Consider the following 1080946-nt stretch of genomic DNA (forward strand, 5'->3'; position numbering starts at 1 on the left):
TCCATCCAATCGTTCACCCATCCATCTATTCACTCACCCATCCAGCCATTTACCCTTTTACCCATCCAGCCATCCATTCACTTACTCATCCATCAAGCCAGTCCCTTATCCTTCCACCCATTCACCCTTTCAGTCATTCATCCTCACTTTCTCTCTCCATCCCCTTTCACTTATCAATCCATCCATCCATCCACCCACCCATCTACTCATCCATTCATGAATCCATCCATTGATCCTATTACTCATCCATCATTTCACTCATCCAGCCATCCGTTCTCTCATCCATCCACCCTTTCGCTCACTCATCAATCCTTACATCCACCCTTTCGCTCATCCATCCATTCACCCTTTCACTTATCAATTCATCCCTCCACCCATTCACTCGTCCATCATCTACCCTTTCACTCTCCATCCATCCATCCTTTCACACACCCATCCACCCTTTTACCCATCCATCTACCCTTCCACCCATACATCCATTTACCTTTTCTCTCATCCATACTTCCACTCATTCACTCATCCATCCATCCATCCTTTCTTTCATTGTCTATCCATTCCCCCTTTCATTTATCCTTTCAATAATCCATCCAGCCATTCACACATTCCTTCACTTATTTACTCACCCACCTTTTCACATTATGAGCTGAGCCTTTGTCTGCAGAGTTGCAGACAGAAGAGGCCCATCAAGAACTTCACCTTGCTGTAGTTCCTAAAGCAAGGAGATGGGTGTGGTGAGGGAGAGTTCACTATGCCCCTGCACACAGGCAGACTGAAAACGTAGATGTCATGAGTCATGCATGATGCACAGTGCCAGGATGTGAGGTGACTGTGACATGGCGCTGTTTCCAGGGCTTTAAGTGGTGTAAAAAAACTGGTGGGTCTCTTCAAAGGGGGTGTTTGATGTAATTAAGAGCGTGGTTTAAAACACTATGGGGCCGATTAGGATGGAGGATTTTCCGCCTCCTCCGGGCCGGCGGAAGCCACCTCCGGCCCGGAGGAGGCGGAAAATCCTCTGCGGAGTCACCAAAGACCCACCGCCGCATTACGATGGCTGGTGGGTCTTGGTTTCTGTCCGCTGCTTTTCCGCCGCGGTCGGATTACAACCGCGGCGGAAAAGCTCTCATTTGGCTGGCAGTGTCTATCAGACACCGCCAGCCAAATTAGGAAGCATTAGTAAACATGCTTTTCCGCGGCGGTTTTTCCTCCGTGGAAAAGCATGTGTACTTTTGATTTTGGGGGCCCGTTGCGGGCCCCCAGGGTGTTGGCGGGTGGGGGGTGCACATGGGGGGTACCTATGGTACCCCCCAGCATTTACATGCACAATGCGGCAGGCACCGCGCGGTGCCTGCCGCTTTGTGCATGTAAATGTAAAACATGCACTTTTAACATTGCGGCGGGTGCTGCTTGAAGCAGCACCCGCCGCAATGTTAAATATCCAGGATGTGACCGCCAGGGTGGCGGTCACATCCTAATCGCACATGAGGGAACGCCGCAGCCCCTGCGGACGTTCCCTCATACTCTGGGGTCGCGGACGGACTCAAGTCCGTCCGCGATCCTAATCGACCCCTTAGTCTAAAAATCTGCTCTTACCATAGTATTGTGCCCAACTGGTATTATGTTATTTCTGTCATTGCATCCAGATATATCATACAGCAAGTATCATAACACCAACAACAAGCCAGGACTATTGGCTTTGTCAAGGTTTGCTAGTTCCTTAAAATAAAAAAGTAGCAACCATGGCTTTGTTGAATATTATATTGAAAATACTTCAGTTCTAAAATGATGAGACAGTGAAAGAACGATAACCCGTTCTTTTTAACTTGTTTTACTGGCTTCTTTAAATAAACTGTTCTCTTACGTTACAACATGGGCGTTTTACCTTTTATCTAACTTAGATAAAAGGTAAAACGCCCATGCTGCAATGTCTAACAGAATGCCTGGCGCTAGACTGAAGGAGGAGGTTGGCCGCTACATGCTTTTACCACCCCAGAGTGCCACATTGACATTCTGTATGCGGCAATTAGCCGGCAGACAGAATGACAATGGGCGGGTGGGACTGCTCTTGTGCTCCAGGAGGAGTGTGAGATGGCCCCATCAGCGTGGGAGAGGCCTCTCACAGAGGAGCCGTGCTGCTCCCTGTAATGGCCAAAATTACGGACAAAAGGCGTCCGTAAAAGGGATCCTCACGGACAACGGGTGTGAGGTCCCAATTACAGACGGTCCGTGAAATTTACAGACGGTTGGTCACCCTAGATGGAGTCCCCTACTCTTTATAACATTAGAGCTTCCCAAGCAGCGTGATTTTCTTTTTTTTAGGTTGAGCCTGGCAGTGAGCATGCGCTTTATGCAAGACGTGCTGTATTCACTAAAAGGGTTGTGATTCCTCCTGCTGCTTACCATAGGTTGACTCCTACGTTACTCTTCTTTGCTGCCTTCTAATTGGTTTGTGACCTGTACATCACTTCTGTTTTCTTGCTGAGTAGCACCGCTCAACTACAGATTTTTTGCCCTTGATTAGTGACCACCTACTTTGATCATGGTACTAATTCTTCCACTCCTCCCATTTCTTCTGCCCTCTTTGCAAGTATCAAGAGGGGTGAATCGGAGTGTGCACTTGATAGGCTGTTCATTTTCTTGGGACCTCCCCCTCAGTTACCCTTGAAGCCTCACTCCTCCTGCCGGAAAAATGGCGATCTCTAGGCTGCTGCAGGGCTTCCACTCAGGCTCCCGTAGATGCAGCCCAACAGGAACCCCTCTCAGCCCCATGCGCCTTTTGCAGCTGCAGGAGAAATTGGACGATGCCCAGCGTGCACTTAATGACATGACAAGGGAGCACATACAGCTACAGATCGGGATGAGCACTCTGGGCATGAGCAATTTCAGATCAGGTTAATTGTTTTTATGAGATCAGCATGTGCAGAAGAAAAGGATTGTAAACATGATGTATCTTTGTGCAGTAGTTAGCGTTCTAGTCATAGTGAATAACTCTTTGCCGGGAAGCCACAGTTTCCCGGAACTACTGCCATTCACTCTCCTTTACTGGATGACCCCTCAGCGTCTGGTTCGAGTGTTCCTGTTAATATGCCGGGATTTATACTAGACAGTTAATGCCGAATAGGCTGAACATCAACCAGCTACCATTGTTTTGGACCCTTGCAGAGGAGGCTCGTGGTCACCCGCCCACTCAGCCCTTACGGGTCTTGGGATAAATACCAGTGCTTAGAATGCTGATATCTGAACCCTTCTATTGAACTGTATCCTGTGTGGCTTGACCTACTTTAGCCACCGGATTTAAGTGTTCTATGCCTATTCAGGAATTTACATATTGGAGGCTTACCCCATACTGCTGCGTGTGACCGAATTGCGTCCGTCGCAGCCATACATTCTTCATCTACTGGATCAAAGTTTCTCGTGCCCATATTGGCATCTATTTATTTGGAGTAGCTAATCCCATACAGCTGTGTGCAACTAAATTGCGTCCATGGCAGCGATACATTCTTCATCTACTGGATCAAAGCTTCTCGTGTCCACATTGGCATCTATTTATTTGGAGCCCTGACGAAGTTCCAACATGGAACGAAATGCGTTGGCTGTGTGCGGATCTAGGTAAATAATTACCGAAATAAAGAAAAAAATGTTTCATGGACTCTACGCCCCTGTGTCTAATTACAATGAGTGCGCCTTCCACTTATTTATGAACCCCTCAGCGTCTGTGGAAGTTTGATTGCCTTCTCCAAAATGGCGATTTTCAGTGTCTTCCTGGTCGAGGAGGCTTTGGGACTCATCTACCAGCTCAACCACTTCCTTTCACTGTCCCAAAACCAAAAACATGTTCAGTTTTCCTCTTGAGCTCCTGGTCAAGGTGCACGATTAGCGGATATTGGTATCCTTTGGGCAGAGAGATAGGATCTGAGGTGAGGAGCCCAGGGAGAAGGGTAACCATATAGTGTTACACTACATCAATTGTGTTGTGCCAAAGGCTACCAGTTCAGCATTATTTTGTCTAGAACGGAAATGCATGCATACATTCACACACCCATTGCATTTAAAGAATTTCTTTCATTGGGACTTTGACCTTCCTATTATACATCTCTGCTGCAGTGTCCACTTTCTGAGCTATGTCAGCACTATCGGCACATGAACAGTGGCTTTCTCAAAGATCGCCACATTAGGGGCATTATCAGACCTATTGGCAATATTGAACACACTAGCACTGTTCATATACTAAGTGTGATTGTACATAGAGCCTACAGAGTACTCTGAGATTTCTACATTTGGAAGATTCACCCACTTAACTAGCTCTATAACGTTTTGCCTGTGTTTGATTGGAAGCTCCATATGACCTGTAGGGTGCTCACAGCTCTGTGCTGCCATTGCATTAGTCTACGGCCCCTTCTCGGCATTCTCCCGTCATTAGGATAGTATGTCCATTTGAAAGGTGGGAACAGAAGGGTGCCGCAAATCTTTCTTTAGCCCACTGCTTTATTTCCACACACCTCCAGCATTTGCAAATTTCTGTGGTTTTAGACATTTGAGCTACAGGTTACACTTATTTACAGCTGGTGTGATTAACCTAGTGCCCCTTGTCCATACGGTCGCACCATTGATATGGTGTAGTGAGGAGGGCCAAGCAGGAAGGTTGTAATTAAAGATTATTTATTCAAGTAGGTAACAATTAGTATGGTTCTAGACAACAGGTAGTTAAGTTGTGAAGGAGAGCCCCACTAGGAGCAGCCTGTCTGCTGCTCAGCCCATGCCCAACTGTCACTTCACCTCTCTGTGTACCCACATTCCGAGGCTCATTAGACTCCAACATTCTATTGTGTTCAGAGCACAGGCACTGACTGACCAGGTGTTGGAAAATACATTACAATACATATGCAGGATACTTCATATCCCTTTTCCTTCTAACAGAGGAACAAATCCAATATATGATCAAATATAACCAGTGTGAACAAGGGACAGATACTAAGGAAGGAATAAAGGAGTGACAGACAGAACGTCCTGGAAAAGAACATTTCTTAAATAAAACAGAAAAGAAACATCAGTAGAAAATACAAAGGAAATAATAGCCAGTGGGACTAAAACCCATGGCCGTCCTCTACTCCTAGGCAGGTGCATGAGGAGCACAGTGAATGGGAAAAAACCATGCCATACCAGGCCGTGTAAAGTGAACCCCCATGTACAGGTAAACGGTATTGCCATGTGGAGATGTGACTAAGACCCATAAGACACCCTGTGTAAGGGTGACTGTATAAATGTAAATGGGACTGTGACCCATAAAACAATGCCCTGTGCAGGGGTATCTTTGTAAGTGTGAACGTGACTGTGAACCATGGAAAGGAACCCTGTGTAGGGGTACCTGTGTAACTGTAAATGAGGAAAGGGGCTCGTATCCAAACCATGACCATCCCTCATGAAAGGGAGAACATACCCCGTGTAAGTGTTTATGCCATGTTTAACGCTTTATGGGAAAAGGGAATGTACCTAAACCCATGACTATCCCTCATGTAAGGGAGGCGTAAAGCGCACTATGAATAGGGACTCGTACCCAAACCATGACCTACCCTCATGTAAGGGAGAACGTAGTACAGCTAAAATAGGCTGACCAAGAGTTTAAAGTGTGCGTGTCACCAACGCCTTGAGACACACAAACAATAGTATGCAGACAACTTGGCTCTAGTCGACTATGATTTGAAAGATAGAAGAAAATATTGCGGCTTCCACTGTCCTTGTAGCACATTAGTAAAACTAAACAGCATGTGACTACGACAGTGGATATGATAACACAGGAATGTCACATTGTAAAAAGGTTCTCTGCTGTAGAATATCTAGGAAATCCAAAAATGACAGCACCAAACTGCATTTATGTGCGGATTATTCTGTAGCAGGCACATGAAGGAAATAGACGAAAGAGGTGCCGATTGGCAAGTTTCAAGCTTCTGTCACCTCATGAATTTGATGACAGAGGGCAGAAGCAGGGAACTGTCTCTTCTTTTCGGGCAAACCTGGTAGTGGGCATCCATGGATATGGAAAGCACAAAACACCTCCAATGTCGGAATTCTGCCGAAAGCGCTTCCTGCTTCCCATTAAATGATGAATCAAAGAAGAAAAAACTATCCTGGTGCAATGTACTTCTTCTGGTAGAGAAAGACAGGAGACTCCAAGACCGCAATTCCATGTAGATGCCACACCAAAGATGGTCACTCACTACCTAGAGAAGAACCATTGAGACACAGACATCAGCTGGCAGGTGATAGACCAACTGACTCTACCAACAAGGGGAGGAGACATCAAAAGCCTCCTAAACAGATGCGAATGCAAATGGATGACCATGTGCAACTCAGTGAACCAGTGCCTCAATACCATTGATGAGTGGAACAGTACCATTTCCGTTTGATCATTGCAGTGCTTTGTATCTTCTCTCTCCTAACTTTAGTCACTCTTTTTCAAATGGAATTTAGTGGCACATATGCTCTCCTGTCCCCTAGTGTGCAATATCGACCCAATGAAGCCCTTCAAATACATGCCTAACCCTTCCTATCTACTTCACCAGCCCAGCCTGATCACCACCACTCTGTGTCCCTCATTGCCCGTGTCACCAATTAGCCATACATAGGCTCCTCTATCCCCCACTGTTTAACATGACCTCTATGTTCCTCCATGCCTAACGCTCTCCCTCCGGTGTGTTATATATATATGTCCTTTCACTTTAATTTTGTCTGTCAATGACTTTGAACATTTGAGTTCATGCTTTCGTTACTCTGTATATTATACCCACGCACGATCGCCTATACTGATGGTATTACCAAGAAGATTGCTAGCTGTTTCTGCGCCTTATTGCCATGTGTTGTTGATGTAGCTTTAACACTGCTTCTAGCACTTCTAATTCCTATAATGCTTGATTTTCCTTCCACTCCAATTTGTCAACCCATGACTTGTACTATCCGATTGCTGTATTTCTACTGCACTTCATTCAGGTACGATCGCTTGTCACCAAGTGTTTATTTCATATGTTCATTTACATGCTTGTTTTCATGAGTTTCTAAAACATTGATGCCTGTAATGATTTATTGTTCCCCTTGACACACTCTTCCCTCCCTCCCACCCGCCTCCTCCCCGCCCCGCCCACCCACGTCATACGCTACTCCCATTGGGCCCGTGCAATCTTTGCACACGTGTCCCTCACTATACTCCGCCTTGGTAACCAGCCGGCTTCCTTATCACTAAACCTTGGCTATAGTGGCTCGCTACACCTGGACGAGAGGAGTCACAGCCATCCAGCGCTGCTTCATTCAGTGTTCGGTTCTCCCAAACAAGGCACTCCCCCTATCCGATCCTTTCCAACCGATCTCTGGATTCTTCCCGGATGGATCAGCCATCCGTGCCAAGGCTCGCACTGGACGCAAATTTTGATGCCTGATCTGTCATCGCCCTGCGATCTCAGCCGAGACCATTCCAGCACTGTTTTCATATCACAACCCGGTCCTGAAGATGATCCCAAACAAAGAGGATCGAAAGGTCGTCAACAGTTCAGCGCAATAAATGGCGCAGCCCCTAATGTGGCTCATCCACACTAATCCTGCAAAACTTTGGAAAAATGTTGTTTTGTAAATTATCTGGAGCTACATTGTTTTTGCTATTCACTGTACATATTCAAGCACCAGTCACTATGCGCCATATATGCTGACCACAATTGTCACTTGCGTCGCCAATTTTGTATCACTTGCACATGCTGAGCACCAAGTCCAATTCGGGTTGTTTTGTTATTTATTTACTTATAGTGTTGTTACAACTGTACCTCTCTATTTTGTTCTTTTGCTTTAATTATACGATGCCATGAGCACGTTTGAAAAATCATTGAGTCTCCTTGCCTCTGTTTCTGTAATGCTTTATGCATACATGCTTAATTGTCTTCTAATAAGCCCAGTTGGGATACTGTTTGTTTATTCTGGACACCAAAGATGGAGGCACGCATGATACGCAGCGCCGGATGGCTACTTGCATGCTCAAGTTGTAATGCATCCTTAAGCAGCTCAGGAAACTGCCCAGCAACCGCAATGACGCAGAGGGCTGAGGTGGTGAGAAATGCTGAGGCGTGTCAGCACAAAAGGATTCCTCGAGGATACTTGCACGGCATAAAGATGAGGTAATATGTGAGTGGTGCATTTTAACTGTCAATTCGACAGTTAAACTGCCGCTGAGCCAGCACAGCCAAACGATGTGAAAAAAATAAAGTGAACTCACCACAGACTCGAGTCCCAACACAGCCAAAAACATCCCACATACAGCGTTGGTGATGTGCAAAGTTGCAGCAAATGACGCAATGGAGGCACACAGCAAAAGAACACCAAACTGTTTGCAAGACGAGACAAGGAGTCAGCTACATACCGTGCCCCGATGACAGACACTGACCAAGTCTGCACGGCAGCACGACATCGAACAGGAACTCCTCAAAGAGAAAAAAGTGAAGCCAGAATACACTGACAAATGTCCCAAAAGAGAGACTTCTCCAAGTAAGGAATTGCTGCGTGTCTCGCAAACACCTGAGCACTGAAGATGAGAACAGCACCCAGCAATAAACTCTCCACAGTGAGCAATATCTGTTTATGTTACACCATGCTCTAATATGTAATTGTATTACCTCAGGGTCATAGAGTTTGTGGCTGGTGAATGTCCAGCGTGATTAAGAAGAGTTTTCTGGCAGTAAAGTTGATGTTCTAGAAGGCACATACAGCAAATGTTTCACCAAAATCCAGATTATAAAATGTAGGTGAGCACAACACGCCTTGGCTATAGGGCTGCCGATGGTGAGGCCACTGGTGGGGCTGTACAGCGTAGTGCTTCATCTTATTTGTGTTGTTTTCTTCTTTTCTTTTCTAAGAAAAACTTGTTTCTTTTTTTTGTTGTCTTTGTGGTTCTGTGTTCTTCTTCATGTTTCTGTGGAAACTTCCTCATGTACTTCTTGTGGTTGTCACAGCTGAAGACTCTGTAGATTGTGCCATCTCCGGTTCCTCTTTAGGTAGCTTGGTTACTAAGATCTGCATGTAACACGTAGGTTCTTCGCCATCCTCGTCGCCAAATAGATGTAGTGAGGAGGTCCAAGCAGGAAGGTTGTAATTAAAGATGATTTATTCAAGTAGGTAACAAGTTGTATAGTTCTAGACAACAGGTAGTTAAGTTGTGAAGGAGAGCCCCACCAGGAGCAGCCTGTCTGCTGCTCAGTCCATGGTCACTAGGGTGAAACCTTTAACTTGCAGAGCATATGTTAAATGTGCTGTCAGAAGAAAAAAGAGAACAGGTAAAGTTGAAAATGCACGTATACCGATGCAGAGGCTCCCACCCAAACGGTCACTGGAAACAGTCAGTCCAATTGGCAGGATTTCACATCATAAACTTTACACCTTTAACATTGAGCCATACACATTATCATATGCACAAGACCATATATAATCAAGATCTATTTTGTTGAAGACTTTTGTGAAATCATACTTTTGAACATCATCAACAGCGTGTGCGATGTATCTTTACGCTAGATTACACTGTACACACTGATATTTGGCTATTTTGTTTATAAACAATTATCTTATGACATGCAGAAGGGTTTTCCTAATTTGTTTGCTAGGCTTCAGTTTAGGCCTTAGAACCATGTTTCTTTTAAAATGGATGTCTTTCTGTCTTCCCTGTACATTTGACTGTTGGTTATTTCTGCAGCACACAGTCAAGCAGAATCATGTTTGTTTAATTACATTGACATTGCTCTTTCTGTTTTGGAATATCCCTAGATAATCACAAAACTGTATTTTATGTCAAGGGCCTTCTGTTGGTTCACTGTGCCATATCATTCTTAGTACTTTGCTGTTGTTCATGTATGGACTTTGTTTTATGTTATGTTAATTTAATTTGAAATGTGCTGAAATCACCCCGAGGTTCGACCTACAGATAACAGTAGCATAAAAACGTGCTTTACACACAGTATGAGAAAGACTGTTACAAAATGGTTTTGGATGGAATGGTGCTTCCAAAATGTATACTGCTTTCTTGGGCGTACGCTGCTCTCTACTCTGCTTCTTGTGTATAATGCCGCATATCTTTCATTGCTCAATGTTCTTGTACCACCTGCTGCGCTGCAGTTCCTCAACCGTTTCCCTTGCTGCTCTACTCCAGTTTTGTTTATCTTACTAACTGCGTTTCACCTCCTCCTTTCCTAACTTCTGCTCACTCTTTGATAATCCCTTCTATCAGTTAACATCTCCTTTTAAGCCCCAGCTGATCTTCTTTCTTGTGTGCCATTGTCCTCTTCCCCTGCTCATTCATCCAGTGTGCTGCCGCATAATTAGCCTTTCTCTTTCTTATTTGGAACTATTACCACCACGTCCTGCATTGTGTGGGTAGTCCTTCCATCCCCTTCTTGAGTACATGGTCTGTTCATCTTTGGCTGTTCACTGTGCTTTCTTGGGCTTATACTGGTCTCTTCTTGTGCATAATGCTGCATTTTTCTCATTACTCTCCTTTCGTGTATCTCCAGCTGCTCTTCTCCTCACTCTCCTTACTTTGCCTCACGCTGCTCTTCTCCTCTTCACTCTCCATCCATATCCCTCATTCTGCTCTTCTCCTCACTCTACATCCTTGTGCCCCATACTGATCTTCTCCTCGCTCTCCTTCCTTATGCCTCATGCAGCTCTTACCCGCACTCTACTTCCTGTGCCTCTTACTGATCTTCTCTTCACTCTTCTTCCTTATGCCTCATGCAGCTCTTTTCCTCACACTCCTTCCTTGTGCCTCATGCTGCTCTTCTCCTCACTTTCCTCAAATCAGCCTCATGCTGCTCTTCTCTTCACCATCCTTCCTTCTGCTTCACGCTACTCTTCTCCTCACTCACCATCCGGATGATCTAGTAGATTTACTTCAGAAGAGATCGAAACATTGATGCTTTTAATTTCTGTTATAAGAAAATCTTGGAGACTTTGGGGTCGATTACGAGGGTGGGCGGTCCGCCACCGCCAGGCCGGTGTGGCCCTACGCCGGCCTGAGGGGTGTAGTTTTGCCAACCACGGCAGAGAATCCGTCACATTATGATGGGCAGACATAGCCCAATTTCCGTCCGCCATGGTAATTCCATGTCCTCCAGTAGTTTGGTTCCGCGATGAGGGCGGACGTAGCCAATAGCAAGATACTGCTAGGCGGAAGGATGTGAGACCGCCGTACCATTTACAATGCCTCAAATAGGTCACCGGACCGCAACGGAGAAACCACCCATCGAAACATGGCATAAACAACACAGCGGAGCAAAACGGGAATCCCAGAGTGCTCCACGCGGTCGCAATGGATCCTGCCCTACAGGCCTTACCGCTGCTACTCCTGATCCACCATCTACAAAGACAACGCCACCGTGCACAACGCCGCAGGTACGGCAATGACACTCATCCACACACAACATCAACACACAACACCTGACCTGCAAATGTCTTCCTGTCCACTCAAGACCTCCTGGTGGGCACAGGACCATATCCACCAGTGTCATTGCAAGGCGCCGCTAGTTGTGAACACACTGCTACGCACCGGTACCATCCATCAACAAAGTAAGCACTGTCATCTCCCCGTCACGTCACCGCAGCGGCGAGGATGCAGGAAAACATCCCCACAACCCAGTAGGCATGGCCAGCACCATGCATGCGCAGCGTCAGTGAGGGGGTAAGGATTGGGTGGGACCTGGGCCCAAAGTAAATAGCGTGCCCACATTGGTAGTAGCTGTCATTACACATAAAAATGTGTGTCCATCTGACAATCAGGGAAAGTGATGTCAGGCAACCGGGTCATAGGTGTAATGTGCCTAAACAACGCCTGTATTGACTTGCCACACTGGTGCCCCTGGTGCCAGCCCCCCTCCCTGCAAATGGCAAGGTGAGTGTCAGGGACCAAGGTCCACCAGCATACTGGTGCCACACAGGTGCCCCTGATGTCAGCCCCCCTCCCTGCCAGTGGCAAGGTGAGTCTCAGGTATCAAAGCCCACCAGCATACTGGTCCACCTGGTGTCAGCCCCCTCCCTGCTAGTGGCAAGCTGAGTGTCAGGGATCAAAGCCCACCAGCATACTGGTGCCACACAGGTGCCCCTGGTGTCAGCCCCCCTCCCTTCTAGTGGCAATGTGAGTGTCAGGGATCAAAGCCCACCAGTATACTGGTGCCACAGAGATGCCCCTGGTATCAGCCCCCCTCCCTGCTAGTGGCAAAGTAAGTGTCAGGGACCGAAGCCAACCAGCATACAGGTGCCCCTGGTGTCAGCCCCCCTCCGAGCAGGGGGCAAGGTGAGTGTCAGGGACCAAAGCCCACCAGCATACTGGTGCCACACAGGTGCCCATGGTGTCAGCCCCCCTCCCTGAAAGTGGCAAGATGAGTGTCAGGGACCAAAGTCCACCAGCATACAGGTGCCACATAGGTAATCGTGGTTGAACCACATGACAGGCAGAGTCAACAGTAGTTGGCAAAACACCACCCAATCCATGTGCTTATTAAGTAGACATTGTGTGGATCACACACACACAGCAGTGTGTAAAAGCACATACTGACATGTGACCATCACAAATACATGAATACCAATCGATGTGCCTGGTGTGGCAGCAAACATAGTGGATACAATACACTGACAGCACTGCATTCCCAGTAAGCAATCTGGCAACAAAAAAACAAAATACAATCACGCATCTCTGATTGCCCCAGCATGTGACTACACAATACAAGTCATCACACTACACACATCACAACACACACGGCCAGTGTAACTATAGCTCTTCAAACACACATACAGCAGTGATCACAACCACAGTGGAATAAAAAAGCAAAACACAGATGCAAATATCTTGACTAAAGGAATGTGCTGTTGAAACACATGCACTGCACATGTGCAACCATGCCTGCAAGCATGTACCTTACAATGACACCCATATGCGTGTTAAAGTGTCCTGAGTGCCACATAGGACCAGCACACCGAGCAGCTACTCACAGCACCACTTCACACCATGAAGTGCTGGTGAGGTTCACATTGTGAAGGCATGGGGTGGAACACATGCAACTGAAGTGGTGTATACATCAGGTTTGCACAGGTGATGATTGTACAGATAAAAACACATCAACCAGTCATGCACAATGTGCACACATCATAACCACACATAGGGGATGCCATGAATACCCACAGCAAACACTGCATCGGCAAAGAAAACCAGACAAGTCACAGCAAGGCAGGTGAAAAATCCACCAACATGTCTGGCTGAGTAGGACAGCACAAGTAGCTCCCGATTACATGACAAACGTGCCTCAACAACAATACACAACTCACACTTTGCAGTCACACACTCTGCACACTCTCAACTGACAGTAAAAGCATGAATGTGTCCACAAGGAGTGCAATGACACACTGCCCACCATCAAACTCATCCATGTGCAAACAATTAGAGGCACTTGCCAGACCAAATAAACAAACATGCAATGCATACCAGGATCATACACATGTGTATACAGCACGTTAAGTGCCACATCAACAACACTGACAAGGATAGGCCAAGCACACTGTCTGACTACTCAAGTGCGCACATACAAATATTCACCTGTGAGTATGCAGACAGGCCTGCACAAGATTACAACACACAAACTACTGTTCACACATCCAAACCCGTACGGGCACAACAGATACACCCTCCGACAAAGGTGTCACAGGTGCAGGCATCTGTCCCTGTGGGAATTTGATGGATTTGGTTTTAGCCTTGGTGTTGGCCTGACTTTTGCTCCCCATTCCCTGTAGTTCTGTTGCCCCCGCACAGTGCTCTCCTGACTACGCTTCACAGGGGTGTTGGTGGGAGTGGAGGTTTGTGGTGAGGGTGTCTTAGGGAGCTGTTGTTGCTTCGTCTTCACTTGCACCTTCACCACAGCAGGCATGGCAACTGACTTTGTGTCTTTAGTAGCAGTTTTCTGGATGGGGGGTCCTGTGCTGGGTGTGATGTCTTGGAACGTGAGCTAGAGGCCTGCTTCTTTGCCTGATGCCCCAGAGTCTCACCTGAAGGGCTTGTTTCTTTGTCTCCCTCTCTGCCTGTGTCCAGTTTAGGGCCTGGTGTTTGTGGTCTGCCACGCTTGGGGTGGTGCTGTCATGGGCTGCGACTCACCAACTTGGGGCCCGAGGGCTATGTTGTGTCTACACTCTCCACAGGTGTTGCCAATGGCGGGGTGCTTGTTGAAGGTACAGGAGATGGACTTTGGGGACGGGACAACTGAATGGCAGCAGTCACGGTGGAGGACAAACCATGGAGAGTCCTGTGTAGCTCACCCATGTCCGAATAAATGCCCTCCATGAATGCCAGAACTTGTCCCAACTTTTTGTCCTGATCCTGGTATGCATTTAGTAGAGCTGTCTGCCCCACACACAACTGCTTCAAGAGGTCTACCGCCTCAACACTGAGGGCAACAGGGGACACTGGGGCAGGGGCAGCATTGCCTGGGGCGAATGCGACTCTACCCTTGACAGCCCTGCGTGCACAGAATGCACTAGTGGTAGTAGGCCCTGGTCGATGTGTTGTAGATGTAGATTTTGCGTTGTCACTCCCTGTGGCCACCACTGCTGGGGACTCCCCACTGGAGTCATCGGATGTAGATGTTGAGCTCTCTGGGCACGATTCTTCATGCACACTCCTGTCCCCCTCCAAGGCGCTTGACACCTCCGTTTCAGTGACCTCATGTGACTCATGCATGCCAGATGCTTCAGCACTGGTGTCCGTCTCATTGCCTCCTTTGCAATCAATAGATTCCGCAATGGACAGAGACTTAGGTTTAGTACAGTGCAGAGACACAAAGAATGTATGCATGCACAACACTAAAGTACATAATGACAGCACCATGTTGCACAACACCCTGTGCATTGTGCGTTTGTAACAACAATGCTAGGTACAGAGGCAGATGCAAAAATGCATTGTTGACAGCAAGGTCTTATATGACGTACACACAGGCAAACATGCTGGCCATGCTCCCTATGAACCCAACATGGACATCGCTGTAGGCAAACCTATGTGCCTGTATGAGATGGAGGCATACAACACAGCCTGTTGCCCCTGTCACATATGCAGTCACTGTAAGGAGACAACACAAATACTATGAATTGCATCTTACATTGTACCAAAGCTAATGATGCATATCAAATCATGCAAGTAATCAGAAAAACATTTGCACATTGTTGTCAGAAGTGTAGGTCACACCATTTCAAAGTCCTGCAAGGGACAGATCGTCAAATGCACACCTACATGTTGCACACTGCTGTAGACTGCCTGCTGATGTTGTTAACACCCACAATGCACATCATGTCATTATCGCACATGTCATGACGCAACATCAAGTGCCATTGTACCTTAAACATGTGGATTCACATCCATGGAAGTAACATGACACCTGTACTCCACACATAGGCTGCTGAGTAGTAATCTCATTGGAATTGACACATCTATGACAACAGAAGTGGCTCACGGATGCCATTCATGCAGTCAGTCAGTCACACACGAAGTCAGCCTTCTCAGAATACTCCCCACATATATCCTGCCAAAGGTCCCTCAAACTTCCATACAGTTCTGGCTGTGTCACAGCAAAGATGCGGGACATAATTGGAGTCAGGGTCCGTCGTGTCAGCCTGCCTGTCCGAGGTGCCAGCCCCAACATCATCTCTCCCACGGTCTTGCTGAGACAGGAGATGTCATCCCACCTCTTATGGCATTGTGTGTGCGTCTGTTGGATACACCAAGGGCAAGCACCTTCCCTGCAATGTCCTTCCATGCGGCCTTATGTTGGTTGACATTCAACTGCAGGCATGGGAGACAAGAAAAGGAAGTATCGGACACCCTGTGTGAATTCACAACGTGTGTCATTACAGGAGAACGGAAATCCATGCAACATGAAGAACAACATCCTCATCACAGGTGATAGAGCATTACACATTGTACATTTACAAGACATCACTACATATGTTGGACTTGGCCCTTCTGGCAGGTTCACCCCTGAACTTTTTGCCTTTTAGTATTACATAATTATAATGATTTCTTGTCTTTGCGCACTTTAGCACTGTGGCGCAGTGTAAAGTGCGTGCGCTCTCTGACTGCGTATGTGAGATTGGCCTGCCCTTCCATAAGAATGCATGGGGAATGTGTGTGTCCATGGTAATTCCTGATGCGTGGGGAGTGCAGGTGCGAGTTTGGTATGTGCGGACTCGTGTGATTAAATGCTGCGCAATGATGTGTGCGGCGTTATTATGTCTAGTGTGGAATTGCCACTTCTAGAAGTTGGCCTGTCTGTGCAGTGAAGGTGCTGGCTTGTGATTGGCTGGAGCTGGCTGGTGTGCCTGGCTCCAGAAGTCAGGATGGCTCTGCTCTGGTGGTGAATGGGAGATCTGCATGTTAAAGGCTGGGGAGGAGTGCACCTGGGACCTGAATAGGGCTGGGCTTTCCCCTCACAATGCTGGCTCCACACCCTGTGGTGTGTCTGATGTCCCTGACCCATCCTGTGAATAGGCAGAGGGGCTGAGCAAAACAAAGTGCTCAGGAACCAGTTGTATCTGGTTTGTCCCTTGCCTGCACCTTTGTAGACAAAGGATTACTCTGGATAAAAGAGGGGCTGTGACCCCATGAAAATGTTCTTGTGCTCAACTTTAATCTACCAGGGGTGTGTTGCTGCTGGGGCCAGGGGAAGGCTTGCCTCCCTGGGCCCTGCCCAGCCCCTGGATTGCCTAAGATGACTGGGGGACTCTTCTACTTTTTGGATTCCTGAAAGAGGGGGCCTTGCTGATGGTGGGGCCCAGGAGGGACCGCCATGGGGGCTGTCTACTTGCTGGAGTGCCCTGTGTGCTGGCCTCTGGGCCCTGCATTGCCTCCATGACCTCCAGGACCTTTTGCTGTGCCTTTGCCCTTGCCCTAGGGCTGTGGCTGCCCCTAGCACAATGTGAGCGCTTTTCTTTTTCTTTTTTGGGCAGAGAGCTGCCGTTTTCCCTCAGAGGGAAGCACTCCTGCCCTTTGAATGCCCCAGAGTGCACAGGTGCCCACCCTGTGTCTTTATATTTTTAATTAAGGGTGCACCCCTTTTTATATGCCTTAACAGGTGCCCACCCCGTTTCTACTTTATTTTTCTATATCGAGGGTGCCTACCCCTTAAACTCTACCCCAAAGATGCCGCCGCCGTGGCCCGCCTGACTATGGGCGGGGCCGCCCGGAAGTGGTATTGCCAGTGAGGAGGTCGGGACCCACCCCGCCTCCTCGAGTCCAGAGAAGAGAGAAGGAAGTATAGCGGCTCACCAGGGCTCCCATGAGCGGAGGGAGCCCTGCAGCAGCGAAAGCTCGTCTGGGGAAACGCCATGCAGTGAGACCCGACAGGGCTCTCCGGAGCGGGAGAGCCCCGCCCGCTGCTGCCGTATCTGCAGAGAGAAGTCTTCCCCTGCCGGGAGCCAGTAAGCTAAAACGGCTGGGGCGGGGGGAAGGCCTCAGGAATGCAAGGGCCCGCAGTGGCGGGCCGGCCCGACGGCGGCCCCTCTTAGAGTGCGGGAGGCTCTAGCGAGGAGCTGATTCAAAGGAAGGGGCCCCCTTGGAGGTCCCCCCCCAGGCACCAGAGTGGTGCCCTCTCCCTCTCCAGAGCAAAGTGAGTCACCCACACACCTACACAGTCTATCTGCTGGGGAAAAAGAGTCTGACATACTTCACTTTATTCCAGAATTTATTTCCAGAGGACGAGGGGACACCTTAAACAGGGGCAACATTCTAAGGCTCATCAACTCTATTGACAAATTAAAAAACATCAATACGGCAGACCTGCTTGGAATTGAATTTCACCCCGCCAAGGACCAACAAGGCAATGAAACTACAAAGACCACTTGGAAAACAAAAGATATTGCAAGCACAATTATGGAGGAATCACTCCGATTCTCACAGTGGGGAATAAAGCTCGAAGTTGGAAAAAGGCCAGCCTATCCAACCCCGCTCTTTGAGGAAAGGGCCTAAGAATGCCTTCAAGCAACCAAGTCAATATTAAAAGGAGCATGCTGCCACTCGCCAGGAACTGATAGTAACCGACCGTACTAACAACACCTCATATCTGATCAACTTCGAACTAACAGAATAACAATACGGTGGACTATACCGTAAGAGACACCAACTGACATAGAGTAACAACACCATTCTCCAAGAAAGTTGCTAACCACAAAATCAGTATATGTACTTGGAATATCAATGGCCTCTCAGACAAACTAGAGGACCCCGAAATATTAACCTATTTAAAATATTTTGATTTGATCTTGCTACAAGAAACTTGGGAAGAACAGGAGATCTCACTACAAGACTACACAACCTTAATCCACCCGGCTTCCAGAGGCTCCCATTACGGCCACTGCTCAGGTGGCCTGGGGACATTCGCCTATATTCCAACCATTGGAGCAATGGAAGAAATTGAGATAAAAATCCCCTCCCCGAGTGCGGTTCAGGGATTAGCTATAACAACCATAATTAATCAGTCTACTCAATTATTATTTGTCATAAATACATAAATACACCCAAAGCACAGAAAACCGGAGGGGAAGGGAACTAGTCAGCGAACTGGTAAGACTCATGGCGGAAAGGGAAATGGACAACATACTCGGAGCTGGCGACTTCAACCTTCATCTTTTCAGAAAGAAACGTGCCGACGAGATGACAAAGATAATGGACCTCGCTTGGGAGATTCAGAATCAAGTAACTCCCTTACTAAACAAACACACAAAAACCTCAAACGAGCTACTGATCGATCTCGAGCAGTTAAACTTGAGAGTACTTAACGGTCGATTTGTAGAGGACACCCCACCAACTCCAACACATCTGTCTCCAACCAACTCCTCTCACCTTGATTTTGCTCTCGTGACCTTACCACTGTTTGAAAAAATTAGTTCATTCAAAGTGGGAGACAGGGGCCAAAGTGACCATCTGCCCCTAGAAGTGAAATTGGCCATGTCCTGTATGAATCAAGTGTCGGAAACAATAAATATCTGTACAGAGTTCACCTCAAACTACAGGCGAATAAGGTGCAAGATAGATGAAGCTGAGGAACTATCAACTAGCGCCAAAACAATCATGTACCAAATATCTAGCACAGACAAAAGACCACTAGATGCCTGGGGTGAATTTATAGCGGAACTCGGGGCGAAACACGCCAAAGAACAAAAGATCGTCAAAAGTAAAACATCATGGATAATAGTCGGTAATGTAATTACACCAGAGATAAAAACCTTAAAAATTGGAATAAACCAGACTTTGAGACAGATCCGAAGAGACCCAAACAACGAAGGTCCGCAAAAGACGCTGCGCATCCTAAAAGCACAGCTGAGGAAAAAAACATGGGAAAGAAAAAAGGCAGCTGAACGATAACCTCTGGGCAAAATCTTACACGACTCTAAAGAAAAGAACAGCTCTAGATTCTGGAAACTAATCCACTCCCTCCAATGTCCAGATCATAAGGGAATCCTTTCAAACATCTCGGAATTAGTCTGGGCAAACTACTTATCATCTCATTTCAACACCGAAGACCTAGTGGGGCATTTGCCCCATGGCAAAGCCCAGAAAACTGGTCTGGATCAGACCCCCGATAAAACAGGCACAAACAACAAAGAACAGATCAATGCCCACACAAGGATACCATCCTCACACAACATCGGTACATTGAACGAGGAAGCAACAACAAGACTCGTACCAATCACAAGCAGAGAGGAACCCACATACTCGGAAACAGCGGCCAGGATCAGTTCACAAATTAACAAGGGCAAACTTGAAGGTGCCCCGGGCCCGAACGGGATCCTTCCAATAATATACAAACAAGACGCTGACTTTTGGAGTAACATCATTGCACCAGTCTTCCAGGAAATAAGGGAAACAGAAATATGTCCAAAAATCTGGAGAGGCTCAATTATAAGCCCGATTTATAAAAAGGGAGAAAGGAATAACCCTAGTAGCAATCGGCTAATAGCGCTAGTCGATATAGAGGCAAAGTACTATGCGGCTCTCGTTCTGGAGGACTTAACATCTTGGGCAAACAAAAACCACATCATTCCAGCCACCCAAACCGGATTCCGCAGGGGTCAGGATACAACAACCAATATCATGGCACTAACCCTTTTGACAGATGCAGCAAAATCCATAAAGAGCTCATTATACCTATGCTACATTGACTACAGCGCTGCATTTGACCACGTAGACCAGAGTAAACTCTGGCAGAAGCTGGAAAGATGGGGGATACCAAGCCCACTCCTTCAGCAGTTGATTATGCTACATACTAACACCTGGGTTAGGATCAAATTGGGCTTCGGATCACACATCTCAAGGCAAATCAGTACCACCAAAGGCCTGAAACAAGGTTGTGTCCTAGCCCCAATGCTGTTTAACCTCTTCCTGGCTGATCTACCGGGGGAACTAAAGAAAACCAAATCCCATGCCCCGCGATTAGGCAATACAACACTTTCAAACCTCCTATATGCCGACAACCTGGTCCTTATCAGCCGGTCCCCTATTGGTCTCCAAAATCTTCTGGACGCAACCAGCTTATTTTCTACAAACAACTCACTAAACATCAACTTAAATAAAACAAGTTATGACAATGAACTACAACAAAAAAAGAAAGCTTGCCTGGTTTCTGGGCGGACAGAGGTTAGAACTGGTAGCAACCTACAAATACCTAGGTGTCCTCATTGATAGCAAAGGCACATGTAGGCCCCAACTAAAGGCAATTCGTCTGAAGGGCACGACTTTCCACTGGTGAATTAAACCCCTGAACAAAGTTCTTCCAGACCGGTCGATCAGCTCCCTTTTTCAGGTGATAAGGGCACCACTGCAACCCATGCTTACGTACGGCAGTGAATCCATGCAAGGAAAAGAGGCCGGGATATTAGACAACACCATCAGTCACACATATAGGGCAATATTCCAACTACCCACATATACCTCGCCCGCTCATATTCATCTGGAATTTGGGCTCCAGAAACAAGCGGTAGAGATGAGGGGGGCATACATTAAAACGTGGCGAAAAATCAGAGATGCCGACCACGGGTCCCTTAACGCCCATCTCTAGAGAGAATTATCCGCCAGAGGCAACACACCCGCAAGGAAATACCTCCAAGACTCATTGGAGACCCTGGACCTAACAAACCCCGTGAAGTAGTGTGGCTCACTGGTTAGAGGCGGCAGACCCGAGAGCAGAGGACGGCCCGGGACCAGGGTTCGATTCCCGACGCGGCAGGTTTCCGGACCAGGGTCAGCGGACTCGATAATTCTCTTGCCTCGGTGCCCACTCTGATCAGCGATCACACTCGGCAACTCTGGGCACTAGCTTGCCTCATCTTCACTAACGGCCCCACCAGACCGCCGGGGATGCCTGGTCTCACCCTGGAGATACCCATTAAGGGACCATCTCTCGGGGAAGCCAGGAAGGGTTTCGCAGCGGTCGAAGCGCGGAGGTACCCCTTCGGGAGTGAAACCTGCGCTATATAAGCACACAATTAATTAATTAATTAATTAATTAAGTTGTCAACCAATCTTAAAACCTTCAAAAAAGTGGTAACGAAAGTATCCAAGTTGATCTCATCAATAGAGGATAAAGCCGCCCTGACTAAGAGGGCCCACGGATGGGTCGTGTTGAAAGACTACAGTGCCCTGAAACCTCAAGAATATTTAAAAACGGGCCTCACGCAGTCAACTAAAAACAAGTTCTTAAACATGCGACTTGGCATTATTCCCATATTACCGCACTTGGCACCTTGGAAAAGGGGAAGCTCAGAAAGCTGCTGCCGACTTTATCAGGAAAAGACGACTTAATCCACATAATTTGCATTTGTTAAAACTTATCGACATAAGATGATCCCTACTCCTTGCGCTATGGAACCAGAAGGGCATAACGAGTTGCAGGCAGGCTGTGATGCTTTGCTTTAACCCTGAGGAGACTCAGTTAAACTGTAGACTAACTAAATTCTTTTACATAGTGGCCAAAAGGATTATGATCCAGACAACTGGCTCACACTATGCACTAGTCTACGCAATGCTGAGCTAAGCCCTTGGAGCACCTTTGTTTGCCTAAATTCCTATGGCTTTGAACAATATAATTATGACTTTTTATGATCTCAACAAGCAAGCCCACTTGTTTTTTATATTTTTAACTGTAACCATGATTGCTTTTTGCACACATTTGTATGTTTTATATTGTTAATTTTTATTAACTGTACAATAAAAAAGAATTCTCTCTCCAGAGCGGCCCCGGATGTCAGCGGGCTGCTCCTACGATGGGGGCATTTATTTCCTTAAGGAGCCGGAGCGCTCCAAGGGCATCAGTGTATTTCGAGCCCACGGGAGGCTCCTACCTACGCCCACATGTTTGCAGGGGCATTTTGAAGGGTAGAGCGGCCCCAGTTGGCAGCAGCCACTCCCCCAGATAGTAGCCTTTGTTTGGAGCCCCAGAGGCCCCAGAGGGGCCCGTGTTCTGCCCCTGAGGGCCCCAGTTGTTTTAAGAGCCAGAGGGCTCCAATGCACCTGTTTATTTCGGAGCCAGATGGCTCCAGCAGTTGGCGCAGTCCTTGTCCAGAGGGCTAGTGAGTGCTGTTTCCAGCTGCCCAGCAAGTAGTGGGCAGCTGCTTAGGTGTTTCCTCCCTAGGGACATGTAATTTGGACTCAAGACTGAGTCACACTCCTTAATCCCTACCTTGGCCTTCCCCAGCTGCGCAGCACTTAGTGCCAGCTGCAGCTTTTAGGCCCCTTGCTATTGTCCCCAGCTGCCCAGCAAGTAGTGGGCAGCTGCTACGTTTAGGTTTTGGCGCAGTGGCGCAACCTGGACCCTAATATGATTTAAGTGCTAAATGTGATTTATGCGCTAATGCTTTGGGTGTAAGGAAATGTACTGTGTGTAGTATGTTTTGCGCACCCTGTGTTCTGACACCTCCGAATGTGTTTTTATGCATCATGTGTAAAGTTTCTGTCCTATACCCCTAAATGTATTTTTATGCTTAGGAGGTTGTTTTATCTAGTATGGGTTATACTAGTGTGTTCATTGTTCCCTGCGTGATAGTTGTGTTTAGGATTACGTAGGTGGTACTTACCTTTTACCAGTGGTTACTGGTTGTGTGCTTCATTTGCTCTTTGGTTCTACAAGTATTATATGTTCTAAAAGTGCTTGTTCTAAAGGGGCTTAGTCCTGAGAGTGGTCCACGTGGCCCTGTCCCGTGTACATAATCCCTTGTAAATATCGCCCGTGCCAGTTGGCACAATGTACATCCTGTGATTCTGATTCTGATGTGTTCTGATAATACAAAGGCTATTTTTCTACAACCTTGTGTGGAGTTCCTTTTGTGGAGGCCTGGGAGGTTGTTGCTGGTGGGTGCGTGTGCAAATGCTTTACACAACGCCTCTGAGATAAGCCTGACTGCTTGTGCCAAGCTACCAAGAGGGTGAGCAGGGGTTATCTTAGCGGGTGACTTCCTTGCCCTGACTTAGAATGGTGGTTTCTGCCTGGATTTGGCGCAAGCCTCAGCCAACCAGAAATACCCATTTCTAACACTGTTGGTCAGCGGTGGGAAATGGACTTGTGTTTGCGCAGTACCACATCTAACACTTTCTTCACTACAAAATTCTGCATTTTAGATAGTCACATGGAAAGGGATTATTGTTTCTAAGTTTCTTCTAAATGTCATTTCTTTGGAAATGTGTTTCTTGTGCACTGTGAGTTAGGTGTCACTAGCTCAGGAGGGTAATTAATCCCCTAAGTGCAGTGTGAGTTTTCTGAATTCACCAGTAAGGGTGGGATCCAGTGGTGGCAGCAAAAGTGTGTCCAGTGCATGTGTCCCCCCTCCCGTTCCAGGAGTAATGGTACCTGTGTCATGTGTGGTCTGGTTGAGAAATCAGGGGTGGTGGAAACTGCCTTACCGGTCTGGGGGGGGGTGTGTGGATGTATGGTGTGTTGCACTGGACAAGTGGTGTGAGCTCTCTGGGATAGGGAGCTTGCTGAATGAATGAGTGTGAGTTCTCTGGGATGGGGAACTTGCTGAATACTTTGTGAATTGTGTGCTCCTGTTTTAAGCTCGGACACTTAGCTTCCTTGTGTTAAACTTTTCTCAAGAACGTCCGCAGAAGTGGAACCTGCTTTTGATTTCTGTGGTCTGCTTAGATACAGTATGTTGGAGTTGGTAAGGCTCTGGGAAGAGAGAGACATAGGGGATGGGGTGATTCCAAAAGGAGTAGCTAAGGTGTCTTCCAGCTCAGCGTGGTAGAAAGAGGTTCAGTGTAGCCCAGCTAGGTCTCGGTGTAGGGGCTCACGTCCTGACTCAGAGGAGAAGAAGTGGGTAGGACTGCTTGTCTCCATGTGCCCGAAATCCTGTCTCAGGGCCTGGATTGTTTCTGAAGGGAACATCAGGTCGGAGGCCTAGGCTGTACCAATAGGTAATTTGAGGATGATCTCCCAGAGTGTCTAGAGAACGTGGAACATCTGTAAACAGGGGTCCAGCAGTTCTGGTGTCTGGCAGTACCGCTCCAGTTGGGAGGGTGCAGAAGTCCAGATGGATGGGTGCGAGGGGGAGACCCCCAGTGGAAGAACCAGTGGGTCAGTGGCCAGCCAGAAGTGTTGTGTCACCGGGGAGTGACCATGGTGATGCCACTTCTGTCCTGAGTGACAGGCAGACTTGCTACACGACAAATTAGTTATGTGTCACCCTCAAGGAAGTCCTGGTGCGCCAGGCATCTGACCAAAGGGTACGTCCCTCGGTTGGGGAGCCAGTAGCCGGTGTTTCAGGATCGGGACGTAAGGGCAACTGTAAGTTGTGTCCTAAAGTTACAAGAAGGAACTTCTGCCTAAAGAGAAGGAACCGGGTAAGCTGTATGGAGGAGTACTGTCCCTGACCTTGGGGATTGGCCTGCAGGGGTTGCCTTGCTGCTGAAGGTGAGGATAAAGTCTTAGATTTTTGTTTTCAACTTGTAGAAGTCCTGGTGCGCCAGGCAACTAACCAAAGGGTAGCGTTCCTATGTTGGGGAACCAGGTTCAGGTGTTTGCCTGTCCTGGACAGCAGGGCAACTGTAGCCAGTGTCCTGGCCGGTTTGTCTTCTAGGGGTACCACTCCAGTTGGGAGGGTGCAGATCTCTGGAAGGGGGTCAGACGGAGTCTGACCCCTGTACATCTGGTGAATTTGGCTCCCAGGCGGTAGACCAGTTGAGGGATAGAGGTCCTAAACTGGTGGGAGAGTTGTGTTCTGGAGGGTGCTTCTCCTGGGAGAGTGCGCAACCCCAGAAGAAGAGGTAGGGTGGGGCATTCTTGCCCGTGACCTCTGGTCAGCCTGAGGGTGCGGACCCTAGGTTGGAGGATCAGTGGAAGTTTGGAACTACACTGAGAAGGAGGGTGGATAATGGCTATTGTATGCCAGGGGTTATTACCCCCCACTCTGTGGATTGGCAAGGACCAGTGGTATCTGGGTGGCCTAGGGCCTGGTCCTAGCCATGGACAACTAAGGAGTACCAGTGGGGTAGCCTGGTTGGGCCTGAATTTTTTTTTAAGTGTGATTGTTTACGGAACAACGTGGCGTAGAACCGGAGGGTATCCCTGCAGTGTGGGCATGCGTCCGGTGTTCTATCGTCCAAAGCAGGGAAGTCCATCACAGTGTTGATTGGTCTGCCCTGTGTTTTGGCTGGAAGGGGGTTGTGTTAGACTTGGCCCTTCTGGCAGGTTCACCCCTGAACTTTTTGCCTTTTAGTATTACATAATTATAAAGATTTCAGGTCTTTGCGCACTTTAGCACTGTGGTGCAGTGTAAAGTGCATGCGCTCTCTGAGTGCGTGTGTGAGATTGGTCTGCCCTCCCATAGGAATGCATGGGGAATGTTTGTGTCCATGGTAATTCCTGATGCATGGGGAGTGCAGGTGCGAGTTTGGTATGTGCGGACTCGTGTGATTAAATGCTGCGCGATTATGTGTGCAGCGTTATTGTGTCTAGTGTGGAAGTGCCACTTCTAGAAGTTGGCCTGTCTGTGCAGTGAAGGTGATGGCTTGTGATTGGCTGGAGCTGGCTGGTGTGCCTGGCTCCAGAAGTCAGGATGGGTCTGCCCCGGTGGTGAATGGGAGATCTGCATGTTGATGGCTGGGGAGGAGTGCACCTGGGACCTGAATAGGGCTGGGCTTTCCCCTCACAATGCTGGCTCCACCCCCTGTGGTGTGTCTGATGTCCCTGACCCATCCTGTAAATAGGCAGAGGGGCTGAGCAAAACAAAGTGCTCAGGAACCAGTTGTATCTGGTTTGCCCCTTGCCTGTACCTTTGTAGACAAAGGAGTTCTCTGTATAAAAGAGGGGCTGTGACCCCATGAAAATGTTCCTGTGCTCAACCTCAATCTACCAGGGGCGTGCTGCTGCTGGAGCCCATGGGAAGGCTTACCTCCCTGGGCCCTGCCCAGCCCCTGGATTGCCTTCTACTTTTTGGATTGCTGGACGGAAGTCAAGTCAAAATGTATGTTTATTATGACCGTAGTCTTTAAACAAAGCAGTGAGCATAACGCAATAAGGGGTGTATACAATAAATAATTTTTAAAATGTTATTCTTAAAAAAGCAATTCTACATTTCATTTTCAAAAATACAAAGTCCAAACTATAAAATACTAATCACCAGTAAAAAATTACAAATACCTTAAAACATGTTATAAAAGTTAAAAACCTATTCACTTTTCTTACCATCGTAACAATTTCAGTCAGTAAAACTTCATACAGTACTACATTTTTCCCTTGGTTCTCAGTGCACTCTGGGTCACCTTTAAGAATTTCCCTAGGGCAATTACAATATCAATGAAGGGTATTTCTGTTAGGAGGCTGGCTGCCTGCATTCTTGTTTTTATTCCATATTTTAGAAAAACCGGGCGCAGCCATAATTTTCTTTGCTCTAGGAGAAACAGGCAGTCCAACAGAATATGCGGCCAGTCTCCCTTGGTTCTCAACTTGCACTTGCAACGGCCTTCTTGATCTAATATTTTAGCTTTGAGCTCTTTGTTTATTATCCACGGGTTAATCCCAATTCGACACCTCAGGATCTCTTGCCTGAACCCGCGGTTAGGTAGTCTATCAAGGTAGGGGAGCCAATTTTCGTTGGGCCAAGCATTTAGCATATGCGCCACTGATTTTTTATTTGTTAGATAGCCTATATCAATCGCTTTAGAAACTTCCTTCCCCCTTTGCTTCAGCTCCCCTTTGGTACTAAGGACCTGAAGCGTTTCCTGGTCCCAATCGATCTCTAATGAGTTGCAGATTCCTTTCAGTTTGCCCCTACAGATTTTTGCCCATTTTAGCTCGCTTCTCAGTATTTCATTGCGACACCAATATGCTACTTTTTGGCTTTCGGGGTCTTCCAATCTCTTCCAGAATCTAATCACAGCCATCTGGGTTTGTATTTTCCAGGATTTTGTGGCTATTTCTATCCTGATGGCTTGTATCATCGAAGATTGAGGAAGGGATAAGAGTCTTTTTAAGCAATTCCCCTCTATCACGTCCCAGGATCCCTTACCGCTCAAATAAAGGATCTCAACGCCATATAAAACTTGAGAAGGTATCATTGCTTCGAAAGCTCTCAGCATAGGTCGGTGTGACATCTCTCCATATACCCCATTAAACCTTTTTAGACCACATATGGAAGAGAGTGCCTTAGCTTTTTGGGTATCCAGGTGGGAGTTCCAATTTTAAGCTCTATCGAACCACAAACCCAGATATCGATATTCATTAACTGTCTCCAGTTTCAGATCACCTATATACCAAGTAAATTTGCTTATCTTTTTCCCGAAGCATAGGGTTTTAGTTTTATCTAAATTGATTGTTAAGAATTTACTGGCACAGTATGTATTGAAGGCGTTAAGCTTCCTTTGGAGGCCCCTCTCAGTCTGGTCTACTATCACCAGATCGTCTGCGTACAATAGGCAGGGTATTTTATTGCCATCCATTTTAGGGCTGGCACTGCCCTCCACCTCTAGATGTGCCGGAAGATCTGACAGGAAGATCGAAAAGAGCTGTGGGGCCAACACACAGCCTTGTCTTAATCCATTAGCTATGGGTATTTTTGGTGTTAAAGAACCCACCTTATCCTTAATTACTTGCCCCCAGTTTTCCCTGTGGAGTTCTTTTATTATAGTGAGTAGATCATTGGGAATCTTCAGCCTCTCTAATAACTCCCATAAGCAGGCCCGATCCACCGAATCAAAGGCTGCTCTGAAGTCGACAAAACAGCAGCATAACTTGCCGTTCTGTTCCGTCGACTTCATCGCCATCGCCCATAGCGCAAATCCGTGGTCTATTGTAGAGTGGCCTGCTCTAAATCCACCCTGTTCTGTGGGTATTATTTGAAACTCATCTACCCATGCATTCAATTGTTTCAGCACAATTTTAGAGAACACTTTCTCGCCTAATTCTAGCAGATTGATTAGCCGGTAGTTTTGTGGCTCTTCTTTGCTCCCTTTCTTGTGAATTGGCCTAATTATGGCCCCCTTCCAGGTTGGTGGCATTACCCCTTCTTTTAGGACTACCTGGAACATCTTGGCAAGAAATCTTGCCCACCATTTTACCTCAGATTTCAAAATTATAGCAGGAAGATTGTCCGGACCTGCTGCCCGAGTTAACTTGAGTTCTCTTATTGCGAGCTCAACATAATCTTCATTGAATTGAAGTAATAGGTCATCTGAGATTTCTTGCCATACTTTAGACTCCACCTCCTCTCTAGGAGTCCTTACCCCGTACAGATCCCTTATGTACCCTTCCCATGCAGCCTCACTCACCACACAGTTCAATTCTCCATCTGATGTTCCCGCTACAGACTTTACTAATCTCCAAAATTGCCTTAGATTTTTATTCTCTATGGCTTCTAATAATTCTAACCAGCATTTTTCTTTATATACCCTTTTTGCATTGGTTACCATTATCTTGAATTCTTTTTTCAGCTTGACTAGCTGGTCCTGTCTCTCTAATGTAAAGTTCTTTTTTTGTCTTCTTTGTAATGCACGTATCTCCTTTTTCTTGTTTTGGCACACCACAGAAAACCCTTTGCATCGATTTGTTTGTTTAACCATTGTGAGTTGGTTCCCTTTTAGTTTTATCTTTAGGCATTGGACCACCTCTTCTAATTTCCCTATGAACCATTCCAATTTTTTATTCTCACAATTTTCCGGTACTATTTTTATTTGCATGGCCTTCAATTTTCCATATATTCCTCGGTAAGACGTGTCGTCACCCGTTTGGGATACTCGACCTCCTGGGTGATCACCCTTTCTCTCTGTAGTTCTCTTCCCCCTGCTATTGTTATATACAGGAGTTTGTGATCACTCACTTCTTTTTGTTCTAACCTAAAATACTTGATCTGGGTGAAATTCCAGGCCTGCAAGAATATATAATCAATTGGGCAATTCTGTTGCCCTTGGATGAATGTCTTTCCTGCTGGGGAGTCTGTCTCTATTCTCCCATTTACGCAATGAAAGCCCCTACCTCCTAGGGTGTGTACTAAACCAAGATCTTGTTTCGAGATTTCCCCAACTGGGAACTTAGCCGGGTTTATTCCATACACCTCTAACTGTTCCCTATTCCATAGGTCTGCTTTTTTTGGATTTAGTTTATGGTTAAAATCCCCCATTATTATTATTGTCTCTGCGGGATATTTTTCTAGAGTACTGTCTACATCCTCTTTAAAACACTTCATTTCCCTTTCATACTCCTCCCCGTTATCCCACTGCATGTATACATTCATTAAAATCATCATTTTATATTTCTGTTCCACCTTCATAAGTTCAATTCTGCATGCTTGTACCCATTTGCATTTTGTATTCAACATTTCAATGTCTCTCATAACTTTTGTTGATATCAAAGTCAGCAGCCCCCCCGAGGGCCGTCCATGATTTTTCTTTATGGCTGGCTGCTGTATCTGGGCGTATCCGTCAAATGTAGGGGTATTGTCGCATAACCAGGTCTCTTGCAGGCAGGCAATGTCCACTTTATTTATAACTTCCTTTATGTACTCACGTTTTTGCTCATTGCCTAGCCCGTTTATATTCCAAGTTAAGAGACCTAAATCTTGCGACCCCCCTCCATCCTATTCAACGTCACTCAAAACGCCTACTTCCTCCATATCCAACAAATTACTTAAGTTACCTTCTCCCATTGGATTACTATGTAACGACCAGTTGCCCCATGAGGAGTCGTTCCTTGTGTTATCTATTACGACGTTCAGGCGGCTTAAATCCTTTTCCGTTTCTCTACAGAGAATCACTTGTCTCTTCTGAAGCCCGGCATGGTGATTTAAGAAATTGTTATCATTGGAGGTTTTTATTTCCCTCTCTGGGATAATCCTTATTCCCTGTTGAGTTATCTCATTTGAAGCTTTCTGGATTGCCCTTTTTACCAGGTCTGAATGAAGGGTAATTTTTGTTATCTCCTTTCCATACCTGTTTTCTACAAAGCCAACATGCTGTAGATCTTTAGTACCAATCCCTCTCAGGCTGCCGCATTTTTCAAATGTGGTCAAAATCAGTGCCCTATTTAGGGGTCTTGGATTTCCTGTCGGCTTCTCTTTCCTCCCAGCTGGTACTAGGTCCAGAAATAACCAATTGTTCTTATCTCTCTCAGAAAGATTTGTGTTTGTTACCAGCGCCTGTTGGTAGGCGATTGATCTCCCTGTTTGCCGTCCGTTCTTTCTCATATTGGGTTCTTCATGTACCTGGGGTCTTACTGGACGGAAGTGACGCGGGCGGCCCGGAAGTGGTATTGCCAGTATAGAGGTCGGGAGCCCACCCCGCCTCCTCGAGTCCAGAGAAGAGAGAAGGAAGTATGGTGGCTTGCCAGGGCTCCCATGGGCGGAGGGAGCCCTGCAGCAGCGAAAGGTCGTCTGGGGAAACGCGGGGCAGCGAGACCCGACAGGGCTCTCCGGAGCGGGAGAGCCCCGCCCACTGCCACCGCATCTGCAGAGAGAAGTCTTCCACTGCCGGGAGCCGGTAAGCTAAGACGGCTGGGGCAGGGGGGAAGGCCACAGCAGGGCTGGCCCAATGGTGGCCCCTCTTAGAGTCCGGGAGGCTCTTGCGAGGAGCTGAATCAAGGGAAGGGGCCCCTGTGGAGGCCCCCCCAGGCACCAGAGAGGTGCCCTTTCCGTCTCCAGAGCATCCCTGGATGGCAGCGAGCTGCTCCTACGATGAAGGCATTTATTTCCTTAAGGAGCCGAAGCGCTCCAAGGGCATCAGTGTATTTCGAGCCCACAGGGGTCTCCTACCTATGCCTACATGTTTGCAGGGACATTTTGGAGGGTAGAGCAGCCCTGGTAGGCAGCGGGTCGCTCCCCCCAGTTAGTAGCCTTTGTTTCGAGCCCCCGAGGCCCCACAGGGACCCGTGTTCTGCCCCTGAGGGACCCAGTTGTTTTAAGAGCCAGAGGGCTCCAATGCACCTGTTTATTTCAGAGCCATATGGCTCCAGCAGTTGGCGCAGTCCTTGTCAAGAGGACTAGTGAAAGCCCTGTTCCAGTTTTGTTTCCAGATGCCCAGCAAGTAGTGGGCAGCTGCACGGTTTAGGTTTATGCTGTGACATGTGGAAGGCAAACCCCTGAAGAAGGGCTATTATGAGCCCGAAATGCATTGGGTAAAATTAGGATCTTCTGGATGCCTATTGATTCATCATGCGCTAGAAAAAGGCCCGGATCTGCATATCTGCGCACGAGAAAATATTGAATTCATTAAGGTCGCACATGTAAAAAGTTGAAATATGATATGAAGTATTGGTTGAATATTCATTGGATTATATGCAAATAAAAACTTTGAAAAGTGGAAGAAATTGTTGGTGTAGTGAATAACAATCACGTTAAAAGATGTGCAACATGCGGTGGAGTGTAACTTCACTCCATCTTCTCTTCGCGCACCACCTACACAGGCACAATGCCAGCACTGAAAGCTATGTGCAGTAGGCATCAATCGGTGACGCAGTCTGTGAGTGAGCAACACATGTAACACACTGCAAGAGATGTGTTGTACCTGAATGACTGTGTCAATCACTCCCCCACACCCCAATGCCCTTGGCATGGTGATGCCTCACTGCCTCGTGTATGACGCATTTCTTGACATATTCATAGTCATCATGCCCTTATCACAAAGTCAATACCTTTATTGTGCAATACTCAGTCCTATGATGGCTCTACGGGTAAAAGGTGTGTAGAGTTGCAAATTACATAACTGGTTAACAGTCATGCATAGGACTGTTGAACATGCTGCACACCTAAACCTTATGCGCTATAGCATTTCATAACACACATCATTCATTGGCCTATTATAGTATACTTATGAACATCCACTATTGAGTTTGTCACATGTGAGTGGGCAATAACAAGACATGGTACAGTCAGAGTAAGTCCTGACTTGTACTGTATTTAAACAACATTTGTCCGTGTGCCAGCTTTGAAAAATGCAAGGCACTCCCTACCCTCTGCCCTGTCAGCTATGTTGCCTAATGAGGCTACAAACATCATTTACAGTACATTGCATTGCATGCCAGTGTGACCCAGTTTTACAATAGCTAATCTCACAACAACATGTTCATTGCTGTAGTGCAGGAATGGCGGGAGAGGTATACAAATTACCTCCTCAGCACATGTGTCCCAATGCAATTAACAGAGCCCATGTACAGGGTCGGACTGGCTACCGGGCGTTTAGGAATGCTGCTGAGCTGGGGGCTGATTTCATTGACGGGGACCTGCGTGTGGTGAACGAAATTCATTTTGCTGTGTTTATTTCAAAGCACATGCATTGCATTGCTGTTGTGCGCATATGCCAACATGCATTTGGGAGAGCTGAGCATGCTGCACATGGTTACTACCTACCTGTAAGTTTTACGATAGCAATGAGAGAGCTACTTCATGCTTGGTGGTGTGGGGAGTGCTACATCCTGCTCAGTTGTGGGACAAGGCGGCCTGGTGGAATTTGTAGTGCAGGCCTCCTACCACTAGACAACCCTCTCAGGCAAGATGGCTACCTACCTGTTAGCTAATATCAACAAAAGGAGGGAGAGAGAGAGTATTCCTTTGAAATGGATTTGTTCTCCCTAAGTTGTACACTTTTAACAAGAGGAATCCATTGGGAAGTGGGAAAAAGGTGTCCCTACTGTGGTTGGGAACACACTTTAAAGTTTTGTTGCTACCCCACGAGCCAGGCACTTTTTAAATCCCACTCACTATTTAAACCCCACCACAACACTCACTTACACTCTCCCTCACTAACACCACACATAGTCAATCAGTACTCCCACGTAATCGTCGGTCGCAGCACGCCGCATCCGGTAAAGGGATGCGAGGACCCCGATGATGAAGCATGACACCAAGGGGCCTGTTGGTGTGTGAGGGGGGCCCAAAAACAACAAGTGTGTTCCCAACCACAGTAGGGACACCTTTTTCCCACTTCCCAATGGATTCCTCTTGTTAAAAGTGTACCTACCTGTTAGTTCATTTGGTGTGCTGCAGTGGCTTCCAGTTGCTCCTGGGTGGGTTAGGAGGGGAGATCCATCTTGGTAGGCTGTGGGACAGGGGCATGGTGGGAGTAGTGGTAGAGGCCTCCCTCTCCCATACATCTCTCCCTGTGAAGATGGCTACCTACCTGTTAGGCGAAGGTGAACCATGCAATGGCTTCCAGTTACTCCTTGGTGGGGGGGAGGGGGGATCCATCTTGGTAGGCTGTGGGACAGGGGGTATGGTGGGAGTAGTGGTACAGGCCTCCCTCCCCCAAACAGCCCTCCCTGTGAAGACGGCTACCTACCTGTTAGGCAAAGGTGAATTATGCAATGACTTCCAGGTGCTCCTGTGTGGGGTAGGAGGGGGGATTCATCTTGGTAGGCAATGGGACAGGGGCACAGTGAGAGTAGTGGTACAGGCCTCCCTCCCCCAAACAGTCCTTCCTGTGAAGATGGCTACCTACCTGTTAGGTGAAGGTGTACTATGCAATGACTTCCAGTTGCTCCTGGTCCAGAGGTCAGAGACAAGATGGCGTCAGTGTGAGTGGACGTGTCAGCAATCGCTCGGTGAGTCCTGGTCGGAGCTCAAGAAATCCTCCGAACCGGATGTATCACCGGATCAAAACTGTTAGCTACTGGCTCCTATGTGTATACAGCCGATGGAGTGCTGATATACTTTTACTTTGGGAAAAAAAATATATTAAAGACTAAAGACTAAAGACTTCTGAGAAAAAGTATTGCAGCAGCTGGAGGGCTCGAGAGGTACTGGCACTAGCACGGGGGATCGTGATCGGTCGCGGTATCCTGGAACCACATCGAGCCACATTTTGGTGAAACCGAGGCGGAAGAACGGAGGTGCTCCAGTGGGAGTTCTGGGCTGATGATGGGAAATTGCTCCATGACTTTGCTGTGTGCGCTGCTGCTGACCTGAGCACGGACCCGGACCTGGGCCAGGGTGGCTGGGAGCAACTCAGAGCTGTGAGTACGGCATCGGCATCCCGCATCCCGTCTTTCATCCCAACCCGAATCCCAGCTTGTCTCCCAGACATTTCCCGTTTATCACCCAAGTGCCTCTCATGCTCCCTCCCCTCTGGCCACCGCTTCACACCCCCAAAGCACTAAGCCTTTACTAACCTGTCAAAAAACTGTCAAAACTGCAATCTAAACCGGCAGCGGGTACAGCCGACGCTCACCTGATCCTTGGCTCATTCTCCTCCGCTCCTTGCTGCCCTGCGCTGCCCGGTGCTCGAATCAAGCACTCGGCCGGCCCCCTCCAGGCTTACACTTGTCATCTGCATCACGTCATCTGCTCACTCTAGAGCCTGGGGAATAATAAGGGGCCCGTAACGTCGGATATTATCGAGGAATTACAATCGCTGGAAAGATTTTACCAGGAGAGTGGATGCAGTACGGATTGCACAGACCGTGCAGATCAGCAGCAAGGTCTGGTGGTGGTGGTGTGTCTGTGTAAAATAACTCGAGCTCAACTAAGACAAGCTGAGATCAGTTGAATACAGGGCATATGATCGCTGAAAAAACACTGGTGACAGGCAAGGGGATCATCGTGAAACTTGGGGGGTCAGCAAGGGCGCTAACAGTCGGCACTCAGGTGTCTGTCAGAATCAAGCCCCAGGCAGCCTGGTCTAAAGCCTATGTTATACCGGCAAAAGACCGACCAATCTCTGGCTGCTGCTGCTGCTGGAGAGAACCGAACAAAAGAACTGCCATAAGAGCGCAGGCTGTACAGGCTGTACGAGCTTCACAAACATACACCAAAACTACCGCATAAGCATCAGCATTAGTGACATTAAGGGGCTCAAGACTCCTTAAACTACCCCTCGCAGCCGCTGCAGCAGCTACAGCAGCTACAGCTACAGCAGCTACAGCTACAGCAGCTACAGTAGCATCCTCAGCTGCAACACAAAAACAGACACTGACACAGCCGTGCGGGCAAGTACAAGTCCAGGTTTTGGTTCAGGTACAGATTCAGACATACGAAATGGCTGGTCTCGCGGGGGCTGTGGGGCAAATATCTGAGCAAATAATTGAGCAGATAACCGATCCAACCATACATCTAATGGACTCAGAAGCACCCCAAGAATTTCCAAAAGAACCCTCAGAAAAACAAAACTCGAACAATATCCAGAAAGCAAAGGACTTAGATCGACGACCCGAAACTAGAAAGTCCAAAGCCAAAGAAAATAACGAGGAGAGAAATAGGAGCAACAGTAATGACAAACCTTAAGGCAAGGATGAAAATAAAAGTAAAAACACAGAGAAAACACCGAATAGAACTCAGATAAGAGGCCGGAAAAGGAGGCGGACAATGATAAAGACAAAGATAAAGTGAAAGGCAAAGAGAAGGCAAATGAGAAGGACAAGGAAATGGTTACCGAAGAATACGATAACGACAACGATAACTTGGAGCTATAGGCCAAAAAGGCGACGAGACTACAGACTATTAAAAATCTGAAAGCTGCTGCAAAAATCATTGGGCAACAGGCAGATTCTCAGCCCCGGATATCGAACATATTCAGCCCAATACCCAAGTAAGGGCAGAGCAAACCAGCAAAAAAAGAGAAAGAGCAACGGGCCATACTGGACGATGAAAAGGGACATAATGAACAATATAAGGAAACAAGGTGACCCACTGTGCATCTGAAAACTGCTTCAGATTCCGTTCTAGGAAACCGGTCTCTGTGCCCAGATATTATCGAGGTAAAAGAGAAAGAAAGCGCTAGCTCAACTATAATCACACCAGAGGAAATTGAATTCTTGCCTACGCTTCCAACCGAATCAACCGAACCCCCGAGACCCGAACACTCTCCTTCCATGGCAAAAACATCCTCCCCGGGTAGAAAACCACCTCCAGAGACTGAAATATCCTCTGAGGAGTCTGACTCGGACATATAGGAGACAGGAGTTTCCATCTCTAGCGTGACAAGTGTGTCAAGTGAGACAGGCGAGGAAGGTGAGCCAAGTGAAATAAACACAGGCCATAAACCAGCAGTAACAACCTTGGAGGTTTCAGACATCACAGTTTTAGGGAAATCACGGACACCCTGTCAAAATACCACTCCAGAGAAAAGGCTGGAAAAAAAAGAATAAGACACAGAAGGCACTGCAAAACATCCTTTGATGAAACCACAGATCCCGGGAGCAATACGGATCAAGCTAAAGAAAGATCTAATCACACACAGAACGGCTCAACCCCAAAAAGTACTAGAGAATCGGAATCATACAGGCACCGTATGGGGGATCCAGAAGTAAGTGCCCCACAGCAAAATGAAGATTGCGGCGGATCAGGAAAATCAATAGAGCCATCACTGAGCGAAGTATTAATCTCCATCAAGCATTTTCACAAAGATGTTAAGATGGACAGCAACAGGAACCATGCTGCCATACAAAAACTTCAAGGAGCTATTCAAAAAGTAGGCCACACATGCTCTGAAATCTCTAATCGAATGGCATCTGTGGAAATTCACACAGAAAATCTCGAGTCCGACGTCACCGAGCTCCAAACTCAAGAAAAAGAGCCCGAAGGAATCATTAAAGATCTAGAAAACAGAGACAGGAGAAACAACCTGCATTTTCTCGGCATCCCCGAGGGCGCGGAGGGAACCGATCCAAGGGGTTTCATGGCCAATCTACTAAAAATAGCTTTTCCCGAACTTCAAACCTGGGACATGAACACCGAAATCCAACGCGTGCACCACTTCCTCTTGGCACTCCCTAAACACGCTCATAAGACACCTCAATAGCCAAGAGCCATGTTGGTCAACTTAGTGAATTTCATCTTAAGAGAGACAATCTACGACATCGCCAGACCTACGAATAATAGAGAATTCAAAGGCTTTACCTTCTTCGCGCACCCACACTTCGCCCACGCCGCAGTGGAACGGAGGTTGGAGAATGAAGCAATTATTCACCCCATTTGAGCAAATTGGAGAAACCGTGTTCTTACAAAATCCGGGAAGTCTAAAAGTAATCTACAAGGGAACAACTAAAAGCTTTATAAGCGAAATCCAGGCTGAGTCCTACCTGAAAGAAATCTCAGAGTTCGCCAAGCAAAACACCGGAAAATAGCAAAAAGTTTGAAACAAACAAAAAATGATTAAGGGACAAAAATACAAATAGGAACAATTCCGCCAGTGGACTAGATCTTGGGTGTACAACGAGAAGGGATCGAACAGAGGGGGAAAGTCTATCTTAAAATCTGGGATGGCTTAATAGCAAAGAGAAATAGCTTATCTTTATCCTATCTACCCAAGATGTACCTACTCATGACCAGGCCACGAGGCAAGCTGAAACCTACTGTCTTCACTGACGCCTACACCTGGGCGCCCCATGATCCAGGACATCTCAACAGGTGGTGGTTGGGAGGGGGGCATCAGGGGAGGGCTGGGGTGGAATAGCAAGGGAGGGGACGGCGGGGGGAGAAGGGCGGGTGGGTAATCCGGTCTACAAGGAACCTAAGAAAGCAAATCATAAGTAGAAGTTACACCATAGGCACACCACAACAGGCACATCACCTAAATCCGGAAAACGTCAAAGAAAGTAAAAAAAATGTATATGGCTAAGCTAAAAATAGTTTCTATAAATATCTGTGGGCTAAACGATTCACAGAAAAGACAGAATGTGGCAATTGGATTGAGATCAATAGGGGCTAACATCGTGTGTCTTCAAGAGACTCATGTGGAGGGATCGCAACGCCACCTCCTACAAATGTTGGGATACAAACTTATCACAGCTACAACACAGGCAAATAAGACACGTGGGGTAGCAATCCTGGCAACAGGAGGGGGGCTCCAATTTACTCGCTCAGCAGCAGATAAACTCGGGAGATGAGCAATCACTGAATGCCAATACAGCGCGGGTAAGAGGTTAACCATCTGTCCCATCTATGGTTGTATCACGGATGATCCCGACTTACTGGTAGTTGTATCTAGTGAACTATCACACTGGCCACTCCCACTAGTAATCTCTGGTGATTTTAACCTCAACCTAACCCTCAGAATCGTCCTCCGGAACAAATTTCAAATACCAGGGGAGGAAGCCCAAGGTCTTTAGGGCCTTTCAAGCACCATGTAATACACATGGGTTCTCCGACTGTTGGCAATCTAAATACCCCTATAAATCAGGGTTTACGTTTTTCTCCCATCCTCATTTCAAGTTTGCCAGATTAGATTATATGCTTGTCTCCCACTCCCTTATTACCAAATGCCACATTGATAAATTACCTAGGGCCCTGTCAGACCACAATCCATTAATTTTAAGCATTGACACCGACAAAATTCAAACAAATCAAAATAATTGGACATTTGAAAGGGCTCTATTAATGAACGAAAAATACTGCCAACGTATGGAGAAAAGGATACCTGAATTTCTAGCAGATAGCCTGGGTAGCGCACCTCTAGATGTAGTATGGGACACATTAAAAGCTGGAGTCAGGGGTGAAACGCTGCGTTTCTCAATACGGAATAGCAAAGCTGCAAAACAACAAATAACTGAATTACAAGGGAAATTGACAGACGCTGAGGAAGATCTTGTAAGAGCAATCGCAGGGGGTATAAATATAGAAATGGCATCACGAAAGGTGGCCATTTCAAAAAATAGATTAACAGAAATATTTGCTGAAAAAGCAATATGTAAAGCCACAATCCAAAAAGAGAAAGTATATGAACTAAGCGAGCAAATAGGGCATCACCTTGCCATCCGCACGAGACAAGAAAACATTGCAAATACAATCAAAGAGATTAAAGATGCTAACAATGTTCTCAAGCAAGATACAGAAGAGATTAGGTCAGAATTTCAAAAATATTACCAAGATCTATATAAGGAAACAAATAAGGACCAAGAACTTATTAACGCATATTTAGAGCAGGTCACTACACCTCAACTGTCACAAACTGACCAAGATAATTTAACAACCACACCGCAGTGGATGGAAATTCTGCTGTCCATTAACAGCTTGGCCCCAGGAAAGGCAGCTGGACTGGATGGTATACCTGCCGAATTCTATGTCAGATTTCATAAATCACTAAAAAATGTCTTAACCGATTTAATGACCCAAATCTTCCAACGGGGGAGACCACCAAAATCATGGGCAAGGGCCAAAATTGTGGTCTTCCCCCCAAAAAAACAAAGATTCAACAGAACTGGGATCCTATCGCCCGATCACGCTAATCAATTGCGATTCTAAAATCTACGCTAAATTATTAGCCAGCCGACTTGCTCCAATTATCCACAAGATCATATCGGCCCGAAAACACGGATTCGTCCCCGGCAGATCCATGACGGATCATATACAAAGGGTTATTACACTCTTTGACATAGCGGAAGTTGCAGGAGACCCTATGGCGCTTATACTTTTGGACGCCGAAAAGGCTTTCGATAGGGTCTCCTGGCAATACTTATGGATGGCTATGACAAAGAGTGGGATCGGGGAACGATTCATTAATGCTACACGCAGCTTGTACCATAACCCAGAAGCAGTCGTTATGACAGATGGGGGACTGTCAAACAGGATAGAGGTCACCAGAGGGACTAGGCAGGGGTGCCTGTGCTCCCCGTTATTGTTCGTGATATTTATCAATCCATTTATCCGCAAACTAGAGACTAATCAGGTTATATCGCCCATTAAGACACCAAACGGATCGACTAAGACTCTAGCATACGCGGATGATATAGCGATCGTCACCAGTGATCCTCTGGTGGCCGTCAAAATGATGGAAAAAGAGGCTTGCCTCTTTGGCGAAATCTCCGTGTATAAACTAAATCAGGGCAAGACGCAGATAATAAAAAAAAAACACATTTCAGAGACAAAAGTATTGTTGGGAGCGCTGTATGTCTAGGTGTAAAAATTACATTGAATCTAGATCAATTAGTCAAAATCAATATGGATCCACTCTTAGCAAACTACACAACTTACACCTAACCCTAATAGGCAGATGCAATGTCATCAAAATGATTTACTTTCTGAAATTTTTGTATTTTTTTCGCACTATTTGCCTAAATTTTGATCAACATATATTCAAAACAATAGACAATATATTTTCCTGGTTTATATGGGGCTGCACAAGATCAGGTAGAGCTTACAGATATATATCGCTCCCGAGAGAAAAAGGGGGTCTTGCTGTCCCTGACCTCAAGGTTTACTAGTGGGCCACACTCCAGAAATATAGTAGGATCCTATCGACCCCAAATCAGAATCCTATAGAAGCAGGAGAGGTTCCGACTACACAAGAACTCATCCTTGGAACTGAAGCGGGCAAACATCTGTGGCGACTTTGATTGCCACTACAAAAAGGTCCGCTTCAAAACATTAGCCGGCATATATAACGCGTGGAGAGGTATACGCAAGCTTCTCGGAGTCGGCAGATATTCCTATTATACGAGCCTCTATCAGAACTATAATTGACCAAATATTTTTTCTGATAATTATATGAAAAGACTGGTGAACATTAGGATCAATCAATGTGGGTGTTTTTTTTACATTAGTAGGCTTTAAATCATTCGAAGAATTAAAGAATGAGTTCGGCTTAGATTTCTTTAAATTCCTTCAAATAAGAGACTTTTTAATAAAAAAGGTGGTGGAAGTGCGGAGTTCCACAAAATTCAGACAATAGAAATCCTCAATAGAAACACTACAGCAAAAATAGGAGAAATATATAATAACTTAGTTTCCTTGCTGCCAGACGATATGGATAAACATACTATCAAGTGGCAAAATAAGTTAGATTTGAATGAGGACTCCATACAGCGGGCATTCCAACTCTCTCAATCACTCCTAATGTCACCCAAACTGCAAGCGCAATATTATAAAACCTTATTATAAAAGCCCTAGATGCTCAACACCAGAGGCTGATATAGTCCATGTATTTGCCACATGCGATACATTAGGACTCCTTAGACGCGAAATATCAACATTCATATCCGAAATCTGGAACTCAAACATAGAAATAACAGCAGCTGAAATTATGCTAGGAATGGACGGGGATATCAGGCCAAAAATAATGCAGGGGCTCATATTCATTTCCATGGCTTTTTACAGAATCTGCTTAGCATCCAGTTGGCTGGATTCAAATCCAATGACCTTTTCACAATTGCGGGCAAGATTGCTAGCCTCATACACTCTAGAGAGAGCGATATATCGGAGGAAGGGAGCAAAAAGGAAAAAGAAGGGCTTAGTAATCTGGGATCCCCTTACACAGTGGATATGACACCAAGAATTATGAAATAGAATGTTATCCTTATGAAATGAAGTTAATATTACCATAACCTAATTTTTTACTGTCGATGCCAATGACTCATGAATATGTCTGTATGAGATGTTTTCCGGTTTTCTTGATTTTATTTAATCTTTGTTTTTTTTTCTTTCTTTCTTCTTTTTTTCTCTTTCTTAATTTTCTATTAGTCTGTGACATATAAACAGACAACTGGATCGTAGGGGGGGCCTCCGGGGTGGGTGGTATATGTTGTAAAAATATTATAATAAAGAAGTGTTTTAAAAAAAGACTTCCAGTTGCTCCTGGGTGGGGTGGGAGGGAGGGATCCATCTTGGTATGCTGTGGGACAGGGGGCTTGGTGGGAGTAGTGGTACAGGCCTCCCACCCCCAGGCAGCCCTCCCTGTGAAGATGGCTACCAACCTGTTAGGCGAAGGTGAACTATGCAATGGCTTTCAGGTGCTCCTGGGTGGGGTAGGAGGGGGTCCATCTTGGTAGGCTGTGGGACAGGGGAATGTTGGGAGTAGTGGTACAGGCCTCCCTCCCCCAAACATCCCTCCCAGTGAAGATGGCTACCTACCTGTTAGGCGAAGGTGAACTAAGCAATGGCTTCCAGTTGCTCCTGGGTGGGGTGGGAGGGGGGATCCATCTTGGTAGGCTGTGGGACAGGGGGCATGGTGGGAGTAGTGGTATAGGGTTAGCTCCCCCAAACAGCCCTCCCTGTGAAGATGGCTACATAGGTGTTAGGCGAAGGTGAACTATGCTATGGCTTTCAGGTGCTCCTGGGTGGGGTGGAAGGGAGTGCTCAATCTTGGTAGGCTGTGGGACAGGGGGCATGGTGGGAGTGCTGGTACAGGCCTCCCTTCCCCCAAACAGGCCTCTCAGGCAAGATGGCTACCTACCTGTTTGGTGAAGGTGAACTGTGAAATGGCTTCCAGGTGCTCCTGGGTGGGGCAGGAGGGGGGATCCATCTTGGTAGGCTGTGGGACAAGAGGCATGGTAGGAGCAGTGTTACTGGCCTCCCTCCCCCAAACAGCCCTCCCAGGCAAGATGGCTACCTACCAGTTTGGTGAAGGTGAACAATGCGATGGCTGCCACATGCTTCTGGGGTAGTGCTACATCCTGCTCAGCTGTGGGACAAATGCGGCTGGTGGAAGTTGTAGTGTAGGCTGCATGTACATGTGCCACCACTTGAATACTGCTAGGTATATTTGTGCTGAATGAGAGGGAGTTGGTTTGGGATCTGTGAGACCTGTTTGGGGGGAGTGTTTTGGACATGAGAACATTTCGGCTTAGGAACAGTTGCTTTACAGTTGTGCAAGATCCTACATTGCAGTGTTATATCAGTATTTTGTTGGTACTTACCAGACTCCAATCCACCCTCAATTCCAGTGCTACTCTCTGAATGCAGTATACCCAGCACCTTCTCCTCATATAGGTTGAATCTTCTTGGTGGGAAGGGAGGTCCACTGCCAGTACAGTTGTCCAGCTCACGGTTCTTGCTGTTCTACTCTTTCACCTTGCTCTTGAGGTCAGTCCACCTCTTCCTGATCTCCTTCCTGTTGCCTGGAACTTTCCCTACAGCATTGACTCTGTCCACTATCCTTTGCCACATTTGACTTTGCCTGGCTGCTGGGGTCTGTTGTACCTTGCTTCCTAAGATGTATGGCTCTACTCTTATGATCTCATCCACCATGACTGACAACTCACCATAAGTAAATTTTGGTATTTTCTGTGCCATGGTGTGTGATATGCTGAGTGGTTGGGAGTGCAGTTGTGGGTGGGGGTGAGGATGATGTGTGTGGTGTGGGTGTGGGTGTGTTTGTGATGGGGTGATGTGTTCAGGTTTGGCTTTTGTTTGTGTGATGAGGTAGGGCCCTTCGCTTCTGGAGTTTTGATGTGGAGTGTGGAATAGGCAGGGGCTAATACAGCATTTGTGCTGTATTAGCCTTCGACCGCCATTACTATATCCAATGTACTGCCACTGTCGGAATGCGCTGATCCGGACTCTAGGGCTCACATTCATCATTATTGACATTCGCTGCGGTCGGTAACAAGCGGTCGTACTGCAAGCACCTCAGTGCCATCATGATTGCACTGGTGGGAATTCCGCTGGTGTATCAGCGGTTTGTGGGCTTGCCGTGGCAAATAGGACCTCCGTGGATGGTGTTTCAGCTTTTCCGCACGTGCACAGCAGTGTTTCATGGATTCCAACCGCAGCGGGTGTTTTTCCCTACGGTGCATCGTAATGGGACCGGCGGTGCCGCCGCAAGCCATAGGTTTCCGGTCCAGGGAAGACATTGCTCGGCAGTTCGGGCTGGACTGTTCCCATGAGGCACAGGGTCAGACTGATTTGCAAATGGCCATGTCTGAACTGGGGTGGCTGAGTGAGCTAAAGAATGGTGATGGATTAAACCCAGATCAGTTGACTGGGGGTGAGTGTTTGATTTGCTCAATCGCTCTGTCCTTCATCCCCTTTTGTATCGCTTTGTTCGCCCTAAGTTGGCAAGGTATGCTCAGACGTGAGTCCCTTGCTCACTTGGCCACTGGATTCAAGATAGCCTGGCTGATGAGGATTATGAATACGAAACCGGTCCCAGGATGCTTGTTTCCGGACCAGGGAAGACATGGCTTGGCAGTTCGGGCTTGACTGTTCCCATGAGGCACAGGGTCAGACTGATTTGCATATGGCCATGTCTGAACTGGGGTGGCTGAGTGAGCTCAAGAATGGTGATGGATTAAACCCAGATCAGTTGACTGGGGGTGAGTGTTTGATTTGCTCAAACGCTCCGTCCATCATCCCCTTTTGTATCGCTTTGTTCGCCGCAAGCCATAGGGCAGTCTTTTCCCATGGCCATGGCGGTACGGACGATGTTCTGCCCGCCATCATAATCATCCCCTTTGTTCCTATGTTTAGGACAGCCTCCATATTGTTTTTAGTGATATGTTCTTGTGCAATGATGACTAGTTAAACTTAAATGCGAAGAAACTTCCAGCTCTGCCATCAATGCTTTTGAAGTACCTCTTTAATTTTGGACCCCTATTCTGGCTTTCGTTCTCCGAAAACAATATAATGAATTAAGAAATATACCCGGTTGTATTGATTTATTCTTTTCCCTTGTATGTATACAGATAATTGTATTTTTTATTGATTATTGATGTCACAAATAGACATCTAGGAAGTAATTATTAACTTCATTTAAACACACCTTTAAATGTATCCATTGTTGGCACCTGTACCTAAGACTTAATTACCCAAGCACACAAGGGTTTATGTGGTTGCTCATTTCCACATATATAACTTTCTAAAAAATTGTAATTTAAAATACAACTTTACCATAAGAAAGGATCCTTTATTACAATTCCAAAGACACCAAATATGAACTGTTTACCTATTCCCATGTGAAAGATGCCCTTATTAAATATAAGGTAACTCTAATGTCCTGTAGGAGTGGCATGCCTTGCAATAGCGAAGAACGAATTTAAACGTTGTTCACTAATAGGACATATAAAACTTAAATGTACATGTCCTAGATTTAAATACACTGCACCCTGCCTCTGGGCTGTTCAGTGCCTACCCTCGTGGTGACCTATATGTGTTAAAAACGAAGGTTAGGACCTGGCAAAACGTGGATTTTGTCAGGTCAAAATAATAGTTTAAACTCCACACACAGGCTGCAATGACAGGCCTGAGACAGGTTTGAAAGGGCTCCTTAAGTGGGTGGGACAGTCAGTGCTGCAGGCCCACAATTAGCATTTAATTTACATGCACTTGGTACACAAAGTCCCAATTTACTATGGATATGCCAGTTGGGGATAAGCCAATGATACCATGTTGTGAGCACATGCACTTTAGCACTGGTTAGCAATGGTAAAGTGCACAGAGTCCTAAGGCTAACAATATGGAGGAATAAGGCAAAATATAATCTTACTTTATGTTAAAATAATTTAATTCTCTGAAAAAGCAAAGGTTAAAAAAAGTTTTACTTAGAAATGGTATTAATATTGAACTCTACATTTAAAAAAACCCTAGAAATTCATTGGAAACAATGAAGGTTAAAGTGACATTATATATAGGTGAAAATGACAGTCATAACATCACATTTCTTACGCAAAAAAAACACTGGAATTCACCACTTATAGTCAGGCACATGCTCTTTTCATAATAGCACAGGATGTCAGACATGAAAGTACTAAAGGGCTTATTTACAAGGGAATGGCACAGCATGACATTAAGCAGAAATTGATAACGCCACACTCCGCCATTGTGAAAGTGCTGGAAGGCACCACATTTACAACAATACAGCGCTTTACTGCATTTTCCTTAGCGCTGGTGCTAAACTCAGCTGGCCAAGCGCCAATACAGGCATCCTTGCATCATAGTGCAAGGGTGCCTGCATTGAGGGAATGATTGTTTATGTGTAGGAAGGTGTCCCTTCCTGCACTAATGGTGATGTGTAACTCCTATGTGTGCTGCATTGTGCAGAATACAACGAAGATGCAAATCGTCATTTTTTCAATGACTGTTTATGTGCAGAAAGGAACACCTTCCTGCACATAAACAATAATTCATCGTGATTTGCTGTTTCTATGTGTGCTGTACAATGCAAAAAGCTGGAGAAATCAATAATTTCCGCTCAGTTTGGCAGGTTAAGACCTGGTCTTAATTTTAGCGCTGCCTTCTATTTACGCCACCATTGCAAAATTAATGTGCTTTTTGGCGAAATGCCCACCACAACACCCATTGCCCACCCCTTTCACACTAAGGGGCCCATTAGGACAGCGGACGGATTTCCCCTGCCAGGCTGGCGGTAGCCCCCGCCGGCCTGGCGGGGGCAATTCGCCAGCCATCCTCACCTAAATGCCCCCTGCCATATTAGTATGGCGGGGGGACCGTGGCGGATGGAAAGACCGTCCGCCGCTTTTCCCCCCGGTCGCCTTGCGACCGGGGCGGAAAAGGTCTAACATGGTGGCGGTGTCTATTAGACACCGCCAGCCATCTTAGGATGTGCCAGAACAGATGCCTTTCCGTGGTACCCCCCTGCATTTGCATTAACAAAGCGGTAGGCACCGCGCGGTGCCTGCCGCTTTGTTAATGCAAATGCATTCGTGCATTGTTAGCATTGTGGCAGGCGGTGCTGAGAGCACCGCCCGCCACAATGCTAACAATGCAGAATGCGCCCACCACAGTGGCGGGCGCATCCTAATAATACCCACGGCCCTTATGGCGGGCGGTCCCAATGACCGATAGGATGGCGGGCGGACTTTGTCCGCCCGCCATCCTAATGGACCCCTAAGTGTAGAGTGAAAGGGGGCCTTATTTACAAGGCGAGTTAAGCTACATTAAGTGGCTTAACACTGCCTTGTAAATAAGGCAAAGGACTAAAGGCCTCAGTATCATCACAAAAAGTAGCGTCCCTGTGGAGTTAAGATCTTGTAAATATGCCCCACAATGTTGCAGAATCATGTATACCATAAATTGCTAATCACACACACAGGCTCCCTTCAGTAAATCTAGGCCCTCCTTTGAACTGCCTTTGCCCTGCGGGTGAGAGTATTCTGTTTAATTCAGAGACTCTGTCCTTCACCACCCCTTGTTGTAAATATTTTTGTCCACCCTAAGCGTGGAAGGGTATACTCAGATGTGAGTCCCTTGCTCATTGCACCATCAGGATTCAAGCAAGCCGGGCCGAAGACGGCTGAAATGCCAGAAACCGGTCCCCGGTAGCTTGTTTCCTTCCCAGTGTAAGAATTGGCTTTTGTAGTTTGGTTTGCCCTGTTCCCATCATGCACTGGGACAGTAACAGACTAATTTGCATACAGCCAGGTTCTGAAACTGGGATGGTGCAGTGAGCTAAAAAACGGTGTTGGATCTAGCCCTGATCTCTTGACTGGGTGAGAGTATTCTGTTTAATTCAGAGACTCTGTCCCTCACCACCCCTTGTTGTAAATATTTTTGTCCACCCTAAGCGTGGAAGGGTATACTCAGATGTGAGTCCCTTGCTCATTGCACCATCAGGATTCAAGCAAGCCGGGCCGAAGACGGCTGAAATGCCAGAAACCGGTCCCCGGTAGCTTGTTTCCTTCCCAGTGTAAGAATTGGCTTTTGTAGTTTGGTTTGCCCTGTTCCCATCATGCACTGGGACAGTAACAGACTAATTTGCATACAGCCAGGTTCTGAAACTGGGATGGTGCAGTGAGCTAAAAAACGGTGTTGGATCTAGCCCTGATCTCTTGACTGGGTGAGAGTATTCTGTTTAATTCAGAGACTCTGTCCCTCACCACCCCTTGTTGTAAATATTTGCCCTGCGGCCAGCACTTTGTTGATAGCGAAACTCATGTGGCAAATAACGAGACACAAGTGGTCAAGCCCCTGCCACAGACAATCTTTGCCCTGTGACGGATGAGGTCATAAGCAGGACATAGCGGTGGAGCAAGCTATAGTTAGCTCAGTAAACTATAAATGCAATGAGCAATGAGTAAAAGCAAAATAAATCAAACAAAAAAACGACCAGAGCATTATCAGCACTGTAGAGGTGCACACCGGAGAAGGTGTGAGATAGTTGCATTTCAACTTCTGTTCTGTAGGTAAAATGTCAATTAGAAACCACCATACATTGAGTGAACCTGTTGCCTCTGCTACCACACCAACCACAACCAAGTAATCTATCCATAGTGCCTTCATCATTTCAGGCAACAAAACAAAAGCATATGTTAGCAACTTTACTTTTTATAAAAAGTAGACACAATGACAGAAAGAGCAGAAGTGCTATACTCATATGTGGTTTCAAATGCATTCTTGTTAGCAAAGTTCACAGAGAAATTAAATTAGCTTTCCAATGTGTTTATGTACAATATGTTACACTGCTTATATAATCACCTGAAAACATTTATATTTGTTTATATTTCAAATTTAATATGTAGAAATTGAGTTGACATTCATAGGGGCCGATTCACAGAACTAACTTAAGACACAATCCTAAACTTTCTAATTTTGGTATTCACAGAATACATTTAGTAGTAGTAAAGTTAGGATTTTGTCTTAAGTTTGACATAAGACAAACTTAAGACAAACTTAAGACAGATTTAAGACAGACTTCAGACAAACTTAAGACAAAATCCTAACTTAAGTCTGTCTTAAGTCTGTTTTAAGACTGTCTTAAGTCCGTCCTAAGTCCGTCTTAAGTTTGTCTTAAGTCAAACTTTTGAGACAAAATCCTAACTTTACTACTACTAAATGCCTTCTGTGATAACCAAAAGTAGTAAGTTTAGGATTTTGTCTTAAGTTAGTTCTGTGAATTGGGCCCCCTGAGTGGTGGTGAATGGTCCAAAATGAGAGATCGAGGCAAATAGGGCTGTGATACGAAATTTGCTAAATAAATTGTAGTGAGGGAATAATTTGCAGATAAAGGCAGACTTGAGAAGAAGTCAGCCTGATAGAGAAAAAGAGAGGGAGCAGGAGAGAAACAAGGACAGAACAGATGGCAGATAGAGGCAGTTGGGAGCAAAATTAAGTCAGGGTGGGTGAGAGAAAAGGGCAGAAAATTAATTTGAAGATGAAAGGCTAACAGAGAAAGAGGTAGGAAGAAGCATAGGAAACCAATCCAGATGAAGGAGAATGCAAAAGGCGGACTTACGAGGGGGAGACCAAAATGCACCTGTAAGTTGGGAGGCAGAAGTGCAGCTAGAGGATGAAAAGAGCAAATGAAACAAAAGGCCTTGAGTTCATGAAAGCGTGTGGGAGATTGAAGCAAACAGAAGAAAAGTCGTCCAGAGAAAGCAAAATGACGACAGAAAGGGGAAAGAAAAACACATAAGAAGACATAGGGCCTCATTCATGAGATCTCGTGCGCCATTGGAACGTCACTTTTTGTGATGTTCCCTGGCGCAGAAGCCTGCGTGATATTTATCAGGCAGCACTAAGCCACTTTTTTTGGCTTAATACTGCATGATAAATATCAGTTCCTTTAACGTAGTGTCTTGAGTTAAAGGGGCATGCCATGGGTGTTGCTGGGGGCGTTCGCAGCAACATCCATGGCCTTTTGACACTGCCCCAGCTTTACGAGAAATCGTAAATCTGAGGCAGTGCCAAAACCTCACACCTCCCCAGGGGAGGCATAAGGGAGGCGCAATGGGGAGAAATATAGTTATTTCTCCTAATTTTTCCTTTTTCTATGTGTGCTGTATTCTGCAGCACATGTAGAAAGAGGAAAAGCCTCTGGTGATTATTTTTGTACAGAAAGGTTTCCCTTCCTGTGGAAAAATATTCATCCCGCAATGCAGGCCCTATTGTGCAAAGGTGCCTGCATTGGCGCACGGTAGCCCATTGTGCGCTGGCGCAGGGGGAAAGGAAAGGAATGCGCTGTATCTTATAGATACAATGCCTTTCTGCCTTTTTCTTTTGCCGCAGGGAAGCGCAGCAGGAAGGCCTGCTGCGCTTCCCTGCTGCAAAACCTCATAAATGAGGCCCTTAGTATCTCAACAAGAATGAGGACGCAGCTGGAGCAGAATTATTTTTGCTTCTCCCTTTCTTGTTTGACAAGGCAACATCTAGTGGACTCATGGTTTTATGCGACTTAACATTAATTATGTAATGTAGTGCACTTGAACAGTTACAGAAAGTGTATTTACTATGTAATAACAACATTTATATGAGGGTGCATGTCAATGTTTCTCTTAGAGTAACAATGACTTGCAGTTCTCTATATCTGCATTTGTGTGGTTTGAATAATATTGTTAATTCTTATATAGTAACATGCTCATTTGAATAACACTTGGCATTTATTTTATAACTGAAATTGTATTCATTTGACTAGTACTCTACATATATATATGGTAACTGTATGTCTAGCATTTGGATCTCACAATGTCTAACCTTAAACGTGAACGTTTGCTTTGGATGCAATTTTTTTCTCTCCTCTGCTGCTACAGTTTTGTGATCTAATGAATCGAGAAAGGCACTTTGTGTGAAAGAGATAGTGAAGTTCTGGAGGAATTCTTTTGGCAAGGATGAGAAGCCTTAACAAATCAAGGGAGGACTACTGCCTGTGCTAAATGGAGAGATGGAGAGATGGAAGGAATCCAAGGATGTTCTGACGTTTGGACCAGAGGAAAGAAGTCTTGAGTGTAGTTACCATGATTTATTGTTTGAAGTTAGAAAATTATGAGACATGTGATATGGGATTCTTGGATTGTCTTTTCATGGGTATAATTAATGATCATATTTTAACTTTATTCAGATTCTCTTTAGACTTTGAGGGATACAGACCTCTTTACGATATCTCTGTTGAGTGGCTTCATCCTATGCAATATTCTTTTCCTTTTGAGAACTTCCACACAGGTTCTGCTAGGCTGACACCTTTCTTGCTTCACTGACTTAAATAGGGTTTTTCTGATGCTAGTTTAGAAAGGTGCTTAATATATTTTCCTACACAACCTCATCTATACGTATAAAGATCAAAACTTTCAATATAATCATCAGACTTTGCTTCTCATTCTTTGTATTGCAGCGATGGAATTTTTCATTTGCTTTCTGTTATTGAGGATACATATTGTCAGACATTTTGGTTATCCATTAGTGATTTTTTCTTTTATACTCTGTTTCTGAGACTGAATTATATGAATTTGACTTTGAATTTGTGACAAATCCATACATAATACCAGCTTTCGACTCTAAGCTTCACTGTGCGACCAAATGGGTTACACTATAATTGTTGAATTGAAGTTGAACCTAACTCTTTTTATTTGTCAAGCACCTACAAACCTCCGATCCTGGAAGAGAAGAAGAAGGAGCCTAAATTCAGTGCGTTAGCACAGCCAACATGAAAAGTATAAGGCAAATGGTGATTGAAAAGAGAAAAAGTCACGTTAGAAGCCTGCAGAGCAAAAGAAGTGTCTTGCAGACTTACAAGGAGATGATGCAGAAGACTGTGATATCAAGAGAACCTTTGCCTGTGTTATCAGTGACTATTCCTATGAAAAGGGCATTGTAGCAAAGTGGTCCATAAGCCATTGCAGTATTTAAGGAGTTGATGAAGTTAATGGTGCAACTGGCTTGTCAAATACTTAAAGAATATGTAGAGTGTTGTTATGGAGTTTTAATGAAGAGGCGGTGAATTGCATTGACTCATGATCTTTCCACATGTTGTATTTGGGACGTATAACAACTACACAAGACCAATGGGGAAATTTACAAAGAAGTTGCAGTGAGAGGCAACAGCCTTTTCCCGGCTTAACGTCTCACTCTGCCACCTCAGTAAGCAAAGCTGCACCATATATACAAGAATATCAAGACTGAGGGGGATATTTCCAAAGAAGTTGCGGTGAGAGGCATCAGCCTTTCTGGCTTAACATCTAACTCCGGCACTTCAGTAAGCAAGGCTGCATCATATATGCAAGAATATGGTGCAGCCCTGTGTTTCCCCCTGCGCTGGTGCTACACTTAGCAGTGTAGTGCTAATACAGGCACCCTTACACCATAGTGCAAGGGTGTCTGCATGCAGGAGAAGATTTTTTATGTACAAGAAGGTCCCCCTTCCTGCACATAAACAATTTTGAAATGCCATTTTGTCACTTCTATGTGTGTTGCTTAATACAGCACACATGAAAGTTACAAAATGTCACCTTCATGAACATAAACAATCCAAGGCATTTTGCTTTTTCCATGTGAGCTGCACAAAGCAGCACACATGGAAAAAGCTAAAAAGAGGAGAAGTAAAGCATTTCTCCTTGTTTCGCCAAGTACCCAAAGGGTGTTTTTAAAGAACTCTCACTCTCCAACCTAGTTGTGACATGCTTCATAATTGCGTTCCCACCCTTGTCGCCGAATGCTTCTAGGGTGTGCTACGACGCCGTGCTCACTACGCCACTGGAGTCACGCTATCCTGGCTGATGACGGTCCTAGGATGCTTGATTCCGGTCCAAGGAAGACATGGCTTGGTAGTTTGGGCTGGACTGTTCTCATGAGGCAAAGGGCCGAGACTGATTTGCATATGGCCATGTCTGAACTGGGGTGGCGTGGCGTGGTGAGTAAAATGATAATGGATTAAACTCAGATCTGTGACTGGGGTGAATGTTTTGCCAATGTGCAACATTCCGTCCATCACCTTGTGTGTTTTGCTGTTCGCCCTATGTGGGAAGGGTATGCCCAGACTTGGGTCCCATACTCACTACGCCACTGGGGTCAAGCTATCCTGGCTGATGACGGCTGATAGCCAGAAACCGGTCCTAGGATGCTTGATTCCAGTCCAGGGAAGACATGGCTTGGCAGCTCGGACTGGACTGTTCCTATGAGGCACAGGGTCAAGACTGATTTGCATATGGCCATGTCTGAAGTGGGGTGGCGTGGTGAGCAAAATAACAATGGATTAAACCCTGATCTGTGACTGGGCGTGAAGGTTTTTCCAATGTGCAACATTCCGTTCATCACCTTGTGTGTTTTGCACGATGCCTGATTACAGCGGAGCTGTTTTTTTGTGATCATTGACTCTGCGTGAATAGGTGAAAAGTGATGTTAAAATTGAGTCTGGATCTCCTATCATCAAATGTGAATTTTTATCAGTGGCGTTCTAGGTTGATCCCACTTATCCTTGGTGTGGTCAACATGTTACAGTCATCTGTTTTTATGCCTCTATGTGTCAATGTGGCTTTCGTCAGGACCATAAAACAAAATACCTATATGCACTATGGCATGCGGGAATGTGGTTTGTACTTACAAGTCTGAGTAATTGTGGAGATAATCACCTTTTGCGGTCCATCTCTTGGTTTGGTAGTTTTTTGCTACATTGGATGTTCTGATGGGGTGGCCCCTGTTGCCACACTTTCTTCAAGGTGTCTCACCCTCTGTTGTACCTGTTCATCCTCGTGAGTTGAAGATGAGGGGCTAATCAAAATAATGTGTGTGCTTAAAGCCAGTTTAATAAGATTGAAGGATGGAAACCCTCACCCACTCTAAGATGGCATTCTTAATCATAGGGGTCCTCCTCATACCACTATCTGGAGTGACAGTGGTGTGTGCTACAACCCTCTGTAAACGGGAGTACTTTAGGTGTTGCTAAGTCAGGAGGAGATGATGTGTGTCAGTGTTATTACCCACTTCACCTGTGCACTTTATGGCACAAGGGCATCAGGTATTTGGGAACCTGTTGAATTCCCAAGCACCTTTACCTTGACCACCTATGATTCTGTGGCTCTAGGATACGTAATATAACCCCTGGGCCATTTCTGCAACTGCCCATGGTTCAGTATTATTGGTGCACTAATTGGTCACTCATTTGTCACAGTTAATGACATCTTAGAATTTCCAGGAGTCTTTTGTCGCCTAAAAAATCTTCCACCATCCATCCTGAAAAATTCAGCGGCCCATTTTTATTAGACCCGAGAGCCCCATTCACCTTCCTTGTGCTTCTTGGTCCGTCCACAATCCTATGCTAAAGTCTCGTGAGAATTCAAGTTCACGTGAGATGGTGCAGCCTGAATGGGCGCGGTACTATAAATACAATGCACACTTACAAAGCCATGTTTGGTTTCTGTTTCTTCTCCTGAGAGGAAACCTTTGTACTCCGCATACTTAAACGGCGGTAATATAATTTTACAGTCCATCTGAATTATAATCTATTCCTAGCTGCGTACCGGCCACTGCATCCCAATCATTGAGGGTTGCTACAATGACGTTACATGCTTACCATTGGCACATACAGGTAAAGGAAAACATGTTTTTAATAATGAATGCTACTAAATGCCGATTTTAGAGATTACTGATTTTATTGCATGACATTTCTTCATTTTAACATTGGTGTAAAATAAGGATCCACAAATTGAAGGTAAAAAAGTAGAGGTTTATTTGAAGAAAAGATCCCATCCACAGATGAGCATCCAGCCAGCAACAAAGTATGATAGCAACTGCTTAGTGATCAAAGGATAACATTCCATATGAGAATCCAGTGCCTCATGACATCAGCGCAGCTATGTCATGAGGCACAGACACACAGAGCCAGGATGCCACACATCTCCCTTCTAACAATAAGAAGAAAATCATAAGGGAAAAGTAAACAAAACTGAAACATAAATCAAGAGAAAACTAAACAATACTAAAGCATAGATCACACAGTGACATAGTCTTTCAAATACTTAGGAGAATGAGGAACCCTTGCAGACTTGCGAAGAAGTGGAGAAGGCTCAACTCCAGGAGTTTGAGAATGACGACTGCAAGAAGCCTCCACAAGATCATTGCTAACCACCACCACCCTGTTCAAATTCCAAACACGATGATCAGCAGTTTTGATGGCGTTCTTAAAAACTTTGATAACACGAATAGGCTTCTTAAAGGTAGCAGAAAGAGCCTTATTGTTATTGCAGGGATTCTTAATAAGTACCCAATCTCCCACTTTAACAGGTGTGGCCTTAACAGAATGTCTCGCATCAAACATCCTTTTTCTAGACTCAATTCTAGAAAGTTCACGCGACATCCACTCATCACAGTCATCACGAGGAGGTGGTTGCAAATCATTGACCCATGCAGGTACCACAAGGGTATTAGGAGTGCGTGATCTAAAAAGTTCAAAAGGGGTCTTCCCAGTAACAGCATGGGGAGATAACCTGTAAACCTTAATCTTCTTAAAGACATCTGTCCGCCAATCCGTGCCAGCAGACTTAGCCATTCTGATAGTTTCTTTAAGAACACGGTTAAATCTCTCAACCATACCGTTGGTTTCTGGGTGGTAAAGGGAAGACTTTTTGTGTTTAATACCTTGCTCTAACAGAAAATTTTCCATCTCCTTAGAGACTAATTGGGGACCATTATCTGTGAGGATGGTGTTAGGGATGCCCTCTCTAGCAAAAAGTTTGGTCAAAAAATCCACCACATGTCTAGTCTCAATACCACGAGTTATGGCAATTTCTGGCCATCTAGAAAAGAAATCAACAAGAACAAGAACATACCACTCACAACCAGCTGATGTAATAGGCCCCAAAATATCCAAACCCACTTCTTTCCAAGGCGCATCCGGTCTGTCTCTAATCACCATGGGTTGGACTTTAGGCTTTGCTACCTTTTCACTAAGAGCACAGTCAACGCAATCCCTAACTTTGCGCTCTACTTCCAAATCCATATTTGGCCACCAATATGAGCTCCTTAAAATCTCCTTAGTTTTAGAGATTCCTAAATGGCCAATATGTGCTAAAGACATAAGCTCATCCCGAAGAGCTAGGGGTGGAACTAATCTAGTCCCTCTAAAAAGTAAGCCATCTTGTTCAGAAAGCTGATCTTTGACATGCCAAAATTTCTCAAGACCTTCATTACATTTAGGTTTAGTCTTCCATCCTGTCATTAGGAGTTTAAGTACTTCTACAAGAGTCGAATCCTCCTGAACCATCTTCAACCACCTCTCTTTATCAATGGCAGCCTCTTCTACAACACAAACCATCTCATCATCAACATCACAATCTTCCTCATCCTCAACCTCAGAACTGGGAACAAGGCGAGACAAGGCATCTGCCACTTTGTTTTCTACTCCAGGTAGGTACTTTACACTAAAATCATAATCTTGTAAACCAACAACCCATTTTGTGATCCTACCAGACACCGCATCTATACCTTTTTTCTTTAAAATTTCACAAAGCGGCTTGTGATCTGTCCTGACCTCAAAATTGGTTCCCCACAATAAGTTTTTAAGCTTCTTGACTGACCAGTAAACAGCAAGAGCTTCACGCTCAATCACTGAGTATCGAGTTTCAGCTCCCTTTAAACTCCTCGACAAGAAAAGAATGACCCTCTCAATGCCCTCAACTTTCTGTACGAGCACCGCACCTAAACCTTTCAAGCTTGCATCAGTAATCAAAATAGATTTCTCAGAAGGATCAAAACTGCTCAATTTCGGAGCAGAAGCTAGCCTCTCCTTGACGACCTCAAACTCGCGCTGACATTTCTCTCCCCAAATGAAATCAACACCCTTCTTCAACAAATATCTCATATTGGCACACAAAGAGGCAAAGTCTTTCACAAACTTGCTATAATATTCAGCAAGTCCCAAAAAACTCATCAACTCTTCCTTGTTCTGTGGGGGAGACATCTTAGAAATGGTAGAGATCAGATTTTCCTTAGGCAAAATTCCTCCTTCTGTAATAGTGTGACCTAGATAATCAATAGAAGTTTTTCTAAATTTACACTTCTCAATCTTGACAGTCAAACCTGCATCACACAACCTTCCTAGAACAGCAAATAGCCTAAAATCATGTTGAGAATTATCTATGCCAAATACAAGAATATCGTCCTGATATACTCTAACACCATGTAAACCTTTTAAAACCTTCTCTAATGCCCTCTGAAAAACCGATGCGGCTGACACTAAACCAAATGGTAGTCTAACGAACCTAAAAGTGCCATAAGGTGTCACAAAAGAGGTTAAGTCTTTCGAATCTTCTTCCAACCTAATCTGATGGTACGCGGACCTTAGATCAATGGTGCTGAAAATTTTAGCACCTTTAAGTAGCATAAGCATGTCCGCAATCTTGGGTAGAGGATAATGATCAGTAACCACACACTTGTTGAGTTCTCTTAAATCAACACAGAGACGGAGAGAGTTGTCCGATTTCTTGGCTGCGACAATCGGGGCAACCCACTCCGTTCCTTCTACTGTTTCTATAATGCCTCCCTTGACCAGCTTATCAAGTTCATCTTTAACTTGTTCTCTGACTGCTACAGGTACATTTCGCACTTTGCAGCAGACAGGTACAGCATCCTTCTTCAAGATGATACGATGACAATAGTCATTAAGACATCCTAAATTCTCCGAAAAGACTTTAGGAAATTTGGCTTTCAGTTCACTAGTGAAATCATATCATGGGAAACTAATAAAACAATCTGAGGTGTGCAGGGAAAGGGCTGTTTTAGAAGAATAGGAGGTGTCGAGTTCGGATCAAGCATAACACCCAAATCTTTAAGAGCAAACCAGCTTATTATGTAACAAAGTGGTTTGTTTTCTTGCTAAAAATTAAGTTGAATTCTTCTTACCCTGAAAGTGGAAATGGAAGTCTCTTTTGTTTTAAAATCCAGTCCTAAAATCCAGTCCAAGGTTAATCAAATATCTTCCACCTTGAAAGTTGAATGCCACCAAAGTATCTCAGGTTGTTCCAAGTATCCAGGAATTTCAAAAGGAACAAGTCCTTTTTAAAAAAAAAAAAAAATCTTGAGATAGGTGTTGAGATCTTATCTTCTTCTTCCCATCCTGCGTCGCCAAATGTAAAATAAGGATCCACAAATTGAAGGTAAAAATGTAGAGGTTTATTTGAAGAAAAGATCCCATCCACAGATGAGCATCCAGCCAGCAACAAAGTATGATAGCAACTGCTTAGTGATCAAAGGATAACATTCCATATGAGAATCCAGTGCCTCATGACATCAGCGCAGCTATGTCATGAGGCACAGACACACAGAGCCAGGATGCCACAATTGGCACACAGAAAAAAATGCAAATTATGTTTTAAGCATTTCTTAATTTACTCCGCACATTTCATTATTACTTTATTTTACAATGTAAATGAAATTGCAAAGGTGTTAATTAATCACGCAAATAAAGACTTACATTACCCGCTCACAAAATCTAGTGGAATTCAAGTTCATGTGAAATCCGGCAGCCATAATGGGCACGGAACTACAAATTCTATGCCCACTTACAAAGACATGTTTGGTTTTGTGTTTCTTTTCCTGAGCGGAAGCCTTTGCACCTTGCATAGTTACCCAGTGGTGAGGTGTTGGTTTTCCTACTGCTCCTGTTGCTGATTTTTAGGTCGACTCTAAACCAGCACGCATGCGCTGCTCTGCAAGACTTGTTGTGGTGGAGTAGCGAATATAAGCCCTGCCCACTCTCCGCCCATATTTGCCATTGGCTTGTGTCATTGTCTGTCCTAAAAGCTGTTTTCTGATTCGAAAATAGGCTTGGAAGTCCTTCCTTAGTACTGCCTCCTCTTCATTTGTCACAGCGACTGGCCCCTTTACTTCGGTTGTTACACGGTGCATGACATTTAAACTGTGAGCACTATTTTCTTTACCCAGTTTCTCTTACTGCAGGCATAACTGATTTGGGGCCTTCTTTATCACCCCATCCTCCCTCCCGTTGTCCGTGCCTTCTTTACCCCTCTCCCTCCCGTTGTCCGTGCCTTCTTTACCACCCTGTCCACCCACCTGTCATTGTGCCTTCCCCTCCAAGCCTGCCAAATCCAAATGGCTTTTCCATGTAGTGCTTGTTTTGGGTTTGTGGTTCTGTCGGCACCCACTCGGTACTGTGCTGCATTGGTAGCCCAGGTCACCGACCTGAAGGCAGTTGTTCCAGGACCTTGCCTCGGTGCAGCTTCAGAGCATCTTTTTTTATTAATAACTCTCCGGCCGACCCTTTTGTCCCAAGCTCTGAGCCAATCCCTTCCTGAAGTGGCCGCAGCACCCTCATGGACACACTACTGCCTAGTCTTAGTTGGCTCTTTACTTTCATTTGCTATTTCCAATATGATGCAGAGTGCATCTCGCCTGCGCCTCGTTTGCTTTTCTGTGGCTGATGGTGTCGGCGTCCAAATCTAGCTGCTTTCTGTCGGCCCCATTTCAAGCCTGGTCACTTGCTGGAACATAGTGCTACGAATTTAGGTGTCCATGTGCTTCACCAAGTGATTTTAAGTAGAAGTTTATATCTCGTGGCAGCTTTCCTGTTCAATTTCCTGCCTCTTTTTGGAGGTTTTATAAAAGCAAGTGCTGCAAAACCCAAATGTGACATGGAACACCATAAACGCGGTTTACACTGTTTACTCATAAGTCCATTAGATGGGTTCCTTGCCTCCTTCAGTCAGGCATAGGCAGTTTTAACTTTATCGGTTTCATACAATAATAAAACTTACAATACAAATACACACTTGCAAAGATGGACTTTGTCAGCCTCCTTGTCCATTGGTCTGTTCAGCTGTCAATCTCATGTTGGTTCCGCCCACTCCAGCATGGGCACTGTGTCCGCTCAATTCAGTAATTTCCTCTCTTGCACCGGATTTTGGGGCATATTATCAAGCAGGGCATTAAAATTATCGCTGTTTTAGCGGCAGAAAACTGATGCTAAAACAGCGATAATGGGCTTGATAATATGCCCTGGAGAATTCCAATAGAAGCCCATGTTCATACCAGAACATGGGTTTCTATTGGAATTCACAAAAGTAAAGGTAAAGTTAAATAAGCCAATGAGGTATTAGCAAATGTGTACATGTTTTAGAGTTCCAAGCACATACACTGGGCATGGGACAGCAGTGCCTCAGTGTGCAGAGTTGTAAGAAATTTGATTATTGTTTAAGGGGGTGAACACCCTACAAAAGCAACAGCCGCAATCCTTGTCAGGGTGAACCTTAAAAATCACAAAATTATGTTGTGCTTAACACCCTGGTGGCTTACTTAGAGCCAATGTGAAAGCGCAACCCAAGAAAAATACCAAACCAATTTAGAGCAATAAGATAAATGTTAATAAATAAAATGACACCAAAATAAATTGAATCCAATTAGAAGAACCGTGGTTAGTATTTTAAAAAATGTTTTATAGAAATCTAGCTCCTACTTGATTAAAGTGCCATCCAAGGGTATCTGGTCGCATGAGACCTGGGGTAAAGTTAAAGTTGAATGCACTGAAGCATGGGTCAGATACAAGGGATGGATTGAGCCCGGTAATGGCTTAACTTCAGACTTCGAACATTTCTTGAAGAAAAATACAGGAGAAGTTAGAGTTCAGTGAGGCATGCCAGCAGGCTGTGTCTGTGGAAGAGACCTAATCACAGGGGAGACGCTGGATAAAGTCTTGTGAAGCTATCGATAATTGTTGGAAAAAGTTTCAGGCTGAGGAGGTCATTGTTGATAGAAAGCATGTCAAAATTGAGTCCGGTGAAGATTTTTACCATCAAACTTAGACCACTTTTTGGAAATCGAATTCCCCCAGCTGAATGATGCTCCATGAGATGGTGCACCCCAACTGAGTCATCCCAATGAACAGGGATCGGCTGGGGAGAAAAATTTGTAGAATCTACCACAAAGTCAAGCCAACCAGTGATGCTCTGTGGGCTGATCAAGAAGCCAGTTGCAGTCAATCTTCTGTGGGCTTTTCCAGCACTGTTTGCTGAAAATCTTTGGAATTCCTAGGTTTTAGGGTTAGGCGAAAGCAAAAACTCTCACACCAATTCCAAGGGTCCAGGGCTTGGCGGGGCACCATGTGGATAGGACTCACTTCAACAGAGTCCAGGTGCAGGGTTCAAGGTCTCTGGAGCTTTTCATGTCCCGTGGCTCACACAGGAAGCCAGCCAACTAGCCTTTGGAGTCACTTCTGGTGGTCCTGGATTCAAGGAGATGGTCCAGATCTCCTTTAAGCAGCAAGGCAAGCCTTCAAGCAGCAGGGCATTCTCTGGTGGCATCAGGGCAGTCACCCTTGGAGCAAGGCAGGCCCTAAGCAGCAGGAATCTCCTCTGGGAACAAGGCAGTCCTTCTGAAATCTTCCACAGGTCCATGAGTGTATCGAAGTGGTGTTCTGCTGGTCCAATATTTACCCAGTGTCAGCCTTTGAAATTGGAGAATTTCCTCTGCTATCCCTTCATCTGGTTCTGGAAAGTTCATCCCTTCCCCTGTCAAGGCTGCAACTAGTCTAGGGTGACACATGTCTAGTGTCAGGCTCCTTTGTGTTTTCTGGAGGCAAACCCATTCAAGTGTAAGAGCTCTGCCCCAGTCACCCTGGCAAGATGGCCCATGCTGCCAACACTTAGTCCCCTTTTGTCTCACTGTCTGGGATGAATACACAAAGCTCAGCAGCAGAGTCATTCACACTCATATGAGTGAGGATACTGAGAACAGGCACCACATGGTTAAGACAAGAAAATGAAGAAGACTTCGCCGTATGAGATAGCCTTAAAAAAATACAGAGCGTTTGGTTGAAAGTTATTGAATAGAGTCTAATTAAGCTTTCAGATCTCACAAGCCATCAATGAGGCAACGTTGCACACAAATTACTGGAGCAACATAGACAATGAGAGGAATTAACCAGTCCACATTTCTTGACTAATACAAACGTCCTGAAAACTGAGATAAAGGAATAACATCTAAAGCATGACATTTGCAATGACCCTACCCTCAGGTTACACCATGCCTAGCCCTGATGAAAATCCCGTAAATACTGACCGGGATTGGAAACGCGTTGTCATTTCCTGTACTTTGCCACAAAGAGTTTCAGAAAATTCTGGACTTCTGGAGAGGGCGCATGATGTAAAGAGCACCCCACAGATTAGTATTTCCCCTGTGTGGCTGCAGTTCCTATAAATACGCCAAGTTAAAGGGCTCTTTTGGAACTGCTTTGTATTACAAGTTGTAATAATGTTCTGCTGGTGTAATTCTATTGAATTTTTTGTATTATGTTTTTTCACGCTTATGATGACATTGACCAGCACATTTGAATTGTGATATTTATTTATTTTTTCCTTCATCACTTTGTATCCTTTAATGTATTTCACATGTTTTGTATCTGTGATGTATTCAACTCAGACATGAGAGAAATGTTTATTTAAAATGTGTGGAACATGTTAAGAACTGTGATTTAAACATTAAAAACATATGAACTTAACAGTCTTTGTTTTTGAATAGTGGCACATAAATCGGTAAGCCAGGTTGTCTTCTTTCTCCTTAACATTTTAAAAGTGGCATTTTCTGAATTGTGACTAAAAATCTGACTTTACCCTTAACAAGGTTTATAAATTGCAATTCATTTGACTCAAATTGTGACATCCCTATCAGCTCCCAATCAAAATTAGAATGTATTAAATGTTATTAGGCAACCCAGTTTTATTCATTAGGAGAGAGCTCTTACAGTAGTAAAAAATGGATTTATGAGTTTTTCACTACCGGGGCATATATAACTAAAGAACACTTGTCCAACATTTTGACTATAATTGCAGCCTGCACTACGAGCCCTAGGGCCTACCTTATGGTTGACATATGTTTTAAAAAGGAAGGTTTAAGCCTGATAAAACGTTTCTTTTGCCAGGTCAAATCATCAGTTTATAAAATGCATTACAGGCGGCAATGGCAAGCTTGAGGCATGCTTTAAAGTACTACTGTAGGGGGTGGCACAATCGATGCTGCAGGCACACCAGTAGCAGTAACTATTCACAACCTTGGTACATGTAGCACCATATACTAGGGACTTATAAGTAAATTAAATGTGCCAATCAGGTGTAGGACCTTTTACCATACTTTAGGGAGGAAGCACAAGCACTTTAGCATGTGTCACAAGCAGTAAAGTTCACAGAGTCCTAATGCCACCAAAATAAATTAAGGAAACAGGAGGGGTGAAGGCAAACAGTTTGGGGAAACCACAACAAGGATATCAGGAGTAACGTGATCCCCCCCCCCCAGCTTAAAGTAAGGAAAACTAGCCACCCTCATTGACGTTCTCATCACTAAGGTGGAAAAACCTGGTAAGACCATCGGATGTCCAGTGGTCAGTCCCAGGGACTCTATGCTCTATTGGGTGAATGAGGGTAAAGGAGAGGTCTAGAACTAATTGACTTCAACACCCCATAAAGTTCGAAAAGGTCCTGCATGTCAGTTGCTTCAAGCCCCAGTTTGAGACATCTGATGTTACAGAGTTCCTGGTAACAAATGATGGAGAGGGCTAGGAGAGTGAGGACAGAAAGACAGAGGGACTGTCGCCACTTGCTAGGGCAGTTTGCTTCCTTTTCTCACTGACCTCTGAATTCACACAGTTGTGTACCCATGAAGTTGATATAGGAGACAGTATGCTTGTGAAGAACAACATCTACAGGCAACCTTCCCTGTAGGGAGGTGGACAACCTCAACAGTTTGGGATTCTCTCCGCTCATCTGCATCAACCATCTAAGGGGTCTGTGGTCTGCCCTAACTCAGAAGTTAGCCCCAAACAAGTATGGACTCAACTTCTTCAGTGTCCAGACCACTGCAAATGCTTCCCTCTCAATTGCGCTCCTCCCCTGTTTCAAGGGATGTTGCCTCCTGTTAATTAAGGCTGCAGGTTGGTCTAGGCCCTCTACATTTAGATGTCAGAGGACAGCCCCATGCCATGCTTTGCGGCACACTTATTGACAGTAAATTCCTTGAAGAAGTCAAGGTCCTTGAATACTAGTGCTGTGCACTTGGCCTCCCTCAAGTTATCAAAGGCTTTCTGGCAGGCCTCTTTCCATTACAACTTCTTGCACTGCTTCGTAGCAGTTAGCTCGATCAAGGGGGAAGCAATGGAGCCATAGCTCTTGACATTTGTTTTGTAATATGCTGTAAGGCCATTGAAGCATCTTCCTCGGTCTGTGTCTTGGAGCGTACCCATGTCAGGATAGTCTTGGTTTGGAGGGGCTTCACCTCACCCCACCGATTTGGTGTACCAGAAGGCCAAAGATCCCTGTCCTATCTTGCGCTAACTGGCCTTGATAGTCAGGCCTGTCTGCTGCACAGCCTAAAGCACCTCCCTGAGGTGAAACAGGTGGTCCTCCCAGCTGGGGCTGAAAACTGCAATGTCATCCAGGTAGGTGGCACTATAAGCCTCCGTCCTAACCTCTGGAAGGTGCCTGGGGCATTCTTCAACTCAAAAAGCTTCACCTTAATCTGGAAGTGCCTGAGGGGTAGAACCCAAACCTCTTCTTAACCCCTTCAGTTGAGGCAATCTGCCAATACTAAGATGCCAGATCAAAGGTACCAAAGAGCTCCCAACCTAACTATGAGCTCATCAGCTTGGGGGATGGGGTGAGCATGAGTATTTGCAACTGATTTGAGCCCTCTGTAGGTCACACATAACATGAAATCTGGGATGGCACCTGGTGAGTTGGTCTTAGGGACCAGCACTACTGGACTAGACCAAGGACTGTTTGAGTGCTTAATCTCCCCTAGTTCTAGCATATTAGACATTCCCTCTTTAATACCAGCTCTTTACTTGTCTGTGTCAAATACATCCCGCTCGCTGAATGCAGTCAGCGGGCGGGACAGCATTGTATCTTCCTTTTCCGGGTCTTCAGCTGATTTGGCATTCCCTTGCCAGCGGTTTCCTGATTACTAGCCTCTTAAGTCCTGTGCTCCTGGAATTCCTTCTTCACCTTTTCAAATCTGCAACAAGGGAAATCATAATAAATTATTTAAAAGAATCCTAACCTCCTGACATATGGTAGGGTGGTGACATTATGTATGCTGTGAAATTAACACTTATCTGATTTCCTGGATTCCATGTAGAGTGGATACTATCTTCTTCTTTAGTTCTCTGCATTTTTTCATGAGCTGGCCAAATGAGAAAAAAAGTTATGGGTTAGTCTCCTAAACTCTTATGACACACCTATTCTAATCTGACCCAGCACCTTTTCGTGTAGCATTTTTCTTTTCCTTACATCCTGTCTAGGAAAATATGTTGTTTGTTTTTTCCTATTTATATCAGGATATATATTTGTAGGTCTAGTAGAAAATTATGTTGGCAGTCATTAAGGTTAGTATTTTCACTCTCTTTCTAATTAGATATCTGATTCTGCAGCCCTAATGTTAATATCTAGTATTTTCTGTTCCTGTAGACACAACAGTTCTAATATAGTTCCTGCATATCCATATCTTCAATTGAAGTGGAAGCGGGATATTCATAAGATATATTATTGAATAATACCCTCACTTACTGTGTGTTAATTCACATAGGAAGTGTATGCAATCAAGCCCATAACTACCTGGTGCCAAACGTGCCATTGCGATCGACTCCTTCTCCCTTTCCTTGTTTTGTTTTTCCCTCTTCCCCACATTCACCTCTTTGGCTTTGACTGTGTTGGGCTGATCTGGTAGGTGGGTGAGGGAAGTTGGGATCAAGCATCAGTTCTTTCACCTCGCTTCTGCGGAAACACCAGGTGAGTTCTACAGTCAGATAGCCTGTAATCTTATTCTTCATATGCATACTGTCTCCTGCGGTACAGAGCTAGAATATAGATGTAGAAATATCGATCTACAGTACTATTGAGGTAAAAATATCGTGGGTCAGAAATATCAATAGAAAAAATATTGATTGTTAGGTAAGTAATATCGATTGCAAAAATATCAAATTGTTAAATGTCGTTTACAAAAATATAGTTGTTAAAAGTAATAATTTATTATTAATGTTGTGCATTTTAGTATTTTTTCTGAGAATTATTAGTATTTTTATTATATTTGGTCAAATGTTAGTAGTTAATTTTTTTTATTTATTTAACTTTGTGATTTTAGTTCCGTAGCGGGTTGTGGATTTATCTGGGAATAGGGTGGGAACTAATTTAATGATATGAAATGTATTTAAAAATGTATATTTATTCATAATTGTATAATTGTGATGTTATAGGGTTAAAAGTGCAAATTAATGTATTAATAATTGTTTGATGATTAGTTGTTAATTAATTTAAATGTAATAAATTATTAATACATTATGGTAATTGTTTTTATAATGTTAGGTGTGTGTTGTGGTGTTTATAGGTGTAAATAGTAGGAAGAGTGGGAAGTAATTTATTTTTTAGTGATTAATTATTAATTATTTGTTAATTAGTTTGCATTAATTATTTAGTAATTATTAATTGTAATTGTTTTATTAATTTTAGCTGAGTGTTGTGGATAATATAATGTTAAACAATGTGTAATCAATGAATGTTTATTATGTTTTTAATGATTATATATTGACATTTCAATATTAAATATGTTAATAATGGAAATAAAATGTAATAAAAATGTTGATGTCTTTTTTTTATTGGAGAGGTAATAGTAATTTTTACCCCTCCGCTATCCAACACTTTCCCTGCTTTTGCACTCACTTGAATGGGAATAGTAATTTTTACCCCTCCGCTATCAAACACTTTCCCTGCATTTGCACTCACTGGAGTGGAAATAGTAATTTGTACCCCTCCGCTATCCGACACTTTCCCTGCTGCTGTATTTATTGTGATGTGAAATGTATGTTTTATTTTTTGTTTAATGTGTTAATTAATTATTGAATGTTTCATTTTATTTAAATGTATTGATATATGTATATTTTATTTTTATATAATTTAAAAAGTTTATAAATTAAATAAAGATATTAGATAATAAAATGTATGTAAGTAACTATATGTATATGTTAGTATTATTTAATATTTTATTTGTTATAAATATTTATTAAGTCGATATTTTTAACATCTATATTTTTTACTTCAATACTTTTGTATCAATATTATTGTACTTACCTGTTTAAGTATAGGGAGTCGATATGTTTGTATTCAATATTTTACCATCGACATTTTTGTTATCTAAATTTTTTACATCGATAATTAATCAGGGAACCGTCTCCTGCATCAACCTCATGGGTACACCAATGTGTGAGTTCAGTAGTCACTGACAACGGGGAGGCAAACTTTAACAGCAAGGGGTGGCAGACCCTCTGTTTTTTTGCACTCACCTTCTGACTCTTCTTCATCATTTGTTAAGAGGAACATTGTAAAATCAGGCCTCTCATTATGCTGGATCCCAGCAAGCTAGAAAGTTTTCGCGCTGTTTCTCTCCTCCGACTCTTTTCGAAAATCACAGAGAAAGTTGTCAATAAACAGATTTGAGCATTACTAGAAAGCAACGACATGCTCTATAAAATCCAATCGGGGTTCCGACCCACATACAGTACAGAATCAGCCCTATTGTTGGCAACAGACTGTCTGGCAAATTTTGGATGATGGCAAGTCGGCAGCGCTACTGATACAAGATCTTAGCAGTGAGTTCAATACTATGTGCCACAGCATTATGCTAGGGAGACTCTGGAAGTGTGGAATTGGTCACCTAGCTCTGCAATGGATTGAGTCCTTTTTGCGTGGATGCACCTTTCAGGTGGCACAGAAGCCTCATCATTCAAAGGTACTCCATCTGAAGCAAGGGGTGCCACAAGGCTCCTCACCAAGCCCAACCCTGTTTAACGTGTATGTGCGCCCACTAGCAGAGGTAATTGTGAGCTTCGGGTTTGAGATTGTGTCATATGCTGATGAGACTCAGCTTATTCTAACCTTGTCAAAAAATGTCACTCTGATGACTGTGCCTCTCAACCTCTGCCTGACAGAGCTTGCAAAGTGGATGGACCTAAATTGTCTGATGCTCAATGCAGGAAAAACAGAGGTTCTGACTATGGGAAACCAGGTGAACATTTGTTCATTTGCATGGCGACTTGAGGAGCTTGGCTCTGTTCCGGAAGCCAAACTCAAGGTTAAGAAACTTGGCATCTGGGGGGATGATAAACTAGCGTCTGACAACCAAACCTCAAAAATGGTGGAAAAATGTTTTGGACTCCTGAAAATGCTGAGAAAAAAATATGTGTGTCTTACTATCAGAATCCAGGAACACAGTGGTACATGCCAATTTACCTTAGTGTCAAGGCTGCACTAGTGCAATGTGTTATACGTTGGAGCGACACAAAGCAGACTCAGCAGATTGCAAAGAGTGCAACATGCAGCAGTGAGGCTTATTTTGAATATGCCGGATAGGCGCCCATGAAGGTCGCACTCAGGCAGCTTCTCTAGCTGCTGGTGAGACAAAGAGCATTCTTTAAAGCCTTATGCTTCAGTTATAAAGCCTTGAACAATAAAGTGCAACTGTACCTGCAACCTCTGGTAAGACCTTACGTATCCCAGAGATATCTGAGATGAGGAGCGGTGCTGTTGGCTATAGTTTCCAGGGTAATGAAATCACAGATGGACGGAAAGTCGTTCAGCTTCCTAACACCTCAGCTATGGAATTCTTTGCCTTTAGCAGTTGCTCAGTCTCAGTCAGAAAAAATATTCAGGAAAAAAGTTAAAACATGGTCCCTCAGATCAGGATGTTAGAGGGTTTGATAACAGTACTCAGATGGGTGGGCTCAGTACCGAGCACTGGGTCATATCTCAGGAGGTAGCTATGCACTGTAGAAATCTCATTATTATTGTTATTTTTATTATTGTTATTGTGGAGCTTGAAGCAATTGACATATAGGACCCTTAAGGGCTTCCTTGGGGTGTTGAGGTCTATTAGGTAAGAGACCTCCCCCTTTCTCTCTTTCACCTCATAGAGCAAGGACTACTGATTCTGTAGGGCTCTGGGCTCCACTGGCTACATCACTCACCCTTTTTGGCCAGGTTGAAACTGCATGACGTTCTGGTCATGCCGAAGATTCATAACCTCCTGGCTTGCTTCCAGGTTCTCAGTACCTTTCTTCCAGAAATCTTTCATCTTTCATGAGGGCCAACATATAGCTGAATACATACTATAGGGGTTTCTTGGGAGCTTGCTCCCACCCCTTCATAAAACTAAGAGGCCCTCTGACACAGTGGCCACACAGGAAAATAAAGTTTAGCATGCCGGAACTCAAAATCTAAAGATGAATTTTTTAGTAAAGGTGATTTTTACATTCTGTGTTTGAAAATACCACTTTTAGAAAGTAGGCATTTTCTTGCTTAGTCATCCAGTATGCCTCGGCTGGGTTTGTGAATTTACTGTCTGACTTTGGGATGCCAGGGGCTGGGGAGGAGCAGTGGCTCTAGAGAGTCTCAATGGGTCAGGGATGGGCTTAATAGAGCTGGGCTGGATTTAGAGTAGGGGGGAGGATATTTCCTTTCACCTGAATGGGCCTGGTCTGCCTCTGACAATGCTGTTGCCACCTCCTGCCAGGAATCTGCACTATAGAGGACAGAACTGGTTCTGGCTGGGCACACACACTCTCTGCCACCAGAGAAAAAATGATTTTGTGGTATAATATTGGGGCCCAGACCCCAGAACTTTTGAAATCTTTTAGACCAAGAAGACTGCCAAGAAGAAGAGCTGGAGAAGCTGTGAGGAGGAACTACCACTTTGAAGAGTGCTTTCCTGGGTTGGCCTAAAGTGGCTGCTTCTGTCTTGGGCAGTGAACGTACTGGACTGAACTTTCTGCAACTTCTGTACGGAGCATCTCCAAGGGCCTGAAATAGAGCTTGCCTCCTGTTCTGAAGTCTCAGAGACTGCAAAATCTTCACCAACCTCATCCTGCACGCTTCCATTTTGCAACAATACTGTGATGTTTTCCACGACCGGCTCACACCAACATGTCAACCGCAATGAGAAAGGTACTGTTACCAAGTCTGTTCACTTTTTTGCTGTCCCGTACCAACGCGGACGGCAAGAACTGTTAGACTCTGTTGTTTTCAGAATTGCAGTAGCCCTGGAAGGAGCTACTGACTTGAATGAACTCTGTTTTCTAAGTATTCTTGCAAAGTATACATTTTTAAGTACTGTATTTCTATCATATTTGGTCTTGTTTTATGTATATAAAATATTGGATAGTTTTCTAAAACTGGTGTGGTGTCCTTTTGTAGTGTTTTCACTGTATTACTGTTGATTATGTGCATATGCTTTACACACTGCCTCTAAGATAAGCCTGAATGCTCGTGCCACGCTACCAAGGGGATGAACAGGGGCTATTTTAGGAATGTAACTCCTATATACTGACTCTTTCGAAGGGACCCTATTTGGACAAAGGTGCAAGCCCTTGCCAACTAGAGACCTACATTTTTAACAACTACCATTTGCAATCACTCACATCAATGCTGTTCATCAAACCATCCAGTGCCTTAATTAATTAATTAATTGTGTGCTTATATAGCGCAGGAATCACTCCCGAAGGGGTACTTCCGCGCTTCGACCGCTGCGAAACCCTTCCTGGCTTCCCTGAGAGATGGTCCCTTAATGGGTATCTCCAGGGTGAGACCAGGCATCCCCGGCGGTCTGGTGGGGCCGTTAGTGAAGATGAGGCAAGCTAGTGCCCAGAGTTGCCGAGTGTGATCGCTGATCAGAGTGGGCACCAAGGCGAGAGAATTATCGAGTCCGCTGACCCTGGTCCAGAAACCTGCCGCGTCGGGAATCGAACCCTGGTCCCGGGCCGTCCTCTGCTCTCGGGTCTGCCGCCTCTAACCAGTGAGCCACACTACTTGCCTTGCAAAAGTAATCAACATATTTTACCCAGGACTGGTGTGGCAGCTTTTGACTGTCCCTGAATGTCTACTTATACTTCTCAGGGGCAAGGCCATACTTTCATAAAATGGCTACTTTGTATGAGGGGATACTTCACCCTTTCTCTCTTTACTAGGGCCAATACTCCATCACTCCCCTCATTGGGAATGAGCCTCCAGAGACTTGCTCCCCAGTCCTCTTCAGAGACACTGTGAATTTCTGTCCCCCAAATCCTTCAGAGGACAGGTCGTGGCAGGGCACACCGCCCCATGCCCTAACAGGGAACTTCACTCCTGTGGGCACAATTTCAATCTCCTCCTCAGGCTTTTGCACCTCTCCTTCCTCCTCTTCCTACCCTAAGTCCTCTTCCTCCTCCTCAGGGCTATACTCTTCCTGCTCCTCTGGGGTGGCTGCATCCTTCTCACTAATTCAAAGGCTCAGAGGGCTATCTGGACGTCCACTTTAGAGGCATTTCATCCCATGTTCAGCCCTCTCTACTTGCAGAGCCTCTGCTTCTCTACCTTGCCCAGGTAGTTAACGTTGATCAGTTCCATATCCATTGTACAAAACAAGATGTGAGACAAGCTTTAACTTTAGCAAAAGGAAAAGATAGCCAAATCAAAACCAAGGAGAATTAAAAAAAAACTGTTTAATATCAAAATAATTTGAGAGATTTGGGGCTTTAATGATATCACTGTGTGATATTTCACAAACACAAGCACTGACTCCCACAACTACCACCAATGTAAGAATGGGGTTATTGGTTGAGGGGGGTGGAATTCCTACTAAAGCTACAACCACAATCCTTGTCTGGGTGTACCACAAATGTCACTAAATTAACTGGTGCTGAACCCTCTGATAGCTTGGCACAAAGGCAGTCAGGCTTAATTAAGAGTCTACCTGTAAATTATATATGCAGCACAAAAACAGTAATAAAGTGAAAACACAACACAAGAAAAATCATTAGGCAACTTAGAACAATTGGATACCTTTTAATACATAAAATGACACCAAAACGAATTCAATTCATTCAGTTGGATTGAAGTAATTAATTTTTTCATTTTTGTGTGAATTCTAGGGCCTAAAAGATCAGAGCGCCAACTACAGGTTTCTGATCGGATGAGACTGGGGCAAAGTCAAAAGGTAAGGTCAACCATGGCGGAGTGTGGGTTGGATACAAGGGGTAGACTGGGTCCTGTCTTGGCTTACTTTTGAACACACAAACTTTCTTGAAGAAAAGTCCAGGAGAATGTAGAGACAAGTGAGGCAAGACAGTTAGATACAACTGAGGAGGAGTCGTCATCATCGTGGAGCCACTAGATGAAGTCTAGCTAAAGCCGTCGATGATGGGAAAAAGCTGCTTGCCAAGGAAGTTGTCATCAATGGGGAGCCTGTCGCTGTTGAGCCCGGTAAAGGATTTTACCTTCAGATTGGACATATTTTTTGAAGTCCAAAACCTCCAGCGGGTTGAAAATTTAACCGAAGAGGGCTCCAAGAGGCTGGATATTGTTGCTGAGAGGTACAATTGAAGAGGATTTACTGCTCTGGAGACGAACGTAGTGGGAGCTAACACAAAGTCAGGCAGACCAGAGATGTGCCTTTGGTGGATCAGCTGGCATGCCAGTCCAAGTCTTCTATCAGTTCTTTTAGCACTTTTTAGGGAAGACTTTTTCAAGACCCAAGTTTTCAGGCTAGGCATGAGAAGTATCTCTAACATCCCTTCCAAGTTTTCAGGACCTTGGGGCACAACTTAGGGAGTTAGGATTCAAACCAATAGAGGCCAGGTGCAGGGTTCAGAGTCTCTGGAGCTTGTCACGTCCCTGTAGTTCATACAGAGGGCCAGTCAAGTAGTTAATGGAGTCACTTCTAGTAGTCCTAGGTTCAATAAGATGGTCCAGTTCTCCTTCAAACAGCAACGCAGACCTTTAAGCAGCAGGGCAGTCCTCTGGTAGCTGAAGAGCAGCTCTCTGGAGAACAAAGCAGGCCTCAAGCAGCTGGACAGTCCTCAGGGAACCAGGCAATCCATCTGAATATTTCCACAAGTCCAGGTGTGTACTGAAGACGTTTTCTGGACATCCAATTCGTATAACTTTTGCCAGCCTTTGAAGTGGGAGAATTTCCCATGTCTCCTCCACATCTGGTTCTGAAAAGTTCTTCCCTTCTTCTGCTAATGCTCCAGGTAGTCTGGGGTGACAAAAAACAAGTGTCATGTTCCTTTGTGTGTGCTGGAGGCAAGCCATTTGAAGTGTAGGTGGGGAAGGGAACAGCAACACACTCACCCATCATTCTGGCTAGATTGTCCATCCTACAATCACCTAGTCCCCTTTTTTTCACTGTCTTGAAAGGATACATGAAGCCCAACAGCAGAGCTATTCACAGGGCACTGGCAGAAGGCACAACATGGTTAAGACAAGATATGACAACTTTCTAAAAATGAAATGTACTTAATTGTGACATAAAACATGACTTTACCATTAAGGAGGATTTTACAATTTTAAATTCATGTGAGTCCAACCTTGACATTCTTATCTGCTTCCAATCAAAAGTTAATTCAGGAACAAAGGTCCCTAAGCATGAGGATATTTTTTGATAGTACTCGTGGAAAAACAAGAATCATTTCCATAGGAAGTTCCAGTGACTAAGAAAATGTATAATTTATTTCAAAAATAGACTTCAACAGAAAAATATATATATAGAAAATACCCTTTCAGGAGTAAATTCCAACACAGGCGTTAAAGCCAGACAAAACAAGACATTTGCAAAATATACAGGCAAGATGAAAAAGTGTGACCAAGAAGCATGTACAGCAATACTGTCAGTAGTTAGAGGAAACTGTACACTTCTGCACCAAAACAAAAGAGTTTTGCAAAATCTAACAGGTCAGAGTGTGTTGACGGTGTTTCGATCCCATGTAAATATGGGATCATCATCAGGACTGTCAATTATATGCTTGAGACAAGACTAAATAGTATAATACATTAACCACCTGAATTGTATTATTCACATCATGTGTCAATAAATGATCATCAACATGCCAGTCAATCATCTGCCTGAGACAATTTTAATAGTACATAAATATATAAACCACCTGAAATGTAAGGGAAAAAGACAAAGAAAAAGAAATCTTTAACTGATAAATTCCAGTTTAAGAATGAAGAGTAAAGACCATATACGGCCCATGCACTGAGGTAAAGAAGGGTTTGAGGCGTCATAGCAGCTTTTTATAATGCAATTATCTGTGAGTGTCGTGCACCGAACACAATGTGTGACAGGGTCATGCGGTATCATGAAGAGATCCCATGCACATAATGTGAAACTGACACATACAGCTATTGTGAAAAAGACCAATGCACAGTAATCTATTGGTGGATGAAGCCTGCTTGCAATTAATGTGACTCTAACCCATGTAGGTTGATCTTTATGGCAAATGGCCAGTATGCTGACCTGATGTAAGTGGAGTCATATAAGGGGAGACTGTCCTGGTATTGGTAACCAGTGCTGTAAAGTAAAACAATAATTTGATTGACATTGGTTGTGGGAGAACATTTAGATTGTTGGAGTACTAATTGCAAAAGGTCACATATAAACATAAATAAAAATTACCTACTCCAAAAAGGAATTGTAAAATATGGCCATCTAATTCATTAATATTTGTTGAATGACTCCAGCCGGGTTCCATCATATCTCAAGATTAAGAGATCATAGTGTTGAGCCTACAAAATGGGATATAATAAGGAACCTGTCTCAACCTCAAAAACAGCAAGAACAGTGTCATTGGAATGTAGCATACTGACAAGGCAATTGCCCGATAGGAGATTTTTTCTTCCAGCCACCGTATGGGGTGCAGAACGCTGTGGCCAGAAAACGGAGTGAATTTTTCATTAGAGCTGAAATGCCATTTATAGGAAATTACGCGTCCGCAGGGAAGTGATGCTGCATTGGTGTGAAGCATGCGTTTACATGTGGAGTAAGAAGAGAGATAGATGAGGTACTACAGGAGCACTCATAGAATAAATACTAGCACAGTGGACATTTTAGAAAGTGAAAGTGGGCCGCATGGCCAAAGAAGTATCTCATATACAGAAAAGAATGACAAGGAATGTGCATCAGAGAAATATTAAAAAATAAAAGAATACAAATCTATTCATAGTTATCTGATTATTAGTAATCTGGAGTAAAATGCATGGGTAAGATCTCAAAGTCATATGAATCATTATTTGTGGGACAATGTGCATTGTCTCAATTCAGTACGTTGCAAAACAGTTTAGCCTGCATCATACCAAGAAAGGCCATAACATCAAGCTTCCATTATATTGGGATTAAAGTATTACCCATTTGGACGAATAGCCTGGAACATAGTGGGTATGCCCTCAGTAGTTACAAATGTCTAAGGAGAAAGCATATCAAGGGTTTCAAAAGGGAGTTAAATTAATATGGTCCATTTATTAAATGTAATAAGGTAACCCAGTATTATGCCATGGGAGGGATAGGCCTTACAGTGGTGAAAAACGAATTGAGGTATTTATTTACTGCCAAGACATATAGCGCTTAAGAACACATGTCCTACGTTTTAAACTCAAAGCACCCTGCCCTATGGCCTTTCTTAGGAGTGACTCATATGTATTACTAAGGAAGGTTTAAGCCTCTTTACATTTTTTACTGCCAGGGTTAGCCTGGTGGTGATGGGTGATAAAAGACCGCTAAATGCCAACCCATCTGAATTGTGTGGGCTGACAAGCATACTCCCTCTTGAAGGATTATATTTACCACCAATATATAAATCAAACCCTCAGTCATGTAGATGAGATTACAAATTACTTTATTGCTATGCTGTGTTCAATTGGTCTCTTCTCCTCCATCCTGAAGATTACATTCCACAGTTGCAAATATGGGAAGTTTACTGAATAATCCTTTGAAATCCTTGAAGATTTCAAAGGATTATTCAGTAAACTTCCCATATTTGCATATGAGAGGACAAAAAACCTGAAGGAATTAATCAAAACAACACAACACAAAGAAACAGATACATACAAAGGAACTGTTCCTTGCCACAACTGTGGAAATTGTTCGGCAATAATCAAGGGGAACGTGATTAATCACCCCACCAAAGGCATACCAATCAAACTCAAAGTATCAGGCACATGTGATACCAGCAACGTGGTATATTTGTTGAGATGCCCGTGCGGCCTGTCATACGTGGGAAAAACCCAGAGAAAAATAAAAACTAGAGTGGTTGAACACAAAAGTAACATCAGGCTGAAAAACCAAAAATCCACAGTAGCGATGCATTTTAATGAAGCCAAACATAACCCATCACAACTCAAATTTTGTATTTTAGAAAAAGTTGAGAATGTGCCAGGAAGAGACACCAACAATTATCTGCTACGGAGAGAAACATTTTGGATCAATTTTTTGTGCACTCTCCACCCAAAAGGGTTAAATGAAAGGATTGAACTTAGTTGCTTCTTGTAGCACCACACCGTGAAATGACTGCATAGGGTGCCAAGCACTCATCATGATCAAATTTGATATGTACAGACCTTTTTTTACGCAATATGTATTGTTTTGCATACCATGCATGTACTAAGGTTGCTATGGTAATCACCATGTTTAATATTTCTCCATCATGTTCCCCAGAACAATATATGCACAACATCTGAGGCTTTTATTATATTTTATTTCATTTAATTTCCATTTGTTCACCACTAGAATCCACATGAATCAGTGTAGGTTACACTACACACACATACCATCTAGCTAGATAGAATGGGACTACACCATGACGTAACACGTCACACGCGTCGGAAAATAGGAAGTAAACAATGTTTTTACCCGTCCCACGTGACCGGCACACAACACTATAGACTTTGCACGGATAGAGCGACGCACGCCGACGCAACATGACGTTCCACGTCATACGCGACAGAAGGCAGGAAGTAAACAACGTAAATTTACCCGTCCCACGTGACCGGCATAAAAAACCATAGACATCGCTTGGAAAGAGCGACGCACACCGACGGGCGATTATTGGGAAACCATACGAACCTCGTATACGGTAAGAGATGGATAGAACCCCCCGGGGGGTGGGAGAAACACGCCTGCATTTTAGTTTAAACAGTCTATCTTAGTCAAGGTTACAAGCTCTGTAATTTTCGTTACAGCTCACAGACCAGCTTACAACCACAAGGGTACAGGTCAGTCATATGGAAGTTTTGTCTATACAAGCGCGCACCCATTTTTTTAATGACTGGGTCATAAGGTGACACACTAGTTCAAGGTATTGCACGTTTGGGAACGTGAGGAATCCGATTCTATTGCAACTTGGTCACTTGAATGAATTGTTTGATTATTGATTATTGATATGAATTGCTTATCTTAATCAAGTCTGGTACACCATTAGTAAAGGAATGTATTTGTTTCAGATAAAAAAGTCCCCTGAGGAAGAGTTGTGTAGCTCGAAATGCATCGGGCAATGTACTGAATTGATGATAATCATTGAACTACTTAAGGAATAAGAAAAATCAAAACTGAAAATTTCATGACAATTAAATGAAATGAACAGATGAACAATTGAGTGAAGAAGTTTATTGAACAACTTGTTTTAACTATGTTCACCCTTATATGAAAACAAAGTGAGTGCGGATGTGAATGTGAATCTTGTGGTTCAAGAAACACACATTGACACTTATACTTGACCCTGTGACTCAGAAGGGTACTCACATCAACGCACCAATTACACTCCAGAAATCTGGCTCAAACAAAGCACACCGTCTAAACCACTTGAGTGCGGAGTCAAAGTTCCATTTGGTTCTAACGCCACGCTCTGCCATTCTGAAAACGGAGGGATGGGTAGTATTCACAAGAATGCTGTGCCATAGTGCAATGGTGTCTGCTATGTAGGGAATGATTGTTTAGGTGCACGAAGGTGTCCCTCCCTGCACATAAACAATCCATAATGGTGAATTGTACCTTCTATATGTGGTGTAGTGTGCAGCACACATAAGTTGCAAATCGTCATTTTTTTTAAATAATTGGTTATGTGTAGGAGCATCTTCCTGCATACGAACAATCATTCCTGGCAATTTGTTGTTTCTATGTGGGCTGCACAATGCAGCACACATAGAAACAGCAAAAACAAGGAGAAAGTAAGCATTTCTCCTTTTTTGCCATGTTAAGAATGGGCTTTCCCTGGTCTTAATTTTGGCACTGCCTCCTATTTATGACACCCTTCTAAATAGGGGTGCAGCACACAATCAATGGGTGTTGCAGCAGAACACTCACCCCAACACCCATTGCAGTCCCCTTTCAGGCTAAGTGTAGTGTGAAAGGGGGCCTTGTTTACAAGGCGGCGTTAAGGCACGTTAAGAACGCCACCTTGTAAATTCGGCGAAGGGTTTATCGCCACAGGAGGTCATAGAAAGTGACGTTCCTGTGGCGATAGGTGCTTGTAAATATGCTCCCAAATTGTTTGGCCTCTGGGAAAATGTTTGCGAGTACCTATGGTTTAGTAGTAAAAAGAAAGTGAGTGCTCGTTTTAGGACTGGCCAAAAGTTGTGACTTCATTGTATCGACTTATTCTTTTCCCTTGTATGTATACAGATAATTGTATTTTTTATTGATTATTGATATCACAAATAGACATCTAGGAAGTAATTATTAACTTCATTGAAACACACCTTTAAATGCATCCATTGTTGGCACCTGTACCTAAGATTTAAGTACCCAAGCCCACAAGGGTTTAAGTGGTTGCCCATTTCCACATATATAACTTTCTAAAAAATTAAAATTTAAAATACAACTTTACCATAAGAAAGGATCTTTCATTACAATTCCAAAGACACCAACTATGAACTGTTTACCTTTTCCCATTTGAAAGATGCCCTTATTAAATATAAGGTAACTCTAATGTCCTGTAGGAGTGGCATGCCTTGCAATAGCGAAGAAAGAATGTCAACTTTTTTCACTAATAGGACATATAAAACTTAAATGTACATGTCCTAGATTTAAATACACTGCACCCTGCCCTCTGGGCTGATCAGTGCCTATCCTCATGGTGACCTATATATATTAAAAAGGAAGGTTTGGACCTGGCAAAACGTGAATTTTGTCAGGTCAAAATGGTAGTTTAAACTCCACACACAGGCTGTAATGACAGGCCTGAGACAGGTTTGAAAGGGCTCCTTAAGTGGGTGGGACAATCAGTGCTGCAGGCCCACAATTAGCATTTAATTTACAGGCACTTGGTACACAAAGTACCAATTTACTATGGATATGCCAGTTGGGGATAAGCCAATGATACCATGTTGTGAGAACATGCACTTTAAGACTGGTTAGCAATGGTAAAGTGCACAGAGTCCTAAGGCCAACAATATGGAGGAATAAGGCAAAATAAAATCTTACTTTATGTTAAAATAATTTAATTCTCTGAAAAAGCAAAGGTTAAAAAGTGACGTTTTAATTTAGAAAAGGTAATAATATTGAACTCTACATTTAAAAAAAAAAACTAGAAATTCATTGGAAACAATGAAGGTTAAAGTGACATTATTTATAGGTGAAAAGGACTGTCATAACATCACATTTCTTACGCAAAAAAACACTGTAATTCACCACTTATAGTTAGGCACATGCTCTGTTCATAATAGCACAGGATGTCAGACATGAAAGTACTAAAGGGCTTATTTACAAGGGAATTGCACAGCATGACATTAAGCAGAAATTGATAACGCCACACTCCACCATTGTGAAATTGATGGAAGGCACCGCATTTACAACAATACACCGCTTTACTGCATTTTCCTTAGCGCTGGTGCTAAACTCAGCTGCCAAGCGCCAATACAGGCATCCTTGCATCATAGTGCAAGGGTGCCTGCATTGAGGGAATGATTGTTTATGTGCAGGAAGGTGTCCCTTCCTGCACTAATGGTGATGTGTAACTCCTATGTTTACTGCATTGTGCAGAACACAAAGAAGATGCAAATCGTCATTTTTTCAATGATTGTTTATGTGCAGAAAGGAACACCTTCCTGCACATAAACAATAATTCATTGTGATTTGCTGTTTCTATGTGTGCTGCACAATGCAAAAAGCCAGAGAAATCAATAATTTCTGCTCGGTTTGGCAGGTTAAGACCTGGTCTTAATTTTGGCGCTGCCTTCTATTTACGCCACCATTGCAAATCAGGGGCAGCGTCAACAATAATATGTTTTGTGGCGAAATGCCCACCGCAACACCCATTGCCCACCCCTTTCACACTAAGGGGCCCATTAAGACGGCGGACGGATTTCCCCCGCCAGGCTGGCGGTAGCCACCGCCGGCCTGGCAGGGGCAATCCGCTAGCCATCCTCACCTAAATGCCCCGCTATATTAGTATGGCGGGGGGGACTGTGGAGGATGGAAAGACCGTCCGCCACTTTTACCCCCCGGTCGCCTTGTGACCGGGGCAGAAAAGGTCTAACATGGTGGCCGTGTCTATTAGACACCGCCAGTCATCTTAGGATGGGCCCGAACAGATGCCTTACCGTGGCGGCGATGCCGCCACTGAAAGGCATGCGTCTTCACTTCGGGGCCCCCTGCAGGCCCCCGGAGTGAAGGAGAGGTGGGGGGAACACAGTGGGGGTACCTCTGGTACCCCCCTGCATTTGCATTAACAAAGCGGCAGGCACCGCGAGTGGTGCCTGCCGCTTTGTTAATGCAAATGCATTTGTGCATTGTTAGCATTGTGGCGGGCGGTGCTGAGAGCACCGCCCGCCACAATGCTAACAATGCAGAATGCGCCCACCACAGTGGCGGGCGCATCCTAATACCACCCACGGGACCCCGCCCTTAAGGCGGACGGTCCCAATGACCGATAGTATGGCGGGCGGACAAAGTCCGCCCACCATCCTAATGGACCCCTAAATGTAGAGTGAATGGGGGCCTTATTTACAAGGCGAGTTAAGCCACATTAAGTGGCTTAACGCTGCCTTGTAAATAAGGCAAAGGACTAAAGGCCTCAGTATCATCACAAAAAGTAGCGTCCCTGTGGAGTTAAGATCTTGTAAATATGCCCCACAATGTTGCAGAATCATGTATACCATAAATTACTAATCACACACACAGGCTCCCTTCAGTAAATCTAGGCCCTCCTTTGAACTGCCTTTGCCCTGCGGCCAGCACTTTGTTGATAGCGAAACTCATGTGGCAATTAACAAGACACAAGTGGTCAAGCCCCTGCCACAGACAATCTTTGCCCTGTGATGGATGAGGTCATAAGCAGGACATAGCAGTGGAGCAAGTTATAGTTAGCTCAGTAAAATATAGCTGCAATGAGTAAAAGCAAAATAAATCAAACAAAAAAACGACCAGAGCATTATCAGCACTGTAGAGGTGCACACAGGAGAAGGTGTGAGATAGTTGCATTTCAACTTCTGTTCTGTAGTTAAAATGTCAATAAGAAACCACCATACATTGAGTGAACCTGTTGCCTCTGGTACCACACCAACCACAACCAAGTAATCTATCCATAGTGCCTTCATCATTTCAGGCAACAAAACAAAAGCATAGGTTAGCAACTTTACTTTTTATAAAAAGTAGACACAATGACAGAAAGAGCAGAAGTGCTATACTCATATGTGGTTTCAAATGCATTCTTGTTAGCAAAGTTCATAGAGAGATTAAATTAGCTTTCCAATGTGTACATGTACAATATGTTACACTGCTGATATAATCACCTAAATACATTTATATTTCAAATTTAATATGTAGAAATTGAGTTGACATTCATAGGGGCCGATTCACAGAACTAACTTAAGACAAAATCCTAAACTTACTAATTTTGGTATTCACAGAATACATTTAGTAATAGTAAAGTTAGGATTTTGTCTTAAGTTTGACATAAGACAAACTTAAGACAAACTTAAGACAGACTTAAGACAAACTTAAGACAAACTTAAGACAAAATCCTAACTTAAGTCTGTCTTAAGTCTGTCTTAAGACTGTCTTAAGTCTGTCTTAAGTCTGTCTTAAGTTTGTCTTAAGTCTGTCCTAAGTCTGTCTTAAGTCCGTCTTAATTTTTCTTAAGTTTGTCTTAAGTCAAACTTTTAAGACAAAATCCTAACTTTACTACTATTAAATGCCTTCTGTGAATACCAAAAGTATGTGTATGTGTGTATAGGCATTTATATAGCGCACTACTTACCCGTAGGGTCCCAAGGCGCTTCGACCACTGCGAAACCCTTCCTGGCTTCCCTGAGAGATGGTCCCTTAATGGGTATCTCCAGGGTGAGACCAGGCATCCCCGGCGGTCTGGTGGGGCCATTAGTGAAGATGAGGCAAGCTAATGCCCAGAGTTGCCGAGTGTGATCGCTGATCAGAGTGGGCACCGAGGCGAGAGAATTATCGAGTCCGCTGACCCTGGTCCAGAAACCTGCCGCGCCGGGAATCGAACCCTGGTCCCGGGCCGTCCTCTGCTCTCGGGTCTGCCGCCTCTAACCAGTGAGCCACACTACTTCACTAGTAAGTTTAGGATTTTGGGCCAGATGCATCAAGGCTTTTGCGACTCGCAAACGGCCTTTTAGCATGTTTTGCTATGTAACAAATATTCGCAATTTAAGGAATCGCAAAAAAATGTGACATTCATTAATTTGCCATAGCATTTAAGGAATCGCAATTTTTGCAATTCCTTAAATGATACGTATGTAACTATTTGGAATTGCAAATTTGTGTTAAGGAATCGCAAATTACCACCAACTTGTAGTTGGTGGTAATTTGCGATTTCTTTTAAAAATGCCCTATTTGGCATTTGTGAGGGTGGCATGTGACACACATACATGCCCATAGGGCATGTATGTGTGCCACATGCACACACATGTAAATTTCAGGGGTGCAGCAGGGTGTCTTTGAGACACCCCTGCACCCTTGAAATAATTCTCAAATTGCGATTAGCTAATTAGCAAAATCGCAATTTGAGAATTATTGCACTATAATTCCTATGGGCCTCCTGGGCCATAGGAATGCATTGCAAATTATTCTTTATTTGCGAATAGCGATTTTGTACATACATACCATTTTGCACTTTCTAAATAGAGATTCGCAAAAAATCGCTATTTAGGAATTGCAAAATGGATGCTTGATGCATCTGGCCCTTAGTCTTAAGTTAGTTCTGTGATTTGGGCCCCCTGAGTGGTGGTGAATGGTCCAAAATGAGAGATCGGGCAAATAGGGCTGTGATACGAAATTTGCTAAATAAATTGTAGTGAGAGAATAATTTGCAGATAAAGGCAGACGAGAGAAGAAGTCAGCCTGATAGAGAAAAAGAGAGGGAGCAGGAGAGAAACAAGGACAGAACAGATGGCAGATAGAGGCAGTTGGGAGCAAAATTAAGTCGGATGGGTGAGAGCAAAAGGCAGAAAACTAATTTGAAGAGGAAAGGCTAACAGAGAAAGAGGTAGAAAGAAGCATAGGGAACCAATCCAGATGAAGGAGAATGCAAAAGGCGGACTTACGAGGGGGAGACCAAAATGCACCTGTAAGTTGGGAGGCAGAAGTGCACCTAGAGGATGAAAAGAGCAAATGAAACAAAAGGCCTTGAGTTCATGAAAGCGTGTGGGAGATTGAAGCAAACAGAAGAAAAGTAGTCCAGAGAAAGCAAAATGACGACAGAAAGGGGAAAGAAAAACACATAAGAAGACTTAGGGCCTCATTTATGAGGTCTCTTGCGCCATTGGAACGTCACTTTTTGTGATGTTCCCTGGCGCAGAATCCTGCTTGATATTTATCAGGCAGCAAAAAGCCACTTTTTTTGGCTTAATGCTGCATGATAAATATCAGTTCCTTTAACACAGTGTCCTGAGTTAAAGGGGCATGCCATGGGTGTTGCTGGGGGCGTTCGCAGCAACATCCATGGCCTTTTGACACTGCCCCAGCTTTACGAGAAATCGTAAATCTGAGGCAGTGCCAAAAGCTCACACCTCCCCAGGGGAGGCATAAGGGAGGCGCAATGGGGAGAAATATAGTTATTTCTCCTAATTTTTCCTTTTTCTATGTGTGCTGTATTCTGCAGCACACGTAGAAAGAGGAAAAGCCTCTGGTGATTATTTTTGTACAGAAAGGTTTCCCTTCCTGCAGAAAAATATTCATCCCGCAATGCAGGCACTATTGTGCAAAGGTGTCTGCATTTCTGCACGGTAGCCCATTGTGCGCTGGGGCAGGGACAAAGGAAAGGAATTTGCTGTATCTTATAGATACAATGCCTTTCTGCCTTTTTTTTTTGCCGTAGGGAAGCGCAGCAAGAAGGCCTGCTGCGCTTCCCTGCGGCAAAACCTCATAAATGAGGCCCTTAGTATCTCAACAAGAATGAGGACGCAGCTGGAGCAGAATTATTTTGGCTTCTCCCTTTCTTGTTTGACAAGGCAACATCTAGTGGACTCATGGTTTTATGCAACTTAACATTAATTATGTAATGTAGTGCACTTGAACAGTTACAGAAAGTGCATTTACTATGTAATAACAACATTTATATGAGGGTGCATGTCAATTTTTCTCTTAGAGTAACAATGACTTGCAGTTCTCTATATCTGCATTTGTGTGGTTTGAATAATATTGTTAATTCTTATATAGTAACATGCTCATTTGAATAACACTTGGCATTTATTTTATAACTGAAATTGTATTAATTTGACTAGTACTCTGCATATATATGGTAACTGTATGTGTATCTGTAATTATGCATTTAAATATGTACTGAGATGCTTGCCACACTAACTTGACCAAATGCCTTGAGCATTTGGATCTCACAATGTCTAACCTTCAACGTGAACGTTTGCTTTGGATGCAATGTTTTTCTCTCCTCCGCTGCTACAGTTTTGTGATCTAATGAATCGAGAAAGGCACTTTGTGTGAAAGAGATAGTGAAGTTCTGGAGGAATACTTTTGGCAAGGATGAGAAGCCTTAACGAATGAAGGGAGGACTACTGCCTGTGCTAAATGGAGAGATGGAAGGAATCCAAGGATGTTCTGACGTTTGGACCAGAGGAAAGAAGTCTTGAGTGTATTTACTATGATTTATTGTTTCAAGGTAGAACATTATGAGACATGTGATATGGGATTCTTGGATTGTCTTTTCATGGGTATAATTAATGATCACATTTTAACTTTATTCAGATTCTCTTTAGACGTTGAGGGATACAGACCTCTTTACGATATCTCTGTTGAGTGGCTTCATCCTATGCAATATTCTTTTCCTTTTGAGAACTTCCACTGAGGTTCTGCTATGCTGACACCTTTCTTGCTTCCCTGACTTAAATAGTGTTTTTCTGATGCTAGTTTAGAAAGGTGCTTAATAGATTTTCCTAGACAACCTCATCTATACGCATAAGGTTAAAAACTTTCAATATAATCATCAGACTTTGCTTCTCATTCTTTGTATTGCAGCGATGGAATTTTTCATTTGCTTTCTGTAATTGAGGATACATGTTGTTAGACATTTTGGTTATCCATTAGTGATTCTTTCTTTTATACTCTGTTTCTGAGACTGAATTATATGAATTTGACTTTGAATTTGTGACAAATCCATACATAATACCAGCTTTCGACTCTGAGCTTCACTGTGTGACCAAATGGGTTACACTATAATTGTTGAATTGAAGTTGAACCTAACTCTTTTTATTTGTGAAGCACCTACAAACGTCAGTTCCTAGAAGAGAAGAAGAAGGAGCCTAAATTCAGTGAGTTAGCACAGCCAACATGAAAAGTATAAGGCAAATGGTGATTGAAAAGAGAAAAAGTCACGTTAGAAGCCTGCAGAGCAAAAGAAGTGTCTTGCAGACTTACAAGGAGATGATGCAGAAGACTGTGATATCAAGAGAACCTTTGCCTGTGTTATCAGTGATTATTCCTATGAAAAGGGCATTGTATCAAAGTGGTCCATAAGCCATTGCAGTATTTAAGGAGTTGATGATGTCAATGGTGCAACAGGCTTGTCAAATACTTAAAGAATATGTAGAGTGTTGTTGTGGAGTTTTAATGAAGAGGCGGTGAATTGCATTGACTCATGATCTTTCCACATGTTGTATTTGGGACATATAACAACTACACAAAACCAAGGGGGATATTTACAAAGAAGTTGCAGTGAGAGGCAACAGCCTTTTCCCGGCTTAACGTCTCACTCTGCCACTTCAGTAAGCAAAGCTGCACCATATATACAAGAATATCAAGACCGAGGGGGATATTTACAAAGAAGTTGCGGTGAGAGGCATCAACCTTTCTGGCTTAACATCTCACTCTGCCACTTCAGTAAGCAAGGCTGCACCATATATGCAAGAATATGGTGCAGCCCTGTGTTTCCCCCTGAGCTGGTGCTACACTTAGCAGTGTAGTGCTAATACAGGCACCCTTACACCATAGTTCAAGGGTGTCTGCATGCAGGAGAAGATTTTTTATGTACAAGAAGGTCCCCCTTCCTGCACATAAACAATTTTGAAATGCCATTTTGTCACTTCTATGTGTGTTGCTTAATACAGCACACATGGAAGTTACAAAATGTCATTTTGTTTAAAGATTGTTTATGTACAGGAAGGGTCACCTTCATGAACATAAACAATCCAAGGCATTTTGCTTTTTCCATGTGAGCTGCACAAAGCAGCACACATGGAAAAAGCCAAAACGAGGAGAAGTAAAGCATTTCTCCTTGTTTCGCCAAGTACCCACAGGGTGTTTTTAAAGAACTCTCACTCTCCAACCTAGTTGTGACATACTTCATTATTGCGTTCCCACCCTTGTCGCTGAATGCTTCTAGGGTGTGCTATGACGCCGTGCTCACTATGCCACTGGAGTCACGCTATCCTGGCTGATGACGGTCCTAGGATGCTCGATTCCGGTCCAAGGAAGACATGGCTTGGCAGTTTGGGCTGGACTGTTCCCATGAGGCAAAGGGCCGAGACTGATTTGCATATGGCCATGTCTGAACTGGGGTGGCGTGGCAAGCAAAGTAATGATGGATTAAACTCAGATCTGTGACTGGGGTGAATGTTTTGCCAATGTGCAACATTCCGTCCATCACCTTGTGTGTTTTGCTGTTCGCCCTCTGTGGGAAGTGTATGCCCAGACGTGGGTCCCATGCTCACTACGCCACTGGGGTCAAGCTATCCCGCTGATGACGGCTGATAGCCAGAAACCGGTCCTAGGATGCTTGATTCCGGTCCAGGGAAGACATGGCTTGGCAGTTCGGACTGGACTGTTCCTATGAGGCACAGGGTCAAGGCTGATTTGCATATGGCCATGTCTGAAGTGGGGTGGCGTGGAGAGCAAAATAACAATGGATTAAACCCTGATCTGTGACTGGGGGTGAAGGTTTTTCCAATGTGCAACATTCTGTTCATCACCTTGTGTGTTTTGCACGATGCCTGATTACAGCGGAGCTGGTTTTTTGTGATCATTGACTCCTCGTGAATAGGTGAAGAGTGCTGTTAAAATTGAGTCTGGATCTCCTATCATCAAATGTGAATTTTTATCAGTGGCGTTCTAGGTTGATCCCACTTATCCTTGGTGTGGTCAACATGTTACAGTCATCTGTTTTTATGCCTCTATGTGTCAATGTGGCTTTCGTCAGGACCATAAAACAAAATACCTATATGCACTATGGCATGTGGGATTGTGGTTTGTACTTACAAGTCTGAGTAATTGTGGAGATAATCACCTTTTGCGGTCCATCTCTTGGTTTGGTAGTTTTTTGCTACATGGGATGTTCTGATGGGGTGGACCCTGTTGCCACACTTTCTTCAAGGTGTCTCACCCTCTGTTGTACCTGTTCATCCTTGTGAGTTGAAGATGAGGGACTAATCAAAGTAATGTGTGTGGGTAAAGCCAGTCTAATAAGATTGAAGGATGGAAATCCTCACCCACTCTACGATGGCATTCTTAATCACAGGGGTCCTCCTCATACCACTATCTGGAGTGAGAGTGGTGTGTGCTACAACCCTCTGTAAACGGGAGTACTTTAGGTGTTGCTAAATCAGGAGGAGATCATGTGTGTTATTACCCACTTCACCGGTGCACTTTATGGCACAAGGGCATCAGGTATGTGGGAACCTGTTGAATTCCCAAGCACCTTTCCCTTGACCACCTATGATTCTGTGGCTCTAGGATACGTAATATAACCCTTGGGCCATTTCTGCAACTGCCCATGGTTCAGTATTATTGGTGCACTAATTGGTCACTCATTTGTCACAGTTAATGATGTCTTAGAATTTCCAAGAGTCTTTTGTCGCCTAAAAAATCTTCCACCATCCATCCTGAAAAATTCAGCGGCCCATTTTTATTAGACCCGAGAGCCCCATTCACCTTCCTTGTGCTACTTGGTCGGTCCACAATCCTATGCTAAAGTCTCGTGAGAGTTCAAGTTCACGTGAGATGGTGCATCCTGAATGGGCGCGGTACTATAAATACCATGCACACTTACAAACCCATGTTTGGTTTCTGTTTCTTCTCCTGAGAGGAAACCTTTGTACTCCGCATACTTAAACAGCGGTAATATAATTTTACAGTCCATCTGAATTACAATCTATTCCTAGCTGCCTACCGGCCACTGCATCCCAATCATTGAGGGTTGCTACAATGATGTTACATGCTTACCATTGGCACATACAGGTAATGGAAAACATGTTTTTAATAATGAATGCTACTAAATGCCGATTTTAGAGATTACTGATTTTATTGCATGAAATTTCTTCATTTTAACATTGGCACACAGAGAAAAATGCAAATAATGTTTTAAGCATTTCTTAATTTACTCCGCACATTTCATTATTACTTTATTTTACAATGTAAATGAAATTGCAAAGGTGTTAATTAATCACGCAAATAAAGACTTACATTACCCGCTCACAAAATCTCGTGGAATTCAAGTTCATGTGAAATCCGGCAGCCATAATGGGCACGGAACCATAAATTCCATGCCCACTTACAAAGACATGTTTGGTTTTGTGTTTCTTTTCCTGAGCGGAAGCCTTTGCACCTTGCATAGTTACCCAGTGGTGAGGTGTTGGTTTTCCTGCTGCTCCTGTTGCTGATTTTTAGGTCGACTCTAAACCAGTGCGCATGCGCTCTCTGCAAGACTTGTTGTGGTGGAGTAGCGAATATAAGCCCTGCCCACTCTCCGCCCATATTTGCCATTGGCTTGTGTCATTGTCTGTCCTAAAAGCTGGTTTCTGATTCGAAAATAGGCTTGTTAGTCCTTCCTCAGTCCTTCATTTGTCACAGTGACTGGCCCCTTTACTTCGGTTGTTACACAGTACGTGACATTTAGACTGTGAGCACTATTTTCTTTACCTAGTTTCTCTTACTGTAGGCATGACTGATTTGGGGCCTTCTTTATTACCCCATCCTCCCTCCCGTTGTCCGTGCCTTCTTTACCCCCCTCCCTCCCGTTGTCCGTGCCTTCTTTACCACCCTGTCCACCCACCTATCGTCGTGCCTCCCACTCCAAGCCTGCCAAATCCAGATGGCTTTTCCATGTAGTGCTTGTTTTGGGTTTGTGGTTCTGTCGGCACCCACTCGGTACTGTGCTGCATTGGTAGCCCAGGTCACCGACCTGAAGGCAGTTGTTCCAGGACCCTGCCTCGGATCCAAAGCCTGGTGCAGCTTCAGAGCATCTTTTTTTATTAATAACTCCCTGGCCGACCCTTTGTCCCAAGCTCTGAGCCAATTCCTTCCTGAAGTGGCCGCAGCGCCCTCATGGACACACTACTGCCTAGTCTTAGTGCGGCTCTTTACTTTCATTTGCTATTTCCAATATGATACAGAGTGCATCTCGCCTGCGCCTCGTTTGTTTTTCTGTGGCTGATGGTGGCGGCGTCCACCTCTAGCTGCTTTCCGTCGGCCCCATTTCAAGCCTGGTCACTTGCTAGAACATAGTGCTACGAACTTAGGTGTCCATGTGCTTTACCAAGCGCTTTTAAGTGGGAGTTTATATCTCGTGGTAGCTTTCCTGTTCATTTTCCTGCCTCAGTTTGTGGTTGACTGTCTTTTTGGAGGTTTTATAAAAGCAGGTGCTTCAAAACCCAATTGTGACATGGAACACCATAAACGCGGTTTACACTGTTTACTCACAAGTCCATTAGATGGGTTACTTGCCTCCTTCAGTCAGGCATAGGCAGTTTTAACTTTATCAGCTTCATACAATAATAAAACTTAAAATACAAATACACACATTCAAAGAGGGACTTCGTCAGCCTCCTTGTCCATTGGTCTGTTCAGCTGTCAATCTCATGTTGGTTCCGCCCACTCCAGCATGGGCACTGTGTCCGCTCAATTCAGTAATTTCCTCTCTTGCCCCAGATTTTGGGGCATATTATCAAGCAGGGCATTAAAATTATCGCCGTTTTAGCGGCAGAAAACTGACGCTAAAACAGCGATAATGGGCTTGATAATATGCCCTGGAGAATTCCAATAGAAGCCCATGTTCACACCAGAACATGGGTGTCTATTGGATTTCACAAAAGTAAAGGTAAAGTTAAATAAGCCAATGAAGTATTAGCAAATGTGTATATGTTTTAGAGTTCCAAGCACCTGCACTGGGCATGGGACAGCAGTGCCTCAGTGTGCAGAGTTGTAGGAAATTTGATTATTGGTTAAGGGGGTGAAAACCCTACAAAAGCAACAGCTGCAATCCTTGTCAGGGTGAACCTTAAAAATCACAAAATTAAGTTGTGCTTAACACTCTGGTGGCTTACTTAGAGCCAATGTGAAAGCGCAACCCAAGAAAAATCCCAACCCAATTTAGAGCAATAAGATACATGTTAATAAATAAAATGACACCAAAATAAATTAAATCCAATTAGAAGAACCGTGGTTAGTATTTTAAAAAAAGTTGTATAGAAATCTAGCTCCTACTTGAATAAAGTGCCATCCAAGGGTATCTGGTCACATGAGACCGGGGCTAAAGCTAAAGTTGAACGCACTGAAGCATGGGTCAGATACAAGGGATGGATTGAGCCCGGTAATGGCTTAACTTCAGACTTCGAACATTTCTTGAAGAAAAATACAGGAGAAGTTAGAGTTCAATGAGGCATGCCAGCAGGCTGTGTCTGTGGAAGAAACCTAATCACAGGGGAGACGCTGGATGAAGTCTTGTGAAGCTATCGATAACTGTTGGAAAAAGTTTCAGGCTGAGGAGGTCATCGTTGATAGAAAGCATGTCAAAATTGAGCCCGGTGAAGATTTTTACCATCGGACTTAGACCACGTTTTGGAAATCGAATTCCTCCAGCTGAATGATGCTCCATGAGGTGGTGCATCCCCACTGAGTCGTCCCAATGAACAGGGATCAGCTGGGGAGAACAATTTGTGGAATCTACCACAAAGTCAAGCCAACCAGTGATGCTCTGTGGGCTGATCAAGAAGCCAGTAGGAGTCAGTCTTCTGTAGTCTTTTGCAGCACTGTTTGCTGAAAATCTTTGGAATTCCTACGTTTTAGGGTTAGGCGAAAGCAAAACCTCTCACACCAATTCCAAGGGTCCAGGATTTGGTGGGGCACCATGTGGATAGGACTCACTTCAGCAGAGTCCAGGTGCAGGGTTCAAGGTCTCTGGAGCTTTTCATGTCCTGTGGCTCACACAGGAAGCCAGACAACTAGCCCTTGGAGGCACTTCTGGTGGTCCTGGATTCAAGGAGATGGTCCAGATCTCCTTTAAGCAGCAAGGCAAGCCTTCAAGCAGCAGGGCATTCTCTGGTGGCATCAGGGCAGTCATCCTTGGAGCAAAGCAGGCCCTAAGCAGCAGGAATCTTCTCTGGGAACAAGGCTGTCCTTCTGACATCTTCCACAGGCCCAGGAGTGTACTGAAGTGGTGTTCTGCTGGTCCAATATTTACCCAGTGTCAGCCTTTGAAATTGGAGAATTTCCTCTGCTATCCCTTCATCTGGTTCTGGAAAGTTCATCCCTTCCCCTGCCAAGGCTGCAACTAGTCTAGGGTGACAAATGTCTAGTGTCAGGCTCCTTTGTGTTTTCTGGAGGCAAACCCATTCAAGTGTAAGAGCTCTGCCCCAGTCACCCTGGCAGGATGGCCCATGCTGCCAACACTTAGTCCCCTTTTGTCTCACTGTCTGGGAGGAATACACAAAGCCCAGCAGCAGAGTCATTCACACTCATATGAGTGAGGATACTGAGAACAGGCACCAAATGGTTAAGACAAGAAAATGAAGAAGACTTCGGCCGTATGAGATAGCCTTAAAATAAAACAGAGCGTTTGGTTGAAAGTTATTGAATAGAGTTGAATTAAGCTTTCAGATCTCACAAGCCATCAATGAGGCAACGTTGTACACAAATTACTGGAGCAACATAGACAATGAGAGGAATTAACCAGTCCACATTTCTTGACTAATACAAACGTCCTGAAAACTGAGATAAAGGAATAACAGCTAAAGCATGACATGTGCAATGACCCTACCCTCAGGTTACACCATGCCTAGCCCTGATGAAAATCCCGTAAATACTGACCGGGATTGGAAACGCGTTGGCATTTCCTGTACTTTGCCACAAAGGGTTTCAGAAAATTCTGGACTTCTGGAGAGGGCGCATGATGTAAAGAGCACCCCACAGAGTAGTATTTCCCCAGTGTGGCTGCAGTTCCTATAAATACGCCAAGTTAAAGGGCTCCTTTGGAACTGCTTTGTATTACGAGTTGTACTAATGTTCTGCTGGTGTAATTCTGTTGATTTTTTTGTATTATGTTTTTTCACGCTTATGATGACATTGGCCAGCACATTTGAATTGTGATATTAATGTATTTTTTCCTTCATCACTTTGTATCCTTTCATGTATTTCACATGTTTTGTATCTGTGATGTATTCAACTCAGACATGAGAGAAATGTTTATTAAAAATGTGTGGAACATGTTAAGAACTGTGATTTAGACACTAAAAACATTTGAACTTAACAGTCTTTGTTTTTAAATAGTGGCACATAAATCGGTCAGCCAGGTTGTCTTCTTTCTCCTTAACATTTTAAAAGTGGCATTTTCAGAATTGTGACTACAAATCTGACTTTACCCGTAACAAGGTTTATAAAGTGCAATTCATTTGACTCAAATTGTGACATCCCTATCTGCTCCCAATCAAAATTAGAATGTATTAAATGTTATAAGGCAACCCAATTTTATTCATTAGGAGAGAGCTCTTACAGTAGTAAAACATGGATTTAGGAGTTTTTCACTACCAGGAAATATATAACTAAAGAACACTTGTCCAACATTTTAACTATAATTGCAGCCTGCACTATGAGCCCTAGGGCCTACCTTATGGGTGACATATGTTTTAAAAAGGAAGGTTTAAGCCTGATAAAAGGCATTCTTTTGCCAGGTCAAATCATCAGTTTAAAAATGAATTACAGGCTGCAATGGCAAGCTTGAAGCATGCTTTAAAGTACTACTGTAGGGGGTGGCACAATTGATGCTGCAGGCACACCAGTAGCAGTAACTTACAGGACCTTGGTACATATAGCACCATATACTAGGGACTTATAAGTACATTAAATGTGCCAATCAGGTGTAGGCCATTTTACCATACTTTAGGGAGGTAGCACAAGCACTTTAGCATGGGTCACAAGCGGTAAAGTTCACAGAGTCCTAATGCCACCAAAATAAATTCAGGAAACAGGAGGGGTGAAGGCAAACAGTTTGGGGAAACCACAACAAGGATATCAGGAGTAACATGATCCCCCCCAGCTTAAAGTAAGGAAAACTAGCCACCCTCACTGACGTTCTCATCACCAAGGTGGAAAAACCTGGTAAGACCATCGGATGTCCAGTGGTCAGTCCCAGGGAGGCTATGCTCTATTGGGGGAATGAGGGTAAAGGAGAGGTCTATAACTAATTGACTTCAACACCCCATGAAGTCCTAAAAGGTCCTGCATGTCAGTTGCTTCAAGCCCCAGTTTGAGACATCTGATGTTACAGAGTTCCTGGTAACAAATGATGGAGAGGGCTAGGAGAGTGAGGGCAGAAAGACAGAGGGACTGTCGCCACTTGCTAGGGCAGTTTGCTTCCCTGTTCTCACTGACCTCTGAGCTCACACAGTTGAGTACCCATGAAGTTGATATAGGGACAGTATGCTTGTGAAGAATAACATCTACAGGTTATCTTCCCTGTAGGGAGGTGGACAACCTCAACAGTTTGGGATTCTCTCCCCTCATCTGCATTAACAATCTAAGGGGTCTGTGGTCTGCCCTAACTCAGAAGTTAGCCCCAAACAAGTATGGACTCAACTTCTTCAGTGCCCAGACTACTGCAAACGCTTCCCTCTCAATTGCGCTCCACCACTGTATCAAGGGATGTTGCCTCCTGTTAATTAAGGCTGCAGGTTGGTCTAGGCCCTCTTCATTTAGATGTCAGAGGACCGCCCCATGCCATGCTTTGCGGCACACTTATTGACAGTAAATTCCTCGAAGAAGTCAAGGTCCTTGAATACTAGTGCTGTGCACTTGGCCTCCCTCAAGTTATCAAAGGCTTTCTGGCAGGCCTCTTTCCATTACAACTTCTTGCACTGCTTTGTAGCAGTTAGCTCAATCAAGGGGGCAGCAATGGAGCCATAGCTCTTGACATTTGTTTTGCAATATGCTGTGAGGCCATGGAAGCATCTTCCTCGGTCTATGTCTTGGAGCGTACCCATATCAGGATAGTGTTGGTTTGGAGGGGCTGCACCTCATCCCGCCAATTTGGTGTACCAGAAGGCCACAAATCCCTGCCCTATCTTGCGCTAACTGGCCTTGATAGTCCGGCCTGTCTGCTGCACAGCCTAAAGCACCTCCCTGAGGTGAAACAGGTGGTCGTCCGAGCTGGGCCTGAAGACTGCAATGTCATCCAGGTAGGTGGCACTATAAGCCTCCGTCCCAACCTCTGGAAGGTGCCAGGGGCATTCTTCAACCCAAAAGGCATTACCTTAATCTGGAAGGGCCTGAGGGGTAGAACCCAAACCTCTTCTTAACCCCTTCAGTTGAGGCAATCTGCCAATACTAAGATGCCAGATCAAAGGTACCAAAGAGATCCCAACCTAACTATGAGCTCATCAGCTTGGGGGATGGGGTGAGCATGAGTATGTGCCACTGATTTGAGCGCTCTGTAGGTCACACATAACATGAAATCTGGGATGGCACCTGGTGAGTTGGTTTTAGGGACCAGCACTACTGGACTAGACCAAGGACTGTTCGAGTGCTTAATCTCCCCTAGTTCTAGCATATTAGACATTCCCTCTTTAATACCAGCTCTTTCCTTATCTGTGTCAAATGCATCCCGCTCGCCGAATGCAGTCAGTGGGCGGGGCAGCGTTGTATCTTCCTTTTCCGGGTCTTCAGCTGTTTTGGCATTCCCTTGCCAGCAGTTTCCTGATTACTAGCCTCTTAAGTCCTGTGCTCCTGGAATTTATTCTTCACCTTTTCAAATATGCAACAAGGGAAATCATGATAAGTTATTTAAAAGAATCCTAACCTCCTGACATATGGTAGGGTGGTGACATTATGTATGCTGTGAAATTAACACTTATCTGATTTCCTGTATTCCATGTAGAGTGGATACTATCTTCTTCTTTAGTTCTCTGCATTTTTTCATGAGGTGGTCAAATGAGAAAAAAAGTTATAGGTTAGTCTCCTAAACTCTTATGACACACCTATTCTAATCTGACCCAGCACCTTTTCGTGTAGCATTTTTCTTTTCCTTACATCCTGTCTAGGAAAATATGTTGTTTGTTTTTTCCTATTTATATCAGGATATATATTTGTAAGTCTAGTAGAAAATTATGTTGGCAGTCATTAAGGTTAGTATTTTCACTCTCTTTCTAATTAGATATCTGATTCTGCAGCCCTAATGTTAATGCCTAGTATTTTCTATTCCTGTAGACACAACAGTTCTAACATAGTTCCTGCATATCCATATCTTCAATTAAAGTGGAAGCGGGATATTCATAAGATATGTTATTGAATAATACCCTCACTTACTGGATGTTAATTCACATAGGAAGTGTATGCCATCAAGCCCATAACTACCTGGTGCCAAATGTGCCATTGCGATCGACTCCTTCTCGCTTTCCTTGTTTTGTTTTTCCCTCTTCCCCACATTCACCTCTTTGGCTTTGACTGTGTTGGGCTGATCTGGTAGGTGGGTGAGGGAAGTTGGGATCCAGCATCAGTTCTTCCACCTCGCTTCTGCAGAAACACCAGGTGAGTTCCACAGTCAGATAGACTGTAATCTTATTCTTCACATGCATACTGTCTCCTGCAGTACAGAGCTAGAATATAGATTTAGAAATATCGATCTACAGTAATATCGAGGTAAAAATATCGTGGGTCAGAAATATCGATAGAAAAAATATTGTTTTTTAGGTAAGTAATATCGATTGCAAAAATATCAAATTGTTAAATGTTGTTTACAAAAATATAGTTGTTAAAAGTATTATTTATTATTAATGTTGTGTATTTTAGTACTTTGTCTGAGAATTATTAGTATTTTTATTATATTTGGTCAAATGTTAGTAGTTAATATTTTTTTTTAATTTAACTTTGTGATTTTAGTTCCGTAGCGGGTTGTGGATTTATCTGGGAATAGGGTGGGAAGTAATTTAATGATATGAAAAGTATTTAAAAATGTATATTTATTCATAATTGTATAATTGTGATGTTATAGGGTTAAATGTGCAAATTAATGTATTAATAATTGTTTGATGATTAGTTGTTAATTAATTTAAATGTAATAAATTATTAATAAATTATGGGAATTGTTTTAATAATGTTAGGTGTGTGTTGTGGTGTTCATAGGTGTGAATAGTAGGAAGGGTGGGACGTAATTCTTTTTAGTGATGAATTATTAATTATTTGGTAATTAGTTTGCATTAATTATTTAGTAATTATTAATTGTAATTGTTTTATTAATTTTAGCTGTGTGTTGTGGATAATATAATGTTAAACAATGTGTAATTAATGAATGCGTATTATGTTTTTTAATGATTATATATTGACATTTCAATATTAATTATGTTAATAATGGAAATAAAATGTAATAAAAATGTTGATGTCTTTTTTTTATTGGAGTGGTAATAGTAATTTTTACCCCTCCGCTATCCAACACTTTCCCTGATTTTGCACTCACTTGTTTGGGAATAGCAATTTTTACCCCTCTGCTATCCAACACTTTCCCTGCTTTTGCACTCACTGGAGTGGAAATAGTAATTTGTACCACTCCGCTATCCAACACTTTTCCTGCTGCTGTATTTATTGTGATGTGAAATGTATGTTTTCTTTTTTGTTTAATGTGTTAATTTATTATAGAATGTTTAATTTTATTTAAAGTTATTGATATATGTATATTTTATTTTTATATAATTTAAAAAAATTATAAATTAAATAAAGATATTAGATAATAAGATGTATTTAAGTAAATATATGTATATGTACACATTTTTGTGTCTATATTTTTTAAAGTAAGTTTAATTGTTATATTTAATGAAAATATTTAGTAAATGTCATTTATTTTGTTAAAAATTTTAGCATTATTTAATATTTTATTTGTTATAAATATTTATTAAGTCGATATTTTTAATATCTATATTTTTTACTTCAATATTTTTGTATCAATATTATTGTACTTACCTGTTTAAGTATAGGGAGTCGATATGTTTGTATTCAAGATTTTACCATCGATATTTTTGTTATCTAAATTTTTTACATCGATATTTAATCAGGGAACTGTCTACTGCATCAACCTCAAGGGTACACACATGTGTGAGTTCAGAAGTCACAGACAACGTGGAGGCAAACTTTCACATCAAGGGGTGGCAGACCCTCTGTTTTTTTGCACTCACCTTCTGACTCCTCTTCATCATTTGTTAAGAGGAACATTGTAACATCAGACCTCTCATTATGCTGCATCCCAGCAAGCTAGAAAGTTTTCGCCCTGTTTCTCTCCTCCGACTTTTTTCAAAAATCACAGAGAAAGTTGTCAATAAACAGATTTGACCATTAATAGAAAGCAACGACATGCTCCATAAAATAAAATCGGGGTTCCGTCCCACACACAGTACAGAGTCAGCACTATTGTTGTCAACAGACTGTCTGGCAAATTTTGGATGATGGCAAGTCGGCAGCGCTACTGATACTAGATCTTAGCACTGAGTTCAATACTGTGAGTCACAGCATTATGCTAGGGAGACTCTGGAAGTGTGGAATTGGTCACCTAGCTCTGCGATGGATTGAGTCCTTTTTGCATGGATCCACCTTTCAGGTGGCACAGAAGCCTCATCATTCAAAGGTACTCCAGCTGAAGCAAGGGGTGCCAAAAGGCTCCTCGCTGAGCCCAACCCTGTTTAACGTGTATGTGCGCCCACTAGCAGAGGTAATTGTGAGCTTCGGGTTTGAGATTTTGTCATATGCTGATGAGACTCAGCTTATTCTAACCTTGTCAAAAAATGTCACTCTGATGACTGTGCCTCTCAACCGCTGCCTGACAGAGCTTGCAAAGTGGATGGATCTAAATTGTCTGACGCTCAATGCAGGAAAAACAGAGGTTCTGACTATGGGCAACTAGGTGAACATTTGGTCATTTGCATGGCGACTTGAGGAGCTGGGCTCTGTTCCGGAAGCCAAACGCAAGGTTAAGAAACTTGGCATCTGGGTGGATGATAAACTAGCTTCTGACAACCAAACCTTAACAATGGTGGAAAAATGTTCTGGACTCCTGAAAATGCTGAGAACAAAAAATGTGTGTCTTACTATCAGAATCCAGGAACACAGTGGTACAGGCCAAGTCACCTTAGTGTCAAGGCTGGACTAGTGCAATGTGTTATACGTTGGAGGGACACAAAGCAGACTCAGCAGATTGCAAAGAGTGCAACATGTAGCAGTGAGGCTTATTTTGAATATGCCGGATGGGCGCCCATGAAGGTCGCACTCAGGCAGCTTCTCTAGCTGCTGGTGAGACAAAGAGCATTCTTTAAAGCCTTATGCTTCTGTTATAAAGCCTTGAACAATAAAGTGCAACTGTACCTGCAACCTCTGGTAAGACCTTACGTACCCCAGAGATATCCAAGATAAGGAGCGGAACTGTTGGCTATAGTTTCCAGAGTAATGAAATCACAGATGGACGGAAAGTTGTTCAGCTTCCTAGCACCTCAACTATGGAATTCTTTGCCTTTAGCAGTTGCTCAGTCTCAGTCAGGAAAAATATTCAGGAAAAAAGTTAAAACATGGTCCCTCAGATCAGGATGTTGGAGGGTTTGAGAACAGTACTCAGATGGGTGGGCTCAGTACCGAGCCCTGGGTCACATCTCAGGAGGTAGCTATGCACTGTAGAAATCTCATTATTATTGTTATTATTATTACTGTTATTGTGGAGCTTGAAGCAATTGACCTATAGGACCCTTAAGGGTGTCCTTGGGGTGTTGAGGTCTATTAGGTAAGAGACCTCCCCCTTTCTCTCTTTCACCTCATAGAGCATAAACTACTGATTCTGTAGGGCTCTGGGCTCCACTGGCTACATCACTCACACTTTTTGGCCAGGTTCATACTGCATGACGTTCTGGTCATGCCGAAGCTTCATAACCACCTGGCTTTCTTCCAGGTTCTCAGTACCTTTCTTCCAGAAATCTTTCATCTTAGTTGTCCTGAGGGCCAACATGTAGCTGAATACATCCTAGAGGGGTTTCTGGGGAGCTTGCACCCACCCCTTCATAAAACTAAGCAGCCCTCTGACACAGTGGCCACAGAGGAAAATAAAGTTTAGCATGCCGGAACTCAAAATCTAAAGATGAATTTTTTAGTGATTTTTACATTCTGTGTTTGAAAATACCACTTTTAGAAAGTAGGCATTTTCTTGCTAGTCATCCAGTATGCCTCGGCTGGGTTTGTGAGTTTACTGTCTGACTTTGGGATGCCAGGGGCTGGGGAGAAGCAGTGGCTCTAGAGAGTCTCAATTGGTCAGGGATGGGCTGAATAGACCTGGGCTGCATTTAGAGTAGGGGGGGGGATATTTCCTTTCACCTGAATGGGCCTGGTCTGCCTCTGACAATGCTGTTGCCACCTCCTGCCAGGAATCTGCACCAGAGAGGACAGAACTGGTTATGGCTGGGCACACACACTCTCTGCCACCAGAGAAAAAAGGATATTGTGGTATAAATATTGGGGCCCAGACCCCAGAACTTTAGAAATCTTGTAGACCAAGAAGACTGCCAAGAAGAAGAGCTGGAGAAGCTGTGAGGAGGAACTACCACTTTGCGGAGTGCTTTCCTGGGTTGGCCTACAGTGGCTGCTTCTGTCTTGGGCAGTGAAAGTACTGGACAGAATTTTCTGCAACTTCTGTACGGAGCATCTCCAAAGGCCTGAAATAGAGCTTGCCTCCTGTTCTGAAGTCTCAGAGAATGCAAAGTCTTCACCAACCTCATCCTGCACGCTTCCATTTTGCAACAATACTGTGATGTTTTCCACGACCGGCTCACACCAACATGTCAACCGCAATGAAAAGGTACTGTTACCAAGTCTGTTCACTTTTTGGCTGTCCCGTACCAACGCGGTCAGCAGGAACTGTTAGACTCTGTTGTTTTCAGCATTGCAGTAGCCCTGGAAGGAGCTACTGACTTGAATGAACTATGTTTTCTAAGTATTCTTGCAAAGTATACATTTTTAAGTACTGTATTTCTATCATATTTGGTCTTGTTTTATGTATATAGAATATTCGATAGTTTTCTACAACTGGTGTGGTGTCCGTTTGTAGTGTTTTCACTGTATTACTGTTGATTATGTGCATATGCTTTACACACTGCCTCTAAGATAAGCCTGACTGCTCATGCCACGCTACCAAGTGGATGAACAGGGGCTATTTTGGGAATGTAACTCCTTTATACTGACTTGTTCGAAGGGACCCTATTTGGACAAAGGTGCAAGCCCTTGCCAACTAGAGACCTCCATTTTTAACAACTACCATTTGCAATCACTCACATCAATGCTGTTCATCGAACCATTCAGTGCCTTGAAAAAGTAATCAACATATTTTACCCAGGAATGGTGTGGCAGCTTTTGACTGTCCCTGAATGTCTACCTATACTTCTCATGGGCAAGGCCATACTTTCATAAAATGGCTACTTTGTATGAAGGGATACTTCACCCTGTCTCTCTTTAATTAATTAATTAATTAATTAATTGTGGGTTTCTAACGCGCTAGAATCGACTCCCGAAGGAGTATCTCTGCGCAATAGACCGCTGGGGAACCCGTCCTGGCTTTCCCTGTGAAATGGTCCCTACTGGGTATCTCCAAGGTGAACCCAGGCATCCCCGGCGTATGTGGGGGGCTGTTGTGGAGATGAGGCAAGTTAATACCCAGGGTTGCCGAGTGTGATTCCTGGTTAGAGTAGGCACCGAGGTGAGAATTATCGAGTCCGCTGACGCTGGTCCACGACCCTGCCGCATCGGGAATCAAACCCTGGTCCGGGCCATCCTCTGCTCCCGGGTCTGCCGCCTCTAACCAGTGAGCCACATCACTCCACTCTTTACTAGGGCCAATACTCCATCACTCCCCTCATTGGGAATGAGCCTCCAGAGACTTGTTCCCCAGTCCTCTTCAGAGACACTGTGAATTTCTGTCCCCCAAATCCTCAGAGGACAGGTTGTGGCAGGGCACACCGCCCCATGCCCTAACAGGGAACTTCACTCCTGTGGGCACGATTTCCATCTCCTCCTCAGGCCTTTGCACCTCTCCTTCCTCCTCTTCCTACCCTAAGTCCTCTTCCTCCTCCTCAGGGCTATACTCTTCCTGCTCCTCTGGGGTGGCTGCATCCTTCTCACTAATTCAAAGGCTCAGAGGGCTATCTGGACGTCCACTTAAAGGCATTTTATCCCATGTTCAGCCCTCTCTACTTGCAGAGCCTCTGCTTCTCTACCTTGCCCAGGTAGTTAACGTTGATCAGTTCCATCTCCATTGTACAAAACAAGATGTGAGCCAAGCTTTAACTTTAGCAAAAGGAAAAAATAGCCAAATCAAAACCAAGGAGAATAAAAAAAAACTATTTTTGGTCAAAATATTTTGAGAGATTTGGGGCTTTACTGATATCACTCTGCACAAACACAAGCACTGACTCCCACAACTACCACCAATGTAAGAATGGGGTTATTGGTTGAGGGGGTCGAATTCCTACTAAAGCTACAACCACAATACTTGTCTGGGTGTACCACAAATGTCACTAAATTAACTTGTGCTGAACCCTCTGATAGCTTGGCACAAAGGCAGTCAGGCTTAATTAAGAGTCTACCTGTAAATTATATATGCAGCACACAAACAGTAATAAAGTGAAAACACAACACAAGAAAAATCATAAGGAAACTTAGAACAATTGGATACATTTTAATACATAGAATGACACCAAAACGAATTCAATTCATTCAGTTGTAATGAAGTAATTAATTTTTTCATTTTTGTGTGAATTCTAGTGCCTAAAAGATCAGAGCGCCAACTACAGGTTTCTGATCGGATGAGACTGGGGCAAAGTCAAAAGTTAAGGTCAACCATGGCGGAGTGTTGGTTGGATACAAGGGGTAGACTGGGCCCTGTCTTGGCTTACTTTTGAACATACAAACTTTCTTGAAGAAAAGTCCAGGAGAATGTAGAGACAAGTGAGGCAAGACAGTTAGCTACAACTGAAGAGGAGTCGTCATCATCGTGGAGCCACTAGGTGAAGTCTAGCTAAAGCCGTCGATGATGGGAAAAAGCTGCATGCCAAGGAAGTTGTCATCAATAGGGAGCCTGTCGCTGTTGAGCCCGGTAAAGGATTTTACCTTCAGATTGGACATCTTTTTGGAAGTCCAAAACCTCCAGCGGGATGAAAATTTAACCGAAGAGGGCTCCAAGAGGCTGGATATTGTTGCTGAGAGGTACAATTGAACAGGATTTACTGCTCTGGAGACGAACGTAGTGGGAGCTAACACAAAGTCAGGCAGACCAGAGATGTACCTTTGGTGGATCAGCTGGCATGTCGGTCCCAGTCTTCTATCAGTTCTTTTAGCACTTTTTAGGAAACACTTTTTGAAGACCCAAGTTTTCAGGCTAGGCATGAGAAGTATCTCTACCATCCCTTCCAAGTTTTCAGGACCTTGGGGCACAACTTAGGGAGTTAGGATTCAATCCAACAGAGGCCAAGTGCAGGGTTCAGAGTCTCTGGAGCTTGTCATGTCCCTGTAGCTCACACAGAGGGTGAGTCAAGTAGTTATTGGAGTCACTTCTAGTAGTCCTAGGTTCAATAAGATGGTCCAGTTCTCATTCAAGCAGCAACACAGACTTTTAAGCAGCAGTGCAGTCCTCTGGTAGCTGAAGGGCAGCTCTCTGGAGAACAAAGCAGGCCTCAAGCAGCTGGACAGTCCTCAGGGAACCAGGCAATCCTTCTGAATATTTCCACAGGTCCAGGTGTGTACTGAAGGCGTTTTCTGGACATCCAATTCGTATAATTTGTGCCAGCCTTTGAAGTGGGAGAATTTCCCATGTCTCCTCCACATCTGGTTCTGGAAAGTTCTTCCCTTCTCCTGCCAATGCTCCAGGTAGTCTGGGGTGACAAAAAACAAGTGTCAGGTTCCTTTGTGTTTGCTGGAGGCAAGCCTTTTGAAGTGTAGGTGGGGAAGGGAACAGCTACACCCTCACCCATCATTCTGGATAGATTGTCCATCCTACAATCACCTAGTCCCCTTTTTTTCACTGTCTTGAAAGGATACATGAAGCCCAACAGCAGAGCTATTCACAGGGCACTGGCAGAAGGCACAACATGGTTAAGACAAGATATGACAACTTTCTAAAAATGAAATGTTCTTAATTGTGACATAAAATATGACTTTACCATTACGGAGGATTTTAAAATTTTAAATTCATGTGAGTCCAACCTTGACATTCTTATCTGCTTCCAATCAAAAGTTATTTCAGGAACAAAGGTCCCTAAGCATGAGGATATTTTTTGATAGTACCCGTGGAAAAACAAGAATAATTTCCATAGGAAGTTCCAGTGAATAAGAAAATGTATTATTTATTTCAAAAATAGACTTCAACAGAAAAATATATATAGAAAATACCCTTTCGGGAGTAAATTCCAACACAGGTGTTAAAGCCAGACAAAACAAGACATTTGCAAAGTATACAGGCAAGATAAAAAGTGTGACCAAGAAACATGTACAGCAATAGTGTCAGTAGTTAGAGGAAACTGTACACTTCTGCACCCAAACAAAAGGTTTTTGCAAAATCTAGCAGGTCAGAGTGTGTTGACGGTGTTTCGATCCCATGTAAATATGGGATCATCATCAGGACTGTCAATTATATGCTTGAGACAAGACTAAATAGTATAATACATTAAACACCTGAATTGTATTATTCACATCATGTGTCAATATATGAACATCAACATGCCAGTCAATCATATGCCTGAGAAAATTTTAATAGTACATAAATATATAAACCACCTGAAAATGTAAGGGAAAAAGACAAAGAAAAAGAAATCTTTAACTGATGAATTCCAGTACAAGAATGAAGAGTAAAGACCATATACGGCCCATGCACTGATGTAAAGAAGGGTTTGAGGCTTCTTAGCAGCTTTTTAGAATCCAATTATCTGTGAGTGTCGTGCACCGAACACAATGTATGACAGGGTCATGCGGTTTCATGAAGAGATACCATGCACATAATGTGAAACCGACACATACAGCTATTGTGAAAAAGACCAATGCACAGTAATCTATTGGTGGATGAAGCCTGCTTGCAATTAATGTGACTCATACCCATGTAGGTTGATCTTTATGGCAGATGGCCAGTATGCTGACCTGAAGTAAGTGGAGTCATATAAGGGGAGACTGTCCTGGTATTAGTAAGCCAGTGCTTTAAAGTAAAACAATAATATGATTGACATTGGTTGTGGGGGAACATTTAGATTGTTGGAGTACTGATTGCAAAAGGTCATATATAAACATAACTAAAAATTAACTACTCCAAAAAGGAATAGTAAAATACGGCCATTTAATCCATTAATATTTGTTGAACGACTCCAGCCTGGTTCCATCATATCTCAAGATTAAGAGATCATAGTGTTGAGCCTGCAAAATGGGATATAATAAGGAACCTGTCTCAACCTCAAAAACAGCAAGAACAGTGTCATTGGACTGTAGAATACTGACAAGCAAATTGCCCGATAGGGGATTTTTTCTTCCAGCCAAGCCGCTTAAGGCGGCACATTGCTCGGGTCTATTTGATTAGAGTACTGTAACCGTATGGGGCGCAGAACGCAGTGGCCAGAAAACGGAGTGAATTTCTTACCAGAGTTGAAATGCCAGTTATAGGAAATTAAGCGTCCGCAGGGAAGTGATGCTGCATTGGTGTGAAGCGTGCGTTTACATGTGGAGTAAGAAGAGAGATAGATGAGGTACTACAGGAGCACTCATAGAATAAATACTAGCACAGTGGCCATTTTAGAAAGTGAAAGTGGGCCGCATGGCCAGAGAAGTATCTCATATACAGAAAAAGATGACAAGGAATGTGCATCAGAGAAATAATAAAAAATAAAAGAATACAAAAACTACTCCTAGTTATCTGATTATTAGTAATCTGGAGTAAAATGCATGGGTAAGATCTCAAAGTCATATGAATCATTATTTGTGGGACAATGTGCATTGTCTCAATTCAGTACGTTGCAAAACAGTTTAGCCTGCATCATACCAAGAAAGGCCATAACATCAAGCTGCCATTATATTGGGATTAAAGTATTACCCATTTGGACGAATAGCCTGGAACATAGTGGGTATGCCCTCAGTAGTTAAAAATGTCTAAGGAGAAAGCATATCAAGGGTTTCAAAAGGGAGTTAAATCAATGTGGTCCATTTCTTAAATGTAATAAGGTAACCCAGTGTTTTGCCATGGGAGAGATAGGCCTTACAGTGGTGAAAAACAAATTGAGGTATTTATTTACTACCAAGACATATAACGCTTAAGAACACATGTCCTACGTTTTAAACTCAAAGCACCCTGCCCTATGGCCTTCCTTAGGAGTGACTCATATGTATTACTAAGGAAGGTTTAAGCCTCTTTACATTTTTTACTGCCAGGGTTAGCCTGGTGGTGATGGGTGGTAAAAGACCGCTAAATGCTAACCCATCTGAATTGTGTGGGCTGACAAGCATACTCCCTCTCCCTTGTGAAGGATTATATTTACCACCAATATATAAATCAAACCCTCAGTCATGTAGATGAGATTACAAATTACTTTATTGCTATGCTGTGTTCAATTGGTCTCTTCTCCTCCATCTTGAAGATTACATTCCACAGTTATAGTAAAGAAGGTACTGAAATGTGCCAAATAAGTGGCTGATGAATGCAGTGAGATTGCGTTCTGTGATGTGGCGATCTTGTGACCAGACCCTCAGCTATCCACCATCTTAGGGAAGGGAGTTTAGTATAGTGATTCTCAAAGTACGGCTCAGGGGCCCATGAGCCCTCCTGATCTTTACATGTGACCCCCTGGTCAACAGCCGCACTGAGCTGCAGTTTATTTGACTCAGCACTAACAATCAGAAAAATGTTAAATAAATGGGCAAGCATTTATTTACAAGTTACCTGAAGTTAAAGAAAGGATGTAACTAGGGTGGCCTGCATCACTTTACCTTTAGTTTTACTGACATCTTACAGTTTTAAAGACATCTTGCAACAAATGTGTAAAACTATGATTAAGTCTCTTCAAAAATTCAAAAATCGTATTCCAATAACTTTCTGGCAACAATACAACCCTTGGTGACTTTACAGACCAACGGGCATATTCACAAGGGAATAGCAAAGTTTAGTGTTAAGGAAACATTGCTAACGCCACGCTCTGCCATTCTGAAAACGGAGGGATGTGTAGTATTCACAAGAATGCGGTGCCATAGTGCAATGGTGTCTGCTATGTAGGGAATGATTGTTTAGGTGCACGAAGGTGTCCCTCCCTGCACATAAACAATCCATAATGGTGAATTGTACCTTCTATATGTGGTGTAGTGTGCAGCACACATAAGTTGCAAATCGTCATTTTTTTTAAATGATTGGTTATGTGTAGGAACATCTTCCTGCATACGAACAATCATTCCTGGCAATTTGTTGTTTCTATGTGTGCTGCACAATGCAGCATACATAGAAACAGCAAAAACAAGGAGAAAGTAAGCATTTCTCCTTTTTTTGCCATGTTAAGAACGGGCTTTCCCTGGTCTTAATTTTGGCACTGCCTCCTATTTATGAAACCCTTCCAAATAGGGGTGCAGCACACAATCAATGAGAACGCTCACCCCAACACCTATTGCAGTCCCCTTTCACGCTATGTGTAGTGTGAAAGGGGGCCTTGTTTACAATGCGGCGTTAAGGGACGTTAAGAACGCCGCCTTGTAAATTCGGCGAAGGGTTTATCGCCACAGGAGGTCATAGAAAGTTTTGTTCCTGTGGCAATAGGTGCTTGTCAATATGCTCCCAAATTGTTTGGCCTCTGGGAAAATGTTTGCGAGTACCTATGGTTTAGTAATAAAAAGAAAGTGAGGGCTTGAAATAGGACTGGCCAAAAGTTGTGACTTCATTAGACTGGAGGTACCACCTGGTCAATTATTGTTCTGGAGCAAGTAATATATCTCATCAAGATGAAGCAATATCACTGCTTGTTGGATTTCTGTATTAGTATTTTGCTGCCAATCCCATTGTAGAAAAAAACATTTTGCTGCGGGTAATATAGTTGATGATGATGACGATAACTAGCGTATCATATTTCATCCATTCTGTGGCTTTCTGATCTTCATAATAAGAACAGTTCCTCAAATAACTGCCTATTTTAGGTTGTAAATTAATTTTAAGTATACAATGGGCCATGTGTATCAAGCAAAATTGCATTCGCAAACGCCAGAATTCTGCGAATTTCGTTGCTTGCGAATGCAATTTTGCCAAATGGTATGTATTAAGGCAATATAAGAAATCACAAAATTTGCGATTCCTTATTTTGCAATTGCATTTAAGGAATCACAAATTTTGCGATTCCTTAAATGCAATGTAAGAAGCACCAAAAAAGGGCAATTTGGCCTTAAGGAATTGCAAATTACCGCCAACTTCAAGTTGGTGGTAATTTGTGACTTCTTTGAAAAATGCACTTTTTTGCATTTTTCAAAGTGCAATATGAAGCACATACATGCCCTTAGGGCATGTATGTACGCCACATGTGCACCCATGCTTATTTCAGGGGTGCATCAGGGTGTTCTTTTGACACCCCTGCACCCTTGAAATTATTCTCAATTTGCGATTCTCAAATTGCGAATCGCAAATTGAGAATGAATTCCCATTCATTCCTACGGGCCTCCTGGCCTATAGGAATGAATGGGAAAGTATTTCTTAATTGCGATTTGCAATTTGCTAATCGCAATTAAGGAATATTAAGAAATCGCTAAAAAATTGTGATTTTTTACATACATCCCTATTTGCAATTCTCAAATAGCTGTTTCTAAAAAATCGCTATTTGAGAATCGCAAATCAGGATGTTAATACATATGGCCCCAAGTCTTTCCCTCTGTGGGAATTTTTACACACGATGATTACGTCTACTGAAGTGACAGAAGGTTCATACCCTTTTTTTGTTCAAGAAAATTTGCATTGTATTCTCTAACCTACCTTTTTCAGAAGTCCTTTTTACTTATCCTTTCTTCGGCTGTAACAAATATTTTAAGGCGGACTTCCTCTGCAGCATTAGACACAATTAACTGTCAGCATCGCGTCTTTTGTGTGGTAGACCATTTTTCCTAGACCCTTTTTTAGGTCTTCCTCTGAGCATTGTCGATTCATGTCATCACCCACAAATTCCGCTCGCACTAGGAAACAGACTACTTGTAGAATATGAACAAAAGGTAACAGTGACCACACACCGTCTCATTTCTTTGTCTTTTTTTGAAGAGATACAGACGTGTGTCAGGAAATGAAAACAGCAAGTCTGGTTGTTTTTTTGCTCACGTTTCTCAGAGGACCCTTGACAGGTGAGTGATTTTATATACTTAAACATAACAATTAATTCATTATTATGTAAGTACTATATGTCGATATTTAGCTTTTTCGTGGTGGACCATTCTGTGTCTGAGCAAAAATCACAAATTTCTGGTCTTAAAGTGCAAGTGACCACATATCACCCGTCATGATTCCGCAAAATAACTAGTAAGTTATTACAACAAACTCTACTTTTTAATTGGCTAATATTAGTGTGAAAATGTATACTTTTTCATCTGTCTACATTTGCTTCTAGTTCAAAACGAATTAAGTATATTGCGATCTTTGTACGCAACATTAGAAAAGAGGAAGACGTAAATAAAAAAATGCTGTTGCAAGGATAAGCTGCTTTTAAAGGAGAAATGTAAAAAACTTGTGTCCCACTTCCCCATTATAAATTTGGTGGAGTTGTATTGTATCCCTGGGCCCTGGGATGGTCTCGTCTCCACCGCATTATAAATGGCTCACAATTCCTACTCTCGAATTTAACAGGTAGGATTTTACTGGGTGGAAAATATGGCTGGTAAATTTGCACGAGACTTTGGCAGCAAGTACAACCCAGCCCTGCAAACCATCTCCTACGCAGAAGGCGGGAGCAGAGAACAGTAACAGCTTTGTCATAAGTGGTGTCAGGGCGCCATCTTACTTACTTTCTGACCTTTTTTAACTATACTAATAGTCACTGATAAATTCTTATTGGCTATTAGTATAATTTAAAAAACGCCAGTTCTCGGGGCAGTGGCCTAACTAAACTTGAGGGCCCCCCTGCAAAGTACATAGAGGGCCCCCTGCGGACTCTCTCAGGAGTGCTCAAGCCCAGGTAATTTTCTGAGGGGACCCCCTGCGGCTCAGCCCCCCCCGCGACTCAGCCCCCCCCCCTGCACTGGGTGGATTACGGGGGCCCTTATTATGCCACTGTCTCGATGTTATAGCAGCAGTGTCCAGAACAGGGTGAAGTACAGGTACCTGCACTAGCGATCAAACAGATGTTCCTGGGCTTGCAATGACACAGACCTGGCCTCATGGGCTTGATGCACTAAGGTGTGCCCACATTTATGACTCACTGCAGTGTCACTTGTGAAGGTAGCTCCAGGTGCACAAGGGTCGAGCCCTATGAAGCCTGAGGCTCAGGTCCGGACTGCCCATAATGGGCACCGGGCAATCCCCCGGCGCGCGGCACGGGTTGGGGCTGGTTTTGGGCCCCTTGGGGCCGTTTTTGTTACAGGGCCGTTTTTGCAGCATAGCTGCAAAATCGTCCATGTACCAAAATCGGCCGAAAACCGACCTGGGCAAAGAGCTTGGCGGCACCTCCCCCCCCTCCCCCTCTCCGAGTGGGGAGGGGGGGCCAGCTGAGCACTTTGCCAGGGCCGGTTGTGGTTCCCAGTCCGGCCCTGCTGAGGCTACATGTCAATCAGACTGTAACCTCACCCTCTCTCATCTTCCTTAGGTGTGGGTTGGGGTCAGGAGTCTCATGGATCCAAACTCTGATGAGTTAGGAAAGGGTAGGGAGAAAACCAATAAGATGCAGGCGGCTACCTAAAAGTTGGTGCCTGGGAACTGCATCAGCATGCTTTTTTGCACTGAACAGGATCAAAATTTCAGACTCCTGCTTTAGTACTCAAAGCTGTGTTCCTGCCTTGAGAGTTCATAGAACACCGGGAGAGTCAGCTAAGGTAGATAAAAAGCAAAACTCTGAAATGCTGTGAGTATGCTTGCAGGTGAGGAAGCGTTTGTGTCTGTGTGTGCAAGCATATGTATATCAGATTGTGTGTGCATGTGTGTGTATATATTTGAGCTTGTTTTTGTATGGGAGAGAAATTGAGTGATGGATAAGTAAATGACAATGAATGAAACTAAGTGTAACTGCGAGTGAGAATGAATGAGTCCAATTGATTAAGAATAAGTGAGAGAGATTATGAGAAAATAAAAGTCTCTCTTCCCCTTCGTGGCCAAAGTCACAGAGAAGATCGTGAACCCCCAGCTGACTAACTTCATCGAAGAGAACGCCATACTCGACCTTTCCAAATCTGGATTCTGCAGCAACCACAGCACCGAGACCTCCCTCCTCCCGCCACAGACGACATGTTATGTTATGTTATTGGCATTTGTAATGCGCACTGCTACTTAAGAGTGTCCCAACACAGCAAACCAAAAAGCAACATACAACTGAGCAAAGTCCAGCTTAATTAAACAGTAGAGTCTTTAGATGCTTCTTGAACAACCGGAAGTCTTGAGTGTTCCAAAGTTCGAAAGGAAGAGCATTCCAGGCTACGGTGGCAAGAGAGAGAGCTGCCCATGTGCGAGAGAGACAAAAGCGGGGAATCACAACTAAACGTTGAGCTGCAGAGCGCAGGTGTCTTTTGGGGTCGTAAAAGCTAAAACGGCTTCTAAGATAGGGCGGCCCGTTCCATGTAGCACTCCATTCGTGAGAGTGAGGGCCAGAAACAAGACACAACTGGCCACAGGGAGCCAGTGAAGGACCCTAAGATGTTGTTTCATACTAGATCTCCTGGAAATGCCAAGCAAAACTCTTGCAGCCGCATTTTGTATTGTTTGTAGTTTTTTAAGTTGGTAGCCCTGCAAGCCAATGGAGAGTGCATTGGCATAGTCAATGCACAACAGGATAAGGGCTCGTGTCACCATCTCCTTTGCAGATCTAGGCAGCAGAGACAAAAACTTTCGGAGAGATTTCAGTATGCCGAAGCATATACCAGCAAGCCACTTTATCTGAGGGGAGGACCAATGGTCCTCGCTGAGCCACACCCCCAGATTCTTCACTGGATTGCCTATGGATTTTGGCATCGGGTACTCTGTAGGCCAAATTGACTCCCTACAATGTGGGGAGAATGAGCCATACAGTAAACTCTACGACTTGTCCTTGTTGCACTTCAGCTGTGAAAGTGCAAGCCATTTGAAAACGGCGGAGAGGCAGTTCTTAGCTTGGTCTGGAGACAAGTTGTTTTTCTTCCAAGTGAAGAGAAGCTTAGTATCATCTGCATCCGCATACTCCTCGAACAAAGCCACACCCCGGCCCTCATTCTACTAGACCTCTCAGCAGCGTTTGACACCGTCTCCCACCGTACTCTCACAGCAAGACTCCACGGCGCCGGCATACTGGGAGCCGCCCTCAACTGTATTCTTTCCTTCCTCATCAGCAGAACCCAAAGGATCAAACTCCTGCCCTTCCTCTCCAAACCCACAGAGATCAACTGCGGAGTACCCCAAGGATCTTCACTCAGTCTCATGCTCTTCAACATCTACATGGCCCTCCTCGCTGCCATCGTCAGACAGCTCAGACTCAGCATAGTATCCTATGCCGATGACACTTAGTTTATCCTCTCCCTCACAATGGAACCTGATGCCAACAAACTCAGCGTCCAGGAAGAAATGAAATATGTTGCATCCTGGATGAGCATGGCACCCAAGGAAACATCCTGGCTTTTGTATACTAAACCCATCCTTTGCATATGGAGTACCTATGTCAACCGGTTGATGTTGGTATGGTATACAGGAGGATAACCATGGCATATGGGAGTCGGGTAACCATGACAAAATGACAGCCTTGACATATTAAAGGTAATCTTTGATATAGGGGTTATCTATGGTATATGGACTGCATCAATTGTAAAATTCTGCCTCTGGCTTATCTTAGCGAAATCTTGGCATAATGCAGGGCATTTGTGGCCTGTGGGGGACACCTAGGAAAAAATGCTGGTCTTGGCATACTGACAATAATATTTAACCTATGGGTGTATTTTGAAACATTTTGAGATAAAACTGCATCAGGCTTCAAAGGCACATCATTGAAATACTTGAATAATAAATAGTGCACTTTTACAGCCTAATCATGAGCAATTTTTGTGAAGACCTGCTTTAAAGTGCACCACTTGACCCAAATGTTATCTGTGATAGAACCCCCTGAACCATCATAGAAGAAGGATGGTTCGTCGCACCACTTTCAAAGATCACTTGAGGCCATTGTCACACTGGTCTCATGTCACACCAGCCTCCATTGCTCTAAGCACCCTTCTGCTCTCCTGCCCCCCCCCCCACCATGCACAGGCCCCCATACCACTCCTGTTGTCACATGCTTAGAGAAGGGGTATACTTGAACATCTTCTCAATGGAATATGGAATGGATGGAATACTGAATTTGACATGGGCCTGTTTGGTTATTCCCTATGCTGCGGGGGAATAACTTATTACTGCACTATACTGGTGAGGGGTGAATATATGACGTTACAATGCAAACAATTACAATGCATGCCTTTACAACGTGGTTTTATATCGCAACTACCATTACATCGTATGATTTTACAACGCATGGCATTACAACGCATTTTTGAAAACTACCATTACAATGCATACCATTAAAATGCATACCATTACAACGCATACCATTATAATGCATGATACTTTTAGGGTAACAGTGGGGTAAGTGTAGAATAGTGTAGAGGTAAAAATTACTATTCCCACTTAAGTGAGTGCAACAGTAGGGTTTGTGTTGGATAGTGTAGGGGCAAAAATTACTATTCCTATTCCAGTGAGGGCAACAGTAGGGAAAGTGTTGGATAGTGTAGGGGTGAATGTTACTAATCCCAAGTACCCCAAAACCCATACCCACCCTAACACTAAAATAATCTCCATTACTTATCTTATAATGCATTGTAATGGCATGCCTTGTAATGGCATGCCTTGTAATGGTATGCGTTGTAATGGCATGTGCTGTAGGGACATGCGCTGTAAGGACTGTGTTGTAATCGCATGCGATGAAAAGGCAGTTGCATTGTAACAGCTGCGTTGTAAAGGTAGAGTTTTGTAATGACTGCATTGTAATGGTTGTTTCCCTTGAGGGGTTTGCTGCATGGTACCAATATTTACGGATGCAGCGTTTCCATCATGCCAGTACTGTATAACTCATAATCGAGTCCAGGGAGTGGCACTGTTCCATTGCATGCCATGTGCACTATTCTAAAAGTATTATGTTGTTCTTTTCACTGTTTATATTTCATCTGAATATAGTATATGTGTTCTTAACCCTTTAATTGCTGCCGACGGCCAACGGTCGTCACGAGCGCTACCTCCCCAGTGCTGCGCACGACCGTTGGCCGTCGGGTCAGCATTCGTTCTCCGAACGTTCAGCACTGGCCGCTGAACGTTCGACGCTGGGAACGGGTTCATTTCAGCCTAATATTTTTTATGTGCATAACATGGTTTTTAGTTGCTAATGTGTAATTCTACAGGGAGCAGCATTACATAAACTCGTCGTCGAGTGTTTTTTAATAACCCACCAAATATTTATACAACTATAACTTACTTATGTCACAGCTTATTGCCTTTTTCAAATCGTGAATTTCATACGAACTCCTCATTCTTATTCTCTTGATCAGCATTGACAAAGATACATTTCAAAATTGTGCTTCCGCAAACAGTGTCGTCAAGTTTGAAAAAAGGCCAGGAGAGTGTGAGTTGAAGTGTGGATGTTGTCGGGCGCTGAAACCTCTTCGCCTTTGAACGGACATGGATATGAAGTTCCACTTTCTATCCCCTGACTTATACAAGTCCACTGCTGCACGACAGTGGCAGTGACAGACCCCCTGCATATTACAGAGACCCAGCCATAACATTTTGCACAGGGATATCGCTTTTGAAATTCTGAAATGTGGCAGCACAAATCTACAACATATAAGGCCACCTGTATGAAAGAGTTTTGCATTCTCAAACAGTGTGATTCAGTAAAATCGTCTGTTTGCGAGTGCAAAATAGCCTTTCATGATGTATGAAAGGCTTTGTAGTCGCCATTTTTCGGTAATCAAAAAAATTTGGATAACCTAAAATTGCGAATACAAATAGGGAATCACAAATTGTGATTCCTCCATCTCATGAATGAAGCATTTTCTAAATGCAAACTGTGTATTTAGGAAAATGCAATTACCATTTATTTCAAGTCGATGGTAACCATGTGCAAACTTTGTAAAATGCACAAAACTGCGTTTTTCAAACTGCCATTCAGCGCACACATGCCGTTAGGGCATGTGTGTGCTTACATGTGAAACACACAAGATGATGGATGGAATGTTGCACATTGGCAAAACATTCACCCCCAGTCACAGATCTGGGTTTAATCCATCGTTATTTTGCTCATCACGCCACCCCAGTTCAGAAATGGCGATATGGAAATCAGACTTGACCCTGTGCATCATGGGAACAGTCCAGCACGAACTGCCAAGCCATGTCTTCCTTGGACCGGAATCAAGCATCCTAGGACCGGTTTCTGGCTATCAGCCGTCATCAGCCAGGATAACTTGACTCCAGTGGCGTAGTGAGCACAAGACCCATGTCTGGGCATACCCTTCCCACATAGGGCGAACAGCAAAACACACAAGATTATGGACAGAATGTTGCACATTGGCAAAACATTCCCCCCAGTTACAGATCTGGGTTTAATCCATCGTTATTTTGCTCACCATGCCACCCCAGTTCAGACATGGCGATATGCAAATCAGACTTGACCCTGTGCCTCATGGGAACAGTCCAGCCCGAAGTGAACTGGGGTGGTGGAGTGAGCTAAAGAATGATGATGGATTAAACCCAGATCAGTTGACTGGGGGTGAGTGTTTGATTTGCTCAAATGCTCCGTCCATCATCCCGTTTGGTATTGCTTTGTACGTCCTGAGTTGGCAGGATATACCCAAACGTGGGTCCCTTGCTCACTTTGCCACTGGATTCAACCTAGCCTGGCTGATGGCGGCTGATTAGCCAGAAACGGGTCCCATGATGCTTAATTCCGGTCCAGGGAAGACATGGCTTGGCAGTTCGGACTGGACTGTTCCCATGAGGCAGAGGGTCAGACTGATTTGCATATGTCCATGTCTGAACTGGGGTGGTGGAGTGAGCTAAAGAATGATGATGGATAAAACCCAGATCAGTTGACTGGGGGTGAGTGTTTGATTTGCTCAAACGCTCCATCCATCATCCCCTTTGGTATCGCTTTGTTCGCCCTGAGTTGGCAGGGTATGCCCAGACCTGGGTCCCTTGCTCACTCTCCCACTGGATTCAAGATAGCCTGTCTGATGAGGGTTATGAGCCCAAACCGGTCCCAGGATGCTTGTTTCCAGTCCAGGCAAGACATGGCTTGGCAATTCGGGCTGGACTGTTCCCATGAGGCACAGGGTCAGACTGATTTGCATATGGCCATGTCTGAACTGGGGTGGTGGAGTGAGCTAAAGAATGATGATGGATTAAACCCAGATCAGTTGACTGGGGGTGAGTGTTTGATTTGCTCACACGCTCCGTCCATCATCCCGTTTGGTATTGCTTTGTACGTCCTGAGTTGGCAGGATATACCCAAAAGTGGGTCCCTTGCTCACTTTGCCACTGGATTCAACCTAGCCTGGCTGATGGCGGCTGATTAGCCAGAAACGGGTCCCATGATGCTTAATTCCGGTCCAGGGAAGACATGGCTTGGCAGTTCGGACTGGACTGTTCCCATGAGGCAGAGGGTCAGACTGATTTGCATATGTCCATGTCTGAACTGGGGTGGTGGAGTGAGCTAAAGAATGATGATGGATTAAACCCAGATCATTTGACTGGGGGTGAGTGTTTGATTTGCTCAAACGCTCCATCCATCATCCCCTTTGGTATCGCTTTGTTCGCCCTGAGTTGGCATGGTATGCCCAGACCTGGGTCCCTTGCTCACTCTCCCTCTGGATTCAAGTTAGCCTGTCTGATGAGGGTTATGAACCCAAACCGGTCCCAGGATGCTTGTTTCCAGTCCAGGCAAGACATGGCTTGGCAGTTCGGGCTGGACTGTTCCCATGAGGCACAGGGTCAGACTGATTTGCATATGGCCATGTCTGAACTGGGGTGGTGGAGTGAGCTAAAGAATGATGATGGATTAAACCCAGATCAGTTTACTGGGGGGTGAGTGTTTGATTTGCTCAAACGCTCCGTCCATCATCCCCTTTGGTATCGCTTTGCTTTACATGTGCACATTTATTTTTTGGGGGTTGCTTAACGCGAACCGGGGGCCCCCGGGCACCCTTGGCTTTGCATTACCTAATTTTTGATTATCAGTTAGCTAATTGCAAATTAGCTAATGCAAAATCATTCACATCTATGGGACTTTCGGCTCATAGGAACGAATGAAGTAATAATACTTAATATTTATTTGCTATTTACTGAGTTGCTATTTGGTAATAATAATGAATCTCAATATCCTTGGCTATTCCTTGTATACATACGATTTTGAGATTACCATATAGCGATTCAGTAAAAATTGCTATCTGGTAATCGCAAAATGCTTATTTGATACATGTAGCCCATAATGCCAGTCCTGTTCCAAAAATATAGTTAGCCTACTGTGGAAGTCACTAAACATCCTAATCATTATTAAGCTGTTGCAAAAATGGCCCTGTGAGACAAAATGCCAGAGAGGATTCCCCTCACTAAATAAGCTCACCAGTGGATGTGCATTTGTCATTTATATAGTGATAATCTTGCAAAAAGACACTTGCAAAAATACAGTGGATGCATGATTGGAGTGGTAGCTATTTTCTAAAACAGCAAGTGGGTTGTTACTGCATCATGATGTTTGTTTCCTCTTCCCTAAATTCTAGAAGCGTTGGGGAAATTCTGATGGATAACAAGATGGCATTTCGGATACTGGGTGCATTGATGGAGAAGGCCTGTTGCCTTGATTTATCTTTTTTGCACCTGTCTTCAGCCCAATTTTCTTCTTGCTGAGGTGTGCTGAGAGGCACTTTAGGTGGTGAACTTATTAGCAGATAGGCGGGGCTGCCAGTTGTGATGGATTTGCAGATGGTGCAGCTTGTTGTGAAGATATTGTGCGTGGTTAAGAGGGCCAGTGGATTTTGATCAGGCAGAGGATAAAGGGGTTATATTTCGTCAGTCCCTTCATGGGGAATGCCGCAGGGTGTGTCATGCCCATGCTGGGTCAATGTGAAGTCTGTAAGGCCATAAAGAAGGCAATTGCCACCATCCAAATGCAAGAGTTTAAGGATTGCACAGAGGTTTTGACGTCACTTTCTGGAGGAATGATTTCGCTTTCCCCAGGAGAAAGAGCTGGTTCAAGTCTGTATTCGTTGCCTTGGTAATGAGTTTCTTGAGGGTTGAATTAGAGTCCTCAGTGAGTCCAAGTGACTTAGTATTCGGTGAAAGTTGGGTTTGAATTCATCCATGTTCATATCGTAGAGTCAGGTTTGGACTAGTTGCTGCATGTAGTGCTTTGTAAATTGCAAGAATCCTGTTTGGGTGGGGTTAAGTGCTGGACCTCCAGGTCTGAATGATGTGCAAGCATTATTTGAGGTGTTGGACTTTTAAAAATAGTTGTGCATGATTTGTTTTGATGTTTAATTTTATATAGCGCATGAATTGGCAGAGGTATCTTGGCACTGCTGCTGCCATGGGTAGAAAACAGTGGAGAGGGGTGCTGCACTAGTGACTAAAGAGCCAGGTCTCAAGAGTTTTCTTGAAGGACAAGAGGTCTGGACAGCTCCTCAGGTTCATGGGGAGAGAGTTCCACAATACTGCATGGTCCACAAAGAAACTCCTACCTCCCTATGATGCTCGTTTGGATCTGGGCAGCAAAAGATGCTTGGCGTCCGTGTATCTGAGTTTCCTTGATGGGGTGTACCAGATAAATCTGTCCTGAAGGTAGCCTGGGCCAATATTATATAGTGTCTTAAAAGCAATACAAAGAACAATAAATTCCTTCCTCTTTGTCTTGTTAAGCCAGTGTAGCTTTAATCAGGGCCTGAGATACAGACTGATATTTTGGACTTCCCGACAGGAGCCAAGCAGATGCATTCTGTAGTATCTGAAGTTTATGGAGGAGTCTTTTTTGGATGCCCATATATAGGGCATTGTTGTAAGCCAGTTTGGCGAGTGCAAGAGTAGTAACCACTATTTTTTGGAGGTCTGAGGGATTGAAGAGACACGTTTTCCTGATATTGTTAAAGTAAAAAATACTGATGACACCAAAGCATTAAACTGATCTTCATAGTAGAGTTTATTCTCAAAGACAATCCCTAGGTTCTTCACTTTCCGCACTGGTGTAGAGGGTGCCCCCATGTCTTGAGGCAACCACCTCAGCAAACAAATGAGTTGCGTTTGCCTAAGAGAAGGATCTCCATTTTCCCAGAATTAAGATTTAAACAGTTTAAACTCATCCAGCAACATATTTGAGACTTACAGACACTAAATGATGAACCAGTGTCTTCTGGATTGCTGGATACCAATACTACTATTTGGCATCATCGGCATATGACACAACCAAGAATCCAAATGATTTGATAAGTCTTGCCAGTGGGGTGACGTAAAGATTGTATAGAAGGGCCCCACTTCCAAAAGTCAGCAGTCCTGGGCCTCATCTCCATCCCTAAATAGGCATTCTCCTACTTTGATTCCTGGATGTTGTATGTGTATACCTAGGCTGACAAGGATCACGGTGCTGGGCGTAGTCACTTCAGATGTGCATCTTTCCCCAGAACTGTGGCATGGCTTACAGGTTGTAAGTACATCATGGGTGAGTCAGTCATTGAGTCATTGAGCCACACCCAGTTTAATATTTAGTGGTCATCCTACAATCGAGCTTAGCATGGCCAAATGGACTAGAAATGCACTAAAGATGTAAACTGAAATACAAATCTTCATAATGTACTGGACAATGCAGAACTTGCATGACTGATGTTTGCTTTGCTGTAGTTCTCAGCACAGTCCTTTACTGTGGCCATCAACTGTTCAGCCATAAAATCTGCTGAAGGCCGCAACGGTTTAATTTGTATGTTCTGTGCCTAGGTACTGCATGACGCATTTAAATTTACGTCCCACTGAATGGAGGTTCATTATCTGATTTCTTAATGGAAGGTATGGCCCACATTGCAACCATATATTCCAGAATTACCCACAGACGCATATGACACATATTGCTGTATTGGTAACCCCTAACCTGGAACGAGCTCCTGCTGAACCTCTGATGATCCCCGACCTTGCACACATTCAGGAAGGACCTCAAGACCTAGCTCTTCGACTGACCCAGAGCTGCTGTCTTCCCCCCCTCCTGCACATAGACAATCTTAAAATGCTGTTTTATAACTTCAACGTGTGCTGCTTAATGCAGCACAAATAGAAGTTCCGAAACTGCATTATTTTTGAAAAATATTGTTTATGTGCAGGAAGGGGGACCAAATGTGTCCTAGCATCCAACATGGTTTTGAGAATGCATTTTGCAATCAAAAATTGCATAAAATGCAGCCCCGTCATTTCATGTAATTTTGAATGATTTTGTGGACATTTCATATCATTTTAAAAATAAAATTATTCAGATTTTGCTCAGGGCTAGTGGCTGCAGATGTAATCTACTAATTTAGGAGCCTTGCCTGGCTTGTGAACAATTTTAAAATGAGACATATTCACCCCTCCCCCCATGTCGCAATGTGGCAATGTGGCCTAAGGGTTTCCAAACATGGTAACAAGAGTCAAATGATCTGTTACAACTATAAAAGGCTTGCCACAAATTAATTTGGTATGATGTTCACGTGCCCACCCTACAGCCAAGCTTTCCTGTACAAGTTAAGAATATGCTCTGTCGGACTGCGACTGTCTGTGGTTGGCCACATCTCTTCTGTGTGTGTTTCCCCCTGGCCGATGTTGTGGTGGTTAAAATAACACCAAGCCCCACTGGGCTTGCATCAATGGGGAGGTCGGTGCATTTGGTCAGGTTCAAACAAACTATGTGATTGGCATGGGTCAGAGGCCTTTCAATCTTTTTGAATGCATCTTCACATTCTAAGCACTACATGAAAGACAATTGTGTTTTTGTCAGTTCTTTAACCTGCACTGTCAGTTTCAAACTCGGGAATGCATGGGGGCTCCATGTGGCCATGCCAAGAAAAGGTCTGATAGCTGAAATATCATTTAGGACTTTCTGTGGATCCGGTTGCATTCCCTGGCTAAATAATTTATGGCAAAAAATATCTGATATATCATACTGGTCTTCAATCATGCCATTATCCAATATGCCGTAACTAAAATATAAAATAGGATTTTGCATGGTTAAATACTCTCAATATGTACTCCTGAAAAGTCTCTGCAGCCAAGGGTACCCTGACGCAGAGCTTCTTGCACCTGAAGAGCCTCATGTGATTTGAATATGTTGTGACATATTTAATTACTCATCCATTCAACATAAAATGCATACAAAATGTTGTTAGAAAGCAATGATTTATTCCTATGTGATGCTTGGCCATCAACCAATTGTACAAGTAGCAACCATTCTTTTTTGTATCACTCAGCCAATATTATTACTAATATACTTCCTTCCAAAGAAGTTGATTGGATGTTAGCAGAATATAACTCTATTGTATCCAAAAACGATAATCTACTGGCTCATAAAATTCCCAAATCTCAGGCTCCACCCAGCTAGCCATTCTCTGAACCAATCACCTAGGCAAGAAGCCTCCTCAGGAAATCAGAAAAGGAATGGAGGAAAACAAACAGCCCCAACTTCAATCCAGACTAGGAAAAGTGATAAAACAATATAAAGTCCCCATAATGCCAGATAAACCACCCTTCATCCAAAATCAAACATAATCCTTCAATAATGCCATCAGTTCCCTATTCTGTCACCCCAGAAAACTTTCAACCGCTGCTGACAGCTGTTTGCCAGTCTTCACCAGAGCGAAACGTGTGAAATTCCTCAATCACTTCATTGAGAAAATCCACTCAATCATGCTCAATTTCAATCGGACTTTCCTACTTCTACATCATCCCCTAAATCTCCTTCACCCCATTACCTGAAGAACTATGTAAACGTATCAAGAAATATGAAATCCACCAATTATGTCTGTGAATCTGTGCCAGCCAGCAGAAATATGCAAACCAGTCTTGCCATCTCAAGGTACAATTGATGCAAGCTAGTAAGTAATTTCCTTCGTCAAGGAGGTTTTCCAGTATCAATAAAAACTGGCAAGATCACCCTCAACATTAAAAAAAATCCAACATTGACCCCCATCTTAACCACAAATTACCATTGCGTTTCCAATCTACTATGGCTCAGTAAGGCTATAGAGTAAATCGTTGGAAAACAACTTACTGCTGTTTATCTCTAACAATTATTTTTTTCTGAAAAAAAGGTTAGAAGAGCGGTGGAGTGGTGCCTTCAGGTGGAGACCATGATAGTTGTATGTGGCTCCTGTCCATCTTCACATCTTTTTAAATTAAAGTACAGCCATTGAATAAACTACTCAGCAATCCTTGGGAACAGTTTCCTTGATATGATATTCAGGTTGTGGTTCACCTCACAAACTACATTAACTTTAGCAAACTGAAAGTAGCATCCATCTTTTAGGCTGTTCAAGAGTAGATGAATAAGAACCACCCAGTCTCAAATGCTTCCAAGACAGACTGAATACCTGTTGGTCGGCGCTGTCCTTGGCAGAGGAATCAAGAAGCATACTGCTCTATTCCTCTGGGAACATATGAGGTTGAAAAATAGTTCTTGGTAAAATAATTTAAAAAAAGCGATGGGAGATTATGTTGACCTGCAGATGACAATGGATGTTGAAGTCAATGTGGTCCTCTGGTTCGATAACTATCATGTTAAATCCAAATGGAAAACGAAAGATCTGATTTTGCATGAAAATCATCAGACTATTACTAGAACAATATTTGCTCTAAAATTGTCTATGGTAATGGCTTGTTATCTAGTATGCCGAAGACATATGTTAAAAACCCGCAAAATTCATCAGTAAGAACAGTGTTTGATCTTCAGACAATATACACATCTCTGAGGCTTGGTGTAAGGTGCATTGGCTGCCAGTGGCACCCAAGATCCCTATCACATGGATACATGAATTTTTATATGAGCCCACTATTGCCTATATAGAAAAGAGTTTCACTTCCTATAGTCCCAACAGCACCTTAAGATCCATTGGGAGGCAGCTTCTGATTCCCCCTATTAACATTAGGAATACAGCTGGAGGGAAGTCCTTTATTGCTCCTCAGTTTAGGATTGCTTAACAACTACAATCATTTGAATAGTATCTGCAGTTCCCATGAGAACGCCAATACTTACTCCTGATGCATTTTTGGTGTTCTATAAACATTAATGGGATTTGATGAGATTCATTCATCTCCCCAGCCTCTGGGGCATAGCCAGCTATGCACAGCCTTGCACCAAGTTATGTGGTTCTGCAACCAGAGTGGATGGCTTTCGACTGAGCAGTGGTAATTGGGCACTGTGTACAGCTTTGAATGCACTACGCTCCCAGTTCATGTGCCTCTGAGCTTTTTATGGGCACACAGTTTAGCATTTGTTCATACCCAAACCTGAGTCCAGGCGCCTCTGAAAAACAGTGGTGGGTGCCAGTGGCCCTGCAAAGATAAATGTGGGTTCAGTTCATGGCCGTGCCCTACACTCAGTCCCTATGATCTCAGAAGGGAGCCTATCATACTCAGATGTTAAATTTCAGCCACTCCCTTTGCCCAGCTTCCAGTTCAGATCACAGTCTTCTGCATCCCATTGTCCAGGCCATACACAGACATCTCTAGGACCTGGGCTCAGAATGAAGGGGTGTTGAAGCTGAGCTTCTCAGGAGTACTCTAAGCAACCTTCTTAATTCTGAGAAATGATGACATTTACTTCAGACATAGGAGTAAACCTTAGGAATCATATCTGTCTGTATTTCAGTCTATCGATCTTATTCTGTAGATGCCACTTGTCTAATTCTGAGTTCAATTATTTTATGAAACATTTTCAGCATTGGTGTGTCCACATGATACCTATGCTGAATATGTTGTAGAAAATTCCAACGAGGAACATGCAAAGGGAAGGGAATGTACATCTATCTAAAATCATTAATTTCACAGTTCAATGTGTATCAGAGTTCTAGCGGTTTAATATACCACAAAATAAGGATATCAAATGTGCACTTTACTATTTTATTTACTTCCAGGGATGCAGAAAGGTGACTAATCGCCCTCCAAATGCAGGATGATTAGTCTATGACCGAACAAAGTTTAATAATTCGAGATTACAACCTCTAGCTAGTTGTAAAAGTAAACTTTGATTTCAAACTATTTCAACATAAAGTATCTGCCCACAAGATGTCCTTACAACAGCGACTGGCTGCCACCGCAAACGACAAGATCTGGATATTGTTTATTCTAGAGAACTGGACTTTGCACTGCTGATAAATGCACACTTAAAGTGGTCTGACCACTTCCTTAGCAGGTGTAGTGTTAAACAGGAAGGCAGTTCTGTGAAATAAAAAGCTTTTCAAAATAAGCCTTCTTTACAGACACAATAAGCGCTTTTCTGGTAACTAAAGCACCAATATCTCACAATTTTGCTAGATATGTTCCCATTTACTAAACTACAGTTTGCTTATTTCCACAAACCTTATTTCTGCTGCAAGAGTAAGATCAGTTCAAATCATCTAAGTTTCCTAATGCTGACATGGGAATATTTTGCGTCGCATAATATATAAAAAACATTTTTTTTATCAAAAACTATAGTGTCAAGCTGTGTAATCCTGCATCCCCCTAACCTATAACCAATTCATGATTGTTCTTTCTCAGAACGTGTGCTGGTCTTTATTTCTTCTCGTGAAGCTTTATGCTATCTAATTCAGCACGGATATCTCTAACAAATGTATTAATAATTTTTAAACATTCCACCTCTGCTCCACCTAGGCATACTATTCAAAAGTGTTTGCTTTCTGTGCATTGTAAGAATTCAAGTAATTCATCCTATTGAAGATTTTAGGCCAGATGCATGAAGAAACCGTTTTGCGATTTCCTAATTGCAAATCCTTGCGATTCACAATTAGGAAATCTAAAAATGGCATGCGTGAAAGTGTGTTGAACACTTTTTGCGATTCCTAGGGGATTGCAAATGACCTAACTCATGAATATTAATGAGGTATGTCGCAATTTGTGACCCCTAGGAATCGCAAAAATCACAGGGATGGTAGCCTGCTGGGGTCAGCAGACTGTGATTGCTTTTAAATAAAGCAATTGTTATTTTTGAAAAGCAGCCCGTTTTCCTTATAGGAAAACTAGATGAGTTTAAAAAACAAAAATGAAAAGACCAGTTCCTGCTCTTAAAATTTTTTTTAACAAACATTCTCAAAGGGAAAGGTGTCCCTTCGTGACCCCTTCCCATTTGCGAATGGGTTACCACCTATTTAAAATAGGTGGTAAAATGAAAATGTTATGCGACCGCATTTCAGTCACAAAACATTCCCACATACCGATGCGATTCGGTATTAGGAAGGGATGACCTAAACATGCCCCTTCCTAATGGCAAGCCTCAAACACATTTTGCGATTCGATAACAGGTTACTGAATCACAAAATAGGGTTTGGCGCATCTGCAAATCATTTTTTGCATTCACAAATGGGCGATTCTGCTAATCAGCCCGTTTGCGAAGACAAAAATGCTTGATGCATGTGCCTCTTAATGATCTATCAATCAATGGTAAAATGGATTGATTTGTCTTCTGAGTAAGTAAAACAAAACTTAATATAATGGCCCCAGTTAAGATGTCGGTTGGACATGCGTCCAACGGACATCGTCTTGGACTTGAAACTGACCATCTAGTAGTCGGCGGATTCATCTGCCAAATTAGGATGTGACCATCCATGATACAGTCAGAAACATCCATCTTTCCATTGTGGCTTGTGCTGCGGCTGGAACACGCTTGCAGCAAAAGCCACCTTGGTAAAGTTGACATTTGCAAACATCCATGCACTGGAGGAACTGGGCCCTGCTAGGGACTCCCAAAGTCCATTTTGGACAGCCTTTCAATGGCTGCCAGACTGCAATTGAAAGGCTCGATGAAAGGGACACGGTAATCCCTACAGTGGTGCATGAGCAGGCACCACCCTATTGTAGGGTATTACATGCCGACCGACAGTCAGATGGGCTCCTTGAGCAGGTTGGAAGAGTCGGTTTGTCCCTACGACTGCGGTGCATGATAATTTGGCGGTCGGACTGCGGCACAGGATGTCGATCCGACCGCAACCGACGGCCTGTCAGTTGCAATTAGACCAACATCATGATGAGGCCCGATGTGTTTTACATTTTCCGTACATTAATGATACAAGTTTACGTTTAGAGTTTGGCAATACCATGTCTGCTCAGGGACACATGGTGCATTTTGGTTTTTGGTGCTCTATAAACATTGATGTGAATTGATTACTTCACGTTTCCTACTCACAGGACACAGACAGCTGTGCACATCCGTGCACTCAGTCCTGTGACTTCACAACCACAGTGGATGGCTTTTGACTGTGTACTCAATAAAAACATGACAAAAGGAAGAGACAAAAACTGCTTTTTATTTTTTCCTCTGAGCCTATTTTATTACAGTTTACCCCTGGTGAAGTTGAAGATGCTATAGGAGCTAGTGCGGGCAGTAATGCACCGGGTCCGGACCGCATCCCTATGGATATGTATAAATGCAATCCTGAACTCTGGGGCCCATTACTTACAAATCTTTTTAATAATTCCTTAAGTTGTATTATTCTCGATCCGTGGTCCTTATCTACAATAGTGCCTATTTTTAAAGAATGTGATAGGGGATCACCTACACAATATAGACCTATCTCATTGGTGGATAGTTCTAAAAGGTACTGAGAAGAGTTATTTTTTACCTGCTGAAGACTTGGACTGTAGATAACAGTATTTTAACTAACTGCCAATATGGTTTTCATCCAGGGTTGGGCACCCTAGATGAGCCTCCCCCTGACTCAGTCACAGACCGAGACAACGACGGACAGAGCGGGGTCTCACAGTTCCTGAGCCAGGTCCAGGAAGAGGTGAGGTCCTTTCCCCGGGCACACTGGATGTTGTTAATACACCAGGTGCCAAGGAGGAATTCAGGCAGATGAAGGAGAATCATATCCTTTACTGTTGTTGATTCACTTGTGTGGTTTTTTTTTTGGAATTATTTTTCACACATTCTTCAGGATTAGGCAGTAGCATTCACGTAGAACAGAGGCCCTGATGAAAGCCTATGGTCCTCTTCCATGATAGTCTGAACCATGTTGGCCTTCTCGCAGCTATTTGTTTAAACTGCGATTATTGTTTTGCACTGTACTTGTTTTTAAACAGGAAGGGGCTTATGCTTAATAAATAACTTGTTGATAAGTTCCCTATCCTTTTTTAATCACCACTATTATAATTTTTTGCACTGCACTTTCCCATCAGATCAACATCATATGGTTCAGTAAAGTGATTGTGGGCCGTTACCCCAAGCTGACCATGGGGGTATGTTGGATGTCTCAATGATCGAGAGACACAATACCCTGGCAGGATTACTAGATGAGAATATTGATCTATACAAGTCATTGATGGGAATCCTCAATGAGGTTGACTGACAATCACAGGTGGCCCATGTTTTGATGATTTGTTCTGTTAGTTAAATTGATAGTCACTGCCTTGTGTACTTTACTAGACGTTAAGGTAGTTAGAAAAGAGATCTCAACAGGATTTCTAGTTTAGACACCTAAGTTTGTTTGTTATATACACCCTAGATGAGTGCCTGAATATACATCTGATAGCAAGTAAGTACACTTTTGCCAGGTGCTGTCCACTGTACCTGGCCTTCATGGATCTTTCCACCGGTTTTGATTGTGTAAATATAACTAAACTGTGACTGATGCAAATTAAGTTAGGGGTGGATTTTGCACTGTTACATTTTCTACATGGCCTTTATGAAAATGTAATCGCAAGGGCACGGTATGGTCACTCAGGAGAACTTTCCAATATGTTTCCTTTGTCCATTGGAGTTCGCCAGGGGTGTGTACTGGCACCCCTATTTTTATTCTATATATTAATGATTTGAGTGTATCCTTATTAGGCTCTACCAAGGATGTGCCCATAATCTCCAATCTAGCAGTGTTGGCCTTATTATATGCTGACAATGCGGTGTTGCTGGCTAGTATCCCTTGAGTGGATTCAATTGTTCTTTTTATGAAAAATCTAGACCTGAAAGCCAAGTTTGCAAAGTCACACATTATGACGACCGACCCGGGCAAGAAAGGTGTGCCAGTATTGAATCTGTGTTACAAACAGCTGAATGCAGTTAATAATTGCAGTTGTTTAGGGCTGGCCTTTGATTCCTCAGCAACTCCTGGCTGCTGCAAGTAAATAACGCACGCAGGAAACTTGGGAAGGTAACAAGTTCCCTTTTTAATCTTGCTTAGAGGGATGGAAGGGCTACTATTTCTCTCTTTCTCACTATTTACCAAATGCAATGTATACCTACCGCCACATATGGAGCCGGGTTTGGGGGTTTCATAATGTTGCCCCTATCAAGGTAGAAGGGAATTTGTAGGACATTTCTAAATTTCCATCAATCAAGCGCTAGTCTTATTGTACACTCTGAATTAAAACTAGAGTATATATTAGACCGCTCTAAACTAGCTCCTCTTCTAATAAGGGTTAGTGTTTGGAGCAACAAGGAGGCCAGCCAGAGTGGGTAGTCATTGAAGACTGCCGGAAATTGGATAAGGACTCTACCACACCTTGGCTGCGTTATGTATGCAAAACTTTGGGCGATATCGGCTTGCCAGAAGTGTTGAGCGCACCTGATCTGATTACCAACTCTGCCAAACAATTGGCAAAACATAGATTTCTTGAGTTTGTTACTGCTATGAGTTTTTTGGAGCCTGCCAATAAGTATACTATCTGCTAATATTATACTATGTTTGCAACACATGATATTGCCCTGCACCTAACACTAGACTTAACTCAGTTGGAAAAATCTCTTTTATTCAGATATAGGTCGGCGTTTAGTTTGCTTTTATGGTACTGAAGGTACGTGGAGTACACTACTCCCCACCTGTCACTGTGATGACAAATCGGGACTGTCCTTTCTGTACCTTATGTTTTTCTGTGGATTTTATCATAAATTCTTTCAATTATGTCTCAAACCCAAATTGATCAGGTCTGATTTTTGACAATGTAGAACAGCACTAATTTATCTCCAATTGTCAAATAGTCCAGGAATCTGTGTCAATGTTGGTTGTTTTCTTAAGATGGCCATCCGAAGCAGAAAATCTATGGTGATTATATGAAATCAATTAGGTTGTTTTTTAAGATCATGATTTTGTAGTGTGTAAAATTGCATATTGCCAATTGAATTTGGTATGTATATTTTAATGTATCTTTTTTATCTCTGTACTTTTATGATCTTTTTCTAAGATTGAATAAAGGAGTTTTGATTGATTGAGCATGACAAATCTCCTGTTTGGTATTTGTAATATGGCTTAAGGGGCACCTGCCAAGTTTTTAACAAAGTACTGTGTCAGTTAAACTCTAAATAGAGTCCTACTTTATGAGCGCACAGCAATGTAACATATATTACATTGTCCAGCCCTCTTATTATCAAAATTGCCAAATAATAGACGCACAAATAATGTTGATGTCAAGAAATAGATATCTTGAGTGACAGACTATCGCTTAGCAGACTTTACAATACAAGATTTTAATGAGATCAGTGTAATTGAATAGTTCTTTAATGATGCTCTATAACAATATTGAGTTTGAATATCATCCTGTCATATTAGTGTTTCCTAAATATTGACTAACACACCATTGTGGATTCAGGTATTTATTGATAAGTATGTTTTTCAGCTATGTTTAAATATTTGATTTACCATTTTTAACTCCATATCGATATACCTTTGCAATATATATAACTTCAAGGTATATACACAAGGAGTTAAGCATAGCAAATGTATATTTACCTATTTATATTTAACTTAACATACCATGACAATGGCTATATGTCTTCAAGGTAGGTATGTATGGGCTTATGAAACACTGCTTCTATATTTACCCCCATTGACAATTTATATATATCATCAAGGTACATCGATGTGGAGTTGAGAAAAGTCAATCTATACTGATCTATGGATAGTTACCTTTATAATAATGTTTTAGTTGATATTCTGGATACAATGGCAGTCAATCTATACTGATCTATGGATAGTTACCTTTATAATAATGTTTTAGTTGATATTCTGGATACAATGGCAGGGCACAATGTTTGTCTTTCAAAATTGTAGCATATTACCATAAAAAATATATCATGCAATTACATTTTTTATTGTTACTGAGGGAGTCACAGTTCCTAAGAAAGAGTAAAGGAGGGAGAAGGGAGTTCCCTTCTTATAAGAAAAAGGTAGGGAACAGTGTGTCCTTTAATTGATGGAATCAAGTAAAGGACACACTGTTTCCCACCTTTTTCTTAAAAGCGAGGCACTCCCTTCTCTCTCCTTTACTCTTTCTTAGGAACTGCAACTCCCCTCAATAACAATACTATTATTCAGGAGGACGAGTCCCTGGACCTATATCCAGCTTCTTGTACCCCCTTCCCTAACTCTAGTAATACATTTTTTAGGCCAGCTTTTTGGAACTTTTAAAAAGGGGATTTCAAATTAATTATTTCGAAGGAGCTGTAATAAATGACCTGATACAGGCTTTTTTTTCTCTTAGAAACTGAATCAAAGCCGAGATATTTTTTAGCTTTATTTGAACATATGGCTAATTCCAATCAGAACACCTTGTGGGTATTGAACTTCACAATCTTATGGCTTTTTGTACATAACGTTTCCTCAGCAGCATGCAGTTGATTAAAACCCTTTGGGTCCACATAGCTGAGAGAGGGGGCCTGATTATGATGGCGGAAGGACTGCCACCGACAGGCTGTCCATTAGTCCGACCACTGCATTAGGATGCAGGAAAACTGATCTTGTCTGTTGGGGTGAAGACCACCACTTTGAACAGGATCAAGGATCCTGTCAGGGTGGCGGTCACAGTCCTATCCCTATAAAGAAGGCAGTGCCTTTGCAGGCACTGCCGTATGGATTGGGATATCCCTTTTGGACGGCCTGTTCATGGCAATACGATCCGACCGCTTTGTACAGGCTGTCAGAAAAGGACTTTGGGGGACCTAAGCAGGGACACTGTCCCCCATGGGCCACTGTACAGTGGCCCATGGGGTACCCACGCACATCAATGCACTGTGTGCCAGGCACCACATGGTGCCTAGCAAACAGTGAATTTATGTGCGCATAGTGTCTATTTTATCAGCGGCTTGTGCTGCAGCCCTCTATCTGGACCTCAGCAAAAGCCGCTGTTGAAAAAGGTATTTTAGGATGGGCCTATTCGTAATCTGCCAGGTGGGATCGCCAACACTTTGTCAGATGGTCACCTGCTCGAAACGATGCTGCCATTGTAATCGGGTCCATAGTGTGCTACCTGACATTAGGAGTGTTTCTAACATGCATTCACACAACTGCTGAAATTAAATAACCCCATCAAAATGGATTTGGGTATAGCTAATTTCAGTACAAGTAAAGGTCTCCAAATTAAACCACAATCAACAAGTATTCCCAAATAATTTGTTTCTGGTGCAACATGGAGCCCATCACTTTTGTATTTCCGTTTGAAGTTTTTGATTACAATTCCAAAACTGCATCAATCTACTTTTGACATCTTGCACAGAAAACCAGTTTGGTTTATAATACTGTTTTAAGAGTAAATGCAATCTAAGGAGACAATCTCATCTGCATTACTTAAAAGTACAGGGGAGTGTATTTTTTTTTAATTTGGGAGCAGTAGCAAGATTCCATCATAGATTCCATACAAATCGGATCTAAAGAAAATCAACAGGAACTGACCTAGTAAAAAACTTTGTTTAACACCCCTTAAAGGATGACTTATGCCAGTAACTTCTTTATTGTTTCCCACCAGCACTACCGTCCATTACACAATAGTATTTTTCCTTCTAGATCTTTCAGAAGTCATTAATGTATGCATTTTTTAAAACATATTTCATCTAACTGTTGTGTCCAAAGTGCACTTCAGATCTATAGATGTGCAATAAGTAACCAGGTGGATTTTGTTATCAGTGTAAAGATATTGGTTAGGATGTGGGGGTGATGATTAGATATCCTGTTTTAGAAATAGCAAGTGCCAAATTATCAGCTACCCAATTTTGCATAACTTTTACAGTTGAAAGAATTTTGCTAAACTGCATTTAGCACTTGCATTGGGTGATAGTTTAAGGGAAGGTTCTTTTTATAGTTATTCACCTCATTCAGTGGCATCAAGTCATCCCAGTGCACCCACTATATAGATAGTAATGTTTGTAAATGTATTTTATGTATGAATCAGCATGCCATTCCTTAATATTTCAGATATAAGATACCTAATGCAGGTCAGCCCTGTATTGGTATGCTTAATAAACATTAATTACATAACATTTTAAAGTTGTTCATTGATGCTAAATGTTGTATGTTAAGTTCCCAATTTGATATGATCTCTTTAATATCGATTGAAAAACAGCATTTCAGCAACATTCATCCATGTGTCACAATTCATGCCACATGTATATGATGATGCCACTCTGATCACTGAGAAGCAGGTTAGTGACAATATATGACAATGAAAGACAGTGATTCATCTATCATTTCTCCATCACCCTTCATTAACAGATGTAGGTTCATGACACACTCTGCATATTTTAGTGGATTAATGACATCATATTTGAAAAACAATATCGACATAAAAATATGATAAAGAAATATTGGATACAAAATATTGGCATCCCATACCCTGTGAACAAAAACACAACTATCAATGACTAAAATATCTCCATCAAAAAATGCATCTTTAACAATATCGAAAACACAAATATCATCAACAAAAATATAGTTGCATTTATTAAAACTAAAATATCTCAAAACACAGCATAGACTACTATGATGTCACCAAAAATAAGGCAAATAATGCAAATATTTATAAACATCTATTTTACTTTAGACAACAAATGAATTGAAAAATAACAAAAAACATATATCACCAAAATATAGATAAAAATACAATTAGGCAAAATATATATGCATAATAACACAAACATATATTTCACATTGAAATGGAAACACTAAAATAGCATCCACCATAAAAGGTAACGACTGGAAAAATGTAAGCAATCAAAAACTACCAATACATATTAGTGTTAAGCAAACTAATTATTAAAAACACAAAATCAACAAAACAATATAAAACAAACAGAGAATTTCACTACATCACACAGTAAAAACATTCAACCTGCAAGACACTCTGCTGGATTCTCAAATAAGACTAAGGAAATAACGTGGAGAATAAGCTACAAATATCTTAACAAGTATGTTATACATTTTAAATGAACAGAAAATAAAGTAACTTAATTTAAAAACATTAAACAATAAGTAACTAACCAAACCCTACAGTTTTTATGTTTCATCCAGTGTTTAGATACTCAACAACAATTATATAAAAATCGACATCCAACAGAACCACAATTTATATTCAGCACTCGAACACCTGGACAAAGGCATGTTATAAATAAGTAAAATCAGATTACTTCAAAACATCAAATATACCTCAAATGTAAAAAATAAAACTCAAACACCGCAAACCTGACAAACAAGCCAAAAACAACCATTTGAGATATAACTAAAACAAACTTTTTCCCCCAACAAAAAACAACCCACCCGACCCACATTTCAAATGCTTAAATGGAAAACTGAAAAAAAGAAGTATAATTGCAATCAACAGTAATTATGTGACTATAACAAGTAAAAACATTCACATAATATTTCATATACATTAGCAAAGTAAAATTAGATTTAAAAAAAAATATTTAACTATACTATTAAACTATTTTCTTTCAGAATGGCAAAAAGAGCAAGAAACATAACATCTTAAATAGGCAAACAATTGCTCTTACATATGCGATACCCTACAGCCCGAAAATCACAAGCATCAGGAATATAAACTGGAAATGCACAAAATTCCAGTCTAACAGTTTGCATGGGAGTGTGACTAAGAAAATTATGTTAGTATTAATTTGATAGAACACAACCCTTGCCCAAATATCAAGGAAATCGAAGTAAGTGATGTAAAGAAGGTTGAAAAGAAGCAAGCACTAGTTCCCAACAGCACACTGCTAAGACACTAAAAAATATCCTAAAGTATCTGAACATATCACGGATAGGCTACCAGCAATGAGCACTTTAAAACACACCAGTGAAATTCCTGTTGCCTTTAGAAGATACCAAAATATTGAAATTTCTGAACATTTACCCACTACAAATAATGATGAACGCTTCCTCCTCCACAAGAACTTTAATATTAATAAACAAATAAATATATTTGCTACTGCAAATAGCTTATTAAAACTAAGCTATTGTGAAACATTGATGATGGATGAAACATTCAAAAGGTACCTTAGACCAATAACACATGTATACAACATACATGAAGAATATCACAACACTAACATACCCCCATATATGCCTTGCTCCCTTGCAAACAAAGTAGCACTTACTACGAACTACTAAACCATATGAAACGAGAAACAAAGAAGTACTCCCCACAAAAAATTGTAATAGACTTTGTACCAGCAACATTACAAAACGTAACCTATACCCAAACACAGCCATGCAATGTTGTTATTGCCATTTCAAGTAAAGCATTTTTATCAACAAAATAAACAAAACAAAAACTAGGTCCAAGATTTATAAGAGTATTGAATTGCCCTTGCTTCATGCAACTTTTGCAAGGCTAAAGCAATACTAAATTCAGATGTATCAAACAACGCAAGGCCACCTTGCATTGCCCTGCATTGCTTGGTGAATCTGGAGTAAAGCAAGGTAACAAAAGTCAGAGTCTTGTGTTATTCTGCCGTTCGAAGATGTTCCATTGGTGGCCCATCGGTGTTCCCATGCATCCACTCATGAATTTCGGTGCATTCACAGATTCTAAGAAACTGATAACCTGTGACCACTTCAAAATGCTACATCTTCACAGCAGAGGCATAACGAGGAAAAATATCTTTCTTTCTCCTTGCTATTTACTCCTTTTATTTTTTTCACTTTTCCTGTTTGCTCCATTCTACAGCACACAAAAAAGAGGAAAACACCTCTAAGGATTGTTTTTGTGCAGCAAAAAGTCCCTTCCTGCATAAAACAATCCTGCCTGCAATGCAGGCACCCTTGCATCATAGTGCAATTTTTCTGATGTTGGCGCTAGGCAGCAGATTGTGCTCCAGCACAGGCAAAGAATGGGAATGTGACGTGAAATAAAAGGGAGAGGCTCTACTATCCAAGAGATAGGGTGCCTAAAATAGTAACAATAAAAAAAGTTTTTCCCTTGGATTGACTCACCAACTTTGATTAGCATTCAACCATCAGTCATACAAGTTTCTTCTTAAAAATATATCATGTTGATAACCTCACATATAATTATAAAAATTCACAAATTATTAAAGAAAATGTTCACAATTTTTATTCAATATATATAAATGTCGGCCAATGATTTAAAAAGTTATGTTAAAAAACAGAAAAAAACTGTTCACAATTAGTCAAAACATTTCATATCATGGATTCTTTAAAACCACGAAGAGACGATAACATGTGACATATTAAAAATCAGCAAAAATCTTGTTAATTCGATAAAGTTTATATTATGGTCATATCACATAAAATATCTTTAGACTCAATAGTTCCTCGAATTTAACACCCTAGAAGCGTCAACACGTTTCAGTGTGCAAACAAATTATGCACCACCTTCATCAGGACCTCATAATGATTGTCTCCACAAAGTATATCAACAGTATATTCCTCTACTAAAAGATTGTTTAGTACAGCACACATTAATTAGACAATATATAAGAGCAAGAATGTGCCATATATTGATAAATATGGTGATTTCCTGCCCTCTCCTTTCACACAGAGCAGCAAGTTATTTTACTCCATTGAGTGAAAGTTTGATAAATGTGTCCAAAGTCCCATAAAGGATTACTTAGAAGACACCTAGGTTGGCAGATTACACCCCTCTTGGTACAGACACCAGCCTAAGCTCCAAAAACCATGGTGTAATGTCTACAATAGAACCATGGCTCGACAAGCCAAAAGAAACAATGCAGAAGGAGGATGGCACAATGCTTTCCAAGCTACACTAGGGAGAACGAAACCTACACTCTACAAATGTATTGAAACCCTCAGAAAAAATTAAAGCTACCATCAACTAAGGACAGAGCAATCAGTAAGTCAAATTAAACCTAAATTAAGTCGACAACCATAGCAATGCTTGACATGCTATTTTTATTTTTATTTTTAGAGTTTTATATAGCGCGAACTTGAACCGATTAGGTTATCAGAGCGCTTTACATAGCACCAGTTCCGTTACATGTTATCAAAGCACTTTACATAGAATCAGTTACAAATACATAAAGAACACGTTTCTTTTTGTTCTAGTGAATAGGGTATCTCTTCACACGAGGGAAGGTATACACCTGGCTATACTCCGACAGTCACACAGGCGACTAGTCGTTAAAGCTATATCTCTAAACACAGGGAGGGGATACACTTGGATACAATCTAAAAATCACATAGGATCCTAGTCATTAGAGTTATCTTCAATCTACACAGGAGGGATATGACTGGAAATACTCTAAGGGTCACATAGGAGTGGTAGAGAGTATAAAGGTCCACTGCAAACACTAGTGATAAGAGTCAACTAAATACACATAGGAAGGGATATGACTGGTTAAACTCTAATAGACGCATAGGGGTGGTATATGGTGTAAGGACTTCAGCGAATACCAAAGCTTAGCATTATTGCAATAGGTCAAAGATGCAATCACAGCATAGAGGAATGGTGGGTGGGATGCAAGGTATGGAGGGAAGGGCTAGAGTCCAGCGAAAACTGTCCGAAAACAGCAGCAAAGTGTCATTCAGGATAGCACGCAAGTCGAGAAGTCCCGGAGGGAAGGTGGGAACCCAGGGGGGGGATGGAGGCCAGCTGCAGTCGAATCGCCATCTTGGAGAGCCTGCGATCATCAGAGTTCACCAGAGGCACTGTCCTCACAGCGTACCGTACCCAGCCACAGGCAGCAGAAGGTGGTGACTCGGCTCGGGAGACCTGTGCCCAGCAGAAGTAGTCGCTGGCGCTGTGGGGCGCGAGGGCCAGGGTCCCCTCGAGCAGGGCCCCCCCTCGGAAGTTGCTTTACCGCAACGCTGTTCGGTATTGCTGGGTCTAGTCGGCAAAGTTGGTGGTGCAAGGACCCACCCTGGGGGACAGCCTGGAATCAGGCGGAGAGATCGGGGGCTAGACCAGAAGCCGGGGGAGGCAGGGGTGAGCCAGAGGATGCGGCGCCGCCAGCCGCCATCTTGGAGTCAGGCAGGCGCTGAGATGCTACAATGTAAAGTTAAAATCATTATTAACAACGAAGGAGTAGACTACTTAGAAGTAATTGAAAATCCCTATTGTAGAATCACTATATACCTACACATTAAGCAAAGGTTGTTAACAAAAGAAAACATCACTATATAACATAACCATGTTTAAACAAGTATTAATTATTTTTTAAAAATCAATCAAAAATAATATTAATAACATAGAAAGAAGACCACTAATTAATATGTTTTAATGCTTATTTTAACTTTTTCACAATACCTATCAAAACTCCAACACTATAAATAAACATACATGAAATCAACAGGTCATACACATAGAAAATAACATTAATTCATTGCAAATAGAACATATACACAAACATAATAAAGCATAACAATTCCCACCCATTAATAAAGAAGTCATACTTATAATTCTGTAGCTGTAGAACTTCATCAACATAAATGTGCACAAAATCCAGACCTCAAAAAGGGAACAAATAAAGTACAAAGAACACAAAAACGAAGTCCAAAATAAATCAAAGTAATCCATAGTCATTAGGAAGTATAAAAGCCCCAAAAATTAAATTAAGAACAGCTGCAGAAACCCCCCAAAATGAAAAGGATATGTAAAGAATAACGTTGGTTTACTACAAGCTAAACTAATTTCTTTAAAATAAAACGTAGAAATCACAGATACATGGCATAGCTACGTATCCGTAAGCCTGTAAAAAACATAACATACACACAACATCAACAAATACAATTTCTGAATAGAGGATAAAAATTTTATTAGAACTACAAAAAAACACAAGAAATAATATTACAACATCTAAGATAACACAAAACTACCACTAAACTATAATTAGGCCTAACACACAACACTACTACACAACGTAAGACAAACCACTGCAAAATAAGTTTCAAAAACAAAACAACGTCCATAATTCACACTAACTGTACCTATCCACATTTCCCCTACTGCCAAAAACCTAAGGAAAAATCTAAAAAGGTCTTACCTTATCAGTTGACCAGCCGCAGGTAACTGTGACTTGCTCGCACAATATCCGACAAAAATCTACAGGAATAGACTACAAAAATGGCTGCTAAATTAAAACAGAAAAGACTATTTCCTTATGGAGAGCATTGGAACTTAAATAAACATTTTTTTAAATGTATACAATTATGTAAAAATGTCCAATAAATATCTATAAATGTATGAACAAAAAATAAATGGTTATGAAAACCATAATGTGAATAGTACTATAAAACAATAAATATTACCATACTATACTAATTATAATAGACCGAAAATGTGTATAAAACCTGGAAAAATTAAAACAAGCATGTTTAACAAACATGTGAAAAATAATTGTGTACCACTCTTGTGGAAAAAGTTTTTAAACATAATGCTTTAATAATGTTTACAAAATACATTACATGTTAAATGCGAAAAATTTGTAATAAATATTATATCATGATAATAAATAAATAAAAATATTTTACATTTAAGAAAGTATATGAGTGTTTTAATAAATGTCACCATATACAAAAAATAAAATATGAAAAACTAGATTAATAACAATATGAAAGCCATAATATCTGCCATTCACTGTACAAAAAAATCATAATGTTTTAGTGCAAAATGTTGAATACTAAATACTTTCTCTCTACCAATTGCACTGTAATATTACATATTATGAAAAGGGTGTTGAACAATAAAGTAGTCAAATTTACTGTCCCCATTCCAATTTATAACTATTTTGGGAAAGCTGTTGGATAATAAAGTGGTCACATTTACTCTCCCTACTCCAATCTCAACCATTTTGGGGTACATATGGACACTAATGTAGGTACATTTACTATTTCCACACAAATGTACACCATTTTGAGGGAAGTATTGGCCACTAAAGTGGTCATATTTACTATTTCCAATCCAGTCTAAACCATTTTGAGTATGGTGTTGGAAGGGCCACGTTTACTGTTTACCATTCCCACTCCAATCTAAACCAATATGAGGAAGGTGTTGGGTACTAACATGTTCACATTTACTATTCCCACTCCAATCTAAACCATTTTTGGGATGTGTTGGGCCCTAATGTGGTCTCATTTATGATTCCAAATCCAATTTAAACCATATTGGAGAAGGGGTTGAACACTAAAGTGATAACATCTACTATTCCCACTCCAATCTAAAACATTTTGGGGAAGGTGTTGAACACTTGAGGGGTCACAATTACTACTCTCATTCCAATCTAAAACAATTTGAGGAAGGTGTTGGACACTAAAGAGGGCACATGTACTAATCCCACCCCCAAAATAAACCTATTCGGGGAAGGTATTAGGTACTAAAGTTATTACATTCACTATTCCCATTCTAACCTAAAACAATTGAGGAAAGTGTTGGACACGAAAGAGATCACATTCCTTTTCCAACTCCAATCTGAACCATGTTTGGGAATAGTTGGGACACTATAGGGTTTACATTACTATTCCTACTTCAAAGTAAATCAATTAAGGAATATTATAGACTGAATGTATTGGAATGTTTATTTAACACTCATTTATGACAAACATATTATCTTATTAATCAAAAAGACATATTTTATATAAAACAAAGTACACATTACTAATATGTTTAATAAGAAAAGGATCACAATTATAAAACAATCAATATAAATTAAAATCAATCAACAACACGCTTTAAAAAACAGTAAAACATAAAAATAAATATCTACTATACTATAAAACAAGGTAACAACATAAACACACTGCAGGAGTTGCTTTTAAAGCATACGTTTTTGCTACACACAGCACCCCCCAGGGATCAGTGGCCCTCCTCCAGGTCAGTGCCCAGTGCAACTGCACTGGTCGCACCAGCCTAAACTGGCCCTGCCATTGAGTATTGAATTACTGGGTGCTGCGAGGTCCAAAGATAGAGGGTCCAGAACCACTCCATGAAGATTCTTGTATTGAATACTTGAAGAGGATAAAAGAAAAGCTATTGGTGGCAATATTGTAATCCCTTTCCTACCCAATACACTGGACAGAATGAATGGATAAAGTGCTTGAGCTTATGAAAGCATCAAGCTAAAGAGTAGTTGCAATATTTATCATTTTTCAATATCTAGGGACAAATTACGGTACTGGTTGGACGTGCATCCGACAGGCATCGTAGCAGATGCGGTTCTGCCTCTGCTTCCCAGATTACGATCGGATCACTGTTTTGGCAGTCAGATCCTGTATTATTCTCTTTGCAGCTTGTGATTCCACTCGCAGCACAAGCCACAATGGAAGAATGAAGAGTTTAAACATCCCTGCACCGTTTGGCAAGCACCATGCTGTGCCTGCCACATGGTTCAGAGATGTTTAGGGGCAGCACAGGTGCCCCCCATGCCCCATAGTGGAGGGTTAGGGGGGAAGAAGCCTTACTAGGGGCACTCAAATTCACTTTCTGCCTGCCTTTTTATGGCGGGTGGAAAGCCATGAAAGGGCAGGTGGAAGGCAAAATTGAAATTCCAATAGCGGAGCCGAGGCTGGCTCCTCTGTCATTTGAGGATTATGTTTCTGAACACTGCCCCAATGGGCTCTGTGAAGTGGAGCGGTATTCCCTCAAGGGTTTCCCTCTGACTGCCAGTATCATAATACGACAGTCGGACAGAAGCCTCTGATGTCAGGCGGAAAGCCTACGACAAGCTTTCCACCCAACATCATAATGAGGCCCATAATGATCAATTTCCAATTTGTAATTATTAAGCAATACACTGTTAATGTGCTTAACAAATTTTAATTCCAAGCAGAAGCAGGATGAACATGCACATAATGGTATCAGTAAGTAAGAAACAAAGCCATTTTCAAAACCGCACTAATGCATTTTCCAACGGTTAAGATTTCACTCATACCACATTTTTGCTTTAGACAGTTCAGGAATATATATTCAAAATGTCCTCAATACATTTTATTACATTTCCAGTGAAGGTACACTTCCTTGATCTAGGGAAAATATTTTTGAATCCTCACATAAACATTGCATCTGGTACATATGTATGCTTAATGAAGCCAAAAACAACCATACAAAGGGGTCACCATTCAGCTGTATAAAGACAAATGCCACTCTGTACAGCTAATCCTGTTGGATTTCAAGGACCACAATATCAGTTTGTAAGATAAACATTTGTGGTATTAAAATCTTTCCACTGGCTTCCAATAGAAGCCAGGATCAAATTCAAAGTGATATGCACCGTCTAAAAACCTACCAGGACAAAATAGAAGATGTTAAATCATTTAGGGGCAGATTTATCAAAATTTCACACAACATAGCAAGACAACTTGCTGTGCTATGCTTTGAGATGGAGGGAGAGCAGTAATGCACCATATCTAATAAGATACGGCACACTCCTGCTCTCTCCCTGCACTTGCGCAATGAGTTCTGCCTAGCAAGAGCGCAGGCGCCCTTACAATCTTGCACCATTGTGCAAGGGTGCCTGTGTTACAGGCAGGACATATGTTGTGCGGGAAGGGTTACCAAGTCTCACAGACATTTTGCTCTTTCTGCATGTGCTGCACAATGCAGTCTACTTAAAAAGATAAAATGACAAGGAGGCATTAAGCTATTTCCCTTTGTTATGTCTCTGCTGGGAAGGAGTGCCATTTTGACACAATCCCAGGTTTGCATCAAAAGCCATGGGTGGTTGCATGGGAATCCCATGCTCCTCCCAAGGAATGCTGTCCAAATGCCGAATATTTGCAAGGCCACAATATATACTAACTTGCGTTACTCTGGATTTACTAAGCCATTCAGAGCCACGAAAGATGGATTTGCTTGGCTTAGTAAATCTAAAGCCCTTGCTTTACCTTGCATCACAGTGGGTGACACAAAGCCAATTGAAGAGCTTTGGAAAACTGTCCCTTAGAGTTTGTAATTTAGCATCAGACGAAACTCTGAGCAGGTATTGTTGCCTATGAACCTACTTCTAGGGCTCTGCCCTTTTGCTACACATTTGCGGCTACTCTTCTAATGAGTTCCATTTCTTTAGACATTTCTGGATCTCTAGCTTCATGTTCAATTTTAACTTTACTTGAACTTTATTTTTAAAGTTTTGCTTTAAATCTCTATCATAGAGGCTTTAATATAGTCTGGAATTCTGTTGATACCTTTAACTACCTTATTAGGCAACAGTGACAATAAGTTAAAAGAGGTCTTCAAAACGGCCATTTTTAGCCACGGAGGACTGGCTTCACATATCAGAATCTATTTTGCAGTGCTTGATCACTGAAGGTTCCATTCCAGCCCAAGAGGCAGGACCTCTTAGTAATTTTCAGTGGAAGTATCTTCTCTTGAGAAAGTTTAGATGTATTTCGCTCCTACAACAAAACCTGAAACACAATCGTGCCAGAAAGGTTCTGGATGCTGACCCTAAAAAGACTGAAACAGGTCTTGGCTGCTCATTATCCTATTCAGAAGGGACATGATCTGGCAGTTGGTTCTGGATTGCTTCTGTTGGTGTTGGTAAAAGACAGATTTACACGTGGCCACTCACTCTCAGGAGCGGCACAGTGGTCAAAGTGGCCCAGAGTAATTAACAGAGGCTGAAATTAATTCAGCTAATACACCCCTCGCTTTTTCAGTTTTCCTAGTGTGACCTTCTAAGTTTGACCTGTATGCCCAGGCTGTGGCTCACTACCTCACTATACCTCACAGATGAGGCCTAAGCAGGCAGAAATTGACTCAGTGTCCTTGTGTTACCCTTCATAGGGCCTGGACTAGAATGTGAGCCAGAGTAATTGCCTGTGGTCGAGTATACTGTAATCATTACAGCCACTACATTTTTCTCATTGCCTGGTGAGTGCATCACAAGCTTATGGAAGCAATAAGGCGTTGTGACAATAGTAACATTTATCTTAATTTCTCACAAAATCAAAATTAATTAATTGGCATTACCGAGCTTCATAGTTGTGCTGACCCACTCCCAGTGCCTTCCATCCCAAAGCAATGCTCATATTCAAGGAGAAATGTGAAATTAACTCATTCATTACAGTATTAAATGTTAGGGCACAGTAGCAAAATCATAGATAAAAGAACCAGTTTACACGTTTTGAGGACTTTTACAGAAACATGTTACAATAGTACACCAGGTCGCTTTAGACTACAACCAACACAATGCTAAAAGATTTCCAAATCATCAAAATACTGAAAACAACATGGAGAGTAGAAAAAAATAACATACGGTTGAATATTGCAGGATAGCTACAGATGGGTAAGGATGTACGTGTAAGGGATGGCTCAAATAAAAGAATTACAAGCCATGTTCAATATGCGCTGAGTAAAACACTTGCCAGACAACACATTTGAGTTGTATAATCAATCAGGACTAGCCTATTTGTGAAGTGGTTTTGTTTGACTCAAAGCTGTATGGCGGGGTATAAACCATTAAATTTGTTCGTGAAGCCCTCACCCACCAACCTAGTTGGTGGCATGCTTCATCATCGGGCCCACCCAGTGACACCAAGAGTGTCCCTGGTGTGCTTCAACGCCTGGATACAGCGAAGCAGGTATGTTGCTGAGTGTGCAGTGTGGTGTGGTGAACTGTGAAAGTTAAAAGCTATACAGTGGTCCCAGTACCCGAGGGTTAATTAAACTTATTTAATGGTCCTGAGGAAAGACGGTTTTAAACTTTAAGGCCTGGCTGAAACATGTAGACCACACCTGGATGCAGGAGGCCCTAATATATACTCCTATCACATCCACCATCCTTTTTTAACGCTAACGGAAGCCCAGTTAATAAAGTTCAATTAACCCTCGGGTACTGGGACCACTGTATAGCTTTTAACTTTCACAGTTCACGTCACCACAATGCACACTCAGCAACATACCTGCCTGTATCTAGGCGTTGAAGCACACCCGGGACACACTCTGTGGCACTGGGTGGGCTCGATGATGAAGCATGCCACCAACTAGGTTGGCGGGTAAGGGCTTCATGAGCAAACCTAATGGTTCATACCTCGCCATACAGCTTTGAGTTAAACAAAAACACTTCACAAATAGGCTAGTCCTGATTGATTATACATATAAACCATGAGGATACGAACTAACTACCTAGTCCTCTCTCTCTCTTTTGATAACAACACATTTGAGTTCCCATATCTATTAGGACAGGCTGTGACATGATGTTACATTTCCAGCCTGCACCAATCAACCTTTAGCAATACCCCCTGAATCTAAAGCAATAACTCCTTAGAGTCTGTGGGCCTGGTTTAGAGTTTGGGGAATGGCTACACCATCACCAACATGGTGTATACCCCATTCGTTGTATTACACGTGTGGTAGGGTATAATATACTTTTAGTTATACACAGAAATGTTTTGAGAGACAACACATTTAATTCGATTTAATATACATTCAATATAGCATCTTTCATATTGAGTACATACTCGAAGTTCTTCATTACTGAAGTGAATCGTGATCTTTTGTTTGTATTTGTTCAAAGGAGCGCAGCTTAATGGTCAATAGGCAGCTGACCATTGAGGTGGGCAGCACGTTCTTACTAAATCTAATGAAGTGACTATCTCAGGCGGTGGAGCTCTAAATTGCCTGGCTGTTGTTTTCTTTTTTGTGTCTATAATATACTTGTAATAGGGCAGACAGGACATCCCTCACTTTTGTGATGGAGTAACCTGTCCGGTATACTCTAATTCAGATCCTATTTCATTATTAATATTGTCATTGACTTTTCTCTTATTCAATATGAATATCTATAAAAAAGGATCTTTGGGTGCTTTTTTCTAAATTGCACATGGTTTCCATCGACTTTGAGTCAATGGTATTTGCATTTCTTAAAAGCTCATTCTGCATTTAGGAAATGCTTTGAACATGTGCTAAGAAATCTCAAATAGGAAATCCCTATTCGCAATTTCCTGCAGGGAATCACAAAACGTGATTTCAACTGGGCAGAAATCACATTTTGCAATTCCTTACAGGCCTTTGTACATAGGAAAAAGCTGTTTTGCTTTTTTTAATGAGACGAAATTGCGATTCGGTCCGTTACGAAATGCAAAACATCTGGCCCAGTGTCTGTAGTAGGAGAAGCCAGAACCTGCATGCAAATACATACATATCATCCTGCCTGCTACAAGAGGTAAGGGACATCATAATCCCTACCACGGTGCCGGGTAGGCACCGCCAGCTTTGTAGGGACTCCTTGAGCCCGACGGATCATTGTCGATCAGTCTTTCTGACCACCACACAGCCACCCGCCATCAAAATGTGGCAGGCGCTAAACTTGATTAAAATGGCGGAGAGACTGCCACCGACAGCCTGTTGGTGGCAGTCTCCCCACCATTGTAATAAGCCCCTTTGGTCTTTAACAACCTCATTCAAAAATGTCTGTACAATTCCAATTAAGGTGGAGACTATTTCCAGCTCACTAGTCTTCTGTTTCTATGCTCCGGGTTATTTATTCTGCAGAGCATGCAACAATGATTTGACCTCTTGGGACTTTTTAATACAACACAACAAGAGCAGTTACATTCTTATAATAAAGTATAAAGATTAAGAAACATTGGCCTCATTAAGGAATTGGTGGACTAGAAGGCCTCCAAAACCACAAATGATTAAACGCAGATGGAGACCCTACATCCTCCATTAATGATCAGCAATTGAAGCCATTTTGCTACTGGTCTGCTGCCAGTGGTGCATCTGGAGGTCAGGTCGATTTAGCACAGACCTACAAATGCAGGTTTTGCCTTGTGCGTGTCTGTAGTTTCCAAGCACATCTTTACATTTCTCTGGTTATCAGCACTGCTGCACATTCATTATTGTGTAAAGTTCTCCTGGGTGACAGGGTCAGGCTTGGACATCCTGATTTTTTCCACTGGATATTAGCTCGGTAGGCAGGAGCCACTAGATCCCGAATTTTAATGCAGAGGGATGCTGTTGGCACCTCTGTCCATTTCTTCTGCTTCCCTGTCACATCATGGCAGGCAGGATGGTGGGGGAGGGGACAGGAGGTTTAGAGAGGAAAGCGAGAGAAGAGACGAGGGAGGTTAGCGAAAGAGATGCTATAAGAGAGTGGGAACAGGGCTAGCTTTGACATTTTTGCTAGAACTGGATTTGTTTCGGAGTCCAGCTCTGGTCAAGGTGAGAACAGTCATCAGAATTGGAGCACAACTTAAATTTACCCTGCAAAAAGTGAGCGGTCTGCCCAGCGGGCTCAGTGGACGACCCACAGGATATAAACTGACTTTCATAGTTCACAGCTTTTCAACAAGTATATGAAAATAACCCTTCTATCTTTTTTTTCACAGGTGTCACCGACTACACCCCTTCAACCTGTGTTCTTGATGGAGAACATACTCTTTTGAAATGCTCTTCCTTCAGTTTAAAAAATCCACAAAATTCTCTAAACGCCAATTATACTGTGAAGTGGTTCAGAATCAGTGGACATGATGAATCAATGAGTCAGATCCTTGAAACAAACCGCAGACTCGTTTTTAATGGGCAAGCTCTTGAATTTTGGCCCGCGGAGGTGAGCGATACTGGGAAGTATCTATGTGTTTATGGGTAAGTAGGAGATCACAGCATAGTAATATTCAACGCTCATGCTATTGAAAACTTTCCTGTTTTGAATGTGGTTATAAGAAACCACTGATGAAGTTTCCTGGATAATTTTGTAAAAAACGTAGGGGTATGTTGACTACAAAGTGGTGGAGTACAGTGTTAGCCTTCTTTTTCGAAAACCTTTATTGACATTTCAACCAAAGACAAGTATGGGCCTACAACCCACGGGGCCGGCCATAAGCAGTTAGATTAACAGAGAACAATTTGTAATCACATGCAGCACCTCGGGGAGCAGAATCTCCATGCTAGCGTATTCTTGGTCACTGAACAGCACAATTAGGAAAACAGGATATAAAAGGTTTTCATTTTATAGTATAGGATGGAAGGATCAGGTGCCGAACAATTTCCCAGCAGCAAAAAATGGCAGGCAGAATAGTAAACGTGTCAACAATAAACAGTAATCGATCAAATCAATGGCGCTGAAACAGGAGGTTCAGGATGTGAAGGAATATTACGGTCAATTCGCGCCTGCAGTCACCTGCCCTAAGACCCAGAGAACACCACGAAAATTGAGGCACAGATGAAAAAGCAGTGATTGATACCAAAGGAAACCCACTGCACTGACCCAGGAAAAGAAAAAGACAAAGAAGGATAAGAGAAGAAAAAAGAGGCCATAGAAACAAATTAAAAGCGAAAAATCCCCAAAGCCCCAAGAAACAGAAAAAAAGGAGAAAGGAAACCCCACCCAACGGGGAAGTGGAGGAGGGCAATAGTCTATGCGCTCCCGGTCTCTCCGCCCCGCCCTAACCAAGGGGGCCCCCCTAGGCCAACATGAATAAGGTTGTCCACCATACAAAAATACCCCGGGGGGAACCACAAACCCCCCGCCCCGGAATCCGTCTGGTAATGAGGCAGTCCCGTTACCAATAGATCCATCGTAAACAATTCAACCCGCAATCTCAGCCTTGGCCCCGTCTAACAAAGTTGCCGAGGCCCTCGGATAAGAAAAGCCCCATCCCCAGAAAGTCAAAATTCACACAGAAGCAGCCGGAGCTTGAGTCAGCAAATGGGAGAGGAATAGCAGATCCCAACGCACACGGCTTGCACCAACGATGTCCCTCCCCTTCTCCGAAGCCAAGCATCAATCCATCCACCATGTTGGGAGACCGATTAGGGAGGGGGTGCGACTCATTCCGATACAGATCAAAATGTGAGCCAACAGTGTCCAGGATGGGGGAAGCAGTGAAATTCTCCGATAACTGTAGGACCGATGTTTCCGAGAACGTAGAAGAGTCACCAATCTCAGCAGACACAATAAGTTCCATTTCTTCGGGGGCAGGCACAGCTTCCAGCCTCGGGTCCAAACGCGCCTGTAGGGCTTCCACCAGGGGGCAAGTCGGCTGCCAGGTCTCAGAGATCAAGTCAGGGCTTGCTCCCGGTCCTATGATCCCATCTGTTGCCGACAGACAATGATTGACCTGGGCCCTCACCATCGCGTGAAGCTCCGCAAGTTCCGCCATTACCATCCGCAAGGAAGGGCCACATTGAGTCCGTTTCGCCAGGTTCCATACGGCCGCAGGCATAGCGATCCCTACGGAGAGGCGCCCTCTCCGGGGCAGGATACGCCGGAGCAGAAAAAAGCCATGAGGGACAGGCCAGCAGCACGCAGCAACGCGCGGCCGGACCTCTACCCCGGGGCACCAGCGGTGCTAGTGCCGGGCCTCCGGGCGGGGCCCCCCGCGACGCAGCACCGCGCGCCACCCGTTGCCTCACCTCAGGTACAGCACCAGGCAGCAGATGGTTGCAAAGTAGTCCAGAGAAATTTTCAAAAGTTCCAAGGACCGGACCCAACCACCCTCAGCAGTCCGTTGTTGTTCACTTTGGACCCGGGTAGACCAGCAATCGAGACCCCGGCTTCCACTCTGGGTTTTCGATGTTACTTCACCCCAGAACATCAGAAAAATTCCGTGATCACACCATCGGAGTGCCGACTAGTTCACCCACACGAATCCGGGGCAGGAGATCAGGATATTCGACAAGATAAGCGAACGTAGGACGTGGGTCAGCGGAGCCGGGAGACTATGCGGCCATCTTGGTTGGTGTCGTAGCTCCTCCCCCCAGTGTTAGCCTTCTTGACTTAACTCTGCCACTTCAGAAACTCAGGGCTGCACTAAATTTATTTGCACCCCTGCGTCTCCCCCTGAGCTGTTGCTAAATTTAGCAGCCTAGCGCCAATGCCGGCACCCTTACACCATAGGGCAAGGATGTCTGTGTTGAGGGGAAGATTGTTTATGTGCAGGAAGGTGTCCTTCCTGCACATAAACAATCTTTAAATTGTATTTTTGCAATTTCTATGTGTGCTGCTTAATGCAGCACACATAGAAATTGCAGAAAGTCCTTTTTTAAATGATGTATGTGTAGGAATGGTTACCTTCCTGCACATAAACAATAAACATAAACAATCAATGGACTTTTGCTGTTTCTATGTGTGCTGCACAAGGCAGATGTCTTCCAGACCATATCATGCAGGTCAATACAGCTATTATCCTAGTACAGACAATCTTAAGTAACACCACAGTGTGAACAACACTATCTTTAAAAGTGAGAATCTACCATGGAACGTCAGGAACAGCTTGATCTATCTCTAAACCTGTCTCCAGTCTGTCTACTGCAAATCCAAAATTCTCCCAAACCATAGTATCTTTATCAGAATTGATCTCACACCCTGATATCACACTAGGTGATAGTTTGGTTACTGGTAGGATTTCAGTCTTCTGCCAATTGGTATTTAGGAATGACATTTCTCCATAATGCGTCATCTCTCTGATTATGGGAATTAGGTTGTCACACCGGGTGTTGGATGTGGTCTGCATATGGTGAGACAATGACGGGGTAGCCTCTATTGTAAATACCTTGTGGGGTTGCTGCCCACAGAGCTTGTACAGCATTGGACAGGATGTGGCATATTGGCCAGAGCCGCTGACTTGGAAACTGGGGAGCCAGGTGAAAGTCTTGGGGTCACGCAGCATCCTGTGATACTGGGCAAAACACTAAGGGCAATATGTATCAAGCGTTTTTTGATTCGCAAAGGCCGAAATTCGCCGTATTTCGGCGTTTGAGAATCGCAAAAGGCTGTTTTGCATTTATTGATATGTATCAAAAAATCGCATCTTAAGGAATCGCAAATATTTGCGATTCCTTATTTTGCTATAGCATTTAAGGAATCTCAATTTTGCGATTGCTTAAATGCTATGTATGAAGCATTTTACTGTCGCCAATTTAGCTTAAGAAATCGTAATTTACCACCAACTTTCAGTTGGTGGTAAATTGCGATTTCTTTTCAAAATACACTAATTGGCATTTTTTAATGTGGCATGTGACGCACATACATGCCCATAGGGCATGTATGTGCGCCATATGCACACACATGCTGATTTCAGGGGTGCAGCAGGGTGTCCTTGAGACACTCCTGCACCCTTGAAATCAATCTCATTTTGCGATTAGCAAATTGTGAATCGCAAAATGAAATGCATTTCACAATCATTCCTATGGGCCTCCTGGCCCATAGGAATGAATGGGAAGTTATTCCTTATTTGCGAATTCGCAACTTGCGAATTCGCAAATAAGGAAGATTAAGGAATCACACAAAAAAATCGATTTTTTTCATACATACCGTTTTGCGATTTCTAAATCGCTATTTAGAATTCGTAAAACGGAACTATGATACATATGGCCCTTAATATCCACATGCCAAACAAAAAAAAAACGTGTTCTTGTTGTAGCTTGGCTGTGGAATGTTACCGTTGGGGTGTTCCACCAGTGATGCTCCAGGGGTACTAGCAATGGGAGGTGAATGTTGTGGGAAGAGTTGAGACAGCTGTTAAAGCTGAAGCAAGCATAAGAATGTGTCTCTGTTGGTGGATTACAGACTTGGAAGAACTTTGCTGGCCAGCCTTGTTTCTTATCAATTGTGACAAGTTAACCTGCGAGGGGAAGGAACCCACAGCCAACACCCCTCTGGATTGCGACACTATAATTATTTTTGACTGCTAAACCAAACCTACATTCAGCCATTAGGACTCCTACAGAGTGGTGGGATTGAATGCAGCATTCGTCATTGACATGACGAAGAGGTCTGTTTGTGGTACATATATATTGTATTGTATTGTAATTGTATTGTATTGTAATTGCATTTATATAGCGCTTACTACCCCTGACGAGGCGTCGAAGCGCTTTTTCGGCGGGTAGCACGCTACTCCGGGACCCACAGAGAAATTAGTGTTGAATTAGTATAGTGAAACATGCAAGTACATTTTAAGTGGTGGATAGGTTAATCAGTTATTTGGATTTGGAATGATAGCAGAAGGATAGAGTAGGACAAAGGTTTGTATTTATTTATCGCTCGCTTGTTGACGCATGCTATTCAGGGAGCCTATAGAGGATTAGTGGTGAATTGATATGGTGAAATATGAGGTAATTTCAGTGGTGGATATTAGTCTGTTACTTGGAGTGAGAAGGATAGCGGATGGATAAAAGGGGAAGAAAGATTTGCATTCATATAGCACTTGTTACCCTTGATGGGCGTTGAAGCGCTTTTCTGGCGAGTAGCACGCCACTCCGGATCCATAAAGGGTTACTGTTGAAAATTAGTATAGTATAAATATGAAGTAATTTGAGTAGTAGATATGTTATTCAGTTATTTGGGCAGTATATTAGTATAGTTGAATATGGAATATGGAATTTGAGAAGTGAAACATGTTAGTCTGTTAATTTTTATTGAAAAAGAATAGTGGAGGGATAAAAGAGTGAAGGATTTTTTTTTTTTAAAGTCTTAGCAGTAGGAAAAAGCTTTTGGATGAGTAAAAAGGAGTTTTGGAGGGAAGGGGTCAGAGGGGAGAGTTTGTAAAAAGAGGTGTCAGATGATGCAAGGAGGTGTAGAGCAGGAGAGAGTCTAGAAAAGGTTATTTTGGCGATCATAATAGTGGTGTGGGGTTTGGGGGTAAACGAGAGAGTGGATGTAGATGATATGTTGATAGATCTATAGGATGAGAGATAGGGTGTTGCATTAGAAGGAGTAGTAGAAAGAAGTTTGAGAGGAGTCAGAAGGTTGGGGTAGAAGATATGAGCGAGGTATAGGCTGAGAAATAGGCTAGTGCATTGGAAATGCTAAATTAGAAGAAAGAGATAAGTATATAGATCCATAAGTACATTAAAAGTATATAGATACATAAAAAAGTAAGTATATTTAGATTAAATATATTGATAGAGGCACAGGATGAAAGATAGGGTAGTGCATTGGATATGCTTTTTCAGGAGAAAAGTAACAGACACACAGATCCAAGTACATGGAAGGTACATAGATGTACAATGGAAGTATGTACATGTAGACCAAAAATGTTTTTTATTTATTGATGATGATGATTATTATTATTTTTTTTTTCTTCTCTTAACAACATAATTGTTTTACATGTTTTATAAAGTAATACACAAAGATAGGTACATATCTATAGTGAAAACAAATGCTTATATACAGAGGGATATGCTGTAAATTTCTATTTCCGTATGGTGCTTATGTGGGGAAGAGCCAGATCTTGAGTAGTTTTCTGAAGACAAGGTGGTTGTCGGTGGATCTTATGTTGGGGGGTAAAGAGTTCCATAATTTGGCTGCTTGAACAGAGAAGGATGTGCCACCCATTGTTTTTTTCTTGTATGGTGGGATTTTGAGGCGAGATGCTCCTTTAGAGCGCAGGTTCCTTTGTTGAATGTGTTTGGTGATTTTATTCCTGATGAAGAGTGGTCCTATTCCATGTATTGCTTTGTGGGTAATACAAAGCAGCTTGAACGTGGATCTTCTGGCAACCGGTAACCAATGCATGGCTTTCAAGGCAGGGGAGATGTGGTCTTGTGGTTTGATATGCAAGAGTAGTCTGGCAGCCGAGTTCTGAATCCGTTGTAGTCTTTTCATGGTCGCTAAAGGTGATCCGTGGTAGAGGCTATTGGCGTAATCGAGTTTGGATAGAACAAGGGAGATGGTAGCTTGGACCTTGTGTGGAAATCCCAAATGAGGTAAAATTCGTCTCAGCGTTTTTATAGTAGCAAAGCTTGATCTTGCTAGTTTATTTACTTGGACATTCATCGACAGCTTGGAGTCCATGGTCATTCCGAGGTTTCTTACTTCCTTCGATACTTTAGGCAGTGATCCCAGTTCATCAGGCCATGCGGCAAGTGGGTTGTAATTTTTCCAATCGCCACACGTGAGTATTTCAGTTTTTGAAGCATTCAATTTGAGATGGCTCCAAGTCATCCACTGATCCACGGCTCTGAGACAGCTGAAAATTGGTGATTTTCCAATGTCTTTGGGGCATTCCAGTTGAAGGAGTATTTGCGTGCCATCTGCATAGTTGTAGCACGTGAGGTGAAATTTATTGATCAGTATTGGTAAAGACTTCATGTAGATGTTGAAAAGCATGGGCGAGATGATAGAACCTTGAGGGACCCCTGCTTTTGTGGCGTACGGTTTGGACGAGAAAGGTGGGGTGTGGATGACATTAGTTCTGTTTTGAAGGTAGGACGTGATCCAGTCTAGAGCAGTTCCCTCTATGCCGGCTTCATAAAGTCTTTGTTTCAGAGTGTCATGGTCAACCGTGTCAAAGGCAGCAGAGAGGTCCAAGAGGAGTAGCGCAGCAACCCCGTTGAGGTCAACTGTATTCTTTAGGTCATCCCAGATGGCAAGGAGGGAAGATTCAGTGCCTCTTCCCGGACGGAATCCTGTTTGGAAATCTGAAAGTATGTCATTTTCTTCAATGAATTGTGACATCTGGGCGAACGCTGCTCTTTCTATCAGTTTGCCCAGGAAAGGTCCATTTGTAAAGGGGCTGTAGTTGTCGGGGCTCAGCGGGTCCAAGTTTGTTTTCTTCAGTAAAGGGCGTATGTATGACTTTTTGAGTTCTTCCGGAAATATTCCAGTAGTTAAGGAATCGTGGATGATTCTTCTTACTGGAATGGCAGCAGAGGTTGTTAAAAGAATTGTCTTGAAAGTTTGTGGCGGACAGGGGTCAGAAGGGCTGCCGGCAGGCCTGCTTGCTTTGACCAGGTCCATAAATTTATCGTGTGAGATGTGTTGGAAGGAACGGAGAGGCTTGATTAGAGCATTCTTGGATAGTTGTTTTGTACAAGGGTTGGTGCTGGTGCTTTGTTTCTGTTGTAAGTACGAGTCCAGCGTGTCTGCTTTGTCCTTGTAATGATTTGCCAGTTTGTCTGTGAAATCTTGAGTAACAGGATGAGTTCCTTCTAGGCAATTTGGTTTTCGAAATTCATTGAGTATTTTATAGAATTCTTTATTTGCACATTTAGCGTTTTGAATTCTGTCTGAATAGTACTTTTTCTTAGCTTTTTTGATAGCAGACTTATATAATCTGTTAATTTTTTGTAGGTTAAGACCGTGGTGAATCCTGGACACAGAAGGACAAATTCTACACAGTGCAAATTTAATTGTTTTAGTTTATAATATTAATTTGTTGATTTGGCAATTTTTTTTGTTTGTTGTATTATTTACTTGCTTTAGTTTGTTATAATAGGTTGTTTTGTAGGTACAGAGGACATGGCTGTGGTAAATATGCCGCAACCTCCACAATTTCAATCAGAATGTGGGAATGCATTTTGCCATTGAAACGGTGGAAACGCCTTTTTGATTCATATTTGGTGACAACTGAGGGGAAAAGTTCTCGGTAGTTCTCGGTAGGCAGAAAGCAGGCGGTTCTGTTACATCATTATAGGATTGAAGGGCGCAATGTTTATGAGAGCCTAGAGGGAATTGACACTGGCAATGAGGAAGGTGAGCCAAGGGATGTATTTGAATTGTCCCCACCATGCTGAAGAAATATTTTACTAAATGTATCAATGTAGTGATGGAGAGGCACATTTTTATGAGGGTACAGGCAAAGGAAGAATGACTTCCCAACCATGTAGCTGCCATGAGGCACTAGATGCAATCTTGTGAGTTTGGTGAGTTGGCAGAGTCGCTTATGGGGATCAACTGGGGCACTTCATGAATGACCCTAGGGTTCAAGAAAAGTTGTAGGCAAAAAATCCTTCACTTAAAGTGGCTATTGAAATTGTGAAGGGTATGGAACATGCAGCTGGGTGGATCAAGGAAATGTGAGGAAACACTTCTTGTTCAGTGGACCGTGTATCTGCAGTTCCTGTGAAAGGGAAAACTGACAAGCTGTCGAGGGGCAAGGTGCTAAGTGACAGTTAGAGGAGTATCCCTCAGAAACAAGAAGTGAATGAAGGTGTCAGTGGACTAGTTGTTGGAAGGTACTCTAAATTTTTATGTTTCGAATGTGGCAGCCTCTATCATCTCGCTAATAGTCCACAATGTATTGCCCAGAATGTGGTAAGTTGAAGCTTTGGCAAGAAGGGGCATTTTACTTGAGTTTGCAAGAGTACGAAGGTGCATGAAGGGTTGGAGATGCCTGAAGAGGATCAAAGTGTGATTTTGTGCATAGGAACTTCAGAGGCTGCAGTGAAACATGGGGAGGAGATGGTCAATGGTGATCCCATAACTGTACCTGAGTGTGAGGTTGAGATAGGAGGGGAGAGTCTCACTGTTTTGGCTGGTGCAAGGTTACCATTCACATTGGTGGGGGTTGAGAATTGAGAAAAGGTACACAGCTCAAGTGGCATTTCATTGTTACCTCCTGATATTAATACTGAAGGATTTGGAGGCATGAAGAAAGATCTATTGAGTTGCATGGTGATGTTGATCAACTCTCAAGGCAGAGAGACTGTAGGCAAGATCAGTGTTTGAAAGAGAAGGGACAATTTGTTGGGATGGAGACAGCAGCGAGATTTAAATTTTGTTTTAAATCCTAACTCTCCCTATCAGGTTATGATTGTGGCCAATCTTGGAGAGCACATTAGCTGGGTGTATGAGTTTCCGGAAGCTTTTAATGAAGAGTTGGGACTGCTCAAAGGTTTTGAGCACAAAATCATATATTAAAAAAAGTGTGATAAACCACTGGTATACAAAACAAGGAAGGTACCCAATTTAATGATCAGGCTATTGAAGGAGGAATCGGATAGATTGTTGCAGAGTGAAGTCATTGAGGAGAGTTTTCTGAGGGGTTGGCTCCAGTGGTTCTTGCCCCTAAGGACAATGGGACTAAGTTCTGCATGTGCATCAATCTTAGAGATCTCAACCAGTGTAATTGGGTGGATCGCCAAACTGTGCCTAACATCTCAAAGGCTCTGACCATGCTCAAGGATGCTGTAGTGTTCAGTGAGATGACCTCAGGCCTCTCACTTCTTTCATCACGCCTTTGGGAGCATACAGGTTCAGGAGGTTGCTGTCTGGACTGGCTTCTGTGGCGGCATGCTTCTAGAGGCTGATAAAGGTGGTGTTTGCAGGTATTAAGTCAGTAATGTATTTGCAGAATGATATCCCGGGGCATGGGAGAGTTAGCTCACAGCATGATGAAACTTTGAGACAGGTGTTGACCAGATTGAAGGACAAAGGCTTAACTTTGAAAAAGGAAAATTGCAAGTTTGAAGTACGGTCAGTCGAGTACCTGGCACACACCATATCAGGCGAGGGAATCAGTCCCAACATTGATTTGACTAGTTCCATTATTAATGTGCCATCTCCATCCAATAAGGACCACATCAGAATGTTTTTGGGCATGGCAGACTATTACTCCAAATTTGTAAATAACTTTGCTAGGGGGGTGCAGACCATTTGGTTGCTACTCAAGAAGAGATGTTTTTTTAGTGGACAGAGGAAGCTGAGGAGGCTTTCAAAGTGGTGAAGTGAAAGATTGCCAAAATGCCTCCGTTAGGCCACTTTGATTTCATGAAAAAAACGTTTCTTACAACTGATGGCAGTTTAAAGTGACTGCCTGCGGTGTTATCACAAGTGAAGGATGACAAGGATAAGGTGGAGGCTTTTGCTTCCCGTTCATGAGCTGTGGAGAAATAGTCAGTGATTGAGAGTGAGGCATTAGCTTGCAGCTGGGTGATACACCATTTTAAATTAGGCGTTACCATTCATCCACAGGAGAGATCATAAACCTCTTGTTTAATGGTTGGCATGTAGGTGTGTAGATAATGTTTCTCCATGCCACTAACAGCACAGCCAGGAGAGAAATGGTGTTGGACTCTGTGATGTGGGTAAAAGAGGCAGCGATTGGCTATGACAAATGGGATTAGGAAGCTGCAAAAAATATAGTGAGACGCAGTTAAAGATATGGCTGTCTCAGGATGGTCAAATTTCAAGGCAGTTGTGGTGGAAGCAAGGGGTTTTGGAATGTCCAGGAGGAACTCTGTATTGAGAATGGTAATCTTATTAGATGCAGACGGATGGTACCCCTGGTTGGATTGTTGTCAATATTGCACACATAGGGCATTTAGGCAAGAATCTGACCAAGGCAAGAGAAAGAGAATGATACTGGTGGCCAGGGATGGATAGTCAGGTAGAGGGAGTGGGGAGAGATTTTGTACAGTGTTTAGTGAGTGTCGAGTCCAGAGTTACCAGAGCAGCTCCATTGTCACCCGTGGCAATTGAAGAAGAACCTTGTTTCAAGTTAGGGATTTATATTGTTGGGCCTTTTGGCTTGCTGTCACCAGGTACAAAGTGTGTTTTGGTGTTGGTAGATCACAATTCAAAGTGGGTTGCTGCATGTTGCATGAGCACGGTGATGACCAGATCTGTTTTTGAGTTTTTAAGGGATGTGTTTTCCTCACAGGGAATCCCTAAACAGATTGTCACAGACAAAGGCATTTAATTTGTTTTGGCAGAAATGAACGAGTTTCTGGAAGAACTAGGTATCACTCATTGGCACAGGGCACTCTATGCACCACAGTTCAATGGGCTAGTTGAATCAGTCATCAGGATGTTCATGACATCTGTTCAGTCAGCCATAAAAAGAAGGATTCGGCTAAAAGAGGTGCTCAGGCAGAAATTTTGGGTGCATAGTATTACACCCAATGTAGTGACCAAACTGCCACCTTTTCAGTGCTTGAGGGGAAGTCTTGTGGGATCCAAACTCATCCATACTTAGTTGAAGTGTGAGGAGGGAATGAAGGTGGCGGATGCAATTGAGAATATTAAATGAAGTACAAACAGTGCTATGATGACAAACATAATATGTGTGAGCAAGAGTGCCATATAGGAGATTATGTTCTTGTGAAGAAGCTAGGATTGACACCCAAAGAGTGATCTCAATATTAGGGTCCGAGGCGCATTGTTCGGGTGAAGATAAATGTGGTTGTTTCGCCTGATGGAGGTGTTTGGAGTATGTTCAGACTGGCAAGCTGCAATGACACATATAATGACTTCCACAGCTCAGAAGATAAGGGAACTGATGCGTCAGTTGGGGAGGGTCGTCTCAGCCTCACCCCAAGGAGATCACCATCCTACCTGTTGGACAATGAGCTGAATGATAACTAGCTGAAGGCGTGTGGTATCCCTGATTACCATTCAAGTTCATTGTAGTGAGATTTTCACTATGAATGTTTTATATAAATGTATGTCCTATATGAAGCTAGTATTTGTTAAGTTATTTATGTTTATCTGTTGTAAATCATTTACAATATTCTTTTTCCCTTCTATATTTTTCCTGGGTCCTTGGAAATATTTCCTTTTGGGAATCTGCTATTGTATACTTCTTATTGTTATAGGGGGGGAGATGTGTTGTGGCTTGACTGTAGAATGTAATTGTTAGAGTGGCTCACCAGAAATGCTCAAGGGGTTCTAGGCAAACTGAGGAGAATGTTAGGGGGAGAGTTGAGACAGCTGTTAATGCTGAAGGAAGCATGAGACATATTCTTATGGAACGGGGGCTCATATAAAGCTCTCAAATTCTTTGGGTCAAATTCAGGCTATATAAAATTGCAAAAAACAAAATGCTAACGTGAAGAGCAGAGGTGACAGTGGCCAACCATGCTCTGTTCCCCTCATCATCTTATCTGTCTTCATCTCAAATTATTCACGACAGTTCTTAATCACAGGCTCATATACAGCTTTTTTGCTAACTTTAAAAAAGTCTCCCTTTCCGCATCAGCACAACACTTCAAATGTACCATGAACATGCACATGTACTAGCACAACCACCAAAAGGGTGTGTGCATGGTTTATAAAATGTTTCCTTTTACCTCACACCTCCTGATGGAATGTCCAACTGTAAATTACTTTTATTGGAAGAACATTGGAAGTTAATAAATTCTGTTAACTCTAATATCTGATCTGTAAACAACTTGTGTCTTTCGCCACACAGTTTGCACAAGTCTTGTGTTATTTTACATTGTTCTTTTTTGCTAGTAACTAGTTTTGCACTGCTAATAGACACAACTAAAAGATACCTCTTATTGGGCACAAATCTGTATGACCTATATTCCAGTTACACCAAGGGTTTCACGTTTTCAATCAGAGAAAATATATGGCTCTTCTTTCTGACTGAAACACCCACTGTTATGGGGTGGGCCCTTTTGCATCTGACAAGTGCTCTCTGAAAATCCACCTTCTTGACCCACTTGTGGGCCCAGTAAAGCAGGAGACCATGCTGGTTCCTATTTCTTGATCTCAAACAGTGTTGATAAGCATCCAGAAAGGAACAGTTTATATAGGTCACACTCAAGAAATTAATGATGGCTGCCTTGAACTACACTTGAACAACCATATAAACTTTAACTATTGTTGCAACCTTTTTTAGGAACCTGCATGATCACACCCCAGATGTTAGTTGTACTGTCACTAACTACCAGGAAGTGACGGTGTGTTCTGGAGATAATCCATAATGCACTCAAGTTTTTTTCTGCGTCGTAGATCCATGTTTTCTATGTGTCCTGCTGCTTGATTCTTGTATTGGTGTTTAATTTCTGCTCCAGGTAGTACCCTCAACTGCACATTTTACCATTGTAGCGCTACATGTTGTGTGTGGTTATGACTGATGCACAGCGTTAAGGCTTCGTAATGGTGGCATATTGTCAATTATATTGCCATCTACATAAGCTTGCCCCACAACATCTGCTCTCACCAGTTAATAATCTGCACTCATCAGACCATGATATCTTATCTTTTGTTATGCTATGTTATGTTCTCCTATGTTATTTTATGTGTACTTGTAAATAGCACTATTGCCTGCAAGAGTATACTGGGGCTGAGGAGGTGTGTTTTATCCTATGTTATTTTACGTGTACTTGCAAATAGCATTATTGCCTGCAAGAGTATACTGGGGCTAAGCAGGTGTGTGTGCCAAGCCCTGCCTATGGTGGGTGAGTTCATTGAAATGCCAGGTCTTGAGCTTCTTGTGGAATTCAAGAAGAGAGGAGAAGCTCTGATGTAGAGTGAGAGGTTTTGAAATGCTTTAGGAGAGATATAAGAGAATGACCATTCAGCAGATTTGGTTCTGTGTATGTTTGGGATGTGTTTGTGTAGGAGTCCTGCGGAGGGAAGTGGATCCCATCTCATCACTTTGAACGTCTTGATCAAAGCTTAGACTTCTGCACTTCCTGGAAGGTAGGTGACTTTTACTCTAGTAAAGAGATAGGCCTCACAACGTGTATTGGTTTTATTTACTGAAATGGGACTGTAACTGGTACCAAAGTCTTGACTCTACTTTAATTTTATGGTTTTGATAACTAAGGGATCGCCAGTCCCAGTTCACAGATAGGTATACAGTTATATGTGATAGTTTACACAGCTACATTTATGTTCTGGTAATGACACGTTTGACATTTTTATTAAATTCAGATTCCAGCCTCTCCTGCTAGGTTGGACAGAGGGCATGACATCACTTTCAGTCTGATATCTCTTTGGTCTGAGTTTTGCAAGTTTTAGAGCCTATCTTTGGGAAAGGTCCCAGGATTGGTTCTCCTTTCTTGCATAGCGGACTCAATGCTATTTCTGATGACTGGTCTTTTTATTCAATTCCCTAGAGTTTGATGTTTAAGAGACCTTTCCACAGATGACAAATGGGCTATAGGTCATGGGTGCTGGTTGTACAGTCCTGGTCACTGATATGGACTCACACAAGGAAAGCTTGCTGTAACAGTCATTCTCTAATGACATTATTGTTATCTCTTTTGAATTGCCTCAGGATTGCATCTATTTTTCTGCTGCTGGGTGTTACTACATTGTTTATAGGACATTGCATGCTCATTTCAGAAGGTTTTTGCTGTGACTAGGGTACTGGACTCTAGGAAATCGGAAACCTTTCATGGCGACACCACAAGCTTTTCTAAGGATCTGTAATTACCTCTCCCTGGGTGTGTTCCGGGCTAACAAGGGATTCTGGTGTCTCATTTCTCCCTGATTTGCCTTGGTTTAGCCCCTGTATTAAGTTGCTGTACTGTCTGTGTATGGGTCTCTGAAGGGATTCTGCTGTGGTTGGGATGATTGCTTCCACTTCTTGACATTGCACCTGGTTGCTCCCCCAATGCAAATGTTCTAGCCCTTTCTTGGAGGGGGAGGTGATTATGGTTCCTCTTTTGGGTAGGCAGTGTGAGTGGTTGTTTGTGGGTGCCAGTAATGCCTATTGGTTCTCTGTCTGAGATGAGATTATTCTAGATTTATCACAGGCCACACTCACCTGGCCTTTCTTACAGGATCTGTGGATTGCGTGGGGATAGGCCCCAGGTTTTGCTCAGTTTCTGTGGTTTTACAGCTGGTTCTATGGCTATAACTTTTATATGTCACATAGGCCAATCTTCAGATCTTTAATGAGGTTATTGCGGATGAGTATCTTCACAGAGTAAGGAGTGTTTGGAGTGAGACAAGAAAGACAGATGAGTTGGTGATGACCAGATTACATGCCGGTAGTATTCCTTACCACACGTCCAAGTCTTCCTTTTAACAAAGGAACATGTCCTACTTCCAGTCTTGGTTCTCTTTCCAAGCATGATCTGACTTGCTTTGGTGAGGGGGATGGGAGGGTGTTTGGCTGCCTTATACATAAAGGGGAGAGACCAAGAAAAATGTCTTTCTAGGGAAATTAAAAGTCTTTATGGGGAAACAAAAAGTAACATGTGTACAGTAAAATACTCTCTCTCATTGAGTAAGTACTGTAAATTGATTGATTTCGACTCAGAGTGTAAGAAATTCGGTTGAGGGGGGTGAAAACCTTTTCAAACAGCAACCACAATTCTTTTCAGGGTGAAGTCACAAGCAAACCCCAAATTAACCTGTGCTCAACCCTCCAGTAGAATGATACAGAGTAGTCACATTTAACTTATAGGCGATTTGTAAAGTATTTATTCATGACTTCAAATAGTAATATAGTGAAAACACAACTCACAAGACAAGAAAAATCTCAATTTTGAAATATAGAGAAAAATGGTATATATAATGTTATACCAATACAACAAAAATCCAATCAATAGAGCCAGAGTTATGAATTTTGAAAATGTAAGTGAAAATAGCTCCAAAAAGTCCAAAGTACCACTCGTGGCTATCTAGTCATGTGAGACCGGGAGAAAGTCACAATTTCGGGCGGCCTGCGATGGAGTACAGATACAATGACCACATTAAGAATTACCTTCTCAGTACAACTGCTAGAGTGCCATTTGCCATGGAATCGGGCCATGGAGCAGTGAGAGCAAGCTGGTGTCCATCAAAGTAGTGTGAAGAGCCAGCCAGGCTATGCAGACAGTCAATGCAGTAGGCGAAGATCCTGTCAGCATCATAGATCGTCAGGGATGGAACTTCGTGTCAGCTTTCTCCGTGGCTGTCAGTATTGAAGCATGAAGAGTTGCTTCATCGTAACCCTGCATTGGTGGCTGGCATGGTGGCAAGGTCTTGGCATCATGAACGGGCCCCTTAACATTAACAAAGACCCAAAATACTTCAGGGGAGCTCAACTGAGCCAGGTCAAGGAATTCAGAACCATTGGAGCACCACTTGGGGTCAGGAACTCAGTCAACAGAGGCCAGAAGGGATCAAGCAGGTCCTGTTATAGGCCCAGTGCAAGGTCCAGGCAGAAGGTTAGCTGAGCAGTTGCAGGGAGTTTCTGGAGCTTGTTATGGCTCTAAAGGTAAAACAGGAGGTCAGCTGGCTGACCTTGAAGTCAGTTCAGACTTGGATGAAGGGTTCAGGTCCAATCTTCCTACTCAGCAGGCAGGGCAGCAGGCAACAGAGCAGCAGAGTTGCAGGGTAGCTGCGTGGCAGGATTCAGGCAGCAAAGCAGCCCAGCAGTCCTTCTTCTGTAGTATCCACAGTTCCAGAAGTTTGGTGAAAAGCTGGTGTCTAGGGTCCCATATTTATATCAGGTGCCTCTTTTTAGACTTCTAGAGATTCTCTTTGAATTTCTTAGGTTTCCTGCCTTCCCTTCCCTGACTCGAGACTAACTACAAGGTGTATGCAGCCCTTTGTGTGAAGGCAAGATACAGCCTATTCAAGTACCACCCTTCCATCCTTCCAGTGCTGGCCTAATCAGGGAGACCTAAGCTCTTTCTTGTGTGTAGCAGTCTAAAAGGAATACACAAATCCTAACAACACCCAGCCATGTGACCCAGAGACAGACTGCACGCAATAAATGGCTAAGGAAGGAAAATACCAACTTTCTAAAAGTGGGGTTTTCAAAGATGTAATTTAGAATCTGACTTTTCCATGAGAGTATTTTTCATTACAATTCCATAAACACCAAACATGAATGGGTAATCTGTTCCCATTTGGAAGTTATCACTTCTTAAATGTAATAAGATAACTTCAATGTTATTCCATGGGAGAGGCAGGTCTTGCAGTACAGAAAAACAAATGTAAAAGTTTTTCACTGCCTGGACATGTAAAACTTAAAATTACATGTCCTCATTTTTAAAAGCACTGCACCCTGCCTTCTGGGCTGTCCAGGGCATACCCTAGGGCTGATGTATATGCATTAAAAGGTTTTAGACTGGCAAAAGGTCTATTTTGCCAGTTTGGAATGGCAGTTTAAAACTGCACACCCGGGCTGTAATGGCAGTCCTGGGACATGCTTGCCAGGCTGCTTACATGGGTGGCACAATAAGTGCTGCAGGCCCACTAGTAGCATTTAATTTACAGGCACTGGGTAAACATAGTCCCACTTTACTAGTGACTTATGAGTAAATTAAATACAAGCACATTTTTCCATATTTAAAGGAATGAGCACTTTAGCACTGAATAATAGTGGTAACATGAACAGAGTCCTAAAATCCAACAAAATGTGTTCAGAAAATAAGAGGGTGAAGGCAAAATGTTTGGGGATGACCCTGGAAAGAGGGCCAGGACCAACACAGAGTAATTAATATATGTGTAAGTACTAAATAATTAATAGTGCATTTCTAAATTTCTAAATTCTTTAGAAGGCACATCGTGCCTCTCATTTTCTCTGTCTAGAAGGTTCAGAGTGGGGGCATTTGACTGTAGGGAAAGGAGATGATCCGGCTACCAAGTGGCAGCTATTTATATTTGTCAGTGCCACTCATGGCTACCACAGCCTTGAGTGACTTAGGGGAAAGCCAGTTCCCTTCAGCTTGAGTTGTCATCCATGTTGAATTGGACTTTTGACTGCCAGTAATAGTATGGAATAAAAGAAATAAAAACCTAGATGAATCGGAAGCAGATTGAACTTCTTTGTAAATTGTGAAGAACCCAACTTCACCCAACTTCACCAGAGTATATTTCTTTTTCATCACTGCTATAAATAATTAGGCCAGTGACACAGAAGCCTGGATTGGTATTTGGATACATTCCAGTAAAATAAGGCATTTGTGTGAGAAGGTGGCTTGGTTTATGCTGTCCATTAGTCAAAGTGGGCACCCTGTACCAAACCACATGACCCTTATGATGTATGAGGTCAAAGATAACCTTACTGAAAGCTATCCTAGTAGTAGATATGGAGAGCAGCCTTCAGTCTTAAATTTGAAGGAATGTAAAGCAGCTTGTTTTACTATAATATCACCTCCTGAATGACTACACGAAGGAGAACCACAACGTAGCTATAGAAAAATATGTATCTATTAATATAACACTCTCTACTATCCTCTATATGAGGATAGAACAAAAAGCACACAATACTGGATCAATAGAACAGTTGTAAGTAGCACAATACACAGCGATCATTAGGGGGAGATGAACCATATATTAAAATAGTGGTATAACAATCAAGACTTCACTAGACACAGTGCCTAGTACACGTACAATTGCTGGGACCCCAAGGAACCACCCAAGTTGATGACACAGGAGACCCACAGAGGACGGGTGCAGTGAGGAAACACGACCGTGTGCTCTGTACAACTCTATGGGAAAGTCACGGTTGCAAAGTAAAATTTTAAGGACCCTTCTAGGAGGACTTTGAAAAAAACGTTTGGAAATTAAGAGCTTAAAGATCCACCCCACCCGTGGATATCGTAGTATCAGAGTTGCCTATCCCAGCTGAGCCTGGTGCATAGGTCTGAAGTAGCGTCAGAAACTCTTGTTGGTCTCTATGGAAGGAAATGAAGAAGCACTACTGCCGTGAAGGTGAAAGTCTGGTGAAATCCAAGCCTGAATTCTAGATGGAAGAACCTGAAAGCAGAGTGGATAGTGTCTGGGTCACTTCAGAGTGACCAGGGGCTCAGTAGACGAATGCCCACCGATGTTGATTGCTTCAGGTGCGAAGAAAGGATGCTTGACTCTGCAGCCACAAATTCCCTGAGGCATTGAGGATGACCAGGAGCCAGAGGTGAGCTGTCCCACGAAGGATGTTGAGTGCTGAGGGGTGAGTGTCCAGCGGGAGCACCAACAAGCCATGTTATTGTTATTGTCAATTGTGATTCATAGAGCGCTCAATACAGGCATCTCTCTAAGCGCTAAGAGAAGATTAGCTGTAGTCCCAGAAGTGAGTCTCTAAGTGGTGAATGCTATGCCCAAGCTTCTGTGAAGAGTAACACCTTCAGTTTCTTCCTGAATGGGAGAAGGGCTCTTTCGGAGAAGAGATGACCTGGCAGCCTATTCCAGAGCTGCGGGATGAGGACCGAGAAGGCTCACCCAACTTTAGTGTTGTAATTAAACCGTGGACATTTTAGTAAGCCCTCCGTGGCACACCTTAGGGTGCAGCCTGGGACATATTTCACCAGGCATTCTTTAAGGTATTTGGGTGCCTGACCATGCAGGGCCTTGTGGGTGATGCCGCGGCCTTTGAATCTAGCCCTCTGTTTATTGGGAAGCCAGTGTAGCTGTTGCAGTAGGGGTGAGGCCCGGGTGTGTCTTGGAAGCTTAAAGATCAGCCTCGCTGCATCATTCATCACCACCTGGAGTATGCCAAGCAACTTGTCTGGTATTCCAATGTAAAATGAGTTCCCAAAATCAAGTTGTGACTGGATCAGTGCGGCCACTGCCGTCCGCATGGTCGAGAAAGAGAGAATGGGGGATAATTTCGTCAGATGTCTAAGCAGACCCACACAGGTCCCAAACACGGTTGATACTTAGTTGGCCAATGAGAGTTTGGCATCTATTTTAATGCCCAGGCTTTTTACCACCAGAGCTGGAGACGGGGTATCTTCCAGCTCATGTGGCCAATACTGGGTGGTCCATGTTTTTTTAAAAATGTGTTTATTGTTTCCGGTCAACATCGACAAAGCACATTTTCCAGTACAACACAGCTGTTTACGTTATAAATTTACATCACATTTACACATTAATGTTCGTCTGTGTCTGCATAGGGAAGCTAATATACATACCATCACATCTTGAATTTTCCGACATGCTCTGCGGTTCCTTAAGTGTATAACATACAAATATAATTTGATACATATCTAGACACAAATTTGAAATATTACATCTATTCTCCGCTCACCAGTAAACTGACACAGGTATCATATATTCTACTGTCTCGCCAATACCATTCTTCAACTGTCCACCTGTATAGTCTGAAGATATTACGTCAAGGGTTCCCAGAAATCTTGAGGTCTTGATGTCTGCAGTAATTCCTCCACGTAAACCTCCAAGGTTTCTCTACAATAGGAAATATTCGTAAGCCAGTCTTTAAACCTAGGGGGACCTTTACTGCCCCATCTGATAGCAACTCGGCGTTTAGCCAGCAGAAGCGCTATGGCCAAGAATTTCCATCTTTTTGCAGGATTGAGTTTGTATATTCCCAGCAAACAAACAAGTGAAGCATTTGGTATTAGTTCAGATAGCACAGCTGTAAGCACTCCTGTGACTTCTTGCCAATACCTGTGTATCTGTGGACACGACCATACCATATTAAGAAGTTGGCATGTAGTGTATAACACTTATCATGTGATCGAAGGATATATCTGTGTAACTGAATCGGGGTATAATAAAATTGGTGTAGGAATTTAAAGTGTATTATACACAAATTTCAGTTTGGTGTCATCAGTTGCAGTTGCGTGCAACTAAATTCCCAAACCTGTTCACTTATGTTGTCACCTATTAGCACTTCCCACTTATTAAGCGACCTGTTTGTGATCCCACCTTGTTCTGACTGTGACGCGTTGCATAAACCTGTAACAAATTTTCAGCAACTAGGTGCTGTCAATAGTATCTGCAAATGCTTGCAATTGTGGTGGTTCTTCTGGAAATTATCCATATATTTCCCTGATCACCATTTCCAGTCGCAAATGGGCAAACAGCTTCATGGGTGTATTATGTATGCTTACTGATGGGTCCTCCCTTTGACTAAATCTACTGTGTGGGAAAACATCTGTCATATGAGTTTCCTTTGCCCCAGCAGTTCTAACATTTTTTTCCCTTGCGTAACTGATAGTTTCGGGTGGTGCCTGATAGGGATTGATGAGGCATAAATGGGGAGTTTCTGCGCTCGACATGCTAGCGTATACCATCCTCTTGAAGTACAGTGCACGGTTTGAATTCTGTCACTGTGAGTAAAGGACTTTGGGTCCGACACATAGGCTATCATTGGAGTTGGTTGCACAATATCCCTTTCCATGTTGTGCCTGTGGGCAATAAAAATATAATTGGAAATCTTGTGCCCGAAACCTCCCTTGTGGTACAGTTTCGTTAATATGTTCCAGCCTATTCTGGCCTGTTTTCCCACCCATGTTAACTTCTGCATGGCCGCTCTCAGTTTAGAGAACATTGCCTGTTAGCCAGATAGGAATATTATTAAATAAATATAAAAATGTAGGTAGGACTATCATTTTTGCAGAGCTATCCTATCTCCTAGCGAAAGGGGCATCCATATCCATCTTTCTATCTGTTCTTAAAGTTTAATCATCTCCCTTCCATAGTTTTCTCTTATCACCAGTTCTGGATCCTTATGTATCCATATGCCCAAATACTTTACCAGTTCAGTTTGCCACTTCAGAGGATAATCTAAGTACGGCTGTGTTTTGGACAATGTAAGAGGTATGACCACCGACTTGCCCCAGTTTATTCGCAAACCCGAGTATTGCTCAAATCGTACATATTCTCTTATATACATTTCAATGTATATTGGGATGTTGAGTGAAGAGCACCAAATCGTCAGCGTATAATGAGATGCTGAGGGAGCAGAGATGAAACTGTAATGCAGCTTCCGAGTGACGTTGACGAATCTTACAGGCTAAAGGCTCCAATATCAACATGAATAAAATAGGTGAGAGCGGGCAGCCCTATCTTGTCCCTCGACTTATGCTGATGGAAGCCGATGTGTGTCCATTTATTCTGATTCTAGCGATGTGGTCGTTATATAATAGTTCTATCCATTGCAGAAATGGCTCTAGAAAGCCCATTCTGGGTAATACTGTGAACATGTACACCCATTCTACTGAATCAAAGCCTTTCGCTGCGTCCAATAGGGCTGCTGCTGCTGGGAGCTCTGGGTCTAAGTGGTGGTACAGTGCAAAGATTGTGCGTATATTTTGGGTAGTGGATCTATTTAATACAAAGCCAGCTTGATCGGGCAATACTAGCTTCTCCTGCAGGAGCTGTATCCTGGTTGCAATAATCTTCACTAGCATCAATATTGATTAAAGAAGCGCCAGCAGGAGTGCTTCTCTTAGTGAGGCAGGAGGTTTACCTTCTTCATATGCCTCTTCGTACATTTCAGCTAAATGCAATATCAAGAAATCCTGGTATTCTTTGTAAAACGTCCAGCCCAGGAGTCTTGTTATTTGGTAAAGAGTTTATCGCGCCTATAATTTCATCTTTAGTAATATGATGGTTTAAGAATTTTCGGTGAGTGTCCGACAGCCATGCAAGAGCTATATCTTGTAAATATTGGTTAACTTCTATTGGGGTGGCGTTGGTTCTTGTTTCATAGAGTTGGAAATATTAGCCTTCGAAGCAGTCTAAAATGGATGAGGTATCATATTGTGTGTGATTTCCTCCATCCACTGTCTGTGTTATGTAGGATGTTGTGGATGCTGTGGATGCCGGCCTGATTTTGCTTGACAAGGCTTGTCCTGGTCTACCTCCCTCTCCATAATTCGGCGCCGTATATATATGTGATTTATATTTTATCTCTTCTGCGACATATTTTTGGTAATCATCCATCCTCTCCCTTAATGTCGCGAACAGTGTGGGGTTTTGTTTTTGTATATGTTCTCCCTCACGTTGTGTAATATCTCTTTGTATCAGTTTTAATTGTTGCTGAATATTCTTCAGAATCCCAGCATGTTTGCTAATGCAATGGCCCCTGATTGTAACTTTAAATGCCTCCCAGAGCGACCCTGCGCTTTCCACTGATCCTGAATTAAAATCAAAGTAGTCGGCTATTGCTTGTTGCAGTTCACTGCAAAACACTGGGTCCAAGAGGGCCCTTCTCTGCAACCTCCATGTGAATTGCCTAGGTACCTATGTAGGGACCTCTAGCGAGAGGCAGACAGGTGAGTAGTCTGGTAGCGTCTTAGGTAGATGTTCAATCGTCTTTGTCAATGTGCATGAGTCTTGTGTGAGCAGCCAATAGTCTGTTCTTGACCATGTGTTATAGTTGTTGATGTGCTTGTTCCATCCTTGCGTCCTGTGTCTCAACCTCCAAATGTCAGTCATCCCCCACGTTTCCATCCCTTCCCTTAGTACTTTGGCTGCTTGTTTACCATACCTTTCGTTACCAGTCGACCTATCAAGGCCTGGGTCTAGACATGCATTGAAATCTCCTCACCATATTATGGTTGTGCTCGGTAATTCCCTAAGTTTAGACCATATGTTTGCATAAAAACCGGGATCGTCAGTGTTTAGACCATAGGACGTGACTGTTGTCAATACTGTACCCCCAAAGTTTCCATGTTCTATTACATACCGACCTTGGTCGTCTTTAACACCTTGGCTGCTAGGGGTTTTCCCGTTCTGCGCTGACTTTGGATGATCCCCATTGTTCATGACAAAGCCAGCTCGTCATAAGCGCAGGGCAGGTAACACTCATGACGAGCTGGCTTTGTCATCAGCGCTGAAGGGGTTAATAGTATGAATAGGCTTGAATGGGGTGTTGCGCCTAATTAACAGCAAAAACAAAAGTTGATGGACAGAATGCAGAACAATGTCATACATTCACCCCAATACAGAGATCTGGGCCTAAATCCGTCATTTTTTTGCTCACCATGCCATTCCAGTTTGAACCCAGCCATATGCAAATCAGTCTTGACCCTGTGCCCCATGGGGACAGTCCAGCCCGAACTGTCAAGCCAGATCCACCCTGGACTGGAAACAAGTATCCTAGGACCGGTTTCGGGCTTTCAGCTCTTATCAGCCAGGATAGCTTGATTCCAGTGGCATGGAGAGCACAGGACTCACGCCTGAGCATACACATTCCCACTCGGGGTGACAAATGCAAAAACAACAGTTGATGGACACAATGCAGAACAATGTCATCAATTCACCCCAGTACAGAGATCTGGGCCTAAATCCATAATTGTTTTGCTCACCATGCCATTCCAGTTTGAACCCAGCCATATGCAAATCAGTCTTGACCCTGAGCCCCATGGGAACAGTCCAGCCTGAACTGCCAAGCCAGGTCCTCCGAGGACTGGGAACAAGCATCCTAAGACCAGTTTCGAGCTTTCAGCCCTCATCAGCCAGGATAGCTTGATTCCACTGGCATGGAGAGCACGGAACTCACGTCTGAGCATACCCGTTCCCACTCGGGGTGACAAATGCAAAAACAACTGTTGATGGACAGAATGCAGAATAATGTCATGCATTCACCCCAGTACAGAGAACTGGGCCTAAATCCATCATTTTTTTGCTCACCATGCCATTCCAGTTTGAACCCAGCCATATGCAAATCAGTCTTGACCCTGTGCCCCATGGGTACTGTCCACCCCGAACTGCCAAGCCAGGTCCTCCCTGGACTGGAAACAAGCATCCTCGGACCGGTTTCGGGCTTTCAGTCCTTATCAGCCAGGATAGCTTGATTCCAGTGGCATGGAGAGCACAGGACTCACGTCTGAGCATACCCGTTCCCACTCGGGGTGACAAATGCAAAAACAACAGTTGATGGACACAATGCAGAACAATGTCATCAATTCACCCCAGTACAGAGATCTGGGCCTAAATCCATATTTTTTTTGCTCACCATGCCATTCCAGTTTGAACCCAGCCATATGCAAATCAGTCTTGACCCTGAGCCCCATGGGAACAGTCCAGCCGGAATTGCCAAGCCAGGTCCTCCGAGGACTTGGAACAAGCATCCTAAGACCGGTTTCGAGCTTTCAGCCCTCATCAGCCAGGATAGCTTGATTCCACTGGCATGGAGAGCACGGAACTCACATCTGAGCATACCCGTTCCCACTCGGGGTGACAAATGCAAAAACAACTGTTGATGGACAGAATGCAGAATAATGTCATGCATTCACCCCAGTACAGAGAACTGGGCCTAAATCCATCATTTTTTTGCTCACCATGCCATTCCAGTTTGAACCCAGACATATGCAAATCAGTCTTGACCCTGTGCCCCATGGGTACTGTCCACCCCGAACTGCCAAGCCAGGTCCTCCCTGGACTGGAAACAAGCATCCTTGGACCGGTTTCGGGCTTTCAGTCCTTATCAGCCAGGATAGCTTGATTCCAGTGGCATGGAGAGCACAGGACTCACGTCTGAGCGTACCCGTTCCCACTCGGGGTGACAAATGCAAAAACAACAGTTGATGGACAGAATGCAGAACAATGTCATAAATTCACCCCAGTACAGAGATCTGGGCCTAAATCCATCATTTTTTTGCTCACCATGCCATTCCAGTTTGAACCCAGCCATATGCAAATCAGTCTTGACCCTGTGCCCCATGGGAACAGTCCAGCCTGAACTGCTAAGCCAGGTCCTCCGAGGACTGGAAACAAGCACCCTAAGACCGGTTTCGAGCTTTCAGCCCTCTTCAGCCAGGATAGCTTGATTCCAGAGGAATGGAGAGCAAAGGACTCACGTCTGAGCATACCTGTTTCCACTCGGGGTGACAAATGCAAAAACAACTGTTGATGGACAGAATGCAGAACAATGTCATGCATTCACCCCAGTACAGAGATCTGGGCCTAAATCCATCATTTTTTTGCTCACCATGCCATTCCAGTTTGAACCCAGCAGTATGCAAATCAGTCTTGACCCTGTGCCCCATGGGTACTGTCCACCCCTAACTGCCAAGCCAGGTCCTCCCTGGACTGGAAACAAGCATCCTAGGACCGGTTTCGGGCTTTCAGTCCTTATCAGCCGGGATAGCTTGATTCCAGTGGCATGGAGAGCACAGGACTCACGTCTGAGCATACCCGTTCCCACTCGGGGTGACAAATGCAAAAACAACAGTTGATGGACAGAATGCAGAACAATGTAATAAGTTCACCCCAGTACAGAGATCTGGGCCTAAATCCATCATTTTTTTGCTCACCATGCCATTCCAGTTTGAACCCAGCCATATGCAAATCAGTCTTGACCCTGTGCCCCATGGGAACAGTCCAGCCCGAACTGCCAAGCCAGGTCCTCCCTGGCCTGGAAACAAGCATCCTGGGACCGGTTTCAGGCTTTCAGCCCTCATCAGCCAGGATAGCTTGATTCCAGGGGCATGGAGCGCACGGGACACACGTCTGAGCATACCCATTCCCACTCGGGGTGACAAATTAACAAATTAACACCAGCACACCTCTAGCATATGTTGAGAATGAGGACTCCATGCGGTATGTCGCCCATCTTGTCCCCACCCGTGCTTCACTGAGAGATGTAAGATGTGTTTCTTGTATACAGGCAACATCTATACCGTGTCAATCAAAGTATGCTAGGACTTTACTTATTTTCTGTGGATTTTGAAGTCTGCGGACATTCCCCGTTATGAATGTTAGTTTTCGAGTACTCGAGTTAGTATTAGCCATGTTTATCTTCCTCCTCAGACTGAAACCCCCTCCGCTGCAAATTCCAAGTGTAGATAAAAATTTGTATGTACAATTCCCCAATGTTGACCAGATTTTTCTTACATTCCCTTCCCCTACAGTCCTCCCACTCCGCCCTATCCTGTGTGGCGGAGCCAATCCCAGATCAGTTTACCATTTTGCCCAACATCCCTCCCAACCTCAAAAAATCTAAAGAAAAAAGCAAAGAATAAACTGGTGTGGTGCACACAAAAGGGCGAGATCTGCCATCTCATTCCTTGAGGAATACCCCACATGGGCCGACGCCCTGTCAACTTGTATACCAGAAAACTCAACATAACACATCGTTCCTGCAAATTATTACTAGTGATACATTCGGCAACATTTATCGGGATTCATAAGAAACTAGAAACCAAAAATTAACTATTAGGTTGCATTTGACATTGCTTAAGTAGGGCACGGCCAAACGCAAATATTTGACTTATTTGATCATACATAGCTTACATGTCCCGCGACCTTGCTCTAGTGATGGGCGCGCCTTCGCCATGTCCAAAATACGCGCACCATACTGTAGACGACTGCTGCATTCTTGTGACCATTTACATGCCAAAAGCTGTATACTCCTGTACTGCACAGCAGCCGCCTCCCCATGTTAGCTCTGCTCTATTCAACCTTTTAGCAGGCTGCATACATACCAGAGCGATCACTGACACACACAGTTCGTAGTTATTCAACGTCTGATGTAGTGGATTGTTCTTCCAGATCCCCTTTTGGAGATTTCCTCAGCAAGCTCAGTTGACCTTTCTGTTGGAGAAATTTCAGCATGTCCTGGGGTTCATTGTAGATCTTTGATTTCCCGTCGTCCATGACTCTGAGTTTAGCAGGGTATAACGTAGCATATTGTATATTTAAATCTCTCAGCTTCTGTTTTGCCATGCCGAACGTCTTTCTTGCTTCTTGGGCAGACACTGTGAAGTGGGGATAGAGGGAGATATCCATTCCTTCATGGTTCAATTATCCCAACTCTCTGGCTTTCCAAAGTGCTGCATCTCGATCCCTGTAGTTTAAAATATGTGCTATGATCAGTCTTGGTCTCGAGCCAGCAGGTGGTTTTGGTGCCAATGATCTATGCGCTCTCTCGACTATAAATATTTCTGAGAACGTCTCCCGCCCCAGCAATAAGATGAGCAATTGTTCGACATATCGCTCCATTGTTCCTGTGTTTGTTGTTTCTGATACACCTGTCAGGCAAACATTATTTCTGCGGGACCCCGTTTCCAAGACGCCTTCTTTTGCAGCCAGGGCCGCCAGATGTTTCTCCATTTTTCCCTGCTTCATGTCCATCTGCACCTGATTGTCTTCGGCTTTGGATATTTGGCGCTCAGCCATATCTAGTCGTTCGATGTGCTTGTCTAAGCATTCAAACATCCGGTCGACTACGTACATCAGAGAGTCTATTATACCGTCTATATTTGTTAATGCTGCTTGGATCGTGGTGAACATGGCTTGCACGTCATCATTTGTGACCCCACCAACTGCGCCTGTCGTCGTGTGCATCGATGGTTGATCTTCAACTCGATATAATTGTTTTTTCGCCTGTTCAAAAGTAATTTTGGGCTTATTTCTGTCTGTCTTGGCCATAGTTCCGGGATTGCTTGTCCCCCTGTGTCGGGCACTGCAAAAAGAAAAGAGTTCCAGCCAAGTGCGGAGTGGAGCAATCACAGAAGCTGCAGCAGAGTGGATGCTTTCCCTATATGATGTGTTATGTACTGTGCAAGCAGACACGCAACCCAATAGCAGCAACTTGCGTGGCCAGGTCTCGAGCGCAGCAAATCTTCTTGTTTACGGTTAACACGTTAGAGAACCTCCGGGTCACACATTTGTGTCACTCCTCACCTCTCCCCACCTCTGCAGCCTTACAGCCTGTCATTACGTATTACCGGTTTGTGCTACTTTGCACCGTTAGCTTTGAGCACCCCAGCTCACCGTCAGGTATGGCTCTGCACGTTGCCGCAGTATTGTAGCTGAATTCAAATGCGGTAGTTGCACCACTGCGTCGCATTAGTTTGCCTGTAGGCAGACCAGGAGCTTGCAATGTCCTTGAACTCAGGGTCAGTTGGGGACAGTGCGGCCGGTTCCAGGACTCAACAGATGTCCGTAGAGTCAGGCCCACACCTCCTCTGCATGCAGATTAATCAGGCTGCAAACCCATGGCAAAAATGGTATGCCAAGTTAGGCATGAAGGCCCGCACTAGTTCCCAAACACCCCTGTCGTGTTCCTCGATATGCAGTGCCACTGTCGCAGCTCCGTAGTGTGGCCCAATGTGTACAGCAATAGCTTCCGTCGGCATTTAGCGCGCTGCTTCCCCCCATCAAGGCTTGCCTGATTTGAGCCATGTATCTTCCTCCTTCTGCTATGCAGTGTCTCCTTTCTTATTTAAAATCTGACCAGTACAGTATGTGATGAACCAGACGTTTCACCGATCACATGCGCAATCTATTATGCGCACGGTATGCCCTCACCGCAAGTTCTCTCAGGATGGCACCTTCCGTGACCGCCAGCTACTAGAGCCATCGCTGCCATGCAGGTTGCAGCAGTTCTCCCTCGATCAGGTTGCCACAATCTCGTCACCAGTGGGCACTCTAAGGTAGATGTTCCGACTGTACCGACCAAGTCCACTCTTCGCGGCCGAGTTGCTTGCTCTGCGTCGCAGACTCTTCTCCTACGGCAGCCCACTGCGTTGGTTTCGATTTCTCCGGGCCAGGCTTTGGTTTGCTGCGTGCTGCTAAGCTGGCTGTAGTTTACCACAGTGTGAAATTTCCCTGCTCTTATGGGTACCCGGTACCTCTGGAGATTCAGTTCTCACTATTTTACAGGTCTTTGAGTGTCCATTGTTCAGGATATTGAAGGATAGTTTTGGCGTCTGAGAGGAGCTCGCTTAGGTTGCGGCCATCTCTCTTTGTGGCTAGCTCCGCCCCCCGGCTGGTCCATGGGTTACAGTCCGTAGTGATGGCCAAAACCTCAGATTTATCTGGGTTGATCTTGAGAGAGTTGACTGTCATCCAGTTTACCACAAACCTCAGTATATCTTACACCTGTGTATGGGCTTGTGGGGTGTTTTCTATTTTTAGGATAATTTGAGTGTCGTCCGCATAGTTAAAAACCTGGAAATCCATCTGGGCCAGATCCCTCACTAGTGGTCTGAGGTATATCTTGAACAGAAGTGGGGACAATGCAGACCCGTGTGGGACTCCACAGGTTAATGACCCCCTACCACACAATCGCTCATCTGTTTTTTTAGGGTGCGATCTGTCAGGAAGGAGCTGATCCACTAGAGAATTTTCCCCCAATGCCGATGTCCTGGATACTTTCTAGGAGTTGCCGACAGGTCAAGGAGGACTATTGCTCACATCTTTTTGCTGTCAGCTGTGATCCTAATTTCATCCAATACTGAAAGCATCACCATTTCGGTATTGTGGTGGGCCCTAAAGCCTGCCTGCCTTTCCCCAAGTAATTGATGTTCTTCCATGAACACTGATAAGGTTCGCAGAACGTGTTGTTTCATGATTTTGGCCAGAAAATAAAGTTGGTATACGGGCCTGTAGTTTTTCATGTTGGTGGTGTTTGCTCCTATCTTTTTAAGAAGGGGGATTACTCTTGCTTTCTTACATTTCCTGGGGACCTTCCCTGTTTCCAGCAAGAGATTCATCAGGGAGAAAATTTCGCCCTCAAACGCCGGGAGTGCTAATTAAAAAACCCGTGGTGGACATGGATCTGCGGGTGAGCCTGATTTTATACTGGTCACAATGTAACACAGGGTCTCCTGGTCAAGTTTTTGGAAGAAGGTGATCCACTCTATCCTATCTTGGGGTGGCTCAACCCTTTCCATGATATGTTGGTTAAAGGGAGAGTTGTCTATGTCTGCCAGGATGACTTGTACTTTGTCTAAAAAGAAGGACAGGAACTTATTGCCTTGTTCCTGGCTGGAAGGTGCTTCAAGCGTCTGCTTTTGACTTAGCTCCTTCAGGATTTAAAATGTTTCTTTTTGCTTATTGGCTGCCTCCAAAATCCTGTGTGGATAAAATGTGGCCTTCCTACTAAGAACAGCTTTTTTATAGATGGACAGATTGGCCCTGTACTCTATGAGTGCTTGCAGCTCATAGGCTTTGCGCCACTGTCTTTCATGGTGACGAAAGGTTTGTTTCAGTCCCCTGATCTCTTCCGTTAACCAGGGGACGCCCTTCCCCTAGTTATCCAGTCTCAATTTCCTAGCTGGAGCTAGCTTGTTGATGCCTTGGCAACAGCAACCCACACAGGAAGGACAAACAGGTTATGGTGTGGACCAGCAAGGTCCAGGGGACTCAACAAAGCAATGGGGAGTAAGGGATTGTCTGGAGCAACCAAGAAAGCTCTCAAGGGGACCCACAGGCCGAAGTACCAGGAGTCACAAGGGGACCTCGAGCAAGATTCCAAAGCACCACATCATGGAGCACTTGGTGCAAGGAGGCCGGAGTTCATTGGTGCAAATACTGCTCAGGGTCAGGACTACACGGAGTCCAATGAACAAGCTCAGGAATTGCCAACAAGCATATGCACTTGCAAATGGACGCGGTGCACAGGGGTTCGGGTTATGCAGTCCCCACGAGTGATACTGGCCTCAAACTCAGTGAGAAGGCAGATCAACCTCAAGGACCTTCAGAAACCCATCTCCTGTGTTGCTGAAATCTCCGGAGTCTGCAGGAGCTCAGGAGCAGCTACCGGTCAGTTGCGCTTCAGGTGCCTGCAAAGCAGTTGAGTGACTTCTTCACTCCAAGGGAAATTCTTCTAATGTCTTAAGTACCCCACAGGTCCTGCACAGTGTCTGTATGGGATGACAGAACCAACTCGGCTTCGGACGGAAAGGGGGACAAAGTCAAGTCCAGTCGACGTCCAGCGAAGTTCAAGGTGTCCAGACGGTCAAAGGTCAGTGGTTTCTTCTTTGTAGAATCTAGCCCACATAACTTCTATTGTCCTGTATCCAGGTAACCCATTTTATACTCACAGGAGAGGGTTGGACAGATTCAGGGGGCCCTCCTAGGGGAGGGGCAGGCAGAGGGGTGGCTACACCCATGTCCTTTGTCCAGTTTCACGCCAGAGCAGGAACCAATGGCTCCCAGAACTGGTTTGAGCTGGACTATGCACAGGGACACCAAATGTGCCCCCAGGGCAGACTTTCAGGCCCTTTCAGAGTGCACCCACCCAGCCCCAATACACTAAACCCTGTCTGGGAGGGGGTCATACCTCCCTGTGACAGGATGCCTATTTGGCTGCCTTCCTCTGCTCGAGCTTGGCTCAGCAGCAGGAGAGCAGAAATGTGTCTCTCGCTGGCAGCATGTATTTTGTGCTGTCCGGGTCGAGAAGGCTGGCACCGGGTAGACCGGTGACCCAACGAAGCTCGCTTCAGAAGGGTGGATGCATACCTCCCAAACTAGTTAATGGTGTGGAGGTATGATTCAAAGGTGTTTGATACCAAACACAATATGTTTCTATGCAGCTGTTTTCGAGATAGCATTTACCACGAGGTTATAATGCACCTCTACCAATATATCCGGCTGAGTCACAGACAACCTGGGAGAATGGTCTCCGAAGGCTGCAGATGGGCTCTGCTCATGCAGGGGCACCCTCTCACATAAAACCCAGCACCCTGCCTTCAAGATTGATAAGGCCTGCTGTAGGGGTGGCTTATATGTTTTAAGTGTAGTGACCATTAGAGACAGTGAACATATATCTAAAGTAAGTGGTGCAAGCACCACATGACGCAGGCTGCAGTAGCAGACCTAGAGTTCCATTTTGCATGGCCTCTCATGGGTGGCATAAGATATACTTCAGCCCATGGGAGGCCTCTGGGGTACCTATGCCCTGGGTACATGGTGTACCATATACTAGGGACTGATAAGGGTGCCCCAGTATCCAATCTGGAGTGTACCAAAATATACCTATGTTAATTTAAGGGAGTAAGCAGATAGGCAGGGGTCCTGATTAGCCGGATCTCAGCCAGACTAGTCAAACACAGTAAGACATCAGGCAAAAAGTGGGGGCTAACCATAAGAAGCAGATCCTACTTTCCTACAATTTGCATTCTACCTTCTCTTACAAACCTGTTTGGTAAACCTGCATTTTTTTGCAATATTGTATTAAAACACAAAGTCCTAGATTCACACATTTCTAGCACCAGCATAAAATCTTTTAAAGAAGTGCACAGTATTTACTATAGAGCTTGCTAGAAATTGGGCTTCTAGTTGACAGAGGTATGCACCCAGTCCAAGCAGGAACCACAACCCTAGTCAGGGTAACACCCTACATTAATCTGTGCTCACTCCCTGGTAGCTTGGCACAAAGTATTCCGGCTTACCTTAGTAGACAATGTCTAAAGTAGTTGTGCAAGTAAAACTGTGAAAACATCCCTGAAAAAGATTCACACCTGGTTAGAACATTGCCCTGAATTTAATGGATAAAACAAGGCTAAAAAGGAAAAAAAAAAAAAGAAACAAAGGTATTAATTTTTTAAGAATAAATTGAAATGTAGTGCTTAAAAGCACATAGTGCCAACCGGGACTATCTGGTCATGCTAGATCGGCTCCAATCTAAAAGTTCAGACTGGGGAGTCGGATACAGAGACCAGCCTTGACAAGTCCCTTAGTTAGCGGTTGCGTCAACGTTGAGGACAAAAGGCAAAGAGCACAGGAGGCGATACGCCATTCCTTAGGATGCAAGCGATAAGTCAGATCTGAGCCGCACAAAGTTGGAGATGTGTGTTGGGAATGGAGGTGATGCACTGCACCATCGCTTTGTGATGTCCTTGCAGCAGCGCCATTGCGTCAGCGTTGATAGAGATGTGCCAGTTTCAGGCAGTACAATGGTGTTGTTGCGTGGATTTTAGCTGTAGTAGAACTTTATACCCACTTCCAGGGGTCCAGGACTGGATTCGTAACACTTGGCAGGGCATGACTTCCAGTTGGCAGAGTCCAGGTGTTATGTTATGTTATGTCATGTTACTGGGCACTTGTAAAGAGCGCTGCTACTCCCTGGAGTGTCCCGGCGCTGAGCAACAAGAACCAGTGACAGAGCGATGCCGTTTATTGTGAAAAAAGCCAGGTTTTTAAGCCACGTCTAAAGCTGAGAAGATCCTGAGCCTGGCGTAAAAATGGAGGCAGGCTGTTCCAGATTCGAGCAGCTACTACCTGAAAGGAACATCCTCTCTGACGTGAACGAGAAAACCTCTGAACAATCGAGAGCTGCTGTGTGGACGACCTTAGATTTGTAGATGAGGTATACTGCTGTATTCAATGCCTCAAGTATGAGGCCCCAGTGTTGTGAAAGGCCTTATAGGCCAGTGTTAGAGCCTTAAAATGTGTCCTCCTATGCACTGGAAGCCAGTGTAGAGACTTCAGGTGTGGAGTCATGTGTGTACTAAAACCCACCATGAGTATGGCTCTGGCAGCGGCATTTTGCACCACCTGTAAATGACACAAAAGATAGTCATGGAGGCCCAAATACAGGGCATTCACATAATCAAGGCGGGAGATAATCAATGCTTGTACCACTGCTTTCCTATGAAGGACTGGAAGAAGTGGAAGAAAACTCTGCAGCATTTTCAGTAGTCTGAAGCATGTGCCAGCCACTGCTTGGACCTGAGACTTCATGGACATGTCCGAGTCCAATTTCACTCCAAGGATTTTAACTGTGGTTTCTAAATTAGCAGGGAGAGACATATTCAGTGGCCTCCAATAGCGCCATTCCTCACCCGGGTGGTGTCCGAAAAAAAGGATTTCAAACTTTTCGGAATATCACAACAATTGGTTCTGTTTATACCAGGTAAACACTTTAGACAAGCAGGTGTTTATCATGGTCTCATTCAAGGGCATATCCTTGCTGCAGGTGATCAGTAGCTGCGTATCATTGGCATAAGATATTACTGTAGCGCCTAATTGTTCCGCCAAAAGCACCATGGGTGCAATAAACACATTAAACATGGTAGGGCTCAGGATAGATCCATGTGGGACACCAACATTCAACTGAGAAATAGGGACCAACAAAGGTGGGCACCAGACAGTTTACTGGCCGCTTTCCAGGTAGGTGGTGAACCACCGAAGGACAGTGCCAGCGATGCCACAGCCCTGAAGTCTCTGTAAAAGAAGAGCATGGGGCACAGTGTCAAAAGCCCCGAAAAAGGTCTAATAATATTAGTACGGCCTTGCCTTCACTATCAAGGGTAGTCTTGACGGACTCTGAAACTCCCAGTAGGGCTGTTTCCATACTGTAGTTGGCTCTGAACCCTGACTGGCTCGGATGCAGTACGTTATTGGCCTCCACAAAATCAGCAAAGACCAAGTTTACATATTTCTCCAAAGCCTTGGATTAAAAAGGCAGCAATGAAATTTGCCTGTAGTCGCTAGCTACCAAAGGAGTCAGCTGATGTTTTTTTTAAAAGCGGTAAGATTTTCCCATGTTTCCAGCAATCAGGCACCAAACCCCCAGTTAAAGAGAGGTTAAGAACCCAATTGACAGCTGGATTAATCACCTCTGCAATAGATGCTAGTATTTTCGCGGGACAGGGATCAGAGCGGGAGCCTGATTTCAATGTTTTCAGTATTTTTAGGGAGTCTGCCAGCATTATGAGGGGGGATTGCAGGAGGGTACCCCCAGCATTGGAAAAAACAGGGGTGGACCCACCAGGCCTACCCTCCACCACAGCGGGGAGATCTCCAAGTGAGACTTGAATGGTGGCAATTTTTTTATAGAAATATTGGTCAATCAGATTTGTCCATTCGTTCGTAGGGGGAAAACGGGCATCAGTGGCACTGGGGGAACAGAAATCTTTGAACATTTTTCAACAGTTCCTTGCTACTGGTCCCAGCTTGGTCAATTTTAGAGGATAGGAAAGTCTTTTTTTCCTCCCGGACTTTGGTGTAGTGAGCTTTTAGAGCCAGTTTATAAGCCAATTTATCCGAGGGATTAAAATTCTTCCTCCAGATTCTCTCAAAGCGTTTACAAATGCTTCTGCTTTTCCTGACAGCCCCAGTGAACCAAGGGGCAGAGACTCTACCTCCTTTAGCCACACCAGTCTTAAGGGGGCAAGGTTCCTTGCACATACCTCTAGCCAATATTCTAGAGAGCGGACATCGCTCTCTAAGTGGCCACTAAAGGAGATAGGGTGTTTTTCAAATACTCTGGTTAATGCCTCCAGAGTCAGCTGATGGAAAGGCCTGAAACTTGTGGCACGTGTTTTGCAGTGGGATTTAGACTGCACTGATTCTTTGCATAATCTAAAAGTAAGTAGGAAGTGGTCAGACCAGATAATGGGAGAGGGAGCGTCCATTTAAATCCTGTGCATTGAGAAAAATGTGGTCGAGGATGTGGCCCTTTTCATGTGTGGGGGAAAAGACATGGGGAGTAGGATTAAGGATGTTTAGGGATTCATATAGTTTCGGGGATTCGGGGTTAGTGATCTGGTCCATATGGATGTTAAAGTCACCAAGTACCAGGCATTACTTGTATTTCGGGGCAATAGGCACAATAGCATTGCTTAAGGATTCCAAGAAATGGCCAGCCAGCCCTGGTAGGTGGTAAATTACTACACCAGCAATTGACTGGTGGGCAGACACTGATAACAGAAAGCCAAGACTCTCCGCTCCTTCTAGCTCAATCGTAAGAAGAGATATGCAAGACAAGGAGTTTTTATAGATGATGGCCACACTTCCACCCCAACCTCCTGGCCTATCCTTCCTAATTATCACGTGGTCAGGGGGATTGCATTGGCAAGCGTGGGATTGGAGCCTTCATTTAGCCATGTCTAGGTTAAAAACATGATATGGGGTTTTAAATCATTAATAAAGTCATAGATTTTAAACTCATGCTTTTTCATGGAGCATCTGTTCAGGAGTCTTGCTTTTAGGTCATTCCTGCTCCCAGAATCCTGGCCTGGAGGGGAAGGTTTGGCCGAGGTGAGTGACCTCAATGTGCATCCTATATCCGGGGGGGAAATGCCGTCCATTTGCAGTCAATACAATTAAGGCCATTAGTGTCAGCAGCAAGAGAGAAGTTGGAGTGGCAGCTCACACACTTACCTATTGCCAGTAGACTGTTTCTGCTGTAACAAAGGTGATGGTCTCTAGGGTGCAGGTTTCCAGGTGCGTGAGTTGGAATTCTTTTATGTCCCTGAGATTTCAATCAAGATGCCAGCCAGCAAATCTGTGGAGTCACTCGGGTTCTGGGTTCAAGTGATGGGGTGCAGTCCTTTTCACTCAGGCAAGGAGGGCAGCAAGCAGCAGGCAAGTCAGCACAGCAAAGAAACAGTTCTTCCAGAGCAGCAGCCCAACAGAGTGGCAGTCCTTCAGCAGTACAGCCGTTCTACCTGACAGAGTATACACAGGTCCAGAAGTGTACCGGGTTGGTAGGGTCTGAAGTCCAGTTCTTATAACCAGTGGTTCCTTTGAAGTAGGGCAGACTTCAAAGGGGGCTTTGACATGCACAGAGGTCCTTCCTTCCTGCCCTGGCTCCAAACTAACTACAGGGGTCTAAGCAGTACTTTTTGTGGGCACAGGGCATAGCCTATTCACATGTAAGTGTTATGATGTGCCCAGCTCGCCACTCCCATCCTGCCCAGGACAGCCCATCAGGATGTGGATTGCCCATCAGTCACACCTAAGCTCCCCTTTGTCTGTGGCTTTCTAGACGGAATACACAAGGCCCAGCTGCCACCCACCCCAGACATGTATTGGAGACAGGCTACAGGCAAACTGGGCTAAGAGCAGAAAAATGCCATCTCTTTAAAAGTGGTATTTTTTTTAATTGTGATGATAAATTTGACATTAAACATGACAGGTCTACCTCCTTCTAATTGGGAATTTACTTAGATGTAAAAAGCAATCCTCTATGTTAACCTAGAAGAGGGGTAGGCCTCACAGTAGTCAAAAATGAATTTGGGAATTGTTTTGCTACCAGGACATGTAAAACTTCACTTAAAAGTACATGTCTTAACTTTTAATTACACAGTATCCTGCCCTATGGGCTACTTAGGCCTACCTTAGGGGCGACTTATATGTAATAAAAGGAAGGTTAAAGGCTTGGCATGGGGTTTTAAATGCCAAGTTCATATGGCAGTGTAAACTGCACACACTCTCTCTGCAGTGGTAAGCTAAACGCTTTAAAGGACTACTTAAGTGGGAGGCACAATCAGTGCTGCAGGTCGACTAGTACCATTTAATAGACAAATCCTGGACACATGTAGTACACTTTACTAGGGACTTAAAAGTAAATTAAAATATGCCAATAGTGGATAAGTCAATCAATCCATGTTTAGGGAGAGAGTACAGCTACTTTAGCACTGGTTAGACGGGATAAAACTCCAGCAAAACAAGATCAGCAAAATTGTAGGTAAGCAGGCACAAAGTTTGAGGGGAATCCACCCTTACGCTGACACGTCTAACACAGCACAAAAGGTATTTTGACCTGGAAAAGTGCAATTATCTGTGTGCAACAACTGCTTTGCATATCTTTGTGTCAAGTGGGTGTTACCGGAGCGGATCAGCACAAACACCTATACATTTTAACCCTAAGCACAATCTACTGAGATAGCTGGACCACACTTTTGTGTCAAAAACCAATGTCTACTTGAAGCAGGTGTGTACAAGGGAAGCATGTTTATTTATAAAAAAAAAAAACTTTGCATGTGATCTGCAGTGTACAGCATACCTCAAATGCATTAGATCCTTATGAGTTTGTTTGAGTATAGGAATTTTTACTGGAAGTCTATGCTAGAGTACAAATTCTATATTATAAAGTGTAAACTCATCTCTTTGGTTGCTATGCTGCGTTACATGAAAAAATTTATAAATCTGTGACAAAGTGTTAACATCAGTGATATTAAAAACAGATAAGATTTCAATCTCATAGCTTTTTATGCATAGAATAAGGTATTTTTTACCATACATTGAAAGGATATTGCTAGTCAAGGAAGAGTTATGTGACCAGAGTGAGGCACAAGTTAAAGGCAGAGTTTTTTTTTTTTAAAAGGGCATTGAACTCAGAGGTGACTTGCAATATACTTTTAACATAAAACAGAGAGTATTTTAAAGGCGTGGGTGTAACTCAGATGATTTAGAGTAGTGTAATCATGCAGAATTACCTGAGAACTCCACGATATTCTGCATAATTATGCAAGAATAATATTTTTGCATTTAGTGCTATCTCTTAGTAGAAAAATGCCTCTTTGATTTCAAAATGGGTGTGAGAATGCATTTTGCGCTAAGAAATACCACAACATGCAACAGAACATGAATAGCAGGCAGACGCTTGTTCTCCCTTAATGTGCTGTTGGGTAAGATATTCTCCCAACTTACTCCCAGCATTTAACACTATTTTCTTAGTGCAAAATACATTTTGTGCTAAGAAATAGTGAATGTGCTCTTGGGGTAGGATTCCCCAGCCAACTGACTCCTGCCATTTAGCACTATTTGCTTAGTGCAAAATGCACCTTTGCATCCAAAATGGATGCGAAGGCCTCAAAATGCACCCTCGCTTCCAAAATGGAGACGAGGATGCATTTTTCACTAAGATATAGTACTAAATGCTGTAGAACATAAATACCAAATTCGAGCGGCTGCTCCTGCTCGCTAAATGTGTGCTCCTAGTAGGATCCCCCCAAATTACTGATAATTACACTAGCAGGAGTAATCTTGTAAGGATAGGTAATTCTGTGTTATGAAGTAACACAAAATTGTCAAATTTGCTCGTCTTCCAGAGGCATAATTGAAATTCTGCCCGGGCTAAGTATTCTATTTATTATAATACATCACCAGACCATTACAATAGCTCGTTCTTTTTTGTGCAGTTTATTTTTCTACTAATGACTGTTAATTTCAGGTAAATATAGTGCAGAAGAGCTGAAAAGCTAGATAGCCCTTTCATTGTTCACATCAGTTTTAAATCTGTTCCACAACCTGCTTTTCACACTGTACTTTTGCTCTGGTAGTAGATATTGCAACATCACTACTCAACTTTAAGAATATTGGGGCCTATTTACAAGCCCCTTGTGCTGCTGGTACGCCACTTTTTCCCCATGTTAAAAGTGACGCACCTGCGGCACAATAGGCTTGTAAATAAGCCCGAAATTACTTTCTAGAGGCTACATAGGGCCTTACAATGACGCTGCACCACCGGAGTGTCACTTTTGCGACGCTCTGGTGTCACAGGGGCCTGCTCTATATTTACCAGGGAGCAGAAAGCCACTGTGCCTGGCTTAATGCGGTTGTGAAAAAATCGTTCTCTTTAACAACATTTTCTGGGTTAAAGGGGCGTACAATGGGTGTTGCTGGGGCCTTTCCCCAGGGGAAGCCTAAGGGAGGTGCAATGAGGAGAAATACCTTTATTTCTCCTCGTTTTTCCCTTTTGTATGTGCTGCATTCTGCAGCACACATAAGAGACTAAAGGCCTATTGTGATTGTTTTTGTGCAGGTAGGTTTCCCTCCCTGCACCAAACATTCATCCCTGTAATGCAGGCACCATTGCACCATGGCACCAAGGTGCATGCTTTGGCGCATGGTAGCCCATTGTGGGTCAGCAATGATAAATATGGTGCATTCCTGCCCTTTTCTTTTGCTATAGATCAGCTCAGCAGGAAGGCCTGCAGTTCTGCCCTACGGCAAAATCTTGTAAATGGTACACAGACAAAATATCGAGTTTTAAATATCGATATACAATAATATCGAAGTTTAAATATCGATGGGACAAAATATCGAAGGTAAGTAATATCGACAGTCTTAATATCGATATCAGTATGATATCAGTAATATCGAAGTTTTAAATATCGATGTCAATAATATCGAAATAAATAACTTCGATGTTACCAATATCAATTTTTAAATAAATTTAGTGTATATTATATTGTATTTATTATGTTTTAGTATTTATTTTTAATGTAATTTAATTAAATATTGTTTTTTACTACTGTAGCGGGTTGTGGGTTTATAGGGGAATAGGGTGGGAAGTAATTTAATTATGTTAAATTACTTATTAATTAGTAGGAATTATTAATTAATTAATTGAGAATTAATTTTTAATTAATTGATTAATTGAGAAATATGTTCTGTAGCGGGTTATGGGTTTATAGGGGAATAGGGTGGGAAGTAATTTAATAATAATTAATTAATTATTATAAGTTTGTACATATTTTAATTAATAATTAATTGGTAATTAATTTATATTAATTAGTTAATTAATTAATATAATTTTGTACATATTTTTAATTATTAATTAGTTGGTAATTAATTAATATTAATTAGTTAATTACATTAATTATAGTAATTTTTTTAAATATCATTTTTTGTTATTCTTAATTAATTAATTGGGAAAATTAATATTAATTATTAAATTAAATTAATTACAGCTAATGTGCTAATATATTTACTTTATTGTTATTGTTAATTAATAATTAATTGGTAATTAAATAATATTAAATAATTTTGGGTAAAGAAGTATTTTTAGGGTTCAGGGTCAGTTTTCAGTTTTTGGGTAAAGGGGTATTTTTAGGGTTCAGGGTCAGTTTTCAGTTCTTGGGTAAAGGGGTATTTTTAGGGTTCTGGGTGAGTTTTCAGTTTTTGGGTAAAGGGGTATTTTTAGGGTTCAGGGTCAGTTTTCAGTTTTTGGGTAAAGGGGTATGTTTAGGGTTCAAGGCCAGTTTTCAGTTCTTGGGTAAAGGGTTATTTTTAGGGTTCAGGGTCAGTTTTCAGTTTTTGGGTAAAGGGGTATTTTTAGGGTTCAGGGTCAGTTTTCAGTTTTTGGGTAAAGGGGTATTTTTAGGGTTCAGGGTCAGTTTTCAGTTCTTGGGTAAAGGGGTATTTTTAGGGATGAGGGTCAGTTTTCAGTTTTTGGGTAAAGGGGTATTTTTAGGGTTCAGGGTCAGTTTTCAGTTTTTGGGTAAAGGGGTATTTTTAGGGTTCAGGGTCAGTTTTGGGTTTTTGGGGTACAGGGATATTTTTAGGGTTCAGGGTCAGTTTTGGGTTTTTGGGGTACAGGCGTACAGGGTAAAAACAAAAAATAATTACATCAAATCAATTAAATAACATTAAAAAAAATAAAATTACATTAAATTATTAAGTGTTTTATTTATTTTAAATGTATACGTATTAGTTTTAATTTTGTTTTAATATTTTTATTTAATATTTGTAAAATTATATGTATTTTAACATTATTTTTACATTATTATTAATACATTTAAAAAAACGATCTTTTTTATTCCGATATTTTTGTACTACGATATTATTTTTTCGATATATTTGTACTTACCTTTATGAAGATATGATTCCGATATTTTTGGTGTCGATATTTTTGTTCCGATATTTTTGTATTTCGATATTCTGTCTGTCGATATTATGTCAGACATTCCTTGTAAATAATGCCCATAAATTTCATTACAGTTGAGTAGTCATGTTACAACTGTGCGATAATTACAATATTAAGGAAATTAGATTATGCATGCTTGATTATACAAATATTGTACGGGTTCAATTAACTGTAAGGATTAATAGAACTATACCTTTTACACGTAGAAATATTACTGCTCTTGTTAAATCCTGGTAAAGTTTTATAACGATGTACATGTCCATCTACCTGCTATGCCTGCTGGCATTTGGATACCTTTCAATGGAACTACAGCAAAGGTTTATTCTTGAATACTAGAACCCAGTACTCTGTCACAGACTAGCATGTCTATAAAATTGCTCTTGGTATTTAGAAAACAAGAGTAAAACCTAAAGTAATGACGATTTCTGGCTGCGTGTCTGTCAAATTACAAGCGTGCAGGGCCAGGTGTGATAATTTACGGAAACAGTGGCTGTCTATTTCCTGTCTCACAGCATTGCAAAACCATTTCCTTTGATGGTTTTAATGTTCCCAGCAATGAACAGAGCACTGAAAATGAGGTGCACAAGGACATATTTACAAGGAAATGACAGAGTGCGGATCTGCAGCAAATTTTGCAGCGCCAAGCTCAGTCATTTCCAAAACGCAGGGATGCTCCATATTTATGGTGCACAATATGTGTGCACCCCTGTGCTTTCCCTAGTGCTGGCACTAAAAATAGCTGCCTAGCGCCAACGCAGACACCTTTGGCCATAGTGTAAGGGTGCCTGTGTTGCAGAGATGATTGTTTATGTGCAGGAAGGTGTTCCTTCCTGCACATAAACAATCATTAATGGCAATTTGTTACTTCTATGTGTGCTGCATTCTGTAGCACACATAGAAGTAGCAAATTGTCATTATTTAATGATTGTTTATGTGCAGGAAGGGACACCTTATTCTACAAAAACAATCAATAAAGGCATTTTGTTCTTTCTATATGTGCTTCGTAATGCAGCACACATAGAAAAAGTAAAACAAGGAGAAATGAAAGTATTGCGCTCTTCTAACGCCTGCTAAGTGCATGACGTTAGTTTTTGCCGCTGCCTCATTGCTAATTGGGGCCTTTTTCATGCAGCTACCTGTGTGAAAGGGTACCATATTTACAAAGCAATGTTAAGCGACAAAAAGGGGCTTAATGCCACTTTGCAGATATGGTGCAGGGTATTGCGCCACTGCAAGGTCCAAAAAATATAACGTTCCGGTGGCGCTATCCCCTTGTAAATGTGCCCCACACTGTTTCGATAGAATAGTTTTGGAATTACTAATATCCCATAGTTGATAACTGTGAGCCTAGCCTTTGAAACAGGTTCTGGTGCTTAATTTTGTAGAGTTTGATTTGCTTCACAATTTAGAACAAATAAGTACAAAAAAAATGCACAACTTCAATCTTTTGCAATTTAAAGCTCTTTTTATTTTGGATGTAACAGATAAATTAGTCAACACTTGAGCAGTAATTCCACCAAGTAAAAGCCTATGAATCTTTGGCTGCAGCAGCAGACACATCTCATACCTTCATCTTTTTTTCTGACAGGCAGAAACATTCAGTACTCCCCATGCTAGAGCTTATCTGCCTATCCCTCAGCCACTCCCCACATCACTCTATGTCTGCCAATACCACATAGAGGCCCTTGCATACACTTACCACCTGCTCACAGCAGGTTGTAAATGTATGCGCCAAATATAAAAATTTTGGGAATTAAGGGTATTATTATCAAGAAAGGGCGCTACATTATCGCCGCTATTATCGGTAGGAAACTGCCGCTAAATCGGCGATAATGGGATTAATAATATGTCCTTGTGGCAGTTACAACACAACTACTAACCATTGACTCCTAAAATTGTGCCAATTCAGACTATGCAAGGTTACCCACAGCTATATTAATGGCGTGTGCAGCTGGAATTATTCATTTCTAATATATATTGCCTTATTGAACACAGCTGTTTTGCTCATGTCAAAATTAGAGCAACAGTGCCACCATGTGGTGGACTGCCAGTAGGGCCGGTGCTGAAAATTACCTGCTGGTGCTGGTCACCTGAAACCACCGGCTCAAATTAAGCACTGGTTTTACCACCAGTAAATATGGTTCCACTTGGTAATGCCCCACTCCGTTGGCCCCCCTCATAATTGCATTGTTACTGCATATTAGTTAAAATAAATTGTGCATGCAGCTTTACCACACAGCCAGTACCATACAACTCGTAATCAGGGCCACAGTCTCCATCCATGTGAAAAACAACTTTCTGTCTTGTCTTCCTCTTTGTCCTATGCTCCAAGATGTGTGTAATATGATTTGGGTAGTTGCTCATACAGCACTCTCAATTGAAACTTCAGTTATTGCACAACAGGAAATTCTTTGTTTGAGCCAGATGTGCTCAATCGCTAGTCCTGTTCCCACTTATCCACAGCATGGAGGGTCAAACCTGAAATTGAAAAAATCCAGGCAGGCATAACAATAAAAATAATGATTGCGTATGCTTTTAACTATATATTTTAAAACACCGCAAGTTGATTTTAAAATATTGTTTCACAAAGATGCAGTTGGAATTCTGAATGATTCGAATGTGTGCATCACATTTAATAAAGCTATCTGGTTACCACCTTACAATGTATAAAACCAAGTTACATAGTGGTCACTGATTTTTACAAGTTTAAAGCATCAGCACAATTAAACGTATTAGGAAGTTAAAACAACACGGTGAAACATACTATTAAAAACACTGGGGCATATTACCAAGTGGGGCGATAGGCAATTATTGCTAGTTTAGCGGCCGTTTTCGGCCGCTAAGCAGCGATAATTCTATCGATATATATTAGCGAGCTGTCGCTAACTGATTTTAGCGACAGCTTTTAGGCGATAGCGAGCGGTTTGGGGCCTGCTTTGCATGTCAGCGATATTTATCGCTAACTACATGCAAAGTGGGCATACCCAACCTGTTAGCGACTGAAAGCAGTCGCTAACGTCGCTATCGCCTATTAGCAAGGCGGGCGTAGCGATGGAAATATTCCCGCTATCGCCAAAAACTAACGGATGCTCAGACCAGTTCTTAGCCATGTTATCCAATGGGAGGTGGATAACATGGCTAGGAGCATTTTGTCTCTAATGCGTGAATATCGCTGTATTCTCAGCGATATTCACGCTATCGCCGGTATAATTATCGCTTTGGAGATAAACTTTGCTAATAGCACGTTATCTCAGCGATAATTTCCGCCGATGCTTCGCGATAAAAAAATCGTTGCTAAGCCTAGTTAGCGATAAATATCGCTACTGGTTGGTAATATGCCCCACTGTTTCATGTTACCTTTTTGCACAGTTTCTGCTTACAGACCACACAAGACATAATTTAAGTCCATGAATAAAGACATGTTAAGAATTGATAGTCCTTTTAAAAGCAGCACATATGACCTGACATGTTTTCAGAAACAAGATTCTTTCTGATGTCATAACGGAGCCAGTGAAAATACAGAAATCTTTGGTGCTCGTCAGGTGACAGATGCACGTCCGCAGGTTTTAGGAGCAATCAGAAGTAACAAAAAGGAGAGATATAGTGCTCTAGAATAATAAATATATATATTACAAAACCTAATTTTACTCACACAAAACCATTGAAATTCGCATATATAGTTAGTTGCACTAACTATATATCGCGCACCCGCAATCCACTGCTGATGATGTCACATATTACATCATTCATGACATGGTCAGTGACATCACTGATGACATCACTGATGACATCTCAAATGACATCACTGATGACATCTCAAATGACATCACTGATGACATCACTGATGACATCTCAAATGATCACTGATGACATCACTGATGACATCTCATTTGACATTACTGATCACATCACTGATGATATCATTCATGTGATAATACGATGAACCTCTTCAGACTCTAATATAACCTTAGATACAATCAGTGTAAACAGACACTCACAGACTGTCACTCATCCATGGAGTTACTCACACACCTAGTCAGTCATGCAATGAATCAATCACACCTCCATTTCCTCAACTATAGAGTTATACACACCTTACTTATTCAAACATATACGAACACATATTTACTCTCTTATACAATCCCTGATACAAGTTCACAATGATCCATACAGCCACTCACACATTCATTGGCTCTTATGCACAGTTATTTATATATGTCAACTCTCACATGTACAGTGTTTTACATATGTACTTACTTTGACATGTAGCACTGAGATATCCATTCACTCACCAATACACTCATGCACACAGTCAACCGCCCATACAGCTGTTTCCACATGCACTTTTGAACCCATACATCTAGTGAATCAACTGCTCACACATCTATGCACAGAGTCATACACCTCCCAGCCACCCACACACACACTCAGTCTCCCATACAAATACTTGGGCAACCAATCAATAACCCATATAGTTACTCATATAGCTACTGATCAACACATGCAGCAGTTTACAGAACAACAGACATAATGATGCACAAATTAAGACCGTTTAGTCACTAACCCATGCACTCAGTGAGACACCTTTAATCACTCACTCATACAGTCAGTCATGCACCTACTAAATCCTTCATCCAGACACTTATACATCCACTCATTCTTCAATATGTAAGACATATTTTAGCTTTACAGAAACATACAGTCACTGGATGTTGTCATCAGTGATGTCATCAGTGATGTCATCAGTGATGTCATTTGAGATGTCATCAGTGATGTCATCAGTGATGTCACGGACCATGTCATGAATGATGTAATATGTGACATCATCAGCAGTGGATTGCGGATGCGCGATATATAGTTAGTGCAACTAACTATATATGCGAATTTCAATGGTTTTGTGTGAGTAAAATAAGGTTTTGTAAATGCTAATTCCTAACTATATATGGTCTATAACCTATGGTTTTTTCAGTGAATTTTCAAGGTTTTGTAAATGCTAATTCCTAACTATATATGGTCTATAACCTATGGTTTTTTCAGTGAATATATATATATATATATATATATATATATATATATATATATATATATATATATATATATATATATATATATATATATATATATATATCATTTCTATGGCAAAATGAAACCCCGAATTTTGTTCCTTTTCAAATTAAATGTATTAATTGTTACCACTTTATTCCAATCAAGATGACTTCAGGTGTGCCATACTTTTGTCATAAGTAGGACTGTTAACGTTCTAGTTGTTCTTTAGAACACTCTGGGACATTCCGTCATTGGGCTATAGTTGGGCTACATCTGGCTGATATTTGGGCTACATTTGGGCTCTTTTGTCTCTGGTGGCCATCTTGGGAGACTGCATATCAGAATTTTTTTAATGAAATATAAGAGGATTTGAGAAGTCACTCAAAATGTGCCCTAATTTTTCTTTCTTCAGCAATAATCATAATTTCTATGGCAAAATGAACCCCCTCATTTTGTTCCTTTGCAAATTAAATGTTTTAACCCCTTCCATGCTCATGACGAGAGCTCAGCTCGTCATGAGGTAGCCTGGAGCTGTGCTCATGACGAGCTGAGCTTGTCATGACACCAGCAAAATGGCAATTCCCAGCACAGGAGGGGAATTGCCTTAGCAGCCATAGTGTTAAGTGTTAACACTTTATTCCAATCAAGATGACTTCAGGTGTGCCATACTTTTGTCATAAGTAAGACTGTTAGCGCTCTAGTTGTTCTTTAGGACACTCTGGGACATTCTGTCATTGGGCTATAGTTGGGCTACATCTGGCTGATATTTGGGATACATTTGTTTTTTTTTGTCTCTGGTGGCCATCTTTGGGCTACATTGGGCTACATTGGGCTACATTGGGCTATTGGGCTACATTTGGGCTCTAACATATATATAGCCCAATGTAGCCCAATATATATTTTTCAAAGTAAATTTTTGGATAAACCACTGGAGCATATATCTTGAGACATAGCAAAGGCACATCGGGGTACCAGTCCCTACAATTTTGCCAAGTTTGGTGGAAATCCATTCAGCCGTTCGGGCTAAAAGTGAGTCCAACCGCCCTATGGAAAACGCAATGTTAAAAACACGTTTTGGGACCCCCCTTTTTTCTCGGCCCCCGCTTAACAAAATCCCCCCAAACTTTTAGGGGACGCTCAGAAACAAAATGTGTCATTTTCCTGAAAATGTCAGCCAATTCCGTCCATCAACGCCAAAGTTATTCAACATAGAATTTTCAGAAATCCCTATTAAAAAAAATCCTAACTATATATACCTACTGGCGACCGCCAGTAGGTAATATATATATATATACATACATACAAACGTACGTACATACATAAATTAATAACTTGCAGCCATCCTCGGAAAACTCATTCTACTGTTGCAAACCAATCACTCTCTAGAGACCATATCATGGGCCTGCCTTCACTAGTGCAGCTTAACCCACAACGTACTGCTTAAGAAACTACATGAGAGGCTCCAAATGTTACAAAACAAAGCAGCCAGAATGTGCTTAATCTTTTGCAAGAATTACCACATTAAACAGGGTTTAAATATCTCCACTTGCTAGTAGTGGCTACAAGGGTCAACTTCAAGGACATCTGCTTTGCTTAGTAAGCCTAAAATATTTGGGAACAGGGTCCCCTGGCTATGTATCAGCTGTGAATCCACACTCAGCTGTTACACTCTCAATCAACCTATGAACGCTGAAATGGTTGAAACATGGGGATAGTCTCTTGGGAGTTTAGTGCCCTAGGATGAAAAATGCCCTGAACTCAATCATGAGAGCTGAACCAAACTACACTTGTTTCAGAGAACACTTCAAAACCAATTGAGTTGTGACTGAGAAACCATGGACAAGGTTCTCTCCTCATCTCATTAAATGCTAACTTGTCACCCGCTTGATCAAAGAAAATGTTTCTGACAATACTTTTAGCACTCTTAGGAAAGATGAGACACATAGGGAGCGATTACGATCTCGGTCGGAAGGGCTCCGACCTAAGACCGAGACTGAGATCGTCGGTTTTACTTCTGACCACCTAATTACAATTTAGGTGGTCAGAAGTGAAAGTGGAAAGTCATTCTGGCTGGATACCTATGGGCTCAAGGAGCCCGCCAGCCATAGCACATGAATGGCTACATCGTAATTAGGCTGTCTAGATCGCGGACCAATTGTAGGTTGGTCCTGTATCTGCACCTGTCTGACATCGTAATAAACCCCATAGTGCTTTATAAAAATTCCAAACAAAATAGCCAAAACAAGCTGTGTGTTTACATGTAACATTTTCAAGACGTTGTGAATTTTATAGTGTACTCATAATCTTACATATTCACTTTAGTCTCAAAATAATTTCCTGTCCTAACTCATCAAGACTTGAGAGTAGAGGGGCTGTTGTAAATCGCCTTGAGGTCCTGAGATAAGTCCCTTGAGGAGCTAACTAGGAAAGTTCAAGGAAAACAAGCTGCAGCAAACCATTGCTGGTATGTACATATGTACTATCCACAGCTTTGTTAATTACTGGTACTGCCTGAATAGGTATTGGGCCAAAATACACATCATCCAAAACATTGACTGAAAGACGCCAACACAGCCAGACCTGACGTGAGGGGAAAAGCCAAAGCACCCAAGTCTTCCTACCTCACTGAGGGCCACCGAGACGCCATCTTCACGCTGCCAGAGACGCCGGAGCAGCCGTGAGGGGAACGGCTCGGCGTGCCTGCCACTACTACAATCCCCAGAAGCCCCTGCGAGGCGCAGGGCTTGTGACGCTGCCGGAGGGCGACAGAGGCCCCCATAATTGGCCCGGCCTCCCGCAGTGCGGTACGCCAACACAGCCAGACTTACTATGAAGTTGAACTTCATGGTAATTTGCAAAAACTTGGAAAAATGCACTAAAGTGCATTTTTCAAAGTGCCATTTTACACACACACATGCCCTTGGGGCATATATGTGTGCAAGATGTACTCATATGCAGATTTCAGGGGTGCTTTTGACACCCTTGCGCCCTTGAAATTGCATTCTCAATTTGTGAATCTCTAATTGAGAATCGCAAATTGAGAATGTCTTCCCATTCATTCCTATGGGCCTAGGCTCATAGGAATGAATGGGGAGGTATTCCTTAATTGCTACTCGCAATTAAGGAATGTTTAGAAATCGCTATTTTTTAAGCGATTTCTACATGCAAAGCCTTTTGCTATTCCTTATTTTTCGCTAAAAAGGAATCACAAATGGCATTGTTAATACATGTGCCAGATAGTGATTTGCCCAGAATCACAGGCTGTAATGGTGCTGAGACTCGAACCGGGATCTCCAGCTCTACGAGACAGGAGCATAGGCCGCTCTGCCACATCCTCTCCACTCCCGTCTTCCATGTCAGGGAGCTCTTTCCTTTGTCCCGATGTGATTGATGAAAACAGCTCTTTATTCATCACAGGCGAACCCGATGCATTAGTAATGCTAGTGTTGGCCATCCCAATGCCTCGCTACTTGCTGTTCTACTGAGAAAACACTTTCCTACCAGTATTCAAAACATCACCACATGTGAATAACTACCATTTCAATAACTGTGCAGACCGTGCTGCTGCTCTTTCGGTGAGTCCTGTAAAATATCTCCTTCACGCTCCCTGTTGTGTGCTAAGAAATAAACATTGCTGACCTATGATATCTCTGCACGAGCGCTTCCAGTTCTTTTTTTTGGTGGTGAATTTCTAACTTTCAAGCCGCTGTGTGCATAGCGCTTGTGATTGTGGCCACTGTGGAGGAGATTCTATCTGCGAAGCTTTTCAGCAGGAATCCTTATACGATTGCTACCGTTCCTCTGCCAGGCTCCCTGAAATCTGGGTATCGTAGCGCTTTGTATTTCTTTGCCACCAGCTGTGTTTGGGTTGTGCTCTGCACTCCGGTAGCGCTAATCAGCTGTAAGCTCCGCCCAAATCGCTCGAGTGACTCGCTAATTTGCCTGCTGCATTTTTTAAGTGTTAGTATTATTTCTGCCTGCTGCTCATACATTTAGAGGTGCCTCTGCCCACTCTTGCAATAACTTTCCCCACTTGTGCTGTGACGATCTCGTGGTGCTTTGCGCTGTGTTGTTGCGGCCATTTTCTGTGTTTGTTATTGTGCCTGCCAGCCCGCCCCCCACCCCGATCACACCTCCCTGCGGCCCCTCCCTCGCTCCGCCCCCTCCTGTGTCCATTTATGACTGATGACCCAACGCGCTGCGTCAACGTGCTGCGGCCGCGCCGAAGGTGCGCCAAAGGTAAGCCCGTCTACGCCCGTCCGCGCCTGGACCGCGCCCAGCGCCAGTCCCCCTGGCCCTCGTACCACCCACCCCACCCGCATTACATACGACGCCTCCACTCTCTTAGCCCTAAACCCCGGCCGACTCCCCAACTGCGCCCAAGCCTCTCCTGGACACACCCATGGACCCTTCACATGCAACTCCTGCAAGTTTGACGGCACCAAGACCAACTCCCCATCCACTAACTCCAAACAAAGATCCGACACCAACCACCTAAAATGCATCCTGCTCAACACCCGCTCGGTCCACAGACACGCCATCGATCTTTGGAATCTACTCGACACCATCTCTCCGGACGTCGCCTTCCTAACAGAAACATGGATGAACGCCTCCTCAGCCCCAGACATCACCATTGCCATCCCGGAAGGATACAAGATCATCCGAAAAGACCGCACCCACCACACAGGAGGAGGCATCGCCATCGTCCATAAGAATTCCATCCGCATCTCAACCAGCTCAGACGTCAACCTCGCTAGCGCCGAACACCTTCACTTCCAGATCCACACCGACCCCAATACCACACTCAGAGGCACCCTCCTCTACAGGCCACCTGGACCCCGAGCACAATTCACTGAAGTCATCACTGACTTTATCACCCCACATGCCCTCCCCTCCGAGGAATAAATTCTATTGGGAGACCTCAATTTCCACCTGGAAAAGAGCAACGACAGCAACGCCACCACCCTTCTGGACAATCTCGCCAACCTCGGACTCAAACAACTTGTTAACACCCCCACTCACTACGCAGGTCACACACTCGACCCTATCTTCACCTCCAGCAAACACATCTCCTTCAGCCACACCACAGTTCTCCACTGGACGGACCACAGCTGCGTTCACTTTGTCTACAAAAAGACCACAACCCACAACCACCTCAACCTACTCTTTGAAGAAACTGGAATAAAATCTCCATCGACCAGATCTCCTCATCACTTCTTCAAAACCCCCCTGCCCACTCTTCGAACCCCAACCAAGCAGCCATTAACCTCACTCAATGGCTAACCAACAGCGCTGACAACCTAGCACCTCTGAAAAAACGTCAAATCAAACTAGGCAGCAAAAACGCCCCCTGGTTCAACGATGACCTTAAGAAATCCAAGAAACTATGTCGCTCCCTTGAGAAGGCCTGGAAAAAAAACCCAAACACCAGCACCAGAGACGCCTTCAAAAACGATACCCGCATACACCACCAACTGATCCGGACTACCAAGAAAGCCGCTTTCAAAGACCGACTAGACAACAACGCCCACAACAGCAAGGAATTATTCAACATCGTCAAGAGTTTACTAACCCCACTGCCAACTCCAACAACATCACTCCCTCTCAAACCCTCTGCGACTCCCTAGCCTCATTCTTCCACGACAAAATCGCTGACATCCACAACAGCTTCGACAACCAACCCGGAGACCAACCCACCCAACCTTCTGCCGCACCTTCACCCCCCTCGAACATCCTGAATGACTGGAACCCAATCTCCACTGAGGACACCATCCGCCTGATGAACTCCATCCACTCAGGATCCCCCACAGACCCTTGCCCTCACCACATCTTCAACAAAGCAGACTCCATCATAGCTCCACACCTCCGAGACGTCATCAACTGCTCCCTCAACTCCGCCACCTTCCCGGAAAGCTGGAAACACGCCGAACTCAGCGCCCTTCTGAAAAAACCCACAGCTGACCCCACTGAACTCAAAAACTACCGCCCCATCTCGCTTCTTCCATTCCCGGCCAAAGTCATCGAGAAAGCTGTCAACAACCAGCTCGCCGCCTTCCTCGAAACCAACAAATCCCTCGACTCTTCACAATCCGGCTTCCGAGCCAAACACAGCACTGAGACCGCACTCATCGCAGCAACAGACGACATTCGAACTCTACTGGACAATGGAGACACAGTCGCCCTCATCCTCCTCGACCTCTCCGCAGCCTTCGACACAGTCTGTCATAGCACCCTGTTACAACGCCTCAGAAACGTTGGGATCCAAGGAAAAGCACTGGAATGGATCACCTCGTTCCTTGCCGGAAGAACTCAGAGAGTCCGCCTCCCACCATTCAAGTCAGAAGCCACTGAAGTCATTTGTGGCGTACCACAAGGATCTTCACTCAGCCCCACCCTCTTCAACGTATACATGAGCCCCCTCGCGGCCATTGCACGCCAACACAACCTCAACATCATCTCCTACGCTGATGACACTCAACTGATCCTCTCACTCACCAAAGACCCTAACACCGCCAAAACCAACCTACATGAAGGAATGAAAGAAGTAGCCGAGTGGATGAAACACAGCCGTCTGAAACTGAACTCAGACAAAACAGAAGTCCTTATCTTAGGTACCTCCCCCTCCGCCTGGGACGACTCTTGGTGGCCAGAGGCCCTTGGAAAAGCACCCATCCCGACGGACCACGCACGGAACCTGGGCGTCATCCTGGACTCCTCACTCTCGATGACCAGACAAGTCAACGCCGTTTCATCATCCGGTTTCAACATTCTTCGCATGCTCAAAAAAACATTTCGCTGGATCCCCACCGAAACTAGGAAAATGGTCACCCACGCACTGGTTACAAGCCGCCTGGACTACGGAAACACCCTATACGCCGGAACCACCGCAAAACTCCAGAAAAAACTCCAACGCATCCAGAACGCATCAGCCAGACTCATACTAGACATCCCGCGTAAAGACCACATTTCCGGTCACCTGAAAAACCTCCACTGGCTCCCCATCAATAAGAGGATAACATTCCGCCTCCTAACCCACGCACACAAAGCACTTTACGAACTTGGACCCGAATGCCTCAACACACGACTTTCCTTCTACACCCCCTCCCGCCAGCTACGCTCTTCCAACCAAGCCCTTGCTGCTGTACCTCGCATCAACAAAACCACCATGGGAGGAAGATCCTTCTCCTACCTAGCGGCTAAAACCTGGAACTCACTTCCCACTCACCTTCGCCTCACTCAGAACCACCTAGCATTCAGAAAGCAACTTAAAACATGGATATTCGACAAGTAATCCCCCACCCTTCTTCAAGCGCCTTGAGACCCTCTGGGTATGTAGCGCGCTATATAAATTATTTGACTTGACTTGACTTGACTGGCTGCACGCTTTTACAGTGTGCTCTTTTCCTATTAGCAGCATTTCACTGTTGTTGTCAGCAACCCTCTGACTCCGTCCCTCAGCCCTACCTACTCCTTTTCCAAACCCGCCCCCTTGCATGAGTTTCACTGCAGTCAGAATCCAGGCATGCACAGGTCTCCCTGGTGTCCACCCTCTAACTTCCATGAGGGGCCTATCGAGAGTTCTACATTGAAATACTAGCAAGGGCTAAAACATGAGCCACCAATCCCTAGAGAGCTTACAGCCTGATTCATCAACGGGCCGTTTTGCGAGCCCCTAATAGCGAATCATAGCGATTCTCTATTAAGGACTCGCAAAACGGTAATCATGTAGGAATCGCATAATAAAATGCGATTCCTACTGATTCCTTATTTGCGATTAGCAAATTGCTAATCGCAAATAAGGAATAACTCGCCATTCATTCCTATGGGCCAAAAGGCCCATAGGAATGAATGGGGAGTATTCCTTATTTGCGATTAGCAATTAGCTAATCGCAAATAAGATTGCGATTTGAAGGGTGCCAGGGGTGTCCACAGGACACCCTGTAGCACCCCTCAAATGAAATTTCACACAAGTGGTGCACACACACATGTCCAAAGGACATGTGTGCGTGTAACATGCAACTCAGAAAAATGCATTTAAATGCATTTTTCTGAGTTTTCGCAATTTACCGCAAGGTCTGACCTCGCGGTAAATTGCGGCAAGAAATTGCGAATTCGCAAATTTAAATTGGATGTTGAATTGCATTTAAGGAATCTCTAATAGAGATTCCTTAAATGTAATTCCTCGCACATTTGCGACATCGCAATTAGCGATTTTTGCATTTGGGATGCTGAATCCCAAATGCAAAAATCGCTCTCGCAAAGGGCCGGATTCTCAGAATCTGGCCCTTTGCGAGCGCAAAAAAGCTTGATGAATCAGGCGGTTAAACTTAAGTTATACTGAGACAAAGGTTGCAAATGCCCTTTGTGAATACTGAAAGTCATAAAGTTAGACTTTCGTCTAAGTTTACCTTTGTGAATTGGACCCTAAGTTGCCAGTGGCTCCCTTTTCTTCCTTATTCCGAAATACTGTTCTGACCTTGTTCTGAATTCCTGTACCAGCAGGGTATTACTTGTTCCGGTGCTTGTTGTGTACATTCTTGAAATCCTCGTCCTGAAACGTAGTTCAAGTTTACCTGTGCCAACAGGGCATTACAAGTCTCAGTACCTTTTGTGTACAGCCTGCTCTTGATCCCAGAACTTGTGTTTTATATTTCGGAAGCCTGTTTAGAACTCATTTTTCAGGTTTTCTTCGTGTCTCCTTGCCATTTTTATTATTCTCGGTGCTAGTGTAGTATCTTCAGCCATGTAGTCCTTCAGTTTTGTAATGTCTTTAGCCTCTGTCTCCTGTTCGCTCCTGTTGTTTGGTTTCCTTCCATTGAACTTTGTTGATCCTGTATTCTGGTTATTCTTTCCATCTGGCTTTCTGTTCCATTCAAAATTCAGTTCACTGCAGGGTTGGATTGAGATTAAAATTCGGCCCGGGCACGCTAAAAATAAGTGGCCCCCATTTGCATATTGCCTTTCTCCAAAACACTGCTTAGGCAAAAGTTTATAAAAAAGGTGGGGGGACATTAATGCAAGGATTAGTGTACACCGGTGAGACACACATGAAAACAAGTGAGACCACTTTTCCTTAGGCCCCCTGTTCCCACTCGATATGCATATATTAATGGGCCGGCCCAGCAAGAGAAAGGGAGTGACACCTCTGGCGTTGATGAAAGGGAGGTAATGGATGTCCATATACCTCCAGAAAGGCCACTCAGGCACACACTGGGCAGCTGGTGGCATCGAACAACGCAGAAACCACAGTAGGAGCTCGAACACGGACCCATTGGGCATTGCCCGAGTGTCCGCGTTGCCAATCCGACGCTGGTGCACTGTCTGCTGCAGTTGTGTTTCTCTTTATAGTGTGATCTCTGACTTGGTAACTTGGAAACAAAGGACCACCTTCTACTCAGGATGCACAGCGTTTTCAACTATATTAATGCAGCGCCAGGATGCCCGTAGGGTTACAGAGCACTTTAGAAATACTATAAATTAAATAAATAAATAAATAAATTGGTCTCCGATCTGACCAGGTAAGTAAAAGACTTATGTTGTTGTGTCCAAGTCCTTTGAGTCTTACTTGTCACATGGTTGTTGTCCGTCTCGGTCAACCCTGTACTGATTGCTACAGTCTCTATCATAGCAGGCTCAAACATTGACTTTGCCCAAAAATTATGGAGGAAATGCTTGAATTGATCTCAACCACTGTTAATTACTCAGGCTGCATCCCAGTCCATCTTTTGTTGCACACCATGCTACCTCAGTTTAGGCCCAGCTATCAGGAAATCAATTTTGACCCTGAATTTGAATTTGAATTTAAAATTATTTATAAAGCGCACGTTCGCCAGCAGCTTCATGGCGCTACAACTTACAGAAAACAAGGTAGAAGGGCAAATGTAAAGTGGAGAAGTTCAAGCTACAGGAGGACAGTTAATTAAAAGCACTGGAAAACAAATGAGTCTTGAGTTGTTTTCTGAACTGGGAATAAAGAGTCAAGGTTCTGAGCTCAGGAGGCAGGGAATTCCAGAGGAGTGGAGCAAGGGTCGCAAATTTCGAGCCTCCCCATTTCTTCCTCCGAAATCGCGGGACAGTGAGAAGTGCCTGGGTGGATGAACGGAGGTCTCTGGTGGGGACGTAGGGAGTGATCTCGGAAGAAATAAAAGCCGGTGCCGTGCCCAGTCTCGCTAGAAAGGTGATAGAGGCCAGCTTGAACTGGACACGTTCACGAACAGGGAGCCAATGTAAAGATTTAAGAAGGGGGGTGACATGATGGGATTTTGGTAATTTAAACACCAGGCGCGCCGCCTGGTTCTGAATCTGTTGCAACCGCCTAAGGCTATATGCAGGTATACTGGCATATAGGGCGTTGCCATAATCCAGGCGGGAGATAACCATCGCCAAGGAGATCAGTTTCAAAGCGTGAAAGGAAAAAAAGCGGGACACCTTGCGTATAGTACGCAGTGAGAGATAGGAAGAGGACACCACAGAACTAACCTGGGAGTGAAGAGTGAGTTGGAAATTGAGCTTGATACCTAAAGTTTTTCTGAGGAAGAGGGGACAGGTGGGGAACCAAGGGAAGGGGGCCAGAACAGAGAAGACCAGGGGCTGGATGAACCACCCGTCAACACCAGCTCGGTCTTATCTGGGTTGAGTTTTAAATGGTTGTGGTTCATCCAGTCTCGGATGTGGGTCATAGTGGATTGGAAATTAGAGATAGAAGACGGGGAAGAGGACAGGTCAAAAACAAGCTGGAGGTCGTCAGCATAGTTATATACTGCGACCTCCATCTGCTGTAAAGAAAAAATAAGTGGGGCAATGTAAAGGTTGAACAGAAGAGGAGAAAGGGAAGAACCTTGGGGGACCCCGCACTGGACTTTCCGGAAATCCGCAGTAAAATCACCCAGGCGAACTGCCTGGGTGCGGTCCCTCAGGAAGGAGGATAACCAGACCAATGCAGTACCTCCGATCCCCGCCGCCCTGACACGGGAAAGTAAGATGGTATGATCCACCGTGTCAAAGGCGGCTGAGAGATCAAGAAGGACCAGGGCCTGGGTCTTGTTGGTATCCAATGGGAATAGTCCATCTATAACTGCCAAGCAAGTTCCTTCCTGAACAGGACCACAAGCAAACCGGGACTGGTTTCGTCCTAGTTCTGGGCTCGTCAAATGGGTATAGCTTGGTTCCACTGACACACTGTGCACTGGACCCGCGTCTGGGCATGTCCATCCCACTTACGATGACATACAAAAGTATACAAAAGGTGATACATGGGATTCTTGAATTAATCGCAGCCACTGGTAATTACTTGGGGCTACATACTAGTCCATGGTTATTTGCCACCTCAGTTTGAACCCAGCTATATGCAAACTAGTCCTGACCCTGCTCCAATGGGAACAGTACAGCCCGAACTGACAAGCATAATCCTCTCTGAACTGGAACATAAGAAACCCAGGGCTGGCTTTACTGTTATTATGGGCTCATCAACTGGGTATGGCTTGGTTCCAGTGAGACAGTGTGCGTGGGACCCACTTCTGGACATACCCATTCCACTTAGAGTGACACACTAAAGTATACAAAAAGTGATGGATAGAATGATTGAATTAATCTCAGCCACCTCTGGCTTGACAAATCCCATTAGGAGTATGGTCGAGACTGATTTGCATATGGCTTGTGTCCAAACTAAGGTGACTTGTTGGGCAAAAAATGATGGATTGGGATGGCAGCATGAGCGATGGCCAGCGGCTGAGGATAATTTGAGCATTCCATCCATCACATTGTTGTTTTTGCATTTGGCAACCCAAGTGCACCGGGTATGCGCAGACTTGGGTCTTGGGCTCACTGTGCCACTGAAACCAAGTTATACCTCGATGAAGAGCTCTAACCAGGGCAAAACCGGTACTTGGTTGCTTGTGTTCTGGTCAGGAAGGACCTGGCTTGGTAGTTCAGGCTGGACTGTTCCTATTGAAGCTGGCTCAATACTGATTTGCATATAGCTGGGTCAAAACTGAGGTGGCATGGTGTGTAAAATAACCCTGACTTGGATGCAGCTTGAGTAATAACCTGTGGCTGAAATTAATTCAAGCATTCCATATACCAATTTTTGTATGCAAGTGTAGTTTGCAGAAAAATCTTTTGTAAGTAAGCCATATGGTGTGCCAGAGTCTATGGTACTATTATTAGAAGTCAGGAATAATTAAATGGCACATATAAACAAACACTTCCTTCGATGTTAAAGTGAAAAATTAGTGTAAGGGTGTAATTATCCAGAGGCAACATCTAAATGGACCCTGCACAGCTGATTGCTCAAGTCCCTTTGTGTCTCTCCTCTAACCGAAGGTAAACATTTGGTTTGTCCGGAGAGCATACACACTGTTCACATGGTAGATGGGCAGTCTGTTACAAGTTTAGCCCACAATCTTAATTTTTAATTTGCATGGATTTTTCCATCCTTCAAAGAAATTAAATGATCACTTTCCGATTGTAACTATTTACATATATTTATATATGTGTGCTGGGCAGAAAATGGGGACCTTATCGGAAATATGGAAGGTCTATACGAAAGGAAAAGGATAAGATGGAGTATTGTGAATCTTGAACATTTTCAAGAATGATGACTCTCCAAAAACTACCTAGAGTTAATAGACAGTCTAGCTGACTTCTCTGACCCACTCTACTCTTTATGTCTAGGGCTACATGTTATCAGTTCCTTAACTGACATCCTTGCCACGTACATTATCCACCACGGAACCACAAACTGTGTCTGTACTTGCAATAATGGGTGGTATAATTTCCCATTACAATCAATAAGTAAAGATGTTAGGTCTAGACAAAGACAACACAACAAAAATAGCACCAACTCAGCAATCTATGTAAGTTATTGCATCTAAAACAAATGTATAAGAGAATGATGTGGTTGGAAAGAAGAACCTACTTTAAACATCAGTGGCTATGTGTGAATATTTTTTTAAGTCCAAGGAAGTCATTTTCGGCAGCATATTAGTCGGTTGAATTACATTCATAGCCCCCCAATGGAAAACAGTGTGGAGGTTCTAGACAAGGATAATCACATAACTAACAACAAAACAGACCCCCCTTTGTTTTCATGCTTTATTCAATATACCACCACAATTTATAGGATGGGTTGTTATATTTTATGGAAATAGTTTTTACTGTGGGGCCTTCCTGCAGTACTGTTGATGGCAGTTATTCCCCTCTATTCAAGGTTAAGAATCAAAGTTGGCAATGGATCCAGCTTCTCAAAACACATAAACATAAAGAGAGGTCTTAACAAGGGTGTGTACTATCCCCATCATCATTCAACTTAAGTATGGCTGACATTGGATCTGTCATCTCCAGGGCCAGGTCCTATCTACCAATTATTTCTCACCAAATGATATACATTCTGTAATATGTAGATGTCTTAGTGTTCTTAGATCAAATCATGTGGGTCATCAGAGACTCATAAATGAATCACAGTCCATATTTATGACATGTGTGGCCTAGGGCAATGTAGGAAATCACCTTGATGCACTTCTCTGCATCACAGGGAAATTGCAGGACTGCGCAGTATTTATCCACAATGGCGTCTTCCTGTACTTTCTCTCTGCGCCAGTGAAATTTTGACAGCCTAGTGCCAATGCAGGCACCCTTGCACCATGGTGCAACGGTGTCTGTGTTGTAGGCAGAATTTGTTTTGTGCAGGAAGGGGCACCTTCCTGCACAAATCAAACCTGAAATGTGTTTTCGTCTTTCAATGTGTGCTGTAGAATGCAGTACACATAGAAAGAGTAAAAAACAAGAAGAAATAAATATATTTCTCATTGTTACGGCACTCCTGGGGAGGCATGTCTTTTTGGTGCATTCCCAGGTTTCCAAGTGCATGTAAATCTGGGAAAGCATCAAAACCATGAGAGTTGGGATGGAACACCAATCGCAACACCCGTGAAATGCTTCCCTTGCACAGAGTAAGGCAAAGGAGCGACTTGCGCTACGTTGCCTTAATCCAGATTTAAAAAAACATTTTAAGCCAATCGAAGTAGCTTTGTGTGGCTTCATAAATCTGACTTGTAGGATTGCGTCAATCATATAACACATTGCATGGAGCAAATCTCTCATAAATATGCCCCTACATATCTACAGTATTGCTGATAATCTGGGTACAAATTAGTCCGCAACTAAGATCATAGTCTTTGGCAAACAGAACATTGAAGCTAATAAGGCTTGCACCATGGTTCTCTCTAAAAGCAATGTTTCTGTATAAACATTTGGGAGTCAGGTTAACAGTCAGATGTTCACCTGTCAATTTTAAAAATCAAAAGACTTGGCCATACCCACTGCACTATGTATACTGTATGCCAAACTACTGGCCATCACAGTATAGCCCTGCTAACCTATGGCCCAAGAAGTCTTTGCATCACTCTTTTTTTAACCTACTTTGGATTATTTACAGTGTAAGATCTTTGGAGAATTTTCCATTTTCCCTAGAGCACCTACAAGTCACAAATTGGTTTGGAATTTGGACTGCGCAAGCACGATTGAGCAGGAAATACAGCTTTTCTGCAATATCTTTAGCTAATCAGAAACTCAGAACATGGTTCTTTGAAAGCCGCATTAATTCAAGTAATTCAGTGGAGCTGGAAAAACAGGAACATTTGGACTAAGTACTTAGGGGCCGATCACGATGGCGGGCGGACACAGTTCGCCCGCCATTGCAGCTGCTAAAGGGACTGCCAGCAATAGTTGCGGCGGTTCCACCATATCAATATAGGCAGGCGCATCCTGTATATTTTACATTGGGGCGGTGCTGCAAGCAGCACCCACCGCAATGTAAAATATACATGTTTTGCTTCTACATGCAAAACGTGACAGGCACACGCGGTGCCTGCCACATTGTACATGTAAAAGCAGGTGCACCCCCCACCCTCCCAAAACCCTGGGGCTCTGCAACGGGCCCTCAACAGCAGGAACCGCCAGCCTTTCCATGGCGGCAATGCAGCCATGGAAAGGCTGATCTCGGTCTGCATCGTAATATGGATGGCACTGTCTTCCAGACACCGCCACCATATTAAACACCTCGTGGACCGGAGGAAAAGCGGGGGCGGTCTTTCCATCCGCCAGGGACCCCCCATCTATCATGATATGGCGGGGGGTCTTTGTAGTGACGATGGCGGGCGGATCGCCCCCGCCGGGCCAGTGGTGACCACCGCCAGCCCTGCTGGGGTGATCCGCATGCCATCGTGATGGGCCATTAGATCAGCCCTTTGAGGACTTGAACATGGAATTCACTTGGGAGAATAATCCATCAGAAGTATTTTTTAAGGAGACAATAAATTCCCAGCTGGTGTTTTCCAGTCACGGTGCAGATTTTCACAAATATAAATAATATAGACATGCAGACTTGATATTATATTCCTGTAACACCCTTAAAGTCCAGTATTTCTTCGAAGAGCCATTAAATGAATGATGCTGGCAGGGCATTATCTGAACACATTTCATGCTGTTTGTGCTGATACAATTTAGGGCAGCATGGGGTAATAAACCCATTGATAATCAAAACTGCAGACTACAACAAGGAAACATTTTTGCTTTTTATATGGCGTTAACAAGAGGAAAGGGTAGTGAAACAAATGCTCATAAAACACAGAATATTACCTAATGGATTATCAAGTGTAGTGATGCTTTAAAAGCCTTGATTAAAGACGGGAAACATGCCAGAAGCCTGCTACATTTTTAAATGTCATCAGTTAAGTGCCTATATGCATACATGATTTTAGAACTGCAGATTTGATTATTAATGTTTTTGGCATCATGTCGGCAGTATGGGTCTATATAAACAGTAATGTAGGACGATATGCTGAAAAACACTATATTTTAAAGCTTGAACCAGTGGGGTATTTACGTTTCGCACCATGAATGCAATTAAAATTATGCTGGGATTTGTTACCTTCTTCGTCAACAATCTGTGTGTACCTATTTAAAGTGATATCATTAAACATGAAATTGGGTTCTTCATTTTGGGGATTGCAGTTATTTTAATTAATTCAATATTATATATCATTACTACTACTAATACTAACCCTTGTAAAATGTGTTCTTTTTAATGCTTGCAGAACCTAATTTACTTTATATTCCACAGAAATAATTTGCACAATGCCTCAGACACCCAAAAATCTTTGGAAATACTTGAAGCAATCAAGGATCAATGTTTCACACCCATTTGCCTATTTGAACAATATGCCAGAATTGGACAGTCGGCTATAGTTTCATGTGGAATGGACCAAAACAAAAACAGAAACTACAGTGTTAAATGGTATAAGGTAATTTACGTGAAACAATTATTTGTGATATAACTGGATGGCTTACAAGTGAGAAATACATTTAGGGACATAGCATGTTGCACCATTGGACTTACACAATAGTGGAAATAAATGCATAAATGAGGATAATCGAATGAAAAAAAATCCATACACACACATTTGCATTAGAATAAGATTGCATTTTACAATGACGTTACACTGGGAAATAACTCTTTTCGCTGTCATGATGCCTCTTCAATATGTCTTTGCCTTACTTTACAACTGTAATCCTGATTATCGTGGTTTTGATAAAATACATTATTCTTCAAAAGTACAAATATTATGAACACCTATTTATGTTGTAGGAAAGTAGGATCTGCTTCTTAGGGTTACCCCCATTTTTTGTTTGATGTGATGCTGTTTTTGACTAGTCTGACTGGGATCCTGCTAATCAGGACCCCAGTCTATCGGCCTTCTCCTTAAACTGTTGTGTTCTTTACACCCCAGATTCGAGACAGGGGTACCATTGTCAGTCCCTAGTATATGGTACCCATCTCAAAGGTACCCCAGAAGTCTTCCCTGAGCTGCAGCATGTATTATGCCACCCATGAGGGGCCATTCATGGAACTACAGGCCTGCCATTGCAGCCTGTATAAGTTGATGCATGCACTACTTATGAAAGATATAGGTTTATTATATTTAAGGGTCACTGAACGTAAAACCTATAAGTCTCCTCTCTAGCAAGTCTTTACTATCTTGAGGGCAGTGTGCTTGGTTCTAAGTGAGAGGCTGCCCCTCCATGAGCAGGGCACCCCTGCAGCCTACGAAGTCCATTCTCCTCAGTTGTCAGTGAAGCAGCAGTATACTATATAGAGGGGCATCATGTGACTGCACGATGACCATCTTGAAAACGGCTGCTCTATGATGTTTGGTATCAAACATGTTGTAATCATACTCCCACACAATATTCCCTCTAATTTTTTCCTCTGTGTGCGGCAGTGGAGGGTCTCTGTGCGCTGCAACCATGGTTATGTGCGCCAGGAACCGAACCTCGCGTGTCTGCTGTGCCAAATGCCACTCGTTTTTGGTGCCCTCCTGCCCTCTGTCCCACTCGTTTTTGGTGCCCTCCTGCCCTCTGTCCCACTCGTTTTTTGTGCCATTCTGACCTCTGTCCCATCGTTTTTGGTGCCCTTCTGCCCCACTCGTTTTTGGTGCCCTTCTGACCTCTACCCCACTCGTTTTGGTGCCCTTCTGCCCTCTGTCCCACTCGTTGTTGTGCCTTTATGCCCTCTGTCCCACTCGTTGTTGTGCCTTTATGCCCTCTTGCCCTCTGTCCCATTGTTTTTGGTGCCCTTCTGCCCTCTGCCCCACTCGTTTTTGGTGCCCTCCTGTGTCCCACCCGTTTTTTGTGCTTTTTGTGCCCTCCTACCCTCTGTCCCACTCGTTTTTGGTGCCCTCCTGTCCTCCGCCCCACTCGTTTTTGGTGCCCTTCTGCCCTCTGTCCCATCGTTTTTGGTGCCCTCCTACCCTCTGTCCCACTCATTTTTGGGCCTTTCTGCCCTCTGCCCCACTTGTTTTTGGTGCCCTTCTGCCCTCTGTCCCATCGATTTTGGTGCCCTTCTGCCCTCTGCCCCACTTGTTTTTGGTGCCCTCCTGGCCTCTGCCCCACTCGTTTTTGGTGCCCTTCTGCCCTCTGTCCCATCGTTTTTGGTGCCCTTCTGCCTTCTGTCCCACTCGTTTTTTTTGCTTTTTGAGCCCTCCTGCCCTCTGTCCCACTGGTTTTTGGTGCCCTCCTGCCCTCTGCCCCATTCATTTTTGGTGCCCTTCTGCCCCTTGCCCCACTCGTTTTTGGTGCCCTCCTGCCCTCTGCCCCACTCGTTTTTGGTGCCCTCCTGCCCTATGCCCCACTGGTTTTTGGTGCCCTTTTGCCCTCTGTCCCATCGTTTTTGGGGCCCTTCTGCCCTCTGCCCCACTCGTTTTTGGAGCCCTTCTGCCCTCTGCCCCACTCGTTTTTGGTGCCCTTCTGCCCTCTGCCCATCTTGCCGTAGGTTCGGCTCATTTCCCCAGCCGCTGTAGCCTCTCGTATAAGTATTGCTGATAATCAGAGCCCCTTCACCGTGAAGGAGATGTGACTCATCAGGGCTGAAGGGCTACGGTAGTAACAGGATCGTGGAGGCAATGAACGGTGGAATGCTAGCCACGTCCGTGTGGACTGTGAATAAAGTATCGCCAGAGAAATGCTAAGCAGGTGTAGAAGGCTAGGACGGTTGCGTCCCGAGCTTCAATGAAGTGCCTGTGGCAAAAAGGGAGTGCACCCGATACGTGCGTCAGTAGGTTGTGCGAGGTCCGTAGCCCTTCAGCCCTGATGAGTCACATCTCCTTCACGGTGTGACAAAACACGTGTCGGCTGGCTACTATTTTCTGTATTGTCCAATATTTGATTATAAACAACTTTCATTCACATGAACCTTTGTATCTGGCGTTTTTGAACTTTGAAGCACTAATTTTCTCTCAGCAGATTTACTAGTCCTCACACTAGGACTACAGACTACAATTGCGTGTGCACAGGATTTGTTCTTCTTCCCCTTGAGTTAGGCCTCCCTACACCATCCCAGGGGTTGTTTTTCCTTTTGGGGTTGTGTTCCCCTGTCCTGTTCTGCACCGTGTGCCTACCGTAAAACCATCTCAGCAGCAAGATCACACTGCTCAGAGAGCCACTGCTTCCTGCTCTGTCAACGCAAACCCATTCTCTCTCAAATACCCTGACTCCCTAGGCCTGCTCAGGGGGTCCTATAAGGACCTGTAGGGCAAAAAAATAAAGATAGTCTTTTTTATTTTTAAGTCGCGCGAAACGCGTAGGATCCGCGCATTTCGCAGCCGAAAAAACAAGAAACATGTATTTTTGAGAGATACATTAAGGTTATGTGTTTAGGGGCTCTAAAAAGAGCCCCTGTGTTTATTGAGAGATTTTAGTACCTACAAGTAAGTACCAATGCAGAATCTAAAGTTCATGAGGAAGACTATGTTCCCTTCATCTGTAAAATGTACACCATCTGTCCTATAGATGCCATGCATATTGAAACGCAGATTGTTGTGGTATATGACCCCATTCTATAGTCTCGGAGAAAAGCAGAAACGGATTTATTCACGTTTCCTAGCTTTCTCCATCTGTGCACAAAATTGATTGGACCAGTTCCATTTCTGCCTTTCACATATGTTAGAATAGACAAAGGTAGTTTTGGGGAAAAGTGACATCAATTTTCTAAAGGTGTCCTTCATAGTCAAGTCAAGTCAAAGAATTTATATAGCGCGCTACATACCCAGAGGGTCTCAAGGCGCTTGAGGAGGGGTGGGGAATTACTTGTCAAATATCCACGTTTTAAGTTGCTTTCTGAATGCTAGGTGGTTCTGGGTAAGGCGAAGGTAAGTGGGAAGTGAATTCCAGGTTTTAGCTGCCAGGTAGGAGAAGGATCTACCTCCCATGGTGGTTTTGTTGATGCGGGGTACAGTGGCAAGGGCCTGGTTGGCTGATCGTAGCTGGCGGGAGGGGGTGTAGAAGGACAGTCGTGTGTTGAAGCATTCTGGTCCGATTTCGTAGAGTGCTTTGTGTGCGTGGGTTAGGAGCCGGAAAGTGATCCTCTTATTGACGGGAAGCCAGTGGAGGTTTTTCAGGTGATCAGAGATATGTTCTTTACGCGGGATGTCTAATATGAGCCTGGCTGAGGCGTTTTGGATTCGTTGGAGTTTTTTCTGGAGTTTAGCTGTAGTACCGGCGTAGAGGGTGTTTCCATAGTCCAGTCGGCTCGTGACCAGAGCGTGGGTGACCGTTTTCCTAGTTTCGGTGGGGATCCAACAAAATGTTTTTTTGAGCATGCGAAGAATGTTGAAGCAAGATGATGAGACGGCGTTGACTTGTCTGTTCATCGAAAGTGAGGAATCCAGGATGACGCCCAGGTTCCGTGCGTGGTCTGTCGGGATGGGTGTTTTTCCAAGGGCTTGTGGCCACCAAGAGTCGTCCCATGCGGAGGGGGAGGTACCTAAGATAAGGACTTCTGTTTTATCTGAGTTCAGTTTTAGACGGCTGTGTTTCATCCATTCGGCTACTTCTTTCATTCCTTCATGCAGGTTGGTTTTGGCGGTGTTCGGGTCTTTGGTGAGTGAGAGGATCAGTTGAGTGTCATCAGCGTAGGAGATGATGTTGAGGTTGTGTTGGCGTGCGATGGTCGCGAGGGGGCTCATGCAAACGTTGAAGAGGGTAGGGCTGAGTGAGGATGCTTGTGGTACGCCGCAGATGACTTCAGTGGCCTCTGACTTGAATGGTGGGAGGCGGACTCTCTGAGTTCTTCCGGTGAGGAACGAGGTGATCCATTCCAGTGCTTTTCCTTGGATTCCGATGTTTCTGAGGCGTTGTAGAAGGGTGCTATGGCAGACTGTGTCGAAGGCAGCGGAGAGGTCGAGGAGGATGAGGGCGACTGTGTCTCCATTGTTCAGTAGAGTTCGAATGTCGTCTGTTGCTGCGATGAGGGCGGTTTCAGTGCTGTGTTTTGCTCGGAAGCCGACTGTGAGGAGTCGAGGGATTTGTTGACTGCTTTCTCGATGACTTTGGCCGGGCATGGAAGGAGCGAGATGGGGCGGTAGTTTTTGAGTTCGGTGGGGTCAGCTGTGGGTTTTTTCAGAAGGGCGCTGAGTTCTGCGTGTTTCCAGCTTTCCGGGAAAATGGCGGATTTGAAAGGGGCAGTTGATGACGTCTCGGAGGTGCGGTGCTATGGTGGAGTCTGCTTTGTTGAAGATGTGGTGAGGACAAGGGTCTGTGGGGGATCCTGAGTGGATGGAGTTCATCAGACGGATGGTGTCCTCAGTGGAGATAGGGTTCCAGTCATTAAGGGTGTTTGAGGGGGGTGCAGGTCCGGTAGATGGTTGGGAGGGTTGGTCTCCGGGTTGGTTGTCAAAGCTGTTGTGGATGTCTGCAATTTTATTGTGGAAGAACGAGGCTAGTGAGTCGCAGAGTGCTTGAGAGGGGGTGATGTCGTTAGAGTTGGCCGAGGGATTGGTAAATTCCTTGACGATGTTGAAAAGTTCCTTGCTGTTGTGGGCGTTCTTATCTAGTCGTTCCTTGAAGGCGGTTTTCTTGGCCTTTCGGATCAGTTGGTGGTGTATGCGCGTGGCGTTTTTGAAGGCGTCCTTGGTGCTGGTGGGTGGGTCTTTTTTCCAGGCCTTCTCAAGGGAGCGGCAGAGTTTCTTGGATTTCTTAAGATCATCGTTGAACCATGAGGCCTTCTTGCTGCCAAGTTTGCTTTGTCGCTTTTTCAGTGGTGCTAGGATGTCGGCGCTGTTGGATAGCCAAAGGGAGAGGTTGGAGGCGGCTTGGTCGGGGTTTGAGGAGTGGGCTGGGGGGTTTAGAAGAAGCGATGAGGAGATCTGGTCGATGGTGATTTTGCTCCATTTTCTTTGCAGAGTTGGTTGGGGGTGGTTGTTGGGTTTGGGTTTGTTGTAGGTAAAGTGAACGCAGCTGTGGTCAGTCCAGAGGAGAGCCGAAGTGTGGCTGAAGGAGACATGATTACTGGAGGTGAAGATAGGGTCGAGAGTGTGACCTGCGATGTGGGTGGGGGAAGTGACCAGTTGTCTAAGTCCGAGGTTGGCGAGGTTGTCCAGAAGGGTGGGGGAGTTGCGATCGTTGTTCTTTTCAAGGTGAAAGTTGAGGTCTCCCAGGAGGATGTAATCTTTGGAGGGGAGTGCGTGTGGAGTGATGAAGTCCGTGATGTCCTCACTAAATTGTGCGCGGGGTCCTGGTGGTCTGTAAAGGAGGGTGCCTCTGAGTGTGGTCTTGGGGTCGATGTGGATCTGGAAGTGAAGGTGTTCAGAGTTGGCGAGATTGACGTCTGAGCTGGTTGAGATGCGGATGGATTTCTTATGGACGATAGCGATGCCTCCTCCTGTGTGGTCGGTACGGTCTTTGCGTATGATCTTATAGCCTTCCGGGATGGCAATGGTGATATCAGGGGCGGAGGAGGCGTTCATCCATGTTTCTGTGAGGAAGGCGACGTCCGGAGAGATGGTGTCTAGTAGATTCCATAGGTCAATGGCGTGCCTGTGGACCGATCGGGTGTTGAGCAAGATGCATTGTAGGTGTTTGGGGTCGGGAATCTGAGGTGTGATTGTAGCGGGGTTGTTGACGGAGCCGAAGAATTTGCAGGAGTAGCATGAGAAAGGTCCATGGGTGTGTCCAGGAGCGGCTTGGACGCAGTTGGGGGAGCGGCCGGGGTTAAGGGATAGGAGGGTGGTGGCTTCGTATGTAATGCGGGATGGTTGGACAGTGCGGGGGACAGGGGATCTGGCGCTGGGCGCGGTCCAGGCGCGGACGGGCGTAGACAGGCTTACCTTTGGCGCTTCTTCGGCGCGACTGGGGCGCGATCGCTGCGCGTGAACGCTGCGCGCGGGACCTGCTGTCATATATGGATAGTGGAGGGGGAGGGGCGAGGGCGGCTCAGCTGGGAGGCAGGGCGGGCTACGGAGGAGGACAACAACAACAAAATGGAGGCGGAGGGGTCAGAACGGCAAGAGCGCTTGGGGTAAAACGCAATTTCAGCAACAAAGTCACGCTGGCTGTTTAAAAATGCAAATAAGCAAAGCGGCAATCACAACGCAAATTCAGCAACAAAGTCACGCTGGCAATTAAAAAAATGCAAATGAGCAAAGCGGCAATCAGAACGCAAATTCAGCAACAAAGTCACGCTGGCAATTAAAAAATGCTAATAAGCAAAGCGGCAATCAAAGCACACAGCAGGCAATAGATAATGATCAGATTCCAGTCCAATGCGCTGCACAACGATACCAAAGTCACAGGGGAGCGACCACTCAGCTCGGAGGCGAAGAGCGAGTCACGAGCTTCCAGGTAAGGGAGCACTGTTTGTTGTCTGTGGGAGGGCGGCTCAGCTGGGAGGCGGGGCGGGCTACGGAGGAGGACAACAACAACAAAATGGAGGCGGAGGGGTCATAACGGCAAGAGCGCTTGGGGTAAGACGCAATTTCAGCAACAAAGTCACGCTGGCTGTTTAAAAATGCAAAATAATTTCCAGAGCTACCCCAGTCAAAGTGCCTAGGTCATTGCCACCACAGTGCACAATTATGAGGTCAGGGTGTTGGAGATGCAAAAAGGATTTAACCAATGGCATCAATTGGTGCCACTTTAACCCTCTCTGTCCAATCCATTTAATGTCTACATTTGGTAAACCTAGGTCTTTGTGAATTCCTTTGTGTTCTGCGTACCTTTGGCTCCAGAAAATAAAGCTGTGTCCCACGATCCACACTCTAAGCATGTTGAAGGGAGGTGTGGATGCACTCAGATGGTCTGTAAATGAAGTGGCAGTTTGAAAACTAAGCTTTTTCTAAAATGGTGGATAAGATGCAGTGTTGAAAAAAGAAAAGAAATGGTTGGTTGTTTGACAACATTCTACTCTGAAAACTGGGGTGCATGTCTCGGTTTTTTAAAAGCATGACTCTCATTGGTTATCAGAAAGTGATTGAAAAGAACATTACATAGGATAAGCTGGTATTTTGAAAAGTCAAGCACACTTGCTGTTTTCATTAGCAACATTGTGTGATGAACTTTTGACCTGTGTGTTCAGTTAACTGTTTTATGAAGTGTTTCTCTGGTAACAGGCAGAAGGCAGAAATTCGGTAGGGTTCAAATGTATGTCATTTGGAAAGGATTGAAATGTCTAACCAATAGAAATGTGTGTTTGGTTTTGAATTAATGTGGGAAGCAATGTGGTTTGATGCGAAGGTGTATATGTGTTGAAATTGAGAGGGAAACTCTGCCATTCTATGCTTCTGTTGAGAGGTGTTGAAAACAGAGATTCTGAATAGGAAAATCTGCTGTGTGACTGACATACTTCTTATTCTACAAAACGATTGGAAAGGTGAGTTATTAATTTGTGAGGGAATGTATGTGGTGCATTTTGTTTTTAATCAGACTAATGTGTTTGTCCTGGTAAGGTGTAGAGAATACTTTTTTTTCTCTAGAATTTTATTGTGAGTGTGTGGGCATTTAGGAATCACTCTGAGAGAAGCATTTTGGTAGTAAGTGTGTTTCCCGACATGTAAATGGTTAAAAACGTATTGTGTTCTCACATTTTGGTAGAATTAGAAAATAGTCATTGGTTTTGTGTTTCCAAAATGAGTTTAGTATTAATAGTAAAATGCAGTTCTGAAATATATGGAATGTATGATTGATGTTTTTGCAGACAAATAAGTACTTGTAGTCTTGAATTGACACTTCCACCGGTATGATTTCTTACACTACCCAAACACCACTGCACTACTGTAAACCCTATATCTACCTCCAGCATGACTACTTACACTACATATTCACCACTTTATTACCCTAAACCTTAAATCTACCCAGCAGAACCTCCTACACTTCCCAAACACCAGTTTATTTCCTAGAACACTACCCTACCACGACCCCCTATACTACACAAACACCACTGCACTACCTTAAAGCCTAAAACGCTATCCCTAGCGTGATCTCCTATGGTACATAAACACCACTGCACTATGCTAGAACACTACCCCAGTATGACTCCCTAGACTACCTAATCACCATTTCACTAGTGTAAAGCTTAAATCTATCACAGCAGGATCCCTTACACTACCCAAACACCAATATAGTATCTTACTACTGTATTTATAAGAAATATTGCTATTTGTCTAGAATCACACAGTGAGTCTTTGCATTTAGGAATCACTCTAAGAGAAACATTTTGGTAGTTCATATGTTTCCTGACATGTAAATGGTTAAAAACATATTGTGTTCTCATATTTGGGTAGAATTAGAAAATAGTCATTAGCTATGTGTTTCCAACATGAGTTTAGTATTAATACTAAAATGCAGTTCTAAAATATATGAAATGTATGCTTGATGTTTTTGCAGACAAATAAGTACATGTAGTCTTGCAGTGAAACTTCCACAATTATGATTTCCTACACTACCCAAACACCACTGCACTACTGTAAATCCTTAATCTACCTCCAGCATGACTACTTACACTACTTATTCACCTTTTTATTACCCTAAACCTTAAATCTACCCAGCAGAACCTCCTACACTTCCCAAACACCAGTTTATTTCCTAGAACACTACCCTACCACGACCCCCTATACTACACAAACACCACTGCACTACCTTAAAGCCTAAAATGCTAATCCTAGCGTGATCTCCTATGGTACATAAACACCACTGCACTATGCTAGAACACTACCCCAGTATGACTCCTTATACTACCTAATCCCCATTTCACTACTCTAAAGCTTAAATCTATCATAGCAGGACCGCTTACACTACCCAAACACCACTACAGTATCCTAGTACTGTATTTATAAGAAATATTGTTATTTGTATAGAATCACACAGTGAGTCTGTGCATTTAGGAATCACTCTGGGAGAAGTATTTTGTAGTTCATGTGTTTCCCGACATGTAATTGGTTAACCACGTATTGTGTTCTCACATTTTGGTAGAATTAGAAAATAGTCATTGGTTATGTGCATGCTTGATGTTTTTGCAGACAAAGAAGTACATGTAGTCTTGCAGTGACACTACACCCAGTTTCATTTCCTACATTATGCAAACACTGCTGCACTACTGTAAACCCTTAATCTACCTCCAGTATGACCACCTACAGTACCAAATCACCAATTTACTACATTAAACCTTAAATCTAACCCAGCAGAGCCTCATATAGTACCCAAATACCATTTTATTTCCTAGAACACTATCATACCAAGACCCCATACACTACACAAACACCACTGCACTACCTTAAACCCTAAAACAATATCCCTACCATGACCCCGTATACTACATTAACACCAACGCACTACCCTACAACACTACCCCAATACGATCTCCTACACTACCCATTTACCAATGCACTACCCTAAACTCTAAAACACTATAACAGCACAACCTACTACAGTACCCAAACACCACTGCATTACCCTAAACCCTAAATATACCCCCAGTACAACCACGTACACTACTGAATCACCAGTGTGGTACCCTAAACTCTAAAACACTACACTAGCAAGACCCACTACAATAATGAAACAGTGTTACACTACCCTAAACCTTACCTTTACCTCAGCATAACATCCTACACTACTGAAACACCACTGCACTACCCTATAACAGTACCTCAGCACGACTCCCTACACTAGAGAAACAACACTGTACTACTGTAAATTCTAAATGTGTACTGTTGCAAAATCATATTGATTGTTTATGTACCATGTAGTAATCTCTTTACTAAAGTGAAAGTGATCCAATTATGTATTCACTCGGAGTCTTTCCTTATAGTGTTGGAATCATTTAGTTTATATGCATATAGTGCTTCAGGTTCCAGTGTTATGGAGTGCTCCAAACTGCTATGCATTTTGTATGTAGTGCTCTTATCACCTTCAAAGTTGTGCTTCAGGCCTACAGTTTTTTAGTCGGAATTTGTATGAAATGTGTTTGTATAGTAATAAAAATGTATAATTTTTTTTAAGTTTTTAAGAAATATTTATTTGTGTTTATTTTTTTAACAGATAGTGTTTATCATCATTAAAATGAAGTTATCATGCCGCATGAAGAAAGAAGAAGAAAACAAGAGAAAAAGAATATTTATTTGAAAAAAAGTCAACCACAAGTATTGGAAGACCAACATAATGTGACTAAAAAGACAACAAACTCTGGTAAGATTATAAAAGACTTCATAATAAACATTACTAGATTCAGGAAAAAAAGGAAATATGCAAAGAAGTGAAAATGTTCCAAGAACAAAAAAAGTGCTAAGAATAGGAAAGGCAAAAAAGGCAATGTAAAAACAAAGGATACAACTTATAGTAAAAGTAGGGAAAATCAATATAAAGAAATTTGCCGAAAACTATTTTACAACAGAGTTGTCCATAATTTAATGAAACACACAAAGAAATATAGAAAGAGAACACAATTTTATAAAAAGAAGAAACATATGGAATTCATTGTTGAAAAAGCTTTTGAAGTAAAGAGAAGACTCTTAATTTTAGTATTGAAGAGTATTCGATCACTAGATAAACCAATCCATTTAATAAAGGCCAAAAGTAAGAGAAAAAGAGTAATTAATAAAACTAATTTTTGGGATATTTTTTTAGGGCAATGGAAACATAGTTCAAGTTCTGAGCCTTTTTTAATGTAGAGAGGTATTTACAGAGCAATAATTTGTTGCATGCAGTTGACATCTGTGGTCGAGCTCATGAGGTTAGATATGGTTGTGCAATTGAGAAAGAGAAAGTGGTTCCCAGAAATGCAGAAGAAATGATAACTGATGACGTTCTAGGCAGACGTCCTAAAGCCCCAGTGTACACTTGGGATTGTTGTATCATTTGTAGTGTACAACAAGAATCTATTGATAAATTACGCAATTTCTTACAAGCAAATTGTAAAAAACTTCTTAAACAAAAGATTAAGTTGGTGCAAGGACTAGACCCTTGCAGAGTGAGAAAACATACTGGTTTGCAAGATTATTCTCTTTCTTGTCTTTCTTGGAAAGTATGTCAAAGTATTTTTCACCTTTTCAGGATGTTGGCAGTACATCATACTCAAATGCGGATGTTAGTGAGAAGGTTGTATTATGCAAAAAGCCCAGCACTAAAGTTAAATGAGTTGAACAGTGCTCTTTGCGAGGATCAGTATCAGATGTGAAAACGGTTTTTGATGATATTGAGTTTTGTTACTTTGGTCCTGAAGAAGAGAGTACAGAAACTGAGACATTAATAGAAGAAAATGTTGTAGAGAATGTTGAACATACTTGTACAAAAAAAATTGAAAATGAAATTACAAAGTTTAAGGTGATTTCAGGTGAAAGGCCAAATTGTTTCTCGTATTTGTTATCGCCGAACTCACTACAAAAATCAGACTAGGAGTGTTGATCTGTATTTAAAAAGTGAAAAAGAAAATGATGATACTTGGAAGGAATTTGCAACTTATTTGTTGGTAGAGAATTGTTTTGATTTGGGTTCTGATCAGCGTATTTGTAAATATTGTTATAACAAATTAGATGAGAATAGAATGCCTGCTAGAGCTGTGCATAATAATTTAGAGTTAGTTGCTTTTCCTCCAGGAATGACAGATCTCAATACCTGTGAGTCTATTCTCATCCAATGTGTGCACCCGTTTCAGGCAATTGTTCGTATGGAGCCTAAGACAGGTAAATTGCCTCCCTCAGATTTATAAAGAGGATTAAAAGGAAGAGTGGTGTATTTACCGTTCGATTTAAAGAAAAATATTGAAACTATTGGTGTAGACAGTGTAGAAAGTGAACCACTAGTTATTCTTGTTAATGGTTTGCCAACTAAGAATAAGAAAATCTGGCAGGAGTTTGTGGATGTTAGGAAAGTACAAAAGGCAACATTGTATTTGATAAAAAAACAATAAATACTATAAGAATGTTTATATAGGAGAAGAAGAAATAGTTTTAGCAGATGATACTGAAACTTCAAGTGGACAAATTGAAAAAGTGGATATGTTTAGATGTAAAGAAATCTATGAACATTACAGTTTGCGTTGTCCCATGAGTGTATGGAAAGAGAGCTTGTAAGATCGTTGTTTTCAACAGTTGTTCCCAACTGGAAAAGGAGGACAATATGATGAATGTCCTGCGCAGATTCCTGCATCTGAATATCGGACAACAAGGTTATATGCAGAAGATCCAAGATTTTGACAATGTGTCCCTTATATATTTCATCTTTTGTTTGAAAGTGGCTTGTCTGGACTTTCATATGCAGTCAAACATATTCTAAAATCTGGAATGCATCTGCAAAATATATCTTCAAAAGATTTTATGGATAAAGTACACATGAGAGATGATAATCTAGAATCTCAGCTCATTAATTTGATGGCATGTCAGCGTGGGACTAATGAATATTAGTACCGTCGCCATGGAGAACTGAAATGTATGCTACGGAACTTAGGAACTCCAACATGGTTCCTTACCCTGAGCTGTGCTGAGTACGCTTGGGATGATTTCCTAGAATTTCTTTGAGAGGCAAATTCGAATATAAAAAACATTGAATACAAGACACCTGGAAAATTGTGCTCTTTGTATCCTTTTAATGTATGCAGGTATTGCAATCATAGTTTTGAGGCTACGATGTCTTTTATCTGCAATAAAAAAAATCCTACTCTTGGAGAAGTTCTGGATTTCTTTTGGAGAAAGGAGTATCAAGCAAGAGGTGCTCCTCATATACATATGATGTTATGGATAAAGGACTCTCCCAAATTGGGAACAGATGTGGATGGTACTGTTTTGAGTTTTATTGAGCATGTGCTGTACCCAAAAGCACAGAAGAAAACAACTTAAGTCTTATGATTCTAAAACCACAGATATGGAAAATACTGTTGACGAAAGTACAAATCTAAGGATAAGTTCTACACCAAATGTTGTTTTGAATTTCCATGTCCTGAAATATCGAAAGGAAGAGTGAACAGTTTTATGTCATCTTTGCGACAGACTTTCACAAGAAAGTCTCCAAAAAGACCTACAACTTAAGAAGAAATGAAGAGTCAAAATACATAAATGACTACAACCCATTAATTTTGTCCATGTGGAATGCTAACATGGATGTTCAATATGTTGTGGACAATTCCATTGCTGTTACTCGATATGTAACATTTTATATTACAAAATCAGAAAAGACAGAATTGAAAGAAATGTGGTAAGAGATTTCTCACGAGAAGACTCTAAGTAAGAAATTATACAGTTTCAGTTTGAAGATGTTATCGCATAGAGAAATCGGAGTATATGAATGCTCAGATCAGTTATCATCTGCAAGTCTATACTCCAAATCTAGAAGAATCATTTATGTGAGTTCAGGTCTTGCAGCAACGCGAAATCGAGCACTGAAATTTGTACAAGAAATTGAATATTTAGCAGAAAGAGATCCAGAAAGTACAGATATTTTGAAAACGAATATGTTGGACACATATCACCCAAACAGAAGTCATCATCTTGAGAGCATGTGCTCTATGAAGTGTTGCAAAATTTCATTTTTAAACGGAATACTACAGAGAACATCAACGATGGAAAATATGGAGTCATTGGTTCCCGAAGGATGTTTGGTGAAACAAACGAAAGGAAATTTGATTAAACACAGGAAGCTGAGTTGTGACACCGCTGATAAAAGGGAATTTTACTATTTAGCTCTTATACAACTATTCAAACCATGGCGTTCGGAACTGGAATTACTTGGAGATTTCCAGAGCTATGAAGATTCCTTTAATGCTTGTAAAGATAGCATACAATGCAGTGCTTTTGCAAATTATGTGAAAATGTTGAACAATGAAATTGATCAAGAAGCTACAATTGCAGCTGAGATTGCTAGAGACAGTTCTCAAGACAGTTAAAGTTCTGCTTCGCTGAGTCAAGATCCACTAGGACAACCAATTGTTGAAAATGAAGCAGCAATCGCCATGAATGAGGTAGAAACACCAATGTATCAAGCTCAAGAAGATGTAATAAACTTAGGAAACTTGGAAGAAAAACTAAATGTTGAGCAAAAAGAAATATATGAGCAAGTGAGACAACAGATTGACCATGGATTACTTCATGAAAAGAAAGATGCTCATGCACATCATTTCAACCTATCCGAATGTACGTGAATGGACAAGCTGGAACAGGAAAACATTTTTTAATTAAAGTAATTACAACTTATCTACAGAAAACAACTGATTCGCATTTGTCTTGTGTTGTCACTGCTCCAACTGGGTTCGCAGCACACATTAAAGGAATTACTTTACATTGTTTACCAATGCTACCAGTAGAGCATGAAAACAAATTGGAATACCATAAGCTAGCTGGAGAAGCTTGTTGTGAAGTTTCAAGAGTCTTGAAGATAATGTAACTTCTCATTGTTGATGAGGTAAGCATGGTATCAAACTCAATGCTTGCCTTTGTTCATTTAAGAATACAGCAAATTCTTAAAACAGAGTATGACGTGTTATTTGGAGGAAAACACGTCATAGTTTTTGGAGATCTACTGCAACTGACTCCTGTAAAAGGACAACCAGTTTTTAAAACACTTGCGCATGAAGACACCAGAAAGTCTCTGGGTAGTGTTGGAAACGTGAACCTTTGGTCATATATTTTAAATACAAAGAACTGATTACAAATTTGCGACAGGCAAAATATGTTGATCATAGAACTATTCTCCAAGATATAAGAATTGGACTAATGACAGAACATGGCAAACAAGCTTTGGAGACTCGATTATTTTTTAATTTGTTTCCAAATGAAAATATAGTTCCTGAGAAAATATACATGGAAATTGCAGAAAAGTAATCTGTAATCTGCTTAATGCCAACACTGGGTGAGTATTCTACATTCAATTAACAACTTTTGAAACTGTCAGTCAGTTAGTCAATCACTTTTATTCGATTAATAAAAATCAGAAAAAGACACAAGATACAAGTAATCACAATGAATACAATACAACGATACATATGAATACAATCAATTACAAAGATAAAAGGTAAAGACATATCAAATTTAAAATGAACATATCTCATGTGTTCAATAAAACATTTAAAAAATATAAATATTTCCATTTAAAATTCAGCTTCAAAGTTTAAAAAGCACCAAGGCTACTAAGATCAATTGATTGCAATGAGTCTGGGTCGTAGATTAGAAGTCTTCTTATTGATTCGAACACCTGCCACTAAGAAGCTTGCCACATGAAATGTTATGTGCGCACTAGATAAAAGTTGTAAAAACAGGAGTGCTGGCCTGACCTGTAGAAAGCCCACCTCCCGTAAGATAGGTAACAAATATTTTTTCCTAATCAGTGCATAGTGTTCACAGAACATAATCAAATGTAGTGTGTCCTGTATATAAAAGTGATCGAAATCGCATGGATTAGCATTTATTGGAGTATCCCAATTAGGATAAGATCCCAACATAAAATGTATCAAATTGAGACGGAATCTAGTTAGGAGAAAATGATGAAATGGTCTAGTTACAAAAACAAGATAGGGTTCAGGACCTGGAACAGTTATAAGTGCATAGTTCCTTCTAACAAGTGGTTTTCTTATCTCTAACTCCTCCTGCTCTGTCATAAAGAGGTTTACCAGTGCGCATTTTATCTCTAAGACATCCTCTTTTTTTATGCATTCTGGAAAATGAAACAACTCAATGCGCCCCACACTCATAAGCATTGCTTTAACATAAACCAACCATGGGCTCTTTCCAGAGAAAGACAGTCTTTAAGAATCAGGTGATTTAGGGAAATTTCCTGGTTCAGCCATGTTTTTAACCAGCAAATTACGGGTGCGGATTTTATTAAGTCTGTCACATACCCCATACCTAGCTCTGAATGTATTGTGAAAGTGGGGGTGGACTGGGGAACAGAGAGCAAAGATCTAAAAAATGTGTTCTCCTCCTTCTGGATGTTATCAGATTTGCTGAAACCCCAAATAGCTGAGCCATAGGAGGCTATAGCCAAACATTTGGCTTTATATACTTTAAGGATAGCCTCCATTGGTGGGGCCCCCATCCTTTTAGCAAAGCTGAACAGGGCTGCAGCCGAACGTGCTACTGCGTTCCTTTTTTATTTGTGTTGTGGACCCCAGGTTCCTCTATCATCAAAGATGACCCCCAAATAGATGAAAATTGGAACCCTCTTTTCTTCTTTACCTGTGCAAGAAAAAGTCATTTGTTTCCTTTTTCTGCTGGTCGGTCCGACAATCATGACTTGAGATTTTTTAGTATTAATTTTCAGGTCTAATGAGGTCATGAAGTCTCCGAAGGAAGCCAATAGTCTATTAAGGGCCACACCTGTGCGTGCCAGGAGAACGGCGTCGTCTGCGTACAAGAGGACCGGAATATTGGTCTCCCCTGCACGCGGAACGTCCACCGTTGAGACAGCCAGGGCTGGCTTGAGGGCATTTATATATAATGTGAAGAGGAGGGGGGCAAGGATGCACCCTTGCCGCACCCCCCTCTCCGAATTAAAGTGGCTGGTGCACCTCCCCTCACGAGTGACTCTGACAGAAGCCTGTAATCCGCAGTGAAGGTCGTCTAAAAAACCAACCAGTGGTGGGTCTATGCCCATGTCCAAAAGGACCCTCCACAGCCTCGACCTGTTGACCAGGTCGAATGCTGAGGAGAGGTCCATAAAGGCCATGTACAAGGACCCCTCCTTCACAATTGTATATTTGCTGATAAGCATTTGAAGATTTAGTCATTGATCCAATGTACTCCTTTTAGCCCTAAAGCCATACTGGGTGTTAGACAGGGTTCCTCTGCCTTCTAGCCAAGATGTCAGTCTACCTAAAATGACTCTGCCCAAGATTTTAACGACAGAGTCTATTAGGGAAAAAGGCCTATAGCAGGCAGGATCACCCCTTTGGCCTTTTTTAAAGATTAGAATAATTGTGGACCTTGCCCAGGACTCAGGAATGTTGTTTTCTCTTGAGGCATTAAAAACATTTGTCAATATCTTGGCCCAAAATTTCGGTGCACACTTATATAAGTCCGCAGGGACCCCGTCCGGGCCCGGGCCTTATTTTTAAGTGTCTCATTTATAGCTTTTTCCACGTCTTCCTCCCCAAAGGCCAAAACTGGCCCTACACAGTCGAAAGATAGAGACTCCTGTGTGGATCCCGGGTTTGGCTGGCTATAGATGCTTTCAAAGTGGGCTAGCCACTGCTCATCGGGAGCGATACATTCCACACCTTGATTTTCCACCCCCGGGAAATAGGGCTGATTTACAACCGCCCAGAATTTAGAACTGTCCTGCAGAACTTCATCTGATTGCAGTTCGGTCCAGACCTGTTCCTTAATCTGGGTTTTACAAACCTGAATGGCCTGTTTATATTGCTTCCTAAGGAATGCTATGTGTGCTCTGTTTCTAGGAGTTTCCTTAAGTGCTTTTAGGAGAGCGGAGTGTGCCTTAGTACAGTTTGAGTCAAACCACCTTTTTTCACTTAACCCACCTAGTTTGGATTTATCTGTTAAGTCTATATTCACTTGTTGGCATATTGTATTAAATGCGTTAACTGTCTTGATATTGGAGCAATCATGATCTAGACAAATACCAACCTCTACTTCAACCTTAGCCAAAACATCTTGTAAAAAAGTGACCGGGGTCACTTTGGACCATTTCAACCTCCTGCCCTGATCTCTTGGTAACAGGTTCGTTACACAAGAAGCATGAATGTCTTTAAAATCCAATAACCCCCCCTAAGGCAACTTCTAATGTCACCGGGTTATGGTCACTTAAAGTAGAATCTTCTACCCTTTGGTTTAATACCATAGGCAAAACAAGAGAAGATAAAAAAATATAATCTATAACTGATCTTGTGTCTTTTCCTTTAAATGTGAAGGGTCTAGGCCCATCTACGCAACAGCCTGATTCATAAAGATTGAAGGAGGCCAGGAGGCTCTCCAAAGTCTCCCCTTGTTTCGTATGTTCAAAGTGCGTGGGCAGCGAGTGAGGAGGCCCCCGTTATCTTCTATAGTGCACTCCAATCTGCATGGATGTATATTTAAGTCACCCATGAGGATGACCTCAAAGCTATTGTGTGAAGCTTTAAACATATCTAAAAATTCACCAAGGGATTCTAAGTGTTGATTTGGACTGACAATATCTGGTGAATTATAAAAATTAATGAGTAAAACAATAGGGGAATTAGCGACCATATTCTGATTCACCTATGAGTCTGACTATATATCGCATTGGGCACCGGTTTATATGTAATCAGGCCTTCTTACATTCAACACCACCAGTTTACATTGCGGGTGCTTTTTACTCATAGGAATTTATATAAGCAAACGATTCTGTTGCTCTTTATGGGTCAAGCAGTAAACCAACACGCTCTTTCCTCCCTAAGTTGTGCGTTATCGGGGTTTGGTTGTAAAAAGCAACAACCTTGTCTACACCGTAATACTCTGGGAGTGGTTATGGAGCAATCTAGTCCCCGCCAATATCATACCAGCACACGGGAGTTGTTACAACCGACTAGGCTTGTACCCAATGAAGCACCAGTCCTTGTCCATCTTTTGATTCTTACTGCCTTCCAACATACAGTATTGGCTGTGCAGTTTTGGACCCGATGGGGTGTGTATTTAAGGAAAATTTTTTCTGAGTTTGCCTTTTGGATCGGATTACTTACCGCCGATCGTACTTTTTAATCGGTGCAATCATATATCTCCATGCATTTAAAACCGTGAATCGATTTCGCGGGTGCGCTGTATGTTTCGGAAACGCACATAAACAAACAATTCTCTTGCCCTCAATGGTTGAATATGGACCAATAGGATTGCTCCTGACATCCTGTTGCCCAATCAGGGCTCGGCTTGGTTTTCTGTGGTAATACTATACGCACGGGCTTTTTCTTCACACAACATCAATTCTATTGGACGCGGAGAGAACGAACCAGTTCACAGACATCGAATGGTTCTCTCTCACGTCCGCAGCCGCCGTATATCTCGCGGCCATGTACACATCGTCTTCACCTCCCCCTCGGCTCTCGATACAGAGCGAGGCAACGACGGAGAGGTGAGGACACTGATTTCTCTCATCATTTTTTTGACTTCCTAAAAGATGGGATGAGGTATAGCTGAGAAATAGATGGTAACTCCGCATTTTGGCCAGCAATCTAAACGTAAGGTAGTCTCTCTCTAGAAAATGTGATTTTTTTCACATTATTACAACTTAAATTGTAGAGACTTCCTGTTGAGGCGCAGGCCATCCTCAGTTTATTTGTAGGTGTCTCTAAGGGAGGCGCTGGTCACGTGGGTCCAGTCCAGCTTTTCCGGGGGCTAATGGGTTTTCTGGCACTCACCTTGGAATACTGGTCTGTTCCTTGAGACTGGTGCATGTTGCCCAATATGTAATAATGTCATTTTTACCTTTGACCTCCTTGACTGCCACACTTGTTGTCGCCATTGTTGAGCAAACCATTTTTTGGACTATTCACAGTCTAAATTTGGTTTTTAAATGAAACGTATGTTTTGCTTTTTTTCTAGTGCGTGGCCTCCTTCACTCTGAGCCAGTGCCAGGTGAGGTGAGGTTGTTCCTCCCTACAATTTGGGTGAGTTGATTACCATAGGATTAATCAGTGCACAAGGCACAAATGATAGCCCTTTTGAATAGCAATAATGATTGTCATTTCTATCTATCAATTCTTTACACACAGGAGAAGACACACCATTTTCTCATTTTGAGGATTTGGAGCAACTCAGTAGGTTTCTTACACAGTAAGTAAATGTTGCAGTAGTGCATCATAGATCCTGAAGAAAGCCTATCCAGGCTGAAACATGTCGACCAATTTACATTCATGGTGAATAGCAATTCCTTGCATGCTATTTTTCACTCTGCTTTTAACCATACCACCTTGATGGTCAGACCCAATAAAGTTTTTCAAATGACATCAAGATAGGTATTTTTAGAACACGTGGATTACAAGTTTTTTTCCCTTTCTTTTCTCACAACTTTTCGAGCACTGCAACTTAACCCTCTCAGTCTGCACTTGATCATCTTTATTGGTTGAGGGTCAACATGGTGGTCCAAGTTCTGCTAGCCTTGGGTTGTTCCTAAGGAAGGGCACACTGGATACCACAATTTTCAACCACATAACCTAGATGACGATGCTCCGCTATTGAGCGGGCTGATGGGGATTTTTTCAAGCACTCTTTAGGCTGTCTTTCTAGTCTTCTCTTCTCCTGTGGTTCCACATCCATATCTCTTAGGATTGTTATGTCCCACACATTAACCTGTTGGTTTTGTCTTACAGATTGAACACTTTATAGGTTCCTGTACGCAGACTGTTGGTATCTCTCGTGTTGTTTATTGCTAAGTTGGGGGACAAGGTACCAAGAAGTCTATAAATACGACTCCCCTGAGGCCCTCTCTCACCCTTTGTGTTTTGATTCCGTGTCCTACCCACCTCACCCTTCTCGCCATGATAATAGAGGGGGATATATCGCTTTCCCCGCTTGAGTAGTGTCTGCACCATTCCCTAGATTTCTCCAAGAGATCCTCAGTGTTCTCTCTCCCATTTTGTTCAAGAGGCGGGACCCCGGTTAATACTGCCACAAAGGGGGCAAGCATCAGGCACAAGGTGCAACCTAGGGCCACTAGGGTTAAATGCAATATTGGTGGTGTTAGTGAATAAAGCTTGTTTCTTATGAATAGTCAATTTAGCTGGTGCAACTCTTGAATGAACCAAGAGACATCCGGTGCCAGATCTTACAGTATCCAGGTTTCTTGATGGTGACAGAGATTTGTGAGATACATGAGGGCGCAGACTCCCTGATTGTACCATGGTCTCTATATCTTGGTTCCCAACAGTCTTCAGATCAATTATCGGGTTGCGCTCTAGGTTGTGATATTCTTTTATAAAAGAGTCAATTCTTTCGCACCTCTTAAGTAGACCAGCTACGCATGTGTTCATACAGTCAATAATGTCTTTCCCAATACCCACCAACAGAGGCTCTATACGTGCATTGAGCAGTTCCTCCATCTTATCCCCCAAGTTTGTAAGAATGACATGATCCTGTTCATTGTGCAGATGGTTAGCTTTGCGAGCGCATTTTTTGGTCTTTGGTCTGTCTGAGCTTAAGGGTTCACTAGATCTAGGACCCTCTACGGGTCCTAACAAGGAAGTGTGAGGCGCAAAATCCGGGATGTTTGGCACTTCAACGAGTGTGCGCTCAGATAAGACCTCTGTAGGTACAAATGGTGGATCTAGGGTAGGTGATTCATTTGCTCTTTCTAGGTCAAGCTCTTTTTCTGCATTAGCAATTTTTTGATTGATAGCACCGACTGCAGACGTTAGGTAGGAGATTATAGTATCAGCCTTACGAGGAACTTTAGCGTTTTTGGCCCCTTGACCCTCATTGCCCAAATGTTTGCGCTTACCCATGTCTGTAGCTTAGGGGGGTGGCCCAGCCCGGCCTCCTCTGGCCCCTGATGGCCACAGATGGCCCGCCCTCTGCCCTGGCTCAGTGGCGGTATGGTCTCCCGCTGCCCCAGCGCCATGATCAGGTAGGAACTGCTGTCTGCTGCCATTGATCCTTCCCCCACTCCACTGATGGAGCCTCCTGTGCTTAAGCGCCTCCGGGCGCGAAACAGCCGGGAAGTGGGCATGGACGCCGCCAAGCGTGCTGGGGGGTGTAGTTCTGTTCAAGCCCCGGCCGCGATGTAAGAGCGGCTGAGTGGCGGTATGGTCTCCCGCTGCCCCAGCGCCGTGATCAGGTAGGACCTGCTGCCTGCTGCCGTTGATTGTTCACTGGAAAATGAAGAAATAATAAAAATGAAAGCCATCGATAAAATAGAACATGAAGGAATCACTATTATTTTGACCGAAAAATTTAAGACAAAATTGGATTCTTTAGAAGAAAAAAATATCTGAAACTGCTGGTTTAGGAAAGAATCTGTATGCATGTAGGAACTGTCGGATAATTTTAAGGCGTAATTTGGATGTAGAAAAAGGTTTAGTTAATGGAGCAATGGGCAAAGTTGTGGATTTTGTTTTATTATCCTAATAAAGATAGTATTGAATTCCTACAGATTAAATTTGGTCATTGCTCTGTTCGTTTTTTGCTTGTTAAAGATTTATATGTCCGTAGAAAACAGTTTCAATTTTCTCTGGCATATGCAGTGACTATTAATAAATCTCAAGGTTTAAGTGTTGACAGTGCTTTGGTGAACATTGGAAATTCTGTGTTTAAAGAAGGTATGGCATATGTTACTTTGTCGCGAGTCAGAACATTATCTGGTGTGTTTTTGATTAATTTTGATGATACTAAGATTACTGCAGATGCCAACTGCGTCAAAGAGTACAATAGGTTAAGAAGAACATATGCTCCAATTTTAGGTCAATGTTTTGTATTTGAAAAGCATATGGTTGCTAGAAAATGAAGGTATGAGAATATCTGTACTGAAGGTGTAGAGAAGGTACAAAAACAAGATAATGTTGTGATTGCAAGCAAAAAGAAAAAGGACAATGTTGAAGATATTGTTATGTATCAGTTTGAAAATAGTTCTGGTGTCAACTGCTATGCTAATGTAGTGGTTTTTTTTCTTGAAGGTGTGCAATAGCAAATTATGGAGAATCGGGATAAAAGATTTTGTTCCTTGTTACATTCTCTTTATGAAAAATTGAGAACAGATACAAGTAAAATACAAAGTGTTTCTGATGTTCGTAATCTTTTGGATGTATGTTCTGGTTCTACACAATTTACACAAAATATCCAACAAGATGCTCAGGAGTTTCTAATGTATATGCTTACAGAATTGGAAAATGAAGGTGTAGATATAGAGAATATTTTTGGCTTTTGTTATAAATGGGAACATCTACGTGAAAATTGTATGTATACATGTAGCACTAATGTAGACACTGAAAGATGTTTATATTTGACATTACCGGACTGTAAATCAGTGTCTTTCAGTAAATTAGTTAAAGTTGCAAACCAAAACATGGAGTGTAGGCAATGCAAATCAGAAATGTTATCAACATTATTTATCAAAATATTTTAATGATGGAACGTTTTACAGCTGATGGAAGAAAATTGGACACTTTAATTAAACATTTTGTTGCTACACAACTATAAATATCTGGAAGGACTTTCATAGCAGTAGCAATAATTTTCCACAATGGTTCTTCAATAACATCAGGACATTCCACTGCATATCTCAAATGTGAGAAAGGCTGGTGTCTTTGTAATGATGCTGAGTTGGTTTTCAAACAACGTTTGCCTTTCAAATTGCCAAGTTCCTATCTAATATTGTTAAAGCCAAAGTTTTAGGAAGATAATTCAGCCTCTGAGGAATTTTTTGTTATCATTTCATAGGATTATCATTGGACAATTTACATAAATATTACGGAAAAATTACAATTTGGCCTCAAGAAAATGTATTTCTTTGAATTATGAACTTTTTGTTGCACATTGTCTTGGTGTATAATTTTAAGTGGCATTATTTATAGTGTTTAAAAATTTATAGCATTTTCTTAGCAAAAATCATTTTATATACGGGTGATTTGTATTATCTAATATTTTACTATAGATGTATTATTGTTTATTTTTAACAATCTAATTGATTTTTTTTTTACCCGCTGTTATGTGATGAGTACAATTGAAATCACTTTTTTCTAGTGAAATTCAATATATTCTGAGAACAGCAAAAAAGGCAAAGAAATTACTTTGTAAAATGTTAAAATTCAGCTGTGATGGTAAAATGTAATATTATATGTTATAACTATATTTTCTTTTTTTTTTACAGATCTTAACTTTAAAATATCACATTTACCACCATTTAGATTGTAAAAAACCAGTGAATAAAATGTGTGCTGTTTTTTACGTGTATTACTGTTGACGTCAGTTTTAGTAAGTCTTAAAATGCACAATGGACTGTGTTTCCACACAGTTGAAGAAAAGGAACATGGATGGAATAGATTTCTGTCAGAAAATTGTAATGCAAAAATGTATAAAATAGGGGACAGCTTCCGAACACCTGTGTGCAAGATATATGGTATAGTACAGAATAGACTAATACGGTTGTTTTGCAGGTCTTAATAATTTCAGAATTAAAAAAAAATTACTCTTTAATTTAAACCAGTTAATGTTTTTTGATATGTCATATTAGATCGCATCCCTTCCCTTCAGTAATATATAGTAATGTCCTATCAGTTTCCTAAAACATAAGTAGTTGTAAATGTAACCTTTTCTTTTCCATTGTAAATATAATCTCATCATACACAGTACTTTGCGGTGGAAAGGTGTTCTATAGGTTTGCTGTGCGTGTTTGCACAGAACACTCAAAGAACAAGACACATCTCCAGATTTATCAGAAATCATAAATCTAGACATGCTTGTGAATGCTACACCATTCTCCTATGGTGTAGCAAAGCACAATGAGGAACGTTGTTTTCACTTCTCCTCATTTTTTCACTTTCAATATATGCTGCAATGCACAGCATATATTGAAGGAGAACATGCCTTTACTGATTGTTTTTGTGCAGGAAGGTGTTCCTTCTTGTCAAAAACAATCTCCACATGACACGGACATCCGTGCACCATGGTGCAAGGGTGCCTGTCTCACCACATGGCTGAAGTTTGTGCAGCTGTCCAGAGGGAAGTACATTGTTGCAACATATTTATATACATATGTTACATCCCTGTGCTTTGGAAGTACCACAGCACGCTGTAGTTAACACCTTGGCTGCTAAGGGTTTTTCCCTCTGGGTGCTGGATTCCCAGATTTACCATTGTTCATGACAAGGTCAACTGGTCATAAGCACAAGCAAGAAGTGTGGCTCACTGGTTAGAGGAGGCATACCCTGAAGCTGAGGTCAGACCCGGGATCAGGGTTCGATTCCCGACGCGGCAGGGTCCTGAACCCAATTGTCCACGGACTCGATAATTCTCGCTTCGGTGCCCACTCTAAGCACGAGTTCACACTATGCAGCTCTGGGCAACAAGCTTGCTTAATCTCCACAACGGCCCCCTGGCGGCGGGATGCCTGGCTTTCACCTTGGGGATGCCCAGCACGGGTGATCTCACAGGGAAAAACCAGGACGGGTTCCCAAGGCAAGCGCCGAGATGCCCAAGGGTAACATTGAGCGCTATATAAGAACACACATACATACATACATACATACATACAAGGTAGGTAAAACCCATGACGAGTTGACCCTGTCATGAGCATGGAAGTGGTTAAACAGTTTACAGTGTCATGCTGCAGCACTTCCTTATAATTCTGCACTTATGCATTCACCACACAACAGAAATCTACTTTTACAGTCAATTATGCAGTATACATACATTCATCTCAACTTTCACACACTAGCATACTAGTTTAGATCTTCCTTCAACCAGTGTAATTAGTTCTGAAAAAAACTTTTTTTTTCTTTTTGTTGGTTTTTTTTGTGGGATTTTTTGAACGATTTTGTATTTTGTATTTTGTTTTTTTTTAACGGGAAAAAGTGAGAACTGGGAAAACAGAACTAAAAACTGGGAGAAGAGGAGAAAAGAAATCTAACAATGGTGGTTGTCAACAGCTCGACACACCAGATTCACCGACTGCTCTCCATATGTTATCAGCTGTCCACATTTTACACAGCTCATTCTAAGTTTCACAAATTGGGGACGAATATCAGGGTGTGTGGTAAAGGTTGATGGTGTTGCTCCACTCTTATTCGGGCCTTCTGATGAAGCAGGAGGAGCCTTTCTCAATCGCCTTAACTCCTCCCTTGCAAAGTGGACCAGATGCTTAGATTGCAAGTGCTTCTGCATACTTGCAGTTCCGCATGAGTACTTTTTGTTGGGGTCTCCCCTTGAAAGCACTTCATTGCCCATTCGGCAAGTAACTTTTCTTGCACTCACCTTTTTTAAGCCAGGTGGAAAGGTGAAAAATTTCCAGATAATGCTGGTATATTTTCCCTTTGGTGGAGGTTCAGGAACAAATTCTTGCTCTGATGAGTTCTCTGAATCAGAGGATGATGGTGGATTAGCAGCCATAATATCTTTAAATGAATATCTTGTCCAAAAAAGAAAGAGCAGCAGATCTTCTCAGGAGGTCTATTCCTCAGAAAAGTTCTAATAAGAGTGATTGAAATGGGTGGGGTCCTATAATACTTTTAATAGGAAGTGTAATGAACCAATCAAATCAAATGTTTTTAAAGTCACATGGGGTGCGCGTAGGATGCGCATAGGATGTGCACACTCAGTACGCAGCCTGCTTGCATCGTGCTCGCGTCCAGCGTGACTTCGCCAAATTTCATTAAAAAGTGATGTACTTTTTAAGAAAGTTAAAGAATATTATTACTTATATTAACCTCAGATAATCTCTTGTCTTAATATTTATATTAAATATATATAAATACGTTTTTCAACATTAAAGAAAGCCGCACACCCACCGCTTCCGATATGCATAAGACGTCACGCGTTACCGCGCGTCCGTCACATCACATTATATGTACATCTCGCGTATACGCCAGGCATCGCACACAGGTCGCATAGCAACCGCATTGGAAAAGTCATACCTGTCGCACACCCTACGCAGATCCTAGACAGCGACCCATAATATGGTGGACAAGTTTTGCGCAGTAAACGAGCGGGGTATTTGTACGTTGCGCAACTCCAAAGCAAAAAAATATATAATTTAAGTATATTATGAACAGTAAATAATAATGAAAAAAAAAAGTTTTATGTAAAAAAAATATTTAAAAAATGTGTAATGTAATTTAAAAAATAACATCTAAAAATAAAAAGATTAAAAAAAATGTAGTTAGAAAATATAAAAAAAAAACAATAAATGTATTTTAAAATTATGATTTAAAAACGCTTTGAAATTCACTAAAATAACATAGGTTTTGTATATGTTATAGTTAGGAAATAGGATTTACAAAGCCTTTGAAATTCACTGACAAAACCATAGGTTTCACAGACGTTATAGTTAGGAATTAGCTTTCAAAAAGCCTTTGAAATTCACTGTAAAAACCATAGGTTTCAGACAAGTTATAGTTAGTTATTAGCATTTAAAAAACCTTAGAAATTCACTGAAAAATGACATAGGTTTCAGGGGTGTTACAGTTAACTGGACATTTCACTCGTATAAAACCATTGAAATTCCCCCGTTATAGTTAGTTGTACTAACTATAACTTGCGTGCCCATAATCCACTGCTGATGATGCCACATATTACATCATTCATGACAAGGTCAGAGATATCACTGATGACATCTCAAATGACATCACTGATGGCATCACTGATTACATCATCCACGTGACAAGCTGATACACCTCATCATACAATAGCATAACCTTTCAATACACCTTATAATATATGGAGTATCATGTTTGCAACCAGTGACACACAAATATAAGTTTCGAAAAACCCACTTAGTGATTCCTACATCTATACATACATCTAATCACTTACATATATATTCAGTCAAACATGCTAACAAATATTAAAAGAACACTATGAAGTTTACTTATACACCTACATCAACATTACACACCAGTACACATCCTTTTGGCTAATGCAGAAATCCTACTCACTTATCCAAACCATTGATCATACTTATATTTACTAAGGTACACAGTTACACAAACACCACTTTATTTATTCATATAGATAGAAAGTCATAATTAGTGTCTTATAGAATCACTATTACAAGTATACAGTTATCCATACAGTCACTCATACAATCACTGTGTCTTAAATATACTTATTTATATACAACATCTGTCACATACACTGCCTTTTACATTTCTACTTTCTTGGACATGTATGATTGAGAAATATATTTACTCATCACCACACCTATAAAGAGATTCACTCACTCAAACAACTGCTTCTACATAGAATCTTAACCTCTTATACCTACTAAATCAACTGTTTACACATCTTTGGACAGTTACCTACCCCCCACCCAACCACACACACATTCACTATCCCATACAAATACTCACTTAACTAATAGATAACTAATATAGACTTTCACATACCTAGTAAACAATTTATGTAGTACAATACGTAACAAGAGATAGAGTGATATAGATATTCACACTGTTTAATCACTATCCCATATATTTAGTGAGACACTTTGAATTCGTCACTTAAACAGTCAATCACATTGGTACTAAATCCTCCATTCTGACACTTATACATCTACTCGCTCTTCAATAGAGATTGGTATATATATAAATGTATTACGCCGAAGAAGTTTCTGATGAATCCAGAAATAATATATAATACTTATTTAAATATAAAACCAAACCACATTCACTTGATGATGTCATCAGTGATGTCATTCGAAATGTCATCAGTGATGACACTGACCATGTCATGAATAATGGAATATGTGACATCATCAGCAGTGGATTTCGGGCGCGCGAGTTATAGTTAGTACAACTAACTATAACAGGGGAATTTCAATGGTTTTATACGAGTGAAATGTCCAGCTAACTATAACATCCCTGAAACCCATGTTTTTTTCAGTGAATATATATATATATATATAATTGATAAGATCTATCAGGCATACCCAGTTGCACGTCACTTCACTGACAAACATGGGAGTGATCGTAATCAGCTAAAAAAATTTGGTCTGGATCATGTACCTTTGAGTGTGCGGGGTGGAGACAGATTGAAAAAGCTGCGGAGACTTGAATCGCGCTATATAATAGATCTGCTTACCAAACACCCACGAGGTCTTAACTGTGGAGAAGAACTATCTGTACACATAGGTCAGAATTGATTAGGAGAATATGCCAATTCTATAAATCTATTGCTGAATGGTATCTGTATTTTCATCCACAATGAATATTGGTTTAATTAGCCATTTTGTATGATGAGTTTGTTTAACGATTAGGGCAATGCAATGAAATCCTGACGATAATGAACAGTAACATGAAAAGTAATTCGAATGTAACATACTAAAATGAACCTACGACGTGCTCTGAGTGATTGATTTACACACTACATGGGTGAAAAGATGGTCTTGATGACATTTAAAATTAGAATTTCTGATTTATGATGTCTTAGGGAAGGACAATAGCCGATCCACGGCTTCATAGAATTCACATCTACGCTGCATGACCATTACAGTGGTCATTTGCCATGTGCACTGTGTTTGATTTCTTTAAAATGAGTCATTGATTTAATGAATTCAAATTTCATTGGTGCACTGATTGATTTTAGCACAATTGGAAAATGGATTATTGTGTTTTAAGCGTTGCAAGATGTAAATACTTGATATGTATCCGCTACAAAATGGCGCTCATATCAGTTATTGAGTGGTAGTCCTTCCCTCATGTTTAATGTTTATCCTCTGGAGTGTGGTTAAAAACATGGTGTTTCATTTGTGCCGATAACATTGACAAAGGCACCTTTGCAGAAACGCGCCGTTGCTGTGAGGTCGCGTCACGTCAATAAATGAGATGGACTTGCCCCGGGAGTGCGGCATTTCTTTCTTGTACCTAAAGTACTTTCTGAAGGAGTTCAGAGCAATATTTTGAGCGAAGCCCACAACCGCTAAACCTGCACTCGCTTACGAGTGCCTTCGTTTCTTGTGTTGTGGGGAATTGGAGCTGGTCTTATTTACAAGGCACCGCCGCATCTGGGATCAAGCTGCTGAGGATTGGTGATGATACGCCGGTAGGAGGAGGAGAAACCCTGAGCGCTTTCAAGGACGTGCACGGAGGCTCCGCCACGCCGCCATTGGTAAGTCCCATGTAGCGGCTTTCATGTGTGTTATATACGAACTCATAACAGTATAAGCGGCAAAGCTAGGGGGTTAACAGCTCATTTAAAAGACATTATGAAGAGGAAAAAACAGTGACCTATTTGCAGCAAACACAATTGCCATGGCACAAGCCATGTTTAATGAGCAAGAGTGTCGGGATGCAGCGAAAGATATGTTCAGACGTCAGGATGCCAGGCAAGCCCAGACAGATGCCAGTGGCCAGAGGCAACCGAAAAATAGAATAAGCAAGATCGTGTCTAAATTAGAACGTCTGTACGAACGTGAGACTCGCAAATGATGGGAGGCCACAAGTCTGCAAAACTACATTGATGAACAAAGAGTTCCACAAGGATTACGGGTGTATAATGTGCCCTTCTATGAGAAACCCTGACCCTCAATTGCTTACACACTGGGCCGAGCACACGGAACACTCAGAATACTTGTGAAATATGCTTGGAGTGACCAGGAAAAAGCCCTTCGGGAAATTAAAGAATTGGAAGGAGACCTAGCAAAGGAAGATGTGGATAAAAACAGCTGGAAGATCTGATGGGTCAAATGAAAGCACGACTGCTAAAGTACTAGCAAAAGATCAAACTTCGTAAACAAGAGAAATTCTCTTGGGATGAGAATGATTATCAACAGGGTAGGGTACTTACCTTTGTCTGAAAGTTTGATGGACCAAGAAAAGAATTGAGTCAGCGATCCAAACAGGTCACTCCAAGAGTGAAAACATCAGAGTCGGAAGTAACTGAAAATTAATCAAGTGATGAGATATCAGGTGCATCAGTAGAAGGGAGGAATGTTCCCACTCCTTTTCACGAAGAATTCAAAATCATTCGCCAATCATGGCTACGGGGAGGAAAGAACAAACCCCCAGAAGGAGGCGCAGGAAAACCCATAGAGGCGGCGGTGGCAGGAAGAGACAGGGGCAAGGCTCCAGGTTGGGTGAATCGCAAGAGGAATACGAACAGGCAGTAAAAGTGTCAAATCTAACGGTGGTCAACTTCACAGTTAGAACCCTTACAGATGTGGAATTGAAAGTACTCACTCTAGGACTGACGTTCAGTCCAAGTTATCAGTTAGAGTACACGCAAGCACGCATAGATCTATTCAACTTCGTGCGAAAATTAAAACTCTACAAATACTTCAAAAGTAGATCTAATTGGAAAGGGAACAACCCTGAGGCTAACTGCAACTGACGCTTTAACCAGAAGAGACCTGCCAACAATAGAGCTTCTTGAGGATTTAAGGTTAGGCATTGTCAACAACACACAGGAACCTAGCAGTCATATGGCGGAAAGATCAGTCAATGTGGGCATTGAACAGGATCGGGAAGAAAGCCCATTCAAACCAAAATCCTTGTTCAACCCTCAAATGCCATGGAACGCCTTAGATGTATTCTCGGAAGCTATGACTAATGATCTTTTAAAATTCAGAGCCAAGTCGAAACAAAGAATATGCCCAAACAATTCATCAAATGTGGAAAAACAGGCGTTGCAGGAACTTATACAGTATCAAACCATTGTTATAAAACCCTCAGATAAGGGGGGAAATGTGGTACTGCAAACTAGGGAGGCATATTGCAAGGAAGCATCACAACAACTGAATATGAGCTGTTATCAGAAAGTAACAGCCACGGTGTACCAGAACAGCATCAAGGCATATGACGATCTAATTGCCAAATGGTACAAAAGAAATATGCTGGGACCTGATGAACATCTGTTCTTATGCAGCTCCAACCCTGTTAATCCAACTTTCTACCACATTCCCAAACTGCATAAGGACAGTGCACCCCCCCCCAGTTAGACCTATTGGTTCATCTCTTAATGGACTGACAGAACATTTATCAATGTTTGTTGATCACTTTTTGTTTCCATGGGTAGTGCAATTGGACTCCTACGTCAGAGACACTAAGGACTTTCTGAATCAAAATATATGAGCTTTAAGTGGGATTCTAGTTATCAACTTATGGTCCTTGATATCACTAGCCTCTATATCTGCATAAATCATGAGGATGGAGTTAAAGCAGTGAGATTTTATTTGGAGAAACGCCAATTGCGGTACTCTGAACATAATGCAATTTGATGACCAACACTACAAACAGCTCACTGGTAGGGTGATGGCACCTGCTTTTCCCCCAGCTATGCAAACTTGTTAGTTGGCTGGTGGGAGGAGCGGGTGCCCAGAAACTACTGGTGTGAGGCTGTTACAGGCCAGGTCGTAGAGTGGCATCGATATATCAATGACCTGTTCATTGTGTGGCAGGGAACCTTTGATTCGGCACATCAATATGTTGATCTCCTCAACAGAAATGAGTTAAATCTTAGATTTTCAGGCACGGTAAGTCCAGTGGCAGTGGACTATCTGGACCTGAGGGTCTATGTTGAGGAAGGAACTATAGAGACCACTCTATACCGCAAGTCTACTGGGGGAAACTCAACACTTTTCGCCAGCAGTAGCCATCCGCCTAAACTTATCCAAAGTATTCCCTACGGGGAATAACTTAGGTTAAAGAGGAATTGTTCCAAGGAATGCGAGTTTGAAATGGCTGCAGCGGAAAGCATAGCCAGATTCACAGTTAGAGGCTATGATCCTTTAGCTCTTGACGCCATGTTACATAAAGTGAGCAGCATACAGAGAACTCAGCTGTTAGCAAACAAGGATAAGACCAAAACTGATAAGGGGAGGTTCCGGATGGTACCTAACTCCCTATTCAGCTGAGGCAAATCACCTTAAGAAAATGCTCATGAAAAATCGGCCTATCCTCCTAATTGACACTATTATCAGTGAAGATATCCCTCCACAACCACTGGTGACATTCAAAAAAGCGAGATCCCTTAGGGACATTTTAGTGAAGAGTCACGTAGAGAAACCTCCAGAAAGGATGAGCACACTCAAACATTTGATGGGTTTTTATCATTGCAGCAAATGCAAGACCTGCGTTAATAGCAGGAGGATTTTAACATACAAGATATCAGACAGTGCCCGATGCTAAAGCAGTTAATTCCTGTGATAAAGGCTCACGCTGAAACGCGTAGGGAAAGTGCTTTTTGGTTTGTGCATCCAGGAATAAAAGAATTGCCTATGTTCGTGCGCAACTCGCTTCCTGGGGCTTCGTGGGAAGGTGGGTTTGGACAAATATTCACGGCACAGCCCAGTGCCGGTAGGAGTTTTGTACCACCAGTAAAATGGCACGGAGCAGCCTGGAGGATTTCGGTACGGGCTGCCTGTACCATCGCAGATTCACTGCGTTTTCTGGGCCCCTCTGGATGTTAACATGCGTCTATGAAGGGAACAGTGGCCATCTGTAAAGATGATCTTCACGGACCATATAACCTATTCAAGGACACAATATTTTAGTTGGGACTACCGGGACCACGATGCTTCCGCTCATTGGGGCGGGCCTAAAGAGGGCTTCAAATTCAAAGCAGGTGGGACAGACCTTGAAGTGCACGATGCTAAAGCAGTTAATTCCCATGATCAAGGCTCACGCTGAAACGCGTAGGGAAAGTGCTTTTTGGTTTGTGCATCCAGCAATAAAAGAATTGCCTATGTTCGTGTTTAACTCGCTTCCTGGGGCTTCGTGGGAAGGTGTTTTTGGACAAATAATCACAGCACAGCCCAGTGCCGGTAGGAGTTTTGCACCACCAGTAAAACGGCATGGAGCAGTCTGGAGTATTTCGGTACGGGCTGCCTGTACCATCGCAGCTTCACTGCGTTTTCTGGGCCCCTCCGGATGTTAACATGCGTCTATGAAGGGAACAGTGGCCCTCTGTAAAGATGATCTTTGCGGACCATGTAACCTATTTAAGGACACAATATTTTAGTTGGGACTACCGGAACCACGATGCTTCGCCACTTTGGGGGCGGGCCTAAAGAGGGCTTCAAATTCAAAACAGTTGGGACAGACCTGGAAGTGCCCGTTGCTAAAGCAGTTAATTCCCGTGATCAAGGCCCACAATGAAACGCGTATGGAAGGTGCTTTTTGGTTCGTGCATCCAGCAATAAAAGAATTGCCTATGTTCGTGTGCAACATGCTTCCTTGGGCTTCGTGGGAAGGTGTGTTTGGACAAATATCCACGGCACAGCCCCGTGCGGGTAGGAGTTTTGCACCACCTGTAAAACAGCACGGAGTAGCCTGAAGGATTTCGGTATGGGCTGCCTGTACCATCGCAGATTCACAGCGTTTTCTGGGCCCCTCTGGATGTTAACATGCGTCTATGAAGGAAACAGTGGCCCTCTGTAAAGATGATCTTCATGGACCATCTAAACTATTTAAGGACACAGTATTTTAGATGGGACCACCGAGACCACGATGCTTCCCTCCATTGGGGGCAGGCCTAAAGAGGGCTTCAAATTGAAAGCACGTGGGACAGACCTGGAAGTGCCCGATGCTAAAGCAGTTAATTCCTGTGATCAAGGCTCACGCTGAAATGCGTAGGGAAAGTGCTTTTTGGTTCGTGCATCCAGCAATAAAAGAATTGCCTATGTTTGTCTGCCACTCGCTTCCTGGGGCTTCGTGGGAAGGTGTGTTTGGATATATATATATATATATATATATATATATATACATACATACATACATACATACATATATATATATATATGTATATATATATATATATATATATATATATATATATATATATATATATATATATATATATATATATATATATATATATATATATATATATATATATATATATATATATATATATATATATATATATATATATATATATATATATATATCCAACACAAATTTCTTCCCCTTGAAGAAGCCACAGACAGCCAGGAATTTCCTGCTGTCTGTGGCTTCTTCAAGGGGAAGAAATTTGTGTTGGATAAAATATACGCTGTTCCGGCCGTGAGGAAGCCCTGCTGCGAAAGTTAAGCAGACCCATGCCGGCGCCAGTGGGCACCTTGCTGTGAAGGGACAGAAGGAACGCTGGGAGAGTCCTAATGTGCAGCCTGCTTTCATGTCCATTCTGCCACCCACTGTGGATTTTATCGGTCTGTTATGGGGCAAGGCACCACGTCTCACTGGAGAAAAATCAACTCAAAGCACTACAGGAGCCAGCAGGCAGTGCGCCCGCACACGCCCACTGAGGCGGGCCCCTGGATTATCAGGTGCTTACTAACACGTGGTGTGCCTGCCTTTGGATTAACTTTGCCCATGATTAAGTGCTCGTTAGCACGAAACGCGTTGGGCGTTTTTTGAACTGAGACAGGAGAATGAACTGCTTGTCACGCTGCAGCTTTTCCCAATAAAAGCGGTTAAAATTCCTGCTGTCTGTGGCTTCTTCAAGGGGAAGAAATTTGTGTTGGATAAAATATACGGCTGTTCCGGCCATGAGGAAGCCCTGCTGCGAAAGTTAAGTGGACCCATGTCGGCGCCAGTGGCCGCCTTGCTATAAAGGGACAGAAGGAACGCTGGGAGAGTCCTAATGTGCAGCCTGCTTTCATGTCCATTCTGCCACCCACTGTAGATTTTATCGGTCTGTTATGGGGCAAGGCACCACGTCTCACTGGAGAAAAATCAACTCAAAGCACTACAGGAGCCAGCAGGCAGTGCGCCCGCACACGCCCACTGAGGCGGGCCCTTTGAGGATTATCAGGTGCTTAATAACACGTGGTGTGCCTGCCTTTGGACTAACTTTGCCCATGATTAAGTGCTCATTAGCACGAAACGCGTTGGGCGTTTTTTGAACTGAGACAGGAGAATGAACTGCTTGTCACGCTGCAGCTTTTCCCAATAAAAGCGGTTAAAATTCCTGCTGTCTGTGGCTTCTTCAAGGGGAAGAAATTCGTGTTGGATAAAATATACGGCTGTTCCGGCCGTGAGGAAGCCCTGCTGCGAAAGTTAAGCGGACCCATGCCGGCGCCAGTGGGCGCCTTGCTGTGAAGGGACAGAAGGAACGCTGGGAGAGTCCTAATGTGCAGCCTGCTTTCATGTCCATTCTGCCACCCACTGTGGATTTTATCAGTCTGTTATGGGGCAAGGCACCACGTCTCACTGGAGAAAAATCAACTCAAAGCACTACAGGAGCCAGCAGGCAGTGCGCCCGCACACGCCCACTGAGGCGGGCCCCTCGAGGATTATCAGGTGCTTAATAACACGTGGTGTGCCTGCCTTTGGATTAACTTTGCCCATGATTAAGTGCTCGTTAGCACGAAACGCGTTGGGCGTTTTTTGAACTGAGACAGGAGAATGAACTGCTTGTCACGCTGCAGCTTTTCCCAATAAAAGCGGTTAAAATTCCTGCTGTCTGTGGCTTCTTCAAGGGGAAGAAATTTGTGTTGGATAAAATATACGGCTGTTCCGGCCATGAGGAAGCCCTGCTGCGAAAGTTAAGCGGACCCATGCCGGCGCCAGTGGGCGCCTTGCTGTAAAGGGACAGAAGGAACGCTGGGAGAGTCCTAATGTGCAGCCTGCTTTCATGTCCATTCTGCCACCCACTGTGGATTTTATCGGTCTGTTATGGGGCAAGGCACCACGTCTCACTGGAGAAAAATCAACTCAAAGCACTACAGGAGCCAGCAGGCAGTGCGCCCGCACACGCCCACTGAGGCGGGCCCCTCGAGGATTATCAGGTGCTTAATAACACGTGGTGTGCCTGCCTTTGGACTAACTTTGCCCATGATTAAGTGCTCGTTAGCACGAAACGCGCTGGGCGTTTTTTGAACTGAGACAGGAGAATGAATTGCTTGTCACGCTGCAGCTTTTCCCAATAAAAGCGGTTAAAATTCCTGCTGTCTGTGGCTTCTTCAAGGGGAAGAAATTTGTGTTGGATAAATTATACGGCTGTTCCGGCCGTGAGGAAGCCCTGCTGCGAAAGTTAAGCGGACCCATGCCGGCACCAGTGGGCGCCTTGCTGTGAAGGGGCAGAAGGAACGCTGGGAGAGTCCTAATGTGCAGCCTGCTTTCATGTCTATTCTGCCACCCACTGTGGACTTTATCGGTCTGTTATGGGGCAAGGCACCACGTCTCACTGGAGAAAAATCAACTCAAAGCACTACAGCAGCCAGCAGGCAGTGCGCCCGCACACGCCCACTGAGGCGGGCCCCTCGAGGATTATCAGGTGCTTAATAACACGTGGTGTGCCTGCCTTTGGACTAACTTTGCCCATGATTAAGTGCTCGTTAGCACGAAACGCGTTGGGCGTTTTTTGAACTGAGACAGGAGAATGAACTGCTTGTCACGCTGCAGCAATAAAAGCGGTTAAAATTCCTGCTGTCTGTGGCTTCTTGAAGGGGAAGAAATTTGTGTTGGATAAAATATACGGCTGTTCCGGCCGTGAGGAAGCCCTGCTGCGAAAGTTAAGCGGACCCATGCCGGCGCCAGTGGCGCCTTGCTGTGAAGGGACAGTAGGAACGCTGGGAGAGTCCTAATGTGCAGCCTGCTTTCATGTCCATTCTGCCACCCACTGTAGATTTTATCGGTCTGTTATGGGGCAAGGCACCACGTCTCACTGGAGAAAAATCAACTCAAAGCACTACAGGAGCCAGCAGGCAGTGCGCCCGCACACGCCCACTGAGGCGGGCCCTTTGAGGATTATCAGGTGCTTAATAACACGTGGTGTGCCTGCCTTTGGACTAACTTTGCCCATGATTAAGTGCTCATTAGCACGAAACGCGTTGGGCGTTTTTTGAACTGAGACAGGAGAATGAACTGCTTGTCACGCTGCAGCTTTTCCCAATAAAAGCGGTTAAAATTCCTGCTGTCTGTGGCTTCTTCAAGGGGAAGAAATTCGTGTTGGATAAAATATACGGCTGTTCCGGCCGTGAGGAAGCCCTGCTGCGAAAGTTAAGCGGACCCATGCCGGCGCCAGTGGGCGCCTTGCTGTGAAGGGACAGAAGGAACGCTGGGAGAGTCCTAATGTGCAGCCTGCTTTCATGTCCATTCTGCCACCCACTGTGGATTTTATCAGTCTGTTATGGGGCAAGGCACCACGTCTCACTGGAGAAAAATCAACTCAAAGCACTACAGGAGCCAGCAGGCAGTGCGCCCGCACACGCCCACTGAGGCGGGCCCCTCGAGGATTATCAGGTGCTTAATAACACGTGGTGTGCCTGCCTTTGGATTAACTTTGCCCATGATTAAGTGCTCGTTAGCACGAAACGCGTTGGGCGTTTTTTGAACTGAGACAGGAGAATGAACTGCTTGTCACGCTGCAGCTTTTCCCAATAAAAGCGGTTAAAATTCCTGCTGTCTGTGGCTTCTTCAAGGGGAAGAAATTTGTGTTGGATAAAATATACGGCTGTTCCGGCCATGAGGAAGCCCTGCTGCGAAAGTTAAGCGGACCCATGCCGGCGCCAGTGGGCGCCTTGCTGTAAAGGGACAGAAGGAACGCTGGGAGAGTCCTAATGTGCAGCCTGCTTTCATGTCCATTCTGCCACCCACTGTGGATTTTATCGGTCTGTTATGGGGCAAGGCACCACGTCTCACTGGAGAAAAATCAACTCAAAGCACTACAGGAGCCAGCAGGCAGTGCGCCCGCACACGCCCACTGAGGCGGGCCCCTCGAGGATTATCAGGTGCTTAATAACACGTGGTGTGCCTGCCTTTGGACTAACTTTGCCCATGATTAAGTGCTCGTTAGCACGAAACGCGCTGGGCGTTTTTTGAACTGAGACAGGAGAATGAATTGCTTGTCACGCTGCAGCTTTTCCCAATAAAAGCGGTTAAAGTTCCTGCTGTCTGTGGCTTCTTCAAGGGGAAGAAATTTGTGTTGGATAAATTATACGGCTGTTCCGGCCGTGAGGAAGCCCTGCTGCGAAAGTTAAGCGGACCCATGCCGGCACCAGTGGGCGCCTTGCTGTGAAGGGGCAGAAGGAACGCTGGGAGAGTCCTAATGTGCAGCCTGCTTTCATGTCTATTCTGCCACCCACTGTGGACTTTATCGGTCTGTTATGGGGCAAGGCACCACGTCTCACTGGAGAAAAATCAACTCAAAGCACTACAGCAGCCAGCAGGCAGTGCGCCCGCACACGCCCACTGAGGCGGGCCCCTCGAGGATTATCAGGTGCTTAATAACACGTGGTGTGCCTGCCTTTGGACTAACTTTGCCCATGATTAAGTGCTCATTAGCACGAAACGCGCTGGGCGTTTTTTGAACTGAGACAGGAGAATGAACTGCTTGTCACGCTGCAGCTTTTCCCAATAAAAGCGGTTAAAATTCCTGCTGTCTGTGGCTTCTTGAAGGGGAAGAAATTCGTGTTGGATAAAATATACGGCTGTTCCGGCCATGAGGAAGCCCTGCTGCGAAAGTTAAGCGGACCCATGCCGGCGCCAGTGGCGCCTTGCTGTGAAGGGACAGTAGGAACGCTGGGAGAGTCCTAATGTGCAGCCTGCTTTCATGTCCATTCTGCCACCCACTGTGGATTTTATCGGTCTGTTATGGGGCAAGGCACCACGTCTCACTGGAGAAAAATCAACTCAAAGCACTACAGGAGCCAGCAGGCAGTGCGCCCGCACACGCCCACTGAGGCGGGCCCCTCGAGGATTATCAGGTGCTTAATAACACGTGGTGTGCCTGCCTTTGGACTAACTTTGCCCATGATTAAGTGCTTGTTAGCACGAAACGCGTTGGACGTTTTTTGAACTGAGACAGGAGAATTAACTGCTTGTCACGCTGCAGCTTTTCCCAATAAAAGCGGTTAAAATTCCTGCTGTCTGTGGCTTCTTCAAGGGGAAGAAATTCGTGTTGGATAAAATATACGGCTGTTTCGGCCGTGAGGAAGCCCTGCTACGAAAGTTAAGCGGACCCATGCCGGCGCCAGTGGGCGCCTTGCTGTGAAGAGACAGAAGGAACGCTGGGAGAGTCCTAATGTGCAGCCTGCTTTCATGTCCATTCTGCCACCCACTGTGGATTTTATCGGTCTGTTATGGGGCAAGGCACCACGTCTCACTGGAGAAAAATCAACTCAAAGCACTACAGGAGCCAGCAGGCAGTGCGCCCGCACACGCCCACTGAGGCGGGCCCCTCGAGGATTATCAGGTGCTTAATAACACGTGGTGTGCCTGCCTTTGGACTAACTTTGCCCATGATTAAGTTCTCGTTAGCACGAAACGCGTTGGGCGTTTTTTGAACTGAGACAGGAGAATGAACTGCTTGTCACGCTGCAGCTTTTCCCAATAAAAGCGGTTAAAATTCCTGCTGTTGTGGCTTCTTCAAGGGGAAGAAATTCGTGTTGGATAAAATATACGGCTGTTCCGGCCGTGAGGAAGCCCTGCTGCGAAAGTTAAGCGGACCCATGCCGGCGCCAGTGGGTGCCTTGCTGTGAAGGGACAGAAGGAACGCTGGGGGAGTCCTAATGTGCAGCCTGCTTTCATGTCCATTCTGCCACCCACTGTGGATTTTATGGGTCTGTTATGGGGCAAGGCACCACGTCTCACTGGAGAAAAATCAACTCAAAGCACTACAGGAGCCAGCAGGCAGTGCACCCGCACACGCCCACTGAGGCGGGCCCCTCGAGGATTATCAGGTGCTTAAAAACACGTGGTGTGCCTGCCTTTGGACTAACTTTGCCCATGATTAAGTGCTCGTTAGCATGAAACGCGTTGGGCGTTTTTTGAACTGAGACAGGAGAATGAACTGCTTGTCACGCTGCAGCTTTTCCCAATAAAAGCGGTTAAAATTCCTGCTGTCTGTGGCTTCTTCAAGGGGAAGAAATTCGTGTTGGATAAAATATACAGCTGTTCTGGCCGTGAGGAAGCCCTGCTGCGAAAGTTAAGCGGACCCATGCCGGCGCCAGTGGGCGCCTTGCTGTGAAGGGACAGAAGGAACGCTGGGAGAGTCCTAATGTGCAGCCTGGTTTCATGTCCATTCTGCCACCCACTGTGGATTTTATCGGTCTGTTATGGGGCAAGGCACCACGTCTCACTGGAGAAAAATCAACTCAAAGCACTACAGGAGCCAGCAGGCAGTGCGCCCGCACACGCCCACTGAGGCGGGCCCCTCGAGGATTATCAGGTGCTTAATAAAACGTGGTGTGCCTGCCTTTGGACTAACTTTGCCCATGATTAAGTGCTCGTTAGCACGAAACGCGTTGGGCGTTTTTTGAACTGAGACAGGAGAATGAACTGCTTGTCACGCTGCAGCTTTTCCCAATAAAAGCGGTTAAAATTCCTGCTGTTGTGGCTTCTTCAAGGGGAAGAAATTCGTGTTGGATAAAATATACGGCTGTTCCGGCCGTGAGGAAGCCCTGCTGCGAAAGTTAAGCGGACCCATGCCGGCGCCAGTGGGCGCCTTGCTGTGAAGGGACAGAAGGAACGCTGGGAGAGTCCTAATGTGCAGCCTGCTTTCATGTCCATTCTGCCCCCCCCAGTGGATTTTATCGGTCTGTTATGGGGCAAGGCACCACGTCTCACTGGAGAAAAATCAACTCAAAGCACTACAGGAGCCAGCAGGCAGTGCTCCCGCACACGCCCACTGAGGCGGGCCCCTCGAGGACTATCAGGTGCTTAATAACACGTGGTGTGCCTGCCTTTGGACTAACTTTGCCCATGATTAAGTGCTCGTTAGCACGAAACGCGTTGGGCGTTTTTTGAACTGAGACAGGAGAATGAACTGCTTGTCATGCTGCAGCTTTTCCCAATAAAAGCAGTTAAAATTCCTGCTGTCTGTGGCTTCTTCAAGGGGAAGAAATTCGTGTTGGATAAAATATACGGCTGTTCCGGCCGTGAGGAAGCCCTAATGCGAAAGTTAAGCGGACCCATGCCGGCGCCAGTGGGCGCCTTGCTGTGAAGGGACAGAAGGAACGCTGGGAGAGTCCTAATGTGCAGCCTGCTTTCATGTCAATTCTGCCACCCACTGTGGATTTTATCGGTCTGTTATGGGGCAAGGCACCACGTCTCACTGGAGAAAAATCAACTCAAAGCACTACAGGAGCCAGCAGGCAGTGCGCCCGCACACGCCCACTGAGGCGGGCTCCTCGAGGATTATCAGGTGCTTAGTAACACGTGGTGTGCCTGCCTTTGGACTAACTTTGCCCATGATTAAGTGCTCGTTAGCACGAAACGCGTTGGGCGTTTTTTGAACTGAGACAGGAGAATGAACTGCTTGTCACGCTGCAACTTTTCCCAATTAAAGCGGTTAAAATTCCTGCTGTCTGTGGCTTCTTCAAGGGGAAGAAATTTGTGTTGGATATATATATATATATATATATATATATATATATATATATATATATATATATATATATATATATATATATATATATATATATATATATATATATATATATACATATTCACTTAAAAAAACATAGGTTTCAGGCCTTATATAGTTAGGATTTTAAAAACCATTGAAATTGCTCCTATATAGTTAGTTGTACTAACTATATTTTGCGCAGCCGCAATCCACTGCTGATGATGTCACATATTACATCATTCATGACATGGTCAGTGACCTCACTGATGACATCACTGATGACATCTCAAATGACATCACTGCCCCTTTTTACACCTCTCTGCAAGGCAGCCCCCTGGCGCGTTTGCAGAGGGGGGAACTAATTCCCCTTGAATATTGGGGTCCCAGGGGGCCAACAAGCCCACCAGGAAACTACAGTATGCGCCAGGGGCTGCCTTGCAGACACGTGTAAAGAGACCATGCCCCTTTTTACACCTCTCTACAACGCAGCCCCATGGTGCATACTGGAGGTTCCTGGTGGGCTAGTTGGCCCCCGGGGACCCCCAGTATATAAGGAGAATTAGTTCCCCATCTGCAAACGCGCAAGGGGGCACATTTGCAGAGTGGTGCAATCCTCACCTCAAGCCCCGCCCCCTCCCTGCAACACTCTGCAAACAGGCCCCCTGGCGCGTTTGCAGAGGGGGACCTAATTCCCCTTGAATACTGGGGGTCCCTGGAGCCCAACTAGCCCACCAGGTTCCTCCAGTAAGTGCCACGGAGCTGCGTTGCAGAGTGTTGTGAAAAGGGGCGTGGCCTCATCACACCTCTCTCCCTGGCGCATACTGGAGGTTGCTGGTGGACTAGGTGGCCCCCAGGGGCCCCCAGTATACAAGGGGAATTAGTTCCCCCTGTGCAAACGCTCCAGGGGGCTGCGTTGCAGAGAGGTGTAAAAAGGGGTGTGGCCTCATTACACCTCTCTGCAACGCAGCCCCCTGGCGCATACTGGAGAATCCTTGTGGGCTAGTTGGCCCCAGGGACCCCCAGTATGCAAGGGGAATTAGTTCCTCCTCAGCAAATGTACCAAGGGGCTGCATTGCAGAGAGGTGTAAAAAGGGGTGTGGCCTCATTACACCACTCTGCAACGCAGCCCCCTAGCACATACTGGAGGTTCCTAGTGGGCTAGTTGGCCCCCAGGGTACCTCAGTATGCAAGGGGAATTAGTTCCCCCTCTGCAAACGCCTTAGGGGGCTGCGTTGCAGAGCGGTGTAATGAGGTCATGCCTCTTTTTACACATCTCTGCAACGCAGCCCCCTGGCGCATACTGGAGGTTCCTGGTGGGCTTGTTGGCCCCATGGACCCCCAGTATGCAAGGGGACTTAATCCCCCAATTTGGAACGTGCTACGGGGCGTGTTTGCACAGTGGTGAAGGGAGGGGGCTGGCTTGAGGTGATATGTGTGCAAACATGCCCTGTGGCGCGTTTTAAGTTGGGGAATTAATTCCTCTTCAATCCAGAGGTCCCCTAGGGGCCAACTAGTCCAGCAGGTTCCTCCAGTAAGCGCCACGGAGCTGCGTTGCAGAGTGTTGTAAAAAGGGAACGTGCCCATTGAACACCTGGCGCATACTGGAGGTACCTGGTGTGCTAGTTGGCTCACAGGGGACCACAGGATTTGTAAGGAATTTTATTGTATTTTAAAAGATGACACTTAGAAACTTTTTCACATAGAATCACCAATGTTATCCTATGGGTGGAAATTCACTTATCAGGTAAGTAGTGTTAACATTACTTTTTCTTACTCAGTGGTGGATCCTGGTTCCACCACGAGTGCATCTCCTGTAAACAGTAGAAAGAATCTGTTTAAGTCATACAGGCAATTTTTAAGGAATATTTTTAGTCTGTGAAAACCAGACAATGGATTCCTATGGAAGGAAATGCAAGTTACTGGTAAGTACGGTTAGAATTACTTTTCAGGCTCAATACTGGGCTCAAAGAAGCAGCACTAAGGTCACTCCTGATAACAGGTTAGTAAATCGGAATTCATAGTTCTGCTGATTTCATAGGAATTTTCAAATGTTCAAAAACTCCACACTTAGAAGAATTTCCACTTGAAACCAGTCAATGTTAGCGTATGGAAGGAAATTCAAGTAACTGGTAAGTACGGTTAGAATTACTTTTCATGATCAGTACTAGGCTCAAAGATGCAGCACTGACGTCTCTCCTGATAGCAAGTGAGTAAATCGGAATTCGTAGTTCCGCGGATTTTAGAGGAATATTTGCACGTTTCAAAAATCAACACAAACTTTTCTGCTGAAAACCATACAATGGATTCCTATGGAAGGAAAAACAAGTTACTGGTAAGTACGCTTATAATTACTTTTTAGGGTCAGTACTGGGCTAAAAGATGCATCACTGGGTTCTCTCCGGATAACAGGTGAATAAATCGGAATTCGTAGTTCGACTGATTTTACAGGAATATTTGTACATTTCAAAAATCAACACTTAGAAACTTTTCTGCTGAAAACCACACAATGGCCATTCTTCATTGCACCACCTGCCATCCCAGAAGATCCCAAAACCCGCTTCCCTGGCTGCATTAGAGTAAATTTGCACTTGCCAAACCATCCTTTCGTTCTCAACATCCAGTGACACCCCATTGAAATCACTCAAGAAAGTCAGCCATGTCCTCAAATCTGCCCAGACCTCCATGGAAATCCGGATCCTGCGGTGAAGTAAAACTGCCCCAGACATGACCATGCCGAGCCGTCTGTAGAACGTCTGACCAACCCTTACCACCCTGCATGCGAAGTTCAGGAAACCCAGGAGTTGTTGCAATATTCTCAACGCAACCCTCTTCTTTCCAATCGCCCACAAAAGGCACGCCTGTATCTCCGACACTTTTGCGTCAGGGAGCCAAGTGATCCATTGAATGGAGTCTCGCTCAATTCCCAGGAATGTCAGGCTGCAGCTAGGCCCAGCTGTCTTCTTTGGTGCCAAGGGGACTACGAAACGCTGTGACATCTCCTGGAATTGCGACAGGGCCCTGCCACAATCCCCAGAATGGGCCTTACCCAAAAAGAGGAAGTCCTCCACATAGAGAGTAATTTCCTGATGTCCGCTGATCTGTATAAAAGCCCACTGTAAGAATGTGCTAAACATCTCGAACAGGGCGCAGGAAATAGCGCACCCCATGGACAAACCTTGTCCACGTAGATGGCCCCAGCAAACTGCATTCCCAGTTGAGAAAAAAACGTGGGGTATATTGGCAGCAGGAGGAAAGCGGTTTTCACATCACACTTCTCCAGTTCTGCCCCAGGCCCACACACCCGCACTAGGTGGATCGCATCATCCACCGATGCATGGACACACTTGAGTCTGCTTCTGCAATGAAGTCATTAAAAGACTGCCCTTCCTGCAACTAGAGTTGAGGGCTCATGCAAAACTCACTTTTTTATTTCTTAGGCACCACTCCAAAAGGGGAGATGATCAAATCTTCAACTGGCCAGTTGACAAAGGGGCCCACTATGCTGCCTTCGTCAACCTCTTTCTGCAATTTGGCCGCCACCACTTCCGGCAATTCCATGGCATATTTCAGATTATCCGCCTATCTCCGCACCCTAGGTCCCTGATAGCCCACACAAAAATCCTCTGTGAAACCCCACTGAATCTTCAAAGCTGCCTCCCTGTCTGGGTAACACGAGAGCCACGGGGCCATTGCCCCCACCTTAACCGGTGTAGATGCCCTTCTTTCCAGTCTGTCTCTTTCCTTTCATGTTCCGCCACTGCTCTGAAGGCGTGACCAAGGTAAAACATTGGGTAAGGGCATGCCGCCCTCCATACTTGGAGCACTCAATCTTGAACTTGCATGGGTACCGGGAGCAGTAGCCCCTGTTGTAACAAAACATGCACCGGTGTTGTGATTGCTTGGCTTAGCTGGCGGACCTGTTACTCCCATACTGGTTGTACCCCCTCCTGCCTAGCTATGGGCGGGACACAGCAGAAAAGACCGGTAAGCCAATGGCCATGTGAGTAGATGCCGATGAGTGCATAGATACCATCTACTGCATCCATAGTTCCTGATCCACCTCCCCCAGTGCCTGTCCGGGTTCACACTAACCCTGGTTCTGAACTCCTCATCGTAGCTCAGCCAAGCAAACCGCCAAATTATAGATGGGCTTTCCTAATGATGTCCATATACTTCAGCAGCGCTATGGCCCTATTCAGGTGCTTCTTGCAGTAAATACTAGCATAAATGAGAAACGCCGACGTCCAGTTTTCTGTGTTTACCGGAACCGTGGGCCTCCTAGTCAGCTCCCATTCTTCCTCCTTAGAACCCTCGTTCTCTTGCACCTCCCTGTGCAATAAACACTTCGAAAATACTTGTGTTTCCGTATTCTATTCTTTATCTTTTCTGACAGATGTTACCCAAAGGGCATGGCCAGTCCCATGTAGGGCAACTATTTCTGGTGCCTGTACTCAGTCTTCTCCCCCTTGTTGTCCTTCCTCTCTGCCTTGTCCGTCTGAACCCCCACCGAGGATACCGACAACCACCCGGCTTGTCATCCACCTTAGGTCTGTCCTTCATTAACTCTTCAACATCCCTCACAGACCCCTCCCACACACCCACCGACCAGAAAGCCTTCTTCCTACCCCCCTTTTGGCCCGCCATCCCAAGCTGCCCACCATGCCCGCTCACCTGACATTGATGAGTGCGCCTCTACGGACCACCCTCTGGTGCTAGTGGCCTCGGTTAGCTCTGCCTTCACCTGGCCCTTTGCTGGCTTAGAGTCCTGCAAAACACCAACTTCAATCCCCCTGTCCTGTCATCGTCATCCCTCACATCCCCTTCTTCCAGCTCCTCACTATCCTCATCATAATCCAACTCCACCTTGGGCTCCACATCCACAGGCGCCCACTCACACCACTCTCTTCATACCCTTACTCTTTTTGGCACTCAACACACCACCGCTCGCCACACACAATGTCGTTGCCTTCTCCTGTGCCTGAGGGGTGGCCACCACGGACCACCCTGCTGCTTTAAGCCAGTGTCCTGAGGCTGTCATGCGCCTGCCGTGCCACCCCGCACTCTACTGACCTCCCACGGCTTGGATCCCCCCTACCCCCCAGGTCGCTCCAACCTGGGGGGGCCCAGCACTTTCAGACCGCAAAGCCGTCTTGGCTGTCCCTACCTTGGGTTGCGGCCCCCTGCTGCTGCCCACCACGTGCCCTTATCTGCCCTTTCCTTATCCTCCTGCCCAGCCCACCTTTCTTCCTCCAAAGTGGGTGTATGGGGCCCCTCCACCTCATTCTCCCCCACCGTAGTTACATTTAGCTCTGCCCAATGCGCCTCAGTCTGCTGGACCAAGAGGCGCTGCTCCCTGATCCTGTCCTCCCAGGCCAATACCTCCCACTGGGGAAGAAAGGGGGCAATCGTCCTGGGCCCGCCTACCAGGCTGCAGCATCCATGGCACCGGTGCCATACCCAGACTGGGGCCCCCCCCTCCCACCCCCTTCTTTACCAACTATCCCATGGACCTCCTCCACACCCCCCTCTGGCACAGGGGTACTCACTCTCAACCCCCTAGAGAGGTCAATGGTAGCATGCCCCATATCATGTTCCAAAACCACCTTATCCCCCCAGAACTGGTGCCTCCAAACAGGACCCCTGAGCCCCCGCCCCCTCAACCACATTGCCTTGCTCCTGAATCAACAACATTGCCGCTGGGCTAAGCAGAGGCCCTGCTGCCTCCTCCCTTCTATCTCCTCATGTGCGTGCCCCATGCTCCCCTTCAGTAACTCACCTGTGGGCACCAGCACTCTCGAGGACCCTCCCACCCCCTGCGCCTGAAACTCGAGCTGCGGGAATTCGAGCCGTGGTGGCAGGCTCTTACGCTGGCCTCCGCGCCCAGGCTCCATCTTCACCGGACACCTCCCCTGCCCTCCACGCCTCTCCCCAGCAGCAGAGGCTCATCAAGGCAAGCCACTGATGCCGCCGCAACACCCGTGGAGGCCGTCCGCAGGGCACACAACATCCATACCCACGCCTCACCCAGTATGCCAGGCCGGAGGAGGTCCTCCTGGCCGGTGCGGCCCAACAGCCTCAGGACCTCCCTTATCTCCTCCACAGAAACCACCAAAATCCTGGAAATCCTCTGCGATCTCGCCTGCAACGCTGATGTCCGCTACCACCGGCCAGTGGCTCCGTGATTTTTCCTCCTTGCCCTACACACACCTAAATGGGCCTACACCTAAATCCCCCTTTGCTAACTACACTCTCCCAATGGAGCCGAAAATGCAGGAAGAGGAAGTTCCCTTCCTCCCTTGCATTCTTATACCCACCCCCTAAACCCCACCCCTTGACCCAGCCTGATACACCCCTGCATGAAAGGCCCCGGGGTAAGTCTAGTCTGCAACTGTGCTTCCCCCAGGGCCCACCATTGCACCCACTGGAGTCAGAGTGTAGCATTGCTGCTCCCCAGCTGGTGAATGGCTGCAATTTCAACCGCTATTCTCAGTGCAACGCACGCCATGCGTGCCCTCTGTCTTGTTTGCCTAGCCCATCCTAGGGACTGGCCTGTTGCTCGCGGCTGTTTCGCCTGCATCCTGCCTACCTGATTGCAGCATCCTGCCTGCCTAACTGCAGGGGCTTGTGCAGTCCTCATCCAGCCCACTAAAGGTGGCAATAAGGGGCGTGGCTGAAGTCTTTCCTGCACGGTGAAACTGATTAACTTTCTCCTCCCTGCTCAGAGCCTGCTTTCTGTGGTGTTCCCAGGCAGCCCCACGTTGGTGAACTATGCGAATACCTGCTGATACACATGCAACGATATCTGGCTGTGCACATGAGACCTACTGGTGGCACCCTTGGCTAGCTTTTCTCTGCCCATTGTAATTTAGAAAAAACAATACCTCTAATAATCCTGACAGCTATACCCGCAGTGGAGACGTTTCTGGTCAATGGCCCCCCATCTCTGTACACATCTCTGCCCCCCACATTGTACAGGATCTGCACCCATCTTTTATTGTGTCTTTCATTTTTCGCTTGGTCACGTAGTTTTTCACACACATTTTATTTCCCTTCTTAATTTCATTTTTTATCACCTCATATTGCATGTTGTTTCAGTTTCATTTTTTTATGTTTTATTTTCAGATCATCCCCATCACTCCAATATTCGGGTTCTTTCTTATTTCCTATTTTCCTAACACTGGCGTCTTTGGCCATTTCCTTTAGAGCTCCCGTTTTCAACGTCGTTCATTACATTCGGGCCCTTTTCCACGCAGCATAGACTTTCCATTGTCTGTCTTAACAGAACCTCCCCGGCCGCGCACAGCATTCTGGACTTTTCCCACAACACCGCGTTAGAAGGAGCTTACAAGCAGAGAACCCTGCACGCCTCGGGTACGTTTGATTCACTCTCTACACTTTGATTAAGACCGCTGTCTACAGTTAAATATCGGTGACATGGAGGACTTTAACCCTACGTCTCCTCCCCATTCATTTCTATAGCCTCGAGAATTGCCTTTGAGCAAGACGGAGGAACACTTTTCCCTTTACTATCTCGGATGAGCAGCAAAACGATATCTTTTCCAACATTTTACTTCCGGTAAGCTTGTATAGCACACTTACTCTTCATTTACGGTTCCTGCCCTCGAGCTGCAGATACAGGACAGTTACCCTTGCATTGTTTTATTTTTATTTATAGATATTGCGCGAAGCACAGAAACTCTCATTATCAGGCCACCTGTCCCGACCAGCGCTTAGTGGAAGGTACTGGCTAGGCGCTACTATCTGATCTCACGGTGATTGGATCTTTGCGTTTTTCACTTTGCTTATTTTAAAGCACATTCTTTTTAGCATTGGCATGTAATCTTCATTGGACTATCCCCAACACTTTTCATTTCAGTGCACAACTTGGGGTGCAAATCCTAATAGCCGAGCAGCATTCTTACTGCATGTTATTGTGTTTTAATTTTCAGTGGCGACATTGAATGTGAAGATTCCACTCTCTAATGCACTCCCCTGACGAAGGGTTTCACGTAACCCGAAATGCATTGGGACTGATGTACAAAGGATGTTATGTATTTCTTAGCCGCGTCGAGATGGCTTAAATCTAGTGTTGATTTGATATTACTTTGATAATTGACAAGAACAGTCTTCACACATATACATTTTCTTTGATATGTAAATAATATTTTTTGAAATGTGATTTGCATAATGCTACAACAGTAAAAAACATGAGATGAAATGAATAATTGATTGCCTTAGAGCATTTTTCATGAACTTTAAACTGTTATTGATAACTTTGATTTAGACATTTTTGTCTTTGAGCTGTGCATTCCCTTTACTGTGGGCTCCCCCACAGTCCTCCTTGATGCCCCCATCTCTGCAGGCAGCTAAATGGAAGAATTGGGTGGAGCGACTCAAGACCTATTTTGCAGCCATAGACTAGACAATGACAGATGTCGTCCTATGCTTCTACACCTGGGAGGGCCAGCCATGCACATATCAGGTAAATCAGTTGAAGATGGCACTCCTGCTTGCACTTATGGCATGCTAATGCTACACCAACAGCCTATTTTCAAACCCTGGAGAATCCTGACTACAAACACTTTCTGCTGTGTCTGGCCAGGCACTGGAATCAAGCTATCCTTGCTGAAGAGGGGTGAAACCCCAAAACCGGTCCTAGGATGCTTGTTTCAAGTCCAGGGAGGACCTAGATTGGCAGTTTGGGCTGGACGGTTCCCATGAGGCACAGGGTCAAGACTGATTTGCATATGGCCAGGTCCAAACTGGGGTAGCATGGTGAGCAAAAGAATGATGGATTTAAACCAAATCTCTTGACTAGGGGTGAATGTTTTGATTAACCCTGGGCGAAGGACTTCACTACGCCCACGAAGTGGGCGTAGTGTTGCCTACTTCGGCCTTTGCAAAGTAGGCGAAGCAGGCAACACTATGCCCACTCCTTGGGAGTAACAATGTTGCCCGCCACCCGCCTCCCTCCCGCCCTCCCAAACATACCTAATTTTAGTAAATGGGCAAATAAAAATTAATAAAAGGCACTTACCTTATCCGCTGCGTCCCTGGGCTCCCTCTGCTCGTTCACGCCGCCGTCTTGATAACCAATGCTCATGCGCGGGTATGGCCACACGTGGGTCCTTAGCTCATTGTGCCACTAAATTCAAGCTATCCTGGCTGAAGAGGGGTGAAACCCCGAAACCGGTCCTAGGATGCTTGTTTCCGGTCCAAGGAGGACCTGGCTTGGCAGTTCAGGCTGGACTATGCCCATGAGGTAGAGGGTCAAGACTGATTTGCATATGGCCATGCCCAAACTGGGGTGGCATGGTGAGCAAAAGAATGATGGATTTAACCCAGATCTCTTGACTGGGGGTGAATGTTTTGATTTGTTTTGCATTCTGTCCATCAATTGTTTGTCTTTTGCTTCCTCGCCCTAAGTGTGCCAGGTATGCCCAGACGTGGGTCCAGGGCTCACTGTGCCACTGGAATCAAACTATCCTGGCTGAAGAGGGGTGAAACCCCGAAACCGGTCCTAGGATGCTTGTTTCTGGTCCAGGGAGGACCTGAATTGGCAGTTCGGGTTGGACTGCTCCCACGAGGTACCGGGTCAAGACTAACTTATATATGACCAGGTCCAAACTTGGGTGGCAGGGTGAGCAAAAGAATGATGGATTTAACCCAGATCTCTTGACTAGAGGTGAATGTTTTGATTTGTTCTGCATTCCAGCCATCAATTGTGTGTCTTTTGCTTTCAGGCCAGCCAACTGCCTGAGGAATCAGTGGACACTTTCTACGCCCGCCGGAGGGAGATATCATGCGCATGTACCCTACCAACAAAAATAACAAAATTAGAACTCAGTCCATTCTTCGTTAAAACAGGAGGAAAGCACACTCCAAGTCCTGGAAATGTCAATGGCAGACATGTTGACCACGGGTAGATCAAAAGAGCGCTCCAATGTAAGAGCTGCACACATGGAGGCTGCACTGCAGCAACTGGTCAAGACAGAACCAGTTGACGCTGTTGTTGTAAAAACCCCAGACAAAAAGAGTACACACAATAAGACAACGTCCGCACCAAAAACATGCTACGGATGTGGAGGCTCTTACTCTCACCAGGGACCATGCCCCGCACTCAGCATGTAACAAACTGAACCACTTCACAAAAGTTTGTCATTCATCAGCACCTTTGAGAGGTCAAAGGCCCAAGTGGGTCAATACACTGGTTGCATCAGACATTTCAGTAGACAAAGGTGACACGGATGATGATGATGTTGAAGGTGTAGTCCATGTAATACATGCCTTGCAACCGGAAAGATACCCCCAAAAGGACATCCCAAAGTGTAACATACTCCTGGGTGGCCACCAAGTGCAGGCGCTGATTGACACTGGTGCAGCCATTAACGTCATGGCTCAGACTATGATGCTCACCTTCCCGGCACCACCCACCCTGAGGCGCACCACTCCCAAAGTATTTGCCTATGGGTCCACCTCTCCACTTCCATTGGCCTGGGTATTTAAAACTGAAATCACCCTTGAATCTTTCTCAGTTTGTACCAAGGTCTACGTCAACAAAGGAGGAAGCGGAATGATTTTCAGCTGCTGAATGGCAGAGCATCTTCAGCTTGTCGCTTTTACCCTCAGTATACACCAAGAAAATGTGTATGACTTGCTGGTTCAGTTCACATCATGGTTTGAAAGTATAGGCTGCCTATAAAAATGTTTAATATGCCTGCATATTGATGACCCAATCCAACCTGTGGCCCTGAACTATCAAAGCATAGCGTTCCACCTAAGACCAAAGGTGGAGGAGGAATTCATAAAACTGGAGCAGGCAGATATCATCAAAAAGGTGAGCAGCTCGACTCTGTGGGTGTCCCCAATTGTTGTGGCATGCAAGCCTAAACAACCTGGGGAAGTTTGAATATGTGTAGACATAAGCCTACCCAACCTGGCTATCAAATGTGAACAGTACCTGACGCCCACAGTAGATGATATTGTGTCAGAAGTGAGTGGCTCCATATGGTTTTTCAAAAATGGCTTTGCGAGCTGCTATCACCAACTGCTGATAGACCCAGAGTCCCAAGCCATCATTACCTTCTCCACCCATGTGGGGCTGAGGAGCTATAAGCGCCTCAGTTTTGGCATCTCAAGCACAGCCAAGATGTTTCAGGACACCCCAGGAGTATATCCTTGTCGGACTAGAGGGTGTCCTTCATGTTAGTGATGATATTTTTGTCCACGCCCCCACGCTGGAGGACCATTTTGGTTTTCTATAAAAAGAGATATCAATTTTCTCAAGAAGGAGTTTCACCTGATCCCATCAAAGTTCAAGACATCCAGGATGCTCCCACCCCCACCATTGTGTCTGGAGGGAGATTATTTCTTGGCATGGTGACCTATTGTGGCTGTTTCATTTGAAACCTCACTGACCTCATCGCACCCCTGAGGGAGCTAACCAAAACCAACACCAATTTGAAATGGGGCCCTGACCAGGAGAAAGCTTTCTGAGCCACCAGACTAGGCTTGTCGGCGGACACAACTTTAGGTTATTTCATGCCTGCAAAGGGATCCGAGCTGCCTGGCGATGCCAGCTCTGCTGGCCTAGGGGCGTTGTTGTCTTAAGAAGCAGTGCAATGGGGAGTGGTCTCCAGTGGCCAACACCAGCCGTGCACTGATAAAGATAGAGCAACATTATTCCCACTTTGAAAAGGAAGCTTTTGCAGTGCATTGAGGGTGGTGAAATTTTCACATGTACCTCAACGATCGAACATCCGTGGTCCACACAGACCATAAACCTCTCATCCCGCTATTTATGGGGTCATCATCCAAGCCTCCACCTCGAACCTAAAAGTAGATCCCCCAATTACAGGAAGGTAATTTTTCATGTGTCTTTCCAATCAGGGACCTAGAATCTTGCAGACTTTCTATCGAGGTATACCCGTCCCGCAACAAAGAGCAAGGAGCTTGATGCCAAATAAGTAAAAGAATACATTTGACTAGTTGTTAAGCGCTCCTGGCCCCTTCCTATTTCATTTGATGAGATCATCAAAGCAACTGCCAAGGATAAGTGCCTCCAGTTGGGCATCTCGGCCATAAAATCTGAGAAGTGGCATAACCTGCTTGACAAAGTCTCATCTCTCACAAAGGACACCAGGCTGACGTTAGCCTCCCTACACAGTGTTCATGATAAACTTGCTGTGTCTCCTGAGGGATGTTTCCTGAGAGGGTCACATCTGGTGGTTCCAGGGGTGTTGCAATAGCGGGTGATTGATCTTGCCCTTCCGACCCATCAAGGGGTTGCTAAGACGAAGTCTCTATTGAGGTGCAAGGTATGGTTTCCAAGCCTGGATACCCTAGTAGAGAAAGCGGTTTATCAGTGCTCTGTAAGTCAAGCTACCAGGCCTGCGGATCTGCCGGCTCTTCACTGAAGACATACAGCCATTCCCTTGGCAGAGACCCAGTGCAGACTCTGGTAGACTCCCAGGCGGCCGACACATGTCTGTGGTCGTTGATGCCTTTTCAAAATATTCCTAGGATGAGATCATGGAATTCACCAACACCAGTGAGACCATACCTCATTTTGAAAAAAACTTATGGCCACTCGTGGAATCCTCAAGGAACTGCGCACAATGACAATGACAATGACAATGACAATGACAATGATTGACGTACCATAAAAATAACATAAGGAGCTATACTTACCAATAGCTCCAATGCCAATTAACCAATAACCAGTCAGTTGGTAGTGAATAAAGTTAAATCTTTTATTACACAGAATACTCTATAGGGGAGCCTCTCTCATCCTCACCCATCCAGGTGCGTGGAGAAGACTGCTGGCTTACATTCAAAACAACACATATATACTTTCGACATGGCGCATGAAACACCGTAGATGGAAAAACACTACTTGGCTCTTGGCCCTCGAGGAAGGACCATATATGGCACACATGATTAGTACAAAGCCCTGCTTTAGTTATTATTGGGAAGGTCAGGAGGGGTGACTCCCGTTCGTGTCAGTGCCCGGGAGTGCAGGCCCGGCGCATTCAGGAATGCCCTTATCGCACCCAAAGCCAGATGCGACCTTGAGTCCCAGGACAGAGAAAGAATAACAGCTATTCAGCTGTCTTCTGCAAATCAACTAAGCTAGGGCCTGACAGCCATTGGAAGGTAGCACGTGATCCACTGTTCATGCCTAATGCAGAGGAGAAAATATGGTGTCTGTATAGTTTTCGGCCTATGCAAGGAAAACGGGACACACACATACATATATCCTTACTAACTTAGTTAAAGAAGTTATATATTACATTCTGTCCATACCTGATATACTAGAAATATATAGATACATCATGCTAACACAATATACATATACGACACATACCACTAACATAGGGAAAATTCAGAGTTTTATCCGTCATGATCCTTCTTTCTCTAGTCATGAGGTAACAGAGTACCTATATTCTCGAGGTGATACACCACAGGGGCCTCAAGCCAATGGAGAAATGGAGCGCCCCATGTGTACTCTTAATAAGATGCTCAGAATTGCTTTGGCCAATTGACAGAATGTGGACTGCGAACCTCTATGCCTTTCTGAGGGAGTATCGGCTGACTCCCCAATCCACAACTCAGGTCAGTCTCTGTGCATGAATCGTACCATTGATGATGTCATTCCTCAAGTGGAAAGTCCATCTGTAAACTACTTCAACCCGTGGTAATTGCATTTTCCAATCTAGTATTACGTGTATAATGTCCACTATTGAAAAGCAGCATAAACAATATAATCAGGTCAGCCAAGAGTTGTATGTTAGTTATTGATGGGGGAGAGGGAAGGGAGGGGTATCAAAACTTCCTCAGTCTCATGAGCCATGATCCCAAAAAGGCAGTAGTTCAGGGACCCTAATAGTGCATGTGAAGCAAAAAACACTTATTATGCGAGCATACAGACCTTGGAGATTCTATTAAAAGACAAATAAGCTCTACTGTTTTCCCAGTAACTTAGCAATGCTAACTTGTTTTCCATAATGCACTGTCCATGATCTCACGCTACATGTACTGTGATATCAGTAATTCATTTGATGATATAGTTGGTGATATTGCCTTGGGGAGCTAAGAATATATAGTTATTATACTAAGTATCTTTCAATCTTGATTTAATTAATGTTTTATAAGAATGCTCATTTTGTGAAATGCTGTGTAATTCAACAATATTTTTGGCCCTTTTCACCTGTTTGGTTAATGTTTTACAAAGTTTTAAAAAACATTATAATTTTCACCCACCCCAATAGTTACCTCAGAATGATTGATAAATAATCAGTAATGTGCAAAGGTGAGGGTGCACTTAGTGAAGGCTGAATATAATAGAATATCATCGAAACTGGCCTTCAAAACACTGTAAATACAGAGTAGGAGGTTTTAGAGAGCAATTCTAATTTGAATTCAAAAACTTCTTTTAAAACCCCAGAAGTGAAGAATGACTGCAAGGACAGAGATACTACTAGGCAGAAGGAGGGATATGAGACAATTGAAAATTGAGATGGCCATATAGGAAAGCAGAGCACATTTAACTCTGTAGTAAGCAGGCTCTACGGATTCATGCACTTGCTTAAGAGATCTGTTCATTACCTACAGGACACAGGTGTAATTCAGCAGAGAGATATTAGTCTATCATTTAGAGAAATGCAGCAAGACTGCTAAGCTACCAGTGTGGCAGAAGAAGCATCTCATTATTAGGATTTTCTGCTTATGTTGTAGCTTTTCTCCATGCCAGACTTTTGGTATGATGCTTCACCCATAAGCACTGCAGGAGCAGCCTCAGAGGAAAATTGCAGCTTTGCTGGTACACTCCCCCCTCTCCATCATCTTCATCAACTCATGATACTACCCTTCATCACTTGATAATCTTTCCCCATAACTCTTCTGTCTTTGTGATTTAGCTGGCAGTCTTGCATAGAAGTGGTTGGAGCTGCTGTCAATTGTGGTTGTTAAGCCAGTCTAAAGTGGGACGCCAGCTCAACGCCTTGAAAGTTGCCCAATGCCATTAGCGATGGCGTATTTGGCTTTATAATTGGTCTCAATGATTTACCACACATTCCAAGTGAGGCAGCACAACACAGAGACTGTGTGAAGGTACTTTGGTAATTCTTTGAAGGGTGTTTCTGAATGTGCAGCTGCAGAGATGTAATGAATTGTCTGAGGAGCTGCCTGTGAATTGGATCAGAGTCCCCCCCCCCAGTGGCAGAAAAAAGAGGGACATGAGCTAGCATGGACAGAATTGAAGGATAGAATGTATATTAAATCCCAAATTCTGGAGGCCACTTCACCTAGAGGGCATACAGAACCTCAGTAGAACACTCTCCATCAATGTGTGGAAGCAAGAACACATCTGTTCTAGCTAACCAGGTCATTGGAAAGTGCTGGAGAAAGGCCAGGTGGTGTTTTGGGCTGTGTTTCTTGGTGGATTATAGATGGGGCAGGAAACAGCTTTGTAGCACAAAAAAATCATAGGATTGGCAATGGTGGACTTGTTGCCTCTGGAGAGGGTGCATGTTAATGTGGAAGACCTCAAATTAACTGCAAACTTGATGAGAGAAAAGGAAAGAATGAAAAGGTGGGTTGACTGGATGAGGCGGATGTTCAGCTTTTCAGCAGAAAGGACGGAAGAAGCGGAAGAGGACCTTTCCAAGGAGGAGAGTAGTTGGGAAAGGAAATAAGGAAATTAGCTGTTGCAGGCTACCTGATGAAGACTAGATTATGTGGTAGTCTCATATGAGTAAGAGCAAGAAGTAGGGAGCATAGTCCTTGACTGGTGAAACTAAAGGAGAGTACAGAAAAGGATAAAGAAAAACTGGAGTAGGGTATAGATCAAAGCCAGGGTGGAGAGCAAACAAATGGGTAAAAGACCTGGCACAAAGAATGAAGGCTTGAAGGTAGGTGAATTGATAGTGAGGGAATCCAGTTCACAGTGGGATAAAAGAGCAGATGGAAAGTGAGTCTGGCATGTAGCAAATGTAAATGAAAAGCTAGTCTAAAGGTGAGAAAAAAGGAGGCCATGTGAAAGTATATATGGATGTAGAGTGCAATGAGGATGATTCAGACAAAACCAGGTGATATAGTGGGACAAATGTGATAAGCACATGGAGCAGGGAATGAAAAGTAAATGGCAAAAGCAATGGAAGATGACAATTGAGCAAGTCAAGCACGGTTTAATGGTTTAAATTGTCAAATGGTAGACAGGAGATGCAACAGCAGGTAAAAAAACATACCCGAAGGGAACTCAGACTGAGAAGGATGCAGAAACCAGTCCAGTAGAGTACAATATGAGAGATACTAGATTATATATGCAGAAGGGTAGCATGGAAGTGAAGTATTTACTAGGGGAAGAAAGAGATTACCCTATATTGGCATAACTAAATGTGTGCAAAGATCTACCTAATGATGGCGACAAAAATATTTAGGGAAGAAAGATGGTGGATTTGTTTAACCTAATGCATGGAAAAGTTGTATATAAGAATGTTGTTAGCAAAAATTAGGTTTGACAGAAATATTGAGTTCTAAACATTGTTTACAACAGTTTACATTTTCTATTACTGATGCTAATGCGGAGATATTTGGGCTACGATTTCTGGTACCATACCCATAGAGAGGAAAGATGCAAAGAAGCATCTAAAGAAGAAGACAAAGACAGAAACAGGCTACAGACCAAAATTCCTGGACATCTTGTTGGAGAGGAATCAGAAATCACAATTTATGTGAATGTGTCATTATTTAAATCCATGAAATTGATAAGACAAAAGCACACATGTTTTGGTAAAATGGAGTGCATAATAGTCCATGACAAATTTGTATTACACATGGGGGAGGATAAATCCATACCATCAGGAACAGGACATGGATCCGTGACTAAAATATATGGTGCCAAAGAGGGCCAAGCCAGTAGAAAGTGGCCCGTTTTATTTGGCTTTTACAATTGTTTCATAAGGGCAGCCCAGTCAAAGTGGGTTGTATTTCCAGCAAACTCCAGGCTCCCCATAGGCAGGTGCATGCTGGCCATTCAACTATGATTCTTGTGTAACACTCATGCATTTTAAAGCATGAATTCTCAAAGTGCCAATGGACACACCCTGTTACAAAGAGATATATGTGCTCGAGTAGGATTTTGCCAGAGACAGGGAAGCAAGATAAACTTGCATGGAAACCCTGGTAAATAGCTTTACCCTAGGTAAGTAGCAAGAGCTGGTTCAGTGAAATAGAGGAAGGAATTATGAAGGCTTGAGTTTGCTTAAGAAGGGTGAGTGGGCCAACACCTTAGTGACTGTAACAGACAAGATTGGCATAGGTGGGTGTGGCTAACCGCTGACAGGAATGGCCGCTAGGAAGCTTTGCTCCGGAGCGCCACTCCCAAAACATCCTGTAATCCTTGCCTCCAGCTGGCCCGACTACCGCCCGATGCCCTCCTAGCGGTGCAGTGGTGTCCGGCGATCTATCTGACGAGTTTGGGGCCGATTGGAAGCATAACCTGGTGAGTGCTCCGCAGGCCGGGTCCTTGTCTGCTGTCCAGCCGAGGGAGGTGCGGCGGCACCCCAGGTGCACACTACGCAAGGCAGCCGCTGCGGCCTACCCTGATGGAGCCCTGGAAGATTGACAGTGGGTGCGTGTCAGTGCACGGAGCTCCACCCGGACACCGGCAATCGTGGCAGAGACCCTCCTCGTAGCCCAAGAGTGACAGGGCCGAGCGATTGCTGCAGCGGCCCCCACAGTGCAGACGCTTGCAGGCCAATAGCAGCTCACGTGCGTGGGCCGGATGCGCCCTGCGGCCCCTAGAACTGGATCAGTGGGGGTTGTGGCAGACAGCCTAAATACCAAGAGGTAAATAATATACAGCAATGCCCTCGCACACAACAATCAAGGTGTAAAAAAACAGTAGTTATGTAATAGACAACATTCTATGCATAGAGCCACTCGTTCAGACAGTTGTAATTCAGTCCCGTTTCTTGGAAGAAGTTTATTAGTTCCACAACCAGCCGACACGTGTTTCGTCGCGTGGGAAACAAATCATGTAGGTGTGGTGATAATTCCACAGAATTCAATCACGTATAAATATATTGGTCCAACCCGTCTTAGGTCCGTACTTGGAAAACGGCGACCGGGAACCATAGCAGGAGGGACACTACGTTCGTGATACTTACGGATTCGAGGTGCACCCAGGCGAACCGGTACCTGCATGTGGATCCCCTCCCGGTAGAAGCTTAATGTGCACACTTATTAAGCACGTACGATGCTTGCAGCACTTTGATTCCGTGTGCTCATGATTGCATATTCCGTGAGAATTCCACCACGTGAAGATTGAGATAACCCTGCTTCAGTTACCACTCTGATTGACGGAGGGTACCACCACTCTTGGAACCTCCAAAGACGCTTCTATCAGTTATTCTTCTCCGCTCCTTAAAGACATACGTACCTGGCTAAGACGGGTTGGACCAATATATTTATACGTGATTGAATTCTGTGGAATTATCACCACACCTACATGAATGTAGGTTCAGTCTTAAGCCCTGAGGAGTCGCAGTGATTGTTTCCCACGCGACGAAACACGTGTCGGCTGGTTGTGGAACTAACAAACTTTTATCCATCTTCCAAGAAACGGAACTGAATTACAACTGTCTGAACGAGTGGCTCTATACATAGAATGTTGTCTATTACATAACTACATTTTTTTTACACCTTGATTGTTGTGTGCGAGGGCATTGCTGTATATTATTGTCTCGTAGGTCTGGTGACAGATCTACTTTTGAACGGTAAAGGGGTCTTATCCGCTCGCCTGTCCGCACCATGCCATACCATAGCTACTTTGCATACATTAACTTCCACACTAGGTAGCGCGCTCACACTTATCAGAAATACTAAAAACCCTGTCTGTTGTATTGTACCAAGAGGTAAATGTTGGCAGCCTCAGACCTGAGCAGAGCCCAGTGTGAACTACATTGGTCCCAGAACTGACCGTGGAGACCCGGAGTGGGTGCCCCTTGAGTGCTGGTCCTCGCTGGAATATTGTGGCCTAGAGAGAGCTACTGATGAGGCCCAGGTAGCATACAGAATGATTAAATCCACGCAGAATAGGAAATTATGGCACCAGAGTGCTGCAAGGACAGTGGCTGTACAAAATCATTGCCGTACTCTAAGCACCCTGTAGAAGCGATATAACCCAGTGTATTTGCGGGACTCCTAGCCCCCTTCACATGCTGACCGGATCCACGAAAGGGAAGGTAGGAGAAGTGGCAAAGACGAAATCTGGATTACCGAGGGGGAAGAGACCCAACCCTGCCGATCCTCCACCACTGCAAGCCTGGTGTATGTGGGATCCACTACAACAATATCAGTGCAGCGAGTTCAGTCATATAACCCTCTGTTTTGGGCTCTCAGCGGAAACCGAGGTGGAAGTCTTCATTGCAGGTGGCGGGGAGTAGCGGGCATGCCTTGAGGCTGAGTGGTGCCATCGTGACAAGGATCATGGCGCCCGGACGCAACAACCGGACGATGACCCAGACCAAACTGAAGAAATTTGCTTGGCAAACCAGCAGAATGAAGACCGAGTGGAAACAGCAACCCCAAGTGACGCGGCAGAACTCATGAACAAGGATCTCCTCGAAGCAATCACGGTGATAAGTACCTCCCTCGAGGTGAGGATCGACACGCTGATCTGGGAAGACATGAAGAAAATGGCAGAGCGAGTGGGAGCAGTGGAGAGCACCGCAAAGGGACTAGTCACAGACACCACCTTTCTCAAGCGACAAATCACTGAATTGTGCTCTTACCACGAGGCGATGGCCCTGTAGTTGGACGATTATGAAGGTCGAATGCGGCGAAACAAGGTCCGCATTTTTGGTGTTCCGGAACGCGCAGAGGGGCAGGCAGCGGACCTTTTTGTTGAGGAACTGGTCCTTAAACTTCTACAACCAGAGGACTCTCGAAATGTTTTACAATTGAAAGAGCTCATTGTGTGCTGAGAGGCCGGTCAAAGCCAGGTGCACCCCCTAGATCGCTCCTTGCGTGGGTGTTTAACTTCCAAGACTGTGATATCATTCTTCAGACGGCCGGAGCGGCCCCACCGCTGACCCTCGAGAACAGCAAGATTGTGTTCTTTTCAGACTTCACTTTGTGAGTGCAGAAACAGCGTTGCAGCTTCCGGAAGGTGAAACGGGCCCTCCGAGACCAAGAGGTTAAATATGCAAAGATGTTCCCCGCCAAGCTGAGAGTGGGAGCCAATGGGAAAATGGTTCCCTGGGGCTGGTTGGAAGGTTGGTGCACAGTCGGAAAGTAGCCAAAGAAAGAGTTCTCGGCTGCTGATGGTGCTGAAGACTGGAGCCAATACCAAGACAGGGTCTGGGCTCAATGGCAATAAGGACAAGCCTCAAATATATAACTACAAACAAGCACGAGCACCAATATTGCCAACCTATTTCTACTGTGATCCTTACTTATCACTCGAATTACTGAAGCAAAACAGTAACTCTTGGGGAATTCTTTTTCCAGAATCAATCAAATGAGTTTTATTAATTTTGAGTCTTTGTGTCTTGTGTCTTTGTAATTTTGAGTCTTTGTGTTATACCCACAACACAAAGACGCGAGGACTCCAACATTGTGCAGCCGACGCTGGTTCCCGCATTGACTGACAGAGGCGAGACAGCGCAGAAACTCTGATTGAGTCAGCGGTACCGGAATTCAAAGCCAAACATCAGTGGACACATTGGCCGCCTAAAGTCCGGACTTCACCTCCGGCAGACGCCCACGCCGAACAAATTTCCACTTCCTGAACCCGCATCCGACTTCGGTAGCTTAGATATTTACATCTTCTAGAAAAGAAATCCGAGCACCCAAGAGGCACATGGTCCTGATGAGATTTCCCCACATTAAGGGGTTATCGAAACGCGTAGACCCCCTCATCAAGCATTAGGAATATCGGATTGAATTCAAATCATACAAACATCTGCATTTGTATTTTTCCAGTGCTATTTTTCACTTTGACCAGGAAATTGTAAATATTGTTGTAAAGTAAATATATGTTGTATATATTGATGTGCTGTTATGTATGAGTGTTTTGAGTGAAAGCTGTTATGTCGGATGATTATGTCTATTTATAAGTGATGTGGATTTGAAAAATAAGTATTGTGTTGCATAAAAAACAGAAAAACTTGTGACCATTGAATTGGTTATCTTAATGCAAAATTAATAAATCTCATTTGATTGATTCTGGAAAAAGAATTCCCCAGAAGACTGGAGCCAGCAGAGACGCTCTCCTCCACATTCTGACTCTGACTCCCAGCGACATACGGGGGCGCTGATCTGGAGTCAGGTAGGATTATGTGGTGTTAAACCAGGTTCCCAGAGGCCCTCTGGTATGCTTCTAAGCGTGGACACGGAGTCACGACCTCCTAAATGTGGCTACCCGGACAACTGATTTGGTCGGGAGTGGCAGGGGATCCCGAAAGTTATGTGCCGCAACCTGCCTTTGTTTAAGGGATTTACCCAACTCTCGAATAGCCTACTTAAGAGTTCGATTGGCAGTTTTACGGTTGTTATCTCCTTTGATGGGTCCGCTGCTGCGGTGGTCCTTGATCAAGGACACTGCAAGATGATTGTGGAGTGCCACATTGGCCCTGTGCTGTCGACTCTCTCAGGGGTGGGGGTCAGTCGGGGCACAAAGCATTTACGGTTTGAATGTGGATGGATGGGGAGTGGGGTAGCTCACGTTCCCTGAAGTTGTCTATGGGTGGGCGACAGGCACTCTGCATGTTGGGGTGGCGGGCGGTTCTAGTCCCGTTAAGCAGGGAGGCAGGGAGGGGGGTGAGTTCCTAAATGTATGGGCAAGTTTGGGTTTGATTTGTTGGGGATGTTGTAGTAACTGTTTTTTTGCAGCAGGACAAAATGGCATCTTGTATATGTACATCTTAGTTGGCGTCAATATCCAGGTCACTGATGTTAAGTTTTAAGGCATTGTTGAACTAGGAGCCGCTCCAGATGAGGCCATGGAGGATTTAATGAGCTATGTAATCTACATGTATACCATTGCATCACTATTTGAGGCCAGTGGCAAATGGTCAGGGACTTAAACCTACTACATGGAATGTCAACGGCTTGGGAGACAAAATTAAGAGAGGCATTGTATTAAAGTACATCCATCGCCAGGGACTTGATATAGTGTTGTTTCAAGAAACCCATTTGATAGATAATTCTTGTATGGCCCTCAACAGAAAGGGATACCAAATGGTGGCACACTCGGGTTTCACCACAGGTTCCAGAGGGGTGGGGTTCTCCTTCATAAAGGCTACCCCTATGTGGCTCAAAACACCTGGATGGAGATGGAGGGTAGGTATGCAGCTTGTACGGGTATATGGGAGGGCAGAGTTCTTAAGTTATCTCTGTGTACGCCCCACCGGGTCTACAATGCTTGACGTTGATGGACCTAGGGACGCTATTATTGAACTTACCTGTGAGTACCCTGGTTATGGGAGGTGACTTTAATCTGACAATGGATGGTCTGCTTGACCGATCCCTGCCCGGAAGTTGCTCGACATACTGTTCACAACTCCGTGATTTCACTAACGCTTTGTGGATGGTGGATGTTTGGAGATGGTCGCAGCCCCCATGACACACACTTCATGTTTCAATCCGGGGTGCATGGCAGTCAATCACAAATCGACTATTTGTCTACCCATGCACAACACATGCATGAATTTACACTTTCTGCGTCCTTGGCGTGTGGAGTTTCTTATCATTCCCCTGTTCTAGCGGTCTCGGGGCTCAACTCACTACTTAACCCGGTCCCATCATGATCCAGCCATGGGCACTAAAGGTTCCCCACATCAGGGAAAATCTGGAAAAAGATACTGACTTTTACTTTGAGGAGAATACAGGGTCAGTCAATTCAGCAATTACGCTATGGGGTGCATACAGTGTGGTAATCAAGGGGAGGGTGCTGTCTATGATGGTGGGTCAAATGGCCGAACGCAATTAGAGGGTGATCGAATTGGAAACAAAGATCCTACGTATTGAGGCCGCCCTCTCCAGGCCCTAATCCTGACACTCAGCACCAGCTCAATATTAAAAAACAGGATTATAGACAATGGCTCCTAGAGGACACTAATAGATGTGCCCTGGCCACCCATCACCGGGAATACGAGCAAGGCGTGAGAACTGGCAAACTATTGATATGGCTGGAAAAAAAAGAACAGTGAGCGAGAAGGGTGCGTGCAGTTAGAGGGCCGGACAATGATCTACTTACCGATCCTCAGGGCATTGCCGAGGCCTTCACGAACCAGTACAAAAGAGTGTACGGAATTCCGCAAACTTCACAAGCTTCGATGGCGGCAGCACTCCTAGCCACTATCGAGGTAGCAGGTATCCCCGTACAGGGTAGGGAGGCTTTGGAAGCAGACATATCCGTTGACGAAATTCAGAAAGCAATTCAGGACATTCGCGCGGGTAAGGTGATGGGCCTAATGGGCTTCCTATTGAACTGCTCAAAACCCATGGCATTTAAGCTAGTGCTTTATACACAAAAAACTTAGGGGTCTAAAGGCTAAACCAGAAAAGTGTTTGCTAATGTAAATCCTATGTCTAATTAGTACTATAGGAATACAAAGTATACCAGACCAAATCGCCAATAAATGAAACACCTGTAATCGTGAGTCACCCCAGTTGTTTTGGATTCCCATCAAAGTCTTACAAGATCAATATTATCATTTGGTAATCCTTGGCGGGTATTGTGTCTCCTGACCATTGAGATCACATGCATACCCTCTCGGATGGTTCGCGGTAGCGACCACAATCACACAGGTATCATAAATGATGTTGATTCAGTGGGAAAAGTGCAGTGCAAAAAGGAAAAAGTGGTGATTTAAAATAGGATAGGGAACTAACAGAAAACTTTTTAATAGGCGTTGGCCCCTTCCTGATTAAAAACAAGAACAGACTGGCAAAATCATCGCATTGATAACAAATATCTGCGAGGAGACCAACATGTTTCAGCCTCAGAGGGAGATACCTCAGGCTTTCTTCAGGGTCTCTGTTCTAAGGTGTGCTACTGCCTGTATATGTGTATAAAGGAGTGTGAAAAATTATACAAAAAAACACACAAGTGAAAAGAGCCAGAAAAGGATATAGTGTTCCTTCTTCTGTGCGAACTCCTCTTCGGAAGCAGGTACTTGGTTACTGTAATCGGGGGACAAACATACAAGTGAAACACTTCCAGCAACTCTGGTCTGGATATTACAGTGCAAGAAGTCAAGAACTGTGTCATCCTACGATACTCACCCAGTGCTTCCGGGGAGTGGACCTCACCTCTTCCTGGACCTGGCTCAGGATAAGTGAGACCCCGCTCTACAGGAACAGAAAACGACCTCATGGTTATGGTAACGGAGGGATCAGGGATAGATCTACTCTCGTACATACTGCATGAAGTCAAACATGTTCTGAGCGTAGAGTATACTGTCATACACCAGAAACGCGCTCCCGTGTCAGTGCCCCTCGTCGCACCCACCCAACATAAGTCAATGTTTCCGGAATTATTACGCTGACATGACTATAGGTGTCTCATTCAGATCAGTGTCAGACGTAACCCGCCAGAAGTGTTAGCGGAGCTATCGTCTTACCTGTCCGTCGTTGTCTCGAGCTGTGACTGAGTCAGGGGGAGGCTCAGACCAGTATACGTCATTCTTACTTGAATGGTTTGGAAAGAAGTTCACAACCAATCAACAGGAGCTACAACGACGTAACCTCATACTGAGGCTCGAACTACTCGATGACGTCATACTCAATACTCGGGTAGTTCCAGTGGTTTGCAAAGGACCCCGTGATTTTTCAGTGGCTGGTCAAGATTGCCTGACAGGGAGTTTAGGAAAGACTGAACCACGGGATGTCGTCATTCAGTCCGTGTTGATCAGTACCTAATTTGTACACCCATCTCTGTTCTTTGCGAAACAGGAAATTAGACACATCGCTCACATGAGCAGGAATGTGTGGTTTTTCAAGAACATGCCATTTGAAGTCAATTTCACTATGATTGTGCTCAATGAAGTGTTTAGTAAGTTTAGAGATGTCCTTTTTGCAACGGAAAGTGCTTTTATGTTCCTGCATTCTCACTCTAACTTTTCTAGTGGTCATGCCAACATACCGTTCGTTACAGATACACGTGAGGAGATAAATCAGGTTGTTGCTGTTGCAATTTGAGAATTGTCTCAGCTCCCAAGGTCGATCTGTCCCGATATCCACACTTGTAATATTAGATGTGAGTGGGCAAACAGAGCAATTACCACAGGGGTGGTGACCTGTTACAGGCGGCAGGTCCCAGAGGGTTCCCACTTCTCTCTTAGCAGTGGCTTTGGGACGGGTGTGTACCAGGCGATCCCTCAAGTTTTTTGAGCGTTTAAACGCAAACAGTGGGAGTTCGAGTTTGTCTTTCCCGCTGTTTAGAATGCGCCAATGTTTCTTGATCACTTTCTGAATCTTGTTGGACTTTGTATTATATGTGCTCACAAGAGTGAGTCGTTCAGTCGGTGGTTTGGCAGGTTTAGGTTCAAGTAGAGCAGCCCGGTGGTTATTGGCTGCTCTTTTACATGAGCGATTCACCAGTCTTTTGGGGTAATGTCTGGATAAGAGTTGTTTAGATAACTCGCAGGCATGCCGTTCGAAGCTTTCTGGAGTGGAACAGTTCCTTCGGACTCGTAGGAACTGCCCAAATGGGAGATTGTCCCTAAGGGACTTGGGATGCTGACTCTCATACAGTAGGAGTGAGTTCCGTGCCATTGGTTTGCGGTAGAGTTCGCTTTGTAGGCCGGTCGCTGTGCAATAAATCGAGAGGTCCAGAAAGGCTACTCGTTCTTTGCTTATTTCAATAGTGAACCGGAGGTAATCATTTTGGTTATTAAGCCATTCATGGAATTGTAGTACAGATTCCTTAGACCCTCTCCACACTACCAAGACATCGTCTATATATCTCTTCCACCAGATAATAGACGCGAAATGTGGGTTGCTCACATGTAGTACAGTGGTTTGTTCAAATTTGTGAACATACAGGTTCGCCAGGGACGGGGCAAAAATACTTCCCATGCTGGTCCCTGAGATTTGGTGGTAAATTTGTTCTTCATACATGAAAAAGTTTTCTTTCATTGCTATTGTAGCAAGAGCCATGATAAAGGGTACAGGGGTAATGGAGTCAAGCTCAGATTCCTCTAGGATGGTCCGGATAGTATCTAGGGTAGCATCCTGGGGGATAGAGGTGTATAGTGACTCAATATCCAGCGAGACAAGGTAGTCTGTCTCTTGGCAAAAATCAATGTCAGGAATTACCCTCAGGACATCAGTGGTGTCCTTAAGATATGTGGGCATGGTGTGCACTAGGGGTTTGAGGAAATGATCCGCAAATGCTGATAAGGGCTCTAGTAGAGACCCCTGCCCTGAAATGATCGGTCTGCCGGGAGGAGGTCTTTGCGGTTTGTGTACTTTGGGCAGGGTATAGAAGTATGGCATGGTGGGATTTTTGGCCTGTAAGAACTGTCCTTCTAAGGTAGTAACCCAACCCTCAGCTAATGCTTCCTCCACTAGAATCTTGATTTGATGCATCAGCCCCGGAGTGGGGTCACTGGTCAGTGGCAGATAGGCTGTGCGAATGCTAAGTTGACGGGAGCATTCCATTCTGTATGTTTCTACATCTTGGATCACAATGGAACCCCCTTTATCGGCGGGCTTCACGACTATGGTGTCATCTTGGCATAGTGTGTTCAGTGCTTTTCTCTCAGCTGTTGACAAGTTGTTGTAACCTGAACGAGTCGAGTATTGAATTTGGTCAATATCATTTTTCACCGCCATCTCAAAGGCAAGTAGCTGGGGGGGTATTGCATGAGAGGGAGGAAGAAAGGTGGACTTATTCCTGAGACCTGTGTTGTTGTCGTGTTCAAGACGAGTTTCGTCACTGTTTTGCTGTTTGAAAAAGTAGTGTAGCCTAAGTTTCCGAAAAAACTGAGCTAGCTCAATTTGGAGTAGAAACGGGTCTCCCTCGTCAGTGGTAACAAATCCTAGCCCTTTATTGAGGACTGCTTCTTCCAAGTCTGTGAGTGTACGTTGGCTAAGATTAACTACCAGACTCTCACTTGGGGTGTTGGTTATTCTTGGGCGCCCCTCCTTGTGTGGCTCCTGGTCCCTGCATGTGGACCTGCTGTGTCCTCCCATTGGACCTGAGGTTGTCCCTGTGCCGGTCTTCTTTTGCCCCGTGACCGTCTGGGGCCACGCGCTAAAAAAGGCTGGTTATTGAAATTGGGGAAACCTTGAAAAGGGGGCATGGGTGGTTGGAAGGTGCCCGGAAAGCCCCAAGGTCCCGGTGGCCACCATGACTGGTTCGGCATGTTATATTGTCCCCTGTGGTTTTGGTATCTTCCGCCCCCTCCAATGGGAGGACACAGCAGGTCCACATGCAGGGACCAGGAGCCACACAAGGAGGGGCGCCCAAGAATAACCAACACCCCAAGTGAGAGTCTGGTAGTTAATCTTAGCCAACATACACTCACAGACTTGGAAGAAGCAGTCCTCAATAAAGGGCTAGGATTTGTTACCACTGACGAGGGAGACCCGTTTCTACTCCAAATCGAGCTAGCTCAGTTTTTTCGGAAACTTAGGCTACACTACTTTTTCAAACAGCAAAACAGTGACGAAACTCGTCTTGAACACGACAACAACACAGGTCTCAGGAATAAGTCCACCTTTCTTCCTCCCTCTCATGCAATACCCCCCCAGCTACTTGCCTTTGAGATGGCGGTGAAAAATGATATTGACCAAATTCAATACTCGACTCGTTCAGGTTACAACAACTTGTCAACAGCTGAGAGAAAAGCACTGAACACACTATGCCAAGATGACACCATAGTCGTGAAGCCCGCCGATAAAGGGGGTTCCATTGTGATCCAAGATGTAGAAACATACAGAATGGAATGCTCCCGTCAACTTAGCATTCGCACAGCCTATCTGCCACTGACCAGCGACCCCACTCCGGGGCTGATGCATCAAATCAAGATTCTAGTGGAGGAAGCATTAGCTGAGGGTTGGGTTACTACCTTAGAAGGACAGTTCTTACAGGCCAAAAATCCCACCATGCCATACTTCTATACCCTGCCCAAAGTACACAAACCGCAAAGACCTCCTCCCGGCAGACCGATCATTTCAGGGCAGGGGTCTCTACTAGAGCCCTTATCAGCATTTGCGGATCATTTCCTCAAACCCCTAGTGCACACCATGCCCACATATCTTAAGGACACCACTGATGTCCTGAGGGTAATTCCTGACATTGATTTTTGCCAAGAGACAGACTACCTTGTCTCGCTGGATATTGAGTCACTATACACCTCTATCCCCCAGGATGCTACCCTAGATACTATCCGGACCATCCTAGAGGAATCTGAGCTTGACTCCATTACCCCTGTACCCTTCATCATGGCTCTTGCTACAATAGCAATGAAAGAAAACTTTTTCATGTATGAAGCACAAATTTACCACCAAATCTCAGGGACCAGCATGGGAAGTATTTTTGCCCCGTCCCTGGCGAACCTGTATGTTCACAAATTTGAACAAACCACTGTACTACATGTGAGCAACCCACATTTCGCGTCTATTATCTGGTGGAAGAGATATATAGACGATGTCTTGGTAGTGTGGAGAGGGTCTAAGGAATCTGTACTACAATTCCATGAATGGCTTAATAACCAAAATGATTACCTCCGGTTCACTATTGAAATAAGCAAAGAACGAGTAGCCTTTCTGGACCTCTCGATTTATTGCACAGCGACCGGCCTACAAAGCGAACTCTACCGCAAACCAATGGCACGGAACTCACTCCTACTGTATGAGAGTCAGCATCCCAAGTCCCTTAGGGACAATCTCCCATTTGGGCAGGTCCTACGAGTCCGAAGGAACTGTTCCACTCCAGAAAGCTTCGAACGGCATGCCTGCGAGTTATCTAAACAACTCTTATCCAGACATTACCCCAAAAGACTGGTGAATCGCTCATGTAAAAGAGCAGCCAATAACCACCGGGCTGCTCTACTTGAACCTAAACCTGCTAAACCACCGACTGAACGACTCACTCTTGTGAGCACATATAACACAAAGTCCAACAAGATTCAGAAAGTGATCAAGAAACATTGGCGCATTCTAAACAGCGGGAAAGACAAACTCAAACTCCCACTGTTTGCGTTTAAACGCTCAAAAAACTTGAGGGATCGCCTGGTACACACACGTCCCAAAGCCACTGCTAAGAGAGAAGTGGGAACCCTCTGGGACCTGCCGCCTGTAACAGGTCACCACCCCTGTGGTAATTGCTCTGTTTGCCCACTCACATCTAAGATTACGAGTGTGGATATCGGGACAGATCGACCTTGGGAGCTGAGACAATTCTCAAATTGCAACAGCAACAACCTGATTTATCTCCTCATGTGTATCTGTAACGAACGGTATGTTGGCATGACCACTAGAAAAGTTAGAGTGAGAATGCAGGAACATAAAAGCACTTTCAGTTGCAAAAAGGACATCTCTAAACTTACTAAACACTTCATTGAGCACAATCATAGTGAAATTGACTTCAAATGGCATGTTCTTGAAAAACCACACATTCCTGCTCATGTGAGCGATGTGTCTAATTTCCTGTTTCCCAAAGAACAGAGATGGGTGTACAAATTAGGTACTGATCAACACGGACTGAATGACGACATCCCGTGGTTCAGTCTTTCCTAAACTCCCCGTCAGGCAATCTTGACCAGCCACTGAAAAATCACGGGGTCCTTTGCAAACCACTGGAACTACCCGAGTATTGAGTATGACGTCATCGAGTAGTTCGAGCCTCAGTATGAGGTTACGTCGTTGTAGCTCCTGTTGATTGGTTGTGAACTTCTTTCCAAACCATTCAAGTAAGAATGACGTATACTGGTCTGAGCCTCCCCCTGACTCAGTCACAGCTCGAGACAACGACGGACAGGTAAGACGATAGCTCCGCTAACACTTCTGGCGGGTTACGTCTGACACTGATCTGAAAGAGACACCTATAGTCATGTCAGCGTAATAATTCCGGAAACATTGACTTATGTTGGGTGGGTGCGACGAGGGGCACTGACACAGGAGCGCGTTTCTGGTGTATGACAGTATACTCTACGCTCAGAACATGTTTGACTTCATGCAGTATGTACGAGAGTAGATCTATCCCTGATCCCTCCGTTACCATAACCATGAGGTCGTTTTCTGTTCCTGTAGAGCGGGGTCTCACTTATCCTGAGCCAGGTCCAGGAAGAGGTGAGGTCCACTCCCCGGAAGCACTGGGTGAGTATCGTAGGATGACACAGTTCTTGACTTCTTGCACTGTAATATCCAGACCAGAGTTGCTGGAAGTGCTTCACTTGTATGTTTGTCCCCCGATTACAGTAACCAAGTACCTGCTTCCGAAGAGGAGTTCGCACAGAAGAAGGAACACTATATCCTTGTCTGGCTCTTTTCACTTGTGTGTTTTTTTGTATAATTTTTCACACTCCTTTATACACATATACAGGCAGTAGCACACCTTAGAACAGAGACCCTGAAGAAAGCCTGAGGTATCTCCCTCTGAGGCTGAAACATGTTGGTCTCCTCGCAGATATTTGTTATCAATGCGATGATTTTGCCAGTCTGTTCTTGTTTTTAATCAGGAAGGGGCCAACGCCTATTAAAAAGTTTTCTGTTAGTTCCCTATCCTATTTTAAATCACCACTTTTTCCTTTTTGCACTGCACTTTTCCCACTGAATCAACATCATTTGTGATACCTGTGTGATTGTGGTCGCTACCCCGAACCATCCGAGAGGGTATGCATGTGATCTCAATGGTCAGGAGACACAATACCCGCCAAGGATTACCAAATGATAATATTGATCTTGTAAGACTTTGATGGGAATCCAAAACAACTGGGGTGACTCACGATTACAGGTGTTTCATTTATTGGCGATTTGGTCTGGTATACTTTGTATTCCTATAGTACTAATTAGACATAGGATTTACATTAGCAAACACTTTTCTGGTTTAGCCCTTAGACCCCTAAGTTTTTTGTGTATAATTCAGTCCTTTGGGGGACAATACTTAGGCATTGGTCTTTAAACGTCCCTCTAGCCCTCCCCTATTGTTCAGTTTGTTATATATATATTTAAGCTAGTGCCCCATCTGCTCAATCTATATAATGAAAGATATGAGAACACCCTCCTCCCGGCTGATATCCATGCGGCCACCATCGTGGTTATCTACAAACCTGGTAAACCGGTGGATGAGTGCACATCGTACCCGCCCATATCTCTAATTACAGTAGAGGCCAAAATTCCAGCCAAACGGTTGGCTACTCGTCTGCTTCCTTATTTCACCGACCTTGTTCACCCGGACCAGTTGGGATTTATGCCTGGTCAGAATATGGCGCGAAATCTGCATCGAGTAAATGGTGCACTGGGCCGTGTAGATACGCTAAAGGAAGAAGGGATCCTCCTTGCGCTAGACACAAAAATGGCATTTGAGAGCATAGCATGGGAGTATTTGTTTGCAGTTCTTGCCCGCATTTGGTTCGGACCCAAGTTCATTGGGTGGATCAGACTGTTATACATACAACCTATGGCGCACGTTTCAGTGAACAATCATTGGTCCATCGCTGCTCCTTTTTGCCTTGGTTCTTGAACCTCTGGCGGTTGGGATAAGAGGGGACCTGGACATTAGAGGCATTAAATGGATGAATGAACGTGAAGACCGCATATCACGCTACGCGGATGATATTCTGCTTTATCTTGCCTCACCAGGGCGCTCACTCCGCAGCGTATTACGTATTTTCCATATATTTGGGGCTCACTCTGGATACCAGATAAAACTGCTCTAAATCCCAGATGTATTCTCTGTGGGGAGACCCCCGCAAAGTCCTCGGGGATATAGTATTCCAGTGGCGTCCCAGGGTTTTTGATATCTGGGCATTTTTATAACAACTGATACTGCACTCTTTTATGAACAGAATCTGCTGGGGCCGCTATAGAGGCTTAGATCAGATTTTACACTGTGGAAGACACTCCCATTTACTCTTCTGGGATGTGCATATTTATTCAAAATGCCTGCCCTACCACGTTTTCTCTATACCCTGCAAAATACTCCCAATCCTGTTCCTAACTCTTATTTTTTGCAGATCAAAGCAGTAATGAGGGACTTACGTTGGGAAAAGAGGCCACCTCGGATAGCCATGCATAAACTCATTATGGGATGGTACGATGGGGGTATTGGGTTGCCAGACATGTGCCTCTACGATCAGGCTTCGCAGCTAATGGTCATCAATAAATGGGTGTTTGGGTGACATGACAATCCCAGCTTCTGCACCGACCTTTGGCTAATGGGGAAGGGAGGCTAGTAGAGCATTATACACAAACCACAGAAAACTACATCTGACTGGCCACGCGGCGCGTACTGTGGAGGTGTGGCATGGAGTGTAGTGGCGGATGGGTTGGCTCTGTGGGAGCCAGACACTCAGTGCCTGTGCGGGGTTTGATAAATGGGTGATATGTGGGCTAAGGGCAAGAAGGCATTGTTTGCAGATCTCCAAACTAAATACCAACTGACACCGTCGGAGAGCTTCCTCTATCTGCAGATCAACCCTGACATTGACTCAGTTCTCCTGAAAGATACCCCCTTCCAGATTCCTCTCCTCTTGAGGACAGACTATTGCTGGATCCTATGGATCGCAAGACATTTCCCTCACCTATAAGGAATTGATCAATAACCAGACCGACCCAATGTGGAAACTATGGGTGAGTTGGGAGGTACTGAGAACTTTTGCTTCTGATTAAAGAATAAAGAAGCTCTCGGGTAGGAGACGCTAAATCCACTGCCTGAAAGATGGCCACTCGGACACGGCTCCACTGACACATCGCGGTATACACAGGATTCGGGTTTACTCTACGAGAATCCCCCTCCTACTCGGGAGCTTCTTTATTCTTTAATCAGAAGTGACAGTTCTCGCCGCAATATTGACTACACTTGAAGGATTTCTTTCATCGCCAAATAATTTTCTTTGCCCTGAAGAAGCCCATGTTTGGGTAAAACGCGTTGCCTGGTTTCATCATCTGCATACTTTGCACAGCTGAAAAAAAAGACAAATAACAGCACATGAATATGACATCTCATTGAATGCTTACACATTGCTCTGTTGTTATATGTTGCCTCTCATCTAACTAGGTTGTGATATTTTTTTTGGTCTACAAGCAGCAGGCCACTTGAGGTTGGCAATATACTGCATTAAATTTGTGACTAGCCCTGGTAGTGCAGTCTTCTAGGACCCAGCTGCTTGGTGCTACTAAAATTAATCCCCCACACTATGTCTCCTCAGTATCTGGGAGGCAACAGACCTCATACAAGCTGAACAGTCGTGGGCCACTATGGGGTGGAGTATAGCTAAACAGAACATTGCTCAGAAGTGGGGGTAGACACAATACCCCATTTAAGGGACTGGCAAAAGATATGGACCATGCCATGATTGCCGAAAAAACAGTATATAAAGGGAAAGGATGTCCACGTAAATGGGATCACAAGTTGGGATGATGGAATAAATACAGGGGGGAGATCTGCATTTCTCCTACAGTAGAACTGAGGAGAGAGAGACTCCTGGTGCTGGATGGGGGAGATGAGATGATGGCACATATTCAGGGCAATAAGGATGAGGTGAACTATCCGGGTTTCCTGACCTGGGGACTGGTTGCAACCCTCATAGTATCTGTTGAGCTGTTATTAGAGTGTACCTGATTGATTGAAGGTTGAAATGTAATGCTGTAATCTTGTGTGCTTTTGCCGAGGATGTCAATATATTGTCATTATTGCTGCAGTTTGTTTCTAATAAAAAATGTTTTTAAGAAAAAGATTGACATAAGGGAAACTAAGTAAATAAAAGAGATAAGTGAGGGCAAAATGGTTGGTCCACATTCAGACATTCCTTTTGATGAGATGGGGATTTCACCAGCAGTCATTGTGCTAAGAATGAGTAATGTAGAGTTTAGATTGATAAATAACCTATCATGGTCCATAAAAATCAGAGAAGGACTTCATTAGTCAAGACCTTTGATCAGTGAACCAGTCAAGTGTGGACAGAGTGATTACTTTTGTGAGCAAATTACACTTTGGAACATAAATGCTGAAATGAAACATGAAATCTGCCTTCTGCATTTGCCTGGTGAACCCAACTGAATTTGTTTCTGGTGAGAGGCATTCTTAGACACGGTAATCCCCATAGGGTGCTCAGTGTTGTGTACCATGTTTAAAATCTGAATAACATTACTAGAATTTCTCACAAAGTGATTGTTAGGGACAGAGCAGACACTCCAATATCTAGACGGATTTCTCTGATATGAGAGTCAGTAAAGAAAAGGTAAAGTACAGATTTGTGGGAAAGTTTTGAACTATTGGCAGAGGAATAAGGCATATCAATGACACTCACAAAGACAGACAATATGGCGTCATCTTTCATATTTTACAGAACCTAGATGAATTTAGAAAGAATGATATTTAGGTTCCCAGAGGACACGCTACACAAGTTAAGGAGATGGTTGAGAAACATTGGAAAAAGTAAGAAATCCAAATTGAAAATAATCCAACAGCAATATGAACACCTTAACTTTGCTGGCTATGTTGTGGCCTTAGTTATGGTGCATGGCAGGAGAATGGGATCCACTATGTCAGTGGTAAGCAGACCACATCACAGAAGAACAATTTTAGAAGAATTAGAGACGAGTTTCTGACACGATTTGCTGACATTGGACATTGTATTGAAACCCAACATTCTTTTTCAGGCAAGATAGTGTGCTTAAAAAAAAAGAAATTTGAGGTGGAAAACAGAAATTATCAATACCTGGGAGGGTTAATTCTGTCTGGCTAGAAATATGAAAAAAGTGTCTATTCAACGTTTTAAATAGGTCTAGTTAAGTTTTTAATCTGCCAGTGATTATAGGAAATAAGAATGGGAACCTGGATAGCAGCCATGGTACACTGGGCCAGTAGTCAGATTGAAGGGATGAAATAAGTAGAGGACAGTAGTAGCAGCGTTGACATATTAAGCAGAGTTTCAAGGAGACGGGAAGGGATTAGAACCACCTACATTCAGTTACATATAAAGTCCTCCAGTAACCAAATGTTTTAGAATTAACCAGTCTATGTGTCCTTTGTAATTTTTTTCCAATGTGGCCCCGGGAAGAGGGGCTGAAACTCCCCCTTCAGCTAAATTATTGGGTATAGTCTGAGGAAATCACCTCTCTTCACTATTGTGCCAGCTACTCTGGTTCCATGCATCATGATTCAGAACAAAGCCCGGGAAAATACAGGGGCATATTATCAAAGGGGTTTATCTCCACTTTTTTGGCTTTAAAAGCCAAGAAAGCGGAGATAAAATTATCTCCCTATTACCTAGCTGTCGCTAACATCAGTTAGAGACAGCTAGTAGGAGATAGCGACCATCTTGGGCCCCACTTTGCATGTCAGTGATATTTATCACTAATGACATGCAAAGTGGGCGTGCCAAGATGTTAGCGACTGAAGACAGTCGCTAACATCGCTATCTCCTATTACCAACTTTTGGAGATATTCGCGCTAAGCGCGAATATCTCCAAAAGCTAACTTCTGCCCTGAGCAGTTCTTAGCCATGTTATCCAATGGGAGGTGGATAACATGGCTAAGAGCATTAGCTCGGTAATGCATGAATATCGCAGACTTTTCAGCGATATTCATGCTTTGCGGCGATTTTTATCGCATTTGCGTTAAACCTTGGTAATACCAAGGTTTATTTGCGGTAAAAATCGCCGCAGCTCAGCTGTAGATTTTTGTCTCTAACCAAGCAATAGCGATAATTATCGCTATTGCTTGGTAATATGCCCCACAGTCTTCTAGCTTCAACTCAGACAGTCCCACTAATCCACATTGGTTTTTAATAAATGAGGAGTTTGTAACTTTATACAAATGGCCTTCATGTGGTAAGGGACAACCTTTGGATGCTATCAAAGAGCTGTTTAGTGAATTTCATTTAATAAGGTTGTTGCTGAGAAGGTGAGGGACAAGGCAAAAAGGAAAGAAAAGTAGTTGTTTAAGTTTTAGAATAGGTTTAGATACATTTTTAAGCTAAAAGAGGATCCTAAGGGCTGGGAGTGCTGGCTTAAGGGGTGTGCAGGATCGGGAAAGGGATCAGTAGGGCCTGCATTTTGTTAAACCGAAAAGGCTTTGCAGTGTTAAAGGTAGATTGACTGTTTGTGTGTTGCGAGGTGAAGCACTTAGAAATTGTATGTACCTGAGTGGTCATTGGGGTGTTGACATTTTAGCCTTGCCTGAAAAAAAGAAAAGCTTTGTGTTTTACTCTGTGGGGCAGGTTCTGGCTCAAATAAATCAATCTTTTTCCAGTCACCGAGCATCCTTGTGTCTTTCTCCATATTCATCAAGAAATTTGTGAAGACATCAATTATTCTCATTATAGTACATAGGGCGGGATTGGAAACTCAAAGTGGTCCGGGCAATTTTTCAGACCAGCCACCAGGGCCAGGGGTGGTGCGCAACTGAGAAGCACTGCCGGTTTTGTTACTGTGGACCGATATTGCAGCACCACTGCAAAACCGGGCTCCAGTAACAAAAACAGACCCCACTCTTCCAGCCTTCTGAGCAAATGCCTGATGCCCGTTACGGCCAGTCCAGCCCTGATTCTACACTATAATTAAGAAGGTGACAATACTTAATAGTGCAACAAATTTGGTCAACATCCGTGGATGCTAGATTCAACATCAGTTGGGCACAATATGCCTCATGCCAATAGCTCTCCTGTCACCTTCAAACATATGGGGGCAACCCATGTGAAGAGATTGCGAGGCAGAGCTTTGTGAGAGGAGGTGATGACATGCCCAGCTGTACTTTAACATCTAGGTGTCAAAGTGTTAAGGAGCTAGATGAAGGGGGTGCATAGTACCAGGGAGGGGAGATGGAGTATGTAGTGGCTAGCCCAGAAGTGAAATGGATCATCTAACTGGATTGGCTTTTGCAGCTGAGGCCTGAAAGGTTTGGTTTCCTTCACATTTTGTTTTTCAGGCTTATGGTTGGCCTGGACTTCTGAACCACTGCAATGAAAGAGTGGTCTTTCTTTTCATAAGTATTTGGATTTTCCTGTGGAGATGTGTGTTGAAGAATATATGTGCGCTTGTGTTTCCAATTTTTGTTTAAACATACTAAACTGTTATGTAGGACCTAAGGCTTCATGCATCTTGCTTTGTGGTTAGGAAGTCGGTGCAGGGGATGCTTTCATTTAAAGGGCCAATTATATTAGTCACACAAGTTCATTTTTCTAGCTTATTCTCTTGTAGTTCATGGATGCTATTGTACGGAAATATATGTAATAATTACAACCGAATTCTAATCTGTTTTGGACAAAATAAAATGCTATACATTTCCATAAATGTCTAGTACTTGACCTGCTCTTATATGTAAAATGAAAACAGTGGGGTTCGATAATCATCACTGACCTCAGAATTCTGATCCCTATTCAAGCCTCTGTTTGCATAGCAATGGGATTGTGGGGCATATTATCAAGGGATTTATCTCTGCTTTTTTGGCTTTAAAAGCCAAGAAAGCGGAGATAAAATTATCTCCCTATCAGCAACAGGGTGCTAACACGCAAATTTGCATGTTAGCACCCTTTTTCTCTACGCTTCCCCTTGCATCTCTAATGAGATAATAATAGGTGATATGTTGTTCAGCGACATTTCTCCTATTATCAAGGATGTCGCTAACCCTGTTAGTGATAATAAAAAAGCAGCGCTAACCGCGGTTAGCGCTGCTTTTTTTACACCTTGGGGCATATTAGCAAGGCAGGCGATGTGAAATTATCGTCGCTTTTGCGACCGTTTTCGTCCGAAAAGCGGCAATAATTTCATCGCCCTATCAGCAAAGACACGCTATTGCGTGTTTTGCTGATTTTGCACTCTTGTCAACAAAGCCCAGCTTTGCATCTCTAATGAGATGCAAAGTGGGCGTTCCAGGGCAAAATAATCGGAGAAATGTCGCTTAGCGACATTTCTCCTATTATCAAGCTTCTCGCTAATAAGCAGAGCGTTAGGAAAAGTAGCGCTAACCACAGTTAACGCTACTTTTCCAACGCCTGCTTGTGACCTGTACTTAGCCATGAAATCCAATAGGAGGTGGATTACTTGGCTAAGATTGTCCTGCCCTATCAGCAAGGTTATCACCATTTTCAATGGAATATCGCTGGAAAACCAGCGATAATCCATTGAAAACGGAGATAATCCCCGCTATCGCTGGGATTTTTATCTCCATGGCATTAAGCGTTGTTAATACAACGCTAACATGGAGATAATGGCCAGCGATAGCAGGCGATAGATTTCCTCACGCTAGCAGCGGTCAGCGATAATTATCGCTGCCGCTTGATAATATGCCCCCTGGTATTTTCCTGACTTAGCCATGATATCCTATGGAATTTGGATATCATGGCTAAGTTTGTGAGCCCCTATCATCAAGTTAACACCAAACTTCGAGAGATTATCGTTGTTTTCCAGCGATAATCTCTCATTAGGCAGTTATCGCGAGGATTTTTATCACTTCTGAGATAAGCGTTGCTAATAGCATGCTATCCCAGTGATAAAAATCCACGCTACCCGGCGGTAATTATCCTAGCGCTAAGTGCGCTTAGCGATAATTATCGCTGGGGCTTGATAATATGACCCTTAGCTCTGTGTATGTGCTCTTTCTATCATGGTTGTTGCTGTTTTCACATTTTCAGCATCACACTACACGTCAATCAACAATATTACAATATGAGCTAGGGAAATATTTGGTGATTTTTGTTCTTAATGATTTACTCGAAATTGTTTGTTCTAGTATCCCAAAGTGAGATGTGATACAGTAATTTCATCCTAGGGGTGTGTGTAGAAAAGTTGTAAATATTGTTTTTACCATGGACATTTTACAAAGTTAATGATTCATTTCATTTTGAGGTCGTTGCATATTTTCAGAGTATGTTCTGTATTGATGAAAGCTACATTTTGCATAGCGAAATAATTGTCAATAATTGAACGATAATTTTCACGCTATCCAAGCAGCAAAGTATACGAGGAATATTTTGTGCATGTTTTTGTTTTTCACAAACATATAGATGAAAAATTACACGTTAGCTGAAGGTTTCCCTGAAAGTTTTTTTCCTTTGCAGTTTTTTGCTAAACAGAATTAGTTAAAAATGATCAAAGCAAAGCTGCTAACCTTTCCATAGAACGTTGCAAAGGTCACCAGAAAAAAAAGCACTTAACAACTTTTTACTACCTTATTCTGACCACTGCACCAGTATCTGGCATATTTCTTTTTAATTTACTCATGCTGTCATCACACTTTGGGGCTGAGTACGATTTTGGTCGGGCCGCCCGCCGGATTACGAGGGATTCTTGTGGGCTTTTTTTTAACGTTCCCACGGCAGTGCCTTGAAAATGGCCACTTTAATGGGGGACACAAAAACAGTTCCTGCATGGCATGCACTGAAAAGTTTATGCCATGCAGGAACTGGGGTGCATGCACACAGGGGGGGAAATGGTGTGCCCCCCTGCATGTAACCCATGGGGCAGAGGCACAAGGGGGCCCTACAGGGCCCGATTTCGTTGCTCTTGTGCCACAGTTTGTGTGGCAGAGAGGAAACTTGTAATATGCTTGGCAGGACAGCAGCAGTCCCACCAAGCATATTGTGGCCTCCTGATTGCAGCAAAACTGCCAGGGAATGACGGTTCCTGGCAGCTGTGGTGGGGCAATGGCAGTCCGACTGCCCTAATTGTAATAGGTCAGAAGATCACCATTGCCGTGCCCCACAAGCATGGCAGTCCGTGGACCGCCAGACTCATAACTAGGCCCTAAGTGGTGGCCGCTAGTTCGTGGTAATTTTGGGGCGATGAAAAATTTCACTATTAAGATTGCACCTTTTTATTTCTGCTTGAAACTGCCACAGATGCTCAGTGTCTGTGTATTTCCCATCTCTATTTTCCAAGAAACTGTTCTGTTACTATCATTACGTACATTGCAGTTTTAATGAGGCAGTATACCTCTACTTAAAGGGGACTGGGTACTGTAAGTCACAGTATTTGCTAATCTTTTTTTCAGTCTAGTCCCTGATCATCTGTGAAATGTTCTTGTGTCACAATATTTTTTACAGGACTGTCTTCTCTATAAAGAAAATGAGCTGAAACTTACATTTAAAGAACTGAAAGATTGGGATGCAGGGAACTACACCTGCATAATTACATTTTTATACAATGGAAAAGAGTATAATTATTCGAGAACAACTCACTTAATATTACAAGGTAGGAGCACTTATACATTTTTTATAACTTTTCTTTCCAAGACAACATTACTAGTTGCACTTTTATTGCATTTGAAGGTCCTCCAGAAACGTTTTACTGATTCAAAGTGATAGAGATGTGATGATGAAGCATTCTGATGTGCTGAACTCTACTTTGTGATATTATGGTTTATGTCTGAAAATGTCTTCATTAGTGCTTCTGTGAATTTACTGAAGGAGTCCTGATGAGAGGGTTTTCCTGGCGGTGGCAAGCAGTGAAAATGGACCTGTAATTCCACCAATCTGCATTAAGTGGGTAGAATGACAGGTCATCTCTGCTATGGCCCTTCCTCCACAGGGCAGTCAGAGGGGATTAATCACACTGAAGACAGAGAAGTCCCCAGCATGATTACCTCCAAAGTCCACCTGCATACACATTCTTGATGGTAAGAATACTCCAAAACCGTTGAGACATCATATCCTTACTGCCAAGAAATAAATCACAGCCTAAATCTAAATATAGAAACCTGGATTGTAAAAGGCACCAAAAGTATCTGGCGAACGCAAGATATGGCCGGGATGCCTGCCACCCCCTCCCAACACCAATTCCCAATCGGAGTAGACAGACACAGGTTTGAACTTTTGGAAGGCGGGGGGGAGTTACCCCCCCAGCCGTATTTATTAAAATATGAAACAAAATTTAAAACATTAAATAAAAGTTTCATGAATTATGTACAATTTTACATTTATTACATTTTGATGAAGACATGTTCTTTGGCTAACCTTAACAGATCTCTAATACAAAGGTTTCCTAGCCGAGTCTAGCATCCTGAAAATGCATACATTCTAAATTAAAATTGTACATCCTAGCATTAAGGGCCAACGGCAAGGTCTTAACCGGTGTCAGATCCCTACTACCAAAATCCCGCCCTCACGGTGTGAGTGGCGCATGCGCAGAGGACTTTACCCTCATTGCCAACTGTAACTTCCCTTGTCGTGGGGGCCCCCTTTTCACTCGACGCCATCTTAAAGGTCGTCCGAGTTCCCGTGTGAGGTATCTGTAGGAAGGACAGCGTGGACTCCCCCCCATCCCCACACTCTCTATCCGCCGTCGCGGATATCCGGCCCTTGGGAAATTCGTAGGAGGGGCATCTAGCCGCCTCCCCCCTGGGAGGGGCCTATGGCCGTCTCCCCCTAGGCGACCCATCCTTAGTGGGTGCCGCCTCCCCGTGGAAGGGGCCAATGGCCGCCTCCCCCCGGGCGCTCCCATCCATTCTGGGTGGCGCCCCCCTCTAGGGACCTTGAAATTACTGCTCACCGATCATGACCTTACCGCCACAGGCCGGATAGTTGACCGACAATCCGGCCCCCCCATTCCTCCTAAAGGTCATGCTTCCTCAAACCCCTTAGCCATGCTATGAAGTCTCCTATGAGTAAATCATTTCCCTCCCTGGACAGGTGAACCCCATCATTCAGATACATGTGATCACCCCGAATACACCCGTGAGGAATGCTATGCAACTGCGCTGAGCAAAACAATTTCCCTATTTTATTGTTAACCCTTTTCACGGAGTGGTTCAACGCTGACACTGAAATGCCCCCCCGCCAACTCTTCCTGAGGATCATGTGGGACCAGGCAATCGTGCACCCCAGGAGTTTCTTAGCCAACCAGCTAACTGCCGACAGGATGTGTTCTAATAACACTCGTCTTCCCAGCTTCACTAAGTCATTGCCTCCCAGGTGTACTATGACTACAGATGGCGGTGACCTTTGCCGCCCTAAAAGACCCTCAAAGAACGATTGAAATTGGTCAAAACAGAGCCCGCCCTTCCCTTGGAAGGTCACTCTGTACTCGTATTCCCCAGATGCGTGAGTCGCGTCACCTGCCTTGAATACAACCCCGGAGCGCCTCACATATGAGTGGCCCACGACCCATACCACTCTCTCTCCAGTCGGTGATCCTCGACCGCTGGTCTCCTGATGCTGGGTCGACCTCCAATTCCGCCCCGCGTGACAGGCTCGCGAAACTGCAATTCAAACAAAAGACAAGAAGCGTGAGTGCATGTCAATTGATCTTTACAACATGTGCAATCGCACATACCTTTTGAAGCAATTCGAGGACCAACGGCCCAGCTGCTTTACTTCACAGCACTCTGACCCCGGGCTGTAGCCTCAGTAGCAGCCCCTATCCTAAATGAGTGGGTCCCAAAATCGCACAGGTCCATGCCCGCGGCAGCGATTGACAGTGCTAGCACCCTCTGAAACTGAAATCTCGTCAGTGGGGTGCCATCCTTGTGCCTCAGCAAGCTCCCCCCCCATGTAGCCGTCCTCAATGCCAAGTATTCCTCTACGCATTTTATCGGACAAGTGGGGGACCCTTGTGCGTGCTGCACAATAACACTATCACCCATAGCTCCCTGGTCAGTCTTGGACCTGGCTATCGAGATTACCATCGAATCACCCCTTATTTGGACTTGATCCCTGCCCAGGCCTCCCTCTATATCCTTCTTGTTCCTTGCGGCCAGTTCGCTCACCCGCATAGCCCCATGGAATGCCAAGGCGAAAGCTGCCGGGAACAGAACTGCTTCGTAAAGGGAGGAGCACGTCTCATCTAGCTTTGCTAAAAGTAGAGACAATCTGTCTAATCCAATCGGGCGCCTCGTATCCTGCTTGCGACCCTCGAGGCGTTGCCAGCCGCGGAGTGCCTTCCTAACCAAAAAGGAATCCGTCGGGTCTCTTATGCCATGCACCTGTGCCATGAACGAAATGGCCGCCCTATGTCTATTGGCCGTTGCCGCTGATCGGCCTCCTCTGTGCAGCACAACCAGGAACCCCAGGAAGGAGTCCTCCTGACCCCAGCTCTGTTTCCATGATGGACCCAAAAATGTGCAGTAGGAACGAAACGCTCCTTCGTATGCCTTCCTTGTTCTGGGCGCTAAGGTGGCTGCCACAAGGTCTTGTAATCCGGGGCACCGGTTAGCCATAGTGCTTCGGGGAACGGTGCCACCACTAGGTCCGCTGTGGGTAAATAGCCCCTGAAAGCCTGCATGTGTGAACGAGAGAGTGCATCAGCTGCATAATTCAGTACTCCTGGCACATGTTTTGCCCTGAACTGTACATTCAATCTCATGCAACGTAATACGATTTCTTTCAATAATCTCAAGATCCACTTGCAGCGGGCTGCCTGCTGGTTAATGCACTCAACCACAGTCATATTATCAGACCAAAGCACCACCGAGCGGTCCCTGAAGTCGTCTGGCCATGCCATCAGAGCAACCCAAATGGGGAATAGCTCCAAGAACCCAATGTTACCTGTCAGACCGCTGGAGTGCCACCACGTCGGCCATACTTGCGCCGACCATCGGTTACCAAAAATGGCGCCAAATCCCACGCTCCCAGCTGAGTCAGTCCACAAACCTAGTTCATCCGAAGATGCTGGTGGCTTGTTCCACACAACTCGACCGTTGAAGTCCGCCAGAAATGCCAACCAAATACGCATATCCTGGCGAACCTCTGCTGACAGTCTCGTACGGTGGTGTCCCTCCTTGAGACCAACCATAGCTTGTGCAATAGAGCATGAGAAGGGGCGGGCCATTGGTATCACCCTCAAGGCAAAGTTAAGCTGGCCCACTCTTTGCTGTAACTGGTGCAGGGTCACTTTCTCCTTGCCCAGGCATTGTGTCAAGGAAGCCCTAAACTTGGCCACCTTTTCCATCGGTAAACGGAAACATCCTTCCACAGAATCGAGCTCAATTCCCAGAAACTCCAGTGAAGTAGATGGTCCGACCGTCTTACCTGGTGCCAGTGGGACTCTGAATTCCCGCATGAGGATGCAGAAGTCCCGTAGCGCCTGCGCACATTTCTATCGCCGGCTGCTCCCAAAAACAAGAAGTCATCCAGATAGTGCATAACATGCCCATGCCCTGGGGCTCGGTGAATGCCCATTCTAAAAAACAGCTGAACATTTCAAAACAAGCACAAGAAATGGAGCAACCCATAGGCATGCATTTATCCATGTAATACCTCCCCTGGAATGCAAAACCTAGCAAGCGCTGATCTCGCGGGTGTACCGGGAGCAACCGGAATGCCGATTCGATGTCCGATTTCGCCATCAGTGCTCCGGGGCCCAGGTAATTTAACATGGCCACGGCATCATCGAACGATGCGTACCGCACCGAACAAATATCTGGGTCAATGGCTTCGTTCACCGAAGAACCCCTTGGGGCAGACAAGTTGTGAATGAGTCTAAACTCCCCAGGGTCTTTCTTCGGGACCACCCCTAACGGCGAACACACGAAATCAGCCACCGGCGGGCGATGAAAAGACCCCGTCACCCGCCCCAAGCTGACTTCTTTGGAAATTTTCTTTGCAGCTACGCTTGGGTTGTGTTGGACAGATAACTGATTTTTACTAAAGGAGTCCCCCCGAAAATCCCCCGCCGGGATGTTGAAGCCATATAGGAATCCATCCCTCAACACCCCGGCGGATTCATGATCAGGGTATTTGTTCAACCAAGGAGTCAGAGCCATGATATCGACAGGTGTGGGCAATCGGTTACACAGTATCACCCCACTCTTGCTTAGGCCCCCTTTCCCTCCCGTTCCGCTGTTTTTTGATCTACAGCTGCTCTCCGGGTGTGAGGAGTTCCCACAGCCCGCACATGCATGCCTGAACCTACATGTTCCCTGGGACCTGCTACAGTTGCCTCTATTGAAGCCCCAACAAACCCCCCGCTTGCCGCCATTCCCGCCGGTCTTGGGCTGATAGTCCCCACCGGCGCCCGCTCGAAAGGGCACCGCAGGCTTTTGGAGAGCTGACCCCGACCCGCTCCCGCCCGGCGAGGACGTACCTGCCGCCCCAGGCAAGAGCTGCTTGTGCCATGACACCGAGTCGAGGCAATCCCAGGTCAGAGTAGCATCAAACTCTTCTTTTCGGAATTTCATATCGTAACCTTTCCACTCGTCCCCCTCATACGTGGTATAAAAATCCATAATCCTATTCTGATAACAGGTCAACTCGGTCATGATTTCAGGCTTTCGTTCCCCCATGACTGCCGTAAATATCGAGGCTTTTACCCAATTCGCTACCGTCTCATCGACCCTAAATTCCGCCATCTTGGCCCGCCATACACTGGGATTCCATAAATCTTTCTGGGATTTTGCATATTCCATCTCGCGATGGTCAGTCAACAATGAAAACATATTCACATATTTCTCCCCCCATATCAGTTCTTTTGTGGCCGCAGGGATGTGCTGTGCCACCCTTTCGCGCCTTGAAGGTAATGAACCCTCCCCTGCCATTGGCAATGCGTGCTTACCAGGTTCGGCCGTCGTGTCTGCCGCTTTTTCCTGGCTAACCGCAGGTCCTCCCGGCGCCACCTGTGGGGAAACAAGAGGAACATTCGCTGTCGCGACCTCTCTCGACTGCGGTAACTGCTCGATTATTAGTCTAGCCTCCTCGGCCAGGTCCCCCGTGGCCACTGCCCCCCGCTTTCTTCTTGAGCCATGGCAACACCGCCGCTAACTGGATGGCCAATTCGGGGGGCATCTCCTCATCGTTAACAGGCGTGATTACAACCGGTATCGGTAAACCTATATCTGGGTTTGGTACCGGGCTGCCCACCAGAGTGATGGGGGCGATTGGGGGTACCTCAGGAACCGGAACCTCCCCAGAGACCGCCCTCCTCTTAACACGCTTCCCCCTACCCTCAGGGACGACTCCCGGCAAGGCCGGGCCTATTACCTTCTTAGGACGGCCTGCGCTGTTTTGGGCCGCTAACTGTTTTTTAACATCAGCCAAACCTCGACCGATCGAGTCAACTTTACCGAGTTTTCGGTCCATAATCGCCATTCGATTCGACAAGGTGCGCAGTACCTTCTCCAACTCGGAGCTCTTTCCTGCTTTCTTGCCGGCCATAGCTCGTGTATTCTGCGCTGGTTGATCAACGAGGACTGGATCTTCCGTACTCCAAGGAACTGAAAGAGAAACAACAAGATTACAAGTTCTCAAAATTGCCGCTTGTTCCGTCGAGGGCTCACGAGCAACGAGTTGGTGCAGCCTTTCGAGCACAGGAACAAGAGGACGCTTCTTCAGATTCCCGCTCTATTTATTCATCCGCGGGAGGGCGGGGGCCCTCCTCCGGTACGCCTACTGGGCGTGGTCTTCCGTGCGGGCGTCTAGGACAACCCCTCTTGGGCGGGAAAGGGCGCGCCCCGGCTACGCCACTTCGGGCATACCAGCCGAGCCACGCCTCCCGCCCAAAATGGTTTCCCGGGAGGATCATGGCACCCAACCATACGTTCGGGGGGACCGAGTGATCGCCCCTTTCCATCTACCCTGGGGGTGAAATTTGAATTCCCTGCTCAAAGTTTTTCCTGTCAAAACTAAAGGTTTCAGTAGAACCTCATTCAATGGCTATCAGACTTTGAGAGAGTTCCTCAGATATTTCCTGCAACCTTGCCCCACTGAAAGATTTTGACATCTATGTCAGAAACTAAGTCTTAAAGTAAAACCTCGGACAAGGACGAACCTGGTTGAGGTATCCAACCCACACTGCATCACTGTCAGCCAACAATCACGCCTAGATCCAGGTTTACCACAATCATAGAATATTATTGGCTCTTATTTGTTTTTGGTGCTATCTATCCTTAAATATTCGCAAATTCCTATCTTTGGTTCCCTTTGTTGGATTTTTGTCCTTTTGTTGTCATTTTGTTTATTACATTTTTTTCAGTTTTTATGAATTGAAGTGGGATTTTCATTGTGTTTTGTTTTTCAATGTTTACCTGTTTTATTACTTCTAATTGTTTTATACATTTTCTCTCACTTAAACCTGTCTTCTCTGTACCACAGCATTAGGGATTACGCTCAGTTTTAAATTATTATTATAACCTTGGCTTGGACCTAACAGGTTAGTGATTTTATTCCTTGTGGTACTGCCATTCAGATCAATTAACAGCTCACTTCCTTACACTTGTGATTTTATTTCTTATGACTATTGGCTATTAGAGGCAATTATTGCTTTGGTTTCAGTTGAACCGGCAATTTCTAAATGTAAACAAATACATCACTTTAACATCCTCATGCCTTAATGCTTAACTATTTTTAGGTTGTTAATTTCACAAATTTGGGCACAATTTTTCATCTGCATGAGCTAATACTATGTCTGTTTTTAAAGTATTAACTCATTAACCAACAACAAATACAAAAAGCATTATTCATTTATCAATCTTAGTTATCTATCATTACCTCTAAATCTTTTGCTCATTACTTCTTACTCTACATGCATTCCTGTTTTCGTATATTTCATCCAATAGTCCACTACAAGTTAAAATTCTCTAATCAACTCCAGCGGATAATATATATTTTTTAATTTAGGTTTCAATTGCCGTTAAATGTTAACCATACATAATGTGTACCGTACATAATCATAACTTAAAAGCTCCATAATTCTTAAGCACAGAGGCCCACATGCATCATTGTGTCATTTTGCATTTCTTAATTTGCGAAAAATAAGGAATCGCAAATTAAGAAGTGCAAAATGCTATGCATCATTTTTTTCGGTATTTCTTTGTGATTCGGTAAAAATCGCAATTTTTACCGAATCCCAAAGAAATACCGAATTCTTAAGTTAATTTTCGCAATTCCCATTGATTCCTATGGGCCAAAAGGCCCATAGGAGTCAATGCAAATTGCGAGTGGCACTTAGAAAATTTCATGGGTGCAGAGGGGGGGGCCAAAGGACCCCCCCATGCACCCCTGAAATGTATTTTTCGCATCATGTTGCACACACACATGTCCTAAGGACATGTGTGTCCGTAACATGAATGTTGAAAAAAAAGCATTTTCAACATTTGAAACACTTTTTCCAAATTTACCGAGTGGTTCAACCACTCGGTAAATTTGGCACCCTATTTGCGAATTTTCACTTTTTAAAATAATGATGCATTGCTTTTAAGAAATCGCACATCTGCGACTTCTTAAAAGCACCCGCAATTTTATAATTCGCAAACATGTTACGAATTCTAAAATTGCTTTATGCATCCCAAAAAGCACTTTTGCATTCGCAAACGGCCAATTTTAAGAAATCGCACCGTTTGCGACTACAAAAATGCTTGATGCATGTGGGCCAGAGCCCTTACATTCTGTTACAGGCTAAAAAAAAAAGTAGACAGGTGAGAGATAGAGAGAGGTAATGGCATTCCTAGCTTGTGCTTCTTGTAATATTTATATTTCTGATATTTTTCTACAGCACCCTCTAGAGAATTCCTCTAGCCATGAATTGTTTTTTCTTTTCTATATCAAATACAAATAGGCCGCTTGCCAGACTTTGTTCATTGAAATAGTGGGTACTCACTCCTACCTGTCATCTTAGCTAACATTTATTTCACACTTTTTTTCCAGTTACCTTAATCATCAAATTGTTATGCTTAGCAAAACAATGTATGATTACAAATCTAAAGTGTGATTGATTAGCCGGAGTAAGAGGACATGGGTCCTTATTTGATATTAGAAATCATATAAATATTCCTCCATACCAACTGAATGAGTTTAAACAAATACCCCTTGATAACTTTAAATGAGACAGTTTTGGTAGGTGATTGTTTAATATTTTGGACAATTTAAGTAGTTCACCCTCTAAAACCTATTTTGTTATTCCATGGTCAGTAACTGGATGGCACTATCTTGTTTTTTACTGAAAAGTGAGCACTTATCTTGAAATAATCGAGATTCTGATACCTTCGAAGTAGCTACAAAATAACAAAATGATCAAAGCATCATATATCTCATATTACCCCTCTGCCAATGAACTAGACAATGGCAAAATATTTTGGCTTTGACGCACTAGATCAATTGCATTTCCTTTGCTATACTTTAGCCTTTTCAATGTCATATTTATCCTCGTCTCTTTAAGTATATGTACTAAACATGGATTTGCCAAGCCAATGATAGTAGGGGATGAGAAATCTAACTTCTTTAAAATGGATAAGTCCCACCCAAATAAAGTTGTAAAGGATTCTGACTAGACCATGAAATGACAGTTGAGGTGGCCCTTTGGATCTCCTCTAATTCAAACGCCTTCTTTCTTTCTTTTGAATTTCAATCTTCCCTGTTGAAAGACTTAACCAACAATCAGTAAAAAGTAAGCGTCTCATCAAGAAGTGGTCTGAGGAATGGCATGCAATCTACTAAAAAAATAAGGTAGTTTAAAACTTAGGGTTGAAGGATTTTTCATGGATGGAGCACACACTAAATCAATGCTTGCATTATGTGGCTGGAAAACAAAGAGAGATCATATGTCACCTGACCTATATCTCACACTTTGGTTATGCGTAGAAACCTGGATTTGAGCAATGGACTTCTGATTCTAGAGTCTACAAATAAGGCACAAGTTCACATCTTCTCTTCATGGAACTTGTTAATATTAATGAGTTGAGCTTTGGCCAGGTTATCTTATAATACAACATCTCAGCAGTCTTCGAAACCCTAAAACTCCTCATCTCATTTTGGAGAGCCCCAAACTCCTGCCACGCAATCTGATACTGGACCCCCAAGCAAATTTTGTAGCACCTCTCCGTGGAGTGCATATAAGCCTGCGCATGGTCGTTCAATTATGTTTAGGGGCATGCAAGACTGCCTGCACTAATGTGTTTTGTAATGTTCTTTTCTGGAGTATTTGTTCCATACATTCAATAGTTAAAATATTAAATTCAGTCCTTCTCTCTATTTCATAGATTAGTGGACAAAGAATGCAACACATCATATTTGTTACTCACTTGCGTTCATCAGCTAAAATGAAGATTTCTGTATTCAATGTAAATTTTATTTCAAAATCTGCAGATAGAGTATTCTTATTTTCAACAAATATGGAGCTGGTTCTTGGGAACAGTTGTAAATCTACAGGCATCCAAAATTACAAGAGTGCACTTTTCTGACTTGGTGGAATTCATAATAGGTTTGCATATTATGCCTGTAGCTTTCTCACTGTAATTTGCTTTATGAATTCCTTTTGAACATGAAAAATGCACAAAAATATATTTTGAGAAATAACGTATTTTAATTTCCTTTCCACATGGAAAATGCACCAATGTATACTTTTGCGCCAATAAAAAAAAGAAGTATTGCAATAAACCTTTCAAATTCTATCTTTTTTTCTCAAGGGTTAAAACAGTTCCCCACTAGTTTTGGGTGTCCTCCCTTTCCCTTCCTAGCCTAGAAACAGATTTACTCTTTCCATTTCAGGAGTAAATATCTGACCATTTCCAGAGCATGAATGGATTAAAGCATAGTATGTCAAAAACCAAAAACCTGTCTATGTGTGGGTAGTTGTCATAAAAATCCTGAGAACTTCCTTGATGGAACTCTGAATCCTGGGCACTATTACTATTACTCACACGAAAACCTCTTTGAGTAAACCTCATTATGAATGTGAACTCATCTTTTGTGAAATAAAAACGTTGGTTTGCACTTGAAAAGTATGCTGTTTGCCCTTGTGAATCAAACTTACATATGGAAGAAGGTTAGTGAACTTTCTGTGATTTGGTTGTTGCACCATCAGTGATCTACTAAAAGCCTTTTGAAGACTTTCCCCTAAGTTCAAATTCAGGAATTCATAAAGTTGACACCACAATCTGGACAACGACTGGTGCAATAAGTGTGCATCCTCAAATTAGAATAGGAGAAACCAAACTTTCTTAGCAACCCTTGCCCAATACCATGGTCCAAACCGAGCAAGAGGCTCAAATTGTTCATGCATTAATTACCACAATCCATCCTTTGAAGGTCAATAAAATAACTGAAATAAATTCTGCAGGAAATCTGCATTTTCTTCGTTGTCATCCCATATATTTCACCTTTAACTGGACTTTATATTTTTGCTGGTCAACTGTTTAAAAACTATGGGGACTTTACCCCTGCTAGCCAGTAGTAAAGTGCCTGTCCCCCTTTTAAACATGGTCAATTGGGTATATTCCTAACGGGTATTATTTTACAAGGTGTACCCAAAGCCTAGACATTAAATACTACCTGGGGACTGCAGTAACAATTGTGCCCGTCACTACAATGTCAGTGCAGACATAGCGTCAGGCCTAACAATGTAGCCTAACTGTAGCAGTGAAAAACCTGCAATTCAACCAGTCAAAATAACCCTTTTTGACATGTCACCATCCCTTTTTTAAATACTAATAAATTGCATATATATATATATATATATATATATATATATATATATATATATATATATATATATATATATATATATATAGGTTTTGAAGCCTACACAGCAAGGTGCATGATAGTTAAAAATAGTACCTGCAGAAAGTTGTGCATGATTTAGAGTTCAGGGGAAAGGCAAGTCTGGCACAAATGTGACGGGTATCCTGTCTGCTGTACTGCAAGTGCATTTTCTCCAAAGGCACTTGCAATGCATCAGCTGGGATACCCGTCACTTTTGGTACAGCGTAACTGCTGCATTCTAACTCAATAACTTAATGTTAAAATGTCCTTACAGGGACTAGCACCCAAAAGTTATTTTTCACTAGGGCAGTCCAAACTGTCTTATGCAGAAAAGAAAAATACAAATTAAAATGCTAATGCTTTATCTCAGGAATAGAACTAGGTAGAAAAACAACTAGCCCACTTCTTTTAATAGGTCTTGAAAATCCAATTCAATGGCAAAGTCGTAATTTTCATAAATATTTAGGATCATTAACTTTTAGAAAGTTACCTTTTCCTGCCTGAAGTTCCTAAAAGCTAAATATGCATTTGTTCTCACACTTCTGCCAGCTATGAATAAACATTTAGATTGGTGTGAAAAAGGTGTGAAATGCCTCCCAGGAGCAAACAATAGGTTGACCTGAATGGGCAGAGATTACTTCTCTGAACCCCACAGATATGCAGGGTGGAATGTGAGTATCCTTTATAAGATTAAAGTGTCAAATTTAGCATGACACTTCTGCTGGGATTACATATAACACCAAGGGCACACTTGAAAGAAAGGGAAACAAGATGCCAGAAAAATTCTTTAAAAAAAAAAATATTTTTTAATAAGAGTTCATAGGCTTAACAGCATACAATAATGTCAACTTGACTGACTGGATGTCATATATAAATACATATTTCAAAATATTGGAAAAGGAAGGAGTTGATTTAAGTCCAAGATACAAAATAAAACCGTATTATAAATATACATTTCAAAATACTCAGTAGTGCAATTATGAAACTCCCATAAATAAAGACAATATCCTAGTAAGTTAAAGTGCAAAGTGCTAAATCAGGGTATATATCTACATATATGCCCTATCCCTCTATACCAAATGTAAGAAAAGTACAGAAAAAAATCTACTTGAACTAAAGTGCAGAGTGCTATATCCGAACAGATATTTATAAGTATAATTTATCCTTTGATATCCACTACTAGATATTATCTTATATTTCAAACACACTCCAATATTTCTCATACATTCTTACTGCTCCTGATCTTATTGCGTATTTTCTTTCCAATTCTTGTATTCTGTACAATTTTGATCTCCATGCATTAAAGGTAGGTACCTTCTCTGTTCTCCACAATTGCAGGATTAAAGATCTTGCTATTAAAGCTGTAATAAACAAGCCTTCCTCGTGTAAAGAGGTAGCAACCAAAAACTGCCATGGATTTATCAAGTGAGATAAGGGGATCAATTATAATTTTAAGATATTTCTCGATCTCCTCCCAGAACCTCTGGATTTTTGGGCACTCCCAAATGATATGCATCCAAGTTCCTTTTTCTGCATAGCGGAAACATTTGTCTTCCATTTCCGGGCATATGTTATGAAGAAACAAGGGTGTTCCATATATCAATGACAAGTTGCAGAAACATTGTGCTGCAAACTCGTCATTCATATTAATTCACGTGCAAAGAGGCGAAGCACGTTTAACCCATTCTGCACGCAAACGGGTACATAAGGAGAAATAAGTATAAAAATATACTGATAATGGTGTGCAACTGCAATCCCTTAACACATGTTCTATATATCAACCATTTCGAATAGTATTGCATGCGTTTAAAGTTTGTCCCTCTAAAAACAACTGCATTGAGTTTATTAAGCCTATTCCAGGTTGGTTTAAGAATCTGTATACTTTCCCTTTTTCTTCCATCTATCCCTAGCATTTTCATATAGTGAAAGTGATTTATTGTCATCAAAGATTTTAATCCCGTTACTAGTTTTTCGTTGTGTGGGGGACTTAAGGGCTTCACTAATAATAGTTTTATAACACAAGCTTTCCATGCCTAATTTTTCCAATATGGATTTCAATCTAATGAATGACCATCTTAAGATTGTGCTTGGATGTTGAAGCCCTGTTTCATTCTCCGCCCAGGTTTTCCAACAGTTCCCCTTGGTGAAATCCGGGATCTGGATATACCCGTTTTCTTCCAAAAGTCTTTGTATATTGTTCTCTAACAGAGCTGTTTCCCCATGTATATATCCGAAAGCCTAGTTGAGATATTGATTCGTAAAATATCGTAGTGTGTTAAAAGCTGAGTTTTTTGTTTAAGTAACCATTGTAAGGTCTTTTAGCGCACTTTTTTCAGTTACTTAGTAACTCTTGAAGGATCTATTATGTTATTGTTATACTCCCTTAGAATCTTTTTCATAAAGAAGTTATCTGCCTCTTGAGGATCTAAAAAAAAAAATATCTAAAACTGTGATGTGCAAATGTTGCATAATAAGAATTTATGATATTTGGAAGAGATATTCCTCCATCAGGAACAGGACAGTTTAAAGTGCTAAGTGCCAATCTTGGTATCTTGTTTGTCCATAAGTAAGAGGAGAACATACTGTCTATTTCTTTACAAAAAGAGGTCTGTATTGCACAAGGAGCAGTAATACAAAGAAAATTGAACAACGGAGAATAGACATTCAAATTAGCGCAACTCGTCCTATTATAGATAACGGCAACTGATTCCATTGTGTTAACTGAGAGTGTACCTTTTCCGAGAGTGGAATATAGTTTAGTGAAAAAAGATCTTCTACTCTCTCAGTTACATAAATCCCTAAATACCTCTTTGGACGGGTGTTGTATGTCTGTCTAAATTCTAATAAAAGAGAATTCATACTGCAATTGCATAATATAATTTCTGTTTTGGACTAATTGATCCTATACCCCCCTATTTTTTCAAAGTCTGCAAAGATTCTCATAACTTTTGTGTGGCTTTCTATCTTTGGGTTCAGAAAGAGAAGAATATCATCAGCATATAATTTTATGTTCATTATTCCCATATGGGCTCTTTTTCCCTAATAGCAATTGCTAATGGCTCTCTAAATAGAGCAAATAAAATCGGGAAGAGGGGACAACCTTGTATAGGTGCCTCTTTTTATTTGGCATGTGCCTACATTCACAGAATTGGTTAAAATTAGGGCCTGTAAATTCATATAAAGTTGTTTCAGTAAAAATATAAACTCATTTGGGAAACCAAACTTTTCTAAAATTGTAAAAAGGCAGTTCCAAGAAATAAGATCAAATGCTTTTTAGCATCTAAAAACCAAATCTGTGCCTCAACTTTATAGATTTTAAAAAAATTGAGTGCCTCTTATTAAAAAATTGTATTAGTATAAAGCTGTCTCCCTGCTACAAAACCGCACTGATCTGTCCCAATGAGCGATCCCACCATCTTGTTTAGCCTGTTGGCAAGTAGTTTAGTGAACATTTTGTAATCCATATTTAAAAGGCTTATCGGCCTATAAGAGTTCACATTTTCGCTATCTTTATCTTTTTTTAAAATACTGACCACTACTGCTGTGCGTAAAGATGCAGGTGGGTCGCCCCCTTGAAATAAATAATTAGCAAACCTTAAAAATTCGGGGCAGAGTGCTGTAGAAAGTGCTTTAAAAAATTCTGCAGGAATGCCATCCTCTTCGGTAGCTTTACCGTTGGTCAAAGAGCTGATAACGGCATCCAGTTTTTCCTTCGTTTATTCAGCTAGCAGCAGCTCTTTAAAATTATTTTCCAAATTGGAATTGGCAATTCCTGTAAAACTTCATTAATCATTTCTAAGGAGACCTGGTGTGATGTCTGATAGATATCTTTATAGTGTTCAAGAAACACCTCAACTATTAGTGGCGTAGTTTTTACACAAGTTTTAGTTACTTTGTGCTGGATACATTCGACTCTGTTTTGGACTTGCTTTTCCTTTTCTTGTCAAGCTAACAATCTTCCTGTATACTCGCTATCTTTATAGCTTGTCTGAAGATATATTCTGCTTTCCCTATCCACTAAGTCATAATAGAATTCCCTAACTGTTGGCTTTGCATTCAGTATTTCTTGCCTATTATCAGAAGTCCTATTTCTAAAGTATTCTTGATTTGCATGGGCCAGTCTATTTTCTATTGCCTTTCTCTCTTCCTTTCTAGCTTTTTGTTTTGGTCCCTCTTTTGAGGTGATTATGCCTCGTAGTTAAGCCTTAAAAGCATCCCATGTGATGTTAATAGGGGCAGAATCCTCATTAATAGCAAAAAAAGGAAGTCATCTCCTTCTCTAAATCTGCATACCATTGCTTATCTGCTAAGTTAAGTTTAATAAAATACCACCTTCTTGATGTTTCTTCATCTTTCTTCCCTAAAAGGGTTTCCATCTTAATGAGGGCATGATCTGAGAAGGCATTCACTATATGTTCATATTTACGGACTTCCAAATTATGGGACGGATTGTTAAGCCGCCAGTTATCTAAAATATCTAAATCTGTCTTACAACTCAAGAGTGCATTGGCTACTTGCGGTTTATTTTGCCTTTGGTCTTTTTTTGTAGAATCAACCACTGGATTTTGCAAGAAATTAAAATCACCTCCCCATATGATCTGACCAGGTATACCTGACAGTGCTTGTTTTAACTGTAAAATCGGGAGCAGGTCATCTACAACTGGTGCATAGATTGTAGCAAGTATCACGTTTGCGTGGTTTATTTTCCCATGTAAGAATGTCCATCTGCCCTTGGCATCTGAATGAGATGCTTCAACCTGCAATTGGACATGCTTACCTATGTAAATGATCACACCCCTCTGGGCTGTCCCTGAACAGCTGAGCAATAAAAACCTGCCCAGTTTTTAAACATTTTACTAGCATCTGCTGAGGCTCGTAAACGTGTCTCTTGTAAAAAGATCACATCTGGATGGTGACCTTTTAGCCAACTTTCTATTGCACAAGTTTTACGCCTATTGTTTAAACCGGTAACAGTAAGAGACAGGATTACCAGTTTACTCCTATTCATGATGTAACTAAAAATATATGGCCTGCTTTATCCATACACCCCAGGGCATCCAGTTTAAAGTGCAGCTTGTGCTATATGTGCACAAATAAATTTCTAAAGTGCAACTTGTGCAAATGTGCAAAACGCATAAATAAGTGACCGCTTAATTTGTTAAATCTCTTCTTCCAGTAGGACAATAATAGACTAAAATACAGGGCATTGAGATGTGCCAATTGCGCTAATCTACCATACCCAATGTAAGGGTTGGTCAAATCATATGAAAGAGTGCAAATCACGCATTTAGACTAGCACACTACAGTACAATTTGTATCAATTGTGCAAAGAGCTATTTAAAGTGCAAAATCAAGCAGCTATTAGACCAGTCAGACCAAAATACTATAGTACAAATTCTAACAATTATGCAAGATAAACACTAAAATGCATTACAGTGCAATATTCAATTTGCAATATATGCAATATGAGCAATAACTCAATTATATAAGACAGTATCCTTCCTTAGCAGCATTCTGTATCCTTTTCCTTAGCTTACCCCCAAAAATTATATTTCTGTCTCTTTTCTAACGGCGTATCATGTAGACATATTTAGTCTTCTGCCTTTTCCCCTCCCTGTTTGGTTGCGGTAGGCTCCCCTGTATCATAGGGTTTTAATAAAGAGGGGATACTGTTTAGATTTTACCAAGCGGTCATTCTCTCTGCTAACTATATTCCCTACTCCATTTCCCTCTTCTTCCCCTCTACCTTCTCCCCCCCGACAGCCAACATACTTAAATCAGCTGATAGCTCAGATAGGGTCTCTTCTTCCTTCTCACCTCCGATGTTTTGTCAAATCATTCTGCCGAGGCAATTTATTTTTCTCAGCCAGCGCCAGTGCTTTTGCTTTAAAGTCCATTCTTTGCTGGACAATCCTTCTCCCTCTCATAGCACCTTCAGATGCCAGGACCAGTGTTGGTGTCGGAGGTGATTGAACGGTTTTAAAAAAATTCCTTTCCTGTCCCGGCTTTAGACTGTTTATTTTGCAGTTTTGCTGCTGCTTTTGTGACTACCGACACCTTCTTTTTTTCTAGTTCTAATTTCCCCCAAGGCAGAACACAATGCAAAGCACTACTGGAAAGCTGAGGGGGGGGGGGGTTCACCCCTTAATCACACCCTTAAAGAGCTTACAGATCTTAGAGAGCTTTTAGAAAACTACTAAGTGCATTTTAAGTATTTAAGATATGCCAGCCCACTGTAGACCTGCAGCTTCATACAGCTTCATGCTGCCTCACTCCATGCGAGGGTTAAAAGAGGAAATTGAAGAGGTATCAGGAAATATAAGAGCCATCCAAGTTGTAGAAATAATGTCCTCTCCCCTACCCCCCTACTCAAGGTCCGACTTCAGGCTAAACTTTCGATAGTTACAGCAAAGGGGGGGGGGGCACACTTAACACTGATTGCCACTAATTGCTCCTAGAGTTTTTATCCTTTTATCACCACTGTCTTCACTCAATATTTAGCACTAGCATGTGCATTCAACGTGTGTCCTCTTGTCCCTCACACACACACAATCCAAGGTTTAGCGTCTTGCGCTTACCGCATTTCGCCTGCATCTGCTGCCGGTGCCTCACTCGTTCTTCCATCCTCAGAATAGCAGCGGTAGGCACAGAGTGGTTCTAATGGTGGCCGCAACCCGCTCAGACCGCTAAAGATCGCAGAATCGCTGAATCAAGGCCAGGCGTACCCGTGGGTGGCAGGTGGCAGCAGTCGGATGCTTAAAAGTAGGGAGCACAAAGGTCCGACAAGCGAAGGTGTGTGTAGTCAGACGCAGGGGGTATGGCGGCCATCATGCAGCACCTTCTGTCCGTGGGCGGAGCATCGGCAAACTCAGGGGATGCTAGGACAACGTGAGTGGGTCATGTTTGCTGCATTCCTGTCCTAGCAATCGATGATGATGCCAGAAACATTCTGGTGTATCCAGTGTCAAGGTGGTGGAAGACCTTACCTTTGTTCTATCAGATGTCTGGCTCTGAGTTTATTGTGGATACAGTGACTGCCTCAAACTAGATTTTAGTGTTAGATTATGGGGGAACACTAGTACTAATATAGAATACCCCCCACACACACGCCCAGCCACCAGAGCCCAAAGTTGTGTTGTGCTTTCACCTTGTCTCAGGAGTGTCACAGAGTTAGAAGACAAGTCCACAACTTCACCCTATCACCACCATATGTCAGATTAGACACTGATGCATATAATGGTGACCAGGGGGAAAGAGGGAAACAAAACAAGGGTAGGAAGGGAAAACAAGGATTCTTCAGTTTTCACTACGGTCAGGACTGCTGCACTTCTTTGGTACACAAATGCTGCATAAAGAGAAAACATATAATTAATACAAGACCCTCCCTATCTTTGTCTAGGATACCTTATCTCTAATCTATAAATATACCTTTACACTGAGAGGTTTAGTCGTTAATGTTTCCCTGTTGTGAGTGAGTAGCATACCACATATGTAGAGTCCTGGATTCTGTCATAGAGAACATGAATTATAATGATAGTAGGTAAATGCAGATATTGAGATATCTCCTCTATAATTCAAGCTCACCTTATGTCTTGAAAGAGTGAAATGCAAAATTCTTCGAACAATAGAATACTTGAACTCAGTACTCCATAAACGCACACATCTCGTGAAATATAAGATCTGTTAGTGAGTCACAAACCCTGTAATATAATTTCTCAGAATTAACCCAGAAAGTCCTTTCTCAGTATTCACAAAACGCTATTAGGAAATAAGCGTCTTAATATTCTGACAACAGAAACATTAAATAAACAACAAAGCCAGCACTAAGGAGATATCCGATGCAGGAGTCTCCGAAATAAACTAACTCAATACCAGATGGGAAAAAAATTCAGAGAAAAAAAACGAAAAGATCAGAAACAAAGCTAGTTCCAAACCTAGCTTAAAAATAATGTGAATAAACGCGAAATAACACGAGAGACGATAACTCACAGGTTACGCCACTCGCTGAACTTCAGAAATGCCACGCTACACGTCTACAGTCCTCAGACGCCAACCACCGTGACCTTGAACGATATAAGGAACCTGGCTACAACGCGAAGCGTTTCCGGGTGTGTGAGGCGGACCTAAATTCCGTTCTCTACGCATGCACTAACCTTTGCGCATGCGTTCTGAAAGGAACACCGATTTTGCCAACCATCTCCTGTCTCCCCCTGCCAACCACGGCTACAGGCACGACAATTTGGTCTGGCTGAACACTTTCACCATCTTGAGAACACCCAAAGTGGGTAGGATTGACCCTAGGATCTTTTACCCCATAGGTTGATGTCTGTCCATGTCTGTCCATGAGTATTTTCGATCCATTAGCTTGTGCCAGGCATAAATGTGACATCTCTAGGAACCCATTTTGGAAAAATCCTGGACCTGTAGAAAATTAGAAGAAGACTAAACCTACTGTTTGCAACCTGAGAAGAGCACAGAAGGGCTGGACTTTTCTTGTATCTAGTCAAAGCAGTGGACTTCAAGTGATATAAGGTTGTTCTCCAGTAAAAGATACAGGGAAACAACAAGCTACCAGAGATTTCTTCTTGCAACTAAATTATGTTTAAAGGGATTCTAAATATTGGAGCAGAACAGGGGAATTAAAGCAATAACCACAAAAAAACGAAAACCCACCTCCAAAACAAACTCTATATATAGAGCCAACAATTTATGTAGGCCACACAAAAAAATTCAAAACATTGAAAAATTCTCAATGCATTTTATTTGTATTTAAAAAAATTCGAAGTGATTTTTCTTTGTCTTACATGGATACTAAATAAACACACGTTGTCTGAATGAACCATTTAGTTTCAAGAACTTCTAGACCTCCCACTCAAAATAAATATCACACTACCACTCAAACTTCACACATGCCACTCATAACAAGTGACTACAGTCGATCAACTATACTTTAAAACATCCCAACGTATAAAGCTATTAAACAGAACATCCTTTTCAGTAATTCCTAAATACAATCAGAGGGCAATACTATCAAAGTGTGCTTTCTCTGTAAAAATGTGTCACCAAATGTACCACTAATCTGTGGTTACATCTTGTTACATGTAGTATATATATTCCTTTTAGTCATAGGGTAAATCATCTATAAATTACAATTCTTGGTAGGTGTCCAAAGGGCTCTAGCGCAGTGGCCGACACACATTTCGGCGAAGGTGATCATCTGACCTCCCGCTTTCTTCAGGGCACACAATGATGGCTCAAAGAGATAAACAATCAAAAACAAAGAGGGGAGGGAGGAGAACAATATGACCACAACACAGAGTAAATTTAAAAAGTAAAAAATCACTATTCATAAAAATCCAAATGCCTCAATGTAAGATACATAGAAACAGAACTAGCATAAAACTTGCCCAGGCCTACAAACCCAATCCAGTGTATACCAATACAGCCACTGTGCAGGCATAACTCCCTTCATGCAAGAGTGTTACCTTTTATCCCTTTATCCTGGTGTACAGAGCCCCATTATCAACCGAATGCATATTGCATGTATATAAATCCAGAGAAATTGTCACCCTTGTGACATAGTTAAAATTTAAAATGCAACTTCTTTTCAAAGGGTAGGCTGGATTGATGGCAGGAAGAATGAAAAATGAACCCAAAATGATTTGGATTCGAGCTCAGACTGGACACGTAAAAAGATCTTGCTTCACTGAAAATACACCATCACAAATGAGTTAAGTACAAAAAAGACATGACTAAAAGGGGGGGGGGTGCTTAATGTATTTTTTCCAATTTACCTGTAAACTTCTGTACTTTTGTTTTTGTACTCAGTATTATGGTAATGAGGGAGTATGGACGTATCTACCCCTACCCAAGATGACTGCGGAGTCCACATACAAATGGCAAAAAGGCCAGCAGCTTAATTCTCTACAAACTGTGGAAAAGAAGAGAAGCAAAATCGATAAAACTGGGCACAAAGGGGCATAGATACAATAAAGAGATCTCCATGTTTTGACTAACCAAGTCAATCTAAACCGTCCAAGTCCTTACTCACAAAATGCAGTAGTAACCAAATTAACGTGCTTTCAGGACACTAGTCTGACCTGTGTGCTCCCTCTGTGTAAAGAAAGGCGTGTGCATGGAGATTAAACGGGAGCTGTACTTTTTGCCATGTCATGGGACTCAGGACCATCTTGGATGGGGTAGATGGACTAGTTGAAACTCAACCTGGTCTGGACCCTGCTCTTTGGCCTCAGCCTATCAACCTGCGAGTCTCTAAGCACCTCCAATAAATTCCCTGTGGGGCTTTATAAGTGTAGTCCTGAGGTGGATTGGGGCATAAAGGACTAAAAGTTAGAAGGCGAAATCTTTGACCAGGATGACCCTATTTGATTTATCTGACCTGTGCTCCATTTTGGTCAGTTTCAAATTGTACCTAGGTCCTAGACACTTGAGTCCATTGCTTATCATTTCCACTTAGTGATTCTTGGTGCTATTCCAACTTAAAGCTTAAAAAACTAATATCTCTGATTCCCCTTTTTAGATTTGGTCATTTTGGTGTAACTTTGTTTATTACATTTTGCTATTCCTATTTGGTTTGGGATTTTTATTGTTGTGCATTTTGACTCTAGAACTGTGTAAGTAATTTACGCATTGCTCTATGTTAAGCCTGTCTACTCTCTGCCATAGCTATCAGGCGGTTGTGCTGAGATTAGTTTAAGGGTTCACTCTCATAAGGGTTGTGATTATTCTTCGAGGTGGGTGGTCAACCACTGCAAATAATAATCCAATTTCTTATAACTTCCCAAATCAATTTATTAAAATCAAGAAAATGCATTGAACAAAAATAGGCACACATTTCCAAAATTGGATAATGAATCCTGGTGATATGGGCTCCAGTGCTTCGGGAGGCACGATGCCTTACAATGAAGTCCTACTGAAGCCCTTTCTTCACTGGAAAAAGCCAGATACATGATGAACCTGGATGTCTGGAGAATCCTCTACATCTTATCAAATCCATCTGAGGAGGCAACAATTAAATGATCAGAAAGCACCTGATAGGAAAATTGCTCCTGGGCTCATGGAGCACCTGGACTCCAGGTCTCTCCAGCAACAGATTTCGCAGGGTTCAGTCTATAGTAGTCATTCTTGGCATCAGGAACGTTCTGCTTTCTGTGTCTCTTTAGTGGGTAACTGAAAGCCAACACTTTGACCCTTGGGCGCCACCAGTACCACGGTATAAGCAGGAGTTAGGGGGCCTTGGATTTTCTTTTTCTAGCAGTCAACCAGAGTCTTCTTCATTTAGAATGCTTTTTCCTTGTTCTAGGAATGTTTTGAGGAAAATGTTCTAAGTAGCCAGTTTTGTCTTAAAAAAACAGTAATTAGAAAATTCCCTACACCAATCATGGCTAGTCTCTCAAAAAAAATCTTACCTCTTTTCTCTTCTTGATTCACTGCACACCTTACAGGACCACTCAGTCAAAATGTCCTCAGCCTTCCTCCAATCCATCCTTAATTGTGCCTTCAAACTGCTTCTTAATGAAGATAAGGTGTCTTTCACTGTGTCAGTGCTACAACTGGTTTTCAGTCCAGCTGGGACCAAAGACGAAAAGTCAAGGGAGGCTCTGGGACTCAATAGCTGTAGTTCCTGACAGCCCTATTTCAGATATCCACTTCAAAGGAAGAGCTGTGAAAGCTGCCCTATGTGTGGTAAGCTGTACCTGTCCACCTCTAAGATTAGTAATTTCTGCCAAGTGGCCACTATTAATGCCATTCCTACCTTTTTGCTACCTGTGGACAAAATTATGTCTTCTAGGAAGATGCCCTATAACAGTCAGCTGGGGATGTATATTGAGCCTCTAAATCAGGGCTGTGAGGAAAATCAGTTTGAAACCAATTTACTGTCAGATAGCAGATAATAAAAAATATATAGGTACATTTCCATGAAACATATCAAAAGTATAATTCTAAAAAGTAAACAGACAGTAACTTTTACTGCCAGCTCTATCATTTTCTCAAGCCAAGATATAAAAAAGTGATTTTTTAGATAACCAGGCGTGTTAACTATTAACAGTGAGAGTATACTTTTCCCAATATCTAGCATTCCCAGTTTTTATATAATATGCACAAAGTCCAGAGCTTTCAAGACTTTATGGATGATTTAACTAATACATAAAATAGTATTTTCTACTCAGCACATGCATTGTTGTATTTATAAACAAGAGCCCAGATATAGCAGTATGCAAACCATACACTTTTTCCCACATATTGTGACCACTCAAGCTCACAAATTACATTCTGCTTCTGTCTTGTGTACCTTGGTCTTACTAGAAGAATAAATAAGGCAACAGGTATCAACCAAAAAGCACAGTAGATGTTTTGGAGTAAAATCACATGCACTGTCACACCCACTATTTAGCAGTGCTATGGCAAACAGAGTCCTGACACCAGCAAAACTAGACAGAGAAATAGGGGGAGACCATAACAAAAATGATGTGTTTCTTACAGTTTTCTATCCCTGAGTATTGAAATGCAGAAAATAGTACATCAAGCATACATTTGAGATTCGTTTGCTATATGGCAATTTAAATTTGCATTGCACTGGGAGCAAATTAGGAGTTCTTGTGATGTATAAATAGTTCTGTGTGATGAATTTATTAATTACTTATAGAGAGTTCGCATACGGAAAGTCATATCATGTTGGATTGCTAACGAGTATGCTTATTTCCTCTTTTTCAGCCTCTGTGGAAGTTCTTAAGCCGGGAATATTGAGTGATTCATCAACACAAGTTGTAGAAATAGGTATGCTTCAATGTGCAAGTTTTTTGTAATGGAAATATATGTTTTATCTCTCTAAGTTAAATATTAAGGCAAGTAAAATATTATGCATGCCTTTTTTGCAATAAATCTGAGTAAAACATTAGCTAATCAATCGGATATAAATAACATCTTGCACTTGTATAATGTAATGGGTCACCTGGAAAATATGAAGCACAAACAATTGTACCTCCGATCAAAAGATGAACATATACCCCAATGAATGCCAACTACAGAGTCCAATCTTCAAAATGCATTTTCTTGGGAAAGCAGTTTCTACAAACCTTTTTCCCACATCAACATGAATTCCTTAAACAACTATCAGTCTAGATTCTCTTCTAGAGGTGATACAGAAAAGGTGACTACAAGTCTTTGATGATTCTCTATGTATATTTTCTATTTATAGTGACTTATCAGCAGCAGTTGAGACTCACAGCCATGGAATTTAATTCAACATACAATCCCCAAAAATGGAAGAGAAAGGACTATTTCTAAAATGGTTCCAATCCTTCAAGAGTGCTCGGTTTGTGGACATGGGCACTTTTGGATCACATTTACACACTCTTTATTACAGCTTACCACAGGGCCCCAGTCTCTCTTCCTTCTATTCTGCCTTTACCTGAAGCAGTGTTTGGACAAAGTATTGAATAAAAAATATTGTATACAATAATATTGTGCCAACAATTTCAGGATGTAAAAAATATTGTATGCAGGAATATCGTTTTAAGGGCGTTTTTAGAATCATTGTAAAAAATAATGATTTAGAATATATTGTTGTAAAATAAAATGGTTTGTAAGTGTACATGTGTATGTTTTGTTGAAGTTTGTTGGTTTTTATGTGTTTAATATATTTTTGATTTGGGTGTTTATAAAATAATTTATTAATTATGACATTTTTGAAATTTGTATCTTTAGTTGTGTTAATGTGTAAAAATAATGTATATTTAAGTAGCAGGATGTTGGTTTTTAAAGGTATAAGGGTGGGGAGATTGTTAAAAAGTGTATATTTTAATTTAATTGTAATGTTCATTATTTTAATGGCATACCAATTAATATTGTAAAATGTTATATTGTATGTTGTTACATTAATATTTTTGCTAAATATTAGTTCAGAATTATTTTGTATATGTAACTCATATTACCTTACAAATATTTGTATTATCAATATTAAAATCATTATTTAAATAACGGATAATTTGGTAAAATGTAAAATATATCAACATTTGATTCAATAATTTGAAATATTTGTACATTTATGTTTATCAAAAAAATATTACTATTTTTAATTCCATTTTATATTTTCAAATATTTGTAATGGTTTATTTAAATGTTGAAAATTATGCCAATATAGATACATTGTTGAATATATTTTTTAATTTTTAAAAAGATTGAAATGTCTAGTTAAATCATGAAACCAAAATAAATATGTAATATTTGTGATCTATAATTCAACATTTTGTAGCATATTTATATTGTATAGGTTTATTTAAGAAAAATGTATTAAACATAATATTAATAATTACGTGTTTAATATGTTAATATTGCAAAAAGTTCTGTTGTAAAAAATGCATTCTACAATGTATTGATTGTAATGCATACAAATATTTTTAATATTTAATTTGAAAATTAGTTTCATATGTTTTTTCTTTTACGAATATTATTTCTAGACATGAGTTTTTATCTTATGTTTCAAAGTTTAGGAACATTATTAAATATTAATGAAAACATATTATCTGTGGTAAATGTATTATTTTATTTGTTTATGTTTAATTATAAATATATAGGTTTTTAGTTTGGGTTATTGTGTTATTGGAAGTACTTTTATTTTATTTTGTTGTATAGAGTAAAAATTGTGTTTGAGTTTTGAATATTGATTGTGTATATAAAATATTTAGTGTACAGCACCTTGCATAAAAGGTTTTAGATTGGAGTAGGAATAGTAAATGGCACCTCTTTAGTGTCCAAAACCGTCCCCAAATTGGCTTATATTGGAGTGGGAATTGTAAATGTCACCCCTTCAGTGTCCAACACCTTCCCTAAACTGGTTTAGATTGGAGTAGGAATAGTAAATATCACCCATTGATTGCCCACCACCTTCCCCAAATTAGTCCAGATTTAAGTGGGAATAGTAAAGGTCACCCCTTTAGTGCCCAACACGTTACCAACATTGGTTTAGATCGTAGTGGGAGTAGTAAAAGCCCCCCCTTTAAAATCTAACACTTTCTTCAAAATAGTTTACATTTGAGTGTGATTATTTCATGTAACATTCTTTGTGTGAAATACTTTTTCTAATTGTATTTCTATGTAGTCTATGTAATTTAATCACTACTGTTAGGGGCCCATTACCATGCTGTCAGAAAAGGCTCTAACTGTTGGTCGGAACCTTTCCGACAGCATCGTAATCGTAATGTGCTGGTTGGATTCCTTTCCGCCCACCTCATTACAATAGAGGCAGTCAGAAAGGAATCCAACCGGTCATTTCAACTGGCGTCCTAGGGGCAGCTATTTCCAATTTTGGGATTACAATGTCGATGCAGGCCTTTCCGACACAGAAAAGCTGTCGGAACTCAACTTTGGGGGCCCCCAGCAGGCACCTATGGTGCCCCCCGGATGATCCCTGTACCCTGTGGCAGGCACCTTGAGCTGCCTGCCACGGGGGCAGGGATGAACTGCACCTCTCATTTTTCAATGCAGGCATGCATTATGGCCAGTTTACGGCCGGGATGCATGATTCCATCGAAAAATGCAGGAATGCGACGGAACAGTGTTCGGGTGCATCCTAATTGGTTGGGCGGGACCGCCGACTGGTTGCCGGTCGATTTCTTGACTGAGACGATGTTGGGCGGAGGAAATTCCAACCAACATCATACTGAGGCCCTTAATGTTTAGAAAGAGAAATACAAAAGTAGTTAGCTGTATATTAGTTATAAAAAGCATTCTTATATTTATTTAGGGCCAGATTACGAGTTAGGCGGTCTGACTGCCCGAAAACCACGTCTGAGCCCAGCAGTAAACCACAGTGCTGACGGTCTACAGACTGTTGTATTATGAGTTGCTCATGGTGGCTGTGGTGTGGATAGAGATCTGGTGGTGGTGAGTACTTTTTCCTAATATATCGATGTGTGTGTGCATTTCTACTGCATATGTGTCAGATGCACACATATGTATGATACATGTGGAAAAACACCATCTATCCATTGCCAGGGCCCTTCCCTTATCTGGGCAGTCCTGGCAAGGGCTATATGTTATGAAAGGGACTCACCTGTAGATCGCCGTAATCCATGGGGTGAAGATCCTGCTCTGAAGGGGGACCTGAAGAATGGGATCCACGCTGGACTCTGCCTGGAAGAACAAGAAAGGGAAAAGTACACAACCCAAATCCTTTGTGTCACCACCTTAAAGCATTTGATAAAGAAGAAAGTGCCAGGACTCGATTTTGACAGACCAGAACTGGTTTATTCAGCTGGTGTGTGCCTTCTATTATTTATTTAAAGAAGGTATGCATTTGTCATAAATCATGCATTTCAGAAACAATTTTCAAATTTCACAATATACAGAGGCTGAAAATATCCCTTTTACTGGGGATACGAATAAACGCAATATTTCGTACAATTCAATACATTTCAAAACAATGTGTACAAACAAGATAAATGAAAAATAATTCATGAACGATTACGCTTTCATCATTTTTTTCATAAAAACAGGCATTAAATCCTGTACACCAAAACTCATTCAGGTACATTCATTATTGTGTCACTGTGTTATGTGCCTACAGCCAGATGGCCACTGTGTTATGTGCCTACAGCCAGATGGCCGACGCGTTTCCAAACCCTTCTGTTATTCTAATGGGTTCTTCCTCAGGGCCGGGCTGTGTACCTATGGTGTAAAATTGGGGACATTTAATATCTCCTATTTTCCTAAGTTCTTTACTTAGCTTCATATATAGGCTGAGCCTATAGGATTTTACCTTGTGTGACAGGTTTATTGACTGCTGCTTTCAAGCACGGGGTATCAGGTGGCCTTGACTTTTCACCATTACCTAGATGTGGTTAAGGATGGGTGAATTTAGTAAATATATTAATTTTCACATTTCTTTATGCTAAAAGGTATCTATGTAAGGGCTGCGCTAACACTTACTTGTTTTCTTTCGGTTACTCTCTCAAAGTGAAGTTGTTGTTAAAATGTGTGTCGTGTTCCGCGGTGACTCCGATCTGTGTGTTTAAAAATTCGGAATCAGTTTCAAAATAAAAAAGAAACATTAGGTCGAGTTCTGTTTTTGTTTCTGATTTTCGCCTACCTGCGTGTAGCGCGGCTGGCGACCCAAGCTCTTCACATGGTTTAAATGGGCGTTCGCGTTTCTTAATCAGGTTCTGTGGAAGGAATCAAGCCGATATTGGAGTTTACTTGGCATTGATTCTGTTTTGTTGCTGCGCTTTTGGAAAAACATTCGCGATGTTTCCTTACCTCCGTTTATGGGTCTCACGCTGCGCTGGGGGTTCTATGCGGCCACTTCTCACTCCGAGTGCTGCTAGTCTAGTTTGGATTGAACACCACAAGGAACACGGTTTCCTGTTTAAGTATGCTGCTAGGGATTGTGGGATTTGTAGTTTTTGAAAAAAAGGGGGTTTGGGTGTGAATATGTGTTAAGTTGGGCGTAGCGCATTGACTCAGTACCTTTTAATGGATCATTCTTTAGTGGTGGTGGGGTTCACATTGAACTCAATAGTTGGTTCTTTGTAGTTCCGACATCTCGCTCAGGCCATCCATCACGCAATTAAATTTTAGTATTAAATAAGCCTCTTTTTTAAGTAACATGGCATCAATGTTTCCTCCTCTTGGAGGAACCTTCATGGCTTGTAGTATTGTCCATTTGTGATCGTTTTCATTGTGTTGCTGTTCGACAAAGTGCTGCACCATGGGTGCGGACAGTACTTTGTTCTTGATCCTAGATCTATGTTGAGATATTCGTTGGTTGGCTTTTTGGGTGGTTTTTCCTATATACAATTTAGGACACGGGCACATGACTGCATATATTACATTTGATGTTTTGCAGTTCGAGAATTCTTTGTGTGTCCATTTAATTGTCTTGAATGAAAATTCTTCACCTTCAATTGTATTGGGGCAAGAAGCACACGACCCACACTTGTGGTGGCCTGTTACAGGTGGTAATTTCCACAGTGTGCGTAAGTCAGTTTTGGCTTTGCTTACTCCCAGATCGGCCCTTACAATCCGCTGGGCTATGCTTCTGTTTTTCTTTAGGGCAAACAGAGGTTGCTCCATCGGGACTTCTGAATTTTTAATCAGATGCCAATTCTTTAGAATGATCGATTTCAGCTTGTTTGTGTATGGTCCGAAAGTGGTAACACATACCAGCCTCTCCAATGGTTTGATTTCTTGTTGGTTCTCAATAGCTCATCTCGTGGAGTGTGCCATGCCCTAGTAGTTGAATGTTTCAATAATTTGTGGGGATAACCCCTCTGCTGTAATTGATCACTCAGTATTTGTGAATGGATCAGAAAGTCTTCTTTTCTAGAGCAATTCCGTCGGATTCTCAGCATTTGTCCGTACGGCAAATTGGACGAAGCCAAAGCTCTACTTGAAAAGATCAACAAGGAAATTGCCACATTCAGAGATAATACCATCAACTTCAGGTCCAACAAATTTGAAAAAGACGTTAAATCCTTCAAAATAGAATCAGTCTACCCATACCTCAAGGAGGATTATTACACCCAAACTGAATCTAGACGAGCACTTTCTCAGTTCCAAGGGAGGTCCAAAAACAGATTTTTAACCTTTTCTGAAAGCTCATCTTCTGATTCGGCCAATGATTCAGACCCCAGGGAGGGATCTTCAAAAAGAAATCCTTTTTTAGAAAAGGGCGAAGGCAGGGGACGAGTGAGATTCAAACCACAGCCCCAACCATGGGAAATGCGAACGCGACGAACCCAGTACAAATCGTAGATCAGACCTCCATAGTAAACATTTCAAACAGGGAACTAACTGTACATGAAAAATCAGTACTAGAACTAGGACTTAAATTTGTACCAACATCCTACACTGACCTGACGCATCTAAAAATTGAAGCATTGGAATTTTGTCGAAAATTGAGACTAAAAGCATTTTTTCACAACAGAGATGATACTAGAGTTAATGAACCCTCTAATCTCTCCAATAAATCTACGTTTGTACCTCCCACATATACCATCCCAAAGGAAATAATAGCCTTTGAACAGATCGTTCTATCCTCCATCACTCAATTAACTAAACAAAAAGTGTTCCTCAAGAGGAACATCACTAGGGATCAAGAAACAGCCTTGAATACTCTACGCAACGACGAATCGATAGTGTTAAAACCCGCAGACAAAGGGGGCGCCCTTGTAGTCTGGGACAGAGAGAAATACATTATTGAAGCAAATAGCCAAATCAAAAATACCGAGTGGTATAGAGAAGTCAAAGAGGACCCAACTCCACAAATAACAGCTGAGATTCGGACTATAATCACAGAAGGTCGGGACAAGGGGATACTAGGAACGAAGGAATTCCAATATTTAGACAAAAAAAGCCCGCGAATTCCGGTAATCTATTTTTTACCAAAAATTCATAAAAACTTATCTGAACCACCCGGAAGACCCATTGTCTCCGGGTGTGATTCAGTGTTGGAACCACTTGCGAAATACGTGGATGTGTTCCTTAAACCTTTTTTGTCTGAAGTAAGATCATACCTTAAAGACACCAGGGACTTCATCAACAAGGTCGAAGGCACTCCATTCGATGGAAACCAAGAGGTGATGGTATCCTTTGATGTCACCTCCCTATATACCCAAATCCCCCAACAAGAAGGATTAGAAGCAATGGAGTATTTTCTAGACACACGACCCAGACCACATAGAGTCCCCACAGATTTCATCATCAACTTAGCGAGAATAGCCCTCAAAAAGAACTATTTTCGGTTCATGGACACGTTCTACGTGCAGGTGAAGGGCACTGCCATGGGGTGTCCTTATGCCCCAGAAATGGCGGTGCTCTTCATGGCCCTGTATGAGGAGCGCTTCATTTACCGTAACAATCCATTTCTTCAAAACATAACTAAATGGTATCGTTTCATTGATGATATCTGGTGCCAATGGAATGGGTCAGAAGAAACGCTCACCCAGTTCCATCAGTGGCTTAATACCAGACACCCAGATATAAAATTCACAATGACATTCAGCAAAACATCGCTCACCTTCCTAGATGTTGTGGTTTTTCCTCATGAAAACGAATTGACTACCACCTTACATCGTAAAGACACTGATAAGAATACAATTTTACACTATGCCAGTTACCACCCCAAAAGTCTAAAATCCAATTTGCCGTACGGACAAATGCTGAGAATCCGACGGAATTGCTCTAGAAAAGAAGACTTTCTGATCCATTCACAAATACTGAGTGATCAATTACAGCAGAGGGGTTATCCCCACAAATTATTGAAACATTCAACTACTAGGGCATGGCACACTCCACGAGATGAGCTATTGAGAACCAACAAAGAAATCAAACCATTGGAGAGGCCGGTATGTGTTACAACTTTCGGACCATACACAAACAAGCTGAAATCGATCATTCTAAAGAATTGGCATCTGATTAAAAATTCAGAAGTCCCGATGGAGCAACCTCTGTTTGCCCTAAAGAAAAACAGAAGCATAGCCCAGCGGATTGTAAAAGCCGATCTGGGAGTAAGCAAAGCCAAAACTGACTTACGCACACTGTGGAAATTACCACCTGTAACAGGCCACCACAAGTGTGGGTCGTGTGCTTCTTGCCCCAATACAATTGAAGGTGAAGAATTTTCATTCAAGACAATTAAATGGACACACAAAGAATTCTCGAACTGCAAAACATCAAATGTAATATATGCAGTCATGTGCCCGTGTCCTAAATTGTATATAGGAAAAACCACCCAAAAAGCCAACCAACGAATATCTCAACATAGATCTAGGATCAAGAACAAAGTACTGTCCGCACCCATGGTGCAGCACTTTGTCGAACAGCAACACAATGAAAACGATCTCAAATGGACAATACTACAAGCCATGAAGGTTCCTCCAAGAGGAGGAAACATCGATGCCATGTTACTTAAAAAAGAGGCTTATCTAATACTAAAATTTAATTGCGTGATGGATGGCCTGAACGAGATGTCGGAACTACAAAGAACCAACTATTGAGTTCAATGTGAACCCCACCACCACTAAAGAATGATCCATTAAAAGGTACTGAGTCAATGCGCTACGCCCAACTTAACACATAATCACACCCAAACCCCCTTTTTTTCAAAAACTACAAATCCCACAATCCCTAGCAGCATACTTAAACAGGAAACCGTGTTCCTTGTGGTGTTCAATCCAAACTAGACTAGCAGCACTCGGAGTGAGAAGTGGCCGCATAGAACCCCCAGCGCAGCGTGATACCCATAAACGGAGGTAAGGAAACATCGCGAATGTTTTTCCAAAAGCGCAGCAACAAAACAGAATCAATGCCAAGTAAACTCCAATATCGGCTTGATTCCTTCCACAGAACCTGATTAAGAAACGCGAACGCCCATTTAAACCATGTGAAGAGCTTGGGTCGCCAGCCGCGCTACACGCAGGTAGGCGAAAATCAGAAACAAAAACAGAACTCGACCTAATGTTTCTTTTTTATTTTGAAACTGATTCCGAATTTTTAAACACACAGATCGGAGTCACCGCGGAACACGACACACATTTTAACAACAACTTCACTTTGAGAGAGTAACCGAAAGAAAACAAGTAAGTGTTAGCGCAGCCCTTACATAGATACCTTTTAGCATAAAGAAATGTGAAAATTAATATATTTACTAAATTCACCCATCCTTAACCACATCTAGGTAATGGTGAAAAGTCAAGGCCACCTGATACCCCGTGCTTGAAAGCAGCAGTCAATAAACCTGTCACACAAGGTAAAATCCTATAGGCTCAGCCTATATATGAAGCTAAGTAAAGAACTTAGGAAAATAGGAGATATTAAATGTCCCCAATTTTACACCATAGGTACACAGCCCGGCCCTGAGGAAGAACCCATTAGAATAACAGAAGGGTTTGGAAACGCGTCGGCCATCTGGCTGTAGGCACATAACACAGTGGCCATCTGGCTGTAGGCACATAACACAGTGACACAATAATGAATGTACCTGAATGAGTTTTGGTGTACAGGATTTAATGCCTGTTTTTATGAAAAAAATGATGAAAGCGTAATCGTTCATGAATTATTTTTCATTTATCTTGTTTGTACACATTGTTTTGAAATGTATTGAATTGTACGAAATATTGCGTTTATTCGTATCCCCAGTAAAAGGGATATTTTCAGCCTCTGTATATTGTGAAATTTGAAAATTGTTTCTGAAATGCATGATTTATGACAAATGCATACCTTCTTTAAATAAATAATAGAAGGCACACACCAGCTGAATAAACCAGTTCTGGTCTGTCAAAATCGAGTCCTGGCACTTTCTTCTTTATCAAATGTAACTTGTCCAGCCAGGACCCGTAGGACAAAACCCCTCCATTTAGAAATACCACCTTAAAGCAGGCAGTCAGACCGCCACATCAGCTCATGGAAAAGGAAACTCATAATACGGACGGTAATGCAGCTCCCCTGCACCACCATATGGTGGCTGCCTTTGTCCGACCGCAGACCTGCTGGTCTGCTGGAAGTGTTGGTGGTTCAGCTGCAGTCTTTGGAACACGCAATCCAGACAGCTCGAAATACTGCGGTCGGACCGCTGAGCTCACAGCATCAGAGTGCCACTGCCACGACAGTGGTCTATGGATTGGGAAACTAGTAATAAGGCCCTAAATGTACACTTTCTGATTTCAAAACATATCTATATTGATTGATATAAATCATTGTATATTGATAAATAAAATAATTTTTAATCCATTTTTTGATCAAATAAATAATGTATATCATTTTTAAATATTATTGAATGCTGTAGATTTTCCCAGGTTTGTTTCTATTGTTAAATATGTTTTTAACATTTCTTAAATTGTTTCATATGCATATTTTTAATATCATTTTAACATAAGTTTTCTCTGTTTACATTAAACAATTGTATATTTGTTATATCATTATTTAATTGATACTTCACAATTTTTAACATTGTTTTACAACATTTTTTACATGTTTATAATTTTTAACATTTTTTAATGCAACATTGTTTACTATATTTTTCCATTCATTTCTATGGGAAGACAGTCTTTTTTATTTCAGTCAGTAGCCATTTTTTATTACCACGATCTATATATTTATGACATTTTTAATATATTTTCTGGTACCCAGATCACAGTATGGTGCTGCTGTTTTCGGAACAGGTAAGTCCTTTTTACTGTTTTTTGGGGGGTTTTAAGGGTAGGGGTTGAAGCTAGGAGGCCTAGAGGTTAATTATAGGGTTGTTTGTGGGTTTGTTGTACATTTAGTTATATGAATTGTAGTCTTTCTCACTAGTATGTTGGTTAGGATATTCGTACTCTGTTTAATGTTACTTTCTTTATCGTGATTTAGTGTAATGTGTATGTTCTTTTGAGAATGTAATGTTTTTTTGCTTGAGGGTTTTCTGTTTTACTTTGGAAGTTTTTCTCTACAAACGTGTAGTATGGACATTTGGATTTACCTTTTTCGCTAAGAGAAATCTTTTTTGTTTTATAATAAACCAATATTTTGTACTTTGATTTATATTTTTTCAGGTTTCCAGGAGTGTCTCTTTTGTTAAACACTTTTTTTATTTTTCTTTATTTTTCCTAGATACTAAGGGTTGCTTCGAGGGACATCTGGTGAATTGGTTTTCACATTCTTTTTTGGGCTTTTTGGAAAATATCTTTCTAGTTCTCTGTGGATTATACGTTTTGACTACGTGGATACAGAGGATGATCTGCACCTACAGAACTGTAAGGGCCTTGTTACGAGTACAGAGATCCATAAGACCGCCTTGTAATGGGGTCGGACCACTACCACGCTGTGGGGCCACCCGCAGTATTACGCATTTGGCGATCTGATCGCCATTGGACCGCTGCATCCACTGGTGATCCAGGATCTCATGGCAGTTTCACAGTGGCCAGGAGCAGGAATATGCTGGTGGTGCTGCTGCGGCACCACCAAGCACATTCTAAATTACCCTGTCACTGCCCTTTTCATGGCTGTGAACCCACCATGAAAAGGGTGGCGAAGAGGCAAATAAGAGGGCAATAACTGGGCCCTAATGCCACTTCTGGGCCTGAGGGTGCATGCAAGGGGACACATGTTGTGCCCCGGTTTTGCACTCCCAGTTCCTGCATGGTGTGGCATGCATGCCACATCGTACAAACACATGCAGTCGGCGCTCTCACAGTGGCGGGTTGAATGTTAGGCTCTCCTATGAGCATAACAGCCCACTGTTGTGAGTCCGCCTAAGCACTGCCTGCCATACTAGGATTTAACTCAAAATCAAGCAGGTGGGCACACCTGGGGCCTCATTTATGAGGCCCCTTGCGCCATCGGAACTTCACTTTTCATGAAGTTCCGTGGTGCAGAAGCCTGCGTGGTATTTATCAGGCAGCAGTACGCCAGTTTTTGTGGCGTACTGCTGCCTGATAAATATCAGTCCCTTTAACGCAGTGTTCTGCGTTAAAGGGGCGTGCAATGGTTGTTGCTGGGGGCGTTCCCAGCAACATCCATGGCCTTTTGACACTGCCCCAGATTTACGAGAAATCGTAACTCTGAAGCAGTGCCAAAAGCTTACGCCTCCCCAGGGGAGGCGTAAGGGAGGCGCAACAGGGAGAAATGTCTTTATTTCTCCTCGTATTTCCTTTTTCTATGTGTGCTGCATTCTACAGCACACATAGAAAGAGGAAAAGCCTCTTGTGATTATTTTTGTACAGAAAGGTTTCCCTTCCTGTACAAAAATAATCTTCCCCGCAACGCAGGCACCCTTGCACCATTGTGCAAGGGTGCCTGCGCTGGCGCAGGCAGCCCATTGTGCGCCGGCGCAGGGGAAAAGGACAGGAATGCGCCGTATCTTATAGATACGGCGCATTTCTGCCCTTTTCTTTTGCCGTAGGGAAGCGCAGCAGGAAGGCCTGCTGCGCTTCCCTACCGCAAAAAGTCATAAATGAGGCCCCATGGTTTTAGCGGTCCTTTAGTGGAGGACCGCCAAAGTCGTAATATGGTCCTAAGTCAAATATTTGTTTTGATTGGGAAAAGTTATATTTTATTATTTGGGTAAGTATTATGTTATTGCATTGAGTTCGTTCGTTGAGCTTTTTGGTTGGTGAGGTTTAGATTTTTTATGCAAATAATTGTTATATTTCTTTTATTATGACAGTCTTATTTTTTATCGGAGCTTTATTTAATGTTTTGACTGATGTAATGAAACATTATGTCTATATTTATTATGTTATAGTTTTTGGGGAGTTTTGAAATTTAATATTTATACCATATTATGTTTTCAGCTATTATTTCTAAGTAATCTACTCCTTTGTTTTTTATTAAGTGTTTGACTTTAAATTGTAGTCGTGCATCTTTTTGGTTTGTTTGGAAAGTTTAAGTGCAGTTTGAGTTACTGAATGCGGTATTGGTAACTGTTGGTAGCTTTGCTCTTTTTGCAATGCTTCTACAAATTTATAGGGGGTAGATTAGGTTCTACTAAGTGTGGATTCGAAGATATTGTGCCGTCATTCATTACATTGTTGGTTTTGGCTTTCTGTGCGAAGGTGGGATCACAGACATTCCACCATGGTATTTGGAATTTGGGTTTGTGTCTGTATCCAGAGCAATGTAGTCAACCAACTCAAGCATCTTTAAAATAATCCATTTATGGGGATTAATTTGTGTTCATTATGTTAGTAGAAAGGGCTTTTTATTAGTACATTGTAGTGTTTAGCTACCTCTGTGACAGGGGCAAAATCTAGTGCTATCATTTTTTTATTTAAAAGGCAAATTGACTGTTTGTGGCATATTCTACGCTAAGGGCCTGATTCCTACCTTTGCGGTCGGTCCGCCAGGCCATAGCATCAGCGGTTGGGAGAAAGTTGCCAGGCTTATGGCATCCCGAATGCCACATTCTGAGTTGACCACTGAGTTGGCAGTGTACTGGCGGTGGTCTTGCAGTGGCACCATTCTTTCGCTCACAGAGTGAGCCTGAAAGCACTGCTGCCACAGTGTAGCGCATGCAGTTGTTGTGCATGCACAGTTACCATGCACATAGTGTGCGCATGACATTGCAGGCATTGGGGGCAAAACATGTGCCCCCAGCCACAATATCCAAGGCCAAAAATGGCCATGGGCCCCGTTTGGGGAACCCTCACTGCCTTTCCGCAGACCTTTTCATGGCAGGATTCAGACCATGAAAAGGTCAGCGATAATGCAGGTCCGAATATGCATGGCAGTGCCGCCATTGGCACCGCATCCATTCCCTGCCACTTTCCACATTTCCTCAGGATACTGGATCCTGGCAGTGGTCTTCTGTCAGTCCGACCACTAAGTGCGAAATCGGGCAGTCAACAAAGCCTGGTCGCAGCAATCGAACTGCTAACCTGGGAACAGCGGTCTTAGGTCAGAGGTACTCGTAATAAGGCCCTTAGTGCAGATTGTTAGAGGTGTCTCCAAGTATGGGATAATTTTGCGAATCTCGCGTTCGCGAATTTTGCGGATTTGCGAACTCGCAATCCGCAAAATCCGCGAATTCTCGCGAATTTGCGGATTTTTTTTTGTGTGTGTGTTTGCAAGGATTTCTGCCAGTTTGCGAGGGTTTCGTACCAGTTCGCAATTGCGAACTTACATTTCGGCTCACAACGGTCGCGATTATGTTGTTTCTACATCTGGTTCATCATCACAGGTTCCCAGCACCCTCTGTTTCACCACTGCAACCCTCTGTTACATCAATGCCACCCTCTGGTTCATCATCACTGTAGATTATGGGGGGAAAAGCAAGCACACCATCCCTGCTTCAACTGACATGAATTAATTTGGGGTTAGTTTATTAATGTGTCACTGTTTTAAAATTCCAGTCTGGCACCTGCTTCCTTATCTGTAATTTGCTTTCTGTTGCAGTGCATTTTTTTTCCAGGACCTTTGTGGCCTACTTGTAGCTATTCTATGAGCCTGCTGTGAGGGTCAGAGCAGGGTCATACAATTGTTGCAACTAGCAACTGAATTCTGGAGGGGCCCCAGTCAGGAAGCACTACAGGGAATTGTTACTAATGATGAGTTTGAACTCTTGCACCTGCAGAGTGCTTTCAGTTTAGCAAAACACGTTTTTCTGCAATTTCGCGGGATTCGCGGCGCGCGAACACGCGCGAGATCGGATTTGGAAGCCGCGAATTTGTGCAAATATGCGATTTCTTTTTTTGCGGCATGTTAGTTCGCAAGGTTTTGTGCGTTTTTGCAAGCCGCTCGTAGCGCAAGGCGCGAAGTTACCCTCGCGGTCGTTCAAGGGCGCGGCCATCTTGTTTGCCTGACGTATTTCCGCTTCCGGGCGCGAAGTGTAATCTCGCAAAGTGTGCGGCTCGCCAGTACAGTTTCGCGAGTGTTCGCAAGGAAAATCTTGCGCGAACTTACCCGCGCGGTCGTGAACGGGCGCGGCCATCTTGTTTCTCAATCATTGCTATAGTTCTGGGCATGGTCTTTGTATCCTCTGTCAATCTCTGCCATCCTTTGCTTGTTTGAAGTTTTTTTTGATCTATTTTACTTATTATCTATCCCTCTATTTTTCTAGCCCTATATTTTTGTGTTTACTGCTACTTTTGGTTAATTTTAAACTACTTTTTTTAAACTCTTTTCTTTTCTTCCCTATTCTATTTTCTTTATTCCTTTCCGCCCAGACGTATGGTGAAGGGAGCCGGGAAGCATCCCGAGAAGGGGAAGGGTCCCGCACCCCGTGTCCGGCTCCCATGCGGGCATTTGAGGGGGGAGGAAGTCGTACCCAGGGAGATCTTTACCCCGGAGGAGGTGGGCCAACTCATTTTTTATGTTCAGCGCCGCCTCCCCAGGACCATCATGGGAGGCGGCAAGATCAGTGCTGGGTACGGGGTCCGGGAGCGCCGGAAGCGGTGGGAGAAGATGTGCCAGGCCATTTACCACCACTCACGGGTCTGGCGCACCTACAACCAGGCCACCCACCGCTGGACGGATGTCCTGACCCGTGAGCGAGATCTGCTCGACCTCCTTGGCCTTGAGATCCCCGGCCTTGGTGAGTACTAGTAGCTATTTCTTTACTACTATGTTTTCTCCTGCTGTGTTATTATATTGCAAATTTTTGTTTTTTACCAAGAGCAATAATGCTGCTCATTACATTGTAGGTAAATTATATTTCAAAATCTTCTGTGCATTTCAGGTACACTGCTCTCCTTCTTCTCAGCAGTGTTGCTACTATGCTTATTTGTTTTAGATTTTGTGTTCATTTCATTGGCCTGTGAAATTATGTATGAGTGTAGTTTAAAGAACTGCGTAATGCTACACACTAAGGTTCAGATTTTTAATTACCGGCGCATCCCTGCAAAGTAGCAGGGATGCGCCAGTAATTGTGCGTCACGCCACCATCACCCATGGTGCGCCGTATTTACAATGCGGCGCACCATGGGCCCAAAACGTCACCAAAGCGTTACGCATCTGTGCCGTAAAGGCGGCACATTGCTGGAGTTGCGTCGCAACGATGGTGCAGCTCCATCAATGCTCTGGGGTGCCCTATCTCCCCAATGCTGCATCAAGCCGTACGTCTGCTTCAAGCAGGCGCAGGGTTTGAGTCACGCATCATTGTCATCAAAGTAACTGATTGAAATCTTGTAGATTTCCCTCAGCCACTTTTAGGATGCGTTCCTGCGCAGGAACGCCCTCCCTTGCACCGGAACGCCCCCTATTGGCGCAGGGCTTTACAACGTGATGCATCTCCCATATGCGTCACGGTGTTAATATACGCCGCACCATTGCGCCTCTTTTGTGCTGCAGCTGCATCACAAAAGTCACGCAACAATGGAGCAAAAGAGCCGCAAGGGGCTTCTAAATCATCCCCTACAGACTCAAGTCCAGTCCTTCCTTTGTACACATGGCGATAAGAAGAAATAGTGGTGGTGGATTAATAGTTTGAGTATTTTAATGACTGGTTAATGTAGTAGGAAACTTTAGTGTTGTCGCTGATCTTCAATCACGATGGACTTTGGCTGTCACTTCGCGTACAGCGGACTGCTGCCTGCCAATCCTAGGCAAACCTTTTTAGTACTTTGTTTAGTGAGTTACATAAGGTAATTTCCAATTTGACGGTTCGCAAATCAAGCAATACTAAAGTAATAACGTAGTCGACCACATGAGATTGGTCAATAATATATCCCGTGGAGTAGTTGTCTATTTGCTATTTCGCAAAAATATTTTGTTAGTTCTTTTGAAATGTTTGATTTGGTTGACAAATATCATCCATGTTTTCTGTTTTTCTTTCTTTCATGTTGTACATCAGCTTCCCCCAGGGGCAAGAGGAGGACACAGGAGGAGGAGGAGGAGGGTGCTGTTGACGATGCAGGCCAGGACCGGGCAGGCGAGGGCTCCTTTGCTGGCCCCAGTAAGTTTTAATTTTAATATAGAGTACTTATTTTTTCCTAGCGTTCCTCATTCGATTTTTTCTAAATCATCTTTGATCTTCTTGTAGACAGGATCTAAATTCTTATCCTGCCTCGACTATGACTCCGTGTGGTATTACTAGATTATTCTTATTAGTCTGTCTGTGTAGCTAACTAAGATTGCACATTTGGCATTTCCATTGGACTCCCATTCTAGTCAGCAATAGCTCTATGCACTGAGTGCAGTCCTTTGGGATTGTCCATAATGTCTTTTCAAGTATTCTAAATGTTTATGCTTTGACAATTGCCAACAATAAAAAGGTGAATGACCACCAAGAAAGAATAAGATACTACTTTACTTTTGGTTTGGATAGGAGGACAATCCATTCTACTACTGTTGCAGGGACAAATCTGCACAAACAGAACTATGGACACTAAATAATGCATTGCTTAGCTTATCAGTTATAATAGGTGCTGTTAGACTTTCCACATACCTCAGTGATAACAGACTTTGTAGTTGAACCCCCAATCTCCTTACTGACTAGATAGTGTGGCAGAGTCATTTAGCTCCCAAAGTCACCGAAGGCAGAGGCACGGACTTATGCTTGCAAAAATTCCAAAACCTTTAGCTCATTCACTCTAGTCTGGAGGACCAAAAACCACAGAGTCTATTTGAGTTTAAAAGCTTTATTAAAAGTAAACACATTTATTGAAATCAAGTTTGTCATAAAAGTAAACGTTTAACTGGAAATGGAAAAGTGCTTAGTGCTGACGATTAATTGGACACATTTCTTGTGGTCGAGCCGAGCTCTCACCTGGTTTGAACTTGATCCTGCTCGTGTTCTTAGAAGTCAAGCTTCTGTCTGTTAGGAGAAAAAGTGGTGCGTGTTAAAAATAAAAAGCAAGCATTCATCAGTTGTGCCAAAAAGTGCAGCAAGACAACAGCCTTCCCTGGAAAAAGGGACATTTTTACTTTAGAGTAGACAGTCACAAATTATTAAATTGTATACTGTTTTTTTCACATTTCTTTCTTCCTCCTAGACCAAAAATTATATAGTAGTGAGTGGTGTATTCTAACATTATTAAATGTACTTTGTAGGTGAAACATCTGGAGGCGGGGCCAGCGTCGAGGTGGTGGTGACATTGACGAGGACAACTCTGGGGAGGAGGCGGTGGAAGTGCCGGACAAATCTGTGGGGGACGACACGGTGGTGGCGGGCAGAGGTAAGCTATACATTCCTTACTCATTTGAGATTGAAGACTGCAGAGTGTGCTTTCTGCACGGGTGTATTATAAATAAACCAGGTAGTAGCCTCCTCTAAATGTACTTCGACTTAGCTGTGAAGTATTTGGCGAGAAGAATCCCAATCAGATCTGAGGTGAACTTGATGGAAGGGATGAACGAAAAGCGAAAGAAGGGTGTAAGTAAGTGTGGAAGGACGAGAAATGTAATGATGACTGACAAAGAAGAATGATATGTGTTTGCTTGGTCCCCGAGGTGGCTGGGAAGGAAAGAATATGGTATGGTGCATGGCTGGGTAATGATGAAGCAAGGATGGGTGTAAGGAGAACAGCCTGGGTGGGTGAAACAGAAACTGTATTTGTGCATATACTTTGAATGGATGGATGCCTGGATCATTCATGGTACTATCTGACTCTTAGATAGCATATGTGTATCTAGAGAGAGTAGACGGTCACTGGATGAACTAAGTGTTACTTTGAAGAGCATGTAACACCGCACCCGCACGTCCGTTCCAGTGTAGGAAAGGCAAGGAAAAGAAGTTGTAATTTTGTCCAAATACTACCATGAATAGTAGCAGTAGTTTGTATTGCAACTGCAAGCACAGCATATATCCGGTTATTACGGTGGACACTCCCTACCTCTCTTAATAACTTTAGTTTAGTAGTAGTACGTCATTCATGTGTGGGGGTATCACTGTTCACTCAATAATAAGCAAAGCACCTAAAGTCATCCCATATGTCATCAAATACATCCCATGTGAAGTGATAGATAATCAGATTATTTAGCTTCTTTATTTTCCTTTTCTAATACTCATTTGCACTGTAGGGTGAAAGCTAAATTAATTAAGCAGTAGCCCTTTTAACAGAGTATTCTCAGTGCCACCCGTAATAGAAAAGTAAGAGCTTCACCACCTGCATGTACTGGACCGGTACAGTAACGCAAGTCTGTCTCACTCACCATGGTGTGCGTCTGTTTTTCTCGGGTGCAAGTTCACTGCGCTGGCATTATGCCGGCTTGCATAAGATAACGTACCAATTTTCCTAAACAAGAGAGAAGAATAAGAATAAGACTGGTGTACTGTCATAGTCGACTGTAATGGAAGTCCATAGTGCTTGTAGAATTTGTTCCTTAAACTCCCACTAATGTTAGAGCAAGGATGAAGAAGTCGGAGGTTACATAGATACTGTCCTCAATAGTTATGTACTGTGCTTTCAATTTGCTACTTGTACTGTGACAACTTTCTGCTCAATCATTTTGTGTTAATCTTAAGGAGCATTGGTTACAGACTATGTCTTTCTTTCTTCATGTAGTTGCTCCTTCCAAATCCAAGACACCATCAAGGAGGAAGGAGCTGGCTCGAATGGCCCGGCAACGGAGGCTGGATGCCACTGTCGCTGAATATCGGTGGCTGGTGGCCCTGGAGGAGGAGGAGACGCAGTCTGGTACAACAACAACGTCCACGGGGACAGCTGCATCCTCCTCCGTGCGGGCTGCCAGGCAGCGCGGTGCTCCAGCGGTACGGAGCCGGGCTACCAAAGCCGAACGCCAACGCCGAGCAGCAAAGACAGCAGCTGCCCCCCACAGGATTTGCAAGGCACACCGGCGCCGCTTATCCCTCAGACTGTCCTACCTGGAGCAGGAGGTCCTGAACTATAAGAACTTGGTGGAGGGCCTCCGCTTCGAACTTGCCACCCTCCGCAAGGAGCATGATGCCCTGGCTGCTAAAGCCAACAGCATCCTGCCATAGTGTCCCTTGCCCCTTTTTTAGAGACTTTTGGGGGGGGGGGGAATTGGGAGTTGGGTTTTTTGAGGACTTTTGAAGGACAATCGTTGGGGTTAGGGAGGGTCTTGCGGGAGATTATTTTGTTAGGGCTATAAAAATATAATTTTTGAAACTTTATCTGACCATACCTGTTTTTTACTGCTTTTGAGTCTGGTGGGTGGGGGTTTAACAGTAAGTTTGTTTTCCTGAATAGTCCTAGGACTTTAGTAGTACTACCGTCAATCTCTCGTCTCTCCTAATACTCCATTATACTACCTCCAACCAAACGCCTATCTTACCTTTAATTTCTGTTTGCAAGTAGGGCTAGGCCCAGGGCTGGCGCCACGTGAAACAGCGAATAAGGTTGGCAATCCTGGGCGGATACAATTTCCTCATAGCGGTGGTACTAGTGGTGTGACACAGTGGCAGTTGCATTCCTATGAAAAAAAAGAAAATGAAATCTGGTTTGTCCTCCTGAGCAATACAACGGTACAATAGAGAATATAGCTGGTGACAGTACACTAGAACAGTGCCACATTGTAGCCTAACAAATGGTAAAGTATAACTACTAATTCGGTTGAAGTTCTTTGACATTAGCCATGGGTCTTTGTCAAGCAGAGTAAGAATATATCTTCGGATTTCTTCACCAGCCTGTTGGTATCACCTTATCCTCCCCAGCAAGTGTGTGGATTTATTGCTGTAATTTAGTCACACATCAATCAAAACCACACAGCCCGGGGGAAGAGGGTTAGGGTTTGAAAAATGGATGGGTACAGGGGTTTTTGGGAAAGGTTTTGTGAGACAAAAAAAAATAGCACAGCATGGACAAACAATTGTGAACATAAACAAATCTTTGGGTACAAACCTATCCATCGATCTTTGAAAGTGCATGCACTACTGCATGCATGTCAGCGAAAAGTAAGTAGTTCTTTCGACAACTGTGGAAGAAAGAATGCAACAGTACAGGGCGTGTGTGGAAATATTGATAACTATATTCAAGATAAGGTCTCTGTTGCCAGATACCTGAGAGCCTTGCTGGTCACTATAAATCCATTCACAACACTCAATGGGGTTGGTCTGGAAGGTATAGTAGATAGAAAAGGAGAAATTGCTCTTTTTCTAGGTGTCCCCTCACTCACCAGGGTTGCCCCTTGGTGACATGCTTCATCATTGGGGCCATCCCAGTCCTCTACGGGCTGGGGCGTGCTGCGACTTGCGAATTACGTAGGAGCACTTACAAATGACTATGTGTGGTGCAGATGTGATAGTGGAGTGGACTAAGTGATGTGTTAAGGGATCAATTTAGAAGCAGAGAGAGATCCAAGAAATGCAGTCACAGTCATAGAACAACACAATGGATACTGTATCTGTATGTTGTTGTAGTTGTCCTGTTGAATTTGGTAAGTAAGTTGCATGCAGAAAAAAATTCCTCTTATTAGCGGCACTCCTCCATTCCATCTGACGATTCGTCCATCAATGTTGGTGACCAGAAGACACCCTGTCCACTGCCTGCCTGGCAGATGCTGAATTGCGGCTCGTTAATGTGAAGCCTGACTCCATCCTTTTTTCCCCATTGCACAGACTGAAACCCGGCCTGTAATTATTCAACGAAAAACAGGAAGTGATATAATATTACAACACCACTGATAAATAAATATAAGGTATGTAGGCTGTGGAGTGCAAAAAGTCACACTTTGATTTTCCTAGTAGACAGTACAAAATTTTTGATAGTGCGTACTCTGTCTGAGTCACCTTTTGAAGGATAAATAAGTATGGGCAAATTAATGTAGCGGATCTTTCCCCTCAAGCTAGGTGTACTGTAAATTGTGTTTTAGAACAAAATTAGATCTTCCCAGCAGTGCTCCCACCCAGACCCTTACTAAAGCCAGTCGCAAAAATGTAGAAGACCCCCAATCAAATCGCAAAAAACGAGGCCTAGCAGAAAACTGGTGACAAAACGTACTTTGAAAGTAAAAGTAGGCCCAAATACCCCCTTACCCACCGTGGATTGCATTCAAACCACTTGCAAGCAACCAAGCAAAAGTATCCATAGCCAGCATCGCTCCAAGACTCGAAAACCCCCCCACCCAAACACATGCAATAGAAATACTGCTAACCCTAACGAACCCTAAGTTAAGAATAGTGGCAAAGGCTTTCTTTAACTATGCCAAATCCCCCCTTTCCCACCATGGATTTTCTTCAAATGACTTTCAACCAAAATTACACATTCTCACGAGTGCTCTAAGACCACAGAACTCAGTTGCAAAAATCTAGAACACCCAGAAACACATGCAATCCTGCTGCTAGGGCTAACCCTAACGAACCCGAAGTTACAAAAAGTGCCAAAAGGCTTTTCGGCGTGGATTTTGTCCCAACCACTTCTACCCGGTATTAGACCTTCCCAGGAATGTCCCAAGACCCGCCAACCCACCCGCCAAAAAGCATAACACCCCAAACAGGCCAAAAGCAACATCTCCTACTTACAATATTTCTCGGCCTTCGGTCCAAACGCGCTGCGTAGCTAGGCCATAAGTCCGGTTTGCCACCACGGATTTCCTGAAAAGCAAATGCAATCAAGATTAGAATGTCCCAGCAGTGCTCACAGACCACAAAACTCACCCACAAACAGACAGAACCCCCCCTAAGAGCACCTCAAAGGCAAGCAAGTCAGCAAAAACACAAAAAAATTCCGCCTGGGATTTGGTCCAAAACACTTTTATCCGGTATTAGAGCTTCCCAGCAATGGCCCCAGAGCCGTCAACCCAGGAGAAAACGAGTAGAAGACCCCCAAACAGCCAAAGAGCAAAAGTACAAAAATGGGGACCTAGTCATTTTTTCCCAAATTTCCCAAATCACTCCGCGCGCGCTCTGCAGCTAGTCCCTAACTCCCCTCTGCCATCATGGATTTGCTTCAAACCTCTTGCAAAGTAAAGTATCCATAGCCAGCAGTGCTCCCAGACCCCGAAACCCACCCACAAACACCAGGAAGCCCCCCAAACAGGCCCCCGAAAACGGTACATTGAGCAAAATGTCAGAAATAGCAACAACAAAAAATCGGCGTGGATTTTGTCCCAACCACTTCTACCCGGTATTAGACCTTCCCAGCAATGTCCCAAGACCCGCCAACCCACCCGCCAAAAAGCATAACACCCCCAAACAGGCCAAAAGCAACATCTCCTACTTACAATATTTCTCGGCCTTCGGTCCAAACGCGCTGCGTAGCTAGGCCATAAGTCCAGTTTGCCACCACGGATTTCCTGAAAAGCAAATGCAATCAAGATAAGAGTGTCCCAGCAGTGCTCACAGACCCTGAAACTCACCCACAAACAGACGGAACCCCCCCTAAGAGCACCTCAAAGGCAAGCAAGTCAGCAAAAACACAAAACAATTTCCGCCTCGGATGTGGTCCAAACCACTTTTATCCGGTATTAGAGCTTCCCAGCAATGGCCCCAGAGCCGTCAACCCAGGAGAAAACGAGTAGAAGACCCCCAAACAGCCAAAGAGCAAAAGTACAAAAATGGGGACTTAGTCATTTTTGCCCAAATTTCCCAAATCACTCCGCGCGCGCTCTGCAGCTAGGCCCTAACTCCCCTCTGCCACCATGGATTTGCTTCAAACCTCTTGCAAAGTAAAGTATCCATAGCCAGCAGTGCTCCCAGACCCCGAAACCCACCTACAAACACCAGGAAGCCCCCCAAACAGGCCCCCGAAAATGGTACATTGAGCAAAATGTCAGAAATAGCAACAAAAAAAATCGGCGTGGATTTTGTCCCAACCACTTCTACCCGGTATTAGACCTTCCCAGGAATGTCCCAAGACCCGCCAACCCACTCGCCAAAAAGCATAACACCCCCAAACAGGCCAAAAGCAACATCTCCTACTTACAATATTTCTCGGCCTTCGGTCCAAACGCGCTGCGTAGCTAGGCCATAAGTCCGGTTTGCCACCACGGATTTCCTGAAAAGCAAATGCAATCAAGATTAGAGTGTCCCAGCAGTGCTCACAGACCCCGAAACTCACCCACAAACAGACGGAACCCCCCCTAAGAGCACCTCAAAGGCAAGCAAGTCAGCAAAAACACAAAAAAAATTCCGCCTCGGATGTGGTCCAAACCACTTTTATCCGGTATTAGAGCTTCCCAGCAATGGCCCCAGAGCCGTAAAACCAGGAGAAAATGAGTAGAAGACCCCCAAACAGCCAAAGAGCAAAAGTACAAAAATGGGGACTTAGTCATTTTTGCCCAAATTTCCCAAATCACTCCGCACGCGCTCTGCAGCTAGGCCCTAACTCCCCTCTGCCACCATGGATTTGCTTCAAACCTCTTGCAAAGTAAAGTATCCATAGCCAGCAGTGCTCCCAGACCCCGAAACCCACCCACAAACACCAGGAAGCCCCCCAAACAGGCCCCCGAAAACGCTACATTGAGCAAAATGTCAGAAATAGCAACAAAAAAAATCGGCGTGGATTTTGTCCCAACCACTTCTACCCGGTATTAGACCTTCCCAGGAATGTCCCAAGACCCGCCAACCCACCCGCCAAAAAGCATAACACCCCGAAACAGGCCAAAAGCAACTTCTCCTACTTACAATATTTCTCGGCCTTCGGTCCAAACGCGCTGCGTAGCTAGGCCATAAGTCTGGTTTGCCACCACGGATTTCCTGAAAAGCAAATGCAATCAAGATTAGAGTGTCCCAGCAGTGCTCACAGACCCCGAAACTCACCCACAAACAGACGGAACCCCCCCTAAGAGCACCTCAAAGGCAAGCAAGTCAGCAAAAACACACAAAAAATTCCGCCTCGGATGTGGTCCAAACCACTTTTATCCGGTATTAGAGCTTCCCAGCAATGGCCCCAGAGCCGACAACTCACCTGCAAAGAGGTAGAACAACACCCCCACAAGTGCTGAGTCTTTCTTCATTGGGCGTAAACCAGCCCTCTGCTTTGATGGAAATAGGAGTCTGGAGGAGGAGGATAGAGGAGCATGTTCTTCTGAACTTGTGAACCTGAGGAATGCAGACTGCGGCACCTTCAAATCAATTAGCAAACAAGTGAAGACAGTTCTGCTGATGGGCTTGTTTTTGTGATTATCTGATTAAAATTTGAATTATATTAACTGTGCACAACAAAGAAAGACAGACACACAGGAATAAAAGTGAATAAGGACGAAAAAGAAAGTTATTGATTCGTTGTCTCATTTTCAGGGCTCGGTATCACGGTCCGTGAATAAGAATAAGGCTTTGTCATCATACTCTGCGAATTCAGGCAGGGTGAGGTCAGTGTGACCTGACAGAGAAGAAATTCCCTCATCTATGTTGCTGTCCACCTCGTCTTCATCCGGCGCACTTTCTCGTACTCTGAAATCTGGTGCTATGAGGTGCTGATTCATCTTGATCATTGTTAACCTCTTCACATTTTTGGGCGAGAGGCGGCTCCGTTTGGAAGTTACAATGCCACCAGCAGCACTGAAAACACGTTCAGAAGACACGCTTGCTAGTGGGCAAGACAAATAGTTTAAAGCCAGGTTGGTGAGCTGTGGCCACAATTCTTTTTTCCCATGCCAATACGCCAATGGGTCAGCATTAACATAGACCTCTGTTGAGTCATTCAGATAGTCCTTCACCAACGAATCAAGGTTCTCCTCCAAGGTTCCTCCACTTTGCTTAGCTGTTGCTGTGACCTTTTGAGAACCAAACCCAAGCCGAGCTAGCCAATCCTCTTCAGCCTCCAATGTTACTGTTGTGTCTGGTGGTGCAGATGATCCGGTTGCCGGTCTCTTTAACGGCTGAGAGGTCACTTGTGCCGCAGCCACAGGTGCAGAAGTGGATTGTTTTGACTGGGGATGGCCTGCTGATGCTGATGTACTGCCTTTTCCTTCAATTTGCTGCCGTTCTCTTTCAAACCTCTTGGCTGAGGAGGCTATCCACTGTTTGTACTTTGTAACATCTTCATCAGCAAAAGGAAAGAATGCTTGGCCTGCCAGCGCCTTTTTGTAGCGTGGATCCAGAATAGTAGCACAAATGTAATGCTGGTTTGAGTGGATCATTTTAAGACGTTCATCACCTTGTAGGTGCTCTAATAATTTCTCAGCCACAACAAAAGGGTCTTGGTTTTTTCCATCTTTTTCAAACACAGAACACACCTCCTTCAGTTGGTGCTCCAGCATGTACAACAATGGGATAGCTTTTCCCAAATTACAGTCCTCCTTGCTGACTGCACGCGTGAAGAACTCAAAAGGACGAAGCATGTGTGTCAGGCTTTTACTATGTTCCATTGCGCCACACCCATCCTCAGGTCCTCCTTCTGAGCTGTACCCTGTGTTAAGAAATAGTGATTGAGTACCATATACTGCTCATACAGACGCTCAAGCATGTAGAAGGTTGAGTTCCAACGTGTTACCACCTCCTGGATGAGTGCTTTCACTGGCATTTGACGTTCAGAAAGCAGGCTCCTCAGATGCTTCCGGGCCTTAAAAGAATGGCTGAAATGGTTGCACATTTTTCGGCAGGTCTCCACTACTCTGTACGCTGCACTGTCTTTATCACCCAAGAATTTTTTGACAACCAGGTTTATACAGTGCGCCAAACACGGCACTCTGAAATAGTCACCCAGCTGCATGGCCTTAACTATATTGGAACCATTGTCCGTGGAAACATAACCAACCTGGCGTTTTTTTGGGGACAGCCAGTCAAGGACCTTTGTGTTGAAGACATCCAAAATGTTTTCTGCTGTGTGACGTTTCTCCAAACCAAACATGGCTAGTGTTGCATGTTTCCGAGCAGCTTTAAAAACAATGTCCGGGTCAACACCTGCGTTTAGCTTTGCTTTAGCCCCTGAAAAAGAGACCCACTGTGCAGTGATGCACATGTAATCAGCGCCTGCACCACTGGTCCACATGCCTGTTGTCAGATGTATAGTGTGAACAGCACTCTTCTGCAAAGCTGCCCCAATCACCTCCAGAACATCTTCATGTAGTGCTGGAACGGCAACTCGGGCAAAATAGAACCGGCTAGGAACCTTCCATTTAGGGCAGAGCGCTGCCACTAATTCTAGAAAACCAACCCCTCCTACAAAAGAAAAAGGGAGAAGGTCCAGAGCTAGCATTTTAGCCAGCTTAGTGTTATACAGACGCGTCAGTGGGTGGTTGCGTTCATATTGCGCTTCTGTAAACAACATCTTTTTAATGTTGCCCTGGACCAAGGATTTAAGGGATGATGATGATATCTTCGACCCAGTTACGCTCGCTGATGAACTTTTTCGCATTGATGTCTCACTCTCTCCCACACTCTTAGTGTGGCTCACATGGGGTGTGCTGCTGACAGGGGTACTGGGTGTAAGTGAAGTGTTTGAATCGTCTTCTGCCTCCTCGTCATCATCAGATGAAAAATCAACGTTTTCATTACGTGCAATTCGGGCTTCCTTGACCGCATCTAGGTGCGCAAGCCATTGGACAGCGTGCGTTCTCCTAAGATGACCTCTCTGGCCTCCGGTACCATGGTTGGTACCAAACTTACCACGACTAACTCGAAGCTTACAAATGCTACAAATGGCTACGTTTTCCTTTTTTGGGCAAACACTAAAGAAGTCCCAAACTGGAGACTTGAAATGTCTTTGGGGGCCGGAGGAGGCGGCGATACTGGTGGTGGTGGTCCTGCTGCTAATGCCAGATGAAGTGGAGGATGTGGATTGCCGAACTTCAGTACGTTTTGCACTTTCACCACCACTAATTGAGGTCGAGGTGGATGGAGGTCCCTTCTTGCGAGAAAGAAATATGGAAGCGGTAGGTGTTGGTGTACTAGTTAACTCCAAATCTACTGATTGTTGTGTTTCCATTTCCATTGCCTCCTCGTCGACATCATCATCACGCTCAGCAGCTTCTCGGGATAGGGTCAAAATGTCTCTTTGCTGCATGCCCGCTGGGGCTGCAGTGACCTTTATGATGACTGGCTCGTCGTCATCGTGAGAGGCTTCATCAGCAGCAGTATCCCTCACTTCTTGTTGAGCCTCATCACACTCCATAGCTATGAGTTTTTCGACGACCTTCCTTTTACGCTTAGGTACCTTTGTCAGATCATGGTGTGCCTCACTCTCAGACGGCCGTGGTGGTTCCCAATTTTCATCCAGTTCATCAGAAGGAGGTGGGCTTGAAGAAGATGTAGACACCCCCCTTGATCTTTTCCTTGCTAGGGATGTGGAAGACAATGAATGATCATCAGGAGGAGTGGCTTCCAATGATACCTCGGCTTGATTGTCGATTTCCTGATGTGCCCCTACTTCGGGAGGAACAACTATTGTGGGCACTTGTGACTAAGCAGGGGCGAATTTTGGGAATCTGGCGTTCGCGAATTTTGCGAATTTGCGAACTCGCAATCCGCAAAATCCGCGAATTCTCGCGAATTTGCGGATTTTTTTTTGTATTCGCAAGGATTTCTGCCAGTTCGCAAGGATTTCTGACAGTTCGCGAGGGTTTTGTAACAGTTCGCAATCGCGAACTTACATGTCGGCTCGCAACAGTCACGATTATGTTGTTTCTACGTCTGGTTCATCATCATAGGTTCCCAGCACCCTCTGTTTCACCCCTGCCACCCTCTGTTTTACCCATGCCACCCTCTGGTACATCAATGTCTTATGCCACCCTCTGGTTCATCATCACTGTAGATTATGGGGGGGAAAAGCAAGCACACCTGCCTGCTTCAACTGACATGAATTCATTTGGGGTTGATTTATTAATGTGTCACTGTTTTAAAATTCCAGTCTGGCACCTGCATCCTTATCTGTAATTTGCTTTCTGTTGCAGTGCAATTTTTTTTTCCAGGACCTTTGTGGCCTACTTGTAGCTATTCTATGAGCCTGCTGTGAGGGTCAGAGCAGGGTCATACAATTGTTGCAACTAGCAACTGAACTCTGGAGGGGCCCTTGTCAGGAAGCACTACAGGGAACGGTTACTAATGATGAGTTTGAACTTTTGAACCTGCTTTCACTTTTGCAAAACTCGTTTTTCTGCAGAGCAGCATTACAGCAACTTTAATGCCCCACCAAGCTTATATGAGAAAGTTGATTTCTAATCCAAAAGTTATCCAAAGAAAATCAAAAGGCCTCAAATCTAAAAAAGTGCAGGCAAATGTCAACCTGAGGAGTTATTCTGATAAAAATAATCATTTTCAGAAGGTCTATGCTGCTTGCTAGTAGATTTCTTGTGCGGAATTGCAATTTTTGTAATTTCGCGAGTGCGAGATTGTTGCTGCCCGCCGCACGTACATGTTCGCAATTGCGAACTTACACCGCAAAGAAAAAAAATCCGCTGCGTGCGAATTTGCGGATTTTGCGGGAAATTCGCGAATCTCGCGGATTGCGAATTTACCGAAAATCCGCAAAATCCGCGAGCGTAACGGATTTTCCGCCCATGCTTACTTGTGACCCTCCATGCACCTCTGCTTGCGCATCTCCTTGCGCTGCCTCTCCTTCCACATGTACTTGGGCTTGTACTTGCACATGGTGTTGTTGTTGCGGCTGTGGTTGTTCAACACTTGTCAGATGAGTTACAACAACCTGTGTTGATTCAGGGACATTGCTGCTACTTTCTTGCGATGAGCCAACATCACTGGTCGATGGTGATTGGGGAAGTACACTGACTGCCTCTAAAGCACTGAAGGGCTTTGACTTAAGTTGGCATTGTGGTGGAGGCACTGAACCCAATGGAGCGGGGGTGCTGCTCCCAGCTTGGTCACCAGCAGATCCTGCTGCTGCTGCTGCAGGCGTACTTTTTTTTTTGCTCCCAAAAAACGCGGCGGCCAGCACACCAGCCTCCTTGGTAACTTGCTTCTTCTGCTCCTTACTAGCAACTTTCTTGCTAGAGGAGCTACGGAGACCTTTTTTTGGGGCCATCTTCTTCAGAGCAGGTCAGACAGCAGGCCGCAGTTGCACGAATTGTAGAGTTGTCTGAGGCCAGACGTGACGTCGCGTGACGTTATGCTGCACACACACACCGCTGCAGGACTTCTTCCTGGCACTGGTGGTTCTCTTGAGTCTTGTGCACCTAAAAGCAATGGAAGACAGAGGAACATCAGTTCAGTTATACACCCCCAAAAAATCGGTAAAAAAACAGAAAAATCAGCACAATCCCATTCCATCCATGCCCTCCATGATGTTTAAGTTCAAGACACCCCACAGAAAGACTAGGCCCATGCAAGACTCAATACCCCTGGTGAAAAGGCCACAAGTACAGCCCCAAAAAACGAAAATCACTGAAAAATCAGCACAATCCCATTCCATCCATGCCCTCCATGATGTTTAAATTCAAGACACCCCACAGAAAGACTAGGCCCATGCAAGACTCACTACCCCTGGGCATAAAGGTTGAAAAGTAGGCAAAATGGTTGCAGGCCTAACAACAATGCCTGCATTCAAAATGGCCACTTGCCTCCCAGCACATGGCCAGGGCCTGTAGCAGCACTCAAAATGGCCCCCAGCCACATGGCCTGTCCCTCCCCATGAACACCCCCAAAAATCGAAAAACACCGACAAATCAGCACAATCCCATTCCATCCATGCCCTCCGTGATGTTTAAGTTCAAGAAACCCCACAGAAAGACTAGGCCCATGCAAGACTCAATACTCCTGGTGAAAAGGCCACAAGTACAGTCCCAAAAAACGAAAATCACTGAAAAATCAGCACAATCCCATTCCATCCATGCCCTCCATGATGTTTAAATTCAAGACACCCCTCAGAAAGACTAGGCCCATGCAGGACTCACTACCCCTGGGCATAAAGGTTGAAAAGTAGGCAAAATGGTAGCAGGCCTAACAACAATGCCTGCATTCAAAATGGCGACTTGCCTCCCAGCACATGGCCAGGGCCTGTAGCAGCACTCAAAATGGCCCCCAGCCACATGGCCTGTCCCTCCCCATGAACACCCCCAAAAATTGGAAAAAAAAGAAAAATCAGCACAATCCCCTTCCATCCATGTCCTCCATGATGTTTAAGTTCAAGACACCCCACAGAAAGACTAGGCCCATGCAAGACTCAATACCCCTGGTGAAAAGGCCACAAGTACAGCCCCAAAAAACGAAAATCACTGAAAAATCAGCACAATCCCATTCCATCCATGCCCTCCATGATGTTTAAATTCAAGACACCCCACAGAAAGACTAGGCCCATGCAAGACTCACTACCCCTGGGCATAAAGGTTGAAAAGTAGGCAAAATGGTTGCAGGCCTAACAACAATGCCTGCATTCAAAATGGCCACTTGCCTCCCAGCACATGGCCAGGGCCTGTAGCAGCACTCAAAATGGCCCCCAACCACATGGCCTGTCCCTCCCCATGAACACCCCCAAAAATCGAAAAACACCGAAAAATCAGCACAATCCCATTCCATCCATGCCCTCCATGATGTTTAAGTTCAAGACACCCCACAGAAAGACTAGGCCCATGCAAGACTCAATACCCCTGGTGAAAAGGCCACAAGTACAGCGCCAAAAAATGAAAATCACTGAAAAATCAGCACAATCCCATTCCATCCATGCCCTGCATGATGTTTAAATTCAAGACACCCCACAGAAAGACTAGGCCCATGCAAGACTCACTACCCCTGGGCATAAAGGTTGAAAAGTAGGCAAAATGGTTGCAGGCCTAACAACAATGTCTGCATTCAAAATGGCCACTTGCCTCCCAGCACATGGCCAGGGCCTGTAGCAGCACTCAAAATGGCCCCCAGCCACATGGCCTGTCCCTCCCCATGAACACCCCCAAAAATCGAAAAACACCGAAAAATCAACACAATCCCATTCCATCCATGCCCTCCATGATGTTTAAGTTCAAGACACCCCACAGAAAGACTAGGCCCATGCAAGACTCAATACCCCTGGTGAAAAGGCCACAAGTACAGCCCCAAAAAACGAAAATCACTGAAAAATCAGCACAATCCCATTCCATCCATGCCCTCCATGATGTTTAAATTCAAGACACCCCACAGAAAGACTAGGCCCATGCAAGACTCACTACCCCTGGGCATAAAGGTTGAAAAGTAGGCAAAATGGTTGCAAGCCTAACAACAATGCCTGCATTCAAAATGGCCACTTGCCTCCCAGCACATGCCCAGGGCCTGTAGCAGCACTCAAAATGGCCCCCAGCCACATGGCCTGTCCCTCCCTATGAACACCCCCAAAAATCGAAAAACACCGAAAAATCAGCACAATCCCATTCCATCCATGCCCTCCATGATGTTTAAGTTCAAGACACCCCACAGAAAGACTAGGCCCATGCAAGACTCAATACCCCTGGTGAAAAGGCCACAAGTACAGCCCCAAAAAACGAAAATCACTGAAAAATCAGCACAATCCCATTCCATCCATGCCCTCCATGATGTTTAAATTCAAGACACCCCACAGAAAGACTCAGTCCACCCACCACTGAGTACCCCTGGGCAAAAGGCCCCAAAACAGCCCAAAAATCGAAAATTCCAAAATTGTAGTTGCAGCAACTGTAATGCCCCAAACAAACTTACTTGTGAAATTTCTAATCCAAAAGTGATCCAAAGAAAGTCAAAAAGGCCTCAAATCCAAATATCCAGCAGCATCCACAAAAAGTAATCCTTCCAGCTCCAGATCCAAATGAAAAGTGACCAGGAGATGGACAAAGCACTGGGAGGAGCCTGCTGGACAGGAACAGGAAGTTAAAGACTGTGCGGCACTTCCTTCCTCCCACCCCCCCCCCTCACCAAAATGGACTCCTCGCAAAAAAAGTGCAGGCAAATGTCAACCTGAGGAGTTATTCAGATAAAAATCATCATTTCCAGAAGGTTTATGCTGCTTGCTGGTGGATTTCTTGTGCAGAATTGCAAATTTTATATTTTCGCGAGTGCGAGATTATTGCTGCTCGCTGCATCTCCAAGCTCGCAATTGCGAAGTCCCGCGATACGTGATCACGGCGTACTCGCGTTGACAAACTCTCGCTGTGCAAGTTGGCAAGCCGCGATTACGTAATCTCGCTCGCCAAATTCTCGCGGGATCCCGCAGCAAGATCCAAAATGGCGCAGCACTCGCAAAATATCGAGAAAAACAACTCAGCAAACGCTGATGAACGCCGCGCGCCGCAAAAATTGTATCACCCAGAAAAAAAATCCGCTGCGTGTGAATTTAGCGGATTTTGCGGGAAATCCGCGAATCTCGCGAATTGCGAATTTCCCGAAAATCCGCAAAATCCGCGAGCGGAGCGGATTTTACGCCCATACTTACTCTCCATATGCTTTGATTGGAACTGTAGTTACAGCCTTGGGAGGCTCTGTAGGGGTAACTTTTTTAAATGGTTTGAATCATGGCTTGTTCAAAGTCTATCATTATATTTTGAGGGTAGTAGGTATTTGTTTTTTTTTTAATGTGGTTTATGAGTTTGTAATAAGTGCTACTTCATGTACTTGATAGCAGGACATATAATAAAGGGATAATTGTGTTTTTATATTCACCATGTTTGGTGCATATTTGAGTACAGGAATTTTGAAGGTCGTATCCATCATCTAAGTTTGACAATGGCTTAGTTTCAGGGTTATCTGCTGTAGGAAATATTAGGATTTATCTATCATTGTTTAGACTGTCATATAACAGGAAGGGTATCTCATTATGAGTCATTATGTGTCAGTAGTGATCCATGCAAACACAGATCACAGATACAGAACATTCGCGTGATCTAAATGTGAAGTGATAAAAGGTTATCACGTCACATTTAGATCACGCAAATGTCTGTATTTGGGAGCAGCACAAGCTCAGGTGAATTGCTTACAGTGGCTCAAAATGCAGCAGCCAGGCTACTTACATGCCTGTTGAGATGGTCTTGGACTACGGTGGCAATAAAAGCTCTGCTTTGGCTGCCCATTAAGAAATGGATTTTGTTTAACCCCTACGGTGCTCATGACGGCCCATGGCCGTAATGAGTCACGGTGGGTGTGTGCGCATGACTGCCAGGAGCTGTCCTGACCATGCCCACTGATTAGAATCTTAGCACTGCTGTGGAATTCGAGACACAGTCAAGGTGTTAAAGCCTTAACTTTGATTCACAGGCAGTGTATGTTCATAGCCCTGGTTACTTGGCTGAAAGTCACCCAGTATATTTCCACCAGAGCGCTGCATTCTGCTTCACTTCTGGTAATCCAGCATGTCCGGACGGGTGGTAAAGCCTTTTCCTTCCTTGCTGCTAAGGTGTGGAATTGAGCTTCCTCATGATCTGCACCTGATCACTTTAAGATTTTCTTTTTAAACCTGCGTCTTTTCTGGGGGGGGTAGTAAAATGTCTGTTGGGGGGTGCATACCTGGGCCCTGCCTGTTAGCACCAGGACACTCTTCGGAGTAGCCGTGCACTCCATAAATCAATCTCATTCATTCATTCATTTTCACATGTCCAAGTAAATCTATATCTTGGTATCTTCTATGGGCAGAAGAGGTATCGTTGGTTGGTAGACTTTTCTAGCTTGCACAATTCAATATTTTAAAGTGGGGATAAGTGGTGGTTAGCCTGTGATGTGTTTGAGGACATCAGGTAGTATATCTTTAAGGATTTTGGTTGTGGGTTCCTGGGAGTTAGTATTTGCCTCTCTAACATGCTGAAATACCTCCATTACTTTTATTTCTGTCACATTTGGAGGGTGGTTGTTTTCCATTACATTAAATACCATCTTTTGTAGTGGACCTCCCATAGCATGCATTGCAACAGGTTGTAGGTGTAGCAAATGTGACTTAGGGCCTGATTATGAATTTGGTGGTCTGACCACCTGAATGCCGCGGCAGCGGCCTCTAGAAGACTAAAGTACCAACAGCCTTCCAGCCAAGGTATTACGAGTTGACCGCAGGGCCCGGGTGTGGTGGCAGTGGTCTTGCTGCAGTGGTGAATAGTTTTTCATATATACAGATGCCTGTAGGAGCATTTTGGCTGCATATGCGTCAAATGCACACATATGCATGAAGCATTTGGAAAAAGGCCACCTACCCATTGCCAGAGTCCGCCCAATATGAGGACAGTCTAGGCAATGTGTCTATGGTACAAAAAGGACGTACCTGTGGATCACCACAAACAGGGTGGTGTGATGTGATGTGATGTGATGTGATGGTGGGACCTGTAGAAAGGGATCCACATCAAACTCTGTCTGAAAGGGGGGAGTATGCACCCCAAATCCTTAGTTTCCACTGACCAGAAGATGGTGGTCCAACTGCATTGGTGGGCTGGTCTTAAAGTCAATTTGTGATACGGACAGCTGTGTAACTCCCCTGTAGCACCCTATGGCAGCTGCTTCTCCCTGACCATGAACTCGGCAGTCGGTGGTGTGCTGGCAGTGTCTGTGGCTCCACTGCGGTCTTTAAATTCAAGACACCCGACAGAAAGACTAGGCCCATGCAAGACTCACTACCCCTGGGCATAAAGGTTGAAAAGTAGGCAAAATGGTTGCAAGCCTAACAACAATGCCTGCATTCAAAATGGCCACTTGCCTCCCAGCACATGCCCAGGGCCTGTAGCAGCACTCAAAATGGCCCCCAGCCACATGGCCTGTCCCTCCCTATGAACACCCCCAAAAATCGAAAAACACCGAAAAATCAGCACAATCCCATTCCATCCATGCCCTCCATGATGTTTAAGTTCAAGACACCCCACAGAAAGACTAGGCCCATGCAAGACTCAATACCCCTAGTGAAAAGGCCACAAGTACAGCCCCAAAAATCGAAAATCACTGAAAAATCAGCACAATCCCATTCCATCCATGCCCTCCATGAAGTTTAAATTCAAGACACCCCACAGAAAGACTAGGCCCATGCAAGACTCACTACCCCTGGACATAAAGGTTGAAAAGTAGGCAAAATGGTTGCAGGCCTAACAACAATGCCTGCATTCACTTGGCCACTTGCCTCCCAGCACATGGCCAGGGCCTGTAGCAGCACTCAAAATGGCCCCCAGCCACATGGCCTGTCCCTCCCCATAAACACCCCCAAAAATCGGAAAAAAAAGAAAAATCAGCACAATCCCATTCCATCCATGCCCTCCATGATGTTTAAGTTCAAGACACCCCACAGAAAGACTAGGCCCATGCAAGACTCAATACCCCTGGTGAAAAGGCCACAAGTACAGCCCCAAAAAACGAAAATCACTGAAAAATCAGCACAATCCCATTCCATCCATGCCCTCCATGATGTTTAAATTCAAGACACCCCACAGAAAGACTCAGTCCACCCACCACTGAGTACCCCTGGGCAAAAGGCCCCAAAACAGCCCAAAAATCGAAAATTCCAAAATTGTAGTTGCAGCAACTGTAATGCCCCAAACAAACTTACTTGTGAAATTTCTAATCCAAAAGTGATCCAAAGAAAGTCAAAAAGGCCTCAAATCCAAATATCCAGCAGCATCCACAAAAAGTAATCCTTCCAGCTCCAGATCCAAATGAAAAGTGACCAGGAGATGGACAAAGCACTGGGAGGAGCCTGCTGGACAGGAACAGGAAGTTAAAGACTGTGCGGCACTTCCTTCCTCCCACCCCCCCCCCCCCCTCACCAAAATGGACTCCTCGCAAAAAAAGTGCAGGCAAATGTCAACCTGAGGAGTTATTCAGATAAAAATCATCATTTCCAGAAGGTTTATGCTGCTTGCTGGTGGATTTCTTGTGCAGAATTGCAAATTTTATATTTTCGCGAGTGCGAGATTATTTCTGCTCGCCGCATCTCCAAGCTCGCAATTGCGAAGTCCCGCGATACGTGATCACGGCGTACTCGCGTTGACAAACTCTCGCTGTGCAAGTTGGCAAGCCGCGATTACGTAATCTCGCTCGCCAAATTCTCGCGGGATCCCGCAGCAAGATCCAAAATGGCGCAGCACTCGCAAAATATCGAGAAAAACAACTCAGCAAACGCTGATGAACGCCGCGCGCCGCAAAAATTGTATCACCCAGAAAAAAAATCCGCTGCGTGTGAATTTAGCGGATTTTGAGGGAAATCCGCGAATCTCGCGGATTGCGAATTTCCGAAAATCCGCAAAATCCGTGAGCGGAGCGGATTTTACGCCCATACTTACTCTCCATATGCTTTGATTGGAACTGTAGTTACAGCCTTGGGAGGCTCTGTAGGGGTAACTTTTTTAAATGGTTTGAATCATGGCTTGTTCAAAGTCTATCATTATATTTTGAGGGTAGTAGGTATTTGTTTTTTTTTAATGTGGTTTATGAGTTTGTAATAAGTGCTACTTCATGTACTTGATAGCAGGACATATAATAAAGGGATAATTGTGTTTTTATATTCACCATGTTTGGTGCATATTTGAGTACAGGAATTTTGAAGGTCGTATCCATCATCTAAGTTTGACAATGGCTTAGTTTCAGGGTTATCTGCTGTAGGAAATATTAGGATTTATCTATCATTGTTTAGACTGTCATATAACAGAAAGGGTATCTCATTATGAGTCATTATGTGTCAGTAGTGATCCATGCAAACACAGATCACAGATACAGAACATTTGCGTGATCTAAATGTGAAGTGATAAAAGGTTATCACGTCACATTTAGATCACGCAAATGTCTGTATTTGGGAGCAGCACAAGCTCAGGTGAATTGCTTACAGTGGCTCAAAATGCAGCAGCCAGGCTACTTACATGCCTGTAGAGATGGTCTTGGACTACGGTGGCAATAAAAGCTCTGCTTTGGCTGCCCATTAAGAAATGGATTTTGTTTAACCCCTACGGTGCTCATGACGGCCCATGGCCGTAATGAGTCACGGTGGGTGTGTGCGCATGACTGCCAGGAGCTGTCCTGACCATGCCCACTGATTAGAATCTTAGCACTGCTGTGGAATTCGAGACACAGTCAAGGTGTTAAAGCCTTAACTTTGATTCACAGGCAGTGTATGTTCATAGCCCTGGTTACTTGGCTGAAAGTCACCCAGTATATTTCCACCAGAGCGCTGCATTCTGCTTCACTTCTGGTAATCCAGCATGTCCGGACGGGTGGTAAAGCCTTTTCCTTCCTTGCTGCTAAGGTGTGGAATTGAGCTTCCTCATGATCTGCACCTGATCACTTTAAGATTTTCTTTTTAAACCTGCGTCTTTTCTGGGGGGGTAGTAAAATGTCTGTTGGGGGGTGCATACCTGGGCCCTGCCTGTTAGCACCAGGACACTCTTCGGAGTAGCCGTGCACTCCATAAATCAATCTCATTCATTCATTCATTTTCACATGTCCAAGTAAATCTATATCTTGGTATCTTCTATGGGCAGAAGAGGTATCGTTGGTTGGTAGACTTTTCTAGCTTGCACAATTCAATATTTTAAAGTGGGGATAAGTGGTGGTTAGCCTGTGATGTGTTTGAGGACATCAGGTAGTATATCTTTAAGGATTTTGGTTGTGGGTTCCTGGGAGTTAGTATTTGCCTCTCTAACATGCTGAAATACCTCCATTACTTTTATTTCTGTCACATTTGGAGGGTGGTTGTTTTCCATTACATTAAATACCATCTTTTGTAGTGGACCTCCCATAGCATGCATTGCAACAGGTTGTAGGTGTAGCAAATGTGACTTAGGGCCTGATTATGAATTTGGTGGTCTGACCACCTGAATGCCGCGGCAGCGGCCTCTAGAAGACTAAAGTACCAACAGCCTTCCAGCCAAGGTATTACGAGTTGACCGCAGGGCCCGGGTGTGGTGGCAGTGGTCTTGCTGCAGTGGTGAATAGTTTTTCATATATACAGATGCCTGTAGGAGCATTTTGGCTGCATATGCGTCAAATGCACACATATGCATGAAGCATTTGGAAAAAGGCCACCTACCCATTGCCAGAGTCCGCCCAATATGAGGACAGTCTAGGCAATGTGTCTATGGTACAAAAAGGACGTACCTGTGGATCACCACAAACAGGGTGGTGTGATGTGATGTGATGTGATGGTGGGACCTGTAGAAAGGGATCCACATCAAACTCTGTCTGAAAGGGGGGAGTATGCACCCCAAATCCTTAGTTTCCACTGACCAGAAGATGGTGGTCCAACTGCATTGGTGGGCTGGTCTTAAAGTCAATTTGTGATACGGACATCTGTGTAACTCCCCTGTAGCACCCTATGGCAGCTGCTTCTCCCCGACCATGAACTCGGCAGTCGGTGGTGTGCTGGCAGTGTCTGTGGCTCCACTGCGGTCTTTAAAAAGGCAATACAACAATCTAGTGATACAGGGGTCACACTGCCGAGCTCGCATCACTCTGACGTCAACTCAGGTATGGCAGTTCATCGACCGCCAATCTCATAATCAGGCCCTTAATAATTGCTTTTCTTTCTGGGATGCTATGTATCTTGCTCTTTCTTTAATTGTGTCTGATAGTAGTGTAATAGTGTAAATAATAAACGATTTAAAATGTTTATACATTTGTTATTTACATAGAAAAATAAGCACCTACTTTTATTCCTTATGCTGACATGTACGTTCTTCCTAGTTTTTCACACTTTTTTGCAGCTTTTCGTTTGGGGTGTTGTAATGTGGAGCAGAAGCTTTCTTTTCTGTTGAACTAAAAATAGAGTCAGTTTCATTTAAAACATTTATTTCTAAGTAGTTAGTAGAAGCTGAGGTTGTTGGACTTTAGTCGGTTTTGGGGTGAATTACTATTTTATCAGAATTTACAAATACTCGCTTTTGATGTTTTTTTTTGGTTTGCGTTTGGTGTTGTTTTTCGGTAGGTTAGCACTTTTCGAAATTGTGGTATTTCTTTGGGTAAATATATGTAAAGAGATCAAAGTTTGAGACTGTTTTGTTAATTACTTGCTATCTTATCATTTACATTTTAATTACAGGTAAGTTTTAGTTTAAATGTAAGTTTACTTACTTTGCAAGGCAGATGTCAAGATGTGTATATTTCTATTTTTCAGGGTCTGGTCAAAGAATCCATCAGAGTTTACTCACCTTGCAGCTTTTGTAATTTTTGCCGTATTAAGTTGATAAAATTGGTTTGCCTTTTCATATTGTTGATTTAATTCTTTGTATGAATTTAGTGGGGTGAATTTTAATTAATTTGGTGTTGTAATGTGTTTTTTTATGCAAACGTGTATGTATTTGTTAATGTTTTTCATAATGATTTAACATAAAAAGTAGTTTTCCTATGTTTGTTAATGATAATGTCATTATTTTGATGATATTATTGTAATCGTTATTGAGAGGCCATATTTTTGACATTTCATATGGTTATTTGAAGATAACAATATTTTTATTTCAGATACTTGTGTTTTCAATATAAGTAAAAATAGATGTGTTTAACAACTATATTTGTGGTTTTAGTATTTCAGTGTAAGAAGGCAATACTTTTGTTAGTAAAATTTATTTTCAGTGATCCTCTGGAGCCTGATTGACTTATCCCACACATTAAACTGCCAAGAAAAACACCAATATGCCAATGACAACCAGCTCTACTTTAAAATATCAAAACCATCCAACTTCACTACTCTAAAGTCAATATTGAAACATATTCTCTAACTTAGGGCCTGATTACAATGAAGGTGGGACTGCTATTGCAATACTGATTACCACCAGCCACATTAGGATGGCGGACGAATGGATGGTGGTTGAGGAGACCAACCACCACGGATACAACGGTCTCCTTCAGTCTGACGGAGGGACTTTTATCCCTACAACAGTGGCAATGCCTGCCAAGCACTGCCCTAGGTTTTACAATGTATTTTCCTGCCGGCTGCCATCAAAAGGCAGGCAGAAAAAGACGTTGGGGTCCTTCCCTGGCCTACGACATGGCCTCTGAGGGCACCAATGGTGCCTGCCACATAGTGCAGGAATATGCATGGGGTACATATTTTGTACTGCAGCATGTGTTGCAGCCCGCAGCGCTCGCCGCAATACACCCATACTCTTAGCAACCGCCATCGTGATTCAGGGTGAGAGACCGCCGACAGCTTGTTGGGTGGTCCTGTTTCTCACATGGATGGCAGTCAGACATACATCTGACTGCCATCCTCATCAGGCCCTTAATGCTGCTAAAATTGAATTGTTCTTCCTCCATACTCATGACCCTGCACCACAGTCCATAACTGGCTACTAAATCATACCAGCCTGGGCATCACTCATACTTTGGTTCCTGCTGGAAAGTCCCTGAGATTTACCATCAACCAAATATCTCCCTGCCTGATAAAAATACATCACTAAGTTAGCTAAAAATGCCTATTTGGATCTCCACTTCCTAAATACGTCCCCTCAGAGACATTCTACATGTGGCTGTATGTCTTTTCAAGGGTGGCAAGAAATAATTTCACATTATCCTGTTTTGAAAGAGTTCAACTGACTCTCTAGAAGCTATAATTAATTTTAAGGTGGCATGTATCACCCTCACAGCTCAACACCCTAGCATGCAATTCCCCTGAAGCACATAGTTATTATCAATGGAGGGTGGAGAAACAGCAGATGCAAATCGCAACTGACATGACAAACCTGAAAGTAAGAAAAACCAAAACATTGAACCAAGCCTTCTGATGTCTGGCTTGAAGACTCTGAAACAATGTACTTGATGCACTCAGATGTACTGACAAACTATTCACATTAATCAGAAACCAGAAGACCCACCTACTCAGAGATTATCTGAAGGTATGTGGATGTGGAGTTAAGAATACTACATCTTTGCACACACATACACACTCACGCATGCACATAAACACACGCACACAGACACATATATCCACTGTACTTCATAAACCCCATTCTCTTTAATTGTAAAGTAGCTGCTGTAACTTCATTGTGGAAACTTAACAAAAATAAAACTTGTGCCAAATTTGGAACTAGGCATGCAAAGAGACTTCTAGGAAAAGTTTTAAATCTGTTTGGCATGGCAAAGTTACTGAACTGTATTGAGAAGTTTGACATGCAAAGGTATGACTTCCTGCCTATCAGAGTTTTTTAGAAACCGTTAATTGGCACACATTTTAATGCTTTTGCCCAGTAATTGAATTGATGCCCCGAGTAAATTGCGAACTCTCTTGTAACTTTCATTGCCACATTATTTTCTTGAGTGTTATACTTCCAAATAAATATTTCCTTCTAGAAGGCTTTTGAGGAGTTGTGGTAAGAGGTCTGGAATATTAAGGTTCTTTTTTTCTCTCTGTCTTACCACTACCAGGATGCTAAACTCTTCACAATCACAATTCACATGGTATAGTACATACCAGAAGATCATGAACATAGATGAGTAAAATATTATTTTGACATTCGACTTTAATCTATCCAATAAAAGTGTTTTAGAAGTTTAGTTCGGAAGATCTCCAGCTCAGTGACCCCTCCATTAGCAATGTATTTGTGTCTCTAGTCCAGGGCAGCCACTTAAAAACACACATCATTACAGGGAATCTATGTCTTGCATTTTCAAGCTCCAGGGTCAGCATAGACATTTATAGAGTAGCTACCTTTACTTCCAGGTTCACACAGCAAAGTGTGCATTGTAGATAGTATAGTGTGCTCAGAGCTCTGTCTGAGGTTGGCCGCTATACCATCGCATATGAAAGGTGCAGGTTGTAGCACTACTCTACAATATACAGGAATAACGCAAGTTTTCCAATCAATACAACACTACTAATAACAAGTGTATCATAAGCACTGCTAACAGTCGGCAATACCTCTAACACAATAAAAGACACAGCTCCTCTTTTGGGATTTTAGGAGGAGGTCTCCAATTTGCGTAAGACAATCGGTACACTACCCGGTAACAATGGCAGCATGCTGTATTCCCGCTGCAATTCACTACATTCACTGCTTGTTGCCCAGATAAATTGCTGTTTGGCACTTTTATGCTATATTATCCCCAGTGTCTCATTGCTTTTCTCAGTTGCACCACTTAATTTCCCCAATAGGCATTGGCACTACTCCCTATCCAAGTGCGGTGTTTAATTAATAGAACGTTCAGTTGCAGAACTTTCAATTCAAGAATGTTCAATTATTTACAATATGATATGATTCTTAACACGCCTTGTATAATTCAGATAAGGAAATCTACCACATTATCTCCCTATCCATTTTCCTCATTCCAGTCCTTACTCTATGGACCGAATACTATTTCCCCATTAGCTGTAAAAAGACCTTGCTTTCACTTTGGACAGCCTCTCTTTCCTAACTCTGGCATCCCCTCAGAGCCAGCCCTTATCCTGTATATCTCTTCCCATTTCTAAGCAGAGAACACTTCTTCCATTCTGTCTTTTGACAGAAGCCTTCATCTGGTACATTTTTTTAATGTAATTTAATTTTCTCTGCAGACAGTTTAGTCTGTGTTGGTGGCGAGATTACAAACATGAGCACAAAGCTTACCCACTGATTTTATGTTTTACAAAACCAGGGGGCATATTACCAAGCTATAGCGATAATTATCGCTATTGCTTGGTTAGAGACAAAAATTTACCGCTGAGCTGCGGCGATTTTTATCGCAGATAAACCTTGGTATTACCAAGGTTTATCGCAAATGCGATAAAAATCGGCCGCAATGCGTGAATATCGCTGAAAAGTCAGCGATATTCATGCATTACAGAGCTAATGCTCTTAGCCATGTTATCCACCTCCCATTGGATAACATGGCTAAGAACTGCTCAGGGCAGGTGTTAGCTTTTGGAGGTATTCGCGCTTAGCGCGAATATCTCCATAAGTTGGTAATAGGAGATAGCGATGTTAGCGACTGTTTCCAGTCGCTAACATCTTGGCACGCTCACTTTGCATGTCATTAGTGATAAATATCACCGACATGCAAAGTGGGGCCCAAGACGGTCTTTATCTCCTACTAGCTGTCGCTAACTGGTGTTAGCGACAGCTAGGTAATAGGGAGATAATTTTATCTCCGCTTTCTTGGCTTTTAAAGCCAAAAAAGCGGAGATAAACCCCCTTGATAATATGCCCCCAGGATTCCTGGCGAGAGAGAAAAAAGTTTCACTTTGTGACTTGCACTGCATGTCACAGGATTTAAAATGCAGGAGCATAATTTGAGCATGGACCAACCTTTCTATCCCTTGCTATATAGCAGGAATGGATACTGGCTGGTGGAGAAAGGATGTTCCTTTTCTTGATGCACAAGGCCGCTTTCATCCCTAATGGTAGTTGGAGGCAGAATGCAGGCAGATAAAACATATCTTTCATCTCGTCTGGTTTTGCAATTCTTTAGTACAGACGGCCATATGTGAATGCTTCTCTTTCATTACATATTCGTTGCTTTAGGAAGGGGGTGGAAACACAATATTTTGTGAGGTAATCTTTGGCTGACCCCTATAACAAGTATGTATAAATGAAGATTTTTTCTCAGTTATCTCTTTGATACACCAGCAGACGAGCCACATTAAAAAGCATTATTAATAGTCCATGCTTGAGCAGAACTTTGCTACCTATTGTTTTTTGCCCTTATGCTGGTTGTTTTATATCTTTTCCTGCACAATTTAAAATGACTTAAATTCTTGATTATTTCAATATTTTTCAATGCAAATTATACTTATTTATAAAACTATAATACGCATACACTTGTGGTCTAGTAGTTAAGACTCCAGATCACAGCAGGATGGTGTGAAGGCTCCAAAGGACCGGAGGTTTGAACCATTTTCCTTTTTTAATAATCTGCTTTTTTCTGAAATCACATGATGTATGAGGCTTCTATATAAAGAGGCCCAAAGACCATTCGCCCTTATTCTCATTTTGAAAAGATGGAGGGAAGGTAGTAGAGTGAGAATTGTCATAATGTGGAGGTTCAGCATTAAGAAGTGTTCTCCTCATCATCCATTTCCTCAACTCCAAGTGCACTTCTGTTTTTCCATTTCAAACACTGGTCTAAGCAATCTTATATGGCTTAGGTACTATGGATTTGACCCCTGCGAAACATCCTGACCCATATCCTACTGAGGGACAGCCTGATGATGATGATCAAGACCTCTTGCCTAAAGGTAAACATGATAGTGGCCTTCAATTGCAAGGGGGCTTTTTCCTTATTAGAGAACTTTTGGGTTATCAAGAACAAAAGCTTGAGGTAGATGATTTCTACCCTCAATATTAACCAGTAGATGCTATACCCTGGCATGGAATATAAAGAACTTAGGGCCCGATTATAAGTTTGGCTGTATGGGTGCTGGGCTACCATGCCACTGCCCCGAGTACAGGCAACTCTATCCTCAGTCTCATGTCTCTCAATTATTAATACAACCTCAAATGACTGCCTGAGACTGACTTAGAATGCAAAGTTTTTATAAAATCTACAAATGCAGTGGTAGCCATTTGAACCCTCCAGTTCACCATCTGCAGCAATACTGGTCCCAATAATTAGAGAATTAAGAGATTCCACTTCTGATAACTCCAGGTATTTCCCAAGCATTATCTTGGTGGCTCGTTACAGAGCGATGTCAACGAAGATTCTCTTTCACTGCTTTATCTCCATTAATTATAAAAAAGGATGGAAATCATTAGTCATTGATGCAGGGGTCTACTTTAGAGAATCAGGAAATTCAATTTCGATGATCTCAGATCGAAAAGAAGAAATCCTTAAACTAGAGTGAATTACTGGCATTCCTTTGAGCTCTTCAAGAGTTTCTTTTGATTATTCAGGGAAAGCAGTTCTAATAAAAACCTGCAACTAAGGGCCCGATTCTAATGCAGTTTGGAAAGGTTCCCAACCAAATGGGTTTTGGAATGGTTCTGACCAAATCGGGAGAATCCAACCAAGGAGTAGGATGCATGCGGATGCTAACAGATACAATTTGTTTGGACTCCCATTTACTTCAATGAGAGCCTTTGTTCCAACTGAATGCATAGGCTGCCATTGAAGAAAGGGGTGGCTGGGGAAAATCGGGCACCCTGTGGTGTGCACCACCCAGTGCCTGCCACACTGTGAATGGCTTATAAGGGGGACCCATAGGAACCCCATGGGCCTGATTGGTAAGGCTCCGAGTTCAGGGGGACCCACTACAGGCCCCCAAAGTCTGATTTCAACTGCCGATTTTAGTCGGATGGCACGATTCGGAAAAGCTGTCTAAATCCAGCATCGTACTCGGTCGTTCGGAAACACAGCCCATAGAGAAGTACGATTCTGCTCCGTACGGCTCGGGCATTCCAAATGTCGTTGGGTTCAGATTGGAATATTCCTAACGCCTAACTCGAATCGTACTCGGTCAGTCGGAACCCTTTCAAGTCGTTCATAAAGACACATTCCAAATCCGATTTGGACGGAGCAAATGCTGTTAGGAGGCCTTCCTAACCCTATCTGATTCAGGCCCTATGTAGTGAAATCATGTTAATATAGAATAGGGAATCAAGATCCCAATGTGTGTCAAACAGGCTGAAAATATTTGCCCTTGGCCAGAGATTAATCTAATATCTCTTTTTGCAACCTATATTTTGTGGAAAGGAAATCAAACAGCAGATAAGTTAAGCAGAATGTGTCCTGTTAATTACCAGCTGTAAAAAGAGTCTTTCCAGATGAGTGTGAATTGGTTCATATTTCTCTGTATTGAAATGTTTTCCTCAAAAGAAAGTGCTTCACCCAATTATTTGTGAAGGCTTGGTGTCAGGACGACTGTGAAGTGCATGCCCTGTTTCTCAGGTGGCCCAACATTGTACTATTTAATTTCCTCTCATTTCCCTCCTATCCAAGAGTGATGAGGAAGATTCAAAGGGAAGCAACTTTGGTGATCCTAGTAGCACCTTTTTTGACTTCACACACCAGGGTTACTTTATGTTTGCAACCTGCCAGTTGCTCCTCTAGTTCATCTTCCACCCACCCTGCCTTCTCTTAAACAGTATCTCACTCACCTTCACCTCATAGCATTGAGGCTGAGAGGCTAGGTCTGTAACTTCATAGGTGTTTCAGGGAGTGTCTCTTGAAAATAATTCAGAGTCCAATAACTGTAGCTTGTTAATTCAAGTGATGGCTCACTTCTGGTGTAAAGATAGACGTTCTCTAAATCCAGTATATTGTGATGCCTTTCTAATTCTAGCCTTTTACAGGACATTTTTTTCTAAGGGTCTAGCTGTTTCTACTTGAGCTGCTCAGTGGCTGCAATTTGAGGGTTACAAAAAACTCTCCCTTCGATTCCCAGATAGCTTAGAAATCTTCTGAATAAAAGGCATATTGTACACCCTCCAGTTCCTCCATGGGATCTGCCTAGATTATTGAAAGGACTGCAAGTGCTCCACTTTGGAACCCTTTTCTTCTGTTTCCCTCTCAAGTGTGTCTGCTAAAGTTGTGTTCTGGCTGCAAGTTGTACATGTAAATTAGGTGAATTGGGATACTTAGTTATTTCAGTGCTTTGTCTACAATATTTTCTTGATAGGGTTCTGTTAAAATAAGTACTACAGTTTTTGCCTAAAGGGTCTTCTCAAATCTTCTTTTTTAGAGCTAATACTCCTGTTTTTCTTCCTGAGAACAGAATGAATCTGAGATTAAACAACTTCTAAACGTTCATGGGGCTATTTTCATTTACACTGAAAGGATCTTTTTGTAAAATACCCTCTGGTTGTCTCCTATAGAGTCAGTTCAAAAGGTTAAAATAGCCTTCCACGTCAATTTTAAGTTGTTGTATTAGTATGGCCATATCTCAAGCATGTTCTGCTTAAGGCCAGGATGTTTCCAACATTCATGGAAAACTCACCAGAAATGTAGGTAGGAGCTTCATGGGCAGAAGCAAAAGGAAATCATGTTAATTAAATGCAAAAGCAGCTACATAGGCATACCCATGGGTGGACGGAATGTTTCATTCCGGCCATGGAATCGGCACAATTTGGCCACTCTGTATTGCTCTTGTTACGCAGAGTTCTGGCCAAGTTCTGCCAAACTTCACGTGGCAGAAATGTTTGCCCACAAGACTCCAGAAATGAGAGCAAGATTTGGCATTACCCGGGGCGATTTTCTAGCACCGGTGAAAGCAAGTGGTCACAATCAAATGGATGCTTCTTCTTCAGTAGATTTGCTGCTGCTTGAGTAGATTTTCTACTCCAGTGGCAGAAAAATCAACTTGAATGGCCACACACTCTTGCACAATGCATTGTGCCATTCGCACAGATTTTTCAGCGCTCCTCGTGCTACCGGCACTAAAGTGCAGGGTGAGCAGTGCGACGTGCACATTTTCAATCTGTTGGCAGAACTCCGCAGAATCTCGCAAAGTTTGTACGCAACTCCACGGAATTCTGCTGAGTAAAATTCAGTGAGTTCCTCCCACCCCTAGGTATACCGAAAGATGTTTAGTTTGCATTCTAATATAGTTATCTTAAACGCTGATCTTGTTTTGCCTCTCAAATTATTTATGAAAGAAAATTTGCATCCTTCATAATAAAGTAATGCCTGGGAAGCGGATGATAATGATGAAACGCTGCATTGATGGTGCATGTAACTGAAGTCTAAGAAGCCACACTTGGTTGTACTCCAATTTTAACAGCTTAATTGTATACACACAGCAAGCAAAGACTACGTGTGTGGGCAGGGTGGGGTGTGGGATGGGAGTCCAGGTCTCTATAGGTTATGCATATTCACAAATATCAGATGTCTTATTTATGCTGCATAAGCAATGATGTAGGCAATCAGGTTAACTGCTAATACCCCTGAAATACATAGTAAAACATGTATTTTTATTTCAGGAAAAGCAAAGATTCTGAGCTGCACAGCATTTTTGGGGTCCCCAGATAAAGAAAGTGCGAACTCACTGTATTGGCTTGGAAAAAATCTGAGAGACAATGAGGATCTGTTTTTTATGGACCCATGTCAAAATGCATCTGAAAAACCCTGCGAGATGCAAGTCACATCAAAGTAAGGATATCAATGGCCCTGTATTGAAACTAGGGTTTAATACTCTTGTTACCTCAAAAGAAATATATTGTTGTAACGATTGAATGTCAATTGCTGCAATAACATTGAATTGATCCATAAAATTATCTTTCCTGGCATTACCTCAGCTTCAATGACCTGGAAAATGTTATCCCATCCATTACCATATTGGACTATATTTAACATCATTTGTACCATTAACTTAACACTCCTCATTATGACCTTTAACTGGTGACTAGTGCCTAGCACAAAATATAACCCAAACCTTTAACAATGACATGTATTTATTTGTTATTAATGTGATTATTTTAACTTAATTTTCAATATAATAATTATTACACCCTTCCCCTTTCTATATTGCTACCCAAAACTTTACATTTAACCCATGTAAAAATGTTATTGCAGTGATTTATTTTACTTTAATACATGTAAATGAATTCTTTAGTCCCTCAACCAAACACATTATTTTATAGACACAAATGCTGAATATTTGTTATTAGTTCAAATAAATTAAATTAATTAGGGGAACTCCACTGTAACCATAATGGTATCTTGTTTTATATCTTCATTTAGGATTTTTCACACATCAATCATCATAACAACTTTATCGTAACTTGATCAACTTCGTATGCTTGTATCAATGTCTTTCTTACCTCATTCTTATTGTGTATGCACATTACTTTTTCCGATTCCACACACATGTTTAACACCCCTTGAACATAGCATTGGGTCTATAGTCACCAACTCCCACAGCACATCTACCTTTCTTTATGTTTATCTAAGTTGCTTCTCTGTATCTTACTCCCTATTATTTTAAGAACCATGCCATAACCGTTCTCCTCATTCAATCTCCCCTATTACACCTCTAATTTTTATCCATCCACTATTATGAGTTCCCTTTCAGGATTTTGTCATTGTATTCGTCATCTTTGCCCATTCTGCCAAGTCCTCTCTACTCCCTTATCTGTATTGACTTCTCTCATTTGTGATTCTTCTGTCAGGGCCCATCGCATCATATCTTTTTCCTAGGCAATCTTGGTCCTTCTCTTGTCCGAAAGCCAGTGTATTTCTAATTGAGATTTAGCTTCTAGTAAGCCTAGTGCTGTATTGAATTGGGGTTTCAATGCAACATCCAGCATGCATTATCTGATTAGTGCCTCTAATTTTAAAGCTAGTGAAAACAGGGAAGGCTTGGGTCCTGGACTCCGCAGACTGGACCGCCCAAATATTGAAATCACAGAAAGGTGTCAAGGGAGGTTTATTTTAAATATTCGCGATAAACCTGAGACCACTAATTCTGAGATTTGTGAGCATTTTTTCTGCTTAGTTTTGATACTTCAAAAAGACATTCATAATCAATTGATTTATGAATGTCTTTTTGAAGTATCAACCTCCCTTGACACCTTTCTGTGATTCTAATTTTATACCTGTCACTCCCCAATACCCAGATGTTTTCTAAAGGTCCAAGTCATACATATGAATGTAGACTATCAGCCTCTGCATTTTGGGCTCTCTGAGAGTCTAGTAGGGAATATTCTGTGTAGTCTGGAGGGGGTCAGGTAAGTTTGATGTAATTACCTAAAATGTACTAGTTTAAATCAGGTTTTTCCCTATTCTTCATCTGTAAGTGGTTTCAGTAGGTCTCTGTCCCATTCCTCCCTTGACTACAGCAGAGCCTGTCATCTCTCAGCCTTCGAGGCTTTATATGTACATGACTCGATGCTACAGCCCATTCCTGGCAAGACCTCAAACACCTCCTGGACCTCTTCAAAGGTTAAAAAATGTCTACCAAATATAGATGTTCCAGTGTTTGACATCCCCCTCCCCCCAGGTAGTTAGTTATACATCAGCACTTATTTGTTGAAAAGGTTGTAGCCACCATATCTGAATGGAGGCTTCCTCAGTACTTTAATCTGACTGCAGTCTCCTAGGCTGTCATCACCTGCCTCACTGCACCTGCCTCACTGCATGTGGAGTGTCGTCTGGGAATTTCTCTCCTTCCATCAACCAAATTAGCAGTGTCTTCTGTTAAATGCTTATGTAACCTTTTTCCTTGTTCCCTGCGTCAGCGCACAATCCTACTGAATGTTGGAGCTGTTCGGCTATATAATATAGCTCAAGGTCGGGTAAACCAAGCCCTTGCTGTTCTCTGTTCAGCTTTGGAGTTTCAAGTTAAACTCTGCTTCTCTTCCTGGTCCATACCAGAGACACCAGAAGGTTGCCTAGTTCATTTGTGGTCATTATCGGTATCAGGCACATTGTATTTTGAAGTGTGTATAACCAAGGGGAAGGAACACCATTTTGTCTATTGCTACTCATAATATAAAATAGGAGCATGTTCAAGAATTGAATGGAGATTCTCAATTCCTGCATTATCCCCACACATGTTGTAGTCATATTGTTTTCGAAATGTGTGCACCATCCAAATCTCTAAGAAGCAGAACCTGTCCAACTACTATTGAACGTCTGTTGTCTGGAACTCACTCTGCGCTTTCCCTACCAGTCTCGCCAGTGGAAATATACCTGTTTTTTCCAACTAATGTGCAAGCCCAAAGATTCTACAAACTTACCTGACTCTTGTAGAAGCAGAAGGACTGAATACTGTAATGGCTTCAATATAATTTTGTATCATCCGCATACATAAACACAGTATTTATAGCATCACCAGCTCTGGTTTTCCACAGCCGCAGTGCATCTCTCAACCAGATTGCAAGTGGTTCAATTGTTAGGGCATACAATAATGGTGACAGAGGGTAGCCCTTTCAGGTTCCCCACTCTAATTTCCATTTAGTCAATGTCACATGACCCAATAGGACCCTTTACAAGAAGTTAGGTCTAAAGGCAATTTAGTGAGAACTACAAACATATATTCCCAGCAGAGTGTATAAAACACCTTTTCAATTTCAAGCACTTCTAGGGTGCCTTCCATTTGTGTTTTCTCTGTTATATGCAGTACATGGCTATGGCGCCTCATATCCATTAGAATGCTGTAGCCAAGAATATATTTGCCTTGGTTGTCTTGCAGTTGGTTCCCAGCTATCCTCCAAAATCTAATATTTTGGATAGCACTTTTTTACCCACATTTAACATATTAACATATTTAACAGTCTGTATGAGCCTGGGTCCCTTGGATCCTTTTCCGGTGTAGGTATCGTAACTATTATGGTCTCCTGCAATGTATCGCCTTTGCTTGGTCCCCAGAAAACGCCCAGGAGTCTGTCTGGAAGCATATACAAAAATACTTGGTAAAACTCCAGTGGGAATCTATCCAAATCCAGAGTTTTCTTGAGAGGCAGCTTGCTTGGGCTACTGCAAACTGCTGCACTCTTCCATTGTTTGAGCAAATGTAAAAGTAAAACAAGAGCAAGAGCAGTGAAGAGAGGAAGGGGATTCAAGCACAATGTGCAGATGTAAAGGGTTAAAGTTCACTGAAGGTGATGTGGACTTGAGGAGGGAAGAGGGAGAAACCAGAGAGAAGGGCAGAACCTGGGAGGGGAGGAATACTAAGCGAGGCAAGCCTAGGAGTGTAGGAGGAAAGAGGGTGCAATAGGAAAGGAGAGGCCCGCATTCAGATGTATCCTAACGGTGGGAGTCTCAAGCAGTCTCTGATTCAGGGCAAATTCTTTAACCTCCTGTGCCTGAAAAATGAATATGTCTCTGTAATGCAATGGGTGCTCATGCAAAGTACTCTCATACCTGCGGGTTGAGTTTGCGCTATATAAAACAGCAACAAAAAAAACCTGTGTTGGGGGAGGGGTGGTAGCCCCAGCGAATGTAAAATTAAAATAAGGAAAAAAAACAGAAACAGTGAAGGGAGGGAGGGGTTTTAAGCATGACGCTATGAAGGAAAGGGTCAAATTTGACCTAAGGTGGTGTGGACCTGAGGAGGAAAGAGGGATAAACCAGAGAGGAGAGCAAGACCTGGGAGGGGAGAAATACTGAGCAAAGCATGCCTAGGAGTGTAGGAGGAAAGAGGGAGGAAAGGGAAAGAAGATATCAGCATTTGGATATGGCCCAACGGTGGGAGGCTCAAGCATCCTGTGATTCAGGGCAAATCCCTTAATCATCCATGCCTGAAAAATGAATGTGTGACTGTAATACAATGGGTGCTAATGTAAAACGCTCTCATACCTGTGGGGTCAAGTTTGCGCTATATAAAACTTTTAAAAAAAAGCAATGTTGGGAGAGTTGTGGCACTTCCAGTGCTGTCTACAGGTTCCCTTACATTCCAGTAGAAGATGCCTAGCTGCTCCAATTTAGTGATGCTCACAAGCTGTTTGGGTTGCAACCAATGTGGCTGCTTCTGGTCCTCTGAGGACTCGTCCATGTACCATGCCTCCACCATGATTGGAGTTCTGCATATGTAAGTAAAAACAAGCACAATCCTCTTTAAAAGAAAGCACAAAACAAATATCCTACCAAAAAAGAAGCCCGTCTGATGGTGGACATTGAAAAGTGCAAAAAGGCTAAATAAATTCAATAAATGGAGCCGTAGGCTTGGTGCAGGAGGCAGCAATAAAACAACTGTGGCACTAACAGGAGATGGGTGGGAGGGTTAGTATGTTTGTATATAAGCAGCTATGGGGCAGAAGCTTAACACAGATAAACAGTAACAGACCAGGAAAAAAGGAAAAAAATAGTCCCCCAAAGAACATATAAAGAACCATAGCGGAATGAGACAGTTCTTAGTCCCTGCAGTGTGAGAGGAACGGACGAGAACTAGGAAGGACAAAGAGGCAGTACTGACCACTAGCAAGCAAGGATGTATGAAGGATGTTGTATATTGATTCTTCTTGTAATATGGCTGACAGTAGTCTTTAGCCCTTCTTTAGTGTTCTTACCTCCTTAGCTTCCCAGAATACCTGTGAGTGTTCTAATCTGTACCAGAGTGTTCTAGCAGTGTCAGTTGATGGTCTGGTCAATTCAATTCAATAGAAACTTTATTCAGTTATATTTCACACCATAAAAGTACACATATGTACAATACAATTTAAAACATAATGCACAATATTACAATAATTCATAGTCACATCGAAAAGTCATATTACACGTAGCCCATAGCCAATTAATTGATCTGAATACATAGTAAAGTGCAGATGGCGAGTACAGCATCATTGGTCTAAGCAATTCCTTAGTTTAACAGTTAATTTTAAAAATGCTATAACCTGTAAAACACTATCGCTATACAAAAGCTGTAGATATAAAAATGCAGGTTTGATTTGGTTAAAATTAGGCCTCCTTAGGAGCGCAACAAGATAACGTTTGCGGGGATATTCGTAAAATCTACATGAAAACATAAAATGCAGCATATCCTGTGGAGACTTCCAGTCGCAGCCACAGGGCGCTGCAACCTTGTTAAAAATATCTGACTTCGGTCGAATTAAAAGATGATGGAAGATGTCAAATCTGAACCTAGTCAACAAGAATTTCTCATGTGAAGTAAAACTACTCATTAAATATGGCTCCATGCTTTCACAAGTTTTTAAGATGACATATTTCCTAATTCTTGGTTTCATAAGCTCCTCATTTTCCCTTTCCGCCAACTTGTCCTTAAAAAAGGCTTGTTTGATTGCTGTTACATCCCCCTTCACAATTCCGCTAGGATTTTCAAACAAATTCAAACGGCCTAGCCTGGAAAAGCAGGTTTTCAAGTATTTTAACAAGGGGACACACATATGTTTATCCTGAGATACAAGATCTCTTACAATCAAGTGGGTAAGGGGTATGTCCTGATTTAACCACAGTTTCACCCAACAGATCAAAGGCCTTAAAGAAAAGATATCACTTAAATACTGGATTCCCAGTTCTTCATGTACTGCCAGGTTGGGTGTACTAGTGGGGACACAAAGGAGACGTTTTAGAAAATTGTTTTAAACAACCTGCAGCTGTTCTCCTGCCACTTAACCCCATAGTTCGCTACCATATGCAGCTGTGGCAACAGATTTAGCGTTGTAAATGTTAATCATTGCATTAGTTGGCTTCTTTCCCAGTTATGTCGCAAATTTAAAAACAGAAGCGTTAACCCTTGTCAATTCTCCTTTCTTTTTAGCCAGGTGGGGACCCCAGCTAAGCTTGGTATCAAACAAGACACCAAGATATGAGAATGTTTCTGTGACAGGTATTGGGACTTCATCCAGTTTAAAAACAAAGTTCTTTTTGGGTTTATCGCCAACATGCATAATATATGATTTAGAGTTGTTGACCAATAGATTTCTATCAGACATAAAAATGTTAAAAGCATTTAAAAGCGCCTGAAGTCCCTTCTCTGTTCTGGAAATTAAAACCGCATCGTCTGCGTATAAAAGAACTGGAATACCCCGCCTGCCAACTCTGGGGCAGTGTGCCTGTACTTTCTGTAAGGAATCATCTTGATCATTAATATACAAGTTAAAAAGGAACGGGCAAGAATGCAACCCTGACGCACTCCCTTCTTTATGTCAAAGCTATCAGTGGTATCCCCATTTACAGAGTATCTAACATTAGCACTGGTATTGCTGTGCATATCCACCCAAAAATCAACAGTCCCTGAGTCCCCACCTTTCTCCCTCATGGACCTCCACAGCCCTCCCCTGTTAACACAATCGAAGGCTGACGATAAGTCCATGAAGGCAAGATGGACGGTTCCCTTCTGTACAACAGTATATTTGCTTAGTACAAGAAAGAGGTTAAGGCACTGGGTTATGGTGGAGCGCCCCCGCAGAAGCCATACTGGGAATTGACATGATGTTATTTTCGGTCGCCCAGCATTTTATTCTCTGCAGTAGAATTCTCCCCATAATTTTGACCATAGAGTCAATTAGTGAAATTGGCCGGTAACAGTGAGGACTGCCCTTGTCCCCTTTTTTAAATACTGGAACAATCGTTGATAGTCCCCAGGAGATAGGACAACCCACGTTGACAGCTGCATTAAAGACTGCAGCCAGGATGGGCGCCCAAAAGCGCGGATCAGATTTGTACAAATCTGGAGGGATCCCATCGGGCCCTGGGGCTTTTCTAGCAGTAAGTCCCTCAATAGCCTCCATAACTTCACCGTTGGTAAACCTAATAGCACCTCCCCTCGCATCCAGCAGTTGCTCAGTTGTTACAGGTACCCCAGAAGAGTATAGTTGTTTAAAGTGCAGTTCCCACTCTTCCTTGGTGATACAACAGTCCAGACCATTACCCGGCTCTTCTGTCAGGAATGGTTTTTTAATAATAGACCAAAATCTGGAACTAGATTTCAAGGTAGAGGGGTCAAGTAACTCATTCCACGCCTCTTGTCTTAGCGACTCTTTATGGGATTTAGGAATTGACTTGTATTCTCTACGACACAGTTTGAAATTTTCCTGAACTCTCGGAATAGCTTCCAGTGCTAGCCTAAGGTTACGTGCAGCTTTAGTGCAGTCGTGATTAAACCATCTTGGTCCACATTTTTCCACACTCCTCTTTACTGGAACCAACATCATGTCTGACACCTTCTCCGACAAATTTTGATAAGCAATGAGAACTCTTCGTGGGTCTGCCCCCGCCTGAGTACAGTTCACAATATCCTCAGTACATGTGTCTACAATGTTTTTATACAGCAAATCTGGAGTCACCGTTGACCATTTAAGTCGCCGCCTCCCATCTGTTGTACCCAGCCTCCCGGAACTGCATTTCTGTTTTTCCTTAGTAAGCCAGGGTCCCTTCAGACGGATTGTTAAAGGATTATGGTCACTGAATTCGCTTGGAACAATGTCAAACGAATCCAGAAAAGGCAGCAGTGTCGTTGACAACAGCATGTGATCAATAAAGGTGCCCTTCCCATGCCCCTTAAAGGTGGGAGTATTAAAACATTTGAGTGGATCCCTAAGTGTCATGGCCAGGGAGAGGTCCAGGTTATCTAGTAAAGCATTACCTAATTCCCCAGCCATTGTGTGATCCAGGTAAAGACCCTCCATGCGCTCACATCTTAATTCATCTATACATTTGTGCAGTGGATCCCCACACTGGTGGACATTGAAATCCCCCATAATCATGAGGTTATGGTTAAAATCCTTTAAAGAGGTAGTGAGAAAAGCATACAGAACAGATATGGAGTTAGGTACTTGGGTATCTTTGGGAGCGTTGTAAAAATTCACCAAACATACTCGGCACTTTTCCCCAATTAAAACCAAACCCATCATGCCAGAATCGTGTGCATCAATTCTGCTGATTTTACAGGTAACAAGAATAGAGATAAAGATCACCAGTCCACCCTTTGGTCTGCCTCTTAATGATGGTGTGGCCGGGACATAGAAGGCCTTATACCCTTCTAGAAAGAGATCACATTCGACCAGCCATGTCTCTTGTAGGCAGATAACCTTAAATTGCTTAATGTAGTTGACCCAATTTATGTCTGCCATTTTTGCAGCCAATCCCGCAATATTCCACGAGACAACATTACTACCACAGAATTTATCCTGTGAGTTCAGGATGGGTACTAGTTCGTCTGAAATCAAGGTGCCCTGACCCACAGGAGTCTCATGTCAGTCACACATATCCAGGCCAGATAAGAGGTCATACCTGTTCTGTGTGTTAATGTTAAACCCAGGCTGGGGTTGACCCATAAAATTAAGTCTATTCTGTGTATTGCAGACATTTCCAGGTCCCCTCGAATTAACAATATTATACTGAAAGCAGGTGTCCATGATCGGGGTCTGAATTTCAGCCCCTGGACTAAATAGCCTTCTTTGAGGGGGATTATGGCAGAGATGGGCATAGAAGTACCCCAGAGGTCGCACATATATACTGCGCTCATTATATATCAGTGACAATGCTCTTAAGAGAACAGTGGCCACATGTTGTGGATGTTTAAAATTCACAACAATGCAGTCTCCAGTTCCCATTTTTTTAGAAGGGCCCACCCAATTCACCCTCCTTACTGCCATTATCTGCTCTGAATATGCAGTTGGAAAACCACAGTTTTTATTAAGCCATGACACTGTTTTGTTTTTGAGTGAGGCATGTGATTCATCATAAGGTGAGGCAGGATGAGTCCCGCTGGGTGGGACATTCGTTAAAACTATCAGAAATGGTGCACAGTCAGGCGGTAGGTTAAGGTAGCATTTACTCCTGTGCGGCCTGCTATCTGTTCCATGTCTTGAGACAGGGTTAGACTGGATCTGTGGATCCACTGTTACTTGGGTGGCTGGTGTAGTTGCCTTTGTTAATGCCCTACTCGCAGTGGTAGGTACTGCCGCCGTGTTATTGGTGTTCATCTGAGTTTTATCCCGCACCACCACTGCCTGTCTGCCTTCCCCAGAGTTATCCCTTAAACCAGGAACTGCAGCCTGGTACGAGGATATCAGGCCGCCAAGCCTGACCACCTCAGCTGTCAGGGTGTCTATCTTGGTGGTTAAGGGTCTGATAGCTTCCTGTACCTTAGATTCTAATGTAGACGTTAGGTTTTTTATAAGAGCAACCAGTTGTGCAATGTTTACATTTGAGTTATTCTCCTTATTTCCAGTAAACACAAAGGGGTTGATCAATGGGGCATTACTGATGGCAGAGTCTACAGCAGTAGTTTTCTTGTTATGTTTCCCACCCCCTTTAGTCTGCGTTTTTCTGCAGTTGCGCACCGGCCTTATAACTGGCAGGGCTTCCTCCAGATCCTCACTAGATGTATCTTGAGGATCTAAATGGACCTCAGCCCTCACCACAATCGGTGTTATCAGGTTTTCTCTAGCTGCACCAATGACGCTAGCCTCTCCCTCAGAGACCATCGCTATCAGAGGCAGCGTCTCAACCAGAGCCACAGCTGGGGACCCTTTCCCTAGAGATGCCCGGCGTTCACTGTTAATCTGAGTGACCTTTTTTACCATGTAATTATCAATAGTGCTATGTGGGTCAGAAAAGAGTAACAGCTGTTCCCCTCACGGCAGGTAAGCAAAGTTTTCTTGGCGTCCCACAGAGTGCTCGGTGCTCCTCTCTTTTGTGGCGTCTCCGGGCGCAGAGGTGTCGTCAGACACGCGACTCAGCCGCCGGGGCACCTGGGTGGTGTAGTCTATTGGCCCCCGGTAGCTCTCTGCGATGTTGTGGCGTTGGCGCGGTAGCCGTTTCCCTCACGGGGTCACCCTCGCGCTGGTGGGTAGGAAAAGAGTAACAGCCGTTCCCCTCACGGCAGGTTAGCAAAGTTTTCTTGGCGTCCCACAGAGCGCTCGGCGCTCCTCTCTTTTGTGGCGCCTCCGGGCGCAGAGGTGTCGTCAGACACGCGACTCAGCCGCCGGGGCACCTGTGTGGTGTAGTCTATTGGCCCCCCCGGTAGCTTTCTGCGATGTTATGGCGTTGGCGCGGTAGCCGTTTCCCTCACGGCGTCACCCTCGCGCTGGTGGGTCGAAAAAGAGTAACAGCCATTCCCCTCACGGCAGGTAAGCAAAGTTTTGGTCAGCTGGCGAGGTTTATGTACTCAGCTGTGTCCTACAATAAATCTACATGTAATCAACTAGAAGTATCCTGTCATCTATCTTCACCTACTTACAACATTTTGGCGATGTTTTCTGCTGACCAGACCAGAGAAGAAACCATCTAACACAGCTTGAGCTACACCTCGCATAAAGAACCCACTGCTCTTCACCTATCTGCTGCCAGTAATATCATCGAAAGAAGTTTGAAACTAAATGTATGAGGAGTATTTCAAAGGAATTTAAAGCAAGAAAAGAACTGTGAGTATATTACTCATCGCTGGCAGTACGGCGCAATCTTAACTGTGGCAAGACATAAGGTGTAGGAAAGTAATAGCAGTGAAGTAACCAGAAACCTTTAAACTGCCGTGAAAAAGGAAGAAAACCATCTGAAAGTATTTGTAGCGCCTTGTTATTTTGAGAAATCTTTCTAAGTGACTGCAAAACTTAAACTTAACTGTTCCCCAACCAGCTACAGCTAATACCAAGGATTTAAGGGAATTGCCTATTTTAGGGTAACACATCACAAGTATGAGTATGAACCAGTAACGTTTTGTAATAATTCCAAAGAATTTATCCTCTGCTCTGCTTCCTGTAATGCTTCTAATGAAGAGTCAGACACAAGAAACAGCATGGATTTTAACTAAGTACTTTTAACGTTCAAGGCACAGCTGCTGGAAAACGAGTGAATCGGATGGTTACATGATCATTAATCAGTAAATGAAATGAATCATTTAGAGTCACGAACAGAAGAAACAAGTTCAAGTTCATCTACTGTGAGTCTTTAGTGCTTGTTAATACCGTTATTTTCCCTCCGTGTTTGATCTGCACTTCTCCATTGCTCATTTGAAATGATGACGTGGTAGTATCTTCGTGTTCCTCGGCGTAGGAGCTACATGCTCCATAGTGACGTACCCAGTGTCATTTCAGAGTTCCTTGTTTCCAAGCAGCATACATCATCACGCATTCTGCGCAGCGTGCAATGTCACTCTCCTACGTCAAGCAGCCATTTTCATCTTAACGCATTGTGTTCTCATGGCGACAGGGTTTGGGAACACAATGCAACGTTTTTCAAGTACGGCGTGTAGTGCTGTTTCAACTCGCGACAAGCGATAAGGATCTCAGTGTCAACGCGACGTCGACGGAAAGGAACAGTCACACGCAGACTGACATTTCAACTTGGTGAGTGGAATGGAAGTTGTACTTTTGATTTCGACGTTCTTTGTTGGCATGGATTTGTTCCGGTAATCATTATCGTGTGGAAGTACTTTAAGTTTTTTTCTTTGGACAAAATTTAGCATTGTTGGTTTCATACTGTCTGCAGAGGAACAAACATCTCGTCGGAAGGATAACGTGACTGGTAATCAAGGAGTATCATTTTTGTAGCGTAGAACTTCAGGAGTGATAAAATACTAGTCTCAGTGTATATATTCCCAACAAGTGTGCCATCTTGTGGTTATTTTCTATATTTATTACTTTTCTGGCAGAAAACAAGAAACGTGTCAGTGAGCAAGCATAGAAAATATACTGTGTTTTGTGGAGCAACTATTATTTTGATCACTATGCCTATGCTGTTTACTACTAACTGCAAATCAAAATTAGTCAAACATCAATGTGCAGAAAATTACCAGAGTACAGAAAATGCCCGTGTCCCATGATTCCAATTAAAAGGTACAGACCGTCCAGGAACAAGAAAGAGAAGCACAAATCAATTAAGGAGCAGAGGCGGGTCACAGGACCTAAAGCAGTAAAATAGTCCCACAATTTAAAGCTGGTCAAGTGCCTGAACCATTACTAACAAGCAGAAAGGAGTCTTTGGTTTCAGGGTGAGTTTGGGGGACAAAGCCCTTGGACATCATTTAGAAGAGATACAGTTTCAAAGATCACAAAGAGAAACAGAAGACGACAAAGGTCCCAGGAACAAGCTTGGTTCAAGAGGGGAAAAAAGATTGGGCGCATGGACAGTATGTCCACAATGGGGACAAAGGTCCCAGGTGAGACTCTAGACAGTATGTCCACAATGGGGACAAAGGTCCCAGGTGAGAGTCTGGACAGTAAGTCCGCAACGGGGACAAAGGTCCCAGGTGAGACTCTAGATGTTATGTCCACAATGAGGACAAAGGTCCCAGGTGGGAGTCTGGACAGTAAGTCCACAACGGGGACAAAGGTTCCAGGTGAGACTCTAGACAGTATGTCCACAATGGGGACAAAGGTCCCAGGTGAGAGTCTGGACGTTAAGTCCGCAGTGGGGACAAAGGTCCCAGGTCAGAGTTTGGACAGTATGTCCACAACGGAGGCTAAGTCGGAAAGCCTGAATTTGGGACAAAGGTTCCAAGATCAACACAGAGGATGGTCAGTGGTCCAGATTGCGTCTAAGCTAGTCATATCTAGGACTATGTTTCCATCAAGGAAAAATGAATCATTTAACATTGCTTGTTATACTGCACTTAGTAATCTTCAGGAGTACCTATGTTGGGAATCTTCAAAGTTTGTCTAAGAATGTGGTATCCACAAAGCATGAAGGCGTATGTTGAACTGTCTATCTTCAACTCAAAGCGTATAGTGTTGGTGGACGGTAACAGATTTGAGGGAGTTGACTGTCTCTTCCTGTCTTGCTGGTCAAGGGCGGGTTGGAGAGAGTGGACTACCTTTCTTGTTTGGTCTATCTAAGGGGAGTAGGTTGTGGTGATGCCTATTAGTTGTTTTGAGTGTTGTGTTTCACCTCACACTTCACTTTTACACTCTTTGCCCCAAAATGCTCTTTTGCCTTCATGATTTTAAATTTGTTCAAGTCGTCTTAGACCTTTTTTCTGTCTTTAATTTTATTGTTGCAGTCTCCCATACTTTAAGCTTTATTTTCTGTTTGTTTCATTTCTTTTTGTAAAGAAGGAAGATGTGATGTATATTGATTCTTCTTGTAATATGGCTGACAGTAGTCTTTAGCCCTTCCTTAGTGTTCTTACCTCCTTAGCTTCCCAGAATACCTGTGAGTGTTCTAATCTGTACCAGAGTGTTCTAGCAGTGTCAGTTGATGGTCTTGTCAGCTGGCGAGGTTTATGTACTCAGCTGTGTCCTACAATAAATCTACATGTAATCAACTAGAAGTATCCTGTCATCTATCTTCACCTACTTACAACAAAGGACACTGAAACAAACTAATAGAAATCAGGAGGGTGGCTTTAAGCCAACAAGAGAAGTTACAAAAGGTCTTGAATGCTTAACCTAAAAATAAAACTGATAATGTTCTCTTGAATTGATCATGTTTTGGATGTTATAAGCAACCACTACGTGTCGACATCGTATATGTGCAAGAATGACTAAAAAATCCTACCAAGCCATATGGGTTTGTCATGGACGTTTGACTTAACTTCTGTTGTATGAACACATCTGTCTTGGTGCACCAGTGCCTTATTGTTCTTTTATGAAATGATGGTCTTCTTCTTGGGAGCAGGATGTGCTGTTGTGATAGCATTAGCAACTATTACACAGCATTTACTGTTATTTTCTCTACTTGATCATGCATTTAGTCACACTGCATATGTTGGGGATGTGCAAAACATGTTTCCACTGCTGCCACTGAAATACTAGACTTTGTATATATTGTTAGTTAAATTTATGATTTTGAAAAATCACTATTTCTGTCAATCATGTTTGAATTTTTGGTGGCAGCTTCTTGACTGACGAATGGAGACAAATGATTTTCCCAACATGTTAAAAATCAGGATTTTGGTCACATTTTTAATTCCAGTCCCATGGAAAATTTTTATTTCACAGCTAGGGGGCAACACTATAAGAGGTATTCAACTCAGTGTAGTGCCATTAGGTACTCAGAGACGTGAAAACAAGAAACATAAAATGGAATAAATCAAACATTTCTAACATTGAAATCCTGATTTTTGTGAAAATGGCAATCATGCCGCCATCATTTTGCTTTAAAAAACAAGCAGTTTTGCAATAAAAATGATTTAAAAAAACACAAACCCCAAAAGTTAATCATTTACACAAAATGTGGTTCTTAATTAGAAAAAGTAATTAATTCAAGTGTATTGTAGAGTGAAAGTCACAGGAGGCCAGTCTCTCAAGCGGTGGACAAGAAAAAGGGGGCCCCATAAAATTAATTTCTCATTTTAATTCCCATAGGAAATGTTGGAAGCATTACTGAAAAAAATGGCTGAATGGAATAACTCCAAATTTGGCAAAAAGTTTGAAATTCACTCAGAAAGTGCATTCTTCATTATTTGCTGTAATCCATTCAGCCATTTCCGAGAAATTTTAATTTTAAAGAGGGGCTTGAGTGGTCATCAAGGGGTTAAAAAGTTGGTGCTGTCTAGACTGCCTGTGTCCAACTATATTCAGAGTTGCCACTTTAAAGGGGACTAGTCAATTCTAATTGGGCAACCTCAACCCGAACAGTATTTTGTGGCAGCTATTACAGAACTCAAGGACTTGATCCCCACATCTTAAAAATGAATTTCTAAGTATATATGGGGTCAGGGTGAGCACAACCTGAACCTTAAATGCCTGTGGGGGTACTCTGCTGGGATTTGATGCCCCATGTTTGAGAAAAAAATGTTTTTAATCGTGATTTTCTCATAAAAGTATTGAAAGGTGCTCCAGAAGTAAAAATGAGAGAGCATTTTCTGAAAGTTCACACCATCTTCCAAAGCCATGTGAGAATAAAGTCTGATATTCTGAGCAGCAGTTTGTTGATTCCCCAGGTTCTATTGAAGCTTCCCACAGAGTTTTAATGAACAACTACAGCACTAACATTCTGTATTGATGATATAACCGTGCCATACCATAAGCCGTCTTGATGGAATCAAAGCTATAAAACTTAAGGCATATCCTATAGAAATGAACAAAATTATAGGATTTGTTTTGTCCTAGAAATTATGGTTTGAGCTCTCAAAAGCTAAAACAAGCAAGCACACACTTTGCATGAGTTTTCAAATACCTTTCTCATGTTATGTTCTGTTATGTTTAAGAGTACGTAAGGAAGAGCGTGGTCACCAAAGGCTTCATAGTTCTTTATAATGAGCGAAAAAACTAGCAAGTTGCTGAAGCTGAGCAGAACTATTCTTTGAAGGGCAAGGTTTTCTGGTCTTTCTTGTGAATGTTAAATAATTTTTCTCCATGTGTACGCATAGTGGGAAGGAGTTCCATGGTGCAGGGGCTATCACTGAGTAACTACGATGTCCTGTTTTTGCCCTCCTATAAAATTATGAGTAACTAGGAGTTTCAAGTAAACTGACCTCAATAAACATCCTAAAGTATACAAAAAAAGTGATGGATGGAATTCTTGAATTAATCTCAGCCACAGGTGATTACACAGGCCGCATTCCAATTTGCTGTTTTTGTGCACACCATGTCACCTCAGTTTGGACCCATCCAAAACTACCAAACCAGGTCCTCCCTAAACTGGAACACAAGAAACCCAGGATCAGTTTTGCCCTAGTTATGGGCTTATTAACCAGGTACAGCTTGGTTCCAGTGACACAATGTGCACAGGATCTGAAAATATACAAAAAAGTGAAGGATGGAGTGCTTGAATTAATCTCAGCCATTGCTAATTACCCGGGCTGCATCCCAATCCATTGTCATTTTGCACACCATGTCACCTTAGATTGGACCAGCTATATACAAATCAGTCTTCATCCTGTTAAAAATGGAACAGTCCCGCATGGACGGCCAACCCAGGTACACTATTACCAGTGGTTGAGATTAATTCAAGCATTCTATCCGTCACTTTTTTGTATACTTCAGAGTGTCACTCTAAGGGGGACGGGTATGCTCAGATGTGGGTCTCATCAACACTGTGTACATGGAAACAAGCTATACCCTGCTGATGAGCCCATATCTAGGGCCAAAATGGTCCTGGGGTGTTGTGTTTTGGTTCAAGGATGATGGCAGATGTGTGTCAGCAGCTTTAGCCTAGAAATAAGTCTAGGTTCGAAGATCAATTCCTGTAAGAGGCAAAACATACAATCACATCGACCCTAATCAAAGGCCTTATGGAAGGCCTCCATGAGGAGCACATGTACCACAGATATACGCTCTGTCATGTCTAGAGGATTGTAGACACCTCTAATGTTATGTCTAGTGGCCCGTGCAGCGTAAAGCTTGATTAGTCTTGATGGTCCAGAGTAACAAGCATCGGCATCCGCCTCTTTGCTAGTGCGTTAGCACATATTGAAAGTTCTAATAATTTATGTACATGGGGCAGTAGGAGAAGCATCGGCCGGGGATTGACACTATTTCAGCAAGGTGCAAGTCAGGAGGGGACTTGCCTGTCTCCTGTGCTTTCAAAAAGACTTTGTACATGGAGTTGGGAAGTACATTTCTATATACCTTGAAGAGTTCCACTTAGAATCCGTTGAGACCAGATGTTTTCTGAGTCATGATCCGAGCTAGGACCAGGCACCTGGTGCCTTCCAAGTGTGTTTTTTCAGAAGAAGGAATGTGTACGATTCATATAATTTGTCTGCACTGCTTCCCTCTTAACCATACTTAGCATGCGATTAACGTGCCATGGCAACAGGTGGACTATGACTCCAGCATTATCTTTGTGAGGGTCAGTCATGGGGCATGTGTGTCTCTGTGCTGGGTGTCAGAGCGGGAGACTTATAGTATCTAGAAGTGGACTTGATAGCATGTAGTGGATTCTGGCCTGAACATGCGGACATTGTAAAAAGAAAATGATAACGATTAACTAAAAACTCAACCCCTCCTCTCCACCCCTTGTCTCAAGAACATGAAGTAACTGTTGTGGAATAAACTAGGAACTGCCGCCAACTGGGCAGCCATACCACAACTGTGTCCCTGTGCATCATATCCTTTGTCTTTTTCCAAAATGCAATCCTTAAAGGAGCAGAGAAAAGAAACAGAAACAAGGTAGGTCTGTAGGCATGCTATGGAATATCTGCCGTCTTCTTGTTAGCTTTGTTCAATCAAGAGGCAGTCCAAGAAAGTCATGGGGGGAGTGCCCCCTCAGTCTTATCAGTGGAGGTAGAGTGGCTATTGGAGGCTTTCCAAGGACTTCTCGGCATGTTGTTGAGTAGAGCAACTCCAGCCTAAGGTTGTGTCTCTCTTCCAACTACTCCCAAGCAGCCTTTGAAGTGTCAAAGAAGAATGTTTTATTTTGGTAGATGACCTTCAGTCTTAATGGCAAAAGTAGCATGTATTGAATTGTTAGTCCTGTTTGTTTTTGTTTAACTTCTAGAAAGGTACTTCTCTGTTACTTTTTCAGCATTACACAGCAGGATGTCTTGTTTCCGAGAGGTTCGGAGGATGAAATCTCGATCAGCTAAATTAAACTGGGACCAACAATGGGATGTGGAGGAGCTCACAGTAGGGTGTTGGGTGCCAAAGACTTACGGCAAATCAAACAGAGAGTTCCCCCTTTGGGAGCCAAGACTGCAGCCAGGTTAGCCCTAAATTGGGTGGGACCCCCTATGATTCTGATGTTATTTCTGTGGGAGTGGCCCTCCACATCCTCTGCTTGTGTTTTGAGGTGGAGACCAGCATTTGGAGTCCAGAGACAGTAGTTTGTAAAGTGCGAAGGATATCCTTGGCCACAGAGATGAGGTTTTTGTTTGTGTGACCCGTGCTACTGTGTTGCATTGATCCTGACATAAAAGAGAGGCTTCCACATTTAGCTTCATCCTCACAAGGAGCATCTGGATTCCTGTATGGCCTGCAGAATTAAAGCTGATGGGTCGGTGGGCGGGGAGGTCATGGGAGGTGGTGGCCCACCTTCCGGGGTTGTGTTAGCTCTTGTGAATCTGATGATCTCCTCTTGGGAGGTCTGAGATTATGTTTCTTATCTTTTGCCGTAGTGCAGGACCAAGGGCTGTCCGTTCCAGATATGTTTTGCTATAGGCCCAGTGCCAGGTTTCTGCAGCTGGGGCTAATGCTTTCGGTGGACAGCAGGGGGCACCTGCATGCCTGAGCCTGTATGTCTATGGTGAGATTCCTGCTGTTTTTTGGTTTGCCCCATGCCTCAAGGGTGGTACTCCAGGCTGTTCAGGGCTATTTGTTTGGGTAGGTTTGAATTGAGACCCAGTCATGTCTGCACTTGAATGGAAGTAGGGAGGATTTTTTGTGAGAGACACGGGTTTTACTTTGTTCAGACACAATGAAGCACCCAGAGTAAGTCAGAACAATACCCTTTCATGGTTGAAGTGAATCTGAAGAGTTGTTATGATAGCGACACACATGTTAGAGGTTTTTCTTATTTACTCCAGATGCGTTTGGATGGCATTCTACCAATCCAAAGCTGTAGTAGCTGTAGTACTGTGCCTGGAGTTGTAAAAGACTTTTGTCATTTTATAGCTCTGAGTGCCAATCCTATGCTTGACGACTTTGCTTTAGAAATGGCAAAACATGATGTCCTTTTCTAGCTTGGCATGGATGGCACTATACTAATCCTATGCTTAAAAACCTTGCTAGATAAACAGACATTTGAGGTAAGCCAATTCAGAGTGTCACTGGTGTTGTAGGGTGTTCTATACAGGAGCTGCATTCCACCTAAACGTGTATACTATCCACAGTTCTCTCATTTAAAAAAAAACTTAATAACACTATCTCTGAAAGGGTATTGTTTTGTCATATATATATAATTATATATATATATATTCACTGAAAAAACCATAGGTTATAGACCATATATAGTTAGGGATTAGCATTTACAAAACCTTATTTTACTCGCACAAAACCATTGAAATTCGCATATATAGTTAGTTGCACTAACTACATATCGCGCACCCGCAATCCACTGCTGATGATGTCACATATTACATCATTCATGACATGGTCAGTGACATCACTGATGACATCACTGATGACATCTCAAATGACATCACTGATGACATCACTGATGACAACTCAAATGACATCACTGACGACATCACTGATGATGTCATTCATGTGATAATACGATGAATCTGTTCAGACTCTAATATAACCTAAGATACAATCAGTGTAAACAGACACTCACAGACTGTCACTCATCCATGGAGTTACTCACACACCTAGCCTAGTCAGTCATGCAAAGAATCAATCACACCTCCATTTCCTCAACTATACAGTTATACACACCTTACTTATTCAAACATATACTAACACATATTTACTCTCTGATACAATCCCTGATACAAGTTCACAATGATCCATACAGCCACTCACACAGTCACTGCCTCTTATGCACAGTTATTTATATATGTCAACTCTCACATGTACTGTGTTTTACATATGTACTTACTTTGACATGTAGCACTGAGATATCCATTCACTCACCAATACACTCATGCACACAGTCAACTGTCCATACAGCTGTTTCCACCTGCACTTTTGAACCCATACATCTAGTGAATCAACTGCTCACACATCTATGCACAGAGTCATACACCTCCCAGCCACCCACACACATATTCAGTCTCCCATACAAATACTTGGGCAACCATTCAATAACCCATATAGTTATTCATATAGCTACTGATTTAAACATGCAGCAGTTTACAGAACAACAGACATAATGATGCACAAATTAAGACAGTTTAGTCACTAACCCATGCACTCAGTGAGACACATTTAATCACTCACTCATACAGTCAGTCATGCACCTACTAAATCCTTCATCCAGACACTTATATATCCACTCATTCTTCAATATGCAAGACATAATTTAACTTTACAGAAACATACAGTCACTGGATGGTGTCATCAGTGATGTCATCAGTGATGTCACTGACCATGTCATGAATGATGTAATATGTGACATCATCAGCAGTGGATTGCGGGTGCGCGATATATAGTTAGTGCAACTAACTATATATGCGAATTTCAATGGTTTTGTGCGAGTAAAATAAGGTTTTGTAAATGCTAATCCCTAACTATATATGGTCTATAACCTATGGTTTTTTCAGTGAATTTTTAAGGTTTTGTAAATGCTAATTCCTAACTATATATGGTCTATAACCTATGGTTTTTTCAGTGAACTTCAATGGTTTTTTAATAGCAAATATCAAAAGCTGTAAAATGTATTCTTCTTTTAAAGGAAAAATATATTTTATACGTATTTAATATAATTTTTTAATGTATATACATTTTTATATTATTTATTTTTTTTCGCTACCGGTCCGCGCACCGGGTAGCTTTCCGTTAGCTCAATTTGGTGCTGCGACCCGGTCCGCGAACTGGGAAACGTTCCGTTAGCACAACTGCCGCGCAAGAAAACAACATCGTGACGCGTCGCGTAAACGCGACGTATCACATTGCCGCGTAATGCGCCTTATGACGCGCCGCGTTAGCGCACCCGGAAGTGCTCCGGAGCTCGAACCAAGGCGGGAAGCGCAGCGCCCCGGAAGCGCTCCGGGTGCGTCGCGGGACGCGTAACGTAAGCATAACAGGTCATGTGACTTGTTCATAAAACTTTTCATTGGTTCATTTTATTTTTTGTTTCCTAATGATGTAAGGCTAGGTCATGTGACCTGAAAATAACACTTTTCATTGGTTTATTACATTTTTTTTTCACAAATGATGAAAAACCCACCTTTTTTCCTCACTCTGACTTTCATTTTTATGAGAGAAAGACCTACTTTCGAAATTTGGAAAAATGGCAAGTGTTGTAGCTGCAGCTGCTGGAGCCACTCCACCACCACCACCAAAAAAGGATGGACCACCTCCTCAGGTCCTCATAAATCAAGAGGAGGAAGAAGAGGAAGAAGAGGAAGAGGAGCAAGTGAGCAGACCGTTTTTGCAAGAAGAACCAAGGAGGTCCCATGTGAAAGTAAATTACATCTGGCAATTCTTCACATATCCCCGGGGACAAAAAAAAGTAAATGCCCGTTATGTCACATGTTTGATCTGTGACAAAGAACTATACCGAGGAACAGATAAAAAGTACAGCTATGGCAATTACACTATGCATCGCCATATGGACAGGTGGCACCCTATTAATTACAGTGCTGCACAGGTACGTGACCTACAGGAAAACCCCCCTCCTGTGGCCAGTACATCAGCTGAACAGGCTGTGACGGGACCAGAGGCGAGGGAGACGGTCTCAAACATACTGATGAACTTTGGTGATATGAAGCATACCTGTATTTTTTGTGGCAAATTGATTTCCTATGGAGAGAAAAGTATAACTCTCATCAACCTAGCTTATGAAAATCACAAATGTACAAAACGGCCCAGAAAGTAAATTATCTTTTTTTTTTTTTGCTCCTGTTGAGCCCTGACTGATTTTCGCCCCCCCCCCAAAAAAAACAAAAAAATATAAAAAAGTTCTTAAAATACAAAAAAAGTAAAAAAATGTTCATAAAAATAAAAAAATGTTTAAAACAACAAAAACAATAAAAAAAGTTCTTTTCAGAACTACCTTCCATTTATAAAAAATTGCTAGAATATTTAGCACTCTGGCAACCTCTTTTTCTTTTGATTCGCTTCCCGGTTCGCGCGCCGGTACGCGAACCGGAAGCGAAACAAAAAAAAAAATTAAAAAAAAGAAGAATGAGTATAAGCAGTGCTTTAAATGGGAAAGAATAAGTGCAGGTACCCATTAAAATGAGCTAGAGGTGTAGTGAGGGGCGGGGCTAGGGGCGGGGCTAAAGGCAAAACACGATGATACTTCATGACTTCCATATCAAACCTATCTATCCATCTTTAAACCTATCCATTCATCCTTTCACTCATCCACCTCTTTATCACCCTTTCGCTCATTCATCAATCCTTTCACTTATCTGTCCATCATTTCTTTCACTCCTTTATTGCATCTGCCCTTTCATTCCATCCACCCTTTCACTCAATCCCTCCTTTCACTCATCCATCCTCCCTCCCTTTCATTCATCCTCCCTTCCTTTCATTCATCCATCCAATATTTTACTTATCCACCCATCATCCGCCCTTTTATCCAATCATCCACCCTCTTTCACCCAGCAATCCTTGCTTTCACTCATCCATCCATCAGGCAAGAAATGGACCCCTGTGAGTGACGGAGGAAGTGGGGTCTGCAATGCGGTGTGTTTGCACCCCGTCCAGGGCCTCCAGATCACAGCCCATGTCAATGCTTGCAAGTGACGCCGCACAGGATTGCAGTAAACTGGCTTCTACAGGCACAGGTTCTCCACTCAGAGTCAAAAATACCAATCCTGTTGTATTTTTTAACATTTCATTTCCGTTCTGCTGTCTGCCATTCTTGGGAGTTTTCGAAAGTGCTTGCTGCAGAAGTGAAGGCGTTAAGAATTGAAAACCTTTCAGCTACATAACCCGTGCATTGATCAGTGACTTTCACTTATGAGTCATTCATAACATTGGGCTAATGTCTCATTATTTCTATGTGTGTGTAAAGCCTTTTTGTAGCTTACACGAATGTCTGTGTCATATTTAGAATCTTCGCAAACGTTCAGGAATTGTCTCAATATTTAATGCAATCAAAATTGTTCTGCATAAGAACCGTTTCTCTGTGAGGCACCTCTGGCTCTTGTTTAACATTTACACTATTGATACAACGTTTATTGCCTCATCAGGATCTCCATGAAAGTTGTGACTCGTATCAGTCTCTTTTTGACCACTCGCTCGGAAATCTCCGTCATCTGACACTTGTTGGCACAAATGCGCAGGATAGAGTGGCTGTGACTCACAGCAGAGGGAACAGAGAGAAAAGGAATGAGGGAAGTAGCAAAGGCAGGAAATTGATGGTTAAAGAAATGAAGCTGTGGAACTAATAAAAGTTAAATGTGAAAGAGATGTAACGGAAAGAGTACTAAACACTTACCTTATAATTGACGTTTACTAAGGCACTTGTTATTTTTATAGTTTCAATCTGTGAAAGAAAGAACAAAAATTTTAAAATTGATAGAAGGTAGTAAAAGATGAGTGAGCATGAGACAAGATGAGTACATATTATAAATCACAATTCAAAGTACAAAATTAATTATACATATTTAATGGTTTATTTTTGCTGTTCTCAGAATATATCAAATGTCACTGAAAACAGTGAGTTGAAGGTATTCATCATATAACAGCGGGGAAAAAAAACACAATCAAAATGATTGTGTTTAAAAAACCCAAATAATATGACTAATCAGAAATCAGAACTCCTCAAAAGTAACTTACTTTCTATGACGTCAAAGGATGTCCTATGAACAGCTTATACTCTGTTGTGCTGTTACTATTTTCTGCCCGCCACTTTCTGAAAGATAAACTCCATCGTTTTAAGAAAAATTAGAGATACAAAGTAATTTAAAACAGCACACTAAATTACAGCAACACCTAGAATCATTATAATCCAGTTACCTACCCTAAATTCTCACTTCTGAAAACAAGTCAAAAGGCAACATTGCTTCATACTAAAATGGTAACCATTGCCGAAAGACTAGCCTTTTTTATATTTCAAATAAGCTGTGTAATATCCTGATGTTGTCAAAGGACCATCATAATATATAATAGCTGCAGTTGCAAATGTTCTTCCTGAAATCGATGACTGTGTAGCCAAAACATTTTTAATTAGACTTAACAACTTTTTTTCATCCAGTTTATGTAGTTGAAATTGTAAAATGACATTTCACCCATAAGTTTCCATAAATAATATGGACAGCATTGCAGACTTACATTTCCTCAACTCCTTATTTTGATCTGCTGCTTGAATTAGCTTATAAACACAAACAGTTTTCGCTCTGTACTACAATTATCCACAAGGCCATATAGAGTAGGAGCCATTAGAACCTCTTGAAATTCCTCTGAACAAATCCCAAGATTCCTTTCCTAAAATTTTGGTTGTAAGAACACCAGGTAAGAATTTTGAAGGTGGAAAGGCAATCTTTTTTTGAAAGTTAAAACAGAATCATTACAGAATGACCAGCCGTTTCCAGATTTTAAATAAGCTGTATAATGTCCTGAAGTAGTTGAAGGAACGTCATGATATATAATTGCTGTAGTTACAAAAGTCCTTCCTGATATTGACAACTGCGAAGCCACAAAATTATTAATTAAAGTTGTCAATTTAGTTCCATCAGGCCTACATCGTTGGAACATTAAAATGACATACTTGCCATAACTTCATAAAATTAACGTGGACAGCATTGCAGACTTACATTGCCTACACTCCATGTTTTGATCGGCTGCCTTTACTAGCTTATTGAAGGATACTGATTTACTGTCAGGCAAAGTTAAATATATAAATCTTTCTGAGTCTACACTAGTAGTACTTGATAGCCTACAGTTCTCGCAATCATGCTGCCATTGATAAGAAAGGCCAAACAGATAATCTACATCTACACCTTCATCTTGCAATACATCAAGCATATACATTAAAAACTCCTGACAATCCTGCTGAATATTTTCAGAGAATTGTGTTTGACCTGTACATTCGTCTAACAGATAACAAATTTCAGACACACTTTCTACTCTTGTTCTATCAGCGCTACATTTCTCTAACACAGAATTCAACAAACAGCATAAACTTTGTTCCAAATTGATCACAATCTGTTCTTTTAAAGTCTCTAGTGAAAAGAGAATATTAACAACTACATTAGCATAGCAGTTGACACCAGAACTATTTTCAAATTCAAAACCAACAAAATTTTCATCAGAATTCATTTTATTCCTGCTTACAATTTTTGGTTCATCGACTTTTGGTCTTTTTGCTTCAACCTCCCTACTATTACTGATATTTCTTCGTTTCCGGCCTACCACACGTTTCTCAAACAAAGGATATTGAGGCAAATGTGGAGCATACTCTCTTCTTAACCTATTGTCTTCCTTAACACAATCTAGATCCGCACAAATGTTTGTGACATCACAGTCAATCAAGTACAATCCCGATAAAGTTCTGACTCGTGACAATGCTACATAAGCCATACCCTCTTTGAACACAGAACTGCCAATATTCACTAAAGCAGTGTCTACACTTAAAGCTTGCGATTTATGAATTGTCACCGCATATGCCAAGCAAACAGGAAACTGCTTACGGCGAACATATAAGTCTTTTACAAGCAAAAACCTAGCAGAGCAACGACCAATTAGCTGTACATCCTCAATGCCATCAAATTAAATTTTTAAAAATTCAATTCCATCTCTACTTCTGTATTTCTCGAAATCAACAACATTACCCATTGATCCATTTACCAGACCTCTTTCAACATGTAAATTCCTTCTCAAAATGATACGGCAATTTAAGCACACATTTAGAGTCTTTTCAAAACCCGCAGTTTTAGATATAGTCTTCTCTAATGAATCCAATTTAGTTTTCAAATTCTCAGACAAAACAATTGTTGTACCCTTATGCTCTATTCTGTCAATAGCTTCCAGTTTAACAATCTCTTGGTTTTCTAAATTCAACATTTTGTTGTTGAAGATGGAACATTCTGCAAGAGTTGGCATCAAACATATTCCAGATTTCTTCTCAGTAATTTTCTGAAAAATATCCTCTGGCAGAACGTCTTCTTCTGGATACAAGTTTGACAGTAATCGTGCATGTAAAGCTTCTTTCCCACGCTCAGTAATTTTCCCGATTCTAACATCTTGTAGAATATTCTTGTAATCTTCGTCCTTTGCCTGACGCACATTTTCACGCAGCTCAGCATAATTGAAGTTTAACCATATGTTAATGTTGCCAATGCTCCCTAGGCACTTCTTGGTATCTTCATGTGTAAGCAGTTTAAACACTGGTTGTCCTTTCACTGGTGTCAGCTGCAGAAGATCACTGAAAACAATGATATGTTTGCCACCGAATAACACATCATACTCTGTTTTAAGAACTTCCTGCATTCTCAAATGCACAAAGGCAAGCATGACATTGGAAACCATGCTTACTTCGTCAATGATAAGAAGTTTCATCTTCTTCAAGACTCTAGATACTTCACAACAAGCATCCCCAGATAACTTGTGGTATTGTAATTTGTTATCATGCTCCACTGGCAGCATCAGTAGCCGATGCAAAGTAATCCCTTTAATGTTATGTGCTGCCAGTCCAGTTGGAGCGGTCACAACACAAGACAGCGGTGACTCAGTCCTTTTCTGCAGATAACATGAAATTGCTTTAATGAGGAAACTTTTTCCAGTTCCTACTTCTCCACTCACGTACAGTCGGACAGGCTTCAACGACGTACATGAGCACTCTTTCTTCTCATGACTTAATCCATGCTCAATTTGGTTGGTAACTTCATCATATATTTTCCTCTGCTCAACGTTGAGTTGTCTTTCCAAATCTTCTAAGTTAACCGCATCCTCCTGAGCATGTGCCATGGCTCTTTCCACTTCAATCATGGCAGTGGCAGCTTCATTTTCGATAACTGGTTCTCCTAGTGGATCCTGACTCAATGAAACAGAACTCTGACTGTCCTGAGAACTGTCTCTAGCAATCTCAGCTGCAATTGTTGCTTCCTGCTTGATTTCTGCATTCAACATTTCTAGATATTTAGGAAAAACAGGACATTCTATGGACTCCTTGGCTGCATTGAAAGAGTCTTCGTAACAGAGGAAATCTCCAAGCAGTTCCTCTTCTGCACGAAAAGGCTTGAAAAGTTGCAAAAGAGCTAAATAGAAAAACTCTTTTCTTTCTGGAGATTCGCAATTCAATTTTCGATGATTTACCAATTGACATTTTCTTTGCTTGACCAGACATCCCTCACTTCCAATTACAGCATACACTCCTTCATCAATATCTTCTTTGATGTTCCTCTTGAAAACGTAATTTTGTAGAACATCATACAGACAAACATTCTCCAGGTGACTGCTTCTATTTGGATAATATGTATCCAACATGTTGGTCTTCAAAATATCTGTATTGCTTGGCTCCTTCTCCGCCAAATACTCAATTTCCCGTACAGGTTTCAGAACTCAATTACGCGTTGCAGTAAGACCAAGACTCGCCCAAATGATACTCCTAGATTTGGCATAGAGACTTGCTGAAGATAACCAGTCAGAACATTCGTAAGCTCCGATTTCTCGATGCGACAACATCTTCAGACTGAAACTGTACAACTTCTTACTGAGGCTCTTTTCATGGGAAATATCCTCCCACATATCCTTCAGTTCTGTCTTTTCTTTTTTGGTGATGTAAGACGTCACATACCGAGCCACAGCCATACAGTTGTGAGCCACAAACTGTATATCCATGTTAGCATTCCACATGGACAAAATCACTGGGTTGTAGTCGTTAATGTACTTGGACTCTTCGTTTCTTTTCAAATTGTATGTGTTTTTGGCTGATTTCCTCATCACATTATGTCGCAGCGAAGACATCAAATTGTTAACTCTTCCTTTTGATATCACCGACCGTGGAAATGCAAAACGACATTTGGTGTAGTACTTGTCCTTGTTTCTGAATTTACGACAACAGTACTTTCCACAACGATGGCTTTGAAACCGTAAAACTTGTTCTCTTAGACTTTTATCTTCGTTTGTCTTTGAAACAGCACATGTAGCATACTGTTCTATGAAACTCATCACTAAGTCATCCGGATCTGTTCCAAATTTGGGTGCATCTTTGATCCATAGCAGCATATGTATATGAGGAGCTCCTCTTGCTTGATACTCCTTTCTCCAGAAGAAATCCAACACCTGTCCAAGAGGTGGATTGTTCTTGTTCATGATGAAAGACATCATAGTGTCATATGGTTACTGCGTTTCTATATATTGTGTTAAGTTAGCATGTGCTTATTAAATGTTTAAACGCCATATTTTCTTTCTGCTTCGGTTTTGCACACGACACCTAATTGTTATTGCAGCTTTTAACCTAGACGAAAGATGTGTTTATTTGAGAATAAAATGTTATTGCACTGATATCAGTCGTGCTTGGTACACTTGGTACAACTGTCTGCACACTGAGAACTGCACACTCTCAGAATAACCTAACACAAGGTTGCTGTAGGCCTGATCCTCGCACCACGTTAGTCATAACACCAATAATGTTTGTGCCAAATTATGGCTCTACGTGGGTTTAAGATACAGTTACAGGGAATGAATCAACACACTTGATGCTGAGCATGCTGAGAGCTGGTAGCTGTTGATGTGATCTCCTACTACTGAGAATTAGAGGTATGGGTCCGCCCTGCTAAGAACCCAGATGAGACCTTCTTAGATATAATATAATATGCTAATTAGGGTGCGCGAAATATAGGTGATACAGAATTCTATAGATTTTGCAGCATAACATGTTATCACCTTTTGATTACTATGGATTAGTGACTATGCTGCTGACTCTGATTTTTATAATATGTATGCTGATATTATACAAGATACTGCGTTTGAGAATGCTGCATTGAAAAATAAAAATTTCAAACTTGCACGTGTTTTCATTGCCTCCCAGTTTCGGTTTGGAATGATAATATAACGAAAGAGTGTTCATGTGTTCCACGGTACTTGAGGTATTCTAAGTTCATGTTCTGGATTGTCTAAGTCATTGGGAAGTATTTATTACCGATGCGACACTGTAGCTAGCTAGGTAAGGGGATTTCTGAAACAAAGGTGAGTTGTGGGTCACCCTAACTCACCCAGGTTCTAGGTCTCTGTGCACAGTTCTGTGAGAGAACGGAAACCCTGCGACATGGCGCCCATTTGTTGATTGGCCTTATTTCATGACACTCGAGTAGTATATCATTCAAACCTTAACGCCTACATTCCCGTTTCCGGAAAACGGCAGTGTCGGAAGAACCTACCTATTTTTGAAATAGGTCTTTTTCAAGCTTGAATCTATCTGAAACGGTTTCTTTGAATTACTACCCAGTTGTGCTACAAAGTATTATTTGTTTATTCTCTTTCCTGTGCTGACATGGCTCAAGCCGTGGACATCCCGCAACATAGTCGCATTGCGGTGCGTGACCATTTGCGGATGTATGATGTTCCTGTAGAGGGCTTGGCTGTGATTCTAGTGGTAAGTGCGGAACATGCTTACCCGTACGAATTGTTTTATTTGTGGGTGACATTTCCGTCGGTGGACGCTAATTCTGGGGTGTTCCACTCATACACTGCTTCAGATGTACCGGCTGCGTACGCTCCGTACAGAGCACTGGAAGTACCTATTGACGCTTGGCAGCATGGAGTTTGGTTTGGTGGCGCCCTACCGCACGTTTTAACCGCTCCGAGGTTAGGTCCATTGTCCATTCCGGGCACTCCGTGGCCCGCTTTGGCTGGGTTTACTCCTCATCCCCGATGTGCCACTTGTAACGTGGCAGATCTGCGGCGGCTCCATGAAGTCGCTGTGGAAGTGATTAGAGCACTTGTTCATTACACTAGCCGTAATGTTCAGGACGCGGCCCCTAGAGGCGCACAGCTTCGTGCAGAACATGCTGGTCTGAAAATCAATCCGGTCATCGTTAATTCCGTGATGGGTAAGAAGCCCCAAGAAAAGGATGATTTTCCTTTCTGGCTTGCTGAGAAATTCGGCCAGCTGGAAGCTGTGTTTCCCAATACGAGTCCGGGTGATAAACACCGGATTCTTACACTTAGTTTGCCGAAAGATCTGGCTCCTGACCTTGCTGACTGTGAGACCTGGGGAAAAACTTTTGCGGCGGTCTATTCGAGGTGCTATGGCTCCCCGTCTGTGACCAATCTAGGTGGGGTCCTTAAATGTGTTCAAGACGAACACGGACCAGAGGCGGCTGTTGAATTGGGCATGCGCCTGTGTGGCTCCTTTGAAGTAGTTTGCGGTCTGATCCTTGCGAATGTCAAGGGAGATGCAGTGAACTTTCAGGTGGCTAATGCGTTGGCGTTGGTTCAAGAGGCCGACCGACCCCGACAGTTGGCAAAGATCATTGTGACTGCTTACAAAATGGTTGGCCGCAATGCGAAAGGGGTTAAAGTTTCTCCGGATAAGGAGAAGAAACAGCCCCAGGGTCAGACATCGGAAACTAGTGGTCAACAAAAGTCCAAAAAGGAAAATTGGCCTAAAAAGCAGAATCAGGGTAAGCAACAGCAACAACAAACACAGGTTTCTGCTCCTGCGTCTCCGTTGCCTGCGCAGTCGGATCGTGTTTATGATTTGCGCGACCGCGCGATGATTAAATTGCCTGAGAGGTTTCAGGCTTCTGACCAACGCTCTCCTCGTTCCTTTCAGGACTCATCGGCACCGTCAACCGGTGGTGGAGGGGGCGGCAGGGGCCGGGGTGGCCAGCAAGGATGTGGTCAGCCCCGCCCGCGCAACGGTGGAGAGCAGCAGGAAGGCTCTACGCCCAAGAGACCACAGTTTGCTACGAAGAAAGTCGCCGCCCTGACCGCGCATCGTTATGCCCCAGATAGTGAGAACGCGGCTTCGGAATCTGACATGGGCTCTGACCTTGCTGGACAGCGCAGCCGAGATTACCATAGTGAGAGAGGCCCTCCGTCCACTGTTGAAGGTGACAGCGACTGATTCTTATGTTGTAATTGAAACTGCTGATACGCATGTTGCTCCCCCTGAAAGACTTTTTGAAATTGTCCTGTTAATTGAAGGTGACATGCAGCGAACTGTAAAAGGGGTATTTTGGGAAAATCTCTCGTCTACGAATGACATTTTACTTTCGAAGGCTGACTGGCCCCCACCTTTTGTTCTCGCAGCTCCGCGAGGGGAGGAAGTAATCCTGCCCAGCTTCGCGCACACTGTGCCGAGGGTGGAGGCGCTGCATTTTGCAGAAGAGTGGGCTCTGGCGCTTGCGCCGGCTGTGTACCGCAATCAGTGTGGCTGGGATAAATTGTCACCAAGCCACGAGATTCCTTTGCGGTCACAGCCACAGCCTCAACCTCAATATCCCATACGGCGTGAAGCGAAACCTTCGGTCGCAGCTATCCTTGAACAATTGGAATATCAAGGTGTAATTGAAACATGTGTGTCACCGATGAATAACCCCCTTTTTACTGTAAACAAGCCGGACGGCTCATATCGTTTGGTTTTGGATTATAGGCATTTGAACTCGCATTGCCGTAACTGTGCAGTACAGAATACGCATGGCTCTGCGTTAGTGAATAGTCTTGAGCGTAAACGGTTCAAAACCACGCTTGACATTTCCAATGGTTTTTATGCCCATAGATTAGATGGTCTAAGTTCCCAATGGACCAGTTTTACATGCGCCGGTGTGCAAAAAATGTTTAAACGACTCCCAATGGGCTACAAGAATAGTCCTGGAGTGTTTTCCGCACGCATAGTCTCTCTGCTGGAGAGCTTCGACCCAGTTGCTTGTTCGTATGTGGATGACATTTATCTCACAGACGACGATCTTTGGGAGCATCTGTGTCGAGTAAATAGCATAATTTGTAACTTTGCTGACGTGGGTTACAAATTTAACTTTGCAAAGTCGCACATTGCAGAGTACACAGTGTTGTTTCTAGGTTACGAGCTTAACAACGAAGGGAAGGGTTTAGCACCCCATTTCCTGGAGAAATGTGCACAATTGTGCTCTCCGACAACACTGAAAAAATTACAATCTCTACTGGGCTTTTTGAATTTCGGAAGGACATACATTCCGGAATATGCCCAGCGTATCAAGCCTTTGTATGCTTTGATACAACCATCTTTTTCCAAATCATGCTGGCTGCCTGAGCATTCGGCCATTCTGCAGTCTTTGCAGGCTGATTTGCTCGCTTCTGAATACTTACAGACTCGTGATAACCAAACCAACCTGGTGATAAGAATTATCCCTGGGGCGGTGGGTTTCACATACCTGACTTTTAATGAAGGAGACACAGTACCTATTGCTTACAAGTCACACCTGTACACTTCGGCTGAATTGCGGTTTTCCACTGTGGAGAAGGTTTTAACGGCTGTACAGATGGCAATTCTTAAGGAACGTGCCCTGTCACAAGGAAAGCGCATGTTGGTTGTTACCCCGTGTCCTGCCTTAGAGGTGGTTACGAAAGCCAGTGTACCTAATTCCAAAGCTTTGCACCCTCGGTGGATTCAATGGGCTGCATCCTTGACGTCCCAGGATGTCACGTTTATTTTTGACGCCACTTTAAGGTCGCAGGAGTATTTACAGTATGAATTTGTTCATCCTGCTCCGTTAGCAATGCGGCCATTGGAGGATTTCCATTGCATCATTTACACTGATGGTTCGGCGCAGGTTGCGCATGGCTCTAAACATGCCTACGTTTCCGCTTGCGCCATTGTGGTCGGTGCCATGGTGAACGATGAGTTCGAGTCCAGTGTCGTGCACACACAGACACTTGGGGACTGCACCGCACAATTAGCAGAGCTTCGTGCTCTGATGCTTGCATTAGAGTACGCAGATCCTAGTGTGACGACTTTAATCGTAAGTGACTCTTACTACTGTGTCCAGTCTTACAATGAAAACTTGTTCTTTTGGATTCAGAATGATTTTCGTGACTCCAAAGGTAGCACAATAAAACACAAAACGATCTGGGTACGAGTGGCGGAACTTAAAGAGAAGCTGCCACTTGTCTTTGTGATTCATACTCTCGGTCATCAGCGCGTGGGGGTCCACGCTGTTGGCAACTCGCTTGCTGATGAAGCAGCGAAGTCAGCGGTATCGAAATACCTAGTTGCAGCAGTCACGAGATCCAAAAGCAAAATAGATGATGACATCTTGGCAGCTGTTGCTGCAACACAGAAGGGAAGTAAATATCCTGCGGGATTCCCTTCTAAATACACATACCACTTAAGTCCCGATAAGGTTCCTTATGTGAAAATCCCTGAAGTTGGCGAACGTCTAGTTCCCAACTCGGATCGCAGGGCTGCTTTGATTACAGCGGCTCATGAAGGTGTGGCGTCTGCGCATGCGGGCGTCTCGGCCACTGTAACTCAGCTACAACAGAGATTTTGGTGGCGGGGACTGTACAAACAGACTCGTGAATATGTTCTTCAATGTGACATTTGCCAGCAGATTAAGCCTTCAACTGCTGCGCGTCCGCCTCAAACACAGTTGTACATCTCGAATAAACCACTTGGATGCGTTTATTTGGATCACTGCGGTCCATTTTCTTCTGATACTGCATATAAGTACATCTTAGTAGCAGTTGATTCATGCACACGCTTTGTGTGGGTATGGCCGCATCGGAGCGCTGATTCACGTACTGTCATTAAGGATTTGCGAGTCTTTGTGGGAATTTTTGCCTGTGGTACCTTCCATTCGGATCAGGGTCCGGCATTTGCCTCTAAGGCGTATAAGGATGCTATGGTTTCGATGGGGGTCCAAGTCAAATTTTCGAGTCCCTACAGACCTGAGGGTAATAGTGTAGTTGAACGAATGAACCGCGACTTAAAGCAATCTTTGACAGCTCAAGTTATAGGCACTGGTAGAAACTGGTTAGCCCACCTTATAGGCGTGCAGCGTGCGCTTAATAATCTCCCTAGAAGGTCTCTGGGTGGGCGGACCCCATACGAAATGCTCTTTGGTATCAAGATGTATGTACCTGACCTCGATGGGCTAGACAGCAAGGCCCAGGCCACGGCCTTTGACGTAGATGAACATTGCAATGTTTTACAGAATCTACAAAAGACCAGAGACAGTCTTGCAAAGGAACATTTGCCCTCCACATCGGATGATGCGCTGCAGATCCCGGTAGTTGGCTGGCTAACCCAAGTTGGAGAACTGGTTCGAGAGAAGATCGATAACAAGAAAGAGTTTGGTCCCTCATATCGAGCACCGGTTCGAGTTCTTGGAGTGAAGGGCACAAGAACAGTCATTTTACCACCACTTCCAGGTCGTAAGGAAAACAGATTTATTTCTATTGACAATGTCAAGACACACAGGGTGGCCGATTCTTCATAGCATGACACCGGCTGTATCCTGTCCTTCCATGGTGAGGCACTCTGTGCTGGCTATTACATCTTGTGCAGAACAGGAGGTGTCCCTCGAGATGCCTGCCATATCCAGTCCTTTATTAAATACTATTCCTGATACTAACATTGATGAGCTAAACTACACTTATCCTGCTGATTTATCGATGCCTGATTTACAGACCCGTTTGGCAGGCCAGTCCAGATTCTCTTTTGACTCTGTTTCGGAAACTTCAAAGAAACCCACAAACATTGCCAGATATGCCACATTGTTCAAAAAACATTTTTTAATTCCGCCTTGGACATACATTTGGTTGATCCTATTTTCATTTTATCTTTTTATGTCAATTGGTTTTGTGTTTTATTTTTTCCGCCTGATTGATGGTCACTACGTTAAAGAAAGAACAGGAATTCGGTACCTTAATGGAACATTGGCCCCTCTTTCCTCTTCACATTCAGCGCACAGACTGAAACGAAACTTAAATACAGTTAACATTACTGCTTGGCCTGTCCTTGATGGGATTGTGTGGGATGCGGTTAGGTTTCAGATACATGGGCCTACTGAAGTGATTAATGTTCCAAATGTGCTTAGAGTAAACATGGGAGATGTAATTAAACAAGATATACGCTCTGATGATTGGGATATTCAGGCCGTAGAAGCATTATTCTCTGATTTAAAGTATTATGCTGCCTTCGATGCTGAGGATCTGTACACAGATTCTATTAATTATGGTGATTTGTTTTGTTTTCAACACTATGGTAATCATTTTTTACATAAAACAAACTCCAGGAGGGTTGCTGTTAATTATACACAATGGGAACATTGCCCTACTCCGTATGGGGGCAGTTCCAATACGTTTCTGAAAAAATACACCTATTTTACAGACTTTAATCAATCTAATCCCGAGTCATTTTATTTTAAAATGACACAAATGTCCATGTCCAAATTTAGACTTACCGATACAAAATTGCTGTATTCGAAGTCCTTTCTAGACAGGTTGGCTGTAGAAGGCTACGAGTTTTGGAAAGGAACAATTGACCTTAAATCGATTTGGGGTACCAAAGATTGGCAGGTACAAGGCACTGAGGCTTTGCACCGTGCATGTCTCATCCCGAATCACATGTTGTTTTTAAATTCATCCATTTTCCAAACAACATGCTTTGGATTGGCTACTTCTAAAACATTGAATACACCAACCATCCCAGATTTGGAGGAATATACAGGTTGGGGTAATTTTACTGATTTGTCCATTCATGAGTTGCAAACTCTTATACACAATTCGTCCTTTAACATATCCAGTTTGGATTCGAAGGGTTGGCTGATGTGGCATAAAAGTGCTGATTCTTGCCAACGCCGTTTTCTGGGTTTGGCTAAGGGGTTCACAAAAGTCAGACTCGATCCCCGTTTTGAAGAAGACTACACTGTCACTACTTATTCTGTGGGGAAGCTGTGTCAGAATTGGTTACAACATTCCACTTTAGCTGCAGTTAAAATACATCTGTCTCTATTAAATGATAATGTGGATTTGAACGATTTTATAAAAGGCCCAGCTAAAGGTAGATCTAAACGATGGCTGTATGCGATTTACAATGAAATTTGGAAGGTTACCCAGGTTGAGGCTGCTAAACGCCTGAGAGCTATTGATCAAGCAAATTTAGAGAAGGTGCTTGCAGTTGTTGATAACAGCATTAACACGCTTTCTTCCCGAATTTACACGTTAAACAATATTGTGTCTTCTGTTGTTGACATTGTACATGATGAAGTGTCCGTGTTATATCATGGTCAAAATCAATTGCGTTCTGTGATGCAATTTGCGTGGACACTACAGACTCTTAAGTCTGGTCGAGTGCCATGGACTTTTATGAACGTCTCATCATTATTTGCCCCGTTTAATCTGACTGAAAAACAGCGCATGCTATCAATGAGAGATGCAACGTTCTCTATGTTGCATATTGAAAAATTAGAATCCCTGCCATTTTCTGTGGCTGAAGTGACTGCTGCGACATGGCTTATTCATGGTGTTATAACATTACCTTTTGCTTTGTATAAATTTACAAATTGTATGAAATATATAGCCATTGGGCGATATGAACCATTAGGCAGAGCTTTCCTCCATGAGACATGGTCTTTACCATACACTTACAGATGCCTTAAGGAGGGAAATGAAGTGAATCTGAATGGTGAAGAATGTACACAGTCGCCTGACCGCTCACTAATATGCAGACACATCCAGTTGCATGGTTCTTGTAATCAGGACAAACCTAATTTGGCCTGTGTTTTGAGAGGGACACCAGTTCCTGCAAATGTTCCCACGTTCACGTTGTTGTCCAACGGTAGTTATTTACTTTTGAATAACGAGTTTTGTTGTGGGTTAGAGGCCGGTATCGCATATGTGGTTACCGTGTCAGAGAGGGTGGTTTGCTGCAAGAATGTGTTGTATCCACCCACGCATGGGAATTCAGAAGTTTTAATTTGGCCAAGAATACCAACCTTGAGAGCTGAGTTCAATGGTTTAGGCCGTATAAGAGCCCTTTTGTCTCAAAAACAGGTGGCCCTGAGCTCTGCACGCGAAACTTATGTCCTTCACATAGCAAACACACGCACAGAAGTACAAGCACTTTTAAGTACTGATTTGCCGTTTCATTTTTGCGAGCTGGTTCATCAGATCTTTAATGCCTCCTCCACAACGGGCCTGGCTCATTTTTTTAAAATGGTTAGCAGTGGTCTCGTGACTACATTTGGAAAAGTATTTGGTATTATCCCTGCGTTCTTTCATTCTATATTTGCTAGCCTGTTTGGCGGATTTCCTGTTTTGCTGGCTTTGGCTGCAGGCGTTCTGGTGATATTTTATTTTATAAAACATGGATGCCCATCATGCGCAAGGAAACGCACAGCCCCTACTGATGCAGTTTCGCAACCGGATGCTTGATTACTATGGATCCTTGCCGCTTGCGACATTGAGCACGGCTTTTGGATTATCCTTCAGATTTTCCTATTTTACCTGTGTCCAGCCTGTGTTTCATTGTCTGAGCTGTGATTTCGACTGGGCCATTGATTTGTGTCTCTGTTTACCGACTTCTCCTAACGTCAACTTTGATCAGCTGATGTACCCCGTAGTGGCTCACGAGTTGGTCTGTTCTGGCGAAAGGGTTATGGCTGTAGCAGCGATGCATGGACTAATGGGTCAGTGGGACATATTCGCAGCGGCGCATGACTTTCTGGCACAGAGCGTTCTCGAGAACCCACTGAGTTGTCCTCTGATGTTGCTAGAGGAATCAGTGTTGGAGGAGCACGTATGTTCTTTCCCATTGCTTAATTGGATGGCTGAACTGTTTTCGGATGATGGCAGTGATTTCATGTTGGAAGCTGTAGCTACCTATTTTGCATATTCATTCAACGAGGAATGACTCTGAATACTTCCATCTGGCACGTGACTTTTTAGTAATTCTGAATGGTGCCTTTTTCAATACGAACATTCGATTTTTTCATATGTTCTAGGCCTGTTAATTGAAATTAGGCCTCAAGTTCGACTTTTTATGTTTTGTGTGGCCACTATAGGCATTCATAAATACATTTTTGTGTTTTTAAATTTTACATACATTTACATACATTTAGCTTGGCTCAATATCATTGAACTCTGCTTTCATGTCTTGCCTCTCATAGAGTATTGGCTTATATTTTTCTTTTTTAACGGTCCTCGGATCATTGGGGGGGTGTCATATGGTTACTACGTTTCTATATATTGTGTTAAGTTAGCATGTGCTTATTAAATGTTTAAACGCCATATTTTCTTTCTGCTTCGGTTTTGCACACAACACCTAATTGTTATTGCAGCTTTTAACCTAGACGAAAGATGTGTTTATTTGAGAATAAAATGTTATTGCACTGATATCAGTCGTGCTTGGTACACTTGGTACAACTGTCTGCACACTGAGAACTGCACACTCTCAGAATAACCTAACACAAGGTTGCTGTAGGCCTGATCCTCGCACCACGTTAGTCATAACACCAATAATGTTTGTGCCAAATTATGGCTCTACGTGGGTTTAAGATACAGTTACAGGGAATGAATCAACACACTTGATGCTGAGCATGCTGAGAGCTGGTAGCTGTTGATGTGATCTCCTACTACTGAGAATTAGAGGTATGGGTCCGCCCTGCTAAGAACCCAGATGAGACCTTCTTAGATATAATATAATATGCTAATTAGGGTGCGCGAAATATAGGTGATACAGAATTCTATAGATTTTGCAGCATAACATGTTATCACCTTTTGCTTACTATGGATTAGTGACTATGCTGCTGACTCTGATTTTTATAATATGTATGTTGATATTATACAAGATACTGCGTTTGAGAATGCTGCATTGAAAAATAAACATTTCAAACTTGCACGTGTTTTCATTGCCTCCCAGTTTCGGTTTGGAATGATAATATAACGAAAGAGTGTTCATGTGTTCCACGATACCTGAGGTATTCTAAGTTCATGTTCTGGATTGTCTAAGTCATTGGGAAGTATTTATTACCGATGCGACACTGTAGCTAGCTAGGTAAGGGGATTTCTGAAACAAAGGTGAGTTGTGGGTCACCCTAACTCACCCAGGTTCTAGGTCTCTGTGCACAGTTCTGTGAGAGAACGGAAACCCTGCGACAATAGCTTCAAATCTATGATTGAAGTACCTGCATACATTCATTGGATCCAAAGAGCACAGTTCTCCGGGTGTCTTGAATTTGATATTTTCAATGTTTCCATTTGCCTCTCGTAGAAATTCAAGTAAGTCTTCCCAGCCATACTCAGCACAGCTGAGAGTGAGGAACCATGTGGGAGTTCCTAAGTTCCTCAGCATACATTTTAAGTCACCATGACGGCGGTAACAATACTCATTAGTACCACGCTGACAAGCCATGAGATTAATCAGGTGTGAATCCAAAATACTGTCTTGCACATTGACTTTATCCATAAAGTCCCTTGCCGAGATATTTCGCAGTTGTACACCACTTTTCAAGATGTGGTTCACTGCATAAGACAATCCAGAGAGATCACTTTCAAACAGTAGATGAAATAAATAGGGAATGCATTGACGAAACCTAGGATCTTCTGCATACAATCGTAAAGTCCGGTATTCTGAAGCAGGAATTTGAACAGGTCGCTCATCATATCGTCCACACGACCTGTAGGAAATAACTGTGGGAAACATCGAGCTTCCGAACTTTCCTCCCAAACACTAATGGGCCTCCCTTTGGCTTGTTTCATTTGAAACAACTCAATAGCATTACCCATGACTTCCTTGGAATGCAAATGATGAACACTATAATGTTCATATATTTCTTCCTTTTTAGAGGCTTCTACTTTCTCAATTTGTCCAGCACACAAATCGCTGTCCTCTTCTTCACTTACTTCCTCTTCTGCAACACATACATTCTTGTAGTACTCATTATTTTTTATCAAATACAATGTTGCCTTTTTGACTTTCCTAACATCCACTAAATCTTGCCAGATTTTCTTACTCTTTGTCGGAACACCATTAACTATGATAACCAGAGGTTCCTCTTCCACTTTCTCTACTCCAATTGTATTAATGTTTTTCTTCAAATCTAAAGGCAAATAAACAACTCTTCCCTTTAATCCTCTCTGTAAATCTGATGGAGGCAATTTCCATGTCTTTGGCTCCATTCGTACAATAGCCTGGAAGGGATGGACACTTTGAATCAAAATAGATTCATAAGTATTTAAATCCTTCAATTCAGAAGGAATGTCAACTAATTCCAGAATATTATAAACCGCTCTAGCAAGCATCTGGTTTTGGTTTAATTTGTTATAACAATAAGTACACATACATTGGTCCGCTCCCAAATCAAAACAATTTTCTACCATCAAGTATGTGGCAAAATCCTTCCATTCACTATTGTTTTCCATATCACTTTTTGCATATACATCCACTAACTTAGTCTGATTCTTATAATAAGTCGGTCGACAAGACACACAAGTGAAATTAGGCCTCTCTCTTGATTTCACCATAAACGTGGAAATTTCCTTGTGAAACGTATGTGTACTGAAAATCTGTACACTGTCTTCCACATTACCTTCTTCTAGTGGTTCAATTTCAACATTGTTCTCTTTACCAGCAAAGTAACAGAACTCAATTTCTTGACAAATATTCTTCACATCTACTTCAGAACCATGCAAAAGAGCTCTGCTTATTTGTTTAAGCATAATTGCTGGACTCTTAGCATAATACAACATTCTTACTAATTTCCTCACTTTATTATGATGCACTGCTAGCATCCTGAAATGATGAAAAACACTCTGGCATACTCTCCTAGAAAGACAAGCCAGTGAATGACCATGCAAACCTGTCACTTGTCTCACTCTGCAAGGATCTAATTCTTGCAACAACTTTATTTTTTGTTTTAAACTTTTCTTATTAAATGTTCGTATAAAATCACAAAGCTGAATGATGGAATCCTGTCGCACACTGCAAATAGAACTACACTTCCAGGTGTACACTGGTCCCTTAGGACGTCTCCCTAAAACCTCATCACTTAACACCTCTTCTGCATCTGCAGACACAAGTTTTTCATTTTCAACCGGACGACCATCTTTTACCTCATATGCTGGACCACTGCTGTCAACTGCATGCACCAAATCATTGTCCTGAAAATAACTCTCCTCATTAAAAAATGCCTCACTATTTGAACTATGCATCCATTTTCCTGAGAAAACTTCACAAAAATTACTTCAATTAACTTCTCTCTTCCATCTACTATTTGATTTGAAAACATAGATTACCTTGTTTAGTTTCCTAATTCTATTAATTACCAAAATAAATAACTTTCGCTTAATTTCGAAAGCCTGATCAATAATTTTCTCTACATTTTTCTTTTTCTTATAAAATGCCACTTTCTGTTGGCCTTTCTTAAATTGTTTTAGCAAATTGACAATTACCCTGTTGCGGAACATTCGCATACGAATGTCCCTGAATGTATTTTCCCTTCTACTGCCATGCACAGAGTTATCTCCTGCTCTAGCAGAAACTTTTTTGACGGACCTTTCCTTTCCATTTAAATTGGCTCTCTTTTTCTGGACTAAAACTTGTTCTGTAGTTATACTTTTGTTTCTACAAATGTTTCTAAGGAATGATTTCGTTCTCTTACCCGGAGCTTTCTTCGTGCGTTGAGGTGATTTTAATGTAGAGGACTGCTGCAAGCATTTAGTAATCTGCTGTCTTTGACGTTTTGTAGCCTTTCGGATTCTATCCTTAGACGGCATTGTCTAATTTCTAAATAATCTGCAGTTGAATCTGTGGTAAAATATAATAAAAAAATTTATTAACCACTATTACCAAACAGTAAATCAATAACAGTAAGGATTTGATTCAGCAATGCTATAAAGATGATTCAGTGAAATCTTCTTAATTTTACTGTGATAGTGATAGTATTACAGGGCTTTCATGCAAATGACTGCCCACACTGCAACAAAAAGCCCACATGAAACTTGACACACATTAAATTGTGTACTTACCTGCAATAATACATATGCCAGTGTTTAGGTCCCTCCACCCTGCCCCTCTCCCTCCCCGCCTCCCTGCCCCACCGTAACTCCCTCCACAACCCGCGGCTGCTATCTTGCAACATGGTGCATCTTGTAAATCACTACTGCATTATAAAAGTGACGCAACAGCAGCACAAAATAGGCGCACAACCATCATAAATCTGCCCCTAACACTTTCGATGATTGATTCAGGATGACGATAAGGTGTGGACTATCTAGAAGTTTGTTTGAGGTGAGGCCTACTCAGGGTTGCAGATGAAATTTAGACTTGTTGAAGAGTACAGAGGTGATAATACATGTACAGGCCTACCAATGAAGTGAATCATGTCCACTGCACTCTTGAACAAAGGCCAGACCTCCTCTATCTCCCTGAACACGACTAAACATCATCTGCACAATGTGATTCGTAATGTTAGGAAACACAAGTGATATAATTGAAAAACGTTAAAATATTTTTGCACGTTTAACAATCACATCACCTGTATTTCTTCAGCTTACTTATCTCATTATACAGATGTAGTCTACGTCCTATGTAGAAGCAAACCCTATCAATACTTAAATTACCCAAGCACACATGGGAGCGTATTTACAAGGACCTTGCTCCAGGGGAAATGTCTTAAATTAAAATTGGAAAAATTACATCAAAGGGACTCAAAGGCCTTGTAAATATGCCCCAAACAACCTATGAAACACTAGCAGTACATATCAAGAAACCTAATTGATTTCAACAAACGTTTTTAAACCTTTTTTGTAAAACAATTATATACCTACATTCATGGGGAACTGACTTAAAATGCCCTAATATACATGAAAACGTTTTTTTAAGGTCCTTGCACCTTTTTTTCAATCACTTTTAACATGGCTATGTAACTCAAAAAATCAAAATCAAAATTTATCAAGCACACATGAGGGCGTATTTACAAGGACCTTGCACCACGGGGAAAGTGACTACAAATGACCAAACACACATGGGGACGTATTTGCAAGGCCCTTGAACCAGGGGGAAGTGACTTGAAATGGCTAAGCACACATAGGGGTGTATTTACAATGCCGATGCAACACTTATGCATCACTTTTAACATGTACACTGTAGAGCAGCATGGGGCAATAACAACACAGATGCATCATGCATCTGTTCCACAAAAACGACGCATTGCAGGAGTCACATCACAAGTAAATAAATTCTCATAATTTTTTAAAGCATTCCTTTTCCTTAAAAACGATTTTCTGATCATAATTTGAAAACACAGCACAGCTCCTATGTACAACCACACCTTGTCAGTACTAATACTTTACATTATCTGCAATTACAATTGGTAAAAGAATGCAAAATCTTCTTTGAAAGCATAATGCAAACACTTGACTCAAAACATCATTTTAAATACACAGCTGGCTTTCTTATTTACGCAAAAAAGCATACTAGTCTTTATCTAAAATAAAGAAACGATAACTCACCTTAACAAATGCTTTTTGAATTTTAAAACAGTCTCAGAAACACACCAATTTTTCTTTATCAGAACAAAAGGTATGCACTCCAGAGGCTGGAACCAACAAAGGCACTGAAATGCTGATATTCATCACACATATCTCTCATGTCAGCCAATCAAAACTCTTCCCTCACTATTTTCAAATCAACACCCTTCCCCCCTCTGCCCTTTCTGCCCTCTTTCCATAGCAACTACCACCTGCCAGACCTCTCATGTTTACAAGTTCACACAACAATGTTTCGAATGAACTCTGAACTCTCAGTACACCTGCTAATCCACTGCAATCTTTCATAACATCATTTTTTATTAACCATTCAAATTACATCTTTCAAAGAACACATCCATGCACCCTAACCTTCTGTTTTCAGCAATGGAAATCCACCAATCACTACTAATGAATCATTTGCACTCAAACTCCACAGTTTTTTTTCATTACAAACTTCACTCTTTCAACTGCCATTTAATTCCCACACTTCATCTGACTGCAGCAAAAACTCCTCTAGCCATGTTTTCAGTCTGGATTCTTGGACATAGCTACATCCACTGGGCTCACAGGTATGCTGATAACAGAAATTTACACAACCTCAATTTACAAAATGTGGAAATCAAATGGATTGGCCGAAGAGGATTGAAATGTCACCAATTGATACCATTGGTGAAAACCTTTTTACATTTGCCAAACCCTGACCTCATATTAGTGCACTGTGGAGGAAATGATTTGGGCACTTTGGCTGGGGTAGGTCTGGAAATGCTCTTAAAAGACACCTTTGAGCAATTGATGACACTTTTTCCTCAAACTGCCTTGGTATATTCCAATATATGCCAAAGACAAAAATGGAGGTGGTCCAATCAATTTTGTCCACAAATTGAGAAACCGAGGAAGCATGTAAATAAGTCTGTTTCAGCTTACATGAGAGACCATGGAATGGGCTCCATCTACAACAATAACTTGCGTTATTACATGCAAGATATCTACAGAGAAGATGGCGTGCACTTCTCAGATGAGGGGAACAGAGTTTTCATACAAAATTTAAGACTGTGTATTGGTACCTACTTATAAGTACCTAGAACTTACACAGAACCCAAAAGCTCTTTTCAGAGCTACCTTAACTTTAATTACTCTTTTTAAATTTCGAATGTACCTTTTTTCACTAATTTTCACTTATGTTCGCTTCCCGGTTCGCTACCCGGTTCGCGTACCGGCAGCTAACAGCGTGAAAAATTCACATTTTTGTATCGACATATATGAGCCTCCTCAGCCACCTTCAGAAAACCTAGGGGGTCAGGATACGTCTTCCGTGCCCCCTTCTACCCATTCTGAACATTATTTACCCTCCATCTTGTATCTCAATTCTACGAAACACAAAATGGAGGACTCCCGTAACGCTGCAGGTTCGCGTACCGGGACACACACTGACAAGCACTCGCTCAAAAAAGGTGGGAAAGTAATTTACAAAAAAAACACAGAAGACACTTTCACCAATTAAACATTAGCTCATACTACATACCAATCCCTACCATTTTCACAAATTTGGTTGGAATTCCATTTAGCCGTTTAGCATGTAGAACTCTCTAAATTCCCTAAGGTAAATTACTTCACAAAACACATTTGAAGTGTTGGAATTGACAACCAATTAAAATGTTACTTTCAATTTCTACTATTATATCATGACATTTGATTGGTTATGTACCTGAATATATATAAAGAAAGAGAGAGAAACACAGCCATTTTGACTACTACTTCTTGAAGTACATATCAAGTACATTTCAACTGATAACTTGAAGTTCTATTTGAAAGGTAAGATGTTATTTTAAAAACTGAAGTATGTTCTGTACTGTAAGCTAATTAGGAAAACATTTTCTGATAGTTATATACTATCCCTCTGTAATACGTATAGAATAAAATAGACTTCTCTGTTTTAGTTATGGATGGAGTTAGACTTGTCTTGTATAATTAAGAATTGACTTAGAGTTTATTTCATACATTTTTTCATATTTCTACTTCCAGTTTGATACCATACACTGCCTAACGAAAAAATCACTGTTTAAAAAACCAAACTACCTGTCTGTACTTAAACCCAACAGTGCCCTATCTGTACTGATATATTTTTTTAAAATTCATTTTACAGCATACAAAATGGAAGGAGAGCAGAAAAATAACATGGAAATTGCAGAATGCAACCAAGACAAAAAAAAATGATTCAGAATACTTTGATCAATCAATGGACATAGAACTTCTGCAATGTGTTGAAGCTGTGGATTTGTTAATTGAAAATGAGTCAAAATCTGACCAAGAATTATTAGAAGTTCTTTTTAATTTTGAAAATAAATCAGAATAATAAATTTATATATAATAATTCAAAAATTGTTTGAGACATTATTCATTTTTATATGTATTTTTTAAACTAGTAGCAAATTGATTTTAATGTAAAATCAGACTTTAAATATACCGTGCAACTTTAAGTTTGCTCATAGTTACTTCCTTTCTTCCACTATATCATCTCCAATGTGTATTTAACATCTCTCTATCATCTCCTGCCTCCATGGTGTTTCTGCTTTCCTGACAGACTACGCTATGAATTCCATATACCTCAAAAACTTCTGAAACAACCTGCAAGATATCTACAAAGGAAACAATGTATTTTTATTTTTAGACTCTGCATTGGTACCTACATGTTGCTACGTAAAATATAATAAACAAAAAAAAAAACAACAAAACGAACAATCAATAAACATACAATATTTTGAAAGTCTATCATTCTTGTTTCCTTATAGTACGCTCCCCGGACCGCTTTCCGGTGCGCGTACCGGGCGCACCCCACGAAAAAAATTTTTTTTTTTGCCCTGCTGGGCCCTTTTAAAGCCTCCACATCAAACCTAGGGGGTCAGGGAGGATCTACTATGCCCCCTTATGGTCATTTGCCCCTTCGTTTTGGCCTCCTCTTGTCTCTTGATCCTACCGAGAGACAAGATGGCGGCCGCTCCGGACTGTTTAGAATGTTGACAGACACCGGAGAGCCAATCAGCTTCGCTTCGCAAAGTTCCGTTACGCGTCAGGTACGGTAGGATCGAGAGACAAGAGGTGGAAATAAACGAAGGGGGAAATGAATGAAAGGGGGAAAGGTAGACCCCTCCTGACCCCCTAGGATTGATGTGGGGGCTATTAAAGGGCCCGGCGGGGCAAAAAAATTAAAAAAAAAAAAAATTCGATTTTTCGCGGTGGAAGCGCTACCCGGTACGCGAACCGGGTAGCTCACCGGTAGCATAACGGGAGTTCGCCATCTTGTGTTTCGGACGAATTTAGTCACAAGACGGAGGATAAACAATGTTGGGAATGGGTATAAGGGGGCACGGGAGACATATCCTTACCCCCTAGGTTTTCTGAGGGTGGCTGAGGAGGCCCATATATGTAAAAAAAACAGCCTTTTTTTTCAAATTTTTGCACGGTTAGCTCCCGGTCTGCGCACCGGGTAGCGTTCCGGAAAGCGTAACAAGGGGAAAACCAAGGGAAACAGTAAAATAATATTGGTGGGTTATCCTGGAGGTGACGCACCTCAGCAACGCAATAATTGATCGGATGCCACCTCTGCATGTGGCGGTGCATAGTATAGTTTCCAAAACTATACTTTTTGTCTGTGCCTCGGGACAGAACTGCATCGCAATGAGGCATGTCACCAGCCGGGCATTGACCTTTCTTTGCCCTCGAGGGTAAGAAAAAAATTGCCATATAAAATGGTCTAAGCGGTGGGATTGGCGGAGCTCTTCACGCAAGAACTGCCTTGGCTCTACCTCCTCTTCCTCTTCTTCTTCCTCTTCCTCTGGGTTTGGAAGGAACTTTGCAGGTGGTCCTTCCTTCCTAGGTGGTTGTGGTGGTGGTGGGGGTCCACCAGATGCAGCTACTACAGATACCATGACTGAACAAGCAGAAACAGGTCTTCCTCTCACAAAGATGAAAGTCAGAGTGAGGAAAAAAGGTGGGGGCTTTCATCATTTGGGAAAAAAAAATGTTCTAAACCAATGAAAAGTGTTATTTTTAGGTCACATGACCTGTTTCGCTTACGTTACGCGTCCCACTCCGCGCCCGGAGCGCTTCCGGGGTGCTGCGCTTCGCGCCTCGGGTCGCTCTCCGGAGCACTTCCGAGTGCGCTAGCGCGGCGCGTCATAAGACGCATTACGCGGCAACGCGATACGTCGCGCTTACGTGACGCGTCACGATGTTGTTTTCGTATGCGGCAGTTGCGCTAACGGAACTTTCCCCGGTGCGCGGATCTGGTCGCGGCACCAAATTGAGCTAACGGGAAGCTACCCGGTGCGCAAACCTGTAGCGAAAAAAAGAAAATAAAAAATTATATACATAAAAAAATTATATTAAATACATAAAAATATATTTTTTCTTTAAAAGAAGAATACATTTTACAGCTTTTGATATTTGCAATTAAAAAACCATTGAAATTCACTCAAAAAAACATAGTTTATAGACCATATATAGTTAGGAATTAGCATTTACAAAACCTTGAAAATTCACTGAAAAAACCATAGGTTATAGACCATATATAGTTAGGAATTAGCATTTACAAAACCTTATTTTACTCACACAAAACCATTGAAATTCGCATATATAGTTAGTTGCACTAACTATATATCGCGCACCCGCAATCCACTGCTGATGATGTCACATATTACATCATTCATGACATGGTCAGTGACATCACTGATGACATCACTGATGACATCTCTAATGACATCACTGATGACATCTCAAATGACATCACTGATGACATCACTGATGACATCTCATTTGACATTACTGATCACATCACTGATGATATCATTCATGTGATAATACGATGAACCTCTTCAGACTCTAATATAACCTTAGATACAATCAGTGTAAACAGACACTCACAGACTGTCACTCATCCATGGAGTTACTCACACACCTAGTCAGTCATGCAAAGAATCAATCACACCTCCATTTCCTCAACTATACAGTTATACACACCTTACTTATTCAAACATATACTAACACATATTTACTCTCTTATACAATCCCTGATACAAGTTCACAATGATCCATACAGCCACTCACACATTCACTGGCTCTTATGCACAGTTATTTATATATGTCAACTCTCACATGTACTGTGTTTTACATATGTACTTACTTTGACATGTAGCACTGAGATATCCATTTACTCACCAATACACTCATGCACACAGTCAACCACCCATAAATCTGTTTCCACATTTGAACCCATACATCTAGTGAATCAACTGCTCACACATATATGCACAGAGTCATACACCTCCCAGCCACCCACACACACACTCCATCTCCCATACAAATACTTGGGCAACCAATCAATAACCCATATAGTTACTCATATAGCTACTGATCAACACATGCAGCAGTTTACAGAACAACAGACATAATGATGCACAAATTAAGACAGTTTAGTCACTAACCCATGCACTCAGTGAGACACATTTAATCACTCCCTCATACAGTCAGTCATGCACCTACTAAATCCTTCATCCAGACACTTATACATCCACTCATTCTTCAATATGTAAGACATATTTTAACTTTACAGAAACATACGGTCACTGGATGTTGTCATCAGTGATGTCATCAGTGATGTCATTTGAGATGTCATCAGTGATGTCATCAGTGATGTCACTGACCATGTCATGAATGATGTAATATGTGACATCATCAGCAGTGGATTGCGGGTGCGCGATATATAGTTAGTGCAACTAACTATATATGCGAATTTCAAGTGTTTTGTGTGTAAAATAAGGTTTTGTAAATGCTAATTCCTAACTATATATGGTCTATAACCTATGGTTTTTTCAGTGAATTTTCAAGGTTTTGTAAATGCTAATTCCTAACTATATATGGTCTATAACCTATGTTTTTTTTCCGTGAATATATATATATACACCAGTAGGTAGTTATAGTTAGGACCTATTTTCCATAGAAATCCTCAACATTCTATTTGGAATAACATTGGCGCCAGTAGACAAATTTTCGCGAAATTTTCAAAACGTATGGCCAGCTCCGGTCCGTTTCTATCCTTAAAGTCTTGAGGTGATTTGTCAAGCTGGGGCCGAGAAAAAAGCGGGTCCCAAAATGTGTTTTCCCCATGCAATTTTCCATAGGAACATTTAGTTGCAGCTACAGCTCGAACTGTTGAACGGAATTACACCAAATTAGGCAGAGAGGTAGCCCTTGGTTCAGACTCTTCCCTTTTTGTTAAATGATGTAGTTCCATTCAGAAGTTCCGGAGAAAATTTAAAGTAAAATCACTTATATATCTATGGCCGCGGTGGATCCGCAAACCCTGTGCGCACCCTCCCGATCCCTAGCTGCATGCTAATTGACTGTCAACTGGCTGTCAACACTCCAAACCAGGAAGTGTTGGGAGCCATTCTGTGCTTCAGTAGAACCGAGGCACAAGAAATCAGTGGAACAAGATTGCAAAAAGTAAAAAGGGGGCAGGTTGGAAACTCCCTGACCCCCTAGGCCTGCTTAGGGAGTCCCACAAGGATCCCAGGGCAAAATTATTATTTTTTTTAAACGGCAAAATCCACGCAGGGTGTGCGGATTCTGCTGTGAAAAAAAACAAAGCACGGACTTCCGCTCTTCTTTAATAATTAGCCCCCGGGGTGGTCAAATCCCAGGGGGCAGAAATATTTAATGTAATGGGGGGCCCAAAGGGTTCTCCAGTCCCGGTGACCGCCACCCCCTGGGCTTTTAGAAAATATGTGTGGGGGGCTCACAGCCCCCCTAGCCCCAGGGCCCGCCACTCCCTGGGGCTACAAAATAAATGGGTGGGGGGCTCAAAGGTCCCCCCAGCCCCGGGGATCGCCAACCCCGGGTCTAGTAAATAGGTAGGGGGCTCAAAGGCCCCTCCAAGCCCCGGGGATCAACACCCACCCAGGGCTTTGTACATTGTGGGAGGAGCCGTGTGGACTCCCTCCTGGAGCCCTCGAGGGCCCTGGGGTCTGCCACCCCCCTGGGCCGGCTACTGCAGTGTCCCAGGGTGCCCACCGGGACACTGCTGTTTGCTATGGCAGGGTGGGAGCCTCGTGGTTTCCCGCCCTGTCATAGCAAACTGTGGTTTGGATTTTGAGGTTTCTCTGCTCTCTCTTTCAAAATTAAAACCTGATTGCTTTTCCACACGGGGAGCTGCATGTCATGCCAGGGTCGTCAGCTCATTGAACTCACAGTGCTTAATTTGTGCCGGTGCTTGCCTGTGCTTAGCACCAGCATTTATTTCCCAGGGCCGGGTCAACATGTGATATCAGCTCACTGAGGTCACACTGTCTCCCGGCGAAGAGCATTTAAATCTATTCCTGTCTGGGTTCAGTGTTGCCTGATTGGGATTGGTGCGTAAGATATTTACATTTGGAGGCACACGGACGGTACCTACCCACTGCCAGAAACTGCGCGGGTGAAGTCTCTTCCTCAGCATAACAGCAATAATAGTAGCTACTAATGACTGATTGAAAATGGGTTTTAAGCCCACCCCGTTTCTCCTTGACTGCGTTGAATCTTGAAGTGTTGCCTCCCGAATCGGACCAATGCAGAGCAGTGTCCCCACATTTCACTCTCCCAGCTTATTGCGCAGCTGCAGCGCTTTGTCCACTAAAGAAGAAAGCAGCGTGTAATGCAGCAGCAGGCCTCTGTTTTAAACTACATTTCAGTAAGTAATGTGAATTTTGTTTTCTTAACAGGCACTAACTGTAGAGCTAATTTTTTGGTATTTTGAAAATAAAAGCATTTTTGGAAAGGGAGCGGGCAGGGTTGGGGTGGGGATGGCCCTGCCTACTTCTCTGAGTTTTGGAATGTCCACAATCCCGTCTCCCACTTAAATAGCCACAAAGTACTTAGTGAAGCCCACACTGTGAAGCGTTTAACAGAAACAGTAGTGTCTGACTGTGATCGATAAAGAATTGCCCACTCACGAGCACGGAGCAGACTAATTATACATGAGGTTTTCTAACGCCAGTGCCTGCTGCTTGCGCCCTCTCTTGAGGTTAATTCGAAGAGTTGTGTGCTCCTTTTGCTCCTAATGTACACAGAGATCTGTCCTCTCTGTTTGCTTTCCCCTCTTACATCCAGAGACCCCTGGGGAAATATGACAGCTTCCCTACAGCTAGCACCTCTGAAAAGCTAGAAGAGCTGGTAAAGAGTCAGCCAGGGTATTACACTTCCCGTCATACAACTCAGTACTGAAAATGGCATGAAGTGGAATCAAGAATATGCAGAATTTAGGGTCGGACTGGGACAGAAAATATGTGCAGGCACCAAAGTAAAAGTTGCCCTCATTAGTGAATTAGTCAGCTAGAAAATAAACTAATGTATGCAAAATGAGGCACCTTTGAATTTGTAAAGAACACTGTATAAGTACTTTTAAGATATGGAAGTCCTCGTGAATTTGAGTTTGCTGTAGATAATGTTTGGTTCACTACCAGGAAAATCAACAATAAATGCCAGCCCGGTAGACCATAAATCACGCCCACAAACAGCCCAAAAAACTGGCCCATCCTCTGACCTGTCAGAGCAGCCCATCACTACTTGATTGCCCTATAGGCCCTTCCGCGCCTCGCAGCTTTGGTATTCTGCATGCTGACATTCAGTAGCACCAACCATTCTCTTCTTAGTAAAACTTTGAGCCCTGGCACTTATTTTTTTACAAATTAAGTACTGTCTTAATGTCACATGTGAATTGGGCGCGTAAGGGCACAGAGACGATTTGCAGTCTAGGAGAGCGCCACCTTCCCGGGTATTGTTTACTAATTGTTCAGGGAGATCGAGGCCAACTTAAGTCCGGGGATCGTCATATTTTGGGTCTTTATTTAAATATGTAGGGTGGGCCTCGGCAGTCCCTGAAGCCTCGGTGGTCCTAGGCAGTGCCTTATTTGTTCTGTAATCACACGGGCAGTACTTATGGTGTTATAAAGTGATACACTCATAGAACTTTTGCAGTTGTACAATTACCCAGGCTTCATTTGTCTAACAGTTAGTTAGATTATATTTAATTGGTGCACTCTAATATTGAATAATGTTGTCCTTAAAATCTTCTATAAACAGATGATTATCACAACAAATAATAGTCAAGTGTTGTCAGAAAAAGAAGACCTACACACTCAGTTAATTATTATTTTTTTTAAAAGTAATTTTTATTAAAACAGAAATAAATAGAAATGTAACTTTAACAGAACAGTATTATAAAAAAAAGTGGGTTGGACTCCAGTGGAAGCACCGTAGGAAACCTGCAAGACAAAAATGAAACATAAGTATGTGTGCTCTGTAGAAGAGGTAAAGAAAGCTAATTCGAATAAAAGTACCATAGTGAAAATGGAAGGGAGGGGCAGTGGGTGGAAGGGAGAAGGGGAGGGAGAGTTAAAAGAAGAGAGGGAGGAGGAGACAGAGAGTCGGCCTATTGCACTCAGCCCTTAGGGTTTACCCTCTGTCACCCATTTATCTAGGATGCTGGGGTCTGTGAGAAAGAGTGTGGTTTAAGAAGCCCTTAAAATTCAAGGAAGTAGCAATTTCGGCCAGACTGCGCTTGGTTCAGCTGAAAGTGCTTCACAGGGTGTATGTCACTGGCCCCAGGTTGATTCATATGGGGCTTTCCCAGGATGGCCTTTGTAGGAGAGGATGTGGTGCACTGGCCACCTTTATGCATACCATTTGGGAGTGCCAGGTCATTGCCTCCTATTGGGAACGGGTGCATACGGTTATGCATGATGTGACTGGTGTTGATTTGCCTGCGGAAGCTAGACGCTGCTTGTTGAATCTGTGGGGTCCGACTGACTACAACAATGCTCAAACCCGCTGGGTTACGCTAGGGAACATGGTGGCCAAGAGAGACATTGCTCAGAAATGGGGTGCTCCGACCCCCCCCTCTGTGAGTCTTTGGAAAACCAACATGGATTGGTGCATGCTCCGGGAGAAAACTGTCTACTTAGCTCGGGGTAAGCCCAAGATGTGGGGGATGGTCTGGGGGGCCTGGAATGCGTATAGAGGCGATATTTGTGGGCCCCCGGAGGTAGTCCGGCTGGAGGTTCGTCTCTCACCTTAGCCCTTCCCTCCACCCACGTTTCACGTGATATAATCCTGTTTCTTTCTCCCCCCACAAATGTATGCTCTTTTTGATATGTTTATTTCAATGTGCTGATGTTCCCACTCGTCCCCCTGGATATATGCTTTACCGCTCCTCTATTCTCTTTTTGCCTTGCCATCTTTCTTCTTTTTCCCCCCCCTCCCCCTCTTCCTTTCTTACTCTTGTTCCTTTTCGGTTCTCACCTTGTTCCTTAGGTTAACTTCAATAATATAAAATTAAACCTGACTGCTCCTTTTACTGTTTTGTGCACACCTCTACGTTGCTTTTATAATGCTGCCTAGCCTCCGGGATGTACGGCTAAATAGCGGTGTACTTTGAACTACCAATAAAGGTTTTCCAAAAAAAAAAAAAAAAGAAGTCCTTAAAATTAAATACATGAAGCCAGAGATCATGGGCCATATTATGAAGGAAGGGCGATAACATAATTGCCACTTTAGCGGCAGGAAACTGCTGCTAAAGCGGTGATAATGGGTTTACAATATGCTCTTGTGAATTCCCTTAGAAACTTAGATTTTGGTGTGAACCTGGGATTCTATGGGAATTCACAAGGGCATATTATCAACCTGTTATCGTCGCTTTAGCAGCAGTTTCCTGTCGCTAAAGTGGTGATAATGTTATTGTCGTACTTTGATAATATAGTCCTACATTATTAGCTACGGGGAAATCGCTTGCATGCACCTGTGCACCCCAACACCTTCCCCCGCACGGTGCTCAATTGTAGTCCTTGCACACCGAGGCTTCACTGCTCACCTGCCACCACTGGTGTGTCCCACGACTTGTTGGTGCAAGCTCTGAGTCCGTGTTACGTTTGTTTGGTAGACCAGGTCTCCACAATGGAACGATGTCTGGATATTGCCATGGAATGTGTTAGATTTTCAGGGCATCATTGGGGGGAGAGCTTCCGCTCAGCCCGTCTTGAGCCAATCAATTGGATTTCTGTAAAGAGAGAAATAATTTAATGGTGGAAACTTCTTGAGGTAAATTAAGGTTTATTTTAAGCTTGATAGTAAATAAGAGTTGAGTGCATCCTTTGTTTTTGAATGATCAACCAAATGTTTGTGGTAATCGTGGTTCAAATAGGAGTTGGAGTGCACGTGAATACACAAGGTTAAATAATAATATGTTACGGCAAGGTTTACATAGAAAGGAATAGAGCGCATGCTTGAAGCATAATGTTTGTGTGTAATGCAGTGGCGGGAGCCTTTGTGCATGTACACTTACTAAGGACCTTACTACAGTGTCCTAAAAGCCAACGCCACGTGTCTGTAGGGCAGCGTTCTCCATTGGCTTAGGTCTACAGTACGGTCCAGGAGGTCCTTAAAATGAGACCGATGTGACTGAATGAGGTCAGAGATCACATCATTACGGACGGCAACATTGCTTTTTCGCACATACGCACTCAGGGTGATGCACCCCACCTCTCCCGCAGAACCGTCCTCAACAGGTATCTATAGAGCAGCGCTGCCCTTAGGCTCAGGCCTACCTTATGTTGCAGCTGGTCTTTAAAATGAGACAGTGATGTGACTGAATGAGGTCAGAGATCACATCATTACGCACAGCAACATTGCTTATTCGCATGTGCGCACTCTGGCTGATGCATCACACCCTTCCCACAGCACCGCACTGAAGAGGTGTCTGTAGGACAGCGCTGCCTGCTGGCTCAGGCCTACCTTATGGTACAGCTGGTCTTTAAACTGCTGCCTTCGAGCTGCACTGCGGACAGCAAGATTCATAACTTGAATTCAGCTTTGGATCAACACTACGGACAGCATTGAATTCAGCCTTGATTTAAAATTGGTCTTTAAAATAGTGCACCCTCAAGTTTAGTGATCTGAAAGACAGTATAGAATTAGTAATTGCAGAGTACATACAACTGCACATGCATAACTCTCCGTTTCGCCTCTGTGCACCCAGGCTGCTGCACCCCATCAACTCCCACTGCAAGGAGGAGTCTGTGCGATCTTTTGCTCCCAGGGTGCTGTACCCCATCCACTCCCACTCCCCAGCGGTGACTTCCCATTCCCGCGCACCCAGACTGCTGCTAGCCATCTACTCCCACTGCCCGGAGGTGAGTGCCCGTTCCTGCACACCCAGACTGCTGCATCCCATCCACTCCCACTGCCTGAAGGTGAGTGCCCATTTCTGCGCACCCAGACTGCTGCATCCCATCCACTCCCACTGCCCGGAGGTGATTGTCTGTTCCTGCGCACCTAGACAGTTGCACCCCATCCACTCCCACTGCCCGGAGGTGATTGCCATTCCTGCGTACCCAGACTGCTGCACCCCATCCACTCCCACTGCTCGGAGGTGACTGCCTATTCCAGTGCACCCACACTGCTGTACTCTATCCACTCCCACTACCTAAAGGTGTTTGTCCGCTCCTGTGCACTTAGGTTGCTGCACACTATCCACTCCCACCGCCCAAAGGTGACTTCTCGCTCTTGTGGAAAGAAGGTTCTCTGCTCACCTTGTGCCACCGGGGTGAGTGAAAGAGTGTCCACCACATGCCGTAGCGACCTTCTCAGGCATTGTCAGGATGGCCAAGCATCATCGTAGGTTCCACAGGCGTTGAGCTCTGGTGGTGTTGGGGGGGAAGTCAAAACGTGAAACACAGCCTGTTAGATAAAAACCAAGATAAGATTGTGCGTCATGCATTCATCAAAGCAGAGAGGAAGAGAGAGAAAGAAAGAGTGTGAGAGTGACACTGAAGAGAATTTTTGCAGCTCAGCTTTCTGTCACCGGTGTGTCTGCCACCATGTGCCGGGACATAGTGCACCCTGAAGCTCCACATCTGAAAGATAGTAGAGAATTAGTAATTGTAGGAAATTCCAGTATGCAGGAATGAAATCCGTCCCCATTGCTTTCCCACACCCTCCCAAGGAGATCAGTGTCTTATGACTCAGACGCACTACCTGTGTTATTAGGCACTTAAACGTTCATGTGACCAGCGGTAGGCAGCACTGCTACTTAGCCACCCTGGTCCGAGTATCCTGGGCACCTCGCTCTGAAACATTGCTTGCATGTTCCACCTGTGTGCCAGTATGAACCAATGCACTCAAACCTGATTCCCCAAGTGAGTCAAAGTTATCATCTAAAATGATTTTTGTGCATGCAGAGGAACAAGCACCCTGGGATATCTGTGCAGTGCTAGATGCACTCAAGGGTACCTCCTTGCTGCGCTCATCACTCACATCCTTCATGACTTGCAAGCACCTATTAACACCTGTTTTAGTTTAAAAGTGTAGAAGAGTAAGCTGCCAGCCCCGGAACGGCAATATTCTCTCTTGTTGGGGGCCAGCCTTGGAAAAGGGTACTCTACACAGAAGAGGAGATCCCTCCTGCGCTACCAAGAAGGCTTGGGTGTGGGAGGCGGTGCTGGGGCCAGTCTGACTCATGTCATCAGCTCCAACAGTATGGAAAAGCTTGCTCTGTTCATAAGGCCACCTCACGCCTCACCCGAGGGCTGGGCGTTGCTCTCCTCTGTCCCCGATGATAATATACTTGAAAAGGTATGCATAAGCAATAGTAGCGCCGCCCACTGACTGGTGTTGCTGGGGCTGCGGAATGCTTTCCTTGTGTCTGCCTCAGGGCAGGGGGGTGGCGATCCGTATTTCAATCTTTACGCGGAGATACAGGTGAGGGGCCAGGCCAGTCCCGAGCAGTGGGGAAACCAGTGGTGCACGAGCACCACAGCTGAGCGGGGGAGGGAGCGCGGCAAGGAAAGGTTTTCAAAATAAGATGGTAAATTTAATACTATGAAAAAATAAATACTCCACTACTTTGCTACAGATGTGGGAGCAACAGATATTTGGCCGATTCTAAAAATTGTCCTGATATTGGAAAAAAAAATTATAATGCAATAAGACAGGATATATACGACTGCATATGCCTAAATCGCTGTGTCGTTTTTCTGTATCCAGACAGTTGCACCCCATCCACTCCCGCCTCAGAGGTGTCTGCCTGCCGCTGCTCACCCAGGCCTCGCTTCTCACCTTTTCGCGGACAGGGCACCCTCCACATCATGCAGCCCCGATGTACAACCAAGAAGTCCCACATTTGGTATCACCATGGCAAAGGACATACTCGTGCATCCATCATCATCGCAGGTTGTTCACCGGCTCAGCCCTTCCGGTGTCACTAACTCCGTGACCAAGTAAGCCCCCCTGTTGCATGGCTCAAGCCTACACTGCGGTCGAGCAGGGCACACATTACATGAGGTGTCCGGACCACTGGGACAGGCCATCACCGCAGGATGCATACCCGCTCAGCACTTACAATGCCCCTACCTCAGTGGACCGAAATTCACAGTTCCTTGGCTGTGTGCCTGTGCCAGCTTCAGTACAGCCGCTTCAAGCAACTCTAAAATGGCGTCTAGCACTTGTGCCCGGTCATTTTAATTGGGAGGGTCATGTGTCCTGTGAAGCCAGTGCTGGATGGGTGTGGTGTGAGTGTATAGCAGCCGTGAAGCAGTGGCTGTGGTGTACTGACAACTAGACCTGTGAGCAGCAGATCACAGCAATGAAAATCTGGACCATGCAGCGTTGTTGTCCTTTCCTTTAAGTGTAAGCGGGATGGGCTGGTGTGGAGTATGCTAGTACTGAGTGAGGCTGTGAAGAATGACTCCGGAGCTATGGTCGTGGCTCTGTCGTGAGGTATATGAGGAATCAACTGATGCGGGTGTCTGTGTTGAAGTGCTGCCGTCACCTGGGTTGCAAGCGCAATTCTGTCATTCTGTGAGTAAAGTCCCACAACATGCCTAACCTGGAAGGTACGGTGAATCACTGACCCTACATTCATCCATAGTTCCACACATGAAAGATGGTGGACATGACGCATTTCTGTGGATAGAATGTTTGTTGCACATTCACTGGAGTGTTGTAGCTGTAGCAATACAGGGCCATGGAAAGTTCAGGTTGCTGTTTTTGGCACATGGAGGGCAGCTAATTAGAGCGATGCTCGTGGTCGGAGTTAGGCTGCGCCAACATATATACTATGTGGTCCATCGGCTAGACTGGCGAACTTGGAGCTGAAAACCAGGGTTCGAGCCTCGGGGTCTCGTCCACATCCTGTGAATATGGGCAAATCATGTCATCTCTGCGTGCCTGAATGTGTAATGTAAATACGGTGCTCATGTAAAGAGCTGAAATACTTTTGGGTCGAAATACTTTTGGGTCGGGTTTGTGCTATATAAATATGCAAAAAAAGAAAAACAACTCTGGCAATCCCCACTCACGTACAAATTTACTATACACTTTGCTTGCAGTACTCTAATGATCCAATCTCTACGTTCGTACTTGTAGAATGAGCGAGAGAAAGTTACATAACCAAAGTTTTTCCTACTGCCAGAAGTAACATGGTTGCATACACTGTCTACAGCACAATGTAATGTGCTAGGGCCCAGGGGCAGCATCTTGTAAACATAATGAACACACAGACACAGATAGATAGTAGAACTGGATACTGGCACATGCGCTCAACTCCTTTTTATTACCAGGGTCACATGTCCAGTGATGTCTGTGCTGGGTGCATGTGGGGTGAGTGTAAGCCAGCCTTCCGGGAATGGTTGGTGCTGGTAACAAGTACACCAGTGATCATTGGATCATACCATACACAGAGATCCATCATAAAGGGTCTATGACTTGTACTGCAGTAAGACAGGAGCACTACATGTGAAATAATACACAAAATATTCTATTATAAAGGGTCCATGACTTGTGGTGAACTGAGGTAGGGGCAGCAGATCTCAAATCACACACAAAAAATTCTATCATAAAGGGGCTATGAGGTGTGGTGCACTGAGTGACAGGCATCCGAAGCATTCAGCGTGTGCGTAGCCTGCAATGATGCATGATCCAGGCGGGTCACAATGGGAGCAATGTCTTTTTCCTACTGGACTGCGTCATCAGCAATTGCGACTCGATCTGAATTGTGAGCCCTGCTATCCGCAGTGTAGATCAAAGGCAGTAGTCCTCGGAATCGAGGAATGCTTTTTGTCACATTCTTTAATAAAATCTGAGGACATAGAGTACAATTCATTCTGCAATTGATAAAACAAGACTGAATTCATATTGTGAGCTTGGCTGACCGCAGTGTAGGCATATGGAAGAAAACATGAAATATGTATGGAATACATTGTCGAAACAAGTAGGTTTCAGCTACATTATAGTTCAAATAGTGAGCTATGCTCTCGGCAGTGTAGACTGCCATTCAGTGTTCGTTTGGACTTGCAAGATGAATTTGGTTATTGTACTAAAGCTATAACTGATATAAAACAAGTTCTTGAAGCAAGGATACTAAAAGGATATTGTGTAGGTTTGAGGGACATTATACTTAGTTGAGTACGGCACTCTGCAATAAATAAATGAAGAGTCAATTTAATTGTGAGCCCTGATGACCGCATTGTAGGCAGCGGTCAGCAAGGGCCCATGATCACGTGGTGTTGAGTAGAGCTGCACAGTATTGGCAATTCAGCGTGTGTGCAGCCAAAGATGATAAGTTGTGCACTGAGTTAGTGGTACAGCTGGTACTCAGCGTGTGCACACCCTGCGATGATGCGTGGTCCGGGCGGGCCGCACTGGGAGCAATATCTTCTGTCTAATGAATTCTGCCTTAATAAGGCCACGTGGCGATGACTAATAGTGCAGTGAGTTAGAGGCACCTGAGGAACTCAGCGTGTGAGCACCTTGCGATGATGCATGGTCCGGGTGGGCTGCACTGGTACAATGTGTCTTGCCGACTGGACTGCGTCATCTGCAATCGCCACTCCACCTGAATTCTGAACCCTGCTGTTCACAGTGTAGATCGAAGGCAGTAGTCAGCACAGACATTGAGGGATGCTTTTTGTCACATCCTTAAACAGAATCTACGGACATAGAGTACAATTCTCTCAGCATTAAATAAATCAAGGCTGAATTCAATGCTGTCCGTAGTGTAGATCCAAAGCTGAATTCAAATTGTGAACCCTGCTGTCCGCAGTGTAGATCGAAGGCAGTAGTCAACACAGACATCGAGGAATGCTTTTTGTCACATCCTTTAAAAAATCGGAGGACATAGAGTACAATTATCTCGCAATAAATAAATCAATGCTGAATTCAATGCTGTCCGTAGTGTAGTTCCAAAGTTGAATTCAAGTTGTGAACCCTGCTGTCCACAGTGCACATCGAAGGCAGTAGTTAGCATAGACATCGAGCAATGCTTTTTGTTACTTCTTCTTCACAAAAGTTGAGGACATAGAGTACAGTTCTCTGTGCAATTAATAAATCAAGGCTGAATTCAAGTTGTGAGCCTAGCTGTCCGCAGTGTAGATTGAAGGCAGTAGTCGATACAGATATAAGTCTGTGGTGCTGTGTGCTGGGTTCACAGGGAACCTGTGTCGAGGAGGCCCTCAGTTATGTCGGCAGCCACGTGGCAGGGTGAGGGCCGCCGCTCTGGCAGGCTCTTCTGTCTTCGCACAAGTGAACCACACCCAGGCGCGGCCTGTGTATTTATACTCTTACGCTGGAGTTGCATACGTTGGACCAGCCCACTCTGCTTCCGCTTCAGGGAGAGGGACAACATAGCTACATGACCGAGATATTCCCCAGTGTCTGAGGTAATATGGTTGATCCACAGTGCAGTACACTACAACTATCAGTATTATATATCCACATGGAGAGGTTTGTGGTTTGTATAGTGAGTTGTGTGCAGCACATCACCCGTAAACATGGGATTGTGTGAATTATTGTTGATGTGCGAGTTGCCTCCCTTACACATAGTTAGTTGCCACATTTCCGAACATTCAGTTATTGTGCGGTTGCAGGGATATGGTATTTTTGGAAGGTCCGTTGTCCTGTTTTGAGCTGCCTTGGAGGTAGTAGGGGGAGAGTGGACCGGGTGGGAGGTTCTTGTGGTGGTGGCGCTGGGTGTTGTGGCTTTGCTGGATGTTGAAGCTGCATGATTAGTACCTCTATCATGTGTTGGTCTTTAGATGTGGGTGTGATTTGGGTCTAATACACACAGTAGATAGTCTACATTCTTAAACCAGTTAAATGTTGATGTTAATTTGTTACTGGTAAGTGGGACTATCGCCTGTTTTTAGGTAGCATTACAGATTTGGCTGGTTGTTGAAAATATGGAGAAGTGCAGTTTTTGTGTTTTTTTGCACGGGAACGCCTAGTTTGTATATCATTAGCGTTTGTTGTGGCTTTGGTTTGTGGCGATTTTGTTGGCGGAAGGTATCGATGGAAGACTGGTGGGATTTGCCAGGTTGAGAATGGGATGATAATTAAAAAAGACAGAAAAAAAGATATGCTTAATGAACATTATAATTAGAAATTAGCATTTAATTAACCTGTGAAATTCAATGAAAAAAAATAGGTTTTATAGACCTTATAGTTAGAAATTTGCATTTAAAAACCTTAGAAATTCCTTGAAAAAACGATAGGTTTCAGGGGCGTTATAGTTAGCTGGACAGTTCACTCTTACACAACCATTGACATTCCCCTGTTATAGTTCAGCTAACTATAACTCACGCACCCGCAATGCACTGCTGATGACGTCACATATTACAGAATTCATGACATGTTCAGTGACATCACTCATGACATCACTGATGACATCTCAAATGACATCACTGATGACTTCATCATTGTGATACATTTGCAGACCTCCTCTTACCTTAATATAACTTTGGATACACATATTTAAAAATAGAAACTAAAATTTTCAGAAAAATGGACACACCAATTCCAGTTACAACAACCTATTCAGTAATTTGAAGATCTAAATACACATCCACTCATTCACCAACAGCCGTATATAGTCACTCATACATTTACTCACTCATCATATGTACTCATACACCTATATATCCTGTTACACACGGCCACTCATTCATAGAGTTACTCACACACATAGCCACTCATGCTAACAAAGAATCAAACATCCATTTACTTGCATATACTGTTATAAACACACACCACTACACTTACTTCTACAGAAAAGTACACATACTTACTCTCTTAAACAATCACTTATAGAAACACATACTTATTTATACAGGAACTCTTCCAATCTCTCACTCTCACATATACTCACTTACATACACCAATACTCACATATACTAGTTAAAAACTTATGTAGTTACTCATAAAGACGCTATTGATACAGTCATTCATTCACTAACACACCCATACACACACTTATCCACCCATACAGTCCTGCACACATGCTGTCTCCAAAACATGCAAGCAGTGAGTCACTCATTCATGCATCTGTGAACTATGTAAGACATCCCACTGAACTATAGAGACAATCAGACACTCATACTGATACTCAAAAAATAACTATTAACCCATATAGACACTCATGTAGCTGCTCACCAACCCATGCAGTCACTTCTATACAAAGTGAGAGACTGATACACATATTTATATATTTAAACATTACTCACTAACCCATGTATTCACTAAGATACACTTAATCAGTCCGTTTTCACAAAACAAATCATCCATTTAGACACTTATATACCCATTTATTTTTCCAACGACCTTGAGATACATATCTTCAAACATATTTAATTTTCAGAAAAACACACATTTACTGGATGATGTCATCAATGATGTCATTTGAGATGTCATCAGTGATGTCATGAGGGATGTCACTGACCGTGTCATGAGTGAATGATGTAATATGTGACGTCATCAGCAGTGCATTGCGGAGCTCGAGTTAGCTGAACTAACTATAACGGGGTCATTTCAATGGTTTTGTACGAGTGAAATGTCCAGCTAACTATAACGCCCCTGAAACCTATGTTTTTTTCAGTGCATATATATATATATTTACTCTGTGCACCATTGCAGCCGCTGGACAATAACGTAAGGATTATAACAAGACCGGCAAGGGCGCCGCGGAAGGAGAGCGCTGGACTGGCTCTGGAGCCCCTGACGGTAGACGAGCTTGCCGGTGAGCAGATTCCCTTTCCTTTTCACGCATGAATTTTAAGCGTGTGGCGGCATTTGTACAATAGAACGTCCGTAATACCGAGAGCAGCCAGGCGAGAGGGGAACACGCACAAAGGTTGCAAATTACCACATGAGCAACTTTTTTCGTAACAACACCCATTAACAGTGGCAAAATGTTTTCCGACACAGAGCGCATGAATGCAGCAAAGGATATGTTCAAGTGCAAAGGGGCGCCAACGCAGGCGGCGAACAAAACAACAACGCCCGTAGAAGTACCACAGGATCGAAAATTAAAAGAGACATTCACGAAGTTGGAAAAACTACATGAGCGCGAAGTGCGCAAGTGGTGGGAGGCTACAAGCTTAACAAATTATATTGAAAAGAAGAGAGTACCCAGGGGACTGAGAGTACACACGGTACCCTCGTATGAACATCCGTATCCCCAACTGCTTACAGACTGGTTCGATCACACGGCATCCTATTGTGAAGGCACCCTGAAAATCCTAGTTAAGTATGCCTGGAGCGATAGGGGGAAAGTGCTGGAAGAAATCGACACGATCAACGAAGAGCTAGAAAAGGAAACGAACATTGGAATAAAAACATCAATATCCCAGATGAGGGATCAGATGAAGGCGAGATTGGCAAAATACGAGCACAAAATAAGAATGTGCAAGCAAGAAAAATATGAGCGCGATGCCAATGACTACGCAACTGGGCGCGTATTAACATACGCAAAGAAATATGACGCCCCCCGGAAGGCTCTTCAGAAAAGAACCATGACAACCGCCGCAAGCAGTACGCCGGAAATAGAACCCGCCACTTCAGAATCAGACCTGACTGAGAACGAGTCGGGGGATGAGCAACGGAGGCAGAATGACTCGGATTCACAAGATGCATCGCTCGACATACAAGGAGCCCAACCAAAGAAGACTCCTTTTCAGGAGGAATACGAAGTGATCAAAAGTTCCTGGCTAAGGGGCGGCAAAAACAAACCGCCCGATGTGGATGCAGATGCAAATGCCACAGCAACACCAACACCAACACCAACCAGAGGAGGAGGACGAGGAGGGCAGGCGGTGGGAAGAGGAGGCAGAGGAAATGCAAGAACCTCCCGTTGGACGAGCCACCAGACGAACAAGAAGCAGTAAATGTGAATCCTCGAGACAACACTGACCAAGCCAGCCTGGCTGTAGTGAATCTAACACCAAAGCAATTGACGGAAGCGGAGATTGAAGTTTTAAGCCTTGGTCTCACCTTTTGCCCCACAAATGACCTCGAGTATACACAAACAAGAATTGACTTGTTCCGATTCACCAGAAAGCTGAAGCTCCATAAACACTTTAAACTGCGCCCGCATTTAAAAAATACCAAGAAAGGCCCTAAAGTGAATGAGATGGATATACTCAGCACTAAAGACTTACCAGCTATCGAGGCACTGGAGGACCTACGATTAGATCAGGATTCCGATCAACAACAGGAAAACTTGACTATTGCACAACGAGCTGTCCTTCAAGGGGTCGAGCAAGAAAGAGAAGAAAGCTTGTTCAAACCCGTATCGACCTTCGTACCACAAACACCGTGGGACGCAATTGATGTCTTTACAGAGGCAATGAAAAGAGACCTGATAACATATAGAAAATCGCAACCGTCAACTTCAATGAATAACACCACTGAATGTCAACGCCAAGCTCTGAGGGGTCAAGCCCTCGGACAAGGGGGGCAATGTGGTCCTAATGAGCAGAGACCAATATAGAACTGAAGCCCTGAGGCAACTTGCAGACAGAAATTTCTACAAGGAATGCACGAATGCAGTGTACCAAACAAGCATCACTAGATATGATGCACTAATAAAAAAATGGTAAAATCACAACATGCTCGGGAAGGATGAAAATCTTTTTCTAAGGAACCACACCCCCATGTTACCTACATTTACCATCTCCCCAAACTACATAAAAACATGGATAATCCCCCCGGCCGCCCAATAATATCATCTATTGGCAGCTTGACTGAGAACATGTCAGGTTTTGTCGACAACATCTTGTTTCCCTTAGTGATTAAGTTGAAATCGTACATAACGGATACGAAAGAGTTCTTGACCAATATCCAGGAACTAACATGGGATTCTGGGTACCTGCTAATGGTTTTAGACATCACTAGTCTTTACACCTGTACAGACCACAGGCTGGGTCTTGAAGCTATTAAACACGCTCTGGGGCAACGCCAAATGAAGTATGCAAGCCACAATGAAATGATCATAGAGTTCACAGAATTTTGTCTGACCAACAATATTTTCCTCTTTGAGGACCAGCTGTACATACAAACATCAGGGACGGCGATGGGTACCTGCTTCGCTCCCAGCTACGCGAACTTGTTCGTTGGCTGGTGGGAGGAGCGGGTACCCAGGAGCTGCACAGTTGATACAGGTACAGGGCATGTGAAATGCTGGCATCGTTATATTGACGATTTGTTTATTGTCTGGGATGGAGGGATGGATTCAGCAGAAGAATTCATCAAAATTCTTAACATCAATGACCTCAACTTACATTTTTCAGGCTCGGTTAGTCCAGTGGCAGCGGAGTACCTAGACCTGAAGGTGTACATTGAGAGTAACCAACTGCATACCACCCTGTACAGAAAAGATACTGCTGGCAATTCGACACTCTTTGCCAGCAGTAACCACCCCACCCAGCTAAAAAACAGCATTCCCTACGGAGAACTATTAAGAATCCGTAGGAACTGCTCCAAGGACTCCGATTTCGAGGCGGCTGCTTCGGAATGCCTAGTGAGATTCTCCATGAGGGGTTATGGTAACACCTTACTGAAAAACACCTTGAAGAAAGTAAGGAAGATACAGAGTGCTAAACTTTTGGCCACAGACGATCCCACTGTGGGGAGAAATAGAAAATCCAACAAAGAAAACAGGAAATTTAGACTCATTACTCCGTATTCTACGGGAGCTAAAGATCTGAAAGCCATGCTAAATAAAAACTGGCATATACTGAAAACTGACAGTGTACTTAAGGATGACCTACCTGCTCATCCTTTAATCACGTTCAGCAGGGCTAGGTCACTCAGTGACATGCTGGTCTCGAGTCATCTAGACAAACCAACCCCTAAAACTAATTCCTTGAAGCGAATGGCGGGCTTCTTTCCTTGCGGCCACTGCAAGGCTTGTAGTGGTAGCAGACGAGTGCTATCATATGATATACCAGACACCGGTAACAAAGTGCCGATCAAGCACTTTATCACATGCAGCTCCCAGTTTGTAGTTTTTTGTTTAGTCTGCCCGTGTGGCTCACACTACATAGGCAGTACTATCAAGGAACTCAAACTGAGGATCCTGGAACACCAACGGGCAATCGAGAAAGTAGACATCTCATATCCGGTTGCCCGGCACTTTGCAGAGGAACATAACAAAGACAGCACAAAACTCCGATTCTTTGGATTGGACATTGTTCCACCCAACATAAGAGGAGGTGACAGGTTAAGGAGACTCCGCAGACTCGAGTCCAGATATATTGTAGATCTTTCCACCAAATATCCGGGAGGACTGAATAGCGGCGAGGAATTAGCATGTCATCTGGGTAAATAAGGCTATAGGAATAAGGAACTCTCTTAGGAGGCCTTGTACAATAACTGCCAGTCCAGCAATAATATGTACATTTTGTCTATAGTGCTTAAACCGTATTTCTGTAACACTGAATTTCCCAAGTCTTGATTTTGATTTTGATCTTGATGTTGGAATGAACCATACAATGTAACTGCGTTGATGAACACTTTTCTTATTCTCTCTATCCTTTTCTTATTCTCTCTATCTTTCTCTTGGTTTGCTGACCTTCTCCTCTCCTTCTTTTCTCATCTCCCTCTTTGTTCATTTCTCCTTTATTTCTTCCTTTTCTTTCTTTTCTTTTTCTTTTACCCCCTTGCCCATTCTGATAGGCTACCGGAGGAATGTAAATATGTAGATATGTATATAATAATATGTGTATATACAGAAACAGAATTGGCCAACATGGAAGCATGACCTGATACAAAATGTCTCCTGGGATTTGAATTCCCTATCGTGGGCCTTTTAGCATCACAATGTAATGTACTTCATAGCAGCCGAATGATGATTTGTGATGTACTTATTAGCTTCTTGAATCAACTGAAGTCTAGAGTCCTTGGAGTTCCTTTTGCCAATCTCGTTATACCGTTAATGCATGTCACACCCCGGATCTCGCCTTTTTCCTTCCTTTGAATGCTTATTGTTTTGAAAGAGTAATCTTCTGTTAGACACTTGAAGGAAACGAATCTTCTCGTTATATTTTGATGAATTTCCATGATGAATTTTTGGATTCATTTTATATGAAGCATGATATTACTCTTTCTCTGTGTCTTGCGGTTTGCCTCATGAATTGCACTGTTTGTTTATTTGTAAATATGACATTGTACATTGTACCATAGGACACTAGCCGATCCACAGCTTTATTTCAACGTGAGAATGCACAAATGAATTAGATAAGACCCCTGTATGGATAGAACACCCTTCCAATATGGCGCCCATAGAGGCAAAAGGGGTAAAGTCCTATGTTTATGTCAATGTTCATTAACTTGTTTATTTAATGGGACGTCTGAAATTGACGAGTGACACACTGACGAAGGCTCACGCCGAAACGCGTCTGTGCTTTTTTTGTTCCCTAAAAATTAAATCGCTGGTTAACTCTTGGATTATGAGTGCTGCCTCTTTCTTGTGAGACTGAGGAGATTCCTGAGCGAAATATATATATATATATATATATATATATATATATATATATATATATATATATAGCGTTAGTCGTCACCAATCGCCAGAGATTATCTGCAGATTTCCAAATGACGAAGAGTCGACCCAGAAAGTGCTGGTGCAACAAGTTTATTCGATTAAAGCCAGCGCAGCCGCCATGACGCGTTTCGCCTATCTCATATATATATAAACTCTTATATACTATACATAATATATACTTACATAAACACATAGACACACATATATATATGTGGGTGTGGGACTTTACGTAAGTATATATTACTAGCAGCCCGTCCCGATGTTGTCCGGGTATGAATTGCTGCCTGTCTGTAATATATTGTTTTGTAGGATTTCCTTTTGATAGCATTTCTTATCTGTGACAGGCCTGTGAAATGCTCCGATTCACAGTGCACTGCTAATGCACTTAAGAGTGCGCGTTCAGTAGTGTGTGAACTCGAGTTTCCCTACTTTATTTTTCCTTGCAATATTATATAGCGCGAACTCGACAACATGGCATGAGCACAATTTACATTACAGAAGAACACATTCATTTGTGGTAGGCACGGGGAGACAAAGCGATTTGCCTGGAATCACAGGATGTTGAGCTGATGCCGAGATTCGAACGTAGCTCCCCATCTCTAAAGTTCACAATTCTAGAACTTGTGGCGGGAGGTGTGTTGGTGCTGGCCATCAATGAGAGAGACCAGTGCATTTTTCAAATGGGTGGTGAAAAAATATGAGTATGTTGCTGGAGATGTGGGCCGCCGTGCCACCAATGTCCTTACCGGGGGAGGGTAAACACCCATTTTTCCGCAACTTTCTTTCCGCATACCATCACTCCGCATACTTTCATTACGAAAGTACCATGACTCCGCAATGGCATTATAGTGCATGGCATTACATTTTATATGCTTTTACCACGCATACATTTACAACGAAATTCGTTATAAATGCATGAATGGTAAAAGCATGTTTTTTTTAATGTTTGGATTAGGTAAGTATGGGTATAGGGGTATATGTTTTGGGGTACTGCGGTATATGTTTTGGGGTGTTTGTGTATTTTAAGTGTTCAGATATAGTTTTGGCTTATATAGTACAGGGGTAGTTCTAGGGTTTAGGGATAGGTATGGGTTTTGGGGTACAGGGGTATTTTTAGGATTCAGGGCTAGGTTTGGGTTTGGGGTATAGGGGTATTTTTAGGGTTCAGGGGTAGGTTTGGGTTTTGGGGTACAGGGGTATTTTAAGGGTTCAGGGCTAGGTTTGGGTTTTGGGGTACAGGGGTATTTTTAGGGTTCATGGCTAGGTTTGGGTTTTGGGGTATAGGGGTATTTTTAGGGTTCAGGGGTAGGTTTGGGTTTTGGGGTACAGGGGTATTTTAAGGGTTCAGGGCAAGGGTTTGGGTTTTGGGGTACAGGGGTATTTTAGGGTTCAGGGCTAGGTTTGGGTTTTCGGTTACAGGGGTATTTTAGGGTTCAGGGGTAGGTTTGGGTTTTGGGGTACAGGGTTATTTTTAGGGTTCCGGGCTAGGTTTGGGTTTTGGGGTTCAGGGGTATTTTTAGGGTTCAGGGGTAGATTTGGGTTTTGGGGTACAGGGGAATTTGAGGGTTCAGGGCTAGGTTTGGGTATTGGGGTACAGGGGTATTTTGGGGTTCAGGGGTAGGTTTGGGTTTTGGGGTACAGTGGTATTTTTAGCGTTCAGGGCTAGGTTTGGGTTTTGGGGTACAGGAGTATTTTTAGGATTCAGGGGTAGATTTGGGTTTTGGGGTACAGGGGTATTTTTAGGGTTTAGGGATAGGTTTGGGTTTTGGGGTACAGGGTATATTTATAGGGTTAAGATGGGTTATTGTTTAAGGGTGTTGGGGTATTTTAAGGAGTAAGGGTGGGTTATGATTATCGGGTGCAGGGGTATTTAAAGGGAGCAGGGTGGGATTAGCACACGATATGAGACATGTCATGAAGGGCAGAACGTACCACACCCCCCCAGCATTTGTCAAGCCCCCAGCACACGCCCATAGCACAACCCAGACACGCCCACAAGGGACTACTTTGCTGGCACGGTTCTTTTACCTTTTAAATGTATATGGTGGGGGTCTGCATAGCCTATGTCCTTCTGCTGCAACTGCCCTTTCCAACGCTATATTGGGTGTTGTGATTGGTGCTGCGGTTCCTGAGATTACCCGCCTCAAAGTTTTGGGCTCTCTCTTTATTATATTAGTATAGATATACAGTAGTAAATATTAGTGAAATATATTTTGTTTACATTATATTAAAAGTATATATTAAATATTATTAAACATTTACTACTTTAAACTCTATTTATATTTTGAAATTGATATTTGGTATATTTTTGGATGATATTAGTTTCAATGATATATATTTTACCCAATAGTTTGGTACTTACATTCATACAAGTACAGGAGCACAATATTGAGGTAAAATATATTTTTGACACATTATTTTTGACAATCAATTTTCAATCAACAACCACAATATTGTGTCAGTGATCTGTCTCAGTAGCAAGGTGCAGGAGAGTTTGCTTCGACTTCACTTGTTTAGGAGGAGGCACATTACACCATGACTCAACTCTCCTTTAAAAAAAAAAACAAATCATTGTCAAGTTCATTTGATTTTAAGAGGGCTAATAAAGCTTCCCTAAACCAATGATAATGTTAACTGTGATATTATGTATTAAAATGTGTGGGGAATAATACTTAAAATATATAATGTGTGCAAAGAAATGAGTTATAACAGACCAATTTAAGCTTTTCAGGTGACAATGAGTACCTGACAATAAAACTGAAGTTTCACGCTGTCAAAGTGGAAGATTTGGAATACAGTTATGTTTGCAAGTTGGACAGTACAATTTACAACCAAAATATCACATTCACGCTGCTCGAAAGAGGTACAGTATGATTTGACTCCTGAATACATTATTTAACACAGCTAAAGCCTGTAATGTCATTATACTATGAATGAATATATGATTTTGAGTACCACTGAAATAGAATATATAATCAGATTGCAACCATTGTTATTAAAACAAATTATAATATTTATGTTTGATCATTTTTTTAATTGACAACCACACATGTCAACCTCAAACTGATACCATGAATAAAACTAGCTACATTTTTGCTCTCCTGTTTTAATTTATTGAAGTAGGATAAAAGCACACAACAGCAGTTCTGAAACAGGAACTTGTAGTTGAAGACCAACAAGAACCCAAGACTACGCATTTCTTCATAAAGTCTGTTTGCTATTTTTATTGAATTGAAGGAAACTTACCTTAGGTAACATGACAAATGGTGTATCTCCTGCTCATGTGTTGCTCCTGTTATTGTTAGTAGGATAGGTGCTCTAGGGAATACTACTGAACCTCCGGCAGACTTTTTCACAGCTTTTAAAAAGGACACTCTATCTGTATGATTTACTGGTACCAGACATATAGTGGCTCTTCATTCTGATTTTCTACAGAAATGATGTAAAAGACTGCTTGCAATTCCACCACTGAGAAAAACAACTTTGAAAGGGATTTGATTCTTTCTCATGTGACATTGATGGGCTGCTTCCTAATTTGGGAGTTTGGGTGGGACACTTCCCTTGCCTCTTCCTGGGCGTGAACGTGAGGACTTTCTCAAAGGTTCTGGGATTGATACCTGTTACCTGAAAAAGATACTGCAGGCAGCCATTACATGACCAATCAGAGTGCTCCCTCCAGTGGAAGCATGTATCCCATAGCAGTGAATTGGTCCAAGCTAAAAAAATCCCCCTCGGGTCAATTAGAATGCTCCATTTCCCAACTTTCCAGCTATACAAATATTCATTTTACCTAATTTTTCAACTGTGGAATGGATCTACACTACATTACCAAAAGCATGCTTTCTGGACCAAGATCAAGGTTCCTGCTAATTTTGATGCAATTCCATTCAGCAGTTTTCGCTGTAGTTTTGCCTAAAATGGTCTATGGAAAATGCACAGGGACCCCGCTTGATGGATTACCCACTAACTTTCCATGAAGAAATTAGTCAAAAAAGATAATCTGTTTTTAAAGTTTCATGAAGATTTGTCGAATGATGTCAAAGTAATTAGCAAATTTAAAAAGGCATGTCCTATGGAAATGCTAGGCTAACTATAACTACCCAGTGGCAGCCACCACTGAGTAATATATATGTATATCAAAATGTTACAACTTTGAAATTAGAGAGCTGTTAAGTGACTAAGAAGATGGGTAAGCGATGCTGTTTAAAACTACATTAAGCCTCAAATTACTAAAAAACATCATACCTCTCCTTACAATTTTATTCCTGCGGTTTCATGCCTACGTTAAAAAAATCACAATGCTCATTGACTTCACCCTGCTGTTTAGGAAAGGCTTTAAATTCAACAGCTCGGGTCTAGCAAAATGGTGCTAATTTTGTCTTGAATACAAAATGTTACCACTTCAGTCTGCATGTCAGAATATTTTACTGAAATGAATGTGGAAGTTGTTGGAGAACTCATGGAAATGTGTCCTCATTTTTGCTTTCTAGAGCACTAACCATAGTTTCTATGACTGAAAGAACCCGCCATCTTGTTCATTTTTAAGGAAATGCTTTAAGTTTTACAGTTGCTTTGAATGAATGTTAAGATTTGTTTGTTTGTTTCCTGTAATTTTAATGATATTTTTAAATTGTTTTCCATGTTTTGTCAGTGTAAGTAAGTAAGTAAGGGTTTATTGTACATGGTTATTTAAAACCTTTCCAATGTGGAAAAGAGTTCAGTTAACAAAACAAAGGGCAGGTTTGTACATATTAAGACAATACATCCTTCAGTAAAAAAAGTACTAAGACAGCAGCATCAAAGGTAAAATAAAGTATGATTTCAGTTAGACAACCTATTTGTCATAGTAAGATGTGCTGTAAGTTGATCCTTGTTCAAGGCAGAGGGATAATATAGTAAAGTAGTTGTATCAAGAGAGAGAGAGAGAGGACAAGTTAGCTAGTCCAAGTCCCCGTGGGATTATATGTATCATCAAAAGAGACTAGCTACATGTGACTTTATAGGTTGGACTCTGACTTGTTTTGTCAGTAGACACCTTGTTGGTGTGGTCATGAAGCCATCACCCACCAACCTAGTTGGTGGCACGCTAGGTGTCACTGGGTGGGCCCGATGATGAAGCATGCCACCAACTAGGTTGGTGGGTGAGGGCTTCATGTCCACACCAACAAGGTGTCTACTGACAAAACAAGTCAGAGTCCAACCTATAAAGTCACATGTAGCTAGTCTCTTTTGATGATACATAATATAGTAAAGTGCCAGTGAAATAAGAGCATTTTAAAAAGTACCACTTCAATAAAAACATATTTGCGTTAAAAATGAAAAGGTGTTTAGTTATGTTTTGTCAATGGACGTTGTACCTGAAATGACAATACATACATACATTAACAAAAATATATATATATATATATATATTCACTGAAAAAACCATGGGTTATAGAACATATATAGTTAGGGATTAGCATTTACAAAACCTTATTTTACTCACACAAAACAATTGAAATTTCATATATAGTTAGTTGCACTAACTATATATCGCGCACCCGCAATCCACTGCTGATCATGTCACATATTACATCATTCATGACATGGTCAGTGACATCACTGATGACATCACTGATGACATCTCAAATGACATCACTGATGACATCACTGATGACAACATACAGTGACTGTATGTTTCTGTAAAGTTAAAATATGTCTTACATATTGAAGAATGAGTGGATGTATAAGTGTCTGGATGAAGGATTTAGTAGGTGCATGACTGACTGTATGAGTGAGTGATTAAATGTGTCTCACTGAGTGCATGGGTTAGTGACTAAACTGTCTTAATTTGTGCATTATTATGTCTGTTCTGTAAACTGCTGCATGTGTTGATCAGTAGCTATATGAGTAACTATATGGGTTATTGATTGGTTGCCCAAGTATTTGTATGGGAGACTGAGTGTGTGTGTGGGTGACTGGGAGGTGTATGACTCTGTGCATAGATGTGTGAGCAGTTGATTCACTAGATGTATGGGTTCAAAAGTGCATGTGGAAACAGCTGTATGGGCGGTTGACTGTGTGCATGAGTCTATTGGTGAGTGAATGGATATCTTAGTGCTACATGTCAAAGTAAGTACATATGTAAAACACAGTACATGTGAGAGTTGACATATATAAATAACTGTGCATGAGAGCCAGTGAATGTGTGAGTGGCTGTATGGATCATTGTGAACTTGTATCAGGGATTGTATAAGAGAGTAAATGTGTGTTAGTATATGTTTGAATAAGTAAGGTGTGTATAACTGTATAGTTGAGGAAATGGAGGTGTGATTGATTGTTTGCATGACTGACTAGGTGTGTGAGTAACTCCATGGATGAGTGACAGTCTGTGAGTGTCTGTTTACACTGATTGTATCTAAGGTTATATTAGAGTCTGAAGAGGTTCATCGTATTATCACATGAATGATATCATCAGTGATGTGATCAGTAATGTCAAATGAGATGTCATCAGTGATGTAATTTGAGATGTCATCAGTGATGTAATTTGAGATGTCATCAGTGATGTCATCAGTGATGTCATTTGAGATGTCATCAGTGATGTCATCAGTGATGTCACTGACCATGTCATGAATGATGTAATATCTGACATGATCAGCAGTGGATTGCGGGTGCGCGATATATAGTTAGTGCAACTAACTATATATGAAATTTCAATGGTTTTGTGTGAGTAAAATAAGGTTTTGTAAATGCTAATCCCTAACTATATATGTTCTATAACCCATGGTTTTTTCAGTGAATTTTCAAGGTTTTGTAAATGCTAATTCCTAACTATATATGGTCTATAACCTATGGTTTTTTCAGTGAATTTCATTGGTTTTTTAAAAGCTAATATCTGTAGCTGTAAAATGTATACTTCTTTAAATCTTAAAATATATTTTACATGTTTTTTATACAATTTTTTTTTTAAAACAATTTTTGTTTCGCTCCCAGTCCGCGAACCGGTTAGCTTCCCGTTAGCTCAATTTGGAGCCGCGACTCGGTCCGCGAACCGGTAAACGTTCCGTTTGCGTAACTGTTGACGTTTTGCGTTGTCGCGTAATGCGTCATTTGACGCGCCAAGTTAGCGGACCCGGAAGCGAACTGGAATGCGGCGCAAAGCGCGAAACGTAAACACAGCAGGTCATGTGACTCGGTAATAACACTTTTCATTGGTTCATTTCACTTTTGGTTTCCTAATGATGTAATACTAGGTCATGTGATCTAAAATTAACACTTTTCATTGGTTTAGAACTTTTGCTTTTCCCAAATGATGAAAACCCCTCCTTCTTTCCTCACTCTGACTTTCATCTTGGTGAGAGAAAGACCCTTTATTAACATTGAGATATGGCTTCATTAGTAGCTTCAGCTGGTTCTACCCCACCACCTCCACCAGATCCAAGGAAGAGAGGACCACCTGCTGAAGTTATTATACAACAAGAAGAGGAAGAACAGGAAGAGGAGGAAGAGCAGGAAGAGTCACTGTTTTTGCCAGAGGAGCCCAGGAGGTATAATCGGAAGGAGAACTATATTTGGCAATTTTTTACATTTCCCGAGGGCCAAAAGAAAGTAAATGCACGCTACGTGTTTTGCCGTATATGTAAAGAACGACTGTCCAGGGGGACTGATAAAAAATACAGTTTCGGCAACTACACTATGCATCGGCATATGAGTAGGTGGCATCCTAACAACTATAGTGCTGCCCAGCTACGTGACGAGCAAGAAAATCCCCCTGCGATGGCCAGAAGATCGGTTGTACAAGAAGTGACGGGACCAGAGGCGAGGGAGATGGTCCCAAACATACAAATGAAGTTTGGGGAAGTGAAACAAGTGTGCGTGCGCTGTAATCAACTCATTTGCTACAGAGAAAGTAGCATTACTCTAATTATCAAAGCTATTGATAATCATGTTTGCCCGAAACACCCCAAACAATAAATTCTTCTTTTTTTTGTTGCTCCTGTTGAGCCCTTTACAATGAATCGTTTTTGTTTTTCCCTCTCCCCCAAAAAAACCAAAAAAATATCAAAATGTTCAGAAAATACAAAAAAATTGAAAAAATGTTCTGAAAAATAATTTAAAAAAATTAAAACAACAAAAACAAAAAAAAAGTTCTTTTCAGAACTACCTCCCCATTATAAAAAAATTGGTAGAATATTTGGAACTCTGCCAACCTCTATTTCTTTTAGTTCGCTTCCCGGTTCGCACTCCGGTACGCGAACCGGGAGCGAAGCAAAAAAATGTTTTAAAAAAAAGAACAGTAAGTATAAGGGAAGGAAACAGACAGTTATGTTAAAAGAAAGACAGCTATAGGGAGTAAACAAAAGATACTGTTACCCGCAATCCACTGCTGATGATGTCACATATTACATCATTCCTGACATGGTCAATGACATCATCAGCAGTGGATTGCGAGTAACAGTATCTTTTGTTTACTCCCTATAGCTGTCTTTCTTGTAACATAACTGTCTGTTTCCTTCCCTTATACTTACTGTTCTTGTTTTAAAAAAAATTTTGTGATCAATCAGAAACAGTAACATTAATAGAGACAGAGTGAGTGAACAAGAGTGAAGAAGTATGAGAAGAGAGGGACTGAGAAAAATAGTGGAAGGAGTAGAATAATTAAGTAATAGAGAAAGGAATGAGGGAAGTAGCAAACGCAGGAAAGTAAGGATTAAACAAATGAAGCAGTAGAACTAATAGAAGTTAAATGTGATAGATTAAATGATTGATTCAGGATGACGATAAGGTGTGGCCTCTCCAAAAGTTTGTTTAAGGTGAGGCCTACTCAGGGTTGCATATCAAATTTATGCTTGTTGAAGAATACAGAGGAGATAATACATGTGAAGGCCTACCATTGAAGTAAAACATGTCCACTTCACTCTTAAACAACGGCCAGACCTCTTCTGTGTCCATAGACAGACCTAAACCTCATCTGCACAATGTCATTCGTAAACTTAGAAAACACAAGTAATGTAATTGAAAAACGTGGAGTTTCTTTTGCTCATTTCACAATCACATCACCTGTGTTGCCTTTGCTTAGGTATCTCATAGTGCAGATGTAGTCCAGCATATGAAACAGTACCCAGAAGTGCAGCAGTGTATGCATTAACTTTGATATTTACAGAAGCCTCAGTTTCTCCATGTCTACCTCACATTTCTAAATGTATATCATAAGTACAAAAAGTAGAACATTAATTATACATGTTAAATGGTTTATTTTTGCTGTTCTCAGAATGTATCAAATTTCACTTAAATCAGTGACTTGAAGGTATTCATCATGTAACAGCGGGGAAAAAAAAACACAATCAAAATGATTGTGTTTAAAAAACCCATACAACATAAGAAATCTGAATTCAAAACTCCTTAAAATTAACTTACTTTCCATAACGTCGAAGGATGTCCTATGAACAGCGTACACTCTGTTGTGCTATTAATATTTTCAGCCCGCCACTTTCTGAAAGAAAACCTCCATCGTTTTGAAAAATATGTTACATACAATAAAAGACTTCTCACATTCTACCACATGTTTCCACATGGCCAAATCATGTTGGAGCGATTTACAACTCTTGTAATTCTTGTAATCAAATCCCGTCATTTTCTATTTTCGCAACTTTCAGAAAGAAAACATTTAAGATTACTTTCACAATCCTGGACTACTAATATCTTACCCTTCTTGTTCACTCATGTTCTACTTTTCCTATGACACTGATACTGCTTACTATGAAGCAGACTTACTTGCATCAGGTTTATATAGTTGGATTTTTAAAATGACATTACAATTAAAAGTTTTGGACCAATAATCTAGACAGCATTGCAGACTTACATTCCCTCTACTTCATGAACCTTTTGCAATTCCTCAGAGCAAATCCCGAGATTCTTTCCTTAAAATTTTGGTTTTAAAAACACCAGGTAAGAATTGTTAAGGTCATACGGCAATTTTTTTTTGAAAGTTACAACAGAATCGTTGCAGAATGACCATCCGTTTCTAGACTTTAAATAAGCTGTGTAATGTCCTGATGTTGTTGAAGGACCATCGTGATAGATAATTGCTGCAGTTACAAAAGTCCTTCCTGATATTGACAACTGCGAAGCAACAACATTTTTTATTAAAGTTGTCAATTTTGATCCATCAGGCCTACATCGTTGGATCATTAAAAATGACATACTGGCCATATCTTCGTATAAATAATGTTGACATCATTTCAGATTTACATTGGCTACACTCCATGTTGTGATCAGCTGCTTTTACTAGCTTATTAAAGGAGACTGATTTACTGTCTGGCAAAGTTAAATATATAAATCTTTCTGAGTCTACACTAGTAGTACTTGATACCCTACAGTTCTCGCAGTCATGCTGCCATTGATAAGAAAGCCCAAACAGGTGATCTACATCTACACCCTCATCTTGCAATACATCAAGCATATACATTAAAAACTCCTGACAATCCTGCTGAATATTTTCAGAGAAGTCTGTTTGACCTGAACATTCGTCTAATAGATAACGAACTTCAGACACACTTTCTACTTTTGTTCCATCAGTGCTACATTTCTCTAACACAGAATTCAACAAACAGCATAAACTTTGTTCAGAATTGATCACAATCTGTTCCTTTAAAGTCTCTAGTGAAAAGACAACATTAACAACTACATTAGCATAGCAGTTGACACCAGAACTGTTTTCAAATTGAAAACCGACAACATCTTCAACAGAATCCATTTTCTTTCTGCTTACAATTTTCGGTTCATCAACTTTTGGGCTTTTTGCTACAACCTCCCTACTATTACTGATATTTCTTCGTTTCCGGCCTACCACATGTTTCTCAAACAAAGGATATTGAGGCAAATGTGGCGCATACTCTTTTCTTAACCTATTGTATTCCTTAACACAATCTAGATCTGCACAAATGTTTGTGACATCACAGTCAATCAAGTACAATCCCGATAAAGTTCTAACTCGTGACAATGCCACATATGCCATACCCTCCTTGAACACAGAACTGACAATATTCACCAATGCACTGTCTACACTTAAACCTTGCGATTTATGGATTGTCACCGCATATGCCAAGCAAACAGGAAACTGTTTACGGTGAACATATAAGTCTTTAACAAGCAAAAACCTAGCAGAACAACGACCAATTAGCTGTACTTCCTCAATGCCATCAAATTTAATTTTTAGAAATTCAATTCCATCTCTACTTCTGTATTTCTCAAAATCAACAACATTACCCATTGATCCATTTACCAGACCTCTTTCAACATGTAAATTCCTTCTCATAAATGATTCGGCAATTTAAACACACATTCAAAGTCTTTTCAAAACCCGCTGTTTTAGATATAGTCTTCTCTAATGAATCCAATTTAGATTTCAAATTCTCAGACAAAATAATTGTTGATCCCATATGCTCTATTCTGTCAATAGCTTCAAGTTTCACAATCTCTTGCTTTTCTAAATTCAACATTTTGTTGTTGAAGATGGCACATTCTGCAAGAGTTGGCATCAAACATATTCCGGATTTCTTCTCAGTAATTTTCTGAAAAATATTCTCAGGCACAACGTCCTAATCTCCCAACCTAAGATCTAAACCCTCAGGTTGCACCGGGGTCAGAAGTAAGGACACCGTCCCTCTGCACCCCCTTCCAGTTCCATGACTGCAGGCCCAGTATGTCTCAGGCTAGACAGAGCACACGCCAGCGGCGTATCAGCGACACACCCTCCTCCAGTACTCCCTATCACAGGGTGATTCTCAGTATGTCCCAGGCTAGACAGAGCACACGCCAGCGGCGTATCAGTGACACACTCTCCTTCAGTACTCCCTATCACAGGGTGATTCTCAGTATGTCCAAGGCTAGACAGAGCACACGCCAGCGGCGTATCAGTGACACACTTTCCTCCAGTACTCTTTCCAGGTCAGGCCACACCCCAACCTGGCTTTCCCCCCTCCTCGGGGAACGGCCTCCAGAGGCCCCACAAATGGTCAAGCACTCTAGACGGGCAAATGCTCAGCGAGCCAGGACTTCTGCACCCTCCACTTAGGAGCGGTACTGCCCAACACTAGGACCGCCGGAGTTCTGGTTACAGACACTCCCCGTCCTCTAGACACAGGAAGATCCTCCTCAAATGACCTATGTACAGCTTAGGCCCCTGACCTGGCGCTCCCTTAGGGAACCCTCCGGGCCCTGAGATAGGGTTTCAGGCCAACGTGGGACACACCGTCCCACACTCACTCCGCCTCCACTGAGACAGGACGTGAGCCCCTACACCCCTACCATCCTAATGGGATCTAGCTGGGCTACACCTGAACCTCTTCACCTACACAGGATCAACAGATACACAAGCCACTGCTTTTAGAATCACTCCCTAATGCCACTGCAAGACATCTAGCACACCGCCAGACATCCACCTTCTTGTCCAGTTCCTCTGCAGGACCTCCTGCACACCACCAGAGGTACACCTTTCATGCAAGCTCTTTAACCAAAAGAAAACTCACACCAACTCCTCCAGTTCAGCACATAACTCATGCGCACACTCCCCCCCCTCGGACTGGTAAGGCAGTTTTTACCACCCCTGATCACTCAACCTGACCACACGTGACACAGGTACCAAACTCTGGGAGCGGGGAATGGGAATTAACACACTGGACACATTTAAAGCTGCCACCACTGGATCCTACCACACTGGGGAATCCAGACACACACACTACACTCAGGGAACAACCACCCTCCTGAGCTAGTCTTTTCTCCTCACACTCCCTCTCTCTCCTATCTACCCACACACACACATGGGGATAGGATTTGGGATTGGACACTGGACCCAGCAAGGGATTCCTAATCTATGGGAACCTCCCCCTCTACTGGCGTCCCGCCCTGTCACTTTCTCTCATCTGCCGCTAAACATAAAGCGCAGAAACACATTTGAAAATGACACTCTTGAGGAAAAAACATCAAAATCAATAATCCCAAACATGTGACTATCTGAAAAAACAATTGCAGAGTTTTGTAATGTAGCCAGTTGTCGCTATGGCACTTCGCAAACACCAGTCCAAATCCCACCGCTGCCACCAATGTTAGAACTGGCTATTTCTGGTAGGCTAAGGCTGACGCCAAAGCCAGGCAGAAACCACCAATCTAGTCAGGGCAAGGAAGTCACACGCCAAGATAACCCCTGCTCACCCCCTTGGTAGCTTGGCACGAGCAGTCTAGGCTAAACTCGGAGGCAATGTGTAAAGCATTTGCGTCAGCGCACAATAGCAACAACATACTAGGTACACCACAAAAGAGACTCCACACAAGGTTATTATAAAAATACCTTTTGTATTGTAAAAGCACATCAGATAAAATCACACATATACATGGTGCCAATTGGCACAGGCAATATTCACATGGGATTATTCACAAGACAGGGCCACATAGGCCACTGTCATATTCAACACTTTCCGAAATAGAAATACTTGTCAGAAATTAGAATAAGCATATAAAATCACTGTAGCACAAAGTAACAGTTATGAATCACATCCAGTAACTACTGGGAACAGGTAAGTACACACTACGCAACCCTAAACACCTTAGGAGCATGTCACGCAGGTAACCAGGACCTCACTAGGACCCCCTGTACTAGAAAGAACACCCACCTAAGGATAAAATCCACTTAGGGGTATAAATCAGAACACATTACCCATGATGCATGAATATACATTCAGAGGAGTAGTAAAGGGAAACACCTGACGCATAAACCTACACATTCAGCGGTGTTTAAGAACAGAGCACTTGATGCAATAAAATACATTCAGGGGTGCAGCGCAAGTAGACACATGATGACTAAACATTCAGAGGTGCAGCGCATGGAAAGAAAGACACATAATGCAGAAAACATTCAGAGGTGTCAAGAGTTATACCATAGCGCAAATATCACATGAGGCCTAAAAGCCTTCAGAGGTGCAGGAATAACACATGATGCAAAAGATCACATTCAGAGGTGCAATAACCATACCATTGCGCAAACTCACATAAGCCACTACCTGTGGCAGTCCCTAGGCCAATGGCCTTGTTGGGGCTCAGACGCCCTGAGTCTCAGTGTCAGGGTTGCGCTGCCATGCAGCGCCAGTCTCAAAGTACAAAAAAAGCCTAAACGTAGCAGGTGCCCACTAAGTGCTGGGCACCTGGAGAACAATAAAACTGCGCCAGGGCCCTCACTGGCCCTTAGGCGCCAACTGCGCCACTGCTGGAGCCACACAGGCTCTGGGCATAGCACATGCCCCAGGCGTTGGAGCCACAGAGGCTCTTAAACAATGATGCCAACCGTTGGAGCCATACAGGCTCTTAAAACAATGATGCCCCCATGAGCCTCACCGGACTCTAGCCCTCACACTCTGGGGCAGGAAGGGACGAGCACCGAAAATATGCCCCGAAGTCCCCCCTCTCGGATATGGCCCTCTCTGGAGCCAAACGGGCTCTACACACTGTTGGGGCGGCCCGCTGCCATCCGGGGCCGCCCTGAAGCAGTGCCTCCAACCCGGCACCAACACGAAGAAATGCGGGCCCTCAAGAGCCCCTCGCGGGCTCTGGGCTCACGGTGGGGCGACCCACTGCCATTCGGGGCCGCCCTTCCTTGGTGCCTCGACCGGCACCACGAGAACCCCTCTGCTCCCTCACGGAGCAGCAACAGCACTGCTCCCGTCTCACCCGGTCCACACGGAGCCCCCCAGCCCTTCAACTCACCGGGCCTCAGGGGCGGCTCCTCCGGGCGGCGGCTCTCTTCTTCTGGCCAGCGCGGGGCTCCTCTTCCACCACGGAGCCCCGCCGGGCCGCTCAGACGCTCTCCTCTCGCTGCAGGGCTCCCTCGGCACACGGGAGCCCTGTTAACCGGCCGCCATCTCTCCGCGCCTTCCTCCTCTTCCTCCCGCCTCACAGGCTGCGGGGCGGGACTTCCGGCCGGCCGCGCTGGGATTGGCCGGCCGGCCAGGTACTTCCGGGTCACCGCGGGCAGCGCGGCGGCCCGTGTTCAGACAAGCAGGCGGGCAGGCAAGAAGAATATCGGCGTGGGCAGCCGAAGGTTGAATAAAATTCAAAATAAGCGAGGTGGGCACTCGCAAAGTAAATAAAGCGCTCCCAGCGCTAAATGACGATCCACAGCGCTCCCAGGAGCAGGACTAAAGCGCTCGTAAGCGCTAGAGGAAATTTAAAGCGCTCCCTGCGCTAAGAAGGACAAAGCCAGCGCTCCCAAGCGCTACACAGCAGGCAGAGCGCTCCCAAGGCGCTAGATCACAAAGTCCCAAGGTCCTTCCAGCAATGCAGCTCCACCATGCTGCACAAAGGTCCCAGAGAGTCCCAGGGGGCTAAACAAAGTCCCCCACATCAGCCCAGGCAGGGCAGAGGGTCCCCCAGGAGTCCAGGCATCCAGGGGCTGGGCAGCGCCCACCCCTGGTAGATCCAAGTCAGCCACAAGAGCTAGCACAAGAACCACTTGGAAGGAGACTCATCCCCTTCTTATACCTAGAAATGCCTTTGAAGTACTTCGTGCAAGGGACCCTGAGTGCTGGAATGTTTCTGGTTTTCGTCTTCCTGACAGCTTCAGGGCCAGAGGTGACAGTGGGCCGTCAGGATGGAGAGCTAGCAGGGTGGGCGGCAGGCACAGCCCGGCACCACCAGACGCTCTTTCCTCCCATCCCTGACAGCAGAGGGGCCTTTCATCCACGGCTGACTCAGACCCCCTCCTCTGGGGCCTTGCAGACCCTGCAGACCCTGTCCTACTCAAACCGGACAGTCCATCCACCAGCAGGTCCAGGCACTCCTGGGCAGACTCACCAGCCAATCACACGCTAGCACCAACTTACACAATTATGCCCACTTCCAAAAGTGGTACTTCTAGACTAGACACAGTCATGCTGCATACATCATTTTGCAGCATTCATTCTCACGAGTTCACACATATCAAACTCGACCCCTGCACTCCCCACACAACAGGAACTACCATGGGCATACATATTCCCCATTCATTCCTATGGGAGGGCAGGCCACTCACCCTTCATACAGAGAGCTCCAGCACTTTACACTGTACCACAGTGAAAAAAGTGCGCAGAGGCCTAGAATCACCAACACCAGGTTCCAGAAACAGGCTAGGAAAAAGCAAAAAGTCTAGGGGTGAACCTGCCCAAAGGGCCGGGTCCAACATTCTGGATATAAATTTGACAGTAATCGTGCATGTAATGCTTTTTTTCCATGCTCGGTCACTTTTCCAATTCTAATATCTTGTAGAATATTCTTGTAATCTTCATCCTTTGCCTGACGCATATTTTCATGCAGTTCAGCATAATTGAAGTTTAACCATATATTGACGTTGCCAATGCTCCCTAGGCACTTCCTTGTATCTTCATGCGAGAGTATTTTGAACACAGTTGTCCTTTTACTGGTGTCAGCTGTAGAAGATCTCCGAAAACAATGATGTGTTTGCCACCAAATAACACATCATACTCAGTTTTAAGAACTTCTTGCATTCTCAAATGCACAAAGGCAAGCATGACATTGGAAACCATGCTTACTTCGTCAATGACAAGAACTTTCATTTTCCTCAAGACTCTTGAAACTTCACAACAAGCATCCCCAGATAACTTGTGGTATTGTAATTTGTTGTCATGCTCCACTGGCAGCATCAGTAGACGATGCAAAGTAATACCTTTAATGTTATGTGCTGCCAGTCCAGTAGGAGCGGTAACAACACAAGACAGCGATGACTCAGTCCTTTCCTGCAAATAACAAGAAATTGCTTTAATAAGGAAACTTTTTCCAGTTCCCGCTTCTCCACTCACGTACAGTCGGACAGGCTTCAACGACGTACATGAGCACTCTTTTTTCTCATGACTTAATCCATGATCAATTTGCTTGGTAACTTCGTCATATATTTTCCTCTGCTCAACGTTGAGTTGTTTTTCCAAGTCTTCTAAGTTAACCGCATCCTCCTGAGCATGTGCCATGGCTCTTTCCACTTCATTCATAGCAGTGGCAGCTTCCTTTTCCATAATAGGTCCTCCTAGTGGATCCTGACTCAATGAAACAGAACTCTGACTGTCCTGAGAACTGTCTCTGGCAATCTCGGCTGCAATCGTTGCTTCCTGCTCAATTTCCAAAGTCAACATTTCTTGATATTTGGGAAAAGCAGGACATTCTATGGTCTCCTTGGCGGCAGTGAAAGAGTCTTCGTAACAGAGGAAATCTCCAAGCAGTTCCTCTTCTGCACGCCAAGGCTTGAAAAGTTGCAAAAGTGCTAAATAGAAAAACTCCTTTTTTTCTGGAGATTCGCCACTCAATTTTCGATGGTTTACTAATTGGCATTTTCTTTGCTTGACCAAACATCCCTCACTTCCAATTACAGAATACACTCCTTTCTCAATATCTTCTTTGATGTTCCTCTTGAATATGTAATTTTGTAGAACCTCATACAAACAAACATTCTCAAGGTGACTGCTTCGATTTGGATAATATGTATCCAACATGTTGGTCTTCAAAATGTCGGTACTGTTTGGCTCCTTTTCCGCCAAATACTCAATTTCCCGCACAGGTTTCAGAACTCGATTACGCGTTGCAGCAAGACCAAGACTCGCCCAAACGATACTCCTGGATTTGGCATAAAGACTTGCTGAAGACAACCGGTCAGAACATTTGTAAGCTCCAATTTCTCGATGCGACAACATCTTCAGACTGAAACTGTACAACTTCTTACTGAGGCTCTTTTCATGGGAAATGTCCTCCCACATATCCTTCAATTCTGTCTTTTCTTTTTTGGTGATGTAAGATGTCACATACCGAGCCACAGCCATACAGTTGTCAGCCACGAACTGTATATCCATGTTAGCATTCCACATGGACAAAATCACTGGGTTGTAGTCGTTGATGTACTTGGACTCTTCATTCCTTTTCAAATTGTATGTATTTTTGGGTGATTTCCTCGTCACATTATGTCGCAGAGAAGACATCAAACTGTTCACTCTTCCTTTAGAAATCACCGGTCGTGGAAAGTTGAAACGACATTTGGTGTAGAACTTGTCCTTGTTTCTGAATTTACGACGACATTACTTTCCACAACGATGGCTTTGGAAACGTAGAACTTGTTCTCTTAGGCTTTTCTTCTCCGTTGCGTTTGGAACAGCACACGTAGAATACTGTTCTATGAAATTCATCACTAAGTCATCCGGATCTGTTCCAAATTTAGGTGCATCCTTGATCCACAGCAACATATGTATATGAGGAGCACCTCTTGCTTGGTACTCCTTTCTCCAGAAGAAATCCAACACCTCTCCAAGAGGTGGATTCTTCTTATTTGTGATGAAAGACATCATAGCTTCAAATCTATGATTGAAGTACCTGCATACATTCACTGGATCCAAAGAACACAGTTCTCCAGGTGTCTTGAATTCAATGTTTTCAATATTTCCATTTGCCTCTCGTAGAAATTCAAGTAAGTCTTCCCAGCCATACTCGGCACAGCTCAGAGTGAGGAACCATGTTGGAGTTCCTAAGTTCCTCAGCATACATTTTAAATCACCATGACGATGGTACCAGTATTCATTAGTACCACGCTGACACGCCATGAGATTAATTAGGTGAGAATCCAAAATACTGTCTTGGACATTGACTTTATGCATAAAGTCACTTGCCGAGATGTTTCGCATCTGTATACCACTTTTTAAGATGTGGTTCACTGCATATGACAGTCCAGACAGATCGCTTTCAAACAGGAGATGAAACAAATAGGGAATGCATTGACGAAACCTAGGATCTTCTGCATACAATCGTAAAGTCCGGTATTCAGACGCAGGAACTTGATGAGGTCGCTCATCATATCTTCCTCCTTGACCAGTTGGAAATAGCTGTGAGAAACACCGAGCTTCCAAACTTTCCTCCCAAACACTAATGGGACTCCCTTTGGCTTGTTTCATTTGAAACAACTCAATAGCATTCCCCATGACTTCCTTGGAATGCAAAGGATGAACACTATAATGTTCATATATTTCTTCACTTTTAGAGGCCTCTACTTTCTCAATTTGGCCAGCACACAAATCGCTATCCTCTTCATCACTTACTTCCTCTTCTGCAACATATACATTCTTATAGTACTTATTATTTTTCTTCAAATACAATGTTGCCTTTTTGACTTTCCTAACATCCACTAAATCTTGCCATATTTTCTTATTCTTTGTCGGAACCCCATTAACTAAGATAACCAGAGGTTCCTCTTCCACTTTTTCTACTCCAATTGTGTTAATGTTTTTGTTCAAATCTAGAGGCAAATAAACAACTCTTCCCTTTAATCCTCTCTGTAAATCTGATGGAGGCAACTTCCCTGTCTTTGGCTCCATTCTTACAATAGCCTGAAAGGGATGGATACTTTGAATCAAAATAGATTCATAAGTATTTAAATCCTTCAATTCAGAAGGAATCTCAACCAATTCCAGATTATTATGAACCGCCCTAGCAGGCATCTGGTTTTGGTTTAATTTGTTAGAACAATAAGTACACACACGTTGATCCGATCCCAAATCAAAACAATTTTCTACCATCAAGTATGTGGCAAAATCCTTCCATTCACTATTATTTTCCCTTTCACTTTTTGCATATAAATCCACTAACTTAATCTGATTCTTGTAATAAGTGCGTCGACAACACACACAAGTGAAATCAGGCCTTTCACTTGATTTCATCTGAAACGTGGCAATTTCCTTCTGAAAATTATCTGTACTGGAAACCTGTACATTATCTTCAACATTACCCTCTACTTCTGGGTCAATTTGAACATTCTCATCTTTACTTCCAAAGTAACAAAACTCAATTTCTTCACAAATATTCTTGACATCTATTTCAGAACCATGCAAAAGAGCAGCACATAATTGTTTAAGCATAATTGCTGGACTCTTAGCATGATACAACATTCTCACTAATTTCCTCACTTTATTATGATGCACTGCTAGCATCCTGAAATGATGAAAAACACTCTGGCATACTCTCCTGGAAAGACAAGCCAGTGAATGACCACGCAAACCTGTCACTTGTCTCACTCTGCAAGGATCTAATTCTTGCAACAACTTCATTTTCTGCTTCAAACTTTTCTTATTAAATGTCCGTACAAAATCACAAAGCAAATTGATGGAATCCTGTCGCACACTGCAAATAGAACTACACTTCCAAATGTACACAGGACCTTTAGGACGTCTTTCTAAAACCTCATTACCTAACACCTCTTCTATCTCTGTTGTCACAAGTTTTTCTTTTTCAACTGGACAACCATCCTTCACTTCATAAGCTCGACCTCTGGTGTCAACTGCAAACACCAAATCATTATCCTGAAAATAACTCTCCTCATTAAAAAATGCCTCACAACTTGAACTATGCATCCATTCTCCGGAAAAAACTTCACAAAAGTTACTACGATTAACTACTCTCTTCCATCTACTATTTGATTTGAAATCAGAGATTACCTTGTTTAGTGTCCTAATTCTATTGATTACCAAAATAAACAACTTTCGCTTAATTTCGAAAGCATGATCAATAATTTTCTCTACATTTTTCTTTTTCTTATAAAATGCCACTTTCTGTAGGCCTTTCTTAATATTTTTTAATAAATTAACTATTATCCTGTTGCGGAACATTCGTTTTCGAATGTCCCTAAACTGTTGTTTCCTTCTACTATCATGCAGAGAGTTATCTCTTGCTCTAGCAGTAACATTTTTGATTGGTCTTTCCTTTCCATTTAAATTGCTTCTCTTTTTCTGGACTGAAACATTTTCTGTAGAAATACTTTTTTTACTACAAATATTTCTTATGAATGATTTCGTGGTCTTACCCGGAGCTGTCTTGGTGATTTCACAAGTTTTTTTGGGAGAGGACTGCTGCAATAATAGATGATCCTGCTGTCTTTGACGTTTTCTAGCCTTTCTAACTCGATTCTTAGTTGGCATTTTCAAATTTTGAAATGATCTGCAGTTGAATCTGTGGAAAAATATAATAAAAAATGTTATTAACCACTATTACCAAACAGTAAATGAATAACAGTCATCAAAAACTTAACACCCTACTTATTATTTAACATAGCAAATCTTTTGCACCACCACTGCGTCACAAAAGTGACGCACAGTGGTACAAAACAGGCATACACCTATCATAAATCTCTCCGTAACATTTTCAATGATTGATTCAGGATGACGATAAGGTGTGGCCTTTCCAGAGGTTTGTTTAAGGTGAGGCCTACTCACGGTTGCAGAAGAGTTTTTCGCTTGTTGAAGAATACAAAGGAGATAATACATGTGAAGGCCTACCAATGAAGTAAGTCATGTCCACTTCACTCTTGAACAAAGGCCAGACCTGTTTTGAATCTGTGGTCAGACCTAAACTTCATCTGCACAATGTCATTCATAAACTTAGGAAACACTACTAATGTAATTGAAAAAAGTGGAGTTTTTTTCCTTTTTTCAGAATTACATCACCTATGTTTCCTCATTGACTTAAAATGTCCTTAAGACACATAAAAGCGTTTTTTTGGATTGCCCTTGCACCATCTTTGGGTCATTTTTAACATGGCTATGTAACTCCCATAATCAAAATCAAAATTTGCCAAGCACAGGTGGGAGCGTATTTACAAGAAAGTTGCCCCATGGAGAAAGCTCTTCAATTAAAATGGGAAAAATAACATCATAGACACTCAAATGCCTTTTAAATATGCTCCAAACAACCTATGAAGCTCTAGCAGTACATATCCAGAAATGTAATTGATTTCAAAAAACCTTTTGAACACAACATATAAATCAATTGTATACCTACATTCAAGAGGAAATGACTGAAAATGTCCTTAAGACACATAAAAGCGTTTTTTTTTATTGCCCTTGCACCATCTTTGGGTCATTTTTAACATGGCTATGTAACTCCTATAATCAAAAACAAAATTTGCCAAGCACAGGTGGGAGCGTATTTACAAGAAAGTTGCCCCATGGAGAAAACTCTTCAATTAAAATGGGAAAAATAACATCATAGACACTCAAATGCCTTTTAAATATGCTCCAAACAACCTATGAAGCTCTAGCAGTACATATCCAGAAATGTAATTGATTTCAAAAAACGTTTTTGAACACAACATATAAATCAATTGTATACCTACATTCAGTTGGAAATGACTGAAAATGTCCTTAAGACACATGAAAGCGTTTTTTTGAATGCCCTTGCACCATTTTTGGGACATTTTTAACATGGCTATGTAACTCCCATAATCAAAATCTAAATTTGCCAAGCACAGGTGGGAGCGTATTTACAAGAAACTTGCCCCATGAAGAACGCTTTCCATTTAAAAAGGGAAAAATAACATCATAGACACTCAAATGCCTTATAAATATGGCCCAAACAACCTATGAAGCTCTAGCAGTACATATCCAGAAATGTAATTGATTTCAAAAAATCGTTTTTAAACACAACATATAAATCAATTGTATACCTACATTCAGTTGGAAATGACTGAAAATGTCCTTAAGACACATGAAAGCGTTTTTTTGAATGCCCTTGCACCATTTTTGGGACATTTTTAACATGGCTATGTAACTCCCATAATCAAAATCTAAATTTGCCAAGCACAGGTGGGAGCGTATTTACAAGAAACTTGCCCCATGAAGAACGCTTTCCATTTAAAAAGGGAAAAATAACATCATAGACACTCAAATGCCTTATAAATATGGCCCAAACAACCTATGAAGCTCTAGCAGTACATATCCAGAAATGTAATTGATTTCAAAAAATCGTTTTTAAACACAACATATAAATCAATTGTATACCTACATTCAGTTGGAAATGACTGAAAATGTCCTTAAGACACATGAAAGCGTATTTTTGAATGCCCTTGCACCATTTTTGGGACATTTTTAACATGGCTATGTAACTCCCATAATCAAAATCTAAATTTACCAAGCACAGGTGGGAGCGTATTTACAAGAAACTAGCCCCATGAAGAAAGCTCTTCAATTAAAATGGGAACAATAACATCAGAGACACTCAAATGCCTTATAAATATGGCCCAAACAACCTATGAAGCTCTAGCAGAACATATCCAGAAATGTAATTGTTTTCAAAAATCGTTTTTAAACACAACATATCTGTTTCAGCTTACATGAGAGACCATGGAATGGGCTCCATGTACAACAATAATTTGCGTTACTGCATGCCAGATTTCTACACAGAATATGCATTTACAATTTTTCAAAGAAACAAAATCTATTTGTATATCACTTGAGACAAAGCCACATTTTAAAAACACAGCTTTCTTCATCATTTTCTTCTTAAATTATACTATTCTCTATCTAAATTAAATAAATCTTTTCTCACCTTAGCAAATACTTTCTGAGTTTCAAAACAGTCCCAGAAATACACCAAATTGTCTTCAGCAGAACAAAGAGGATGCACTCCAGAGGCTGCAGCTATAGAAAGCACAGAAATGCTGATATTCATTACACATATCTCTCATATTAGCCAATCATAACTCTTCCCTCACTTTTTTCAAATCAAAACCCTTCCCCCCTCTGCCCTCTCTGCCTTTTTTGCTTAGCAACCACCTCCTGAAAGACCTCTCATGTTTGCAAGTTCACACAACAATGTTTCAATTGAACTCTGAACTCTCAGTGCACCTGCGTATCCAGTGCAATCTTTCATTAAATGTTTTTTCCTTGACCATTCAAATTACATCTTTCAAAGAACACATCCATGCACCCTAACTTTCTGTTTTCAGAAATGGAAATGCACCAATCACTGCTAATGAATCATTAGCACTAGAAATCCACAGTTTTTTTTCTTTACAAACTCCTACTGTTTCAACTGCCCTTTCATTACCACACTTCATCTGACTGCAGCCCAACCTTCTCTCACCATATTTAATGTCTGGATTGTTGGACATAGTTACATCTACTGGGCTCAAAGGTATGCTGAGAACAGAAATTTACCTAACCTCAATTTACAAGATGTGGAAATTAAGTGGTTGAGCCAAAGAGGATTAAAATGCCACCAATTGATACCATTGGTGAAAACCTTTATGCATTTGCCAAAACCTGACCTGTTAATTGTGCACTGTGGAGGTAATGATTTGGGCACTTTGACTGGGGTAGGTCTGGAAATGCTTTTAAAGGACACCTTTGAGCAATTAATGGCACTTTTTCCTCAAACTGCCTTGGTATATTCCAATATATGCCAAAGACAGAAATGGAGGTGGTCCAACCAATTTTGTCCACAAATTGAGAAGTCGAGGAAGCATGTAAACAAATCTGTTTCAGCTTACATGAGAGACCATGGAATGGGCTCCATGTACAACAATAACTTGCGTTACTACATGCAAGATATCTACAGAGGAGATGGAGTTCACTTCTCAGATGAGGGCAACAGAATTTTCATTTTGAATTTAAGACTGTGCATTGGTACCTACTTATAAGTACCTAAATGTACCATAAACCCAAAAGCTCTTCTCAGAGCTACCCTACATCTGATCACTCACATTTATTATTTTTCTCTAACTTTTTTCTCTAATTTTCAACAAACTACGCTCCCAGAGCGCTACCCGGTACGCGAACTGGAAGCTAACCGCACAAAATTTAAAAAAAAAATGTTTTTTTTCCGCACATATGGTCCTCCTCAGCCACCCTCAGAAAACCTAGGGGGTCAAGATACATCTACCGTGCCCCCTTCTACCCATTCTGAACATTATTTGCCCTCCATCTTGTATCTTGATTCGACCGAAACACAAAATGGTGGACTCCCGTAATGCTGCTGGTTCGCGGACCGGGACGCATACCGGGAAGCGGTCCAATAAAAAAGGTGGGAAAGTAATTCACAAAAAAACGACTGGAGACACTCTCACCAAATATACATTAGCTCATACTACATAACAATCCCTTTCATTTTCACAAATTTGATTGAAATTCCATTTAGCCATTAAGCCTGTAGACCTCTCTAAATACCGTGAGGTAAATTACTTCACAAAACACATCTAAAGTGTTGGAATTGACAACCAATGAAAATGTTACTTTCATTTTCTACTTTTATTACCTGACATTTGATTGGTTATATACCTGAATATATATAAAGGAAGAGAAGGAAACACAGCCATTTTGACTGCTACTTCTTGTTGTACATTACAATTGAATTATCACTAAACTCTTCAACTTGTTTGTAAAGGTAAGTTGATATTTTTAAAACTGAAGTATATTGTGCACTATAAGTTAATATGGTAAACTTTTCCTGATAGTTATATACTATCCCTCTGTAGTAGTTATAGATTTAGATAGACTTCTCTGTTATAGTTATGGATGGAGTTAGGCTTCTCTTGGTTAAATCACAGACACTTTTTTATATTCCTACTTCCACTCTGATACTATACACTGCCAAAAGATAAATTCACTGATAAAAACTGCCTATCTAAAATTAATCCCAACAGTGCCCTATCTCTACTAATATATATTTTTTTTATCCAAATTTCAGGCAAAATGGAAGGCGAACAGAAAGTTGAATTTAAAATTGTCCTGCAAGAGAGCAGCCAAGAAAACATTTATCAAAATGAAAATGAAAATGAATTTATGGATGAAACTAGGGACCAAGAACTACTGCAATGTGTGCAAGCAGTAGATGACCTCCTTAAAAATGAGGACATTTTACACCCTCAGAGACTACAAAGTATATTCAATGAGAATTATGAAATTTCTGACAGTGAAATGTTAGAAAGTTTAATAAATTATGAAACACAATCACAATAAAAAAAATGCTTAAAAAATAAAGAAATTAAAAAATAATCAACAAAAACAACAAACAATTAACATACAGTATTTGAAAAGTCTATCATTCTTTTTTCCTTATAGTACGCTGCCCAGAACGCTTTCCGGTTCGCGGACTGGGCGCTCCCCACGCAAAAAAAAAAAAAAATTTTTTTTTTTGCCCTGCTGGGCCCTTTTAAAACCTCCACATAAAACCTAGGGGGTCAACGAGGATCTACTATGCCCCCTTATGGTAATTTCCCCCTTTGTTTTGGCCTCCTCTTGTCTCTCGATCCTACCGAGAGACAAGATGGCGGCCGCTCCGGACTGTTTAGAATGTTGACAGACACCGGAGAGCCAATCAGCTTCGCATCGCAAAGTTCCGTTATGCGAAAAGTACGCGAACCGGAGCGCTACCCGGAGCGCTGTTACAGATATATATCTTTTTTTGAACGTTAATTTCTCAAAATCCACTGAAGCACATATATTGAGACCTAGCAAAGGCACATCGGGCTAACAGTCCCTACAATTTTGCCAAGTTTCGTGCAAATCCATTCAGCCGTTCGGGCTAAAAGTGAGGCCAACCGCCCTATGGAAATTAACATTGGAAAAACGCGTTTTGGGACCCCCCTTTTTTCTCGGCCCCCCCTTGACGAACCCCCCCAAATTTTCAGGGGCTGCTCAGAAACAAAATGTGCCATTTTCCTGAAAATTTCAGCCGATTCCGTCCTCAAACGCCAAAGTTATTAGACATAGAATTTTCAAAAATCCCATAGGGAAAAAATCCTAACTATATATACCTACTAGCGACCGCCAGTAGGTAATATATATATATATATATATATATATATATATATATATATATATATATATATATATATATATATATATATATATATATATATATATATATAATTATATATATATCTATATATACATATTATTTTTTTGCTGAATAAAACAAAGTTTAAAGTAACATTTTGTTAGATGATAGTCTCTGCGACAACATAACATTTTAAAATCTAATTAACAATGAAATTCAGCAGTTATATTTCTCTCAAGTAAATATAACTTGTACCCTAAAGTAACTATAACATATGTCCCTGCCATTCACAGTCTCGCCAGCAATTATTTCATTTCAGATGCTGCAGTGATGGTTTCAGTGATGCCACAGATCATGTCATGAGTATATGTGGAGTAATTAACAGTGCATGGTGAGGGTGTGAGTATAGTTACTTTAGAGAAGATCACTAGCAGAGACGATGATCAAACTGGAGGCAGCCGAGAGCCAGATACCAAATCCGGAAAGAAATCCGAGATAGAAGTGTCTATAGCGAATAAGGAAACAGTAGGGATAGATAGGTCTACGAGTAATGTGAATAGAGAACAAGACCAACCCCAAAAGGAAAGGACCTCACCGGTGCTAAATACTGAGCCTACCCAAGCAGAACCTACAGGGGCACAGAATGAATCATTCAAGGTGAATCAAGAAACCGGAAAGAGAGGAAACATCAACTGTTCATTACCTATCTCGAATATTGTACTAATGCCAAGCAAAACCCCACCCACAAAAACGCCCCTAACCTTACAATCCATAGAAACTCTCTAAACAGTGCAAAAAGAAACGGAATCAACAACCGAACTGATGGTAAAAAGAATGTATCAGTGGCACTAAATAAAGATCAAAAACGGAGAAGAGCATTCTACAACCACCGGACACACCGACCAAACACCCCTAAGTACTCACTCAGGAATCTGAAGGTTATCAAAGATCTTCAGAAACTAGTCTGCAATTTGACTCAAGCCACAAAGAGTACCATACAAGCGATTGAAGAAATACGAGAAGTGACGGCAAGCACCGACTCAAAGATCATGAATATACAAAATCTCGTACACTCCTTACATAGAAAGAGCAATGAGAGGGACCTATCCCTAGCGAATAGGACCAACCGCCCAAATAGGACGAAAACATTGTCGAAGGAGGAAGCCCTTGCCTTACTCCGAACATATGAAGCACCAGAACGGGAGAATGTGGAGAACATCAAAACAGTTCCGATTGACTATAATAGAACAACAAGAAAGAAGGATAGAAAACCCAATCATAACAATTTACAACAAGTCCAGTTTAATTCTGAATACGAAAACTTGAATAGTAATTACCAGGGGAAACAACTGACTTGCCTCCTACTCAACTGCCGATCGGCTACTAAACATGCATCAGACATAGCAGACCTCATCATTGACAAGGAAATTGATCTAGCAATCCTCACAGAAACGTGGCTATCGGAAGCATCATCTCCAACCATGGATCTCCTAGTACCACCTCAATATAACATTGTGAGACTGGATAGACCAAGACAGTCAGGAGGAGGAATTGCCTGTATTCACCGAGCAGATTTAGAGGTCAGCCAAGTTCAAGCCGACCCGCTAGAATCCTGTGAATACTTAGGCATTAATATAAGATCAGCCACCAACCAAAGATGCAATATACACGCATTTTACCACCCACCAGGAGAGAATGCAAAGTTCATTGAGCAGCTAATGGAGATCATCACGATCAACTCAAACACAGATGCTAATAACATATTCCTAGGAGATTTTAACTTACACTGGGATGACTGCAACGACAAACTAGTCAACACACTTAAAGATTTCCTTGCTGAGCTAAAACTCAACCAAGCATGCACGGAACCTACACACACTAAAGGAGCAACATTGGATTGGATTATATCAGGCAACAAAAACACATCAATCCTCTCAATTGACCCGTGCGACTGGTCTGATCACTATGCAATAACCTTCTCGATACCGATTTTGAAAAAAGGCAAGACCTTCCAACCTCCCAATTGCAAAAAATGGATCCGAGACACAAGAGAGGCTAACATTGAGCTGCTAATAGAAACTTGCGAGAGAGACTTAAAGACACCTAACAACTTGCAGAACGTAAATGAGCTGACAGAACACTATCTAACTTCAGTTGGAAATATAGTCAACAACACCTTGCCATTAAAACTAAAAAGAATCACGGAGAAGACGAAAAATCCTTGGTTTGATGGATCACTAAACGAAGACAGGCGCAAACTAAGAATGGCGGAAAGAAAATGGAGACAACACCCATCATCCCCTGAGCTGAAAGCCCTGAGAAAAATGAGAAACGAATATAACAAGAAGATCATCAATTCCAAAAAGGAGTTTATAAGAGCGGAATTGGACAACGCCAAAAACAGACCACGAAAACTCTTTGAAATCCTGAAGCAACAATCGAACAAACTAGCCAAAACAGCTCATGAATACGCAAAAACGACGCTTAGCAGTGAGGAATTCTCAACGTTCTTCACAAAGAAGGCCAAATCGCTGGAAACAGAACTCCTAAGCGCCGCGACTAAACACCCCAACCAACTAATGGCTATAGGCGAGGCCAACCCGACTGCAGGATGTAGAAATACAAAAAATAAGGCAAACTGGGACACATTCGAACTATATGATCAGGCCACGATAGCCAAAACGCTTTCCAAAATCAAACCTAATAACCATTATCAAGATCCCCTACCAGCGAAATGTGTAAGAGGAATTAGCCATATTGTGGTACCAATCTGGACCAAAATAATAAACGCATCACTATCACAAGGGATCCTCCCAGACTGCCTGAAAACAGGTCAAGTGGTCCCTCTGATCAAAAAAGCAACTGCGGATATTACTGACCCGAATAACTTTCGACCAGTGACCAACATTCCCCTATTGGCCAAATTAATCGAGAAATGCGTGCAGGGCCAACTGAGCCAACACATCTCTAAGTTCTCACTACTAGATGAATGCCAATCAGGATTCAGATCAGGGCATAGCACGGAAACAGCGATCCTCCATATTGTGGATGACGCACTACAGGCACTTGATCGAAATCAAGCATGCTTACTAATTCTCCTTGACCTGTCATCTGCATTCGACACAGTTAACCACGAAGCTTTACTAGCCAGGCTAAAGGACAGAATGGGACTGTCCGGAAATGTGCTGAAATGGTTCGACTCGTTCCTACGAAACAGAACACAACGTTTCCTGGTCAACCAAGCAATTTCACCGCCATGCCCCAACTCGATTGGGGTTCCACAAGGATCAACATTATCCCCGGACTTGTTCAACCTGTATGTAGAACCCCTTACAGCAATTCTCAGCAACTCAAAAATATCCTACCATATGTATGCGGATGACACGCAGATATATCTAAAGATATCCTCCATTAAAGACATTGAGCGTATGAATGAAACACTAAAAATGACAACGGAATGGTTAACTACGAACCACTTGAAGCTAAATGCTCAGAAAACGGAATTCTTACTAGTCTCTCCACCAAGGAGCGTTACAGAAATAAAAGAGTGGACCAAACTGGTGACGGCGCTCAACTGCACCCCGACGCTCGTCAAATCAGCCAAGTCACTGGGAATCACTTTAGATGAGAATCTTGACATGAAAGCTCACATTAATTCAATGGCAAAAAGCGCCCGCTTCCACCTGAACTACCTAAGAAAACTGAAACCATTTATCTCGGAATCAGATCTGAAACTAGCAACCCAATCCTTAGTCATCTCGAGAATTGAATACGGTTGCACTACCTTAGCGGGTTTACCAAAAACATCCACAGCGCCACTAAAAGCCTGCCTCAACGCTGCGGCGAGACTCATCTCGGGTTCAAGGAAGTTTGACCACATATCCCCACACTTGAAAGCTCTAAACTGGCTACCCTACGAGGCCAGGATTCAACTAAAGATCGCATGTATCACCCATAGAGCTCTTCACCACAATACTCCTGGATACCTATCCAAGAAAATTGAGCTGTCAGGAGGAAACAGACCGGCCAGGAGCGCCAAGGAGTTGGTGCTGAGACCTGCCATCTTCAAAAAGAAAAAAACTTATGACAGAGCGTTCTCCGGAGCAGCTCCTAGAATCTGGAACTCACTCCCCCCTAGCATTAGGAAGACTCCGAACACAGCAACATTTAAGCGGGAAGCGAAGAGCTTCTTAATGAGTAAATACCTTACAAAGAAAATTGCATGGAACGCTATATGCTACATTCCTGTACTCAAACTAAACACTTACGTCCTCGTAAGGAATGTTCGACTGGAATCAGATGAAAGAGAAACAATGAGGCATAACCGATGACACCTCCTGTGATTAATCTGAACACCTACTGCTACCTCGTGTTATAGTGAACTTATACCACTATCTGAAACCTTATAACCTACTACCTCTTATATACGACGAAAATGACTATGTTAATATCTTATGCTTTATAGTACGGTATAATGTAATAGATAACCTCTCTAATAAAAGGTAGTTATTTATGCATTCACTTGAGCCTTATAATTATCTACCTAACACCATATATGTTCGAATGGAAGGTGACTATTTATGCATTCACTAAAGCCTTATAACTATCTACCTCATACTTATATGCTGTTTAATGGACTTCATATTATTAATTTGCTTAGCTTACCTCTATGTAAAGCGCTCTGATACCCACGGGTCTTGTTCGCGCTATATAAAACTTTTCAATAAATAAATAAATAGCTCAATTTATAGATATTTGAGATTAGGTGCATGGATGTATTAACCCAGGGAGTCATACTGTTTTTCTATCAATCAATCAATCAAACAATAATTTTTAATGCTGCTGAGGGTCTGCTTCACTCCCTGCAACCCCCACCCTATTACTTAAACAGTGTGATGGTGCTCCTGCCCCTTCTAGTGACATCGCACATCACCAAGCTAAAAACTAAAAACATATGTAATATGAATTGAAGTGTTTCGACCTGAATGGCTTTTGTCAAAAGCCATGCGAAGGCTTTTGTGAAAGACCAGTCCAGTCGAAGCGCATCAATCATTTGACTAAATTCTTCACAGCAAGTTGAGTTTTTATTAATCAGTAAACCCTGGGACATTTGTAAAAGCCCCTATCGCCACCACAACACACTTTTACAGACGTGTGGTGGTGATAGTGGCTGCGCCTTATGTACATAATACTTCCTTTCACGCTATGGTTAGCGTGAAAGGAGCGTGCAGTGGGCGTTGTGGTGGGCGTTCCACAGCAACACCAATTGTATTTGACGCTGCTCCCTTTGTACAAGGGTGGCGTACATAGGAGAAATTCATTATTTCTCCACCTTTTTGCTTTTTCCATGTCTGCTGCCCTGTACAGCACACACGGAAAAAGCAAAATGCCATGGTTTGTTTACGTACAGGAAGGTGTCCCTAACTGTACCTAAACAAACATTTACAAAAAATGCCATGTTGTCACTTTCATGTGGGCTGCATGAAGCAGCACAAATGAAAATGGCACAATGGCATTTTAGGATTGTTTATGTGCAGGAAGGGACACCTTCCTGCACATAAAAAATTCCCCCTGCACACCCTTGCGCTTTTGTGCCTGCGTTGGCACTAAGTTGCTAAACCTAGCGCCATTGCAGCGGGAAATGCAAGGCTGCACCACATTCTTGTAAATATGGTGCAGCCTTGCAATTCAGAAGTGGCGGAGTATGTTGTTAAGCCAAGGAGGCTAACAACACGCTCCGCCACTTCCTTGTACATATACCCCCTGTGTTCAGAATGCAACACAGTAAGAAAAACTCGTACTCCCAAAGATTGTATCTGCGAAGAGTTTAATCAAAAGCTTGACACGTTTTGGTTTTTTATGTTTTTTCAGTGGATATAGGGTCCTGCTCCCACTATCTCGCACCACCAGGTGGACGAGGTTCTCAAGCTTGGGTGGAAAGCAGCTCTAGTATAGAGCACTCTAAACACCAGCGACAAATGTGCTCACCTTAAATGTCTGCTTTCATGCTGAGCTGTTAAAATGGTCAAAGCCTTTTACCACTCCAGGCACAGTATAATAGCTTTGGATTGATAAAATACCATCCAAGCCAACCTGAAATGAATAAAAGCAACTCTGACAAGTGTTCCACTCTCATTAGAGCTCTTCAGAGAGGAAAAGCTTTGTCCAGACACAAGGGAGCACTCAGTATAAGTCAAAACAATACCCTCTCAGGCATAGAGTGATGCCTAAGTTATGCAAAAAAAGAAGCAGAACGCTGGGTAGTTCCCAAGTTTAGTAGGAAAGCAGCTCTAGTATAGAGCATTCTGAACACCAGTGACACTCTAAATTTGCTCACCTCAAATGTCTGCTTTTCTATCAAAGTCTTTAAGCGTAGGATTAGCACAGTGCCATCGACACCGAGATAGAAAGTGACAAAGTCTTTTACCATTTCCACAGCAAAGTCTTTAAGCATAGGATTATCACAGTGCTATCCATCTGAGCTGTTAAAATGGCTAAATCCATTTACCTCTCCAGGCACAGTATTACAGCTTTGGATTGGTAAAATACTATCCAAGCCAACCTGAAATTAATAAAAGCAATGTAAGAAAAAAACAAACAAAAAAAAAAAAATATATATATATATATTCAAGCTCGTGGGGAATGTCCAAAAGATAGGAAGCACCCGGGCTGCAAGGCGGCTTTTCCCCAAAGCTTTATTAAAGGTCAAACACTCTCTCTTGCCAGTTAGCATTGGACTGTAGATCCGGACGCGTTTCGGGCATCTCCCTTCCTCGGCGGCAATCAGTCCGTAGAGCACCATGTGGCCCCACCCCCAATTTCAGCAGGATTGCTCGCCCATGATTGGCTGTTCTGTATGATTCTGAGCATTGCTTTGTGGGGGGTGAAATCCGTCTATTGATGCTCCATAATTCAAAGCTCGGTTGAGCCCCAGAAAGAGCGACGTGTTAACATCCTGCCTTGTTGCCCCACAAATGAAGTCAGTAGCATGATGACTCCGTGATCTCCTGTTTCTGGAGTGGTGCATTCCAGCGGCGGGACAACCGCTACAACATTCAAGCTCGTGGGGAATGTCCAAAAGATAGGAAGCACTCGGGCAGCAAGGCGGCTTTTCCCCAAAGCTTTATTAAAGGTCAAACACTCTCTCTTGCCAGTTAGCATTGGACTGTAGATCCGGACGCGTTTCGGGCATCTCCCTTCCTCAGCGGCAATCAGTCCGTAGAGCACCATGTGGCCCCACCCCCAATTTCAGCAGGATTGCTCACCGATGATTGGCTGTTCTGTATGATTCTAAGCATTGCTTTGTGGGGGGTGAAGTCCGTCTATTGATGCTCCATAATTCAAAGCTCGGTTGAGCCCCAGAAAGAGCGACGTGTTAACATCCTGCCTTGTTGCCCCACAAATGAAGTCAGTAGCATGATGACTCCGTGATCTCCTGTTTCTGGAGTGGTGCATTCCAGCGGCGGGACAACCGCTACAACATTCAAGCTCGTGGGGCATGTCCAAAAGATAGGAAGCACTCGGGCAGCAAGGCGGCTTTTCCCCAAAGCTTTATTAAAGGTCAAACACTCTCTCTTGCCAGTTAGCATTGGACTGTAGATCCGGACGCGTTTCGGGCATCTCCCTTCCTCGGCGGCAATCAGTCCGTAGAGCACCATGTGGCCCCACCCCCAATTTCAGCAGGATTGCTCGCCCATGATTGGCTGTTCTGTATGATTCTGAGCATTGCTTTGTGGGGGGTGAAGTCCGTCTATTGATGCTCCATAATTCAAAGCTCGGTTGAGCCCCAGAAAGAGCGACGTGTTAACATCCTGCCTTGTTGCCCCACAAATGAAGTCAGTAGCATGATGACTCCGTGATCTCCTGTTTCTGGAGTGGTGCATTCCAGCGGCGGGACAACCGCTACAACATTTAAGCTCGTGGGGAATGTTCAAAAGATAGGAAGCACTCGGGCAGCAAGGCGGCTTTTCCCCAAATATATATGTGTATATATATATATATATATATATGGCTCCAATTGCCGAGTCACAACCACCGCGACTCCAAAACGAAGAGTGCATCGTCGTCAAGGACTGACTCGATCAAGTCCTTATGTATAAAACAATCCTCTACACACTGGCACAGGAAGACGACGCCATGTTCTGCTTTTACCAAAAGTTTATTTCACAAGTCGGCTGCTGGAACGCGTTTCGCCTGTTCACCAGGCTTGATCACCACAGTGCGAATAAAGTTTGCATTACTTAAAGCCCACTGACGCTCAATCACGTGAATGAAACTACAATTCTATTGCCACTGAAAACAGACTCGTAGTTTTTACGGGCCAGGTATTTTAAAAGCGGTAAAACATTACTTGACCCATGCATTTATGTAAACATTTTCACAGTCCGCATCTAGCATTTTTAAAGTGCAATGTAATTCAAAACATCTAATAAAGTGACTAGTGCCTTAAAGTATCAACGGACGTTAGCAAATTTAGAACAAGTGCTCATGAAAACCAATGTATTACAAAGGAATCCTATTATTTTCAAACAATGAAATACATAGGAATTATACCGCTATGATTTTTATAATTTTTGTGAATATAGCCCTAGTGGGCATTTTTGTAGGCAACATATTTCATGTCTATCATTCTCTAGTGGGCTTTAACAATATACACCAAAATCACCCATGAATAAAGAAAAACTGTTAAAAACAACTGCAAACATTGAAAGGATGTTTTACTGCTTGAGAATTAAAGGTGTCTATGAAGATCTTCTTCCATATTAAGACCTCCCGGGTACTTGCTATTTAACTTTATTATGTACCTCGACTCAAGTTTTCGCAGCTTTTTCTCATAATTCCCACCTCTGTCATTCTTCTTAATCGCATCTATCACAAAGTAAGACAGTCCTGTCAGATTCCTTTCATGTATTTTGTCAAAGTGTCTTGCGACAGGGTATGCCTTATCTCCATTTTTAATGGCTCGAAGATGCTGCAAAATTCGCATGTGAACAGGGAGGGTCGTGCTGCCCACGTACTTCAAGCCACAAGGACACTGAAGCACGTAGACAGCATGATCAGTTTTGCAGTGGTAGTGCCCCTTGATTTTGAATTTTCTATCCGAGAGATTAGATGTATATGTCGAGGTGTTTTTTCCATGAATACATGCCTTGCATTTTAGACATTTTACAAAACCCTCTTTCTTAATGAGCCACAATTTAGTTGTTTTTTCGGGGAGAGGAACTTTCAGAGAGTTACTGACCATCATTTGTTTAAAGCATCTGGCTTTTCGGAATGTTATTCGAGGTTTTTTGGTGACAATTTTACCTAAAACAGGATCACTCCGTATTAAATGCCAGTGCTTATTCAGAATGCCTCTAACTTGAGTGTGTTCAGTGTTATAAGTAGTGATCATTCTGCAAGTATTTTTGTTTTCATTTTCTTTCCTTTCGGTGCTGTTACTTTTTCCAAAAAGAATTTCCTCTCTTGGTTTTTTCTTTGCTTTAGTGACAGCCGAATTGACACATTCTGTGGTGTATCCTCTGGCTTTGAAACGGCTACTCAGATTTTTAAGGGCATCATTGCATTTGTTTTCGTTACTGCAATTTCGTATAGTGCGTAGACTCTCCCCATAGGGGATGCTACGAATCAGGTTCTGGGGATGAAAACTCTTTGCGTTTAACAGCGTGTTACATGCACTTGGTTTTCGGTAGAGAGATGTTTCTAGTTTACCATTCTCGATGTAAACTGTGAGGTCCAAAAAATTGACCTCGTTTTGCCGATGTTGCTGGTAAACTTCAGATTTAAATCATTGTGTTGTAAATTCTTAATGAAGTTGACCAGCTGGGATTCTGTGCCTTTCCACACAATGAAGAGGTCATCAATAAACCTACTCCAATGCATGATATTTGTCTGCCAAATGTCTGGGTACTGTTTCCGGACTACCTGCTCCTCCCACCAGCCCATATGCAGATTAGCAAAGCTGGGGGCGAAGCAGGTACCCATCGCAGTACCACAGACTTGATGGAAAAGTTCCCCATTGAAGAGAAAATAATTGTTTTGCAGACATATCTCAGTCATTTCCAAGATCATTTGTGTATGAGCCCAATATTTGACTGGTCTACTGCCCAAGAAGTAACTAACTGCATTCAGTCCATCTTGATGTCTTATGCTTGTATGCAAGCTAGTTACGTCAATGGTTACCAATATATAATCCTCTTCCCATGGGAGATCATACACTCTTTTCAAAAAATCCCCAGTATCTTGAATGTATGATGGGAGAGATTTGGTGAGTGGGCACAGAAATGAATCGATATATTTAGATGTATTGGACAAGGCACTTTGTATCGCGGAGATTATTGGCCTGCCAGGTGGATTTTTCTGGTCTTTATGTACTTTTGGTATTAGGTACATTACTGGAGTAACAGGTTTGTCTATCTTAAGAAATGACACTTCATCCTTTTTCAATAGGCCTTGCATATACCATTCCGACACTTTACAATTGTAAATTAAATGGCTTTTGATCATAACCTACTCATCTACTTTCACATAGTTTTGCCGGATATTAAGTTGTTTATATGCTTTCATAAGATATTGTTGCCTCCCCCACAGTACTACATTGCCACCCTTGTCAGCGTTACACACAATACAGTTTGAATTGTTCGCTAACTTATTCACCAGAGCATGATATTCTTTTTGCTGCTGTGAACATTTATTATTTTTAGAGTGGATTTTTGTGCACACATTTTTTAAATCATTTACCACCAACTCACTATAAATGTCAATTGAGTCTCTGCTTGTGATTGGGGTAAATCTTGGGGCTGGTCTGAAAGATGTAGGATCATTGCTTATGATATTCAAATTTTCTTCTGTTGCTATGTCCATTGCTTGTCCAATATTGTCTCTCTGTTCTGCCGTTTCACTTTGTGATCCCTGTTGCATTTGGTAAACTTCCAACATGAGGTTCATGTCATCTACTCTTAGTTCATTGTCATCCATAACCTCTATAGAACTCCCCATTCGATTGGTCAAAATCGCACTGTTCAAAAAATGTTTTTTTAATTTCAAGTTTCTAACGAATTTGAAAGTATCTATTCTGGTGGGAACGTAATCAAAGTTATCCTCGGGACAAAATGACAAGCCCAACTTCAATATTTTTTCTTCTTCTTTAGTTAGTACAATGTCTGTTAAGTTGATAATGGAAGTTTTGTCATCTTCTATCAGTTCTTCTTTTTCTTCGCGGGCTCTCCTTGCCCGGAGTAGTTTTGCGCCTTTCCTCCTCTTGCTCCTTTGCCTTTTCCTCTTGGAGGTTTTGCGTATTGAACGAATTGCCTTGGTCTCAAGTTGAACCTGCGTTCTTGTTCTAAAAAAGCAAATTCGTCAATGACTGTTGGTGCCGGGCCAAAATTTGCATTTCTGCCACTCGTGCCTTCTTCTGCGTCAGTTTCTACTTCAGAACTGACTGCGCTGCTTAAGTCAGTTTGGCCTTGTGTTGTGTTGGCAGTCGCTTTGTTCATTTTTTGTTTCCTAATTGATTCAAATTTTTTGGCAAATGTATAAATCTGGCCTCTCTCGTAGTCCAACTTGTAACGCATACATTTTTGCGTTTTCCGTTCTTTGATAGATACTTCCAGTTTTTTGAGTCTTGTCTGTATTTCTCCTTTGTATTTCATGATAAATTCCTGGTCGTTATCTGCGGAAAGAAATTCTTCAATTTGTCTGATTTCTTCCATAATTTTTATCCTGTCAGACTCCGCATATTTGATAAGTATGCACAACTTTTTTACTGAGGCTTCATGATTGTTTTCTGCCCATTCTTTTAGCATGTTATCGTCAGTGTCTTCGTATGTTGGTGCTACCAAAATTCTTAAGCCTCTCGGAATTCGCTTAACTTCCAGGTACTTAGTAAGTGATTTCGCCTCCCACCATTTGGAAAGTTCTGTGCGCTTTAATTTTTCCAATCTTTTCAAACGAGAAAGTGTATCTGTTTTGGTCGTGTTTGCTGCTTCAACCCGTCTTGCGGGAGGTCCACTAGTGCTGAGATCGAACACCGCTACTGCAGCCTCCTCCCTTTCCTTAATTTCTTCAGCCGACATAATGTGTGTCTGTGTGTTAAACTAGGAAGGTAGTTGAAGCTTGTACCCTTTCTGCAGAAACCGCCAGGAATTTGCCGCACAATGCAGCAAAAATTCTTAAAGTTCGTGAAACCTGGCTTCCTCTTCTCCCCTTAAAAGTTTAACCAATCTGCTGCGCTCACCTCGATTTTCTGGCTGTCTTCCGCAGGTCCTCCGACTTGTGGAATCCTTCCGTAATCCTCGGGGTTTTTGGCAATGTGGTTGTCGTTCGTGGAACACCTCTGCTCCCGGTGTTCGTACAAGGTGGGGGGGCGGCGGTTTGTAGAAATACGGCTCCAATTGCCGAGTCACAACCACCGCGACTCCAAAACGAAGAGTGCGTCGTCGTCAAGGACTGTCTCGACCAAGTCCTTATGTATAAAACAATCCTGTACACACTGGCACAGGAAGACGACGCCATGTTCTGCTTTTACCAAAAAGTTTATTTCACAAGTCGGCTGCTGGGACGCGTTTTGTCTGTTCACCAGGCTTGTTCACCACAGTGTGAATAAAGTTTGCATTACTTAAAGCCCACTGACGCTCAATCACGTGAATGAAACTACAATTCTATTGCCACTGAAAACAGACTCGTAGTTTTTACGGGACAGGTATTTTAAAAGCGGTAAAACATTACTTGACCCATGCATTTATGTAAACATTTTCACAGTCCGCATCTAGCATTTTTAAAGTGCAATGTAATTCAAAACATCTAATAAAGTGACTAGTGCCTTAAAGTATCAACGGACGTTAGCAAATTTGGAGCAAGTGCTCATGAAAACCAATGTATTACAAAGGAATCCTATTACTTTCAAACAATGAAATACATAGGAATTATACCGCTATGATTTTTATAATTTTTGTGAAATATATATATATATATATAGAGAGAGAGAGAGAGAGAGAGCGAGAGAGAGAGAGAGAGAGAGAGAGAGAGAGAGAGAGAGAGCAAGGCACCAACTCCGATAGGTGGATGAGGTCGGAGGATGGCAGGGAGACAGCTTGCTACATATAGCTCGCTGTCTCCCCGCCAACCTCGTCCACTTCTTGGAGTCCGTACGAGATAGTGGGAGCAGGACCCTATATTCACTGAAAAAATGTTTACAAAACTACTGAAATTCACCAGTAATAGTTATCTCAAGTAACTATAACTTTTGCGATAAGGTAACTGTAGTTCACACCCCTAATTATCCCTCATATTACATCACTCGTGATATCTTCCATGATATAATTAATAATATCACTGACTGTGACATTTGCAAATAAATTATTCATGATAAAACTGTGCATGGTGAGGGCACAAGTGATAGTTACATTAGGGCATATATATTTATTTTCACTAAAAAAGCCAAAGGCTAAAGTGACTTTATATTTAGGTATGGTAATATATCTTATTATGCATTACAAAATATGCAGAGATTCACTGAAAACAACCCAAAGGTATAACTAAGTGAGAATATAGGCTTAAACGTAATGTTTTAAACTAAACAAATGCTGAAATGCAACAGTTATAGTTATTTTAAGTAAGTATAAATCATGCCCTCGCTATGCACAGGGGTTGTCGTCAATGATGTCAGTTCAGTTGTCACCAGTAATGTTATCATTGATGTAAAAGGATATGTCATGAGTGCTGTAATACGTGAGGTCTTAAACAGTGCGTGGTGAGGGCACTAGTTATACGTACTTGAAATAACTAATCTTCAGTATGCTGTGGCTCTGATGCCTGGGATGAATGTCTTTAGCACGCGAAAGTATATACAACATTGTACCGTCTTCTCTGATTTTACTGCCAACAGGGCTGGACTAGCCGTAGCGGGCACCGGGCATTTACCCGGTGGGCCGCCAGGTTGGTGGCCTGTTTGGGCCCCTGTGGGGCTGTTTTTGTTACCAGGGTCGGCAATATTGGCCCCCAGTAACAAAGTTGGCCAAAACCAGTCCGGCCTTTACTGCCAATTTTGCTTCAGCAATATGAAAACCACAAGTGGGTTAATATAGCCTTAGAGCCCAAACTAGCTGGCTCTACAGGCCATTAACACTTTGGCTGCTTCGAACGGTCCGCGCCAGTGTGGAGCGTTCGAAGAACAGGTGAGCCTGCGTCGGCCGTTGGCCTTTCGCTGCACCAGCCAGGTAGTGCTACTGTCGGCCATTAGTCGACGGGTGCACGGATTGGGTTAAAGGCCTGCTCCAGCGTTATAGGTACGAGCTGAAGGCTATTGTTCTGTGCAAAATACAAATATCATCAATAAAAAAGGATTTGCTTATTTCATTTCAGAGCAACCTCTGGATATTCCGAAGCATGCCTTTAACACGGGAATGATTTTGATGATCTTGTCTCCTGCTGTTTTCCTGGTCTTTGGAGCTGCTTGTTTCACATTCAGAATCGATATAATACTATTATATAGAACTCTGACAGGAAGAGATGAGACAATAGCAGGTAAGTTAGGCATCTGTATACATGCAGGATAGCCATGCCCACTTGGAACACGTTTGGTAATAAATGAAGCATTTGTTTCTTTTCATCAAGCCTCCCAATCCTTAATATCCGTTATTAGCCATCGATTTGAAGTGGAAGGTAATAACATTTATCTAAACTGGGGAGTACCACCTGAGATTAGTGCTTCGAGATATTTTAAGCTGCAATTACTGGTTTAAAACACCCAACTGTGAAGTCGATCCACAACAAATTAAGAGTTTTGGGAGAGAAGTATTAGTAGAAATACTAAACGATCTGTGATAAACATTTTGCCTTAAATATTCTCGGAGTAGAATGTGAATTGCAATGTTTTAATCTCATATTATTGTCAGGGATTGAATGCTTGGATTTCTAATAAAAAGGTTTTCCAAGAAATGATATCATTAAAAAGTTCTACGCAAGGGCCAGCTTCTGTAAGTCATTTTAAACATTTTCTATATATCTAAAACATCCTTGATGCCCTAAATAACAGAAATCACATAGAAAATCCCACTACTAAATACACGCTGGCCACATACATTGATATGCTGGAAACAGAGAATGCACTGCTAAAATAAAGGCTTCACGAAACCTTTTGTTAAAACGGACTTTTTATTTTTTGGGCATGATGTGCAATTGGTCAAAATGTTTACGCTGAAAATCTAGACTTTCCTGTTTTAAGTGTTTGTTTTTTGTGAATTCAAGTGAGTTTCTGCGCTGTTTTGCTAACTTTTAATAAACAGTGTTTAGTGTTTTGTGTTTCGATGCCCAAAGTTTTTCTCATACAGTGCACTGTTCCCCTGCAGACTCTACCTTTCATGTCGATTTGTCATCATCATAAAATACCAGGGGTGCCCTTCATATGGTGGGATTTTCACTACCATTATCCCATGGACACCCACAAACATATAAAGATTGGCAAAAGTACGTCATTATTGAGTACTATTGTAAAAGAGCCACCATTAGGAAAAAGTTATCTCCAATTAAAATGTCAGAAACTAACAACATGGCTCTGATTATAAACGGTAGCAACAATGAGAGAGGGGGGGACAGGAGCAGGTTGTGGTCCAGTGTCTGTGCTCCTAAAGTCAAACGTTACTTCAAAACGGGGGAGACACTGTTCCAAGTGGGGGGTGCTGAATGTCACCCACTCACATCAAGGGGTACTAGAGAGTGTGAGGAGAGTTCAAAAGTTTGTGTCCTAGGCTTAGAACCCACATGTGAGATGGAAGATCACGTCTTGCCTCTTGTTGCCCTCACACACCCTGAAGGTCCCCCGATGGGTCGCTTTAGCGGAGATATTTTGCAAATGCCATATGATGCGTCCGGATGTGAGGGGTGAGTCCTATATGGAGGTTGGGTCAGTGCGTGCAAGGTTAAAACTAGCTAAGGGTTACCAAAGGACTGTGTTTAATATGACGGTACCCTTGTCAGAATAAAAAACCTGAAGGCTAACAGTTTCTTCAATCGGCGCAAAGTGCCTGGGTAACTACGTGGTCTACATGTTTTGCACCCACGTGGTCATAGTGATCCGTGGCGCTTCATCAGGACCAGAAAATTAAGTGATCTGATTAGAAACGCCCAATATGGGGCAAATATTTATGGCACTGGTGAAATATGAATCCCAGGATTTAGATGATTCTTTGTGCAATGTAGGCTTTCAGGTATGTAAAAACAATAATGAGGAATACCATGTAGATGTTGGTGCTCACCATTACAAAATCCACATCAACAGTTCATAACTGGGCCTTTCCACCAATAACGTTTAACAGGTTTGATGTCAACTTGACCAGGGGATGATTTGTAATTTAACTGGTAAATATGGGAAAGACAGAACTGTATTATGGGGTCGATTAGGATCGCGGACGGACTTGAGTCCGTCCGCGACCCCAGAGTATGAGGGAACGTCCGCATGGGCTGCGGCGTTCCCTCATGTGCGATTAGGATGTGACCGCCACCCTGGCGGTCACATCCTGGATATTTAACATTGCGGCGGGTGCTGCTTCAAGCAGCACCGGCCGCAATGTTAAAAGTGCATGTGTAACATTTACATGCACAAAGCGGCAGGCACCGCGCGGTGCCTGCCGCATTGTGCATGTAAATGCTGGGGGGTACCATAGGTACCCCCCATGTGCACCCCCCACCCGCCAACACCCTGGGGGCCCGCAACGGGCCCCCAAAATCAAAAGTACACATGCTTTTCCACGGCGGAAAAACCGCCGCGGAAAAGCATGTTTTCAAATGCTTCCTAATTTGGCCGGCGGTGTCTGATAGACACTGCCAGCCAAATGAGAGCTTTTCCACCGCGGTTGTAATCCGACCGCGGCGGATAAGCAGCGGACAGAAACCAAGACCCACCAGCCATCGTAATGCGGCGGTGGGTCTTTGGTGAGTCCGCAGAGGATTTTCCGCCTCCTCCGGGCCGGAGGTGGCTTCCGCCGGCCCGGAGGAGGCGGAAAATCCTCCATCCTAATCGGCCCCTATGTTTGGCAAAAAGAGTTAAAAGACATATCACAGTTCTATGGGGCACTCCAAATAAACCCCTTTAAGGAGCGGCACTATTATGTCATGGTCCAAATACTGTCAGGAATGGCCAAAATAGTAGCAGGCCACTATTATGGTAAGGATAGCTAGAATTCTGTTGAAAACAAAATTCACAATATGTAATGAAAGAACCCCCATCGATTTAGATCAGGGTCACTCACACATACTCTCTCTCTCTGTCTGACCCCCAGAGTCCTGCTCTCAGGCCAGTCTCTCTCTCTCTCTCTCTCTCTCTCTCTCTCTCTCTCTCTGTCTCTCTCTCTCTCTCTCTCTCTCTCTCTCTCTCTCTTTCTCTCTCTCTCTCTCTCTCTCGCTCTCTTTCTCTCTCTCTCTCTCTCTCTCTCTCTCTCTCTCTCTCAATCTTTGTATTTCTCCACCCTCAGGATCACAATTTAGTGCTACACATCAGCGTTGATCTGCAAAACATCTTCACCCTTTTTTCAGGTAGGCTGCATTGTTTGAGAGAATGTTTCCAAGGACCAAAAGTCTGCTCTCTTCCCTTTGATTGGGTGTGTATAGGTTATGCAGTGAATTGTTGTGGGACTATAGGCCTGATTTAGATTTCTGTCGATGGGGTACTCTGATGGATATCAGGACCACTGTATTTCAAGTATATTATATCCTATGGCACTAGTAATAAGGTAGATGGGTTATCTGTCATGTTTCGTGACAGAATATTTCATCTGCCGAACTCTAACCAGGACCTAACTGTGCACTATGACACCTATTTAATATTCCATGAATTAAGTAATTGTTTTGAGGGATTCATTTAATTGATCCCCGAAATTTATAAATATGATTGAAAAACTTGAAACTTGATTTAGAGTTTAGCAACCAAGATAGTCCATCTCAGAGGTGAAAAAGTACTCTATCCACCAAATTCTCAGTTTGCCAAGCCGATTTAGAGTTGGGCTGACCATTCTGTTTATGCCTGTAAAGTAAAGTTTACTCCATTGATGTAAACCATTATCCAACACCATCCGACCATCCATCGTATTTAGAGTAGGGTTCAAATGGCTTTTATTATTACTCTCTGTCACCGCCAGGAATATCCTGCCAGTGAGGCACAGTAAAAATGAAAAAATGACATCCACCCCATGGTGTTAGGCCATTCGTTTTTTTCATTTCAAACAACTAACTCACACTTTGGTAGTTCGCTCTCAGAAATTAAAACATCTTTATTAGTTCGGTGTAGCCATCCGTCATTAATGACAGAAGTGCACCAAACTTTTCAATGGCTTTGTATGAATTGCTTTCATGATCGTTCATTTAGATCTACAAAGTTCGCCACTGGGCTGGCGGTGAATTCCAAATTTGATGGGCTCAGTACAGGCAGCGGGGTGGATGTAAAGTTCTTTGCTACCCTGATTTCCATTACCCCGTCCACCAAATTCTAAATCAACCCTTGGCCTTTGCTTTTCACATGAGGATGTTACATCAATTTTGGCAGCAGCACCATTACTAAGGGGAACCAATACCACCCAAGCACTATCCCAAGTAGAGGGTTAGAAATCCATGATGGAACTAAAGAAGAATCTGATAAAACACTCCTACATGGGGCCCAAATAACAATATGTATGTGGTAATGCTGCTTCTCACTGTCTTACTTGAAAGTCCATGCTGTGCAGGAAATGTATGCATGCACACAGGGGAGGCACATGTTTTGCCCCCCTGTGTGCATACACAGGGCGTGAGGCGCTTTGTTTCGTCTCCGCAGGGGTTTTCATAGAGTAAGAACCTTCATGAAAACCTTGGCGGAGAGGAAACTCGTAATATGCTTGGCGGGACCACAGCTGTCCTGCCAAACACATTGCGGCCTCTGGACCGCTGCACCACCTCCTGGGAAGGTGGTTCCATGGCAGCATCAGTGGTCCCATTGCCATTACACCGCCCAAGTTTTAATCGGGTGGCCGGGAGATCACCACCGCCATGCCACCATGAATCTGGCAGTCCGAACACCGCCAGACTCGTAATCAGGCCCTTAAAGATAATCTGTGCTTACCCTCTTGTAGCTTGGCACAGATCAGTCAGGCTAAACTTAAGATGCAATGTGCAAGGTATATGTGCAAAACTTCAAACAGTTACAGTGAAAGCACTACAAAAAGACCCCACACCAGTTCCGGAAAATTTATATTATTTTTATAACTAAATCAAGACCAAAATGACAAAAATCCAATGAGTAGAAATCGAGATATGCATTTTTAATGAATAACAGTGTAAATAGAGCTTAGAAGCAATAAGCACCTATGGGGTTTCTCTGGTCATACTGGACCGGAGTAAATTCAAAAGTTGAGGCAGACTGCAATGGAGTGTGGGCTGGGTGCAGGAGCCATGCAAGGCCCTCTGAACAATATACCTTGGTCCTGGCTGCAACAGCGAGATGCGGGGTACAGCTGAGTAATGTGTTGTGTTAGTCCCTGCAGTCAAGGTGGTGCATCGATTTTCTCCACGCAAGGATGGCAATGCATTGGTTCTCAAGATGAGGCACCGAAGCCGAAATGAGGTGGTTCCTAGTGTGATGTGGCAGTTTTCTCAACGCAGTCGAGGAGATGCATCAATCTTATCACACTGCCATTGGTTCTTTAGGTGATGCACTGGTTCAGAGTGCAATGTTCTGGTTTTGTTCTCTTAACAACGGCGATGCGTCGGTTCCACTGAAAAAGCACCCATATCCACTTCCAATGGACACGGCACAGGAGCAGAAGGTGAGGCTTTCATATCTCTGAGTCTCTGAACAACAGGAGGCAAGCCAAAAAGTCCTTGGAGATCATTCTGTGTGCAAAATGTAAGCCCAGTTATTCATTGGCAGAGGGTAACAGGCAGTAAGGCAGCACAGCAGAACAGCAGTTCTCCCAGAGCAGATGCCATAAGAGTGACATTCTTTGTAGCAAAACAACAGCTCTTCTTCTTGGCAAGGTTTACAGGTTCAGAAGTCGAGGAGATGCGTCAATCTTGTCACACTGCCATTGGTTCTTTAGGTGATGCACTGGTTCAGAGTGCAATGTTCTGGTTTTGTTCTCTTAACAACGGCGATGCGTCGGTTCCACTGAAAAAGCACCCATATCCACTTCCAATGGACACCGCACAGGAGCAGAAGGTGAGGCTTTCATATCTTTGAGTCTCTGAACAACAGGAGGCAAGCCAAAAAGTCCTTGGAGATCATTCTGTGTGCAAAATGTAAGCCCAGTTCTTCATTGGCAGAGGGTAACAGGCAGTAAGGCAGCACAGCAGAACAGCAGTTCTCCCAGAGCAGATTCCATAAGAGTGACATTCTTTGTAGCAAAACAACAGCTCTTCTTCTTGGCAAGGTTTACAGGTTCAGAAGTGTCTGATTTGGTGGGATCAGAGACCCTGTACTTATATCCATTTGTGCCTTTAAAGTGGGGGTGACTTTAAAGAAGGATCTTTGAAGTGTACAGAGGTATTTTCGTGCTAGCCCAGAATCCAGACTAACTACAGGGAATCAACTTTTTGTGTAGGACAGGGCACTGCCTATTCAAGTGTGTCAGCTCCTCCCTCCCATCCGGTCTTGATGAGCCAGCAGGATGCTGATGGGCACTCAGACACAGCTAACGTTCGTTTGGGCGTGCTTGTCTATGGAGGATGCACAAAGTGATGCTGTCACCCACCTCAGATGTGTATTGAACATGTATTAAAGGCAATTTGCAGGAACACAAAACTTCGAGAGCAGAGAAATTCTAACTTTCTAAAATAGTATTGTTAAATCCAACGTTACCAATAAAGAGGACGGATCATTGCCATTCCCATGATATAAAACTCGTCAGAGCTATTCTTTCTCAATCAGAAATTACAGCTTAAAAAGAGTAGGCTTCACAGAAGTGGTTTAACTACCAAGACATGCAATACTTAAAATGCATGTCCTACCTTTTACTTACACAGCACTCTGCCCTGTGGGCTACCTAGGGTCTATCTTAGGGCTGACGTATGTGTAATAAAAGGAGAGTCTAAGGCTTGGCAAGAGGTTTTAAATGCCATGTCAAAATGGCAGTAAAACTGCACACACAGTCTCTGCAGTGGCAGGGCTGAGACATGTTTGAAGTGTTACTTGTTTGGGTGCAACAATCAGTGCTGCAGACCCTCTATCTAGTTGTGTTTAATTTATAGGCCCTGGGCACAGGAAGTGCACTTGCTTGAGACTTACAGATATATTAAATATCCCAATTGTGGATGAACCAATGTTACCAAGTTTAGGTGACAGGCATATGCACTTTAGCACTGGTCAGCAGTGGTAAAGTGCTCAGAATCCTATGGTCAACAAAAAGAATCAGTAAAAATAGGAGATAAGCAGGCTGAAAGTTTTGGGAAAGACCACCCTAAGGCTGTCAGGTCTAACATGTGCCCCTACCAGCTAAAAGGGGGAAAAGATATCCAACCTCTGGCCAGTTCTCACCAATTAGGTGAAAACACCTCAGAATACAATCAGCATTGGCGAGGTCTACCCCTGGTCTTTGCTCCACACTAAAGTCAATCCGAAGAAGGAAATGAATCACCTCAACAATTATGGACTCTTACCACTCACTTACATTACCCACCTCAGGAGCCTGTGGTCTGTCCGAATCAGGAAGTGAGTCCCAAACAGGTATGGTCTCAACGTCTTCAGTGCCCAGACCACAGCAAAGGCTTCCCTCTTATTAGCACTCCACTTTTGTTCCCTGGGAAGCAACCTTCTGGGGATGAAGGTTATAGGATGGTCTAGGCCATCTTCATTAAATTGTGAAAGTACTGCCCCAATCCCATGTATCTGTCTGAACAATACATTCCCTGGAACAACCAGGGGCCTTGAGCACAGGGGCTGTGCACATAGCCCACTTTAGTGAGTCAAATCCTTTTTTGGCATGCATCTGTCTAAATCACATTCCTGGGCTGCTTCTTCGAAGAGGCCAACAATGGTGCCATATCCTTTAACAATTGTCCCATAGTACCCAGTGAGGCCTAAGAAGGTTCTTACCTCAGTTTGGGGTTTGGGGGACTCCCAGACCATGATAGTCTCCTTCTTGGTCTGGAGGGGCTGCACCTTACCCCTGCCCACCAGGTGTCTCATGTTCACCACAGATTCCTGCCCTATCTTGCACTTACTGGCCTTGATGGTAAGGCCTACCTTTGCAGAGCCTGAAGCACATCCTGGAGTTGAAAAAGTTGGTTCTTCCAGCTGCTACTGAAGACCACAATTTCATCCAAGTAGGCAGCTCTGACTGTCCCAATTCCAGAGAGAACCTGGTTCACCAACCTCTGGAAGGTGGCAGAAAGATTTTGAGTTCCAAGGGCATCACTTTAAACTGAGAGTGGAACTCTGAAGTGGGTAAGGCTGACCGCGCATTTACTTCTTTTGTTTGTTTTTGGTTTTGATATAAGATCAAAGGCACTTAAGAAATGGGCAGCCCCTAACCTGTCTATCAACTCATCAGCCCGGGATGGGCATCAGTCGTAGTGACTGAATTGATCCCCCTTTAATCCACACAGAACTTGAGTTCAGATGTGGTTCCCAGTGGGGTTAGCTTTTGGAACCAGTACCACAAGACTGGACCAGGGGCTATTGGAGGGTTGGTTCCATCGCCACGTATTCCAGCATTTTAGAAACTTCGGGGCATATTATCAAGTGGGTTTATCTCCGCTTTTTTGGCTTTAAAAGCCAAGAAAGCGGAGATAAAATTATCTCCCTATTACCTAGCTGTTGCTAACACCAGTTAGCGACAGCTAGTAGGAGATAGCGACCATCTTGGGCCCCGCTTTGCATGTCAGTGAAATGTATCACTAATGACATGCAAAGTGAGCGTGCCAAGATGTTAGCGACTGGAAACAGTCGCTAACATCGCTATCTCCTATTACCAACTTTAACATGCTTAGCGCGAATATCTCCAAAAGCTAACATCTACCCCAGAGCAGCTCTTAGCCATCTTATCCAATGGTAGGTGGATAACATGGCTAAGAGCATTAGCTCTGTAATGCATGAACATCGCTGACATTTCAGCAATATTCATGCATTTCAGCCGATTTTTATGGCTTAGGAGATAAAACTTGATAATAGCAAGGTTCCAAAGCGATAAAAATCGCCGCAGCTCGGCGATATAAATATTGCCGCTAAGCCATCATAGCGATAATTAACTCTAGTTGTTGGGAATATGCCCCTTCATCTTTAATGATGGCCTTCACCCTTTCAGACAACCTGTGTGTTCTATGCTTGTCAGGGAGGTTGTCTCCAAACTAGTGGCAGCCCCTCTGCTGTTGAGGAGTAGGTGAAGGTTCACACTTTCCACTTATCCATCCTTCTCCTTGGAGGCTAAGAGGTCTGCAAGAGGTTCCTCTACTCTTCTTTCCCTCTATCTTACACCAGCAGCATGTTGAGCTCTGACCTCCCAAATTGTGGTTTGAGACGTTTGACATGAAGTACCCTGTGGGGATGCTTAGGGGTCTTGAGGTATACCATGTAGGTGATCTCACCCTTCCTCTCAACAATCTCTTTGGGCCCAGTCCAACAATCATGGAGGGCCCTGGGCTCCAAGGGTTCCATCACCCACAATTTCTGCCCAGGTCTTAATTATACTGGGGTGAAATTTTGGTCATACTAGTGCTTTGCCACTTCCTGGCCGACTTGTAAGTTGTCAAAAGCTTGCTTCCACACCATGGCCATTTGGCTTCTGAAGGCCAGCATATAGCTAACTACATCCTGGGGAATCTTCCTGGGGACTTGCTCCTACCCTTCTTTCAACAAACTCAGAGGTCCGCTTACAGGTTGAATGAATTAGTTTTATTAACTGATCGATTAATTAAAATCATTACAGTAAAAACATTAGCGCTTTGAGTGCATAGTGCACACACCGATGCTACTCATATTTCATTTATGCTTAAAACCATTAATACAAAACGTTAACATGCTCAGACTTGAGCTCAGACTTGATAATTCTGGGAAGCTTGGTGGGACCCCTTAGTGCCTCTAGGGGGCCACCATGGTTGCTTCAACATCATTTGTCATGACCTTTACAGGAACAAGGTTGCATTCCTGTGACTCCCTTAACGTGATCCTAATCAGGTGCGTAAGTTTCCCCTTTCTCGCTAGATTAATTGTCATTGATTTGGAGAAGCATATGGCCGAAGCCTCTCTACAGGTCTTTGCCCTGTTGGCAATTCAAATTGGACGGAGAAGGCTCCTGTGGTTGTTATTTAGTTTGGGGCAGCAGCACATGAGATTGAACCAGGATTCCGTCCGAAAGGAGCATAGCCTGCAATCTATATTTTCCCCCTTTCATACCCATGCTGGATTAAAGTCAGTGATACGTAGCATTATTAGTCTCATAAAAAGTATTTTACTGCAGTCTTGCAGTGACAGGGCTCACTAAGATAGAGTTGGGTTTTCCCTGGCATGTATGATTTATTAAATGGCTCTAAGTTGGAGCTTGAGTGGAGGGCTTTGATGTCTTGAGCAAAAGATGTTTCTCCAACTTGCTTGTTTACTGCTCTCTTCCAAGCCGTAAGCGGGATTTCCAAGTGTCGCAGACTAGCTGCCTCTATCTTCAAAGTATTGATACAGAGGCCCAGGGTGACATTCCAAACTGTCCCTACCTTCTCAAAGGCAGATTACAGTTGGTATCTTAAGGAGTCAGCTGGGGCCCTCAGGATCCTTAGGTATAACTTTATATGGTCCCCATGGCACGTCAGGCCTCTAAAGACTGAGCTCCAATTTCAGCCTTGATTTATTGGCAGTCCGAGGAACAAGCAGCACTGATTTATACGCTTTAGCTTGGTTCAAAAAGGCATCTAGTGATCCTTGGAAGGCCAGGTGACCCTATCCGATGGTTGGAAGCAGTTTTGCTTTTAATGCCATCAGTATTGGGGCCGCTGTAGGGCTTATGCAGATTTTGGCTCAGGTTTTTTAGCGAGTGTATGATGTTCCTGGCCTTGGAGTTCAGATGGTTTAAGTGAATATTTGCATTAGCTCGCTCTGAAAACCAAACCCCAAGATAGTTATTGAAAGCCACTGTGCCAACTTGTAAATCCCCCATGCGCCATAGCGCTTGCCTTTTGAAGCAATGTCTCCCAAAGAAAATTACCTTAGTTTTCACCTGGCTGACCGTCAGGCAGACCGCATTGTCTTATCGATCCACCGCATGCAGGGCTCTTTGGAGACCCGCTTTAGTGTGTTCCATTATAGCTGTGTCATCAGCATATTGTAGTACTGACAGCCTCACACTTCCCAGCCTGGGAGTTGGCACCTTGCAAAGCAGCCTCCAGATCGGCGGAGTATACGTTAAAGTTGAAAAGGATGGGTGCCAACACACAGCCCTGTTTGAGCCCGTTGTTTGTGGCAATTTTGGGGGTCACTGTGTGGGAGCTTGTTTTAACCTGCACCCAGGTATCCACGTATAGTGATCTTATTGCGTTCAATAATTTGGATGGTATTCCCCACTTGTCTGGTTTTCACCAAAGTCTTGTGCTGTCCTCTTTGTTGAAAGCTGTGCTGTAGTCAATAAAACAGCAGATCAGTGGTAAGTTTTTCTTCTTGCTGCCTGATGTGACAAGTGAGCTAGGGCAATGATGTTGCCCAAAGTTGACAGCTGTGACCTGAAGCCGGATTGGTAGAAGGGGAGGATGCCTTTTTCTTGTACCCAGGACTCTAGCTCCTTCAAAAGTAGTCTAGCATAGGTCTTTGCTTCAAGGTCTAGAAGGGCGATAAGCCTGTAATTTGATGCCTTCAGGTGGGCGCCTTTTTGAAGATGGGGATAAGTATAGATCCCCTTCAATAATCTGGAGTCTTTGCTGTGGAAAAGACATTAATAAAGAGTGGAGTTAGGATTACTTCCCACAAGTCCGGCGCTATTTTGAATATAGGTGCTGGCAATCCATTAGGGACCTGGGGCTCTGACATTGCTCATTTTCTTGAAGGTCGTGATCACCGTATTGGTGTAAGTTAAACCTGGCGACCTACAGTGCTCCTCTTCCCCAGTGGTCTGAATGATGGAAATATTTTTGCAGAGGACCCTCCGATCTTGGAGATTTCTCCTGTTTGTCCGGCTCTGCCCCACTACCCAACACCTCACTTTAGGGCTGCCTTTGCCGAAGAAGGCGGGTGAGTATAGTTGTGTGATATTCTTTATCCAGTCATGCTCCACCACCGCATTTTCTCTTAGAACTCCTCGACTACTCAACTGGTTAATGTGCCTCCACAGCCCAGAGTGATTCTTGTCCTTCAGCAGGGAGAACACTTTGAGCCATTCCTTCTCTATATATTCCTCTTTATGCTCCCACTAATTCTTTCATAAGGCTACCCTTAGTGCTGTAACCGACGGACCCATGGGTGGTCTTCCCCCTCTTTTCCTTGCTTCTATGGCCTTGTGGAGTGCATGTTTGCCTTCGAGTATATGTTTTGGCAGACGTTTGCTTAGTTCTATTGATAGTTCCTTGATATATGAATGTTGGTGTTGGGGGTTTCCCAGGTTTAATTGGAGGTCTTCAATGATATTCTCCCACTCCTTTACTGAGGTTGCTTGGGGCAGTGATGTGCCTTCCTTCGTCGAGTCCAGCCAGGCTCACATCTTCTCTCCTATATATTCGGACCATTTTATCCTCAGAAGGACTTTATATTCCCCCCCCCCCTTCTTGACTCCCCTATTGGTTGAAAGATGGTGGTTGTTGGTACTTCTAGCTGAATCACAGCTCTCAGGGGCCTATGATCACTTTCCACCCGATCCTGAACTTCAAAGTTGTTTAGTCTGACTGCAATTGTCTTTCGCTGACTAAGATGTGGTCAATGGTAGAGATGTTCTGAAAAGTTGGTTTTGGGTGCCAAGCTGTCTGACATGCTTCCGTTAATACATGATTTGAACTTAACTTAGGATGATTGAAGAAATCATAAAGGGGTTCTGCCCAGCCCTTACACCAAGGAGGGGGGTACACTTTGTCTAAGTCCCTCAGATTAAAATCCCCTACTATGATTGCTTTACAAGGTGTCCATACAGAAGTTCAAAAGCCCTAAAACCAACCCCCTTCTGCTGCACCTCTCTGTAATCCAAAAGAAGGCATGGAAAAAGGACGTCCCACTTATGCCTCAAGGCCTCAGTCAGGTATATGATCATGTCCTTCATTGTCTTGTTGAACCTTTCATCAAGCCCATTGGTCTGTGGATGGTAGGGGGTGGTAAACTTGTAACTCACTCCCCACTCCTTCCACATTGACTGCATATAAGCAGACATGAAGTTGGTGCCCCTCTCAGACATCACTTCGATGGGGAAACTCACTCTGGCAAAAATCCCCATTAGGGCCTTAGCCACTGCAGGTGCAGTTGCAATCTTCATAGGTATCGGCCTCTAGTTACCTTTTGGCATGATCCACCAGCACTAGGATAAACCTGTTGCCAGAGGCAGTCTAGGAAACTGTAGGCCCAAACAATGTTGATGTCTACCCTCAAAAAGGCTGTGTCAATGACAGGCAAGGGATTAAGGGGGTCTTTCAGCCTTTACCCTGTCTTCCCACTGGCCTGGCAGATCACCCAAGTCCTACAGAAAGTATCTGAGTAAGTCTTCCTCCTAGGTCAATAAAATTGGGGCACAATTGCAAAGGTCTTGTTTTGGCCCCGACGTCCTGTCAGGGGTATGTCATGAGCCAGCTCCAGTAGGAAGACCCTGTAAATTTGAGGGACCACATGGGCCATTGTTGTTACATGCACAGGGGCCTTAGGCTCACTGTAAAGCAGATTGTCCTCACCGCAAATGTGATGACTCCCAGAGGCAATACCTGCTGCTTGGACTTTAGATTGTTGCCTCATGCTCTCCATGGTTGGACACTTTCTCTGTGCTCTACAAAACTCCTCCTTGGTGGGTCCTCCTTACACTTGCCATCCAGCAAGCTCTGGCAGGTCACCAAGGGGAGCAATTTCCTTTCTCCGTGGGTTCCGGGGCGGCCACCACAGGTGCTCCATCCACCTCAACTGGGATACATTCAGGGGCTGGTTTCCAATTCTTTCTGCCCTTCCCTTTCTTAGCAGCTGGCTGGGCAATTATGCCAGGCTCCGGCCCTTCTTGACTCCCATCCTGGGCAGCCATTGACCTGGTCATATCACATATCCACTCACACAACCCTAACATTTCCAGGTGTGCCTTGAGCTCCACTTCTGTACTGGAAGTGTGCCCAAGGTTACTGCCTAACACAATTTAGTGGTATGGCAGGGCTCACTGCACCTTTCAGAAGACCTTAGGCCCCCCTCACTCAAATGGAAGCAAGGGCCACTGGATAGTGACCTTCCTGGTTATCAGTCACCACAACCTGGTAGAATGTATTGGGTATCATTTGCTCTGGGGACACCAGGTGACTCCTTACCATAGTCATACTGCCATCTGTGTCCCTCAGAGCCTCAACATCTTGCCCATTGATGGTAAACTATTGCCTGTACTTTGCAGTATTTGAGGGCATGTTGATTTTAGGAACCATCTCACTATCACAAGGACACTAGGGTAACCTCACTGAACTCCCCATCATGTACTGGGACATACTCCTCCCCTAGCACTACGCTCACCACCCCTGGGAGTTTGTGCTCTTTTTGGGAACTTGAGACCCCCCCTCTCCTCCTTGAGGTGCTCATACTCAAAACACTCATAGCATTTGGGACTCTTTGGCTGACTCTGTTAGGAAATTCTTCTTCTGGTGGCCAGATTGGGAATTGGACCCTTTCCCCTTTGCATTGGTTTGGGGGCATTGAGAGAACTCCTTTTTATCTACCCCCTTTTCTTCTGTTTGGAACACTAACCGCCCTTTTGGAAGTCCCCCCAAAAACTTTCTTGGAAACCCTGGTACTGAACCAGATGCCCGTCTCCTTGTCCAGCTTCCTGGAGTCAGATAGCTTGCTATCAACCAGGTGTTGGCACAGCTCTGGAAAACAAATATCAAGCATGTGCTCCTTTAGAATTAACTGTTACAGCCCTGAATAATCATCAACCTTCCTGCCCCTCACCCAGCACTTCAGTTTCCTGCTGGCATAGTCAATGAAATCCACCCATGACTGTGATGAGATCTTATGGCTACCCCTGAGTCTCTGCCTATATTTCTCAGGGTTCAGACCAAACTAACTGACCACAATGGCTTTCATTGAGGCGTAGTGTGCTTGTTCCTTCACCTCCAGTGTGAAGAGTGTGTCCCTCCCCACTGTAGGCCTATACCTTCTACAAACTATGCCCCCAGGACTCCTCAGGAACCTTGCATACCCTTCGAGCCACTTCATAGGCTGCTAACCTTTTATCTGAAAACAACCTGTACAATGCAGTCATTACATTGCACTACCTTTACATAACAGTATTACATCGCAACAACATTTACATTGCATGTCATTACAACGCAACCATTACATAGCATGTCACTACAATGCATGTAATTACAATGAAAGCCACTACAACGCAGGCATTACATCGCAAGTCATTACAACGCATACCATTACAACGCATAGTACCCTTACACTATCCGACAATTACCCTACTTTTGCACTCATTGGATTTAGAATAGTAATTTTTAGCCCTACACTATCCAACACTTACTCTACTGTTACACTCACTGGAGCTAGAATAGTAATTATTACCCCTATGCTATCCAACACTTACCTTAAATGCAATGTAATGGTATGCATTGCAATAGTATGTGTTGTAAAGGTATAATGTGATGTAATGGAATGCATAGTAAAGGTAGTTTCTGAAAATGTCATGTAATGGCATGATGTGTAAAAGAATGTGTTGTAAAGGACAATGCAATGTAAAACCTGCGTTGTATAGGCATGCATTGTAAATGTATGCGTTGTAACATCACACATTCCTTTTATCTATGTCATCCTTTACCACGTAACTGGGACCCAATTCTTTTGGTATGTGGACCCTTACTTCACCAGTGGCCACATTAGGTACACTGTCACCATTATTGCTGGCCTCCACATGAAGTGCCCTAATGCCTAGCTCTACTGAGGCGTAGCTCATGGGCTGTATTCCTCTCCTCCACAGCTAGCCTCTTCTCAGCAAGAGGTGGCTCCTTTTCCAATTTGGCATGTTTTTGCTCCTGCTCTACTTTTGCAAGTTCCAGCTTCAGCTTCTCTCCCCCTCCTGTCCTCCAGGTCTTCTGTGGAAGGGTACCTGGATGATACACTGCTCCCTTCTCTGTGGGAGCCACTGCTCCTGGTAGGTTGTTTGCCCCCTGCTCCACAGACAGACCTAGATTCTCCTTTGAATCCAGGATCAGCTCTCCATCGTCCTCAATATCCTGATCATCTTCTTCTGGGGTCACAGGCCCTGCATTGCAAGCTTCTGTCCAGGTTCTCAGTGACTTTTGCAACTTACCTTCCACATGAAGCCTTTAGTAGACAGCTCAAACCCACTTGCAAAACTCATTGAGCTGGACCACAGTGTAGGTCTCCAGCTTGGCCAGCTCAAAATCCATCTCAGGTACATGATTTTAGGAAAAATGTCAATCATGAAGAATTGAAAAGGGTTCGAATTGGTCTAGATATGGAGTAGTAGTGCACACCAAGTGACTGTATGACGCTGCACAAATGCAAAGCCCATCAACACCGCTGATCACCAATGTTAGAAACTGGGTTTCTAGTTGACAGATATGCGAACCCTGTCCAAGCAGGAACCACAATCCTAGTTAGGGTAAGTCAGATGCACACTAAAAGGTAACCTGTGCTCATCCTCTGGTAGCTTGGCACAGAGCAGTCAGACTTAACTTAAGAGGCAATGTGAAAAGTATTTGTGCAACATTTCAAACATTAACACAGTGAAAACACAATGAAAAGACTCCACATCAGTTTAGAAAAATTGGTATTGTTTTTATAAATAATTCAAGACCAAAACGATAAAAATCTAATGAGTAGAAGTCGAGAAACGCAATAATAAAATTAAAAGTGTCAATAGCGCTTTGAAGCAATACGTCTATGGTGGTTTCTAGTCACTTTAGCCCGGGTCACGTCAAGCGTTCCGTCTGACCGCAATGGAGCACAGGAGCCATGCAAGGCAACCGGAACAAAATAACTTGATCCTAGTTGCAACAGCAAAATGCGGGATGCAGGCAAGGAATGTATCAGTGTCAGTCCCTGTAGTCGAGGTAGTGCATCGATTTTCTCCATGCAATGATGGTGTTTCGTTGGTTCTTAAGATGAAGCGCCAAAGCCAAGATGCGCTGGTTCTAAGTGTTATGTGCCGGTTTTAAGCACAGAGTCAAAGAAATGCATTGATCTTCTCGATCTGCTTCAGTGGTGATGCAGTTGTTACGATGTGTCAGTTCTTTAGGCAAGTCGCTGGTTTCGAGTGTGAGGCAGAACAGCAGAAAAGCAGTTCTTCCAGAGCAGCATTCCAGCAGAGCGAGAGCCCATGTAGCAGCACAGCAATCCTTCTTCTTGACAGAATTTACAGGTCTTGAAGTGTCTGATTTAGTGGTGTCAGAGGCCTAGTACTTATTCCCAGTTGTGACTGTGAAGTGGGGGTGACTTCAAAGAAGGGTCTTTGAAGTGCACAAAGGTCCTTTCTTCCTTGCCCTTGTTCCAGACTAACTACCCGGTGGTAATCAACCCTTTGTGTGGGGACAGGATACTGCCTATTCAAGTGTGTCAGCTCCTTCCCCATCCTGCCTAGGATGAGCCATCAGGATGCAGATGGGCACTCAGACACACCTAATCTTCCGTTGTGTGTGGCTGTTTAGAGAGAATGCACAAAGGTAAACCGTCACCCACCCCAGATGTGTATTAGAGACAGGCTGCAAGCACATAGTGCTTTAAGAGCAGAGAAATGCCAACTTTCTAAAAGTGATACAAAAGGGGATGATGGACGGAGCGTTTGAGCAAATCAAACACTCACCCCCAGTCAACTGATCTGGGTTTAATCAATTACCATTCTTTAGCTCACTCAGCCACCCCAGTTCAGACATGGCCATATGCAAATCAGTCTGACCCTGTGCCTCATGGGGTATAGAGACAAAATATCGACTCCAAAATATCGACTGGACATAATATCGAGTTTTAAATATAGACTGGACAAAATATCGACTGGACATAATATCGACTACAAAAATATCGTTTTTCAGGTAAGTGAAGTAATATCGACTGTAGAAAATATAGATAGCAAAAATATCGATTTTTTAATAATATATAATATTTTATAGTGTATTTTTATGTAATAATATGTGTGAATAGTGTGTATTAATGTTAAAAAATATTTTATTACATGAATTTTGTTTTGATAATAATTGCGTAATGTAATTCTGTAGCGGGTTGTGGGTTTATAGGGGAATAGGGTGGGAAGTAATTTAATAATAATTAATTAATTAATATATGTTTGTTAATATTTTTAATTAATAATTAATTGATAATTAATTAATATTAATTAGTTAATTAATTAATATAATTTTGAATATATTTTGTATTAGTAAATAATTGTTAATTAATTAATTGTAATTAGTTAATTACATTAATTAGAGTAAATTTTTTATATATATAATTTTGTGTTATTTTTAAGTAATTAATTTTGAAAATATAATATTAATTATTAAAATAATTACACCTTATGTTCTAATATATTTACTTTATTGTTATTGTTAATTAATAAGTAATTGGTAATTAAATAATATTGATAAATTTTGGGTAAAGGAGCATTTTTAGGGTTCTGGGTCAGTTTTCAGTTCATGGGTAAAGGGGTATTTTTAGGGTTCAGGGTCAGTTTTCAGTTCATGGGTAAAGGGGTATTTCTAGGGTTCAGGGTCAGTTTTCAGTTCATGGGTAAAGGGGTATTTTTAGGGTTCAGGGTCAGTTTTCAGGTCATGGGTAAAGGGGTTATTTTAGGGTTCAGGGTCAGTTTTCAGTTCATGGGTAAAGGGGTATTTTTAGGGTTCAGGGTCAGTTTTCAGGTCATGGGTAAAGGGGTATTTTTAGGGTTTAGGGTCAGTTTTCAGGTCATGGGTAAAGGGGTATTTTTAGGGTTCAGGGTCAGTTTTCAGGTCATGGGTAAAGGGGTATTTTTAGGGTTCAGGGTCAGTTTTGGGTTTTTGGGTAAAGGGGTATTTTTAGGGTTCAGGGTCAGTTTTGGGTTTTTGGGTAAAGGGGTATTTTTAGGGTTCAGGGTCAAAAAATAAGATTTTAAAAAATTATTTTTATTATTTTCATTTATTATTTTATTATTATAATTTAATTTAAGTCGTTTTAAGTATATTTTAGTAATTAAAATTTAATATTAATTTAATTTAACACTGTTTTTAATAAAGTCGATATTTTTTACATCTATATTTTTGTTAACGATATTTTGTACTCGATATTTTTGTACTTACCTGTTTGTAGATACAAACTCGATATTTTGACTGTCGATATTTTGTCCACGATATTTTGGCAAGTCGATATTTTGTCAGTCGATATTATTTCAGTGATCCGCCTCATGGGAACAGTCCAGCCCGAACTGCCAAGCCATGTCTTCCCTGGACCGGAAACAAGCATCCTGGAGCCGGTTTCGGATTCATAATCCTCATAAGCCAGGCTATCTTGAATCCAGTGGCCAAGTGAGCAAGTGACTCATGTCTGAGCATACCCTGCCAACTTAGGGCGAACAAAGCGATACAAAAGGGGATGATGGACGGAGCGTTTGAGCAAATCAAACACTCACTACCAGTCAACTGATCTGGGTTTAATCCATTACCATTCTTCAGCTCACTCAGCCACCCCAGTTCCGACATGGCCAAATGCAAATCAGTCTGACCCTGTGCCTCATGGGAACAGTCCAGACCGAACTGCCAAGCCATGTCTTCCCTGGACCAGAGACAAGCATTCTGGAACCAGTTTCGGATTCATAATCCTCATCAGCCAGGGTATCTTGAATCCAGTGGCCAAGTGAGCAAGGGACTCACGTCTGAGCAAACCCTGCGAACAAAGCGATACAAAAGGGGATGATGGACGGAGCGTTTGAGTAAATCAAACACTCACCCCCAGTCAACTGATCTGGGTTTATTCAATCACCATTCTTTAGTTCACTCAGCCACCCCAGTTCAGACATGGCCATATGCAAATCAGTCTGACCCTGTGCCTCATGGGAACAGTCCAGCCCGAACTGCCAAGCCATGTCTTCCCTGGACCGGAAACAAGCATCCTGGGACCGGTTTCGGATTCATAATCCTCATCAGCCAGGCTATCTTGAATCGAGTGGCCAAGTGAGCAAGTGACTCACGTCTGAGCATACCCTGCCAACTTAGGGCGAACAAAGCGATACAAAAGGGGATGATGGACGGAGCGTTTGAGCAAATCAAACACTCACCACCAGTCAACTGATCTGGGTTTAATCCATTACCATTCTTCAGCTCACTCAGCCACCCCAGTTCAGACATGGCCATATGCAAATCAGTCTGACCCTGTGCCTCAAGGGAACAGTCCAGCCCGAACTGCCAAGCTATGTCTTCCCTGGACCGGAAACAAGCATCCTGGGACCGGTTTCGGATTCATAATCCTCATCAGCAAGGCTATCTTGAATCCAGTGGCCAAGTGACCAAGGGACTCACGTCTGAGCATACCCTGCCAACTTAGGGCGAACAAAGCGATACAAAAGGGGATGATGGACGGAGCGTTTGAGAAAATAAAACACTCACCCCCAGTCAACTGATCTGGGTTTAATCCATCACCATTCTTTAGCTCATCCAGCCACCCCAGTTCAGACATGGCCATATGCAAATCAGTCTGACCCTGTACCTCAGTGGCTGAGTGAGCTAAAGAATGGTTTTTTTTTTTTTTTTAATTCTTTTTATTGAAGTTGTGTTCAGGTTTTATGCAGCATAGATCTAGGAATACTGACAATCGCAACAAAATAAATATTTACATTTGATTTCAACTTAACAAAAAGTCACACCAATTTACTCAAAATAACATCCCCAGATTTGATCGAATTTTCTAATGCCCCCAACTCTTTGAGCATATAACAGTTCGCTTTTCCTAACCCTTTTCATTTTTTCCAGCCATTCCTGTAGCGTCGGGATATAGGTTGAAAGCCAATTCTGCAATAATAAAGATCTAGCCACAGCCATTATAATATATATCAATTTTGCCAGGTGACTTGAAAATGTACAATCAGGATCATAACCAAATAATAACATTGTTGCATTGCATGGGACTGATAACATACAACAAGATTTTAAAAAACCAATAATTTCTTCCCAGAAATGCTTAATTTTGGGACAAAATACTATAATATGTGACCAATTGGCTTGTTCACAATTGCATTGTCTGAAACAGGATGCAGATGCATTATCATACATTTTAGCAATTATTACTGGTGTACGATATAGTAGCCACTTGCTAAAATACAGCATCCGGCGCCAATTGGCACCACGTAGTACACAGAAATTAAACTGATTAATAGTTTTCCATATTTCCGGTGACAAAATAAAATTTTCCTGAGTGTACCATTTACGGATTGCCTTAGCAGTCAACTCTACCTCCCTACTTTGAATTAGACACTGTTTCCATGCTCCGGGTTTCTTCTCCGATTTATTAACAAACAGATCTAAAACAAGAGTAGAAGTATAATTCGAAATGATACCGGGATCTAATTGTGCCAACATACGATAAATTAAATTAGAATAGGAGCCCATTAGCAAAAAATTGCCTACAATTTGACCTGACATCTCGTTAACAGAGAGCCAAGTCCCGCTGACCAAAAAGTCTGCTAATGTTCTGAACCCGGCTCGGTCCCAATTTTCTATAACAATGGGATCGATTTTGATCTTTAAAAAGGAAAACACTCCAATTAAAGGAGTTAGTAAATGAAAGGGTGGAAGTGAATATCTCTTAATCATTGCATTACGTCGTTTAAAAAACCAATTTAGAATTTTATACCGCACAAATTTGGGAGATTTCAGAACGAACAAAGGGGATGGAATTTGAGTTTCTGAACATATCAGATCAAAGAAAAAATTTATAAAACAACTAGTAGCTGCATTCCTGTTTTTAAATCTCTCTAGATACTGTGCAAAATAAGCAAAGTAATAATCTTTCAAATTTGGAAAGGAAAGACCTCCATAATCCGTTTCTGCAGTTAATGTCCGTATATCTAGTCTGGGTGTTTTTTTTGCCCAAATAAATTTGGAAAACATAGATTCTATTTTGGAAAAAAAAGTACCTGGCAAATAGACTGGAATTGAAGCGAACAAAAAATTAAAAAGAGGAAGGATTGACATTTTAATTAAATTGATGCGGCCAAGAATAGTCAAAGGCAAAGGGTCCCATCGAGCAAACATAGATTGAACTTTTTTTATTAATGGTATAAAATTAAGTGTATATAAATCCAAGATATTGGAAGAGAACCAAATTCCCAGATATCTTTTCGGTTTTGAATTAATACAACCTTGTAAATCTTTGTGAAGAACTGGGTCTGCACCCCCACATACCAATATTTCTGTCTTTTTTTTATTAATCCGGTAACCTCCTAAAGATTCGAACTCTTCAAAAATTTGAAAAATATGGGTCTGTGATTCCAAATCCGGTTTAATAAGTAACATGATATCATCTGCGTAGAGTTTGATTTTGGCCATGGAGGTAACTGGAGATTTAATCTGAAAACAATTCCTAATAGCAATAGTTAATGGTTCGATAAAGAAAGCGAAAAGAATAGGTGATAAAGGGCAGCCTTGCCTAGTGCCACGTTGTACTGAAATTAGGCCTGCTAATGATTTATTAATAATTATGTTTGCTCTAGCACCAACATATAAATTCTTTATCAAATTGATGATGCGTTGAGAGATGGCAAACTTAGATAAAATAAAGAAAAGAGTGTCCCATACCACCAAATCAAAAGCTTTTTCTGCATCTAAAAGTAATACCAAGGCCTGCATCCCACGTGCTTCAAAATAATCTAATGCTTCAACTAAAAAGTGTGTGTTAGTAAATAATTGTCTATCTATTATAAAACCGTTTTGATCTGGATGAATCAAGTCCGCCGCATGATCATTAAGGCGGAGTGAAAGCATCTTAGTAGTTATTTTATAATCGGAATTTAATAAAGTAATTGGCCTATATGAGTTCGGGTCTTTGGATTCTTTCCCTTTTTTTAAGAAACTAATGACTGTACCTTCATGGAAGGATTCCGGGACTTGCCCTCCTTCAAGCATTGAGTTCAACAATAACAAAAATAAATCGCTGAAGGAGTTAAAAAAAGCTTTAAAGAATTCTGAGGGGAAGCCGTCGGGACCACAAGCCTTGCCTAGTGGAAGGTTTTTAACAACTTCTTCCAATTCTGTTTTAGAAAAAGGTCTTTGCATATGCCTCTGATCTTCGAAGGGTAGACTTGGAATTTCATGTCTGTCTAAAAACTCTGATAATTTTTGAGAATCGAAAATATGTTTTACAGAGTAAATACTTTCGTAATGTTTAAGCATGATATTATTTATTTCAGCCTGATCAAATATATCGGAATGAGTGAGAGGGTCTTTTAAGGAATGAATCAAATTTGAAGCCGCCTGTTCTTTTACTTGCCAGGCTAGAAATTTCCCTGTAAAGTTACTCTCTTCGTACACTTTTTGTGATTGTTTCTGAAACACCAGTTCACTTTGCTCATAGTAATGAGCGCTAAGAGCTTGTTTAGCTTCCCTCAATTGAAAAAAAACTGCATAATTTGGTTGATGTTGATAACTTAATGTTAAATCCTGAATTCTTTGAAGCAAGGAGTTCCTTTTCTTTTTCACAACACACCACTCAGCCTCATCTTTACTAATGAAAACCCCCCTTAAAAAAGCCTTTAACGAGTCCCAAATAATATGAAGAGGGGCTGTGCCTATATTTCCGTTAATGTACTCTGCAATCTCCACCTTTACTGCTGATATCCAGTTCAAATGCTGTAGATATATTTTATTAAACATCCATCTTTTCGAAACCTTAGTAGTCTCTGCATAGTCAAAATTAATCACTATCATAGCATGGTCTGAAAAGCCATTGTGGTAAAATCTCTGTGAACTGAATTTAAGCTGTCTAGATGTTAAAAAGAAGTCTATACGCGATGAGGATTTATACCTTCCTGACCAGCAGGTATACTCCATTTTCAGAGGGTTTCTCACACGCCACGGGTCACATAGACCAAATAAAGATATGTAATTTAGAATAGTCTTAAGAGATCTAGGCTTAGACTGCCTCTTAAGAGATGATGTGGAGTCTAAATTAGGGTTCATGAGTATATTAAAATCGCCACCTATAATGATATCTCCACCAACCAATAGAAGAGATTGAAACAGAGCATCATAGATCTGGGGATTATCCTCTATAGGGGCATAAAAGCAAACAAAGGTAATCAAGGAGTTATGATTTTTAACTTTACATGAAACCCAACACCAACGACCTGAAGAATCATTTTCAGTCTGGACTATTTCAATCTCTAAATTTTTATTTATAAGTAAAGCAACGCCTCGTTGTGAATCCGTGGCGCACGAAAACCCCCGATAAGAAGCCCAGGATTTAAACATTTTAAAATCCTCTTTTTTGGCGACAGCTATGTGAGTCTCCTGTAACATGATCACTGTAGGATTTTCAGTTCTAATCCAGGACTCTATTGCACGCATTTTTCTAGCGTTATTCAGACCATTCACATTAAAGGATATCAGTTTCAGCCCCATCCTAAGCAACATGAAGCAGAATTAATTGCACAAAGAAATACAAAAATTTTAATCTCAAAACAACTTAATTTACGCATATATATGCACAATTGCCTACCAGAATACCAAAAATGCAAGATCTTAACACATTTAAATCCATTGAAAACAACTTCAATTTTTCCATTTTTTTTGCCTCCCCCCCTCACCCATGGCTCTCCTCCTAGCACTCTCCCCCACGCTCGCCACCGGGTCTCCCCCCCAACCATAGAGGTGTCTTGGAATAACACCCAGTTCCCTGCCCAGCCCTCCCGCTCCCTCACCCCTCCACCAGATCCACCAAATCCACCATATATAATAAAAAAAAAAAAACGAAAAGAGAAAAAACCTGAGAAAATATATAGGCACAAAGTATGCTAGGAAACATAGAGTTAGCCTTAATCATTTATCCGGGTGACATTTGACTAAGCAAATCGTTGGCTTCCTCTATATCTGTTAGCAAATGAAATTTGCCTTTAATCAACACTTTTAATTTTGACTGTTGTGCTATAGAGGCTTGTGCCCCTCTAGCTTTAAACAGATGCAAAAGTTTCACAAACTCTTTTCTGCGTTTCGCAGCAGCGGCGGACATATCGGAAAAAATCCGGCATTTAGAAGTTGCATTAGCTGCAAACTGACCCTGTTTAATAGCTCTTGTCAGAATTGTCTCTTTAACTCGAAAGTCAGCAAAATTAACCAATATAGTACGGGGAAAAGGAGAGTTTGGAAATGGCTGAGCAGGCACACGATGAGCTCGGGTGATTGTCAAATCACCTTTAAATTCCGGAATGACTTCATGTGATATAAAAGAGGTGACCCACTGAACCATATCCGAGCCCTCAATTTTCTCCGGGACCCCTACTATTCGCAGATTAGATCTACGATTGTAATTTTCCAACTCATCAAGCTTGGATTCCAAAGTCTTAGACGATTTATAACCATCCTTGACGTCCTTTTGAAGTTTGGGAATTTCATCCTCTAGGCTTGAAATTCTGGCCTCAGCCTCCTGAAGACGAGGTGGGAAAGAAGTGACAATATCCTCAATTTTGTCCAAACGATTTTGAATTCCAGCAAGTTCTGCTTTTTGAGACTGTTGAGACTGTTTCACTTCACGAATCTCAGCCAAAATTAGGTTAAGCATGTCCTTGACTGACAATTGCATTGTATTTGAGCCAGTTGTCTGGTTAGTCTCGGTATTCAAAGACAGAGTAGGGCTCATCAAACCTGTTTGTTCCTCCCCAACTTGCATTCCATGACTTGCGTCTTGAGCCACCTGGCTATCAGCTCCATTGTTCAAGTTAGTGACTACTGTTGCAACATGAGCTGTACTTAAATCTTGAGCACAGACTGAACCAGAATTGGGCTGGGTGATAACAGAACTGCTCGGCGTGGGCGCGGGCGAGTTATTTCTAGGCTCGAACAATGGAAATTGTCTTAAAGGTTTGTTAGTAGACAATGCCTTCAGCTGTGTACTAGAGTCTACTACAGGTACAGAATCAGAGTCAGTTTGCAGAGTCTCAAATGGGCGAACATCCCCCAAAGTATCAGGAATATCAGGGGACTCTATAATTGCCTCATTCTCCCCCTCGGAACTCACCAAAGAAATTTCTGCCCTGTTTTCCATCAGGTCCGTTGACTTTTCAGAAGCAGTCTCTTCTGTAGCTTTAAGCCGCCGGGCTCTCGCCTTAGCACGCACTTTTGTTAGTTTGCCCATCAACAGCTGCAGTTAATTCAGAAGTTTATCGAAATGGGGGAAGTCACACAGTATGAACACTCTGCATAGGTACAGAGCAGTAGAGCAGGTTTTTTTTCCCCCAGGGAAGCAGGGCAATATGGCAATATGGAAGATGTAGACCTGTAGACCTGTATGCAGCATGTAGTATTCAGACACTGCACATTGTGACTACTGGGTAGGAAACGCTGTCGAATGCCTTCATCAATAGAGCCAATGCCTACCAAAATCCATCAGCGCATACCGGCCGACCTGCTCTCAAAATCCATGCACCGGTGCGCCGGTGTAATGACACAGGGAATGATGTTAGAGCCGAGATTTTAGCTCCCTGCAGCGGCAGCCGCCGAACCAGGCACTCGGACCCTGCTCACCTGTGTTAATGCCGGTAAGAAATGCGCGCCTGTCCCGCTTCAATGTGCCCTTTCAAATCGTCCTCGGTAAAGTTGTTTGCGGAGCAACATGAAAACCGGGCAGCACTCGATTCCGGAAAAAAAAACGCCGGCCGGCCGGCATCTCCCTCAGAAGGACGCCACCGCTATCGCCATTACCATCTCCATCTCACGTTCACAGTTGGGGGAGGAGCAAGGAGGCAGGAGTGCTCAGGTGCTACGTGGAGGCGTGGAACTCCACCGTAGCGGAAGCCGTCCCGAGTCGATATTTTGTCTCTATACCCCATGAGGCACAGGGTCAGACTGATTTGCATATGGCCATGTCTGAACTGGGGTGGCTGAGTGAGCTAAAGAATGGTGATGGATTAAACCCAGATCAGTTGACTGGGGGTGAGTGTTTGATTTGCTCAAACGCTCCGTCCATCATCCCCCTTTTGTACAACTTTCTAAAAGCGGGATTTCTAAAATAGTAATGTTAAATCCAACTTTACCAGTAAAGATGATGTATCATTACCATTCTAATGATCAAAAACATGACAGAGATACTCCTTCTCTTTAAAAAAAAATATTTGTAATATCATTATTATAGATTTCATTGCAATAATCCATGTAAAAAACATAATTGAATTCCTGATAACCTCCAACCTAACCCCCTACTCAATTAATCAATATCACATAAAATTACCTTATACAAATTGTCAATTGAAGAGAGGCTACAGAAGAAAAGATACAAAATCCGAACTCTCATGAAAGGACACCCATAAACAAAGTCCTAACACATTCTAAAAAGTGCAGGATGCATGTTTTATGTACTTCCTAACATAATCTTATGTACTTTGCAGCATAATCTATAACGTGCAAGCCATCTCAGCCCCCGGATTCCATCCAGTCTAGGCGTGGGCCCACCTCAGCAGGTTTTTTTTTACCCCTTGCCCCTTTCCCAGAGTAGATTGCTTTTTCCAGGCTAAATACTGCGAGGACCCGGGCTAGCCATTGCTGTAAAACGGGTAGGTCAAAATCCAGCCAGGACGGCGCAATACATAATCAAAAAATAGTAATGGATATACATAAAGGAGGTCTGCCTCTGTTAAACCTCTCCCCCTCTGGCACTAACAGTAGAATAACAGTAGGTGCCAAAGATATACTCATGTTTAATGTCTCATTAAAAAATTCAGTAATTTCATCCTTGATCATTGTTAATGCACGACAGTTGGCAAATATATGTACACTATCGTCCCCCTTAAGTTGACATCTGAGAAATTGTGATCCCTTACTATCCCCATTTAATAATTCTACTGGGGAATAATATAGGTTACAGCACGTTTTATAGTACTGCCCTTGGAACTTTGAAGATAATATACTGTTTGTGCCAATGTAAACGATTCCAAGAAACCAGTTTCCAACATATAGCCAATTTGTCCTGGCATTTCTGAGAGTGTTTGTCTAAATCGTCTTTCATACATTTACAGAGAAAGGTGTAAATAACTCGAATGGAGAGCATATGCTTGCTAATCAATAGGTCCACCAAATCAGACCTTTGGAACCCTGCTGGTCCTCCTCCCTTATGGGTTAAAAGGGCTCTTACCTGAAGGTACTTGAAGAAGTCTTTTTGACTAATATCGAAGTCTTAAAAAGAGATTACCCCCATAGGGAGAAAAAGAGACATACCCTGTTTAAGCCAGCTTTAACCCAATGAGAAATCTATTGGTCAGCAAAAATCCCTGGTAAGCTCTCATTATTTCCTATTAAGGTATTGAAATGTAGTCTACCTATTCCCAATAACTGACCAGACTTTAAAAGTGTTCTGTAAGGTCTTAAAACATAGGGGTATATTAGCAAGGGTGATTTCGCCGCTTTAGGGGGACTTTTTCCCGCTAAAGCGGCAATATTTTTATCGCCCTAATAGCAAACTGTCGCTAACAGCAGTTAGCGACAGCTTATAGATGATAGCTACAGGTTTGGGGCCCGCTTTGCCATGTCAGCGATATTTATCGCTAATGACATGCAAAGTGGGCGTACCCAACCTGTTAGCGACTGAAAGCAGACGCTAACGCAGCTATCGCCTATTAGCAAGGCAGGCAAAGCGACCTTTGGAACCCTGCAGGTCCTCCTCCCTTATGGGTTAGAAGGTCTCTTACCTGAAGGTACTTGAAGAAGTCTTTTTGACTAATATCAAAGTCTTAAAAAGAGATTACCCATAGGAAGAAAAAGAGACCTACCCTGTTTAAGCCAGCTTTAATCCAATGAGAAAGGCATTGGTCAGCAAAAATCCCAGGTAAGCTCCCATTATTTCCTATTGGGGTATAAAAATTTAGTCTACCTATTCCCAATAACTGATCAGACTTTAAAAGCGTTCTGTAAGGTCCTAAAACATAGGGGCATATTAGTAAGGGCGATAACGCCACTTTAGGGGAAGTTTTTCCCACTAAAGCGGCGATATTTTTATCGCCCTATCAGCAAGCTGTCGCTAACAGCAGTTAGCGACAGCTTATAGGCGATAGCTAAAGGTTTGGGGCCCGCTTTGCTGTGTCAGCGATATTTATCGCAAATGACATGGAAAGTGGGCGTACCTAACCTGTTAGCGACTGAAAGAAGTTGCTAACACAGTTATCGCCTATTAGCAAGACAGGCAAAGCGATTAAAAAAATTGCTCTAAGCGCGAATATCGCCAGAACATAACACTTGCTCAGACCATGACTTAACCTGTATATCCAATGGGAGGTGGATAGTCAGGTTAAGTCCTCAGTAGCGATAATGCCTGAATATCGCTGGATTTCCAGCGATATTCATGCATTGAGCCACTATCTCTGGATATTTCATTGCTTTGCAGAGAAACGTGACAATAGCACGTTATCTCTGCGATAATATCCGAAGATAGGCGGAGATAAAAAAAAGACATTTAGTGATAATTATTGCTATTTGCTGCTAATATGCCCCATACTCTTTTTAAATGGTTTAATTCAATTTGTCTCCAAATTCCTCTGCATGCCTCCTCACCTATCAGAATCTCGAAGGGGGAGGTAAGATACTCAGACCCAAGTTGGAGCAGTGATCTTTCTTGCAATAAAACCGAGCACTTTTGAAGCATGATGGCCCAATAGTATAGTTTAAGATTTGGTAACCCCCACCCCCCCTCTATATTTAGGAAGTGTTAAAAAACTTTAGGGCCCATCTAGGTTTAGAATCTGCCCAGACAAATCAGAACATCAGTTCTTCCAACATCTTAAACCAAATATTCTCAATCTCTAAAAGGGTGACACGGAAAAAATCAAGAATTTTGCAGAAAAAAAACTTTTATTACATTGCACCTCCCTACCAAGGATAAATGCAGATTATCTGCACAGGTTCCTTTTTGTTTTTTCAATAAATGGCTCAAGGTTTTCTTTGACCATATATTCTAAATCAGAAGCAATAGTTATTCCTAGGTATTCTGCTTTTGTAACCACATGTTTGAGAGTAACTCCTTTATTAACAACATTCACTGTTTTCTCCATATTTAACGGGTAGCCTGAGAATTGCCCAAAACTGGTCGTCTCTTACTCCATCTCAATCAGGGCTGTAGCTGGATCCCGTGTCACTAATGCTATGTCATTAGCATAGGTGAGGGTTTTGGTATCCCATATAGGAGTGATACAGATATATTGCTCAAGCCCACATATTAATGGGTCTATATAAAATGCAAACAATAGTGGCGAGCAGGGACACCCCTGCTAGCCCCCGAGAGATCGAAAAAGACTCTGATAACTCCACTGCAACAACCACCCTAGTTTCTGGGTTATGATATAATGCCTTAACTGCTTGCAGAAATTCTGGCTCAATGTTTGCCCTCTTCATTGCAGCCCAGAGAAAGTGCCAGGCAACCCTATAAAAGGCTTTCTCTGCATCCAGAATTAAAGCCAAAGCCCTACACCTGGGCGCCATCAAAGATGGTAATTACCCATCTAATATGATCTGTAGTGCCTCTCTCAGGCATAAGCTCGTGCTGCAGTCCGGATACTACCTTGCTAATGATTGGGGAGAAGCGAGAGGCCAGAATTTTCTAATATAATTTAGTGTCCCAATTGATCAGGGTATTCGGTATATAAGACCAGAGTTCCACTACTGGGTTAATTTTCTTGGGACAGACAATTATCTTTGCATACAACCAAGAATGAGGAGGACTAGCTCCTTTCAAGATTTGAGCAAGCAGAATAGTTGAACAATCTTTTAACTGCAATGCAAATACCCTAAAAAATTCAACCGGAATCCCATCAACACCGCTAGCTGTGCCTGCAAAGAGACTAGAAACAGCAGCTTACATTTCTTCTTACAAGGGGGCCCTCTCTAAGCTCTCCTGTTCTTCTTCACTAACCCTAATAAGAGGGACTGAGTCCAGATAGCTACGAGTGGGCATATCCTCACCCTTAATAGCTTCAGAATATATAGATTGATACTATGTTTTTGTTAGAAATGGGGGTCTCTAGTTAGCAATGGCTGGCGCCATTATCCTAAGTCAGGGCAAGTGGGCCACCCCCTTTGACAACCCCTGCTCAACCCTGTGGTAACGTAGCACGAGCAGTTAGGCCTATCTCAGAGGCAGCGTGTGAAGCGTTTATGACCACGCACAATGAGGCAGTAATGATGCCACAAAAGGACACAACTCAGGTAGATTTAAAAAAAATGGGGCATATTATCAAGCAATAGCGATAATTATTGCTATTGCTTGGTTAGAGACAAAAATTTACCACTGAGCTGCAGCGATTTTTATCGCAGATTCACCTTGGTATTACCAAGGTTTATCGCAAATGCGATAAAAATTGGCCGCAATGCATGAATATCGCTGAAAAGTCAGCAAAATTCATGCATTTCCGAGCTAATGCTGTTAGACATGTTATCCACCTCCCATTGGATAACATGGCTGAGAACTGCTCAGGGCAGGTGTTAGCTTTTGGAGATATTCGCGCTTAGCGCGAATATCTCCAAAAGTTGATAATAGGAGATAGCGATGTTAGCGACTGTTTCCAGTCGCTAACATCTTGGCACGCCCACTTTGAATGTCATTAGTGATAAATATCACTGACATGCAAAGCGGGGCCCAAGATGGTCGCTATCTCCTACTAGCTGTCGCTAACTGGTGTTAGCGACAGCTAGGTAATAGGGAGATAATTTTATCTACGCTTTCTTGGCTTTTAAAGCCAAAAAAGCGGAGATAAACCTCCATGATAATATGCCCCAATATCTTTATCTAACAGTTTAACTCAAAACTCTGAAAGCGTTTCAACAACCAAAATTCACGTCAACCCGTAGGGACTCAAAAAGACAACAGCGTATTCACTAAAGTGTGACACTGACTGTGTTCAGGACTGGGGCCTACGCGATCCGGTGCACACCAGATACCTGTTGTGGAGAGGGGACACAGCATGCTGCTTCTCGAAGAAGCAGAGACAGTGACAGGCAGACTCCCATTGACCACAAGTCTTAGAGCCTGAGGTCCGCAGCATGCAACCACAATGAATCTGGCACTCGGGGACAGACAGGCGCTCAGCATTGGCTGGTGGTGGCGATGACTTTAGTCGTGCAGCTCCGTGGTGGGCTCACAGTGGCAGCAGCTCTCTCTTAGCTGTGGCGGCCGACAGACGGTAGTGACAATCCTCAACAAGGGTGACAAGGACCAGGCGCACCACGGCAGCAGCTCTCCTCTAGCAGCGGCGGCACACAGGACAAATCCCAAGGATGCAAAGTTGCCACAGGTGCGGGCACTCAGCGGCCACAGCTCTCTCTTAACTGCGATGGCCCACGGGACAAATCACGATAAGGCAGAGTAGCAAAGGGTGCGGGTGCTCAACGGCTACAGCTCTCTCTTGGCTTCGGCAGCCCATGGGACAAATCACGATGATGTAAAATAGCAAGGGTGCGGGCACTCAGCAGCTACAGCACTCTTTTGGCTACTGCGACCCACGGGGCAAATCACGATGATGTACCGTAGCAAAGGGAGCGGGCACTCAGTGGCTACAGCTTTCTCTTGGCTGCGGCAGCCCACAGGGCAAATGACGATGATGCACAGGAGAAAAGGGTGTGGGCACTCATCGGCTACAGCTCTCTCTTGGCTGCGGTGGCCCACAGGGCAAATCACAATCATGCACAGTAGCAAAGGGTGCGGGCACTAGGCGGCTACAGCTCTCTCTTACTTGTGGCGGCCCATGGGACAGAGGATGGTCTCAGCCCAGCTGGCACAATGGTGGACGCTCAGCGGCTACAGCTCTCTCTTAGTTGCAGCGGTTCACCCAGGTTCAGCGGAGGACTCAAGGGTGCAGATTCCGGCAGGCCCTAAGCGGTAGCAGCTCTCCCTTAGCTGCAGCGGCCTGCACAGGTTTAGCAAAGGATTTAAAGGTTCAGAGTTAGGTGGGCTCTCAGCGGCGGCAACTCTCTCTTAGCTGCAGCGGCACTCACAGGTTTAGCAAAAGGATTCAAAGGTTCCCAGTCCTCAGTCCTCACAGTAGGACTAGAGGCTCCAGCTTACTCGACGGAGGCCTCACCTGCAAGTGGAATTCCCCAAACGGGAATTCCGACGGCTGACGGGGTGAAGTCTAATGTCCCTGAGACTTCGGAGCCATCATTCACCCTGCCAGGCACTGACCTATTCGGATCAAAGGGTCATCCCTCCATACGCTCTAAATACCGATCTCTCTCTCCAGCCAGGTCTGACCCAGGTGGCCCTGCTACTCCAAAACCAGACGACCAATACACACACTTGAAACAGCAGGCAGTAAAGTTTAGGCAAGAAAACAAACGCATTTTCAGGAAAGGCATTTTAAAACATGTGATATCTAAATGGTCCTATTAAAAGGTGGCCCTCAATGGCCTGGGCATAAGGATATCAAACCTGATAGGGTGATAGAAAATAATCCTTATTCAGACAGTCATTTATATACAGGGAGCATTTGCGTTCTGGCATTGATTAGCAGTGGCACGGTGTCCAAAACGTCTACATTCAGACAATATACAAGACAGGAAGAGTAGAGGGGAAGGGAGACCTATGCCAATGATGCCAGGTCTAACAGTTTTAAAAGCCATCCTTGCCCCTGTGAGGTCAGAAATCATGCCCCGTACAGGATCTCCTATTTCCCACACTTTACTTAGTCCTTCCTTCTGCTTCACACTTTTGCCTAAATGACATCCAAATTGCTCACTACATTCGTAGGCTTTTTCCCACCAAACTGTGTAATTATCTGCTATTTTTGTTGCTGTAATCTCATTAATCACGGCTTCCGCTAGAGCTACCCCCAATTGCGCCTCTCAAATATTACTTTATTGTTTTGTGACGATAATTAGTTTCCTTTCTTCAGTGGCCAAAATGGTGTGAAGATCCTGCATTCTTTTACTGTAATGCAAATAGCCTACAAAATTCAACCGGAATACCATCGACACCGCTAGCTTTGCCTGCAAGGAGAATAGAAACAGCAGCTTACATTTCTTCCTACAAGGGGGCCCTCTCTATGCCCTCCTGTTCTTCTTCGCCAAACCTAATAAGAGGGACTGAGTCCAGATAGCTATAGGTGGCCATATCCTCACCCTTAATAGCTTCGGAATATAAAGATTGATACTATGTTTTTGCTAGAAATCGGGGTCTCGAGTTGGCAATTGCTGGCCCCATTATCCAAATAGGGCCCCTTCTTCCTAAGTCAGGGCAAGTGGGCCACCCCCTTTGGCAACCCCTGCTCAACCCTGTGGTAATGTAGCATATGCAGTTAGGCTTATCTCAGAGGCAGTGTGTGAAGCGTTTATGACCACGCACAATGAGGCAGTAATGATTCCACAAAAGGATACAACTCGGGTAGATATAAAAAATAATATCTTTATCTAACAGTTTAACTCAAAACTCTGAAAGCTTTTCAACAACCACAATTCACGTCAACCCGTAGGGACTCAAAAAGACAACAGCGTATTCACTAAAGTGTGACACTGACTGTGTTCAGGACTGGGGCCTACGCGATCCGGTGCACACCAGATACCTGCTGTGGAGAGGGGACACAGGATGCAGCTTCTCAAAGAAGCGGAGACAGTGACAGGCAGACTCCCAGCGACCACAAGTCTTAAGATAAGGCAAAGTAGCAAAGGGTGCAGGCGCTCAATGGCTACAGCTCTCTCTTGGCTGTGGCGGCTCATGGGACAAATCACAATGATGTAAAATAGCAATGGTGCGGGCACTCAGCAGCTACAGCTCCCTCTTGGTTGGGGCAGCCCAAGGGGAAATCACGATGATGCACAGTAGCAAATGGTGCGGGCATTCTGCGGCTACAGCGCTCTCTTCATTGCGGTGGCCCACGGGGCAAATCACGATGATGCACAGTAGCAAAGGGTGCGGGCACTCAGCGGCTACAACTCTCTCTTGGCTGCGGTGGCCCAGAGGGCAAATCATGATGATGCACAGTAGCAAAGGGTGCGGGTACTCAGCGGCTACAGCTTTCGCTTGGTTGTGGCCGCCCACGGGACAGAGGATGGCCTCAGCTCGGCTGGCACAATGGTGGACGCTCAGCGACTACAGCTCTCGCTTAGTTGCAGCTGTCCACCCAGGTTCAGCGAAGGACTCGAGGGTGCAGATTCCGGCAGGCCCTCAGTGGTGGCAGCTCTCCCTTAGCTGCAGCGGCCTGCACAGGTTTAGCAAAAGATGTAAAGGTTCAGAGTTAGGTGGGGGATCAGCGGCGTCAACTCCCTCCTAGCTGCAGCGGCACTCACAGGTTTAGCAAAAGGATTCAAAGGTTCCCAGTCCTCAGTCCTCACAGTAGGACTAGAGGCTCCAGCTTACTCGACGGAGGCCTCACCTGCAAGTGGAATTCCCCAAACGGGAATTCCGACGGCTGACGGGGTGAAGTCTAATGTCCCTGAGACTTCGGAGCCATCATTCACCCTGCCAGGCACTGACCTATTCGGATCAAAGGGTCATCCCTCCATACGCTCTAAATACCGATCTCTCTCTCCAGCCAGGTCTGACCCAGGTGGCCCTGCTACTCCAAAACCAGACGACCAATACACACACTTGAAACAGCAGGCAGTAAAGTTTAGGCAAGAAAACAAACACATTTTCAGGAAAGGCATTTTAAAACATGTGATATCTAAATGGTCCTATTAAAAGGTGGCCCTCAATGGCCTGGGCATAAGGATATCAAACCTGATAGGGTGATAGAAAATAATCCTTATTCAGACAGTCATTTATATACAGGGAGCATTTGCGTTCTGGCATTGATTAGCAGTGGCACGGTGTCCAAAACGTCTACATTCAGACAATATACAAGACAGGAAGAGTAGAGGGGAAGGGAGACCTATGCCAATGATGCCAGGTCTAACAGTTTTAAAAGCCATCCTTGCCCCTGTGAGGTCAGAAATCATGCCCCGTACAGGATCTCCTATTTCCCACACTTTACTTAGTCCTTCCTTCTGCTTCACACTTTTGCCTAAATGACATCCAAATTGCTCACTACATTCGTAGGCTTTTTCCCACCAAACTGTGTAATTATCTGCTATTTTTGTTGCTGTAATCTCATTAATCACGGCTTCCGCTAGAGCTACCCCCAATTGCGCCTCTCAAATATTACTTTATTGTTTTGTGACGATAATTAGTTTCCTTTCTTCAGTGGCCAAAATGGTGTGAAGATCCTGCATTCTTTTACTGTAATGCAAATAGCCTACAAAATTCAACCGGAATACCATCGACACCGCTAGCTTTGCCTGCAAGGAGAATAGAAACAGCAGCTTACATTTCTTCCTACAAGGGGGCCCTCTCTATGCCCTCCTGTTCTTCTTCGCCAAACCTAATAAGAGGGACTGAGTCCAGATAGCTATAGGTGGCCATATCCTCACCCTTAATAGCTTCGGAATATAAAGATTGATACTATGTTTTTGCTAGAAATCGGGGTCTCGAGTTGGCAATTGCTGGCCCCATTATCCAAATAGGGCCCCTTCTTCCTAAGTCAGGGCAAGTGGGCCACCCCCTTTGACAACCCCTGCTCAACCCTGTGGTAACGTAGCATATGCAGTTAGGCTTATCTCAGAGGCAGTGTGTGAAGCGTTTATGACCACGCACAATGAGGCAGTAATGATTCCACAAAAGGATACAACTCGGGTAGATATAAAAAATAATATCTTTATCTAACAGTTTAACTCAAAACTCTGAAAGCTTTTCAACAACCACAATTCACGTCAACCCGTAGGGACTCAAAAAGACAACAGCGTATTCACTAAAGTGTGACACTGACTGTGTTCAGGACTGGGGCCTACGCGATCCGGTGCACACCAGATACCTGCTGTGGAGAGGGGACACAGGATGCAGCTTCTCAAAGAAGCGGAGACAGTGACAGGCAGACTCCCAGCGACCACAAGTCTTAAGATAAGGCAAAGTAGCAAAGGGTGCAGGCGCTCAATGGCTACAGCTCTCTCTTGGCTGTGGCGGCTCATGGGACAAATCACAATGATGTAAAATAGCAATGGTGCGGGCACTCAGCAGCTACAGCTCCCTCTTGGTTGGGGCAGCCCAAGGGGAAATCACGATGATGCACAGTAGCAAATGGTGCGGGCATTCTGCGGCTACAGCGCTCTCTTCATTGCGGTGGCCCACGGGGCAAATCACGATGATGCACAGTAGCAAAGGGTGCGGGCACTCAGCGGCTACAACTCTCTCTTGGCTGCGGTGGCCCAGAGGGCAAATCATGATGATGCACAGTAGCAAAGGGTGCGGGTACTCAGCGGCTACAGCTTTCGCTTGGTTGTGGCCGCCCACGGGACAGAGGATGGCCTCAGCTCGGCTGGCACAATGGTGGACGCTCAGCGACTACAGCTCTCGCTTAGTTGCAGCTGTCCACCCAGGTTCAGCGAAGGACTCGAGGGTGCAGATTCCGGCAGGCCCTCAGTGGTGGCAGCTCTCCCTTAGCTGCAGCGGCCTGCACAGGTTTAGCAAAAGATGTAAAGGTTCAGAGTTAGGTGGGGGATCAGCGGCGTCAACTCCCTCCTAGCTGCAGCAGCCCGCACAGGTTTAGCAAAAGGGATTCAAAGGTTCAGAGTTAGGCTGAATCTCAGTGGCGGCAACTCTCTCTTAACTGCAGCGGCCCTCGCAGGTTTGGCAAAAGTATTCAAAGTTTCCCAGTCCGCAGTCCTCACAGTAGGACTAGAGGCTCTGGCTTACTCGGCGGAGGCCTCACCTGCAAGTGGAATTCTGCGGAGGGGAATTCGGTTTGGCTAAAGGGGTGAAGTTTAATGTCCCTGAGACTTCTGCAGGAGGCGCTCTCGATTTAGGCCCTCTGGTAGTTTCTCCGGCAAGCTTGGTGAAAGTTTCAAAGTCCTTTCCTCTGTTCACTCGGACAGTGTTTCATCTTGACATCCAGAAGGAACACACCTGGCCACAGTTCCAGCGCAGCATTTTATACCTAAAGCGTCTTTGTTCTCCAAGGTCGCAAATCACTGACTCCAGTCAGAACCAGTTTGGTGGGGTCGGGGAGCACTTGGTTTACAAGGCGACAACCTGCCCTTTCGGAATGAGGGAATTTGCTATCAGACACCCAGTGGGAGGTGGAGCCATCATTCACCTTGCCAGACACTGCACTAGTCAGATTAAAGGGTCATCCCTCCACACGCTCTAAATACCGATCTCTCTCTCCAGCCAGGTCTTACCCAGGTGGCCCTGCTGCTCCAAAACCAGACGACCAATACACACACTTGCAACAGCCGGCAGTAAAGCTTTAGGCAAGAAACAACTGCGTTTTCAGGAAAGGCATTTTAAAGCATGTGATATCTAAACGGTCTTTATTAAAAGGTGGCCCTCAATGTCCTGAGCATAAGCATATCAAACTTGAGGTACCTAGGGCCGGATAGGGTGATAGAAAGTAATCCTGATTCAGACAGTCATTTTATATACAGGGAGCATTCGCGCTGTGGCATTGATTAGTAGTGGCATCGCCCCAAAACGTCTACATTCAGCCAATATACAAGACAGGAAGAATAGAAGGGAAGGGAGACCTATGCCAATGATGCCAGGTCTAACAGTTTTCAAAGCCATCCTTGACCCTGTGAGGTCAGAAAGCATGCCCCGTACAGGATCTCCTATTGCCCACACTTTACTTAGTCCTTCCTTCTGCTTCACCCTGGTGACTAAATGACATCCAAATTGCTCACTACATTTGTGGGCTTTCTCCCTCCAAACTGTGTAATTATCTGCTATTTTTGTTGCTGTAATCTCATTAATCACAGCTTTCGCTAGAGCTACCCCCCAATTGCGCATCTCAAATATTACTTTTCTGTTTTGTGACGATTATTAATTTACTTTCTTCAGTGGCCAAAATGGCGTACAGATCCTGCATTCTTCGTTTTTCTTTTTCCCCCTACTTAGAGTGAATTGTAAGATGTCCCTCTGAATTCCAGCTTTCAAAGTATTCAACACAACTTCCCAAGGGGCACTACCCAAATCCTCCCTTAGAAATGTCATTATCCATTCCCTTATGTGGAGCAAACATTGATCATCCATTAATAGTGCTTGTTCAAAGCTCCAGTGGGTTCCCTTCTTAACAAAACCCCCATTCTTAATTTTCAGCACTAGGGAGTTATGGTTAGACATGACCGGAGGATAGATTTTGATGTCACATTCCTGCACTACCAAGTGAGAGACGAAAAAAAAATCTAATTGAGCGTGCAGATGATGTGGCAAAGAGAAAAAAGTATAACCCTGTTCCTTAGGTCTCTTTGACTGCCTAAAATCTGTCAACACGTGGTCTTTACAAAGCCCTATAAGAGAATGAAATACCTTCCAATTCCTTCCAGTGTATTATACTGCTCTTCACATGACAAACTCACTGGCAGGTTAATAATCAAGTCCACACAGAAGATTATAGGTAATGGCCATAATGCTAGTTCGTTGGAGAGCCAGTCGAATTGCCCAGGATCTAATATAAACCCATAAATGGAGCACAAGGTACATTTTCCAGCAGTAGAGAGATATTCTACAATGACCCACCTCCTGTACTTATCTGAACGCACTTGTGTAAAAAATCCCTAACGCCCTGCAAACTAGGATTGCTACCCTAAAAGTATGTGTCGCTTGCAAAGTGCCACCAACCCAAGCGTATCTAGCAGTGACAATTGAGACCCCTCAATGTGCGCCTCCTGGAGACAGATAATATCATCCTCTAGCGCTTCTAACTCAAGAGCCACTCTGGACCTCTTCTTTTTGTCATTAAACCCACAAATATTCCCAGTTGCAATTCTCAGTTTACTCATCTCCTCCCTGATTTTAACTCTGTCATCTGGTTACCAGTCATTCTCTAAAAGCACCTATTATCCAGTGAGTTCAATCCAATCCTCTTCTTCACACAAGCCCCCCACACAAAAATCCCCCACCGACACCATACGAGCAATCAGGCAGCATGCCTTTGTCATGATACCAGAGGGAGCTAACATCCCCCACCACACGCCGTCCAAATCTCCTGAAAAATAAGACAATATAATTGCTTAGAAAAAGAAAAGTAAGGGGCCCGATACCATGACCATCAACTAACTTATTCCTAAAACTGCAGACCTTAGGGGCAGGCTGCCCAATTAACCACCTAAACCAGTTTAACCTCAGCTGTTCCCTGGAATTGCCATCTAAAGCATTTAGTTATTTTTATCCACCGCAGAGACCAGCCCCCACTAATTTCTTCTAAGTAATCCTGGGCCAAACTCTTAGCGGTAAAACTGCAAGCATGACCCTTATACACCACTTTCAACCTGGCGGGAGATTAGAGATATACTTTGGTCCTAATTTTCTGAAAAGGGTTAATAAGTTGTCGTAGTCACCATCTCCTCTCTGCCATGGCATGTGCAAAATTCGGCCTGACAAAAAATGTGATACCCCGAAACTCCTGTTTTGAATAGGGCTAGATCAAATATTTCTTGGCGCAGCAAAAAGTTCCCGAAGTAGACCAACATGGGCCTGGGTCCCTCTGGTTCATTGGCCCGTGATTTCTTCAACATCAATGGGAATCTGTGCGCACGTTGGATTTTAGTATCCCAGTTCCAATCGTTTTTTTCTGGAAAGGTGCCTCTCAGTAACTTAACTACATAAGGTCTCACATCAAGTCCCTCCACCCTTCCAGGGATACCCAAAAATTTCAGATTGTTCCGTCTCTGTCTGTTTCTTGATCCTCCAGTTTCCAGAAGATGTTAGCCATTGCAGTCTCCTTAGAGGATTTCTGAGTTTTAGGAGAGTTGACTTTAGCCCCTAAATACTCTGTCTACTCCTCAACCATAGTTATTCTTCCAGAAATGTCCAAGCATGTTTTGTTTATTTTCTTTATTGTTCTGTGGAATATGTTTCTAGCTAACCGTGTGCGACGGCTCAAACACCATGTTTCTTACTGCAGTTACTTTATGGATTGGAAGGTTACGGCCAGTGAAGCTTTTCCTGTTGATGGATCTGAAGATGTTCCCTCTGATAGACCACTGGTATCTTTTGGGGTTTCCCCAGATTCCTCTGCCAAGAATATCAACTGGGTTGCTGAATAATCCCATCATAGGGTCTCCGAAGAGACCCCCTCCTACTTCTGTCAGTATCCTCTCCAAAACTTCCCATTCTTTTTTTCCACTTTTTTTCTTTCTCCTACATTTCCCTTTCAATTTGCACTGTGCTAGATAAGCTGCATTACAGGGCGCCCGCTGAAGGAGTTGGAGGCTGAATCGTCAACTGATGTAGACTAGGCTTGAAAGATCTGAGTTATCAGTGAGGGAGAAAAAGTTCTCTCCTATCTTAGGAGACTTGAGCATGGCTATTGGCTCATTCTCAACAAAGTTCCAGTTCTGTGCTCCTGTTGCAGAAACTTGAGGGTTAACCCCCATGGGTCCAGTTACCTGATCCTCCCTGTTACCAGTAGACAGATTTAGACCCCTCCTGGGCTAGGATTCTGCACAGGAGTTTATCTTTTTAGCCTGCATATGATTTTCCAATGAATAATCAATGCCCCCATAGTCATGTCTGCGCTAACAGGTATACTTGAGGTCAGGGCACAGCCAGACGTCTTGCCCATGCCCTCAATCGGTACATTCTCCCCAGGCTTTAGGCTTGTGCTGATTTCACTAATTTGGGGCTGAGTTTCCAAATTTGGATAGCGTCAGCAGGGGGCGTGGCCTGGCTGAGTGCCAAGATGGTGGCTTAACTCAGGTGCTCCGGAGCATCACACAGCGAATACCGGTCTACTCTGCTCCACTGAGGTTGTAAAGATCGTGGTGCGATCCTGCAGATGTCACCCATCTCTGGGGCAGCCCCGGTGCTGATGGGGCTTGGTATAGTGACTCCGATGGATGTGCGGCACCCCTCGCTGACTGCGGCCTGATGTAGCCCTTGGAGGCCCTGCAATGTCTGGGGTCGAGGGCGAGCCTGAGGGCAGGGACGTGGCCGCTGCAGAGCGGCGGTGCCAAATTGAGTCCAGATTGCACCTACCTCACACTACTAGACAAAGCAATGGATGCATCCCCCCTTGTGTGCTCTGGCGGACCTGCGGTGTTGCTCTGGGGCTTCCCGCTGGCTGATCCACAGCCTAGGACCGCTTGGGCAGGCTGCGGATGGATTCTGAGGCTTGACTACGTGCTGACTGCCCGCACTAGATGCCCGATTGTGCAGGACCACCCCTGTAACTTTGTACTATATTGGGGATGAGATGAGGCAGCACATGTCGGCCTGCATGGAAGATTACAGCGTGAGGGGGATGCTGAGACCTATATGCTTATATGCCCTGACCCCGGGTGGAAACTGATGGTGGTGGAGGACATTTGGGGATATCCGCCCATGCTCTTGCCGCTCTGATAACATTGCAGTGGTGACCAAATGACTTTGGCTGCTGGACTTGAGTGCCACTAGTTCTTATCTCCCACTAAAAATTCTATATACCGGAAAAGCATTCACAGCATTCATTTTGGCACCCACCATGGGGGTGAAGCAACCCTAAACAGCGGCAGCTTACCTTCAAGACCGCATGAACCCTTTGACGCTACGGCATAGAGTACCCCTCAAGAGGTGCCTCTTCGGGATCTGTGGACTTCCTTGAGACCACCCAGCCCTCCACAGACAGTGCAGCGGCCTTCATGGCAGAGCTGCACACTGGCTTTAATGCAATAGATTCACTCTTTGAATCTTAGGCGACTAGGCTGGATGGCATGCATGATTATATTGAGTGGCATGATGTCCGCATCGGTGATGAGGAGCGCTGCGTCTCGGAAATGGAGGATGCGCAGTCCATGGTAGTCAAGCTCTTCGAATGCACAGAATGCCTGCTCAAGGTCACAGCAGCTGAGGCAGAAGAAATTTAGAAGCTTGGTCATGGCGAAATAACATACGAGCAGCCGGGCCCATGGAAGCATAAGTGGAGCGGCTTTTAGTGGACCTTTTCGGAAGAGATACGTTCTTGTCAACCTTTACGATAAAGCGTGCTCACAGAATACTCACGCCTCAATTGGCCCCTTTGGCCGCCCACAATTTATCGTAGCCTGGCTCTTGAATTATCATGATCGAGATGCTGCCTTGCATGAAGCCAGAGACAGAGAAGAGCTGCGATATCAGGGCATGTACTATCTTTCTTGTCGGACTTCACTCCCATTGTTCAGCAGGCACATCGCAAGTTCCAAGATATACAGCGGACCCTCAGAGTTGCAAATGTCAAGTGTGCTTTGCAGTATCTGGTGTGCCTCCGCTTTCAGCCCGTTGGCAAGACCCATGTCTTTGACTCCCCTACAGATGTTGCAGAGTTTTGGAAACACAACAAACAGGCCACAGCTCATCCCCTGGGAAATGAACTATTCTAGCCTACCCCACATTTGCTAAGCACTATCAAGGCTGAGTCTTCTATAGACTGCCACCGCTGGGGCCGGACTCAGTACCACTTCCTATCGGCAATAATTGAATAACCTCTGATAGTGGGTCATATCTTCTTTTTTTTCTTATATGCTGCAAGTATTTTTCTTGCTCTTTTACTACTGTTTACTTTAGCGTCCCACTCTGGGAGTTGCCTTCCCCATAGGAGATCTCCTGTTGTTCTTACTTGGGGTCATAATGGTGACTCAACACATACAGGTTGGGCGGATATCTGATCTGGGTGGTGGGTGGTGCGTTGGGAGTTCATTCACGTTGTATAAAGAATTTTTGTTATATGTAGGACACCAATGGCTGGTTTTGCAACATTACATGTGCTGACATTCTTCAATAAGCTTTATTATGGCTGCCATGACATGAGAGGCCGGGAAAATGGGAGCGATGTAGCTGAAGTGTATGTCATGGAATGTGAGACACTTATCTAATCCCCATAAGAATAGACAGGTGCTGGCATACCTTGCTCATCAAAAAATACACATAGCTTTCTTACAGGAGAACCAATATGCCCAAATCTCAGATAACCCTTTTACCTCTGCCTGGGGGACTATTTGGTTTTTCGCCAACTATAGTACCTATTTATGTGGGGTATGTATTTTAATTCATAAGGCAATACCATTTTAGGTGCACGCAGTAACCAAGGACCCTGAGGGTTGATGTTTGTTGGTGGAGGCTAGCCTTGGCACAAAGCGGATACTATTGGTCAATATTTATGCCCCCAATGTAGGCATCTGTGGCTTTTTCTCTGGCATATTCACACACAATTCTAGCTTCTCTACTGATTCCATAGTGTTGGGGGGGGATTTCATCCTCACGCTGCCGCCCACACTTCACACTACAAGAATTGGTCAGGTCACTAAACTTCACTTCACCGGGGAACTGCAGACCTACTTGCTGGTAGACGCTTGGTGATGTCAACTTCCTACAAACAGCAGGTTCTCTTTTTACTCTGCCCCACATGGCGCCTGGTTTTGTATAGACCACTGGAACCTGACTCTTGCCCTCCTAGTTCATACACTGTCGACGGACTACCTACCTCGCACTTTATCGGGCCACTCGCCAGCACTGCTCTCACTGACAATCCCCTACTTTGCGCAACCGTGCAAGCCCTGGCGCTTTCCCTCTGGTGCGCTCCTCGACGCCGTCTTTAAAAAATGAAATTGTGGATGCTGTTGCTGAATATTTTTAATTTAATTCTGGCTCAGTGCCTTGTTACGCCACGCTATGGGAAGGCATTAAAGTCTATATCCCGGGCATCTGCCTGGCTAAACAGACGGGGTACTGTGCACCATTCAGCTCAATCTTGAAGCAACTGAAAAATCGCTGAGGGATTTGGATGCAGGTGCCCTTGTGGGCGACCCCCCTCTTCCCTGCACCGATGAGCAAAACTCTTTGAGGAATTCCAAGAGCTTGCAGCCCGCGAGATGCCCTATTTGGGGAAATATGCATAGGCCCTGGAATACAAAGAGGGGGAGCGTCCAGGAGGAACCTTGGCCAGGCTGCTTAACCCGCAGCATCAGACCTCATATATCACCCAGTTGCAGCTGGAGGATTGCATGCATGTCAGTCAAAATGCAGATATCTCTTTGACCTTCCTCTTATATTACACTCACCTATATACCACTTGTGCCCCGCCGGAAGTGGCATCTCTCTCTAAATATTTAGTGGAGATGGCAATGGTCTGGATTGAAAAGGGCCAGCACCAATTCTTAGCCTCCTCTCTGGTGGTTGATGAGGTGTTGCAGGCTATTGATGACCTGGATGGATCCCATGCCCCAGGCACTGATGGTCTCACGGGCATATTTTATAGAACATATAAAGACTTGCTTATTCCTCACCTCCTTGAGGTCTACACAGAGGCATTTGAATTGGGGGTGCTGCCTCCCACTATGCGAGAGGCCATCATTTCCCTACTCCCCAAGCCGGGAAAGCCACCTGACAGAAGAGCCTCCTACAGACCCTTGTCTCTTCTTAATCAGGGCTATAAAATCTTAGCTAAGGTTCTTGCGACAAATAGCTCTCTCCTAATTCATCAAATTATCTCTCTGTTCCAAATCGATAAACATCTGTTAATCTGCGCACAATGTTTGCTGTGCTTAATCAAATTAGCCCAGATCTTCCGGTCGCTGCAATTCTATTGGATGCTGAAAAAGTGTTCATCTCTCTGGAGTGGTCCTTTTTACCAGGCCTGGGTGGAGTTCGCAGAGTTATGTTCCATGAAACTCAGCGAAATGACGCAAAACTCCGCCACGCTCTGCAGAATTCCGCATGTGCCCGAGCTTAGCAAGTAGCACTGATCTAACTGATTTTTAGCACTGGTAGTTTATCACACACTGTAAAATCAGTGGGAACAGCACTGTGCGCAGTGCAAGAGGGCGCAGCTTCGTTCTGTTGTTCGAGTAGATGTCCTACTTGAACGGCAGCATCCTGAACGTGAATGGCAGATTTCTCAACACAAGCAGTCACGGCCTAACGCGAGCGGTCGCGACCTGTCACGACCACCCACATTGAGAAATATTGCCAGGAGGTCTAATGCATATTTTTTTCTCACGAGCGCTCACAAACGTAACATTGTTGAGCTGTTTGAGAGAAAAAACTCTGCTCCACATCACTTCGCTGAGTTTTGCGGAATTTCTCGATCAACGCGGAGTGCGCAAAACCCTGCAAACTCCGCCGGCGGAGCAGAATTCTTCGCCCACCCCTACTTTTTGCACACAGTGCTCAACAAATTGGGCTTTCCTCGTCCCTTTGTGCTGGTACGACGATCCTCTCAGTATCTAGGTATCATATTGCATCGCACAGCATCAGAAGTCATCTGCCTTATTTACGGCCCTGCGATGGACCGCCTGTCCATGCAGAGAGAGAGATGGGTTGCAATTCCTCTATGGGTGTCTGCAGTATTGCCATTATTAAAATGGTTGTACTTCCCTGTTTCTTGTATCTTTTTCTAAACATTCCTATCTGACTCATGTCTAACTTTTTTGAGGCACTCCACAGACTGGTATGGGTGGGCAGGCAGACCCGCATTAATTGGTAAACGCTCACTATGCCCTTCACATGGGTTCGGGGTACCAGATTTCTACCTACACTATCAAGGGGCACAGCTCCATTATATGTACTTTTGGCATCATCCGGATGCTCGCCTACAATATCTGAAACCTGAATATTCGTAGGTTTGCCCCTGCCCCCTTGCCGCGGTTCTCCCTCTGGGATTCACAAGGTTGCCTACTGAAATACAAACACCGCATACTCCATGCTGGGACTGGGAAAGACTCCGTCGGTACCTGAACGCCGACCACCTTTATTCCCCACATATGCCTCTGCTAAACAACCCATGGCTGTCCCTGACCACCGAGGCCCTGACAAGACAAACGCTTCAGCACTGTGGTTTTCATACTATGGGAGACCTATTCTGCAAGACCCAATTACGCTCAGTCTCAGACTTTGCCGTGGGCCGTGATGTGTCTGTGATGGATAGATTTTTTCTGCATAGAACGCAGAGTGCCATGGCAGCTGCTTTGCATCCCTCCACTATAGAACCAAAAGAATTTCAGCCGCTTTCTACAATTATTGTATCACCCAACTGTGCTCATTTGTTTCCCGTTTAAACCATTCAGAGCAGACGCTTCATCCAGCTGTGGGAGGGGGAGCCCAAACAGCATGGGAGAGAGATCTGGACCGTCCCCGAAGAGACAAAACATGGACATACTGCTGCAAACAGACTCAGTACATATCTAGCAATTACAGACACAAGCTCCTCCATTTTAAGTATTTGCATAGGTCTTACATTACCCCAAAGCTCCTCGGTAGAATGGACCCGGCCAAATCCCATGCCTGCCCCAGATGTGAAAATGCTGACTTTTTACACTTAGCTTGGACCTGCCCACCAATCCTAGCATTTTGGCTGGCAATTTTTCAACACTTTGCATTAATGGTTGAAGCTGAAATGACCCCCTCCCAATTGCTTGCATTGTTGGGTTATACCAAACCATTAAGTGCTGGGTCCCGCCTTATGCTGTATTGCTCTATTATTAGCTAAGAGACATCTCTTTGCACAGGGGTGGCTCCACTATTCCCATGATTAAAGCCTAGCTTAGTGATCTAATGTACTGCAACAATACTAGCGGAGTGTATCCAACACTCATGCCTCACTCCTCCAGCCCAAAAATATTTGGCAGCCACTTTGCTCCTATCTACTGCTTCATCCAGAAGTGAAGGGCTGACTCACCACCTTCCCAGCCATCATATACCTTACTGCCAATGTTCCAGTAATGGCTAGTGTTATATTAACCAGCCACCTATGACCAATGTATACCTATCTGTTATATGCTCTTGCACTGTTTCTGTGTTATGTCTTAACTGAATGTTGCAACTGCGATCTCTAGTGCTTGTTTTTTTTTATGTGTCTTTAACTGTCTATAATGTAATGGCAACTTTTAAAAAATGCAATTAAAACTAAACTAAAGTGAAAAATGGATAGCGTTCACTTTGCTCAAGGCTTCAGGAGATGCTGATAAGGATTTACTCCCAGTCTCTAGGGAGTCTGCCGAAACCTCCACCTAATTCAGACTTGGGGCTCAGCCCTTCATTATGCAATGCAGGGGCCCTGCTGCTGATTTGTGAAAATAAGGAGGGGCTGAATGGTTGGGTCCAGGTTGGATCTCCAGTTAGGTCTGCCATTCCAGGTTGTTTGCCTCATTTCACATCGCTATCCGTTCCTTTGATTTTTAGCTTACCTCTGCCAGAGCTTTCTTCAGTTTTTCCCCTTGCCTCCTTACCAGGGTCATGGTAAGGTTTGGAGGGGGCAGGGGTCCAGCAACCACTGCCGAGTTGTTTTCCTTTCCCACAACCAGGCATTCTGCGGTTCCTCAGTAGAGCAGACCAAAGAAGCAGCTGTCAGCGGCAACACAAGGGGAGACTAGAAATCGCCCTTATTGTTAAAGCCGCCAAAGTCTGAAGCAGCCTGCCTCGTCCGCTGTGCTGGTTCAATCAAGCCACACACGTCAGGGAACATTCACCGAAACAGAAACAGGACCGCTTACTCCCGAGCTGAGTTTCTCCATAGGTGGGAGATTAGGGACCGGGGCTCAACGGGTAGCCAACGACTTACTAGGGTGCCATATTGCTCTTGATAGAGCTACTCCTTCTCAATCAGGATTAAAGCTTAAAAGTGTAATAAGGAATTTCCAATGTTAACCTGTAAGTAGACTAGGCCTCACAGTAGGGAAAACAAATTTAGATGTTTTTCACTACCAGGAAATGCCTTAAAATTACATTTCCTATCTTTTAATTACACAGCCCATGCCCTATGGGCTACCCAGGGCATACCTTAGGAGGGACTTATGTGAAATAATAGGGAAGTCAAAGGCTTTGCAAGGGGTTTTAGATACCAAGTTGACATAACAGTAAAGCAGCACAGATAGGCGATGCAGTGGCAGGCCTGAGACTTGATTAAATACCTACTTGTTTGGGTGTAAAAATCAGTACTGAAGGCCTACTAGGAGCATTTAATTTACAGGCCCTCTGCACATGTAGTACATTATACTAGAGACATACAGATACATTAAATAGCCCAGTTTTGGATGAACGATTGTTACCATGTTAAGGGGAGGAGCACATGCATTTTAGCACTGGTCAGCAGTGGTAAAGTGCTCAGAGTCCTCAGGCCAACAAAAAATATCAGCAAAAAAAGGTGGTAAGCAGGAAAAATGTTTGGGGGGGAGACGATCCTAAGGCTGTCAGAACTAACAGAAATTAAATAGAAACCCTTGTTACCAATGACAGAAAAGTGTTTTTCAACCTATCAATGCGGACCACTGAAAGAATATCGATGATACAAATATAGACTTACCAAAATATCGAGTAAAAAAATAGAATGCAAAATTATCGACCCCCTATCTCCAAACAGGTAAGTACAAAAATATTGAATCAAAAACTATTGTTGTAAAAAATTATAGTTAGTCAAAATATCAAATTTTTTAAATATCTTAAGTCATTAAAAATTAATGAAATAATAAATATAATTAACTTGAACATACTTAAAATACTTAAATAACCTTAAAAATAATAAATAATTAATGTAACTTAAAAAATAAAACATAAATTAATTTTTAATACATATATATATATATTTTATATATATATATATATATATATATATATATATATATATATATATATATATATATATATATATATATATATATAAACATATTATTAATACAAAATATACAATATTTTTACCGTAGGATAGCGAAAGGGTTACATTTACTATTACCACTCCAGTGAGTGCAGCAGTAGAGAAAACATTGGATAGCGTAGCAGTAAAAATGACTATTCCCACTCCGGTGAGTGCAACAGTAGGGAAAGTGTTGGATAGCGGTAGGGTGAAAATTACTATTCCCACTCCAGAGAGTGCAACAGTAGGGAAAGCGTTGGATAGCGTAGGGGTAAACATTACTATTCCCACTCCAGAGAGTGCAACAGTAGGGAAAGCGTTGGACAGCGTAGAGGTAAAAATTACTATTCCCACTCCAGTGAGTGCAACAGTAGGGAAAGCGTTGGATAGGGTAGGGGTAAAAATTAATATTCCCACTCCAGAGAGTGCAGCAGTAGGGAAAGCGTTGGATAGTGTAGGCATAACATTTACTACTCCCACTCCAGTGAGTGCAACAGTAGAGAAAGCATTAGATAGCGTAGAGGTAAAAATTACTATTCCCACTCCAGGGAGTGCAGCAGTAGGGAAAGCGTTGGATAGAGTAGAGGTAACAATTACTATTCCCACTCCAGTGAGTGCAACAGTAGGAAAAGCCTTGGATAGCGTAGGGGTAAAAATTACTATTCCCACTCCAGAGAGTTCAACAGTAGGGAAAGCGTTGGATAGCGTATGGGTAAAGATTACTATTCCCACTTCAGTGAGTGCAACAGTAGGGAAAGCCTTGGATAGCGGGAGGGTAAAAATTACTATTCCCACTCCAGAGAGTACAACAGTAGGGAAAGCGTTGGATAGCGTAGTAGTAAAAATTACTATTCCCCCTTCACAGAGTGCAACAGTAGGGAAAGTGTTGAATAGCGTAGGAGTAAAAACTACTATTCCCACTCCAGGGAGTGCAACAGTAGGGAAAGCGCTGGATAGCGTAGGGGTAAAAATTACTTTTCACACTCCAGAGAGTTCACCAGTAGGGAAAGTAAATGCTTCATATATGAATTAAAAAAAATAATAATATTAATACCAATTATAAATTAATTAAAAGTAATTAACAATTTTATATAATATAATAAATAATCAATTCAAAATACAAATAAAAAATAATTATTAAAAATAATTACCTATTAATACAACATATTTACCAATTAGCAATTAATTAATTAACAATTAAAACATAATTAAAAATTACAACAAAACAAAACCATTAAATAAATTAAAATATTTAATTAATTACAATTAAATTGCTTCCCATCATATTCCCCTAAAAACCCACAACCCGCAACAGAAAATAAATTAATAAAATTAACATATTTATCAATTAATCAATTAATTAAAATAAATTACCAATTATATTTTATTTAATTACCAATTAACATTTTTAATATCAATTAATTCAAAATAAATACCAATATATAAAAATCAAAAAATGTATCATAATTAAATTACTTCCCACCCAATTCCCCTATAAACCCACAACCAGCTACAGAAAATAAATTAATACAATTAACATAATTATCAATTAATCAATTAATTAAAATTAATTACCAATTATATTTTAATTAATTACCAATTAAAAATTTAAATATCAATTCATTCAAAATAATACCAATAAATACATTAAAAAATGTAATTAATTATAATTAAATTACTTCCCACCCTATTCCCCTATAAACCCACAACCCGCTACAGAAAATAAATTAATAAAATTGACATAATAATCAATTAATCAATTAATTAAAATTATTACCAATTATATTTTAATTAATTACCAATTAATAATTAATTAACAATTAATTCAAAATAATTTTCAATAAATAAATTAACATATTTAATTAATTATAATTAAATTACTTCCCACCCTATTCTTAAACCCACAACCCGCTACAGAATTATATTACTCAAAACTTGAATACCATAAAATTAATTAATTAAAATAAATTATAAAATAAATATACACTTTTCACACATATACTAAAATAAAAAACACTTTAAAAAATTGGACATTATTGAAAATTAATATTAACGTACTTACCTCAAATTCGATATTTTTGTTGTCTATATTCTGTCCATCCAATATTTTTGTTGTCTATATTCTGTCCATTCTATATTTTTGTTGTCTATATTATGTCCATTCAATATTTTGTCCATTCTATATTTTGAATTCGATATTACTGCTATTCTATTCAATATTTTTGTAGTCTATATTCAGTCGATTTGATATTGTGTCCATTCTATATTTTTTATTCGATATTAATGTAAATCGATATTAAAAACTCGATATTTTGAGTGTATACCTATCAATGCTATAAAGGACATTGCTATCTGAATTGAAATCTGACAGGGACTTAGGTATTAAGGAGGGGCCATAGTGCTTCAGAATAAGTGAGCATACAGTGATGAGTGTTTACGCCTTCTAAGCAACCAGCACAACCACAAGCGGTATTTAAAATATCCAATTACCACATTTTCTTTGGTCGTTAAGTCTCTAGTCAATGAAGTCCTTGACAATAGGAGGATTACTAACAATGAATCAGAGGTTTTAATGAAGAAGAAGAATACAGTCACTCCCTATTTTTACATCATACCAAAGATATGTAAATCAGGCATACCTTCAAAGGGAACACCTGATTGTATCGGGGATTTTGTAACTATTAAAACCCTTGATAAAATTATCTGATCTTTTCCTAAGACCACAAGTCACAAAACACCATCTTACATAAAGGACATAAAAGACATGTTTAGCCTTCTAAATAACCAGAACTCTAACCCCAAGTTTCTGTTTTTTAATTCTTTTTTTTATTGCCACACTCACTCCTAACTGATCACTCGACTCCCCGTTTACCCATCTATTCTGCTGGCCAGGAGACTTTACCAGTGAAGGAAGAGGTTTCTGACCTCCAATGGCTAGGCTTTGGTTTGGTTTTGCCCTAACCCCATGCCTAAAGAACCCAATTGACTTAATCATAGGACCAGGAGTGGGGGGCTGTGTATCATAGATGCCCCTCTTACCACGATTCAATCTCCCACTTTCTCCTCCTAGCCATGTTACCAAAGGATCCTACATTTTAGATCTTTTATTCGCACGGCTCATGTTCATTTGGCATATATACGCAAATGGGGTCAGATTTTCCATTTTAGTAGGACGGGAGGTGAATATTCGTTGCTTACATCTTTCTCATCTCCCCAGTAAAATTAGGAAAAACTGCAACCAGTGGCTGTTTACCTGGAGGCCACTCAACCCAGATAAGCAGGCAAATGTAATAATCTCGGGGCTTACCTCAAGTCTGCAAAGTAATATGCCAATGAAATTCCTCACAAACCTCTTCCTAAAACAGCTGAATACTGGGGCTGGTCATGAACATGCGAAGGTCGTAGGCATCATGCACCCCACACTTTCTGCATCGTACTCACTTCAACCCTTGAAGCTTAGCCATTCTCTTAGGAGTCCAGAAAGCTGTATGAAGGGAGAACAGATGGTTCCTTCCTAAAAAGGCAGGTCTAACTGTACTGTGGAAAGTATGCATAGATACTTGCACTTGGGCTCAAGAAGTGCTCTCCCCATAGCATCTCAGGCAGGCAGAAGTCTCCGTCAAAGATGTTCAGCACTAACCAGTACCATCCCGAGACCTCCTTTTTCCGCGATGGCTCATTCCTTAATTGATCTTCCAGCTATTTGTACCACTCCCCCCCCCCCACATGGAGCCCAGCTAATCAACTGATATGATTTGAATTTGGAAATGGGACCACTGATTACTACCTGTAGCTCTTCCCAAGCGCAAAATTCTCATGTCTGAATCTGCTGCCCCACTCTAGTATTCCAGCCCTTTGAGACCAATGTCCTTCAGACAATCCTGAAGGAGTCCCACATTGGGCAGAGTCTACTATAATATGGAGATTTGTTGCATGTCTACCCTGGAGAAATCCACCACCAGTCGCACCTTCAACCTCACCTTTTTAAGTTCTGAATATCTCCAAATGTATACAAAAATATAACCAATTCCCCAGCTGCCTACTTCAATATTTCTTTAGGCAGGTGGTTACCACCAAGGTCACTCAGGTCTATCAACACAGGCCTACAGTATTTAAGCTGAAAGGTCCATTTCACCCTAAAAGTTCTTGCACCATTAGAGGCCCGTATAAAGGAGTTTTTTCTCCAGTGTAATTTATCAAGCCATGGTTTCCTGAAATGCAACATCAGGGCATTGGAAAGGAAGGTAAATTTAGGTAGGATTGGTATCTTAATTAGGTTTCTCCACAATATAGTGTTAATGGTAAATGAGACCATCTCAATAACAACCTATTTTTTGTGACCATTACCCTAATGAAATTTTACTCCACATTTTTCTCTGGATTTTGACTGATGCTAATACACATATATTTTAATTCTCTTTTTATGAAACTTTTTTCTACTCCCATATTTCACGCCATTTTTGCTGAGTTTGCCTAATATCTAGAGAGTTTCCCAAAATAAGAGATCAGCCTCTCTAGCGCCACCATGGACTTCCGTGTATATTATCACATCATCGGCATATAAAGAGATCTTATTTATCCAACAGCGACATGAAAATGTTTTATTTCCCTGTCCTTTCAAATCTTGCTATCTAGAGGCACAATGTACATATTAAATAATAGTGGCAAAAACAGGCAGCCTTGCCTAGTCTTGCTTGATATTTTAAAGCCTGCAGTCAAATTGCAGTTAAAAACAATCCTTGCTGAGGGTGCCTTATAGATTTCCCGTATCACACTACAAAACTTATCTCCTAAATTGTAGTGACCTAAAAGTGTGTTCAGGTATTGCCAATTTACTCTTATCAAAAGCTTTAGTGGCATCTAGCGTGATAACTGCAAGTGGCACCTTATTTGCCGTAGCCAGGCCACTGTCAATTCATGGGTCAGTTTGCGCATGTATCTCCCTTTCATGAAACCCTTCTGGTCTTCTTGTATAATCCCTCCCGTTACCTTACTCAGTCTTTTAGCCATTAGATTTGCGAAGATATTATATTTGCAATGAAGGAGAGAGATGGGTCGGTAATACTCACACAAGCTCGGGTTCTTATCCGGTTTAAGGATCAGGCTGATCATGGTCTATTCCCAAGACTTAGGCACAGGAGCATCTCCTTCGAAAATCCCTCCATTTCATCAGGTCAGAAATGGGGTAATAATTTCCCCCAAAGCCATCTAGGCCTGCCACTGTTCCCCTCTTGCCTTTATCCATTACCCGTTGTACCTCTCCCAGAGCAATCATTTAATCTAAGCTTCTTTTATCTTCTTCCAAGAGTCTAGTCACTAGAAGCTCATTTAACAATTTCTTCACCTGCTCCTCCGATACTCTCAGGTTCTCTATATACAGAGAGCCAAAAAAGTCCCAAAAAGCACCTTCCACCTCCAGACTCTAGGTTAGAAGTTTCCCTGTGGTTAGGAGGGTCACCTACCTCACCTCATTCCTCACTTGGTCCGCCTTAATTTTCCAAGCTAAAATCATCCCTGTGTTTTCACTATGTTTGAAGTGTGCCAGTTTGCTCACCTCACATCTGGCCCTCACCCTCGATTTCAAAATGGCCATTAGCCTGAGCTTGCAATCTTGTAGTTCACTTACCAATTCCATTTTAGACTCCTTTAATTGCTGTTTCTCCCAATTTTTCCTTTCAATAAAGGTGATCTCTTGTTTTAACTCCACCACTACCTTCATAAAGTCTCTATTTTTTGTACCAAACTACTCATCAGGATACCCCTCAGAAAGGCATTAAAAGGCATCACAAACTACAAGTGGGCAAACTGAGGTAATATTAGTCTCCAAGAACTCTTCCGCCTTCCCCCTTAATCTACTTGGCACCTCCTGATCTGTTAATAAAATGCGGTCTAGTTCACCTTCTTGTTTGATCAAACTCCACTTTTAACTCTAACACCACTGCAGTGTAATATGACAAATGAGCCGTTAGGTGCTTTACTCTAAGCACATTTTCCTGAATAGCCTTGTCGACCAAAAAGTAGTCAATCCTGGATGAATTCTTATATTCTTTGCTATGGCACATAGACCCTCGCTCTGTACCTATCAAACTCTCCAAATGTCACACAGACCCATCTGTCTCATCATACTCTTCATGTATGATTGCGTTTTAGTACAACATTTAAACCTGTTATCGCCTTACCTATCCAAAGAATTATCCATCACCGGATTAACGTCCCCTTTCAATATTAACGGGTCAGGGTCAGATACCAGCTCTAGGCATAACTTCTTGAGAGGCACCACTTCATCCCCATTCGGACCATAGTATCCGACCAAGGTGTAACAATTATCAACAACCCTTAATATTTTGATGGCCAACCTGCCCTTCTTATCTGAATCCTGTAACAAAATAACTGCCTGCTTTTTTATCAGGATGTCCTTCCCTTTTGTATGGCAAGCTTAGTTGGTACATGCTACCTGCTGGACCCATTTATGTGACCTAAAGCTCTCCTGACACTCAGGATTAGTCAAGTGGGATGCATGTAGAACTACTAACTGGACTGGTGACTCCCTCACATATTGAAATATTCTGTTTCTTCTACTTTGTACCATGAGTCCATTAACATTCCAGGATAACATTTGAATTGTATTAATATCTATCCCCCAATCCTGGATTCTGAGACCATCTTTACTATGTATGTAAACTGCACAATTTTTTCGGATATCATGTTCTATCTGAGGATAGATTTTTGTCTTTTTTCCCTTCATACTCCCCACTTGGTGATGCTTCCCTCTCCCCCCCCCCGATTGCCCCCTTCCCTAGAGAGCCCTCCCTGAATTCTTCCTGGCTAAATAGGCCATATTTGAAAATAAATCAGGATGTGACAGGGTATCACTAAACCTAAACATTGCAAGAGGAAAAAATAATTTAAAAAAAGTAGCAGAAGACTTGCACACAGAATAACTAAACCATACACCAGATTGGGAAGTAATCCAAAGCCTCTTAATCGCATTCAGTACGGCTAAGTCTCCTGGCCCTCTCTAATCATGGCCAAAGGCAGTAAACACTGCTCATGGGACACAAGGAGAACATGGCGGTCAGTTAACATCAGGCCATGGGAGTGCTGAGTTGTGAGGGGGAGTGTGTTTTGAGCAGCGGGCACATCGAAGAGGTGGAAGAGACAAACTTATCAGGTTGGTGAGAGTAGCCAGTTGTACAGTCAGCTAAGTGTCAGACAGTGAGTTTGGGGTCACACAAAGGTTGTGCACTGTCACTGAACAACAGCAGACGTAGAGGGGGAGCGGTGGACAAGGGCTGCCCTGAAAGTGAGGAAGGCCAGCAAAATCACTTCCAGGGTGGATTTGAGAGGTCCCCAATCAATGGAGGGGAGAAGGGTGGTTAGGGATCCCCTCTCTCACAAAGATGGTTCAATCTCAGGCTCTAATATTGAAGGTGAGAGTGAGAGTGATGGAGTGAGCCTGCAAATATCTCAAGGGGCAAACAGATATCATTGATTAGCTAACATGGGAGAAGCCAAGTTGGATACTGCGTTGGGGAGAAAGACAAGTTTGAACCTTGCAGGCTTTACAATGACGCCATCTGCTCTGCAATATACACAGCAGGAATGCTCCCTGGCTCTTGCGCTGGAAAGGGTGGATAGTCCTCAGCCTTGTTTTCATGAGGTCATCACCTAGCAAACCACTTGGCGCTCTTATTGAAGTCATTCTCAGATGAGGTTAAGAACGGGTTCTCTGTCTAATGAGCAAACTAAAGAGACATACAGGGAGTGTGCGAAGGGCTGGCCAAAATGTAGACTCACTGGTGCAAAGGACACAGGCTCTAGAAGACTTAGGGGCATATGTACTAGAGAAGTGGCGGAGCCTGTCGTTAGCCTCCACCACTTTTGAATCGCAGGGTTGTGCCATATTTACAAGAATATGGTGCAGCCCTGTGTTTCCCCCTGCGCTGGTGCTAAGTTTAGCAGCCTCGCACCAGTGCAGGCACCCTTGCACCATAGTGCAAGGGTGTATGCATGCAGGGGAAGGTTGTTTATGTGCATCCTGCACATAAACAATCTTTACATGCTGCTATGTAACTTCTATGTGTTCTGCTTAATGCAGCACACACAGAAGTTGCAAAATGGCATATTTTAAAAATGATTGTTTATGTGCAGGAAGGGGGACCTTCCCGTACATGAACAATCATTGGCTTTTCCTGTTTTCATGTGTGCTGCACAATGCAGCACACATGAAATTAGCAAAAACAAGGAAAAATGAAACATTTCTCCTCGTTGCGCCAGGGTAAGACCAGGTTTTCTGTGGTCTTAGTGCTGGTGCTGCCTCCTATTTACGCCTCCCTTGTAAATAGGTGGCAGCATCAGAATCAATGGGTGTTGCTGTGGAATGCCCACAGCAACACCCATTGCCCTCCCCTTTCACGCTAAGCATAGCATGAAAGGGGTCCTTATTTACAAGGCAGCATTAAGCAATGTTAAGTGGCTTAGCACTGCCTTGTAAATAAGGCGAGGCCCATATAGCTATCACAATGTCACTGAAAGTAACATTGTGCTGGTGATAGGGGCTTGTAAATATGCCCCTTTGTTTTGGAACTGAAAGTAAAGACAGCATCAGATAGGCAGGAAATAAGAATGTTGAAGGCAAGTTATAAGGAGAGCCAAAACAAGCTGGAAGCATTGGAGAACAGTGCTAGACAAAATAATGTAAGATTGTTAAATGTCTTGGAGGGGGGCGAGGGGGAGAACATCAATACTTTTACAGTAGCGCTGTTAAGGGCTGATGGTGTCTTGCTAAAGATATCAAGAGGGCTCACCAAGATCCTTTAAATAAAAAACAAATAAAAGCAAGCCTTGATTTTTTTTAATTTTCCTCACCTACTCTATTAAGGAAAGTATCCTTAGTAAAGCACAAAAGATGAACTCTCTGAAGGGTGCTGTTTTGTCTTTAAAAATGAGATCCAATATTTCCTACATCACCCCCAATAGGCAATGGGAGCTGGGAAAAAGTTTGGAAAATTTCAGGAAGGTGGATGCTACAGCACAGCCGAGGTTCCCAGCTATGCTTAAAGTGATGTTCAAGAATAAAATTAATAGTTTCAAGAGGGTGCGAGGAAGGAGACAGCCTGTTAACAACCCAATGAGATTCTATTGGTCTGCATAAGGAGTCTCTCGGTAGTGAGATTTCCCAGGAGGAATTTCTAATAGTGATAGAAAACCACTGTATCATAGATATTGATATTATGTAACCCTCGAAACTTTGTCAGTGAACTGATCAGCTGGGCCTTGAAAACATATCTTTTTTTAATTTGAAAGTCAAATGCACATATAGACCCATGGGACATCAAAGGGCATTACTTTTGCCCCAACTGTCCTGCTTATATGCTTTCTGCCTCCATTATTTTTTTATGGGAGGGCGATGCAGTGTCAGTGAATAGCCATGTGTGAAGCAGGACTTGCTACTCCTATTTTGTTGGCTGTGGTAACTTTACACCTGTACATTTTGGCTCCATCGCATGCTTCTGGGCATGGAGACATTTAAGTCTACACGTTTTGAGTTACTTTACAGCCATAAATGGTGATTAGCTAAAAGTAGTAGGTTACTCAATAGTGTAATAGTTGGGGGGCGTGGCTAAGCCAAGGAGTGAAATGGCCGCAAGATAGAGGAGCTCTGACACCAGTGGGGCCCTTTCTAACATCCTTAATACATATCTGACCCCCAGACTGCGGGTTACCTAAAGTGTGAATCGTTGCCACGGCAGAGATCACCATTGGCGGTCCGGACCCTGTTTCGGCCGAGCAGTGACCATCCGAAGTTGTGGCCTCTCCCGGCTTCCTGAACAAGGGGCTGTGGTGTGCGGCTTGGGGCGGGGCGACGTATGCCATCAAGTTGCCACGCTAAGCAAGTCCAAGATCTTGGCCTGGATCGAGGCTGGGTGTGGTGCACGCCGGTTCTCCCACGAGAAGAATACCTGACACTGCCAGCTGCCACCTTGGAGAGGAGTTGATACCCCTTTGGTGGCCGTGGAGGTGAGTGGGCACAGCCACGTTGCTGCCGCCTGAACAGTGATGACGATGGAGGACTGAGCTTGCATGGGTGAGTGAGGGAGAGCAGGTGCTGATCGCAGGCTACGGCGACACCTCTCCCGTGAAAGCACTGGCACGAGCAGAGATCTGCTCCTGTGTTGACAGACATCCCGTGGCCTGAGAAAAGCCCACACACCCATGACTTTGCGGGACCGGTACCTATTCGGACCCAATGACCACAGCATAAATCTGCCCTCCAGCGTGACCCTGAGCTAAAGCTGCACAACCCTTTAGCGCCGGAGCAGGCCAGGACTGGTGAAATCCGTCCGAGGGGCATCCAGCCATGTTGGGACTGTGTTCCATCGTTCTGCAGCTAGGGGACGGATGACGGTGGAGGTGTCCTCCCCATTGGTAGATAACACTCCCACCTCCCTCGGCAGGACAAGATAATTGCCACATGCGCTCCTGAAGCCTCTACCAATGCAGCACCGGGCCTGAGATGGGAGTAGACCCCCCCCACAAAGACAGGGGAGATTGACTGGGAGTGAAAACAGCTTACATTCGGGGGTGGGGGGCCCTAAATGTCTTTGAGGAGTGAATGATCGCCTGGGGGGAGACATATCCTCTACACGTTCTGGCAAAACGGAGAGACACTGGCGGGAGCCTGGTGGTGCATGGAGCTCCCTCCCCTCATGCTCCAGGATCACCTTGAAGCCACAGAGATCCCCGCATTGGAGCCCACTGGTGCGGGGCTCTCGCCCATACTGTAATATCAGACAACACAGCCTGGGGAACTGGTCCCTCTACCAGTGAACTAGGGGTTCCTGGCAAACATACACTACAGGACCCATTGCCTTTTGAGACTTGTGAGATGAGAACACTACTAGGATGTCGTGGACCAGAGGCCACAAACCAGTGCAACAAAATAAGCTGGACAAATACACTTTCTTAAAACGTCGCTGCCGGACCCCCAACATGCAGCCGAGAGCCCAGTGGAACTAATGCTCGAAGACAGAATGGACACTATAATGGGAGCACAGGTGTCCATGGAACAAAGGATGGATGCAGTCACATCTGAGGTGTCTCTTATTATCAAACTAAAAATCAGGGAGAAAGTGAAACAAATGGAAATCACCACCTCCAGCCTGGTAGACAACACCTCTCAGCTGCAAAGCAAAATAAGAGACCTGCAGACCTTTCATAAACTGGCAGAAGACAAGTTGGATGACTATGAGGGGTGCACACACTGAAACAATGTGTACCTCATTGGGGTTACGGAGAGGGCGTAGGGGCAGGCAACTGACCCTCTTTGTGGAAGACCTCATACTTACCACTTCCAGCCAAAGGAACTGTCCAAATTCTTTGTGATCAAAAGGGCGCATAGGGTCCCCGGGAGAAAGCCAAAGCCGGGAGCGCCACCTCGGCCGATCCTGACAAGAACTCTGAATTTTAGGGACCGGGATGTCATCCTTCAAAACACCAGGATTGGACCACCTCTTCGATATGAGAACTCAGTAATGTTGTTTTTTCCCAGGCTTTACCCTAGCAGTATAGAAGCAACAAAGATAATTTCTTCTGGTCAAAAAGAAACTACACCATAAGGGCATCAAGTATGCAATGTTGTTTCCAGCCCGCCTCCGGGTGGAGGCGAAGGTAAAGCCTGGTTCTTTGACCATCCAGAGGATGTTGCCGACTGGTTGGAGAGTCACGGAGGAATAGAGTGACTTTCTAACACAGATTCCTGATTCTGTATTGAGCCAGAACTGCTTGGACTTCCAAACCGTAAGATGTATGGTAGCACATATGGTGGGACATTGCTCCTGCTATTAACAAGGGATGGGGGCTCTTTGGGCAATATGGACGGACACAAAACCAACTAGTGGATTCAGGAGGTAGCAGACACACCGCCCCAAAGTTAACTGCAGTTAGTACTGTTCTAGGTGACAGGCACTCTGCAAGTTTGTTAGATGGGCAGTTCAAAGCCTAGAGTGCAGGGGAGCAGGGTGGGGGGAAATTGGGTGGGTAAATTCAAATCATTGTTATTTTTAGTTACGTCAACTAAACTATACTCCTTACAGGCAGAGAAAAACACAAGTAAAAGTTGTCATGACAGGTACGCACCCAGAAAGACACTTTAAATTGTTTAGTTGGAACGTCAACAGGATGGGGACAAACTGGAGCGCTGCATAGTCCTGCAACATATTAAATGACACTCTCCATAGGTAGTGCTTCTTCAGGAGTCCCATCTGGTGGGCAACTCCTGCAGGGAGCTAGATAGAGGAGGCTATAGACTCATGGTGCATTCTGGATTTACCACCGGCTCCAGGGGGGAGGGTATCATGTTAAAAAACTCCTTCCCGTACTCTATACACCAAACATGGGTGGATGACTTGGGCAGGTATGCAGCAAACTCCCGGAGGTGGGAGGGATCTACTCTCAACTTGCTAACAATTTATGTCCCCCTGGGACTCCAGGACAGCACATTCAGAGATTTGGGTTTCCTGTTGCTAACACTACTGGAGGGGCAACTGGTGGTTGGGGGAGACTTCAACTCTGTGGTTTCAGGACTCCTAGATAGGCACCCCCATGAGATGTTGGCTCCTCAAAAGGTGGCTCCCAGATTTCTTACATGCAATGGGCATGGTGGACGCTGGCAAACATATCACCCAGACACATCCAACATAACTTATATTCGGGAGCCCATAACAGCCTCTCCCACATCAATTATCTGCTTGTCCCGGTGGCCCAGATCGCCGAGGTGCAAAACACTAGGCATATGGCAAGGGGGACATCAGGCCACTCGCCGGTCTGGGCTCAAGTAGCCCTGGATGGAGACAAGTGTGATTAATTGCACCCATCAACCCCTGGTACCTCTTTAAAGTGGTAGTTATCGACTCCCTTCTGATAATGATAGATAACTACTTTCTTGAAAATGTGGGCTCTGTCCACTCCCCCCAAACAATATGGGAGGCATGCAGGACAGAGATCAGGGGTCAGGCACTCTCCTTGATAGCTGGCACGCGGAAGGAAAAACCTAAAATTCTTGAACAGGTGGAGAGTGAGATTCTCCGCCTTGAGGGGAAGTCCAGGGAGGAGATCATGGAGGAGACCCTCCACACCCTGAGACTCAAGAGAGATGAATAGACAAGTATTGCGACTGATCTGACCAAGGTATTGGGAAGGGACAAAGTGGGTTGAATTTACGACCTGGGAAATAAAGCCGAGAAACTTTTCGCCTGGCTGGACAAAAAGGTCTTAGCGAGCAGGCTAGTCCCGGAACAGGAGGCCGATGAAGGGCAAATGGTGACTGACCCACAGGCTATTGCAAATTAATTTGCCACCTATTTCTGCGCAATCTGGTGCTCTAATTCAACTCACTCCGTAGGAAACTCCACAGAGCTACTCAAAGATATCCAGATGCCGACCGAGGAGAGGGATACATTGGAGTGCCCCCTCATGAATGACAAACTAGCGCAGGCGATCAGAGACCTTTGATCCGGCAAGACCATGGGCCCAAATGGCCTGCCAATAGAGCTATACAAACTAAAGCCAGACGCTGTCGCCCGCACTTGCGGACAGTGCTTGAAGAAAGTATGGAGAGGGGACTTCTGCCACATGATCAAAGAGTGGCCACACTAGTAACGATCTACAAGGAGGATAAGCCCAAGAGCAAATGCTCCTCTTATCAACCCATCTCACTGCTCAACTCGGAGCCCAAGATCTTAGCCAAAGTATTAGCAAATCGACTTATCCAAGTAATCTGTAAAATAAAATACCGTGACCAATCCGCCTTCATGCCTAATTGAAACACAGCTTTAAATCTACACCGCCTCCACGGGGTGCTGGGTAGAATAGACACAATACAGGAGGCTGCAGTGGTGGTCTCACTAGACGCAGCCATGGAATTTGACACAATATAGTGGTCGTATTTATTTGCTGTGTTAATAAAATTGGCTTTCTGGCTTAAATTCATAGGATGGATCAAACTACTGTACACCAAGCCCTTGGCGCAGGTCATTGTCAACAACAAGAAATCTGGCGTATTTGAGCTTGGTCGGGGAACCAGACAGGACTGTCCATTCTCCCCCCTCCTCTTTGCCTACTCCTTGGGGCTGCTTGAGGCTTGTATCCGCTTGAGCCCCTCCATTAGAGGTCTCAAATGGGCGGCAGATGGGGAGGATCACATATCCCTGTATGCGGACGATATTCTACTAGACCTGGCCTCCCCAAGACCCTCTCTCCTGGAGGTCCTCAACATTTTTTACCAATTTTGGAAGGTATTCAGGATATAGGATAAATTGGAAAAAGTCCTTTTTATATGTCCTGAGGGGGATCCCCGTCCCTGCCCCATGATTGCCCCATTCAAACGGCAGGGGAGTGCTTCTGCTACCTAGGTATCTTGATTACGGCAGACCCCAAACTCAGATATGAACAAAACCTACACCCCCCACTGCAAAAGCGCAAGAGAGACATTGACACATGGAAGGCACTCCCACTCTCGCTATTAAGGAGAGCGGAATTGTTTAAAATTATGGCATTTCCACATTTCCTACGCATTACAAAACACCCCAGACATTGTCCCAGCTAGATACTTTGGTGAGATAGAAAGTATACAACGAGATTTACTGTGGAAAGGGAGACCTCTAATAGCATTTCAGAAACTGACCTTGGGCTGGTTTGACAGGGGAATTGGACTGCCTGACATCAAGAAGTACAACTGGGACGCGCATCTAGTGGGGATTAACCACTGCTTGTATCGACAAAACGATGATCCGGTGTATAGGCTTGACAAATGGCTACACCCAGGAGGGACATCTCACTGAGCTCTCTACTCCAGACCACAGAAATATTTCCTGACGGGTCCAACCAAGCACTCCAAATGGGTCTGGCACACGGCCACCAAAAGCCTGGGGTGGGATATAAAGCTTACACAAGCCACCCCACTATGGGAAACTGAGCATCTGGGCACACAATGCAACACGAAGGGGTTCAACAAATGGGACATTATTGGGATCTCAAATATTGGGGTCTTATGGGACAAGGGAGAGGTGGTGACCTTTGTCGCTCTACAACAGAGCCATGAGCTTGCTAACTCAGAGCATTTCTGCTACTTACAAGTCAGACATGCATTACTGTCAAATATACCCAGAGGCACCACTTTGCCAGACGCTTCACCACTAAAGGACAGGTTGTTGGATGGGGACATGCCCGACAACGCGATATCCCTGACCTATAAAAACTTATCAATAACTCTCCAAGCCCTCTAACAAAACTCAGGCAGCATGGGAGAGAGTTGAGCTAAACATAGATGATGAAGAATGGTAGGAGGCAGTCCCATCCACAAGAGAGGTGGCAATCTCTTCCCGGTTCCGGTTCGTGCAGCTGAAAATTCTCCATAGAATGTATGTCATCAGAACAACCCTAGTAAAAATGGGGAAAGTACATGAATGCATGAACAGTGTGTTGGGGATGGCTTTGAGTCCGGAGGCCAAGCGATGCCAATTAAACATATTGGAACCCACCGATCTCAGCAGCAAAGACAAAATATGGATCACACTTGATTTAATGGTGGTGGCCAAACTGAATATTGTACAACTGTGAGGGGTGGGAGAGCTGCCCAAGGAAGCATATTTACCTATGTACTCTGTAATCAAGATGGCATGTGATATTGGTTTTTTCCTCAACTACTGTACTTTGTAAATTTGACCTAAGTTTTGTTAAATAAAAAGATATTTTTTTTAAAAATTGTAAAAGTTGACTTAGGGGCCGATTCTGATGTTGTTCCGAAAGGCTCTGAATGGGATTCGATATTGTAGAATCCGATTCAGAACCCTTTTTTCACACCGAATCTCACACATTCCCCAAAGACTGATTACGATGCCTGGAAACCGTTCGGACAGTCCGAATCTGTTACGTAAGGCATTCGGACAGCCCGAGTCTTTTGTAGCTGAATTGTACAGCTCTATGGACATAGTTTCCGAACGAGCATTTGTGATGACCGATTCGAACAGGCGTTCCGATTTGGTCTGCCTAACACAAAACGGCTGTCACAATCTGACTTTGGGGCCCGTTGCAGGCCCCCCTTCACCTGGAGCGGTCCCATTTGGGGCCCATAGGGGTACCCAAGGGACCCCTCTACCCAACCATGCACAATCTGACAGGCACCATGGGTTGCCTGCTTCAGGGTGCTAGTTTTCCCCAACCACCCCTTTTTCAATGGAGGTCTGTGTTCTCTTTCGGAACACAGGCTCTAATTGAAGTCATTGCGAGTCCGACCGAACGATTTTGTGAGGCATCGTAATTAGTTGTTTGGACTCGCAGGACCCACTTTATTCGGAAACAATTAAGAGACCGATTAGTTCGGAAACGTTTCCGAATTACATCGAAATCGGCTCCTTAGACGTGTAACATATTCACACTTTAAATTACCTGTGTGAATAGCTCACAGTTTACTAAAAACCAGATAAAATAATCACAACCTGTTCAGGAAAAGGTTTCCAATGGTCCTTTCACACTGCCTCAGTTCAGGCCTTGTTGCATAATGCTTAACCCTCGGGTGCTTATAATAGTTTGGGATGTATTATTCCTCTGTCCACTTCAATAATCCTCTGTTTCAAAAACCGATCTTAATGAAGCTACAGACTCCTAAATAGGATATGATTTTGCAGTGATTTACAGCCCACAGATTCAAAATCATTCAAGACTGACTCTAACTTCCATCCCAGAGTGATCAGAAAGTTAATTATTGAGAAATGACCTGCAATTTAAAGTTGTTACAAGCTACATAAAGCTCTATAGCAATAATTGTTTGAGTTTAATTCAGGAAGGGTATTACTTTTGCAAAATCTGCAATCATAGCAAGTCAGAGTCAGAGTCAAAAATACTTTATTCGATTAATTAAAATCATAAAAGTATACTACAGACACATTTAAAATAGAAAAGACATACATACATTTATAAGACAATACTGTTCAATACATAGCAAGCATTTATAAAAAACGTTAAAAACGGTTAAGAACATTTGTGCAGGGAAAAGTCAGGTTCAATTATTACTTTTTTCTTGTAAACAATAGGTCCATCACTTTTGGTTCTATAGATAATTTCATTGTCATTCCCATATTACTTTAATTCTTCAGGGAACAAAAGAATGTACGACACATAAGGGAAAAGGTAGATCTAAGCCTTGGCCATTTACAAAGTACATTCAGTGATTGAGATATTCAGTAATCTAAGCCGTTTGGCTCTCATCGCTGCTACCAAAAAGTTAGCAACCCCAAATATTACAATAGGAGACTCCATGAGTTGTAGAAACAACAGGGCGGGTTTCACTTGCATAAATCCCCTGTTCCTCAAAAGTGGTAGGATGTATTTTTCTCTCCCCTCCGCAAAAAAAGGACAGAAAAATACAAAATGAGTCAGGTCTTGGTCAGTAAAAGCATCACATTTGCATGGAGCATGATCACTTGGCTTATTCCATTTCGGGTATTCACCCAGAAGAAGATGCATCTGATTGAAACGGAATTTCGTGAGAAGCCACCGGTGATATGGCCTATTCACTACCATCAAATAAGGTTGAATGGACATGGTTGAGATTACAGTGTAGTGAGCCCTTACAGTGTTTTTCTCAATTTCCTGGGCTTCACGATGCATGTTTCTAAATTTTAAAAATTGAGCTTTAATCCATGTAACATCATCTTTACACAACCTTTCCGGATTACTATACAATTCAGTGCGGCCCAATTGAGTAGCAACAGATTTGATATAGTTCAGCCATTTTATATCTTTAACTCTATCTCTCCCCATGCAGTCACTGATGATTAGGCGGTTTAGAGTCAAACTGGGGTTCAGCCATAGTTTCACCCAAAGAAGTAGTGGGGCCAGGTTAAGGGTATCCTCGATATATCCTTGCCCTAATTCCGACAGGACAGAGAAAGTGGGTGTAGACTGTGGTAGACCCAATAAAGAGCGCATGGACCTATTCTCTTCTTTCTGTATCGGGACTAGGTCCCTAAATCCCCAAATCCCAGCCCCGTATCTAGCCAGGGCCAGGGTTTTGGCTCTATACAGGGTGAGTATGGCTTCAATAGGTTTACCCCCCAATCTCTTTGCAAAGCCCAATATGGCTGCAAATGACCTTCGTATGGCCATCGCTTTATTTACAATCTGTGGGGTCCAGGTGCCCAAATCATCAAAAATATCTCCAAGGTATGTAAATGTTTTAACTTTGGTCAATATCGCTCCATTACATCGCAGGGTTTTTGTAGTTTTCTTTCCTTTCCCTATAGACATAACGTGCGACTTTTCCATATTTACAACCAGGTCTAGTTTATGCATAAAAGCCCCAAAAGAATCAAGGAGCGACTGTAAACCATTAGGGGTTCTGGCAATGAGGACCGTGTCATCGGCATACATCAGTACAGGCAGAGGTGACCCACCCATGTTAGGTATATCTGGGGTAGCTGTTGATAAAACCGAATACAGAGAGTTGATATACAATGAAAATAACATGGGGCCAAAATGCACCCCTGTCTAACCCCTCTTGCTGATCTAAACCCAGCGGTGCATTTACCGTCCATTGTCATACGCACTGATGCAGTCAAGTCACTGTGCAGGTAGGCTAGAAAGTTTACCAATGCAGGGTCCAAACCCAACTCTGAGAGAATCGTCCACAGCTTCGACCTATTTACTAGGTCGAACGCTGTGGACAAGTCCATAAAAGCCAGATGGACCGACCCCCTAGCAGCGACAGTATATTTACAAATGGTCATGTGTAAATTTAGACACTGTTCCTCAGTACCCCTCCCCGTTCTGAATCCATATTGGGTATTGCATAAAATTTCATTTTCCTTTTCCCACATGTTAATTTTATTTAAAATGACCTTGCCAAGAATCTTAAATGACGAATCAAGTAACGATATCGGTCTATAACACCTGGGATCACCCCTTTGCCCCTTCTTAAAAATTGGGATGATGACCGAGTGTGACCAAGAAATCGGTATGTCAAACGTATTCATACATGCTAAATTAAAAACATTTGCAAGTACTATGGACCATATATAGGGGTGTGCTTTGTACATATCAGCGGGAACCCCATCCGGGCCGGGGGCTTTCCCGCCAGCAGTATTTTCTATGGCATTTAGTACTTCTTTAACCGTTACCCTTAGTGGAGTGTCTGTGGTTAAGGAATCTAAAGGGGTAAAAGGAGTAGTGGTGATCTTACTTCCATAGATGGTTTCAAAGTGGTCTAGCCATTGTTTTTCGGTGATATTCACCTCTAGTGCTTCATTCTCTCTACCATTAAACAAAGGAGAGTTCACTATAGACCAAAATTTGGCACTATCCCTTAATGTTAGATTATCATATAGTGCTTCCCAGGCTTTATCTTTTATTTCTCTTTTTCGAGCCTCGGTCGTACTTTTATATTCTTTCCTTAATTTGGACACTTCTATTGAATTACGTGGCTTGCACTTCAGGGCTTCTAGAAGGTTTTTATGTGCCTTGGTACATTCGGCATTAAACCATCCCTGTGCTTTGCATAACTTATTAGTGGGTTTGCATGTAAGTGTCACCGCAACATTTTTACATATGGTTTCAAAAGCTTTAATGACATTCCCTCCTGTGGTCAATGGATCCCTGCATATATTTAGTTCAACACTTAGTTTATCACACAAGTTATTAAAAAAGTCCTCAACGTTAATCCTAGACCATTTAACTCGTCTACCTTGGTCGTGAGCCCGGATTGCAGTGGGGTAGATTGTCTGCTGGCCAGTATTTATTATGGTAGGATTAATATTAGTCAATTCCATAATAACCGGATTATGGTCACTAAATGCCGTCAAAATGGCGTTATATGAGATGACATTTTTGAGAATGCTAGGTGACCCAAAGATAAAATCAATAATAGTATTACTACCTCTAGCACTATAAGTTACCACTCTGTCTTTTGGGTTCGCAAAAGCGGGTTCTGACATATCCAAATTTATCAGCAATTCTTCCAGGGCACCCCCTTTTGCAGAGTGTTCGGGTGAGTCAAATATTCATCTTCCTGGAAACCACCATTATAACAGTTTAGATGACAAAGGTGTGTGTTAAAATCACCAAAGAGTATATAGTGAACAAAAGTAGATTGACTCTTTTTATAATTGTTTAAAAAATCAGCCAACATTAGGATATTTTCACTTCCTTGTGAACCTTCTGTTGAATTATAAAAATTTACATAGAGGATTTTTTCCCCCGTATTCATCAATACCTCTAGGATTAAACAGTTAGGAGAGTTGACATTTATAATTTTCATCGTCCCCGTGTGGCTTACCGAGATTAAGAGCGCTAAGCCTCCCTTGCTTCTGCCCCTATTTGATTTTTGTGCTGCTACAAAGAGGGATACATATCCTTCTACCCAAAAGTTACATTCGGTGTCCCAGGTTTCTTGTAATGCAACCACATCCTGTTGCTTAATAATTTCAAGCCATTGTGTATCATTCCTTTTGGCTTGTAGACCGGAGATATTCCATGTCATTAGATTCACAGTTCTGTTGACCACATTATTTCCTGGGTGCTCCTCCACCCCCTCCTGGGTGGTCAGTCAGATGTTAGTGTCAAGATTTGTTAGGGCATCAAAGCGGTTTCTTAGCTCCAAGCCAGGGGTCAAAGCCACAGGGTGTTTGTTATCTAGGGTCAGTTGGGAGCTTAGTGGTTGAGTTGCCCAGTTAGCTAGTTGTACTTTGTGTCTTGGGGTATTTTTCCTGTATATTGTGTCGTGGGTAATTTGTTGTATTGGACGGGGGTAGAAAAAGCCCAGTGAGACCGCACGTATTTGTCCTTGGATAATGTTAGTGGCGTCCCAGAAAAGCCTTGTGCAGACATGTGGATTTCTAAAGTTGATAATGACACAATCATCAGAGAAGCGTTTGGCCGTCGGACCCAGCCAAGTAACTCTTCTCGCCAGGCTAATATGTGCTGAAACATCACTAGGGCCTGAGCAGTTAGTATCGCACCAGCTCTTAACATTTTCCATAAGAGTCAGCTGAGTTTCAGTTACTCCCGGAGTTAGCCTTGGAACGTTAACCAGTACTGCCACGAACGGGGTTGCCTCTGGGGGTAAATTTACCATAGGTTTAGGATATTGTCCATTGCCCGTTCTGTTGTGAGAAGTGTAATCAGCAACCTCACCATTTGCCTCGTTAGTGTGGTTAGTTTTAGGGTCCGAGATGTTCTGTCGGATAGAATGCAATGTTTTATCGACATTTTTAGAATTGATTGCAGAACTCACTGTCGGAATAAGTGGCAGATGTACTGGGTTGGACATTGTGTCTGCGCTATTGGTCTCCTCCATAGGTTGGCTATGTTGTTCTGTGGTCTGTAGTGAGTCTAGAGCAAGGCGCTCAGTTACCTTTTGAAGCAACAAAGAGTTCATCCTCTCACATCGGCTCATAATACCTGATACACAATCTTTTAGGGTTTCTACTATATCACTTGAGATCTTAATCAGTGTAGATTCGATGGTATCTGTTAGGACCCTTTCTAGCATATCTTTAATTGAGCCTTCGAGCTTAGTTGATGATTGTCGTGATTTAGTGTTGGCTCTATATTGAGAGGATTGTGTTTTGTGAGATCTTGCTCTTTTTCTGCTTTTGCATATTTTAGGATCCCCCTCCAATGTTTGGACACGCACAGGGGTGTCAGGTACCACTATAGGAGGCTCATGGTGTACTGAGTTTTGGCCATCGGGTAGGATATCATGGGCACTAGTAATAACAATGTTAGGTTCTAGGGGTATCCTTGGCTTGTTGTGCTCGATAGCTGCACCCTCCAGGCCGAGTTCGCGTTCTTTCTCGGCGATTTCTTTATTAAGTTTCCCCACAGCAGATGTTAGGTAAGTCAAGATACTTTCAGGTGCATTGGTTTTGCGTGCTATTTTGACTTTACTTGTGCCCCCTGTGATCGAGGTCTGTAGTTTTCTCTTACCCATTTCCGAGCTGTAGATGTTAGGGGACCGGCCTGTCCTGTCCTCTGTCGTCCCCTGACGGCCACAGACGGCCCGCCCTCTGCCCGGGCTCCGCCCGGCGCCACCCGCGCGCGTCCCGCGACGCGGAGGAAGCCTCCCGCTGAAGTAGCGGCAAAACCGGAAGTCCCCGCTAGGCTCCCTGGGAGCTGTAGTCTCAAGCCGCGGGCCGCGAGATGGAGCAATGCGGCGCGGCGAGACTGCAGCGGTAGGAACCCAGGAGCCTTGTAGCCTTGTAGCTGGTGGCAGGTAGCGTGTTGCGCGTTCTCCTCCTTCCTCAGCACCTCTGTGATTCGAGTGCCTCTCCCCCGCTCCACCGAGGAAGCCTCCCGCTGAAGTAGCGGCAAAACTGGAAGTCCCCGCTAGGCTCCCTGGGAGCTGTAGTCTCAAGCCGCGGGCCGCGAGATGGAGCAATGCGGCGCGGCGAGACTGCAGCGGTAGGAACCCAGGAGCCTTGTAGCCTTGTAGCTGGTGGCAGGTAGCGTGTTGCGCGTTCTCCTCCTTCCTCAGCACCTCTGTGATTCGAGTGCCTCTCCCCCGCTCCACCGAGGAAGCCTCCCGCTGAAGTAGCGGCAAAACCGGAAGTCCCCGCTAGGCTCCCTGGGAGCTGTAGTCTCAAGCCGCGGGCCGAGAGATGGAGCAATGCGGCGCGGCGAGACTGCAGCGGTAGGAACCCAGGAGCCTTGTAGCCTTGTAGCTGGTGGCAGGTAGCGTGTTGCGCGTTCTCCTCCTTCCTCAGCACCTCTGTGATTCGAGTGCCTCTCCCCCGCTCCACCGAGGAAGCCTCCCGCTGAAGTAGCGGCAAAACCGGAAGTCCCCGCTAGGCTCCCTGGGAGCTGTAGTCCCAAGCCGCGGGCCGCGAGATGGAGCAATGCGGCGCGGCGAGACTGCAGCGGTAGGAACCCAGGAGCCTTGTAGCCTTGTAGCTGGTGGCAGGTAGCGTGTTGCGCGTTCTCCTCCTTCCTCAGCACCTCTGTGATTCGAGTGCCTCTCCCCCGCTCCACCGAGGAAGCCTCCCGCTGAAGTAGCAGCAAAACCGGAAGTCCCCGCTAGGCTCCCTGGGAGCTGTAGTCTCAAGCCGCGGGCCGCGAGATGGAGCAATGCGGCGCGGCGAGACTGCAGCGGTAGGAACCCAGGAGCCTTGTAGCCTTGTAGCTGGTGGCAGGTAGCGTGTTGCGCGTTCTCCTCCTTCCTCAGCACCTCTGTGATTCGAGTGCCTCTCCCCCCTAATTTCATTGTCATTCCCATATTACTTTAATTCTTCAGGGAACAAAAAAATGTACGACACATAGCAAGTCTTACACTCACACTTTGTATCTTGAACCTTGACTGTGCAGTTTTTCACTGCCTCTACTAGAGCTGCAAAAGGCACGTGAGCAATTGTAGGAAAACTGGTTTACCCTTGACTAGGAGCATACCTAGATTATAGTTTTTGGGGGGTGCAATATGGCTGTCTAGCACTGTATTTCTTATTTCATGCACCTTTTTTATACTGCACTAATAGTGAATAAACTGTTATTCACTATTATTATAGTACAAAAAAATGTCAACGAAGTTGAGCAGCAGCATATTGTTATATATATATATATATCTGTGCACTCTCCAACTTCCGGCGGTTAGAGAAACACGAACCACTGAAAGGTATGGCTTTGTTTTGTTTTCTTCCTCAAAGATGACGCGTTTTGGACTTCACTAGTCCTTGATCACATACAGAGAAATGAAGTTCGCCATGTTTTTAATATGCTTAACTGGTCACCACGTGACAAATGAATATAGAAAAAATACTTAACATATTTAGCAGCTCACTTTTCATAGTCTGTTTTCTAATATTAACTTTTCAGTAATGCATAATATTTTGGCACATTTGCTACCATTGTGTATTGATACATGGGAATTTAATAATACAATTTTTGAATAAATAAATAAATAGATATTGCGATAAAGATGTACCTATTCTTACGCACAGAGAATAGAGTGCAGAACCATGGCATAGCTTTTGGCTAAAAACATAAGTAAAATACTGCTTTCTAAATCGGTAAAAAAATGTATTAGAGCCTCAAAGAATAAAACCAGAAGCTGTCTAACATTACTTGATACCAATTATAACTACCTCATGTGCAAACATCACATTAGACCATGCAAACCCTTGAAATGTGCAAAAGATTACTGACTATTTGGGACCATAGTTGGAACACCTTTCCTGTATAAATACATTTGCAAATTGGTCACTGTTCCATATCTCACCATTCGATCAATCTGAGTCTAGAGGACCAATCACGTAGACTGAAGTGGTAGTTTTTAGATAATTTCTAATGCGGAGTGCACAGCTGAGGTCTTAGTATGTATGGATTTTTCTGGGTTGGAAAGAGCTGTATTAGATGCTTTTGGAATACTGACCAATCAGATAGCCACCTATCTAACTATCCCATGTAGGGGTAACATATCTAATGTGAAGAGATAGTTTGATGGTGCCTGTTCTACTACCTATAGGAATCTAGTATTTGCTCCTAAACTAAAACCTAGAAATGAGAGTGAGGTCAGGGCATGCATGGGGGACTATACGAAGGCCATCAAAGAGAGGAAGAAAGCTATCAGGAAAGGGCCTGGTAGGATCTTGGTCAAGGACGTATATACTCAGATAGCAACAGGTTTTGGGTAGTGGTGAATAGCCCGTTCTTTTCGGAGACTGGAAATGCCAATGCAGATTGCATTGTAGCCCCAGAATGGTGCATTGAGTTTTTGGGGGCATGTACAGTGATGGTGAGTTGGGGAAGATGGGGTTACAGTAGGAGCCTACCCTACTGTTAGAACCACTTTACTTTAATGTTGCTGAGGTTCATGCAGCCATTTTTGCTATGGCTGGGGGAAAGCCTCCTGGCCCGGATGGGGTAACAGCTGACCTATATAAGGCAGACCCCTTGATCTGGGCTACAATACTGGCACAGGTTTTAAATGCTGCTAGTACCTGTGGTTACCCTCAATCATGGGCAAAGGCCATTATTATCCAAATTTTTTAAAAGGGTGCTAGGGTAATCCTGCTTGTTAGAGACCTATTTCACTTTTGAACTCCACAGCTAAAATTATGGGAAAGGTGACTCTGAACCGGCTATCACTATGGCTAGAACAAATTCATGTGATTAGCGATTTGCAGTATGGTTTTAGGCAAGGAAGAGGCACATTGGATCAATGTATAAATCTGAGTTTGGTGATTGTGAAGTACACCATAGCAAAGAGGGGTACCTTTCACATGGGATTCATGTCATGTTATGTTATGTTATGTTAACAATCTTTTATAGAGCGCACATACACCCAGAGGTTTCATAGCGCTAACTAGCAGATGCCAAGGCCATCAAGAGTTACTCGTAGGCCTGAGTGAATAACCAGGTTTTAAGCAGTCTCCTAAAAGTTAGGAGATTATTGCAGGAGCCGATTTCCAAAGGGAGGGAGTTCCAGAATCCGGAAGCTTAAGTCGCAAACCTGCTTCCAACCAGGCATTGAAGTTTAAAAGAAGGAGTGGCCAGTAGATGAAGATTGGCAGACCGGAGGTTGCGAGAGGGGACGTACCTAGGCAGAAGGTTGCTGATGAATTGGGGACTGCGGGCATGGAGGGACTTGAAAATAATGCACTCCGTTTTAAATGCGACTCGTTGGGGGATAGGAAGCTAGTGAAGTTTTTTTAAAAAGGGTCTGGCTGATTGCCAACATGGCTGTTGATGTATCAATCGAGCAGCTTGATTTTGAACCAATTGGAGATGTTTGCTGAGGAAGAGTGGAAGGCCTAAATAGATGGAATTGGCATAATCCAAGTGTGATAGTGCTAAAGCTATCATCACCTGGATCAGAGCCGACTGAGTCAGCATCCAACTGACCTTCAGGATCCTGCGAAGTTGGAAGAAACAGGAGGACACCACCGTGCCATCTTCAGTTTTTAAGGAAAGGTCCTTATCGATGATCACCCCCAAGCTCTTTACCGAGGGGGAGGGAGTAGGTGGAGGGCCAAGTTCTGGAGGCCAGTAATGTGGGCCCCAGAACATTTGACTGTTGCAGTTAAGGACTAATTTGGCCTTGCCGGGATTCAGTTTCAGATGGTTAAGATCCATCCACTGGCGGATATGAAGCATGGTACCCTTGAACTCCCGGATGGATTCAGGGGAGTTATCTATTGTGAAGGTAAGTTGAAGATCATCGGCATAATTGAACGTGAGGGCCTTGAATGCTTTCAGGGACTGGATCAAAGCAAACAAATACAAATTAAACAGTAGGGGGGGGCAGTGAGGAACCCTGAGGTACCCCACAGGATGTACAAAGTTTGGGAGCAGTGAAAGGAGCCAAGCGGACCGCTTGAGTTCGATCGGTAAGAAAGGATCTGATCCAACTGTAGGCTGGGTCACAGACGACGGCCTGTTTGACAAGGTCCAATAAGATGGTATGATCGACTGTATCAAACGCCTAACATTGTCCTTTAATCGAGTAAATTGATTGAAATTGTTGCGGATTTGGGGGGGATTTGGGCATGGAGCCAAGTTTGGTATCCTTACACTATGCTCATAATAACACAATGGCGGTAAGATTTAAGGAAGACAGTAGTTTAACGGATTCCTGGGAGATTAAGCGAGGGGTAATACAGGGGTGCATTATGGCCCACCTACTGTTCACACTCGATATAAACAAACTTCGGGACCACCTCATAGACAGTACTCAAGACATTCCAAGAGCTAGGATCAAATTGGTCCCAGCAATACTGTACACAGATGATGCAGTGCTGTTCGCAAGGTACGCCAAAGGTCTCCATAATCTTTTTAATGTTTTTATGGCTTTTATGGAGTCACTTGACTTAGTGGCCAATTTTTCAAAATCACACACAATGAAAATGGGTAGTAAAAAGGCTGCTAAGAAAATATTTTTCTGCAGGGGGTGGAGTTGTCTAAAGTGTCCAATTTTCCTTATTTGGGGGTGTTATTTGATGACAAAGGGATCTGGGCTGCACAAAGGCAATTAAAAAAGAATACTTTGGCCAGAGCAGCCAGGGCCATATGGGATTTTGCTAAAAGACTGGGGTCAAAACCAATACCTGCCCTACTCAAGGTTTATAAAGAGAAATGTATCAGTATGGCGACATATGGGTGTGAAGTAAGGGGTTACAAGGATGTGATGGATATTCAGCAGGCTAAGAACAAATTTATGCATGGTCTCCTTGCTCTCCCCTCTAGTACCCCTGCCTTTATTTTAACCGAGGAACTTAGCTTGGGGTACATTTGGGATCATGTTGCTGTTGCACCACTGATGTGTTGGTTGAGGATCTGGTCATGTATTTCTCCCACTTTTAATCAGATGGACATTGTGCATTGTATCGCCCTTGATGGGGTCCCACAAATTCTGTGGCTAAAATATATCAGCGAGCAGATGACGCTGCTGGGCTGTCGGACATGTATAGTAAACCAAGATCTTTAGGACCAGCAGCAATTAAGAACATCACAATAAAGTTTTTGGGTAGGCAGCAGGCGATTTGGGAGGCCTTGGAATTAGCCAAGCCCTCGGTGAGACGGTATGTCTTCCCAAGTCTGACCCCACAACTACAGCCCTATCTGTCATTAGTAACAAACTTACAACATCGTTTTGTTCTAACTAGATTCCAGCTGAATCAGGTACCCTGGTTTTTAGCCTTTCCAAGGGGTATTCACGGTCAGGTACCCGAAAGCTGTGCCCCTGTGATAATTTCTTGGAACAGGACACTTTGCATTTTATTTTCTTCTGTGAATGTTATGCCCCCCTTTGTAAGAAATGTATACTGCTGCCAACTTTGTTCAAGTAAGACCTGCTCTACTATTCTTACAAATGCTACCCTCCACTGCAGTGTGCTTTGGGTTGCAAGCTTTCTGCTAGGGGCTATAAGATCTAAGAAGAAGATGTACCTGCAGTAGCTACATAATCATTTTTCTTAAATTTGTTTTTGAAAATATATACCCTTTTTAGCATTTTTTTAACATCAAATTAAGGGGATTCCCATCAAGCTTTTACTCCTATGATATTCTGCTTGCTGTATTTTTAAATGTACTGATACCTGGTTGACTTTTTATAATGTGTTTCACTCTAATTTGACAAAAGTGATTAATTGCTGTACATGTAATATGTGTATGATGCGGACCCTTGTAATGGATATGTACACTTTTCCTCTTTTAATATATTACTTGTCCTTTATTAAAGTCTTTGTATGTTTTAACTGTGTGCTTTTATGGCTTTTGGTAGCCGCATAAAGTATTCTGACTGACTGAGTGTAACAGTAGGGAAAGTCTTGGATATTCGAGGGGTACAAATTACTATTCCAAACTCCAGTGAGTCTAACAGTAGAGAAAGTGTTGGATAAAGGAGGGATAAAATGTACTATTCCCAATCCAGTCAGTGCAACAGTAGGGAAAGTGATGGATTACAGAGGGGTACAAATTAGCATTTACATTCCAGTGAGTTAAAAATTAAAAACAAACACAATAGCAACAACAAAATATAAATAAAAAACAAAAGAAATTAAAATATATATAAATATGTTAAAAATTAAAATACAAATGCATTTAATAATAAAGATTCAATACAAAATACATATTATAATGTCAACAACATTCGACAAATACTTACAAATATTATATTAAATAAAATAAAAAATAATTTTCAAACAAATACATATTTTTAGTTAGAAAGTATTTAGAAACAAAAACATTATTACATAAATGTAGTCTATTTACTTCCTACCCTACAAAATCCCTAAATTTACAAAAATGTACTTTTAAAAAAAATATTTTTTATTGACAACTCATGAGGGCATATAGAAAACAAAAAGGCAAAATAGAACAATTCATTTAAACCATATAGCAAATAACAAAATGAGGATAAAAACAGATCATAGAATTTGCATAGAACACAGCAGAGAATCATATAACAGATACACAGAGATGCAGAAGCTAAAAATTACATAATATTCAAATAAAACTACCCCATATTCTTCCAAATTTCATTAGTGATCGTGAACCTCTGATTTTAGCAAGAGCTAATTCCATAGTATATATTTCATTTACTAATGACCACCATTCCATAACATTTGGAGGTTTGGGGGAAACCCATGCTCTGGCTACGGTTAATTTTGGACAAGATAGTAATATCGTAACCAAAGATTGCTGAGGTGTCGGAGCAGGATGTGTATCTAACAAAACCGTTAGGGCCGTAATGGAGGATAAATGTATCTGTTTTATTCTCCAATACCTTGTCGATAGCCAACCAAAACTCCCGCAAAACAGGGCAAGAAAACAACATATGTTCAAGATCTGCTGCTACTAAATCACATTTAGGGCATTTAGTACTATCGTTAAAAGATATATCAGCTGCCCATTTAGGAATTTTTTCCGGTGTATGATAAAGCATATAAGTAGTTTTAAATTGTTGGAATCTTAAACTGTAGGATTGGACACGTCTGTTGATATTACAAAAAAAAGCGGCTATCTGTTTTGCAGTTATTTTCAAAATCAACTTAGTGCTCCATTTCTCCTCTAGTTTTTGACAGCCATTCATTTTATAAGTGCTAAGGCACCCGTAACCCTCACTAATTAAAGATTTGTTCTTAGTAGAATATAGACAGTTCCAAATTTCAGAATCAGAGATTTCGCAGAATTTAATCTTGTGTGTCAGAAAGTCATGTATCTGTATTTACTTGAATCTCATTGACTCTGTCAAATTATATAATATTTTTAGTGTCTCAAAATCTAAAAGGCCTTGGGTGTCATATAGATCCTCCAGTGTTTTGATACCTTTAGTAAACCAAATATGAGCCATACCATCATTAAAAATTCCATGGAGGCCCTGGTTTCCCCATAGCCATAATTTAGGATAAAAAAACAAAATTTTACAAAATGCCATAATATTAGACCATATCTTGGCAATATCTCTAGCAGCCTTGAATTTCACCCTTTTAAAGTAATTAGGGTCAATAAGTCTTAACAGAAACATTTTAGAACCAGAGTTTAACATAAATAAATGAAAGTACAGTGGATTGTCCGAATTAAACAGTGATCGTAGACGCCCTAAAAAAGTACCTCAAAAATGTTTGAAATCAGGAAAACTAAGCCCCCCACTTTCTAAAGAGTTTTTAAGTAAACACATAGACCTGCGTGCTTTCTTATATCCCCAAATAAAACTACTAAATATCTCATCCAGTTTCTTAAAAAAGATGTTGCTAAGTGCTAAAGGGATAGATCGAACTAAATAAAGAAATTTGGGGAGAACTTTCATCTTAATCGTAAATAATTATCAATTAAAGAAATATTATTAATTAAAAAACAAAGTAAAACAATTGAAATAAATTAACTTCCCACCCTTTACCCCTGTAATCCCCACAACCCGCAGCAAAAATTAATTACACAATTTCCATGTTTAATTTTCCATTAAAAAAAGTAATAATATTTAACAACTAATTATAAAGTAAGTACAATTATTTTACTCCCCACACTTTACCCGTTGAGTCACTTTTCCCATGTTAAAAGTGACACAAAAGTTGTGCAAGGGGCTTGTAAATAAGCCCCCAAGAGTTTTGTGGAATGCTTCTTCGAAGTCAAGTTTTGTATTGACTTGTTGAGTGTGCACGTCATGCTTTCCATCTCTCCGATGGCTTGGGACCACAGGGGAATGATCCTACTGTGTTCAATGGCTAGATTTAGTTTGAAATCTAGACTTTGAAACATAGGTCCATTGTCGCCTTTCAGGGTGTGTGGGACTCCACAGGTTGCGAACATCTTGTCGAGGCACTTCCTGGTGTGATCAAACGATATCACCTGCAAAACCTCTACAATTGGAAATTTGGATCAGGCATCAGAACGACTAGCATATGTCAGCCATTGGGTAAACTACCGAAGTCTATGCTGCTGTTGTGCCACAGTTCATTGCTTGGGGTGCCGATTGCGACTGGAGGGGGTCTGTCTGGCAACTTGCTGACTGGGCACTGGGGCATTGTGCTTCCATGTGGTTGATCTTTGCATGTAAGGTGGGAAACCACACCTTCTGTTTTAGCCATGAATGGGGGGTGCCTTGGTGGTGTATGTGTGCCAGGGTCCGCATTGTTTGTTGCACGTAATGTGTAAGGGAGAACAATCCTATTCCATGCAGAAGGAGCCCTAGGGGTGCGGTGCTGAGTTTATGGTCGACTTTCCAGAGGGCAGTCAGGTCTTGTTGAGCCTTGTCATCATGCCTCTTCATGTCCTGAAGAAAATATTTACATTTTCCAGACATGGTGGCTTCCAAGCTTCTTTTTTTTCCAAGCTGTTTGGATGGTGGGGTCAGATGCCATTGCGTCGGCATTCTTTTGGATAAGATGGAGTTAGGGCAAGCAAGATCTGTGACCAAGTGAATGTTTTTGGCTGGGCAGTCGTGGGGTGTGTGGGGGACCAGACAGCAATATCCACGTTAGTTCTTTTGGATTTCCATCCCGGGGCTAAGTTTGTGGGCACTTAAGTGAGCAAGTTCTCTTGTGATGGTGGCGGCTGTATCCACTTTGATGGGCTGAGAGGTGGGTTCTGGAGTGGTAGAGAGTTTCTTGATTGCAAGTTTGATCTGCTGAGCTCTGTTATTGGAAAGTTTGTGGGAGCTAGTGAACATGTGGAATTTGACAAGTGGCATATTGGGGGGAGGAGGATGTGTCAGCCGAACACTGTAGACCAGCAGCCTTGTATGATCTAGGCGCACACTTCCTTCTGGGGTTCATCCTCAGTGCATGTGCTAGCTAACTCATACAGGCTGGCAAAAAACAGGTCGATGGATTTGCTCTCACGCTGGTGGACCTGCCTTAATTTGAATCATTCAAAATCAGAATTTGTTTGGGGGTCAAAGTGTGCATTAAGAGATGCGATGGCTCCATCATAATCGTCATCAGTGCTAGTGTTGGAGAGATTACTGAAATTGTTTGAAGATCTCCTCCCTCCTTCCTCCCCTAGTATAACAGGAGAGAGCATCTCATCTCACCATCAGTTTCTTTGGAGGCTTTGAAATAATTGTAGAGGTGCACCACCCAAGTATGCCAGTGTGGTGCTGCAGTAGCAGAGTTGCATAGCTCAATGAAGAGGCAGCGGGTTGGATGTACCCACAACAGCCAAATCCAGCATAAGGGCTGTGGTGGCATGGACTGTGAATGCCCCTGATGATCTGCACTCATGGCTCAGGGTGGTGTACCGGGAAGACTGGCATCAGTGGCCAGGATGGAGATCGTGATCTTAATGTAGGAGCAGGAGAGCCAGTAGTAGTAGTAGTAGTAGTAGTAGTAGTAGTAGTAGTAGTAGTAGTAGTAGTAGTAGTAGGTAGAGAACGGAGGAGCTGTGGTGCTGCTTGCTGCAAAGGCATCAGGTGTACAATGTCTGCTGGTTGGCGGAGGCAGACCAGAGGGGGCTGCACGGGGGGCCATCAGGGTAAATGATCCACGGGTGGTGTTTACGCTTGTACCTACAATGGCCTGTGCAGGGAGATGTGGGCAGTGCTGGCAGAGGTTTCATCTGGGGGCAGGAGCGTCACCCTGCGTCTACTATAGGAGGGAATAGACAGTGTGTGTCCGAGTACGTAGAGAAGAGCAGTCAGGGTGGCAGGCAACCGAGGTCAAGGGAGGTGGAGTCATGTTTGTAGTGTCTGCTGGACAAGTTCTAGTGTCTCAGCAGACACCAGTTTACCAGCCTCCCCTTTGAGGGCTGGCCAATACACCCACCCCACACCCATCCAATGCAGGCATCTCAAGTGACATGGACCTGCTAATAAAAGGGCAACATGCTCATTGCCAGTTCTAAGTACCATACTCACAGTGTCTGTGTCCTCATTTACAAAGTATGTGGGCTTAGGGCCCACAACTTTACATTGGCGATGAAGGGGTCTGACCCCACATGCCATGCCACCTAGCGCCTAAACTGCTGTGAAGGAAGGGAAGGTACATCCACAGGTTTGGCCGCTATCGCCTCCTCTGAGGAAGGTGTTGCATTGCCCCCGGAAGAGGGTGAACCTTATTCCCGCTTTTGAAGGGAGAAACTGAGACCCTCCAGCACCTCACTGCAACTACTGCCACCCACCTGGGGAGAGATGTCCTGAGGTGGTAGGCAGCACGATGAAAGGAATACAGGGGCATATTACCAAGAAATAGCGATAATTATCGCTATTGCTTGGTTAACGTGAAAAAATTATCGCTGAGCTGCGGGGATTTTTATCGCAGATAAACCTTGGTATTACCAAGGTTTATCGCAAATGCGATAAAAATCGGCCGCAATGCATGAATATCACTGAAAAGTCCGCGATATTCATGCATTAGCGAGCTAATGCTCTTAGCCATGTTATCCACCTCCCATTGGATAACATGGCTAAGAACTGCTCAGGGCAGGTGGTAGCTTTTGGAGATATTCGCGCTAAGCGCGAATATCTCCAAAAGTTGGTAATAGGAGATAGCGATGTTAGCGACTGTTTCCAATCGCTAACATCTTGGCACGCCCACTTTGCATGTCATTAGTGATAAATATCACTGACATACAAAGTGGGGCCCAAGATGGTCGCTATCTCCTACTAGCTGTCGCTAACTGGTGTTAGCGACAGCAAGGTAATAGGGAGATCATTTTATCTCCGCTTTCTTGGCTTTTAAAGCCAAAAAAGCGGAGATAAACCCCCTTGATAATATGCCCCACAGTGCTCTCCGCTCAAGGTGAGACCGGTCCATCACCAAAACTGTGGAGCTACCGGGTCTGAAGCTGTGCAGGCAGGAGACGTGAGTGTTGTGTCCTGCTGGACACAGTCTATTGTTGCTGCCAGCCACTTCCGCGAGGGTTGGCCCAAACTCACACCCCTCACCCATCCAACAGGGGCGTCACCAGGGTCGGATTGGGATCACAATTCGGCCCGGGCACTGACGAAAAAAGTGGCCCACATTCAAGAGGCGTGGCCCATATTTAAGGGGCGTGGCCCACATTCAAGGGGCGTGCCCTTTCATGAAACACCATTTGCACAGACAAGGAATGAAAGTGGGAGGATACTGTTCTTGCACAGGACACAGGGCAAAGGTGCCAATGGCCTACATGCTGAGCAACTAAAAAAAATAGCAAGGCCCCTTTTTGTCACAAAATTATTCCAGCCCTCCAGCACAGGAGCACCTGAAAAGCAGCAAAGCCCCTGCTATTACTAACCTACTTAGCCCTCCCCAGACCTTCAGCACAGGAGCACCTGAAAAGCAGCAAAGCCCCTGCTATTACTAACCTACTCAGCCCTCCCCAGACCTTCAGCTCAGGAGCACATGAACAGAGGTAAGGCCCCTGCAATTAGTAAATTAATCAACCCTCCAGGCCTTGGGAAAATGTCCTGGCAGGGGAGCACAAAACACAGCTTTCTGGGTCATCCAAGGTAGCCAGTTAGCCAGGGGGGAGGCTGAGGTGAAGCTGGTGCATGGGAAGTGCCTTCCCAGTGTGTTCTGGCAGTTTGAGTATTTACCAATTACTGTAGTATTACCCTTGTACCTGTGTATGGTACCCTTTTGTAACTTGCACACGTCACTTTTCTCTTGTAACACACTGTTTGCTACCTCTCATTTTTGTTTGCTTTAAATACTTGCACAAGTGCCACCATTGCCTACGTAACGTTTGTTCTTGTGCTGGAGTGTTTGCCATTAATTGCAGTATTATACCTCTACTTGTACTTTGTATGCTTTTGTAACCTGCACACATATCACTTTTTCCTCCTGTAATGTACCGATTGCTACCTCATGTATTTTGGTTGCTCACTATTGTCACTTTTGATTCATGTAACTTAACGTTTGCTTTTGTAGTTTGTCCACTTATAATTTTCTCCTCATGTATTATTGCTGTTCCTAGTGTGAAGCGCTCTGACACCTTCGGGTAAAGTCCGCGCTATATAAAATCGCATAAATAAATAAATAAAACAAAAAATTCCAAACATCACCAGGCCCCCACAGCAAGACCCATTCTTCCTCGCCCACTATGCCCTGAATGTGAAGGGCTGTGGGCGAGGTGTTAAGACTAACACCGTTTCTGGGCTGCATGGGCGCCAGGGGGCTGAGGTGCAAATGGCTCAAAGGCCTGAGAAACACCTGGTCCCCAGGGAGGCCGATTATTGCAAACAATCACCCCTCCCCAGCCCAGCCTCAGCTTGATTGCTTGGCAGGGTAGGGGTGAAGGAGAGGCCACAGCTGACAATCGCTGTCCGGCCGCACAGGAGGCTGCTTTCATTTTCTGTGTCTCTGTCTCCGTGCACTCTGTGGGCCGTTTTTTTTCTCCCCTTTCCTAGTCCACTCTCTGTGGACTGGGACAGGGGAGAAAAAAAACGGCCCACAGAGGGCACTGAGGCACCGGCCCTTCAGCCCATTCCCGAATGCCCGCCTTGCCAATCCGCCCCTGGCGTCACCAGTCAGGTGACCCCACAAATAAAAGAGCCAGAGTGCACGTGCTCGTGACTAGTCTCTAGTTCCCTATCTAAGTGTCTGTGTCGTTTTTCCTGCATTATGTCGGCCTAGGGCCCAGAACGTAACAGTGAGGTAGTGCTGTTCGCCCTCAATGCATGAGGCGTCTGCACACTGCTGGCCCCTACTGTGTGAGGCATCCCCGACGAAGTAATCACCCAACATACAGGCAACCCTGCATAACAAAGGAGCCTGTTGTGCTCCCGTGACTTCACCCTAAGAGTGCCGATACCCTCCCTGCAGCCTGAGTACCCACAGAAACAAAGGCGGCCTTCATCACCTGGTGAAGTTCTGTGTAGCTGGATAGGCAAGGCAGACAGCGCCCGGCCCGGGGCAGCTGCATACTACTGCTACTAGGTAGATGAAAGACAGAGTATGCCCCACAGCAGCTTTGCAACCAAGTAGTGATCATAGCCTGCAGGCAAAGAGGAGAGAGCTGCACAGTGACCCTTCTGCCCCTGGAAAGGCTGGACAACCAGCAGTAATGGAGCGCACCCCTCCGAAGTAACGAGCAAGGCTCCCAAACCCATGAGACGTGCATGAAGCACAAAAATCACCACATGGGGGAAGGACAGGGAGGTAAACCCCTTGCAAGTGACCTGCAGCAGTGAGGGCAGGGCTGTGCTGTTCTCCCCACCAAATCCAGACTGTAATTATGCTCCCCCTTACAGGGATTCACCAGCAGTGCAGGAAGCACAGCAACGGCATCTGCAGCAACTGTTGAGGCCCGCAGTTAGAGGAAACGCTGCCACGGCCGGTAAAGAACAGTGTTGCAGTGCCACCTAGTGGCTAGCCGTGTACTGCACAATAATCAAGCACTATCTGCAAGTAAACGGCCAAACCTGTGATATGTGCAAGCCGTCCCTGCATTATGTAAACCTCCACACTGTATCCAAGTGTCTAGGCAGTAAGTAGCCTGCAACATCAGTGTGGCTGCTGCATGAGGAGTGTGGCCCTTGTTCCACCTGGCATTCAGGTATGGCACTGCACCCTGGGCCCTAGATGGAAATAATGTTTTGATTTAAATGACAAGTAGCTCTTTGGCACATAAGCCTGCACAGCCCCCACGACCTCAACTCAAGCATCAGGCACCGTAAAAGCAAGTGTGGTCCCACTGCTCCTCCCCACACTATATTAAATGCTGCAAGCAACTACCCGAAGGCCGAGGACAGTCATGATTGAGCAGAGTGCTGTACGCTCCCTGGTGGCAAGTGCCGACCACTGCAAGAAAGCAAACACAGGCACCAGCAAATGACTTCCATGAAGACTTACTACTAGCCCCACCACTGCCAGAGCAGAAACAATGTATGGCTGCACTCAAGAAGCAGCACCAACTCTCCTCAAGCAGCAAAGATAAAGGCTTCTACAGTATGGCTGGGACCAGCCCAAAGTGAAGGTTGCACCGTTCTTCCTGCTTGACCCAGGTACCTGCCGGCTAAAAGCAGAGCGAAGAGAGCAGTGAGCGCCCCTATGGTGGCGACTCGCTGCCACCGCATGCTACCTTGGCATAGAAGAAAAGTACTGCATGGCCCCTGGTGGCAAGCCACAGCCAGAGTGATGACACAGACAGAGTTCCAGCAGAGGGTACCCTGGAAGAGACTATGCATGAGCACCACTAGTGCTCCCCCAAGACAAGCAAGGAGGCTAGTGCTTCACAGAGGTTCAGGAGCACCTACCGGTCATCAGTGGAAGAAACCACAAGAGAGGAGCAGGAACCATGTGCAAGGTATGAGACAGACTGAGCATTTACTAACTGGGGCACATAAACAATGAATGGCTGTATGAAGGAGTCTGTTCCAGCCAGCTGCCCTAGCACTGAATGGCCACCATTTGACCATCAATGAGAGCGTCACAGGAAGTGACCAACTTTGCCAAGCAAGCATGAACCCGTTCAGGATCCAGCGCCGAAACAGCACAGCCTTGAGGTGCAAGCACTACATCATGGACTGAAGAGGAGACGGAAGGGAGGTTGCCCTTCATTAACGAAGCGTAGCATCAAGGAGATACCAGAGGAGTTGCCCCATGTGGCCTGAATGCAGGAAGAAGATAAGCTTCACCCTATTTGCACTAATACTGGCCTGCAGTGGGCCAAGGCTATGCAAAGAGTGCCCCAACACTGCCTTAAGATTGTGTAGTGCATTGGCCCATTACAGACACAAGGAGAGTCGCACACCCCAAATGGCAAGCTGCCAGCACAACAGCTCCCACTGCCCATGGAAGAAATTTCCAAAAGAGGGAACACCCTGGAGGAGGAGCTTCAAGAAGGTCCCTGAACAGGGAACACAAAATATGTGACCAGATATGTGGCCAGATGCCACCCAGCATTCAAGAGGAAAAGCAACTAGATCAGAAACTGCCCTGATCACCAAGCTGGAGCTCAACACCTGAGGCCGGCGGATGGACTACAGAAACAGTCGACCACCACATGGCTCTTTTGGCAGACCCCGTAGAAGAGACTTGTGGCGAGAAGTCCTAACGGCATCAGTTGAGTGAAGGTGGAGATTGAAGCACCAAAAAGGAAGAAGAAGAGAGAGTGTGACCTGTTGGTATATACTATAAACCTGATAACCAACCAAGCACAAGGGAGAGGATCAGGCAAGGCCAGGCCTGAAAGGCCATGCTCAAGAAGACTTGAGCTGCTGATGGAGCACAACCAGACACACAAGCAGCAAGCAACCAAGTTGACAAGACACAAGAACGACCTGGCAGCAGTATGGTGGAGGACCAGTTAGTAAACAGCAAGAATGCGCAAACAGATTATCTGCCTCATGCTGCTCAGCTTGTCTATTCAGACACAGTCACCGACAGCTCACCAACCCAAGACATCCAAGCTCAAGTATGCAGATGCCTCAATGAATGATAAAAGGGAACCTGTTGAAAAGTGGATATCTTCAGAATAAGGATGACTTGAATCATTTAAATTATGAATTAGATTTATTCCTAAGAGAAAAGCAAGATACAACAACTCATCCAGCCAACTGTCACAAACTCTCCTCTGATCTGTTTCACTAGAACCCACCTAGATTCAACATCCTTAGTTCTATCCCACAACTAAACTATAACACAGGCAGAGCTTGGCTTAGATAGGAAAAATATATAAATAAGAACATTACAACAGAACCCATGGCCACCATCACTCCTGGTAGTTGACGACTCAAGAACGAAGGCTTGCAACCAGCACAAAAAGTCGTCACCACATGTTATCCAAGTTCACCATACCGCTGGAAACGCCATTAGGCAAACCCATGTCAAGTGCATCAATCACTACCGCACATAGTAGTATAGGACAATCGGACTGGAGTCCTATAATGTTCCCTCACCAACTGACAAGGAGCAACAGTGACTACCTGCTCACATGGCTTGCATCTGAATCCTGGTAGAGAGAGCATGTATTGATCTAGACCCAGCTATCCTTGAGGTTTGTGCTCATGACTAGGCAGTGGCTCCTCTGCAGTTTTGCAGCTGCCTCGACATGGGCCCACACGCAGCCCCAGCTCAGCCCACAAGCAGTCCCTTGGTAACCCAACCAAGGGGCCTCCCTAAAGCGTGAGAGATGGACTTGATGTTGCCCCACCAACGGATTCCAGGATGTAGCAAGACAGTCTAACAGAGACTTGTCCAAGTCACAGAACGCCAAGACAGTCAGTTTTCAGTGAGTCAAGGAACATTGTTAAACTTTGCAATAGACTCCAACCACGCTCCTGAGGACCCTGTTTTTTGAATTTTTGAGAGTTACCACAAACTGTCCTCAGCGTCAGTGGAGTGGAACAGCTTCAGACCATGGACAGATTTCCACCGGTATGCTGCCGGAGTGCTGCTGACGTAGCCAAGCCAGCATTTTGTTTCCTGATCCAATCAAGTTAAATTATGGATGCGGGTGAAGATGTCCTTTTGCAGTCTGTCTCATCAGCCCCATGTTCACTGCTGTCCCGCTGATCGATTGTAGATGCTGATGGACCAAGTGGTGTTCATTCAATTGTTGTTTACTCCCACAGGTTGGACTCATGTTTCATTCTGATTTTCAAAAAGGTTTGGAGGAATATAGGAGCATACTATCAAGGCAGGCAAAATTAAAGTATCGCTGCTTTTGCGGCCACTCTCGGCCTCAAAGCGGCGATAATTTCATCGCCCTATTAGCAAGCTGTCGCTAACATCAGTTAGCAATAGCTTTTAGGTGATAGCGAGCGGTTTGGGGCCCTCTTTGCATGTCAGCGATATTTATCGCTAATGATATGCAAAGTGGGCGTACCCAACCAGTTAGCGACCGAAAGCAGTCGCTAACGCCGCTATCGCCTATTAGCAAGGAAGGCGTAGCGATATAAAAATTTGCGCTAAGCGCGAATATCGCTGAAAACTAATGCCTGCTCAGACCAGTTCTTAACCTGGATATCCAACGGGAGGTGGATATTCAGGTTAAGACCCTATTTGCGATGATGCGTGAATATCGCTGGTTTTCCAGCGATATCCACGCATTTCGCCGCTATCACCGGATATTTTATCGCATTGGAGATAAACGTTGCTAATAGCACGTTATCACTGCGATAAAATCCGGCGATGCATGGCGATAAAAAAAATGCCGCTAAGCTTCTTTAGCAATAAATATCGCTAGTTGTTGATAATATGCCCCTCAGTGTCCTCCTGGACACATTCTAGTGTCTCAGCAGGCACCAGTTTACCTGCCACTCCTTCAGGGCAGGCCTCTACACAGACCGCACACCCATCCAAAACAGGCTTCACAAGTAACATGGGCCTTCTAATAAAAAGGCATGAGCGCTTGTGCTCCTGGCCATTTCTAAATACCATACACACAGTGTCTGTGTCCTTATTTATAAAGTATGTGGGCCTATGGCCTCCGAATTTACAGTGTGGTTATCTCCATTCTTCTTGTCACTCTAGTGCAGAGGTCTTCAAACTTTTGTAGGCCGAGCCCCCCCAGCTGAATTTTTTTAGATGTTTGGCCCCCCCACCACCTGACCGAAATTTCTGGAATCGCCCCCCCCATGCACATATTCCGGGCATATCCAGCAAATAATGTTCAATACAATAAGAGTGTTTAGTAAACTGCAGGTTTGTGAGTGGGTGTGGTGAAATGACAGAGGCTTATTACACAGCTCAAAACACCACTTTCCGAGATAAAATGTGCACACATTGTTTTTACTGGAAAGCTTTGGTTTACACAAGACATAGATTGATAATAACACCACAAACATAAATGTGAAAGGTGTGTCTGTTTTTCAGAGACGGTCGATCTGTGGATGTATTTTTGCTACTGCCATCCTCAGGTTGTGCTCCACATCCAGTCTTGAACCGTACGTAGCCTTTAATACCGCAAGTGCTGAGAACCCAATCTCACATAAATAGGACGAGCTGAAAGGCAATAGAGGTTTGATAGCAGTTTCTTCCAAAGTTGAATATTCTGCAGACATTTTCAGACAAGACAGGGACTGTAAGGGAGACAGTGTTGTCAGATTTTTCAAGCACTCCCTAGCTCAGAGCTGATACACGAGAAACAAATCTTCTCTAGAAATCATTAACAATTTCTTAGGCAGCATTATAATGGGATAATTGCCCACCAACCAGTTATGGATCCAAAGACAGTTGAAAGACGCAGAGAAGGCGCTGAACAAACACCTAATTGAGAATTCCTTAGTAGTACGATAAGTTGCTTGCCTGAAGCAATGGGGATTTAGGACACGTCAAATTGAAAATAAATTAAACAAAACAGTATTTGCAAGAATCTGTTTAGGAATTATTCCAGGCCATCAGGGCAAAAACAGAACTGTCTCGATCAAGGGGCAACTGGAAGGCTGGATTGAAGTGCATTTAGATTTCTTCTTTTGTAATTTAGGATGAAAACCTTGATGGGGCTGGACATTCCCATACTTGTGTACAGGGGTGAGTGAGGTGACCATATGAATTTGGGTGCGCATGTTAGTGCAGAGTGGGACTAATGAATGTATTGTTAGTGGTGGGCTTATTTGAGTCAGATTGCAGATTGAGCAGTGAGGGGGACAGGTGAGTGAAGTGTCACGAGTGCAGGTTGAGTAGAGTGCTCGTGTGAATGCCGGATGAGGTACAGGGTGAACAGCGCAAGTGCTTTGTGAGTGCAGAGTGATTACTGTGAGTGGAGGGTAAGTGGATGAATGGTGTGAGTGCATGGTGATCAGTGCGAGTGCAGGGTGAGCGGGTGAATGGTGTGAGTGCATTGTGATCAGTGTGAGTGCATTGTGATCAGTGTAAGTGCATTGTGATTAGTGTGAGTGCATTGTGATCAGTGTGAGTGCATTGTGATCAGTGTGAGTGCATTGTGATCAGTTTGAATGCATTGTGATCAGTGTGAGCGCATTGTGATCCATGTGAGCGCATTGTGATCAGTGTGAGCACAATATTGTGATCAGTGTGAGCGCAGTATTGTGATCAGTGTGAACGCATTGTGATCAGTGTGAGCACATTGTGATCGCTGTGAGTGCAGAGTGATCACTGTGAATGGAGGGTAAGTGGGTGAATGGTGTGAGTGTACCAGGATCAGTGTGAGTGCAGGTGAGGGTGAGAGTGAAGGGCAAGAATGAGGAGCGAATTGTCTGAATGCAAGGTGCAATCCCAGACACTTGAAATAACTCAGCATGTTATTGACGGCAGGGTAGAGTTTCAAATATTAAACTATTGCTATTATGGCAGTAACCAGGGATCAGGCTGGTGGAAGAAAAAAATGTGCTCATCCCTCAACAAACTTCCAATATTATGATTAGGGTTGCCAGCCTATTATTTTGATGTCACAGATGGTAGAAAAATAAGCAGTCACCTAAAGCTGAATTTTCAACACTTGTCTGTGCATACTTTGAACAGCAAATATAAATAGAAAGAACTTTTAATTTTCTAGAGCTGCCTGAATGATCCAAGACTGATAATAAAAGGGAACAAAGACAGAAAAGTCACATTACAAATTAATACGTACAGGGCCGGCTTTAGGGCAGTGCAACAGGTGCGGCTGTACCGAGCGCTGACCTATGGAGGGGGCGCCGACCTCATGGGGAGGCGCTGGGCCCGATTCACAGAATGAACTTAAGACTAAATCCTAAACTTACTACTATTTGGTATTCACAGAATGCACTTACTACTTTCGGGATTCACAAAGTGAACTTACTACTTTCGGGATTCACAGAATGAACTTACTACTTTCGGTATTCACAGAATAGATTTAAGACTACTAACTTTACATCCGAACTCGGGCCGTAAATTCGGGCCCGGAGGCGGAGTTTCCGGCTTCGGGGCGGAGCTTGCGGCCCGGAGGCGGAGCTTCCGGCCCGGAGGTGGAGATTTCAGCCATGGCTAAATACCCACCTCCGAGCTGGAAGCTCCGCCTCCAAGCCACAAGCTCCGCCTCCGGCCCGGAAACTCCGCCTCCGGGCCGTAAGCTCCGCCCCCAAGCGGAAACTCCGCCTCCTGGCCGGAATTTACGGCCCGAGTTCGGACATAAAGTTAGTAGTCTTAAATCTATTCTGTGAATACCGAAAGTAGTAAGTTCATTCTGTGAATCCCGAAAGTAGTAAGTTCACTATGTGAATCCCGAAAGTAGTAAGTGCATTCTGTGAATACCAAATAGTAGTAAGTTTAGGATTTAGTCTTAAGTTCATTCTGTGAATCGGGCCCGCTGTGTTTAGCAATAACTTATGAATTGCACATATGCCTGGTGGTAGTGAGAGAACCCGAGGAGGCAGTCATGGGGTGTGGGGGCACCAAAAACGATTCTGACACCAGGCACCACCATCGCTAAAGCTGGCCATGAATACATACTATTTAGTGTCAACACAGGCAATTTGCAGGCTGTTTAAACAACACATGGCTGGTTGGCATTTTGCGAGCCTGCCTGTGTCATTTTAAAAGAAACTTTCAGGGACGTTTTGGTGGCCCTGGGCCACATGTATTTTGGGGGCCCCAGTTCGGACCAGCTTTGATTTTATGATCCAGTCTCAGCTCTTTCATGCCTTCTTTGGTCAAATACTAAATGTGTGTACATCTGATATTCAGGGATAGTGATGTGTGTTTTCAGTATGTAACACAAAAGCAGTTCACTAATATTACTGCAAAAAATCTCTGTCACACCCTCCCATTTCTTATATGTGAGGTCCTGTATTGATCTAAAATAAACTTTTTATATGGATGTTGCTTGAAGCATAAACACATTTTGTCTGCAAAATGTCAGTAATAGAATCTTACAAATTGAAAATGAATGATAGAAAATCGCTGTTTACAACATTGCGTGTAAAAAAATGTCAAGGTCATGAGAGCAAGCGTCTGTAGAACAGAGCTGGCTATGTCAGTCATTCTCTCACCCCCCCACCCCCCATCCCCTTTGAAAGGCTGGGGCCCTGGGACAGAGCCCACCTTGCGCAGAGCCCAGCTCGCCTTCCGTCCCTGGAAACTTTGGGGCATATTACCAAGGGCCATTATCTCCGCATTAGCTGGACTTTTTCCCGCTAATGCTGCAATAATTTAATCGCCCTATTACCAAGCTGTTGCTAACACCAGTTAGCGACAGCTTGTAGGTGATAGCGGGCATTTAGGGGCCCACTTTGCATGTCAGCGATAATTATCACTAATGACATGCAAAGTGGGCGTGCCAAGATGTTAGTGACTGAAAACAGTCGCTAACATTTCGGCCGATTTTTATCGCTTAGGAGATAAACCTTGATAATAGCAAGGCTCCTAAGCGATGAAAATCGGCGAAGCACGGCGATACAATTATTCCCGCTAACCAAGCATAGCGATAATTATCGCTTATGCTTGGTAATATGCCCCTTTGTCTTCTCTCTGTGAAGAGCTAACTCTCCCAGGAGGGGGTTAATTCATAAGAGCTGAAATTTCAGCTGCAGTGAGAGGCAAGGGGTCTCCTCTGCTAAAACCGAAAGCGTGTCTGTTGGTTTTCTTTTGGTTTAAGCAGAGGAGTCATCCTGCCTTCCACAGCAGCTGAAGCATTTCAGCTCTGTGAATTAACCCCCTCCTGGGAGGGTTAACATAACAAAAGCATGGGCACTTCGTGCCCAATCTATTTCCCCTCCCTCCTCCCTCCTCCCTCCGTTCCCTTGGAGAACTCCAGTATGGCTGAAGGTCAGATTACAGTGGAGTGCGCGCCCCCCCTGAGATGGTGTTGCACCCCCCCAGGGGGGCGCGCCCCACAGATAGAAGAACTCTGCTCTAGTGGGAAGTGCTGTCAGGCTGCGCTGAACTCGTGGTGCAGGGGCAGAGCAAAGGAACAGACACACACAAGACAGTGCATTACTCCAAGAAAACTATCACATACGCGGGACTGGCCTTCTTTTATTAACTCGCCCTGACCTCCCACGAGGGGTCAGGGCATGCCTGTGGGTGTGCGTCACAGTGTAATCCTGTGCTGTGTGCACCCCCCTCCCTTATCTTATTAGGTGAAGTGGCACTATTTCCTACCCAAAAAGCCATTGTTCAGGTGTATGTAAAGGTTATTTTCAGGCAAGACAACCCAATTTTAATATTAATAAAACTCTGCTGCCATCTTTGGGCAAAGATTTCTATTTTCAACTTAAAACCATTTTCTCTCTCTACTGGGTTTTAAAAACGATATTCTGTCTAATTAAGTAACAGAACACAGAAATGTACTAGTGTGCTGGCTTTGATCACGTACTGTTCTGCCATAATAAATGCTGTGTGTCCGTGAAGATTTTCTCTGTGATATCAAGTAGCCCATTTGAGGGGAGAGATTGAGAGTAAGTAGGCAGAAAGCAAACATGAGAGTGAATGTGTGAAAGACATTGTCGCTACAGAGAATTAAAGGTTTCACATCTTCGGCATAGCACATTGCATAACTAGTGCATTCCAGCCTCATGCATGTCTGCCCGGCCAAACTGCCAATTCTGCTACTGTGGCCAGTCTTTCCCAATGTGAATGTAAGGCTCCCTATTTTCCACCGTCTCCATAGGCCATGAGCCGTTTTTTATTGTTTTAGACTCACTATGTCAGATCTAAGGCTCATACAGGCTCATTACGATGGAGGGCGGACATCAGTCCATCCGTCATCGTATCGGTGCAGGGACCGCCCGCCAGACATGTGGCGGTCCCATCACTGCAATTAGGATGCACCCACCATACTGGCGAGTGCATCCTGGGCTTTTAACGTTGCGGATGGTGCTGCTGGCTGCAGCACCATCCGCAATGCAAAAATGCCATGCTATGCATTTCCCTGCACTGCTTGGCAGGCACCACGCGATGCATGTCACTTGGTGCATGGAAATGCAGGGGGGTATTGCAGGGGGGTACCCCAATGGGCCCTAAACCCAATCCCCGCCAGCCTTTCCATGGCGGCGAAAGGCCTTCCAAAACCCACATCCTAATTTGGTGGACAGTGCCTGCTAGGCACTGCCACAATTTTAGACGCCCTGCACCCTCCGCTAGCTAATTGTGATGATTGCCTTTGGCGGTGAAGCTGTGGACGGACTTTGCTTCTGTCGTGGTACCCACCACCATCCTAATTGGGCAGTGGGTAACATACTCTAATTGGGCAGTGGGTAACATGCTCAGGGGGAACATCCATTACGACGCGGTGTTTACACCGCACTACCATTACAACACTCCGGGCTAAGGAATAGTAGATTTACTATTACAACACCTTCCCTACTGTACGTAGGCTGTTGTTGGAATAGTAAATTTAACTATTCCGAAGTCCAGCACCCGACAGCGCAAGTCGTGGTAATGACTTGCGTTGTAAAACCAGCTTTGTAATGGTAGTGCGGTGTAAACACTGCGCTGTATTGACATACAACCTATGCTCAGTGATGATGGAAGGACCGCCACAGCTGTCTTGGCGGTAACGGTCCTTCCACCATCATAATGACCCCCTTAGTGGCCTTTTTTTACATATCTATATTTGCAGCATGTGATTGATCAATAGCTGGCATATGTTTTGAAACTGTTTGTGTTCATCATTTAGATCAAACATTATTTTCTCCATAGCTACAATCTTCCAAAGCTTAGCATAATATCTGTTCAATGCAGGAGGGTCTGTCTTATTCCAGGCTGCTGTCATTACCTGTCTAGAAGCAGTTTTGAGATGGTAAACAAGTTGACATGTCTGTTTGACCATTTCGTGTACTTTAGGGTCTCTGAGACCCAAGGGAAGGGTATACAGTAAGTCAGATATTGGATCTAATGATGCTCCTTATCTGGCTAACAACATCCTTCCAAAAATGTCTGAGTTTACTGAAGGATGGCAAAATGTGCATAGTAGATCCCCCCTCCCCACTACATCTCCACCAAACCCCCTGTGCATTGGAGTACATCTCTTTTAGTCCTGGTTCGGTAAGATCCAGATTGGACATCATTTCGTACCTCTGTTCTCTGTGGATCACATTTCACATCTTTGTGGCCATTATGTACGTCCTCCGCTCGCCTGTCCCACTCCACATCCAGGATCTTCCTCTACAGGATTTTCTCTCAGGTTTTTAAAATCCTTATTTTACTTGCTTTTCTCCCTTTTTTAGTAAATTGTAAATGTCTGATATTACTCAATTGGATTCCAGGCAGGCCATAAAATATTTTTCAAAGGCTATAAGTTCTTGTATTGTCCCCTCCTCTTTCATGGCATGAACTACCCAATGGTACATTTACATGTAGGTTAATTTGTCAAATTCAGTAATTTTTAATAGAGCATTACATTGTAAAAATGCTTTTATGGATCTATTTAAGAATAAGCTACCTAACGTGAGGCAATTTCCATCTTTCCAACACCCGCCCCTCCAATGCTAGTTAGGGTTCTCGTGGAAATTTGCAAAGGGTGACAGATAAGTTGTGAGTGCCAACCAAGTATTAACAGCAACCCATGTTTTCATAATTGCGATTAGTATGTAATTGGAGTATGCATTGTTATGCCTATAAAGTCTTGGCAGCCAAATAAACATCTCATATTGATTGCTCAATCACAGCCCTGCCTAATAATACCAAACTTGTGTCTGTCTCTCTGATTATCCAAGCCAGGAAGAGGAGTAGTTGTGCCATATATTCTTTTCACCATATGTCCGGCAGTGATGGTGTTCCCTTATATTTTGAGGCTGTCATTATTTTTCTGGAGACCCTGACCTTCTTCCATTCCACACAGAAACCTCCATTTGTTTTTGCAGAGAGGCTATTTCCTTCTTTGGAATGGAGAGGTGAAATGACTGGAACAGATACAGAAGCTGCAATAGAATATTCATTTTTGTTGTGGTGATCTTTCTTAACCGTGACACCAGAAAATTGCCTCATCTGCTTAGAGCTTGTTCAATATCTTTCTTTGTCATGGACCAATTAGCATGCAGCACTGTGGAGAGGGAAGGAGTGATGTTCATACCTAAGTATTTTGTTATGAAGCAGCCCATCTGAAACAGAACTTATCTAGTACCCTGACAATTTCCTCTTCTGACAATGTCAAATTTAAAATCTCAGATTTGCTGGTATTGAAATCCCACAGTTTCTTTATGCCCCCTAAATACATCCCTGCACCGCGGCGAAATTATCGCCGCAGTGAAGGGGTTAAAGCGCACAGCTGGTGGGCCATTGCCACGGGTGTCTCTTTGGGCTTAGTAAGCATCAAGAGAATGTTGTTAATTAAGAGACATATTTTATGGGGCTTAACTCCAAACTGAAGCCCAGTCTTCAGTTTGGAGTCATCATCAAATCTTTATTCAGTTGATAAAACAACCGTAAAAATACAAATAACATCATTATTATAAAAATATATTTGCTAAAAATATACATCGTATGGTAATCAATAAAACATGAGTACCTCAACCATCTGAAACAGAACATCAGTTACTCCAGTCTCGATCTCCTGGATGCCAAAGCAGCTCGCAAGAATTACAGAACAGTAAAAGTAACACATTCATTAGGAAGCATTTGAAGATTAAGTATTTGCCTTACTTGGGTAAAATGTAAATACTTCAATAAAGGAATAAAAACCACTTCTTAGGCCACCTAAAATAGGACCAAAATATTACAAAATAAAGTGTCCTGCAGAGACTTGTTGTTGCAACCACAGGGCAAGCATGCGTTAGGCCCCACCCAGCTACATTGGGACGCCGAGAGAATTTGAAGTTGGTTGAACCTGAACCTGGCAAAAAAAAACTATCTTGCTGCTAGCAGACCATGTCTAAATAAGGCTCCATCCCTGTATGGCTATCAACAACATGTGCCCCCTCACTGATGGTTTCTGCAGCTCATGCTGCTCTCTCTCCATGCGGGTTAAATCCCCAAAAAATCTTTAACACACTCCAACTCACGCATAGACATAGAAGTAGGATCTTCAAAAGTATCAGTCCACATATGTAGCGAAAGTTGCCTTCACATAAGCTATCCATGGTATTTTATGTGCCTGACCAAGGGCCAGGTAGTACGCAAATGTCAACCGATTTAGCCTCAGATATTCCCGGCTACATATCTTGATCCAGCACAATAAGGGGCTTAAGGGCACCAAATCCGTCACTTGCCCAAGACTTAGCTCTACCTGCACTGAGAATGCTGGGATAGAGTGTGAAACCTCTACCAACTGAAATAGAAATGTATTTTCTGCAGCTTTGACCTTGGCCAGGTTTATATATCCATTGGCGCATGCATTTTTAGGCCTATCGTGTCGTGGTACCCCAGAACACATCTCATAGTGATTGTCCCATCACAGCCCTGTCTATTAATACCAACTTTTTGTCTGTCTCTCTGATTATCCAAGCCTGGAAGAGGAGTAGTTGTGCCATCTATTATTATCACATATGTCCAGCAGTGGTAGTCTTCGTTTGCTTTTTTGATTTTCCTGGAGAGGCAATTTCTTCCTTTGGAACAGGGTAGTGAAATACATTGAACGAATATGGAAGCCAAAGCAGGACATTCATTTTTGCTGTGGTGATATTTCCTTTTCATGACACCGGAAAATTGACTCAACTGGGTAGAGCCTGTTAAATGTATTTCTTTGTTAAGAGACAATTAGCATGCAACACTCTGGATCAGGAAGGAGTGATGGCAATGTCTAAGTATGTTATGTATGAAGTAGGCCATCTAAAACAAAATTTCTCTAGTAATCTGACAACTTCCTCTTCTGACAACGTCAAATTTAAAATCTCAGATTTGCTGGTGTGGATGCGGAATCTAACAGGTTCTTTAAAGTGCCCAAGCTGATGGGCCATTGAGATAAGTGGCTATTTGGGGTTAGTAAGCATCAAGATAATGTAGTTAATGTAGAGAAATATCTTATGGGGCTTAATCCCAAACTCAAGCCCAGATATCATTGAATCCTCTTTCAGCATCAGTTCCAGCAGCTCCATGGATAGAGCGAGCAACAAGGGCGAGAGTGGTCCCTGTCTTATCATTGTTTCACATTTGTTCCATTTAACCAATATCCTTGCCATAGGTGTCCTGAAATTTGCTAGTATCCAACCTTTCCTTTGAGCTCCAAAGCTCATTTTACTGAAAGCTCCATCTGTTGTGATTAAATTATTTGTCCACATCAAATGTGAGCAGAATCTCTGGGATCCTTCACTTCATGGCCTTCTTAAATAATCTGCAACCCTCCTGATATTGTCATGGTTTGCCTAGCCCTGATGAATCCTGATTGGGCTGCATAAATATTGCTCAGGAAATTCTTGCCTAATCAATTTGCCAAGATCTTAGTAAAGATTTTGGCATTCAGATTCAGAAGTGTGTTTGTCCTATATCAATTGCAATCCCTGGAATCCTTTCCAAGCATGGGGATCAATGTCACATCAGCTTCACCCATGGTTAGAGCAACTTCATTTCCACTCCCAAAAGAATTGAAGAGCTGTCTAAGATATTGGTCAGAAGTCCACCCAACCACTTATAAAACAGATCCAAAATAGCCATCAGGACCTGTGACTTCCCCATGTTATTTTGTTTTTTTAAAGTTGTTATTGAAAGTCTTACAATGCACAAAAACAAAGAAACTTACAAGTTTCCATTTACATAATAGAGACACATATTACACTTCCAGCAGTCCTTCGTAGTGGTGACCATACAGTTGGGTGTGCTCGGAGATAATAATCCAGATACATTCAGTAATCTCTGGGTTTGGAACCCATTGGCAGCTCTTCCTCTTATGTCTTTAGGGTCTCTTTACAATATCCTTAATCCATACTTTAACCTTTGGACTAACCCTGCTACCCCAACATAACAATGTTCTGCGTTTGGCCAGAAGGAGTGCAACTCTACAGAATTTGCATTTCATGTATTTAACAGTGGCGACTAAGCCTAGTAAGCATGTACGAGTTGAACAGTCGATGGACACTTCCAGCATGACACTCAGGATTTGTATAACCTCGTTCCAGTATGCCCTAACAGAATGACAGTCCCATGCTAGGTATATAAAGCCAGCATCCTCCGTCCCACACCTCGTACACCTAGAATTCCTACATAGACCATATTTGTGCAACTGCGCTGGAGTTTAGTAGGTTTGTTGCAGGTATTTATAATGGAGCATACGTAGATTACCATTTGGAGTTAACATACTAGTTATGTTACAGCAGATCGCCCATTCTTACACCGTTAGAGGCGTATCTAGAGTATTGTTCCATCGCGCCAGTGCCTTATGGGTATTGTCATCTATATCATCTTGCAGGTGCATGTACAGACGTGTTTCCATATGGGAGCTGTTTGAGGTTGTGATAAGCATTTGTAGTGTATGAAGTGTCTTCGGCTCACTAGGATAGTTTTGGTACATTTTCTTAATGGCGCCTTGTAGTTTGTAGTAATGAATTGGAAAAGAGGTGTTGGGTTACTAACATACATTAGTCCCTGAAGCTCTACAAATGTGCTGTTGGCATATAGGTCCCCCAGCTTATCAATACCCACCCAGTGCAGCAAGTCAGTCCCCACTTTTTCTTGGGTAACCAATAACTCTGGGTGATATAGTAATGGCATCGCAGGCGCATACAATGGCAATTTATTTGCTAGTTTCCCCATCTTTTGCCAGGCCGCATTTGTCGTATCAATTGTGTTAATGGCACCTGGACGTATGCGGGATCACCGATGAGGAAGGATAATATTCAGTGGAATAGGATGAGCGTCTCCGTTCTCAATAGCAATATGAGACTTATATGGGACGGGGTGATACTAAAAGTGCGCGTATTGCGCCTTAACACATGAATAATAGAGGAGGAAATCTGGAAATTTGAATCCACCCATAGCAAATGGTAGTGTTAGAGCGCTCAGTTCAATACGGGCTTGTTTGTCTGCCCATATGATACGGTTTACCACAGCGGTCAATCTTTGGAATACTGCTTTAGGTGGGGTAATGGGAATATTATTAAAGAGATACAGGAGCTTAGGAAGTATGACCATCTTAACAATGGCCAGTCGATCGCCAGGGACAAGGGTAGGTGTATCCAACGATCCACTTTTTCTTCACGTTTGCTAATCGTCGTTCCATAGTTGGTCCAAATAACCGTTTCTGGGTCACGATGGAACCACACCCCCAGGTATTTGACTGGATCTGTTTGCCATTCAAGAGGGTAATCTACTTGATGAGGTAGAGTAGAGTCCGTTAGTAAAATAATCAGAGATTTAGCCCAAATAATTTGTAGACCAGAGTGGCGCCCAAAATTAATATATTCTCGGAGCAGTGGGGATAAATTAGGAACAGGGTTTTTAACATAGAGCACCATATCATCTGCATATAGTGAGATATTTAGTGGCCGTTGTAGAAATTGTATAGCGGCGCATTTATGGCCTTGTCATATTTTTAATGCCAATGGTTCTAAGGCCATGGCAAAATGTAAGGGGGATAGAGGGCAGCCCTGTCTTGTGCCTCTCTCAATTTTGATTGCGTCTGATACATATTTATTAACTTGTATATGCGCTGTGGGCTTCGTGTATAGTATTTGAATCCATTGCAAGAACATAGGGGGGAAGCTCATCCTATGTAATATAGTATGGAGATAGGACTATTTGATGGAGTCGAATGCTGTTGCTGCTTCCAGCAATATAGCGACTGCTGGGATACCTGGGGCCAAGTAGTGGGATAGCGCAAAGAGCGTTCGGGTATTATGGGCAGTGCACCGGCCTGGAATAAATCCGTATTGATCCGGCAGTACAATATTAGTCAATAACGGTTGCAGTCGTTGCGCACGCAACTTTGCCAATATTTTAGTATCAGAGTTTATGAGGGATAAAGGCCTATATGATTCACATTTCTCTGGGTCTTTATTAAGTTTCAATAGAGCAATGATCATGGCCTCTCTTAATTTGGGGGGAAGAATTTGATTGCTATGGGCGTCACCATACATTTGTACAAGGTCTATGTAAGCCTTATAAAATTATCTTGTAAAGTCGCCCGGCCCCGGCGCCTTTCCATTGGGTAGAGACTTTACAATTTTCGTGACTTCCTCTATAGTCACCAGTTGCGCCGGATACTCCCTCTGGGCATCCGATAGCCAGGCCAACTCTATATCTTCCAGATACTTCATAATCTCTGATGATGCGGCCATTTCTCATGATGCATAAAGATCACTGTATGTGTTCATAAATGCTGTGAGTATACTCTGTGTATCATAGGGGGAAACACCATCCTTGTCTGTTATAGAAAGTACTGATTGTGCCTTACGCCCCGTACAGATTTTGCTTGCTAGAATGAGTCTCGGTCTGCCCCCTCACCATATGTTCGTGCTACGTGCCGTTTTGTGATGTATTTGAGCTTGTTGTCAGCAAAATCTTGATATTCTGACAAAACTGTCCTAATATTGCAGAGGACGGACATGTTATTTGTCTGTTCATATTCTCGTTTTAATGCACCTAGTCTACGCTCTCGTTGCATGAGTTGAGCACGAATATCCCTGTGAATGCCTGTGTTAACACTAATACAGACCCCATGAACAGTAGCTTTAAATGCCTCCTATAATAAACCAGGATTGTCTGTGGAGGCCTGATTAATATTTAAGTATTCAGTAAGCGCTTAATCTGTAGCATACAAAGGGTACAGTAAGGCTTTGACGTTGAATCTCCACGCATAGGGTGGTGGCGTGTAATTGCGCATTTCAATACTTAACATCACTGGCTTGTGATCAGACAAGGTTTTGGGTAGGTGTCTAATTTGCTTGGTCCAATTCATTATCTCCTCCGTTGCTATCCAATAGTCTATTTGAGACCAACTACTTTGGGCTGTAGAGAGATACGTGGCTTCTCTATGATGTGGGTAGCGTGTCCTCCAGATGTCTACCAAGTTAGCTTCTGACATAATGGCTTGCATCACAGTTACTGAATGCCTATGCAGCTCTCTGTATTCAATGATAAATTAAAGTCCCCGCCCCACAATATTGACATGTCAGGTAAGCCTTCCAATGTGTTCCACAACAATTTATAAAATCCAGGGTCATCCACATTGGGGCCATATTTATTGATTATGCCCATGCGATGCCCATGAAGGAGTCCCACAACTATAATATACCGGCCCATGTCATCAGCCATGGTATGCTCTATGTGAAAGTGTGTTCCCTTTTTCACTAACATCACAATGCCCCCACAGTAGGAAGAGTATGAGGAAGTCAAAGTCATCTCCGGCCACCTACGTCCTATTTTGTTATTGGCAGAGAGGGCTATGTGAGACTTGCAGGAGTGCTATATGTATATGTAATCTATCCAAGTATGCAAAAATCTGGTGTATCTTTTTTTTGGTTATTCAACCCCCGGACATTCCAGGACAGCAGATTAAGTTGTGAGGGTTGTAAGCTATCCATCTGTGGTATTGCGAGCTATCCCTGGGGCATGATCCCGCCGCGCATGTAGGCCTTAGATATGCACTACGACTGGAATTAGCACGATGAAAGAAAATTGAATGCAACATTTGTGGAACATTGTAGTGCAATGCAGTTTAGGCAGCTTGTGAAACAACAAACATTTCCCACCCCCACCGCGTTGGCATCCCAATCACACAAAGCCATACCCATATCAACATTAATAAAAGAACAAGAACTGAGTTGGGGAGCACCTTCATGGGGGGGATCCGCCGAGTACACGCATCAATATCCACCTAGGCAGATGTGGTCAGGTATTACGCTATCTAATTGGGTGCATATGCCAGTGCGAAAATAATTTCAAATATAGTAGGAGCATTAGCTATCTGTCTATCAGCATCACAATCTGCGATGCGTTGTCACCTCCCCAGCCTGTTCCCTGTATCACGTAGTACCCAGTGCCAGTTGTCCTTTATGTGGTATCTTGGGATAATGCACAGTTATGTAGTCCAAAAAACTTCTCCCATTGTGGATAGCACACAGTGGCAAAACAGGAACACTTACATAATACTAAGCCCTGTGGCACTGAGTTATAGTCAATCAATGGTGTCCAGACAGCGGGCAGTGGCTTCAGTTCTTTAAAATATTGGAAAAGTCTATCCAGTAACCGATGTCGAAACCCGCCAGGCGTACCACACGTACAGGACCGCCTCTTATCATACATTTTTCATGACTTACCACCATTAGATGTCAGGCCATAGATGTTACCAACCTAGTCCCAGATCTTTGCAGGTCTTGGTTAGCAGGTTACTTTGCACGCCATCTGTTTAACAATCTGGCACCATAGGCACCACGCGTTCACCAAACATGTCCCATATGGCTCATCCTATGTCAAGTATACATCTTAAGGCACAAGGAGAGTATAGCACAGGTTTTAGGGTTCGTTCAACTTTAGTGTCATGCCGTCTGCACCAGAGCAGTTGATGTACTTGCGCCGAATGATCAGTGCAATGGCAAATGCAGTCTAATCAGAGTCTTGATCTATCTCCCTGCCGCCTTGCTTCTTTCTTCTGGTGAGTGCTTTCTTGATAAAATCCTGCGCAGCTTTCGGTGATTGCAGTGTTGATACATGCCCCTCACAGGTCACAAACAATCTGGCTGGGTATAGCATCGCGTACTCAATTCCCTCAATTCAAGTCTCAGAATGGCGTCATAATCCCTATAATTTAGCACCCTGACAATTATGGGCCGTGGCAGGGCACCTGGCGGGGGCTTGGGCACCAACGATCCGTGAGCGCATTCAATAAACATCACTGGGAAGAGGTTATCAGCTCAAAATATTTCACGTAGCATATTTTCCACATAGGTTTCCATTCTTCCTGTGTGTGTACTCTCAGAAAGTCCTGCTATGCGGACGTTATTGTGTTGTTGATCTCGCCTCCAAATCTTCGGTCTTGCTCTAAATCACTTCCAAGATCTTCTCCATGCCAGTGCACCTGCACGCCGTGCTATGGGCTTCATCCTCCACAGTGAAATTTGCTCAATATTCTGTCCACCCTCTGAGTAAGTAAATCAAGTTTTCCATTAATGGCTTGAAGGCTTTGTTGTATGGCCTGAAAGGGTGCCTCCACACCTGTGCTGGTTGACTGCTCTGCATCTACTTGAGTATCTGAGTGCACAGTCACCCCCTTCGTATTGCGCCTGGTGTCAAAAGACAGCTTCGAATGTTGTTTGTCTGGTTTACCCATAGCGGCAGGGTAGAAGACCCAGTAAGGAGTGGTGGGACGTGCTGTATTTTCGGGCACCGTGCTGTTGGACAGTCGTAGTAACGATCAATCCAGTTTACGCGGCACAGTAGTCCAGACCTCACCCTACCAAACACGTCAGTGACTCTCCTTCGCCATTCAGTCTCAGTTTCTGCAACAGCATAGTATTACGGCACGGACCCTTGACATGACCAAACAGATCCAGTGTCCCAGTAATGTTGATGAATATTGTGCAGACCACATGTCTGTATTGCCATGACCAAAGTTCTGGGCATGGGTTTCCAATTGCTTCATACTGATGCGCGGGAGTTCAGGAGCACGGGCCAGAGCCTCACGTAAAAGATGGCAGGTGTCACGCAAGCATATTGAAATTGCCGCGAACTGCGCAAATCACCGCCGTCAGCGTCCTGCTTGGGGCGCATTCAACATGCAGGCCGCATGCATTCACCAAAAGCACAGGGCCCACTGAGGAATGGTAGGGGTCGCACAAAGCGGGATATCGCTAATCAAAGGTGCCAGTGTCTTTACCTGCAGATCTTGAAGTGCGCTTGTGCTGCTGCAGGAGGCATTAGGTGGACATCATTTAAAAAAACATTACAATGATGGTTGTGGAATGAGACCGTCTCTGGATTTGTTATCACTCACAAATTAGGGCAGCTCCACAAGGCCGATCACATCTGATCTCGCAATTGCTTGTCCAGATTTTACCAAGACCTGGAGGCTGCCATTTTACATGTTCCCCTGGCGGAACACAGAAAGCACTGCAACAAGCACACAAATAGTCGCAGTTCCAGCATTGCGCTTATTTGTCCTCCGCTACCTGATATACGGCCCGCGCCAGGGCAAACTGTACATGTCCCGCAGTTAGCTCACGCAGCTTGCGGCCATCTCGGGACCACCGACTGTAGGGTCCGCCGGCCCACAACTTATGTCTGTTTCTCGCCTCACTTCACTCCGTGTAGGTATTCCGCGACCTCCACTCAGTGCCTAGCCGCTCCGACCCATTATTCAGTGGTTTTCAGTGAGTTGGAGCACCCACATGAGGATATAAATGCCGGATTTTGTCCCTGACCGGCGGATCAGCCTCAGAGAGCAGCCATCTCGCAGCGTGCCCTCTAGCGCCCCATTGACTTCCGCATGTTTAGCGTTTTATTAGCTAATAACATTTCCTTATTCTCAATGGGCCTGTCCAAATAAATCTTCTGCACTGATGTCAGGGATCCAAGGTTACATTCTTATAGGTATCTTCCTCCTCATCTTCCTCTTCTGCTGTTTAATGTAAAGCTCCATGTAGAATGTCGTAAAGGCCTTAGTTTTCCCCTACTCATCTTAAAGGAGCTTACCCTGCTCATCTCTTATCTCTGTTATAAATGTTTTATCAGTCCTCACCCGAATCTGGTGGGCCAGGAGCCTCCCTGTTTTATTGCTTGTAGAATAAAAAAATTTTGCCAGGATCATGTCAATATATTTTTAGCTTTGTTTGAATAAATGATATCCAGCTGTTCCTTCAAAATATTTATCTTCATTACCGTTCCTACTGTAATTTGTCTCTTATTAAGCTGCTCTTCTTTCCTTAAGTTTCCTCGAATTTTCCCTATGACTAACTTCCTTTCTTGCGCAATGCATGTGTCTGTGGCTATGAAGGTGCCTCTTGCAACCACTTTTAGGGTGTTCTCTGTGTACAATTTTTAATTTCTTGTAAAGCAGGTTTCTGGGAAATCCCACTTTAAAAAAACCAAAATGACAAGCAGTGGAAAATCAATAGGTCTCGCCTTAGTAGGCTGATGACATGGCTATTTTATTTATTTTATTGAGTGCACATTCCACAAAAAGAAATAAAGAAACATGCAACTGCCTAAATGTTTTTGTGTATGTGTCAATGAAAATATTAGTTAAAAAAATCATGATCATTGTTAGACCTGACATCATTGGCTTGAGTCTCTCCTCCATTTTTTCTGTTTGCCTCCACTGTTTTTCAATGTTTTGCTGGTATATGCTTTGGGCGCGGTGTCACTGCTGATCAGTGCCACCGCGCAAGTGCTCCCTATGTTAAATTGATGTATCTATTGTATCCATGTTTGGCTTATTTGGTTTACTGTCAGTCCCTAGTCTAGCGCACCAGGAGTGCCGGGGCTTGTAAATACAAATGCCGCTCGTGGGCTTGCAGCACGTGTTGTGCCACCCACAGGAGCGGCCTCGTAAAAGAATGTCTACGGGTCGGTCATTGCGAGACCCACGTGCAGCCTAGTGCTGTCACGCAGGCTGCGCAAGTATACCTACTTGCCAGCCCCTCAAACCTTTCCTTGACTTCATGTTAGTCACCCCTATGGTAGGCCCACGGGCAGGGTGCATTGTAAGTAGAAGGTAGGACACGCCTGACCAAGTTGGCATGTCCTAATAGTGAACTACAGCCATCTTCGTTCTTCACTATTGCGAGGTAGCCTGCTCTCCATTGATTAGAATGGGCCGCCGGGATTATTAATGCTATGATCCTAGCTGGCACGGGGGGTATGGTGCAATGTCGAGTTTGGTATCCCTGAACTCGGGGTTTAATTGCGCATCCGTTGGTGTGGATGGTTTTTGGACTCTGGGTTCGAAAATAGCACTTTTAGAAAGTGTCTATTTTCTTGTCTAACCATATCTGGTTTCTGCTGGTCTTGCGTGTGTGTGACAGGAGCTGGGTGGCTCCACAGGTCTGGATGAGTCAGTGTGGGATGAGTGGGACATTTGCGTTGAGAGTAGGGGGAGAGTAGTTGTTGATAGCCTGCCCTGCCTGATACAATGCTGGCTCCACCTCCTGCCAAGCGGCTGATGGCTCTGTGCCTGCCATGGACGATCCTAGCCCCACCTCCTGCCAGGAGGCCGATAGCTCTGCTCCTGCCAGTGTCAATGCTGGCTCCACCTCCTGCTGGGCGTCTGAGGACCCAGCCCTGCTCAGTGAATAGGCCAGGTGCTGCTGCCTGGCTCCACCCACAACAGACCCAGGATGTTGGGAAATTCCCCTGCATGGACAAAGGGATCAAAGCCGAAAAGGGGTATAAGAGAAGGACCCCTGAACCATGAAATCAGATCACTTCTGACAAGGAACCCTGTAACCAAGGACAAGAGGCCTGCTGATCTAAGGACTTGCCTACCCCTTCTGCCAGTGTGCTGTTTGCTGGGGGGAATCCTGCAGTGCTTCTTTATTTTTGCCAAGGAAACCAGGAGAGAGGAACTGTGTGTGTACTCTCACGCTTGCTAAGAAAATCTCCAAGGACTGGAAGAGTGCCAGTCTCCTGCTGAAGTCACAGGGCTAAAGGACTTCATCTGCTAAAGTGCTATTTGCTGGAATCGTGAATCCAGCACCTCTGAAAGAACCAGCAATCTCGACGCCGACGGACGTCGGCGAATCCAGCTCGACGCAGTGGGTAACGGCCCCAGTATCCCGCTTCCTCGACGACCGGCCGCCGGGCCCAACAGACGCCAGCAGCAACGCCAGTGAGTGGGAGTACGGCTCTAGCTCCAAGGGACCTCGTGTCTGCACCGCTGCTGATCGCATCAACTGTGTGCCCTCTCGACGCCGTGAGCGCTGCTCACTCTGTGCAACCGCACCATCGACGACGCCTGCTGAGGCCTGATCGACACCGAAGACGCGACGCCGGATTGCTCGATGCCGCTGATCATCGTGTGCTTCATTTTCCAAAGGTACTGTGTTGTTGGGGGTCCGTGTGACTCCGGGCTCGACGTAGCGCTCCTCGCGGTCGACGCCGAACCTGTGGATTAACTTTGCCTCGACGTCGTGTAGCCCCCGTGTGGGTTACCCTGTTGCTAAGAACTGTATTGCCAAGAAGAAGATTTGCTTTGATACTAAAGACTTTTGTGCTAAAGAAGAACCTACCTTTGAACTATCCCTTTTTCCTTCCCAGAGTATTTATTAAGATTGTGTACATTGTTGTCGTTATTTGGTCTTGTGCTAAGCCTTATATAAAAATACTTATTTTTATAATACTACTGTGTCGTGTCCATTTGTAGTGTATTCACTTTATTACTGTATGTGGTCATAAATGCTTAACACACAGCCTCTGAGATAAGCCTGTCTGCTCTGCCAAGCTACCAAGGGGATGAGCAGGGGTTATCGAAGGGTGTGATCCCCTTGCCCTGACTAGAAAAGGTGGGTCCCTATTTGTCAGAAGTGTATACCTCTGCCAACTAGAGACAGCCGGTTCTAACAATCATCTATTACTTTTAAGACTACAGGTGCTTCCTAGAAGGCAAACTTACTTGTCATAGATATAGAAATGTTTTTTTTAGTTTAATGTACGTTACTGTATTGTGGAGACATTCATGATGACTTTAAAAAATCAAAAATGATAACGAATGGAAAGAGAAAAACATTTGCAAATTATTGGTCCACGAGCGCTGGCCCTGAAGTTCACCATGTGATCATGCGAAATGGCTTCACGTACAATGCAAGTCATCCATTGACTGAAGGGGGTGACCCATTGTTCCCAATTTGTAGGCTCTATGCTGTAGCAGGTGGACGCAAAAACTAAATGACAGACCATAGATGAAGAGATTTGACTGAAAGCCACTGCGTTCATATAAGTATGCATTGTTTTATGTTTTTTCATTACATGGATATGGTGACATCCAAAGCTGTATCTAGGCAAGATATAATTATCCATTCTTGTATGTTCTTCACTCACACAAATACCACTTGTGAGCAGGTGGATAAAAATGCGCTCCCTCCACTTTCAAACAGTGCTTCATACAGCGATAAATAGGCCAGAAGGGACCAATGAGACGCAAAACTGTGGCCTCAGGAACATTTTTTTTCACAGGGTCGGATTGGACTATAGGGCAATCAAGAAGTGACCAATGGGCTTGTCCGAGATGTCACTGTGTGAGTCAGGTTTTTCAGCAGTTGTGGGCCGGATGTATGGCCAGTTGGACCGGTTTTTAGTGTTGATTTCAGCGATGGGACCACTTTTTTAGCTACCTGCTTCGTTAATGGGGGCCACTTTTATTTTGGTGCCATGGCCAATTTTTTGTCCCAGTAAGACCCTGTCCTTTCTTCACACATTCTGTGCTTCTACTTTGCAAGCAGGACGAAATGACAGGGCAGACTTCGCCATCCTTTCACCAACATAGTGAATGTGGTCAAAATATCAGTTAAAAATGCAAAGGGTGACCTCACTATTTCCTCATATTGTCCCAATAGTGGCAACTAATTTCGCAAGTATAAATAAGGATTCTGGTCTGTTTTTGTTGGCCTGTGAACATTAGATGTGCTGTGAGCTAGTTTACTCTAACCTAATTCCGTTTATATTTACAATTCCCACTTTACCAGGCATTCTCGATTGACAAAATATCATCTTCTGCACTACATTGCACCATTTCAGATAAAAGTGTCAGTCACTCTTACTAAGGAAAAAACACCAGGTTAACACCACTGTTGTAGTCAATCAATCAATCAATCAATCAAAGTAAGCTTTATTCAATTTTAGTCATAAAAAATCACAAAAGCAGATATAACAGTTACAAGCATAATAAAACGCTCTTAACATACATAAAATGATTCAGTATTTCCGAAAATTCATCTACCATAAAAAGGGTCCAGGTAGTAAATTTAACTCATCTGTTTAGAGGTGGGGTGAAAATATTATGCATTTTACAATACTTGCTATACCATAGTTTGCAATTTACAAAATTTTGGTTAATTGTGACAATTAGCCCCTAACAATCATCCTGACTCGAAGTACACTTTTTAAAAAAACTAGCCATTGCACTAACACTGTAAAAGCTATCCAGTAATTGCAAGTATAGGAAGGCTGGTTGGCATTGCCTCCAACCACCTGCCTTCAAAAGGGGCAAAATCCATCTCACTCTTTCTTTTGCATATAGTTTACAAAAAAGGACCTAATGAATTGTAGATTGTGTGGATAAATCATCACAGGGGCAGCAGCATAGCGCTCTTGACCAGTCATTCCTATTTGGATAGCTGATTAATTGATGGAAAGTCCCAAAATCTGAAATGCGTTCGCACATATCTATCATAACCTATTAGACAGCGTCATAAATAAGGCTGTATTTCATATGTAATTAAAATCAATTGATGCTGTACAACAGTTTGCTTGTTAATTTCCAATGCAAGTCTATTTTCTTTCAGATGGCTCATACTAGTTTTTTCAAACTTTTTTCTGAATATACAATTAATTGACTCAGGGCAATTATAGTACTCTGGATGCCCGAGATCAGACATATCGTTTTTTTATGTATTTCAACCAAAGGATCTTGGTTGCATAATCCAGCTTCATTGAGTCCTTTATTATTTCTTGGATTAAGCCCGTACTGGTCGAAGTCCAAATCCTGTGCCAGAGTAATACTGGCTGGGCTATGATGGTATCTGCGATATACGGAATGCCCAGCTCACTGTGGCAATTATAAACAAGAGTACTGCTGGGAACAGCTAAAATGAACCTTAAAAAAGCGTTTTCAACACGCTGTATACAGTCAGTATCACTAAAACCACACACACCTGCCCCAAAGATAGCAATACTCACACATTTGGCTTTATATATCTTAAGGAGTATCTCTGGGGTTCTTTTTCCTAGTTTCTTTGTAGAGTTAGCAACTGCTGTAGTTGATTTCATAAAGAGAAGATCCTGCTTTTAGCAGCCTCTCGCCAAGAACTGGTGCCATCAATCAAGATCCCTAGGTATGTAAACATTTTAGTCGAATCCACCCTGCTTTCTCCAAAGGGTAGGCTCGTACATTTCTGTTTCCCTTTACCACAACTCATAACATTGTTTTTTTTTGGCATTTGAATCTCAAGGTGTCCATATATGTAGTGTAGGGGGCAAGGGCTCTTTGTAGGCCCAGCTGTGTATGAGCCATCAGTACTGCATCTTCTGCATAGAGAAGGGAGACTATTGGTTGTTTGTTGATAGATGGTGGGTCGCTTGAGCTTGCCACCATTACCTGTTGCAAGTTGTTGGCATTGAGTGTAAACAGGAATGCAGCCCTGTCTGACCTCCTTCTCTCCTTTGAACGACGCAGTACATTCCTCCTTGTTTCCGTAATGATTCTTGGCGGTCGCCCCACTATATAATTGTCTTAAAAACTGTATCAATAGTGGGTCCCCTTTTAATTCCATCAGAATATCCCAAGTTTACAATGAACAACACAGTCAAACTCAGCTGTGAGATCCACAAATGCAAAATAAAATTTCCTTAGTTTTGCCTCGGTATATTTACCTATTAAAAGACTAAGATTCAGTTAAAACATTGTATTACTCCGCCAATACTTGAAGACAATTTAAAAAAAATCCTACCTGCAACCTTCATCAATGAATCTAATAGGGAGATAGGGCAATAGCAAGCAGGGTTTTCCCAATCCCCCTTCTTAAAAATAGGTACTATTGTTGACTCTGCCCACGTCTTAATAAAGCCCTTTGCAGAGCATCCTTGGAGGACCGGTGTTATTAAAGGTGTCCACAGTGGGGGATTAGACTTAAATACATCGATGGGCATCTCTTCTGGACTCGGGGCCTTTCCGCTTTTGCTGTAATTTATGGCCCATTCACTTCCTGTTGGAGGTCAATTAGTAGGGAGATCTGGGAACAACCACTCTGTTTGAAAGGGAGATTGTCCCTTTCGGCGTCTCCCTGTATGCTATACACACTAGAAAAAAAATCAATACATTTATGCTCCTCAATTGTCACCGCTAATGATGGGTTGTTAAATTCCCCCAAAAAGTGTGTGCCCTGCTTAAAAAAATGTAGCACTATCTTTCCTTAGGAAAGCTTCATGAAGGGTAACCCATGCGTTCTCCTTTAGTTCCATTCTTCGAGTACTCCTGGCTTGATTATGCTCCTTCCTGCATTCTCTAATTTCCTCTTTATTCCTCGCAGTTTTATGTAGGGCTGTCTTCAACTTTTTATAAGCTTTGGTGCAATTGGTATCAAACCAACCCTGTCTGCAGGTGTGTGCTTCTTTTCTTTCCACACTTAAAAACGTTTGAATGACTGCAGTGATTTCAGAGAATGCTGCAAGTATATATTCATGTGAGGTAGTTTCCCTCAGACAAGCTAAGATTGATTTATAGGCCTTCGTAACAATTTGTTTATTTAGCTCATCTTCATTACAGCTAGACCATCGGAGAGAATAACCATTTAATTTTCCCAGCATTATGTTCTAGGTCCATAATATTTGCTGGTTAAGTTGCTGCTCTGACATAGTTGAATGGCTGAATTTGATACTTAATGGAAGGTGATCACTTAGCGCATTTTTGTGAACTTTGTAGTTTGCAATAAGAGAAGCATAACATTTAGGGCCATTTATAAAGTCTATTGTTGACTCAAACCCCCTGCCAATAAAGGTATGCACAAAGTCTTCACTAGGGCAGCTTAAACAGTTAGCAAAGTCGAGGTCATGCGAGAACCAAGTCTCAATTTGAATGGCACCCTGGACTGAGTGCAAAAAGAGATTCAGGGGGTTATTATCAGCGATGGTCAGACCACAACTACCTGTCTCACTAATAGGGCATGGGCAAACATTAAAGTCCCCACTCCATATGATAATCACATCATGATCTCCCATTTCCTTTATTTTCACCAGTTCTCGATAAAGTGTCCTTAAAATTGCACAAAATTGCTCTTTTGGTGCATTATTATAAAAATTAAGTTGGGCCAAAATACACTTGTTGTCAGTGTAGATTAAAACTATTTGATAATAGAGTTTAGATTTTGACATCTCTATCTTTCTTGCCTTTACTGTTGTGGTCAAATTCTTGAGAGTTCTTGAAAATGACATGTATCAAGGTCGGCAGCTCCACTGAAACATGATTTAACCATTATGATGATGATAATGATGATGGTGTTGATGATATTATAGTGATAATAGGGTGTTGATGATTATTAACACATTATCAGAAAGTAGTATAATTAGTATAAGTATTATTAGTAAGGTAGCATTATCAATAATCATAATCATAAAGTCGTTCGTGATAGTACCATTACAATTAATATTATTGTCATCTCTGTAAATATTATGATTGTGTTTTTGTTACTGTTGATTTCATTATTCGTTTCTAAAGTCATTGCAATTTTCTAATTGAATAAAATGCTGGCAAGACAGCTCAGCAAGGTAAGTGCAAGCCACAGGGATATGTACTCAAAGCTGTAGTCACTGTCCTCACACAACAACCTTGCCACGCATTGCTGTTCATCATACTGCAAATTTCTGTGTGTTCCTGTAGGCATCCTCATGCCAATGGGAACACTTTGGGGTTGATTCCGATTCGGTGAAATGCCCTCCGAGAAGCCGTACTGAGCGTTTTTCCCGTACGAATCGTACGCAGAACTGTTCCCAGACGTATGATGTAGTACGATGTGTACCTAAAGCAGTTCTCCATACAAATCGTACCGAAGACCTTGCAACTAACTAATCCGTATGAATCGCATTCGGAACGCACAATACGCGATGTCCGTACAGATCGAAGCTGCATTTTCCGACCCAGCAAGTACGAATCGTATCAACAACACTCCGTACGACTCTTTTTCTACGGGAGCTTAAAACATCCGTAAAAGCAGATTTCGCCTCGAAATGCATACAGAACGGACCCCCACCGGGTACGGTGCGTACGTCCCATGGTTGCAGGGGTACGGTGAATCGGGGTTCGGTGCATACACCCCTGAATTTCAGGGGTATGGAGCGTATGTCCCCGTGCGTACACCCCATGATCGTAGGTGTACGGACCGTGGGGGTACGCTTCGTACACCCATGTCGTAGGTGTACGGTGCGTACACCCTGTGCGTACGCCCCTTGATTTTAGGGGTATGGTGCGTATGTCATAGTGTTGCCCTCCGTACGAATTGCTTATACCCGACGTTTACCGTACTCATTCCACGGTCCGGATCGTACTTGGCGGGTCATACAGCATTTTTACGAATCGTACGGTTCACTGTGGGGGTCGATGTCGTACGGAGTTACCCTTCATTTTTGTACTGTTCGCAATGATTCAGACAAATTTTCTCGCAACGGATCAGACTACGCGAATCGGACATATTCGGACTATTCGTACGGAAACGCCTACGAATACGAAGCGTCATACCGATTCGTTTCCCGAATCTGAATGGACCCCTTTGTATGCCACAGGCCTAAATATGTAGATGACCTCCACTGACCATGTAAAGTCATTTAAGCTTCTCCTTTGTTTAAGACAGCTGTCAACATTCATTTTCAAAATTGAAATGTTCCTGACGAGTACTACTTGTTTTGTTCTTATTCTGATGTAACTCCTAATGTCTGTAGTTGATGAAACCCAATAAAAATTGTTTAACAGTTAATATCCAGGGATATATAAATTTCCACTTTCTCTGACTCTAAAACCTTCCAAGAGGGCTCTTATTAGTGGCAATAAGGGTCTGTCTCTTTAGGTCACAGACAAATCTACCGTCTGGCCTCTTGAGCATAAAAAAATGAAAAAATAATGGAGGACATTCTCAAGAACATGTAATAATTATCGTAAAATTAGCTTAACGCAACTTTGCATATGGCAGTCTATTGCGGGAAAATAACACTGTGTTAACGTTGTATTCTCAACCCGGCGGCACCGTGGGATAGTCTTACGATAATGTGCCAAATGACCGCATTAAAATGAACGCAATGCCGTAAAAATGCAAAACACAAACTCAGAAAAAGTTGCGATGCCCCAAATTGCGATACAAAAATCAGAGATAACCAGCGACAGGCCTCCAATTCCAGGGCATCAGAACAAAAAAAAGGCAAAAAAAAATAAACTGCATAGCACCATGGATGCACCCGGACTGAGTGCAGGGTACAACGTGAACCCCACAAGCCCCACAGATGACCAACAAGGAAACTCGGGGTCGGGGAAAGCCAAGGAGACCACATGGACACACTTAGATAGTTTGTGGAACTGGCAACTGGCATGTGCGCCTGGCCCCTTTTATTGCCAGGGTCACATGTCCAGTGACGCCTGTGCTGAACGGTTGTGGGGTGAGTGTAAGCCTGTCCTTAGGAAGTGGTTGGTGCTGGCTTACAAAAGTGATCAGACAATCAGAAGTTCAGAGTTCAAACCTTCAGGGTCCATGACTTGAGCTGCACAGAGTTAGTGGCCCATGATGGACTGCGGCCAGCACAGGCACACCGCCACGGGACGCTGTCTTGCAGTGCAATGAGGTAGGGCCATGAGAGCTGAGCGGGTCCTCATCGAAGGTGAATGTCGTGGAGTGTTTCAGGGGACAGTGGAAGGTTTTCTTGCGGGTCATGATGCAGAGGGCAAAACCAAGCAGAAAAAGGCAATATGGAGGAGATGAATGCTACAGACTTATTTTTAACACCAAGTCAGTATCATCCCCCAGGCCATATACTCAGATGCCACCAAAGTTCAACCAGAGAGTGTTCATGAATTTCGGGGGACAGAGTTAGTGGCACCAGAGCTGAAAGGGGATGCAGTCTGCGATGAGGCCGGTACAATGATATAAACTCTGCCATAAAGAAATCAAGACTCAGTTCGAAATATGTGACCTACCTGACCGCAGTGTAGGCCAGAGGCAGTGGTCAGCAGGTGTCCACAGCCACGTGTCGTTGGCTTGCGATGCACAGAGTTAGTGGCAACAGAGCAGTTGTTTGTTGTGTTCCATCACCTCCATAACTATGATCCTTTTTTTTTCCGGACTGAACCGCGTCTTCCTCTTACTCCTCCTTGCATACAGTGATATGAACTCGGTCATTGGAAAATCAAGACTCAGTTCCAAATCTGTGACCTACTTGACCGCAGTGTAAGCCGAAGGCAGTAATCAGCAAGGGACCACAGACACTTGTCATTGGAATGCTATGCACAGAGTTTGTGGCACCACATGGAAGGGAGTACAGTGATATCAAACGTCCAATTAACATATGAACTCGGCCATCATGGTATCAAGACTCAGTTCCAAATGGGGGACCTACTAGACCGCAGTGTAGGCCGGAGGCAGTGGTGGAGTATGTCACGTGCTGCGGGCCTGTGTTGCAGAGGCCAGCGATGGTCTGAGGAGGTTCCCAAGGTCACGGGCCTCGGGCTTGGAGCTTGCACCAGCACATGGTGGGCCCTCTTTGACACACACTGGTGTCGGCATGTGAGCAGTGAGACCTGGGTGTGCAGGGGCGGCCAAGATGGGTCTGGAGACCAGCGGCCTGGGGTGCAGCAGGCGCACAGGATCACCAGCACCACCGCTCATGGTGTCGGCCTCATGGTGGGGTGAGAGGCGTTGCCCTGGCAGACACGTTGGATGTTCCGGAAGAAAACCACGCCCATAGCAACATGCTTTTTATTCACACCCCTACGCTAGCCTGGCGTACTCCGGGCCAGTTCACTTTGCTCACCCTCACAGAGGGGGACAGAAAAAGCTACAGTTCCACGATCTTTCCCACTGGCTGAGGTAACATGGTAGCGTCCACTGTTCACTACACTCCAGAGGGGTGGGGCAGTGGATGTTGTGGCCCTCTTGGGTGGCCGAGCTACATGATCAGTAGCTCCATGGCATCTTTTGTTCTTCAGGAGTGGATCTGGGCTGGGCTCCCCTTTATGGTGCAGGTTGTCGTCTGACCTAACACCAGGTAAGAACAGGTACTAAAAGGTGTTAAATTCCTGCTGCGCCTTATCACATGTTTTAGGATCTAATCGCCGATCTGGCTGGTCGTTGAGAATATTGCGAAGTGGTATTGTCGCTGCTTTTTGCACGGGAATGCCTACTCCGTATCTCATTAGCGTTAGTTGCCGGTGTCATCTGTGGCAATGTTTCTTGCAGCTGCTATCACAGAAAAACTGGTGATATTGGCTGTTAGCACCAGCTTGAGAATAGGGCAATACATTTATCGCCACTTAGTCTGCGATAAAGTGCTGCTAACTAGGCGATAAGTCCTTGAGAATACGCCCAATGAATGTTAAACCTCATATCCCTATGATAGAGAAAAAATACTACCAACCAAGATCCAAAAATGTAGAGTGCTTGTATTCACATCCTTTTTTTGATAAATTAACATTTCATTGTTTAATATCGCTAAAAAGCACATATAAGTTCTAATTGAAAACAAAGCTGTATGATGGGTGGAGGCGTAGATGTCAGTAGGCATTGTACAACTGCCCAATACGTCCATTAGACCTCATGGTTTTATTTGATAAATTTGTTGTAAATTATCTTGCTATATTCTCCTGGATTCTGGTTACAACGTTTTGGTAGGTCTGTAATGAAAAAGTTACATTACAATATTAAAATGCCTCTTTTTGTTTCAGACAGCAAAGAATACGATGCATATGTTTCTTATCCTAAATGCTCTGGGCTTGATTCCGAAGCAGGAAGAATTTTTGCATTGGAGACCTTGTCATACAACTTGGAACACAACTTTGGATACAATCTGTGCATATTTGACCGTGATGTTGTGCCAGGAGGAGGTAATGAAATCATTTTAGTGGTCTTGTTATGCAAAATGTCACTTGCTTTTCATGACGTATTTTTTAGGTAACCTAAAAGGGAAAAAAATAAGAATTTGGTTGATTGTTGGAAAGCAGATAGATATCTCTTTTAAGGCCAGGAACACATGGCTTAATTGGTGTGGAAGAAAGTTAGCTACTAGTTGTACTAGGGAAAACATTTTCAATAAGAAACTTTAGGAGGCAAAAGAAGACTGCACATAAAAGAGTAAGAGCCATATCACATTAAGTGAGCATTGGCGGTGGGCACTGTGTTTGGACAAAATATTGAGTTAGAAATATCAAATACAGAAATATTGGAAAAAAATAATATGACACAACAATATCAAGATCAGAAACATTGTTGTAAAGAATATCAGTTTTTAGGTGAATAATATTGTTTTCAAGAATATAGTTGTAAATATAGTTCCCAATAATGTAGTTGCAAACTTTTTTGTTTTATGATTTTTTTTAGGTGTGTTAGGTTATATGTGATATTTTGGGGTCTTTAGTGTTTGTATAATTGTTAATAATATTTTAAATATAGTTTGTAAAGTGAATTGATTTATAATTTGTTATTTAATTATAATAGCAAGTTATGTTGTCATAGCACATTGCTATGTTTGTCGGGGGGTAGGGTGGGAAGTTAAAAAAGTACAAATAATTAATTATTAATGTATTATTTATTATTAATTATGTACATTGTGTAATGAATACATTGTTTTAAGTTATTTGTTAGTTGAGGTTTGCTGGGTTTTAAGGGGTATAGTCTGATAAGTTAACTAAGTAATAATTAACTAACAATTACTAAAATGTATTAATATTTATTGAATTGTTTATTGATTGTGTAAATGTTGTCATAATTATATTTGTTAAGTTATTTGTTAGCTGAGGGTTGCTGGGTATGTAAGGGCATAGGGTGGAAAGTTCATTATTAATGAAAATATTAATTAATTAATTAATAATGTTTAATAGATTATGAATTAATAATTAAAGGTTAATTAATCATTGATCAAATATAAATTAATTAATTAATATTGAATTAGCTATTAATTATGTTAATTGTGTTACAGGTATTTATTTTAGTTACGTTTTAAGTGTGGGCTGCTAGTTTTGTTAATATATAGTTTGGTAAGTTAATTCAGTAATAAATAATGGCCAATTTGTTTTAATTCATAATTATGAAATTGGTTAATAATTATGTTGCTTGTCTAATTGTTTTTGTATATCATTTTGTTTGGTTAATTAATAAAGTTTATATTAAGAGTTTTATATTTTTATTAAATTAATAGGGTTTGTTTCATATATATTATATGTTTGAAGTGAAGTCATTTTCCATAGAATGTAGTGGGAATAGTACATTTTACATCTCTGAAGTCCAACACTTTCAATACTGTTGCACAGGCTGGGGTAAGAGTAGTAAATATTACCTCTTCGAAGTCCAATGTTTATCCAACTGTGGCACAGACTGGGGTTCCCTACTGCTGGTCAGATTGGAGTGGGAATAGTGTATGTATTACTCCCAGATTTCAAAAATTTTGGAATGTTATATATATATATATATATATATATATATATATATATATATATATATATATATATATTCAATGAAAAAACCATTGGTTTTAGGCCATATATAGTTAGGGATTAGCATTTACAAAACCTTATTTTACTCGCATAAAACCATTGAAATTCCATATATAGTTAGAAGCGCTAACTATATATCGCGCACCCGCAATCCACTGCTGATGATGTCACATATTACATCATTCATGACATGGTCAGTGACATCACTGATGACATCACTGATGACATCTCAAATGACATCACTGATGACATCACTGATGACAACATCCAGTGACTGTATGTTTCTGTAAAGTTAAAATATGTATTACATATTGAAGAATGAGTGGATGTATAAGTGTCTGGATGAAGAATTTAGTAGGTGCATGACTGACTGTATGAAAGAGTGATTAAATGTGTCTCACTGAGTGCATGGGTTAGTGACTAAACTGTCTTAATTTGTGCATCAGTATGTTTGTTGTTGTGTAAGCTGCTGCATGTGTTGATCAGTAGCTATAAGAGTGGCCATATGGGTTATTGATTGGTTGCCCAAGTATTTGTATGGGAGACTGGGTGTGTGTGTGGGTGGCTGGGAGGTGTATGACTCTGTGCATAGATGTGTGAGCAGTTGATTCACTAGATCTATGGGTTCAAAACTGCATGTGGAAACAGCTGTATGGGCGGTTGACTGTGCATGAGTGTATTAGTGAGTGAATGGATTTCTCATTGCTACATGTGCAAGTAAGTACGTATGTAAAACACAATACATGTGAGAGTTGACATATATAAATAACTGAACATAAGAGCCAGTGAATGTGTGAGTGGCTGTATCGATCACTGTGAGCTTGTATCAGGGATTATATAAGAGAGTAAATATGTGTTATTATATGTTTGAATAAGTAAGATGTGTATAACTGTATAGTTGAGGAAATGGAGGTGTGATTGATTCTTTGCATGACTGACTAGGTGTGTGAGTAACTCCATGGATGAGTGACAGTCTGTGAGTGTCTGTTTATACTGAGTGTATGTAAGGTTATATTAGAGTCTGAAGAGGTTCATTGTATTATCACATGAGTGATGTGATCAGTGATGACAAATGAGATGTCATCAGTGATGTCATTTGAGTTGTCATCAGTGATGTCATCAGTGATGTCATTTGAGATGTCATCAGTGATGTCATTTGAGTTGTCATCAGTGATGTCATCAGTGATGTCATTTGAGATGTCATCAGTGATGTCATCAGTGATGTCACTGACCATGTCATGAATGATGTAATATGTGACATCATCAGCAGTGGATTGCGGGTGCGCGATATATAGTTAGCGCTTCTAACTATATATGGAATTTCAATGGTTTTATGCGAGTAAAATAAGGTTTTGTAAATGCTAATCCCTAACTATATATGGCCTAAAACCAATGGTTTTTTCATTGAATTTTCAAGGTTTTGTAAATGCAAATTCCTAACTATATATCCACTATAACCTATGGTTTTTTCTGTGAATTTCATTGGTTTTTTAATAGCAAATATGAAAAGCTTTAAAATGTAAAGTACGTGATAGATAAAAACATTTTCGTATTTATGCACGCTGATGTGCTTTGAACGCTGCCCCCCTCCCCTCTTTTCTCTTAGTAGTACTCTCTCTTTGCAGATAGTGAAGAGTAGTTAACGCAGGCCTTTACCCCCGTTGTAATCCGTCCTGCCTGCTTGTCTCTCCATTTGATTGATTATTATCCAAGCATTTACTGTTTTTCAATTGATTCTCTTTGGTTCATTCTCTATTTACAAACAAGCACAAAGTCGCAATACTCTGTTTAGTCTTTGCAGATCGTGAAAAATCGTGTAAAAAAATAAAAGTAATCGAGCAAAATCAGTAGGCCACTAATTGGATCTCTTTTTGACCTCGCTAAAATAGAAATATTATAAACAACCCTTCATGAGAAATACGAAAATAGTGAGATGAACTGAGCTCCACACCATGAGGGCTGCAAGACAGCTCGGCTCCGTCACCCACCCCGCCCAAAATAACGACAAACCCTATGCAAATATTAAAAATATAGACAACACACCAGCAAAGAAACAGGGTAAAACATTTTATTAAATAACTATTTACATAACGTTGGTTTATAAGATGATGTCAGTAGTGGACCGATGTGTGAATAGGTCGGAAGCAGCACAAGGCGCCAAGATCCGGATGGAAAGTCCTGGATATTGGGTGCCATAGTTCAGAGTTCTGAGTTTGAGCCTTTTTCAATGCCTGTGCTTTGTTGTTTCCCCTCCATCAAAAACAAAATAAATATATAAAACTGTGCAAAAATACAAAAAAAACAAAAAATGTTTACAAAAGCAGTGCTTGTAAGACTGTCTGAAGCTTATTTCCACCTACTGCAGCTTCACTATTCCAAAGTAAGTGAGGGTCGTTTGTGGACCTGACTGCATTTGAAAACAATGTTATATGGTACCTCCCTAAACCGCTTGACGGAGGCCCCCGAGGGGCGGTGTGATGACACGGACTCGGAGAAGACGCTTGACTCCGACCCCCTCCCCAAGTCTTATAGCACTGGTGTAGCCTGAGATCGCCCCCGACATAGGCGGCCGGCTCCCGGGGTCCGGCGGAACTTTTTACCTTTTGATGACTCTTCTATTCTGGACTTTGTCCCACAATCCGTTTGACCTGAAGACACGCTGTAGTGGGGCGCCCCTTTACCGTTTTAGTTGCCATTCCGCCCGCTTTTGCTACACTGTGCCTCTTCCGCCATTCAGCTGTTTACCGCCCGCTCTTGCGACTACAGCGTCTCGCTCACCATGTAGTTAAGTTGCTCCCGCTCTTGCGGTGCAGCGATAGGCGGCTGCCACAGGACTCTCAAAATGGCGGCCGGCTCTTCGGTTTTGGGCCTGGTCCACTAAAATGGCCCTGGGACACCTTGGAACTCGGACGCTTCCCTGATAGGGCTTGGGTCCCATTCTCGAAAAGCGTCCCCTCAGCCGTGAAGATTCTACAAAAGTCTTGGGGGCCTCCGACTCCCGCAGGCTTCTGGTGGGGAGCGGCTGCCATGATTGCTCGTGGAATGGCCACGACGGAGCTACGAGATGGTAGTGGTCTCATGCTGACGCCAGCTTTAGTCTGAAACATCCAGAAACACTATAGACTACCAATTCGATCAGTTCCGGTAGCGCCCCAACATGACCCGGAAGAGAAGAATTTGCCCTCCCCTCTTTGACTGATGGTTCTTGTTGCCTGTCCCCTCTGTTGTCATTTAACAGAACTTTTTGGACTGCTGAAAGGGGTTGTGTTCTGAACGCTGGTTGGTGGAGACATTTAGACTATATTCTTGACCTACGTTGTCGCGTAATGCGTTTTATGACACGCCGCGTTAGCGCACCCGGAAGTGATCCGAGGCGCGGCGCGCAGCGCGTAACGTAAGCATAACAGGTCATGTGACTTGTTAATAAAACTTTTCATTGGTTCATTTTACTTTTGTTAATTTAATGATGAAAAGCTTGGTCATATGACCTAAAAATTACGCTTTTTTTTTTTTTCGAACATTATTTTTTTTTCAAACATATGTTATAATATTCCAGGCTAATGTACTTTCCCGGAAAATTTACAACTGTCCTGCAAGTAAAATATATTCCTTTTTCGAGAAAAAGGGCGTTTCTTCGTTCCATGACGGAGCCGTTGAGTAAGAGAGACTCGGCCTGCTGTCTTAGTCGCCGATACGCCTGATTATCAGATTCTTATCGATCACTTTATGTTGCAGAAATGAAAAACACAACTGCCCTTGACCATTTATCTTTACTGCGTTCCTACATATTATACCTTTTATCCGTCATGTAATTGGACTGCTTTATTTCACTTGCCTTTTACTGATTCGAAAACAGTGACTAAAAGTAAAAACTTTACCAATGTAAATACTACTACCGTGTTTTGTTTTAAAAACCTTTATTGTGAAAATATCAGTATACAAATACGGGCCTATAACCACGTGGGCCGGCCACGGAGCAAACTGAAATCGTATATGATGAGGAGACATTTACACTGTAGAGGAACGTAACGAGTATCAGGGCCATTAGGTTGCAAGAACTAAGGTGTCTAACAGTTGCGGAATCGGTGGACGTACATTTTGTAATTAAAATAAGACAGGGCCACTTACAATAACATTTTCTAGATATACATTTGCGGGCAAGGAGTTACGAGTCCCATTTATACCGGCGCCATTTTGGGCGAGGCCGGGCAGGTCCAAGATATAGTCAAAATGTCTTCACCAACAATCGGCCAGACCAGAACCCCTTTCGGGGTTTTATGCTACAAGATGGTGTCTTCCATTCAGAAAATATTGTTGGCAGCATTTTGAAAGGAAAGATAAACAGCCGTTCTCCTAGTGAGTCTCACATTGTTACATTTAGGAAGAATGTTGAAGAGTAATATGTGGAAAATCTGAAGCCATTTTTCTACAAACTCTCAATCAGCCTAAGTCATGGGCGATCTTTGTCCACACCAGGGCAATAGTGAAGCTGCAGCAGGTGCAAAGGAGCTTCAGACAGTCTTACAAGCACTGCTTTTCTAAACATTTTTTTGTATTTTTGCACAGTTTTATATATTTTTTTTTGTTTTTGATGGAGGGGAAACAACAAAAAACAGGCATTGAAAAAAGCTCAACAGTGCAGGGCGCCTTGTGCTGCTTCCGACCTATTCACACATCGGTCCACTACTGACATCACCTCATAAGCCAACGGGGCACCCCACACTGACTTTCGGCGCAGCATTGTAGGATGGCCACACCAGTGCGGCAACTTGCTGGACACCACCTCGGTGCCATCCGGATCTCGGAGCGTTCGAGTCACTGTACCGCAAGAGTGACCGGAACTCAGCTGGTCACGCCGTCTTTCGGCGCAGCATTGTAGGATGGCCACACCAGTGCGGCAACTTGCTGGACACAACCTCGGTGCCATCCGGATCTCGGCGCGTTCGACTCACTGTACCGCAAGAGTGACCGGAACTCTGATGGACACGCCGTCTTTCGGCGCAGCATTGTAGGATGGCCACACCACTGCAGCAATTTGCTGGACACCACCTTGGGCAACAGTGAAACTGCAGCAGGTGCAAATAAGCTTCAGATAGTCTTACAAGCACAGCTCAGAACTCTCAACTATGGCACTCAATATCCAGGACTTGCCATTCGGATCTTGGCGCCTTGTGCTGGTTCCGACCTATTCACACATCGGTCCACTACTGACATCACCTCATAAGCCAACGGGGCACCCCACGCCGACTTTCGGCACAGCATTGTAGGATGGCCACACCAGTGCAGCAACTTGCTGGACACAACCTCGGTGCCATCCGGATCTCGGCGCGTTCGACTCACTGTACCGCAAGAGTGACCGGAACTCAGCTGGACACGCCGTCTTTCGGCGCAGCATTGTAGGATGGCCACACCAGTACGGCAATTTGCTTGACACCGCCTCAGTGCCATCCGGATCTCAGCGCGTTGTGCTGCCTTCGGCCTATTCGCACATCGGTCCGCTACTGACGCCGCCTCACGTGCCAACGGATTTTCTACGCTTTTTGTAGCCCTATGCCGCATAACAGGTCATGTGACTTGTTTATAAAACTTTTCATTGGATCATTTTACTTTTGGTTTCCTAAAGATGGAAGGCTTGGTCATATGACCTAAAAATAACACTTTTCATTGGTTTAGAAAAATTTTTTTTCCCAAACGATGAAAGCCCCACCTTGTTTCTGGATCATTCAGACTGAAGCTGGCGTCAGCATGAGAGCACCACCATCTCGTGGCTCCGTCGTGGTCATTCCGCGAGCAATCATGGCAGCCGCTCCCCACCGGAAGCCTGCGGGAGTCGGGGGCCCCCAAGACTTTTGTACAATCTTCACGGCTGAGGGGACGCTTTTCGAGAATGGAGCCCAAGCCCTAGCAGGCAAGCGTCCGAGTTCCAAAGTGTCCCAGGGCCATTTCAGTGGACCAGGCCCAAAACCGAGGAGCCGTCCGCCATTTTAAGAGCCATGTGGCAGCCGCCTATCGCTGCACTGCAAGAGTGGAAGCAACTCAACAACATGGTGAGCGAGACGCTGTAGCCGCAAGAGCGGGCGCAACTCAGCTAGATGGCCGCCACCTGGGGAGGCCCGTTCACGCCGCCTCCCCCACGCCCCCCCCCCGGGCCGCCGCACGCCAATTTTCGGAGTAGCATTGTAGGATACCAAAACCAGTGCGGCAGTTTACTGGACATCACCTGGGTGCCTGTCGTACATGTTGTGTCAGCCATGTGACACTGGACACAGACCGCTACTGACGAGGCCTCCCCCCGCACCACCCGGGACGCCCCACGCTGTTTTTCTGTGCTGCATTGTAGGATCCCTAAACCAGTGCGGCACCCAGGCGACATCACCTGGGTGCCGTCCAGAACTCTGCACGTTGTGCTGCCTTGGGACTATTCGCACAACAGCCCGCTACTGACGAGGCCTCCCCCCGCCCCACCCGGGACGCCCCACGCCAATTTTCGGAGCAGCATTGTAGGATCCCTAAACCAGTGCGGCACCCAGGCGACATCACCTGGGTGCCGTCCAGAACTCTGCACGTTGTGCTGCCTTGGGACTATTCGCACAAAAGACAGCTTCTAACCATTGTTGCTTTTTGTGTTGAGAAATGTTTAGATGTTTTTAGTTTTTGTTCCGTTCGTTAAAGTTAGTAGTTAATAAAGTTTTATAACCTTACTTTGTTGGAGTGTTATCTATTTTTTTAAAAACGGGTGAATGGGGCCTTGAATCGGGTTATTGTCATGTGTGGGCTTTGGAAGTGTGCTGCTGCAGGATCGGACATTTCAAACTCAAATGCACGTTCTTTTTCTTACCTTTCCGAAGCATGGAGCGCAATAGCAGGCAAAGAAAGGGTGATGCACGTGTTGAACACTACCTGACCTGGCAAGTTGCTGGCAGTGCCCCCCGCCCGCTCCTGAAAGAGGGCACACACACACCGCCGCCCCGAGTACTTCACAAATCTTTAAAAGACCATGCGCTTGTTCATGAGGCTTAAATGGTTTATCACCTCTTCTAGAACCCCTGCATCGACCCTCTGACGTTTCATGGAAAAATTACCTTGTAACACAATACCAAGCCCTGTCAGCTGAAACCCCCAAGGAATCGTGGGGCATATTATCAAGGGGGTTTATCTCCGCTTTTTTGGCTTTAAAAGCCATGAAAGCGGAGATAAAATTATTTCCCTATTACCAAGCTGTCGCTAACACCAGTTAGTGACAGCTAAAAGGAGATAGCGACCATCTTGGGCCCCGCTTTGCATGTCAGTGATACTTATCACTAATGACATGCAAAGTGGCGTGCCAAGATGTTAGCGACTGGAAACAGTCCCTAACATCGCTACCTTCTATTACCAACTTTTGGAGATATTCGCGCTAAGCGCGAATATCTCCAAAATCTAACACCTGCCCTGAGCAGTTCTTAGCCATGTTATCCAATGGGAGGTGGATAACATGGCTAAGAGCATTAAGTCGATAATACATGAATATCGCTGACTTTTCTGCAATAATAGCAAGGTTTATCTGCGATAAAAATCGCCGATGTGCGGCGATAATTTTTGTCTCTAAACAAGTTAGAGACAAAAATTATCGCTAGTTGTTCGTAATATGCCCCCGGGTTTTTGCTTGCAGAAATCGGGAGGCGGGAGACTAGCACTGAAATCAGTAGTCACACGCCTGAATCGGGAGGATTGGCATGTCTGAATTCTCTACAGCTGGGGCCATAAACTACATCCGCAGGGTTAGGTGATAGCCTGGGACCAGCCTGGCATCTAAAATGGCTGCCGTGCACGACAAAATTGTGGCATTCGAAAAAAGGCAAAAAGGCGCAGCCGCTGGAAGAGATGTATCAACATATATGAGCCTCCTCAGCCACCCTCAGGAAACATAGGGGATTAGGATACGTCTCCCGCACCCCCTTATACCTAGTACTTTAATTAACGAAGCACAAAATGGCGAATTCCCGTTTCGCTACCAGTTTGCGGCCCAGTTCGCGGCCCGTGAAGCGCTTCTACCGTGAAAAATCATTTTTTTTTTATTTTCCCCACGGGACCCTTTAATAACCCCAACAACATTCCTAGGGGGTCAAGAGGGGGATACCTTGCCCCCTTTCATTAAATTCCCCCTTAGTTTTTCACCTTTTCTTCTCTCTCGATCCTACCGAGAGACAAGATGGCGGCCGCTCCGGACTGTCACGCAGCAAAAAAAAAAAAAAGCTCACGCACAGCCGCTGGAAGAGATGTCTCAACATATATCAGCCTCCTCAGCCACCCTCAGGAAACATAGGGGATTAGGATACGTCTCCCGCACCCACTTATAACTAGTAATTTAATTAACGAAGCACAAAATGGCGAATTCCCGTTTCGCTACCAGTTCGCGGCCGCGCTTCTACCGTGAAAAATCATTTTTTTTTTATTTTCCCCACGGGACCCTTTAATAACCCCAACAACATTCCTAGGGGGTCAAGAGGGGGATACCTTGCCCCCTTTCATTAAATTCCCCTTTCGTTTTCCACCTCTTCTCTCTCGATCCTACCGAGAGACAAGATGGCGTCCGCTCCGGACTGTTTAGAATGTTGACAGACACCGGAGAGCCAATCAGCTTTCTGCGCGCAAAGTTCCGATAAGCGAAAAGTAAGCGGACCGGATCGCTGCCCAGAGCGCTGTTACAGATATATATCTTGGTTTGAACGTTAATTTCTCAAAAACTACTGGAGCACATATATTGAGACCTAGCAAAGGCACATCGGGCTAACAGTCCCTACAATTTTGCCAAGTTTTGTGCAAATCCATTCAGCCGTTCGAGCTAAAAGTGAGTCCAACCGCCCTATGGAAAAATGAATGGGAAAAACGCGTTTTGGGACCCCCCTTTTTTCTCGGCCCCCCCTTGACGAAACCCCATCAAATTTTCAGGGGCTGCTCAGAAACAAAATGTGCCATTTTCCTGAAAATTTCAGCCGATTCCGTCCACAAACGCCAAAGTTATTAGACATAGAATTTTCAGAAATCCCATAGGGAATTAATCCTAACTATATATACCTACTGGCGATAGCCAGTAGGTAATATATATATATATATATATATATATATATATATATATATATATATATATATATATATATATATATATATATATATATATATATATATATATTACCTACTGGCGGTCGCCAGTAGGTATATATAGTTAGGTTTTTTTCTCTATGGAACTTTTGAAATTTCTATGTCTAATCACTTTGGCGTTTGTGGACGGAATCGGCTGAAATTTTCAAGAAAATGGCACATTTTGTTTCTGAGCAGCCCCTGAACATTTGGGAGGATTCCGTCAAGGGGGGGCCGAGAAAAAAGGGGGGTCCCAAAACGCGTTTTTCCCATTCATTTTTCCATAGGGCCTTTGGCCTCACTTTTAGCTCGAACGGCTGAATGGATTTACACGAAACTTGGCAAAATTGTAGGGACTGTTAGCCCGATGTGCCTTTGCTGGGTCTCAATATATGTGCTCCAGTGGATTTTGAGAAATTAACATTTAAAAAAACAGATATATCTGTGACAGCGTCCTAGATAGCGCACCAGATCGCGTACTTTTCGCGTTACGGAGCTTTGCGTAGCGAAGCTGATTGGCTCTCCGGTGTCTGTCAACATTCTAAACAGTCCGGTGCGGCCGCCATCTTGTCTCTCGGTAGGATCGAGAGACAAGAGGAGGAGAAAAACGAAGGGGGAATTTAATGAAAGGGGGCAAGGTAGATCCTTCTTGACCCCCTAGGAATGATGTTGGGGTTATTAAAGGGTCCCGTGGGGCAAATAATTAAAATTTGATTTTTCGCGGTAGAAGCGCTTCTCGGTTCGCGAACCGGGTCGCAAACTGGTAGCGAAACGTGAATTCGCCATTTTGTGTTTCGATTTAATTAAATTACTAGGTATAAGGGGGTACGGGAGACGTATCCTGACCCCTTATGTTTTCTGAGGGTGGCTGAGGAGGCTCATATATGTTGATACATGTCTTCCAGCGGCTGTGCGTGAGCTTTTTTTTTTTTTTTTGCTGCGTGACGTCTGTTAACGTTCGATTTGATGGAAATCAGGAACTGTTGACCGCCATTTTGTCACTGCGAGTTAATATTTTGTTAAAAATAATTGTTTATTGATAAACATTGTTTGCACCATCTTGCCTTTTTTGCAATGCCACACTTTTGTTGAGCACGGCAGCCATTTTAGATGCCTTGACCAGACCTACTCTCTGCACGCCGCCGATCCTCAGCATGGCTCCCCACCCTCGCAAGCATCTCCCTCACGCACTGGTCACCCCCGCTCTCTCTCTCATGCATGGGCCAGAAACCTCCTCCCATCTGCGCTGTTCGTGAGCGTTTTTTTTTTTTTTGCTGCGTGCACCCCCGCTCTCTCTCTCATGCATGGGCCAGAAACCTCCTCCCATCTGCACTGTTCGTGAGCGTTTTTTTTTTTTGCTGCGTGACGTCTGTTAACGTTCGATTCAATGGAAATCAGGAACTGTTGACCGCTATTTTGTCACTGCGATTAAATATTTTGATAAAAATAATTGTTATAAATTAATCCTTATTGATAAACATTGTCTGCACCATCTTGCCTTTTTTGCAATGCCACACTTTGGTTGAGCACGGCAGCCATTTTAGATGCCTTGACCAGACCCACTCTCTGCACTCCGCTGATCCTCAGCATGGCTTCCCTCCCTCGCAAGCATCTCCCCCACGCACTGGTCACCCCGCTCTCTCTCTCATGCATGGCCCAGAAACCTCCTCCCATCTGCGCTTTTCTTCTCTGAGAATCCCACCCTGTGCCCGCCCGACACCTCCCTTTCACCCTATTCACTACCGCACCCTGTGACACTCCTCTTCCTCTGTGTCCGATTGTTCAGGCCGGTCCCAGGCTATCACCTAGTCCTGCAGTTGTAGTTTATGGCCCCAGCTGTAGAGAATCACCCCTCTTCAAAGGAGTTACAGTAGATCAAGACCCCCACCTCATGAGATCCGTCACACCACACGCGTTCCTACTATCGGATAACCATCCTGTATTGTGCTTGGGGAGGGGATTCTCACTGTGAGGGTGTGTGGGTCCGAGCCTGAAGCGGAAGATTCCAGGGATGCCTTTTTGTACATCAAAGTCTTCACAATTATGTGTCACATTAAAAATATATAGCACTCCAACAAAGTTGTAGGATTATAACACTTGAATAACTTATAAATATATACAACGGAACAAAAACAGTAAATACATTTAAACATTTTTTTTAAAAAGAAGCAACAATGGTCAGTAGCTGTGTTTTGTGCGAATAGTCCCAAGGCAGCACAACGTGCTGAGTTCTGGACGGCACCCAGGTGATGTTACCTGGGTGCCGCACTGGTTTTTGGTATCCTACAATGCAGCTCCGAAAAATGGCGTGGGGCGTCCCGGGTGGTGCAGGGGGAGGCCTCGTCAGTAGCGGTCTGTTGTGCGAATAGTCCCAAGGCAGCAGAACGCGCTGAGATGTGGATGGCACCCAGGTGATGTCCAGTAAGTTGCCGCACTGGTTTTGGCATCCTACAATGCTGCTCGGAAAAACGGCGTGGGGCGCCCCGGGGGGGCGGCGTGAACGGGCCTCCCCAGGTGGAGGCTCGTCTGCTGTACTGGGGCGCCCCTTTACCGTTTCAGTTGCCATTCTGCTCGCTTTTGCTACACTGTGCCTCATCCTCCATTCAGCTGGTTATCGCCCGCTCTTGCGGCTACAGCGTCTCGCTCACCATGTAGTTGAGTTGCGCCCACTCTTGCAGTGCAGCGATAGGCGGCTGCTACAGGACTCTTAAAATGGCGGATGGCTCTTCGGATTTGGGCCTGGTCCACTAAAATGGCCCTGGGACACCTTGGAACTCGGATGTCCCCTGAGCCTGGAAGATTTTACAAAAGTCTTGAGGGCCCCGGACTCCCGCAGGCTTCTGGTGGGGAGCGGCTGCCATGATTGCTCGCGGAATGACCACGACGGAGCCACGAGATGGTGGTGCTCTCATGCTGACGCCAGCTTCAGTCTGAAACATCCAGAAACAAGGTGGGGCTTTCATCGTTTGGGAAAAAAAAATGTTTTAATCCAATGAAAAGTGTTATTTTTAGGTCATATGATCAAGCCTTCTATCATTAGGAAACCAAAAGTAAAATGAACCAATGAAAAGTTTTATAAACAAGTCACATGACCTGTTATGCTTACGTTACGCTCTGGTATAAAAAGCGTAGAAAATCCGTTGGCACGTGAGGCGGCGTCAGTAGCGGACCGATGTGCGAATAGGCCGAAGGCAGCACAACGCGCCAAGATCCGGATGGCACCGAGGTGGTGTTCAGCAAGTTGCCGCACTGGTGTGGCCATCCTACAATGCTGCGCCGAAAGTCGGCGTGGGGCGCCCCGTTGGCCTGTGAGGTTGCGTCAGTCAGTGGGGGCTGTTTGAGAAAGCAATGTGATGCTGTGCGTCGCCCCCAAGATGGAGGCTCCTCGGCTGTAGTGGGGCGCCCCTTGGTGTTTCACTCACTATCCAGCTGAGTTGCGTCCGCACTTGCGGCTACAGTAGACCGAAGGCAGCACAACGCGCCGAGATCTGGATGGCACCGAGGTGGTGTCCAGCAAGTTGCCGCACTGGTGTGGCCATCCTACAATGCTGCGCCGAAAGTCGGCGTGGGGTGCCCCGTTGGCTTATGAGGTGGTGTCAGTAGCGGACCGATGTGTGAATAGGTCGGAACCAGCACAAGGCGTCAAGATCCGGATGGCAAGTCCTGGATGTTGGGTGCCATAGTTGAGAGCCAAGATCCGGATGGCAAGTCCTGGATGTTGGGTGCCATAGTTGAGAGTTCTGAGCAGTGCTTGTAACACTGTCTGAAGCTTATTTGCACCTGCTGCAGCTTCACTATTGCCCTGGTGTGGCCAAAGATCGCCCATGACATAGGCGGCCAGCTCCCATGGTCCGGCGGAACTTTTTTCCTTTTCCTTTCTGCCTCTTGTCCCACAATCCGTTTGACCTGAAGACACGACCAGGTCCCTGAATGTGTGCAGGGGGACGCTATTGATTGAATCAAAATGGCGGCTTCACACAAAGCTGACTCAAGCGTTGCTGGTGATGCTATACAGAAAAAAAATGGTTTTCAGTTTGTACATTCTTCAGGATTTTTCCATCCAAGTCTGCATGAGAGTTTGTAGAACAATGGCTTCAGATCTTGCCCTCCCCTCTTTTGACTGTTGGTTCTTGTTGCCTATCTCTTCTGTTGTCATTTAACTGAACCTTTTTTGACTGCCGAAAGGGGTTCTGGTCCGACCGCTGGTTGGTGGAGACATTTTGACTATATCCTGGACCTGCCCGGCCTCGCCCAAAATGGCGCCGGTATAAATGGGACTCGTAACTCCTTGTTGTGTACTGGTTGAACAACCTTGATATCACGAGATACGTATGCAGTTTTGAAGCACATGGCGGGCGGGGACAAGAATTGATTGAATATTTCGACATCCTTATTGATATTAAGTTCTGATGTGTTATTGATTACTGTACTATTGTAAGTTCGAATTAACGTCACCCATGGTACTTGCCCGCAAATGTATATCTAGAAAATGTTATTGTTAGTGGCCCTGTTGTATTTTAATTACAAAATGTACGTCCACCGATTCCGCAACTGTTAGACACCTTAGTTCTTGCAACCTAATGGCCCGCTCGTTAAGTTCCTCTACAGTGTAAATGTTTCCTCATCATATACGTTTCCAGTTTGCTCCGTGGCAGGCCCACGTGGTTATAGGCCCGTATTTGTATACTGACATTTTCACAATAAAGGTTTTTAAAACAAAACATGGTAGTAGTATTTACATTGGTAAAGTTTTTAATTTTAGTCACTGTTTTCGAATCAGTAAAAGGCAAGTGAAATAAAGCAGTCCAATTACATGACGGATAAAAGGTATAATACGCAGGAACGTAGTTAAGATAAATGGTCAAGGGCTGTTGTGTTTTTTACTCCTGCAACATAAAGTGATCGATAAGAATCTGATATTCAGGCGTATCGGCGACTAAGACAGCAGGCCGAGCATCTTTTGCTCAACGGCTCCGTCATGGGACGAAAAAACGCCCTTTTGCTAGAAAAAGGAATATATTTTACTTGCAGGACAGTTGTAAATTTTCCGGGAAAGTACATTAGCCTGGAACATTATAACATATATGTTTAAGAAAAAATAATGTTCGAAAGCAATAAAAAGCGTAATTTTTAGGTCATATGACCAAGCCTTTCATCATTAGAATAACAAAAGTAAAATGAACCAATGAAAAGTTTTATAAACAAGTCACATGACCTGTTATGCTTACGTTACGCGCCGCGCCCCGGATCGCTACCGGGAAGCTGCGCTTCGCGCACCGGAGCACTTCCGGGTGCGCTAACGCGATGTGTCATATAACGCATTACGCGACAACGTAGGTCCAGAATATAGTCAAAATGTCTCCACCAATCAGCGGTCGGAACACAACCCCTTTCAGTAGTCTAAAAAGTTCTTTTAAATGACAACAGAAGGGACAGGCAACAAGAACCATCAGTCAAAGAGGGGAGGGCAAGTTCTTCCCTACCGGGTCACGTTGGGGCGCTACCGGAACTGATCGAATTGGTAGTCTACAGTGTTTCTGGATGTTTCAGACTGAAGCTGGCGTCAGCATGAGAGCACCACCATATCGTAGCTCAGTCGTGGCCATTCCACGAGCAATCATGGCAGCCGCTCCCCACCAGAAGCCTGCGGGAGTCGGGGGCCCCCAAGACTTTTGTAGAATCTTCAAGGCTCAGGGGACGCTTTCGAGAATGGGGCCCAAGTCCTAGCAGACAAGCGTCCGAGTTCCAAGGTGTCCCAGGGCCATTTTAGTGGATCACGCCCAAATCTGAAGAGCCGGCCGCCATTTTGAGAGTCTTGTGGCAGCCGCCTATCGCTGCAATGCAAGAGCGGGAGCAACTCAACTACATGGTGAGCGAGACGCTGTAGTCGCAAGAGCGGGCGGTAAACAGCTGAATGGCGGAAGAGGCACAGTGTAGCAAAAGCGGGTGGAATGGTAACTGAAACAGTAAAGGGGCGCCCCACTACAGCGTGTCTTCAGGTCAAACGGATTGTGGGACAAGGTCCAGAATGGAAGAGTCATCAAAAGGCAAAAAGTTCCGCCGGACCCCGGGAGCCGGCCGCCTATGTCGGGGGCGATCTTAGGCCACACGAGGGCAACACGACTTGGGGAGGGGGCAGGAGCCAAGCGCCCCCTCCCAGTCCGCGCCACCACATCGTATGTTGAAAATCTGAAGCCATCGTTCTACAAACTCTCAACCAGCCTTGGATGGAAAAATCTTGATGAATGTACAAACTGAAAACCAGTTTTTGTCTGCATAGCATCAGCAGCAAAGCTTGCTATCAGAGTTTATGAGTTTCATGCTCGATCGATTGAGCTAGCCGGATTGGGCAACTAAAAGTATAAAATAGTTATGTAAATCGTTATTTAATAAAATGTTTTACCCTGTTACTTTGCTGGTGTGTTGTATATATTTATAATATTTGCATAGGGTTTGTCGTTATTTTGGGTGGGGTGGGGGGCGGAGCCGAGCTGTATTGCAGCCATCATCGTGTGGCGCTCAGTTCATCTCACTAGTTTCGTATTTCTCATGAGGGGTTGTTCTTAATGTTTCTATTTTAGCTAGGTCAAAAAGAGATCCCATTAGTGGCCTACTGATTTTGCTCAATTCCTTTTGTTTTTTAAAACGATTTTTCACTATCTGCAAAGACTAAAGAGAGTATTGCGACTCTGTGCTTGTTTGTAAATAGAGAATGAACCAAAGAGAACCAATTCTAAAACAGTAAATGCTTGGATAACAATCAATCAAATGGAGAGAGAAGCAGACACGACGGATTAGAACGGGGGCATAGGCCTGCGTTAACTACCCTTCACTATCTGCAAAGAGAGAGTACTGCTAAGAGAAAAGAGGGGGACGGAGGGGGGGGGGGCAGCGTTCAAAGTACATCAGCGTGCATAAATACGAAAATGTTTTTACCTATCACGTGCTTTTGATATTTGCTATTAAAAAAACCATTGAAATTCACTGAAAAAAACATAGGTTTTAGGCCATATATAGTTAGGGATTAGCGTTTACAAAACCTTAATTTACTCGCATGTGTAATATGTGACATCATCAGCAGTGGATTGCGGGTACGCGATATATAGTTATTGCATCTAACTATATATGCGAATTTCTATGGTTTTGTGCGAGTAAATTAAGGTTTTGTAAATGCCAATCCCTAACTATATATGGCCTAAAACCTATGGTTTTTTCAGTGAATATATATATATATATGTAGCACAATCCTCGAACCTCCACGCCAACAGCGCAGCGCGGCGAAAGAAGAAGGCAGACCCCACGTTTTCAGGCAGGATGATCTTTTTTATTCACGACCCTTCAAGTGACGCGTTTCGAGTACCACGTACTCTTGTTCACACACCTTGTAAACAGTCTGCCATTTAATTTATATGCTTTTTTTCCCCTTGACCCTTCCTAGGGGCCACACCTCCTTTCTGTGTGTCACATGATTAATACATGGAAATAGAAATGAGTGCAGAAATAAAAACGCAGGGAATATAAGTAACTATAAGTGACTGAAATTACATTAAAATCATACATCAAGATGAGGTTAATTCAAAATAAACTATTTGGAGCATATAAAGTGCAATACAGTATATACAAAATTTGCATTTAACCCATTCATCAAAAATTCAGTCGTAATAATTACAAAGACCAAAAGGGTTCATAAATATAATTATGGACCTGGTCTTATTCCCAATAAAAGTTTTTAGCACAACAATCTATAAAGGTCTTTATAGTATCATCACTGCTTGAATGTATATATATATATATATATATATATATATATATATATATATATATATATATATATATATATGTATGTATGTATGTATGTATGTATGTATGTATGTATGTATGTATATATATATATATTCAATGAAAAAACCATAGGTTATAGTCCATATATAGTTAGGAATTAGCATTTACAAAACCTTATTTTACTCTCATAAAACCATTGAAATTCCATATATAGTTAGATGCGCTAACTATATATCGCGCACCCGCAATCCACTGCTGATGATGTCACATATTACATCATTCATGACATGGTCAGTGACATCACTGATGACATCACTGATGACATCTCAAATGACATCACTGATGACATCACTGATGACAACATCCAGTGACTGTATGTTTCTGTAAAGTTAAAATATGTCTTACATATTGAAGAATGAGTGGATGTATAAGTGTCTGGATGAAGGATTTAGTAGGTGCATGACTGACTGTATGAGTGAGTGATTAAATGTGTCTCACTGAGTGCATGGGTTAGTGACTAAACTGTCTTAATTTGTGCATCATTATGTCTGTTGTTCTGTAAACTGTTGCATGTGTTGATAAGTAGCTATATGAGTAACTATATGGGTTATTGATTGGTTGCCCAAGTATTTGTATGGGAGACTGAGTGTGTGTGTGGGTGGCTGGGAGGTGTATGACTCTGTGCATAGATGTGTGAGCAGTTGATTCACTAGATGTATGGTTTCAAAAGTGCATGTGGAAACAGCTGTATGGGCGGTTGACTGTGTGCATGAGTGTATTGGTGAGTGAATGGATATCTCAGTGCTACATGTCAAAGTAAGTACATATGTAAAACATGTGAGAGTTGACATATATAAATAACTGTACATAAGAGCCAGTGAATGTGTGAGTGGCTGTATGGATCATTGTGAATAAGTATCAGGGATTGTATAAGAGAGTAAATATGTGTTATTATATGTTTGAATTAGTAAGGTGTGTATAACTGTATAGTTGAGAAAATGGAGGTGTGATTGATTTTTTGCATAACTGACTAGGTGTGTGAGTAACTCCATGGATGAGTGACAGTCTGTGACTGTCTGTTTACACTGATTGTATCTAAGGTTATATTAGAGTCTGAAGAGGTTCGTGGTATTATCACATGAATGATATCATCAGAGATATGATCAGTCATGTCAAACGAGATGAGTGATGTCATCAGTGATGTCACTGACCATGTCATGAATGATGTAATATGTGACATCATCAGCAGTGGATTGCGGGTGCGCGATATATAGTTAGCGCATCTAACTATATATGGAATTTCAATGGTTTTATGCGAGTAAAATAAGGTTTTGTAAATGCTAATTCCTAACTATATATGGACTATAACCTATGGTTTTTTCATTGAATTTCAATGGTTTTTTGAAAGCTAATATTTGTATCTGTAAAATGTATTCTTCTTTAAATCATAAAATATATTGTACATGTTTTTTATACATTTAAAAAAAAAAAAAAATTTGTTTCGCTCCTAGTCCGCGAACTGGTCAGCTTCCCGTTAGCTGAATTCAAAGCCGCGACTTGGTGCGCGAGCCGGTAATCGTTCCTTAAGCGTAACTGTTACGTTATCATGACGTTTTGCGTTGTCGCGTAATACGTTATCCGAGTATCCAGTGCAATCTTTCATTAAATGTTTCTTCCTTGACCATTCAAATTACATGTTTCAAAGAACACATCCATGCACCCTAACTTTCTGTTTTCAGAAATGGAAATGCACCAATCACTGCTAATGATTCATTAGCATTGTAAATCCACAGTTTTTTTTCTTTAGAAACTCCTACTGTTTCAACTGCCCTTTCATTACCACACTTCATCTGACTGCAGAACAACCTTCTCCCACCATGTTTAAGGTCTGGATTGTTGGACATAGTTACATCCACTGGGCTCAAAGGTATGCTGAGAACAGAAATTTACCTAACCTCAATTTACAAGATGTGGAAATTAAGTGGTTGGGCCAAAGAGGATTAAAATGTCACCAATTGATACCATTGGTGAAAACCTTTATGCATTTGCCAAAACCTGACCTGTTAATTGTGCACTGTGGAGGTAATGATTTGGGCACTTTGACAGGGGTAGGTCTGGAAATGCTTTTAAAGGACACCTTTGAGCAATTAATGGCACTTTTTCCTCAAACTGCCTTGGTATATTCCAATATATGCCAAAGACAGAAATGGAAGTGGTCCAACCAATTTTGTCCACAAATTGAGAAAGCGAGGAAGCATGTAAACAAATCTGTTTCAGCTTTCATGAGAGACCATGGAATGGGCTCTCTGTACAACAATAACTTGCGTTACTACATGCAAGATATCTACAGAGGAGATGGAGTTCACTTCTCAGATGAGGGCAACAGAATTTTCATTCTGAATTTAAGAATGTGCATTGGTACCTACTTATAAGTACCTAAATGTACCATAAACCCAAAAGCTCTTCTCAGAGCTACCCTTCATCTAATCACTCACAATTATTATTTTTTTCTAACTTTTTTCACTAATTTTCCACAAAATACGCTCCCCGGTTCGCTAACCGAAAGCTAACCTCGCGGAATTTTTTAAAAAAATGTTTTTTTTCCGCACATTTAAGCCTCCTCAGCCACCCTCAGAAAACCTAGGGGGTCAAGATAAGTCTACCGTGCCCCCTTCTACACATTCTGAACATTATTTGCCCTCCATCTTGTATCTTAATGCGACCGAAACACAAAATGGTGGACTCCCGTGACGCTTAAGGTTCGCTAACCGGGCCGCTTTCCAGAAAGCGGTCCTAAAAAAAAGTGGGAAAGTAATTTACAGAAAAACGACTAGAGACACTCTCACCAAATATAGATTAGCTCATACTACATAACAATCCCTTCCATTCTCACAAATTTCATTGAAATTTCATTTAGCCATTTAGCCTGTAGACCTCTCCAAGTACCGTGAGGTAAATTACTTCACAAAACACATCTGAAGTGTTGGAATTGACAACCAATGAAAATGTTACTTTCATTTTCTACTTTTATTACCTGACATTTGATTGGTTATATACCTGAATATATATAAAGGAAGAGAAGGAAACACAGCCATTTTGACTACTACTTGTTGTTGTATATATCATTTAGAATATCACTAATAACATCAACTTGTTTCTAAAGGTAAGTTGTTATTTTTAAAACTGAAGTATATTGTGCACTATAAGTAAATATGGTAAACTTTTTCAGATAGTTATATACTATCCCTCTGTAAGAGTTAGACATTGAGAAAGGCTTCTTTATTATAATTATGGACTGATTTAGGTTTCTATGGTATAATTATGAATTTACTTAGGCTTCTTCACAGGCACTTTTTAATAGTACTACTTCACGCCTGAAACCATACAGTGCCCATAGATTACTTCTCTGTTATAAACTCACAAGTGCCTGTCTGAACTTAAACCCAACAGTGCCCTATCTCTACTGATATATTTATTTTTTACGCAAATTACAGCAATAAAATGGAAGGTGAGCAGAATGTTTCCTTCGAAATTGTTCTGGAGAACAACACAGAAAAAGTTATTGAGGACAATGATGACTCAGATTTCATGGATGAATCACGGGACCATGAATTAGTTCAATGTGTAGAATCTGTGGATCATTTACATCATTATGATGACGGTCAAATGTTGGAACTTATGTTCACTGAACAAGAACACATATCAGACAGTGAAATGCTAGACGTTGTATTAAATTTTGAAAAACAATCCGAAAAATAAAATTGTATGTAATATTAAAAAATTGTTTGAGTCTTTAATCATTTTTATATGTAATTCATAAACTAGTTAAATGTTAGAAATGTTATTAAATTTTGAAACACAAAAAAGCTCACGCACAGAGCAGTTTTTAGCCATGTTATCCAATGGAAGGTGGATAACATGGCTAAGAGCATTTGCTGGATAATGCATGAATATCGCTGACTTTTCAGCGATATTCATGCATTGTGGCCGATGTGCGGCGATAATTTTTGTCTCTAAACAATTAAAACGAAGCACAAAATGGCGAATTCCCGTTTTGCTACCAGTTTGCGGCCCAGTTCGCGGCCCGTGAAGCGCTTCTACCGTGAAAAATCATTTTTTTTTTTATTTTCCCCACGGGACCCTTTAATAACCCCAACAACATTCCTAGGGGGTCAAGAGGGGGATACCTTGCCCCCTTTCATTAAATTCCCCCTTAGTTTTTCACCTTTTCTTCTCTCTCGATCCTACCGAGAGACAAGATGGCGGCCGCTACCACTTTGCGGCCCAGTTCGCGGCCCGTGAAGCGCTTCTACCGTGAAAAATCATTTTTTTTTTATTTTCCCCACGGGACCCTTTAATAACCCCAACAACATTCCTAGGGGGTCAAGAGTGGGATACCTTGCCCCCTTTCATTAAATTCCCCTTTCGTTTTTCACCTCTTCTTCTCTCTCGATCCTACCGAGAGACAAGATGGCGGCCGCTCCGGACTGTTTAGAATGTTGACAGACACCGGAGAGCCAATCAGCTTTCTGCGCGCAAAGTTCCGATAAGCGAAAAGTAAGCGGACCGGATCGCTGCCCAGAGCGCTGTTACAGATATATATCTTGATTTAAACGTTAATTTCTCAAAATCCACTGAAGCACATATATTGAGACCTAGCAAAGGCACATCGGGCTAACAGTCCCTACAATTTTGCCAAGTTTCGTGCAAATCCATTCAGCCGTTCGAGCTAAAAGTGAGTCCAACCGCCCTATGGAAAAATGAATGGAAAAAACGCGTTTTGGGACCCCCCTTTTTTCTCAGCCCCCCCTTGACGAAACTCCACCAAATTTTCAGGGGCTGCTCAGAATCAAAATGTGCCATTTTCCTGAAAATTTCAGCCGATTCCGTCCACAAACGCCAAAGTTATTAGACATAGAATTTTCAGAAGTCCCATAGAGAAAAAATCCTAACTATATATACCTACTGGCGATAGCCAGTAGGTAATATATATATATATATATATATATATATATATATATATATATATATATATATATATATATATATATATATATATATATATATATATATATATATATATATATATATATATATATAATATATATATGAAAGCTCCAAGTTACCCACAGGTAAGGAATGCACTCAACCAGCAGCCCTTATTTCAGCGGGTAAAGGACATCACTGCATCCCCATCTGCGGCTTCTCATGTCTCGATTGAAAGCCTCACGCATTTCTGAGCCTACGCTCGTCTTCAGAGGCTCGACTTGAGTTGACGCTTTGACACTCCCACTCGCACTGCTTTGTGGGACTTATAGTCCATGTCTCTTCCCTGTATGGGTGCGTGTTCTGCCATTTCACAGCCCTAGATGGGCCCCGGGATGCAGATGTCCATTGATCCTTCGGCTGCTGCTTCACAGTAGGCTCAGCGACTTCCGGCCCATGACCCCCTGTGGTTTTTTGAGCGGGGGGGTGCATACCTTCGCGGCTGGGCTGCCGCGTGTAAATGAAAGCTCCAAGTTACCCACAGGTAAGGAATGCACTCAACCAGCAGCCCTTATTTCAGCGGGTAAAGGACATCATTGCATCCCAGTTTGCAGCTTCTCATGTCTCGATTGAAAGCCTGACGCGTTTCTGAGCCTACGCTCGTCTTCAGAGGCTCGACTTGAGTTGACGCTTTGACACTCCCACTCGCACTGCTTTGTGGGACTTATAGTCTGTGTCTCTTCCCTGTATGGGTGCGTGTTCTGCCATTTCACAGCCCTGGATGGGCCCCGGGATGAAGATGTCCATTGATCCCTCGGCTGCTGCTTCACAGAAGGCTCGGCGACTTCCGGCCCATGACCCCCTGAGGTTTTTTGAGCGGGGGGGTGCATACCTTCGCGGCTGGGCTGCCGCGTGTAAATGAAAGCTCCAAGTTACCCACAGGTAAGGAATGCACTCAACCAGCAGCCCTTATTTCAGCGGGTAAAGGACATCACTGCATCCCAGTCTGCAGCTTCTCATGTCTCGATTGAAAGCCTGACGCGTTTCTGAGCCTAGGCTCGTCTTCAGAGGCTCGACTTGAGTTGACTCTTCAACACTCCCACTCGCACTGCTTTGTGGGACTTATAGTCCGTGTCTCTTCCCGTCCAGGGCTGTGAAATGGCAGAACACGCACCCATACCTGCCTGGATGGTGTACACCTCATGGATTCCTTTTTTTTATTGAGCATTGTGATATACGAGGTGGATGCGGCCATATCACCTGAGGCAGTGTGGAAGAACTGGGACATGTGGCATTGGTTTTATCCTATTTATACATACAAGGAGTGGGCTGGGCTTGTGTATGCCAGGCCAACCTAGGGATGTGAATATTTGTTGCGGGGATCTGGGCATTGTTCAGTTCCTGCCCGGCCAGGAAGTGTACTTATGTGTGTTTCTTTTGCAGTTTTGACTTTGCGGAATGTGCAATTTACATTAATGTAGCATGTATAGGGAGGGTGGCAACTATCGCTAATGAGATGCTGTTCGAAAAGATTGAATGGCGAACATCACGTCTTGTCAAGGTTGTGGATATGCACAGACATGCATGTTAATGGTCTGTGGTATTATTGAAAGTACTGCTATCGCGAAGCGTATACATGTGAATGTGCTCAGATGGAGGAAGGATCAGCAGTGAGGCTACGTCATACACACATATAACACACTACTATATTGGTAAAGCCTGACAACAGAGCATACAGCAATACAAATCTACACATTACTGTTTGTCACTTGTGATCTAGGATATGCACTCTGCCCGTGGCTGATTATACTTCTTAGAGCCACCAATACCCAGGCCGAAAGGCAGCACAATCATGTGCACACACACACACACACCAGGGGCATCGTGTAACACACATTTGTTTTTTGATGTAACGTTTGAGATGCATGGCCACCACAATGGGTGGGGTTGTCCAACTGTTACAATGGAAAATATTATGAAGCAATCAAATGCTTTTTTTAAGGTCACATGGCAATCGCGCACCGAGCGTGCAAGGGGGCCGCACCGGACGCGAATTTGTGAAAATATATATTTATCATATAAGTTTATTACAGTTAGAAATATATACATTTTAAAAATATTTTAGCTTATCGCTTGCTCTCTTATACAGTATAAGTTATTTATATATACTTTTGAGACCCCCCCCAAAAATTTGAATGGCGTGTGCCCGACGCAACACCATACGTCTGTGATGTAACACAGGGCCTGGCGGCGTGCGCTAGTTGCATATGAAACACGCAGCGGCTGAGTGACCCCATACGTACATGACATACGCGTGGCTTAGTATTGTGTACCCGTCGGATACCAAAGTAGCAGCTGGGGCGACTTCATGCATATATGTTACGCGGGACACGGTGCCATGCTACAAAATGTGCATCATTTACAAGTTTAACAATATGGTGGATCAGATTCACGTGGTGATAGAGCTTGGTACGCTACCGGTATATGAGTGCAGATTCCCCTCCTCCAAAAAAAAGAGATACATATTTTTGGGGGAAGATATATTGTCAGTGATGTCACTGACCATGTCATGAGTGATGTAATATGTGACATCATCACCAGTGCATTGCGGGCACACAAATTATAGTTAGCTCAACTAACTGTAACAGGCGAATTTCTTTGATTTTGTATGAGTTAAATGTTCAACTAACTGTAACGTCCCTGAAACCTATGATTTTTAGTGAATATACAATGGTAGACACTGACGAAGGAATACCGAAACGCGTTTGTCTGCTGAGCGATTAAAAACATACTGAACACTTTCCCTGTGAGTGCCGGAATTTCTTTCCTTGGACGCGAAAGAAACCTGAGCTGTGATATATATATATATATATATAAAATATATTTTTGTATAATTTTAAACAATATGAGTGTAAAACTAGATTTTTTTCGATATTTTTGTACTTACCACTATAAGTATAGAAGGTAATATTTTTGTAATCAATATATTTGACACAATGTTTATGGCCCTTCATATTGTTGGAATCAATATTCTGTCAGCGATCCGGTGGCCATAGGTTTGGGCTGTCTGATGTCTTAAGTGGCTGAAAAGCTTCAGCAGCACAATTTTGCCAACTTAGAAGGTGATAAATGGATGCTTGCCATGGGAACTTTCAAATCCCTTGCTGATTTTGACTAATAATGCAGCAGCATTTGTTGATACATCTAAAGTAAATGTAACAACTAAACATACAAGATAACATACACAAAGCAACAGAACACCACAATTAAAACTTAACATGGCACATCACAACAAAACAGTCAAACCATAACTCAACACAAGGACTGCAGTACAACAAAACAAAATAACATAGTAGTAGAAATATCTTAATCTAATTTTGAAAAGAAATCATAAAAGCACATCAAATCGTAGAAGTACAACACAGAATTTCCAGTCGCCGTTATAAAAATAGCAAACATTCTAAAACATAAGTACTTCCATACAGTTCAGTTAGAGAATTTAGCTATCCCTTAAGACAATTTTACTTGATGGAAGATTATGTCCAAAATTCATATCACACTGTGTTGGTATTGTGCTAAATAAATTGCCATGTGCGATAGTTCATCAATTTAATAATTGCGAAAAGATTTCATTATGGTGTTGGGTTTAGTTCAATTAAAATAAAAGATTTCCTGAAACTCCCCAAACTATTCTGGAACAATAGAGAGAACATGAAAATGAAGACATACTGAACTCGTAGATGATTCATTTGTTACTCAATGTTTTCAGCATTTTAATTCTTAGGGGTCTATTATGATGGCGGGTGGACTATTTCTGCCCTCCATCACGCCAGGAAACGGAACCGCCCGCTAAGGGTACAGCAGTCCTGCATGGGCAATTAGGATACACCCGCCACACTGGTGGGCGCATACCACATTTTTTGCATTGCGGCTGGCATTGCTGTCAGCAGCACCCACCGCAATTCAAAAAAGGCATTTGTGCATTTGCATGCACAACGTGGCAGGCACCGCGTTTTGCCTACCATGTCATACATGCAAATGTAGGGGGGTACCATAGGTACCCCCTTGTTCCCCCCAACCCCCCAACATCTTGGGGGCCAGCAACAGGCCCCAAACTCAGGAATCCGCATGCCTTTCCGTGGCAGCAACGCCGCCGCGGAAAGGCTGCTTCCTGCTGGCATTGTAATATGTCTGACAGTGTCTAGCAGACACCGCCACCATATGCAACCCTTTTCCGCCCAGTCAACCCCTCGACCGGGCGGAAAAGCGGCGGACGGTCTTCCTGTCTGCCGCGGCCCCCCGCCATCATAATATGGAGGGGGAAATGGGAGGTGGGTGGGGGATGATGTAGGGTGGATCACCACTGTCATGCGGGCAGTGGCATTCCGCCCTACATCATAATATACCCCTAAGTCTCCAAGCATATAACAGGTACCTAGACAAGGTGAAAGTAAAACAATCTGGGATTATTCACTTTTTAAGATACTAATGAAACCCATCAATCGATTTGTGGCTAAGATCTGAAAAATCAGAATTAACCAAGTATTTCTAATGTGCGTGTACTTGGGACAAAAGAATAAAAAATCTTCTTCCGTTTCCTGTTCACCCTTACATGCCGGACCGCTGGGCGAAATATTAGCACCCTTCCAGTTACTACAAAAACAGTTAACCTGTAGGATGCTGTACCTTAATTTCAAATATAGAAATTTAGCTAACAGATGTTTTATATGGTTCAAATATTCTTATTGGTGCAGGTTATCTTTAACATTCAAGAATATACTTGTCAGCTCCCCTGCAGTTCCTTTGTTTAACCATGTGTTCTTTACATAAAACCAATATATTGTTTAGGGACCGACAAGATTCTTTTTTTAATGCTACTAGGATTAGTCCAGAGATTGCTCATACCCAGTATATCCAAACAGCCCTTAATGAAGTTGAGCCGTTGTATACTCCCTCTAGTATTGAGTAATAGTACATTGGGTAGTGATTCTTTCATAGGTAGTGGGGTGTTTTATGACCAGGCATGGATCCAGTAAGCAAGGGGCCTGAAAGCATTTGCATGGGCAAAATTTTTTAGGCCCTGGTCCAAGCCCATTTGTGTTAGTGGGGCATTCCGAGGGAGCTCCAGAACCGATCTCATAAATGAGTTTTCAGTTTGTACTATGGCTCCCATGTTGTTGTGGCCCCCTAGTTCTGTCCCATGGGTTGCAGCTCCAATGCCCTGAACTTGATACCCTTCAATTACTAGAGCCAGTGGTCTGTAAATTGTATAACTTTACTTTTTCACTAGGGCAGTGCCTACATGTTGAATTGAGAGCTGCCTTTTTACAATCTGTGGGGCCCGTGATTGTGCACTTGTCAACCTTACCCCCAGGTAGTCAAATAGCTTCACCTCTTCTGGTACGGTTGAACCCAATGTTATGCTCCCCCTAAAATTCTAATGTTGATTGAATGCCATGAATTTGTTTTTCAAAGTATTCATTTCTAGTCCGAATTCCTCACAGGCCACACCAAACTGATCCACTATATTTTGGAGCCGCATCAGGATCCTAGAAATGAGCATGGTGTCATATGCACTGCTTGACCGGCAAGCTTGGGGGATCATCTATTCAGTCTGTTAGTGATTGAATCAGACTGTTGATGTAGGGGTTGAACAGAGTGGGCACAAGGACACAACCTTGACACACTCTTCTGTTTACCCTGCTCTGGTCGGTCAATCCCTCCTCCCTCTCCCACCTGACTTGGGCAGAATTATCTTTGTAATGATAATTTCCAATAAATCTCTTGAGAACCCCATTTTGATTAGGACTGCCCAGAGTTTTTCGTGGGGGACTAGATCAAATGATGCGAGGAGGTCCACAAATACAACGTATAAATGTTCCTTTTAGATTATCACATATTTCCATAGGATTGATAGAAAGAGAAACAATTGGTCTATTGTGCTTGTGTTACCTCTGAAACCTGCCTGCCTCATCCAGTCAAGCAGTCTCCCAAACAAATACCAGCAGAATATTTTCTGCACAATTTCAATAAGGCTGATGGGCCTATAATTCACCAGGTTGCTTTTATCCCCTTTTTTAATATGGGCACTATCTCTTCACCAAACCAGTATTCCAGAATTTCTGCTCCCTCTCATATAGCATTGAAGCTGTGATTTAAAATTTCAGGTTCAGAGAGATAAAGGTCACCGGGGATTTTATTGAGACCTGATGATTTACCCCATTGCAGAGTAGCAATTGCTCTCTGGGTTTTTTCTTTAGTAAAAGTAAGTTGATCTATTTTCAATTCTGCACCGGGTTACTCAATTGGTGCTCGACTAGTGTCATGTGGTCCTGCATAAAGTTGACCAAAATGATCTTCCCAGGTCTGTAACTGTATATGGAAGTTTTCCTCTATAACTAGTTTTTTGGGGCCCTTTAGAAATCAAGTGCCAAAATTGTTTACTATTTTTGGTTTGCGCTGCGACTAGTAAATCTCTCCAAAAGCCTTCACGCCAGTTCCTTTTTGCCTCTGTTTGAGTGTTTTTATATGCTTTTCTTTTTGTGACCACCATAGTTCAAGAGCCAGCTTTGTTATTCCCTGTCAAAAAATGTTGAGCTAGCTTGCAGAACTTGCCAAACCATTCATTCTTATTTTTGACCTTTATCTTGCCTCTACCTTCCTTGCAGAAATCCTTTTTAGGTTGAACGTAGACAGCGGTTGCGGTGTCGCATAGCGACTGACCTCTTGTGTATACTTTAGCAGTTGAACTCCTCCCATTGCTGCCAGATGTTTTTAATTTGGCTGTGTTACTGTCCTTTACAAAAACGTGTTATCCAATGGGTAATCCTCCTTTCATGTCCCTCTTTTTTCTTTCTGTTTCAGCCAGATGCAGCACCCACTAAGTACTATATTGGTATGCTTTAGGTGTTGATGTCTCCTTTCTTGTTTTTTTAATGGTGCTCTGCCAACGTGAGCCTTCCTATTCCCCAGCAAGGCAGTGCTAATCTGGCCCCACCGATTTCTTCACACAAAGTACCTCTTGCTGTGCGTGAGGCTACTCGGGCACTCTGCCAAAGTGAGCCTTCCTTTTCGCCACCAAAGTGCTGCTCATCAGACCCTCACACCCCCACCAATATCTTCACACACAGCATCTCTTGCTGTACTTGAGGCTACTCTGGAGCTCTGCCAAAGTGAGCCTTCCATATCCCCAGCCAGGTGCTGCTCATCAGACCCCCACACCCCCACCAATTTCTTCACACATGCCTCCTCTTTTCATGCGTGAGGCTACTCCGGCGCTCTGCCAAACTGAGCCTTTCTTTTCCCCAGTGAAGTGGTGCTCAGCAGACCCCCACCAATTTCTTCACACAAGGCACCTCTTTCTGTGCACGAGGCTACTTTTAGACATCACGCTCCCTCCTCCACCCCTGTATGAACCTGCCTGTGTCCACCGGACAATGCACTGCCTGCAACAAAATAACTATTCAACTCAAATTTATTGTTTGATTAATAAAAACCATAACAAAATGTTAAAACCATGTAACTCATGTGTACATATACAAAAGTTTAAAAAGAAAGAACAAAAGGACCCAGGTTAGTGCAAAAACAGTGCCGTAATCTTGCGATAAAAATGGATTCAAATTAAAAGTTGTTCGAATATTTGTTTGCCTATGTGGTTCAAGGTCTTTGTATAACATAACAGTCACGAGGTCATTTTAAGAAAGTGTAAAAAAAGGGGAAAATAGACGTGACAACTTGTATTAAAAAACTGAAGACAATGTTAAGGTAGGCCAAGCTGAAGGGGCCGGCGGCCTCTAAGATTTTATTACAAAGAGGTGGCGAGGCCAACCAGCGGATGATTTACTACCTTCTCTTTCCCCAGCATTTTAGCTGCTCTGATGACAAATTTGGTGAACCAAATGTTCAGCTTTATATTTTCTGGGTTCGTAGCTGCCATTATGGCCTGATGACATGTGCGAGCACCTAGTTTCTTCAACTCCTCTCGCAATAAATTCCTTCTGTCGTTAAGCAGAGCTGGGCATGTGCAGGCTATATGCTCCATGCTTTCGGAGTGGTAGCTGCTTTCCCTGCATTCAATATTGAGACTGGGGCGCCGCCATTGTGGCAAATGCTTTGAAAAAGGTGTAGTGGGGGCCAATAATGACACTACTAGTATGAATTATAAGTTGGTTTATTAAATACAAAGGCCCACGGGGAGCCTGGGGAAATAGCTGGGAGTCAGTAGCGTGACAGCTGTCAGATGGCAAGTGACAGCTGTGACGTCACATATATAGCCCTAATAACATTGGCTGATGAAAGTGACGTCTTAGCATGGAAATAGACAACACATTCCACTACAGTACAAGATACGTGTTCAACATCTCCCTTTCCCCAAATACAACTGCTGAAAGAAAACACAAGTTATTCCATAACGTAGTCATCAAAGTGTTTAGGCATCCTAACAATTCTTCCACTCTTAGATTGCACCCCAGAGGTACTAGGGCACGCATAGTCATTTCCGTGTTCCTTGGGGCATACAACTCCGTCCATGCTTCTAGCTAACACGGATGTATCTTTTACTGTAGTACCACTATCTGTGTCGGTCATGCGACTCCTGTTTCTCTCCCCTTCTTCCAAAGAAACATTTGGGCTGGCAACCTGGCTGGAGTAGCTTTGTCTTTCAGATACATTTTCCCACTCCAGTATACTATCATCAGGACTTCTCTCCTCATTCTCGTTATTTCTCATTATTATTTTTTCTTGACCTTTCTTTAAAATTACCACATCGTCTTTGCTCCGCCATCCACCTCCTTCGACATGAACAGCACCTTTGGATGCATCGCAAACTTTAACTGGCTTACTGAATTTTTTCTCAATAACACCCAATCTCCAGGTTGTACATCTTCTACTTTTACTCTGTTAACCATGTCTGAGTATTTCTTTGCCTTTTCTTGCTTTTCCACTATTTTTTTCCTTACCATAAGGTTTCTGTCATCTACTTCTTCTGACATTACACACTCTTTGTTCCAGTCATTGAATTTGGGTGTGATTTGGCTATTACATTTCCTCCCTCTCATTAGGAAGAACGGTGTTTGCTTTGTAGTTTCATTTGGTGTGTTATTATATGCATTGATTTTCTCCCTTATGAACTCTTTTACATCCATCTCTGAAGCCACGGCCAGTTGGATGCCTTCCTTTATGTACTTATTAACCCTCTCCACCTGGCCGTTACTCTTTGGGCTATACAACGGTGTTTTTACCTGTTCGATTCCTGCTTTTTCCAGAAAATCAGTCATTTGTTTTGAAACTAACTGTGCGCCGTTGTCTGATACTAGCACCTTAGGCTGGCCTTCTTTGTCAAATACATTCTTCAAAAATGTTATTACTATCTCAGTTGTTACTGCATTTACGAATTTGAAATAGACCCACTTAGTAGTAATCTGTGAGAACAATCAGATTTTTACATTCATTAGGTAAAATTTAGAAGGGACCAGCAAAATCAATTGCAACTTTTGCCCATGGTCCGCTTGGGATTTCTACCATTTGCAGTTCATTTTTTCCTATTCTCCAATGTGTATCTGATTTCAAACACTGCTCGCATTTGTTAATGAACTCTTTTATTTCCTTATCAACTCCGGGCCACCAATAGTTCATCTTGATGATGTTTCTAGTTGCAGTACTTCCTGGATGACCCTTATGAGCAAGAGATATTATTTTCTTCCTTAATCCATATGGTGGCACAAAGAGTTCTCCTCTCTTTAGATAACCATTCTCCAATGTCAATTCATTGCTCACTTGCTGGTAACTTTTTAATTCATTTTGCAAGTTCCTGATATGAGGCCACTTGGTTCTTACTAAGCTTATCACTTTTCTCAAGGTAGCGTCCTTCTCCATGTTTTCTTGCCATTCCTCCTCTGTTATAGAACCATCATACATGACAGTGGCATCAATCAATGCCACCACACATTCAATGTCATAATTTGCCTCTTCTCCATTTATGTCTACTGGTAAATGAGACAAACAATCTGCTCTGTAGTTCTTGCCTCCTTTGATATGTTGTATCTCAAAATTATATTCTTGGAGCTTAGATAACAGCCTTATAAGTCTTGACCTCGCCTTGCCGTTGCCACGACCCTCACCACCCATCATATATACTAATGGTTTATGGTCCGTGACAATGGTGAATCTTTTTCCCCATAAATAGTCTTTTAATTTTTGTACAGCCCATACACAAGCCAATGCCTCCCTTTCAATTGTACTGTAATTTACTTCAGTTTCGTTCAATTTCCTTGAAATAAAAGCGATGGTGTTTTCTTTTTTTCCTTCTAGCTGAAAAAACACTGCACCTATTCCTTCAGCACTGGCATCGACTGTTACAACATTCTCAAGTTCAGAGTTATAGGGTTTTAGAGCAGGAGCACCTGCTATTTCCTCCATCACAATTTTAAAAGCTTGCACTTGCTCATCCAACCAATTGTAGGACACATTCTTCCTCAATAGCCTCCTGAGTAGTTCTACTTTTTTAGCATACCCTTGTATGAATTTGGCGTAATATTCACTAAGGCCCAAAAATGACTTCAGTTTTTCTTTGTCTTTTGGTTCTGGTGCCTCTCTTATTGCTTGTACCAGATCATCTTTAGGAGTGATTCCCTCAGAAGTCAGTACATGTCCTAAATATTCCACTTTTCCTGTCATAAATTTGCATTTTTCTTTTGATACAGTCATACCTCTCTTTTCCAGTATGCTCAATACTTTTTCAATCAATCCCAGGTGCTCTTTTTCGGTTTTTGAATGCACCAGGATGCCGTCCTGGAAAGCCTCTACTCCACTTAAGCCTTTAAACAAAATATCCATAAATTTCTGGAAAACTCCAGAAGAGGAGGCTAAACTAAATGGTAAACGGACATATCTGTATGCCCCAAATGGTGTTACAAAAGTTGTTAGATTTTTCGATTCATTAGTTAGGCATACCTGGTGGTAGGCTGTTTTCAAGTCAATCAAACTGAAAAATTTCGAGCCAGATATTGACTGTAAAATTTCTTGGATTTTGGGGAGGGGGTGACAATTTACAATTATGTTCTTGTTCAGTGACCTTAAATCTACACATAGCCTAAGGTCTCCTGTATTTTTCTTCTTGGACACAACGATAGCAGAAACCCATTCTGATTCATCTGCCTCCTCAATGACTCCCTCTCTAGTTAACTTATCCAATACCTCTTTCAACTCCTTACTTATTGACAAAGGTATGGTTCTTACTTTATGTTTGCTGGGAATGGCTCCATTTTTCAATTTTATGTCATGGGTGAACCCCTTTACACATCCAATCTCATTCTAAAACATTTTCTTAAATGTATCTAAAGTACCTTTTAGATCAGTTTTGTTGACATCCAAACTTACACTGTTCACCCAATCCTCTCTCAGAATTATTGGATCTTTAGCTCCAGGTACTAACATTACTCCTAATTTGGCTAAATCTCTCCATCCAATTAAAATTCTCCCTTTTTCAGCAACATACACTTTAGTATTAATCTTCCTACCTCTAAAGGTGACAGTATCATGAAAATATCCTAGCATGTTTATTTCTTTTTCACCAAATGCTTTAGGATTCACATCTGATTCAATTAACTCTATATTTGGCCATTTATCTTCAAACATTTTATCAGAAATAGTAGTTATGGGCGACCCAGAATCGGCAGTAAACTGTAACTCTATTTCACCAATTTTACCATCACCGATGGGCCCTTTTATCTTACCTTCTTCCATTTCTACATATAAGATAATGTTTGCGCACATTTCCTCATCAAAATCCGCAACAGTATTTACATTCACATTACTATTGGCTCTTTTAGTTTTGCACAAAGCTGTTAAATGTCCATATCTTTTGCACTTAATACATTTCTTATTGATTGCTGGACATGTTTTGCTATCAGCAAGATGTTCTTTAGATCCACACCTGAAACAGCTTAATTGCTTACCTCCTGTCCGTTTCACACCCCAGCTTTTCTCACCTCTCACGCTGTCCCCTTTCTTTTTTTCCTGCATATAAAATACATTTGTATTACCACTAGCATTAGATAACACTTTTGTAGACACTAATGATCTTTCTATCCCTCTAGTGATATCGATAACTTCTTGTAAGGTTGGCTTTTTACATGCAAGCAACCTTTCTTGCACCTTTTTTGAATAGCAATAGAAAACACTTTGGTCCCTTATATAAATGTCAGTCATGTCCTCGATCTCGCATTCCATAGCTAAGATCCTTAAACACGCAATGTACTCATCAATGGTTTCTCCCTCTTGTTGCTTTCTCTTTGCGAACTCATGCCTACCAACCATGACATTGTTTTCCTCATCAAACAGTTTTTCTAACCTTTTTCAAAGCTTCCTCATACTCATTTAATGGAATAAATGTGCCTGGTGGACTTTCATATTCTGGTAGGCTATCGAATACATCCTGTCCAGCTTTCCCTAGTAGTCTAAATAAAATAGAACACTTCCTTTCTGCATCATAGGCCTTACCATCAATTGATACAATATAGTTCTCAAATGCTCTTATCCATTTCCTCCACCTCATAGCTGGCTTTCCTGGCTCATCAAGAAAACGTGGAGGTGCACATATATTATTACTTTGAGCCATGTTTTTCCCTTTTTATGGTGGGTGTTTGCCTCAGTTACACTTGTTGTACTTAATGTAATTCTTCACTTTTGTTTGTTGTTTATGTTCTTTATTCTGTATTTTTCTTATCTCGATGAGTAACACAATCACTTGGTTTTTTCCTTTTTCCTTTTTATTTTCCCATCACTTCAAAATGTATATCGTTATTTCTCAAATATTCTTACTAGCTTACTCTATACGTCGCTTCCGATTTTAGTTTGATTGCCACTTCACTTTACTTGTTACTCGTTAACTCTGTTGCATTCATTAGATCGAACACACAGGATCGGTAACACTGAGGAGATTTTTTTTTATTTTCAAAATGGCCGCTCGCTGGTCACGTGTGATGACGTTTAACAGGCTTATCCAATTCTGTTCAGCATTGCTGTTTCCTCCCAGAATGCCTCACGCGACCATCTGAGAGGAATATTTCACCGTGCCGGCAATTTCCCTCAGGACCTACAGATCCAACACAGAGGCGGCTAAGAAAGAGTTAAGCATCCTCATCAGTTTACTCGATATGATTATTCTTTTTGTTCGTAAATTTGCGCGCTCTGTTACTGGCTCGTGCGCGTCAAAGACTGAGCGCTACACTGAAGACTAGTACGCATTCGCAGAACTCCTCACAACTTCACTGTCTGCGCAGCGTTAAATGCCTTTAGCGCACTTACTTCCAGTTCATATTTCCTCGATAATTCCCACAACTATACATGTACCAGCAATTCCCCTACCAATATTCGTTCAAAGGTGCGGTTCGGTATGCAGATTCAACGTCGTCATCCGTGGGCCTTTGATCTCCACGTCCTCGTCGCCAATTGTAGTGGGGGCCAATATTGACACTACTAGTATGAATTATAAGTTGGTTTATTAAATACAAAGCCCCACGGGGAGCCTGGGGAAATAGCTGGGAGTCAGTAGCGTGACAGCTGTCAGATGGCAATTGACAGCTGTGACGTCACATATATAGCCCTAATAACATTGGCTGATGACAGTGACGTCTAAGCATGGAAATAGACAACACATTCCACTACAGTACAAGATACGTGTTCAACAAAAGGCCACTCGCCCAGCCTTAGGGCTATGAACTTAACCTTCCAAAAGAGTGAGTATGTGCTTGATAGATAGGATGACTCAGCCCCCGGTTTGTAATTGGAGACAACAGCCCAGGCGTGTTTCCTTCTGGATAGTTTAGCCCCGTGAAAAAACCAGAGCCGAACACTTTGCTTGATTACGGTCTTCAATGCCTGTTGTGATGGGTTTGTTCCCTAATATTCCATGACTCCGAGTAGCTGTAGTGAGTGGGCCATGTGGTGCCGATATTTTTGGCTACATGTGCTGGTCGATATTTCATTCCAAAGTTTGCCCTCAAGATTGCCATTCCAGAAGTTGTGCAGTCTGTTGCAGAACTTAATAAATGTGCCAGGCTCAACGCTGTTATGATCTAGCAGGCCAAGTTCTACTCTGACTTGTGCTGGGGATGAAGACCTCGGCAGGCACCATGCTTGTTTAAAGATTCTGGTGGTTGATTTGTTTAATAGGATGTTTGTTGTGCCTATCATAATCTTGTGTCCATGTGTGTTCAGTTTTTGATCGTTTATGCTGTACATAAAAGCTTATGGACTTGAATCTGGAATCACACTGTGCGCCTGCCTGCATGCATGGAGCTTGGAGCTTTGGTGCAGCCTACCGAATCAGGAAATGCGCTGTACTCCTATGTTTATTCTGACATTTTTAGTGGCTTGCCTCATTTAAAAAAATCTTGGGGTGGGTTGTGTGTCCCTGATGTATTGTTCTTTTGCAGTTTAATATACCGCCAACTTGATTTGCAGGTATTGGACCAGTTTGCATGAGCACCAGTTGCATTACAAGGTCATGTTGTGGTTATTTTTAAGGCACAGGGATATTACGAGTTTTGCCAGACTCAGGACATGTAAGGGACACAGCTTACTTTTTTGGACAAGTAATATTATCGCATCTGGCAACTTTTTGAAATCAAGCGCCATCTCAGACTTTATGGATATGAGCGGTTGCTGCGTGTTGTGTACCGGAGATACTTCGGTTGGGTTGTGCTCCTTACTACAAGCATTTTTGTGGTTTGGAATAGCTCTGTCCACCCTTTTTACTCTGGTCGAGTACTGATGGAGCGGCCTCTGAAAGGGGCATTGTTGTATAAGCATGACTAACAATGGTTTAGATTGACATCTACTGAATACACTCTTGTCAACATACAGTTCTCTAGCTCCTAGTCGGCATCAGATGCATCATGCAAGATCCTATGGTGGAGAGGCATGGCCTCTGTTTGACCCCCACCCAGTGTGCCAGGCGAGCTGCGAAGGGAGGCGCCATCTGAAGCCGCAGCAGCATGCCTGGTGCCTGTGCTTGCAGGGTCTTGCAGTATTTCTGTGAAGTGCACAGAATATGTGCTAGTTCGGTTCACAATGTTCATTCCACAATAATATCCGGTCACTCTGTGACTTCCAGCGCAGGTGTCAGTGACTTCAGATGGCATAAAGTAATGCAATGTAGCAACTCAAAGCAAGTGCCAGCTATCAATAGTGCTTGCCCATGATCAATGGATTCGGATTTCGATTTTCGCTGCGAAATGCCACTTGTGTCACATCTGTTTCTTTTTAAGTGGATGGCTCTCGATTTATTTAAGCTTTTAGACTACATTTTCCTGAAAAAATACGTTTTCATAAACATGTGGTTTACTCATCTGAAAGACAACCCAGCAAGTCTCCCTGGTCCCAGATTTAAATTTCTGTCATTCGAACCATGGCCATAGCTTGGTTTATTATTAGTATTTCAGTGGCAGTGCTCACTGCAGGACAACTTTCCGTTCTTATATTTTCTGCTTCTATTGTCCGGAAATTTGCACTCGGTGGTACTTTGGCGGCAACGCCACACTCCGCAGGACGCAAATAAAAACCTCTGCCATTGGTAAATGAATTTAATGAGGAGAAAATCTCATCGAAACTGCTATATTTTGATATAATTTTTTTACATAACATAAGCAAGAAGTTAGTTTTTAAAGTGCAATATACTTCAAAAAAACGTGATTCAGTTTAGGACAACCTTGCTAAACAATATCACATGATTAATACTATCATTTATTTGTCCCTTCCCTTGTCAGAACAGTGGCAGTAGGTTGTGAAAATGCATGAATCAGCACGCTGAAGTAAAGAAACAGTATACATGCCATTTACACTTGTTAGAGAACATTTTGCAAACATCAGAACAGCGAAAAAGCAACACAGTGGTAGAAAACCAACACTGTTCTTGATGAACGATTCTTTGAAGCGTAAAGTAGTATTCCAGATAATTAAAATTAATTTCTCAAACATAACCTGAAATCTACAATTGCCATTTATTTGCATGCAGGAGATAGTTTGCAGAAATACGGGTAAACCTAAAGGCAACAAGTACTTGCAGTGCATTAGGTCTCACATGTGCGAAAGGTTGATCTATTTGCATTGTAAATGATACTACCTTTTATTTTATGTGCTTACGAAACTTGCAATCGGTGTTTACGCCTCGCCTTCAGGATGTATAAACACATACATAAAATGCATTATTATTTACAACGCCAATAGGTCAAACACTCGCAAATGCGAGACCTATCACACTGCAAGTGCTTGTTTAGGTTACTCAGTAAACTCATGAATATGTCCACCAGAGGTTGCATCTCCATTCCCTGCCCAAGTCAACCGGTGAGTGGACTACTATATTATACATTTGTGACAGAGTGTCAGTGCTCCTCTCAATCACCATTTGACCCTCCTTCTGTTGTTGCTAAGAACAGTTAGAGTGGGTAAGCGACTCTCTGAGCAAGGCTGGTAGGGAGTGAACACGTCAGATAATTCTAGAGTCAAGGCATAGTGGTCACTATCCAATTTCTCAGTTACCCTCATTTTCATTAGCTTGCACCCAAGGCTAACATCAAGCAGGATATGGTCAATCCTTGTTTTACAATACTTTTGTATGTGGGACTGAGCTCTTGATAAGAGGTGGATCACCCGTTGCCAGCCCTCCACCCTTATTTAAGAGGGAGAGAGGCAACTTGAAATGCTACCTTCCCGTTCTTAACTGGCTTCCAGAGTCGCAGAAACAATAGATAAGTATTTCACTCAGTCACTCGTGCATGCTTTGTTTCTACAGAGATGCAGAGAAATAGAGAGATGGGAGTTTTCAATACAAGGTTTTATTGAACAGTCTTCTTTCTCACGCAAGAAAAGTGAACAGCTATAATTGTAATGCAGACTGCAAAGTATAATGCATACAGCGAGAACAATATTGTTAAAAAAAACTGTAAGAGCATTGTATGGTTCCTAAACCATATATAAATACATACATAAATAACAATGGCTAAAAGTACTCAACTGGTGCTTTTAAAATACGCCTTCCCCAATGTACCTCACCTAAGTCTAGTACGCGGGAAGGACCCCGCGAGGGGAGCTTGGAAACACTGGAGCTGGATTCTCGCCAAGAGAAATGCAGCCTCTCTATCAGTGTATCAGCTGGAGGGCCGGCTTCCTTCGGCACTTGCTGTAAATATCAGAAGCATTTTTTTATAAAGCACACAGCTACCTCCAACGGAAGTATCCTGGCGCTGGGGGCCCTTGGGAAGATTAAGCAAGCTATTGCCCAGAGTCACATAGTGCTGGGCTAACCTGCCGTCGGAGCCGGGGATCGAACTGTGAACCCTGTGGTCCGGAGTCAGACACTTGGAATTTTCATAGGAAGATTACTAAAAAGAAACTGAAATAGCGGAAGCACTGACATCATAACCATGGACACTCAGCCTATCGGAGATAAAGTCAGCAAGGTCCATTTTCCCGATAGTTTGTCATAGTTGTTTGTGACATAAATGCCTAAGTACCTAATAGGGTGTGGCCCTCGAGTATATATTGATGCGGGAAGATCAGACGGAGCTGAATGAAACATAAGGACCTCCGTTTTTGCCGGATGGATTTTATACCCACCTACCCTTGTAAATTTTTGGATTTCCTCCATTTCATTCTGTATGCAGGACTCTTCACCTTTAAGATATAAAATTATATCGTCTGCATACAACTTAATTTTGGGCATATTTTTAATAGGTGGCACGATCAACAAATTATAACTAATTTTAACAGCTAAGGGTTCTATAAACAGAGCAAACAATAGAGGGGATAAAGGACACCCCTAACATGTGCCTCATTTAATACTCACTTTCCCGACCTCCGCACCATTGAAACAATCTTTGCTTCCGCCTGGCTATATAGATTTTTTTGCATTTGCATCAGCTGGACAGAAAAACCAAACGTATTTAAAATCGCAAATAAAGCGCACCAATCCACCAAATCATAAGCCTTTTCCACATCCATAATTAAGATAGCCGTTTTTGTTTTATTAGTTGAAAAAAATCAAGCTACTTGCATGAGAAAATGTGTATTAGTGGCCATCAGCCCTCCCAGGAATGCCTTAAACACTTCAACCGGCATCCCATCTGATCCGCTAGCCTTTGCGTTGGACATACTCCCGAATACTTCACAAATTTCAGATTTTTCTTTTGCTTTATTCAGCATCTCGGTATGCTGCTGGGATATCTGGGGTAACTCCAATAATTCTAGATAGGACTGTAATTCTGAGTCCTCAACTACTAATGTGTCTGCATAGATTTGTTTAAAATGGCAAAGGAATACCCCGGATATTGCCTGTTTATCCTTTGCAAGCAGGTTAGCAGAAGGATTTCTAATCTGGCTTACAGTCAGCGCTGCGTTCTTACTTTTCGTAGACCAAGACAGGAATCTGCCAATTTGCTGACTCTCCTCATAGACCTTTTGTTGATAGGCCTGCTGCCTGTGATCACTTCTAACAAGAAAAATCTTTCAAGCGATCTTAGGCTCCTATCAATTCTTGTTGTACTATTTTGAACGTATGTTCTGGGATCCCAATCGAATCTAGGTTTTGTCTCGCCTCCTCTACTGCACACTGTAATTATGAGATCTTTTGTCTGCGTTGAACATTTAACCTGAGTTTATAGGCTATCGTCTGTCCTCTGAAGGTGTCTTTGAATGCCTCCCATACAACAAATATTGGGGAAGTATTTACATTCAACGGAAAAAATTCCTGAATACATTTTTTGTCTCGGCCACCCAAATGTTGTCTTCCAATAAGGATTTGTCAAACTGATATCTTGCTCCCTCTTTTGGTTTTATCCTCAGTTTTAGTATGAAGGAAACTACTGAATGATCAGAAAAGGAATTAACCACTATCTCTGACTTGCAGTTAGCCAGCAGTTTATCAACAAGAAAAAATCCAAGCGAGAAGTCGTTCTATACCTCGAGGAATAGCATGTAAATTGAGCGACACCAGGGTGTCCCAGCCTCCACGGGTCCGTCAAAGCAAAATTCTTTAACAGCTTTGCAGTCTTAGAATTGAACTGTTGTTTGATCTTATTTGAGGTGTCTAAAGCCAGATTCTGTATATAACTAAAATCTCCCCCCAAAATCATTATGCCTTCCGTGGTTACTGCAAGTTGATAAATTCGATCAAGCGCCACAGTATCATCATCTATGGGGCCATAATAATTGACAAAATTTAGCCCAATCCCTTCTAGTTTAACCTTCAGCCATAACCATCTCCCTTTTCCATATCGCAAAACCTCCTTAACCTGCCAATGTAGTTTATTTGGTAAGAGGATTCCTACCCCACTTACCGCTAAATTAGCTGACACGAAATACGCCAAAGAATATTTCTTAGGTAATGCTATTTTTGGAGTGTCTGTCCTAAAATAAGTTTCTTGCAAAAATATTATTTCTGGAGAAAGGGATGCTAGCCAATTTAAAAAAGTGGAACATTTACGTGGATTTAATAATCCATTGACGTTACACGTTAGCATTTTTATATCTTTTGACATTTGATCCATCCCCATTAACCTATCCCTACTTTGTCTACTCTGAAATTTTCCTCAAGAAACCTCGCCTCTCTGTACAATCTCTTCATAGCTTGGATACATGACTGATACAATTCATGTTTCACCTGCTCAATTTTACTGCTATGTTCCCAACCCCCACCACCCTGCACACCCTCCCCCAGAAATGTGGAAAACCCCTCTGGCCACGCTAGCCACATTTCAGCCCACCCTACACACCTGTTGGGTGTCATATAATTACATCCTCGGTGACTTAGCCACTCTTTACCCCCCGCCAGCAATGCCAAAATGTTAACTTCCACCCATGAGTCATTTTCATTTTCTAGAGGAGATTTCTTCCAGTAAGCCCTGGGCATCTTATAGGTTAGAGAAGAGATGAAACGTCCCTTTCACCAAAACACGGAGCTTAGATTGTTGCGCTATTGGGGCCTGGGTACCCTGAGCTTTAAACAGATATAGCATCTTTACGAATTCCTCACGCCTACGTGCTGAAGCAGCTGAAATGTCAGCAAAAATGCGACATTTAACAGACTAATTTATAAGAAATTGTCTATGTCCTTCGCTAAAATGCTCTCTTTAACACGAAAGTCAGCAAAGTTCCATAAAATTGTTTGTGGTATCTTTGAATTTACCAGAGGCACCCTCGTAATGGTTAACTCTCCATTAAATTCCAGAAGGACTTTTTGTTTAATGAATGTATCAGCCTATTGAAGAGTCTGAACCCTCTCAATTCTTTTGGGGACCCCTAAGATTTGAAGATTGGATCTTCTAAAGTGGTTCTCGAGTTCCTCAAGTTTATTTTCCGGAATATATCTACTTTTTACCGCTTCACTCGTCTTCAAACACATGTCGCTCATCTGATCTTCTAGCAATTCGATTCTTGTTTCTGCCTCCTGCGGTCTGGCTAGAAAACAAGCCACAGCTTCCTCAATTTTACCGAGCCACTGGTGGAGGGAGGCAATCTCAATATTTTTTGTTTTTTTCATCTCCCTGATCTCTTCAAGGATAAGATTCAGCCTATCCTTTATCTCCATCTGCAGTGAAAAGCTGCCTTTTGTCTCGGGATTGCAGCTAATCCAAGAGGCATTTCCATTCGACTTTTGATTTCCAGTTAGTGAGTCCTCCACCTCTAGGCTACTGTCACCAGGCAGTCTGCTCTGTGTTTGAGGCAGGAGTAAAGCCTGTGGCTGTTTTTGAACCTCTACTGGCGATAAATATTTGTCTTCAGGCACAAGGAACACTGGCTGAGTATGATTCTGCATCATACATGTTATTAATGCTGGTAATGCAGCTGGCAATTCTGCTGAATCATTCTGGAAGTTACCCTGGCCTGGTGTTGGCATACCTTCTTTTAAAGAAGTAGCTGAAACTTGATCAAGCATTTGAACTGGTGGTGGAGACAGCAGAGCCTGAGACGCAGCCTTTAACAATTCTCCCGATGTTTCTTGAGATTTCGTTGAAGGGTTAGGGGGAGCAAACATAGATGCCTTGCTTAGGAAAAGTGGAAAATCCTTAGCACCTTGTTGATCCTTTGCTGACGCAGGTGTGTTTCCCATAGATTTTTGAACCTCAATTGGCCCTCCAGCTACTTGAATCAAAGATAAATGTTGCTCTTCTTCGACCTCTCAAAACTAGTGTTGCAAGGATCCTGCTGCAGCGCAGAACTTCGGAATCCAGCGCCTAGGAAAGGGGGCGTTATAGCCATTAGATTTGCGGTCAGAACGTCCGCAAAAATTCACCACTTCAGTGGCCCCAGAGCGCGATGTGTAAGATGTGCATCACTCAAAAACGCCGAAACACCGAACCACCATTGCGGGAGGGCGGAGCAGCGTCACCTACGGTTGCACAGAGGGGTGGTTCTCTGTAGCCATCCCCGTATGAATGCCCATGGCTCTGGAAAAAGGCATATGTCAAAATTGTCCACTAACTTCCCCCACTCTTCACAAACAATATTAGACCTGAGACCTGCTAAGTTCCAGGTCAATAGTCTCAGTTTCTTAGTAGACTCTGGGTTTGGAGGAGGTTGTCATTCTTCTTGGCTGGTCTAACAAGTTGTGGTGGTTGGAAATATGGTCATTGGAGTAAGGGACTGCCCCTCCACTTCACTGTTCATGCTGACCCCGGCTGGGTGAATTTATTGTGACACAGTGAGGAGACAGTCCCTGTGCATGTCCCTTGGGAGTTTTATTATGGATGCTGTTGATTTGTCTCCCATGCTTCGGTTCAGTTGCAAGGGCCGTGCTTTGCGGGGAATGAATAAACTGGATCAGCAATCTGTTGGGTGGTAGAGTACGCAGGTACAGAATAACTACACCATCTGCTATGTCACCACCAACCAGATTCAATGTGATGTAATCTAATTCCTTATCTGTGGAACAGCATTTTGCAATTATTACATCTGATCTTATGGCTGAATGGCATTACCTCACCTGTCTTATCGAATGGATGACTTTGTTAATCAAGGCTTCATTTGTTTCTCCTGATGCACATGCCAGTTTGTGTACATTTGTCATAACACTTTCTAGCCCCTCTTGACAATTCCAAGGGGCTGTAATGACTGACCCCCTGCCAGGGCCTAGGGACCTCACCATCAGTACATGATCTTCCGTTAAATAAATTTGGATCTAGTACCCCTTTCGGAGCCATTGCAGATTGGCGTCCTATTACAGAATTGATTTTCCCTTGCATCCCACCTTGGTCACAAAAACAGCCTGAACCTTTGTGTGGATTACAGAATGCTGAAGTTTTCCCAGCAAACTCCTCTCAGTTAGGGCATCCTGCAGGTCAGTGTGGTGAATTTCAGGTGTAATCGGGGAACTATAGTCGTAGGTTGTATAACAATCCCTGTTCTGCTATTTCCACCACCCCTGTCCACCCAATCTTTACTCTGCTGGTAAGAAATGTTGCCCAATCCCATCTCTCTACTTATGCCTGGGCATGTCCTGCTAAGCTGATCTGTGAGGGCCCCTATTGTCATTCTCAGTGAAAGCACCTCAAATTTAGTTGCTTAGCAGTTATTTTGAGCTCACTCAGTTCACTGTGGATAAAATGGATGTCCGCTTTTATTAAACTGTTTCCCTTCCGTCTCTTAGCCTCTGCCTCACAAGCCATAGGGGTGGGTATGATGTCACTAGTGTTCCTGTTGGCAGTGACGTTGATGCTAGTAACAAGAGGGTCAAACCAATTGGGGCATACAATATCCAGAGCTGCTGTTTCCTCATCATTAGAGTTAATGTAAACATTATCGGAGGGTACATGACTGGGAATAGGCTCCAACTTCTTCCCATTACTTATGTCTCTAGAATGCATTGAACACATAGAAGTACTGCTGGAGGCCAGAAGCATGAGTGAAGGCTTTTTCGGGGGGGGGGGGGTTCTTTTGTAGGAAAATGTCTGCCACTTTCTGGATGCTTTAGAATGCTTGTTCTGACCACTAAGTAGGCTTTCGACTTCTTCAATTAGAGTGTCTATGTTGTCCGCCACACAATTTGCTGCTGTTCTCACTGCGGACCTTTTGACTTCCTTTGTGGCTCCATTTGGGCTTCAGTATGCCCATTCTACAGTGATAATCCAAGTGTCACCTAAGACTCTGACAAGCAGTCAGCAGGCCTAGTGGAATCAATCTCTTCCAGAGGGAGTGAATCCTTCTTACTGTTTATTTGGCTGTCTCACCTGCTATGTTATTGAAAAAGAGAAGGGCAAATGAAACAGTACCTGGATTGGTGCTTGATGATGGTATACTCCTTATGTTCCCATCATCTTGAGGCAAAAATAAATGGGGGTGGCCCAACCCAGCCTCCTCCGAGCTTTGCCGGGCATGGACAGGCCTGCCCTTGGCTTGGACCTTGCTGTGGCACATCACCCCTGCATCCTGCACTGTGGGCTCATGCAGCATTTAAGAGACCGAAGGGGGCATTGCCTCCTGGAGGGAGTGCTAGGAGCTGTAGTCTTCTCCACAGGCTAGGCGTCCTGGTCCTCGTGTCAACCTGATGGCAGTGGCAATTACAACGACCACAGGGCCATGTGGAGCTTAATAGAGCGAAGGGGGTGTTGCCTCCTGGATGGAGTGCTGAGAGCTGTAGTCCTCCCCACAGGCTTGGTGTCCTGGTGTCATCCAGATGGTCATGGCGGTTACCAGTACAGTGTACTTTTGAGGAGTTGTGTTTGTTAGGTCCTAAGTCTAAGCACAATCCACTTTCTACAGGCATCAGGAGGCAACCACAGCTGAAGTCCATACTGGCTCTGTCCCTCTGCCCATAGTGTGTCCAGGCCTTTAGTTCAGGAGGCAGCACGCTCAATGTCAGCGAGAATAGCCGGGAGGATGGAAGGGCAAGGAAGGGCTCGAAGGTCCTTACAAGGAGGATGGAAGGGCAAGAAAGGGCGCGAAGGTCCTTACAAGGAGAGCCAAGGTGGCACATCTCAAAGCTAGGTGTGAGCGGTGTCCGGCCACAGCACTCCTGCCAACCCAAAATGGGACAAGTGCAGTCTAGTGCAGCATAAGTTCCTGTGTTGCTGGGGCCTGCAGCCTCAGGGGCGCCCCTCACTCGGTCTGGGACACTTCCGATGCAGCGCCCGACCCAGTTGATTCAAGCTGGTTAACATATTAATAATGTAACACAAAAAGACAGGAGCACAAAAGCAAGAGAACATATCACCAGCACAACAAAATGGCATACAACAAATGTGCACAAATGTGCATGTCACACAGTATTACTCCCATAAATCTGTTTTAATAACGTGGTAAAAGTATTTTGAGCAAGCACTACCTTAATAGCGCAAGAAAAAAAATGCTATGTGATCCCTCCCTAAACATTTTGACCCTCATTTATGAGGAATTGAGATAGGGCAGCTATGCAGGTCTCTTGCTGCACCGCCCTACACCAATGTGAAAGGACAGGAAGGCATTGTATTCATGAAATATGGTGCATTCCTGCCCTTTCCTCCTGATCTGATGCACAATTTGCGACCCAGAGCCAATGCAGGCACCCTTGCACCACGGAGACAGGATTGTTTTTGTGCTGGAAGGCAGACCTTCCTGCAAAAAAACAATCCCAAGAGGTGTTTTCCTCTTTCTATGTGTGTTGCAGAAATAGGAAAATAAGAGGAGAAAAGCGTAAAAAACAATGAGAAATAAAAATATTTCTCATTGTTACACCTGCTCTGGGGAGGCGCAAGATTTTGGCGCTGTCCAGGTTCACGTGTTTAAGTAAATCTGGGCTATGCAGGTCTTCTTGCTGCACCGCCCTACACCAATGTGAAAGGGCAGGAAAGCATTGTATTCATGAAATACGGTGCATTTCTGTCCTTTCCTCCTGATCTGATGCCCAATTTGCAGCCTAGCGCCAATGCAGGCACCCTTGCACCATGGAGACAGGATTGTTTTTGTGCTGGAAGGCAGACCTTCCTGCACAAAAACAATCCCAAGAGGTGTTTTCCTCTTTCTATGTGTGTTGCAGAAATAGGAAAATAAGAGGAGAAAAGAGTAAAAATCGATGAGAGATAAAAATATCTCCCCTCGTTACATCTGCCTTGGGGAGGCGTAAGGTTTTGGCGCTGTTGAGGTTCACGTGTTTAAGTAAATCTGGGGCAGCGCCAAAATATATGTTTGTTGCATGTGGAAACCCACCGCAAAGGCCATGGAACGCCTCTTTGAAGCAGAGTAAGGCAAGGAAGATGCTTGCACTGTCTTACTCCATATATATGAGGCCATGCAAAGCCATGCAGAGTGCCTTTGCGTTGCCTCATAGATATAATTGAGAGGCTTGGACCACCGAAGCATCAAAAAAATTGACGCTCCGGTGCCACAAGCCTTTCATAAATAAGACCTTGAATATATTTAGTTGGACCTTAATGAAAAACAAAGCAAGAGAGAAAAACATGTTGAGGCATTTTAAACATTTGCACACAATGTGCCTCGTCACCAAGTGAAATACCCCATTTCTCATATGAGCAAGACGGTTCAATCTCTGAAACTAAATTTTACATCACATTGAAGAAGGAAATATTTGATTTTCGATTTTGGTCTCACATTTAGGGCCAGATGTACTAAGACCTGGTCGCAAAAAACTGGTAACAATTTGCGATCAGTATTTTTGCGACCTCTGTGGTATTTTGTGAACCAACCTCTGTACTAATAGGTCGGTTTACAAATACCCCATTCCTAGTGGGTTGCAATTCTGCCTACATTATTGAAATTATTGAAGTTTATTGCAAAATTCGACCCACCAGGAATCACAGCCATCACATGGATGGTAGCCTGCTGAGGTAAGTAACCCTCCATGTTGGTGATTTCTTTTAAATGAAAAAAAAATCTATGCAACCCATTTTCCATAAGGAAAATGGAATGCATTTGACATAAAATAAATTACAGTACAAGTTTAATTTTTTAAGAGGAGGCAGTGGTACATGGGACCATAGACATCAATTAGGGGTCACCAGGGGTCACAGCTGCAACACCTTGCTTGCCCCCTGCCACCGCTAACATTGCCTTTCCGACCACGGGCCACAGAGGTGGCAAAATCAGTGTCTGGCACAAAAGGGCAGCTCCATTTTGATGTTTTTGTCAATTCTTCATTACACTAATAGTGAATAATTTTTTATTATTTACAAATATTGTAATAAAGAATGACTCACAATTTACTGGAATATGACCCTTCATGGAAGCTGAGGGAAGTAAAACATTATTTTAAATGTGTGATGAGTGTGTGTGTATATTAGTAAATGTGTATGTGTGTATCAGTGAAAAATAAAGGTTACATGGCTACCTCTGGCATTTTGGTGAATTGATGTTCATGCATTAATCTACCCCCTCTCTTAAAAATGTCTTTGTCAAGTTTCAGAAAGGAGAAGAGGGTCCGTCTCTTGTGGATCCTTTCTCATTTGCGACTGGCAGACCACCTTCTTTGTGAAGGTAGTAAAAGATTTATATTTTGAGACCATAGTTTGGTTACAAAACAATAAATCATACCAATCTGATTCAGTATTTGGATGTGACGCAGTAAACACACCCCTTCCAAATATAAAATCAGTATATGATTGCAAACGTAAATTACGATTCTGTAAAATGTCACTGAATCACAATTCAGTTTTGTAGATAAGAAAAGGCCTTTTTGAGGGGCACATGGTACGATTCTGTGAATTGAACCCTTTGCTGCCACAAAAAAAGCCTTCATATTTCTGCCCCTTACTCATTAACACTTTTTGGAAACGAAAGCATATGTTTATCTTTACTCAAAGAATCTATTCACATATATTTGTGTACATTGAGATCAAAATTACAAGGGATTTTTTAGACCTTTCTCTTTAATTACTGCTCACAGTGTTTACTGCAGATGATGCCTCTGTGGAGGTAGTCAGCCTCAAACTACAGGTGGGTATTAACGGTAGTAGCATCCATACCCGTAAACTCACCCAACAAAGGGAGCTAATGAGACCATTTGTCTCCGTGTGCTCTCCAACCCTTCTTCACATTCTCTTAGAGCATAGGACTCTGGCAAACAACAGAAGTTAGAGTCAGAATTCTATGCAATCGGATTGGCTGAGGCAGTCTTAACATTCTACACAGGGTGCTAACATCTGTTATGTAATAAGGATCCCAGATTAGTGAGAATTAAATACAGTTTACCAACATTGTCAGTTTCATCTATTTAACTAGTCATGTCACTGTATTGAAGAATCACGGTAAATGCCAATTCGTCTTGCTTTCACAATACTTTTTATTTACTTCTATTGTCTCTGACAAACCATGTTAAACGGTGCCAGTAGAAGTGGCTGGTCATCATGGTGATAGAGCGCAGGCTCACCTAATCAACATACTCACCTGGGCCGATATGTTTATATATACATAAAACAGGTAAACCTACACTCAAATCATTTTTTTTTTCTTTTTACCATTTGGATTTTTATACCATTTATTTTACCAATCCAAGTCACCGATACCTAAATTCTAAAAGCATCAAAGGAGTTAGAAAGAAAATAGGTAGCAGTAACAACATTTAGCATTTCATAAATAACCACAAACTCGGAAAAGGTTTAAAATCTTTATCTAAGTAAATCTTTGAAAAATTAATAAAACATGAAACTCAAATTAATTTCTTAATCTATTTAGACTAATGTAGATTTTAAAACAACATTTGCAATAACTTGGAGAGAAAATGTCATTAAACATGTAAACAGAGGGTGGGCAGAGAAAAGGGAAACAGTACAATAACAAACCCACACTTAATAGTTACCTATTTTGGTGTGATGACCAACCCTGGAAATAGAATCCCAAAGTACAGGTGCCAGCAGAAAGAACAGGTGCCAGCCAGAAACAGGACAGGTTACGGATTAAATTGGATCAGGATAGGATCACCACAGGCTAAGACCAGCACCACAGTTAAAGTTCAAAACGGCAGCGTTGTAAACCCTCTCTGCAGCTTACAGTCGAACCCCGATTGGGTCATCGATCTCCTCCCAGAACCCCGATTGGGTTATCGAATCTTCTGACAGAGTGCTCCACCAGCAACTCTGCTCTCGATCACCTATTGAGTTCGTTGGGTCAGTGACAGGTCAGCTATTCGGACAAGTTGGACAAATTAACTTACTAAGCCTACCCTAGTTATACTATTTTTCAGGTCAATGTACCACCCCCAAATGTTGCAAATGTGTGAATCCCACAATTTTATTGGACAAGAACGAGGAGTAGCCATCACACCATACTTTTCTAGAAGCAACTTGTCAATCTTGTATCCAAGTTGTTCCTTCCCATAACTTTTTCTACCCATGTTCTTTATTCCTCCCGGTAGTGAAATGTATCAATGATCTTTTAAACAATTTAATCAATTCAGCTTCCTCTGGCAAGGCAAGGAGTTCACTCTTCTCCGCCTTTCATGTCCGTCTTGGCCATAATTCAAGGCTACAGCTTCTGTGGCTTCAGGACATTTGTCACACAGGCTCAGTTTCTCCAAAGATGGAGTTCAGCAAAGCATTTTGGGCTAGATGTAGCAAAATCAGAAATAATGACTCTTAATTTCCGAATTTTACCGATTCGGTAATTAAGAGTAGGTATTTCTAATGTAGGTACCAATTCGGTAAATTTTACAGAATCGATAAAAATTGGTATTTACCGATTCGGTAAATACCGAATCGGTATTTGCTATTGAATCCTATGGGCCTTGAAGCCCATAGGATTCAATAGCAAATACTGATTCGGTATTTACCGAATCGGTAAATACCGAATTTTGCAAGAGTGCAGGGGGTGTCACTTTGACACCCTCTGGCACCCCTGTTTTAGGCTTGTGTGCCATGTGGCACACATACATGCCCTTAGGGCATGTATGTGCGCCACATGGCACAGGTGTACATGCACAGATGTGCATGTACACGTGAATTGGTATTTTACCATGCATGGTAAAATACCGATTTTCAAAGCCCTGTGTCAATGTTAAAATTGGCACCTACATACCAAACATGCATTTTTGGTAATTTTACCGACCGGTATATTTACCGATTCGTTAAAATGTAAAGTATCGGTAATTTTACCGATTCTGTAAGTTTACTGAATCAGTAAAATTATCGATTCGGTAAAATTACCAAAAATGCATGTTTTTTATCCCCCTACATCTCCATGGCCATTTACCGGTCGGTAACGGCCGAATTCGGCCGTTACCGGCCGGTAAATGGCCAAAATCTCCCATCTACATCTGGCCCTTTGGCCCATAATTTCGAAACCATGTACAAATAGAAACAAAACAGTTTTAGAAACACAGAATAAATGAATGCACTGTATACCATTTCTTTCCACTCTATTCCCAATATTTCATTTTTAACTATTGCATTAGATATTAAGCAAAAACAAACAGCTTAGCAAACCAGCGATGCAAGCTTCTTGCACATTAGAACACATAACAGCCATCTTAGTTCTATTGGGCAGAAGCAAAAGTTTTTCCACCAAGCATGTCACGTGGGCATGACAGACGCATGCGCAGTAGAAAATCCCGCGTAGCAGCAGCCGTTTTAGTGCAAGTGGATTATAGATAGTAAAAGCACATTGGCAAACTTCCCCTAGATATCTATTATGTCGTGTAATACAATATTAATAAGACAAAACATGTTAGTTAGTACATTAATATTATTATCGAATGGGTCTCATGTTGCATTTAAATATAATGTGACATACATCTTGAAAGGATCGAAAATTACACTCAACCATCTTGAAACATTATTTTCTGTATTGTATTTCCAAGATGGCTTCTTCATGTAATGTGGGGCCATCGTGGAAGCATAAAAATAATATTTCAAGATATTGGAACTTTATTTTCTATATGTTGAAAGGTGGCTGCCGTCTTGCATCTACACTCAATATGAGTGCCATCTTGAAAGTAGAGAAAAAAAATCCTAAATGGATGGCCAGGGCTACTGCCTTAACAAATAGGAGACCAATTGTACATGTGCATTGCCCCAGCCAATCATGGCAGCGAGAGGAAGGTGGAAGGAAAGAGGTTGGAGAGAAAGAGAGAGAGAATCAGATGCACACCAAGCTGCAGCAGTGTTTGATGCCAGGGGATAAGCAAGGAATACTGGGCAAGTAGGGATGGAATGGGTAGAATAAGAAGAGCGGATGGATATTGGGGGAAAGAGCATGAATATGAGAGAAGCATGCGCTCTCTATAAGGAGAGAGAAAGAAAAAGGAGGAGGGTTTGGATTTCCATTGCATTCTAAAACACAAATATACATGTTTTTTTAAACTAGTTCCCTTCTGTGTGCAAATGGCTTTGTGAAGCCATTCCTTTGGCCTTGAATACAAGTTTGGGGGTAAAGGGTGAGATACGTACTACACCTGCTAAATACCTTTAGCTGTGGTTGAGGTATTTACTGGGTGTGGTAAATAGATTTAATTCCAAATTTATTGTTGAGAATAATGTAAAAACATGTAGACTGTGGGGCATATTTTCAAGGAGTTCACACGTTGCAGCACAGCAAGTGAAGTTGCTGCCGTATGTTGCATGGGAGCAGAACTGCCCTTATGATATGGCCCATGTCTGCGAATGAAATGGCACAGTTTTGCACTCTACTGGAACTGGTGCACTTGTGGCAGCCTAGTGTCAATGCTAACACTCTTTCTCCATGATGCAAGGGTGTGTGCATTAATGACAGGATCATTTTATGTTAGGAAGGGGGTCGTATTTGTTTTGTACACACTGTCTTTTAATGACATTGTATCTGTGTATGGTTTTTATGAGATTCAATTGAATATCATTCTAAATGAATAATTCTCATAAATCTAATAATTATGTACTTTGATTATCAACGGATCAATTGATTTTGGCTTCTATTGCAATGCACTAATTTATGTGATTTACACATAAGGTGTATCTTACTCTTTTACAGTTTTAGATGATCTAACCTCCTCCTGTGATTTAAGAACCCACCCCTCCCTTATATGGGTTTTTTCTTAGCATTTATAGTAGGGGTAATGAAACGAGTGCATGTCAAGTAGGCACATGCTCATGAAGTTAGTGCTCTCAATCTTCCTTAAGTTAACCCCTTCCATGCTCATGACGGAACGTATCCGTCATGAGCATCGGTTGAGCTGTGCTCATGATGGAACCGTTCCGTCATGAGCCGATAGGCTCATTAGAACCTTCAGCACAGCGCGAAAATTCGCGCCGCGCTGAAGGGGTTAAAGCATTCCTTCCCCAGTACAGATCAATCAGGATTTTTGTATAGCATGGCTACTCAGTTGTGAGGGTCTCAAGGTGTTGAGGTTGGGGTTGCTCATCCTCCTGGGTGTGGAGGTTCAGTCGAAGAGCCAGGCCTTGCGGCCCTTGCTGAATTGGATCATTGACAGTGATTGCCTCAGGTGGAGGGGCAGGGTGTTCCTGGTCTTGGTGGCAAGATAGTGAAGGATCTATCTACGTTTTCTGGTCATATGGATCCATGGGATGGAGGCCAGGGGAAATAGGGTGGAGTGAAGTTGTCTGGCAGGTATGTGGAATGAGAGCGGGCTTCAGATATGCTGGTCTAGCAACATGGAGTGCTTTGTGGGTGTGTGTGAGGAGCATGTAGGTGATTCTCTTGTAGGCTGGAAGCCAGTGTTGTGTTATGTGACTGTGGCCGGGATTTCATCGACCAGTCTGGCTGCAGTGTTTTGTGTGTTCTGCAGTTTCCTGAGCTGTTTCTGGGTGACGCCTTAGTAGAGTTTGTTGCTGTAGTCAAGCCTGCTGTTGAGTGCATGGGTGACTGTCTTTCTGTATTCTGTGGGGCTCCATCTGAATGTCTTTTGAAGTAGGCAGAGTGTGTGAAAGCAGAATCAGGAAATATTGCTTGTATACAGAGACATCTAATTCCTCTATTCTTGCAAATAATACTCATACACAGTACATAGGTGTCCCTAGATTAGTCAGCTATCTTCAATCTACAATATTTAAGATGAAGGTGATACACTTGGTAAAGGGAGAGAATACATATTGTGTTATTAAAATGAATGCTGAGAATGTCATAATTTGGACTTCCTTTGGTGTGTTCTTAGCTTGGAAATCCATCTTTGTACCTTAAGTAAAATCACTCAGGATACCTCTGTCTCAGTATAAAAGAATGACATTTTACAATAATCACCCACATCATACCATTTTGTTTATGTCCCTTGTTCAAAAAGAAGACAGCTAATCTCCTGAACATCACTCTCACTGTATATTTCTCCAGTGTTCACTGAGCCTAGCACTAACCTTCCTGCTCGGCATGCCTATGTATAAAAGTATACTTGAACGTTTAAACACATATCACCCTGTCGCTATTACAATTAATATGGAAATAATGTTAACTTTTTATTTGAAAAGAACTACATTAATTTTAATTAATTTTACACATCACTTTTAATAATAATAATGCATATCATTTTTTCCTCTAGCTGGGAATTCATTTTTATATTTAAACTTCAAAAAAATAATTTTAATTGATTCTAACATATTTCCCTTTTTGGGCACTCTGTCAACAGCCCATTAACACTAGTCTTCACAAGGTGATGTGGTTCAATGTGTTTTAGGCCCTAGACCTAAAATGGTGCAGTTGTTTGCACAAAATGAAAAACAGTCTACAGACAAGTCAAGACCACTTAAAGAATTGGTTAATTCAAACAAGCCATGCAGACCTAATACCACGAAAGACAAAAGGTCCTGTTCATGAAGTTTGTCCAAGAGCTCTTGAGATTGATTGGAGTGGACCCAACACTAATTGGAAGGAAGTCAGTGAGTTTGGTCATTTGGTTGAGTTTTGGTGCTGACGGTGGACCTCACTCAGGGCCTGATTCACAAAGGTAACTTACACTTTTGAGTAAACTACATTTAAGTAGGTTTACTGCTTCTGGCTTGCCACAAAATTAGAGTGTAAGTTACTACTAAAATTGCGTAGTAGTATGATTAGCACCATACATGGCCATCTCCTGGTATTGTAGCACCCTCCCATAGAAAATAATGGAGGTAGAGCATTAAAATGCCCCCTCATGGGAAATAATGTAAAATTAGTATAAAACACATTAATTAGTTTTACTTAATTTTAAACATTTCTTTAAAGAATATTAATGTATCTAAATTTTTTTCTCTATGTGGGAATTTATTATTTTATTTAAACTTCGGAAAAATTGTTTTCATTGATTTTAACATATTTCCATTTATTAAAGTTTTAATCTGCAATTAGGTTAATAGTGCAGAAGCATTTTTTATTTTGACTTTCATTTAAAATATATATATAAAATGAATTTATATTAATAATTAACATAAATATTTGTAAGACATATTTTTTAATTAAGTCAGCTTTTTTATGTTTCCCTGGACTATGAATCAAAGATCTTTGCCTAGACTGCAGAGTCTCCCTATGGCAAAGTAGAGGGAAAATAAATAATAAATAGAACCAAATTTCTAGGTGTCTGGAAATATCCTTTTCTATCATGCAAGTATTTCTTTCAATATATGTGGAGACACAGCCAATGATTGCAAATTAAAATGAACAAGAGTTGAGGGTACTATAAAGAAACCAAACGGAAATAGGACCTCAGATATGGTGCTTGATAACTGAGCCTTTCCAAAGGAAACCTCTCAAACCATGCAAATACTTTAATAGTTTATTTTGTAACCTCACCAGAGAAAAAAGCAATCTTTAGCGTTACAGGAGTGACCCAACACTAATTGGAAGGAATTCAGTGAGTTTGGTCATTTGGTTGAGTTTTGGTGCTGACGGTGGACCTCACTCAGGGCCTGATTCACAAAGGTAACTTACACTTTTGGGTAAACTACATTTAAGTAGGTTTACTGCTTCTGGCTTGCCACAAAATTAGAGTGTAAGTTACTACTAAATTTGCGTAGTAGTAAGTCTAGCACCATACATGGCCATCTCCTCATATTGTAGCACCCTCCCATAGAAAATAATGGAGGGTATTATAAAGAAACCAAACGGAAATAGGACCTCAGATATGGTGCTTGATAACTGAGCCTTTCCAAAGGAAACCTCTCAAACCATGCAAATACTTTAATAGTTTATTTTGTAACCTCACCAGAGAAAAAAGCAAACTTTAGCATTACAGGAGTGAAATGTGATTTTGTCTGTATTGCGTTCTGTACAGAGCCACATGAGTCAAGGTACTGAGGGCCTTATTTATGAGGCCATGCGTCACTTTTACGCCGCCCGTTCGTCACGTTTTGTGACGTATCAACAGCGTAAAAAAATGTGCCTTGTTGCACCATATTTTCAAAGAGGCGCATCTAGGTAGATGCGTCACTTTGTAAACCCCTGGCCACATTATACCTGCGCCAGGTATAATGTATGCAGGGGGGGGCGTTCTCAAGCAAGAAATGGTCATAGAAGTGACGCAGTGAAATCTATAAGATTTCACTGCACCACTTCAAGGACGCAAATGTGTCAATTTCCTACGCCTGCCACGCAGCAGGCGTAACACTGATGCAGGCTCTTTCACATGGGGCTTGCCCCATGTGAAACGACACATTGCTGGAGTTGTGTCACTTTTGTGACACATTCCAGCAATGCGTCACTTTTACGCCATACAGATACGTCAGAAAAACTGACGTATCTGTAACTCCTTGCGACATGATGCGTCATACATTAAATATGACACATCAATCATGTGGCAAGGAGGGCACACTGAGAAGTGACGCATCGCTGCTTTTACGCAGCGATGCGTCACTTCTCATATATGAGGCCCTAAGTAATTACGTCAAACTACACTGTTGCTGTCAAATAACTCAAGAAATGAAATCATTCTCATTCTGAAATCAAAAGTGTGTGTTTGAACCGCAGCAATGAATCACCTCTCTCAAGAATTTGTAGTGAGAATTTGCCTGGTTTCTGTCTGAAATTCAAAGCATTTGATTGATTAAAATCGTCCTGAGACTTTCTGCTAACTGATTATTCTATTGTTGATATGGTTAATGATGAAAAAAATAAAAAGTGGCAACTCTTTTAGTACCAGCAAATAAATGGTGTTCTGAATTGCTATTGAAGTAAAAAGAATTATCTCCTCAAATGGTGCCATGATTGCTCAAATTTACAAAAAATATATTTTATTTTTGCAGCCATTGTTGAAGATATCAATTGCTTTATTGACAAGAGCAGAAGAGTAATCATAATCCTGAGTGGGAACTATATGTCTGATGATGTAATGTATGAACTCGAAAGTGGACTCTACAAGTCGCTAGTGGAGAGGAAGACTAAAGTTATACTCATTGAATACAATCTTCAAAATGAAACAAAATGTATGTTGGAGTCCTTGGATCTCTTGAAATCTAGCAGCAAAGTGAAGTGGGAATCAGAAAAATCTCCTCCTCTGAATTCGAGATTCTGGAAAAAAATAAGATATTTGATGCCCGTAAAGTCTATGAGGTCACGCAGCTCAAATGTACATATGAAATCATGTATATGAATTCAAACCGCTGACTCTTCATATAACTGCTGAGGAAACCCATTGGTTTAAAATGTTATATAATTGAACAGATTGCCTATTTTTTAATTTTGACATGCATTTTTTTATGCATTTGTAGTAAAATATGTTTGATAATTTTCACAACTTGTAACTAAAAATATCTATGGCCTCATCATGAGTTTATCTATAAAAGCATTGGCTGCTCCAAACTCCATGCACGTTGTGTAATTTTTTTTCAATGGAAGCTTTGTATTATAATCAAGTCAAGTTAAACAAACTTTATTCAGTTGAGAAGCAGCAATAATAGTGCAAATGTCCGAGTTTGAAACTGAAATTCCTCAGGGTGATTGGGATTATTTGTCTGCCAAATAGGCATTCCGTTTCTCTATTCCACCCAAGTGATATGCTATTTTGCAAGACACATGATTGGACGCTAAGGTAGCTTGATTAATGAGGACACAAAATAAGGTGTCGATGATGGAGGCATATTAGCAGACACTGACTGACCTAATTAGATCAGCAGTAATTACATGGATTCAATGTGTTTCAGTAACCGGTGAAATAGAGAAACGGAATACCTATTTGGTGGATGAATAATCCTAATCGCCATAAGGAAGTTCACCTGTGGTGAACGAAATGCGCAGGCTGTCTTATGTTATCATCAATAAAAAGAAAGCTGGCTTGGATCATATTCAATTTTGAACTGGTCTCGTATATAAATGGCAGCTTTCTACACATAAACAATCTTATCCTGCACGCACACACCCTTGCACTATGCTTTAAGGGTGCCTGCATTGGCGCTACATTATCCTGTGTAGCGCCAGAGCAGGGGGAAACACAAGGCTGCGCCATATCCTTTTAAATGTGGTGCAGCCTAGCGTTTCTGAAGTGGTGGAGTGCGGCGTTAAGCCATGATGGCTAATGCCTCACTCCCCCAATTCTTTGTAAATATCCCCCTATGTTTGTTGTGCCTCACTATTTGTATATCTTGGATTTAGATTGACCTTCTCTTAACACATTGGGAGTGGCAGGTGCTTTGGTGAGGTCCATGCAGTATAATTACAACAGTTAATAGTTTGGGACAAGGGGGAGGTGCGGTATATTTGGTGGCTCGCTGCTCTACTGGGTTGTGTGATAATACAAGTGCAAATATCATTAAAAGGAAAAACATGCAGTACAGTCAACTTCAAATACCCTCTTCTTTTGGTAACAACATACAACGTTATAAATATGCACATAAAATGTAGCAAGCTAAAATGGCATTCTTCAGGATACATTGTGCCCTGTGACCAAACAAGCATGTAAAAAAGAGCTTACTTTCAGACACGTTTCTTTATCAGAGAGCCCTTTTAGCCTGAATACAAATCCTCAAATTTCTGGACTTCATAAAAGGAACTAAAAACATTTAAGTAAAAATTCTATAGAAAATACAGAATAAGATAAAATGCAACATAGATTACCAAATTATTGGCACAAACTGAGTTCAAGATTATTCTATGAACCTAATGGGAAGCAAAGCATATTTGTATTTGTATCCACCCTAAATCTAAACAATAAAGTGCATCCCTATCGGTTCCTGGTGCTAAATATATAGGTATTTAGAGAGACTTCCAGGCTCAGGTGCAGATAAGTTGCAATGGTAGGTTTCAGCAATTCTACGGTTAGCTTTTTGTCCTATTCTTTGACTAATGATAGTGTTTGAACATATCTCCTCCCTTACTCAATTCCTCACTATCGAATACTTGAATGAGGTCAATCTCTTTATAAGAGTGCTTTCCAAAGGCTATCCATGGGATGGAGAGGCCTCTGTTGCAGGCTAAGCAATCGCTAAATATATCTCTCATTTCAGAGGCCTCTTCTTCTTCTAAATGGATAGCCATAATAATGGCAGACAGGTTTGAATTCTGTCGGTCACATAATTTAAGCCTAGTTCTTTGTGACCAATAAAATGGGAGGAAGATAATAAGATAGACGAAGTTTCCTTCAAAAGCGATTTTTCTCCACCTGAATAACTGAAGGATCCGCTATTCCCCAAGTTTCTGCCCTATAAGAGGCCACAGATACACATTGCGAGTTGCATATCTGTAACAACGGTGTAAGGGTTCTGCCACCTGGTTGAGATGGGAGACTAAAAAGTGAGACTATGACCTTGGATAGTTTCAACCTGCGCTGCTTTATATTCCGCATCCATGAGCCATCTGTGCGAAAAGTGATTCCCAGATAGGGGAAAGTTCTTGTGTTTTGTAAATTTCTAAGTAATTGGACCCAACTATTAAACTTGAGAGCTAACTGCACCTGGGGCCACATGGCATTATAAATGATTTAAAAAATGTGTTAATAAATCAAGGGTTGCACAAATGAGTTGACTAACAGGTGCAGAGTTCTGGGTGAATGGGCTATTAATACGGCATTGTCCTCATATAGCAATAGGGAGAGTGGTGCACTTTTTATACTGGGAACACTCAGGGGGGATGCCAAAAGATGGACAAAGGTCATGCCCCACTACATTGCCAACAATAGTGACCATAACTTGGTAGGGCTGAAGCAGTTGAAAGCATCATGGACAAGTCCATGAAGGAAAGGTAGAGTGGGCTTGTGTGCTACTGTGTATGTGCATAATATCAGAGTAAATTCAGGCACTGCTCCAAGGTGCCTATTCAACTGCAAAAACCATATTGAGAAGAGTTAATGATTTTATTTTCCTCTGCCCCTTCTATAAGTCTATTGTATAGGACCTTTCCAAAAATCTTTACTGGGATGCCTATCGAAGAAACTAGTCAATAACAAGATGGCGAGGAAGGATCCCCCTTCTTAAAAATCAGCACTTTGATTAAAGTAGCTCAAGAACAGGGTGTCAACTTGTGTTTTAAGTGTTCAAAACATTGAGCAACAATGGGGACCAAAGATTAACATTGCACTTAATAAAGTCAATGGGTATACCATACATACCTTAGGCTTTGCCCCCTGCACTCTCCTGTATGGCTACTGTAACTTCCTGCAGGGTAATCTGTATATCAGAGTGAGGGTCAGTCGTCTCCAATGTTTGGGGAGCAGTCTCCACAGCATTTTGGAGAATTGTGCCTCCTACACCCCACTAGTTTTTGACTACTTATCGAGATCCCCATCTGATTAGCAGATCTCATGGATGAGAATGTATCCCTGAACGATTTACTATTGTTGGTGGCTGTTACGTGTTCTAAAGTGGCCCACTGCTGAGTAATGACTTTGTCCACCTCTTTGATATAGTCCTTTTATATTGTTTCTGACAGGGGACCACAACGGAGGGGTTCCTCAGATGGGAGGTCACCTTGTTTGACACATATATGACCCCCTCCCTGACATCATCAGATACCTCGGCCTAAATATATTCTTCTACGCGGCCAACACTCAGCTTATCCTCTCACTCACCGAAGACCACCCCACTACCAAAACAAACTTCTGCAATGCCATGACCAACATAACCAACTGGATGAGAGACAACTGCCTTAAAACTCAACTTCAACAAGAAAGAAGTACTAATCTTCAGAAAGAACACTTCCATATGGGATAATAGCTGGTGGCCAGTAGAACTCAGACAAACATCCACACCCACAGACAATGCACGCAACCTAGGCATTGTCCTCGACAGTGAACTGACCATGAAACAGCAAGCCAGTGCAGTTGCTTCCTTTTGCTTCCACACCTTTCGCACGGTCCACAGAATTTTCAGATGGATCCCAGTCAACATCAGAAAGATGATCATTCAGGCCCTCGTCACCATCCACCATGACTACAGCAATGCTCTGTACGCTGGCATCTCTACCCAGCTCCTCAGAAAACTCCGGACCATATAGAATGCTACAGCCAGACTCATTTTGAACCTCCCAAAATGGACCTACATCACCCCACACCCCTGAAACCTCCACTGGCTCCCAATTCAGAAGAGATGCCAGTTGAAAATCCTCACGTACACCTGCTGCTCCATCTTTGAACAGCATGCTTCCTGGCTGATTTCAGAAAGAAAATCAAGACCTCGCTTTTTGATGGAAACATAGCACCCAGATAGCCGTAGAGGTGACAGTGCTGTGCTATGCAAATGCTGATTAACTGATTGATTGACAGCCTAGATGCAGGGCCTGGTCAGATGCCAAGCCCTGCCCTCTACTTGGGCAATGCATGCCCCAATGCTCTATCCAGTGGTTTATTTTCCTTCTGGGGCTTGGAGGCATACTTCATATCATACTTTATCCTTATTCATGCATAATTGAAATCACCAGCAATCTCATCTGTACTCTCATTTAGGATGTCATTAATGATGTCTCTGATGATATCATTCGAGGTCTCATCAGTGATATCATGTGTGAGATTATGAGCAGTGCAAGGTTATGTGAGAATTCTAGTTTTGACAGCTTACAGTAAACTGGGAAATACAACTATTTAATTTTCAATTCTAAATGCAGTATCACCGATTCTGTTTTTTGCTGGTTGTCTGTAGTTTTTCTAAATTAACATCAGCAAAGAAAATTGTAAATTACCTTAAAAAACAAATTCAACAATTTATATGGTGTAAATTTGTATTCTGGGTAACCATGTCAACCTGTCATATATTGCCCTTGCGGTGTTCTGATGACAACAAAAGAGTGGTGTGCAAAGAAGTAGTTTGTTTAGTGAAAATAGTAACTGAAATACTGGATAATGTTGCTCATTTAGCTGTAGTCAAAAAAAGAAGAAAAATATCATTATTTTTGTGTGCTTGTATTACACAAAAAGATGCGGTTTCAAAACCAAAATTTAACAAGGATATGATGTTATTTCGGAAATAAGATTGAAAGAGGTGCTCCATCCAATGAGATCATGAGTGCTGCCTCTGTGCTAAATAGATCAGTCCAGGAGGAACATTTTGAGAGATGAGCATATCTGGCTGCATAATTGCCCTCTTTGGAAGCTTTGCTAGAAAGAGGCAACTGAAGATTCTGGCACAGGGAATCTTTCTTGCATCTTCTTCCACCAAATGTTCACATGGTCCATGATTTACTAGGCCTGGCCAATATACTGCTTGTGTTAGACAATTATATGCAAAGAAGAATGTTTACAAATGCGACTTGATCAGCCACGCAAAAAGGTGTTGGGCACCAGTTAAATGTACTTTTTTTTTTTGAAAGATTCCCCATCTTTTGAAGCTTTTTAGCATTAGATCTGTACTGCTAGAGGTTGGAAAGAGATCATACCTGCAGGACATATTAGATAAATGTTTCACTGAAGGGAAAAATGTTTAAATGGAGCAGACAAAATATATATGATGTAAAGCCAGGATTGGAGGGGATTATTTAACAGTGAAACCTCTGATGGCTTGGGGATACAACGTTCCACAAGAGTATTGATGTCTTTTCTTATGACATTTATAAAATATTTTGACAACATGATGAGAAATGCCTTCCTCTTTACCACTGTTGCCTGAACATTCATTTATCTAGAAAAAAACAAATGACAAGAGGTATTTGAAAAAACAGGAACAGTTGGTTTAATAAACACCTCAGCCAGGAGCAGTTACAGAAGTGGGTCCGAGGACTGTCTCGAAGTACAATCAATCTGAACAAGTCTTTATACAGTTTGTGGGTGCCATAAAGTACTATGGAGTCATAAATAAGGCACCTGATAAAAAATGCAGGTGCGCCTCAACCTTGCCTAGACAAGTGGGGGCCAGTGGGTAACGTGACCAGATGTCCAACATGAGGGGCACATGATCCCTGCATATACTGTGTGTACTGTCTCCTGAGTAGCTATGTGTTCCCAACATCATATGGCATCTGACTTCATGGTTTTGGGAATGCATGCAAACCTCTGGCTGTGTGAGATTTATTAGGGCCAATCTCCATGGACCATTATGGTGTTGCTGCGCTTATCTGGGGGATTGACCTGAGATTCCTGTTCACACATTTTTCTGCTGGCTACATGCACCTCCACCTGTGATCTGTCAATCAGTGACCTCAGGCCTAGGTCACAGATCCTGCCTGACAATGAATTTCTGAGTCGAGGTTGATGGAGAGTTCATGATGGGCGAGTTTGATAATAGCATAGCGATTTCACTCTCATATGTGAGTGTATCATTATAAACATTGCCATCAATAATAACACCCCCCCTATAGTTGAGTTTTCAACTACAATATTTAACCCATACATGACAGTCACCTTATTGAAGATTTGTTGTTCTTCAGTTTTGACTGTTTCTATTTTCCTAATTTCTTGTATTCTACCAAATTTGAGGACTGTTTTTTTACAGCAGGAACCCCCAATTGCAGGAAAATACACAAAAACAATGAAAATATGAAAATGGGCAACAATAACATGCACGGCCAGTCTGCCACCGGGGAAGCCAGGAAAGCCAGTTCACGTACAGTCGCACCTCACTCCTCGGGCATGCCTCTTTGTAAACTGTAAACACACGCTAAAAAAAAGAAGCGATCAAAGTGTTTGCTTCATCGGCGTCCCGGTTCCAGTGGCAGATCGCTCATGTGATTTGCGGCTTGATCCTGAAGGTCAATTCACCTACTTGGTAACCTGAAGGGAGCCCCGTCGATAGTGACCCGCGCCCTCGGTGCCCATGAAGCAAACACTTTGATCGCTTCTAGTTTTTTTTCCAGAATCCGGAGGAAGACTACTACACTATTTTTTCGGGAACCACGATTTTGTGGTTCCATTTGACACAGTGATCGAGGGCTGGACACACCTTAGCGTGTGGGTACCTCCCCGTTCACCCATATTGGTCCTGACGAAAACCTATAATACTACCATGGTTGAAACATGTAGACCTAAGTTTTAAACACATAACACACAACGCTATTTTTAATACACTACACGTCTATGTAATACCAAAGCCTACCTAACTACACAAAGGTGTCTCACTTTACTTTTATCCGGTGTCCAAACACTCCAGAATAAAGTCTGCGAGTAGCTTTGGACACTTTTTAAACCACTTACATTAATATTCCACTGCACATATAAAAGAAAAATACCTGCTCCACTGTAATCAGGTGTCGAAGCACACCCTGTAGGTACTCGACCTTCGGGGTGGGACCCCGATGATGAAGCATACTCTCGGCCTTAATATACCCTCACAGTATCTCGCCCCACCCTTTTTAACATTGTCCAGTTACTTGTTAATAACATTTATTTTAAGTTAAACCAGGACAATTTTTAACATTTTTTCTGCACTTACATTCACAACCTGCTCCACTGTAACCCAGGTGTCATAGCACACCCTAGTGATGCTAGGCCACTAGGGTGGACCCCGATGATGAAGCATGTCACCACTAGGCTGGTGAGTGAGGGGTTTTTAACAAAAGGATACATTTTTTCCTTTTGCCCACCTACCACCACATTAGGAATCTCATTTTGACCTTCCCATGATGGTACTCCTCTATTTGTTTATCTAGTTCTTCCACAGGGGAATAGAAGTACACTCCGTTCACCTTCAGTGAACACGATCAGTTGCTCTCCCTTTTGTTAGCATAAAAAATTAAAAAGCTGACACTAATTTCAGACCTACTGGCTTTGCCAATGCTTGTTTATTTTTTAGGTTTCTCTTGAAACTGGTTACACTGATTTTAGGTTTCCCTTGAAACTGGTTACACTGATTTTCCAATAGGAATGTTTTTGCGAAATACTAGCATGCATCAACACATTTTACTAAATGATGCTGCAAAGAAACGGTACCTGAAATTTCACAGTAGTTTAGCAAAATGTATTTTTTCCTACTTTCAATTTTTTTAGCAACATTTTATATTGAAAGCAAAGAGTCATTAATCTTGCTCTGAAGCTTCTGCAAATATTTGCATCTAATCATAGAGCATTCTGGGAGCATTATGCATAGCCTCATATTGCTAAACTTTGAAACCGTGAGTACACATATTTATACTGTGACCACTGTCAGTAATGCAGTCAGAACTTACATTAACTTAGAGCGCTCACCCTAATAATAAAGGCTTTCAATTAATGAATCATAAATACCATTTTGACCAGCATTAACATAGGCACACAAATAATAACCTGAATTCAGGATGTGCCCTTCCCTGGCCCTTAATGTGCTACTGCAAACTGGCAGCCAAAGGGTTTGTGCTGCAGGGGGTTGGGCCTACTTGTCCCAAGCACAAAATGCAGATTAAAACTTGTTGCCCTTGACCCCAAACAATATGTCCTGGGCATCGGGCTATAGGAATTCCACATCCCTGAATAGTCATTTACAGTCAAAATATTAAACATTAAAAAATGACAATTTCTGACCATCTGGAGAAAGTTTCACAGGTCCGGGGACATCATTTTTCATCAGAAAATCGATTTTTTGGACTGTAGAAAAAATTATTAAAAATGTAAACTGGATTGTGCTTCATGTTGAATAACCACTTTTTAAAGCCTCACAGTGACCAATGTTGGCATTTCTACAGACTTTTCCTCCTACTCAAAAGCTTCTATTTTGACTGATTTCAGTCAGGAGAAGGACTCTAAACACACTTGTTTTAGTTCCAAAAGTGATAATTCCCATCCAACAGTCTTTGACAGTCAAAAGATTAAAAATTCAAAAACCATCATTACTGATCATGTGGAGAAAGCTCGACAGGTCCGGAGTTCATCGTTTTTCACCAGAAAATTGATTTTTTGGACCATACAGAAAATGAATCAAAATGTCAATTTGACAGTGCATCCTGCTGAATAACCACTTTTTAAAGCCTCACAGTGACCAAAATTGCCATTTTTACAGGTTTTTCCTCCTACTCAGAAGCTTCAATTTTGACCGATTTCAGGCAGGGAAATGACTCTAAACACGCTTATTTTAGTTCCAAAAGGGATAATTCACATGCAATAGTCATTTATAGTCAAAATATTAAATCTAAAAATGTACCATTTCTGACCATCCGGAGAAAGTTCAACAGGTCCGGGGACATCGTTTTTCATCAGAAAATTGATTTTTTAGGCTGTAGAAAAAGTGATTCAAAATTTCAATTGAATTGTGCCTCATGTTAAATAACCACTTTTAAAGCCTGACAGTGATCAAAATTGGCATTTTTACAGACTTTTCCTCCTACTCAGAAGCTTCTATTTCAACCAATTCCGGGAAGGAAAATGACTCTAAACAAACTTATTGTAGTTCCAAAAGTGATAATTCACATGCAATAGTCATTTACAGTCAAAAAATTTAACATTAAAAAATGACAATTTCTGATCATCTGGAGAAAGTTCGACAGGTACGGGGCCACCGTCTTTCATCAGAAAATAGATTTTTTGGGACTGTAGAAAAAAATTATTCAAAATGTCAATTGGATTGTGCCTTGTGCTGAACAACCACTTTTTGACTGATTTCCAGCAGGAACATGCCTCTAAACCAATTTGTTTTAGTTCCAAAGGTGATAACTCACATCCTACAGTCATTGACAGTCAAAAAATAAAACATTCAAAAATCACCATTACTCACCATCTGGAGAAAGTTCTACGGGTCTCAGGTCATCATTTTTTGTCAGAAAATTGATTTTTTGGATCATAAAGAAATGATTCAAAATGTAAATTGGATCGTGCCTCCTGCTGAATAACCACTTTTTAAAGCCTCAAAGTGACCAAAATTGCCATTTTTACAGGTTTTTCCTCCTACTCAGAAGGTTCTATTTTGTCTGCTTTCAGGCAGGCACATGACTCTAAACATACTTATTTTAGTTCCAAAAGTGATAATTCACATCGAACAGTCATTGACAGTCAGAAGATTAAACATTCAAAAATCGCCATTACTGGCCATCTGGAGAAAGTTCGACAGGTCCAGGGTCATCGTTTTCATGAGATAAGTGTGTATTTTGGGCCGTACAAAAAATTATTTAACATGTCAATTGGATTGTCCCTCGTGTTGAAAAAACACTTTTTCAAGCATCACAGTGACAAATATTGCCATTTTAACAGATTTTCCCTCCTACTAAGAAGTTTCTATTTGGCTGATTTGGGGCAGGAAAATGACTCTAAACACTTATTTTAGTTGAAAAAGTAATAATTCACATGCAACAGTCATTTACAGTCAAAAGATGAAATGTTAAAAAATCATCAATACTGACTATTTTGAGAAAGCTTGACAAGTCGGGGGTCATCGTTTTTCATCAGAAAATTTATTTTTTGGACTGTACCAAATATGATTCAAAATGTCAATTGGATCTTGCCTCATGTTGAATAACCACTTTTTAAAGCCTCGGAGTGACCAAATTTGCCAGTTTTACTGACTTTTCCTCCTAATCAGAAGCATCTTTTTTAGCAATTTCAGGCAGGAAAATGACTTTAAAACACTTATTTTAGTTGAAATAGTAATAATTCACATGCAACAGTCATTTACAGTCAAAAGATGAAATGTTAAAAATCATCAATACTGACCATTTTGGGAAAGTTTGTCAGGTCATCATTTTTCATCAGAAAATTGATTTCTTGGACTGTACCAATAACGATTCCTGATAACCTTTTCGTGGCAGCATTGCCGCCATGGAAAGGCATGCGGAGTCTGCTTGGGGGGCCTGTTGCAGGCCCCCATGGACTCCGGGGGGGTGGGGTCGCACAGGGGGGTACCTATGGTACCCCCCTGCCTTTCAAAGTACAACGTGGCAGGCACCACACTGTGCCTATCATGTTGTGCTTTGAAAAGCACAACATGTGTTTTTAGCATTGCCGCGTGCAGTGCTTTCAGCACTGCCCTCTGCCATGTTAAAAATACGGGTTGCACCCACCACTGTGGTGGGCGGATCCTAATTGCCTCCACCAGACCCCCGCCCTTATGGCAGATGGTCCCTTTTACTGTGAAGATGGCGTACAGACATGTGTCCATAAATGTTGAAAAATCATCAATACTGACCTTTGGTAAAGTTAAACAGTTCCGGGGTCATTGTTTTTCATCAGAAAATTGATTTCTTGGACTGTAGCAATAATGATTCATAATGTAAATTGGATCGTGCCTCATGTTGAACAACCACTTTTTGAAGCCTCACAGTGACCAAATTTGCCATTTTTACTGACTTTCCCTCCTACTCAGAAGCATTTATTTTGAGCAATTTCAGGCAGATAAATGTTTCTAAACACACTTATTTTAGTTGAAAAAGTAATAATAACATCCAACAGTCATTTGCCGTCAATAGATTAAATATTAAAAAATCACCATTACTGAGCATTTTGGGAAAGCTCGACAGGTCCGGGGTTATCGTTTTTCATCAGAAAGTAGATTTTTTGGATTGTACCAAAAATGATGAAAAATGTCAATTGGATCGTGCCTCATGTTGAATAACCCCTTTTTAAAGCCTCACAGTAACCAAATTTGCCATTTTTACTGACTTTTCCTCCTACTTAGAAGCATCTTTTTGACTAATTTCAGGCAGGTAAAAAACTCTACACACACTTATTTTAGTTGAAAAAGTAATAATTCACATTGACAGTCATTTACAGTCAAAAGATCAAATGTTAACAAATCATCAATACTGACCATTTTGGGAAAGTTTGTCAGGTCCGCGGTCATCGTTTTTCATCAGAAAATTGATTTTTTTGGACTGTACCAAAAATTATTCAAAATGTCAATTGGATCTTGCCTCATGTTCAATACCTACTTTGTAAAGCATCAGAGTGACCAAATTTGACATTATTACAGATGTTTCCTCCTACTCAGAAGCATCCATGTTGAGCAATTTCAGGCAGGAAAATGACTCTAAAAACTCTTCTTTTAGTGGAAAAAGTAATAATTCACATGCAACAGTCATTTACAGTCAAAAGATGAAATGTTAAAAATCATCAATACTGACCATTTTGGGAAAGCTCGACAGGTCCGGGGTCATCGTTTTTAATCAGAAAGTAGATTTTTTGGATTGTACCAAAAATGATTCAAAATGTCAATTGGATCGTGCCTCATGTTCAATAACCACTTTTTATACCCTCAAAGTGACCAAATTTGCCATTTTTCCTCTGACTCATAAGCATCTTTTTTTTAACCAATTTCAGGCAGGGAAATGCCTCTAAACACACTTATTTTAGTTGAAAAATTAATAATTCACATCCAACAGTCATTTACAGTCAAAAGATTAAATGTTGAAAAATCATCAATACCGACCTTTCATCAGAAAACTTATTTTCTGGACAATACCAAAATGGATGCAAAATGTCAAATGGATCGTGCCCCATGTTGAATAGCCACTCTTTAAAGCCTCACAGTGACTATATTTTCAATTTTTACTGACTTTTTCTCTTACTCAGAAGCATCTATTTTGATCAATTTCAGGCAGGAAAATGACTCCAAACACCCTTATTTTAGTTGAAAAAGTAATAATTCACATCCAACTGTCATTTACAGTCAAAAGATTAAATGTTAAAAAATCATCAATACTGACAATTTTGCAATAGTTCTATTGGTCCGGGTCATCGTTTTTTATCAGAAAATTGATTTCTTGAACTGTAGCAATAATGATTCATAATGTCAATTGGATCGTACCTCATGTTGAACAACCACTTTTTGAAGCCTCACAGTGACCAAATTTGCCATTTTTACTGACTTTCCCTACTACTCAGAAGCATTTATTTTGAGCAATTTCAGGCAAATAAATGATTCTAAATACACTTATTTTAGTTGAAAAAGTAATAATTCACATCTAACAGTCATTTACAGTCAAAAGATTAAATGTTAAAAAATCACCAATACTGACCATTTTGGGAAAGCTCGACCGGTCCGGGGTCATCGTTTTTCATCAGAAAGTAGATTTTTTGGATTGTACCAAAAATGATGAAAAATGTCAATTGGATTGTGCCTCATGTTGAATAACCCCTTTTTAAAGCCTCACAGTAACCAAATTTGCCATTTTTACTGACTTTTCCTCCTACTTAGAAGCATCTTTTTGATTAATTTCAGGCAGGTAAAAAACTCTACACACACTTATTTTAGTTGAAAAAGTAATAATTCACATCTAACAGTCATTTACTGTCAAAAGATTAAATGTTAAAAAATCATCAATACTGACCATTTTGGGAAAGTTCGAGAGGCCCGGGGTCATTGTTTTTCATCAGAAAATTTAATATTTTGGACTGTACAAGTAGGATTCAAAATGTCAATTGGATCATGCCTCATGTTGAATAACCACTTTATAAAGCCTCACACTGATCAAATTTGCCATTTTTACTGAATTTTCCTCCTACTCAGAAGCATCTATTTTCAGCAATTTCAGGCAGGAAAATGACTCTAAACACACTTATTGTAGTTCCAAAAGTGACAATTCACATGCAAATATCAATTACAATCAAAATAATAAACATTAAAAAGGTTACAATTTCTGACCATCTGGAGAAAGTTCGACAGGTCCGGGGTCATCATTTTTAATCAGAAAATTGATTTCTTGGAGTGTGCCAATAATGATTCATAATGTCAATTGGATCGTTTCTCATGTTGAGTAACCACTTTTTAAAGAATCACAGTGACCAAATTTGTTTTGTCTTTTCCTTCTTCTCAGACGCATCTATTTTGACCAATTTCAGGCAGGAAAATTACTCTAAATACACTTATTTAAGTTGAAAATGTAATAATTCACATCCAACAGTCATGTACAGTCAAAAGATTAGGGGCCCCATTAGGAAGGTAGGCGGATTGCCCCTGCCGGGCTGGAGGTAGTGACCGCTGGCTTGGCGGGGGAAATCCACCCGCCTTCTCTGTAGAAAAGACCCCCCACCATATTATAATGGCTGGGGGGTCTGGGGCGGACGGAAAGACCGTTCGCCATTTTCCCTCCCAGTTGACTTGTCGACCGGGCAAAAAAGGGTTCAATATGGTGGTGGTGACTTTCAGACACCGCCAGCCATATTAGAATGGGCCTTCCTGATAGCCTTTCCGTGGCGGCAATGCCGCCACGGAAAGGCATGTGGAGTCTGCTTGGGGGGCCTGTTGCGGGCCCCCATTGACTCCATAGGGTGGGGTTGCACAGGGGGGTACCTATGGTACCCCTTGCCTTTCAAAGTACAACGTGGCAGGCACCGCGCTGTGCCTGTCACGTTGTGCTTTGAAAAGCACAACATGTGTTTTTAGCATTGCCGCGTGCGGTGCTTTCAGCACCGCCCTCTGCCATGTTAAAAATACGGGATGCACCCAGCACTGTGGCGAAGAGATCCTAATTGCCTGCACCAGACCCCCGCCCTTATGGCAGACGGTCCCTTTTACCGTGAAGATGGCGTACGGACATGTGTCCATAAATGTTGAAAAATCATCAATACTGACCTTTGGTAAAGTTAGACAGTTCCAGGGTCATTGTTTTTCATCAGAAAATTGATTTCTTGGACTGTAGCAATGATGATTCCTAATGTCAATTGGATCATGCCTCATGTTGAACAACCACTTTTTGAAGCCTCACAGTGACCACATTTGCCATTTTTACTGACTTTCCCTCCTACTCAGAAGCATTTATTTTGAGCAATTTCAGGCAGATAAATGATTCTAAACACACTTATTTTAGTTGAAAAAGTAATAATTAACATCCAACAGTCATTTGCAGTCAAAAGATTAAATATTAAAAAATCACCATTACTGACCATTTTGGGAAAGCTCGACAGGTCCGGGGTCATCGTTTTTCATCAGGAAGTAGATTTTTGGGATTGTACCCAAAATGATGAAAAATATCAATTGGATTGTGCCTCATGCTGAATAACTCCTTTTTAAGGCCTCACAGTAACCAAATTTGCCATTTTTACTGACTTTTCCTCCTACGTAAAAGCATCTTTTTGATTAATTTCAGGCAGGTAAAAAACTCTACACACACTTATTTTAGTTGAAAAAGTAATAATTCACATCCAACAGTCATTTACAGTCAAAAGATGAAATGTTAAAAATCATCAATACTGACCATTTTGGGAAAGTTTGTCAGGTCATCATTTTTCATCAGAAAATTGATTTCTTGGACTGTACCAATAACGATTCATAATGTCCATTGGATCGTTTCTCATGTTGAATAACCACTTTTTAAAGAATCACAGTGACCAAATTTGCAAATTGTTTTGTCTTTTCCTTCTTCTCAGACGCATCTATTTTGACCAATTTCAGGCAGGAAAATTACTCTAAACACACTTATTTAAGTTGAAAAAGTAATAATTCACATCCAACAGTCATGTACAGTCAAAAGATTAAGGGCCCCATTAGGATGGTGGGCGGATTGCCCCCGCGGGGCCGGAGGTAGTGACCGCTGGCTTGGCGGGGGCAATCCGCCAGCCTTCTCTGTAGAAAAGACCCCCCACCATATTTTATTGGCTGGGGGGTCCGCGGCGGACGGAAAGACCATCCGCCATTTTATCTCCCGGTTGACATGTCGACCAGGCAAAAAAGGGTTCAATATGGTGGTGGTGTCTTTCAGACACCGCCAGCCATATTAGAATGGGCCTTCCTGATAACCTTTTCGTGGCGGCATTGCCGCCATGGAAAGGCATGCGGAGTCTGCTTGGGGGGGCAGTTGCAGGCCCTCATGGACCCTGGGGGGTGGGGTCGCACAGGGGGGTACCTATGGTACCCCGCTGCCTTTCAAAGTACAACGTGGCAGGCACCACGCTGTGCCGATCATGTTGTGCTTTGAAAAGCACAACATGTGTTTTTAGCATTGCCGCGTGCTGTGCTTTCAGCACCGCCCTCTGCCATGTTAAAAATACAGGTTGCGCCCACCACTGTGGTGGGCGGATCCTAATTGCCTCCACCAGACCCCCACCCTTATGGCAGACGGTCCCTTTTACCGTGAAGATGGCGTACGGACATGTGTCCATAAATGTTGAAAAATCATCAATACTGACCTTTGGTAAAGTTAAACAGTTCCGGGGTCATTGTTTTTCATCAGAAAATTGATTTCTTGGACTGTAGCAATAATGATTCATAATGTCAATTGGATCGTGCCTCATGTTGAACAACCACTTTTTGAAGCCTCACAGTGACCAAATTTGCCATTTTTACTGACTTTCCCTCCTACTCAGAAGCATTTATTTTGAGCAATTTCAGGCAGATAAATGTTTCTAAACACACTTATTTTAGTTGAAAAAGTAATAATAACATCCAACAGTCATTTGCCGTCAATAGATTAAATATTAAAAAATCACCATTACTGAGCATTTTGGGAAAGCTCGACAGGTCCGGGGTTATCGTTTTTCATCAGAAAGTAGATTTTTTGGATTGTACCAAAAATGATGAAAAATGTCAATTGGATCGTGCCTCATGTTGAATAACCCCTTTTTAAAGCCTCACAGTAACCAAATTTGCCATTTTTACTGACTTTTCCTCCTACTTAGAAGCATCTTTTTGACTAATTTCAGGCAGGTAAAAAACTCTACACACACTTATTTTAGTTGAAAAAGTAATAATTCACATTGACAGTCATTTACAGTCAAAAGATCAAATGTTAACAAATCATCAATACTGACCATTTTGGGAAAGTTTGTCAGGTCCGCGGTCATCGTTTTTCATCAGAAAATTGATTTTTTTGGACTGTACCAAAAATTATTCAAAATGTCAATTGGATCTTGCCTCATGTTCAATACCTACTTTGTAAAGCATCAGAGTGACCAAATTTGACATTATTACAGATGTTTCCTCCTACTCAGAAGCATCCATGTTGAGCAATTTCAGGCAGGAAAATGACTCTAAAAACTCTTCTTTTAGTGGAAAAAGTAATAATTCACATGCAACAGTCATTTACAGTCAAAAGATGAAATGTTAAAAATCATCAATACTGACCATTTTGGGAAAGCTCGACAGGTCCGGGGTCATCGTTTTTAATCAGAAAGTAGATTTTTTGGATTGTACCAAAAATGATTCAAAATGTCAATTGGATCGTGCCTCATGTTCAATAACCACTTTTTATACCCTCAAAGTGACCAAATTTGCCATTTTTCCTCTGACTCATAAGCATCTTTTTTTTAACCAATTTCAGGCAGGGAAATGCCTCTAAACACACTTATTTTAGTTGAAAAATTAATAATTCACATCCAACAGTCATTTACAGTCAAAAGATTAAATGTTGAAAAATCATCAATACCGACCTTTCATCAGAAAACTTATTTTCTGGACAATACCAAAATGGATGCAAAATGTCAAATGGATCGTGCCCCATGTTGAATAGCCACTCTTTAAAGCCTCACAGTGACTATATTTTCAATTTTTACTGACTTTTTCTCTTACTCAGAAGCATCTATTTTGATCAATTTCAGGCAGGAAAATGACTCCAAACACCCTTATTTTAGTTGAAAAAGTAATAATTCACATCCAACTGTCATTTACAGTCAAAAGATTAAATGTTAAAAAATCATCAATACTGACAATTTTGCAATAGTTCTATTGGTCCGGGTCATCGTTTTTTATCAGAAAATTGATTTCTTGAACTGTAGCAATAATGATTCATAATGTCAATTGGATCGTACCTCATGTTGAACAACCACTTTTTGAAGCCTCACAGTGACCAAATTTGCCATTTTTACTGACTTTCCCTACTACTCAGAAGCATTTATTTTGAGCAATTTCAGGCAAATAAATGATTCTAAATACACTTATTTTAGTTGAAAAAGTAATAATTCACATCTAACAGTCATTTACAGTCAAAAGATTAAATGTTAAAAAATCACCAATACTGACCATTTTGGGAAAGCTCGACCGGTCCGGGGTCATCGTTTTTCATCAGAAAGTAGATTTTTTGGATTGTACCAAAAATGATGAAAAATGTCAATTGGATTGTGCCTCATGTTGAATAACCCCTTTTTAAAGCCTCACAGTAACCAAATTTGCCATTTTTACTGACTTTTCCTCCTACTTAGAAGCATCTTTTTGATTAATTTCAGGCAGGTAAAAAACTCTACACACACTTATTTTAGTTGAAAAAGTAATAATTCACATCTAACAGTCATTTACTGTCAAAAGATTAAATGTTAAAAAATCATCAATACTGACCATTTTGGGAAAGTTCGAGAGGCCCGGGGTCATTGTTTTTCATCAGAAAATTTAATATTTTGGACTGTACAAGTAGGATTCAAAATGTCAATTGGATCATGCCTCATGTTGAATAACCACTTTATAAAGCCTCACACTGATCAAATTTGCCATTTTTACTGAATTTTCCTCCTACTCAGAAGCATCTATTTTCAGCAATTTCAGGCAGGAAAATGACTCTAAACACACTTATTGTAGTTCCAAAAGTGACAATTCACATGCAAATATCAATTACAATCAAAATAATAAACATTAAAAAGGTTACAATTTCTGACCATCTGGAGAAAGTTCGACAGGTCCGGGGTCATCATTTTTAATCAGAAAATTGATTTCTTGGAGTGTGCCAATAATGATTCATAATGTCAATTGGATCGTTTCTCATGTTGAGTAACCACTTTTTAAAGAATCACAGTGACCAAATTTGTTTTGTCTTTTCCTTCTTCTCAGACGCATCTATTTTGACCAATTTCAGGCAGGAAAATTACTCTAAATACACTTATTTAAGTTGAAAATGTAATAATTCACATCCAACAGTCATGTACAGTCAAAAGATTAGGGGCCCCATTAGGAAGGTAGGCGGATTGCCCCTGCCGGGCTGGAGGTAGTGACCGCTGGCTTGGCGGGGGAAATCCACCCGCCTTCTCTGTAGAAAAGACCCCCCACCATATTATAATGGCTGGGGGGTCTGGGGCGGACGGAAAGACCGTTCGCCATTTTCCCTCCCAGTTGACTTGTCGACCGGGCAAAAAAGGGTTCAATATGGTGGTGGTGACTTTCAGACACCGCCAGCCATATTAGAATGGGCCTTCCTGATAGCCTTTCCGTGGCGGCAATGCCGCCACGGAAAGGCATGTGGAGTCTGCTTGGGGGGCCTGTTGCGGGCCCCCATTGACTCCATAGGGTGGGGTTGCACAGGGGGGTACCTATGGTACCCCTTGCCTTTCAAAGTACAACGTGGCAGGCACCGCGCTGTGCCTGTCACGTTGTGCTTTGAAAAGCACAACATGTGTTTTTAGCATTGCCGCGTGCGGTGCTTTCAGCACCGCCCTCTGCCATGTTAAAAATACGGGATGCACCCAGCACTGTGGCGAAGAGATCCTAATTGCCTGCACCAGACCCCCGCCCTTATGGCAGACGGTCCCTTTTACCGTGAAGATGGCGTACGGACATGTGTCCATAAATGTTGAAAAATCATCAATACTGACCTTTGGTAAAGTTAGACAGTTCCAGGGTCATTGTTTTTCATCAGAAAATTGATTTCTTGGACTGTAGCAATGATGATTCCTAATGTCAATTGGATCATGCCTCATGTTGAACAACCACTTTTTGAAGCCTCACAGTGACCACATTTGCCATTTTTACTGACTTTCCCTCCTACTCAGAAGCATTTATTTTGAGCAATTTCAGGCAGATAAATGATTCTAAACACACTTATTTTAGTTGAAAAAGTAATAATTAACATCCAACAGTCATTTGCAGTCAAAAGATTAAATATTAAAAAATCACCATTACTGACCATTTTGGGAAAGCTCGACAGGTCCGGGGTCATCGTTTTTCATCAGGAAGTAGATTTTTGGGATTGTACCCAAAATGATGAAAAATATCAATTGGATTGTGCCTCATGCTGAATAACTCCTTTTTAAGGCCTCACAGTAACCAAATTTGCCATTTTTACTGACTTTTCCTCCTACGTAAAAGCATCTTTTTGATTAATTTCAGGCAGGTAAAAAACTCTACACACACTTATTTTAGTTGAAAAAGTAATAATTCACATCTAACAGTCATTTACAGTCAAAAGATTAAATGTTAAAAAATCATCAATACTGACCATTTTGGGAATATTCGAGAGGCCCGGGGACATTGTTTTTCATCAGAAAATTTAATATTTTTGGACTGTACCAAGTATGATTAAAAATGTCAATTGGATCGTGCCTCATGTTGAATAACCACTTTAAAAAGCCTCACAGTGATCAAATTTGCCATTTTTCTGACTTTTCCTACGACTCAGAAGCATTATTTTCAGCAATTTCAGGCAGGAAAATGACTCTAAACACACTTATTTTAGTTGAAAAAGTAATAATTCACACCCAACAGTCATTTACAGTCAAAAGATGAAATGTTAAAAAATCATCAATACTGACCATTTTGGGAAAGTTTGACAGGTCCAGGGTCATCGATTTTCAATTTTCATCAAAAAATTGATTTTTTGGACTGTACCAAAAATGATTCAAAATATCAATTGGATTGTGCATCATGTTGAATAACCACTTTTTAAAGCCTCACAGTGACCCAATTTGCAATTTTTCTGACTTTTCCCACGACTCAGAAGCATTATGTTGAGCAATTTCGTGCAGGAAAAGGGCTCTAAACACACTTATTTAAGACGAAAAAGTAATAATTCACATCCAACGGTCATTTACAGTCGAAAGATTAAATATTAAAAAATCATCAACACTGAACATTTTGTGAAAGTTCGACAGGGCCGGGGTCGTTTTTCATCAGAAAATTGATTTTTTTAGACTGTACCAAAAATGATGCAAAATGTCAATTGGATCGTGCCTCATGTTGAATAATCCCTTTTTAAAGCCTCACAGTGACCATGTTTGCAATTTTTACTGACTTTTTCTCTTACTCAGAAGCACCTATTTTGAACACTTTCAGGCAGGAAAATGACTCTAAACACACTTATTTTAGTTGAAAAAAGTGACAATTCACATCCAACAGTCATTTACAGTAAAAAGATGAAATGTTAAAAAATCATCAATACTGACCATTTTGGGGAAAATCAACAGGTCATCGTTTTTTATCAGAAAATAGATTTTTTTGGACTGTACCAAAAATGATGCAAAATGTCAATTAAATCGTGCCTCATGTTAAATACCCACTTTTTATACCCTCACAGTAACCACATTTGCTATTTTTGCTGAGTTTTCCTCCTACTCAGAAGCATCTATTTTGAGCAATTTAAGGCAGGAAAATGATTCTAAACACACTTATTTTAGTTGAAAAAGTAATAATTCATATCCAACAGTCATTTACAGTCAAAAGATTAAATGTTAAAAAAATAAATAATACTTACCATTTTGGGATGGCTCAACAGGTCATTGTTTTTCATAAGAACATTGATTTTTTGGACTGTTCCAAAAATGATGCACAATGTCAATTGGATCATGCCTCATGTTGAATAACCACTTTTTATACCTTCACAGTGACCAAAATTGCCATTTTTTACTGACTTTTCCTCCTACTCAGAAGCATGTATTTTGAGCATGTTGAATAACCACTTTTTAAATACTCACAGTGACCAAATTTGCAATTTCTATTGACTTTTTCTTTTTCTCAGAAGCATCTATTTTGACAGATTTCAGGAAGAAAAATTACTCTAAGCACACTTATTATAGTTGAAAAAGTAATAATTCACATCCAACAGTCATTTACAATCAAAATATTAAATGTTAAAAAATCATCAAGACTGACTATTTTGGTAAAGATCTACAGGTCCTGGGTCATTGTTTTTCATCAGAAAATTGATTTTTTTACCTGTACCAAAAATTATGCAAAATGTCAATTGGATCGTGCCTCATGTTCAATAACCACTTTTTATACCCTCAAAGTGACCAAATTTGCCATTTTTACTGATTATTCCTCTGACTCATAAGCATCATTTTTTACCAATTTCAGGCAGGAAAATGCCTCTAAACACACTTATTTTAGTTGAAAAATTAATAATTCACATCCAACATTCATTTACAGTCAAAAGATTAAATGTTGAAAAATCATCAATACCGACCTTTGGGAAAGTTCGACAAGTCCGCGTTTATCGTTTTTCACCAGAAAACTGATTTTCTGGACAATACCAAAATGAATGCAAAATGTCAATTGGATCGTGCCCCATGTTGAATAGCCACTCTTTAAAGCCTCATAGTGACCATATTTGCAATTTTTACTGACTTTTTCTCTTACTCAGAAGCATCTATTTTGATCAATTTCAGACAGGAAAATGACTCTAAACACACTTATTTTAGTTGAAAAAATAATAATTCACATCCAACTGTCATTTACAGTCAAAAGATTAAATGTTAAAAAAATCATCAATACTGACAATTTTGCAATAGTTCTATTGGTCCGGGGTCATCGTTTTTCATCAGAAAATTGGTTTCTTGGACTGTAGCAATAATGATTCATAATGTCAATTGGATCGTGCCTCATGTTGAACAACCACTTTTTGTAGCCTCACAGTGACCAAATTTGCCATTTTTACTGACTTTCCCTACTACTCAGAAGCATTTATTTTGAGCAATTTCAGGCAGATAAATGATTCTAAACACACTTATTTTAGTTGAAAAAGTAATAATTAACATCCAAAAGTCATTTGCAGTCAAAAGATTAAATATTAAAAAATCACCATTACTGACCATTTTGGGAAAGCTCGACAGGTCCCGGGTCATCATTTTTCGTCAGAAAATTTATTTTTTGGACTGTACCAAAAATGATGAAAAATGTCAATTGGGTCGTGCCTCATGTTGAATAACCCCTTTTTAAAGCCTCATAGTAACCACATTTGCCATTTTTACTGACTTTTCCTCCTACTTAGAAGCATCTTTTTGATTAATTTCAGGCAGGTAAAAAACTCTACACACACTTATTTTAGTTGAAAAGGTAATAATTCACATCTAACATTCATTTACAGTCAAAAGATAAAATGCTAAAAAATCATCAATACTGACCATTTTGGGAAAGTTCGAGAGGCCCGGGGTCATTGTTTTTCATCATAAAATGTAATATTTTGGACTGTACAAGTATAATTCAAAATGTCAATTGGATCATGCCTCATGTTGAATAACCACTTTATAAAGCCTCACACTGATCAAATTTGCCATTTTTACTGAATTTTCCTCCTACTCAGAAGCATCTATTTTCAGCAATTTCAGGCAGGAAAATGACTCTAAACACACTTATTTTAGTTGAAAAAGTAATAATTCACATCCAACAGTCATTTACAGTCAAAAGATGAAATGTTAATAAATCAGCAATACTGACCATTTTGGGAAGGTTTGACGGGTCCAGGGTCATCGATTTTCATCAGAAAATTGATTTTTTGGACTGTACCAAAAATGATTCCAAATGTCAATTGGATTGTGCATCATGTTGAATAACCATTTTTTAAAGCCTCACAGTGACCAAATTTGCTATTTTTCCTGACTTTTCCTACGACTCAGAAGCATTATTTCGACTAATTTCGGGCAGGAAAATGACTTTAAACACATTTATTGTAGTTCCAAAAGTGACAATTCACATGCAAATATCAATTACAATAAAAATATTAAACATTAAAAAGGTTACAATTTCTGACCATCTGGAGAAAGTTCGACAGGTCCGGGGTCATTGTTTTTCATCAGAAAATTGATTTTTTGGACTGTAGAAAAATTATTCAAAATGTCAATTCGATTGTGCCTCATGTTCAATGACCACTTTTAAAAGCCTCACAGTGACCAAAATTGCCATTTCTACAAACTTTTCCTCCTACTCAGAAGCATCTTTTTTGAGCAATTTCAGGCAGGAAAATGACTCTAAAACACTTATTTTAGTTGAAAAAGTAATAATTCACATGTAACAGTCATTTACAGTCAAAAGATTAAATGTTAAAAAATCATCAATACTGACCATTTTGAGAAAGCTTGACAAATCCGGGGTCATCGTTTTTCATTAGAAAATTGATTTGTTGGACTGTACCAAATATGATTCAAAATGTCAATTAGATCTTGCCTCATGTTGAATAACCATTTTTTAAAGCCTCGGAGTGACCACATTTGCCAGTTTTATTGACTTTTCCTGCTACTCAGAAGCATCTTTTTTTAGCAATTTCAGGCATGAAAATGACTCTAAAAAAATCAAGAATACTTAACATTTTGGGAAAGTTCGACAGGTCCGGGGTCATCGTCTTTCATCATAAATTTTTTTTAACTGTACCAAAAATTATTCAAAATGACAATTGGATTGTCCCTCATGTTGAATAACCACTTTTTAAAGCCTCACAGTGACCGAATTGCCACTTTTACTGACTTTTTCCCCCTACTCAGAAGCATCTATTTTGACCAATTTCTGGCAGGAAAACGATTCTAAACACACTTATTTTAGTTCAAAAAGTAATAATTCACATCCAACAGTCTTTTACAGTCAAAAGATTAAATGTTAAAAAATCATCAATACTGACCATTTTCGGAAAGTTTGTCAGGTCATCGTTTTTCATCAGAAAATTGATTTTTTGGACTGTACCAAAAATGATTCAAAATGTCAATTGGATCTTGCCTCATGTTGAATACCTACTTTTTAAAGCCTCACAGTAACCGAATTTGCCATTTTTACTGACTTTTCCTCCTACTGAGAAGCATCTTTTTTGAGCAATTTCAGGCAGTAAAATGACTCTAAACACACTTATTTTAGTTGAAAAAGTAATAATTTACATCCAACAGTCATTTACAGTCAAAAGATGAAATGTTAAAAATCATCAATACTGACCATTTTGGGAAAGTTTGTCAGGTCATCATTTTTCATCAGAAAATTGATTTCTTGGACTGTACCAATAACGATTCCTGATACCCTTTTCGTGGCGGCATTGCCGCCATGGAAAGGCATGCGGAGTCTGCTTGGGGGGCCTGTTGCAGGCCCCCATGGACTCCGGGGCGGTGGGGTCGCACAGGGGGGTACCTATGGTACCCCGCTGCCTTTCAAAGTACAACGTGGCAGGCACCACGCTGTGCCGATCATGTTGTGCTTTGAAAAGCACAACATGTGTTTTTAGCATTGCCGCGTGCGGTGCTTTCAGCACCGCCCTCTGCCATGTTAAAAATACGGGTTGCGCCCACCACTGTGGTGGGCGGATCCTAATTGCCTCCACCAGACCCCCACCCTTATGGCAGACGGTCCCTTTTACCGTGAAGATGGCGTACGGACATGTGTCCATAAATGTTGAAAAATCATCAATACTGACCTTTGGTAAAGTTAAACAGTTCCGGGGTCATTGTTTTTCATCAGAAAATTGATTTCTTGGACTGTAGCAATAATGATTCATAATGTAAATTGGATCGTGCCTCATGTTGAACAACCACTTTTTGAAGCCTCACAGTGACCAAATTTGCCATTTTTACTGACTTTCCCTCCTACTCAGAAGCATTTATTTTGAGCAATTTCAGGCAGATAAATGTTTCTAAACACACTTATTTTAGTTGAAAAAGTAATAATAACATCCAACAGTCATTTGCCGTCAATAGATTAAATATTAAAAAATCACCATTACTGAGCATTTTGGGAAAGCTCGACAGGTCCGGGGTTATCGTTTTTCATCAGAAAGTAGATTTTTTGGATTGTACCAAAAATGATGAAAAATGTCAATTGGATCGTGCCTCATGTTGAATAACCCCTTTTTAAAGCCTCACAGTACCCAAATTTGCCATTTTTACTGACTTTTCCTCCTACTTAGAAGCATCTTTTTGACTAATTTCAGGCAGGTAAAAAACTCTACACACACTTATTTTAGTTGAAAAAGTAATAATTCACATTGACAGTCATTTACAGTCAAAAGATCAAATGTTAAAAAATCATCAATACTGACCATTTTGAGAAAGTTCGAGAGGCCCGGGGTCATTGTTTTTCATCAGAAAATTTAATATTTTTGGACTGTAACAAGTATGATTCAAAATGTCATTTGGATCGTGCCTCATGTTGAATAACCACTTCATAAAACCTCACAGTGATCAAATTTGCCATTTTTACTGACTTTCCCTCCTACTCAGAAGCATTTATTTTGAGCAATTTCAGGCAGGAAAATAACTCTAATCACAATTATTTTAGTTGAAAAAGTAACAATTAACATCCAGCAGTCATTTACAGTAAAAAGATGAAATGTTAAAAAATCACCATTACTGACCATTTTGGGAAAGCTCGACAGGTCATCGTTTTTCATCAGAAAAATGATTTTTTGGACTGTACCAAAAATGGTGCAAAATGTCAATTGGAGTGTGCCTCATGTTGAATAACCACTTTTTATACCCTCACAGTGACCACATTTGCAATTTTTATTGACTTTTCCCCCTACTCAGAAGCATCTATTTTGACCAATTTCTGGCAGGAAAACGATTCTAAACACACTTATTTTAGTTCAAAAAGTAATAATTCACATCCAACAGTCTTTTACAGTCAAAAGATTAAATGTTAGAAAATCATCAATACTGACCATTTTGGGAAAGTTTGTCAGGTCATCGTTTTTCATCAGATAATTTATTTTTTTAACTGTACCAAAAATGATTCAAAATGACAATTGGATTGTCCCTCATGTTGAATAACCACTTTTTAAAGCCTCACAGTGACCGAATTGCCACTTTTACTGACTTTTTCCCCCTACTCAGAAGCATCTATTTTGACCAATTTCTGGCAGGAAAACGATTCTAAACACACTTATTTTAGTTCAAAAAGTAATAATTCACATCCAACAGTCTTTTACAGTCAAAAGATTAAATGTTAAAAAATCATCAATACTGACCATTTTGGGAAAGTTTGTCAGGTCATCGTTTTTCATCAGAAAATTGATTTTTTGGACTGTACCAAAAATGATTCAAAATGTCAATTGGATCTTGCCTCATGTTGAATACCTACTTTTTAAAGCCTCACAGTAACCGAATTTGCCATTTTTACTGACTTTTCCTCCTACTGAGAAGCATCTTTTTTGAGCAATTTCAGGCAGGAAAATGACTCTAAACACACTTATTTTAGTTGAAAAAGTAATAATTTACATCCAACAGTCATTTACAGTCAAAAGATGAAATGTTAAAAATCATCAATACTGACCATTTTGGGAAAGTTTGTCAGGTCATCATTTTTCATCAGAAAATTGATTTCTTGGACTGTACCAATAACGATTCATAATGTCCATTGGATCGTTTCTCATGTTGAATAACCACTTTTTAAAGAATCACAGTGACCAAATTTGCAAATTGTTTTGTCTTTTCCTTCTTCTCAGACGCATCTATTTTGACCAATTTCAGGCAGGAAAATTACTCTAAACACACTTATTTAAGTTGAAAAAGTAATAATTCACATCCAACAGTCATGTACAGTCAAAAGATTAAGGGCCCCATTAGGATGGTGGGCGGATTGCCCCCGCGGGGCCGGAGGTAGTGACCGCTGGCTTGGCGGGGGCAATCCGCCAGCCTTCTCTGTAGAAAAGACCCCCCACCATATTTTATTGGCTGGGGGGTCCGCGGCGGACGGAAAGACCATCCGCCATTTTATCTCCCGGTTGACATGTCGACCGGGCAAAAAAGGGTTCAATATGGTGGTGGTGTCTTTCAGACACCGCCAGCCATATTAGAATGGGCCTTCCTGATAACCTTTTCGTGGCGGCATTGCCGCCATGGAAAGGCATGCGGAGTCTGCTTGGGGGGGCAGTTGCAGGCCCTCATGGACTCCGGGGGTGGGGTCGCACAGGGGGGTACCTATGGTACCCCGCTGCCTTTCAAAGTACAACGTGGCAGGCACCACGCTGTGCCGATCATGTTGTGCTTTGAAAAGCACAACATGTGTTTTTAGCATTGCCGCGTGCTGTGCTTTCAGCACCGCCCTCTGCCATGTTAAAAATACAGGTTGCGCCCACCACTGTGGTGGGCGGATCCTAATTGCCTCCACCAGACCCCCACCCTTATGGCAGACGGTCCCTTTTACCGTGAAGATGGCGTACGGACATGTGTCCATAAATGTTGAAAAATCATCAATACTGACCTTTGGTAAAGTTAAACAGTTCCGGGGTCATTGTTTTTCATCAGAAAATTGATTTCTTGGACTGTAGCAATAATGATTCATAATGTCAATTGGATCGTGCCTCATGTTGAACAACCACTTTTTGAAGCCTCACAGTGACCAAATTTGCCATTTTTACTGACTTTCCCTCCTACTCAGAAGCATTTATTTTGAGCAATTTCAGGCAGATAAATGTTTCTAAACACACTTATTTTAGTTGAAAAAGTAATAATAACATCCAACAGTCATTTGCCGTCAATAGATTAAATATTAAAAAATCACCATTACTGAGCATTTTGGGAAAGCTCGACAGGTCCGGGGTTATCGTTTTTCATCAGAAAGTAGATTTTTTGGATTGTACCAAAAATGATGAAAAATGTCAATTGGATCGTGCCTCATGTTGAATAACCCCTTTTTAAAGCCTCACAGTAACCAAATTTGCCATTTTTACTGACTTTTCCTCCTACTTAGAAGCATCTTTTTGACTAATTTCAGGCAGGTAAAAAACTCTACACACACTTATTTTAGTTGAAAAAGTAATAATTCACAGTGACAGTCATTTACAGTCAAAAGATCAAATGTTAAAAAATCATCAATACTGACCATTTTGAGAAAGTTCGAGAGGCCCGGGGTCATTGTTTTTCATCAGAAAATGTAATATTTTTGGACTGTAACAAGTATGATTCAAAATGTCATTTGGATCGTGCCTCATGTTGAATAACCACTTCATAAAACCTCACAGTGATCAAATTTGCCATTTTTACTGACTTTCCCTCCTACTCAGAAGCATTTATTTTGAGCAATTTCAGGCAGGAAAATAACTCTAATCACAATTATTTTAGTTGAAAAAGTAACAATTAACATCCAGCAGTCATTTACAGTAAAAAGATGAAATGTTAAAAAATCACCATTACTGACCATTTTGGGAAAGCTCGACAGGTCATCGTTTTTCATCAGAAAAATGATTTTTTGGACTGTACCAAAAATGGTGCAAAATGTCAATTGGAGTGTGCCTCATGTTGAATAACCACTTTTTATACCCTCACAGTGACCACATTTGCCATTTTTATTGACTTTTCCCCCAACTCAGAAGCATCTATTTTGACCAATTTCTGGCAGGAAAACGATTCTAAACACACTTATTTTAGTTCAAAAAGTAATAATTCACATCCAACAGTCTTTTACAGTCAAAAGATTAAATGTTAGAAAATCATCAATACTGACCATTTTGGGAAAGTTTGTCAGGTCATCGTTTTTCATCAGATAATTTATTTTTTTAACTGTACCAAAAATGATTCAAAATGACAATTGGATTGTCCCTCATGTTGAATAACCACTTTTTAAAGCCTCACAGTGACCGAATTGCCACTTTTACTGACTTTTTCCCCCTACTCAGAAGCATCTATTTTGACCAATTTCTGGCAGGAAAACGATTCTAAACACACTTATTTTAGTTCAAAAAGTAATAATTCACATCCAACAGTCTTTTACAGTCAAAAGATTAAATGTTAAAAAATCATCAATACTGACCATTTTCGGAAAGTTTGTCAGGTCATCGTTTTTCATCAGAAAATTGATTTTTTGGACTGTACCAAAAATGATTCAAAATGTCAATTGGATCTTGCCTCATGTTGAATACCTACTTTTTAAAGCCTCACAGTAACCGAATTTGCCATTTTTACTGACTTTTCCTCCTACTGAGAAGCATCTTTTTTGAGCAATTTCAGGCAGGAAAATGACTCTAAACACACTTATTTTAGTTGAAAAAGTAATAATTTACATCCAACAGTCATTTACAGTCAAAAGATGAAATGTTAAAAATCATCAATACTGACCATTTTGGGAAAGTTTGTCAGGTCATCATTTTTCATCAGAAAATTGATTTCTTGGACTGTACCAATAACGATTCATAATGTCCATTGGATCGTTTCTCATGTTGAATAACCACTTTTTAAAGAATCACAGTGACCAAATTTGCAAATTGTTTTGTCTTTTCCTTCTTCTCAGACGCATCTATTTTGACCAATTTCAGGCAGGAAAATTACTCTAAACACACTTATTTAAGTTGAAAAAGTAATAATTCACATCCAACAGTCATGTACAGTCAAAAGATTAAGGGCCCCATTAGGATGGTGGGCGGATTGCCCCCGCGGGGCCGGAGGTAGTGACCGCTGGCTTGGCGGGGGCAATCCGCCAGCCTTCTCTGTAGAAAAGACCCCCCACCATATTTTATTGGCTGGGGGGTCCGCGGCGGACGGAAAGACCATCCGCCATTTTATCTCCCGGTTGACATGTCGACCAGGCAAAAAAGGGTTCAATATGGTGGTGGTGTCTTTCAGACACCGCCAGCCATATTAGAATGGGCCTTCCTGATAACCTTTTCGTGGCGGCATTGCCGCCATGGAAAGGCATGCGGAGTCTGCTTGGGGGGGCAGTTGCAGGCCCTCATGGACCCTGGGGGGTGGGGTCGCACAGGGGGGTACCTATGGTACCCCGCTGCCTTTCAAAGTACAACGTGGCAGGCACCACGCTGTGCCGATCATGTTGTGCTTTGAAAAGCACAACATGTGTTTTTAGCATTGCCGCGTGCTGTGCTTTCAGCACCGCCCTCTGCCATGTTAAAAATACAGGTTGCGCCCACCACTGTGGTGGGCGGATCCTAATTGCCTCCACCAGACCCCCACCCTTATGGCAGACGGTCCCTTTTACCGTGAAGATGGCGTACGGACATGTGTCCATAAATGTTGAAAAATCATCAATACTGACCTTTGGTAAAGTTAAACAGTTCCGGGGTCATTGTTTTTCATCAGAAAATTGATTTCTTGGACTGTAGCAATAATGATTCATAATGTCAATTGGATCGTGCCTCATGTTGAACAACCACTTTTTGAAGCCTCACAGTGACCAAATTTGCCATTTTTACTGACTTTCCCTCCTACTCAGAAGCATTTATTTTGAGCAATTTCAGGCAGATAAATGTTTCTAAACACACTTATTTTAGTTGAAAAAGTAATAATAACATCCAACAGTCATTTGCCGTCAATAGATTAAATATTAAAAAATCACCATTACTGAGCATTTTGGGAAAGCTCGACAGGTCCGGGGTTATCGTTTTTCATCAGAAAGTAGATTTTTTGGATTGTACCAAAAATGATGAAAAATGTCAATTGGATCGTGCCTCATGTTGAATAACCCCTTTTTAAAGCCTCACAGTAACCAAATTTGCCATTTTTACTGACTTTTCCTCCTACTTAGAAGCATCTTTTTGACTAATTTCAGGCAGGTAAAAAACTCTACACACACTTATTTTAGTTGAAAAAGTAATAATTCACATTGACAGTCATTTACAGTCAAAAGATCAAATGTTAAAAAATCATCAATACTGACCATTTTGAGAAAGTTCGAGAGGCCCGGGGTCATTGTTTTTCATCAGAAAATTTAATATTTTTGGACTGTAACAAGTATGATTCAAAATGTCATTTGGATCGTGCCTCATGTTGAATAACCACTTCATAAAACCTCACAGTGATCAAATTTGCCATTTTTACTGACTTTCCCTCCTACTCAGAAGCATTTATTTTGAGCAATTTCAGGCAGGAAAATAACTCTAATCACAATTATTTTAGTTGAAAAAGTAACAATTAACATCCAGCAGTCATTTACAGTAAAAAGATGAAATGTTAAAAAATCACCATTACTGACCATTTTGGGAAAGCTCGACAGGTCATCGTTTTTCATCAGAAAAATGATTTTTTGGACTGTACCAAAAATGATGCAAAATGTCAATTGGAGTGTGCCTCATGTTGAATAACCACTTTTTATACCCTCACAGTGACCACATTTGCCATTTTTATTGACTTTTCCCCCTACTCAGAAGCATCTATTTTGACCAATTTCTGGCAGGAAAACGATTCTAAACACACTTATTTTAGTTCAAAAAGTAATAATTCACATCCAACAGTCTTTTACAGTCAAAAGATTAAATGTTAAAAAATCATCAATACTGACAATTTTGGGAAAGTTCGACAGGTCATCGTTTTTCATCAGGAAATTGATTTTCTGGACTGTACCAAAAATTATGCAAAATGTCAATTGGATCGTGCCTCATGTTGAATAACCACTTTATAAACCCTCACAGTGACTAAAATTGCCATTTTTTACTGACTTTTCCTCCTACTCAGAAGCATCTATTTTGAGTAATTTCAATCAGGAAAATGACTAAACACGCTTATTTTAGTTGAAAAATTAATAATTCACACCCAACAGTCATTTACAATCAAAATATTCAAATGTTAAAAAATCATGAATACAGACCATTTTGTGAAAGTTCGACAGGTCATCGCTTTTCATCAGAAAATTGATTTTCTGGACTGTACCAAAAATGATGCAAATGTCAATTGGATCGTGCCTCATGTTGAATAACCACTTTTTAAAGCCTCACAGTGACCATATTTCCAATTTTTACTGACTTTTTCTCTTACTCACAAGCATCTATTTTGACCACTTTCAGGCAGGAAAATGACTCTAAACACACTTATTTCAGTTAAAAAAAGTAATAATTCACATCCAACAGTCATTTGCAGTAAAAAGATGAAATGTTAAAAAATCAGCAACACTGATCATTTTGGGAAAGTTCAACTGATCCGGGGTTTTCGTTTTTCATCAGAAAATAGATTTTTTGGACTGTTCCAAAATGAATGCACAATGTCAATTGGATCATGCCTCATGTTGAATAACCACTTTTTATACCCTCTCCGTGACCAAAATTGCCATTTTTTTACTGACTTTCCCTCCTACTCAGAAGCATCTATTTTGAGTAATTTCAATCAGGAAAATGACTAAACACACTTATTTTAGTTGAAAAATTCATAATTCACATCCAACAGTCATTTACAATCAAAATATTAAAATGTAAAAAAATCATGAATACTGACCATTTTGGGAAAGTTCGACAGGTCATTGTTTTTCATCAGAAAATTGATTTTCTGGACTGTACCAAAAATGATGCAAAATGTCAAGCTAGCTCACCCAGAGCGTTACCTGCGTGCTGCGTGTCTTTCTGTATGGAACTGTTTCTATTCTGGACATGTTAAACCACCTAGTTTTGTATCTTAGTTAAAAATGTTGTTTGCTTAGTATCCCCTGTTTTTAGCTTTCAGCCCCCCACTTGCACCATAATAATTTGAAACTCACCGCTGTTGGGCGGGCCCTCTTCCTGGTGTGTGTTTGATTCTTTGGCGGCCGTATTGGGGGTACTCAGGGACGCCTGCCTGCGCCATTTCGGAGCTCTGACTCTCCAGTCGTCATAAGGACGCTAGACATCTTCAAAAGGAGGTCATGCCGACGTGCAGCTGCTACGCGCAGCGGGGACGCCGGATTTCCGCCGGAGTTACGCCTGAGTTCAGCCCGTCTGTGCCCGTCCGCGCTGAGGACGGGCTGGATGCTGGAGACTCCTTTCCTACCCCACAGGTAACAGGTGTCTACTCTTCTCAGGAGATATTGGCACTTAAGCCATCTCTTTTGCCCTGTCATCAAAGTTTTTCTCCGGAGGGCATTCTACGCTCCTTCCTTTGCCATACCTGTAAGCTGGTCCCTCTGCCCCGCTTCCTCTAAGAGGAGACCCCAGACCTTGTCGGGGTTACAGAGTGCCATTCAACCTAGAAAGGGCTTTCTAGTCAACGCTAGGTCACTTATCAAAAATAATATCGCCTTTCACGAGTTTGTGACCCACAGACAACCCGATTGGGTGTTTGTGACTGAAACGTGGGCCTCTGACTCGTCAGGTCATGATTTACTGTTGGCGATTCCTGATGGCTTTGCGTTGTATAGACAGGATAGAATCAGACGTAGAGGGGGGGGGGTGGCCATTCTTTGTAAAGCTTCTCTGTCCTGTACTATAAAAGCTCTGTCTGAGGCCTCTGACCCCTTTGAGGCACTGTACTTCTCTATTCTCTGTTCTCCTTCGGTTTCTTTCACAGGCATCCTCATCTATAGACCGACTGGTCCTAGAGCCAGTTTCAGCGGTGAGCTCCTGAGAATTTTGGAACCCTATTTTGGTAAACCCCACCTCACCATTCTAGGGGATCTTAATTTCCATTTGGATGATTTGGGGGCTAAAGACACTGCCATGCTGGTTGACTCATTGGGAGCATGTGAGTTTACTCAATTGGTGAACAGCCCAACCCATCGGGCGGGTCACATTTTAGATGGTGTGTTCACTAATGACCCTAGACTCTCAGCTGGTCCCCCTGTGTCTTTGGTCTGGTCAGACCATTTGGCAGTGCCTCTTGAATTAGCATCCTCCCCTGCAGAGATGCCTAGGCCGGTTGCTACTAATAGAGGTCCCAAAAGGAGCTACAGGAATATTACTAACGAAGCCCTTGCTCCCTATATACGATCTAGTGGGTATTCCTCTTCGAGAGAAGCTGGTGAGGCGGCCCAAGAGCTTGCTAACTCCATCATTAAAGCTGTTGATGAGCTAGCCCCCGCATCTCTTCGATATTCGGCACGGCGTAAACCTTCAGCTCCCTGGTTCACGGAGCCATTAAGACTTCTGAGACAGAGTTGCAGGAGACAGGAGAGAAGATGGAGAAAATACTGGGACCCTACTGAAAGAGAGGCACACAAACGCCAGTTGCGAGAAAATAAGGCTAGAGTAATTAAGGAGAAACAGGAGTTTTTCTCCAATCTCACTACATCCCTTACTTTGCCTAGGGAACTCTTTAAGATTGTGGACTCTCAATGTTCCCTTCAAGTGCCTGATCCAGTTGTGGGCTCACAGGAGTTGTGCAACAAAATCTCAGAGTTCTTCCATAAAAAAATCGAGGACATCTATCTCGCTCTGGAAACTCAGAGGAGCACTTTGGGGGATCTTTCCTCCTTAACCCTTGCCAATTTAGAGTCCTGGTCGAGAGACCCCACCAAGACCCTCACTCATTTTCCGCCGCTCTCCCTGGATGGGCTTGATCTCCTGTTAGACAGGACAAAGTCGGCTTCCCCTCTTGACCCCTGTCCTTTAAAAGTTCTGAAGGAATGTAGGGACACCCTTCTGCCGCCTCTTCTCGAAGTGATGAACGGTGCCATGGCTCAGGGTACCTTTCCTTCGGTCTGGAAAAAGGCGATCGTGAAGCCCCTTCTTAAAAAACCCACCCTGGACCCCGAACAGCTTAAAAACTTTAGACCCATATCTTTGCTACCTGCCCCAGCAAAAATGCTTGAATCACACCTGAATTCTCATCTATCCACTTTCCTGGATTCCTCAGGGTTCTTGGATAGCTCCCAGCATGGATTCAGGAAATCCCATAGTACTGAATCGGCACTTACTATGGTGGTGAATAACATTCGCCTGAAGGTGGATCTGGGCCAAACCACTGTGCTGGTCTTACTTGACCTCACAGCAGCGTTTGATAACCTGTCTCCCTCCACTCTAATATCTCGTCTGAGGGAGGCAGGGATAGCGGGGTCGGCCTTGAGCCTCCTGCACTCTTTTTTACATCTAAGAGAGCAGAGGGTCATGCTTGGAGAGTTCCTCTCCCCTGCTAAATCCTTGCAATATGGGGTGCCACAGGGGTCGGTCTTGAGTCCGACCCTATTCAACATCTATGTGGCCCCTCTTGCCAGGTTAGTAAAATCGCAGGGGATGGAGGTGGTGTCATACGCCGATGACACCCAAATCATGGTGTCCCTGGCTCACTCTGTTACTACATCCACGGCCAACTTTAGGGCTTGCATGCAGACAGTCGCGGAGTGGATGATCCAAAACTCCCTAAAGTTGAACGGCGATAAAATAGAGATCCTGGTCTTTGGCAAAGACCAGGATATTTGGTCTAGCGAGTGGTGGCCTCCCTCCCTGGGAATCTGCCCCACTCCCTTCCAATCGGCCAGGAATCTCGGCGTTATATTTGACACCTCGCTGTCCATGACTCTCCAGGTCAACAGAACGGTGGCCACTTGCTGGGGGGTCATCAAGATCCTGAAAAGTATCCTTCACTATCTGTCTCCCCAGGCACGTAAGCAGACGGTGGTTGCACTGGTGGGTTCCAGGTTGGACTACTGCAATGCACTTTATGCAGATTCTAACAAGGGCCTCATCCAGCGCCTTCAGGTTGTGCAGAACGCGGCTGCGAGATTCGTTCTAGCACTACCCAATGCATCCTCTGCTACCATGGCCAGGAAGAGCCTGCACTGGCTTCCCATTCAACAGAGGATTTCATTTAAGCTCTTGTGCCTGGCCTATAGAGCTCTCTCGGCTGGTCCTTTGGATCCTTTGGGTTCCCTACTAACTTGCCATGTTCCCAGTAGGACTCTCCGATCCTCTGAGATGAATCTGCTTGTAGTTCCCCGCGTGAGGAAGGTCAGATGGGGTAGCAGAGCATTTTCCATTGTGGCCCCTTGGTTATGGAATGCCCTCCCATTGGAGATTAAAGCCCAACCGTCTCTGGCCCTCTTTAAAAAAGCGCTCAAAACTTGGTGCTTTATCAAGGCCTACCAGTAAGGGATTATATTTGTTCCAGCTAGCATTTTTTTTTTTTTTGGTTAGGCGCCTTGACGCCCATTGGTCTTAGTAGCGCTCTACAAATCAGATTTCATTTCATTTCAATTGAATCGTGCCTTATGTTGAATAACCACTTCTTAAAGCCTCACAGTGACCATATTTGCAATTTGTACTGACTTTTTCTCTTACTCAGAAGCATCTATTTTGACCACTTTCAGGCAGGAAATTGACTCTAAACACACTTATTTTAGTTGAAAAAAGTAATAATTCACATCCAACAGTCATTTACAGTAAAAAGATGAAATGTTAAAAAATCAGCAATACTAATCATTTTGGGAAAGTTCAACAGGTCTGGGGGTCATTGTTTTTCATCAGAAAATAGATTTTTTGGACTGTTCCAAAAATGATGCACAATGTCAATTGGATCATGCCTCATGTTGAATAACCACTTTTTATACTCTCACAGTGACCAAAATTGCCATTTTTCACCGACTTTTCCTCCTACTCAGAAGCATGAATTTTGAGCATGTTGAATAACCACTTTTTAAATACTCACAGTGACCAAATTTGCAATTTTTATTGACTTTTTCTTCTTCTCAGAGGCATCTTTTTTGACAGATTTCAGGCCGTAAAATTACTCTAAGCACACTTATTTTAGTTGGAAAAGTAATAATTCACATCCAACAGTCATTTACAGTCAAAATATTTAATGTTAAAAAATCATCAACACTGACTATTTTGGGAAAGTTCCACAGGTCCTGGGTCATTGTTTTTCATCAGAAAATTGATTTTTTAAACTGTACCAAAAATTATGCAAAATGTCAATTGGATCGTGCCTCATGTTCGATAACCACTTTTTCTACCCTCAAAGTGACCACATTTTCCATTTTTACTGATTTTTCCTCTGATTCATAAGCATCTTTTTTTACCAATTTCAGGCAGGAAAATGCCTCTAAACACACTTATTTTAGTTGAAAAAATAATAATTCACATTCAACAGTCATTTACAGTCAAAAGATTAAGGGCTTGATTAGGATCGCGGTTTTCCCGCATCCTCCGGGCCGGCAGAAGCCACCGCTGGCCCGGAGGATGCGGGAAAACGGCTGCGGAGGCACAGAAGACCGACCGCCAAATTAGGATGGCCTTGAGTCTCAAAATTCGTCCGCTGCTTTTCCGCTGCGGTTGCCTTCCGACCGCGGCGGAAAAGCTCTAACATGGCAGGCAGTGTCTGTCAGACACCGCCAGCCATATTAGGATAGCGGAAAACATATGCTTTTCCACGGTGGCTTTTCCGCCATGGAAAAGCATACGGAGATTGCCTTCGGGGGCCCGTTGCGGGCCCCCTTGGTGACGGGGGTGGGGGGTGCACATGGGGGGTACCTATGGTACCCCCCTGAATTTACGTGGACAAAGCGGCGGGCACCGCGTGGTGCCTGCTGCTTTGTGCACGCAAATGCTGTGCATGCTTTTTTAACATTGCGGCAGGTGCAGCTTGAAGCTGCACCTGCCGCAATGTTAAAGATTGAGGATGTGACCGCCACCCTGGCGGTCACATCCTAATCTGCACGGAGGGACCTCCGCAGCCCCTGCGGACGGTCCCTCCTACTCTATGGTGGCGGACGGACTCAGGTCCGTCCGCCATCATAATCGGCCCCTAAATCTTGAAACATCATCAATACTGACCATTTTGGGGAAAATCAACAGGCCCGGGGGTCATCGTTTTTCATCAGAAAATAGATTTTTTGGACTGTACCAAAAATAATGCAAAATGTCAATTGGATCGTGCCTCGTGTTAAATACCCACTTTTTATACCTTCACAGTAAGCACATTTGCCATTTTTGCTGACTTTTCCTCTTACTCAGAAGCATCTATTTTGACCACTTTCAGGCAGGAAAATGACTCTAAACACACTTTTTTTAGTTGAAAAAGTAATAATTCACATCCAACTGTCATTTACAGTCAGAAGATTTAATGTTGAAAAATCATCACTAAAGACCATTTTGAGAAAGCTTGACAAGTTCGGGGTCATCGTTTTTCATCAGAAAATTTATTTTTTGGACTGTACCAAATATGATTCAAAATGTCAATTGGATCTTGCCTCGTGTTGAATAACCACTTTTTAAAGCCTCGGAGTGACCAAATTTGCCAGTTTTATTGACTTTCCCTGCTACTCAGAAGCATCTTTTTCTAGCAGTTTCTGGCAGGAAAATGACTCTAAAAACACTTATTTTAGTTCAAAAAGTAATAATTCACATCCAACAGTCATTTACAGTCAAAAGATTAAATGTTAAAAAATCATCAATACTGACCATTTTGGGAAAGTTTGTCAACTGGTGAACACCCCCACCCACTACGCCGGACGCACGCTGGACCCTATCTTCTCCTCCAGCAAGTACATCGCCTTCAGCCACTCCACCGGACTCCACTGGACAGACCACAGCTGCGTCCATTTCAGCTTCAGAAGAACCACGACTCACCACCACCCGCAACAGGTTCCCCGCAGGAACTGGAACAAGATCACCACCGACCAGCTCACCACATCTCTGAACCAGAACCCCCTCGCCAGGTCAACGGACCCCAACCAAGCAGCCAACAACCTTGCACAGTGGATCACCAACTGCATTGACGACCTCGCACCCCTGAAAAACCATCCCAGCAGGCCCAGCAGCAAGAAAGCCTCCTGGTTCAACGACGACCTCTAGAAATCCAAGAAGAACTGCCGTACCCTCGAGAAACCCTGGCGCAAAGACCCGACTACAGACAACATGACCGCCATCAAGCACGCCTCCCGCAAACACCACCAGCTGATCCACACCACCAAGAAGACAGCATTCAAGGATCGACTAGACAACAACGCACACAACAGCAAGGAACTCTTCAGCATCGTCAAAGAGCTCTCCAACCCCAAAGCCGGAAACAACGACATCACTCCCTCACAAGACCTCTGCGACTCACTAGCCTCGTTCTTCCACAGCAAGATCGCAGACATACAAAACAGCTTCGGCGCACAGACCACGCACCCAACCACAGAACCAACGCCCCCCCACCACCACCCTCCGCGCCTGGACCCCAGTCAGCACCGAAGACACCATCCACATGATGAACACCATCCACTCCGGATCACCAACCGACCCTTGCCCCCACCACGTCTTCAACAAGGCTGACTCCGTCATCGCACCCCAACTCCGGGACATCATCAACTGCTCCTTCAACACCGCCACCTTCCCGGAGAGCTGGAAGCATGCCATACTCAGCGCCCTTCTGAAGAAACCATCAGCAGACCCCACCGACCTCAAGAACTACCGCCCCATCTCGCTCCTCCCGTATCCTGCTAAAGTCATCGAGAAGACCGTCAACAGACAGCTTGCCGCCTTCCTCGAGACGAACGGATCCCTCGACCACTCGCAGTCTGACTCCCGAGCCAACCACAGCACCGAGACCACCCTCATCGCAGCCACTGACGACATCCGAGCCCTGCTCGACAACGGGGAAACAGCGGCCCTCATCCTCCTGGACCTCTCTGCAGTGTTCGACACTGTCTGCCACCGCATCCTAGTGCAACACCTCAGCAACATCGGAATCCAAGATAAAGCACTGGAGTGGATCATCTCGTTCCTCGCCGGAAGAACCCAGAGAGTCCGCCTCCCCCCGTTCAGATCCGAGGCCACCGAAGTCATCTGCGGCCTACCACAAGGATCATCACTCAGTCCCACCCTCTTCAACGTCTACATGATCCCCCTCGCAGCCATCGCACGTCAACACAACCTCAACATCATCTCCTACGCCGACGACACCCAGCTGATCCTCTCCCTCACCAACGACCCAGCCACCGCCAGAACCAACCTACACGAAGGGATGAAAGACGTAGCCGAGTGGATGATGAACAGCCGCCTGAAACTGAACTCAGACAAGACAGAAGTCCTCATCCTTGGATCATCACCCTCTGCCTGGGTGACTCCTGGTGGCCCCCTGCCCTGGGCAGCGCACCCAAACCTATGGACCACGCATGCAACCTGGGCTTCATCCTGGACTCCTCCCTCTCGATGAACAGACAAGTCAACGCCATCTCATCATCATGTTTCAACATCCTACGCATGCTCCGAAAGATCTTCCGATGGATCCCCACCGAAACCAGGAAGACGGTCACCCAGGCACTCGTCACCAGCCGACTGGACTACGGAAACACCCTCTACACTGGAACCACAGCCAAACTGCAGAAAAGACTCCAACGCATCCAGAACGCCTCCGCACGACTCATCCTGGACATCCCCCGACACAGCCACAGTTCTGGACACCTGAGAGACCTGCACTGACTCCCCGTCAGCAAGAGAATCACGTTCTGACTCCTCACCCATGCACACAAGGCCCTCCACGACCTGGGCCCCAGGTACCTCAACAACCGCCTGACCTTCTACACTCCCACCCGCCAGCTACGATCAACCAGCCACGCCCTCGCCACCGTTCCACGCATCCAAAGAGCCACCATGGGAGGAAGATCCTTCTCCTACCTGGCAGCCAAGACTTGGAACTCCCTCCCCATCCACCTCCGCCTGACCCAAGATCACCTCTCCTTCAGGAAGCAACTCAATACCTGGCTGTTCGAGCAGTAGCTGACCCCCCCCTCCCCCAAGCGCCTTGAGACCCTGCGGGTGAGTAGTGTGCTATATAAATGCCTTGATTGATTGATTGATAGGTCATCGTTTTTCATCAGAAAATTGATTTTTTTGGACTGCACCAAAAATGATGCAAAATGTCAATTGGAGTGTGCCTCATGTTGAATAACCACTTTTTAAAGCCTCACAGTGACCAAATTTGCCATTTTTATTGACTTTCCCTCCTACTCAGAAGCATCTATTTTGAGCAATTTCCGTCAGGAAAATGACTCTAAAACACTTATTTTAGTTGAAAAAGTAATAATTCACATCCAACAGTCATTTACAGTCAAAAGATGAAAATGTTAAAAGATCATCAATACTGACCATTTTGGGAAAGTTCAACAGGTCCGGGGTCATTGTTTTTCATCAGAAAATTGATTTTTTGGACTGTACCAAAAATGATGCAAAATGTCAAGTGGATCGTACCTCATGTTGAATAAACACTTTTTATACCCTCACAGTGACCACATTTGCAATTTTTACTAACTTTTTCTCTTACTCAGAAGCACCTATTTTGACCACTTTCAGACAGGATAATGACTCTAAACACACTTATTTTATTTGAAAAAAGTGACAATTCACATCCAACAGTCATTTACAGTAAAAAGATGAAATGTTAAAAAATCATCAATACTGACCATTTTGGGGAAAATCAACAGGTTCGGGGGTCATCGTTTTTTATCAGAAAATAGATTTTATTGGACTGTACCAAAAATGATGCAAAATGTCAATTAAATCGTGCCTCATGTTAAATACCCACTTTTTATACCCTCACACTAAACACACTTATTTTAGTTCCTAAAGTGATGATTCACATCCAACATTCATTGACAGTCAAAAACTTTAAATATTAAAAACACCATTACTGACTATCGGGAGATAGTTAAACAGGTCCGGGGTCATCGGTTTTCATCAGGAAATAGTTTTTTTGCTCCCTACTTAATATGATTCTACATGTCCTTTGGATCGTGCCTCGTGTTGAATAACCACTTTTTAAAGCCTCACAGTAACCAAAATTGCCATTTTTACAGGTTTTTCCTCCCACTCAGAAGCATTCTATTTATACCAATTTCAGGCAGGTAATTGACTCTAAACATATGTATTTTAGTTACAAAAGTGATAATTCACAAAGGTAACATTAAAAAACATTACTACTGAGCATATGGTAAATGTTTGACAGGTCCAGGGTCATCATTTTTCTTCAGAAAATTGATTTTTTTAGACTGTACAAAAAATGATTCAAAAAGTCAATCTTATTGAGCCTCGTGTTGAATAGGCACTTTTTAAAGCATCCCAGTAATCAAAAATGCCATTTTTACAGTTTTTTCCTCCTACTCGGAAGCTTCTATTTTGACTGATTAAAGGCAGGGAAATAACTCTAAACAAACTTATTTTAGTTCCAAAAGTGATGATTCCCACCCAAAAGCCACTTACAGTCTAAAGATTAAATATTCAAAAATCACCATTACTGACCATCTGGTCAGGAACATTGTTTTTCATCCGAAAATTGATTAATTACTGACCATCTGGAGAAAGTTCGACAAATCCAGGGTCATAGTGTTTCATCAGAAAATAGATTTTTTAGACTGTACAAAATTGCAATTGGATTGTGCCTCATGTTTAATAACAACTTTTTTAAACCTCGCAGTGACCAAAATGCTTATTTTTAGAAACATTTCCAGCTACTCAAAGGCTTCCATTTTGACCAATTTCGGGCAGGAAAATGACTCTAAACACAACTATTTTAGTTCCAAAAGTGATAATTCCCATCCAAAAGTCTTTTACAGTCAAAAGATGAAATATTCAAAAATCACCATTACTGACCATCTGGCTTAAGTTTGTAAGGTCTAGGGTCATCATTTTTTATCAGAAAATTTATTTTTTGGACTGTACAATAAATAATTCAAAATGTGAATTGGGTCATGCCTTATGTTGAATAACCACTTTTTTAAGCCTCACAGTGACCAAAATTGCCATTTTTAAAGAGTTTTTCCTGCTACTTATAAGCTTCTATGTTTATTGATTTGTGCAGGGAAATGACTCTAAACACACTTATTTTAGTTCCAAAAGTAATAATTCCTACCCAAAAGTCACTTACAGTCACAAAATTAAACATTCAAAAATCACCATTAATGACTATCTGGAGAAATTTCGACATGTTCGGGATTATCGATTTTCATCAGAAAATTGGGTTTTTGGACTGTACAAATAAATTAATCAAAATGTCAATTGGATCGGTCCTCAGGTTGAATAACCTCTTTATAAACCACAATTTCTACTTACCTTTCTTCCTACTCAGAGGATTATATTTTGACCGATTTCGGGCAGACAAATGACTCTAAACACAATTATTTTAGTTCCAAAACTGATAATTCACATTCAACAGTCATTTACAAGTCAAAAGATTAAACATTTCAAAATCACTATTACTGATTATATGGAGAAAATTGGTCAGGCCCGGGGTCATCGTACTTTATCAGAAAATCGATTTGGTTTACTCAACAAAAATAATTCAAAATGTCAATTGGATCGTGCCTCATGTTCAATAACCACTTTTAAAACCTCACAGTGACCAAAATTGCCATTTTTCAAATGTTTTCCTCCTACTCTGAAGCTTCCATTTTGACTGTAAACACAATTTTTTTAGTTCCAATTGTGATAATTCGCATCCAACAGTCTTTTACAGTCAAAATTGTAATCATTAAAAAATCATCATTTCAGACCATGTAGATTAAATTCGTCAAGTCTGGGTCATTGTTTTTCACCAGACAATTGATTTTTTTGGGCTATACCAAAAATATTTCAAAATGTCAATTGGATCATGCCTAATACTGAACAACCATTTATTTAGGCCTCACAAGGACCAAAATTGCTATTTTTCCAGACATTTCCTCCCGCTCAGACAATTCTATTTTGACTTATTTTGGGCAGGAAATGACTGTAAACACACTTATTTTAGTGTCAAAAAGCTAATTCACATGTAACAGTCATTTACAGTCAAAAGATTAAACATTCAAAAATCCTCATTACTAACCATCTAGATTAAGTTTATCAGGTCCGGCGTCATTGTTTTTCATCAGAAAATGTTTGGCTATATAAAAAATTATTCAAAATGTCAATTTGAACATTCCTAATGTTGAATGACCACTTTTTTAGGCCTTACAGTGACCAAAATTGCCATTGTTATACTTTTCCTCCGACTCAAAAGCTTCTGTTTTGCCTGATTCCAAGCATGAAAGAGACTCTAAACACACTTACTTTAGTTACAAAGGTGATGATTCGCATCTGACAGTCATTTACAGTGAAAAGATTAAACATTAAAAAAATCACAATGACTGACCATTTAGAGAAAGTACCTTTTTATAGACTTTTCCTTCTAATCCAAAACTTCTACTTTGCCTTATTTTGAGTATAAAAATGACTCTAAACACACTAATAACATTTCCAAAAGTCATGATTCACACCCGACAGTCATTTACAATCAAAAGATTAAACATTCAAAAGATCACCATTTCTCTATATTTGAAGAAAGTCATCAGGTCCGGAGTCATTGTTTTTCAGCAGAAAATTTATTTTTGGGATTGTACAAAAAATTATTAAAAATGTCAATTTTATCATGCCACATGTTGAATAAACACTCTTCAAGGCCTCACAGTAACAAAAATTGCAATTTTTATAGACTATACCTTCTATTAAATTTTTTTAATGTTTAATCTTTTGACAGTAAATGACAATTGAATATCAATCATCATTTTTGGAACTAAAAGAAATGTATTTATAGTCACTTTCATGCTCTAAATCGGGGAAATACAAGCTTCTGAGTAGGTGGAAAAGCCTATAACAATGACATTTTTTGTCACTGTGAGGGCTTAAAAAGTGGCTATTCAACATGAGGCATAATACAAATTGCTTTTTTAATCAGTTTATGTACATACCAAGAACTACATTTTCGGATGAATAGCAATGGTACAACCTTAACAACTTTCTCAAAATGAACAGAAGTTGATATTTTTCAAGTGTTTAATCTATTGACTGTAAAGACTGTTGAATGTGAAATGTCACTTTTGAAACTAAAATAAATGTGTTTAGAGTCATTTTCAAGCTTGAAATCGATCAAAATAAAAGCATCTGAGTATTAGGAAAAGTCTATAAAAACTGCATGTTTGGACATTCTGAGGCCTTAAAAAGTGATATCCAACAAGAGGCACTGTACAAAGGATATTTTGGATAATTGTTGGACTTCAAAAACAAGGTTGGTGGAGGGTCTAAGGGGAAAATTATTTAAAGACCAAAGGACAGACAAACACCTTATTCACAGTATAACAATACAAAAAGGACTGTCAATGGTCTGTACAACTAATGGGGGCAAAGAAAAGAAAAATGTTACGGACTCTGTGTCTACCTGTAAGGTGTGTACATCAAAAAGGAAATGAATCCCATCAGCCCACCCATATGGCAGAGCTTCATCATCTGGGATAGAACCAAAGATGGTCCGGTTAAGGAGCCACAAACCTGTTGGAATTATGTGCTTCTCCAAACCCAAAGAACCACCAGTGATGGATCGTACCAAAAATCAAAACAGTTTGAGATGGTGTGGGATATTAAATTGCAGTGATAAAAGAATCAAAAAGTGAGATGTAAAATTGGCTACCATGATTTAAGGAAAAGTTTATTAGGGAAAATCATGGTGTCAAGATTAATATGAGTGTGAGACAGTTTGAAATAATATTTGTCTGTTAAGGATGGTATTTGGTCAACATGTTTCAGCCATTGTAGGAAAGTTTAAGCCTACCCGGCTTTCGTCAGGACCTCTTGAACACTACTCCAATAAAGCTTGACCTAAGCTTAGAGAAAAAAGCAAACATTAACACAAATTAATGATACAAAACATCCTACCGTTCAATGGATTTTCCAGACGGGGGATGTCTGTTTCATAAAGTAATTAGGATTCTTTCCTAAAAAGGGAGATACACAACAACAAATAGGTAGAACACAGACACATATTTTTTACTGTTTTTGCGCCATATATTTCTTTATCCCAATAGGTCATTCTCCAAAACGATAGAGATATATTTTTTTATTTATTTTTACTCACCCAAAAATGCTTGGGTGAAAGCCTCACCTCTTCCTGGCCACTGCTCAGGGTTGGAGGCCCCGCTCTAATTTGTGAAATAGAATAGTGGGTGTCTGGTTAGATCACATCCATACTAATGATTCACTGGCACAAAGTGCCAAAAACCTAGGCATTGTTTCTGAGTACATGACAGACAGCAAATGAAAGGGTTGGCGTGAGAGTGAGACACAGTTAGTAACAGATCTCTGATTCTAACAGTATATCAATGTAAGAGCAGTAAAAAAGCTCTTCAAGGTTAGCTGGTAGCGAACCTAGTTCATTTAGTAACAATAATACATAAGGAGCTCATCAAACTCCGCTATATAATTGTAATCCAACAGCCTGTATGTGGATATCCAGAGCGCTCTCCTAAAAGCTCTCCTACGAATAAAAACGCTTCGCTGTGTAAAGCTGGAAAATGAGCGCTCTCCTAAGTATAAAGTAGGAAAGCGCTTCGCTTTAGAGAGCTACATGAGCTTGGCTTGCGTCGCTTCCTCACCTGTCCTTCGGTACCCCTGGACTGATCCTGAGCCGAGGGGGATGTATCGACTGGAAAAGGGAGGAAGTTAATATATGTTACATGGGCCAATGGGGATGCTCCATAGCTGTAGGACCAGAGTGGAAACTGCATTATCAGCAAATGGAATAATTTCTACTTAACTGGAACAGGGAGGAAGTTAATAAGTATTACATGGGCCAATGAGGATGCTCCATAGCTGTAGGACCAGAATGGAAACTGCAGTATCAGCCAATGGAATAGTTTTTACAGACACAGGAAATGAAAACTGCATTATCAGCCAATGGAATCGTTTTTACTTAACTGGAACAGGGAGGAAGTTAATAAGTATTACATGGGCCAATGAGGATGCTCCATAGCTGTAGGACCAGAATGGAAACTGCAGTATCAGCCAATGGAATCGTTTTTACTGAAACAGTAAATGAAAACTGCATTATCAGCCAATGGAATCGTTTTTACTTGGCTGGAACAGGGAGGAAGTTAATATGTGTTACATGGGCCAATGAGGATGCTCTATAGCTGTAGGACCAGAGTGGAAACTGCAGTATCAGCCAATCGAATCGTTTATACTAGAAAAGGAAGTGGCTGCTTCTCAAAGGAAGTATGCCACGGTGCTTGGACCAGCCCACACACAGGGTAGCTATAGGACCATAGTGGAAACTGCAGTATTAGCCAATAATAAAGTGTTTATTTATTTGCTTATGAGTAGTTTCATAGGGAGACCTGCACACACTGACTAAAAGGGATCACCTGTGTTGGTGGGTACAAACCCAAGTTCTTTATTAAAAATGTGTTCCTCAAGGTCACTGAGGGTACAAGAGCTAATATTGACTATGAGACTCTCCCCTCTATGCTGGGCCCTGCTTGTTGTTGTTGCTGCAGATGGCCCTTCCTGCTTTGGGTGTTGGGAAAAGATGGTTCGTCTTTCCAATGAACCTGGGGCTGGCCTCTCCTTCTACCTCTGCTCCGTCCACGGCTCTGTCCTGAAACAGCCTGGTCATTAAACCATTGTGGTGGAGGCTGAAAATTGGGCATTGGTTGCGGGAATTGTGGCTGATGATATCCCCAAGCTGCCAGAGGCCACCAGGAACCTGGTTGGTAAAAATTACCTCCTTGTCTTGCCCCCCTACGATTGGGCCTATTGAAACGGCCTCTTCCCTGCCCCGTTGATGTGCTACTGCGGGGTGAGTCTGAGTCACTGAAGTGGGTCTGAGGAAGACGTGGAATAGTTAGACCCATGCCGTCTCCCCTTCTTGTTGTAATCTGGAGGGTTGTAGGTGTCGCTTGTGTATGGGTAAATTTTCTCAAACGAAAATTTAACCAGATCTTTACGAAATTTTTCAAAGTTGGAAAAAAGTATAGACTCTTTGTACCCCTTGTTCGCTTTGGTAGTTTCATCAGAATTTTTCTTAAAGACAGTATTGGTTAAAGTGGTCTTGGTCTTCCCCTCTAGGGTTTGTATTTCTATCAAGATGGTATCTGCCACTCTTTTGGCTGTGGTGATAATCAAGATCAACCAGTCGCGGGTACATCGCCGTGCGATGAGCGACCAGTCTTTCAAAAATGTCTTATCTGTAAGAAAAAGCCGGGGAGTGTTGGTGACTATGAGTCCTGTAGGAGCGCACTTCCCATGGAGATATTCAGCCATAATCTGCCCGTGGATGCATGTACGTGAATACGTTTTCTTTAAAGTCAGAACAGTACCCCAATCATCCTGCTGACTTGGTCCTACCGCCGGTAGGGCATCCAGAATACTAGGATTCTCTGAAAGAATGGAATTTAGTGTCTCATCGTCAAATGACAAGCCGGTGAAGTCCGCCATCATACAACCTCAGAATAAATTGCCTATAAAAGAACCACACCTTCATTAGGAAATGAGAGGAGATGCTTCTATGCTGACAGAAGATAGGGAGGTCCCTGCACGCTGAAGCTTCAACACCGAGTGGTCTGACATCACTTGTGGGACATCCACCTTGTGACCGAGATGGGGTCCTTCATTTATCTCCCATCAGGTAATGGGGTTGGCTCTTTCCTTCTTCATACGCACATACGTGCTAAGTACACTTAGGTTAGGATAGTATCGATGGAATACGCTTGCTTACTGTCATGTTTATATGCCTGCATTTATTCACTGTTTTAGCATCATGGTAGAATTCTACCTTCTAGTTACTCTGTTGGTGCTTGTAATCTTTTACATTAGCTTCTGTCTATTGATTTTTGCAGCAAACATGTTTTATACTAGAATGACGCTTGTTCAATAAATGCTTATTGAAAACGTCCTCAACGTTTATTCTGTGTATTTCTCTGAGATTATGTGAGTATGATTGACTGAGTGCAAAGTACCATACTATTTCCACGATCCCTGAAGGGTGAAGAGTTGTCATGTTCAATGGTTGCCAGAAACTATTTGCTCCTTGGTAAGGTTTGGGGGCTTATTGTGGCACAGTGATTTAGCTGGTCTTCAGGCTGAGATTTCCTGTGGGGGTGTCTGGAATCATTCTAGACACCAATCCCTCAGTTCATGTTGTCTAACAAATGTGCAGATCCTATGTATTTTTAGAAAATACACCACAAACCACTAGACCACAGTGACACTATACAGGTTGGAATAAAACAATTATACAATATATGGAAATTGAAACCCTTAGCCCATGAGGTGCAATATGAGAGAGAGAGAGAGAGAGAGAGAAAGAGAGAAAGAGAGAGAGAAAGAGAGAGAGAGAGAGGTAGAGAGAAAGAGAGAGAGAGAGAGAGAGAGAGATAAATGTTTATTCTCTAGGGTAACACTTGCCTATGAAAAGATATTTTTAAACATGGTAAAAAGAAAAAAATATTTTTCAGCATTTGTCAAAGAAATTGCTGTTGTAAATATTTTTAACTTAGCACAAATAAGCATTAAAACACCACAAATTAAACACTTACTCTTTACAGGTTTGATTCAAAACTTATATATGACATTCAAATCAAAATTCCAAGCCTATGTTGTTCAGTAGGTTAGAGTGAAACAAAAAGAAAGAGAGATTAAGTGGGAGAGAGTGATGATTTTTTTTCTCTGAGGTAATATGTACTTATAAAGAGATATATTCAAATAAGGTAAAAAGAAAAAAGAAATGTCACCCTTTAGCAAATATATTACCATTGATATATTCTTACCTGAGCACACAATACAATTGAAATACCAGGAATTGAAACCGTCAATTTCAGAGTAAGAGACTAAGCCCTTAACACCTAGGACACAGTGTCTCCTTACTGATCCACTTCAAAACGTATATATGATATTCGTATTGAAAACCTAAGCCTATGTAGTGCAGTAGGTAAGAGAGAGAGCAAGAGAAAGAGAGAGAAAGAGAGAGATAATATTTATATTTACTGAGAAAAAAAATATTCAGACACGGTCAAAAGAAAAAAGTATGTCCCAAACTTTATCAAATAAATTTCCATAGCCTATACTTTTATCTAAACTCACTAAAACTTTCACACTCCTAGAATTAAACACTTAACCTTCAACGTAAGTGCCTAAGCCCTGTTCCACTAGGCCATTGAAAGTCAAATTCAAAAATAATATATAACATTTGGATCAAAAATTCAAGACTTTGTAGTGTAGTCGGTGTGAGAGAGATTTTAATCCTCTGGGGTATGACATACCTATAAAGTGATATATTCAAATAAGGTGAGAGGAAAAAGTATTTTCCAACCTTTAGCAAATAAATTACCATTGCATATATTCTTATCTGATCACAAAGAACATTTTAAACACCAAGAATCAAATTAATATCTTATTATAAGTATTTGCTTCTTTTGATCTTATTTGAATATAATTGTTTTTAAGTATGTCTTTCTCCAGAGAATAAAAATCTTCTCTCTCTTTATCACGTACTGCACTACATATGCTTGGGTTTTCGATTCGAACATCATGTATGAGTTTTGAATACGCCTACTGGTACAGATCTTGGGCTCTTGCTCTGAAGTTTTAGCGTTCAATTCCTTGTATTTCAGTGGGTGTGTGCGCTCACCTAAGAAAATATGAAATAGTAATTTCTTTGCTAAATAATGGAAAATATTTTTTCCGTTCAACTTGTTTGAATATATCAATTTAGTAGTATGTCTTACCACAGAGACCTCTGGGGTAAGACATACTTAAATAGAGATATATTCAAACAAGTTAAAAAGCAAAAATGCTTTCCAAAATATATCAAAGAAATAGCCATCACATTTATTCTTAACTGAGCATACAGAATCATTGAAACACCAGGAATTGAACACTTAACATTCAGAATGAAAGCATATGAAGTTTAACACTAGGCCATATGTCCTCTTCTATGGCTTGATTCAAATTGTTAACAGAAGTCTATGTTGTGCAGTATGTGAGAGAGAGAGAGAAGATTTTTATTCTTTTTGAAAAGACGTACTTAAAAAGAGATATATTCAAACAATGTGAAAAGAAAAAATATGTTACAACCTTTATCAAATAAATTACCCTTGCGTGTACATTTTTAACTGAGCACATAGAACCAATGAAACACCTGAAATCAAACACTTAAACTTTAGAGTAAAAGTCTAAGACCTCACCCACTAGGGCACAGTCCCCCTGTTTTTAAACATTTGATCCAAAAAACAGGCCTATTTAGTGAAGTAGGTTGGTGTACACCTATAGTAACATTGTTTGCAGTGTGGAAAAAGCATATTTGCCACCATATATCCAAGAAATTACCATCGCATATATTCTTGACTGAGCACACTCAACCCTGGAAATACCAGGAAGTGAATACTTAACCTTCAGAAAAAGAGTCTAAGACTTTAATCAGTAAGCCACAATGTCTATTGGTCAGCTTCCTTCAAAATGTATATATGACTTTCAAATAGGTAACCCAAGCCTGTTTAGTACAGTAGGTGAGAGCGAGAAAGAGAGAGAATATTTTTATCTTTAGGAGTAAGACATACTTAAAAAGACATATAATCAAAAATTAAAAATAATATATATTTTTCAACCTTTATCGAATAAATGTCTGTAGCATATACTTTCAAGTGAACACACAGAACCTTTGAAAACGTACAATTCAGAGAAAGAGTCTACGACCTTAACCACCAGGCCACAGTGTACTTTACTATTTGGGAATTCGCAACCCAAGCCAATTTAGTGCAGTAGGGTAGTATACACATATGGTACATCGTCTACAGTGTGGCATGGAATGAGAGAGAGAGAGAAAGACAGAGTGAGAGAGAGAGGGACAATCTTTTTATTCTCTGAGATAAGACATACTTCAAAAGAGATATATTCCAACAAGTGAAAGTTTAGATGAATGTATGTGTGCTGCATATGTGACTGAATGGATGCATTTGTGGTGTATGGTGAATGTATAAGTGTAGAACTATAAGGACATGCTACAGCACAACACTGTAAACTCTTTAGCTTTAGTGCTGTAGTACTTCGGAAGATCAGGAATGCAACATATGTACATAAATATGTTGCAACTCTGTGCTTTCCTTTGCACTACTGCTTAAACAGCAGCCATGTAGTGACACAGGCACCCTTGCACCATGGTGTAAGGATATCTGTGTCATGTGGAGTTTGTTTTTGTGCAAAAAGACACACCTGCCTGCACAAAAATAATCTGTGAAGGCATTTTTCTCCTTCAATGTATGCTGTGCATTGTAGTATATTTTGAAAGACAAAAAATGAGGCGAAATGAAAACAATTCTCCTTGTTGTGCCTTACTACACCAATTGGAGGATGATGCAGCATTCAGACACATGTCCAGATTCATGATTTCTGATAAATCTGGAGATGTTTCTCGTTCAATGCAAACACGCACAGCAACACCCATAGAATGCCCTCTCTATGCAAAGTGGTATGTATGGTGAGGTTGTATTTACATGGAGAAGAAAAGGTACACAGACTGTCTTTCGCTATAAGTGTGATGTACATGCCTAATATATAAAAAAAAAATTGTACTAGGGTTAATGGCTATGCCAATCCTTAACTACATGACTAATAAGTAGAATGATGTCAGTACTGCAAATGGAGGACAAGATACATTTATAAGTACTTATGTTTTGGCAAACTAATAGGACACGTTTTTAGATTAGTGAAGGGAAGGGATGGGGCCTAATGTGACATGTGCAAACACACTCTGTGATGGGTTCTAAGTTAAAGAATTTTGTCTCTTCTAATCCTGAAATTCCCAGGGCTCCACTAGCCCACCATATCTCTCTATTGAATACCATACAGGTGTGTTGCAGAGAGGTACTCTGTAGCTATGTCCTATTTTATACCTGTCTGCAATGCAATTCTCTGCCACTTTCTGCACATATGAGATGGGTAAGTTGGCCCCCAATGACAGTCAGTATGCATGTTAACTTTATCCTGTAATTTATTATGCCCACAGAGCATCTTTACACACATATCCACTCCATCCATCTCCCCTTTCTTCATCTGTGTGCAAACACAGGCCATTGTGCATTTTAATACTTAGTTAAACTTACCTTCACAGTAGTAGACATAAAAAACGCTACACATTTTATTCAGTTGTTTTTATGATCTAAATTGTGGTAAACTGCATATTTTTGAATTACTATCTGTGAAAGAAAAGAAAAAATAGTTATAATATATAATAATAATATTGTTTAACAAAACACCCAAGAATCAAACTTCAATAAAATACCATATAATACAAATCACACATATATAAAATGCTTACTCCTAAGAAAATTTTATTACTTAAATTTAGAAAACACTGTAAATGTTGTTGCTTAAAACTATATGCTGAGACAATGTGCAAGAAAAAGTCCATAATTCAAAGAAACACCTTCCCTCAAGGCCAAATGGTATTATTGAATTTTTTTGTGGTTGAAATTTCAGTAATAGTATTTGTATTAATACATATTAATAAATTCTTCAGAGGCCGAAATATGTTCCTAAAACATTGGCTTTAAAAATATTAGGTAGGAATTTGGTAATTCGTAAGGCAAACGTTGTTTAAAAACCAACTGAGCATCATACAAAGTGTCCAGTCTTTTTCACATTTTGGATAGGCAATGTAATGTCCAGATGTTGTGGAAGGACCATCATGGAAAGTTATTGCTACTGCTAGAAAAGTCCTTCCTGATATTGATATGTTACTTGCTACAAAATGTTTTCTTAAAGTGTCTAATTTTCTGCCTTCAGCTGTACAACGTTGCATCATTAAAATTATATATTACCCATTTCTTTCTATAAATAACGTTGATAACAGTTCTGATTTGCATTGGTTACACTCCATGTTCTGATTTGTTGCTATAACTAGTTTATTGAAAGACACTGATTTACAGTCTGGTAATATCAAATATATCAATCTTTCAGTATCTATGTTAGTGCTACATGTAGAAATACAATTTTCACAATAATGTTCCCATTTGTAACAAAGGCCAAAAGATTTTCTCTTTTAATGCCTACATTTTCCAATATGGTAAGCATATACATTAGAAATTCCTGAGCATCTTGTTGGATATTCTGTGTAAATTGTGTAGACCCAGAACATACATCCAAAAGATTACGAATATTGCAAACACTTTGTAATTTACTTTTATCAGTTCTCAATTTTTCATAAACGTAATGCAACAATGAAGAAAATGTATTTTCCAGATTCTCCATAGTCTGCTGTTGCAATCCTTCAAGAAAAAAAAAACGACATTGACCACTACATTAGCATAGCAGTTGACACCTGAACAGTGTCCTTTTTCTTTTTGCTTGCAATAACAACATTATCTTGATATTTTCCTTTCTCTAAACCTTCACTACAGATGTCCTCATACCTTCTTTTATTACCTATCACACGCTTTTCAAATACAGGATATTGACCTAAATTGGAAGAATACAGTCTTCTTAACCTACTATACTTTTTTACATAGTTTGCATCTGCAGTAACCTTTGTGTCATCAAAATCAATCAAAAACAAACCAAATAAAGTTTTGACTCGGACAAAGCAACATATTCCATACCCTCCTTAAACACGGTACTTCCAATGTTCACCAAAGCACTGTCTACACTTAAACCTTGAGATTTATGAATTGTCAATGCATGTGCCAGAGAAAGTGGAAACTATTTTGTACGGACATATAATTCTTTAACAAGCAAAAAATGAACTGAACAACGACCAATTTGTTTCACTTCTTCAATCTGATTTTATTTTTTTAAATTTCAATACCATCTTTATTCGGATAATTAATAAAATCCACAACTTTGCCTATTGCTCCGTTAACTAATCCTTTTTCTACATCCAAATTATGCCTTAAAATTACCCAACAATTTCTGCATGTATATAGATTCTTTTCTAAACCAGCAGTTTTAGATATCAATTTTTCCAAAGAATCCAATTTTGTCTTCAATTGTTCTGTTAAAATAATAGAGATTCCTTCATGCTCTATTTTATCAATAGCTTCCATTTTTATTATTTATTCATTTTCCAGTTTCAAAAGTTGTTCTGCAATTTTAATGCATATTTTCTCAGGAACTATATTTTCATTTGGAAACAAATTGGAAAGTAACCGAGTGTGCAAAGCTTATTTGCCATGTTCTGTCAATACACGAATTCTTTTATCTTGAAGAATAGTTCCATAATCAACATAATTTGCCTGTTGCAAATTTGTAATGAGTTCTTTGTATTCAAAATATGACCAAATATTAACGATTCCAACACTACCCAGAGACTTTCTAGTGTCTTCATGCGCAAGTGTTTTAAATACTGGTTGTCCTTTTACGGGAGTAAGTTGCGGAGACGTTCTAGTGTCTTCATGCGCAAGAGTTTTAAATACTGGTTGTCCTTTTACAGGTGTAAGTTGCAGTAGATCTCCAAAAAACATGTCACACTCTTTTTTAAGAATGTCTTGCATTCTTAAATGCACAAAAGCAAACATTAAGTTTGAGACCATGCTTACCTCATCAATAATCAGAAGTTTCATTTTCTTCATCACTCTTGAAACTTCACAACAAGCTTCTCCAGATAGCTTGTGATATTCCAATTTGTTTTCATGCTCCACAGGTAGCATCAGTAAATAATGTAATGTGATTCCTTTAATGTTGTGTGATGCCAACCCAGTTGGAGCAGGTACAACACAAGACAAATGTGACTCAGTTGTTTTCTGTAGATAACTGGTGATTACTTTAATTAAGAAACGTTTTCCTGTTCCAGCTTGTCCACTCACATACATTCAGATAGGTTGAAACGATGTGCATGTGCGTTCTTTCTTTTCATGAAGAAATCCATGATCAATCTGTTGTTTCACTTGCTGATATATTTATTTCCGTTCAACATTTAGTTGTTCTTCCAAGTTTGCTAAGTCCGTTATATCTTCTTGAGCTTGATGCATTGCTGTTTCCACCAAATTCATGGTGATTGCTGCTTCATTTTCAACAATTGGTTGTCCTAGTTGATCTTGACTCAGCGCAGCAGACCTTTGACTGTCTTGATAACTGTATCTAGCAATCTCAGCTGCAGTAGTAGCTTCTTGATCATTTAATCGTTTAACATTTTCACATATTTTCAAAAACAGAGCATTCTATGGTATCTTCACAAGCATTGAAGGAATATTCATAGCTCTGAAATTCTCCAAGTAATTCCAATTCTGAACGCCATGGTTTGAACAGTTGCAAAAGAGCTAAATGGTAAAATTCCCTTTTATCAGCAGTGTCGCAACTCAGCTTCCTGTGATTAATTAAATTTCCTTTTGTTTGTTTCACCAAACATCCTTCGGAACCAATCACTCCATATTTCCCATCATTGATGTTCTCTGTAGTATTACGTTTAAAAGTATAGTTTTGCAGCACTTCATAGAGACACATGTTCTCAAGATGATGACTTCTGATTGGGTAATATGTATCGAACATATTTGTCTTCAAAAATCTGTACTTTCTGGATCTTTTTCTGCTAAACATTCAATTTCTTGAACAGATTTCAGTACCCAAGTTCGCATTGCAGCAAGACCTAGACTCACCCAAATTCTTCTTCTAGATTTGGAGTATAGACTTGCAGATGATAACCAATCTGAGCTTTCATATGCTCCAATTGCTCGATGGTATAACATTTTCAAACTGAAAGTGTATAATTTTTTACTTAGACTCTTCTTGTGAGAAATCTTTTCCCACATTTCTTTCAATTCTGTCTTTTTTGATTTTGTAATGTAGGATGTTACACATCGAGCAACAGCAATGGAATTGTCCGCAATGTACTGAACATCCATGTTAGCATTCCACATGGACAGAATAACCGTATTGTATTCATTTATGTATTTTGACTCTTCGCTTCTTCTTAAATTGTAGGTATTTTTGGAGACTTTCTTGTGATGGTATGTCGCATAGCTGACATAAAACTGTTCACTCTTCCTTTGGATATTACAGGACGTGGAAAACCAAAGCGACATTTGGTATAAAACTTTTGCTTAGATTTTTACTTTTCCTCAACAGTATTTTCCACAATGATGGCTTTGGAATTGTAAGACTTGTTGTCTTAAGTTGTTTTCTTCTGTGCTTTTGGGTACAGCACATGTGGCATATTCTTCAATAAAAGACAAAACAGTATCATATGAATCTGTTCCAAATTCAGGGGCATCCTTGATCCATATTAGTATATGTATATGAGGAGCATCTCTTGCTAGATACTCTTTTCTCCGAAAGAAATCCACAAATTCTCCAAGAGGACGATTTTTTTTATTGCAGATAAAACACATCATAGCTTCAAATCTATGATTAAAATACCTGCATACATTAACGGGATCCAAAGGGCACAATTCTCCAGGTGTCTTGTATTCAATATTTTTTATATTGGAATTTGCCTCTCGAAGAAATGTAAGTAAATCATCCCAAGCATACTCAGCACAGCTTAGGGTACGGAACCATGTAGGAGTTCTTAAGTTCCATAGCATACATTTCAGTTCTCCATGACGACGGTACCAATACTCATTAGTGCTATGCTGACATTCCATCAGATTAATCCGCTGAGATTCCAAATGATCATCCCTCTGGTGCACTTTATCCATAAAATCCTTTGCAGAAATATTTTGCAGATGTAGTCCTGTTTTCAATATGTGGTTGACTGCATATGAAAGTCCAGACAAGTCACTTTCAAATCAAACATAAAATATATAAGGGATACATTGTCGAAATCTCGGATCTTCTGCATATAATCTTGTTGTCTGATATTCAGATGCAGGTATCTGCACAGGTCGTTCATCATATCGTCCTCCTTTTCCTGTTGGAAACAACTGGGGAAAACAACAAACTTCTAAGCTCTCTTTCCATACACTCATGGGACTTCCCTTTGCTTTTTCATTTGGAATAACTCAATAATATTCCACATCACTTCTTTTGAATGAAGTGGATGTACACTGTAATGTTCATAGATTTCTTCACTTCTTGGCATGTCCACTTTTTCAATTTGTCCTCTTGATGTTTCTGTATCTTCTGCTAAAAGTATTTCTTCTTCTCCCATATAAACATTTTTATAGTACTTATTATTTTTTATCAAATACAAAGTTGCCTTCTGCACTTTCCTAACATCAACTAACTACTGCCAGATTTTCTTTCTCTTAGTAGGAACACCATTCCCTAGAATAAATAGAGATTCATTGTCTACACTCTCTACTCCAATAGTTTCAATATTTTTCTTTAAATCAAACAGTAAATATAATACTCTTCCCTTTAATCTTCTTTGTAAATCTGAAGGAGGCAATTTACCTGTTTTAGGCTCCATACGAAATGGATGCACACATTGAATAAGAATAGACTCATAGGTATTTAAATCTATCAGTTCTGGAGGAATAGCAACTAACTCTAGATTATTATGGACAGCTCTAGTGGGCATTTTATTCTCATCTAATCGTTGGTACAAGCGCGAGCATACTATTAAAGAGCGGCCGCCATGCCGCTGGGAAGGAACCACCCAGAGAACCTGGGGACACTGAATACGGAAACTTACCTGTGAGCTGGGGCCCATGGGGGGCCTTGAACATCAGCAGAAGATTAGACACGCTGAATAAATAAGGGAATTGGATATACAAACCCTCCGGACTACATGGACCATAAGGCTATGCGCAGTCTCAAAAGGAGCAGCTGATTCACGGCGCGCAACTATAAAGCAAGCTTTCACCATTGGTCCGGCACAAGCGTGATCTTTCCTCGCCTAAAAGCCTCTGATGAAAATTAGAAAATTATTTGAAACGCGTCAGGCAGTGATATAGGGGACCGCTTATTTGACTCAGCGAACTCGTAGTTTCCAGATCGAAGATTGGGCTGCTGCTTGAGGTCCTGTCCCTGGTCGAGTTCCGCCCAAACGTTTGTACAAGCGTGAGCATACTATATATATATATATATATATATATATATATATATATATATATATATGTATATATATATATATATATATATATATATATATATATATATATATAATATATATATATTACCTACTGGCGGTCACCAGTAGGTAGTTATATAGTTATAGTTAGGATTATTTTCTATAGGAAAACCGCAACATTCTATTGGGAATAACTTTGGCGTCGATTGAGGGATCTGCCTGTAACTTTCCTGAAATTTGCCTCGCTGCGCTCCGCTCCTTCCCTGAAAGTTTGGGGGGTCCCAAAACGTATTTTCCCCATGTTAATTTCCGAACGGCTAAATGGATTTCCACCAAACGTGGCAAAATTGTAGGGACTGGTAGCCCGATGTGCCTTTGCTATGTTTCAAGATATGTGCTCCAGTGGATTTTGAGTAATTTAGGTGAAAAAAAATATATATATCTATAAGCGAGCCACGGTACGCGCACTGGGGCACGCCCAGCGCGCTACGCGAGTTCGCGAGAGGAAAGCTGATTGGCTCTCGGGTGTCTGTCAACATTCCAAACTGTCCGGAGCGGCCGCCATCTTGTGTCTCGATAGGATCGAGACCCAAGAGGTGGCAAAAACAAAGGGGGAAATTATCAAAAGGGGGCAGGGTAGACCCCCCCCCTGACCCCCTAGGTTTGATGTGGGGGCCATAAAAGGGCCCCGCGGGCAAAAAAAAAATATTATTTTTTTCGATTTGAGCGGGGGGAGCGCCCGGTACGCGCACCGTGGAGCGTACTGGGGAGCGTACCATGGGGAAAAAAGAATGACAGATAAATTGGAGGTAGTTCTAAAAAGAACTGTTTTTTTATTCTTTTTGTTGTTTTATATTTTGTCATTGTTTTTTGGAACATTTTTTACTTTTTTTGGCTTTTATGAACAATTTTATATTTTTTTTGTCATTTTTATGTGGAAAAACAAAAAACAGGGAATTGTAAACGGCTCAACTGGAGCAAAAAAAAACAGGAAAAAATTAAGGTTTGTTTTTGTACTTGTGGTTGTCTCCAGCACGGTTAATCAGTTTAATACTTTGCTCTCCATAGCAAATTGTCCTTCCACAAAATTTACAAACTATTTTGAAATCTCCAAACTGGGTTTGGATGTTTGGGACCATCTCCCTTGTCTCTGGACCTGATGGAGTGGGTTGTTTACTTTGGGAGGTGCTGGGAGAAGATTGGGGAGGGTTTCTGCTCAGTTCTCTGACCTCTGCCGCAGCATAGTTGTTTGGGTGCCGGCGTTGCATGTGGCGAATCATAGTGTTGTTGCCAAAAGAATACTTTTTGGCAGGGTTCCCCTTGGAAAGTACAGTGCCACAGATAAGACAAGTAACCTTTGGCACATTAACTTTCTTGAGGCCCCTTGGGATTTTAAAAAACTCCCAGACAATGTGCTCCTTTGGCTTATAGTGGGTAGTATCTTCAGGCAGGTATCGCCTCTCCTCCTCCTACTCCTCCTCCTCCTCTTCTTCTTCTCCACCACTGTGGTGTTGTGGTGGTCCTTGTGGTGGTGGTGGTTGAGATGCTCCTGCTGCTGCTGCTACTGTAGACATTTCTCAGTACAAATAGGTACAAATAGGTCTGCAAACAGGTCTTCCTCACTAAAAGTACAAAGTGAGAATGAGGAAAAAAGGTGGGGGCTTTCATCATTTGGAAAACAAAACTGTCCTGAACCAATGAAAAGTGTTATTTTCAGGTCACATGACCCGGGCTTTCATCATTTGGAAAAAAAAAACTGTCCTGAACAAATGAAAAGTGTTATTTTCAGGTCGCATGACCCGACGCGCTTACACTGCGCGCCCCGGGGCGAGCCCCGGGGCATGCGCTCGGGTGCTTCCGGGTGCGCTTACGCCGTGCGTATCACACGGACGCGGCTATGCGATACGTCACGATGATGTTTTCGTTCGCGGCAATAGCCCCAACGGGACGCTCACCGGTACGCGCACCGGGAGCGCTCCAGGGCAAAAAAAGAAAAAAAAACATACATATAAAAAATAGTATTACATAAATATACAATATAGGATTCATTATAAAAATATTATATTTGATAGCAATAGAAATTTGCTATTAAAAAACCTTTGAAATTCACTGAAAAAAACATAGGTTTGAGGCACTATATATAGTTAGGAATTAGCATTTGAAAAACCTATTAAATTCACTGAAAAAACCATAGGTTTGAAAACAGTTATAGTTAGCTGGAAATGTTACTGTCATAAAACCATTGAAATTCCCACGTTATAGTTAGTTGGACTCACTATAACTTGCGCGCCTGCTATGCACTGCTGATGATGTCACATATTACATCACTCATGACATGGTCAGTGACATCACTCATTACATCACTGATGACGCCATACTTGTGACAGAGTGAAAGACCTCCTTTCAGTGTAATGTAACCCTTGAAACACATATTCAAAAATAGAAACTAACATTTTCAAAAAAATGGAGATACCAATACCAGTTACAACAACCAATTCAGTAATTCCACCATCTATATACACACCCACTCATTCACCAACAGTTCTATATAGTCACTCATACATATACTCACTCATCATATGTATTGATACACCTATACATCCTGTTACACACCGACAGTCATCCAAAAGTTACTCACACACATACTCACACATGGAAATAAACTATTGACCATTTATTTGCATATACAGCTATACACACACTACCACCTTACTTCTATGGAAACTTACACATACTTACTCTCTTAAACAATCACTTATAGAAACACATACTTATTTAAACAGGAACTCTTACAATCTCTCACTCTCACATATACTCACTTATATACATCAATACTCAACATATACTAGATTTAAACATATGTAGTTACTGATAAAGACACAAGTGAGACAGTCATTCACTCACTAACACACACACATATACACACTCATCCACCCATACAGTCCTGCACATATGCTGTCTTCAAAACACATACAAACAGTGGGTCAGTCATTGATGCATCTATGTGCTATGTAATACCCCCACCAAACCATACAGACACTCATACTGATACTAAAAAAAACATCTAATAACTCATATACACACACATTTAGCTACTCACCAACCCATGCAGCCACTTATACACAAAGTGAAACACTGATACATATATTTGAATATTTAAACATTACTCGCTAATATATGTATTCACTAAGATACACTTAATAAGCCAGTAAACCAATCAATTTTTAAAAAAAACCATCCATTTAGACACTAATTTAAACATTTATTCTTCCATCGACCTTTACATATACATATATAAAACATATTTATTTTTCAGAAAGACACACATTCACTGGATGGTGTCATCAGTGATGTCATGAGTGATGTCACTGACCATATCATGAGCGATGTAATATGTGACGTCATCACCAGTGCATTGCAGGCGCGCAAGTTATAGTGAGTCCAACTAACTATAACGTGGGAATTACAATGGTTTTATGACAGTAAAATTTCCAGCTAACTATAACTGGTGTCAAACCTATGGTTTTTTCAGTGAATATATATATATATATATTACACACAAATTACCCAGGTTACTGTAGTCCGTGGTCCGTTCACAAGTGGCGAGTGTATGCCGGGCAGGGCTCCCGGCAGAGTAAATGACGCACTCAGGTAGAAAACCAGAATTTAATCCACCAAAAGGTTCCGCGTTTCGACAGCTAGCTGTCTTGGTCACAACCAGTAGTTATATATAGTTAGGAACTAGTTACCATAGGAAATTCCAAACATTCTATTGGGAATAACTTTGGCGTCGATTGAGGGATCTGCCTGTAATTTTCCTTAAATTTGCCTCGCTGCGCTCCGCTCCTTTCCTCAAGCGGGGGCCGAGAAAAAAGGGGGGTTCCAAAACGTGTTTTCCCCATGTTAATTTCCATAGGGACATTCTGACAAGGCTACAGCTCGAACGGCTGAATGGAATTACACCAAACTTGGCAAAATGGTAGGGACTGGTATGCAGTAGTGTCAGGATCCGTCCACCCCCTCGCCAGAAGGGTGGATCGAGCAGAAGGTGCAAGCTAAAAAACCCTTGTTGGAAAACTTCATTGAGATTCCTAGTGACAGCGCTGCGGAGGTCCGCCATCTTGGGAGTGCGGAAGTCATTCCGTTTCCTGCGTGGCGGTTTACTTTGCAGTTGATTCGAGAGTGTCGGCATATCGCGCACGCGCGCAATTCGCGCTGCGCACTTCAACTGAGGAAAATACCGGAGACGCGTGCTTACCTCACGCTCTCTTCAGAGAAAGTTCTTTTGACCAGAGTTTAGTGTACAAGGCGGCTGAACTGAAACCTTAAGGAAAGTAACAAGTTACGCTTTGTATTATAGAAAAAGACTTTTCCTAATTCGCCTTTTTCCCTTCAGTATTGTCAAAGCTGGAAGAATCCGGTCGTCGGAGTTCAGGAGAGAAGTTGTATGGAGGAGTCAGAGCTGGGGAAAAAACTTCAGTCAAGAGAAGTTCCCTCAAAGACCTTCAAGTAAGAGTATTATTCTTGAGTTATCTGAGAGAAGTCTCAAGGCAATGAACTAAGACGCTTTTGGACTCATTTTGGCAAAGAAGCTGATGAACGTTCCGTCAAGAGCCTTACTGAGACATCTTGAGGAGAAAGACTTTGATTAAGAGCGTGAATTTCCAAAACGTGTCCAGAAAGCAAAAACATGTGATGAAAGACTACTTCCTGTGGAGTTTCCGAAATAGTCTCAGAGTTGAAAGACTGTACATTCAGAGTTATAGACTTGAGTTTCACAGATCACAGAGTGTATTCGAAGCATTGTTCTAGTCACGAAAATTCCAAAGACCAGAGTTTATTCTTCCAGTGAATCAGTAGTAATTTTCCAGACATCACTTATAGAGAGTGGCTATCTTCCTAGTTTGCTTAGGTAAGACATAGCGGGCATAATAATAATAATAAGACAGAGTAACTAAAATATGTTAAGTAGAGAGGGCTAAAGAATTGTCTTTTCCTTTGCAGCGAGTCCAACCTGAGGGCTATCGAAGCAAACCTGACGAGGAAGAAGTCTCTCTTGTTTTGTCTGTCCACTTCCCCTTTCCCTTGCTGGTGAGGACTGAAGACTGTATATCTAAGCGGTCTTGGGTCTTGACTAGAGGGGGACTGAGGAATTAGCGTCTGTTCCTGAGGGGGCCGAACCAGTGTATCCTTTACGGTTCTGACAGATTGAAGTGCCTGCCTCTATTGAGGAATCAGGTCCCCTCCTGGACAGAATGACGGAAGGCTTCGATTTAAAGACCTTGAGTGAAGTTCTAGGAAGTATGCAGGTGCAGTTAAATAGTGCCTTAGAGGAGAATAAATCTTTAAGAGAGGAAGTTAAAAGATCTAGTTTAGAAACCATGCAAATTCGTCAGAGGTTAGAAGGTCTAGCAACGACAGGGCCGTTACCTAGAACCGCTACACCACAGCAGTCATCCCCGTCGGGGGTTTCGACTCAAGTAATTCACTCTATTTCCCCAGTCATTCCTTTGGCAGCCCCAGAGAGGTATGGAGGGGATCCGATGAAGGCCCAAATTTTTCTGACGCAGTGTTCCCTACACTTTTTGTGTCGTCCTGTAATATTCACAGACGATCAGGCTAAGGTAGCATTCATATTGTCTTATCTGACGGGAGATGCGGCTGCTTGGTCAATGTCATTGGTCACCAAAAAAGATCCGATCCTAACCAATTACGAAAACTTCAAGGTGGAGTTTGCTCGAATTTTCGATCGACGATCTTGTGCACAATCCACTGATAATGAGCTGTTGGACCTTAAGCAAGGAAATCGAGATTTGGTGGGATATTTGGCTAACTTTAATAAGTTGGTAGTGGAAACTAATTGGCCAGAGGAGAAAAGAGCGGCAATTTTTTACAGAGGCCTTCGAGACGAGTTGAAAGATGCTCTTGCTCAAATACCACAGCGTCCCACAGAGGTTTCCGCTCTCATAGACTTGGTGTTACAATTGGATCACAGATTAAATGAGCGGAAACATGAAAAAAGGAAGGACTTTCGACCCATACCTCCTCGATTCGATCGAATGAGAAGTGATTCTCAAAAGAGTTCTGAGACAACGTCCGTAGAAGAGCCCATGCAAATTGGATCCGTTCGAGGTCCATTGTCAAAGGAAGAAAAGGAGAGACGGAGGAACTCCCTGTTGTGTATTTATTGTGGAGGTTCTGGGCATTTTGTCAGAGAGTGTCCGAAAAGATTAAAGACATCGCAGCCAGTAAACGATCGGCTTCGCCCGTAGAGAGAGTTGCACGGGTCGAAGCGTCAGAAAAGTCAACTCCAGAATCTCAGCATATTATGAATACCCTCCAGTCGGCTGCTCCACATTTAATCGCGACTTTTGTGGTGAAATTTCGAGATCAAGAAATCAAAGAGGTGTCTGTCATGATTGACTCAGGAGCAACAGGCAATTTTTGTGATTTAAAGTATGCCAGACGGCATGGCATTCAGTTTGTGAAGAAGGTTACCCCAGAACCTGTGCGAGCAGTGGATGGCACCAACTTGTCCTCGGGGCCTATCACTCATGAAACAGAGCTACTTCGATTAACAGGTTTACAAGGGCATTCAGAGTATATCACCTTTAACTTGATTGACGCACCACAGTTCCAGTTGATATTGGGACTTCCTTGGCTAACAGAACACAATCCAAGAATCGATTGGAGTCGAAGGACAATTGAAATGACTTCACCTTATTGTGTCGAACATTGCTTTGGTAAGGAGAAGGTTCCAGAAGAGGAGTCACAGGTCAAGATCTTAGCTTCTGTTCATCCGGCCCAGATCTGTGCAGTGGAAGTTAAGTCAATTCCAGCTGAGTATCAAGACTTAGCAACGGTGTTCGATAAAAAGAAAGCAGAAACCCTTCCTCCGCATCGACCCTACGACTGCAAGATTGACATCGAGCCTGGAGCAATTTTGCCCTGCAGTCGAATCTATGCGCTCACAGAGACGGAGAATCGTTTCCTGAAGGAATATCTAGACAAATACTTGGCCAATGGATTTATTCGACCCTCACAGTCCCCGGTCTCCTCGCCTCTTTTTTTTATTCCGAAACGGGATGGAGATCTGCGGGCTTGTATTGATTACCGAGCCTTAAATCAAGTAACTGTCAAGAATCGATACCCGCTCCCCTTAATCTCAGTGCTGTTGGACCAGGTCAAGAATGCTAAAGTCAATACCAAGTTGGACCTTAGGGGAGCATACCATCTCATTAGAGTGGCTTCAGGAGATGAGTGGAAGACAGCGTTTCGGACTCGATATGGATTATTCGAATATCAGGTTATGCCATATGGCCTTTGTAATGCTCCTGCTGCCTTCCAACATTTCGTGAATGACGTGTTGGGGGAGTTTTTGGATCGAGTGGCAGTGGTTTACATTGATGATATTTTGATCTTCTCCAACAGTATGGAAGAGCACATTCCGCATGTAAGAGCAATCTTGAGTAAGTTATTGGAGAATCACCTTTACGTCAAGCTGGAAAAGTGTGCCTTCCATGTCACCAGAGTAGAGTTTTTGGGTTTTGTGTTATCCCCTGAAGGAGTGAGCATGGATGTCACGAAGATCAAAGCAGTCCAGGACTGGCCCCCTCCCAAGTCGGTAAAAGAAGTGCAGAGTTTCTTGGGATTCTCGAACTTTTACAGAAGATTTATCTCAGATTTTTCACAGAAGGTGACCCCCATTACTCGACTCTTAAAAAAGGGAGTCCAGTTTGAATGGAAGGAAGAAGCAGAGGAGGCTTTTCAATTTCTGAAGAATTCATTTACTCAAGCTCCCATACTGTTGCATCCACGAACTGAAGACCCCTTCTATGTAGAAGCAGATGCTTCTGATCTTGCCATTGGAGGAATTTTGTCACAGCGGCATCCTGATACTGGTCAGTTACATCCGGTGGCGTTTTACTCTCGCAAGCTCAATCCTCCTGAGTGTAATTATTCAATCGCTGACAAGGAGCTTTTGGCTGTAAAGAGTGCCTTTGTGGAATGGCGCCATTATTTGATGGGAGCGAGACATAAAGTAACTGTTTTTACGGATCACAGAAATTTACAGTTCCTCAAGTCAGCACGAACCTTAACCGCCAGACAATTACGATGGTCATTGTTTTTTGCGGATTTTGATTTCGTCATTACCTTTCGCCCTGGAAAGAGTAATGCCAAGGCGGATGCGTTGTCAAGGATAGATTCAACCACCTCAGAGAAAACTGGAAGAGAGGAACAGAGCATCATTCCGGAGGAAAAGATTGTTATGGTAACCACGGCAAGTGATCTGCGGGACAAGGTGCAGGAAAGTATGTCCATTCAAGAAATGCAAGATTGGTCTCAGGAAGAGCAGGGTCGAGAAATCAGAGATGGGTTGCCATATCAGGATCAGCGTTTGTTTCTACCGACATCAGAGCTCCGAGAAAAGGCGTTAGAATCTTGTCATGATCATCTATTGGCAGGACATAAAGGAATTCTCAAGACCACAGAATTGGTGGAGAGGAACTTTTGGTGGCCTGACATGAGACCGCAGATCCGGCAATATGTAACTTCTTGTGAGAGGTGTTTGCGAGGAAAAGCTGATAGGAGATCACCTCAGGGGAAGTTAAGACCACTACCGGTGCCACCTCACCCCTGGCATACGGTGTCAATGGATTTGATAGTGGAACTACCCTCTAGTTTAGGCTACACCGTAGTTTTAGTGTTTGTCGATGTATTCTCTAAAATGGCACATTTTATCCCTTTGAAGAAGGTTTCAAATGCACCCACTTTGGCACAGCTTTTTTCCCAACATGTTGTGCGGTTGCATGGAATTCCCAAGGTCCTGGTTTCGGATAGGGGAACTCAGTTTGTTTCGCATTTCTGGAAGGCCTTTACCCACAGATTAGGAATAGACACTCGGTTTTCTACAAGCTACCATCCAGAAACAGATGGCCAAACGGAAAGAGTGAATCAGGAACTGGAGCAGTACTTGCGACTATACCTATTGGATCAAAAGATGGAATGGTCTGAGATGGTGTGGGCAGCAGAGTTTGCTTATAATAACTCTGTTCACTCTTCCACTGGTTATTCGCCTTTCTACATAAATTATGGTAGACACCCTACTTTGATTGTAGAAAAAGAAGAGAGTTCAGTCCCTGCAGTGGATGATATAGTCTCTAGAGTGCAGAGGTCCCTTGCCCAAGTTAAAGAAAATCTGTCCAAGGCCAAGGAATCTTATAAAAAACATGCAGATAAAGGGAGGAGAGAAGATCCGGTTTTTTGCCCAGGAGAAAAGGTGTGGTTGTCCACAAAGAATTTGAGGTTAAAAGCTAATCGAAAATTCCAACCCCGTTTTTTAGGGCCCTTTACAGTGGAGAAAATGTTAGGACCTGTAACGGTTAGGCTACACCTGCCCTCTTCTCTGAAAATTCACCCCACCTTTCATGTCTCTTTAATTAAGAAAAGTCCAGAGCATTTGAGAGTAGGCTTAACTCCTAAGTCAGTGCAGGTAGATGGTGAGGAAGAGTTTGAAGTACACAAAATCCTAGACTCAAGGTTCAGAAGAGGCACACTATACTATCTGGTTGACTGGAAGAATTTTGGTCCAGAGGAAAGATCTTGGGAGCCAAGTGACAATATCCATGCCCCCAGGTTGCTCAGAGACTTCCATAAACTTCATCCTTCTAAACCCCGGCTGGGGAGAGCATCCTTGGTGGGAGGTACTGTCAGGATCCGTCCACCCCCTCGCCAGAAGGGTGGATCGAGCAGAAGGTGCAAGCTAAAAAACCCTTGTTGGAAAACTTCATTGAGATTCCTAGTGACAGCGCTGCGGAGGTCCGCCATCTTGGGAGTGCGGAAGTCATTCCGTTTCCTGCGTGGCGGTTTACTTTGCAGTTGATTCGAGAGTGTCGGCATATCGCGCACGCGCGCAATTCGCGCTGCGCACTTCAACTGAGGAAAATACCGGAGACGCGTGCTTACCTCACGCTCTCTTCAGAGAAAGTTCTTTTGACCAGAGTTTTAGTGTACAAGGCGGCTGAACTGAAACCTTAAGGAAAGTAACAAGTTACGCTTTGTATTATAGAAAAAGACTTTTCCTAATTCGCCTTTTTCCCTTCAGTATTGTCAAAGCTGGAAGAATCCCGTCGTCGGAGTTCAGGAGAGAAGTTGTATGGAGGAGTCAGAGCTGGGGAAAAAACTTCAGTCAAGAGAAGTTCCCTCAAAGACCTTCAAGTAAGAGTATTATTCTTGAGTTATCTGAGAGAAGTCTCAAGGCAATGAACTAAGACGCTTTTGGACTCATTTTGGCAAAGAAGCTGATGAACGTTGCGTCAAGAGCCTTACTGAGACATCTTGAGGAGAAAGACTTTGATTAAGAGCGTGAATTTCCAAAACGTGTCCAGAAAGCAAAAACATGTGATGAAAGACTACTCCCTGTGGAGTTTCCGAAATAGTCTCAGAGTTGAAAGACTGTACATTCAGAGTTATAGACTTGAGTTTCACAGATCACAGAGTGTATTCGAAGCATTGTTCTAGTCACGAAAATTCCAAAGACCAGAGTTTATTCTTCCAGTGAATCAGTAGTAATTTTCCAGACATCACTTATAGAGAGTGGCTATCTTCCTAGTTTGCTTAGGTAAGACATAGCGGGCATAATAATAATAATAAGACAGAGTAACTAAAATATGTTAAGTAGAGAGGGCTAAAGAATTGTCTTTTCCTTTGCAGCGAGTCCAACCTGAGGGCTATCGAAGCAAACCTGACGAGGAAGAAGTCTCTCTTGTTTTGTCTGTCCACTTCCCCTTTCCCTTGCTGGTGAGGACTGAAGACTGTATATCTAAGCGGTCTTGGGTCTTGACTAGAGGGGGACTGAGGAATTAGCGTCTGTTCCTGAGGGGGCCGAACCAGTGTATCCTTTACGGTTCTGACAAGTAGTGCCTTTTTTATATTTGGTGAAAATCGCTCCAGTAGTTGTTGAGAAAATTGAATTTTCCCAAATTATATATCTATGGGTGGGGCACCGTGAGTGCACTGTAAGCTTACTGTTCTCTGTACCTTCCCGAGTATGAGCTGCATGCTGATTGGCTGCCACTGTCTGTCAACACTAAAAAAAATTGTTGGCAGACATCTTGTGCCTCGGTAGACTGAGGCACAGGAAAGCAGAAAATCAAACGTGTAGAACTCAAAAAGGGGCAGGGTAGAAGCACTCTGACCCCCTAGGCATGCTCAGGGGGTCCCACAAGGCCCCCCCAGCCCCCCAAAAAATTATTTTATTTCGGAAAATCGCGGGGGTACGCGCACCGTACATGTACGTATGTGTACCGTGGGTGTACGGTGCGCGTACGGTGCACGTACCCCCGCGATTATCTGAAAAAAAAATATTTTGGGGGGGGTCAAGGGGGGGCCTTGAGGAACCCCCTGAGCAGGCCTAGGGGTTCAGGGTGCTTCTACCCTGCCCCCTTTGCGTGTTGTGAACCTTTGTTTCACTGCTTTCTTGTGCCTTGGTTCTACTGAGGCACAAGATGGCTGCCAACTCTTCCTGGTTTGGTTGACAGACAGTGGCAGCCAATCAGCATGCCTTTCACAGGAAAGCAGCAAACTCATTGGCTGTCAACACTTCTAACCAGGAAGTGTTGGCAATCATCTTGTGCTAGGTAGACCGAGGCACAAATAAAGCAGAAAAACAAACATGTAGAATGCAAAAAGGGGGCAGGGTAGAAACACCCTGACCCCCTAGGGCTGCTCAGGTGCTCCCACAAGGATATTAACATATTTAAACGTTATCCGCTAATAGAATTAGCATTTAAAAAACCTTGCAAATTCATTTAAAAATCCATAGGTTTCAGGTCATATATAGTTAGGAATTAGCATTTAAAAAACCTTACAAATTCACTGAAAAAACCATAGGTTTCAGGTCATATATAGTTAGGTATTAGCATTTAAAAAACCATGCAAATTCACTGAAAAAACCATAGGTTTCAGGTCATATATAGTTATGAATTAGCATTTAAAAAACCATTGAAAGATATTACATCATTCATGACATGGTCAGTGACATCACTGATGACATCACTGATGACATCTCAAAAGACATCACTAATGCCATCACTGCTGATGACATCTCAATTGACATCACTGATCACATCACTGATGATATCATTCATGTGATAATACGATGCACCTCTTCACACTCTAATATAACCTTTGATACACCCAGTGTTAATTGCAGACTACCATTCTTGAATCAATTGACACACCAATACCAGTTACTACATACGCACACACTGATTGCTAGGTCTATATACACATCCAATCATTTACCCATAGAATCACTCATACATACAGTCACTCATCAATACAACACTATCATCTGCACTCAAACACCTATACAGACACTCACACTCTGCCACTCATCCATGGAGTTACTTACACATCTAGTCAGTCATGCAAAGAATCAATCACACTTTCATTTCCTCAACTATACAGTTATACACAGAACACCTTACTTATTCAAACATATACTAACACATACTTACTTTGTTATACAATTACTGATACAAGTACACAATGATCCATACAGCCACTCGCACAATCAGTGGCTCTTATGTATAGTCATTTATATATGCCAGCTACCCACACACACACTGTTCCCCATACAAATACTCGGGCAACCAATCAATAACACATATAGCCACTCATATAGCTACTGATCAACACATGCAGTAGCTTACACAGCAACAGACATACTGATGCACACATTTAGACAGTTTAGTCACTAACCCATGCATTCAGTAAGACACATTTAATAACTCACTCATGCATTCAGTCATGTACCTACTAAATCTTTCATCCAGACACTTATACATCCACTCATTCTTCAAAATGTAAAACATATTTAAACTTTACAGAAACACACAGTCACTGGATGATGTCATCAGTGATGTCATTTGAGATGTCATCAGTGATGTAATATGTGACATCATCATCAGTGGATTGCGGGTGCACGAAATATAGTTAGTACAACTAACTATATAGGAGCAACTTGAATGGTTTTTTAAATGCTAATTCATAACTATATATGACCTGAAACCTATGTTGTTTTTTTCAGTGAATATATATATATATATATATATATATATATATATATATATATATATATATATATATATATATATATATATATAAATATATATATATATATTACCTACTGGCGGTCGCCAGTAGGTAGTTATAGTAGGACCTACTTTCCATAGTAAATCCGCAACATTCTATTGGGATTAACTTTGGCACCGGTTGTTGTAGCTTCGCGAATTTCCCAAAGAAGATGGCCCGCTCCGCTCTGCTCCTTCCCTGAAAGTCTCGGGAAGATTCGTCAAGCGGGGGTCGAGAAAAAAGGAAAAAAGGGGGTCCCAAAACTTGTTTTCCCCATGTTAATTTCCATAGGACGATTAGACACGGCTACAGGCCGAACCCCTGAACGGAATTACAACAAATTTGGGAAAATGGTAGGGTCTGGTACGCAGATCACGCTTTTGGTTAAATGATGTAAATCCCTCCAGTAGTTCCGGAGAAAATCTAAAGAAAAAATGTATATATATCTGGGCGGAGCCAAACCACACATCTCCTCGACACAACATCACCAGACATCGCCTTCCTCACGGAAACCTGGATGAACACCTCCTCAGCCCCTGACATCGCCATCGCCATCCCGGACGGGTACAAGATCATCAGGAGGGACCGCGTCAAAAACACCGGAGGAGGCATCGCCATCGTCCACAAGAACACCATCCGCATCACGACCGACTCCAACGACACAGTCAACACTGCCGAGCACCTCCACTTCCAGATTCACACCGACCCCAAGACCACCCTCAGAGGCACCCTCATCTAAAGACCCCCGGGACCGCGCACACAATTCAGCGAAGACATCACAGACTTCATCAGCCCACACGCCCTCCCCTCCACCGACTACATCCTCCTTGGGGACCTCAACTTCCACCTGGAGAACAACAAGGACCGCAACACCACCGCCCTGCTGGACAACCTCGCCAACCTCGGACTCAAGCAACTGGTCAACACCCCCACCCACTACGCCGGCCACACGCTTGATCCCGTCTTCTCATCCAGCAAGCACATCACCTTCAGCCACTCCACCAGACTCCACTGGACCGACCACAGCTGCATCCACTTCAGCTTCTGAAAAAACACAACCCACCACCACCCGCAACAGGTTCCTCACAGAAACTGGAGCAAGATCACCGCCGACCAGCTCACCACTTCCCTCAGCCAGAACCCACCTGCCAGCACAACGGACCCCAACGAAGCAGCCCGCAACTTCACGCAGTGGCTGACCGCCTGCGCCGATGACCTCGCACCTCTGAAGAACCCTCCCAATAGACCGAGAAGCAAGAAGGCCCCCTGGTTTACCGACGAACTCAAGGACTCCAAGAAGACCTGCCGCACCCTCGAGAAAGCCTGGCTCCATGACCAGACCGCTGACAACATGACCGCCCTCAAACACGCCACCCGCAAGCACCACCAGCTCATCCGCACCACCAAGAAGAAATCACTGAAGGAACGACTGGACAACAACCCCCACGACAGCAAGGAACTCTTCAACATCGTCAAGGAGTTCTCCAACCCCAGCACTGGCAACAACGACATCACTCCTTCACAGGATCTCTGCGACTCCCTCACCTCGTACTTCCACCGCAAGATTGCCAACATCCACAACAGCTTTGGCGCACCATCCATGCACCCAACCGTCGAACCAACGCACCCCACCGCCACCCTCCGCACCTGGACCACGGTGACCACCGAAGACACAGCCCGCACGATGAACACCATCCACTCCGGATCTCCAACCGACCCATGCCCCCACCACGTCTTCAACAAGGCCGACTCCACCATCGCACCCCAACTCCGAGACGTCATCAACACCTCCTTCAACACCGCCACCTTCCCGGAGAGCTGGAAGCATGCCAAGCTCAGCGCACTACTGAAGAATCCTACTGCGGACCCCACCGACCTCAAAAACGTCCGCCCCATCTCGCTCCTTCCTTTTCCTGCCAAAGTCATCGAGAAGATCGTCAATAGACAGCTCGTCGCCTTCCTCAAGACGAACGGCTCCCTCGACCCCTCGCAGTCCGGTTTCAGAGCCAACCACAGCACCCCGCCCTCATCGCAGCCACCGACGACATCCGAGCCCTGCTCGAAAACAGAGAAACAGCGGCACTCATCCTCCTGAACCTCTCTGCAGCATTCAACACTGTCTTCCACCACACCCTAGTCCAACGCCTCAGCAACACCGGAATCCAAGAGAAGGCACTGGAGTGGATCATCTCGTTCCTCACCGGAAGAACACAGAGAGTCTGCCTCCCCCGTTTCCTTCCGAGGCCGCCAAAGTCATCTGCGGCGTCCCGCAAGGATCGTCACTCAGCCCCACCCTCTTCAACGTCTACATGAGACCCCTTGCTGCCATCGCACGCCAACACAACCTCAACATCATCTCCTACGCCGACGACACCCTGATGATCCTCTCCCTCACCAGAGACCCGCCAGAACCAGCCTACACGAAGGGATGAAAGACGTCGCCGAGTGGATGAAGAACAGCCGCCTGAAACTGAACTCAGACAAGACGGAAGTCCTCATCCTGGGACCATCAACCTCCGCATGGGACGACTCCTGGTGGCCCCCAGCCCTGGGCACCGCTCCCAAGCCAACAGACCACGCACGCAACCTGGGCTTCATCCTTGACTCCTCCCTCTCAATGACCAGACAAGTCAACGCCGTCTCCTCATCATGCTTTCACACCCTTCGCATGATCTTCCGAGGGATCCGACCGAAACCAGGAAGACGGTCACCCAGGCCCTCGTCACCAGCCGTCTGGACTACGGAAACACCCTCTACGCCGGGACCACAGCCAAGCTACAGAAAAGACTCCAACGAATCCAGAACGCCTCCGCCCGACTCATCCTGGACATCCCCTGACGCAGCCACATCTCCAGCCACCTGAGGGACCTGCACTGGCTCCCCGTCAACAAGAGGATCACGTTCAGGCTCCTCACCCACGCACACAAGTCTCTCCACGACCTGGGCCCCAAGTACCTCAATGACCGCCTGACCTTCTACACGCCCACCCACCAGCTACAATCTACTAGCCTCGCCGCCATACCACGCATCCGAAGAGCCACCACCGGAGGCCGGTCCTTCTCCTACCTGGCGGCCAAGACATGGAACTCCCTGCCCATCCACCTTCGGCTGACCCAGGACCACCTCGCCTTCAGGAGACAACTCAAGACCTGGCTGTTCGAGCAGTAGCGGACCCCCTCCCCCAAGCGCCTTGAGACCCTTCCGGGTGAGTAGTGCGCTATACAAGTATTGTGATTGATTGATTGATTGATTGATTGATCGTAAGATCTGATTGGCTGTCAGCACTTCATCCAAGAAGTGTTGGCAGCCATCTTGGGACCAATATACATGATAGCACCTCATTAAAAATCATTGTAGTTAATAGAAGGTTTTAGGACTTTAGTTACATTATAAATCATTTGTTGATGGTACCATACTCATTTTAGGAATTGTGGTGTGTTCTAAGGTGATTTTACCATGTGAAAAAGCCTTCTGCTGGGATATCATGAATCATGTTTGAAAGAAAACTATTATCTCATGCTTTTCCCACAATGGTTTGGAAGGGGATCTATAAGCAAAACTGAAAGCATATTTTCTGTCAATTCACATGATCTTTCTCAGTCATGTAAGAATGAAGTCTGACATTCTCAGTAAAACATGTACATCCAACAAGGACAGAGACTGTCAGTAGATTCCTTTGTGTTCTACTGCAGCTTCCCAGAGTGCTCTAAAGAACAACTAGAGCGCTAACAGTCCTACTTATTACAAAGGTATGGCACACCTGAAGCCATCTTGATTGGAATAAAGTGGTAACTCTTAAAACATTTAATTTGAAAAGGAACAAAATGAGGGGGTACATTTTGCCATAGAAAGTATGATTAGTGCTGCAGAAAGAAAAATTAGGGCACATTTTGAGTGACTTCTCAAATCCTCTTCTATTTCATTAAAAAATTCTGACATGCAGTCTCCCAAGATGGCCACCAGAGACAAAAGAGCCCAAATGTAGCCCAAATATCACCCAGATGTAGCCCAATGACAGAATGTCCCAGAGTGTTCTAAAGAACAACTAGAGCGCTAACATTCTTACTTATGACAAAAGTATGGCACACCAGAAGCCATCTTGATTGGAATGAAGTGGTAAGTCTGAACACATTTAATTTAAAAAGGAACAAAATGAAGGGGTTCATTTTGCCATAGAAAGTATGATTAGTGCTTCAGAAAGAAAAAGTAGGGCACATTTTGAGTGACTTCTCAAATCCTCTTCTATTTCATTAAGAAAATTCTGAAACGCAGACTGAAACATGCACTTTCAATACCAGCAGCAGTCTTCACTGGTGAGCAGTAGCTTTACTACAGTGAGTTAATAAGCAACTAGAGTGCTAACATTCTGAATTTATGGCAAATGTGTGTCACATCTGAATGCATTCTTGATGGAATCAAAGTAGAAAACTGAAAGTATTTCCTACTGAGGAGACTGTAGTAAATGAGGAAATTAGGAAACTTCATAACAAAAAAGTCACCAGAGACAAAAGAGCCCAAATGTAGCACAAATATCCCCCAGATGTAGCCCAAGTATAGCCCAATGACAGAATGTCCCAGAGTGTTCTAAAGAAGAACTAGAGCGCTAACAGTCTTACTTATGACAAAAGTATGGCACACCAAAATTCATCTTGATTGGAATAAAGTGGTAACACTTAAAACATTTAATTTGCAAAGGAACAAAATGAGGGGGTTCATTTTGCCATAGAAAGTATGATTAGTGCTGAAGAAAGAAAGATTAGGGCACATTTTGACTTCTCAAATCCTCTACTATTTCATTAAAAACAATTCTGACTTGCTGACTGAAACATGCACTTTGAATACCAGCAGCAGACTTCCCTGGTGAGCCGTAGCTTTACTACAGTGATCTAATGAGCAACTAGAGTGCTAACATTCAGAATTCATGGCAAATGTGTGACACATCTGAATGCCTTCTTGATGGAACCAAAGTAAACAAGCATTGAAAATGCAATAGATCTTGCTATCCTTCAAGTTAAAGCCATTCTGTTTGTAATGAGGTGGCTTTTTAGCTTTGGTTTTATTAATGTTTTTCAAACTTTCATGTACATAACATGCATATGTATGCATATATGTATATGTATGCTTGCATTTATATTTGTATTTATATAAATATGCAGATTATATATGTATGTATATATATATATATATATATATATATATTCACATACATACATATAAATGCAAACATATGCATATATATGTGTATATGTGTGTGTGTAGAGAGAGGTAGAGAGGTAGAGGTGTAGAGGTAGAGAGGTAGAGGCAGAGAGGTAGAGACTAGTAGAGATGTAGAGACTAGTAGAGAGAGAAGTAGAGAGAGGTAGAGAGGTCGAGAGTAGAGAGTGAGTAATAGTGAGTAGAGAGTGAGTAGTAGAGAGGAGCAGAGAGCAGTAGAGAGAGTAGCAGGGAGTGAGTAGTAGAGAGTAGTAGAGTAAATAGTAGAGTGAGTATTAGAGAGTAGTAGAGAGTGAGTAGTAAAGAGTGAGTAGTAGAGAGTAAGTAGTAGAGTGAGTAGTAGAGAGAAGTAGAGAGTGAGTAGTAGAGAGTAGTAAAAAGTGAGAAGTAGAGAGTAGTAGAAAGTGAGTAGTAGAGAGCGAGTAGTAGAGAGTAGTAGAGAGAGTAGAGAGTGAGTAGCAGAGAAAGAGTAGTAGAGAGTAGTAGAGAGTGAGTAGTAGAGTGAGTAGTAGAGAGTAGTAGAGAGAGAGTAGTAGAGAGTAAGTAATAGAGAGTAGTAGAGAGTGAGTAGTAGAGAGTGAGTAGTAGAGTGAGTAGTAGAGTGAATAGTAGAGAGTGAGTAGTAGAGAGTAGTAGAGAGGGAGAAGTAGAGAGTGAGTATTGAGAGTAGTAGAGAGTGAGTAGTAAAGAGTGAGTAGTAGAGAAAGAGTAGTAGAGAGTGAGTAGTAAAGAGTAGAGAGTAGTAGAGAGTGAGTAGTAGAGAGTAGTAGACAGTGAGTAGTAGGGAGTAAGTAGTAGAGAGAGTAGTAGAGAATAGTAGAGTAGTAGAGAATGAGTAGTAGAGAGTAGTGGAGTAGTAGAGAGTGAGTAGTAGAGAGTAGAGGAGAATATTCCAAAGTTTGGCACAGCACCACTTGCACAACAAGTCCAATCAAATCATATAACTTAGAGTCCTTATTGAAGCGCTGAATCTTGGTGTATATTCAAATGCTTTTATTTTCCTTAAGTTTATGTACCACAGCCAGCCGACGCGTTTCCTTCAGTACAATAGAACTTCTTCAGGGCGTTCTTATATCCTTCAAGTTATGTCGGTATCCTGTTGTCATATAATTAGATATTTCTTCCAAATGTTAGACGAGTAGTAAGTACATTCTTATTCAAAGTGACTAGGTATCAATTTTACCCACACAATTCGGGCAGACTTGAGTAATTTACAGCATACTCAAAGTCTGTCTTTCAAAAATTCCAAAGTATAGGACATGATAATCCAAATCCAAATGTTTCTCAAGAAAAGTCATTTTCAATCGTTCAGAATATCGGTGTTTGGGCAGATATGACCCATGGACACGGTTTATGACTTTTCTTGAGAAACATTTGGATTTGGATTATCATGTCCTATACTTTGGAACTTTTGAAAGACTGACTTTGAGGATGCTATAAATTACTCAAGTCCATGGATGCTGCTGGGAACGCCCCCAGCAACACCCATTGCACGCCCCTTTAACGCAGGATACTGCGTTAAAGGGACTGATAGTTATCAGGCAGGATTATGCCACAAAAAGTGGCTTAGTCCTGCTGATAAATATCACTCAGTCTTCTGCGCCACCGAAACGTCACAAAAAGTGATGTTCCGGAGGCGCAAGGGGCTCAAAAATAAGGTCCCATAGGTTTCACACTCGTTATAGTTAGGAATTAGCATTCAAAAAACATTTGAAATTCACTGAAAATAACATAGGTTTCACACCAGTTATAGTTAGCTGGACATTTTAGTCATACAAAACCATTGAAATTCCCCTGTTATAGTTAGTTGTACTCAATATAACTCGCGCACCCGCAATCCACTGCTGATGATGTCACATATTACATCATTCATGACATGGTCAGTGAATCACTGATGCCATCTCAAATGACATCACTGATGACATCACTGATGACATCATCCATGTGACAATCAAATACACCTCATCACACACTAGTATAATCTTTCATCACTCACTGTAAAATAGAAAGTGCCATATTTGAAACCATTGACACACCAATAGAATTTTCTAAACACCCACTCAGTTATTCATAGAACTATACACACATCTAATCACTTACCTAAAGATTCAGTCTTATATGCAGTGAATAATCAACAGAACACTATCAAATATACTTATATGCCTATTTATACACACATTCAAAAATAGAAACTAAGGAGAAAGGGAGGATAAATGAGATAGAATAGCAGATGTTATAATGTTGTATTCATTAATAGAGGAAGAAGGCAAGTCAAATACGGTTTGCAATTGCTCAAAGGGAATGAGAGAGCCATCAACAAAAAACTGATGAACAAATACAACATTCTTTTCCTTCCAGTGTTTGAAATAAAATGTTTTACCTTTATAACGAAGGAATTTGTTATACCATACAACCAATGCTAAAAAACATTGCAATGGGGAAAGGTGGGAGGAAAATACATTGGATAACACAGTTTGGGAATATTTAAGAATCGGAAATTTAGTCAAAAAAGAACAATTTGACATAAAAACAGTATGCTGAAAGGAAAAATCCTTCAAAAGAGAGCGTTCAAGGAGAACCCAGGCAGGTATGGGAGTTTCCTGAAAATCATAGGCCAAAGAAAAAGCTTGTCTAATCACGAAGGCCAAATGATATGACTTAAAGTTAGGGAAACGAATGCCACCTTCGGATTTGGGGCGCATCAGTTTATGCATGGCTATACGAGGATGTTTATTATTCCATAGGAATTTGGAACAAAGAGAATTTACACGGGAGAAATGGAAAAGGGGAATTTTAAAGGGGAGCATAGAGACCGTATATAAAACATGTGGAGCAATCATCATTTTAATCGTATCTAAACGACACCACCATGAGAGAAATAAGGGTGATCAACTTCCTCCCCTTTATATCCTTTATTCTCCAGCCATCAACCTAAAGCTGCTCATGTTTATTCAATTTTGACTTCGATTGTTGGTGATTGTCCCAAATCTTCTGTTGAGATTGCATGGGAATGTGAATTTGATATTTCTTTCCCTGTTTTATTGTGGGGTCGTATCTGGTCTAAACTGTTTAAGACATCTATTTCTGCTCGAATTACTCAATCTTTGTTTTTTATTTATCATAGAGTCATAATTACACCTGTTACCGTTCATAAGTTTTCCCCAACTTCATCTACACTGTGTTGGTCATGTTCTAAAGAGCCTGGAACACTTAAACACTTATTATATGCTTGTCCTCTTGTTTTTTCATTTTGGAAGGAGGTTTGGAAGACTTGTATGCGCATATTCTCTTGTTCCACTCCGTTATCATTCCAGAATGTTTTTTTAGGCTCGTTATCCGATGATGTTAATATTTTATCTTCTTCTGCCAGATTGTTAGACCTGTTCATCGCTATTGCATTCAAAGTCATTCTATCGTGTTGGAAAGATAATTCTAAGATTTCTGTTCATACTTGGTGGAATTTTGTATGCGATGAACATAGGCTTTCTATTGCTGCCTCTTCTTCTACTCCCTTAAAAATTAAATCTGATCTTCTTTGGCTCCCTTTCACATCCTATCTTTCTTCTAATTCTCCTTCTTGAATGCTTTCTATCTATTCCCACATATATTTCTCCTTTGCTTTTCTTTTATCATTCTTCCCCTTCCCTCTCTTTTCCTTTTCTTCTATATCTTCTTTCTTTCTTGTTCTCTTTATGCTTCTTTACCTATCTCCTTCTCTCTCTTTCATTTATATCCTTCTTATCAATCTAATTAGTTTTTAGTGCATATGTTATGTATTTCTTATTTATACGTATTATTTGCCTGTTTTACGTAAATTCATAACATGTGTACTGTTATTATCTTTAAAATACTCAATAAAAATTTATTAAACTGAAAAAAAAATAGAAACTAAAATTTACAAAAAAATGGAGATACCAATACCAGTTAGAACAACCTATTCAGTAATTCCAAAATCTACATACACATCCACTCATTCACCAACAGTTTATATAGTCACTCATACATGTACTCACTCATCATAAGTACTCATACACCCATACATCCTGTTACACAACGACACTCATCCATAGAGTTACTCACACACATACTCACACCTGCAAATAAACTATCAAACATCCATTTGTTTGCATATACAGCTATACACACACCACTACACTTACTTTTACAGAAATGTACACATACTTATTCTCTTAAACAATCACTTATAGAAACACATACTTATTTATACAGAAACTTGACCAATCTCTCACTCTCACATATAATCACTTATGTACATCAATACTCACATATACTAGATTAAAACATATGTAGTTACTCATAAAGATACTATTGAGACAGTCATTCACTCACTAACACACCCATACACACACTCATCCACCCATTCAGTCCTGCACACATGCTGTCTTCAAAACACATACAAACAGTGAGTCACTCATTCATGCATCTATACACTAAGTAATATCCCCCACGAACCATACAGACACTCATACTGATACTCAAAAAACAAACTAATAACCCATATACACACTCATGTAGCTACTCACCAACCCATGCAGCCACTTATGCACAAAGTGAGACCTATTGCTGAGGCGCGAGTTATAGTTAGCTGAACTACCTATAACAGTGGAATGTCTCTGGTTTTGTGTGCGTGAAATGTCCAACTAAATATAACGTCCATGAAACCTAGGGTTTTTTCAGTGAATTTCTAAGGTTTTTTAAATCTAATTTCTAACTATAACATTCCTGAAACCTATAGTTTTTTCAGTGAATTTCGAAGGTTTTTTAAATGCTAATTTCTAACTATATCGTCCCTGAAACCAATAGTTTTTTCAGTGAATATATATATATACACACACACACAAACGTGCGTGCATATATATATATACAAATCTCTCTATTTATAAATATATTTATATACACACACATATATATATGTATATATACACATATATGTGTATTTATATTTATATATATATGTGTGTATATATACATATAAGCATCTCTTTCTCCTTTGCTATATAATTATATAATTAGAGAGAGAGAGATAAAGGTGTGTATACCCCCTTTGCTGCAGGGGTTAACCCCACGCTGTGCTGGGGGAGGGGGCGTGCACAGCGCCCCCACGCTCATGACGAGCTGAGCTCGTCATGAGCTATGGCGCTCCTGTGCTCATGACGAGCGCAGCTCATCACAGGTGTCTTGCCTCCCATGGAACGCTCAGCACAGCGGGGGAATTCTCCCCGCACCTGAGCGTTCCACGGGCCATGACGAGCTGAGCTCATCATGAGCACCGGAGCGCCGTGGCTCATGACGAGCTCAGCTCGTCATGAGCATCCAAGGTGATACAGAGCAACACATGACTGCTCTGCATCTATTGGTAAATATATAGATTAAACACACTGATGTACCTGTTTTCATATGTATGCTTTCTGAATGTTGATTTTACTTCCTGTACTTTGCGGGCATCAGTGTCACAGGATTGAAACCAGTGCAGAGAAACTGTGAGCATTTGTATCCATTCAAATTAAATTGCTAATTATAGTCTTGCCACAAAGGCTCCACTAAATTTTCCAGCCTTAAGCAGAGATGGCTCGTTCATCCATCTCCACCTGTGTACTGAATGTCTCCTTCTGTACAGTGCACATATCACTGTGCTTGTTCTGTGCAAACTGTACTTTATATAGCAACTGACTCCTTTCATTCCTTTTAAAAGCCAAGTTGGTGAAAGTATCAAATGTTGTTGCTTCCAAGTTGTGGAGAATTTGAACTGCTTTTGTTCATCTATTTAGCAATTTGAGCGTGTACATAAATAGTGTCTCTTCGTCGCACAATATTATCCGAGTCAGTGTGTCAAAAGTAACATGCCCTCACTAACTGCCCTTTTCACTAGCCCCCCCCCCCAGAGACTGTGCAAGCTGTCCATAAAATCTTTAGTCAAAGAATACACGCAGAAATGTATAAGAGAATGTTAACACCAAAAATGGATACAGTGCAAACGTATTTACCACGCACACTGTTCTCAAAACTGAGCTGTTTGTATAATTCGGATATATTGATAAAACTCAGTAAAATACATCTCACTCTTACAACTATTTTGAGGGTCACATGAGCACTGGATAAAAACTAGACTTGATGTATGTGCAGATTCTATAACTGGGAGTTTAGGCCTGTCTGAACACGTGCCGTGTTGACACCATTTTGAGGATCTCAAGCTGCACAGACCATGTGAAAAATAGTCCAAAAAATACTTGTGGTGTAGTATTAATTCTGATTTCCTAAAGCACCTCCCAGATCTAAAGGAAGTATCTTTGTGAGTGACTTACACAGTCCATGTGTGCGCTACCTTGGTATGTCATTTTCAGTTAAACCAACACAAAATATTAAATGTTTGTATTTGTAGTCGTACAATTTTAGGATGGGCACCCACGGGCTGCTCTGTTCTCAGCAGTAACATGTCCACGGGCATGTGTGATCCTAACCTACTTGATGACCCCGATGCTGCAGACAAAGCACTGTCGGACTGGATCTTGTGGCCACTTGATATACTTATCCCGCCCAAAAGGTCAAAGTGCCACAATGTGGTACAATGATAAGCTTGCCAGCATGGGTAAAGCTTGCAAAAGGTTGGCACGGGTGTGGAAGCGCGATTATTATCTGATTTCTAAAGGACACTATCAAGCAGCTATTAAGGACTGCCACAGGGCTATCCAGTCAGAGCAAGCAGCCTACTACGCAGCTGAGATTAGGGGCAGTAAGAACCCCGCTAAATGTGTTTTTAGCATACCGAAAGACCTTAAACGGGCAGGGTTACCTCCTGCGCCCCAAATGACATCAGATGAACAATGTGAAGGTCTTGCCACCTACTCTGTGGAAAAGGTGGAGAATATATATAGCTAGCTGCTCAATCACTGGGCCCAGTCCCCAGTACCTGCCCCATCCACGCTCTTGCATCATTCCTGTTAATATCCTAGGACGAGCTCCATGTGATGTACAGCAAGGTGAAATCAGGCTCTCCTGCTGACCCCCTTAAACCGGAGCTATTAAATAACTTTTTACTTATGCTTTTGTCTCCATTGGGCCAGGTGAATAATATGTCCCTAGCAGCATAAATTCGGGACCCCCTCTATTACTCACTTACGGCCAGGGAAAAGAGGGGACAATAGTAAGCAACAATACAAAAAATTCCCTCATGGCCTCAACCTTACTTATCAATCGACATTGTTCAACTGTTTTCAAAAGAGAATTTCTATTTAACACGGGTACACTAATTTATTCAAAATATATTTGTTTTTTATTCATTTGTTTCACCACATATCAAAATTACTTTTCATATTTTTTAAATATATTTCATTTTTGAATTTTCTTTGCATTATTCTTTTCAATTGCATTTGCTAAAAATACATATGTAACAAATTTAATATACAAAAACACATTTTTGGGGGTTTTTTCTTCTCATAAAAGAATCAAAGATACCCATGTAGTGACACACCTATTATCAAACATACATAACACATTCATTCCTATCCACACACTTCACTAAACACTTCAACAGTCAAGACAATCTCTTTCCTCTGTATCTGAAGTTGTACAGGTAAAAGTTGGTTACTCTTCACGCCGGGTCAACGCGCGTTTCGGTGCGCTTGTACCACCTTCCTCAGGACCAACAGACAAGAGTATGCCTCTTTAAAGTGTGGATACAGGGTATCTGCAATTATAAATACAACATCATGTACCCATACTGTATCAAAGAGTAAGAACAATCAGACATAATTATATACATATCTAATGATCTCATGGAGAATACACACACCACCAACGTGCTACAACCACCAAGGATGTGAGAAGACAGATTTTTTACTACATCATTCCTGGTTGAGGTGAGTTGAAACCTAAAAGATATTAAAGAGTCTTTTATAATTACAGATAAGAGAAGAAACCTTGTAAGAAGGGGGTCTAAGTCTCAAAGCGTTGAGAGGCAATCTCACCCTTTGAGCACTCTCAAAGCATATAGAATCAGATGCCAGTAGTTAAGCTTCCGTAATCTCGTGGCAAGATGCCTAAGAGAGAGGGTAGAAATAAAATGACCTCACTTACAATGTCTACACCTTATGATAGTATGTATGGAGCCAGCTTGTATCATAAGTACCTTAACAAGGAGCACCGCAGATTTCCAACATTTGTACATGAGTTCTATCCCTCACGAGCAGCGGTAGCTGCTGCTCTGCCCCGTCCTAAAACCGTGGGAATGCAACAAGCACTGGTGCTCGCAGGGAGACTGAAAACACTCAGCTCGGTGCCCAGAACCCCTACGGCGAGTAGAAAGAGACCAGCGCTGCACCAGAGCAGGCAGCCACCAGAGGAGGAGTACTGGGGTGAAAGAGGAGACGCAGGACACGCCAGGTGTCTCTGTGGACCATTCTCTCTCTCTCACGCTGCCTCAGTCTCTCACTGTATAACATCCTATAATCTGATGAAACAGCACCAAGAGGACATGCTATTATGTGATTCTTTCTAAGATTGTTTCAGTCTCTCCCTGCCTCTGTCAGAGCGCCCTCAAGGCACTATAAACTCCAGCAACCAGATAAAAAAGACTATTGTCAGATTATCTCGAAGGCTACCTCAGTTTCTACCGGCCTCTAATGTTCTCCCTACTTCTAACTCACGCTGCACCTTGAATTCTGTTTCTCTAAATCTTTTCTCAGTACTTATTTACTCTCTTGCTCTCGCTCCTGCCTCTCTGCTCTGGTTTTCTCTCACCACCCCCTCATATCACCAGTCTCTGGCTCCTCCAACTCAGTCCCTTGATGCCTCTCCGTATGTGACTCTGTCTCTCATTGTTTTGCTCCCCTCAGCTCTGTATCTTGCTCCTCCAACTATTTCTCTTAATGCCTTTGTCTGTTGCCTCATTCTGTCTTTTTAATCCTGTCTCTCACCTCCTTCGACTGCCCACTTTCCTGATCTGCACCCAGGCGTGTCAATATCACATAATGCAATTATCGGAAACTTCACAATTGGTTTTGTGGACATGCACTTATAAGAAGTGACTCAGAAGCAGAATTCATCTTCTTCTTTTCTATAGTTTTTTATTTTACTTTTAGATCTCCTAAATTTGTTGTCCGGCATGGTTTTTAGGAAACTTATGAAATGGGAGTACTGTAATGGAGAAGCACACGTCACCTGCTCGCCTGATTCCATAGCATATACTAAGCGAATATATAAAATAAATACAGGCCACAAAATATAAGGTGATCTGAAAAGTATAAACTTTTTCATTAGTAGAACAGAAAATGAAGTGTAGATCGTAAGATTAAGGAAAATGATGCTCTAACTACAGAGTCGCGATTGCTTGTTCTGTTATGATTTACTCTGTGTATTCACAAATGTAAGCAATATATTTTCATGTAATAATGTCCATATTATTAAACAAATATATGCATTATTTATATGTAGCCATTTAAAAGCTCAAATGCACAGGTTGCATGCCACAGAAACTGAAAATAATTTGCTACCTGAAAGAAGACAGCGGGAGCTCTCTTCTGAAGCGGTTTACCCGGGGGTTACCTTTAGCAGCCCCTATCAGTGTGCATTAAAGATTTTACTCGCATTTCTGAACAGGTTTCGATTGCGCAGATAGTGCAGGCCTCTGACATTCTGGCGCAAGAGGGAAAGTCAGCGCAAAGAGATCACAGCTCAACAGCACCGGGGTGGAACACGGTGCTGTTATTTTGAATGTTAAATAGCTTGTAGAGCGCCGCAGCTACCTCATCAAAGGGCGTCCCGGCGCTAATCACAGTCAAATGGAGAGACCACGAGAAAGGGCAAGGGGACCTAAGGTGACGGGAAAAGATAAGTCTTTATTGCCTTACTGAACGCCAAGTAGTTTTTCAAACAGCGAACAGGCAAAGGGAGAGAATTCCATAATTTGGCTGCACGAACTCTCCTCACCCTCGGAACCACTGCCAAATGTTAACAAAACAATTATGAATTAGTGGCTGGGTTAATTTTGCCAACACCACTTACTCCTATCTTTCCTCAAATCAGTGGCTCAAGAGAACAGGGGGAAAACGGCCACTAGCGTCCCCAGGATTTCTCTGTAAAAACAGAGGATACAAGAAAAATGGGTATTGTCCCCGAGCACAATTTCACAGATATGAGTATTTCATAAAGAAAAAAGAAGAAAAGCCAAATCAAAATCTTTGCTTTCAAGGTTCTTTAGCAGTCTTTTTTATTTTCTTTTTCTTTTTTCTCTTCAAGTGGTTAGAAGTTCATCATTCCATATTTCATAAGTCATACAGTACACAACGAGCGTAGCCAAAAGACAATGCCAACACGTGTTTCGTCACGGGAACAATCACCCAATGACTTCTTCAGGGCTACAAAAAAATAAAATAAAGAATATATATAAATATATAAAAAGAGCCTTATATTTTTAACAATACTAACCAACACCTATAATGATTGGTGAAGACACATGTTTTCACCATATCTTTAAGTCAACCACAGGTACCAGACAAGAAAGAAAAGCGGTGCAAAGAGGGTAGTATTCACTAAGAATACCAACCACCAAAGGGCAAGAAGAAAATAATAAGTCAATAGTAAGTTTCACTAGTGTCCAAAAAGAACCTAATTCTAAGCTATGCCATTACGAGGACCTTATTCATGAGAAACACACTCACCGAATGTTGTTCTGTAGTACAGAGTTGCCGGGAGGGAATGTAGGCTGAGAGCAAGGTAGCTAAAATGGCAGGCACAGATTAATTCAAGATTTTAAAAGCGAGGCACAGGGAACTTGAACTCCACACATCTGGCCACTGGCAACTGATGTAGTTCGCGGATGGCAGCTGAGGTGGGGCAGGTTCACGGGAGACCAAAAAGAGTTCTGGCCACCGCATTCTGGACCCTCTGTAGTCTTGAGATCTCTGACTTGTTGGTCCCCAAGCAGAATCAATGGTAATCTGCCGAGTGGACGGGTCAAAGTATCCTAACAATGGTGTAAGCCCCCGCAAAATACCGATACAGGTCCCTGCCACATTCTTGGTTTGGCCTGAAAGCTGAGAGCCGAATCTACCCAGACACCCAGATTCTTTACCAACTGCTTAGGGGTGGGGGCAACATCCAGGGTTGTGGGCCACCAGTGCTCATTCCATAGTTTTTTATCCGCCCGCCCAACAGAATTTCAGTCTTGCTTGTGTTAAGCTGCAGATAGTTGGCGGACATCAATTCTGCAATAGCTGAGAGATCGCTCTGAAATGTGGAGGCATCCTGTGCTGAGTTACCCGAGAGTGCCACCACCAACTGTGTGCCGTCGGCATACAATACTATTGTCAGGCCTCTGCTCCTAGCCACCGTTGCAAGAGGTTGAATGTACAGGTTAAACAGCGTAGGACTCAGTGCTGAGCCCTGTGGCACCCCTTGATGAATGATATGAATCTGTGAGCAGAAAGTGGAGGCTGTCACCTGGAAGGGCCTCTCAGAAAAGAATGAGGTGAATCAATCAAGGGCAAGACCCACAACCCCCACTTCCTTGAGCCGTTACAACAGGACTTGGTGGGAGACCATGTCAAATGCGGCACTGAGGTCTAATAAAATCAGTGCCGACATACGTCCCTCAATGAGTGCAGCCCTCAGATGTTCGTTCACTGCTAGGAGGGCAGACTCAGTATTGTGGCCCAGACAGAAGCCATTTGAGACTGGTCTAAGATGTTTGTATCTTCCAGAATGCCTGTCAGAATGGAATTGACACGGTTCTCAGCAATCTTAGATACCCAAGGCAAGAGGGATATGGGACGGAAGTTCTCCGGTTTAGCTGCGTCCAAGAAAGGCTTTTAGGAGGATCACCCATACTTGTTTCCATGTCTTAGGGATGACCACCTTGGATAGGGACATATTAATCAACAATACAAAAAATTCGCTGTAGCTGTGTCTAATCATCCTATGGAAAATAACATGGGGAAAACATGTTTTGGGACCCCCCTTTTTTCTCAGCCCCCCCATGACGAATTCCCCAAAACTTTCAGAGAAGGAGCGGGGCATCTTCTTTGAGAAATTTGCGAAGATTCATCAACCGGCGGCAAAGTTATTCCCAATAGAATATTGCTGATTTCCTATGGAAACTAGGTCCTAACTGTAACTATTTACTGGTGACCGCCAGCTGGTAATAAATATATAAGTAAATATATATATATATATATTGAAGAGCTATATTGCCCCACTTTCTGGACTGCTTTAAAATGCATGCTGGGATGCCGAGTCCAGTAAACAACGGACAACAGCTGCAAGCAATTAAGGCAGAGCTTGCTACACTCCCACCATTTGGAGCACCATGTGATATCCAATTCCAATTTAATTCCAATGTATTTATTTATTTTGTTTTGGAACTCCCACGGAGGTCCACAAAAACACCCCAACAATTTAAAAAGACAAACATTGCATACAATACAAAATTCCTTCCTTATACATTGCTATAAAATTATATCAGACATACTGAAAAATGTGTAAATAATGCTATAATACGTAAAACAATCACATAGCTGACCAATAAAAATTCTTATATCAAGCATACTAAGAAATGTGCAAATGATGCTATGAATACATGAAACAATTAAATAGCCAACCAATTGGTATTAAATCAAAACCAGAGTACTACTGTTAGACAAAATTCTAATAAATAGGCAAAAAGTTCTAAAAAATTGGTATATCTTAAAACAAACCATTTCATTCGGAGAGGACAAGACCAAAGAATGTGCATCCTGAGCGGAGTGAATATTAAATCTGATAAATACTGGTTTTAAAAACACTCGCCTGGCACTTGCAGCTTTGAACATACAAATAGGACATGATTTAGATCTTAGTTTTGCAACTGGCACAATTCACAAATTCTCTTCTCTCTAGGTGTTTTATCCCAGATGCCAGTATTGTCTCTTAAAGGCAGCAGATTGAATCTCAGTAGGATTATCAGCCTTTTAATCCCATGAGGGATATTCCAAGTTAAATAAGGCTGTGGTTTATTCCCCAAAGCGCTTTCACTGACCACCACGTTAATGGGCCTGGATTTACTTAAAGCAGCATCTCTCGCCAAACTGATAGGGGATCTGAATTTCTTTAAGAACTGTTTCAAACTAAATTTAGGCATTGGAGAAGCAGAAGTTAAACTAAGACCAAAACTATTATTTGCACATAAAAAAGACCTAAAAATCGTGGATTGTTCTTTTGGAGTGCCAAAGAATTCTGCTCTCAGGGCTGCCCTAAGAGTACCCTATTCTCCCAAGAAGAGAGAGTTACACCACTTAAGAATGCTGCCTGGGCTAAAATGAAGGACGAGACTAATCCAAATTCAAGGCGCAGAACATGTGGGACAGCCAGAGAATTTAAGTTGCAAATTTGGCGCATAATTCGTCCTTCTGCCTTATCAAACGAAAGCCTATGATTCATGTCCAATACCTCGGCTGCATATATTAACGAGGGTGGGATTTTGACCTTGAAAACAGATAAGACATGGCTAAAATAGCGTCTCCCGCAAGTTTTATTGAATCTGTTTAATGCACATGCCTGGGAGACAGCTTTACTAACGTTGGGGCATATTACCAACAACTAGCGATAATTTTTGTCTCTAACTTGTTTAGAGACAAAAATTATCGCCGCACATCGGCGATTTTTATCGCAGATAAACCTTGCTATTAACAAGGTTTATCGCAAATGCGATAAAAAACGGCCGAAATGCATGAATATCGCTGAAAAGTCAGCGATATTCATGCATTATCGAGCAAATGCTCTTAGCCATGTTATCCACCTCCCATTGGATAACATGGCTAAGAACTGCTCAGGGCAGGTGTTAGCTTTTGGAGATATTCCCGCTTAGCGCGAATATCTCCAAAAGTTGGTAATAGGAGATAGCGATGTTAGCGACTGTTTTCAGTCTCTAACATCTTGGCACGCCCACTTTGCATCTCATTAGTGATAAATATCACTGACATGCAAAGTGGGGCCCAAGATGGTCGCTATCTCCTACTAGCTGTCGCTAACTGGTGTTAGCGACAGCTTGGTAATAGGGAGATCATTTTATCTCTGCTTTCTTGGCTTTTAAAGCCAAAAAAGCAGAGATAAACCCTCTTGATAATATGCCCCACTGTGTTTAGTATGCTCCAAGTCTCGACCTGTTTTGGAAAAAACTTTCCCTAAATATACATATGAGTCAACCAGTTCCAGTTTTTAAAAACAAAGCATCCATCTTAAACATCTCTTTATTCTGAGCCCCTTCTTACGGAAAACCAAAATCTTGCTTTTTGCAATATTCATTTTTAAAAAGTGAACCTCTGCATATTTGTTTAAAACGTCCAGACGGCGTTGCAGGCCAATAGGTGTTAAATCAAATATTGCAACATCGTCTGCGTACAATAAAGACCCAATGGACTTTCAACCAATTTTGGGGGCATCCTCTCTCACCAAGTTCAGAGAGCCAGGGAGATCAGCGATATACAAAGAAAATAAAAGTTGAGCTAATAGACAACCCTGCTTAAGCCCATTATGCGTTCTAATTTTACATGTTATTATTATTATTATTATTATTATGTGGGTTTTGTAGAGCGCATAGTAACCCGGAAGTATCCCAGCGCTAAAAGAATCGAGACAGCAGAATCAATGAAGTGCCAGGGAGAAAAAGGGGGGGATCGGTGGAGTGCAGGGGAGAAAGGGGGAGTGGCTCAGGGGAAGAGATGAGTTTTTAGTAGTTTCCTGAAACGAGAGTGATTGAGTTCCGTCCTTAACTTGAGAGGGAGGGTGTTCCAAAGTCTTGCTGTGTTCACTGAGAAACGCCGGCCTCCTGTGCGTGCCCTTCTCACTCTGTGAACTGTAATAAGGTGTTCATGGTCTGAACGGAGGGATCTTGTAGCTTTATAGGGCGTGATAAACTTTTTGAGGATAGGGGGGCCCTTGTCCTGTAGGAGTTTGTGGGCCAGACAGAGAGCTTTCAATTTTACTCTCTCCCTTATTGGGAGCCAGTGCAGGAGTTTCAGAGCTGGTTTGGCCGAGGATCTGGCCGGGGTGTTGGTAAGAAGCCGGGCCACGGCGTTCTGAATTCTTTGTAGTGTGTTGAAGGTGGCTTCAGGTGCTCCTAGGTAGATGGCATTGCTATAGTCCAGCCTGGAAAGGATCCGGCCTTGGATAAGCAGTTTCCGGGAGATTTGAGGGAGCAGGGGCAGAATTTTCCTGACTGATCTGAGAAGGCCAAAACAGACCCCAGCGGTTTTCTTAGCTTGAGTTTTGAAGGATAGGTCTTTCTCTATCCAGATTCCCAGGCTCTTGATCTCTTCCTTGGGGGTCGGGGGTTCTCCAAAGCAGGTGGGTCAGATGTTTGGGGGAAGGGTGGGCCCCTGTTGACCGAGAAGCATGACTTCCGTTTTGGACCCATTGAGTTTCAGAGCAGACTTGTTCATCCACCCATGGATTTCAGAAAGGCAGTTGTGAAGACTGGCAGGTTCTTGGTTGGGGTGGGATAGGGATACTATCAATTGGGTATCGTCAGCGTAGCTAATGATTTTCACTCAGAACGGCTAACCACCTCCTCCAGCGGGGACATGCAGACATTAAATAATGTCGGGCTGAGTGAAGAGCCCTGCAGTACTCCACACTGGAGGGGGATCGCTAGGGAGCGGGTGTTACTCTCCCCGACCTGGAAGGTGTGGTGGCTTAAGAATAATGAGAGCCATGCTAGAGCAGTACCCCCCACCCCGATGTCTCTGAGTCGCTGGATCAGTACCAGGTGGTTAACAGTGTTGAAGGCCGCACTGAGGTCCAGGAGGATCACTGCCACTGATCCTCCTGCATCCAGAATGCACCAGGCCTCCTCCACTGCTGCCAGGAGGGCGGTGTACGTGCCCTGACCAGGGCGGAATCCAGTCTGAGAGTTCCTGAGGAGTTTATTAGACTCCAAAAAATGGGAGAGTTTTTTATTCATAATTTTTTCGGTGATTTTACTAATTCCGGGAAGGAGGGAGATTGGCCTATAGTTGGCCAAGTCCAGTGGGTCCAGTAGAAGTTTTTTGAGCAGGGCCTTGACGTCTGCCGCCTTCCAGCTGGGGGGGACCTTTCCCTGGCAAAATGAAGAGTTAATAAGGTCCACTAGAGGGGGAGCGATAGTGGGTGCCACTTTTTTGAGGATGCGCATAGGCACCGGGTCGCTGGGGGAGCCACTTTTAATTGTGGCGAGCGTTGTTAGAACCTCTTTTGTTGTTACCGGACCGAAACTGTCTAGGTAGATGTCAGAGCTATCCGGATGGGGGTTAGAGTCTGGGTCTGATTTAAGAAGACCATTGTCGTTTGCTCTATGGTTAACTTGGGGTAGTGTGGCGAGAATCTTATGGATTTTCTCGTCAAAGTATTTAGCCAACTTGTGGCATTTGTCCTCAGAGGTGTTAGAAACTTGGGGAGGGTCAGGGACTTTGAGTAGTTCTTTCATGATGGCAAACGTTTCTCTGGCAGAACAGGAAGAGTGTTTTATTCTTTCATCAAAGAATTGGCTTTTCGTGTTGCGTAAGGCCGTTTTATAAGTTCTTATTGAGGAACAGAAGACGTCTTTTTTGGATATGGATCCGTCCTTCCTCCAGATGCGCTCTGCCCTTTTACACTCCTTACGTAGCAGTTTAAGCTCCGGGGTGTACCAGGGGGCAGGGTTGACTCTTTTGGCTCGTTTCAAGATGCCTATTTTGGGGATAAGGGAGTCGAGTGATTGGGAGAGCCAGGAGTTGGGTCTAGAGCTGGGAGAGCAGGCAACCTCCCATCAGAACCTGGCACCAGGTGTAAGTATGCAATTCCATATTCAGACCCAGGAGATCATCTGGAATGCTAAGGGAGACAAGTTTTCGTCACAGGGTCTGGCGGTCCACCTTGTCAAACGCCGTGGAGGAATCAATAAAGGCTGTATTAACTGGCATCCCTCGGATAAAAACATATTTCTCCACAATTGTCTGAACAACCGCTAAAGTTTCTAGGGTGCCATGGTTCTGTCTAAAACCGGCTTGTTCCGGTGGAAGGATATCCTGATCGTAAACCCATTGTTGTATGTGGCATAGTATGCTTTTTGCAAATAATTTGCCTAAGGCATCCAGGAGGGCAATCTGTCTAAAACTAGTCGGCACCGTTTTTGGTCCTTTTTTATACAGGAGAACTATAATGCTCCCCTTCCAAGAGGGGGGGATTTTATTCATAAGGAAACAATATTTAAAAAGTGGCTCTAGAAAATCACCCCATACTTCTGGCTCCTTTTTAATTAGTGCAATTGGGATACCATCCGGCCCTTCTACGCCGGAGGTTCTAGCAATCTTTATGTACTTTACCAATTCCTTTCCTAGCGGGGAGCCAAATTCAGTAAAAACAGCAAATGCAGGTTTAACCCCATCAGGCAACACAGGAGAATCTGGACTATTATTTCCATATAATAGAGAGATGTAATCCACTCATTCCTTTTCCGGAATCAGTATTGGTGCAGCTCTCTGCCTTGAATCGCAATATTCAGCGATCAAGTGTCAATATTTGCTCGAATCCTTGGCCCTTGCAGCTTCCCTCAGCCCTATCCCCTTTGCATCGAGCTCCTTTCTTTTTTCACTGAGCATGAGGCGTCTTCTCACTCGCTTAAGGTAATTGATTTCCTGCTCTCGACCAAGGAGGAAATGCATGTACTTTTTTCGAACAAGATGGTTGATTGCCTGTTTTAGAAATATCATATGGGACATATCTTGTTTATACATGTGAGGTTCAGAAGATGTGGAGCTTAAATTACAAATCTTCTTCATTTGAGCCTCAAAGAAAGATATACACCATCTTCACAATGGAGCCTACTTCAGCAATGTTTTTTTGCGTCCAAAAAGACCAACCATTTCCTTTGTTAAAAGTAGCCAAGCCATGACCGGCATTCCCCAAGTCCAGTGTGGGTATATCAAAGGCCACTGTCATACCCATTATGCTATGGTCTCTCCATATCGACGGGCTAACAAAAAAGTTATCACAAGCCCCAAACATTTGATAGGAAACAATCACATAATCTAAAAGGCTCTGAGTATGTTGAGAATGAAAGGTAAAATGGGCTGTTTTATCGGCGGGCACTCTCTGTTTATACTTTATTTGGTAATAAAATCTCGGGAATGTGCCAAATTTCCTCTTTGTCAGTATTGGCATAAATCTCAGAGGCAGAATTTGAAATTTTAGCATTTAAATCCCCTGCTAATATCACTAGGGGACAATCTTCCCTAGTAGCTATATCCTGACTACAAGAAAGAAAAATGGGCAAAAGACGATCAAAATCTTTCCCAGGGGGGACATACAAGTTTTCCACAAGAAAGGAGGTGGACGTTTCAGAATCTCGCAAGCATGCCAAATTCAAGCATATACAGAGGTTTGAGGGGTGGGGCAAAACCTTCTGATTCCAATTGATTGAGTTTTTAAGCAAGATAGAACTCCCCCCCCCTAAGAATGTCCCCTCTCCGAGCGCTTCACATTGCACAAGTATACAAAATAGCCATCACATTCAAACTCTTTGCAAGACCACGTATCTTGAAGACATATAATTATGGGATTCATAATTTTTAAGGAATTTAATTTTGTTTCATTGGGTCCCAGACCAGCCATATTCCAGGACAAGAGTAGCCCACCCAGGCTACCTCAATGGAGCACTCCTTACTCTATCCACATGGGTGTTATTCAGGGCTCTTGCAAACCAACTCCACTAGGCAAATTCACATTCTATGTCTGGAGACTGAGGAGCAGCTATTACTTTGGGTGCAACAGTTATTAAAAGCCCCCTCCAGTCCACAGAAACCACCATATCTTGTGATATCCATAAGAGGGACAGAGTGAATCCCAAGGCAAAGCAAGGCATCTGAGGAAGGCATAAAACATGCTGAAATGTATTATGCCTGAACTGCAGTGGAAAAAATTGTTACCTGGCATCCCCGCTGTGTCCTTTGGTCTTTTCGGTGAAGGGACTTTTTTTAATATATATTATATATATATAGGTAGTTATAGTTAGGACCAAGTTTCCAAAGAAGAACATTTTTTGTTTTGCTTATAACTTTGGCGTCATTTGATGAATCTTGATGAACTTTTTAAAACCAATTCTTTGTTGATATCAGCTTCTATGTTGAAAGTTTGAAGGTGATTCATTCTGGGGGGCAGAGATAAAAGGGGGGTCCAAAAACAATTTTTCTCCAGGTTAATTTCCATAGGAAATTTTAGACAAGGCTTCAGGTCGAACGGGTGAACGGAATTACACCAAATTTGGCAGGCAGAAGGGTCTTGGTCACGCTTTTGTTTCTTTGGTGTAAATCCATTCAGTAGTTATTGAGAACTTTCAAAATTTACAGATATCGATTTTGGGAATTCTGCCATCTGATTGGCTGAGGCGTTGCAAGCATGAGCTTGCTGCTGATTGGCTGCGAGCGCTGCAAGCAATTGCAACTAGGAAGTGTTGGCCGCCATTTTGTGATTCCGTTGAAATGAGTAAGGGCAAAAAAGGGTGAAAAAAGGGGGAAAGATGAGGGTAGGAGCACTGAAACCTTTGTGTGGGTTTTACGGTGTGCTATAGAGGGGGTGCGAAGCATTCACCCCTACCGGTGTGAAAGTGGTGGGCTACGGAAATTAAGTGAGGCATTGCCTAGAGTATGATGCTGCTAAGGTGAGCTGGTGTGGAACTCGGGGATTAAAGCGTGAGCCCAAACTGTGTCTCCTATGCTGTGAAGTCATGTGCCCTGACTGCTGCACTACAGCTGTGGAGGTAGTGTCAGCATGTGTCTGTACGTACTAGGATGAACTACTGACCTGTACTGGTCTGAAAGTACTGGGGTATGGAAAATATGTGAGGTATTGTCTAGAGTCCCGTGCAACTAGGAAGTGTTGGCTGCCATTTTGTGGTTCCGTTGAAGCGAGTAAGGGGAAACAAAGGGGGGGAAGTAGGAAAGAGGAGGGTAGGAGCACTGTAAACTCTGTGAGGAGTTTAGGGTGTGCTAACCAGGGGGTGCAAAGCCCCCGGTACCTGATATATGGACTGACCACTTCTTGATACCCTTTCAAGTCACCAGCACTGTTGAGGAAATACCGGTGAAGGTGGGAATAAAGAGGAGCCAGAGCAAATGGGCAAATTTCTCTTCCGAGAATTTGCTCACGGCCCTGGTTCAGGGCTTACCTCCGGGGGGGGGGGGGTAGGGCTAGAGATAGATTCAGCCTGTGAGGCCTTGGACAGGTGCATCTTGAAGGCCCTTGATAGGACAGCGCCATGGTCTAGTAAAGGGTCCGAGAGACAAACTAAATATGCCCCTTAGTTCAATGCTGAGCTGAGGGAGGCAAAGACAGCATGTAAGCGCCTCAAGAGACGCTGGAGAAGTGGCTACCTGCCTATTTATAGGAGGGAATACAAATCCAGTCTCACACACTATCACGCCCTGATTAGGAAAGCACGTTCATCTTTCTACGCAGAGAGGATTGAAAAGGTTGACAGCTCAGTTAAGGAGTTGTTCCTGGTGCACAAAGAGATATCCTCGCTCTTGACCATGGAGGTATCTGTGGTGGGATCTGTAGCATCCTGCAATCAGATAGCAGAGTTCTTAGCCACTAAGGTGGAGAAAATGTACTCTACCTTCCTGTGGAAACTAGGGATGGGTCTAGGAGAGAGGGGGTGCCTAGCAGTGGGTTAATTGAGACAGAGTGCCTGACTACGTTCAGGGTCCCAGATGGATATATGCTGAGTAAGATAGCTAGTAGCATCATGTCCGGTTCACCCAAGGACCCTACACCTGCTAAAATCTTGAGAGGAAACAGCGAGATTCTAGAGCCTTTTATTAGACATCTGTTAGAACTCTCTTTTAGCTCAGGTAGAGTGCCGAAAACCTGGAAGGAGCAGTGGTGCTCCCTCTGAAAAAAAAGCCAAACATTAGTATAGAACATTTAAATAACCTGCGTCCCATCTCACTTTTCCCTTACTTTGTTAAGATTGCTGAGAAGGCGGTCAATCAACATCTGACTGCCCATATTGAAATCCATAGGCTGCTCCATCCCTCGCAATCTGGCTTCCGTGGCGTCCACTCCACGGAGTCAGCTTTGCTTTTCTCCCTGTAGACTCTTGGGAGACACGTGGATGAGGGTCCAACAGCGGCACTGATTCTCCTTGACCTAAGTGCCTCTTTTGACACTGTGGCTCATCACACTCTGCTGCAGTGTCTAAGGAGGGGTCGAGTGGCAGGGATGACATGGGAATGGCTGGAATCATCAGACGTGTTGCTGGCACGTGTTTTGGCATTCTGCGTGGCCTCAGAAAGACTCTAGATCTACTCATGATAACAGCTAGGAAATCCTTAGTCCATGCCTTGGTTACTTAAAGGCTGGACTATGGGAATGCCCTTTATTTGGGAGCTAATGTGAGATGCCTCCAAAGCCTGCAGCATATTCAGAATACTTCCCCCCGTCTGGTGTTGATGCTGCCTAAGAGAGCCTCTTCTAAAAAAGCGCTGGACATGCTGCACTGGCTGCAAGTTAAGGAGCGTGTACAGTTCAAAGCCCTCTGTGTTAGTCATCGGATTACACAGGGGAAAGGACCCCGCTTTCTTCCCAATTTCCTAACACCGCATATCCCGACGCGTCATTTGAGATCTTATGGGGCGGGTTTAGTGCAGGTTCCCAAAATCAGAAGAGCAAGAATGGGAGGGCGGTCCTTCCGGTTCCTGGCAGCCCGACTGTGGAATAGCCTTCCCCTTAGGCTCCATCTGGAAACCTCGGAGGTGGTTTTCCGCAAAGCTCTGAAAACACACATATTTCCCAGGGGATAGGTTTAGTTTGGTTCGGGTGTGGGAGGACATGATGGCATAGGAAGCTGGGTGGCCAATACTTTAACGCGGGGACACACTGGTCAGTGTAACCAGGTGCTATACAAGCTCAGTTTAACTAATTAATTAACTACTCATACCTACCGGTCTGAAAGTGCTGGGCTACAGAAATTATGTGAGATATTGCCTAGAGTCTGATGCTGGTAAGGTTAGCTGGTGCAGGAGTGGGGGATTAAAGTGTAAGCCCAAATTGTGTGTCTTATGCTGTGAAGTCATGTGCCGTGGAACCTGTGGAAGTAGTGTCAGCATGTGTTTATACCTACTAGGATGAACTACTGACCTGTACTGGTCTGTAAAAGTCCGGGGGTATGGAAAATATGTGAGATATTGTCTAGAGTCTCATGGTGCTAAGATGAGCTGCTGGCGGACTCAGGGATGAAAGCGTGAGCCCAAACTGTGTGTCATATGCTGTGAAGTCATGTGCTCTGGCCGCTGTGCCACATCTGTCGAAGTAGTGTGATTATGTAGTTATACCTACTCGGATGAACTTTTTTTCGAACATTGTAACTTGAGTATGGTGCTTAGGGGTTGTTATACAGGGAGTGCGAAGGTAAATTTGTGCGTTTCAAATAAATTCAGTATTTGTGAAGTGAAAACTACTCACTCCTACGGGTCTGATGGCGCTGGGGGCATAAGCTGGGCCGCTGTCAGACTTGGGGTAAAGGTGCTGAACTACTGGCCCACATCGGTCTGAAAGTGTGGGGTACGGAAATTAAGTGAGGTATTGCGTAGAGTGTCATGCTGTTAAATTGAGCTGCTGCTAAACTCGAGGATGAAACTGTGAGCCTCAACTGTGTGTGCTATGCTGTGAAGTCATGTGCTCTGGACGCTGTGCCATACCTGTCCGGCTTGTATATGGTGCTTAGCTGGTGTTGTAAAGGGAGTGCGAAGGTAATTCAATATGGTATTTGTAAAGTGCAAACTACTCACCCCTATTGGTGAGTAGAGTCAGTGATCAAAGCGAGAGCTCTGTGTTGCAAAGTGAGATGGTGTGGCCGCTGTTGCACAGCTGTATGAAGAATACATTTTGGTGCCGTTACCTGACCCTGAAATAGCGGGCCTAAGTTGTAAGTTATAGGGTGGCTCTAAAAAGAGCCCTTGTGTTCATTAGTTGGAGCTACATATAAGTGTGGGTGCACAGCTTCAAGTTATTCAGGAAAACTCGATTTCCCTCATCTGTGAAGCGTACTCCATCACTTCTGTAGATATCAGCCATATTAAAACGTATGTTGTTGTTGTTGTAGGTGGACCACATTTTGTGGTCTCTGAGGTATGCAGACAAAGCTTTGTTGACTTTCTTTCTTGATTTTTCAATCTGAGGACAAAATTGTCTTGACCATTTCCACTTCTGTCTTTGGCATATATAAGAATATACAAAGACAGTATGAGGCAAAAGTAACATCAATTGTCCAAAGATGTCCTTCATAAGCATTTCCAAACCTACCCCAGTCAATGTGCCTAGGTCGTTTCCACCACAGTGCACAATCATGAGGTCAGGGTGTTGGAGACGCAAACAGGTTTTAACCAAATCCAAGAATTGGTGCCACTTCAATCCTCTCTGTCCAAGCCATTTAATGTCCACATTTTGTAAACCTAGGTATAAGTCAATACGACTCTGTTCTGCATACCTCTTGCACCAGAAAACATAGCTATGTCCTAGGAGCCACACTAGCATTTTGAAGGTATGGCTGGAAGGTATGGAAATATGGCTGTAGCTCATGCAGTTCCTTCATAGAATAAGAGATATGTTTAAAGATGGAGAAGTAGTTTTTTTCAGATACAAAACGATACCTGGTTGGGAGATGAAAAGCATTGTTTTTTAAAAGTAGGGTGCACATTCGTATTGTGGAAAAGCATGTTTGTGATTGGTTAAGAAAAAGCAGTTTGAACGTGGAGTACATAATATAGGATGAAATTTGCTCAACTCAACCACACCTGCTACTTGCATTTGGAAGGCACTGTTCAAATGTAAAACAATTGTGAACGTTTAACCTGCACATGCATTTAAATGTTTGAGAAAATGTTGCAAAAACATATTATTAGGTTTAAAAAAATGGATGAACTTTCAACCCGCAAGTGTTGTAGAATGTTCTAAAAAGTGTGTTTATAGAATACGTTGCAGTGCTGACTTCGATTTGTCGTTGAATATGAAAAAAACTGTTTATATGGAAAATTAAAAAGAAACTAATAGAGAGAAGTTTTGAAACGTAAAAGAATCAAGGAAGTATTCTAATTTGCTCTTTACATGTATTTATGTATGGAGGAGCAAAATTATTGAAACAGCAGCAGCAGAAAGAGGAAGAAGCCGGGAGTGGGGGGACGGGGGAGATGGGCACAATGGTACACATGTTCAATCAAGTGCAGCACAAGTATAGACAAACAATCGCCAAAATGAAACACACCAACAAGGCGCATAAGTCACACAATTCAGCAACATCACACCACAGAACGAACATAGAAGTGAAAACCACGCTGTATTCATACAGGATGTGTACCAAGGTCGGTCGTGGGTGTTGAGGGATGTCTGCGACCGTGGTCATCGTGGATGAGATGCCCAGCACGTGGCACATGGGTGGGTTCACTGTGTGTTTTATTGCAAAGCAGCTGCTCCTCCCTCCCACAAGCCTGCACACTTATGTACGGTGCGCTGTTGTATCCAGTGCACTCGAACGGCACAGCATTGTAATGCCTATTCCAGCATGTTCTGCCGCATTCGAACTACACCATGAGAGTGCCATTTGGTGGTGATGTATGCCACTTTACAACATCGTCTGCTGCGGCCCTGGTGGCAGGCCACACCAGAACACAGAGACACACTTACCCTACTTCCTGCACACGGACATGTCCAAGACACCCCGTTTCCCCTGCCCTGACCTCTGTATGCCGGACCAGCAGACATGTGTTGTGCTTGCAGGAGGGTGCGTCCGTAGCTACATGTCTAGGGTCGCTGCCAACGCTGATGTGGCATGGTAACGTCTGCTGAAGACAGCACCCTGTGATGTTGCAGGGCCCGTGCCTATCATGTTAACACAATGACCACACGGACACACTTGCTCAGATGCAGGTTTGGGGGGCGTTGGTGGTCCTTGGGTTGTTGCAATGAGTCTTGTTGCCGTCATGGGAATCCCTGTATTGTGCTGATTGACTCTATGGCACCTGTGGTTGTTCTGGTGTGGCTCTTGTCTGTGTTTCGTTTCATGCTGCAGGTAGTTGTCCTGCTTTATACCAGCAGAAAGCAGGTGTAAAATTCCTGGTGGTAACGTGGGTTATCGCCTAAATTAATTTTGCATTGCGGTTGTGAAACTTGTGATGTCATTTTTTCGTGTGCAAAACAATATATGAACTGAGCAGTGTATCCCGTCAAGATCCAGCACCTGACACCCTATTCCTAATCAATATAAATACAATGAGATGTATTCATTGATTCTGTGTATACACTGTAAGCGCATGCACTACCTCAGTGCAATTCAATACAGGATTTTTGTATTCATAATAAATCGCAAAGGTGCACCTCGTGTCTTTTTGCACAGGGACGGCTACTCTGCATTTCATCATCAGAACTTTAATGCAACTAAAGTTAAGATAAATCTAATACAGTATTAAGAAAATGATGCAAAGATCACCAGTTTTCCCGTGATAAGTGGTCCAAACTTTAACACCATGTTGGATACTAGCAAATAACAGTAATAAGAACAAGATAGAGTCACACAGGAGTTAAGAAAACAACCAAAAAGGTTAATAATTTTTATTTGTCGAATTTAATTTTTTTATAAACTATAAACTATTTTTTAAATTTTATTTTTGTATTATTATATATATAAAAAAGAAACCAATAAACAAAATTTAACAAACACAAAAGAAAAAAACTAGGTGGAAGACTCCTGTGGGGACTATGGATGTCGACGACAGACCCTGAAAAATGCAGCACAAAATAAGGATGTGTGTAATGCGCATATCAAAGGACTGAGGGCCCAATGTAGGTCGGCCAGTAACGGCCGAAAATCGGTATTTTCGGCCGTTACCGATCGGTAAATAGGCGAATGGTATGTAGGGGGCATTATTTTACAGAATCGGTAAAATTACCGAATCAGTAATTTTACCGATTCGGTAAAATAAGTAATCGGTAAATTTACCAATTCGAAGCCACCCATATGTAGGTGGGACTCTTCAGAGTCCCAGGAGCCTTAACGAATTGGTATTTTACCATCAAATCCAATTTGATGGTAAAATACCGATTTCGGTGTGCATGCACATGTGTGCATGCACACCTATGCCATGTGACAGGCAGAGCTGCCCTTAGGGCAGGTATGCCTGCCACATGGCACCTGTGCCTGTTTTGGGGGTGCCAGAGGGTGTCAAAGTGACACCCCCTGCACCCTTGTGTGAATCGGTATTTACCGATTCGGTATATACCGAATCGGTAATGCCCATTCATTCCTATGGGCTTCAATGCTTACAAGGAGGCAATGGTTAGCTTGGGCGTTGCATTGCGGTATTCTAGTCCCTTCCATCCTGAGGGTAATGCAGTAGTTGAAAGAAAAAACGTGGCATAAAGCAGTCCATAACAGCTATGGTATTAGGTTTGGGTGATGGGTGGGTCAAACATTTAATAAGTGTCCAACGTAGTCTTAACAATCTGCCAAGAAATTCTCGGGGGGGGAATCACTCCTTATGAATTACTGTTTGGTACTAGAATGATAATCGAAGACCTCCATTGTCAAACTTCAGTGGTGGAACGAAAACCCTTTGATGTCAAAGATCGTTTGGCTGTTTTACAGGACTTAAATGAAACAAGAAGAAGTCTGAGTAGCACAACACAATAGCCAACAGCCACTGAAGAAAAACCACCTGTCCCAGCAAGACCTATCTGGATTCCAAAGATTGGGGATCTAGTCAGGGAAAAGATAGCGGTGAAGAAGGAATTTGGGCCTTCTTACAGAAAAGCAGTACCTGTTTTAGCAATCCAAGGAACAGGATCAGTAGTACTACCGCCCCTTGCTGGTAAAAAGGAGAACCGTGTTGTGTCCATCGACCTGGTCAAACCACAACATGTGGCCAATAATAAGTAGTAGGCCCAGTTGACTCCCAAGATGTAGCAGAAGACCAAATCTTGCTACTATCCAAGAGGTTCAGACTGAAAGACTTATCACGTTTGATAAACCTGCAGTAAGAAAAGAAGGACTATGAAACAAAGCTATGGAACTCGTGCCTCTTGAGACCCAAATAACAGTTCTTTAAGAAACACCTGTCTACAATGATGTAGCCTCTGACTATACCACTATGACAAAGGAAGAAGCAACTCCAAAGATTGATAACTATCCTGATGCAATTCCAACAATTGACAGAACTGACTCCGGCTATTTCTTCAACTTTGATACATTTTATGAGGATCCTAGTGAACCGGAAGAAAGGCCAGCAAATTAATCTCTCAAAGAAAAAACAACAGAACTCTTTCATCAACTTGAGAAAATGTATCTGGTTTCACCATGGATTGAATTTTGGATTGGTTTAGGTGTATTTTTTCTCCTGCTATGACTGATTTTAGTTTTAAGCTTGGGACAAATGATAGATGGAAAATACAGTACAATAGACACAGCAAGTCAGAAAATCAACTTGGTCCTAAAACCTCACAAATCATCCCATCGTGAAAAGAGAGACCTGTCATCAGTAAACATCACAGCCGTTCCTATACCTCTTGGTATAGCATGGGATAGAACTGATTATGACATCTATGGCCCGGTGGAGCCGCTGAAGATTCCACACCAGTTCAAGGTTTCTTTAAGTGACCTTGTATCACCCAGCACATTTTCTGATGATTGGGACTTTGAGACTATTAATAATATGATGTCAGATTTAGAAATGTTTGCAAAATTTACCTAACATGACTATTTAGAAGGGACATCAGATTATGAACAAATGCATAGTTTTAATCATTATGGTCAACAGTATTTGCACAAATCTGCAAGTCCTAGGAATGTTTTTACATATAATCAATGGAAACATTGTCCCACGCCACCAAAAGGCAGCTCAAAAACATTTCATGAAACGTTTTCGTACTTCTCAGGTTTTAATCTTACAAATCCAGAAACATTTTATTTCCAAAATGTAAATAAGACAGGAATGAAAACAATGTTGACCAACACTAAACAAATTTATTCTGCAAACTTTTATGCTCAGCTGTCTACATTAGGTTTCGACTGTTGGAAAGACAACATTGAGACAAAAACTGTCTGGGGCACGAAAGACTGGCAGGTACGAGGTTTAGAAGCCCTGTTCAGAGCCTGCATTATACCAGATCATATAATGTTTTTAAATGACACTGTTCAACAGACTTCTTGTCTTGGCCTGGCTAAGATAAAAGATTTAAATAAACCGTCTTTACCTAAACCCACTTCTGAGAGTAATGACACTACAGAAAAGGAGGTAGACGTACCATATATTTTAACACAAAACAGAACTAATCCTGATTGGAAAAAGTGGTTAATCTGGCCCACAGACCCCAATAACTGTCATGCTAGATTCCTGAACAAAACACAGGGGTTAAAACTGAACAGGCCAGATCCAAGATACTCCCAGAGACAACATCCAGGGATAGTAACAACATACAGTGTAGGAAAACTATGCCTTGAGTGGCTAAAGACATCCACACTTCCGGAAATCAAACAACACTTATCTTTACTTAAAGAAAGCAATGTTTTGCAAGATTTCTTAATGGGGCCTCGCAAACCACGGCAAAAACGTTTCATATACGCCGGTATATACGCTGCGTACAACGAAGCTTGGAAAATAACGCACATGGAAACTGCAGAAAGAATATGAGAAATTGATCGTATTAAATTAGAGAAAGCTCTCTCTGTAGTGGAAAATGGGTTAACAACGCTGTCTTCCAGGATATATTCATTGGACAGCATTGTATCCTCTGCAATTGATATAATGGACCAGGACTTGCTAATGTTACAACATGGCCAGTCTCAATTATGTTCTATAATGCAATTAGGCTGGACATTGCAAAATCTTCATTCAGGCTACGTGCCAAGGCGTCTAATCAACACAACGTCATTGTTTGCTGGATAAACAAATCTCTTTGGCACAAAGAGGAGCAGACTATACGGTGCTGAGCATTGAAAAACTGGAAAGATTACCATTGACAGTTTCTGAGAAGCCTGTCATTGAATGGATAATTCATGGCACCATCATGATACCAGTGACGATTTTCCAATTTCAGTATTGTTTACAGCAGATGCCAGCATGCCTGTATGAAAGGTTGGGTAAATAATACATTAAGTCCACATGGACTTCACCTTACACACACAAATGTTGGAACAAGGGAAAATAGGTATTCCTTAGTGTTAAAAATTGCAAGAACTCACTAAGTGGTACACTTTTGTGCAAAGGTATTAATTTACACAGAGCCTGCGACGGTTCTGCAAATAACTTCTCTTGCCACGTGCATGGTACTCCCTCCACCCTGATAGAACCCATTTTCAGGCAACTATCCAATGGCAGTTACATTATGTTGAATGATCACAGCTGCTGTGGCATGATGCCAGGAAAACTTTATCTCGTTAGTGTGTCGTCCATGGTCACTTGTTGTATGCAAGTATTTTATCCAACGCACAAGACAGACAGTGGGACGGCATTATGGCCTTCACTGAATATCTCTTCTATACGAATTGATACTTTAAGCAGAATAAAAGCCATTCTTTTGCAAAAATCTGTGCCACTGACCATGTCTAGAGAAACGTATGATCTGCAAGTTGCGAGGACATCTGCAGCGATACATGCATTATTATCAACAAACTGCCCAGTACATTTCAAATCTTAAACATGTCTGATACCAGTGGCATCGCACATGTATTTAGGATTATTTTTTCGGGACTGTTAACACCATTTGAAAGCAGTCCTCTGCATTTTTCCAAATTTCGTGCACTCTGTGTTTGGCGGCCTGCCTCTCATCTTGGGACTCGTAGCAGGAATTCTATTTTTATTCCTTCTGCTCTGATATGGCAAGTCCGGCAACCAATGATACCCAGACCAACATGGAAGGGGCCCTCCTTGCCATGAGGTATTGTGAGAGGATTACACAGATTCTTGGCTCGGCTCGTTTAAGAGATCTGAACACAACCTGGTTTCTATCGTTCAGATCAATCTGGCAAGATTGCATCTTACCTGTTCTACGATGCCTGCTTTGCGGAGAGGAATGAGTGTTGGACATCTGTCTTACACTTCCATCAGTCCTGCCATCGGATGTCGACTCCTTGCTAGGTCTGTTAACGACTCATGCATTGTGTGGTCCCCAACGGCTACCAATTCTTATGACGGCATTTATTGAGGTCTCACCAGTAAGTCTACCTGGGAGTGAGATACGAGGATCAACAGGCACACAGGTACTATCTGATATGAACACTGCTAATGTGGCACCTGGCGCTCACGGCAATGCTTCTCATCTGTGCACATTTGATCTGCTTGATCAAGTAGTTCCACTTTTACCTACTGTGGTAGACGATTTCTTTGCCAGCCTAGACGATCTGATGTTTTCTCCTGACGCCGAGAATAACTTTTGATTCATGCACAAATTCGGCCTTCAGTTTTTCAAAACAAAGAATTCTAACTTTGGGACTCTATTTTTTCACAACCATTTGAATTTTTTTTTCTCACCAAAACATTGAACTTTTTTGGCACAGACCAATCTGCTTAAAGTAGAACTATTCTTAGAGAACAAGAAATTATTTTCGTTTTCACTGCCTAGAGAAACTATTTGGCCTTGTCCTCATTACTATAACTATTGATATGATATGTTATGTTATGAAATGGTCTCGATTTTTTTCTGTACTTAAGAGCCATTTTCATAAATGTACATTCATGATTCATTCGGTTTGCATATTTAGATACCATACTATATTCTTAGAATATCATTACTTCATTAAAATGCGTACTGTAGAAATGCTCAATATTTTTTTCTCATGTACAACCATTTCAAGTGTGTTTTTATGTATTTGGGGGTGGGATTGTAAACACTAGCTTTAGATATGTTCAGTACTTATTAGGTTAGCTTTATTGAACTTAAGCTCGTGGAGTGGGTGTTGTAAACAAATCTAGGACCCTAGTGTAATTTTCCAGATTCATGCCCTTATATAGGCATACTTTTTCATATCTTTATATAGGCATAGAAATTAATACCCTATTTGGCCTAAGCCATACAGCCCAAATACGGCATGGCTACTTCTACTAAGTTCCGAGAATTAACAACAATTTCTTGGAAAAACTCGCCTTCAGCAGCTAGGGACTTCCCCCTGCTTGAATGCTAAGTTCTCCAAGAACTCCTGGCGTTTTCCTAGAATTTAGCCTTCGAGTGACAATATTAAGTCCAAACATGCATTAAACTCGGCACCTTCAAAGTATAAATATGCCTAGGTTTGCGCAGACAAACACACCGTGGTTTGGAGCAGATCGACTATCTACTTGCCCGACACCCTGCAGCAGCAAGTGCAGAAGGAAGCCGACCCTCCAGCTGATGCACTGAGAGAGACACTGTCTTTTCTCTTGCTGAGAAATCCAGCTCCAGTGTTTCCGGCTTACCCTTGCGGGTATCTGGGAAATCGAGTCATGAGAGATACAAGACCTCCTTTATTCTAAAACCAAGGTACAGAGCTGATTAGACCACTTAGAGAATTCTTGGAATAGATTTCTAGCAGAGAACTACTAAACTTAGGCTATTCCTCACATACTTCTTCCCTCGTACTAGACTTAGGTTAGGTACACCAGGGTAGGCGTATTTTAGAAGCACCAGTTGAGTACTTTTAGTACGATTGTAGCAGTTCATTTCCAATGCTTGAGAAAGAAGACTGTTCAATAAATACTTTTATTGAAAATGCCCGTCTCTCTATTTCTCTGCATCTCTGGTGAAACAAAGCATGCACGATTGACTGAGTAAAACAGCTATCTATTGTTTCCGCGACTCTAGAGATTTGATTTTTTTATTCTTGGTAAACAAAGTTGTCATGTTTATGCGGTTGTCAGAAACTAATCCCTTCTTGTTTATTCGAGAAAGTTTCTAGTGACCTCTGTGCTAGCTGGCACTCACTATTCACCTAAGTCCTACGTCTAAACTACGGTATATATTATTCCAATGCGCAGGGCCTATTGGGAATATAGGAACTACAGTACAGGCCGTGGGGATGGGTTCCCTGGGGCCAGACATGGCCTGGGATGGGGGCCACCCTGCTCTCTCTCTTTTAATTATTTATTTTTACCCAAAACTCCAGCCCAAGGGGATGGGATTCCTGGGGCCATAATTGGCCTGAGGAGGGGGGCCATGCTGTTTTAAATAAAGGCTGGCCAGGCTTCAGGGATAGGGTCCCCAAGGCCAGAAGTAACCCAGGGAAGGGGGGCCACGAGGCCCTCCAACCATAATTTAAAAAAAATGAGGCCAGGCCCTGGGGGGATGGGGCCCCTGGGGCCAATAGTGGCCATGGGGGGGAGGTCAAACGGCCTCCCTCCTGTAATAATAACAAAACAATAGATAAACAAGGCCATGCCCCAGGGGATGGGGTTCCCTGGGCCGAAATTTGCATTCCCGTTTTTTTCTTTTTTTTTTAAATGGGACAGGCCCTGGGGGATGGGCTCTCCAGGGCCCACAATATATTAAGAGAAAGGGCCACACAGACCCCCTTCTAACAGAAAAAGAAAAGCTGGCATCTCGCCAGAGGCCCTGCCCTTTCCCTGCACCACTCAGCAAACACGGCTCCTGGGGCATTCTAAGTTGGGGGATTAAGTCCCCTTGAATCCTCAGGGTCCCTGGAGGCCAACTAGCCCACCAGGTACCTCCTGTAAGCCCCACACAGTGGGATAGCTGATAGGTGGTCCAAGGCCATGCCCCTTTTTACACCACTCTGCGAACCTGCCTCTTGCCGCACTGCTGGTGGGGCAATGAGGTCCTCTTGTGTCCTGAGGACCTCAGGAATATAATGGACTTCATCCCCCAAGCAGCAGTGTAACAGGAGGTGTGATTGCATTGTAGTGGAAAAAGGGGGCATGGCCTCAGACCACTCCCAGCAATCCAGCTGTGTGGGGCTTACTAGTGATAACAGGAGGGCTTGTTGGCTTCCAGGAACCCTCAGGAGGCAAGGGGACTTCATCCCCCAACCAAGAGCATGCCTTGAGGTGCATTTGCAGAGTGGTAGAGAAAGGGGGCATGACCTGTGTCCAGCTTTCAGCAATCCCACTATCCGGGGCTTACTGGAGGAGTCAGGTAATTGGCCCTGGAGGACCCCCAGCATTGAAAGGGACTTTAATCCCTCTCCAAGAGCGCACCAGGGAGAGCATTTGCAGATTGGTGGGCAAACGGGGTGTGGCCTGCTTTCAGAATTTAGCAAACTTGCTCTGTGGGACTTACTGGAGGTAATAGAAGGGGTAGTTGGCCACTAAGAACGTCCTTGGGGGCCAACTACCCCCTTTGTTACTTCCAGTAAGTACAACACAGTGGTATTGCTAAGAGGTCTTCGGAGGCCACGTCCCCTTTCTCCGCCACTCTGCAAACGCACCTCCTGGCACACTATGGGTTGGGGATGAAGTCCACCTTACTCTTGAGGAACTTTGGGGGCTAAGAAACCCTCCTGGTACCTCCAGTAAATCCTACTTAGTGCACTTCCTGAGCGCTGGTTGGAGGCCCAGCCCCCTTTCTCAACCACTCTGCAAACGCGACTACTAGGTAAAGAAGCATTTGTAATGTAATGGATCTCGCACGAAAGAGTTAGAGCTATTGGTGATGTAAATGTAAACGTTTTTTACTAATATTGTTTGGAGTGGAGTGGATGTACATTGTGTGTAGTGGAATTATGTGGTATGTTTTGCAGAGGAATTATGAGGATAGAAAGTATGTGGTATTTAGTTTATCAGATTTATGTAGAGTTGGATTCTGTGTTATGGAGAGTAATTCTGTGGTATGGTAGTTTGTGTTATAAAGTAGTAACCTCAGGTTTAGTCTTCCTCATTTCCATAGAAGCTAAACTAAGTACTCAATGAGACAAAAAAGAAGGAATCACTGAGGAGCACTTCTGGACCTAGTCAGAGGTATGAGAAGGGCCACTGGAAATATGGGACTGATTGGCTACACCGACTTTCCCACAATTATACATTTTCCGCATTGGCCACATAATCCATCATCTAATCCATCATCTGCTGCCTAATCTGCAGATTTTAACAAAAAAAGCCTTGTTTCTAGCTCAAACGGCTCAAACGTTACAAAAAATGAAGTGTTACAGCATGGTGGAAGGTCCTTTGCAAACATAGAATGGTCACCTGTTACTTATTGCTAAATGTGGGTGTTAAATTGGTACTAATGGTGTGCAACTCTTGCTTCTTTCAGTGCCTCTCTTGCCTCTATCTGCATTTCTATTGCTTCTTTCTGCACCTTTCTTTCATTTTCTGCACTTCTCTTACCTCTTTCTGCTAATCTCTCCTACTTGCTGTACCTCTTTTGCCTCTTTCTGCACCTCTGTTGCCATTTTCTGTACCTCACTTGCTGTATGCACACTTCTTTCCTCTTTCTGCACCCTTCCTGCCTATTTCTGCACCTCTTTTTCTTCTTCCCTCACTTTTTTTGTTTCTTTCTGCACCTCTCTTGCTTCTTTCTGTCCCTCTCTTGCCTCTTTCTACACCCCTCTTCCCCTTTCCTGCATCTCTGTTGATTCTTTCTGCACTTCTCTTGTTTCTTTATCCCCCTCTTCTCTCTTTCTGCACCTCTGTTGCTTCTTTCTATACCTCTCTTGCGTCTTTCTGCAGCCCCTGTGCCTCTTTTACACCTCTCTCTCTGTACCCCTCTTGCCTCTTTCTGCTCCTCTGTTCCTTATTTCTGAACTTCTTTTGTTTCTTTCTGCACCTCTCACTTCTTTCTGACCCCTTTTGCCTCTTTCTACACCCCTTGTCCCTCTTTCTGCACCCCTTGTGCTTCTTTCTGGACCTCTGTTCCTTCTTTCAGCATTTCATTTATTTCATTCTGCACCTCTCACTTCATTCTGAACCCCTTTTGTCTGTTTCTACACAACTCATCCCTCTATCTGTACCTCTGTTGCTTCTTTCTGTACCTTTCTTGCTTCTTTCTGCATCTCTGTTCCTTCTTTCTGAAACCCTTGTGCCTCCTTATGCAACTCTTTTCCCTCTTTCTGCTCCCCTTTTGCCTCTTTCTGCACCTCTGTTTCTTCTTTCTGCACTTCTTTAGTTTCTTTCTGCAACTCTCTATTTTTTTCAGTATCCCTCTTGCCTTTTTCTCCACCTCAGTTCTCCCTCTCTCCTAGGGGTGGGCGTAATTTGCGTAAATGACTTATGCAGAGAGGCACGGAGATGGAACCCATCTTCGCACTCTCTGCATAGTTCCGTTACCCACCACCCGCCCCCCGCCCGCCTCCTGCCCTCCTTCCCCCGCAGTATTAAATAACCTTAAAAAGCAATAAATAACATTTAAAATAACCTTACCTTATCAGTGGCATCCCCGGGCTTCAATCCGTCTCCATTCTGCCTTCTCCTGGTAATTGCACGAGAGCCCGCACATGCGCATTCCCCGCCAGGAATGCGCATGCGCAGGCTCCCGTGCATGCGCACTTCTTTTGTTTCTTTCTGCACCTCTCACTTCTTTCTGCAGCCCTCTCCCTTTTTTCTGTGCCCCGTTGCCTCTTGCTCCACCCATCTACCCATTTTCTGTACCCCTGTTGCCTCTGTCTGCACCTCTTTTCTTATTTTCTGTCCTTTCTTTGTTTCTTTCTGCACATCTCTTGTTTCTTTCTGTACACCGTGTGCTTCTTTCTACACCCCTCTTCCCTCTTTGTGCACCGCTCTTGCCTCTTTCTGCACCAATGTTGCTTCTTTCTACACTTCTTTTCTTTCATTAATTATGTCTGGCTTCTTTCTGCACCTGTATGCCTCTTTCTGTACCCCTCACCCTATTTCTGCACCTCGCTTTCCTCTTTCTGCACCTCTGTTTCTTCTTTCTGCACTTTTCTTTCTTTTGGCACCTCTTGCTTATTTCTGCACCCCTTTTCTCTCTTTCTGTACCCCTCCTGCCTTTTTCTGCACCTCTGTTCCTTCTTTCTGCACTTCTTTTGTTTCTTTCTGCAGCTCTCATGCTCTTTTTGCACCCCTTGCCTCTTTGTCCACCCCTCATCCCTCTTTATGCAGCGCCATTGCCTCTTTCTGCACCCCTGTTCCTGCTTTCTGCACTTCTTTTGTTTCCTTCTGCACATCTCTTGCTTCTTTCTGCACCCCTCCTGCCTCTTTCTGCATCCCTCTTCCCTCTTTTTCAACCCCTCTTGCCACTTTCTGCACCTCTGTTGCTTCTTTCTGCTCTCCTCTTGATTATTTCTACAACCCTCTTGCGTCTTTCTGCACCACACATGCTTCTTTCTGCACCCATCTTCCCTTTTTATGTACCCCTCTTGACTCTTTCTCCACCTATGTTACTTCTTTCTGAACTTCTTTTGTTTCTTTCTGAACCTCTCTTGTTTCTTTATGTATCCCTCTGGCCTCTTTCTGCACCCCTCTTGTCTCTTTCTGCACCTATGTCCCTTCTTTCTGCTCTTATTGTGCTTCTTTCTGCACCTCTCTTGCATCTTTCTATACCCCTTGCCTCTTTCTCCATCCCTCTTTCTTCATCCCTGTTGACTCTTTCTTCATCTCTGTTCCTTCTTTCTGCTCTTCTTTTGATTCTTTCTGCACCTCTCTTGCTTCTTTCTGCACCCCTCTTACCACTTTCTCCACCACCCTTTTTCCCACTTTATGCACCATCTTGCTACTGTCTCTACCCTTGTTCCTTCTTTTTGTGTCTCTCTTGCTTCTTTCTGTACTTCTCTTGCCTCTTTCATCACCCCTAATCCTTCTTTCTGCACCTCTGTTGCTTCAATCTGCACTTGTCATGCTTCTTTCTGCACCTCTGCCCTTCTTTCTGTAACCCCTCTGCCTCTTTATGGACCCCTCTTCCCAATTTCTGTAACCCTCTTGCCTCTTTTTGCTCCTCTGTTCCATCTTTATGCACTTCTTTTGTTTCGTTGTGCAACTCTCTTGCTTCTTTCTGCATCCCTCTTGCTTCTTTATGCACATCTGTTCATTCTTTCTGTACGTGTAGTTTTTTTCTGCAAATCTCTTGTTTTTTTCTTTATACATCTTGACTCTTTCTCTACCCCACTTCCCCCTTTCTGTATCTCTGTTGCTTCTTTCTGCACTTCTCTTGCTTCTTTCTGCATCTCTCTTGCTTCTTTCTGCACACTTCCTACCTCTTTCTGCACCCCTTTTCCTTCTTTCTACTCCCCTCCTGCTTCTTTCTGCACCTCTGTTCCTTCTTTTTGCACTTCTTTTGTTTCTTTCTGCAACTCTCTTGCTTCTCTTGTATCCCTTGTGCCTCTTTCTCCACCCCACTTCCCTCTTACTGCATCTCTGTTGCTTTGTATGCACTTCTCTTGCTTTTGTTCTGCACCTCTCTTGCTTCTTTCTGTACCCCTTGTACCTCTTTCTGCACCCTTCCTAAATCTGTCTGCACTCCTTTTGTCTCATTCTGCAACTCCTTTGGTTCTTTCTGCACTTCTTTTTTTATTTCTGCACCTCTCTTGCTTCTTTCTTAGCCCTCTTGCCTCTTTCTCTACCCCTCTTTCCCCTTTTTCTCCTCTGTTGCTGCTTTCTGAACTTTGCTTTCCTCTTTCTCTACCCCTCATTCGTCTGTCTGCATCTCTGTTGCTTCTTTCTGCACTTATCTTACTTATTTCTGCACCTCTCTTGCTTCTTTCTGGACACCTTGTGCCTCTTTCTGTATCCCTCTTTCTGCACCCCTCTTGCCTCTTTCTGCACATCTGTTCCTTGTTTCTGTACTTCTTTTTTTTCTTTATATACCTCTCTTGCTTCTTTCTATACCCCTTTTACCTCTTTCTGCATCCCTCGTCCCTCTTTCTGCACCCCTCTGGCCTCTTTCTACACCTCTGTTCCTTCTTTCTGTACATCTCTTGCTTCTTTCTGTACTTCTCTGGCCTCTTTCTGTACTCAAATGGGAAGTGCAAGCTGTTAAGTTTAAAGGTCAGCGTACTCTTGTGACTGAGGTATATGTCTACTTGTATATGTATTCTCATATGTGTCATGCATTTGAAGACAGTAGCTTAAAAAGTGGATAGTTTCTTCTGTTGGTAAATAAATGTTCTCAGTTCTGCCCTGTCATTCAACTGCACAGGCAGACATGTCTTATGTACATAGGTGTTATAGAGCCCCTCAAATATACTATGGAAAACCAATGTGCTCTGTATTATGAACAGAAAGAAATAAATACACCGCTTTGTACACATATTTACAGAGTATGCTGTTTGAAACACATGTATTCAAGTATTATTTCTATGTTTATTTTTATGTAACATGTCACTCTGTAAAAGCAGAGACACTCATGCATACCTTCACAAACTTGGTCGGACTTACAACAGTGATATGCTTAAGATTGCTGTTTTCTATTTGGTAGGTAGGTCTAACATTTTGAGCAGTCGATTAACAGTGAACCTTCAAGAGAAATATTAGGTTTAAGACATCTTGGGAGAAGGATTAGTTATTAGGCTACTTTGTATGAGTCTGTTGTAAGGTACAGGCAAAGTAGGCCTCTTTCTGCACCTCTGTTGTTTTTTTCTGTATTTCTCTTGCTTATTTCCGCACCTTTCTCCCTCTTTCTTGACTTCTGTTGCCTGTTTTTGCACTTCTCTTGATTCTTTCTGTGCCTTTCTTCATCTTTCTGCACACGTCCTACCTATATAGGCATATTTAGAAATTATCATTAAAAAAAACCTTGGCAATTCGATTAAAAAAAAGAGGTTTCAGGGATATTATAGTTAGGAATTAGCAATCAAAAAACCTTTGAAATTCACTGAAAAAAACAAAGGTTTCAGGGTCATTATAGTTAGGAATTAGCATTTAAAAACCTTTGAAAGTCACTGAAAAAAACATGGGTTTCAGGGACGTTATAGTTAGTCATTAGCATTTTAAAAACCTTTAAAATTTACTGAAAAAATATAGGTTGCAGGGATGTTAGAAATAAAAATTTAAAATACCTTACAAATTCACTGAAAACCCCACAGGTTTCAGGGACGTTATAGTTAGTTGGACATTTCACTCATACAAAACCAGAGAAATTAATCCGTTATAGTTAGTTGAGATAATTAACTCGTGCCCCAGCAATCCACTGTTGATGACATCAAATTTGAAATCATTCATGACATGGTCAGTGACATCACTGATGACATAACTGATGACATCTCAAATTACATACCTGATGACATCATCCACATGATAATCTGATGCATTTCCTCACACATAATCTTTGATACCCCCACTCTGAAATACGGCTACCATTTTTGAAACCATAGCCACACCAATACTAGGTACTACATACCCACTCACTGATTCCACATAATTACTCTCCTACACAATCACTGATACAAGTACACACTCATCCATACAGTCACTCTCACAATAATTCACACTCACATATAGTCATTTATATAGACCAACACTCACATATACTGCCTTTCACATATGTAGTTACTTATACATGTACCACTGAGACATCCATTCATTCACTATCACCCCCATACAGATACTCACCCACCCATACAGCCCTTCGCAGATGCACTCTTATACCCATACACCCAGTGAATCACCCACTCACATATCTATGCACAGAGTTCCACACTCCCCACCCACACAGATACTCAGGCACCCATACAGATAATCAGACAAACAATCAATAACATGTATAGACACTCATGTAGCTACTCACCAACCCATGGAGCCACTTACACACCAACTGACAGACTGATACAGACATTCACACAGTAGTTTAGTCACTAACCCATGCATCCAGTAAGACACATTTAATCACTCACTTATACAGTCAGTCACACACCTACTAAATCATCCATTCAGACACTCATACACCCACTCAATCTTCAAGGCACCTTGGCACATATATATATATATATATATATATATATATATATATATATATATATATATATATATATATATATTCACTGAAAAAACCATTGGTTATAGACCATATATAGTTAGGAATTAGCCTTTTCAAAACCTTATTTTACTCACACAAAACCATTGAAATTTCATATATAGTTAGTTCCACTAACTATATATCGCACACCCGCAATCCACTGCTGATGATGTCACATATTACATCATTCATGACATGGTTAGTGACATCACTGATGACATCACTGATGACATCTCAAATGACATCACTGATGACATCACTGATGACAACATCCAGTGACTGTATGTTTCTGTAAAGTTAAAATATGTCTTACATATTGAAGAATGAGTGGATGTATAAGTGTCTGGATGAAGGATTTAGTAGGTGCATGACTGACTGTATGAGTGAGTGATTAAATGTGTCTCACTGAGTGCATGGGTTAGTGACTAAACTGTTTTAATTTGTGCATCATTATATCTGTTGTTCTACAAACTGCTGCATATGTTGATCAGTAGCTATATGAGTAACTGTATGGGTTATTCATTGGTTGTCCAAGTATTTGTATGGGAAACTGAGTGTGTGTGTATGGGTGGCTGGCAGGTGTGTGACTCTGTACATAGATGTGTGAGTAGTTGATTCACTATATGTATGGGTTCAAAAGTGCATGTGGAAACAGCTGTATGGGCGGTTGACTGTGCATGAGTGTATTAGTGAGTGAATGGATATCTCAGTGCTACATGTCAAAGTAAGTACATATGTAAAACACAGTACATGTGAGAGTTGACATATATAAATAACTGTGCATAAGAGCCAGTGAATGTGTGAGTGGCTGTATGGATCATTGTGAACATGTATCAGGGATTGTATAAGAGAGTAAAGTAAATATGTGTTAATATATGTTTGAATAAGTAAGGTGTGTATAACTGTATAGTTGAGAAATTGGAGGTGTGATTGATTTTTTCCATGACTGACTAGGTGTGTGAGTAACTCCATGGATGAGTGACAGTCTGTGACTATCTGTTTACACTGATTGTATCTAAGGTTATATTAGAGTCTGAAGAGGTTTATGGTATTATCACATGAATGATATCATCAGTGATGTGATCAGTCATGTCAAATGAGATGTTATCAGTGATTTTATCAGTGATGTCATTTGAGATGTCATCAGTGATGTCATTTGAGATGTCATCAGTGATGTCATTTGAGATGTCATCAGTGATGTCATCAGTGATGTCACTAACCATGTCATGAATGATGTAATATGTGACATCATCAGCAGTGGATTGCGGGTGCGCGATAAATAGTTAGTGGAACTAACTATATATGAAATTTCAATGGTTTTGTGTGAGTAAAATAAGGTTTTGAAAAGGCTAATTCCTAACTATATATGGTCTATAACCAATGGTTTTTTAAGTGAATTTTCAAGGTTTTGTAAATGCAAATTCCTAACTATATATGGCCTATAACCAATGGTTTTTTCAGTGAATTTCATTGGTTTTTTAATAGCAAATATCAAAAGCTGTAAAATGTCAAGTACGTGATAGGTAAAAACTTTTTCGTGTTTATGCACGCTGATGTGCTTTGAACGCTGCCCCCCTCCCCTCTTTTCTCTTAGTAGTACTCTCTCTTTGCAGATAGTGAAGAGTAGTTAACGCAGGCCTTTACCCCCGTTGTAATCCGTCGTGCCTGCTTGTCTCTCCATTTGATTGATTGTTATCCAAGCATTTACTGTTTTACAATTAATTCTCTTTGGTTCATTCTCTATTTACAAACAAGCACAAAGTCGCAATACTCTGTTTAGTCTTTGCAGATAGTGAAAAATCGTGAAAAATCGTGTAAAAAAATAAAAGTAATCGAGCAAAATCAGTAGGCCACTAATTGGATCTCTTTTTGACCTCGCTAAAATAGAAACATTAGGAACAACCCTTCATGAGAAATACGAAAATAGTGAGATGAACTGAGCGCCACACCATGAGGGCTGCAAGACAGCTCGGCTCCGTCACCCACCCCGCCCAAAATAACGACAAACCCTATGCAAATATTAAAAATATAGACAACACACCAGCAAAGTAACAGGGTAAAACATTTTATTAAATAACTATTTACATTACGTTGGTTTATGAGATGATGTCAGTGGTGGACCGATGTGTGAATAGGTCGGAAGCAGCACAAGGCGCCAAGATCCGGATGGCAAGTCCTGGATGTTGGGTGCCATAGTTCAGAGTTCTGAGTTTGAGCCTTTTTCAATGCCTGTGCTTTGTTGTTTCCCCTCCATCAAAAACAAAAAAAAATATAAAACTGTGCAAAAATACAAAAAAATCAAAAATTTTTTACAAAAGCAGTGCTTGTAAGACTGTCTGAAGCTTATTTCCACCTACTGCAGCTTCACTATTCTCAAAGTAAGTGAGGGTCGTTTGTGGACCTGACTGCATTTGAAAACAATGTTATATGGTACCTCCCTAAACCGCTTGACGGAGGCCCCCGAGGGGCGGTGTGATGGCACGGACTCGGAGAAGACGCTTGGCTCCGACCCCCTCCCCAAGTCTTATAGCACTGGTGTAGCCTGAGATCGCCCCCGACATAGGCGGCCGGCTCCCGGGGTCCGGCGGAACTTTTTGCCTTTTGATGACTCTTCTATTCTGGACTTTGTCCCACAATCCGTTTGACCTGAAGACACGCTGTAGTGGGGCGCCCCTTTACCGTTTTAGTTGCCATTCCGCCCGCTTTTGCTACACTGTGCCTCTTCCGCCATTCAGCTGTTACCGCCCGCTCTTGCGACTACAGCGTCTCGCTCACCATGTAGTTAAGTTGCTCCCGCTCTTGCGGTGCAGCGATAGGCGGCTGCCACAGGACTCTCAAAATGGCGGCCGGCTCTTCGGTTTTGGGCCTGGTCCACTAAAATGGCCCTGGGACACCTTGGAACTCGGACGCTTCCCTGATAGGGCTTGGGTCCCATTCTCGAAAGCGTCCCCTCAGCCGTGAAGATTCTACAAAAGTCTTGGGGGCCCCCGACTCCCGCAGGCTTCTGGTGGGGAGCGGCTGCCATGTCTGCTCGTGGAATGGCCACGACGGAGCTACGAGATGGTAGTGCTCTCATGCTGACGCCAGCTTTAGTCTGAAACATCCAGAAACACTGTAGACTACCAATTCGATCAGTTCCGGTAGCGCCCCAACATGACCCGGTAGAGAAGAACTTGCCCTCCCCTCTTTGACTGATGGTTCTTGTTGCCTGTCCCCTCTGTTGTCATTTAACAGAACTTTTTGGACTGCTGAAAGGGGTTGTGTTCCGAACGCTGGTTGGTGGAGACATTTTGACTATATTCTTGACCTACGTTGTCGCGTAATGCGTTATATGACACGCCGCGTTAGCGCACCCGGAAGTGATCCGGGGCGCGGCGCGCAGCGCGTAACGTAAGCATAACAGGTCATGTGACTTGTTAATAAAACTTTTCATTGGTTCATTTTACTTTTGTTATTTTAATGATGAAAAGCTTGGTCATATGACCTAAAAATTACGCTTTTTATTGGTTTCGAACATTATTTTTTTTTAAACATATATGTTATAATATTCCAGGCTAATGTACTTTCCCGGAAAATTTACAACTGTCCTGCAAGTAAAATATATTCCTTTTTCGAGAAAAAGGGCGTTTCTTCGTTCCATGACGGAGCCGTTGAGTAAAAGAGACTCGGCCTGCTGTCTTAGTCGCCGATACGCCTGATTATCAGATTCTTATCGATCACTTTATGTTGCAGGAGTGGAAAACACAACTGCCCTTGACCATTTATCTTTACTGCGTTCCTACATATTATACCTTTTATCCGTCATGTAATTGGACTGCTTTATTTCACTTGCCTTTTACTGATTCGAAAACAGTGACTAAAAGTAAAAACTTTACCAATGTAAATACTACTACCGTGTTTTGTTTTAAAAACCTTTATTGTGAAAATGTCAGTATACAAATACGGGCCTATAACCACGTGGGCCGGCCACGGAGCAAACTGAAATCGTATATGATGAGGAGACATTTACATTATAGAGGAACGTAACGAGCGAGCCATTAGGTTGCAAGAACTAAGATGTCTAACAGTTGCGGAATCGCTGGACGTACATTTTGTAATTAAAATACGACAGGGCCACTTACAAAAAAGTTATCTAGATATACATTTGCGTGCAAGTACCATGGGTGACGTTAATTCGAACTTTCAATAGTACAGTAATAAATAACACATCAGAACTTAATATCAATAGGGATGTAGAAATATTCAATCAATTCTCGTCCCCGCCCGCCATGAGCATCAAAACTGCATTCATATCTCGTGATATCAAGGTTGTTCAACCAGTACACAACAAGGAGTTACGAGTCCCATTTATACCGGCGCCATTTTGGGCGAGGCCGGGCAGGTCCAAGATATAGTCAAAATGTCTCCACCAACAATCGGCCAGACCAGAACCCCTTTCGGCCCTTTATGCTACAAGATGGTGTCTTCCATTCAGAAAATATTGTTGGCAGCATTTTGAAATGAAAGATAAACAGCCATTTTCCTAGTGAGTCTCACATTGTTACATTTAGGAAGAATGTTGAAGAGTAATATGTGGAAAATCTGAAGCCATTTTTCTACAAACTCTCAATCAGCCTTGGATGGAAAAAAAAATCCTGAAGAATGTACAAACTGAAAACCAATTTTTGTCTGTATAGCATCAACAGCAACGCTTGAGTCAGCTTTGTGTCAAGCCGCCATTTTCATTCAATCAATAGCGTCCCCCTGCACACATTCAGGAACCTGGTCGTGTCTTCAGGTGAAACGGATTGTGGGACAAGAAGCAGAAAGGAAAAGGAAAAAAGTTCCGCCGGACCTCGGGAGCCGGCCGCCTATGTCATGGGCGATCTTTGGCCACACCAGGGCAATAGTGAAGCTGCAGCAGGTGCAAAAGAGCTTCAGACAGTCTTACAAGCACTGCTTTTCTAAACATTTTTTGATTTTTTTGTATTTTTGCACAGTTTTATATTTTTTTTTTGTTTTTGACGGAGGGGAAACAACAAAAAACAGGCATTGAAAAAAGTTCAACAGTGCAGGGCGCCTTGCGCTGGTTCCGACCTATTCACACATCGGTCCACTACTGACATCACCTCATAAGCCAACGGGGCACCCCACACTGACTTTCGGCGCAGCATTGTAGGATGGCCACACCAGTGCGGCAACTTGCTGGACACCACCTCGGTGCCATCCGGATCTCGGCGCGTTCGAGTCACTGTACCGCAAAAGTGACCGGAACTCAGCTGGACACGTCGTCTTTCGGCACAGCATTGTAGGATAGCCACACCAGTGCAGCAACTTGCTGGACACTAACTCGGTGCCATCCGGATCTCGGCGTGTTGTGCTGTCTTCGGCCTATTCGCACACCGGTCCGCTACTGACGCCGCCTCACGTGCCAACGGATTTTCTACGCTTTTTGTAGCCTTATGCCGCATAACAGGTCATGTGACTTGTTTATAAAACTTTTCATTGGTTCATTTTACTTTTGGTTTCCTAAAGATGGAAGGCTTGGTCATATGACCTAAAAATAACACTTTTCATTGGTTTAGAACATTTTTTTTCCCAAACGATGAAAGCCCCACCTTGTTTCTGGATGATTCAGACTGAAGCTGGCGTCACCATGAGAGCACCACCATCTCGTGGCTCCGTCGTGGTCATTCCGCGAGCAATCATGGCAGCCGCTCCCCACCTGAAGCCTGCAGGAGTCGAGGGCCCCCAAGACTTTTGTAGAATCTTCACGGCTGAGGGGACGCTTTCGAGAATGGAGCCCAAGCCCTAGCAGGCAAGCGTCCGAGTTCCAAGGTGTCCCAGGGCCATTTTAGTGGACCAGGCCCAAAACCGAAGAGCCGTCCGCCATTTTAAGAGTCATGTGGCACCCGCCTATCGCTGCACTGCAAGAGTGGGAGCAACTCAACAACATGGTGAGCGAGACGCTGTAGCCGCAAGAGCGGGCACAACTCAGCTGGATGGCCGCCACCTGGGGAGGCCCGTTCACGCCGCCTTCCCCACGCCCCCCCCCCCCCCCCGGGCCGCCCCACGCCAATTTTCGGAGCAGCATTGTAGGATACCAAAACCAGTGCGGCAGTTTACTGGACATCACCTGGGTGCCGTCCAGAACTCAGCACGTTGTGCTGCCTTGGGACTATTCGCACAAAAGACAGCTTCTGACCATTGTTGCTTTTTTTTGTGAAAAATGTTTAAATGTTTGTTCCAGTTTTTGTTCCGTTCGTTATATTTAAAAGTTAATAAAGTTTTATAATCCTACTTTGTTGGAGTGCTATATATTTTTAAAAAATCGGGTGAATGGGGCCTTGAATCGGGTTATTGTCATGTGTGGGCTTTGCAAGTGCACTGCTACAGGATCGGACATTTCAAACTCAAATGCACGTTCTTTTTCTTACCTTTCCGAAGCATGGAGCGCAATAGCAGGCAGAGAAAGGGTGATGCAAGTGTTGAACACTGCCTGGCCTGGCAAGTTGCTGGCAGTGCCCCCCCCCCACCCGCTCCTGAAAGAGGACACACACACACCGCCGCCCCGAGTACTTCACAGATCTTTAAAAGACCATGCGCTTGTTCATGAGGCTTAAATGGTTTATCACCCCTTCTAGAACCCCTGCATCGACCCTCTGACGTTTCCTGGAAGAATTACCACGTAACACAATACCAAGCCTTGTCAGCTGAAACCCCGAGGAATCGTGGGGCATATTATCAAGGGGGTTTATCTCCGCTTTTTTGGCTTTAAAAGCCAAGAAAGCGGAGATAAAATTACCTCCCTATTACCAAGCTGTCGCTAACACCAGTTAGTGACAGCTAAAAGGAGATAGCGACCATCTTGGGCCCCGCTTTGCATGTCAGTGATATTTATCACTAATGACATGCAAAGTGGGCGTGCCAAGATGTTAGCGACTGGAAACAGTCCCTAACATCGCTATCTCCTATTACCAACTTTTGGAGATATTCGCGCTAAGCGCGAATATCTCCAAAAGCTAACACCTGACCTGAGCAGTTCTTAGCCATGTTATCCAATGGGAGGTGGATAACATGGCTAAGAGCATTTGCTCGATAATGCATGAATATCGCTGACTTTTCAGCGATATTCATGCATTGCGGCCGTTTTTTTTCGCATTTGCGATAAACCTTGCTAATAAGCATGGGCGGAAAATCCGTTTCGCTCGCGGATTTTGCGGATTTTTGGGAAATTCGCAATCTGCGAGATTCGCGAATCTCCCGCAAAATCCGCAAATCCGCGAGCAGCGGATTTTGCTCGCATTGCTCGCACTGTTCGCGTGAGTTCGCGGCTTCCCAGTACAACTTCGCGCCCCGCGAATAAGTGCTAAATTGCAGAAATACGATCTTAGCAAAACTGAAACTACTTACCAGGTTCAAAAGTTCAGGCTCATCATTAGTAGCCATTTCCTGTAGTGCTTCCTGAGGGGCCCCTCCAGAGTTCAGTTGCCAGTTGCAACTATTATGTGACCCTGCTCTGAACTTCAGAATAGTTACACATATGCCACAAAGGTCCTGAATTACAGCTAAGGGAGACAAGCAGGAGCCAGGCTGGAAGTTAAAATCCATTAATCAGCCCCTAATTCATTATTGTCAGTTGGGGCAGGGCAGGTGTTGTAACTAATTTTGCAACAATGAAAGCACTTAGCAAGTGCAAAAGATCACTAATCAGGGCGCACTAAGGAAGCAGGTGCCAGCTAAAAAAATATTCTGTGACACATTAATCAGCCCCAAATTAATTCAGGTCACTTGAGGCAGGGAAGGTGTGCTTTGCTTTGCCGAAAATAATGTACACTGGACAACCAGAGGGTGTGGTGATGAAACAGAGGGTGGCATGGGTGGGCCAGAGGGTGGCATGAGTAGTCAGAGAGTGGCAGTGGTGACAGAGAGTGGCAGTGATGAAGAAGAGTGTCCCAAACAGGCTGGACACGTAGAAACAACAAGTTCGCAAAACTTGCGACCCGACAGGTAAGTTCGCAAATTGCGAAATTGTAAAAACCCTCGCGAACTGGCAGAAACACGAGCGAACACAAAAAAAAAAATCCGCAAATTCGCGGGAATTCGCGGATTTTGCGGATTGCGAGTTCGCAAATCCACAAAATTCGCTAACGCGAGATTTGCAAAATTCACCCATGCTTACTTGCTAATAGCAAGGTTTATCTGCGATAAAAATCGCCGATGTGCGGCGATAATTTTTGTCTCTAAACAAGTTAGAGACAAAAATTATCGCTAGTTGTTGGTAATATGCCCCCGGGTTTTTGCTTGCAGAAATCGGGAGGCGGAAGACTAGCACTGAAATCAGTAGTCTCACGCCTGAATCGGGAGGGTTGGCATGTCTGGATTCTCTACAGCTGGGGCCATAAACTACATCCGCAGGGCTAGGTGATAGCCTGTGACCGGCCTGGCATCTAAAATGGCTGCCGTGCACGACAAAATTGTGGCATTGGAAAAAAGGCAAGATGGCGCAGACAATGTTTATCAATAAGGATTCATTTATAATAAAATATTTTATCGCACTGACAAATTGGCGGTCAACACTTCCTGATTTCCATCGAATCGAACGTTAACAGACGTCATGCAGCAAAAAAAAAAAAGCTCACGCACAGCCGCTGGAAGACATGTATCAACATATATGAGCCTCCTCAGCCACCCTCAGAAAACATAGGGGATTAGGATACGTCTCCCGCACCCCCTTATACCTAGTAATTTAATTAAAACGAAGCACAAAATGGCGAATTCCCGTTTCGCTACCAGTTTGCAGCCCAGTTCGCGGCCCGTGAAGCGCTTCTACCGTGAAAAATAATTTTGTTTTTATTTTCCCCACGGGACCCTTTAATAACCCCAACAACATTCCTAGGGGGTCAAGAGGAGTATACCTTGCCCCCTTTCATTAAATTCCCCCTTCGTTTTTCACCTCTTCTTCTCTCTCGATCCTACCGAGAGATAAGATGGCGGCCACTCCGGACTGTTTAGAATGTTGACAGACACCGGGGAGCCAATCAGCATCGCAAAGTTGCGTTTCGCGAAAAGTAAGCGGACCGGAGCGCAGCCCGGAGCGCTGTTACAGATATATATCTTGTTTTGAACATTAATTTCTCAAAATCCACTGGAGCACATATATTGAGACCTAGCAAAGGCACATCGGGCTAACAGTCCCTACAATTTTGCCAAGTTTCGTGCAAATCCATTCAGCCGTTCGAGCTAAAAGTGAGGCCCAAAGGCCCTATGGAAATTAACATGGGAAAAACGTGTTTTGGGACCCCCCTTTTTTCTCGCCCCCCCCTGACAAAACCCCCCCAAATTTTCAGAGGCTGCTCAGAAACAAAATGTGACATTTTCCTGAAAATTTCAGCCGATTTCAGCCGATTCCAACGCCAAAGTTATTAGACATATATAACTAAAAGGATTTGAGAAGTCACTCAAAATGTGCCCTAATTTTTCTTTCTGCAGCACTAATAATACCTTCTATTGCATAATATACTCCCTCATTTTGTTCCTTTTTAAATTAAATGTTTTAAGAGTTACCACTTTATTCTCATCACGATGGCTCCAGGTGTGCTATACCTTTGTAATACGTAGGACTTTTAGCGCTCTAGTTGTTCTTTAGAACACTTTAGGAGGCTGCAGTAGAGCACAAAGGAATCAACTGACAGTCTCTGTCCTTTTTGGATGTACATGTTTTACTGAGAATGTCAGACTTCATTTTCACATGACTGAGAAAGATAATGTGAATTTACGGAAAATATGCTTTCAGTTTAGCTTATAGATCCCCTTCCAAACCACTGTGGGAAAATCATGAGATATTAGTTTTCTTTCAAACAATATTCATGATATCACAGCAGAAGGCTTTTTCACATGGTAAAATCACCTTAGAACACACCACAATTCCTAAAACGAGTATGGTACCATCAACAAATGATTTATAATGTAACTAAAGTCCTAAAACCCTCTATTAACTACAATGCTTTTTAATGAGGTGCTATCATGTATATTGGTCCCAAGATGGCTGCCAACACTTCTTGGATGAAGTGCTGACAGCCAATCAGATCAGATGTGTGGTTAGGCTCCGCCCAGATATATATATTTTTTTGAACCTAAATTACTCAAAATCCACTGGATTTTTCTCAGGGGAAACCCAATAAACCCTTGTAGGCTTGGGCAGTGTATGGTTCAAAACATAGGGTGCTACAAGGGACTTATTTCAAAAATGTTTTCTCTTAGTCAACGAGTGGTAACTCAATTTCACACTCTTAAGTATCCACAGGATATCAGATTTGTTTCGAACACAGCATAAATGCATGGAAGGTGAAGATAAAACAGAGCAAAAGAAGGGATGTTTGTTTTGAATCAAATCTTTACTTAGTAAAAATGACAAGGGATGTGAAAACACAAATTAATTCAAGCAAGAAAAGTCATGAACGAAGAAAGACAATATTTTTTCTATGGTTCATAACATTGAATATCAGCTCCAGCTAATTCAAAACTAACAACCCAAATTAAACAATAAATAGTGGTTGTAAGTTGGCGTCTAACGACAGCATTAAAGGAGATGATAGCAGGTTGTCAACGTTTCGGTCTTTGTTGTATCCATCGATAAGACCATCATCAGGACGATGTTTTATTTCAATGCTGTAAATAACTCCCTTACGGTGTTTAAAGGGGAACCGTGTAAGATGAAACTGTCAATGGAGAAGTCTCCCAAAGAAACGATGTGAGCCAATATATATATATTACCTACTGGCGGTCGCCAGTAGGTATATATAGTTAGGATTTTTTCTCTATGGGATTTTTGAAAATTCTATGTCTAATAACTTTGGCGTTTGTGGACGGAATTGGCTGAAATTTTTAGGAAAATAGAACATTTTGTTTCTGAGCAGCCCCTGACAATTTGGGGGGGTTTCATCAAGGGGGGGCCGAGAAAAAAGGGGGGTCCCAAAACTCGTTTTTCCCATGTTAATTTCCATAGGGCGGTTGGCCTCACTTTTAGCTCGAATGGCTGAATGGATTTGCACGAAACTTGGCAAAATTGTGGGGACTGTTAGCCCGATGTGCCTTTGCTAGGTCTCAATATATGTGCTCCAGTGGATTTTGAGTAATTTAGGTTCAAAAAAAGATATATATCTGGGCGGAGCCTAACCACACATCTGATCTGATTGGCTGTCAGCATTTCATCCAAGTAGTGTTGGCAGCCATCTTGGGACCAATATACATGATAGCACCTCATTAAAAAGCATTGTAGTTAATAGAGGGTTTTAGGACTTTAGTTACATTATAAATCATTTGTTGATGGTACCATACTCGTTTTAGGGATTGTGGTGGGTTCTAAGGTGATTTTACCATGTGAAAAAACCTTCTGCTGTGATATCATGAATATTGTTTGAAAGAAAACTAATATCTCATGATTTTTCCACAGTGGTTTGGAAGGGGATCTATAAGCTAAACTGAAAGCATATTTTCTGTAAATTCACATTATCTTTCTCAGTCATGTGAAAATGAAGTCTGACATTCTCAGTAAAACATGTACATCCAACAAGGACAGAGACTGTCAGTTGATTCCTTTGTGTTCTACTGCAGCCTCCTAGAGTGTTCTAAAGAACAACTAGAGCGCTAACAGTCCTACTTATTACAAAGGTATGGCACACCTGAAGCCATCTTGATTGGAATAAAGTGGTAACTCTTAAAACATTTAATTTAAAAAGAAACAACATGAGGGGGTATATTTTGCCATAGAAAGTATGATTAGTGCTGCAGAATGAAAAATTAGGGCACATTTTGAGTGACTTCTCAAATCCTTATCTATTTCATTAAAACATTCTGACATGCAGTCTCCCAATATGGCCACCAGAGACAAAAGAGCCCAAATGTAGCCCAAATATCACCCAGATGTAGCCCAAGTATAGCCCAATGACAGAATGTCCCAGAGTGTTCTAAAGAACAACTAGAGCGCTAACAGTCCTACTTATTACAAAGGTATAGCACACCTGGAGCCATCGTGATGGGAATAAAGTGGTAACTCTTAAAACATTTAATTTAAAAAGGAACAACATGAGGGGGTATATTATGCAATAGAAGGTATTATTAGTGCTGCAGAAAGAAAAATTAGGGCACATTTTGAGTGACTTTTCAAATCCTCTTCTATTTCATTAAAAAATTCTGACATGCAGTCTCCCAAAATGGCCACCAGAGACAAAAGAGCCCAAATGTAGCCCAAATATCACCCAGATGTAGCCCAAGTATAGCCCAATGACAGAATGTCCCAGAGTGTTCTAAAGAACAACTAGAACGCTAACAGTCCTACTTATTACAAAGGTATGGCACACCTGAAGCCATCTTGATTGGAATAAAGTGGTAACTCTTAAAACATTTAATTTAAAAAGGAACAAAATGAGGGGGTATATTTTGCCATATGAATTATGATTAGTGCTGCAGAAAGAAAAATTAGGGCACATTTTGAGTGACTTCTCAAACCCTCTTCAATTTCATAAAAAAATTCTGACATACAGTCTCCCAAGATGGCCACCAGAGACAAAAGAGCCTAAATGTAGCCCAAATATCACCCAGATGTACCCCAAGTATAGCCCAATGACAGAATGTCCCAGAGTGTTCTAAAGAACAACTAGAGCGCTAACAGTCTTACTTATGACAAAAGTATGGCACACCAGAAGCCATCTTGATTGGAATGAAGTGGTAAGTCTGAAAACACTCAATTTAAAAAGGAACAACATGAGGGGGTTAATTTTGCCATAGAAAGTATGATTAGTGCTTCAGAAAGAAAAATTAGGGATCATTTTGAGTGACTTCTCAAATCCTCTTCTATTTCATTAAAAAAATTCTGACATGCAGACTGAAACATGCACTTTGAATACCAGCAGAAGACGTCCCTGGTGAGCAGTAGCTTTACTACAGTGATCTAATGTGCAACTAGAGTGCTAACATTCAGAATTTATGGCAAATGTGTGACACATCTGAATGCCTTCTTGATGGAACCAAAGTAAACAAGCATTGAAAATGCAATAGATCTCGCCCTCGTTTAAGTTAAAGCCATTCTGTTTGTAATGAGGTGGCTTTTTAGCTTTGCTTTTATTAGTGTTTTTTCAACTTTCATGTAAATAACATGCATTTGTATGCATATAAGTATATGTATGCATGCATTTATGTTTGTATTTATATAGATATACAGATGATATATGTTTATATATGTATGAATATATATATATTCACTGAAAAAACTATAGGTTATAGACCATATATAGTTAGGAATTAGCATTTACAAAACCTTGAAAATTCACTGAAAAAACCATAGGTTATAGACCATATATAGTTAGGAATTAGCATTTACAAAACCTTGAAAATTCACTGAAAAAACCATAGGTTATAGACCATATATAGTAAGGAATTCGCATTTACAAAACCTTATTTTACTCACACAAAACCATTGAAATTCCATATATAGTTAGTTGCACTAACTATATATCGCGCACCCGCAATCCACTGCTGATGATGTCACATATTACATCATTCATGACATGGTCAGTGACATCACTGATGACATCACTGATGACATCTCAAATGACATCACTGATGACATCACTGATGACAACATCCAGTGACTGTATGTTTCTGTAAAGTTAAAATATGTCTTACGTATTGAAGAATGAGTGGATGTATAAGTGTGTGGATGAAGGATTTAGTAGGTGCATGACTGACTGTATGAGTGAGTGATTAAATGTGTCTCACTGAGTGCATGGGTTAGTGACTAAACTGTCTTAATTTGTGCATCATTATGTCTGTTGTTCTGTAAACTGTTGCATGTGTTGATAAGTAGCTATATGAGTAACTATATGGGTTATTGATTGGTTGCCCAAGTATTTGTATGGGAGACTGAGTGTGTGTGTGGGTGGCTGGGAGGTGTATGACTCTGTGCATAGATGTGTGAGCAGTTGATTCACTAGATGTATGGTTTCAAAAGTGCATGTGGAAACAGCTGTATGGGCGGTTGACTGTGTGCAAGAGTGTATTGGTGAGTGAATGGATATCTCAGTGCTACATGTCAAAGTAAGTACATATGTAAAACACAGTACATGTGAGAGTTGACATATATAAATAACTGTGCATAAGAGCCAGTGAATGTGTGAGTGGCTGTATGGATCATTGTGAACTTGTATCAGGGATTGTATAAGAGAGTAAATATGTGTTAGTATATGTTTGAATAAGTAAAGTTTGTATAACTGTATAGTTGAGGAAATGGAGGTGTGATTGATTCTTTGCATGACTGACTAGGCGTGTGAGTAACTCCATGGATGAGTGCCAGTCTGTGAGTGTCTGTTTACACTGATTGTATCTAAGGTTATATTAGAGTCTGAAGAGGTTCATCGTATTATCACATGAATGATATCATCAGTGATGTGATCAGTAATGTCAAATGAGATGTCATCAGTGATGTCATCAGTGATGTCATTTGAGATGTCATCAGTGATGTCATTTGAGATGTCATCAGTGATGTCATCAGTGATGTCACTGACCATGTCATGAATGATGTAATATGTGACATCATCAGCAGTGGATTGCGGGTGCGCGATATATAGTTAGTGCAACTAACTATATATGGAATTTCAATGGTTTTGTGTGAGTAAAATAAGGTTTTGTAAATGCGAATTCCTAACTATATATGGTCTATAACCTATCGTTTTTTCAGTGAATATATATATATATATATATATATATATATATATATATATATATATATATATATATATATATATATATATATATATATATATATATATTACCTACTGGCGTGTCGCCAGTAGGTATATATAGTTAGGATTATTTGTCCATGGAACTTTTGAAAATTCTATGTCTAATAACTTTGGCGTTTGTGGACGGAATCGGCTGAAATTTTCAGGAAAATGGCACATTTTGTTTCTGAGCAACCCCCGAAAATTTGGGGGGGTTTCGTCAAGGGGGGGCCGAGAAAAAAGGGGGGTCCCAAAACACGTTTTTCCCATGTTAATTTCCATAGGGCATTGGCCTCACTTATAGCTCGAACGGCTGAATGGATTTGCACGAAACTTGGCAAAATTGTAGGGACTGTTAGCCCGATGTGCCTTTGCTAGGTCTCAATATATGTGCTCCAGTGGATTTTGAGAAATTAACGTTGAAAACAAGATATATATCTGTAACAGCGCTCCGGGTTGCGCTCCGGTCCGCTTACTTTTCGCGAAACGGAACTTTGCGATGCGAAGCTGATTGGCTCCCCGGTGTCTGTCAACATTCTAAACAGTCCGGAGCGGCCGCCATCTTATCTCTCGGTAGGATCGAGAGAGAAGAAGAGGTGGAAAACGAAGGGGGAATTTAATGAAAGGGGGCAAAGTATACCCCTCTTGACCCCCTAGGAATCTTGTTGGGGTTATTAAAGGGTCCCGTGGGGAAAATAAAAAATAAATTATTTTTCACAGTAGAAGAGCTTCCCGGGCCGCGAACTGGGCCGCAAACTGGTAGCGAAACGGGAATTCGCCATTTTGTGCTTCGTTTTACTTAAATTACTAGGTATAAGGGGGTGCTGGAGACCATTTTGTGCTTCGTTTTAATTAAATTACTAGGTATAAGGGGCTGCGGGAGACGTATCCTAATCCCTTATGTTTTCTGAGGGTGGCTGAGGAGGCTCATATATGTTGATACATGTCTTCCAGCGGCTGTGCGTGAGCTTTTTTTTTTTTTGCTGCGTGACGTCTGTTAACGTTCGATTCGATGGAAATCAGGAAGTGTTGACCACCAATTTGTCAGTGCGATAAAATATTTTGTTATAAATGAATCCTTATTGTTAAACATTGTCTGCGCCATCTTGCCTTTTTTCCAATGCCACAATTTTGTCGTGCACGGCAGCCATTTTAGATGCCAGGCCGGTCCCAGGCTATCACCTAGCCCTGCGGATGTAGTTTATGGCCCCAGTTGTAGAGAATCCAGACATGCCAACCCTCCCGATTCAGGCGTGAGACTACTGATTTCAGTGCTAGTCTCCCGCCTCCCGATTCCTGCAAGCAAAAACCCGGGGGCATATTACCAACAACTAGTGATAATTTTTGTCTCTAACTTGTTTAGAGACAAAAATTATCGCCGCACATCGGCGATTTTTATCGCAGATAAACCTTGCTATTAGCAAGGTTTATCGCAAATGCGATAAAAAAACGGCCGCAATGCATGAATATCGCTGAAAAGTCAGCGATATTCATGCATTATCCAGCAAATGATCTTAGCCATGTTATCCACCTCCCATTGGATAACATGGCTAAAAACTGCTCAGGGCAGGTGTTAGCTTTTGGAGATATTCGCGCTTAGCGCGAATATCTCCAAAATTTGGTAATAGGAGATAGCGATGTTATGGACTGTTTCCAGTCGCTAACATCTTGGCACGCCCACTTTGCATGTCATTAGTGATAGATATCACTGACATGCAAAGCGGGGCCCAAGATGGTCGCTATCTCCTTTTAGCTGTCACTAACTGGAGTTAGCGACAGCTTGGTAATAGGGAGATAATTTTATCTCCGCTTTCTTGGCTTTTAAAGCCAAAAAAGCGGAAATAAACCCCCTTGATAATATGCTCCACGATTCCTCGGGGGTTTCAGCTGACAGGGCTTGGTATTGTGTTACGTGCTAATTCTTCCTGGAAACGTCAGAGGGTCGATGCAGGGGTTCTAGAAGGGGTGATAAACCATTTAAGCCTCATGAACAAGCGCATGGTCTTTTAAAGATCTGTGAAGTACTCGGGGCGGCGGTGTGTGTGTGCCCTCTTTCAGGAGCGGGCGGGGGGGGGGCACTGCCAGCAACTTGCCAGGCCAGGCAGTGTTCAACACTTGCATCACCCTTTCTCTGCCTGCTATTGCGCTCCATGCTTCGGAAAGGTAAGAAAAAGAACGTGCATTTGAGTTTGAAATGTCCGATCCTGTAGCAGTACACTTGCAAAGCACACACATGACAATAACCCGATTCAAGGCCCCATTCACCCGATTTTTTAATAATATATAGTACTCCAAAAAAGTAGGATTATAAAACTTTATTAACTTTTAAATATAACGAACGCAACAAAAACTGTAAATATATTTAAACATTTTTTGACAAAAAAAAACAACAATGGTCCGAAGCTGTCTTTTGTGCGAATAGTCCCAAGGCAGCACAACGTGCTGAGTTGTGGACGGCACCCAGGTGAAGAACCATCCCTTTTTTAAACCCCATGGTGACCAACTAAGTGCAGGTTTTACATAAAGTAGTGTTTACCTAGAGTGGTGCTGTGTAGGACAGTCTGAATGGAAATTAACCAGAACTATACCCATAACAACAACAACAACAATAATATAACTTTTATGCCCAAATTACGCAAACATTTAGCTAATCTGCTAAAGGGGGGAGTCGCCATTTCTTTTGATAATTTATTCACCCATCCGTAGCCTCTCTATTCTCCATTACAATGTGTTTCTTGCTGAAATTAACCAGAACTATAACCATAACAACAACAACAACAATATTATAACTTTAATGTCCAAATTATGCAAAGATTTAGCTAATCTGCTAAAGGGGGGAGTCGCTATTTCTTTTGATAATTTAGTTATCCATCCGTAGCCTCTCTAATCTCCATTACAATGTGTTTTTTGCTGTCGCCAACTGATGAAAAAACTAAAGTGATAACTTCCTCATCCTTATTTTGTCTTTCTTCGTTCCTTAAGATGTTATCTGTGTCAACCTTTTCCGAGAATGCTGATGCGTTAGGGATTTCCTTGTGTTTCTTAATAGCATTGGTGTCTGCACACTTCTTTGTCAATTCTGTGAACATGAAAACTGCTTCATAAACAGACGATATCTTTGTTTAGTCATTAGTGTTAAGTGTGTCTGAAACTACAGTGCCCTTCTGTTTTTCTTTCTTCAGGCTCTACAGAGTTTTGTGTGTTGTTCTTTTGAGCGACAATTATTCCAGAGGTTTCAGGTTCACTTGTTTTGTCCTGCAGTGAGTTAACAGCTTTAGAGACTTCATGTTTATTTGCTATGTCCTGCTGTGCGTCAACTGCTTCAGAGACGTCAGCCTCATTTGTTATGTTTCAGTAGATCCTGGACCTGCCCGGCCGCGCCCAAAATGGCGCCGGTATAAATGGGACTCGTAACTCCTTGTTGTGTACTGGTTGCCCAACCTTGATATCACGAGATACGTATGCAGTTTTGAAGAACATGGCGGAGGCTCGTCTGCTCTAGTGGGGCACCCCTTTATCGTTTCAGTTGCCATTCCGCCCGCTTTTGCTACACTGTGCCTTTTCCGCCATTCAGCTGTTTACCGCCCGCTCTTACGGCTACAGCGTCTCGCTCACCATGTAGTTGAGTTGCTCCCACTCTTGCGGTGCAGCGATAGGCGGCTGCCACAGGACTCTTAAAATGGCGGCCGGCTCTTCGGATTTGGGCCTGGTCCAGTAAAATGGCCCTGGGACACCTTGGAACTCGGACGCTTGTCTGCCAGGGCTTGGGTCCTATTCTCGAAAGCGTCCCCTCAGCCTTGAAGATTCTACAAAAGTCTTGGGGATCTCGACTCCCGCAGGCTTCCGGTGGGGAGCGGCTGCCATGATTGCTTGCGGAATGGCCACGACGGAGCTACGAGATGGTGGTGCTCTCATGGTGACGCCAGCTTCAGCATGAAACATCCAGAAACAAGGTGGGGCTTTCATCGTTTGGGAAAAAAAAATGTTTTAATCCAATGAAAAGTGTTATTTTTAGGTCACATGACCTAGTCTTACATCATTAGGAAAACAAAAGTAAAATGAACCAATGAAAAGTTTTATTAACAAGTCACATGACCTGTTATGCTTATGTTACGCGCTGCGCGGCGCGCTCTGGATCGTTTCCGGGAAGCTGCGCCTTGCGCACCGGAGCACTTCCGGGTGCGCTAACGCGGCGCGTCATATGACGCATTACGCGACAACGCAGGTCCAGAATATAGTCAAAATATCTCCACCAACCAGCGGTCGGAGTACAACCGTTTTCAGCAGTCCAAAAAGTTCTGTTAAATCGCAAGAGCGGGAGCAACTCAACTACATGGTGAGCGAGACGCTGTAGTCGCAAGAGCGGGCGGTAAACAGCTGAATGGCGGAAGAGGCACAGAGTAGCAAAAGCGGGAGAAATGGCAACTAAAACGGTAAAGGGGCGCCCCACTACAGCGTGTCTTCAGGCTAAACGGATTGTGGGACAAGGTCCAGAATGGAAGAGTCATCAAAAGGCAAAAAAATCCGCCGGACCCCGGGAGCCGGCCGCCTATGTCGGGGGCGATCTCAGGCCACACCAGGGCAACAAGACTTGGGGAGGGGGCAGGAGCCAAGCGCCCCCTCCCAGTCCGTGCCATTTCACCGCCCCTCGGGGGCCTCCGTGAAGCGGTTTAGGGAGGCACCGTATCACATTGTTTTCTAATGCAGTCAGGTCCACAAACGGACCCCACTTACTTTGAATAGTGAAGCTGCAGCAGGTGCAAATAAGGTGTAGACAGTGTTACAAGCGCTGCTTAGAACTCTGAAGTATGGCACTCAACATCCAGGACTTATGCCATTTATATAAGGCAGTGACATCGAAGCAACTCAGGGACCAAAAGCATGAACGAACACTCACGTATGAAAATCTTACTTGGGGAGGGGGCAGGAGCGAAGCGCCCCCTCCCAGTCCGCGCCACCACACCGTATGTAGAAAATCTGAAGCCATCGTTCTACAAACTCTCAACCAGCCTTGGATGGAAAAATCTTAAAGAATGTACAAACTGAAAACCAGTTTTTGTCTGCATAGCATCAGCAGCAACGCTTGCTATCAGTGCATGAGTTTCATGCTCGATCGATTGAGCTAGCCGGATCGGGCAACAAAAAGTATAAAATAGTTATGTAGATAGTTATTTAATAAAATGTTTTACCCTTTTACTTTGCTGGTGTGTTGTATCTATTTATAATATTTGCATAGGGTTTGTTGTTATTTTGGGCGGGGTGGGTGGCGGAGTCGATCTGTCTTGCAGCCATCATGGTGTGGAGCTTAGTTCATCTCACTATTTTCGTATTTCTCATGAAGGGTTGTTCCTAATGTTTGTATTTTAGCGAGGTCAAAAAGAGATCCAATTAGTGGTCTACTGATTTTGCTCGATTACTTTTATTTTTTTACACGATTTTTCACTATCTGCAAAGACTAAACAGAGTATTGCGACTTTGTGCTTGTTTGTAAATAGAGAATGATCCAAAGAGAACCAATTCTAAAACAGTAAATGCTTGGATAACAATCAATGAAATGGAGAGACAAGCAGGTACGACGGATTACAACGGGGGTAAAGGTCTGCGTTAACTACCCTTCACTATCTGAAAAGAGAGAGTACTACTAAGAGAAAAGAGGGGAGGGGGGGGCAGCGTTCAAAGCACATCAGCGTGCATAAACACGAAAACGTTTTTACCTATCACGTACTTGACATTTGACAGCTTTTGATATTTGCTATTAAAAAACCATTGAAATTCACAGAAAAAACCATAGGTTATAGTCCATATATAGTTAGGAATTTGCATTTACAAAACCTTGAAAATTCACTGAAAAAACCATAGGTTATAGACCATATATAGTTAGGAATTTGCATTTACAAAACCTTATTTTACTCGCATAAAACCATTGAAATTCCATATATAGTTAGATGCGCTAACTATATATCGCACACCCGCAATCCACTGCTGATGATGTCACATATTACATCATTCATGACATGGTTAGTGACATCACTGATGACATCACTGATGACATCTCAAATGACATCACTGATAAAATCACTGATAACATCTCATTTGACATTACTGATCACATCACTGATGATATCACTCATGTGATAATACCATGAACCTCTTCAGACTCTAATATAACCTTAGATACAATCAGTGTAAACAGACAGTCACAGACTGTCACTCATCCATGGAGTTACTCACACACCTAGTCAGTCATGCAAACAATCAATCAGACTTCCATTTCCTCAACTATACAGTTATACACACCTTATTTATTCAAACATATACTAACACATATTTACTCTGTTATACAATCCCTGATACAAGTTCACAATGATCCATACAGACACTCTCATGTCATGAATGATGTAATATGTGACATCATCAGCAGTGGATTGCGGGTGCGCGATATATAGTTAGCGCATCTAACTATATATGGAATTTCAATGGTTTTATGCGAGTAAAATAAGGTTTTGTAAATGCAAATTCCTAACTATATATGGTCTATAACCTATGGTTTTTTCAGTGAATTTTCAAGGTTTTGTAAATGCAAATTCCTAACTATATATGGACTATAACCTATGGTTTTTTCTGTGAATATATATATATATATATATATTACCTACTGGCGATAGCCAGTAGGTATATATAGTTTAGGATTTTTTCTCTATGGAACTTTTGAAAATTCTATGTCTGATAACTTTGCCGTTTGTGGACGGAATCGGCTGAAATTTTCAGGAAAATGGCACATTTTGTTTCTGAGCAGACCCTGAATATTTGGGGGGGTTCCGTCAAGGGGGGGCCGAGAAAAAAGGGGGGTCCCAAAACGCGTTTTTCCCATACATTTTTCCATAGGGCGTTTGGCCTCACTTTTAGCTCGAACGGCTGAATGGATTTGCACGAAACTTGGCAACATTGTAGGGACTGTTAGCCCGATGTGCCTTTGCTGGGTCTCAATATATGTGCTCCAGTGGATTTTGAGAAATTAACGTTTAAAAAAACAGATATATCTGTGACAGCGTACCGGATAGCGCACCAGTTTGCATACTTTTCGCGTAACGGAACTTTGCGAAGCGAAGCTGATTGGCTCTCCGGTGTCTGTCAACATTCTAAACAGTCCGGAGCGGCCGCCATCTTGTCTCTCGGTAGGATCGAGAGACAAGAGGAGGCCAAAACAAAGGGGGAAATGAAGGAAAGGGGGCAAGGTGACCTCTTCTGACCCCCTAGGATTGATGAGGGGGATATTAAAGTGGCCTGCGAAGCAAAAAAAAGAAAAAAAAAATCGATTTTTTGTCGTAGAGGCGCAAATCGGTACGTGAACCGGGCAGCTAACCGGGCAGCTAACCGGCAGCGTAACGGGAGTCTGAGGAGAAGCTGATTGGCTGTCAACATTGTAAACAGTCTGGAGCGGCCGCCATCTTGTCTCTCGGTAGGATCGAGAGACAAGAGGTGGTGAAAAACAAAGGGGGAAATGAAGGAAAGGGGGCAAGGTAGACCCCTCCTGACCCCCTAGGATTGATGAGGGGGATATTAAAGTGGCCCGCGTGGCAAAAGAAAAAAAAAGAAAATTGCGATTTTTCGCGGTAGAGGCGCTTTCCGGTACACCAACCGGGCAGCTAACCAGCAGCGTAACGGGAGTCCGACATCTTGTGTTTTTGGAGCGTCCGGTTTGCGTACCGGGTAGCGTTCCAGTAAGCGTAACAAGGGGAAAACCAAGAGAAACAGTAAAATTAAATTTAAAGGAATACATTTCCACCAAACTTGGCAAAATTGTAGGGACTGTTTGTTTGATGTGCCTTTGCAAGGCCTCAAGATATGTGCACGTGTGGATTTTGTCTAATTAAGGTTAAAAAAATATATATATATCTGTAAGCGTGCTCTGGCGGGCTTACGTTACGGGTTTTGTTTGCGCTGCAGAGACGATACGACACGTTTATGCGACGCGTCATGAGGCGTCTCACGTGGCTACGTGAAACATCACGTAATAAAGAATATATTTTACAGCTATAGATATTAGCTTTTAAAAAACCAATGAAATTCACTGAAAAAAACATAGGTTATAGACCATATATGGTTAGGAATTAGCATTTACAAAACCATGAAAATTCACTGAAAAAACTATTGGTTATAGACCATATATAGTTAGGGATTGGCATTTACAAAACCTTAATTTACTCGCACAAAACCATAGAAATTCGCATATATAGTTAGTTGCAATAACTACATATCGCGCACCCGCAATCCACTGCTGATGATGTCACATATTACATCATTCATGACATGGTCAGTGACATCACTGATGACATCACTGATGACATCTCAAATGACATCACTGATGACATCTCAAATGACATCACTGATGACATCACTGATGACATCTCAAATGACATCACTGATGAAATCACTGATAACATCTCATTTGACATTACTGATCACATCACTGATGATATCATTCATGTGATAATACGATGAACCTCTTCAGACTGTAATATAACCTAAGATACAATCAGTGTAAACAGACACTCACAGACTGTCACTCATCCATGGAGTTACTCACACACCTAGTCAGTCATGCAGAGAATCAATCACACCTCCATTTCCTCAACTATACAGTTATACACACCTTACTTAATCAAACATATACTAACACATATTTACTCTCTTATACAATCACTGATACAAGTTCACAAGGATCCATACAGCCACTCACACATTCACTGGCTCTTATGCACAGTTATTTATATATGTCAACTCTTACATGTACTGTGTTTTACATATGTACTTACTTTGACATGTAGCACTGAGAAATCCAATCACTCACCAATACACTCATGCAGACAGTCAACCGCCCATACAGCTGTTTCCACATGCACTTTTGAACCCATACATCTACTGAATCAACTGCTCACACATCTATGCACAGAGTCACTGTGATCGTGGGCGAACGGCGGACTGGAAAATCAGGCGAGGAGGCCGGATATAGTGAGCGATAGTGATTTATTAAGTCTTTGTACAGTGGATTGCGGGGACAGGGGAAGAGGTCAGGTCCAAAAACCCCGGGCCGGGTATGCGTCTTCTTCTCTGTTGGCCGATTCTTCCGAGGATCAGATGGACGTCCGGGTCTTGCGTGTAGCTGCCTCGGTATGGTCGGAGAACACCTCGGAGGGCAATAAGAGAAGAAAGGGAGCCGTTAGTTACTTGGACTCGAGATCCGATCCCGTCACCGTTACCCGGTCGTGTGAGGAAGCGAAAGGGAAGTGAGGGAGGTACGGGTGGGGGAAGGTACGGGCGAGAGTTGGAAGGGGAAGTAAAAGAAGTGCACAGGGTGGTGGGTAAAGGGGTGCACTTTATACAGTGCTAAGTGCGTATATACAATTTGCCTAGTGCCTACTGGTGACGTGCCTAGGATAGCGGGGAACAAATTTACATAGGGAGGGGATTCCTAATATGTACACAGTGCACCTAATGTGCTTAAGAGGGGAGCTGGTACTCACGCGCTCCGCCGTAACTCTCCTCCGAGTTACGGCCGCTCTTCAGCCACCTCCGTGGGACTCCACCACTCTTCGGACCACTCCTCGCTGTCTCCGTTCCCGTCTTCTCCGTCCGTCACCGCTCTAGCCGAAAGCTTCTGCCACGATCCTTCGACGGCGTCAGTCTCTCTCCTTCCGTCTTTTCTGTATCCGGGCGTCTGTAGAGAGGCGGGACTTCCGGGGTCGTAGGTTAGTCCTTCCGGTCCTTCGTTCCACCTGATTGGACCCTGCAAAGGAGAGAGGGGCGGGATTTCGGTTGTCAAGGACGCTGTTGTTGGGGACCTCTCGCGTCTACGCGGGCATGATGCGGGACGAGGCGACAACAGAGGTGAGGGTGCGACTCGGGGTTGGGTGTCCCGTGTGGCGGGATCACATTCCCTTCCCCTAGCTGTCTTTCTTGTACCCGGTGAGGAAACAGGGTATCGAGACAGATAGTCGGCGTTACCTTGGTCTAAGCCTTTCCTATGCACGGTTGTGAAGTGGTATGGTTGAAGGGACAAGAACCATCAAAGGACTCAATCGTTGTGCCCTTTATTCTGAGCCATCCACTCTAGGGGAGCATGGTCGGTATAGATGGTGAATTGTCTTCCTTCTAGATAGTACCGGAGGGTTTCCACCGCCCACTTGATGGCGAGGGCTTCCTTCTCTACCACGGCATAGTTTCTTTCTCGTGGGAACAGTTTCCTACTGAGGAAGAGAATGGGTTTCTCGTCTCCCTGGGGGTTCTTTTGTGATAGGACGGCCCGAGTCCTTGTTCGGAGGCGTCTGTCTGTAGTATAAAGGGTAGTGTATAGTCAGGGCTTACTAGCACTGGATGGGAGGTCAGAGCGTTTTTCAGATCGGAAAATGCCTGTACCAAGACGGTCGTGGGCGTTTTAAGAAGGGCGTCCGTTTTCATGGATTTCTTTAAGAGGTCCGTGAGGGGGGCCGCTCTTTGGGAAAAGTTGGGTACGAAGCGTCTATAGTACCCCAGGAGCCCTAGGAAAGCACGAAGGTCTCTTTTGGTTTGGGGAAAAGGGAGGGATTGGATGGCTTCAATTTTACTTTCCTGCGGTCTTATCAATCCTTCACCTAGGAGGTAGCCCAGATATTTAACGGTCTGCGCTGCTAGAGTGGTTTTCGCAGGATTTATGGTGAAGCCATAGTTCCCCAGGGAGGTGATGACCTGGTGAAGGTGTTCCAGATGTTGTGTCCAGTGGTCACTGTAAATGACGATATCGTCCAGATACGCGCCTGCATATAGTGAGTGAGGCCGTAAGATAGTATTCATGGCCCGTTGTAATGTGGCTGGGGCGCCATGAAGACCGAAAGGGAGGACTAGAAATTGGTACAACCCATCAGGGGTGGAGAAGGCCGTCTTTTTTCGGTCTTCTTCTCTGAGGGGGATTTGCCAATACCCCTTACAGAGGTCTAGCGTGGAGATATACTGTGCCTTCCCTATACGTTCGACCATTTCGTCGACACGTGGTAATGGATAGGTGTCGAAGGAGGATATTTTGTTGACTTCCCTGAAGTCTATGCAGAAGCGGACAGACCCGTCCGGTTTGGGCACAAGGACTATCGGGGAGTTCCACTCGCTCACTGATGGTTCGATGATTTCCATCTTTAACATCTGTTCTGTCTCGTTTCGTATTACCTCCCTGCGGGCCTCGGGGACTCTATAGGGCCTTTGTCGTATTACCTTTCCGGGCACTGTTTGTATAGTGTGTTCAGTGATGGTGGTGTATCCCGGAGAAGAGGAAAAGACTCGTCGCAATTGGAAAAGGACTGTCTCGAGTTCCTGCCTCTGTTGTGACGTGATATCGCGGTCAATACAGGGGGTGAAGGAAAGGGGACCCGGGTGAGGTGCTCCAGATAAAACCGGACGAGGTCCCTCCCACTTTTTGAGATGATTGACATGATATATTTGTGTTACCCCACGGGCGTGATCAATGTCTAGTTCGTAAGTGACCGGGGTCACCTGATGCAGGATGGGATAAGGGCCCTGCCACTGTCCCAGGAGTTTTTGATCGGAGGAGGGTAACATCAATAGCACAAGATCGTCTACTACGAAGGTTCGGGGTTTGGTGCCTTTATCATACTGTCCCTTTTGCTTGGTCTGGGCACTCTCGAGATTCTGGCGTACTATGTCTCTTATGACTGCTAGGTGGGTTTTTAGAATTTCCATGTATTCTGGAAGGGGCCGAGTACGGTCTGGTTCTGCTTCCCATGCTTCTTGGGCCATGTCAAGTAGGGTACGAGGGGGTCGCCCATATAACAATTCGTAGGGCGAGTATCCGGTGCTACTCTGGGTGGCGCAGCGGATGGCAAACAGGGCCAGGGGTAGCATATCCTCCCACCGTTTGGCTTCCAACCCCAGCAGTTTCTTAAGGGTCTGTTTCAGGGTGGAATTGTACCTCTCGACTAGTCCGTCGGTCTGAGGGTGGTATGCAGAAGTTCGGATTTGTTTGATTCCTAGGTGGGAGCAGACCTGTTTCATCAGGGCAGAGACAAAAGGAGTACCTTGATCGGTTAAAATTTCTCTGGGAAAACCCACCCGAGTGAATACTGAAATGAGGGCCTTTGCAATGTTCTGTGTGGTGGGCTGTCGCAAGGGAAGGGCTTCAGGGAAGCGGGTTGCATAGTCCACAATAACCAGGGCGTAGCGACATCCGCTGCGGGAAGGTAACAGCGGTCCGATTATGTCCATCCCTACTCTGCTGAAGGGGACATCAATCACGGGAAGGGGTTGTAGTGGTGCCCTAGGGGGTCTGTACCTACTATGTTTCTGACACACGGGGCATTCTTTGCAAAACCTTTTGATGTGTTGGAAAATTCCCGGCCAATAGAATTTGTCCAAGATTGTTTGACTAGTCTTTTCTTCTCCGAAGTGACCTCCCAGAAGGTGACTATGGGCTAGGAAGAGCACCTTCTCCTGAAAGGGGCCGGGGACCAGGAGTTGGGGTTTCTGTTGGTTCCCACCCTGGCGATACAATAGCCCATTTTTCTTGAAGAAGTAGGGACCTACGGTAAGGGGATCCTCTTGCTCCACGGCCCTTCCCCAGGCTTCCTGTAGTAGAGGGTCTTCCAGTTGTGCTGCCCTAAATTCTCGGTCTGTTTGCCAAGGATGGTCATCCGGGATCACTGGATAGGCGCCTGTATATTCCCTTCTTTCTTTTTTCTTCTGTGCTTTGGATTTGGTTGGTTTGCGTGCCTGTACGGGGGAGGACAATCCTTTTGGAAAGGGTGCTTCTTCCCACCAGTGGGACAGGGATTCAGTGGTGTCTCGTAACAGTTCTGATAATCCTGGATAATCACTCCCCAGAATCGCCTGTTCCGGTAGGGTGGGGATCAGTCCTACAGTGAGAGCGGTTCCGGGATCCTTGTCGTGTTGGACTTTTACCAGTGTGGTGGGGTACGTCTTTGTATCCCCATGAACACACTGTATGGCTACCGTGTTGGACGAAGGTTTAATAGGGTGCGATAAAGCCTGAGGTCTGAGGACGCTCTGTCGACACCCTGTGTCGGTTAGGGCCATTAAGGTTTGTCCATCAAAACTCACTGGACATCGAAATGGAGGGGGTGTGGCCCCGGGTATGGAACACACATAGTTACGCGCCAGACCCACTTCCATCGGCTCTTCTTTGTGCGGACACATTCTGGCGATGTGACCAAATCCGCCACAGCTATAGCATTGGGGTCCAGGGTTGATAGGACATTGTATCATCGGAGCGGGGAACACAAGAGGAGGGTCAGGCCTTCTGGAAACAGGGGGGCAAGGGGGACGTGAACCGGTAGGAGGGTGAGATCTGTGGGGGTGCTCCTCTCTTCCCCTCTGGACCTCCTGGGCCCGGCTATAAGCGCTTGCGATTTCAATTGCCGTGTCCAGGGTTAGGTGGGCATGCTGGCGCACCCATCTTTGGGTGTTTGGGAGCAGGGATGACAGGAATTGTTCCAGGTATATCTTTTCTAGAATGTTCTCTTTAGTGGAGGTATCGGGTTTTAGCCAGCGGTTGGCTAGGTCTTTTATCCGGAAGGAGAGGGCTCTGGGGGTCTCCTGGGGTCCTTCCTTTACCTGACGTAATCGTACTCGGTACGTTTCCTCATCAATGCCCAACCGTTCAAGGATGCATTTCTTTACATATGCATATGGAGTGTTGCCCTGAATGTTCGCTTGCTGGTAGGCGGCCTGTAGGTCACCCGTTAGCAGAGGTCCAAGATAATGAGCCCACCGATCTGCAGGCCAGGTGGCCGCCTGTGCTAGCCGTTCAAAGTTAGTAAAAAAGAAGTCAGGGTCCTCCCCCGGCACATATTTCTGAAGAGCCACCAACGGGAGGGAGGACATCGGCCTCGGTTGACCTAAGACATCGGTCAATTTCCCCATGGCTTGCTCATGGGTGGTCCCCTGTCCTTTTAGTACATCGTGGAGTTGTCCACGGTCATCCTCAGCTGTTTTTAGGAACTGCTCCATTAGCTTTCCCAGCTGTTCCTGGGATTCCGCCATCCTCTTCATCACGGCCTCCATACCTCCAGTTAATCCCACTTCTGACACCAGATGTGATCGTGGGCGAACGGCAGACTGGAAAATCAGGCGAGGAGGCCGGATATAGTGAGCGATAGTGATTTATTAAGTCTTTGTACAGTGGATTGCGGGGACAGGGGAAGAGGTCAGGTCCAAAAACCCCGGGCCGGGTATGCGTCTTCTTCTCTGTTGGCCGATTCTTCCGAGGGTCAGATGGACGTCCGGGTCTTGCGTGTAGCTGCCTCAGTATGGTCGGAGAACACCTCGGAGGGCAATAAGAGAAGAAAGGGAGCCGTTAGTTACTTGGACTCGAGATCCGATCCCGTCACCGTTACCCGGTCGTGTGAGGAAGCGAAAGGGAAGTGATGGAGGTACGGGTGGGGGAAGGTACGGGCGAGAGTTGGAAGGGGAAGTAAAAGAAGTGCACAGGGTGGTGGGTAAAGGGGTGCGCTTTATACAGTGCTAAGTGCGTATATACAATTTGCCTAGTTCCTACTGGTGACGTGCCTAGGATAGCGGGGAACAAATGTACATAGGGAGGGGATTCCTAATATGTACACAGTGCACCTAATGTGCTTAAGAGGGGAGCTGGTACTCACGCGCTCCGCCGTAACTCTCCTCCGAGTTACGGCCGCTCTTCAGCCACCTCCGTGGGACTCCACCACTCTTCGGACCACTCCTCGCTGTCTCCGTTCCCGTCTTCTCCATCCGTCACCGCTCTAGCCGAAAGCTCCTGCCACGATCCTTCGACGGCGTCAGTCTCTCTCCTTCCGTCTTTTCTGTATCCGGGCGTCTGTAGAGAGGCGGGACTTCCGGGGTCCTAGGTTAGTCCTTCCGGTCCTTCGTTCCACCTGATTGGACCCTGCAAAGGAGAGAGGGGCGGGATTTCGGTTGTCAAGGACGCTGTTGTTGGGGACCTCTTGCGTCTACGCGGGCATGATGCGGGACGAGGCGACAACAGAGGTGAGGGTGCGTCTCGGGGTTGGGTGTCCCGTGTGGCGGGATCACAGTCACATACCTCCCAGCCACCCCCACACACACACTCACTCTCCCATACAAAATATTTCGGCAACCAATCAATAACCCATATAGTTACTCATATAGCTTCTGATCAACACATGCAGCAGTTTACAGAACTACAGAAATAATGATGCACAAATTAAGACAGTTTAGTCACTAACCCATGCACACAGTGAGACACATTTAATCATTCTCTCATACAGTCAGTCATGCACCTACTAAATCCTTCATCCAAACACTTATACATCCACTCATTCTTCAATATGTAAGACATATTTTAACTTTACAGAAACATACAGTCACTGGATGTTGTCATAAGTGATGTCATCAGTGATGTCATTTGAGATGTCATCAGTGATGTCATTTGAGATGCCATCAGTGATGTCATCAGTGATGTCACTGACCATGTCATGAATGATGTAATATGTGACATCATCAGCAGTGGATTGCGGGTGCGCGATTTACAGTTATTGCAACTAACTATATATGCGAATTTCTATGGTTTTGTGCGAGTAAATTAAGGTTTCGTAAATGCTAATCCCTAACTATATATGGTCTATGACCAATGGTTTTTTCAGTGAATATATATATATATATATATATATATATATATATATATATATATGTGTGTGTGTGTGTGTGTGTGTGTGTGTGACATCATCAGCAGTGGATTGCGGGTGCGGGAAATATAGTTAGTACAACTAACTATACAGGAGCAATTTCAATGGTTTTGCATGAGTGAAATGTTCAGCTAACTATAACACCCCTAAAACTTATAGTTCCTACTGACCAAATGAAAGTTACCATTTTTGGATTGCGCTTCTGAAATACTCTAGGATTGGTATAATGACATATATTTAAAAGTCACCCAGCCAGCTCTGGAATGTGGAGAAAATAACTGGGAAGCGGAGGAGAGGCACGTTAGCCTTACTGGCTTAACGCCTCTCTCCTCCACTTCTGAAAGACAAGGCTGCACCATATTTTCAAGAATGTGGTGCAGCCTTGCATTTCCCCCTGCGATTCCCCTTGCGATGGTGCTAAGTTTAGCAACTTAGTGCCCACGCAGTCACCCTTGCACCAGAGTGCAAGGGTGTCTGCGTGCAGGGAAGGATTGTTTATGTATAGGAAGGTGTCCCTTCCAGCACATAAACAATCCTAGAAATGCCATCCTGTCACTTTCATGCGTGCTACTTTATGCAGCACACATGAAAGTGAAAAAATAGAATTTAAAAAAAAGTTTGTTTATGTAAAGAAGGGCACACCTTCCTGTACATAAACAAACAATGGCATTTTGCTTTTTCCATGTTTGCTGCACAAGGCAGAAGGAAATAATGCATTTCTCCTCGTTTTGCCATGTTAAGAACAGGTTTTGCCTGGTCTTAATTTTGGCACTGCCTCCTATGTTAGCCACCCTACACTACATTGGTGGTAGCGTCAAAATAATGGGTGTTGCAGTGGAACGCCCAACGCAACACCCACTGCCCACCACTTTCATGCTAAACATAGCGTGAAAGGGGGCCTTATGAACCAGTCAGCGTTAAAACAGCGCAGCACCTATCGCCACCACAACGTCTCTATAGGGACATTGTGGTGGCGATAGGGGCTTGTACATATGCTCCAATGTGTTTCGTGTGGATAAAGGGGTAACCCTGCACATTCATACAAAAAAATAGACCACAGCCACAAGTAAGGAGCCAACACTTTTGTAAAGTTTATTTTTGTAGGATTTTTTGTTGCAGTGTTTTCTTTAGGGTATATCAGCAGTTTACAATGTAACATTTTACTAGAATTTGTTTAACAATTACAAACTTGTGATACTTCACAATAAAAATCTATAATTGTTACAATATGCTATTGTTTTCGTCAGAGAGTAGAAATAAAATGTCATAAAACAGAGAGTTGAGAAAACATTTTGTTCACAGGGGACAATAATTAGGATTTTTATAGAGTAGGTTAACCCAAGAGGAAACCCCATTCAGTAGAAAAATGAAAATACACATTTGTCTTACAGTGCTCTAATGGGGCACAATACCTAATGTTGTAGAAATTGAGTTTTTTGTAATCAATTGAAATACCTCCTACTACCACCCAGTGTGTCTATGCAGATTAATAATTCCTCATTTATGCAGTTGTAAATAACAGCAGTTTTCAATGAGGAAGTTCATCCATGTGGGGGGGGGGTAGTGTTATTTGTGTAGTAGGCAGTTGTGCCAGTTTTATAGCAGGAGTTGGTGCCTATTTTATGGTAGGGAGAATGCCAATTTCAGCCAGGAAACAATGCTAATATGTAAAGTCCGGTCCCTGTTCCTCACTCTTTCAAGCCTGTTTCACATATGTTGTTGTAGAGTAACACCTGGGAGTTGGGGCACTTTAAGATACAATCTAGGGATCCAGAAACTGGAAGTCCTCAGGAAATAAGGAACCAAGGTAAGCTTAGAACTGAACTGTAAAGGAAAATGAGAAGTGAAACTGAAAGTAGGAAGTTGTTTCAAATCACCAAATTTACCCTGGGGTAAAAACAGCAGCTCTCTGGTGAGTGCTTCAATGTAAACCTGTCTGCCTCAAATTATATATATCTTTAGGCATATTATATTCAACCTATTTTGCTCCGAAACTTTTAGACAGAAGAAGTGAGTGTTTCAGGTAAAAATGATGCTGTTCTGTAGCACTCTGGATAGATGTGTGAGGGGACTCTACCTGCAAACACTTCATTCCTCATTAAAGACCATCTCTGTGACCTCTGATACTGTGAGGCAAGCTTAATTGCGCTTTAGAATGTATATGCCCCTGAACTCTGTTGGTCCACTGGATGCAATTCTCTGTGGAAGTGATGTGTAGCTTTACAAAGGTGGCAGACCTTTGAATGTTCTATGGCCTCCATAATGCCCAGCACGGGGTAAAGGGCATGGGGTAAAGGGAGCTCAGTTGGAAGGAGTTACAGTTTTTTTCAGACAGTCTTGCCATGGGGCTCAGATAATGCTTCTCTGTAAAGTGTAGATATGCTCTTAGCAGACAAAGGAGGGGAGCTCTGTTTAACAATGTGAATTAGCTGCATAAGTAAAGGCACTCTTACGTATCAATATTGTCCTATTTGTAATGGGTTAGTAATGTGCTAAACGTAAATGTGTATTAACATTTCCTAAATAATTCTAAAGTGTTGGCTAAAAGTATGTGATTATTAGCTGATTAATTGCCTCTTCTGGTCTGCTCTAGTGGTCATTTTGAATGACTCTCTTCTAGAACATTGCCTTTTTGGGTGTGGGCAATGGCAGACATAATCTTGCTGTTTCCTCTTCCGGCTGCCACTGGAGCAGCTGCTGCTGTTGCTTTCGCTGCTGGTGCTGTTCACGTATCCCTGGACGCTCCTCCCACAGCAAGAACATATTGTACGTGGGAAAGAAATGAGACCTTCTCTCTTTCTCTTCAGACGGTCGCGCCTCTCGATGGCAGCAAAGGTCTGCCAGCAAGCAGCACATCCATATGGCAAAAGCATATTACGTTGCACCTACACAAGAAAACATTGCACAAATTCCTTGGTAATGGGGATACCAGGAGGGGAATCTGAGATCAGTGGATGAAGAGGAACAACTTCCACATCATCACTTGACTCACACTGAATGTCTGAGCTATATGTCATCTTGAGGCTGTTGTTCTCTTCTCTTAGGCGTGTACACATGAGTGGCTTGACTAGTGAGATAGGTTCAGTAGTAACCTCATTTTTCTCCTCTGCTGTTTTTGTAGTGTCAGACCCTATTACAACAACGTAATCTTCATTTTCATGCCAAACACAGTCACTGGCATCAGACTCAGCAATAACCACTTCATTTCCTACATCCTTCTCAGATTCAGCGTTCTCTGGGGATGTTTCTTCTGCATGGATTAGGTTTTCAAAGGCATCTGATGAGCTAAGTTGCAGAGCTGGCTTCTCCTTAAGTGTAGTGACTAGGGGAAGAAGCAGACATGTTATGTATGTTTTTGAAATAGAGGCTAAGCACTTACTAAGTTTACTAAATCATACATTGAGTTATCAAATACATTCTGGCGAGTTGAAAAGCAAATCAAATCGAACAAATGCCTGCAAACAAAAGGTCGCCCTTCACTGCAGTAACCCTGCATGAATATTCCCCTTAATTTGTTGGATCATGGTTGGAAAACATTTAGCGTGAGTGATATCAAGGTGCATGCCTACTGCCTTCATAAGGGCCACAGTAGTGTTATAACTAAGCATAATTCATAACCGCAAGAGTGTCTCAAAAATGAAGGAATCAGAAATCACATAACATAACATTCACATCGTGTTCACCGCAAAGGGTTTCTTGGCGCTTAATAACAGATGTTTATTGTTACCCAACTTAATGACCCCTTCGAATGAGTAGCTGCGCTCTATAAACCTCTGATTGATTGTGATTAAGTCAAGTATTCCATCCATCACTTTTTGTAGTCTTTTTTTGTGGAGAGTAAAATACAGCCATAATTTGGGTGCATTGGACCCATAACCCCAAAAGGCCATACTCCCACTGCGCTTGCTGCACTATTGATTTGTATGCCCTTCAGAGGGTCCTCTTGCAGCACTGGTCTAACGCTGCAGAGCCCAGGCAAGGCCCAAAACTGCAGGCTTCCTCCTTTATGCCTCTTATCACTGGACCATGGCTGGTAGGCCTAGGGGAGGACGGACCTTTCCTGACATTCGCAGCTCTAGATCATGGCTGTGCGGTGCATGGGAGAAGGGACCAGTGGCATAGTAATGGGCCCTGATGCAAGAAAATGATGCAGTCAGTAAAGCGCAGCCATAATCTAGGTGCATTGTTTCCAGAACATCCATGATCCCAGGTGCCACTGCGCCTGCTGAACAACTGAGAGCTATACCTCTGAGAGAGGGCCCCCAATGAGCCTCACTGCCGTAGTCCTGCTCTGCTAAGCTCATGGAGTGGTGCCTCCTCCACTGAGTGTCCAACCATGGCTGACCCTAATGCTCTCTCATTCCTCAAAGATCTGGAACATGGCTGCACCAGCACCCAGAGCATTATTGTTGTGCTACTTGTCTCTCTTATAAGGGCATTGCAAAGTAAAAGCACCCCCTCACTCTTGCCCACTGGCTGCACAGTAAAATAAAGCCATAATTTGGGAACATTGGGTAGGTAATACCCCTGGGCCTAGTACCACTGCACCCACTACACTACTGATGGCGATGCCACTAGCAGATGGCTATGCCAGGGCAGAAAGGGAATGTGCTAGCCCCTCTAATTGCATACAACATGAAATTACAGAAAAATTGAATCACAGAACAGGGACCTTGACATTGACCTATGCTCAGAGCCATGGTACAGAGCTGTTTCAATGGGGCCTAGGGGAAGGGCCCACACGAGGTGCCCTTCCCCACCTCCTGGGCTTCTCAGACATGGTGTAGCACTGAGAGGATTAGGGGAGAGAGCCCACTAAACCATGAGCCTTGCAGCAACATAAGTATGACAGCAAGGGCCAGGGGAGAGGTGCCCTCTGCATGGCCTGTAATGCTACAACATGCTATAACATGGCTATGAGGCATAGGGTAGGGACCTCCACTCTTCTAGGCCTTGCAACCGTAGTCTAGTGCTGCGATGCCCAAAAAAAGGGACCCGGGGTAGGGGAACCTTCTACCATTGGTCTCACAACAATAGTGTGTCACTGCAAGAACAGGGAGGGGTGTTCCCTTCCATAGACCACCTCACCATGACCCACAGCTGTAAAACTCATGAAAGTGTTTTCCTATTCTCCGTCCTCAAAGCTATCATGTAGTGCTTCAAAGCCTCTGGTATGTAGCCCCACTGCCTTGGACTTCACATCCATGGTCTGGTGCTGCAAGACCTTGGGGAGGAGAGTCCTCTTCGTTGGGCCCCACAGCAATGGACCTCAGTCATCGCTGCAAGAGCCACGTAGGGATTTCACCGGAGAATGTATGCCTTTTTAATAACACTAAATACCCCCTCTAAAACAGGTCATGTTAAAAGTTAACTCAGCTGGAGATTGAGTTTCTAGAGTGTGATTACTCTTCATGCTATGGTTGAGTTCTAATCCCTTTACCACCTATCGGAGTAAGGCTTGACTGCTCACAATTTCAAATGTTGAGCAACAAGTTTAGAAAAGTAACAGTAGTAAATCAGTATCTACCATTCATACTGTCTAGTAAGTACCCACTGCCACAGAACCTGGTCTAACTAGTACATTTTAACCACGGGCCTAGGATATTTGGCATCAAATCATCATGTTCTAATACTGATCATGGCTGGAAACAGAGTGACAATTTCCTTGGAGAAGCATCCCCTTAGCCTATCCATCAGGCTTACTGAGATCCCAATTGTAGTCTAGTGGACTAGTTGGAGAAATGCAACCAGGAGACGAGTTTTTAAATCCTTGCCTCCCATTTGACCAAATTGTGTGCTCTTGGGCAACAATGTTTCTAAATGTATTGCCAAGGCCACTGGGATTATGCGATTGAGTGGCTGCTGCATTTTTCTCATAATTATTGATTTATCACCTAATCTATCATCTGCTGCATAATCTTCAGGTTTTAACAACCATAATTTTTGTTTCTAGCTCAAATGGTTCAAAAGTTCCTATTAACACAACAACACATGTTGCCTTGCAGCAGAAGATCCTTTGAAAAGCTGGACTGGTTACCTTTCTGTTGCATATTGCTAAAACTGAATGTTAAACTGGTACTAATTAAGTGCAACCAATGCCCATGCAGTGTTAAGTGCAAAAATGACCAAATATTGAAGTAATATTAGCATAAAATGTACTGAATTACGCAGCATAATATGCCTTTTTTGGTGCATAATTTACTCATCCCTGCCACTTAATTTGACCCTACTCTACCATATAGTTCCAGTGGCTCAGCTTATTACTCTGCTGCTCCCTTTTTGGGAAGATTGGGAGTACATTTATTCAATGTGAAAACTGGAAGTCACTGTGATTTCTAAAAATATACTGAATAATTTCTGAGAGAAGGGAGGTGCCCAGTGATATGTACTAGTTCAGCGCACAGAAACTAATCGGTGTACAAGCACTTTATAAGAAATTTTAACATGACATAACATAATCATCTGAATTCAGTACAGTGGTAAATATATAGGGGCATATTATCAAGCCTGGGCGATAAAATTATCCGCGCTTTATCGGCAGAAAACTGCTGATAAAGCGGCGATAATGGGCTTGATAATATGCTCTATGGAATTCCAATCGAAGCCCAGGTTAGATGTCTTAACATTTAACATGGGCTTCGATTGGAATTCCATAGAGCATATTATCAAGCCCATTATCGCCGCTTTATCTGCAGTTTCTGCCGATAAAGCGGCGATAATTTAATCGCTCAGGCTTAATAATATGCCCCATAGTCTTTGCAACAAGTAGCAGTGTACTGCCATCCTGGGTCTACTAATGTAACAAAATGTTTGATACTGGGTAAATAACATTCTCTGTGTGCCTCATCCACTGATCTGACAATATGGCCGCACTTTGAAACAGGCTTAATGTGAGAAATAGCCCCCAAAGGCATTCTTCCTGGCTCTGGCTCAGCTTGAGGTCCAGTTAGAACCACAAGTCCATAAAGAGCCAAGCTTTCATGTAGCATCTGCCTGCCACCCTCCGTCTAACCAGGATGTGTCATTACAGCTAGAGGTGCCGACTTTTTACCTGGTCAACCAGCTTCCAGTCTTGGTATCAGCTCAAGATCCTGTGATTCTGGGCAAATCACTTAACCTCCCTGTGCCTAAAAAAAGATAAGTATGTGTCCTTGTATAATGTAACTGGTTCTCATGTTAAGCACTCCAATACCTTTGAATCCCGTTTGTGCTATACAAAATTGCAAAAAAAGGGTTTAATCCCTCATTCAAGGTTGTATGCACCTAGGGTTTGCACCTGGGTGGTTTTCTGTCTTGTTCTGTTCCATGTTCCCGCTGGTACACAATCACCTAAAGCTGTTATTTTTAGGCCTTATCAGTACATAATCAAACCTTCTAATATAAACAGAAAACACATGTAAACGTGTTCTAGAGCTGCACCCATCACTGAGTAATAATTCAGGTAAACAAAGACAGAAACGACTTGTTACAAATAATACATATGATTTTGTTTAAAGTGGCAGTTAGTATTATGTACCAGCCTTTGCATGCTCCTAAAACAGCAATGAATCGCCTGGATTTTTCTCCTGGAAAGGTGACAAGCCTATTTGCATCCCAAAATTTGAAGGTGATCCTGAACCTGCATGGTGCAGGGCCCCTCCTGTGCAGCAACACCCCCTCTCAGACACTGACAAGAATCTCTTTCACAGCTCATCAAGGGCTGAAATAGTGAGAGCTGCTTCTCGTTCCGAAGGGCCTTCCCCTGTTCCTGGCAGCATGCCAGATAACTGCCCGGCCTTGCCGGACTGGGATCGCAAATCTGCTGCGGCAATTAAGTTCAACTGGCCTCCGGGGGAGGGGAGGGTGCTGGCGGGAACACTGCTGCTGCCTGCGTGTAATGTGATGCTCAGCCTGGTTACGTGTGTGTTGGAATGTTTGGGATTGGAATGTGAGTAAGCTTTGTTTCAGTTGGGTTAAGGGCTGAGCGACATTCAGACTGCTCCTGGTGGGGTTCTCTATTTATGTACTTTATTTCCTGTAACTTGTAACTTTAATAAATATTCATGAAGTTACCAACAACGAATTGACCATCATTCTTAACTTTACATCTGGCGACGGGTTTAAAACGGACCTCCGTGTCAATTTCAAAGAAGACTTTTGTTTAAAAAAAAAAACGGATTGAAAACAAAAACTTAAGATAAAGGACTTTGCAGCAAGAAACCTTCAAAACAGATTGGCACCCAGAACCCCACCAGTGACCTTTCACCGGTCGCCCTAGAAGTAAGTGCCAGTTATTTTCATAGCAGCGTTTATGTGAACTTTAAAGCTGTCATAGTTTAAAACAGGACTCTTATTGCCAAAAAAGAGTTTCTCGAGGGCAGTGAGGTGTATTTTTGAAAGCGGCTAAAATTAAACTTTAAGGGGCGCACTACTGGTTTCTCGGCATACCAATTCCTTCGAGACCGATCACCTGCAACTATAAAGCGCCAGCTGCTTGTCAACACCGTCCTGCCACCTTGTGAGTGCTTTGGTGCAACAACCCTTTCACTGACCGGCATGATGACAAGAAAACTGAACGAGTGACTGTTACCGGAGTACAACTGTTTGTTTTCTGCTTTCTCCTGACCTGCTCTTTTTAGTGAAGAAAAGAGTGTTCCTTTTACTTCAGCAGCAGGCGGAAGGGAGTTTTACATTTTCTTCAGCAGTAGTGCGTCAAGTGTTTAACGTGAGATTTTTCTTAATTATACTTTACTAATATGTTAAAAGTTAAGAGCAATAGATATTGCTCGCGCTCTTACCGTTGATGTTTGCCTCTTTCGAAGTCAGCGCGAGGCATCTCCACGCATCAAACCTTACTTACACTGTGACGACTTCTCTTGCACGTCATCACGTAATCCTGTGCGTGCCTCCATCTTTCAGGAAGTGTTCAGGCATTGTTAAACTGTTGCCCAGCAACGCGCAATTTATGAACATGAAATACGATTAGCTTTATCGCATACAGTTTGAAGTTCACGAGCTCAAGGAAATACGTGCTCTGCAATTGTTCTTCAGTCTTCAAAGTTTCTAAGAGCAATTAAGCTCACGCACTCCTGAAATCAGATAACACCAGTGACAGCTCATCAATCATTGGATTCCCTTCACGCTTGAGAGCACTTCTTCAAAGAAATACACGAGCTGCAATTCATTCATTTTTATTGAACAGAACTTTAAGCCTCATACAATAAACAAAGTGCAGAATATATTCGAGACCATCAAACCTTCTTTTCACTCGGTTTCCGTCATTACTCTGACACCCTTTTCTCCAGTCTTGCATTCCACGGATTCTCTGGAAACTCATCACCTCGATCTGCTGTTTATCAAAGTACAATACTTTTATTTGTCACAACACTGCCACCTAATGGTTATTTTCCATCATTGCACTTTGATGATGATGTGAATTAGAGATTGATAATGCAGACGTCGAAAGTTCTGTTAAGTGTTACCTCTTTTATGAAGATGCTATTACCTGTATCTGCTCTACACTTACATTATATTTACAGTTACATCATTCATAAGTTCTTAATGATTTGAATTTTACGGTGATTTCAATAAGTATTTTACTTTAAGCCTTTCGTGATTCGCATATAGGCATGTATGAAATGAAATGATTTGATCGTTAGTCTCCAGTGCAAATGCACTTGTATACACACCAATGCAAATGCATTCATCAGTGCACTGTTCTTAAAATTTATGTTTTTTTTTACATGTTGTTTCTTGAGATGCAATGCATTTTTCTACGCACCAATGCAAATGCATTCATCAGTGCACTGTTCTTAAAATTTATGGTTTATTACATGTTGTTTCTTGAGATGCAATACATTCTCCTACGCACCAATGCAAATGCATTCATCAGTGCACTGTTCTTAAAATTTATGGTTTATTACATGTTGTTTCTTGAGAGGCAAATGTATTTTCCTTCGCAACAATGCAAATGCATTCATTGGTGCATTGTTCTTAAATTGTTGGTATGGTATTCATTACGTGTGGTCCTTTAGAAATGCAAATGCATTTGTCTATGTACTGTTAACCACACAAGCTTTTAAGCTCCATAGGTACAAGCTTTTAAGCTCCTCAGGTTCTTTGAAATGCAAATGCATTTGTCTGTACACTGTTCTTTACACATGGTATTTATTACGTGTGGTCATTTAGAAATGCAAATGCATTCGTCAGTGTACTGCTAACCACACCAAGCTTTTAAGCTCCACTGGTACAAGCTTTTAAGCTTCTCAGGTACATTTCATGTATTGCAATTTATGCACATGTTGTACTGTTTTTATGGTGTGTCCTCACATCTACTTATGTGGTGTGTCCCCATCCATTTAATGCGTTTAACACACATTCGTATTTTTGTACACATTTTTTTTTTATGTGTATACTGTTTTTGGTGTGTCCCCACATCTTCTTATGTGGTGTGTCCCCATTTATTTAATGTCCTTTATACCCATTTGTGCTTTTCCACATGTTACATGGTGTCATGCTTTATTTCCAGTTTGTACTCTTGTATTATTTCATGTCGGCCCGGCCAGCTTTCATGATTTTTATACCTGAGTCGCTTCCTGTTCTTGTCGTGGGAGTGCTTTGGTTGTTTGTTTTCGGAAAAAAGGAGATGGGTGATTGAGTCGTCTTTAGTGCCTTCAGTCTTTCTTATCTTTAGTGCCTTCAGACTTTAATTTCTTTCTCCAGTCTTCCTCATTGTTTCTCCCACTCAATACTTTATCTTCTCATCTCCTTTTATCATTATAAAAAGAGAGATGATGTAATGTGATGCTCAACCTGTCATCTCAGTTTCTCCTTTTCATTATTAAAAAAAGAGAGATGATGTAATGTGATGCTCAGCCTGGTTACGTGTGTGTTGGAATGTTTGGGATTGGAATGTGAGTAAGCTTTGTTTCAGTTGGGTTAAGGGCTGAGCGACATTCAGACTGCTCCTGGTGGGGTTCTCTATTTATGTACTTTATTTCCTGTAACTTGTAACTTTAATAAATATTCATGAAGTTACCAACAACGAATTGACCATCATTCTTAACTTTACACTGCGCTTTTGTTACAAGGGACTGATTTTGCAGCACTGCTGCAAAACCGGTTCCCACTAACAAAAACGACCCCCACCATTCCGGCCCAATGGGGAATCGCCCGGTGCCCAACACACCCAATCCGGCCCTGCTGAGAGGCCTGGAGACAGGTGCCCCTCCTCTGGGCCTCGCAGTGCTGGAGCATAGGTGTGAGGCCCCGCAAGACCCCATATTGGTGGACTAAGCGCTGGGTCCTGGGCTGCTGCCCATGCCTAGCGCCATCCCTGAGCACATGATATTTGTCATAAAATGTTCACTATTGTAGCTCTGTCACACCTTTATTTTGTATTTATATGGTTGAGTATTAAGTCCTAGACAGCCCTAAGCATGGGCTTTGTTTTAACATTGGCAGGTTCCTTGTCAACTCTTCGTGTCCACTTAAACATATTTTATTACTCTGTGAACATTCAGGGTCCAACCTCAACTCGAGCAAACCTTGTAGTCATCACTCGCCCTCTACAAATACATCATCCCCTTAAGTTCAGTAGTTTTTATGCCAAGTTTGTGTCATGGCGGTGCTTTGTACCTGGGAGAAACCAGCCCTTCTTTATAGCCCAGGTCTGCATCCTTTTATTCTGACCCCATTCCAGACTCTTACCCTTGTCCTCGTAATCAGGAAGGTCCTGGCTGGTTCTGGGTGCATGGGCAAAGTCTTCTGGGGTGAGGCCACTGGGACCCTCCATTGTATTGCCTCTGAGAGCCCTGTTACTTCGCCTTTCCCGTCCGGATATCTCTGCAAACTGAAGGTTCTGATGTGATAGTGGTTGCTATGGCCAGGGTTCTGAGTTGTGACATCACACAGACAAGGCCTCAAACCCTGGTCTCTGTGTTGATTAGAAGCCATGGCTTCTCATGAACATTCTGAGAAAAGCCTTAGCAGGGACAGAATATGAAAACCACAGCATCAGAAGATATTGTGCTGTTTCAGAAAACTTATTTTAGAGTTGATATGAAGCGATGTGCAAATCTTTTTATTCATGGGGAAAAAACTACGCTGAATGTCATTTCTTTAATCAAAGTGGAGTTGCTTTTAAATTAAGAAGTTTGAATTTTTTCTTTTTTTTTACAAATAAAGAAAACTTTAATAATTTTTTCCCAGAAAAGTAACTATTTAAAAATAACATTTATGGCCTTATTTAGAGTTTGGCGGATGGCATGCTCTGCAGCTGTTGTGACGGAGTTTCCTGCCCACCAACCTCTAAATACGTTAATTGGGTTACACATGTATTGCTTTGTTGAAGTAAGATTTCCAGATTTTTTACAGTAAACAAAAAATCTAAAAAAATACGTATTGAGATGTCATCAGTGATGTCACTGACCATGTCATGAATGATGTAATATGTGACATCATCAACAGTGGATTGCGGGTGCGCGAAATATAATTAGTACAACTAACTATATAGGAGCAATTTCAATGGTTTTGCATGAGTGAAATGTCCAGCTAACTATAACACCCCTAAAACTTATAATTTTTTGAGTGAATTTTAAAGGTTTTTTAAATGCTAATTCCTAACTATATAGGGCCTGAAACCTATGGTTATTTCAGTGAATTTGCAAGGTTTTTAAATGCTAATTCCTAACTATATAAGGCCTGAAACCTATGTTTTTTTCAGTGAATTTCAAAGTTTTTTTTAATGCTAATTCCTAACTATATAAGACCTGAAAGCCCACCAGGAATCTCCAGTATGCGCCAGGGGACTGCATTACAGAGAGGTGTAATGAAGCCACGCCCCTTTTTACACCTCTCTGCAATGCAGCCCCCGTGCATGTTTGAAGAGGGGGAACTAATTCCCCTTGCATACTGGGGGCTCCTGGGGGCCAACTAGCCCACCTGGAACCTCCAGTATGCGCCAGGGGGCGCATTGCAGAGGTGTATTGAGGCTATGCCCCTTGTTACACCTCTCTGCAACGCAGCCCCTTGGCGCATTTCCAGAGGGGGAACTAATTCCCCTTGCATACTGGGGGTCCCTGGGGGACAACTAGCCCACCAGGAGCCTCCAGTATGCGCAGGGGGCTGCATTGCAGAGAGGTGTAATGAGGCCACACCCTTTTTTACACCTCTCTGCAACGCAGCCCCCGTGCATGTTTGAAGAGGGGGAACTAATTCCCCTTGCATACTGGGGGTCCCTGGGGGCCAACTAGCCCACCTGGAACCTCCAGTATGCGCCAGCGGGCTGCATTGCACAAAGGTGTAATGAGGCTATGCCCCTTTTTACACCTCTTTGCAACGCAGGCCACTGGCGCGTTTGCAGAGGGGGGACTAATTCCCCTTGCATACTGCGGTCCCTGGGTCATATCTGCCCAAACGCCGATATTCCGAACGATTGAATATGACTTTTCTTGAGAAACATTTGGATTTGGATTATCATGTCCTATACATTGGAATTTTTGAAAGACTGACTTTGAGGATGCTATAAATTACTCAAGTCTGCCCGAATTGTGTGGGTAAAATTAATACTAGTCACTTTGAATAAGAATGTACTTACGTCCCGTCATAAATTTGGAAGAAATATCTAGTTATATGACAACAGGATACCGACATAACTTGAAGGAAATAAGAACGCCCTGAAGAAGTTCTGTTGGACAGAACGAAACGCGTCGGCAGGCTCTGGTACATAAACTTAAGGAAAATAAAAGCATTTGAATATACACCAAGATTCAGCGCTTCAATAAAGACTCTAAATGATATGATTTGATTGGACCTATTGTGCAAATGGTGCTGTGCCAAACTTTGGAATATTCTCCACTACTCTCTACTACTTACTCTCTACTACTCCACTACTCTCTAATACTCACTCTCTACTACTCATTCTCTACTACTCTACTACTCTCTACTACTCTCTCTCTACTACTCACTCCCTACTACTCACTATCTACTACTCTCTACTACTCACTCTCTACTACTCTCTACTCTCTACAACTCACTCTCTACTACTCTCTCTCTACTACTCACTCTTTACTACTCACTTTCTACTACTCTCTACTACTCACTCTCTACTTCTCACTCTCTACTACTTTCTACTACTCACTCTCTACTACTCTCTCTCTACTACTATCTACTACTCACTCTCTACTACTCACTCTCTACTACTCTCTACTACTCACTCTCTACTACTCTCTCTCTACTACTCTCTACTACTCACTCTACTACTCATTCTCTACTACTCTCTACTATTCTCTCTCTCTGCTACTCACTCTCTACTACTCTCTACTACTCACTCTCTACTCCTCACTCTCTACTACTCTCTACTACTCACTCTTTACTACGCTCTACTACTCACCCTCTACTGCTCTCTACTACTCACTCTACTACTTACTCTCTACTACTCTCTACTACTCACTCTACTACTCTCTACCACTCACTCTCTGCTACTCTCTCTACTGCTCTTTACTACTCTCTACTACTCACTCTCTACTCTCTATTACTCACTCTCTACTCTGTACCTCTCTACCTCTCTCTACTTCTCTCTCTACTAATCTCTACCTCTCTACCTCTACACCTCTACCTCTACACCTCTACCTCTCTACCTCTCTCTACACGCACACATATACACATATATATATGCATATATATGCATATGCATTTATATATATGTATGTTTATATATATATATACATACATATATAAACATATATAATCTGCATATCTATATAAATACAAATATAAATGCATGCATACATATACATATATGCATACATATGCATGTTATTTACATGAAAGTTTTAAAAACATGAATAAAAGCAAAGCTAAAAAGCCACCTTATTACAAACAGAATGGCTTTAACTTAAACAAGGGTGAGATCTATTGCATTTTCAATGCTTCTTTACTTTGGTTCCATCAAGAAGGCATTCAGATGTGTCACACGTTTGCCATAAATTCTGAATGTTAGCACTCTAGTTGCTCATTAGATCACTGTAGTAAAGCTACTGCTCACCAGGGAAGTCTGCTGCTGGTGTTCAAAGTGCATGTTTCAGTCTGCATGTCAGAATTTTAATGAAATAGAAGAGGATTTGAGAAGTCACTCAAAATGTGCCCTAATTTTTCTTTCTGAAGCACTAATCATACTTTCTATGGCAAAATGAGCCCCCTCATTTTGTTCCTTTTTAAATTAAATGTTTTCAGACTTACCACTTCATTCCAATCAAGATGGCTTCTGGTGTGCCATACTTTTGTCATAAGTAAGACTGTTAGCGCTCTAGTTGTTCTTTAGAACACTCTGGGACATTTTGTTATTGGGCTATACTTGGGCTACATCTGGGTGATATTTGGGCTACATTTGGGCTATTTTGTCTCTGGTGGCCATCTTGGGAGACTGCATGTCTGATTTTTTCAATAAAATAGAAGAGGATTTGAAAAGTCACTCAAAATGTGCCCTAATTTTTCTTTCTGCAGCACTAATCATACTTTCTATGGCAAAATATACCCCCTCATTTTGTTCCTTTTTAAATTAAATGTTTTAAGAGTTACCACTTTATTCCAATCAAGATGGCTTCAGGTGTGCCATACCTTTGTAATAAGTAGGACTGTTAGTGCTCTAGTTGTTCTTTAGAACACTCTGGGACATTCTGTCATTGGGCTATACTTGGGCTACATCTGGGTGATATTTGGGCTACATGTGGGCTCTTTTGTCTCTGGTGGCCATCTTGGGAGACTGCATGTCAGAATTTTTTAATGAAATAGAAGAGGATTTGAGAAGTCACTCAAAACGTGCCCTAATTTTTCTTTCTGCAGCACTAATCATACTTTCTAAGGCAAAATGAACCCGCTCATTTTGTTCCTTTTTAAATTAAATGTTTTCAGACTTACCACTTCATTCCAATCAAGATGGCTTCTGGTGTGCCATACTTTTGTCATAATTAAGACTGTTAGCGCTCTAGTTGTTCTTTAGAACACTCTGGGACATTCTGTCATTGGGCTATACTTGGGCTACATCTGGGTGATATTTGGGCTACATTTGGGCTCTTTTGTCTCTGGTGGCCATCTTGGGAGACTGCATGTCAGAATTTTTTAATGAAATAGAAGAGGATTTGAGAAGTCACTCAAAATGTGCCCACATTTTTTTTTCTGCAGCATTAATCATACTTTCTATGGCAAAATATACCCCCTCATTTTGTTCCTTTTTAAATTAAATGTTTTAGGAGTTACCACTTTATTCCAATCATGATGGCTTCAGGTGTGCCATACCTTTGAAATAAGTAGGACTGTTAGCGCTCTAGTTGTTCTTTAGAACACTCTAGGAGGCTGCAGTAGAACACAAAGGAATCAACTGACAGTCTCTGTCCTTGTTGTATGTACATGTTTTACTGAGAATGTCAGACTTCATTCTCACATGACTGAGAAAGATAATGTGAATTTACAGAAAATATGCTTTCAGTTTAGCTTATAGATCCCCTTCCAAACCACTGTGGGAAAAGCATGAGATAATAGTTTTCTTTCAAACATGATTCATGATATCCCAGCAGAAGGCTTTTTCACATGGTAAAATCACCTTAGAACACACCACAATTCCTAAAATGAGTATGGTACCATCAACAAATGATTTATAATGTAACTAAAGTCCTAAAACCTTCCATTAACTACAACTATTTTTAATGAGGTGCTATCATGTATATTGGTCCGAAGATGGCTGCCAACACTTCTTGGATGAAGTGCTGACAGCCAATCAGATCTCACGATCTTTGACAAATACTAAACTGAATTATTCTGAGAAATTTTATGAAAAACATGTCTACATTTGGTTTTGAATTTTGGAAAAACAACATTGAGACAAAAACCATCTGGGGTACAAAAGGATGACAGGTACAAGGTTTAGAAGCATTGTTCAGAGCCTGAATGATCCCAGGACAAATAATGTTCCTGAATGACACAATTCAGCAAACAACCTGTCTTGGTTTAGCCAAGATAAAAGATTTAAACAACCCGTCTATACCAAAGCCTATGCCTGATAGAAACACCACTACAGATGAGGGGTTAGACGTGGCCTATATTTTAAAACAAAACAGAACACTTCCTGACTGGAACAAATGGTTGATCTGGCACACAGACACTAATAACTGTCAAGATAGATTCCTGAACAAAGTACAGGGGTTCAAACAGAACAGGCCAGACCCAAGATATTCTCAGAGACAACATCCAGGGATAGTTACAACATACAGTGTAGGGAAAGTATGCCTAGACTGGCTACAGAGATCCACACTTCCCGAAATTAAGCAACACTTAACTTTACTTAAAGACGGTGCTGACTTGCGAGATTTTATACTGGGACCTCGCAAACAGCGTCAAAAACGTTTCATATACGCCGGTATATACGCAGTTTACAATGAAGCTTGGAAATTAAATCAAATCGAAACTGCAGAAAAAATAGGAGAAATTGATCGTATTAATTTGGAAAAAACACTTTCTGTAGTGGACAATAAGTTAACGACTCTGTCCTCCAGAATCTATTCACTGGACAGCATTGTATCATCTGCTATTGATATAATAGAACAGGATATGATGATGTTACAACCTGGTCAATCCCAATTGCGTTCTATTGTACAGGTAGGCTGGACGTTACAAAACCTCCGTTCAGGTCACGTGCCATGGCGTCTAATCAACATAACGTCATTATTTTCTATCTTTAACCTTACTGATAGACAAATCTCGTTGGCACAAAAAGGAGCAGACTATACGGTGCTGAGAATTGAAAAACTTGAGAGATTACCATTGACAATGTCAGAAAGACCTGTCATTGAATGGATAATACATGGCACCATTACAATCCCGATAACAACTTTTCAGTTTCAATACTGCCAAAAGTATATGCCAGCAGGCCTGTATGAAAGGTTGGGTAAAGGATACATCAAATCAACCTGGAATTTACCTTATACACATAGATGTTGGAGTGGGGGCAAGAAAGAGGTATTTCTTAGTGGTAATAATTGAAAAACATCACTGAGCGGTACACTTCTATGTCAAGGTATAAACTTGCATGGAGCCTGCGAAGGTTCATTAAACAACCTTTCATGTCATCTGCACGGCACAGATAGAGCCCTTTTTCAGACAACTTTCCAACGGTAGCTACGTTATATTAAGTGACGACAGCTGTTGTGGCATGATGCCAGGAAAACCCTATCTAGTGAGCGTTACTTTCAGGGTCAGGGTCAGGGTCATTGCCACAAAGTACTGCTCGCCTCTTGACCCCTGCCTATTAAAAATCTTAAAAACTTGCAGAGGGTCGGTGCTTCCCCCTTTATTGGAAGTTATGAACTTGGCGAACCAAGAGGGTATCTTTCCCTCTTCCTGGAAAACCGCCATTGTTAGGCCTCTGCTTAAAAAATCCTCCCTAGACCCAGGGATCCTGAAGAATTACCGTCCTATCTCCTTACTCCAGGCCCCAGCCAAGATTCTGGAATCTTATATAAATCAAAATCTGTCTACTTTCATTGAAAATTCCAGCATGCTTGACAGCTCCCAGCACGGCTTTCGATCAGTTCACAGCACTGAGTCTGCCCTCACTGTTGTGACAAACAAAATTCAATCTGAGGTTGACAAGGGACACCCTTCGCTGCTTGTGTTATTAGATCTCACAGCAGCTTTTGACACCTTGTCGCCGTCAACAATACTAATCTCCAGGCTCAAGGACATTGGATTAGGAGGCTCTGCCCTCAGTTTGCTCTCCTCCTTTCTCCATCACAGGGAGCAGAGAGTAAAAATGGGCAACTTCCTCTCCGATCCCCAAAAGGTGCAATATGGGGTTCCTCAGGGCTCCTCGTTGAGCCCTCTACTGTTTAACATCTATGTTACCCCACTTGCACAGGTGGTAAGATCCTTTGGCCTGGACGTGCTATCATATGCTGATGACACACAGATCTTGGTATCCATCACCCAGCCAGTTTGTGAGATCGTTTCCAAGTTTAGAGCTTGTATGGAGGCAGTCTCCAAATGGATGACGTGTAATTTTTTTAAATTAAACAGTGAAAAAACCAAATTTATGGTCTTCGGAGGGAGACAAGATCTCTGGTCAAAGGATTGGTGGCCTCCGTCCCTGGGAGATTGTCCGACCCCCACTCCTATTGCTAAGAACCTTGGAGTACAAATTGACCCTGCCCTTTCTTTCGACCCCCAGGTAAATAGGACAGTGTCAACTTGTTGTGGCACCATTAGAATCTTAAAGAAAATTGCCCCTTACCTGTCCTTGGCAGCCCGGAAACAAGCAACAGCTGGCCTAGTACTATCGAGGCTAGATTATTGTAATGCCCTTTATGGTGGCATCAATAAAGATTCTATCCATCGCCTCCAAATGGTGCAAAATGCGGCAGCCAGATTGGTTCTAAGCCTTCCTAGGAGAGCGTCTGCAACAATGGCCAGAAGGGACCTTCACTGGCTTCCGATTCCATCTAGGATCTCTTTCAAAATTTTCTGTCTGGCCCATGGTGCTATCCATGGCTCAGGATCTGAAGGCGTTAGATCTCTTTTGCGTGCCTACACCCCCATTAGAACGCTTCGTTCATCTTCGAAGAACAGGCTTGTGGTCCCTAGGTTTGCTAAGGTTAAATGGAGAGGTAGAGCCTTTTCCACCTCTGCTCCCAAACTGTGGAACTCCCTCCCCCTTGAGCTTACCAGTCAATCCTCCTTAGCAATATTTAAAAAACTTCTTAAGACCTGGCTTTTTTCTCAAGCATATTAGATTCTTGATCTCCCAATGGCCTTTTGGTCTAGTTATCTGGAGTCTGGACTTTCATGTTTGTCTGTATTGCGCCTTGATGCCCCTTGGGGCTAAGTTTTTGCGCGGTATAAAAATGCCATTCATTCATTCATTCATTTGTTGTATGCAAGTATTGTATCCAAACAGCAATCCAGAAATGGAGGCAGCAATATGGCCTTCTGTGAATATCTCTTCTATTCGAATTGATACTTTAAGCAGAATGAAGTCTATTCTTTTACAGACAACTGTGCCTTTAACCTCGTCCAAAGAGACGTATGACCTGCAAGCTGCAAGGACAGCGGCAGAGATATATACCCTATTATCGACAAATTGCCCCGTGCATTTCGTAGAAATGTTAAGCCAAATTTTAAACATGTCAGATGCCAGTGGCATCGCACATGTATTTAAGACAATTTTTCCGAGACTGTTAGCACCCTTTGAGACAGTTCTGGGCATCTTCCCGAATTTTGTGCATCCTTTTTTTGGTGGCCTGCCTCTTATTTTGGGACTTGTAGCAGGAATTTTATTTTTGTTCCTTCAGCTCCGACATGGCAAGCCAAGTCACAGACAAAACTCAGGCTACGATGGAAGAAACGATCCTAGCAATAAGATACCGAGACCGTATCACTAAGGTCCTCGGATTGGCCCGGCTAAGAGATCTGAATACTACCTGGTTTCTTTCATTCAGACCGATCTGGCAAAATTGCATCTTACCTGTGCTTCGATGTCTGCTATGCGGAGAAAAATGCGTGTTGGATGTCTGTCTTACACTACCATCATCAGTACCAACGGATGTCGACGCTTTGCTTTGTCCGGTAACGACTCATGCAACGTGTTATCCCCAGCGGCTACCGAATCTGATGACGGCATTCGTTGAGACTTCACCATTACGATTAGGTGGCGGTGAAGTACGAGATGAAAGCGGCAGAACACAGGTACAACCTTCTGTGAACATTGCTGATCTAAACACCGATGATGGCAATGCATCGCATATATGCACTATTTCTGATTTTTCAGCGTTGGCCCAACTTTCGCCTACTGTTGTAGACAAATTTTTTGCTGGTCTAGCTGAGGTACTGTTCTCTCCTAACAACGAGAATAACAATTGAAATAGTGAGCACACAGCGTTCCATGAACTCTGAATTCGGTCTTCAGTTTTTATAAACCGCCCTGCTGAAAACATTTGGAACTATTTTTTTCCTTTGAAAGCAAAATTATTTTTCGCAACTTCCAAAATATTTACTTTTTTTGGCACAAGGTACTCTGCTTAAAGTAGAACTATTCTTAGAGAACATAGCTTCTATTCCTAGAGACTCTAGAGACAATATTTTACATCAGCCTCTAGCACATGTACAATCTTGTATAAATATGTGATGAAATGGTCTCGACCTTTTTTTCTGTATTAAGAGCCATTTCATAAATGTAATTTTCGCAATTCATTCAGCTGAAATTTATATTTGCATTATCTGAATGACACCACTGCTTAAAAGCGTACAGTATAATACTCATTTTCGTGTATCTATATCATTTCTAATGCATTTGATGTATTTTGGGGTGGGCTGGAAAACACATGCATACCTATATGTTTATATATTGCTTAGTATTTAGTAATGATGGACATTATACGTGGAGTGGGTGTTGTGATCGTATCAAGGACCCTAATTAAATATTCCCGATGTATGCCCTTATGTGGTTATAACAAAACATACCTGTATAAAGGCATAAGAATCATATCCATATTTAGTAATAGCCAATGCAATCCAAATATGGCAAGGCTACTTCCTTAGACTCCTAGAAAGTACAACGAGTTCTTTCAGCAAACCAAACCTCCAGCAACCTGGGAATTCCTCATGCTTTTGTTTTGATTTGTCCCAGAACTCCTGCGAGTCCGAAAGAATGGCCAGTTCTTAGTGACATCTTTCATTGACGTCTTATTTCCAACCTTACGTCAAACACGGCACCTTCCAGGTATAAATATACCAGTGTTTGCCTTAAGCAACACACGGTGGTTTGGAGCAGAGCGGCTATCTACTTATCCAAAGCCCAGCTGATGTGAGTGCCGAAGGAAGCCGTCCCTCCCATTGAACGCACTGAGAAAGACGCTGTCTTTTTCTCCTGCTGAGAAAATCCAGCTCCAGTGTTTCCAGTCACCCTTGCGGGTCACTGGGAGATCGGGTCCTGAGAGCGAGATACAAGACCTCCTTCATTCTAAAACCAAGGTACGGAGCTGATTAGATCCTTAGAGAATTCTTGAGTCAGATTCTTGGCAAAACTAACTTAACTTAAAAACTCCTTTACTCCTTCCCACGTACTAGGCTTAGGTTAGGTACAATGGGGTAGGCGTATTTAGAAACATCAGTTGAGTACGTTTAATCAACTTTTATCATTGTATGTAATTGTATATATTTTATACTTTTTAAGTATCATATGGCTCAGAAACCATATCAATGCTTTTACAGTATTATTTCATAATACTCCTTTTACTGTACGCACTTTACTTTATGACAAGTATTGCAATTGTAGCAATTCACTTCTCTTGCATGAGAAAGAAGACTGCTCAATAAATAACACCTTTTATTGAAAACCTGTCTCTCTATTTCTCTGCACTCTGGTGAAACTAAGTATGCACGATCGACTGAGTGAAATAGCTATCTATTGTTTTCACACTCTGGAGATATACTCCTTATTCTGGGGGAGCAAAGTTGTTATGTTTATGCGGTTGTCAGAAGCTAATCCCTTCTTGTCTAATCAGGGAAGTTCACTCATCCCTGTTCATTCGAGAAAGTTTCTAGTGACCTCTGAGCTAGCTGGCAAACCTAATTAAGTCTAACATATTCAATAGAGACCTAGTCCTACATCTAAACTATGGTTTATGTTATTCCAATGCGCAGAGCCTATTGGGAAAATAGGAACTACACTACATTTTTTTTTTTTTAAATATATTTTTATTGCAGAGTTATAAACCACAGGATACAGGTAATCAGCCAGTTCACTCGTGATATCCCCCCGTCCAATAAGAAATCCCAGTCGTACACAGCCATTCAGCCCGCATCCCGGACGCCGGGCGGCATATTACTTCGTTCAATAGGAAAACATCACGGTGCACGTCCTATAGGGACCATGGTTGAAATATCATTTTGCGTATCTGCTTTTACCCCCCCACCCACAACAACACTCCCGTCAGCCATCCCAGTGATAATCAGTGGTACCGCCCTTGTCGGGACCTGCCCTAGGTGCTATGGGTTGTCACACCTGGCCGCTCTCCCCAGCCATTCCACACTCCACACAGTACCCACCGTCCTAGTAGATCCAAGGTGCCCTAACGAGCAACCATCTAATGGCTTCCGCCCCCCCCCAAACTCCCGTTAACCAGCCCCCCCAAAGCCCCCCCTCCCCTGGCAACTGCTAAGGTGTGTGCCTCATCCTGTCGAATTGGATGGATCCACTACAGCGCGTGGTATAATACTTCTGTGTTCGCCCCGCGGTGTCCATCGGCTTAGTTCTCACCATCCTCATCCTCTACCAAAGAATCACGCAAAGCCTGTACCACTAACTCCCATGCACGCGCCGCATCCAATGCCTTCTCATTCCCCATCTTGACAGCCTGCTTCATCCGGAGCACACTCTCGCAGTCAGACCAACGCAGCAGTTCATTCTTCCATCTACGCAGTGAGGGCCCCCCCCTGGACTTCCAATGCCACAATATTTCCCTCTGCGCCAATATCAGACCCAGGTCTATGAATTTGCTTATCACCTTGGTGTGTTTAATATGCGGGAACCAGAGCAGCAGGCACGCTGCCATATCGAATTCCACCTCCCTGTCAGTCACTTCATTCAGGAGTTCCCCTACCTCCGCCCAATAGGTCCCCAGGTGTGAGCACCCCCAAAACAAATGGTCCATGTCCGCTCCCAGAGACGAACACCATGGGCATCGGGCATCCGGCACCTGAAAGTACCGCTGTAATTTCTCAGGAGTTAAGTAAGCCCTATGAAGCACATAGAAATGTACCTGCTGAAAGCGCGCATTTCTCGTGCCCTTCCACGTGCGCCGCAGGATGTGGCCCCACGCCATATCCGGTATGGGTCGGCCTACGCTCACCTCCCATTTAGCCTTGAGCCCTTGGAGTGGTTCCAGTCCCTCATTCAGCATCCTATTATGGAGGCACGTCACAGCTTTGAACGTACCAGCCGCCATCACCACATATTGACACGCCATAGTCGTTGTGGGTTCCATGAGCCCCCCTTTCCAGTGCTTCTGCATGGCAGCCACCACTGCCGCGTGTAATAGGAAACCCCCATCAGGCAGCCCAAACTGGTCCCGGAGCACTTCGAACGGCGCCAAAGCCCCGTCTATGTACAAGTCGCCCACTACCTGCAGTCCCGCCTCTTCCCAATCCAGCAACGGGGACCAATCTCCCCCGTGCGGCAAAGCCGTCAGCATTCCGATCGGAATCTCCGGTGCATAAGGCCGCGATGCCCTCGCTCTCCGAAGGCTCCTCTGCCAGCACAGCCGGAGCGTCCGCTCTTCCACGGTGGGGGCCCGTAACTCGAGCCTCTGTTGCATGATGATGTAGGACAGCACGTGGCGTTGTATCCCCCGATCCCGGTCCTCCTCTGGACCCGGAAACACCCTAGCTACGTTCTGTGTAAGGACCTGCAACTGCGCCGCCAGATAATACAGCTCGAAGTCGGGCACAGCCATGCCCCCTTCTAGCTTGGGGCGAAGTAGCGTGCTCAGGGCCACTCTACGGCGGCCATGGCCCCACAGGAAGCCAATTATCATTGACCGCAGGTCTCTAAATACCCCCTGGGGAATCCAGACAGGCAGCGTTCGGAAATAATAGAGGAAGCGGGGGAGCGCCACCATTTTCAACAGTGCAATCCTACCCAGAACCGTCAGCGGGAGGGTCGACCAGAAAGACAAGCTGCCCCGCAGTGCCCGGACACAGCGACCAATGTTGCCCTCCAATAGGTCCGCAGTTGCGTGGTAGATGCGAACACCCAAATAGGTGATGCAAGAGGGCTCCCATACCACCCCCAAATCGCTGCTAGGGACTGGCGAGCCCGCTCGCAGCGGGAACACACAAGTCTTCGCCCAGTTGACCTTAAGGCCCGACAGCCGGCCAAACTCAGACAACAGATCCATCGCTCCGACCAACGCCCCCGAGGTGTCAGCCAGGTACAGGAGCAAGTCATCCGCATATAGCGATATATAATGCCACTGCCCGCCGCTGACTATCCCCTCGTACCTGTCACCTGACCTCGCATGGACCGCCAAGGGTTCCATCGCCAGAGCAAACAATAGGGGGGAGAGAGAACATCCCTGTCGTGTACCCCTGCCCACCGGGTATTCCGCAGACACCAGGCCGCCCAAACCCACTCTCGCCGTTGCCGAGGTATATAAGACCCTCGTCCACCTTCGGAACCCCTCGCCCATGCCAAACCTCTCTAACACTCCATCCAGGAAAGACCATTCCAAACTATCAAAGGCCTTCTCGATGTCCACAGACAGGACCGCCGGAGCTCCCTCCCCGTCCAAGATGGCGTCCATTATTCCCACCAGGCGGCGGATATTCAGCGCCGTGCTCCTCGTGGGTATAAACCCGGCCTGGTCTTTGTGGACCAGGCCCGTCATATGTGGGGCCAGCCTGGTGGCTAGGATTCGGCTCAAGATCTTATAATCTACCGTCAGCATGGATAGCGGGCGATAAGACCTCACATCCGCGGCATCCCGGCCAGGCTTTAGGAGCGGTACCGCATGGACCCAGGCAATGCCCCCGCCTCGAAAGCTTCCGTATATACCACCAGCAGCCTGGGAGCCAAGCTGTCCACATACTGTTGATAAAATTCAATCGGCAGTCCGTCCACCCCGGGCGTCTTGTTGCGGGCCATACGTTTGATGGCCACCCGTATTTCCGTGAGCGTGATCGGGCTACCCAGCTCCTTTGCGTCCTCCTCGTCCAGGACCGGAAGCTGCCTCTCCCCCAGGTATTCCGCTATGTCCTGAACCCCCACTCTCAGCTGACTCTGGTATAACTCCTCATAATACCCCCTAAAACGTTCCAATACCGCAGCCTGGGAGTACACCATTTCTCCCTGCGCATTATTAATGCTGAGGATCGGGCAGCCCCTAAGTTCCGGGTTAGCTAGTCTGGCCAAGAGGGTACCCACCTTGTCCCTTTCTGCGTGTGCCCTAAGGATATACTGCCTGTAGTCATAACACCTTAAACGTTCCGTCTCGGCGGCAACCACTTCCTTCGCTTCCAATAACTGGGCCTGTAAATCTGGTCTAGCCGGCCTGCGGCGCTCCAAGTCCCTCAAAGTTTCTTCCGCTTTCATTAGGTCGTTCAATACAGTCGTGCGAGCATTCGAGAACCTACCCAAGCACACCCCTCTCACCACCACTTTCATTGCATCCCATTCAGTGGACCTACTCGTAGCCGTGCCCTCATTCGCTCCGAAATAGTTATCAATGCCCTGCCGAACCGCGTCGCTGAACACAGAATCCTCAAGCGTCTCCGGCCGAAGCCGCCATGTTGGTATCACTGAGAGCTCTCTCTGCCACTGAATGTGTACTAATAGGGGGTTATGATCGGAGATAGTCCTAGCCAGGTACTCCGCATGGGAAATCAATGGGGCTAGGGATCCACCGCAGAGCACCGAATCAATCCTGACATGCAGATCATGGAGAGCAGAATAAAAGGAATAATCCCTGGCTCCCCTGTGCCGCTCCCTCCAGACATCCAGCAACCCCCATCGTTCCTGCCAGTCCTTCCTGTGCGCGGCCAGCCTGCGCACCGGGGAGTCCACCAGGGGGGGATGGGACCTATCCAGAGCTACATCCGTGATCAAGTTGAAGTCCCCCCCCAACACTATCGGACCCGCCAGGAAAGAGGCCAAGGACCCCGAGAGGCTATCAAAGTATCGGGCTTGGTCAGTGTTCGGTGCATAGACACAGCAGAAAACCACATCCCGTCCATATAACCTCCCCTCCACCGCCACAAACCGGCCATCCGGATCCACTACTTGATTCAGCACTTGAAAGGGTATCCCCGCCCTCACCCAGATCGACACCCCCCTGGCATACGCTGAGTAAGTGGTGCCAAACACCTGGCCCCGCCATCTTTTCTGCAAGGCAGCGCACTCTTTTTTGGTGAGATGAGTCTCTTGGAGCATAGCAATCTGAACCCCCCTGCGTACTAGATATGCATGTACTTTGTGCCGTTTCACCATAGTCCGCAGCCCCCGGACATTCCACGTCAGGCACTTCAAATTAGGTAATGTCCCCATTCCAACTTCGCACAGTCCGATTCAAATAACGAAGGTTCATAGCCCCCCCAATGCAGTTGCCCCCCCCGAACATTCCCAAAACTGAAAAACTCCCCAAACCCCACTCCCCAGGACAGAGCACACGAACCCAATGGCCGCCCCCATCCAAACCTTGAACCAACTTCTCGCACTCTTACCCTGTGGTCTCCACCACAGTCGGCCTTAGGGGCCCAAGGGGGGTGAGTCACCGCCGACCCCAGCAAGCGGAGCCCGCGCCCCGCGCCTTCATCCCCTCCGAAGCACACAGCTCCCCCTCCCGGCAACCCGCCCTCCGGCAACAGGATACCACCCTACCATGAAGTCTCGATCTAGTCCCAATTCTATCTCAGCCGCAGAAAATACCATCCGATGTCTGTGGGGTCACTATCGGCCCCTTCGAGCTTTCCGCCTCTGAGAGTTCCTCTCCCGTCCTGCTGCCTTCCCCTCCCGAGTCCGTTTCTGCCCGTTCACTGTTCTGTTGCGACCCTGTAATGGCCGCCGTCGCTGCGAGCGCATCCCTCTTCTCCGCCGCCATTTGAGCCTCCCGTTTCTCCCGCTGGCGCCTGTTGCGGGATCTGATGCGTTGTGACTGCCTCACCCGGGGCTGCTTGGGTTGGTCTCGCCTACTTTTATGCGATCTGTCCGTCCCCGCTCTATATGACTCCAGCCATTGCCAAACTTCATCCGGAGTCTGAAAAAAGTGTGTAGAGCCATCCATTATGATCCGCAGCTTAGCCGGGTAGAGCAAGGAGTACTGGATGCCTTCTTCCCTGAGCTCCTTCTTCACCGCAAGGAACGATGCCCTGTTCTTCTGGACCGCTTGAGTGTAGTCCGGGAAGATCGTGACCTTACTGTTCTCCACCTCATACGGGCCCGACATCCTGGCCCGCTGGATGAGGAGATCCCGGTCCTTGTAGTGGAGGAGCCGCACCACCATCAGTCGGGGGGGGCGGCCAAGCCCCGGCGGGCGAGCAGGCACCCGGTGAGCTCGCTCCAGGGTGAAAAAAGGAGTAAGCCCCTCCGGCGCCACCACAGTGCGGAACCAGTTCTCCATATAGGCTACCGCATCCTCCCCCTCAATTCGTTCCGGCAGGCTTACGACCCGCACGTTGTTCCGTCTATTGCGGCCTTCGGCATCCTCCGCCCTCCGCTCCAGTGAGTCCAGTCGGGCCAAAATGTCCGTGATCCTGTGCTCCGCGGTCACCACCGATGGCTTCAGGTCCAGCAACAGTTGGTCATGGTCCTTGACCCTGTCCGCCAGCTTCGCGTGATCCGCGCGTAGTAGCCCCAGGCCCGTGGCCACTTGGGCAATGTCATGGTGCAATGCTTCCTTAGTGGAGGTGATCGCATCAAGTATGGCATCCAAACGCCGGTTCAGCCGCTGTTCTTGGTCAAGCTCCGGGGAGGGACTCTCGCCCAGCTGAGTAGATGTCGCTGAATCCCCCTCGCGACTCCCGGGCATCGGCCCTCCGATCGCCGCCATGCCAAGGTGCTGCGTCACAGGTCCAGTCTTGCGTGGACGCCCGTGGTTCCGTGCCAGTCTCCGGGCACCGGGCAGTGCAATGTCCCCACCGACTTTCTCAGGAGCAATGGCCAGGTAGACGAGCTCCGTTCCGTCACCCCCCTCCGAAGCCTGAGGGGGGAAGGATGAGCCTCAGGGCGGCGGCCAACGAAGGTCCCCAAGCTCCTGGGCGAATCAGGACAGCGTCCCCTGGTCTCAGGACACAGCACCGCCGATCCTAGTGCCTCGGGCAGCCGAGTGCAGGAGCTCTTGCCACTCGGCGACAACTTGGCTCAGGGCTGAAGTTCGGGGCCGTCCGACCTCCTCGCCGCCATTTTCTTCGCACCCTCGGCAGCACCTCGGCCGCCTCTTCTCTCGATCTTCTCGGGGCCAGCAGTCCCCCAGCGACCCTCCAATTGTGCCCAGCTGTCCCCTCACACTTCAGAGGGCAGGAACGTCGTCTTCGGGTCGCCTAGGGTCCCGAAAACAGGAGAATTAACGGGATTCCGCGCGGAGCTGCGAGCTCACGCCGCCATCCAGATCGGCGTCCAAGCCACGCCCCCCAGGAACTACACTACATGACTGCCTCCCACAGGTTCTGTTACCCAAATCCCTTGCACACCTAATTATTATTTTTTTAAACCCACATTTCTGTGGTGGAAAGTCCTGGAATCTGTGTTGCTCCACAAATTTCTACCCACCCCGCATTTCCCAAGGTCTTTCGAGAAAAATGGTACCTCACTTGTGTGGGACGGCCTAGTGCCCGCGACAGGAAATGGCACAAAACGCAACATGGTCACACCTCAATTTCGCAGTGAAAAATGACCCTTTTTTTGCAAAGTGCCTAGCTGTAGTTTTTGAACCCTAGCTCTGCCGGCACCTAGGGAAACCTAGCCCACCTATGCATTTTTGAAAAGTACACAGCCAGGGGAATCCAGAATTGGGTGATTTGACTGCCTCCCACCAGGTTCTGTTACCCAGAATCCCTGGCAAACCTAAACAATTATGAAAACAAACACATTCTCCCAACATTTCTGTGGTGGAAAGTTCTGGAATCTGTGTGGATCCACAATTTTCCACCCACCCTGCATTCCCAGAGTCTTACGAGAAAAATGGTACCTCACTTGTGTGGGTCGGCCTAGTGCCTGCGACAGGGAATGGCGCAAAACGCAACGCTGTCACACCACAATTTCGCAGTGAGAAATGACCCTTTTTTGGCAAAGTGCCTAGCTGTGGTTTTTTAACCCTAGCTTTGCCGGCACCTAGAGAAACCTAGCAAACCTATACATTTTTGAAAACTAGACACAAAGGGGAATCCAGGCTGGGGTGACTTGACTGCCCCCCACCAGGTTATGTTACCCAGAATCCCCTGCAAACCTAAAACATTGTCAGAAAAAAACAAATTTTCCCCACCTTTCTGTGGTGGAAAGTTCTGGAATCTGTGTGGATCCACAAATGTCTACCCACCCCACGTTCCCCTAAGGCTTACAAGAAAAATGGGACCTCACTTGTGTGGGTTGGCCTAGTGCCCGTGACAGGAAACTGTGCAAAACGCAACGTGGTCACTCCACAATTACGCAATGAAAAATGACCCTTTTTTTGGCAAAGTGCCTAGATGTAGTTTTTGAAACCTAGCTCTGCCGGCACCTAGGGAAACCTAGCCCACCTATACATTTTTGAAAAGTACACAGCCAGGGGAATCCAGAATTGGGTGATTTGACTGCCTCCCACCAGGTTCTGTTACCCAGAATCCCTTGCAAACCTAAACAATTATGAAAACAAACACATTCTCCCAACATTTCTGTGGTGGAAAGTTCTGGAATCTGTGTGGATCCACAATTTTCCACCCACCCTGCATTCCCAGAGTCTTACGAGAAAAATGGTACCTCACTTGTGTGGGTCGGCCTAGTGCCTGCGACAGGGAATGGCGCAAAACGCAACGCTGTCACACCACAATTTCGCAGTGAGAAATTACCCTTTTTTGGCAAAGTGCCTAGCTGTGGTTTTTTAACCCTAGCTTCGCCGGCACCTAGAGAAACCTAGCAAACCTATACATTTTTGAAAACTAGACACAAAGGGGAATCCAGGCTGGGGTGACTTGACTGCCCCCCACCAGGTTATGATACCCAGAATCCCCTGCAAACCTAAAACATTGTCAGAAAAAAAACACATTTTCCCCACCTTTCTGTGGTGGAAAGTTCTGGAATCTGTGTGGATCCACAAATGTCTACCCACCCCACGTTCCCCTAAGGCTTACAAGAAAAATGGGACCTCACTTGTGTGGGCTAGCCTAGTGCCCGTGACAGGAAACTGTGCAAAACGCAACGTGGTCACTCCACAATTACGCAATGAAAAATGACCCTTTTTTTGGCAAAGTGCCTAGATGTAGTTTTTGAACTCTACCTCTGCCGGCACCTAGAGAAACCTAGCAAACCTATACATTTTTGAAAAGTAGACACCCAGGGGAATTTAAGATTGGGTGACTTGACTGCTTCCCGGCAGGTTCTGTTACCCAGAATCTCTTGCAAACCTAAAAAATTGTCAAAAAAAACACATTTTCTACACATTTCTGTGGTGGAAAGTTCTGGAATCTGCCTGGATCCACAAAATTCCACCCACCTTGCGTTTGCCAAAGTCTTCTGAGAAAAATGGTACGTCATTTGTGTGGTTCGACCTAGTGCCCCCAACAGCAAACGGCGCAAAACACCACTTGGACACACCTCAATTTCGCAGTAAAAAATGACCCTTTTTTAGGCAAAGTGCCTGGCTGTATTTTTTTAACCATAGCTCTGCTGGTACGGAGGGAAACCTAGCAAACCTATACATTTTGGAAAATTAGACACCCAGGGGAATCCAGGATGGGGTGACTTGACTGGCTCCCACCAGGTTCTGTTACCAAGAATCCCTTCCAAACCTAAACAATTGTCCAAAAAAACACATTTTCCCAATATTTTTGTGGTGGAAAGTTCTGGAATCTGCGTGGATCCACAAATTTCCACCCACCTTGCGTTTGCCAAAGTCTTTTGAGAAAAATGGTACCTCATTTGTGTGGTTCGGCCTAGTGCCCCCAACAGCAATGGGCGCAAAACACCACATGGACACACCTCAATTACGCAGTGAAAAATGACCCTTTTTTAGGCAAAGTGCCTGGCTGTATTTTTTTAACCATAGCTCTGATGGTATCCAGGGAAACCTAACAAACCTATACATTTTGGAAACTTAGACACCCAGGGGAATCCAGGATGGGGTGACTTGACTGGCTCCCACCAGGTTCTGTTACCCAGAATCCCTTGCAAACCTAAAAAATTGTCCAAAAAAACACATTTTCCCCACATTTCTGTGGTGGAAAGTTCTGGAATCTGTGTGGATCCAAATTTTTCCACCCACCCGCATTCCTCAAAGTATTACAAGAGAAATGGTACCTCACTTGTGTGGGTCGGCCTAGTGCCTGCGACAGGGAACGGCGCAAAACGCAACGTGGTCACACCTCAATTTCGCAGTGAAAAATGACCCTTTTTTTGCAAAGTGCCTAGCTGTAGTTTTTGAACCCTAGCTCTGCCGGCACCTAGGGAAACCTAGCCAACCTATACATTTTTGAAAAGTACACAGCCAGGGGAATCCAGGATTGGGTGACTTGACTGACTCCCACCAGGTTCTGTTACCCAGAATCCCTTGCAAACCTAAACAATTATCAAAACAAACACATTCTCCCAACATTTCTGTGGTGGAAAGTTCTGGAATCTGTGTGGATCCACAATTTTCCACTCACCCCGCATTCCCAGAGTCTTACGATAAAAATGGTACCTCACTTGTGTGGGTCGGCCTAGTACCTGCGACAGGGAACGGCGCAAAACGCAACGTGGTCACACCTCAATTTCGCAGTGAGAAATGACCTTTTTTGGCAAAGTGCCTAGCTGTAGTTTTTTAACCCTAGCTCTGCCGGCACCTAGGGAAACCTAGCCAACCTATACATTTTTGAAAAGTACACAGCCAGGGGAATCCAGGATTGGGTGACTTGACTGCCTCCCACCAGGTTCTGTTACCCAGAATCCCTTGCAAACCTAAACAATTATCAAAACAAACACATTCTCCCAACATTTCTGTGGTGGAAAGTTCTGGAATCTGTGTGGATCCACAATTTTCCACCCACCCAGCATTCCCAGAGTCTTACGAGAAAAATGGTACCTCACTTGTGTGGGTCGGCCTAGTGCCTGCGACAGGGAACGGCGCAAAACGCAACGTGGTCACACCACAATTTCGCAGTGAGAAATGACCCTTTTTTGGCAAAGTGCCTAGCTGTGGTTTTTGAACCCTAGCTTTGCCGGCACCTAGAGAAACCTAGCAAACCTATACATTTTTAAAAACTAGACACCAAGGGGAATCCAGGATGGGGTGACTTGACTGCCCCCACCAGGTTATGTTACCCAGAGTCCCCTGCAAACCTAAAACATTGTAAAACAAAACACATTTTCCCCACCTTTCTGTGGTGGAAAGTTCTGGAATCTGTGTGCATCCACAAATGTCTACCCACCCCACGTTCCCCAAAGTCTTACAAGAAAAATGCTACCTCACTTGTGTGGGTTGGCCTAGTGCCCGTGACAGGAAACTGTGCAAAACGCAATGTGGTCACACCACAATTACGCAATGAAAAATGACCCTTTTCTTGGCAAAGTGCCTAGCTGTAATTTCTTAACCCTAGCTCTGCCGGAACCTACGGAAACCTAGCAAACCTATACATTTTTGAAAAGTAGACACCCAGGGGAATTCAGGATTGGGTGACTTGACTGCTTTCCACCAGGTTCTGTTACCCAGAATCCCTTGGCAAACCTAAAACATTGTAAAAAAAAAACACATTTTCCACACATTTCTGTGGTGGAAGGTTCTGGAATCTGCGTGGATCCACAAATTTCCACCCACCTTGCGTTTGCCGCAGTCTTCTCATAAAAATGGTACCTCATTTGTGTGGTTCGGCCTAGTGCCCCCAACAGCAAATGGCGCAAAACACCACGTGGACACACCTCAATTAAGCAGTGAAAAATGACCTTTTTTTAGGCAAAGTGCCTGGCTGTATTTTTTTAACCATAGCTCTGCTGGTATCCAGGGAAACCTAACAAACCTATACATTTTGGAAAATTAAACACCCAGGGGAATCCAGGATGGGGTGACTTGACTGGCTCCCACCAGGTTCTGTTACCCAGAATCCCTTGCAAACCTAAAATTTTTTCCAAAAAAACACATTTTCCCTACATTTCTGTGGTGGAAAGTTCTGGAATCTGTGTGGATCCAAATTTTTCCACCCACCCCGCATTCCTCAAAGTATTACAAGAGAAATGGTACCTCACTTGTGTGGGTCTGCCTAGTGCCTGTGACAGGGAACGGCGCAAAACGCAACGTGGTCACACCTCGATTACGCAATGAAAAATGACCCTTTTTTGTCAAAGTGCCTAGCTGTAGTTTTTGAACTCTACCTCTGCCGGCACCTAGAGAAACCTAGCAAACCTATACATTTTTGAAAGGTAGACAACAATGGAAATTCAGTATTGGGTGACTTGATTGCTTCCCACCAGGTTCTGTTACCCAGAATCCCTTGCAAACCTAAACAATTGTCCAAAAAACACATTTTCCCCACCTTTCTGTGGTGGAAAGTTCTGGAATCTGTGTGGATCCACAAATTTCTACCCACCCTACTTTCCCCAAAGTCTTACAGGAAAAATGGTACCTCACTTGTGTGGGTTGGCCTAGTGCCCGCGACAGGAAATGGTGCAAAACGCAACGTGGTCACACCTCGATTACGCAATGAAAAATGACCCTTTTTTGGCAAAGTGCCTAGCTGTAGTTTTTGAACTCTACTGATAGAGAGCGCAGGTCACCTGACTATTTTATTACCAAATATGCACACTTGGGCCCATAATTTATTTACTACACTTATTTAATCGAGTAACCTACACTCTACTACCAGTAACCCTGTTCCTTTCTATTTATTTCCAATGTACCTGACTTACCAATCCTTGTCACAGGTACCTAAAATCGCAATGGATCAAGGAGCTAGCTGAAAAGATAAGCAGTCATCACAATACAATATAAAATTAAAATGTTTGCACTCTTTATAATAACCACAGACTCAGGAAGTTTTGAAAACCTTTATCTAATCATCATCATCTTCATATGTCATGACAAAAGATTAACACAGATAAGACTATCTATAACTAGAATTAGAAATATCGTATAGCTATGAATAAGGCAGAAAATACTAGAAATCGGAAAATAAAGGGAAGGTAAAAATAAGGAACATGCTAATTTAGATTAACAGACTTTCACAACTTCACTAAAGGCTAAAGAAAGGAACATGCTAAATCAAAGTAGACTTTCGTAATTCACTAACTGTTAAAAGGAAATGAAACTTATGCAATTTGATTTATCCAGATGTGCTTATTCTCTATAGGGAGGGTAAGAATGGAACATAAACTATACAATAACGATTTAGCATTTGGCTAAAGGTAGGTAGAAAAGTGGAAAATGCTAATAGACAAATAATACATGAAAATCTCATTTATAAAGGGACAGGGGAGAAAAAGGAACGTATGCAATTATGCTTTGCAATATTCGAGAATTAGAAATGCAAATATAGATAAGCCATTCACCCACACAGACTTTATATTTACCTAGGATAGAGTGAAGACCAACCCTGGCCACGGGTCAGTTTGGAAAAGACGGGAAAGGACCCTCAAGCCCTCAAGTACTTAGATGCCAGTAGGCGAGCAGGTACAGCTCATGACCAGTCAGGACAGGATGACCCCAGAATTTGGATCAGGACCGGGTTCACCAAAGGGTACGACCAACACCCGCAGCTTCAGTTGCAACGCCTGCGCTACTCCCTCTCTGCAAGGAATCTGCCAATAACCCTTATTGGGTTCTCGAACCTCCCAGCAAAGTGCTTCGCCAGCACTTTAAGTCTGCATAAACCCCGAATGGGTTTCTCGAACGTTCCAACAGAGTGCTTCGCAGCCCTCTGAGTTCAGTCACCTATAGAGTGCATTGGGTCAGTGACAGGTCAGCTATTCGGACAAGTTGGACAATTTCTCTAGCAAAACCTATGCTAGTTATACTGTTTTTCGGGTCAGTGTACCACCCCCCAATGTTGCAAGTGTAAGGATGGCCAATTTTGATTGGACAAAGAAGGAGGTTAGGTCATCACACCACCTAAAATTTAGACTTTCTCAGGCTTAATATTCAATCTTTTTACCCACCCCTTATTTTCTGTGTTTTCATGACATATGTTTTCACATAACAATGGTGAATACTATTTTCATATACAATTGTTACAAATGTAGTACAGTTCGGCTTCTTCAACTAGGTGAGAAGGGTCTCTCCCAGGCTCATCTTGGCTTGGGTTGCCATCTGGCTTCCGTCCAAAGGTCATTTCTGTGGAGATTTGCAGATCTCGCACAGACTCAGATTCAAGCAAGATCACGTTAGAACAGGCCAAGTTTTCGAAGTGTTACATGAAATGGAAAAGAATAGTTTTAATACATAGAATAAATGATTTCACTGTATACCATGAGTTGCTATATTATTCCCATTATTTTATAATAACTAAAGCATTAAGTTTTAGGCAGAACAGACAGCTTTGCAAAAGCGGCAATGCAAGCTCAGAGCATGTGAGAACACAAAGTGGCCATGTCAGCTGTATTGTGCATGAGCAAACACTTTCCCACCAGAACTGCAAGAACGTCAAGTGAGAAGTTGGCCTGAAATATGATGCTCACTAATTCTAGTGATCACCTAGTATCAGTCCAAGCAACTTTATGGTGATTGGTTGTAAGTCAACCTTATAGACCAGCTATCCTAATGGTAGCATGGACAAAGCAGTCTTAGGCTAAACTCTTTTGGCATGTGAAGCCAGCTGTTTTACCACATATAACCACTTGAATACCAAATGAAAGGACACCACACAGGTAGTTATGAAAATGTGTATGTATGTATGTATGTATGTGTGTGTGTTCTTACATAGCGCTCGACTTACCCTGGGCATCTCGGCGCTTGCATTGGGAACCCGTCCTGGCTTTTTCCCTGTGAGATAACCCGTACTGGGCCTCCCCAAGGTGAAAGCCAGGCATCCCGCCGCGGGGGGCCATAGTGGAGATTAAGCAAGCTATTGCCCAGAGTTGCAGAGTGTGAACCCATGATTCGAGTAGGCACCAAAGTGAGAATTATCGAGTCCGTGGACACTTGGGCTCAGACCCTGCCGCGTCGGGAATTGAACCCTGGTCCCGGGTCCGACCTCGGCTTCAGGGTATGCCTCCTTTAACCAGTGAGCCACACTTCTCCACTCCAAAATAAACAAGATATTTATTAACTAACAAACTCCTCTGAACTCTTTATGAGATCAGAGGGCTACGCACATGACAAGACTCTTAAGAAAAATACATTAAGTTGCACAAGTTACAATGTTGCCCTAGGGGCGCAACAAACCATATACTAAAGAAGTGGTATAAGGAAGTCGATAGAAGGAATGGAGCTGTCCAGAGGCTGTGGGATCGCTGGGACTACACTACCCTAACTTTAGGTAAGTAATAGGATGATAGGAGGCCCATGGAACGCGTGTGCAGAGTGTGAACTCACACGCGAAATGCGTAACAACGTCTATGGACAGTACAGTTCAAGAAAAAGGTGAGTACCGACAATCCTGACTAGTTAGGACTAAAACGACTGTGAATCTGGACACTAGGAGAGTCAATCTACCCTTGAGCACCGAAATGCTCTTGTTACCTCACCCACGGGCTGCGGGTGCATAGGTGCGAAGTCGTGTCGGGTTTCTGCATTGAAGTTTATGGAGCCTGAAAGAAATGATGCTGCAGGCGACCAGGAGGAAGATGTCCGGTATGATCCAAGGGTGGATCAGGAATGCTGAAGACCTGAAAGCAGAGGGGACAATGTTCAAAGTCACTAGCCAGTGACTGGAGTGGAACCAGGAAGGAACCAAATGCTGTTGTCGCGATCAGGTGAAGAGTGGACGCTTGACTCTGCAGCCACGTGGACCAGATGGTGTCTTCGACAACCAGGATGGAGGCACGAGCTGTCCCACGCAGGCTCTCACTGTCGGCAGTGTTGGTTCCGGATTCGGCATCAACAGGCCTTGGCAAAGGCAACCCACTCAGTGAGTGGAAAAGGCGTCTGGTGCGGACCAGGAGGGTCCGGGGTGCTTCTCCTTTGCAGGGAAGCAAGGGCCAGTCTGGAGCAACCAGACCAGTGGTGTTGATGTTGTGGATCATCGTTTCGGAGGCCACTAGCCAGCCGGCAAGTGACCAGACAACGCGTCAAGCAGCAAAGAGGCAGAAGGGCCCCACGCAGATCTCGTGGATGCTGGAGGGCTGGTCTTCGTTGCCGGAGCTGCTCGGGGCTGGGGCTTCTCAATCCCCAAAGCACTTTGTCGAGGTTACCTCAGAAGTCGTGCTGGAAGCAAAGTGCAGTTTCTCCAAGACGGCAGGTCCCACGTGTCTCGTCGCACCCACGGATCTCAGCTGTGCTGCAGATGTGAGTTGAAGTCGGAGAGGTCTGGGAATCCGGGTCTCGTCAGGCTCTGAAGTCTGGATCCTCGAGGGAAGATGACAAAGTGAAGCCGCTGGACGCTTGATGGTGCCTGCTGGTGCAGGGTGGACACTCCTTGCCCACAAGGGCGATTTCTTCAGTCTTCTGTAGCAGAATGTTGAAGTCCAGAGTTTCTTCTTGTAAAGTTTTCAAGTCAGGATTAATCTGATTTGGAATGGGACCAGCTCCTACCTTTATCCTGCTAAAGGGGGCTGCACTATCACTAGGTCCCTCCTATGGGTGGGACCAGGAAGGGGGGTGGTTACTCCCCCTATCCTTTGTCCGGTTTCACACCAGAGCTGGGGTTCGAGTGCCCCAGCAACTGGTTTGAACCAGTGTATGCACAGGGCACCTTGTGTGCCCCAGGCATGTCTCATTCCTTTCAGCCCTGTCCTACCTAATACACAAAATCCTGTCTGGGGTGGTGCTAGCACCTCCAAAGGCAGGAAACCCTTTGCCAGGCCACCCTCGCTGGAAGGACTCCCAGCAGCAGGAGGTCAGACTTGTGTCTGTGGTGGCAGCATCCATTTTGTGATGCTGAAGCTCGAGTTAACTTTAACCGGGGTTCACAGTTACATACATGTTGTGTCCCTCTAAAAGGGTGGAATGCTACCCCCATCACCAGAACTGGCGAGGGGGTAGTATTCCAATTCGTATGACACCTTACTCGACATCATTTGATAATGCTATGCCAAAGTTAGCAATAACCGCGAGGTTATAATGCACTTAAGAGTATATGGTATAGCATTATCATGGAAACAGCTAAAGGACTTGGTTCCGAAAGCTGCAGACAGGCTCAGCTCATGCCAGAGCACTATCTCACATAATTCCAAGCACTCTGCCTCCAGGATTGATAAGGCCTGCCATAGGAGTGACTTATAGGAGTATATGTGTCCATTTTAGGTTTAGATATAGGTATACTATATCTAAAGCAAAGGGTGATTACACCACCTTGCCCCAGCTGATTGATCAGGCAGTTGTGTCAGATTTGGATGACCAGTCAGGGGTGGCATAATACATGCAGCAGACCCTGGTAGGCCTTGGGTTCACTTATGCCCTGGGTACCTATGGTACACTGTACAAGGACTTACAAGAGTGACCCAATACCAATTGGTAAATGCACCTAAAGTACATTGATGTCAATTTAGAGAGAGAACAGCTAGGCTGTGGGTCTGATTAGCAGGCCCACCGCCAGAGAAAGTCGTAAACCAGTGAAGCAAAAAGCAAAAATCTGGGGTGACCATAGGATTGCAGACCCTACTCTCCTACACGTCACGTCACATGAGTATGACCGACGCATGCGCAGTCTATATTCCCGCGTAGCAGCGGCCATTTTAATGGCAAGAGTATTAGATTTCGTAAACACATAGGCAAGCTTCACTGGGACACCCCCGTGTAGTGTAAAAATGTGCAATATTAGTAACACGTACATGTTGGTTTAGTTTATTAACATTATTTGAGGTTCTTGATACAAGCAAGTCGCTCAACGTGCGAATCCTTGCTCCATCAATCCCCTCTTTGATGATATTTACTATCATCACTGTTAATCGAACCAGATGCCAACTTTTCACATTTCACCCATTTCAAATTTTCTATTCAGCCTTTTCTCTGCATCTTTATTAGGATGAGAATTTTTTATCTTTTTATAAATATTATTATTCAATTCTTTTAGTTCGAGTTCTTCAACATTTCGTTTCACTCCTCTCTTATTCACAGCATACTTCTTTTTGTGTTTTCGACATTTACAGCAAAATATTATGATGAGCACAAACAAGCCTATTCCCGCTATTGGCATCAGTATTTTACTCACAAGACATCTACCTAGATTAGAAAACCAATTACCTACAGAGGAGAGACCATCAGTTAGTCTCTTCCAGGCACTATGTGGTTTGAGCTCTTTTTCCAAATTAGTAATGTTTCTCACGTATTTCTCAGTTCCAAAACTTTTATCTGGAATATGGGTGCAACAATGTTGCGCTTTCAACATTCTACAGACTCCGCCCTCTTTTGCCAATAAAGTGTCAAGAGCAAGTCGATTTTGTAAAACCATAGATCTGATTGCAACCATTTCGGTATTAACCATTAGGAAACCTCCAGCAGTGTCAGTTTATAACGATCTACTACTGTAGACAATTTGCAAATTCTGTGTGTATTCAGAGCCACTCCCACTGTAGGTATCATTGCACTAAATATATCACCTATTATTTCTCCTACACTTTCTCTTTTACTACGTACTAATCCATTAGTGTTTTCAGTGCTTTCAGTGATATTCCCCATATGGTATATCTTTGGGAAGAAAATACCAAAATAACAACTTCCGTACCAATGGTTGGGCAATTTGAAGTAAGCCTTGTTCCCACATATATAATAAATTCCAGGAAACACAGTCTCTGACCCATATTTGAAACCCCAACCTCCAATTACCTTGTATTTGTGTTCGCATTCACTGGAACCAATGAATATGTTATTATAATAACTAGTCTTTTCTCTGTCAAGACAAAGTTTCCCTTTATTTTCAAAATCCAGCAACAATGCAGCATTAGCTCCACCATTTGAGGTGCTCTCTATATTTTCAGCCCACTTGGGAATTTTCAGATTTTTGTCCTTTGCTTTCTTTTGGAAACTCTCTCTTCTTTTGTCTACCATATTTAGAAACATTTTTTCTTGTTCGTGTAATGTACAGGTCAAGGTATTTCTGTGTGCGTCATCTATACTTATTTTACCTATAGTTAGAAAATATTCACCCATGTATTTTGCTACATCTCTAGTAGTATGTACAGGATTCAGATTTTTTCGCACAGGAAGTTTAGAAAATATCACATCTATGTTTGAGTAATAATACTGTAACGGTCCTCTCTTATAGAATAAACTAGCTAAAATACTACAGGATATTCCACATGTTAGTGTCAAGTGATGGTAGGTCACACCCTCAGCTACTGAAGTAGGTAGCTTCATACAGACGTAACAGTCTTCTATTTCCATTGCTTCTACGTAATGTACTAAATGGTTTGCAAATACGTTTAAATGAGTTTTGTTCTTGATTCCATGATAATGTAGTTCTTCCTCATCTGGTGTATCTAAGTCCATTCTAGTTTGTTTAAGGCTAACTGCTTTCTCTAGTGTATCTACTCTTTGTGGTGCGTCTTCTGTTTGTAGCTCTTCTGTGTCATCTGTCACTGGTTTAGTAGGTTACAAATTAGTATCTTTACTCATCATGTAAAGAATAGTTATTGTTAGTCCTATCCATAATATCAGTACTAATGCTATACTACACAAACATACTTTGCAGCATGTTTTACAACAATTTCTTCTCTTAGGCTTCGTTCCAGACTGGTCAGTTTTACTGGAGTCTTGATTTTCTTGCTCAAGTTCTTCGTCAATAGTTTTTAGACTCAGTCTCAGTCTTTTGACAAATCTTGGTACTTTATCTCCTTTCTTGAATCTTTTAACTGGCACTGTGCTTTGGCCCTCTTCAAAGGCTCTTTTATTTTCACTCAGTTGTGGCACATCTATTTCAGTGTCTTCTTCCTTCTCTGTCTGACTAGTTCCAGGTCTTATTTCAGTTTCTTCTGCCTGGTCACTAAACTGGCATTGTTCAGGTATGTGCTGGATTTGGCTTTGTTTTGTTTCAATTTCTTCTTCCTGAACACATTTATCTATTTCTATCTGATCCTGTTCAAGCACTTTGAACTTTTGATTTTCTTTCGCTTGAACTTCTGCTCTAATTTCTATCTGTCCCTTTTCAGGCTTAGGAGTTTTTGGAGGTGTGTCGATAACCTGCTCTGTCCCTATTTGGCCTTCCTCATCATCAGATTTGATTTGGATTTCGATGATCTGATTATCTCCTTCTATTCCTGTCTCGTACTCACTATCCCACTCTCTATCTAAGTAGGTTTTTCTTCTTGTTCTTATTGGATCGAGAGTCAAGTCAATTACTGGGACCCAATCATCTTGACTGGATCTCGGTTGTTCTTCTTCAGCTACTTCAGGACCAACTTCTGGAGACCCCTCAGCTGCACAACCTTCAGCAGCAGTTTCATCTGGTTCAGTCACTTTCTTCGTGTGGCTGGCATGGATCCATCGTGGCACACCTGCACACTTCACCGCTGTTATGGTAACCAGAATCACCTGTCTTCATTTTCCCCACTTCGGTGCAAGGCAACTCTTCTGAGTATGTTTCTTAATTACAACCCAATCACCTGGGTTCAAGTCATGGGCTCGAGTTGCTGGTCCAGCGACGGCGTCTTCCCCAATCTGGTGAGAGATAGAACGCACTTGGTCACCCAGTTGTTTGCAGTATTCTAGTATGTTCATATCAGATATTTTTATCAGTTTGTGTCCTGGCACCCATGCTTGCCGCATTGCTCTTCTCCTCAGTATCTCATGGGGACTCAAGCCTGTCTTCCGGTCTGGAATACTTCTAAGTCCCATCAAGACAAGGGGCAAAGCATCTGGCCATTCATTTGAGTCGATTCACACATTTTTCCCAATCTTCATTTGATTGTGCCATTCAGTTGTTCTACCACTCCAGAAGCCTCTGGGTGATATGCACAGTGTAGTTTTTGTGTAATTTTGAATGCTTCACAGATTTGTCTTATTATTTCGCTATGGGAATGCCCACCTCTGTCTGATTCAATTGTGACTGGAAAACCGTACCTAGGTATCACTTCCCTCAGTAACAATTTGGCTACAGTGATGCTATTGTTTCTGCGTGCAGGATAAGCTTCTACCCATTTTGAAAACAGGCAGACAATGACGAGGACGTACTTCATTCCTCGACATGGGGGTAACTGAATAAAGTCAATTTGTAATCTTATGAAAGGACCTTCTGCTTTTCCAATTGTACCTGGTAAAACTACTGTTTTCTTTCCGGGATTGAATTGCTGACATACTAAGCACCTCTGGCAGAGTGCCTCTGCTATGTTTCAGAATTTTGAATTGAACCATGTCTGTCTAAAGACACAAATCATTGCATCTCTTCCTAAATGGGTATCTGAATTTGTATCAATCTAGCCATAGGAGCAAGCAAGCAGTCTGGCAACACAGGCATATCATCAAGGTAAGCAATGACACCATCCTCATTCCTTCTCCGACAATAACATTTTCTCCACCTTTCCTTTTCCTTTGGTTCTGCTGCATTCTGCAAATCTCTCAGTTCTTCCCATGTTTTTATTTCTTCAAACACCATAAGTTGGCAGCTGTTTCCGCCTACCCCCATCTTTGTATTGATTGCTATTTTGTATTTAGCACAATGTTGGGCCAGTTGGTAAACATATCGATTAACTGCTGTCACTTTGTCATCGCCAGATTTGTGAACAGAGCACTTGACCACTGCCAATTCTTTTGGTAACTGGATTGCTTCCACTAATTCTTGCACAAAATTTCCATTTCTGATAGGAGTACCTGAAGAAGTCAGGAACTCTCTTTGCAGCCACAATTGGCCAAAGTCATGCACAACCCCATAACCATACTGGCTATCAGTGTATATGGTTATTTTCATGTTCCTCCCAAATTTACAGGCTTTTGCCAATGCAACCAATTCGGCTACTTGTGCAGACTTGACTCCATACAAATAGGATGCTACCACTGGACCTCCTAAAGTGCATACTGCATAAGAAGCACTTAAGCCTCCATCCTCATGTCTCAGGCATGAGCCATCTACAAACAGCTCGTAATCTTCATTATTTAGGGGCACTTCCTTTATATCTGGGCATGGTTTTGTGCTATATTCAGTCAGATCAAGGCAGTCATGCTCAACTTCTCCCTTCACTCCTGCTGTGAGGGAATTTGGTAGGAGGGTAGCTGGATTCAAGATATTACATCGGGCAATGGTTACATTTCCTGCACCTAAAAGAATTCTCTCATACTTAGTCAGCCGACTAGGTGTGAGGTACTGAGTTTTGGTTCTGATCAACAAAATTACAACTGCATGTGGAACATACACAGTTACACCTAGCAAACCTATACATTTTGGAAAATTAGACACCCAGGGGAATCCAGAATGGGGTGACTTTACTGGCTCCCACCAGGTTCTGTTACCAAGAATCCCTTCCAAACCTAAACAATTGTCCAAAAAAACAAATTTTCCCAACATTTTTGTGGTGGAAAGTTCTGGAATCTGCGTGGATCCACAAATTTCCACCCACCTTGCGTTTGCCAAAGTCTTCTGAGAAAAATGGTACCTCATTTGTGTGGTTCGGCCTAGTGCCCCCAACAGCAAATGGCGCAAAACATCACGTGGACACACCTCAATTACGCAGTGAAAAAGGACCCTTTTTTAGGCAAAGTGCCTGGCTGTATTTTTTTAACCATAGCTCTGATGGTATCCAGGGAAACCTAACAAACCTATACATTTTCGAAACTTAGACACCCAGGGGAATCCAGGATGGGGTGACTTGACTGGCTCCCACCAGGTTCTGTTACCCAGAATCCCTTGCAAACCTAAAAAATTGTCCAAAAAAACACATTTTCCCCACATTTCTGTGGTGGAAAGTTCTGGAATCTGTGTGGATCCAAATTTTTCCACCCACCCGCATTCCTCAAAGTATTACAAGAGAAATGGTACCTCACTTGTGTGGGTCGGCCTAGTGCCTGCGACAGGGAACGGCGCAAAACGCAACGTGGTCACACCTCAATTTCGCAGTGAAAAATGACCCTTTTTTTGCAAAGTGCCTAGCTGTAGTTTTTGAACCCTAGCTCTGCCGGCACCTAGGGAAACCTAGCCAACCTATACATTTTTGAAAAGTACACAGCCAGGGGAATCCAGGATTGGGTGACTTGACTGACTCCCACCAGGTTCTGTTACCCAGAATCCCTTGCAAACCTAAACAATTATCAAAACAAACACATTCTCCCAACATTTCTATGGTGGAAAGTTCTGGAATCTGTGTGGATCCACAATTTTCCACCCACCCCGCATTCCCAGAGTCTTACGATAAAAATGGTACCTCACTTGTGTGGGTGGGCCTAGTATCTGCGACAGGGAACGGCGCAAAACGCAACGTGGTCACACCTCAATTTCGCAGTGAGAAAGACCTTTTTTGGCAAAGTGCCTAGCTGTAGTTTTTGAACCCTAGCTCTGCCGGCACCTAGGGAAACCTAGCCAACCTATACATTTTTTAAAAGTACACAGCCAGGGGAATCCAGGATTGGGTGACTTGACTGCCTCCCACCAGGTTCTGTTACCCAGAATCCCTTGCAAACCTAAACAATTATCAAAACAAACACATTCTCCCAACATTTCTGTGGTGGAAAGTTCTGGAATCTGTGTGGATCCACAATTTTCCACGCACCCAGCATTCCCAGAGTCTTACGAGAAAAATGGTACCTCACTTGTGTGGGTCTGCCTAGTGCCTGTGACAGGGAACGGCGCAAAACACAACGTGGTCACACCACAATTTCGCAGTGAGAAATGACCCTTTTTTGGCAAAGTGCCTAGCTGTAATTTCTTAACCCTAGCTCTGCCGGAACCTAGGGAAACCTAGCAAACCTATACATTTTTGAAAAGTAGACACCCAGAGGAATCCAGGATGGGGTGACTTGACTGCCCCCCAACAGGTTATGTTACCCAGAATCCCCTGCAAACCTAAAAAATTGTCAAAAAAACACATTTTCCCAACCTTTCCGTGGTGAAAAGTTCTGGAATCTGTGTGGATCCACAAATTTCTACCCACCCTACTTTCCCCAAAGTCTTACAGGAAAAATGGTACCTCACTTGTGTGGGTTGGCCTAGTGCCCACCACAGGAAATGGTGCAAAACGCAACATGGTCACACCTCAATTACGCAATGAAAAATGACCCTTTTTTGTCAAAGTGCCTAGCTGTAGTTTTTGAACTCTACCTCTGCCGGCACCTAGAGAAACCTAGCAAACCTATACATTTTTGAAAAGTAGACAACAATGGAAATTCAGTATTGGGTGACTTGATTGCTTCCCACCAGGTTCTGTTACCCAGAATCCCTTGCAAACCTAAACAATTGTCCAAAAAACACATTTTCCCCACCTTTCTGTGGTGGAAAGTTCTGGAATCTGTGTGGATCCACAAATTTCTACCCACCCTACTTTCCCCAAAGTCTTACAGGAAAAATGGTACCTCACTTGTGTGGGTTGGCCTAGTGCCCGCGACAGGAAATGGTGCAAAACGCAACGTGGTCACACCTCGATTACGCAATGAAAAATGACCCTTTTTTGGCAAAGTGCCTAGCTGTAGTTTTTGAACTCTACTGATAGAGCGCGCAGGTCACCTGACTATTTTATTACCAAATATGCACACTTGGGCCCATAATTTATTTACTACACTTATTTAATCGAGTAACCTACACTCTACTACCAGTAACCCTGTTCCTTTCTATTTATTTCCAATGTACCTGACTTACCAATCCTTGTCACATGTACCTAAAATCGCAATGGATCAAGGAGCTAGCTGAAAAGATAAGCAGTCATCACAATACAATATAAAATTAAAATGTTTGCACTCTTTATAATAACCAAAGACTCAGGAAGTTTTGAAAACCTTTATCTAATCATCATCATCATCATATGTCATGACAAAAGATTAACACAGATAAGACTATCTATAACTAGAATTAGAAATATCGTATAGCTATGAATAAGGCAGAAAATACTAGAAATCGGAAAATAAAGGGAAGGTAAAAATAAGGAACATGCTAATTTAGATTAACAGACTTTCACAACTTCACTAAAGGCTAAAGAAAGGAACATGCTAAATCAAAGTAGACTTTCGTAATTCACTAACTGTTAAAAGGAAATTAAACTTATGCAATTTGATTTATCCAGATGTGCTTATTCTCTACAGGGAGGGTAAGAATGGAACATAAACTATAAAATAACGATTTAGCATTTGGCTAAAGGTAGGTAGAAAAGTGGAAAATGCTAATAGACAAATAATACATGAAAATCTCATTTATAAAGGGACAGGGGAGAAAAAGGAACGTATGCAATTATGCTTTGCAATATTCGAGAATTAGAAATGCAAATATAGATAAGCCATTCACCCACACAGACTTTATATTTACCTAGGATAGAGTGAAGACCAACCCTGGCCACGGGTCAGTTTGGAAAAGACGGGAAAGGACCCTCAAGCCCTCAAGTACTTAGATGCCAGTAGGCGAGCAGGTACAGCTCATGACCAGTCAGGACAGGATGACCCCAGAATTTGGATCAGGACCGGGTTCACCAAAGGGTACGACCAACACCCGCAGCTTCAGTTGCAACGCCTGCGCTACTCCCTCTCTGCAAGGAATCTGCCAATAACCCTTATTGGGTTCTCGAACCTCCCAGCAAAGTGCTTCGCCAGCACTTTAAGTCTGCATAAACCCCGAATGGGTTTCTCGAACGTTCCAACAGAGTGCTTCGCAGCCCTCTGAGTTCAGTCACCTATAGAGTGCATTGGGTCAGTGACAGGTCAGCTATTCGGACAAGTTGGACAATTTCTCTAGCTAAACCTACGCTAGTTATACTGTTTTTCGGGTCAGTGTACCACCCCCCAATGTTGCAAGTGTAAGGATGGCCAATTTTGATTGGACAAAGAAGGAGGTTAGGTCATCACACCACCTAACATTTAGACTTTCTCAGGCTTAATATTCAATCTTTTTACCCACCCCTTATTTTCTGTGTTTTCATGACATATGTTTTCACATAACAATGGTGAATACTATTTTCATATACAATTGTTACAAATATAGTACAGTTCGGCTTCTTCAACTAGGTGAGAAGGGTCTCTCCCAGGCTCATCTTGGCTTGGGTTGCCATCTGGCTTCCGTCCAAAGGTCATTTCTGTGGAGATTTGCAGATCTCGCACAGACTCAGATTCAAGCAAGATCACGTTAGAACAGGCCAAGTTTTCGAAGTGTTACATGAAATGGAAAAGAATAGTTTTAATACATAGAATAAATGATTTCACTGTATACCATGAGTTGCTATATTATTCCCAGTATTTTATAATAACTAAAGCATTAAGTTTTAGGCAGAATAGACAGCTTTGCAAAAGCGGCAATGCAAGCTCAGAGCATGTGAGAACACAAAGTGGCCATGTCAGCTGTATTGCGCATGAGCAAACACTTTCCCACCAGAACTGCAAGTACGTCATGTGAGAAGTTGGCCTGAAATATGATGCTCACTAATTCTAGTGATCACCTAGTATCAGTCCAAGCAACTTTATGGTGATTGGTTGTAAGTCAACCTTATAGACCAGCTATCCTAATGGTAGCATGGACAAAGCAGTCTTAGGCTAAACTCTTTTGGCATGTGAAGCCAGCTGTTATACCACATATAACCCCTTGAATACCAAATGAAAGGACACCACACAGGTAGTTATGAAAATGTGTATGTATGTATGTATGTGTGTGTGTTCTTACATAGCGCTCGACTTACCCTAGGGCATCTCGGCGCTTGCATTGGGAACCCGTCCTGGCTTTTTCCCTGTGAGATAACCCGTACTGGGCCTCCCCAAGGTGAAAGCCAGGCATCCCGCCGCGGGGGCCATAGTGGAGATTAAGCAAGCTATTGCCCAGAGTTGCAGAGTGTGAACCCATGATTCGAGTAGGCACCAAAGTGAGAATTATCGAGTCCGTGGACACTTGGGCTCAGACCCTGCCGCGTCGGGAATTGAACCCAGGTCCCGGGTCTGACCTCTGCTTCAGGGTATGCCTCCTTTAACCAGTGAGCCACACTTCTCCACTCCAAAATAAACAAGATATTTATTAACTAACAAACTCCTCTGAACTCTTTATGAGATCAGAGGGCTAGGCACATGACAAGACTCTTAAGAAAAATACATTAAGTTGCACAAATTACAATGTTGCCCTAGGGGCGCAACAAACCATATACTAAAGAAGTGGTATAAGGAAGTTGATAGAAGGAATGGAGCTGTCCAGAGGCTGTGGGATCGCTGGGACTACACTACCCTAACTTTAGGTAAGTAATAGGAGGCCCATGGAACGCGTGTGCAGAGTGTGAACTCACACGCGAAATGCGTAACAACGTCTATGGACAGTACAGTTCAAGAAAAAGGTGAGTACCGACATTCCTGACTAGTTAGGACTAAAACGACTGTGAATCTGGACACTAGGAGAGTCAATCTACCCTTGAGCACCGAAATGCTCTTGTTACCTCACCCACGGGCTGCGGGTGCATAGGTGCGAAGTCGTGTCGGGTTTCTGCATTGAAGTTTATGGAGCCTGAAAGAAATGATGCTGCAGGCGACCAGGAGGAAGATGTCCGGTATGATCCAAGGGTGGATCAGGAATGCTGAAGACCTGAAAGCAGAGGGGACAATGTTCAAAGTCACTAGCCAGTGACTGGAGTGGAACCAGGAAGGAACCAGATGCTGTTGTCGCGATCAGGTGAAGAGTGGACGCTTGACTCTGCAGCCACGTGGACCAGATGGTGTCTTCGACAACCAGGATGGAGGCACGAGCTGTCCCACGCAGGCTCTCACAGTCGGCGGTGTTGCTTCCGGATTCGGCATCAACAGGCCTTGGGAAAGGCAACCCACTCAGTGAGTGGAAAAGGCGTCTGGTGCGGACCAGGAGGGTCCGGGGTGCTTCTCCTTTGCAGGGAAGCAAGGGCCAGTCTGGAGCAACCAGACCAGTGGTGTTGATGTCGTGGATCATCGTTTCGGAGGCCACTAGCCAGCCGGCAAGTGACCAGACAACGCGTCGAGCAGCAAAGAAGCAGAAGGGCCCCACGCAGATCTTGTGGATGCTGGAGGGCTGGTCTTCGGTGCCGGAGCTGCTCGGGACTGGGGCTTCTCAATCCCCAAAGCACTTTGTCGAGGTTACCTCAGAAGTCGTGCTGGAAGCAAAGTGCAGTTTCTCCAAGATGGCAGGTCCCACGTGTCTCGTCGCACCCACGGATCTCAGCTGTGCTGCAGATGTGAGTTGAAGTCGGAGAGGTCTGGGAATCTGGGTCTCGTCAGGCTCTGAAGTCTGGATCCTCGAGGGAAGACGACAAAGTGAAGCCGCTGGACGCTTGATGGTGCCTGCTGGTGCAGGGTGGACACTCCTTGCCCACCAGGGCGATTTCTTCAGTCTTCTGTAGCAGAATGTTGAAGTCCAGAGTTTCTTCTTGTAAAGTTTTCAAGTCAGGATTAATCTGATTTGGAATGGGACCAGCTCCTACCTTTATCCTGCTAAAGGGGTCTGCACTATCACTAGGTCCCTCCTATGGGTGGGACCAGGAAGGGGGGTGGTTACTCCCCCTATCCTTTGTCTGGTTTCACGCCAGAGCTGGGGCTGGAGTGCCCCAGCAACTGGTTTGAACCGGTGTATGCACAGGGCACCTTGTGTGCCCCAGGCATGTCTCATTCCTTTCAGCCCTGTCCTACCTAATACACAAAATCCTGTCTGGGGTGGTGCTAGCACCTCCCAAGGCAGGAAACCCTTTGCCAGGCCACCCTCGCTGGAAGGACTCCCAGCAGCAGGAGGTCAGACTTGTGTCTGTGGTGGCAGCATCCATTTTGTGATGCTGAAGCTCGAGTTAACTTTAACCGGGGTTCACAGTTACATACATGTTGTGTCCCTCTAAAAGGGTGGAATGCTACCCCCATCACCAGAACTGGCGAGGGGGTAGTATTCCAATTCGTATGACACCTTACTCGACATCATTTGATAATGCTATGCCAAAGTTAGCAATAACCGCGAGGTTATAATGCACTTAAGAGTATATGGTATAGCATTATCATGGAAACAGCTAAAGGACTTGGTTCCGAAAGCTGCAGACAGGCTCAGCTCATGCCAGAGCACTATCTCACATAATTCCAAGCACTCTGCCTCCAGGATTGATAAGGCCTGCCATAGGAGTGACTTATAGGAGTATATGTGTCCATTTTAGGTTTAGATATAGGTATACTATATCTAAAGCAAAGGGTGATTACACCAACTTGCCCCAGCTGATTGATCAGGCAGTTGTGTCAGATTTGGATGACCAGTCAGGGGTGGCATAATACATGCAGCAGCCCCTGGTAGGCCTTGGGTTCACTTATGCCCTGGGTACCTATGGTACACTGTACAAGGACTTACAAGAATGACCCAATACCAATTGGTAAATGCACCTAAAGTACATGGATGTCAATTTAGAGAGAGAACAGCTAGGCTGTGGGTCTGATTAGCAGGCCCACCGCCAGAGAAAGTCGTAAACCAGTGAAGCAAAAAGCAAAAATCTGGAGTGACCATAGGATTGCAGACCCTACTCTCCTACACGTCACGTCACATGAGTATGACCGACTCATGCGCAGTCTATATTCCCGCGTAGCAGCGGCCATTTTAATGGCAAGCGTATTAGATTTAGTAAACACATAGGCAAGCTTCACTGGGACACCCCCGTGTAGTGTAAAAATGTGCAATATTAGTAACACGTACATGTTGGTTTAGTTTATTAACATTATTTGAGGTTCTTGATACAAGCAAGTCGCTCAACGTGCGAATCCTTGCTCCATCAATCCCCTCTTTGATCATATTTACTATCATCACTGTTAATCGAACCAGATGCCAACTTTTCACATTTCACCCATTTCAAATTTTCTATTCAGCCTTTTCTCTGCATCTTTATTAGGATGAGAATTTTTTATCTTTTTATAAATATTATTATTCAATTCTTCTAGTTCGAGTTCTTCAACATTTCGTTTCACTCCTCTCTTATTCACAGCATACTTCTTTTTGTGTTTTCGACATTTACAGCAAATTATTATGATGAGCACAAACAAGCCTATTCCCGCTATTGGCATCAGTATTTTACTCACAAGACATCTACCTAGATTAGAAAACCAATTACCTACAGAGGAGAGACCATCAGTTAGTCTCTTCCCGGCACTATCAACCTCCAGTGGTTTGAGCTCTTGTTCCAAATTAGTAATGTTTCTCACGTATTTCTCAGTTCCAACACTTTTATCTGGAATATGGGTGCAACAATGTTGCGCTTTCAACATTCTACAGACTCCGCCCTCTTTTGCCAATAAAGTGTCAAGAGCAAGTCGATTTTGTAAAACCATAGATCTGATTGCAACCATTTCGGTATTAACCATTAGGAAACCTCCAGCAGTGTCAGTTTATAACGATCTACTACTGTAGACAATTTGCAAATTCTGTGTGTATTCAGAGCCACTCCCACTGTAGGTATCATTGCACTAAATATATCACCTATTATTTCTCCTACACTTTCTCTTTTACTACGTACTAATCCATTAGTGTTTTCAGTGCTTCCAGTGATATTCCCCATATGGTATATCTTTGGGAAGACAATACCAAAATAACAACTTCCGTACCAATGGTTGGGCAATTTGAAGTAAGCCTTGTTCCCACATATATAATAAATTCCAGGAAACACAGGCTCTGACCCATATTTGAAACCCCAACCTCCAATTACCTTGTATTTGTGTTCGCATTCACTGGAACCAATGAATATGTTATTATAATAACTAGTCTTTTCTCTGTCAAGACAAAGTTTCCCTTTATTTTCGAAATCCAGCAACAATGCAGCATTAGCTCCACCATTTGAGGTGCTCTCTATATTTTCAGCCCACTTGGGAATTTTCAGATTTTTGTCCTTTGCTTTCTTTTGGAAACTCTCTCTTCTTTTGTCTACCATATTTAGAAACATTTTTTCTTGTTCGTGTAATGTACAGGTCAAGTTATTTCTGTGTGCGTCATCTATACTTATTTTACCTATAGTTAGAAAATATTCACCCATGTATTTTGCTACATCTCTAGTAGTATGTACAGGATTCAGATTTTTTCGCACAGGAAGTTTAGAAAATATCACATCTATGTTTGAGTAATAATACTGTAACGGTCCTCTCTTATAGAATAAACTAGCTAAAATACTACAGGATATTCCACATGTTAGTGTCAAGTGATGGTAGGTCACACCCTCAGCTACTGAAGTAGGTAGCTTCATACAGATGTAACAGTCTTCTATTCCCATTGCTTCTACGTAAGTACTAAATGGTTTGCAAATACGTTTAAATGAGTTTTGTTCTTGATTCCATGATAATGTAGTTCTTCCTCATCTGGTGTATCTAAGTCCATTCTAGTTTGTTTAAGGCTAACTGCTTTCTCTAGTGTATCTACTCTTTGTGGTGCGTCTTCTGTTTGTAGCTCTTCTGTGTCATCTGTCACTGGTTTAGTAGGTTACAAATTAGTATCTTTACTCATCATGTAAAGAATAGTTATTGTTAGTCCTATCCATAATATCAGTACTAATGCTATACTACACAAACATACTTTGCAGCATGTTTTACAACAATTTCGTCTTGATCTTCCATTCACAGAGGAATCAGACATTTTGGCTCAAAAGAAGCTTCAACCCCTCTTTGTAACTTTTACAGGTTGCTTACACAGGGCAACTTTCAGGTTGGTTTCACTTCTTCGTCAGTCTGGTCAGCAATCAATTCTTCATCACTTTTGTCACTTATTTCAAGGTTTTCAAAGTCTTCCTACACCAGATAAGTCCATTCAGGACTCTGATACTTGTTGTTTACTTTTTTTATTCGGGCACTTCTTCTCTTAGGCTTCGTTCCAGACTGGTCAGTTTTACTGGAGTCTTGATTTTCTTGCTCAAGTTCTTCGTCAATAGTTTTTAGTCTCAGTCTCAGTCTTTTGACAAATCTTGGTACTTTATCTCCTTTCTTGAATCTTTTAACTGGCACTGTGCTTTGGCCCTCTTCAAAGGCTCTTTTATTTTCACTCAGTTGTGGCACATCTATTTCAGTGTCTTCTTCCTTCTCTGTCTGACTAGTTCCAGGTCTTATTTCAGTTTCTTCTGCCTGGTCACTAAACTGGCATTGTTCAGGTATGTGCTGGATTTGGCTTTGTTTTGTTTCAAATTCTTCTTCCTGAACACATTTATCTATTTCTATCTGATCCTGTTCAAGCACTTTGAACTTTTAATTTTCTTCCGCTTGAACTTCTGCTCTAATTTCTATCCGTCCCTTTTCAGGCTTAGGAGTTTTTGGAGGTGTGTCGATAACCTGCTCTGTCCCTATTTGGCCTTCCTCATCATCAGATTTGATTTGGATTTCGATGATCTGATTATCTCCTTCTATTCCTGTCTCGTCCTCACTATCCCACTCTCTATCTAAGTAGGTTTTTCTTCTTGTTCTTATTGGATCGAGAGTCAAGTCGATTACTGGGACCCAATCATCTTGACTGGATCTCGGTTGTTCTTCTTCAGCTACTTCAGGACCAACTTCTGGAGACCCCTCAGCTGCACAACCTTCAGCAGCAGTTTCATCTGGTTCAGTCACTTTCTTCGTGTGGCTGGCATGGATCCATCGTGGCACACCTGCACACTTCACCGCTGTTGTGGTAACCAGAATCACCTGTCTTCATTTTCCCCACTCCGGTGCAAGGCAACTCTTCTGAGTATGTTTCTTAATTACAACCCAATCACCTGGGTTCAAGTCATGGGCTCGAGTTGCTGGTCCAGCGACGGCGTCTTCCCCAATCTGGTGAGAGATAGAACGCACTTGGTCACCCAGTTGCTTGCAGTATTCCAGAATGTTCATATCAGATATTTTTATCAGTTTGTCTCCTGGCACCCATGCTTGCCGCATTGCTCTTCTCCTCAGTATCTCATGGGGACTCAAGCCTGTCTTCCGGTCTGGAATACTTCTAAGTCCCATCAAGACAAGGGGCAAAGCATCTGGCCATTCATTTGAGTCGACTCACACATTTTTCCCAATCTTCATTTGATTGTGCCATTCAGTTGTTCTACCACTCCAGAAGCCTCTGGGTGATATGCACAGTGTAGTTTTTGTGTAATTTTGAATGCTTCACAGATTTGTCTTATTATTTCGCTATGGGAATGCCCACCTCTGTCTGATTCAATTGTGACTGGAGAACCGTACCTAGGTATCACTTCCCTCAGTAACAATTTGGCTACAGTGATGCTATTTTTTCTGCGTGCAGGATAAGCTTCTACCCATTTTGAAAACAGGCAGACAATGACGAGGATGTACTTCATTCCTCGACATGGGGGTAACTGAATAAAGTTAATTTGTAATCTCATGAAAGGACCTTCTGCTTTTCCAATTGTACCTGGTAAAACTACTGTTTTCTTTCCGGGATTGAATTGCTGACATACTAAGCACCTCTGGCAGAGTGCCTCTGCTATGTTTCAGAATTTTGAATTGAACCATGTCTGTCTAAAGACACAAATCATTGCATCTCTTCCTAAATGGGTATCTGAATTTGTATCAATCTAGCCATAGGAGCAAGCAAGCAGTCTGGCAACACAGGCATATCATCAAGGTAAGCAATGACACCATCCTCATTCCTTCTCCGACAATAAAATTTTCTCCACCTTTCCTTTTCCTTTGGTTCTGCTGCATTCTGCAAATCTCTCAGTTCTTCCCATGTTTTTATTTCTTCAAACACCATAAGTTGGCAGCTGTTTCCGCCTACCCCCATCTTTGTATTGATTGCTATTTTGTATTTAGCACAATGTTGGGCCAGTTGGTAAACATATTGATTAACTGCTGTCACTTTGTCATCGCCAGATTTGTGAACAGAGCACTTGATCACTGCCAATTCTTTTGGTAACTGGATTGCTTCCACTAATTCTTGCACAAAATTTCCATTTCTGATAGGAGTACCTGAAGAAGTCAGGAACTCTCTTTGCAGCCACAATTGGCCAAAGTCATGCACAACCCCATAACCATACTGGCTATCAGTGTATATGGTTATTTTCATGTTCCTCCCAAATTTACAGGCTTTTGCCAATGCAACCAATTCGGCTACTTGTGCAGACTTGACTCCATACAAATAGGATGCTACCACTGGACCTCCTAAAGTGCATACTGCATAAGAAGCACTTAAGCCTCCATCCTCATGTCTCAGGCATGAGCCATCTACAAACAGCTCGTAATCTTCATTATTTAGAGGCAATTCCTTTATATCTGGGCATGGTTTTGTGCTATAGTCAGTCAGATCAAGGCAGTCATGCTCAACTTCTCCCTTCACTCCTGCTGTGAGGGAATTTGGTAGGAGGGTAGCTGGATTCAAGATATTACATCGGGCAATGGTTACATTTCCTGCACCTAAAAGAATTCTCTCATACTTAGTCAGCCGACTAGGTGTGAGGTACTGAGTTTTGGTTCTGGTCAACAAAATTACAACTGCATGTGGAACATACACAGTTACTGGATGTCCCATAATGATAGAATCATTTTGTTCAAGACTCATGCAAGTTTCAGCTACTGCTTTCAAACATCCAGGTAATCCAGTAGCCACTGGATCTAAAGTAGAGGAAAAATACGCTACAGGATGGCTGGTTAAACCATGATTTTGGGTCAGGACTGAAAGTGCACAATTGTCTCGTGTGTCACAAAACAGTGCAAATTCTTTTGAGTAATCAGCCATTCCTAATGCTGGAGCTGTACACAGACATTTTCGTAATTTAATAAAAGCTGTCATGCTTTCATCATCCCACTCCACTGGGTCTTTTGCTCCTTTCTTTGTCATTTTTATCAATGGTCTTGCTTGGACTGCAAATCCAACAATCCACTGCCTACAGTATCCTACAACTCCAAGAAACATTCTGAATTCTTTCTGGGTATTGAGCAGATGCATGTTTCGATTTATCCCAATTCTTTCTGTGGTAACTTTCCTGATACCTTTCTCTATCTGGTGGCCCAGATATTTCACTGAAGAGGTACAGAACTGTAGTTTGTCTGGTGACACTTTATGTCCCCCTTCACCTAAATGGTTCAGTAAGGCAATGGTGTCAACAACACAATCTTTCCTGCTTTTAGACGCCACCAAGAGGTCGTCTATGTATTGCACCAGGACTGATTCTCTAGGAAATACCAAGGATTCAAGGCATTTTTTCAGAATTTGATTGAAAATCGAAGGACTCTCCGTGTACCCCTGAGGGACACAATTCCAGACGTAAACATGACTGTCAAATTCAAATGAGAAAAGAAATTTGCTGTCTGGATGCAATGGAATTGAAAAGAATGCATGGCATAGGTCGATGACAGTAAACCATCCAGCATTCCATGGTATTTGGTACAAGATCACTGCAGGGTTCGGCACAATAGGACAGCAAGGAACAACAATTGTATTTACCTTGCGCTGGTCCTGTACTACCCTGTACTTACCACTTGGTTTCTTGATTCCAATTATAGGAGAATTACAAGGACTGCTCAATTCCTCCTGTATGATGTCTGCTTCCAACAACCTTTTTATTTCAATAGAAACCCCTGCTTTCACTTCTGCACTCATTTTATACTGTTTAATATTCGGGTAAACTGCATCTTCTTTTATGGAAATTTTAATTGGGTCAACATTTGCCATTAATCCTACATCTTTCCCAGTGAAATCCCATACCTCTGGTTTCACTGTCTGTTGGAGCTCTTCCGGTAAATCTTGTATTGTTGGTCTTTTAATTTCTGAGTCAGGTCTTATTAACATTAATTTGTAAATTCCGTCTTCATCTGGGGTCTGAATTTCAACGCCATTTGGTGTGCAAAAGATGGTACAGTTCATTTTGCACAGCAAATCTCGTCCTAGTAGATTCATAGGACTTGAATCACAAACAACGAATCTATGCATTTCTTTGAAATTCCCTATTTTAATTTCCATGGGTTCTGTAACTGGGGTACTAATTAATTTATTAGAAACGCCCACAACTTGGATCGCTTCTCCCGAGAGGGGTAGGTTTGGAATGTCTGCTGTTCCTCACAGTAGAACGGGTAGCACCAGTGTCCAACAGAAAGGTGACGTCATTTCCTTCAACCTTTCCTTCAATGTATGGCCCTGACTGGTCTACCGGCAAGGAGGCGCCAAGCACCCACTCCTCGTCCTCCCCCCTCAGGCACCGTCAGAAAGGTTCATCACAGAGGAATGTATCATTTAACAGAATTTGCGAAGTTGCTGCATTTCTATCCTCCCTTCCTTCCCAAACCTCTGCTTCCTCACCCTGTTGTGCTTTGCTCCTATAGTTTGGCCTAGGTGCATGGGGCAACTGATTCTGCTTTACCTGTTGCTGTGTCTTCTGTGGTCCCTCATTCTGCGCCTGCGGATTTAAATCACTATTTGCACAATATCATTCTGCACAGCCTTACACTCGTCCCTCCAGTGCCCCATCTTTCCACACCTGTGGCAGGGGAATTTCTTCCTGGCCTCTTCTCTACTCATTTTTACCCTTGGTTTTCCCCCACTCCCAGGGTTCTGATTCTGAGTATTTGCCATTTTACTTAACTGCTGTTCCTAGTGTTCTGCTAATTTTACCTGTGCCCACATGACTTTTTCTTTTAATTCCTTTTTCTTATTTTCTAGCTCATCTTCACAATATTTTGCATATTTCAGGACCTCATCAATAAGTTTAGCTTGCCAACAGATTTTATTGTCTTTAATCCACTGTGAAATTTCAGGTCTTAATCCTAACACAAATCGATAAATGAAGTGGGTCATGTCCTTCATCTCAATATTATCCAAGCCACTGTATGTCTTGAACACCTGTAACAGGCGTTCATAATATGAATGCACAGTTTCATCTCGATTCTGGGTAATTCTATCTATCCGTGTCCAATCAGTTTCTTTCGCAGGCATCTTTCCTTTCAAGTACAGCATTACCTGGTTGTACTTCATCACCTCCCCTGAGGGAGCTCCTGTCTTTGGGTCTCTGGCGTATTCTTCACTTGGCCAATCAACAGCAATTTTACATTCTGTCCATAAATCTACGGGAAATACGATGTCAAAGAACCCATCTAGATCTTTCAGGAGGCATTTTTGAACTTTAACAAATCTCTCAACTTGTCTGTACCATTCTACAGGTTTCTCTCGTAATTTTAGGAAATCATTTGTAAATGACACAATATCTTGTCTGGACCATGGAACATGTACATATCCTCCACTTGGCACTTCTTTCAAAGGATATAATTTTTCTGCCTTGTCAGCTTCTTTTAAGACATATTCAGAAGTAATTTGTTTGGATCTACTATCTTCTTTTTTTCTTTGCCCACCTGGCTTTCCATTTTTCTAAGTCTCCCCATTTCTGTAACAGGTTCAGAAATTCTCTTATCTGCACCTTTTTTCCTGATACATTCATGTTTTCTAAATCTTTGTCAGAAAATTCTGCTCTGTAGGGTTTTTGCAACACTTTGGATCTGCTAACATCTACTCCCATGCAAGCTGCTGTGTCCATTAATTTTTCATGGAACACTCTTGTATTTCGGGTAATACTTTTGCAAATGAATAGTAATTCTTCCTCACTAAGGGTGTTCAGCCTGTCCAATCCTACGTTCCCAGCCATCAATTCTTCCAATTCTATTCCTAATTTGTAAATATCTAATGGTTTTGGCTGAGGATTTATTTTCTCTAGTTCTCGGGTCCATCAATCTATTTCTTCAGGAGTCACTACTGTGGCACTTCTAGTACCAGACGAGGACTCAATCTGGACTTCTCTTGAACTAAAATGAGTGTTCTTTCTCTGTGAACTGGCTTCTGGTGCCCTTATGGGTAAATCCATCAGAGAAATTACAGATTCGCATTCACTTGCCTGGTCATCAACTATTAAGTGCTTTTTTCTTGGCTGCACTACAGATGGAGTTACAACGGGAGTTTTTGGACTAGCCTGTTTATCCGCGTACAGAGGAACAACTGGGCCAATAGTTACCGGAATTGTCAAAGCCTCAGGTCTTGTATTTAACTGGGAAATCTTCTGGATAAGTTCAGTTCTCTGTGTAATTAAAGCCTCTCTCTCTCGGTCCTGTAAAACCTTTTCCATGGTGGTTTCATGTACTATCTGTGGGATAGTCTCCAACCGTCTCCAAGTTCTACAAAACGCCACAGCCCGGCTGGTACTGAGACTCCCCAGGAGAGCACCCTCTAAAGCTGCCTTGAGGTCCCTTCACTGGCTTCCTATCCGGGAAAGGATTACCTTCAAGGCTCTCTGCATCTGCCATCGCATCTTTGGAGGCAAAGCACCCGGCCCGCTGAACAGCCTTATTACTCCCTACAGACCTGAGCGGCTGCTCAGATCCTCTGGGATGGGTCTGGCTGTTGTCCCCAAAATCCGTAAATCTCGGATGGGAGGTAGATCTTTCAGGCTCCTTGCAGCCAAGAATTGGAATTTGCTCCCCACTGAAATGCGTCTCGAACCTTCTGAGACTAAATTTCGCAAAACCCTCAAAACCTATCTCTTCCGCCTAGCATTGTTATAATCCTCTGACTCTCTTCCAGGTTCTCTTCAGCGCGGGGACACGCCGGTGTGCGTTACCAAGCGCTTTACAAAATTCCAAAATGAAATGAAATGAAATGAAATCAAGTGAGGGTAAAGATTCGGTGCACTCGGATTTGCCATACTTGGTCCCTCATCATAATTTGGTTTCAGGAATGGATTTCTCGTATTCAGGGACCTGGGCTCCTCATTATACGGTGGTGGATTTTTCATTAATAAATTCTCCAGGTAATCATCATCAGAGTCACCACTGGTCATTAAATGCTCAGTTTTCTCTGTCCTTTTCCCTCCCACAGGCTCCTCTACGGTTATTACTGGGTACAGTCCTTCTACCATCAAGTTCTGTCTCCATTCTTTCATTCTTTTCTCTCGGGTCCCTTTCTGTACTTTCGGATAAAATGTTGCTAACCCTTTGTCAATTCTGGGTCTGTCTCGCTCAAAAGCCTCTATTTCCCATTCTTCTAAGGCCTCATATTGCGTTAATCTGGGTCTGGGATGTAAATCATTCATTCGAGTCCTCAAATTAAACAAAATTCTCCCATTAAAGGTACCTTCTAAGGGAAGTGCTAAAATTCCGTCATCTTTAGTGTATTCCACCCAATTTTCCAACCATACGCAAGCATGGTAGCCTCTATCAAACATCATAAATGATGCGGGGTATTAGGTGGTGGAATAATGACTCCTTCTCTAGTTTTGATTGGCTTGTCTTTCTTAAAATAATTCTTTACTCTGTCTACCAGAGTCATTTTTCTCTTGCTTCCGTACATAGCTTTTAGTCTACGGCCTTTCCACTGATCTCTCACAAAACCTTGATATCTTGGATCAAGTCGAGTCTCGGGATGAGTCGGATACCAAATATATTTCGCAAAGACTTAGATCGCGTGAAAATACGTACTTCTGTTTACTATATTCTTCCAATGCTAGCGCGTCTTTCAACTTTCGACAACCAATCAACACTGTGGTTGCAAATAATTTCGACCAATGGGTGCGCGGCCTTTCCGTGAGACACGTTCTCACGCTACTGCGCTCACCCCTCCTTTACAATACTATCTCAGCTATACGCCCGCTGTATCGACCAATACCAGCACGGCACAGAGTGACGTCAGCGCAGCACCGCGACTGACTCCCTCCTTCACAAGGTAACGGAAACTCAATTTCTTTTCTTAAAGTGCAAGTGCTTTATTTAATTTACAACGTGAAACATTCACCACTGTACTCGAGTGTCTAGAAAGGAAAGATTTGTTTCACTGCACGTAAACCTCTTCTGTCTACTTTTCATATACTGTGGATAGATCCCTTCTGCCTATTCTTCACCCAAGCATTAGAGAACCTGCTACTTCTTTGACTCATCCACTTATTTTCGGGATATATACTAAGTCTAAAGTTTCACAAGCGAACCCTTTTGCTATCACTCAAGCTCCAACGAACCTACTACTCCTTCCGTGGGACCCTTACTAGGTTATATCACAATAGAAGTTTTGCTAGGGAACTCGTTGCTATCATTCATTCAATTATTCATACAGAAAACCCTAATTAGCGCTTCCAGTTCTACCTAACCATGCACTAATTGTCCTCGAGCCACTGACCTCACTGCGAGGTGGATTCTCCTCACCACCCGCTATTCTGCCCCCGGGGATTCCAGACAACCATATAACAATCACTAACGAGTTGTGTTAATACATTGATCAATATTTCACCAAAAATATGTCAAAAACATTTCATAATATTTCAAAGCAATTTTACATTTGATTGATCAATACTTTTATATAGCAGCAATTACATTTTACAATTTTAGCAACAATTAACCTATCTGCCTATCTTAACTAGTCCTTAACCATCCTCTGCTATCAGAAAAGTACTGATAGAGCGCGCAGGTCACCCGACTATTTTATTACCAAATATGCACACTTGGGCCCATAATTTATTTACTACACTTATTTAATCGGGTAACCTACACTCTACTACCAGTAACCCTGTTCCTTTCTATTTATTTCCAATGTACCTGACTTACCAATCCTTGTCACAGGTACCTAAAATCACAATGGATCAAGGAGCTAGCTGAAAAGATAAGGAGTCATCACAATACAATATAAAATTAAAATGTTTGCACTCTTTATAATAACCACAGACTCAGGAAGTTTTGAAAACCTTTATCTAATCATCATCATCATCGTATGTCATGAGCAAAAGATTAACACAGATAAGACTATCTATAACTAGAATTGGAAATATCGTATAGCTATGAATAAGGCAGAGAATACTAGAAATCGGAAAATAAAGGGAAGGTAAAAAGAAGGAACATGCTTATTTAGACCAACAGACTTTCCCAACTTCACTAAAGGCGAGTAAAGAAAGGGACCATGCTAAATCAAAGAAGACTTTCGTAATTCACTAACTGTTAAAAGGAAATGAAACTTATGCAATTTGATTTATCCAGATGTGCTTATTCTCTATAGGGACAGTAGGAATGGAACATAAACTATAAAATAACGATTTAGCATTTGGCTAAAGGTAGGTAGAAAAGTGGAACATGCTAATAGACAAATAATACATGAAAATCTCATGTATAAAGGGACAGGGGAGAAAAAGGAACGTATGCAATTATGCTTTGCAATATTCGAGAATTAGAAATGCAAATATAGATAAGCCATTCACCCACACAAACTTTATATTTACCTAGGATAGAGTGAAGACCAACCCTGGCCACGGGTCAGTTTGGAAAAGACGGTCAAGGACTTAGATGCCAGTAGGCGAGCAGGTACAGCTCATGAACAGTCAGGACAGGATAACCCCAGAATTTGGATCAGGACCGGGTTCACCAAAGGGTATGACCAACACCCCCAGCTTCGGTTGCAACGCCTGCGCTACTCCCTCTCTGCAGGGAATCTGCAAATAACCCCGATTGGGTTCTCGAACCTCCAAACAAAGTGCTTCACCAGCACTTTAAGTTTGCATAAACCCCGAATGGGTTTCTCGAACGTTCCAACAGAGTGCTTCGCAGCCCTCTGAGTTCAGTCACCTATAGAGTGCGTTGGGTCAGTGACAGGTCAGCTATTCGGACAAGTCGGACAATTTCTCTAGCTAAACCTACGCTAGTTATACTGTTTTTCGGGTCAGTGTACCACACCCCAATGTTGCAAGTGTAAGGATCCCCAATTTTGATTGGACAAAGAAAGTGGCTAGGTCATCACACCACCTAAAATTTTGACTTTCTCAGGCTTAATATTCAATCTTTGTAACCACCCCTTATTTTCTGTGTTCCCATGACATATGTTTTCACATAACAATGGTGAATACTATTTTCATATACAATTGTTACAAATGTAGTACGGTTCGGCTTCTTCGACTAGGTGAGAAGGCTCTCTCCCAGGCTCATCTTGGCTTGGGTTGCCATCTGGCTTCCGTCAAAAGGTCATTTCTGTGGAGACTCGCAGATCTCGCGCAGTCTCAGATTCAAGCAAGATAACGTTAGAACAGGCCAAGTTTTCGAAGTCGTACATTAAATGGAAATTAATAGTTTTAATACATAGAAGAAATGATTTGACTGTATACCATGAGTTGCTATATTATTCCCATTACTTTATAATAACTAAAGCATTAAGTTTTAGGCAGAACAGACAGCTTTGCGAAAGCGGCAATGCAAGCTCAGAGCATGTGAGAACACAAAGCGGCCATGTCAGCTGTATTGCGCATGAGCAAACACTTTCCCACCAGAACTGCAAGTACGTCACGTCACATGAGTATGACCAACGCATGCGCACTCTATATTTTAATGGCAAGCGTATTAGATTCAGTAAACACATCAGCAAGCTTCACTGGGGCACCCCCGTGTAGTGTAAAAATGTGCAATATTAGTAACACGTACATGTTGGTTTAGTTTATTAACATTATTTGAGGTTCTTGATACAAGCAAGTCGCTCAACGTGTGAATCCTTGCTCCATCACTACCTCTGCCGGCAGCTAGAGAAACCTAGCAAACCTATACATTTTTGAAAAGTAGACACCCAGGGGAATTCAAGATTGGGTGACTTGACTGCTTCCCGGCAGGTTCTGTTACCCAGAATCTCTTGCAAACCTAAAAAATTGTCAAAAAAACACATTTGCCACAAATTTCTGTGGTGGAAAGTTCTGGAATCTGCGTGGATCCACAAATTTCCACCCACCTTGCATTTGCCAAAGTCTTCTGAGAAAAATGGTACGTCATTTGTGTGGTTCGACCTAGTGCCCCCAACAGCAAACGGCGCAAAACACCACTTGGACACACCTCAATTTCGCAGTAAAAAATGACCCTTTTTTAGGCAAAGTGCCTGGCTGTATTTTTTTAACCATAGCTCTGCTGGTACGGAGGGAAACCTAGCAAACCTATACATTTTGGAAAATTAGACACCCAGGGGAATCCAGGATGGGGTGACTTGACTGGCTCCCACCAGGTTCTGTTACCAAGAATCCCTTCCAAACCTAAACAATTGTCCAAAAAAACACATTTTCCCAACATTTTTGTGGTGGAAAGTTCTGGAATCTGCGTGGATCCACAAATTTCCACCCACCTTGCGTTCCCCAAAGTCTTCCAAGAAAAATGGTACCTCACTTGTGCGGGTCGGCCTTGTGACCGCAACTGGAAACGGCGCAAAACGCAATGTGGACACACCTCAATTTCGCAGTGAGAAATTACCCTTTTTTGGCAAAGTGCCTAGCTGTAGTTTTTTAACCCTAGCTCTGTCGGCACCTAGGGAAGCCTAGCTTACCTATACATTTTTGAAAACTAGACACCCAGCGGAATCCAGGATGGGGTGACTTGACTGCCTCCCACCAGGTTCTATTACCCAGTATCCCTTGCAAATCTAAAAGATTGTCAAAAAAACACATTTTCCCCACATTTCTGTGTTGGAAAGTTCTGAAATCTGTGTGGATCCACAATTTTCCACTCACCCCCCATTCCCCAAAGTCTTACAAGAAAAATGGTACCTCACTTGTGTGAGTCGGCCTAGTGCCTGCGACAGGAAACGGCGCAAAACGCAACATGGTCACACCTCAATTTCGCAGTGAAAAATGACCCTTTTTTGGCAAAGTGCCTAGCTGTAGTTTTTTAACCCTAGCTCTAATGGAATTTAGGGAAATTTATCAAACTTATACATTTTCGAAAAGAAGATACCCAGAGGAATCCAGGATGGGGTGACTTGACTGCCTCCCACCAGGTTCTGTTACCCAGAATGCCCGCAAACCTAAAACATTGTCAAAAAAACACATTTTCCCCACCTTTCTGTGGTGGAAAGTTCTGGAATCTTCGTGGATCCACAAATTTCTTATAAATCAATGTGGAAAGGATCACTGGTCCTGCATAACCAAGGTCTGCAGGTGGATCGGTAGGTGTCTCCCAAATAAAAGACCCTCATACACATGTTTTTTCAGAGTAGTGTAGCGGTATATGATGTGTCCCCGCTTCTTGTAACACGTGTCCGTGCCTAATCCTTGGGTCAGTTTTTGTTTGCACCCTCCGCCAGGTGGTTGTACCATTGGTTAAAACAGTAGTGATGGTGAATAAGTGAAATAGTGCTATAAAGGTGTTGTAAAATACCCGGACAGCCAGAGGTTCAACTTTAATATTTCTGGATTCGGGTAAAAGGTTAAGGCGTGTCGCTATGGAATTATTTAGGAATTCTAGCGCACTAATCTTGTGAGGTTAAAAGTGGTCGACATGTTTCAGCCTTATCTGCCTATTGGTCAGTCGGCTTTCCTCAGGACCATAAAGTGATTAAGTGAAAAAAAGGGAAAAGGTAAATTTGTAACCTGATTCGTTTTGTGGTAGTAGGTCACATTGTACCTGTAATGAAAGAAAAGGGAGATAGTGCAACCACATTTGTAGTGAATAAGTGGGAAAAGACACTTCAGCAATGTACAATGACATAGAGACACAGTTGAGAATTAAGAAGCATATTATTAAAAAACATATAATTAAAAACGAGTTGTGCAATACTAAACTCAGAGTCACATTCATATTAAGCGTCAACTTACTCATTCTCAAAATTCTATGGGGAATATTGTGATGTATAAATCCCAAAATTGTATTTAGGCGTCATGAGGTAATTCCTTTACAGTGCCCTGATATTGAAAGCGCTATTTAATTTAATGTGCAATTCTATTGTTACATTGCCATGACGTCCAAGGCGCTAATCAATTTTAATGTGTCATCACGATTATCTTAGACATTGGTATAACTATGTAATACCTGTTCGAGTATAGACTCTTACAATTATTTAGAAGTACATGCATTCGTTATTAGATGGTACCAAGCACTTGTTCTACATCTATTCTAAAAACTGAACATGTGCATACTGCCGCTATAGTCTCTTTAAATGCGCACTCTGGAAAGCCTATTCAGAAAAAGATCTCTTCAAAAAAGTAGGCACTTCTAACAAAAGTCTAAAACTAAGCAAAACTCAATTCAGAGCGGGGTCTTCACATGCGCTTATGCGTAACTAGACCTTATAGAATGTACCTCTACATTATGTAAGACTTGTCTCCTCGGGAACCATGGCAGTTAGCGGGAGGCTTCACTGTTTTGGAGTGAGGAAAAAAAGGAAGTTTAGTAAAGGGGTTTTAATACTTGCAGTTTACTCCATAACGAAATGGACAATGCTCCTTGATACCTCTAGCCTTCAAACACCCGTCTAGCAGCTTGTGCTGTCTCTGCCCTTGGTGACCCAGAATCAATCGCCAGTGTGTAACTTGTCTTCTTTTATTGCAAAGTAATGGAAACTGAAGAGTTACTCGAGTGTTTGTACTTATTAGTTGTGCTAAATTGTAATACCTAATTTTCAGATGAGAATTGTAATAATTTCTAGCTTGAAAATAGACACATGGAGTTTATGAGAATGTACTCTATAAGCGCTCATTCGAAATTTTCTCATAATCAAAGAATGTTAGGAAATTCGTAATTCAGGCAAAATATCAATTATTTGTTAAGACTTAACCACGGAACGGCATCATTCAGGCCCTCACTGTCTGTCTTAAGTCTGTGCACCCAACGTTGCTCTTTTTCAAATAAAATTTTAGCTGCATTCCTGTCCACAGTTTCAAGGGTTTCCAGGATGACCCACTGTAGGTCATTCACAGAGTGCCCAGATTCTTTGTAGTGAGTTGACATTTGTGTGGTTGTTTTTTTACAGTTCACATTGCTGCGGTGTTCGCAAAGTCTTTGTTTTGCTTTGCGACAGGTCATGCCAATATATCTCATTTGGCACGGGCAAGTTATCATGTAAATGACATGGCTTGTGTTACAGTTCGTATGTTTTTTTAAATTCCAATTGAAGTTGGGAAGCAGCTGTAGTTCCTTTGTGGGTTTTGTAGTGTCACAGACTGTGCAGTTTCCACATGGGTAATGGCCTGTTACTGGACTGTTATTCCACAGTCCAGGTGTGTCTTTCTTTTTCTTGGGTGGAGGTCTCGTGTGCACCAGCAAGTCCTTGATGTTGCGACTTCTCTTGTTGGCAAACATCGGTTTCGTCCAATTCAGATTGTGAGATGTTACTATTCTCCAGTTTCTGTTGATTATTTTCTTTACTTGGTTGGTGACTGGGCTATAAGTAGTTACGCATGTGATCCTATCTTCCTTCAATTTAGGACACGTCTCTAGGAGTGCTTCTCTTGGTTGGTTGCGGGCACGTTTCTTGCATGTGTTGATCACCTTCTTTGGATATTGACGAACCAGTAGTTTGTCACATAGGTCATTCGCTTGACTTTTGTAGTCAGTAATTGAGCTGCAATTTCTCCTCAAACAAAGGAATTGGCTGTACGGGAGATTTTCCTGTAAGGGTCTTGGGTGAAAGCTTTGAAAAGATAGCAGGCTATTCTTGGCCGTCAGTTTAAAGAAAGTACGGGTGTGCAAAGTATTGTCTTTAGAAAAGATGGTAATGTCTAAAAAATCTAAAGTACTTACATTGGCAGTGTATGTAAATTTCAAGCATTCATCTTGGGTATTAAGCCAGCGATTAAAGTCCATCAAGGTTTCCTAATCACCCTTCCAAATTAAAAAGATATCATCTATATATCTCTTCCAAAAGAGAATATGATGAAGAAAGGGATTGTTCTCATTCTGAATGAAGGTGCGTTCAAAGATGCTAACGTACAACCCCGCCACACTAGGGGCAAATGTACTGCCCATAGATACTCCATGATGTTGAAGGAAGAGGGTGTCTTTGTACTGGAAGAAATTTTCCATTAGAGCTAATCTACAGCACTCCAAGACAAAATGTCTGGGGGTTTTGTTTGGCCAGTCAGTGTTAAAGAGAATTGTTTCAAGAGTGTCTAGTGTTTTTTGTTGTGGCAAACTAGTGTAGAGACTTTCTACATCTAAGCCCACTAAGAGCATTGTTCCTTCCGAGTACTCAAAGTTTTGTAACATGTTTAGGAGGTCTCTTGTGTCCTTCAGATAGGTGGGTGTCTTTTGGACCAGTGGTCTTAAATATTGGTCTGCAAATTCTGACAGTGGTTCCAAAATCGAATTGATTCCGGACACAATTGGTCTCCCTGGTGGTGGCATTTTGCCTTTATGCGTTTTTGGTAAGGAGTAGAAGTATGGTGTTACTGGTGTTTTTACTTCCAGATATTCTGCCTCCTTTTTAGACACCCAATTGTTGGCTTCCGCTTATTCCACCATCATGGATATTGTTCTTTGTAGACGGGCAGTTGGGTCTCTTGTTAGAACCTCATAAAATGTTGTATCTGCAAGGAGGTCCATACATTGTTTGTCATATCCAGCTGTTGTTAATAAGACTAGTCCTCCCCCTTTGTCCGCCGGTTTGATTACGATTTGTCTATCGTTCTTGAGTTCAGTGAGAGCCAGTTATTCCGCCTTGGTGATATTTTGAAAAGGTTTCTGTGGTTGATTATGCAATAGGTCAACTTCCTTCATAATTGCCTGTTCAAAGGTGCATATTTCAATTGGGACTTGTGAGTTGAGGGGGCAGAATGTCGATTTATTCCTCAGTGTTGTATCTCCTTCTTGTGTCAATTGTTGGCTGTCTTTAAAAAAGGCTTTCAGTTTCAGGGTACGGCAAAAGGCTGCAAGCTCGCATTTTGTTTTGAAGATGTCAGTTCTTGGAGTGGGGACATACCCAGGTCCTTTATTCAGGACGCTGAGTTGATCCTTAGTTAGGATTCTGTCAGTCAAGTTGATGACGAGGTTGTTGCGCCCGATCCCGTCTTGGCCTTCGTTACACTCCTGGTTTCGACTTGTCTTGTTTGGTCGGACCAGGTTATCCCTTTTTTGTCTGGACCGACGGTTGGACTGGCCATTCCCTAAAAAAGGACGTCCTTGTTGGTAGTTATGGCCCCCTTGTTGCATTTGATGGTTCATGGGTACTTCAAAATAAGGATTAGGCCATCCTTGGAATTGTGGGTTAAAAGGGAGGAAAGGCATATTTGGTCCTCCGTTTTGAAAGTATGGTGGTCTCCAGAAGTTATTCTGTCCTCTCCTATTCCCCCTCCTATTGCGGTGATTTCCTCTCCCACGCTTTGTGGAATCATCCCCACTCTGGTCTGAACTGTCATTTGAGGATATGCTATTTGAATCATTATTGGATGAATTGTCATTAGGTTTGTAATCCTTACTGCTATATGGATGTATACGTTCTAGTGAGAACCTTTTTAGTTCTTTGGCTAGTTTTTGCAGTTTCGTTTGTGTAAGGTATTCTTGACTATCTTTCATTTCTTTATTGATTTCTTCCAGTCTGGTCTTGTAGATGGTTATATTTACCGTATTGTTCAGTTTGGTTTCAAGGATTTCTATTTTTACCATCAATTCTTCTGTTAGTCTGGTGGCAGTTTTTATTATTAGTACCAAGTAGTCTCTGGTGCACTTCCATGAGATGGACAACCAATCTTTCCGGAAGGCTAAATCTTTGAGGAATATCCGGAGGGCATTAGTCACCCACAGTCCTCTTGGTGCCGCATTGACCCGGAGGTACTCGGTCATTATAATGCCGTGCACAGCCGTTCTGACTTGTTCCTTTTTCATTTCACTCAGCTCGTCCTATTCTTCGGTAGAAGAAAGAGTTTGAGAAAGGTCGCCTTCCATGAGTAGTGGTGGTCTGGCAAGTATTGCTTCTATTTCTTCACTCGTATAACTGAGTCCAAAACTCCCAGCCATGGTCAATTATCACAGGGGACTGTTGTTCAGAGGACTCGTGTTTTAGATTTCTTGAACTCCCACAGCTGCACGCTGCTTTTCACGTATCATCAATTGGTGGAGGGAAAGAGAGTAGAGATCCTTTCAATCTCCTTTCAATAATTATAAATCAATGTGGAAAGGATCACTGGTCCTGCATAACCAAGGTGTGCAGGTGGATCGGTAGGTGTCTCCCAAATAAAAGACCCTCATGCACGTGTTTTTTCAGAGTCGTGTAGCGGTATATGATGTGTCCCCGCTTCTTGTAACACGTGTCCGTGCGTAATCCTTGGGTCAGTTTTTGTTTGCACCCTCCGCTAGGAGGTTGTACCATTGGTTAAAACAGTAGTGATGGTGAATAAGTGAAATAGTGCTATAAAGGTGTAGTAAAATACCCGGACAGCCAGAGGTTCAACTTTAATATTTCTGGTTTCGGGTAAAAGGTTAAGGCGTGTCGCTATGGAATTATTTAGGAATTCTAGCGCACTAATCTTGTGAGGTTAAAAGTGGTCGACATGTTTCAGCCTTATCTGCCTATTGGTCAGTCGGCTTTCCTCAGGACCATAAAGTGATTAAGTGAAAAAAAGGGAAAAGGTAAATTTGTAACCTGATTCGTTTTGTGGTAGTAGGTCACATTGTACCTGTAATGAAAGAAAAGGGAGATAGTGCAACCACATTTGGAGCGAATAAGTGGGAAAAGACACTTCAGCAATGTACAATGACATAGAGACACAGTTGAGAATTAAGAAGCATATTATTAAAAAACATATAATTAAAAACGAGTTGTGCAATACTAAACTCAGAGTCACATTCATATTAAGCGTCAACTTACTCATTCTCAAAATTCTATGCGGAATATTGTGATGTATAAATCCCAAAATTGTATTTAGGCGTCATGAGGTCATTCCTTTACAGTGCCCTGATATTGAAAGCGCTATTTAATTTAATGTGCAATTCTATTGTTACATTGCCATGACGTCCAAGGCGCAAATCAATTTTAATGTGTCATCACGATTATCTTAGACATTGGTATAACTATGTAATACCTGTTCGAGTATAGACTCTTACAATTATTTAGAAGTACATGCATTCGTTATTAGACGGTACCAAGCACTTGTTATACATGTATTCTAAAAACTGAACATGTGCATACTGCCGCTATAGTCTCTTTAAATGCGCACTCTGGAAAGCCTATTCAGAAAAAGATTCTCTTCAAAAAAGTAGGCACTTCTAACAAAAGTCTAAAACTAAGCAAAACTCAATACAGAGCGGGGCTTCACATGCGCTTATGCGTAACTAGACCTTATAGAATGTACCTCTACATTATGTAAGACTTGTGTCCTCGGGAACCATGGCAGTTAGGGGGAGGCTTCACTGTTTTGGAGTGAGGAAAAAAAAGAAGTTTAGTAAAGGGGTTTTAATACTTGCAGTTTACTCCATAACGAAAAGGACAATGCTCCTTGATACCTCTAGCCTTCAAACAACCGTCTAGCAGCTTGTGCTGTCTCTGCCCTTGGTGACCCGGAATCAATCGCCAGTGTGTAACTTGTCTTCTTTTATTGCAAAGTAATGGAAACTGAAGAGTTACTCGAGTGTTTGTACTTATTAGTTGTGCTAAATTGTTATACCTAATTTTCAGATGAGAATTGTAATAATTTCTAGCTTGAAAATAGACACATGCAGTTTATGAGAATGTACTCTATAAGCGCTCATTTGAAATTTTCTCATAATCAAAGAACGTTAGGAAATTCGTAATTCAGGCAAAATATCAATTATTTGTTAAGACTTAACCACGGAACGGCATCATTCAGGCCCTCACTGTCTGTCTTAAGTCTGTGCACCCAACGTTGCTCTTTTTCAAATAAAATTTTAGCTGCATTCCTGTCCACAGTTTCGAGGGTTTCCACGATGACCCACTGTAGGTCATTCACAGAGTGCCCAGATTCTTTGTAGTGAGTTGACATTTTTGTGGTTGTTTTTTTACAGTTCACATTGCTGCGGTGTTCGCAAAGTCTTTGTTTTGCTTTGCAACAGGTCATGCCAATATATCTCATTTGGCACGGGCAAGTTATCATGTAAATGACATGGCTTGTGTTACAGTTCGTATGTTTTTTTAAATTCCAATTGAAGTTGGGAAGCAGCTGTAGTTCCTTTGTGGGTTTTGTAGTGTCACAGACTGTGCAGTTTCCACATGGTTAATGGCCTGTTACTGGACTGTTATTCCACAGTCCAGGTGTGTCTTTCTTTTTCTTGGGTGGAGGTCTCGTGTGCACCAGCAAGTCCTTGATGTTGCCACTTCTCTTGTTGGCAAACATCTGTTTCGTCCAATTCAGATTGTGAGATGTTACTATTCTCCAGTTTCTGTTGATTATTTTCTTTACTTGGTTGGTGGCTGGGCTATAAGTAGTTACGCATGTGATCCTATCTTCCTTCAATTTAGGACACGTCTCTAGGAGTGCTTCTCTTGGTTGGTTGCGGGCACCTTTCTTGTATGTGTTGATCACCTTCTTTGGATATTGACGAACCAGTAGTTTGTCACATAGGTCATTCGCTTGACTTTTGTAGTCAGTAATTGAGCTGCAATTTCTCCTCAAACGAAGGAATTGGCTGTACGGGAGATTTTCCCGTAAGGGTCTTGGGTGAAAGCTTTGAAAAGATAGCAGGCTATTCTTGGCCGTCAGTTTAAAGAAAGTACGGGTGTGCAAAGTATTGTCTTTAGAAAAGATGGTAATGTCTAAAAAATCTAAAGTACTTTCATTGGCAGTGTATGTAAATTTCAAGCATTCATCTTGGGTATTAAGCCAGCGATGAAAGTCCGTCAAGGTTTCCTTATCACCCTTCCAAATTAAAAAAGATATCATCTACATATCTCTTCCAAAAGAGAATATGATGAAGAAAGGGATTGTTCTCATTCTGAATGGAGGTGCGTTCAAAGATGCTAACGTACAACCCCGCCACACTAGGGGCAAATGTACTGCCCATAGATACTCCATGATGTTGAAGGAAGAGGGTGTCTTTGTACTGGAAGAAATTTTCCATTAGAGCTAATCTACAGCACTCCAAGACAAAATGTCTGGGGGTTTTGTTTGGCCAGTCAGTGTTAAAGAGAATTGTTTCAAGAGTGTCTAGTGTTTTTTGTTGTGGCAAACTAGTGTAGAGACTTTCAACATCTAAGCCCACTAAGAGCATTGTTCCTTCCGAGTACTCAAAGTTTTGTAACATGTTTAGGAGGTCTCTTGTGCCCTTCAGATAGGTGGGTGTCTTTTGGACCAGTGGTCCTAAATATTGGTCTGCAAATTCTGACAGTGGTTCCAAAATCGAATTGATTCCAGACACAATTGGTCTCCCTGGTGGTGGCATTTTGCCTTTATGCGTTTTTGGTAAGGAGTAGAAGTATGGTGTTACTGGTGTTTTTACTTCCAGATATTCTGCCTCCTTTTTGGACACCCAATTGTTGGCTTCCGCTTATTCCACCATCATGGATATTGTTCTTTGTAGACGGGCAGTTGGGTCTCTTGTTAGAACCTCATAAAAATTTTTATCTGCAAGGAGGTCCATACATTGTTTGTCATATTCAGCTGTTGTTAATAAGACTACTCCTCCCCCTTTGTCCGCCGGTTTGATTACGATTTGTCTATCGTTCTTGAGTTCAGTGAGAGCCAGTTGTTCCGCCTTGGTGATATTTTGAAAAGGTTTCTGTGGTTGATTATGCAATAGGTCAACTTCCTTCATAATTGCGTCGTATTTACAAAGTGATGCATCTAGGTAGATGCGTCACTTTGTAAACCCCTGAGTCACATTATACCTGCGCCAGGTATAACGTATGCAAAGGGGGCGTATTGACGCAAGAAAGGGTCGTAGAAGTGATGTAGTGAAATCTATGAGATTTCACTAAGTCACTTCTAGGACGCCGTTGCGTCAAAATCTTGCGCCTGCCTCACAGCAGGCGTAAGACTGACGCAGGCCCTTTCACATGGGGCTTGCCCCATGTGAAAGGACGCATTGCTGGAGTTGCGTCACTTTTGTGACACACTCCAGCAATGCATCACTTTTGCGCTTACAGATACGTCAGAAATACTAACGTATCTGTAACTCCTTGCGCAATGATGCGTCATAATGTAAATATGACTCATCATTGGTGTCGCAAGGAGTGCGCAATGAAAAGTGACGCATTGCTTTTTTCACGCAGCGATGCGTCACTTTTCATAAATGAGGCCCCACGATTTTATGTGGAGATAGTTCCTTTGAACTTGGGTGCACGGCTAGGTTGTGCCTAGTATCTGCTTCTAGAGAGTATTAAAGGGCATCATGAATATGACATGTTACTCTTGTCACACTTCAGGTTTAAATTTCTGATATATCATATTTACTCGTAGGTTATACTCTGTGAGAATCTTCCTCCAAATCGAGAGCTTCTCAATATTAAATCAGGTACATTTGAGGCGCTGAATCCTTAGTAGCTGATTGCAGCTAAGGGAACAGCTTTGCAGATATATCCTTATGTTTTTCTTCTAGAACGTCTCATTTTTGCCGCTCTATTGACTGCCTCCGAAGAAGTTTTCTACCATTACATAATTCTTTTGGTGAGCCAACTACCTGTGCATCCTATTCTTATGTCACTCAGCGCGGGCCCTGGTGTAGATACAACTCACGGGTGACTCACTGATCCTCTTGGATGCTGTGAGCACTTGTTATGTTTTTAAACATTTTCACAGTACACGTTTTGTCAATGTTTCTCACTTACTACATTTATGATTGTTTTTTGGTCTTCGTCCTTTTCTCTTTTCTCACCTCGGTTCTTCACCACAGCACCTCTTGACTCCTCTGCACTGGCTTTCATATTCCCCTAATATTATTTTTCCTTTCATCCATGGTTTGTTGGTGTCTTTCTGTGCATACTTGTGGCTATATTTGTGACATGTATTTGTGAAGTATCAATCAATCAATCAGGAGTTTGTTAAAGCGCGACTACTCACCCGTAAGGGTCTCAAGGCGCTAGGGGTGGGGGGCTTGGGGGGTGCAGATTCCATTCCATCAAGGAGGGGGTCTGTCGAAGAGCCAGGTTTTGAGGTTTCTTGCGAAGATTGGGAGCGATGTTGTCTGTCTGAGGTGGAACGGAAGGGCGTTCCATGCTTTGGCCGCGAGGAAGGAGAAGGAGCGGCCTCCCGATCTGGTCTTTCTGGTGCGGGGGACCACAGCGTAGGAAAGCTGGGCTGATCGTAGGGTCGTTTGGGGTGCATGGAATTTGAGTCGGCTGTTCAGGTATGGGGAACACCAAAGCAGCATACTTGACTCCTTTGCCATCGGGCAGTGCCGTGAGGGGAACGGCTGCAGAACAACACGCCAGGAGGCTGCAGGAGGCGTCCAGAGGCAACGGACCACACTCCCCAGCAGCCTCTGGGGCAGCAGCGCGCTCGTGACGCGCAAAGAGCGCCCGGAGGCGCCAGTAAAAGCCTGACCCCCCGGGAGCCCAGGGGGGTACACCAAAGCAGCATACTTGACTCCTTTGCCATCGGGCAGTGCCGTGAGGGGAACGGCGGCAGAACAACACGCCAGGAGGCTGCAGGAGGCGTCCAGAGGCAACGGACCACACTCCCCAGCATCCCCTGGGGCGGCAGCGCGCTTGTGACGTGCAAAGAGCGCCCGGAGGCGCCAGTAAATGCCTGACACCCCCTCTCGCCCCGCGAGTCGTGCGCGGGAGCGACCGGGAGAAGCCCGGGACAAGGGCGGGGCCGTCTGTGGCCGTCTGGGGCCGGCAAGGGTCGGGTCGGGCCCCCCCCTCTAAACTGGTCTACAAAAATGGGTAAGCGAAAACAACCAAGTAATGGGGCGTTAGAAGGCACAAAATCTAAAGTACCCAGACATTCTGAAAGTATAATTAACTATTTAACTTCTGCTGTTGGGTCCCTATCCAAAGAAATTGCTCACGCTGAAACAGAATTGGGCCTGACACCACCCGTAACGGACCTCGGACATGTGAGCAGTAGTAGCATTATCCTTCCGGTATCCACTGTACCCCTTGATCCGACTATAATAATTGACAATTCAGTGAGAGGGACTGATCTGTTACAGGGGCCAAAGGAGATCGAGACTGTGCTAGACCCGTTGGCGGTTGTAGGCGATCCCCTTAGTTCTCCTGATTTACGGAAGAAGAGTAAAACAAGGACCTCGAGGAAAGGCACAAAAGCTTTAAAACCCACACCTAGCTGTGAAAGGAGTGATCCACAACTTATGCTTAATCTTGAAGCCCTGGTGGAGAAAATGTTCACAACACGGCTGGAGCCAATATTAGTGGGCATAGCCAAAGACATTGTTGACACCCTAAACACTTGTGTAGATGGCCTGCGGAAAAAATGTGATAAAATTGGTAAATTTATTACTGATTACAAAAACCTGCAGGCCGCTCCTGAGCCCATAAAAGAGGGTAGGTCCAAGAAAGGGGGCCCAAATGTGTCTAAGCCTGGGGGCCAGGAACCCCTAGGTGACTCTTTAATGATATGCAATGATGGTCCCACCATCGCCAAAACTGTGCCTCCCACTTCAGGGGTGAATGATCCCCTACCTAGCATGCCGGTAGGGAGCGCTGAAAATACTGGTTTGGAAACTACAGGGGGAAGACCAGAGGTTTTAACAGTGAAATACGGTTCATATGCTAGGAACAAACTGGACTTACCCCCTCATGCTGCTCCTTTAGTAGCAGTATTTACTGGAGTCCCAGCATTTACCGGAAGTAGGTCTGAAACGCCCCAGGAACTAATATCACTTGCAAAAAAACTGTGTGCGTGTTATAGTAGTGGGGGCCCTGATATAGCATCAAATGTAATCATGGCTAGAAGAGTGAGATGGGTGGGTCATGTTCCCAAAATTATCCCCGGAGACTGTGTGGTGGTGAATTTTGATAGGCCTAACATAGCCCACAGACTTTTTTGGGATGCCTCTGAGCTTGGCTCCCCTGGTATCAGACCACTACCTTTGGGCTTTTTCTATCCCCCTATAGATAGACATAGCAGAATTCCTGCCCCACCGGCATCTACTTTAACAGATCATAGTGACCTATTGACACCAACTGTACTCCCAAATGGCCTAACCATTAATCCTAACCCCAAGACAGGGGTATTTACTACCTCTCCTTTAAACAACATACCTAACCCCATTCCACTTAAACAAACCACCAGAGTCATAGAGAGGACAGATATACAACTGTACAATCAATTTGCCCCACTGTCAGATCTGGAGGAGGTTGATTGACTAATGGAGGGCAGTCAACTCCCTCTAGAATCCTCACATACTTCACCACAAGTCGATAGTAAGACAATATGCCGTCTTGTGAGCTGGAATATAGCAGGTATGAGGACCAAATGGAATGATCCTATTTGGATGGATTATATAATTGGTTTTGACATCATCGCCTTGCAAGAAACCTGGGATCCCTCAGCCCAATGTAACTTGAATGGGTATTCTAGCTTTGTTGTACCTGCTACTACGGGGAGAGTGGGTAGAGCCAAGGGTGGGTTAGTTCTTCTCATTTCACTTAGGTTGAAGGGCTCTTTTTCAAATGTGGAAACTAATTCAAAATATTTCTTGATTGTTGAGTGGGTGTTGCCTAACCAGACAAGAACACTGTTAATTAAATTTTATAATGCCAAAGAGGGTGCGCTCTTGAATGAGCACATTTCCACTTTAGATAACTTTTTGTCAGATTACAAAGCTAAACATAATTCAATTTTAGAAATTATTTTAATGGGGGATTTTAATACACATTTATGTGAGCTACACTGTCAGACAGAAGATGATTTTGGGCCCCCGGGTGTGGTGTTCTCACACTTTGAGCATAGTATACATGGTAATGCCTTAGAAGAACACACTCTAGATGGAATATTTACCAATCTAGAGAATCTGTTGGTAACCGACGTCCTGCCTATGACTTGGACTGACCACTATTTGGTAGAGGCCACGATAAAAATTAACAAAATTTCTACCATTACAACGCCTGACCCCATACAGGAATCGTTTAAAGTATGGAAAGATATTAACATTCCTAACTTTAAGGACGCATTAGACACCTCAAAACCCACTCTGTCCAATGACCCGGAAATTGCAACTGAGCAATACCAAGCATGGCTAGATCAGGCTGCCAATAAACTAGTGCCAGTAAAAAGGATGTCTAGAAATAGAAGTTCCCCTTCAGCTCCTTGGTACACAGAGGAGCTCAGAAAATTCAAACAGCAATGCAGAAATAAAGAAAGACATTGGAGGAAAAACTATGACAACGAAAGTAGAAAGACGTATAAGGAACTTCTAACTCAATACAAACTCCTGATCACAGAGGCCAAAAAAAAGTACTACAGTGAGCAAATTGAAAGTGCTAAAAACTCTAACGAAAAGCTCTACGAAATAACCAAACAGCTGGTAGGATGCGTTCCTGACTTGAACCCTCCTTGCTCACAAAGCTATTCATTCTATTCTACTCATTGGCATCCTTCTTTTTCACCAAAGTCAATGATATTTTTTCGGCATTCAATTCTGATGATAATCAAAGTATTGAAAATATAACTACTCCACCCATAAGCAATAGCCTATCTCACTTTGCAGAAATCACTGAAAACCAAATCCAGGATATCATCAAAACCATTAAATCTGGATCTGCATTGGATCCCTGTCCCCTGAATACCCTCCGTTCACTAATGGATACCGTGATTCCTGTTATAACCCAAATATGCAATCTTATGTTCCGTACAGGCATTTTCCCTAAACCTTTAAAAAAGACTTTATTAAAGCCACTTTTGAAAAAACCCGGCCTAGACAAAACTGAATTGAAAAATTATAGGCCTATAGCCAACCTTCCGTTTCTTGCCAAAATAGCGGAGAAAGCCATGAATACCCAACTTGCGGAATTCATCGAGCAACACCATCTGCTCGATGAAACACAATTTGGATTCCGCAAGTTTCATGGAACTGAAACAGCGCTCATCAAAGCGGCGGACGACATCCGATTTATCAGAGACCAAGGTGGTGCTGCACTATTGGTGCTTCTAGATTTATCGGCCGCCTTCGACACGGTCGACCACAAGATCTTGGTCGACCGTGTCGAAAAGATGGGCGTGCAAGGCCTGGCAAAAAAACTACTGGCATCTTTTCTGACGGATAGATCCCAGGCAGTTATCCTGGGACAATTCGAATCTGCAGAGTTGTCACTGCCATGTGGGGTACCTCAAGGTTCATCCCTTAGTCCGACACTTTTTAACATCTATGTGTCGGACCTCGCTAAAACCATCAAAGCGCATGGGATGAACCTTACCTCATATGCGGATGACACCCAGCTGATTCTGGCCGTCAGAAACAATGGGGAAACAGTGGCAGAGAGTTTTAAAACAGGTATGCTGGCCATTGGACAATGGATGGCAGCAAACTGTTTAAAACTGAACTCCGATAAAACTGAGGTGGTAACCTTTGGCCATCTCAGTCCCAACTGGTCTCCAATATGGTGGCCATCATCCTTCGGAGCCTTGCCTAAACCTGCCACGAAGGTGAGAAATTTGGGCGTCATCTTCGATGACAATTTAAACTTCATGGCCCATGCTAGTCAAACAGCCACCACAGCGTTTTACAAACTACGCTTGATCAGGAAGATTCTTCCCTTTCTTCCCAAAAATGTAGGCAAGACATTGGTCAGCTCTCTTGTCCTATCGGCATTAGACTACTGCAATGGCCTATTTGCCAATGCCCAAGTTAGGGTTATTAAGAAAATGCAGACAGTCCAAAATGCAGCAGCCAGACTTCTCGCAGATATTCCCAAATTTAAGCCTATAACTGAGACCTTAAGAAATTTTCACTGGCTCCCTATCAGGAACAGAATTACATTTAAAACACTATGCATTGTGTACAAATCGCTACATCACCAAGCGCCTCAATTCCTGAGAGACCATCTTGTTCCATACATCCCTTCTCGGACACTCCGTTCAGCTAAATTGAACGATTTGGTAGTGCCACGGACTAAGCTGGTCAACTGGGGAGACAGACGTTTCCTGGTTGCCGCTCCAAAATTATGGAACACACTCCCGCAATCTGTAAGATCCAGTCCAAATCTCATGTCCTTTAGAAAGAATCTGAAAACTTGGTTATTCAACCTCTAAATACTAATAAGACCGCACAGGAGAGCACACAAAGTACAGCGCCGAGACGCCTGCGGGCAATTGTTCGCGCTTAAGAAATGCTAAAAATAAATAAATAAATAAATAAACTTTTAGCCTCCATGAACCTCAGTGAGCCGGAGGTAAATGAAGAAGGTGTCAGGACTATAACCTTCAAGGGTTCAGAGTTTGGATCTGTGATCGATTATATATTTGTTTCACACTGGGTCCTGTCATGTACTGTGTCATATAAAGCTATACCATCCGCTTTTAGTGACCACAATCCCGTTACTTTGGAGGTGCAGCTAGACTTGGGTGGAGGAAGGGGCCCACAAGACTCACTGATGTTGGAATTGGGGCCTTTGAGAGTAACGGACCAGGGCAGGAGGCTGAGGTGGTCAAGGGTGGTCCCTGAAGAATTCTATGAGGACTTCTTCAGGAAGACTGATGATCATCTGGCTACCTGTCTTGATTCATCTGCTCATAGCACTGCAATAATTGAGGCTTACACTGCCATCTGTCAGCAGGTTGCTGAAGACCTGAGGGTAAAAAAAGGGAGACCGTCATCCAAGGTGGTTAGGTGGTTTGATAAAAAGCCCATAGCTCTCTACTCAAGGAGCTAAAGCGCAAACCGAGAAACAAAGAAGTAGTCAGGGCCTTAAGGAAAGAGTACAAAAGGGTAATTGAGGCTCGGAAAAAAGAAATCAAGGAAGAGGCTTGGGAAAAACTCCTTTCGGTTGAGGTGCTGCGCGACAGTAGCAAATTTTGGTCTACCATCAATCATCCATTTTTCGCGGAGGACAGTAACTCAGTGCTTGACTGTGTCATCCCTGATGAAAAATGGCTAACACACTTCAGGGGGATCTACGAGCTGGACTCTTGCTCACTGGGACAGGAACATTTTCCTAATCTTGCAGGAACACCTATTATTTTTGAAAAAACTGAGGTTGAAAAGGCCATACGGGACATGTCTAAAAACAAAGCACCGGGCCCTGACGGGGTGCCAGCTGACTTTTATGGCCACTTCCCTCAATTCTGGGCTGGAATCCTATGCAACGTATTTAACGCTATAACCATTAGCAGGGTTCCTGTTTCCTGGCTGACGTCAGTCATTGTGCCGGTATTCAAAAAGGGGGATAGAGGGGACCCCACCTGCTACCGCCCCATCTCCCTGATAGACTCATCTGTTAAGATTCTGGGGAGGGTCGTGCTAGGGAGACTTAGGGAGTGGTTAGACGGCAGGGGGGTCTTGACTGACTTCCAATATGGTTTTAGGAATAATAGAAGTACTCTGGATCAGTGCTTAAATCTCCAGCTCCTGATCGGCAAGTATACAGTAGCCAAGGAGGGGTCTTTATTCTTGGGATTTATGGATCTCTCCTCGGCATTCGACTTAGTCAATCGGTCAAAACTGTGGACCATCTTATCAGAAATTGGTGTTGACCCTGCATTAGTAAACTTTCTAGCGGTTCTTCATTCCGATTTATCCGCAACAGTAAGAGTAAATCAGGAAGGAAGGGTTACAAGTCATTTCAGTTCCAGGAGGGGCGTGAGACAGGGCTGCATTTTGGCCCCCCTATTATTCACCCTGTATATTAATGCCTTGGGGGGGTGCCTTAAGCAAGTGACTAAGGACGTGCCGCATATAGGGGACTCCTTGATACCGGTCCTCCTTTACGCGGACAACGCGGTCCTTCTTGCAAGAACTGGAAATGGGCTCCAGAGACTACTGGACTCTTTCGGAGAGTTCATGGAGTCCCTGGATCTAAAAGTTAACATCAAAAAGTCACACGTCATGGTGGTGGGTAAACAGTGTGGACCTCGACCAAAGAAAATTTTTCTTTGTAATAACAAAGCTATTTCTAGGGTCCCAATGTTTACATACCTTGGGGTTTTATTTGACCAAAGGGGGTCATGGAGACCTCAGCAGCTCCATAAAAGTAATGCCCTGACTAGGTCATCCTCTGCTGTTTTGGCATTTGCAAAAAAACTATGAGCTAAACCAATTAAGGCTCTTCTTAACATCTACAAATCCAAATGTCTTGCAATAGCGTCATATGGTTTTTGTATTTGGGGATATACTGCCCATACTAAAATTCAAACATGTGAAAACAAGTTCTTACGAACATTGCTGGGTCTTCCACATTCCTCACCTACCTTCACAGTGCATACTGAGTTAGGAGTAAGATATGTGACGGACCAGCTCAGATTGGCACCTCTCATTTGCTGGGCTAAGACCTGGCTCAACCAGGAAATATCATTAAACCATCAAATCCTGACGGATTGCATTGCACTAGACAGGGCGAATGCAATCCCCTGGTTGTTGTACCTTAAAACCATGTTTACGCAATTGGGACGCCCTGAGATCTACACCACCCCCAATTGTATTACCAAAGAGGATGTTGGGTGGATAAAGGTACATTTCCTTAACATGCTCAGTATGGAACGAGAGGAGCAGGAGATTAAGAAAACCTCTGTGAGGGCAAACTTTTTATCATTAACATCCCCTTTAACTGAACCTTATTTGACTATTGTGAATCGCCCTTTCCATAGACAGCTTCTAACGAGGTTCCGTTTTAATATGATACACTTAACTTTGGGTGAATTCCCAACTTGGTGCAAGCCGGAAGACTGTAACCCTTGCAAATGTGCTAATTTTTCAAACCAGGACACGTTGCATTTCGTCATGTTTTGTGACTTTTATCAAGAAATGAGAAAAAAATATCTGCTACCACTGTTGAAAGAGGCCGGCTTCATACAAGTCAGACCAGCTCTCTTATATTTACAAATGCTAAGTTGTCCTTTGGTCATGTTTTGTGTTGCGAGCTTTCTGGTGGCTGCTGTTCGGAAAAAGAATACATTAGATAGACTGGTAAATGCTATGTAGGGGATAAAATTCTCTTATTGATGTGCCTTCTCTTGTTTACCTGGCACTTTGCAATTTGGACATATATGACGAGAGCAGGCCTCCCAGATGCATTAAGTGATGATATGTGTATTATGTCCTTATGAACTACCTCTAATGTAAATAATATTTTTTAGTCTGAATTTTAATGTAATTGTGTTTTACGCAATCGGACATCTGAATGTATTGAGATTTTTCTACATTTTACATTGTACCTTAAAATCACGTTTGTTTCTTGAAATCTACTATGTGTATATAATTGTATATATGTATATATGTTCATGATTGTCTTTTTATGATTTTTAATAATCGAAATAAAATGCTTTGACTGACTGACTGACTGACTGGCTTTGTATGCTGGTCCGGTGCCGTGGAGGGCCTTGTGTGCGTGGGTAAGCATCTTAAAGGTGATTCTCGCCTCGACGGGGAGCCAGTGGAGTGTGCGCAGGTGCTGGGAGATGTGGCAGTGTTTTGGCAGGTTGAGGACCTGTCTTGCGGCGGCGTTCTGGATGTTCTGTAGCTTGCGGATGAGGTTTTTGTTTATTCCGGCGTAGAGTGCGTTGCCTTAGTCGAGTCTGCTGGTGACCAGGGCATGAGTAACTGTCTTTCGGTGTTCGAGGGGGATCCATTTGAAGGTCTTACGAAGGAGGCGGAGGGTGTGGAAGCAGGAAGACGAGACAGAGTTGATCTGGTGGTCCATTTTGAGCTCGGAGTCCAGGATGATTCCCAGGTTGTGTGCGTGGTCTGTGGGGGTTGGCGGGTTTCCGAGGGTGGTGGGCCACCAGGTGTCGCTCCAGGCGTCGGGTTTGGGCCCATGATGAGTACTTCTGTTTTGTTGGTGTTTAGTTGTAAGCAGCTGTTTTTCATCCATTTGGCGACAGCTTCCATGCCTTCTCGAAAGTTGCGTCTGGCGGTGTTGGGCTCGTTGGATAGGGAGAGGATGAGCTGGGTGTCGTCTGCGTATGACACGATGTTGAGTCCGTAGGTTCTGACGATGGGGGCAAGTGGAGCCATGTAGACGTTGAAGAGTGTCGGGCTGAAGGAGGAGCCCTGGGGGACTCCGCAGGTGGTAGGTGTGGGGTCCGAGAGGAATGGGGGGAGTCTGACCCGCTGCGTCCTGCCGGAGAGGAAGAAGCAGATCCAGTCGATGGCCTTGTCCTGGATTCCTGCATCGTAGAGTCTGCGTATTAGGGTGCGGTGGGAGACTGTGTCGAACGCCGCTGATAGGTCGAGGAGGATGAGGGCTACTGTTTCTCCTTTGCCCAGTAAGGTGCGGATGTCGTCTGTTGCGGCGAGGAGGGCGGTTTCCGTACTGTGTTTTTTTCTGAAGCCGGATTGGGAGGAGTCGAGGATGTTGTGTTCTTCAATGAATGTGGCGAGTTGGCTGTTGATGGCTTTCTTGATGGCTTTCGCTGGGAACAGGAGCAGGGAGATGGGTCTGTAGTTTTTGAGGTCGGTGGGGTCCGCTGAGCGTTTCTTTAGGAGGGGGCTGACCTCGGCGTGTTTCCAGTCATCGGGGAATGAGGCGGGCGCCAGGGAGCGGTTGATGGTTTGGCGGAGCATGAGTGCGATGGTCTTGGCGGCTCTGTTGAAGATGTGGTGGGGGCAAGGGTCCGTGGGTGCCCCTGAGTGGATTGACTTCATTGTCTTCAGTATGTCTTCGGTGGTGAAGGCTGTCCAGTCATCAATCGCTGGTTTCCGGGTGTCGGGGTGGTTGGTGAGGGTTCAGTGTGTTGGTTGTCTTCGTCAAAGTTGTCGTAGATGCTCTTGATTTTGTGGTGGAAAAAGATGCTGAGTTTGTCGCAGAGGTCTTGTGAGGGAGGGATGTCGGTAGACTCGCTGGTGGGTTGGGCGAACTCCTTGATGATGCTGAAGAGTTCCTTGCTGTTGTGTGCGTGGGTGGAGATTCTGTCTTCAATTGCTTTTTTCCTCGTTTCTCTGATGAGTTGATGGTGGGCGTTGGTGGCGGCTCTGAAGTTGTTGTGGGCTTTGGTGGATTTGGTGTTTCTCCAGGCCTTTTCGAGGCGGCGGCATGGGCGCCTGGACTCTCGAAGTTTGGTGGTAAACCATCTGGCTTTCTTGGCACGGGTATTGTCGTTTTTCTTGAGGGGGGCTATGGTGTTGGTGCTGTCCGAGATCCATCTATGCAGGGTTCGGGCTGCGGTGTTGGGGTCGTCGTTTTCCGCAATGGTTGGGGTGGAGTTGTTGAGTGAAGAGGTGAGCTGGTCATCGGTGATTTTGGTCCAGTTTCTTTGTGGAAGCAGGTGCTGGTGTCTGTGGATGGTGGGTGTTCTGAAGGTGAAGTGGACACAACGATGGTCGGTCCATGGGAGTTTGGTGGTGTTGCTGAAGGTGATGGAGTTTCCTCTAGTGAAGAGGGGGTCGAGGGTGTGTCCTGCTGAATGCGTGGGCTCGGTCACGATCTGGCGGAGTCCAATGTTGTGGAGGTTGTCCAGGAGGCATGTGGTGTTGGGGTCCAGTTGATTGTCGAGGTGGAAGTTGAGGTCTCCCAGCAGGGTGTAGTTGGTGGATGCGATGGCCTGCGGGGAGATAATGTCCGTGATGGAGTTGGCGAAGGGTCCGCGGGGTCCAGGGGGGCGGTAGATGAGGGTTCCTTGTAGGGCGGCGGTGGGGCTGGCCAGTATCTTGAAGTGAAGGTGTTCCATCAGTTCTGTGGACTCGTCAGGGAGTGTGCTCAGGCGGAGGCTGGATTGTGGACAATGGCGATTCCTCCTCCTGGGTGGGTGGGGCGGTCCTTTCTGGAGATCTTGTATCCTTTGGGGATGGCGATGGCGATGTCCGGTCCCGAGGTGGTATTGGTCCAGGTTTCGATGAAGAATGCTACATCTGAGGTGGTGCTGTCGAGGAGGTCCCAGATTTCTGTGGAGTGTTCGTGGAGGGACATTGAGGAGGATGCATTGCAGGGTCTTCGGTTCGGTTGTGTTCTTGTGGGCAGGTTGTGCTGGATCTGTGTTCTTGGCGGTGCTGCAGGTGTGCCGGCAGCGGTGACAGCTGAAGGGTCCATGGGTGTCGGCTGGTGATACTAGCTTGCAGTTGTTGTTGCAGCCTGGGTTGAGTGCGTGGAGTGCTGCTGGGTCGTAGCGTTGGCGGGGCAGAGGTCCAGGGTTCCTGGTGCTGGTTGTGGACGGGTCGCAGACGGGCGCAGACGTGCTTGCCTTTGACGCGCCTTCGGTGCACCGGCCATTAAGTAGGGGTCGGGGAGTGCTGGACAGCTAGGAGGCGGGAGCAGGGAGGGGAGCTGGATTGGGCCGCTCGCGCTGGGGGGGGGAGGGGCCGCGGGGGTCGTGGGGGCAGCAGCGGCGGAGAAAGGTAAAGGGAGGAAAGAAGTGATAAAGAAAAAAGGGAAAATAAGAAGAAATAAGGCACAAAAGAGCAGAGATGCAGAAAAGAGCAGAAAGGTGAAAAATAGAAAGGGTAGAAAAACGAGTGAAAACGAGTGAAGGAGCAGAAGGAGAGAAAGGGAAAATGGGCAGAAATAAGGCACAAAAGAGCAGAGGTGCAGAAAGGTGAAAGATAGAAAGGGGAGAAAAACGAGTGAAGGAGCAGAAAGAAAGAAAGGAGACAGAGGTCCACTGGACCACCAGGGATGAGGTGCAGGGAAACCTGCGGGTGGAGGAGGGCCTCGATCACCAACACTCAAGAGTGCAGGGGCAGGGGCACCTCACGTAATGGTGGAGCTGCGAGGGTGGGAGAGCAATTTCGCTGACAATGAGTCAGTGGTCTTGCTCGCCTGTCCCCGCAGTGGCCGCCATTAAGTAGGGGTCGGGGAGGGCTGGACAGCTGGGAGGCGGGAGCGGGGAGGGGAGCTGGATTGGGCCGGTCGCGCTGGGGGGGAGGGGCCGCGGGGGCAGCAGCGGCGGGGAAAGGTAAAGGGAGAAGAGAAGGGATAAAGAAAAAAGGGAAAATAAGAAGAAATAAGGCACAAAAGAGCAGAGATGCAGAAAAGAGCAGAAAGGTGAAAGATAGAAAGGGTAGAAAAACGAGTGAAAACGAGTGAAGGAGCAGAGGGAGAGAAAGGGAAAATGGGCAGAAATAAGGCACAAAAGAGCAGAGGTGCAGAAAGGTGAAAGATAGAAAGGGGAGAAAAACGAGTGAAGGAGCAGAGGGAGAGAAAGGGAAAATGGGCAGAAATAAGGCGCAAAAGAGCAGAGGTGCAGAAAGGTGAAAGATAGAAAGGGGAGAAAAACGAGTGAAGGAGCTGAGGGAGAGAAAGGGAAAATGGGCAGAAATAAGGCACAAAAGAGCAGAGTTGCAGAAAGGTGAAATATAGAAAGGGGAGAAAAACGAGTGAAAATGAGTGAAGGAGCAGAGGGAGAGAAAGGGAAAATGGGCAGAAATAAGGCCCAGATGTAGGTGAGGGACAATTACCGATTCTAAAATACCAAATTTTACCGAATCGGTATTTTAGAATCGGTAAATGCTATGTAGGGAAAAATTTGGTGAGTATTACTGAATCGTTAAGACTCAGCATTTACCGAATCGGTATTTACTGATTCGGTATTCCCCATTCATACCTATTGGCCTGGAGGCCCATAAGAATGAATGGGAATTACCAAATCGATCAATACCGATTCGGTAAAAGGGGGAAAACATTGAAGGGTGGCAGGGTGTCATTTTGACACCCTGTTGCACCCCTTAAATGTGTATGGGTGCACATGTGGCACACATACATGCCCTAAGGGTGTATATGTCCGCCACATGACAATGAAATAATTTGCATTTAACTGCTTTTTTGGGGGTTTTCGTTATTTAACACCAACTTGTAGTTGGTGGTAAATACCGAATCCTTACATGGGAAAAGCACTCATTTAAGTGCTCCCTACATTAGGATTTTGGTAATTTACCGAATCGGTATTTAAGAATTCAGTAATTTACTGATTCCTTAAATTACCGATTCGGTAAATTACTGAATCCTTAGATTAGGCCCCTACATCAGAAAAGCCTAATACCGGTTGGTAACGGCACAAATTCGGTAATTTCGGACGTTACCGACCGGTATTAGGCTTCCTACATCTGGCCATAAGTCTTTTGTCAATGTACTAAAGTTTGCTCAAATTGTATGCCATTACAGTCCTGAAGAAGCCCATATTTGGGTGAAACGCGTTGGCTTGTTTCATCATTTGCATACATTGCACAGCTGAAAATAAAAGAGGAATAACAGCCCTAGAATATGTTGTATCATTGAATGTTTACACTTTGCTTTGTTCTTATATGTTGCCTCTCATCTACCTAGTTTGTGATTTTTTTCCGTGGTCTACGAGCAGCAGACCGCTCGAGGTGGGCAATATACTGCATTAATATTGTGACTACCTCGGGTAGTGCAGTCTTCAAAGACCCAGCTGCGTAGCTCTGTACACATCCGAGTTTAAGACCTTAACCACTAAGCCACAGTGACTCTTTACTGGTGGGACTAAAAACGTATATATGACATTCAAATAGAACACCAAAGCATATAGTACAGTAGGTTAGAGTACACCTATAGTACCCTACTTTACATTGTGTAATGGAAGGACAGAAAAAGGGAGAGAGATAAATAGAAAAGATTTTTATTCTCTGCGGTAAGACGCACTTAGGAAGAAATATATTCAGACAAGGTGAAAAGAAAAAATATTTTCCACCATGTATGAAAGGAATTTTCATTGCCTATATACTTTTAACTGAGCACACAAACCATTGAAACACATGAATTGAACACTTAACCTTCAGTGTAAGAGTTTAAGGCTTTAACCACTGGGCCTGAGAGACTTTTTGCTAATCTGAATCAAAACGTACATATGACATTTGAATCGAAAACCAAGCCTATGTAGTGCAGTAAGTTAGTGTACAGCTACAGCAACATTGTTTCAGTGTGGAATGGAAGAACAGAGAGAGGGAGCAAAGGAGAGAAGATGAGAGAGCAGATTTTTATTATCTGGGGAAGACATACTTAAGAAGAGAGTTATTCAAGGAAGGTGAAGGAAAAAACATTGTCCAACATTTATTAAAGGAACTGCAATTGACTATCCTTTTAACTGAGCACCCAGAACAACTAAAACATAAGGAATTGAAAACGTAACCTTTAGAGTAAAAACCTACGCTCTTCACCTCTAGGTCACACTGACGTGAAGTTACACATAGCATTGGGAGTTTTATGGTCAAATGTGAGGAGGAGTTCCGTATTTTCAGTGTACAAGACAATGTGTACTTCAAATGATTCAATCAGAGTTGTCAAAGGAGGTATATACACATAAAACAATGTGGGACTTAATGTAGAACCATGAGAAACTCAAAACCCAATGACTTGGGTTCTGAGGCATGAAGGCCATCCACACTGATTGAGACATCTCTGCCAAAAAAGAACACAGCCACACCAAGGCTGAGCCACGCACACCAAGCAAACACACAGAGGCAGGGTATGCCCAGACATGGGCCCCTTGCTCATTTGTTTGTTTGATTGTTCCTACGCCAGGTGCTAGGAATAGCCGTGTGAGTACAACACTGCTATCTGCTATTTTGCACATTGGTTGGATTGCCTCTTGTTATTTTTAATATTATGTGAATTTTAGATGCACTCTTTTTAAAAACGATTTTGGTTTTTAAATTACTTACTGCCTAGCCCAGATCTTCCTGTCACCCGCAGTCCTGCCCGCCGGCTCCACGGTCCACCACGGGTTCTCCCGCTTGATGTGGAGTGAGTAAGGCGGGGCAGCGACATTCTTCCGGGGTATAGGTCGGGGCAGGAACACTACCGGAACATCATTTAAACAAGCTATGGGTTCAACGCGCAGCGGACGCGCGCAGCGGACGCACGCAGCAGGAGCGCCGGCGGCGCGCCAAAGGCAAGCCCGTCTGCACCTGTCCGTGCCCGTCCGAGCCCGCCCGGGACCAGGGGCCACCCCCTGCCCAAATCATAAAAGCAATTACTTACTCTAAAAATGAGCTGTATAATCTAAGACCCAAGGCTCACCAACACTGCATACCCTGAACCCTGAGGACTATACGCCTCAATGTAAGGAATGCGCATTCGCCTTTTCCCATTTAGAGAGAGGAATAACCGGAGAAAATGGCTGGACCCATAAGGAAAATAATGCGATATCCAACGGCATTATTATCTTAACACAAATTGCAGATCTCTCCCGAAACATAAGGAGGACATTTTAAACTTATTGATGGATCTTCAACCAGACGCTATGTTTCTGACTGAAACATGGCTTAATGCCAGTTCAGACCCGGATATTGCTATAGCTTTACCACCAGACTACACCCCTGTCAGAAGAGATAGGATGGGTCAAACGGGGGGGGGGGGGTATTGGAATTATTTTCAATAAAAATAACATTTCTTGCAAATGGGAAGATTTAACGATGGCCAATTGTGAGGCAGGCCTCTTCAAAATCACCCTCACACCACAAATTACTTTCACCGCAATGCTGATCTACCGCCCCTCTGGGGCCGCAGGACAATGGGCGGCAGCTCTTCCTGAGCTTTTTTCCCCTTTTCTACTAGAAGCGTCCATTTTTTCAATTTTAGGAGATTTTAATCTGCACTTCGATGACCGTACCTGTCCTATGGTGGTCAACCTTTTAGCTGATTTAGAGTCCCTTAATGTTCATCTTTGCAACATAGGCCCCACACATTCAGCAGGCCACCAATTAGATCCTATCTTTGCCAATTTTAATAACCTTATTTGTGAGCCGACACTGCCCTTACTATGGTCCGACCATTATCTGATTAGCTTCAAAATCAAACTGCCCGAAACTACAGTCTCAGATAATCCTGAGATTTCGTACTATAGGAATTGGCAAAAACTCAATATAGAGGATCTTAACGCCCAGTTAACAATTTTGAGACCTAATTTCTACTTAGATGATCTCAATACTAGGGATCAGGATATAATCTATAACTGGTTAGCTAAAGCGGTAGAGATAGTCATTCCTCCCAAGAAGAATAAACGGAAATCTAACAGACCTCCAGTACCTTGGTTTTCCGAAAAGCTAAAAACAGAAAAAAGCAAATGTAAAAAACTACTGGAGAGACAATGGAGGAAGAATTATGACATGGCCAGCAGAAATATCTACAAGCAAGCCCTGAAAGCCTATCATCTGCTATGTAAAATAACAAAAGGAGATTTTATCAAAAACACGGGCAAAGGGCGGGCCCTCTGTGGCCCTCAGAGGCCGAAGGAGGCTGGGCTGGGCCACCCCCCTTGACTCGCAATCCACACCCAGGACTATCTCTGCTACGCTTAGTAAGCAGACATTTTCTATTATTTATCATGTAGTTCCTCTGGAAATCTAGTCTGTGCGTCTAATTGTTTAACCCTACTCATAAAGTTTAGTGTGGCTTAACTATTTTTTCACAAATTTCATAACACACTATGACCTCACATCTCTCAAAGGGAAAATCCTCAGTGTCAGGAGGGGCAAATAGAGGAACGCTAGATGACTATGTTATAAGGGCCACTTCAGGAATTGAAAGGGAAATGGCTCTTGCGGAGCAACGAGCTGAGCAACACCGCTCTGTTGAGCTTATTAAAAACAAGTGTTCATCTTTGGGACTGATACAGCTAGCTACTTCGCCACCTACCAGAAATCAAACTGAAAGCGAGGGCCTTGATGTATCCAGTAATAACAGTATCCCATTACTTTTGTGAGATAGTACTTCACCTCTAAACACAAATAACATAAATAGCGATTTGAACTTAAATGTTTCTGCTTCTTTTTCTAATTTCATACCAGAGGTAGAAGTTCTAGAAGACACGCCGTCACCAATAGTGGAGACTGTTCGAAGAAAAAACCTTAAAACACCTAAATGTCCTCGAGTCATAGGTCCACCACCAAAACAAGGAATAAGAGGAGGAGTGGATCAAAGAAAAGTAAGACCATTCGAAATGATTCTGGCATTTCTAAAAACCCAAATAATAGTGGAGGGTCAAAAGAACGAATTTCTAAAAAAACGACTATGTGTGAGAACCAGTGGCAATAGTCCACTAATCAGGGTACATCATTCGTGGTTGTTAAAAAATACCCATCAGTAGCTCTTCCTTGGCGCCCTTTTCATCATGTGGGTTCCTTCTAACCATGAAGGATGGTATTTTAGTATGGTCAATATCGACAGCATAAGGACCAGTGATGGTATAACTGGGTCACAGGGAGCTCCTGAAAAGCAGTGCGAGGGGGTGTGTTAAAGTGCAAAAAGTGCAGGATAGTGATATATAAAATTAGATAACTATGAGGAAAAATTATTTATTAAAGACCTCAGTGTTTCTAAAAATTAAAAAGAGCGAAATTGGTAGTTTCACCTAATAGCTACCAACAGGTTGGTCAACATGTTTCAGCAGATTTTCGGATCACAGAGGTATCCACTGCATTCCTTAGGACCTGTATCGCTACTGCTAGTGATGTGTTAAGAAAAAATATATAAAAAGGAAATATTTCACCTGGGTACTAGTGAAGAATCATTCTCCCAGCTGAGAAGTCCGGTGTAAAACAAACATAGTCGAAAACAGAGAAAAACATACAATTAGTATATCTACGATATCCAAAACACTTTATGGTATATCATATCTGTAAAGAGAACCTATAATGCAATCCTCTTCGTAGTACTTTTATTCCTACATATAACCACAATACCTCGAGATGATATGTAGTAGGACTCTCACTTACCATATTGTGCAGGAGAGTACTGCCTCACCTCACCTGGCTCACAGCGCAGGTAATTGAAGCACCGCTCTAAAGTAAAAAGAAAGACATACAAAGACACGTCAGCAGCCGCTGACTTCACACTTAATCACAACTTATTCTGGCGTGTTTGCGGGTCAATAGGCCAATATGCCCTGTTTAGGGCCTCGGCAGAATTTAATACCATGGCAAAGGCAAGACCTCCGTTTACAGGAAAGGATGTCTTTTGTCGGCTGTTCTTAAAAGAAGAACGATAATATTCACTCATAAATAGGAGCTTAAATGGCATCTGTGTTAGCCCAGATCACCGCCTTGCAGTAACTCATGGTTAATAGATGTCGCTGTTAACTTACATTGTTAAAGATCATGTAATCAAGCGGCCATGACTCTGTGTAACCAACAGTCCTCTTGAGTATTCTGAATGAGCCACGGAGAAAGTCCCAGCGTCTATTAGTGTGTCTCAATCAATGTTCGTTCGCGTTTGGACTAACACGCGATTAATCAATGCCCCAGGCCTTCAGCGCAAATCAGTGGCTATGACAATACTGTATTCCGCCGCAGTGGGTTAATGGAAAAACAAATATACTCCCACCTTGTGAGCGTCAGCGAGATACACTTCGAGCGGAAGGCAGCATAACCAGATACAAGCTCTCGCGCTCAGCGCTGTCGAGCTCTCCCTGCTCTGTGCAGATCTGAGGAGAACGCGCGCATTCAGTGGCAGCATACTTCAGCGATCGCTGGCAGACAGGCATAGAGAGGTTGTCTCTTACCTGTCCGTCGGTACTTCCAGCGTCCCTCTGGCTGTAAGGGGAGGTGACGCACGTAGCTAGGAGCAACAGTTTTACTTCCTTGAGTGGGCGTGTCCCATTACATCCCCTGACCCTAGAGGATTGTGGGACATGTAGTTCAGAAAACAAAATACCTGATTCTACACGTTTTGTTTGCTTAATCTGTAACGCTTACATTATATTTTCATAGTCAGATGCGCAAGCATATGTACAAGGCGGCACTCCGGTCTGATTAGACGTCTAATAAATCATTGGATTTAAGAATGCTAGCAGGCCTCGCTGGCAGGTTGATATACACAACTGGGGTGTTGTGGGATATGTAGTGCCATACTGAATAGCATGTAAATGGCAATCTGTTCATAGTAGGATCCACACTACTAGATGGGATCCATCTGTAAAGGTACATAATCAATTGGTGGATGGTCTGAGGGTGATGTTAATATGTGTAGATATCATCACCAGGAGAGGGCAAACGTAGCCTTTTATCTGGTCAGAACTAATGCCAAAACCCTGATTGGTTTTGTGTATCTTAAGTCTACCCTCACACTGTTACAGGGGAATGATTATCAGAGTGACCTCCACGGGATGTCATCGTTCAACCCGTCCTTGTCTGAATTAAGGGTATATACCCATTTTTGTTCTTTCTTGAACAAAAACTTGTTTATGTCTGTCACATGGTTTGGTATCAGTGGTTGTTCTAGCACAGTCCAACGAAAATCATTTGGGCCGTGTCCCACCTCCAGAAAATGATTGGTCATTTTGGTGGACTGTTTCCGACACCTGATGGTGCTTTTATGTTCGGAAATGCGTGTCTTGACTTTTCTGGTCGTCATCCCCACGTATTTGTACTCACAGGGGCAGACTATCAGGTAGATGACATTTAGACTATTGCAATTAGTGAAGCGCCTTTGTTCCCACAGACGCCCACCCCCAATGTCAATAGTTCTTGATTTGGCAGTCAGCGGGCATGCAGCACAACTCCCACAGGGATGGTGCCCTGTCACGGCTGGCATATCCCAGAGTGTTCCTACTGCTCTAGGGGTCACTGATCTAGGTCTAGTGTGGACCAATTGGTCCTTTAGATTTCTGCCCCTTTTGAAGGCAAACAGCGGGGGAGGCAAGCTGTCATTGCCCATATTGAGGATACCCCAGTGCTTCTTTATGATCTTCTGAATCTGATTGGAGCGAGTGCCAAACGTGTTGACACAGGTAATCCGGGGTTCTTGTGTTTTGGGTACCGATGGCTCCAGAAGGCTTTCGCGGTTGTTATTGAACGCCCTCTTTTTCGATCTTCGTATCAGGTGCTTGGGATACTTTTTCTCAAGTAAATTGTTCTCCAATATTTTGGCATGATTAAAGAAACTCTCCTTAGTCGAGCAATTCCTCTGTATTCTCAGGAATTGCCCGTAAGGCAAGTTGTCTCTCAGAGCTTTTGGATGACAGCTCTCGTAGCTCAGCAGAGAGTTCCTTGCCATCGGTTTCCGATAGAGTTCGGATTGAAGACCAGTCGAAGTGACATTGATCTTAAGGTCCAGAAAGGCCAGATGTGTTTTGCTGTGTTCAACTGTGAACCGGAGGAATGCATTTCTGCTGTTCAACCAAACGTGGAAGGTTTGTAGCTCATCCACAGTCCCGCGCCAGACCACAAGGACGTCATCGATGTAACGTTTCCATAGGCGTAGCGAGGCGAAAAAAGGGTTAGTTTCAGTGAGGATGACTTCTTCTTCGAACCGATGGACGTAGAGGTTCGCCAGGCTAGGGGCAAAAACGCTGCCCATGCTGGTCCCAGAGACCTGCAGATACATGGAATCCTCGAATTGGAAGTAATTTTCGGTCATCGCTAGAGTGGCCAAAGTCATGATAAAAGAGACCGGAGTGATTGAGTCTAAATCACGCGCTCGTAGCAAGGTCTCAATCACATCAAGGGTCTCCCTTTGAGAAATTGACGTGTAGAGAGATTCTACATCGAACGATACCAATAGATCCAAGTTGGCATCAAACTCAACGTCTGGTAGAATCTTCAAAACATCCTTCGTGTCTTGTAGGTATGTAGGCATATTATGGACCATAGGTCTCAAGAAGTGGTCTACGAAGGTGGAGAGGGGTTCGAGCAGCGACCCAATGCCCGATATTATTGGGCGTCCGGGCGGTGGCCTTTGAGGTTTGTGCACTTTGGGTAGCACGTAAAAATATGGGATAACAGGATGTGTCAGTTGCAGGTATGATGCCTCCTTTGATGTTATCCATCCCTCAGAGAGTGCTTCTTCAACATATTGTTTGATAGCCAAAGACAATCTTTCGGTAGGATCCTCAGCGAGTTTCCGATATGATCTCACATCGTTAAGTTGTCGAATGCATTCCTCACGGTATGTGATAGTATCAAGGACAACTATAGCTCCGCCCTTGTCGGCAGGTTTGATCACTACTGAAGAATCCTCTGTGAGATTTTTTAGAGCTACCTGTTCTTTCTTAGGGAAATTGACAAAGGGCTTGCTGTTCTGTTGCAGCAGATTCTTTATATCGCTACCCACCGCTTCTTCAAAGGCCATAACCTTAGCTGGAAGTCCTGTGGTTGGTGGATTGAAGGTGGAGGGTCTTTTCAAACCTGTATTCTGGTCCATCAATGATGTATCTCTTCCACCTTCGTTGTCTTTTGCGAAAAGGAAGTGTAGACGGATTTTCCTAAAGAATTTCCCCATCTCAATTTGGGTCTGGAATGGGTCGCCGATATTGGTGGCTACAAAACCCAAACCTCTATTGAGCATTTTCAGCTCCGTCTCAGATAGTGTTCTTGAACTGAGATTTATCACGAGGTCGTTCCTGATGTTGTCGCTGTCGTTTGATCCTGAGGTATCTGTTTCCCGTTCCGTAGGCCCATCGACTGAGGTACGAGGTTCCACTGCACTTGGTTCTGCTGTTGTCCTCTCCTCCTCCCCCTCTGTCTCCCCCTGCCATGTCCTAAAAAAGACTGGGAATTGAAATCAGGGAAGAATTGCTGGGGACCAAAGGGCATCATCTGTTGTGGGAAGGGGGCTCCCTGAGACCATGGGTTTGGTTGCCACCATGGTGGAAACTGGGGTTGGATATAGTTCTGACCAGGTCCTCTCCAGTTTCTTCGGTTACCTCTCCCTCGGCCCTTATTGTTGGTGTTACTACCTAGGCTAGACGAGTCTGAATCACTAGATCCATCGCCAGAGCTGGAAGTACCGTAAGTTGACCCTCCTTTGTGACCCTTAGTGTTGTAAACTGGAGGGACGAAGGAGTCACTGGTGTAGGGATAGATTTTCTCAGTGGCAAATTTTTCTATGTCTTTTTTGCACTTCTCTAGTTTCTTAAACAGAATTGAATCTCTGAATTCTTTGTTGGCCTTATTATTTTCATCTAGATTCTTTGTGAAGATTTTACTCGAGAGTGTAGTTCTAATCTGCCCCTCTAAACAGGGCATATTGGCCTATTGACCCGCAAACACGCCAGAATAAGTTGTGATTAAGTGTGAAGTCAGCGGCTGCTGACGTGTCTTTGTATGTCTTTCTTTTTACTTTAGAGCTGTGCTTCAATTACCTGCGCTGTGAGCCAGGTGAGGTGAGGCAGTACTCTCCTGCACAATATGGTAAGTGAGAGTCCTACTACATATCATCTCGAGGTATTGTGGTTATATGTAGGAATAAAAGTACTACGAAGAGGATTGCATTATAGGTTCTCTTTACAGATATGATATACCATAAAGTGTTTTGGATATCGTAGATATACTAATTGTATGTTTTTCTCTGTTTTCGACTATGTTTGTTTTACACCGGACTTCTCAGCTGGGAGAATGATTCTTCACTAGTACCCAGGTGAAATATTTCCTTTTTATATATTTTTTCTTAACACATCACTAGCAGTAGCGATACAGGTCCTGAGGAATGCAGTGGATACCTCTGTGATCCGAAAATCTGCTGAAACATGTGGTAGCTATTAGGTGAAACTACCAATTTCGCTCTTTTTAATTTTTAGAAACACTGAGGTCTTTAATAAATAATTTTTCCTCATAGTTATCTAATTTTATATATCACTATCCTGCACTTTTTGCACTTTAACACACCCCCTTGCACTGCTTTTCAGGAGCTCCCTGTGACCCAGTTATACCATCACTGGTCCTTATGCTGTCGATATTGACCATACTAAAATACCATCCTTCATGGTTAGAAGGAACCCACATGATGAAAAGGGCGCCAAGGAAGAGCTACTGATGGGTATTTTTTAACAACCACGAATGATGTACCCTGATTAGTGGACTATTGCCACTGGTTCTCACACATAGTCGTTTTTTTAGAAATTCGTTCTTTAGACCCTCCACTATTATTTGTATTTTGTTCAGTTACCTCCGGGGAGTATAGTACTGAGTGGTCGTAAAAAATTATCCCTGAGACCCAAATAACCCTTGTTTAATTAATAATTTCTAAAAACCCTCCACCAAATGTACCACCGATACCTGCCCCATCACATTACATAGTGAAAGAAACATCTAGTAGCGACTTACTGGGTAGCATTGAACACTTAGTTAGATCCCTTATATTACCGTTAATTGAGAGACTGAAAAATATGGCACTTCAGTTGGGGACTCTGAAACAAGTAATTAGGGGAAATAAAGGGTTGATTAAGGACTTACAAGAGCCCACACTAGCGCCCTCAACTTCTGTACCACCTTCAAAACCCACTATCCAAAAGGAAGCAAATCTTAATAGCCAAACTAAAATAAAACCCCTGAAACCATTGCCTCCTAAAATATCACGGCAAAACGATAAAAATAGGGATAAAGAGGCTCAGACAGGAGGGAAACCTAATCTCCCAGGAAATGTACAAAACCTGAAAGGCCTTGAAAATCCTGTTAAAGTAATACAGACTAAGAGGCATAGAGTAGAACTGCCACCGGAATCAGTTCCGCTCGTTGTGGTTCTTACGGGAGTTCCGTTGCTAAAGGATGGTAAGAGAGAAGACGATCACTAGCTAAAAAACAAAGCTATGTTTTGGCTCAGACAAAATCGACCACTTCCCCCACATATAAACGGCGAAATCCTACATGTTAGGCGTCTTTCCTGGCTGGGACATAGAATAAAAGATTTAATGGGGGATATTATTGTAAGTAATTTTAGAGACCATAGGGCAGTCAGACATATCTTAAATTGGCCCCCAGAGAATGGTACCAATGGTATCATACCTCGTGAATTGACTTATTTTTACCCCAGATCCGTAATGGCACCTATAATCAATCCCAGGCCCCTATTTCGTCACCAGGAAGATCGTTTAATACCTGTTTACAACCGCTAGGCGGCTTTAACAGGCATGAAGGGAGTGGACTGACTCTGTCCCCGGAGCGCAGCGAAGGATATCGTCCATAGCCCACAAAGTACGTCATCAACAAACATCGAGTTAAGTCCGAATCCCAACGTCCCTGTGTCCCAGTCAAAACATGCACAGAATCAGGTTACAGACCTTGACCTATTCCCAAAGTCCACCGAGTCAAATCAGGCACACTCTTTTCCTGTTTTTGACCAGAATTTAAATCACAAACCTGCCATTAGATCTATAACAGGTATTGTGGGAGGAAATGGGAAGGGAAATAAATCCTCTATTTTTGTTTTATTCTGGAACATAGCAGGACAATGCGCTAAGGTAACAAATGACGAATGGGAGGCCTTTATTCCTAAATTCGACATTATAGCGCTCCAGGAGACCTGGACCCTTAATGCAATTCACATAGAGGGTTTTAAAACTTATTTTACACCCGCCCATCCATCTACATCGGGCAGAGCGAAAGGAGGTCTAACCATCTATGTCTCAAACCTCCTTAATGTATAGAGAGTGGACCCCATAAAATTGGACCCTAACTTTCAGATACTTAGCTTATGTATAAGTAAAAAGGACAATTTCCTCATAGTGAATTTCTATAATAATCTCTCAGACGTAGAGGCAGTGAACGTGGTGTCCTCGATTCGCTCCATACTATTATCTAAAACAAGGCAGACATTTAAGGAGGAGGCAATTATTCTGGGGGGGGACTTCAACCTGGGACCATGTCTCGCTGGTAATAACAACACCTGAGGTATCCTAGATGAGAGTGAAAACCCCATTCCACATTTTAGACATTCTATTCTAGATAATTCTTTAAACAAAACTTTGTTTGAGCTAGATCTGACTCAAGCTAATAATCTGAACACTGAAGGGTTACTATTGGCCCCTACATACCACGGGAGAGGACACCAAACAACTATAGACTACATCTTGGTCTCAAATGGGGAGAGGATCAAAGATACATTATTCACCAGGCACATAAATGTGCTGAGTGACCATTACCCACTCAGCATCTCTTTTCCATTGTCGCATAACCCGATAAAAAATCTTGGTACAATTTTAGGACAAAATAATATGGAACTAAATAGGCTAAATGGATATGCACTGAAATGGGGGAAAGTAGATCCAATAAAAATAACAAAGACAGTGATAGGAAAGGCCTTCCCTTCCATCATGAAATGTCTTGCTTTAGATAAGTCAGATCTAGAAGTTATTTTTAACTTTGATATGATTATCAACGCGATTAACGAAGCTCTGTGGATAGAAACAAAAAAAAACAAAGAAGAGAAAAGGATGGTTTCATCACGAGTGTACGGTTGCTTATTCAAACCTAAAAGCTGCCTTGAGGAAATCGAATAGGATTGCACATGAAGTAACAACTCTCAGGAAAATATATAACTCTGCATTAAAAAGCAGGAAAAAGCGTTAAAGAATCAACTATGGGCCCAACTCCATGAAAGCTGCACCCATAAAAATTTGGTGGCTTTCTGGCAAGTGGTAAAGTCTCCCTTCTTAGTTGATAATACTGACCATCCAAGATTAGAGGTAGCAATAGAGGAAAACGACTGTGTCCACCATTTCTCTAAGATTTTCTCAATCAACACAGAGGCTGTTAATCCTGAGGAAACAAATCCCCAGAACCTTAAGCCTCAAGATGACCTAGATAGTCCCTATCCCATTGACCTTCGGTTTTCACTGAAGCAAATTGCCCAGTCAGATCCGGTCGCTCCACCCGCTCCTGGCCGTCCTCGCACCGCATCCACACTCAGTGCCCTGCCAGCCTGTGCTGCTTCGTTGGTATCGTACTTGCTGCCTTGTGCCCCGATCTAGCTCTGCATTGCTTTCTGTTTGCTGAGATCGTATTTGCTGCCTCTATTGAGTATCTGTGCCAGCCTGTGCCCCGATCTAGCTCTGCATTGCTTTCTGTTTGCTGAGATCGTATTTGCTGCCTGTATTGAGTATCTGTGCCAGCCTGTGCCCCGATCTCGCCCTGCATTGCCTTTTGTTGTTGTTCGTTGCCATTTGGTGTCCCAGCCCATCTCTCCTCCCCGCCGCTGCTCCCCCGCGGCCCCACCCCCGCTCCCTACAACATCTACAAGTGATCCCTTCCCCACGCGCCACCCCCGCTCCTGCCTCCCAGCTGCTCCTCCCTCGCTCCGCCCCCCTCCACTCTCCACTTATGACAGAGCCGCAAACGCACAGCGTTCAGGCGCAGCGGGCACGCCACATGCGCTCCGAAGGCGCGCCAAAGGTAAGCCCGTCTACGCCCATCCGTGCCTGGCCCGCTCCCAGCGCCAAACCCCCTGGACCACGCAAAACCCACTCCACCCGCCTAACGTACAACGCCGCAACCCTCTCAGCACTCAACACCGGCCGTCTCCTCGACTGCCACCAAGCCGCCCCAGGACGCACCCATGGACCCTTCACCTGCCAATCCTGCAAGTTCGGCTGCATCAAAACCCACACTACATCCACAAACGCCAAACAGAGCTGTGACAACAACCACCTGAAGTGCATCCTGCTCAACACCCGTTCGGTCCACAGACACGCCATTGAACTATGGAACCTAATAGACAACACTACGCCGGACGTCGCCTTTCTTACGGAAACCTGGATGAACGCCTCATCAGCGCCCGACATTGCCATAGCCATCCCAGACGGCTACAAGATCATCCAAAAGGACCGCATCAACCAGACAGGAGGAGGGATCGCCATAGTCCACAAAAACACCATCCGCATCATGACCAGCTCCGACGACACCCTCACTACCGCCGAACACCTCCACTTCCAGATACACATCGACCCCAAGACCACACTTAGAGGCACCCTCATCTACAGACCCCCGGGACCCCGCACACAATTCAGCGAAGACTTCACCGACTTCATCAGCCCACACGCCCTCCCCTCCGAGGACTACATTCTCCTAGGGGACCTCAACTTCCACCTAGATAAGAACAACGACAGCAACATCACCACCATTCTGGACAACCTCGCCAATCTCGGACTCAAACAACTGGTAAACACCCCCACCCACTACGCCGGACACACACTCGACCCAATCTTCTCCTCCAGCAAGCACGTCTCCTTCAATCACGTCACAGGACTCCACTGGACGGACCACAGCTGCGTCCACTTCAACTTCAGAAAGACCACGAACCACCATCACCCACAACAAGTCCCCCGCAGAAACTGGAACAAACATACCGCCGATCAGATCACCACATCGCTAAACCAAAACCCTGCCGCCAAACCCTCGGACCCAAATCAAGCAGCCATCAATCTCGCACAATGGATCACCCACTGCGCTGACGAATTAGCACCCTTAAAAAAGCAACACAACAAGCCAGATAACAAAAAAGCCTCCTGGTTCAATGACGACCTCAAGAACTCCAAAAAGAACTGCCGTACCCTCGAGGAAGCCTGGCGAAGAAACCCAACCACAGACAACATGACCGCCCTCAAGGACGCCACCCGCAAACACCATCAGCTGATCCGATCCACCAAGAAATCAGCATTCAAGGATCGACTCGACAACAACGCCCACAAAAGCAAAGAACTATTCAGCATCGTCAAAGAGCTCACCAATCCCAGCACCGCCACCAACAACATCACTCCCTCTCAAGACCTCTGCGACTCTCTAGCCTCGTTCTTCCACAGAAAAGTCGCTGACATACATAACAGCTTCGGCGACCAGTCCAGCCCCCTTAACACCGAACGGAAGCACCCCACCACCACCCTTTGCGCCTGGAACCCGATCAGCACCGAAGACACCATCTGCTTGATGAACTCCATTCACTCCGGATCACCAACCGACCCATGCCCCCACCACATCTTCAACAAGGCCGACTCCATCATCGCACCCCATCTCCGAGATATCATCAACTGCTCCCTCAACACCGCTACCTTCCCGGAAAGCTGGAAACATGCCGAACTCAGTGCTCTCCTGAAGAAATCTACAGCAGACCCCACTGAACTTAAGAACTACCGCCCCATCTCGCTCCTCCCTTTCCCTGCCAAAGTCATAGAGAAGGCCGTCAACAGTCAGCTCGCCACCTTCCACGAATCTAACGGCTCCCTCGAACCCTCACAGTCCAGATTCCGAGCCAAACACAGCACCAAGACTGCCCTCATCGCAGCCACAGACGACATCCAAACACTACTCGACAACAGGGAAACAGCCGCCCTCATCCTCCTGGACCTCTCTGCAGCGTTTGACACGGTCTGCAATAGCACCCTTGTACAACGCCTCAGCAACGTTGGGATACAAGGAAAAACATTGGATTGGATCATATCATTCCTCGCCAGAAGAACACAGAGAGTTCGCCTCCCCCCTTTCAGATCAGAGGCCACCAAAGTCATCTGCGGCGTACCACAAGGATCATCGCTCAGCCCCACCCTCTTCAACGTCTACATGAGCCCCCTTGCATCCATCGCACGCCAACACAACCTCAACATCATCTCCTACGCTGACGACACTCAGCTGATCCTCTCCCTCACCAAAGACCCAAACACTGCCAAAACCAACCTACACGAAGGGATGAAAGACGTAGCCGATTGGATGAAGAACAGCCGCTTAAAACTGAATTCAGACAAGACGGAAGTCCTCATCCTTGGGTCATCCCCCTCCTCATGGGACGACTCATGGTGGCCACCGCCCCTAGGCAGCGTGCCCAAACCAATGGACCATGCTCGCAACCTGCGATTCATTCTAGACTCCTCTCTCTCGATGACCAGACAAGTCAACGCCATCTCATCATCATGCTTTAACATCTTACGCATGCTCAAAAAGATCTTCCGATGGATCCCCACCGAAACAAGAAAGACGGTCACCCAAGCACTTGTCACAAGCCGTCTGGACTACGGAAACACCCTCTATGCCGGAACCACAACCAAATTGCAGAAAAAACTCCAACGCATTCAGAACGCCTCCGCTAGACTCATCCTAGACATAAATCCGCCACAATCACATATTCGGTCACCTGAGAGACCTTCATTGGCTCCCCGTCAACAAGATAATAACATTCCGCCTCCTCACCCACGCACACAAAGCCCTCTACGACCTAGGACCCAAATACCTCAACACGCGCTTGACCTTCTACACCCCCACCCGCCAACTACGATCGTCCAATCAAGCCCTCGCCGCGATTCCACGCATCTGAAGAACCACCATGGGAGGAAGATCTTTCTCCTACTTAGCGGCCAAAACCTGGAACTCTCTCCCCACCCACCTCCGCCTTACACAGAACCACCTCTCCTTCAGAAAACAACTCAAAACTTGGCTATTTGATAAGTAACAAACCACCCCCCCTCAAGCGCCTTGAGACCCTCCGTGTGAGTAGTGCGCTATACAAATTTTTGACTTGACTTGACTTGACTTGAGTGTAAGCAAAAATGGGAAGGCACCAGGCCCAGATGGTGTCCCTGTGGACCTCTTTGAAGCCCAGATGGACCTTTGGACCCCTCTTCTAACTAGAGTCTTGAATGCAACATGTACCATAGGCCTAATGGAATCATGGTCCATATCCATACTAGTTCCAATTTTTAAAAAATGGGATCGGGGTTCGGTAACCTGCTATCGCCCAATCTCTCTCTTAGACTCCCTTGGAAAGGTGGCGGGTCGAGTCACTTTAGAGCAATTGCAAGATTAGGTGGACGATGGCAGGATTATTTCAGATCTCCAGTATGGATTTCGCCAGGGATTGGGGGCCATAGACCAGGCTTTAAACTTGTCACTCTTGATAGACAAGTATGTTCACATCAAAAGAGGAGACCTGTATATGGTCTATGTGGACCTATCGTCTGCATTTGATTGTGTCTCCCATTCCAAACTTTGGACATTACTGATGGATATAGGGGCACCATCGAATCTGGTCAAGTTTCTGAGGGAACTCTATTCAAATGCCACAGCAAGGGTGCGCTATGGGGTGGGGGGTGAGCTGACAGCAGAGTTTGCAGTAGAAAAAGGGGTTAGGCAAGGTTGTGTCCTGGCCCCTTTTCTCTTTACATTATATACCAACGGATTGGAAAGAGAGATGATCAAGGGGTGCCAGGACCTCCCAATGGTGAACAACCGTCCAATACCCGCCCTGCTCTACGCAGACGACGGCGTCATACTGGCCCGCACCCCTCTTGAACTCCAAAAGAGCTTGAATAGATACTCAACGTTCATGGCAGACCTTGACCTAAAAATTAATATTACGAAAACCTTTGTTATGAGGGCTGGTACTGGACATAAAAGTAAAATGAGAGGCATCCACTTAAATCAAGAGAAAAGAGCAACCACACAGAAATATTCATACCTGGGCATAACAATAGATCGTAAATTATCCTGGAAACCGGCAGTAGAAACCAGAAAGCTTCTATTTATAAGAACTACTACAGCCCTTGTACATTTTTCCAGGAAGTTGTGTAAGAGAGCCCCCCCTGAAATAATTATGATCTATAAAGCTAAATGCCTTTCCGTGGCATTGTATGGGGCAGGTATTTGGGGCTTTGTCCCCACGGATAGTATCCAGAGGGTGGAAAACTCTTTTTTGAGGTATCTTCTTGCGGTCCCGGGGAGTACGGGCACTTTTGCCTGTCACACAGAGTTGGGACTCCCATACGTGACCTATTTAGCAAAGGTGAAACCCCTCCTATTATGGCGAAGAATCTGGATGTCGGAGAAAGCAACTTTTACTCAGTCCATTCTTTCTGATTGTTTAGCCATGGATAATGTACATAAATCTAGATGGTTGTGGTATATTAGAAGGTTTTTTTTATGATTTGGGATGGGACTAATATTTTCATAACCCCTTCTCAATTTGTGAGATTTCGAGGAAGGTTTTAAAAGCGAAATGTCTTGCTCATCTTGAAGAGCTGAGATTGATGAGTGAGGTCACAAAACCATCTGTTATCCATAGACTGCTCACACAAGTGGTACCTACAATACAACCGTACCTTACATATAACATCAATAGTTATGAGCGCTAACTCTTGGTTTAGGATAAACCTATTTCATCGACTGGTTGCTTTCCCTACTCGAAATAATTGGGTTAAAGATCTCATACTTTGTCCCTGCGATTATATCTCTTTGCAATCTACTCTGCACACCATTCTTTTTTGTAAATTTTATAAAGATCTCAGAAAAAAATGGCTTGTTCCATTGCTACGTTACACTGGATATAGACAATGTCGTCCGGCCTTAATCTTTCTGCAGCTCCTAGAAGGGGAGCATATAGTTTTTACAATAGTTAGTTTTCTTAAATGTATTGTTCGTCATCGAGCGAACTTAGATTAAATACTGTACAATAGCCAGCTCTGACTTATATTAACACAAATAGGGAAACATTTTTAATTGATTCATTTTGCTTGTTATTAACTGTTTTAACTAAGGGATAATAAATTGTAATGGGAAAAAAATGTATGTTAACTTTGTAAATAGATCTTGTACATTTATATGATTGCTTTAATGTATGCTTTTATGATTTGCAAACCTAAATCGAAATAAAGCAACATTGAATTGAACTGAATATTAACTGTAGTTAACAACAGATTGCAATGTATTTCATCCTGAAATTCATTCTGATACTCCCCATTAAAGGTAAAAGCGTTCAATGTGCAATATCTCACTGTTGGATTTGCATATCTATTGCCCACGGTCACGTAATCTGTACTATTGAGGTGTACAGGGCACTGCACAACTGCAATCTGGGAAGGCAGCTATAATGCCTGTAACATTGCATGGGCACTCTCGTCATTCCTGATGGGTGACCCTGAAGAGGTCCGTTGTGACTATAACCATCCAAAGTCATGAAGGACCCCAAAGCTATTCTGATTATCAGTGAAAATCGCACTCTCAGCTGGTCTGAAATACAACATACCCCAGTAAGAGCAATCAGTTTGACTACTTGTGCAGAAAATACTCCCTTGAGACCTGGAGGCTTCGACCACACCTGAGACAGCAAAGACTGCATCAGCAGCTGTCAGGTTTCCTTCATGTTCTCGTAAACAGGAGCCATCAACAAACATCACATATTCTGTCTCAGGAAGTGGCACATCTTGTATGTCAAGTCTCGCAGTTGTGCATAGTGCAGTAACATCAAGACAGTCATGTTCAACTTCATCCTCATTGATATCATTTCCAGGGAGGCATAACAGAGTAGCAGGATTTAACACAGTACATCTCCTCAACATGACATTGTCCTCATCAAGTATGACTTGTTCATACTTAGTGAGACAACTGTTGTTAAGGTGTTGGGTTCTGGTGCGAGTTAGCAATACTTCCATGGAATACGGACAAAAACTGTCAAGGTGTGACCCATAACAATGTTTTTACACTGTTCAATTGTGCCACCAGTAGCAACCACAGATTTGAGACATTCCTAAGTACTGTAATTTAGTCAGAGACACTTTATGTGAATTCTCAGCCAAGTGGTTCAAAAGAGCAATGGTGTCTCATTCGCAAGCCTCTTGAGTAATTGATGCCACCAATAGGACATCAATGTATTGGATCAGAACTGAGTGATAGGACCCTACTAAGTACTCCAGATTCTTCTTGAGTATCTGGTTAAAGATTGACGGAATATCCATATAGCCTTGTAGGACTCAGCACTATCCCAGAACACGACTGTGAAACTGAAATGCAAAGAGGAATCGGCTATCCTCATGCAACGATATGGAGAAGCAGGCTTGGAATAAGTCAATGACAGATCCAATCAGCCTCACATGGAATCTGATACAAATTCACAACTGTATTTAGACCCACAGGATAACAAGGGGCAACAATGTAGTTGATCTTTTGCAGGTCTTGGAGAATGCAGTATTTTCCACTGCATTTCTGTTAACCCATGATGGGTGAGTTACATGGACTCCCCATAATCTCTTTCAGAATGTCTTGCTCAGTCATTCAGTTAATCACAGCAGTAACCCCAGCAACTGTTTCAGGGGTCAGATTGTATTGTGGGATTCTCGGTTATACAGCATTAGGTTTCACTGTTATGTGGACTGGTTCAACAACCTTTATGAGACATATATCTTTGCCTGAAAAGTCCAAGACATCAGGTAACCCTGTGTCTTTTAGCTCGGGGGTAAAAGATTATTAAAATTATCTTATGTTAACATGGACAAAGGTCTATCCCTGTCCTCCTATTAATAATTTTAAAGACACTGTCCTCATCTGGAGTCTGGGACTCAATACCATTTATGGTCCAGTAAATGGAACAATTTAGTTTGCATATTAGCTCTGGTCTAAGTAAGTTTTCAGCACTCAAATCACACATCAGAAATCAGTAGTTCTCTTCTAAGGACCCTATTTTGACAAGTACTGAAACAGGGCTAGTCATTTGTTTGTTTGCAACTCCCTCAACTTGGATTCTTTTTCCTAAGAGGGATAGGTTAGGAACCTCTGTTGTTCTGACAGTAGAGCGGGTAGCAACTGTCTATTGAGAATGAAATGGGATAACCATTCACCTCTCGATCTACAAATGGACCACTCTGCTCTACAGCTAAGGTTGCACCAAGTATACAGTCCTCCCCTCTGAAGCCCCTTCATTGTGACAGGACAGAGCTGTCACCCTTGTCTGTCTGTATCATGCAGTACTTTTTAGATATACCCTGATTCACAAAAGGATTAGTGTTTACAGTAGGAATATGATTCAAATTATATCTTGAACATTTGTGTTGGACATGGCCCTTCTTATGTGATATCCCTTAAAAACTTTGTTTGTTCTCCTCCTGGTTTTTGCTGATTCTCTTTTCATGCATAAAGAACAACCGATGGACAGAATGTTGAACAATGTCAAACATTTATTTATTTATTTATTTATTGACATTTGTAGAGCGCGGCGAATACCCGTGGGCGTCATTCACCCCAGTACAGAGATCTGGGCCTAAATCCATTGTTTTTTTGCTCCCCTTGTGATTCCAGTTTAAACCCAGCCATGTGCAAATCATTATTTTTGTTATGTTTAAAAGGCGTTATTAAATAACATGGAAAAGATACATAAGGTCAGCAAATACAAATTAGGAATAATAAGCAGCAGGGTTCAAAGTACAGCTAGTATTAGAAACAAAAAAGAAAGCTATCTATAGTTTGTAACTGCAATAGGGGCAAGGAAATAAGGAGAGGGAAGGGAGGGAGGGAGGAAATACTCTTACTATTGAAGAATGTGTTATACTGAATAGCCTTAAAAGATTTTAAAAATAGTTTTATAATAATTAGAAAATCAGTGTGCCAACAAGAAATTAGAGAAAAAAAGAAAGAACTGAGAAATCAAAACATTTATGGAGGTTTAACATTTTCACAATGTATACGAGAACCTTTTGTTACTTCACTCTTATCTTGATATGAAGTAGGTGGCAACCAGAAGAGATCTCTATTAACAAATGGCTTACAGGAGGAGGTAAAAGCAATATCTGGTCTGCGATATTGGCACAGATTATTCCACCAGTGTTAGACAGAAAGTGTTGTTGAGTTTTTCCAATTAAGTCCAATTTGTTGAAAGGGTAAAGCCAGCATAAAGTCAAAAAGAAAATGCTTATGAGTTGGGAGATCCAAAGATTCTAATAAACTCCCTGAGAAAAGAATTAGATTAAAAAGGGAAAGTGTACATTAAATATATGAGAAATATGGGTCCACATTTTCTTCCAAACAGAAATAACATTTAGGCAAAGAAATAGAAGGTGCGTTAGATCAGCTGTGGGGGATCTACATGTCCAACAGTTCATGTTAGTTGAATGTGTAAAAGTGGCTATAGATATAGGAGTGAAATACAATCTATGGTACAGGAAGAACATAGATTGAGTGACAGAGGTAGAGCTAGAGCTTTTGAGAGATTGGCTCCATTCACAGCCCAGATCTGCTTCCCAGGCAAGTTCCACCTTATTCTTAGATCAAGCAGGATCTGGAGATAAGGCATGTTTATTTATTACAGAGGCCTTAGTAAGGGTTTTAAGAATTTTAAGAAGAGAACTCTCTCCAAAAGAAAGAGGATTTGAGGAAATACATTAAAATATGTCAAGAATGATTTCCATTAAAATGGAGAATCTATGCGAAAAAGACCAGGGACAGTTAAAAGTGGATTGAAACTGAGGAAATGAACATGGGGTTGTACCATCAAATAGGTAATTGACCCAAATTATTCCCCTCATTCTCCAGGATTTCCCAAAAAAGGTTTAGTTATTAATTGTAATGAGGCGGTTATGCCATATTAGTGAACGTAAAAAGGATTCCCTGAAGTTAATCTTTGGCTGGGATAACGGTACACAGACAAAATATCGAGTTTTAAATTTCGATATACAATTATATCGAAGTTTAAATATCGATGGGACATAATATAGAAGGTAAGTAATATCGACAGTCTTAATATCGATATTAGTATGATATTAGTAATTTCGAAGTTTTAAATATCGATGTCAATAATATCGAAATAAATAATTTCGATGTTACTAATATCGATTTTTAAATATATTTTGTGTATATTATATTGTATTTATTATGTGTTATTATTTATTTTTAATGTATTTTAATTAAATATTGTCTTTTAGTACTGTAGCGGGTTGTGGGTGTATAGGGGAATAGGGTGGGAAGTAATTTAATTATGTTAAATTAATTATTAATTAGTAGGAATTATTAATTAATTAATTGAGAATTATTTGTAAATAATTTTAATTAATTGATTATTTGATAAATATGTTCTGTAGCGGGTTATGGATGTATAGGGGAATAGGGTTGGAAGTAATGTAATAATGTTTAAATAATTATTAATTAGTAGGAATCATACATTAATAAAAAATAATTGGTAATTATATTTAATTATTTAGGTAATTATTTTTAATTAATTGATAAATATGTTCTGTAGCGGGTTATGGGTTTATAGGGGAATAGGGTGGGAAGTAATTTCATTATGTAGAATTAATTATTAATTAGTAGGAAGCATACATTTATTTTTATTAATTGGTAAATAAATGTAATTAATTGGTTATTAATTTTAAATAATTAATTAATTGATAGATGTAATTTATAAGTATGTAATTTAAAACCCTACTCTATCCAACACTTTCCCTACTGTTGCACTCTGTGGAGTTGGAATAGTAATTGTTACCCCTACGCTATCCAACACTTTCCCTACTGTTGCACTCTCTGGAGTGGGAATAGTAATTTTTACCCCTATGCTATCCAACACCTTCCCTACTAATGCACTCTCTGGAGTTGGAATAGTAATTGTTACCCCTACGCTATCCAACACTTTCCCTACTGTTGCACTCTCTGGAGTGGGAATAGTATTTGTTACCCCTACGCTATCCAACACTTTCCCTACTGTTGCAATCTCTGGAATTGGAATAGTAATTGTTACCCCTACGCTATCCAACACTTTCCCTACTGTTGCACTCTCTGGAGTTAGAACAGTAATTTTTAATCCTACGCTATCCAACACTTTCCCTACTGTTGCACTCTCTGGAGTTGGAATAGTAATTGTTACCCCTACGCTATCCAACACTTTCCCTACTGTTGCATTCTCTGGAGTGGAAATAGTAATTTTTACCCCTACGCTATCCAACACTTTCCGTACTGTTGCACTCTCTGGAGTTGGAATAGTAATTGTTACCCCTACGCTATCCAACACTTTCCCTACTGTTGCACTCTCTGGAGTTGGAATAGTAATTTTTAAACCTACGCTATCCAACACTTTCCCTACTGTTGCACTCTCTGGAGTTGGAATAGTAATTTTGAATCCTACGCTATCCAACACTTTCCCTACTGTTGTACTCTCTGGAGTTGGAATAGTAATTGTTACCCTGACGCTATCCAACACTTTCCCTACTGTTGCACTCTCTGGAGTTGGAATAGTAATTTTTAATCCTACGCTATCCAACACTTTCCCTACTGTTGCACTCTCTGGAGTTGGAATAGTAATTGTTACCCTGACGCTATCCAACACTTTCCCTACTGTTGCACTCTCTGGAGTGGGAATAGTAATTTTTACCCCTACGCTATCCAAAACTTTCCCTACTGTTGCACTCTCTGGAGTAGGAATAGTAATAGTTACCCCTACGCTATCCAACACTTTCCCTACTGTTGCACTCTCTGGAGTGGGAATAGTAATTGTTACTGCTACGCTATCCAACACTTTCCCTACTGTCGCACTCTCTGGAGTGGGAATAGTAATTTTTAATCATACGCTATCTAAAATGTATTTAGCTTTTTTATTAGTATTATGTTGTTATTAATTGTTATTTATGTGAATATTGTATGTAAATAAATGTATTAGTAATTTATTACATTTTTATTTGTTTTTAAGTTATGACAATAATTAATTTAGAGTTATTATTAATGAAAAATATATTATGTATTATATATTTATTAACATTAATTTGTATTACATTATGTATTAATTTTAAATATTATAGTATATTTTTAAATATGTTTATTACATTTATAAGTATTATTTTGTTAATATTAAATTTTTATTATATTTAAAAAAAATGATATTTTACAAAAAACGATATTGTTGTCATTCTATATTTTATTTTCGATATTTTTGTACTTACCTTGTTAGGGATAGGATTCCTATATTTTTGACTTCGATATTTTTGTTCCGATATTTTTGTATATCGATATTTTTGTTTTCGATATTTTGTCAGACATTCGGGATAACAGTTTCAACCAGGAGTACCAATGCTTGAATAAAGGAAGAGAAGTTTGAGGAGTTTTGGCTGAAAAGGCCAGTACCTCCTTTATAGAAAAAGGTGGAAGCAAAGAGCATTCAATAATAAGCCATAGAGAGGTGAAGGGGGAGGAATCTGAAAGAAGCCATTTGGAAGCTTGGAGGAGGAAGAAGGTTTTATGGTAAATTCGAAAATCTGGAAAGTTAACAGCCCCATTGGAGTTTTTCTTCAGAAGATGTGATAAGGATATTCTAGCTTTTTTATTTTTCCAAAGAAATGTGGACAGTAGAGAATCTATCTTCTTAAAATAACAAAATGCAATAAAAATAGGGAGCATAGAAAAAACAATGTTAAATAGGAGTAATCATCATGTTAATGGAGTCAAGCCATCCCCACCACAGAGATATAGGAGATTCCAAGAGGAAAGGAGTTTGTCATTGCTAGACAGAGACTCTGCCATATTTAGTTTGACCGAGGCAGATATGGAGTTAGAGAACCATAGTCTTAAATACTTAATTGTAAATCTATTCCACAAAAACCCAGTCAAAGAAGGGCAATACAGAGTGCAGAATTACGTAAGAGGGAGGATTTCTATTTTCTCCGAGTTGATCTTGTAACCAGAGACCGGGGAAAATGAAGACATTTTGTGTACTAAGGAAGGAATAGATACTTCAGGGTTGGAAATAAAAAGTAAAATGTCATCCGCATAAGCAGAGAGTTTCAAATGCTTATCACCATAAGGAAATCCGGATATAGAATACATTTTAAGGATAGATGATAAAAAGGTTTCAAGAGCTAGTATGAATAGAAGAGGGGAAAAGGACACCCTTGACAGACTCTGCGTTGTAAAGGAAAGTAGAAGGATGTACAACTGTTAACTAAAATCGACTCTCTACGGGTAGAATATAACAAAGAGATAAGAGAGATCATTTTGGGGCCTAAGCCATGCCAATTAAGAGTTTCAAATAAAAAGGACCAATCTACTCTATTTAATGCTTTTTCAGCATCAATAGAAAATGCCGCTAGGGAATTAGAAAGAGAAGGCATTTTGTTTAGGTCATAAAGTAATAGACGCAAGTTATCTGAGGTCAGTCTTCCCATGACAAAGCCACATCGTTCTTTACCAACCAAGTGAGGCATAAGGGGTTCTAGTCTTAGAGCAAGTAATTTAGCGAATATTTTATAGCCTACATTGACCAGGGATATAGGGCGATAGCTTTTACAAAACATAGGGTTCCAGCCTTCTTTAAGAATCAAACAAATAGTGGCTTCTTGAAAAGTACAGTTTGTTTTGCCGGAAAGAAAAAATGAATGGAAGAGATGGTAAAGTTTTGGGAGCACTACAGTAAAGAAATGTAAAAAGAATTAAACCATAAAACTGTCCATACCAGGACTTTTACCCTTCTTTAGAGCTGTTAAGGCACTAGAGATTTCTTCAAGAGATAGATCAGATTCAAAGGTAGAGTATATAAAATGACCCTTAGAAGGGGTAGGGATGTTATTGAGATAAGATTGGATAAGGAGAATAGTAGGAGGAGATTCTGCAGTGTATAAATCTTTATGAAATAACATAAATTCATCGAGGATATCCTGATCTTTATGGATAAGCTTCCCATCCAAAGAGTATATGAAGTAAATTAAAGTATGATCCTTCTGGAATTGAAGGTAATTAGCCAGAAGTCTACCTACTTTATTACATCCGCCATGGTAGCAAGCACTGCTCCAGAGAATTAGGTTTGATGCGCTATCAGTGGTAACTTTATTAAAATTTGATTTAGCACAAACAAGTACTTGGGTGATAGAAGCCAATGGAGAGGAGTACATTTGTGCTCCAGGGATTTAATATTTGCTAGTGTAGCTTTATGATGTTGAAGGAACCGTTCCTTTTTATATAAGACGTAGTCTATGATAAAACCCCAAGTAGTAGCTTTAAAAGAATCCCATATTATATGGGGGAAGTACTGGGATTATTATTCAATACAAAAAATTCTTTAGCAAAGGAGGTAAATAAAGAAGAGAAAGGGGGGTCCCGTAGAAGGGAATTATTAAAGCGCCAGTGGGAATATCTGGGATTCAGAGGGGGCAAGTCAAAATCAGCCTCAACCGGAGTATGATCGGAAATAAAATAGGTTCGATTGAGAAAGAAATATGTTTTGGAGATAAGGATTGTGAAAGAAAGATATAGTATAATCGCAAAAAATAGTTATGAGGTGGAGAGAAAAATGAGAAGTCAATAGTGTCAGGATGGGAAAGTCTCCAAGTGTCAACAAGGTGTGATTGGGAAATAGAATTCAGAAATTGTTTATTGAGTTTATGAGTGATGAAGCATACCTGGGACAATAAAGGGGTCAAAAACCTGATTGCAATCGCCTCCTAGAATGAAGAGAACAACCGGAAACTGAATACATTTTTATGTGATAGTAAGCGAAATGTATAGTCCAGGGGGCTCTAACTCTTTGCAGAACTCACCTGGGTCTTCTGGGACACTCGCCACTCGCCACACGCCGCCGCTGGGGCCCAAACGCTGCCTGTTCCCCCTGGCGCCAGTGATTTCCAGCCACACGGCCGCCGGGGAACTACAGCTCCCAGCAGGCCGAGCGGGTCACTTCCTGTTGCAGCGCGCCCGGAGGCGCAGAAAAGGAGGAGGCTCCCACTGAGGAGCGGGGGCTCTAACTCTTTGCAGAACTCACCTGGGTCTTCTGGGACACTCGCCACTCGCCACACGCCGCCGCTGGGGCCCAAACGCTGCCTGTTCCCCCTGGCGCCAGTGATTTCCAGCCACACGGCCGCCGGGGAACTACAGCTCCCAGCAGGCCGAGCGGGTCACTTCCTGTTGCAGCGCGCCCGGAGGCGCAGAAAAGGAGGAGGCTCCCACTGAGGAGCGGGGGCTCTAACTCTTTGCAGAACTCACCTGGGTCTTCTGGGACACTCGCCACTCGCCACACGCCGCCGCTGGGGCCCAAACGCTGCCTGTTCCCCCTGGCGCCAGTGATTTCCAGCCACACGGCCGCCGGGGAACTACAGCTCCCAGCAGGCCGAGTGGGTCACTTCCTGTTGCAGCGCGCCCGGAGGCGCAGAAAAGGAGGAGGCTCCCACTGAGGAGCGGGGGCTCTAACTCTTTGCAGAACTCACCTGGGTCTTCTGGGACACTCGCCACTCGCCACACGCCGCCGCTGGGGCCCAAACGCTGCCTGTTCCCCCTGGCGCCAGTGATTTCCAGCCACACGGCCGCCGGGGAACTACAGCTCCCAGCAGGCCGAGCGGGTCACTTCCTGTTGCAGCGCGCCCGGAGGCGCAGAAAAGGAGGAGGCTCCCACTGAGGAGCGGGGGCTCTAACTCTTTGCAGAACTCACCTGGGTCTTCTGGGACACTCGCCACTCGCCACACGCCGCCGCTGGGGCCCAAACGCTGCCTGTTCCCCCTGGCGCCAGTGATTTCCAGCCACACGGCCGCCGGGGAACTACAGCTCCCAGCAGGCCGAGCGGGTCACTTCCTGTTGCAGCGCGCCCGGAGGCGCAGAAAAGGAGGAGGCTCCCACTGAGGAGCGGGGGCTCTAACTCTTTGCAGAACTCACCTGGGTCTTCTGGGACACTCGCCACTCGCCACACGCCGCCGCTGGGGCCCAAACGCTGCCTGTTCCCCCTGGCGCCAGTGATTTCCAGCCACACGGCCGCCGGGGAACTACAGCTCCCAGCAGGCCGAGCGGGTCACTTCCTGTTGCAGCGCGCCCGGAGGCGCAGAAAAGGAGGAGGCTCCCACTGAGGAGCGGGGGCTCTAACTCTTTGCAGAACTCACCTGGGTCTTCTGGGACACTCGCCACTCGCCACACGCCGCCGCTGGGGCCCAAACGCTGCCTGTTCCCCCTGGCGCCAGTGATTTCCAGCCACACGGCCGCCGGGGAACTACAGCTCCCAGCAGGCCGAGCGGGTCACTTCCTGTTGCAGCGCGCCCGGAGGCGCAGAAAAGGAGGAGGCTCCCACTGAGGAGCGGGGGCTCTAACTCTTTGCAGAACTCACCTGGGTCTTCTGGGACACTCGCCACTCGCCACACGCCGCCGCTGGGGCCCAAACGCTGCCTGTTCCCCCTGGCGCCAGTGATTTCCAGCCACACGGCCGCCGGGGAACTACAGCTCCCAGCAGGCCGAGCGGGTCACTTCCTGTTGCAGCGCGCCCGGAGGCGCAGAAAAGGAGGAGGCTTCCTCCGCGTCGCGGAACGCGCGCGGGACCGCGCCGGGCTAAGCCCGGGCAAAGGGCGGGCCCTCTGTGGCCCTCAGAGGCACGAGGAGGCCGGGACGGGCTATCCCATTTGGTCTTCCAAGAAGAGGTAAAGCCATTTACTGCCAACTCCATTGACTATCACATTGGTTTGTGACTGTTTCCCCTTCCCACAAGGGAGCGGACACTTAAAGTTTTCCCCTAGCCACAGCTGTTTGTCTTGTTTTCATACACATTAAACATACCCAGCATGGATCCTTCTATGAAACCGTCCAATACAGCATCTAATCCCCAATGGCTAGATAACCTTAATAGTATGTGTAACATCAAGTACTCCCTTGTTACATCGCCCTACCTGGTTTCTAACGCCAGTCCGCTTGTTCTCAACGATAGTACACAGGGGCCTCAACCGTCTTTCGTAAACTTAAAAGCAAACAAAACAACTCCCCTTAACGTCATATCTGGAAAAAGGGAACAAGATGGGGTTGGAGAAAGTGGGTCCCAATCCAAATCACCAACATTGCAGCATGTGTTAACAGAATCAAACCCGCCTGCTAACATGGCTCTGCTAATCCAGGAGATGGGTAAAAAAATAGATGACCCAGTATCCTCTCCCCAATTGGTCTTACTGACCATGATGGAACAGTTGATTCTAACTATCATTCACCCCCTGATCGACAAAATTAACAGCTTGGGGGAAAGACTAACGGGGATTGAGGAAACTGTTAAACATAACCAGCCACACACAGTAACATCCAAGTGTTTACCTCAGGCCGGGCAACCTAATTTGCCTAATCTAACTGTGCAAAACACAGTTTCCCCAACACAAGTTACAGTCTCCACTACTGTGTGCTCACCCGTCCCTAAACCACTACCCATACCTACCTCTGAACACATTATTGAGCCAAAATCAAAAAGCATTAAGACCCCTCATATCAATCTTCCCCCAGAGGCCGCTCCATACGTGTCCATCCTGTCGGGGGCTCTTCCCCTGAAACCTGGTAAAATCGAGAGAACCAGTGATCTGGTAAATAAAGTTAAGTTCTGGTTATCGAAAAACAGACCCCTACCCCATAACCTAGATGGCAGAATAGTCAGCGTGAGGAGAGTGGGTTGGTTGGGTCCCCACCGGAAAGACATCTGTGGGGATCTCATTCTAATTAGATTTAGGAGCAGACATGTTGTCCCCTATCTACAGTCGTGGCTGCCCCAAGAAAGTGATGGCCCTATAACAACTTGGGACCTACACGACTTTTACCCAAGTGAATCATACAACTCCTATCGGGATCAGTCTGCCAATCACAACCCAGAGCTGGCCCATAGATCCTGGCCACTAAACGAGCACAGCCTCCCCTTTCATAACCTTTTTCCTCACAGACTATTTAAGTTTAGCAACATACCTCAATCTAACTTTTTCACCCCATACAACAAGTGTCATTATTAGGCGGGTGCATAAAATGTAAATAACTAACTGGATCAGTTAATTTTACTTTACTTAATCCAATGAGATGTTTGTTGACTCTTTTAAATGTATGTTGTTTATTATTATATGACTGTATATTTTTTTACACTGTATGCTTTTATGGTTGAAACCAAACCGAATAAAGCTTGATGATGACACGTATAGTCCAGCTGAGTAGGGCCATAAACACTATCAAAGAGGTATTGTTAATAAGTAATTTAGCCAACAACTATCTCCCCTCTGTATCAATTTCTTGTGAAAGAACCCTGCATTTCAATTTTTTATGACATAAAATGATAACACCATTTTTTTAGAGGAGGTGGGGGAGGCTAAAACTAAACCAACCCAACCTTTCTTCAAGTTTAATGCTTCTTCTTCTGTAAGATGGGTTTCTTGTAAAAAAGCCAAATCAGGGTTATACGAGGCAAGATGAGATAATATTTTCTGTCTTTTAATTGGTTTAATAAAATGTTTCACATTTCAAGAAATAACTCTGAATGTGGAATATCAACAATATGTAAAGAACAACATGTTCAACAGTGAAATGATGATGCAAGAAAGAAAAAAAAGGAAGAGGGAGAATTATAAACTGCAATGGTGTCAATTAGAGGGAAAGGAATGAGGAAATGAAAGATACCAAGAAAACATGTAAAGAAAAAAGTACAAAGAGAAAACATTGCAATAACACCAAGAGAAGGAGAGGGGAAAAGACATTACAGAGGAAAGGGGGAAGAGAAGTAAGAGCAAGAAGAGACAGTCCATGCCAGAACTGATGACTAATACTTTCCATCACAGGGGAACAGAGGGAAGAATGAGAGGCGACAACGGACATACAAAGATAGCACTCCAAACAAAGGGCAATGTACCACACCGGGACGTCAATTAAACTTAGACAGGAGTGGAACATGAGGTGGGTACAAAGTGGGTTTCAAAGGACCTGTAATAGGAATCAGAAAGTCATGTAAACAAAAAGACAATGAAGCTAAGTAACATAGTTCAATAAAAGCAGAATAAAAGATATGAACACTACAGAAAAACTATTAGAGTCAAGTAATAGGAGGAGGACCAGTGATCTCCATTGAGGAAGTAGAATGAGAGTGAATGCATTTTCTAATATCTGCAGCATCCTCAATTGTAGAAGTTTTGTTCAAAAAGGTGACATTAAATAAGCAAGGATGGAATTAGCCATGTCGAGCACCATGAGAGTGAAGAGCAGGATGAAGATCCAGGAATTCCTTTATTCGTTTAGCAGTGCCCATTGAAACATCGTGACAGATAAACAGTTTTGTGCCAGACCAAAGAAGCTGTTTCTTGATTTTAGCTACATTTAAACTTGTAGCAGGTCAGTAAATTGCAGAAACAGTAGAATTACTCCACAATGTTTAGATGGAGCAGATGAGGAAGACATATGTGGACCAAGTCGGTGTGCCAGTTGAATATTAAATTTGGTCATAGCGGGGAGGTCCTAGAGCTTTGGAAGTAAAGTATGTATAGGGTCATCACCCTCAAGGCCTTCAGGAAGTCCATATTTGCAAAGGTTGTTGCAACGGTTTCTGTTTTAAGATCTTCAGTTGATCTTAGTTGCATAACATCCTTCTCCAAAAGGGAAATTCTGGTAGATGAATCCTGTTCGTTGCTAATTTTTCGTTCCACCACAGAAAGGCGGGAGTCCATAGATGACCATTTGTTTCCAGTCCGGCCCTGCCACCACCCCAGTTTGGACCCAGCCATATGCAAATCAGTGTTGACCCTGTTTCTTATGGGAACAGTCCAGCCCGAACTGCCAAGCCAGGTCCTCCCTGGACCGGAAAAAATCAGTCTGGGACTGGTTTCAGGGCATCACCCTTCATCAGCCAGGCTAGCTAGAAGCCTGTGGTGTAGTGAGCAGGGGACCCACATCTGAGCATACCCTTCCCAGTTAGGCCAACATATGCATAAGAAACAATTGTTGGACAGAATGCTGGACAATGCAAACATTCACCCACAGTCACAAGGATCTGGGTTTAATCCACCATTATTTTGCTCTCCACACCACCCCAGTTTGGACCCAGCCATATGCAAATCAGTTTTGACAATGTTCCTTATCGGAACTGTCCAGCCCGAATTGCCAAACCAGGTCCTCCCTGGACCGGAAACAAGCATCCTAGGACCGGCTTCAGAGCATCACCCTTCATCAGCCAGGCTAGCTTGAATTCTGTGGTGTAGTGAGCACGGGACCCACGTCTGGGCATACCCTTCCCACTTAGGGCGACATATGCAAAAGAAACTATTGATCAACGGAATGCTGGACAATGCAAACATTCACCCCCAGTCACAAGGATATGGGTTTAATCCACCATTATTTTGCTCACCACGCCACCCCAGTTTAGGCCCAGCAATATGCAAATCAGTTTTGACCATGTCCCTTATTGGAACAGTCCACCCCGAATTGCCAAGCCAGGTCCTCCCTGGACCGGAAAACAAGCATCCTAGGACCGGCTTCAGGGCATCACCCTTCATCAGCTAGGCTAGCTTGAATTCTGTGGTTTAGTGAGCATGGGATTCATGTCTGGGCATACCCTTCCTACTTAGGGTGACATGTGCAAAAGAAACAATTTAGGTGCGGAATGCTGGACAATGCAAACATTGACCCCCAATCACAAGGATCTGGTTTTAATCCACCATTCTTTTGCTCACCACACCATCCCAGTTTGGACCCAGCCATATGCAAATCAGTCTTAACCCTGTTCCTTAATGGAACAGTTCAGCCCGAACTGCCAAGCCAGGTCCTCCCTGGACCAGAAACAAGCATCCTGGGACCGGTTTTAGTGCATCACCCTTCATCAGCCAGGCTAACTTGAATCCAGTGGTGTAGTGTGCACTGGACCCACACCTGGGCATACCCTTCCCACTTTGGACAACATGGTTCCTGTGCTCTCCATGCCACGGGAGTCAAGCTATCCCGGCTGATGAGGGCTTAAACCAGTCCTAGGATGCTTATTCCCAGTCCAGGGAGGACCTGGCCTGGCAGTTCGGGCTGTGTTCCCATTGGGTACAGGGTCAAGACTGATTTGCATATGGCTGGGTCCAATCTGGAATGGCATAGTGAGCACAAAAACAATGGATTTATGCCCAGATCTCTGTACTGGGGTGGATGTATGACATTGTTGTACATTCTGTCCATCAATTATTGTTTTTGCATTTGTCACCCTGAGTGGGACGGGGCTGCCCAGACATGGGTCCCGTGCTCTCCATGCCACTGGAGTCAAGCTATCCTGGCTGATGAGGGCTGAAAGCCCAAAACTGGTCTTAGGATGCTTGTTTCCAGTCCAGGGAGTACCTGGCCTAGTAGTTGGGGCTGGACTGTTCCCATTGGGTGCAGGGTCAAGAGTGATTTGCATATGGCTTGGTCCAAACTGGAATGACATGATGAGCAATAATACAATGGATTTAGGCCCAGATCTCTGTACTGGGGTGACTGTATTACATTGTTCTGCAATCTGTCCATCAACTGTTGTTTTTGAAATTATTTCGTGGTATGGTGCCCATTTATTATACAAGAGAAATAGGTGGATTGGAATGAGTATACGCAGGTGAAAAAGAGAAGAGAGGGGAATTTGGATACGATTTAAAAAATATTGTGTCATAGACATTATTCTACTAAGCAGCGTGGTGTAGGAGGTTGGAACTGAGGGCTAAGCGACAAGTCTGAAATTGTTCTAACCACCTGTTCGGTCATAAATGCATATGTAAGGAATAATAATACATTAGGTTGTAATGGAATCGTCATTAACATGCATTATTATAATTAAAAAGAATGAACATTTGGCTAATGAATTGTAGATGGGTCATAGTGATGAAGCGGATATTTCTATAATACCAAATACATTTGTTTCCAGCCAATAGTTTTCTTTGAGCTACTTAAGAATTGACACCAGCAAGAATTCACAAAATGGTTGCACGATTCAATTTTGTGTGACAGTCAGCTGCAACGTGCAAAGCAATGCAAGGCTTTCTGAGAACAAGCGTGCCAGCTTCCAGCTAGCTATTGCAAAACTTCACATTTCCCATCAGTGTCAGCATGACCTGACCGGTCACGTCCGTGCCATGCCCACGTATACGAGAAATACATATTTCACCTTTATGGAAAACCCCCCAAGTCTGCCTTTGCCGACAACACGTAGGCAGCAACACCAGACCATAGGCGTGTTTTTGGTCCTTAGAAGGCATCACACGGGGGCTGGCCCTCACTGATTGGTCCAGCAGGACATAGTTTGATCTGTGTTACGTATTTTGTTATGACCCACCCTCTGAGGCTTGCACCTATAACATTTCTCTGTACTGTCATACCAATTGGGCACTCAGTAAGCTTTGCTGAGGTCTCCGTGCTGCACGATTATTTGCATTCTGATTGCATTCTGATTGGGTTCCCGAAAAACCTTGCACATTTGTGTGCTGAGAGCGAATTGTTTATTTCAGTGTTGTCATTTATCCTTTCTTTTTTCAGCTTTAACATTTGGTGGAAGAATGCGGACCCATCACAACTGACTGGCTCCATTGACGGACACTGGCGATCGGACCCTTTGGCACCCTTCTGAGGGCAGGGATTTGAGGTGATAACGTTCCGTTTGTTTATCTCTCCCCGATCTCTCTGGTGCTGGAAGGGTCGGACCCGGTGGATGGTCTGTTTGTTGCCTCTCTGTTGTCTTTGGTGTGAGCCTGCTCTTTTCACTCTCAGCACACTTGTGTTGTTTCTGCCTATTCTGCCTCTTCTTGTTCTTGGCATTCTATGTCTGGGCCAGTGTGCTTGTGTCCTGGGGATATTTACACTGCCTGTCTAGACTCCATGTCATTTGTGATCCCTTTTCTGATTGCTTTCTTCATTCTACTGTTATTGGCTCTGATGATTTATTTTTGTTTTTTTCATCACGCTGCCCAGGAGGTAACTCCTGTTTAGCCGTTTCTCTCGCTCCCTGCGCTATTGACTTTTCTTCATTTCAGTGCCACTGGCGCGTGTTCACCTCTGTCATTGCTACCTGGAGTCTGCTGCCTTTTCTCACGTACATTTTTTGTCCTGCAGGGTCTGGCCTTGGTCTCCTGCGTTCCCTGGCTGGTGACGGCAAGTTTCTGCAGGATTCCTGGCCGGCAGTAACTCTTTGGTGATTTCGGTATCGGAAGGCCCTTGGCCTGCCATTGAGGGTGAAGTTCTGCACCCTTTCCCCCGCCAAGCAGAGAGTCACCGGCCGTTGGGAGTGGAGGACACCCTCGCCAGACCATTTCCTTGGGTTGCAACAGACGTCGGTATGCTCTGACAGACTGGACGGAGCCCGGTGAGTACACTTGGGGGGGGGATTTTCATCCTCCGGTATTGGGTTGTAGCAGTTGGCCCCTCGTTGTTGAGCTGTGGCAGTTTTGGCTCCCCTGTAGGTTGTAGCAGGTAGCACCCCGTTTTAGGGCGTGGCAGTTTTGCTCCCCAGATTGACACCTAGTTTGTGTGCCTGTTAGGTATCGCGATACGGGTGGCCGGATTAGCGGCCAGGTTTTATTGTCTACTGTGTATTTGTCGATTATACTTTTGTTTGTTCTCATGAGCTCTGATCTGGGTCCAGCACTATCGCCCATGCGCCACTGGCCTGATATTTGGGCATTTATTAGGAACACTACGGGCGCTCCTGGCTCTTTGGCTGATGCCCGTCGCCCTGCCTGGATTCCACCTCCACCCTCCCCCTGGAGACGTCCATCTAGGCGCCAGAGTGGTTCTAGGTTTGTGCCTCGGGAATCTCCTCAGCCCGAAGAGGGGGGGGGTGACGCTTGGTACACCAGTGTTTCTTTTCTCAATCATTAAAGGTTTCATTGCATTCTTTTATTGTGTCCTTGTGATGTGCTTGGCTTATTTAGTGGCCAAATACTGCTAGGTATGTGGAGTGTTTTCGCTTGGTGCCAGGTTCTAGATTTCCTTTGCCAGCTTATTCATCTATTCTGGGTATTAGAACGTTACTTGACGGAGATCTGATAAAAGACCTTCACCTCACACCCCCATTTACCAACGTTGCCAAATAAGTACTTCCGTCCATAATACTCTCTGGCCTCTTAAAGGGAATGGCTGGAAAGACCAATTAATGTGCACCTCTCTAAATTTCCAAAACTAAAAAGAATTTCTGTTATTCCCCTCACTCCTTTGGGGTTAAGTACAGCAGACCCACACACATTCTCAGCACAGAGGGTTTTTCTACAGCGCTGCCGCGTAGGATCCCTAGTATTTGTCCTAGATGTTTTATGTGATTGTCTGAACTGCACAAAGCAATTCACCACTCTTGCTCTATTATTTGGATGTCGGGACCCTGTGGCACAGCTATAGACAGGGTCTCTTTTCCTATCTTGCTTATTTCACAGGCCATCAAGGCTCAACAAACAACCAGGATCTGGCTTATTTCTTTCTTGTGAAACAGCTTTGGTGAATTGGCACAACATGACCTGTTGGGGTGAATGATGTATGACTTTCTTGTTGCCCTCTTGCAAATGCTGTGTGGCTGAATATATATGAAGTATTTCTGTCAACCTATTGTATCATACGTTACTGTGTTGAAGTCCACCCTGCAACCCATCTGTCTGATATACTTGAACAGTTATTTGTAAGGCGTTTAGGACTAGCTGCTACACACAACTCAACCATGGGAAACAGCAATAATAAAAAGAATTTAGATACGACTCAGCCAGCCCCACCCAAGATCTCACCTGCATATATGATGGGTTTAAAAAGAGGCTTAAGCTCAATTATGTACACCCACAAGTGGCACGATCTCACATCGAAAAACATAAATCTGCAATTCCCATGTAAAGGCACATATGACATGGCAAAATTATCATATTTGCGCCAGATGTTGAATTTAAAGGGAAAGAAGGTTAGAGGCCTGGAGTGGGAGGCTTTCTATAGTTGGGACTGTGTGTTAAGTGAGATGCGTTCAACTAGCGCGGTCAAATCAAAAGTCCACAGTGAAATTATGGAAATTAAGAAAAAAGTATTACAGGCAAAATTGGAGGGCAATTGGAGAAAATATCAGCTAGACATAGTAGGCGCATTCCCATGCGTCCCAGTTAAAGAAGAAAAGAAGGTAGAGGGTGAGGCAGGGGTGGAGGACCAACTCCTAGAAGATATTCTCTTGGGATGCTTGGGCTGTGATTCACCGCTGCCTGCATCTGAGCCAAAACACACTGTGCTAACTTCCGAGGAAAGGAAGGCAGCCATTACCTTTGTACACAGAGCACTGAAAGATAAGGTTGCGAGACCGGAATTGGATGCTGTCCAAGATCTGGGTTCTCGGAAACCAATGAGAGACACAGCGGTCCAAGCCGCTTCAGACTACAAAGATAAGAAACATAGCATTCTCAAAGAATGTGTTAAGAAACAGGTTACAATACCTAAATTAATAGACAGGCAGTGGAAGCAATTATTTGAAGATAAATCCCAGGATCATTCATTCAGACAGTCACAATGGCATTCGCTAATATGGGATGCATTTAAATATGTCCACCACACAGAACACAACATTTCGACCTTAGAGCAGTGTTTGACAGAAACAGAGTCAACTCCAGAGAGCAAAAGACGAGGCAGCTTGGGGGGAGTGGTGGGAGGAGCTTCTGCGTCCAATCCAAACTCACCAAAATTGATGCTAAAGAGCGATTCTTTAAATTGTCAAGCACTACTACAGTGGCTCGTAGAGGGCTCACTAACAGTGGACTCCTTTATACAAACACAGAGTAGAAGGTATTTAGAGAAAACACTGTCCTTAGCACGAGCAGAGTTAATGAACAAAGCACCCCAAGCTCATTTGGGGTTTGCTAACCAAACTAACACCCAGACAGCCACAGGTAACAACGTCCCACTTCCAGCACAATATGACTGGGAAGTAGGGAGGTTTGGATTTACAGACTCAGATTTGGTAACATAGGGGGAATCTAAGTTGCAGGACATGCTTAAGTATGCTGTAGACAAATTGCAACAATGGAAACAGTTAATACACACATGTGCAGTGATCGATGTAGCCCAGACCCTGGCTCATTGCACCACTGCAGCCACCACAACAGAAGTTTCTTTACTTATCATGCCCCTACGGGAGATACCGCCACCACCTGGCAGTGTGCCAAATGATTTAGCATATGTTTATGTCCCATGGTCCAGGCAGGACATTAATTGTTTATCTAGAGACTTCCCCAGACTAAGAGATGAACCACAAAAATGGTATGAAGAGCTTAATAGAATGGCAGCGTTAGGGGGGTTACTATGGAGAGATCTTGACACGTTGCACAATATCATTATCCCAAAGGACCTTTGGGAAGACTGTAAAGGGAAGGTCGGGTGGCCCGATGTGGAGCCAAAGAGGGGCAAGGGAGGGATGCCAGGTCCAGAAATAGATGAGTTATATAAGAAGGTGATAGAACACTTGAAGGAGAAGGTACCTGAAGATAGGGTTGATTGGAGCAAAATTACGAGTACTAAACAGGAGAAGGATGAAAGTGTGAATACATACTTTGACCGCCTCCTGCAAGTATATAGGCAGAACAGTGGATTGAAAAACCCTATGAGGGATGCGATGCCGGCCCTGGTAACTACATTTGTACAAGGTCTTACACCACCTATCAGAACACACTTGCAAACTTCTTTTGTCTACTGGCCTACTGGCAGCAGGAACCTTTAGAAAAAGTACTGTCGGCAGATAAATACTGCTCAGATTTCCAGTCTAGTGCTCAGGCGATGGAGACAGAAAAATTAAAGAAAGAAAAAGTGAGGCTAATGGTGGCACAAGAACGGTTTTACAGCAATACCAGGGGAAGGGAAAGGAGTAGAGGAGGGCCACGAGGCGTAGGAAAACAACAGACCAGTGGGGCACCTTCCTTACCCTGCAGATCAGCCTCCCTGCCACCACAAGGAACAGCATGTTTCTATTGTAAGGACCTCAATCATTGGAAAGCAGATTGCTCAATATTAAAGAAAAGAAATGAGGACAGCAGGTACAAACAGAACAGCGGGCAAGAGGGCAGACACCAGCACACCAACTACATTCGGCACACAGCGTACCGAGACAATGCGCAACAGGAAAATGAGTCCCAGCAGCAATGGACAGTGGGGGAAGGGTGGACACCAGTAACCAATAACTGGCTTCTACCACCGCCCCCAACATCTTTCTAGGGATGCCTGAAAGTGGGAAACTGCGTGATAGCACCAGCAATAGCATTAGATCAATCCGGACCATATGTAGAGGGAGAAATATTGGGTAGGGTTGTTCCATTTCTAATTGACACAGGGGCTCAAAGATCAATGCTGAAGGCACTAACAATGCCAGAGGCTCCACTTTCTAGGACTACGATAACCGAGTAGGCATGACTGGCCAACCTATTACAGAATACCTTACTGAGCCACTTCAGTTTGTAGTAGGCACAATAACAGTGCACCACCAGTTTATTCTTAGCAGATTTTGCCCCGTGAATTTGCTGGGGAGAGATTTGTTATGCAAATTGCAATGCACCATACACTGCTCACCAACAGGGGTCTTTCTAGAGAGCAAGGCCAATGGCCTAATGTTACAAGCCTTCATGACATGCACCGACCCCACAAAACCACCAGAACTACGCCATTGTGTGCGACCTGAAGTCTGGGCAACAAGTGCCAATGACGTAGGGCTGGTATTGAACTACCCACCAGTACAGATAAAACTAAAGCCAGGAGCAATTCTCCCAAGAGTGCCACAATACAAGATTTCTAAAGAGGGGGAGGAAGGCATCGCACCAGTCATACAAGACCTCCTGAAGCAAGGAATTTTAAGAGAGATTCAATACAGTCAATGTAACACACCGATACTCCCGGTGAAAAAGGCCACCAAGGGCCCGAACGGGGCCCCTGTCAATAGATTCACACAAGACCTGAGAGAATTGAACAAAATAGTGTTGCCCTCTTTCCCACTGGTCCCAAACCCAGCAACAATATTATCCAACATCCCAGTGACAGCCACCACCTTCACAGTAATGGATCTTAGCTCCGCCTTCTTTACCATCCCCTTGCACCCGGACAGACAACATTTATTCTCCTTTAGTTTTAGACAGAGAAGATTTTGTTGGGCAAGGCTCCTGCAGGGCTATACAGAGTCACCCTCCATCTTCACACATGCCTTAAAAACAGATTTAGACTCCCTGGTACTTAAGGAGGGATCCATGCTTATCCAGTATATTGACGATTTACCATTGGCCTCGCCTTCGAGGGAAGCTTGTGTAAAAGACACCATCGCTGTTCTGTGCCACTTAGCACTAATGAGATACAAAGACTTCCCAAAGAAGTTACAGTTTTGCCTTACTGCTGTGAAGTACCTAGGCCACGAATTAACAGTAGGAACAAGAAAACTGCCGCCAGACAGAATTTCGACAATCACCCATTTTCCCAGACCCCGCACTCAGAAGGAGGTTAGGGCATTCTTAGGGGTTGCAGGGTACTGTCGTCACTGGATACCAAATTTCTTTCTCATTGCAAAACCCTTACAGGCACTCACACACAAAGACATACCTGACACTGTACCCTGGTCACAAGAATGTGAGAAAGCCTTCAATGAGATGAAAAGAGGATTGCGGGAAGCACCAGCACTAGGCCTCCCGGACTATAGCAAGGATTTTCACATGTTTTGTCACGAGAAGGGAGCTTGCTCAATGGGGGTCTTGGCTCAGAAACATGGAGCCTTCTACCGTCCAGTGGCATATTATTGCCACGCTAGACCCAGTGGCCTCAGGGCTCCCGTTGTGTCTGAAAGCAGTGGCAGCTGCAGCACTTGCCGTGGAACAGTCAGACAACTTAGTGCTAGGACACACACTAGTACTGCACATTCCACTTGCCGTGGACACACTTCTCATATCCAGTAAGACACAGCATCTCACCAATGCACGCCTCACCAGGTATGAGTTGGTACTCTTGACAGCGCACATTATCATCAAGATGTGTACCACCCTGAACCCTACATGCTTGCTACCAACTGAACATGAGCTGGAGGATTTTGATTCAGATGATTCCTTTCATGATCGTGCCTTGGCCATCGATAAGCACACTAAGATACGCCCATACCTTAAAGATACACCACTCCCAGATGCTCAAGGAGATTTGTTTGTAGATGGGTCGTGCCTAAGGGATGACACGGGAGTACTACAAGCCTCCTATGCAGTGGGCACAGCTACTAAATTATTGGAAGGGGGAGACTGACAGCAGCAACGAGTGCACAGGCAGCCGAACTCTTGGTACTTACAAGGGCATGGGCATGGACTGAAGGGAAGAAAGTGAATATATACACGGACAGCCAGTATGCCTTTGGGGTGGTCCATGACTTTGGCCAGCTGTGGTCAATGAGGGGGTTCCATACATCAGCAGGCCAGCAGATACAGCATGCATAATTGATTTTTGACCTTCTCCAAGCTCTGCTACTACCTTTCAAAGTGGCTATCATAAAATGTGCTGCCCACACCTCATCAAAAGACCCCATTTCCAGAGGCAATGCTTTCATTGACCAAGAAGCGAAGAGAATAGCACTTCCAGTCTGCCAGCTAACCATGGTACAATTAGTAGACAGCAGGATAGACACCAGAGACGATAGTGGTTCATTACATTTCGACCCAATACATATTCAGATGAGTGCGGCCAACCAGGAAAAGGAGGAATGGGCGCAACAGGGTTGCATACAAACAAAGGAGGGGGTATGGACAGGGCCTAATGGCTGGATATGTTTGCCTTCCACCATGCTCCCTTCAATGAGCAAACTTTTCCATGGGCCTTCACATGTGGGACGTGATGGTATGGTCAGATTATTTTCTCAATGTTGGTATAACTCAAGATTTCGCCAGACAGCAGAAAGGCTTTGCAAGCAATGTTCTGTCTGTGCCCAATACAACACTGGAAAAGTTACACCAACTGCGCCTGGCCACTTCCCACCTCCTCATGGGCCATTTGAAGGCCTTCGGCTTGATTTTATAGACATGCCCCCCACCCAGACATACAGGTACGTTTTGGTCGTGTTCTGTATGTTTAGCAAATGGACAGAGGCCTACCCCACCAAACATTGTGATGCACAGAGCGTGGCCAAGTGCCTACTGAAGGAACTACTGCCAAGGTTTGGGGTACCCTCTCTCCTTGCGTCCGACAATGGGCCTGCATTTATTTCCAATGTCATAAAGGGACTATGTAAGGGGCTTGCAATAACACAGAAATTGCATTGTGCTTATCATCCACCAGCAGCAGGCGCTGTTGAGAGGAAGAATGGGGTGTTGAAAAACAAAATAGCTAAAATGTGTGCATCAACAGACCTCTCCTGTGTAGATGCGCTGCCCTTAGCACTACTAGCAATAAGATGTACACTAGACAGAGTAACGAAGCTGAGCCCACATGACATAGTGTTTGGGAGACCTATGCACATTCCAGGACGCATGTCAACAGCCCCACTGTCAGTAACTGACAACCTATTATTGTGTTACTGTAAGAAATTAACAGACATTTTATGTTACCTCCATTGTCAGGTGCTGAAGTCCCTCCCAGAAGCCGCAAATCCACCAGCCCACGATCTACAACCAGGGGATTGGATCTGGCTGAAAGCCCACACGCGGAGGAACTGCTTGCAGCCAAGATGGAGGGGGCACATGCAGGTCATTCTCATGACGGCTACAGCAGTGAAATGTGATGGTCTAACTTCGTGGATCCACGCAAAACACACAAAAAAGCGACCCCATAGAACGAAGGACGGATCCCACCAACACTGGTACCGACAGCAGGGCCTCGCCGGGAATATAACCTTCGCTCCAACAAACAGAAAGCTACAGATACAGATTAATGATTAACTGCTGCCTAATGCAAGGGCTCAGGACTGATAGACTTCGATCTGTGTCAATACAAGGCTGCGGACAACGGTCCAGGATACAATTAACCATTTTATGTCCGCGGAGAGACATAAGTGCAACATTAACATTACTTATCCCAAGGCCACTATTGCTCAGTGAGCTAATAAGACTAATTTTTAATGAGATTGCCTTTCCAAAGGCCCAGAGCAAGTCCCTGAGCAAGAATTAACAGATCTACGTTTTGACATTCTCAATGGTGCCATTTTTGCAATAGAAAGCACTGGTTCTAGCATTATCCAAAACCTTGAACATTCTCCATCGTGCCGTTTTTGCAACAGAGGTCACTGGTCCTAGACTTATTCGAGACATTAAATAGAAGAGGAAAATAGTGGTTAAATACTTGGCTCTAAGGGTTAGTTAGCATAGCGCCAAGAGGAAGAAGAATAAAAGTAGGGCCTATTCACCAGCCCGAGTGGACCACAAATATACTTAGGGTCTATCCACAAGAAGATTGCATAGAATAGGGAAGGGTCCGGTTTGTTCTGAGCCATGCCATCCACTGAAAGACACACATGTAACTGGAAAGCAGTGGTCCTTGCAATATTGTTACCGGCACCAGCAATACTAGTGACAACGATGATAATAGTATATTCTGCAGAACTTGATATACCGCATCTTAACGGAAGAGTGGGGTAAGGGAGTGATTGAGCTGAGTCAACAAAATCCCCAAAAGACTATGAACAGAATATGAACACGATCATTACTGAAATGGGGGTGGATGTGAATAAAGGGGACCAAGAAAGATTGTGGGATACATATGAAGGAAACCAATATATTGAAATGCTAAAGCCATATGTGACAATTTTGAATATATCAGATTGCTATGTTTGCACACACCTGCCCACAGATGCCACACATAGTTTGAAGTACCATGTACTGCCGGTATCCAAATATGTAGGCTGTGTTCTGATTCGTGACATGTTACTAAGTCAACACAGCATGTCTGTGTCAGTATCACCAGGTCAAAATATGCCCAGCTTGTTGTACAGTAATTTTCAGGTCCTGTGCCCGCTGCCTATCCAGGAATGGTGACTCACCACACCAAACCCATAAGGATGAGGATGAGGGGACAAGAGATGATGAGCATAGATGGTTTCTGATTGGCATATGATTTGGCATCAGATTTGGGAATGATGAAGCGGATATTTCTATGATACCAAATACATTTGTTTCCAGGCCTATAGTTTTCTTTGAGCTACTTAAGAATTGACACCAGCAAGAATTCACAAAATGGTTGCACGATTCCATTTTGTGTGACAGTCAGCTGCAACGTGCAAAGCAACGCAAGGCTTTCCGAGAACAAGCGTGCCAGCTTCCTGCTAGCTATTGCAAAACTCCACATTTCCGATCAGTGTCAGCATGACCTGACCGGTCACGTCCATGCCATGCCCACGTATACGAGAAGCACATATTTCACCTTTATGGAAAAAAAAACAAGTCTGCCTTTGTCGATGACACGTAGGCAGCAACACCAGACCATAGGCGTGTTTTTGGTCCTTAGAAGGCATCACACCAGGGTTGTCCCTCACTGATTGGTCCAGCAGGACATAGTCTGATCTGTGTTACGTATTTTGTTATGACCCACCCTCTGAGGTTTGTACCTATAAAATTGTCTCTTTACTGTCATACCAATTGGGCACTCAGTAAGCTTTGCTGAGGTCTCCGTGCTGCACGATTATTTGCATTCTGATTGCATTCTGATTGGGTTCCCAATAAACCTTGCAAACTTGTGTGCTGAGAGCGAATTGTTTGTTTCAGTGTTGTCATTTATCCTTTATTTTTTCAGCTTCAACAATAGAATAGAAATAGAAATTCTCGTTCATTATTAAGGTACAGATGAGATGAGCAACACCATTGGTATGTGATACAGAGTGATGTCAGCCCTGTGGACATCTTACTTGTGGACTCACTACTCATTTGACTACTTTTACAAAGTCCTAAGAGAAAATAAATAAGAGCAAATGATGGAGTGTGTATAATGTGAATGTTGGAATCAGGAAGAAAGCAACTGATGTAATGGAGTGAGATATCTAATAATATATAGTAAATTAATGATTATTAAGTGAAATTTCGAATCATAAATAAGAAGGAATTTTGTAATTTAAGATTAGAAAAGAACTGAGATAGGTTTGAAAGGCTATTTTGGTGGGCAAACTCACCAGTACCATTTAATTTACCAGCCCTAGGTATATGAGATACCACTTTACAAGGGACAGACAGGTAAATTATATAGCTCAAAACAGGTGTAGACCAATCCTTATCATATTTAACACAGAGACCACAAGCACTTTACACTGGACAGCAGTGCTAAAGTGCCCAGAATTGTAAAACCACCAACACCATGTCAGAAAAAGGCAAGGAGAAATTCAAACAGTTTAGGAATGACCCTGCAAAAAGGGCCAAGTCCAACACAACCCCCTTCCAGCCAAAACGCAGGGTAGACCAATCCCAACTTGATGGGCTTCCCTGCCTTAGGTGATAGAACACGGACGCAGGCCTGCAACTGCATGGACGCCCTCCAGTTCTACGCCTCTCTGAACCCATGTGGTTCCCTCTGTGAAAGCTCTCAGGACCAACAAGGCTACCCCACTGGTACTCCCTAGTGGTCCTCGGCCAGGATCAGGCCCTAGGCCATCCAGATGTATCTGGTCCTTGTCATCTCACAGAGTGGGGTGCGATAGCCCCAGGCACATAGTACCCATTCTCCACTCTACCCCTCATCATGGCAGTTCTAAACTGGCACTGAACCTCCAGCCTAGAGTCCGCACCCTCAGGCTGACCAGAGGTCACAGGTGAGGCTCCCCTCCCTTACCTCTCGTTCGTGGGTCCCGCACTCTCCTCCTTTGAGAGGCACCCTCAGAATACAACTCTCCCACTAGTTCAGGACCTCTCCCTGGAAACTGGTCTCCCAAACTAGGCTCTAAACCCTCAGATTGCACCAGGGTCAGAGGGGAGGACTCCCTCCCTCTGCACCCCCTTCCAGACTTCTGCACCCTCCCAACTGGAGTAGTACCCCTGGAAGCCAAACCGATCAGGACACTGGTTACAGATGTCCTTCCCTCCAGGTCAGGGAGATCCTGAACCTGGCCTCCCAACCTTGGGGCTGAACCTCACGGCTGAGCACTTGCCTAGCATGCCAGGACTTTTGGGATTTACACAGTATCCCCCCAGTCAGGATACCACCTACCAATGCCCTTCCCTCCAGGTCAGGAAAAACCTGAACCTGGCCTCCCAACCCAGGGACCACCCCCTGTGGTTGAACACTTGCCTGGCATGCCAGGCCTTCTGGGACCTCACACAGTAGCCCCCCGAGGGTAACACATGACTCATGTGTCGTGGGACAGTCTGCCTGGTGCAGATCTCCCGACCCCAGTCCATTTGACAGTGCGCAAAGATCCCCCAGATCAGAAGTGGTGTCACCATGGTCACTTCAAGGAGACTCAGTCCTTCTGGCTGGTCCCTGCCCCACTGGTTCTCCTACTGGGGAACACATCCCCCGCTCACCACTCAATCTAGACTTCTATACCCTCCCAATTGAAGCGGCACTGCCAGACACCAGAACCACTGAAGCTCCACTTACAGGTACTCCAGGTTCTCCTAACACTAGGAGCTCCCCCTCAAATGGTCTACCAGTACAGCCTAGGCCCCTAAACTTGTTTCCCCTTAGGGAACCCCCCAGGACCTGAGACTGGGTTTTGGGTACCTTGGGACACACAGTCCCACACTCACTCCTTCTCCAGTGAGACAGAAAGTGAGCCCCTACACCCCTCCCACTACACTGGGACCTAGCTGGGCCCACACATATCTGAGCCAATTCTTTTGGGATCACTCCCCAATGCATCTTCAGACCCTCCGGCACACAGCCAGAGGTCTGCCTCCCATGCAAGCTCACTGGGATCAGAGAACTCACACTCCAATAAGTGTTGGCATAACCCCGGAAAACAATTAATGAACATGTGCTCTCTGACAACCTGATAGAACTGCCCTTGAAAATCATTTGCTGTGCTACTCATCACCCATCCTTCCAGTGCATCACAACATTCATCCACAAACTCCCACCAAGACTGGTGAGACAGTTTCTTACTGCCCCTGAACCTCAACCTATACCCTTCAGGTGTGACACCCTCTTCCTGGGAACAGGGTACCACGCTCTGGGATCTAGGAGTGGAACTTCCTGCACTGGACTCCATATTACTGCCACCACTGGACCCCACCCTCACTGGTGAATCCAGACAACTAAAACTTCTCTCATGGGACAAATTATCCCCCAGAGCTAGTTTCTCCCTGGTGAAGACCCTCTCTGCCTCCGCCATCCTCTCCTGAGCTAAGACCCTTTCAGTCTCTAGCTTTTGCTACTCATAGCCCAATGCCTTGAGACTTAACTCATGAGCAAACTCCTTGAGCCTCGGCTCCTGAGCCAGTAAGGCCTATTACTCCTCCCAACTCAGCCGCGCTATCACTGTGGCATACTCCGACTGGACCTTGTCCAAAGCCAGCTGATGCTCCCTTTCTTCTTTCCTTCCTATCCACCCACTCCTCTGGGGACAGGGAAAGGGATTGGGCACTGCCCCAACACTGGACCCAGCAAGGAACCCCCTAGCTATGGGGTCCTCATAATCTACTGGCATCCCTGCCCTGTCATTTTCTTACTCTTCTTCAGACTCTTCAGTGCTACCCTCAGACCCAACCCCCTCTTGGAGTGAGGCCTGAACCTTGTCCCTCTGTTTCCACCTATCCTGTTGACAGTGAATCAGGGCACACCCAAGGTTTCACCAAGTGCCCTCTCCAGTTACTTCTAAGCCTCTCTCATCACAGTACCCCCTCAGCTCCTCTAGACTATAGTTCAACATATCAAGGAAGTTAAAGGTAGATTCCATTTTGGCAAGGCACTTAATACACAGGTGCAACACTAGAGACCTAGGCGTCTCAGCTGAAGCAAGAGTACACAATTTAAAAATGACACTTTTAGAAGAAAAATACAACTCAGGAAATATAATCCAGAAACACGTGCAACCAGTTGTCGCTGTGGTACAGCACAAAGGGAAGTCTTATCCTCACCGCTGACAACCAATGTTAAAAATGGGATTTCTGGTTGGCTAAAGCTTGTGCCAAAGCCAGGCAGAAACCACCATTCAAGGGAGCTACACACTGAAGGTAACCCCTGCTCCTTGGCACGAGCAGTCAGGCTTATCCCAGTGGCAATGTGTAAAGCGTTTGCGCAAAACACACACAGAGCAGCAACACACTAGGCACACCACAAAAGCAACTCCACACAAGGTTATATAAAAAATAGCCTTTGTATTATTATAAACACATTAGAAACATATTCACACATTTACACTGTGCCAACTGGCACTAGGCAATATTCACAGGGGATTATATACAGGGCTGGGCCAATCGGACCACAGTCAAAACCAACAAAATGCAGGTAAGTAAATGCAAAACACAACCAGTAACTACTGGTACCATAATGACCTAAACATTATCATATTAGCATTAGACACCATCCTGAAATATCATAACATGACATTAGGCAATAAATCACATTAGGCCCAAACCTCATTAGCATAAACCCCTTACACAATAATCACGGCGCATAAATCACATTATGAAGAAACACATAAATCACAAGAGGACCTGGAGCCCTACAGACCTCACACTGTCCCCCTGGCCAACTGGCCTTCTCAGAGGGCTCCAAAGCTCTATGTCCAGCAAAGTCAGGGCTCAGCTGCCAATGCAGCGAAAACACAGGGCACAGATGCGCTGGGGCGTGGGGTGCAACTCACCCCTTTCTCAACATAAGAACTGTCTCCCAAACATTGCAGCTGCCCCCTGTCGGGCGGGGCAGCTGTGACCAAATGAAGCACTGGCACCACAGTGCCTCATGAGCCCCACTGGGTCTCTCGCAGCAGAAAATTGCCCACACGTTGCAGCTGCCCACTGTCCGACTGGGCATCTGTGATCAAAGATATGGCATCACTGTACCTTGAGTCCCCCACTGGGACTCCTCAACAAAAACTGCCCCCATGTTGCAGCTGCCCTCTGTCTAGCAGGGCAGCTGTGGTAAACAATCAGAGGCTGGTACCACCCGTGTGTCTTAGGAGCAACCACAGGAGGGGCGGGTACCAACAACGTACCCCAAAATACACCCCCCACCGGACTCCCAATGCAGCGCCACTCACCGGAGTCTTCTCTGTGTTCTTCTCCCACGCGCGCTGGCAACTCCACTTCTCAGCTATGGGCAGGAGTCTGTGCCTCCTCCGGTCTCATCCGTGGCCGTATGCGGTCTCTGTGCTCCTCACCCAGTCTGGCGATAACTCAGCAAGGAGCCTGCTAGGCTCCAGATGTCCTGGGATGCCCACGGGGCTCCTGCCAACAACAGGGAGCCCCCCTCGGGCTGACAGCCACCTCCTCACTCTGCCCTCCCTTCGCCCAGTCCCCCTTCTGGAACCTGGACTTCACAGTGGAGCCCCCAAGGCTCTGGACAGCCTGAGGCAGCCGGCGGCACTTCCTCCTTGCTTCCTGGCTATACACAGCTGGCCCCACCTCCAGTCAGGCAGTTTGCCTGGCTTCCGGGTGGGCTGTCCTGCCCTGGGACGCAGCAGTGATTTCCAACAGAAGGCAAACAAAGTGGGGTAGGCTCCCGCCAAACCAAACAACGCGGGGTAGCCACCTGCAATCAAAACTGCACCAATGCGGGTTGGGCACCCGCAAAAATAGCAACACAAGCGGGGTGGGCACCCACATTCAAAATAACATGAGAGCAGAATCACGGGGGAATCCCTACGATGGGTATTCCCTCCAAAAGGGCTGCAGCCAGCGCTGCGCAGCCCACGCTCTTCCTCTTGGGCAGACCAAAAAAACGCGCACACGGGGCGCAAGAAAGTAGACAAAAACAAAGAGTCCTTGGTGCTGGGGAGACCACAGCAAGGCACAGCCAGGCAGGCGAGCACGCAGGGACCTTGAGGAAGAAGTTCCAGCTGGGTCCTGCATCTGTTCCTCCTGGCAGATGGTCCCCTCCAAGTAAGCACAAGCACAGAACAATTTCATGGGGTCACAGCCCCTACATTTATACCATATTTTCCTTTGTCTGTAGTGCAGGGCACGGGGAACCAGATGCAACTGGTTCAGGGGGGAATTGTAGCACTTTGTTTTCAAGGCTCCTCTTCCCCTTTGTCAGGTGGAGGTTCGTCATCAGACACACCGCAGGGGGGCAGAGCCAGCATTCACTAGGGCAGGCACCATCCTAATCCGGGACCAGGGACTTCTCCGTCCCACCACTCCAAATGCAGATGTCCCATTCAGCCTAGCGCTGACTCACTCTTCCCCTCCTGGAGCCACACACACCTCCAAGCCCCCATCACTCACAAGCCAGACATGTAATTCACATCAGACAGGCAGACACATAGCACACAGAAATGCCAACTTCCAAAAGTGACATTTCATAAATAGTCATAATAAATCTGTGCACACCATTGTGTAGCATTTATTATTACTATTTCAAGCATACCAAACGTGACCATGCTATGCCTCTCATATCAGGGATTACCATTGAAACACTTATCAGGAAATCCCTAATGCATTCCTATGGGAGGTCAGCCCCACAGTAGTGAAAAAACTAACATGGCTGTTTGTCACTACCAGGACATGACACACTTAAGGTACATGTCCGATATTTTACTGACAATGCACCCCGTCCATAGGGCTAGCTAGGGCCTACCTTAGGGGTGACTAACATGCAGTAAAAGGGGGGTCACAGACATGGCACACTCTTTAGGTGCCACTTCACAGTGGCAGTAACACTGCGCGCACAGGCCCTGCAATGGCAGAGGCCTGAGATAGGTTTGAAAGGCTACTTTGGTGGGTGGCGCAATCAGCGCTGCAAGCCCACTGCAAGCCCACCAGTAGCATATAATTTACCAGCCCTGGGTATATGAGACACCACTTAACAAGGGACTGAAAGGTAAATTAAATAGGCCAAAACAGGTGTAGATCAATCCATATCATTTTAACACAGAGAGCACACGCACTTTACACTGGACAGCAGTGCTAAAGTGACCAGAGTCCTAAAACCACCAACACCATGTCAGAAAAAAAGGCTAGGAGAAAGGCAAAAAGTTTAGGGATGACCCTGCAAAAAGGGCCAAGTCCAACAGCAGGGAACGTGAATAAGCGCTAAATCAAGGGACCAATGAGAACAACACAGGTGTCGTTTTAATAGAAAATGAGCAATACTAGGAGAAACTCCATAGGAGGAGGTAATGGAACAGCAAAACAATTGATGGATAAAATCGGACACACATCAAACACAATTAGCGTCACTCTCTTCCACTGAACCTGGGGTTGAACTGTTTAACAGGCTACTTTCAATGAAATTAGGCCAGATGTTTTCGGTCTTTCTAAGGTCTGGTTTGGCAGCACTGCTGTCCTTAGGCACTTATGTGAGAATCACACAGAGAGCGACTTTGTCTCTGCCCACATGTTGGGAACCAGGAGTACAGGTTTTGATTCAGCAGAAGTTGTGTGCTTCCACAAAAAAGTGCATACCCTCCACACAGCTGTTATCAGTTTTTTTATTTATTTATTTATTTATGCATCTGCTGAGCTTCAACTTTCAGGGGCACACACATGGCATTGCAATGATAATAATGTTTTTCGATAATGTACGTTGTTTTCCATGGCAGTAGCACCTTTTAACTTACTCCTATATTATGCTGCAGATCTTTAGTTTCCACAAAAATACGTATCCATTTCCATGCTATTTAATTTATCACATTGCCACTCCCATGCAACATTCCTTTAAAGCCAGGCCAATTGGGTTTGCCAATGCTTGTCTTGTACTGTTGGAGTCTAAACAGCACTTGTGGAAGATGTTGCGTTTTGGATTTACTCATTTCGTTATTTTGTGAGATATGTTAAGTGTGGAATATTTGCAGAATGGAATGGAATGCAGTAGGGATTTTAGTGTTGGGTTCGATTGTGTTACTTGGTCCTCCTAAATGTTTATTTTTTAGATTTACAAATTGTGAAATTGTTCACTACACCAATTTGGCAACAAAGACATACAAAAAAGAAGCTGAACAGGCAAACCAGGTACTGAATGCACTGCAAGGAGCAGTCGAAATTTGACAAGCCTGTCAGAAGATGAAAAAGGTCAATAATATGCCTGAGGGTTGTGCCAGAAGTAGTGTAGTGCCATCAAAGTTGAAATCATCGCCACAGACAAGACCACAACAGACTTAGGGGCCGATTATGATGGCGGACGGACCTGAGTCCGTCCGCCACCATAGAGTAGGAGGGAACCTCCGCATGGCCTGCGGAGTTCCCTCCTGTGCAATTAGGATGTGATCCCCACCCTGGCGGTCACATCCTCTATTTTTACCATTGCGGCGGGTGCGGCTTCAAGCTGCATCCGCCGCAATGGTAAAAATGCATACATTGCATTTGTATGCAGAAAGCGGCAGGCACCGTGCGGAGCCTGCCGATTTCTGCATACAAATGCAAGGGGGTACCATAGGTACCCCCCAAGTGCACCCCCCACCCCCCTTCACCCAGGGGGCCCGCAACGGGCCCCCGCAGTGAAGTTACACATGCTTTTCCACGGTGGAAAAGCCGCCGTGGAAAAGCATGTTTCACAGCCCATCCTAATCTGGCTGATGGTGTCTGAGAGACACCGTCACCATATTAGAGCTTTTCCGCCGCGGTTGTAAGCCAACCGCAGCGGAAAAGCTGCGGACGGAAACCAGGACCCACCAGCCATCCTAATGTGGCGGTGGGTCTTTGGTGGGTCCGCAGAGGATTTTCCGCATCCTCCGGGCCGGCAGTGGCTTCCGCCGGCCCGGAGGATGCGGAAAATCCTCCATCGTAATAGGCCCCTAAGTTAGGTCCAGGATGGCATGAGTAAATTCATTCTATATACTTTTCCAACATGGCACCGCTTTCCTGCCTACATTTCCGTTTTCCGTTTTCCATTTCCATGACTCTCATCGGAACTTGGTCCTTTGTCTATGTTTTAATTCTAAACACTCGATAAAACAAGAGCTTTGCGTACGAGCTTAACACCCTTCGTGAAGCGGCTCACGGGCACGCTAATCAACTTTACTGGTAAGCGGCACAAACTATTCTTCCTCACGTTCTATATTTCTTTACCTCGCAATTTACGAGCACTTTAAAAACTTTAACGTTACGTTTTCTTGCACAGTGGTTTTGCTATAATGTCGAGCATGTTTGGTGGAGGCAAATTGATTACTCTCTTCTACGTTTTATAACCTTCCCGGATGGACACTTTTGGAACGTTATTTTACAAATACACGACTTACTCGGTTTTCGTTTTCACATGAGCATTTCAGGTGGAAGCTTTTTTCATTTCTCTTTCTACATAACGCTACCTGTTTGACTCTGACTTTGGCTACACCTGGCTTGCACGATGTTAAGTTAGGAAGTACTGTTGTATTATGACCTAGGTCCCTGATATGTCCCCATATCTGTTTGTTTATAGATCCCAGTCCCTGATGAAGGCTAGTCCCTAGCCGAAATGCATTGGATATGGACATTATAATTTAGGAATTCACAAGGCTGGATTGATGAATGTGATGATATAACTTTCATGAAAGAAAAAATAAATGCTCAGATTTCTTCAAAGAATACGAACATTTGTTTCAATTAATGACTTAACCTGCATAGCCCTGAATGGGTTTCATGCTGTGACCAGGGGACGTTGCTCATGCTAAGGGCCACGCTATCAGTTTGTATGAGTAAAGTCTTTGCCATCATAATATGAGATACTGGTGCTTGGTTCAAAGAATATAGTGAAATAAAGCTCTTGCCCATCCTGCAAGCTCGTTGCCAGGTTTAGATGTTTTGGGGTGACCTGGAACCAAAGGAAAACTACAGAATACATAAAGAAGGTTCAGGGTGCACAGAAATGTAGCTCTACAACAAATATCAGGTATTTATTTATTATTTTAAAAAAAGCCCCGCAGCGTGACATTTTAAAGGATGCCATACATTTGACAGTATTTTTAAAGTATTTTACCTTGAAAGCTATTTATGATAAGCAATATAAAATGATGCCACTAAAAGCACAGTAAGAATAGAACTTTGGGAATTTTTCAGAAATGTGTGTCCATAGTGTTTTAAAGCCCTTCTGAACATAGAATTGATAAAAACTGAATAAAAGATAAATGCAATATTTTATTGGGTTGTGCATTCTCCATCAAACACCGTTGAGGAAATTTGCGGCAAATCCTGCAATTCTGGTCATATTTTAATAACAACCATTGTTAATAATTAGATGGGGTTTAATGCAATTCCAAACACATTGGCACAGTTACAAGCACAGAGACACGATGCATCACATTATATTATCCCACTGTCAGTCAGCACTGCACTGAATGTATCTGACTCCTGCAGGAGAGACCTCAGTGGAAGGGTCAGCAGGAGAGGAAGACAAGATGCATAGCTGATTTATTCAGTATTCATTTGGCAGTCAATAGGGAGACTCACACAGTGCAGACCTTCTTTTATGATGGCAATGAATCCAGCATGAAAGGCAAACTTTGGATGGAAATTGTATTACATACACATTTCAAAATATTTCAGAGACAGTTCAAAACAGAGATCCTCCTGTTGTGGATGCAGTGCTATGTAGAATAGTGATGAAATAATACAGTGCACAGGCAATATATACATGCAGTCTTAACCACTAGGACACATATGCATCATACTCCTGACATATAAGGGTTCAGGATTAATCGATGTCAGACACTATATGAGGGGCTTGGGCTAAGAAGTGGCAACGTTTCAACACCAAAGACTGAATTGAATGGGGTCTTCTTCAGAACAAAAGACAGGCACCAACATGACTAATGAATGTGGTGCAAAGAATAATGCGTCTGAGAAACCGGTCACCGAAATAGCCATGACCTTATGGCCAGTAAATGAGATGTACTGAAAAGACTCTGTGTGTCAGTGTAAACACATGAGCACAGCTGGGTCCAGTCTCTGTGATTTTCTCCACTTGTCAGTGTTCCTGTGTCAGTATACCCATGTCAGTGTTAGTGCACTTGTGAAAGGGTCCCTCTGTTTGTTTCTCTCTGTCAATGTTTCAGCATAATGGTCGCTGCTCCTATTTCTCTATAAACCCATTGTTAGTATCCCGTCTTCATTGCCACTTGTTATATTTTTCTGTGCCAATGTCCATGTGCCAAGGGCAACGTCACAAATTCAGTGTCCCTGTATAGGTGTTTTTTTTCTTCTAATCTCTGTGTTCCCAGGCAATGTCACTGTTACAGTACCTTTTGGCCGTGTTGCAGGGCCCAGTGTCTATATTAGTGTCTCAGTATCAGTATCATGTCTGTGGCCCTATGTACATGCCTCCATGTTTGTGTCCTTGTGTCAGTATCCCAGTGACAGAGACCCATGTCAGCATTTGCCGATCAGTACAGTAAGACATTGGGCTATTAGTTTTGCAGGATTCGAGTCTTGTTCAAGTAATAGGTGCACAATTGCCTCCTGGAAACCAAGTACCCTTTGTAGCACTTGACTCTCTTAGGGTAGGGATGCAGATCCGTTCAAGGCCTGCCCAGGGGGGTGATGTGGGCTGGTAATCTCCATCTGCTGGCTCACAGCAACATGTAATAAGTTATTCTCCAGTCAGTGCTTTTACTGTCAAAAATAATAAGTTCTCAGTGTCAGATTTTGTGGGTCCAGGTCAAGAAATGTTTTGGGGTTCTCTGTAAGGAACAAATAGGAATTTTATAACCCATTTCTTGTGAATACAACTCCTGTGATGCCAAACAATAACAAATGTTATGTTAAGGATTGTGAGGAGAAATATGCAGAAGTGAGCTGGAGAGAATGTTCTCTCTCCCAGGAGCTCCATGGAAGGTGGGGACCATGGCAATTACAGCCTTTGTCAATACCGTAAAATGTATCTGTAAGTGCATTTATCACACACACTACTAAATACTACACTTCAAACTACAAATATTCACAAACAGTTGATGAAAATACCTTTATGATGTTCTGACATCACAGTTGACCCCTGGTGTGTCATGACTACCATCATCACGGGACCCCCCACCGATACCAGGTAGAACATCACAATATAAGGGGGTGTTATTTTAAATATAAAGCTGGACTATTGGCTTTCTCACCACTTCCAAATATAAAACAGTCCTCTTCCCTTTGTCAAGGGATCACTACAGTAATAAAAACCATAATCGCATTTTAACAATCATCAGCATGCCAAAGAAGTCAATAGCCATATTGAAATGAATTTCATTATTAAAAGCATTGCAACCTTTCTGAATAATCATGGTCGATAAAATACTTTGAATACACCATCGGCAATCAAAATAACAAATTTATGAGTGTTTCTTTACACTTTTTAAAACACTTAACACAGTCATAAGACTAACTACAACCGATCACTGCATTCCGAAGCCTGTAAACAAAACCTAAGAGCTAGAAATAATCATCTTTCAATTCTATGCTCCCCTGGGTTCATACTTGTGAGTCCCCAGGAGACTTAGGGCAAGTTTTATAAATATCCGTTAGGGGAGAGCCTGTTGCACGTTCTGCAGTCCCCAAAACACTTTAGCTGATCATTGGTGGGGCCTCTGCCCATTCTTAGGGCAGCACAAAGAAGAGAAATATGCAAATATACCCCCTTGCGGGGTATTGTGGGGCAATGAATTTACAATGAGCAGCTTCTTCACCCTGTTTACCAATGTTGCACGGCCTCACTGCATGTATTTTCTTCCTTTTTGTATGGTGGGTGCCTCGGCCACAATCGGGGCACCCAGGAGCATTTATTCACAATGGGAGTGCCCCAAGTCCTTTGCAACTTTACAGCTCCCTGCACTTTGCTGGAGCCAACATCTCCTCTGTGCTCCTTTCCGTGTTGCCTCCAGCAGGTGAGAGCAGAGTGCGTTCTCCCTTCTGCCGTGCTGGTGGGAGAATTGTGAGTGGAGTGTCCCCCCTCAGCCCCAGACATGGGCACGGTAGGGTGAGCTCCCTGCACTATTCATTATCCTGCTGGATTTCAGGAATGGTGTCCTAAACCTGGCGGAATGGACCAGTCCGATGCTCTTTTTGCATTGGGCCCCTGGTGATGGTGTCCCAGGGGATCAAGATCTGCCAGGGAGGGTGGCTCCATGCACGTCCTTCTCCCCCAGAAATTCAATGATTAAAGTTGCATCGACCTCTGGGTCCGAGCCCATCACTGGGGTATTGAGAGAATCCCTGGTGGAGCACCACTTGCTTACTTTTTTAATGGGTCAAAGATCAAATCTTTGAAGGACCTTAACTCGGGCCCTTTGTGCCAGTTTTCTTGAGTTTCGACTCCTTTTGCTCCTTTTGTGGTAGTGACCTCTAGCCGGCAGGCCCATTTCAAACAGGCCTTCTGGTCACTTTGTGCAGCTGGTTTTACAAACTCCCTGCACCATTCCTCTCCTCTACTGGCTACTGATGTTTCTCCTCCTTCCGGTGGGTGCTTCTTGCACAGCTTCTCTGCAACCAGCCAGCAGAGCAGCCTGCTACCTACACTCCCTGACCCCAGAACCTCCTACCTGTGCTGCAGGACACCCAGGGTGGAGGTGGATTCCTGGTCTTCCCCCAGCTGGTTCTCAAGGGGCATAAGGGGGTAGGGACTTTGGCTCTGGAAGGACCTTTCTATTCTTGTAGGACAGCTAAAGCCAAAGTCCTTAGTTCATAAGGGGGCTTCTCGTTACACCAGTCCATGATTCTTCTATTGTCGCCTTCCAGGTCCAATGTCTTGCTCACTGTCTCTCCCTTGTGCAGGTGTTTATAAGTGTGGGTGACATGCTCTACATATAAAGCACCCCTCTCCTATGCTGGGGTGCCACATATTCCCTCCACCCCTGTTCTGACCCAAGGGCACAGCATTTTAGGACAATCCGGTGTGACAGAACCCTTCTTTAAGCGCATGCTTAAAATCCGTTTCGCGGGCAAATTTGCAGATTTTTGATGATTTCATGATCCGCGAATTGCGTGAATTTGCCCAATAATCCGCAAATTCGCAAGCTACGAATTATTTTGCTTGGTCGCGCTTGAAAAATATAATTTCGCGTGTGCGGCGGTGACTTACCATGATTCTTAGTCCTCCGAGTTGTTTTTCTCCTGGTTTTGCGTGTGCTGCGCCATTTTAGATCTTGCTGCGTGATCGCTCAAGAGTTTTTCGAACGCAATTACGTTATCCAGCTTGCCATTTTGCACAGCGAGAGTTTGACAACGCGAGTACGTCATAAAGGCCCGCGATCACGCATTGCGGGAGTAACCAATGCCGAACACGTAGATGCTCTTGATCCACATGGTTATGTTTGTTTGTGGTTCTCCTCTATTCCGTTTTCTTTCCTAAATCTCTCTCTATGCTCTTCTCTTTTCTTTTCTCCTTCTTTCCCTTTTCCTTCTTTCCCTCTGTTTTTTTCCTCCCCGCTCTTGTTTTCAAGGCACTACTTCAGTAACCTATGGGATAGTGTGGTTGTTGGCAGAACAGTTTGTTGTGTATGTATTGTAAATAATGTTCATTATATTTTAGTGTAATTTGGCCCTTCTGTCCTGAGGAAGCCCATAGATACGTGTGGCTGAAACGTGACTGCGACTGCATCGACAGACTTTCTGTAGAGGGGTCCGTTTCAATTGCTAATTTGTGCTATACTATAGCATGAGCGCCAGTTGAAATAATCTTGGTGGAGTAATTAGTTTCCCTAGGCGCTGATACATAGGACTACCTGGTGGTGTAGCATTGAAATTCAGGAATGCGCACATAGACATATAAGTGTTTTTCTGGAGAAAAAAATGGGTTTTTTCGTCTTTTGTAGGGCTGTGTTCTTTGTGCAATTTGAGTGTAAATATCTATATGTGATGTATATGTTGTGTAATTTGACTGTAAATATATATATGTGATGTATATGTTGTATATTGTATTATATGGAAAGTTTGAGTACAAGTGAAGGTACTCATTGTATATATTCATTTGTTGCCTGTTTTATGTGGTCCACCTAGTTGTTTGATACAGCGATATATGTGACTTGAATTTATGTATTCTATACTTTATATGATTCATTTTTGGATATATCAAGGCTTTTAATTTAACCTTGATTATAAATAAATATTGAATCGATCCCTCTGTGCTTCTTTGTATTTATATACATCTTTTTGAGGTCATGTGCTCATGTACATGAGGGTAATTTGGGCACGACCCCCCCTGTTTTTCCTAGAACACGTAGATGCGGCGCGCAGCTGACTTCCGGCGGGAGATTTGAACAGCTCGTGTTCCCGAAATTGCAAAAATTGCAATTCTGCACAAGAAATCCACCGCAGGAAGCATAAACCTTGTGAAAATTATGATTTTGATCAGAATAACTCCTCAGATTGACATTTTGCTGCACTTTTTGGTGCAGGAGTCCATTTTATGGGGTGGGGTGGGAGGAAGGAAGTGCCACAGAGTCTCCAACTTCCTGTTCCTGTCCAGCAGGCTCCTACCAATGCTTTGTCCATGTCCTGGTCACTTTTCATTTGGCTGTTGAGCTGGAAGGATTACTTTCTGTGACTGCTGCTGGATATTTGGATTTGAGGACTTTTTGGACTTTGGAGTTTGGATCACTTTTGGACTTGAGATTTTACAAGTAAGTTGGTGTTGTTTGTTTGGGGCTTTGCAGTTGAGGCAACTACAGTTCTAAAACTTTTTTCACAACTTTGACAAAATATATATTGTGGTGGGTAGCCACAGTATCCAGTAGGCCCAGGGTTAGTCATGGGTGCATAATACAACTGTTTCTGCGATTTTTGTCATGGAATTTTAGCTCACTGTTATATGTTGATTTTTTTTTAATTTTGGGGTGCCTGTAAAGCCTCACTAGCCAGTAGCCCCGGTGTAGTGAGTGGTGCATGGACCTAGTCTTTCTATGGGGTGTCTTGAATTTAAACATCATTGAGGGCAAGGTTGGCATTGGATTGTGGTGATTTTTGTGTGTTTTTCGACTTTTTGGGGTGTTGTTGGGGCCTGCCCATGTGGGTGGGTGCCATTTTGAGGCCTGGTACAGGCAGGGCCTGGCCATGTGGTGGGGGTCCAGGGGCCATTTTGAAGCCAGGCAGTGTGTTCAGGCCTGCACCCAGTTTGCCTTGCTTTCAACCATTATGCCCAGGGGTACTCAGTGATGCATGGGCCTAGTCTTTCTGTGGGGTGTCTTGAATTTAAACATCATTGAGGGCATGGATGGCATGGGATTGTGGTGATTTTTGAGTGTTTTTTGACTTTTTGGGGTGTTGTTGGGGCCTGGCCATGTGGGTGGGGGCCATTATGAGGCCTGGTACAGGCAGGGCCTGGCCATGTGGTCGGGGTCAAGGGGCCCTTTTGAAGCCAGGCAGTGTGCTCATGTCCTCACCCAGTTTGCATTGCTTTAAACCATTATGCCCAGGGGTACTCAGTGGTGCATGGGCCTAGTTTTTCTGTGGGGTGTCTTGAATTTAAACATCATTGAGGGCATGGATGGGATGGGATTTTGGTGATTTTTGAGTGTTTTTTTACTTTTTGGGTTGGTGTTGGGGCCCGGCCATGTGGGTGGGGGCCATTTTGAGGCCTGGTACAGGCAGGGCCTGGCCATGTGGTGGGGTTCAAAGGGCCATTTTGAAGCCAGGCAGTGTGCTCAGGCCTGCACCCGGTTTGCCTTGCTTTCAACCATTATGCCCAGGGGTACTCAGTGGTGCATGGGCCTAGTCTTTCTGTGGGGTGTCTTGAATTTAAATATCATTGAGGGCATGGATGGCATGGGATTGTGGTGATTTTTGAGTGTTTTTCGACTTTTTGGGTTGGTGTTGGGGCCTGGCCATGTGGGTGGGGGCCCTTTTGAGGCCTGGTACAGGCAGGGCCTGGCTATGTATTGGGGGTCAAGGGGCCATTTTGAAGCCAGGCAGTGTGCTCAGGCCTGCACCTAGTTTGCATTGCTTTCAACCATTATGCCCAGGGGTACTCAGTAGTGGATGGGCCTAGTCTTTCTGTGGGGTGTCTTGAATGTAAACATCATTGAGGGCATGGATGGCATGGGATTGTGGTGATTTGTGAGTGTTTTGTTACTTTTTGGGGTGTATAACTGGTGTTCCTCTGGCTTCCATTGCTTTTAGGTGCACAAGAGAACCACCAGTGCCAGGAAGAAGTCCTGCAGCGGTGTGTGCAGCACAACGTCACGTGACGTCACGTGTGGCCACAGACAAGGCAACTCTGCAACTCGTGCCACTGCGGCCTGCAGTTCTGAAATCTCAGGAAGATGGCCCCGAAGAAAGTTGCCCGTAGCGCCTCAGCGAAAAAAGTTGCCAGTGCCACTGCCAGTAAGAAGGAGCAGAAGAAGCAAGTGGCACCACCTACCAAGGAGACTGGTGTGCCCACCGACACCTTTTTGGGAAAAAAAACTACGCCTGCAGCAGCAGCGGTGTCCGCCGGGGACCAAGCTGGAAGCAGCACCTCCGCTTCATTGGGCTCAGTGCCACCACGCCAAGTTAGGTCCAAGATATGAGTGGTGCTGCGGCAGCCACTTTGGTTGTTCAATCACCATTGACCAGTGATCTTGGCTCATCACAAGAAAGTACCATGCAATCAACGCCGGGTGTAACTCAGCTGACGAGTGTTCAACAACCGCAGCCACAAACACAGGTTCAACTAGTACAAGCGCAAGTACATGGGCAAGGAGAGGCGCAAGTATAGTCGCAAGGAGAGGCGCAAGTAGAGCCGCAAGGAGAGGCGCAAGTAGAGCTGCAAGGAGAGGCGCAAGTAGAGCCACAAGGAGAGGCGCATGGACAGGTGCATGGAGAGGTGCAACTAGAGGTTCATGGAGCGGCACAACTGCCTACAACGCTCGTTACTCCAGAAGTAGGGGCACATCAGGAAATTGATATTCAAGAGGAGAAAACATCCGAGGAAGCCACTCCTCCTGATGATGATTATCCATTGTCTTCCAGATCCCCAGCAAGAAAAAGGTCAAGGAGCGATACTACTATCACTACAAGTTCTTCTTCAAGCCCCCTTCATTCTGATGACCTTGATCGTGATTGGAACCCAGTTATGCAGTCTGAGAGTGAGTCACGCCATGAGCCGACAAAGGTAGCTAAGCCTAAAAGGAAGGCTCCCGCAAAGCTTCGACTTATGGGTGATGACGATGAACATGAAGTGGTGTCTTCTGCTGCTGATGAACAGTATGACGACAACCCAGTCATCACAGTCGTCACTCCAGCCCCAGCGGGCATGCAGCAGACACACATTTTGACCCTATCCCGAATGGCTGCTGAGCGGGATATGGGCGGCGTGGCACTGGTACCACCACCGTTAACTACAACACCAACACGACCTACAGCTTCCATCTTTTTTAGTCAGAAGGGCAGGCATGGACCTCCATCCAGCTCGACCTCAAGTGGTGGTGCTGTAAGTGAACAACAAAAATGAATTCAGCCACGCCCATCCTCCACTTCATCTGGCATTGAAAGTCAAAGTAGCACTTCCACCTTCAGCAGACATCCCCAGTCCCCAGTTTGGGACTTCTTTACTGTTAGCGCAAAGGCAGAAAACATGGTCGTTTGTTCGACTTGTAAAGTATCCGTTAGTCGGGGTAAGCTTGGTACCAACTATGGTACCGGAGGCCAGAGAGGTCATCTCAAGCAACACCACACTATCATTTGGGAAGCACACATGAGGAAGATCGAGGAAGGCAAAAGAAAAACAAATCCAAATGTATCCTTGATATTGCATCTGATGATGACGAGAGGCTGATCGTGCAGGGCGGAAGTGAAGAAACGACAGACATTTTTTCTGGGACACCCAGTTCTGCTGGCAGCAGCACTGCAGTGGTATCGCCCTCACCCTCTACCCCTGCAACATCCATGAGGCACACTAAGAGTGTGGGAGAGATACCAATGCGAAAAACTACATCACTGGGCCTAACTGGTTTGAAGACGTCATCATCATCATCATCATGTAAAATGATCCAGCCCACCATTCGCGGAATGTTGTGGTCGGAGGCGCCATTTGAACGCAACCACCCAACGGTACGTCTGTATAACGCAAAGCTGGCTAAAATGCTAGCGCTGGACCTTCTCCCTTTTTCTTTCGTGGAAGGGGTGGGGTTTCTAGAATTAGTGGCAAAAGTCTGCCCTAAATGGAAGGTTCCTAGCCGTTCCTATTTTGCCAGAGTTGCGGTTCCAGCACTACATCAAGATGTGCTGGAGGTGATTGGGGCAGCTTTGCAGAAGAGTGCTGTTCACACTATCCACTTGACAACAGACATGTGGACCAGTTGCCAAGCCCTTGATTACATGTGCATCACTGCACACTGGGTCTCTTTTGCAGGGTTTTTTGCAGGGGTTAGAGACAAGTCAAGTGCAGTTGTTGACCTGGACACAGTTTTTCAAGCTACTCGGAAACATGCAACATTAGCCATGTTTGCCATGGAGAAAACTCATACTGCAAAAAACATTTTGGAGGAGTTTAACAGTAAGGTCTCTGAATGGCTGCAACCAAGAAATCGCATAGTTGGTTATGTTTCCAAGGATAATGGCAGTAATATAGTTAGGGCCATGCAGGAAGGTGAATATTTCAGAGTGCTGTGTTTGGTGCACTGTATCAACCTGGTTGTTCAAGATTTCTTAAAAACTGAAAACACAGTCAAGAAGATACTGACCACCTGCCGAAGAATCTGCACACATTTCAGCCTTTCTTTTAAGGCCCGGAAGGAGCTGAGGAGCATTCAACATGAAAGTAAAGTGCCAGTCAAAGGACTCATCCAAGAGGTGGCAACACGTTGGAACTCAACCTTTAACATGCTTGAGCGTCTGTTTGAGCAGTGCATGGTAATCAATGACTATGTCTTTCAACTAGGTTCTACTATAAAAGACATGAGGCTAGAGTTGGAGGAATAGCAGATAGTTAAAAGCCTGACAGACATGCTTCGTCCTTTTGAGGTCTTCACGCGTGAAGTCAGCAGGGATGACTGTTCTTTGCGCAAAGCTATCCCATTGTTGGTCATGCTAGAGCACCAACTGAAGGCGGTGTCTTCAACGTTCAGAGATGATGTTGGAAAGCAAGATGCTTATTTGTTGGTGGAGAGGTTATTAAGCCGCCTAGTTGCCAATGAAAGGCTTAAACACATACATACAGAACAACATTACATTTGTGCCACTATTCTGGATCCACGGTAAGAAAAAGGCAGTGTCCAGCAAAGCATTCATTCCTTTTGATGAAGCAGATATTTCAAAGTACAAACATTGGCTAGCTGTGTCAGCCAGTTGGTTCAAAAAAGATCGGCAGAAAATTCAAGGAGCCGTCAGAAGTCCAACTGAATCAGCAGGCCATCCAGCGTCAAGTTCCACTTCTGAATTTGTGGGCGAAGGGAGTCACTTTCCCTCACAGCTGTTAACGACACCAGCAGCAACCGTATCATCATCCTCACCTGCACCAGGCCCAGCCATAATATTGTCAGAAGCGGATTGGCTAACTCATCAAAGGTTTGCTCGTTCCAGTGCTGAGAAGGCGACAGATGGTACGCAAAGTGGAGCAACCGTGGAGAACCTTGAGTTGATGGTGCAGGCCTATCTGGATGACCCAACCCAGGTCTTTGTTAATACGAACCCATTGCTGTATTGGTACAGGAAAATGTCTCTCCAGCCACTGATCACCAACCTGGCAATAAATTATTTGTCTTGCCCACTCGCAAGTGTGTCTTCTGAACGTGTTTTCAGTGCTACTGGTGCCATTGTAACTTCAAAAAGGACCCGCCTCTCGGCCAAAAATGTGGAGAGGGTAACACTGATCAAGATGAATCAGCACTTGATACCACCAGATTACAAAGTACGTGAATGCACGCAGGAAGAAGAGGACACCGACTTAGGTGACGGAAGTTCTTCTCTGTTACCTGAACTACTCCCGTCTCAATTCATGGAGTTTGAGGACGAGCTCTACTTCCCTGACACTGAGCCCTGAAAATGACTTGCTTTTTTTCTTCCTTATTCACTTTTATTCCTGTGTGTCTTTCTTTGTTTTGCAACTTTTACCACAACAAAACTCGAATCACCTAATCACAACAAATCCATCAGCAGCACTGTCTTCATCTTATATTCCTTATTGATTTGAAGGTGCCGCAGTCTGCATTCCTGAGGTTCACAAGTTCACAACTCAATCATGCTCCTTTATACTCCTCCTCCAGACTCCCCCTATCCATTTCCCTCAAGGCAGATGGATGGATTACGACAAGTCCCCTCAAGTGGGACTGAAATTACTGACTGACTACATGCTTGCTGATTGCTGAGAGTTACTTCTGATATTGACAGGAGAGGCTGCCCTGTGGGCCCTCACTTTCCGAAGAAGATGCGGACAAAAAGTAGAACAGGTAATGAATACTTGAGAAGATGGCATGCAGTGGACAGCAATGGCTGTCTGGCTCTGATTAAACCAATTGCTGTTTGTTTTTTGTGCATGAAATGATGATTCATATGTCTTGTCTTAGTTATTATTTAACCTTTCACACAGTAATTGTAACTCATGTCAACAACTCTGTTTTTTTTACCTTGTTTAAATAAAATTGTACTTCAAATTCAGGGGCCACTATATTGCATTTCACAAAATATGCAAAATGTCCTTGGAGCAGACTCACTTGCCAATATACCATGATGTTTGATTAAATAATATATCTTTTTTCTTTACAGTCACTCACTGGGAAGGACGGATTATCAGCGTCAGTTTACGGAAGAACTATGGCCAATTCGTGAGTGACAAACAAGTAAACCAGTCTACAACAACTACTACAGCAGGACTACATGTCTGTCTATTCGTGGTATGTACTGGTCGAGGGCGAGGCAGTGTACTGTTGTTGTTATGCCAGGCAGAGTCCACTCCAGACAGCAGTTCATGTAAAATTGGGGCTAGGTGGCTTGCTGCATACAATTAGATATGCTTTGTCTGTCTGACAAAGAGCCTAGGTATGCTACATCTGGTTGCTTCCCTCAGTGGTGCCTGCCTTGACCCTCTGCATGGCACTGCCTCAAGCTTGGGCCAAACAACTGTTATGTTTGCAAAATTTGCTGTTTTTCGGTATTGCACAAATCTCGCAAAAGTACAGAAAAATCGCAAATTCTTGAGCGGAACGGATTTTTGGCCCATGCTTGCGGCAGGGCTATGCAGACAGTCAAGGCAGGCGCCACTGAGTGAAGCATCCTCCTGATGTAGCATACCTAGGCTCTTTGACACAGACAGACAAAGCATATCTACGGTTTAGGGTTCAGTGCGATTTACTAGGGTTTTTGGGTTGAAGTTGGTATGGTTCACGCTGATTCTAGGGCTCAGGGCCCGATGCAGGCTCGTTCATAATGATGTTAGCAATGTTTTAGGGGGGTTTAGTGTTCTTTGGTCCAGAATTGGCAGAATTTTGGCCTTTTTGGGTGTTTTGCAGGCGCGTGTGTTTGGGTGAAAACAAGCGGGCACATGCATCAAAGGAAATTGCATTTGCAAATGGTACGAACCACAAAATTCGTCAGTTTGCGAATGCAATTCCCATTTTTGGGATGCATTAACATTTTTGTTATTTTCGCAATTTAAGAAATCGCAAAATTGCAATTTCTTAAATTGCGATTGCATTTAGGGAATCTCAAATTGAGATTCCTTAAATGCAATGCATCAAACTTTAAAAATTTGCGAATTCGCAAATAAGGGGAGCAAATTACCATGAAGTTGACCTTCATGGTAATTTGCGAAAACTTTGAAAAATGCACTAGAGTGCAGTTTTCAAAGTTCCATTTTACACACACACGTGTGCAAAATGTACTCAAATGTACTCAAAATGTACTCTTAAGCAAAATGTACTCCTAAGCAGATTCCAGGGGTGCAACAGGGTGTCCTTTGCACCCTTGAAATTGCATTCTTAATTTGCGAATTTTTAATGGTGAATTGCAAATTAAGAATGTCTTTCCATTCATTCCTATGGGCCTCTAGGCCCATAGGAATGGATGGGGAAGTATTCCTTAATTGCGATTCTCAATTAGAGAATTGCAATTAAGGAATTTAAAGAAATCGCTATTTTTATAGCGATTTCTTGATGCATTGCAGTTTGCAATTCCTTAATTGCGATTCCTTATTTTTCGCAATTAAGGAATCGCAAAAAATGCTATATTGATGCATGCGCCCATAAGTGTAAACTAGTCGTAGACCTTCTTCTTCTTCTTCTTCTTCAAAGAGCGCAGTGGTTCGAATTTGTTCTGCCTTGCTGAGATTCTTGTGAATCGCTGGAACAAGTGACTGTCCAGGTAAGTTTCAAGAGGATCGAAGTAGTGGGAGTGCTGAAAACAGCAATGTTTTGTGAACAGCGCAATTTACCTTGTTTTGAATATACCAGTATTGCATGTTTTTGGGGGGCTGTTTGGGGGTGTTCTAGATTTGTGGTGGAGGGTGTGGGGGTCTGGGAGCACTGCTGGGATAGAATAACTTTGATTGGAAGTGATTTGAAGAAAATCCATGGTGGGAAAGGGAAGTTAAGGCCTAGCTGCAGAGCGCATTTGGACCGATGTTGACTGGTTGGCTGAAAATGTTCTAAGTATGAGTTTTTGCATTTTTGCTTTTTGCCTGTTTAGGGGTGTTCTGCTTTTTTGTGGGTGGCTGCAGGGGTCTGGGGGCATAGCTCGGAAGGTCTAATATCGGAATCAAGTGTTTTGGACCAAATCCATGGTGAAAAAGTTTTTCCATTTTTGCTCACTTGCCTGTTTTTGGGGTGCTGTTTGGGGGGCTTCTAGGTTATTGGGGTGGGGTTTGGGGTCTGGGAGCACTGCTGGCACATTCTAATTTTGATTGCATTTTTTTTCAGAAAATCCATGGTGGAAAAGGGGAGTTAGGGCCTAGCTGCAGAGCGTATTTGGACTGAATTGAAGGTAGTCCCATTTTTGCTTTTTGCCTGTTTGGGGGTGTTCTGCTTTTTGGCGGGTGGCTGCAGGGGTCTGGGGGCATAGCTCGGAAAGTCTAATATCGGAATCAAGTGTTTTGGACCAAATCCATGGTAAAAAGGTTTTTCCGTTTTTGCTCACTTGCCTGTCTTTGGGGTGCTGTTTTGGGGGCTTCTAGGTTTTTGTGGGTGGGTTTTGGGGTCTCGGAGCACTGCTGGCACAGTCAAATTTTGATTGCATTTGTTTTTCAGGAAATCCATGGTGGAAAAGGGGAGTTAGGGCCTAGCAGCACAGCGCATTTGGACTAAATTCCAGGTTGGCCCGAAATTTGCTAATCTCACTTTTTGCGGTTTTGCTTTTTGGCTGTTTGGGGGTGTTAAACTTGTTTCCGCCTGGGTTGAAGGGTCGGGTGGCATTGCTGTGAAGGTCTAATACCGGATAAAAGTGGTTTGGAGAAAATCGGAGGTGAAAAAGTTTTTCCATTTTCAGACATTTCGCTCACTTTAGCGTTTTTAGGGGGCTGTTTCGGGGGGTTCCTGGTGTTTGTGGGGGTTTTTTGGGGTCTTGGAGCAACGCTAGGTATGGATACTTTTGATTGCAAGAGGTTTGAAGAAAATCCATGGTGGCAAAGGGGAATTAGGGCCTAGCTGCAGAGCGCCCACGGAGTGATTTGGCAACCAGGCATAAATTTGTCAAAGTCCCCATTTTTGCATTTTTACTTTTTGGCTATTTAGGGGGGGGTTAAACTTGTTTTCGCCTGGGTTGACGGGTCTGGGGGCATTGCTGTGAAGGTCTAATACCGGAGAAAAGTGGTTTGGAGAAATTCGGAGGTGAAAAAGTTTTTCCATTTTCAGACATTTTGCTCAACTTTAGTGTTTTTGGGGGTTCCTGGTGTTTGTGGGGGAGGGGTGGGGTCTTGGAGCAACGCTGGGTATGGATACCTTTGATTGCAAGAGGTTTAAAGAAAATCCATGGTGGCAAAGGGGAGTTAGGGCCTAGCTGCAGAGCGTGCAAGGAGTGATTTGGGAACTAGGCATAAATTTGTCAAAGTCCCCATTTTTGCGATTTTGCTTTTTTGCTGTTTGGGGGGGTTAAACTTGTTTTCGCCTGGGTTGAAGGGTCTGGGGGCATTGCTAGTAAGGTCTAATACCGGATAAAAGTGTTTTGGATAAAATCCATGGTGAAAACGTTTTTAACTTTTCAGAGTTTTCGCTCACTTTCGTGTTTTTGGGGGCCTGCTTGGGGGGGTTCCTGGTGTTTGTGGGGGGGTTTGGGGTTCTTGGAGCAATGCTGGGTATGGATACTTTTGATTGCAAGAGGTTTGAAGAAAATCCATGGTGGCAAAGGGGAGTTAGGGCCTAGCTGCAGAGCGCGCATGGAGTGATTTGGGATTGAGAGCTAAATAATTCTGTGTACATTTTTGCGGTTTTGATTTTTGGCTGTTTGAGGGTGTTAAACTTGTTTCCGCTTGGGTTGACGGGTCTGGGGGCATTGCTGTGAAGGTCTAATACCGGATAAAAGTGGTTTGGAGAAAATCAGAGGTGAAAAGTTTTTGCGTTTTTGCTCACTTGCCTGTCTTTGAGGTGCTGTTTGGGGGGCTTCTAGGTTTTTGTGGGTAGGTTTGGGGGTCTGGGAGCACTGCTGGCACAGTCTAATGTTGATTGCATTTGTTTTTCAGGAAATCCATGGTGGAAAAGGGGAGTTAGGGCCTAGCTGCACAGCGCATTTGGACTGAATTCCAGGTATACCCGAAATTTGCTAAGTCTCACTTTTTGCAGTTTTGCTTTTTGTCTGTTTGGGGGTGTTAAACTTGTTTTCGCCAGGGTTGACGGGTCTGGGGGGATTGCTGGGAAGGTCTAATACCGGATAAAATCCATGGTGGGAACGTTTTTAACTTTTCAGAGTTTTCGCTCACTTTCATGTTTTCGGGGGCCTGCTTGGAGGGGTTCCTGATGTTTAGGGGGAGTTGGGGGGTCTTGGAGCAATGCTGGGTATGGATACTTTTGATTGCAAGTGGTTTGGAGAAAATCCATGGTAGCAAAGGGGAGTTAGGGCCTAGTTGAAGAAAGCGTTTGACACTATTTTTAACTTAGGGCTCGTTAGGGTTAGCAGTATTGTATGTGTTTGGGGGTGTTCGAGATTTTGGCAACTGGGTTCTGGGGTCTACTCTTGGAGCACTTGTCGAGAAATGTATAATTTTGGTTGCAAGTGGTTTGAAGAAAATCCATGGTGGGAAAAGGGGGATTTGGGCCAACTTTACTTTCAAAGTACGTTTTCTCACCATTTTCCACTAGGCCGCAGACAGATAGTAGTATTGCACGTTTTTTGGGGTCTGAATGGGGGTATTCTACATTTTAGTGTCTGGGTTTAAGGGTCTGGGAGCACTGCTGGGAAGGTCTAATTTTGTTCTAAAATCGTAGTTTACAGTACACCTAGCTTGAGGGGAAAGATCCGCAAAATTCGCCCATACTTATTTATCCTTCAAAAGGAGACACAGAGTACGCCCTTTCGAAACTATTGTACTGTCGATTTGAAAACTGAAAGTGTGACTTTTTGCTCTACACAGCGTACGTGCCTTATATTTTTTTCTCAGTGGTGTTTTAATATCACTTCCTGTTTTTCCATCAACATTTACAGGGCGGCTTTCACCCTCTGCAATAGAAAAAAGGATAAAGTCAGGCTTCACATTAGCGAGCCGCAATTCAGCATCCGCCAGGCAGTCAGTGGACAGGGTGTCTTCTGGTCATCCAACATTGATCGACGGAGCGTCAGATGGAACAGAGGAGTACCGCAAATAAGAGGAATGGCTGGATGCAAACACCTTCCCAAATTCAACAGGACAAGTACAACAACATACAGTAACAGTATCCATTCATTTCTACTTATCTTTTAAGCAATGTTATTGCTGTGAACTTCTATGAGTGTGACTCTGCATTTCTCTGCTCTCTGCTTCTAAATTTGCTATGTTTGTGCTATGTTTAACAGTAATTTAATGTTCTAAGTGTTTATTCTCTCTGAGGGCAGTGACGCAAGTGAAATTGCGTAATGACTGCAGCCCTGTACTGTCAACTTGTTTCTTCGTAGTTACTAGTAAGTTGCAGTAAGTAGTAGTGCTACTTTGCAGTAACCTAACCATCCATTTAGTAAACAATTTCTGGCATGCAGTAGTGCACTTCCTTTGTGTCCATTTAAAGATTTATCAATATCTTCAAATCCAAAGATTTGTTTCTCTTCATTTGTTGTTTGACTGTCCATGCTGTGTTTTTTTTCCTCTCTACCAAACTTTCCCAAAAACCCCCATTTCCATCCAATTTTCAAACCCTAACCCTCTTCCCCCCGGGCTGTGTGGTATTTCATTGTGGTGTGACTGACAACAACAATAAATTCCTCACACTTGCTGGGGAGGATAAGGTCAAAGCAACCAAAATCACTACAATCAGAAGTTCATGTGCGCCATTGTGGATTGATAAGAACATCCTCCTCCTACACGACGTGAACAATCAAATGCTTAATGCTTACGTTACGTTGATGACGTGTCCTTTGCCTTAATTTCTTATAGCAGTCAAAGTCCACGCAACTACTACTCATATTTACATTAATTTAGCACTGCTTAGGCTACAATTTAGGGCACTGTTCTCTACTGTACTATCTAATTTACTGTTTCTAATGCTACTCTCAGGCCACTCAATGTTTCATTTCCTTTTTTTCCATATGGGGATACTGCCAGTGTGTACCACTACTGCAACCAGCACAACAATGATATTTCATCCGTCGAGGATTCAAGTCAACAACCAACCTTAATCACCATTTGCAATGCAGGCAGCCCTGGGGCTACCCCGATTCTCAAACACAAATCACAGGTAAGATAAGCATATTGGAGAGGTAGTAGAATAATGGGCTAGGACTAAGTTGGGAGGAGAGCAGAGACTGACTGTACTACTAGTAAAGTACAGTAGTAGGGCTACTGAATTGACTAACTCAGTTACTTGTATTTTGGTACATTTCAGGACTCAATGTTTCATTCATGCTGGTAAGTTGGAAAAACCAAATGTCCAGTAACCACCGCCAACCCCCACACAAAATAATGAGCGCGTATACTGTGTTTTGATATGAAAAATATAATTATTAAGAAATATAAATTATTGATGTTGTTGTCACACAAATAAAATAAATTACCCCAACTCACCCCCCTCACTAACCAAACCAATGTCCAAAAATCCAAAAGTCCCCTTCCCAAAAACCCAATTCCCACCCCCCCCCAACAGTCTTTAAAAAAGGGGCAAGGGATAGTCACTTCCTCCGGTGGTGTAGTGTGCACAGCTGGTGCTGCACGTCCCGCAGCTCTTTGCGGAGGTCCCGGAGCTGGCGCTGATGTTTTTCGCCCAACCGCTCCAGGTAGTCCACTGGCTTTCGGAGGCGGCGCACATGTGCCATCCAGGCTCTGGGGGGGCAGCTGTTGTTTTTGCTGGTGTCGGGCCACGGCTCCATTTGGCTGGAGGCTTGTGGCTGGTGGACCCGGGGGCAGTGGAGGAGGATGTACTGGTTGATGTGTCCTCATGCTCCCGAGCCCAAAACTGCCAATACTCGTCACAAATAGCTTCCAGCTTCCGGGCCCTGGCCCGGACAGCCATCTCCTTGCGGGTGAGCTTTTTTGGAGTAGCATCTATGAAGAAAGAAAGAAAAATACTGTAGCCAATAGTCTTTAACATAAAGTCAAAATAATTCAACGGAAAGTTGACACTCAGTAACACCAGCAAGTAGCAAACACTGTATAACATTTTGGCATGTATCTTTCGGCCGTCTTTGTAAGCCTGTCACATTACTGGGAGTTTCAGGAATTCCGCTAGCAGCACTATGGGTGGACTCACTACTACATACATAGTCAGAGAGTACTAAAAAAAGGCCTTTTTTACTTTTTTTCTCTTGTGTTGAAAAAGAAATTACTGGTACGTGAACTTGTGGTAGCCGCCATAATGGGAGCTCATTCAGCTTTCACCCAAGAAATACAGACACAGGCGATGATGATGCAGACTCGCAGTAATTTAATCAGTACATGCAGGTGGGGATAGGAATGTCTTACTTTTCTATAGGGGTGGCACTGCCACTGGCCATACTTCATCCACTCAGCATCTGCTCTACTACAGCATACACCTCTGCTATCGATGAGGCTAAAGAAGATAACATCCAGGCTTCCAAAGTACGTCTATGATTCTTCTTAATGTCTCAAATGTACAAAAATGTCTTTTTGTCAACAACCAAATAACACCTGTTTCATTATATTTTGGAAACCGCCGTCTTCTTATCTTGAATTGCATTCAACAAAACCATTCTTTACAGTCATAAATATTAAGACTCACTCGTCCTTTGTTTCACCCTTCTTTAACTTTTTGTTCTTCACATCCCTAAACTACATCTGATATGACTTGGCTTCACAATAAAAATTTGCCACCTGAGTTGAAGTGAAATAGAGGGGGCCATTGGTTACCCGAGAAGTACCGCAGCTAATGCTATTACAAGTCAAGGTTGACTGTCTTCTCCGTGATAGCCCAAAAAGTAGTTCTAAATTAGTAACTGTTCTTAACAGTACAGTCTACTTATACTAGTGTACTGTGTACTACTGTACAGTACATCATACACTCCTTTTCGAGTCTACTCAAAAACATTTCAAAGTAAGGAGTATAATAACTTACCACCGTCCGCCGCCGCTGAGTCTTCCCCCCCGAGCTGCTCCTGTTGGCGCCACCGCATCCAGAGCGGACCCCTCCACACTGCTGGCCCCTGGAGAACCGGGCCTTATGGGCCGGGTGGCACAGGGCACGCCTTAATCCCCGAGTTCACCTGCCTTGCAAAAAACAGAGACACGAGACACACTGTTGAGCGTGGAAGCCAGGTTTATTAGCTGCAGCTAAGCACAGTTGTCCCAGAAGTTACACTCGAGGTGGATTCTAAGGAGACTGCCACTTCAATCCGTGGCACACAATCTTATATATGAAACACATTTAAGGAGTTTTCTCCTTACACATACAAAACAGACCAATAGGAAAAGTTGAAAAACAAGCTATCAGGTGTCTCAAATACGCTTCTCTCTCAGACCCCGTGTACTACCCCTCCAGACAAACTAATCAGTGATGGTGTCCACAATCCCCTCTTGCAGGTGGCAGGACGAAATTGTGTGCCTCAAAGGATGGTTGTGTAATAGGAGCATACAAGGAGAGAATAGCGAAGGTCAGTCGGATATGATAATATAAGGAAAGAATAGGAGAGGGCAAATAGTCGGCCGAGCCAGGGATCAATCGAGCCAGACATGGATTAACGAACTCAGCCAGACCCTGACATCGGGCTTCATGAACAAGGACAATGGAGTTACTTTTTAACCGAAAGGACACTTAGCAGCTGGAAAAGCAAAAGCACATTGTTCGCCGTGCTGCCTGAGTGAGGGCAACACAAAATAGCGGCAGGACACAAAATAGTGGCTAGATACGGGCCGAAATCCGAAATTGTAGAACCTCAGACCCTCCTTTTGCCATTACTCAGGCAAAACACCAGGGACTCAAGTCAATCTGAGTCGATGTCAATGGCCATGAGGTCATCGAGCTGTTGCTGTAGCATCATTCTAATATTCTCTGTTTTCTGTGAAACAGGCTTCCGGACACACATAGTGGCACAAAGACCACATATTGCAGGTCCATACTGTACACAAAGACAACAAGAAAAAATGATAGCCAAGATCATTCCAAAGAAAGTTAGTATCTTCCATCCCCATGTGGACAGTAGTCCCCAAAACCATCTCATCACAGACCAATCTCCCGTGTCCTGATGTATAGACTCGGAGATGATATGTAACTTGAAGTTAGCTTGGTATACAGTGGGGGCGTTATCAGGTATGTAAACACAGCAACTAGACCCAATCAATTTACAGACTCCTTCACGATCTGCAAGGATAATATCTAAAACTATCCTATTCTATAACGTCATAAGACGATCCGCCTGGAGTTCGGCTGTCACATTACTCAAGGCTCCAGAAGTTTCATTTATGGTAGCCTCAACAACACGAGCTAAGTGTCTGAAGTCTCTGCTATTGGCCATTGGGCCCCAAAAAGGAAGCAACCCTCTAATAAAGTCAGCTGCCTCCTGTCCTGCTGTGTCTTTCTGATCAATAACTCCCCTGCCATGTCTTTTCTTGTAATGACCTGAAGGAGCAATATACGTTGGGGTAACAAGAAAAGCCAAATAACAGGTTCCTGAGAAATATGTAGGAAGCCATGTATAGGCTCTGTCGTGACAGATAAAGTATGTGCCTTGTGATGGCACTAGTGGTGAAGGGATCTGAGATGTATAAACATAGGTATGAGAACAGACACTCTTCTCCTGCTTATTTTTAACATTCTGGCCATTAATTTGTAAACAGAAATTACCTCGATGAGGGACAGTCCAAATTGGCGGAGAGCCCCTTCGTTTGGCCTTTTCTGTGAGGCTAGTAACATATCGTGATATATTCCATCCATCATATGCTCTTTTCTCATCTTTAGGAATCTTACTAATCTGAGCAATTTTAGCCATAGCCACTATTCCCTTAATCAAGGAACTGTGACTGAAGTCTGCTCCACCACCATATGGACTACCAGGAGGATACCGTAGCTGATTCTGATAAATGTTAGAGAACATAGCCAAATAAGCCCAGGCGGAACCTTCATAGGAGAATGGAAAGACTAAATACGGCATACCTCTCTCTGTATCATGAGGCATGAGCCCACAAACCCAACAATCTGTAGTATTCATCACCAGTTGATGTTGATGAAATAACTGAATAAACGAATTGTTGAAATATTCGGTTCTCCTAATCTGTTCATGTTCTGAAAGTGTATAAAACCGATGTGGGGAGGCAGTAGTAGGAAAATATAAAGAGACAGTGGTAGGGACAGGTGATGGCTGTATAACGTAAACAACCCAGCTTCCACACGCTAATAAAGTACATAAACATATCAGAGTACATAAGGTTATTACACATGGACTAACCATTAATTTCTTAAATCTGCTTTTCATGGTTACAGTCTGATCATTGATTTCCACTTCAATACCCATTACTCTAAAGCGTTGCTCACGATAATCTTCCTAGATCACCTTAGCTGTGGTTGTTAGCCGTCCTACGATACTGCAAGTCCTGCAGACCTATGTCACTACTCAGGTCACAGCTTAAGACTCCTACCGTGACCCTGCAACTTGATGGATAAGTGAAAAAAAACACATTAATGTCTTTAGAAAAACGCATAATCAGAAAAATCAGAAAAAGAGAAAAGTTCAATTGTCTTTGATCATTCTTGGTCATAAATTATATCGAGTCTTATTAGGGATAGTCTGGTCCTTAAACAAGGCTTCTGGATTCATCGTATTCAAACGCAGATGTGTTGGGAAGGCCTCCTGTAACACGTCGTCGTCTTCTTTCTCAGAGTTCATTTGTTCCAGGCATGCACTGCTAAACTGTACAAATCTAGGTACTCTTTCACTTTCGTTATCACCTATGCCCTTACGGATCCATTGGTCAAAAGGCATAGGCAAAGGTACCCTCTTGCAATGCACGCCGTGAATCCAGTTCTTTTTCCCAACGACTTTCACTGCCGTACGCGTCGTTAACAGCACTTGTCGCTGTGGGCCCCAACGAGGTTCCAAATTCTTTTTCCGCTGAACGTTTTTCACGCAGACCCAGTCGCCTGGTTGGATGGAGTGACCTGGGTCTGCGGAGGCCTCTGGCAAAGCGTTTTGGACCTGTTGATGAAGAACACGTAATTTAGTGGTGAGGTCATGCAAATAGTCAATCAGCATTGGGTATGGAATATCAGAATACTTTTTAGGTCGAGGGACTCCCCAGACATTTGCTGGGCGCCCCAAAACGACCTCATACGGACTCAGACCCAAACGAGAATTCACAGTAGTTCTCGTAAACAGAAGTGCTAACGGTAGGGCATCAGGCCAGGCGAGACCTGTGCTCGCCTGAATCTTTGCCAATTTGAGCTTGAGAGTGCCATTATAACACTCTACCAATCCTGCTGACTGAGGGTGGTTTGCCACATGGAATTTCTGTTTAATACCAAGACCTGTGCACACTTTCTGCATAATTTGGCCTACAAATTCACTCTCATTGTCAGACCAGACAATGCGTGGCAAACCGAATCACGGGAAAAACTCCTTCAAAAGGACTTTAGCATTAGACAAAGCAGTATTGTCCTTCAAGGGGTAGGTCTCTATCCATCTGGAAAAGGCACAGACCACCACCAGAACATACTTGAGGTTATTACAATGATCCATGTGAATATAATCAATGTGTAATACCTCGAAAGGATACATAGGGGGAGCAAAATGACCTGCTGTAGTTGGGGTTCCCTTTCCTGGATAGTGCATTAAAGAAACAATGCAATCCTTCACCACATTTTCTGCACATTTAGGAATTCCTTCATTATGCCATACTAGAGCCAAAATTTTACATATGCCCTTTGCACTAATGTGGGCTGGACCAAGAGCCATAGTAACTACAGGTAGTACATAGGCGTCTGGTAACAGCCAACGTTGATGTTCTGACAATTCCGTCCAACACCCAGTCGCGTCCAACATTTCCATTCTTTCTCTCCACTTACTCAGTTCTTTCTCAGTAGCCTCTTCTTGAATCATTCTCACACTTTCTATTATGTCCTCACACATTCCTCCTTCTCTGACCCATCCTGCAGGGCCCGCAACACACATACAACTTGTAGTATCTCTCGCTGCCTCCTTTGCTACTTCATTTGCAAACACATTCCCAGGACCCACACCATCAGTAATCTTTTTATGAGCACTACACTTGATTGTTGCTATCTGTGTAGGCAAGGCAAGTGATTTGAGAAGTCACCAACTGGCCATGCTGTATTTTAGTCCCATGCGAAGTAAAGAATCCTCTTTCCTTCCACAAGCGACCAAAATTATGAGCCACACCAAAAGCATATTGGCTATCAGTGTAGACCTTCACTCTCTTTCTTTTTGCCAACACACATGCTCTCGTCAAGACAATTAATTCGGCTGCTTGGGCTGAATTCTGTGAAATGCGTGCTGTCTCTACTACCGTATGCAAGGTAGTAACAGCATAAGCTGCAGTTGTCTCGCCATTTGGAAGCTTGAAACAAGACCCATCCACCCATAGGATCCCATCCGGATCCACAAGTGGTGTGTCTTTTAGATCTATTCTGCCTTTCGTTTCCTCCTCTGTTCGGAGAAAACAATCATGCTGCTCTTGAATGCCTTTCTCATCCGGTATGGGCAACAATGTTGCTGGATTCAAAGTATTGCACCGCTTGATGTGTATATGGCTTGCCAAAAGCGTCAGCTCATATCCAGACAAGCGAGCGCTTGTGAAGTGTTGTGTTTTTGTCCTATTCAAAAGAGTATCTACTGCATGTGGTACCATGACGACAAGAGTGTTGTCCAATACCAATCCAGCAGATTGTTGAATAGAAATCGCTGCCACTGCTGTAGCTCTGATACAACTAGGCAATGCCTTGGCTACTGGATCCAACATAGCCGGTAAATAGGCACATGGCCGTTGTTTGTCTCCAAACTGTTGCGTTAAAACTGACAATGCGCAACCTTCTCTTTCATGCACATAGAGTGTGAAAGGCTTACTGTAATCTGGAGTACCTAACACAGGTGCAGAACACAAAGCATTACGTAAATCAGAAAAACTCTTTTGGCATTCGTCAGTCCAAGGGAGAGGTTGTGGCGTATCTTTCAACGTAAGTGCCAGAAAAGGTTTAGCTAACAAAGAAAAATTCAGAATCCATTGTCTACAATAAGAGGTAATGCCCAGAAAGGCACGTACTTCTCTTTGTGTGGTTGGCTCAGACATTTGTGCAATCGCTTGAATTCGTTCTGGGGTCAACCATCTTCCCTCCTTCGACAAGAGATGACCTAAATAGGTAACCTCTTGGCGGCAAAATTGCAACTTAGAAGGGGACACTTTATGATGCAGGTCAGACAAATGACGCAACAAAGAAACCGTGACATCTTTGCAGATATCCTCTGAATCAGCAGCAATCAGCAAATCGTCAACGTATTGAATCAAAGTGGCACCTTAAGGTAGAATGAAAGCATCAAGCTGAGATTTCAAAGCCTGACTGTAAATGGAGGGACTTTCACAATAACCTTGAGGAGCACGCTTGAACCGAAAACTCCGGCCTCCGAGAGAGAAGCCAAAAATATCCCTACTTTCCTCAGCAATAGGAATACTAAAGAAAGCATTCTTTAGATCGATAACAGAAAACCATGCCGCTGAGGCGGGTATCATAGTAAGCAAAGCAGTGATATCTGGGACAACAGGAAACTGGGGGACAACAATCTTGTTCAAGTCAAGTCAAGTCAGAATTTATATAGCGCACTACATACCCAGAGGGTCTCAAGGCGCTTGAGGAAGGGGGGGGAGGGTTACTTATCGAATAACCAGGTTTTAAGCTGTTTTCTGAAAGCTAGGTGGTTTTGAGTGAGGCGGAGGTGGGTGGGGAGGGAGTTCCAGGTTTTGGCCGCTAAGTAGGAGAAGGATCTTCCCCCCATGGTAGCTTTGTGGATGCGCGGGACGGCGGCGAGGGCTTGGTTAGACGAACGCAGCTGGCAAGTGGGGGTGTAGAAGGAAAGGCGCGTGTTGAGGCATTCCGGTCCGAGTTCGTAGAGGGCTTTGTGTGCGTGGGTGAGGAGACGGAACGTAATCCTTTTGTTGACGGGGGCCAGTGCAGGTCTTTCAGGTGACCGGAGATGTGGTCTTTGCGAGGGATGTCTAGTATGAGTCTGGCTGAAGCATTTTGGATGCGTTGGAGTTTTTTCTGCAGTTTTGCGGTGGTACCAGCGTAAAGGGTGTTTCCGTAGTCCAGACGGCTAGTAATCAGTGCGTGGGTGACCGTTTTTCTTGTTTCGGTGGGGATCCAGCGAAATGTTTTTTTGAGCATGCGTAGGATGTTGAAGCATGATGATGAGACGGCGTTGACTTGTCTGGTCATCGAGAGTGAGGAGTCCAGGATGATGCCCAGGTTCCGTGCGTGGTCCGTCGGTATGGGGGCTGTTCCTAGGGCCGTTGGCCACCAAGAATCGCCCCAGGCGGAAGGGGATGCACCTAAGATGAGGACTTCCGTTTTGTCCGAGTTTAGTTTCAGACGGCTGTGCTTCATCCACTCGGCTACTTCTTTCATCCCTTCATGTAGGTTGGTTTTGGCGGTGATTGGGTCTTTGGTGAGTGAGAGGATCAGCTGAGTGTCATCAGCGTAGGAGATGAAGTTGAGGTTGTGTTTCCGTGCGATGGTTGCGAGGGGGCTCATGTAGACGTTGAAGAGGGTGGGGCTGAGTGATGATCCTTGCGGGACGCCGCAGGTGACTTCGGAGGCCTCTGACTTGAAAGGGGGGAGGCGGACTCTCTGAGTTCTTCCAGCGAGGAACAAGATGATCCAGTCCAATGCTTTTCCTTGAATTCCGATGTTTCTGAGGCGTTGTATCAGGGTGCTATGGCAGACTGTGTCGAAGGCTGCAGAGAGGTCAAGGAGGATGAGGGCGACTGTGTCTCGGTTGTCCAGTAGAGTTCGGATGTCGTCTGTTGCTGTGATGAGGGCGGTCTCAGTGCTGTGTTTGGCTCGGAAGCCAGACTGTGAGGAGTCAAGTGATTTGTTGGTTTCGAGGAAGGCAGCGAGTTGATTGTTGACGGCTTTCTCAATGACTTTGGCAGGGAATGGGAGGAGCGAGATGGGGCGGAAGTTTTTGAGTTCGGAGGGGTCAGCTGTGGGTTTCTTCAGAAGGGCGCTGAGTTCGGCGTGTTTCCAGCTTTCTGGGAGTGTGGCGGAGTTGAAGGAGCAGTTGATGACGTCTCGGAGATGGGGTGCGATAAAGGAGTTTGCTTTGTTGAAGATGTGATGGGGGCATGGGTCTGTAGGGGATCCTGAGTGGATGGAGTTCATCAGGTGAATGGTGTCTTCTGTGGTGATTGGGTTCCATTCGACAACGTTGTTTGGAGGAGGTACAGGTTCGGAGGTGAGTGGGGTGGACTGGATTACGGGTTGGTTGTCAAAGCTGTTATGAATGTCGGCGATTTTGTCATGGAAGAATGAGGCAAGGGAGTCGCAGAGGACTTGGAAGGGGGTGATGTTGTTTGAGCTGGCGGTGGGGTTGGTGAATTCTTTGATGATGTTGAAAAGTTCCTTGCTGTTGCGAGCGTTGTTGTCTAGTCGGTCTTTGAGTGCTGATTTCTTGGCAGTTCGGATTAGTTGGTGGTGTTTGCGGGTGGCATTTCTGAAGGCGGCTTGGGTGATAGTGTTTGGGTCTTTTTTCCAGGTTTTTTCAAGGGAGCGACAGAGCTTCTTGGATTTCTTGAGGTCATCGTTGAACCAAGGGGCATTCTTGCTTCCTTGCTTGATTTAATGTTTTTTCATGGGTGCTAGTTTGTCGGCGGTTTGGGTTAGCCATTGTGTGAGGTTGATAGCGGCTTGGTTAGGGTTCGTTGAATAGGCAGGTGGTTTTTGAAGAAGGGATGAGGAGATCTGGTCGATGGGGATTTTGTTCCAATTTCTTCGCAAAGTTGGTTGAGGGTGGTTGTGGATCGTGGTCTTGTTGTAAGTGAAGTGGACGCAACTGTGGTCCGTCCAGTGGAGGGGTGTGGTGTGAGTGAAGGAGATGTGCTTGCTGGAAGTGAAGAAAGGGTCGAGTGTGTGTCCTGCGCAACGTGTTGGGGTGTTGACAAGTTGTTTGAGTCCGAGATTGGCGAGATTGTCCAGAAGGGTGGTAGTGTTGCTGTCGTTGCTCTTTTCCAGATGGAAATTGAGGTCTCCCAGTAGAATGTATTCTTCCGAGGGGAGGGCGTGTGGGGTGATGAAGTCAGTGATGATGTCGCTGAATTTTGTACGTGGTCCTGTTGGCCTGTAGAGGAGGGTGCCTCTGAGTGTGGTCTTGGGGTCGGTGTGGATCTGGAAGTGAAGGTGTTCGGCGATCGCGAGGTTGTCTTCTGAGCTAGTTGAGACGCGTATGGTGTTCTTGTGGACGATGGCGATGCCTCCTCCTGTTTGGATGGTGCGGTCCTTACGAATGATCTTGTAGCCGTCCGGGATGGCTATGGTGATGTCTGGAGCAGAAGAGGCATTCATCCATGTTTCTGTTAGGAAGGCGATGTCCGGAGAAGAGGTGTCTAGTAGATTCCAAAGGTCGATGGCGTGTTTGTGAACCGAGAGGGTGTTGAGAAGGATGCATTTAAGGTGGTTGGTGTTGGATCTCTGTTTGGTGTTCGTGGGTTTGGTGTGAGTCTTGAAACAGGAGAATTTGCAGGGGTGGCAGGTGAAGGGTCCGTGGGTGTGTCCTGGTGCTGCTTGAGCGCAGTTAGGGAGTCGGCCCGGGTTGAGTGCTACGAGGGTGGAGGCGTTGTATGTAATGCGGGAGGGGTGGGTGGAGAGGGGACCAGGGGTCTGACGCTGGGCGCGGTCCAGGCGTGGACGGGCGTAGACGGGCTTACCTTTGGCGCACCTTCGGCGCGGCCGCAGCGCGTGGACACTGCGTGTTGGGACATCTGCCTGAAATAGGGAGTGGAGGGGGTCGGAGCGTGGGAGGAGACACGGGCTCCCAGAAGTAAACACTCAACAAGATGGCAGCCCGGTACCAGAATCGAAACTGGGGCACAGCCGGAGTGCGACTCAGGTACAGAAGTTGCCAAAACAATATTCAGGCACTTTACAATTCCCCCACAATGCAAGGCCAATGTGCAAAAAATTACTCCACAAGCAAGCGATACCAGGCGCTGAATGCGCTCTAACAGGGCAAGCAGGCAGCAGGCAAATAAATAAATGAAAACGATACCAGGCGCTGCGTATGCTTCGGAGCATTCAAACAGGGCAAGCAGGCAGCAGGGAGCAAAGCGTATGTTGGGAGGCAGAGCGCAAGGGAGCGACCGTTATGGAGAGAGTCCACACGGTCCTCCCGAAGATCAATTACCAAGCGATAAACAGGTGGTTGAGAAGGATCGCTGTGTTTAAGAACAGGGAGAACAGGACTGTTACAAACATTACCTCTCGTTTCTTCAACCACACCCTTCTGAACCAGATCATAGATAATAGCCATCAAAGCTCATTCACCATCATTAGAAATCTTGTACTGTGGAATATGTGGCAACTTAACATCAGGCTTAATAGTAACCACATAAGGGGGAATCTGCAACAAACCAACATCATTCGGACCTGTAGCCCAAAGTGTAACAGGAAGAGATTGCAACTCAGGCGGAAAGCTATCTTTCGATAGATATATGGGAGAAACCAATTTCTCACCCAAAGTAAGACGCACACCAGAGGGGGAACAATACAACGTTGCATGAAGACGTTTCAACAGATCCAAACCCAACAAGTTTTCTCCGCAACTAGTCGTTAGAATAAGTGGAGCTTCCAGATCGTAAGGACCAATCGAAAGAGGCAAAGGACAAGGAACTGGGTTAGCAACTGGGGGGCCAGAAAATCCTACAGAAACGTTGGTTAAGCCAGACAAAGGTGCCCCAGGGAGTTTTAAATGAATCATAGATCTCCTCATTGCACCAGTATCCAAACGAAATGGCTCTGCAACACCCAAAGCAACTACCTCAACATAAGGCCCATTCTGATCCACTGGAACTGATACGACTCCCTTACTTTGTCCATAGCTGTCCAAACTAGAATGAAAATCCTGAACCTCACCTTCAACATATTAATCATCATTGTAATATTGCGCAGACTGAGTATTCTACTGATCAAAATAATTTGAAGAATTCTGAGGGGGAAAGGAACGCTGCCCTTGAGGCAACGCACCTCGCCCTCTACCCCTAGGAGCTGATTGAAAACGACCACGGCCTCGCGGCCGTTGAAATCCACCATTACGCTGCAATAAAACTGGACAACTATTCTTAAAATGGCCTTCCTCTTTACAATAGGCACACTGATTAGGACCAAGCAAAGGTCGCGGAACAAAAGACTCAGGTTTCTGTAGCAACCTCTGAGGCTGAGTAGGTTGCTGAAACTGAAGCCGGCCAGAACGAGGGGGATAAGCCTGCTGAAAAGAACCTTCATTTTTAAATCCTTAGACTTCTTCTCAGCCTTATCTTTTTCTTCTTTGTCCCTATTCTCATAATACTGAGCAGTAGCTAATATTTGGGCAGACGAAGAAACAGCCCAAGAGCTTTCCGAATCTTTCAACTTATGAGGCAATTCAGGAAGTAGATTAAAAACAAATTTATCCACAAATAATCGCTGTCCACCTTCAGCACTTAAATCCTGACCACTATGATCAATAAATGTCTCCTCAAACCGAGTAAAGAAATCAGGGACACTGTCATCTTTCTTCTGCTTACACGCAGCTAACTTATCCCAGTTAACCCGTAAAGCAGGCATCATCGTCTTCATTAAAGTGATGATTCTACCAGGCAACTGCGTAATCAAATCATCTGGCTTAGCACCACCCACTTGTGCTGCATCTGCGGCAGATATATCAGCCCAAGTACCTCCCAAAGCTTGATCGTGATCCTCTCTACGAATCCGAGCCCACAATGCTTGTGGAACTACATTCCCCATCAGCATATCAACATCAGGCAAATTCATAATACATGCATCAACAGTCTGGGACAGCTCTTTATAGTAACCAGCAGGATTTTTATGAGGGTCCGGCAGAGACTGCTTAAGTGATAAAACTTCAGCTCGTTTCCAAGGGACATGTACCCATATATGCTGGAAATGAGCAGAAACACCTGGAACATTGCCTGCTTGAGGAACCGCTTCCCTCCAGACTGGAGGGACTTCCCTTATAGGATAATTCTTCGTTCTCTGTCTAACTGCCGGATCAGGTACAGAAATAGTCTGGGACGAATATAAGGACCTAAAATTAACAAGTGTCTTTATAGCACCATCAACGTCAGGACCCACAATAAGTCCTTTATCAAACCTGTCCTGTATATCCAATAGACCCTGAGGAGTTAAATCCAACTCCATATCCTCCCATCCTTTGACAAGTGTGTCACACATGACATTAAACACATATCTCTGCGTAGGCGCATTCCACTGAAGAAAGGTAAGCAATATATTGGGTACACTATACAGTGGACCATTCATCATCCATTTATGAGCAAGAGAGTCAAATACAACTTGTTCCTGAGAATCTGGAAGTTGGCTACGAGATTGCCTTCGGGAAAAAGCAGGAGTCCTATTAAACGGCCCAAAGAGGGGGGAGAAAAGACCAGAGACAGTATCAACGAACTGATTACGAATCGGAGAAGAAGTAGGGAGTAAAACTGGAGACGCATTATTAAGCAAAGGAAGAGAAGAACTAACCGTTGCAAGAGAAACAGAAGGCGAAGGAGACTGAGGTACAGAAGTTGGTGGCAAAGGAGGTGCAGGCGGTAATACGGGAAGAGACAATTGCGTAGGAGCCGGAGCTCCTGGCTGAACAACAGTTTGCTACACAGGTGGCAATAATACAGGTGCATTAGCACCTGGCGCATAAGGCGGAGGTAATTTCAACAAATGGGACATTAAGGGATCTTCATCAAGATCTTTGCGCTGTGGAGGTAACACAGGATAGCACCTATCAATCGCCATCCGATGCTGTCTATCTAAGACCTCAATCGCTCGATCAGTCTCATCGTCTTTAAATTGCAGGGCAGCCTGTATAATCGTCATATATTTCATTTTCCTATCTCTTTTTGCTTGTTTATTTTATCTATGTTTGGCTTCCTTACGCCAAAGGCGGAAAGAGTCAAACATTGCCAGCCGGGCTTTTCTTTAGAACAGAATTTATTCCAACTTATCGAATACATCTGGCTCAAAGCTACCATTTTGTGGCCACCGTAAAACACCATCTTTCTTCCTGTATCGGATCCCTGCCTCATTAAAGGCAATGGGACCAACACCATGCTTGGAATAGAGCTCATAAGTGGGAGTTCCAACCGGAGGAATCGGACATGAATCCTCGAGCCGGGAATCCCTAGTACAGCAAAAACAACAACATTTCCTAAATCCGCTCAGACCAGGCATTTTAAGCACACTGATCCGTTTACTAACTTCAAGGAGTGAAAGCAAAAAACACAGTACAAAGGTACTCACCCCTCGGCTTCGACTATTGCAACAGACGAATAACAAAAATCAAAAACAAAACAAAGAAGTGGGCGCTACCCACGAATACTTAACTAAATGGTCTTCTCACGCCAACAGAGGTCCGTCTAACATCTCGTGATACCAATCATCACCAGAGGGTCCAAGGCAGGGCGGCAGTCAGGGCAGCAGTCATCAGCAGCCGTCGGAAAGAAGCAGCTGCGCTGCAAAAGACCTTCGGTCCACTTCGACATACAGAGGTTGCTTGACGTGGTTTTGCAAATCCTCAGGAATTTTCTTGTGGGGCTTCTCACGACCCTCGTACTGAACCGCTACCAATGAAACCGCCCCACGTTGGGTGCAAGTTGGAGAATCGGGCCTTATGGGCCGGGCGGTGCAGGGCACACCTTAATCCCCGAGTTTACCTGCCTTGTAAAAAACAGAGACATGAGACACTCTGTTGAGCATGGAAGCCAGGTTTATTAGCTGCAGCTAAGCACAGTTGTCCCAGAAGTTACACTCGAGGTGGATTCTAAGGAGACTGCCACTTCAATCCGTGGCGCACAATCTCATATAGGAAACACATATAAGGAGTTTTCTCCTTACACATACAAAACAGACCAATAGGAAAAGTTGAAAAACAAGCTATCAGGTGTCTCAAATACGCCCCTCTCTCAGACCCTGTGTGCTACCCCTCCCGACAAATTAATCAGTGATGGTGTCCACAACCCCCTCTTGCAGGTGCCAGGGCGCAATTGTGTGCCTCAAAGGATGGTTGTGTAATAGGAGCATACAAGGAGAGAATAGCCAAGGTCAGTCGGATAAGATAATGTAAGGAAAGAATAGGAGAGGGCAAATAGTCAGCCGAGACAGGGATCAATCGAGCCAGACATGGATTAACAAACTCAGCCAGACCCTGACATCGCGCTTCATGAACAAGGACAATGGAGTTACTTTTTAACCGAAAGGACACGTAGCAGCTGGAAAAGCAAAAGCACATTGTTTGCCGTGCTGCCTGAGTGAGGGCAACACAAAATGGCGACAGGACACAAAATGGCGGCTAGATACTGGATGAAATCCGAAATCGTAGAACCTCATCCCGGCACTGGTGGTCATCTGAGCCGCATCAGATGTTGTGACGTCTAGGAAAAACATGTCATATTTTCAGATGCCATACACAACCCCCTATTTTGTCTCGTAATGGAAGAAAATGTTACATAACACCTTTTTTATTACTGGGATTGAAAAAAAGTAACAGTTTCGGGGAGGAAGTGTTAACCTTTTATATGCTTATTCCATTAAATGCTACACTTCTTCTTATGACAACTGATGAATGCTTGCTTAACGTGCACCATTTTTCTCATTACAGAAAGAAGATTCCATTGTCCTTCTGCCAGACGATTCACCAACTACTAGTAAGTCATCACCAGCAGTACTTTAAGTACTTTAAAGAAGGTGGGCGCTCCTGCACAGGTATTCTAATAATTTCATGTGTCTGTTAACTATTATTAAGTTTGAGTCATAGTAATTTCATTCATGGGAATGTTGTTTAAACTTTAACGTCATCTTCATCCATCACCATTGCTCGCTCCGAATACTACGCTATTAAAAATAAAGAAATCATGTTTTCATTTCTTAATTGAAAATAAAACTTTAAAACTAACAAACATTGTGTGGTTTTTGTTCACGAGTGAGTGAGCGGAAGGGTTTGAACTACTGCACTTGGCAGTCATGTTTCAGTGACTCAGATAGGCCAGGACTCGGCGGTAGTCTTCTTCTGTTCTACTGGGTCGTAAAATCATTGGTCAGACACACTAGATAGTCGGTCAGGGGATTGGGGGTTCAACTTCTGTTCGGACTGAGCTATGTCGAAAGTCGAACTGCACCTATCATCAACAATGTCCTATTTCTCTTGTCCATACTTCTTTGTGTGCAGAATAGTCCCTGAAACACTAGCGGTATGGGATGTGCTCCTCTCAAATCAAAAAGGCAACTGCTACCTTTTACTTGGTGTAAACAATGACATTTTGTTGTTGGAAATTGTCAAAGCACTTACATTAAGAAGACTGGAATAGACAGCAAGGGCAACCCAGAGGACTGCACTCAGTGCCTAGAGCTATTGCTGGATCAGAGTTTTATTTCACACCTTTTGCCGACTGGGCAAGCTTAGCTACCTACACAGACCGACACATAATCGTAAATAGTAGTAGCACAGAGAGTGATGGTAGAGGCAGGATAAGAATGTAGAAAGTAGTCTACATTAGAAGAAGATCAAAGACTATTTTGTAAAACATAGAATTATTAGGAAACAGTTTGTAATGAATAGGAGCTGTAAAAGTTAGGGAAGTATAAGTATTAATATAACAATAGAACAACTTACTGGGGCCCGCAGAAGAGCCTGCAAGGGACTGATCCTGTCCACCTTCTTCCACCAGAGTGTCAGTAACCGCCGGGGTCTTGCCCCTGGGAGGTTCTGGTGAACATGAAATAAAGAAACACAACATGGATGATTGTTTTTTGGGAAATATTTGATTTCTTTGAACACAATGTAAAATTATGTCGGGGAAACAAATTAACAACAATTGCATCTGATCTGGTCAACTAGGAGGATAGTAGTACAGTATTGCAGGATTCGCAGACCATCTAATAGGAAAGTTATGTAATTCACTAACTACACCAACAACAAAAAGGTTCTACTACAACTGCCATCACTCAGTAGCACGAGACGTCGCATGACAGACACAGTCCTTTCATGATTGCAGACCACTAACAAATGTCCTATAACAAGTAATAAATAATATACTCAACATATCAATCCACCACTATCTCTTCATAGTGGCAGCAGCAGGAGTACAAAGAAGGACTAGACTTGAGTCTACTGTCTCTACCATTACGCAGTAATGCTCTCAAATGAGTAAAAAGTTGCAAACAAGTAAGCATAGTAGCAACGCCAATAACCAGGCGAGCACCTGCAATGACAGAAGCTATTTAAAGATTAATTTACCTGCAATGTAATCGAATCAGCAGCATTCGACTCTTCAGGGAAAAAATAGATTAGCAATATAACAGAGCAAAAGAAAAAAAAGGTGTTATTAAATAGCTACTTAGCAAGGCCAGGGATCTCCAATCCTAGCAGGTCGAGCATGTCATGCTCCCGGTCCAGGATGTCAGTCCACTGGTGCGTCGCTTGCTGGTATGTATTGGCATTTATATAGCGCACTACTTACCCGTAGGGTCCCAAGGCGCTTCGACCGCTGCAAAACCCTTCCTGGCTTCCCTGAGAGATGGTCCCTTAATGGGTATCTCCAGGGTGAGACCAGGCATCCCTGGCGGTCTGGTGGGGCCGTTAGTGAAGATGAGGCAAGCTAATGCCCAGAGTTGCCGAGTGTGATCGCTGATCAGAGTGGGCACCGAGGCGAGAGAATTATCGAGTCCGCTGACCCTAGTCCAGAAACCTGCTGCGCCGGGAATCGAACCCTGGTCCCGGGCCATCCTCTGCTCTCGGGTCTGCCGCCTCTAACCCGGACTCCTTCCACATGCCCCGGCACACCTTCTCCCACAGCTGGCGGCGCTCCCGGAGGCCGTAACCGGAAGCAATCCGCCCACCTGCTGCCACGGTCTTAGGGAGGTGAACTTGGACAAAAACCATCAAGGTGGCCACGTCCACCGCAGAGAAGATCTCCCAGGCCTGTACTTGCTCCCCCCTCAAACGCCCGCAAGGGAGCCGGGTACGGGGTGCTGGGCCCTTCCCCTTGCCCTTGTAGGCTCCCTTTGCCATGGTCCTGGGCACAAGAAAAAGGAAAGAAGAATAGATGTGAAAAAAAATAAGAGAGAGAGCAAAAGAAATAAAGTAGGTAATAAAGTAACAAAAAGTTTTAAAAAAAACACAAAATATAGATGTAGGAAATTGTAGAGATAGATAATAAGCAAAAAAAAAGCCAAAAAAAGTTCAGAAAAACATAGGATTACAAAGATGTAAGATGGATAGAAAGGTAGCATGCCTGAAAACTATAGCAATGAATGAAAAGCAGGATGGCCGCGCCCATAGAAGACCGCGTGGGTAAGTTTGCGCAATATTTTCCCAGTGAGCATGCAAAAACACAGGCGAACTCGTAATAGCGCGCCGCACACAACGCGAGATTGCCAATAGCGCCCAGAACCGGAAATACGCAACGCGCACAAGATGGCCGTGCCCATGTACGACCGCATGGGTAACTTCGCGGTTGGTGAGCTGCAGGCGGCTTGTGAAGACGCAAAAAACCCCACAAACACGCACAAAAAAAACAATCCGCTAATTTGCACGAATTCGCGGATTGCGAGTTCGATTTAGCGCGAATTAGCGCCGCGCGAATCTCGCGAAATTGCAGAAAAACGAATTTTGCAAAACTGAAAGCACTTAGCAGGTGCAAAAGTTCAAGCTAATTTGTAACCATTCCCTGTAGTGCTTCCTGAGGGGCCCCTCCAAAGTTCAGTTGCCTACTTGCAACTATTCTCTGACCCTGCTCTGACCCTCAAAGCTGGGTCAGAGAATAGTTACAAGTCTGGCACAATGCTCCTGTACAAAAAATTAAACTGCAACAGGAAGCACTTACAGCTAAGGAAGCGGGTGCCAGACTTGAAGCTCAAATTCAGTGACAAATAACCAGCCCCAAATTAATTCATTTCAGTTAAGGCTGGGCAGGTGTGCTTTCCCCCCATAATCTACAGTGGTGAACCAGAGGGTGCTGTGATGAACCAGAGGGTGGCAGTGCTGAACCAGAGGGTGGCAGTCATGAACCAGTGGGTGGCAGGGATGAACCAGAGGGTGGCAGGGATGAACCAGAGGGTGGCAGTGGTGAACCAGAGGGTGCTGTGATGAACCAGAGGATGGCAGTGATCAACCAGAGGTGGCAGTCTTGAACCAGAGGGTGGCAGTGATCAACCAGAGGGTGGCAGTGATCAACGAGAGGGTGGCACTGGTGAACCAGAGGGTGCTGTGATGAACCAGAGGATGGCAGTGATGAACCAGAGGGGGACAATGATGATCCAGAGGGTGGCAGTGGCAAACCAGAGGGTGACAGTGTTGAACCAGAGGGTGGCAGTGATGATCCAGAGGGTGGCAGTGGCGAACCATTGGGTGGCAGTAATGAACCAGAGGGTGGTAGTGATGAACCAGAGGGTGGCAGTGATGAACCAGAGGGTGGCAGTGGTGAACCAGAGGGTGGCAGTGATGAACCAGTGGGTGGCACTGGTGAACCAGAGGGTGCTGTGATGAACCAGAGGGTGGCAGTGATGAACCAGAGGGTGGCAGTGATGAACCAGAGGGTGGCAGTGATGATCCTGAGGGTGGCAGTGGCGAACCAGAGGGTGGCAGTAATGAACCAGAGGGTGGCAGGGATGAACCAGAGGGTGGCAGTGGTGAACCAGAGGGTGGCAGTGATGAACCAGAGGGTGGCACTGGTGAACCAGAGGGTGCTGTGATGAACCAGAGGGGGACAGTGATGATCCAGAGGGTGGCAGTGGCAAACCAGAGGGTGGCAGTGATGAACCAGAGGGTGGCAGTGATGATCCAGAGGGTGGCAGTGGCGAACCAGAGGGTGGCAGTAATGAACCAGAGGGTGGCAGTGATGAACCAGAGGGTGGCAGTGGGGAAACAGAGGGTGATGAGCCAGAGGATAGCAGTGATGAACCAGAGGGTGGCAGTCTTGAACCAGAGGGTGGCAGTGGTGAACCAGAGGGTGCTGTGATGAACCAGAGGGTGGCAGTGGTGAAACAGAGGGTGGTAGTGGTGAACCAGAGGGTGACAGTGGTGAACCAGAGAGTGACAGTGGTGAACCAGAGATTGGCAGTGGTGAACCAGAGGGTGCTGTGATGAACCAGAGGGTGGCAGTAGTGAACCGGAGGGTGATAGTGATGAACCAGAGGGTGCCAGTGGTGAACCAGAGGGTGGCGGTGATGAACCAGAGGTTGGCCGCGATGAACCACAGGGTCGTAAACAGGTTGGACACGTAGAAACAACATGGTCGTGACCGTTGCGACCACACAAGTAAGTTCACATTCCCAAACTTGTGAAATACCCTCGCGAACTGGCAAAAACCCCTGCAAACACGCAAAAAAACCAAATTCGCAAATTTGCACAAATTCACGGATTTTGCGAATTGCAAGTTCGCTTTCGAGCGAATTCGCGGAATGCGAATTCGCAAATTTCCCCCATACTTACCCTTCTTCCCCTGGTCAGAGTATTCTGTGCCCATCCAGAAGTATGGCTATGGTAATAACCCAACCGTCCCTCGTGGTCACAACAGTTCTGGGGCAGGCAGGCTGACACCTAGCTGTGCTGCAGGACACCCAGTGTGGAAGTGAATTCCTGGTCTTCCCCCAGCTGGTCCTCAAGGTGCATAACGGGGCAGAGCCACTGGCTCTGGAGAGACCCTTCTACTCTTGTGTGATAGCTGCAGCCAAAGTCCTTAGTTTATCAGGGAGCTACTCCTTTCACCAGTCCATGATTCCTTCATTGTCACCTTCCAGGTTCAGTGTCTTGTTCACTGGCTCTCCCTTGTGCAGGGGTTTATAAGTGTAGGTGACATGCTCTAGATGTCAATCACCCATCTCCTATGCTAGGATGCCACATCTTCCCTCAACCCTTGTCCTGACCCTTGTGCACACCATTTTAGGACAATCCAATGTGACAGAACCCTTCTTATCCTGGTCATAGTATTCTGTGTTCACCCAGAAGTACGGCTATGGTAATAAGAAAATCATCCCTTGTGGTCACTCTAAAACAGTTCTGAAGTATCCTACCCTCCCAATGCGATTGGAAGCAGGCTGACTAGAAGGACAATAGGCCCAGATGTAAACTATATGTGCATATGACAGGGAAAGCCCCTTTGAAATTATTAGGGACATCCATCCTGTCATTGAGGGAAACTCCCAGCCCCCACCCTGGGCTCTTTGTCGAATGTCTGGGAGGAATACACCACTCACCAGTGAGAAGCCATCCAGCAGCCAAATGCCAGTTCAATGCTTACAGACTGTAGGCAAATAAATAGTAACTTTTGCTTAATAGCGAGGCAAAATCTGATTTTACCATTAAATTGGAGTTTGAATAGTTATAAAAATTAGTCCTTGAGCTTTTTCTTAAGCTGCTCCTAATCCAAATTTAGCAGTATTAAATGTAACAATGTAATTCTGTGTTGCCCTTTTGAAAGCTGCCAGCCTTGCTACAGTAAAAATAGCTTTGGGATATTTCAATGTAAGAACATGTTCACATTAAATCTTACATGACCTACTGTTAAATGCCATGTGCCCTGCCGTTATGGGCAATATGACCTATTAGGAGTGGCTTATTAATATTTAAAGAGAAGGTTTGGACCTGTCAAAAGAAGGTATTTTGACAAGTTGAATTTTCATGCTAAAACCTTGCACATGTCCCCACTAAGGGTGGGCGTAAAATCCGTTTCGCGGGCGAATTTGCGGATTTCCGCGATTTCGCGATCCCCGAATCTCGCGAAATCGCGGTAAAATCCGCGAATCAGCGGGGACGAATTTTCAGCCAAGCAAGGGTTACAGCAGCAGGTGCAAAAGTTGAACCTAATTTCTTTGTAACCTTTTACAAAAGGGTTACAAACAAATTAACTTCAACTTGGACACCTGCTGCTAATTGCTTCCTGGCGCCTCGTTGCCTACTTGCAACTATTCTCTGACCCTGCTCTGACCCTTGAAGCAGGGTCAGAGAATAGTTACAAGTAGACAACAAGGCACCTGTCCAAGGAATTAAACCTCATCAGGAAGCACTTACAGATATAAAAAACAGGAAGAAGGGAGAGGATGGCAAATACACCCATTTTGAGTTGTCAGGAGGGGTTAAACTAAAAGTGACCTTTACAGCACAATTTTCATATGCATTTTGCTAAAAATAAAAAGCTGTATGTTCTGTAGGGGCAACTCAGGAATCTGGCCCTTCTTTCTTTCTCTCATTCTCTCTCTCCCTCTCTCTTTCCCTCTCTTTCTCTCTCTTTCTATCTATCTATCCATCTATCTATCTATCTATCTATCTATCTATCTAACTCTCTCTCCCTCTCCCATAAACGACTGCATGGGTAACTTCGCTATGCAAGCAGCTCGCAAAGATGCAAAAAGCCCCGCGAACACGCAAAAAACCCCGCAAACACGCAAAAAACCAAAAATCCACAAATTCGCGAATTTTGCGGATCGCGAATTCGCAAATTCGCGGATCGCGAATTCGCAAATTCGCGGATCGCGAATTCGCAAAATTCGCCCATGCTTAGTCCCCACAAGTTTACACACGTATGCTCACGGATTCACATGTAGCCAGTCCAATGCCAGGGTTCCAGTATTACTGTTTCCAAGTCAATATCCACATTTCAGTATTCGCAGAGACTGTGTCCTTGTGTTGGTGTTGACCTGTTGTTTCTGGTGCCCCTATGTCAGTGCTTCATTGTCAATATTTGAACCCCTCTGTCATTGTCCCAGTAAAAATGTGTGTGATCCATGTTAAAGTGTCAATTTAATTGAACCAATATTAAAAGCCCCATGTCCCTATAGGTATCCCGGTGTCTCTGTTCTAGTGTCCATGCTTCAGTGGAATTATTCAAGCCTCTGTGTCTCCATTTCAGTACTTTTATGTCAGCACTCCCTGTCAGTTTCAAGATGTGAGGACATTACTCTCTCTTCCCTCTAATCAGTGTCCTTGTGTCATGACACTGTTCTGGTATTTTGTTCTTGTGTCAATTATCTTGTTTCTACTTTCAGAGTCCCAGGTAAACTCCCCATGCTAGTTTTCTAACATTAGGGCCCCATTTATGCAGCAGCGGTGTAAGCCATTATACTGCGCCAAGCTGTGTAATTTTTAAAAGCACTGGGATGCATTATATTAACAACAAAACAAAGCATCTGTGTGCTTTGCCTTGCGCTTGCGCACAATTGGCTGCCATGCAATACTGCAGGCACTATTGCGTCATGTTGCAAGGATGCCTGTGTTGCGTTAATCATTGCTTTTGTGCAGGAAGGGATACCTTCCTGCACAAAAACAATAATTGTTGGCATTTTCCTCTTTCTATGCATGCTGCAAAATGCAGCCCTCATAGAAAGAGAAAAAAAACTAGGAGAAATAAAAGTATTTCTCCTCATTACACCACTCCTACACCTCCCCTGGGGAGGCGTATGATTCTGACACATTCCCTGCTTTACAAACTTTGTAAATCTGGGAATGTGTCAAGTTCCATGAATGCTGCTTAGGAACACTCAGAGCAACACCCATGGAACACCCCTTTCACACATATGAATGCGTGTACGGGACCCATATTTCAAGGCCATGAAAAGTCACGCTGGGGGATTTTATGTGACTGTGATGCACCAGTGGCGCAATGGCCTTATAATTGAGGCCCTTAGTGTTATGGCCCCATGTCAATGTTCCATTTCACTGTCCCCATGCCATTAGTACTCCTGTTTCAATGCCCTCTGTGGCAGTGACCTAGAGTCTATGTTGATTGGCTTGGTTCATCCCAGTGAGAGTGCCTTTTAACCTTTGTTCCCCTGTTAGTCTCCTAATGTCATGTCTATTTTTGTCCCTGTACCCATGCTCCTGTGTCAATGCTGATGCTCCTTCAGCAGTGAGCCAGTGTCAGCGTTGGTGCCCCTTGTCCGGGGCCCTGTGCCATTGTTAGTATCCGTGTGTCAGTTTTCTGGTGTCAGTGTGAGCCCACTCATGTCAGTCAGTGTAGTAGCAGTATAAGAGTCAGTCCCGCATGATGAAATTGTTTGCTTAGAAACTACTCATGCTATCCTAAGTCACTTTGCAGAACTAATGGTATGGATTAGCACTGAGGGCTAGGGCGAAAGAAGGATAGTTCCTGTGCTCTAAAAAATGGACCAGGAGTGAGGAGTATTTTAGGAAGGATAGCTTAAAAAAGCAGAGAAAACAATTACGTAGTTTTACAAAATTTTAGAGTAACACAGGGGCATATTATCAAGACAGAAGATAAAATTATTGCCGCTTTATCAGCAGAAAACTGCTGATAAAGTGGCGATAATGGGCTTGATAAAATGCTCTATGGAATTCCAACCGAAGCCCATGTTAGATGCTAAGACATCTAACATGGGCTTCAATTGGAATTCCATAGAGCATATTATCAAGCCCATTATCGCCGCTTTATCAGCAGTTTTCTGCTGATAAAGCGGTGATAATTGTATTTCCTGTCTTGATAATATGCCCCTCAGTCCAGTAATTAAAGTTCCTTTGCTTTCATTGTGCAACAGGAACAAAGCAGAGCAGATCCTTCTTTACTAAACATGGTCTGCTGTTGCTCACCTTCCATGCACTAATCCACACACAGAATACCATTAAATGACTTTCAGATCGAAAATAAGTCCACTTCACTGGTGTTGCACTGCTTTGAAACTTTTTGCATGCCTTTGTGGCGGTGCAAAGTCTTAGTAAATCTGCACCAATAGTTGTCTTAGAGAGAGAAAGAGACCCACTTTAAATAAGAGAGAATTGGCAGATGAAGTATAAATTTCACCAACGCATGCATTACAGTGAATCGTGCAACAGTATGACTATTCCTATATCACTCTTGTCGTGTCTTGGGCCGCTAGGCGCTCATGCTGCAGTAATGACAACACAGAATCAGTAGTGGGTTACTGTAATTGTCCCAGGGCACCTATGCCCGGCCTCTTTTATTTGCAGGGTCACCTGACTGGTGGGTGTAAAGTGTGAGGTACAACAGGCAGAAACCTAGAACGTGTCCAGCCAGGCACTACATCCCTACAAAACTTTAATGAAAAGACACAAACAAAAGTCCAAAATGTAAGAAAACAAATAAACAAACACATAGCCCCCGATGAGTCTCTTCAGGCCATCAGACAGGCAGCGCTGGAGCTTTGGACTGCCTGGTCAGGATGCTTTAGTCCGCCTTGGCAATGTACTTTAGACCGGCCTGGTCTCACAGTGTTGGTGTCTATGTACAAAGTTCAAGTATCGGTGCATCTGAAACGGTGGTGGAGTCCACTCTGGAGATCTCGCAGGTGCTCAGGTTCCGGTAGATGACAAATCCTACAGCTGTTGGGGATGATCTTGGTGTGTGAGGCCTTGACTTGGAGGTGACTTGCTTGATGGTGTTTCTAGCACCTGACAGCCGAGCAACTTCAGACTTGCCTCTCTCGCCTGGACACCTCTCCCACTGGAGCCTCCTGGAGGCCTTCCTGCCGGGCTGCCATGGGACTGTGTGGACTGTGTGGGCTTCGTGTTAGCTGCGTGAAGGCATCACTGAGAAACTGCCAACAGGACTCACACCCAAGTCACTCATGTCATGTAGCCGCAGAGGGTGGTGTCTCCGTCTAGATGTTTTCACCGTCAGAACTCAAGTTGTACACCTTCCTCAGGTGGTCTTTGGGTGATAGGTCTTCATCTTTGACATTCGTGCTTCTGGCTACTTGTCGTGGAGCTGCTGCATCTCTCCGGTTCAGATTCCCCTCTCACAGGAACTCCGTTGAGGCCCTTGCCCCTGAATTGCCACGCAACCTTTCGTATGACGCGCTGATGGGTCGCAGTGGAACTCCCAACAAGGCCACGGCCAAGCTTTGTGTAACTCCAAGGGTGGATGGTCCAATGGGTGGGCATGCTCTTCTTTGGCAGGCTTCAGGTTTACGGAGGCACACAGAGTGTTCCTGGGTGGCTGGCCTCATTGAAATCCTGCTGTCTTGAGTGTTGGGATCCACTCTGGTGGTGTGATGCTCCTTTGACATCCTTAATGATGATGCACCTGGATGACGATGATGAACACAGTGGTTTTCTTTCAGTTGGGCTACAGGCAGCGATCTCTTTACTTGGATGACCTTGTGGAGTGAGGAGGACTGGAGGGACTTTGTGGCCACTTGCAGTTGTCTTCCAGCAGGTGCACTTGGAAGGCATGGTGCTATCGATACCAAGCAGCTGGTGACTGGTGAGAGGACGGTCGAACTGGGAAGCATTGGGCCTGGACGCAGATCGCGCTTGCTGCGGCTTACAGTTGGTCCTGCCACAAAGCTGTCTCCAGTTATGTCTCTGCACCCCGGTAGATGGCTTGTGCTGATTAACACCTTCTCCAGTGCTGGCAAGAGTCCTCTGTCCTATCGCTCTTCTCCATTCCATTTTGCCCACCTGTGGTGGTTGTCTGCCCTGTGGCATTTTGCCACTGTTCTTTCTTCCTTGGTGGAGTGGCGCCTGCCACTCTCTTTTCCTCCTTCCGCCCAGGTCATCACTTGGATGTGGCGTCCTGCCACATGTCTCATGTTTGCGTCACATTGACATCTCGCTGGTCGCTCCGTTCTTGGGATGGTCTTCACTTTTCGACAGACCTGTCACAGGTCTATCCTGTCAGTAGGACTTGTTTCTTCCTCTTGGGGACCTTTCACTGGCACCATCTCCTCCTCAGGGATTTCGCGATGCTCCTCTTCTCTTCATTCGAGAGCATCTTGCTTGCGCCTTCAGGATGCGCCATTGTGGCACTTGATCCTGTCTCCGTTCAGGCATGCGTGGCAGGGTTGGTCACTTATAGTGACTTGCTCCATGCTTGTGGTGCGAAAGCGGAATCTGGCCACAAGTTGCGTGTCCTTAGAGCACATGTTGCGGTGGCAGCTTGCCCCGTGGAGTGTGCAATTTTGCTCTTGCCTGTCTTGGGTCACTGTCAACTCCGTCTTGAGGCAGTTTGAGGAAGGACACTGTGCTGTCTTCTGCCCACTGTGGGGCTTTGCTGGCATGATGGAGATGTAGAGGATCTCCCTTCTGTCTTCAGCAGTGTTTCTTTTCTTTGGAGAGGTCTCTCTCTCTCCTGAGCATTTACCCATGCTGACACGTTTCTGGGGGCAGGTGTCATGCACCTTGGACTGCGTATGCTTCGTCTTCTTCTTGGGCGCCCTCTTCTGCTCCTGGCGTGCCTGCTGTTCCTACTTGTGGTGGTGTTGGTTCACAGCCCAGGGCGTGTGGCACACTCTTCTCACTTGTTGTGGCATAAGACAGCCACTTGGGGGCATGCACAGTGCACGGTCTTATGTTGAAGTCCGTTCACCATTGGGGGCTTGTGTCGCAAAACACTTGCTTGCCGTGGCACCAGTCAGCCACTGGTAGTGCAGAAACTGCGCCTGCTTCTTTTGTGCTTCAGGGGGGGCTTGCTGCCTTCTTTGGTCTTGCTGCTCTTGGTAGCTTGGCATTTCTTGGCACTCTCAGTTCTGTGGGCTGCACGTTTATCGGCGCTGCGTTCTCTTCTGCGTTGGGCTGCTTGAGGCTATTTGCTGAGAACATGCAGTCTTGGCCTTTCAGTCGGTGTAGTTTAGTTCCCTGTAAGGGGGGTGGTAGGGGGCACTGCAGGCCATAATGTTCTCTCCTTACTGCAGAAGCGCTTGGCTTCTGAAGCTTTAGCCTGTAGAGCGACTTGCACTGTTCATGGTAGGAGACATGGTATCCATTTGAGCTCATGGTGGGTTCTGCTGAAGGTAGGGTGACTGCTCAGTGGGGCTCTCCTCACTGTCTGTGATTAACTGATAGGGGTATTACCGGTTTGAGCCCTTGACTGCCTGTCTCTCTCCTGCTTAGGGTGGCTGCTGGGCTCAGCCAACATATTCCTGAGGCAGAGTTGGGGTGACACTAGCAGTGCTCTTTTTCCTCCACTGTAGGCCAAAGCAACCTGGCAGCACCGCTGGCGATTCATTGCGAGCTGTCCCTTCTTTTCCTTGACTGGTGAAATAAAGCCCAGTGAGCACTAGATGGCAGTACAAAGCTATTCATAGGCCCGGGCAGTGTCCCTGATGCTGCGGGACTAGCTGGACATTGAGGACAACGCTGTCCCACAAAGAGGCATCACTGGGCGGTGCTGCACAGAGGGGTGTTGGGAGCATTCAACTGGTGGAACCACATGTTGTTCAGAGCAAGTGCGAGCTGTGGTCTCCTTCTGCCACTGCTGGCAGCGTTGTATTATTTACTGTCGCTTAAGGCTGCTGCAGCTTTAGCAGTGCTGCTGGCGGGTTCAGTTAAAAGTGCTCAGGCACCGTATTTTAGCACTAGGTGGCTCTGCAGCCGCCCAAAGACGCCTCGGCTGTCTTCCCTTGAGTTGCGGGATCCCCGGGACCTGCGAATGCCCAGTGCGAGGGGCAGGCACCTTCGTAGTGTGTCCTTGATTTACCGGTCACACAGGGGCTTGTGATGTCAGGTGGGACTCACCCTGCAGGAGTCGCTTCCTTTCTCCCCCGGTGGCGGGACGTTGAACAGTATGGTATCATGCGATGCGGCACCTCCAAACGGGCAACAGCCTTGTGGTTGGAGAAACCGGCAGAGAGGAGAGATGCATCGACAGCCACTGGGCCGACAGCATGAAACAGAATACCTGCTAACAGGGAGTTAGGGGCAACAGTGCCACACGGGGGCGGAGGTTCTTTCCAGCCTGCACACTATGCTGCAATCCTGCGTGCAGGGGCGGCTCTAGGCTCATGGCGGCCCTGGGCAGGGAGCGCAGGTAGGGGGCCCCGGAAGAGAGGGTCCTGGCGGGGCAGAGCCCGGAGGCCAGTGAAGAGGGTGGGTCAGGGTGTTTGGAAGTGGAACAGAGCCGGAGGCCACCAAATCCCTGACGGGGCCGCCACGCAAATATGTATCCATCCTCAGAGGATTATTATATTAAGGATATATATTGGCGTGGTGGCCCCTGGGGTTTGGTGGCACTGTGCAGGTGCACAGCTTGCACATGCCTAAGGCCGCCTCTGCTGCGTGCCTCTTTGCAGTTGGGCGGGAACGCTCGGACGCGCTACCCGCCGCTCACCATGGCTGGGGCTGGTTCTCTCATTCTGTAGGGACTGCAGACACTGGTGTGGCCGTGTTGGCATAGCCTCACTTTTCTCCACAGCTGGCTGGGTCTCAGGGCGCGAGGGGCAGCAGCTGCGGGCTGCGAACACCTTCCTCAGAATGCTCCGCTCGCTGGGGAAACCGCTTTTGCTTAGGCCTCGCTATGGGTGCAACTGCACATATCGGGAAGGACATCACTCTCTCCATTCACTCTGGGGCAGATGGGGGCAGGCAGCACAGCTGACGGGCACTTCAACAGGCAGGGGGTGTCATACTTCTTGCACTGCTGCTGGTTCAGTTTCCTTCTTCCGGGCGGCATGGGTGTCTTCTCTCACCATGTGGGACAGTGCTGGCACCATGAGCCCTGGTCTGAGTTTCGTATGCCACCTTTCCATGAGGTGCTCCCTCTGTAAGGCCGGACAGGACAGCAGTGGCAGTAGTTGCGGGTGCCACAGGCTATGCTCCCTCCTTCAGGAACTGGGAGTCGGCTGATACTTCACACATGGGATAAGACCCACTCATCGCCATTGTCGTGTCTCCGGCCACTAGGTCCTCATGCTGCAGTAATGACCACACAGAGACAGTAGTGTAAAGATGGGGCCCTAGGCACAACACAAAGAGAAACTGAGCAAGCAGTGTGCAGGAACACAGCCACGCCCGAATGACGCCACGTCAATACACAACCTCCTGAGGACGAAAGGAGACAGCGCAGAAACGCACCAGAAACGCAGAAACATGCCACGAGGCGCAAGAACGCGCCAAGTCGCCCGACTTCAAGTCTCTGCAGACCCTTTTTCACTCGTTCCCTGCGCCAGCTGTCCTTGGAGCTTCCCGGTGAGTTTCTCTACTTCTCCCACTTCTGGGCGGTGCTGGGTGCCCACTGTCGTTCCTGGCAACCTGCTCCTTGTAGCAGGCTCCTCGCGCTTCACTGGCTGCGCAGGGACACACGTTACTGCGGGCAGTCGGTATGCTTGGCAGGGGAATGGTTGGCTCCATTCCTTGCTGGCCACTTTGATCGGCTGCATGCGATGCCCCGTTCCTCTTTTCTGCCTCACCAGGTGTGGGAAAGGGTCCACGCTGCACTGAGGGTAGGCCGCCGGCACTCTTGACTGCGGGTAGGGGGGGGATGTTTGCTCTGGTATGCGCTAGGTGCTTCCTCCTCCCTGCAGCTTTCATCAGCCACGTCTTCTGTACCTTTGCACCCCACCGCAGTGTCTTCACTTTCCTCACGCTGCGCGGCGGGGGATGGGTGATGGCAGTATTCTCAGGGCCGCCCGCTGCCTTCGGCCGCACATATGTGCAGAACCTCCTCTCAACCGCGTGCTGGGGCCTGTGGTTTCCTTGATGCGGGTGGGCTCTGTGTCCTTCATTCAAGTCCCTGCAGCACTCCGGGACAGGGGGCGTTGCAGTCAGGCCGCGGGTGGGCTCCCCTTGTCATGCAGTCACGGGGGGTCGCTCCAGGCTTGCACAGCCCCCTCCCAGGCATTTCACAATGCCCGGGCACACATTCGGCTGGCTGGCTTCCCTCCTCCACGCGGGTGGGCTCCTCGGAGGTCGTAGCGTTTGTGGGGCAACCAGTCCTGGCTCAGTGTCGGCCGGTGCGGGTGGGCTCCGCACAGCTCTCTCTTCACCCCTATGCAGGGGGCCACGCGCTGGGCACCGGAGATGCAGGGTAGGCTCCCGGTCACCTCCTGCTTCGTGTTCTCGGCCCGGGGCTCAGCACACACCCCGCGGGCCTCTGCTACTCGTCACTTGCTGCAGGGGGGGGGCTCATGGCACGGGCAGCATGCCCCTCCTTTTTCCCCCAACGATTTTCTTTTAGCTGGCACGGGGGGCATCTCGTTACCGCCTCGTCGCCATTGTAAAGATGGGGCCCTAGGCCCGCATGATGTAAATACCTGCGACACGGGACACCAGTTTGGGATGGTAATTCTAGCCACGAGCACGTGCGCTCTGCCTCTTTTATTACCAGCGTCACCTGACCCAGTGACGTCTGCAGTGGGTGGGTGCTCAGTGTAGGGTTACACTCAAAACAACTAGACAGTGTCCTGGCAGGACACTACAAGTAGTAGGTTACTCTAACTGGCCCAGGGCACGTGAGCCCAGCCCCTTTTATTTGCAGGGTCACCTGACAGGTGACGCCTGTGGTGGGTGGGTGTAAAGTGTGGGATACAACAAGCAGAACACTAGAACGTGTCCAGCCGGACACTACAACTCATGTTTATAAATGAGCGTGCAGCAGTTGTCTGCTTATCATTTGAAAATTAAGGAAAGGGTTTGAAGTGTGCTTTGCAATGCACTGCCGGTTGTTAATGTTAACGTGCATGATTAACATAATCGTATAAGGTAGTCTTAATGTTACCTGAGCTTTTGAGTTGAATATGATCTCTTGCACTATGAGCCCTGCCTAATACCAGCTGCATGGGTGCCTGGCCCATTCATGGCCCCAGGATACTACCCTGCTGATTGGATGTGTCAGTGCAGGGTGTAATATGGACAGAGAAAAATGAAAGGACATGAAGGAAATGAATTAGCACAGCGGTAGCTATTTCATAATTACATTTGTATTGAGGAACCGGTTGTACGGCAGCTCAATTGACAGGCAGCAGCGAGATGGCGCATATTAGCCTGTCGGTTGTGATTACAGTAATGACGCATCTTCAGCAGCGGCAGTCACTCTCTAGGACTTTGGGCCACTCTTGAGAAATAATCGAAGGATTACCGGGTGCAGGTTTTGATAAACAATTGTTTTGTAGACAGAATATTCTGCAGGCGCACAGTGTACAATGCTGGGTGATCTTCAGTAACCACCGAAACAAACATTGTGCTGTGTAAATAGACTTTACCACAGCGATGTATGATTGGCAGCTGGACCCATAAGTCTTCTTACCCAAAAGATGCAGGAGCATTACCCCCTCATGGGTCCTCCCCGTCCCAGTCCTAACAACGTGAGGCAGTCCTGCCTCCACCCAGCCAATCACAACGCCAGTATTCAAAAGTTACATAGGCCCCTCCCACCTACCACCATGCCTGTTTTTTTTCTGCTCCGACGGCTGTCGGAACGCTGGTGCTCCCGGTTCCTGATTCTGTTTCTGGCTTTCTTCAGGACGGTACCGTGAGTGTTTCATTTGCAGTTTTATGCTTTTGCGTTATTTACTGTGTGAATTTCACAGGAGTATTTCATTTGCAGTTTTTTACTTCTGCATTGTTTCCTGTGGGTTTTTCTCTCTGCGCGGCTGCTCCGGTCCCCCGGTCAGCTGCGCTCCTGTTCTGGGGTCAGGGACTCTCCCCGTTCATGTGCTGGGCTGGGGCGGGGAGTTTTCGTGGTGTCCTGGCCCCGGGTCGTTCCGGCGCTGTGGTTCTAGTGCAGCGTCCGGCCCCCACGGTCATGGTCTTTTGACCTGGGGCTGTGGGTGGAGACTACAGGGCTGCCCATTGTAATTTTCACCGGTCTCACGTTGTGTGATTTGGTGATTGGGGGCAGTGTTGCTTGGAGGTTGCTGGGCACTTCCTTTGTTGTGTGGTGAGTTCCTGTTTGGTTCAATTGCTCGGGTTCACTCACCATGTGTGAAGGGTCGTCTTCACCTGTGCCTGCCTGGGCTGTTTCCATGCGGCATTGTTTCCAGGTTCTGCCGGTGGATGACATTTTTGCAGATTCTGGGGCTGCGCTGAATACTGTGAAAGGCTACTGGTGTTCACGAGATCTTCCTGCCTATGCTGTCCGATTACCTGAGTTGATATAGTTTCAATCTGTGCTTTTCCACAGTTGTTGGTATTGGCTGCCCAGTATGCGCTGCCAGGGCCTACTTTGCGTTGTCCTGTGGATAGGTCTTTCTTAGGGTGATGCTGGGTTGTGGCCCTAGATCCCTGGATGCTGTGGGGTTTTCCGCACAGTTTGTTTACTCTGTGGTGGTTGACCTTTTCCTTCCATGTTGTCCTGTTGGATATCCTGTCTGATGCATGGCTTGCGGCAGATACGCAGGGTTTTCCTCGTTTTCTGGGATGGTGGTTTCGCCTGGCGGACTTTGTCTCTCACTTTCCTGCATTTCCATGTGTTGCTTTTTCTTTTGGGGTGCGTGCTGGCTCTTGTTCGGCCTGTGCTTCACTGTTCCTTCTCATGGGTTGTGTGGAGTTTGGCTGTTTGCGGGCCTTCCTTCCTGTCTTGGTTTGATGGGTTGAGTCTTCTCCTCGGCTGACTTGGTCCTGGCTTCTTGGTCCACTGTCTGTTTTTCTGTGGCTCCTTGGCTTTTTGGCTCCCTCTACTGACAGTCTGTGTGGTGGTGCTCTGTCTTCCTCTCGGCCCTTTCGTGGTCGGGCTGTGTTCCGTTTGGTTCCCGGCCTCTGTTGCGCCTACGGCTGCCCCTGGGTGTTGGTCGTCCAGGGTTTTGGGTATTGTTGTGCCCTGGGAGGGGGGTCTCTGTGACCTGGTGGTTGCGGTTGCGTCTCTTTTTCTTTGGGTCTGTGTCCCACTCCTGGTGTTCATCTGGCAGTGGGTTCCCTGTCTCCGTTGCTGTTTTTGTTACGGTTTTGGGGGCTCGGATCCGTTGTTCCTGGCTTGTTGGTCTGGTCTGCTTTCCGACTGGTGGGTCCTGTCGGTCTTCGCTCTTGGTTTCCGGATTCCTTTCCGGGCTGTCCCCCTTTTTGGGCTGTTTTTACGGTTGCTCCATTGTCCTTTGACCCGTGTTGCATTTACCTTCTTCTTTGGGCGTCGGTCTCTTTTTGTCTCTGGGCGCTGTTGTGCTGGTTCCGGTGGCGGAGCGGGCCAAGGTTCCTCTTCCTCTTTGTTCTTGGTCCTGGCGCCCGTTGGTTCCTTTCTGCACGGTTCTGTGTCCCGGGGCTTTATACCACTTGGTGCCGCTGGTCGGTTGTTCCCCTTGCGGTCTGTCATTCCCCTCTTCCTGGTGGGTGTTTTTTATTTTTTATTTTTTTTGGGCTTCCCTGGATTTGGGTGTTGTCTGTTTTTCACGTTCCATCCGTCTGGCTGGTCCGCGGTTCCTGCGGTTTGCTGTGGATGGGTTCCTTTCTCTGTTTCGGGTGTTGCATTTCGGCCTCTCTCCTGTTCCCCGGGTTTTTTCCGCGGAGCTGGCTCCTGCTGTGCAGGTTTTTTGCTGGTTGGCGGTTCCGCTTTGCTTGCACCTGTTGTTCTTTGTACTGCAGGGTTAGGTCTGGTCCATGCCTGAGTGGGTGACCACCTGGGGGGTGCTGTTGGCTTTTCCCTATGTGGCTTTTGTCCAGTTTCTGCTTCCACCCTCCTTGTGACTGTTCTGGCGATGGTGGCGTTGTTGCCTTGCTCCGGTTACTGGGGTTCGTTGTGGTTCTGGCCATTTTCCTTCTGGTTCCTGTTCGGAACTTCGGTTTCTCGGGGCCTGTTCGTCAATTTGCAGGGGGTTGTTTTCACCCTCCGGCTCGGTTCTCTTCCCTGTTGGCTCTTTTGTGGGTCCTGCTGGGTCACCCTTCTGCCCTTTGGGGTTGGTTGCGGTTCCAGGAGGTGGTGGCTGCCTCCACGGCTGTGGTTCCTTGGGTTTGCCTGTTCCTCCTGTCCTTGGTGTTTCTTCTGATTGGCTCTTTGGGTCCTTTTCCATGCAGGTTACATGGCTCTGGTTCCTCTCTCCCCTGTTCTGGTTCCCACTTTGGCCTGGTGGCTTTGCTCTCCCGACCTGGTGTTTGGGGTGCGTTTTCAGCTCCCTTCTCTCCTCTTGTTGTCCTTGGACGCCTGTCCTTGGGGTTGGGCGCCACGTTGGGGTCCTTGGTGGCGGCCGAGTTTTTGATTCGTGCTGGCCTTCCCGTGGCTATTTGCTGCTTGGGCCTTCTTGGGGGGACCAGTTGCATGTCTCTGTTCCTGCTGGCTTCCATATGTTGTTCCCACGACACTATGGCTCATTGGTGTGTCTTGTGCCTCTGGTGGTTCGGGCTCCCGCAGCTCTCTCTGGGCCGTGTCTCCTCTGTGGGCTTTGAGTTTGTGTTCAGGACTGTCTGCGTTTTCGTTTGTAGATGCTGCTTGGGCCGTTTCCTCCTGTCCTCTGTTTTGTGCCCTCTGTGCTTGCTTCAGCGGCGCATTTTCTTTTTTTGGTTCAATTTGGTGTGGAATTGCATGGCCCCTGCACATTTCCTTGGCCTTCGGGCTTTCTGTATGCCTTCCCTCCTATTTCTCCTCCTGCATAGTCTGGGGATGTAAGGGGGTGTGTGTAGGTGTCTGTATCGTTAACCTCTCTGTCTTTGATTTCTGCTCCTGCTGCTGCTGGCGGGGGTCGGGTTTGGCCGGACTTCATTGACTCCGGCTCCGCTTTTTGGTCCACAGCTGGTTTTTGCCCTGATGTCACTTGCTTCTGACGGCCTGGCTCTTGTGCGGCTGTGGTTGGCGTCTTTGGGCTGTTCCTCTGTGGTGGCTCGTGGCATCTCGTTGTCACGTCGGCCTTCGGCCCTTGGGTGCTGTGGTCGTCTTTGGGGTTCTTTTTTCTCTTTGTGTTCTTCCCATTGGGTCGTTCCTGTGCTGGGGGATCCTACCTCTGTGTTGGATTTTCTCAGGACTATTTTTTTACAGGGCCTTGCCCCTTCCGCTTTGTCTTCTCAGTAGGCGGCAGTTCGTGCTTGTCGGGGTCCTGGAGCCTCCTTGGTGGTTTTGCCCCTTTGGAGAGTCGGTTTCTTCTAGGCTTTCGGCTTCGTTGGCCGGTCTCTCCTGTACTCGTGCTTTCTTGGGTTTTTGCCTGCTGTTTTGGGGGGGTCTGCTGTTGCCCCCTTTTGAGCTCTTGCTGGTGGCTGTCTTGTTCTGGTTGTCAGCTACTGTGCCTTTTTTGCTGGCCATCACCTCTGCTTGTCGGTTGGGTGCTTTGGGTGCTCTGCTCGTTTCTTTTCCCTGTTGGGAGTTCCTGTCGGATTGGGTTGGTTTGTGGCTTGTTCCGGTCTTTCTGCCTGGGGGTTCTTCCCGTTTCCTTTGGCAGCTGGAGGTGTTTTTCCTGTTTTGCCTGCTGGGGGGGTCCCTTGTTCCCCCTTCCTTGGTGGTTCGCTGGACTCTCCAGTTTTTCCCACCTTTGTTCCCTGGTGTTTTTCCATTTTCTCCTGCCCTGTTTGTCTCCTGTGGAGGTGTGGCTTGGGGGATATGGTTTTCCGGTTCTGGGGTTGGTCAGTGGGTGCGTTTGGCGGTCTGCCTGCCTTTTCAGTCCTTTGGGTCTGCCTCCTCCGTCTCTGGTGCTGGGTCGTTAGACACGTTCTGTGCCTGCTTCCTGGGCTGGGGCGGCAGGAGTTTTCTATCCGGGAATTTGTTGGGCGGCCACCCGCTGTCCCGTCTCGTATTTGTGCTACCTTCTTGGCTTGTTGTTTTGCATGCCTCTGCTGGCTGTTTTTCTGTTGACGTCTTGGACGTTGCTGTTCATTGATCTTTACTGATTTGTACTCTGCATGGATCCCTGGTGTCCTGCGTTTTTTGTTGGTTCTCTGCTTGTGAGTTCCTCACGTTGTTAGGACTGGGACGGGGAGGACCCATGAGGGGGTAATGTCTTATTACTTACCGGTAATCTTCATTACCCCGATTAGGGTCCTCCCCATCCCAGTCCTGTACCCTCCCGCCCTCCCACTGTGTTTGTGTCGGAGTCTTGTTGATAACAGGCATGGTGGTAGGTGGGAGGGGCTTATGTAACTTTTGAATACTGGCGTTGTGATTGGCTGGGTGGAGGCAGGACTGCCTCACGTTGTTAGGACTGGGACGGGGAGGACCCTAATCGGGGTAATGAAGATTACCGGTAAGTAATAAGACAATACTTTCAATGCACACGTTTCTATGATGAAACATACAGGAATGCATAAATAATCACCATTTGAAGAGGTATTAGGCCAGCTTTCCGAACAATGGATCAAAAAGATTAAAATATCTGGAAAATATTTGGCTGCCATTGATGGCATATTAGTTTTATCTGAGCGCAAGCAAACTTTATTTTGGTACACTTTAAAGTCTGGAGGGAAATGCTTAATTTAATGGGATAGTGCTCAATTATAATAATAGAGAAATAGGTGTATTGGAATGAGTATATGCAGGTGAAAAGGAGAAGAGAAGGGCATTTGGATATGATCTAAGAAATATTGGGGATATGTACAAGGATTGGCAAAAACGTTTGCTAACATTAGCTGCAATTTTCTTATCACCGCATACTGCTACAAACCATCGCCACGTTAGCGACGTATGTACAACCCGGTGCTACGTAGCAATAGTTTCTCATGTCAGCAGATATTGTCAATGTTAACAACAGTGTCACGGCGATAAAAATCTTGCTGCTAATGTGAAAACAGTGGTGGCAGGCCAGTCAGCAGCCAGAAAATGCATGCAAATTAGCGTGACACAACTTTTTTTCATGTTAGGCCGGAAAAGCGGCTACAAAACGCCTGCAAAGTATCACAAAGTAAGAAGGAAAAAAAAGTGAAGAACCATGGATGAAGTTGGACACAGTACTGCAGGAGAAACCAATCCCCAAACAACCAGGAGGACAAGCCAGGGAGCAAGGATACGAGCAAGGGGAAGAGGAAGTGGACAACCAGGTTCAGCCAGTAGGAAAACCAGGTCCTGATTGTGAAGTTGGCCGAAAAACAACACCAGCTATTTGTCAGCTCCACTGTGTCATTGGGGACTAAGAATGCAATATGGCAGTCCATCACAGATAAGAAGAATGCTGTCGAAGAGGTAAGGAGGACAGTGACTGACTACAAGAAGCACTGGCATGATGCTAAGTGCAAGATCAAGGAGCAAATGTTGGCTAATCACAATGCAGCACTGCAGACCCGAAGTGGGAGTCAAGCACCACAGGAGGAGCTGGATGTGTTAGAGGAACAGGTTTCCACAGTCACCTGCAAGGAGTCGGTGGTTGGGATCTAGGGACAGGATACTGCTGAACATGACCTGCAACATCAGCAACACTGTGAGTAACAACCAGTGACTGGGGAATAGGGGTGGATTGGCCCAATGTCACTCATGCACAATTAAATATCTACCAGTGCAGATCCAAAATGACTGCAGATCTTTTCACAGATACTCTTGTCTCTGAGGTATAGACACATATCACCCTAGTCAACAAATATATTGCAGGACACATATTAGTGGGGTCATAGAGTTGGAAATCTGTACAGAAAAGTAATACTAAACATAGCCAAAGAGTCTTATCAGACCGCAATATAAGGCCTGGAGATGCGGCAGGCTGGCAAAATGTCCCTCTTGCTCAACACCACACACATACAATGTATCTGCACAGGGCTGCATCTCTTTGACGTCAATATGAGGATGCACTGTGAATGCAACAGATTATGTGCACAAGTGAGCATGCCCGCACTGTTTTTTAACGTTAGACAGAGCCCGTCTTTGGCAGAACTAATCTGAAGTCCGCTACGTGTATTGCAGTTTTTTCTTTGCCACATTTTTCTTTTTATTTAAGCCTGTTTATGTGTGTATATTTGTGTCCTTCCAGGCCCTTGTCAAATGCATGGTCATACTATAAACACACATACAAATGCATCTCCCCTTTACATTGCAGAGGGAGAAACATCACCTCTTGTACAGCAGCCTGTCCCACTCTTCAATGATGAAGAGGAAGACCTAGCAACCATCGACCAGGACACACTCCAAACTCTGCTCAACTCAATTAGCACCCCATCTCCAGAAGCAGGGCCATCCAGTAGCATTGTGGAAACTACAGCCCCTACACAAACAACCCAACAGCAAGCGCCGACCACCACAGCTATGTCCCAGGACTTTGAGGACCCACTTCTGGCATTTCAACTGTGTGCGGCAGAGGTCCAACAGGAGATGGCTGGTCAGGTGCGGGTGGGGTTTGACAGCCTGGCTGCCGAACTAGATGGGTTGCGTGGGTGTCTAAGTACCATTCGGGATCACCTACAGACCATCAAAGACACCCACAGTCCGCTCCATGCTCTCCAGAATTCCATGGCTGATATCACTGGAGTACTGACTCAGAGACAAGAACAACTGTCCAGTCGGATTGGCTCCAGTGATGTCAGCAAGGAGTTGCATCACATGTGAATGATCATGGAGAATATGGAGCAGATGCAAGCCTCGCTAATGGCAGCCACGGTTGAACACCACAGACATGTTGCTGGAATATTTAATGCCCTGCAGCTGCTCATCACAGCAGTTCTGCATCAAGGTTTGGCACAGATTAATGCTGCTGCTTCGACATCCACATCCCCAGCCCCTGATGTGTCAGTGTTCACAGTGCTGCTGACAATCTACCACCACGCACACTGGAATCACATGACATATCAGAGGATGAATATGTTGATGAATCTGCAATATTGCTAAGTAGTAGAAGTAATTTATGGTAAATGGTCAGTTTTGCCTTGGACCTGTTCTTAGCATCATGCCCGGAACATCATCTCCCAATGTCCTCTGCTACACAGTATGACACTCACATTGGACCTCAATTTGAACTGCCATCATTTGTGTTATTCCCAAAGACACTGCAGTCACCTTGCTGACTGAACTCTCTTCCTCTGGACATATTCCACCCAAATGACTCTGTCAGGCCCCCCACTGGGCATCTATGAAATGTGGGGGTTGTTTGACCAAATAATGTGGCAGTCTTCACCCAAGCCCATGCACATGCAAATAATTTAGAACCTTTAATTTACTCAGATGTGTGTTTATCATGACCTTTCAGGTATAGAAGTTTTCAATAATCTTTGAGCAGTGAATCCATCCAAATGTACACCGAGTGACATTTGTTAAATGTTCATGTTCAACTTTGTCACAGATAGGCAGTGAGCTGACAGGGCATATGACATCTAGCCGTGCCCTCATGAATCAAATATAACCAACTAGCAATATTCCAACATTGCCCTCCGTACATGATGGCAATAGGCATGTGTTGAAATAGGTCCAAGTCTGTTGCATGCCACAATTAGTTTCTCCATTTAGCACTGAAAACAAGTCTCACTTGGCAGATCATTCTACTCACACTCTACGGGGTGGGCAAATATTGTTGTGATGGTGGTCATTGCATGTCACATTCCAAGATAGAGCACATCATATGGTCATAGATGAAGATTCGTTATGGTAGATATCGCCCACCTGCTATTGGAATCACAATGTCTGTTTCAGTGAAGCTGTTTTGGCAATAGGGACTTAGCTTAAAGTGCAAGTCCTCAGTCAGACACTTACCATGGCTTAACAATGCCTTGGAAAGAAGGAACACTCTCATGCTGTGCTCACTGTGAGTGAAGAGGGAAATGTGTCCAGGGATGTATAGTGCACAGCACTTAGCACATAGTCAGATGATGTACCACCATTTCAAGGGTGGCATCACTATGAGGCAATGACAAAAGTAACAGCTGGGAAAAGTGGGTATGACACTGGTACCACAGAGAACAATGCTACATTTCCCCTCCTGTTTGCTGCAGAACTGTGTTTTGCCTTGGGCCATGCACATGTGATCTGCAAATTTACAACATTGTACATAGGCAGGAGGGTGAGCCTCCAGCCACAGGAACCAACAATTTCCATAATGATGACTGACTTGCGCTACGCTACGCAGCAAGTGTGCCTATGTCTGTGCATGTTCGATGGACTTAGCTCCAGGCTCTTGTGATATGCAGGGTGTGGACGTAATCTGTGGAACACAGTGCATACCTCTATCATCATGAGTGAGAAGAGTCTGTTCAAGGCCATGTTCCTATATGGTGTTGTAAATGAGCAACAATGTGCAGTCCAACTCTGTGAGTCACAAATAAGATGTTCAACCTCCCAAAAGAGTGTCCCCAGCCTAGGCCATAACTCCAACTTGCCACACTGTAATGCATGCAAGTTTACTGTGCTCAAATCAAAAGGATCCTGACACTATCCGTCCAACTAAGTAACATGTCATGACCACACATACACATTCAAATGAGTGCCCTGAGATTGAATAAGTTGGAAGCAAGGTAAAAAGTAACATTCCACCAAACTACTTCAGACATAAGTGCAAACAGTATTCCAAAACAGTATACATTTATTAACATTTAACAAAATGAACTACCCTAAACTGACACTAAACACTACTACAGCTAACTTAATCTTAACGAACTATGACAAATTGAATAATAACCTAAACTATCTACCTTAACTAATACTAAACACGCAACAACATATCTCAGACCTCAACCTCCCTCCCAACCTTGAAGCACATCAGAAGACAGGACAAATACCACTTATTTAAACATAAACCACACAGATATCATATGCAAATATATATATTTTTGTATTTTTTAAAAACATTTATAAGAAGAAATACATCAACCCTGCCACCCAAAGGAAAAGGAAACTCATCCACATATACTACAAGATAATAACGAAAACACAATGCTAAATTCTAACACTACCTATTACTTCACTACAACTACACTACCTAACAATTAAAAAACTTACTTATCACTATCTATTTAGATAGAAAAGGGGGATAGGTCTCCATTGGCCAGTTCGAAATGGGAGACCCAGGGCATCCTTAATGTCCTGCATGTGGGCGGTCTGCTCCGACATCTCACGTTCTAAATGTGCCAACCTCATATTCATTTCCATGACTGTAAGACGGTCCCGCCTGGTAAATGGGACAACCTGATCAGATGCAGCAGCTGCTATTGTAGGTTGTCCTTGTGTATGCGAGGGGGAACCAGATTGTGGTCGGGATACCGAGGCTGCAGCTTGTCTCAGTGTATTTCCAGGGGCATGTGCAGATCCCTGCCCATGTTGGGACCCACGCCTGTCACCAGAAGTGCCCGGTCTGGCCTATGTCTCACTCTGGCTGTGTCCTTGGCCTACATAGGGGAAGGACTTTCACATACCAGCTGCATGGTAAGGTTGATATCTCCTTGAAATAATGTGATATCCCTTGGCCACCTTCATGACCTTGAATGCATGGGCCTCCTCTGGAGACATGTTTTCTGTCAAATAAGAGCAATGGCCGAATGTGAGTCATGAAGACTTTGTCTCTCTCAATTTAACACAGAAACACTATGTCAGTGAACCATGGGAGCCTACACTTTAACAAAAGATAGTGAAGTTTGAAAATAACATGTACAATGCAATGTAGAATCAATGATCAGTTACAACATGCTGGCAAAATTGACGTAACAGTGCACGACACGTGACTGGGAGTGTCACAACCCAATGAGACTATAGGGGGCATATGTACAAGCCGCTATCGCCACCATAACGTCACTTTCTGTGACATTATTGTAGAGAAAGGGGCTGCACCTTATGTACAAGGCAGCATTAGGACACCTAACGTGGCTTAACGCTGCCTTGTACATCAGGCACCCTTTCACGCTATGGTTAGTGTGAAAGGGGCATCCAGTGGGTGTTGTGTGGGTCGTTTCAGCGCAACACCCATTGTATTTGACGCTACCCCCTATTTACAAGGGTGGCCTACATTTGAGGCAGCACCAGAAATAAGACCTTCATAATCCTGGTCCAAAATTGTCAAAAGGAGGAGAACCAATGCATTTCTCATCATTGTTGATTTTTACATGTGTGCTGACTTGTGCACCTTGTTCATCACCTTGCACCGCTGCTGTTTTTTCACTTGTCACCTGCGTCATCCACCTTTGAGTGTCACAAGCACTTGTGTGCACAAAGTGTTTGGGTTACCTATGTATTAATTGCTTGCAGTGCTGATATAACTGTTCCCAATTTTTCTAAAAAGCCTTGTGTCCTTGATTCCAAAAATGTCTTGCACTCCTCTAAATATATGATGCCTTGGGCCCATTTAAACGAACTATGAGTCTCCCTACTTTTCTATTTTTGCAATGTTTTGTGCATGCTTGATAACAAATCTTCTCAATATTAAGAGTTGAGACATTGTTGTTTGTTTATACTTCCTTTCCCAGGTCTCAATCCGGTCTATGGGTTTACTCTTGTTGTTTATCCCTATGTTTTGTATATGTACATTAAGGGGTCCCTTCCTGTGCATAAACAAAGGGGGATATGTATTAGGAAGTGGCGGAGCATGTCATTAGCCCTCTTGGCTCAACGACACTCTCCGCCACTTTTGAAATGCAAGGCTGCATGTAATTCCCAAAAATATGGTGCAGCCTTGCATTTCTCCCTGCGATTGTGCTAGGTTTAACAACTTTGTGCCAACGCAGGCACCCTTGCACCAGAGTGCAAAGGTGTCTGTATGCATGTGAGGATTATTTATGGGTAGGAAGGTGTCCCCTCATGCACATGAACAATTCTGGAAAAGCCCTACTGTCACTTTCACTGGTGCTGCATCAACCATCACACATGGCAAAACAACATTTGGTGTCTGAACAATGACTTGTACATGTGGCACAGCCCCTCTCGCCATCACAACTTCACAATAGGTGATGTAGTGGTGGCGATCAGGACCAACGTGGTTTAATCCACATCTTAGACTCTGCTGAAAATTTTGAAACATAGGACTGTACACCACAAAATATTACAACACATTCCCAAAAGTAACGTCCCCCTGGAGTTAGAATAGTAATTAAGATTTAATGGGGAATGTGTTGTACCGAATTGCATTGTAAAGCACGGCGTCGTAAAAGGTATTGTATATTAAAACATGTGGATTAAAAGCATGCGTGGAAAATGCATGTGGGGTAACATCAAATATTCTGTGAGAGTGGCTTGTACAATTGACCTTGAGTCAAATAAGGGAAATGGGCCCAAGGAGACAGCTTGACAACACCATTGCAGTGACTAAACCTGCCAATTACATACATTGGCCCATCTTTGCTAGTTGGTGGGTGAACATGCCTTTGAAAGCCTTGGCTTAAAGCTACGCCCTGGCAAATATTTGAAGCTGTTATGCAGCATACATATGATAGTACTGTGCAGACCTGTGTCTGACACCGCACGGCCAGAAAAAATGACCTACTTGTGCATAATCTGGCACACATGTACAGTCATCTCAGTCAAGGATGTACACGCATTCCATGTATGGTCATGCTCATTACCAACACCACTCACATGTCTCCTCTCCTGTATGCTCTGGAATCACCATGCATGTGCTGCAGTGACAGTACACATTGATATTTATTGCATGGGTATCAATGACTGGGGATGTGCAAACATACATCAGAAAGACATATGCATTCCTCCAACTTCACTTACTTATTTGTATACCCTTCACACTTCCACAAAACCCCATCACACTGGAGTCAAGGTACAACCACATACTGCATAGTACTAAGGACATGATTTGATCCAGAGATTCATCACATCTCACATTGACAACATTTAATTGGTGTACTCACCAGTGGCGTGTGGATCCCTGAAGGTGTTGATATCCCCCTGTGTGATGAGTGGTCTTCCAGCTGTGAGACATAAAATAAAACGTGTATTGGTAACCCCAAAATTAATTAACACAGGTTTCCTATTCATCATCAAATTTATCACCCGAAATGTAAACGCTCTGTAACTGTACTTTTGCAGTTTATGTTGCATACATGATTGTGTTGAGTTTGCCTGTTATTCCCACAAGACATAATAATGCAGAGTTAGATAATCTTGTGTGCACATTCACACATTTTGCACAGACGACTTGTGTGACACTTTCCCAAGGCCCTGTTTCCCCAAACAACATCATGTTCTCCATGCTCTTTTGACAATAGCATCAATGGAGATTGCACAAGGGTTTGTCAAAACTATTGATGGTGGATGTCACTCTTGAGAACTCATATGATACATTCTTTTAAGTTTCATATCTCATACAATGTTACTCTATACAGTGGTACAAGAGCAGCTTATATAGTAGGCTGTGCCACTATGGAATGTTGGTGAAAAGCTGATCCTATCTTAGCAAAACTCATAGAAAAGCACTTTTCCTCATCTTTTTTGCTTTTTACATGTGTGCTGCACTGTGCTGCACATATGGAATGATCAACATGCATTGGATTGTTTATGTGTTGTAGGGTCACACTTCATGTACATGAACAATCTTTTCCCTGCATGCAGACACACTTGCACAATGGTGCAAGGGTGCCTGGGCTGGCACTACTCTGCGCTGGTGGAAATGCAAGCCTGCACCATATGCTAGTAAGCATGGGCTCTGCAATCCTGCCATCGATGCTTCCACTGTCAGACAGTCCTGTCCACACCAAAGACCCGCATCATCTGGCTCCTCACATTCTCCCACCTCACCTTCCTCACAAGTACCGCATAGCCCTGCAGGATCCGACTCCCAATTTCAATCATCAGTGGCAGGTAGTGCTTCACTAACCAGAGGAAGCCCCCCAATGCCCCCTCCAACGTCCTGCCCTCCCTACCCACACATACCCTCTCCCAGCACACACCTAAACCCACTCCTTAAAATTAAAAACCCAAATATATACCCCAACATCTATTAATACCTTGAAATACCCCTTGGACAAACACCTGACAACAAATAGTACTAGACACAAAAAACAAGTACGGACAAATACACAAGACTTCACTGGGAGACCAGGGACAGTTCACAGGACACATCCACACTCTGAAAACCAAATTCAGCTGCACACAACACCAAAAACCTCCAACACTCTCCACAATCACAAGAAGTGTGCTCAAAAGTGAAAGTGAAAGTGCACAGTACTCCTCCAGGCAACAGGAGGCATGCTGACATCACTTCCTGGGTATTTGCTATATTGTTCTATTGCGGTTATGAAAAAGTTATCACGTTAGCATGAATGCAGCAAAAATCTGGACGCTAACTGCAAGTTTTACCTCAGATGAACTCTATTTGCTGTAATTTCTTCTCTGACCCCAAACACACACTAAAATTAATTTCTGCCCCAAAACACACTCTAAAATTATTCTCTAACCCCAAAACACACCCTACAATTCATCTCTGACCCCAAAACACATACCCACCCACAAACATACAATTAAACAATAACTGCACATTGTTTAACTTTCCCTTGTACGATGAATGTACTCATGCAGAGTATGAACATGCACACAAGGTTTTGTGTTGTGGTGTTTTATTGCAAAAACTATGCTTAACAAAGAAAGAGTTGTCATATTTTTACGTGATTATGTAAAGAAATTGTGGATAATTCTGTCCCTCCATGCGGTTCCTACAGCCATAGCTGGGGTGTGTGCAGCATCAGCCTCTTTTTCTTCGTCATCCTCAGGATTGTTCAGTTCATCCGGAACTTCAATCCATGGTGCATTGGTGCAAACACGTTTGTTGTGCAGCACACAACATGTCACAATGATCTTGCAGACTTTTTCAGGGCTGTACAGCAGTCTGACACCTGAGATGTTGAGGCACCTGAACCGTGACTTGAGCACACCAAATGTTCTCTCCACAATGGACCTGGTGCGTCCAAGTGCGACATTGTAATGTCTCTGTGCCTGGGTGTTTGTGGCTCTGGAGGGTGTCATCAGCCATGGAGATCGTGCATATCCTTGATCACCTGTAACATAAAATGAAGAGATGTGACCATTAGTATTTGTACATGCTGTGTTTGCAGAGTTTCTATTTTTGTGTGCGTGATTTGTGCTACTTAGGTAATTTAGCTTTCCCACTTGTAGCTTCAGACAATTGTCCAGCATCAATGCACATTAAATTGCCTCCCAGCTGCTTGTCCATTCCCCTACCCTATGTTATTGGGGTGGCTGCGCATTAGCATCACTGGTGCAACGAAGGCACACAAAATGCAAACATGTCTGCGTCCATCCCCGACCTGACCATAACTGATGCCAGGGACCCTGGATATTCTGATGTCTACCTCTATGGCTCATCTGCCATCCTTGCACTCAACCCCAGAAGGAAGTACAACTGACAACAGGCCACACTGAACACCACCCACGGCCAGTTCTCCTGCATCCACTGCCGCAAAACCTTCACCACCGCCACGGCCGCCAACACCGCCAACGTACTAAGATGCATCCTCATCACCATGTGCACCCTGCACCGACACACCATGGACATCTGGTAGCTCTGGGACACACTCTCACCCAATATCGCCTTCTTTATGGACACCTGGACAACCAACTCCTCTGCCCCTGACATTGCCCTCACAATTCCGGACGGATACAATAACCAGAAGGAGGACTGCCCCAAACACCTGGCTGGGGTCCTCACCATTGTGCATGAAAAAGTCCCTTTGCCTCTCCACCTCCTGCCTCTCCACCTCCAACAACACCTTTGCCACCACGGAAGACATGCACTTCCAGGTCCAGTCCAGCCCCAACTCCACACTCTGCGACACACTTGCCTACAGAACCCCTGGACACATGGATCGCTTTCCCAACACCATCATTGACCTCTGTGCACCCCACGCTATCACCTCCATTGCCTACATACACATTGGAGACCTGGAATTCCACTTCAACAACACCAACGACACCAGCTCCACAACCCTCCGGATGAAGAGCTCGCCAACATGTGACTGAAACAACTCCTAACCACACCGAACCACAAGGCAGGACACACCCTCATCCCCTTATACACAGAAGAAAACAGCGTATATTTCAGCCACACCACACAGCTCCCATGGACCGAGCACCACTGCATACACTTCCTCTCAAACAAAACCAAGCCGGCCAAACCCACACCTCGAGCCATGCAAACGAACTGGAGCTGAGTCACCGATGAGCGGATGAAATCAACTCTCAACTGCAACACCCCCAACACTGCAGCAGACTCCAAATGTGATGCCAGGTAATCCTACATATGGATCTCCAAATGCGTATACAAACTCATCCCGCCACACAACTCCGACAGACAGCGCAGCAGCAAAGCTGCATCGTTCACCACCAAACTCAAAGATTACAGAAACATCTGCAGACCCTTGGAGAAGAACAGGAGAAAGTGCAAGACACATGTAAACTTCTAGACATACAAGAACACCATGTCCAAATACCATCAACGCATCAGTAGCACTGAAAGGAACTTCATCTTTGACATAATAGTTGCATACTCCACCATCTCCAAATGCCTCTTCAACGTCATCCATAGATTTACCAAGAACCCTGATAAGCCACTTGCAACGCCATCCTTGACACATCACAATCTGGATTTCCAAACAACCACAGCACCGAGACCGCCCTGCTTGCTGCCACAGACAACATTCATACCCTCCTAGACCAAGGCCACACCGGAGCCCTGATTCGACTTGACCTGTCTGCAGCATTCCAAACCGTCTCCCACCGCACACTCGCAGGCAGGCTATATGACGCAGGCATACAAGGAACCACCCTGGACTGTATCCGATCATTCATCACCAGCAGAAGCCAAGGGACCAGACTGCCACCCTTCCACTCAGAACTCACAAAGATTCACACGCGGACCAGAATCACAGGATATTGAGCGTCAATGCCCAGACTCGAACCCGGTTTCCCAGCTCATAAGTCGACCGCTCTAGCCCTAAGGCTACAACATCTCCCCTTTGGTGAACAAGCCGGAGTGGCCCATGATTGCCTGCATGTTCATGGATGGTGTGTGCTTCCTGTTCCAGTAAATGTGTGCAGTGTCCGCAGGAGGCACAAGTAGGACATGAGTGCTGTCAATTGCCCCAACACATGGGGAAAGCCAGCAATGGCATAGAAGCCTTGTTTGGTTTCACGCTGTTATTGGGAAGTGTTGGGGTAGCGTAGGTGCTGTGGCGTCAGGCTGATGATGGCATTTAAGACATTTGGGAGGAACCTTGAAAAGGATGACTGGGACACTCCCCCAACTCTGCCAGCGGTTGATTAGAAGTTACCTGAGGCCAACAAGTGAAGCACTGCTGAAAGCTTCATCTGCGGAGGGATGTTGGTCCCTGCAGCCTGGGGGCTATCTGAGTCAATATGCAGAGGATGGAGGACCTTTTCAGCCTGTAGTGGGCTATCGCATCCTCTGGTATTAGGTCTATCACAGTGATGCATTGACGATAGACCCACTGTCTTCTTTGGCGTTGCCTCTGTGGTGGTCCTGGGGTCGGGGCGGGGGTGAGGACGGGGGCGTTGGCGGTGGTTGTTGTGGTCTTCTTGGTGCTCCAAGCTGCATGAGTAGTAACTCTATGGCATCAGTAGGTTGTCAAATGTGGTTCTGGGCTACTCTCCCGAATATCCTGTTTTGTTTTCTACATTTTTTAGACCATTTTTTGTTCTGGTCTTAGAAACCAGCCACTAAGGGGCCTTAGAAGGCTTTTTTTTACGTATCGCCAGCCCTGACTTTCTTTTTAAATATCGCAAAGTGGGGTTAGCAGCGGTTTTTACACCTGAACGCCTACCTTACATCTTATTTTCATTAGGTATAGTTAACAGAAGTGTCGAATGGAAAAACTGACGATATCGCCAGTAAACTGTCGCACACCACGGTTAGCAGGAACTTGTACATAAGGAGTTTAAAAATAAGCTGCCGTAGCATCAGGAAACTCCTTGTACATATGCCCCATTGTGTCATAGACATTATTCTACCAAACAATGCAGATTATGGGTGGAATTGAGGGCTAAGCAACAAGTCTGAAATTGTTCTCACCACATGTTTGGTCACAACTGCAAATGGAATCATAATGCATTAGGTTGTAATGGGATCATTAACCTGCATTAATAGCATGGAATAGAATGAACATTTGGCTAATGAATTGTAGATGTGTCATAGAAATAGAAAGGCTCGTCTATGATTAACCTACAGATGAAATGAGAAACAGAATTGGAGAGCGGCACAGAGTGATGTCAGGCCTTTGGACATATTTTACCTGTGGACCCAATTCTCATATCGGTACATTTTTTAAAGTTTCTAATTCCTAATGAGAAAATTAAAAAGAGCCAATGATGGAGTGTGTATAATGTGAATGTTAGAATCAGGAAGAAAGCAACTGATGTAATGGAGTGAGATATCTACTATTATCAAGGGCCATATGTATCAAAGTTCCGTTTTGCGATTCCTAAATAGTGATTTTTAAGGAATCGCTATTTAGGAATCGCAAAATGGTATGTATGAAGAAAATCGCTTTTTATTAGCGATTCCTTAAGCTTCCTTAATTGCGAATTCGCAATTAAGGAATATTTTCCAATGCATTCCTATGGGCCAGGAGGCCCATAGGAATGATTTCCAAATAATTCTCAAATTGTGAATTCACAATTTGCTAATCACAATTTGAGAATTATTGCAAGGGTGCAGGGGTGTCTCAAGGACACCCTGCTGCACCCCTGTAAATTACATGTGTGTGTGCATATGACGCACATACATGCCCAATGGGTATGTATGTGCGTCATATGCCACCCTCACAAATGCACAATTGTGCATATTTACAAGAAATCGCAAATTACCACCAACTACAAGTTGGTGGTAAATTGAGATTCCTTAACCAAAATTCGCAAGCCAAAAATGCTACATACATACAGCCTGATTCATCAAGCCGAAATCGGCTCGCAAAGGGCCAGATTCTGAGAATCTGGCCCTTTGCGAGCGCTATTTTTGCATTTGGGATTCATCATCCCATATGCAAAAATCGGTAATAGCGATGTCGCAATTTTGCGAGGATTTACATTTAAGGAATCTCTATTTGAGATTCCTTAAATGCAACTCATTATCCATTTAAAAATTGCGAATTCGCAATTTCGGCCCGCTATTTACCGCGAGGTCAAACCTCGTGGTAAATAGCGAAAACTTAGAAAAATGCTTTTAAAGGCATTTTTCTAAGTTGCATGTTGCACACACACATGTCCTTTGGACATGTGTGTGCGCAACACCTGTTTCAATTTGCATTTAAGGGGTGCTACAGGGTGTCCTTTGGACACCCCTGGCACCCTTTAAATCGCTATCTTATTTGCGATTAGCTAATTGCTAATCGCAAATAAGGAATACTCCCCATTCATTCCTATGGGCCTTTTGGCCCATAGGAATGAATGGGGAGGAATTCCTTATTTGCGATTAGCAATTAGCTAATCGCAAATAAGGATTGTGTAGGAATCGCAAATCTTTTTGCGATTCCTACATGAATCCCGTTTTGCGAGTCTGTAATAGCGATTCCTTATGAATTGCTATTATAGACTCGCAAAACGGGTCTATGATGAATCAGGCTGATAGCATTTAAGGAATCACAAAATTGCGATTCCTTAAATGCTATGGCAAAATAAGGAATCTCACAAGTTTGCAATTCCTTATTTTGGGAATGTTTCATACATCCCAAAACATGCAAAAAGGCCGTTTGGAATTCGCAAAGGCCGAAATTCTGCGAATTTCGGCATTTGCGAATCACAAAAGGCTTGATACATATGGCCCCTAGTGAATTCATGATTATTATGAGAAATTAGGAATCATAAATTAGAAGGAATTTTGTAATTTAAGATTAGAAAAAAAGTTAAAAATTCAGTAGGATGAAACGGATTTTCATGGTAAATAATACTGCTTATTTATTGATATGCTTTCTATTTCAGTGTCATACTCACTTAGCATTATTAAATTGGCTTAAAATATATTTCATCTTTTAAAGGAAAGGGGCATCCAGTGTTTTTTTTAATCTGACACTATCATGACAACTTGGACCTGCCATGCTGATTTCCACCAGCTCCTGTAAATTGGATGGTGGCATTTCTTGTAGTACAGCCCATTCTGCTGACTGTCTAACGAAAAGCAGGCAACAGGCAATTTATTTGCTAGCATGCATGAGAAAGCATTTGGAGGTGAGAGTATGAGTGCTTTTCTGTGTACATCCCAAAGGTTAAAGAAAAGAGTAATCATCCTCTAGCGACAAGGTGGGATCCCAAAGGAAATTCTGTGTACTGAAAATAATAAAAAAAAAATCCATATCTAGGGTCAACAAGGTTCGCAGACCGCTAAATTTTACTGAAGTTAATCCTCAATGGTGAACACAAATATGACGGATTTAATAACAATAGAAGTTGAAAAGGCTTGCAGCTAGATAGGAATGGTAAAAATAAAGGTAAATGTTATAGAAAGTTATCCAAGCCATATCTGTTTCTTAAACATATGGAAAATGTAAATCCGATATGAAAGGAAAGAATTGCACAAAAAAGAGATACCTTCGGTACAATAGAATTTGACTTTCAGAATAATGTGTATTCTTTCCTGAAAGTTCAACAAAATGACATTAGACAGTCATTGGATGTGACATACTTATAAGGGAAGTGAGGATTGCCAGTGGCAGGGAACGTGATTAAGCGTTACCTCAAGGAACCAATAAGTGCAACACAGGTGTCGTTTTAAAAGAAAATGAGCAATACTAGGAGAAACTCCATAGGTGAAGGTGATGGAACAGCAAAAAATAGATGAATGAAGTGGACGCACCATCGAACACAATTAGCTTCACTCTCTTCCACTGAACCCGGGGTTGAACTGTTTAACAGGCTACTTTCAATGACATTAGGGCAGATGTTTTCTGTCTTTTTAAGATCTGGCTTGTCAGCACAGCTGTACTCAGACACTTAGGGGCATATTATCAAGGACAGGCGATACATTATTGCCGCTTTTATCGGCAGGAAACTGCCGATAAAGCGGCGATAATGGCCTTGATAATATGCTCTATGAATTCCAATCGAAGCCCATGTTAGATGTTGCCCCTTATTTATTTATTTATTTACTTATTGTCCTTATTTATAAATAAGTGGGTAATCTTTACACAGAACAGGTTCATACTAGGTTCCCTGGAAGAAGGTAACGGTACTATCTGATTCCTTGGGCACCTCCGGGGACCCGTCAAAGCCATCTGCATAGATCCTAGGGAAGGTATTTAGTGGAGATGAATGACAACCTCCTCAAGATCGTGCCCCTTCCTCTAATCTCACTTATTTCATAATCATTGGACGAATAAGTATTGTGATATTTCAGGATATTGTATTATAAAGATTATTAACCCACCCTCCCAGGCCCCCACATTCTGATTATTTTTCTCAAGGAACCAGCAAGCTCCAATATATGAATTTGTTTCACCAAAGCAATCCATTCTAGTATTCCTGGGGGTTGAGAGGAAATCCATTTTAAGAAAATGTCCCTCCTTGCAAGAAGAATTAACAGAAATAGCAGCGATGCTTGAAAGTTAGAAAGCGTATGGCAGGCACTGTCCACTGGGAGGACCCCACAAATGACCAAAATCAGGCTTACCTTAATCTCCTCTGAAACAGTCTTACCAACATTGTGCCAGAAGCCCTGGATAGGAGAACGCTGCCAGAAGATGTGCAAGTAGTCGGCATCATCTACAGCACACTTCAGGCAGACCTTCCGCCATTCACCTCCCAAGTTTCTTTGGGGTTCAATATGCCCTATGAAGTGTAAACATATGATACTACTGAGACGAGCAGATTTAACCACATTTCATAAAGTACGCATCGATACCAGCCATAAGTGTGTTACGCTGAACGAAGACAGGTCTCTTCTCCAGGACTCCTCCATTGGTGCTAGTAGTGGCTCCCTCTAAAACCAAAAGGCAATACCATTTAGAAACCTCTTTACTTTGACGGAGGAGGCCTTGTAGGATATTGTCATGTTCTTCATTTACCTCTCCCTCGTTATCCAACATAACGGCCCAACTGGATAGCTGATAACAGTTAAATCCTGGGAGCCTTTGATTTGGTGTGTTACATAGTACTTCCCATGGAAGAAGTTTATTATCTTGTAGGAGTTGACCCCATTTCAGAATACCTTCTTCCAGTAAAGAAATGTGGAGAAGTGTGGCTCACTGGTTAGAGCAGGCAGACCCTGAAGCAGAGGTCAGACCCGGGACCAGGGTTCAATTCCCGACGCGGCAGGGTGTTGAGCTCAAATGTCCACGGACTCGATAATTCTCGCTTCGGTGCCTGACCTAATCATGGGTTCACACTCTGCAACTCTGGGCATTAAGCTTGCTTAATCTCCACAACGGCCCCCCGCGGCGGGATGCCTGGCTTTCACCTTGGGGATGCCCTGTAGGGGCTATCTCACAGGGAAAAACCAGGACGGGTTCCCAAGGCAAGCGCGGAGATACCCCTTCAGGGGTTGATTCTGGCGCTATATAAGAATATAATAATAATAATAATAATAAAAATGGATATTACGATCTTTAAGGAACACAGGAGTGCCTGGAGAGTTCCAGATAGGAGCACTTGGACTATAGTATGGAATCTTAAGAATCTTCCTAGCATAGTACCAAACTTCACAAGCAGATCTTAGGACCTTAAGTTTGATTTTTTTAAAAATATTTTTTGTGCCCAAACTTTAACAAACAGCCATCGCAAGTAAGTGAATAAAACTAGCTATAGGGTTAGCTTGATTAGTTTTATTTTTGCTACCTTGCGCCAGGGTTAAAAATAGAAGACATGGAGTGCGACTACAAACATTAGATGCAGGCGCACTGAGTAGTGATCGACATGTTTCAGTCTAAGACCTAGCAAGTGTCATGGCTTTCATCAGGATCTGTAATAGCTAATGCTGTGTACGGAAGTGATTAATAAAATATGATTTTTTTATTCACTCACTGTAGCTAGTTTTATTCACTCACTTTTTTGCACTACGCCATTCCCATCACTTTAATTGCTCTCATTTGGGTTTTAGGAATGACCCATACACCTGAAAACATCCCTGAGCTCTTCCTTTGCAACGAGGGAGTTGTAGCCCCCATCTTGAATAGGCTTCAAGATGCTAGGAGGATTTCCCATGATGAAGCATGACACCTCTGGTGTGTGAGGGAAACCGTCCTTAAAAGAGATTCCCCCTGTTAGTCAGTTTGTTTCCTGTCTGTGATGTCACTTAGTTTACCTGACCCGAAGGCCTTTTCGTCTATTGATTCTTTGACTGGGGACCCTGCTCTCGCTCGCCCCTTTTCTCTCATCAGGCCCTCCTTGTATGTATACCAGTGAGCTCTAGCCACCAGGTGCATTTCAAAAGGATCTATGATGTTACAACGCGTTATTTTACAACGCAGGCTGTAACATCGCAACTTTTACAACGCAGGTTCCATTACATCGGATGCCATTACAACGCAGGACATTACATAGCAGATGCTATTACAACGCATACCATTACATCGTAAGTATAGGTAAGTATATCTTTTAAAAAAAAAGGAAATTAAGTTAATTTTAATGATTTAATTTAACAAATATAATGAAATTAATTTTAAAATTGTAAATAATTTAATTTATTTAATTTAGTTTAATTAAATTTAAAAATGAAATTAATGTAATTTAATTAATTTAATATGATTTTATTAATTTAATAAATTTTATAATTGTAATTATTTTAATTTAATTAATTTAATTAATATAATTGAATTAATCTTAAAATTGTAATTAATATAATTAAATAAATTTAACTAAATGTAATTAATTTAATTTAATTTAATTAAAGTCGTACTTTAAAAAAATAAACCCTAAAAATACCCCTGTACCCCAAAACCAGCCCTAAAACCTAAAAATACCCCTGTACCCCAAAACCCAAACTCAGCCCTAAAACCTAAAAATACCCCTGTACCCCAAAACCCAAACCCAGCCCTAAAACCTAAAAATACCCCTGTATCCCAAACCCCAAACTCAGCCCTAAAACCTAAAAACACCCCTGTACCCCAAAACCCAAACCCAGCCCTAAAACCTAAAATACCCCTGTACCCCAAAACCCAAACCCATCCCTAAAACCTAAAAACACCCCTGTACCCCAAAACCCAAACCCAGCCCTAAAACCTAAAAATACCCCTGTACCCCAAAACCCAAACCCAGCCCTAAAACCTAAAAATACCCCTGTACCCCAAAACCCAAACCCAGCCCTAAAACCTAAAAATACCCCTGTACCCCAAAACACAAACTCAGCCCTAAAACCTAAAAACACCCCTGTACCCCAAAACCCAAACCCAGCCCTAAAACCTAAAAATACCCCTGTACCCCAAAACCCAAACCCATCCCTAAAACCTAAAAACACCCCTGTACCCCAAAACCCAAACCCAGCCCTAAAACCTAAAAATACCCCTGTACCCCAAAACCCAAACCCAGCCCTAAAACCTAAAAATACCCCTGTACCCCAAAACCCAAACCCAGCCCTAAAACCTAAAAATACCCCTGTACGCCAAAACACAAACTCAGCCCTAAAACTTAAAAATACCCCTGTACCCCAAAACCCAAACCCAACCCTAAAACCTAAAAATACCCCTGTACCCCCAAACCCAAACCCAGCCCTAAAACCTAAAAACACCCCTGTACCCCAAAACCCAAACCCAGCCCTAAATCCTAAAAATACCCCTGTACCCCAAAACCCAAACCCAGCCCTAAAACCTAAAAATACCCCTGTACCCCCAAACCCAAACCCAGCCCTAAAACCTAAAAATACCCCTGTACCCCAAAACCCAAACCCAGCCATAAAACCTAAAAATACCCCTGTACCCCAAAACACAAACCCAGCCCTAAAACATAAAAATACCCAAACACCCCAAAACATATACCTCAGTACCCCAAAACATATACTCCTATACTCATACTTATTTTAAAAATTACTTAAATTAATATATTTTATTTATAATATTAAATAACATAAATAAATATATTTATTTATAATTAAAATTAATTAAATTAATTAAATAATATTAAATAAAAATTTAAAAAAATTATATACTTACCAATACTTACGGTGTAATGGCATGCGTTGTAATAGCATCTGCCATGTAATGTACTGCGTTGTAATGTCATACGATGTAATGGAACCAGCGTTGTAAAAGTTGCGTTGTAACAGCATTCCGATGTAAAAGTTGCGATGTAACAGTAACATACCATTTCAAACAGGCCTTCTGGCCACTCAAGGGTGCACTTTGTGGTCAGCTGGTTTTACTAACTCCCTGCGCCATTCCCCTCTACTGGCTATTGATATTCCTCCTCCTGCTGATGGGGTCTTCTTGCGCAGCTTCTCTGCTACAAGCCAGCTGTGAAACCTGCTCCCTGCACTCTAAGAACCCAGAGCCTCCTAGCTGTGCTGCAAGGCACCCAGGGTGGAAGTGGATTCCTGGTCTTCCCCCAGCTGGTCCTCAAGGGGCATAAGGGGGCAGAGTCACTGGTTCTGGAGAGACCCTTCTACTCTTGTGTGAAAGCTACAGCCAAAGTCCTTAGTTTATCAGGGGGCTAATCCTTTCACCAGTCCGTAAATCTTCATTGTCGCCTTCCAGGTTCAGTGGCTTGCTCACTGGCTCTCCCTTGTGCAAGGGTTTATACGTGTGGGTGACAAGCTCTAGATATCAAGCACCCCTCTCCTATGCTAAGATGCCATATCTTCCCTCAACTATTGTTCTGACCCTTGTGCACAGCCTTTAGGGACAATCCAATGTGACAGAACCCCTTTTCCATTTGTCATAGTATTCTGTGCCCACCCAGAAGTACGGCTATGATAAGAAAACCATCCCTTGTGGTCCCTCTAAAACAGTTCTGAGGCAACTACCCTCCCAATGCGATTGGAAGCAGGCTGACTAGAAGGACAATAGGCCCAGGTGTAAACTATATCTACATATGACAGGGAAACCCCCTTGGAAATGATTAGGTACATCCATCCTGTCATGGAGGGAAACTTCCACCCCACACCCTGGGCACTTTGTCCGCTGTCTGGGAGCAATACATCTCTCACCACAGGGGAGCAATCCAGCTGGCAGGTGCCAGTTGAATGCTTACAGACTGTAGGCAAATAAATAGTAACTTTTGCTTAATAGCTAGACAAAATCTAATTTTACCATTACATTTGAGTTTGAATAGGTATTAAAATGAGTCCTTGAGTTAATTCTTTATCTGCTACCAATCCAAAAGTAGCATATTTATTAAATGTAACAATGTCGCCCAGTGTTTCCTTGTGGAATGCTGCCAGCCTTGCTAGAGTGAAAATAGTTTCGGGATATTTCACTGTAGGGACATGTTCAACATTAAATCTTGCATGTCCTACTTTTAAATGCCATGTACCCTTTCTGTATGGGCAATATGGCCTACCTAGGAGTGACCTATTAATATTTAAAGAAAAGATTTGGGCCTGGCAAAAGAGGGTATTTTGACAGGTTTCATTTTCAGTTTAAAACCTTGCACATGTCCTCACGTGATATACATTCTCAGTGCCTGTACTCTGTTCTGACCAGTTGCGCCGTGCCGTGCCTAACCACGCCCCTCCAGACCAAGTGCAGAGATCACTGAGGTCACCGATTGCCGACCGCCGAATCACCGAAGCACAGTGTGGTGTGGAGCAAGGAGCGCGGGGAATCGGCGCTGGAGACACAGTGTAAGCCCGTGCTCAACGGACCCCTGCCACAGGCGGACAAACGGGATAGCCGGCAACAGGCTTCCTCCCCAGCCGCGGATTGTTGCGAGGTTGGCGGGGAGGAGCTGAGAGTGACGAGGGGAGCGGGAGCAGGAGCTGTGCGGGAGCCGCTGTGAGCAGGGAGACTCGCCGAGTGCGTGGTGCCAGTGAGAAGGCAACCACTGCAAGAGAGCCCAGCGGACCGCGAGCCACCAAGCAGCCCCACCCTGGGAAACGCGGACAACAAGCTGAACCAGCCGAGTTCGAAAGCCAGCCCATTGCGAAGCCTCGGAGCCGGAAGCAGGCAATAAAGGGAGTGGAATTTACGCTCCAGCCTTCAAAAGAAAGCATAAACAACATCTGAAAATACCCTTAGAGTTTTATTCTTGGCAGAAATATAAGCGGGGCAAGGCAACAAGGCAGCAGGCGGAAGGCAACTGAGGCAGAACAGAGGTAAGTGTGTATTTTTTATTAAAAGTAATATTTAAGTGTACCACCTTAGTATAACAGCTTCTGCTTAGAAATGGCACCCAAAAGAGGCCAAAACTTACCGGAGGAACATGGAAGGAGTAAATCTTTGGAAGGCTCAAAATCCCTCAATGAAAGCCAGGAAAGCCTTGCATCTTCTATGGAAAATAATAAAGGGGCACGAAAGAAAAAGAAAGTCAAAAGAGCGACGAAAACTGCTCAGAAGGGAAAAAAAGGTGGCAATCAAACAACCATCAAACAGAAAGAGAACACAGCAGCGCTAAAATCTATAAAGGAATTTGTAGGCAAACACTATAGAACATTAAACCCAGCAATAGCGTCTGTCTTAGATGAAGAAATAGCGGAAATTGGCGGAGAAATCGGGGAAAAATTAGGCTCGCCAGACGAAAACCAGAGACGGTCAAACCAAGGAGATCCCCAGGAAGAAGCCAATCCTGACAACGAGGAAGTCAGTATGAACCATAGATCCTTAAACCTGACACTACAGAGTCAAAATCACCAAATCTCGGCCCCTCGCCTATCATCATCACCAAAAATGTTCTCGTTGATGTCAGTAGGGACTGAAGGCCACAGGGGAAACGATGACCAGAACCAGAGTATCATCTGGGGAGGAGCACCTGACCAACTTCTACAACAGCAACTACGACAAAAATCCCCATCACTGCAAGAGTGCTTAAGGACAAGCCACCCAGCAATCCCAAGCAGAAATATCACACAGGACTCGGTGCTCTCGGAAACCCCAACATCTTCACTGATGGAGTTAATCTTGTTAATGCAGAGAGCGCTCCAAGGAATCCTGGAAGTAACCCTATCAAACAACGGAGTAATGAAGGCACAGAAACATCACTTAAAGAAAATAGAAGAAGAACTTGGAGAAATAAAGTGCCAATTGCCAAGTAGGGTAATGCCAACAGACACAGTCCTTCCAAACGAGGAAAGTGACAGGATTGTATCGGAAGAAGAAAGCTTGGTATTACTCGAAAGGATGCCCAAACCTGCAGAACAAGCAGCAAAGGAGGTAGTAGAACCTGTGAACAACGTGTACATATCAAGAAGACCCATGCTGATAAAAAGGCGAGGAGGGTATGTTACACTCGGGACCAGGAACAGGAAGGAAAAAACCAGGAAAATGAACCATGCCGGAATGAGAAAAGAGAAGGAAACAAGGAAAGGGAGGGTGGCCCCAGGATTAAATGCCTTAGCCCCAATATTTATAACACAAAGACCTGTACAGGCGGCGGCAAAAACTCCTATGCCCCCTAAAATTGTGAGAGCACCAAAGAAAAAACAATCTCATAGGGAGGCAACTGAGATTCCCCCCTCCACCCGCATGACGAGACAAAGCATAAGGCTATTGGATGATCCGGCCACAGAACAAAGGTGTATAAGACCACAGATACATGAAGAACTCAATATAAGAAACAAAAGCCAGAGAGAAGGAAGAACATTCACCAGCCATCAGCTGAACGAAATAAACATGAACTTATACGAGAGAGCTGACAATAAATGGTTATTCCTGGACCTGTTACCAGCAGGGAGGAAAGGAAAGTCTGGAAGAAATACTAACCCCCCGAATAGGGCACAGGTTTTGTCGGCATTTGCAAAATGCGCTAGTCTGAGGGGGATCGGCACTAAAGACCTTCAGCACGTCGGATTTGTAGAAAACAGGCAAGGAAAGGAAATAACAAAAATCACATTATACTCAGACCTGGTAAAAAGGGCAATCCTGAATGCCACAAAGGAGATAACGCATCAAGGACTAAAGATTATCCCAGAGAGAGATATAAAAACCGTGAAAGATAATAATTTCTTAAAACAACATGCCGGGCTCCAGAAGAGACAAGTAATCCTATATAAAGAAACAAAAAGTGATCGAAGCTCTCTGAACATTATAATTGAAAACACAGGTAACGATTCCTCATGGGGGAACTGGTCGTCTCACAGCACCCACGCGGAGGAAAGTATTGAAAGGAATACAGTGGCTACAGATGAGGAAGGAGAGCTGAGTGACGTTGAATAGGATAAAGGGGGTCCGCAAGACCTAGGTCTCTTATCTTGGAACGTAAATGGGCTAGGCAATGAACAAAAATGGGAATACATAAAGGAATCCATAAACAAAGTAGACATTGCCTGCCTGCAAGAGACCTGGTTATGCGACGATACCCCAACCTTTGATGGTTATGCCCAGATACATCAGCCTGCCATAAAGAAAAATCGTGGGAGGCCCTCCGGGGGCCTGATGACCTTGGTATCAACAAGAGTAATGAGGGAAATAAAACTGTTGAATACAAAATGTAAATGGGTACAATCAAGCAGAATTGAACTCTTGACGGTGGATTCAAAATATAAAATGATGATTTTATTGAATGTATACATGCAGTGGGAAAATGGGGAGGAGTATGAAAGGGAAAGGAGGTTTTTTAAGGAGGATGTAGACAGTATTTTAGAAAAATACCCCGCAGACACAATAGTGATATTGGGGGACTTCAACCATAAACTAAACCCAAGAAAAGCAGACCTTTATAATATGGAACAGCTAGAGGCATACGGTATAAACCCGGCGAGGTTCCCAGTAGGGGAAACTTCGAAACAAGACCGGGAATTAATACATATCTTAGGAGGCAGGGGTTTTCACTGTGTTAACGGAAGAATAGATTCAGATACACCAGCAGGAAAAACGTTTATACAAGGGCAGCAGAACTGCCCAATTGACTATATATTCCTGCAGGCCTGGAATTTTCACCAGATAAGATCCTTTAAGTTAATCCAAAAAGCGATGAGCGATCACAAACTCCTCCATATAGTAATAACGGGGGGTAGGAAACTACAGAGAGAAACAGTGATAAACCAGGTGGTTGAGTACCCCAAACGAGTGAGGACACGCCTAACTGAGGAATATCTGGAAAAAGTGAAGACCACGCAAATAAAAATGGCACCTGCCAATTTTGAAAATAAAAATCTGGAATGGTTCATTGTAAAACTAGAAGAACTGGTTCAATGCCTCAAGATAAATTTAAAAAGGGAAGATCCCAAAAGGGTAAAACAAATAAAATATGGTAAAGGCTTCTCAGTAGTATGCCAAAACAAGAAAAGGGAGATAAGAGCAACACAGAGGAAACAAAAAAAGTCCTTTACACAAGAGAGGCATGATCACCTGGTAAAACTGAAAAAAGAATTCAAGCAAATGGTACTCTCTACAAAAAGGCTACATAAAGAAAAATGCTGGTTAGAACTATTGGAAGCCATAGAGAATAAAAATCTAAGGAAATTCTGGCAACTAGTAAAGACAGCATCCGGCACCTCAGAGGGCGAATTAAACTGTGTGGTGAGTGAGGCAGCATGGGATTCATACATAAGGGAATTGTACGGGGCAAGGACTCCCGGACAGGAGATGGAGACTAAAACATGGCAAGATATTTCTGAAGACCTCCTTGTCAAATTTAACGAAGAACAAGTAGAGCTCACAATAAAAGAACTCAAGCTAACCCGGGCAGCAGGCCCAGACAATCTGCCTGCAATAATTCTGAAGACCGAGGTTACATGGTGGGCAAGTTTCCTGGCCAATATGTTTCAGGTAGTGCTAAAAGATGGCGTAATGCCTCCAACCTGGAAGGGGGCCATAATTAGGCCGATACACAAGAAAGGGAGCAAAGAGGAGCCAAGAAATTATCGGCTGATTAACCTCCTAGATATTGGAGAGAAAGTGTTCTCTAAAATTGTTTTGAAACAACTGAATACATGGGTAGATGAGTACCAAATAATCCCCACAGAACAGGGTGGATTCAGAGCAGGCCACTCGACAATAGACCACGGGTTTGCTCTATGGGCGTTGGCGAGGAAGTCGACGGAACAGAATGGCAAACTATGCTGCTGTTTCGTCGACTTCAAAGCAGCCTTTGATTCTGTAGATCGGGCCTGCCTATGGGAGACACTAAAGAAGCTAAATATCCCGAAAGATCTCTTGACCATAATAAAAGAACTACACAGGGAAAACTGGGGGCAAGTAATTAAAGATACGGGGGGCTCCCTAACTCCCAAAGTACCCATAGCTAATGGGTTAAGACAGGGCTGCGTTCTGGCCCCCCAGCTTTTTTCTATCTACTTGTCAGATCTCCCGGCCTATTTGGAGGTGGAGGGCAGTGCCAGTCCAAAAATGGATGGAAACAAGATCCCGTGCCTATTATATGCGGATGATCTGGTGATAGTAGATCAGACCGAGAGAGGCCTCCAAAGGAAGCTTAAAGCCTTTAATACCTACTGTGCTGAAAAATTCTTGACTATCAACTTGGATAAAACAAAAACCCTATGCTTCGGGAAAAAGCTAAGCAGGTTTAGTTGGTACATAGGTGACCTTAAATTAGAGACAGTAAATGAGTACAGATATTTGGGCATTTGGTTCGATAGGACACTAAATTGGAACACCCATTTGGAAACGCAAAAAGCAAAGGCACTCTCCTCCATATGCGGACTTAAAAGGTTCAATGGGGAATATGGTGAGATGTCACACCGGCCAATGCTCAGAGCATTTGAGGCAATGATCCCCCCCCAAGTTCTATATGGCGCAGAGATCCTTTATTTGAGCGGTAAGGGATCCTGGGACGCCATAGAGGGAAATTGCATAAAAAGGCTCTTATCACTTCCTCAATCTGCTATGATACAAGCCATCAGAACAGAAATAGGCACAAAGTCCTGGGCGATATTAACCCAGATGGCTGTGATCAGATTCTGGAAGAGATTAGAAGACCCTGAAACAAAAAAAGTGGCATACTGGTGTCGCAAAGAAATTCAGAAAAGCGAGCTAAAATGGGCGAAGTCCAGTAGGGATAAAGTGAAGGGAATCTGTAACACACTTGAGCTCGACTTGGACCTGAGCTCATTGCAAATCACTAGTACCAAAGGTGAATTGAAGCAAAGAGGGAAAGAAGTCTCGAAAATGTTTGATAGAGGCTATTTAAGAAAGAAAAAATCAGTGGTACATATGCTAAATGCGTGGTCCCTGGATAATTGGTTCCCCTACCTTGACAGATTACCCAATCGCGGATACAGGCAAGAGATCCTGAGAATTAGAATTGGGATCAACCCATGGCTAATAAGCAGAGACCTTAATTCAAAAATGTTAGATCAGGAAGGTCACTGCAAGTGTTACTTGAGGACAAAGGGAGACCCGCTGCATATCTTGTTAGACTGTTTTACACCCCTAGACCTTAGGAAACTTCTGTTGCGTCCAGTCTTCATAAAATATGATGTAAAAACAAGATCACAGGCAGCCAGTCTCTTAACAGAAATCCCCTACATCGATATTGCAATTGCTCTCGGGAAATTCTTAAAGGTGTCTCTGATTGCGCTGAGAGCTAAAGAATAACATGTAGTACTGTATGAGTTTTTAGCAGATTGTAATTGTATGGTGTAATAAGAATGTGAATAGGTTTTATTAGACAAATTAAGTTTTAAGATAATTGTAAATTTTACAGATTTTTTGTACTTTTGATAATGGTGTGTACGAACCTCGTAAATGGACAAAGTTTTAAAAAAATAAGTCATACTCCATTCTGTGCTATTCTCATTGCATTGTTTAAAGACTATGGTCACAATAAACATATATTTTGACTTGACTTGACTTGTGTTTAAACACATGCGTGCAAACAGATTCACATGTATGTGATCAGTCTAGTACCCCTTACCCTAGATGATATGCAGCAGCCTTTTCTTGGAAGGTGGGCACTGGCGGTACATACGCTTAGTCTGATTGCCACGAAATTACTTTGAGTGAGACTCAAATAATGAGACTCATCCACAATAAATGTCCAAACACTGGGTGTTCACAAACAAAATCCTGGTGGACTAAATGTGTGGAACTCATTTGAAGAAGTACCTAGTGTTTTGCCCCTCCAGTTAGTTTTAGTGTCCCTCTGCAACTTATCTTTCCTGGTGCTGTGTTCAAATATAGGTACTTGAAAGTCAGTGTCCTACTGTCGCTCCTTCACTCTCCCTGTGTCGGTATACACCTGTTACAACGCATTTGTTACAACGCACTACCATTACAACGCGACTTTTACAACGCATACCATTACAACGCATTGTGCTGGGGGGCGCTCTAGGATAGGGAATAAGTATAATTTACTATCCAACACCTTCCCTAGGGTCCACGGGGACTGGAGTTAGAATAGTAAATTATACTTACCACTATCCAGCACCTCAAAGCGCTATGCGTTGTAATGGTATGCGTTGTAATGGTCGTGTGTACATCCCCTGTGTCACAGCCCCTTGCTGTTTCCTAGCACCAATACTTGTGCCCTCTGCCAGTGTTTCAGTATTACTGTTCCCAAGTTAATAAACCTATGTCAGTGTTTGTGCCCCATTGACTGTATACCTGCGTTGGAGTTGACCTGTTGTTTCTGGTGCCCCGTAGTCAGTGTTTCAATGTCAATGTTTGCACCTCTCTGTCAGTGTCCTAGTGTCAATGTTTTTAGCCCATATTAATGTTTCAATTTAATTGTCCCAATATAAAAAAAAACATGACCCTATAGGTATCTCAGTGTCACTGTTTAAAGTCCATGCCCCGGTGGAATTATTCAAGCCTCGGTGTCTCCATGACAGTATTTTTATTATCAGCACTCCCTATCAATTTCAACATGTAAGGACAAAACTCTATCTTCCCTCTAATCAGTGTCCCTGTGCCATGCCACTGTTCTGATATTTTGTTCTAGTGTCAATTATCTTATATCCTACTGTACACTGTCAATGTCCCAGGGAAACTCCCACATGCGATTTTTCCAGCATTAGGGCCTCATTTAGAAAACAATTATTGAACGGCACTTAAGCCATTTTGCTTCGCCGAGCTGCATCATTGTAAAAGCACCGGGATGCATCACATTAACAGCAACATAATGCATCCTTGTGCTTTCGCTGGTGCTGGTGCACAATTGGCTGCCATGCCTTACCGCAGGCACCCTTGTATCATGTTACACGGGTGCCCGTGTTGTTTAGAATGATTGTTTTTCTGCAGGAAGGGTTACCTTCCTGCATAAAAACAGTCTTTGATGGCATTTTCCTCTTTCTATGCGTGCTGCAGAATGAAGCAAGCACCACTCCGAAACCTCCCCTGGGGAGGCATATGATTCTGACGCATTCACAGCTTCACAAAACTTTGTAAATCTAGGAATGTGTCAGTTTCAATGGATGCTGCTTTGGAACACCCACATCAACACCAATGGAATGCCCCTTTGATGCAGGGTAATGCGTGAGAAGGGTTGATATTTACACGGCCATGAAAAGTCACGTTGGGTGATTTTACATGGCCTTGTAAACATTTTGGAAGCCACACTGTGCCACCAGTGCTTCAAAAAAAGTGACGCACCAGCGGCGCATTGGCCTTGTAAATGAGGCCCTTAAGTGCGCCACAGCTACGCCACCCATGGTGCGCCGCATTTATGATGCGGCGCACCATGGGGCAAAAACGGCACAGATGCGTCACGCATCTGTGCCGAAAAAGTGACGCATTGCTGGAGTTGCGTCGCAAGCGCGACGCAGCTCCAGCAATGCTCTGGGGGGGCCTATTCTTTCAATGCTGCCTCAAGCCTTACGCCTGCTTCAAGCAGGCGCAGGGTTTTGACGCTGCATTGCCCTGAAAGTGACTGAGTGAAATGTCATAGATTTCACTCAGCCACTTTCAGGAGGCGTTCCTGCGCAGGAACGCCCCCCCCCCTGCGCAGGAACGCCTCCTCATGGCACAGTGCTGTACAACGTGACGCATCTCCTAGATGCGTCACATTGTAAATAGGGAGCAGGGATGCGCCACATTTCTGCGCCGTTGCGTCACGCAACGGCGGCGTAAAGGTGGCGCAAGCCCTTCATAAATCTGCCCCTTAGTGTTTTAGCCCCATGTCAGTGCTCCATTTTCACTATTTCTGTGCCAATTGGGACTCCTGTTTCAAGGCCCCCTGTGGCAGTTACATGGAGTCCATGTTGATTGGCTTGGTTCATCCCAGTTAGAGTACCTTTTTACCTTTGCTCCTGTGTCAGTGTTGCCCTGTTAGTCTCTTAATGTCATGTCTATTTTTGTCCCTGTACCAATGCCCCTGTGTCATTGGTGATGCTCCCTGCAGCAGATAGCCAGTGTCAGCATTGGTGTCCCGTGTCCGAGGCCCTGTGCCATTGTCAGTACTCCTGTGTCAGTGTTCTGGTGTCAGTGTGACCCCTCTCATGTCAGTGTACCAGCATTGGAGTCAGTGCTCCTTCTCACCCGAGTACAGGTCGCCTGTACTCGGGTGAGAAGGACCACAGAATCTAGATTTTGGCAGAGAAGAAATAGTTTGGTAGCAGGCGGCGGTGTGAAGAATTAGATTGAAAACCGGGACCCGGATTCTAACAGATTATTGGGAGTGTCTATTAAGACTGAATATATTGATTCACACACACCGCCCAAATACTGAGATTTAAAGATTTGGACGGTTATTTTTCCTCTTCGTGCAAGGCATGAAGCAGTAGACTGGTGGTTGGATAATACTTGCGGAGAGGAACTCTATAGTAACAAAATTGAGCCCTGAGGAAGCCGGTGGGCTTTTGTATCCCACGGCGAAACGCGTTCGCATAAGGGATTGGAATTGGGAGAATAAACAGGAAACAAAGATCACCAAGAGCCTAATGGATTGTTGTTATATTTTCTTTATATGAATATTGTCTGAATAGACTGTGATAAGTGGTGTGCTACAAACAGTATTCTTATACAGTACTCAGCCGTAAGGTTGTATGTAGGGAAGTAGGGTGTTCTCTTCTCTCAATTGGTCTGTAAGCACCCAACAGAATTGTATTGTGAACGTCCATATGAGTGTGATTTCTATATGAGCACTAGTATCTCCTGTACACGCAGTGTTAAGCAGCATTAGAGTCAGTCCCACATGATGACATTGTTTGCTTAGAAACTACTCATGCTATCCTAAGTCACTTCGCAGAACTAATGGCATGGATGGGCACTGGGGGCCAGGCATACAGATGGATAGTTCCCGTGCTCTAACAAATGGACCAGGAGTGATGAGTATTTTAAGAAGGATATATTAAAAAAGCAGCGAAAACAATTTGGTAGATTTACAAACTTTTAGAATAAGATGGCCCAGTAACCAAAGTTCCTTCGCTTCATTACGCAAAGGGGACAAAGCAGCGCAGATCCTTCTTTACTAAAAATGGTCTGCTGTTGCTCGCCTTCCATGCACTGATGCACACACAGAGCACCTTTAAATGACGTTCATATCGAAAATAAATCCACTTCCCAGACTTTGCACCGCTTTGCACCTTTTGTATGCCTTTGTGGCGGTGCAAAGTCTGAGTAAATCTGCACCAATAGTTTTCTTAGAGAGAGAAAGAGAGAATGAGACCCCCTTCAAATAAGGGAGAACTGGCAAATTAAGGGGCAGATTTATGAGGCCCTTGCGCTACGTTTACGCCGCTGTTGCGTCACGCAAGGCGGCGTAAACGTGGCGCATCCCTACGAACGATTTACAACGCAGGGTGGGCGTTCCGGGGCAGGTGCGCCTTGCAAAAGTGGCTGAGTGAAATCTATGAGATTTCACTCAGTCACTTTTAAGCCAATGCTGCGTCAAAAGCCTGCGCCTGCTTGAAGCAGGCGTAGGTCTTGACGCAGCATTGTTAAAATGGGGAACCCCCGAGCCTTGCTGGAGCTGCGTCGCGCTTGCGACGCAACTCCAACAATGCGCCACATTTCCGGCACAGATGCGTCACGCATCTGTGCCGTTTTTGCACCATGGTGCGCCGCATTATAAATGCAGCGCACCATGGCTGGCGGAGCTGTGGCGCACTGTGGCACATGTTAACTGGCGCATCCCTGGGGATGCGCCAGTTAACATAAATCTGCCCCGAAGTTTGAATTTCCCCAATGCATACAGTAGAGTGAATCGAGCAACAGTATGATCATTTCTTTATCACTCCTACGTTTATAAATGAGCGAGCGTTATGTTTATAATTATAAATGAGTGCGCAGTAATCGTTTGGTTACCATTTGAAACATTAAGGAAAGGGTTTGGAGTTTGCTTTGCAATGCGTTGCGGGTCGTTAATGTTAACGTGCATGACCAACATTTTCAGATGAAGTAAGTTTTAATGTGAGCTGAGTTTTTGTGTTGAATATGATCTCGGCGCTGTGAGCCCTGCCTGGTACCATCTGCACGGGTGCCTGGCCCATTCATGGCCCCCGGCTACTACTACCCTGCTAATTCGACGTGTCAGTGCAGGATGTAATACGGACAGAGAAAAATGAAAGGACACCAAGCAAATAAATTGCACAGCGGCAGCTTTTTCATAATTACATTTGTATCGAGGAAGCTGTTTGGTTAGACGGCAGCTCAATAGACAGGCAGCAGCGAGATGGCGCATATTATTAGCCTGTCGGTTGCGATTACAGTAATGGCGCATCTTCGGCAGTGGCAATCACTGTCTAGGGCTTTGGGCCACTCTTGAGAAATTGTCGATGGATTACCGGGTACAGGTTTTGATAAACAATTGTTCTGTAGACTGAATACTCTGCAGGTGCACAGTGTACAATGTTGGTGAATCTTTAGTAACCACCAAAACGAACATTAAGCTGTGTAAATAGACTTAACCACAGCGATGTATGGTTGTCAACTGGATCCAGGAGTCTTTTTACCCAAAAGATGCAAGAGCAATACTTTCAATGCACGCATTTCTATGATTAAACATGAAGGAATGCATAAATAATCACAATTTCTAGGGGTATTAGGCCAGCCTTCAGAACAATGGATCAGAAAGATTAAAATATCTGGAAAATATTTGGTAGCCATTGATGGCATTTTTGTTTCAGCTGAGTGCAAGCAAACTTTAGTTTGCTACACTGCAGAATCTGGAGGGAAATGCTTTATTTCATGGTATAGCGCCCATTTATAATAATAGAGAAATAGGTGGATTGAAATGAGTATACGCAGGTGAAAAAGAGAAGAGAGGGGCATTTGGATATGATCTAAGAAATACTGAGTCATAGGCATTAGTCTACTAAGCAGGACGGGGTAACGGAGTGCAATTAAGGACTGAGTGACACGTCTGAAATTGTTCTCAACCACCTGTTAAGTCACAAATGCAAATAGAATATTAATACATTAGGTTGTAATGGGATAATCATTAACATGCATTAATATCAAGGAAAAGAATGAACATTTGGCTAATGAATTACAGATGGGTCATAGAAATCGAAATTCGCGTCCATGATGAACGTACAGATGAGATGAGCAACAAAATCGGAATGCGGTACAGAGTGATGTCAGCCCTATGGACATCTTTTACCTGAGGCCCCACTACTCATGTGGCTACTTTCAAAACGTTTCCGTTTCCTAACGAGAAACTCAGAAGCTGCTTTAAACATTTTTTTGCAATATGCTTGTAAAGCATAAAGGGAGATAAAGTCTCTCTTGGTCAAGGTTGAAGAAAATGACAGATAATACACAACTGTGTATAAGATTTAGGATTTCATTAAATCTTATTGACTCAGCAACCATATAGCTATTGCGGCGGAACCACAACTTATTTGTGCCAACGGTGTCTGGGCAACCAAACGTAAATCTGCTTGCTCTTGTTTTAGACTTTTCATCGAATGCAGTAGCTGCATACATAGTTGAAGTGGCTTGGGAAGCAATATTCTGTGTCAGCGGTTCCCCCATTCGAACATGGCTGATCTATTTTTACTTATGTGATTACTGGCAAAAGATCCACCTGTGAGTGTATTTTTCCAGTCATAATATCATATAAATGATGTCCTCCATGCACATAGAGTTGTCAGAATCTTAGACTATTCATTAAGAAGGGGAAAACACACTGGGGCATATTTACAGTAGATTGGAGAAGCGTGGCATTAACCCCTTCCGTGCTTCGAACGTCCAACGGTCGTCGCGTGCACTACCTCGCTGGTGCTGCGCACGACCGTTGGACGTCCGAATCCCGTTAGCGCGATCGAACGTCCGCACTGGGGCGGAATGTTCGACGCGCTAAACGGGTTAAGCAAACATTGCTAACACCACGCTTCTCCATTCTGAAATCACAGTGATGTGCCGTATTCATAGGAATGAGGCGCACCTCTGCATTTCCCCTAGCGCTGGCGCTGAGTTCAGTTGCCTAGCACCAACGCAGGCACCCTTGCACCGATTGTTCATGTACAGGGAGGCCCCCTTCTTGCACATAAACAATATTTAAATGCTGTTTTGTAACTTCTAAGTGTGCTACTTAATGGCGCACACATAAAAGTTGCAAACCAGCATTTTTTTTCAATGATTGGTTATGTGCAGGAAGGGGACCTTCCTGCATATGAACAATCATAGGCAATATGTATTTTCTCTGTGTGCTGCACAAGGCAGCACACGTGGAAACAGCAAAAACATGGAGAAATTAAGCATTTCTTCTCATTGATAGTGTTTAAGACCAGGTTTTCCCTGGTCATAATTTTGGCACTGCCTCCTGTTTACGCTGCCCTTGTAAATAGGTGCAGCAGCATCAAAAGCAATGGGAGTTGCGGTGGAATGCCCACCACAACACCCATTGCCCTCTCCTTTCATGCTGAATACAGCATGAAAGGAGGCCTAATTTATAAGGCAGTATTAAGCCATGTTAAGTGGCTTAACGCTGACTTGTAAATAAGTCGAGGCCCGTATCACCATCACAACATCACTGGAAGTGACGTTGTGGTGGCAATAGGGGCTTGTAAATATGCCACACTATGTGTTGTTTGTGCATTATGGACTAGAAAATCTCATATTAGGCTCAGTCTCTTTGATCACTCTCTTCTTAAATACAATGTACACCCTCAGGAAAGCTGGCAATTTGCCTACGACTGATGGTGGAGCAACATTACTTTTTTAAGTTACATTTGTTTCCAAATAATGTATAAAGGAATGAGTTCAGAAGGTAAAGTGCTTTATGCAGTTTCAAATATGGGTAGCTTGAAAGGGTGTCAACTGTCAATATCTTAGGCAGGGAGCTGCTGGAAGCTCTTTACATGAAGTTGTTCTAAGCCATTTATGCTTTCAGTAAATTACCATTTTAGGCTTGCGCTAGATGAACTGGAAAAGGCCTTAGGAATTAATTCAGTGAACTAAAGCAATTTTTGCTAAAAGATGAAACTAAAATAGTGCATTGTAGCAGCCAAGCATAAATTATCTAGTGCTGCCCTACAGCGCAAAAGAAATTTGTTAGTGTGATTTCATTAATTGTACTTGCTGCAAAGAAATTTGGTGAGAGGAGTATACACATTATTTGTGCAACCTTCAACAAAATGTATGGAACAATAGCTATCATTTACTGAAAACCCAAAGGGGGCATATTTTTAGAGGGTTGTGCCAGTGTTGTGCCACTATTCTTTACGCACTGGTGGCGGAAGTGGTATTATATATTTAAAAATATGACACATTTGTTCAAATGTGCCTGTTTTTAGACTCCTGCATTGGAAAAGATCTGCTCCTAAACCGGCTGCGCCACACCCAAATTAAAATATGCACGGTAGACGTGCTGATGCAAATACTAACCTAAATCCAGTGCAGTGATATCTTTTGAAATGATAATGTTTGACACATCATTGGCAAGTGGTGTGCAAAGGTTGGATGTGTCAAGATTCCTGCCCAGCAGTAATCCAGGAGTAGGAAATGAAGCATAGACTGTGGTATAAGAAGACAAACCACACAACCCAATTTGGCAAGCTCAACTATACCATGGTGGTGGTAATTCTGCAGCTGGAAATTGCCAGGGCACCACAGCCATCCCAAGCACATTGGCAGTGAAGGATAAGGAAGTATGCATTTTGGCAGCACATATCCCATTTTGGCCTCAGAGTGGATGACGTCATCACATTTTACAGACTCAGGAAGGAGTCTATCTTGCAACTGCTCCACACGATTGGGCCAAGTCTCCAGTCAACAACTGCAATGCCCAACAACATCCCATCACAGATGAAACTGATGGCAGTACTCCACAAGCTGGCATCTGGTTCCTTCTAGATCACAACAGCCAGAGTAGCAGGAATATCACAGTTACCATTTTCTGGGTTCCTGCCCTGACTTCTGGATGGCACTTCTAGAATGGCCAATATGAGAATGGCCTACTGATTGGTAAGGAAATTTGAAGTGTACAATTTACAAAATAACATTTTTCAGTGTATTACATAACAGTCATCTATGCGCCTTTCGATGTAGCTAGGGCCTTATGTATAGGAGCTGTGCCTCATACCTGCACCATGCATATTGGAACATGTTTGATACAAACCCCTAAGTAAGTTGTTTGAAAACAGACAAAGTCACTTTCCCTGGATATGAATGGTGTTACAAATCTGGAATGATGCAATGCAGTGCAAAATGCTGTGTTGTATTACTATGTGCAAGGTAGGTTTTCCATGTGTGCTGTGTGGGTGTATCCCTGCCACTCCCATGGTTATTGATGCATGCAATGTATAATAAAGGGTAAATCTAGGAATGTGCAAATCAATAACCCTCCCTATGTGATGTCTAAAAAGGAAAAATAACAAGTAGTTCAAGTCACTTTTGCTTCCTATGTGTGCTGCATTCTGTGGCACACATATAGGAATGTGCCTCTGTATTACTTCTCACTCCCAGATAATGGAGAATTCCACCCTCCCACTAGGAGGATCAAACACGACAAAGCAATAAAAACAAAACAACACCACCTGGAAAGGGATTTCTGTTTTATAAAATTAAACACATCAAAGAAGAAGGCATGGGGTTTTTTTATGCAACGCTCTCTAACAGAAAGGCTTTCACAGATGTCAAATGAACAACATTCAGATGTATATGGATATATAAATATATATATATATATATATATTCCATACGAAACTGCCCAACAGTTGAAAACGCCACAAGCGATGTACAAGATTTCACCTTTAATGTAAGACAGGCAGCATCACAGTCAGTCAAGGTTTAACAGCACAAAATCTGCCGTCTTGCTATACGTGTTTCGGGATTGTTCCCTTTTTCTCTGGCTTGGCTTGTGGTGAAGTACAGCTTGGTAATTATCTCGCACCTGCGTATTCTGTTAAATAGTCACACCCATCCGGGCGTGTTCTAAAGCGCATGCTGGTTATAGAAGTCCTTTCACTTGCGCCATGGTGGCGTCGCTGTGTTCTTCCTCCATTAATTAAAACCATCAGGTTGCTGTAAAATCCATGACTGTTGTTCCGCTCATCTCGCCCTTGTCAAAACAGGTAACATCGCTCCTTTAGTGTGCTCATGTTCCAAAGCGCAAGGACCTGCTGGAGCACAGTGGGGCATTTTCGTGGCCAGAGCAGGCCATAATATATTCCATACAAAACTAACCAACAGTTGAAAACGCCACATGCGATGTACAAGATTTCACCTTTATTGTAAGACAGGCAGCATCACAGTCAGTCAAGGTTTAGCATGACAAAATCCGCCGTCTTGCCAAACGCGTTTCGGGATTGTTCCCTTGTTCTCTGGCTCGGCTTGTGGTGAAGTACAGCTTGGTAATTATCTTGCACCTGCGTATTCTGCTAGATAGTCGCACCCTTCCGGGCGTGTCCCAAAGTGTATGCTGGTTATAGAAGTCCTTTCACTTGTGCCATGGTGGCGTCGCTGTGTTCTTCCTCCATTAATTAAAACCATCAGGTTGCTGTAAAATCCATGACTGTTGTTCTGCCCATCTTGCGCTTGTCAAAACAGGGAACATCGCTCCTTTAGTGCGCTCATGTTCCAAAGCGCAAGGACCTGCTGAAGCACAGTGGGGCGTTTTCGTGGCCAGAGCAGGCCACAATATATTCCATACGAAACTGCCCAACAGTTGAAAATGCCACACGCGATGTACAAGATTTCACCTTTAATGTAAGACAGGCAGCATCACAGTCACTACCACCCCTCGGGGCTTTTGAATGTTGGGAGGGGGGCCGCACGGCCCACTTCCTTGAGCCTTTGATGGCCCTGGGGACCACCACCTTTCACCTTCTGCAGTGTCCCAGGGGGCCTACAGTGCCGCCTTTTGCAGTGCCCAGGGTGACGAAAAGCAATGCCGGCTCCAGAAGGACGCAGGGAGCCGGCTGGGACCGTGGGGGCTTTGAGGCTTGAGAGAGCGCAAACTGAACGAATTGTAGCAGTGCATCACACTTACACGTAGTACGCACTATCATGAAGAGAAATGCCATGAGTGCTAACATTATATTCACTTATATTCCGAAATGTGTAGTTAATCCAGAGATTTATATAGAAGTGGAACTAATGCAGAAATGTATACACATGTATAACCTTATTAGACGTGATTAATCCTGAACCCATGTCGTGTGGCTGCTAAATTGAAAGAATGACATGCTGTAAGCACAGAACGGAGTAGGCCTCAGGACCAGAGCAGAAAGGGTTTGAGAAAGGTATTCACTTTCACGACGTGGGTTGCACTAAATGATATTTAGTAGTTAGGTATGTAATAGGTTTATATTATATAGATGTGTTTATATAATCATAAAGCAGACTATTAACATGATGTCGATTAATGAAGGATTTGAAGAATATAATCACTATGAGAAATGTTGTAGGCCTGAAATGTTTAGCCATGTTTGATTTACACGTATTAGTATGAGCCAAGTGCGCCGAGACAAAATGTTGCAAACTTCTGTTAGAAGTTTATGAGAATTGGGATCCTGGCTGCAGATGTCTGTCTACAAATGGGAAGGGGGATCCAATTATATGCGGAATGAATAGAAGGTTGTTCAGGGAAATGAACCAGACCTGGAGGAGGGTTTAGGAATGTTTGAGGGGTATCAGCGGGCCGGAGAAGAGTCTGAGAAGCAAGGTCAACTCTAACGCACGAGGCCTCAATGAAGAAACCCATGGAAAAAGCCAGAAGCTACATCACGTGAGGGGCGTCTCAAATGAGATTGTGTTTTTGTATTAGGGACAGCACCCCTGGGTGGAGTTAGGGCAGACGCCTGAGGACCCTTTAGAGAGCGGATGGGTAGGCAGAGAGGGGTCATGACCGGCGATTATAGGTTTTTCATCTAGAGACTAAGAGTGGGTGATCTCCCTAGGGAGTCATTCACCGCTGACACCTTTTGGTAGGTTGGGATTCTGTTAAGTAGGGATACCATCCAGAGCAGGGTAGGGACAGCCTAACCTGACCTTTTATTCCGCCTGTAAATGATCGAGAGATCACAATATGTGTCCATGCTGGCAGCTCTATTAATATTGGAGCTAGTTTTGGTAGTCTTCTTTGCTCGTCTGAGGGTTTTCAGAGAGCACATGTATGTAATCGTACCCATGTATCTGGTGAATATTATGCTGAGATGCTTGTATTTACAACTTACCCTTACCTTATAATAAATCCTTGAAAGCTAGAAGTTGTTTGTGGTTCTTCCGAGCGGAGTCCATTATTGATTGAACTAACCTGGTAAGAGATGCACCTTCTTTCCTCAAAGACAGGCAACAAAGGTTCAGTCGACCAGAACGGGGTTTAGATCAAAGGTGATAAGTTAGCGATCAAAATCTCGCCCCCGCAGGCTCATAAAAAACTGTTCTTTTCAGAACTAACTTTACTGGTCAAAAAAAGAGCTATATTTCTATGATAGTATGTAAAGCTTTCTGGTTTTGTTTCTTCACCAGTTGTACTCTCTTTTTTTTTTTTTATTTATATTTTTATTGACACACGACAAAAAAAACAATGGTCAAATAAATCATATTGACATATATATATATATCACAAAATACACTTAATAATACATAATGCATAAGGGCGTTAACAAAAACAGTAAAAAATGAAAAATATGGCATTAGGCGAAGGAACACATAAGTATAAACATAGAATTTCTTTGTTAAGCCTCATAGAAATCTGAAAAAGTCCCCCATATTTTCCAACCCAATTTCTTTCTCCGCCTTGATGTGGATAGCGAAAAAAGACTCCACTCTAACTTATAAAGTTTGTACAAACGTGCTTGCCACTGTTAAAATAGTGGAGGTTTTTCTTGAAGCCAGTCTGTGGCAATACAGAGCCGAGCTACAGTCATTGTGAAGAAAATAAAGTATCGAAAACGATAAAATTCATTAGTTCGACTATCATTAGGGATCTTCCCTAACATCATCATAGAAGGAGTGATCTTTAAATTAACATTAAGAGTTAAAGACAAAAAAATTTCAATATCCTGAATAAATCTTCCTAATATAGGACAAGAAAAGAAGATATGTACGCTGTCTGCATTATCAGCTTTACAACGGAAGCATTTACCATCGAAACCTCTTCTCCATTTTAACATTCGAGCAGGTGTATAATACAAATCAAATAAGCTTTTGAAAAATTGAGCTTTCAAATTTGCTGACATCAGAACCTCTTTAGAAAGCAAAATCAGATTTTCAACAACAATCTCCTTATCTCCCAAAAAATCCCCCCACTTTGCCTGTATTTTATCCAAATCATCAGACTTGACTTCCGTAAACATACAATAAAGAATACCAATCTTGTCTTGTCGTGCAATTCCCTCTACTATTTTATGCTTTTTTAAAGATAGTTTATGTCTTATGAGGTAATCCCTTATTTGTAGAAATTTGAAAAAATAGCTTCTGGATAAATCAAACTCTTCACACATTTCAATAAACGATTTACATTTGCCTTCACTCGAAAAAAAATCCCCCAAACAAGTCACCCCTTTTTTTTGCCAGTTTCTGGCTGTACCATCCGAAAAAATCATGGGTAATGATCTAGCGGAAAAATATGGGGTATAGTATGACAATTTCCCTATATCAATGGTACGGGCCACCCATTTCCAAACTTTATGAGCACTAATGAGAACCTTAAATCGGGTCCTCTTGTAATAATTACCATCGATTTCATTAAAACAGATTTGTCTTGCATGTGTTCCTATCAAATTTTCAAATATAGAAGGATGATTATGTATAAACTCTGAAGAATCTCTTATTAACAAAATTCTCATTTTTAACAAAAAGCAAACTATATAATACATAAAAAAATCAGGCACCCCTAGTCCTCCCCTTTCAATGGGCAGGGTAAGATACTTCATCGCCCGCCTAGGTTTACCAGGATTCCAAATAAATTTCCCACAAAGTGACTGTAAAGCCTGCAGCTTAGATTTTGGAAATTCCAAAGGATTTTAGGGAGGACATTCATTTTTATGATATTGGTCCTGCCTATAATGGTCAAGTATAACCGGTCCCACTTCTCCTGAGAAGTCTTAATTTTCTGATAGACATTGCTCCAATTTGCGTTGACCAATTCAACCATATCAGTTTTAATCTGTATCCCTAAATAGGTGACCTCTCCGACCACCCTCTCATCCTCCCATGTTATGGCATCTGAACAAAGAATCTGAGTTTTGGATGCATTGAGTTTATACCCAGTTATCATCCCGAAATCTTTAGCTATCCTCTCAATCTCTAGACTAGCAGTTTCAGGTGTATCTGTCACTACTGCTATATCATCCGCATATGCGAATACTGAAAAGGAAAAATCAGAGACAATAAAGGGAGGAATTAAAGGGTTTCGACTTAATAATTCAATAAAAGTGTTAATGTATAATGAGAACAATAACGGGGAGCAGGGGCAACCTTGACGTGTCCCTCTAGTGATATACAGTGAGTCGGAGAGTCCTCCCAAAGCAGATATTTTTGCAGTGGGATTAAGATAAAGTGTTTTTATGGCTTTAATGTATTTTTGACCAAAACCCATTTTATCCATTAAAATCCAGAGATACTCCCATGACACACGGTCAAACGCTTTTTCCGCGTCTAATAAAAAAAGCGCTAATTTCCGTTTGTTCACCGCAGCCAGATCGAACAGTGTGATAACTTTATTAATGTGGTCAACCGTACTTCTTTTAGGGATAAACCCATGTTGGTATCTAGATACTAATAATGCCACAACCCCAGATAGCCGATTAGCTAATATTTTTGAGTATATCTTGTTATCGACATTTAACAACGATATAGGTCTATAGGATCCCACGCTGTCAGTGGGCTTTTCTTTTTTACAAAACACAACTATCGTTGCTTCAGACCATGTAACGGGGGGGGTTACCATCTTGAGCAGCTAGGATTACATGATATATCTCATTCTTTAAAATATGAAAAAAGCATTTATAGACTTCCGCTGGCAATCTATCAGGCCCCGCAGCTTTGCCTACTGCGAGACTATTCACTGCAGTCTCCACTTCAGTCATAGTTATAGGTAGATCTAATTCACCAGCTATTTCGGGGTCTAACATCTTCAACTCTATCAACATTCTATCGTACCATTGGTCATCTGAATGCAAACCATCCTCCCTGGCATAAAGATTTGCGTAAAAGGTTTTAAATATTCCTAAGATTCGGTCTGGATCCGAATGTGAATCCCCTCGGGAGTCTTTCATTGAACTTATATTCTGAGCTGACTGCTTCATTCGAAGCCTTGTAGCCAAAGTCCTACCTATTCTTTCACCGAATTCATAACTCGTCAATTTAAAAGATAAACATTTCCTGGCAATTTCCTTATCCCAGAATCCTAAGATATTAGTTCTGGTCTTGATAACATCATTTTCCTCTTTGGATAGCCCCATATTGCCCAATGCAGCTTTTTTGGTTAAGTGAATCTCAGTTTTAATCAAAAGTTCATATAGATTATCCAATTCTTTTCGTAACTTCTTTCGTTGCCCTGTTACAAAACTGATGCATTCGCCCCTAAACCCTGCTTTAAATGTATCCCATACTACCGGAATATTTGCAGTACCACGATTTTCGTTAAAGAAGGTTTGAATCCAGCCCTGCATATGTGTGATAAATTCTGTATTTAACCCTAGCTTCCGATCATATGAAAAGCTGGATTGTATCTTCCGTTTAGCTAGACGATGGATGTCTACCACTATAGGAGAATGGTCTGAAGATATCCTGGGATAAATTCTAATGTTGGTGCCTTCTAATAGATTTCGAGGTATGAAAAAATAATCTAATCTTACAAGCTTTTTATGAGGATGAGAATAAAAAGTAAATCCATTGTCATTCTCTCGCAACATACCCCAGGTATCAACCAGGCCATGATCCTGTAGCAGATTCACAAGTGCTCTGTACACCCTAGGCTTACGTCCTTTATAAGCTGCCTGTGAGTCCCCTAAAGCACTATTAGTCAGATTTATATTGATATCACCACAAATTACAATGGGCTGTTGAAAGTTGACTAACTCCATATTGATCTCTACTAATGGATCGGGGTCATCTAGATTAGCCCCATATACCGATACTAATGTAAATTGACTGTTTCCAGTTTTTAGTTCCACAATGACCCACCGACCCTTTTTATCTTCTACCTTACGACCAACTATTATTGAGCTGTCTTTAATCAATTTGGCCACCCCACGTATCATACTGGACTGTTTGGAAGCAGATACCAACATAAATCCTAAGTCTTTCAACATCTCCCTTTTAATCCATGGGATATGCGTCTCTTGTATACAAACAACATCAGGTTGTATATATTTTAACTCTGCTGCAACTTTGTGTCTTTTTATTAGATTATTTAAGCCTGCAACATTCAAAGAACATATTCTTATACCACCAGTTGTACTCTCTACGCATGCGCAGCCTCATTTCCAAGCCCACTCTTCTTTGTTTTTTTTCAAGTTCGCCAAGCAAACCTCTCCTCGTTTCAGGTATTAAATTTTCCGCTTTCTTCTGCCAGGTCGTATGCCTCATCTGCTGCTATACTTTTGTAAAATATTAGTAATCATATTCTATCTATATTTATTTGAAACATATCGCCGAGGCGCCAAACGTTAGTTACATACTCCGTCCTCCACCATTTTAGTAGTTTTCCTCCGTTATTTTTACTATACCTGCTACTTTCAATTTACCCCCGCCTATCTTCTCTGTGATCTATGAGATTTCCTATTTACAAAAAGGGGGTGGTGATGAACAGAGTGTCTGAGTTAAACAGACCACTCTTACCCAGTCCAAAGATCAGGGCTTGATCCATCACCGTTATTTATCTCACTGCCCCATCCCAGCTCAGAACCTGGCTATATGCAAATCAGTCTGTCCCTGGCCCAGTGCATCATGGGAACAGGGCAGACTAAACTACCAAGCCAATTCTTCACCAGAAAGGAGACAAGCTACCGGGGACCGGTTTCTGGCATTTCAGCCTTCTTCGGCCCGGCTTGCTTGAATCCTGATGGAGCAGTGAGAAAGGGACTCATGTCTGAGTATACCCTGCCACACCTATAGTGGCCAAAAACGATTTACAAAAAGGGGGTGGTGATGAACAGAGTGTCTGAGTTAAACAGACCACTCTTACCCAGTCCAAAGATCAGGGCTTGATCCATCACCGTTATTTATCTCACTGCCCCATCCCAGCTCAGAACCTGGCTATATGTAAATCAGTCTGTCCCTGGCCCAGTGCATCATGGGAACAGGGCAGACTAAACTACCAAGCCAATTCTTCACCAGAAAGGAGACAAGCTACCGGGGACCGGTTTCTGGCATTTCAGCCTTCTTCGGCCCGGCTTGCTTGAATTCTGATGGAGCAGTGAGAAAGGGACTCATGTCTGAGTATACCCTGCCACACCTATAGTGGCCAAAAACGATTTACAAAAAGGGGGTGGTGATGAACAGAGTGTCTGAGTTAAACAGACCACTCTTACCCAGTCCAAAGATCAGGGCTTGATCCATCACCGTTATTTATCTCACTGCCCCATCCCAGCTCAGAACCTGGCTATATGCAAATCAGTCTGTCCCTGGCCCAGTGCATCATGGGAACAGGGCAGACTAAACTACCAAGCCAATTCTTCACCAGAAAGGAGACAAGCTACCGGGGACCGGTTTCTGGCATTTCAGCCTTCTTCGGCCCGGCTTGCTTGAATCCTGATGGAGCAGTGAGAAAGGGACTCGTGTCTGAGTATACCCTGCCACACCTATAGTGGCCAAAAACGATTTACAAAAAGGGGGTGGTGATGAACAGAGTGTCTGAGTTAAACAGACCACTCTTACCCAGTCCAAAGATCAGGGCTTGATCCATCACCGTTATTTATCTCACTGCCCCATCCCAGCTCAGAACCTGGCTATATGCAAATCAGTCTGTCCCTGGCCCAGTGCATCATGGGAACAGGGCAGACTAAACTACCAAGCCAATTCTTCACCAGAAAGGAGACAAGCTACCGGGGACCGGTTTCTGGCATTTCAGCCTTCTTCGGCCCGGCTTGCTTGAATCCTGATGGAGCAGTGAGAAAGGGACTCATGTCTGAGTATACCCTGCCACACCTATAGTGGCCAAAAACGATTTACAAGAAGGGGGTGGTGATGAACAGAGTGTCTGAGTTGAACAGACCACTCTTACCCAGTCCAAAGATCAGGGCTTGATCCATCACCGTTATTTATCTCACTGCCCCATCCCAGCTCAGAACCTGGCTATATGCAAATCAGTCTGTCCCTGGCCCAGTGCATCATGGGAACAGGGCAGACTGAACTACCAAGCCAATTCTTCACCAGAAAGGAGACAAGCTACCGGGGACCGGTTTCTGGCATTTCAGCCTTCTTCGGCCCGGCTTGCTTGAATCCTGATGGAGCAGTGAGAAAGGGACTCATGTCTGAGTATACCCTGCCACACCTAAAGTGGCCAAAAACGATTTACAAAAAGGGGGTGGTGATGAACAGAGTGTCTGAGTTAAACAGACCACTCTTACCCAGTCCAAAGATCAGGGCTTGATCCATCACCGTTATTTATCTCACTGCCCCATCCCAGCTCAGAACCTGGCTATATGCAAATCAGTCTGTCCCTGGCCCAGTGCATCATGGGAACAGGGCAGACTAAACTACCAAGCCAATTCTTCACCAGAAAGGAGACAAGCTACCGGGGACCGGTTTCTGGCATTTCAGCCTTCTTCGGCCCGGCTTGCTTGAATCCTGATGGAGCAGTGAGAAAGGGACTCATGTCTGAGTATACCCTGCCACACCTATAGTGGCCAAAAACGATTTACAAAAAGGGGGTGGTGATGAACAGAGTGTCTGAGTTAAACAGACCACTCTTACCCAGTCCAAAGATCAGGGCTTGATCCATCACCGTTATTTATCTCACTGCCCCATCCCAGCTCAGAACCTGGCTATATGCAAATCAGTCTGTCCCTGGCCCAGTGCATCATGGGAACAGGGCAGACTAAACTACCAAGCCAATTCTTCACCAGAAAGGAGACAAGCTACCGGGGACTGGTTTCTGGCATTTCAGCCTTCTTCGGCCCGGCTTGCTTGAATCCATCACCACCCCCCTTTTATGAATCGTTTTGTCCACCATCAGCGTGGAAGGGTATGCTCAGATGTGAGTCCCTTGCTCACTGCACCATCAGGATTCAAGCAAGCCGGGCGATAGACGGCTGTAATGCCAGAAACCGGTCCCCGGAAGCTTGTTGCCTTTCCAGTAAAAGAATTGGCTTGGTAGTTTGGTCTGCCCTGTTCCCATGATGCACTGGGCCAGGGACAGACTAATTTGCATGTAGCCAGGTTCTGAGCTGGGATGGTGCAGTGAGCTAAAAAACGGTGATGGATCAAGCCCTGATCTGTTGACTGGGTAGGAGTGCTCTGCTTAATTCAGATACTCTGTCCATCACCACCCCCCTTTTATGAATCGTTTTGTCCACCATCAGCGTGGAAGGGTATGCTCAGATGTGAGTCCCTTGCTCACTGCACCATCAGGATTCAAGCAAGCCGGGCCGAAGACGGCTATAATGCCAGAAACCGGTCCCCGGAAGCTTGTTGCCTTTCCAGTAAAAGAATTGGCTTGGTAGTTTGGTCTGCCCTGTTCCCATGATGCACTGGGCCAGGGACAGACTAATTTGCATGTAGCCAGGTTCTGAGCTGGGATGGTGCAGTGAGCTAAAAAACGGTGATGGATCAAGCCCTGATCTGTTGACTGGGTAGGAGTGCTCTGCTTAATTCAGATACTCTGTCCATCACCACCCCCCTTTTATGAATCGTTTTGTCCACCATCAGCGTGGAAGGGTATGCTCAGATGTGAGTCCCTTGCTCACTGCACCATCAGGATTCAAGCAAGCCGGGCCGAAGACGGCTGTAATGCCAGAAACCGGTCCCCGGAAGCTTGTTGCCTTTCCGGTAAAAGAATTGGCTTGGTAGTTTGGTCTGCCCTGTTCCCATGATGCACTGGGCCAGGGACAGACTAATTTGCATGTAGCCAGGTTCTGAGCTGGGATGGTGCAGTGAGCTAAAAAACGGTGATGGATCAAGCCCTGATCTGTTGACTGGGTAGGAGTGCTCTGCTTAATTCAGATACTCTTTCCATCACCACCCCCCTTTTATGAATCGTTTTGTCCACCATCAGCGTGGAAGAGTATGCTCAGATGTGAGTCCCTTGCTCACTGCACCATCAGGATTCAAGCAAGCCGGGCCGAAGACGGCTGTAATGCCAGAAACCGGTCCCCGGAAGCTTGTTGCCTTTCCAGTAAAAGAATTGGCTTGGTAGTTTGGTCTGCCCTGTTCCCATGATGCACTGGGCCAGGGACAGACTAATTTGCATGTAGCCAGGTTCTGAGCTGGGATGGTGCAGTGAGCTAAAAAACGGTGATGGATCAAGCCCTGATCTGTTGACTGGGTAGGAGTGCTCTGCTTAATTCAGATACTCTGTCCATCACCACCCCCCTTTTATGAATCGTTTTGTCCACCATCAGCGTGGAAGGGTATGCTCAGATGTGAGTCCCTTGCTCACTGCACCATCAGGATTCAAGCAAGCCGGGCCGAAGACGGCTGTAATGCCAGAAACCGGTCCCCGGAAGCTTGTTGCCTTTCCAGTAAAAGAATTGGCTTGGTAGTTTGGTCTGCCCTGTTCCCATGATGCACTGGGCCAGGGACAGACTAATTTGCATGTAGCCAGGTTCTGAGCTGGGATGGTGCAGTGAGCTAAAAAACGGTGATGGATCAAGCCCTGATCTGTTGACTGGGTAGGAGTGCTCTGCTTAATTCAGATACTCTGTCCATCACCGCCCCCCTTTTATGAATCGTTATGAGATTTCCTGCCACAGACACCACAGTGTTTGCCCTTGGCTTCCGATCTTATCAGACTTGGTCACACGCATACCTAAAAACTAATTTGAAGCACGTAAGGCACAGCTATTACAATGCGTGATCGTCACCACAAAGACATTACCGTGCTTATGCCTTTATCATGCATGGTAAATGTATAGTAGTTGTGAAAGCATGCGTGCTAAAGGCAGGTGTGGTAAAGTCATATGCGTGCTAATGAATTTGTGGTGACCGTCACGCATGGTTATGACTGCGTTGTAATGGCTGTTTCTCCCCAGGACACTGCAGGAACTGGGTCTGGACGTGGCAGACTCCAGGGCATCAGGCGGTGGGCCACGCAGCCTCCCTCACACAATATAGAAATCTCCGGAGGGTGGTCGTTTTCGTGGTTTGCCGTGCGTCATTGAGGCCCACACAGTTAATTTTGTAGGGAGGTAGGTTTGCACACGAAAATATCGCAAGTGGTTTGTAAATGTGGTACACATTGTTTTGTTTTACTTTGCTTTCCTTAAAATGCTGTAGTCGATCCAGAGAAAATATAACTTATTGTACAGCCAGTACTTTTCAACACTACTGTCAAATATCTTACTATAGTACTTCAAATTATAAATATTATTTTTGTTGTGGACCGCCACCCCCCAAAAAAAACAAGTATATAGTTTTTTTTATTAACTTATATTAAAACAACAATAACTGTAAACGTAACTTAACGAAATTCTAATAAACAACCAGAAAAATAACTTTAATGAAACAGTATTATAAACAAATTGTGATGTGGACTCCAAAAGACGTTGGGTAGGTAATCTGCAACAAAAAAAAAGAAAAAAAGATTTTAATGTTATGTAGATGCGACTAAATAAGGTGAAGCATTACAAGTGAAGGTAACACTATGATTTTACGTGTGCAGTGTGCCTAGTACATTTCTCTTCTGTTATAGTGCGGCGTTCAAGTGGTGTCTATATGGAAGTGCCTACTGCGTTACTGACACAAAAGTGGTACAACAGGATTGTAAATACGCCAACTTATTTCTAATGCATTGCAATGGAGGCATTGTATATCTAGGCCACTGTGCTTACCTTGTATAAACACTGCAGCCACCAGAGTTCACAACTTCAATTCAACTCTGCTTCTACACGTCAAAGTAGACAGCAGTGTGTATAACTTTTATAGAGAAAGAGAATTGATGTCACAGAGAGTGAGAGAGAGAAAACGCCATTAAAACTGTCTCGCAGAGTCTGGAGTTGAGATTTTTTCATGAAAAGTCAGACGCAGATTTACAAGCTCCTTGCGCCACTTTTCCCATGTTTAAAGTGACATCAAAGTGAAGCAATAAGCTTGTAGATCTGTTTCTCAGACTGTTGTAACCTATCTGTTGTCACTGCTCAGAGGTAATTATACATTTCTACACAGTCAAGCTACGGCACACTACCCACTCTCTCCTTTCACAAATAATTTGTTGTTCTTTCGGAAACAAAATTCTTTGCACCTAGTGCCATTGGCTTGATTAAAAGAGTGTGCTCTACGTGTCGAAGAAGCCTTCACTGTAAGCAAGAGAGTTCACCACTTCAACTCAGATAAGGTTGTATACAGCAGACTGGAGATTGCAGCATCCAAAACATTAAAAAAGAAAGAGAAACAATGTGAGAGAGTAAGAAAGAGAAAGAGAGAAAAAAGGACATTAAAACGTGGGAGAGACACACAAGACAGGGGGGGTGCCTGAAGCTAGAGGCGCAACCACAGTCAAAAATATCGGGGGGGCTAGAAAAAAAGTTTGGGGGGCTTAACTTCAAGCAAAAAGAAGAGTGGAGCTGTAGGGGCTGTAAGCAGGGGGGGGGAAAGACCTGTGAAGTACTCTGGTGCAACTGTTTGTGGGCCCAGAAAGCTATCTCATCCTAGCTGAAGCCCCGTTAGCCCAATGTGTGTTTTGCGCGCCTGCTGCATACTACACATTTTCTCCTTTCACAGATAACTTGACTTTCTTTTGTAAAAAAGCTTCTTTGCTCACCTTGTGACATTGCCGTCGTCCTTGTCACATAATTCATCCTGAAGCTCTACATCTAAAAGATATTAGAAGAAAGATGTTATGATTGGTAATTGTTACTATATTAATTTGGAGTTAGATAACATTGCGCTTTTATACACGTTCCTTCCCACATTTCTACGAACTGTTTGTATTGGTAAAATTTCAGAGATTATAAAAACGTTCCTGCTATTGGAAAACAAATTTATGCATGTAAATTAATACACTATATAGGAGTGCATTCGTCTAAAATACTAAGTAGCGTTTTTGTATCTAGTATGCTACAACCTTGACTCCCTCCGATGCGTACTCACGCCTCACTGCTCACCTTTTCGTGGATAAGACACCTTCTGCATGATGTAGTCCCGATCTCCAACAAAGAAGTCTCATATATGGTACCGAGTCTTGATATCTCTATGGCTAACGACATACTCATGTTCCCATCTTCGCAGGTTCTTCACCCGCTCAGTGCTTCGGGCACCACTAGCTCAGTGACGCATGTAGTAGTGGGCCCCTTGTTCGGTACTTTGGGAACAACTCTAAAATGGCGTTCAACACATGTGCTCCGTCTTTTTTATACATAGGGTCACGTGTGTGTTCAAGCCATCTTTTCCTTTGATACCAAATATAATAGCTTCAGGCCTATTAACTTAGCCTACATCTAAAAACCTCCATCTTGGGAAGTTGTGCCCTTTCACCGTCTGAGAAATGCTATCCTTGCATTTCTCCACGCCCAGACGAGGTACGTGACACACGGCTTGCACAATACATTTTATTAACAAATAACACATTTCGCAATATTACTCATCGCCTTGCTTCTGTCGCAGTTTGTATGGAAATATACTAGGCCATGGCAGCTCGCATTTTGATTGACTGTCCCCAAAACTGCCCATTCTGATCACATGGTTAGCTACAGTATGTGTGCATCAAATATATCACACCTTACAAGGAGATGTCTTGTTACAGATCTTGTCCATTGGCTGTGGGATACTGTAAACTACGTATAATACATCTTGCTACGTGTCATATGGGTGGTCTTGTGGTTTGAGTCTATAAAGTATACCAGACTCAATAAATCTTTGGACATTCTAGCTTCTATGCTGACTGTCACCGTGTTGCACGTTAAAATTGTTATTCGTTGTGGCTAATAAATATATAATTTTCTGAGCTGACAAAAATCTGTGGTTGTGTATGTCTTTCCTATCATTAATTATCCCTTGTATTTCGGACTTGCTTCTACATTTCGGTGGAGAATTGCAGCCCCGGACTTCGTGGTGACATCGCTGGCCTCGGCGGCTGGGCCGCGGGTTTCCTTTGGAGCCTGGAGTTTTGAGGTTCGATGACTTTGATTTTTTTTCTGTCCGTCTCTCTGCTTCACTCCATTGGATACCGGTGGCCTGCCTGCTCGTGAGATGCTGTGTTTCTCATGTTTCTGGTTCCTGCTGTGATCCTCTGATTTTTTTCTCAGCTCAGTTTCTGTGGTATTTCCTCTTGGCTCTGCCCCGTTTGTCTGGCTGGTCCCTGTGATATGTCGTGGGTAGGGACGATGTTGGTGTGTGTCTTTATCTGCCTATTTCTGGTGGCTGTTATCATTTATTTTTTGTTTTGTCACCATTCTGTTGATGACTGTGTCCCTGATGCTCTGGTTTAGGTTGTAGTTCTTTCTCTGATTCCCTTCTCAGCCGGTTCTGGACCTAGGGGTTCCTTCGTGGCTCTGGGCTCCTTTGTGATTTGCTATTTTTTTCCTTGCATCCTAGTATTTGGCTGCGGTCGCTGTCCACCCCCAGTGCGACGGTGTACCTCATAGAGTTCCATGCACGCAGTGACTCCCTGACGCCCCACACGTGTTGGCTGGTTGCGGTCCGAGGGAAGGCGTACTACTACAGATTCCTGTCTTACCAGTGACAGTCCAGTTTGGGGTTGGACAGCTGCCGTTGAGTGTTTGGAGCAGAGGTCAGTGGGTTTGACGGACTTCGTGTACTGGAGGTGAGTGTTTCTTTGAGGTTTTTGTCCTCTGATGTTGGTTGAGCGGGGGTTGGCCCTTCTTCTCATGGGTTTCCTGTAAGTGCTCCCTTGGTGGTTGTAGCCATTTGCTCCCCGGATTTGTGGTGCGGCCTGGCTTGGTTCCACGGCCTTGTGGGCTGGTGCCGGGTGCGCTGTGTTGTGTCTGTGCCTTCGGGTGGTCCCTTCGGCACATACGGGGGATGTCCTTGATTGTCGTGATTTGATTATCGTGATTTCCTTGATTATCGTTGCTCTATGCCTTCAGAATTCATTGCATTTTTTGTATGTATTGATATGTGCCTTATTTAGGGTTCTGATGCACTATGCTTAGTGACTGACATGACTGTGGCTAGTTTCTGACACTCCGACTTAACCACATGTGCTGGCTGGCTGCCTCAGTGTAAAAATAAATTGCATGGCAATGTATTAACCGCTTGCCTGCTCAGTTATTATCAGGTGGCATCAGGTGGCATAAAGATTAACTATCCGGTACCCACCTTCAGGGCTCTAAAGGCCACTTTCCTCCACCTCATGGACCGTTCGAAAGCCTACAAATGGATTTCATTGACATGCCCCCCACCCATAAGTACAGGCATGTATTGGTCATCGTCTGTATGTTTAGTAAGTGGACAGAGGCATACCCCACAAAGAACTGTGATGCATTAACAGTTGCCAAGTGTCTCCTGAAAGACCTGATCCCCAGATTTGGGATCCCAATCCTTTTGGCCTCAGACAATGGGCCTGCATTCATTTCTCAGGTGATAAGGGGTCTATGCAAAGGTCTTGGGGTCACCCAAAAGTTACATTGCGCTTATCACCCACCAGCGGCAGGTGCAGTCGAAAGGAAAAATGGGGTCTTGAAAAATAATATAGGGAAAATCTGCGCCTCAACAGAACTGTCATGGGTGGATGCACTGCTAATAGCTCTGCTAGCAATGAGAAGTACGCCTGACAGGATAACAAAATTAAGTGCACATGAAGTGTTGTTTGGCCGACCCATGAATATTGCGGGTCATATGTCCACTGCGCCTCTGCCAATAGTAGACGATTTGCTTTTGTGTTACTGTAAAAAACTAACAGAGATTTTACGTTATCTTCACCGCCAGGTCCTGCAGGCTCTTCCAGAAGCAGCAACTCCACCACCACATGACCAGCAGCCTGGGGACCGGATCTGGATAAAGGCCCACACCCGACGGCACTGCCTCCAGCCTAGGTGGAAGGGTCCCTACACCGTATTGTTGACTACAGCGACCGCCGTGAAGTGCGAGGGATTGACTTCGTGGATCCACAGTTCCCACACCAAGCGGACGGCGGACCAGGACGATGGACGGCAAGCTCCGGCAGCAGCACCTGAGGCGGACCATAGGTACAACCTCCGATCCACCAGGAAGGACCAGCCTGACCAGCACGACAGGGGATAAGGAAGAAGAGATCTCCTGCTGGCTGCGGGCCAACCCTCCAACAGACCGACCAATGCAACTACTGTGCCTGGCAGACACATCCTCCAGATGACATCATAGAGACACCTGTCTCCTTCAAGTGCCTATCATCTGTTATGTACTGGTAACCTCTGTCAGACCCAGCAAAGGCGCCAACGTGTTTGATTTCAAATGGTGCTGGTGTCTGTATCTAATATAGGGATACAAGACCCTGCTAGTTAGACATTAAGAACTGTGAGCACAACACGGAATAGTGAAGCACCAGAGGAACATTGAACTGTGAAAATAGACTATATTCAGCTACATGACTACCATCGCATCTGGACCACCTTTGATCACAACAAGGAGTGGCAGACTGATGCAAATGACAATAGAGGTGCAAGAGTCAACATTGGTGATAGTCATACGATTATTGTGGCCAGGAGTGGAAAAGAAGGGACAAATCCAGCTGATTGTACCAAAACCACCACTGATGAGCAAGTTAACGGACTTGATATTGCAACAGCTTACATTTCCCACATTTGGCAGCCAAGCACCAACACAGGAACTGGCAAACACACGCCTTGACATCTTGGACAGTGTAATATCTGGCATACATCACATTGGCTGGGGGGCAATAATGGATGTCGTAACCACATTTTATTGATTGCTAATAAAGTTGAGATATGCAGGTTGCATCACTTGCAGTACACAAGTGGATTACGATACGGGTGGTGGAAGAACGGGTGTTATATATAACAATAAGGTCAGCAGTGGCAACGTTATCACCAGGAGTAGAGGTAACAACTGTTCAGAGAGTAGCAGTGCCAAATCCCCCAATATTGAGCGGGCTGCAGACACTTATACTGAATGACCTTTCCTTCCCAATAGTTGGCTTCCTACCATCAGCCCAGGAGCTAGCAACAGCACGTACTGAAGTTTTACAAATTATTATAATTGCCATAGAAAACAGTGGGTTACATATTGTTACAGACGTCAATTGGGGCGAAAATAACGGCTTATTACTAATCCCATAAACGCTTTTAAAATGCCTAGGCCAAGGACAAATGAGCGTAGATGACCATATATTCTGGCAGCTGTATTATCACCAGTACCTGGGATATTTCTGACAACCATGTTTATAATGTTTGCAGAGGAGTTTGACATCCCATTTCTTCATGGCAAAGTGGGTGATGAGAATAATACAGTTATGCAACATGAGGAGCGAAACATAGTTGTGCCAGACCAGATTGTGTTGGGGAAGAAGGAGGTTACAGAAGAGAATGACAGAGAATTGTGGGAAGAATATGATAACAATAAATATGTTGAAATGCTGAAATTATATGTACAGATCATGAACATTTCAGGATGTTACGTTTGCACCCACTTACCAACAGATACACAGCACAGCATGAGCTACATTGTACTACCGGTTTCCAAGTATATGGGTTGTATTCTGATGCATGAGTTACTCTCCACTGAACACAATATGTCAGTATTAGTTGCACCTCCCAACACTGGCCTCGCGGCAGCCCCAACACTAAATATTTCCAATATAGAAAGTATCAGACAGGGTGCCAGAGAGCCTAAAAAGAAATGGGCACCATGCAGGAATATGCACCCTACAAGGTCAGACACTGAGATGCTTAGCACATTTGACAGGAGATCCAGGAACAGGGCTGAGGAGAGTGGCAATGACCTGAGTGGAAACAAGGAGGTTAATATACCAAGGTTTAGGGTAGAAGAGCTGTCCCTAGCCCCATCCTGCATCCTATATGATGAAGGAATGCAGCGGGACAGATCACCTAAATTACCTTCAGACATAACTATAGCACATAACTGCTCAACACAGCAGTCATGCATACCCTACCCTTGTGTGTTACAGGATCTACTGCAGGGACAACAAGGATTGTTGGCATGTAAGGACAGGATAAACAAGATGAGGAGGGTAATGGAACTTAGGAAGATGAACCAGATTTTTGTGGGCAAAAGCAACTGCACACACATCACAAGACTGTCACGTATCAAGGACAGCAACACTGGGTCCTCACCTGGACTGGTGGGTTACAAGGGACTATTTTTTGTCTGCGGACCATGGGCATACTTTTACCTGCCTCCAGGTTGGTATGGCCGTTGCTACCTTGCATCAATAATACCACGTATGGTCCACTTCTCAGACATAGCACAGGCTAGAAGGCCAGGTGTGAGGCCTACAAGGATGAGAAGGTCAGCTGGATGGGTTGATCATTTTATGACAGCTGTTGGAGTAATGGTCCCAGGTGCCGGAGTAGTGTACACCTCCCAGAGGATACATGAGTTAGCTAGAATGATTGAGGATCTGGCTGACTCCACTGCAGCAGGACTGGGAAACATAACAGCAGAGCTGTCCGCCATGCGGGCGGTAGTGATCCAAAATAGGATTGCTTTAGACATCATCCTAGCCAAAGAGGGTGGGCTTCGTCGGGTCATCCATCAGAAGTGCTGTTCATATATACCTGACAACAGCCAAAACATAGATAGGGCAATCCATAACATAAAGGATATTAGGGATGAGGCAGAGGGCATACACACTGGTGAGTTCTGGGATAAACTGATGCAGTGGCTATCAGGTTGGGGCTCATGGATCATAAAGGCTGTTATCATAATAGCAGCTGTGGTGTTGACACTCTGCATTATGATACAGGTCTGCCCAGTCTGCTGTGCATCCCTTGTCTCCTACTGCTCACGCTCTATGCACTGTGGCAATAAGCACGGCCATGAGCCGGAGCAACAGGAGCTGCAGGCAGTGGCAGAAGTGCCAGCCATGAGTAGGAAACAGTTGTCACGCAGGGTATATTGATTTGGTATCAGATTTGGGAGATGTTGAAGCCATCTTTTCCTTTGATACAAAATATAATAGCTTCAGGCCTATTAACTTAGCCTACATCTAAAAACCTCCATCTTGGGAAGTTTTGCCCTTTCACCGTCTGAGAAATGCTATCCTTGCATCTCTCCACGCCCAGACGAGGTACGTGACACACGGCTTGCAAGATACATTTTATTAACTAATAACACATTTCGCAATATTACTCATCGCCTTGCTTCTGTCGCAGTTTGTATGAAAATATACTAGGCCATGGCAGCTCGCATTTTGACTGACTGTCCCCAAAACTGCCCATTCTGATCACATGGTTAGTTACAGTATGTGTGCATCAAATACATCACACCTTACAAGGAGATGTCTTGTTACAGATCTTGTCCATTGGCTGTGGGATACTGTAAACTACGTATAATACATCTTGCTACATGTCATATGGGTGGTCTTGTGGTTTGAGTCTATAAAGTATACCAGACTCAATAAATCTTTGGACATTCTAGCTTCTATGCTGACTGTCACCGTGTTGCACGTTAAAATTGTTATTCGTTGTGGCTAATAAATATACCATTTTCTGAGCTGACAAAAATCTGTGGTTGTGTCTGTCTTTCCTATCATTAATTATCCCTTGTATTTCAGACTCGCTTCTACATGTGTAGTGACAAATGCACTGGATGGGTGTGGTGTGGTTGTATACCAGCCATGAGGAAGTGTGTGTGTTGATCTGACAAGTAGACCTGCAACTAAGAAATCACTACAATGGAAATCTGGGCCTTGTACTGTTGTTGTGTTTTCCTGGTAGCGTAAGCACAGTAGGCTGTACTAACGTATTCAGTCCCGATTAATTTACCACCTCCCCCAGGGGATTTTAAATGTTGGGAGAGGGGTCAATAATTGTGCTGACTTTTCTCCTTTAGCATGCAGTACTATATTATTTTATAAAATGTATAACTCTTCAACCATCTTTGCTCTTACGACGTACGGCCGCGATTTCCGTAATTGCTTTTAAAAGTAATATACGCATTATTCGGAGTTTTAAAAAACTATTTTCATGATTATCCAAGATATTGTCTTGCCCTAATATGTACATTAAATACATAAATATATGTTTTTGAACAATTAGAATCTTTTGCGCCATACCTGAAGTCACGCGGAAAGTTTTCTTTTCTTTTCTTTTTTTTAAATTGCGGGGTATGCATTTTGTGCGAAAAAAAAAAGACCCGAAGCCCGCTTTATTGTTAATTAGCCTCCGGGGGGGCCAAATCCCGGGGAAAGTTTTTTTCATAATGGGGGGCCCAGAGGGTCCCCCCTGCGCAGGGATCGCTACCCCCGGGTCTTTAACTATATGTATGCTGGGGGGGCTCAAGACCCCCAGGAGTTCCGGGGACTGCCTCACCCCCAGGGCCTCTTTTTATAAAAAAAACTGTGCAAAGGGGTTGTAAATGTGTATTTTGCTTTCTTTTCTGTCTTGTAGAGGATCCAGGGTAAATATAACGGTTTTTGTACAGCCAGTACCTTTCTGCCTGTTACCATAGTAACAGTTCATGGATCACTTGCGTGAGTACAGAGGTTAGAAGTTCACCACAATATGTTGCTAATTGAAATAGTTACTGTGCTAGAGATTTATATATGATTTTTTTCATAGGAACCGTTAGTCGTAGAAGAAGTCAGTGGAAAAGTTTTGTAAGCGATTCCTTCCTGTTCGGGGAGTATTAGGGTTACGTGCTCCAAGCGGCACTTTACGAAGCTTAATGTTCATTGGCTGTGAAGTAGTAAAAGTAGAAGGGTTGGCAGTCATTCCTTGCTCGTCTGTGGAACAACATGGACATTTTATTCGCTAAAGTGTTCCGAACACAAGTTCGCTCCTTATTGGGTGGGAACGGTTCACTGTTTTTATCAAAAAGGAGGGAGGACAATTGATCACTTGATCAACGGACACTGATTACCACTCAGGATGGTGGAAGGTCCAGTAACAGCTTGTGTCCGTGTCTAGTACAGAGGATGCAATAGAAAGGTTGCTGAACTGTTCCTGTGGAGGAACAGTTCAGCAACCTTTCTATTGCAACCAACGGTTCACTGTTGTCAGTGATATTGTGATGCATTTTCCAAAGGAGTATGGGAAAATAAAGTAGTAGAGGGCAGGTTAGGAACACTATTAACTCTGTACAGTGCCCATAAGGTGGTGGAGAGGGATTATGAGGGAAACAATTTTTTTTGTATGTTTGAAGGGTCATTTATATAATTTCCGTGTGGTGTATAAATCACGGCGGAAAAATGACAGTGTCTTGCGCTGTTTTTTTTTATCAAGTTTGTAGGTGACATACTTCTTAGGAGTACTATTTAATTATAATGTGGTGTTTACTTTCCTGATGGGGAGGTGTGGTTGCGCAGCAAAAAAATCAGTCTAGGTTTGAAACAGTTTTTATTAAGCAAATACAAATAATCTTTCTTCAGAAACTGTTGCTGTATATATGAATGGGGTGACAATTAAAATTTGAATTTCATAAAATATCAGTTAAGCATAGCTATATACTTCTTTTTGGTGCTACAGTTTGTAAAAGTGTTGCCCAACATTCTTGATGATGTAAGAGGGCATCAGTTACTTTTAAAGAAGAATAGAAGTGCTACAACAAACACATCAGCACTACCTTATTTCAGACGAAGAGAACAAGTAAAAAACAGTTAAATACAAATGATTTCATATTACATAGAAATGCATGCATTATTATTTTTCGAATTTGTATTCTGTACAATTCAGGAACGTGCTGTCATAGTGCTTAGAGGTTGCAGACTGTTCCGCTAATAAATCACATACTCACTAAAGAATATATAGGATGGTACTCTTATAATATAAAGTACAGTTCCTATATATTCTTTAGGGAGAAGGTGAGTAGGGACCGCAAATAAGATTAGAAATTAGAAAATAACATTCAGAAATGTAGGGTTTATTAAATATTCAAAGTGGCATTGATAGCTATATTTTTTGTTCTGTTGTTTCGTAAAATATGTTTCTTGAAAAAAATATCTGATCAAGTACTTTTTAATATTTGAAAGTTACATTATAGGTGGCGCTAAAAAATCTCCTATTCCTCTTCTGTAGCAATAGGACAATCTATTATAATATAACGATTAATACCATTTTTACAGTAAAAAGAAAAGGAAAATAAAGTTATGTATTTAACAGAACATCTATAATGAAATACTTTCGAGCGGTAATTATTTACTGAACTTCTTTTCTCCGAGAGGTGAAAAAGTTTGATCTTCGTGGTGACGGGTCATAAACTCCTCTGAGATCATGATGGTGAGAATAATAATATGTATATATTTTCACAGCACATGATCACAAGGGAAAAATAGACTGAAAACCGCAAGCTGGTAACATTGCTTACTTATCATTACTCTTTGTGACGACGGATGGTGAATTCCACTAAGATCACCAAGACTATTAATGTTATAATATACATATTAACAGTGTGTGATCTCTAGGGGAAAACACAATAACAAGTGGAAGATGGTGACGTTGATTGTAAATGTTTAGGGTTTGTGCGACAGGTCACCAACAACTCACAAGCGAAGTACAGTGTCAATATTATAATATAAAAAGTCACTATATATAAGGTGAAAGGAGCCAGAAAAGGAGCAATGTTTGTTATAATCTATCAGTTTCTAAAAAGAAGCTGCTGACGTTACAGAGAAAAAGCGATAACAGTTTTTTTCTACATATAAATGTTTAAATATTGACAAATAGCCACAAATTATAACTAAGTACTATGCCTATGCCATATTGAAACAACTTACAACTCCGGAATATGTTTGTTGACGCAAAAAGAGAATCCGATGCTAGAAAACGGAACCTGCAACATAGATTGGCGACTCAGAAATAACTCGCGAAAACAAAACTAATTGCACAGTGGGTGTGGTTTATATCGTTTTTGGTTGTTTAGTAGTCTACAGAAGGAAGCTGTGGGTCCGCCTATTTAGATGGCATGTTTTACAGTTTACACATGCTCACGTTTTAACTGTTTTACTTCTGCACCTGTTCGGAAAAGTTACAAACTGTGAAGCTGTAAAGGTTTCGATTTCAATCGTAACACGTATAATGTATTATTATCTAAATACATTGGGGAGTTTAAAAAGTGTGACTCAGTAAAATGTGTTCTTTGCATTTTCATGATTAAAAACATGTCAATAGAAGACATAAAAAAAATCGTTATCATTAGAAGAAAAAAAAAGGATTAATATTTGTTATTATTATGCTTTTTAATTTAAAAAGTGCTAGCATTTGTAAATCATAAATGTACGCTCGGAAAGGTGTGCTGGTGCATGGGGCGTTGGAAAGATTAATACATAATAAATGCACTTTTCTATGCACCTGCAAACTTGGTTTTTAAACTTTCAATTGCCCAGTCTGTATCTTTATACTTCCTCCAAACATTCTGCTACTGCTATTTTAGTATTGTAGTGAGCCATACAGTAGTATGTCTTTATCTATACACTGTTCTAAAAATGAAGCAGTTACACATTCAGCTTGACACTGCTTGCAGAACGCTTATCATCCAGTCAGTACCTAAATATAATTGGGAATGGGGCCCATGCCCTAGCAGTCAAGCGTCCGAGTTCCACGGTTGCCCAGAGCCATCTTTGCAGGAAAGGCCCAAGTCTGTGGAGCCGACCGCCATTTAGTGAGCTCCGTAGCAGCCGCCTGTCTCTGTACCGCAAGGTTGGGTGCAATTCCGTTGGATGGCGGGTGAGACGTTGTTTTGTTTTTGTTTTTTTGTTTTTTTTTATTTACGTAGCAACATGTAGGTACCAATGCAGAGTCTAAAAATAAATAAACATCGTCTCCTTTGTAGATATCTTGCAAGTTGTTTCTGAAGTTTTTGTGGTATATGGAATTCATACCATAGTCTGTCTGGAAAGCCGAAACAAAATGGAGGTAGGAGATGATAAAGAGATGTTAAATACACATTGGAGATAATATAGTGGAAGAAAGGAAGTAACTATGAGCAAACTTACTATGTAACACAAAAAAGTTGCACAGTATATTTAAAGTCTGACTTTACATTATAATCAATTTGCTACTAGTTTACAAAATACATATAAAAATGAATAATGTCTCAAACAATTTTTGAATTATTAAATAAAAATTTATTTTTCAGATTCTTTTTCAAAATTAAAAAGAAATTCTAATAATTCATTATCAGTTTTTTTTTCATTTTCAAGTAGGAAATCTACTGCTTCCACACATTGGATAAGTTCAAAGTCCCGTGAATCATCATAGAATTCAGAGTCAATTTCTGTATCTGTTTTGCTTCCTGCAACAATTTCCAAGTTATTTTTCTGTTGTCCTTCCATTTTGTATGCTGTAAAATGAATTTTAAAAAAATATATCAGTACAGATAGGGCACTGTTGGGTTTAAGTACAGACAGGTAGTTTGGTTTTTTAAACAGTGATTTTTTCGTTGGGCAGTGTATGGTATCAAACTGGAAGTAGAAATATGAAAAAAATTATGAAATAAACTCTAAGTCAATTCTTAATTATACAAGACAAGTCTAACTCCATCCATAACTAAAACAGAGAAGTCTATTTTATTCTATAAGTATTACAGAGTGATAGAATATAACTATCAGAAAATGTTTTCCTAATTAGCTTACATTACAGAACATACTTCAGTTTTTAAAATAATATCTTACCTTTCAAATAGAACTTGAAGTTATCAGTTGAAATGTAGTTGATATGTACTTCAAGAAGTAGTAGTCAAAATGGCTGTGTTTCTCTCTCTTTCTTTATATATATTCAGGTACATAACCAATCAAATGTCATGATATAATAGTAGAAACTGAAAGTAACATTTTAATTGGTAGTCAATTCCAACACTTCAAATGTGTTTTGTGAAGTAATTTACCTTAGGGAATTTAGAGAGGTCTACATGCTAAATGGCTAAATGGAATTCCAACAAATTTGTGAAAATGGTAGGGATTGGTATGTAGTATGAGCTAATGTTTAATTGGTGAAAGTGTCTCCAGTGTTTTTTCTGTAAATTACTTTCCCACCTTTTTTGAGCGAGTGCTTGTCAGTGCGTGTCCCGGTACGCAAACCTGCAGCGTTACGGGAGTCCTCCATTTTGTGTTTCGGTAGAATTGAGATACAAGATGGAGGGTAAATAATGTTCTGAATGGGTAGAAGGGGGTACTTTAGACGTATCCTGACCCCCTAGGTTTTCTGAGGGAGGCTGAGGAGGCTCATATATGTCGGAAATTTTTTTTGAATTTTTCGCGCGGTTAGCTGCCGGTACGCGAACCGGGAAGCGAATTTAAGTGAAAATTAGTGAAAAAAGGTACATTCGAAATTTCAAAAGAGTAAATAAAGTTAAGGTAGCTCGGAAAAGAGCTTTTGTGTTCTGTGTAAGTTCTAGGTACTTATAAGTAGGAACCAATACACATTCTTAAATTTTGTATGAAAACTCTGTTCCCCTCATCTGAGAAGTGCACGCCATCTCCTCTGTAGATATCTTGCATGTAGTAACGCAAGTTATTGTTGTAGATAGCACCCATTCCATGGTCTCTCATGTAAGCTGAAACAGACTTATTTACATGCTTCCTCGATTTCTCAATTTGTGGACAAAATTGATTGGACCACCTCCATTTTTGTCTTTGGCATATATTGGAATATACCAAGGCAGTTTGAGGAAAAAGTGTCATCAATTGCTCAAAGGTGTCTTTTAAGAGCATTTCCAGACCTACCCCAGTCAAAGTGCCCAAATCATTTCCTCCACAGTGCACTATTATGAGGTCAGGGTTTGGCAAATGCAAAAAGGTTTTCACCAATGGTATCAATTGGTGACATCTCAATCCTCTTTGCCCAATCCATTTGATTTCCACATTTTGTAAATTGAGGTTGTGTAAATTTCTGTTATCAGCATACCTGTGAGCCCAGTGGATGTAGCTATGTCCAAGAATCCAGACTGAAAACATGGCTAGAGGAGTTTTTGCTGCAATCAGATGAAGTGTGGGAATGAAATGGCAGTTGAAATAGTGAAGTTTGTAATGAAAAAAAACTGTGGAGTTTGAGTGCAAATGATTCATAAGTAGTGATTGGTGTATTTCCATTGCTGAAAACAGAAAGTTAGGGTGCATGGATGTGTTCTTTGAAAGATGTAATTTGAATGGTTATTAAAAATGATGTTATGAAAGATTGCAGTGGATTAGCAGGTGTACTGAGAGTTCAGAGTTCATTTGAAACATTGTTGTGTGAACTTGTAAACATGAGAGGTCTGTCAGGAGGTAGTTGCTATGGAAAAAGGGCAGAAAGGGCAGAGGACACCAAATGTGGTTTTGCATTTCCACGGTCGGTGATATCAAAAGGAAGAGTTAACAATTTGATGTCTTCGCTGCGACATAATGTGACGAGGAAATCACCCAAAAACAAATACAATTTGAAAAGAAACGAAGAGTCCAAGTACATTAACGACTACAACCCAGTGATTTTGTCCATGTGGAATGCTAACATGGATATACAGTTTGTGGCTGACAACTGTATGGCTGTGGCTCGGTATGTGACGTCTTACATCACCAAAAAAGAAAAGACAGAACTGAAGGATATGTGGGAGGATATTTCCGATGAAAAGAGCCTCAGTAAGAAGTTGTACAGTTTCAGTCTGAAGATGTTGTCGCATCGAGAAATCGGAGCTTACGAATGTTCTGACCGGTTATCTTCAGCAAGTCTCTATGCCAAATCTAGGAGTATCATTTGGGCGAGTCTTGGTCTTGCTGCAACGCGTAATCGAGTTCTGAAACCTGTACGGGAAATTGAGTATTTGGCGGAGAAGGAGCCAAACAGTACAGATATTTTGAAGACCAACATGTTGGATACATATTATCCAAATAGAAGCAGTCACCTGGAGAATGTTTGTCTGTATGATGTTCTACAAAATTACGTTTTCAAGAGGAACATCAAAGAAGATATTGATAAAGGAGTGTATGCTGTAATTGGAAGTGAGGGATGTCTGGTCAAGCAAAGAAAATGTCAATTGGTAAATCATCGAAAATTGGATTGCGAATCTCCAGAAAGAAAAGAGTTTTTCTATTTAGCTCTTTTGCAACTTTTCAAGCCTTGGCGTGCAGAAGAGGAACTGCTTGGGGATTTCCTCTGTTACGAAGACTCTTTCAATGCAGCCAAGGAGTCCATAGAATGTCCTGTTTTTCAAAAATATCTAGAAATGTTGAATGCAGAAATCGAGCAGGAAGCAACAATTGCAGCTGTGATTGCTAGAGACAGTTCTCAGGACAGTCAGAGTTCTGTTTCATTGAGTCAGGATCCACTAGGAGAACCAGTTATCGAAAATGAAGCTGCCACTGCCATGATTGAAGTGGAAAGAGCCATGGCACATGCTCAGGAGGATGCGGTTAACTTAGAAGATTTGGAAAGACAACTCAACGTTGAGCAGAGGAAAATATATGACGAAGTTACCAACCAAATTGAGCATGGATTAAGTCATGAGAAGAAAGAGTGCTCATGTTCGTCGTTGAAGCCTGTCCGACTATACGTGAGTGGAGAAGCAGGAACTGGAAAAAGTTTCCTCATTAAAGCAATTTCATGTTATCTGCAGAAAAGGACTGAGTCATCGCTGTCTTGTGTTGTGACCGCTCCAACTGGACTGGCAGCTCATAACATTAAAGGGATTACTTTGCATCGGCTACTGATGCTGCCAGTGGAGCATGATAACAAATTACAATACCACAAGTTATCTGGGGATGCTTGTTGTGAAGTATCTAGAGTGTTGAAGAAGATGAAACTTCTTATCATTGATGAAGTAAGCATGGTTTCCAATGTCATGCTTGCCTTTGTGCATTTGAGAATGCAGGAAGTTCTTAAAACAGAGTATGATGTGTTATTCGGTGGCAAACACATCATTGTTTTTGGTGATCTTCTGCAGCTGACACCAGTGAAAGGACAACCAGTGTTTAAACTGCTTACACATGAAGATACCAAGAAGTGCCTAGGGAGCATTGGCAACGTTAACATATGGTTAAACTTCAATTATGCTGAGCTGCGTGAAAATATGCGTCAGGCGAAGGACCAAGATTACAAGAATATTCTACAAGATGTTAGAATCGGGAAAGTGACTGAGCGTGGGAAAGAAGCTTTACATGCACGATTACTGTCAAATTTATATCCAGAAGAAGACGTTTTGCCAGAGGATATTTTTCAGAAAATTACTGTGAAGAAATCTGGAATATGTTTGATGCCAACTCTTGCAGAATGTTCCATCTTCAACAACAAAATGTTGAATTTAGAAAAACAAGAGATTGTGAAACTGGAAGCTATTGACAGAATAGAGCATATGGGAGCAACAATTATTTTGTCTGAGAATTTGAAATTTAAATTGGATTCATTAGAGAAGACTATATCTAAAACTGCGGGTTTTGAAAAGACTCTGAATTTGTGCTTAAATTGCCGTATCATTTTGAGAAGGAATTTACATGTTGAAAGAGGTCTGGTAAATGGATCAATGGGTAATGTTGTTGATTTTGAGAAATACAGAAGTAGAGATGGAATTGAATTTTTAAAAATTAAATTTGATGGCATTGAGGAAGTACAGCTAATTGGTCGTTGCACAGCTAGGTTTTTGCTTGTAAAAGACCTATATGTTCGCCGTAAGCAGTTTCCTGTTTGCTTGGCATATGCGGTGACAATTCATAAATCGCAAGGTTTAAGTGTAGACACTGCTTTAGTGAATATTGGCAGTTCTGTGTTCAAAGAGGGTATGGCTTATGTAGCATTGTCACGAGTCAGAACTTTATCGGGTTTGTACTTGATTGACTGTGATGTCACAAACATTTCTGCGGATCTAGATTGTGTTAAGGAATACAATAGGTTAAGAAGAGAGTATGCGCCACATTTGCCTCAATATCCTTTGTTTGAGAAACGTGTGGTAGGCCGGAAACGAAGAAATATCAGTAATAGTAGGGAGGTTGAAGCAAAAAGACCAAAAGTCGATGAACCAAAAATTGTAAGCAGGAATAAAATGAATTCTGTTGAAAATGTTGTTGGTTTTAAATTTGAAAATAGTTCTGGTGTCAACTGCTATGCAAATGTAGTTGTTAATGTTCTCTTTTCACTAGAGACTTTAAAAGAACAGATTGTGATCAATTCGGAACAAAGTTTATGCTGTTTGTTGAATTCTGTGTTAGAGAAATGTAGCGCTGATAGAACAAGAGTAGAAAGTGTGTCTGAAATTCGTTTTCTGTTAGACGAATGTTCAGGTCAAACACAATTCTCTGAAAATATTCAGCAGGATTGTCAGGAGTTTTTAATGTATATGCTTGATGTATTGCAAGATGAAGGTGTAGATGTAGATTATCTGTTCGGCCTTTCTTATCTATGGCAGCATGATTGCGAGAACTGTAGGCTATCAAGTACTACTAGTGTAGACTCAGAAAGATTTATATATTTAACTTTGCCTGACAGTAAATCAGTATCCTTCAATAAGCTAGTAAAGGCAGCCGATCAAAACATGGAGTGTAGCCAATGTAAGTCTGCAATGCTGTCCACGTTAATTTTACGAAGTTATGGCCAGTATGTCATTTTAATGTTCCAACGATGTAGGCCTGATGGAACTAAATTGACAACTTTAATTAATAATTTTGTGGCTTCGCAGTTGTCAATATCAAAAAGGACTTTTATAACTACAGCAATTATATATCATGACGGTCCTTCAACTACTTCAGGACATTATACAGCTTATTTAAAATCTGGAAACGGCTGGTCATTCTGCAATGATTCTGTTTTAACTTTCAAAAAAAGATTGCCTTTCCACCTTCAAAATTCTTACCTGGTGTTCTTACAACCAAAATTTTAGGAAAGGAATCTTGGGATTTGTTCAGAGGGATTTCCAGAGGTTCTAATGGCTCCTACTCTATATGGCCTTGTGGATAATTGTAGTACAGAGCAAAAACTGTTTGTGTTTATAAGCTAAGTCAAGCAGCAGATCAAAATAAGGAGTAGAGGAAATGTAAGTCTGCAATGCTGTCCATATTTTTTATGGAAACTTATGATTGAAATGTCATTTTACAATTTCAACTACATAAACTGGATAAAAAAAGTTGTTAAGTCTAATTAAAAATGTTTTGGCTACACAGTCATCGATTTCAGGAAGAATATTTGCAACTGCAGCTATTATATATTATGATGTTCCTTTGACAACATCAGGATATTACACAGCTTATTTGAAATATAAAAAAGGCTAGTCTTTCGTCAATGATTACCATTTTAGTATGAAGCAATGTTGCCTTTTGACTTGTTTTCAGAAGTGAGAATTTAGGGTAGGTAACTGGATTATAATGATTCTAGGTGTTGCTGTAATTTATTGTGCTGTTTTAAATTGCTTTGTATGTCTCATTTTTCTTTAAACAATGGAGCTTATCTTTCAGAAAGTGGCGGGCAGAAAATAGTAACAGCACAACAGAGTATAAGCTGTTCATAGGACATCCTTTGACGTCATAGAAAGTAAGTTACTTTTGAGGAGTTCTGATTTCTGATTAGTTATATTATTTGGGTTTTTTAAACACAATCATTTTGATTGTGGGTTTTTTTCCCCGCTGTTATATGATGAATACCTTCAACTCACTGTTTTCAGTGAAATTTGATATTTTCTGATAACAGCAAAAATAAACCATTAAATATGTATAATTAATTTTTTACTTTGAATTGTGATTTATAATATGTATTCATTTTGTCTCATGCTCACTCTTTTTTTACTACCTTCTATTAATTTAAATTTTTTTGTTCTTTCTTACACAGATTAAAAATATAAAAATGACAATTGACTACGTTAATGACAATTATAAGGTAAGTGTTTAGTACTCTTTACGTTACATGTCTATCACATTTAACTTTTATTAGTTCCACTGCTTCATTTCTTTAACCCTTAGTTTCCTGCCTTTGCTACTTCCTTCATTTCTTTTTCTATTAGTTATTTATACTACTCTTTTCACTCCTTTTTTCAGTCCCTCTTTCAACAGTAACTGTGTGTTACTCCCTCTATTTGTCTTTCTTTTCACATTACTCTCTGTTTACTTACTCGTCTTTTTAAAAAAAAAAAAAAAAAAATGTAGTTCGCTTCCGGTTCGCGTACCGGCGCGCGAACCGGGAAGCGAATCAAAAGAAATAGAGGGTGCTAGAGTGCTAAACATTCTAGCAATTTTTCTTAAAGGGAAGGTAGTTCTGAAAAGAACTTTTTTTTATTATTTTTGTTGTTTTATATTTTTTTGTGTTTTTTTGGAGGGAGGGGAAACAAAAATGATTCATTACAAAGGGCTCAACAGGAGCAACAAAAAAAAAAGAAAATTTAGTTTCTGGGACGTTTTGAACATTGATGATGTTCATATGCTCTATTGATTAGAGTAACACTCCTCTCTCCACATGAAATTAATTTGCCACAAGTTAAACATGTGATTTTCATCTGTCCTACGTTCTTCTGAAGATTTGGGACCGTTTCCCTTGCCTCTGATTCTGTCACTGCCACTTCATTGGTGGATGTACTGGCAGGTCGGGGGTTATCCACCAAATCTCGAATTTGGGCAGCACTATAATTAATCGGGTGCCACCTCTCCATATGACGATGCATGGTATAATTACCATAACTATATTTTTTTTCGGTTCCTCTGGAGAGTACATCGTGGCAGATGAGGCAGGTAACGTACCTGGCATTTACTTTTTTTTCATTTGGAGGAAATGAAAAAAATTGCCAAATAAAATTTTCTTTAATATGGGACCTCCTTGGCTGTTCTTGTAAAAACACCCTTGTCCCTTGCTCCTGTTCCTCGTCTTCCTCTTCTTCCTCCTCTTGTTGGAAGATGACCTGTGGAGTTGGTCCTCTCTTCCTTGGAGGTGGTGGGGGTGGTGGGGATCCACCAGCTGCAGCTACTACAGATGCCGTGACTGAACAAGCAGAAACAGGTCTTTCTCTCATAAAAATGAAAGTGGGAGTGAGGAAAAAAGGTGGGACTTTCATCATTTGGGAAAAAAAAATGTTCTAAACCAATGAGAAGTGTTTATTTTATGTCATATGATCAAGCGTTCCATCATTAGGAAACTAAAAGTAAAATGAACCAATGAAAAGTTTTATAAACTAGTCACATGACCTGTTATGCTTACGTTACGCGCTCCGCGCCGTGCCTCGGATCGTTTCCGGGGCTCTGCGTTTCGCGCCTTAGTTCGCGTTCCAGAGCGCTTCCGGGTGCGCTAACGCGGCGCGTCATAAGGCGCATTACGCAGTAACGCGATACGTTGCGATTACGCGACGCGTCACGATATGGCTTTCTTACGCAGTACTTGCACTAACGGAACGTTTACCGGTTTGCGTACCGGCAGCGAAACAATAAAAAATAATTTAAATTATAATATAAATTAAATTAAAAAAATATAATACAAAAATATATAAAATATATTTTTGAATTAGAATAAGAATACATTTTATAGCTTTTGATATTTGCTATTAAAAAACCATTGAAATTCACTGAAAAAACCATAGGTTATAGACCATATATAGTTAGGGATTAGCATTTACAAAACCTTGAAAATTCACTGAAAAAACCATAGGTTATAGACCATATATAGTTAGGGATTAGCATTTACAAAACCTTATTTTACTCGCACAAAACCATTGAAATTCGCATATATAGTTAGTTGCACTAACTATATATTGCGCACCCGCAATCCACTGCTGATGATGTCACATATTACATCATTCATGACATGGTCAGTGACATCACTGATGACATCTCAAATGACATCACTGATGACATCACTGATGACATCTCAAATGACATCACTGATGACATCACTGATGACATCTCAAATGACATCACTGATGACATCTCATTTGACATTACTTATCACATCACTGATGACATCATTCATGTGATAATACGATGAACCTCTTCAGACTCTAATATAACCTTAGATACAATCAGTGTAAACAGACACTCACAGACTGTCACTCATCCATGGAGTTACTCACACACCTAGTCAGTCATGCAAAGAATCAATCACACCTCCATTTCCTCAACTATACAGTTATACACACCTTACTTATTCAAACATATACTAACACATATTTACTCTCGTATACAATCCCTGATACAAGTTCACAATGATCCATACAGCCACTCACACATTCACTGGCTCTTATGCACAGTTATTTATATATGTCAACTCTCACATGTACTGTGTTTTACATATGTACTTACTTTGACATGTAGCACTGAGAAATCCATTCACTCACCAATACACTCATGCAGAAAGTCAACCGCCCATACAGCTGTTTCCACATGCACTTTTGAACCCATACATATAGTGAATCAACTACTCACACATCTATGCACAGAGTCACACACCTCCCAGCCACCCACACACACACTCAGTCTCCCATACAAATACTTGGGCAACCAATCAATAACCCATATAGTTACTCATATAGCTACTGATCAACACATGCAGCAGTTTACAGAACAACAGACATAATGATGCACAAATTAAGACAGTTTAGTCACTAACCCATGCACTCAGTGAGACACATTAAATCACTCACTCATACAGTCAGTCATGCACCTACTAAATCCTTCATCCAGACACTTATACATCCACTCATTCTTCAATATGTAAGACATATTTTAACTTTACAGAAACATACAGTCACTGGGTGTTGTCATCAGTGATGTCACTGACCATGTCATGAATGATGTAATATGTGACATCATCAGCAGTGGATTGCGGGTGCGCAATATATAGTTAGCGCAACTAACTATATATGCGAATTTCAATGGTTTTGTGCGAGTAAAATAAGGTTTTGTAAATGCTAATCCCTAACTATATATGGTCTATAACCTATGGTTTTTTCAGTGAATATATATATATATATATATATATATTCACCATAGTATGGCCTAGGTTGACGCCGGCGCTCCAAATTTGCGCGGTGCGTTTTTTCTGGCTGCGTCAGCCGTTGTATATCAGCAAAGTCCAATCTTTAATTGGTAAAGTAAAAACGCACTCAGTGCCGCAACATTCTATTTGGAATAACTTTGGCGCCGGTTGACAAATCTGCAAAATTTTCAAAACTGGTGGGGCGCTCCGATCCGCTCCTATCCTGAAAGTCTCTGGGTGATTCGTGAAGTGGGGTCCGAGAAAAAAGAGGGGTCTCAAAACGTGTTTTCCCCATGCAATTTTCCATAGGAACCGTTCATCATGTCTACAGTCCGAACTGCCGGTGGATCCGTGCACCCTGCGGCGCACGAGCTTCATGCTAATTGGCTGTCAACACTCCAAACCAGGAAGTGTTAGCAGCCATCCTGTGCCTCAATAGAACCGAGGCACAAGAAACCTAATTTAAAAAATGCACAAAACGCAAAAAGGGGGCAGGGTAGAAACATCCTGACCCTGTAGGCCTGCTCAGGAGGTCCCACAAGGACCCCAAAGGGGCAAAAAAATTAGTTTTTTTAAATCAGCAAAATCCCCACTGGGTGCGCGAATCCTGCTGATCATTAAAAAAATGAAGCGCAGGCTCCAGTGCATCAATGCTAATTAGCTCCCAGGGGGGCCCACACTGCCCCGGGGACCGCCACCCCCGGGGCTTGTTTAAATTGGGTGAGGGGCTCTCAGGCTCCCCAGCCTCCGGGACCGCCACCCCCCAGGGCTTTAAAAAATGAATGGCGGGGGCTCATGGCCCCCAGTGGCCCCGGGGACCACCACTTCAGGGGCTTTATTTTTTTATAAAATACCCTGTGTGGGGAGGCTCAAGCCCCTCACACACCCTGGGGACCGCCACCTCCCCGGGGCACAAAATATTCAAATTGAGGTGTCTGTGATGGACCCCCCAGCCTCGGGGACCACAACCCTCCCCACCCGGGGCATTTTAAAATGTGGGAGGGGGCCGCGCGGCCCCCCTCCTGGAGCCCTGTTATGGCCCTGGGGACTGCCACCCCCCCCAGGGCCAGCTTCTGCTGTGTCTGGGGGTGCCCACCCCCGGGACACTGTAGTTTGAAATGACAGGGCGGGTGCCTCGCAGCTCCCACCCTGTCTATCTTCCAAAAAGCAAAGCAGATTGCTTTTTCACAGGAGAAGCAGCATGTTATCTGCTCCCCATGTGGAAAAGCAATGCCGGTTTCCGCAGGACACAGGGAGCCGTCTGGGACCATGGGGGATTGGGGACCCCCCCACGGTCCCCAACGGAGAGGTCATGCCCCAGGGGATGTGGTCCCCGGGTCTATTAGTGGCACGGGATGGGGACCACGCGGCCCCCTCCACAACATTTAAAAAAATAAATAAACAAAGGACGCCCCTGGGGATGAGGACCTTGGGGCCATAAGTGGCCACAGAAGGGGGGCAAGGCAGCCCCAACAAAAAAAAATATAAAAAGAAAGGGCCATGCCCCAGGGGATGGGGTCACCGGGGCAAAATATGGCCTTCCCGATTTCTATGCTTTTGTGAAAAAAAATTGGGGGCAGGTCCTGGGGGATTGGGTCCCCAGGGCCAATAAATTAGAAAAAAAGGGGGGCTACACAGCCCCCCTTCTTAAAAAAACAAAAAAACGGGATTGCAGCCAGAGGCCATGCAGCCAGAGGCCAAGCCCTGTCCTTGCACCACTCTGCAAACGCTCCCCCTGGCACGTTTGCAGATGGGGAACAAATTCCCCTTGAATACTGGGGGTACCTGGCGGCCAACTAGCCCACCAGGAACCTCCAGTATGCACCAGGGGACTGCCTTTCAGAGAGGTGTAATGAGGCCACGCCCCTTTTTAAACCTCTCTGCAATGCAGCTTCGTGGCGCTTACTGGAGGTACCTGGTGGGCTAGTTTGCCCCCAGGGGACCTCAGGATTTAAAGAGACTTAATCCCCCAACTTTAAACATGCCATGGGGAGTGTTTGCACAGTGGTGAAGGTAGGAGGCGGGGCCCGAGGTGATATGTGTGCAAACACGCCCTGTGGCACGTCTTATGTTGTGGAATTAATTTTCCTTCAATCCTGAGGTCCACAGGGGCCAACTAGCCCACCAGGTACCTCCAGTAAGCGCCACAGATCTGTGTCAGAGTGTTGTGAAAAGGGGCGTGGCCTCTGAACACAACTCTACAACGCAGCTCCCTGGCACATACTGGAGGTACCTGGTGGGCTAGTTGGCCACCAGGGGACCTCAGGATTGAAGAGGAATTAATCCCCCAACTAGAAACGCACCACCGGGTGTGTTTGCACACATGTCACCTCAGGCCCCACCCCCTTCCTTCGCCATTGTAAAAACACTCCATGTGGTGTGTTTTAAGTTGAGGAATGAATTCCTCTTCAATATTGATGGTCCCTGGGGGCCAACTAGCCCACTAGGTACCTCCAGTATGCGCCAGGGAGCTGCGTTGCAGACAAGTGTTCAGAGGCCACGCCCCTTTTTACACCTCTCTGCAATGCAGCTCTGTGGCGCTTACTGGAGGTACCTAGTGGGCTAATTGGACCCTAGGGACCCTTAGGACTCAAGGATGCTTAATCTTCCAACTTAAAACGGACACAGGGCGCGTTTACACAGGGGCGAAGGGAGGGGACAGGTCCTGAGGTGACATGTACAAACAAGCCTTGTGGCGTGTTTTAAGTTGGGGTAATAATTCTCCTTCAATCCTGAGGGCACCTGGGGGCTCATTAGCCCACCAGGTGCTTCCAGTAAGCGCCACTGCACTGCATTGCAGAGAGGTGGCCCAGGCCATGCCCCTTTTTACACTTCTCTGCAATGCAGCTCTGTGGCGCTTACTGGAGGTACCTAGTGGGCTACTTGGACCCCAGGGACCCCTAGGATTAAACGGGACTTAATCAACCAAATTCAAACAGACACAGGGTGCGTATACACAGTGGTGAAGGGAGGGGATGGTGTAGGAAAGTGGCTCTATATATAGTGGACCAAAGTAAAATCAGCCAAGCTACAAATTCTGATTTACTCACCCGTTATCAGGAGAGACCTCAGTGCTACATCTTTGAGCCAAGTACTGATCCTGAAAAGTAATTTTAACCGTACTTACCAGTAACTTGAATTTCCTTCCATAGGCTAACATTGACTGGTTTCTCTTGGAAATTCTTCTAAGTGTGGAGTTTTGGAACCTACAAATATTCCTCTAAAATCAGCCAAACTACGAATTCCGATTTACTCACCTGTTATCAGGAGAGACCTCAGGGCTGCATCTTTGAGCCCAGTGCTGATCCTGAAAAGTAATTCTAACTGTACTTACCAGTAACTTGAATTTCCTTCCATAGGCTAACATTGACTGGTTTCACTTGGAAATTATTCTACGGGTGGAGTTTTTGAACTTTAAAATATTCACAGAAAATCATCCGAACAACGAATTCCAATTAACCCACCTGTTATCAGGAGAGAACCTAGTGCTGCATGTTTTAGCCCAGCACTGACCCTAAAAAGTAATTCTAAACGTACTTACCAGTAAGTTGCATTTCCTTCCATAAGACTCTATTGTGTGGTTTTCACCAGAAAAGTTTCTAAGTGTCGATTTTCACAAACTACAAATATTCCTTAAAAATCGCCTTTATGACTTAAACACATTCTTTCAGCTGTTTACAGGAGATGCACCCGTGCAGGATCCAGGATCCATCACTGAGTAAGAAAATGTAAAGATAACACTACTTACCTGCTAAGTGAATTTCCTCCCATAGGATAACATTGGTGATTCTATGTGAAAAAGTTTCTAAGTGTCAACTTTTAAAATACAATAATGTTCCTTAAACATCTGTACTGTAACCAAAATGATTTTCCTCAACTGTTTACAGGAGATGTCCCAGGGCTGAATCTAGGATCCAGTCATGAGGTTAGAAAAGTAATCCATAAAGTGACTAATTGCATTTAACTAGAAATTCCCATTGAGTTCAATGTTGCATTGTGTTTGAAATTGTGTTGCCCATTGCAACAACTGTAACTACTGCACTTAAAAGTCTATTGCCTATGTGCAAAGTATTTAAACTAAAGTAATTCATTTTGGGAAAGTATATTTTGTAATGTAATGTATAATGTAATTATAATGTAATTTAAAAAAGTAATATCTAAAAATAAATAGTTAAAAAATGTAGTAAATCAGTATAAAAAAAATTATTACAATTAATACATTTAAGAATTGTCATTTACAAAACCTTTGAAATTCACTGAAAAAACCATAGGTTTCATATATGGTATAGTCAGGATTTAGCATTTAAAAAACCTTTGAAATTCACTGAAAAAACCACAGGTTTCAGACATGTTATAGTTAGGAATTAGCATTTAAAAAACCTTGGAAATTCGCTGAAAAAAACCATAGGTTTTAGGGGTGTTATAGTTAGATGGACATTTCAATCGTACAAAACCATTGAAATTTCTCTGTTATAGTTAGTTGTACTAAGTATAACTCTCGCACCCGCAATCCACTGCTTATGATGTCACATATTACATCATTCATGACATGGTCAGTGACATCACTGATGACATCTCAAATGACATATCAAATTACATCACTGATGACATCATCCATGTGACAATCTGATACATCTCATCATACACTAGTATAACCTTTCAACACTCATTATAAAATATGGAGTACCATATTTGAAACCATTCACAAACCAATACAAGTTTCTAAAAACCCACTCAGTGATTCCTTCATATACACACACATCTAAACACTTACCTATAGATTCACTCATACATGCTAACAAAGATCAATAGAATACTATTAAATATACTTACACACCAGTACACATCCTATTCACTTATGCAGTCATCCTACTCACTTATGCAAACAATTGATCATACTTACATTTACTAAGTTACACACTTATACAAACACCACTTTATGTGTTCAAATAGATAGTAACTCATACTTAGCGTGTTATAAAATGACTATTACATGTATATAGTTTTCGATACAGTCTCTAATGCAATCACTGAGTCTTATGTATACTTATTTATATACAACTGTCACATACACTGCCTTTTATATTTCTACTTTGCTGGACATGTTTCATTGAGAAATATATTTACTCATCACCACACCCATAAAGAGATTCACTCACTCAAACAACTGTTTCCACATATAGTCTTAACCTCATATACCTACTAAATCAACTATTTACACATCTTTGGACAGTCACACACCTCCCACCCAACCACATACACATTCACTATCCCATACAAATACTCACTTAAGTAAATAATAACTAATATAGACTTTCACATAGCTAGTAAACAACTTATGTAGTAGTTTACGCAACAAGAGATAGAGTGATACAGTTATTCACACAGTTTAATCACTATCCCATATATTTAGTGAAACACTTTAAGTTAGTCACTTAGACAGTCCATCACAGTGCTACTAAATCTTCCACCCAGACACTTATACATCCACTCAGTCTTGAATGCACATTACTATAAATATATAATACTTATTTAAATATCGAACCAAACCACATTCACTGGATGATGTCATCAGTTATGTCATAAGTGATGGCATTTGAGATGTCATCAGTGATGTCATCAGTGATATCACTGACCATGTCATGAATGATGTAATATGTGACATAATCAGCAGTGGATTGCGGGCACGCAAGTTATAATGAGTACAACTAACTATAACAGAGGAATTTCAATGCTTTTGTCCAAGTGAAATGTCCAGCTATTTTTAACACCCCTAAAACCTATGTTTTTTCAGTGAATATATTTATATAAAAAAAAATATATATTACCTACTGGCGGTAGCCAGTAGGTATATATAGTTAGGACCTAGTTTCCATAGGAAATCACCAACATTCTATTGGGAATAACTTTGGCGCTGGTTGATGAATCTTCGAAAATGTCTCAAAGAAGATGGCTCGCTCCGCTCCTCTCCTTCCCTGAAAGTTTGGGGGGCATTAGTCAAGTGGGGGCTGAGAAAAAAGGGGGGTCCCAAAACGTGTTTTCCCCATGTTAATTTCCATAGGACCTTTAGACACGGCTACAGCTTGAACCGCTGAAGGGAATTACACCAAACTTGTCAAAATGGTAGTGTTTGGTACGCAGATCACGCTTTTGGTTAAATAATGTAAATCCCTCCAGTAGTTCCTGAGAAAATTAAAAGAGAATCAAATTATATATCTATAAGCGCGCACCGTGCGCGCACCTCGCGATTTTTCAGGAAAAAAAATGGGGGGGGCTTGGGGGGCTTCTGTCTTTTATAATAATGTTTTTATTTTAATTTCGAGGGTGCCCACCCCTCGTTTTGCCCCCGAGATCACCGCCGCGGCCCGAGCCGCCTCAAGATGGCCGCCGCCTGGTTGTGGGCGGGGCCGGGAGGACGTAATTTCCGCTTACCCCTTCCTGGGGGAAGCCTTAGATGTGCCCGCCGGTCTCCCGTGCCGTGGGGGAGACCGGGTAATGCTGCCGGCTGGTGCGGGGCTCCCGTGTGCTGAGGGAGCCCCGGTTATAGAGGAGACGCTGTCCGCTTCCCCCTGCCTGGGGGAAGCCTTTGATGTGCCCGCCCGGTCTCCTGTGCCGAGGGGGAGACCGGGTAACTGCCGGCTGGTGCGGGGCTCCCGTGTGCTGAGGGAGCCCCGGGAAAAGAGGAGATGCTGTCCGCTTCCCCCTGCCTGGGGGAAGCCTTTGATGTAAAAAGTACTTTCATCTTAGGATGCTTAATTCCAATTAATTAGATTGAAAGAGGCATGAATTCCTAAGAGCAAAGCAGTTTCAAAGTAACCTGTGCCGTGGGACTCGAGTCTAAATCCATTTATGTTTACTCCTGTGCATGCTAACGGGGTGAGCAGTAACGGCGCTGTAAGCCAAATATTCCTTTTTTCTCTTATCCTCTGCCTGCTCGTGCTGAAAGGGCAGGAGCTTGTAAAAGATATACGCATAAACCTTTAAAAAACATTTTCAACACAGCTAAAAAAATTGGTAATAAGAGAAACGCTTTCAAGGAGGCAGTGCTGCCTATTACATCTCATGGGTTTGCCTGGACTTGCGCGTATACAAGTATGTACACAATTCGCATGGCTACCATGACATTTTGGCTGTGATTAAGATCACATTTGCACCCAAAGCAGGATTACACATGGACATCTATTATGCCCACTCGAGGTTTGCCCACTTCGATTTGTGGCAAGAAAATAATGCTCCGGATCATAGGAACAAATTACACAAAATCACATTTTTTATGGACATTCTCATAGTTGTAACCAAGTGCAAATTTCGAGTGCTCACACATTCCTGACTGACAAAACCGCACCTCGGTGTAAATTGCGTACCTGCTTATTTATGTCCACATGTTCCACGGCAATAAGGGCCTCATTTACAAGAATTGACGAATCTCTGCGCTGCGGCAGCGATGCGTAAAAAATCACTTGTGTTTCATTATGTTATTTTTAACAGCCATTGATGTGTTGTATTTACGGTGTGTAACACCATGGTGTAAGTTACTGGCTGCATCAAATAAAAATTATTCATCCGTGGGTGTGATGTCTTTTTTTTATTTTTTATTTTTATTGAGATGGTTCCGGGTATCAAAGTACATAAAACAACAGGATAAGATCAGACATTGAAATTGATACATACATCTTACATTTGCAATAATAAAAACACCAGGTTTAAAAAGACACAGAGGTCACACAATGCTATATATAAGGAGTTAAATTACAAAACACCAATAAATCTACACAATCTTATTTATCTAACTTCTCTCCATTTTCTAAGGGGAGCCCATATCTTTTTACCAAATTCCCTCGACCTCTTTCCTTTAAAATCATACAGACATTCCTCTATATTATGAGTTCCCAGGAGCCTCGTTATCCACATCTGGAAAGTGGGAGCCACAGAGTCTTTCCAACCAGCCGATATTAAGATCCGAAAGACTGCCATAGACAGAAAAATAAATGCTTCGGCATCTTGCTCTATTTTTAAGTTACCATCCCTGCCAATCAAAACAGTCGTTGGGGATAGAATAATCTGTTGCTCTAGCAGCCCCATTAAAAACCGTTCAATTTCTTTGAGAACTGGAGTAAGACTCTGACAATGGTAAAACATATGGGATAGATCTGCAGGACCTTGATCACACCTAGGACACCTGTTGTTTTCTCTCTTACCCCACATGAACAGCTTGGCAGGCGTATAGTACAAATTAAAAATAGTCTTATAGTGCTGAGCCTTCAGATTTGACGCTCTTAATATTTTCTTATTCAATACTAACGCATAATCTATGTCTACATCTGGATCCCCAATTCTTTGAGCCCAAGACGATTCAATTTTTTCAATGTCATCTCCCAGACCCTGCAAGAGATAACTATACCCGATTTTAATCGTCTTGCCACCTTTCCTTACATAGTCCACAATTGAATTAGTCTCCTGAATTAAAATCCTGGGTCTGATTGACTTAACTGTACGTTCCAATTGTCTATATAATAGCCATTGGCTAGCTGGTATACCATACTTTTGCTGAAGTATATCAAACCCCATTAATTCCTCCTCAACCATGACATCCCCCAAGCATCTAAAACCCAACTCCTTCCATAACCCGCTATTGCTATTCTGACCTAGATGAACAAATGGGTTTGACCTCCACAGATCTAATGTGCTATTGATTTTCGGAATCTCATTATCGACTTCCAGGTACCCCAAGCACTAAGCATCACTTTACTTCTACTCCTTTTGTAATATCTACAGTTGATTTCTCGTGTAAGGAGCCCCAATGCTCTTTCACCTACTAACAGCTCATATATGGTGGGGGTTCTATACATATCAGTCAACAAGCCTATTTATTCATATTTAAATAGGACATTCATCTGCATCATTAAACAAACCCAGTGATACAGCCTCAAATTTGGTGCAGACAGTCCCCCTCCCTCCAGAGGTGCAGATAATCAGGCCAGGGATCTACGTATTTTTCCATATTGCCACACAAATTGGGAAAAAACAGCTTCCATTTTCTTCAACAGACCCTCATCAACTAATAGAGGAATGGCACGGAATAAATACAGTAATTTCGGGAACATTGACATTTTCAATACATTCACTCTACCAATCAGGGATAAATGTAATACATCTATTCTTCTTAGTTCTTTGTCGATTGCCGCAATCAAGGGTACATAATTCTCCTGTATAATTTTATCAACATTCGCATTAATCCCACCCCAAGATATACTGCAGACTCCACATACCTCTGATCAGCTTTATAAATATTGTTTGTACTGATTATTAATGTTTTTTCTTCATTCAACTTATACCCAGAACGGGTTCCATATGCGTTGGCCAGTTGACTCAATTCCACCATTGTTGTCTGCGGATTAGTGGTAACAATTGCAAGATCGTCTGCATATGCCAATAATTTGGTAGTGTGACCATTTACTATTACGGGGGAAATTTTATCTGAGGCTAAGATTTCCCTAATCAGGGGATCTATATAAAGTGAAAAAAGTATTGGGGAGCAAGGACATCCCTGACGGGTACCTCTTCTAATTACCACCTTCTCCGAATGCAAACCCATAGCTGTAATTCTAGCTACCGGATCTGAGTACATTGCCTTGATTGCTTTCATACACTTTTCTCCAAAGCCTCTTCTAACCAGAACATCCCATAGAAATTCCCAAACCACACGGTCGAATGCTTTTTCCGCATCGAGGAGGATCATGGCCATTTCTCCCCCCGTGACGGCCATAGCATCAAATAGTGAGATCGTACGCGAGGTGTGATCCGTAGTACCTCTACCTGGAACAAATCTGTGCTGCCACGGGGAGACTAGCTGGCCAATGATCCCCCCCAATCTCTTTGCCCACACCTTAGAATATAATTTGGTGTCAGCATTTATCAGCGATATTGGCCGATAGGAGCCCGGGTTCTTCTCTGGTTTCCGCTTTTTCTGGAATACCACTATGTTGGTCTCTTTCCAGGAGTCAGGAATCTCGCCGGAGCGATTATGCCATTAAATAGATCTAGCAGTAATGGAGCAATTTCCTCTCCTAAAATCTTATAAACTTCCAGCGGGATCCCATCTGGGCCTGCCGCTTTCCCTGCTGCTAGATCCTGTATTGCATTCCTTATCTCCTCCAGGGTTATATCTTTTCCAGCTCCTCCCTATTTTTGCATGCAGGCCCGAGCCAATGACAAAAGGCTGACCCCCCCCCGCCTCCTGGTCATATAATTTTTGATAAAATTTCTGGAACACTCCCATTATCTCTTTCGGGTCTGAATATTCTATCCCATTATCTTCAATTCTGGGGATATTATTTTTATTGTTTTCTTGTCTAATCCGCAGTGCTAGCGCTCTACCAGCTTGTTCCCCTGTCTCGTAGCGCCTTGCTCTTGATGCCTGATATTCTCTGGTTTCTTTCTGTGTAACCACCTTCAGGATGTCTCCCTTGATCACAGCCATAGTTCTCGCCGTTTCCCTGCCATCCTTGCCTAACCCTATTTCCTCTATATGCCGTTTCTCTATCACCGCCAGCTCTGAGATGAGAGCTTCTCCACTATATTTCTATCCTCCTTCCTTAGCCTGGCGGAACAGCTTATCGTCTCCCCCCTTAAGGAGGCCTTGAAGGCTTCCCACACCCCATTACAGGATGAGCTATATCTGTTGGCATCAAAAAACTCTTTCGCCCATTGTTTAAGGTGTTTTACAAACCTATCACCATTTAACAATTTCCTTTCGAATGTCCACCTTGTTGCTTTCCTCGACATATTGTGCACTTTGTATAGTAATATCAGAGGATTATGGTCAGAGACTGTTCTAGGAAGCTTGGCGATATTAACATTACATAGCTCCCCTACTGAGACAAAGAAGTAGTCCAACTTAGAGTATTTCTGACAAGGGTGCGAGAAATAAGTAAAACCTGAATCACCGGGCTCTTTTTCCCCCCAGACATCCGCTAACCCATGCAACTGCAGTAAGGAGCCTAACGCCCGAAATACCTTGGGGTTACGTCCTGTATATTTACCTCCCTGCCTCCAATCGCCCGAAATATTCATATCTCCACAGAAAACAATGGGAGTGCCCCAATCTGCCAGCTCCTCTTCCAAATCGTCAAATACTACAGGATCATCCTCATTTGATCCATAGACCACACACAATGTAATGCCAAGATTCAGTTCTGCTAGAACCCATCTGCCAGACCCATCGGACTTGGTGCGTCTCACTCCCCCCACATTGCATTTTCCCATGATGGCAACCCCCCTTATCATTGAGGATTGCGATGGACAACCTAGCATTACATAACCATTCATATTCAGTAGATTCCTTTTAGCCCAAGGCAAGTGGGTCTCCTGTATGCACAATATATCTATGTTATTAAACTTAGCGAAGTAATTCAATCTCTGCCGTTTCTTCCAGTCATTTAACCCCCCTACATTGATGGTGCATATCTTAATGTGTGACATCGTTAATATTACTGCTACTTCCGATCTGTCTGTTCTTATCCAATATTCTGCTAAATGCCGAATTCCTGCCCATTACCATCTCAAATCTTTTTTCTTTTCACCCCCCTCTCCTCCCACTCCTCCCCCCCTCCACCTCCCTACTTTCCCTCCCTTCACCCCCTCTGGCCCCTCCAACCCCATCCCCCTACCCCCTCTTTTCAGAGGCGCTCAGACCGCTGGTCTGTGCACGTGATGGTTCGCAGTTGAGACCGAGGAGATTTGTGATAACTATAAAAAAAAAATTTAAAAACTTACAAGAGAGATGAAAAAAATAGACATACCTTGCCTAGTTCCTGTGGCACCCATGCCCCCACCACCCTACACACCACACCCCACACATCATTCCTGATAACCATTCCACCCACTTTTTTTTTTCCCCCCTCTTTTCCCGTCTATCAAAAAGCCATCTTTAATCTGCTCTACAGAGTATTACTAATCCCCTTGTGTGACCAAATACTCCTTAGCTTTCACCTCGGAGGAGAAGTACAAGGTTCTCACACCGTTGATTATTTTTAGCTGTGCTGGGTTAATCAGGTATGCCTGCATACCCTTGTCCTGAAATGGTTTCATCATCTGCCTTAGTCTCCAGCGCCTCTCCACAGTAACATGGCAGAAATCCGGGCGAACAAAAAAAGTAAAACCATCCACGTTCTTTTTCAGGTCCGGTCTTGCCCTTTCTGATATTGCCTGCCTCAGATTGTAGTTACCCAGAAATATGAGAATTGCTCTGGGCTTATACCCCTCTTATGAATTTTGAAGGGAGTGCGATGCGCCCTTTGGATCTCCCTTACCTAGTTCCATCCCTTCAACTCTGTGAACGCATGCTCGAAAAGTTTGACCACAAAAGCTCTCATGTCTGACCCCTCTGATCCTTCCGGGATCCCCAGTACGCGTAGGTTATTCTGTCGAGACCTATTCTCCAACGCCTGCAGCTTCCATTGCACATCTATCATCTGTTCGCACTGTAGATCTACCCTGCTAGAGGCAGCCACTGTCTCTGCTTCAGTCGATACCACTCTCTCCTCCAAATTAGTGACGCGTTCTCCCAGATTCACACACACCTTAGTCAGTTTCCTTACTACCCCTTGTATTTTTTTCACCACCGCCTGTGATTTGCGACTTTCTTGGCGAGCCTCTTCCCTGTGCGCGATTATCTCCTGGTGTATCACCTCCAGAAGTGACATCTGTGCCGCTTCCCCTCCCGGGCTCTCTAGTAGGGGATTAGTAGTCGGATGATCCCATTTTTGTCCTTGTATTCTTGCTCCTGTATTGGATTTCACCGCCGTTGTTGGGGGGCTGAAATCCTCCTTCTCCAGGTCACTGTCGGTAACAGAGCCACTGGCTTCTTGCTCCAGACTGTCGTCTTCCTCAGGCCATTACCCCCCTCTAAAACTGAGAAGAAAGCTTTGCTAGGTGCTTCCTTCTTATCGCCTGTATCATCACCTGTCTCATCTTCCAACACCGGGGGGGCTATATCTGTGTCCAGAGTCACAATCACAGGAGTATTATCCTCAACTTCCCCAAAAAGGCCAGCATTCTCTTTTAAGTTCTCTTCCAAGTTTGTTGAAGCACTTAACTGAGCTGGGGTGTCCACTATATTTTCTATGGCCCCACCATAGCCTTAAGAGCAACCGACCCCCTCCGACACCTCAGCAGAGGCCTCACTATTGGGATCCTTTTCTTTAATAATTTTTTGAAAAATGTCTGAAATAGGGGTAGTACCTTGATTGCCCTTGGCTGCCGCCTGTTGCTGCACTATTCTCCTCGCGGGGGATGTTTGTTTTTTATTTTTATTACCTTCACGTTCCTTCTCCACTGTTATCTCTGCCAACTCCGCTGCAGCCTTCCTTCTTGCAGCTGCTTTGGCGCTTGCACTCGTTTTAGGGGCCATAATCTCCCTCCTCCGTTCTTTATCACCAAATTGCTCCTTAGTGTCCAGTTGACTGCTCCCCCTTCTCTTTTCTGCCTCCACAGCCTCCACAGTCTCCAGGATGCTCCGCGACTTTTGCAACGTCTTTTGCTGCAAGCTTGCCTGCTGATACCACAGCTGCTTCCTAAGCCGCGAGCTCCGCCCGCTCCGTGAACTCCG

The 1080946-nt window shown here is 43.4% G+C and overlaps 1 protein-coding gene across 1 annotated transcript; it reads left to right on the top strand.

The window, feature by feature from the left end:
• Positions 1–108527: 108527 nt before the first annotated feature.
• On the top strand, positions 108528–651703 carry LOC147697975 (interleukin-18 receptor 1-like). Its single transcript, XM_086933381.1, has 10 exons — positions 108528–108690; positions 146257–146512; positions 209300–209480; positions 292112–292259; positions 316208–316270; positions 364436–364604; positions 435377–435516; positions 473616–473777; positions 592379–592537; positions 651145–651703. Exons 1-10 carry the CDS (start codon positions 108633–108635, stop codon positions 651489–651491), a joined length of 1683 nt encoding a protein of 560 aa, XP_086789507.1. The 5' UTR covers positions 108528–108632; the 3' UTR covers positions 651492–651703.
• Positions 651704–1080946: the final 429243 nt, after the last annotated feature.

The sequence above is a fragment of the Lissotriton vulgaris genome, chromosome 8, assembly GCF_964263255.1.
Source record: "Lissotriton vulgaris chromosome 8, aLisVul1.2, whole genome shotgun sequence".
NCBI classification, from domain to species: domain Eukaryota; kingdom Metazoa; phylum Chordata; class Amphibia; order Caudata; family Salamandridae; genus Lissotriton; species Lissotriton vulgaris.

Coding starts and splice junctions, on each gene's coding strand:
- LOC147697975 (XM_086933381.1), top strand. CDS start 108,633: ATGAAAACAGCAAGTCTGGTTGTTTTTTTGCTCACGTTTCTCAGAGGA. Junction 209,481..292,111: donor ACAGTGTTAAATGGTATAAG/GTAATTTACGTG, acceptor TATTTTTTACAG/GACTGTCTTCTCTATAAAGA. Junction 435,517..473,615: donor ATTCACGCTGCTCGAAAGAG/GTACAGTATGAT, acceptor ATTTCATTTCAG/AGCAACCTCTGGATATTCCG.